We start from the raw sequence: 1,035,565 nt of genomic DNA on the forward strand, positions 1-1,035,565 counted from the left end.
TGGATCATATGTTAAGTCTATTTTTAGTTTTTTGAGGAATCTCCATACTGATTTCCATAATGGCTGCACCAAACTACATTCCCACCAGCAGTGTAGGAGGGTTCCCTTTTCTCCACACCCTCTCCAGCATTTATCATTCATGGACTTTTTGAATGATGGCTATTCTGACTGGTGTGAGGTGATACCTCATTGTAGTTTTGATTTACATTTCTCTTATAATTAGTGATATTGAGCATTTTTTCATGTGCCTTTTGGCCATTTATATGTCAGATGTACAATTTGATGAAATCAGTACCACATCAAGATAGCTAGCATTTCCATCACTCCCCAAGAGGTGCAATTTTTGGATTCTCAATTTATTCCTTCTCATCCTCTTTACCCTCTGGTAATCATAATTTTGTTCTCTATGTCTGTGAGTCTGTTTCTGTTTTGTGGATAAGTTCATTTGTGTCTGGCGTTTTAAATCAGATATAAAGCTTCCTCTTGCACTTCTCTCCTTATCAGCCAGTGGGCCCAGCTTCTATACCCTGGATGCCCCAAGGCAACATCTCACCACTCATATCAAACCCTGTAACCAGAGGCTGGAGTTGCAAGAGCAGCAGTTAGTTCTGCTAATACAATCCATGTGACCCTCAGGACACAATGACAGATTGGATTTTGGACCTTGTTCTTCCCTGCTCTGCCTCCCCGTTTCTACTACTGCTCCAGGACTGCGTTGTTGAAATAAGATTATTGTAGAAATCAATTACCTGTGAGACCTTAGGCAAGTAATTTCTCTTCCTCTGAGCCTGCTTTTCTCATTTGTAAATAAGTAGAGAGTTGAGGGTGAACTGAAAGAGATTGGAATCTTTAGATTTTTGTCTTCTCTTGCTCTACGGATTCTCTGAATCTATAATTCACACAAAATTATATTTTTATCATTTCCTTTCATTGTGTTTTGTCATGTTTGTATCCTCCTTTATTGCTTTTCTTTTTGTTTGAATAAGTCTAAAATTAAATTAATACATGTAGTTAAAAACTGAATAATATACAAGTGCTGAAAATAAAAAACAGTATCCTGCTTTCCACCTATTCTCCTATCAAATAATACTCCCTGAGGATAACCATGCATGTGACTGTCTCTGATTTTAGTTCTCCTGGAGGTTATTACAATACCTCTAAATAATACGTGTTGCCATTACTTGATTTATAAGCTCCAGAGATCATCTATTGGGACCTCCTTTGAAAGATGAGACCTCCCCCTTATGGTCTAGGGGTGAGAGCCTTGCCTTAGCTCTGTGACCTTACCTAAGTCCTAGAGGTGATACCTCTGCAAGATGGAAAATTCCCTAAGAATGGCTGCTCTGACACTGTGGGGACCTTATTCAGGTTGTAAAGCTGAAGATGTTATCACGGGGAGGCATTGGAGACAGCTTATGGCTGTTCTCTGAGGAAAGGCTTTCTACTCTGGGGAATAGTGGCTTGATTTTTAAAGAGGTTAATCAAGAGGGAGTACAGTGATTGTCTTAGATCAGCACACAGTTTATTGTTCCCAAGAGGGCCTTGTGGCATTGGGGAGCCAAGGAATAGGAGTTTTTACTATAATTCATGTCTGCTGTTGTTTCATGCAGTGGGAAATAGCAAGGTCACTTGGGATAGGAATAGCTGAGTGCTCAGAAGTTCTCTGGCCATACCCAGTCACTGGTATGGGAAAATTTTGGAAGTTACCTACGTCATCACAGAGTGTCAAGTTTCCTCCTTCCTACTGGGGACCAGAAGATCATCATTTAGAGCCTTTGGGTGCAGGGACTATAGATGGGTGCTAGGAGCAGGTGGCTGCTCTGTGATGATTAGGTTGTACCACAGGAATCCTAGGGAGGAGTAGGAGCCACAGAGAGGACAACCTTGCAACTCTGATCATCTTTCTTACCAGAGTGGGCTTAGTAGTCCACAGAGACCATTATCATATGCCAGTCACCTGTCAGGCTCTACCCATTCAAGGGTCATCTTCCCAGTGTCTTGGGAGAAGAAGATTTGACTCACAGCCACTTCTGATTTGTCCATTGGCATCCACTTCTCTGTGATGTGAGTACCTCTACCCCTTACAGTTCCATCATGGGTTCCCCTCACCTGTCTGCTGTCACCACCTGGAACTCAGGGACTGCCACTCCACACACAGTGATACTGGGATAGCCCTGTGGGCCTCAGCAGAGGGGAGAATTGGGAAAGGCCACACATCTCTACACTGCCCTGCATCTTCCATCTCCCATCCCACCTCCATACAGGGTTGAATAGCTGGGGGAAATAAGATAATTATAGAATTGGAGGAAAAAAAGGTGAACCAATGCTTATTTTGACTTTTTCTTATAGTCCAAGGGGAGAAAAACCCAAATAATTAAACTCTTCACAGGGACACCCTGATACCTAGCCTTGCCTCCTAGCCTAGAAACTCCTAGAAGCTTCTTCTTTACCTCTTTCTTTCTGGGAGGGTTCTTCCATTATCTAACATGCAAGACCTCCACCTTTTAAAAAATTAAAACTCATACCCTCTGTTACAGAGGTTGATGTCATCTCAGAATCTACTTTTCTCACTACACCTCAACCCAGGGACTTCATACCTAACAATGTAAAGGGTATAGGAAGGAGGTACTTGAGTGGATAGCCTAGGGTAGGCTTTGGCATTCCAAGGTCTGTTGCCCGCTGGGGATCCCTCTGTCATTGTGATGGTTTTCTTTATTTTTGGTCCTCAAACCTGCGTGCACGTGCACACATGAACACTCACACACACAGACATCTCACAAAGGCACACAATATTTCTCTGAGACGGTGATATAAAGGAAAAAGAAACATTATCTTTTCTGCAATATCATCTGCATAGATTGTGCTACCAGGAGCAGAGAGAGTGCTGTGTCGGTTGTTCTTTATTCATCTTCTCATGTGTCCCAGGTCTGTTGCGCTAAAGAGAAAGACAACCAAAGACCCTGGAAATACTTCTTTTAAAATAATATTAAATTATAATATTAATAATTTAATAATGATTTAACAGTAATTTAATAATCTTTTAAAATAATAATTTGGCCTGAACAAATTCTCAGATATGGTGCCTTCCTCCCTGAGTCTGTAGCAGTTGTCCATAAGTGGTAGTGTTGGTGGCAGCACCTACACACATGAGCTCATCTGATGCCACAACACTCCCATTATGAGTATATTACCCTATTTGATATATCAGGAAAAGGAGACTCATAGAGGTTTTCTGGTTCCCCCAACGTCAGGTGTGACTGAGCCAGAACTGGAACTCAGATCTGGTAAATTCAGGCCTAGAGCTCTTTCTACCATGTTAAAATGGAAAAGAACATTATATCTCACAATTTTAAGATTATATATCTTGTTAAAACACATTACAGCACTGGTAAAGAACAAATTATGAGAATGTACAAGACGGGGACCTAGAGGTCAAAATAGATCAAGATATAATTAAATTTTATTTTCCAAGAGAACCTAAGGAAGAAGGATCCAGTCTATTAGCATGGTATGGGAAGACTTGTTCTTATGCTTTTGCCAAATTTTGTATCAGATACTTGAAGGAGATCTTAGTTTCTTCATCTAAAGATAGGACATGTTGGATTATGATTGGGCCTTTCCAACCCCAGCATTCTGTGAGTGTAAAAAGCTAACTTAACACGTAATATGAAGGAATAAGAATGACTTCTTTGTCACATGTTGACTCAGCAATGGTAGAGTCATACAGCAATGTGGCTGATCTTACAGCTGTATGGTATCCAAGGTCATTGAGTTAGCCTGGTTCTGCAGCCATAGTGAAGAGAAGTGCTTCATTTCATGATTGTGGAAGATGATTGTCCATTATCAGGAGCAAAAAACTCATATCAAATTCTCTGTGAGATTAAACAAATCTTCGAATGAGACACTTGACATGTAAAAGGAAGCTTAAGTGAGTCAAGATAAAGAGCTGTCGGCTGACACTGAAAGATTTGGGAAGGTCAAATATATGTGTGAAGTGGGGGCCCTTCATCTGCAAGACTGATGAAAATTTTAAAAGGTCAGAAATTTGGTTTGTACAAATAGACAATTATCTGTAAGAATAATGGTTAAGGACTTAAACTGAGATGAGAGAACAGATTCATTTTGAGAGAATGCTCAAGGAGGAAAGTTTCTTGATGATTGTGCTGTGCATTTGATTAGTGATCAGAAATTAGCTGGGACTTGGCATTTGTCTGGATCTCTCAAGGTAAACTGGAAACAGTAAAGGATTTCTGAGGAAAACAGTAACTGGTTAAACAGTACCTTGTATCTCTGGCTCACCTCTCATAAAAAATATGGATATCTATCTCACAGATTGTTGTAAAAATAAAATTATGTGTATGAAAGGCCATGGCAACATGAAAAACCCTCAACTAATGTTATTGCTGTGTTTTATAGGGACTCACAAAGGTGATGAGGATGCAGTGTAGTGTCTTGGTAAAAGCTATGGCTTTGGTATCAGGCATTATGTGTTCTAATCCCTACCCTGTCACCTGTAGATAAATCATGTACCACCTGGAGTTGCATATTGTTCATCTGTAAAATGGGGACAACAAAGCACAGGTGTGTGACTTAAAGCCAAAATGAATAACATATGGGAAGACTTTTTTGCAAATGCTAAAGCACTGTGTAAGTGTGAGGAATTATAAATATGATTATTATCACTTGGGTCCTCAGTTTATGGGATTAAAACTCAGCTACTCCAATGACTGATGAGTGGGAATACATGAGTGATTATCCTCAAACTACACCTTTTCTCCTTGCTGTATATCACCGATAAATATTTGATTTGCATTGGAAATTTGGCAACCCTGAAAGCCATTAATCCAAATAAATACTCAGTGCTCTGCAAAGCAAAATGTTTCCCAGCCAGAGCCTCCACCTGCTCCATAATAGTTGCCTTGCACATGTGTGAACAGACTCATTCACTGCTGGTGCTGTCTATGATGACCCACCCCTCAGTCAGTCAACAGCCTGGCATAGGTGGCCACTGTGTGTGCAGCAGCTTGCAGGATCTGTAGGCAGCTACAGCGAAAGGACGAACAATTGTCCTTAAGAGCTGACAAGCTAAGAGATCCTGTCATGAATGACTATTGTTTCTGCCTGTCTGGCCTTCATTTACCTTCTTCTGGTATGAAAACATCACTTGTACTTTTGTTAACCACCCTTCCCACACTCCAGCCAGTGTTGTATTTGGTAGAGACTGACCTTAGCCCCTGCTCTAGAAGTGGGCACACAACCCAGGCCTTCAAACCAGAGAAAGTTGATGATTGCATTTAGGAAGGGCAAGTCAGTTTGGCCCATAAATGTCAGGTCCAGAGCTCTTGCTCAAATATTAGAAAAAAGTCTTTCCTGAGTCTCAAGAGAACCACAGACAGCTTTCTGGTGATAATTCTGAGCCCTAGGTTTAGCTGGACTTGAAGCTTACATTGGACTTTGAATTTACCTTGGACTTGCAGCTTATTACCTCAACCAGTAAATTCCTTTTGTTTGCTCGTTCATTTGTTTGGTCTAGTCAAGGCTGTACATAGCTGTATAATTAGTTATGGCTGTTTTTATTGCTTCAGTCTACACACCATTTATTGGGTACTTCCTTGTGTCAGGCCCTGTGCAGGGAGTTTTGATTACAAAGACATGGGCTCTCCTTTCATGGAGTTTGTAGACTAGTAGGAGAGACAAAGAATATTAAAATACAGTATTGCTATGATTTGTGTCAGAGAATGTTTTGACTATGTTATCTTCTAGGAGTTTTTTTTTAACATTTTTTATTGATTTATAATCATTTTACAATGTTGTGTCAAATTCCAGTGTTCAGCACAATTTTTCAGTCATTCATGGACATATACACACACATTGTCATATTTCTTCTAGGAGTTTTATGGTGTCATGTCTTATGTTTAAGTCTTTAAGCCATTTTCAGTTTATTTTCATATATGGTATGAGGGGGTGTTATAACTTCATTGTTTTACATGTGGCTGTGCAGCTTTCCCAGCACCACTTGCCAAAGATACTGTCTTTTCTCCATTGCATATTCTTGCCTCCTTTGTGGAAGATTAATTGACTGTAGGTGTGTGGGTTTATTTCTGGGCTCCCTGTTCTGTTCCATTGATCCATGTGTCTGTTTTTGTGCCAATACCTTGCTGTTTTTTTTTTTTAATACCGTGCTGTTTTGATTACTATAGGTTTGCAGTATTGTCTGAAGCCTGGGAGGGTTATGCTTCCAGCTTTTTTTCCCCTCAAGATTGCTTTGGAATTTCTGGGTCTTTTGTGATTCCATATAAATTTTAGGATTATTTGTTCTAGTTCTGTGATGGACCTAGAGATTCTCATACTAAGTGAAGTAAGTCAGACAGAGAAAGACAAATATTATATGATACCGCTTATATGTGGAATCTAAAAAATAGTGCAAATGAACTTACTTACAAAACATTCACAGACATAGAAAACAAACTTATGGTTACTGAAAAGGAAGGAGAAGGAGAGATAAATTAGGAGTATGGGGTTATCAGATACACACTACCATATATAAAACAGATAAACAACAAGGATTTACTGTATAGTACAGGGAACTATATTTCATATCTTATAGTAACCTATAATGGAAAAGAATCAAAAAAAGATTCATATATATGTGTGTGTGTGTGTGTGTGTATAAATTTACTGTACATTTGAAACTAACAGTATTGTGAATCAACTATACTTCAATTAAAAATTAAAAAATATAGTAAAGTAAATATAATGAGTGAGATATATATGAGGCATTAAAGAGTGTAAAGTGGAAGTCCTTTAACTCATCTCTAAGAGTATGTCAAGTGTGGAGGATCATGGAAGGTCTTCTACCTTGAGGAAATAAACTATAAGAGGCTACTTAATGACTGAGTAGGAATTATCTAGGAAGTGATGGAGAGGCAAGGAAATATATGCTTGTTCATACCTCTGAGACATAGAGAATGGTGTGGGGGGTGTATGCATGTGTCTGTGTATGTGTGTATTAAAGGTTGAAGGCTAGAAGTGAATTAGCAGCAGGCCCATTTTTCATTTCATGAAAATGAAAAATCTCATTGACAAAATAGTGAAGATGATAGGATAATGGAAAGAATTAAGATGGTGGAAGGAGTCCTTTTAGCCATGGACTTCTCTTGGGTTTTGACTTAATCCTGTAGGTCAGCCTTGAAATTCATAAAGCAGGAGAATGTTTTGAAAGATCATACTAGCAGCTGTATGGAGAATGGGTTTGAAAGACGTGCTTGGAAGGAAGGAAGCCATAACCTTGATGAGAAGCCTATGTTTATAGAGACAAATATAGATTAAAGAAATATTTTTGTAGGTAAAATTTGTAGTATTGGTGCCTGGATGTGGGGGCGAGAAAGAGAAAGAGTCTAATTTTTTTGACTTGTGTGACTAGTGAAGGTAGATGACCAACTAAAGTGATGAGTTTTGTTTCGGACATGGTAAATTTGAGGTACACGAAGGATGACTGGTCTGATACACCCAACAGGCAGTTGGATACATTAATCTATGACTTAGTAGAGAGGTCTGGGTTGGAAAGAGACATTTAGGAATCATGACTATAAAGTTAAAATTGTATTATCTAAGGAGAAAAGTGGGATATAAAGAGTAGGGAAGAACCTTGGGTACACCAATACTGACGCATTATGCTGGAGTAAAAAGAGCCCTCAAAGGAGGCCCTGAAACAGTGGTTAGAAAGGCAGGAGAAGAACCAGGGGTATGTGGTCTTCTGGAAGTTGAGGAACAGAGCTTCAAGGTGAAGGGAGTGATCATCAGTACCACATGCAGTGTAGGAAAAAAAAATGATGTTTCAAACTACTTATGTATTAGAGTCAGGAAGTCATCTAGTGATCATAGAGTTTGTTCAGTAGAGGAAGGTTGGGAGTGGGAGCCAGGGTAGGTAAGTTGAAGTTGGCAGAATAATTGTGACCACTCTTTGAGAAGTTTGCCTAAAAAGAGAAGGAAAAGATGGAATAGTAAATGGAAATGGACCCAGTGTCAGGGCAGTTTTCCTCTTAAGGACTGGAGCCATTTGAACATATTTCCAGGATAACAGAAAAGAGAGATACGCCAGAAAGGAGAAAGTTGAAGATAGAAAATGAGAAGGTTTGGGGATGTAGCAAGACTTTAGGTCCTGGGTGGTGTGTGGTCAAGGGCACCATGGATAGATTGGCCTTGGAAAGGAGGAGGACATCTCATGTTGTAATAATGGGAGGAAGGTTTTTAGGATGAGTATGGGTTTTAATAGTGGGATTGGGGCAGTCTTCAGGAAGAATACACATTCTGGCTCAGTTTCACAGAAGTAGAAAATAGGGAGAAGGGGGCTGGGTTGGAAAGTTGAAGAAGTAATACTAGATAACTGTTTTTCATGTGGCCAGTTGTGTCTAGTTAGCCAGGAGTAGACAATGACAAAAAGGATAAGTAGCTGTCTGGAACATTTTCCAGAGTCCTTTTCCTTTTTCCCTTCCCTTCCCGTCCCTTCTTCTTTTCTTTTTTCTGTTCTTTTCTTTGATATAATTTACCTGCCATAAAATTTACCTTTTAAGGGTGGTACATCTATCACCGCTATCTAATTCCAGGACATTATTTTTAAAACACCTTTTTTATGGTATGATTCCTGTATAGTAAACTACACATTTTTCAGATGTACAATTTGATGAGTTTTGATAGGTGTATACACCAATGAAACCACAATCAAGATAGTTAACATTTCTATCACTCCCCAAGAGGTGCAAATCTTGAGCTCCCAATTTATTCCTTCTCACTTCCTTTATGCCCAGTAACCATAAATTTGTTCTGTATGTCTGTGAGTCTGTTTCTGTTTTGTAGAGAAGTCCATTTGTGTCCTTTTTTTTTGAGGTTACACATTTAAATAATATCATATGGTATTTTTCTTTATCTTTCTGATTTACTGCACTTGGAAAGACAATTTCCAGGTCTATCCATGTTGCTGCAAATGGCATTATTTTATTCTTTTTTATGGATGAGTAGTATTCCATTACACATGCACACGCACACACACACCCCACACACATACACACACACACACCACACACACACACACACACACACATCTTCGTCCAGTCATCTGTAAATGGACATTTGGGTTGCTTCCATGTCTTGGCTATTGTAAACGGTGCTGCTGTGAACACTGGGGTACACTTGTCTTTTTGTAATTCCAGGACATTTTAATGACCCTCCAAATAACCCCCTACCAATTAGCAGTCACTACCTATTTTCCCCATCCTCCCAGCCCCTGGAAACTACTAATCCATTTTCTATTTCTATAGGTTTTCCTATTCTGGACATTTCATATAAATGGAATCATATAATATATGGTCCTCTTTGTTACTGACTTCTTTGACTTAGCATAATGTTTTTAAGGCTCATCCATGTTGTAGTACTTTACAACAGTACTTTATTATTTTTATTGCTGAAGAATAATCCATTGAATGGGTACTCCACATTTTGTTTATCCATTCATTAGTGGTGGATATCTGATTTGTTTCACTTTTGGGGTGCTATGAATAATGGTCTTATGAACATTGACGTACAAGGTTTTGTGTGGACATGTTTTCAGTTCTGTTGGGTGTATATCAAGGAGTGGAATCACTTTGTCACATGATGTTTATGATTAACTTTTTGAGGATCTGCCAAACTGTTTTCCAAAGTAGCTGTACCATTTTATTTTTCCCACCAACAGTATAAGGTTCCAATTTATCCATATATTCACTTAACACTTGCTATTATTACTTTTTCAAATAATTATCTTACTGGGTATGAAGTGGTATCTCATTGTGGTTTTTATTTGCATTTCTCTGATGACTGATGATGCTGAGAATCTTTTCATATGCTTATTGGCATTTATATATCTTCTTTGTAGAAATATATGCAGATTCTTTTCCCCTTTTTAAAATTAGATCATTTGTCTTTATAATGTTGAACTGTAAGAGTTCTTTATTCTGAATACTAGAACCTTATCAATATGATCTGCAAATATTTTCTATAATTCTGTGAATTGTTTTCTTTTCACTTTGGTAGTATCACCAGAAGCACAAAAGTTTTTAATTTTGATGTAGTCCAGTTTCTTTATTTTTTATTTTATTGCTTGTGCTTTTGGTGTCATATCTAAGAAACCATTGCCTAATTCAAGATCATGAAGATTTGCACCTATGTTTTCTCCTGAGTTTTATAGTTTTGACTATTACATTTAGATTTTTTAAACATTTTTTATTGATTTATAATCATTTTACAATGTTGTGTCAGATTCCAGTGTAGATTTTTAATTCATTTTAAGTTAATTTTTGTATATGGTATGGGATAGAGGTACATCTTCACTCGTTTGTATGTTGATATCCAGTTGTCCCAGTACAATCTGTATTCTTTTCCGCATTGAATTGTCTTGGCCCCCTTGTCAAAAATGAATTAATCATAAATGGTTTATTTCTGGATTCTCAGTTCTATTCCATTAGTCTATATATTTATTCTTATGCGAGTATTGTGATATCTCGATTGCTGTAGCTTTGTATTAAGTTTTGAAATTGAGAAATGAATCTTTGTTCTTTATCAAGATTGTTTTGGCTGTTTTGGATTCCCCACGTATCTATATTATTTTAGGATCAGATTTTCAATTTCTGCAAAAAAAGCCAGCTAGGATTTTGATAGGGATTGTGTTAAATTTGTAGATCAATTTGGGAAGTATTGCCATCTTAATAATAATGTCTTCCAATCCATGAACAGAGGTGGAAATTAGGTTACTGACTTGAGATCTTTCTTCTTTTTTAATAAAGATTTTAAAGCTATAAATTTCATATTTAAAGCTTTTGTCTAGTAAACACAATGTCTGGGCTTCCTCAGGGAAAGAGAAACAGAGGCTTAGAAAGATCTTATTTGCTCAAGGTCATGCAGATAATAATAAACTATATAGCAAGGTTGGAATTCTAGGACTGAATGACTCAAAGTTTGTTTACTTGTTCCCTTTCCTTCCTTCCTTCCTTCCTTCCTTTCTTTCTCTTTCTCTTTCTCTTTTTCTTTTCTCTTCTCTTCTCTTCTCTTCTCTTCTCTTCTCTTCTCTTCTCTTTTCTTTTCTTTTCTTTTCTTTTCTCTCTGTCTTCAAAGAGCGACTCTATGTCAGGTATGATGCAAAGATAAATAAACTCTGGACCCTGGTCTCAAGGAGCTAACACATTAGTTGAGAAAAGAGATGTACAAGTGAATGAGACAGAGCAGTACAGGTGCAGACCTAGATGCCACTACTGGGACAGTTGGGATGCAGAAGTGAGGGTGAGGGGTATAGACTATGAAGAGGGGGAATTTGCTCTTAGGTGGTGCTGTCGATTGGATCTGAGTTTTATTAGGTAAATAGGATGCCAGAGGGGTCGAGTGATTATTGACGGGAATAACCAGGACTAGCAATGTCAGCATCACTTTTGACAATTATGCCTTTAAGGTAGGCCACTGAATCCATAAAGAAAATGCGTCTGAGGGAACTATTGCACTCCAACTGCACCTCCACAGATCCATTGTTATTTTCTTTTATTTTGACCTCTGACCCTGGATTCTACTTCTCACTACTCTCTTGGGATATGGCACATATTTGGACTTCAGGCAATCACCATGGCCATTTTGAATAATAGCTCTTCTTTTCTGCAGTCAACATGAAGCTGAGCCAAACACTAAGTGTGAATGAGCAGATTCAGGGGTGAGAGGGTCCTTCAGTCACCTCATAGCCAGAGTACCAGCACTGGAGTCTTCTTTCTTGGCTGGTGTTGGAGGCTGGATAGTGGCCCCCTGCCACTCTGCCTCTGGATGAGAGGTCTGTATCTCCTTAGACCCCTTATAGAACTTAGGAGAATGTGCAGTAGAGACTCCACTCTGCTCTCCACCCCATGGGCCAAGGGGCTTTGGGAGGATACCTAGAGAGGCAAGGAAAGCCTAGAGCCAGAGTATGTTCTGGCAGCTGAGAGTCCTTGCTCAACATGAGTGCTGAACCCTAAGTATGCCAGCAGGAATTTTAACCAGCCGAGGAATCAGAGCAGTAGGGATGAGGGTGCACATGTTGGATGAAAACATTTGAAATCACTTTTAAAAACACTGTGTTACATCCTACCACCAGCATTATCATACAAGGGTCTTTCCTGCCTTCCTTCTTTTTGCTCTCCCTTCCTCTTTCTTTTCCTGTTTCCTCCCCTCCCTTCCTTCTTCCCTCCCTTCCTTCCTCTCTCTCTTTTTCCTTTCTTTGTACTGGGGCATGAACCTGCCAACATGTCTTTGTAACCTATCAGGGCCCTGATTTAAACCAGAAGTTTTGCATGGCTGTCACCTCATTAAAGTATTTATGTCCTGGCAGAGCCTGAACTTGAATCTACCTTGAAGATGTAATTGTGTGTTGCTAATGTAATGGCTGAAGTTGCCCATGCAAAGAGCAACATGAAAAAGGCCACAGGGAGGAATGCAAGGTCACAGAGCCACATGAAGCATGCTCAGGGTTGATTTGTTCATTTCCTCCAGTCCCAGGGAGAAGTCTCATGATGGCAGGTAGGACTTGCAGAGGGGAATGATTGCAACATGGACTTGTGCAGATGGGAACAGAGAGGAGTTTATTGTGCTTTCCAAATGACTGAAATCCTCACTGAGAATCTGAGCACACACACAGCAATAGCCCCAATCCAGATGCCCATAAATATGGATGAGTCAATGGGAGAGATGGTCGCTTCTCCCATAAAGATGGCTTGCTGTTTCCCCAGCATTAGGAAATTTATCTAGAAAATAATATAGGAAGATATTTTTCTTTTCAGAATAGATACAAAATCCAGGCTTGTTCGCCAGTATTTGATCTACTTCCCAGATTCCTTGGGCTTATGTAGCGTGAGAGATGTGGCTAGATCCACCATTGTGATGGTTTTCTTCTATCACACAGGAGAGGGTGGCTAACTAGCCACAGGGGCCCTCTGCCCTTTAGGTTATATCACATTTATGAATTCAGTGAATATTTATTAAGCACCTGCCATGAGATGTACCAGATGTTGGGGATACAGCAGGGAACAAGACAGGCATGAAGCCTGCCCTGCTGCTCACTGACCAGCCAGGGATACAGGCAATTGCAGTGTGGTTAGTGCTATAATGAAGGACAGAGCAGAGTGTCAGGGCTGCACAGAGGAGGGACATCTCACCCACAGCGAGTAGCAAAGGGAAACCTTCTCAGAGACAGGAGACCCTGTGAATCCTACATTCTTAGAATTATAGAAGGGATTTTAGAATTCATCTTGTCAAATACTTGCGACAGTGAAGAAATTGAGTCCCAGAGAAGTGAAGCAAAACCCCAAGTTTACAGCAGCTGGTAAGTAGAAAACTAGCCAAACTAAGGCCTCTTTCCTTCACCCTATTATTTCTGCTCCTTTAAAGTCATGTAATTCTCTTTCCATAATGTTGAGTGTTGAACCAGTTGAATTTTAAGACATCAGATGAAAGAGTTGATGGGAACCACAGTATTACTGTTAATCATATAACAAACTGGAGAATATTGCTGTCCTTAGGTGGAGCTGAACTCCAGGGTTAGGCAGAGCTGTCCATCCTGTCCTGGAGGTACTGGAGCTGAGAGGATGTATGCACCTGTAGATGGCTCACTTTGAAGAGAAAGAGGAGAGAAAAGGGCTGGGCTACCCTCCTGAGATTGGTCTTCCAAGTGCAGCAGTTGGATGGGCCCCTCAACACCTGTCAGGCACAGAGAGAGATAGGAGGGGAGGAGCCAGAAGTGTTACGTTAATAGGAAGTAGAAAGAAAACCAGAAGATGTGAAGAAACACACTCCCAAAACTCACCTTCTGTACTCATTCAAACATATTTTTGAGTACCTTTTCTTTGTGCTAGGTGACAAGGATTTAATGATGTCATCTTGGCTATTAAAGAGGTCATGACCTTAGTAATGAATAGTATTTTCCCTGAAGTTTAACATTGGGTGAGGAGGGGTTATTAAACATAAATTCTAAGCAACTCAATCAGTAGTCCACAAAGTACCTTTTTCTGTCCTTTAAGATTGTTGAAGAAAATCCACATGTGGTATCATTTGCTGTAATAATACCCTCATCTCAGCTTTGCACAATCCAGTCACCATGAGGTGGGGAAAAGGAACTGAGTTCTGTCTTTCTGTGGTGAGAATGAAACAGTTGTTTCCCTCTTCCCTGTGGCTGCCAGCTGGCCCTGTCATGCTGTCACTCCCTGTGTCCCTCCCCTCTGCTCCTCCCCTTCCAGTACAAAGAATCTCTTCTCCACCTTCCCCTGATAAAGAAGGACCACCACCAGCCTTTGACTCTCCCAAAATTTCAATGACTTGTCTCTTTCTCAGAGTACATTTAACTTATGTCACAGTCCCCTCAGTTTGGAGGGGTTTCAGTAAGTGGATTTTCTGTAGGCTTATTTTTGGGTCCCCTAGTAGGAAACCCTGAGAGAAAAATATGGATGCAAGTTATTTATTTGGGTGGCAGCTTCAGGAAGGACCAGTAGGGGATTGAGAAAGTGATAGAGGGAAGGGAACAAAGTCAATCAAGTGTAGGGTAATGAGGAAGTCACTACTGTGGAACCTGGGGTTCTGTTCCCAGGCCTGAGAGAGCCTGTGTGCAACCTGCCTCAGAATTGTCCCGAAAGGGTGAAGAAGTCAGCATATTTATCCAGCTTTCCCTAGGTAAGGGATGCTTCTGGGGCACTAACTCCCAGAGCAGACTGGAGGCCAGAAAATGCTCTGAAGCGGAGAGACAATGCAGAAAGCCATCCACAAGAGAAAAAACCGTGTGTAGTGACCTCTAGGGTAAGCTAAGGGTGTGGGCAAGGCACTGACCACCATTAGCCATGTCTCTGCTAGTCTCTTAAGCCATTCTTTCTTTCTTTTGTTTAAAAATATTTACTGCACTTAACACACTTTTAAGTTTTACATTAATTTGCAAGTTCATATGTCTAATACCTATCTTATATGCTACTGTATGTCCAATACTTAGTTCAGTGCCTGGAACCTAGGAGATCCTCAATAATTATTTGTTAATTGAATGATTAAATGAATAAATGACTCCATGCCCCTGCATCAGCTTTCGGTCCTTGGGGCATGTCTGGGACTGCCTCTGGGACTTTAATCACTGGGGGTAAGGAAGAAGGGAGGTTGGAAGTTACACTTGAATCTAGGTAGTTCTTTTCCTGAGAATCCCTATAGGAACAGGATGTGGCTGTCATTTAAAAAATGTGCCTTCCCTACTCCTGGAGCTTAAATCTGTTTGAAGATCCCAAGATCCCTCCAATGGCTAACTCATTTGACAAGTATCAAGTACCCACTATGGGCAGTGTGTTATTTTCAGAGCTGTAAGAAATACAAGGAAGGTACAAGAAGCACGTCTTACCCTCACAGAGCTTACAGTTGAGTTAGGGATAATAACATAGCTTATGTGAATTGCAAAACACCTTATAATCAAGAGATGGATTACACATCTCAGACTAAATATTAAATATCTGTAGGATTCAGAATCACCAGGGGGATTCAGTACAGCAAAGGGGAATGGAGCAAACTGTGGGCTTGTGGTGAAGACACCTGGGTTTGGGTTTCTTCTCTATTACTACACTCTAAGACTCTTTGAGGGCACAGACTAGAGTTGATCCTAACTGAGAGAAAAACTACTCACAATATACAGAGCCCAAAGAAGCCATCTCATTCTTTGCTCCAAGATGTATAGATTAGATGTATATGTAATGTATAGATTGCATTAACGGTATACATTCTCTCTGGTTTCTGATTGGTTTTAGCCAACAGAGAACCCAGTTAGTGAAAGAGAGTGAAGCCAGGGTATTGGCATTCCATGACTCCTTTCCTGTGGTTACCCTGGCCTAGTTAGCAACTTGACCCCACTCTTTCCTCCTGGAATCTGTTTATCTGACCCTCTCTCATACCTGTGGGTTTCTGCTAGCTCTGGATTCCCACACTGTCCTTTGAGGTTCTCTATATCTTTCCCATACCTTTGTAAATTAGTCCCTTGGTAAATAAGCCCTCTTTGCATTATCTAATTTCAACATGCTATCCGTTTCCTGTTGGGATCTGTTACAAAAACTCAGGCCTTGTCCTTAAGAAACACACAGTCTAGTAGGAGAGAGAGTTCCAGCCAAATCACTTCTCATCAAAGGTAAACTGAAGACAACATGCTGATGGTCAGAGGAAGGTGTGATGTTTCAGATTACAGGTAGCTGGAGGGCCTTTTACTTTAGGCCTTTACTTTGGGCCTTCAAATTTACTTCAGGAAGTACAGGAATAAGAACTCTTAGTGAAGAGTTTCTTCACCATAATTACACTAATGGTGGAGCATCATTACTGAAATGGCAATTGGGGCTTTGTTATTAAAGCTATACCCCACCAAAGTCTCTGTTACCTCATTCCAGAGCTTCTGCAGGAAACAGAAGTTCCCAGTCCCCACAGATGACAGGGATTCTCCTGGCTCTTGTTTTGCCAGAGTTTGTGCTTCAGACGGGAATGAGCTGAGCTTTAAGAGAAGGGAAGAAGGTGGAGGCAAGTGCTTGGCCTCCAAGAGGCTCAAGATGTTGAAACTGTCAGAGGAGAAAGAGGATTTTAGAACATCCCGTAAGACCAGGAGGGAAAGAAAAGTTCTTAGGGTCATCGGATAGGAGGCACCAGTGCGTAACTGGGGAAGGTACTGTGAGGAGGTGGCAGGATCTCAGGAGAGTGACTCCTCTGGGCACCCAGATAGGTTGGATGTGGCACTCTGGACATTCAGCCTTGGCCATGAGCCTAGGACAAAGGAAATGCTCACTTTTGTGAAATTTTCTGGGCTTGGACAATGACCATATTTAAGTGATGGACCATGGACCATAGAGCCATTACTGAATGATACACACTATGCCAGATCCCTGGGAACTTTTCCAATCCTAGGTGAGGAAACTATGCCATAATAATGACTACAGTTAAATTTCCTACCAATCCAATGGGATGGGGGCTCAGAAAAGATTAAACTTTATTTTAGGAGATAAAAGTATCATGAAATTTCTTATGTTCCATTTTGTGGGATAAAATTCATACCTGCTACACATGGGAATTTCATCTAGGCCTACTAAGAATTCCATGACAGAACACATCTGTACCACAGATTGATTACTGCCCTAGCAGTGGGACAGACTGGTTTTGAGGAAATGGTTCTTTCTCTGTTGGAAAACTGGTAGATAGAGATGAGTGTGAACTCTCAGAAATCACAGCTGATTTGGAAAACACCATGCGCTAGTGATAAAACTGAGTTTGAAAGAGTAGTTTAGAATGCTTTAAACCTCTGGGTCGAAACAGAGTGGCTTACACAATGTTTGGAAGGAAGATAACACAAATGTAGCTTTGTTAGATTATACGAATGATATTAATCTCTCTGAAATTCCCAAGAGGATACAAAGACATTTTCGACCCACAGAAGGAGAAATTTAAGGCCCTATCTCTGGTTTTATTTTTTAAAACAAACAAAATTTAACCCCACTCTGGGATAGAGAGACATCAGAGACTGATATCACCAGAATCCCCAGTAAAAAGAAACTCTGAGTCATGATGGGTATAGAGCAGATGTCCATGGATGATTTTACTGGCAATCTTTCGAGCTGGGGCAATCTTTAAAACAGAAGGTAGACCACTGGAGAGAGGAAGAGGCCTGTACTTTATTTGATGAAACCATGGCTAAGAAGAGGTGGGCTGAGTGTGTATATGACAGCTACCTCCCGTGCTGTGCTCCGTAAAGAAAGGGGTTGTAGCCCGAGGCTCCAGCTTCCATCAAATGGGCCCAGAGAAGTCCAAATGAATATAGGGACCACCACGCCTAAGTTTGGCCCAGAGCCTAGGGCAGGGTGATGATTTAAAAGATGTAGAATGCATGGTTGGGCATTCTATTAGAAAGACTTATTCATGCAATAAAAATATTTATTGAACACCTATTGTCTGCTAAATGCTTTTCTCGGTTTTGGGGATATAACAGTACAAAATAGGCAAAACATCCCTGCCCTCATGGAGTGTGGCAGATTGTATTTTTCAAAAGTGACTCAATGTTGTTAAGATAGCAATTTTCCCAAATTTAATCTATAGGCTCAATGCAATCCCAGTCAAAATCTCAGCACGTTATTTTATGGATATCAACAAACTGATCCTGAAGTTTATATGGAAGGGCATAGAGACTCAGGATAGACAACACAATACTAAAGAAGAACAAAGTTGGAGAACTGGTACTATCTGACTTTAGCTGTCAGTAATCAAGACAGTATGGTATTCATGAAAAAATAGACAAATAGATCAATCGAAAAAATAGCCCAGAAATAGACTCACACAAATACAGTTAACTCATCTTTGACAAAGAGTAAAGGCAGTTCAGTGGAGAAAGAATTGTATTTTCAACTAATGATGCTTGAACAACTAAACATTCACATACAAAAAAATTGAATATTGACACTGACCTTACACCTTACACAAAAGTTCATTCAAAATGGATCATAGGCCTAAATGTAAAATATAAAGCTTACAGAAGGTAACAAAGGAGAAAATCTAGTGGCCTTGGGTTTGGTGATAACTTTTTAATACAACACCAAAAGTAGAATCCATGTAAGAAAATAATTGATAAACTGGAGTTTACTAAAACTTAAAACTCCTGGTTTGTAAAAGACACTGTAAAGAGAGTAAGAAGTAGAGATAATGATGGAAAAAATGTCTGCAAAACACATATCTGATAAAAGACTTGAGTCCAAAATATGCAAAGAACTCTTCAAACTCAACAGTAAGAAAACAAACAACCCAATTAGAAAATGGGCAAAAGATTTGAAGAAACATCTCAGTAAAGAAGATACACTTAAGGAAAATATGTGAAAAGATGCCCAAAGTCAGATGTTATCAGGGTATTAAAAATTAAAACAACAATGAGATATCACTACACACCTATTAGAATGGGTAAAATCCAAAAAAACTGACAACATTGAATGCTGAGAGGAACAACAGGAGCTCCTGTTTATTGCTGGTGAAAATGCAAAACGCTACAGTTTGGCAGTTTATTTCAAAGCTAAACAGAGTCTTACCATATGATTCAGTAATTATGCTCCTAGATATTTACTAAAATGAGTTGAACTCTTATGTTCACATGAAAACCTACCAGTGAATGTTCATAGCAGCTTTATTCATAATTGCTCCAAACTGGAAGCAACCAAGATGTCCTTCAAAAGGTGAATGGATAAACAAGTAGTGGTATATTCATACAACAAAATACTATTTGGTGATGAAAAGAAATGAGCTCTCTGGCCAAGAAAAGACATGGAGGAAACTTAAATGCATTTTCTTAGTGAAAGAAGCCAGTCTGAGAGGGCTGTATTACTGTATGATTCCTACTACATGACATTCTGGAAAAGTCACCATATTGTAAGGCAGTCTCAGCTAAATAGAGACATCATATGATGCTATTCCAAACAATAATGCCAGCTAATGTCCCAGATAACAGCATCAACTACCAGACATATGAGTAATTCTAGCCTCCTGATGTCAAGACACCCTCAGCCTTCTAATCTTCCAGCTGAGGACCCAGATACCATGAGCAGAGGCAAACCATCCCCACTTTGCCTTGTCTGAAATCCTGACCCACAGAATTCATGAGCATAATAAATGCTTGTTTTGTATCTTTAAATTGTGGAATAATCTCTAATGAATGACTGGAACATTTTATCGCATATTCTAGCTACCATTTCATTGGTAGAAAATTAATTCTTACATGGTGGCTATCAAGGAAGATGCGGAAATAAAAATATTTAGAAATGAAAAGAGTAGGAGGGTTCCCTTTTCTCCACGCCCTCTCCAGCATTTATAATTTGTGGACTTTCTAATGATGGCTCTTTTGACCAGTGTGAGGTGATAATATCATTGTAGTTTTGATTTGCATTTCTCTGATTATTAGCAATATTGAGCATCTTTTAAAAAACTGAAATGTAGTTGGTTTACAATGTTGTGTTAATTTCTGGCATATAGCATAGTTATTCAGTTATACATATATATTTCTTTTCATATTCTTTTTTTCTTGAAGTATAGTCAGTTTAGAGTGTTGTGTTAATTATTAGTGTACAGCATAGTGTTTCAGTCATACATGTACATACATATATTCCTTTTTATATTCTTTTTCATTATAGGTTACTACAAGATAGTGAATATAGTTCCCTGTGCTATACAGAAGAGAGTTGTTTTCCATGCTGTTTTTTGGCTGCACCAAACTACATTCCCAACAGCAGTGTAGGAGGGTTCCCTTTTCTCCACACCCTCTCCAGGATTTATTGGTTGTATTTTTTAATGATGGCCCTTATGCCTCATGTGAGGTGAGACCTCATTGTAGTTTTGATTTGCATTTCTCTAAGCATTAGCAGTAGTGACCATTTTTTCATGTGCCATTTGTACGTCTTCATTGGAGAAATGTTTGTTTAGATTTTTCTGCCCATTTTTTGGATTGGGTTGCTTATTTTTTTGTTATTGAGTTGTGTCAGCTGTTTGTATATTCTGGAAATTAAGCCCTTGTCAGTCACATCATTTGCAAGTATTTTCTCCCATTGAGTAGGTTGTCTTCTCGTTTTATTTATAGTTTCATTGGCTGTTCAAAAGCTTGTAAGTTTAATTAGGTCCCATTTGTTTATTTTTGCTTTTATTTCTCTTGACTTTGTAGATTGCCCTAGGAGAACACTGCCATGACTTGTATCAGAGAGTGTTTTGCCTTTGTTCTCTTCTAGGAGGTTTATGGTGTCTTGTCTTATGTTTGAGTCTTAAGCCATTTTGAGGGTTTTTTTGTGTATGATGTGGGAATGTAGTTTGGTGCAGCCATTATGGAAAACAGCCTAGAGAGTCCTTAAAAAACTAAAAATAGACTTACCCTATGATCCAGCAATCCCACTCCTGGGCATATATCTGCAGGAAGCTCTATTTCAAAAAATATACATGCACCCCAATGTTCACAGCAGCACTATTTACAATAGCCAAGACATGGAAGCAACCTAAATGTCCATTGACAGATGATTGGATAAAGAAGTTGTGGTGTCTATATACAATGGAATACTGCTTAGCAATTAAAAATGAAATAATGCCATTTGCAGCAACATGGATGGAACTAGAGATTATTATACTAAGTGAAGTAAGCCAGGAAGAGAAATAAAAATGCCATATGATATCACTTACATGTAGAATCTAAAAAAATGACACAGGTGAACTTATTTACAAAACAAACAGACTCACAGACATAGAAAACAAACTTACTGTTATCAGTGGGGAAAGGGAGTGGGAAGGGATAAAATGGAAGTGTGAGATTTGCAAATACTAACTACTATATATATAATATAGATAAACTATAAGGTCCTAATGTATAGCACAGGGAACTATATTCAATATCTTATAACCTATAATGAAAAAAATAGGAAAAGAAATATATAGATATATGTATAACTGAATAACTATGCTGAACATCAGAAACTAACTCAACATTGTAAATTGATATACTTCAATTAAAATTTTTTTTTTAAATTGAAATAAAAGAGGTTTACTTGCAAATAAGTGCAAGATAGTCAGAAGAACTGTCCTTCCAAATTAAAAAACGAACAAAGTTAATTCTTATGTTAGTTTCCTGTGGCTGCTGTAACAAACTATCAAAAACAGTGGCTTAAAACACCAATTTATTATCTTGATTCCTGGAGGTCAGAAGTCCAAGATGGGTCTCCCTAAGCTAAAATCAAGAATTCAGGGAGACTGCATTCCTTCTGGAGGCTCTAGAAGAGAATCTGTTTTCTTGTCTTTTTTCTACCTTCTCACTCCAGCCCACATTCCTTGGCTCATGGATGCATTCTTTTCTCTTCAAAGCCAGCAACATTGGGCTAAGTCTTTCTCATGCTGCTGTCTCTCTGGTTCTCCCTTTTATGCTTCCCTCTTCAACTTAATAAGGGCTTTTGTAATTTGATTGGGACCACCTGTAGTAAAATCCAGGCTGAAGTTCCCATTTCAGAGTCAGCTAATTAGCAACCTTAATTCCATCTGCAACTTTAATTCTCTTTTGCTCTATATCCTTACATATCACAGGTTCTGGGGATTAAGACATAAACATCTTTGGGGACCATTATTCTACCTACCAAAGTTTCAAACTGGCTTTACAATTGGTGGATGGATATTTCCATTTTCTAAAGTGGTTGAGAGTGTTTTCACACTCTTTTGTATTCATCTACAAACTTTGCATTTGATAGGTTCTCAATAAATGTTAATTGATTTACTCCCCCTCCAAACAAAGTGCAAGTAGGAAAGTAAGCATATTCACATACAAATTATGATGTTCTGTGGAGAAAGAATAATTAAAATGACGCGTAGAGCATTCTGAAACCCACGTGGGATGCAGAAACCTGCCCTTCTTGTTCTGGTTTATCTCATTGAACTCTTAGAGTAACTTAGTGAAGTAGATGGGATAGATCTGTTATCTGTATTTTACAGATGGGAAAGGAAGTTGCAAGGAAGGTGAATGACATCTCTGAAGTTACCCAGGGGTCACTATAGAGCCATCCTTGAGCTTTGTCTCATGTTTCCAAATCTAATGCTTTTTGCTTATACATTCTGATGCTCAAGAATCCCCTTGGCCTCTTCATGGGAAGGTGAATTTCTGGCATGTGTCAAAATCTTATATTTGCTTTTGTTTTCCCCTTTTCATCCTTTCCTTGCCTAAGGGATTTCTGTTTTACCCACTCTGTCCTATGCTTTCATTTGTAGCCTGTTATTCATATGAAGCTTGATTTTTCGGGGTGTTGTTAGGGACCAGCCAAGGAAAGCCAGCACAGAGCAGCCGTGTGAACTTTTTGTCTGTTCTCTCCTCTATTGCATGCAGATGCTCTAAATTTTATGCTTTTATACCATTGTGTTTGGACTGGCAACAGCTGATGAAGTCTGAACTTTTTTTTTTTAAAGACCTTTATTGTGGTGTGGTTCCGGCATAGTAAACTACACATATTTCAGATACACAATTTGATGGATTTTGATAGATATGTACACTCATGAAGCCACCACCACAATCAAGATACCTAACATTTCCATCACTCCCCAAGAGGTGCAGTTTTAGAATTCCCAGTTTATCCCTTCCCACTCCGTTTACCCCCTGGTAACCATAAGTTTGTTCTCTGTCTGTGCGTCTGTTTCTGTTTTGTAAGTTAAGTTCATTTGTGTCCTTTTTTTTAGATTCCACATGTAAGCGACATCATTTTACTTTTTTTCTGGCTTACTTCACTTAGAATGACGATCTCCAGGTCCATCCATCTTGCTGCAAATGGTATTATTTTATTCTTTTTTATAGTTGAATAGTGTTCCATTGTATATATATATATGTGTATATATATATATACACATTGTATATATATATGTGTGTATATATATATATATATATACACCACATCTTCTTTATCCAGTCATCTGTCAATGGACATTTGGGTTGATTCCATGTCTTGGTGTAAATAGTACTGCTATGATCATTGGGGTGCATGTGTCTTTTTGAATTATATTTTTCTCTGGAAATATGCCCAGGAGTGGGATTGTTGGATCATATGGTAACTTTATTTTCAGTTTTTTAAGGAACCTCCATACTGCCCTTCATAGTGGTTGCACCAATTTACATTCCCACCAACAGTGTAGGAAGGAGAGTAAAACATTCTTATAGTCTCAGTAAATGACTTAATTAGAAAGTGATTGTCAGTGTTCTTCCCTGAATGGTACATGGTCCTAAGGCTGATTTATTTGGCCTGGATCAGCACCTTGGGGGCATGGGAGTCAGATCAGTTCTTGGAGGTTTTGGTATCCCAGGTCCCATTGTAGAGTCCAGAATGGACATGAGTCCCTAAGCCCTAACCCTGAGCTCCAGTCTTCCTACCAGTGTAGTTGCAGGTACAACTCTTAATTTCCTAGTTGCCCATCAAGTTATGATCAAACTTCCAAGGGTCTTTTAGGATTGTCAAGGAGCAGAGAGAGCCAAAGTCACCAACAGCTCTCTCATTGGAGCATTCACTAATATGACCATCCAGCTAGCTATTTAAAAATATTTATGGACATATTTAGAGAAGTGGAATTGTTCAAGACTACTCAGCCTGTTCACAGCAGAGATGGGATTAGAACCCAGTCAACTTCCCCAGCTATACTCATGACCATCATCAAACTGTTAACAGAGAACATTATGGCAAGATGATGTGCTCAGGCTATGAGGGCTGCTCATCTCCATCAGCCCTCAGATGCCATTTTCTAAACATTTTCAAATTCAGTGGTTTGTTGACATTGGGAGATACCAAAGTACAGAGCAAAAGACGGAGGTTGGAGTGAGATTAGGATTTGCATTATAGCTCTATCAGGTATTAGCTGTGTGCAAGTAAGTTAAATAATTCTGAATCTTACTCTCTTTGTCTAAGAAAATATAAGTGTCCTTCTAAGACCATTGTGAGGAATAAATGATATGGTTCACGTGAAAACATGTAATGAAGTATGTGACACACAGCAAGTGCTCAGTAAATACCTGATTCCTTCTAACTGTCTGCAGTGTATTTAGCTACAACTCAGCCCTGTTCCTGAGGAAGAAGACACTAAGGGTAGGTAAGGCTTTCTGGTAACTGACATTATAGTCTTTGTTCTGCTTGGGTAAGATGCAGCCTAATTTTGTACATTGTTTTTATTTACATCCATAAAAATGTGGGTAGTAAAGCCTACTTCTCCTAACCTCATGAGGTTTAGTGAATGCGCCAAGCTCCTAGAACTGAAGAATCTGTAGAATGATTAGAAGAAGAAAGAGGCTCAGCTCCTTAATATCATTGTGCCAGTGTGTAGAAAATAAGCAACCAAGCAACTTGCCAATGATCAAGAACTGTAAATGTTTTAGAATAAAACAAAGTTAGAATTGGTCAAAAAGCATTTGATTAATGGCTCCAGGGATTGAAATCATTTATCAACATAGTTACTACTGTTAATAGACATGTATTGAATAACAGCTATGGTCTGGGCTGGCTGCAAAAAAGAATATTTAAACACAACCTCTCCCCAGTGTCTGCAATTAAAGGAGATTGAAAAACAAGTCAAGCACACATAAATGGAAAATGTACTAAGGGGAGAAAGGGGTGGGATTAGACTCAGTGTGAATCAGGAGACCTCCTGAGCACTGCATTGCTGTAGGACTTAACGTCTGAGAAAAGAAGAGGGAACTAGTTCAAAAGAAAGCAGTGAAAAAAATAAAGTGAGCTCTGAAAGAAGGTTCAATGCTTCGGGTTGATTCCCCTCTAGAAGAAAAAGTTCAGGTTTATGAGACTCCAGCTGTCTATTGCACACATGCACATCCATCCTCCTCTCAGCTATTTCCTTCTCTTCCCCTCTGCACTCCTTGTGGTCAATTTCCAGTTTAACCAGCCTGCAAGTCCTCTGAGGACAAGAATCATATTTGTCTTTGAATGTCAATCCACTGGTGTTTGTACAGAGTTAGGTGCCTGCTGCTTGTTTATGGACTGTTGAGTGATTAGAAGGGAGGATGGTTGTAGAGTGGCAAGGCCACAGCTGGCTCAGAGGAATGAGAAAGGATGGTTGGTTGTCACTACTCAAAAAAGTGTTCTGACAAATTAGCGGGAAGGATAGTGGTTTGGATTTTGTACTGTATATATGTTGGTTGCTCACCCAACATCTGCTGCTGCCTCCCCCATCTTTTTAATAACACAGTTTCCTTTCTGTGGCTGAGATGGGGATTGCTTCACCTTCAGCCAGTCAATGTAATCTCATCTTCCTTGCCTGAGTGTTGGTCTAAGGCCAAGTGATAACCCAGGCCTAAGCTAATTATAATTACTGCATGGACATACCTTGGCCACTCTGATTCTTTCAGGTTGGTTCAAATCAGAGTGAAGATTATTAGTCTGCTCCATTTTGGAGAAGAGAAGTTTCGTGTCTCTGTGGATGATGGAGAACATAAATATTGTGTTGGAATCACTGTAATCACTTTGCTTTGGTCAGAGATAAAGCATGTACATGAATAAGGTTGAAACCTGAGAAATGGAACACAATTCTGAATTAAACTGCACGGAAGACAGCTCTACATTGTGCTTCTTTGTATGAATTGATAGATTTCCTTCATGTTTAAGTCAGTTTGATTTGGATTTTATTAATATTCATAACACAATGCATGCTAAGTGATAACAGCTGTAATTCTGCTATCAAACTTGGAAGCTGAGAGATAGTGGCATGGTGGTTAGGAGTTCAGCTCTGGCTCCACCACTCCATCACCATCTCTGACAATAGACAAGTTACCTTCTGAGACTCAGTATTTTTCATATGTAGAATAAAGGAAGGATAATAGGCTTGTGAGGATTAAATGAGATAATGCATATACATTGAGAGCATATAATGAGAGTTCAGAGGAGAGTAGCACAACAGTACTGACATGAACTACACAACCTTGAAGGGTCCTATCTGGGATTTGGAGTATAAAATGACATGTCCTGTGTTACAACTGAACTTTCTTGTCACATTTCTCTTAATTACACTCAGTCGCCCTAAGTTCTTTGTGTCTACTTAGAAGGTCAAGTCAACTCAGACGGTTAATTATTAATACCAACACTGTCTGTTTTATTCATTGTATTTTAGTTAGAGTTCTCCAGAGAAACAGAATCTGAAGGGGATGGAGATAGAGATATACAGATGTCTGTCTCTGTCCCTACCCACCCACATATATATATAAGAATTTTATATATATATATATATATGAACTTGGATAACACAATTATGGAGACTGAAAAGCCCCAAGATCTGCAGTCAGCAAGCTGGAGTCCCAGGAAAGGAAAGGTGTAAATTCCAGGCTGGGTGGAAGGCTAGAGATACCAGGATTGCTGATGGTGTAAGTTCTGGTCCAAGGGCAGGAGAAAACTGATGTCCCAACTCAAGCCAGCAGAAAGATGAAGTTCCCTCCTATTCAACCTTTTTGTTCTATTCAGACCTTCAACTGATTAGATGAGGTCCACCCACATTAGGGAGGGCAATGTGTTTTACTCAGTCTACCATTTCAAATGTTAATCTCATCCGCCCTCACAGACACACCCAGAATAATGTTTGACCAAATATCTGGGTACCCTGTGATATAGTTGTTATAAAATTAACCATTATACTTATTAATCCAAAAATATTTATTGAATACCTCCTGTGTGCTAGGTATTGTTCTAGGTACTGGGGATATGGGAGTAGAAAAGGAAGATGAGAGAGAGAAAAGAGAAGAGTGGAGGAGAGAAGAGACAGAGAGGAAGAAGGAAAGGAAGGAGGGAGAGAATGAAGGGAGGGAGAAATGGAGAAAGAAGGGAAGGAAATCCCTGCTCTCATGAAGGTGTTTTTTGGTGAAAGTTTCTTCATAGTTTAGTGAGTTCTTTCTCTTTATTGTCTCATTTAATCTTCATAATAATCCTGTGAGCTTATTTTGACAAGTATTATATCTTTACTGTACAAAGGAGAAGATAGAGACACAGATTAATTTGTTTACTTGGCCAAGGTCACAGAGCTCCTAAGCAGTAGAAACAAGACTAGAATTAAAATCTCCTGAATCCAGTGTAATGCCATTTTCACTATACTGGATTTTTATATACCTATTTACCCACAGAGAACTGCAAAGTTCAGAAGAGTCCATTTACAGAATTACCTGTCTCCATTCTACAATGTGTTTAGGGACAGACAGTGCAATATGAAGTTTCAAATCATGTGTAATTATTATTATTACTCTTTTGCCAATGCAGTCTAACAGCCTTTCATGCCTTTGTCCAATGGGCAAATGCATTGGAGAAATACACTTGGGTTGGCATCAGTTGACCACTTAATTCTCAACCGAAGATGTGCACTTGCTTCATTTAATAGCTCTCAAAATGTTGACATGCATAGGGACACAAAACAGCATTCTTTCTTGTTTTTCCCTCCTAAAACCACAAGAAATTATTTAAGGAAGTTTTAATGAAATGTGTCTGTCATTTATTAAGATGGATGGCTGGAGTACAGCTTTCCATTACTGGAAATGGCATAGTCAAATTAGGAAATAACAGTCCTCAGCATCTTCTCCAACTGGCTTTAGCATAATGTGTTGGGAAAAATGCCACCTCAGCAGAAAACTACGATTGTGTGGGCCAAGGTTCTTTCCCCAAAGGGGTTATGTTTACCAGTGAAGTTCCTCTTCCCCTTGGTGAGTGAAGTGTTTGGGCTTGAGAGTGAAGCTTTTTTGCCCGGGACACCTTGCCTTGGTGTTTGGAGGTTGGGGCCTCTATTTCACAGCACTCATTCAGCATATGCTAGATGTCGGTTGTGTGGCCAGCACTCTTTTGACCCTGTGGTTACTGGTGAAAGCAAAACTATGTCTGCTTCGTGTTGCTACTATGCATGATGGGAACACAGTAAATAATGTTCATGCTGTCAAGGTAATAAAGCCAAGCTGCAAAGTAAAGAGTAGGAGGAGGAGGGATTTATTAGAAAGAGTAAAATCTCTTTCACAAGTCATGAAACCCAGGCTCTTATTTCAGGATAACTATTATATTTTATGTCTCCAGAGGGAGACTGTGAAGTTAGCATTTGTTGTTGTTGTTAAAAAGGATTTTTGAGATTGTTTAAATCATCTTTTGTCTAAACAAAGGGGTCTGTTTTTCAGATGATAGTGGACTAGTCCCCTTTTGTTAAGTACATCTAGACTCAACTTTCCTTTCCCCAGGAATGAAGTTAAATCAACACAAAATATTTGTTAATCCATATAGTCTTTCAGTGAACAGTTACAGAGCCTCTGTTATGCACCAGACACTGGGGAGGGGGCAGTGAACGAGGTGCAGAGCATCAGCACACCATTCATTTCTACAGCACTTTATCCTTATGAACAACTTTCATGCACGTGATTTTATCCTCTTAACCATCCTGCAAAGTAGTCAGGACAAGTATAATCAAGATATTGAAGTTTATGATTGTGATTAATGCTATTCTCTAAATATTTCTGTCTTTCTGCTTCATGAGCATAATCCTTTTAAGTAGCTAGAATGTTGTGACATGCTCTGGCTGGTGAAATATGAGGAGGAAGGCTCATGTCACCAATTAACAGAGGCTCTAAGGGGACCTTTCCTTTTTCACTTTTGTGGTGATCATGAATGGTCTTGTGCCCATCACCAGCTCACTGAGGAATCACAGTGAGCAAAATTCCTTTTACTCCACATTGGATGTGTAGTGGGAGTGGGAAATCAAACTTTTATCTTATTAGGCTGCTGAATTTTGCCGTGTTATAACTGCCCTCTAACCTGACCCCAACTAATAAACAAGATTTATTTGATCACCTTTCCTCACTGGGAGCTTACCCTCTTGTGGAGCAACTTAGCATTTTGCAGGGAGTCCATTTCTATTGTTAGAAGTTTTAACTGTTGGGAAGTTCTTCCATCAAAACTGAAAGAAAATCTGCTTTCCCATCATTCTCCCTGACTTCTCACTCTTCCCTCTGGAATATTGAGGGGAAAAACCTATGCCTCCTTCTACATGGCTGCTCTTTGTATAATATGACAGCTGTCATAGCTACTCTCAGAGCTCTCCTCTCCAGGAGAAATGTGACTGATACCCTCAAACTGGTTCTTTGATGACAGGGTTCCCAGATGCCTCATTAGTCTTGTTTCTAGTCTCTAGATACACTGTAACTTACCAGTGTAGCTTTTAAAATGGGGAGATCATAATTTCAGATGTTTTATGATCACATCTGCTACTATGAAACTTCTATTTTTAATTCTCAGGTACTAAAGTAAAAAATTATTAAAATACTTAGTAATCTTTTAAGGTAAATTCAATTATATACTTCTTGCTTAAAACCCTTCAATAGCTCCCTACTGTGTTTAGGATAAAGTGCTTACAAGAGTATGGGTGATCTGACCTTAGCCTCCTTTTTCGGTTTTACCTTTACTGTGTTAGTCTTTTGCCCTTTACCCTCTAATCTCTTCCTTCCCCTCCTCTGTATTACATTGGGGATGAAAGAATGCATTCCAGGACTCTCTTTTCTTTTCAAGTGGATTCCACCTAGGTTTAGCACTGGCAGAGGATGAAGGGTAGGGGAGGGTATTTCTACCCCTCCAACCTCTCCACCTCAGATGGTATCTCCAGGAGTAGGTGCATTCTCTCTGTCTCCTTTTGGCCCCAGCTCCCACCAGGCTGTAGTGTCCTCTATAGCCCTGCTCCTGCCAGGCAGTCACCACTGTGCCGTGGCCCCTGCCAGATGGCTTCAGCCGCTGTCATGATCACTAAGCTGCTTCCTCATCCTTTTTTTTTTTTCTTTCTAATCTTCTCGATGCTTCCATCACAGTTGTAAAAAAAATTCCCTCTGTTAAATTTACTCTATTTGAAATACCTAGAGAGATTTCCATTTTCCTGATTTACATCATTCCAGCATTCTATTCTCACCATAGTGAACATCTTTCAGTTCTTGGAATAAGCAGTATTCTCTTGTATGTCTGAAACAGTTTTCTCTTTTCCCTCCTAAACATGACTAACTTTTATTCATGCTTCAGTTCTCAGTGTAGGTACTTCCCCTTTGAGCTCCCTTAGCACTCCATGCTTGCTTTTATTAGTATGTTCATTTACTGTTTAGCTGACTATTTCCCTTTGGAATTATGAGCTCCTGATAGGCAAAAGCCATGTCTACCTTACTCATCATTATTTCCAGAATCTAATATCTGGCTCATAAAAGGTTCTTAATGAATAACTAAAGAATAAATGAATTAGTTGTATATGTAAAACATGTTTATAAACCCAGTGTTAATTATTTTGAAAAATGAAATGAGTGCCTTGGTAATTGTCAGTAATGTCTGGAACTTTGAAGGTGATGAGGAGTGTTTTGGTGAGGGCTTGTATTGTGGCTATACTATGTACAGAGGTACATATGATGTTGATTTATATTTTGGATATCTGTGAGGCAAGAAATTTCCTGAGTTTTTTTTACTACAAAGGGGATAACCTTGGATAAGGAGTTGTTGCTGTCATCATTTGTACCAGATGACCATACCATTGGCAGTGGCCCAAACTGCTGTGCAAATGGCAAATGGGACATATTGTTGGCCAGGGCATCCTCTAGTGCTAAGGTGATCATTGGAGGTTTGATCAGTTGTGCTGACCTTGGGCCCTACCCTTGATTAGGGATGTCCTGGTTAGGGGATAGAGTAGCTCTCCAGCAGACTGTATGGTGTGGGAGTGTCTCTACCACCCATAAAGTATATAGACTCCCTTTTCTGGTCACTCATTTGATTCCAACAGGCTCTCCAGGTGGCAAGTGGGTCTGGGAGAGCGATGATCACCTCTGGTGTTTTTATATCTAGCAAGGGATTGAGGACAGGGAGGCTGTCTCCTCTTGTAGGTAAGATATTCCAGAGGGCCCAGGTTTGGCCCTAACCTGTAAGCACTATTTCCATTTCAATAAGGAGGCCTCTGTATGCTAAATAAGCCTGTAAGGTGCTGTGTTTGTGACCCAAGGCATAATGAGCAGCTAGGTAAAAGACTGGTCTGGTAAAGCTGAGTCAAGGCTGAGCTCAGGGCCTGTGAGAGTTTCCATCCATCCCCAGAGGAACCCAATATGTGGCCAGCGATTGCTGCTTTAAAGGTGTATAGTATGACGCTGCAGAGTTTCTTGCACTGGAAGTCCATGAGCAATTTATGGATGTCATAGGTGGTCCAAAAACTTCAGGGGGAGGTTGCTAATGTCTTTACAGTGAAGGAATCTCCAAAGGCACTAATGGGATTGGCTGTTGCATTACAATTTGGACAGATTTTAGAGTCTGTTGTTGTAGGGAGCGCCATTCAAAGTGGGCTGATTTGTGAGTAACAACATAAGTGGGATTTAGCAAAATTTATAAGTGAGGAATATGTTTCCTCCAAATTTGAGTAGTTCCAGCAAGTGTTGGGCCTGCCTTAAATCAGTGGGTGTGGATAAGGTAAGGAGTTAGTTCCATGAACCAAAATGCTCAGAAATGTTATTAATGTGGTAGAGCCTTGAATCTTATGGGGAAGAATGACTCAGCCCTAATTGGAGAAGTCTATGACAAATGTTTATATATCCTGTGTGACTGTATCCTTTGAATCTCCTCAAAGGAGGATGTAGTCAATGTGATGTCATACTTGTGTTCCTGGAGAAAATAGAATGCCTGCAAAGAATGATTGTGATGGCAGGGCTGTTGAAATACCCCGTGGGGAGACAAGTGAAAGTATATTGTGTTCCTTCAAAGGGGATGCCATATTTCAGTTGAAAGACTGTCAAAATGGGCAGTGCCAAGAACATATTAGCTAAATCTGTAACAGCATAATACTTTCCAGTTGCTGATAGGGTGGAGTCAGTAGTATCAATGATATCAGATATGGGGACCTTAATTTAGAGTATCATGGCATTAAGGTTAGGGTAAACCACTGTTAGGTATCATTTGTTTTCATCAGGTTTGAGCACTGTCCAAATTGGGTTATCAAAGAGGGAGACAGTAGAAACAATGACCCCCCCTTTCAGTAAGTCTTGCATAATGACTTTTAATTCCTGTAGATCTTGTTTCAAAATACATTGAGCTATTCATTAACTATCTTACGCAAGTGGAAGGGAGGTGTGGAGAAGGCCTATGGGATACTATTTTGTGAAACCAACTGTAAGTGTCAAAGACTTTCTTTTATTCAGACTCATCACTTAACTGAATCAGGGCTTGCCCACTGGGGTTATTTTAGGGGAAATGAGTGCTATGACCTTGAGGAATTTATTTAAGAAAATAATGCTGATGGTTACGGTGAGGCATTGCTGTTAGCTGTATGTTTTAATGTCCCATAAGTCCTCTAAGAGCATAGATGGTACCTTGTTTAAATTTTGTGGGACCCCAAGTATAACTAACTTGAGTCCAGTATTGACTAAGGCCATGAAGATTTGCTGGTTGTAGGGAGACCAACGAACAACTAGGGAGGTATAGGGGTAAATTGTCTCCAGGTGTTGTACCTTGTACCTCTGAGAGATGCTGAGTCCCTAGCAGGTTTGTGGTGGTTGCCACTGCTTAAAATCAGGATATTCAGTAGTTGGCCCTTGGGGTATTAGGGGCATGAGAATCATGGAGGTCTGGAGGCAACTTGCTATATATGTGCTGTGGCCTGGCACTGCGGGCCTTGTAGCTTCTGCACAGTTTGCTATAATAAAGCTTGTAACTCTTCAGGGGTTGTGCCCAAGATGAAATGATTTGGGAAACCCAGATTTTAGAATCTCCAATATTAGACCTTTTGATGAGGTTATTGGTTTTGGCGGGGCTGATTGCCTGGAGGTCCTTTATTAGAACCATTGCCTCCTTTAATAATTCTTATTTCCTTGATTATCTCCTTGATAGGTAAATATTTATTTGAGTTTCCTCTTGTTCTTCATGGTAAGTAGATGTAGGCCATCTAATGCTTTCTTAATAGTGGCAGCCTGGCTAATAAGGGGAAACAAGTCTACTTGATTCTTTGGGAGTGTCTTCTTTAAAAGAATTGTCTTGGATCAGCATTAAAAGTTTCTTCTTGAGGCTAGTAAGTACTTCTGGTTGATTGGGATGTTCCAGAAAAAAATAATAAATCCTTTGCACCATGCCAGTTTTCCTCAATAGCTATTGTTCTTCCTTTAAGTTTTTCCAACTAGTGAAAGCATGAGCATTTACAATGGTGGCAGTTGGATGGGCTAATTTTCATTCTATGAACACCCAGTGGATTAGAGAAAAGACAGGGAGATGAGCTCTAGAATTTTATAGAGGGTGCATATTATGAACCCATTTATTATGGTCCCATTTCAGTAGATCAAATGCATTTCTCAATAAATTATTAATTTGGGGATCATAAGGTGTGCTTGCCAATTAACATATCTCAACAAATGTTAATGTTAATTCTGAACTAGTGTTATAGAGATACAAAAGCCAGTTGGTTCCCTTTTCATCTTCCCATTGAATAAATTCTTTTAGTCAGTTTTGAATTTCTAATAGAATAAATCGTAGATCTCTGTTTTAGTTTCTCTTTCCTAAACCCAAATACAAGTTTTTTTTGAGTAGTTATAAGGAACACTTTGGGGGAGGTCTTACCCTGTCCTACCTTTAAGTTTCTCCATCCATGGAATTCCAGGTCATTAGGGTCAGGAATTTCACACACACCCTCATAACAACACCTACAAATATCACCTGTTTTGTTGCCTCAGGGGCCTCTGCTCCATGAGGTGGATATGGCCACTGAGCATGCTGATAGGTCGTGGCGCCTAGAGTCAGGTGATCACTTTTTAAATTTTCTGGTAAATTTATAGTTTCCTCCGGCCCCTCTGTGGAACTGGTATACTTTGGTATACTTTTATTATTATCTGTGCTTTGGAGCATCATGGATTTCCCCTCTCAGTTCTGAGGATCAGGATCTTTTTTGTAACAGAAGTAAAACACCAATGACAGAGAGTCACTTTCAGCCTCACAGAGTCCCCGTGAGCCAGGTGCCCTGTGGAGCTTGTACTTCAGCATGATAACATACTAGTTTTTCTTTTCTCATATGAGCAGCCACCAAAGGGACGGTTGTATGTTTGTCCATGAGTGTTCTCTAGAACAGGGGTCAACATCTGTGTGGTGCACACAAACAACAGTCACAGGGCAGGAGTCATTCTCTGAGCCTAGAATGGGTCAGGGTAAGCTTATATTAAAAGCAAGACACACAGTTCAATCTGAAAAACACAGATCTGGGCCATGGCATACCATCCAGGGTGACTTTGGAGGGCACCAATCCCTGTTAGGGACTCCTGTTCCAACTGCCGTTGTCAAAGTTTCTGATTTAGGTCAGTTAAATCTATAACAGAGCCTCAGTAGGACTCAGCCCATGCAGTACAAAAGAGCCCAGCTCAGAGTGCAAGCTTGCCAGCAGTCCACAACACAGCTCAAAGGGCACACCGGCCAGTTGGCAGCAGCTCCAAAAGCATGCATGCCAACAGGCAGAAGAGCTGGTTAGCAATCTCAAAACAAGAGAATAAGCACCCCCAGGTGGTTGTGGTCATTGCTTAGGCCATCATGCTTACAGTGCCTGTTCTCCTGTAGTTGCCCACGGAGGGTGGGATCAATCCCTCACCCAAAATTTGCTTGGTTGTCAAGACTGATGATAGCACACATGCACCAAGAAAGCATGAAAAAAAAATCATTACTCATGTATTGAGGCTTTCTGGAGAGAGTAGGGCATGCACCCAAGCCAATCCGAAATGGCTTGTGTGAAACAAAGGATAGTGACTTTGGTTTTTATTGTAGTTAGGGGGCAGGGGCACAGTGAGTATTCCCATGCGTATCCAGGGCATGTGTGGTTTGGACTTCTCTGCTGTCACCTGGGGAGAGAGTACCAGGGCTTCCTTACCAGCTTGTCAAATGTGGGGCAAGAGGGAAAGAGAGAGGGTTTGGGCCTCTCAAAAAAAAAAATGGAGTCAGACTTTTTAATACACAAATACAAAATGTTTTACAAAATTCTAATTTTGATCTGAAAACTCAGATTGTATCATTAGCAACAAGTTTTGTCAGGTGTTTTTCAAGAAGTGACAGTCTCACATTGCTTTTGACAAAGTGTCTGCTAAATACGTAAGTCTGAATAATCATAGTTTGTTAGTCATTCTTTCAAGTTAAAGTAGTGTGCCATGGGAAGAGTAGTTAACATAGCTTGCAGCTCAGTCACACAACTGCTTTTCCTCACGACAACCGTGGTACTTGGGTATACAGCAGAAGTGCTTTATACTTACTTCCCGTTTTCTTTTCTTTTTTAAAACATTTTTAATAGACTTCATTCTTTTAGAGCAGTTTCAGTTTCACAGCAGAATTGAACAGAAAATATAGTTCCCACATAGCCCTCCCCACCCACATATATATATACTCGCCTACCCTCAACATCCCTCACCAGTGTGGCATATTTTGTACAATCGATGTACCAACATGGGCACATTATTATCAACCAAAGTCCATAGTTTACATTAGGGTTTACTCTTGATTTTGTACATTCTTGAAGTTTTGACAAATGCATAATGACATGTAGCCACCACTGTAGTATCATACAGAATAATTTCATTGCCCTAAAAGTCCCTTGTGCTCCATCTATTCATTCTTCCCTTCCTCCCTCTCCCCAAACCCCTGGAAACCATGATCTTTTCTATTGTTTCTATAGCTGTGCCTCTTCCAGAATGTCATTTGGTTGGAATCATATAGTTTGTAGCCTTTTCAGACTGGCTTCTTTCATTTAATAAAATGTGTTTTTAAGTTTCTTCTATGTCTTTCATGGCTTGATAGATCATTTTTTAAACTGTATGTATATTTTTAATTTACATATATGTACTGTTCATCGTTTCTAAGAATGTTTAGAGCTTTAGTTTTTTAAACTTACATAGTTATCAAAGGAATAAAGCCAACCACAAAATAAGAATTGACTCAAAAAGATAATAACACCCTGCTATTAACAGCAACATTATTTATAAATGCCAAGATATGGAAGCATCCTAAGTGCACACCAATAGTTGAATAGATAATGGAGATGGAGATGCAGTGTGTGTGTGTGTGTGTGTGTGTGTGTAATGGAATACAACTCACCCATAAAAAGAAGGATATTTTGCCATTTGCAGCCCTTCATTCACTTTTTTTTCACTTGAAAAGCCAGAATTTTATAACTGGCAGAGACATTTCCATTACATCAAAAACAACAAAATACCTAGAAATAAACTTAACCAAGGAGGTTACCTATACTCTGAAAACTGAAATGACACAAAGAAATGGAAAGATTTCTTGTGCTCTTGGATTGGAAGAATCAAAACTATCAAAATGGCCACACTACCCAAAGCAATCCACAGATCCAACGCAACCCCCATCAAAATACTTGTGGCATTCCTCACAGAACTAGAACAAACAATTCCAAAATTTATAAGGAACCACAAAAGACCCCGAACAGCCAAAGCAATCTTTTGTATGTCTCTCTCTCTTTTTTTTTTTCTTCTCTTTCTTCTTTTTGTTCTGTTTTCTTATGTTTTGATTACTAGAGAATGTCCTTTAACATTTGTTGTAAAGCTGGTCTGGTGGTGCTGAAATCTTTTAGCTTTTGTTTATCTGTGAAGCTTTTGATTTCTCCATCAAATGTGAAGGAGATCCTTGCTGGATAGAGTATTCTTGGTTGTAAGTTTCCCCCTTGCATCACTTGAAATACATCGTGCCACTCCCTTCTGGTCTGTAGCATTCCTGCTGAAAAATCAGCTGATAACCTCATGGGAGTTCCCTTGTATGTTATTTGTTGCTTTTCTCTTGCTAATTTTAATATTTTCTCCTTATCCTTAATTATTGTCAATTTGATGACTATATGCCTTGGTGTATTCCTCTTACGGTTGATTCTGTCTGGTACTCACTACGCTTCCAGGACTTGGGTGACTGTTTCCTTTCCCATGTTGGGGAAGTTTTCGGTTATTATCTCTCCAAAAATTTTCTCAGGTCCTTTCTCTCTTTCTTCTCTTTCTGGGACCCCTGTAATGTGAATATTAGAGCACTTCCTGTTCCTCTTCTTAAACTGTACTCATTCCTTTTTATTCTTTTTTCTTTTTTCTGTTCTGAAGTAGTGATTTCCACCAATCTATCTTCTAGCTCACTGATCTGCTTTTCTGCCTCATTTAGTCTATTCTTGTTTCCTTCTAGTGTATTGTTCATTTCAGTGCTTTTATTCAACTCTGGGTATTCTTTATATTTTCTAACTCTTTGCTAAAAACTTCACTCTGTGCATCTATACTCCTCTTGAGTTTTCTGAACATCTTGGCCATCACTACTTTAAACTCTTTCTCAGATAAATTACCTATCTCCTCATCACTTATTTCTTCTTCTGGGATTTTATCTTGTGCCTTGGCCTGGGAGGTATTCCTTTGCCGCCTCATGTTGTCTATCTTTCTGTGTGTTTGTGGATTCCTTCCACAGGCTTTGGAATTATTTTCTTATTTCTAGTATCTGCCACTGGTGGATGAGGCTGGACTAGAGGCTTATGCAGGTTTCCTGGCAGGAGGAGCCAGTGCCTGCCCACTGCTGGGTGAAGCTTGGTCCTGGACCTCTGGTGGGTAGGCCTGTGTCTAGAGGCCTTTGTGGCTTAGGAAGTCTGAGGATAGATGGGGCTGTGTTCCTACCCTGTATGTTGTTTGGCCTGAGGCTTCCCTACAGGCTGTTGGGTGGGGCTAGGCCTTGGTGCTAATGATCCAATAAAGGTGTCAGCCTCCAGGAAAGCTCATGTAGATTAATACTCCCAGAATGTCCACTGCCAGCGTTTATGTCCCTTGAGTGAGTCGCAGCCGTCCCCCACGTCCCCAGAAGACCCTCCCAATCCAGCAGACAGGTCTGACCCAGGTTCCTATGAAATCACTGCCTCTGCCCTTGGACCTGGTGCATGTGAATGTTTGTGTATGCTTCTCAAGCGAATGGAGTCTCTGTTTCCCCCAATCCTGAGGGGCTCCCGGAGCCAAGCCCCCCTGGCCTTTAAAACCAGGTGTCCTGGGATCTTCTTTTCCCAGTGCCGGGACCTGAGCTGGGGAGCCTGACGTGGGGCTTAGAGCTCTTACTCCTGTGGGAGGGCCTCTATGACTTAACAAATCTTCAGCTTGCAGGTCACCCACCCAGGGGGTTTGGGGCCCAATTATATTGCAAATATGCCCCTCCTACCATCTTGCTGTGGTTCCTTCTTTATGTTTCCAGTTGCAGAAGATCTTTTTTGCTAGATTCCAGTCTTTTTTCAATGGTTGTTTAGCATTCAGTTGTGGTTTCATTGTAGTTGCAAGGAGAGGCAAGCTTGTGCTCCTACCACTCCGCCATCTTGACCGGAACTCCTAGGCTTTATTTTTTCCCATTTTCTTACACAAGCTGTTGAAGAGATATTTCTCAGACATCAAGATTTAATGAAATTAATCCTGTTTATTGTTTCGTCAAGGAAATTTGTAGAGAAACTGGCATTTTCTCTAGCCATGAATGCATGGCTGTGAAGAACATGATGGCTACTGGTTCAGTTTGGTGGCAGTGGCCTTGGTTCATGCTAAGGTGCCAGCAGTTTTCCCTAATATTGCCTGTGCACTATCAGTGAAAATGTTAATTCAGTGAAAGAGCAAATAATGTCTTAGTATTATTATGAAAATAGTTTTGACCTGCTCCCCTGAATGTATCTCAGGTATCACCCTGCCCCCTTTCTGATGTTTTTATTTCACAACTTGAAAACTGCTGGACGGGAAAAAAAATCAAGTGGCAAGGAAGTACACTTTGCTCTCCCTGAGGTCATAGTGCAAGGATGCTACTACAAGGGGGATGAAAAGTGGGACCAATAATTCAGCCTACCAGGATGGGTGTCATCAATCTCAGCTTGCGTCAAACTGAACTCACTCTGTTAATTTGCACTATGTTCTAGGCTCTGTTTAGGGGAATCAACAATAAACAGTGAATAAGATGTTCTCAGATGAATAGAGGTTGGACACACTGAAATAAATGATCACAAAGCACTTATTAATAGGTCCTATGATAGAAATACATACTTTGTGCTAAGGGAGCACAGTAACTAAATCTCCACAGTGGGTTCAGAAAAGATTTAACTAAGGTTGTGATGTTTAGGCTTCTACAGTGTTTAGAAGAACAGTAGAAGTAGTTCAAGTGAGGAAAGAAGGATCAGACCTTTCAGCTGAGGAAATGACATGAAGGTGACAAAGAGTGAAACCTGCTGACATTTCTTCAAAACCAGCTCCAACTCTGGGCTTCTATGACTATCTCATAGTGACCCCTGTATTAATCACCCTAGATTACAATCTGAGGCTTATTCTCATCTCTGTCTTCTCCTCTTTAGCTGTTCATTCACTCATTCATATTCACTCATTGAAAGCATATCAAGCACCTGTAAGACATTTTTGCAGTTGCATCTTAGTCAGGGTGGAGCGCAAAAGAAGGTAGGAAATTACATGGAGTCACAATTACCTATGAAAATTCCTTAGATCACTTGTCAAGTACAATATAATTTTATGAAGACACCAAGAGTTGAATTGGGGTGGGGGGGGGTCCATGTAAAAAAGGACCTTTTAATATTAGATTTACACAGCCCTGCTGTGAGATGCTCACACTATGAGAGGCACATGGGAACGGAGACCTAGTGAAGGAATCAAGTTCATAGCTTCTGGTTCATGCTCATTCCCTGAACCATGATCTCTGAGAGGAGTAGTAGGCAAATGAGCATGCACATTTTACATTGTTCCTCCCTCTTTCTCATGCGTGCATGCACACACTCCCATACTTGAATCTGTATAGGTAAAATGCATGTACGATGAGACTCTGTTCTATTTTGTCCCTGGTTATGTTGGCATTTATCATTTCTTTTCAGCTGCCTCTGTCACCATCCTGCTCTGGCCTGCTGGTTTTCTGTTATGTTCCTGGATAGTTGGCTGCCTGCATGCTTCTATCCATTTTTGGCATTAAAGGCAGATGAAGCTGCTAAAACTTCCTTGATTAAAGCCTAAATGGGTACCCTGTTTCTAGTTGGACACTCAGCATAGACAACATTATACCATTTAATTTTTTATCTATCTGACGTCTTTACTCACCCAGAATGTGAGGTCTTTGAGGGTAAAAATCACCTCTTTTATTCTCTGTTTTCTCAGACTCTCTCCATAGTAGGACCTCCATGAATTCTCGTTCTTTTTGATAATAATAAAGGTGACACTGAAGGTACATTGTACACATTGCATTCAAATGGATGCCACTTGGAATTTTTTTCCACCTGTGTGCACAGCTCCTCCCTCCCTAACTCTTTCTTAAGATAATTAATGGTATGACAGTGATTACTCCATTCATGAGCTCTGCTTCTAGGAAACCTAAAACTGTCATTTATCATTATTTTCTGCAAATCTGTTTTTCAAATCTGATTCTCTTAAAGTCCCTAAAGCAGATTCAACAAGTTCTTAAGGATTTACAGGTTTGTTCTGCATGGGAGCAGTCACCCTGCTGAGTGAGTTCTTCCTTCCACTTGGAGGGGCTGTGGGTGGAATGGAACATGACATACAACAGAGGGGCTTTTCCATGTGCCTTGTCCACAAGTGTGAAAGAGTAGGGGACCCCCATCCATGCAACACTGCGTAGAGTGAGAGTTTAATAAATGTTCCTTATTATTTGTGCCCAACTTCTTCTAAGAAGAATTTAGGGTAGTTTACAAAGAAAATAAGTTAGTCATAAGAAATAAGAGGCAAAGAAAAAATGTGAGATGAAAACGGTTAGTGCAAAAAGGTACACTGTGATCCTATACACTTGTAAAGGTGGGGCATTTATTTGCTCCGTGCATTCTTGCAAGACCCTGCAGTTAGAACTATCATAGGATCACAGTGCCCTGAGGTTAAAACAATGTAGTCAGTTGAGAAGCACAATTCCTGTGACTGAATCCAGAGAGAAACATCTGCCAAGGATTTCTATAAAGAGAATCCCTATAGTAAATAATGTCCTCAACAAAGTTCTTACAATAGATGCAGTAATGGAATTCTTAGGGCTATTTCTTATAATGTCCTTAAATATAGCCTTGGAGATGGATGTGTTGGAGAAAAAGAGGCTTCCTTTGAGTCTGGGAGGGGAAGAGATAGTCTTGAACCAGACCAAGGCAGGGGTTGGCAAGGCTGGGCCAGGCAGTGCTGGCTGGGAAGGATTGAGCAGAACATGAACAGGACTGAACAGGGCTTAGCTGGGCAAGGCAGATTGGGCATGACCACACAGTACTGGTTAGAGTGAAGCATGTGCTGTGCTGAGCAGGTCTGGGCAGAAGTCATCAGAACTGGGTATTTCAGGACTGGGCAGCTCAGGGCAGAACTGGGCAGGACTTCTAGGGCTGAATGGAGCAGGACAGAGTAAGGCAAGGCTTGGCATGACTGGACAAGACTGATTAGATCTGGGTAGGGGACAGAACGTAGCAGGACAGAGTTTTGGACTCTGAAGAGAGTTGCTGGAAGAAGGAAAATGTCTTCTGCTCCCAGAAGTCCCTAGAAATTGCAGCTTTAGAACTCATCCTCCCTAGGTATCCGGAGGATGCTTTTCCTGTTTCCATTGTGGATTGTGAGGCGTGGCAAGGGTAGTGGAAACTCAGGTCTCCCCTGAGGACACTGGCTCAATTATCATGCACTGAATGAATAGTATCATGATTGGTGAAGACTATCTGGATCTAATATGTCCTCTGCAAGGAAGGCCCTTCTTCCCTGTAAAATTCCTTCTCCTTCATGACCCAGTCGAGATGGCGCTTCCTCCATGACACCTTTCTGATGCCTCAGCTCTGCAATTTGCTGATCCTTCACCTACAACCACCTTGAAGAACCAATAATTTGTATCTGTGTCATTCCTAGTGTTGGTTGAAATTAATCCTCTTTTTCCTGCTTATTCATCATCATGAGTGAAAGTGATGTTACTTGAATGATCTCTAATTGGGAACACCTAATATTAGTAACAAACAATTTGTAGTATGCTTCGCAATAAGTATTGTGCTCAGGACAGCTCTACTGGGAGCAGTTTTCATAGGCTAAGACAGGTTTGTCTGCAGGATCAAGGACTAGAGCTGGAAGGGTCCTAAAGGAGGTCTTATTTAGGAAACAGGCCCAGAGAGCATAATTGACCTACTAGAAGTCACTCAGAGAATGCAGGGGAGAACCTCAGCAAACTTTTGACTCTTGATCTGATGTTTCCCCTCCAGGACTTTTCAAAAACATGTGTCTTTATACCCCAGTGAGCTCTGGGTTAGTGGCTCTGAAACCAAGATTCTCAAAATGTGGGTCAATAACTCCCAGAATTTGGAGATTTGTAGAAGCTTCTCTGGAATGTCAATTCCCAGCCTGAACTTATGATACCTTTACCCCTTAATTCTATAGCTTCCCCAGGGGCTTCTTCTCTTTTTAATGATTTTGCTGGGGTACTATTGGAGCCCCTGAAGTTGAGTGAGAATCACAAATAAACACATCCAGATCAGCCTGGTAGAAAGAGGACGGATCCTAGAGTCAGACAAACATGGGTTTGGATCCAAGTTTCATAGCTTGAGTGAATCATTTACCATTCCTGAGTCTCAGTTTTCTAATCTGTAAACTGGAGGGAAGGGTATTTACCTCACAGGACTGTTGTGAGGAATATGAGAGGTAATGAATTGAATGTAACATGCCTAGCACAAGGTAGGTGCTCAATAGGACACGTTTTTGTCTTTCTCCTTAAAAGGAGCTGTCAGATGTCATTTAGTAGAGGCTGTTCATGCCTGGGAGACAGTTCAGAACAGCAGGCTGCTTAGGAGTGCAGGCTCTGAAGTCAGACCGCAGCCCTAGTTCAAAGCTTTGCTGTCACATAAATTATAGGCTGTGTCAACTTGCATAGGTAAGCCTCAGTTTTCTCATCATCCCTCCTTTATAGAACCATTGTGAAGATTAAATGAAATACTGCATGCACACGGTTTAGCAGTGCCCAATATCCTTCAATGCTGACCATTACTGGCAGTATTATTACCCTATTAAAACACTTTAGACGGATGACATGAGAATCTTCCAAAGCCTGGGACTCCCTGACAGCTAACTCACCCTTGGACGCAGCTCTCCCACCAGGCTGGCTGAGCCCTGCAGATACCTCTTGTCTCTCTGAGCTTGATCCTCTAGCCCTTAGGAAATATAGGGGGCTTCATGGCAGGTGCCTTTCCCTCCCTGGATGTGGTGAGCTCCACTTCTGTAAAGCCTCAGAAGCACATCTGAAAACTATAAGAGTAATACATGGTTAAATAAGTGCAGGGGCCCTCTCCTGCCCCCTCCCCCAACTCAGGGTGTCCGCCATCCTCCTCCCCTCTCTCTCTGCTCTCCCAGGGCTGCTGCCACAGCTCTGCATCCAGGAATTCTCCTTCCTTCCCACCCCCAACCCCAGTTTGGCTGACCCTCATTAGCAATGCAGATTTTCCCAGCCAGGACCTGCCTAATCCAGGTTTTGAAGCTTTACCCAGATAAACATTTAATGAGTACGGAGCACAGTGGACTTCATCCTGAGGGAGACAGGGGATGGAAGAGCAGACCCCTGGGACCAGGACTGGGAGCTGGAGGAGCAGCTGCTGCTTGCATCTGCACCCTCTGCACCCCACCTTCCCGTCCTCTCAGTCTTAAAAGAGCCCAGTAGGCTCCATAGGGACATGCACTGGGTTGGCTTCTAGCACCTCAGAGCTGTGGCTGTGTCTCTCATCAGATCAGGTCATGATCCCCCCAGGGCTGAGGCAGGGGCACGGGGAGAGACCAGATCCATGATTTAATTGGGGAGCCACTGGCAAGGCTAGACCAACAGGGCAGGGAGGGCCCCTCCAGGAGCAGCCTACTTGGCCATCATCCCTGAGAGGAAAGGTCAGGGCACCAACAGTGCACTTTCTCTCCACCCAAAGCCCAAGCTCGCTGGCCCTCTGGGGGCTTGGGGTGACTCTGAAGGATGATGAGATCCCAAGACATAGACCTTGAAAGAGGCATCTCTAGGGGTCTGTGAGACACAATGAAATGAAACACCGGCCTTGGAAACCATTTTCATATGTATTATGTGTGTACCATGTGGAGTTCCACAGTATGCCTGTGAGGTGGGCAGGGCACATTTACATTCCCAGTTTATGGACAGAGGAACTGAGGCCTAGATAAGATGAGTGAAGGCTCTGATATTGCTAAGTGAATCATACAGGGCCAAGACTAGAACCAGAATTTAGGTCTTCTGACTTTGGTCAGTGCTCTTTCTAAGGGAGTCAACTGCTCCAGGCAGCTCCACCAGAGGTCTCCTCTGCTCCTGGAGAAGGTCCTCAGGCCTTAAAAGATGGCTAGGTCAAGATGTCAGCACCCGACATAATATGAGTGCTGGGCAGGCTGGTAGAGGAGCACAAAGAGCTCTGATCCTTGCTCAACCAGGCAACTTGGGTATCAGTTATTCCATAGAGCATATTTCATCCTCTGAAGAATGGGTACAAAAAGAGCTGTTTTCCAGATATCCGGGGATTCTTGTGAGACTAAAATGAAATGAGATGGAAAAAAAAATGAAATGAGATGAATGTGAAAGTGTTTTGTAAATTGTAAACAGTCATGAAAATGAATGGCATAATTAACACACAGTCAAGAAACCAGGTTCGCAAAACTTACAGAGGAAGAACAGTAGGATAAGAAGAAAGAAGATGGTTTTCTTCCCTGTCTCCCTCCATCTTCTACCTGTATATGCTGTCTACTCTTTCTGTGTGGGAGGTGCTGATATTTTATTTGATCCAGAAACTCTAAGACTAGCCTTAAGATGAAAATGATTTTATGAGCTAAAACCCCAATATATATTCCTAGCTTTCCTTGAACTTCAGACTTTAAGGATGTTATTATATTGATATTTTTTAATACTACTCTCTCTACTCCCAAGAATACGAATTAGATATTTATCTGTTTGACACTATCCATTAAAATAAAAACAATTTAATTTGGAAGTGCTAATGTAATTTGCACACAGATACCACTTAAAAATCATGCCCTAAAAATGTCACACTTCCATTGAACAAGTTTTAGTGGGGTATGTTGCAAAACAGAAGAAATAAATGCATCATAGAGAATGTTATAAAATATAGAAAACTTAATCAATTGCAAGTGCAAGTTTCAACTCCAGTAAAGAGGAATGATTATGTGGGTGAATAATTATTTTAAATATAGGTATAATTGGGATTACCTTTGGCTCATACAAAATATTGTAAAACAAGAGTTTTACATAGCATCAGTTCCCATTATTCCTCATAGAATACTATTGGAGGAAGAAAGACCTTTGCCAGTGACTGCTTGGAAAGATGTAAGGGAATAGGTCAATGTCATTAACCCTTACCTGAAGAAGGAAGTGAAGCCTGGAGAGCTTAAGTAACTCACCCGAGATCATGCTGTCATTCGATAGCAAGGGGATTGTGTAGCCCAAGTGCCCTGACTTCCTGGCTTGTGCATTGGTCTCTAAAGTTTAAATACTTCTTTTTACTGTTAGTTTTTGTTAGGAATGTCATCTGATATGACAGTCTTCTTTTTTTTTTTCTTTTAAAACTTCATTTGTAGAGCTAAATATTTACCACCACCACTCTGCCCTCTCCTCCTTAGTTTCATATTATGTTACAAGGAAACCCAGGGTTCTGTGAATGTGACTTTACCCTGGCGTGTGACTGTATGGTGGTAGAGAGGACTAGGGGTGGGGAATGGTGGTGAATCAGCAGGAGCCTTCATCCTCAGTCTCCCTTTATCTTGAATTGCTCCACTGCTATTTGTCATCTAGCCTGGATTTCAGGGGGAAAAAAATTGATTTTGAAAAGAGAATTCCACTGCCAAAAAAAGAAAAAGAGAATATGAAAACCACCACTGAGAAGAAACCATGCACCTTTTATTGCCAGATCTGTGGTTGAGGGGGGCTCAAGGGTAAGTAGTGAAGGGTGAGGGTAGCTATTTTTTCCAGAAGAGGGCAGGGAGGGGAGGCTTCAAAGAATAGGGCTGCAAATGTTCTCACTCCAGGTGTGAATCTGGAGAAGCCAGGAAGCACCTGCCTCTCTCAGCTGCTCTGGGAGGTTCTGTTTGGCTCAGAGAATCCAGAGCAGCAGCCAAGGGCTGCCTCAGAAACGAACAGGCTGTTTTCAGAAACGAACAGGCTGTTTTCTGAAAATAGGACATTTGGTGTCTTTAAGGCAGTGTACCCCCAGCTCCCATGTGGTTCATTAACTTTGAAAGGGATCAAGATTACAGAGATGTTCAGGGCTGAGTAAGGGTTCAGAGACATATACCATTAAGCAATCCCAAACTGTATGTTTATGAACCCCAAACCTTTTATTTTAGGATCTCAGAGTGCCTTATCTGGGATTAAAGGTGATTACTTCAGCTTTACAGAGAGAAAATAGAGACAGAAGAAAGAACAGAGCATGGGGCTAAGACAGTGAGGAAATGATGGGTTGTTAATAAATTCTAGGGCAGGAGGAGACCTTGAAATGCTGTTGGAAATTTGATGGGATTTCTTCACTTTCCTTCCCCACCCCCTTGTAGAGCTTGAAACTAGGAAGGGGAGATTATATGTTTTGAATCTGAAATTTATTTCTCATTCCTCAAAATATTGCCAATGAGATAATCCTAAAGTGGGGGTTAGATGATTATTAAGAAACCTGAAGAGCAAACATACTGCACCCTTTGAATAGTACTTGATACAAAAGAATAAAAACTACAGTGTGGTTTATTGTTTACACACCAATTCCAGGCCCACCAATTTATTGATAAAGTAGCAGCAAGAGATCCAGCATATGTGGCTGGGAGGATAAGCAACAAATCTGAAGTACATAGAAATGAAAGCTCAGAGTCCAAGAATCAATGATCACATCATAAAAGGGGGCAGTGGTGACAACTTTGTGTGCATTTTATATAGGCTATTTCACTTCATCTTCACAATATCCTTTAGAGGTGGATTTAATCATCTCCATTTTATAGGTGAAGAATCTGAGGCTCAACGCAGTTACAACTTATTTAAGGTCACATGGTAAAGAAGAAGAGTCAGAATTGAATTTAGGTTTAGTTGACTGTTAGGCCCATGTAGTCTTTTTATCCCACCATGGATGGATTTTGATTTGAGGCTAAAGGTCAATGCTATTAGACTTTTAAATGTGGTTAGACAACAAAAAAAGATAAACTATTTTGGAATAAGCTTAACAAGAAATGTGCAAATGCTACATGAAGAAAACCATAAAACACTTCTGAGGGACAAAAAATAGGCTTAAAAAAAGTTGAAACATGTACTTTTTTCTTGGATAGTATATCTCAATATCATCAATATGTGATTTTCTTTAAGTTCATTTATAAATTTGATGTAACCACAATAAAAATGCTAACATACTTTTTTTCTGTAGCTAGACAAGCTGATACTGAATTGTAAAAAATATAAACATGAAAGAATAGCTGTGTGTGTGTGTGTGCATGCGTGCACACGGGGAGTGGTGGGGAGACAGAACCGGGACTATTAGATATTAAAATATACTACAAAGTCTCTATAATTAAAATAGTATAGTACTGGAACATAAATAGACCAATGGAATAAAATAAAATCCAGAAACAGACCAAATACATAGAGAAATTTAATATATATGATAAATGTGGCATCTAAAATCACTGGGGAGAAAAGATAGCTATTTTAATAAGTAATGTGAGGCAACTGGATAGCCATATAGTAAAAGATAAATTAGATCCATACAATATATATTAATAAATTTCAGATGGATCAGAGGGAGAACAGAACTTCTGGCTATGGTGGTGTCAAAAACTGACATATCTTTATCCCTCCAAAATAAGTATAAAACTGGAAGAAAGTATAAGAAGAAGAATTTCAGAGATCTAGAGATTGACCAAAGGCAGACAAAAAATTGAGGTGCATTTATTCTTGAAAAACTAGTAGAGCTTTGGATGAGAACATCAGTCTGCAACCTATATTCTGGGATTGCGATCATCCTCCGACCACTGTCTCCACCTCCACATGCAGATCTGTTGACGAGAATAGTGGTGTTGCCATTGCAGAACTGGCCAGGAAAAACAAGCAGTTTTGTTGCCAAGGAGCCTGGAGTCGATAAGGAACAGAGGGTAAAAACTCTGGGTGTTTTCAGTAAAAGTACAAATCTCAGTATAAAATAAGCTGGGAAAAGCCACTATGCTAACCTGATGTTGTGGTTACACAGTAAGTCTGATGAGATGGTGGCTTAGTCAGATATTTAAGAGGGAAATCCTGGGAATTAGAGTCTAGGGCTAGATAAGCTCTTCACCTACCCTTGACAGACCATGAAACTAGGTGCATGCTAAGGAGAGTCTCAGGAAAGTCCATTGGAAAGTGAGGGTCAAGGCAGACTTGAAAACTGGCCGAACTTTGAACTCTTTGTAACTCGTAGATAAGTTGGTGGAGGGGTGGGTGGAAACTTTGAGAGATCACAGTGTTTGAGAACAACCTCTACTTAAATGGCTGGTTGCTCCTAACCTATATTATCCCTAGAAAGCTGAAAAATGAAGGGAAGAATAAAGAACTGATGAGAAACATCAGTGTGTGCTCACCATGGCAGAGAAGAATTTTGCAGCTCAAGTCAGAGGAAGTTAACTCCCTCTACTGAAAACAAACAAGCAAAACCATACCTCAGGAAAAAAAATTAGAATTGAGACTTGTTATAAAATATTGTCTAATTTTTTTTAATTAGGCATGCAGAAAAACAAGATAGCATTATCCATAATCAAGGGAAAAAAAGCCAATGGAAATGGATTCTGAGTGGGCCCCAAATGTTAAATTTAGCAAAAAAAACTTAAAGCCCTATTATAAATATATTCAAATAATTAAAAGAAACTGTTTCCAAAGAATTTAAGGAAAATACAGTGACTCAACAAATAGAAAATTTCAATAGCAAAAACTACAAAAAGAACCAAGTGGAATTTTAAGGATTGGAAAGTACAATAATTTTAAATAATCACTAGATTTGGTCCATAGCAGGTGTAAATTAGCAGAAGAAGGAATCAGTGAAATCAAAACCAGTTTGATAAAGTCATCTAAGCTGAAGAGCAGGAAAGAAAAAAACTATTGAAGAGAAATTAACAAAGCCTCATAGACCTCTGTGACAATATCAAACATACCAACATATCTGTAAAGGTAGTCCTAAAATGAGAAGAGAGGAAAGAGCAGAATAAACATACATGAAATAATAATTGGAAACTCCCCAAATCAGATTTTAAAGATGAAGCTACAGATCCAGCCAACCCCAAGAAGAATAAACAAGAGAGTAATACCTTGACACAACATATTCAGTGACAAATCCAAAGGCAAAGAATATCTTGTAAACAATAAGGGAAAAATGACTCATCATATGCAAGAGGACAATAATCTAATTAATGGCTGACTTATGAAGGTCATAAGGTATAATGATATGCTGCAAAAGTGCTAAGAGAAGAAACAGGTATAAACCAAGAGGAATATATTGAGCAGTACTATCCTTTGAGTATTAAGACAACAATAAATATTTTCCCAGATAAACAAAAATTGAGAGAATTCATTGCTAATAGACCTTCCCTACAAGAAGTTCTAAAGAAATTTCTTCAAACTGAATGAAAATGATACCTGATGTTAATTGAATACATAGGAAGAAATGAAGAGTGCCAGAAATGGTAAATGTGTGGGTAAAGTGTAAAGGAGAGTGGAGGAAATTGAACTATATTGGAGCAGTCTTGCTATATTTTACTGGAATTTTAAGAAAATATTAACTTGAACTAGATTATGATAAATTAAAGAAATATAATGCAATCCTTAAAATGACCACCAAGAAAATAATGGAGAGAATATAGCTGAAAAATTAATTAATTAATTGAGCAAGTGAAATAATACTAAAAATAATTTAATATAGAATCCACTAAAGGTGAAATAGAGAAAGGAGAAGAGACAAAAGATGTAAGATAATAAATAGCAAAGTGGCAGATGTAAATCCAGTTATATCAATAATTACATTACATATGAGTAGATTAAAAATTACACATTAAAGGCAGAAGTTATCAGACTGGATTTAAAAAATAAGATCCAATTATATGCTATTTGTAAGAGAGCCACCTTAGATTCAAAGACACAAATAAGACGTGAAGAAAATACCATGCAAACAGTAACCATAAGAGAACTGGAGTGGTTATGAATAACATCAGATAAATTAGGCTTGGAGACAACAACTACAACTAGAGACAATGAGGGAAATTTCTAATGATACAAGGATGAATACATCAGGAAGATTCTACAATTATAAACACCTAACAATAGAATTCCAAAATACCTAAAGCAAAAAAGTGACAGAATTGAAAGGAGTAATAATAGACAATTTGGCAAGAATAGTGGAAGATTTCAATAACTCACTATTAATAATAGATATAGTTAAGAGAATTAATAAGGATATAGAAGACTTAACCAGCTATTTACAAAATGTGCCACCCAATACACACAGTTTTTAAGTGCAAATAGAATATTCTTTGGGGTAGAGTTTATGCTAGGCCATAAAGCAAGTCCTAATAAATTTACAAGGATTGAAATCATAGAAAATACGTTCTCCCCCTGCAACAGTAATAAATTAAAAATTTGCAATAGAAAGAAATCTTAAAAATTCCCCAGTATTGAAAATGAAACATACTTCTAAATAACCTGTAGGTTGAAGAAATCACAGGAGAAATTAGGAAATATTTATTAGAAATAAATAAAATTAAAATAACACAACATGTAAGTTTTAGGCTGCAGCTAAAGCAGTGTTTAGAAGAAAATTTATAGCTTTAAAATGCTTATATTAGAAAGAAAGATCTAAAGCCAACAATCTAATTTCTACTTCAAGAAGTTAGAAACATGAGAACAAGTCAAATCAAAATAACTAGAAGGAAAGAAATAATACATTTTCAATGAAATAGAAAACCAAACAGCAATAGAGAAAATCAATGAAACCAAAAAGCTGGTTCCTTGAAAAGATTTTTCCTTTTCAGACATTTAGCTAGACTGACGTAGAAAATGAGAGAAAACACAAGTTGTCAAAAAAAAAAAAGAATAAAAAAGGGATATTGCTAGAAATGCTACAAGAGTTAAAGGAAGAATAAGGGAATATTATAAATCACTTTATGCCAACAAAATCAACAATTTATATAAAATGAGCAGATTCCTAGACAGACACAAATTATCACACTGACTCAATAATAAATAGAAAATTTTAACAGGCATAGAAAGAGCAAAAAATTTGAATTAGTAATTAAAAATCATCCCACAAATATAAGCCCAGGCCTAGATGAATTGAATTCAGTGCTGAATTCAATTAAATGTATGCCAATATTACACAAACCCTTTCAGAAAATAGAGAAGAGAATATTTCTCAACTCATTCTTTGGGGCCAGTATTACCTTGACACCAACCAGACAATGACATTACAAGGAAAGAAAACTACAGAGCATTAGTTTTTATGAAAATAAAAGCAAAAATCATCAGCAAACTAAATCCAGTAACATAAAAAAGGATTATGCACAGTGACCACATGAGATTTATTTCAGGAATCGAAATGAATCAGAGACTCGAATGTGAAAAACAAAACCACACAAGTGCTAGAGTAAAACATGAGTGAATTCTGCTGTGACTTGGGTTTATTCTTATTAATTGTGTTTTGCATTTTGACTGTAAAATTCAGGTTTAATAACAGAAAAGATTGATAAATTTGACTACATCAAAATATAAGAAAAACTTTTCAATGATAGATGTATGCAACTTGACCCATAATAGAAATTAAAATAAAAAATATACTGAGACACTGTTTTTCATCCTTCAGAATTAGGATTGGAAAACAGAAATTCTTATTCATTGCTGATAGGAATGTGAAAAAGTACAGTCTCTCTAAAGAGAATTTGGTAATATCTAACAAAACTACATACATATTTATTTACCTTTGATCCAGATACCCTTTGAAATACACCACCAACAGTAAAGAATACATTAGTTCTAGAGTATGCATTACTTCCTTTTCCTTCACCTTTCAATTTCTGTGAGCTGAATCATTCATTTCTAAAGTTGAGAGTACCTATATTATATTTTGGAATTATAATTAAGTTTTCTTTGACTTTGCTGTAAGTTAATTCCAAAAGTGAAAGCCAACACAAAGCTTTGATGTTATTGTGAGGAGGTGCTGGCTGTTTATTGCAGAGCCAAGTTCTATGCTCTGATTATAGTTCTTTCTCTGTAGTTGCAATGTCTTTTACTCTTGTGCAACTTAAGGGGAAAATCCTCAATGAATTTTTTTCTTACATTCCACCAGTTGCTGAAAATCATGTCATATTTAAGCTGATTTCATATTTGGGCTTTGCCTTTCTTGTTCTTACTCCTCTTCTACTGTCATCCTGAAATTATGAATTGTGTTACATTTCTCTTGTTAAGGGAAGAAATGCACAACTTTTCACCTTACTCCTTTTACTTGTCTGTCTGTTCGAAATCAGGTTCATTTCTTCAAGGACAATAATCTCCTGTTCTGTGTTGAGCCAGTTGCTTCATATTTGGACCATAATTTTCCTGAGAGCTTTTCATTTTTTCTTGGAGTAAGTGCCTTTCTTTATTTCCTCCCATGCTTTTTATGTTTTTAGCATTCCTAATGTGTTTCTTTCACCCTTGGTTTTTTTCTATTTGTTTGTTTTTGTGGTTTGTTTTTAATTCAAATCTTCCTTCTTAGAGGTCTCAGTCTCCCTGATCCATTCTTCACTGGTTGCTAGGCCAGTGAAGCTGTCACATTAGGATTTTTTAAAGTTGTTATCCTTTGTTGCATCCCATTATTATCCTGGGTCCCATAGCTCCCTCTTTCTTTATTTCCATCCCTAATTTGTTGAACTATATCCTAATGTAACTTTTAAAAGAGGATACATGGAATATTAAGTTTCTGAGGTTTTGTATGTATCAAAATACTTTTATTCTTCTTTCATACTTGGATTTATCAATTTTCTGGTTATAAGAACTCTAGATTAAAATAATTTATCATCAGCCTTTAAGATATTCTTCGTCATATTCTAGCATCCAACATTCCTGATGAGAAATATGGTGTCAACTTGGATTTTTTTTTATATGTAAACATTCCCCCCCACCCCCTAGCCCCCGCTTCTCGACAGTTTTATTAGCTTCTGTTAGGCTTGGTGCTCATGTGTCTGGATGTGGGACAGTTTCTTTCTTCCTCCTTGAACACTATACTTTATCTATTAAGAGGCCTTTCAATTGAACCTAGACTTTCTGAATTGACCACTAAGTCTCTTTTCTCTCACCATCACATTGGTGTTTTTGTTCTACATCCTCAAAGTATATACTTTCAGACTTAACTTTATTTTCTAATGATTCTGTTTATTTATTTATTTTTTACTTTGGAGAAATTATATTTTTAATTTCCAAGAGATCTTTATTTTCTCTGATATTTAAAAAAATGGCACTCTGATCTTGCTTTATTAGTTCAGTATTTTCTTGAATTCTACTGGTGACATTTTATTTTAATCTTGATGTTTCCTTATTATGCTGCTGGCTTTGCTTGCTTTCAGGCTTTGCCCAGTCATTTTTTGATTTAGGCTGGAAAAAGATTGGAAATTCTCCGTTCTTGTCTGGGCTTGACTGGCAGCTTTCCTGAGGGTATAGAATCTTGGAAGCCCTATCCTGAAGGCTTTCCAAAGGCCCAAATGAGGAGGACTTTGCTCAGGGACTTTGCTCAAAGAAAGACTGTAGTCTTCCCCACATAGTTCAATCTGATTCACCAGAACAAGAGACATTTTTTCCTCCTTCGCATGGGACAAATTACCTAGCACCTAGTATTCTGCATATGAGAGTGGAGGTAAATTGTTCAACAGACACACCTCTAATTTTCGTTCCATTCTGACTCCAGGTTCCACTGTACTTGCCCCCTCTGGAAGTTTGCCTGAAATTTAACTCCCTCGTCATCTGTAGCCAACATCATAAGTATACTAGACTACAGTTTCATCTGTTATCAGTCAGTACTTACTGAATGATTGCCTTCTCCCTTTTTTGAATGCTCTGGTCTGCTGATGGCCCCTCTGTTCTATTTGATCCTTAATGAAGTCTTGGGAGGAATAAGACATATATTTAGTCCGCTATCTTCAGGAGTAAGTTTTAATTACCAACAGTTTTGAATCCTCTATTAATGCATTCTGTTTTTTAATTTTCCTAGATACAAACCTACTCATTCCTGAATTAGTGATTCTCTGTTCACCAAGGATCAGTATTTACCACTTGATAAGTAATACTGGCTTCTTGGAACTTCCCCAAATCCCTGATTTTCCAGAGGCCAGGCCATGATCACAAAATCTAGAGTGATAGCTTTGTCTTGAGCTTTGCTGTCTCCAAGCCTTTGCCTGTTTTCCCCCCACTGGGATATTCCCCCCTTTCCCTGTACCTCACCTGTTGTTTCCTCCCATATAAATCCCACCCAAGCTTCAAGGCTAGACTGGACAGGCCACTCAAAGTACTTGCCTTATCAATATGCTCTTTCTAACAGAGTCTCTGCCCAGAGCCCTGCTGATGGAGGTTGTCATCAGAGGTTCCTTCACAATGTATACCATGTTATACCATGTGATTCCCCCTACTGCATCACAGCTGATTATGTGAGGCTTGGCCATGACCCAAGGAAAACTAATCTATAGATATGACAGTAGCCTGTGAGGTGACTTTACATTGTTTTACCTGATAAGACTGATGGAGACTAAATTGCATCCATTACTGTGTTGGGCATTTAGGTGATAACTGAGAGGGTATACAGAGTCTGAAGCACATGGAAAGAAGCAAACACAAGCATGTGCTGAATCACATTAATGGTGAGGAATAAATGAGTGACTAAACAAGACAAGGTGGTCGCTGGCAGTGCCTTGGGCCCCAAGTGACCTTCATCTAGTCCCAGACTCTATTAGCTAGGTTGTGCCATAGGCATGTGCACCCCATGAGGTCTAGCTGGAAAGTTTTTCCTGGTTAAGTGAGGTCTGGCTGATGGCTAGGAGTCTTTTTTCCTTAGTCCTGCCCACATTCTAATCGTTAGCCTCCCTTTGCTTGGGAGCATCGTAAGGAAGTTGTAGAATCCAGGCCAGAGTGAAACAAACCTAAAGGCCCATGCTCCATGAAATTGCCACTGCAACCCCAGAAATCACTCCTTCCTCTAAACTCAGAGAGCCCTTTGAACACTACAGGTATTCCTTGCAGGACATGGCCCATGCCTCATGTTTTAACTTTCAGACCTGCACTGTAACTCCTACAAGATTAGAAGAGTATGAGGACCTTGCCTTGTTCACCATTATCTTTTCATAGTGCCTAGAGTAGGAGTGATACATAAGAACTATTCACTGAATGTTTGCTGAATCAGTGAATGAAAAGATGGAAGAGCAAGACAAGGAGAGAGCAGTGGAAAGAAATATTTTGATAAGTACACATGGGAATTTCCTTCTAGCTATTATTTATTCCACTCAGCACATGGATGCGTGCACCTATTGAACAAACATTTTGGGGGTGCACATTGGCTGTGTATTAAGTGTTAGATGTACAAAGAAAGATTTTAAAAAAGATACCTTTCTTCTTAAGTTCCACATAGGAAAAGGGAGTTATAAAGTAATAATTATAGTACAATAAATGTTGGGTTCTGATAGTTTTCAGACTATAAAAGAGAATCTGACATATAAACAAGGAAGTCTTTACCAAAGGGAGGAGAGATTAAGCTCCTACTATGTGTCTGCCCTCTGCATAGATTAACTCAGTTGATTCTCAGAATAGGGTTTTTGTGCCTATATAAAGCATCTTTTATTCATCTGTAGGTGAGAAACAGGCTCAGGGAGATTTGGACTGTGCTTGGGTTCCACAGCCAGCAAGTGTCTGAGGCATCACTTCATCTGTTTCTTCTGACTTTAAATCTTCCTGCTGTCTCAGGTGTCAGGTGCCTGCCTGCCACAGGTAACTGTCTCACAAAGCTTAACCTTGCTCAGACATAAGATTGGTGGATAGAAAACAGAGTTTGATTTAAGATTGTTCTGACTGTAACTAACACCCTGGGGGCGTTTAGAGGAAAACAAGCCCACTGTTTATTGGCCTCACACCACTCTTTCAGTCTCAACAGCTAGCTTCTGTTCTAAGGAGGCCTGGTTTCCCCATCTTCCACCTGGTGCTCAGACCCACACAGCCAGGCACCAACTGCTGGGTCCAAAGGGCGGTACAGACACAGGCTCCAACCTGCAGCTTACCCAGCTGCTTTAGACCTGGGCTTTGCATCAGCTCTGCCTGCAAGACTTTGTTTAATTATTGCAAACCTGCTGACTTCAGGTTTCAATGTTGTTGTTGTTTGTTTTTAAAATACTGTATACTTAAGTTCAGCAAGGGATCTGGAATATAGAGTTAAACATTTATCCATCAGTGGCCATGTCATTATCAAAAGCAGTTGGTAATTTCCACTCCAAGGTTGTGCTGGAACCAATCTGGAGCTCAGCCTGGAGCCCAGGGGTGCTGGGAGCCTTGACAGACTGCAGAGTCACCTGTTGCTACTGGCCACCAGGCATCCAGACATCCAGGCATAAGGCAGGGGCCTAGCAGTGGTGGGGATAGAGACATAGACCCCAAGAGCCAGACTAAGGGGCTGTGCAAAGATGCCAGCTTTGCAAAGTGTAGCAGAGAGGACAGAAAAATGGTATATTGCCCTTGAGCACTGTGTGCCTTTCTTGCTGTGCCGCTGAGCACCTCTGGAGGGAGAACACTGCTGTGCGGGCACAACTGCCTGTGCTCTTCCGACAATTTACCCTCAAGGTTCATATAACCCTTCTGAGCACATTCAGTCCCCCACTTAATCTCTTATAAAAGCTCTGGGTAAATGATGGAGAATGTCTCAGATTGGAAAGAGAGGCTTATTCTGCTCCAGGGAGGGCATAAATGTATATAGAGGTTATGGGCATGGGCTTGAAAATCAGAATAAGCAGTTTCCCAATTCCACTTCTTTCACTTCTTATCTGCCCAAACTGGGGCAAAGAACTTACTTTCTCCAAGCTCCAATGATCTATATAATGGGGCTAATGCTACCTATGTCGTAGTTTGTTGTGAAGAATTAATGAACCACCGTTTAAAGGGCATAAGATACAGCGTAGGCATTTGCTGAATTGCGGCTGTTAAATGAGTAAAGGATCCTTGGTCTCACTCCATGAATAGGCTGAAGGGATTCCTCTATCCTCAGTGGGCCCCAGACTGAGGGTCGTGTGTGTTAGAACCCCTACATGAACTGACACCTTCTTCCTCTTCCTGGGTTCGGATGAGTGTTATTGATCCTGAAATGCTCAGCTTAAGCATCGTCCTCTGCATAGAACTTTCCCTGATCCCCACCAGATGATAAACTCCAGGCGGGCTGTATTTTTCTCTTTGTATTCCAGTATCAGTTATAGTATGTGGTACAGAAAGGCTCAATATAAGAAGAACTGAATTCAGGGTCCAAGTTTGTCCCTTTCTAACCCCCGGGCCAGGTGCCTGCTAGAGGAGATAGGGTCAACAGCACTGAAACAGCATTGACTGTGCTTTTAACAGAACAGGATCCAAAGGAGAGCTTAGTGTTATGCCTGCATGCCTTGTCTGAGTTGGGAATACCTGTGGGTGCTTTAGGCAGATCTAAGCCATTAAAGGGAGAACAACAACAACAACAACAACAACAAATGAAAGGAGAGAAAAATAAGAGAAGAAACAGAGGAAATGCAGATTTGTAATAGGTCCATTATAGATCTTTACTGAGTGAACAAAAAAAATATTGCTTTATTGAGCATGAAAATGAAAGAAGAGAAAGAGAAGAAGAATAGTATTAGGGAGAGGACAACCAAGCAATGCCTTGTAGGCTCATGTTTACCTCTGAAAAGACTCTGTGCCATGCAGTAAATAAGCTCCAGTGAGGTTTCAGCAATGGAAGGAGGAAGAGTGTGGGAGCCACGGGGTTCCAGGTCTGGAGTCAGGTTATCTGGTTGTGGGTTCCCAGTTCCACCAAATGGCCACTCAGCTAGCTCTTTAATACTTGATTTCCTGAGTTAATAGTATCTATCTTCTTGTTGTTGTAAGAGTTAAATGAGATGATCAGTGCAAAAGCGGTTGTCAGAGTGCTTGGTATACAGTAAATGCTCAGTAAATTGTATCAGTTATGTAAATGTTTATATTTTTTGAATGTCCCAGGCCTGACTCCAAAGCCTCAGAGAGTTGGGGAAAGTGTGATGAAGGGGAATCCTTGGATATAGGATAATATGGCCCAAAATAGATCTTCTTCTCTTGCAGTTTTTTGCTCATTGAGATATTCAAAACATTTTTGTATGGATTTAAAGGAATTAAGCCATATGAAGAGACAAAAATAAAAGCAGTGGAAAGAATGATCCTGGAGTCAGAACTCCTAAATTCTAGACTAAATCCCTACCCTTGCTCAATTTTGTGACCATAAGCTCCCAGGGGCTCTGATCACTCATCTGCCAAATAAAGGAGTTGTTCTATAAGCTCTTTTTTGGCTACAAAAGTCATTGATTCTAATATCCAGCCAATCTCAGTTGAAACATTTTTTTCCTTCTTGTCTACATTTGCTTGTTACCCTACCCAGTTGGCTGGGAGCTACAAATTGATAGGCAAAGCAAACCTCACCAGACAGGCTCTTCGTAAAGGGAATTGATGGCTGAATAAATACGAGTTATATCTAGCACTATATATTTAAATACTTAAGTTTAAGAACTCAAAGATTTCTGAGGCAGAAGTAGGGGAGGGGTGGGAGTGGGTGTGAAAAATGCAAAGCATGATCAGACATGGATGTGCATTGGTCCCCCTCTAGAATACAAGCAGTGACTGAATAAGGCAGGGGTTTCCATCTCAGGGAAGAGAGAACCAAGAGGAAACCACAATGACTGATTATACAAAATCAAAGGATGGTCAGACGATGGAGAGGGGAGAGCTGTCTAATGGAGGAGGACATAGTCTCCCATGGCACTCCAAGAGAGAATGATGGCCAACAGGGCAGATTGCAGATTTCAGTGTAATGTCAGAAAACCTATCCATTTCATTAAAAGCAGGAGTTGGGAAACTTTCTCTGTAAAGGAACAGATAGTAGATATTCTCATCTTTATGAGTCATACAGTCTTTGTCACAGTTACTCAAGTCTGCCACTGTGATGTGAAAGCAGCCATAGAAGTACATATAAAACTGGCTGTGTGACAATAAAATATTATTTACAAAAGCTGGTGGCAGGTCAGGTTTGGCCTATGGGCCACAGTTTGACCCTGGTATTAGAGGAACCCTTCTCCCATAACATCACATGGAGAACTATTCCAGTAGAGGTTTAAAGACCCCTTAGTAGTGCCAAGGTGTATATTCCTGGGTAGAGATTCTGATTGGATGGCCTGTGGTGTCCCTTTTAATAATAAATTCTATACTTGTTAGAGGGTGGACATAGGGTGAGACCATGGGGTCCTGAGTGTCTGAGACGGGACAGAAAACTTTGGAAGGAGAAACTGAGGCTCTTAAGACAAACTCCACAATTAGCCTGGGGCTGCTGCAGTCTAGTTTGATGCTTTTCAACTTTGATTTTTTTCTCTTTGGAGGAAGATTGGAAAGAATTTTATGTTCTTAAGATTTGGGTTTGAAATAGAGCTCATGGCGATGGTCAATTACTAACACAGGAGATGGGAAAAAATTCCATTTTTCTTTCTTTTGATATTTTGGTTTCCCCACCATTTGCCCAACATACACATGCACGCACACACGCACACACGCACGCACACACACACACGCACACACACTTCATCACTCACTTGTTTTGTTTACACTTTCATGCAGACCAGATGGATACAGAACAGTCATGTAAGAACCCAAAAGAAGCACAGCCTGAGCAGAAGGGTGCAACTTTGTTTCACTCCATGGCCTCTTCTTCATGTTTTACTCCCCCAGAAAGCCATGCCCTTTTGGGTTTGCTTCGTAATCTGTTCAGTCTTCCTTAAAAATATAGCAGGACTTGGAAATGGAAGGAGGGCTCTGGAGTTGATGGAGGGACTGTTAAGTGTGTATAGACCAGCCTTTGTTACCTGACTCCAGGCCACCAGGCATGTGAAATGTTAAGACAGTGGGCTCTTCCAGGGGCTGCCAGCAGGTCAATGTGGATCCTGTAACAAGCCACTGATAATGTCTAATCTTTGTAAAGCCCAGCTCATTTGGAGCCATGCAGGATTCTAGCTTTTTACATGGCCATTACCTCCAATCAGGAACCAGCTAGGCATATTTGAGGACTTGAACTGAGTTATCTTTCAGTTTTGTGGCATAACTGACTGCAGATTTCTAAGACCTGGTCTACCAGACACTGGAATATCTGCTATTTTAGCATCCTCAGTGTTTCAGAGTAGAAATATGATGGGAGTTTGGAGTCAGATCGTTTGGGTTTAAGCTCTGGCTCCATAACTTAGTAGATATGGGGCCTTGGGCAAGTCTCAGCCTTGTGAGACTTTGGTTCACCACTTGTGAAATGGAAATTTTAAAGTAAAATAAAACAAAACTGTGCCAAGTAGAGTGGATTCTCTTTGTATGTGGTAGTGATGTTCTATAAAGTTGCCATGAACTCTGAATTGGTGAATATTGAACCAGTGCTCGTAGGGGAAATGCAGAGTTAGGTTCCTGTGAGCCTCTGGTCACAGTAGTTTAATCTATCAATATATAACCCCATTTTATGTGTGTTTCTATTTTAAAACATCTTATTTAATATATATTGTTGATTCATTAACACTAAACTCATGGCCAGTAGCACTGTAACTCATGCCTGAATGAAGCCTATCTAACACATGCATTTTCTCTGCCTTGTTGCTGTGCATCACTCCAGCACTGCACTTGGGGACTATTTTAAACAGTGAAATCACCAATAGAAAGCACAAAACTGTGAAAAACTTGACACTAAATAGATGGCAGAAAGGGCACTGGTTTATAGTATGAGAGCTGAAACAAAAAGAACATCACCTTGTTTGACCTCATCTGGGAATCTGCACAAAAATGTTTGCTGCTCTGTGCATGTCTGTGAATAACCAAGAAAGCATTGCCAAGAATTGATTTTGGCATTACAAATAAATTTTAGGGAGTAGGAGACTTCGCAAATATCAAAGGTATGAAATAGTGAGGATCGACTGTACTTGAGACTCACCATGAGGTTCTATTGTGATGAAGTCCAAAGGAACCCGTCTAGTGTGCAAAGGCCTTCAAGATCTATCCCTTGCCTGCTTTTCCAGCCCTTTCTGTGATTGTCATCTGATACACACCTCATTCTACAGCCATCCTTGCTGATCTTTGGTCAAGAAATGCTGTTTCTTGCTTCTGTGCCATTGCACACCACACACTATTTTCTGCCTAAAATTCCCTTTTCATTCCCGTAAAGGTAATCTATTATTCTATTAAAGGAATGCCAATAGGTAGGAAACGTGGTCTTTCACACATTTTGTATATTTGCCTCAGAACAAAAATTCTATTTTTAAGATTCATTTTTTAAGGCACACGTAAATCATGGGAGAAACACATGAAACTTACTTTTCATTAAGGGTCAGTTTCTTCTGAATCTTTTAATTGTCATTTCTTTCAGAAACTCAGTCCTGGTGAGTGCTCTCCATATCAGGGGTTGGAGGAAAATTCCTGCTTCGTTTTTCCAGGCTTTTATACTTAAGATTTACCTTTAGTCTCATCCTGTAGTTTCTACTCTTGACTTGAGCTTTCATCACATGAGACCTTTTGGAATGGTAAGATTGGAAGAACCATAATCAAAATAACATTGTAAATCAAGCCAACCCTTTATGTCTCAGAATGATAGTCCAGCCCTCAGCCCTGGTCACTCCAGGTCAGGGCTGGACTTCCTAGAGGTGTGGAATGAGTAACACAATGAGTCCCATGAGTCTGGATCTTAGGTAGCTGCCTCTGAGCAGCTTGGCTAGATGTCCCTGCCAGCTGGGTTTGGCTCCCATCTGTTCTGCCTATCCCTTGGACAGGTCTGCCCCATTCCTCCCTTGTTTCATGCCTGCCTCTATCTGCTCCTGGGGCTTATTTTTGTGTTTGTTTCATCTTCACTAAGCCAGCTAATTTCTAGCTGCTCCTGGCTTCTCCCATCTGCATGAACTACCTTTCCTCCACCCTTTGTGCCAAGGCCCTGACTGTGCCATCTGACTCCAAAAAGAGGTGGAACTGGGTAGTGAAAACACTGGGTTGAGAGTTAAGCAGACATGGATTCTGGCCCGGTTTCCACCTCTCACTTTCAGGGTATTGTGCAAATCTTTTATTATTCTTTGTCTCAGTTTCCCCATCTATAAAATGAAAGCATTGACTAGATTGCTGAGGGCTTTCCCAGCATTTACATTCTATGCTGCTATGAGTTTTGGGAAGGGAGATGGGTAGGAGGGACATGATTTGTCCACAGGTAGATAAACTACCTTTGACCAGTTCCAGAGCTAATGAAAAATCTGCTCCATGACTATTAGGCTGAAAAGGCTCAGCTGTCAGATCTGCATTTTCCAAGCTTGGTGGTGACAGCATTGTGTGAGTGCTGTTGACAAAAATGAAAATTAGGCAGAACACTAACAATATGGAGGGTACATTATTTGGTTTTCAAAATAATCTCACATTCATGCATTCCTCATCTTTTGGAAGAGAAAAACCTCTCGGGATATCAGTATAAGTCTTACTTCTCGCTTTTAAAATGCTGTTTGGTGGTTTAGAGATTAGCTTAAAAAGGAAGCACAAGCAGCCAAATGCCCATGGATCAAAGCAAGAGAATGTTCACTAATTGAGGGCATTTATAATGTAAAATTAATGACACATATTGATAACGACGGGGATGGTGGTGGTGATGATGGTAATAATGATAACAACAGCCAGGACACGCAGAGCATATATACTGTGTGCGAGGGCCTATATGAAGTCTGTATATGTACTGTCTCATTTAATCCTCAAGAGCCACATTGTATTATCCAAGGTCACACTAATATTATATACACAACGAATCCAAATATGCTTCGGGGACAACAGTAATGTTAGTAATAGTAGTATTTTTACATTACCTTCAGTTTGTAAGCCATTGTCCAGTGATGATACCTTTTCTATTTTGACTTTGGCAACAACCCTAAGCTGTGGAAAGGGTGGCTGTATCTCATGCTATAGATAAGCTTATAAGTTGAGACTTGCAAAGGTAAAGTAACAGACCAACAGGCACCTAAGAAAGAAATGATGAGGATCACTTCAGAGGGACTGCATTGGGGATTCAAGGACAGTTCCACCACTGTGATTTGTACAACAACAAAGAAAATAAAGTGTTTACTCTTGAATGCTGCAAAAGCATTTGCTTAATTGCATGCCCTTTGGCTGTTCTGAAACCTGATTTGGAAATATCTGAGACTATAAAAGGTTTCACAATTCTTTAAAAAGAAAGCAGCTCTCCTTCTTCACAACCTTGGGCTTATTGGTGTGTGTGTGTGTGTGTGTGTGTGTGTGTGTGTGTGTGTGTGTGTGTGTGTGTGTGTGTGTGTGTGTGTGTGTGTGTGTGTGTGTGTGTGTGTGTGTGTGTGTGTGTGTGTGTGTGTTTTCCTGAGCAGAGGAGGGTTTGCAATATTGCAGCCACTGCTGCTCTCTGCCCCTCAGTGATGGCTGCTTTTTCTGCTGAGTTTTTCTTTGAAATCATTGACCTTTGAAATTTTAGGCCTGCTTAATTTCCAGTCTGTGTTGCCTTGGCTGCGGCCAACCCTTAACCCAGGCGCTGTGCAGAGTGGGCTGAGGGGCAGTGGAGTGGAGTCTAAGGCTGGGGCCCTTCTCCTCCCCATGCTGCTTTCATTCCCCCCAAGGTCAGCCAGAGGGCTCAGACAAGAATAAAAGATGATCTCAGTGTGCTCACTTCCAGGTTCTGCATTCAGGAACTTTATGAACTTATTCTTTTAATCTTTCTTCACATTTCTGCCTGGTCTCAGCTTGCTACCATGTGCTTTTCTGAGTAACTTTCTTCTTATTTCCTCTTCTAGGTCATTCATAAGGATGTTAATCATTTAGAAGGATGGGAGCTTTCCCTACCTGGAGAATGCTTTTTCCTGAACTCATTGAAAGTCTCTTTGATTTTCCCAAGAAGCAAGAGAATAAAATCTAGACTAAGTAGGAAAATATTCTGTGTGGATAATATATTTATAAGCTCTGGGTGTTATATCAAAATCCCCACATAGTGTAGAAGCCTGCTACCTGCTCCCATTGGCAGGGTATGTGGTTGCCTATATAGTATGTTTTAAAGTTTGCTAGAAAAAACTCCCTGCCTCTAAATATGTTGCCTTGGATTCTGCCATTACAGATATATAACTTAGTGTTAAATGTTGTCCTCTATGTTCTTGTGATAGGGGTGAGAAACTCTTCTAAAATCAGAATACTCCTAAAGTGGTTTTTAGCTAGAATTGTGTTTGTCTAGGGTAACAGTATCTGGATTGAGTTTTACCAAGTGTAGCAGATGCTGCTGGTACCCCACCCATACCTGTCGATAGGCTTCTCACTGCTTCTGCAAATAGCCCCAGTCTTGGTCCTAGGGCTTTTTCAGGCTGTGGGAGTATGTTTGGCCTGTACACAGAACAGGCCAGTGTGCTGGAGAATTAACACCCTGCAGAAACAGCTTTCCCTCAAGGATGGATGGGATTTTATGTCTGCATTCTCCAACCCCCTCTCTCCTTGGTAGGATAATTCTAGTATGTGTTCTATATGGTCTCCTGGACTTCCCCAGTGAGACCGAGCTCCAGTTTCCCACTGTGGTGACTGGATTGGTGACACACCGTTTTCTGGCTTCCTTCCCCTACCTGTGTCACCTCTCATCTTCCTACTGGTGTTTCCTGGGATTACTTCCCAAATAAACTACAGTTGAATTCTTGTCTCAGGGTTTCCGGGGAAACCCAAACCTAGACACCAAAGTAACAGCAGGTAGGTACAGTCCGCAAAGCATGAAGGACCCAGGCTACTGCTTCCAGCTATTCCATATTGAGTCTGTGGTTTCAGTGTCATGGTGGCGAGAGAGCTGCTGCCCGCTCCAGGCTTTAGGTCCATGTTTCAGCCAGAAAAAAAGGAGAAAACACCAAAAGCCAAGACAGACCAAGACCTTCTCCATTAGAGGTTTTGCCATTTTAAACAGGAAGGGATACCTTCTCCAGAAAGTTCTGCTGTACCTCTTTTGTCAGAATTATGTTTCCCCCACCCCCTCCTACAACAGTGAATACTGGGGAACTGAACAGTTTTAGCTGAGCATATTATCCTGCTAAGCAAAACTGGAACTCTCATTGTAAAATATAATGAAAATGGATATTGGGCAGGCAAGTAGCAATACTTGTCACAGATATTAATGCTTTATAATGTATTACTAACATCTGACTGTGGCACGTTATTTTAGATCCCATTGGTCAAAGTATCTGACTAGCAGCATTAATGCAGGATCTCAGGCCAGCTGTAGACCTGCTGAATCATAATCTGCTTTTTAACAAGAACCATGCCCCCCAACCAGGTAATTTGCATGCACAATCAAGTTTAAGAAGCCTTATGTTAAATCACTTTCCTTGTTGTCAAGATGAACAAGAGCATCCCTGGCCCCTGGTATCCTTTCCTTAGCCTTGCCAAATGTCTTCTCAGTAAATTTCAGTAGAATGAGTGAATAAGTCATGCCAACCTGGGGTTGGAGGAGGAGCTTCCTTTCTTGGCCTTCACAATTAAAATGATTCCTTCTCCTTTGGACTATCCCCTCCTCCATGCCCTTTGCATCTATCTTTTCTATATCATAGTCAGTTTTGAACTTCTCTAATTGTTTTCTTGGACCAAAAAGTCTAAGATCTTATCTCATTAATCTCAGCATCATTCCTACCCCACTGCCTCCCACCACCCAGCTGACTGCTTTTGCTAGGTTAAATTGAGCTGAATGAAACCTTTTATACCTAGTTCTACCTTTTTTTCCCCATTGCTCTGACTATTCATTTTTTTGTTCCTTTTCTTAAAATAAAGCAACTCCTACAACTAACAAGGTAGTGTTTTCTTTTTTTTTCAAGCATTGTTTTAAATGGCTGTGGTATTGAATAAATAGGAAAGTGTAGTGCAGAGACTTCAAGTATTTTTTGACAGCAGGATTCTTTCTACAAACATAGAAACTCAGTGTGTGCTCAGATTTGAGGCAAAGTGCTGTGCTTTAATGAAGTGATGGGGGCCTGGACCCTTATCCATGGGCCTCCCCAGCAGTACCCCTTCCAACCCCTATAGTACTTAAGTGCTTTTGACCATAGTCCAATTGCGTGAGGCAAAAGACTCGATGGCCCACCCATCCCCTCTTTCAGTGATGGATAAGAGTTAGAGAGGATAAAAAAGGATTGGAGAAAGACAAAATTAGCAAACTGTGATAAATTTGTTGCTAGTGAGAAATACATATTGCCTACTATTCACATTGTAAAAGATGAAAGTGAGTGTGTACAAGTCTATATATGCTTTAACAGTGCCCTGTGATCATAAAACAACCCAGTGATTTTATCACACATTCTTTGACAGAGGCTCAAGTTATTCCAATGGCACAAATACACAGGCAGCACATAACGCATTGTGGCCTTATAAAAGCAAATTAGCACAGGGATATAGATGATTAATATTAAACTTTAATTATTGGAAAATTATGGGCCCCAAATGCTGTAAATGCAACCGTATATCACTACATACCATAGGGTTAGCCAAATAATTGATAATGCTCTAAATTGGTATGAATGAAGCTAAATGAACAGCAGTTTATCTTTTGAAAAATCAAAATTAGCAGCTCTTGAAAACTTCACCAGTTCACAGTAGTGTGGTAATCATATTGCTAGTAAGAATCACCTGGAGTGTTATATTCATTGTGAGTGCAACTCACAATAGCACTGAAGACCTGGTAATAAGAAGACCAAATACCTCAAGATTGTTGGGAGTACTACTACCTCTAAGCATTGCACTCACAGTTAGCAGGAGCTGGGAAACAGGGCCAGGCTTTGCAAGGCATCCTCACTTTTTTAGTGGACCCGGAATTAAACTCCTTTGCAAACTCTTAATAATGAGCCATTTTTAATGTATGAATGCCAACATTTAGTAACCTTGATAACTCAGTTTAAGTTGTTACTTAGTAGCCCAGAATCCCACGCCATGATGAAAGTCTATAAAAAGTCTCATTGTTCTCTGAAGGAAGGGAGACCGCTTGCATTCGCCAGGCTTTGAAGATCACTGCTGTAAAGGAATGTGAGACAGGCTGGAAAACTGCTTTGCTTCCCTCAAAGGAGCTTCCTTCATTATGTCGTGCTGCTGGAGATAGAAGCTAAACTCACCAGATGGGCTCCCTCAATGGGTCAGGCATACATTCGGGTACCTGCAAACCTGCCTTGATGTGGTATGACTTGCAGGCAAGTAACTGGTGATGCTACTGGAGGTTCATTAGCAGAATCCCCAGAGGCCCTGGAAGGCATGTCATTGGGACAGTTCCCTAATTTGCTGAGCTTCTTTACTCTTCTCTTAAAAATTTAAAAGCAGTTCAGCAGTTCTGCCACTTCTCACCACCCTTGACTCTAACCACAGGAGCTGCCTTTGGGTCTCCTCAGTGTTCGAGGGCCAGTTTCCAAAGTGGCCCTGACTCCATGAATGTAAGCAGTAGACAGCTTGTAGATATGGCTGTTCATCTACAGGGCTTCTTGTCCTTATCTGTGCCCGTAACTCAGGCGGGCTGCAGGTGAGACCTGCTCAGCTTCAACAGACTTTGGGGGGAAAGAGGAATCAGGAAGAGGGCAGAGCAACCAACCCTCTCCTACAAAAATGGGAGCCAGCAGATCAGTGATGGGCAACCAGGTAGTGCAGCAGATGCCTCTTGGCTCCTGTTAGACTTAATACCTGAGGCAGTTCAGGAGCAGGCCTGGTTCTAAGACGCTGCAGAATTAGAGGCAAGCTTGTTCCATGGATATGAGGATACAGAGCAAGCCTTGGGCACGTGCCCTCTATGACTGGAGAGATCTCATTGTCATATAGTTTCTCATACCATCCAAGTAATGGCTGATTTCTCTAAAGAAGGTTCTAGGTTACCTCATCTAGTTCTGAGTTTAATGGACATGTCTTATCCACTTCCTTCAGAATGTTCATTAGAATCTACCCAGGAGTGATTTGCATGTCTTTGTCTTCCCATAAATGCATGGGAACCCTTGAAGACTCTAGGTCAAGATAGTTTAGAAATAGTGTTTGTTTCCCCTAGGGTCATTAGAGCACACTTATATAATTCTAGGAACAGCCTGATAATTTAAGTTGGACTAGAAGATTTGAGAAAGAAGGGTTGGACCTCCTAGGCCCTGGAGAGAATGCCATCAGCTCTTGTAACAGTGATGGAACTATAACTTCTCAAATGTTGGTGTGCAAAGGAATCAGGAGGTCTTGGGTGAAGGCCAGGATTCTAAAGTTTTAAGCAAGCATCCCAGAATGTTCTTACCTTCTTTGGGAAATACTGCTGTGAAGTTTAGTTTATAGCCTGCACAGGGGTGGCATTAACTGATTTGGGGTCAGGATAAGAGAGTGTGTCTGAAATGACTATGAGGTTAGGGCTCAGATATGCTCTGTGACTCAGAGACAGGCAGGGACTTTGGGGGCTCAGGGAAGAGATCAGTGGTGTATAAATAGGTTTGAGTTTTAAGATTTTGCAGGCATGATATCCTTTCCTTAAATATTCCTTGAACATTAGTCAGGCCTCAGTATTAACTCACTCAGCACTTTAAACTGAAATTTGTGTAGTACCTTCTTTAGGGTAATCCCCTTTAGAGGAGAACATTAAAAAATATCTTATCCTGGTCCTCAGGCCAAGGTTTACCACCTGATTCTAGACAACAGACTCATTCCTCCAGTTTGAGATGCACATAATATACATTGTCTGGCAGGTGCAGGATAGGGGCAACAATGATTGATTGGGTGATCTGAAATTATTTTTTTATTTTTATTTTTTGTTGATGTATAGTTGATTTATAAGTTTGTGTTACTTTCTGGTGTACAGCATAGTGATTCAGTTATACATACATACATATATCTGTATGTTCTCTTTCATATTCTGTTCCATTACAGGTTATATTAAATGTAATTTCTCTGTCCTATACAGTAGGAACTTATTGCTGATGTATTTTATATATAGTAGTTAGTATCTGCTAATCCAAAACTCCTGATTTATCCCTCTTACCTTCTTTCCCCTTTGGTAACTATAAGTTTATTTTCTATGTCTGTGAGTCTCTTTCTGTTTTGTAAATAAGTTCATTTGTAGCATTTTTAAAGATTTCACATATAAGTGATATCATATGATATTTGTCTTTCTCTGATTTACCTAGTGTGATAATCTCTAGGCTATCCATGTTGCTACAAATGACATTATTTTATTCTTTTTTATGACTGAGTGGTATTCCATTGTATACATACTCAGGGCTCCTCAGTTGTCTTAGAAAATTCTAGAAAACCCAAGAATACACAAGCACACATTCCATTAGCTTTTAAAGTGTTGATGTGATCACATGTCATGCAGCCTCTGGAAGACTCCACTGTACACTTGTGATAGAACAAAAGTGAAGCAGGTGAATAATGCCTTGATATTATGAGAATAGTCTTGACCTTATGGACTCCATGAAAGAGTCTTGAAGACCCCCAGGGGGGTTGTGGACCATATTTTGAGAACCACTGTTCTATACATATGTGATTGTATATGCAGAGAGGAGTTCTGCATGAATACCCTAGAATGGGTAAAAATTGTTGCCTCTGGAAGAAGACGCTGGGAAGACCAGGGAACCCTGGTGGGAGAAAAATGTGATTTCACTGCATAACCTTTTGTAATTTTTCAATTCTGTGTGTGTGTTAGTGGTTCCATTTTTTAACAAAGAAACTTAAAAGAGCTAAAGAAATGAATTGAAGTGAAAACAGATTTATGAGCTATAGAATTAATCAGTCTTGGATTAAGATTGATGTATGAGTACTTGTCACAGCATTATTTATAACAAGCACATTCAAAGATAAAGACTGGTTAAACAACTTATGGTAGGTACATCTATACATTGTAATTCTATACAGCCATTAAAAATCACAAATCCCAAGAATGTTCTGTGATGTGGGAAAATGCTTATAATCTAATGTTGTTAAAAAATAGCACAGAATATGACTTTGCATGAACCAAATTGTGGTAGTTTAAACAATACAGGAAGGAAGTATACCCAAATTTTGAGTCATTATTTTTGGTTGGTGAGACTATGGGTTTTTTAAACTTCCTTTTAATATATGTTTGAATTTTCCTAATTTCCTATGATTAATATATATCACTTTTATAATCAGAAAGAAAGTGCTATAAAAGAAAGAAAAAAATAGGAAGGATTCATTCCCAGGGCTAAAAGAGGATGTGTAGCTTCTGTTATAGGTGCTGATAGAACAGTGAAGTGTTTTTGAGTGGCATCCTGCCCTTGGTTCCTAGATGAACCTTACTTTGGTTGATGAACAGACCTTACCTTGGTGGATGTTTGGGCACAGGCAGCACCAGCTGCGGTGAGTCAGCCTGCAATGGCATGACTTGGCTGGGGAAGCAGGTAAAAGGGGAGACAGTGGAACCTAATAAATTGGAAGGGGTGGTATATTTGTTATGCATTACTGACTAACAAATTAGTCCAACCTAAAATAATAATAATAATCATCATCTCACAGGTTATGTGAGTCAAGAATTTGATTTAAATAAGTAGTCTGGCTCAGGTCTCTCATGAAGTTACAGTCAAGATATCAGCTGAGCCTGTAGACATCTGAAGGCTTGACCGGGGCTGGAAGATCTGTTTTTAGGGCAACTACTTACTCACATGTCTGGCAGGTTAGGGCTAGCTATTGGCAGGAATCCCATGTTCTTTGTCCTGTGGATCTCTCCATAGGGCTTCTTGAGTATCCCTACAACATGGCAGCTGGCTTCCCCCACAGCAAGTGATCCAAGAAAGCCACAGTGACCAGACTCAAGTTACACAGTATCATTTCCACATATTCTATTGGTGACGCTGGTCAGCCCTATTCAGTGTGGGAGGGCAATGCACAAGGGTGCACATAATAGGAGAGGGGTCACCTTTGAGGCTTGTTAACATTGGTGGACACTTTCTGCTCAAAGTAATGGGTAAGGCTCCAGAGCTTATCAAGGTTGGCTTTGGGATATGAGACTGGTGGGACATTTGAGGGTCTGTTTTGGCAGAGCGCGAATGACTAGCTTGGCCATACTGAGGCTGCTAAGCCACCAGGGACCATCAGGCAGGATTTGAAACTTGGAAAGGGGAGGGAGGTACAAAAAAGCCTCTTTATTCCTGAAACTAGATGGCTCTCCCTGTTTATAGGACTGCTGTCATGTGCAGGGGGCCCAAGTATTGGTCATTGGTATTATAACCTTGCATCCTGCATGCTTTGAATCAGCATGTAGTAACTATTTTCTATAAAACCTTGAAATATCTGCAAAATATGAACATTGCAACATCCAGATTGCCTCATATGTGAAAACCTGCTGTACACAGAGGTCAGATCAGACCACATATCCAGATTTGTGGCTTTGGAAATATGGTCCTTTTAGATCTAGGTTTCTGCAGTGCTGGCCAAATCCACCTGGGTACTCAGTTCACAGAACAGTAGTGAAAGCAGAGGACTCTGGTGCTAAGTCTTATTGGAGTAACCCAGGTCATTCCTGGATAGCAGGGTGAGTTGTGCTGGGGTCAAGATACTCTTAGGTGTAGAGAACATGTCTAGGTCAGACCTATGCAAGGAGTCAGTTCCAGGGAGGACCAGTGAGAGGAAAAGGGCAAGTGTCCGAGCTTATCTTAGCTTGATTTGTCAGGAGCAAAGTCCACCCAAAATTTTCTTTTTTTCCCCTTTTTCAGTTTTATTAGGTACAATTATTACAGTTTGACTGCACATATACATTATATTGCATGTAAATACATATATTCAATATACTGCACATTTTTTAGTTTATATTTGTGTACTGATCATTGTTTCTAAGAACAGATTATAGCTTTAGCTTTTTAGTTTATTGAAGGAATAGAGCCAACCACAAATAAGAATCAACAGAATGAGGTAATCCAATCATAAAGGACAGTCACATGTGCTTACACATATTCAAGAAATCTATCATCTAACTTATAAGTAAGTAGTTCATTTGTGTCCTTATTTTTTATTTTTATTTTTAGATTCCACATATAAGTGATATCATACGGCATTTTTCTTTCTCTTTCTCGCCCACTTCACTTAAAATGACTATATTCAGGTCTGTCCATGTTGCTGCAAATGGCACTATTTTATTCTTTTTTATGGCTGAGTAGTGTTCCATTGTATATATGTACCACATCTTCTTTATCCAGTCATCTCTTGATGGACATTTGAGTTATTTCATTGAGTTATTGAGTTTTGGCTATTGTAAATAGTGTTGCTATGAACATTGGGGTGCATGCATCTTTTTGAATTTTATTTTTCTCTGGATATATGCCCAGGAGTGGGATTGCTTGATCATGTGGTAAGTCTGTTTTTAGTTTTTTAAGAAACCTCCATACTGTTCTCCATAGTGGCCGCACCTATCTACACTTACACCACTGTTGTGTAGGAGAGTTCCCTTTCACCACACCCTCTCCAGCATCTATTGTTTGTAGACTTTTCAGTGATGGCCATTCTGGCTGGTATGAGGTGATATCTCATTATAGTTTTGATCTGCATTTCTCTGATAGTTAGCAATGCTGAGCATTTTTTCATGTGCCTTTTGGTCATTTGTAGGTCTTCATTGAAAAATTGTTTGTTTAGGTCTACTGCCCATTTTTGGGTTGGGTTGCTTGTTTTTTTGATATTAAGGTGTATAAACTGTATATTTTGGAAATTAGTCCCTTGTCAGTTGCATCATTTGCAAATATTTTCTCCCATTCTGTAGGTTGTCTTTTTGTTTTGTTGATAGTATCCTTAGCTGTGCAAAAGCTTTTAGATTTAATTAGATTCCATTTGTTTGTTTTTGCTTTTATTTCCAATACTCCAGGAGTTGTTTCAAAAAATATATTGCTGTGACTTATCTCTGCAAGTGTTCTACCTATGTTTTGTGCCAGGAGTTTTATAGTATCTGGTCTTACATTTAGGTCTTTAATCCATTTTGAGTTTATTTTTGTACATGGTGTTAGAGAATGTTCTAATTTCAGCCTTTTACAGGTAGTTGTCCAGTTTTCCCAGCACCACTTATTGAAAAGACGATCTTTTCTCCATTGTATATTCTTGCCTCCTTTGTTGTAGATTAATTGGCCATAAGTGCATGGGTTTATTTCTGGACTTTCTATCCTATTCCATTGATTTATGTGTCTGTTTTTGTGTCAGTACCATACTGTTTTGATTGCTGTAGCTTTGTAGTATAGTCTGAAGTCAGGGAGCATGATTCCCCCAGTTCTGTTCTTTTTCAAGATTGTTTTGGCTATTTGGGATCTTTTGTATTTCCATACAAATTTTAACATTTTTTTGTTCCAGCTCTGTGAAGAATGTCATTGGTAATTTGATAGGGACTGCATTGAATCTATAAATTGCCTTGGGCAGTATAACCATTTTAACAATATTGATTCTTCCAATTCAAGAACACAGTATATCTTTCCATTTGTTTGTGTCTTCTTCAGTTTCCTTCATCAGTGTCTTAAAGTTTTCAGCATACCTTTTGCCTCCTGGAGTACATCTGAAATTTTCTTAAAAAGTGAGGTGTTCATCGCAAGGTCACAGATCTGAAGGAAACCAGTTTTTAGGGAAGTTTTTACTTCTAGTGCCCGCTATTAATGACTCACATGTCAGTTCCAGAGTCTCTGCTTTCTAGTTCAAATTTTGGAGAGGGAAGCTGATCGGCTTAACCTAGCCTGGAGATTGGCCTCTCTAGAGTCAGGTATTCACTTCTGGTCTAATCAACCATGGTCATGGCCCGTGATACAATGTGATAATAAGAAATGCTCTGTTTTGGCTGTGGACCCAATCAGAAGAAGGGGGAAAGGAGGAAAATGGGCATCTCTAGTTACATCCCTGGGAGAGAAGACTGGGAACTAGGATACACACAGCTGGGCCAGCGAGAGATTGGCTTGGAGAAGCCAGTCAGTGGAGAGCAGACTTCAGAGGCTCCCTCTCCACTAGGGAGAGGGTCCTGTAAGAACAAGGCTAAGCTCAGCCCTTAAGAAATTAGGGATAAAGTATGGCTTGGTCACAGGGGCAAGACAAAAATATCAGTAATATGAAATAGAATTCAAAGTGATTAGCTTGAAAGACAATTGATGCTAAACCGTCTGATCTTAATTTCTCCTAAATAGAACCAAGATTCGTCTCTGCATCTGGGTAGGACTCAGTTAAAGGGGTTCAGTCACCCCTGAGTCTGGATAAAAAAGAAAGACAGGGATAGAGGGCCAGGCAGGACAATGCAGATGTGAAATGATGGATCAGATAGGGCTGGCCAGTGGGAATTGTATGTTATTTTGATCATTAAGACAACTGGAGCAGGTCAGTTAGTTGTAATCCATTGCTCAGAGGTTGATTTGCCTAGGATCGATCTGATCCATCACATAGACATGATTAGGTTCTGAGATACCAAAGCCTTCTCCTTGATGCCACTAAAAGTCACAGGCCAGGTCACTAACATGTTGGCTGAAAGTCAGAAATAACTAAATGGAATGGTTACTGTGTGTTGATTTAGAGCCCTTAAAAGGTTTTTCAGGAAGACTACACTGATAATCAAATTACCCAAAATGTTTTACTTCATCTTCCCTGGGAAAAAAGAATATTTAAAAAAGACAAGAAAATATTAGGATAGCACGAAGTGATAAGACCAACACATGCTCGTTGCAGTAATCGCTCATGCCCATCTTTCCTAATGTACTGTGTTTCAGCAGACTCGAGGATTGCTGTGAAATGCATAGTGGTGAACTGTTTGCTTTGATCTCTCTTGTTTCTCCTCTCTTCAGTAAATGTGAGATTGTTTGTAGTTTGCAGGAGAGAGCTGTCACCATTTGGTGTTTGAGAAGGGCTTTTTCTGTGTCTGTGCAGCCTTTTATTTCACACCTTGTGAGGAATAAGAGTAGGCTGAGCTCTTTCATTTCCACAAAGACATACGCACAGACTGAGAGGCTGTGTTCTCTCATGTGTCTGGGCTCTCCAGTTGGCTGTGGATCCCAGGAGAGTTAAAATCATTTTTCCTCTGGGTAATACCAGTCTTCTGGACCCCACCTGGTCTCACTTATCTAACACAGCAGTTCCTTGGGAATCACTGAGGCTGTTTGCTAGGTATTTCTGACTCTCCACCTTGTGGGCCCCTCTCTTGATAGGATAGGTCCACATGGATATTTACAGCCAGAGTTGTGAGTAGGAATCATGTGGGATTTCCAGGCTAGAAGATACAGATTTTTGGTGCAAGATCCTCCAAATTCACAATAGTGGCTGCTTTATTAGCCTGGAACCCTAAATTATTATGATGACCAGAGCTCTCTGCTTACCTGAAATGAATATTGATTACAAAAAGGATATATTTCATTGTTAGTGAGATTTGTTTTTTTTGTTGTTGTTGTTACAACATAACCTAGCTATCTTGACCAATACACTTTATTTATGGGAATCAAATTCTGTTATTATTTATTATACAAAACTATTAAAAGTTATTTGTAAAAAGAAAAAAGTCACCCATAATTTGTCACCCCATTAAGTCTGTCAATATTTTCCTCCAGTTTTTTCTTTATTTTTGTTTCATATTTGTAATTTTTGCTTAGTTGTAGCATAGGCATGAATTCAATTTTGTATGTTTTTAATTTATTTTATCAGAACTTCATGTTGGTATGAAACTTCACTGTTTTATTCATCATATTCATCACATCACGTCACATCTCTCCCTGGCACCTTATGAAAAGCCAAGCACATAGTTGGTGCTTAATAACGTTTGATTAATAACTCTAGCTACTTTCTCTTTAGCATGATGATTATTAGAAGGTATGTTATATATGACTAGTCAGCAATTGTAGGCTATAGAGCCAGAGCTCAAGTCTGTCTACTGGCAGGGATGTATGTTTTAAAAAGAAATTTGTTTTTTTTTTCCTGTCCAATATTAGGTCCATATTCTTTTCATGGTTCCCCTGGAAGTTCATAGTCTCCTTTAAAACCTGTCAGCTCTGGTTCTCAGTCTTGGATACAACCTTTTAGCCACTTGGAGAGACTCACACAGAATTCAGAATGGACAGTGTCCTAATGACTGTACCTGGTTCTTCTAGTTTGATATAGAAGCAAAGAGAAAGCAAGGGTTTTCCCCAAGGTCCATAGAGTGTCTGAGAGGTGAGGTTATGATTAAAATCCAGTTTCCTGAACATAAGTCCACAGTTCATTTGAATGTTTCTTTTAGGTCGCATGTCCTGCTGTTGGCCCCGGGTAAGCTATTCTGGTTGTGTGTTTCCAAATGTCTTAGCAGTAAGTATATTCTAATGTCTAGCTTCAGCTTGACTTACTGATTTTTCTCCCACCTTTTTTCTTTCTCCTGCTCCTCCTCTTTTCCTTTTTTCTCTTTCTCTCTCCTACTTTTTGACCAACTGAATGCCTGACTTAATTAACCCTGTAGGTCTCAGATTTTACAGTTCTGAGGTGTCTTGCCTTAAATCACACTGCCTAGATTTGAAATGATTTTTTTTTAAATTACTGCTTTTCTTATACAGAATTCAAACCCCTCCTTAACTGAGTTGTCCACTTCTCCATTTCCAGTAACTGGGAATTTCCTGAGGAGGGTCTTAGTGTTTTCTGTGCCCAACTTGGCCCTTTCCTCTCTTGATACATGGTCTCACCTCCCTCCTCAGCTTAAATGCCTGTCATCAGCAAGGTGACCCAGAGCAGCCCACCTCATGAACTATGTCTTCTTGCCTTCCAGTATCACCTGTCTGCTCTCCTGCTACTCCCACCTCTATGTCCCTCTTTTTGAGTTAAGCTTTCAGTTTCTTCCATGTTCACCTCTGCCTATCTCAGTCTATTCCACCACACTCTATTTTCTCTCTTGGGAGGTCACCCAGGATTTGAGACCATGGACTTCTTAGTCAGATATCCAGGTTCACATCCTGTAACAAATCTTGTTACATATGTAGTCTATTGTTGGGAAGTTACTCTCTCTTAACTTCCATTTGTGATCTCTAAAATAGAGATACTATTACTTCCCCTCATAGTGTTAGTGTGAATCTTAAATGAGATAATGCATAAAAAATATTTTGGAACATGCTGGTCCATAGTATGTGCACAAGGCATGTTAGTTGTCACTTCTGCTCACAGTTTTAATCTTTCTGTCTTTATTTTCGTCACTTGCTCTTAACTGTTCTTTTCCATCTCCCATCCTCTAGATGGCAATGATATAAGGACAGAAGTGTCAAAATTATAGCTGTAGGCATAAGGAAGAGGCCAAATCTGTCTCAGTGGAATTTTTAAATTTTGGAGGAAAAGAATCACTGGCTTGAATTCCAACTCTGTTATTTACTTGCTATTTGACCTTAGACAGATTATTTTGCCTTTCTGAACCTTAGCAGTTTTGTCTCTGTAATGGAAATAATAATACATATCTTTCCCCAAAAGGCCACTGGGTGTTGTGATACACACACACACACACACACACACACTCTCTTACATATGCATATGTATAGTGACTGATGAACTCAATATGCATTCCTGCCTCTTTTTCTGAATTATCTAACAAAAAGGGAATATTTTTGAGATTTAGTGTGGTATAATCTATGTAGAGAGGCACTTGTCGTTCTTTGAGGAAAAATTTAGAAAAGCATGAAAGTTAATGGAGACCTCTGTGATCACTAGGTGCAAAGGCAATGATCCCCTTGATTATTTGGGAGAATGTTAAACCCTGGTGGCTCATCTGACGTTTCAAGTCTCTGCAGCCCCCTAGTGGCCATTGATTGTAGCTGATTCTTAGTTACTGACTAATTCCTGGAGTCAGTTTGACTTTGGACAAGAATTATACAGAGAAATAAAGACTAGAGTGGGGAGAGAAAGGGTCTGTGTTTTAGTCTTTCAAACATTTCAAATAGAAAACTGTTCTCTCACCAATGTGCATGCCAGTGAAATCTGATGCAAATCCAAACATACTTGCTCACATACTAGGAAAGTATTAATCTCCATGACCTTTTCTTCATCTTCCTTTTTCTTCCTCCTTCCCTTCCTCCATCAAGGTAGAAAGAAACATCACTTCTTCTCTGAATCAGGTCATTCTTTGCTGCTTAGTGAGGGAGATTCATCTCCACTCTGTGCATCAAAGATTGTAGTTTTGTGTATGGTTCTAGTGAACCACTTGTTATAAACACAGCCATTATCCAAGTTCTGTGATAACAACTCAGGAGAGATGAAGGGAGAGAAGGGAGATACAGCCCTAACTTCACAGATAAATAAAAAAAGGCCTGCAGTTCTGAATTCTCTAAGAAGAGTGCCTGATCATTATTCCTTCCAGCTAAGTCACTCCTAGACCTTATTGGCATGTTACTCATGGAGGGGTATAGCAGAACAATGGTTAAGAGCACATGAATACGAGCTTGGGAGGCACGTAGGACCATGTGACCCTAGGAAAATAAATTAATTCTCTGCAACGCAGTTTCCTTATCTCTAAAACTAGAATTTAAAATACTTACCTTTCAGAGAATAAAAGAGGTGACACAAAATCAAGGACTATTCTGAGAAAACGCAGGGTGACTGAGGTCTGAAATTTATTTGTTGTAGCTGAGTCAGAACTCTGCGAGATGGCTGGCCGCGTCCCACCACCGCTAACCGCTTTGTACCCCCACCACCAACTTTTCCTGTGTGGATTGCGGTATCCCTAGGTTCCCAGGAATGCGTTCAATTAAATGGAAGGGTCAGAGAAGATTCTGTGTCAGGGCCCTAATCCAAGCTGAGATTTGGCAATGTCGTGCTGTGCTGCCCTTCCTCTTCCAGTTTTATTGCTGAACTGCTTTTCTGAAGTCGGACCCGTTTAATCTCTTAAATGCAAAATCAGGGTGCTTGATTGCAAAGACCTCTTGCAGGCCTCTCATTTATCCAAAACACTCCGCTGTTAACACAGCAGCGAAATAGGGCAGAGAATCCTGGAGGAGGAGAAGAAGGTAGAGGGAAAAGAGATGGAGGGAGGGCGGGGCTGGCTGTGTGCTTTTCTCAATGAAAGCAGAGGCCTCTAGATTTGCATTGGAGCGGACCTCGCCTCTACATTGGCTTGCGGGTGCGAGCAGGGGCGGAGCTGGCCTGCGTGGGCCCAGCCACGGCGCGGAATTGACGTTCGAGCCCCGCCCCCACTTCGGCCCCGCCCCATCTCGGCGCGCTCTCGCGGCTCCGCCAGCTGCAAGTGGCTGGCGCCCAGGCAGATGCGATGGACCGGCTCTCGGGGCAGCAGCGTCGGTAGCAGCTGGCATTCTGGCTGCCGCGGTCCGAAGGGTCGCGGGGCACAGAGTCGACTTACATCTGCCTACTGGCCAGTCACCAAAGCCATAGAAGCTGCCGATGGGTGAGGAGGGGGCAACAAGATTTCGGGTTTTCTAGCCCTGAATGCTTTCACTCCGCGGTGCCGCCGGGGCCGCTTTGGTGCTTGAGAACTCAGGAGACAAGTCGCGAGAGGAGAGCAAGGACGCTGCAAACTTGGCGCGGTGGCGGTCTGAGCCTCCGCTCCGCATCGCGAGGGCTCGATTCAGGTTCAGTTCAGCAAGCGGTGCAGTCCGAACACCTCCCTCTGTGGAGAGTCGCAGGAGGGTGCGCGAGAAAGCAGCCCTTGCCCTCGGTTCCTCTCCAGACAAGGAAGAGGAGCTCGAGGAGCCGAAAGCAGTTCGGGAGGTGTCCAGAACAGCAGACATCAGCTCGGAGCCACCTTTCCCAGCAGGAAAGTTGCAGAGGATTGGAGACCGTTCAAGAGCGTACAGACTACAGCTCAAGCGGCGGGGTGCAGGAGAGGACGGTACCCAGTTGCCATCTCCCTTCAACCGTAATAGTCCCTCTCATTCCAGAGCGCAGACGGGGGCGCGGCACTTCGCGCAGAGTGCGAGAGACGCAAGCTCCCAGCTGCTGAACCCTTCGCTCTTCAGGGTCTCTTGACACGCCCCTGAGCTTCCAACCGCGTTTTATTGAGATTCCTGCTCACCTTCTTACAGTTAGAGGAAAGAGAATCGGTGCGCTCCCAATCCCTCTGAAGTCAGGTGGTAGGAGCCATTCAGGACCAAGGACCATTTGGAGCCCCTTCCCATTTGGGAGGAAGCGGAGGGCGAGACTGCATCTCGGAGAGTCAGGAGACTGATATAAACAGTCCCTCTCTGGCGGGATGGGAGCTATAGGTCTTCTATGGCTGCTGCTGCCACTGCTTTCAAAGGCAGCCTCGGGCTCCGGGACCGGAACCGAAACCGGCCAGCGCGTGCGTTCACCGGCCACGGGGCCGGCGCTGCAGCCCCGGGAGCCGCTTAGCTACTCTCGCCTGCAGAGGAAGAGCCTGGCGGTGGACTTTGTGGTGCCCTCACTCTTTCGCGTCTATGCCCGGGACCTGCTGCTGCAGCCCCCGTTCCCCTCAGAGCCGAGGGCTGGCCAGCTGGAGGCGCACGGCTCGCTGGCTCTCGACTGCGCCCCACTGGTTAGGCTGGTGGGGCCACCACCCGGGGTCTCCTGGACAACAGGCGGCGGCTCACCCGCCCCGGCCCCGGCCCAGACGCTGTCCAGGGTGCTGAAGGGAGGCTCCGTTCGCAAGCTCCGGCGCGCCAAGCAGCTGGTGCTGGAGCTGGGAGAGGAGGCGATCTTTGAGGGCTGTATTGGGCCCCCAGATGAGGCGACTGTAGGGCTGCTGCAGTTCAACCTCAGCGAGCTGTTTAGCTGGTGGATTCGCCACGGTGAAGGGCGGCTGAGAATCCGCCTGATGCCCGAGAAGAAGGCGTCGGAAGTGGGCAGAGAGGGAAGGCTGTCCGCTGCCATCCGCGCCTCCCAGCCCCGCCTTCTCTTCCAGATCTTCGGGACCGGGATCGGTGAGCAGCTCCCGCCTGAGCATTTCGGAATTTGGTTTCTTACACACATCAATTTGCAACCACTGTGAACTAACCCCCGTTTCCGTGAACTAACCCCCGTTTCCAAAACCGCAGTCCGTGGTTCTTAGCCGCCTTTCTTCCTTCCGCAAACCTCCTTCCCCAGTTAGACCGTATTTTCTTATTTTCTCCCCTACTGCAGTCACTCCTCTAGGGTTTGCCTTCCTTTCCAGCAACCAAATTGGGAAAAGAATTTCTTGTTCTTGGTAGAATGACTTTTTCTACCGACTTACACAGGATTTCAGCCAAAATTAGATGCCGTTCTTCTGGAGCCCCTGGAACAGTTGAAATTCCTCTGTTACTTCTGTGTTCTGAGAGCTTAGTTCTAGATCTCAAAACTGTTGCCCTTTTCCCCTTCCCCTTGTTCCTCTTCCTGGCCACTACAGGTATGGGGAATGTGATACACTTTGTCAGAGAATATAGAACTTCTCTTCATATTATTGAAACCCACCTGGTTATCCCCTCCATATTCGGTTACTAGGAATTGCCTCTTCTTCATTAATTCATTCTGCTCTCCACCCAACCCCAGGCTACTATCCACTCAGACTCTTGTTCTTCCTCTCAGATGTGTTGGGAGAACCCTAGAGGAACTAAGGGACATAGGGCACGAGGGATATGTGGAGAGATGGAGCAAAGTTGCCAAGATTCTTTTCCTTTGAGGAAATCACTCTGAAGCCAGGAAGAGACAGTAGTTGATTTCCCTTTCTTCCTCTGCCCTCCATCCCTTCCCTCCAATTCTGAGCTTGAATGCCTGCAGCAGCAGATCTGGATGACAGTCTCTGGCAGGCCTATTTCACTGCAGATCTCTCTGCTGGAGACTCCTGAAATGAAGTTTCTGTTTCATTACTCCCTCATTTCCTTCCTATATTCCCAGAGTTGGGGGTATATATGTAGGCACTTACTTCTAACTCTTCCTATAATACCCTTTGACTGGAAAACCAAGTGGTTTTGAATGGATGTTCTCTTGTAAGACCATTGGGGAAAGACTTGTGAATAAAATATACAATGTAAATGAATGAGAAAGCACAGAAAAGAAATCATGCCTTTTAAAAGCCTACACTAATTCCATTGAGCAAAACTCAGCAGCTTTTCTATCATTCTCATCATCAGAAATAAATGAAATTCTTATGCTCCACTGGTTACTAATGTCTAGTATTAATTGGACAGAAAGCATTGAAAAAAGCCCATTGTGGAGTCACAAGTATTTCCCATGCTTGTCCCAATACACACACATACTCCCACCTACACCCAGTAGTCTCATGCAGCAACGATATTCAGAAGCTGAGGTTTCTCTGTCATTGCAGAGGAAACATTCTGGTGTGTTTTCCCCAAGGAAGACAGAGTCTGGATGCATATTTCAGCATTAACATTGGTGGCATTGGCACCTAAAATGACCCCTTTGGGTTCAATGTTGAAATTTATACTACTACATAGTAAAAGGCAAGGTCTGATGAATTTGATAGTGCCTTCTGTGAACTGAGATGGGAGACCAATACTGTTGTCTCACCACAGATACTTTTGTGAAGAACAGCTGTGCTTTAATATCGTCTTGGCTTCTGTGGTTTATACATGCAACATTCTCTTCTAGTGCCTAATGTTTTTGTAATGGATATAAAAAATACTTCTCTGGGAATGCAGATTTTCTTCCACTTTCTTGTCTCTGAGCGGCTCTGGAGCTTTCCCATCACCTCTTGTTAAATTACTGTAGGCCCTAGCAGTCTAGATCCAGCTATTGTCAGATGTTGGTGACAGACAAAAGAGGTCCTTTCTGCAGCCCTGAACTCACCCACTATAAACAGGCAGGTTGCATTAAGTTATCAGTGATGTTTCTGAAGAGTCACACGCTTCATGCTTTTGAAAAATATACTCCAGTCAAGTGTTAGATAAGAAGTTGAAGCTGCTGAGTTGGGGAGTTCCATAGAGAGATTACTGTGCTCCAGGAGCTGCTCTGCTACTGGCAGGAGGGAAGCACAATGAGCATCCCAAGTCCTCTCACAGCAACACAGTCCATTTGGCAGCTGGACCAAGCCCTTATGCATCACTTGACACATCTAGCAATGCTGGTTTTAGAAAGAGCCAGGATTCTGCCATTAAAAGGCTAGAAATTTTGGCCGAGCATTTTTCAGCAGGATTGGGATTGAATGATTATTGATGGGATTAAATAAGACACTAACTGTAACTGGATGAGCTCCCCATGACCTGCAGAGAGACAGACAGCTTATTGAAAAGCACTTCGGGCCTTATGGTGATCATACTTGGAACAGGCTGGACTCTCCTTCTCTGAGACATATACTGTCTTCAATTAGGCAGCTGGCCATGCAAGACTAGCTTCTAGCCTTACCATTGCCTCCCCAGCCTCACTCAGATACAGTCTCCACGGCAGACTCTCCGTGGAGGGAGTGGACACACCCTTCTATATTGTGTTGTGTTTCACATATATCATTGTGGTTTCATTTTCTTGTATGAAAATTGAAGCTTAGGTTCTCACACTTGGATTGATTTTGCTATTTATCATGTTTGAGAAAATGGGTTTATTCTTTTTATATATGCTCTGATTTATAGAAAAGGAATTTAACTATTCTGTGAGATAGGCTCTTCAATCATGCAAAGGGAAAATAGGCACAACTCAGCTAATTTCTCCCTGCTTCTGCCCAAGTGACTGACAATCTGGTCTAAAAGGGCATGGCCTTGCTGATCTGTGGGGAGGGAAGAGAAGAGGATAGGTTTTCTGCCACCTCTTGTGGTGAGGGGCCTGGATTAGCCCATTTGTATCAGACTAAAGATAGGTTACCACTCCTGAGCAGGACCATGACTAGGAATGTGGTAAAAGTGGAAAAGCACCTAGTTAGGACAAAGCAATACCTTTGTATTGCTTGCAGTTTGGGCTATCTGAGAGAACAAAAAAGGATGTCTGAGAGTAATGCATGACTTACTAATGGTTTTTCTTTGTGGATTGCTTTGAATTCATAAGTGGGATCAGTGTTTCAAAGTCTGAAGCAGTTCCCCAGAGTACCCATTTATGGAGAAGGAGAGAGGCAATTGCTGGGACTGTGTAAATGGTGTTCACCATTCTGGGACAGATCAAACTTCAAAAAAGATATCTGCCTGGAGGCTGTGACATTGCCCACAGCTCCACTTTATAACCTTTTTTGTAGATGTTTTCACATCTTGCTTCTGCCATCCTCCAGGCATCCTCCAGAGAATAATAACCTGTGGGATAAGAGGGCCTATTTCTCTGTTAATATCCTCCTTCCCACTCCAGGAAAGGGGATATATGACTTGGAACTTCATATGTACTATGGAGAGGCCTAAGCAATTTAAAGTAGATGTATGCAATGCAGTACACCTGACCCTTGACCTCACATATCTGTCAGTCTCTTCCCATTTTGTTTCTGGAAAGGACAAAGAGAGAGAGAAAGAAGATAGAGAGGTAATTGGAGCTCCCAAAAGGAATATCAGTTATTGGAGGTGAAATTGGAGGAGTTGAAACTAGTCCAGAGAAGAGCAGAGAGTCCCTGTGAAGGGACTGATTTATGATGAAAGATGAAAAGAATTAAATATATATAGCTGGGCTAAGTGGTGATGAAGGGAAAGCCGTGGTAACAATCTACAAATCTCTGAAGAGGGAGAGTGGCAGTGAAGGATAAGAGTTCTTTAGTGTGGCCCACAAAAGTAATAGGATGAGACTTGTAGAAGGAAACTTCAGGTTGGATATCAGGGAAACCTTGTTTTCTGAAATTGATACTCCTCTGACTATTGAATAGAATTCCAGAGGAACAAACGAGTAAGGTAAGATGTGGGTCAGACAAGCCACAACATTCATAATTAATCAGTTCTATATTTTCACATGTTGAGAAGCCACAACAGACAGGAGAGCCAGAATGGGAAACAGCAGCAGGGATCAGAATCTCTTGGGATACAACTCTCGAAAGCCTCTGAGTATTGGTGTTTCCAGGAGGAAAAGAAAACAATTGCATATGTATCTTTGAAGTTTGTGAGAAATGCTTAAAAGAAGATTGTTAGTATCTTGGAAAAAATATCTTGAAATTACTGTTTATTCTTCTGTTACTAGATTAAACAGAGTATTTCTCTAGGGTGTTGTCTGTATATCCAGTAGGGGGAGGCACACTCACCCAGCACTGTGCATCTTACATGTATTTAAAGGTGTGTGTGGCATCAAGTCATAGGGCGAGACAAAAGGAACCTGGGTCTTGAGAAATGAGATCAGTTCTAGATTTGGTGGAACCTCCTAATGGCTATGTGAAAACCCTTTGAAATGCTGAGAATACATATAGCTATTTGAAAGATGAAGTTCATCTAAATCCATCTGATCCTTTCACAAATTTACCAAAGAAAAGGTCCATTAGAGGTTTGTGCTTGTGTAGGAGGAGAGTGTTAACATTAATAAAAAGAATGCTTTTATTTATTTATTTTTTCAATTAAAAAATCATTTTATTAGTATCCCGTGGCTGCTGTAACAAATTACTACAATCTTGGTGACTTAAAACAACAAATTTATTCCCTCACAGTTTTGGAGGCCAGAAGTCCAAAATCAAGTGTCAGCAGGGATGAGTTTCCTCTGAAGACTCTGGGGAGGTTCAGTTTCTTGTCTCTTCCTGCCAACTTCTGGTAGCTCCAAGTGCTTCTTGACTTGTGACTACATTGTTCCCATCTCTGCCTCCTTGGTCACATCTCCTTCTCCTCTGTGTGTCTGGCTCAGGGCTGCATCACTCCAGTCTCTGCCTCTGTCTTCACATGGCCTCCTTCTCTTCTGTCCATGTGTCTTTCTTTTGTGTGTCTCTTTTAAAGATTCTTGCCATTAGATTTAGGGCCTACCCAGATAGTCTTGGATGACTTCCTCTTAATTACATCTGCAAAGACTCTTTTTACAAATAAGTTAACATTCACAGGCCCTATGGATGTTTATGTGGATATATCTGTTGAGGAGCCACCGTTCAATCCACTACAACAGTGAAAGGAGAAAAATGTCCTATTTCAAGTACCCCAGTCCCAGAGACTTAACTCACTGTAGCATCATGTAATTATATATGCACCAAGGTAGTTACCGTTTTATTTTACTTGGCAGCAGAAATGAGGTTGTTAATTTTCTTTTTTTCATGTTTATCTGCATTTTAAAACATTTTTTATTGAGTTATAGTCATTTTACAATGTTGTCAAATTCCAGTGTAGAGCACAATTTTTCAGTTATACATGAACATACATATATTCATTGTCACATTTTTTTTCACTGTGAACTACCACAAGATCTTGTATATATTTCCCTGTGCTATACAGTATAATCTTGTTTATCTATTCTGTGTATGCCTGTCACTATCTACAACTTTTGAAATCCCAGTCTGTCCCTTCCCACCCCCTGCCCCCTTGGCAACCACAAGTTTGTGTTCTATGTCTATGAGTCTGTTTCTGTTTCGTATTTATGTTCTTTTTTTTTTTTTTTTTAGATTTCACATATGAGCAATCTCATACGGTATTTTTCTTTCTCTTTCTGGCTTACTTCACTTAGAATGACATTCTCCAGGAGCATCCATGTTGCTGCAAATGGCTTTATGTTGTTGGTTTTTATGGCTGAATCGTATTCCATTGTATAAATATACCACAGCATCTTTATCTAGTCATCTGTCAATGGACATTTAGGCTGTTTCCATGTCTTGGCTGTTGTAAATAGTGCTGCTATGAACATTGGGGTGCAGGTGTCATTTTGAAATAGGATTCCTTCTGGATATATGCCCAGGAGCGGGATTACTGGGTCATATGGTAAGTCTATTCCTAGTCTTTTGAAGAATCTCCATACTGTTTTCCACAGTGGCTTCACCAAACTGCATTCCCACCAGCAGTGTAGGAGGGTTCCCTTTTCTCCACAGCCTCTCCAGCATTTGTCATTTGTGGACTTTTGAATGATGGCCATTCTGACTGGTGTGAGGTGATACCTCCTTGTAGTTTTGATTTGCATTTGTCTGATAATTAGTGATATTGAGCATTTTTTCATGTGCCTATTGATCATTTGTATGTCTTCCTTGGAGAATTGCTTGTTTAGATCTTCTGCCAATTTCTGGATTGGGTTGTTTGTTTTTTTCTTAAGTCACATGAGCTGCTTATATATTCTGGAGATCAAGCCTTGGTCGGTTTCATCGTTTGCAAAAATTTTTTCCCATTCTGTAGGTTGTCATTTTGTTTTACTTATAGTATGAATGCTTTTATAAGGCAGTTTTGTCTGCTGAAGTTGAGGAGGGACTGGCCTGTGGGTGGGAGAAGAAGGGGAGAGTTGTGTGGGCAGAATTTGCAGCATACTGCCACTCTTAGGATTACTGCCTGATAACTTCACTTCATGAGAATTTGCCCAGCCTGTCTTGTAAAGGACATTTTGCCTTTCTTTATAACCATTGTTAATGTCCTGTTACAGTCATATGGGACTTTATAAATCACTTTCACAATTACTATTTTTACCAATCCTGCAATAGGAAGGGCAAGTATTTGCTTTATTTTGTAAATGGGGTAACTGGAGTCCAGAAGTTTGATAACACATTATCAAGGTCATTCAGATAAAAAGTTTTAGATCTGGAAACTTTTACTTACGTGTTGAGAGGTTATGAGTTGCAAATGACATGGTAGGTACTAATTAGGACCACAAATCTCCTTGCTTTCAAATCAGAGCTCTTTCCAACTAAGGGAAGCATCTCACAGTACATATTACAAACAATCAAGACACATAAATAGATAAAATATTTACATTATCCTTGTCAGAAGGCCATATGATAAATATTTGATGGGCAATAGCCATGACCTGGAAGCGTTTCTTAAAATCTTTAAGGCCCAGTTTCATCATTGGAAAAATGGGTATAGTTATAGTTCCTGTCTCAAGATGTTATCATGAATATTAAATTAGATGATGCATGTAAATCCTTAACCTAATGCCTGACACATCATAAACTGCTCTGTCAATATGAATAATTTTAAGTTTTCCTAGAAACAGCAACACTTCAGCATCTGGTTGTGCAGGTTGTGTACTCTGCAATTCCAAGTGTTCCATATATATTTTAGTTTATTTGAATGGTGCTACATGGAGTTGTACAATCTTCATGTGTGGCAATACATGACAACCCTGGCAGCAGTTGTGATACTGTGGGTTTCCCATACAGCTAACTTCTAACTCCCGAGAGCTGAGAGATGAGATTCGGTAAAAATGCAGAGTGACCAGGGTGGTAGTTTCTATTATCCCATCGTGGAAAGCCTGTCTTTCCCAGAACTGTGGTTGAGAAGGATTAAGGTGTGGTATTTATTTTATTCCAATCAACTAGCATTCTCTTATAGGTCTTTTGACCTTCGATTCAGTCCAAAGATTCAAACAGCTTATTTATAATCCAATTCTACTTTGCTATAGAAGAAAAGAAGAAACCAAGAAACAAAGCCTTAACTTTATGAAAGTATGAAAACTAATACTGAGGAAGAAAAAGAGACATTAAAAGAGTAGTTTTCAGTTGGTGGATCTTCCCTAGCTGAGTGTGATCTGTGCAGTCAGGTCCCACTATGTCCAGAGACATGCTGGACCACTGACCTCTGATAAATCTTTTATTGTAAGTAGCTGTGTAAGTAGCTGGAGCTGTGCCCTTCCTGTACATTTCTAGCCTCACAATTAATTGTCAAGTGAGGGATGGAAAGTACCTGGTTAATGGACATGAACCCATGAAAAGCAATTAAAATTTTGAGATTCTGTGGAGACACATAGCTCAGGGACTTGAATGGAAGGCTGTCTTAAGAAGGTTCCTCAATCTAAAAGAAGCTGTTAAGCATCCACACTGCATTTTGTAGGTGATTTTTTTTAATGAGCCATAGCTGAGCCACTGCCTCCAAAAGAAGCACATGGACATCATCTCTGCTTGGGAGTAGATGAAGATAAGTGTTGGTGAGGATGGTTATAGGCCCAGAGGTCATGTGGAAAGAGCTATGAATAGAGCTAGCAAGGAGCCCTATGGATGTCTTCTGTGGTGTGGCCACTGTTTCTTAACCTAGTGAAGACCTAAGCTCTTCTACTCAATCACAGTGTGAGTTAGGAACAGTTAAAAGTGAGTGTCGGCCTGGTGGTGAAGTAGTCAGTGGGTGGGAGGCATCCTAGTACCTTTTTGGGTGAGCCAGGTTTCTTAGAACAACTTTTTTTCTTTAGTAAATCTTGTGATGAATTTTCCAGCTGGGCTCTTCTGAGCTTGGGTCCTTTCCCAGGGAGATTCAATCAGATTCACTTGGTGATATAACATAGGAATTACAGAAAGTGGGAGGTCCCAGGTCAGGGCAGAAGGAGAGCTCTCTTGGGGCAGATACACCTAACCACGTGCTTAATTAAGAGTCTTTGTTCCTTGAATCATCCTCTTCTAGCTAAGTAATAACAGGTACATGAAGAGGTAGGCAGGAAGAATTCCCAGGAGTAAGGGAAAGTATTAAAATAAAGTATGAAAATAAAGGAAATCTAAGCAAGCTTAAAGGAAATCAGGCAACTAGCCAAAGGAAATCAGAAGGAAAATTTAAACCATTGGCTGTGTTTTTCTTTTACCCTTATTTGTGTTTTATTCAGTTTTTATTGGAGTATGGGTTTATGAGGGTGGCACAGGCAGAACTCCTTTATAGATTCTTTCTACATTCTCAGCCAAGATAATTAGGATAAATATTCTTTGGTGAACATGAGTGTTGAAGATGAGTGTTTGTGAGGATGGTTATAGATTAGGAGCTAGAAGGCCTAGATTCTGTTACAATATTTCCCCTTTATTAGCTTTGAAAGCTTGGGCAACTCCCTTAAGCTTCCTGAGCCTATGGGTTTTTGTTCCTAAAGGAGATAATACAGATCTTGTCTTGACTGTCTCATGGAGTCATTATGAGCATTGTATGAGATAACCCGTGTGGAAGGCTCCAGCGTGGATTATTCAGAAATAAATATATAAGGCAGTAGAAGAATGAATACACAATATCAAAAAGGTACTGAAGTTCTGCTTTATCCATCCATGGTTTCAGCCAACCCTTGGCATTACAAACAGCAGTACAAGGTTTCAGACTTTGAGGCAGGCCTGAAGTTCAGTAACAGCCCAGCAATACTGAAAAGGAGTTGTGTAGCTCCTCCCCAAGGTTCCTAAAAATGAAGTTCTTTCATTGAAATCAATTTGCCTAATTCCAGACTTCTCTGAAAGTGAATCTCTGGTAGTGGAACAGAGGCACCTGAATTTTAACATCAGAAAATTATTTGTTTTTAAATTGAAGGATGACAAATTCAGTAAAGTGGATTGAGTGCATTGATCTTGTGTACTGCTTGATGATAATTCACACATACAACATCCATGTAATCACCACCCAGATGAAGATGCAAGATGTTTACAGCATCCCCAGAAAGTTCCCTCCTATCTTTTGCCAGTCTGAGTCTACCCCCCACCAAAGATAACCATCCTTCTAATTTCCATATTATCAGTTAGTTTTGCCTATTTTTGAACTTCATGTAGATGGAATCATATCACATATACTATTTTGTATCTGGCTTCTTTTATTCAACATGATTTCTGTGGGACTCATCAATGTCATTGTGTGTACCAGCTTGCTTTCTTTTTCTTAAATTGCTGTGTTGTATTCCTTTATATTAATATAATACCAATTTTTCTGCATGTATATATATACACACACATATATTTGTTTTCATATTCTTTTTCATTACAGGTTATTTCAAGGTATTGCACACAGTTCCCTGTGCTATACAGAAGAAATTTGTTTTTCATATATTTTATATATAATGGTTAACCTTTGCAAATCTCAAACTCCCAAATAAATCCCTTCCTATACCCCTTCCCCCAAGTAACCATAAAATTGTTTACTATGTCTGTGAGTCTGTTTCTGTTTTGTAGATGAGTTCATTAGTGTCCTCTTTTTCTTTTTTTCTTTTAGATTCCACATATGAGTGATATCATATGGTATTTTTCTTTTTCTTTCTTACTTACTTAGAATGACAATCTCCAGGTCCTTCCATGTTGCTGCAAATGGCATTATTTTATATATATATTTTTATTACTGAGTAGTATTCCATTGTATAAATATACCACAACTTCTTTATCCAGTCATCTGTCGATGGACATTTAGGTTGTTTCCATGTCTTGGCAATTGTATATAGTGGTGCTGTGAACATTGGGGTGCATGTATCTTTTCGAATTAGAGTTCCCTACAGATATATGCTCAGGAGTGGGGTTGCTGGATCATATGGTCTTTTTTTTTTTTGAGGAATCTCCATACTGTTTTCCATAATGGCTGCACCAAAATACATTCCCACCAACAGTGTAGGAGGGTTCCCTTTTCTCCACACCCTCTCCAGCAGTTACTGTTTGTGGACTTTCAAATGATGGCTATTCTGACTGGTGAGATGATACCTCACTGTAGTTTTCATTTACATGTCTCTGATAATTAGCAATATTGAGTATTTTTTCATGTGCCTATTGGCCATTTGTGTATCTTCATTGGAGAATTGCTTGTTTAGGTCTTCTGCCCATTTTTGGATTGGGTTTTTTTTTTATTAAGTTGTATGAGCTCTTTATGTATTCTGGAAATTAAGCTTTTGTTGGTCACATTATTTACAAATATTTTCTCCTATTCCATAGATTGTTGTTTTGTTTTGCTTATGGTTTCCCTTGCTGTGCAAAAGCTTATAAATTTAATTAGGCCCCATTTGTTAATTTTTGCGTTTATTTCTATTGCCTGGTTTGGCTGCCCTAGGAGAACATTGCTAAGATTTATGTCAGAGAATGTTTTACCTATGTTCTCTTCTAGGGGGTTTATCGTATCTTGTCTTATATTTAAGTCTTTAAGCCATTTTGAGTTTATTTTTGTGTATGGTGTGAGGGAGTGTTCTAACTTCATTGAATTACATGCTGCTATCCAGTTTTCCCAATACCACTTGCTGAAGAGACTGTCTTTTTATCATTGTGCATTCTTGCCTCCTTTATTGAAGATTAATTGACTGTAGATCTGTGGGTTTATTTCTGGGCTCTCTGTTCTGTTCCATTGAGCCATATGTCTGTTTTTGTGCCAATACCACACTGTTTTGATTACTAACTGTAGCTCTGGAGTATTGTCTGAAGTCTGAGAGGGTTATTCCTCCAGCTTTCTTCTTTTTCTTCAAAATTGCTTTGGCAATTCTAGGTCTTTTGTGATTCTACATAAATTTTAGGATTGTTCTAGTTTTGTGAAAAATGTCCTGGGTAATTTGATAGGGATCTCATTAAATCTGTAGATTGCCTTGGGCAATATGGCCATTTTAACAATAATTGATTCTTCCAATCCAAGAGCATGGGATATCTTCCCATTTCTTTAGGTCATCTTTAATTTCCTTAATCAATGTTTTGTAGTTCTCCATGTCTAAGTCTTTCACCTCCTTGGTCAGATTTATTCCTAAGTATTTTATTGTTTTGGATGAGATTTTAAAGAGGATTGTTTCTTTACTTTATTTTCCTGCTATTTCATTGTTAGTGTAAAGAAATGCACTTTTGAATGATGGGCATTCTGACTGGTGTGAGATGATACCTCATTGTAGTTTTGATTTACGTGTCTCTGATAATTAGCAATATTAAGCTAACTGAGCAGTATTGATTTCTGTATGTTAATCTTGTATCCTGCTACCTTTCTGAATTCTTTTATCAGCGCTAGTAGTTTTTGTGTGGCACTTTTAGGGTTTTCTATATATAGTATCATGTCATCCCCATATAGTGACAATTTTACCTCTTCTCTTACAATTTGGATCCCTTTTATTTCTTTTTCTTGCCTGATGGCTGTGGTTAGGACTTCCAAGGCTATGTTGAATAGAAATGGTGAGAGTGAGTATCCTTGTCTTGTTCCAGGTTTTAGTGGGAAGGCTTTCAGTTTTTCACTGTTGGGTATTATGCTGGCCATGGGTTTGTCATAAATAATAGCTTTTATTATGTTAAGATGTGTTCCCTCTATACCCACTTTAGTGAGAGTTTTTATCATAAATGGGTGTTGAATTTTGTCAGATGCTTTTTTTTTCATCTATTGAGATTGTCATGTGATTTTTGTCTTTTCTTTTGTTGATATGGTGTATCACATTGATTTGTGTATGTTCAATCATCCTTGTGTCCCTGGGATGAATCCAGCTTGATCATGGTGCATGATCTTTTTTATGTGCTGTTGGATTCTGTTTGCTAATATATTGTTGAGGATTTTTGTATCTGTGTAATGTAACACTATTTATTTATACATTTTCCTATCAAGGAATTGGACTTGTGGGAAATGAAAAGAGTAAGAGACTATTCCAAATAATAGGTAGAATAAGTCAAAGATCTGGGGTTGAAGCCCTGTCCTGCCATTTACTGGCCCAAAGCTATTTATTTTCTTCTTTGAACTTCAGTTTTCTTATTTATAAAGTGAGAAAAATAATATCTATCTCCCAGGGTTATTGTGAGAAGTAAATAAGATAAAGCATGTACTAAGCCCTGACACACAGTTGGTATTCAACAAGTGTTTGTTTTTTCCCCGGTTCTTGATTGCATTTTTTCCATTGGTGGCCAGAATGGATACTTCAAAAGCTTCCTAAAGCAGGGAAGGGGGCCCTTGTTAGAAGTGAGATCATTAACTCACAGAGAGAAAAGTAACAATCAAGGACTATGTAAGTTACATGTAATAAGTCTTAATGAATAATTTTATTTATAAATAAAATAATTTTAATAAAACAAATAACTTCTTGCACTCACTCTTAAAATTAACAAATAAAATACTCAATAAAGAAATCAAAAATTTAAAAATTCTTTGGTCTTATATTCAGGTTGGTTAAAGGAGAGGGGAAAAAGTGTAAAGGAGACAGAAAAAGGAGGGTAGAAACACAACCACATTTACATGAAGGAGAGACAAAACTGAGAATGACAGAGATATAAGTGGAGAAACAGAGAGAGGAATGTGTAAGAGGAGGTAACCCAGGAAAATAGAAGGCAGGAATTATCTTTCGGAGACTGAGGTGCATAGATACGGAAAAAGAGATCAAAAGAGTGATAGAGAATAGGAGGAGGGAGTGGGGAGGAGGAGGGAAAGAACTAATTATTTTTGGTCTGAAAGGTAACATCTGATTTGATTTCTGTCACAATAGATTAGTTTTGTCTGTTCTTAAGACTCATAGATGGAAACATACACTATAATTTCTTTTGTGTCTGGCTTCTTTCACTTATAATTCTAATGCTTTTAAGATTTTTTTTGTGTTGTTGTGTGTATTAACAGTTTGTTTCTTTTTAATTGCTGAATAGTATCCCATTGTATGACTGTAAAGTTGATCCTTGAACATTACGGGTTTGAACTGAGGGCCCACTAATGTGTGGATATTTTCAACAGTAAATACCACACAATCTACAGTTGGTTGAATCTGCAAATGCAGAACCGCAGATTTGGGGGAACTAAACCCCATTTTGGGAGGGCTTGACTATAAATTATTTGCAGATTTTTGACTGCAAGGGTAGGTGCCCCTAACTTGTGCATTGTTCAAGGATTGACTATATTACAATTTGTTTATCCATTCATCTGTTGATGGACGTTCAGATTGTTTCTAATTCAGGACTGTCATGACTAAAGCTGCTATGAACATTTTGTGTATAATTTATTTCATGGGCATACATTGTTACTTATCTTAAGTCCATTATGAAATTGTTGGATTGTATGGTTAATGCACGTTTGACTTTATTAGAAGAACTTTATTAGAAGAAAAACTGTTTTTCCAAGGTAATTGTACCACTTTATACTCCCACCAATAATATATGAGAGTTCTACTAACTTCACATCCTTGAAAATGCTTATTATTGTTAGTGAGTGGTAGTATCTCATTGTGGCTTTAATTTGTATTTCTATATATTAGTTATGCATTGTTGCATAGGAAATCACCCCCAAACTAGTGGCTCAAAATAATAATAATAATTTATTATCTTTTATAGTTTCTATAAAAGATAGAAATTTGGGAACAGCTTGACTTGGTGATTTTTGTGTGGAGTCTCTCATGAGATTGCAGTCAGATATTGGCCAAAGCTGCAATCATCTTAAAGCTGGACTAGAGCTGCAGGATTTACTTACAAGGTGCTTTGCTCACTTGGCTGATGCTGGCTATTGGTGAGATCTCAGTTCTTCACCAGGTGGTCCTCTCCACAGAGCTGCTGGAACATCGTTTTGACATGGTGTTTGGCTTTCCTCAGGATGAGCATCTATTGAGATGATCATACAGTTTTTCTGTTTCATCTTTTTTTTTAAATATGATAAATTACAGTGTTTAATTTTCAAATGTTGAATTAGCTTTGCATTCGCTGGATAAACCCCACATCATCATGACTTATTATCCTCTTTACGTACTGCTGGATCAGCTCATTAATACCTTGTTGAGGATTTCTGCATGTATATTCTTGAAGATTACTGGTCTATAGTTTTCTTGTCTTTGACAGGCTTTAGGGTCTAGGTAATGCTGTGCTTATGAAATGTGTTGGGAAGTGCTCCCTCTTCTATTTTTCCTGTAAAAGAATTACAATTTTTTCTTTCTTGAAGTTTTGTTTAGTAGAATTTTCTACTGAAGCCATCTTGGCCTGGTGTAGTCTTTGCTGGGATTTTTATAGTTACTAACTATATTTATTCAATAATAATTACGGGATTTTTTCAGCTTATATATTTATTTTGAGTGAACTTTAGCAGTTTGTAATCTTCAAGAAGTTGATTCATTTCATCTAAGTTGTTGAATTAATACAAGTAAAATTGTTCATAGTATTTTCTTATTCTTTTTTTATGTCTGTAGGGTCACTAGTGATATCATTTCTTTTATACTTGATGCTGGTAATTTGCATCAGCTCTCTTTTCTTTGTTGTCATTCTGGCTAGAGAATGACCAGCTTACCAAGTTTATTGATATTTTTGTGATATCTTTTTGTGATATTGATTTCTTCCATTATTTTTCTTTAAATCTCACTGATTTTTGCTCTTATTTTATTGTCTTTCCTTCATTTTCTTTGCCTTGGGTTTAATTTGCTCCTCTTGTTTCTAATTTTTTAAGGTGAGAGCTTAGATCATTGATTTGAAATGTTTCTTCTTTTTCTACTATAATCATGTAATGCTAAAATTTCCTCAATAATTGCTTTAGCTGCATCGTACAAATATCATTATGTTGTAATGAAATTTTATTTATATTCAGTTACAAATATTTTATAATTTTCCATTTGGCTTTCTCTTCGACCAAAGGTATATATAAGTATGTTTAATTTCTGAATACTTGGGCAATTTTCCAGATATTTTTCTCTTATTGATTTCTAGTTTAATTCTCATATGGTCTGAAAACATACTTGGTTTGATTTCAGTTATTTAAAATTTGTTAAGATTTGCTTTATGGCCCCTGTCTTGCTGAATGTTCCATGTATACTTGAAAAGAACATGTTTTTTGTTGTTGTTGGGTGGAATGTTCAATCAATGTCAATTAAGTCAATTTGGTTAATAGTGTTGTTCAGGTCTTTTATATCCTTGCTGGTTGTTCTGTCCATTCTGTGTATTGCCAGTAGAGGAATGCTGAGCTCTCCAGTTTTTTGTTTTGCCTCTTTCTCCTTTGAATTCTATTGTTTTGCTTCTCTATTTTGAAGGTTTATTAGATGCCTATACACATTTAGGATTATGTATTCTTTTTTTAAAAAATTGAAGTACAGTCAGTTATAGTGTGTCAGTTTCTGGTGTATAGCATAATGTTTCAGTCATGCATATACATACATACATTCATTTTCATATTCTTTTTCATTAAAGGTTACTGTAAGATAGTGAATATGGCTCCTTGTTCTATGCAGAAGAAATTTCTTTTTAGGATTATGTCTTCTTGATAATTTGACTCTTTTATTATTATATAATATCTCTTTTTATCTCTGGCGATGTTCATATTTTGAAGTTTACTTTGATTGATACTAATATAGCCATTCCAACTTTCTTTTGATTAGTGTTTGTGTGGTGTATCTGTTTTGTTCTTTTACTTTTAATCTAAGTATTTATTTAAAGTGGATTTCTTGAAGAAAATATATGGTTGGCTTTTATGTGTTTTTTTTAAAATTCAGTGTCACAATGTCTGTCTTTTATTTGGTGTGCTAAGCCACTTATATTTAATATTATAATCAATATGGTTAGATTTAGGTCTATTATATTATTTTTATTACTACTACTACTATTATTATCATTTTTTCTCTCTGAATTTTGGTCTTGTCCCTTTCCTAACATCTTTTGAGTTACTTGAATATATTTTAGTATTTGTTTTAATTTTCTATTTTTTTGGCTACATCTCTGTATTAATATTTTAGTGTTTGCTCTTGGGATTTTGTATATGTCAAGAGAGAGGAGAGAAAGAGAGGGAAAGAGAGAGACTTTTGCAATTTTACTTTGAGTTGACATTTTGCTACTTCAAGTAAAATATAGAAGGCTTACAACTATATAGTTTCCTTTACCCTATCCCTTAATGTTATAGTTGTCATATGGGTTATACCTACATAATTTAAAATCCTGCTAGACAGTATCTGTAATTTTTCTTTTGGCAGTTATTCATATTTTAAATAACTTAAGAGGATAAAACTAGTCCTTTATATTTACTCAGATATGTACCATCTCTTGCTTTTTTCCCTATTTTATTATTTGCTATCAATCTAAAGAATTCCCTTTTCATTTCTTTTAGAATAGGCCTTCTGGTAACAAATTCTCTTAGTTTTTTCCTTATCTGAGGATGTCCTTATTTTACCTTCATTTATGAAGAATATTTTGCTGGCTGCAAAAGTCTGGATTGACAGTTCTTTTCTTTTTGCTCTTTAAGAATGTTATTCCTGTGTCCTTCACAGTTTCTGATGAACATTCTGTCATTAAATTGTTCTTTCCTATGGATAGCTATTTTCAAGATATTTTCTTTGTCTTTGGTTTTCAGAAGTTTGATTATGATGAGTCTGTGTATGAAATGTTATTTGACTTTATCCTGTTTTCAGTTTGTTGAGATTCTTAATCTGTAAGTTTATGTCTTTCATGATATTTAAGGAGTTTCCAGCCATTATTCCCCATCCTCCACCCTGAACCAGTATCTTTCTCCTCCCCTCTGGTACTCAAATTGCACAACTGTTGGACCTGTTGTTATTGTCTTACATACTCTTGAGGCTCTGCTGATTTTTTTTAAAATTTTTCCTTTCAGTTCTGTAGATTGGACAGTTTCTATGATCTGTCCTCAAGTTTACTGAATCTTCACTCTTCGCTTATCTCCATTTTGCTATAATTTTTATTTTAGATATATTTTTCAATTTAAATTTTCATTACAAAATAACTTCTATTTACCTACTGATGAGGACCACCTTTCCATCTATTTTTCCAGAATGCTTACTTTTATCTGATGGGAACATAATAACAGCTTCATTTTAAAAAGTCCTTGATGATTTCAACATCTGATTATCTTGTTATTGCCATCTGTTGGTTATCTTTCTCTTACAAACTGGTCACTTTTTTGTTGCTTTGCTTTATATATTTAGATTGCATCCTGGAAGTTTTGAACATTATGCTGTTTGGTCTGAGACTTGAATGTGGTTTAAACCTTAGTTTTGTTCTTTAAGCCTTTGTTATGTTGCTCTGAGTCTGTCCACACATGTGCTGCTCACAGGTGAACTGGAACCCTGGGCTAATTTCTTCATAAATTTGGCATATTTCCTTCTCCAGCTCTTTTCTCTTTGGGATTTTCTTTAAACTCAGTTTTACCTACTTGTACTACTGTGGCACAGCTCTTGCAACTAGAGTTGCCTTCAGGCAAAACAGAGAGAGAATAAAGAGAAACAAAACAGGGATTCATTCCCTCCACACTCTTTGGCCTAAAGTGGCCCTTTTTCCCAGTCCTCTGGCCTGAAAGATGTCGTTTTTACAGGGTTTCTGTTACAGTTTTGGCTGCTGACGTCACCAGCCATGCTAACTGTCCTGAGTGCTTATAATATGGTAAGAAAAAGAGAATAGTAAACAAAAAAATGGAGATTTCTTTCCATACTCTCTGGGTCACAAGGCCCTTTTCCTGGCCTTTTGGTCAGATAGAAAGAATTTCTTGGGGGAATTTTAGCACCATCACCTCAGCTTTGCTGGGTGCCTGCATTTGGCTTATGGATGAAAGAGAAAAGAGGTAAAAACAGAAAACTCACCTCCTTTTGGGTTACTTTCCCAAGTTTGACATTCTTCCTCAGTATTTCTGGTTTTATTTACTTTTGAGAGTTCCTTGATGGTTGTTTTTATACTTTGTCCAGAGTTTTTGGTTGTAAGCAGCAGGATAAATAGAATTTAGTGGGCTTACTCCACCTTGCTATGTTGGAAGTTCCTTGTTCCTTTTTGAATCAGTTTCCATTTGCAATGTTTTTCTTTCAGCCATTAATATTTAATGTTATGCCATTCTTCTGTATTTAAATTTGCTTAGATTCTGTTTGCTTTTTTTTTTGCTTTTTTTGCTTTTATTTTAAAGATTCTCACTAGATACACTTCTAGGTTTATAGCACTTTAATGTTGTTGTATTGTTGCATGGTTTGCACTGTTTCTGATCAGAATTCAGAGGAATTTTATCTGTATTTCCCCTTATGTCTCCCTCCCCCCATCCCATGGCTGCTTTAGGAGTTTGTGTTTATTATGGGATTTCAGCAGTTTAATTGTGATGTGTCTTGTGGTTTTCTTTGTGTTTTTCTTGCTTGGAGCTTTTTGAGAGACCTTTGGTTTTGTAGGTTTATGTTTTTCCATCATGTTTAGAAATTTTTCAATTTTTTTCTCCTCCCTCTTCCTAATAATCTAATTATAATTATGTTAGACAATGAATCTGTTCCCATGATTCATTAAGGATCTGTTCACTTTTTTTGTGAACCCTCTTTCTCTCTATACTTCTGTCTGGTTAGATTTTACTGTTTGTCTTAAAGTTCATTCTGTTTTTTACTGCAATGTCTTATCTGCTGATAAACCAGCCCATCAAATACATTTTCAGGTTAGATATTACATTTTTTTCAGATCCAGAATTTCTATTTCCATTTATGTTTCTTTCCTTGTTATATTTATCATTTTTTAAAAGTCCTTGAACATATTTTGTAATAGCTGTTTTAAAGTTCTTTCTGAGGCATTCTGGTACAATGGGAAAGAGCACAGCCATTAGAATCAGATTGCCTGGGTTCGGATCTTAGCCTTAATTCTTAGAAGCTGGGTTGTTATAGGCAAGTTATTTAACATTTTTGTGCTTTAGTTTCCTCAAAATGGTACAAAGAGATTACTTCTCTTGGAAGGCTATTGTGAGAATTAATTAGATAATAAAACATAATGCTGTTAGAACAATAGTGCCTTGAACATAATAAGCACTCAATAAACATTGACTATTATAATTTAAAAAAATTTCTTTCTGCTAGTTAAATTATTTCTGTCATTTCTGTGTCTGTTTCTTTGATCAGTTTTTCTCTTGGTTAAATGTTGCATTTTCCTGCTTCTTTATACCTAGTAATTTTTAATTGATTATTACATATTATAAATATTACATTATTGAGTATATGGATTTTGTTGTCTTCTTTTGAAGACTGTTGAATATTGTTTGCCAGCCAGTTAATTTGCTTGCCCATCAACTTGGTACTTTCAAGGATTATTGTTAAACTTTGTTAAAGGAGTTTAGAGGAGCCTTTATTCTATGGTTAGTTTAAGCCTCATCTTAAAATTTGGCCTTTCTGGGGTCTCCATTGAATGCCTCAAGTGTTCAGTGAGGTTCTCCACTGTGGTTATCAAACACTTAAGCATTTCCCCAACTCTGTGTGAGCTTGTTTAGCTTACAGTTCTCTCATAGATGTTCTTCTCCTGATAGCTTTTCTTTGCCCAGACTTATGGAATATCATTCTATGAACATACAACTTAATATTCAGCTAGAGACTCAAGGAGATGCCTGTGTAGTTTTATGGAGTGTTTTCTTTCTTTCTCTCTCTCTAGATGTCCTTTCTCTGGTTTTCCCCCTGGTAATTAAAGCTGTGTCAGCCTTCCCAAACTCTACTGTCTATTATGTGAAACCCAGGAGACCATCATGCTCTACTTGGGTACCTCCTTACTGTATCAGGGTGTGGAAGATGCCTCCAGGCAGAAAATTAGGACAGTGAGAAGGCCTACTGCATTTATTTTCCCTGTCTCAAGGATTATAATCCTATGCTACTGATTATCCAATAAGAACAGTTTTTTCCATATATTTTGTCCATTATTACAGATGTTTATGACAGAAGGCTAATCCAGTGCTTGTTGGGTACTGCATCATGGCTGGGAGTCTGCATGATGAATTTTGATATCACAGTCATAGTGACTTGTCTTTAGAGACATCATATAGACATATATGAGAGGTACTCACCAAAGAGAAATTAGATGAAGGAATCCTTTTTATGAATATCTATATGTTTGTACTTTTACCTGAAGAAATCCTGTTTATTGTTTTGGTTTCTTACTGAGCACTTACCAAATTGAATGAAGTACAGGAGGAGTTCACAACTAGTTGGGGAGAAAAGGCAGACAAAGCATGCTGATAAATAACTCCAGTGAAAGGTAGCACCTGTGTGTGAACAAATGATGCAACTGGTTCATTGGAGGCTTGGAGAGGTCAATTCCTGCTGGAGTCATTAGGGACAGTTTCATTCTGTACCTCCATACTTCAAAAACCATTCCCTTAAAGTCTGATGAGCTGCACTTGTTCAGTGCATAATGGGACGGGTGAAGTTCCTCTGTGACAGAAAATTATAGCTCTGGAATTTTAGAAAGAGAAAGCTTATTACCTTTTGGCAGAGTCAAGTCAAAGGGTATCTACTGAGAATGATGGTTTTCTTTTGGGATTGTGATAGAAGTGAGTTAGAAAAAACTTCAGGAGGTAATTTGAGATGTCTTGTGAGTACATATTTAGACTTGGAAAAGAGAAGGCAAGAGACATTCTAAGTTGGGGCAATAGCATAAAAAATAATGCCCAGAGGAAGAACATTGGTTAGAGAGAGAAAAAGAGAGAGTCAGACTGACTGTGTGCATGGTGTTGTGTGGGTGTAAGAAAGTAGGACTAGCCAGAACAGAAAGGTCTAAGGAATATGGGGGGTGGAGGGGATGGGTGCTGAGTCAGATATCCTGAGTTAGAGGTGGAGCTGGCTTACAGAGTCAGGGATTTACATTTGATGCTGAAGAAATCAGAAAGTAGTTAGTTTTTGAGTAGGGGTGATTCCTGTTGACTACATATTGACTACAGATTCTTCTGAAAATGTAGTTTGGTCATGGGTCTCAAGCCTGGACCACAGAGACAACTGGTAGTTGTATTGGAGCCCTGACAGGCTGTTCCACTGGCTCAGGAGTGAGGGACTCAGAGCTGAGCCGAGAGATGTCCAGATGTAAGGGGAACAAAAAGGAAGAAGTCAGAGGTCTAAGGTTTGGGGCCAGGGACCCTGAAGACTGGTGGTGTTACTGATAAAACAGACAGTTGGGATGAGGACCTGGTCTGAGAGGAAAGTGGCTGGCATTGTAGTGGACATCCATCTGAAGATCAGGTTATCTGGTATGCACATGATGATATGGAGCAGAAGCAGGAACAGGTGAAAGGTCCAGGTAGAAGATATGGATATGGGAGCTATTTATATCGATGGAAAGTCACACATGGAATTTAAGAAAGTTCATAATTAGGCAGTGGAATGGAGTCAATGATGTCATCAAACAGAACTTTCTTACAAGAAGGAAGAGAGGCTGCTAAATCATGTGGTGTCATGGAAGCTAAGGGAGGCAGATTTTCCACAGATGGAATGGGGAAAGGTTGTTGTGTTTGACCAAGAGCCTTATGGAAAGCAGGCATAGGCAGAAGGAAGTTTAGAGGGAGTGCTGAAGAAATTTAAACAAAATATGCTATCTGTGAAAGGAAAAAGAGAAGAGAACGAGACTATGTCAATGATGTTAGAGGGCTTGGCAGAATGAAGAAGGGATGTATTAGGATATGTGAAACTTCTTAATGTTGAAAATTAAAAGGGGAAAAGCTAGAGAGAAAGGTTTCAGGTACCAGAAAGAAAGGGGATAATTGTGTAGCTAGACTGCTCAACTTAGGCATTGCAGACTCTCATATAGGCCTCAGATGTCATTACTTCCCAGGCCCTGTCTGCTTCAGGAGTCTCTTCTTTAATAGTGTTCCTGCCATTTTCATATTTTAAAATATTTCTGGGTGATGGGGAATCACTATTTTATGAGGCTGCCCTGTGCTTGCTGGACAGATCTGTTGGGAAAATATTTGATACTGGATGAGTTATATTTTTCTGTAACTTAATGCTAATAGTAACAGCTACAATTGAACAGTTTTACACAGATTATTTAATCCTCGCTATAATATGGTAAGGTTGATTTTATTGTTATCCTCATTTTTCAGATAACTAAACTAAGGCTCAGAGAGGTTCAGCCATTGTCCAAGATCATGTAGCTAAGGAGAGAAGGATGTGGTATTTGAATCCTGGTCTATTTATAGACCTATAATCTCTGTGTCTATTATTCTTACTTGTGGCTGTCATTCTTTCCCCAAGTAGTGTCCTTTCTCCAACACGAGGACCTTGCAGATGTTTGAAGGCAGTTATCCCACATATGCTGGATAATTTCCTTTGTCTCTTTCTTCTTTTCTTTCTTACTTTTTTTTCTTTTGTCTTTTTAGAATTTGTTAATTCAACAAATAATTATTGAGCAGCTTCAGAATATCAGACACTGTACTAGGTGCTGCACAGGCAGCAATCAGTAAAACAGACCATGGGGTTTATAGACTGGAGAGAGAAGCATATTGGGTGTGCAAGTTAGCAAATAAATATATAATAAGAAACAATGATGAGTGTTACGAAGGAAACAAACATTCTAGCTTCCCTTGTCACTTTTCCTCATAAACTCTGGGTTTCAGAATGCTCACTACATGTGCTTCTTTCCTCCTGACACCCTCTCCTTTTTCAGAATGGCCTTCAAATGAGGACAGGTTTCCACTGCTGTGATCTGACCATTGTGGAGCACATTGAGGCTCTTAACTTGGGATCCTCGTGTTACTGCAGCTTAGAGTTAGGAATGGGCAGAATCACAGGCAATGGTGACTGGAGAGAAGACAGATGTGCAGAAGGCCATGTAGAGATGAAGGATGGAGAGCCCAGGAGTGTGACCAGATGGTCTCAGTTTGTTCCATGAAGTGTGAGCAAAGGTCATGCCAAATAGATCACAAAGCCATGCATCCCCTTCCATTCCACAGTTCCTGCCTTTCTCTTTATGCTCTAGCCCCTCTGTACCCACACATCTACTTGACAAATGAAGCTGAGGGAGAAAGCACTGAATACACATGTGTCATGGTGGGCAGCTAAGGTTGGAAGTGTGCTACAGGGAAAGGTTTCTCCCCTTCCTCCCTTCCCTCTCTTCTCTTCTCCTCCCTCCCCTCACTGCTTACCTTCCTCCCTCCCTTTCTACCTTCCTTCTTTTCTTCTTTTCTTTCTTTCATAGTATTTGTCTTAATACCATAATTTGGAAGACTCTGGCTGGAGAAAAATGTCAAGAAGTACAAATGGAGATTTGATACATCTGACCTTTCTTCTCTTCAGAACAATAAATGTCAAATAGCTTAACATGACAGCCAGGATGGCTAGAGATTATTTATGTCCTTAAATATTTAGAAACATAGATTAGACTTAGGTCTAATTTACATGAAGAGTCTGGCCTATGAGAATCATAGGCACTTTGAAGGAACCCAGTGTAAGCGGTGATATGTACATTTTACAGAAAAGAAAATGTTTTGAAAAAACATTCTGAAAAATCAGAATAGAATGAAGTGATAAATGCTTCTTTGATAGGTAATGAGATCACTTGATAACATCAAGAAAGTATTTTGCAACACAGAACTGTTTGGATTTTAATATCTGTATGGTGTGGTTTGATAGCATTCCAGAGAAAGACCCACAGTTGACATGTCCTGTCCTTTGATTAAATACAAAATTATATATATGCGTTTTTACTTGTATCACTTACCTCATTATACTAAAGACATTTCATTGTGAAAACAGAAGGAGAGAGAATTATCTTGCTCCAACTGTGTAAATCCTGGTAGAAGTATAATCCTTCAACCTGGAGTGTCATTCTCACTCATGCCTCCTACTCAATTATCATCAGAAGCAGCAGCGTCCCTTTCAGAGTGGAGGTTTTCAGAAAGGTGGTGTTTTTTGTTTGTTTGTTTGTCTTTTAAGAACTATGAACATTAGTTAACCTAATTAACCCATTTACTTCTGAAACGGCACAGCACTGCATTGTGTTAAGAATACAGAATCTGGAGTTAGTTCTGGGTCTGGTACTCAGCTCCAGAACTGTTGAGTTAAAAGTTCTTAAAGTAGTGAGATAACATTTTTCAGCTCTTGGTATCCTCATCTCTAAAATAGAGATTATGTAATAATAGATATTATTATAGCACTTGCTTTATAGAGTTCTTACGAGGAGTAAATGAGATAACTTAAAAAATAATTTAGTACAACACCTGCCATGTGGTTAAAGGACTGAAAATATTATTCATTATCTTCTATTTTACTATTACTGTTGTTTTATTAACAAGGGGGTTCTCCTAACTATTTTTGTGCCTTCGTTTTTGTATCATCTTTGCTAACATTTAGTCATATTCAAAATTAGAGTTTGTCTGGTACAAGACACAATTCAGCAAAGAACCCAAAAGAAACCTTTAAATGTAGACTAAAGGAGCCTATTTGCTCAAAGACTAAAGTCATCAGAAAATGAGTGTCATCCCCATTGTGCATTTCCTAAGAGTTCTATATGGATCAAGCAAGTCTTTTCTTTATTTCTTTTTTAATGTCAAGTAATTTTAATTGTCGTGAATATTATTTCTGAACTCTTTTAAGATATTCATTATAAGTTCTTTTACTTTCATAGCAGAAAAAGTCCTTATTTCTGTTACTAACAGTGAAGTTTGAAAAACTATGTAATTTAAGGGGGTGGAAAGAGGGAAGAGAGTTTTGGACCAGGAATCATGGGATTAGGTTTTCATTTTGGAATGTAGTGAGTTGTCCTGTTTGAACCTAAGCAAATCACCTACACTTTCTCAGTCTTAGTTTCTGTCTTGTGAAAATAAGTGAGTTCTAATCTCTGCTATCCCTTTCATATTAAAATTCTGTAATTTTAAACTATTTCCAGGGCTGTTTTTGAAGCATTACTGGGAAGATCCTGTTTGTATGAATAGTTGTAGGGTTAATTAGAATTTCACAGAGCAGTGATAGGAAATATTAACCTTCTCTGATTCTTATATGCTTGGTAACTAGCAGATTATGGTAAGAGTTGTTTATCTCTAACTAATATGCCTAGAGACTATAATATTAAATAAATTCATTTTCATTTTCACCCCAAAGGAAAACCCAAGTTATTTGGGTGTTTTTCTGAATATATAGTAAACTCACCTAAGATGCTCTGTTCTGGTATTCTATTTTGTCAGGAACTAGTTGGCTGAACAGAGGCGACAGATAGACAGACAGATAGGTCAGTACTCATCTATTTACCTTCCTACATGCATTAAAAGTTGTACTTCTTCCCTATTTATGTTGGGGGCAGGATTGAGAGATAAGCGAGTATTTGACTCATCTAGCTCAGTATGAGGAACAGGAGGTGTTCAGTAAATACTTACTAAATTAATGAAAGAAGGAACAAAGAATGATGAAAATATGCTACATGAAAAGGGCTACTTGAGTAGATTCTTTCCATCTTTAATAACTCATATCCAGTGAACAAAGTGTGTGTTTTACAAGTTCATTCACTTGCTTAAACTTTTTTTTTATATTGAGGTATAATTGATTTACAGTATTATACTAATTTCTGAGTGTACAACATAGTGTACAACATTTATGCCAAAACTTTTACAGATTATACTCCATTTACAGTTGCTAAAAAAACATTGGTTATAGTCCTTGTGCTGTGTAATATATTTTTACAGCTTATTCATTTTATATGTAGTAGTTTGTACTTCTTAGTCCTCTACCTCTTATCTTGCCACCCACCTCTGCCCTCTCCGCACTGATAACAACTAGTTTGTTTTCGATATCCATGAGTCTGTTTCTGTTTTGTTATATTCATTCATATTTTTTAAGTTCTATATTTAAATGATAACATGCAGTATTTGTCTTTCTCTATCTAACTCATTTCACTGAATATAACACCCTCCAGGTCCATCCATGTTATTGCAAAAGGCAAAATTTCGTTCTTTTTTATGTCTGAGTAGTATTCCACTGTGTGTGTGTGTGTGTGTGTGTGTGTGTGTGTGTGTGTGTGTGTGTGAGAGAGAGATATGCCACATCTTCTTTATTCATTCACGTATTGATGGACACTTAGGTTGCTTCCATATTTTGCCTATTGTAAGTAATGCTGTTATGAACATTGGGGTGGATGTATCTTTTTGAATTAGTGTTTTTGTTTTCTTCAGATGTATACCCAGGAGCGGAATTGCTAGATCCTATAGTAGTTATATTTTTAATTTTTTTGAGGAATTGCTATCCTGTTTTCCACAGTGGCTGCACCAGTTTGGGTTCCCTTTTCTCCACATCCATGCCAACATTTGTTATTTGTGGTCTTTTTGATGATTGCCATTCTGACAGATGTGACGTGGTATCTCCTTGTGGTTTTGATTTGCATTTCCCTAATGATTAGCGATGTTGAGCATCTTTTCATATCCCTGTTGGCCATCTGTATGTCTTCTTTGGAAAAATGTCAAAGATTCTGTTACGTTAGCATGTTGGTATCACTTATGCAAATTAATTACCCTGGGTGGATAATAAAATTACCCTCAAACCTCATCTTTTTCTGAACCAATATCTAGGTCATGAAAAATATGGTGTTGTGAGTTTTAAACTTGATTTCTCATGTGAAATTTTTTTATAATTATACCAAAATACCTATTGAAAATATAAAGCCCCTACCATTTTTACATGTTTCCTACCTGATTTTAAGATTATATTAAAATGTCTAAGTAGGGTTAAAAAGAAAAAAAAAGGAAAAATGTCTATTCACGTCTTCCACTCATTTTTTAATTGGGTTGTTTATTATTATTATTTTTTTGATATTGAGTTGTATGAGCTGCTTCTGTATTTTGGATATTAACTCCTTATTGTTCATATCATTTGCAAATATTTTCTACCACTCAGTAGGTTATCTTTTAATTTTTTTGATGGTTGCCTTTGATGTGCAAAAGCTTTTAAGTTTAATTAGTTCCATTTCTTTATTTTTGCTTTTGTTTCCTTTGCCTTAGGAGACAGATCCAAAAAATATTGCTTTGATTTATGTCTAAGAGTGTTATGCCTATGTTTTTTTTTCTAGGAGTTTTATGGTTTCTGGTTTATATTTAGGTCTTTAATTCATTTTGAGTTTATTTTTGTTTATGGTGTGAGAAAATGTTCTAATATCCTTGTTTTATGTGTGGCTATCCGCTTTTCACAGCACTACTTGTTGAAGAGACTGTGTTTTTTTAATCATATATTCTTGTCTCCTTTGTCATAGATTAGTTGACCATAAATGTGTGGGTTTATTTCTGAGCTCTCTATTCTGTTCCATTGAGTATATGTCTGTTTTTGTGCCAGTACCATACTGTTTTGATTACTGTAGCCTTGTAGTGTAATCTGAAGCCAGGGAGTGTGATACTTCCAGCTCTCATCTTCTTTCTCAAGATTGTTTTGGCGATTGGAGTTCTTTCATGTTTCCATACAAATTTTAAAATTATTTGTTCTAGTTCTGTAAGAAATGCCATTGGTATTTTGAAAAGAATTGCCTTGAATTGGTATGTTGCCTTGGGTAGTATGGTCATTTTATCAATATTAAGTTTTCCAGTCCGTGAACATATATATACTTCTTAATGGGTTATTGACTTTGACTCTTAACTTGAATTCTCCATTCAACAGACAATCATAGAGGTCTCTTGTGTGTTTAGAACTTTGTAAAGTCCTATAGGGTAAAAGACAATAATTTATAAAATGTGGTCCCTGACTTTAAAGAACTTACAGCCTAATAAGAAAGAGTAAAAATATGGGATTTGGAGTTAAAAAGTTGGGGATTCCAGACTTGACACAAGCATCAATTAGCTTCATGATCTTCATTTAAACTCTCTTGAGTCCTAGTGAAGTGCAGGGGATAATTCCAACCTCACATGGTTATTGATAAGCTCAGATAAGATTATGTATTTAGAAAAGCATTCTATAAAATTGAAAACACTATTAATCATTACACCAGCTATTTAATTAGAAATAGTACAAGAGGGTGTAGACTTAAAGGCTAAGTGTCTGCGGGCAAAGAACAGTGAGTAGGGAGTGGTGAGTAGAGACTTCCTGATGGACCTGAAACTCAATGGGTCCTAGATAGAACAGGGTTTGGATAGTCAGGATGAAGGAAGGAGACCATTCCAAGTAGGGAGCATGAAAGCATGGAGTGAGAGATGTGTAATTCAGTTTAATTAACTCAACCAGTCCTCCTGGATTACCTAATATGAACCTCATTCTCTGTTGGGATCACTCTGTTCGGAGAAGAGATTTTGTGTTGGAAAGTACAGTTGGATAGACAAGATAAGATAAGGACATGACACAAAGGCCTTGGAGAGCAAACAAGACTGTTTAACCTCCTCATAGCAAGAAATAGGCCTCCATCAGTAGGTTTGATGTGAATAGCCTTTTAGGAAGGTGAAACTGGTAATGGTGTACAGTCTGATTAGTATGTAGAGACTGGAGTCAGTAATCTCTGATGGAGGAAGGGGGAAGATTTAGAAAGTGGGGTGGTAAAAAAAAGGCTGACTCCAGTAAAACTTCACAGGCTTTGGTGTCAGAGGCAGAAGTGGGAGGAATCCAATTTTTTCTAGAACTTTTTGTTAGAAAGATTAGAATAATAATGATTCATTTAATCGGAAAGAACAATTGGGGAACAAAAGAAATTTGGGAGGAAGAATTGAGTTCTGTTTGTACATGGGGAGCTGAGATGATAGCCAACTCTGGGCAGCAACAGTCTGTAGGGAACTGGAAATGTGGGACTAGAACTCATGTAAGCAGTCAGGGGTAGGCGTGGGGATTTGGGAATCATCAAGCTCAGAGACTCCTCATAAATTATGCACTTTGCTTAGAACTTAATTTCATGTTTTTTAGAAGATAAGAGAAATGAAGAGCTTGCTGAATTATGGATTATGCAACTGTATTAGAAGTAATTCTCACTTAGTGGGGAGGGTATAGCTCAAGTGGTAGAGTGCATGCTTAGCATGCATGAAGTCCTGGTTCAATCCCCAGTATGTCCTCTAAAAATAAGTAAATAAATCAGCCTAATTACCTCCCCCTCAATTTTTTTTTAAAAAAAGGATTCTTCCTTTCCCCCTCCATTCTGTCTCCCTGATGATTTTTGTGTTCTGTTCTTCTCTGTGATCCACTTCCCCTTCCCCTGATTCTTTATGAACTGAGGAACACAATAACCTCTATTTCTGTCAGATCAGAAGATTGTGAGTGAAGAGATTAAGGCGATTGGAAATTTTCACCAGAAGATACGACAATCCTCTTGGCACCCTCTACAGTCCTTCAGAGATCAGAAGAATACAGACTTTCTCTAGACGAAAGCAACCATTTATATTTTTAGATGGAAATATTTAAAAAGCTAAATTCTCAGTTCCCTGGTTAGCCCCATTGTTTGATTTGCAGCTTTCTTTTAAGTAAAGCAGTGATTCTCAGTGAGAGATAGATTTGCTTGGCAAATAATGTAATTAGATGAAGTAGGATTTTCAGACTTGGTGGATGGACTTGAAGTTGGGACTCCTCTCTGGGCACCAAGCTTTCATTTGTGGTTTGAAATGATTTTTCTAAAACAGCAGCAACAGCACTCAGAAGCTGAATTTTCTTTAGTTTATCCTCTTCTTCCTCCACTTCAAAGGGAAATATTTCCCAGCAATTTTCTTTGACTTTCTCAAGCCTTACCTGGCACAGAGAGTATCAGACTTGACTTTAGATAAAGTAATGATGGGGAAGAGGGACTTGAAGAAATAAGACACATGGTGCTAACATCTATTCAACATCTAATGTATGTCAGGCACTTTACAGTCATTCTCTCATTTAATCTTTACAGCTTCAAAAGATAGGTATTTTAATCTCTGTTTCACAAATGAGGCTCTGAGGGGTTATGTGACTTGCCCAAATCATGCAACTAGTAACTAACTGAACTGGGATTTGGATCCTCTAACTGGGATTAGGTTTCTAAGTCTGAAGATCTCTTTCTTGTTCCAAGCTTGTTTTTCATTCTTATCCATATTATAAGGAAAAATTATTTTTTAAAAAAGACACGTTCTAATTTTACAAAGGCCTGTGTTGTAAGATGAGAATCCAGTAGTGCTCATACCATCTGTTCCTTAGCTAGGTCACTCATTTCCCTTATCCTCTTTTTTTCCTGCTTTTTCTTTTGTTTCTCCTCCACCTGTCCTGGTGAGATGCCTTCTCTCCTCACAGTTCTCTCTCTTGAGGTGGACAGGTTGAAAGATGAGGTAGAGTGGTAAGGAAATGCAGCACCAAGTCCTTCATTTTTCAGGGCATTCTGTGCACTTTTCATTGGCTTTCTGTGGAGTCTAGTCAAGGGCATGTGGATACTACATATTTTACATATTTAAGATCTATGGGCCAAGGAGGAAGGGGTGGAGAAGAGAGAGGAGCAGACAGCAATTCTTCTTAGAAGCTAACAAGTCCCTGGGGATAAAAGGCAAGGATAGCTTGATGTGTGTGTCTATAGCAGTGCTCTTGATGTACATAGATGTCCAAGCCTGATCAAAGTTGAGGCTCTGTTAGAAGGAAAGGGGAAATGTCCACTAAAGAAGAGAGGAAATGGGTATTTACATCATCATTTTTAATTTTTAGAATTATAGAAAGAGTAAAAGATTTCCTATTAGGCTCTTGATTCCCTCTGGGTCATGTCTTGTAGGGGGGCTTTCCTTCCATTTAGAACAACCTCTGGGAGTGACTGGATTACAAATTCAACACAGCTGAAGACAGAAGAAATTTTACTGTTGTGCTGTTACATAGGCTCATGGACATCAAATATTAAGGTTAGCAGATCACTGGAAGTAATGGTGACTGCTTTCTTCACCTCTCTCTCTTCTTCCTCATCCTCCTCTTCTTCCTTCTTTTTCTCCTTACAAACTTCAGCATCATATGAAAAGAATTTCAGAAGACCAAATTCTTCCTTGTCCTTCAATGTGTCCACTCCAAGCTTCCCTCTTTGGGGTTGTGCAGCTCCTGTGGCAGCAAAGGCTGAGGGCCTTACAGTTGCAATCTGAGCAGTCAGAGGCTCAGTCATCAGGGAGCTTGATGCTGTGGTTACTTCTAAATGAATACTCATTATTGATGCTAATTGAACTTGAAGTTAATGAAAAAGGATTATTTTACAGGGCTTAAGTTGAAGGCAAAATTGTTATTACAGGTTAATTATTCTGCTTAAAAAGCACTATTACAGCCATGATTGTTTTTTATCAGATTTTTCTCTGGTGCTGAAAGAGATTTCTTTGAAGGCAGAGTCCTGATACAATTATTCACCTCATCTAATTCTTAATCACCAATCATTTCTCTCCAGATAAAGGTTAATCAAAGTGTGTGAATTGGATATTCTGCCTTAATTACATTTGATCTGTTTCAAAGAAACCCTTTTCTTTTCCATCTTTGGTTAGAAATGTGGCCTTTCTCTGAGCTGGAAAGAGGAATCAAAATGGGCTCCCTGAGAAAACAGACCTGACTGCTAGTGGTGGCAGTAGGAGATGACATCACTGGGTGTGGTGTGCCTGGGGTTGGGAGAGGGTGTGGGAGAGAGATTCTTTATGGCTCTGGTTTTGGGAGTCAGTGGCATAGAAACTAAGTCTTCTGCTATTCTTTCCCTTCAATTTCTGTCCCTCTTTTTTCTTTTTATATGGGGTTTAAGGCTTTAACATATCAGTTTGGGAGCAACACATTTTGATTCTTGTTGACACCCAATTCACTATCACAGCTTTGTGCTTTTGTCAGGCTGTTTCTTCTTCTGGGTGCCCTTTCTGTTGCTCTCCAACTGAGGAAATGCTCTCCATACCTCAAGTCTCCACTTAAATGTCAACTCCTCTGAAACACATAGCCTCCACAGCGCCATCCTTTGCCTCCTTCAAGCTCCCCAAGAGCTGCAATCACATACCTTGCCTGGCTAGTTCTATGACAGTGTCTGTCTCTTCTTGCATCCCCATTACCACTCCCATCTTCCCATTGCAGGGAATAGTTTATGGACTCCATGAGACATTTTGTATATATTCCTTACTTCAGAATGGAGAGATGGAGGAAGGACTTCAAGATGGCAGAGTAGAAGGATGCAGAGCTCATCCTTTCCCATGAATACATCAAAGTATGTATTACAAATGGAGCTATAAGGAATATTCTCACAAAAATGGGTAGGAGAAAAGAAAAAGAAAAAGGAAATCAGGGTGGGATCTGTCCCCCAGGGAAGGAGCAGTGAAGGAAGAAAAGTGCCCTCACCCTAGGAAGCCCCCTCTCCAGCAGGGAGGTCAGCTGGGACAGAAAGGAAGCATATATATATAGAAATAGAAATAGAAATAGAAATAAAATAAAAATATATAAATACATACAAGATCTTATGGTAGCTCACAAAGAAATGTGACAATGAATATATATATATATGTTCATGTGTAATTGAAAAATTGTGCCCTACACTGAAATTTGACACAACATTGTAAAATGATTATAAATCAATAAAAAATGTTAAAAAAATAAAAGATCCTGAGTTCAAAAGGAGGTGATAAAAGCTCTGAAGGAAATAAGAGAGGTTATCAATAGAAATGCAGAATACTGTAAAAAGGAAATAGAAAATATAAAGTGGAGCGGAGCCAATTAAAATCAGAAAATTCTATTGCTGAGATAAAAGCCAAGCTAAAGGCAGTCAATAGCAGACTCAAGAACGAATAAATGATTTAGAATATAGCATAACGGAAATCACCCAATCACAACAGCAGACAGAAAAGCAAAGGAAAACCAATGAAAACAATATAAGGGACCCATAAGATAATATAAAGCATGGGAATCTATGCTTAATAGGGGTCTCAGAAGAAAGAGAAAAGTGGATCAAAATTATATTTGAAGAAATCATAACCGAAGACTTCCCAAACCTAAAGAGGAAAACTAATATCCAAGTACATGAAGGACAGAGGGTCCCAAACAAGATGAATCCAAACAGACCTACACCAAGACATATTATAATTAAAACGGCCAAAGTTAAAGATAAAGAAAAGATTCTAAAGGCAGCAAGAGAAAAACAAAGAGTTAGTTACAAGGGAACCTCCATAATGCTATCAGCTGGTTTCTCTACAGAAACGTTGCTGGCCAGTAGAGAGTGCTAAGATATACTCAAAGTCCTGAAAGAGAAAAACCTGCAACCTAGAATACTCTACGCAGCAAGACTATCATTTAGAATAGAAGGAAAGATAAATAATTTATTAGACAAGCAAAACTAAAAGAATACAGCAATACTAAAGCTATCCTAAAATAAATATTGAAATATCTTCTCTAAATAGAAAAGAATCAGTAAGCTATAGAAAAGAGAAAACCACAATTGGAAAAAAGGTGATAACCACAATGAACAGGAAAAGAATAAACATGAAGATGTAAAAGAGGACATCAAAATCAAAATGTGGGAGAAGGGAGCAAGAAAATGTAGATTTTTTTTGTTCTTTTTTAGGATTTGTTTGAGCTTATATGCTCACCAGTCTAAAACAGATATAGTAATGGGTTAGCATACATAAAAAACACGGTAACCACTAAACAAAAACATACAAGAGTCACAGAAAATAAAAATAAGAGAAACCAAGCTAATACAAAAGAAAATTAAAATCACAAAAGAAAGAACAAAAAGAAAAAGGAACAAAGAAGAAATACAAAGTCAACTGGAAAACAAAGTTTAAAATGGCAATAAGTACGTATCTATCAATAATTACCTTAAATGTCATTGGACTAAGTGTTCCAGTCAAAGGACATAGGGCGGCAAATTGGCTAATAAAACAAGAGCCTACAATATGCTCCCTACAAGCAACCCACTTTAGGGTGAAGGACACACACAGATTGAAAGTGAGAGGATGGAAAAAGATATTTCATGCAAACGGAAATGACAAGAAAGCAGTAGCAATACTCATATCAGACAGAATAGACTTTAAAACAAATTGCCATAAATAAAGATAAAGAAGCACACTATATAATGATCAAAGGAGCACTACAAGAGGAGAATATTACACTCGTTAACATATATGCACCCAATATAGGACTACTTAAATATATAAAACAAATACCAACAGACACAAAGGAAGAAATTGATAGGAACACAGTAAGAGTAGGAGACTTTAATACTCCACTGACATCATTGGACAGATCTTCCAGAAAGAAAATCAATAAAGCAATGGAGATACTAAATGATAAAACAGCTTGGCTTAATTGATATTTTCAGGACATTACATCCTCGAAAAACAGAATATACATTCTTTTCAAGTGTGCATGGAACATTCTCTAGGATACACTGCATACTTGGACACAAAATAAGCCTCAACAAATTTAAGAGGATAGAAATTATTTCAAGCATCTTTTCTGACCACAATGCCATGAAATTAGAAATCAACCACACAAAAACAAAAGAGAAAAAACAACTGCATTTAGACTAAACAACATGTAGTAACTAAAAAACCAATGTGTCAATGATGAAATCAATGGAGAAATTAAAAAAATACCTTAAGACAAATAACAGTGAAAACACAACCATACAAAATCTGTGGGATGCATCAAAAACAGCCCTAGAAGGGAAGTTCTTAGTGATACAGGGCTTCCTCAAAAAACAAAAACAATCTCAAATAATCTAACCTACCATCTAAAAGAATTAGAAAAAAACAACAAAACAAAACAAAAAGAACAAAGCCTGAAGTCAGCAGAAGGAAAGAATTAATAAAGATCAGGGAGGAAATAAATAAAATAGAGATTTAAAGAAGATAGAAAAAAGTCAATTGGTAAACCAAGAGCTGGTTTTTTGAAAGAGTAACAAAATCAACAAATATCTGGTCAGGCTCACCAAGAAGAGAGAGAGGACACAAATAAACAAAATAAGAAATGAAAATGGAGAAATTACCACAAACAGCACAGAAATATTAAAAACTATAAGAGATTACTATGAACAACTATATGGCAACAAATTGTACAACCTAGAAGAAATGGACAAGTTTCTAGAAGCATACAGTGCACCAAAATTGAATCAAGAAGAAATAGATAATTTGAACAGACCTATCACTAGAAGTGAAATAGAATCAGCAATTAAGAAAAACCTCACTGCAAACAAAAGTCCAGGAGTGAATGACTTCACTAGGGAATTCTACAAAACATACAAAGAAGAACTTACACTGATTCTTCTCAAACTCTTCCAAAAGATTGAAGAGGAGTTAACACTCTGTAACTCATTCTGTGAAGCTACCATCATCCTGATACCAAAACTAGACAAAGGCAGTACCAAAAAAGAAATTAAAGGCCAGTATACTTGATGAATATAGGTGCAAAAATTCTCAACAAAGTATTAGCAAACAGAATCCAACAACACATGAAAAAGATCATACACCATGATCAAGGTGGATTCATCCCAGGAATACAAGAATGGTTCCACATACACGAATCAGTCAATGTGACACACCACATCAACAGAAGAAAAGCCCCAAATCACATAATCATCTCAATAGATGCATAAGAAGTATTTGGTAAAATTCAACATGCATTTATTATAAAAACTCCTAGGAAATTACGTATATAGAGAACATATCTCAACATAATAAAAACTGTTTATGACAAACTCATACCTAAAACAATGCTCAGCGGTGGAACAAGACAAGGATTCCCACTCTCATCAGTTCTATTCAACATAGTTTTGGAAGTCCTAGACACAGCAGTCACACAAGAAACAGAAATAAAAGGAATCTTTTAAAATCACATCAAAAAAATAAATAAAACACTCAGGAATAAACCTGACCAAGGAGGTGAAAGACTTATATATGGAGAACTACAAAACATTGATTAAAGAAATTAAAGATGACCTAAAGAAATGGGAAGATAACCCATGCTCTTGGATTGGAAGAATATCATTAAAATGGCCATACTGCCCAAGGCAATGTACAGATTTAATGCAATCACTATCAAATTACCCATGACATTTTTCACAGAACTAGAACAAATAATCCTAAAATTTATGTGAAATCACAAAAGACCCAGAATTGTCAAGGCAATACTGAAATAAAAGAACAAAGCTGGAGGAATAACCCTCCCAGACTTCAGACAATACTACAGAGCTACAGTAATTAAAGCAGCATGGTATTGGCATAAAAACAGACATATGGCTCAATGAAACAGAATACAGAGCCCAGAAGTAAACCCACACACCTATGGTCAATTAATCTTTGACAAAGGAAGGAAAAATATACAATGAATTAAAGACAGTTTCTTCAGCAAGTGGTGTTGGGAAAACTGGATAGCAGCATGTAAATCAGTGAGGTTAGAACATCCCCTCACACCATACACAAAAATAAACTCAAAATGGCTTAAAAACTCAAACATAAGACACCGTAAACCTCCTAGAAGAGAACATAGGCAACATTTTCTCTGACGTAAATCCTAGCAATGTTCTCCTAGGGCAGTCTACCCAGACAATAGAAATAAGAGCAAAAATTAACAAATGGGACCTAATTAAACTTAAAAGCTTTTGCACAACAAAGGAAACCATAAGTGAAACAAGATGACAACCTACAGAATGAGAGAGAATATTTGCAAATGATGTGACTGACAAAGGCTTAATTTCCAGAATATATAAACAGCTATACAACCTAACTTCGTAACAAAAAAAAAAACCCATCCAAAAATGGGCAGAAGACCTAAATAGACACTTCTCCAGTGAAGACATACAAATGGCCAATAGGCAGATGAAAAAATACTCAGTATCACTAATTATCAGAGAAATGCAAATCAAAACTACAAAGGGGTATCATCTTACATCAGTCAGAATGGCCATCATTCAAAAGTCCACAAATGCTAAATGCTAAAGAGGGTGTGGAGAAAAGGGAACCCTCCTACAGTGTTGGTAGGAGTGTAGTTTGATGCAGCCATTATGGAAAACAATATGGAGAGTTAAAAAACTAAAAACAGACTTACCATATGATGTAGCAATCCTACTCCTTGGCATATATCCAGAGGAAGCTCTAATTCAAAAAGATACACGCACCCCAGTGTTCATAGCAGCATTATTTACAATAACCAGGACATGGAAGCAACCTAAATGTTTATTGACAGATAATTGGATAAAGAAGTTGTGGTATGTATATACAATAGAATACCACTCAGCCATAAGAAGGAATAAAATAATGCCATTTGCAGCAACATGGATGGACCTAGAGGTTGTCATACTAAGTGAAGTAAGCCAGAAAGAGGAAGAAAATTACCATATAATATCACTTAAATGTAGAATCTTAAAAAAAAAAAAACACATGAACTTATCTGCAAAACAGAAACGGACTCACAGACATAGAAAACAAAGTTATGGTTACCAGTGGGGAAAGAGGGTGCGATGGGATAAATTGGGAGTTCTTGATTTGCAGATACTAACTACTATATATATAAAATAAACAACAAATTTCTGCTGTACAGTACAGAGAACTATGTTCAATATCTTGTCATAACCTATAATGAAAATGAATATGAAAATGAATATATTTATGTACATGTATGACTGAAACATTCTTCTGTACACCAGAAATTAACACAACATTGTAAACTGACTATACTTCAATAATAATAATAATAAAGAATGGAAAGATGTATGCATCTTTCTGGCACCAAACACAATGCCTGGGAAATGGGAAATGCGTAGAAGGCCAGGGTAGGCTACAGACCATAACCTATAGCCAATCCCCTTTTTTTCACTCCAGCCGTTGGCAATTCTGGAAAGCCACTGGCTCAGTCCTGTCATCTTCCTTTCAGATGCCCAGCAGCCATAAAGAAAGTCCTAGGAGAGCCAATAGCCTGGCTGATAAACCAGTAGTTAACCAGATTGAGGCTCACAATGAACTGTGAAATTGAGATGGTGAGGGACCTCCTGAATCAGGCCTCTTGAATTACTATTAAAATCTAAATATTATCTAGAAGGAGTAAAATAGGAAACTATGGCCAATCATGCATGCTCATTTACAAAGACTATAAATTATTTTCCGTATTATTTAACCAGTCACCCAATAGTTTTCCAAAGAAATGGTACAGGAGCTGGACCACAATATAGCTAGGCTGACAGTCACAGTGCAGGGATTCTTGGAGATACAGCTTCCTGCTTCCATTCTCAGTTTTTTGTCTCTCTGCCAAGACTTTCAGTCATATAACTTTCAACTCACAGCCCATTCTCTTTTAGAGCAAGCTTTGTCTTTTAACCCTCATTCACTTTGAGTGTCTTTCAAAATGTAAAAAAGAGTTCATAATGGAATCCTGATTCACTCCAATGTGCTCTGTCTCCCCAGATTGTCACTCATTCACAGTGCAAAATGGCAAGGTGGAGGCTGTCCCAAATAATAACTTTCAGGGCTAATTAAGGTTTTAAATCATTCTAGAGAATTAGGATCAACCAGTGGCCACTTGTGTGTGCCACTGTAACTTGCCAACCCCAAATCCCACCTTATCTCCAGGCATAAAAGCCACATTAAGTTTTAAGACCTGATTCAAAAACACATTATGGATAATGATAACCCTTGATATTAAGTCTTCAGAAAAGAGTCTGGGCATATAAAGAATATACTGCATTAAAAAAGTGCTTAGGAATAAGAATGATAGAAGAAAATATTCTGGCTAGAAGTCATGCTACTTGGGCTGTTGTTGCTCTCCCACTAATTAATTAGATGATCTTAGATAAGTTATGAAGAGTTTAGGAGCTAACACTTAATTGGTTATTTTTTGTTGTGTTGTGTTTTGTTTTGTTTTGAATTGGATTTTGCCTTCATTTCTCATATAATCCTTCTAAGCAGTCCTGTGAGGAAAGTGTGGATGCTTTTTCCATTTCACAGAGACTTAGAGAGACTAAGTCATTTGCCCAAGTAGTAGGGCTGGGTTCTTGCTCAGAGCTCACAGACTTTCAGCACCTGCCGTCAGCCATCATGCTGTGCTGCTGTATGGAGTCCAACAACACCATCCACAACAGCAGCCAATACTCACTGAGTGCCTGCAGTGAGCCAGGCACAGGGAAGGGGATGCAGATGGTTGTGGCCCCTGTTCTCAGAGCTTTCAGACCAGGACAACTAAGTTCTTTCTGAGTTTCTTGATCTTCTACTGTAAGAAAAGAGTTCAGGTCCTTGATATCACTTTCATCCTGAAAGCTTATAAGCATTTAAACTATTTGTAATGACTTCTAGTCTTCCATTTCTTTATTAATATTATTAGTCACATACTTTTGTTGGATGGCTCTCATGTACCAGGCACTCCACTAAGGGTTTTTATAGGACTATTGAATTTAGTCTTCATACCAGTCCAGGGAGAGACTGCAGATGAAGAAATGGAGGCTCAGAGAAGTTACTAACTAGGTCAAGGTCATTTTGTTTATAAGTGGCAGAGCTGAATTTGAACCCAGGTCTGTCAACTCCATAATCCCCCCATGTAAGCAACTTTTTGAGTTAGTGCTCTTGAAATCTGATAAGCTCCTTTCACTTAAATGAGCTAATTCCTATTATTATAGATACTATGCAAACAGAATTCTAGGTAACTGAGCAACCTGGAAGCCTGGCAGAAGCCTGCTTATCATAGGCAGCAACGTACGCCAGAGAATTCAAACCTGGACAGCCTCAAACCTGGTGTTTGGTTTGTTTGAAGCTGAGAATGAATCCAGGAACCTTCACAGGAGTGAGAGTTAACATTTCACCACAGTGATTCGAACTTGGAAAGTTGTTAGTTGTGAAAACAAAAATAGCAAAGGATATACATCTCTTTATCATTTCCCCGGCCTTTCTGCATCCATTATCTTACTTGATAAGAGGGAAAGAATAATGGAATGAGTTAGAAGCCTACAAATATATAAAGTGATATTGAGTCTGTGAAAGAGAAACTCAGAGCAAAGAGAAAAAGAAGCAGGGTCACTTGTTAGAAGTAGGGAGGTCTTTAAATACCTGATCAGGATGGTTGGCTGAGCAGTAGGTAAATGTAAAAAGACCGTGAAGCTGATAATAAATGGAACAATCTTTTTCTGAATGGAAAGTAGCTGAAATTCCAGAGCCAGGGAAGGGGAGTGGTGGAAATACTCAGAAATTATGGCCTGAGAAGAATCCCTAAGGCTGTTAGACAGCACGGGGATGAGAATGGCCCATCAGGAGTGGCTAGAATAGATAGGGCTGTAAATCAAGGGGAGAAGTGTTATTGCCATTGCAAGACACCATTGTGCCTTTAGTGGGAAATGGGCTGGAAGACTTTATAAAAGCTGGGTCTACCTGGCTTTGGGAATGATGGAATTGACTGTGCCAACCTTGGGCAGACTCAAAATTCAACTTGCTTTTAAAAATGGGCCTGAGGGATTGCTTAGATTATTCTGAAGATCCACAAGTCATTTTTTTCCCTCTCCCAAAAGCCTATTTAAAATTAAAAAGATTATATTCTGTTGGGAAATAGCATGTATATGGGAGTAGGGGAGAAGTTCTGGGTGTCTGGGCTTCTGTGTGTTCCAGTTCCATCAGTGCTCAAAGAAGCAGTCTGGAGTGGTGGTGGTGAGAACCTGGGCTCTGGCCGGGATGGTCTTAGTTTCAAGTCTCAGACAGGCCAATCCCTTCAGCTTTTAGCCCTCAGGTTTTCTCAGCATTAAATTTTTATCTGTAAAATGGGAACAATAATATCTCAATTATAGCTCATTGTGAAGATCCAATGAGCTAAAAATTGTAAAGCACTTGACATAGGATCTAAGTGCAGAGAATGTGATCAGAAACAATTATTAGAGAGGAAAATAGGTATATGTCTTCATTCAGGGATCACAACCGACAAATGAAGAGTGTAGAAGAAATATGCCTCTGGGTTATGCTGTATAAATAATCTCAAACTCTTGTTGCTTTACAACATTTATGTATTTCTCATTCATGCTGCCTGTTGGTGCCATGGGTGGCTGCTGTTTGCTCCAGATTGTCACTAGGTTCAGATCTGCTCCATGTATCTTCACATTCTGGGATTCAGGATGAAGGGGTATCTATCTGAGCCTCCATATTCTCATGGCAGAGGAAACTAGTGCAAGAGAGCTCTGAGAGCCTCTGCTTGGAGCTAGTACCTTGCCACTTCTGTGTATATTCCAGTTGCCAAAGAAAATCCTAGTCAAAGGCCAACATCAGTGGGGCAGGGAAGTATATCCTCCCATGACTGGGTGGAGAGAGGAGACTGAGTATTTGCAAGACAGTAATGGAGCCCACCTCCAGGGGTATGCTTGGGACCATGGCTATGTGTACAAAGTCATTTGACTAGATCAGGGGGAGGTTAATTGAACTCAAGAAGCCACTGTTAGGTAAACAGTGAACAGGATGTCAGAGAATGGGGCTTCTGTCGAATCTTGCTCTTGGCTCTGGCATTGTATGGAGAGAGGCTGGATGTCAGGAAGGCTCTGCCTGAGTTCTCTCCACCACTGTTGCCCTGAGGCCTTGATGCATCTTTGGCTCCAGCTGTGACATGGCAATGATTTCCCTGACCAAGTGGTAGTTCGGGTCTGTGTGAGTTGACAGTGAGTCAGTGTCTCCCTAAGAAGTTGGATGTAAATGTTAACACTTGTTCCCAGGCAGCATCAGAATTTAGTGGATTCTTATAGTTCTCCCCAGAATCATAAAATGTCCTTCTTTATGGGCCTCAGACTTGTCATTTTTAGAAGAGATGTGGTAGAATGATCTCTAAAGCCATTTCCAGTTTCTGTGGTTTATGACCATGATGATTTGACAAGTGTTTAGGAGGCATGTATGAAATACTTGATCTGAAACTTCCTAGTATAGATAAGTGTTAATGGCAACATTACGCTCATTAAAGCTTCATTGCATTACCTACATTACTATAAAAGGGTGATTATGACCCAGCATCCTCTCCGGGTCTCCTGTTACCTTGGGGTGCTTGTTTCTCCTACATCCACCTCTTTCAAGAAATCTACTGCAAGGCTGCAGGGTGTCACTAAGGTGTGTATGACTCATCATTATTTCCCTTTGTGGAGGAGATGAGTCTTCGCCTTCAAAGGAATGACTTTCAAATGCCATGATGTGACAAGTGTGTAGAAGAAGACACTTAGGGCAGGAAGGCCCTTCTTTTTCCTTTTTTCCAATTTGATGAATATTTAAAGAGCATCAAGCCCCATGCTTTCATTTACCTTGACTCACTTAATCCTTGCAAAACCCCTCTGAAGGAAGTCAAAATCCCCATCTTATAGATGAGAAAACTTAGTTCCAAAGACATGAACTTACCCACAGTCATACAGCCAGGAATGGCAGCTCTAGGATACAAACTGAGGTCTGTTTCACTGCAGTTTACATTCCCCTTTTATTCCACTGTGATTAGCTAAGAGCTGGGGGCCTCTCTCTAAGACTTGAGCCCCACTTCTGGCCTGAGGCAAGGCTCTGACTTGTGGAGTTGAGGCAAGGGAACATTTAGCTACTAGGAGCCTTTTGTTTTCAAATCTAGTTCACAGTTTATTAATTCAGTGACTTTATATTATGACACAGCCCTGCCCACCTCACAGAGATTCTGAGGGAGTCTGAGGAGAGAATAAATAAATATTTTGTAAACTGTTTAATATTATTCAAATATAGGCATTGGCGGTAGTTTTCCTTAGAAGGAAATAGGAATAAAGCTGACTGCCACTTCCTTTCTTGAAGACAGGTTCTGCCTTTTTTAGGCAGAACCTACCTAAAATATTTGTTTTGATGGTTCCAGAGCAGGAGAGGAGGAGTATCAAGCCCATAGCTACTTTATAGCAGAGAGAACAAAAGATAGAACTTCAAACTGACTTGTCGAAAATCCAGTGCACAGAAATCAGTATTTCTATCAAAGGAATTTGGGGTTGCAGACTCAGGCTTATTTGACTTGGAAAATCCCACTTTTTCATACTAAAACACTGCTTACGCTGGGAACTAGCAGAGGATACCAAAGATGACATGGTCCCTTCATTCTAGTGACATACAGCCTGGATGGAGAAGGGAAAAGGCACACTTACACAGAACAGCTAAAGCACACTGCAGAGTAGCATGGGGTAAGGGGTCTCTCGCCAAAGTGAATGCCTGGTTAAGACAGAGAGCAAAGCTTGCTTCTCCCCTAGTTTAGGTTGACCTGTGCTCCACCTGAAAATGTAATGGCCTGGAAATACTTGTTTAGGGGACTAAAAAACCTTAGGATGTCTATGTTTTAGGAAACATTTCCCTATGATGTATTTGTAAGGCATCCTGTTGTCTTGTTTTATCAGCTTATTTTCATGAAAGACTCCAGCAAAAGCTGGCTAGCTGGTTGGTGTTCTTTTCCTTTGACAAGCTGGGTCATAAAGAGATGAAATGACTGCTTGATCATCCAGGCCTAGGAGTACTTGAGCCCATCTTGATCAGAGGGTCTTTATCTACCTTGCCTGACCATCTATCCACTTTCTTCTTCCTTTCTTTCCTTCTTTCTCCTTCCTTCCTTCCTTTCATTCATTCATTCATATTCCCTCTCTCTCTTTCTTGATAGATCTTGATCTCCTTCTTTTTTCTCTTCCACAGAGAAACAGTTGTACAGCTCTGAAACCTTTTGCTCTACTCGAATGTACTCTTAAACGTTAACAAAGTAAGAAGAGAGAACTTTTTCGAAGGAGGCTACCAGATTAGTTTTTTAATTCAAAGTTGCTTTTTGGTTTAAATTAACTTATACTGTGTGGTTTTCAAACTGTCTAGAGATGGAGATGCCCTCTGTTTTGATTTCAGCATAGCTACCCACTTTCATTAGTTTTATACATTGACATTCTCTTAGGACTTCACTTGACAAAATGTTCTGTTACAAACAACAAACAGCATGCAAATTCCTCTTCTATACCAACAGTGAGTTTCACAGGAATCAGTAGGAAATGCTAGGGTAGGGATTTTTAATGGTAATGAAACTGTCTTAGAAACTGATTTGTAACTGTAACTTGGTATTTTTTCCAAGTGGTTTTCAAATGAAAGTATAAAAGATGCAAAGACTGTGGATATAGTAAGAGGAAGTCCTCTTGGGGAAAGTAATTGGAAGTCGTACATGTCTTAAACTTTGACTTCTGTGAAATAAGAGTACTCGTGAGCTACTGTGGCATACTGGAAAGAGACACTTGTGATTCCTTTTGGGCATGTTACAGCACACTCCACGGCCATTGGTGCCCATGCATCTCTGTTTTCTAAGCTTGGTTCAGTAGCTGGAGCAGCATAGGCCCTGAAAGTTCTACACAGGGCAAAACCTGTGCTTATTTTGGTTGAGCAAAGGGCAATGTCTGTTAAAAAAAAAAAAAGTGCTACTGAGGTGGTAATTGTAACAATCAAGAGTTAGTCTAGAAGTTTCTGTATTGTATCTAGAGGTTTAGATTTCTTCGAATCCTGATTTGAAATGTATCATTCCTTAAATAAGAAAATGTTAGTTAATATAGTTATTGATCATTAGCTAATACATAGATTCCTTTTTTATAGAAAAAAAATAATTGATTAAACTGTGTGCTCAATGCCTACAGGCCCAGCCCTCCACACCCAAGAACAGCCATGATAATTGGGTCACTGACTTGTATGACCAGAACGCAAGGCATCCATATTTACTGGTCAGCAACTAGCTGAGTCATGGATATAATCTGAGTCTCCAAGAAGTGATAAACCATCAGTGAGTCTTCTTCTCATAATCACCTTTTTCAATGTATCACTCTCAAATGGATGGTGGAGAAAAAGGTCCCCAGAAGGTTTTATGATTACCTAACCTGACATCCTCATTTACCAAAGGTTTTCCCTTTAGCTGTTTTAAGTTCCCTGTGAAATCTAAACACAAGGCTGTTTCTTTCTTTTGAAATAAAGATCTTTGAACATATTAGCCCTTCCAGTAAGCCTGAGAAAAGATTGGCTGGCTGAGTTCTAAATGAAGTGAAGCTATTACGGAATGAGACAACAGAAACAGTAACAAACAGGATTTTGGTGCATTGGAAGATGTAACATAATGGGTTGTCGAAACCTTTTCTATTCAAAATATAATCTATGGAGCGACAGTCTCAGCATCATTTGGGAAATTGTTAAAAATTCAGAATCCCAGGTCTCCCCCTCTACCTTGCTGAACCAGAATCTGCATTTTAATAGGATTCTCAAGGTAGCAATTTAAAAATTGGGTCCCAAATCTTGAGAGGTGGGGAGGCTATGTCCACTCTCCTTGAATCTGGGCAGGTTTGTGACAATTTTCACCAATAGTTATTTATTGCAGAAGTAACCCTGTATGACTTTCTGAGAGTAGGTCAGAAATGGCCATGTAGTTTTTAAAAAATTTTTTTACCGAAGTACAGCCAGTTACAATGTGTCAGTTTCTAGCGTACAGCACAGTGTCCCAGTCATGCATATACATACATATATTCATTTTCAGGTTCTTTTTCATTAAAGGTTATTAGAACATATTGAACGTGGTTCCCTGTACTATACAGAAGAAACTTTTTTAAAATCTATTTTTATGTATAGTGACTGACATTTGCAAATCTCAAACTCCCAAATTTATCCCTTCCCACCCCCTTTCCCTGGTAACCATAAGATTATTTACTATGTCTGAGAGTCTGTTTCTGTTTTGTAGATGAATTCACATCTTTTTTTTTTTTAGATTCCACATATGAGTGATATCATATGGTATTTTTCTTTCTCTTTCTGGCTTACTTCACTTAGAATGATTATCTCTAGGTCCATCCTTGTTACTGCAAATGGCATTATTTTATTCTTTTTAATGGCTGAGTAGTATTTTTATATATATATATATACCATAACTTCTTTATCCAGTCATCTGTCCATGGACATTTAGGTTGTTTCCATGTCTTGGCTATTGTATACAGTGTTGCTATGAACATTGGGGTGCATGTATCTTTTCGAATTAGAGCTCCCTCCAGATATATACCCAGAAGTGGGATTGCTGGATCATATGTTAAGTCTATTTTTAGTTTTTTGAGGAATCTCCATACTGATTTCCATAATGGCTGCACCAAACTACATTCCCACCAACAGTGTTAGGAGGGTTCCCTTTTCTATACATCCTCTCCAGCATTTATCATTCATGGACTTTTGAGTGATGGTCATTTCTGACTGGTGTGAGTTGATACCTCATTGTAGTTTTGATTTGCATTTCTCTGGTAATTAGTGATACTGAGTATTTTTTCATGTGCCTGTTGGCCATTTGTATATCTTCATTGGAGAATTGCTTGTTTAGGTCTTCTGCCCGTTTTTGGATTGGGTTGTTTGTTTTTTTCTTATTAAATTGTATGAGCTGTTTATATATTCTGGAAATTAAGCCTTTGTCGGTCACATCATTTGCAAATATTTTCTCCCATTTTGTAGGTTGTTGTTTTGTTTTATTTATGGCTTCTTTTGCTGTGCAAAAGCTTCTAATTTTAATTAGGTCACATTTGTTTATTTTTGCTCTTATTTTTTTTTTTTCCTGGGTAGACTGCCCTAGGAGAACATTGCTAAGATTTATGTTAGAGAATGTTTTGTCTATGTTTTCTCCTAGGAGGTTTATTGTATCTTGTCTTATATTTAAGTCTTTAAGCCATTTTGAGTTTATTTTTGTGTGTGGTGTGAGGGAGTGTTCTAAGTTCATTGATTTGCATGCTGCTATCCAGTTTTCCCAACACCACTTGCTGAAGAGACTGTCTTTTCTTCATTGTGTATTCTTGTCTCCTTTGTCAAAGATTAATTGACCATAGGTGTGTGGGTTTATTTCTGGGCTCTGTATTCTGTTCCATTAAGCCATATGTCTATTTTTGTGCCAATACCATGCTGCTTAAATTATTGTAGCTCTGGAGTATTGTCTAAAGTCTGGGTGGGTTATTCCTCCAGCTTTGTTCTTTTTCTTCAATGTTGCTTTGGCAGTTCTGGGTCTTCTCTGAGTCCATATAAATTTTAGGATTGTTTGTCCTAGCAAAAATGACCACGTAGTTTTCTCCTGATTCTCTTGAGATGCTCACTGTGGGAGAAACTAGCTACCTCGTAAGAAATCTGAGCACCCTCAGATAGTCATCAGGGCATTTTGGTAATCTGTCTCCACTAAGCCTAGTCTTGCAGCCACCCTTGTTAAAGTGCAAGACATATGAGTGATGCCATCATGGGCCCTCCATACAAGCCCACCTGCCCGCTGAATAACACCAAGCAACTCTAGTTGGGCCACAGAGAGCAGAAGAATCACCTAAGCTAAGCCTTCCCTGAATTTCTAAACCACAGAATTCATGAGATATAATAAAATGGTTGTTGTTTTAAGCCACTACATTTTTGTGGTAATTTGTTACCTATAATGTGTCTATACCAGATGAACTATATGCCCAATAAAATTCTGAGAATCACTAGACAAAATAACAGTAAATCATTCAGGGAGGGATAGAGAGAAATGTCAAATGCTAGGGTGGGTTAAGATGTTCCTGATTTCAAGTGGGAATGCTCTTCTTTCAGTCTTTCTCTTCTCATCTATACTGCATAAACCATCGCAAGTCTTATAATAAGAATTTGAAAACTGACATCTATTAAATGTCTACACTGCCAAGCTTTGAGTTAAGTGCTTTACTGTGTTATATCAGCTACTCTACATAACAACCCTATGAGTGCGGTCTAATTATTCCTATGTTATAAATGATGGAACTGAAGCATAATAGATTAACGTACTCAAGGTAAACTACCCCAAAGTTAAATATAGGTCTCTCTGATTTGAATTTCCCTTGATGGCACATGGTTGAGGTGCATTTGCCCTCAGGCCAGACAAGGTACTGTAAGCTCAGGGTACTCTTCCTTCCTTCTCTTCCCTCCTGGGAGAAAATGGACATGGTTGGTACTTCAGCCAGTGTTTTGATTTTCGTATTTTTCTATATCTAGTCTCTGGTGGAAGGGCCAACAAAGATCAAGATGCAGGCGACCAAAGAGGCATTGGACACAGGGTGTTGCACACCTGTGATGAATTGTTCTTTGGCAACAGGCTCAAATGTAATTATTTGGCCTAAGAGAAACCTCTGTCTGTCTTAAAGGAGTAAGTAGACCTGAGCCTAGTTTTTATCCCATTGAGTTGGAGCATCTTTGTATTCATCTCTTAGGAGAGAAATGCATTTCATTCAACATCTTCTACCTGGTGCTGCTGTGTGCTTGGTGCAGTGCTAACACTGTTGGAGGGGTACAGTGAAGAAAGAGACTCAGCACCCCCTCAGAACTTCCTCATCATGTACTAATGAATATCACTGGGCAGAGGCCAGAAGATGGACAGTCTGGGAAGGCTGAGAAGGTTTTTTAGAGAAGCTGGCCTAAGACAGGCCTTGACAGATTTCATCAGACAGAGATGGGGGCAGATAGAGATTCAAGCAGTGAAATACTTAAGCTTAAAGCAAAGGTCTCAAGTAAGGAAGAGGCCAGAGAGATTGGGAAATGGTAAACAGACCTCAGTAGCTGGAGTTAGTCAAGGCTTTGCATTATGTGTGTGTGGTGGGGGGAGGTGGGAGAATGGGTGGGGTCCCCATCCTATTGACCTTCCTAACAGAGAAGTAAGGAATTCTTTAATGCTGCTGCTACTCCTCCTCCTTCTCAAAATTCCCTGTCAATATCAACAGTAAGCTTACTTGTTTTTCCATTTATGATCAAGGAAGTGTTTGGATATTAGTTGGAATTGCCAGATTCAGCAAATAAAAATACAGGATGCCCAGTTGCATTTGAGTTTCAGATAAAGAAGTTCCATGCAATATCTGGGATGCAACATTTTAGCATGTGCTGAAAATTTATTTTTTCTTTATCTGAAATTCAAATGTGACTGAGCATTCTGTAAAGGGAACTCTAGTATTAGGAAAACATAAATAGCCCCTTGGATACCTCATGTCTGTTCCACAGATGAGGTGAAACCTACTTGGTATTTTCTAATTTTTATAAATAAATGAAGTTTCTCTTTGACCTATTTGCAATTTGTCACTTGCTTTCTTGCTGTATGCTTTTATTCTCCCAATTTTAACATTTTCAGATCTGATAACCAGTTCTGGAAGGTGTTCTTCCTTAAGGAAGGTTTGCTATGAGGGGACACCAAGGCTCTCATATTGATAATCCTTCATAAACTTTTGCATTTAATGGCAAACTTGGAAATGTTTATGTTTATTTAGACAACCTCAAAAAGTGTCCCTGTTTGCAGATGGACAAATTGGTGGGGACTGTGATGTGGTTGGGGTCTTTACCAGATTCCTTTCTTGAAAGGAGGGCAGAACTTTACAAAAGGGCATGACCCACCGCTGGGACTCACTGGATTTAGGAGTCTCTAGTTTCTCCCTCCATTTTGTTGGTGGTAGAAATTATAGAGAATTTGAGATTTAAGACCAGGGAAAGGGGAGGAGTACATTCAATGGAGATAATGATGAGAGAGCTTCCTTTTGACCTAGAGAAAGGGAAGGGGAAGTGAAGGGTGAGAAATTAGGAAAAGTTTCACAGAGGAAGTGGCATTTCAGCTGAGCCTTAAGTCAGACAGAGTTTTCACCTCATTCTTTCCTGTGGAATATCATGCATTCTTCTAGTGCCATCATGTTACTTTGTATAGACTGCAATTCTCAACTAGTAACAGCACATGGAGTAGTCAGGGAGACAGCCAGCAACCCTTTGTGTCTGAATGAGCTGGCAGGGGAGCCCGCCCCATGGGCATAAAAGTTTTCTGTGCCCGACAGTGCCACTGTGCCCTTTGCTCCAGAGTCAGAACAATTCAGCCCCATCTATCTCCCTTGCTTCCTATAACATACAGAAATGCTGCTCTTTGAAACTTGGTAAAAGCACCAATCTGCCAGTCAGAAGAGGGAAGATCATAATTAATGATAATAGCCCTGTTTTAATTATAGCTATTTAGCAAGTTAGCAGAACAATACCAGTAACACAGCTCGACACTGAATGGGTCAGGAGCAGCCTGCTGTTTCTCTCAGCATTCACGTGATGCCCCTGCAACTTTGCAAGGCTCAGCTCCCTGAAGCTGGAGGGATTGCAAGTGAGCGCTGAGAAGTCTGCATAAAGGCTCCCTTTAACCCAGCAAAGTCTTTCTTTCTTGCTCTCTTCTATGTAATTTGCATCTCATGCTGGGTGCCCCTGGCTTGAATCAGTGGTCTCTGAGGTTAGAAGGGGGTAAGAGGCAAGACCTGTGGTACGCAAATCCCAGTGAGTCCTCTTCTGAGCCATCCATCCTTGGCTTAGCTCTCTGTCCTGGCCAGACCTAGAATCCTAGCTAGGTAACCCTGGAAGAGACGTTAGAGATCCTCTAATCAAGAGACTTTCAAACTTCTTAAGTCTGGAAGAGCTGCTCTACTTGAAGGGGAGGGATGAGAGTGCCCACAAAGCCCTGCTCACCCCACCTCCATCTTGCCCTTGTTATAGCCACCTGGTTGCTCCATAGAATCCTTAAGACTCCTTGAAGAAGTTGTTCATCACCCTCATTTTTAAAATGGAGGGAACTAGAAAAAATACAGCTTTCCTACATCCAAGCGATTAGGTAAGGGAAGAATTAAAACCTGGTCTCCTCCCTCTGAGGCATATACCTTCATAATAAACCCACTTAGGTTATTCTTTCAGTGTTGAAACCCAAATCCATGTCTCCATAGGTCCCCAGGGATCTATAATAGAGGAAAGGAGATGCCTAGGGAGGTCTTGGGGTGGGGAGAGCTCCTAAGTCAGTGGCTTTTAAGCTGTGTTCCATGAGTGGACTGGGACTGGGGAATCCGTGTGTGTGTGTGTGTGAGAGAGAGAGAGAGAGAGAGAGAGAGAGACACTTATGGACACCCTTTTTTGTTGTTGAGAAGAGGGTCCATAGTTTTCATCAAATTTCAGCAGGATACATGACCCCCAGTATTTAAGAACAATTGCCCGAGATTATTCTGCAAGTCAGTGAAGGGCTCTGACAAACCCTAAGCTGCTGCTTCCTTTCCAGATTAGATTGGCACACCCTCCTTCTGGGGCCATTTCAGTCTCCTCGGTTGATTCTTCTGACTTGGCAGCTAATTCCAAGTGACCACAACCCAACCGAGATAGAACCTGACAGGCGGCAAAGACGTGGAGCAGAATGGAGAGGAATGGAGAGGAATCTCCCCAAGGCAGCCAGGGGAGATTCTCTCTGAGATGACAAAATGGCCTTGTCATTAATGAGGCTGACATCTCTCCAAGGATGGGTCTTCAAAAAAGGCAGTACTTCCCTGATCTCTTTCCTGACAACACCCAGCTTTTAACCAGATGCAGAGGAAATCAGTAGGACGGGTTTCTTAGATCTACTTTAAATCTGCCACGGCACATTGGCAGTCAGAGAAAATAATCGCAGGTGATAAAGAGTTGAATTAGCATCAGATGACTATGAAGTAATAATTCGTCCCTTTGAAATAATTCAACCTTTCTTCTCTCTGACAAATTCACCCCATGAAGTTTCAGCCTTGTTAGTTACCAAATTTACAAGAAACTTACTGGCTGCTTCTTACCTAAGGAAAGAGAAATTACTTCCCGAGTTTGGCCTGACATTATTCCTTCCTCTTCTGATTCCTATCGTGGGCATGTTGTCTTTGTTTTCAAGGAACAATAATGTTGTTGCTTTTGAGAGCAAAAGAAAAGAATAAACTGATGTATTACAGCCACCCCATCTTTCATCTATTCAAGATGAATAGACCGTTGTCCTCAACACCCGAACTTCCCACTTGTCAGTCTCCTAGGACACAAGTGGCACTACAGCATTGGTTTGGGAGGGGAGGGCATTAGACCAAGGAGCTGGAGCAGAAAAGTTTAAAACAGGCTGGCTGGTCACACACCATTGCCAGTCATTGATGAGGTAAGGATATTGCACCAGAGTGTAAATCATCTTCATCACTGAGTTTGCAGGTTAGTTCAGCTGATGTTTTTTTCATTGCAAGACCTTCTTGAAGGAGGATGCAGTGTGTTGCAGCATGCTTGGTGTACACTCCTTATTTTTTCAGGGACTGGCTCTTTGAGAAGCACTGATTGAAAATAAAAGTGTTTCCTTAAGCTGCTTTGTTTAAAGATTGGAAGTTTTCCAGGCTAGATGCTCTCAGAATCCAGGAGAATTGATTGGAGGAGGGATTCTTGTCCACGGGGTCAAATCTGTGTGTCCTGGTGCTGCTATGTAGGCCCAGGCTACCTGTGGACAGTAGCCCTTCAGGATTATGCATGGGAAAGCTGAGTGCCCCAGTCACTGAGTGCAAAGGAACTCATAGTTCTGGAGTCATTGTTGGCAAAGGATGCTGGATGGGATTGGCTTCCCTGGGGGCACAGGGCCCACCAGGGTGACATTCCTCAGCATCAGTGCTGTTTCTTGCCTACTCACTGATTGGCCCCTTGGCCTAGGCTCTGCCCAGCCAGCCTGCTGTGCTCCTGGGCAGCTCCTAGCCCTGGCCTCTCTCCCTGCTCCATCCAGCCTTAACTTTTTGACTTCTTGATTCCTGGCTGACGTCTCCTGATGCCACTTTCCTCATAGACCCAGTGACCCTATATCCCACACACTTGCCACCTGTAATGCCCCCCAACACTTCAGCCCAGTCTTCTGCTGGGCTTGGTGCCATGTGCTGGTCCAGCTCCCCTATTTTGAAATTATCTTTGTGTCCCTCATGCTATGGCAAGGGAGTTCTTTCATCATAGTGATTAGCAACTGCTTCATTCTCCAGGGTGGACTGAAAATTCCAAGACCCCAGTAGTGACCTGGGCCTACTGGTGACATCCAGATCTGAGCTGGGTAAAGTGGTATTAGAAAATGCCCCAGCAGGACTGTGCGGCATATTTGCCAGAGAACAAAACTGAGGCTTGCAATTAAATCTGGAATTGATGGTTTACCAGCTGTTGGAGCTCAGGCAAATCACGTGACCACCGAGCTTCTGTTTCTTAATCTGTAAACTATGGATAATCACAGGGATGTATGAGGACAGTAGATGCAGTGGATGTGCACTTAACACGAGGCTTGGCTTACAATGATTTCTGTTACTATCACTCAATCTCCCAGAGACCTAATTTCCATAAAGATCCAAAACTTTCTTCTTTCTCTTTTCTCTAGTTTCTGAGTCTCCTGCACTCCTCAGGGGGTGGAATACTGTGTCTACACACTAAATGTTTCTCAGAGGCAATCAAGTTCCTTTAAAAATGGTAAACAGGTGATTTCTTCGTAAACAAAAATCTGTGTTCTTGATTTATCCTACAATCCAACAAAATGAAAGAGACAGCCTTTTATTCTGTGCAACAGCAGAAAAACCATTTTAACCAAACAATACTCTCTTCAGTTTGTCTTCCACGTTGAGATGGAAGGGATAATCACCACTATGGACTGCAGTAAGCAAGTGGGCCCCTGCCCTCTGATGCAGTGGTCATGTCTCTCCTGTGGGTCTTGGAAGGAGACCAGTGTACTGGTGCTGGTAGAGAGAAGAGGGTTGTCCTTGCCTCTGCTTCCTGGGAGCCATATGGCAGCCAGTCATGCCTCGGGGAATGGCAGCCTCCTGGGCAGTCTGCTGCATTCTACTGAGCCAGGGGCAACCACAAGGAAAAGCTGTCCTGCCCTGAAGGCCTGGTTCCCAAATTGCAGATGAGTAGAGCCTCTGTGTGGGAGGATTGGCAAAGTGGGGGTCTTGCTCATAATTTGCCTCTGCATTCCGTGAAATTTTGAACCAGTTAAATCGATAGTGGACTTAGAGCCTCAGGAAATAACTAACTTATTCACAGAACAAAGTAACGAACACATGGGAGACTGTTTATTTAATACCTACTGTGTGCCAAGCACCATTCTAGGCAATAGGAATATAGCAGTGAACAAAATGGAAAAAAGTTCCTGCTCTCATGGTGTTTATAATATATTCTCAAGGGGAGAGCGGACAAGAAATATATAGCATATCAGGGGCAATAAAAGTTAGGGGGGAAATGGAGCCTGGGAAGGGGGTGTACAGTGATAGTGATGCTCATTTACATAGAATGCGCAAGGCAGGCTCTGTGACAAGTGATGTTAGAGTAGGAGTGGGAATGACGTGGAAGATGGAGCTAGAGCATGCCTGGAGGAAAGATCTCCACGCGGAGGGAACAGCAAGCACAAAGTTCAGAGGTGGGAGTGTATTTTGGTTCATATCTGCCTCGATCTTTAGCTTAAAAACAAGCAAATAAAAAGTTACATATTTATTTCTGATATGTAAGTATGACTCCACAGGGATCAAAGGGAACACTGATCTTTGAGCAAATTACTTCATTGGACTTCAGTTTACTCACTTATGGTGCAGATGCACTGGATTGGGTTTGCTTTGAGCTCCCTTCTGTAGGATGGGGTTTGGAGACTGATTTTTGTTGTGGATACTGTGAGGCTATTAAAGCAGAGAGAATCTGGAATCAAGGCATTACACTTAGGTGTGGTATCTTTGTTTGCTTCAACCCTTTAACCTTCATACCTGGCAAAGGAATACTCACTCAATAAATATTTGCTGAATGAATCGCCTTGAAGTCAAGCAGACAGATGAGGTCCAGGAGGAGAAACTAAAGTCAGGAATGCAGCAGGCACTTGGGAATAAAGGGGATGGGTAGTTAGATTTGATGGCCTTTCAGGTCACTTTCAATCTGGAAAATCTAGTTCAACTCCAGTGTTTGCTTGAATACAGGTTTTTCTAGATGGCACATTATTCTGAATTTTAGCAGCAGCTTAAAGCAGCAAACATTTATTATCTTAGAGTTTCTAAGGGCCAGGATTTCAGAAATGGCTTAGCTGGGTCTCAGAGTCTCTCCTGAGTCTGCAGTCAGCTGTTGGTCAGGGCTGAAGTCACCTCAAAGCTGGACCAGGGCTGGAAGACTGGCTTCCAAGATGGCTCACTCATGTGGCTCTTGGCAGGGGGCTTCAGTTCCTCATCCTGAGGGCCTCTCCACAGGGCTGCTGGAGTGTCCTCACCAGGACCAGGGATTAGGGTGAGGGAAATTCTGGCTCTACATGTCACAATGACAGTTCCTCCAGCATGAGTGACTGAAGAGGGAGGGAGCAAGGTAGAAGCGGCAGGGCTTTTTCTGTTAGTTGGAGGCCAGTCCTGAGGTCTACCTGGTACTCTAAGAAAGGCATATGTAAGAATTTGTGAACTTTTAAAAGTCACTGCATCCACCTCATCACGTTGTTAACTTCCTCATCATGTTGTTAACTTTCCTTGCTCAGATGCTCATTTCTAGCTCTTAGCATACTGTTTAAAACATGCAAAGCATTAGATTAATGTTCATTCATATATCTAGGGGAAAAGGCAAAAATGGGTGGACAAAAGGCTGAGTGGGTGGTCAGATATTTAAAAACACATGAGCCACACCCAAGAGATTCTAATTAAATTGGTTTTAAGTGAGATTTGAGCACAGATATGATTTTTTAAAAATATTTTGTTCTTACTAAATTTTTATGTATTTCTTATTGTGATAAATATACATAACATAAAATTCAACATTTTAACCGTACATTGACATTAAACGCATTCAGGATATTGTGTAACCAAAACCATTATTTCTAGAACTTGTTCATTACCCAAACAGAAACTCTGTACCCATTTGACAATAACTCCCCATTCTTCACTCCCTCCAAACCATGGTTACATCTGTTCTACTTTCTGTCTCTATGAATTCACTTTTTCTAGGTGCTTTGTATAAATGAAATCATGTAATATTTGTCATTTTGTGTATAGCTTATTTCACTTAGCTTAATGTTTTCAAGATTCATCCATGTTGTAGCATGTGTCAGAATTTCATTCCCTTTAGGACTGAATAATATTACATTGTACATACATACCACATTTTATTTATTCATTCATCTGTTGATAGACATTTGGATTGTTTCCACCTTTTGGCAATAGTGAATTATGCTGCTATGCACATTGGCATGCAGGTATCTGTTTGAGCCCCTGCTTTCAGTTTTTTTGGGATATAAATCCAGAAGTGGAGTTGCTGGATCATGTAATAATTCCATGTTTAACTTTTTGAGAAACTGTAATATATTTTTAAAAGTTTCTCAGGTGACTCTGATGTGCAGCCAGAGTGATCAAGACTGACTATAGGTGAGGACTTCTAAGGAGTTTGATCTGATGGCAGAGGAAGAACAGAACTAGGAGTCAAAGTAGATCTTTGTAGTTAAGTCCATGGTGTTTGTATCTGTGCAAACTCCAATATCATTTATGAAGTCTCCTCTGATACAAGAATTACCGTATGCAAGTCCGGAATCCACTCTTGGCCTCTCCGTTGGCTTCTTATAGGATTTTCTGAAATGATTTCCTCGCATGTATCTCAGTTTCCTCACGTGGAAACCTATATCATGCCTGGTTTTCACCTCTCTTCCTGGTATGTTGAGAAAAGACATTGGTAACATGGAGACAAAATCTCTGAAGTGTGCTTGAGTAGTATAAACAGTGCTTTCTCTGGATACATGTGGACCAAGAGGTCCTGTGCATGATATGTTAAGCATTCTAGGTAAGGGCTTCAGCAGTGTCCCTTACTGTCACATCTGAATTTTCTTATCAATTTCTGAGTTCGTCTCAAGAGAGAGGGAAATGTCTGATCTGATGTGTCTGATATTTCACTTAGTCCCTTTGGATTCAGCTTGTCCTTGCCAAGGTTCCTTTCAAGTATGTCAGCCTTTGTCACACCAACAGAGCATTTTTTGTACTGGGCTTCAGTTGAGAGATGTCAAGTGTTGCTTGGTTCTGGGTGGTCAAGGTCAGGTGGGGACCAGTGAAGGAATTCATAAATGAGAAAAAAATCGTATAATGTTTACAATTTTTAAAGCCACAAAGACAATCACACCAACAAGCATTTTGGGATGCACAAATCCTGGGGCAGTGGCACAGGAGGATTTGTACATACATCTGTTTGCATCAGTAGATTTGGTCGGTAGTTAGTGGATGCTTTGAGAGCAGAGCAGTTTCTATTCACAGTTGGGGAGGTCATTGTAAGAATGCCCCTTTTTGGAACCCCTGTCTCTCTGCTGCCAAATATGGGCTATGCTGCAAGAGAGAGCTTCCAGAACAAACCAGGTTCCCATGACACATGGGGAAATAGCTACTTTATTAGCCATAGGCCATCACCTTGTTGAGGACATTAAAGGGTCCTATTTTTGAGGCCCATTGCAGAGTGGAAGTGCTTCTCAGGCAGCTGTGACCTGGGTGGTGAGGAAACAATGGGGTTCTGATTGTTCTGGTGGCATTTCCATATCACAGATGCCCAAGAAGTGTAACTCCAGCTCTGTTGGCTGCTGCTCTGCTCAAGATGCAGCCACTGGGAGGCATCTGCTTCTTCCTGTCGGGCTTCCATTAAGATATTGCTTTGACTCCTGATGCTGAATTCTCTCCCTAGAGTTTGGCTCTGGGCACCTTCTGGATTCTGTCTCTGGGCAGATTTTTAGCATCTTGGTTTGCGCCACTGATTTTAATTGGCCCTGTAACTCCTGTCTGACCTGGAACCAATCCTTGAACACAGTTGTTATTACTGTCTCCCAACATTATCATGGGGTTTTTCTTTCCAAGGGCCTGTACATGCCAAATGCCAGGGTTCTGGTCCTGCTTTAGCTTCTGTTGCTTCCTTGGCATGTGCTGGGCTGACTTCAGGAGCTCTCTGAATCCCAGTGCACACCTTTCCTCCAGCTGCTCCCTCTGCCCCCTACAAATGGCATCCTAGCTCTGGATATGATCTTTGGGAGTAGTTCAGAGAAGAGGTATCTGAAAGTAAGCCATTGGATTCTTGACTTTTTATCATTAACATGAGAAATGATACTTGGTTTGAAATGGGAGCCCATAGCACTTAGTTGTTGCCTTGATAAAACATTACAGACAGTGGCCAGAGCCACAGCCTGGGGTGGATACCAGTAATGCTCCAGATTCCTGGTGGGATTATGGATGGGGACATAGTGAACTGAGAAGCCCACACAGTCTAAGCAAATTCCAAAGTAGCCTTTGGGAATCCCCTGGGGCTCTTCCAAGGAGAGATGCTGTACATCTCTTATACTGCTTAGTTTTTGTTGAGTAAATGTGTCAGCCAACTTGAAAGTGAGGAGAGATGGTTTTGAACAAATCTAAAGCAGAGATGAGGAAGAAGAAATTTATAGAAATATATAGTTATAAGAGACCTTAACTGATTACCTGTTTGTCTACATGTTTTGTCTCCTCACCAGATGAGAAAACTGAGGCTTGGAAGGATCACAGGATATCCTTAACATCATACAGCTTTTCTTTTTTCTTTTTTTTTTTACATTTTTTATTGATTCATAATCATTTTACAGTGTTGTGTCAAATTCCAGTGTTCAGCACAATTTTTCATTCATGGACATATACACACTCATTGTCACATTTTTTTCTCTGTGATTTATCATAACATTTTGTGTATATTTCCCTGTGCTATACAGTGTAATCTTGTTTATCTATTCTACAATTTTGAAATCCCAGTCTATCCCTTCCCACCCTCTATCATACAGCTTTTCACCAGTCAGCTCATCCTCTGATTGGCTCTGTTCTTAAATCCTTTGCACTTACAAGGCCTTTAGTTCTTCTGAATTAAGAATGTTCTGGAGACCAGTTCAGTTAATTCCTGCAATTATTTAACTATTCTGGGGTCTTTTCTTTGAAAGCATCTAGAACTTAATAAAAAAGAGAGGTAGGTAGAGATTGTGAGGTTTCGTGAAGCTTGTGTTTGAAGGTCAGTGTATCCAGCAGGCCCGTGAGTTCATTATCAGCCCTACTTAATAATACCCAATCTGGGGCTTGTAGGGTAACAGGTTGCATGGTTTCTTTGGCAAGGAGGAGAGGTTAGAAGGCAGGCCACCCTACCAGATATGGATGGTTTCTCTCTGACCCAGTGAGGCAGGTGCTATCGTTTCTCAATTTGTGATTGTTTCTTTAAGGCTAATGCCAGGTTTCTGTAAGAGTTGGTCTAGCATATGCTGTGAATCAGCTATATGACTTCTGGAAAGCCACTTTTCCTCTCTCTGGTATTCAGTTTTTCTCCTCTGTAAAACAAAGGGAATTGCTAATATCTGACTTCTAGGAGTCCATGATTCCATGACCCATGGGCTATCAATAGCATTTACTGTAGAGTAATCCCAAGCCTCTTTTTAAACATATCTTTAATTTTTACATGTCTCACAGGCTTCTTATGGTCAGGAATATAATTGGAACCATTGGTTGAGAGTTGATTTCAGAATCAAGGGTTTTATTGCTCTTAGATGCTGGGCCTGCTCTGATTTGATTTTTCCCTCTTCACATTGCTTGTGTCTAATGGACCTGAGCTTCTCACTGCAACATGCTCAGCCAAAGACCAGCCTTGGACTCCTATCTGTTGGGGGCTAACTGGGCAAGGGTGGGAAGACCCACATAAGAGAATGTAGTGGGTGATCCCATGAAGCTTGTCCAGGAAATTCCATCCAGTAGGATTTAAGGGGACAGTGCAAGAGAGTTGCATAGATATATTATGGCCTTCATTCTAATTGAAAATAACCTAGGGGATTAGTCTAGACACAAGCTTCTACTAGACCAGAGGATGCCTACAGTGGTGGTTGGCTGTAGGCTTGGTTTCTCTGGGATCTCTCTTCTGCAGTCAGGCATCGTATTCCTCAATACTTGGCTTCTACCAGCTTTCCTGAAGCCAGTGAGGTCTATGTCAAGCATTATGTGTGTTGACCAGCCACACCTCTCTGTTCCCACAATGGACTGAAAAAGGAATATGAAATATACCTATCCACAAACTGAGAGCTGAGGGGCAAAATAATCCTGGAGTTATCACATCTGGTCCCCTTTCTTCCAATGATGGTTATTTGAACTGCCCTATGATTTGGCATGGCCATTCCTATAGGCGATGAGGATATAGCTCTTCATCATAGACCTACAGCACTTAAATCCTCTTACAGGGAAATTGGGAAGTAAATCTTAATCAGTTTTGCCCTGATTTCTTTTTTCTTTCCTAAAAAATTTTACCAAAACAGGAATGTGTAAAGCAGATAAGGAAATTCACCAGTAATCCTTAGAGATAACCAGCAGTATTAGTTTGAGGTACATCTCCTCAGATTTTTTTCTTTGTAGAAACATACATGTATTTGCATTTTTTAATTTATTTTACATTTGATTACATTTTCCACATCTTTAGAACATCTTTGTAAACATGATTTTAATAAATGCATAATATTTTCTGAAATAGATATATCATAATTTGCTTAACTATTTCCTTAATGGTAGAAATTTACCCTAAACTGGATTTTATGATTATATTTTATTTATTTATTTAATATATTTTTATTGAAGTATAGTCGGTTTACAATGTGTAAATTTCTTGTGTATAGCACACTACTTCAGTCATATAGGAACATACATATATTAGTTTTCATATTTTTTAACCATAAGTTACTACAAGATATTGAATATAGTTCCCTGTGCTATACAGTATAAACCTGTTGTTCATCTGTTTTATATATAATAGTTAGTATCTATAAATCCCTAAATTATTTTCAAATTGTTTTTTCTTTTATATTACTTGCTATTATGCATACTGCCAAATTACTTAACTAAAGGTTATTTAAATGTATACTTCCACCAGAAATGTTTGAGAATACTCAGCTCACAATACATCGTTAGTATCATTTTGCTATTATTATAGATGAAGATCATTACTACCTCATTATTATTTTATTTGAGATTCTCTGATAACCCATCAGGTTGGGTATTTACCATTTGAATTTTCTCATTTAGTGTTTTTCTGTTTGCATTCTTTGCCCATTAATCAATTGGGATCTTAGGGTTTTGTTTCATTTGTTTGTATTTTGGTATTTGTTTTTTTGCTTATAATCTTTATTGCAGATAGTGTTCATTGTCTTCTAATATTGCTTATAATTTTTTGGTATGCAATTCAGTCTATCAGTATTTTCCTTTGTAATTCCTTTGCTTTTAAATTTAGAAAGTCTTTCCTCCCAAGAAGTAAAATATACCTATATCCATATTTTCTTCTTTTTCCTTATTTGTTTTTTTTACAGTAAGCTGTTTGATCATACTGAAGTTATTTAGATGTAGGATCTTAATTGATTTTCCACTGGAACCAGTTACTCCAGTATCAATTTTTAAAAATAATCTTCTCTTCTTTACTTTTAATTCTTCTTTTAACTTTTAATAAAGTTTGTTTCTGGGCTATTTGTTCTTTTTTGTTGATCTCTTGTTAGGAGTACTGTTGGGAATATTAGGCAACTACTGGGTCAAGAGACAGAGAAACAAATTAATCTTACCTTAGCCTAACCACCTCTCCTCCCTGTGAGGTGCCTAAAGAAGGCATGTATATACACAGGGAACAAGCAGATTAATATACTCTTTTGTTACTCAACACTCTAATATGGATGCTTCAGTTATCTCTTGCTGCATAACAAACTACTCAAACTTTGAGGCATAAAACAGCCACTTTATTATGCCCATGGGTTTTACGAGTCAAAAATTGGAAGGGGCACTGCAAGGATGTCTTATTTCTGCTCCACAATATCTGAGGCCTCAGTTGGGAAGACTCAAAGACTGGGAGAGACTTGATGGCCGGGGGCTGGGATCATCTGAAAATTTGTTTACTCATCTGACTAGTGATTGGTGATGGCTGTCAGCTGGGACCTCAGCTGGGGCTGCCAACAAGCATACCTACTTGTAGTCCCTCCATGTGGCTATTTGGGCTTCCTCACAATGTGGTGGCTGGGTTCCAAGAGTGAGTGTCCCCAGGAGAGCCAGGCAGATGGTTTACTACCTTTTATGGCTCAGCATCAGAAGTTATATAGGATCATTTCTGCCATAGTCTCAAACCTGTCCAGATTCAAGGTGATGGAAGAGGTGTCAAAGTCGCATTATAAGGAAAGCAGGTGGAATGGGAGATACTATTGTGGCCATCTTTGGATGAAGTAAATTGTCAGAGCAGGAACCTTAGAATACTTCCCCTTCTTGATAGTCTCTTCCTTCAGATATCCACATGGTTCTCTGCCTCCTATTGACTTCAAATATTTGCTCAAAGCCACTTTCTTAGTGAGGCCTCTCCTTACCACCCTTTTTAAACTTGACCTTGCCCACAACCTGGAACTCTCTTATTGCCCTTCCTTGCTTTATTTTTCCTTCACTAACACTTATTATTTAACATGCAGTCTAGCTGATTAGTTTGTTATGTTTTTATTTGTTGTCTGTTTCTTTTCTGTAGAATATAGACTTCACAAAGGCAGAATCTTTGTCTGTTAGTGTTCATGGATGTCTGTCTTGTAAGTGCCCAGCACAGTGACTGGTATCTAGTAGTGCTCAGAATTATTGAATGAATAAATAGATGAATGAAGGGCAGGGACCCCTGTCCTCTTCTTTCTCGTGGCCACCTTCCTTCTTGGGGCTCCTTCTGAAGCCAGAAGAGACAATCAGCCCATCTGCTTTCCTTCCTTTTCCTTTTCCTGGTTTCTGGAATACTTTCTCCCACCTTCCTGCTCTAACTCTGTAGCCTTTCTGCTCACCACTCCCTCCTTAATGGCTGATCCTCAGTCTGTTCCTGCTGAAGTGTGAGGAGTACTCTTCAGGCTCTGAGCCTCCTAGGTCTGTATACCTGCTCCTGCCACCCTTGTTCTCCATCTGATTCTGCATGGCCTTTGTCTTCTCTGTCCTCACCCCACAGTGGGAAGTGAAGGCACTGCTATCTGGGCAGCTGCCCATTCCTCCATCCTCACCAACTGTGGCTGTGTCATCTTCCACCACACTGTTCACTCAAGCAGTGCAAGGACACGTTGTCCTCAGGACAACCCTGGGAGGCAGGAAGGCCAAGTATGGAAGCCCCCATTTGCAGATGAGGAAATTGAAGAGCCAGTGTAGTAAACGAGCTTGCCGAGATTACAGAGAATAGTAGCTAGAGCTAAGACGCCTTGGCTTGGAGTCTATGCATCTCCACTTACAGGCCTCAGTTTCCTTTTAACGTGGTGACTCTTTGTGATTCTGGGCCACTTCTCAGTCTGTGTTTCAGTTTTCCCAAAAGGGAATTACAAAACATCCTAAGTTGTAAAGCAATTGTAAGCCCTCAGGTGGTCAGGGACAAAACAGCATTGTTACAATTCATGAATCAGTTGAGTATCATGAACATCGCAACAAAATGGCTGAATACCTCTTTAGGACAAGTGAACCTTGTAATTTGATCAAATTACCTTCCAGAAATACTATTAAGAAGTTACATACTGAGCAAATGACAGTTTTGGTTATGGTATTTCTACTCTAGCTACCTTCACTCTGGAGAACATTTTGACAGTCTACTAATATATTTTTTAAGGACTAAACTTCCTTGAAGGAATGTGAGGATGCAAGAAAATAACTATTCTGCCTTTTTTGACATGCTTATTTGAGCTCTGGGCCTCGCTAAAATGGGGACTGTTTTCTAGAAGGTTCTCCTTCAACCTGTCATTCTGCTGTTGTGTAGTGGGGTATTCTGCAGAATGGGGAGCAGGCTGCAGGCTTTCTTTATACAACTATATTAATCTTTCTACCACCTTGGAAACTGTCTTCCAGTGCCAGCCAGATAATGAATTTCGCCCTTTAAATCTTGAGCCAGTGTATGTATTTTAGCCAAAAGATGGAAACTGACTTGTTGGTAAGTGGCAAGAATGCCTAGGAATGCAGTTTTGACAGGTGCCCTGGGCGTCTGGTGTACACAGCCGTCAGTGAACTGTAGATCAAAGAGAGCAGGCACAGAGAACCCCAGAGAGCCTCACTGGGGTGCCTGGTGCACTGGTCTTGCCCACATGGCTGTTGTAAGACTTTCAGATTTTCAAACAGGTGACTTGTACTCTATGTGGCATATTTTCAATAGGCCTTTGAGGACTTTTTCCTTCAGTCCCTTCTGTGTTTCAGTTTCCCTCAACCCCTTTAATCACGGAGTTCTTTTCATCTGCCAACTCTGATTCCTCCTCATGTAGGTTCTCTTTAGTCATAGCTAGTCCCTGGTAAATCTGCACATCATAGTGATCAGCCTGGGGCATAGGGATGTAGCTCATAAGTTTAGCCTGTAAATAGAACTGGAGTTTAAGCTCCTTATTACCATAGAAATTAAAAATTATTCCACTTCCACGTAGGTTTGGTCCTTAGACAATGTCCACTAAACTTGCCAACTCCTAGCGGACTGTGAAAGCCTTGTGCATGCCTTACACTGAGCCCCTCTGTGAAAGGTGGCAGATGCTGCCAGCTCCCCTGCTCAAGGCCCCCAATGTATTCTGCATCACGTTGTCAAATGCTGCTCTGTAGACATGGATGGATTTCACTGCCCTTCCTTTCACTGCAGTTACCAGAGAGTCAGGGGCAGTGAGTTCAGTTCCTAGAGCTGGGGTGGAGATGAGAGATGATGTGGAGGAGGAAGACCCCATCTCCTCAGGATCAGGGTGGCCTCATTCCACTTCTTGAGGAGCGAGAGGAGACCCCTCTGCAGCATTTAGCTGGTCAGAGTCAGCCTGCATTTCTCCCTTGCTTTCTCCTACACCTTTGTCTTTCTCTGCCCTGAGAAAGACATTGATGTTGCTGTGGCTCTAATAGAAGTGGAAGCAACTGCTTAGTTTTAAAAAGTAAGGAACTAATTCCCTGCCAAGCATCAGGCTAGTTGCCAAGGATACAATGCTGAACAGACTGGTCCCTGCCCTCAGTGACCTATAGGCACTGGGGAGAGAGACCTTGGGCATCCAGAGACCTGGTTTCAAGTTCTGAGTCCTCTCTTACTGGCAATACGACTCTGGGCAATAGTAATGATATCAGTGACAGTAATAACTTTTATTTTGGAGCACTATGTGCCAGGCAGAATGTTAAGTGATTTCACACACATTACCTGTATAAGTCAAATTGCCTTTTCAACTTTCAGTTTCTATGTACTAGACAGACTTTTTGTCAGCCCAGCTCCTCCTCCACCATTACCACCACCCTTACCTCCACCATAGCCATGGTCATGTGATCTAGAGATGGTTGTGTGAGCAAATACGGGCTTACAGTTTCTTATCTTGGAATCTGGGGACAGGAGTGAATTGTGTCAGAAGAGAGAGAGGAAGAATGTGAATCTCTGAGTCTCTAGGTGTGTGGATTGTTACACATCAAACTGAGGAGCAGCTAAGAAGCAGAGGAAGTCAGTTCACACATGAGAAACAAAGAAGACTGGCAGAAAGGTAAAGACTAAAGAAGATGAGAGGGGTTGTGGGGGCTCCCCAGGCCCAAGTGCAGTGTGCTCTGGATACCCAGCTATTTGCCTGTTCTTGGGCCCTCTGAAATAGCTTGAGTCCTGGCAAAATCTTCCCTTCTTGGCTGGAGTGAGTATGAACTGGCTCCTTAGCCATTGTAACACATTTGTTTTATGCAAAGGGGAATTGTTGTCAAAATTAAATGAAACCATGTGTCTGAAGATGCTTTAAAAACTATAAGGATTTATTTAAAGTGCCTGGGACTTTTGGACGATGAGGATGACTGTGATGATAGTGATGATGATGATGATTACTGTCATATAATGAAGGACAAGTTCAGTTCTCTATAGGATGTGAGATGAGGAGAATTTTCCAGTAGAGATCAAATGATGCTGGTATCACCTGTTGTTGGGTGGAGTAGACCTGGATTTGGTACTGGACCCACTGGCTTCCAGGATGACTTAGCTGATCTAGAAGTTTGAGTTTGGTGAGGATGAAGCTTAAGCCAGGGTAGCAGCTGTGTTCCTTCTTGAAAGAGTCCCAGGAAATATTTCCTTAGATCTGCCAGAAAGGGTCTCCCTTTCGCCCAAGAAAGGGAGGGTCTGTTTCCTCATTCCACCCCTGGCAACTCTAACTCGAACTTCACTATTTTGAAATAGCTCTGGCCAGCTGCTTGGTAAGAGTAGGGGGCTAGATAGCAATCTCACTGAGTGCATGTTCCCTGAGCATATCAGTTTAGGGTGGCAAATAGGTCACGGCCATGTTGGTGTCATTGAGTCAGACATCAGCTATTAATTTAATTGTCAGCAGCAGAGTTCTTGGACTGACAGAGACAAATCCATTGAACTCAGTAGCATCAGGCCAGAGTATGGCTGGGAGGACCTGGCTGACACTCTGACACCTTTGATGGATATCAGTCCTGCTTGATCTCTAGTGTCCTTCAGTGTTGAGGACAGGAGGTGTTTGTCATGAAGATGTGACTCACATGAACTGCTGGTTCTATATACATCTATTCTAGAAAAAAACACTGTCATTTCTCCAAAGAATGGGACATGTCCTCTGGAACTACAAACTGTCCCATCATTAGAGACACCCTGGCACCTGAGACCAATATAGAGAATTGTGAAGCATGATCTTTTCCTTCCATACAATGCATTTAATCTCTTTTATTTTCCTTGTGTTCTCTTCCCCTTATCCCCATGGCATTAAATGAGAGAAAATATGTGGGAAAATACCATGCAAATGCATTCATTTTATCACCCATTCACTCATTTATTCAACACATACGTATTGACTATGTGCCAGGCACTGTATTAGGACTTACCAATGCAATGGAAACAGATATTCGGTATCATGGGACTTGCATTCTAGGAGCAGAAACAGACAAAAACCTACACAGAAGAGCAATGGAAATAATCTTGTACTGAAGTGAGTATTTGGGAGGAAATAAACCAGGGCAGAGGTAGAGAAAGATAGAAAGGATCTACTTAGTTAGGGAGGCAAAGGAGGACTCCTTTGCCAGGAACCAAAAGAAAAGAAGGAACCTGCACTACTAGAGAGGAGCATTTTAGATAGAAGAGACAGTGTGGGCAAAGGCCAATGCAGAAGAACCAGATGTGTTCAAGATGTGGAATATGGCCAGTGTAACTGCAGCGTGGCAAATGAAGGGAGGGCTGGCATGTATGGGTAGCCAGCAGGGAGAACACAGACTCTGGAGTCAGATACAATGGGTTTGAATCCCAGCTCTGTCCATGAACTAACTGAATGATCTTGGGCAGGCACTTAACCACTCTGTACCTCAGTTTTCTTATCTGGAAAATGGGGACAATAGTATTTATATCTTGGGTTATCATAATGATGAAATGGGATAAAGCATTGATTTTGTCCAAGTCTTCTAAGAAGCAGATGCCAAGGCAAAATTAGGTGTGCAGCAGATTAATTGGGAGAAAGGTCTTGAAGGAAAAAATGTGAGGGAGGGTCTTCAGATCTCCAGGCAGGTCTGACACCTTCAGAGAAGAGCAGAAGGAAGGTATTTCAAGAAAGATTTGGCCAGGCTGTAAGGGAGCCCTTGAGCTAATTATGTTTATTGGAAGAATCTCACAACTCACAGGATTGGCTGAAGAGTGGTATCACTGCTTTGCCCATTCATTGGCTGGGAACTAGCGAGGCAGAAGCATGGTTTTGCTGTGGACTCCTTGGAGCCAGAGGGATGGCTGCCAGGGGTGTTGGTCGACTGTGCTCCTGCAGCAGGATATAAGAGCAGTCCATTTTCATGGCTGCTAACAGGGTATTCTTAGTAGACCCTCTGTTACATGAAAGTTGTTAAAATTAAGTGTAGATTTTGTTAAAAAATTATTATTACCAAGAAATTTTAACAATTACTGCTGTTATCTTATCCTTGTTTTCTTGATTCCTTTTATTTTCTTTTTCTCCTCTGCCTTGCCTGTTCCTTAGCTAGCTGGTAGAACCTCTGGATATTACTCACACTCATGGTCAAGGAGGGAGTTCCTAACTCGAGACAGCAGTCAGTTGCTGTATGGTGGGGTTTGAGAGATACCCATAAAATTACTTTTTCTTAAAAAAAAAAACCTATCACATTACCACTGCAGTTACACTGGCCTTTGGATAAGCCTCAGATGACAACTTCCAAGGGGAAGATTTCAAAGGCTTATCCTTATAGTTCTTTCTCTTGGTTCTTTTCAACCATTTGGAAGCACTCAATATTGTTTAACTGCTCCTTGAAGTTCTCCCCTTCTTTTTCATGGGTCCATATTGTTCAGAGTCTTGTGCTAACCCATTTCCCCTTCTTTTAGTCCATATTTGTATTTTCTGCTGACTTCTCTTCTTCCTCCCATTTTCTGGGAACGCTAAGGCTCTCTTAACACCTTTTCCCTCAGAAATCTCCCATGACTTCAACTAGTGACAGTTTTATGTCTTCCTTTCTGATTTGGATGCCTTTTGTTTCTTTTTCTTAGCTAATTTCTCTGGTTAGGACTTCCAATACTATGTTGAATAAGAGTGGTGAGGGTGGGCATCCTTGTCTTGTTCTTGTTCAGAAGAAAAGCTTTTAACTTTTCGCTGTTGAGTATGATACTAGCTGTGGGCTTGTCATATATGGCTTTATTATATTGTGGTACCGTCTCTCTGTACCCAGTATGTTGAGAGCTTTTATCATAAATAGATGTTGAATTTTGTCAAATGCTTTTTATGCATCTATTGAGATGATCGTATGATTTTTATCCTTCATTTTGTTAATGTGGTATATCTTACTGATTGATTTGGGAATGTTAAACTATCTTCCATCCCTGGAATAAAATCCTCTTTGATTTTTAATGGTGTCTGAGCTAGGAATATGAATGTCAAAGTCAATATGCCTAATTTTTATCTCTTCCAAGCTTCATACCACGTGTTTCAACTTTCCTATGGTCTTTTCTCCTGAAAGTCCTCCTGTTAACTTAATCTCAGCATAACCAAACCATCTTCTCCTACCCCAACCTTTTCCCACCTCTGGAAATCTGTTTACTCAGATTTCCTGTTTACTCAGTCTGAAAATCAGGTCATTTCCATCTTCTTGGTACTCAGGCTTGAAATTTGGGGTACATGTGTGACTTTTCTGTCTCCTTCTCCTCCTCTTCCACGCACCTCTGAGTCATCTATTTATTTTTTTTCACAAGTGATCATTTTCTTCTCTTCAGCTTCTCTGCCATTGTCTTAATTCAGGTTCTCTCCTTCCTGCCATGACCTCCTCCCTGGTCTTTTTGCTGCCTACCCCCGATTCCTCCATTTATTTGAAATCTTCTATTGATTATTTAACATATATGGGTGAAGCCAATGTTTTGAAGTCGTTGAAAACAACTTCAGCGGCTTGCGACCTTCTTTACACACATCACTTATGCATAGGTCTGGTTTTCAAGTGAGAACAGAGGTCAACTTCAGCTCCAAAGTCTTTCTTTCATGTCCAGTCTGACTCCCATCCCAGACCTGACCATTTGCAGAATAAATGCTGTCTCTACCTGACCTGCCAGACACTGCATTTTCTTGTCACGCCTCTTTTCATCTACAGGGGGTGCTGTCCCCAGTGCATGGCCCCTTTAGGGGAACATGGCCCCTCTGCATTCCACCCTACCCGCTCAAGTTGTTAAAGAAGACATAGTGCCCATTTCCTGTGAATGTCTGAAAGTTCAACTTGCATCAGACCCATTTTCTGTGTAGCCCACTGTTTGCACATAAGAGATAACTTTGTGAAAGGGTTAGTTCAACTTTTGGGTCTCAATTATTACCTCAGGAGATGTTCCTCATCCTTAATTAGATGCTGTTATCCATAAAATGTTAGAGCTCCTATGATTCCACTTATATAACATAATTGAAATGACAAAATTATAGAGCTGGAGAACAGATTAGTGGGTGTTGTGGATGGGGCAGATGGGAGGTGGGTGTGGTTATAAAAGGGCAATGCAAGAGATCCTCGTGGTAGAAATGTTCTGTACCTTGACTGGTGGTAGTGGATATAGGACCTAACACATTTGATAAAACTGCATAGAACTAAACACACACACACGTACATCACACACAAGTACAAATAAAAATGGAGAAATCTGACTAAGATTGCTGGACAGTGTTGTTATCAGTATCCGGTTGTGCTGTTGTTAGTTATGCAAGATACTACCTTGAGGGAGACAGGGTAAAAGGTACACAACAGGTTCTCTCATTATTTCTTACAACTGCATGTGAATCTGCATTTACCTCAAGATAAAATGTTTAATTAAAAAAATGTTAGCATTCCTAGTTCTAATCCTCAATGGTATTTGTTGAACTGAACCATTTATTCCTTCAGCCAATTCTGCATCTTGGGAGTAATAATTTCATGGGGTTTTGTTCACTTTAATTAGAGAATGTTTCCACTTACTTTTCAAAATGTACTTCTGACTTCAGCTTCTCCAGTGTTCTTCATATTCTTATAATTAGTGATTTTGTAGACATCACTCATATCTTACTTGGTGCTCTCACCTATGGACTGAAGAATCCCAATAATTTTAGAGCAACCTCGGTGTCTCTTTGATTGTTTAAACTGTTCTCTAGTTCCTTGCCTGTGAATTTTTTTTTTTACATTTTTTTGAGTAGTAGTCATTTTACAATGTTGTGTCAAATTCTAGTGTAGAGCACAATTTTCCAGTTATACATGAATATATATATATTCATTGTCACATTTTTTTTTTGCTATGAGCTACCACAAGATCTTGTATAGTTTTCCCTGTGCTATACAGTATAATCTTGTTTATCTATTCTGCATTTTAAAATCCCAGTCTGTCCTTTCCCACCCCCTTGGCAACCACAAGTTTGTATTCTATGTCTATGAGTCTGTTTCTGCTTTGTATTTATGGTTTTTTTTTGATTCCTCATATAAGCGATCTCATATGGTATTTTTCTTTCTCTTTCTGGCTTACTTCACTTAGAATGACATTCTCCAGGAACATCCATGTTGTTGCAAAAGGCATTATGTTGTCGGTTTTTGTGGCTGAATAGTATTCCATCATATAAATATACCACATCTTCTTTATTCAGTCATCTATTGATGGACATCTAGGCTGCTTCCATATCTTGGCTATTGTAAATAATGCTTCTATGAACATTGGGGTGCAGGTGTCATTTTGAAGTAGGGTTCCTTCTGAATATATGCCCAGGAGTGGGATTCCTGGGTCATGTGGTAAGTCTATTCCTAGTCTTTTGAGGAATCTCCATACTGTTTTCCACAGTGGCTTTCCTTGCTTCCCTCTCCCACTCTTAATGATTTAGATGTCTTCTTTTACAATTTTGTGTGTATTCTTTTTGTAATTCATGGCAGCTGTCTCCTTTCCAGTTGTGAGTTTCTCATTTTTGTAGCATCCTGCTTCTTTTCTGTTTAGAGTAGACTTGTCAATATTTCTTTTAGCATGGGTTTGGTGATGCTAAACTCTTTTTAGTTTTTGCTTGTCTGTGAAATTCTTTATCTCTCCTTGTATTCTAAAGGATAGACTTGCTGGATAGAGTATTCTAGGCTGCGTCCTTTTTTCATTCAGGACTTTGAATATATCTTGCCATTCCTTTCTGGCCTGTAGTGTTTGTGTAGAGAAATCAGCTGAGAGCCTTATGGGGGTTCCCTTGTAACTCACTCTTTGTTTTTCTCTTGCTGCCTTTAGGATCATTTCTTTATCCTTGACTCTGGCCATCTTGATTATGATATGTCTTGGTGTGGGTCTGTTTGGGTTCTTCCTGTTTGGGACCCTCTGAGCCTCCTGTACTTGGATATCTGATTCCTTCTTTAGGTTTGGGAAGTTTTCAGTCATGATTTCTTCAAATACCTTTTCAATCCCCTTTGTTCTTCCTTCCCCTTCTGGAACCCCTATTATGCGTAGATTGGCATGCTTTATATTATCCCATAGGTCCCTTATATTGTTTTCATTTGTTTTTATTTGTTTTTCTCTCAGCTCTTCTGATTGGGAGCTTTCTGTTGTCCTGTCTTCTAGGTCACTTATTCGTTCCTCTGCATTATCTAGCCTGCTTTGTACAGCCTTTAGGTCAGGTCTCATCTCAGCAAGTGAGTTTACTAATTCTACTTGGTTCTTCTTTATAGCTTCTATTTCATTTTTGACGTATTTTATATCTCTAAACACTATTTCTTTTAGTTCCTTCAGTACTTTGATCAGTCCTTTATTGAAATCTTGATCTAGTAGGCCATCAGTGTCTGTTTCCTTGATCGTGCTTTCAGGGGATTTCTCTTGCTCTTTTAATTGGGAGTGGTTCCTCTGCTTCTTCATATTGCTCATATCTCTGTGGCACTGTGGCTTAAGGAGTATCAGTTATCTAGTTCTCCTGGAGATGGTGTGCTCTTAATGATTTTATTGAAAGGTCTTTGTGTCTTCACCCTGTTTCACGAACTCAGCTTGCTATTTCCAGAGGCCCTCTGTTGGTGCTGCTCCCAATGGCTGTTGGCTAGCAGATCGTGCCCCCTCCTAACACTGGGTCAGAAGCTGAGCTCTTAACCCAGTGGGCGGGTGAGTCACTCCCCTTCCCGATGCCACAGTCAGATGCTGCGCCTGTGGGGAGGCAGGTGTGCAGGTCACACCCCCTCCCAGCACCATGGTCAGGTGCTGCATTCCTGCCAGGAAGGCGGGTGGCTGCCCACCCTCTTCCAGCACAGGTCACTCTGCTGCTCTGTGCGGCTGTCCGCTCCGCCTCAGGTCAGCGCTCCGAAGGTGAGCTCGGGGCAGACTGTGGAATGGCCCTGCCCCTGCTCCGTGTGAAATCTCAGCTCTTTGTTTGTCTTGGTGGTGCGAGTTCTCTGAGGGACCAGGACAGAAAAATCCTATCTGCCTCGGGCTATAAACAAGTCTCAGTCCTGCCCAGGAGGTTGCAGAGCCCCCGAGTGTGGATTTAGGGCTTGGCCCCGGCCCCACCTGGGTGCTTTGCACAGGAGGAGATGGCAGCTGCGGCTGTGCCCCATCTTGCCTCTCTTCTCACGAGAAGCGCCAGTAATGGTGGCGCAGGTCTGAGGAGACAAAGGCTATGGTGCCCGTCCCTCCAGGGCACACCAGCTGTGTTGCTTTGCTTTTTTTTGCAATTTATGAGGGACTGAGGTTGTTCTGCTTCGTATCCCCTCCCATCCACCGTGAGCAGCCCCCTTCAGTCTCCCAGGGCTGCCTCAGCTCAGCCGCCACAGCCCTCCACTCAGCTTGAGTGGCCTGTCCCGGCCCCAGCTGCTGGCTCGTGTCTTGGGCTGGGTGTCACGGGGACCCTTTGTGCCCATTTAACTCAGTTCTGTTGGTCAAAGGGTACTCGGGGCAGATTTGAGCCTCAGAGGCTCCCCTTCCATCCCTCTGGCCTCTCTGTTGGAGAGGGGAGACCCAGTGAACGAATGCCAGTCCTCCTTTGCCACTCCTTCCCCACGGTATCGGTCCCACACAGTTTTGCTTTTTCTTCTTTCTTTTTTCCTTTTCTTCTACCAGATTTTAGGCATCTTTGTCTTTCGAAGAGGGCGGTGTTGTGTTGGAGTTCGGCAGGTGCTCTGGTTGGCTGAGTGGGTCCGTAGATGTGAGTTTTGGTGTATTTGTGGGAGAGGGTGAACTACGAGAGTCCTTATACTCTGCCATCTTGCTTCTCCTTTCGCCTGTGAATTTTTTGCTTTCTAAAGCAGCAGGGATCAGAACCACACTCAGCCACAGCCCAACAGTGACTTATGATTTGAAATAGTCAAAATGGAATCTTCTGTTTAGTTTTTATTTTCCTTCTTCCTTTTTTCCTTTCCCTACATTTTTGGCTATAGAAACACATTATGTGGAAGCCTTTGGGGTCTAATCTGGGAAAGACTCCCAGGTGAATTCTGTGGGTCTTAACTGAGAACTCTGAATTCTGTAAGTTTGAGAAAACACCTCTGCTCCTTTCCTCTACGCATTCACATAGTCTGATAGGAGCTTGTGGCTTTTTATTATCAGTTTGCGCATTCAACAATATCCGTAAAAACTTGTTGTCACCTGCAAAATCTGAAAGTGTATTGCACATACATACTCTGGGTAATTTATAAGTAAGGTAAATAATTTTGAGTCCACTTCTAATTCCACAGAGATGCACATCTGCCCCTTCCAGATGTTTTCTTCCTTTCAGTCAGGGTCCTGTAATTGCCATTTTGTATGCTGAAAGTCCTCTACCAGCACACACAGTTATACAAGGACAATTAAGATGACTTAACTAAAATGTAAAACTAAGAACCATGGTCTGACTTACTACAGAGTCCTAGAGGCAGAAAAGACTGTGAGGTCACCTTATTTCTAATTCAGCACTCCATCTAACTCAGAAACTTCACTTGTTAGACATTCTTCCTTCGAGTGAGTCCTAGCTGTGTGTCCTCAGGAGGGATACAGGTCCCTCCACCTATGATGCTTCTTTGCAAATTGAAACCCCTGTCCCCTCAGTGTGGCACTGCTCATACCTTCAGCCTTTTTGTGCACAAGGGCAAAAAGATGACACTACAGTTCTCCTTTACCCACTTAGGTGTGAGTGTTTCCATGAAGGTGTGATTTGGTGAAAGTAGCCTGATGGTAGAGTAACATTGATCTGGGTTCAAATAGCTATTCTGCACCTACTAACTGGTGACCTTGAGCAAATTGCTAACTTACTCTCAGACTGTTTCTTCACATGTAAAACCCATTTCAGAAGGTGAGATGAGAAATAAGTGAGGTGCTGTATATAAAATGCCTGGGATATAACAGGTGTTCTCTCTATGATGACTTAGATTACTAATAGTAGTTCTAGTAATTTACTGAGCACTTACTATGTGCTAGATACTGTACTGAGCATGTCGCATGCCATATTTATTTTACTTCTCACAGCAATCCTATGATAATAGTGCTATTATTGTTTCCTGCTCTACAGATGAGAGGACTGGGGCTGGGTTAACTCACTTGCCCAAGGTCACATAGCTGGAAAATGGTAGAGCCAAAATTTAACCTCAGATTTTTCTGACACCAGAGGAAAGAGTCCTAACCTGCAATTCCACGTCATTTGTTTTTCCCCTTCCTCCATCAGAGAAGCTCAGTACATTAAACAGGCAGTCACTTCATCTTTTTTGGGATGAGACAGCATATCAGTAAAGAGAATATGTATATTTTAGCTAGAAGGAGTCACAATACCTCTCACTTGATGTTTATGTAATTGTCATGAATTTCAAATTAATGTCATCTTAATTAATAGGGTCACACATTAAAGAAACAAAACATAATCTTTAGGGTATTTTTTGGTTTTAAAATTTGATGATTCTATACACATAGCAAATTACAGAGAAATAAACAACTAAATAATTGAAGAGTTGGGAAGACTAAACAGGCTAGTCTTAATCAGGACCGTTCTAGGAACTGTAAAGCCATTGCCGTACAAAATAGGCAGGGCCTCTATCACTCCAGTCCTCTCTGATGTGGTGGCTCTAAAGCGAGAACCAGGACTTGTAAATTCCTGTAACCACTTATTTAAGGGAAGCAGGGAGACTTTTGTCAGCATATTGATTCCTACTAATTAATTTTTAGGAGCTCTTCTGTTAATTTTTCCTAAAGTTCAAGGATGTAGTCCTTGAATATTGACCAATTAATAAAAGGTTATATATGAGCCTGTTAATCAAGATTCTCATCTTTACATTTCCATTTTCCAGCTGTGTGAGGCAGCAGTCTCTTGGTAGAAGGAAGAAAGGGATAATTCTTCCAGTGTTGTTCTCAATAAATGAGGATGGCACTGCATAAAGAGATAGGTCACTTCTGCATCTAGGCACAGCACTGTGCAGTGTGAGCCCAAGACTCAGACTGACTCAGGTGTGTCTCTTAACCTTGCGAGCCTTGGTGTGTTCAAGTGTGGAAAGGAGCTAATGGTAACATCATTATAGGGCAAATTTGAAGATTCAGTAGGATAATGTATGTGAAGGGCCATGGTGCCTGCTCCTTCACTGGTTCATCTGGTAAATATTTATTGAGCCCCTCTGTGTGCCAGGCCCATGCCATGTACCAGGATTACAATGGATTACATTGTTTACAGTGGAAAATAAGGCAGGGTGTTCCGACCTCCAAGATCTCACAGTCTAATTGAGAAGACAAACCCCCCAAAAAATAAAAGTTACAGATAAAACTATATATAATTATAAAATGTGTTACAGGGCATGGAATAGAACACAGTTATAAAAGAGAACATGCTAGGGGCTGGGGAAGAGGGAGATGGAAAGTTGCTGTTCAATGGGTATAAATGTTCAGTTATGCAAGATGAGTAAGTTCTACAGATCTGCAGTACAACAGTGTGCTTGTAGTTAGCAATGCTGTATTATACACTGAAAATTTTGGTAAGAGCTCATGTGAAGTGTTCTTAGCACAGTAAAATAAATACATAAACAAACTAGTGTATTTAACTGCAAAAAAATGTGACACACATCAGTGCACTCATGTTATTAAAGCATATAGGATATTGCCTGGTACAGAGGAAGTGGTAAATCAGTGTATGTTGAATAAAATAAATGTATGCAAGTATTAGGACTTTATTCTAAGAAAATAATCATGGGATATGCAAAGATTTAATTACAAAGATGTTTAACCCCAGAGTTGTTAATCTAAAGTTGGAAACAACCTAAATGTCTAACAGTGGCTGGCTAAGTAAATGATATTAATCCATGAAAAATAAATAAAGCCCAGGGAGTGTTAATATAGATCGTGTGGATAGTGAAGGCTCTGAGGATGTGACAAACTGATTTATGAAGGATGAGAAAGCCAACCTGTGCAGGGTGGGTGGCGGGTGGGAGTTAAGAGGAGAACATTCCTGGTGGAGAGAACAGTAAATACAATGACTGGGAGGCAGGGAGAGGCCTGGCAAGTCTAAAAGATGAGCCCCAAGCAAGGAGAGAACCAAAGGAGGAAGGAGAATCGGAGAGGCTGGGAAGCCAGGCAGGGTCTGATCCTGCCTGATCTTCAGGCCGTAGGAATGAGTTTTGATTTTATTCCAAGTATGATGGATGGCGAGCCTTTGAAGAGCTGTAAGTGAGAGAATGGCATGATCCGCCTCATATGTTAAGAAGACTGCTCAGACGGCTGCATGGAGAATGAATGGGGAGGAGTGCGGAAGTGGAAGCTGGGAGGCTGGTTGAGAGACTGCTGGACCAGTCTAGGTAGGAGGTAATGGCAGCTGGACTGGCATGGTTCAAGTGGGGAGACTTGATGGGTGACTCTGAGATACTGTTTGGAGTCAGAAGCAACAGGACTTGGGATAGCCTGGGCATCCAGTAGAGATGGTCAAAAATTAAGAATGAGGCCTGGGTTTTTGGTTTAAATAATAGGAAGAATCATGGTGTCATTTACTAAGCTGGGGAAGATGGGTTTGTGAGGAGAAACAAAAAGTTCAGCTCTGAACATGTTGGATTTGAGAGGTCTGTGAAATCTCTAAACAAAGATCAAACAGGCTGTGGAGGAGTTTGAATTGGAGATATGAGTTTGGAAGTCCTCAACCAAACTGATGTTTTAAAGCCTAAATCAGTAAAGGTTGCTTTATATTCGCACCTAATAATAGCAACCACCAATTTATGAGTTTTCTCTGTGCGATTCTTCAGTTACAGCTATCAAACACAGCCATTAGGTTGTATACCATCAGGAGTTGTAACTGAGATACCTAGGACAGGGGGAGTACTTAGGGAGGAAAATTCCAGAATTGTTGGAAATCTCTGCTGGGATGGCTGCTTCTCCAATTCTCCTACAGCTAGGATTTGAGAGATCTGTCCCATGGTGTGAGAGACCTTCTCCATGTTTCAGAATGTATCGACAGCCGCTGTCATACTCATTGGCCTACCTGAGGAAACCTGTCTTGGTGAGCCTGGGTGATGGTGGGTGAAGCTGTTCCCCTGATTTTTGAGTCTGAAGGGGTTAGGGAGCCACATAGATTTCACTGCAAACAAAGGTTCACAGCCTCTGCACTGACACACCCCATCTGCCTGTCTTACTGTTGCTTGGGTGGAAGGCTGTGATGCCTGTGGAAAGGTAAGAGGGTGTATCAATTATTGATCTATTGCTACCTTAGCTACCTTAGTACCGTCCCCCCCAAGTAATTAAACTTTGTTCCATAGGTCATGCGATAAACACTACATAATGGACTGGAGTTCTTAATCCTGTGGAAGCACCTAGGGGAACGGAAGAGAAACATTGATAACACTTTTTGCTGTTTTCTATCTTCCCCCATAGGCAGATATGGCCAGAACAGAGTAATAAAATGAAAAAGTTCTCTTTGGCTGAAACATGAGACGGTGCAGATTTTAGCTCTCATTCTCCTGCTTACTGCTTGTCTGCCCTTTTTCTGCACATCCCCTGAGGATCCGAATCTCAGGTGATCCATTTGAGGAATAGAAGGAGTCTTGGCTTGCTCTGTCCTTCTCTGGGAGATCAACTGTTTTCATTTATTCAGCCACTTCCCTGCCCTCATGGAAGTTATAGTTGGGGAGGATAAACACTGAATAAATAATGACAAGTACAGACATAAAAGGGGCAAGAAGAGGTGTCCTTGGAGACTATAACAAGGAGGGGTGGAGCACTTAGTCTTGACCAGTGGTTCTGAAAGTGTGGTCCCCAGACCAGCAATAGAATCACCTGGGAACTGGTTAAAAATGCAAATTTCCAGGTCCCACCCCAAACCTAAGGAAACAGAAAGGCTAAGGGCTTGTGTTTTAACAAGGCTCCCAGGAGATTTTGATCTCTACCCACGACTGAGAACCACTGGTCTAAGCATTCAGGGAAGGCCTTCCTGAGAAAATGACCTTAGTGAAACCTGAGAAAGAATTAGAATTTGGTCAGACCAAGGGGAGAGGTTAAGAAGGCTGTTCCAGAGGAAGGTCCTGGCACAAGAGAGATCTTGGTCCTTTTGAGAAATTGAAGTCCAGTGTGGTAGCAGTAAAGGAAGAACAAATAGAGAAGGGCATGGACAGAGTAGCCAGATGAAGAGGCCTTGTAAACTTGGGGAAGATTTTGCGGTTATGCTTGGGTCAGTGGGGAGCCATTAAAGGGTTTTGAGCAGCTAAGGGCTTTCTTTGGTCAATAATGTGCTATTGTAATTTTAAAACATTTCCTTACAATCCAAAAAGGCAGTTAATTGTCTTAATTAGAACTTCCATTCTAATTCAGGAAAAGACACAATATAACTGTTAGGCCAATCCATGAAAATATATTCACCACTAATTATATGTTTGGCACTATGCTAGGCACAATAAAGTATACAGAAAAAGATAGATCTTCGCTTTCAGATGACTGAGAACCTGAGTGAGAAGACAGACAAAAGTACACACGTAACTCCCAGTGAAGATTGTCAGACATCTTCACTTTAAATTCTGAATGGCCAGGGTTAACTGTGACAGGATTCCAGAGACTAGGAAGTTAAAGAAGTGCTGGGGCAGTCAGACAAGGCTTCCTGGAGGAGGTGGGCACAAGCTTGGTCTGGCAGAGGAGGAAGACCTGAGAAAGTATAGGGATCGGGATTAACAGGAATCTCTCTGTATCCTGAGGGAACAGCCTTGACAGGTGTTCACGGTTCACATAGGGAAGTACTGGAAAATTTGCTGGGAGGAGCAGGTTGAGACCAAATTGTGTCACCAGAGTTAGGGAGAGGAAGCCCCCTCAATCTGTCTGCAAAACCTAATCTATCCTAATGCCAAATGAAGCCATCCTTGGGGTTGTGGGCAAGGGTACTGCTGGGAGGCCTCAAGCAGGGAACTGGGCCATTTTCTGCAGTCGCCGCTGAGAATTTCTTTTCCGTCTCTTTCCCACTCTCTTGGGCATCCCTGATAGTTCACTGCTTCACACTTGTTTTTAAATTCTTTTTATTGAAATATGTTAGTCATAAACAAGGTCACAGATCTTAAGTTAGTAGCGTAAGGGATCTTCCTGAATGAACACACCTTCATTACCCCTACCATGATCAAGAAACAGGACATGGCAGCACCCTGAATTCCCTCCACCCCACCATTCCCCTTCCAGGTACATCCCTCCCTTATAGAATCACTGTCGTCTTTTTGACCTCTTGCACTCTTTGTTCCTGGATTCCGACATTACACTTGTGAGACTCATCCATATTGTTGCCTGTAGTTGTCGATTAGTCCTTCTCATTGCTGTATGCTGTTATGTGGTGTGAATGCACTGCCCTTTATTTCTTCATTCTACTGTTGGTGGACATTTAGGTAGTTTCCAGTGTGAGCTATTACTGTGTTGCATTTTAACCTTTGATCTGGGTCTTTGTCTTTGGTTTGTTTAAATTCTCCTTGTCACTAAAGTCATCTCCTGTAAAACTTTATTTATTTTAATGGAGATACTGGAGATTGAACCCAGGACCTCATGCATGCTAAGCATGCACTCTACCACTGAGCTATACTCTCCCCTTCTCTAAAACTTTGAATGCTCTGTTGTATGTGTATTTGGCAGAGGAAATAAATAGAAAAGAATGCTAAATAAAAAAATGAACATCAGGAGATAGATGGTTTGAGAAAACCACCTCCCCCATCCTCTGCCTTCTCCTCTTCCTCAGAGAACCCAGGCTAAGAGAAAACTACTGCACCCAGCTCAGAGGTGCTGCCAGCCAGGCACTTGCTAAATTGGGCCAGCTGGATTGCTCTCAGGAGCCAGTGGAGGGATGCTGGGGAATGTATCTTGTTCACTTTTATAAATGACTGGTTGTAGGCACTTGGTCAATGTTTCTTAAATAAATGAGTTTCTATTAAAACAAAGCATTCAAGTTGCTGGGAATCTGTTATGTGCCAGATGGGCCCTGAGAATACAGTGAGGTATGAAATCCTTCTCTTGGAGATGTTTTGAAAATGTTTTTACAGCACTTCGCTCTGTGCCAGGTGCCTAACAGGTGCTTTACATCCCTTGCCTCCTATAATTCTTACACAACTCTGTGGCATAATTACTCTTCTTGCCCCCATGTATGGATGGGAAGTTGAGGCACAGCTGACCTAAGTCATGTGCCAGGCCTATACTCATGACTCATGAGTGTGTCATAGGTAACATTCAAAGCTAGCAGATCAAGCTCAGATCCATGCTCTTCACTGCCACACAGCTGGTGTCAAATGAGCATAGCCAGCAGTAAGGGCTGTGTGGCCCTTCCGGGGAGGTGGGGTTTGGGTTGGACCTTCAAGTTGGGGTGATGCTTATGCAGGTGGAAAAGGTCCTGTGAGATAGGAGGTCCAACCTGAGCACCCTCCTAGGGTGGGCATGGGGATGGGAATGATGGAGGTCCTGGGAGGCTGCCAGAGGTGGTAGGACCATGGGGAGAGTAGACATATCCTGGCTGTACTTGGAAGACACACTCCAGGAGGATGTTGTAGCGTGTCAATCCACCAAGAGCTGCCTGATTTCATACTGCCCACTCCAGGGTCTCTGTGGCTTGGCTGCTGCTTGGCTCTCTGGTGGCCAGATCTCTGTGGTCCTGGCTTCTGCACTTCCTGTGAACTCAGTTTCCCTCCCCATGAGTCAGCTTCTGCCCACGGCCCCCAGGACTGGCCTCCCTTTGGAGAGACTGTCCCATCTCATCCTCCTGCACTTTTTGCAGAATCTTAGCTACGGGGAGCTCAGATCCAAGATCTGCTTGAGCCTTTCCCTCCCCACAGACCTGAGAGTTTAAATTTCTCTTCCCATCCTGGGGAACCCTCTGGACAACAAACAAATCCATTAACACTTATTAAGGCTGGGTATTAAAACACTATGCAGAAAGCCCTATGGGCTACGAGAAGCACTTTAGAATTCTCTACTCATCCCTGTTTCACCACCAGCAATTCAATAATTATCTTGAAGACCATACGGTTTGAAAGCCCATCATCTGCATAGAGATGTTCCTTTCCTTCCTCCCTGTAAGTCTGCTTAGTGGTTCTTAAACCAGCTTGTGAAAAACCCATTCTGAACCAGGTTGTAAACATGAAGCAAAGCACGTGTGCTTCACTTTATAGATAATTTAAGAGATTTTCAAGCACAGTTTTGACTCTATGCAGTTTTTTCATTTTGCACAGACTTCAGAATTGAGGTCCCACTGTATTGCTGAGTTGGCTGGGAAGAAAAGCTTCCTCCTTCCCTCACCCTGGGGCACTAAGGCACACTCATGCCCGCTGCCTCTGGGCCCCCAGGGATCCTGGCAGCTGCATACCCAGCTTTGCCAGCAGCCAAGAGGACAGTTCTTGGAGACTTGGAAATCCCTGCTACTTACGGAGGGATTTAAATCCAGTTGGCTCCTGAGCTGAGCCTGTAGTTTTGGAGCCAGGAGTCTGTCTCCTCCATGAGACAATGAGCTCATCTAAGGCAAGACTTTCTTTTTCTCCTCTTCTCTTCTCCCTCCTCCTCCTCTTCCTTTTCTTCCTCCTACGCCTCCTTCTGTCTTTCCTTCCTCCCTCTTCCTCCTCCCTCCTTTTCTCCTCTCCTCTTCCCCCCTTCCTCCCCCTCAACCCATATTTCCACCATTGAGCACAGTGCCTGGCACAAAACAGCTATTCTATACAATTTGATAAGTGAATGAATGAATGTCATTATTTGGCTTCAGAGAAAAATTAACTCTTTTTTTTTTTTCAGTCTGGGGTGCTTGGAGCTGGATTGTCATTCACCTTTCTGTCTTTTTCATTATTCCCTGAAAGCACAAACTCAATTTAGGCTTTAGTGAAAAATGAAGAGCATTAGACCAACCTTTTAAAATTGCTTGGTCAGTACTTCCTGCTCGCTTGTACTTCATGCTGCTGTCATCGCTGGGTAATTATAACATTAAGTATGTACCTGATCAGCAAGTTGCTTTTAATTAAAATCCCCTGTTGGTTTCCTTGTAGCTCAGGGCTCCTGGAGCATTTGTTCAGCTCCTTGGGCTGCTGGCAAAGTTTCAGCTCCAGTGGGGATAGGAGCAGACTTCCAGAGGTCCTCGTCAACATATCCTGCGCCCCCCCCATTCCCTCCCCCAGCTTTCTCACTAGTATTTTGCCAACTGTGTGGTGAGCAGCTTATTATGTTCACCTCTGAATGGGGGATAACTATTCATAAGGGAATGCTGAGGCCCTGCAGAGAGGGGAGAGAACCCCTGGAACCAGGGCTTCTCCTGGCAATTTCTAAACCACATCCAACCTGCAGTGAGATTCTTCCCTGTGCTTCAGCTGATGGGGCCACCCTGCTTCTCTTCCCATGTTTCCCCACAGGGGAGATGGCAAGGGCATCAGAGCTGTTTCTACTCCTATTCCCTTCACGTGTATTTACAGGCTTTACAGCCCAGCAAGAGTCTGGTTCTAGAGGCAGGCTACCCTGCTTATAAATCTTGGAGCAAATGATTTTTTTTCTGCACTTCATTTCCTTATCTGTAAAATGGGAATACTAATAAAACCTATCTCTTGGAATTCTTCTGATGGTTAAATGACACATATGAAGAGATTCACATAGTGTCTGGAGCATAATATACTCTCAAAAAGTGATATCTACGATTACCACGGCGCTGACGGCGATAATGACTACTACCAGCAGCAGCAGCAGTGTTAGAAGTAGTACTTCTACCCAGTGAGGAGGTTGCCCAACCTCTGACAGACTCCAGAGCAAATGGCATTCCTTTCTTGCAGTGTCAAATGTCCTTTAATGCCAGGGAGAGGAGGTGGGTCTTGGTCCACTCAGAAGACTATGGGTAGAGAAAGGAAGCCCTTCACCAGAATAGACTAAGAGAGTCTAAATATGGAGCAGCATAGATCTTTGAACACCAACATATGTGTCAGTAAAATTCAGTAATACTTACAGTAAATGCCTATTTCTTTTTGCCAAAGGATTATATTCCCCCCACCATATAAACAAAAAATATAATATACTACTGTTTTATTTCAATAAGTATTTATGGGGCACTCACTGAGTAGTAAGTATGATAAGTATTTATTCAATCACTCCGTGACCTTTTGTGTGCTGACTCTGAGTTGGGTGTAGTTGTATAATGGTGAGTTGCTGTGCAGAAGGAGGAAAAGCAGCACAGACAGGTCAGGAGCCTTCCTTAGGGGGACACAGTGGCAGGATTATGATTGAATCCAGGCTTCCTCTCGCTTATCTTCACTCTTTTTCTACTGTACTGCACCGACATAGAGTCTCTGCCTTCAAGCGGATTACAATATTTATGGGACAAAAGCTATAAGTCTGTCATTGAAAGCAGTCACTCATTGAACAAATATTTATATCCCTACTATGTACCAGGTTCTAGGTGATAGATGAATACAAGAGAAAGTTTTTGTTTTCATGGAGTTTTTGTTTTCGTATTCTAGAGGGGAAGACAGACAATGAACATACACATATATATATATATATAGAGAGAGAGAGAGAGAGAGAGAGAGAGGGAGGGAGGGAGAGAGGGAGAGAGAGGGGGGCAAGGCAATTTTACATAGTGATAAGTATTGTGAAGAAAATAAAATAGAAAAGACTGGCTGGGTCAGACCATGGAACATAAGATATCACATTCCCAAGTACTAAATTAAATTTCTTTCAATCATGAGCCAAAATGTATAACCTAGCCTATAAGCACTAAAAGTAGACTGGACCATTGGCGAAGTCTTCCTTCATGAGGTAGGATTTAATATGAGCTTTGAATGAGAAATAAGGGCTATACATTGTTTTAAAAAGAGCCCTGGCATGAACGAGGGCACAAGGCATTTTAAGAGAATTTGGAAAGCCAAATTTCCCAAAATCTGCCTTGGAGCACAGATTCTGTGAGATGCTCCTCAACCAAAGCCTCCTGGGAAAATCTTTTTAAAGTTTTGGGAAGTTGTAAACCAGATTTCCTTTTCCAGGGTTGAAAAGATGCCATTAAGGGTTGGAGGAGTCTTGCAGCAAAGACATCCGTTTCACCTTTTGTAATCCAAAGTATCCCAAGCTTACTTGAGCACGGAATCTTACTTATTTTCAGAATTCCTATTAACATGCCCTAGAATTAAGATACCTTGGAACACCCTTTGGGAATCACTGCTGAAGTAAAAGCTGGGGTTTGCATAAGCCTGAGGCATCAGTAGCATCAGCCCCAGGATCCCAGGGTGGATGATTCACCACTTGTGTGCATGATTGCTCATGCTGATGATCCCCTTCAGTGACTCAAATCATGGAGTGTCAACTGTGTCTTTGTTGGCTCTGATCTGTTTGCTGTATTTTCACTTTGCTAGCAGGACAGCGGAGGGCCTGGAGAGAGGAAGTAAGTAGACATGCATTCATAATCCACCCCCAGACTTAGCTGTGACTGAGCTGGTTATGAAAATGCCCTTGGGTCTTAGACGACAGCCATGGGAACCCCAATGCCAGTCTTTGATATCCACAGCCTATGAGGGGCTTTTCCTTGGGATGGGCAGCGTATGTGTGTGTGTGTGTGTGTGTGTGTGTGTGTGTGTGTTAGAGAGACAGAGAGACAAATAGACAGAGGGAGAAATCGGGGGGGAGATGACTATATCCTTTGCTCTATTCTGATGCAGCAACATCAAACCCATATTTTCTAATGTTGAGCTCTAATTTCCCTGCTAGTGATAGTGAACCTTAGTTTGTCAGTCACTTGGATGACTCATGGTTGGTCTTAGGCTTATGAATCTTAGAGATAGAAGGAACCCTAGTGAGAAATCATCTAGTTCACTTTCCCAATAAGAACCAGGACAATGATTCTAACCTTTGGTGGGTCGTGGACCTCTTTGGGACTCTAATGACAGCTGTGGGCCTTAATCCTGGAGAAGAAGCACAGGTGGATATTCAGATAACATTTCACCTACAATGTCAGAGGTTTACAAGCGTTTTTATGTTGCTTATCTATAATACATTCAGTAACCTTTTCTTCAGTACCCATTTAAATACCCTTAATTGACTCCCTTTATTCTTAGAATAAACTAAAAACGTTCTTTAAAATGGCACACATGGCCCTGCATGATCTGTCCCTGCTCCCTGCTGCCCTCATCTGGCACTGCTCATTCTCTGTGCTACCATTTGCTGCCCATTTAGTCATGCTGTTGCCCTGTTGAGGTTTCTTATGTTTATCATGCTTCTCCTTTCCACAATGCCTTTGCATATGCTGCTCCCATTATCTAACATGTTCTTTTTTCACAGTTGCCCAGATGAATCCTTCTTTTCCTTCAGACAGTTCAGGGGTTACTTCCTCAAGCTTTCCTTAACCTCCTTTATCAACTACTATATATCAGATTGTCCATTCTATGTTCTCATAGCACTTGTGGATGTTTCCTTTAAAAGTGACTGTTACAATTGAGTTTTATCTCTCTTTGTAAGATTAATTGAGTGATGTCTTACTAGACAGTGAGCTTTATGAGGCAAGGACTGGGTCTTTGGTGCCTAATGATGTGCTTGGCACACAGTAGGTACTTTGTGGTAACTATGTGGGGATGAAGGGATGGTCTTTGGTCACCAGTGTGCACTGTATCTCAAGGCAGCACATTCAGTGGTCTCAGGACTTCTGTTAGCTTCTGGTTTTGAAAAGTGACAATTTTTGCTTCTGTCCATTATACTGACAAGTGATGTGAGTTTTTGTCCTTCTCTAGGTAAATCAGTGAGCACATCAGTCTTTACAAAGCTGTTGGTCAGGTCTCTACAATATAAATTTCCCTCAATGAATAAATCTACAGGCAGAACTTGGATTTTACTCTACCCATCCTTAGGCTGTAGGAGTATATGATAACCACATCTGTCAGCAGCCATCCACACAATCACATTGACCTTTCCTTCCTTCCTTCCTTCTTTCCTTCGTTCTTTCCCTTTTTCTCTCATTTCTTCCTCCTTCTCTCCTTTTTTTTTCTGGCACTCGCATGGATATCTTAAGAAGTTGCATACACACACACACATACACAACTCTTGGAGGAAATTGTGTGTGTATATGTGTACCTGGTGTGTGGGAGTGGGTGCAAAGTAGGGCACCGTTTCACTCCAGTAATTCCAATTCATAGTTGAAACCAACTCTGTATGGTGGTGGTGTGCTAAGAGCCCTTCTAGTGAACAAGCCCTTCATCCTACCCAGCCCCAGTGCCATACCCCTTCTCTCCACCAGTATGACCTCATAATGCCAGTATTACTCAAATATCAAGTCCTAATATCTTTCTCATCCAATCATCTTTACCTGTTTACCCTTCCCTTGCCACCTGTTCAAGCTATGTCCTGGGGACTTAACACAGTGTAGAGGAGAGATTGTGAACCTAGCCTAACAAGAGGGGAGAAGCCATAGGCCTTCTGTTTTCTCATTTCCTTTGCCCTTAATGCTAAGAACATTTGCTAAAAATTTCCCTTCCCCTCAGCATCCCATCACCCATCTATGGACTTCTAGCCCATAGTTCTCTAGATGCAACCTACTTCCCCACCTCCATGAGAGGAGTTTGGATAGAACTAGGTGTGAGAAGGGATGTTTCCTCAGTCCCAGGTGCTCAGAACTGAGAGCTCTTGTTGTTGAGACTGCACAGCCAAATATAGCACTTGGCAGAGCTGCTGTCATAGAAATGAGCCCTGCCTGCTCAATGCCGTCTCACCTTCTCTCCCTCCCCTACACATGTCTAGTCTCAATGTTTGGTTCATGCTGTGGAGGCCTGGAGAATGGTGATAATCAGCTTTTGGCCTATTGTCATCAGAAGTATCCAGAGCCCTTACTGCCACTTGACCACAGCTGCCCTACCCAAGAATCGTGAGTGTCTATCCTTGGAGAGTTGACTGGTAACTGTGTGGTGTGGTGGGTGGGAAAGTCCATTGTTATGTGAGAAAAAACCCAAAAAACAGAAACAGACATACACACAGGAGGTATCGGTGCACCCTGGTGGAGCACTAGAGTGATGTCAGTGAGCTCCTAAAACACCCGCTGGTTCAGATTCACTCTCCAATTTCGGCTTTTTCTGAGGTGTGATGGTAGGGCTCTTCTTGAGTTCTTGTGCTCAGGTACCCTTCCAATAAATCACTTATTACTTGGGATAGCTCATTGCAACCACAAGAGCCTATCTCACTAGAACCTCTCTTGGGGTTCTTAGTATATTTTTCTTTTTCAAGTAGTCATAAATACACCTGTCATGTTTTCCCTATCAGATTATAAATGCCTTGAGGCAGGTTTCAATTCATAATCATTTTTCTAGCTTCTGATAAAAATTTGTTAGAATAAAGAGAGAAAGAGATGGAGGGAGGGAAAGAGTAAGGAAGAAGAGTAGGAAGGAGAAAGGGGGAAAGAGAAAGCTGAAGGGAGGAAGAAAGGAGGGAAAGTTAGTTTTTTGGAGGTATGTGACCTACACAACCTCCATGTCATCACACTGTACACCATGACTGGGTAAGAGTGGGGAGGAGGTGGGATGAGAGTGAAGGAATGGTTGCTGGCTGAATTTTCATGAAGAAGGGCCAGATAAGCCCTTGATTCAAAGCAGAATTTTGTTTTTAGAGAAATTAGTTTTGATGGATATTTTTGGAAGCTGAAAAAAATGGAAGTTTATTTCACTGCCAAGTCTGCCAGTTTCAATTTGGCAAATACCGATTTCTTCACCCTGTATTGTGTTGCAGATGGCCCTGAAATGAGCAGCGCTGGCTGGGCTGTACTGACTAGGCTGGTTGCTCAGTACAGTTCCCTGGCGCCTCACTAAGCACAGCCCCCAGCAGAGGCTGCCTGCTATTCCCCAGAAGGCCAATAGAGGGCTCCCAAGAACACTGAGCAAAACTGGGTGGGCCTCACATGGAGAAGTTCAACTATGGCAATGATTATTATGCTTACCTAACACATAAAGTGATAGAATTGGATTTAGATTGTAAATGCACGAATGGAGGAGTACCTTCCATGAATGCAATAGAATTAGTTGCTATATTGGAGGGAGCTCAGATTAGATTAGCTTGTATACAGTATGTATACAGTATACTGGATAGGTTAAAGCTTTGATTCTGTGAATTATGTTATCTTGGAAAAAAATCACTTAATTTATCTAGGCCTCAGTTTGCCTACCTAAAGAAAATGATGGGATCATACTGAGATAGTGAGAGTCTGGCTTTATAAGACCTTTTAAAGTATAACCTTATATTACTATAACTTATGGGAACCACATTCAGGAACAATCTGAGAAAACATGGCTTACCCAAAAGCAAGAAGGTTAATTCTGTCCCCCAACACTGGCCTAACAAAATGGTCCTGTTACATAGTTAGCACAATAGTTTGAATAAGAAATTCAGTCTTCAGTGATCACTGAGCTAGAGACAGTATTGTGCAGGTGAAAGAGAATATTAACTATAGACAAAAGACTTAGATTGAGATCTGGACTTTATTAGCTAATTGATCACATTGCTTCTCTGAGTCTCAGTCCCTTCATCTGTAAAGTTGGGATAATACAAATTTCCTTGCCTGCTCCGAAGTGTGAAAGTCAGATAAGATATTGCAACAGAAGTACTTTGCCTATTGCAATGTGTCACACAAGTGTTCATTTATTAATAGATGCACTACCTCACATGGTCCTAACTTAGTGACATAGTATGTATGAATAGGTTGAGTCTTTTCTTTCCTGAACTTAAGATCTCATACAAACCACATTATAGCCATAGTTTGTGTGTGTGTGTATGTGTGTGTGGTCTTCTTTTAACAGAAAATAAATTAGAAAAGAAGTATTTCTGAAGTGCAGAGGAATAGGCACTAGATTTGCAGATCTTAGAACTGAAAGAGAGTTCAAGATACTACTAATCCATGTGTTTTGTAGTCACTATTGAGACTCTGTTTGAAGTAGAAACTAAGATTTTTTTTGTACCCATTCATTTATTCATTCATTTCAGTGGCTTGAGATGCTAGGAATACAAATTTTTGAGTTAGGAAAAGAGCTAGAGTCTTGTAATGGGCTTGTCTATCTATCCATTCCTTCAAACATATGTTGAAATGTACCTATTTTCCAGACACCACGTTAGATGCAAGAAGCAATACAAAGATGTGCAAGCCATAGTCCCTCTCTTCAAGGAAAGCTTAACGCTCTGCCTGTCACATAGTAAGTAATATAGAGATAGAGATACATAGATTTGAGGTTTTTTTGTTTAGGATAAATGAGACATGGATGTCAAGGAGGTAGTATAGTGGTTAAGAACAAAAGTTATTTGGCTTTTCTAAGCCTTGGCTTCCTCTTGTGTAAATCAAGTTAATGCTGCCTACATACCTCAAAGAGTGGCTATAGGGATTACATGAGCTGATGTATGTAAAGCACAGTGAGTAGCATGTAGTAAACTCACAATACATGGTGGTTGTTATTGGCATCATCATTATTATTATAGAGATTCACAGTGCCAAGCCATACTAGATTTCACAAGATAGACACTGGAAACCATGGAAGTTCAGAGGAGGGAGCACTTAACAAAGGGCTTTTAGGGAATGACCTTTTAGTCACTTAAAGGATGAGAGGATTTTCCTTTGGCAGACATAAGGAAAAGATCATTCTAGAGGAACACAGAGAGAGGGAAGCAAGAGAGAATGTGGCAAGTGCTTAGAATGATGAGACATTCATTTTGCCTTGAACAAAACGCTCATGTTGTGATCTACTTAATGTATTCATTCTGACTTTGAAATTTCCATAAAAATATCTTGCCATGTCTCTCTGTGTAGGAAATTGCCTCAATTATTCTAATGCTTTGCTGGTCTGAATTGGTCTTGAAATTGCTGGTCTTGAAATCTTGAAGATGATGAAATTTGTCTTCTGGAATTCTCAGCTACTTTTTCCTCTGCCAGTTTTCCATCTTGCTGGGGCCTTCCACCCTTCCTAGTCATCCAGGATCTTCATTTACTTAAAAAAAAAAACCCTTCCTTTATTGAGGAAAAATTAGAACACACAAGAAAAACTATCTCCTGTGAGCCCCATGGTATTTACCCAGCCATCACCACAAAAATATATTCTTGAAAAGGAGCTGATAAACTAATATATAATAAGGAGCAAATGGTTTTTAGTGTGACCTCATTTAAGAGCTATTTGATTTTTGAAGAGGCATAGAGTGTCAAGAGAAATGACTTGGAATTTCAGGCATCCATAGGCACATATGGAAATCATTTGGGGTGGTAAAGTGATACCAGCATGTACTTCAGAAATAAAAGTATATTATTGACCACATATACAGAGGTGTTGATTTTCTTTTTTTAAAAATTTTATTGAAAAGTTGTGTGTGTGTGTGTGTGTGTGTATACACCATGAGATGCACATATCTTTAGTGTACAGTAAGATTAATTTTGACAGTTGCATGCACCTGTATAACCTTTATTCCTATCATGTACATTATCATCATCAGAGAAAGACCCTTTGTGCCCTGTGCCAGTAATCCCTCCTGCAGAGGCAACCAGTCATATTTCCTTCACATGGATTCAATTTGCCTGTTCTAGAACTTCATATAAATGGGATGATACAATACATGTTCTTTTGTGTCTGGCTTCTTTCATTTAGCATAATATCTATGAAATTCACAAATGTTGTGTGTATCAGTTTGTTCCTTTTTATTGATGAATAATATTCCATTGTATAATTATATTAAAAACTCTACATATTCTTCTGTTGATGGAAATTTGAGTTACTTACAGGTTGGAGCTATTATAAATAAAGTTCCTATGTACATTCTTATGCAAATTTTTATCTATCATTAATTTTTAGCAATTTGATTATGATGTGCCCTGGTGTAGCCTTCTTTATGTATTTCTTAGGGTTCATTGAACTTCTTAGGATCTATAAATTTGTTCTTTTTCAATCAAACTTGAAAATTTTTTCATTCTTATTTTTTCAAACATTTTTTCCTGATCCAGCCTTTCCTCTCTTTCTGTTAGGCCTATAACATGTATGTTATACTACTTAATATTTTCCCATAGATCACTGAGGCACTGTTCATTTTTTCTTACCATCCTTTTCTATTTCTCTCTACTTTTTTTATTGAAGTATAGTCAGTTACAAGGTGTCAGTTTCTGGTGTACAGCACAATGTTCCAGTCATGCATATACATACGTATGTTCATTTTCATATTCTTTTTCATTAAAGGTTATTATAAGATATTGAATATAGTTCCCTGTGCTATACAGAAGAAAATTTTTTTAATCTTATTTTTATATATAGTGGCTAACATTTGCATATCTCACACTCCCAAATTTATCCCTTCCCACCTTCTTTCCCCCAGTAACCAAATAAGATTGTTAACTGTGTCTGCAAGTCTGTTTCTGTTTTATAGATGAGTTTATTAGTGTCCTCTTTTCTTTTTTTTTTATGATACAAGTGATATCATACTGTATTTTTCTTTCTCTTTCTGGCTTACTTCACTTAGAATGATGATCTCTAGGTCCATCCATGTTGCTGCAAATGACATTATTTTATTCTTTTTTATGCTTGAGTAGCATTCCATTATATATATATTATGTGTATTATGTATTATGTATATATTATATATATATATATATATACATAATATATATTACATACACACACACGCGCACACACACACACACACACACACATATACCACAACTTCTATCCAGTCATTTGTTGATGGACATTCAGGTTGTTTTCATGTCTTGACTGTTATATATAGTGTTACTGTGAACATTGGGGTGCATGTAGGTTTTCAAATTAGAGTTCCCTCCAGATAATATGCCCAGGAGTGGGATTGCTAGGTCACATGGTACGTCTATTTTTAGTTTTTTGAGGAATCGCCATACTGATTTCCGTAATGGCTGCACCAAACTACATTCCCACCAACAGTGTAGGAGGGTTCCCTTTTCTCCACACCCTCTACAGCAGTTATTATTTGTGGGCTTTTGAATGATGGCCATTCTGACTGATGTGAAGTGATACCTCACTGTAGTTTTCATTTGCATTTCTCTGATAACTAGTGATATTGAGCATTTTTTTAAAGTGCCTATTGGCCATTTGTATGTGTTTACTGGAGAATTGCTTGTTTAGGTCTTCTGCACATTTTTGGATTGGGTTGGCTGTTTGTTTTGTTATTCTATTTTTTCAGTTTCGATAGTTCATATTGCCCGGTTTTCAAATTCACTGATCTTTTCTTCTGCAGTGTCATCTTTCTAAGTCCATCCAGTGAAATTTTCATTTTGCTTATTGTATTTCTCTATTCTAGAATTGCCATTTGGTTCTTTTTTCACTTTCCATTTCTCTATTGTGGCTTCTTCTTTGTTTCCTCATTAAATTTTTATTTTCCTTTAAATCTTTGAACAAATTTATAATACCTATTTTAAAGTCATTGCTAATTTATTCTTCTCTATTGTTTCTGATATGTTTCCACTACTAACTTTTCTCCTGGTGGTGGATCACATTTTCTTGCTTCTTCGCCTATCTGATAATTTTTAATTATTTACTGGACATTATTGATGCTATGTCATTGACTGCTGAATTTTGTTGACTTCCTTAATAGATAGTTGAATTTTGTTCTGGTGGGCAATTAATTTACTCCTGAATCAGTTCAATCCTTTTGAGGCTTGTTTTTAAACTTTCTTAGTGAGGACCTTTAACCTAAGGCTAACTTGGTCCCACTGTTAAGGCATGGACTTTCTGGGGTCTGTACTGAATTAATTGAGGATTTTCCACCGTGGTTGGTGAGACCTCTAATATTTCCCAGTCCTGTGCAATATTAAGTAGGTTGGAATACAATCTGTAGTAATTAAAGGAACAGTTATCCTCTGGTAATTTTTGTTTCTCTGGTAGATGTTATTTTCCTGACCCTGTGCAGATCTTTCCAGCACACATGCAGTGTAGTGTTAAGCCAAAGATTCATGGAGATGTCTATGTAGATTTGTGAATCACCTTCTTTGCATAGTTCCCTTCTTTCTGGTACCATATCCCACAACTTCCAGCCACTTCAGTACCCTGAACCTCAATATCTGTATATTGGGCTCAGAAAGATCATGTTTGGGTTCCATCACCTTGTGCCACAGTCCGCAAGTGCCTCCAGATAGAAAACTGGGTTAATTGTATGGCCCATCTCATCTGTTGCTCTTTTCTCAGAGATCACAGACTTGCTATCCAATGTCTAAAAATAATGATTTCATATATATTTTTCTGGTTTTGTAAGTATTTTCATTAGGACATATCGCTCTATACCAGTTATTCTATCTTGACCAAAAGAAAGACCACACACAGTAATTTTTGTTAGTTCACGTTACACGTGGGAAAACCAAGGCATTGACCATGGTTTGTCTAGGATCACTATGTTACCAATCCATGATAAAGCCGGAATAATAGCAGCACTTTTCAACTCTTGGTTTCTCTAACCTACCCCACAGTCTTTTGTAGAAAGTCTCTGTAAGCAGATTATGAGGATAAATTGATATTCATGGAAACCAAACCATATTTCATGGAGAGACAACAGATCTCAGACTTCTAAGCTCTGATTTACTTGCAGTAGTTATTAGTGTAGTTCATGGATGATTTTGGTTGGGTGGAGCCATGAGACTAGTTCAAGACAATGAGTTGTTAGCAGTAGTGATGTATGTTAATTCTGAGTGAACCCTTATTGCTGACTGAGTCTTCCAGCTACTCTTTTCGTTATGTCATGGTAACTGGCAATGTTCAAAATGATGTCTCTGTCAGCCTGGGTCTCTGAGTGACTAAGGTGAGCAGAGACCACTTCTTAGCTCTCAATGGACAGGTAGCATGAACAAGAAATAATCCTTTATTGTTTTTTTGTTGACATTTGGGGGTTGTATGTTTTTATTGTATAGCTTAGCCTGTCCTGACTGTTAGAGAGAACTTTGATAAAACTTGATTGTCTTGGTTGATTCCTCAGAAGTAGACCCAGAGATGAAAATTACCAAGCAAGTGACTTATTAAAGAAATGCTCCTAGGGGTGACTGCTAAGGGAGTTGGGGAAGCAGGATAGGGAAGGGAAGTAATTAAGTTAAACTGTAATCTCAAGCAAAATTCCCTCTGACAGTATGCTGCAACCTGACTTTACAGGGGAATTCTGGAACTTAAGTCATGCCTTGTTATCCTAACTTAAAGCGAGAGAGTTGGGCTTTCTTATGGCTACACACTGCTAGGATTATGGAGTGGAGGTTGGTGCATGCAGAATCAGTAGAAGGCAGTTCAGGGGGATCTAGATGAAGCATTGGCATGTTCCACTATTCTGACCACAGGAAGGAAGAAAAAGCTCTGTACCTTCATTTTCAGTTAGGTATAACAGGAAGACTCATAATTCCTTATCTCTTATGAAAATGGCATGGAATAAATGCGCTGTAATATTATTTGAGGATAGAAATGCTAGAGGTTCCTGGAGTCTCAGATGGAAAGGCCATTTCTTCCTTATGTCAGTATGTTTTGACTGTCAATACACACTCCATAGTAAAGCCACTAAATTTTCCTACCAAGTATTTCAAATTTTTCCTACCTTCTCAGCTTCTGAATCAAATTAGAGCAAAAGAGAGTATCAAGGTTTGCCTTAAACTCTCGTTGTTATTTATTATTCGTTGGCTGCCAGCAGGGTTCTCAGACCCTTTTGCTACACAAAAAGACATGGGTCACAATTGCTTGTTTCCTTGTTACCACTTGATTTACCCCCTCACCAGCCCAGCCTGAATGATGGCTGCTTTTTTATTTGGCTTAGATCACAGTGTTTTCAGAAGTTTGTCTAATGGGAAGATTTTCTTTCTTTTTTTTCTTTCTTCTTTTTTTTTTTTTAAACCATACTTGCTAAGTTTTATTTCACTTTATTATTCATAGAAATAATTATAAAAACTAATTTTAAAAGTGTGTTATTTCAACAGATATATTATGTATGATGGAACTAGTATGTTGTAAATGAATATATAATTATCATAGAGTATTTTTCAACAAGAATTCTTCATAATTTCTCATCAGTTGTTTCTTCTACCAACTTTCATGTTGAGAATCTGTGTGTTGATTCCAGATTAATGGGGAGATTTTCTTTACTAAGAGAACTGAATAAGCTACATTGCCTTTGTGCTCTTTCGAAAGATAAAACAAATGGAATTTTGCCTGCTATGATTTGAAGTGAAGGTGTGTGCTTTTTTTCTTGTAGTTGATGGTACAGTTAGTGCTGAAGGAAGATCAGGGAACTCTGGTCTTTGTGATTTTGGTGTGAGTGATGTGGCAAGACTTCTAAATTAGATGCAGTAGAGTGGTTTGGACCATTTGCAAATTCAGTATAGAGTCATACTGCTCTTTTTCTTTCCCTCTTCATTTGTAATCTTCCTTTCCTACACTTAATACCTCCAGTATTTCTTGACACGTCTGGACAGAGTATGTCCTATTACAATGTCAGTTCTTCATCTTGATTTTTAACCTGTCTATTTCTATTATATTGGCATTATAGCTGATGTCTAAACCAACTTCAGTATTAATTTGGGAAAATCTTTACTGTTCCCTCCCACTCTATCTAGTTTCTACATGTTAGCATTGCCCAAATTGTTTAGAGTTGATCCTTCCCCTCGAATTTTCTGCCTCGAGCTCTGTCAAACTATTTACCAAAATAACCTGTCAAATCAGTTGAGAGAACTAATGACACTGGCTATTTGGCATTGTGTCAAGCCCACAAAACCTGGCTAAGTCAGCTGAATTTTTCACATTTTTACTAACTGGGTGCATACCATGAGGACAATAAATATACCATGTAATTAGAGCTCTCCTCAGAAAGAAGCATTCTTCTCACATTGTCCCCAGACATCACTGGTTGAGAAGTCAGTGGTTTTTGAACTTACTAGGTGTATGACCTCCTGGACATGTTATCTAATTTCACTAGCATTTTGGAGTCTCACTTTTCTGATGAATATCTTAGGGCAATTATAACAATATATCGAACATTTGCATGGCCCTTTGCAATTTATAAAGTGCTTTTAATTGAGCTAGGGCATTTGTATAGGCCCTGGAGTGTACATGCCTCTCTTTATGTACATTCTATATATCACCCCTTCAAAGACAAGCCATTTTGGACTTCTTGGTTGTTCTGTGGTTTACCCCTTTGAGAGATCCACCCCTTACTCTTTACTTCACCTCAGTTCCCTGGTTCTGACACATTGAATTCTGTCTCTGCTTCTTGGACAAAAACTGATATCATGGAACTCCCCATTCCTAGCTTTCTGAAATTGCCACCTGCTTGCCTCATAATCTTGCTTTACCCTCTCTCTTCCTGCCACTAGTCTAGAGTCCTACGGAATTGGCTTCTGAGCATCTAGAATTCCAATCCAGTTTCTTCATGATGTTGAGTAAGATGTCTCACATTACAGTCCCTTGATTCTCCATTTCCATAGAAAAGACAGTGCAGACAGGGGACCTCACTTCCCATTATAATAATGAAGCTTCACCCTTTTTCAAGACTCCTTTCGTGTTGCTAGAGTTTTTTCAAAAAGTCTGTTAAGTATACTGAGATATTGAATGATAAAGCCTTACCCAGTTGGAGAGCATTAAAACTTTTCTAGTATTCTCAGAATTAACCATGCAATGAACATGGTTAGCCTGTTCAGGAGATAGCAGCCATTAACCCAGACAGATGCTCACAAATAATACCTTACACTTGCTGTATAATAATGAGTACTATTAAATATGAATGACCCCATTTGTCCTCCTGGCATGTGTGTCCTGTAGCATCTGGGGAAACCATAGCCTAGGCAGGTTAAGTGATTTTTATCAACAACCAAGGCTAACTATCAGGTGTTGAGCCTTGGGAAGGCATTGTATTTGGCAGACACGTGCCATAAAAGCTGTAAGTTAGAGTAAGGGTGGGATGAGAAGCCAAAAATATAAACTGACTTGGGTCAACAGTGTTCGGACTGATTCAGCATGAGTTACAGTGCAAACAGTAAAAACAGAAGAGGAACTGATCAGGATCTAGGAGTTCAGCCTATAGTGGAGTTGTCATACCTAAGGGCACAGAGGAAAGGAGACCTAAAGTGTGCTTCTCAAAGTTTAATATACATACCAGTCTTCCGGGGATCTTGTTAAAATGCAGATTCTAACTCAGGAGGTCAGTGGTGAAGCCTGAGACTCTGCATTTATAACAAGCTTCCAGGTGATATTGATGCTACTGGTTACTGGGTCACCTTGAATAGCCAGAGTCTCAGGAGCCCTGGTCTGAGGAATGGAGAAGACCTTGTACCAGTAGGACTCCTCTTAACTGAAGTCTCTTTTGAAAGCCCCAGATTTACTTCCCTAGTTGGGGTCTTCCTCTATCCTAGGATTGGGGAAGTCATGACTGTCAATGGGGCATATTGGGTTATGCCCACATCCTGGAAATTGACCAGTGATTTTTCTCTTAGACTGGACTTAGGCAATTCTACTTTTTGAAGATTGGGAATTTTCCCCCCTGCAATGGTTAATTCAGTTGAAAGGAAAGAGAACACTTTGCCATCAGTGTCTTTGTGAAGAATAAAGTATGTATCTGTTCACAGAGTTGAAAGAAATCATTGAAAAAAAGTTTTCCTGAAGGTATTTACAGCCAAGAGCCTCACTAAAACATCCCTCACACACTGAATAGAGGGGGTTATAGGCTACACAAACACTCTGTCTCAACAAACTGGAGCCAAGTCAGCGTTAAACTTCTCAGCAGCCAATGGCTCCATGCCATTTCGGTTTGCGAAGGGAGTGATGAAGGATGCCCAGACTGGAAAGCAGAACCTTTGGAGAGACAGCAAATTATGGCATCAACTTAATGGAAATCTCAAATCTTCACCCAGAGGCTGACAGCTCCTGTGCTCCCATCAGCCCAGAGTGTTTGCTAAGACTTGTAGCTACTGAAAGGAGATATCCAAGTCCAGTCTGGGGAAAGAACCTCACAGATAAGGGCCATACCAGGCTGAGGAGTAGGTGTGTGTACCCACAGCTTACAGCAACAGTCTGCAGAGAATCTGGGCCAGCCTTGCACTGGTCCCCTAGGATTTTTCTAACACTGAGAACTCAGTAGTATTAGGATGGGTCCACTGTTCACTGAGAATTAATCTAATGAATAATGTATTTCCCTTGCATGTGGAAATGATCTTACTTCATTTCATACAAGTGCACCTCATTTCATACAAGTGCAGACCTATAATCTGATTCGAAATAAACTGTACTCAGAACAACTATGACAAGCCTAAAGCATGTTCAGCCTTGCTTGGGAGTGGTCTTATGCTCCATCCAGTAGAACTGGGAGTAAGGGATGCTCTTGCTCTTTGCTCTTACAAACAAACATCTGGACTGCTTCTCACCCTGCTCTCTGGTCTCTGGAAGGACACCAGCATTTACAAGCTCAGCTCCCACAGGCTTTAAGGGTAGAGCTGAGTTAGTTTAGCCATATCTATTCTTCATCGGACCCTTTGTAAAGCCAGTGGTGGGAAGCTTTCTCAGGCTGTGGAGCTATTTTCTCAGTAAGAACACTGAATCATCTCAGATGGAGTTTGAGCCTGTCAGTTAAGTCTTTGACTCTGTCCTCAGCCAACAGAGATCACTAAACATATTGGACTGGAAATAATACTCAGAAAGCATTTCTATTATGTAAGCTCTGGAAAGCCCTCATAATTTGATAGCAGTTCATAAGCAGAGAAGACCTGTACATTAGAGAACATCACATCATTACAGTAAACTTTGCAGAGCAAGTATGTTTCCTTTTGGAAATGTTTGGTTTGCCCCTTCTTCTTAGAAGGTCAGTGGGGTTTTGTGTTAGACAGTAAACCACAAATTAGGAATTTTGAACAAATTCTTTAGCTTCTCTGGACCTTGACTCCTTCTTTATAAAATAGTCTTAGAGGCCTACACTTCTAGCTCTGATATTTTAATTTTCCTGTGCTTGGCAAAAGCTATGCATCCAGAGCTGCTTCTGAACTGTGTGCTGTTCTAAGACTATTACTTGATATCTCTAAGCCTCTCTTTTCCTTCTAGCAATATTTGCTTCATTACATGTCTTATAATCATTGGTTGGAAGATAGTGGATTGAGACCGATTTCTCTGTTAGTCTCCAGCACTTAGATTTGAGCTCATATATTTGGAAATTCACCTCTTATAGTAGTACAGCAGCTGAAGGCAAATCTTTCTGAAATGTTGCACCATTCACATGACTAATATCAGCATATGTTTGACATATGACTAATATCAGCATAATACATGCCTGTAGACTTGTAGCCATGAGCTTAGATAAAAGTATTCTGAGTGCCAGTCCAATTCTCTGTTCCATATGGCAAAGAAACCAGGCGATGCTCTTTCTTCAGTGCTCAGTTGATGCTTAGGATCCTAAAGAGGTGACAGATAGCTGAATAGATCTCTGATTTATTGCACCAATTAATCATGAAGGGCAAGATGGGCACTGCTGTGGTGTTGGATTTTCTCCTGAGAGTCAGAGAACATTATTCTTTTCATTCCCTGCACACCAGGAACATTTGCTACTGCTTCAAGCACAGAAAGGGTTGCATAAACATTTTAATATTGCATGAGGCTTGTATAAGACTGACTGAGTATTTGGATGCTGAACCCTGACACATAAAGAGACAGAGAGAGAGAGAGACAGAGAGTGTCTGGTAAAGACCTAAGATTGTCTTTTTTTTTTCTTTATTAACTAAAGAGGCTGTCTGTAGTAATTCAGAATGTTTTGATGATACTCATTGTAGAATTTTGTCATGGTGCTATTCAAAGCCCATGATAAATCAACCCCAAATGCCACAAACTACAGGGATATTTTCTTTTCTTGCTTGATTTTCACACACAAAAAAGTCTTATAAAATCACAGCTGCTCTGTCTTCCTTTTCCCCCAAGAGTTTGGGATTTTGCAGTTGGATTTCTACTATCCCAGGTGGAGAGGAAGACTTCATGTAGATTGCAGAACTATGATGTGTTTGTCCTTCCTACAGAACGATAGGGCAATGACAGAGCTTCTAGGGAGGGCATGGTAGGGCAGTACAGGGCAGGCCAGTTTCAGGTGGGTACAGTGGGTACCTCTCACCTGAAAGGGTCCCAGGGAGAGCAGTTGTGTAAAGAAAACTTACTTTGTTTGGTTTAGCATTCAGGCTGAGTCACAAGATGAAGCCATGGGTCACCAGGCATCCTTAGTAATGATTCCCCAGCCTTTGGAACATCTTTCTTTTAATCATTCTCTTTCAAGCTCCACCACGTCCACATCTGACTTCTCTTTTTTGTTGTTTTGATTTCTAGCTTGTAACTATTTCTCAGATGCTTCTGTGTATCTTCATCTCCTTCTTAGTCCAAGTTCAGATAATCTCTTTCCTGGATCACTGCATTGGCCCCCTAGCTAGATTCCTTTATTTTCATCTATCCAACCCTGGTACGCAGTAGTGACTAAAAATATACAGACACACAAAATAGTTTTTTCAAGGTAAAAACATAGTTGCATCACAACTGTGCTGAAAATCACTCAATGATCTCTTCTAGGGTTCCTTTAGATAGAAAACATGATCCTTGAGCTGGAGTACTTAAGGTTCCCTGCCACTCTCCAGCTTAACTGCCACCATTCTGTGCCTTGTACTTCATCATCCAACCCTATTGATTTGCTTTACATTTCTTGAAGCACCAAGGCCTCTTATTCCTCTGGGTCACACCCATTTGTGAAATTTATTTAGTTCTCTGCTTCTCCTCTTTGTAATTAGGATGTGGACTGAACCATACCCATCTTTCTCATTGTTATGCCCTGGTGCCTAAAAGAGAAGCTGGCCATATGGTAAGCACTCAATATATATGTGATGAATGAATGGAAAGACAGATAAAGAGATGAAGCAAGGAAAAGAGTCAGTGTCTGGAACAGACTCTTTCTACTATAGCTCTTTCCATGTACAGTCATTGAATTCAGAGATAGAGGCCAGACTGGGAGGTAACCTTAGGGAGGATATAACCAGCCACCTCATTTTATAGGTGAGGAAACCAAGGCTCTGACGAGTTAAGTGATTTACCCAACATCATACAGCTGCTAGTGGGCTAAGGTAGGAATCCTGGTCTTCCAGTGCCTATTCTAATAATCCTGTACCCCTTGCTATATCTCCAAAGACTTCATATTTGTCAACTTTCAGAACTTTAGATATAGGAGGATTTCTCTGTCATTTTATGAATGAGGAACATTGCTGAGGTTCAGAGAGGCAGAGGGACTTGCTCCAGGTCAGTTTTTGCAAAGTGGCCAAGTCCTAGAGAACAGGATGGACACCAGCCACTCAACTGTAGCCACTGGCAAGCTGAAGTGAGTCAACCCATGAGCTAACAACATATGACTTTTGACTCTCATGAGTGCAGGGTGGTGTCTGTAGCAAATGGTCAGAATTCATATTCAGCCACGCCAGTCTCCCATTTCCTCTGCCTGCCACCAGCTAAGAGCTGGTTCTGCCTTTGTCTTCCCATTGCCTAATTGTTGTGGAACTGCCAGCAGATTCTTGGTAGTGGTCCAAGACCAACCAGGTAGAATTCCAGATCTACCCCTTGGGCAGTGGGGAGACATGGAACCACCCACCTTTCTGTGCTTTGATTCCTTCCTTCGCTGAATCAGGAGGTACCTAGGGCCTGGGAGATGACTTTACTCAATTACTGTGAAAATGTGCATAAAGTCCTTTGGACTCTTTAGGGAAAAAGACAATGCAAATTCCAGACATCCTTGTTACTTCTTCCAGCAGAAGAAAGCCTGCTTTGAGGCTTAGAAGCTAAGCAAACAGGGACTGAGAAGCTTTTTGAGATCCTTTTACTTACTAACAGGCCATGAGGAATGTCAGAAGAACATGGAGGATAGTCACCTTGGAGTGGCTCATCAGCCCCCAAGTCTGTGCTCATCTTTAGGAGGGTGACTGTGGAGAGGGGCATTTCTGACAAGATTGATTTTCCTTTGCTAAGACTTAATCCTGTTTGCCAGCAGGAGTTTCCCTCTGTTCGCCAAGGTCCAAGGAATGGGAACAACAGAAGGAGATCAGGACAGTTTAGTTTGTGAAATGCGTTCTAGAGGTCTTCCCATTAGTGCCAGGAAGATGTCAGGATCTGAGTGATCTGGAGTAACTGAGTTCTCCAGGACCCCTGCAGATGTGCTTTATCAGGGGTGGGTGTCCAGGGCTGGAGGTGATGATGGCTTCCTTCTCATTCTCATTTGTGGGGACTGGTTTTGGCCCTTTCAGGGAAGAGATTGAGGCAATTCAAGGGTCAGAATTTTTTTTACTGGAAACCCTCCCAGGTCCTGAAGTTCAGAGCTTCTTCACTTTTATCTCCTATGTGAGATAAATTTGTTCAGATTACTGCTAGTCCTCCTGCAATCTTCTGAAGAGGTAGATTCTTGGAGGTTAGGGGGTGCTGTAACAGAGGAAATGAAAAATCAAGCAGAGTAGGAGAGGGTGGAAGGTGGGGCCAGGGAGAGTGCCCTCCATTACTCTCACAACCTTTCGCTTCTTTATCTGGCACCAGTGGGTGGAAGAACACAAGGTGGGTTCCATATGATGTGACAGATATTTACTATATCACATAGTTTTGGCAGGTCAGGTGTTCAAAAATGGCTCAGCTGGATGGTTCAGACTTAGGGTCTCTCCTGAGGTTGCAGTCAAGTTGTTGATCAAGGCTGCAGTCATCTGCTCACTCACTTGACCTTAGTGCCTCGCTATGTGGACTTCTCTGTAGGGCAGTTTGACTGAGCTCATGATATGGCAGCTGCCTTTCCCCACAGCAAGTGATTGAAGGGTGAGCAAGAAGAAGCTGCAATGCCTTCTATAATCTAAACTTGTGAGTCACATATTCTCATTTTGACCACATTCTGTTCATTACAAGTGAGTTTTTAATTCCTGCTCACTTTCAAGGAGAGAGGAATTATACTCCATCTCTTGAAGAGAAGAGTATTAGAAAACTTGTGGACAGCCTGCTACCTAAGACATCCCAATGTTAGGGACAGATATTTTCCATCTTCATGCCAAGTGAATGTGGGCACTGGAATTTTCTGTTTCTCACCTGTGATGAGACCCAACCCCAAGAAAGACATTGCATTCTGGCCCACTGAGGTGGGCATCATGGATCAGGGAGTATGTATGGTATAAAGCAAGCAGTCACTTCTAGGTAGCATCTTTCAGTGCCCTGCAGACTTTAGGGAGTCTAGCTCTCAGAGTGAAGTCCTTTTAGCAAAAGAGAACAAAGGCACATACGTCCTCATGCTGTGTCTACTTGTTTTTACCCTTCCCTGATACCATAACATAACTGCTACCGCTACCATTCAGTTGGTAACGTGAGTTAATTTTTCTGTACATGACAGGAGGATGTGAAAACATCAGGGGAGGTGGCAGTGTAGGCTTCACCCAGTCATCCCTCTCATGGTAATAATAACACTCAGAGAATACTTAAAATGAGCCAGAAACTGTCTTAAGTAGTGTAAACATTTTCTTCACACAACAATTCTGTGAAATAAATGGTGTAATTCATTTATAGATGAGGAAACCAAAACACGAAGAGTGTATATAACATACCCAAAGTCAGATAAGCAGCAGAATGGTTTTGAGCAGAGCAGCTTCTGGCTGCTGAATCTGGGATCTTAAACATAAGCCTTAGTGGCTTTACACATAGCTTTGAATGAAAAAAAAGAAAAAAAAAACCCAGCGGAATAAGACAATGCTTCTTGATTTGTAATGTGAATATACATCTCCCAGAGTCTAGGGAAATCTGTTAAGGTGCAGATTCTGATTTAGTAGGTCTGGTTGGGGGCTGAGATTCTGCATTTTTAACAGGCTCCCAGGTGATACTGATGGAGGGAGAGGGTGGGAACTACATTTTGAGTGACAAGATGTCCCTTCCCTTTCCCAGTTCTTTTGGGACAAAGATTCTCCACCTAGTCTGGACTTCAGAATCACAGCAGTGGGGATGGAGTGGAGGAGGGAAATGTTAAAGAAAACGAAAACAACTCTTCTGCCCATGTTCCACCGTGAGATGTTCTGATTCATTTGGTCGGGGTGTCCACCTGGGGAAGCAGTATTTTTAAAAGCACTTGAGGTGATTCTCATATGCAGCTAGGATGTAGAACCAGTACCCTAGGGATAAATCTGCAGTCCAGGACCAGATTAATCTTATTTTTCTGGTAGAAGCTGTGGCATAGGGTCCGCACGGTGAGGGCCGGCCCACACTGGGCCAGGTATTATCAAACTCTTTATCTGCTGTGGTACTGCTGAAGGGATTGGGGACAGAGCAGCTCAGTGCTACATTACTTATGCAACAGAATATTCTTAGAGCAGAGCATTAATGGGTTGCCTTGCTTTAGGGGAGAACAGCAGGTCCCAGCCTGGGAAGCCTGCACGCTATTCCTGGCCAGCCATGTTAGGGATGCAGTGCACGTGCCCAGCTGGGCTTCCTCTAACGTCTCACTTTGCATAACACTTTTTGTTTTCATTATGCCTAAATTTGGCCTGCCCAGAGAGCATGATTAAAATGAAAACCTTATTCTGATAGTGCTCAGAAAATAGGAGAAGGAATCTAAATTTAGGCCACGGAAAAGGGAAAAATTCAAGTGGTATAATGACCAAGTTGGTTCAAACACACACGCTTGCAGTAATTTCTCTTAGAGAGAGGAAACAGCGGTGCCATCCACGCAGGTGTTTGTATAATCCAGGTCACATCAAAACTCCTGTCTGTTTTACAAGTTCAAAGCCCTGGGAAAAATGGAAGCAAACAGTAATAGGAGATAATAAGAGGAATAATAAGTCTTACTGTCTGCCTTGCGCACAGTGGAGTTTGGTGTGCCCAGAGGGTGTCTGTAATGCACTTTTTCTCTGTGGGGAAATGCTGAATGGTGGGAAGAAGCATGTCTTTAACATTCTAATGCAAAGCCTGAGGAGGACTGGCCATGGGCACTTGGCTTCTGTTTTCATTCTTTGCTTTAATTAGATAACCTACCCTTAACAGCTCAGCTTAAATTTAACCCCCTCTAGAAGGCATCCTCAAGTCCCCTGGCCTAAAGTTAAGTTCTCCAGCTTCAAGATCTCAGCACCCCCTCTATTTCCCCATTAGAAGACTTGCTTCTCTTTATGGCTTTTGTTTAATCTGTGTTTAGCTCAGCCCTATACCTCCATGGTCTTGCACAGTACAAGACACTTAGGAGAGGCTTAGTATGGGTGAATGAATGAATGAATGAATGAATGAATGAATAAGGTCCTGGGAAAGTCACTTAAATTCCCTGGGCCTCTGTGTTAAAGTCAGTAAAATGGTGGAAAAGAGTTTGGGCAGATGACCTCAAAACACCCTTTCTCTTCTGACTCTCCATTAAGAAGGCTTTACTTTTTCTGGCCTAGCAATCCACTCTGCAGGGACAGGGTGGCTGCCTGGGCAGAACAGTGGCAGAAGATAGGGCCCCAGCCTTGTGGCTCAGAGGAGCACAAAAAGTCACTAGAAAAGATACCATCTTGCAGTCACATTGCATATTCATCTGACACCGTGTCCCCTCACCACATTCATGCTCTGTGATCTATAATTTGTTCTAGTGGTTGGGTGTTGTGTGTGTAGGCTCTGGAGTCTTACTACCTGGCTCAAATCCCAGGCCTTACTCTTACCAAGCTCTGTATAACCTTGGAAAAATTACTACTTATCTTCCTTGTGCTTCCATCTTGCCCTCTGGAAAAGAGGGAGTATAATTTTTCTGCTTTGTAGGTTGTTGTGAGGATTTAATGAGTTAATATACATAAAGTACTTAAAACAAGGCCCAAAGTAGGCACTTAATAAATGTCAGCTTTTTTTTTTATTACTCCCTTTCTCTTGTATATTCCTGTCTCTGCCCCTGCATCTTTATTCATAAACTCCCCCTCCTATACTGAAACGTGATTCAACTTTCAAGGCCTACCCCCTCTTAGACCATAGATCACAGCCTGTCAAGCTGGGAGGCGTTGTGTAGATAATTAAATCCAAACCCCTCATTTTACAGATGAGAAATCAGAGGCACAGAGAGGCTCAGGCAGTTGCTCAAGGTCGCAGAGCCAGCTGGTGCAGAACCAGCCACAAACCTGGGGGACCGACCTTGCAGCCAAGGTTTTCCTTCTGACAACGAGCAGCCTCCCTCTTTGGAACTCAGAGCTTTTCTTGTTGATGTCTTTCCTATTTTTGTGAAGACTTTTTGGTAGGATGTGATTAGTAATCACTTTTAGAATCACCTTTCTTGATTAATCTTACATCCCTGTGTGTAAGCACGTTTTTGTCTAAAGTAGATAGTCACTGATAATATAATGAGCTATATTGAATTGGAATGTCATTATTTACATGGGACTTTCAGATATGTTGCTGTCTCATTGATGCAGCAATGCTAAGAGGCAGGGATTATTTTTATCTCTTCTAGAGAAGAGGAAACAGGTTTAGAGAAAGGAAGAAAACTGCTCAGAGCCACCCAGCTAACACAGAGGGAAACTTGTCTGCAAAAGGCCCTGCTCTTCCTGCTTGCCTGAATGAATGAATCTGCTGCTTAACTTTTCACATGCACTTGTCTTGTTTCCTTCACTAGAAGGCCTGGGCCATGTGTTAAGAATTATTTATATTCTCAAAGAGTCTACGGTAGTTACAGCAGGCTCGCAATATGTGTTTTTTGAAGTAACAGTTTTTCACTGCTGCCTCCAACTCTAAAGAGGTAGGGTCTGTCCAGATACATACATATCCTTGGCCATGTGACCTTAATCTACTTACTTTTCAGTCTGTGTTTCTCTGTCTTCTTCTGTACAGTCTGTTTAAAGCTATTTGCCTCCTTTCAAATTCTTTTTTTTAACTTTTTATTGATTTATAATCATTTTACAATGTTGTGTCACATTCTACTATAGAGCACAATTTTTGAGTTATACATGAACATATATATATATATATATATATATATATATATTCATTGTCACATTTTTTACTCTGTGAGCTACCATAAGATCTTGTATGTATTTCCCTGTGCTATACAGTATAATCTTGTTTATCTATTCTACAATTTTGAAATCCCAGTCTATTCCTTCCCACCCCCCACCCCCTTGGCAACCACAAGTTTGTATTCTGTCTATGAGCCTATTTCTGTTTTGTATTTATGCTTTGTTTGTTTGTTTGTTTTTTAGATTCCACATATGAGTGATCTCATGTGGTATTTTTCTTTCTCTTTCTGGCTTGCTTCACTTAGAATGACATTCTCTAGGAACATCCATGTTGCTGCAAATGATGTTATGTTGTTGGTTTTTATGGCTGAATAGTATTCCATTGTATAAATATACCACTTCTTCTTTATCCAGTCACCTGTTGATGGACATTTAGGCTGTTTCCATGTCTTGGCTATTGTAAATAATGCTGCTATGAACATTGGGGTGCAGGTGTCATTTTGAAGTAGGGTTCCTTCTGGATATATGCCAGGAGCAGGATTACTGGGTCATACGGTAAGTCTATTTCTAGTCTTTTGAGGAATCTCCATACTGTTTTCCACAGTGGCTGCACCAAACTGCATTCCCACCAGCAGTGAAGGAGGGTTCCCTTTACTCCACAGCCTCTCCAGCATTTGTCATTTGTGGATTTTTGAATGATGGCTATTCTGACTGATGTGAGGTGATACCTTCTTGTAGTTCTGATTTGCATTTGTCTGATAATTAGTGATACTGAGCATTTTTTCATGTGCCTATTGATCATTTGTATGTCTTCCTTGGAGAATTGCTTCTTTAGGTCTTCTGCCCATTTTTGGATTGCATTGTTTATTTTTTTCTTATTAAGTCGTATGAGCTGCTTATATATTCTGGAGATCAAGCCTGTGTCAGTTTCATTTGCAAAAATTTTCTCCCATTCTGTAGGTTGTCTTTTTGTTTTACTTATGGTTTCCTTTGCTGTGCAGAAGCTTGTAAGTTTCATTAAGCCCCATTTGTTTATTCTTGCTTTTATTTCTATTGCTTGAGTAGACTGTTCTAGGAGAACATTATGAGATATAGGTCAGATAATGTTTTGCCTATATTTTCTTCTAGGAGGTTTATTGTATCTTGTCTTATGTTTAAGTCTTTGATCCATTTTGGGTTTATTTTTGTGTATGGTATAAGGGAGTGTTCTAGCTTCATTGCTTTACATGCTGCTGTCCAGTTTTCCCAACACCATTTGCTGAAGAGACTGTCTTTATTGCATTGTATATTCTTGCCTCCTTTGTCAAAGATTAGTTGACCAAAAGTTTGTGGGTTCATTTCTGGGGTCTCTGTTCTGTTCCATTGGTCTATATGTCTGTTTTTGTACCAATACCACACTGTCTTGATGACTGTAGCTCTATACTATTGTCTGAAGTCTGGGAGAGTTATTCCTCCAGCCTCTTTCTTTCTCTTCAGTAATGCTTTGGCAATTCTAGGTCTTTGATGGTTCCATATAAATTTTATTATGATTTGTTCTAGTTCTGTGAAATATGTCCTGAGTAATTTGATAGGGATTGCATTAAATCTGTAGATTGCCTTGGGCAGTGTGACCATTTTAACAATATTGATTCTTCCAATCCAAGAGCATGGGATATCTTTCCATTTTTTAAAGTCTTCTTTAATTTCCTTCATCAATGGTTTATAGTTTTCTGTGTATAATTCTTTCACCTCCTTGGTTAGATCTATTCCTAGGTATTTTATTGCTTTGGGTGCTATTTTAAAGGGGATTGTTTCTTTACTTTCTTTTTCTGTTGATTCATCGTTAGTGTAAAGAAATGCAACTGATTTTTGAACGTTAATTTTGTAACCTGCTACCTTGCTGAATTCTTCGATTAGCTCTAGTAGTTTTTGTGTGGAACTTTTAGGATTTTCTATATATAGTAACATGTCGTCAACATGTAGTGACACTTTTACCTCTTCTTTTCCAATTTGGATCCCTTTTATTTCTCTCTCTTGCCTGATTGCTGTGGCTAGGACTTCCAAGACCATGTTGAATAGGAGTGGTGATAGTGGTCATCCTTGTCTTGTCCCAGATTTTAGTGGAAAGCTTTTGAGTTTTTCACCATTGAGTACTAACTATGCTGGCTGTAGGTTTGTCATATATAGCTTTTATTATGTTGAGATATGTTCCCTCTATACCCACTTTGGTGAGAGTTTTTATCATAAATGGGTGTTGAATTTTATCAAATGCTTTTTCTGCATCTATTGAGAAGATCATGTGGTTTTTGTCCTTCTCTAGTTGATGTGGTGTATTACATTGATTGATTTGCGTATGTGGAACCACCCTCCTTTCAAATTCTTGATGCTTTGAGAGCAGGCTGGCAACTAAACTTTTGTGGACTCCTCAGACTCTTTCAACACAAGGAGAAAGAGTGTGTCTGGGAGCTTCAGGGGCTCAGTCTTGAGACAAAGTCTTTTCAGGATTATATCAGGAAGTAAAAGTTGTGGTGGGGCATGGGCAGGAGCGGGGAGGGAGACACATGACTAACCCACTCCCACACCCTGTTGGGATTACGTCTTGAATTACGTCCTTATTTCATGAATTAGTGATGACACCACCACCTTAATATTATTCATTAAAGCAGTTGAGTCTATGCACCTCTGCATGGCCTCCTCTCTGAATCCCACAAGAGAGACATCTCCACAGTCTAACAGCAGAACGCTTCCAAGAGCAAACCTCTCCTCTCTTGGAGAGAGACCAGCACAAGAAAGGGGCTGGCTCAGTGTTCAGGTGTTTCCCTTGCGTTCTTGTTTAAATTAAATGATTGGTGGCCCAGGGTCACTTAGTTGAATGAACAGCACCTACCCCCTCCTTTTTATTTTTAGATAAATTAGGAAGATCTGTAGAAACAGACAGTTTTCACTGAATCCAAAGGAGTCACAAATTTAAATGCCTATAGATGTGGGCAATTTATGCAATGAATTGAAAGAATGAAAAAACCCAGTCTGGTAAAATGGTACAAGCTGGCTTCAATAAAAAAAGGTCAGGCTTGGGTGGAATCTGGAACCATAAATGAAAGTGTGCTGTTTTTAAGTGTTGGCAACTGATTTAAGTAAAAACAAAACTGTGAGATAAATGAGACTGTGAGGCAGAATGCAGCTTGGGCTACCAGTTTGAGATATTGGATGGGGTGACTGCATTCATGTGACTGACACTAAAAACCCTAGCCTTGGGAGGGAGAAAAGATCTTGAAGGTGTTCTGGAGGTCAGAAAGTTTTTGCTATGCAGTTTTTTTTTTAAGTATGCACTTAAGAGGGGTTTAGTGGTGACTATAAGGAAATGCAGGTGCTGTGCCAAGTACTGTACAAACTTTGACTCATCCTCACAGTCCTGCAAGTTGGCTGTTATCATCCCCATTTGACAGAGAAGAAAACAAAGGCTAAGAAAACCTGAGTAACTTATCCAAAGTTGCATAATTATTAAGTGACAGAAGTAGGATTTAACCCTGATTTGGACTGCTGTGCCAGGAATATCTGAGGGTCCAGAAACAGTTCACAGAGCCCTCTAGATTTTTATGGTTCGCTGCTCATAGCTTGCAATGTACTGGAAAATAAGTTACCTTAAGACTGGATCTGCTCATATATTATCCTTCCATTCATTCCAGATTGGATTAGAGGGTGTGTAAGACTTGACATCCTGTGGTTCTGAGACACAGCCACCACCACTTTTATCACTATCACTTCCCTGTAGTGACAGTTTACTAGGCTTTGTTGTGTGCATTTAATTCCACGTAATTCTCATACCAATCCATAGATATTAGTCCCATTTCACAGAGGAGGAAACTGAGGCTCAGAGATGTTAAATAACTTGCTCAAGTCCATTTAGCTAATGAGACAGACTCAGGATTGGGGCTCAGGTATGTCTGACTCTTAATCCTGAGCAGAAGTGAGGTGCAGGGTTGGAGAATGGGCATGGTCTGTCCTACCACTGGCACTGGAAGAGCACTACCTACTGCCTGAGTTGGTATCACAGCTCCCACTTACAGTGAGTACAGTGTGACATGAACAGGTCACTTAGCTTCACTGGGCCTCAGTTCCTTTTCTGTAAAATGAGGTAATAGCAGATCTGCCTCCTAGCATTGTTGTTGAGTTCACCTATATATAGAGTGCTTGGAGCCGTGCCTGACACATATTGAAATGTTCAGTGTTGTTCCTCTTTTTTTTTTTTTTCTGTAGCCTAAGCCTGTGCTCTTACTCCCAAGGAGGTCAGCTACACCTCTGTTCCTCCCTTGCCCTACTGTGGGAGAGATGCAGCCCAGAGTTCTGGAGAGAGGCTTAAAAGAGATAGCCTCTCTGATATTATGGAAACATTAACTTATCCTTTCTTCTTCTCCTTAAGTTTCTTTCAGCCATGACAGCCATGGACTTAATAGAATTCAGTTCACTAAAGTTCTGTTAGTTCTGGGTATGAGCAATAGAAGGAGCTTTCTCAGGAAGCTGCTTATGGGACTGGCAGTATAGTAGCTATTTGCCACACAATTATGGATTAAAGGATACTACAAAGAGAACATGTTTAGATAGTTTAGGTGAGGGACTCAGAGCAGGCAGAGCTGGTGTGGATACTGAGCGGGTGTGCTGTAGAGTTCAATGCTGGCCTAGGTAACAAGTTGTCTTACTAAATGGAGTGTTACTTGTGCAGGGGCAGGGGCCTTCTGTTTTTTGAGGAAACACAGCCATAGCTCTGCAAGTTCTAGGAGGTTTATTTTTATGCCTCTTTTTTAATCTAAGTAATAATGAATTCAGTAGACTGTCTTGAGGGAGACGTTGCCCCCCTGTTTCTAATGTAAGAAGAATATATATTCAGCCTTGAGTCCTCAACAGGTTATTTCCTTTGCCTGCTTCCCTCCTCCTCCATCCACCCCCTAATTCCTCTTGCACCTCCATCCTTAGTGCCAGATATTCTAGCTTGTGACACCTTTGCTGTGTCCTTTGAAGCTTGCTGGCCAGGCTGAAAGGGATGATTAGCACCTTCACCGAAATATGAGAAAGGGCGTACTGACCAGAGGGTGAGGGACCCCGGAAGAGAAATCTTTGTATCTCCTTTGATATCTGGCACAGTGTGAAAACTTAGTAAGTAGTTAGCAAATGCTGTCTGGAGGAGGGTATGAACATGCTCTGCTTAGAATCAGCCAGATTTACTGGAATGCTTATTAACCTTCCATCTCCTCCTCTATGAAGTCTTTCCTGGTTGCATCTTCATCCAGAAATAATGTCTTCCCATCTGAAATCCCATGAAGTTTATTACCTCTTGAGAGAATATCACACTTCATATTGTGTCATTTATAAGTCTTGGTTCCCTGGCAGTGCTACACATGTCTTCAAATCAGGACCAGGTTGACCCTATCTTTATTCTCTGTATGGTACCAGCATGAGCCCATTAGTGAGAAGTGTGGTGTGTGTGTGTGTGTGTGTGTGTGTGAATTTGAACAGCACTTTTTCTGTGAGAGTGGTCTGCATTGTAACTCTTAAGTCTTACAGATTGTGAGTTCCTCCAGGCCAGAAATTGTGTCTTACTCAACTCTGCCTTTCTAGCCCAGGCAGGAGATGTTATGGGAGGAAAAATAGCCAGGGATGATGGGAGGATGGTGGACTTGGTGAAAGACCTTGGAGGTGGGGGTTTCCCAACATATGGTTCCCTCCACTTTATTTGGCATCATAAGCCTGAGTTGGCTGAGCCAGATTAGGGATTCTGTGTGCCTCATTGGGCTTCTGGTTCCTAGAGCCAAGCACCATTTTGGTAATACCAGTACATTTACATTTGCTTGGTAGAAAACAAATTAAATTTAATCTGAAACCACCTAAAACAGGAATGAGACATATGTATATATATATGGAAAAATAACGTAAAATTCTTAGGGGGAATTATGCAAGGAAGATAGTCAGCAGTTGGTAGTAGACCTACGTTTTCCTCCCCTCGATGGTGTGTTGGAGTTTAACTCACACAGACTCCCGATAACTCCCAATTATGTGTGATCAGTGAAACTTTTTTGGGTAGCTAGAAATTGACAATGGTGGGAGTATTTACACCACAGAAATCAGCAAATGCTACGAATCAGAGTTTATCTCCTCTCTTATCCTCAAAACTGATTGTTAAGCATTTACCAGTATACCCCTGACATTCCTTCCCTCTCCTGCATGTTTTACTTGTAAGTACTTGACTTTGCTGTGTGTAGCTGCAATGGGCCCAGCACACTGAGATGTGTGAAGGAGAACTGGGTGAAGGTAGACTGTGCTGTCACCTGGGTCTCATACTTTTTCTTTCCTTCAGGCACCTGCATCCCCATTAGCACCTGGTAGGCACAAGGAGGCATGGAAGATCTAACTACTGTCATTTAAAAACACGGATTTACCTGGTCATCTTTCATATTTGTCTGTTTCCCTCCTGCCTTTAGTTTTCTTTCCCCTTGTATCCTCTACTTAATTTTTTTCAGGCCTTTATTTGTGCCATCACTTTGCCACATTAGCATCACAGAATCTGGGAACATTTAAACTAGAAGGGACTTAGGCATCATCTATTACCCAGGAAGGTAAATATATGTTATTCCTTGTTTTAAATTGAATCCACTGATTGAAGCTGCCCTGTACTGTGAGTCTGTATGTGAACTCAGTGGGAATGAGAGCCAGGATTGATTATTTATGACTGCTAAGGGTGTGGGTTATGGGAAGCAGGACTGGTTTTGCACATATCATGTACTTAAACATCCTGAGTTCATTCCACTTCATAAAAGAAAACTGAGGATCCCAAGGGTTAAATAGCTTGCCAGGGTCACACAGCTTATAAGTGGGTAAGCTGGGATTCAAATCCAATTTTTTCCCAGTGCCTTGGGCTTCATTTATGGAATGAGATATGCAGTCTGGAGGGAGGAGAAGAGAATCACCAATAACATAAACTCTAATCTGATCAGAACCAGGAATGGAGAAGCAGAAAGATTACAGATTTTAAAACTCAATCTACTGTCCTCTGCTTGGTTTTGTTGCTTTTGTGCTTCGGAGTTCTTATAAGGAAACCCATCCTGCCAGATTAGCACCCTACACTTATGACCTCATTTAACCTTAATTACTTCCCTAAAGGCTCTGTCTCCATTATCTCTTATTAGAGCTTCAGCCTCTGAATTCTGGGGGAATGCAGTTCAGTCTGTAACAGACCCTTAATATAAGGCCCAGGAGATCGTAAGATAGGCATTGTGATTGCCATTTTATCAGCATAGGATCTGAGGCTCAGAAACTTGACAGTGTTGTTAAGCAGCTTATACAAGATTGCCAGGCTGGCTGGTCAATGCTGGAAGTGGGGAGAGAACTTGAGTTTTCTAACTCTGCTCCTAACCTCTTTCCATTGTTCTCCTAAGTCCCTCACCACAAGTCATCCCCAGCTATAAAATACAATGATCTCTTCTCGGTTCTTTTCTCCTTGACAACATTTAACAATATGACTACATACCCATTATTTTTTTTAATGATGACATCCTAATTAATTTAAATAGTGAGGGAGAAGTTGTACTCAAAACACCACCATCTTCACACCATCACTCTTCTCCTTTGTGTTACCTTTCAAGTTTTGTCCATTTGTATTCATTAGACTCAGTTGTAATGAGTAAGTTGGAGCAGGAAATCCATGGGGTTGTCAAGCTCTTCCAATCGATGACTTGGGAGGATTCCAAAGCCACAGACAGATACAAGTTCATGCAGTAGAAACTGGATGCAATAGACTGGTCCTTTCTCGTGAGGCTGGACTATCCAGCAGCTGCTTTGTCGCTCTCTTCACAAATCTGCTGGCCAGTACTGGTTGCTCTCTGGAATTTTCTGGCCTTATGCATATCTCTAGAAAGTAATCATTTGAGTTCAGGACAGGGTAGCAAAAAATACATTGAAATCCCCATGAAGCCTGTGCTCTGACTGTATCTCAAAATGGAAAGTGGGTGTCTTTGGGATTTCTCATACTCTTCCAAATGTCCTGCAACCCCACCATCAGGACAAGGGACTTGAAGTAAGGAACTAGGTGAATACATCAAGAAGCAGCCCTCTCTTTTTTTTTTCTGCACCCCAATGTTCGTAGCAGCATTATTTACAATGGCGAAGATATGGAAACAGCCTAAATGTCCATCAACAGATGACTGGATAAAGAAGCCGTGGTATATTTATACAATGGAATACTATTCAGCCATAAAAACCAACAACATAATGCCATTTGCAGCAACATGGATGTCCCTGGAGAATGTCATTCTAAGTGAAGTAAGCCAGAAAGAGAAAGAAAAATACCATATGAGATCACTCATATGTGGAATCTAAATAGAAAAAACAACATAAATACAAAACAGAAGCAGACTCATAGACATAGAATACAAACTTGTGGTTGCCAAGGGGGAGGTGGGTGGGAAGGAATAGACTGGGATTTCAAAATTGTAGAATAGATAAACAAGATTATACTATATAGCACAGGGAAATATATACAAGATCTTATGGTAGCTCACAGAGAAAAAAATGTGACAATGAATACATATATATGTTCATGTATAACTGAAAATTGTGCTCTACAGTGGAATGTGACACAACATTGTAAAATGATTATAAATCAATAGAAAATGTTTAAAAAAAAAAGAAGCAGACTTCTCTTGCCCTTAACCAAGCTTTCTCACTGAGGAAGAAGTATTGAGATCTAATGGGATGAGTTTGGTTGGAGTCAGACCAACTGTAGTTCACGTCCCAACTCTGTCATGTAGTTGTTCATTCTTTTATATCCTCCCTTGTTCTAACAAAAGTTTTAAAAGGCTACTGCCTTGCTACTTGCCATTGGGGTGACATACAGAAGACACTTAATTGATTTCTGACTCTCAGTATAATGGAGATGCTAGCAGCCACTTTGCAAGGCTGTTTGAAGAATTAAGCAAAATAATGCGTGAAAGTTCCAAGTACAGCATGTGGCACATAGTAGATGTCCAGTAAACAGTATCTATTATTTTAAAAACGGATGTGTTTGATAGGCTTGTGCTTGCAGAGCCTTATAGAAGAAAATGTCGCTCATCCATATTCTTTAAAACTCATATGCTCTTGGATGCAGTTTAACTTCTGTATAAAGTTTACCTTCAATAAGGGACTCATTTATTTCATTGGTTTGGTGAAGCAACCCTGGAAAGGCTTTAGGATTTGGGACAGGCAAGTGATTAAGGATGGGGCTAAATTATTTACTTCATCAAAGTGTCTCTGGGCTTTATTATGCAGACCTGTCATAGGAAGCTGTACATAAAGATGAATAATTGTTCCTTTAAGTCAGGCATCTGAAAGGTCACTGGGGCCATGGCAGACATAAAAAGTTGTGTTTGCTGCATCATCAAGATGCAGTTGTGTATGGATGTGATGCATGGCAGGCAGTGTGAGGCTGGACTTTTGCTTTCCACTTTGTATTCCTGTCACGCTGGGCTGCCATATGGAAAGGCAGCGATTACCCCTTTGGAGGCCCAGAATCCTGTACTTACACCATTCTTTGCAGCCACTGCCCCCTGTGGTGGAGCATTCAGGACAGCAGGGATTTGGAGAATGGACCAGCTAGTGTAGGATAATGGCATGTCTGTTTTTCCATCTGACAGGTGTCCTGACTTGAGCTTACTTGTTATCTTCCAGGGATCTTGGAAGTAGATGGAAAAGGAAAAGAAAATGAGGCAAAGTGACCAAGTCTCTCACCACCATGTGATGCACCCCAGTGGGTGTCAGTTGACTTGTGGTTTTATGTTTCTTGGCTTGAGAAGGATAGACTGACTCCTGCTGAGGCTCTTGGGACCCAGAGTTTTAGAGAAGTCATATGGCTTCTTGGAGTTCCACATGCTTTTTGGACCAGGCTGACTTTCACTTACTCTCCTTCTTTCTTCATAGGGGCCCAGCAGCAGGGGTGGAAGACACAACCAAATGTGCCCCTGTGGGCAAGTCATTTCCTGCTCTTGGCCCAACATCCTTATTCTCCAAGCTTCAGTCACATTAGTGTGACCTTCATCATCCATGTTGTATTTGTGTAACATATACTTAATATTTTTTCAAATGGACTAATTTTGTATTTCAATAAATCTATGTTTAAAGAAGAAACCTTATATCATTATAGTTAATGGATATAGAAAATACTTGAAAGAATAGATAAAATGAAAACCAAGCAATGAGATTAAATTCTTTCTAGATGCTTTGGCCAAATCAATGTCTCTACACTTGAAGTTTGCTCTTTTTTTGTTAAAAAGGGAGCTTGACAAGTGTTAGAGAAGTGTTAAAGACATAGTAACACCCAGCTGAGACTGTTTGGAGGTACTCAGAAGGAGTAAAAGAAAAGTAAAACAGGAATAGCTTCCTCACCGTGTAATTTCATGTTACTTAATAATGTGTCCTTGTTGTCACTGCAGCATTTTCTGGCTTGCCTAAAATCCTGCGTCATACTAACACTGATATGAATCCTATCCTTTGGGGAAAACTGTACCAGTTCCCTTTCAGTTCCAGATTTGTATTCCTTCCATCTGTTATGCCTAATGATGACCCAGTTAACTTTTCTATTTCCACTTTCACTTCTGCTTGCTTAGTGGCCTGCATTCAGCTGATGCTTGATTGAATCATTCATCCAACCTTTTGCATCTTCAAAAAACTCCTACGTGCTAATTAAAAACCATTGACACTTAAGCAGCAAATTACGAACCTGGAAGCAAGCCATGGAAGGAGCCCCTGAGAATCCCTCTGCCTGCTCTCCTGCTCCTGACAAGCACTGGACCCTTGAGTGCAGAGCTCTCCTTAGCGGAAGGAAGCCTCCGCTCCCTTCCTGAGGGCGGCCGCCATTCCAATGAGTAATGTTTTGAGACAGATGCAAAATCAATAGCACTAGACTCACACTGCTCCGGTTATCTTCCATTCTTTTTCATTCAACCTCCCTTGGCTTCCCTAGATGAGAGTCTGGGGAGAGGTTCATCTCCTCCTTTGTTTCTTCTTGTATCGCTGTTGTAGCCACAGGGATGAGGGTGACAGATATTTCTAGGTTGTCAAGGGAGAGATAGGAAAGATGAGGTCTTTGCAGCACCTGACAATTCACTGTGAAGACCCAAGGTGCTTTTTGTGGGTTTTAAAAAAATTAACGTTTTAATTGTCCTCTTCAGTTTGCACAGATTGTAATCCTTGCTGAGGATTGCTCCCGAGTGAAGTCTGAAAGTACTTTAAGCAGTTGAGTTGTCTGAGATCTCTTTACTGAAGGCGTGTGTGTGTGTGTGTCTGTGTGTGTGTGTATCTATGTTTTCCCTGACAATTGTCTAACACAGACCTAAGGCCTTTTCCTCCAAGACCCCTGCTTGTCCTTCTTACCACCATCCAACTTGAGACCTCCCTCAGTGACTCCCTCTTTTTGCTTCCTGTCTCTTAGACACCCAGAAATAGCTCCCTGTCCAGGGCTAGGTGCTCCCTGTGTGGTGGGGTGAGTTGTCATGAATAGTCATTTTGGCACTATTCTTGCCTCATTTTATAGGTGATGGATCTCAGAAACAGAGGGTAGGCATATTCTGGGAAGTGAGAAGTAGGATTAATGGGCTGGCACTCCCACCCCTTGTGAGCACCCTAATCCCAATGCTGGCCTTCCTCCAGAAAATGGAAAGCACCAGACATATAGTAGGAGGCACGGCCCCTACCTCCGGGCAAGGAAGTTATTAATAGCTTGAGACCCTCTCTGACCTTCTGTTGCTTTATCTGTTAAATACAGACAGTCTTCTTGGCTTTACTTACCTCACATAGTCATGGTCATGATCATGATCACAAGCTGTATATGAGGTGAGGGTGTGAAAGTTCTTTGTGACTTAAAGAGTGCTGAGCAAAATGTAAGGCTTTAGGGACCAATTCATACCCTGTACCCAGACCCATTCCAGTTCTTAGAGAGCTCATTAGTTCCAGGTGAAATGAAATGGCATCAAGGGGGCAGATTACTGGCTGCTGGTACCCCCCCCAATAACCCCGACTCACCAGTCTGTGGTGCCAAGGGCAGCAGGCAGGCACCCTTAATGTTCACTTAGAAATTCATCTGTAAATACAGTAGTTAGCTCTTGGAGGATGAGATTATTGTTCTGAAAATGTTCTAACTGCTGGCTTCACAGATAGGCAGTCTTACATTTTGCAGTATAGTAATGAGAAAAAAGATTTCATTTTTCTGGTTTGCCTCTGAGTATTGCCTAATTGTCTTCAAAAACAATTGACTTGGTGTTTCTTACTCGGTTTCTAATACTAAGCATACATATTATGTCTCCCAGCTTACTTGTCTATTTTCCAGTGTTACTTGGGGAGGGTTAATTTCCTTAAAGTTGTTTGTTCCCTGGAAATGCCACCTTTAAGGGACATCGAGGCTGAGCCCATGGAGATGAACAGGGAAATAGAGAGCTGTGTGATTTACTGAGGCATAGATCCATGGAATGGTTTGGGCCCCCTCCGACAGCCTTGACCTCCAAACTTGGGATCACATTATTTATCTGCATAACTGTCTTAAATCTACATTGCGCTATGTAGACAACCCAAAACAATGTTTATTCTATATGAGTGAATCAACAGCAGTGCAGTCAATTTATTTCTTTTAGTAGGATCAAAAGATAATTTCTACATAATACGTCTGAACAAACATACAGCAATCTGAAGTTGTAGTTAAAAAGGTGAAGACCAGCACCTTGATAGCCCAATGCTATTTTTATCTCCAATCAAAGCCAGAGACAGTTAAAACTCTATTCAATTTTCCACACCTTGACTGTGAAGAATACCCCAAATATGATAGTGGGGTGGTAGACTCATGTAAACAACCAGTTACCATTTTAAGAAGTTAATGACCAATTGCTGGTCATTTAATTATGATTAAACAGCCAGTTGAATTCAACAAACAAGGGCTTGCTTGATTACATCCAGCGTTTTAGTACTAGCTTGTGGGAGGTCTACCTCTTCTGGCCTATTCCCTGCACAAGTATGCTGCCTCATGAGCTAAGTTGTTCAGAACATCACGTTAATGGACTTGTGGCAATGGCAGATTTCTTTGGTCTGAATTATGTGGACAGTTGCCCAGATCACCACTTTGTTTTGCTGGCATGATAAAGCTCATTGAAAGTATCACCCTGAGGTTGCTTTAAAAAAAGATTTGGCATTTAATAAAAGCATTTCCTTACTTGTGTTACAGTTGAAGCCATTTAGATAATTAAGAATTCCTTTGAATACATTTTAACTATTTTTAAAAGTTCTCTTACTTTTTAAAAACCCCATTTAGGTTATTTGCACATTTAAGGGGAAAAACTGGACCTACGCCAGAATGCATGGTTTGTGGGTTGATTTAGAGGGAATGGTTATAACTGCCTAAAATATGTCTTGGACTTTTGTCTTGATCTTCAATCTTCTCCCCTTTTGTCATTGTTGTCATAAACTCATCTGCTAACCAAACAAATTAGTTTCAGTGTTTTCTTTTCCCCTGTCCAGTGTAGTACAAGGGAATAATAGAACAATCATGGTTGGCAGAGGGACATGGGAAAAACAAAGATCCTGAATAATTTGCCAACTTGATAACCAGCCCCTGGATACAGGATTGTCTGTAGAGGGTCCTCCCTGTCCCCCATTAATGATAGGCAAGACCATACAGTTGCCCACTACAATCAGCTTCTCTTTTTATTCAACCTCCATACTTGACTGAGCTGAAGTGCGTGACTAAGGAAAACATTTGAACTTAATTAGGTTTGGGAGACTTGACTTTGTTTTGTTTTGACATTTAAACCAAGTCAACATTTGAAGCAGAACTATTTTCTTTGATAGTACAGTTTACCTTATAGAACAAGAAGTATGTTTTGATTTGGATTCTGTTATTATCATTATTATCATGATTATTATTTGTGCCCTTCTAGACCTAGGGGTTAAGAAGTTGTTAACTCTGTCATGTCCCGAGCTGATTTGCCCTGTAACTGCAATGCAGTGCGGTGGTAGAAAGAATGCTAACACAGGGGTTGAGAGACCAGGGATCCTAGAGATGACTCTTCAGTCAGCAGCTGTAACTCCTGGCTGTGATTTCTCAGCCTCAATTTCCTCAATATGAAGTGATGGGTTTCTGGAAGATTTCTGAGTCTCTTTTAAGTTTAATGGTCTGTATACTCCTAGCAAATAGACTCATTTCTTTCATCCTGGAAAAAGAAAGAAGTCAGAAATTCAGCAGGAAGGAAGAAAAGAGACAATGAAAATGTTAAGGGAAGAAAAGAAGGCAAAAACGAAGAATAGAGGCCAGTTTCTATTCAAGTGGCTGTGTTGCTTCTCTGATCCTTGAAGGCTGAAGGTAGCACAACAACAGTGTACACAATTCACAATGCAGGTACAACGTGTACGTCTTGGAGCTGAGTTCACAGTCATTAAAAGTAAATGAGAAAACTGAAGCATTGCTCAGTAAGGCAGCAATTAGAATGCTCTCACTCTTCCTTTCTTTCTTTCTTTCTTTTTTTTTTTTTTGTTAACAAAACAGTCTCTGGGACCAAGCGATAGATGACTAGTCATTGGAGCTTTAAAAATTCTTCGCATTTTTCAAATTAGGTGCAGTGAAGGGGAACTGCAAATTGGGAAAGCAAATGGGTTGTTTCCCATATTTCTTGTTTTCTTCTCTTACTCTTGGTGGGCTACATTTCTCACACCATCTGCTGGGTATTTATTATATATAGTTTTCTTTTCCTCCATCAGCTAGGTGCAGGAGGCAGTCTCCCTCTGCTCCGTGGTCTTCTTTGGGTTAAAGGTTGCACCTGTCTTGCCATCTGTGGGTTCATGGGAGCCTGTGGGTAGGGGTGCTGCTTCAAAACCTTTCCCTCCCAAGGGAAGGAGAAGGCTGTGCATGCCTTTAGGGCTGTTCTGCTCCTTGCTGTGATTGGGACTCATCTGAATCTAGATGAGAGAGAGAGAGGGAAAGAGTGAGCGAGCAAGCTAGTGCATATGGAATCCAACAGTATGGACACTCCTAGCCACAAGGCTCTGCTCTGTTACCACATATCAGAGTTGTGAAATGACTAAGTTAGCTCCTCAAATTGTCTTGCTCAGTACCTAGAGGCCCCAAGCCTTGGGGAAGTTGTAGTTTTTCCCTTCTGCCTGTATTCCTTGGTGGTGGGGGTGAATGGGGTAGACTTGAGCCAAGGGACTCTTCTTCCATCTCAAAGAGAAAAATCTGCTGTCAAGTCCAGTGTAGGGGAAATCTGAATGCCTCAGGGCGCTGGCGTTTCTGAAAGATCTCTAGTTGCCAGTGCTTCCCACTGGAAGCTCCGGGGGCCTTAATCCCAGTTATTTTGTTGGGAGAGGGATTGTAAGGGTTTGTGAGCGAGCAGTCTGTCCCCATGGACCAGCTGCTCCTAACAGGGATTGTGTTCCATAGCAACTTATTCTCTGTGTAGACCTGAACACCTCCTTCCAACTCACTTTTGTGTAACCACCTTCAATTGCTTTGAAACAAAGTAGGGTATAAATAGCAAATAGATTATTGAATAAATGATTCAGATTATTTGCCTGAGCTTCAAGAATTGCTGAAATGATGTAGGTACATGTAAGGATTTGTTCGTCTGCCCAGAGGGAGGCTAAGGGCTGACTAAACCTGGGATCTTTTCTTTAGCCAGTATGGTAGTGGCTGGACCCACCTTAGGTCTTTCTTCTCTGAGAGATTCATCCTGCTGTCTTTTGGCCATGAATGCCTTGCCCCATCTTTCACCCTTTTAGACTCAATTCAGATATCACCTCCTCTGAGGGATTTCCCCACTTCCCATGTTCCTCTCCACCACTTACTTCTAAGCAGTATATACCACAGTGAATTACAGTTGTTACTTTGCATATTTGCCTCCCCTATTTGGAGATAAGGCTTTTGTCCTCTTTTGTATCCTAAGGCTACACAGTACCTAGCACAGAGAAAATTCCAAACACAGGTGCATTGAGTAAATAGATGTATATATAACATACTGGCCTTGACCATAACCATTGACACTATGCCTTATTGGGATCCACTTTTGCATTCCTTGTTCAGATACATGCTCTTTGTTAATGATAATACAATAGTATGTCTCTTTCTCATTTTGAGATCTTCTTTTATCATGATTTTTTTAATCCATTTTTCTTTTTGGCCAACTGTTCTCTAATTTAAAAATCACCAAAATTCTAGGGTTCTTAAAGTGATGCTTGGTGAGTCTTTCTAACCCATTTCTTTCCTACAGCCCTGTTCATAACCACGTCAGCATCCTCCTTGCTGCCCTGGCCAGAACTCAGGGGATCATTCAGGAGGGTTTTGTTTGTTTGCTTGTTTGTTTGTTTAATTTGTTTATTTTTTAAATTAGACTAGAAGGTTTGGAAAATGTTTCTTCTTTAGTCAAAAGAGAAGTGAAATGAAAAAAACATGGAGAGAAGATCTATGGAAACTTTATTGGTTCTGTTGTAATCTGGTGAGAAATGCCACATCAAAAATAGCTAGCTGGTCCAGCCAGCAGTTCAGATTTCAGATGTTTTCACACCCCCACATCTCACTGTTTCCTTACAATAGGTCTGTGACAGAGGGAAAGTAAACCTCGATAGTCTTATTTTCAAGGTGGTTAAATGGAAACTCAGAAAGGCTCAATGGCTTAAGTTCTCATGGATAGTGAGCTCAAAGGCAGGACTTGACTGGGACCCCTGACTGAATGCAGTGTTCCAGCCACTACACTCCCCCGCTCTCCTTCTTTGTCTTTTTTTTTTTTTTTTCAGGAAAATCCTGCAGAAAGGTCAGGATCCTTCCTCTTCTAGGAGCAAGCTTTCTGTGCACATTCTCCTTAGGGATGGGATAAAGCCTTCTCTACCAAAGTGGGATCTGAAGGATGGAGTTGTTTGGGTTATTATCATCCTACCTTTGGATGTCCATGGAGACGTGGCAGTTTCTAGATGTGGTGGCAATTTATAGAACATGGTCAAGGATCATCCCCTACTTCTCAAGAACTTCCGCATTCCTTAAATGTATATGAAAGTGCTTTTGCTAGAAAGACCTGGACACTGGGAGCAGAGAATTTGTAGTTTGTGATGAGAAGACCAAATCCTACATATTTTCTATTCAATACAAAATCTATGTCGTGTATGATTTCTAATTTCAGACCAGTGATTCTCATTCCAGAAATATTTGAAACCACAATTTTCTGGCTGCAATTTAAAAAGGTTCTTAATTTCTTAGGTTTCCTTTCAATGGGATACATATGGATAATTTTGTCACTGTGAGTGAACCTATGGCTGAGAGTACTTGGCTATCCCAAAATGGAAGGTAACTGATGAAGGTACTAATTTAATAATAAAGCATCTTAAAGTATTTTCACATATGCCACTGAAAAAAAGGATTTGGCTGCGTTGTAGTTATGAAAATGGTGGTGGTTATTCCCCTTTTGGATTTAGATTTCTGAGTTTGTTTCCTGATTAACTAATGTAATAAAGGATACGGGTGGGAGTGAGAAATCTATCTTCCCCCTCTCTTTCCTGGATCAGGGTTTGATGGACTGACAGTGCAATGGACTGACAGTCCATTGCAGTGCTCTCCCTAGTCTTTAACCCTCAGGCAGCTCCCCCCAACCCCATCTGTAAGACTTACTTACTGACCAGGGAGATCCAAAGCTCACCACCCTACTCTGCTCTGCACATGGTCCCGCCCACTCATTTATGCCTTCTCTGTTTGCCCCGTGGATGGCCAGGGCTAAAGCCTTGCTTGACTCCAGCTCTTGGGTCAGTGATTGCATGAATAAACAAGTCTAGTCCTTCGGTGAAAATGAAGAACTCTTCACATTTCCTGCCTTTTTTTAAAGTGTTCAATTCAACACATATTTATCAAGCACCTACCTTGTGCAAGGTTATGGACATGAGTAAGAAAGAGTCCCTGATCTTAAGGATATTTAAAATCTAATAGTAGACACGTAACCAGTGCATAAGTAGTTTATTCATTCAACAAATATATGGTAAATATTTCTATGCCAAGCCCTGTCTCAGCATTTGGGGTATATTAATGAATGAGACAAACAAGGTCCCTGTGTGCAGGGAGCCTAGAGTCCAGAAAGGGAGAGAGTGATAATAAGTTGTAGTAAGTGCTTTGACTGGGGAGAGGATGGGGTGATCTGGGATCTCATAGCCAGGGAGGCTACTCTAATCAACTGGGTCTTAAGAGGGATTCAATGGAAAGAAATCAAATATAATTATGGATGGAAAAGGAAAGATCAGAGGATGCTTCAAGAAGTATTTGGAAAAGATCTGAAAGATGAGTGAATCGTAGCAGGAGGAGAGCATTTTTGGTGGAGGAGATAGTGTGAGCAAAGGCAAGTGAGAAAGCAGAGAATGTGCTCAATAAATAGAGTTATCTGGACTGGTTAGAATATAGTGTGTGCGCCCACCCAATTGTGGGTCCAGGACTGTTAATAAATCATTTTAAAATTTAGTTTATTTTTAAAAAATCTTAAAAAATAATTCACATCTGAAGAAAAGTGGCTAGAATAGTATTATAAATCTCTACAAACACTTCTGTTAGATTTTCAATTATTAACATTTTACTACATTTTTCTCTTTCCTTTCTCCCATATATATACACACATATACATATATATGTACATTGTATACATATATGTGTATACTTACATACTTGTAAAGGAAAAACTCAGCTTTTTTCCTTTCTATGTAAGGAAAAACATAGTTCTTCCCTACTATGTCTTTGTTTATCCTGTGTGTCATTTTTACCTTCACAGAGAACACTTTACTTCTGGTCACCAAATATGTAGAGGTTTTTCCCCACACCAAACAATTCTCTGTGACACCAGCTGGGTGTTTTATAATTTAGCTCAATTCTGACACTATCCACCTGAAACCAGCATCAGATCGCACAGGTTAAAGACTCGGTGCCATAAAACTATGACCTCATTCTTCCCTTGGACCCCCATGCCCCACTCCACACAAACTACAGGGGCCAGTTGCAAGCCCAAGTTATCACCTGAGCGTCTGACCCACTGGCTATAGATTGGAGGTTCCAATGACCCCCTCCCCCCAAGTTCAATTAGTTTGCTAAAGCAACTCATAGAACTCAGGGAAACACTTGTTTACATTTACCAGTTTATAAAAAGATATGATAAAGGATACAGATGAACATCCACATGGAAGAGACGCATAGAGTGAGATATGTGCGAAGGGATGTGGAGCTTCCACACTGTGCCTGAGCACACCACTCCCCTAGCACCTCCATGTGTTCATCAACCCCAAAGTTCTCCAAACCCACTACTACTGGGATTTATGGAGGCTTCCTCACATAGGCACGATCAATTATTAACTCCCATTTCCGGTCCCTCTCTCCTCTCTGGAGAATGGAGGGTGAATCTGTAATTCCAACTTCTAATAATGGCTTGGCCCCCATCCAGGAGCCACCTAGAGTCTCCTCATTTGAACAAAAGATGCTCCTAGTGTTCTTATCACTTAGGAAATTACAGAAGTTCTGTGCCAGGAACCTGGGGTGGAGACCAATACATATTTATATAATCTATATGTAAATTTTTGTTATTGTTGTCATTGAACCATTTGAGAGTAAGTTGTAGATACCATGACTCTATGTCTAGCTCCTAAAACCAAACAAACAGAATTTTATTTGTACTTATTCTTTTACATTAACAAAAATAACTTATTAAAAGATAGCTCAACTGCCCCCATGCCAGATATTTGTCATACACATTTCCACACCCTGCCTCTGCCAGCCCCGAGTTTCCTTTCAGTTAGTTCCATCTCCCCCTGCATCTTTCTGAGCATTGAAATGAACAGCTGCTGAATAGCCAGGTTGCTTGGAGAAAAGAAACAAGTTTAAGCAACTCCAAAGTAGTTCGCAGCCTCTGCTGAGTTGGAGCCGACAGGGCCATCTGTGCTTTCTGCTCATATCTCAGGACTTGAAATAAAATATTCTGAGGCTTAGGAGAAAATGACACAAAATGAATCCATTCTACTGTCAGAGATCATAATGAAACTGAAGAAGAGGTACAAAATCAATTCATTCTTATTATAATTTCCAGGTTGCCACCTTCCTGTTTGTTCAGATGTGGGTCTGATGGCTCAAATTGGTCTTTGGAATATTTAAGGCTTTTTTTGGTCCCTTAATATTAGCTTATCAGTTCCAGTAATTTTACCTTCCAGAGTGAAATTGGCTGCTAACACTTGGAGGAAATTGTGCTGTATTTTTTTGTAAGTTCTGCTGATCGTCACCCACCAGACTACAGTAAATGTACTTCTGGCTTATTAGGAAGACAGCTGTGGAGACTGGTTGCTTTATCACAAAACCTCTGGTCATTCTAGGAGGTCTTCCCCAGCAGAGAGAGCCTTTGTCAAGCATTTATCTACTTTTCTTCCTCCATTATGCCTTAGATCTCTTGCTTAGAGGCAGTCTTCCCATTTCGCTGCTGGGATAGAAAAGAAAAATCAGGTCTGAAACAAGCGATCCTTTTATTCCTCCTTCAAAGCCATGGGTGTGGGCTTTATAGAGAGAGATTAAGAAAGAAGAGAATGGTAGATAGAGTGACTGAGTTTGAAGATCTAATCCTATTTTTCTTGTGTTGCAAAGTATAATTGGAATGTGCATCTGTATTCTGTTTACAAAACTTTATTGCTTTGATTATAAAAAAACATAGAAAAAACAGAGTAAAATAATAGTCCATAATTCTAACAACTAAAAATAATTATTTTTAACAATTTAATATTTCTTGTCAGTCTTTACTTTGTGAGTTTTAAACATAGAAATGAAAATATATTACACATAACATTTTTAAGATGATATTTTCACTCAACATTACATAAACTCTTAATAAGCATCTTTTTAGAGGTTGCATAATAACTTATCTTGTGAATGTCCATAATTTACTTTGTCATTTCATATTTCAGCCAGCAAGTTTGCTTCCTCATTATTCTGGTTTGTTTCATTTTTCCTATAAAGATAGCAGCAATAAATACCCTTATGCAAAAACCTTTTATGTTTATATCAGATAATTTTCTTGGGATGGATTTCAGTAAGTTAAATTACTGGGTCAAAAGGTGGGAGCATTGTAAAGACTATTTATATTTGTCTTCAGAGAGTTTTACAAAATGCTCTACCAGAACAATTTATACTCCTACTAGCAATATATAAGGATGCTTATCTCACTGAACACTTGCCAGAGCTGAATATTACTTTAAAAATGTATATTTTAATTTAATAAGTAAAGAAAATGCCGTCTTAGTTTAAATTGCAATTCTTTCTTTACTGGTGAGTTTGAACAATTTTTCATGTTTGTTAGCAATTTGTGTGTCTGTATTTTCGGTTACAATCCACAGACCTTTGACCTACTAGTCTTAGTGTTTTTCTAAATTATTTGGATATCAGGAATAACCCATGTTTGTTGTAAATTTTTCCAGTTTAAAAGTCTTTTGCATTTTATGCAGTTTTAAAATTTTGTGTGGTTAAATTTTCTTCCTATGTTATTTAATTTTTAAATTATTTTTAATCTTAGAAAGTCTTCTCTTTTCTAGAGATGCATGGAATACTACTTTATATCCCCATAGAGGTTTTTATGGATTCTTTTTTAAAAAATATTTTATTCTGTCTGCCTTTTAATGTGAATGATTTGAATTAAGGTTCCAAATGAACTTCTTCCCAGATAGTTACCAGTGGCTCCAGCAATATTTATTGACTAATCCTGCCCTCCCAATGAAATTGTGAGTTACTCTATTTTTTAAAATCTATTTTTGTATATAGTGGCTAACATTTGCAAATCTCATGCTTCCAAATTTATCCCTTCCCACCCACTTTCCCCCATAACCATAAAATTGTTTACTACATCTGCAAGTCTGTTTCTGTTTTGTAGATGAGTTCATGGTACTTTTTTTCTTTTTCTTTTTCTTTTTCTTTTTGATTCCACACAGTAGTGATACCGTATGGCATTTTGCTTTCTCTATCCTAGCTTACTTCACTTAGCATGATGATCTCTGGGTCCATCCATGTTAGGTTGTTTACTTGGGTTTGTTCTTGTTTTTTGAGGAAGGCCTATATTGCTATGAACTTCCCTCTTAGGACTGCTTTGCTGCATCCCATAGATTTTGGGTGGTTGTATTTTCATTGTCGTTTGTCTCAAAGTATTTTTTACTTTCTTCTTTGATTTCATCATTGACCAACTGGTATTTTAGCAGCATGGTTTTTAGCCTCCACGCTGTCATTTTTTTTCTCATTTGTTTTTCTGTGGTTGATTTTTTCTTTCATGGCATTGTGGTGAGAAAAGATGCTTGAAATAATTTCTGTTCTCTTAAATTTGTTGAGGTTTCTTTTGTGCCAGAGTACATGATCTATTTTAGAGTATGTTCCATGTGCACTTGAAAAGAAAGTATATTCTGTTTTGGGGGGATGTAATGTCCTAAAAATATGAACCAAGTCCAACTGTTCTATTGTGTCATTTAGTTTCTCCATTGCCTTACTGATTTTCTGTCTGGAATATCTGTCCAATGATGTTAATGGGGTGTTAAAGTCTCCCACTATGATTGTGTTCCCATCAGTTTCTTCCTTTATGTCTGTTAGTATTTGCTATATGTATTTAGGTACTTGTATATTGGGTGCATATGTTTTAATGAGCATAATATCTGCATCTTGTATTGCTCCTTTAATCTTATATAGTGTCCTTCTTTATCCCCCTTCCCTGCATTAATTTTCGTTTCCCAAAAAGCTTATTTTAAACTGCTTGTTATAACAGGAATTTTAGAATAGTTTTTCTAAGCTCCAAAGAAAATCTGTTGGTGTTACTGGTTTTTTTTAAACTTTTTTAATTGATTTATAATCATTTTACAATGTTGTGTCAAATTCCAGTGTTCAGCACAATTTTTCAGTTATACATGAACATATATATATTCATTGTCACATTTTTTTCTCTGTGAACTACCATAAGATTCTGTGTATATTTCCCTGTGCTGTATAGTATAATCTTGTTTATCTATTCTACAGTTTTGAAATCCCGTCTATCCCTTCCCACCCTCCGCCCCCTTGGCAACCACAAGTTTATATTCTATGTCTATGAGTCTACTTCTGTTTTGTATTTATGCTTTGTTTTGTTGTTGTTGTTGTTGTTGTAGTTGTTTTTGTTTTTGTTTTTTAGATTCCACATATGAGCGATCTCATATGGTATTTTTCTTTCTCTTTCTGGCTTACTTCACTTAGAATGACATTCTCCAGGAGCATCCATGTTGCTGCAAATGGCATTATGTTGTTGGTTTTTATGGCTGAGTAGTATTCCCTTGTATAAATATACCACATCTTCTTTATCCAGTCACCTGTTGATGGACATTTAGGCTGTTTCCATGTTTTGGCTATTCTCCAAGGAAGACATACAAATGATCAAAAGGCACATGAAAAAATGCTCAATATCACTAATTATCAGAGAAATGCAAATCAAAACTACAATGAGGTATCACCTCACACCAGTCCGAATGGCCATCATTCAAAAATCCACAAATGACAAATGCTGGCGAGGCTGTGGAGAAAGGGGAACCCTCCTACACTGCTGGTGGGAATGCAGTTTGGTGCAGCCACTATGGAAAACAGTGTGGACATTCTTCAAAAGACTAGGAATAGACTTACTGTATGACCTAGGAATCCCGCTCCTGGCATATATCCAGAAAGAACCCTACTTCAGGATGACACCTGGACCCCAATGTTGGTGTTATTGTTGGAATCATTAAACCTATACCTGAGTTAGCCTTCTTCAAGATTCCAAGTTAACTTTTCCCCCCTTTAATAGCAGCACTGGGGACCTTGTGCATGCTGAGCATACATTCTACTACTGAGCTATATACCTCCACCCACTAAGTTAACTTTTATTTCATCAGCTCACGTTATGATCAGAATTGCTGATTCATAAATGAAACTAATATGAATTTTCAGATCACTTGGTGCATCCCGATTGTTTGGAAAGAACTCTAAAATGAAATGTTTCAAATTTCCTAGAATTTCAATTATTAATTGATCATTAATAACAAAGTCTGTCCCTGGGTCTACATTAGACAAAAAATAAAAACTTATTGAATGTAAGTCAGTGGATGAATGAATGAGATTGCAGATGGGCCATGAAAAACAAAAGATCTGGCTTACCAGAGGGCTTCAGTGCCATCTAGCAGAGTGACTGTTACTTGGAAATCCGTGATATCAAGTCTGATAGTATCAACCAATGATTCTTCATATATGGTACAGAGGTTGGAAACTAAATATTTATTGAGCTATACTAGGCATTTTGCTAGATGCTTTTCATGTGTTATCTAATAGAAGAAAATGTAGTAGAAGAATGTAAGGTAGATGAAAGTAAGAGACTTGCCAGAAGTCATAGAGTTTGTAAGAGGTAGAGCCAGACACAAATTCACATCTCTTAGTCCCTAGGGTCTTTGAAATCTGTTTCTGTTCTTATAGCCTATGCATGGGCAGGTCAAATGAGTTGGTTCTTATTATTTCATCTCTTTCAATTTTAATGTGTCAGAAATAGCACAGATAGTATCATCTTAGAAATAGAGTACCACTGATGATAATTCTTGGAAAAGACCCTCAAGATTCATCTTTTGTTTCTATTACATAGAAGTAGGCCCACAAAGACTTGGGTCACAAAGAAGTCTACTGGGTGTGTACTTTGGGACCAGAGGTCTTTGCATAGATTAAAGTCTAGTCCACATCAATTGTGATTGTTAGACATGTCTCATGAAGCCTTGACCTGGCATCTAGTCTTAACAAGAGCAGACCTTCTCTAATCCACTTTATACTCTGCCTCTTTCCATCCAGGCAAGATCGTCTAATCATGGCAGATGCAGGGTTGTGAACTGTGGTTTACTCTTCCTTATAAAATGACATTAATGTTGCTGTAATCATTCTTTAGCTGCATATATTAGAGATTCCTTCCCCAGAGCCCCAAACACTTTGCAAATATGATCTCATTAACCCACACACCAACTCTGTGTGGTAGGTCAACTGTGTTGGCAGCATTCGGGAATTGAATTATGCAAAGAGAAAGTGGTCTTTTCAGAGATGCCTGCCAGCTGGGGATGAGATCAAAATTAACAAGGAATCTCAGAACTGTTCAGGGCCCTAGATGTCACTTGCTCCAGCATCCTTGTTGAATAAACAGGAAACTGAGGCCTAGATGGACCATATCACTAAAATCTAGGGTTCTCAATCATAGCTGTTTGTTATTATCACTTGGAAAGCTTTAAAACTATGTACCCTTATACAGGTTCCACTCCAGACCAGTTTAATCAGTGTCTCTGGGACCTCCCTCCATGAATGATTTTAAAAGTTTTGTAGATGATTCTAATGAGCAGCCAGATTGAGAGTTAGATGGACAAAAGCAAACTGAGGTGGAGAAGCACTGTCTATACACTCCAGTCTAGGGATTTGTCCGTGGCGTCCCTTTGTCATTCTATGTTGTAGTTTGGCTTATGGCAGAAGTTCTTGATGTTTTAACCAATCCGGGCTGTCATCTTTGAAGTGGGGAATATTTGTAGTAATTTCATTGCTTTTCACATCATTTCATTACACCAGCAGAGATACCCTGCAAAGATGTGGCAACATAATGCTGAAGTAACTGTGTTATTCCACCAACCAATCAATCAACTAGTCAATTCACCAGACAGAATCAGTCAGATCACTTGGTTGGCTGACTTAGCTATTTCAGCTAGAATGGTCTGGCTAGTTGTCTAAGTGTAGACATTACTTTTCTAGACCTTGCCTTTTACAGGGAGATATGATGATATTATATTCATATATTATTTTCTATTAAAAGCTCAGTTCTAGAGAGCACTAGAAAGGCTCAGCATTATCCTTGTAAAATAATAAATGAAATCCTATCCTCTGGAATTGCAAGGATTAGAGATTCAAGAGTTCATTGTAAGCCCATAGTAAGTGCTTGATAAATAGTAGCTATTTTTACACTCACATTGCCCTGTGATATTGCAGTGACCTAGACCCAGCTCCAGATAGGCACACATGCATGCGCGCGCGCGCACACACACACACACACACAGTGTACCAGTGTGGAGCATGCTGTTAGATTTGGCTATTTGCAAACTTGGCTAAAGTTGAGCGTGGGAGGAAGAAACAACAATCTATTCAGTCCTTCACCTCCAGAAAAAAAGCAGCAGTACAGAAAGTGGCACTAGTTGAAGAACTGGAAACACAAACAACATGAAGCTCTGTTTGAATAAAAAAACGCAGTTCCTCTAACTTTTTAGCTTTGAATGAGGTACATTTCTTGTGGATTTCCTGGCTCCTGCTCCTTAGCCCTCTGACTCCTGAAGCCAAAGCCCCTTGACCTTGGAATCTGGGATCACTGCTGTCCCCTAGCTGTGTAGTTCTGCACATCCCTTTCAGTTTTATTATTTTTGACAATAAGCCAGTCTCTTTGAAGTTCTGCCCAGACCTATTCTCTGTTCTCAGTGACCTGAGTCTCTCTAGGTTGACTATGAACCATCTTCAATCTCTCATTCAGAAACTAAGCCCTGGGCTAGTTCTCTCACTTTCCCTTTCTTATGAGTCCCTGAGTCCGTGTACAACCTCAGTTCTCCCCAGCCCAGGAATCCTGCTTCTGCATCATACAAGCAACAAAAATGAAAAGAAAGTGGTGAATGCTCCCAGTTCCCAAGGCAGGTTGTCAGGGACCTGTCTAGACCTCTCTGGTTTCAGCATCTAGACCTCTCCCTTCCTTCCCTAATGAAGTATATTATATTAACTCGTCCAATGGAATATCCCCTCACTGCCTGCCTCCCACAACACTCTAGCCCTTCTTTTTTTGTCTAAAATTGTGAGAGTACCTTAATTTTTTTCATTTTCATTGTAGGTTACCACAAGATATTGAATATAATTTCCTGTTCTATACAGAAGAAACTTGTATATCTACTTTATATATAGTAGTTTATCTATTTTATAAATAGTAGTTAGTATCTGCATATCTCAAACTGCCATTTTATCCTTTCTCACCCTCTTTTCCCCCTGGTAACCACAAATTTATTTTCTATGTTTGTGAATCTGTTTCTGTTTTGTAAAGAAGTTCATTTCTGTCTTTTTTTTTTTTAAGATTCCGCATATGAGTGATATCAATGGTATTTTTCTTTCTCTTTCTGGCTTACTTCACTTAGAATGATGATATCCAGGTCCATTCATGTTGTTGCAAATGGCATTATTTTATCCTTTTTTTTTTTGGCTGAGTAGTATTCTGTTATATAAATATACCACAACTTCTTTATCCAGTTATCTGTTGTTGGACATTTAGGTTATTTACATGTCTTGACTATTGTAAATAGTGCTGCTGTGAACTTTATGGTGCATGTAGCTTTTCGAATTAGAGTTCCCTCCGTATATATGCCCAGGAGTGGGATTACCTGATCATGTGGTAAATCTATTTTCAGTCTTTTGAGAATTCTCTGTATTGTTTTCCATAATGGTTACACCAAATTTCATTTCCACCAACAATGTACCACCAACAGTATAGGAGGGTTCCCTTTTTTCTACACCCTTTCCAGCAAATATCATTTGTGGACTTTTGAATGATGTCCATTCTGACTGATATGAGGTGATACCTCATTGTAGTTTTGATTTGCATTTCTTTGATAATTAGTGATATTAAACATTTTTTCATGTGCCTATTGGCCATTTGTATGTCTTCCCTGGAGAAATGCTTGTTTAGGTCTTTTGCCCATTTTTAGATTTTTTGTTTGTTTGTTTTTTGTTATTAAGCTGTATGAGACTCTAAGCCCTTCTTGTTGCAGAGCCTCTCATGACAGGTGTGGTGGCTGTGTGGCCACATTACTGAAGCACTCGGCAATCACTAGACTCCTTAATCTAAACAGTTGTTTTACCAACAGACAGCTGAATGAGCTAAGATAACTCCATTCATTGTCCTTAAAGACAGGTCACAGCCTAAAGACTAGACAGAGACTGGTGTTTTGGCACAAATGTATGCATTTAAGTGCACAGTAACAAACACAGTGTCTTGGATTGCCATCTGTTACTCCTTGGTCAGTTGTTAAGTGGCTTGGGGAATGAAACCTAATTATTTTTGTATCATTCACCCAGCACCTAGCACTGTATCTAGTAATAGTAGGTGCATGATATATGTTTTCTATATGAATGAAACATTACCAGATGGCTTACTATTGTGCCAGTATGCCCTACCTAAAAATGACATTTGCTTGGGTTAGATTGAATCTGACAAGGAACATGCAGGAAGCTAGACTTTAGAAACTTTATTTGTTGTTCGGTGAGTTTCCATCTCCTTTTGGAGGCTCCCAGGGCAATCCTAGGGACATTTGTCTCTGCAAACTCCAGAAGCAGAGGGAAGAAAAGAAAACTTGTTATTTGCATTTAGTTTTCACCTGGACTTTGATCTCCCACTACTGAGACCCTCACCTCCTCCATTCTGGGGACTGTGTGTTATTTCTCTTGAACTCTTAATTACCTAGCCTAAGCCTGGTACACAATTGGTGATTTATCAACATTTATTGAATGAATGACCATGTGTTGATATCTACATTATTCAGCAAGCCCTCTAGCACCATCTCTCTTAACACACATTTTGGTTTAGCATCAGTCATTAATGGATGCCATTTCTTCTCTAGGCAAAGTTATTTGTTCAAATGTGGCTTACTTGTCTTTGGATTGCCCTCAAAAAAGAGTCTCTGATAGTTGTGCTGATGTTTCATTGAATGGAATGAGGTGCTTCCATTTTCATAATGTTGGAAACTGCCACTTGTGTTGGTTCATGGGTAATGGTGAGGGCTTAGGGGAGCCGCGCTAATCCTTCTAGGGCTTATAGAAGTTAAAGATGTGAGGGGAAGAGATAAAAGATTGGATGGAGGAAGGAGAAAAACTAAGATAGGCAAAGAAAACAAGTATGAAAAAACTCCAAAGGACACAAAAATTGGTGACATTCATCATTAAAAAGAGGAGCATCAATCATCTCAGTCTCGTTTTATTTTCATTGTGTGTGTGAGTGAAGGTACAAGTGGAAATGACAATGGTGAATAACTTAGAAGCCACTTTTTCTAGAAACAGTGAATAAGAAAGATATTTAGTTCCAACCTTACAGTAGGGTAAAAAAGAAATCCATCAATTCTAAAATGTTCCCCAGGTAGATAACATTCCTCTGAACCTTTCCTGTGTTTCCTAATGTCAAGGGAATGGGAGGTAAGGGAGACCAGAGTAGGGGCTCGTGGTGGTTCATGGCTGCCATTCATACTAAGTTCTTTTTCCTGCTGCAGGATTCGTTTTTAGTCTTACCTGCTTTCTTTCTGAGTCTTAGCCTTGTGGCCTGCACAGATAAGCATGTCTTGCTTCTTGTTTTACATGTTTTCCCATATCGCATGGACTCATACCTGTGTAACTCTTCTTTGTTAATGCAAGGCTGTGTGAAAGGTTGTGGACAAATGGAACTTTTGTAAATCTAATCATATTTCAAATGTACTCAAGAACTTTCTGTTTAACAGAAGCCAGGCTTTTTCTTGCACAAAATGAAAAAAGACTTTAGCAATCCCACTCACATACCAGTTTGTCTTCACTGAAGGGCAGTTTTATTATTTTTTTAAATCACCAGTTTTCTTAAAGCTGAGCCTGACTTTCCTGAAGCAGTGAATAGTTGTCTGCAGACTGTAGGACCTTAGTGTACTCTGCTGAGGGAGCTCTGATCTCCCTACTGCCCTCACTTACTACCAAGAAGTGCCTAGGACAGAAGTGTCCCTTGCTTGTATCTAACACCTTGTACCTAATAGCACATGTGCACCCAAGTTTTCTGCAGTGCTTGGTAGGTAGGGCAGGTAGAGCCCATGTACAGCCATGAGAGAAATTTGTGGCAAGAATCTAGACCCTGTTCTCCTGATTTCTAACCAAGTGCTTGTCCCTCCCTTTGCTGTACCATCTCCCCATAGTAAGATTCATCCTACAATGTGATACTTCTTGTCAGTGATTTAGGGCATGTTCACCTTGATCCCTCCACTTAGTTGTCAGGGGGCACATTCAAAACTGCTGATGATTGAAGATGCTGCCTTCTTGGATTCTTGCTAAACAATTGGGAGAATGGTTTAGGAGGCATTGAATGTAGTGGTAAGGCTGGCTTGGGTTCTTGGGTTCAGTCATAGTCTAATTATTAGCAATGTGAACTTGGACCAGTTTCTTAACCTCTCTGGAACCTCAGTTTCCTCATCTGTAAGATGAATATATTAAATCAATCTCAGAGAGTTGTGAATATTAGAGAAAAATATATATACAGCATGGTAGGTGCTGAATAAATAGGAATCATCATTATCATTAGTGTTTACTAGAACTAAAGTTGTTTTGACCTCATCTTTGTTTTATCTTCACCTTCCCACTTTGTCTACCCTTCTGTTTCCTGTTATACTTCTCTTGTGGTTGCCTAAAGATATTTTCTATTTTCTGTCTCCTCACCCCTAATTTCTCCCCCTCCTTCCTTCTCTCTTTCATACTCTCTCTCATGTCTAATGTTATGGTATTCCCATTCTCTCTTTCATCTAAGAATCATAAAATTTCAAATCTTCAGTGGCTCTTGGAGATACTCCTGTGTGTCAGATGAGACAGCTGAAGCCCAAGGAAATTGACATTTATCCAAGATCACCAGGTAGTGGAATCCTGGAGAACTCATGTAGATACTCAGCATGCCTGCTCCTTTATGACTGTTTCTGGGGTTGAGCATGTGAGGGACGTTCATCCCCCAAGGGCCTGGCGAGGACAGGGATGTTACAGTGCTCATTCTCCCTGAAGGATAGTGTTTTTCGTCTTTCCTTTCTAACCCCTCAGGAACATTTTATATTTCAAAGCTTTTTGATAAAACAGCTAAAACAGCTCACCTCCTGGGGCAGCAAAACTCAGCTGAGATTTCTCCTGAAACTTTCTTGTTGTTGAACTATGGGTATTTAACATTTTTTTCAGTCATTAAAAAAATCTACAATTGCTCAGCAGGGATAGTACATCATGAATGAAGAGTAGTGGGCCTTTGATCTAGTTTTGTGTCTGCTTTCTCAGTAATAAATGGGCTTTTGTTATGAGGTTGACACTTACTGAGTTTGCTTTTCATTGGTCCATGGTGACTTGGGAGCAGCTGAAGCTGTGTTCTCTTTTCTTAGTTTGATAGCAAGACTATGACTTGAAACCTAACTGGACATTGCTGCTTAGGCCCTTTCAATATTCTGGGCATTAAAGAGAGAGAAAATTGTGTTCCATCTGGGAGAATAGCTTCCAAACTAAATGTCAGGTGATGGTTTAGCATAGTGGTGCCTGATATGATCCATTACAAAGGAGAGATGACCTATTGATTATGATGCTGAAAAGAGAAAAGCACATCCCTGAGAAAAAAAGCAGGAAAAAGTGGGGAGCCTGTAATGTAGCAGTTATCTTTAAGTCAGTGCCCTTGAGTAATGACAGATGTCTTGCACTGGCTCAGATTTCTTTGAATCAGCCTGGAAATGGAGCCCAATGCCACTACCATCAAAGGCAGCAGGAGTGATGATGTTAAAGAAAGCTATTTTGAGTAATGTTAATGTTGAGAAGAATGGCTTATACAACAGGACATCCATCTAGAATGTGGTCAGAAGGCACTCTGCAAAAGGGCGTGAAAATAAAGACTTGGGGAGCAGAACTGGCATAAACACGTCAAGAAGGCTTATTTGTGCTCTCAGATTGGCAAGGTGAGAGGCAAAGGTGCACGGAAGGCAGCTCTGGGGAGTGATAATGATGTTTGGAGCCTTTCACTTTGGTGCAGGTCACTGGTTCAGTTCAAACCCTAACTGCTGGAGATTGTTACGACTTGACGGCTGATGAGAAATCAGGTTCTGGCTTTCATTCGACTTCCTAAAAGTTGTCCCTGTAATTGGTTTCCTTTCCTGGAAGGCTGCTGAAGGCTGGGGATGGCAACAGGTCCAGAACTGTTCTGAGGCTAGGAGGGCATTCTGCTGGGATGGGGAGGGGAATACATGCTGGAAAGGGACAGAGAGGAAAGGCAGTGCAGTGAAGGGAGGTAAATGCTTTATTCTCTGGCCCCTGAAACTGCAAGGGTTGCAGGGATCCTGAGGCCAGCCTGTAGGCAGAACAGCTTGCAGACATTGGACAGAGAGTTCGACTAAGTCCCACAAAGAAATTCATGTTTGACCCACAAGCCTCTTTGTCTTTCTCGTATTCACCTCTAGCACAATTTCAGAGAGTCCTAATCTAATTTCAGGGCATGAGAGTGTAACTTGTGAGCTAGCTTCCTGATCCCTCGTTTAAGCCTCCAACCTTTCAGGTATTAGGCTGTTGTAAAGCGTAGGCTCTTGCACGGCAAAAGCTTGGCTCTTAGATTTCAACTGCTTTTCTTGGATTTTCTGCTATTGTCACCCCTTTCCTGACAGTGAATAGGAAAAGGCGAGTGTCAATAAGTAAGAGGAAATATATGAAATGAGAAGTCCATCAGTTATTACCTCCAGCTGTCATCCTGTTCCACTTCATTATGTGTTTCTTTCAACAATAACCTTATTCCGGGGCTTTTGAAGCCTGCAGCCAGATCAGCCGGTAGAACTACCTGTGGGTCCATTGGCTTCTCATCAAGGAGGAACTCTCCCTTTGGGCAATTTACAAATCCAAAAGCCCTGTGAAGGTCTATTTTGTAGAGTGAGACAATGGACAGAAGAAGGAGCCCACGAGAAAGCTGGCCAGGTCTAATATTTTATGGCTTATAACCTTTTGGTTACAAGGATGAGGGATGAGAGAAGAGAGGGGAAAAACTCAATACCCATCATAATAAGTAAGCAGTGTCATTTTTATATAGATGAGAAAATTTATTTGTTTGCTTTGTGTATTGTATTGATTTCATGTCGCTTTGCAGATGATCTGTTCCTGAAAAGTGTGCCTAGAGTGTCAGCTGCGTGATCATGGGCACATTCTCTCTCCTCCATGGATGTGAGGAGTTTGGTTTCTGATCTGGAAGGCCTGTAGCAGGGTGAGGAGACTGGTGTGCTAGAGCTACTGGTAAGCCTGGGAGAAGCCCAGAGAATGGTTTATACTTGTCTCTGGAACACAGGATTTGTGCAAAAGCTTACATGTTGGGGTACATTTCTTTGAGGGAGTGGCCCTGCCAAGGCAGAAGGTGGGATGGAAAACAAGGGTGGTGTTCTCCAGAACAAGTTGCTACATTTGTGCTCATTCTTGGAAGGAGGTAGATGTGTTTTAAGTATTTGTAAGTTTATTCTTCATTACACCTTGAATTCCCTGGGTGTAGCATCTGAATCATCTCTGTTCCCTTCATTCCTAGTGGCTGCCAGACACATAGTAGGTACACAGAAAATACCTTTATTATAAGAGTGAGTGAAGGGGGAGAACAGAGCATGGGGGTAGTTCTATCTTTTCTGAAAATGACGTTGGCTGCCTTGGCATATTTTCAGTCAGTTCCTACTTGGCCATTCTTCATAATACACTTAAGCATCTAGAAAGTAATCAAAAAACATTATGCTGAGTAGGCGAGAAACAGATCTCAAAAATTAGAACTTAGGCTTCCATATAATGATGAGGTTAAAGCTTAGTCAATAGAAAGGATGTTGGATATATTTGAAGAGCCTCTCGTCAGCATCAGCTTTCTCAAGCAACATTGGCTCTTCCTTGTGGAATCTGTTCCCCCAACAATCCTTGGGCTGCACTAAGGTGAACCATCCGTTTCAGCGAAGGGTGCTGCTCAGACCTCCCTCGGGGGTCCAGGGATTAGCTTTCTTCACCTGGCTTCCTGTTGCACATTCCTGACCTCATGTGAGCCTATCGTGTCACAGTTAGGCCCAATCAGTAATCTTTTAAAATAAACTTTGCCCTTTGAAAACCAGCCCTAAGCACTTTGCATTCCTCTCCTGTTTGAAAAATTCATTTTTATTTTACACTCAATTCTAAAAATACCTGAGTGTGTGGGAGGCCCAAGCGGTACAATTCAAAGCTATTCCAGTATGTGAGGGTCTTGAGGGCTTGACAATGAACTCCTTTAGGTGAATCCATCACCTTCATGGATTCAGGAAATGAGCTTTTTGAAAGACAAAGTTGGAGGGTAAGCATTCTGTCACTTGGCAGTCTCAACTCGGTAGAGGGCAGGAGGGCACCAAGATGCTAAAAGTTGTTGAGTTGAAAATGGCTGTGACATGTCTTAATTTTTTTTTCAAGATAGATGCAGTGTTTAGGCAGTATTGACTCCAAGTTGATTAATAATCTTCAGTGTGTTTTTGACTGTGCATGCAGAGATCAGGGGTTGATGCCCATTGTCTTCAGGGCTGGGCTGCTTGGTCCACAATTGATGCTGGCTATTTGTTCTCAGTATTCCCAAGATCAGGGAGTCTTGTCCAAAAGCCCCATAAATGGAAGACTATTTCTGGGTGTGAGTGAAGTAATATACTTTTTCCCTGTGCTTATAGTTGTCCCAAACTGGGTGGCAGAGGCCTAATCTCTGTTTTGACACTATGTCCGTAAATGTATAGTGAGATACATGCTGTTCAAACACTAAGCTTTTTGCACTCTGTTTATCTGATCCTTCTAATTAAAGTTACTTTCTACACTTGATTGGTTTTTAAATCCCAGTATTTAGCAATTAAACCTTCTTTATTCTAACAACTGGGTGGCACTTCCCTGAGTGATTTAGCACATGATGTATTATCTGCTGAACCAAGAACTGGATTCCTTGGAGAGCTTCTCTTACAGAATTTAATGTTTGGGTGTCCACTGTGAATGGACACCCACTGAGGAATTTGCAGATAGAACTGTGTGGATTCAGCTCAGGAGTGTATGGAGTAGGTTTGGGGAGATCCTTGATTTGAATTAGGAATCAGGAGATGTGATTTAATCCCCAGTGAGGCCACTCTTCTAGAGCTCCCTTAAGGTCTTTGAAGGTTGCTTTATCCACGTCTATGAGTCATTGTCAGAGCATGGTGGGTGCTGGTAGGGAAGCTGATGTGTCCCCACCATCACAGAGGGCACTTAGCTCGGCCCTGAGGTAGGCCTCCCTCGTGTGCAGAGTGCTTGATGCTGGCAGGTAGGATGCTGGCAAATCATCTCCACTTGGTTCTTCCCAAAAGCCTAGTCAAACCTCCACAAGGCTTTCCGTTACTCCATGTCCTCCTGAACAGATAGACCTGTGGTAGAACATGCAGGGAGTGGAGAGGGTGCTAATGTTGTAATCATAACCTCTCCCCTTATCTCATTAGAGTGAACTCTATTTCCTGTTCATATTTGTTAGATTTTTGAAGGACAGAGTTTTAGTGTCATCTTTTCCAGGGAAATAGAAGGATATTAAGTCAATGGCAGCCATTTTATAGAGAAAGGATGCATGTGTTTACCTCATCCTCCCCACCTTGCTCATGCTGCCCTCCCAGCAGACACACACGTGCACTCACACACAAATGTAAACACATGTGCACATGCATATATGCGCACACAGACGCACAGCCTTGCATCCTCAACGCCATTGAATCTGAGCCATCCAGAAATGCACGTGTACTATTATTCTGGCCTGTTCTCACTCTGGTGGGAGGACATCTTCTCAAAGTCTGGCGTCTGCACCCAAGTTTACTCAGTGACAGTGGCCCTTCCTGGGAGCCTGGTCCAACAACATAAGGCATTCTTTATTCGTTTGAGAGTGTTTTCAGTCTTTTATCCTCACATATGAGTCCACAGTGATGCTTTAAGTGAGGTTAAATTTCTGCCGGCAAGCTGATCTGATTCACCATGAGGTGATTAGCTCTGCCATCTGACACCAAGGACGGCGGGGTGCATCCTAATGTGTTTATTTCCTGTACTGTGAATGCAGATGCTTTAGGGGGTTTCTTCTAGATTTTTTATCCTTTCCTGAGGATTACCCCGTGGAGGACAATTGGAGCTTCTGAAGACCCACTGTAGTCGTTCTGGCATGTTTGTAAGCTTCCTCCATCACACCTCTGTGGCTGGAACTGATGGGTCTTCTTGCTCCTGGAGTCCTTCTGCAGCTGAGTTTACTGTTTTCACCAGGTGAAAAACTGGGCTGGTGAGTGGGGATAGCATGGGAAGCATGGGACCTGTAGGATCATCCCTGAGATTCTATTGTTCTGGGAACTTCTGGCTGAGATAGTTCTGGGTGAACTCACAGGCTGGAAGGGTCTCTAATACCTCCCTGCTGAAAGTGCTGTCTGAGGACCAGAGACATGAACATCATCCAGGAGCTTGGTAGCATGCAGAATCTCAGACCCCAACCTCAGCATGTTGGAATTGGAATCTGTATTTTAACAAGAGCCCCAGGTGATCTGTAGGGCATATAAGAGAAAACGACCAGTCAGCTCCTTCATCTTATGGGCTGTTCTTCTAATAACTGTCCCTCTGAGATATATTGTACTGAGAAAATGTCCAGGTGGGAAATGGAAAGGGAGCAACCCAGAAGACATTTGCAGCGTGGATCTCTGACCCTGGGGTCTCTGGGCGGCAGAAGGACGGAGGAACTCAGCATTAGGCGAAGGAATAGACAGTGATGTGAGCGGGTGCAGAAGGAAGCTCTGAGTGGACAGACTTCTTTGACATCCGTTTCTCCTCCTTTTCCACAGGTCAGCAGCCACTAACCTCATGGGTGCTCACTTCTAGGCTGGGTGATGGTTTTAAGAGACCTCGATCTCTAAGAGACTTACGGTGTGCTCATTTCCCTACTCCTGCCATAGAATTAAAAATTTAAAAAAACTATAAAACAGGTATAAAAAGTCTAATGAAATTCTGGTTCTCACCTTGATAATACTTTCATCCTTGCTTTAAAATAGCAAATGCAATTTTCATGTATGAGCCCCAGTTTTGCTGGTGCCCTAAGCATATCACTGGGGAGTCAGACCCTGCCCAGTGCACTCTTGTCCTGCCCTTGCTGTAATTTGAGTAGACTCATTTCTAACCCTCGATGAAACTAAGGTCCCAGCTCTGTGGCTCCCTCCAGTGACAAAGCCAGTTACTAGGTGCCAGCACCTGGTTTCTGAGGTTCCACCTGTTAAGGTACTTCAACTCAGTCACTGGTAATTCTACATTCACCTCGGCACAGCCAGTACCCTGAAGGAATCGTCAAAATAGCAGTGGCTTCCAGGGCTTGATACAAACTAGGATCTGTTTTGAATTTATCCGTATCTCAGTGTCTGGATATTGATGAGAAACAGACCTGACTCAGACTTGAAATAAGTCAACTGGTCATTCAACAACCAGCATTTCACTCCATGCCTGATAAGGATCAGAGGGACAAATTGGCTAGCTGCCAGACCCACAGGAGGCACACTTCAAGGAATGGGTTCCTGCCAGACCCATTCAGAAGGTCAACGTAGCCAAGAGGGAAAGGGGGAAGCTGCCCTCCCAAAGGCCATCCTCAGCCTCTAGTTCACTGCTGCATCTTGCTCAACACTGAGTCAAGGTTGGGATTAGAAGGACTAGGGAGGAGGTTAAGCATCATGGCTGCTTGTGACTTGTTAATCAGTTTTTGATGAACATCCTTCTTGCCCATGCTTAAAGGGCCAGCTTACTTATCACAAAGTCTTACTGGCAGTAAGCTCTCTTTTCCTGAATTCTATTGCATTTTTTAAGCTGTAAAGCTATCTCATTTGTGTGTGTGTGTGTGTGTGTGTGTGTGTGTGTGTGTGTGCGCGCGCGTTTCTGTTACCGAAATACTTGACCTGAAGGAAAAGGACAGAGCCTTGTTATTTTGCTAACCAAAGGAACTGGAGAATATCATGCCACTATATATGCATCTTCAAGGAGGTATTCAGTATAATTAAGCTTTTGCTGTGCCTAGCACCATGCTTGGCAAGAAGATAATTGACATACATCTGATTCAGTGAAGAGTCTGTAATACCATCAATCACAACTCACTGCTTCAAAAGTGGAAATTAGAAAATGTCTCTCTCCACTGCCTCACAGATGTTACCCTAGTAGACTTGAGAGTTCTCTATTCTTTGAAAAGTCATGTGACTTTTTAAAAATGATCAAGAATTTGTGAAACACCCCATGATGCTGAGACTTTTCTTACCGTAACCTTCATGGTTCTCCTTCAAGGCAACACTTTCTCACTAAAACTGTGAACTACAGCAATTGCTCATTCTCATCTTCATTGGGTGGTTACTACACTCCAGCCAGGATTCTAAGTAGCTCTACTTAAATTAATTAATTTAATCATACAGTAGCCTATGAGTCAGAATTATTATTATACCCATTTTACAGATTAAGTAACTGTCTCAAGGTCACCTAGTTAGTGGGGAAGCAGGAATTTGAAGCCAAAGAAATCTGGCTAGATGAGCCCCAAGCTGTTAACCACTGTGCTATCATCTGCTAACGGTATGGAGCCCTTGTAGTTTTTAAAATCTCTTCTTTGGCTTTTTTGCAGGGGAAGCTACTCATATCCTATGTGGTGGAACTGATTTCCAGCTATGAGTAAGAGGTTTAGCGTATAACGTCCTCCATCTCATTCTTCTAAGTGATATTCAGCTACTTAGGAGGGGTTTCCTTCTCTCCCAATGGCATGACTACCTCCGGTTCCTTTGGTTAGCAAAATAACAAGACTCTATCATTTTCCTTTATGTCAGGTGTTTTGGTAACAGAAATTGTCAGCTTCAGTGAAACATTATCCTAACTTCCAAGTTACAGAATGATTTTCCTCAGAGTTAATCAAGACCTGAGGGTTATAAAGGATTTAAAAAGCCCTTTTATCCAAATCTCCATCTAATTTATGATTCTCATTTATAATCTTCCACCAAGCATCATGTTGTATTTTGGTTTATCTTTTAATCAGTCAAAGGTGGCCTTGTGCTTGTTGATACTTCCAATAATTAAAATAAAAAATCTTCTTTTGTCTTGTTTTGAATCTTCCATCTCGCTTTCTTTTATTGTCTCCATCTTTTCTCCTCTTAGAACCTATCTGTCTGCTTGGCATGAACATCCAGTTTAATTACAGTAAAGGAAGAATCCCTTCTTTCAGTTATAGAATTATTAACTATATAAATTTAAATTAACCCAACTGCAAGTCAGAATTTTGAAATCATCTTTCTCAGCACCCCTTTGATGAAAGTTCATTTCGTCTACTGATTTTTCATACAATTATGTCGTCCATTTTCTTTTCTTTTTTTTAACAATTTTTTTATTGAGCAATAGTCATTTAACAATGTTGTGTCAAATTCCAGAGTAGAGGACAATTTTTCAGTTATACATGAACATACATATATTCCTTGTCACAACTTTTTTTAGCTGTGATCTACCACAAGATCTTGTATATATTTCCCTGTGCTATACAGTATAATCTTGTTTATCTATTCTACATTTTAAAATCCCAGACTGCCCCTTCCCACCCCTCTCCCCTTTGGCAACCACAAATCTGTATTCTATGTCTATGAGTCTGTTTCTGTTTTATATTTATGTTTTTTTTTTTAGATTCCACATATGAGTGATCTCATATGGTATTTTTCTTTTCCTCTTTCTGGCTTACTTCACTTAGAATGACATTCTCCAGGAACATCCATGTTGCTGCAAATAGTGTTATGTTGTCAGTTTTTGTGGCTAAATAGTATTCCATCATATAAATATACCACTTTTTTACCCAGTCATCTATTGATGGACATTTAGGCTGTTTCCATGTCTTGGCTATTGTAAATAGTGCTGCTATGAACATTGGGGTGCAGGTGTCATTTTGAAGTAGAGTTCCTTCTGGATATATGCCCGGGAGTGTGCTTCCTGGATCATGTGGCAAGTCTATTCCTAGTCTTTTGAGGAATCTCCATATTGTTTTCCACAGTGGCTTTCCTTGCTTTCCTCTCCCACTCTTAATGATTTAGATGTCTTCTTTTACAATTTTGTGTTTATTCTGTTTGGAATTCATGGTAGTTATCACCTTTCCAGTTATGAGTTTCTCAATTTTGTAGCATCCTGCTTCTTTTCTATTTAGAGTAGACTTGTCAATATTTCTTTTAACATGGGTTTAGGTTCCGTAAACTCTTTGAGTTTTTGCATGTCTGTGGAGTTCTTTATCTTTCCTTGTATTCTAAAGGATAGCCTTCTGAATAGAGTATCCTAGGCTACATCTTTTTTCATTCAGGACTTTGAATATATCTTGCCACTCCCTTCTGGCCTGTAGTGTTTGTGTAGAGAAGTCAGCTGAGAGCCTTATAGGGGTTCCCTTGTAACTCACTCTTTGTTTTTCTCTTGCTGCCTTTAGGATCATTTCTTTATCCTTGACTCTGGCCATCTTGATTATGATATGTCTTGGTGTGGGTCTGTTTGGGTTCTTCCTGTTTGGGACCCTCTGAGCCTCCTGTACTTGGATATCTGATTCCTTCTTTAGGTTTGGGAAGTTTTCAGTCATGATTTCTTCAAATACCTTTTCAATCCCCTTTGTTCTTCCTTCCCCTTCTGGAACCCCTATTATGCATACATTTGCATGCTTTATATTATCCCATAGGTCCCTTATATTGTTTTCATTTGTTTTTATTTGTTTATGTTGTAGGTAGCTCTTCTGATTGGGTGCTTTCTGTTGTCCTGTCTTCTAGGTCACTTATTCGTTCCTCTGCATTATCTAGCCTGCTTTGTACAGCCTTTAGGTCGGCTCTCATCTCAGCAAATGAGTTTACCAATTCTACTTGGTTCTTCCTTATAGCTTCTATTTCATTTTTGACATATTTTATATCTCTAAACACTATTTCTTTTAGTTCCTTCAGTACTTTGATCAGTCCTTTATTGAAATCTTGGTCATCAGTAGGCCATCAGTGTCTGTTTCCTTGATCGTGCTTTCAGGGGATTTCTCTTGTTCTTTTAATTGGGAGTGGTTCCTCTGCTTCTTCATATTGCTCATATCTCTGTGGCACTGTGGCTTAAGGAGTATCAGTTATCTATTGTGGTGCTTAAGGACTTTATTTATTTATCTGTCTAAAACCTATGCAGGAATAAAACCGGTGGGCAGGCAGGTCACTCCCCCTCCCAATGCTGCAGTCAAATGCTGTGCTCGGGCGAGGCAGGTGGGCAGATCACACCCCCTCCCAGCACCATGGTCAGGTGCTGCATTCCTGCCAGGAAGGTGGGTGGCTGCCCACCCTCTCCTGGTGCTGGTTGCTCCACTGCTCTGTGCAGCTGCCCGCTCCGCCTAGGGTAGGTGCTCCCTAGGCGGGCTGGGGGAAGACTGCAGAACAGCCCTACCCCTACTCTGTGCCAAATCTCAGCTCCTTGTTTGTCTTGGCGGTGCGAGTTCTCTGAGGAACCAGGGCAGAAAGATCCTATCTGCCTCGGCTGCCCAGGAGGTTGCGGCGCCCCGTGGTGAGGATTCAGGTCTCGGCCCTGCCACCCCCCACCCCCGTCCAGGCGGCGCTGTGCACAGGAGGAGATGGCGGCTGTGGCTGTGCCCCACCTCTATTCTCCTAAGAAGCGCCAGTAATGGCACCACAGGGCTGAGGAGACTAAGGCTACGGAGCCTCTCCCCGCCAGGTCACACCACCTATGTTGCTTTGCTTTTTTCGCAATTTATGGGGGACCAAGGTTGTTCTGCTCCGTATGCCCTCCCAGCCATGGCGCGCAGCACCCTACAGTCTCGCAGGGCTGCCTCAGTTGCAGCCACCCCAGTCCTCCACCCGGTTCAGGTGGCCTGTCCCAGTCCCCAGCTGCTGGCTCGTGTCTTGGGTTGGGTTTTGCAGGGACCCTCTGTGCCTGTTTAACTTAGTTCAGTCAGTCAAGGGGTGCTCGGGGCAGATCTGAGCCTCAGAGGCTCCCCCATCCTGTTGGCCTCTCCATTGGAGGGGGGAGACCCAGCAAATGAGCACCAGTCTTCCTTTCCCGCTCCCTCCCTGCGGGACTGGTCCCACACTGTTCTGCTTGTTCTTCTTCCTTTTTTCCTTTTCTCCTACCAGATTTTTGGCGTCTTTGTCTTTCGAAGAGGGCGATGTTCTGTCGGAGTTCGGCAGGAGCTCTGGTTGGCTGAGTGGGTCCGTAGATGTGAGTTTTGGTGTATTTGTGGGAGAGGGTGAACTACAGGCATCCTTCCACTCTACCATCTTGCTTTATGTCATCCATATTCAAAGAGAGGCCATATATACACTCCTGAAACCATTTAAGTGTTGTCTCTGGTTTTCATATTTTTCTTCTCATCTGCAGAGAGGTCCTTTTGTATTTTTTTGGAAGAAACTTGTCAGCTGTGTGACATTCTATCTTTACCTCTTAGGCCCACCTCAGAGTCTAAATGTCAGCATTTTATGGAAAAAGCACTGGGCTAGAAGCCAAACAACCAAGTGTGTCCTGGTGTGAATTATGCCCTGGGACCCCGGTCAAAGCATTAACCTTTGGGAATCCTGGTTTCCTCCTCAAGAACATGGGCATTCTGCCAGCCCTTCCCTTGTCATGGGATTGTTGAGAGGCTCAAAATAGAGCACTCAGTAAACTGTAATATAGGTTGGTAAATATAAAGCCAAAGCCCTGGTTTCCCAGAATGGGTATAAAGTGGTTAAATATGGAGAATGGGGATGAGAAGTCAGAGAGCATGAGGACCCAGACTCTCAACTTGACGGTTGATTCTTGTCTATCTGGAGCGTGTGTATGCAGATATCAGGGAGGAGTTGAGATCAAGTTGCTTCAAAGCTGAGCAGACCTTTTAGTCAGAAGTGTGTCAGTCAGGGTGTTTCAAAGCAACACAGGGAAGAAAATGAGCTGGCAATCATTTGTACAAGTTTATGAACACTAATTAAGCATCCTGTTTGTAATAGCACTGAAGACAGAGTAACACAAACCTTACCTGGGCCATTTTAGGAGGTGGCATTAGTCAGAGGTATGTTACTCTGGCCACAACTGTGCATTGCCTCCAATGGATCTAAGCATTGTCAGGAACCTTACTTATCTTTTAGACATTTTCTTCAGCAGAATTAACCATCAGTTGGATATCCTGTCAAATTGTGTTTTTCCCAAGATTTTTATAACTCTGGTGCCATCCTATGTCTAAGAACTTCTTTTTAAAGAAGTCTTCACATTAAAGAAGTCTTCACAGATCCTCTTCCCTCTCCTGTTCCCTTCGAGATTATAAATTCATTCTTTCTCCTTTAAAGTCCTATTTTTAATGATGCTTTTTGAAAAGATAATTGAAAAAAAATAATTTTATGAGGAAATCTAGGAAACAAAAATTAGCCAAAATGCACATAGTGCTTAATGCAATAAATAGTTCAGTTGTCATTTCCATCATCCATCCCAATGGATGAATGTTTTCTGTGTATTTCTTTGAAAAATAGCAAGTCTTTTAGTTATCAGTAATTCTTAATTTTATACCAAAGAAACCCATCCTTGTGTAATGTTTTGCCTTCTGTGGCATCAATGGCGATGCCTTTTGGGGAAATCTTCCAGCATACTAATCAGTGAAGTCAGAGCTGAGCCCTTCCAAAGGGCAGAGGCTTCCTCTCCCCAAACAGAGGGGAGCACTGAAGTCACTCTAAGAACACAGGCTTCTGAGGGATCATGTTAGCCAGTTCTCTGTTTCTAGTCAGACTTTCTCACTCCTTACTCATTTCTGAGCAGTAGCTGTAGATCTAGTGGTATATTGGTAAATGTTTAGCAGTTGGCACCCTGTGTATGCGTGTGTCTCTATATGTATAGACACATGCATTTAATGTGTATTTTACTGACATGAAAGATGTGCAGTGCACAATTTACAGATAATAATAAGTATTTTTTCTTTGTAAATTCAACTTCATTCTCACAGAATGCTTCTGTTGATTTTTGTCAATTTAAAAAATTTGTAGTCAGCATATGGTTGTAGTTAACAAATGAGTGGAGTTCCAACATCAATGTTGGTTGATAGTTCTATTTATGTTAATAAGTAAGACAAACATGAAACAATAAGATATAGGTTGGAATTCCAGCACATTGTTATTGTGAGTCCCATTTTCCTTGAGCTCTTGAGAAGAAAGAAGGTTTCGCCCATGTCCAACCCAAAGCCCTCAGGTTGCATGTTAAGCCAGTCCTCGGCTTTGAACACAAGAACAAATAGAAAAACACTGTTATGACCTGGGAGAGGAAAGAGCACTCGAAGAATTGAGATTCACTTTTTTTTACATTCTATTATTTTGTCAAAATTGGTACATGTCTGTAGTTTAAAAAGGCAAATGGTATACAAGACTCATCAATGAACACAGCAGTCCTCTGCCTCAACCCTTTGTTTACTAGGCATGTCAAGATGTGCCTTTCTTTTCCCTCCACTCTCTCCATAGTGTTATGTTTTAATTTTGTTCAAATCAATATTCATTGTTTATATTATATGGCAATGCAAATGAGATTCATGGCTAAGCCTTTCTTTTCCTTTCATGCACAATCTTTTATTTTCCCCAAGGGTTTTATTTTGTTTTTGTTTTGTTTTATATTTACATTTAGATTACATTATATTCTTCTGTATTAGCTTAGTTTCCTCTGAATTTATCATTGTTTGAATTCCAAACTCTCTGCCAGTTGTCTAAATGTCTGCTCCACATACCAGATGCATTCATTCGCCTACCAATCTCATCTTCTTTAAGAAATCTCTCCTGGAACCCTCTTCTCTGCTCTGAACTGGATGGGTTACCCTCTGGTATCTGGGCCCTCCCTTCTACCTCACCCAGAAATTCCCTTGCCTGTCTTGTGTTAGACCTCTCTCTGTCAGCATCCCACTGATACTGGTGGAGCTCATCCACGTGTAGCGTCCTGAGAAAGAGTATTAGGAAGATAAAACACTTGAGACCTTGTATATCCAACAAAGCCGTTATTTTACCTTCATATTTGATTGGTAGTTTCTCTTAGTATAGAATTCTAGGTTGGAAGTCATTTATCTTCAGATTTTTGAAGGCATCACTCCATTGTTTTCAAGCTTCTGGCATTTCTATTGAGAAGTTCAAAGCCATTCAGATTCACAGTCTTTGGAATGGGATCTGTTTTATTTTCCTCTCTGAAACTTTACTTGTGTCTTGCCTTCTGTGTTTTAAAATTTCATGACACTGTGCCTTTTCAGTTTATTTTCATATTGTTGTATGGGACCCCTTTAATCTGGAAATTCAAGTTTTTCAGTTGAGAAACATTTCCTTGAATCATTCTGTGGTTAATTTCTTTTCCGTGTATGTGTGTGTGTGTGTGTGTGTGTGAGAGAGAGAGTGTGTGTGTGTGTGTGTGTGTTGTTCTCTCTGGAACTCTTATTATTAGCATGTTGGGCATCCTGGGCTTGTCATTTACTTTTTTCTGTCCTATTTTCTCTCTCTTTATCTTATAAACTTTTTTCTATTTCAACCATAATATTTTTAATTTAATCAGTCCTTTTTTTTTTTTTGCTCTTTTACTGTTCTTTTTCTATATTACCTAGTTCTTGTTTGCATAAATGCAATGTAGCTTCTTTTATATCTTTTAGGGTATTGAATATATTCTGAATATAAAATGTTTCCCTTGAACAATTCCTGTTAGATTGTTTTTATTCTGTGTTTGATTTGATTTCCATCTTTCACATTAGAGACTTTTCTCAGATGTCTATGGACTCTAGTTTCTGCTCTTTTTAAGAGCAGAGCATTCAAATGCTGTCTAGAAGCTCTGAGCTTGCCACTGGGACTTGTCATTGTGGGCATCACTGTAGGGTGTGCCTGGGCTATTTTGTTGGAGAACCTTGATGTCAGTGTCTTTAGGTATTTCCTCTTGTGTTGTTCATATCCCCCTAAGAAAGCCCACCTAACCTCGTGCTTACAGGTATAGGCCTGGTGACCACATCTGTGGAAACCCAGTGGGGAAGAAGTTTGGAAGTCTCGGCATTTAAGATATAAATATCCACTCTTCCCCTCTGTGTCCAGTACTCTGCTCTCTTCCTCTAGTTGTACCTAGTGTCCCCTGGACCATGGGGCTCCATTTCCCTCAGTCCAGAGAGCCAGCACACCTCCCATTCCTGCTGTGGGTCCCACTGCTTTTCGAGTAGCCTTCAATCAACCTTCTTTGCTTAGCTCCCCTTCCATCCCATACTCTCAGAGGTAGTAGATTTAATTCCTCAGCCTTTTAGGGGGTTCTGCTGGGGAAATGGGGCTGCTTCTAGGCCCCCACAATGTCAGCTGAGGATACAGCTTCCTCAGATCTGTTAAATCAGTTAGATATCAGCCTAGTCATCCATTTGCCACCCAGTTTCCAAACTGTTGTTGCTGTTGTCTGCTTCCTCATTCTCTTTGTACGTGGGAGTTTGTACCCCTCTTCCTTCCCATAGCATTTCAGTGCACGTGTACTTCACAGTACCGCTTTTTGTGTGTTACAGTTCGCTGAATATATCTAATCTATCCTCTGAAGGAGGAGATGCATCCCTTGTGTTTAATAGTCCTTAGTACTTAGCAGTGATAGACAGTATATGCTAAAATGTACTTACACTGAGGACAGTTCAGTGGCCTGGCAGGCACAGGGCTAGGTGCTGAGGCTCAGACATTGAGGGCCCAGTCTCTGCCCTCAAGGAGCTTATGGTTAGGTGCGGTTTTCTGGGTTTAGTTCTGATTGCTGGCATCTCAGTGGCTAAAGAAAGAAGGGCTAGTTCTAACCACAAGCTTTCCTTGCTCTCCCTTTATCAGAAAAGAGACATGGAAGGAAGTGAAAGACAGCCTAGAAACAAAGAGATACAGTGTCTGTAGTTGGTAAAAAAAAAAAAAAAAAGGCAAGACTGAGGTAAGAATGAAAGTGAAGAGACTCCAGTCCCTTTTCATACTCTTTTTTGCCTTTTCTATATGAAAGATTGTTTTTTGATTATGCAGTAATACAAGCTCTTTCTGTATTTGAGAATTAGAGACAGAAGTTAAATTAAAAGCATAAAGTTGCTGATAATCCTACCACCTTAACCCATTCTGTTATAACTGTGTATATATACAAATACACACACACATAATTTAATGACAGTAGTCATACTGAGTACAGTATAATATACTGCTTTTATATTCAATATGACATTGTGAGCTTTTCCTACATCACTAAATTACCTTTGAAAGCGTGATTCTTAATGACTGTAAAATTCTACTGTGTATTTTAAATTATTTAGGCTTTAAAAATTATTATTATTAATAATGCTTTAATTAATTACATAAAATATCATTTTAACCCATTTCTAATTATTTCTTTAGAATTTATGTAAGTGGATTTACTGGGTTATGGACAAGGCATTTTTAAAAAGATCATAATGCCTATTATCAAGCAGTCAAACAAAAAAGTTGTACTCATACATAGTACCACCAACAGAGGATAAGAGACACTATTTCTCTAGTCCTTCACACTGTGTGTGTGTGTGTGTGTGTGTGTGTGTGTGATTTCACAAGCAAATTTCATTTTTTAAGTTTGCATTTCCATATTTGGTTTAACTATCTCCTCATTTTTCTAGATATTAAGTAACTTTTTAATTACTAGTTTGTTCAGTTTTGCTCCTTTTAATATTCTTAGGTTTATAATTTTTAATTAATTATTAAGAACTTTATATATCAGTGTAATCAACCTTTTGTTGTGTCTTTTCCTATAATTTATTGTTTCTTTTTTTTTACATTTGACATCTTCTGACTTATACAAATCAGTAGATTTTTATGTAACCAAAGCTATCCTTCTTTGATGCAATTTCTTCTTGATTTATACTGGGAAAGTATACTGAGTACACGTCCTAACAAGAACATGAGTAGGTTTGTTTCTCAAAAAGCCACCAGATTTTCCTGTAGTTGCTCAATTACCATTTATTAGGTCCAGTTTACTTTGGAATCTGAAGGCTGGCTCAGATGCTGGATGTGAAGATTAGGCTCTTTAGAACTCTGGCTCCCTTTGCTAAATCTGTCCATTGTCCCCTCTGCTGCTTTCACAGAGAGGATGTGCTGGTTGCTGGCAGAACCACAGACATTGCCACAACTGTCATCAGATCTCTAAACCATGAAAATTCCCTGGTAGCCCCTTGAGATACTCCAGCCTATAATCCACCTTAATTTGAAAGTCCTAGGATTCTCCCCAGAACACTTGCTTAAACAAGAAATAGTAAAGTGCTCCAGGTACCAGCTGACAGCCGGATGGTAACAAGTCATTTTTCTCTCCTTGTAGCTACCTAATGAGTAATCGTCAGAACTTCCCCCAGACTGGGGCTCAAAAACGAGCAGTGCTCCTTGGAGTTATGTCCTTTCATCTTTCCTGCTTGACATCCCTGTTGATAGGACATGAGATGCCGGGCCAGATGGCGCTAGGCACATTATACAGATGAGTGGCAGGAGTCCAGGTGTGCCAAGCAGGGGGAGGAGGCAGGGAAGAAACTGGATATTTCATCACTGGCGTGTACTAGAAAGAACAGTTCCAGCTGGGGCCTGTCTCTTCTTGAGAGCCTAGGTGATTGATGTTCTAAACAGATTCTGAAATGCCTGTTTCACTAAGGGTTCAGGAAAAATGAATACATGCATCCTAATAACTTCATCTTCCATTATGAAGAGAGGAAGTATAGTTTGTGGTGGAAAGAGTGCTGTGCTAGGAGCCAGAGGCCCTGGGTTCTACTCCCTCATAGGGTGACCATTGTGCTGGTTTGCCTGGGATTGACGGAATGCCCAGGACACAGGTTGCCTCATTTTAAAATTGCCACAGTCCTGAGAAACTGATATGGTTGGTCTGTTAGGCTACTATGTGGCCATGGTCATGCCATTGATCCTGCTGACCCCCTGTCCCCTGACATCTATCCCTGCTATGCCTTTTAAAATTTGAAGTAAGAATCACCACGGTATTGGAAGGCAGAGCAAGTTAAAAGTTGGGTGACCTTGATCAGGTTACTTAATCTCTTTAAGCTAAGTCTTATTTCCTTGTCTCTACAATGAGGGTAATACTAGTGAATATCTAATCAGATTACTGTGAAAATCAAATGAAAAGTGAAAATTATATGTAAATTCCTGATCATTACTACCCCAGAGAGAGTAATGAGGATATCATTACCCTCATACAGTTGAAGAAATAGAGGTTTTTCAAAGGTATACAACTTGCCCAGTGTCACATAGTAGGCCATATTAAATGTTGACTGTGGTTCTCATTATTAATGCATGTAGACCACTGTCAAAAGTAGACTATACCAATGTCATTATTACTGGACGAGCCCTTGAATTTAGGGATGTCACTTCTGCCCTCTGGGTTGGATTGCCCTTGTCCAGGAGCCAGGAGTCTCAGAAGGCCAGGGTGTACAGTGGCTTCTAGAAGAGCCTTCTGGAAGCTGAGCTGTGGGCTGGTTAGGAACCACACTCAGAAGCTGGCAGTAAATATCTCTTCCTCTTCGCCTGGACATGTGTTCCAGTCTGTCAAGGACAGGTGGATGCTTCTTATTCACAAGTATATGCTGCAGGTGAAGTATATAAAGAAATTTGTATATAAAGGATTATATTTAATAATAATTTATTAAGCTCCAGCTCTGCTTCAAGCCTGATACTAGTTGCTCTGCATACAAAGATGAGGAGGACTCAATTCTTATCCTTGAAGGGTCACAGGCCTGTTTTGGAGATGGTTCCACGTAGCTTTTGACATTTGTTTAGGTGCCATAGTGGAAGTGTGTGTGCAGTGCTGGGGAGCCCAAGGAAAGCACTGACTTCCTAGGATATGTCTTGAAGAATGAGTAGGGGATGGTGAGGAAGAGAAGAAAGCTTCAGAGAGTGGAGAGACAATTCTCAAATATGTGAAGAACAGCTTGTATGGAGTATACGGAGTGATTCTTGGTGGCTGGGGAAGAAAATAGATCCTACACTGTGTTAAGTTTGAATGCCCGGCTTGCAGGTCTGAGAGATCCAGAGCAACCTAAAGGACACTGAACACCCTGTGAAGGAGTTTGGCTTTGTTGGTTATCCAACCTATGTGCTCAAGGAAGACAGAGAAGGTCAGATTTCCAAATATGAGCTTGCTTTGTCTACACAGATTTATCTTCAGTGCTGTTCCCCACAGCATTGTTTATACTAGCCAACATTAAAGTTGTGGATTCTGTTGAGTAAATTTTGCATTCATACAATAGGATATCATACAACTATTTAAAATTGTATTAGTGATGTATATTCATTGGCATGAAAAAGTCAAGGGTTGACCCCGTTTAGGGAATCCATTGAGAATATTGGATTAGGGTTAAGGGAAAGTTGCATTGTATTTATGGCTGAACACAAAGAGGGCACAGGGTGTCTCTGATCTCTGTCCTCTCACCTGTCCTTTGGAGACTGTGATCTCCTTCTCCCAAGGTGACTGTGAGGACAAACTAAATGAGTTGTTACTGGAGCAAGTTCTACGAATTCTTGAAAGTGAGCAATGGACCCCTGAAGAAAGCCATTTCTTTCCCTCCCCTTTCTTTCTTCCTCTCCCATTTATAGCTTCCCCAACCCTTCCTTCTGCCCAGCAAATTGACTCTGGCCTTATTATCTGGAAATAGGAGCCAAGACTCCCTTTTGGTGTCCTGCTATTAGGGGACATGGGTTAAGATTTCAGGGATCTCAGAGGACTGAGACAAATCATAAATAAATATGGATTGCAGCCCTCAAAATGACACAAAAGGGACAACAAGACAGTTCTCTCCACCTTTCTGCTATAGCCTGTGACCTGTCAGGCAGGCCAACTGGTCTCCTGCAGCAGAGGTGCCATGAGCTCCTCCACAGGCAGCTGGGTCTCCAGCATCTGATAAACGTGGGAGCTGAGCTTGGTTTGATGGGGAAACACTTAATTTCCTGGTTTATGAAGCACTCATTTTTATTAGCTATCCTATTTCATTAGGCCTCATTCATGGCCTAGGAAAATCCCTATCCTTGGGGCTCTCAACGTTGAGATCTCCATCAAAGCAGAGAGGTGCTCAGGGCGGTCTCATCTCTGGGGGAAAGCTGACTCTCAAAGTGACTGAAAAGAGATAATGGCATTTATAATCATTGTAATAACACTAGTTTGGTGTCTATCATGGGCCTGATGCTAGACTGGTAACTTACATGTCATCTAATCTTCAGAGCACCCCGATGTGGTGGATATCATTACCCTCATTATACAGTTGAAGAAATCGAGGTTTTTGCAAAGGTACACAACTTGCCCAATGTCACACAGACAGAAGGTGGTGGTACATGACCTCTACGCAGGTCACCTGACTCCAGAAGCCATTGTTGAGGCACTGCTGTAGATACCTGCACCTAGGAAGGGCCTTAGAGCTCTCCTCATCCCCAGCTTCCTTGTGGGGCTGGGTGTCTTCAGCTAGTTTCTTAAGCCTCCCTGTATTCCCATTTCCTCTTCTGCTTCACAGTTTAGAGGCACAGTGGGTATGTCTCCAAGAGCTGCTGTATTTTAAATGCTGACATCATCACAGTCATAACTGAGTTCTAACCAGTCTCTTACTTTCTCTCTCCTGCAGTAGGGATTTGGCACCACGCTTTTCTCTTGTCAGGTGGATTAAAGGTTACAAGTTGCTCCACAATATATACTCATGGGGCGACTGCAAAAAGCAACCCTCTGCTCAGCTATTAAAATAACCTTCCCTTTGTAATGGATTAGTTATTTCACCAGTGAGGCCCATTTGAAGGGAGATCATGAGATAATAGACTGTCAAGCAGTTGAGCAATGTTAAGGTCAATTGTACTGGAGGTCAATTCATTTAAACAATGGACTTGCTTCTGTCAGGCCTCATAATGTTGATAATAATAACTTTGGTTTAATGGAAGTGTTCAATGATGTTAGAGAAGAATGAACTATTAGATGTTCAGATTAAGTATTGTCTAAACTCAGAAGGTTTTTGGAGCTGGTTTGGTCATAGCAAATGCAAAATCCTCACCTAGGGGAAACTGACTTTAAAGAACAGCTGGATTTAATGTCAAAGGCAAATGATTTTCTTTCCCCCCTTTACCAATTGACTTGAATTTACACTGTGCAGACTGTGATTATTCCCTGACTCTATATTTATAGCTTCTCATTTGCATTTTCCAGAATAATTAAGAATTTAACCTAGAATGGGCCATTTTTGAGTGGAGGTGAATGCTTTCTGATTTTTAAATGAACCTTCTAAATTAGACACTAAATATGCATTGTATTCTCCTTGTCTCCTGTTTAAAGTCCTTCTAAACTTCTGGACTCATTATGGGAACCAAAAGGGAGAGATGGAGAGATTGCTTACTCCATCCAGAAGTTTGTCTTCGTCTAGGGGGATGACTCTTGTCCACAGAGGGCAAGCTGTTTCACAAATATGCCCCTCTACCTGAGCTCAGGTGGAACCAGAGGATAAGCCCAGTGGTCTCTTTAAAGAGGACACCAAGGGACTCCTCAGTGAGTCCCCAGCAGACAGCAGAAGGGGAAGGCAACTCCATAGTTTTTGCTTAAATTTCACTGGAAATCATTTCTATACCATTTCTGCTTTGGATGCTAGCTCTGGCTCTTGCTTGTGCCTCTAAAGGATTTACTTCTCCAGGAAGAGTGTAACTCTGTACTCTCCCGAGTAAGGCTGCCCTCCAGGTTCAGCTGAGAAGGGGAGAGCTGATCCTCAGAAGTGCCTGCTTTCCCAGTGGAGAGTCCTCATCCTTATTGTTGCCCTCATTTGGCGCAGGAGGGCTGAGGCTCCAGGGGTTTCCAAACCCCATCACAGAGGGCTGGAAAACCTAGGTACTCCACTCGCAACTGTCTGCCTTAGACAGCTGGTTACTCTCCCTTTCTGCTGTGTTACCTCCCACATTTATAAATTGGGCCTATTATCTTGGTTCTTCGGCACCAAAGCCCTGTGTCTGCTCCCTAAGTTCATTCTCTGTTAGTGGGTAAGGGCCATTCAGGCTCAGTCACCCTGCACCTGCTAGATTCCACAATGTAACAGTAGTTCCTGAGAGAGGGGATGTAGTCCCTCTGGGAGTGTGTGTCCTGTGTCCTTGGAAGGCATGATTAAAGCGGCAGAAATAATTCACCAGAGGTTTCTGGGAAACCTGCAGCCATAGGCAGTTGTTTCTTTCCTTAGAGCCGAAGGGAAGGTGGTACACCATGAGGCTCTGGAGGGCTGTAGGCATGAAAACAGCCAGAGGCTTCTTCAGAGTTCCAGGATGGATACAAGGGTGTGTTGAGGCTTGTTGAAGACAGCTCACCTGATTTTACTGTAGGTTAATGAGTTGTCTGCAAAGTTCTGTGCATTCCAGGGTCCCAACACTCCTTCCACTCTAAACAAAAATGAGCAGGAATCCCAACATTTGTATCTACAGTGCCTGCTGCAGGCGAGACAAATGCCAGTCAAACAGGGCAACCCATGAATCCATATACTCACCTGGACCAGATTATAGGCCAGACTAGTTAACAAAGAGCACAGGGTAGGGCTTTATGGAATCTAATGGGTCCATGTTGCTTTTGAAGTCCAGCACTTGGGGCATTCCCAGAAAGGGTGGGCCTCGGTGAAGTTCTGCACTGGGGGAGCTTGTCCAAGAATAATAATACTACTTGTTGACATTTAGCAAGCCCTTACTATGTGCCAGATGTGGCAGTCAAGAGTATAACATGCATTTTCTTACTTCATCTTTACCCAATAACGATGCAAGCACTATTATTATCCCCCATATTCAAATGAAGAAACTGAGGCTTTGAGGGGAAAATAGCTAGCCTGAGGTCATCCAGATGATAAGTATTGGAACCAAGAGTCTCACCCAGGTTAGTCATGTGAAGTCCAGAGACAGGCTGAACATATGGAAAAGTATGTGTGTGAATGGGCGGAGGAAAGGGGCAGGTGGCGAAAGGGGAGGAGATTTTGCCTACTTCAAACATTTGTCTTGAATTGTGCTGACATTCTTGTGACTATGGAAAAAAACGTATATGTGTATATGGAAATTCACAAAATGGACTGTATTTATCATCACTTTCTTCCGCATGGTTTGGGCTGTCAGACAAGATTCTCAGTATAAATTGTGATCAACCATTGCTGAATGGACCTCTGTTTATCTGAAGGGCCTATATAAAATTCTCAGCCAGAGTAAAGCAGTTATCAAAGCTAGTTCTTTAATATCAATGAGCCAAAAAAAAAATATTCATGCAACATCAATGAATAGACCTGTCCTGAAGATCTGGTAAGTAACTCGCCTTTAGAATTCAATCTTCCCACTTTCTAGCTGGACAGAATGAGGCCAAGCATCTTGCCTGGTCTGAAAGCAGGAGTAGAATTGTGGCTGAGTAAAATACTTCTAGCTTAGTTACACTTCATGTGGCTTTATCTCCATGAGAGTAATAGGCAGGGGTTTTAAAAAAAAATCCTATAATACTTCCTTTGTTTTGGTTGCAAACATGCTGTTGATAACAGCTGTTACCAGTGTACAGTGTGTTTGTTGTTGAGTAATTATGTTTTGCTTTCATATTGGCAAAGCTATTATTTGCACTCTTAGGAGCAGTGGACATCTTGTGCTTACAAATGAATTAATGTGACAATTAATTTTGACTTTGGAAGCAGTGATTTATTAATAGTTTCATCTGCAGTATTGTTAAATAAATACTCAGATCTGTTCAACATGGTACCTATCATTAATGGGTTCCTCCAGGTACAGATTCCTCAGGGTCATGTAATACAAAGGACCAGATTATAGAAAAGAGATAGAAATTAGGGACATCTTTTTTATGATTTTTCAATGCTGTCCAAAAGCCATAGAGTATTACTGATTTAAAATGGTCAGATTGGTCATAGCCAAACATTTGAAACTCTCCAGAGAAGATGTCAAGGCAAAGACTTCCCTAGAAGTCTAAATCATGTGCTTGCACACGCACATGGAAACACGCATGTGTTTCCATAGATCTTTTATTTCTCTAGAACATCTTAAGTAAGTACCTGGTGGAGGGCTCAGTCAGTGGTATTGCTTGGCTGTTTATTATTACTTACCATTTCTTGTGTACCAGGTACCATATAGTCAGCTAAATCACCCTCTAAATTGGATAAATGGAAAGGCAGACAGAAAACCTAAGTTAGGTGAAGGATGATGAGTATTTTCAAGGAACTAGAAGGTACAGTAATGAAGAAAAAAGGTCTTGTGTGAAGATCCTACAAACTTGCATTTAAATTGGTTAACTTCAGAAAAGAGATGAGGCTAGCAAGCAGTGAGGAGTTAGCTTAGACACGCAGAAGAAAGGGGATGGTACATGAAAGACTTCCACTTGGCAAATAATCTAGTGCCTTCATTATGTGCAAAGTGAAATGTGGATTGCAAAAAAAAAGAGAGATACATGGCTTTTTTAATCCTTGGAGAAGTCAATTGGAAGACAGTGTACACCAAACATATAAAGAAGCAGTGGTTTCCACATACATGAAGGGACCTCATAGGACATAGTGAGAACAAAAGGAAAACAAAACTTTGCCTTTGAGACTCTTCCAGGCAAGTCTGAAATGTCCAGATAATGGGAAACTTGATGATCTAATGGAGGAGGAAATGTATTTTGTCTGAAGCCTTTTTTATTAGGAGGAGAAGAAAGAAAGAAGCAATAGAGAGGAGGAGGGGGGGTCACCCATGGGGATGAGTGATGAATGAAGCAGGAACAGAGCCTAGAGAGAGAAGAAGAAGCCAAGGAGAGTGCCAGGTCCTATGTGCACACACACAGAAAGACGGGGAGCAGAAAGGAGCCCAAGGAGACTTCATTCACAGGATGCAGATCCTACTCATCTCTGATGCATCCATGGGCATGGAAGCCGTGGGGTCAAATCACGGTCCCAGACACAAGTAGGACAATTCTGATCCTCAGAAAAGGCTTGTCTAGGGCCTCGTTAATCAGAAACCATGGTTGCACCATAATGCTAAAGTGAGCACCAACTCTGAGGCCAGCAGACAGCCATTCCTGTAGCCAGTGTTGAACCAAAACTCAGCCAACCCCTCCATGCTCCCCAAATAAGAGTACTATGTATAAGGTGTGAACATTGTCTCTTAGGACTGTGTGGGAATTTTCTCAGGTGCAAAGAACTGAGAGTAAGATCATGTCTGTCCAGGACTCAGAACCTTCTAGATCAAGGATCAGAAACCGCAGTTGCAATGCCCTGTGAGCTAAGAATGATTTTTACATTTCAAAGCATTGTTAGAACAAACAACAGCAACCAAAAAGAAAAAAAAGAAAGGCAAGTTAAAAATGTGCAACAGAGGCTGTTATGTAACTTTCAAAGCCCAAAATATTTACTATCTGATTCTTTATAGAAAAAGTTTTCTGACCTCTGCTCTAGAGGATTCCAGCACATTTAGGAAAAATCCAGATAGTGTTGACAGATCTGACCAAAAAAAAAAAAAAAAAAACAAGGAAACTAACAACCCCCCCCCCAAAACCAAAATGAAGTCCACCGTTTTTTTTGTTCCTGTTTTTGTTTTCCTTTTTAGTTTCAATGCCTACATCTGTATAATGGGGGGAAAAATCTTCCTTGCCTTCCTTACAAAGATGCTACAAAGTAACAAGATGTAAAATGCTTTGAAAACATTTAAAGCATTTCAGCCAGATTCAGGTGGCTTATTATGTTTAGGTGTTAGTGCCAAAGTAAATGTTTTCTTTTCTTTTGGAACATTTAGCATCAAATTCATGGCCTGGAATTATCAAAAACTGATCAGAAAAGTTTCTCAGAGTCTTTCAAGGGCACCCCGTTACAGTGTAGTCTAGTTTAAACCTTGGGAAGTTGCAGGCTGAAATTGGAAATCGCCTTGGGTAATGGAGAGCCAAATTGGGCCTTAGAGCAGAGAGCAGGGTGACTTATTTTTTAATGTTTCCAACATGAAAGAACACAATTGATTTTTTTCCTCCTTAATCCTTCCAACTCCCTAGCTTTTATTGTTTCTAAAATAAGATAAACCAAGCAGGTGTTATTTCAGCTCTGTAAACAATCTTTATTTTTCTGGCGGATAGGAATAGAAATTGAGATGGAGACCAGGCTTGGAAGAGGGGGAAGCAAGGTAATCAAGGAAATCATTGATCTTGACTTAGTCGACTCCCACCACTTCTGCAAATGCTCACCGTGGGGCGCTCCCTGCGTAACACGCTCCAGTCTTTGTCGACACCTCATGAAAGTGCACAGCCTCCGGCAGCAAAATCTTCAAGTGCTCTGGCTCCTTGCTTGGATCAAATCACACTCATTATTTTTTCTAAGATTAGTGGCTGCTCTGAAAATGACTTCAGTTTCTCGATCCAGCAAGTAATAGTCAAATGATTTTATTTTAATGCCTCAGTGCTGGGAACATTGGAAGGGTTTCCATTTTATTGCACATCCTGAAGCTCTCAGCCTATCCTCCTCCCTCAGTGTTTCTGCCAGGGGCTGAACCACATTAGTTTCAAAGGCCTTTTCTAAGTTGGTAGGGTCTCAGCAAGATATTGACAGAAAGAGAAATGAGACTGATGGGCCCAACAGAGGAGACAGAACCTTATCCAGGGCTTGGTATGAGCACGAAGGTTGGAACACATTTAGCCCCACTCCCGCTGGCGTCACCACCCCATGGCAGCTCGATGTGTGCAACACACAGGATATCTCCTTTGGTTTCACTTGAAGACCCTGGCAGACACTCAGCTAGCTGCTACTGAGGGTAGGCATCCTTCCAACCAAGCTCCATCCTTCAAGCCTGTTCCAGCTCCATATCCCCTTGCTCAGTCTTCAGTATGTCTCTTGAATTCTTGGGGAGCAAGGTTGGCATAGCTGGCTGAAATAACAAGCCTGTTTTTCTTTCTTCTTGCCTTCCAGGGCTATTCTATGGTGTTGGTGCAGTTTTGTTTGTGTTTGAGAAAAGAGTTTGGTATCTGGAAGTAATTAGATTTTCTTGAGAAACACAGTAACCTCGGTTAAGGAACTCTGTGCTCACATCTGTAATCTGTGATATGAATGATGATAAATAGAACCTCTAACTCTACATTGTTAGTGGACAAAGATTTGAACTATTTCTCCATTTTTGAAAATAAAATAAAAACAGCCCCTTCCTTAGGTGTAGAAATTTGTAGGGTACAAATGCTTTTATAAATTCCATTGTATGTAACCCTCAGCATGATCCCCACGATTGAAATTAAATACCATGGAGCTCAGTCAGGCTAAATGACTATTTGAGGGCACTCAGAGGATCAGATGACAAGACTCTTAGAACCATTCTACCGAGTTGGTGTCGTATGTAGCAGGGGAAACAGCAAGGTATGGAGGACAGGGAAGGTCTTTGGTGACAGACAGACTCACGTTAGACAGTGGTAGTTTTGTGTAATCACCTTAGCTTTTTGAGTCTCTGTTTCTTTGTCTATAAAATGGGGACAACGTCACCTACACCACATAAGACTCAAAAATGTTGAAGTTACCATTATTGTTCTTTTAAGGTTATTATTAATAGTATTTCTAGGGTTTATATATTTTTTCATCATCAAAGATTGGGACTTGTGGTCAAACAAGAAGTCAGAATATGTGAACAGGAAAGTTTCCAAAAAATTCAGAATATGAGAACACGATGAGCACTTTCTCTGACTCTGTCTCCCCTGGCTACCTGCCACCTCACTGAAGGCAGCTTATGCCTCTGAATTGTCCTTAAGGTTTGGCAGACTGGGGCTTCATACAGGTAGGGTTCTGACAGTTGGAATCCTATGCTGCCTGGGAAACCAGTTGTCTGGTGTCATTCATTAACTCGGAGTGGCAGAAGGCAAGAGGAGCAGAAAATGCAGTCATTACCTAGGAACAGGAAAAGAAACTGAGATGCTCATACCCAGTAAGCATGCAATCTGATGCTTCCACCAGCGCCGAGACCACAGGGCAGGCCAGACCTAGTGAAACTACTTCTCTGGTCCCAGCCCCAAGTACACACATGCTGAACTAAGGCGCTGTTTGTCTGGGACAGCTGTTCTTGGGCTGCCACCTCCTCCCTGAAATACTTCTCAGGGCTGCTGCTGAGATGACATGAACCTGATTTCAAGGGTCTTGGATTGTTTTAGGGGAGGGACCACACCTCTGATTATCACAGGTCCCAGGTAGAGTGTGTTCCTGTCCCATGAAACAAGAGGACTCATTTCTCCTCTCCCTGTCTTGTCAGAATCCGGGGAAGACCTCCATGAACTAAAAAGCATCACCCTAGTTTCCATATAGAAAAGCTGTTGGGCTAAACTGAAGCTACCCTTGTGTGGGCCAATAAATGATTGAAGCTCATTCTGTTGGAGGCAGTTATGACTCCTTTTTCTTTGGGGAACTGAGAGGAAGAATGGGATCCCACCACCCTATTTAGAAGCTTCCCTCCTGCTTAGCAAGGATTAGATCTTTCCTTGGGCTTGGCCCTGAGGACTTACTTCAGAAATAGAAGGTACAGCACCTTCTGGGACCTCTGACCCTAGCCGGCAAGAAGTCAGGCATGGTCCTTCATGGTACCCTGATGCTATTTATTTACTTCTAGTTGTCTATTAAGAATTAAGGGTGCTTAGCACCTGATGATCTGCTTTAAAGGACACACCACCAGCCCCACACCACCAAGTCATGTCATAATTAGGGTGGGTAGGTGGAAGTGGGTTGAAAAGCTGCCCTGGTGATGTTAATAAGATTACCTTTTACTGGACCCCTGGTTTTCAAACTGTGGTGGCCAAATCAGCAAGGTCAGCATCACTTGGAAACTTGTTAGCAATGCAAATTCTCAGACCCCATACCAGATCTACTGAGTCATAAACTCTGGGGGTGGGCCCAGAAAGACATGCTTTAATAAGCCCTCCAGGTGATTTTGATACATCCTAAAGCTTGAGAGCTACTGCCCTAAGTGGTCAGGAGGAGTGGATGCAGGTGAATTGTTTCTGCTCTGTACAGGCCAGGAGACATGCCCTCCATAATTCTTCTGTGTTAGTGTCTGTTAAAGTACTGTCCACTGATTGCTTGCTATGCATCACTCAGGATTCCCAGGCCCCACGTGAGATTTGCTGAATCAAAGTCTTTGCCGTTGGGGATCTAGGGATAGTGCTTGTTTAACATGCCCCCAAGAAGCTTCTTAAGCCTAATAAATTTTAGGAATTACCTTATTGAATAGACCCTCAATACTCAAAATATATATAGTCTGTGGACCAGCAACATGGACATTACCTGGGAGCTTGTTAGCAATGCCGAATCTCAGGCCAGACCAGACCTATAGGATCAGAACCTGAATTTCTAACACAATCCCTAGGTAATTCATACACATATTAACATTTGAGAAGCATTGCCTTAGGCCATATGCTTGGAGCACCTTCTGTATGTGGGCAGCTGATTCATAGAGTCGTGAGTGGGAAGTGACATTCCAGAGCAGACCAAGAACTCTTACACAGTACCAGTGCCTCATAGGTCCTGACTCAGACATCCTGGAGCATGCCCTGATGTGTAATTAGCCAGGTAATAGATACCCTTGCAAGCACTGGAGAGCTGGTCAACACCTAATGAGTGCAGGGTTGGGAGGCAACATGTCAAGTCGTCGTTGCGTGTATTGCATCGTTTAAGAAGGGATGTTCACTCAAACATTCTTACAAACTACCTTTTATTTTTCTAGAGAGAGAAAATGCTGATTCACTCATCACCACCTAGCCCAGAGGGACAAGATTTAGGACTCACTTGACTCATTCTTTTGTTTGTAGTTGGTTTCATGTAGCTTTCCAGAAAATGCCTGCCAACAGTCCTTTACACCTTAGTTTGAATTGAGGTTAATTTATATTTTTTAGGTCTTGACACTTCCGAAGGGAAAACTTGACAATGTGTGCTGGAATAGGCTCTAGTCTTTCATTCAAGGAACTTTAGGCATCAAAAGCATATGAAGAGGTGTTTGGGGGAAGAGATACTCAAACACTGAGTCTTCCAGCAACTTCAAGGTCATATCCAGTAACGGGGCCTAATCTCTGAGTACTGCTGGTTTGTTTCTCTTGTTTTTCTGGGAGGAAAATGGTTGGACTGAGCGGTCTCTGGGGCTCTTTCCACTTTTGGATATTCTTTGGAATATTTGTCGAGCATTTATTCTTTGTTAGGCCCTGTGCCCCCTACTGAGGGGACAGGAAATTTAAGATGATACTTCTTCTGTTCTTTCAAGCCAGGCTGGGAGAGGATGACAGAGATATTCTCCTTCTCTCACTTCAAAATGGATGTACCCAGGTGGTGACCGAATAGTATCTATAAAGAAAATAATGAAACCTCTACTTTTATTGTTCATTCATTCAGTCATTGGTTTATTTTTTAATGTCTACTTGTAGATAATTCTTCCTGAGATTTGTTTTTATGGTTTGATTAGAGAAGCAATCTTTCTTAAAAGCACCTGCTTCCAAAGATAAGTTTCAAAAATTTCAAATGAGTTGGAGCATATTATTATGAATAAAGCACTGATTAGAGGAGAAGAATAGAACTATTTTCCCTCTGGTTTCCCAAGAGGCAGTTTGAGGGAAGTCAGGCCTAAATAAGGAGGATCTTTTTATCAGTCATAAGATGGATTAGATTGACCTCCCCCCTCACCACACACAGACACACATATACTTGAAGCTGGTGGTGGCAGAAGGGTCAGCTGTCATTGCCAAAGGCTTTGAGATGAGACATGGACTTGGTGGCCTCCTAAGGTACCTTACAACCCTGAGATTTTGTGAGAAATATAGGATTGCATGAGATTTATCTTATGGAACTGTGGTTCTTTTAGCATAACAACATTTACATTGCTTATTCCATTACGTTTCTGCAGGATGACTAGAAGGGCTGGCAAATGAATGCTAGATTCTGTTTTTCTCTTCAAGGTAAGAAGACACTGGGAATACAGTTGAAATGCAATGGACTGAGTAGAAAATATAAAGGGCTTAGAATAAAAAAGGGTATAAAGGGCAATAGATATCTCAAAGTTAGCAACTTTTCCTCCTAAATTGGCCTAAAGTCCTGTAATTGTGGAGGAGTCCAGAAGACATCAGGCTTCTTTCACTAACAGGTCTCCAAGCTCCCTAAATGTATCACAGGACCCAACTAGGGGAAATGCTGGAGGTGGCATGGAAGCTGTACTGCAGAGGCCCAATTCAATAACTAGCTTTATGTCAGGAATGGATTGCCAGAGATTTTGGCATGCCATTCTCATTATTTACAAAAATCAATTGTTCAAAATGGATTTTCAGCTGCTTTTTTATAAGATCTTTAAATAAATCCATAATTGGCCAACAGCCTGATCAACAGCCTGATCTCTTAGCTACTTACAGCTAAGTTGAGTTGAACAGACACCTCAGCTGAGAATCTTAGCTTTGATTCTTTTTAGCAGTAATAAATGAGGGCAAGTTACTTATTTTCTTTGAACCTTGGTTTCATCACCTAGAAAATGGGAATAGTTTTAATACCTATGCCACAGGGTTGTCATACAACTAAAGGAGATAATATTCATAAAGCTGGCAGAGTATCTGACTCATAGTAAGTACTTCATTAAGATCACTTTTATTATACCTGATTTTTCCATAATGGGGCTTGAGGATGTGGGACCAATGTCCTAGTGCCCTGGAGGTCAAGAACTGATCTCAAGATTTTCACAGTCTAGGACTCCTTCCTTCATTCAATTGTTCATCTAACACAATTGAATGGACTGAGTAGAAAATATAAAGGGCTTAGAATAGAATAGAACACAAATATTTATTTAGCACCTATTCTCTGCTAAGCACTATTTTAGCATACGTATAGATACGTAAGATAGATTGTCCCTGCCGTCCTGAAGCTGGTAGTCTAGGAGGGGAGTCAGACAATGAGCAAGTGGTTAAACAGATGTTTGAGTGTAGATTGGGACGAGCAATGTGAAGAAAGCAAACAGTGATGGAACGTACCACATATGGGAACCTCCTCTAATAGAGTGATCAGGGAAGGATTTTTGAGGAGGTGACATCTAAGATGGGCCTGAAGGATGAAAAGGATCCAGGGAGGCGAAAAACCACTAATTCCGCCATTTGCACACAAGGTGGACACAGTTTCACCAGGAGTACTCCATCCAAGTTGATAACCCCAGCTTTCTTCCCATCTGTACAGGAGGTAGACTTCGTTAGCAACTAGGAAAGAGAATTTTCCTCATTTTATTGCATATGATGGAAGGTTCAGTCATATCACAGTTCTCTAGGGCTTAGCATATTTTAGGATAGTGTACCATGTTATTAGGATTCTTCAGACAAACAGAACCAATATACGATACAATACATATACACATATAGAATGAGATTTATAATAAGGAATTAGGTCATGCAGATATGGAGTATGAGAAGTCCCATGGTCTGCCATTCACAAGCTGGAGACCCAAGAAAGCTGGTGGTGGAAATTCCAGGCCAAATCTGAAGGCTGAGAACCAGGGTCACCACTGATGATATAAGTTCCAGTCCAAGGGAAGGAGAAGACTGGTGTCCAACTCAACCAGTCAGGCAGAGAGAGAAAATTCAAACTTTCTCTGCCTTTTTGTTCTATTCAAGCCCTCATTGGATTGGATGGTACCCACCCACACTGGGGTGGGCCGTCTGATTTACTCAGTCTACCAATTCAAATGCTAATCTCTTCTGGAAACACCCTTACAGATGTACCCAGAAAATGTTTAACCAGGTATCTGGGCATTGGCTCAGTTAAGTTGGCACATAAAATCAACCATCACACACCACTATCACCAGGATACAGTTCCTGCCTACTGTGAAAGATGTGTAAGTTGTGAGAAGAGAGCAGGCTTTAGATCCAAAACTGGAATACAGCTTTGCTCTGCCACCTCCTAGCTGAGTGTCTGCCTGTGGGTAAACTAATCTGAGTCTTGGTTTTCTCATCTGTGAAATGTGAGTGCGACTCCTATTGTTAGGATTGAAATTGAGATGAGATAATGCACATAAAATGTTCAGTACAGTGCCTTTTATATAGTAAACATAAAATAAATCTAGTTTTCCTGTGGGATTGCTTAAAATAGTGGAAACCTGCCCCTGTTTTCTACCCCAGGTGGTAGGAAAAAAGTCTTTGGCATATGTGGTAGCTTTAAAACATGTCTGCAAGTTCTTTGTCCCTTCTGCCATCAAAAAGTGGTGTCTAATTCCCTTCTCCTTAGAATTGAACTTGCCTGGGAGACTCACACCTAACTAATAGAAAGCAGCAGAAGTGACACTGGTGACTCCTGAAGCTTTAATTGGAAAAAGGAATAGCGTCCATCTGGCTCTCTCTCAGGTGCCTCCACCACCACCCTTGGCACCCAGACACCATGCTGTGATTAAGCCAGGCAGCCACATGGAAAGGCTACTTATAGATATTCTAACCATTGCCATGGGTGAGGTTCCAGTCAAGAGTTGGCATCAACCCCCAGACATGTGAATGAACAAGACTTCAAATGATTCTTGCTTCCAGCCTTCAGATGTCCCTGCTGACTCTGAGTGGAGCAGGGACATGAGTTGCACCTGCCAAGCCCTGCTCTGTCTACAGATCTGTGAGCAAAATAAATAGTACACTTCTCTGTCTTGGTCCATCTTGTCCCCTATCATAGTGTCTGTCTTTCCACCCACCCTGGGCCCAGGGTAGCAGAGATACTAAGAAGGACACTGTACGGTAGTAGGATCTTGTTTCTTTTACTAACACCTTGCAAAATATTGGGCAAGTAGCTTCTCCTCTTTGGGCCTCAGTTCCCTCCTCTGTATGGTGGCTTTGGATTAGAAACTCCCTAAGACACTTGCTAGTCCCAAGGTCATGTTAGGAAACCAATATGGAAATAGAAAAAGTTGAAAGCTTTTGGCATTTTGGATTGTATGTCTAAGTTTTGCATGCTGTAGTATGGAAATCCAATGTTCTCTGAGAGCCTTTTTTGTGAATTTTCAGTTGAAGAAACAGTCTAAGCACTTCTGATTTGAGAGGGAGGTTTTACGTCTTGGCGACCTCCATGTGAACCATGAATGGGCTTGGTTAGAGCCTCACAGGCCTTTCCTAATCTAATTGTCTAGTAATTCTCAGAGTCCTCATTAGAATCTGTGCCCTGAAGAGGCATGCAATCCTGAGGGTCCATTTAACGCCTGTAAATTCTCTTAAAGTTTAAGCGAAGACTGGAAGGCCATAGGCTAAGAGTTTTAAACCCCCGTCTGTTGACTGATTTCTGGCAGATGATCTCTGAAGGGTGCCTTGTGTTTTATCATTTCAGTTTCTTCTGAAGAAGGATTTAAAATCAATTTAGGGGTCATGTTCAGGGACTTTGTCAAAGCTACAGGCTCCAGCTCAAACAGGAGTCAGTCTCAGGGACTCTCTAATAATGACAGAGAGAAAGTGGTCTGGGCTGTTCCTAGTATCCTTGATCTCATCTCCTGCCTGTACCGAGGGGCTGGCTTTTCTTTTCAAGTCAGTTGCCTCCTTTATTTATTCTTTAATTTCATACCACTGAGGTGAGTCCTGCTTGGTCTTGTGTATATAACTAACTGTTGTAGGCTGGGCTTCTCTGATGAACAAAAGCTAGCCTGAAAGCGATTGCTTTGAAAACAGTTATCCTAGTCGAACATCACACCTCTAAATGAAGTAGAAGAAACTCTACTTTTTTTTCTATTGAGTTATAGTCAGTTTGCAATGTTGTGTCAATTTCTGGTGTACAGCACAATGTTTCAGTCATACATGAATATATGTATATTCATTTTTATATTCTTTTTCACCATGGACTACTATAAGATCTTGAATATATTTCCCTGTGCTATACAGTATAAACTTGTTTATCTGTTCTGTATGTATCTGTCAGTATCTACAAATCTTGAACTCCCAGGCTGTCCCTTCCCACCCACCTCCCCCCGGCAACCACAGTCTGTATTCTATGTCTGTGAATCTGTTTCTATTTTATATTTAATTTCATTTGTCGTCTTCTTTTTTTTTTTTTTTTTTTAGATTCCACATATGAGTGATATCATATGGTATTTTTCTTTTTCTTTCTGGCTTACTTTACTTAGAATGACATTCTCAGGAACATCCATGTTGCTGCAAATGGCAGTATGTTGTCATTTCAATGGCTGAGTAGTATTCTGTTATATAAATATACCACAACTTCTTTATCCAGTCATCTGTCAATGGACATTTAGGTTGTTTTCATGTCTTGGCTATTGTAAATAGTGCTTCTATGAATATTGGGGTGCATGTGTCTTTTTGAAGTAAGGTTCCTTCTGGATATATGCCCAGGAGTGGGATTGCTGGGTCATATGGTAAGTTTATTTTTAGTCTTTTGAGGAATCTCCATGCTGTTTTCCACAATGGCTGCACCAAACTGCATTCCCATCAACAGTGTAGGAGGGTTCCCTTTTCTCCACACCCTCTCCAGCATTTATTGTTGGTGGACTTTTGAATGATGGCCATTCTGACTGGTGTGAGGTAATACCTCATTGTAGTTTTGATTTGCATTTCTCTGATAATTAGTGGTATTGAGCATTTTTTCATAATTAAGGAGTACTTCTGGGCAAGCTTTGGAGAGGGAAAAAAAGATTGTAGAGGCTTTAGAGATCTCAGCTAGCTTACAGAATATCAATATGGAAAAATATATTTATTTGTTTTTCTACCCACCCCCTAACCCACATTCATGGATAGGCAGATCACAAAACTCAGTGTCAAAAAAAATTAATAATAAGAGCTCAGCAAGAATACAGCTTGTTTCCCTTGGTCTGTTTAAGGCTGCTGAGATTGGATTATATCCCTGGGATATTGGGTTTTCTCTCCTTCTACTGCCTGGAGTTTGGCCATTAATGTGGTACTAGCAGAGATGTTGCCAAAGTGCAAGAGGCACTTGATGTTATGAGTCCTTGACTAAAACATGGCTGGCACATGAAGAGCCCTGTTCCTCAACTGGGCTTTGCAGCTGTCATCTTGCAGCTGTGGATAAGGTTGACTTTTGCTCTGGGATGCTCTATTTGTCTTAGAGCAAAGGAAAGGGAGGGGTAAGTGGTTTGGGATTGGAATCTCAATTGAGATTGCAACCTAAGGCCCCTTGGCTTCTGGCTAGAGTGCAAGAATAGGACAAGTGTGATATGCCAGAGGTCTCCTGCCTGGGGGTCCCTGGCCCTGAGCTGTGGTTGTTGGCTTCAGTTGGTTAGAGCACTAGAATAAGGGATCAACATCCAGTGTTGGATCCCTAGCTAGATGAAGGATCTAAGATGTGGATATAAAGGTTATAGGTAGAATGAGAGCCAGGAGGGACCTTGGCAGTCAGTTAGTCTAGTCCTTTTATCTTATGAATGCAGAGATGGGAACTCATAGCCAAGAAGTGATTTGCCTACAACTTGTAACAGAGGTAGGGCTCCCGTCTATTCCCTCTACTCCAGCCCAGGTCTCAGTCCAAGTCATATAGCCTTTAAAAGCAGGCCACTGATCATAACGGTGACTAGAGGAGGTGTTAGCACCATTAGCCCATGCCCACTATGGGAAAAGCAATTCAGAGTGCTTGCCCTATGGATATTTGTCAGCAGTGCCAATTTAGGGTTAAAGATGGCACCTTACTTAATGAACCTGGCCTTGTAGTCTACTCCAGCAATAGGGCCCTGGGCAAAATGACCTCCCTCCCTGGTTCATCTGTAGTCATATAGGCCCTGCCTGAGGTGAGGCTGAATGGAAACTCAGACCCTGTCGTGTGGTAGAGATTGTCTCCAGTTTCCAGGGGAGCCCTGTGACCGTGAAGTTGTTGATGTGCAGGAGGCCAACAGGGGAGGCAGATTTCAGAGTTTGTTGAAAATATGTATAGCTTGTTTTTCACGACTAACTGAACCTTGAGCCCCAGCAGTTTGGGTGAGTGATTCCCCTCCCCACCCCAGCTCTTCCTCCAAACCTCCTTCAGACCCCAGTCATTTAAGTGTCAGGGCTCACTAACTGGAGCCCTCTTAGCTGTGCAGAAGCTGTGAGCCCTGTTCAGTACGTGTGTGTGGCCCCTTCTGCCTGCCCTGCAGACTTTATAAGGGGATGGAGGCCAAAGAGACTTCTGTCTTGGAAGAATCATCAAAACTACTCTCTAATCTTAAGAAAGGGGTTGAGCTTGCTCCCTGTGAGCTTCCCAGTGACTAGATAAATGTCACTGGGGGGAACACGGGCTGGCTAGATTTACTAACTAAGCAGCTTGACTTAAGTTCAGAATGAATCTGACTCTTTTTCAGATTTTTTGAGATTGACTGACTTCAGGATACAGATTGTAGGAATTTTTTAGAATTAAGTATATTTGTGTTCCTGTGATTTGTCTTTTTTATATGACACTTAATACTGATACTCTTCATTACCATTTAAAATTCAATGCTTTCTCTCATTTTTAAAATGTTTGTTTTAATAGCCCATGAAATAGTTAAGAATCGTGATGGTCAAAAGATAAGAGAACAAGAGGATAAGTAAAAGTCTGTCAGTCTGTGGACTATTTCTCTGTCTAACCAACTGTCCCTCTGTCTTTCTGACTGTCCCTTTGTCTTTCTGACTGTCCTCTGTCTGAATGTCTGTGTAACCAACTGTCCCTCACCCTCCCTGTTTCAGACTGTCTTCTCTTCTTCTGTCCTTTCTTCCTTTAATTGAATAAATGTTTGATCTTCTACTATATGGGAAGCATTATTTTTTGTTAATTCATGAAGCTAATAGAACTCCTTTGTACCAGAGTGAGCTTAATGGTCAAGTAAACTGGCCCTGCAGAGTTGGGGCCAGAAAATTCAGTGTCAGAGTGAGAGATGTGAAATACCAGTCTCTGACCTCACAGTGAAATGCAATAGCTCTTTGAAGTTCCACTGAACTAGAGAATGAATATGGATGACGCAGGCATTCAATAAATGTTTGCTGAATTGAATGCAATAAAAATGATAAAAGAGACATTACAGATGCATTTTTTAAAACTTCATTACATGTACTGAAAGATATTTTTGACATTTTATCTACATTCCTGGTTACATCCCCAGTGCCTGACAGGTATGGTGATAGAGTTCCTTTGCACTGCCATGTTGTGAATCAGAGGAGGCAGAGTCAAAGCTCCTGCTGGCCTCCAACAATTTGATTCTAATGGGGAGTGGGGAGAAGACTCACATTAAAGCAGTCATTTATATATGCTTGGTATTCACAATACACATTTCATGAAATCTTTTAGTAAGTACGTAAGACAGAATTTTCATCCCCATTTTGTTTTTTAACAGATGATAAAATTGAAAGGCAAATACATTAATTAATCTACCTCAGTCACATACCTAATAAGTGGTAGACTGGAAATATAAACAAGGTTTATTGAACTTTGTGAAATAAGTGACCATGTTCTTTTCACCCTTTTTTATGCACGCCTGAAATCACATGTCACAGAAATTACTTTTTGTTACTCTGGGATATGAGTTACTGATAACAAATACTCTTCCATGTTCTAACTTAAAAATGTTTCATTTTGAGTCTCATGAAACTTTAAAATGTCAGATGGGGCAAAAAATAACCTTAACTCCAGGTCAGTCTTTAATGAATTCAGTTCCAGTAGGGGATAAGTAAGTCTCTCTTCAGTAGTCCCTGTTTGATCATTTCAGTTTTTCACTTGACACCCTTTCCCCATGCTGAAAGTTCTGAGATTTATATACTCAAAATGTGCTTCAAAATTTTCTTGGTCTTAAAAATCTGGGAAACCTCCTCTAAATTGAGCAGGGATTGTTTCATGAACTGTGTTATCACCACCTTGTAATTCTAGAGTGACAACAAAATAGTAGATGACTGTGGATGTTAAAGAATTTGCCCAATAGGCTTGTATGCTAAATTATGCTATCAGGAAATAAACATGGAAGCCTATTTTATGAGTAAAAGTAATGATACATAGAATTTGAGCATGATTCTTCTGCAAAAAGAGTGTGTAAATTTGTAATATGACGTTCGTGTTTTAACAAAATCCATTTGATTGTTCTTTTTCCATTGACACTGGCTCCAAACTCCATGAGGGCCAGGGCCATTTGGGTATGAAGCTCAGTTTTGTGTCTGCAACACCCAAGTCCTCAGATGGTATTTGATAAATAAGTGAATGAGTATAATATAATATGAGCTTCTCCCTGGCCTGAGGCACTTTAAAAGCTACTGCCAAGCTGTCTTTCTATCTTACTATTGCTGGTGATCGCTCTACTTCTCCACAACTCCCATGCCAGGCTCTAAGTTTCTAGGCTCTCATTAGGTCTACCAGGCTTGCATTTTTGTCCTTGTCGCTGCTTGTGCCTGTTTTTCTTCTTCTCAGTTTAGCTCAGTTACTCTCATCAGGATCTTTCTGTTCCTCTTGGCTCTAAACTCCAGGGTCTAAAGTCCAACTTTAACCATTTCCCACCCTCTATGCAGACATACTGTGTTATTCTGGGGAACCAGCACAGTATATTTCCTAGTGTTAGATACTCAGAGAGGATTATGTTAAAAAAAAAAAAAAAACAAAAAAGCAGACACCATGTTGGAAAGGATGGTAGAGGTAATGCCTCCCAGTAGACTCTTCTTTCCTGGGCAAACCTTGCTAGTGACAGATGTCCCTGCCACCTGCTTGTTTTGCTATGGACCTCCTAGTTTGTCAGTTCTTTTCCTAAAACAATGCAAGAGCTGAATGCAATTATTATCGATGTGCTTTGTCCACTACAGAGCCCAAGGGAGTCACTGCTGCCCATAGTCTGGAGGTTTTGCTGCTAGTAGTGTCACTTCAGATTGGAATTAATGTCTTTTTAGCTGCCATGCTGCGTTGCTAGCTATATAAGAGCTTAGGGCAATCATGCATCCAGACCCACTTTTTTTTCCATGAAATATTATAAAATCAGCACCAACTACAACACCTCAAAACACATTCTGTAGTTGTATAGAGGAAATTTTTACATTAAAAAATTCACATTCAACAGGACATAATGAAAAAAATACAGATACACAAAGCTATCCATAATTATACCATGCAATGATATCTACTGCTAACATTTTAATGTACAGCCTTCCAATCTGTATTCCATGTATTTTACCTGTAGCTATCACCTATGTATTTTAACCAAATTAGATCACACTGTTTATATTGTTTTATAACTTACCTTATTACTTAACATATTATGAAAATATTTCTATATCAATAAATAAACTTCTACAATATCTTTTTTACTGGATAATATTCTATTTTAAGGGTTCCCGTAATAGTATATGCAACCTATTGTCACTGTTACATATCTAACTGTTTCTAATCTTTAGGTGTTACCAAGTATAAGGAACGTCATTTGGGCTAATAAGTCTTTGTGTACATTCTTTGTTATTTCCTTGGATGTTTCTAGAATTAGAAGCAACTCAATGGATAAATCATTTTAAGACTTTTGATACATAAATAATCGATACATAATAATAAACTTTGAGTATTATATTTCATCCTGTATTTGGCCTAGATAATTTCAAATCTTGACTCTGTTTTCTGTTGTATCAGTTATCACCACAAATTCGATAAGCATTACTTACATGCCTTGTCACTGATTTAAAAAACAATTAAACAAGTTCAAATCACTCATTCTGCAAATATTTGTCAAAAATTAACACTGTATAAGGCACTCTGCTAGATACTGTGGTAAAGGGAGAAGAAATTCAAGAGTGTATAAGCCTTAATCTTGGTCCTCTTTTATTAATGAAGGAAGTATTGTTCCATTAATAAATAATTCGAGATGTTTTATGTTAAACTTGTTCACTTTCTTAATGCACTAAAATAAGTTACTTTGTCAAATTTTAAAATACATTGTCAAAATGGAAATAAGGGTAATTTGGCATGAGTACAGCTTCCTTTTTTTTCACTCTGCACTTAAGAAAAAATAAAAAGAGCACATACTTATTTTAGTAAATTAGAAAAATTCAGAAAAATACAAAGAAGAAAATAAATGACTCATAACCAGACCATTCAAAGACAATTACTGTTAATTGGTGTATTTCCTTCTAGGCATTTCCTTGTATATTTTTTCATAGCTGAAATAATACTGTATATGCAATTTTTCAAGTGTATAATGTAAATATTTCCTCACATTATGAAAAACTCTTTGGAAACATCTCTAATGGCTCTATAATATTTCATCAAGGAAATAAATTAAGTATATAGAATCTGATGTTAATAGTGAAAACTCTTTAGTAAGATTGCATGGGTTCTAGTCCTGATGCTGCCACAGGTTAGCTTGTGATGTTGAGGAGTTACTTAACTGTTCCCTGGCTCAGTTTCCTTGCAAAACGGGGATGATTAGAATCTCTATCTTTTAAAGTTTCTGTAAGAAATGAGACATGAGACAATTCAAGTAAAGCCTAAATTGGTACCTGGCACATAATGACCATGCAATAAAAGTTATTATTATTATTCCTATTACTACTTAATCATTGTATCTATTGCTAGGTATTTAATTTGTTTCCCTTTGTGATAGCATTTACCATTATAAAATTACTGTAGAGTAGAATTCTTCACAAACATTTTTATAACCTTGGAATGTTTTTGTAGGATAGAATCAAATTCAGTGATATGAACACTCTTAAGATTCTAAATATTGCCAAAATTGCTTATGTACAGTATAGTGCAGAATTGTTATTCTCAGCAGAGACATAGTTATGTCCAAGTAAGAATCACCTGTAGGACTTTTCATCCCTCCTCGCATGCTCTCCCCACCCATCCTCATACTCCCTCTGCCAGATAACATGTGATAATCAGAATCTCTGGGACATTTGGAAACTCTTTATCGTCTTAATTCCTTCAGATGCAAAATGAGGCTGTCAATATCATCTATCTCATAGGGTTGTTGTGATTAAAAAAATTAAGTGATGCATGTGTATAGGGCTTTATACATAGCAAGCACTCATAGTTAGCCATTATTAAATTATTATTGCAAATAACATTAAATTCATAATTTATACTCCTACCAGGAAAATATAAAATTGTCTGTTTCATTACCCCTCTTCAGTGTTGAGCATTATTAATTTAAATTAATTTAGACTATTTCAGTTGTTAATAATTATTTTTAAATATTTTATAATTCAATAAATAAAAGGTAGCATTTCACTGTTTTCATTTACTTTCCTTTCATTACTGTTGGAGTGGAATTTTTTTCAAATATTTATTGGCTATTTGTATTACTGTATGTGAGCATGGGAGGGAGAGGGAGAGACAGACAGACACAGACAGACACAAGAGAGGGAGGAAGGAAGGGAAGGAAAGCAAAATTTATTTCACAGGGATCTTGGTTTTTCACTTCTTTTTCTTTTTAGGTAGAGGAGATATATTGCTCTTTGAATAATAAGGATATTATCCTTAGTCTGACCATGTCTTATTTCTATTGAACCACTTTTGTTTCCCTATGATCAGTATATGTTTCTAAAGTTTTCCAAGCCATCTGGTTAATTATCCATTTTAGAGTTTTGCCAGAGAGCACTGTTAAGCTTACAAGTCTGTGGTCCCTGAACTCCATTCTTTTTTCTAATTAAAAAAAAAATCTGAAAACATTAGGCAATCTCCAATCTCTGGCACAAGTTGAATTCTTTGTGATTGCTCAGAGCTTCCAGACGGTGATGGAGATTGTCTGCCGCACTGTTTGTCTGAGCTTGAAGCTGGGTGAAGGGAATGAATATAAAGAGCACACATGACTTGGTTGCAGTCAGTGAATCTAGGATGCAGGGTCAGAAGGAAGCTGACACCTGGGTCCCATGTTGGTTCTATGCTCTGTTCTCCTGCTTGTTCTCCAAGTCTTCCTCCTAATGGGTCCCTAACTTGTTTTTCCACACCTCAATTCTTACCTTGGTAACCTAATTTATGCTTTATTGGCTGTCAGACTGACAATGTATCTGGCCCTCTCCACATTTTGTAAATATCAGAGTTCCACATTCAGGCCATGGGCTATTGCCTTCTCTGATATTGGCCAGTGATCTGCCAGGATCAGCAGGCCCAAGCTCCCATTGCCACCTTTTCCCGAGACCATCCCTTCAATCCCTCCTGTCACTGTCTACACAGCCCTGAAAACTTGCCCCATCCCTGTGTCTGTGTCTGGATTATAGGTCTTTGCTGCCATAAAACTCGTGTTCTCCCTCTTAGGCATCATATGGACTCTTCCTACAATTTTAGAACTCAGACCTCTTAATGGATGGGCTCAAATTTTGTCCAGCATTTCCTTTACTTACTATGATAATAATACATCATTGTTTATGGTGATATGGGTAACATTTACTGAATGCTTACTCTACACAAGGCATTGTGCTAAGTGGTTCATAAGCACTTTCTCATGGAAGCTTCAAGGCAGGCATGTAAGGTTGACTGTATTATTGTTCCCACATCACAGATGAGGAAAGCGAAACTTAGGGAAGTTAAATAGCTTACCTGAGGTCACCCTGGTGGTAGTAAGTGTTGGAGCTGTGAGTTGATTTCAGGTCACTCTGATGTCTAAGCCCATGATCTAAACTCCAAGATGATATGGCACCATCTGGAATCCACCATCTGTCCTCCTCTTCCCAATCTAGTTTAGAGCCCTTTTAATAAACCCACACCTCCCATCGTACATCTCTAAGCAGTGACAATTCAAAGCTCTGGCTGCCATTTCATTCTGTTGGGGTGACATAGAGGTTTTGTCCTCCCTGATCGTGCTTGTTAATTTCTCCATGACTTTCAGGGAGCCCAGCTGGGCTACTCTTCTTCAGTGTCCCCCTTGCAAGGCGAGGGCCCGCTATCCAATTATGTGTCATGCCCTACTATTTGTTCTGTGAGTGGATTTCCTGCTACTCACTTCCCAGTTTTCTTACTGCTCTTGCCGGCAGGCTGCTTCATATTCTAGAGTGTTTTTCTGTTTGTCTTATATCCATTCCATTTATATCCATTATGGAGGGTCAGGAGCTCAATGCCTTTATTTTTGGGATCTCCCTAACAATTAGCAATCCACAAACATGCCTTTCTACCTCATGGGTGACTTAACCCTGTTGTGGAGATAATTGCTACTTGGACAAGAAAAATGAACAGATCTACAAACGTGGACAGTGAGGAAGCCAAAGATAGAACTCCTGGGGTGTGTGCTAATAATTCTTGCCTCCACCTTGCTTGTTTCAAAGTCTAGAACTGCAACATATCCCCACTGAATCCCAGTGTGCCTGGAATAGTAGCTTTTGGATCTGGTTCTATTCCCATAACTTTCATATTCTGAATGCAGCAACTTGTCAATAGTAGCAGATTTAATAGTCATAGTTTCTACCATTTGGAAGTGCCTCCAAATTCCATGATATGTAACAAACTGTCATTTTGTTGAGGGAATAATTTGAAAACCTCATACTCTTAGGCTGGGTGTGGTCACCAGTCACTTAGTGGATGATTTGTTGTTTTCTGCCTATTGTGATAATGCATTTTATGGAGGAAATGATATGCTACAGCAGTATTCATGGATGTTGGGATTCTAGAAGTTTCTGGATACATCCTGCACATAAAATAAGAGTTTATTTACTCTGTGTGCAAGGCCCAGGGCAAAGTGATGCCTCCTCCCTTCCCACCGCTAATCTGTTTCTGAGCAATTAGTAGGGAATTGACTTTGCTTTCCTACAACACCTTTCCAGGTCGTTGACAGAACACCCCTAGAAATCAGAAGCACTCTTTATACAGTTATAAGTGATGTAAGTAGTAGTATCCAATTTTCATTCATTGTAAGTGTCATTCATCTCCTCCAAATATTTTTAATGCTCAATCCCGCTATTTCTCTTGGGCTGGATCAATATAGGGCACGCTCTCCTCATGAGAATGGAAACCTTTGGTTTGCATTTGGAGAGAGTCAGGGAACTGAGGAAGTATTTTCATTTACCACCCAGAGGTTTAAAAGTTATGTAGATGCTGCCTGAATGTAAACTACTCATATTGAACACAACTTTTTATTCAGCAGGCTAAGAGGTTTAGAGTCTTAAACACCTGGTGCTAGTAGCCGTCATGTCTTGACATTGCCCTAGTCTCCTGTGACAGGAGGACCCAGGAAGTCTTTGGAAGATAGAGTGTCAGTTGCAGAAAAAGAGCCCATTATCTTGGAAGCCACTCCTGGAGGCAATTTCTCAGAGTTTATATTCAAACCTTGGAAGGCTCCTCCTGCCACTGTGATTGAAGGGGCAAGGTAGGGAGCCAAGCCATCTTGGTCAGCAAGTATCATCAGTCATGATGAGCCACTAGTCCTGATGAGACTTCTGGTAAGACTCTGGTATGATGACAAAAGAGGCCACATATGGCAGTTAACTCAGTCATTTGTAATCATTGCTTTTTGGCTATTTAGTAACCATCCTATGAAGTTATTTTCTGAATTTCCCAGAGGAGAAAGGAGCTGAGTTTTACCCCTTTTCTTCAGTGAAGCATGTCAGCAGTTAAAAACACTTGAAGGGGACTTTCTAAGGCCCTATCAGATCTGACTTTAAGGCCCTTATTTACCCAAATTACCTGCTTTGTGTGGGTGATGACACAGTGTTGGACACACCTGCTCTTTTCCTGACTCTGCCCACGGAGTAAGCCCCAGAATTTCTCCGTGGCTAACATCTCCATTTCTGTTTCAAGATGTCCCCTAGGCAAGATGCAGGGTGATGGTCCTCTCTGTCACTTCTCACAATGTGACTGCTGCCACAACTCTTGGCTCAGAGCTTCCTTCCCCAGTGGTGTGCCGTGGTTATGTGTGCGCTGCAGATGGCCAACAGGCATGCAGAGATATCAAACTATTGAGCCCCTCAGGACTCTGGGAGGCTGAGGTGAACCAGCTGTGTCTGAAGCCCCTCCACCTCATGTGAGTTGCCTCTGTTTGCCCCAGTGTGCCATATAAATACTGTCATTTTTTCTGTGTGTCATGATATGGAAAAAGGTTAGGAAACACTGACTTAACCTCTTTGATCTTCATTTTCTTCCTAAGTTGGAATTTAAAAAATTATCTTATGAGACCATTGTGAGAATCAAAGGCTTGAATCCATATGAAGGGGCTTTAAGAGCTGCCATTCATCTGTTGGGTATATCACTGGCCACAGAGAGAGAGGACTCTCTTTACCCTCATTGACTGTCCCTTTGAGAATAGGGTGGAATTCTACTTTTTAAAAAAATCTTTGCTCAGTTATGAAATCAATGTACTAAATCTATTGAGGTTCAAGCACTGTCAGTACATTTTCTACAGTTTGGTTCTTTTGACTTCTTTGAAGCATCTACTGGAGCAGAAGTTCCTTGACCTTCTGCCCAGTGAAGTCCAGTGATGCTGAGAGTATGCAGTATCTACTGACTTATCTGCATTCACATCCCAGCTACTCCCAGGCCCACCCAGGCCAAGGTCCCGCCTTCCCACTGAAGACTGGCCCATGTGGCCTTTTACTACAGGTCCATGCCCTGGGCTGAGAGCATCTCAAGTTTCCATGTTTCAGCATCTGTGCTCTGTGATCTTCCAGAGATGACTTCTCTCAGTCTTGCAGACAGAGGTCTCATGGATGGAGAAAAACTCTCCCACCCTTCTCCTCAACAGGCCTGAGTCAAATGCTATCTTGATAAATGTGTGAAAACCAAGTCACAAAACAATATACCATAAAATGTTAACACTGGTTTTCTGGATGTGGAGGTATGGGTCATATTTATTTTTTTCTTCAGACATTCCTGATTTTTTCAGATTTTCTATAGTGAAACTGAAAGTGGATTTTAAATTATCTTTCTAAAAGATGCACTCAAGATGTGCTGCATGAAGGCAAATAACAGCTCCGACATTCCTTCACACTTGCTGGCTTCAAATTACTGCCTCTGCTTTCAGAGCCAGGCGATTTGGAGGCAGTGGATGCCAGGAGGCAGGGGGAGGAGACCGCAGTGTGGGCCATTGAATTTCCTCTTCTCAGACATTGCTCTGGCAGCTTATTCCAGGGTGCTCATCTGTATGGTAGCAGCGTGACTTTCATGTTTTCCCCAAGGTATTTTACAGCCTTTTAATAGAGGTACTTTGAATAACCTTCTCTTGGTAACTTCCAAATAGTGAAAAATATCAGATGATTTCTCTGTCTCCCTCTCCACCTTCTTCTCTTCTTTGTTTCTGCCCATTCCTATTGCTCATATCACCACTGTCTCTCTGTCACCCTCCTCCCTCTTCTCTTCTCTCTCTCTTCCTGCTGCAACGGATCCCTCCCCCTGCTTCATCTCTCTCCACCTAATAGTTAAAGCAAAATAAAACATTGTGGTGAGAAAGAATTTGATGGTGTTGACCTGGACTATGGGTAGGGGAATGCAAATACGGGTTTATTCTTAGGAGCTAGATGGCCACAAGAGTGGTTCCAGGGGCAATTTCATCCCTTCACTTTTCAGTTCTCAGACTTGTAATAACTGACACACCTTCATTTGATTTCAATCTTAAGGTCAGGGGAGGACTTCTTGAGAAACTGATAGTCGAGCTGAGGCCCTAAATTGGATGAGTTAACTAGTTAAAGAGAGTGGGATAGAATGGGAAGGCAGCAAGGACAGGAGTCTATTCAGGCCTAAGCATGTCTCAATCCAGAGCACCTGCTCCTTATTTGCCACCAAGAAAGATGAGGTATAACTGAGGACCCCTGCTGTATGGACCAACCAGTGATGCCACGGTCCCACTCAGAACCTCTTGGACATGATGCTGATTGTCCTGGAAATCAAGGACATTGAATTACATATAGCAGAAAGATTAATCAGGTCACAGACACCTCCACCATTCTCCAAACTGAGGACAAGACTTCCTTTAGGTTAACCAGAAAGGTCACCTTAGAAACATACACCTGCAGTCAGGTGTATGTAATGTCAAACCTCTCCAAGGCCTCAAGCTCAGCCAGCACTATTTCTATGGAAACCAGCACCAGGCCTGATGCTTGACCCTTGAGATGGGAACTTGGCTGGTTCAGGGGAAGGATGCTTAGGGTGAAATTTGTCAGAGCCTAGCAGATTGATGGGGGACATGCTGAGAAGGAAACACAGGGGATTAGACACTCAGAACTCAAACGCATGGTAATACACCAAAGGGAAGGGCTGTGGTGTGCTATCTGGATTCCAGGCTCCCTTCCTATTGGAAGCCTGGCCAACAGACTGAGCATCAGATAAAAGACAGGATGATGACTAATAGGACATGGCAGTCCTGCCAATGGGTTGAAGACATTCTAGGTGCTGTTCTAGGTGACTCTCCTAGTTGACCTGAAGGAAGTCTTGTCCTCAGGAGACATTCTCCTGTGCTGGAGCTCACATCTTCTAGTGAAGGTGGGCCATGCCCTCCCCAGGGGTTACCATGGTAACTATATCACTTCCCAGCTACAAACATCAGGTCAAGAGAAGACTAGTTGTTCTGGATAATTTGTAGCTTCTTTTCCAACTTACCCAGAGACTTCTGGGCCCGCTGGTGGGTGATTTTCCTCAGAGGCACTCCCTTGCCCAGAAAGAGAAGGGTCCTTCATTGATGGACTGGTTCTCCAGGCTGCTTGGTCTTTGTGTCACTTGCAGTACATTAATTATTCAGTGCCTGGTAAAGCTCTTTGAGATCACAAGATGAAAGGTCTGGGGGCAGTTCAAAGGCTTCCTTTTGATTATTATTCTAGTCAGCATATTTTAGGGGGAGAAGATAGGCTTGAGATCACAGTGGAGTAAGTTTCATACGGAGTAGAATACAGGCAAGTCATAGAAATGAACCTGGAACAGAGAGTCATGTTGCCCTGCTAATGGAAGCACTCAGGTCTGTTGTGTGTGTGAGAAGCATAAGGCCACGTGGAGGTGATACCCTCTCCCTTGCACTCTTGGATTAGTACAAATGCCAGTTAGTCTTCCTCTGCTACCAAAAGCCAGATAGGTTGGACCAGTGACCAAGCACACCTAGAGCAGGGTTTCCAGGGCAAGAGGAGACATCGCAGGGCTCACAGGCCAGTCAGGAACTCTTTCCTGGGACACTGAAGTCATCTCTAGATAGGTCAGAATGTAGCAACTTGGGACACAAATTCTAAAGAGGCAGCATCGAATGTCCCATTGCCTTCATTACCCGGCTTTGGCCATGAATTATGAGTCGCTGGTGGCCTGCATAGACATAATATTAGGGGATACCTGGGGTCTGTGCCCGTGATCTGGCCATAATTTCTTCTAAATTTGTGAGCTTGAGACTTGTGAGTGAGATTAATAAACTACTACACTTCATTGTCATAAATAGCTAAGGTAGTTTGAGCAAGTTTGATAAATGGCCTGAATGGCACTAAGCACAATAAGCCATGGTGGTTAAGGAGGCACGAGGGCCCCGCACAAGTTTTGTTTGGCCCACTCTGAATCCTGGCTCAGCTGCTTTGATGGGGCTGTAGCTCAGGGAAGATGGGGAACCTTGGAGAAGGAGGGATTTGGCTTGGGCCTTTAAGGAAGGGAAAGATTTAGGAAAGCAGTAGGTCGATGGGGATGTTCTAGATGGATGTTGGCTTGGGAAAAAGTTTGGAAACTTATGAGTAATGGAGACCATACAATGTGAGAGGATTCTGAGTGGGAAAAAGGACAAAAAATAAGTAGTGGTCAGAGTGTGATGGCTTCAAATGTACACATTTTAGCCGTTTCTGCAGCAACCTCCATGTGGTTCTCTTTTTGGTGTGGGTCTAGTACACCCTGCAGGTAACCAACTCCCCAAGAGCTGGGACCATGCTGACAATTTCTTTTGTGTTGCCCTCAATATTCCTTGATGCTGTGTCTTGGGAAGGAGTGCCTGCTTTTATTGACTGACAGATGGGGCTCACCGCTGAATGAATTCAGTAGTTATACATGGGTCCTTTTGGGATTGGGAAGAGGCAAGAAAAATGTGTTGAAGTTATGACTTTTAATGGTACAAGATAACATTATGAGAAATAATAAATTTTGCTTCAGGACTTGAGCTACCAAGAAAGAGTGCAAACCTTCCTGGCAGGGGGAGTGAGGTTTAGAGAAAGGTGAGGTGGAGTGGGGGCCTTTTAGTTCCACTCAGGTTCCACCTGACACTAATAGCTCCCCTCTGAATGAGCCATTTGGAAGGAAATGTGAAAGCAAACGCCGGAGAATTGACTACGTGAACTGGAGAGTTGCTTAGTGAGCGCTAGTGCAGTCCCCTCATTTCCAGGCCTGGAGAAGGTGTGGGGAGGTCTGTGTGTTTAGGACAAAGGACACATCTGCTAATTCTCCCTCTTCCCTCTAAAAATCACATCTGTTTTTTAGACTAAATGAACTGCCTGTCACAACTCCGACATCACCGCCGACGCCAGTAGTCATGTAAATTCTCTGAGGTTTCTTTGGCTGCACAGGTGTGGGCTCAGCCCCATGAATACTGAAGCCGTTTTCCTGGGCTGCCAGTCCCAGACAGGAGGCCCTCCCGTGCACCGGGCTTTGCTGTGCCTGCTCACCACTGTTTGACATCCAGATGACTGTTTATTTGGCCACATTAAACTTTGCTTTGTGGGACACAAAATCATTGTAAAAGAATGCATTATTAAGTGTGTTTTCAAATACGGGGGAAAAACCAACAGGCTGTCACCGATTGTTTATCGTTGGGAGGAAAATAAATAAGTAAAATGTGTATGAGGCAAGCCAGGAGCAGTTCCAAGGAGCATTTAAAAAAGAAGCATTTTTACATTTTATTGATAGAGGTTTGTAAAACATGCTTGCTAGTGAACCCAGGGCATTCATGTAAATAACTGTCGCATACACATAGCTCTTTATTATTTATATCGATGCAAGTATGATATATTCACTATATTATGTACATTGGCTTAGAAATAAATAGACACAGAGCGAGACATGTAAAAAATAAACACTGGAAATAGAGACATTGCCAGTTGGGTCATATTGGGGTAGTAGGGATCATGGACAGTTGGCAGAGTTAATAATTAACTAGCGTGTAATAGAGAAGCAGCTCTTTGGGAGCACTTCTGATTTCTGGACGTTGTATCCTAGATCCCTGGATAGGAAAGGAACTAAGAATCCCATTCCTTTCAGATTGTAAAACAGGTAGAAGCATAAAGCTTCAAGAATGGCAGGACTGATGTTCAAAGAGTACATCATGTGCGCATTATCTTACCTGACCCTTACAAAACCCTGAGAGTTGGTAAAGCATCCATTATTCTTGTATTATCATCATTTTTGAATTATTGAGGTTTTGCAGAGTATGTTATTAGCCTGAGTTAAACAGCTGATAAATACCAGAGCTAATTATTTTCTCAAGGGTTCTGGCTTCATTCACTTGACAATATTTATTGAGTGTCTACTGTGTACCAGGCATGGGGAAGTAGCAGTGACCAATGCAGGAAAGATACAATAAACAAATGAATATAAATATAAAAGAAATACATGCAGGGCAAAAGGATAGGGAGTAGTTAATGGGAAGTGCTGATTTCCTACAGGATGATCAGGAAGCTCTCTTTGGGCAGAGAACTGGATGGAGAGAGTGAAAGACCACATCTCTTTAGGGAAGAGGAGCTTTCTAGGCTGAGAGACCCACCAGTGCAAAGGCCCTGAGGTGGGGGTGTGCTTGGCAAGTTTAGAAATAGCAAGGATTCCTGTGGGGCTGGAGTATGAACAAGATTAATATAATTGGATTGTAGATGAGGTCAGAGAAAGAACCAGAGGCCAGATCATGTGGGGCTTTCAAGGGCTAGGCCGTGGCAAGAAATGTGAAAGCTTTTTCAGGGCTGTAGTGTCAATCTAATTGCTGTGTGGAAAATGCACTGAAGGTGAGCAGTAGTAGAAGCAGGAGACCAGCTGGGATCTTAGAGCAGTTGTCAGGGTGAGAGGTGATGTAGGGAGAGATGAGAGGGGCAAAATGCAGGTAGAGCCATCAAGATTGGTTGATGAATTGATGTGGGATGTGGAAAATAAAGTTAAGGCTTCCTCCTTGGTTTTGGCCCAAGTAACCAGGAGGATTTTGTCATCGCTTTCTGAAATAGGAAACACCTGGGGTTTAGGTGGAATGACATCAAGTGCTTATTTTTGCATTTGTTGGCAATACTTATCATGGAATCAAATGGAGATTTCAAACTGGCAGTTGGATATGTATTCCGCTGTTCAGAGAAGACATTGGGCCTGGAGATGTAAATTTAGTAGTATTAGTATGTAGATGATATTTAAAGCTATGAAACAGGATGAGATCACTTTTGAGAGTGAGTTTAGTTGGAGAAGAGGAATATCCCCAGCTCCCCAACTTTTAACAATTGTCAAATAATAAAATAGAGACCCCCGTCACCTATCGAGTTTAAAAAAAGAAAAAAGCTGAGCTTATTTACATGTCAGGCAAGAAATTCACTGAATAGTTCTTGAAAAAATTAAAGTCAGAGTTTTTAAAGCATTAGAGAGAGGCTTACATGGTGATGATGCTAATTCACAATTGAAAATCAGCACTTGGATAGGAGAGAATGAGTTCCTAACTCTGTACTTGCTTGGTTAAAACAAGTCCCTTGTTCATTGGTCAAGTCTTCAGTGAAGTCCCGGGAGGGTCTGGTGTCCTGGGGTCACTTGAAATTCATAGTTATTGATCATTGTTAGCTGGTTAAAACCTCGGTGATGAAATATGGCATTCAGCCATGAAATCTCTTAGGCAGTTATTCCTGGGAAGTGGAGAATGTTCCATTTGTACAGCTTGGAAAATGAGGAGGATCTGGCAAAGAAGAGTAAAGAGGACCTGCCACTGAAGTAGGAGGCAAGGACTATGGCAACCAAGGATCATGTGGTCATTAAGATGTGAAGAATCTGAGAAGCAGGGAGGATCTGTGGTGTCCAGTGCTGCTGAGAGGTCTAGTAAGATAAGGACAAAAACTTGTTCATTGTATCTGCAACTTGGGGTTATTGGGGACCTTGACATGTAGTAGTGGAGACAGTCATGATTTTATTGAGTTTAAGAGAAAATGAGAGGGAAAAAGCGGAGACAGAAGCATAGATAAATCTTTTAAGAAATTTAGCTGTGAAGGAGAGCAGAGTAACAGGATGATGGCTGAAGAAAAGTGTGAAGGTCAAGGAAGTTTTCTCTCTCTCTTTAAAGATGATATACATTTGCTGCAGAAGAGATTGACTTGGAAGTGGTGGGGGGGGTTGTTGATGCAAGAGAAAGGGCGGACTATTGCAACAGCAGATTTCTTGGAAAGTGTTAAGATTAGCATCCAAGTGAAGAAGCTGCCACTGCTTAGGAGTGTAGACAGCGTATCTGTTACAAGAGAGAAGGAAGCTTATGTAAGTATTGATACCTGTAAGTTGGTAGATTTGCTTCCATTTTCTCAGTGATATAAGAAACAAGGTCACTAGCTGAGAATGTGAAGGAATAGAGTTGGGGGAAATTGGAGGTGCAAAAGGTAAGAGAAACTTGGAAGTAGTGGAGCTAGAGAGAAGGAGAGTGGATTGAGCCCATCAGGGGTTACAGAAGGATTTCCGGGCAATCTTGAGAGCCCTCTTTAGGTTTGTGGTGGTGAGACTTGTCAGCATCTGGTGTATTTCCCCCTCTCCTCTGCTCCCTTCCTTTCCCACCACCACATTCAGCTGCTCAGGACAATTGTGAAGGAGAGAGGAGAGGGCAAGCAAGTTGCAGTTGTTTGCAAGGGAATTGTTACAGTGGAATTATTATGGTGATGAACCCTAGAACCTAAGCTGAGAATGCAAGGGGGTGATGCACTGCATGGTGGAAAAAGAATAGTGTCAAAAGGTTAGGGGTTCCACTCTTCCTAGACACCATGTGGTGCCTAGAAAGGGCTCAGGATATCACCAGAAAACAAAACAAAACAAAAACCTCAACCAATTTTACCTGTAACCAATCAGTAATGCCCTCAGTCCAGAATACATTTCTTTACTTTTCTCCTCAGGTGGTTTCGGCCATCACTTGGGCACTAGAATCTTTTGCTGCTACTTCCTCCTCTTCTTTCCTTTGTACCCCTCTTCCCTAGGGTCCAGGATATACTCTAGTTGAGCCAGTCGGTCTTAATTCACACTTTGACCTTGTAAGTCCATGCTGGGGAGACCCATTTCACTCAGGCACCTTATATTTTCCAAGGAAAGCACCAAAAGCCAAGCTTTCCTCTTGCTTAAAATGGATTGCTTCTATGGAGTCACTTTTCTCTATGCTGGAAACTCCCCTTCCCACCAGGGGTGAGGATCAGGGGAGAGGGAGTGTGAAGGGAGCAGAGAGCCTCTTTCCTGCACTTAAGTGCTGTACTTTCTTCTGTATGTTCTAAATTTGTGCATATGGTATTAACTTTGACTAGAACACACTTCTGTGTCAGTGCTTCTAATTTTGGCAAACAATCTCATTCATGTAGACAGTGTTTTTCTTGGTCTTTATCTTTTCAGGTAACGAGGCCCATCCTTTTGGCTGACCCCTCCATTAGCTCCCCCAGCCTCATCCAGCAAATCACTATCCACCTCCCTCAGGGGACCATGTGAATGCAGCCTACTTGCAGAAATTCTGAGTTCCTGTAAGGGCTGGATAAAAATGCTTGCTTACTCCCTTTCCAGGATTCAACTTTGAAGATGACCAACTATTTATTGGCATTTTTGGCTATAAAATGCTTTAAGCTTATGTCTTTAGGGATGACCCACAGTGACTCCCATGTCTCCTTGCTGGGCCATGACTCAGCCCTCAGAGCCCTTCCTTTTGAATGATTTCAGGTATTTTTTATCCCTGAGTGTATAACCTGGCCCATATCCATATTAAAAGTCGTCTGCCATGTGCCCACTCACAGATTTATAAGTGCTTCCTGAAGTCTAGCCCCATCCGCTTGGTGCTTCACATCCAGAAAGAAGTAAATACCATTCACATACTGTATGGCTAAGAAAAATGACATCATTCTGGAACAGGGAAGTATTGCCTAGACTTGATCTTCCTTTTGCTTCAGAATTACTTAAAATTTGAGCTATGCTGATGACTCACACATAGGGGTGACAATTGTTATTCACAAGAGGGTCATTGCAAGAAGTTGGTTGTCAGAATCTTCTCACACCCTTTACACTTTTGCCCTGTTCTGGAGCATACTTTGATCTCTGACCTTAGTCATTGGCCTTTGAGGACTCTGAAGGGTCCTGTAAAGAGATGAGAATCACCATGCAGTAGTTTGTAGGGGGTCCACGAAGGGTGGTGAAAGGAGCATGGGCTATCGAGTCAGGCCAACCTGGTCTGTTGATTCTGGTCTCTTGCCTGCTGGCCATGGGACCCCAGTCAGGGTATTTAACCTCCCTTAGCCTCAGTTTCCCTAGGCTCAAAATAAGGACAAATAATAGTACTTATTCACAAGATTATGGTAAAAAGTGAATGTAATCACACATTTAAAACACTTAGCACAGTGTCTGGTCCATATATGCTCACTTCATGTTATTAATCCTTTAAAACTCTAAATAAACTCAAGCCTAAGTAGACCTATATGGTCTTGGACCTCATTTCTCTCAGCCCCACTGCCCATCTATAAAGCAGAGTTGATATGATAGTGAAATGGGATGGCTGCTGTCTGAAACTTAATAGCATAACCTCTGATGCCTTTCAGTGCATTCCTCTGAGCCATTTTGTAGAAATGCTACCAGAAAGATGTTATCTGGGCACCAACCAATTCATTTCTTATTTCTTTAGATTGGATGTGGGAGAAAAGTCAAAAACTCTTTTCTAGGTACTCAGAAGCCACCACTTCCAGCTCAAATCTTTGGAAGACAGAAAAAAGAAGTTTCTTTTAGGAAGGAGAACATAGAATGTCCATTCTGTTCTAGTTGCAGGGGCATGTACCCACGTGCAGCACCTGCAGACAGAACAGTGGAGTGGTCTGGAAACAGAAGGCTGCCATGGCCACCCAGGGCAATTATTTCTTTAAAATGTGTGAAGAGGGATTGATCCTAAAGGGGCTTGAAGGCAGAATAGGGCCTGGAGGAGTGGGTGCTGGAGGTGATGTGGAAAAAGCTCTGAAGCAGATAGATTGAAAAATGCTTCTGCTACTGTTGCTTCCCTTTTTCCTTTCTCTTCTTCCTCCTCTTCCTCTTCATGAAATCACTCTAGGTGGCTTAATAGTTACCATTTGAGTAGGAAACCAACCCACTCATGGTAGAGCAGGGCCTTTTGAGGCTAGGCAAAGCTGGCTTCAGTCCCCAATTCCATTATTTGCCCCTCTGAGCCTCAGTTGTTGCATATGTAAAACGGAGATGATAATCCTTATCTCAGAGAATCACTGTGAAATTCTGTGTAAGAGCTCAGCATGGTGCCTGGCCCATGGAAATTGCAGAGGAAACTCTAGTTCCCTTCCCTGCCTCCTTCCCACACCCAGTCTTGCTATGTGTCTATCTCCTAAACAGAAATGATTCTCAAACCCTTCCTTCTTTAACAGAAAAAGCTTTGCCTGCCATAAAACTTCAGCAAATAGTGATTGAGTTGGGGATTTCTGGGAAGAACTGTATAAGAGCATGCAGCCTATGTTCATTTGATTTGTAGATATATTATAATTACTTTCACCACATGAAACCCACTTGAGGTACTGTTAAGCAAAGGAATAATGCCGCTTTTGCTCCTTTTCTCTCAACCCTTCTTTCTTTCATGCAAATCAGAAACATTAATCCGTTGTGGCTCCCTGGACTCTTGGCTATGGGAAAACTCATCACCTAACTTTTTTTTTTCCTGAAAATAACATAATTTTCAAAAACTCATAACTTCTGAGTGCAGTTCCAACCCTCTCATTGATAAGGCAATAACCCAAGCAAACATTAGATGAAGTTACAAGTCTGAACATAAAGTAGAGTGGAGGCATTATTTGGATCAGACGAATTAAAGTTCTCCATCAAGTTACACAAATTCTTATAGGCAGAATAGACTTTGGATAGAGCTATTAGACAAGCCATTAAGTAGCCTGGCTTCTAGTTCATCTCCCAGAGGTCTTTGGCATGCCTTGGTCACAAGATTCAGACATCTTAGATTGGCTGCCCTTGGTAGCAAATGCGCATTGAGGTCCTGAGGTCAATTAAATCTACTAGTGGCTTAGTCTTTTTTCTCTGTTTTCCAGTTGATACCATGAAAGCCTCTTAGAAATTTTCTTTTATAAGTGATATAAATGACAGCTCAAAGACACATTCCAAGCACAAGGGTCAGTATTCTCTCTCTTTTTTTTTTATGTTCAGGTCACAGCTCCGTGGAATCACCAACAAACGTGCCTTCTCTTTCTCCTAATTCATTTGCATGGAATCTGACCTGGATAATGAAAGATTCCTTCCCTTTCCTGTCTCATCGCAGCCGATATGGTAAGTATATTTTTGATAGTTATTTGTAATGTCACCATCTCATAATTAAAGAAGTTCGAGTTTCAGTTTGTGATGTATGGCTTTTCAGGGAAGAAGTCTTTCTGTGCCCTGAGTCTTCTATTGACACCCAATTCCACAAGACCATTCCTGCCAGGCCAGGCCTCTCCATACGGACAGCTGCATTGTGTATCCTGGAGGAGGCCAAGGGCATTGTTTCTGCCATATCTTACGCCCCAGCCTTTACAGTTTATGGTATTCCTGACGTCCCCTTAACAGCCATTAGATGTGATGCTTATTTGCATTTTGACTGTGGCTCTCTAGGAGCAGGGTTCTAACCTGCGAGTATTTCTAATGATGGTGATCTCTTGAGAGAGGGTTGTTATTATGAGGGTTGCAGGTCTTTTGGGGCTCCTCCAGTGACTCCCTTTTGTTTAGGTACCTCCTTAAGAGTATACAGACATGTTCCTAGATATTCTTTCAGCTCATGTGATTCTGTAACAACCTCGGAGGTAAGGAAGCCAGGTCCCATTCCATTTCTACAGATGTAGAAACTGAGCATAATAAAGTTGTACAGAGTCAATTTTCTAACTATAAAACCAGAATTCTTCCCTTATGTTCACTTTTTCTCCTAGGGAGCTACCTACTCAGACTCCTAGTCTGAGGCCATATTTTTGTGGTGTAGCATTCCTCATCCTCCACGTTCATCCTAATAGCTCACAGGAAATGTGTCTTTGTAGAGGAAAGGGCAGGTTTAGAGGAGGGCTGATGTATTTCCACCTGGACATTTTTTCTTCTCTTGAATTCCTCTGGAGTGAAACTCATGAGGGCAGACACTAAGCTGTGTTTGTTCCCCACTGTATCCCATCATGTAGAAGAAACTCATAGAGGCTTCTGCATGATGAATGAATGCAGAAAGCCTTCAGGGGTGGAATTCACTCATCAGGCATGATTGAATTAAGTATTTATGAACAGCACTAAGTTCTAGATTCCCTTCTGGGCATATTTACCTATTCTTGCCACTCAGTCTCTGCCCTTGGGCCCAAGCTTTTTAAAGTGCACCTAGCAGAGATCTTCCACTTGCTGGTAACCCTCATTCGTAAGGCAGTAAGTCTTGGTTCATATTAACTGTACCTTTCATTTTAAACTTAAAAAAAAAATGCATCAAAAACCCTAGGGCAATTTATGACTGAATGTACACTGCTGGGATGTTTCCTGCTATCCCTAAGCCTCTCCAGTGGGAGGGGAAGGTCTGTAGTTGTCAGGAGATTCCAGATAAGAATTACTTCTTGATTTCATTTAAATCAGACATTGAGTGTCATCTTAGGATAAGGGCAGGTGTTTATAAATAATTAAAATCTGGTCCTTTATATTGTTACTGCTTTGTAAAACCAGATTTGTGATAAAACCTGTCTTTGGATAACATTTTTGAATTTGAATTGAAGTCATTCAGTGTCTCCACAACTTTTATAAAATGCAGTATGTCCAAAAAAGGCAGGTCTGCCTCCTGCATGACACAGAGGGCATAGCATCTGTTCTCTCTGAAACATCCAGAAAGAGGCTGCAGGGAGAGGACAGACCCACTGGAGCCAATTTAAACTGCTACCTGCCCACAGCTTGGCTCTGATACGTTACTTCCTCTCCCTGGGACTCACCTTTCTCATCTATAAAATGAGGATGGGGTGATGTGCTCCTTGGGGCAAACGAGTAGATCTGGAGGAGTCCCAGGATCCCTTTCAGATGCTCTGTGTGGCCTAGAATCTGCATGATCTGCCTTCTTGGCAGAGGAGAGAACCCTAACCATCGGGCAGACATTGCCCAAATGCTCAATAAAGTCGGCACAATTATGGCTATTGATTCACAAGATGGGAAGAAATGATTCTTGATTGGTGGCTCCTTGACTGAGTACAGTGGTAAATTCAGAGCCTTTTCATCTTCTTCTGATATTTAATTCAGCTGACACTCATAAAGACCCACCTGTCCCCACCACCACCTGTATGTGCCTGGTCCAGTGCCACATGCTAGAGGTGATACAAAAACAAACATGGGTGAGACTTGCTTCTGCTCTCTCAGAGCTCATTGGCCAGAGAAACAATTCTGTGGGCAGCTCAGCCCATCCACAGAGAGCACCTCTGGGGCACAGAGGTTGAGGACTAGTCCTGAGACTCAGGGCAGAGCAAACTGAAGACCGAGGCTCCTGTCCCCTTAAGGATGTTTGCGAGGCTTAATTCACATCTCCTTAGGAACGAACCAAAGAGGCCAGCAGGCTGACTGGTGATAAATCCACACCTTTCAACTGCCATGGAAGACATTTTAAGGAATGTTAACAACTTCATTAATCTTAAGGCCTCAAACTTGGGCAGAGAAATTTGACTGGAAAATTGCCACCTGAAGGGATAGTTCTTCAGACAGTGAGAAGTAACCAAGTCTCAGCAAGTCAATGTGGGCACTTGAGTGGTAGAGCTTTGTGCCTGGTGGCTGTCTTCGCCTGCATTCTGGGGCAGGGGCGGGAGAGAAAGTCTGGATCCGGGAGCAGGAGGGGGCGGTACGGGTAGGCGTCAACAACCTGACGGCAGGCAGCATGATGCACAGCAGTGGGCCAGCCCTCTCAGGCAAGCTGTCCAGTCCTGAATTGAGTATGGCTTTCCTTTCACTGGTGTTTTATGAGAAGAGACAAGGTGGAGAGAGGCTAGTAAGATTTACTCACCCCAGCTTGTGATTATCTGCTTGAGGAAAAAGTTTGACCTACCTTTTTGAAGTCTCCTCGTATTTCTTCTAATTTACGTTGGGGACTTTTATGTTGTATAAAATATATTCTCTTCAATGGCATTTGGTATCGGATTCCAGCTCTTTCTCATCTTTTGTCTTGAATGATGGGAGCCCACTAATTTCATCATCAACAAACAGAGCTGCACATTCTTCCCCCAAGGCTTTGAAGGAGGAAGGGCATCTAAACAAAGAATTTTTTTCCTTTTATCATCTAGCTTTGATGCCTTAAGACTTACTTATAGGCTTGGCCAGAGGATTGGGCTCTAACTCCCTACCCAGATAAAAAGTCTCTTCCATCTAGTAACTTCAGGTAGCTCACAGATTGAGGCCACTGGGGGTTTTGATCACCTTGAGTTCTAGAGCCACAAAAGTTGATGGTATCCTGCTCAACTTTAATTCATGTTTGCCCATTCTGGGTAGAAGAAGAATCAGATCAACGTTTAAAACAGAAAAAGAAAAGGTTCTGCTCAGATGAGGAGGAAGAAGAGAATTTTCATTTATTGGGAAAAAAAAAGTTTGATACTTTGCAAAACTCTTCTTGCCACCTTTTCTCACTTAAACTTGTTATAAAGTTGTGGTGGGTGAAAATTGTTTTATATCCCATTTTTAAAGAAGAGTAAATTGAGGGCTGAAGACAGTAATTGACCATGCTCTCAAGTTATGGAGCAGGTGATCGTTAGAAAAGACTGAACCCATATTTTATGATTCTAGGTTGAGTGCTCTTTCTACCACATCATAAAGTTAATTCACAGATGAAGTCCCCATTCTGTGGAGAGGGCTTTCATTTTCTGAACAACCTGATGTTTAGACTAAATGATCAACCTGATATCCAAGATCTGGGCAGCTGTAGGACCAAGACTTGATGTCCCCAAATTGAGACTATCCCAGGCAGGCTGGGTAACTCACCTCTTTCTAAATATGGATGTAGTCCCTCAGGCACCATGGACAGTCTTATCTTCCCTACCATAGACTCTGATCCCTGCTATAGGTTGAATTTTGTGCCCCAGAAAGGTATATTGAAGTCCTAACCCCTAGTGTCTGTGAATGTGACCATATTTAAAAATAGGATCTTGGTAAATGCAATTAGGTTGAGTCCATACTGGATTAGAGTGGGCCATAATGCAATATAACAAATGTCCTTATAAGAAGGGGAGACACATACAGACAGGTACACAGGATGAACGCCATGTAATAATGGAGGCAGAGATTAGAATGATGCATCTACGAGCCAAGGAATGCCAAAGATTGCCAGCAACTGCCAAAAGCTAGGGGAAAGGCATGGGACAGATTCTCCCCTAGAGCCATTGGCACACAGCCCTGTTGAAACCTTGGTTTTGGACTTCTGGCCTCCAGAATAGTGAGAGAATAAATTTCTGCTGTCTTAAGTCACCAAGTTTGTAGTATTTTGTAGTAGTTTGCAGATACAATCCTTCATTGCTCCAGTCCTCTAATGTCCAGGGCATTGAATCCAGGAAAAGAAAGAGCCCTCTCAACATCTCAACATCAGGGCACAACAAAACCATTGTTGGACTTTTAAATAAAAGTTCTACAAAAACTTTGTCTGCTTTGAAGTCCATTGGGACCCGTCCAATTTAGGGACTGGTGCTTTTGGAAACAAAGAAAAATTGGGCTGTTTAATTACTTCTCCTGTTGCTGCTGCTACCACCACCACCAGTCTTGTTAATGTATCAATTTCTTTGATTGAAAAGACTGGATAAATTAAATCTGTCTCTCTCTCTTAAAAAAAAAAATCAACCTACCACAGAATCAAAAATGAAAAACAAAAGGCCCTCTGGCCTCCTATGTGATTTGCTTCATAGCTCTGACAGGAAGTCAGTTTGATCACATTTCTGAAATTACGTGTGATCAGCCATTCTGCCCTCAAAAGCCTGGCATCAGTGAAAAACACCACCCCACTCCCTTGTGGACCATTGTTAGGGCTGAAAGCTTTCTTACCAGTTCCTCTGCCCTGATAGACCAGGCCTTTTTGTGTTCTCTTCCCAGCCCTGATCCACTGAGTCAAGTTCTTTCCTAGTTCACACCTCTGTATTTTTATCTACAGCATGGTAAACTCAAGGCTCTCCTTGGTTACATTCACCATAAAGACTGAGTCCCAAAGGGGACAACAATGCCAGCAGTCATGCACGACCAAGAGCGGGGAACATCTGTCCCCTGAGGACCAGTGACCTGCTGGGAACTAATGAACTTAGTCCACGGAAATTAAATAAAAAGCAGTTGGCTTATGTGTTTTAGGAGAGACTTATTTAAAATGTCCCACTTGATCATATTCCTTACCTTTAAAATGACGGCACATAGATCCACTCAATAAATACCAATAATTTATCTCTTTGTTAGTGGCAGACTGAGTAAGGAGAAGCAAAGGAAAACACATCAGATTAAAAGATAATAAAAGAATAATTGACCAACTGACACAAAGGCAAGAAAATCAAGTCAAAAGAGATCCACCTAAAATGATTTTCACAGGCAGAGGGGGAAAGGGATTGACAAAAGGGAAAAAAAGAGAGACTGATGAGGGAATAGAAACAGAGACAGACAGCCAGACCAACAAATGTGGAAAGAATCACTCAGAGTTGTGTGGCCTCCTGGTCATGTTTTCTTTCTTCTGTTAATATGGTCTCAGCTTGCACACCTGCACAGGTGGCTCCCTAATGTCTGTTCCAATCTTGACCTCCTCCTAGGGGTTGTTTCTGCATCTCTACCAACCTGCCTACATCATTTTCCCCTAAGTGTGTCTCAGATACCACAGAGAATGGGAGGATGGGTATAATCATTCTTTAAGCACCAACTTTATGCCTGATTCTGCTCTAGGCATGGTCATGATAAATACAAATAGTACTAGGAGCTCTTGAGGAAGAGGCAGACACGCCTGCTCTATGACAGGTGCAGTAACAGAAGCATGTTCAAATCTCCCTGAAACATAGGGACGGGGAGCCAGTTCTATGGAAGACTTAGAAAAGTAGATGTTCTGGAGAACTGAGCTGGATCTTGGACCTCAGGGACCAGTGAGAAGGGCCATTCCAGCCAGAGGGAATCAATGTGCACAGGTGTGTTCAGGAACAGGTCAAGCTCAGTGACACAGGGTATAGAGGACCTGTGGAGACAGGGAGAGGGAGAAGTGAGCCTGAAAAAACAGTTACTTCTGGGTGTACTGAGGGTTTAGATCTGATCCTACATGGGAAGCATAGACTGGAAAAGGAAGGGCAGGAGGAGAACATGGGAGAGATTCTGGCTATAAGGTAAGCATGGCTTGGTTGCCCATTCAGGAGAGTCCAGCCTGAGTAACTGGGTCAGTGGAGATCCCATTATCAGAAGTAGGAAGAAGGAGAAACATTTGGCAAGGAGAAAGGGTGACCACGACACTTAGAGGGAGAGAAGAAGATGGTGAGATCTAAGTAGAACAAGTTACATTTGCAGTACTTACAGGATATCCAGGTGAAGATGGCCAGTAGAGAATTGTAAATCCATGACTTGAATTTGAGGAGAGAGGTGCAATAGAGTCATTATCATAGACTATGGTTGAGGTTGTGATTGGAGAATGAAGACCCAGAGGGAATCCAAGATTTTACATTTAGGAGGTAAACAGAAAAGAAGCATGACAGAGATGGAGAAATAGGAATGATAGGAGGAAAACCAGATGGTAGAATAGCCACAGAAACAAAAGGGATAAAGAATTTTAGATGTAATGTCATCAGTAGTATTGAAGTCAACTAGAGGACAAGGTCTGTAAGAAGGCCTTCCTCACCCTGGTAAGTATCCTTTAAGTTTTACATTCCTCCTCCTTCCCCCATATTTCCTTCTTTCTCATTCCATTTTGTCCCCAGTTAGTTTGTCCTTCCCTTGATCTTATTTTCCTAGATCCTACCTGCTCCAGTTTGTAAGGCCAGCTCAGTCCCTGCTTCTACCTCAGAGATTTCTTGAGTACCCTGGCTACCCTGATGTCTCTTTCCCCTTGGAATTTTTTAATGGAAAATGTTGATGGAATTTTGTTGATAACACTTGGATGGTATAATCTCCCCCTTGAAATCTGAGAAGATTCTGGCTTGTGCAGGGAATGGTTATTTCCTGAACATCCCAAATTATCCAAGAATCACATTCCACAAAACCTGGGGCTTCCTTGATGTTTCTTATGAGCCAAATTACTAGTTTTTATTTCATCCCTTTTATGGCCCAGGTGTAAACTAGGTCGCATGATAAAGCAATCATGGATGAGCCTAATTTACCCAACTGGGTAGTGGAAGGCAGAGATTTTAAATGTCCCTTTTACCTATCTATCTGTCTATCCATCCATCCATCCATCCATCCATCCATCCACTCATTCAGTGAATGTCTACAATTGCCAAGCTCTTTGCTCTTGCTCCTCGGAGAGATTCTAGCCTAGTTCAGTTTTATCACAGATCCAAGATAGTCCTAAATATCCATCTGAAAGGTGATGCTTAAATATTTGTTGTACAATTGTTTTGTATGTGACTGTAGTGTCCCTGGGTCTGATGAACCATCAAACCTAATAGGAAGGTTTACTTGGGAAATAAGGCTTTTCAGTTTTAGCAAAGACACAGTATGCCTGTTAGATTTAGTAGAGCTTCTTTTTGGAAACCATATAGTAAGCATTCACACCCCGCAGCTGGTGACCACATTAACCCCAAATTAGGATAACCTGCAAGGTTGTAGACTTTGTCCCATTTTCTTATCAAGGAAGGTTATATAATGTCTTTCTGCAGCACTTTGCACGTCTGATGTCACACTGTTCCTCATATCTTAAATATTTGTGGCCCTGAATCATCATGATTCCTAGACTGTAAGCTCTTAGGGGTCAAGGAATCCACATCTTGTTTCCTTTGCATCCCGAGTACTTAAACCAGTGTTTTGTACTTAGTTGGGTTCTTAATAAACATATACTAGGTAAAACTGCAACATTTACTGAACAATCCATGGGCAAATTAGGCATATACTTAAGTCTCTCAATTCCCAGTCTGGAGCTTTTCTGCCCCTCAGGGTCTCTATTTTAGTAAAAGGTATGGATGTTCCCACAAATCCTCTTTTCCTAAAGTCGTAATAATTGGTTGCAGGAAAGATAGATATCTAAGGACAGAATGAATTGAACATACTTTGGTTTAGATTTCAAAGCTGTGACTTTACTTTGGGCTGGCTAATTTTTTTTTTCCTTCTCAATCTAAGAAAGCATATTCAGCAGACATGAGTGAGCTGAGGAATTTTTGTTTTGACAGCTTTAGGACATCTGAGATATTGTGTACAGAGCATTTCTAACTAGCCTAGAAAGACATCTGTCCAAAACATATTCAGGAAAATGACTGATCAAGAGTAAGAAACGTGAGAGGAAATCCTCTTAAAATGAAATGTTTTGTCAAGAGCAACCTCAGGTGCAAAACTTCATGTCAGAAGAGATTTCAGATTAACAAGACTTTAACCAGCCCATTTGAGTAGATGACTAGAATAATTTGATCTGTGAGAAATTCATAGAAATTGTGAGCTGTCAGGGCCTGCAGCAGCCTAGTCAAGTAGCCTCGTCTTACAGATGAGGAAACTAGGCCTAGGGAGATCAGTGATCTGCCCAGGGCTAGTGGCAAAGCTGAGGTTCAGACAAGACCAGCAACTTAGCAGGGCCCACATTTAACCCCTCCACAGCAGAGGCACATGCAGGGGTTCATATTGTCTTAGTACTTGGGCTACAAAGCATTTCCTTACATGTTACTCCCATCTATTGCTTTATTCATCTCATTGCTTTAATTCCTTGGGTCTCCGTCAGCCCAGTGGGTTCATGCTGCCCTGAGGGTTGCATCAGTGTAGGGTCAGTACCGTTCCTGGTGTGGAGAAACCCATGTCCAGGCCTAGTCTAGTTGCCTCCCCATCCCCTGGAAAACATCTTAAAAACAAGATTCTGGGATCTAGGGACTGTAGGGTTAGGTTTGGGAACCACAGATCTTTCATTCACCTCCTTGTTGCCTATTTAAATCTCCTCTGTGATATCCAAGCAAGACATCTTCCAGCCTCTGTTTGAAGGCAAAGCACCGAGTGGTGGGGTAGAAACTCTAGCTGGGATTGAGATGTAGAATTTATTCACAGCTCTGATTCTTGTGAGTGTTATTACCTTCAGCCACTCAACCACTCTCTTTGATTCTGTTTGTCATCTGAAGAATGAGAATGGTCATGATTTCTAATTGACAGCATCACTGTAAGATTGACTATGAGGACAGAGTTCCATGGAACAGGGGCGCTTCGCTAATGCTCTCTGAAGAGGAATGAGACCCATTCCAGTGAGAGGCCAATGACCTGCATTTGGTGACAGTGACTCTATTTGCTAGACGATTTTTCCTTAAAACTCTGTAAGTCCCTAGTTTTGTCTGCTGGAACCTGAAAACACTTTACCTTTAACTATGATACCATCTAAGCTGGGATTTAATGCTATGTAGTCCAGCTTCAAAATTCATACAACTACATGAAAATAAGCAACATTCCCCACCTGCCTGGAATAACCTCATTCCTTCCTCTATTCTTAACAAACTTCCTAGCTAAACCTTTACCATCTGTCCATATCCTTTCATTCCTCACAATGAAGCCAAAAGTTTCCTCCTCCCTGAGCCTCTGGTCCTTCCAGGCAGAAGGTCTCTTGTTCTGTGTACCTTTGGCTCCACCATATCTGCTTACTGTGAGAATTAGGTGTGAGTAAGTCCATCTCCCCCAGTGGATTGGAAGTTTCTGAAGAGCACAGGGTCCATGCTAAGGAAGCCTGGTATCTGCCTGGGTTTTGAGATTGACATCAGGAAAGAACCTCAGGTTCACCTCTAACATGTAGGAGATCCTCACCAGCAGAGACAGAAGAATAAGTAGGGAGGGCCATCTTGCATGTTCTGAGGTCAAGGACTCCTAGGATGATGATCAGCCTTCTCCGGTTGTCATGGCTGCCACATTGCTCAGAGATCTCCTCCAAACATCTGGTTTCAGGAATGATCCATTTGGGTGGATGTCATGCTGAGCAGTGTGCAAACTACTACCATGTTTTCACCATGCTGTCTAGAGCCAGCCTCATTCTAATAGAGATGCCACATTCTACATAAATGCTTCCTAGAAATTGCAGGCAGAAAACTGGACTGGAAGTCCAGTCTGGATTTTGGTTTTAGCTTTCCTTCTTTTCCAGACTCTACCTTCTGCCACTTTGGCCAAGTCACTTCATCTTTCTGAGCCTCATTTTTTCCATCTGTAAAATGAGGAGGCTGTTAACTTCAGAATTTTAATTATTTTTAATTTTCTGTACTGGGATGAAGAGCAATGTCTCATTTCTTCAATATGTAATATTGTTATAGCCACAGATAAGAGAAATGAGAATTGAGTTTTCTGTTCTGATATCCCACCATTGTGGGCATGCAGGTGCACACACCCTCTTCTGAGACTTCTTCCGATGCTATGTTTGTATAATTGATTGATTGAAAGAGACTTGGCCCTTCTTTGCTGCAGCTTGATTATAAGTGAGCTAAACAGATATCTTGAGTTGGGTGATTGCTTCCCAGATGCATTTGAGGGGGAAAGCTGGTGGGAAGTAAATGATTTCAGTTCTGGGGCCCTATGACAAATGAATAGTGGCTGTGACAGAGGGCAGGCTGGTGGGAGGGGGCAGGTCTTATAAAGTATGTGACCAGATGTTCATGGCAGCTGGTGGATTAATATCAAAGGTGACTGGTGAGCTAAATGCTCCTTTTGGAGATAACCCAGAAAGGGGGAATAGACGTCTCTAATCATCTGAGTCTATGCTGCAAGTTAGGACTCTTGGGATTCTGATGACCACCTGGCTAGAGCCAAGTTAGCTTGTTTCAGCCATCTGTCCAAAGGGGAAACTAGTCTTAGAATGGTAGAGATGGAAGAGATCTGAGAACATTTTATTCTGCCACTTAATTTATAGATGAGGAAACTTAGACCTAGAGAGATTAAGGGGCTTGCTTGAAGTAACACCTCAGAGCCAGGACTAGAACCTAGATCTTCTTACTCAAGGCCTAGCATGACTTCACTTCCGAAGGAAGACTTGGTCAACATGTCAAAAAGCAAAGATTGAGCAGGGAGCTTCAACAAGGTTAACCTTATCACTGAGATGACAAAGACTCAGAGAGCTGGAGAGAGTGCACCTCACTGCACAGCTGACAAGTGGCAGGAGTCAAATCTCAGGTCTTATTCTCTATCTCTGAGAAACAATTTTGATGGTGTTAAGGTTGCTTAATGAATAAGACATATAGGCAGACACATATAGGAGAAGACTGCAGAGATGGGTGGGACCGTGGAGACCACCATTCAGCAGTTAAGGAGTATCAGGCCCTGGCGTCAGGCTATCTGCATCCCAGCAGTTAAATATTGGGTCAAGATAAATAGATATAGGGAAATAACCCCAAGACAAAATAACAAACATGCTGCCATGCTTAAACTAGTAGCAAAACTGATAATTCTCTTTTCAGATGCAGCTCCCAGGACAGAATATACAGTTAAATAAACTCATGGGCCTCTGTTGGCTATAGGAACCTTGCCCACCCCAATCTTAGTTCCCTTAACTGGGACCCTTAGCTCTACCCAAGAAACAGAGGATGTCAGGAACCGTAGTTGCAAACTTTGAGCCCCAGACTTTAGTGTACCTGTATCCTTGCTTCCTGAGGCACATGCCCAATAGGATTAAGACTTGGATCTTGGGAATGTGTACACTGACTCAGTCCTCACCTAGGGCATCCCAGGTCCAACTGTGTAAAGGTGGGATGAGGACCTTTAAGGACAGCTAAGGTGCTTTTGCTCCTGTCTTGACTCACTGCAGGTCTTGATTCCTGTTAGTGTCTATGACTCCAAATGAAGGGGGGTCTTTCTGCTACCTTTTCAATTCATAATTCCCTGGTTGTGAGATAATGACATCAAGGCCTTGGGAGTCCCAGGGAGGAAGCAGGTCAGTGGAAGCCAAATCAGTCATGTCCTGATGAGTAACCTGAGATGTGACTTCTTTTCTCTAAGCCCCAGTGTCTTCCTCTGTTAAATGGGGGTAAGAGTCCTGCCTACTTCATAGGGACTCAATAAGATAATGATGCAGGGTGCCTGGCATAGTGTCTGACCACAGTAAGCCCTCAGTAAATGTTATCAGTTATAAAAGTACTTTCCACAGGCTTTCATGGAGATCCCCTGCCTTGGGGCTCCTCTATAAACCCTGACTTGAGTGCTGCCAGAGTCAAGAACATAAGTCTGACCCCAAGCTTGACTTCTGGAACACTTGTAATAAGAGACAAAATGAAGACTGAAGCATCATGGGATTGATGGTGTTCTTCTCTTTTTTTTATGACTCTACACTCTGCAGTATTTGTTTCCAAACCTTGTGTTGGGCCAAGGCTGAGTGACATCAGCCAGTGGGCTCCTATGGACCTGCCCAGGCTGGCCCTTGCCACCCTGTGGTCACCTGGAAACCAGCCAGCCTTAGAGGGTGTGTCTTAAAATCTAAAGGAAGCTGCTGGTCTCCTAACTTGAATTGTCTTAAGGAGACTGAAGAAACTAGTGGGAGGTCTCTGACTTTACAGGGTCAGGGTGAAGGATGTACAAAGGACCTTGATCCAGGGGATTTGGGGGGAGCCTGAGGTCAGTCTAGATACAAAGGAGGACTGCTGGATTTTCTACATCCACCCAAAGGAAGGCCTGACTGTCCAAAGTACACCAAGTCTCTCTCTTACCCTTTGGTGGTGTTATGTATGGTGCCTGGAACTTCATGCAGTCTCCTTGCCGAGGCTCAGACTGGGAAGATCCCCGCCTCTGCCTGAGTAGCAAAGGCTGGCTTGCTAGGCACAGGCCTTGGGCATGATTGCTTGGGTAGTCTCACACATTCCCAGAGCCTAGATTTCTACCTTCAGATTCTGTGTCCAAGGGTTTGGTCATTTCAGCTTAAGCTAAAACTACAGCCTGGGGAACTAGGCCTCACTTTGGGCAGGGCCACCTCAGGGTTTTTCTGATGAGGTACATTCTGATGGTAACATTTTTCTGAATGGCTGTGTTTTATACTAGAACAGTGTCTTGAAGCTACCTGTTAATTTAGTGTTTGAAATGTGACTCATATCCTGGAAGATTTCAGAATATGGGTATAAACTGATAAAAATGCACAAATACACACACACACTCACACTCATACTCACCCTGGAGCAGTCGTCTGTAAAACTTGCCTGAACTCTCCTTCTTAATTCTTTGACGATCTTGAGGCAAACTGAGTCTCCTTAGAGTATTATGCACATTCTGCCTCCTTCCGTGGGGAATCTGCTTTACAGGTGACGGCCAACCCCTGTTTAGAGGCAGGCAGAGTGAGGTAACTGGCGGTCTGTAGGTTTGGTTGTGTTGGCCCAGGATGAGTCCTGTAGAATCACTGACCCTCAGAGGTGGAGGCACCATAGAGGGTGTATGATCCATTTCTGTCCTTCAATTGCAAAACACCAGGCACAGAAAGAGGAATGGATGCGCCTAGGCCCCTCAACTGCTGTGTGCAGGATCAGACCTGGAACCATCCTCAATGCTCTCCCAAGACCTTTCCCTTCACAGCACTTGACACTCCTCTCAACAGGAGAACTGTTTCTGGAAGATTACATCACTTTATATTTCTTCCATAATGGAAGTGCTAGAAAGTGGGTAGTGATTTCAGCTATGGCATTAGCAAGTCTTGGAAAGTGTATCTTTTTTTCATTGCTGTTTTTCTTTCTTTTTCTTTAGTATGTGTTTTTTAAAAATAGCTTTCATTTATTTATTTTAAATCAAAGTATAGTTGATTACAATGTATTAGTTTCTGGTGTACGGCATAGTGATTCAGTTATATGTATCTTATTGCTGTTTTTCAATGGTTAGATTCTCCTGTGTCCAAACAGGTATGTAAAATAAGGTGGAAATCTCTAGATTCTTCTGACGGTCACAGTCACTTTGTAAAATGGGACTGACACAGAGGTAATACAGATCTGTCCCCATAGGGTAAAAGAGGGGCCTTCACAGATATGAAGAGGTTGCAGACTTAGCATCTAATAATAACCAATATAGAGCACTTCATAAGTTTCTCATATATTATTTACTTTAATCTGTTGGCCCTAGATTAAAAGCTGTGGAGATGTGATGAAAAAAACCTGGATCTTCAGCCCTGGGTCACATTCTGGTTCTGCCTCAGGGTAGTCCTTTTGTCTTTGTGCAAGTACAGTAAACTTTCTGAGCCTCAGTTTCCACATCTTTAAAAAGAAGACACGATCCACTTCTCAGCTTTGTTCAGCAGATTAAATATAGTGATGTAATAAGAAAATTCCTATCATAGTCCCTGGCAGACAATAGGGGGTCAGTGAATTTCCCACTCTTCCTCTTAGGCGTGGACCTGCTCAGCTATTGGGTTGCTTAAGGCTGAATGCTTCAGTGAAGCCCTTAATCCCTCTGAGTCCTGTCAGTAAGAGAGATTCCACAGCACCTAACACACAGGGACCGAGTCAGAGGCGGGTTAAAGAGAGAGCTCCAAGAAGCACCCTAGGTCTAGAAACTCAGAAGAGACCTAAGGAAAATGAGACTTTACCTGGTGTTTTTAGAGAAGATGAGTCCCAGGTATGGTTGCTCGAAAGGCACTGAGGCTAGCTCGGGAGACAGAAACCTGTGTCGAAATGCAATAAGAAATTAAATCAGAATGTAGAAAAATCCAATTTGATTTCACTCAAAATGAGCAGTAATGTTAACTCCAATTTTATTTAAAGCCAAAGAGTACAGCTTTGGCAGCTAAAGAGCTGCTACCTCAGAGCAAGAGTTTCAAAATTAACCCATTTGATAATAAGAATATCTCCCTAGCCTGTTTTATTAGGCAGAGTCTGACCCAAACATAGCCAATTATCAGACTCTCCACAGTACAAAAATCCAAGGATTGATGACATTTGATGCTGGGGTTGTATATTCTGTTGTCTGTTTGTCTGATATGCACACAGGGCACACTTGACAGGTAGTGGCATGCCACACTTCTGTCCCAAATAGAAATAGGATGGCTTTAATTGGAGAAGAAAAGTCGAGATTGAGGACGGGCTTTAGAAGGCGAAGGTTTGGAAAAGGCACTGATGGTTGTCATGTGGGATGGAGGTGGCCAGTAGCTTTCTCTCCCACCTTCTGACTTGATCATTCACTAGTGTGGATGGGTCTTTTTGATTATCCTCAGAGGAGCCAGATTTAATGGCTAAACTTTTCATTATAAGGATAATTTTTGTGCTACAAAGTACAAAATGTCATATCACTTTTTTTTTTTCCTGCTTGCATTCTGCTAACAAAACCAGGTGCCTGGCAAGCAAGTCTTAAAGATTAAGGCAGACTACAATTCATGGACACCAACTCATAGCAGCAGCTCAGCCCCCAGAGGCAGGTAGAAAGTATTCATGGATGATAAAATATGTAGGCAGCACGTGACATGTCAACTCGAACAAGGCTAGCTCTGCCTATTTCAGCTTGACATTATAAAGGTGAATTGTTTGAATCGTGAAAGGGAGAGTGGTGTTAACCTTAGGACCAGAAGGATGGCGTCTCCTGGAAAGCAGCTGGTACATAAATCTCTGCTGGTTGAGAAGCAGAAAGATACTTAATAGAAGTGTAATTGAAGGATTTTTTTTCTTCCCCCCTGAACTTAGTTTGGCCACTGTCAATGGGAATTATTCTACTCCCACTCCAGGGCAGGGCCAGCTTCTATGGTGTATCTAAGGGACATTCCAGTGACTGACTGCCTGCATTAGACTTGACCTTCCTTCTCCTCTGCCTTCTGAGATTCCCAGCAGGAAACTCATCTTGGAGATCAAGGTAGCAGTGGCTCTAGGAATAGCTGTTAAAATGCACAGTAATAATCGGGAGTTAGTACCCATTAACACTACTACACAGGTTGGTTTGTCAAATTAATAATAACCCTTCTGAGAGCAAGGACTTTGGAATCTTAAAAGAATCAAATCAAGCAGAAGCTTTAGAAGACATCTAGTTTGGGTTTCATTCTGTTTTTGAGGAACTTGAGGTCCAGAGAGGCTAAGTGGCTTGTTCAAGGTAACCAGAAAATCAGTGGCAGAGTTGGAGCTAAAACCCAGGTTTCCTTGGGTAATTGTTTCTAGAACCATGTAGCCTAAACCTCTTATTTTACAGATGAGGGCACCAAATTCCACATGTGAGAAGAGACTGGCTAAGCCTGGATACCAACCGAATTTCCTATATTCTTATACAATGGTCTTTATATCACATTTTCTCTTTCCTCATATGCCCAGGACTGAAGGGAGATGATGAAGTAAAGGGTAAATGAATTATTTGTGTTTTGGCACATACTCTGTTGATCCATCAGTGAACACTGAGAGCCTCTTAGGTACAAAGCACTTCAGCCACTTTGGGTAATACACAATGAGCAAGGCAGAGGAGAGAGAAGGGAGTGTATCTGAAAAGTAGGACAGACTTGACATGATTGGGCTCAAGGATGATTTCTGCAAAAGTTGTAGATGAGATAAAGGCCAACTTCCTGGGATGGAGGAGTTGGGCTGGAAGGTCACATTTGGGAGACAGTTTGCTCCACTGACCTTTGACTGTCATTGCAGGTCTAGAGTGCAGCTTTGACTTCCCCTGTGAGCTGGAGTATTCCCCTCCACTGCATGATCTTGGGAACCAGAGCTGGTCCTGGCGCCGTGTCCCCTCCGAAGAGGCTTCCCAGATGGACCTGTTGGATGGGCCTGAGGCAGAGCATTCCAAGGAGATGCCCAGAGGTAAGGATAGAGGCCACTGCAAAATGTCCTGGATGGGCCAGGATGGGGATGGAATGTCTACTTCCATTTGAAATTTTGAAGCTTCCCCACCCCTGCTCTATGCTGTTTATAATAACTGTGCCTCCACATGTCTTCTTGGGCTCTACGAGGAAGAGGAGAATGCAAGTCTAATTTCAATATCAATCCAACCCTTTACTGTCTTATCAAGTAAGAAAATAGGACTTCATAGCTCTCTTTCACACAGATTTCCCAGTGTAAGAAGTAGAAGAAAATGCTGATCTGTTTGTTCATTTGGAATGGGATCACCAAATAAAACACAGGACACCCAGTTAAATTTGAGCTTCAAGTGAACAAATGATTTTTTTAGTACAAGTATGTCTCATGCAATAGTTGGGACATACTTATACTCAAAATTACTCCAATTATACTCAAACATTCAAACATAATTGAGTGTCTTGCATTTTTATTTGCTAAATTTGGCAATCCTAATTCAGAAGGTATTATATGACTGAGTTAAATGTTCGTTTCAAAGCCATTAATGAATATTCAGACTGCATATTAATTTTGCAAGTTGCTTCCAGTAGTTCTGAGCTGTTTCTGAATATCCTTTTCTGAATTGTCAAGGCTGAAAAAGATAGGCTCAAGATAAGTGGTGGGTGCTTGTTAAATATTTGCTGAGTTTTTAGAGATGTGGAGGCACTAAGCCCTAGTACTGCCTGCCTCCAGTTCTCTCTAAGGCAAATCTTAGGGCTCCCAATTCCTTGGACCCAGAAAACTTACCCACCCCAAATTTTTAGTTTACATTTCTAACTTTTAAGAAGAAATGATAGGTGACATAGTACTGGACTTACTGTACATTCAGAGTAGTACTTTCATTTTGCAAAACCCTTCCAACTACACTGTCTCATTGGATTCCAGTTTTGTGAGGGAGGCAGGGAAAATGAAAAAGCTCGGTCTCAGAGAGGGAAATGACTTGCTAGAGATCACGCAGCTTGTGTTTGTGGGTCCAGGTCTAGATGATGAGTCCTGGACACGATGAGTCCTAGACAAGAACGTTTCTGTCTTTGCAGCAAAAGTTTTGCTGAGAGCCTGCTGTGGGCCCAGTTTTGAGGGTGATTTTCTCAGGCAAATGTTCTTGGGAATCTAACAGACAGGTCTCAAGTAAACTCATGGGGGTAATGACTAATGACTAGTAACTAACACTTCTAGGCTTCTACATTAGCTTCGAACCCTGAACTTTGAGGCACTTTCTTTTCTATACACTCTCCCAGGCTGACCTTTTATGTTTTTATGGCTCTTTCGAAATTTCTTGAACTTGACTTACATTTTAAGCTGCTTTCACCTGGATACTGATGTGTAATGTGAAGGGTGTGTGTGTGTGTGTGTGTGTGTGTAGGTGAGTGGCTCTTAACCCCATAGTGCATCTGAATCTTCTGGAGAACTTATGAAAAATACCACTTGGGTCCTATAGCCTAAGATTCTGTTTCAGTAGATCTGAGATGGAGCCTAGAAATCTGTATATTTTCAAAATTTATTGTAAAATCTAACATGTGCAAAAAAGTAGGTATAATGTATATACATGTATTAAAGATTACAATGAAATCAGTGCTTGTGTTTGCACCACCAAGTGTAAGAATTTGAATGTTGTCAGTCCCTTTACAACCTCTTCTGTCCCCCACCTAGATCAAGAATCTCTTTCTTCCCCCAGAGGTACTATCCTGCGCTTTGTGTTAATCATTCATTTGCTTTTCTTTATGTTCTAACCACTTGTGTATATAGCCTCAAGCAACATATTGATTAGGTTTGCAACCTGTTATATGAATGGAATAATGCTGTTTTTTTATAATTTGTCCATTTTTATGCATGTAGCTGTGGTTCATTTGGTTTTGAGTCCATTGCATGAAAATACCACAATTTATCTCTTCTACTGTCCCTAGGTATTTGGGTTGTTGCAGGTTTTTGCTATTACTAACAACACTGCTGTCCACATTTTTGTATATGCCTCTTGGTGCATGGACATGTCCAAGAATTTCCCTAGAGCATAGAACTTGGTGTGGAATTTCTGGGGTACAAAGTACAGCTTCCACTTCAGTAGATAATCCAATCTATTTTCCAAAGTGGTCACACCAAGTTATACTCCCTCCGCTGATGTATTAGTATTTCTCCCTGGAACTTTAAATCCTCATTGGTACCTAGTATTGCCAGACTTTGCCATTTTTGTTTATCTGGTGGATGAAATACAGTGTCTCATCTAATTTCTGTGGGACTCTTTTATTTTATGTTTGCATAAGTTTCTCAGGTGATTCTGAGGTATAGTGAGTTTATTGTACTATTGACGTGGATTCCCTTTCACACTTACTCCTGTTCAGCCACCCCTAGGGATGTCTCTGGATCCCAATTCCTAACCTCTAGAAACAGTCCTGACAGTGCATGTGTTTTTGGTCAGTGTAGGTTGTTGTTGTTGTTGTTGTTTAATTTGATAACTATTGGGTTGTTAGTTCAGTGAGATCAGGAGAGAGGGACAAGTGGCAGTTGTCCACAGATGTTATGGTGTCAGAATTTATAACTTTGAAAATCAGTGCTTTTAAAATTTTAAACAAAATTTAAAGCAGTGAGAATAGATTATGTATTGCCACTCTCTGACCTCTTTCTCCTCCTCCATCCTGTAATGATCTCTGGCATTTGCATGGTACATTGAGTACTGTGAGAAAAAAAAAAGGAAAGAAGGAGAGGAAGGAAGGAAGAAATACTCATTTCTCAGTGGTCTTGAGTGTGGAAATATATTGAAGCCTTTATGTTTCTATAAAGCTGGGTCCCAAGGGCCAGGACATGCAATGAATGTGAATGTTTTCCCATTAAATCAATCAGCCAGGATTTCAATATCTACTTTTTAGTAAGTGTTGCCAACTTCCATCTACCTGGAAAATCACTGCTCTTCCCAGTGGTGGTATCTCACATCACTGAGGACGATGATGAGAACCGCCATGACAAAAGCCACCATGGATGCGCCAGCTCACTTTATCAAGCTCTTTAGTGAACAGACACATCCACACGTGACTTGGGGGAATCTCACCATCGTTAGATACTTGTGTTTGTTTCTCCTGGGCTCTAAAGAGGGATCTGTACTTGATCAGTCTTAGAAACAAGAGGCCAGCCTCCCAGCTTTTTTAGGGACTCTTCTGGAAGATCACTGAGAAGTGTTCAAAACTTCCAGTGATAACTTTCATTGCTTTTTGAGTCAACTGAGTACATCACTACCTGTTTGTTCCCTGAAGTAAGGTTGCTCCTCATGAAGCAGGCTGATGCATCTTAATGTCCCTTGATCTTCAGGGAAAGAGGTGAAGGTGAGGGGAGAGAAGATGACATGTCCAGTCTGAACAGCGGCAAAGCAAGAACCTACACCCCAGTCCTAACTCTCAGCTCTTTAGAATCTCACTTTCTCTGTCATTTTGGCAGAAAGGATGCTGGTGGTGGAGAAAAGAGTGAGTGATGGAGTGCCCTTTAGGGCAGTGTAGGCAGCAGAGGTTTTTTCTTTTCTTTTCTTTTCTTTTTTTTTTTTGACTCAACATTTATTGGTTGGATTGTATTTAGACTCTGTTACAATATTTCTTGTCAGGGGATATAGAAGGGCCAGAGAAAGGCAGTGAGATAATACCAATCATAGATAATGAACTGTAGGAGTATAAATTCTGAATGATCTTAATTTATGGTCCCTATAGCTGAGAATAATAAGGGAGATAATATTCAGAGCAGCAAGATAATAAAAAGTGATGATCTTGATGGAACACAGTATTCTAAATTAATAAAATCTTGAGAAATCATCAGGTTGAGGCATTCTATGACTTTTTAAGGAGTGCCGGGGCATGTTTAATGTCTACTACTTCCGGTGTTTTGGAATGTAGTCAAGGGAACATATTTTTCTTATCCAGCAAGATAAGATTTTGATCTCAAACTAAACGCTAGCTTTAAAATGGGAAACAAATTAGCAGCTTCTCCCCAGGGCCCCTTCCCAACCCCTTACTCATGTGCATACACGAGAAGAAAAGGAGTAGACTCAGCTGGGAGAGGCTGCAATTCTTCCTGTATCAACTCATTCTCTTCCAGGGCATTGATTCTCAAGTTTTTGCTTTGTTTTGTTGGATTGCCTGCACAGAACCCTGCTACTGAGCTTTTTCTGTTTATCTAGATGGCTTAATTTTCAAAAAGGTTGAGAAATACTGTCCTGGAGCTCTGAAATGCCTAGTGAAGCTGCCATAGATGCAAGGGTACTGATGCCAGAATGAGGTCACTTAGCCTTTTGGTCCACTCCTGTTGTACCCTTGTTTGTTTCTTGTAGCTGCTGCAACAAATGAACACAAACTGGGTGGCTTAAAACAACAGAAATTAATGTTCTCCCAGTTTTGGAAGCCAGCAGTCTGAGATCAAAATGTTGGCATGGTTGCGACCTACGGAGGCTCTGCAGGAGAATCCATTCCATGCCTCTTTCCTAGCTTCTGGTGGCCAATAATTGCTCCCCTCACTTTGTATCTATAAGCAGTCGTTAGCAAAGACCTTTGGTTTTAGAAGGATGTTGAAGTTGGGAGAACCATCAGGAAAGATAGGCAAATTTAAACAGAATAAAAATGTAATTGGAATGACAGACGAACAGACACAGACACACACCCACACAGGGACAGAACAATGTTTCTTTTTGCTTGTTTCAAATGGGATGATTCAAACTGGGACTGTCTTTGAGAAGTGTTCCCCCAGAAGCTCCCTTCCTATGCTGCTCACTCTGTCTACTATGAAGTTTCTGTTTTAAGACAGTGGTCTCTAAACTTTATTTTATTGTATGCCCGATCAGTAAAATATTTCTGAGCACCCCTGCTATGTATATATTCATCAATTATATGCATGTATTTGTTTCTAACTGTATAACACTATTGGTAAAACTTACTTTCTTTCTTACTTCTTTACATTAAAATAAATATAACCATGAACACACTTTGGAGACTACTGCAGGACATCTGTTCTCTATAAATGAGATTGGACTTCCGGGCTTGCTATGGCACATCACTCAGCCCCAGAGTCATTGATGTCTCTGTCCCTTTCCAGTCCTTTAAGAAGCCTGCTGGGCTGATTTCTCCACGCCTGCTTACCTCCCATCACCTGGGCTTGCTGGCCCGGCACTCCTCCATCAAGAAAGCCTTGCTGGTTTAGCTCTTGTGGCCTCTCTGACTCTTAAGTTTCAGAGACCATTTAGTCTCTTTTCTCAGACTCTGCATGGTTAGGAGAAGAAAGAAATCACTTCTTGCCTAAGTGCTATTAACATACCAACTTGCCCCGCAAAACCAAGATACTTTTCTCTATAGACTACCTGACAGATCTGAGGAACAGGGTTGCAGCCAAGTATTTTCTACTGGCTTATCTAAAAAACTGTCTTGGGGGTGGTGTTTATGATGGTGAAAAAGTAGAAATCATTTAAATGCTCAAATAATGAGGATTTAGTTAAATAAAATGTATTATGGCTAAATATTATACAGCCATTACATTTATGCTATCTTAAAATATTTAATAATTCAGGAAAATATTCAAGGCCTATTATTAGATTTTTTAAAGGTTAAACAGTATATGTTATATAACTTGTTTTGTAACTGTGTATGTACATAAGAAAACTATGTATATAAGGGAAGAATTCTATAAGGAAATAAACCAACATAGTAGCAGCAGTTATTTATAGATGATTCAGTTATCAGTGATTTTTATTTTCTTTTGGTATTTTCCAAATTTGAGTCCATAAACATGTACTACTTTTATAATAAGATAAAACATGTCCTTATTCTTTAATTCAAAGGGATTAAAAATTCTCATTTGAGGCTACATCTTACTGAATCATTTTGGACTTTTTTGGGGGAAAAATGTTAACTATTTTCTACCACAACAACCAGAAAAGCCAGTGGTACTGGCTGGGGTGACGTAGATAGACAAGCAGATGGAGAAGCAGGTTGCATTCCTGCCTGCCTGAGTAAGGTACAGGGTATCAGCGGTTCATGTCAGCTCACAAATCCAGAACACCCCACCCCACCCTCTTTCTGCTTGGCTTATCCTTGAAGGGTTAGAAAGGGTAACCACATGTGCATCAGGCTCAGGAATGTGCCCAGGGACCGAATGCAGCATGTAAGCAACATGTCCTACTTCAGTTTAATTTTTGCCCCTTCAGATGTTTCAGAAGTGTTCTGGGTGGTCATGCCTTTCATTTAAGCACAACTTTTCATCATGCTAAGGTCACTGTGGATATTTGTATCCTCTTATCCCTCCCCTCTTCTGGAACTCACCATGAGAGGTCACATTAGTTCCCTGGTTCTGCTTGCAGAAATGTATCCTACATTTCCTGAGCAATGAGGTCACTAGGCCTTGGATCTTGACCCTTCAACAAGATGTGACTTGTGATTCTTTCATCCTAATAAAATTCTGATGCCAGTCTAGAAGCTGGAACTTGAGCTCCAAAGAGACTTTCCTTAATGAGTTGGCATGCCTTTAGGGTGTCTGGTGAAGTATTTCTTGCCTCCCCATCAGGGTAAGCCTCTTCCACGGTGTTGCCTCTGCTTCCTATGGGAGGCCATCACTGGGAGGGGATGGATTATGGTTGTGATGAAGATTATGACCCACCTTAACTGACTCTTAACAACCCTGCCCAAGAGCATGGGGAATAAGAAAGGAAGGAAGACAAGAGTTGGAGGGAGAGGGACCTGGGCTCTCATCCCAGCTCTGCCATAAGGGATGACACTTTACGTCTCTGGGCTGTAGGGTCCTCATCTGTAATGTAAAGGTCTTAGACTAGATTGTCACTCTAATATTTCTAGCTCTAATATAAGGCTAGGGGTAGGCATTTCCAATACAAAGGATAGCAATGTACCTGGCACAAAATTTGTGAGCCAAAGAAATCCCCACCAGCCTTAGGAGATGTATCCATTCCCCAAGATTTAGTCATGGTTTCTGGAAGCTGGACAGACCTATGGCTGAAGTCACTCTTTAGACCACAGCATCAAGATTGGAGAATTGCCTCTCAAAACCTATATGGCACCCTGGAGGGAAGAAAGAGGAGCTCCTTGAGAGGCTAGGGAGCCTGAAGAGTGTTCAGGCATAGTGCTGTGGGCCAGTGTGGCAGATAAAATTATGACCACCCAAAGAAGTCCTAATCCTCAGGACCTGTAACTATGTTGCTTTACATGGCAAAACGGACTTTGCAGATGAGATTATCCTGGGTTTTCCACATGGGCAGTGGAATCACAAAGGTCCTAATAAGAGAAAGAGGAAGACAGGAGAGCCAGAGTCAGAGAAGATGTGATGATAGAAGCAGAGGTCAGAGAGACAGAGCCTTAAAGATCTTTTAATTATGTACTATTTGTATCAATTATTAAATTCTGTTCTTTGAATCTTGTATTTCTTTACTAAATCAACAATTGGGAAGCCCCTACTGACTGCAGGACACTCTAGATTAAACTCTAAGTCTAGGGGACATCTAAAATCGGACAGACACCGTTCCATGTAAAGTGGCAGCCCAGAGGCTGCTGGTGCTGAAGTTGAAGGAAGAGGCCATGCGAGAAGGAATGCAGGAAGCTCCTAGAAGCTGGAGAAGGGAAGAAAATGCTTTCTCTCTTGAATCTCTTCTAGAAGGAACACAGCCTTCCAACCCATCTTAGTCTTCTGACCTCCTAAACTGTAAGATAATAAATCTGTGTTGTTTTTAAGCCGCTAAGTTTCTGATAATTTGTTATAGAAGCAATAGGAAACTAGTACTTCTGGTCTTGACCACATTTGGAGGAAAAATGATATGCTCTTGAGGCACCATTCTAGAAAGGGCAGGGCTCAGAGGGTTGACTCGGCCTTAGAGACACAATTGCTTGTATTTGTTATAGAAGGTGTCCATTGAGTCCATACATTCTGTCCATACAGACAGTCTGTAACTTCCCCCTCCACAGGGAACAGGGCAACATCTCTGTGGTTGAGAAATGGAACAGAAAGAGCAGCAACAGGAGCTGAGGCTCGACATATACAGCTCTGTCTGGGAGTCTGGCTCCTGTGGGTAAGAAGAACTGAAGGCATCCTGGCGAAGGGACCTGGAAAGGCTCATTACTCGAAATGGGGGAGCTGGGGTGAGGCTACCTCACCCGTGGAAGGAAGCTGTGATGCTGCCCAGGACAGTTTCTGTGACACTCCTGTGTGAGGTGGCTGGAGAAGGCAGTGAAAGTACAGGTGGGTCCTGTGGTGAGCGGCTGCCAGTCAGGGACTGGCCCTGGGCTCTGAACCCAGTGAAACTGGAAGGACCTAGAGTCTGCAAAAAAAGTATTTTTCCATCCATGATCACGTTTGATTCTCATAAAACAACGAGATGTGTATTGTTAGTGTCCCTAACATATAGGTTGGCAAACTAACGCTAAATAGCAGACTTTAAAGAGAGGAAACTGGGTCTTTCTCATTCATTATGATGCCCCAAGTTTAGTAAGGAGAAACTAGGTCTTTCTCATTCTTTGTGATGTCCCAAGAGCCTGGCCCAATGCCCAGTATAAAATAGACATTCACTAAATATTTCTTGACCCACAGATGAATGCTGAGAGAGATGAAGTAAGTTGCCTGTCCACAAAATCTACAAATCCAGGCTGTGAGAGAGCCAGGTCCTGAATTCCAGTTTTTGATTACCAAATTTCATGTTCTTTCCATTGTATCAAACTCTTCATAAAACACAGTATTTTCCAGACCTACTCCTACATAAGACTCTCTCTCATTAGATGTCTGGCAGTACATTCTGAATCAGGGGATCGTCCATACACCATTGATGCCAGGGAGACTCGCTCTGTTCCATGACACAGCCAAATTATGTCCACTGTGGTAACTGGTAAGGGCAGAGACTTCAGAAGGATCTTGGAAAGTCTACTCTCACCCATGTCTTCTTTGTAGATAGCCAGGGCAAGGAGTGCTGTCTAAGGCAGCCGCAGTATGAAGCTTGTCATCCAGGCTGCATAGGGATGTAATCAGTGTGAGAAGGTGGGATCAGCTTACTGCAGCCAGAACTGCTGTTTTAGAATGTAAGGAGCATTGTGCTGAGAGTCAGGAGTGGTGGGTCTGCCCTTGGCTACCATGTGAACTCAGAACTCAGTTTTTCAATTGGTAAATTGAGTGGGTGGGATACTAGATAAGCTCTAAGAGCATGTGAAGTTGTCTTTCTGATTTCCTACTTCCTCTTCTTAAGAACCTTTTATCACTGTTATCTGGATTTTTTAGCCTCACTTATTTCTATGTATCAAATGGTTCAGATAAGACACATCTTGAAGAAATATGGGTTCTGTTTAAGAAAGGCTATGAACCGCTCAGAATTTATGCCTGAAGAGAGTTGAGGGAAAGCCAGGACCTTGCAAAGAGGAATAAAATAAAATTCTCTTGAATGGGAATAACTACAGTGTAATTCTGCTTAGAGTAAAAAGATAATCTTTACTCATTCAAGATGAAGAAAGACTGGTTTAATATAAATTGAAGAGAGATATGTAGCTCTCTTCCCTGACTTGTTATAAAAATCAGTGGAAATAATGCACAAGAGTCCATTCTGTAAACAGGAAAGTGGCACAGTAGAGTAATATGTAGCCCAGCCTAATAGCAGTCATCCCAGCCACAGCAGCCCAAAGCAAGGGGTATAGCTCTATCTTGAGTTAAGAATCTTGACCCTAAAAGGCCTGTTTGGCCCAGGTATCCACGTACAACATATTTAGGACTTTTTAGACATGACAAACGAATTTGCTGAGAATAACTGAGGGCATTTACAAATGGAATGGCAGCAGACCCTAAAGATTACACAGCAGGTTCAGATCTAGTGTCCAGTTCTCCCCCTGAAGAATCGGTAAGAACCTTTTACCTGTTGGCTATTGTGGTAGTCTAGGTTTTTCTTATCTAAAGCATTATCATCTATTTTGATTCTGTCCACTTCTCACTTTAGAATTGCTAGTCACACTTAATCAAAACACATTTATTAGATATCGGGCATTTCTTAGTTGATTTTTATGGAAACTGTTATTATTTTGAAATATGCTGGATTTACTTGATTTACTAGGCTTACTTGTTACGAAACTGGTTGCATGCATAGTGTGGCAGTTCCCTGTGTCTTTGTTACAGAGTACCTGACCTGCACTTGTGTTCTCTTCAGCAACTGCCTTCTCTCTGATATGATTGGCATTCTCTGCACCTGGAAGCAATGAAAGAGCTATTTGAAATATTATTCTGGCAATAAGGAATTATTTATTCCTTGTAAATAAAATGAGAATGGTCTTCTCATTGTAAAGTAGGCAGGAATTAAATTCACTTCTACAACAACAGCATAGGATGCTCTTGTTTAATAGCTTCACCTCCAATATTGCTTGTGCTACACAAATACGAAGTATTATTCAGGTATTGTTCCTTAGATTATATACTCCACCTCTCCTAAGAATTACTTTTCTTCATTTATTAACACAGTATGTTTATACCCAAAAGGATCCATCCCAAGAGCAGTGTATACTCAGGGAGCTGCCGAGTCTGGGAGGAATCAGTGCAGTTGCTGCCATCCCTCCCATGTCCAAGCTCTTAACACAGATTCTTCCCTGTTTAGCTTTTAATTATAAATTATATCAAAAACATGGAGCATATTAAAAAATAGAGGAATCAAAATAATTAATGCTTTCAAAGTAAAGAATTTGGAGAAGATAAGTGCTTCAGTTCTTCGAGCTTGGCAACCCTCCAGAGATCAACCACAGTTGTCCAGCTCACATGAGTGCTTCATTCCTTTCTTATTTTTTCTGTCTTTGCTTTTCCCTCTATCTTCTATCCTTGTGTCCTGTGGCCCTCTTCCCTCTCAACCTCTCTTTCTCATTGAAAGCGTATGTGTCCTTCCTACAACTATGGAAGCAGATAGGCAGGATCAGCAGGGTCAGCTAGCACACAGACTGGACGTGGGCTTCGCCTACCAGTAAAGACAAATTCAGATCTGTTGCCCTTCATGTGACTCATGTATAAGGATAAATTTGAGAAACATTGCTTGCTAGAGAAGCAAGAAAGGCAGCAAATTGTAGAATTCTTGTGCTCCATGAGGAAATCATTAAAATTAAAACCTCATGTAATAGAAAAATAAGTTGAATCAATTGGCTTATTTACCCCTGATGTCAAAGGTAATATGGAAAGTCAGTGTTCTTTAGAAAGGAAACAGGTGCTCACATGGAGGGAAAGAGGATCCTTAAGGAGTTCTGTCTTTCAGAGGGATTTAGAAATTGAGTTTATGCAGGAAATATAATTAGCAGTACTTTATCCAACACCTCTACTGGAGGCAGCAGCAGCTCACAACTTTTAAAAAATTCATGCTTCCGTAAATATATAAGTAAAGTTATCAAGCCCATTTAATCTGAAAAAGGCAAAGTGAAAATAGAGGAGAAACAATCAAAAGGCATGAGACTGATAAGGCACTTTCCTGTGAACATGTTGGGCCAGCTCAAGATAAAGGACTTAACCTACATCAAGAAGGGCAAAGGTTGAGGGGAGGGAAGGCAACCCTGGGTCCAGCTAGGCTATCTGGCAACTCAGTGTGAATTTAACACAGTTGCCCCCCCTGGGTGAAGGAATTAGGAAAAGGTGCCTCTTCTGGATGGGTGCAGCCAGTGCTAGAACTCATAGCTTGGACAAGAATGTGAGCTGAATCTCAGTCCCACTCGCCCCCTCATTTGCAGGGCACAATTCACCCAACTGTATACAGTGACCCTGTCAGTGTTTACCAAGGGCTTACTTTATGCCACACACTTATCATACAAAGCTTTATATGAGTCTCACAATAAAAACATAAAATAGTTTTGGAAAATTGAATATCCAAGTTTCAGACTAATAAAATAAGATTCAAAGGAGTAAGGAAAGGCAAGATTTCCAGCTATGGCTAAGTGAAGGGACTGGCAAATTCTCGCCTCAAAAAGCAACTATAAAGCTGGACTAAACTGATGAAAACAACCATATGAGTGCTCTGAATATTGGCCAAGTGAATATAACAATCTAAGAAGAATTTGTGCTTAAGAAACTGTTGAACTTCTGTCTTCCCTGCAGTGTGTGGTTGCAGGTAACACCCAGGTAAGAACCACGGAAATCTGTGGCATTCTGACCTGGTGCTTCTCCTGTCTACCTAACTCATTCTACACAGAGGTCCTGTTAAAGTAGCGTACACCAAGAGGAACCAAAGCTATGCCACACTTGAAGAGGACTCACTTGATTTGGAGGTACAGTACATGCCTGACAGTGCTATAGGTGAAAGTGAAAACCGGAGACTCAACTAGCCTGAGTGTCTGTCATGGTTGGGTCAGGCATATTCATGATTGAGACTATGTGTATTCCTAGTGGAGGTGGGAAAGGTCCAACCTAGCCACAACTTTCTAGCCAACCCTAAGTCTATGAATATATGCAGAGGAGACATGGATGGGTCAGCAGCTCGAGCCTCGAATACACTTTTTTACCCACACACAGATCTGTTGGCAAAGGACAGAAGTCTTACTGGTTCATGGTGTTTGAGCACATCGTCTGTCCAAACATTGCAGACCATTAAACTACAGAGAAATGACCCATAGGAAGCCAGGATAAAAAATTAAAGAACACTAGGAAAAAAAACTGAGCAGCAACATCAGCAGCCACGCACTACAAGGAAGACAGATTTCATAGATATAGCTCAGCCAAGCGATTAAACCAAGAAACTAACTGAAGAAAGAAAACAAAACAACAACAATAACAACAACAACAAAATGACCGTCTACAATCTTCAAGAAAACTGGAATCCAAAGTTGCTAGCAGACCTGCCTTACAGTAAGTATTAAAGTAAGATCTTCAAAGTGAAATGAGATTATAGAAGATAACTTGAATCTACAGGAAGAAGTGAAGAACACCATAAATCGTAAATATGTGAGTTAATATAAAAGATTCAACAAATATGTTTTTCCTTAACATTTTTGAAAGACATAAGATTATATAAATGCACAATTACAAAGCTATATTGTTGAGTTGATACATATATAGATATATAAGAATAATAGGAAATGGAATGGTGCTATATTTGAACAAAGTTTCTGTATTTTATTAAAATTAGGTTAGTATTAATCTGAAGTAGACTGTGATAAGTTCAGATGGATGTAGCATAGAGCAACCAGTAAGAAAATAACTCCAAAAACATTTTTTTAAATCAACAGAAGTTTTTAAATGGTACACTGAAAAAATACCTGGCATTTGAGAAGGAATAGAGGAACTAAAAAGACAGGAGACGTCTAAAAAACTCAGCAAGAAGACAAGTGTAAATACAACCAAATCATTAGTTATGTTAAGTGTAAATAATCCAAACATTCAGTCAAAAGACAGATTGATGAAAGATTGAAAGCTTTCTCCCAAGGTTGTGAACAAGGCAAAAATGGCTGCTTTCACCACTTCTGTTCAACACTGAACCAAACCAGTGCAATGAGAAAAAGAAAGATGAGATAAATGAAGGAAGGAAGGGAAGAAGGGAGAAATTAAAGGCATACAGATTAAAAAGGAAAAAGTAAAATTATTATGAGGTAACATGATCCTTTATTTAGAAACTCCAAAAGAATTCCCATAAAAAATCCAAAAACTAATAGAATAAATAAGTGAATTTAGAAAGATCACAAGATACAAACCAATATACAGAAATTAATTATATTTCTATTTTCTAACAACAGACAATTCCCAAAAGGGAATTAAATCAATTCAGATGATAAAAACATCAAAAAGAAGAAAATTCTTAGGAAGAGATTTAACAAAGAAAGTGTAAGTCTTTCACACTTAAAATTACAGAGCATTGCTGAAAGAAATTAAGGGATAATATAAACAAAAAGAGAAACACTACATTTTTATTTTACAGTTTATAGTGGAAAACTCAATAGTGTAAGATGGCATTACTCACCAAATTTATCTGTAAATTCAGTGTAATCCCTACCAAAATCCCAGCAGGCTTTCTTTCTTTTTTTTTAATTCATCTTTTTCTTTTTCTTCCTTTCTTCCTTCCTTCCACTTAAAATCTAAATGAAAACGCAAAGTATCTAGAATATATGAGATAATTTTTTTAAAGAAGGAGAAAAAGTTGGAGAATTTACATTGCCTTCTTATAAAACTTACTGTAAAGCCAAAGTAGTAAAGACAGTGTGATATTGGGGCAAGGAGAGTCATATGTACCAGTGGAATCAGAAATAAATCTGAACAGTTATGATCAGTTGATTTTTGACAAAGATGTCTGGGCAATTCAATGGGAGAAGGCAAGTCTTTTCAACAAATAGTGCTAGGATAATTGGATACCCACATACAAAAAATAAACTTAAACCCCTACCTCACACTATATACAAAAATTAACTCAAAATGAATTGTAGACCAAAATGTGAGGATGAAAACTATATAGTTTCTAGAAAAAAGTAGGAGAAAATCCTTGTGACCTTGGGTTGGGAAAATAGTTCTTAGATATGACACTAAATCACAATCAATAAAAGAAAATTTGATAAATTGTACCTCATCAAAAATGCAAAACTCTTGTGTTTAGAAGACAGCATTAAGGAAATGGGAGAAAATACTTGCAAGTTATGTATTATATAAAGGTCTTGTATCTAGAATCTATATAAATAACTCTTATAATTCAATAAGCCTAGAAACCCAATTAAAAATGAGTCATATCATTCATTTCAAAGGAATTTAGTGAAAAGTAAGATAATAAAGCTCTCTTTGTCACAATATTTGGCATGTAGTAAATACTCAATAAATGGCAGCTATAGTTATGATCATAAAAGTTATCACTGTTTTATAAGTAAACAAGGTGAACTCCAGAAAAGGTAAAGACCTTATCTAAGGGTACTCAGGCTATAAGCAGCAGCATGAACCAGGCGCAGGCGCCTGCTTGCAGTGCCCAAGGAGGATTTAGAGAATTTCACAGTGAGCTTCACATTGTGTGAGTGAAAGGTGCTTCTTTGTGCCATCCCATTATTCAGGATGACCAAGGATGGGGCCACCTCTGGTGTCCCTGTCCCATCAAGTTCTGCTATTAGGGGAGATTTGGGGGAGAGGAAGAGAAGGAAGCAGCCTGCCTTTTATAGGCAACTCTCATGGTCTCACAGTTCCCACTCTTTCCCTCACTTGATTTTTATTACTTGTTTAAACATTATTATAGTTCATTGCCATTATTATTTGGAATAGAGAAAAATTGGAAATTACTTTAAATGTTCATTAGTAAGGACTGACCAAAATAACTAGGATTTAACCATAATAAATTTAATTACAAAGTTAAGACATACTTACTGTGAAAAAATTTTAGATAGATATATGTACTGACGTCGATAACTATATATATTGATGTGTAGCTAAATGAAAGATGTATATTGTAAAACAGTATAATATTATGGCCTCATTTTAATTTGTATATGTTTATTTAGGTATAGAAAATATCCTGGGTGCATATATATCAAACTGTTATCACCGGTTACTTGTAGAGAGTGGAATTTTGTTTGGAGAGCCAAGGGGAGGATGCACTTTTGTGTTGTTAGAACTTTTCACATATTTCTTTTGTAATTAAAAAATTAAAGAAAAAGAAATATAACATTTTAAAATGTTTTTATATATAAATTCCTATTCCATTAAAAAAAAGAAATAAAGTTACCTAAAGTCCCATATCTAGTAAATGGAACACTCGGGATTTGAACTCAGATCTGTGCCTTCTTCATCATAGCATCCTCCTTTAGAAGGTACCTGAAAGAGAAATTAAGACATGCTTCCTAAGCATAAGGTTATGACTCATTGATTCAGTTAGCAAAGGAGATCTCAGACACTCCTTTTTGGGAGACACTGAATAATGGATAGTGGTCTACAGTGGTTCGGGAAGGTGATGAGAGCCTTGTGAAGAAACAGGGACATTGACCAAGTGACTCCTGAAAGTCCCTTTCTTATTCTTTTGTGATGCAGCACAGTAAGGAAACACCATTATGTTGATAGTATCAAATTAGGTAGCAAACTTTCAAAGCAGCGAGGGAGAAAGGGATCCTAGAAACGACCGTCTAGTAATTCAATCCCTGTTAAAATAGTGGAACAGATATTAAGAGGAAAAAAATACTATCTAGGATAATGGAATTATGAGCAATAAGCATTATGGGTTTTAAAAGAACAAATCATGCCAGACAAAGTTGATTGCTTTTTTGATTAGTAGACTAAGGGAATAGAGTAGATGTAATATATCTTGATTTTAGCAAAAGGTTTGATAGTGTCTCGTGAAATTTTACTCAGGAAATTAATTGAAAATGGCCTAGAGATGAGCACTGTTGCGTGAACTTCAGCATGGTGGCAGGACAGCAGAAGGGAATGAGAAACGGCGATGTATCATAGTGGGGAGATGTGGGGCGGGGAGGTTCAAGTTAGGGGTCAGTTCTATTTAATTATTTCATTACTTCTCAGGAAGAAGAGGAGGCAGCACTTACGTGAGTGAAATTTATATTATATTTTATCTGTGTGCTTTAATGAAAAAATCCTTTGAAAGCTAGCAAGTCTATCTGGTTTCTAATCCCAGGTATAGCCTTGTTCTCGTTCCCAGAATAAGCCCCATGGATGCATACAATATCATGTGGTCGCATAATGGACTTCAACTCTAATTCTGAATGATGAGATAAGAATAATGGCCTAGCCAAGAGCCCTCCCTGCTTATCCTTGGCACCATGCCCTTACCCTGCATAGGCTCCCTCTCAACCCCTAATACCTAGGATCCCTCCAACATCTTGGAGCCCAGCACTCAACCCTATAATCAGCTATTTAGTACCTACTGTGTGCCAGGCTCATGATAGATGTAAAGGATAAAGAATGTTACAAATGCATAAGACATAAAGGATAGTTCATGGTTTAGAGCAGGTGACAGACACAGTAAACTGATAGTGATTGTTGCTGTAATCAAGTTTAGAGAGCATTCTACAGAAAAATAGAGACTGAGAGTAACATTAGATGGAAGAAAAGGGGGAGTTGAAAGAGCCAAATATTGCTGAGGCCAGCTTTAAAGAGTAGGTGTTATTTGACTAGGGGCTTAAAGGAAGGGAAAAATATTATCTAAGATGTGGAAGGAAAGGGCAGTTCAGCCAGAAGATAGAGACAATTTACTTAACCTCTGTAACCGGTCTGTAAAATTCTAACAGTGACTGTATCAGCTCTAAGCATTGTTAGGAGGATAAAGTGAAGGGTTGTCTGTATGGAACATAGCACTGTGTAGAGCACAGAGTAGAGATTCAACAGTTGAAAGCCATTATGCTGATGGGTCGGGGCAAGGGGCAAGGGGCAAGGTGAGATGGAGTTGTGGTGGGACACAGGATGGAAAGATATGTTTAGAACCAGCTTATGAAGGACTTTGAAAGTCACAGTAAGGAATCCAGACTTTATAAGGCAGACAGTAGAAGGACATTAATGGGTTTACAAACAGAGGGGTAACTTGACCAGATATTGTTTTACCAAGATCAGTCTGATAGTGATGGAGGAAGAATATGAGGAAAGAGTGGCCAAAACAAGGCCAGGTAAGAGGCTACTCAAATACAAATGAAGACCCAAACCAGAGCAGTCCCACTGGGAGTAGGAAGAAGGCTGTGAATCTTGATAACTGAAGAAAAGAGAATCAATATTAACTTTATTGTATTGTTTCAGCAACTGGATATTTTGTAATGCCATTATCTGAGAAACAGAGCTCAGAAATAGAAAGAGCAGATCAAGAGTTTAGTTTTCTATCATCCCATGGAAAGTTTCTCTGGACTTAGGCAAATCTTGGCTCTGAACTATGGTGCGAATGTCATACCATCATTACTATCTTTGCTTGTAGAAGTGAGACCTTAATAGGCTGAGGCTGTCTCTCCTGCTTCTCAGAGACACTAACAATAAGAGCAACATTTGGGGAAGAAACAACTCTGGAGGTTTTACTTGGGGAAGAATTGGGAAAGCTATACTAATCAGGAGGAAGTAATTGAGGAACCAAGAAAACAAGGGAGTTCTCAGAGATATTACCCTTCTCTCTTTTCTTCCTCTTATTTTTTTGTTTTCACATAACAAAGAAATGTTTTCAAAAGTTCCTCTTAGGGTGTTTTCAGCATGGAGCCAAACATTTCATTATTTCTCTACATGACACATAGACAAATATAAGAGAGAAGCATTGTAAATATCTAGACCTGAAATATATCAGGTTATAGACTAGACATATTTGCTGTGATTTCCCTGTATTGATACATGGGGAACCAAGTCTAAATTTTCACAACCCCTGATGTCCACTAGATTTTGTCCTATGTTTTCCTTTAAACATTAAACAAAAGAGAATGGAAAATAGCTGAAGAGATTGCCTGATTCTTTAAACCCTGTTGTGAGAGGATATTCAATATATCTTAAATACATGACACATCTGTGAGTCACCCAAGATAAAATCCAGTCTTCTTAAATGGTCCTCATGAGGTTAAACTCAATAAAGGGAAATTGTTCTAGCACAGCTGTCATCACTGTCTGTGTCCTTTATTGGGTAAAATTTGCTGAGAGAATGGGGGAGGGAGTGAAGGAGGATGATGGGGGAGGGAGAGCAATCATTTTTGGACCAAGAATTTTATTTCGATTTTTTTTCTTAAAGCTTTAACTGATTGTGTTTACTTTGACTCACCTGAAGTGATTAATAAGAGCATGGCTTCCTGAAAGTATTTTGTATCAATGTAATCAGGACATTTTTACTTAAACTTTTTTTGGTGTCCCGAGACATAATCACTAGGTCATTTTGGAATCATGTATTATGGTCACTTGAGAAGATGAATATTATGAGTTTCAGTGAAGGAAATTAGGCCCACAGTTTAGTCTGCTCTGATTTATGAATTTCCCTTTAAGGAAATATAGTGGTAGTTGAACATAGATTTATGGAAAGTCAGTGTTGTTCAGAGAATGGTTCAGTGGAGGGAGTATTAGTCTAACAGTCAAACTTTCTATGAGTCAATATACAAATACATGAATCTCTGGTTTCTTGTCAATCATCAAAACAGCTCTTGAGCACTTAGTATCTGCTGGGCACTCTTCTAGGCCTAGTGGGAAATACATAGCAGTGTAAAGATATGGTACTTTTCCCAAGGAGCTCATACTTTCATGAAAGTGATGTCATCATGTAGCAAGCTGGCACACAAATTCCTCTGGGGAAGAAACTGCCTTTATTTGAAAAAATATCTTCATGTAGATTACTTGAGGGGCAGATAGCAGATCTAAAGTCCTAGATGTCCATGTGTTCTGTTGAAAATAGTGAGAGGACACTTCCTGAAAGAAGAGAGAGGGGAGAAAGCACCAGTGAAGCTATCTTTGATAGTTTCTTACGGGAGGAGTGATTGAAGGAATGTAGGATCTGGCATACCTAATGTTCACTTTGAGATTGTTTGTATTCGTTGGATGTAAATTTCTCTGAATTTATTGTTGTCCCCACCTAAAAACTATTGTATTGTAGTAGACACAGAAATTTCTTTACATAAGTATTTTTTCTGGTGGAACTCAAGGAAGGGGTCAAGTTTCACCTTGGCACCACCTTGTTACAAAACAAACATAACACTGGCATAAATGAAACAGTCCATGAGTTTGAAGCCAGAAATGGCCATGAGCACCTGGGAATTTTGGCAATTCTAATGAGAATTTGAGAATTTTAAACTTCCACAAGGTATGGAATGGGAAGTTTAGGCTCATCTTCTCTAGACTTCAGAGGGCAGGGAAGCAGACCCTAGCTGACATTAGGATGGCATGGTCATTGAAAAGACAGCCCTATGAAAGATATAGTATGAAACCTGCTATATAAGTGAGAGTTCAGCTGATAAGAGCTTTTCTTACATTTACCTCTGTTGGGCCAACATTTCCTGCTTTGCAGATTCTGAGTGATGCAGAACAGCCATTTCAGTAAGTGTGCAAGTAAAGTATAGAGTGGTTACAAGGACTGTGGCGTCAAACTGCTTGAGTTCACTTCTTGACTCTATATTTATTAGCAGTATGACCTCGGGAAAATACTTTATTTCTCATATGCACAATGCAAATAGAGTCCTACCTTATAGGGTTATTGTGAAGATTAAATGATTAGTATAATACAAGGCCTTAGATCAACACCTGTAAAACCTAAACAGTTACTGTTCTTTCTGTTGTTAGAATTCAAAGGGATTTCACATTCATGTGTCCTCACGACATTGTCATAAACTATTCTTATCTCAGTCGTAGAAGTGGAAACATTTATTCATTCAGTGAAAATATAATGAACCAGACAGTGTGATGGGTCCTAGGGATATGTCCCAATCACAGCATCAGTGCAGAATTACTTTATCATCTGTAAAATAGGAATAATAATACCTTCATGTAGGGCTCTGATGAGATTTCAATGAGTCAACATAAATAAAATTCCTAGCATAATGCTTAGTACTCAATAAATATTGATGTTTTCCCTTTCTTTCTATACCTATGTTACCAGGTGCCAGAGAGGAGCAGAGGGTAAGTAAGTGCTTTTAACCACATAAGAAAATGCCCACCATGAGGGTTTCATGGGAGAAGTCAACCAATGGAGAAGACATAGGGCGAGCACCATGGTTTCAGTTAGGGCATCGTGTAGGAATTCCTTTATGGCCAAATGCCTTTCTGCCTTTATGACCAAAGCAGTACTTCCAGGTGGAAGTGGGGGAGGGCTGTATAATCACATTTAGGAGGAGACAAGAAGTACTGAAAATAATGGAAATGAAGAAGATCCCAAAGGGAAGAAATCAGTGCACTTTGTGCAGCTGTGCACAGTCTTGACTAGAAGGAAGGTTCCAGCCTTCCTAGCTTCCTGCCTGCTGCATGTACCCATGTTTTTAACCACCCCTTTGCTCTCCTTCTCCCCTCTTTCTTGACCTATCTCTATTTCTCCTTTTTCTTCTTCCCAGTTTCTCCTGGTTTCCCTTATCCCTCTTTTGCCCTCATTTCCTCCTGTGTATCTTTCCTTTTTTCCTTATTCATCACACCCCACCTATTGGAAGGAAAGAGAGGATAGTGTTAGGCATTGGTCTGAGGATTGATAGAGCTGGGTAGCTGGCATTCACAGGGTGGCCCCAGCCCCACAGGTGACTTCTGGATAAGAGTGGCCTTCAGGGGGAACAGCTCAGGCCTGTCTTGGCTACTCTTCTTGGACTGTTTGTTCCTTTCTCCCCTGAATAAATTGAACACAGATGACTCAGGCTTTAAAGTGTTCTTTGATCTGTGTTCACAGTCAGTCCAAATGCTTTCCTTATTCAGCTGGTACAGCATCTCCTGGACCAAAGTTTAATTATACAACCTAGTCAGTGAGCATGTCTGAGAGTCTATGGGTGCAGAACCCCGGCTGGGTACTGGTACTGGGTCCCTAAGGGACACTCCTCTCACCTCCATTTTCCTCCTTACATCAGGGTCTTGCTTGTGAAGGTCAAGGCTTCCTTCCCAAATTGTATATATTAAAAGGCTGTTTATTTTATGAGGTCCTGGGATGGGAGTGTTGATCTTTTCAAAAGGTGTATTCTAGCTAATAATACAGAGAATTAGGATATGTTAAAAAAAAAAGGCTATATTAGGGCAAAGAAAAGGGAGACAGCACAGAAGAGGTGAGGAGAGATGAGACAAAGTGAGAAGATGGAAAAGAACACAGGGAGCACAGATAGGAAGAGAAAAGAGGGAGGTGGGGTATCTCTAAGAGACTGGTTAAATTGCTTATAGTAAATTTTTTATGAAGCTCAAGACCTGAAAATAAAAATAGATATAAACACAGATTCATATATACATAAATACATAAATTAAATTTTCAAGAACTAACATGGGTCTAGTCTCAGCCTTGAGAGTCTAGGTAATTTGCTTCATTTCCCTGAACTTATCTCCTGATGTAGAACACAGCAGTTTGAATGCCTCACCTTCCTGCTCATATAAAGTGTGTGGCAAACTTTTGTGAGCAGTCCAGTTTCTATGCAATGCTAAGTCACAGTAGATGGCAGTGGCAACTCACAGCGTAGACTCCATCCCATCTCCTCAACTCACTTTTCCGAGGCAAAGGCGCCTGCTCCCAGATGCAGTCGTGTTAGTCATGCACACTGCCTAATTGGGACCCTCACCAACTGATTTGCCATGGGACATGAAGTGCTGTCTGTAAATGCAATGCTAATTTCCTTAAGTAGCATTGTTCCCGGTGAGACTGCAAATCTCCCTATCAGCCACTAATTCTTTTGTTTGAATGGTTTTAGAGGATCTGCAGTCATTCCTGTTAACTAACTGCAGCAGGCTTGACAGTGAATATGTGTGCTGGGAGATGGCAGGAGAAGGACCCCACAGTTCTTGAGCACCTGCATAGACATTAAAACTTGGGCTTTAACTTCATGGTCTCTTGTTCAAAAGGAGACGGAGGGAAGGCAACTGTGAAAGCCCAGTAAGATGTATGTGGTGACTTGAGATAATGAGCCCCTCCCCAACTTGATTTTTTCTTTTTGCTGAAAACTTTATAACCTTAGGCAAAATAGAAGAGACTTAAAAACCACAGCAGCTGAACAGTAGCTTAAACTGGCTCAAAGAGGGGGTTAAACTTACGGTGCCTGTTTTAATGGAGTTTATGGGCCTCTTTATCTTGGTCTATTCTAGGGTGAGTATGTAATAAATACTATATATGTGTGTATATATTACACAAAGCATATAATTAAGAAAATATATATCACTTAATCCACCCTAGAAAGTAAATGTACTAGCATGAATATGCATGCTGAACAGAATGACGTTCATTATACTTACATATTATATGTCTTTAAAAATGCTAGTACTTTTTTGAGGCCAGGTCAACCTCTGTACAAATATGTGGGTATTTTGTTCGAGTGCTTTCTTTACCTTGGCTCACCCATCTCTGAAGAGGGGCTATACCAGGCCACTGATATCTTTCTGAGAGGATACTCAGTAGTATGTGTCAAATGCTTGACATTTCTGTGAGAAAGGTTATATTTATTAACTCATATTTCCTAATGCTAGAAAAGATGCTGAATGAGCATCCTTTCATGCAGGTGAATAGTTCAGATGAGCTAAGGGAAGCTGGAGATGTTAAGAGAAGTTAACACCTGGAGAAGTTAAGCAATCTTATCATGGCTTCAGAGCTTTTCAGTGGGAGAGCTGGCCCTGTAGTTTGGATAGGACTTCTGCAGGCCAGCACATTGTTCATGGCACTGTGGCACTCTGCTTATTTAAATGATATATAGAGGCAGAAAAAACCCTCATTCTAAGTATTTTTGTTTCCTTTGTATCTTGTGGAATTGCTAGTCTCTTGGCCCACCTTGAGTGGACCATGGAATTGGGGGGAGAAGCAAGAACCTCAGAAACTCATGTTTTTTCAGCCTTGTAGTTGGCCACACCTCCTACTCCCAGAACCAAGACATGTGCATGTCCTGGAGACACGCCCGCCATCCCTCCAGCTGTTCAGTTGAGTGAGACAGATGCTCTGGTCAGCAAGTGACCTGCAGTGCTGGCAAAAATTAATTAACTTGCTATGGAACTAATAATAAGCTGCTGGTTTGTTTTTTCTTTCCCCAACACTAGTTGCCAAAGAGTTTTTCATTATGGGGCTGAATGCTTCCTTTGTAACCAGAATAACCTCATTAGTTACAGTCCCATCATGGCTGGAGAGTTAGACAACAAATCACTGTTTCCTCTTCAGCCACCATGACCTACGGTGTCATCGTTCACTCTCTTGCTGGAAGGAGTTTCTCTCTACCCTCAACATTTTGCATCCCTTCTTCAATGTCTCTTTCAGAAGTGACTTTCAAACATACCTGCTTACAGTTTTTTTCTTGACAGCAGAGCTGTTTTGTGTTTGTTGACCCAAGGATTTGTTGGAAAAAAAATAATTCTGGCTGCTCCATGTCCAAACACCCAACTCCCCTGGCCCTTTTGCCCAGCCACCTTGGGTTGGTGCTCTGCCATTTTAATTCATGTTTGCCGTGTACTTTACAGTGTGCACATCAATATCAAAGCCATCTTTAGTCTTCACAACAACTCTTCATGCTATCTCCATTTTACAGATGAGGTCATTGAGGCTCACAGAGGTAACATTCAGAGTTATGCTTCTATTGAAAGATGCAACTGGTATAAAGACCAGGGCTTCTGACTTCAAGTCAAGTGCTCTTTCTAACCTACCACGGCTGTCTCTTGGTCCCTTGTTTTCCCATGTTATTGTTATAGTCCAAATTTTACATTCCCCTCCCACTACTCTCTTCCACCATAGTCCTGTTGCTCCTTTTTTATTTTTTTTAAAGACTTTTGGGCCCATCTAATTGTCTTTAAGTCACCATAATTTAGGTGGCAGGGGAGGGGCACTGGATTGCCAAGAAACACCCCAGGTGGCTCACCCTCCCTGCAACTTCAGATATCTTGCTTCAAGCTGTCAGCTTACTCAAACCGATGTTCTAGTCCTTGATGGATACTTCGTGTGAGTGCTTAGTGAGGAGGAGAAAATGAGGAGGCAGACCAGGGAGACACTGTGCTCCTTAACTAAAAAGGAAAATGTTTCAAAATTCCTTCCTTGAACAGTTTTATTCCATGCAAAATGATATGGAGAATGAGGACCAAGGACAGTGAGTCTGTGATGGGGACCCATGGGCTCCAACGCTCCAGGTCTACTTCAGCACAGGGTATAGATTTTCCTCCCTCCTCCCTCACTAGATGCTGAGTTTTCCCATAGAGACTCCAGACTCAGGGTCAGACTGCCCAGCTTTAAATTCTGACTTTACTGTTTACTTGCTGTTTAACTTTGAACAGGTCACGTAACCTCTCTGTGGTGTGGTATTTCAGATTCCTTGTGTGTAAAGTTGAGACAATAATAATCTCAACTCCATAGGGTTGTTATATAAAATAAATTAATAAATGTGTGTCAAAATGCTTGGCACACAGTTAATATTTAATAAATATTAGCCAGTACTATTACATTAGCTTAGATTACATTAGATTTAACATTTTTTTTCTTTCAATATGTTCCCCTGGGTGTGGGAAGAAATGTGTGTACATACGTTAGTCAGGTTTCAAAACATGCTTATGGTCATTAGTTCTTCTAATAGTGTTCTGCAGGATAGAAATTTAAAGTGCTTGATTTGGGATGGTTTCAGTATATTTGTATACTATTAGAGTTGGAAGACACTTTAATGTGTGTATGTGTGTGTGTATATATATGTGTATGTGTGTGTGTATGTATATATATATATATATATATATATATATATATATGACTTCTATATTATTCAGTCAATCTCTCTACTATTCTAGTGAGGACATGAGAGATGGAGTTAGAGACTATTGTCTTTAAGTACTTCATATATATGTATAAAACTTTATATAATGTATATGAACTTTATATAATATATATTATACATAATATAGAATGTATCTAATACATATATTAGGTTGGGTTTATTAAAGTATTTAATGTACAAATTTACATTTGTAAAATTTACCTTTTGTAGTGTACAGTCCCATGAGTTTTGAAAAAAAAAACACCAGCAGTTGTGAAACCACCAACACAATCAAGAAAAAAATTTCTGCCACCTCAATAATTTCTCTCATACCTCCTCTGTTCATTTGAATTTGTATATACGCATAAGCTTTTGACTCTCAGATAGAATTATATATTCTTAGAAAAAGAAGTCTATGGATGCAGCTATGGATATAGATATATGGACACAGGCATTTAGCAGAATGGAGACAACTCCTTTCACCCAATTTTTGGCTGTTGTATGATCATATGTCAATCAATAGAGCAATGAAAGAAGTATTGAGAAACTTGAGGTTGAATTCAGCATTTTCCCAAATTGTTTAAACTCAGTCCCTCAGAAAAGAGAGATTAATTTTAATAATTTTAATTTTTTTCTACAAAGAGTGTCTAGATCCATTTATAACTGTTCAAAAGCAAAATATGTTTGTGAGTTCTGTTCTTTTCTTTTCTTTTCTTTTCTTTTCAAGAAACCTGGTCTCTGGATGGAACCAATTGAGATTTTACATCACAAGGTGAGGGTGGTAAAGTCCAGAGATCATGGGCCTAGAACGTTAAAGGACTATCTTCTTGCCTCATGTGGTCATTGCTGAGCCCTTCTAGGCCTCCCTGGACATAGCTCAGAATAATCAGAGGGAGGACTTGATGATACCCTCACGGAGTCTGTTGTTAGTAAGATTTCAATGTTAGTGTAGATCTCCTAAACTACTATTTTCAATATATTTTCAAGTACCCATAAGATTGGCTTGGAGAAACACCATAGGGAGCTGGTATATTATACTTTACCATTCCATTGGGCATCTTGATATCTTTCCAAAACCATGAAGCTCTAAGCAATTTAATTAGGTCCACAAAATACACAGTTTCTAGTTTCTCTGAATCTCTATTTTATTAATCCCACCATATTCAGTACCTACCACCATTTTTACAGTATTCCAAAATTGCCACTTTTCCACCTGCAGGAGTGTCTTGAGATCACTTTTCTCTAATCTAGACACACAGAACCTTCTTAGACTTGGAGGGTTGATAAATCAGAGACAAATATGACTTAACTCTCTTTGATTTTTTTACATTTCTGATAGTATTTTTAAATTTTTCTTTGAATTCTATTTCTGCAAACCAATATCTGGTCTTCAGTAGCTCTAATTCACTAAGCTTCTTGAAGATGTCTCTAGTTGCTAGAACAAAAGAACTTGTTTTATTGGCCTACAGTAAGCTACCAATGACAGAAGCAGCCAGTTTGTCATCTTTTTTTTATTAATAGACGTCAGTAATTGATGAGGACTTTTTTTTCAACCACTGGTATATTTTTTAAATGGATTGATTCTGGGGCATTTCAGTTCATTTAGTGACAATGTCTTAAGAAGTAGAATGTGACTGTAATCAATTTTCATTATCATTGTGTAGCTAATAGGGCTAAAAATAAGAACTCTTAATTTGCTGTGGCATGATTGATTATCCAAGAAGAATATGGAAATAACGTCCTTTAATATGCCTAGAGAGTTACATTAGACCTTTAAATTTTTCATCTTCAAAACATATCACTTCCTGTAATTTTCTATCCACTAATAAAACAAAGCAGGACTTTTAACATCACTTTTCTCTGGCTCTTAATTTCAATAGATTATCTCTGGTTGCAATTTTCATATTCAGTGCTCCCCTACATACAACCTCATGGCCAAAGCTTTCTTTTTTGTAGATTCTCTCCATCCTTGTTTCTCCTGAAATAATTCTTTGAAACCATGCTAGATTTGGAAGACCCAAAGCAGCTTCCTAGAGTGCTGACTCCACTTGTGTAATACGTTCTTTCTAGACTAAAAGTAGGCCATTTGGAGGGATTCGTCATGCAGCCCCCAAGGTGATATGGTAAAGACAAATTTGAACACCATAAGGTCTCATGAACAAAGTAGTAGGCTGGGAATAAGGGGACATTGAGTCAAGCCCCAACTCTGTTCTGTCATTTTGGCCAACTCTTAGTCTTTGGGGTTTTATCTTCCTCATCTGTAAAATGAATACTAATGCCCATCCTGTCTCACAGAGTTGTTGAGATATGCCAGTAATACAATGTGCATAAAGTTCCTTTATAACTATAAAATTCTGTATATTGTTCTTATTACTTCTCATATTCTCTATTTTGTGTCTTCTGTTTTTTATACCTTACACCTTTCCCTATACCATTCCTTTCCAAGAAAACTTTGGTTACCCTTTTCTCCTGCCTGCTGTTTATTGAGCATCTACCCATATCTGGTCCTTTGGGATACACTGATGCATTGAACTATACAGTATCTCTGTGGAATACTTATTGCTATGACCTTTTATAGACAAGAGACTGATGTTTGAATTAAGTTAACTTAGGTAAGCAAGTGGTAGAGTCATGATTTGAACTGAAGACTATTTGATTCTAGGGCACTGTTCCTCAATAGAATATTTCTCAAGTCTAAAGAGGTTGCTTTTTCTTGGCCTGGTCTAATTAAAAGACATGATGTACTCAAAGACAGAGCCAAAGGAACAGGAATTGGAGAAAGTCCCAATGGGTAAATTGATGGCTCTCTTCCTCTTTAGAAATCAGTGTTTCTTGTGGCCTTCAAACTATTCAGGAAATTTTCATTATGGGAAAGGGTGGCTCGCAGTAGAACACCTTTGTCATTCTCTCCTTTCATTTTAAATCACTGTTATACAAAGAGAATTTCTTACCACTTCATTAACCAGCTTCAGTCATTTTTTTGCTCTATTACTGGCAGGAAACTCTAAGCTGGGGCTGAGGGTTTGGGGGGTTCCCAACCTGAGGATTCATGCCTGGGAGCTATGATAAGGAATCCCAAAATCTTTCTGTGTATTGAAAAGATAAAATGTCTCACCCTTCTGGATGCTATTTTCCAAAAATATATAGAAGCACTACAGTGAGGAACAAAAAACAAATTCATTTAAGAGCATCACTAAATTCACAGGACAGTAGAAACTCTCTTAATTAACCTTGACTTTACCAACCCATTGTATTAACCATTCCCTCTGTAAAGCATTCTGATTGATATCCACAGCAGCCTGAACATTCGAGATCAACAGGCTATTCTCTAGCATACCTTCACTCTTCTGCAGCCATCAGTTAAGATATTAGCTTCCCAAGAGTCCCTTGTTGTCTTTGTTCTCAAAGATATTTATGGTAATTACAAAGTTCAGTTACAATACCAGAAGAGAGCTATTGTTTCTATGAAATGAAAATTCAGTTGAATGCTTTGGAAAGATTCAATAAAGGCATGCCACTAAAAAAGAAGTTGCTGCTGAATGGTGCATGGCCACTGAGAAAGGCTTTGTGGGTTGTCACTGCACAGTTCCGAGGAATGCTTTGGATCAAGCCCCCTAGAGTTGTATAGGGCACAACCACAAAGCGGTGCACAGAGCCTTTGCATTGAGAGTAAAATGATAGTAAAAGTTTGGAAAGAAAAGCACTAATATCTCTAAGAAGTCTCTATTCAAAATTCTCTGCAAATTTTTTTTAGGTTCTTATTCTTCTTTATATAAACCCAAATGGAAAATTATGGACAATGCATTATGGGTATGGTGACTGTAAGAAAGATGACTCACAAGCACAGGACTTGGGCCCTATATCAAGATTAGTATATGAATATATATATATACACATAATTTCTAGTTAAAATAGAAAGTTTAAGGTATCTCATTTTATGATTCTTTGACTAAACTGGTTTTTTTAATTAATACAGGAACTACTAGTCCCTGGGCACTCTAGCTGTTGCTTGTTTTACCTGTTTTCAACCAGCAGATGCTCAGAGTACAGCCAAAATTGTGTCATGGAGGGTGGTCTGTGAAAAGTTTTGAAGTTACAAAGTAGATTTGTTTTGGTGGCACTTAGCTAGCTCTTAACTGATCACAGGGTTAGTAATGCTGTTATTGTTGAAGAGGGGACCTAGATTCCTACAAACACCCGTATCAGTTTCTGTGCATGGCACACACTCCCTGAACAGTCCACACCACTGTTGTTTCGAGAGCTCCAAGTCACTAGCAGACTCTGCATTCTCCATAATTACACCCAATTTTCCAATTGAATTATCACATGATTTAATTCTTTGACTGCCTCTGGAGAGCATCAGCACTGTGCAGCTGTTGCAGCTTCAAGAGCTAATTGTTGCTAAGCTCATTAAAAGTAGCCCTATTGCAGTGCACTGGAGTCAGAAAGGGAGGGGGTGCAAACTTTCATTTCCCATTTTCTTTTTGGTTGAATCATCACCCAAACAGCCTGAGGGGTAGAAAACATATAAGCTCTTTTCACATGGAGACCTCATCGGGTATGGTTACTGTCACTGGATGAAAGCCCTTAAGTGAGTCAGACATACACAGATACCAAAATACACAGAGACCTGAAAGCTTTATTTGGCATGTCTCAGAGAATCATGACAAATAAGATTAGGTTAGAAATTAAAGGCTCTGTTAAAGGGGAGGCAGTACATCATTTAAAAAGGAGGCCAATTGTTGATAAGATACCAAGACATCTGAAGACCCCCAAATCTTAGTTCCAGTAAGGAACTACCATATACCTGTCACCCTACCCATGTGTTACATTCACGTTAATATGTTTCCATAGAGAGTCTACTATGTGCATAGTCATTTGAAGGCTTCAGTATAAGTATTTCCTGATGTTCATCTTGAATCTCTTGTTATATGGTATCTTAAAGTCAGAGATCTGAAACCATGAAAGGCATGGATTGGATATCTCCCTTTTTTCCTTTCTTTCCTTATGGTTCCAAGCATTTGGAGTTTGATTCCCAAAGAATCTTCATCCTGTGCCTTGATTTTTACACATAGGCTGTACACATAGGCTCTATTTTTATATGAAAGATGAAAATGATGAGTTCATTAAAAGATACCAGGGATAGTATCTCTAAACTGAAGAATGGCTGGAGAGGAAAGTAGGCTATGGGGGTGCCATATGTAAAGGCTGAAGGATGGAAGTGGGTCAACTGAAGGGAAGAATAGAGGGACCCAAAATGGACTCTAAAGAGTTCAGGAGATAGGCAGAGGTGAGGTCATGGGTTTGTACCGTACCAACTACAAGGGGATTAAGGGAGAGTCTGTATCCTGAATGGTGAGATTTCTCCCCACCCCAAGACTTCAGAAGAGTTGCAGTCAGGCTTACGTCCTCCTACCCAGGAAGGAAAGCAGAAGGGTCCTCCATGAAGAGATTGACAAGCCCAGGAGAAAAATCTATTGATATTGACAAGGGAGGGGGAACTTTTTACACAATGAGTAGGTTCTGGCCCAGTCACCCTCCTGTGAGGTTTACAGGCAATGACTTTCATCCATGCGCACAGAGATTCCAACTGACTTTTCATTTCTCCCAATATTAAATGAGAAAGGACAACCAAAGACTACCAGACAATTGATGATAGAGTTCTAAAAGAAAAAACAAAACGGGGGGGGGTGGTAGAGGGTGGGAAGGGATAGACTGGGATTTCAAAATTGTAGAATAGATAAACAAGATTACACTGTATAGCACAGGGAAATATACACAAAATGTTATGATAAATCACAGAGAAAAAATGTGAAAAAAAAAAGAAAAAACAAAACAGAGGCCAAAACCAAAACCAAGAAGCAAAACAAAGAAGGGGAGAGGATTCTCAGAGTCAATACGCGGAGCAGGAATAAACCTTAAACACACACACACACAAATGGTAACCACAGAAGAGTGGTTAACACCACAATATAAAAGGTATACATAATAGCACATAATTGTGAAATTTAAAAAATAGACAATAAGGAAAGATTATACATCTTTTAGAAGAAAAAATATACATCATGTACAAATAATAGGGAATAAGAATAGTATCTGTTTTAACATCTGCAATTTGGGGATCTAGAGATCAGTTGATAAATGCAATCAAAATCCCAAAGGAAAATAATTTCTAACCTATAATTTCATACCCAGACAAACTACCATTAGATATGAAGTTAAAATAAAGATACTTTTATAAATGCAAAATCTAAAAATGTACCTTTTAGGCACCCTTTCTTAAAAAGATTTGGATGTGCCACATGGAAATAAGAGAATAAAACAAGAAATAGGAAAATATGGGAACAATGAAATAGAAATAAAAGATCCATCCTAGAAGAGAGGCAAAGAGGATTCCCAGCATAATGGTGAAAGAAATTCCTTGGGTGAATTGAAAGTGTTGCAAGCTACAAACATAGATGAACCTCAAAGTCATTGTACTATGTGAAATAACACTGTCACAAAAGAACAAATACTGATTCCACTTAAATGAAGTACTTGGAGTAGTCAAATTCAGAGAGACAGAAAGTAGAGTGATGCCTGCCAGAGCTAGGAGGATGGGAAAATGGTGAGTTAACTGTTTAATGGATATGGATATGTGAATTTCAGTTTGGGAAGAAGGAAACTATTCTAGAGATGGATGGTAGTAATGGTTGCACAAGTAATTGTTGCACAACAATGTGAATATATTTAATGCCAGTTAATGCCACACTTGAAAATGGCTAAAATAGTAAATTTTATGCTATGTATATTTTCCCACAATTAAAAAAAATAATTGAAAATGTTTACTCTGGAGTGTGGGAATTAGGAGGAAGGGACAACTGCTTTTGTTATAAGCCTAGAGTACTAATTGACTTTTTAAACTATGCATATGCAATACTTCAATAAACATTTTTTTAGCTAAAACTGAATTTTAATGCTGTAGGCATTCTAGGCAAAGGGAACTACATGAACAAAGTCAGGGAGGCATGAAACAGCACAGGGAGAACCACAGGAAGTTCTGTGTTCCTGAAAGGTGTTAAACAGGCTATGGGAAGGAGCTGCAGCTTTTTTTTTTCTAGGCCAGTGTTTCCCACAGTGTGATGTGCACTTACAGATGTACCCAGTGATCTTTGTTATATATTTGATTTTAAGGTACCTTCTATTCATAACAAATGACACTGGTTTTGAGTTTATGGTGGTGATAATAGTGATATAAATTCCTTAAACCAAAGTAAGTTTATAAATGTTTAAGTTGGTTTTAAGAATAACATTAATAGTAATATGAGAGGCACACAATTGTGGCAAAAATATCATTAAGGTTATGCATGGATGATCAAGGCAAAAGGAAACACTTTTCTAGGTGATAGGGAGCCCTTGATGGTTTACATGAGGCAGAGTGTGCAGGCCAGGTTTGAGTCCTGTATCAGTCCAAGGAATATGAACTGCCTTCTACAGTTCTCTGACACCTGGAAGCATCTTCAGAAGATGTCTTGAGGTGAGAGATGGAAGTTCAGGTAATCATTCTGTCTTCTGTAAGTCTGCCTACAAGTAAAAAGAAGTGGCCACTAAAAAATAAAAGATTGAAGATCACTGAAATAGATCATTGTGGTCAGGGGTTGAGGAAGAATTAGGGGAGAAAGGCTGAGAACAGGGAGACCAACTGAGCTGCTGCTGCAAGTGATCCAAGAGGAAACTGTGGCATGGCCTGGGACAGTATGCAGGGAGAGGAGGAGACAGATTAGAGATGTAGAGCTCCTGACTGCAGCCCTAGTGTTCTACTTGGTGGCAGCCCATCTAAACTGCAATAATAGCACTTAGGAAGATATAAACAGCTCTTAGAGAATGAGCTTTATTTGCCCAAATAAAGAAGTGATGGCAGAAGTTTATTGCCATATTGAATTCTCCAACATTAGTTACAATAACAGGAGCAGTGGTATTAGAAACTGATTTTTCCAAGCACAGAAGAATATGAAAGTAGGAGAGGAACCGTATGTCAAAGCAGAAGAAGACTGGACTCGGAGCCATTCATTCATTCACTCTGTTCATCCCTTCATACCACAAATATTTATTCTACACGTATATGTGAGGAGCTGTCCTATACACTGGAGACCCATCAGTGAACAGAACTGACATCAATTCCTGCTTTCCTGGTGCTTACATTCTTACTTCCAAGGAAGAAATATAAATGATCAATAGGCACATGAAAAAATGCTCAATATCACTAATTATCAGAAAAATGCAAATCAAAACTACAATGAGGTATCACCTCACACCAGTCAGAATGGCCATCATTCAAAAGTCCACAAATGACAAATGCTGGAGAGGCTGTGGAGAAAAGGGAACCCTCCTACACTGCTGGTGGGAATGCAGTTTGGTGCAGCCACTGTGGAAAGCAGTATGGAGATTCTTCAAAAGACTAGGAATAGACTTACCATATGACCCAGTAATCCCACTCCTGGGCATATATCCAGAAGGAACCCTACTTCAAAATGACACCTGCAGCCCAATGTTCACAGCAGCACTATTTACAATAGCCAAGACATGGAAACAGCCTAAATGTCCATCGACAGATAACTGGATAAAGAAGAAGTGGTATATTTATACAATGGAATACCATTCATCCATAAAAACTGACAACATAATGCCATTTGCAGCAACATGGATGTCCCTGGAGAATGTCATTCTAAGTGAAGTTAAGCCAGAAAGAGAAAGAAAAATACCATATGAGAGCGCTCATATGTGGAATCTAAAAAAAAAAAAAGCATAAATACAAAACAGAAACAGACTCATAGACATAGAGTACAAACTTGTGGTTGCCAAGGGGGCAGGAGGTGGGAAGGGACAGACTGGGATTTCAAAATGTAGACTCGATAAACAAGATTATACTGTATAGCACAGGGAAATATATACAAGATCTTATGGTAGCTCACAGAGAAAAAAATGTGACAATGAATATATGTATGTTCATGTATAACTTAAAAACTGTTCTACACTGGAATTTGACACAAAATTGTAAAATGACTATTACTCATTAAAAAAATGTTAAAAAAATACAAAGTGTTAGAAGAAAATAAGTGCTATAAAGAATAATAAAGCCAGGAAGATGCAAATGGTGTGGTTTAATTTTTTGAAGGGTGGTCTGTTAAATCTTTGTGTGAGGGTTGACATTTGAGCAATGACTTGAAGGGAGTAAGATAGTGAGCCATGCATACAGCTTGGGGGAGAGCAGTCAGGCAGAGGGAATAGCAAGCACAAAGGCTCTGAGGCAGGAGAATGACTGGAATGTTCTGGAATAAGCAGGAGGACAGGGTGATTGGAGCAGAGTAAGCCAGGGGATGATTAGTGGGAGATGAGGTCAGGAAGGCTTAAGGCAGAGGGCATGGGGGGCAGGATGTATGATCTTGTAGACCATTGTAAGGACTTTGGCTTTTACTCTTAGAGAAAACAGAGGCCTTGGAATGTTTGGAGCCAAGGGATGAAATGCTCTACCTTAAATTTTAAAAGGATTATTTTAGCTGATATGCTGAGATTAGACTATGAGGACAGAGGCAGGGAGATGTATAGAAGGCATTTTCAAGAATCTAGGCAAGAATAAAAGGTAACTTGAGCTAGCAAGACAAGTAGTAAGAAGTGGTCACAATTGAGGTATATTTGGAGGTTGAGCCAGTGATTTGGAAGATTTGGACCCAGATCAAGTTTGTATGGGTAGATCATGAATTCCGTTTTGACATGAGAAATTTGAAACATCTAATAGATGTCCAAGTGGAGATCATAAGAAGGCGTAGAGATAAATAGGCCTGGAATTCAAGGTAGTGTTTTGGGCTAAAGATACAACTTGGGGTCTTTACGAGGGAGATGAGATTAATCAACAGATGAGTGTAACTGAAGAATAGCAGAGATCCAAATACTGAGCCAACAAGTTGGGGAGTTGAGGGGCAACCAGCAAAAGAGACTGAAGAGAGGGTGGGGAGGTAGGAGGAAAATGAAGAGAGTCCTGTGTCCTGGAAGTCACATGGAGAAAGTGTGGGAGTGATCAGTTATAAATAAATGCTGCTGGTGGTCCAGGAAGAACATCTGAGGCTGAGATTTGACCACTGGATTTACCAACATGAAAGTGACTGGTAACCTTGACAGGAGCAGCTTGGTGGAAGATGGGACAAAAGCCTGATTGGAATCATAGTTGCTGAGTTCTGGTCCATACCACCAACATGCTGGGTGACTTTGGATGAATCACACCACTTCTCTGGAGTCAGTTTCCTCATTTGTCAAATGAAAAGGTTTGAAGTAGAAGATCTCTAAATCTCTTTCTAGCCCTAAATTTATAAGATTTGTGTGATGATTCTAATGAAGCAGGTTTTTCTTTTCATGACTGATACTTCAGAAGTATTTGGAATCTGAAACTTGTATGGGGGGCTTCTCTTTTCACAGAGTGAAGAAAATGTGGATGGAAATGCAAATCATTCAGCAAATTGACCATTGGGTCTAATGTGAAAGAATCCGAGTTAGTTCCTAGTTTGTTTCAAGATAATAGAAGACACATGCACACACACTTTTTCTGAGTTTTTCCACGAGGAAAGACACCTCATTTATATTTGTACGTTTTGTTTTTATTCTGTTTGTAATATTGATCCCATTTAATTAAAGATTTCCAGACTCTCATTAAACAGTTTGTTTTGGTAATTTCCTGAAAGTGAGCCTTTACACTTTGATAGCTCCACCTTGCCAGGGATGCACCTACCTACTACCACCTGGTGGTAGCAAAAATATACAAAATCGAGAAAAAGGAAAAGCAAAGAGCCTTTCTTAGTTCAGTGCTCCCAAGCATTGGTCCTAGGTCTTTCCAGACAGTATTGACTTTGTAAGGTCTCCAAGGAACTTCGAGGCTGTGAGATCTTCATGACTCCATGGAGATATGACACCCAGGGCTTAGCATGGGGTCCTTAGATCCAAAGCCAGTGAAATACAGACATGTCGAATATTCACCGAATATTCCTGGGGGAATGTACCAAGTAAATGAGGGCTATTAAAATTAATCCTGGTTTTCTGAAACCATTTTAACTCTCTAAGAAATTATCTATGCAAGCATTGTTTTAAAAGTTACCTTTTTGAAGAAGTACTTTTAGAAACTTTTTTATTGAGTTATAGTCAGTTTACAATGTTGTGCCAATTTCTGGTGTAGGTCATACATGAATATACATATATTCATTTTCATATTCTTTTTCACTGTGAGTCACTACAAGATATTGAATATATTTTCCTGTGCTATACAGTATAAACCTGTTTATCTATTTTATATATACTAGTCAGTATCTGCAAATCTCGAACTCCCAGTTTATCCCTTTCCACCGCTCTTCTCCCCAGTAACCATAAGTCTGTATTCTATGTCTGTGAGTCTGTTTCTGTTTTATATATATATATGTTCATTTGTGTTTTTTTGTTTTTTTAGATTCCACATGAGTGATATCATATGGTATTTTTCTTTCTCTTTCTGGCTTACTTCGCTTAGAATGACATTCTCCAGGGACATCCATGTTGCTGCAGATGGCATTATGCTGTCATTTTTATGGCCGAATAGTATTCCATTGTATAAATATACCACAGCTTCTTTATCCAGTTACCTGTTGATGGACATTTAGGCTGTTTCCATGTCTTGGCTATTGTAAATAGTGCTACTATGAACATTGGAGTGCAGGTGTCTTTTTGAATTAGGGTTCCTTCTGGATATATGCCCAGGAATGGAATTGCTGGGTCACATGGTAAGTTAATTTTTAGTCTTTTGAGGAATCTCCATGCTGTTTTCCACAATGGCGCACCAAACTACATTCCCACCAACAGTGTAGGAGGATTTCCCTTTCTCCACACCCTCTCCAGCATTTATTGTTTGTGGACTTTTGAATGATGGCCATTCTGACTGGTGTGAGGTGATACCTCATTATAGTTTTGATTTGCATAATTAGTGATATTGAGCATTTTTTCATGTGCCTATTGGTCATTCATATGTCTTCACCGGAGAATTGCTTGTTTAGGTCCTCTGCCCATTTTTGGATTGGGTTGTTTGTTTTTTCTTTATTAAGACATTATTATATATTCTGGAAATTGAGCCCTTGTCAGTTTCATCTTTTGCAAATATTTTTTCCCATTCCGTAGGTTGTCGTTTAGTTTTAATAGAGGTTGAGTTTTGTATTTTTAAGGTCTTCCATTCTTGTCAGACACAAACTGTGAGCACACCTGATTGCTAAGGGATATAAAGTTTTTTAAATTATCAGCAAACATAATAGCTAACAACTGGGTTCCTGCTTGAATGGAGATTCTGCTGTCCCTGGAGAGTAAAAAACAAAGTAAAACAACAACAACAGCAGCAAAATCCTTTAATTTGAAAAAATAGTTACTGGCATTTATTCTGTTAATGCAGACACACACCAACATGACTATAATCTCTGTGTTTTTGAAACTGCAGGGAAAACTGGAAGCAGCTGTAAACAAAAAATAATAAAAGATAACAGGAAACTGCCAAATTTCTATCACTATAGCACCCCATTCCCTCTCCTCCCGTGATTTTTCTGAGCCAGCTCAGAGAAAAAGGTCTGAGTTGTAAGGCACAGCGAGCCAGAGTTGTGTCTGAAACTGAGGAGAAGGGAGATTTTTCCCCAAAGAAATCCATACTGTTCCTGAACAAACCCAGGATTCAACACCAGATCAAATAAACAAGGTAAAGATATTGTAGGTTCTCTAGTAAAGGAAGTGATTAAATATCATATGGATTTAAGATCACTTTAAAGGATAACTTTACCTGGGTGTTTATTTCTTAAAATACTTCTGCATAAATGTATAACATTTAAAAATTTTACTACTTTATGCTGGGTTGGCAGTTTTGCTAACTATGGCAGTGAACGAGAGGAAACAGGCAGGACCTGACTAATGATAGAGACCTGCACATACATAAGAATCCAATTTTATAATTTGATATGGAAAGAAATAAGAAGTCATTGGAAGCCAGAAGTGATCTTAATTGAAGCAGCAGGTAGGCCAAGTTAATTTAGTAATAGAAGTGTCAAATGATCAGTGATTTGGCATTGGAAAGGAGAAAATATGGCATATTTGTGTGATTTCATGGGGAGTGAAACAGGCGGTCTTCATAAACTCCTTCATGTCACAGTGGAAAGATTCATAGTTAGACCATGGATCTTCTGGTCTACTTTTCTTCACTTTAGATGCAAACTCAAGGCCAGAAAAGTAGGATTATCTACCCCAGGTTTTAAGGGAATTAGTACAGAACCAACACTAGAATCTGAGTTTCCCAGGCTAATGTTTTCCCAATGTTTCAATGACACCTTTAAACCCTCTGTGAAGTGTAAGACTTAAGGGGTATGTCTGAATGAACTTTGATGGATATGGTCGGGGAAAGCTGCTGTAAAGGACAGACAGGTGTGAGGGAAGGCAGGTAGATAAAGAATCTTTAGCTCTGCTATTATTCTGATTTTAGAACATCCAACTAAACACCTTTGGTGACTTGCTCTTCTTTCTCTTTCTCCTGTCTCATTTAATCCCATGGTCTCAGCTCTCATCTGTAGGATAGATGATACACAAATCACTTCTTTCAGTCTCTTCCAGTCTCTAGTTATATATTTCCAATTGCCTGCTGGATATTTGCTCCTAGATTCCTACTGAGGTCTCAGACTGCAGATGCCCAATCTGAATTTACTGCCTTTCCTTCAAAATAACTGTCTCGGTTCCCTAATAAGTACCATCATCCACCAGTCATCCAGATCCAAACTTTTAGCATTACTTTTACTTCTTTCTCTTCCTTGCAAATCCCATATGAATTGCAATCTGGTTAGATGCCATCATCATTGTATCTCTTATCCCTGCCTCCTCTTCTCTGCCTGCTCTTAGCTCATACCTTTATTCCCCTGTGCCAAGCCTATTATGATCTCCTTCTCTCGGCTCTCAGTGTCTAGTATTCTTTTATCAGGATTGTCCTCCCAAATCTGACTTGACTGTGTCACTTCTTTATTGAAAAAGCCTTCAGTGGCTCCTGTTGCTAATAGAATGAAGTTTAAATTTCTTAGCCTAAATTTTAAAACCCCCACAACTGTTCCAACATATTTTTCCATTACTTTATTTTTATGCAGGGGCTACTGAAGTCAACTTTGCTAGATTCAATTGTCCTGTAACACTATATGCGGTAAGCATCAAGCCTTCACGTAGGCTCTTATCTTTGCTGGTGATGTCTTTCTTTCCAGTGCCAGCCATGAAACATTTAACATCTACCCATATTATTGTCACTTTAAAATGTGTATTTCAAACCCACTGTGACCCCCCAATAAACCTTTATTATTTTCCCTAGTCAAAAGAATTCTCTCCCTTGTCTTTTCCCAAACCATTTTCTTTCTCCTTTGAAATCCTCACTTTCCACCTTCTGCTAGATATCATTGTTCCTAAAGTTTAAATTCCTAGTAAACTATGAGCCCCCAGTGGGTAGAGATAGGTTTAATTTACTCTCACCTAATATGGTACTTGGGGTATCATCCTAAGTAGGTGCTCGACGAATGTTAATTGAATGAACGACTAAGTGAATGTTAGTGACTAAATTCCTGAAGACCGTAGGCAAGTTCGGTTTGAATGCAAGTAGAGAGATGGGGATGGAAAGAGATTTGAAATTTGTTCCTTTTCTACTGATGGAAGGAATTACACAGGTTTTTGTGGTTGTTGTTGCTTATTTTGTTTGGCTTCTTTTAAAGAATAGAAAAGAATATATCCAGATATATATATATCTGAAATAGGGAAACTGCAGAACATAGTCCAGGATGAGAAGGACCCAGTGAAAAAGGAAGCTGAAAGGGAAGAGGATATACAATACCCCTAAGAAGAAATTTATGCAGACCTAGATTTGAAGTCAACCTCTGATTATCTATTATTTATACATTTTGAAGAAATATGCACCAGATTTTAGTGCTTCCTATTTTGTTTGTCTCCCAATATATGTGTGAGCCAGCAGAGTCCAGGACTTGATTTACCTTTGCTGATTCGGCTTCTTTTCTCTGAGCTTATTTATGGCTGTGAGAGAGGCATTGTGTCCTTGCTGATAAAGGACAACCGAACTGTGTTCTAGGCTTAGCTGCCAAGTTACTGTAGGACTCCTAGAAAGTTGCTATCTTCCCCAGATGCCAAGTTTTCCTAAACTATAGGAAATGAAGACTGTGTCTGAAAAGTGGAGAGAGTCCTAGACTAGAGTGTCTCAAATTTAATATGCATTCAGTCTCCTGGGACACTTGTTTAAAAAGTCAATTCTGTTTCCGTAGGTCTGGGGTGGGGCCTGAGACTCTGCATGTCTTAACACCCACATGGACCACATTGAATAACAGGGTCCTTTTGAAGACAGAAGGAACCTTAGAGCTCAACCAAGCCAGTGGTTTGCAGCCCCAACCAATCCTTAGAGTCATGTGGGGAGCATCTAAGAATACAGATATCCATATTTTCCACGCAGTGTCTCAGATGGTCCCCAATCAGGTGAGTTTTTAATAAGCGCCCCAGTTCATTCTGATGTACAGCTAGGTTTGAGAACCACAAATCTTGTCTGGTCCCCAACCCCCCACTAAGAAATGGCAAAACTGAGGCCCAGGGACTGCTTGAATTCCATGAAGAAAGATTCTGTTCATATGAAAGGGGTTTCCTGAAAAAATAACCCTTATGCATTTTGTTTCCGTAAATGAAAGTTCCCCTTTAAAGCCGCAGAAATAACTGGATCCTGTGTATAATTTATTTCTTAAAAGCTACCAACACAGAAAACTAGTATTTTTAGCCTCCTTTAGAATGATAAATACTCTAGATTATTTTAGTTTTATCCTAATGGTAGGGGGTGGTGGTGGTGATGATAAGGAATGGCTATTAAGCAATTATGTTATTCAAACACATCATTATTATTATTACCCTGATGAGTGGACTCATTATAATTGAACAACAAAAGCATGAATGACTTTGCATTGTTATTAGTGTCTGCCTCAGGGCCCCTGCCTTTCCCAGGGGCTATTGCATTCATGTGTTCAGCAGACTTGATTCACAATGTACCATACTTGCTGTGCTCAACTTGTAAGCTGTTGGATTGGTTTTCAGAATCCAGTGTGGTCATCTTTTCTTTCCTCCCTCTCCCCAAAACAACCAAATCTTAGAAAGCCTATGCCCTCCCTGTATCCACTCTTGTTATTCTCCTGTCCTTTCACACAGCAACTCATGATCTTCAGAATTATAAGATGATATTATAATGCTCTTTCTTAAAACTTGCCAATGGCTGCCTATTTCTTTTAGGATAAAATAAAAATCCTTGGCAAGTCTTCCCAGACCATTAATAAACTGCTCCACTTCTTTTCAGCAGCCCCATTACCAGCCATTCTTCCTCTCCTTCTCACCATACTGTTTTGGGCTTCTGGGATGTTCTGACATCTCCAGTTTCTGGAATGTTTTAACATCTTTCGCCAGGAGACTTTATACATGCTCTTCTCCCTGTTCATAAGATTTTCCCCAGCTATATTCTCCTCAACCTTCCGCTCTCATCTTAAATTTCTGTGTCTTAGGGAGCCTTCCCTGACCACCAGAATAAATTAACACCCCCCAGTGCTTCTCCATTGGTAACAGTGACTACACCAGTAATTGTTTGCTTGATACTGTTCTTCCCGTGATAAGCCCCAAAAGGACATAGCTGAGCTTTCAAAGCTAATTCCTCACTGTCTAACACATGGCTTGATAGTTATTTGTTGAAAGATACATGTAAGAATCACCAAGCAGTTGAACTGACCACACAGAATCCCAGGGATCTAAGGGGAAGCAAAAGCACTGGGTCTCCCCCGTCTAATTCCCTGAGTTAGGGGCTGCCCTCCTTTTCCTGGTATCCACATCTCCCCATCACCGCCCTCCCCAAATACATTCTTAGAAACTTGAAGTGATTAAGATATTTTATCCCTAAGTTGACCCAGTATATTGAATCTACATTTCTTAGAATGGCTGTTGCAGTGTTACTTTTGGCGCATACATGGGTGAAGCTACACAGAGCTCAGAGCCATACTTTTGTGGAAATGTTGTTGAGGATGCCATTGCTACAGCACTCTGTGTCCCCTATGGAAAGGCCCACCCAAGAAATAGCTCTTCTAGATTTAAATGTCAGGAAGCATTTTGCATCCTTGGGAAACTGATAGGTGTTTTCTTTTTGTCCAGTGAATTTCTGTACCACATTTTTCTCATAGCTTTTGCTGCCAGGAAGTTCAAAGCCACATTCTCAGCTCAACTTTTGTAACTGTGGAGGCCTGTGGCTTGCATACTTACAGTGTAACTTTGCCCTGGTCTTGATTTTCTATTCTAAATATATTTTCTCTGCTCCTGATTTATTTTAAATTATTTATAGCTTTCTATTTTAGAGTTCGAAGTCTTAGAAGCTTCCTCAAATCCTTAGTGGAATGAGGCAGGGAGATATATAAAAGAAAGGAATTCATGAAGCTCTGAGATACATTGCCTTTAAAGTCCAGAGGGTTCCTTTCTGCAGGTGGTACTGGCAGGAGCCATGAATAGAGAGAGTTCTGCTGGCCAGAGTGTTCTTTAACCATGCAAAGACATGGCACAGCTTCTAGGAGAGGGAACCCTTTGGGAACAGTTTATTGAGGTGATTTTGTTTCTGATCTCTTGCCAGAGCTATCCTCAAGTGACCCAGAAGTGTGAGTGATTCTGTCCTCTTGGAGTCTGAATCCTTTTCTGGGGAGTGGCTAAATAGAGTGAGCCTTATAATCTGTCCTGAAATTCCATGTGAAAGCTAGATTTCCATTGGAATAAGTCTTCTAAGATCAGAATTAGAGTGCTTTTGTAGCCAAGGCTGCAATTTCACCTACTTTTCAATTCTCCCTAAGTGTCCAGCATTGCAGTAGAAACTATTTACTTTAAGAATTTATTTCTGTCTCTAAGGGAAGCAGAAATGAGCACATGTTCCATGTGTACTGTATGCTGGTTGCTATGTATGTACCTCACATGAACTGATTTAATTCTTGTATCCACCCTGTGCTCTATCTAGGCTTATTATCTGCATTTTATATATAGATAATAGAAGGCTCAGAGAGAGACTTGCCCAACATTACCTGGATAATGAGAGGTGGTGCCAGGATTATATTCAGATCTCTGAGCCCAACAAAGCTGAACTTCTACAGTCCATTGGGAAGATCATGTGAGAGCAGGATAAGCTTATGGTGAAAAACAAGCTGCTCAGTAGGTGAGATAAAGAGAGGTCACACGTGGAGCTGGGAAAGGACTCAGAGGCAGGCAGAAGAGAAAAGAAGAGACCTCACTGAGCCCCTTTGGCCTCAATGAAGATCCCCAGCCCCAACCCATTTCTATCCCCTTCCTCCATCCCATCATCTTTGGTATTCATCTTTGTTGCCACAAACGAGTTCCCTGACACTCTAGGCTATTGTGGCTGTCGTCATTCTTGCCTCTTAGAAATTGATAGATACAGAAATAGACACAGACATAGACATAGATACATCCACAGCATTATTCTGGGTGGGAGATGCTTCATGAAGGTGAATACTAGTCACTGACTATTGATGTTGGCAGAGGTTGCTATGTATTGAGGTACTGTCATGTTCTGGATACTTCAGAGCTATTATCTCATTTAAGCTTCACAAAAGCCTAGCATGGTAGATATTATTGTCTCTGCATTGCAGATGAGAAAGCTGAGGGTTACAGAGGTTGCCCATGGTCATGCTGTATGTATGTACTCCAGTTTCCTGCCTCCATTTTCCGTCATTGCTGAGATATAGCCATGGTCAGGAGAGTTCTCTAAAAATAAAGTTTAAGGTGCCCCTCTAGGGAAAATGGAGTCAATAAAGAGGAATGAATTTCACAGACCTCCATAAAGCTCTGATTTGAACATTAGTTCTCTCCACTGACTTCATTGATATGCATATTGATTTTTTTTCTTCAAGTTTATTTCAAGATTCTGTACTGGATTTAATTCCCAAGTTAAGTTTTAATAGGAACTATATACTTTTAATTAAACATTTAATTTGAGATAATTATAGATTCACATGCAGTTGTAAGAAATAATACAGAAAATTCTATACTCTCTACTCAGTTTCCACCAATGATAACATCTTACAAAACTGAAGTATAATATCACAACCAGGATACTGAGATTGATAGACTTAAGATACAGAACAATTTCGACACCATGAGGATGCTTCATTTCGCCCTTGTACAGCTACATCACTTCCTTTCCATCCCCATCTCTTCTTTTGCCCTGGTAACCACTAATCTGTTATCTGCTTCTATAATTTTGCAATTTCAAGAATGCTGTATAAATGGAATCATACAGTACATAACCTTTTGGGGTTGGCTTTTTTCACTCACTGTAAATTCTCTGGAGATTCACCCAAATTGTTGTATATATTAATAGTTCATTCCTTGCTGAATAGTTTTCCATGGTATAGATGTACCATGATTTGTTTAACCAGTTACCTGTTGAACAACATTGGGGTTCCTATTTTGGGACTATTATGAATAAAACTACTCTAAACATTCAAGTATAGGTTTTTCTGTGAACATGTCTTCATTTCTCTGGTATGAATTCCTATGATTTCAGTTGCTAGGTCCTATGATAATTACATGTTTGGTTTTACATGAAATTGCCAAACTGCTTTCCGGAGTGCCTGTGCTGTTTTATATCCTAACTTGCAATGTAGGAGTGCTATAGTTTCCATCCTTTCTAGTAATTGGTATTGTCACTTTTTGAAATTTTAAATGTTCTGATAGATATGTAGTGATATCTGATTGTGGGTTTTTTTTTCATTGTCACATTTTTTTCGCTATGAGCTACCATAAGATCTTGTATATATTTCCCTGTGCTATACAGTATAATCTTGTTTATCTAGTCTGCATATGCTTCTCAGTATCTACAAATTTTGAAATCCTAGTCTGTCCCTTCCCAGCCCCCACCCCCTTGGCAACCACAAGTTTGTATTCTATATCTATGAGTCTGTTTCTGTTTTGTATTTATATTCTTTTTTTTTTTTAGATTCCACATATGAACGATCTCATATGGTATTTTTCTTTCTCTTTCTGGCTTACTTCACTTAGAATGACATTCTCCAGGGACATCCATGTTGCTGCAAATGGCATTATGTTGTCATTTTTATGGCTGAATAGTATTCCATTGTATAAATATACCACATCTTCTTTATCCAGTGTTCTGTTTATCGACATTTAGGCTGTTTCCATGTCTTGGCTATTGTAAATAGTGCTGCTGTGAACATTGAGGTGCAAGTGTCTTTTTGAAGTAGGATTCCTTCTGGATATATGCCCAGGAGCGGGATTACAAGGTCATACACAAAAATAAACTCCAAATGGATCATTGTGGCTTTAATTTGCATTTCCCTAATAGTGATGTTTAACATGTTTTATGTGCTTATTTGCTATCTATATATTCTCTGGTGAAATGTCTATTCGTGTCTTCTGCCTATTTTTTAATTGGACTGTTTGTTTTTCACTGTTGAGTTTTTAGTTTTTTATATATTCTAGGTACCAGTCTTTTATCAGATATATAGTTTGCAAATATTTACTTCTAATATATAGTTTGTCTTTTCATTCTCTTAATAGGATCTTTTGCAGAGCAAGAAATTTTAACTCTGATGAAATCCAAATTATCAATTTTTCTTTAATGAATATTATTTTTGGTGTTAAGTCTAAGGATCTTTGCCTTGCTCTACACCTCCAAATTTTTCTCCTATATTTTTTCTGAAACTGTTAGTTTTACATCTTCCATTTAAGTCCATAATCCATTTTGAGTTAATAGGTGTCCAATTGCTCCAAGACCATTTGCAAAGGTTATCCGTTTTCCATTAAAGTGTTTTAGCATCTTTGTCAAGATTATGGGCATACTTTGTGTTGAGTCTCTTTCTGTGGTCTTGCTCTGCTCCATTGATCTGTGTGTTTGTCCCTCCCACCAACACTACAGTCTTGATTACTATAGCCTATATAGTGTCTTGGAATCAAGTATAATGATTCTTCCCACTTTATCTTTTCATTTCAAAAGTTAAAAAAAAAACTCAATACAACAGATTTAAAATCACATCAAAAAGAATAAAGTACCTAGGAATAAATTTAATCAAGGAGGTGAAAGACCTATCTCTGAGAATTATAAAACATTGATGAAGGGAACAGAAGATTATGCAAAGAAATGGAAAGATATCCCATGCTTCTGGATTAGAAGAACTAATATCGTCTGAAGGGCCATACTACCCAAAGCAATCTGCAGGTTTAACATAATCCCTATCAAAATACCCATGACACTTTTCACAGAAATAGAGCAAATCATCCTAAAATTCATATGGAACCACAAAAGACCCTAAATTGCCAAAGCTATTTTAAGGAAAAAGAACAAAGCTGGAGGTATAACCCTCTCAGACTGTACTACAAAGCTACAGTAATCAAAACAGTGTGGCACTGGCACAAAAACAACATATAGATCAATGGAACAGGATAGCAAGCCCAGAAATAAACTCATGCACCTATGGTCAAATAATCTATGGCAGAGGAGACAGATTATACAATAGAGAAAAGACAGTCTCTTCAACAAGTGGTGCTGGGAAAATTGGACAGCTACATGTAAAACAGTGAAATTGGAACATTCCCTCACACCATATACCAAAAAAACCTGAAAATGAATTAAAGACCTAAATGTAAAACTAGAAACCATAAAGCACCTGGAAGAGAACATAGACAGAATACTCTCTGACATTAATCATACCAATATTTTAGGAAATGGGGTCAGTCTCCTAAGGCAAAAGAAAAAAAATAAACAAATGGAACTTAATTAAACTTAAACACCTTTGCACAACAAAGGAAACTATGAACAATACAAAAAGACAGCCCATGGAGCGGGAGAACATGTTTATAAATGATGTGACTGACAAGGGGTTAATATCCAAGATATATAAACAGTTCATACAACTCAATATAAAGGAAAACAAAAACAAACAACTAAATCAAAAAAAATGGACGGAAGATTTGAATAGACCTTTTTCCAAAGAAGACATACAGATGGATAACAGGCACATAAAAAGATTCTCAAAATCACTAATTATCAGAGAAATGCAAATCAAAACCACAATGAGATATCACCTCACACCTGTCAGAATGGCTATCATCAAAATGTCTACAAATAACAAATAAAAGGATGTAGAGAAAAGGGAACCCTCGTAACTGGTGGTGGGAATGTAAATTGGTGCAGCCACTGTAGAAAACAGTATGGAGGTTCCTCAAAAACTGAAATTGGAACCACCATATGATCCAGCACTTCCACACCTGGATATATATCTGGAAAAATGAAAACACTAATTCTAAAAGACTCATGCACCCCAATGTTCATAGCAGGACTATTTACAATAGCCAAGACATGGAAGCAACCCAGATGCCTATCAATAGGCAACTGGATTAAGAAGATGCAGTACATACACACACACACAAATACACACATGGTGGAATATTACTCAGCTGTGAAAAGAATGAAATCAACCATTTGCAGCAACATGGATGGACCTGGAAAATATTATGCTTAGTGAAATAAGTCAGAGAGAAAGATAAATATGACATCACTCATATGTGGAATCTGAAAAATAATACAAATGAATGTATATGCAAAATAGAAACAGACTCACAGATACAGAAAACAAACTAATGGTTACCGAAAGGGAGATGTTAGAGGGGAGGGACAAAGTAGGGGTATGAGACTAACAGTTACAAACTACTATGTATAAAGTAGATGAGCAACAAGATGTACTGCATAGCATAGAGAATTATAGCCATTATCTTGTAATAACTTATAATGGCGTATAATCTCAAAAATATTGAACCACAATGTTATACACCAGAAACTAATATAGTATTGTAAATCAACTATGCTTCAATAAAAATGCCATTAACATAAAAGAATACAAATAAAAATAAGGACAGTTTTATTTCTTCTTTTCTGATACATATGCCTTTTTTTTTCAGCCTTATTGTTCTTGCTGTAAATTTCATTACTTTATTGGGTAGCAGTTGTTAGAGTGGACATTTTGCCTGTTATCAACCTGTAAAGCATTCAGTCTTTTACCATTAAGGATGATGTTAGCTATAGGTTTTTTGTAGACTTCTTTTATCAATTGAAGAAGTTCCCCTCTGTTACTAGTTTTCTGAGAGTTTTTATCATGAGTGGTTGTTGAATTTGTCTATTGTTTTTCTGCATCATTTGATATGATTATGTGGTTTTTTTTTCTTTAGCCTGTTAATGTGGTGGGTTATGTTGATTGATTTTTGAGTATTTAATCAGCTTTGCATCCTTGGAATAATTTCCACTTGGTCATAGTGCATAGTTATTTTTATATATTGCTGAGTTTTATTTGCCAATATTTTGTTAATGATGTTTGCAAATCTATGCAGGAGGGATATTGGCCTGTAGTTTTCTTCTTTTGCACTATCTTTGTCTAGTTTCGGTATCAGGGTTGTTCTGGCTGTCTGAAATGAATTGGGAAGTGTACCTCTTTTTCTGTTTTCTGGAAAAGATTATGTAGAATTTGTGTTAATTCTTCTTTAAATGTTTGGTAGAATTCTCCAGTGAAACCATCTGGGCCTGGAGATTTCTTTTGGGGGAGTTTTTAAATGGTGAATTCAATTTCCTTCATAGTTATAGGGCTGTTCAAATTAATTATCTATTTCATATTGCATAAGTTGTGATAGTTCGTGGTTTTGAATATTGGTCCATTTTGTCTACATTCTTGAACCCATATGTGTAGAATTGTTTGTAGTGTTATCTTATTATCCTTTTTATGGCTGTGGGATCTGTAGGATCTCTTGATTTAGTTGTCATATTGGTAGTTTACATCTTCCTTTTTTTTCTGTTTTTCTTGCTGGAAGTTTGTCAATTTTATTGATCTTTTCAAAGAACCAACTCTTTGTTTGATTAATTATTTTATTGTTTATTCTGTTTTCAATTTTATTGATTTCTGCCGTACATTTATTATGCCCTCCCTTCTGCTTGTTTTGGGTTTATTTGGGTTTATTTTTTCCTCCTTTTTCTGGTTTCTTGAGTTGGAAGCATAGGTTATTGATTTTAGAATTTTATTCTTTTCTAATGTAAAAATTTGGTGCTATGAAATTCCCTTTTAGGGATATTGGATTTATCTGTGTCCCACAAATTTTTATATGTTGTTTTTTATTTTAATCCAGTTCAGTGCATTTTTAAATTTCCTTTGAGAATACCTCTTTGACCCACAAGTAGTATTTGACATGGTAAAGCTATCCCACATCTCCGGACCACATACCCAAACTAGAACCTATTCATGCTCTAAAGATAAAGATACCTCTTCATGATCATTGTTATGACTATGATTTAACAGATTCTACCAGAGGAAGAAGTGAGAAATGAAGCCCTTTAAACTAATGAGGTAGTACATCATGGGCTCAGTTCACCCCCAGCCTGAAGTGCAGTATGCACCCTGTTGTCTTAGCAACAAAATACTACAGACCGAGGGCCCTAAAGAACAGAAATTCATTTTCTCATAGTTCTGCAGGCTAGAAGTACAAGATCAGCGTGCCAGCATGGTTGATTTCTGGTGAGAGCCCTCTTCCCAACTCACCAATGGCCGCCTTTTCACTGTGTTCTCACACAAGAGAGAGTGAAAGAAATCCTTCTTTTTAAAATGGCCACCAATCCTACTGGATTAGGACCCCACCCTTCATTACCCTTTTAACCTTATTTATTTAAAATTTATTTAACCTTATTTGTCTTAACTCTATTTAAGTTTAATTGAACCTTAATTATTTAACAATAATTATCTTCTCAATCACCTAAATTTAACTTTAATTGCTGTCAAAATTTAGCCTTCTTTACCTCCTAAATTACCTGAATTTAACCTTAGTTACTGCCTTAGAGCTGTATCTTCAAATACTGTCACAGTGGAGGTTAGGGCTTCAACATAAGAATTTGGGGTGGAGAGTACTCATTTCAGTCCATAGCACCTCATTCCCACCAGCCCCACACCCTGAGAGAAGAACCTGGCTCTCTTGGCTGTCACAGGTTTAGTTCAGCATTATTTGCTTTTATTGACTTCATGTCATACAAAGCTCTGCACCAGACAGGATGGAGGTGGAGAGACATTCAGAAACTCTCTATAGGAGGCAGAACTGAAAGGCAGATCTAAACTCACCTCCTGACTCCAGCACTGACTAGTTGTGTGAGACCTGTGCAGTTCACTTATTTCCACTCTTATCTACTAGTTAGAGACAATCCCTATTCTGTCTCAAAGGGTTAAGATGATCAAATGAGCTATTCATGTGAAACACAATGAAATGCTTTGCAAAGTTGCCACATGGGAGAAAATGATGATTTGATTCATGTTGCTGGAGCAGAGAGTACACAAATCAATGGAGAGGAAATTGAGACAGGGTACATGGCACAGGACTAGATGGTGTAAGGCACTGGAGGCTATGTTGCAGGATCTAAATTTTATTCTTAAGCAGATTAACCCTAGAGTTCAGTGCTTGTTTTACAGCTTTCAGAAAACCTTGACATCCATTTTATTTGATGCACAAACAATCCCTTGAATTGCACAGGGTGGGTATTATTTTCCCAGTTTTAGACATTAAAGAAAAAGAAGCTCAGAGAGGTTAAATAACTTGCCAAGGTGTCACACAGCTAATAACTGGCAGAGCTTGGATTTCTAACTCTTATTCTATTCCTTTGTCTACTGTCCTGCCAGCTGCTGTAGAAATGCACAACCAGTCCCTGGATGGGATCTAGAATTAAAGCCCATTTTCATTCTCATGGATTCACATATATTAGCAGAGCCAGAAGTAGCAGCTCATCCCTGATTGATCTGGATTCTCTTGAATTTATGAACAGCTTAGAGCTCCTACCTGGAATGATGATAAAGCCTAGGTTTCCTTTGATTTGGTAAAGTTTTAGACTTAGTCTGAATCACCCTCATCATGAGATATGACCCAGGAGCCAAAACCATCACTTGTTAGATGATGTCTATTAATGAAAATTTTTCTTAAATGAATACTAATGAACAACACTTATGATGCAGAGAATGCATCAATGCTTTCTAAATCTTAAAGCTCTCTATATAAAACTATAAGAGCTTGATACTCACTTTTATGTAGTTTGTGTATATTTAGTGCAGTTTCACTTTGGTCCTTTTATCTATAGATTTGTCAAATTGGCTTTCTTATTTGAATATCTTGAAAATGTACATTTCTATATCCTCATTTTTCACAAAGAACCTAAAGTACTATGTGCTACACAAATCACACTTAAATACATCTATCTATAGAGAGATTAATAACAGGTCCTTGATTAATGGTGGCCAGTGTTATGCTGGGGCTTCTAAACTTACCCCACAGAAAAAAATAGATACCAGTAGGTAACTAGGCTATGAGTCATGCAGGGTGAATGCCAAAGTTCCTCAAAGACATAGGTAACTAAATTTCAAAAGATTACCTATGTTAACTATAGTATATATTTCCTCCTATATATGTTTGCTAGGATAGCAGGGCATTAATCTAGGAGGATCACTATAACATTTTGTGATACCCCTAAGAACAATATTTTTTAATTATATTAAAATTGTAAATACCTAGTATGCTTAGGTACCCAATAATTGCCAGCCTTGATTCCATCTCTCTTTTCCTTCTCTGCTTTCAATAAAATCTTAACACTTTCTTTTCATTTATGATATTTTGGATGTCAGAGTCCCTGAGCTGCCATATAACTCCTCAGTTCTTGAAATTAGAGTTAGGCTTAATATCACTTTCCAAAAAATGAAATAAAATTTCTTATCTGTGATGGCTACATTAATACTAGAAAACCCCTAAGGTCACCTTTTAACTAGTTTTGCTTTCCTCTTTCTTTGAGAGAAGGAGAGACTTTCATTTTCTCCCCACTGGCTTTGGAAGAAGCCAGAAGATGAGGAATATCTGCAATCCACTGGGGGTACCTTCCCGTGCATTTACAACTACTGCTCTCCAACCAGCCTTCCACCTCACCCTCTCCTGTGCCTTTGCCAGCACTTTAAGATACATGTAGCCATTAACATTCAAGTAAGTCTCTGTCTAGGCTCTGGATTGTAGTTGTGGTGCCTGAGGAAGACAACGGGCATGATGAACTACCTAAAAAAATAATGTTTTACTGTTTATTATTAAAGCAGTTTTATAGGCAGTGGTGGGCGTAGAATGGGAACTGCATCTGTTGGGTACACTACTACCTTTAGGTATGCCCGTCATTTTATATAAGGTCTTGGAATGTGAGGCGACCTGTTCAGGGTCAGCTTGTTTTCAGTTAGCTTAATGGTTAAACCCTTGAGTGTGGAGTCAGGCTGATCTGCATTTAGTTCCTGACCCATGTCACCTGTCGCAGTGTGACTTACTGCTCTAAGACTCCATCTATAAAACAGAAATAATAGTACTTACCTCAGAGGGTTGCTGTCAGGATTAACCAGGATCATGTATGTAAAGGACTTAGCATGGTGCCTGGTGACTCAGTAATGTTAGATGATGTTGTTGTTGAAAGATAGATAGTGGTTACTAAGTGGACAGCAATGCCTTGGATTGTGGCTTCTTGAAATCTGTTCTTGATGTAACAAAGAATTATGAGAGCAATTTAAGATTATTCAATTTAATATTCTCCAACAAACCTTAGCTTTAAAAATCCTAAAAGAAAACTCTGACTGCTATGTGGGTAAATTCAATATTCTGTTTCAAGAAAGGTTCAAACAAATAATGCCTGTTGTCAGCCATTGTATATCTGTTCTCTTTCATGGATGTCTGTTTGGGAGGACACCTGTGGTTAGAAACCAACTTTCTACTTGCTCCATTCTTTCCTGAGACTCTTGAACTTTCTAGCACTTGGATACAGAATTATTTTGTAAAATATAATAAGGTTTAAAATATCTGTGACAAACTATTTTAATCATTGTTAATAGGCAGTAGTCCTGTAGATTAGCTTTGAGTGTGGAGCTTCTTAAGCATCCAAAAGCAGTTGTGAGGGGGAAGGTCTCCCAGGGCACCCAGGTCTAGATCTGACTCCATTGCTATGATGCATACATAACTAGACAGTGTACTGTGTGCCCTTGTTAAATAACAACTTTATATAAAGCATGTAACTTTGCCTTCTAAACACTTTCATGGAAGGCTTAGGGTCCGTTTTTATTTTGGTTCCTTGCATTTTCTCCGCATTGGAAAGAATGACTCATCCTTGGGTGTGGGATCATTCTCTGTTTGGGGGTGTGCCCCAGCTTCTGTGGGGGGACGAATCACAGAGTCTTGAAAGTACTTAGTCTGTATTATGTAGCTCTTTTTATTATGGTTTTTTGTTTCCACAGTTTTTTTAGTATTTGGATAGCTTCTTCTTTAAAGCTTCATTAATTTAAAAGTTACTTGCATTGAATTGCTTGGGATTACACAGGAACTATTTTAGCAGACAGGTTTTGCAGTCTGGTCTCTGTCAAGGGTTTGGTTTTAGTTATTAAGGTAGCCAGACATATTTTTCTGACTCAAGCATTTTTAAATAGAATTTTGCTAAATTTTAAAACAGAACTGTACACTAGCTTCTTTATAACAACATCGTAAGTATTTGCTATGCAATAACAAATGAATACAGTATAATACTTGTGAAGTGGTACAACTGAATTCTGTCCAGGAAAATTCTGCCATATGGTTCCTCCAGCTTATAAGTTTGGCTGAAATCCTAAAGCATTCTGATAACTAAGGCTGCTTATACACTCAAGTCCCACGGAGTCACAAAAAATTGCAGTAAAGTGAAAATTAGCTATATATCATGTTTTAATGGAGAAAACATGTGATTCATCCTGAGAGTGCTAAGACTATATAGAAAAGTGTAAATTTTTCTTACAGTTTTGTGGGACGATTTAATGCTCATAGATTGCATGTTGACAGAAGTAGAATGCTTATAGTGAATCATAAGAGAACTAAATGGTGCTTTTATTGTATTTTGGGGTCTCAAGGAAACATATCTCTGAAATCATAATGGAAGTCAAAGGGAAAAGAATATATCTTAATACGTACTTTTTAACTTTACACATAGCTGTTTTGGGACTGCCTGAGATGCGTAAAGTAAGATGAAGCTTCACTGAATTTACTAATTCTTCATCTGAAGAATTCTTCAACTAAGCCCTGTTGATTTCTCTACTGAATGCTGAAAGAGAATTAATGATATTTCCCAAGCCAAATCAAGGTTTGATGCTCAAAAGATTACTTCAGTCCTTTTCCCTTTTTCAGCACTTTCTTTCAACTCGGGCCCTTTGCAGTGCCATCAAAAATGGAACACGCTAAACTTTTCAGTCTTTAAGCACACACGATCTCTTCTTGCTTAAATGGTAATGAATAAATTACTTTCTGCCACCTGACAGAAAGATGAATTGTTTAGCACTTATTATGCAGCCATCTACTTTAAATCCTGATTACAGTTCAATTCAAATTTGATTCATAGAACTTGAAGTGTTCATCATTCTACCCTCTTCCCCACTTCGAAAGGTCCTAGGCCATCATCATGTGGTAACAAATAAGACGTGACTCATGCCTTCTCTTTCCTCTCTCCCGCTGGGGTCTTAGCAGTAATCCAGCCAGAGACATGTGCAAGAAACAAGACTTAAGTTGGTTGGATCAAATGCTTCACAATTCCCTGGCTCACTGCAGTTCACACAGCGTAAATACAATAATCATCTTCATTTGCTAAATTAGGGAACGGAAGTGGGCTACCTGCCATCTAATGCAGAAATTTGCAGCATCAACAGTGAGCGGTGTTTGGTGGGGAGAGGGAGTGGAGAGCAGGCAAGTGTACTTCCTTACAAACTGCGCTGCTTTAGAATGCATGAAATGATGTGTTGGCCTCTCTGGGTTCTGTGTAGAGGGCGGCTGGGGCCAGAGAACAGAGGAGAATTTTCTGTTATAATTGGGCTGGAGAGAAATCTTTTATGAAGCAGAGCTGTGGTGGTCTGGAAAAGGCTGCTGTTTGCCTTCCGGAGAGCATCCTGCCCAGCCGAGCCTCCTTGCGTCAGCCGGGGCCTCAGAGCCACCATGGCGCCTGGCATTAAGCATCATTAGGGGATGATGAGCCTGATTACCTGACAGTGGTATCTCTCTCTTTTAAACTGCAGCCAGGCTCCTTGGAAGCAGGTCTAATAACTGCAGTGGGTAGATTGCAGGTGGCTTGGAGGAGCTCCGGGATGCAGGGATGTTAGATAGCTGGGGAAGGAATAAGAGCAGCTTTCTTTTCACTGCAGGTCTCTCCTACTCCTTGGACCTCCACCGTCATCTCTGCAGCATGGAGGCCTGTCTTTCTAGAAGGCAGTCATGTTTGAAGCAGCAAAGTGGAGTGAAAAAAGCATACTGTCATGGTCTTCTCTGGCAGCTGTATCAAAATACCAGACAGGCTGGCTAAACGGCAGACAGTTATTTCTCACAGTTTTGGAGTCTGAAAGTCCAAGATCAGGGTGCCAGCATGGTCAGGTGCTTGGTGAGGGCCCTATTCCTGGCTTACAGGTGGTTTCCTTCTTCTGTGCTGTGTCTTCACGTGGTAGAGAAAGAGAGCTCCGTTTTCCTCCTGTCCTTGTAAGGACGTTAATCTCATCGTGGAGACCCCACCCTCATGACCTCATCAAAACCTAATTGCCTCCCAAAGGTCTCACCTCCTAATACCATCACACTTGGGGTTAGGGCTTCAATATATGATTGAGAGGGCAGAAACATTCAGCCTATTACACATACCATTAACAGTTTTCCAGAGCCCCACTGCTTTTCGCTTCTTTGCCTTTGTATGGGTTATTTCCTCTGATGGAAATATCTTCGTCTATCTTGCCTCTCTTGGTAAACTCATGTTTAAGATGCAGCTTGAAGGGGCCTTGAAGTCTTCCCAAGCCTTATCCTAGCTTCCCAGGTAGACCATAAAACCCCAAGGGTATGCCTCAAGCCAGCATAGCGCCTTGTCCCCCATGGAACATAAAGTGTAGTGGCCTCTTTCCCACCAGGTGGGGGAGAGTCAGATTCTTCTCTGTATCTCCAGGGCCTGTCCCTGTCCTGGCCTACCAGCAGCAGTCAGAGGAGGCTTGTTGGATGAGTGAGTGTAGGAAGCATGGGACTGACAGTTAGAAAAAGTGGATTCACACACTTATTTTACCACTTACTAATTTACTTATCTCTCATACTCTTTGGTTATCAGTGTTCTTGTCTGTTAAATTGAAGTCATTATAATTGCTACTTTTCTGGGCTATTGAGGTGATCAAATTAAACACCTAGAGGAGAAGATCTTTGCAACTGGTAAAATATTGTTTGATTCAAACCCTTTGGAAGGCTTTTTGGATGTCAACTAAAATAAAATAACACAATGTGAGAATTGTGGGTTGTTTTATTGGGGGCAAAATGAGGACTATAGCCCAGGAGACAGCATCTCAGATAACTCTGAGAAACTGTTTCAAAGAGCCAGGGTGGGAAATTCGGTATTATAAATGATTTCAGTGAAGGAGGGTACATGCAGTCAAGCACACATTTAGACAGAGGCTTGCTGCTAGTCACAAAGATCACATGTCACTGTTAATGATTTTAGTGCTTTTCTGGATATGAGGAGACACAAGAACTTGGGCTCATGAAATCTCCTGAAAATATCAAACTATCTGAAGGCCTGTTTAGCCAGTTCCCAGAGCGCAGAGTGCCTCATGCCTAATCTCCATCCTGAACTCCATTTAGGGAGTGTTGGAGGTCAGTGGCTGCAGCAGTTCGTGATTTAATCCAGGCAGAGTTAGATGGCAAGTGCCAACATGATCCAGTCCTTGTAGAGGCAGATGGCAAGCCAGTTTTTAGCTAGCATGGGAATACATACATGCGTATATACATACACACATGCAAGTGTGGGGATTCTTCCTTCCTTCTACCTATGGATTTTGAAGTCAGACAGTTTAATTTTGAAGTGGAACTGTAGCCCCTTTCTAGCTATGTAATCTTTAATGATTAATTTTCTCATTTGTAAAATCAAGAAAATAAAAATAGGATGTTGGTGAGGATGACACAATACAGAGAAGTGAAATTGCTCAGCACAGTGGCTGGAGACTGTCTCTAGCTGCCCGTCCTTGGGTCCCACTCACATTCCAAGTCACGTTGACCTAGTGCTGCTTATGTCCACACCACTCACGTTGGCAATTTGGAGTCCCGTACACTGTGGGACTACCAGTTACCTTTTTCCTGGGTGATAATCTTACCTCTCCAAGGAGTGTGTAGGCTTCTGGAGATGAGGAACCCCACCTCACCTACCGCTGGGCTCTGCCCACGGTGAACTCCCTACCCCTCAATATCAGCTGAATGAATGTCCTTATTTGTAGTGCCTGGGAGTGGGGGCTAGGGAGAACATGGGGACTGTGAACCTTAGGTATTGAGTGATGGTGATGGCATCCTTGGCATTCCTCCTAAGGCTGCTCCACGGGAATAGTTCCTCTAAACCCAGGTCCACCCTTCTCTCCTGCAGGTATAAACCCCAGAGTGGAAGACAGACCTTCCTTTCCTCACCCTATCTGCAGCATTTCCTCTCTCTCACAGCCATCACACCTCTTCAAATTGCTCTCACTCATCTGCAGACATTAAACCTCCCCTTATAACAGAAACATTTTTGTGCGAGAGCTCAAAGAGTTCTGCAGGGTTGGTTCTGCTTTTACAAAAGACCTCAAATCAGATGAACCCAGAAGGAACTTAGGGGGTACCCCTCCTTGTGCCCCGAAAATAGGCATAGCACGGTATCACCTCACACAACTCCACCTGAGCAGTCCCTCCGGGGACTTGGTTTGGGGTTCCTACTGCCAGCTACAGCAGGGCTGGTACTGGAGCTGAGGGAGAACCCTTTCCCCTTTACACACTCTCCCCAGCCCCAACCTCCAACACTGCAGTGAGCATATTTTGCAAACTGAAAGCAGGACACATGGTTTGACAAAGGATTTTTCCCTGACTAGTGAAATGATTTCTTTCTATGAAGAGTCTTACTAGGATATAAACATCTAATCCTATATGTTACACATTACAGTGAATACACTTTATTGAAAAAGAAAAAAAATACATGAGCAGAAATACAATTTTAGCTTTATCTGTATCTGTGTGCGGATCAGGTAGCTTAGTATTTAAACATTTTAATTCAAGATAGCTTCAGAATGTTTAACCCCAAAATTGAACAACTGTTGTAGACGTGTTACAAGTAGACATTTGAAGACTTCTACATTATGATTGAATTTTTAAGTTTTTTATTAAAAACTACTATTATAAAGATAATATAAGCAAATTATAGAAAATTTTATATAGAGGGGAAAAAAGAAATTCGTTTATATTTTCACAACCTTCACAAAGCAGTAACATTTTGCTTGTTTTCTTCCAAATTCTGGATGAAGTTTCTATCACAGTGGTGAGAAGTACGGTCTCTGGATACAGACTGGGCTCAGAGTCAGGCTCTCACTTACCAGCTGTGTGACTCAGGGCATGTTATGTGACCTCTCTGTACTCCGCCTCCACCATCTATAAAACGGAGATATTGACAGCACTGTTAAATTGTTCCTGGAATTTGTTAAAGAATGGTAAGGCAGATTTCACTCAAGGTGAGCCTACTATAATGAGTTTGTAGTAAAGCAGAGAGATTGGGCTCAACTCTGAATATGAGGAAAAGTGAGAATTTGTAGCCAAGTAGCAGGGTTGCGGGGCAGTGGATAGAAAATCACTGAAAGGAAGAAACAACAGGGGTAAGGGGGTGGGGGGATTTCTGGCTAAACTTACCTAACAAGATTCTTACTGAAGGCAGGTCAGGGTGATCAGACATCACCTGGTAGGTGGGGAGGATGAGGAGCCCAACTAAATATTGAGGGTGATCAGATGTTGAGGGGTTGTGGTTAAGCAGACTTGGTGGGATTCTTGTTAGAACTAGATTCTACAGAAAAGGACATGGGAGCCCAAGATTGGGCCTAGTTAAAAAGAGAACTCAGAAAAGCCTGCCTAGAATTTGATCAAGAAGAGGTTCTTTGTCAGTACCTGCCACATTAGGTTATTGTAAAAATTAAAAGAGTTAATACACATAAAGTATTAAAGTGAGGCACATATATGTGGTAGCTATTATTCTTATTTTACATAGTCATAATCATCTTATACATGCATTTTATATCTTTTTCATTTAGTGTTTTATCATCATCCTTTTCCACATTTAACATAGTTTTTCATAACCATGATTTTTAACATTTGCAAAACATTGCATCAGATTGCAATTTAACCACTCCTCTGTTATTGGACATTTAAGTTCATTCTAGGAATTTTCTATTTTAAATAATACTGCCCTGAATATCATCATGGAAATCACTTTTTTATAGTTTATATTAATTTCTGAAGAGGGATTCTCAGAAAAGGAGTGCCAGGGTCATCACTATAAAGTTACTATTGCTTGTGATTCATCTTGCATTTGCTTTCCAAGCACCTTGAATCAATTTATATTTCCACCACAAAGTAGGAGATGAGTGCTTCAATTCACCCTCAGCAGAGTTGAGTTCTTTTTTTAATCAGCAAATTTAACAGATGAAAAAGAAATGGCTCATTGACAATAAATATTTTTCTGCATTTCCTCTGTGCCGGGGGATGCCAAGATGGAGACCATTGGTTCTGCCTCTGCTTTAGAGGAAGAAACTGGAAACTAATAATTACAACCAGAGTGACAAGTGCTGCAGGGTGCAGGGGAGGGACCCTCACCTAGCCTGGGAATTCAGGGAAAGCTTCCTGGAAGGGGTGGACTTGAGTTTAGTCTTGAATGAAAAACAGTGGTTAGCTAGGTGGAGAGGACCTTAAAGGGTCATTTCATAGCAAGGGAACAGCATGTGCAGAGGATGGGGGAAGGGGCTGGCTCATTTGGGGAACTACAGGAAATTGGGCACAGATATGTTTGAAGGAGTGTTGAGATGTGAGGCTAGATGTAGGTCGTGCAGAGAAGCTGGGTTCTTCTAAAGTTAGTCTTTAACAGTTGTTATTTGTTTTTGATAAGAACCCTGCAGGAGAATTTCTGACTGCATAAGATTAGACTTGCCAGTTGGGTCACAGTATTAAACGTTAAATTAGCTTAGTTATATTGATGCTTAACTAGATAAAGTTAACTTGTAAACTATTAGTATTGCTGCTTCACTAAATGAGGTTAACCGATATCGTAGCCCATCTGGTCAAGTAATGAAACAGGCAGAAATGATCTTCATATTTGTCCAGCCACCCCGACCACACCTCTTCTTTCTTCATCTCCCCTATCTTAGTTCCCACCACAGGTTTGGGAACCTGCCATAACCAGTTATCTCAGTCTCTTAATACCACAGAGTAGGATTGTTGGGACAAACTTTTACACTGAGGTACTGGTGATTAGTTGAGAAGTCCAGCCTCTCACCTGTTTAGAAGTATTTGGATTTTAAAGAAAGTCACTTGGAGATAGATATTCTTGCAACCCCCCAAAATCTCCACTGTTGGAATTTCAGGCCAGAAGGCTGGCCAGTGAAGGAACTATTTAAGGTTGAGCTGGACAAGCAGTGTCTTCTCAGTCCCTCCCATCATCCAACACAGCAGAGGGTCTTTGTGCAAGTCCAAACCTAGATGTAACCTTGTGTCCCATGCCCAGGGTTGGCTTCCTTCATTCGGTTGTCTGCCTCATATTGCCTTCTAGATGCAATGTAGGATCGCTGTCCCAGGATAGAGTGTGCGGTCAGCTGTCTCTAAAAGCTGGTCAGGATAATGGCCAGTGGCTGGGAGGGGGAGGGCTTCTATGAAATGGCCATATTTCCATAGTCTCAACCTCATCTGCCTTTTTAGCCATGGCGGAAAAAAAAAAAAAAAGACATCTTTTCTCCACCTTCTAGGAAGAAAAAAAAGAAAAAAAATCATCTAGGACAGTTTTTTTTTTTCCACTCCTCAGAAAAATTGTAATTCCCTCCCAGAAGATTCCCTAGATCTTAAATATCAGCTCAAACATTTATGCATGAAAAATTAGAGGCCATGAATGATGCATGTGTTCTGGAAACTCGGCTCATAAATCTCCCCTCCCTCCTTTGGAAAGTCCCAGGATGGCAGCCAAAGCCTCGTTTTTCAACCCCTATTTCGAAGCCACCTGAGGTGAAATTTCCTATTTGTTTCCGACTTGCACGGCCTTTGAATATTCACTCCTCCCTTGTGGCAGATAAGTCTGCTATTATCTTGTCTGAGATATTGTTCTTTTACTTGACCAGATTATAGCACAATTGTCAGTTTGCTCTTTAATAATACTACTTCACAGGGGATTTGCAAGGATTAATGAAATAATGTTTGAAAACCACTTTGAATTTGTATGTACTTTTTTTACGTAGGCTCAGGGGTTATTATTTCTTAGCGTTTATACTGTATCTTCCAAGTAAGAAGTTTTATATGCTTTGCAAACGTTTGGATCCGTTTCAGTTAGATGATGCCAAGCTATTGGCTGTTAGAGCTGGAGGGGCCTTTGAGACGATCTAGTATTACACTCAGACTGAGGGAGTGAGGACAAGTCTGAGGCCTAGTGAACCCACTCATGTACCCAGTACCACACAGCTGCTTAGTGGAGAGTTGGTTCTTGAATCCAGGTGTCCTGACTCTTTATTCAGTTCCTCATATCTGTTATGGAATGAATTGTATCCCTTCAAAAATTCGTATATTGAAGTTCTCACTCCCCATTACCTCAGAATGTGATCTGATTTAGAAATATGGTTGTTACAGATATAATTAGTCAAGATGAGGTCATTCTGGAGGAGGGTAGGCCCCTAATCCAACTGACTGAAGTCCTTATAAAAGGGAGAAATTTGGCACAAGTACACATAGAGGGAGAAGGAGAACATGTGAGTGTGAAGATGGCCATCTATAAACCAAGGGCAGAGGCCTGGAAGGGATCCTTACCTCACAACCTTCAGAAGAAACCAACCCTGTCAACACCTTGATTTTGGATTTCTAGCCTCCAGAATTGTGAGACAATACATTTCTGTGGTTTAAGCCATCCAGTTTGTGGTACTTGTTTACAGCAGCCCTAGTAAACTAATTCAAAATTTTTCCTACTCTTGATACTAATTATTGCCATTTAGCACATTAAGAGATTGAGACAGGAGGAAAGAGAATCCTTTGGTCCCTCTGAACCCAGAAATACACGGGCATGTCCTCGCTCACCCCAGGCTTCTCTCAGAGCTGCTGTAGTTGGGAGACCACCCTTGCTTGATGTCCCTCGGAAGCTCTCACTGAGGGTATAGGCACCTGATTTAGCGAATAATAATAAGTCGGTGCCCCAGGAGCTGCTTTCTGGCATTCCTCTAATGTCCTGCACGTCACGAGAAGGCAGCAGCAGAGCAGAGAGAGGGCGGCAGCCCAGGGCCCCTTGCCGCATGTTGTTTGACAGTCCAGAAGGGGTCTTCAACTATGAACGAATGGAGATACGTTCTAAAAGTCTTCCGTAAATCAGATACTGGTAGCTCAGAGTCCGTTCTCCTGGAATGAAGCGCCCGTGCCTCAGGGTGGGCTCCCGGGCTGTCCACAGAGCCCATTTAAGTGGCACTGCCCCCAGAAGCTGCACACCAGCAGCACTACTTGCTGTTTGTGGAGTCAGGTAACGTTGCAGGGGCTCTTTCAGTGGGGTTGTCAGACCAGCAGGCAGAGTGTGAGGCTTTTAAGAGAGAGAAGGGGTGATGAATGCAACACCTCAGAATTCACACAGTAAACAGAGAGGGAGAGAACCAGGAGAACTAAAACTTGAGGGTTCAGCACACCCAAGAAAGATTTTAAGGAGGTTGTTTTTAACCACATGGGGAAAACCTGAGTACATTTGAAAACCAGGAAAGGAGCCACCCCCATGAAATTACAAAAAATTGCAGTGGAGGCCTAGAGCGGCCAAGGCATGTGTTTGAGGCCACATGGCAAGTAAGTGGCAGAGCGGGGACTCCTGGCTGCCAGCCCAGGGCTCTCTGCTGTGCAAAGACTGTCCAAACATCAGCCCATTGTTTCCAGAGTCACATATCACTCTGCTATCATTTACTTGGTATTATTATAAGTCAATTAGCTTTTTAAAAATTCTTAAATATATTTAACTTCACCTAAAGCAGTAATATTCCCAAAATTATGGGTTTGTTGGGCTAATTATGTAATTTTTTCTTAATACATATTCAAATTAAATGCATAACTGTTTTAAAGTGTTTTATTTTTAATCATCTTGCATATCAGCGATAGTAACCACCTGTTGCAAAAGTTGGGCAGCTTTGCACTAGGAGACAGCAGGTGATGGGGAGAGGAGAATAGGGGCAGGGCCAGTGTCTTCTATCCTGGAGGAAAAGAGTGGATAGATTGGTAGCACAGGGGGAGGGCTGTCTCTGGAAAGAAGGGAACTTCTTTCTCCAAAATGAGGGCAAATGGGTTCAGGGACAGAGAAACATTGAAATTGAGGTGAAAGAAGATGACAGGGCTTCTGACCACTGATCCTGGTTTTTCAACAAAGCAGTATGACAGACTGATGACAACTTGAAAGGAGCATGGAGCTTTAGATTTTAAATTAAAATTGTATTATAGTCCCCTGAAACTCAACCTTGTTTGTCAAAGGGCAGAGGCAAGTTGTTTCAGAAAAAAAAAAAATTGGGCTTTGGACCTCAAATGTGGTTCCTAAAGCACTAGTGTAATTGCTTCTGGATTGGATTTTGAGGTTGACCTTTGATCAGAAACATTAGTTTCCTAAGATGAGGCCTATCCCTGGAAAAAGGCTAGTTTGATTGCTGTGAACTTGACTGAATGTAGGTCAGAGACTAGGAGCATTGCTAACGGACTACCCAGCCTCTTCTCAACATTTCACCACATTGACCCTGAGGAAGGAGATTGAGGGATGTGCCGAGGGAGGCTCTGCACCCTGCCCTCTGCTTGACCCCAAAGCACCTACCTGAAGACACTATATAGTGGCAGGTTTCCCCAGCCCAACTGTGAGGCCAGGAAAGAGTTATCACATGACTATGGAAGTGCTGCCTTTTAAGCCAGGAACTAGGTAGACAAATCCCATGATCTCTTGATCCCTGGAAGAGAGGAAAGATAATGGCAATAATCATTGGCATGTACTATTAAAGAGGAATGATTCTGACACTTGTGAAAAATGGCAAGGGAGACTTTATTCAAGACTATTGCAAGAGAGAAGAAACTTAACTCTGGCTTCACTCAGCTTAACTCCGAATACAAGAAGGACGCAGGGAGATATAAGCCAAGAAGCAGGGTGAGGGCAGTCAGTGAAAATTACTAAGAGGCGACATCAAGATTAGAGGGATTCTTGCTGACTTAGCAGGATTCTTGCTAAAACTGAGAGGGGAAGGCTGTAGACAGGATGGGGTCCAAGGTTGAGGTGTAGTGGAGAAGTGGGCTCAGTGGAGCCTGACTAAAGTTTGGTCAAGGAAAGTCTTTGTCAGTACTGAGTGCTAACTAGGTGCCAGGCATGAGGCTGTTGCCTTTCAAATACAGTAATCACCTTACAAAGTAGGAAAACTTTTACAGCTTGATAAAAAGAAAACTAAGTCTTACCCATTGCCCAGGGCCTGTAGCCAATCAAATATTAGATTTAGATTTGATTTGTGTCTTCTGATTCCCCAAGCCCACAGCTTTCTCACCACACAATGCTTCCTGACACCGTGTGTGGGCTTCTTCCCCACAGATGTTTGTAGGAAGAAAAGATATTTACATGTCTAGAATGGTCAGTGCAGACAGAAAGAGGGATCACCTGATATAGTTTTCTCACAATTTCTTCAAATCCCTCCATCCCTGACTTAAAAACTGTCTTTGAGTAGAAGTCATTTAGGTGAGGCCCCAGCCCTGGCCTTCACATAGGAGATGTGGCCATATACTATGCTAGATTTGGAGGTTAGACTCAAAAGTATCTGCTTCATCCTCCTCAATATTAGATAATTTGACTTCCTGAGGTGACATGCAAAAGGTATTCCTAGTGGTTCAAGCACTGTTTGAAGGCCCCTATTAAATTGCAAATAAACATGTATTTTGAATTTTAACCCTTATCAGATATATGGTTTGCAAATATTTTTCTCCATTCCATAGATTGCCTTTTCATTTTGTTGATTGTTTTCTTTGCTATGCAGAAGCATTTTAGTTTGATGTAATCCCATTTGTCTCTGTTTGCTTTTCTTGCCTGTGATTTTGGTGTCACATCCAAAAAATTATCACCAAGACCAGTATGAGCCAACAATCGCACTCCTGAGTGTGTGTGTGTGTGTGTGTGTGTGTGTGTATCTATCTACAAAGGAGCTGAAATCTGGATCATGAAGAGATACCTTCACTCCCACGTTCATTGCAGCATTATTCATAATAACTGAGATACGAAAACAAGCTAAATATACTTTGGCATATGAATTGATAAAGAAAATATGATAAAGAAGTAGAGAAAACACACACACACACATACATACACACACAGTGGAATATTTTCAACTTTTTAAAAAAGAGGGAAATCCTGCCATTGGAAATAACATATATGGAACTAGAAGACATTAAGCTAAGTGAAAAAGTCAGACACAGAAAGACAAATACTGCATGATCTCACTTGTAAGTGCAGTCTAAGATAGTCAAACTCAAGAAGCAGAGAGTAGAATTGTGGTTGCAGGGGCTAACAGAAGAGGGAAATGGCCAAAAGATACAAAAATTTCAGTTATATAAGATGAAAAAGTTCTAGAGATCTAGTGCACAGTACTGATAATGTTAACATTACTGTATTATATACTTGAAACTTGTGAAGAGGATAGATCTTAATCTTGTCACTTCACACACACAAAATGGTAACTTTGTAGAGGTGATTGGATATGTTAATTAGCTTGATTGTGGTTATCTTTTCACAATGTATGCAGTGCATGCATATATCAAAATATCAAGTTGTACACCTTAAGTGTATACAATTTTTATATGTCAAAGATATCTCAATGAAGCTATCGAAAAAAATACAAGTAAACGGCCAGAGAGATCATATTTGGCACCCATCAACACCTACTGTGAGTCCTTTATCAGACCAGTTGTTATTAGCACAGGGATTGAATGTATACTGTGAGCCATGGTGTTGTGAAGCTGGCAGGAAAATGCAAAGATGAGTGAGACCCAAGCCTGCTATTAAGGAACTTCCAGGTCTAAGATTGGAGGGGTAGGAGCAGGGCAGATGATATTAATAATGATGATAATTATAAAATTTGAGAAGAGAGCTCTGATAATGGTAACATTTATTGAGCACTTACTATAAGCCAGACACTATATCCAAACACTTAATAGAATTAATACAACAATAATCCAACATGGTAAGTAGTATTATTATCCTCAATTATTGATGAGGGAACTGAGGCTCTGACAGGTTATGTAACTTGCCCAGGATCAAAAATGAAAGAAAGGTAGAATTGGAATTTGACTCCAGGCTGTCTGCTGCCAGAGCTCTGTACTAGACAGGAGTTGGCAGGTGGGAGTTGTCCAATGAAAATTTCACAAAGGAAGTGACATTATAAAAGTGAATCTCATTTAACCAAGTAGGAAAGACAAGAACAAGGAACAGAATTTCTAAAAGTCACAAGCAACAGCACAGATGCTTGAAGTCTTGTTAAACAAAAAAACTATTCCTGACACTTTTTAAAGAATGATAGGGCAAACTTTATTCAAGACTACTGCAATTTTACAGTACAGGAAAGAGATTGGGCTCAATCCCAAATACAATAAGAAAAAGTGGGAGTTTATAGCCAAGGATTGGAGGAGTGGGGATGGAAAATTAGGAAGAGGAAATATCAGGAATAAGGGGGGGATTCTGTCTAAATGGGCATAATAGGAGTCTTGCTAAAGGCAGATCAGGGTGCCATCAAGGATGAAGGATTCTGGCTAAACCATCTTAACAGGATTCTTGCTAAATTGGGCTCTTAGAGGATGGATCTTTGTTGGACTAAGAGGAACCTGGCTTAAGTTTGGTCAAGGAGAGGATGTTTGTTAATCTCTGAATCATTTGGAGCGGATGGAATGTGCTGTCAGTCTAGAGGGGAGAACCCTGAAGAAAAGAGACAATGTAGGGGAGTCTGCGGGGGGTAGAGGTTGAAGAATAGAGAGGGAGGATAACTGGGCCTTTACTGGTGCCCTGACATCATGCCAGTCACTTGAAATAGGTTAAATTTAAAATTTTTTTTCTAGCTTTAGTGAGATATAATTGACTCTTAGCATTGTGTTAAGTTTAAAGTGTACAACGTGGTGATTTGACACACTTATATATTTCCAAATAATTACCACTATAGTATTTGAAACATTCAAATATAGGATACAGTATTATTAGCTATAATCAATCACAATTATACATTAGATTCCCAAACTTCTTAATCTAATAACTGGAAGTCTGTACCCTTTGAGCAAAATCTCACCACTTCCCCCACTCTCTAACCCCTGGCAACCACCATTCTACTCTCTGTTTCTCTGAGTTTGCCTATTTTAGATTCCACATACAAGTGTTATCCTACAGTATTTGTCTTTCTCAGACTGATTTATTTCACTTAGCATAATGCCCTCAAGATCCATCTGTGATGTCACAAAATGGCAGGATTTCCTTCTTTCTCCTGGCTGAATAATATTTCACTGTATATATGTATTTATGTATGTATGTACACACATACATACATACATACATACTACATCTTCTTTGTCCATTCATCCATTGACAGACTCCTGAGTTTCCACATCTTGACAATTGTGAATAATGCTGCAATAAACATGGGAGTGCAGCTATCTTTTTGATACTCTGTTTTCATTTTGAAATAGGTTAAATTTAATCATAAGATGAGTGTTATCCTCCCTGTTGCCTGAATTTCTAAGAGGTCAAGTGATACAGAGCTGCAAGTGGCAGAGCTGTGGTTACAAACCAGATCCCACTGGTACCAGCATCCTCTGGAACCTGCTACAGGGTGTGCAGTCAAGGAAGGGTTTGGAGAAGCAGATAATACTGGTCGGCGGGTGTTCAAGGACCAGGGGCCCAAGAAAATTGGGGCACTGGTTCAGGGAAGGAACCACAGGAAGGGTGGAGGGAGAATAACCCTGCCCCTGGCTACCCTCACTTTTTTGAATCCTTGGTATCACTGGTGAGTCTCCTATGGCCTGAGCTGCCTGGACCAGACCAGCACTGATTGGAAGCAAGATGATGGAGTTCGGCAGCAAACACTGGCTCTGCTTTATTGCCCATTAGTCCCTGTGCTGTAGAGCTCACCTTTTCCTTTACTCGCTGGAAGTGGACCTGTCCCTGTTTAGCCAGGGAAAAGCAACCCAGCTGAATCTGCACAAAGTTAAGTAACCAGGTTACTGGAGGGCAGGAGTAAATCAGTCTTGATAATCACATTTGGCAGTTTTCAAAACCATTTTGCTTGGACAGTGCAAATTCACTTAATGATACAAAATGCTGTTTATTTGTTGTGGGAAAAAAAACTGAACTCAGGCCCACTACCTGGTGTTCAAAGTCTCCGTTCCATAGAGAAGAGGGTTTTATTTTCTTGGTGGAGGAGACACAGATGTATAAGGTGCTTATGTACCTAGAGGACACATGGTCGGCTGAAGACTGAATGTCTCCTGGTGTCCACAGCAGAGAAGAGCAGTACCTGAACTGGTGGACCATGTTTCCATTTACACATGTGTTTCCAAAGCTGATTTTTATAGGAAAAGCTTGTTCCCTGAAAGGAATGTCGACATCTGAAACTATTAGCTAACTGGACTTCCTGAGTAGAAATGCAAAAGGGATTGAGGCGATTTATTATGTTAAATCTCAAATAAACCTTGACAATTAAAAATGGAAAGGGAGCCAAAACTAATTAAAAGAAGAGGAGAATGAGAAATGCCAGGCATCTGGGATAAATTTATGATTGCAGTTGAACACTAAATTTAGCTCCAGGCTTCCTTTTGGCGCAAGCATTCAAAAAATAATTTGGGTTAATAAGGTTTTTTAGGTTCATGTACAGAAAGCTACTGATGATGACCGCAATCTTGGCAGAACACTTATGACCAAACAATTAATTTGGGGATTCATATGTAAATAGGACTAGAATTCATGAATTTGCTCTGTATGTTTTTCCTTTCTGACAAAGCTCATGTTTGATATTGTATCTTGATATATACACTCCGACCAGTCCCTGTGTCAGCACACCCAAGTGAGAGGAGGTCATACTCCCTGAGTTTTGTATTTGTTTCACTTCCTTTCCTCCCAGGTTGTTCTGAGGGAGATGTGTAGTTCAGAACTCTAAAATCCCAAAGATATTTGTGGACATTTGGAAAAGAGCCAGAGCTGGACAGTGGTTACAGCAGTACAAAGACATTTAACTCAGGAACAATTGCAGTAGGAGAAAAGAGATCTCAGCACAGAACAGGGCTCGGTTCTGTATCCATAACAAGGAGAAGTGGGCATTTATAGCCAAAGAGTGGTTGGTGAATAGAAAAGTGCTAGGAGGGTAGGTTATTTCTTGTTACACTGACCTAACAGGAATCTTTCTAAAGGCAGGCTGGGGTGATCAGTTATCAGCTGAGGGGTGTGGGGCATGAATAATTTGGTCAGATATCGGGGTAGGGATCTGGATAAACTGACTTGGCAGGATTCTTACTAAATTTGGGCTATGTAAGCCGGACAAGGAGGGACTCTGAAGGTTGAGGTGTAGAGGGCTTTGAGGAGCCTGTTGAGAGTTAGGTCAAGGAGAGTCTGTCAGAAGACAGGAGGGAAGAAACTGCCTGTTCCCAGATTCACCTCCTCCTTAACGTTAACAGCCCAACCTCCCAGCAAACAGCGTGTGGCTCTCCCACTCCCACCCCTTTTGTGAACTGAAGTACCTAGAGAAGTTGCTGCTGTGGATGCCTCCACAGGAGTCCAGCCTTCAGGGCGTGGGGCCATGGGAAAAGAAAGAAAAGGTCAGAAAAGCGGTGTCTGGGAAGAGAATGACCACAAGAGGATACTGTCCTCTGATTCCTTCTCAGCTGGCTCAGCGCTGGTTCATCTCATAATAACTTTGGAAACAAGAGAGAAATTACCCATGCCAGAAGTAGAATTCCTACTTGGTCAGCGGGAACCCTGAGATGTGGACATGACTACCAGGAATGAGTGAGACCAAGAAAGCAGACTGAAATGAAACTTATCGGGGACTTTTAATAATCACTCAGATAAAGACTTTTTAAAAAAACAGACTTATGGCTAGAAGTGAAGGAAGCAGATAGATGCAAGTTACATTTGAAATCAGAGACACTGCTAGAACACTCCTGAGATGGGACTACAGAGGTGTCTCATAAGTACAAGGCATTAAACAGATAATTAACATGGAGAATAGTTGGGTGGGCTCGCAGGAGGAGGAAGCATGGGTTCTGGTACCTGCCCTGGAGTCAAGTCCTAATTCTGCCACTTCTGGGCCAGGTGATCTTGGACAAGTCATCCTGCCTGATCTGCTCTGGCAAGGAGGTACTGACATTATTGTAGAGGAAGAACTTATGTTTGTCACTGTTTGTTCATTTAATTATCCAGCCTCCACCTTCCTCCCAGTGAGATTTAAGATGACTGACATAACTAACCATTTAATCAAATTGCTAACAGCAAACAAGCAAGCAAACAAAAACCCAGGATACTACAATTCCACCTAACTCACAGGGTTTCTAATGAAGATTAAATGAAGTCCATTTATGAGAATGTTTACTTTTTGGATAGGCACATAGTAGATACTCAATAAATGTTGAATCTGAAAATACGCTTCTGCGGCCCAAGGAGGAAATGCATTATAGGTTCTATCCACCGCACACCATGGAGAGCTGGAGGAAGCGTCCCCTGCAGGCTCCCTGCTCTGCACAGTGTCCCCCACCTCCCGTCCCTCAAGGCCTGCAGCTCTGATGGCAGTGCTTTTTGCTGCCATCCCTCAGCAGCCCGTCCATCCCTGGAGTCTGCCAGGTGAATCACATTTGCTCTGATGGGTGATGGTTCTCTGCCTGCCCCCTCCCATGCCCTGTAGTTATTACTGACCCAGATCATGTGAAAGAAACTTCTGTTCTTCCTAGGGAGCTGAAGCCTAAGAAATGGGCTCCAACAGGGATCTGGGAGAGTCGATTAATGGCCCCAGACACCTCAAATAAATTTTCCAGTGGGATCCTGAAGAAAGTCCAGTGTCAGCAACTGCAGACTGATTTCAGTATAAGTGAAATGTATTCAAGTAACAAAATTCATGAGCAGACCTGGAGCATGATTTTATCTAGTCATTTTTTTAATTATTGTTGAGAGTCAGAATCTAGTTACAGAAAAATGATTTGATGCCGATGCCCAGACTCTGGCTGTCAAATGAGATACAGGGTAACATTTGCCCAGTGACCTTTTCCTTCCACAGGACAATTAAGAGATCTTATTTTTGTAGAGCTATGATCTTGTCAGTTTAAATCCGTCCCGCTGACCAAACTGGAGAGAAACCACTGTCTCCAGCAGACCAAGGGCTCCTGTCTGCTGCTTCCTGGAGTTGAGTTTGCTGGCTGGTGTGAGTGGTATGTTAGCTTTATCAGGCCAGCAGTGGAGTGGAAATAATAGGCGTGGAATTCGAATGAAGGGAAAGCAGAAAGTAGAAGTCATCTAAGAAGAATGAAACCCTTTAAATGAAAGTGCATCTTCCTCAATAATAGGAATTCTAATGGTCTTGGAGTCGTTATAATAGCTTTCTCCAGCGTATGTAATTCATTAGGGAATCTGAGTCAGAACAAAGGACTAGTATCCCCAAATTATTTGTCCACGAAGCCAACAGTGAGTTCTCTGCCATCTATATGTCTTGATTTCTCCATCAACACAATAGTAATGACAGTCCTTTATACTCCTGTTGCTACCTAGGGGCAAATAGAAAGATTTATTAACTTATATATGTTTTAATAACCAAAAGAGTTATGTTGGTATCTAGGTCCCACATAAATGGAACACACACTTTTTTCTGTACTCACAGGCTGATTTGAAGACCTGGCAAATAAGTGAAAGGTGAGATTTACATGGGACTAAGTCTCAAGGACAAAACCAAGACCAGTGTGTGAAGGCTTTAGGGAGACTGGTTTTGACTCATGCTAAGGAAAGTTGTATGAGAGTGAAAATATTTTGAGAGAGGGACTCAAGAGGGGGTGACCTTCATGTCACATTGTTTCAGGGGTCACTGGATTGGTGCAAAATGGTGGGTGGGACAAGATGACATTTGAGATTCTAACCAAATCTTAAGATTCTGGGTTCTAAGATGTTCTTCATTTTGAATTGATGGATGAGTAAGGAAAGACCTTCAAAACAGTGGTTTTTAACGTTTTTCTTTTGTGGGCCACCAGGATAGGGTAAAGATCTCACAGAGCCCTACTTGCCACTGGTATAGCAGAACCTCCTCAAAATGGAAGGAGAGACTCACAGTGCTTGGGACTAGACACTGGTAAGGGTAACAAAAGTAAAGCCTTTCACCTAGGTGAGATTTGGGCATTAAAAACTAAAGATGCAAATATGAGAGGCCAGCCAGGAGATCAGGGACACCTCACAAGCCACATGAGATACTTACCACTTCATAATGGTCATAGTTTAGAGAGTTGAGGAATTCATCTTAAATGTGAGATGTAACTTTATTTCGTGCTGGAGAATTCTCTAAGATTTATGCCACAAGGAGAAGTAATGACCATTTAAGGACAAACACCTTCTTGGTCTCAAAGGGTCATTATGTGGTGATAATAAGAAGCCACGAAACGAACCTCGCCCAGAGGTCAAGGGATGAATTGCCATTATCGGTTCAAAGTTGGCCTCCACTGAGAAACTCCATGAAAGCAAAAATGGAAGCTGTGTCCCCTGTCCATCACATGATAAGGTTTCGAATATCAGCTTTGACACTTAAAGCCCTGTGATTCAAGGGAAAGAGACCTAAACTTAGCATGAATCATGTTGACCCTTAGAATCCCAAGGCAGACAACTCACACTTCTATTCTTCCTTCTAAAATATTTACTGAGTGCCTACTATGTGTCTTCCAGGGTTCTAGGCCCTTGGATTATATCAGAAAACAAAACAGTCCCTGCCTTCAGAAAACTCATGTTGTAATGAGTGAAAAAAAAAAAACAAGTAAGAAATAACTAAGCAGATACAGAGGATTTCAGATGGTAATAAGTGCTAAGAAGGAAAGAAAAAAAAAGCCTGCTAAGGGAGCACTGACAGGCAAGAGTTAGTGGTTAGAGTGTTATCTGTACATGTATTTATAGAGAAAGGTCAGTGAGGACCTTACTGATAATGTGATATTTTAGCAAAAACATGAAAGAAGTGAGGCAAGAAAATTTCTGGGGAAATAATATTCCAGAATAAAGCTGAATATAGAAATGCTGGAGTCATTGGTATTTAAAGCTGTGATACAGTACAAGATCACCTAGAGAATGTGTGGATAGAGAAAAGCATTCTAGTGAGGGGCCTTTGGGTGTTCCAGCAGTTGGTAGTTGGGGAGATATGGCTGAGAAGGAGGGGCCGGTGAGGCAGGGGGAGAGCCAAAGGAGAGTAGGATCCCAGAAGCTAAGAGAAGGAAGTATTTGGGGAGAAGGGTCATTATCTGTGTAGAATACAGTGGACATTATGAGTGCAGTGACTGAGCCTTGACCATTGTGTTTAGCCATACAGAGGTCATGGTGACCTTGACAAGAGCCATTTCAGGGGAGTGGTAGGGGAGAAAGTCTCACTAGAGCAGAGCCAAGAGAGACTAGGAAGAGGAGATTGGGGGAAATGTGTACAGACAATGCTTTAAAGGAGTTCTGTTGTAAATGTCAGCAAAGAAGTGAGTTCAAGTGGCATGGGGATGGTGTTCAAGAGATGGTTTGTTTTTTGTGATGAAAGATACTATGTTCTAGGCTCATAGGAATAATTCAATAAAGAGGGACAATATGATGACATTGGAAGGAGAATCCTCTGGCCCACTGAGGCGTCTCCCCAATTCCTAACGTTGCCACCTCCCTCGGGAGAGAGGCACTACTACCCTGTAACACTTTGGCCTAAGGGGAGCGCCACTCCCATTCCTCCAATCTCATCAGCGTAACTGTCACTAGACTGGAAAAATCTAAGTAAGGTGCATCCACAGGCTTAGAAAAAAAAAATTGGAAAGAAAATCAATTCAAACAACAGTAACAAGCAACAAGATTGGTGTTTTGCTGAGCGTACTCTTTATGCTCCGTAGAATATGGATAGGTAGGGTCAAGAGAGTCTGAGGAATGCTGAGTTAAACAAAGGTAAACAAACGTCTGTGCCACAGGACTTCTTGGAGCCTTTAAAAGGCTAGTAGCTCTGTGAATTTCCGAGAGGGACATCTGGTGTGAAGAATTTCCCAACAAATTTGGGAGAGTATCACATAGAACTAGTGCTGCAAGGCATACAGTACTGTTTGAAATAGTGAACTAGATCGGGGGTGGCAGACTTCTTCTGTAAAGGACTAGTAAGTATTTTAGGCTTACTGAGCCTTCGTCTGTCACAACTACTCAACTCTGCTGTTGTACCACAAAAGCAACCATACTTAATAGGTAAATGATGGGTGTGGCTTTGTTTCAATAAAACCTAATTACAAAAACAGCAGCAGGCTGGATTTGGCCAACCATTGAACCAGATAATCTGCATCAAGAGATGAACTCATTCTCTTTCAGACCAACTGCCCCCAGGGATGCCCAGTTTCTAGCTACTGCTATGTGGCAGGGCTGCTTGTTTCTTTCCCTTATCCTTAGATGCACTCTCAAATACATTTAAATTCTTTGAAGTTCAAGCACAGAGGCCCAAGACTTAAAATGGCCCATTTGGAGTCCCATTTCCTTCCTGGGGTTCTGTCCTTTCCCCCTTGTGCTTAACACTAGGAATATCCACTCTTTATGTCATTTCTTCAAGACAACTGTTTGGGTCCAAATTGAAAGCCACTCTTAATGATCCACTCTGCGACTTATCTAGTAAGCCTTTTACCTACTTGTGTCTCCTGATTTCCTCATTCCTGGGAGGGAGACAGGGAAGGGAAACCTTCCTGTAAGAATCTACCACATTGGCTGCTTATTATCTCTGCTGAAAGCTTTAGTGGAAAAATGAGACTTGGAACCATGTAATATAAAGAATGGTTAGGAAATATTAGCTTGTTGGACCTAGAAAAAGGCTGGTAAGATTATGAGGATGTGCGAAAGGGGGTGGTAATTGGAGACACCTCGAATGGTTATGGGGCTATTTCATGGAAGGGAAATGGAATCCAAAGGATGGAACCAAGAACATCAGGTCACGCAGGGAACAAATTTCCACCAGTAATCAGGAGTCATTTTGATTCTGTTAGAGGGGTGGGGAGGTGGGAACACGTAAGAATTCAAGCAGAAGCTGTGGAATAGGTGTGTGGATGGGCTGGCTTTTTAGTTAGCTTGGGCTGCTATAACAAAATACTATATATAGACCTCAGGGCTTAAACAATATGCATTTATTTCTCTCAGTCTGGAGGCCGAGAAGTCCAAGATCAAGGTACTGGCAGATGCAGTTCTGGGTGAAAGCTCTCTTTCTGAGTTGCATAGTCCTGCATAGATCCTCTCTAGCTATGTCATAGCATGTTGGAGAGATAGAGCATTCTGGCCTCTCTTCCTGTTCTCACTAGTCCACTGATTCCATTATGGGGGTCCCACCCTCATGACCTCATGACTCAGTTACCTCTCGAAGGCCCCATCTCCTAATACCATCACACTGGGGCTTAGGACTCAACACATGAATGTAAATATTCAGTCTTTAACAGCTGGACAACCTTCTAAGGCCTCTTCCAATCCTGAGAGTTTGAGATCGAAGGTATCAACTCAAATATAGTTTCCTCTAGGCTCTTGATTATTGTCTTCCCCAGAGCTTCCCCCAACAACTGTCCTAGCCCCTATTGTCATTAAACATCACTTGTATTTATTAGTTGGCATGAAATATGCCTGAATATTCCAATGACAATGATTGAAGGGAGGATCACTGACTTTCAAGAGACTTGAGTTAACACAGTATTACTACCTTAATACAGCTGGTTACAGCAAGGCACTGTAGTCCAGGAACATTTGTCTGTGCAGGCCTGTGGCTTTGTTCCCATGTCAGAAATGTGAGCAGGAACAAAAGCAAAGTCTGAAAGCAGAGCGATGTGGCATCAGAACATGAAACTCCCGGGGTTGTTGCATTTTGTAATAGAAAGGAAAGAAACCTCAACTTTGGCACAGAGTGTATCAGGCCTCTTTTCACCAGAAATACTTTTATCCCTGTGTCTTTTCTCAGGGAGGTGTTCAAAGTGACTTCTGACAAAGTATCTTTTATCCCAGGTCCTTGAGCGTATTTACCTATCATGGATATCTAGGAAACCTGCTGCGGGGGCCAGGTTAGATTCTGGGCCATGGTTTTTGCAGTCCTTGTTGTCAGTTTGGAGAAACTCAACAAGTGGGAAGGCTGCAGGAGTTTGAAAGGTCTCAGTTTAATCCCTGACACGTGTCTGTACTTCAGCATGGCCCTTCTCTGCTTTTCTTCTCTGTGTAGACTACTCAACTCTGCCATTGTAACATGAAAGCAGCCAGAGCAGTTATGTAAACAAATGAGCCTGGCCATGTTCCAATAAAACTTTATTTATGAATGCTGAAATTTGAATTTCATGTAACTTTCACATGTCACAAAATATTGTACTTCTTTTGAATTTTCCCAACTATTTACAAATGTAAAAACTTTTCTCAGTTCTTGGTTCATACAAAAGCAGGTAACAGACCAGATTTGGCCCACAAGCTATAATTTGCCAAGCTCTGTGCTTGACCTTGAGTATGCAATGACAGACATGGTCCTGGCCTCATGGCACTTCCTACTGATGGGAGAGATGAATATTAAACAAATCATTTGAATAGTCTTTATGTGGTTACTAATTGCAAAGGAAGGAAAATAAACAGTATAATTAGGAATTATAATAGCAAAATATCGTTGAAATTTGGGGATCAGCAAATGAAATGAGAACAGAGACTTAATGATGAGTGATATTTAGCCAGGAAAGAGTGGCTTAAAAAGGAAGTCTTCCAAGCAGAGGGGAATTATAAGATCAAACTGATAGACTGAGTGGTGAGTTTTATCCTTCACAGTCCTATCAGGTAAGTAAGTGCTCCAGGAAGTTTTCAGGGAGAATGCAGTGCCCCGGTGTGTAGGGGAAGTGTGAGGGAATGACTTCATCTCCAGTTGTGACACAGGAGAGGGAGATCCTTGTGCCTTCTTTACTATCATCCTGCATTTTCCCAGAGGTTCATGCCTCTTCATCTACTTTTTTTTCCTCCCCTGGGAGGCAGGTGAGGGGTAGTGACATTATGAAGCAGAATAGAGACTCTACAACTGAGAATTGGGAGGTCTAGGTTTTGGATTCAGTACTGCTATCCCGTCATGCAGTCCTGGGCACATTGCTTAACCTTCCGTAAACTGAAAATAAAGGGCTTTTATACATCAAGAGTCTCCAGGCAGGTGACCTAAGAATGACTGAGTGGAGGGACTCCAGGCCCCTTCAGAGCAGGGGTTCATTCAAAAACAGAATTCCATGGAAGGCTCACTGGACTTGGTGACTGCTGGGTCCTCCCCAGTCCTGGCCCTCTGTGAATCTGTGAGAAGAGTATTTTCTCCAAGCCTGTCCATGTTGATTTCCAAGCTAGGAGGAAACCCAGATCTGCTACTGCCTGGGCAAATGGAACATGGTAGTGCCTGTCCAAGCTCTTTGCAACAAGAATCAAGGGAAATCAAGCCATTTTCTTCAGGAAAATGATGATTTCATCCTGCTGGCAGTCTATGAGGAAAAAACAAAAATATATGACTCACATCAAGGTTGTTCAGCTTTCTGATACTTCAGTGGCACCATTGGCAATTGGTGATGTAAACTAATCACTGGCCTTTAACTTTCCAATAAATCAGCATCCTACCATGAGAAGCTTACACCACAGAGAATGCTGAGCCAGGCTGAGTTCCTATCCCCTTGCACATTCAGGTGTCATATCAGAGCCTCTGATCAGCTCCATCCAGCTTCCTTCTGTGCCACCTTGAACCTGTTTCCATCAGAGCTTCTATCCCTGCTCAGGTCCAATGATCTGATACGCTTTGCATCTGAGTCTGAATCTGAATCTGATAAGGGGCATCCAGACAGCAAATGCCACAACAAGTTCTGGACTCTTTTTGTTGAAATCTGTACAAACTGTTTTTTGATTCACCTGAACCCAGCATCGATCCCCTGGACATCTCTGTAGGCCTATTTGTATGACTTTCCTGCCTCTCTTTGTTTTCTTTTTAATTTGGGGAATCTCTTCCCACAGTTCTCTTGGCTCTATAAAACACTCAAGAGGAGCTGAGTGAGCACCGTAATTCTGTCCTATCTTCTCCATGCAGCCATCCCACAAACCCATTGGTACTCCTGACACTTCCACCGAGATAAGCAGAGTCTTTAGAATCCAGGTCTTGGTGTATTTCCCCCAGGGGGTATTCCCCCCAAGTCACTACCCTGATTTCACATCACAGTTAATAAAATCTTTTCACTCATATTTTTGAAGTGGATACTCAACTTACCCTAACAGATAGACAAAAGGAGTTATGATTATCTAGGACATGTGAGGAAACTGAGGCACCACGATCATTAAGTCAGGATGGAGCTAAAACTGGTGCACAGGGTCTTGATTAAGTATGAAATTAATATTTATAAAATGCCTAAAATCTGTCTAGAAGTCTTGTTTCAATACCAGACTCCTGTTCTGTGGTCCCCCGTGATATTTCTGCATTGCTCACAGAGGCCATTTGCCAAGCTCTGAATTGACTAGTTTGAAACTACTTTTAGAAGGGGCATCAGACAGAATAAATTTCTCTGCATATATGCAGAGCTATGTGCAAATGCAATTTTGGTTATTTTTAACTCTTTTACAGTGAATTTAAGCTCCAGAACTGAGTGATTTCTGGGGAATTATAAATAGGTTACAAACTCAATTCTGAAACCTTTAACCAAATACAGTCGGTGACCCACGCAGCCCTCTCCCTTTCCACCTAGATAAATGTCCCCTGGACTTGGCTGTTAAGGAATTTGCCATTAAGCTTCAGTAGAGACAGTTAGTCCTTTCTTAGTTCTCTAAGTTAAGCTGTCTATTTCCAAATATATGACCTGGGTTCCTTTCTACCCACCGCCCATCCACCACTATGCCTCTGTACTCTGTTAATTTCTATTTTATAGTTTATTTTCTAGCCCAGTTGTTAAAGTGCCCCAGCCCCTCCTTTTGAATCATCTTTTCCTACCATCCAGCTCCCACAAAGTTCAGCCCCGCCTGAATCCTCTGAGCTCTCAAGGCCACCCTGTTGTGCAATAACATGGCATATAAGCAGTGCCTTGCACCCAGCAGCTCCATGGTCTCAGTCTGGACATCTTTCTTTGTCTCCCAGGACATTTCCGAGTCTGCTTCCCTCATCCTCATCCTCCTGTTTGCTTCTCCTTTAATGCTAGGAGCTACACCTTCAGCCTTAACATTTTGTTTCCTATATAAACAATAATTTAATTTCTTTTTTTACAGCCTTCATTTCCAAAATAGAAATTTTGGATTTTCTTTTCTGAAACCCCCTGTTGTTATTCCATATCTTACATTTTTCATGGATGCTATCACCTCCTTTATCTCTTTGAATTTCTTTAAGACACTTACATAAAAGCCCATTAAATGGTTATTTAAAAGCCCTTAAGGATTATTTAAAAGCTTTTAAATGTTTTTCTGTTATCTCTATTTCTTCATAAAAGTTACTCTCTTTGTTGTCTGCCTTTAAAGGTATTATTCTCCCACAGAGGCTTGAGGATTTTTGGTTTGTGAGCTCATCTTCGACCAGAGATTTCACCTCTGAATATTCTAGGTGATATCTCAGGAAAACAGTCTTGCAGGGCCTTCGAATCAGGCTTGAAGGGAAGTGGCTCCCAGTCAGGCCTGTGCTGGTCTGACCCTTTCCTGGATGGGTGGTGTGGTTCCAAGTCCATCCTCACTGGTGCAGTACAACTCTAGGTCTTGGTCTCATATGACTAGAGCTTTCCTAACCTAGACACAGGCAAGTAGCTCATCACCACCCTCACCCCAACTTGGGAAGATGGCAGGGATGGGGGATGGTGTAAGTTAGTTCTGCAGTACCAGTGAGCATCATGACCCAGCTCCTAGCTTCCTAAGGGTGGTCTTGGCCTCATTAAAGGAAAAAAGCATTGGCTCTATTGCCCAGAATAGGTTCCCTTTTTCTTTTCCTCTTTTGAAGTTTAAGGAATCCCTGTTTATCTAGAGAGAAGTCTTTTTCTTTCTCTTCAATATGAGATAAATATTAATTAACTTTGTTACTCAAAAATTATTCTATTCTGTGTTTGGTGTGGAAAAGAGAGAGGTCAGGTTATGCTCAATTTCCCATCTTAAACAGAAAGTTCAAGTTCAAATTCTACCTTTCTGGTCCAGGCAGATCCCTGAGAACCTGCAGTTCCTGCAGGCCCTTCCAACAAAGCTCTGGTCACATTCTTGTACCCCAAGAGCAGACTGATTCAACAGCTTAATCTAAAAGCCCCTTTGGCACTTCATGATTCGAGCCTCCAGCTTCCTTAATGACATTTCCTCACCCCCTGCTAAGGGATTTTTTGGCTTAAAAATGTATTACAAGTGAGAGAACCACCATCCTATTCCTGATAGTCAGTCCCTCATTGACTTTGAAACATTAAAAAGTACTTAAGAGCTCACATTTTTATTTTATCACATTTGGGATTGCCCTTATACTAAGGATATTCTTGTTACACCATAGGCTTTTCAATTACATAGGACTCCTCTAGGACAAAGTATAATATTTTTTTTGCAGAGTCAGATATTCAAGTGAATTTTATTGTCAGGTTTTCTTTGTAGTCATTTTAAAGCCAGCCACTATTTCTTAAGCTACCTCTGAGGGTAACTTATCTGTTGATGACACAGCTATATCTTTTTACAGTGTTCCACACCATACAACTTAAGTGCCTGGACACTGTTATTTTCAAGTAGAGATTTTTTTTTCAGTCTGTGATTTTCTGTGTCCTATTACTTGTAGTTTTAGGTGTTCATATATTTTGTAATAGGGAACAGAAGACATGGCTTAAGGTGCTTTATAATTTGAAACATAATATTTATTTCAATAATACAAATGATATGTTTGTAATTTTTTTCTATTATAAAAGCAATTCATGTCCATTGAGAAGATTCATTAAATACACAAATGTACAAAACAAGAAAATAAAAATTATTCATAATCTAATCAACCAGAAGCTTTTAATCACTATTAATATTTTGGAGCATTTCCTTCCAGTCTTTTTGTAGTATACATATATATTATATATTCCATAATTGAAATTCAGTGTGTGTGTGTGTGTGCATATATAGATATATACACACACATATATGAATCAGTATATATATATGAATCATGTATGTGTGTATACACACACACACACACACACACACACATCATTCTCATAGCCCACTATTTTCACTTAGGGTCATGTGATTTTAAATCAAGAGCTAGCTGCCCTTTGCTCTCTGGATCTATTGCAGCCCCCTTCCTTCTTTAAAGATGGTGGTGCCATAAGCTTTCATGGTGTCCCTAATAAAAGGTATTAGGAAGAGAGCAGTTTGCTTTAGGATTATGCAATGCCTCAGTGTCACCCCTAGTTTTCTACACTGAGTCCTATTACACTAGTCCGTAAGCAAAGAAAACAAACAGAAAAAACACAAGTATTAAAAAATATTCTTTGAACTTCAGTTTTCTCCTCTATTGAAGTGAGGAGATAGAGTAGGTGGTAAAATTTTGGCTCAGCCTCCTTCAGCAAAAATTGGCATTGGCAACACCACTCTCCTCATGCAGACAGTGCTTAGCCCTTCTCCTGTCCACCCTCCTCAGCCCTGTGTCCTGCACCTGCCCTGCTGTCCTCTTCCTACCCCCAGAGGCATTCTGCATCTCTTTGTCTGATGGAGAGGAGAGAGAGCGCTCCAGGAGCTTTCGAGGTTTTCATTAAACATGATGCCAGCCGAGCAGCAGTACATATTAAAACTTTTATTAAAAATACTACTTAGGTTCCACGTTAATCAGGAAGCCACATCTTCCCTTAATGGACAGAATTACTCATTAGATTGTTAGATCCAGTGAGACCTCTCGGCTGTCAGATTTTTTTTCCCTAATGCAAAAATCTGTCTGAGTCACTTTTATGTTAGGAATTAATAAATTTATTATTTGATTGGTTATGTAATTTTAAGAAAAGGGCACCTGGCTTAGTTGAGGAATTTCTGACAGCTCCATGGCAAATGGAACGACTCAGCACCAAATTAGCAGCATCAATTCATAGTCTTACATGATTTATCATCTTTCACATGCTCTGAAGCACAACAGATATGATAGCTCTGGGAATGAGCACTAAATCTCCTCTCCCTCACCACCTTGTTGACAGTAGCTACTTAAGTAGAGTCTGATTTGTGAGGCTGGCCAGTCTCGCTGTCCACTACCTCTAACACCACCAGTCGGGGAATTGGGTTTCCAAAAGACTGTCTCTTTTCTTCCAATTTCCTTCACCTAACTTTGATTAATAGTCTCATATTTCCCAGGTACTTTTCTGTGGCCTTAAAGAATTTCATTGATTTTGTCTTACTTCCAGTGTTGGAGTGGGTGGTATCTTCATGTACATTTTGAAGTCCAGAGATGCTAAGAGATACTGACTAGCCCATAGTTACACAAACTAAAGAGCCAGTGGCCTAGGCTGGAATGTTCCCTCTAGGGAGGAAGTCAGTGCCCGGCAAGGCTCCTTTGGACCCCACCGTAAAGAGTAATGATAAAAGACCTCATGGAACACTTTATGAGATCTGACCTCATTCAAGATGTAGTACACAATATCCACTCCTGAAGTATTCCTGGGAGGCTCCCCATGTGCTTGCAATGTTCCTTATTAGGAGTCAGACCTGCCCCAGTGTGACTGGGAAATTCTCAAGTAGCCAGAGTCCTTGCCACCATGTCAACACTCTTCTAGAGTTTACTTTCTCAAACTCTTGTCTGCTGCTAGCCTGTTACTGTTAGAGTTTCCCACTCGGTTTCATGAGCGACTCATAAATCCTTAACATGGCACAAGGCTCTCAGAATCTGACTCTGATCAGCCCTCCAGGCTCCGCTTTCCGCTCCCTATCCCCCAGCCATTCTGAGTTTCTGTCATTTCTTTAAAGGTCCAAACTCCTCTTGCCTTCAGTCTTCAGATATCTTTCTCCCTTTGCCTAGAACACTTTCAGGTAAGGAAAGATGGTTTGGGGGAAGATGTAGTGAGTTGTTAGGAGATGCTGAGAGAAAGGGACAGCAAAACATTTGGAATGTCTGTAGGCTACTAAAAAGGTAGAACGTGGGGAATGAGATTGAGACGGTGGATCCAAGGGTCGTTTTCAGAGAGCGTGATTGAAGCTATCAGTGGAAATACAGGGAGAAGTGCATTGGTCCCAGAACAGTGCTTCTAGTGGAGTTTGGGGAAAGAAAAATCTAGCAAACGGGTGAGATAGAAACAGGTTCAACTGGGGAGATCAGAGGTAAGAAGAAAGTAATAGTGTGTTATTGGAAGTAAATGAGGAGAGCTAACATCTGTTGAGTTTCTAGTAGGTGCCAACACTATTTGGTGGTTTATACACATGTAGCTGAAACTCGGACCTAACGTTCACATTGTCTCCAGCTTATAAATCCCCAGAGAGATTCCAGTGCCAACTATTACAGAGATCAGTAAGGATGAAGGTTGAGAACAATCACTGAATCGAACTAAGGAAATCATTGATAATTATCAACAGATGAGACACTGTACAAATGAGGCCTAGTTTTAGTATTTATCGTCTTTAGGGTGTAATAGAAGAAACACTGGATTAGAAATACAGAGGATCTATTCTTAACTCTTCGATTAACTGGCTAAGTCATCAAGGCACTTGACTTTATTTTCTACAACTATGAAATGGGATATATTATTAAAGGATTTTGTCCTCCAGCTCTTACTGGAGTCCATTATCCTAACCTAGTGAGTTTTTCTAGAAATGTGCTTACCTGACATACTGCTGTGTGAGGCAGACTCATTGCCTATTTTGTTCACTGTTGTGTCCATAGAACCTAAAACAGTGCCTGGAACATAGTAGACAATGAATATTTATCAGTTACATATTTCTTTCATTAATCTAAAACAAAACATAGGCATTGTCATGTTTGAAACTTGGATACTTAGAACAGTATATTAAAAATTAAACTTCAAGAATAACAGGTGAAAATACTGATTATTCTGAAATACCTAAAATAAAGTGAATATTCAAATATATTTTTATTCTAGTTAGGAAATAATGGGAAATTAGAGTTTAAAAGGAGAAAAGCAAAGAAATGTGAGCATCACTGGTCTAAACTGCTCTGCCTTTGATATATTAAAATTGGAAAGATATTAAGTTAATCTGAATCTCTACCAATAGCTGAAATATTATTAGTCAGACAGTGTTCATGAAATTGGGGAAAATAAAACCAAATTGTAATAAGGACAGTTCTCGCTGGGTTTCAGGCCAACCATCTTGGATTATACTACAGCCTGGGAATACAGACCTTTTGTATATACTTTTTGGTGTTCGTCTTCTCTTTCTAGAACTGTTTCATTTTCTGGTTATAAATTAGCCACTGTTCATGATAGAACATTTTGAAAATACGTAATTGTAGAAAGAGAAAAATAGAAACTACCCATAACCCTAGCTGGTAGTGATGCCCTGTTTTACTATTTTAGAATGCTCCCTCCCCACATCTTTTTTCTAACATACTAATTTTTCATGTAGCCCCTCACACTGAGGCTGATGTAGCCATTGGCAGTAGACTGATATCTGGGAGGCCCATTGGTAAGTGGTGAGCTCTCCACATCCCCTCCACCTTCTGGAGAATGAGAATTGGGCCCAGTCACCTGGGCTCCTAGGGACTGTGTGGACACTCTCCTTTACTCAGAACTCCCTGAACACAGTCTTGGCCCCATTTTCTCATTGTCTCACCAGCACACAGCTCCTGGAGTGCAAGATATCTCATCTCAGACCACAGTTCACTTTGGTCAGTGTCCAGGGCTCTCCTATGCTCTCTTCTCAGTTCAGAATTCCCTCAGCTTCAGAGAACCTTTTCTGTGGACTTTGCTTTCACAGCCATCACTTTATCTCATCAGACATGTTTCATTCATGTATTTTGTTTTAAAATTTATAGAATTTTCCTTTACTTGAAAATGTTTCTCTTTGTCTTCCTCTCTTTCCCCTCCTGCCATGTTTTCTTATTGAGGGAGACTCTTTAAGTCTGTTACCATGCAGAGTAATCTCAAATTCTACCCAAGACAAGTAAGCAAATATGGACAAGGTAGCCACTACCTAGTGCCCTGGCTTCAGGGTGGACCACTCTGAAACCAAGTTCTATTTAGCAAAAGTTGAAATTGCTTTCAGATATCTAAACAGCAAGAAAAAAGTGGAAAATAATCATAATATTTCCTAATATTAAGATACTATGCTTCTTGTAATCTAAATGTTTTGAATATTCATCTACTTAGCATCACACAGGAAAGAAATCTGGGTGAAAGATTGATTTTTCAATTTTCATCCAGATGTTTTAATAGTGTAAAAAGATTTAGCTGCATGACTTCCTCTCCATTTAAAATTATGTCTTGTAAACACTATGATCCTTTTCATTCCTTCCCTTTGCATTATATGGGACCTCATTTTTCCAGCCTCCTTGCCACACCCTCCCCAACTCCAGTTTTTGTTTAGAAAAATAGAGATCTCCACTTCATTGTGTTCTTTTGAGACAAATGAAGAACAAAGAGAAAATTCCACCCCTCTTCAGACACCCTACACCTATATATACCTGAAGCTAGTGAATGTTTTACAACTGGATCTCCAAAGAAGAGAGGAGATCTTGTTTGTAGTGTAAACCAACCCACTATAGCCAGTTCTAAGGTACTGACGTGATTTTACTGAATGTGGAGTTGGGAAGAGATGCACAGTTCACACCATTATGTGGTATATCCACTGTGTGTGTATAAATATACAGCCTCAAAAACACAGATACTAGTGATTAATTTGATGTATTGATTATCTTTGTTCTTAATTTAATTTATTTAATCCAGGATTCTCACTCTTGGTTCTGTTGGCATTTGGGGCTGTGTAACTTTCTGTTAGAGGGTCTACCCTGTGACTGTAGGATGCTCGGCAGCATCCCTCAGCCTCCACCCACAAGAGGCCAGGAGCACTCCTCAGCTGTGACAACCAAAAACCTCCAGACATTGTGAGAAGTCTCCTGGGTGCAAAATCGCCCCAGTGAGAAGCACTGATTTAACTGTAAGTTTGTATACTTTACTTTTAATGATTAAACTGTACTTAACAACCTTCTCTCAAAACTCCTGAAATTTTAAGAGTCAGTTCTTACTCACTCACTACTGCGTCTCCCATAGAGAAGCTTGTCCTGAGACTGTACCATTTTGCCATGGTCACAGAGTGTATCAGAGGGAATAAAAAGAGGAGCGTTCAGCTGTACGTTCTGACCTTTTTGATTTCTGCATTTAACCACTGGGTTTGTCTCATCTCAATAAGCAGAGCAACATCTTTCTTTCATTTCTTTGAATTAAAGAGTGTCTTGGCTGACTGTCAATTTTCTTCCAAAGTAGACTTTACTTTGTGCACAGCCCTAGAGTTCCCTCTAAGGTGAGTGTGATTTTCTGTTCAGTCAAAATTAAGAACTGCCCCCTCCCCAGAGGTCCTTATGTGCTTTCTAAGGAAGCCAGCTTTGGAGTGAGAGATAAGGGGCAGAGAATGAAGGGAGAAGGGGTTGCTAAGGCTGTGTTAGGCAGTGATTTAGGTGAAGAGTCAACTTTCTGAGTCTTGGGAAGGACTGCGTTCTGAAACAAGAAATTCTAGTCTGTCCTGATCTCTCTACTCCAGTGGAAGGGGGTTGGAATGTGAAAATGTGAGCTGAGAGCTCTGCCTGGCCATGGGGATTAGGTCTCATCTGTGGGGATCGATGGGAAAGGAGATGAGCTTCTGTAGCTGTTTGAGGTCATCTCCAGCTATTTCCCTTTCTGGCCCTTTCCTGACCTCTAGATGCCGCCACCTGCTGCTCTAATCAAATGCCCAGTGGCCCTTCATAGACCAAAGTTATCTTTGGCTTCATCCAAAGCTTCCACTGCACATGCCAACCAGGCACAAAAGTAATGTAACCTATGGGGAAATCAGTCCCGCTTGTGAGGACCAGTTAGTAACCCACTGTCCTTTGTGTGTCAGCAGAAATTTTTCCATTATTGGTAGCGTTTGTCCAGGAGGATATATTGGTTTCTGAGGGCTGCTGTGGCAAATTACCACACTCTAGGTAGCTTAAGACAATGGAAATTTATTATCTTATGGGCTGTAGGCCAAAAGTCTGAAATCAAGGTGTCAGCAGCGCCAGGTTCCTTTTGAAGTCTCTAGGGGAGAATCCTTCCTGGCTCTCCCACCTTCTGGTGGTTCCTGGTGTTCCTCGGCCTACATTAGTACTCTAATCCCCGTCTCCGTCTTCACATATCTTTCTTCCCTGTATGTCTATGTCTCAATTTTTCCTCTCTTGTCTCTTTTAAGAGCACCAGTCATTAGATTCATGGTCCATCTAAACTTAAAATCATCTGCAAAAACCCTATTTCCAAATAAGGTCACTTTCACAGATGCTGGAAGCTAAGACTACATCTTTTTGAGGGACACTGTTCTACCCACTGTAAGAGGATTGGGACTGAGGGTTATTCCTTCTTCTCCCTAGAGGACTCACCTTGTATGGCCACCTAACACTGAAACTAGCCATGAAATGAAGAGAAAGAAGCTGTGGCCTCCAGTTATGCTCTCTCCAGGTGCAGGGAGAGATGAAACATGCTTACATGCCTTTCATCTCCTGCCAGCTTCATGTTGGGAAAGCAGCCCCTCAGCCAAGAGGGATCCTTTCCAACCCCGAGCAGTCTGCTTAAGCCAGGGCAGATTAAGGAGCAGAGGGGGCTTGCAGGATGGGCTCAGACCTGACCTGAGGGAAGCAGGGAGCTGAATCCCAAGGCTCTCAGTGCTTCACAGCTCAGTTCCCAGAGCAGCAAAGAGATGGGGTGATGTGGCCAAGGCTGGGGCTGGGGTGGGCCTGTAGCACTACAGGGGCAAAGGATGGGGATTAGATGAGATACGAGGATAAGGAGGGGCCCCAGAGGGGCAAAAGGTGCTCTGGGATCCTTCTGAGTACCTAACGAGGCATCAGCTCTTGGTGACTCAAGGGGTCCTGGGCCCTTCCCTCATTTTCATTCCACTCCCTCAGGCTTCTACCTGAGGATTTGTCATCAGAGTTTTCTTGGGGACAAGTCTCTAGTGACAGTTTCTCCAGCCCTAAATGTTGGTAGCCTTGACTTTGTACCCAAGGTAGAAAGGGATCTTAAAAAGACTGGCAGAAAGAGATCTTAAGCCAAAAAGGCTACAGACAGACCCATGAGAAAGACAGCAGAAAGAATAAAACCTAGAATGAATTCAGGCCCTGAAAGATGCTAGTGACAGCCCAAAAGGTTTGTTTTATTTCTGGTAACAGTAAAAATAAAAGGGCACAGGCCACTGCTCAGGGAAGACAATGTAATTTATATAACTAAGGTTCTGGGCATTGATTATTTTTATAAAAAGCATTCTTTTTTTTCTTTCCTTTCTTCTACAGGCCCCCTCCTTCCTCTTCTCCCATTTCTCTCTCTGTCTTTGCTGCTCTCCTTCCTTGCTTCCCTTTTCTGTCTGACCTTTAGTAAGACAAATCCAAAACTCAGTCTTCAAGGGATTGTTTTAATACTCTACGTTCATTTCCATCTCCTTAAATTCTGGCGGAGTTCAGCCTCCACCTGCGCTTCTCTGGTGTTTTATACTTTCCTGTCTTTCCAGCCATCAGCATTAATGTTTCACAGTGTAATGGAAGACACAGCCATTCCTACTCGCCTTACTCCAGCCCTCCTGCATTCCTGTCTTACTTTCTATGCTTCTCTTTGTTAACTGTACTAACTGTGGCTCACTGGGTATTTTGGTAAGCCTGGTTGGTATTCTTGGAGATCCCAAACTTAAGAGGAGCTTTAACTCTTTGAACTTCTAGTAACTGAAAGGACAAGAGAACTTAGTGTCAGAATGAGGAACTCCGAAAGACCTGATAAATAAAATTGGTTTAGGAGGCATCAGTGTTTTGTTTTAATATAGGGGATACTGAACGTGAACATGAGTTTGGATGTGAAAAACGCAATCTTTAAAAATGGCCAACTGAAAACAAACTCTGGAACCATGCATGATTTGGTTCTTTCACTGTAGACTAAGTAATGCAGTATAAATTAGCGACCAATTTTCAAGACATTAAAATATAATAAAATTACCAATAGCATCATGTTTAGAAGAACTAAATTATTTCATGGTTAAGAATACAAGCATTCTTCTTAGAGTGCCCACAGTCATAATTATGTAAATGGTCATCATTGCCCTGTAGATGTGGGCGCAGTTGGCTGACAAAGTTCTTTCGATGACAAGCCAGCTTTGACTGTGGCAGGATGGCATTCCAGGGGCAACTCTTCCCTAATGAGTTCAATAATGTCTTATTCCCTGACACATAGAGAGTTTGACTTGATGACCTCAAAGTCCTTCCAGACTGGTGAGTTGACAATCCATTCTGCCAAAGAGCCTCCACCTGGCACAGACATAACCACTCCCTGGCCACAGATGCTATCTTTATAGGACTAATTTATGCCAGTTCTCTGAATACTGATCAGTCCCTTTTGATCTAGATCATGTGCTGAAAATGTTTACTCATCTGTAAAATGGGAATAGTGCAACTTCCCATGCTAGTGCCATGGATGAGAAAGCCTTGACTGTACAATAATAGTAGAGTGACCCAATGCTTTGGGATATCATTGTCATTGTCAATGATAGTCAGTGTCTTGAAGACAGCAGACTGAGTTTTTGCAGTTTCTCTGACACCTGTGATACTGCAAGCTGTGTGGTATAGCAGAGCCCACAAAGTTCAGGACTCCAAAGACTTATGTTAGAGTTCCAACACTACTGCTTATAAGCTGTGTGACCTTGAGCAAGTTGCTCTGTCTCTGCCCCTCAGTGTGCTCAGTGTGCAAACTGAGGCCCACTACATCTTTCCTGGACCCTTCTTTGTACAGGACTATTGTGAAGATCTGTCCCCATATGAAAAAGAATGAGGTTGGACTAGGTTAAAGGTTCTTCACCTTCTCCCATCACGCAGCTCTGGGACATCCTTGACAGTTGGTCCTGCACATGAACTTCACCTGTCATTCATGTCTTGGCAGATCCCTCTCACTACCGTAAGAGAGCAGATCAAAATGAAGTGAGGGAGAACAGCACTCTGATAATGAAAATGTCAAATCTGCTCTAATTTATAAATAGACATAAATCACTTGAAAGCTTTGGTAGTATATTATAGAGAGCAAATTACTTGATACACCTCACTTGTCGCTGCTCTGTGGTTGAAAACTTCGGAGATAATAAGATTTCTTCCACCTCTCAAGATCTCAAGCCTCATGTGTGTGTTCAGGCTGTATAACTGTAATTGTTGACTATGATGATACCAAACGTATACACAGAGAATGGGTCCAACAGAAACCCTCCCAGAAGAGAACAAGGAGCTCATCTGCCAGTACCCAAGTGTGTTCACACAGGTGATAGAATAGTACAGGGGTCATCTGTAACCTGCAGGCCAAATCTGGCCCTCAAGTTAAGAATGGCTTTTACATTTCAAATGGTTTTTAAAAAAAATCAAAAGAAGAAAACTATTTTGTGACACATAAAAATGATGTGAAATTCAAATTTGTGTCCATAAATAAAGTTTTATTGGAACACAGCCAAGTGCATTTGTTTGCATATTACCTATGACCACTTTCCCCGCAACAGCCAAATTAAGTCACTTGTAATAGAAACTATCTGACCCAAATGGCTTGAAATATTTACTATCTGATCCTTTACAGAAAATATTCACCAGCTCCTGGAATAGCATGTGACTCATCTTACCTCAACCCCCAAATCTGAGAGAAAAAGAGAGTTTAATTTCTACTTCATCTCTTTCTCCACAAATAATTAGAGTATATAATTTGTTGTCCAAACTGAGACCTTTTTGAGAGTGCCTCAGTCCTTTCAGGCTGCTATAACAAAATACCACAGATTGGGTAGTTTATAAACAACAGAAATTTATTTCTCACAGTTCTGAAGGTTGAAGTCTGAGATCAAGGTACCATCATGGTCAGGTGGGGGCCCTCTTCCAGCTTGCAGACTTCTTGTGTCTACACGGGGCAGAATGAGGTTGGGAGCTCTGTGGAGTCTCATATATAGGAGCACTAATCCCAAAGGCCCACCTTCTAATTAACATCACATGGGGCATTAGAATTTCAAAACACATTCAGACCTTGGCAGAGAGTGAAAAGGCCAGTAGGCATAGACTAAGACAGAACTGGGAAAGCTAGGACACATGGTCACCCTACTTAAAATTCCTGGTGTGAGCAAACTAAAGTTTGTCAGGGTGGGGACAAAAGGTTCTGGTGGCCCAAACTCTAAGGGCTTCTCTGGCTTCTTTAGCTAGAAGAGGCAACTCTGTGCAAGACTGGAGAGGAGGGCTGGACAGAGAGCTGACCTCCCTTCACGCTATACAGCTCACTCTGCCTGCCTACCTCTTTCATCTGTCCCACACCTTCATTGTTTAGGCAGTGTTTCAGTATTACTATACATTCTTGCTTTTGGAGGAATAAGCTAATTTTTTTAGCACATAAAAGAATATTGAACACAATATAAACACAGTCTCTCATCTTTATTCATTTTTAAAATTTACTAAACTATGTCCGTCACCCAGCTCTACTTATTTGTGTGGGAAGTATGGATGAAAGAAGACAAAGACGTGCGAAGCTGCTGACAGGCATTTTCAGGAAAACCAAAAGCAAAATGCTAAGTGTTTGCCGCAGGCCAGAGAACTGACACAGTAGCATGTGGTTGAACTGAAAAAGGAAGTGGTTTTCAGATGCTGAGACCTTTGGTTCCTCCACCTAGTTCATCTCAGGGATAAAAAAAAAACCCAAAAAACCAAAAACCTGATTGACTCTGGTAGGGGCAGAAGGAAAAAGTGATCTCTCAGAAAAGTCAGGGCCATACCACCTTGGGCTTTATATTTCATTGTGAAATCACTGCTTTGAGTTGTGCTTAAATGTAAGTTCACAGCCTAAGCCATTATGAAAGACAGATAAAACGCATCAGGCAACAGCCAGGGATCATGGGTCTGCTGTATAGAAAACCAGGGACTCAGTGTCTGTGCCTGGGTCTGAAACTTGGGAACATCCTGTTCCTTTTCACATACGGGGAAATATATTAGTGGCCCTCCAGTTGCCCTGGGGTGTCTCCTAACTTGGCCCACCGTGGGAGCAGAGCTAACTCTCAAGACTAAGGGGAGGGAGAGGTAGGGTGATGCAGGTGCAAAGCTATGATTTAGGCCACACACTCATGGACAGGTAAGCCTGTGCCTCTCACAGCTTCATAGATCCCCCACCCCAATGCTCCTACATCCTGGATTTTGTCCTGTTGAGTCTGAGACTCAGCTAAAAGTCATAAAGAAAAATTATCCCTACCTCTGGGAACCATCCCGAGGATTTTACTTCCCAGCTTTTGCTTTTGTTTGCTGTAATCTACTAGAAAGAAAAAGGATATGTATATAATGGTAAAATTTGGGTTCTTGTCCCTAGATGCTAAAGGTACTGTATATTTTTTGGTATGTGGCAGTGGTGGGCAGGGGGAGGTACATCCTCCTGATTCACTTCTAATCACTGCATAAGTTGTTATCTGCATTACTTTCTCCAAAGAGGCCAGGCTAAATGAACACTAAAAGTGTTCCTATTTCCCAGGTTAGAGAGCAGAACCACTAGCCAAAAAGGTCTTGGAGAGGACTGATGTATTCCCTTGGGCTCAAGCCTTGAGCCTTCAACAGAAGCCCAAAATATACCAAAATAAATTCTGGGTTTTAGTTAAATTTAGTTAAATTTAAAAGATCAAAGCAGTTTTTGAAACTTTAAAGAATATATGTGGATAGTTATTTCACTCTCAAAGGTAGATATGAATTAAATTTATTTATTAAATTAAATAAATAAAAAATCAAATTAAATATTAAAATAAATTGAACAAATCCATTGAGATAATTACATAAGAAACAAAAACCTGTAATCAAAATATTATAAGCAAAATGGAAACAAAAACCTATTTTCTGAAAATACTTAGGAAGATAGTTGATGATTAAATATATATAAAAAGCCTCATATAAATAAAAAAAGATGTGTTAATACCCCCAAAAGAAATATGGACAACATGTATAGCAATAGTTAAAAAATATACATGAGATAGATTAATAATGAGATGAAAAATGGTTGAGATTCTAGTAATCAAAAATACAAATTAAATTTTATAGCAAGGTATGATGATGTTAAACAATTAAAACTATGAATTAAAAAATAAATTATTTTCAGCTACAAAATTAGCAAGTTTTTTTTGATGATAGTAACACAATAATGCCAGTGAAGTCATGATGAAATAGGCATACTTTCTATGCCACTGGCAGGAATGCAGACTGTTGCAATATTTTTGGAAAGCAGTTGTACAATACTTATCAAAAATACTAAAAATGTTTATATACTTGTAGAGAACAAACTGGTGGCTACCAGCTGGGACAAGGAAGGGGAAAGGGGCAAGATAGGGATAGTGGATTAAGAGATTCAAACTACTTTGCATAAGATAAATAAGTTACAAGGATTTATTTTACAGCACAGGGAATATAGCCAATATTTTATAATAACTTTAAATGGAGTATAAGCTATAAAAATTTTGAATCACTATGATATACACCTGAAACTAATATAATATTGTAAATCAAGTATACTTCAATAAAAATGTTTGTACCCTTAAAACTAATTTTCTTAGAAATTTATCCTAAAATAATTTAAAACTTGAACAAAAATACATTCTAGAAAGATCTTAACACAATATTATTTATAGCATCAAAAAAAAAAACCCTGAAATGCTCAATGCTCACAAATAAAGTGTTAAATATAGAGAATATTTAAATAGAAAAATGCTTATGATACTATAAGTGGAAAAAGCAAGATACAAACTTGTATATATTATATGATTCTAATTTTGTAAAAATGATTGACAGAAAATACATCAAAATGTTAGTAGTGCATAAGTTTCTCTAGATATTAGGATTACAGTTGATTTTCACTTTCTTCTTTGCATCATCACTTAAAATAAGCATTTAAATTTTTTTAATTGTGCATTTATATCTTGCCTTATTCCAAAAAAGGGCTTAAAAATATGAATGATTGAGCCACATAGAATACATTAAAAATAATAAAGAAATTAAGATGAAGGAGCAAATGTGGATAAGAAAGTTACTATGAATCTCAGTATGTCCTCAGTACAAAAAAACCATGCCATATACTATAACATACTGACAGAGAAAACCATAGATTTGGCTCTAGGCTTCCTCACAGCCCACATGAAGCACAAAATGCTTTTAATTAGAAGATTCACAGTGTGTCTAAAGTAAAATCAAACCAATTACGAGTCTGAAACAGTAACCAGAGAGAAATGTTTTACATGAGTTCTTAAAGAGAGATCAACACTCAGCATCATCTGAATAATAATCATAGCAGTGCATTTTATGCAGCATTGCTTACACTGACCTTTAAATATGGGCTAATGTCACCATAGCAAGGTGTAAATCAGAAAAACAATTCTGACCATTTAGCTAAATCCATGGGTAGACTCCAGGACAGCTAAACCAGCCTTTCTATAGTGAGTTTTGCAGATCTTTTTTTTTTTAATTGAGGTACATTGATTTACAATGTTATACTAGTTTTGGGTGTATATAATAGTGACTCAAAATTTTTATAGATTATACTTCATCTAAGTTATTATAAAATATTGGCTATACTCTATGCTATACAATATATCCTTGTAGCTTGTTTATTTTATACTTAATAGTTTGTACCTCTTGATCTCCTATCCCTATCTTGCCCCTCACCCACTCCCTCCCTACACTAGTATCACTAGTTTGTACTCTATATCTGGAGTCTCTTTTCTGTTGTATTCCTTAATTTGTTTTATTTTTATAAGGTTCCTTGTATAAATGATAACATACAGTATTTGTCTTTACTGTCTGACTTATTTCACTAAGCTTAATATCCTCCAGGTCCATCCATGTTGTTGCAAATGGCAAAATTTTATTTGTTTTCATGGCTCAGTTGTATTCCATTATATATACAAATAGTTTAACTATCTATCTATCTATCTATCTCTGTAACTGTATCTACATGTCTTCTTTATCTATTCATCTGTTGATGGATACTTAGGTTGCTTCTATATCTTGGCTATTGTAAATAGTGCTGCTGTGAACATTGGGATGCATGAATCTTTTAGAATTAGTGTTTTCATTTTCTTTGGGTATATACTCATGAGTGCAATTGCTGGATGAGTCATATGGTAGTTCTATTTTTAGTTTTATGAGAAACTTTTATACTGTTTTCCACAATGGCTGCACCAATTTACATTCCCACCAATAATATAGGAGGGTTCCCTTGTCTCCATATCCTCTTCAGCATTTGTTGTTTGCAGTCTTTTTGATGATAGCCTTTCTGAGACGTGTGAGGTGATATCTCAATGTAGTTGTGATTTGCATTTCTCTGATGATTAGCCATGCTGAGCACCTTTTCATATACCTATTGGCCATCTGTATGTCTTCTTTGCTAAAATGTCTGTTTAGGTCTTCTATCCATTTTTTAATCAGGTTGCTAGTATATTTTGATATTGAGTTATATGAGCTATATTTTGGATATTAACTCCTTATCAGTCATATCATTTGTAAATACTTTCTCCCATTCAGTAGGTTGTCTTTCATTTTGTTAGTGGTTTCCTTTGCTGTGCAAAACTGCTTAAATTTAATTAGATCCCATTTTTTTTATTTGTTTTTGCTTCTGTTTCTTTGCCTTAGGAGACAGATCCAAAAAATATTGCTACAGTTTATGTCAAAGAGTGTTCTGCCTATGTTCTCTTTTAGGAGTTTTATGGTTTCCAGTCTTAGACATTTAGGTCTTTAATTCATTTTGAGTTTATTTTTGTATATTGTGTGAGAATATATTCTAATTTCATTGTTCTACATGTAGTTGTCCAGTTTTCCTGGCACCACTTATTGAAGAGACAGTTTTCTCCATTGTACATATTCCCTGCTTTGTCATACAATAATTGACCATAAATGAGTGAGTTTATTTCTGGGCCCTCTATTCTGTTCCATTGACCTGTATGTTTGTTTTTATGCCAGTACCAGATTGTTTGGATGACTGTAGCTTTGTAGTATAGTCTGAAATCAGGGAACCTCCAGCACTGTTCTTTCTAAAGATTGTTTTGGCTATATGGGGTCTGTTGTGTTTCCATACAAAATTTAGAATTATTTGTTCTAGATCTCTGAAAAATGCCATTGGTATTTTAATAAGGATTGCATTGAATCTGTGTATTGCTTTGGTCAGTATGGTCATTTTAACAATATTAATTATTCCAGACTTTACACCTAAAGGGACTAGAAAAAGAACATACAAAACCCAAGATTAGTAGAAGGAAAGAAATCATAAATATTAGAGCAGAAGTAAATGAAATAGAGACTAAGAAAATAAACAATAGAAAAGATCTATGAAACTGAGAGCTGGTTCTTTTCAAAGCTAAACAGAAGTGATAAACTTTTGGCCAGACTCATTAAGAGAAAAAAGAGAGAGGGCCCAAACTAATAAAATCAGAAGTGAAAATGGAGAAGTTAAAACTGACACCACAGAAATACAAAGGATCATAAGAGATTACTAAGAACAAATATATGCCAATAAAATGGACAACCAAGAAGAAATGGAAAAATTCCTAGAAATGTAGAATCTCCCAAGACTAAACCAGGAAGAAATAGAATATGTGAACAGACAAATTACCAGTAATGAAATTGTTATCAGTTAAAAAAAAAAAATCCCCAACAAACAAAAGGCCAGGACCAGATGGTTGACTTTCACCAAACATTTAGAGAAGAGGTAACACTTATCTTCCTCAAACTATTCCAAAATATTGCAGAGGAAGGATGTTTCCAAACTCATTCTATGTGGCAAGCATCACGCTGATACCAAAACCAGACAAAGATATCACAAGGAAAAAAAATTACAGGCTAATATTACTGTTGAAAATAGATGCAAAAATCCTCAAAAAATAACTAGCAAACCAAATACAACAGATCATACACCATGATCAAGTGGGATTTATCCTAGGGACGCAAAGATGGTTCAGTATCCGCAAAGCAATCTTTGTGATACATCACATCAACAAACTGAAGGAAAAAAACCATATGATCATCTCAATAGATGCAGAAAAAGCTTTTGATAAAATTCAGCATCCAATTATTATTTAAAAAAAAAACTCTCAACAAAGTGGATATAGAGGGAACATTCCTCAACATAATGAAGGCTGTGTATAATAAGCCTATAGCTAACATTATACTCAGTGGTGAAAAGCTGAAAGAATTTCCTCTAAGATCAGGAACAAGATAGGATGCCTACTCCTGCCACCTTTGTTCAACATAGTATTGGAACTCCTAGACAGAGCAATTAAACAAGAAAAAAAAAAAGGAATCCAAATTGGGAAGGAAAAAGTAAAACTGTTACTATTTGACATGATACTAAACATAGAAAATCCTGAAGATGCTAATGAAAAAACTAACTGGAGCTGATCAGTGAATTCAATACAGTTGCAGGATACAAAATTAATATACAGAAATCTGTTGCATTTCTATACACTAATAACAGACTATCAGAATGAGAAATTAAGGAGATAATCCAGCTTATAACCACATCAAAAAAAAATCTGGGAAGAAACCTATCTGAGGAGGTAAAAGCCCAATATTTAACAAAACTATAAGACATTGATGAAAGAAACTGAAGATGACACAAACAGATGAAAAATATACCATGTTTGTGGATTTCTGCATATCCCTGATTACCGTATTTCATCATGAGAAAAGAAATCATTTCCATGGTCCCAGTGGTGTAAAAACACCTATGTATTCTGTATGCCTCTCTCAGAGTCCCAGTGAATGATCACTACGTTGAACTTTGTACATTCAGGTTTGCCCAAATTTATTTGACTAATATCTTTGCAAAATTCCTGTTAACATCCTGATGAATCAGCCATTAGCCCTTCTCAGATTTTGCTTTGGAAAAATTCCCTAGTAACATTTGTTGCTTTTAAAAGCAAAGAAGCACCATTTAACAAATAATAAAAAAAGAAGCTCCCTGTATCATGGAGTGACTGTCATGTGGTTTCTTCTGGATTTACTACTTCTTTGACCTAATATTAAATCCTACTGGATTTGACTCCAGGATGGTTCTTAGGGACTCATTCTCACAGATATCCCATTCAGATTTGGTGACTTTTTGAGGTTTTTTTGAGAGAGTGGGCTCTTTCTTTTGTGTTTCCACCCCTCTCACCCCACCCCACCTCAGCCTTGCCTTTAGCACTTTGCTTCCTGCTGCTACAGGGCCAAGATCCCAGAGACACAGAGCTCATTATCCTTGTTAACCTGCCATGGCTGGAGTGGCCAGAATGCAAAGCTGGAGAAGGTGATGAGACCTCAGTAAGCACAAAGTAAATAAATCAAACCTCTAATTAAATTTACATGATAAATAAATAGGTTATCTCATTTATTTAGTAAGCAAATTAAGAAAGATAATGAGATTTCTTTTTTAAATATATTTTTATTGAAGTATAGTCAGTTTACAATGTATCAATTTCTGGTATACAGCATAATACTTCAGTTATATAGGAACATACATATATTCATTTTCATATTCTTTTTAACCATAAGTTACTATAAGATATTGAATATAGTTCCCTGTGCTATACAGTATAAACTTGTTGTTTATCTATTTTATATAGAGTAATTGGTATCTTCACATCTAGAATTCCCAATTTATTCTGTCCCACTTCTTCCCCCCTGGTAACCATAAGTTTGTCTTCTATGTCTGTGAGTCTGTTTCTGCCTTGTAAACAAGTTTATCTTTTTTTTTTTTTTAGATTCCACATGTAAGTGATATCATATGGTATTTTTCTTTCTCTTTCTGGCTTACTTCACTTAGAATAACATTCTCCAGGTTCATCCATATTGCTGCAAATGGTATTATTTTATTATTTTTATGGCTGAGTAGTATTCCATTGTATGTATGTATGTATGTGTGTGTGTGTGTGTCTCTATGCCACAACTTCTGTATCCAGTCATCTGTCTGTGGACATTTAGGTTGTTTTCATGTCTTGGCTATTGTAAATAGTGCTGCTGTGAACACTGGGGTGCATGTATCTTTTTGAATTAAGGTTCCCTCTGGATATATGCCCAAGAGTGGGGTCGCTGGATCATATGGTAAGCCTATTTTTAGTTTTTTGAGGACTCTTCATACTGTTTTCCATAATGGCTGCACCAAACTACATTCCCACCAACAATGTAGGAGGGTTTCCTTTACCCCACACCCTTTCCAGCATTTATTGTTTGTGGACTTTTGAATGATGGCCATTCTGACTGGTGTGAGGTGATACCTCATTGTAATTTTGATTTGCATTTCTCTGATAATTAGCAATATTGAGCATTTTTTCATGTGCCTATGGGCCATTTGTATGTCTTCACTGGAGAATTGCTTGTTTAGATCTTCTGCCCATTTTTAGATTGGGTCGTTTGTTTGTTTCTTACTAAGTTGTATGAGCTATTTATATACTCAGAAATTAAGCCCTTGTCAGTCTTATCTTTTGCAAATATTTTCTCCCATTCCATAGGTTGTCTTTTTGTTTTGCTTATGGTTTCCTTTGCTGTGCAAAAGCTTATAAGTTTAATTAGGTCCCATTTGTTTATTTTTGCTTTTATTTCTGTTGCTTGGGAGATTGCCCTAGGAAAACATCGCTGAGATTTATGTCAGATAATGTTTTCCTATGTTTTCTTCTAAGAGGTTTATAGTGTCTTGTCTTATGTTTAAGTCTTTAAATCATTTTGAGTTTATTTTTGTGTATAGTGTGAGGGAGTATTCTAACGTTATTGATTTACATGGAGCTATCCAGTTTTCCCAGCACTATTTGCTGAAGAGACTGTCTTTACTCCATTGTATGTTCTTGCCTCATTTGTCAAATATTAATTGACCAAAAATTTGTGGATTTATTTCTGGACTCTCTATGCTATTCCATTGATCCATATGTCTGTTTTTGTACTAATAGCATACTGTTTTGATTAGTGTAGCTCTGTAGTATTGTCTGAAGTCTGGGATGTTTAAATCTGGGAGATTTCTACTGGGGTCCATGCAGTGCCCCAGAGATATATACCAGCTCTCACCCTGTTAACATTCCACATTTTCTGTAGAAGGTTTATCTGGCTCATTAGGTGGTTGCGTCTGCAGGAGAAGGGGAGACTAACCAACAGCAAGGAAGAGATATCTTGGTATATGCAGGGGTTTGTCCTTCCATTTATGACCACAGAAGAAATTACAGAATAGCACCCAAGAAAGGCTTTTTAGGAAAGAAGGAAGCAGGTTTGTCACAGTAAAGGAACAGAACAGATGGAGCATTTTTATCTTAGTGTTAAAAATCAAGAAATGGAAGTCAAGAGAGATTGGAATTAGAATCAGGAAGTGTTCTCTGCTCAGGGTCCTGCTGTGACTGGAGATCTAGCAGAGAGCCAGAATGTTTGGTTGCATGGGGGAAGCTTTCTTAATTAACAGAGAGGCAGGCTGTGGGATTTCCCACGGGCCAGTAGTGTGGCCTAGAGCAAATCATTCCCATGTCTGTGTGACTTAATTTCTTCATCTCTAAATAGAGGGTAATAATAGTGAAATGATCACCAAATGATTGTGAGATTTGGAATGCTTTGCAAATTGTAAAACATGATGCAAATGTTTTGTTTTATTATACCATTATGTAAATAACAGCAGGAAGCAAAGTGTAGTGGAGAGTACAATTTCTCTGGATAAAGAAGAGTGCTGGGCTTGAATTCTGACTTTTCATTCTTTTCCCTGTGTATAGGTGATGCTGGAAGAAATTCTGCCTCTCTGATTCAGGCTATCTTCCTATGTATCAACTCATGTACTCTTTCATTCTCTATTTCTGTCTATGAAACAAACATGACCACTTCTTGGAAGAGAATCTTGATGCCAGACTTTGGAGAATCCTGTTCCCTAGAATTAATGTGGAGGTGAATATTCTTTCAAGCATCAACATAGGAACTAACAAAGTGAGATGACATTGCACTGTCCCTTTCATTTGCAAGCCTGTCTATCCCTAGAAAAGCTGGCAGATATAGGACAGGTGAGAATGTCTAGGATGGAGTTTCTGAAAAATCTGACATATTCATGGCTTCTACTGAAACCCAAGGCTCCAATTTAGGTCCTAATTATCAAACTGGTCCTATGGGCTCCTGCCTCAAATTCCCTCTCCAGGCCTCGTTATTAAAATATAGAACAAAATCCACTCTGCATTTAGGAAAAACAAAATAAAACAAAAACACATAGAAGGAAAGTGAATGAGATCCCATTCTTCTAGGATTTGGGATGGAGTTTCTAAGGTCTACTTAAATCTCCCTTCTCCATGAGCCCTTCAGGATTGCCTCAGCAAGAAGGTCATTCCCCTCTGCTGCACCTACATAGTGTTATGTTTCTAACACTTTTTAGGCTCTCATCCCTTTCTCTCCTCCAGATATAATTCTGTTCATGCAGATCTTCTCCTCTCTAAACAGTGCAGACAACAGGGCCTAAAAAATACTGTTGAGTGAATGTTTGTCTTGAGTCTGCACTCAGGGACAAGGGAGAGAGAATTGCACCAAGACCATCACCCTGCAGCACACTCTGCAGTGGCATCACATGTTCACCCAGGCCTACACTACCAGACTCTTCTCACTTTTCTCTCCGCCTAAGAGATGAGGAAATGAGGCAGGATGGGTATTTAAGCCACCATTGGGCAAAAACTTAGCAGAGTCTTCTCAAAAGTTATTCCAAAATGGAAAGAAAGAAGTAAGAAGAGAAAAGAAAGAGACTCCTTACTGATTCAGGAGCCCAGGGGCTGGGATCCCTCCTTCACCCTCACTGCCCTGGTCATCTCTGATGGTCATCATTTCCTAGAGCTCAGGCTCTTGGTCCAAGTGACTCCCACTTCTAGTCTTCCCACCTGCAACCTCTAGACCTCTAGACACCCCCAGGCCACATTTCACCTTCCCAGCCTCTCCTCCTTTAGTGTTCTGACTGCAGGGAGTCATGAGCAGAGCCTGGTGGGATGCGGGCACAGTAAAGTGGTCCTAGCAAGTGTTCCCTTGACTCTGGGGCTCTGGGTGGATTCCAGAAGACCCTTCCTCTGAGCTGTTGCTATGCACAGGCTCTGCTCCAGGCAGTTCTTGATAAGGACGTAGAGCTGTGTAGAAGACCTTGACCTCGGGAAAAGAGGCACCATGTGTTCACCAATACTAATTCATTCCTGAGTCCTAGCCTTGATACTTCTTTCTTTCTGCCTGAGACATGAGGAAACTAAGATGGAAAAGGCCTTTAAGCCATCACTCAGCAGAGCCCGACAGAGCTGACCACTGCTGTTCAGCCTCTTTGACTTGCCGCCGCTGGGCAGCAGGACGGCATAAATAGCCCCAAACCACATCAGGGCCTGTCTTTGTTCAAGCTGAACTAAACTGTCATGTGGATGGCAACTTTTCCCTCCACATCTGTTTAGTGTAATTTAAAAATCACAGCCCTTGCACCTACACGATCGGCACCACATGTTGTTCATCTTCCTTATTATCCTAAATTAAAGTGTTGCCTGGTGTCTGGATTTTCTGCATTGACCATAGTAATGGAGCTCTAATCTGACTCCCAATCAAACTTTGAGAGAAGGGGTATTGAATTGGAGGAGAGTTACGTAAACCCGATTTCCACATGGCTACAGCAAAGGAAACCTCCATTGTGGCCGGGCCTGAAATCCCAGGCTTAGGTTATAATGACATTCAGATGCCAGCGCTGGCCTTGCGGTTTGGCTCCTGTGCGTGACAGAGAGGGAGAGCAAGAGAGGACACGGAAGCAAGTGCATCTGGGCTTCATTAGTTGCAATGTAATTTACAAAAGGCAGCTTTTCAGATGTTGGGATAATCAGCAGGCTGTTATGGAGGTAGCGCACGGTAATCACGGGTTGACATGAGCAATCCATGCTCAGTGAGATAAATGGGTTTGACTGGCAGGGCAGCGGTTGGACTTTAATAAAAAACAAATTGAATTTTTTTTCCTGTGGCTTAATGTAAGAATCATCTGGACATATGCATAAAACCCACACAGTAGCAAAAACCCCTTGCAGAAAGAAAAATACCACAGCACTGGGTCTCAGAACCAATTTCTGTGTTATAAATTCTGTGGATGTTTGGGCAGTGGTTGAAATGGGGGTGGGTGGGGTGAGGAGGAGAAAGCAATGCGGGGACCTCTCAGCCTGATCCCAGCATAAATCACATAATAATGGACAAGTAATTTAATACTGTTCTGAAGCCTCAGAGTGAATCAGTGCTTTTCCTACGAGTCTGGGTTCTGGTGGGTGAAGAACTTGGGGCTGTCGACTCCTAAAATTATGCCCTCTTTGGGGTGATATATCCATGCTTGGTCAATATTGGAGTCTTTGCTGAGGGGTCTGTTAACCTTTCCTCTATATATCCAGTATCCAAAGCTCATGGAACTGCCTTCAGTCTGCCATATGTACCAACTCCGCAGCCCTAAGAGCTCCACGGGGGTCTCCCATTCCTTGGAGCAGCTGTTTCTTAGTCTGACTAGCTAGCTGTATGCAGTTTTCCAAGTCTGGCTCATAGCAGGTGCTCTTGGACAAGTCTCAGGATGGCTCACGTACGCTGAGTTATTTTGCAGGGCATAGAGGAAAAGAGCAAAATTTCAGCAGAGAGCACTGAGGATGTTGATGGTGTATGCGAGAGGCTGTTGGAGTTTCTTTGCATACAGCAATACAGGTAATCATCAAAGCTGGGCTGAACATTGTCTGATGTGTCACCCCCATGAGGACCAGAATGTCACCTTTTTGAAGGTCAGATTAAATAAGCCTTGGACATCTTTAAGGCACCTGAATTTTGTGAGTATAGAAAGGAGGAGCAGAGGCCTATTTTTAATGGCAAGTGGATTTAAAATAAAGACATTGGTGTAAGGATGAGGTCATTTTTAGAGATCAGAGAGAGCCTAGAATTCTAAAGCTGGAATGATCTTAGAAGTAATCTATCTGTAGATGAGGAGGCACAAAGACAAAATTACTTGCCCGAGGCAGGTTGGCTGCAGAGGCAGGGCTAAAACCTACGGCTCTGGGCTCTTTGGTGCTGTTCCATGTCCTGTAGAGTCCCAAGCCCATTCAGCAGGGCTACCTAAAGATGCTGAAGAAAGGGCCTGGCAAATCAAGAACTCCCCAAAATATCTCACAGCAGACAGCTGTTGCTGCTTCCAGACTGTGCAGTCAGTCCCCTCTCAACATTGTTTAGATGACCCTCCACTTCCCACATTCAGCTGTCTAAGACTGCATTTCCTGACATCACCAGCCAAGACAGCATGGGGATAGCACTCAGATTGCTTGGAGGGTAGGTCATGGGGAAAGAGTTTGACTAACCAGCCAGGATCTGTACTAACCAGAGAGGGGACCTTGGAGAAGTCTCCCCAAGTCTCTGGACTTCAGGCTCCTTTGACTCTAAAATGTGGGCATGGAATAAAACATCTTGAGGCTTTCATGGCATTTTTTGTTGTGCTGCAGTAGAACCCTTCATTGGCCACACACCCCAGCCTTAAGAAAGAGATGGAGTGCAGGGTTCTGGTCAAAGGTGAGGAGGAACATGTGCCTTCTTTCTTCCCTCTGCACCCCCTCTACCCTCAACAGACCCTGAAGCCCTTTATCAAGCTCAGACCTTTGCAGAACGTGGTTAGAAAAACACTGGAATAAGCTGTCTCAAAGGCCCTTTTACCTTCAGCATTTTATGATTCTATTAATAGCCTGGTCTCAAGTGTCTGAATAGAGACCATATTAATGCAGGGCATGGTACCCTGTGACTCCTCCCAGAGCTACTGCAGATCAAGATCCCCTTCCACTCTTCTTTGACCAGGGTAAAGAGCACAATGTGGCCAGGGGTGCCACCCTGGGCCTGCCCACCTCTATGGTACCCAGTGTGTGTCTCTCTCAGCTCTCTTCTGATCCAAGAAACAGCATAGCTTCAAGGATTGAAGACTGTAACCTGCAAGAAGAAAGCCCTTGGGTATCTTGAGAATTGGATTAGGCTGTCCATTTAGGTTGCTGGGAAAGACTCATCACCTGCCAATTCATTCAAGAACTGGGGCATAGATTGCCCAAGCACATGATTTGCTCTCAGATCAGTGTTTTAAGCGACCTGGGAAACAAGGAAGTTGTGAGGCATGCTCCTGTATTTCCAGAGCTAGGAGTAGGGTGGGGGGTTGTACCTGCTAGAACAATTGTCCCGTGCTGGGCAGTGACACCTGGAGCTACAGCAGCACCCCCTACCCCAGGCAGGACCCTCATCTCCTCTCTGCCATTACTAATCCTTCACCATCTCAGCCCAGATCCCTCCTCACCATATAGCATTGTCTATGTTATGTTAGACAGTTAGACACACTCATAACACTGGACTGCTCACCAAATCCCTTCTTGCCTTTTTTTCACACCTCAGGAAAGGAAGTTCAGTTTATTCAGGGACGGCTCAGTGCCAGCACAGGGTATGTGGGGACTGCTACAGAAGTCATCTGCTTTAAGCTCATCTGAAGGAGATATCTTTATTTCCCAGTGAGGAAACTGAGGCTCAGAGGGGTAAAATGACTTTAAAAGAATAAAGAGCAGGCTGAGTATCTGAACCCAGACACACCAGAGTATAATTTATGAACTTCAATGCCACTTCATGCAAAAGCATCAAGTCTTGGGCTTGTAAGGAGTGTGAGGGGGCTGACAGGTAGCTGGGGAATCCTTCCAAGGTCCCATGAAGGGACTGTCAGGGGCATCTACAATCAGTGGGTAGCTTCACAGAGAGGGCATAGGTGGACAGAAAAAGGGATTTGAACCAGGAGGGAGCAAGGGCTGGATCTATTTCCAGGCAAACGGTGACAGAGTACCTGCTGAGGCCACGTGCCCCTCCCTCACCACATTGACCTTGGCAGTTGAGAGGGGGGCTGCCAAGCTAGCCTACAGTCTGAGGGGAGCATGCAGGGGGTTAAGGAGGGAAGCCGAGGAAGGAAAATGAAGAGCACTACCCAGACTGGGACCTGCAGCCCTGGCCCAAGGGAGGCAGAAAAGGGGAATTGGAGGTTTGCTCCTTGTGTCTGAGAGCTTAAAGATCGGGTGAGTTTGGGGCAAAGCACACTTGTAAATGGGGCCATTTCTGAATACACCGTGATTATTTGGGACTAGATAAGCAACCCCTGCTTTTTATCAGTGCAGCATAATTCTCTCTCATTCATTTCACCGTCTCTAAAATGAACTTCTGTTCTGAGCAGCGAATCAGCTACACCCCTGTGCACCTACCATCTAACAGAAACTGGGTCGCTGCAGAATCTCGCCTGGAGCTCCTCCTCATTCAGCAGTGAGACCAGCAGGAACATATAGGCGGTCTTGAGTGGGGAGGCTGAAAAGGGGCACAGTGTGTTCTCGACTAAAAACACTTCCCCTGTAACCCTCTAGCTTTCTGAAGCTTTCTGGCTCTGCCTTTCAGGAGCACAGCAACTCACCCTTGAGGCAAAGCCCTCTGCACTCCATTCTGGTTGCGTGTTTGGCGGGCCTGATGCTAGGCAGTCTTGCCCAACAGAAACATCACTCCAGGGCCACAGCACTGTAGAAGAGCAATCTCCTACCCAGAAGCTCCAGAGCGCTGGGAACTCACTTATCTGCTGGCAAAATTGCCAGCTTGGGGATTCAGCGCTGCTTCTCTGCAAAACAGGCACGGAATTACCCCACGCTTAACAAATGGTTGCCCTGCTCTCCTAAAGCTGCCAACACAAATTGAATTGTATTTTTTTCATTGGTGTATACAGTGGGTGTGCTTTAGCACCAGCACTAATTTCCCCCAAGCAAGATAAATGCACAGACCTGATCCTTCCTGCTTACACTCTGTCTCATTCCAGCAAATTAAAATGTCACAGAGCTTCAGGGTTCTTTAGGAGACCGGGTCAGATGGGGGTGGTGCAGGGTGGGTGGGGAGGCTATTGTTTGATTTCACACCTCAGCCATCACTTAAATAAGAACTAAGGAGAATGAAAACCTGGTTAAAACACTGCGAGCTATAAAATAAGTCTGTAGAAGGTGTGTCAGTGAAATCTTATAAGAAGCAAAAAGCTATCATTTTGGCAGTTTTCTTAAGAGTTATTTTTACATTACTGGTATCCTGTTGTGGATCCCCTCCCCCCATTCACTCTTATAACCAACCAAAGTCAATTTGGTTTAATTCAGTCCTATAAAATTTTTCACCTAGAGTGGCCACTTTGTGAATCAAAGTTCATCAGCAAAGTTCACATGATCAGAAATGGAGTTTGGTTTCAAGAGGCTCTCAGAGGAGAATTGCAGTAAGAAATGGAATTGCGTTTGCTGCTGGAGTGCTGCTTTTTGTGCCCCCCTGAATTCCTGAAATCGCCGAAGAATGAGTATTAAAAATGTAATACCTGGTTTACGCATGCTCCTTTTCTCTCGGGCATCTCCCAGGCATCACAACAGCTCACTTTTGTCCTTAGGATGTCCTTTTATGAAAGCAGGTGTGTAGGTCTGTGCCTTAGCCCATTTTCCAGAACTGAAAACACAGGCTCATAAGAAGGCTACCTGAGCAGTAGCTGAGAGAGGACTCCAGGGTGCACCCTTCTTGCCAGCAAAACGGTGGAAGCACTAACCTCAAAGCAATTCTAGGGAACTTTTCCCTATTCCCACCCAGAGGTCAGGCTTTTCGCACCAAATCTTCGTTAACAAGGGACTGGAAAGGGGCATTTTCATATGAGAAGCAGTCAGGAGATGTAGTTTGGAGTCTGAAATATGTGACTTTCTGGGACATTTCAACGGTTTATAGAGCCAGGGGAACCAAACATGTGAAATCAAAGCTGTTTCAGAGAATTGAAGATAAATGGTAGCCAACCCACAGAGGCTTACAATCAAAACCAGGAAACACCACCGAAGGCAGGCGGATAGAAGCCCATTATGATAATACTTAACCCCCTCTTGTGCGTTTCAGTGTAGAAAGAGCCTTTGTATTCATCTCACTCAGCATTCTGAGTGTGGACCTGGAAGAAGTATCTTGGTCGTTCTTTACAGGTAAGGAGGGGGCAGGGCTCAGGGAGATGGAATGGCAAAAGCAAACCTCTGAGCACAGCTGGGAGCCAAACCCAGCTCTCCTGATGCTGCAGCCATGTTCTGACCACTGTACCACACTCCCTCTCCGTACGAGATAAGAAACAGTGGAGCTTGTAGCTCTGCTCCAGCATCAGTGACGGCTGCAAAGAATGTTTTCAAATGGAAGGTTCTGGCCAAGGACTCTCCTCCCTTGAGGCCTTTACACTTGGGGTTCCCACTGCCTGAAATTCTCTCCCTCGTACATCCAGGTCTCTATCCTATAGGTCCCTCAGGTCTCTGCTCAAAGGCCAGCTCACTAGTGAGGTCTTTTCTTACCACCCACCCATGCCCATCAAATTTATCCTCCTTAGTCTCTTAAAGTTTGCTCCATAGCATTTCCCACTTTTCATTTGTCAGTGGCCTGTCTCCTTCCTCTGAGTCCAGCCAAGAGATCTGAGACTTTGTCGTGCTTGTTGGTCTACCCCTGTGTCTAGATTAGCAGTTGGCTGTTTCTGTAAAGGGCCAGATAGTAAATAGTTTAGAGTTTGGGGGCTGTATATTCTCTGTTGCAACCAGGCAACTCTGTCATTATAGAATGAAAGTGATGCAGGAAAACGGATGTGGGGCGTGAGGAGGGCCGTGTCCCAGGCTTCAGTTGAGCCCCTGGGTCGTGCCCTGCCAAGTGTGGGTCCTTGGCTTCACACAGGAAAGAATTCAGGAATGAGCCACAGTTGAGTAAAGGTAGATTTATTCAGAGAGATACATTGAAAGGCAAGAGAAAGGCCATGAGGTGTGGGGGTTGGGTGCTCAGATTAAAAGTAGGTACGCATTCCATAGACAAGTGTGCGGGCCACCTCCGAACAGAGAGAGAAAGAGAGGTGGCTGCGAGGTGCCGTGTTGCCAGTTTTTATGGGCTTGGTGGCTTCATATGCTAATAAGTGGAAGGACCAGTCTAAGTAGCTTGGGGAAGGGGCTGGGATCCCCAGGAAGTTGGCCATTTCCCACTCTTTGACCTTTTGTGGCTAGCCTTGGGACTGCGATGGTGCCTGTGGGCATGTTATTCACCATGTTAATATATTACAATGGGTGTATAATGAAGCTCAAGTTCTGCTAGAAGATAAATCTCCCATCATCTTGAGCCTTAAGGCCTACTGGGGGTTGAATCTTTCACAATTTTGATGTTAATTTCTGTAGCATTCCTTGAATGGCTGTACCCTGCCCACTTCCTGTCTCAAAAACAGCCACAAACAGAGCATATACCAGTGGGTATCACTGTGTTCCAGTAAAGCTTTATTTATGGACACTGGAATTTGAATAGTATGTAATTTTTATATGTCATGAAAAATTACCCACCCCCAACCATCTGAAAATATAAAAAACGTTCTTACCTGTGCACCATACAAAGTGGATAATGGGCTAGATTTAGCCTTCAGGCCATAGATTGCTGGTCTAGATCAGTGCCTGGCATGAAGTAGGCATGCAGCAAATAATTGTTGAGTGAGTGAAAACTAAACAAATAAATAACTTAACCATATCATGCAGCTGCATCGAGCAACAGGTAATTGGCCATCCAGTGTTTATGAGGCAATTAGGCGCTGAGAAGGGGGCTCTGGAAGTCAGACTTGACCTTTAGTACAGGGAGCCCGTAGTCCTGTTGTACATATAAGGAGAGGGACGGAAGGACGGGACAAGGGCAGGATGGGAACTGTTTATCAGAACAAGAGGAAGCCAGGGAATTATTCCATCTTCTGTGAAGCTTACTCAGAGGTTGGTCCCCTTAGTAAAAACCTCTTCGGACCTACAGAGAGACAGAATGATGAAACAGACTCACTACATAGAGAACAAACTAGTGGTTACCTAAGGGGAGAGAGAAGGGGGAAGGGAAAATTAAGGGAGGGGACTAAGTTACAAACTACTATGTGTAAAATTGGTAAGCAACAATGATATATTGTATAGCACGGGCAACTGTAGCCATTATCTTGTAATAACTCTTAATGGACTATAATCTGTAAGAATATTGAATTCCTATGCTGTACTCCTGAAACTAATGTAATATTAAAATCTACTATAATTCAATTAAAAAAAAAAAGAAAAAGAAAAAGTAAAAAACTTATTTAAAAAAGAGAGAGAGCTCAGAAGCCAGGGCCTGAGGGAGCAGTGTTGTCTTGGAGGCCTGGTTGTCTGAAGAGACACTGCAGGACCTTTGCCCCTAGAGATGCACAGACAGCTATAGTGCTGCAAGTCTGGGGCTGGGGAAGGGCTGCCCTGGGCATAGTGGGAAGGCAGGGGGAGAGGCCCCTCCCAAAGGCCGAGGAATCCCAGTGGATCAGAGATATTTCTCAGCAGGAAATAGCTGAGAGACATCTTCATTTATACATTCAGCCCAGTGGATCAGAGATATTTCTCAGTAGGAAATAGCTGAGAGGCTCTGGATAGGATCTGAAGATAAAGACAGGAGTGGGCTTTACCTTGGAAGAACTCAACAATTGCAAGGGGTTCGTTTTCATTAACTATTATTTTATTAAATTGGTGGTAGATACTTTGGAGAAGAAATAGAAGATACTATGAGAATATAACAGGTACTCAGGCTAGGTAAGAAGGAGGGTATGGCTTTGTTTGGCAGACAAAGTAGGGAAGGACATGGCTGACATATACGGCTTGTGCAAAGGTCCAGTGGTATGAAGAAGCCATCAGTAGGGCTGCACTGTGAGATATATACTGAGGAGTTTGGGTTCAATCCTGAAATCTGAAAGTTTTCATTTGAGTGGTGACCAGCTACCTCTCTGGATGGCCTACAATCTTGAGTTCTCCATCAAGGGCTCAAGACTTCTCATCAAATCTGCCTCGCAGGAGAATTTCCAAGAAAAAAAAAATGCCATCTCTACTTAGGGCTGCACAAATCCCAGACAGCTCTAAGTGACATCAGCTGAGATGGTCTAAACAAAATAGCACAATTTGGAAATGATACTCTGAACAAAGACCTGTTTTTCCTTAAAACTGGATGTGATTCTATGCATTTTTCAGGATGAAAAATCCAGTTGTCTCCAGTGAAAGTGAGGATGAGATGTTTTCCCTCACATTGGTTCTTAGCCTTTTATCTCTCATTCTGGCATGTTCTGCACCTGAGTTTTCTTTGTGTTTGCAGGTGTTCTTGTTTATAAACCACCCCTGTGCATGACTGAGCCCCTGTGGGTCTCTGGGTGCCTCTGAGTGTGTAGCTCTGTGTGGCTCAGCACAGTGCTCCTTGGGTCCCTCTGCAGAGTATTCATTTTAATCTTTCACCCTGAGGGGGAAAGGAAGCAGGTGGTGCTTTGCCTCCCCCTCTCCCTCCTCGCCTGGGAGCCCCTTTTATGCGCCTCTGTTTCCATTTTTCTTTCCTCCAACTGTTTCTTTCTCCTCCTTTGTCCCTCTTCCCCTCTGCCTGCATCTCTGCTCCATAATTATCTATAATATAAATAGAAGATTTTATTAGTTACAATCACTTGAAAAGATTTTATGTTTCCTGCTTCTAGTTTAAAAGGCTGATGAGACAACAGTATTGTATTTTTCTCTCAGAAACAGGTAAATTAAAGTTTTTCTTTGTTGATGAGCCCTCACTGGCCAAAATGTTCGCCAACTGCTCTCTACACAAGGATGCCCTATGCCAGGAAACTCTGTTCTTGTAAAATCACTCCTGAGCAGCCGGCTTTACTGTGGAGAGAGTGAAAACTCTAAAAGAGATAAGCTCTGAGGATCCTTACCCTGGCGCTGGAGTCACCACGTTCTGAGAAGGAGTTTCTTCAAGGGCTCAGTCTTAGATCCTGCTTCCCCGAGACTGTTTCCATGTGTGAGACCTTGTGGTCAAGGCTGGATGACGTGGCCTCATGGGCCTTCCAGCCCAGAGCACTTTCATGAACACAGACATTTCTGTCCAAATACTTCCCTCTTCTTCCACAGCACTCCCCAAATTGTTCACGTTCTTAAGTACTGTCAGTCCCACCTGGGCAAACTCGCCAAACTCCCTTAGAGAAGAGATCCTAAAAAATAAGCCAGTTTCACATGCAGAGACAACTACGTGTGCATATATCAACTCTTTTCCTTAAACATCATCTTCTGCGTCTAGTGTCTCTGTAATATCTTGAAAATCAACCTTAGTTGCTTATCTTCTCTTTCTTTTTGGAAATCCATTAGAATCCTAGGTTTTAATAGTTGCTTCCTTGATATAAGGAGTTTAATTGTGCAGCTCTTAGCATGCCCTAGAGAGTCTAATGAGAAATAAATAATCCTAAGTAGCCTCCCTTAGGAATGAGGAATAAACTCTTTATCCAGAGGTTCTCGTTAAGGAGATTTTCTAACTGTTTCGGCAGTGGTAGGCTACTCCCCAGTTAGGTAGGAGGTTCCTTTGGGCTGGGGTATTCCTTATCCTCTGAGGTTTTCTCCTTAGTCCTTAGCATATGGCCCAGGCAGAGAAAGGATTCCATGCTATCCCCAGGAGTGCTTTTGTGCCTCTGACTGAGCAATGGCTAAGGAACCCTATCAGGTTTCTTGTTGCCTCCATGTCCTCATCTCTCTCTAGACCTCATTTAGGGGAAGAAAAGGGAGAGAAAGTCATATTTACTGAGCATGAGTGACATCCTGTGCTAGGTACTTTCCCATCTGTTATTACCCCTAAATTTTATGAGGCACATTTTAGTATTCATCCAATCGGATGGATGAGAAACTCTGGCTTGGTAAGGCTAAGTGATTTACTAAGTAACGCAGTTATTAAGTGATAGAGATGGGCTTAATTGACTTACTCTTGGTGAGGACCTAGAACCTCAGTGGTAAGGGATCGGTGGATGGTGATCACTGTTGCTGCCACTGCTGTGTTACACAGAGCCAAGCTGTTGGATTTCCAAGCCCATGCCATAAGGGTGAATGAGAGGAAACATGCAGAATTTGAGGAGGTAGGATGAGAAGCCTCACACACTGGATGAAATTCAAGTGGTCTAAGCCACATATAGGTGCAACTTAATAGCCAATGGTCCAAAAGGCTTGCCAGTGGGGCTGTGTGGTTAGAACCCTCCCTCCATCCCTCCTTGGGTGTCTGGTCTCCTTCCTCCAGTCTAGCCTCCTTCCTTGGGTGGAAAGAGGGGTGCAACAGAGGGCCCAGACTACAGTCTCAAAAGAAGGACTCATTTTCCCCCTAGGGTAAGAAGTGGAGAGACCTAGCATAATTTTGGAGCGTCGTGCTCTGTCAGTCTCTCCTGCAGACTGCACGTGAGTCAGGCTGATGAGATGGCCATCACTTATGACCAGTCCAGTGCCAAGCACTTGCTTTTCCCACCCAGCCCTGCTGAGAACACACTGGAAGTACACACCAATTTTACAAACAAGAAAATAGGACCTGAAAGGAAAGAAGGGTTTTCTTCCAAATTCTAGTTTTTTCTTTCTCCGCTTCTTACCATCTCTGCCAACCAGGGGCCCAGGCCACATTTCTTCTTCCTTCCTTCACTTCAGAGGCTGTGGGATCAGTGAGCAGGTAGAGCGGAGGAGGGAAGGGGACCAGTGGGCACTCAGGTTCCCATGGCTTTGCTGTGCCCAGAGCCCACTAGGAGTCTCAACTTGAAAGGCCTGCCCTCCCCTTTGAGTCACTTGCCTGAAAAGCACACGCACATTCAGAATTACTGACTGAAACCAGTTCTCAATTTGATTTGCTCTGCCCCTTCTCATTTCCCTGGCTAGACTTAAGCATTGACACTTGACGCTGCTACAAAATGTGGCCGTAGGGGGGAAAATGTCTCTATGCTGTTGACAAAAGAGGAAAGGTACTCTGTTCAGTCAACTGTGGGAGAAACAGAATAATTTATACTGCCTTTGTCAGTCACTGGGAAAGGTAATTTCAATGCTGAATTTTAAGTTTTTCATTAATTAACCACTTTTTCAGTTCAGTGCTTCTCAGCTAGGTAAAAACCCATGGCAGAGCTATTTTGGAGGAGGGCTGGGGGAGACTTGGCTTTGGCCCTGATGCTCCCAGTGACATACGGGTATTTTTGTGTTTTCATTTTTCTGCAGTTTCTCTGGCTGGGTGCTGGTACAAATATTGGATGTTTCATTTAAGACTCAGAGTCTCGCCCAAACTGTCTGCAATTCAATATGTCATAATATATACGTGGGTAAATCATCTCTGTGTCATCTTTCTCAGCATTCAGTTATTAAAGCCCATTTTTCATGGTAAAATACTCCTCCAGGAGACGGCACGAGGTGCACACGTCCCTGAGTCTAGTATTTAACACTAATAGGCTGAGCCTTCTCTCTGAAACTAAGCTAGGAATTGAGAAAATGTAGCAGAATGAATCAGGAAAATGCTTTCTTGGAAATGGAATGAGATTTAGACTAGAGAGGGTATTCGGAAGAAAGCTGACATTTTACCAGAACTCCCCAGATAATTGCTTCATCTTTCCACTTCGCTTGGAAAGCAGAAGCCTGGTGAGCCTTGCCTAGAGAACAGCGAGTAACTTGTTTCAGGGAGTCTGTGCAGTGGCTGGCTCTCCGTGAGGAAGAGGCATGCAAAGTTTTCAGAACTTTTTTAAGTGTAGCAATAAATTAATGATATTGTGTGATTGTGAAATTTCTGTCTGAAGACATCTTTTCAGATAAGAGTCTTTCAAATGTCACTGTTACCAAAAACAGAGAGCAGATAAAAGCTTTGTCAATTCCATGGAGACATCTGAGTGCTTACTGTGTGCCAGGCTCAAGACAGGTGCTGGGAATGTGGAGAAGAATGTGAGCTTGGTCCCTGCCCATTTATGAGCGAGCAGACTGAGATGGAAAATGTCAGCAGGGCCTGCCTATTGGCTCTTGGCAAGGTCCCTGGTCACATGATGTACCAATAGGAAATCAATTATCTAAGCCATAAGTAATCAATTTGTCAGCAGTGATGTAGTGAGTACCTAGTGAATCCTAAATGTGTGAGAAGACAGAAAGCAGAGACAACCAAATGGCGTTGTCTAGTTTCTGTCACCTTTGGTCACAGAGCATCTTTGTGACCTTGCTTAAAGTCCTCTCTTCACTAGGACTTCTTCATTTACAGAAAGCACCACTCAGAGTTCTATGCATCTTAAAAAAAAAGTTTATAATTTATTTTGATTAGAATAACATATTCATTGTGAAAATTTAAACAAAAGCCTAAAAATGTAGAAAAATAACTCATAGCTTTATAGCTTAAAGCTGACCACATTTAACATTTGGTTGCATACCAAGTCTCTTTTTCTTTCCACGCATACATTTACATTACGTAGTTCACAGATCATACTGCATACAATTCTGTTTTGTGACTTTTTTATTGCATAGATACATATCATGATCAACTTTCAGGTCGTTAATTGTTCTCCTCCAACCTTATATCTTATTCCCACTGTGCGTGAACTACTTCACCATTCTCCTTTTTAGGGTCTTTCTTTCCTTTTTTCTTTCTTTCTCTCTCTCTCTCTTTTTTTTTTTTTTTTGCTATTATGAATGTCATATAATATTACAGAACCTAATTTTACTCATTTCTATTAAACAAATTTTAAGTTTTGAATTGCTAGGGCTAAAATTTTTGCCAGATTTTCTGGTTCTTGCCAAATTTTCCACCACAAATCAACCAGTTTAAATTCCTGTTAGCAGTGTATGTGACAACTTGTTTCTCCACATTCTCACCTTGATTTCTTGCAAGGGTTAACTTCTTAACAACAAGTGAGTGTTTTGGGGATACCCTGCCCCCAAATATTATCAAAGTTCCATATAGACCCAAATCGGTACACGCAGAACAGTTTATTTCTTGTACTGGAAGACAGCAAGTCAATTCTGCTACTATTGCTTCCTTGATGCACTAGTGACTCCTGTGTAAATCTAAGATGTCCTGACCCCCCAAGCATGACGTGGCCACTCAAATCACTTGAACCCTAATGACTGATTAGGTTTCAACTGTGATAAGTACCACCAACAGGCCAGGATAAGGGATGGCTCATAGAGTGATCCAGGCAGGGTGGCTCAGGCTGGGCCTTTGCCTGTTTTCCTGACCCAGCTTTCCTCCCTGCAAGCTTGTAGCTCAAACAAGGGAAACCAGGTTCAACTTGCCATCATCGGGCAGCTCCAGCAGACCCTCTGTAATTAGCCACACTGGAAAAGTCTCTCAGGGTAGTGAAAGGTGCTTTGGTGCTGATACACAATTTTCGAATGTGTGAGGTCCCCACACCTGCCCGTAGATTTTTCTCTTTCTTTTCTCTTCTTTTTCCTTCCTTCCTTCTTCCTCTTCTTCTTCTCCTCTTCCCTTCCTTCCTCTTCCTCCTCCTCTTCTTTTTCTTTTTTTAACTGCTCTAATTTAATCCCACCAAGTATTGAACATATATGCAAAATGTAAAAAAACCCTTCCAAGAATAAAACAGAGTTTATGTTCAGAATAACAATCTCTCTATTTTGTAAGATGCTATGAAGTTGCCGCTGTGCAATGAGGACTTGGCCAGGTGAGGCTGGCTGCCTCTGTCTTGCTGTCCATCCTGCTCTTCCGTGGGATAAACAAGCCCAGGGAAAGGTGGCTTCTGGAGATTAAGAGAGCTGGGCCACTGCCTTGGGGACTCTCCACTGAATAATATGACTGAGGAGATCCCTGGGGCTCCCCTCATTTGTTAAGCTCTGTTGGTGTTGATTCAGTAGCTAACAAATACTTTTTTCCCATAATCCACTTGCTTAATGCCTAGTCTCTAACACTTGATTGCTTTTCTTTGCCTCCCTTTGCTCTAGTTACCCTTCCTTCACTAACTGTAAGCTTCCCTTAGGATTGCCAAACAAGTCCCGGGGTATCTATATCTATATCCATCTCTCTCTCTCTCTTTCTCTCTCGCTCCCTCCCTCTCATCTTCCTGCAGTGCCCTTCAGGCTCACCATTAGGAAGCTACATGCTAGTAAACTTAGGTTTAAGATTCCATTTCACCATTTAGGGTCTTCTTGTTCTTCGACTTGAACCTTCTTTGCCTCAGTTTTGTATCTGCAAAAATAGAAGATTTATGTAAGGATCGAATGAGGGCACATTAAAGCCTGCCACGCAGAGCCACAGTGCACTGGGCCCCAGAGTTCACAATGTCAGCCAGAGTTGTGTCGTGCAATCATCTTCTCCAGCTCCGTGCCTGCCACAGAGTAGGTGACCAGTAAATGGAAGCTGCGAATATTGTTGTTGTTGTTGTTGTTGTTGTTGTTGTTATTTTCTACTTCTTTCTGAAAACAGTCTCACATCATTGGGCTATACTGTTATCCTGAAAGGGTATTCTGATAAATGCCCTTGGTTATACATGGCCTGTTAAGTCTGAGGTCCCAGTGACAGGTGAGCTGTCCTGCCTCTCTAGAAAGGTTCATGAATGGTGAACCTGAAGGCAGGCAAAGTCTTCTCCTTCCTAAGGAAGAAAGCAGAGTGTCTTTGAGGGCCCATCATATGTCCATTGTCGTGGCAGAGCAGCCTTGTAGAAATGAAACTGGTCGCCTTTCCTGAGCTACCCTAGAATCACTGGTCAGAGTTTAAAAATAATCTATTATACTATACAATTCCTGGATCTCTTCTAAAAACAGTGCTTTTCAACAATTCATCCTGGTGGTTCCCAAATTTACCTGCACATTAAAATTTCCTGGAAATTTTTAAAAAATTGTCAAAGCCAATGTCCCACCCAGACCAATTAATCACAATCTTGGGAGTGAAACACAGAGACTAGTATTTTTTCAAGCCAGACCAGTTTGGAAAGCACTGGTTTAGCTGAAGGTGGAAGAAAGTAAAGGTTGTGCAGTGACTCAGAGCCCAGCATGGGCCATGCCTGCAGTTATCTGGTCCACCATAGCACTCCCTCCCCCAAGTAGGGTTGCTGGGAACTTTGCTTTGGGGCTGGTTTTGTTCTATTGGTTGTGATGCTGTTGTGTCTTTTTCTAAGGCTGCCTTGCCACATGCATCACAGGCATAGCATCTAATTTCTTGTTTTCCTGGGAAGAACTCAGAGAAGCTTGGCAAATGCCATAGTGAGAGCCTTAAGAGAAAGTATATCAGAACAGAAGTTTTCAATCACTTTGCCCTCAGCAGGCAGGACCCCCTTCCCTGTACCTCTATAATAAAACAAGAGGCACAGGGGTCCTGTCAGATCAAACCCTGGAAGAACCATGGGAAAATCAAGTTATAGCAGCACAAACACACCAAAAAGTAAAGCAACAACTGAAAATGACAAGAATAGCTCAACCTGTCTTTTGACTCAGACCAGAGCTCTAGATGTCATCTCCCTTCTTGGGGCCTCTGGTTCATCACTGATGATGATCTCGGTGGATAAACTGAGCTCTTCCATTCTAGGACTCTGCAAATATGGGTGCTTTTTATTATTTTCATTTATTTCTTAGGAGAGATATAGAGAAAGAAAAAAAGTGAATGGATTGAACAACCTACTGTGAGGCATCCCCCAGATGACCTTGGTAGCAACAGGATATCTTGGAGGAGGGGGGCATTTTGCCACATGGTCTCAAAAGAGCTAGAAAGCAGTGGTCTTTCCCTTGTCTAGGGATGAGAAGTGGTGGTGGAGAGCCTCCATGCCAGGCACAGGGCTAGGTGTTCTGTGCTCACTCATTTTTGTTGAAACACTCATTTGACAGTGTCTGCTCCTCTGTTGATTTGATTTTGTTTTGATTTTGATAGTTAAAAAGATAACATAGGTAAGAGAAAGTGCCTGTCACCTACTCGAGATTGGCCTTTGAGAGTCCAAGTCCAGAATTCAGAAGGATTATTCCCTGGGAAAAGGTGTATTATCCCCAGGGATGGGGAGGGCAGCTCTTCACATCAGAAAGAGACTATTGATTTGTATATTACAAAATCATCAATTGTCCTACCTCTTCCTGATGTGTCATTCAGCCTCTGCCATGTCTGTCTGTAGAATTTTGCTAATTTCACAGGGGAAGGAGCCATGATCCATGAGCAGTGTCACTGTGGAAGGGGAAATACTCGGTTTTGAAAATTGTCCTAGTTGCAAAATTAGTTAGAAGGACCAGATATTCCTGAGTTTTTCTGGTACTTCCGTGGAGCTTCTCTTAACTGCAATATCAATTTTCCATCCTCCTTGAGTCAGAAAAGAGTGATATTTTCTGAATAGTAATCAGTGTCTCCCTTCCATCTTGTAATCCAAGTTACCTCATTGCAAAAAACTGAAAAAGTTTATATGATAAACCATATGTAAATGCACCCTACCTAGGCATCTAGCACAGAATGAGTATTTGATATACGTAAATTGAATCTGATATGAATTGTCTTTGAAGAGAGATGTAGGTAATTAATTGCGGGGAAGCAAATACTTTCTACCATGTTCTAGGCCCTCTGCCAGTACAGAGGAGTCAAACATGGCTACTGCCCTTTGAGAGGCCATGTTTTTTTGAGCAAAGCAATGTAAGGATCAGCTTCAGTTCACACATGGAGTTTAAACAGCCTGTCCAGGCAGGGGATGTGATTTGCATTTGATCTTATCTTTGGGAACCAAGTCATTTCCCCAAATCGAAGGTACCTTACCCAGTATGGACTAGCCCTTTCAGATCTGCTAAGCCTTTGAGTATAGACATTTTGCCCCAAACTTTGGTCACTACTCCAACTTGATAGAAGGGGCTAATACTTAAGAAATAAGTTAGAACAAAAAGAAATCCTTTTCTCTGCCCACAATCCCTCCATTCTTGTAAATTTGGTCTACATTCACTCTGATGAGCATTTTGTGAAGCTCTATACTCAAATATTAAAATTTTACAGATGAAAAATTTCAGAAATCTAGTTCTCACCCCCCTCCTTTCCTCTTCCCTCTCCTCTTTCCAATTGTTCTGCTATTGAGCTAATGCACTGTGATGGTTGCGTTACTAGGAGTGTAATAACCTTATCAAGGAATGAAACTGTCCTACTGTACTCAGCTCTGGGCAGACACCATCTGGAGGATGAGCATTTGGAGTTTCCACATTTTAAAGAGGAAACTGACAAACTCATACTGAGAGAAGGTTACAGGCCTGGAGAGGAGGCTGCACCTAATCAAAGAACTGGAGGTGTATAGTGTGAAACAGGGAACACCTAGAGATCCTGATAATTGTTTTCAAATCGTGGAAAGACCGTTGTGTGGGGAGAGGGTGGACTTACTCAGTCCTGTCCAGATGGCAGGATAGGACCCATAAGTGGACGTTAGAGAGCAGCAGGTTTGAGCTTGGACTAAGACACATCTCACAATTAAAGCTTGTCCAACACAGAAGGATCTGTCTCACAAGCTGCAGGCAGCATCCTCCTCGAGGTTCTCCAGCAGAAGTCGGATGGCTGCCAGGGAGAGCAGAGGGGGATCCCTGCCCTGTCTGGGAGGAGGATTGCAAAGTTCATGTGCCCTGTGGGAGTCTGTTGTTCCTCCTTGTCCATGTCTTCCTCCTCCTCTTTCTGTTAATCCTAAATCGATTATTAAGTGCTTGCTGAGCAAGGTGACTCTCGTGTTAGCCTATGTTAGAGTCACTTTGAAAACCTTTCCAATAGCATTACCATGACCCAACCTCAGACTGGTTAAATCAAAATATCTGGGGATGCAGTCCAGGCATCCACATGTGTTTATAGTCCTCCAGGTAATTTTAATGGGAAGCCTGAGTTGGGAACCACTGGCCCAGATAAAAAGAGAATGGTAATAACCCTGCTTCACTCCCAGCCCCACGCCAGGCCACTAACATTTACCCATTTAACATACTGTTTCATACTATTTTTTAAAATAAAGTTTAGTTTTGTCTCAATGTGTTAGTAGCATTTAAGCTTAGATCCTCCTAAGTGGTTTTAGTAGCTTATATTCTTATTTTAGCAGATAACACTGGCATTGAGAGAGATAGTGTATGTGGCTGTGTGGATGTAAATGAACATGATCCATTTTCAGACATGATGGATGCCCTGCTGACACTGAACTTGGTTTCCCCTTAAGCTCCTGTGCCTCAACTGGCCAAGGGCCACACCTTCTTCCATGCCCAGCCCAACACTCCTCTTCCAATCACCAGGGTGCTGCTGTGTAGTCAGTCACCTAATAGCTGTAATCCAGGCAACTCCCCCTTATTTTAAGGTCTTTTGAAGGATGCAAGCACTCTGTTCCCATGTGGGGCTTGTGAGTCAGAAAGAAAGGAAGCACATTCTCTGAAATTGAATAGAGCTGTGGAGCAGTGGAGCTGTGCTTAGTTCTAAAGTTGTGCTGTCCAATAGAAATATAATGCAAGAAACATGTGCAATTTGAAATCTTTTAGTAGCCACATTAAACAAGTAAAAATAGGTGAAATTAATTTTACTACATTTTATTTACCTAATATATCTAAAACATGATTTCAACATGTCAATGATGTAAAAATTATTACATCAAAAATTACTTTGGAAACCATTACATATTAATGAGATATTGGGTATAATTTACATATTACAGAATATTCTCATTTTAGGTGTAAGATTCAGTGATTTTTCCATAATTTACAGTTGTGCAACCATCACCACTGTCTAGCTTTAAAACAATTCCATCGCCCTCCAAAAAGCATTCAGCCTATTTGTAGTCATTCTTAGTTCCCCAAGCAACCACTAATCTAGTTCCTGTCTCTACAGCTTTAAAGGTGGTCATAAAATATGTCTTCTGTGTTTAGCTTCTTTTATTTAACATACTGTTTTCAACATCCATTCATGTTGTAGCAGTATCAGTACTTTGTTCCTTTTTAGTTGCTGAATAGTATTCCACTATAAAGATATGCCACATTTTGTTTATCCATTCACCAGTTAATAGACATCTGATCTGCTTCTAGCCTTTGACTATTACATATGAATAAAACTACTATGAATATTCACATACAAATATTTGTGTAGACAAATGTTTTCATTTTTCTTGCGTAGGTACCTACGCAAGAAATGGAATTGCTAGGTATACATTAACTCTGTGTTTAACATTTTAAGAAACTTCAAGACTGCTTACCAAATAACGAGATATTTTACATTTTTTAAAATAAGGTCTTCAAAATCTGCTGTGTATATTGTACTTATAACACATTTCAGTTTGGACTAACTGCATTTCAAAAACTCAATAGCCATGTAGGGCATGGGGCTACTGTATTGGACAGTACAGATCAAAAGTGTCTCTTCCCAGACAGACATCCTATTTGAATCCCAGGCCAGGCCAGAACACACACAAACACACACGCATGTATGTGCATGTCTAAACACACACATATATGCTTACCATAAACTTATACACAGCAGTTCTACTCTCATTGCTCTTTGTTTATGATTTATTCATTTGCCTTTGCCAAATGTTGCAATAATTAGTTGTACTAAATAAATATGCTTTACAATAATTTATCCATGGCTTGCTGAGATACATTTCTCATGGGACCGAAGGTGATAAATTAACAAAAGTATATCTCCCCAAATGAAGATTTAGAACCTCATTAAGGGTTGATGGCACATATGCAGAATATGAAGAGACAATGAAAATTAGGAAGCTGAACATATTACAAGTTCTGTCATAATTCTGGAAATCTCTAGTATTTGTCAGTGGTGACAAGTGTTTAGCCAGTGAGCCTCTTTTGGCAGGAGTTTGGGACTACTTCTCTTACTTACTCTGTCATTCCTACCTGGTTATCCAAGGTCCTGAGATGTTTGGTCTCTTGGCTCTTTGAATTCCTAACAAATAGCCTTGGATGTAGTTCTGAATCTTTAAAAAACCACCTACCAAGTAAGGGTCCCAAGGCCATCAGATGGGTCCCCTTTCAAAACACTGATTTCTGGAAAGGCTGTTGAAGTTCAGTTTGGGGTTATCTATACCACTTAAGGTGGCTAAGCTAACATCCTTTGAACTTTTCAGGAACTGTCTTTGTTTCAGGTCTGGGTAGACCTGTCAGAATCTTTCAAAGTGTATCAGGTACTGGATGCATATTGACCAGAAAGATAGGTTTTGCACCTGTGTGTGTATATGTTAGTGTTTATGGACAGAAAATTCTAGGCTACACTCTTAAATTTTTCAAATTTGATTATAGCAATTAATGGATTATTTCACATTTCTAAACCTAAATTCCCTGTCAGTTTAATTCAGGAGTCACTTATGGGTATCTTCTATTGCCAAGACTAGGATAAATGCTGGGGAGAATGAGTGAATAAATGAATAGATGAATGCTGAATGAATAAATTGTCATGTATACCCTTGGGGAGAATATAGACTAGCTGGAAACATAGGCACACAGGGAACTAAATTTTGGAAAATATACACAAAGTTATGGGTGTAGGAAAGGGAGATAAGACTAACTTTGCCTGAGGAAGTTGGAAAAGGCATACCAAAAGGGCAACCTTTGAATGGGCATTGAAGGGTGAGTAGGAGGTTTCTAGGTTGAGAAGGGGAGGAAAGGCAGAGAAGATGGTCTGTGCAAAGGTTTGGTGGCATGGAGGAGAATGGCCAAGGATAGCAGTGCCCAACTCTGTGGATTAGGGATCAGGTCACAGAATGAACTGCAGGACCTGAGGGCAGGGAGGTGTAAGGGGACCATGTTGGGTCAGGCTGAAGAGTTTGGGCTTTATTCTATAGGCAAAATTAAGAGTAAAAAGGACTCCTGTGAAAGGCAGGATGAATGCATTTAGCCAAGAATTAACCCTAAGATAAGTAAAAATGTGTCATTGTGAAATTAAAAATGTTCAAGTCTAGGAGTCCTTCCAAGTCTAAAGTTCTCTGGTTCTGTGAATGATCTGAAGCATTATAACACATACATAAACAGAATAACATGTTTGAAAATGAAGAAGAGATAGGCCTGTGATTAAGGATGATCATGTAATGTTTATAGAAGCCAGAAAGAAGGAAGAACTTTTCAGGTCAGATTTGTTTGGCATCAGTTGTTTCTAGCAACCAGAAGTTTTTGAAACCCAAGAACTCAAACAGGGGATGCAGTGCAGACATCATTATCCAGGGGTGGGAGGAGGAAAAAGATAGGATTTCATCTCTTAAAAGCACTATGGACTCTTGGCCCAGAGGACCCCTTTGCCAGAGCTTCAGACGAGCACATGTATGCAAGTCCAAGCTCCCTGAGTCAACTTGGAGGAGAGGGCACAGAAGACTGGACATATGCCTACATCCATCTTAACTCACAACCCAAGTCCCAGTGTCCATTGTTTTATAGCTCTTTGGCACCTATGGCCTATCTCTGCCTTTTGTTTTATTCTTGCATTTCCTTCCACTATACTGTGTGTTCCTTGAGGATGAGAATGGTATATATATATATACCCCTTAAGAGACATCCCCCACCCCACTCAATACAATGCTATATATAGTAGATCTTTTTTTAAAATTGAAGTATAGTTAGTTTTCAGTGTGTTAATTTCTGGTGTACAGTGTAGTGATTGAGTTATTTTGTGTATATATATATATATATATTCCCTTTTACTTTTTTATTATAGGTTATTATAAGATATTGAAAATAGTTCCCTGTGCTATACAGTAGGACCGTATTGTTTATTGATTTTATATATACTAATATATATCTGCAAATCCCGAACTCCCACTTTATCCCTCCACTTTTCCTTGCCCTTCTGGTAATTATAAGTAAACTAGTGTTTTCTATGTCTGTGAGTCTGTTTTTGTTTTGTACATGAGTTCATGTGTGTCATTAGATTCCACATATAAGTGATATCATATGGTATTTTTCTTTCTCCTTCTGGCCTACTTCATTAAATATGACAATCTCCAGGTCACTCCATGTTGCTGCATATGGCCTTACTTTATCCTTTTTTATGGCTGAGTAGCATTCCATTGTATGTATATACCAGAACTTCTTTATGCAGTCATCTGTTGATAGACATTTAGGTTACTTCCATGTCTTGGCTGTTGTAAACAGTGCTCTTATGAACACTGCAGTGCATGTATCTTTTTGAATTAGAGTTTTCTCACAATATATGCCCAGGAGTGGGATTACTGAATCACAAAAGAGGCAAGAATATACAATGAAGAAAAGACAGCCTCTTTGGCAAGTGGTGTTGGCAAAGCTGGACAGTCGCATGTAAATCAGTGAAGTTAGAACACTCCTTCACACTATACACAAAAATAAACTCAAAATGGCTTGAAGACTTAAACAGAAGACAAGACACTATAAACCTCCTAGAAGAAAGCATAGGCAAAACATTCTCTGACATAAATCTTAGCAATGTTCTCCTAGGGCATTCTACCAAGGCAATAGAAATAAAAGCAAAAATAAACAAATAAACTAAACTTATAAGCTTTTGCACAGCAAAGAAACCATAAGCAAAATGAAAAGACATTCACTACAGAGTGGGAGAAAATATTTGCAAATGATGCAACTGACAAGGGCTTGATATCCAGAAGATGCAAACAGCTCACACAACTCAATACCCAAAAAAAAAAAAAACCCACAAATAACCCAATCCAAAAAGGGCAAAAGACCTAAACAAACATTTCTCCAGTGAAGACATATAGATGGCCAATAGGCACATGAAAAAATGCTCAGTATCGCTAATAATTAGAGAAATGCAAGTCAAAACTACAATGAGGTATCACCTCACACCAGTCAGAATGGCCTCTGTTAAAAAGTCCACAAACAATAAATGCTGGAGAGGGTGTGGAGAAAAGGGAACCCCCCTACAGTGCTGGTGGGAATGTCATTTGGTGCAACCATTATGGAAAACAGTATGGAGATTCCTTAAAAAACTAAAAATAGACTTACCATAAGATCTTAAAATCTGTTTTGTACCTATCAATGGGTGTTTGAGATGAAGGAGAATGCTTTCATTTGAGAACCCTTGGTCAGTTTTGTCTAGCACCCATCTGTTAAAGGGCCAAAGTAAAGGATGCTGACCTACCTCTACTACCCATCCCCAATCTACCAACCCGCTGAAACATCCCTCTTGCTGAATGCCCAGGATCTGAAATCAGTAAGCTCTGAGCCACAAGCCCTGAGGATCTGCTTGGAATTATTTCAAAAGTAGTTCCCCAAGAGAGTGTCAGTATCCTTGGCTGGATAGGAAATACCTACATTTCTCATGATTTGGTTCCTGAAAACCAAGCACTTTCAATGTCTTAATGTTTTCAAATGAGCTATTTGATGATCTGCTTTAGGCTACTTACAAGCAGAATTTAGAGGTTATTTTTCAATTTCAGGGTGCTGCTTAGTTCCCTTATTCTTTTCTTTTTTTCCATTAAAAATGGTCGAGTTTGCTTTTTTTCAGCCATCAATCAGACAGTGAACATCTAGCTATCTAGGACTTACATAGAACCTTGAAACCAAAGTTTACGTGATTTTGTTATACATTTGTATGATAAATGTTCCTATCCATGGAATAGACCACATGCTGTATGAAATACTGTCAAGTAATAAAACTGAAACATTTGTAAAGATATTTCTGATTTAACCAGTTAGTATTAAAAGAAGGAAGAAATCAAAATGTGGAAATGTAATTTAATACAAGTTGTCTGGAAGAGAGATACTTATAACAGGCTAAACTGTGTAAATGTATATATTCCAAATGAAGGCTCACTCACGTCCCTTGAGGCCTAGTAACAAGCTTCCAGAAACCTAGGAAATATCATCAGTATAAACCTGTGCAGGTAGAATATTGATCAGAAAACTCTGAGTTGAATGTAACTTCATTCAACTTCAAGGTTTAAATGAAACCTAGATAGTTCTCATAGACCCCATTAAAATTACTAACAAAACCTAAAACTTCTTGATAATAACTTCCATTTAAAGTAGAGTGAACCCATGAAATCACAGTGGCTGCCTTTCTAATGCCTTTCTCTGGCCCAGCTCCATTTAGGTCCCTGTATAATGACTATGACCTTGAGAATGTGTCCCTACTGCATTTCTTATATCCCTCATAATTGAAAGTTGTCAACAACAACTTCAGTGCTCAGGATAGTCTTGTTAGTGATAGCAGTGATTGTGATGACAGTGATGAGAGTCAACAGTCACTGAGCTGCTGATGAACACCAGAGAGGATGCTAAGTGTTTTTACATGGTTTTCCTCTATGAATCTTCACTGCAGGACTTTAAGAGGGTCCTGTCACTGTCCCTATTTTATAGATGCCTTAGGCTATTTACTTCATCCTACAGTAAGATTATACCACACATAATGCAGAGCCAGGATTTGGCCCAGGTGGTCCGTGTGGGGCCATGACCACTCCAGGCTGCAGCATCTCCCAGGTTAGCTCCCATGTAACCAGTTGGGCCATTGCAGGTGCAGAACTCTGATGCTAAGTTCTCCTTTAGGCCAGTTTTGACCATCTCCTCCCTCAGTGGAGATGCAGCCACTAAGTATTCCAGTCCCTTTCTCTTTCCTCTTACATTATGATCCTTTAGCCTGGCTCTTAAGGCACTTTCTTTCTGCACAAACTTATACTTCTAACAGCCTGAAAAGACATTATTTCTTCCATAACCGAATGTTTTTTTTTCTGTACCATTTTTGTTAATGTTTCACAATTACCCTTTTTCTTTAGCCCTAAACAACTGATTGATCTTCGTGTTTTTTTCTTCTGATTTTTGAAACTCAAAGCATTCTTGTTTTCCAAAGAAATTGAAAGTCTGCCCCTATTTATTTACTGTCATTACCTATGGCCATTAGAATGCAAGACACAAGATACCAACTGCATTTTCAGACTCTCACAATCGGTGTCATTTCACCATCTGCTTCTTTAGCTGGTCTTTAGTTATAGAATTTCTGAATTGAAGTTAATATAAATCATATTCATTCGGTCCAAACCATGGGAGCAGGGAGGATTATTGGCCAATTATTGCTGCCAAAAAACCAAACCCGTTCTTGCCAGACCTTTTTTTTTTCTCCCAGAGCACCTGAATCTACAGATATTTATGTGGTTGATGTTTCCTGACTTTTAAACATTGCCTACCATTCTAAATTTAAAAGCCAGTGTTGACCAAGACTGGAGCCAAGGGAAAGCCCACCCACAGACAATGGCCTCTAAGGACAGATGATTTGCAAACACTTTTCTAAACCTTCTTTTCCAGGCCTTGACTATTTAGATCTTGCAATTTAGATCTTACTTAAAATTTATGGCTTTTCTCTCTTGCTAGTTGCAATAGCTAAGGAAGTCTTAAAAAAGCTTAATTTACAATATAAATTTAGTGACTTCACTTAGATTTTCTTTTTTTTTTCACTTAATGATTTCTATGAATATAATTATGCTTAAAAGTTCCATCCAAAGATCCATAAAGCAATTAGTATACCTTTAAATATAGTAATTATTTTTATCAAGTATTACTGAAATTAATACTAAGGAAAGCCATTATAGAACATTCAAGTTCATCAATATAGAAAAATAAATTGGTAAACTTTACATATAAGATTTGAAAACATAAAAATTGTTCAAATTGTTAACATTAAAAACAAAATTAAATGGCAGACAACAAACAGGAGTAATTTCTTTTAGCAAATATAACAGACAAAGGGTTAATAGCCTTGTTTGAAAGAGTTCTTACACAATCAACGAGGAAAACACCAAACTTCCTATAGATAACTAAACAAAAGAAATGAACAGACAATTTACAAAAGAGGACAAATAACTAATTAAAGAACATGGGGAAATGATTCAACCTCACTAGTAATTAAAGAAATGAAAATTGAAACAACATTGTAATTCCCATTGCAGGCAAGAGTACAAAAAAAACAAAACAAAACAGTAACCTCCATGCATTGCTGATGGGCAAAATGGAAAATCTTGCTGGCAACCAATTAGTTAACATAAATTAAGAGTTCAGTTCTGTTTAAGTAGCTATTGAGCTCCTTCTGTGTGCTAGGCATTGATGTATGCCAATGACAAAGGCCTACCTTTACTCTTAATGAATGAGTGTGTCCTGTGTGGGAGACAGGCACAGGTAACTCCATCATTAGGAAGTAAGTGGCAGAGACGTCCACAGTGCTTGGCAAATGCAGGACTAAGACCATCGCTCAACCTGGAGAGTTCGGAAGGATTATTTGAAGAAATGACCCTGAGCTGAGTCTTAAAGGGTGATTAGAATGTAACTGAATGAAGAAGAGCAATGAGAAGGAAGAAAAGAAGGGAAGATAATCTCTGCAAAAGATAGAGCATGAACAAAGAGACATGGTATCTGCAGGAAGTTTGGAACTGCTGCAGCATCCAGTGTGGAGCAGGAGGCTGCAGAGGGAGCCTGGCCGGCCATAATTTGGTAGCTTAAACTTCAACCCAGAGGCAGCACAAGATATAGAAGCAGAGAAGAGACACAATTAGACATGTATTTTTTAAATCCTGCATAAAAGTCACTGTGGTTTATTTTTCTAACTCAAAAAGTAACGGATGAGGGGAGGAGGGTATAGCTCAAATGGTGGAGCACATGCTTAGAATGCACGAGGTCCTGGGTTCTATCCCCAGTACCTCCTCAAAAACTGAATAAACCTAATTACCTCCCCCACCAAAAAAAGTAACAGATGAAAACAAACAACCCAATTAGAAACTGCGCAAAGGACTTGAATAGACACTTCTCCAAAGAAGATGTACAGATGGCCAATAAACACATGAAATGATGCTCAATATCACTAGTCATTAAGGAAATGCAAATCATAACACAACGAATACCACTTTATACCCATTAATATGGCTATTATTTTTTTAAAAGGAAAATAAAAAATGTTGCTAAGAATGTAGAGAAATTGAAATTGTTGCACATTGCCGAAGGGAATATAAAATGGTGTAATCACCATGGAAAACAGTTTGGCAATTCCTCAAAAGGTTAAACATAGAATTACCCTATGACCCAGCAGTTTCACTCCTAGGTATATACCCAAAAGAACTGAAAGGAGGGACCCAAACAGATACTCGTATACCAGGGTCCATAACAACATTGCTTATAGTAGCCATCATTATTTATAACAGCCCAAATGTCCACCAACAGATGAACAGATAGACAAAATGTGGTATATACACACAATGGAATATTATTCAGCCTTAAGAAGAAATGAAATTCTGACACATGGTACAACATGGATAAGCTTTGAAGAAATGCTAAATTAAATAAGCCAGTCATAAAAAGGCAAATACTGTATGATTCTACTTATATGAAGTACCTAGAGCAGTCAAATTCATACAGACAGAAAGTGGAATAGAGGTTACCAGGGGCTGCAGAAAGTGGGTAACGGGGAGATTGTTTGGGATGATGAAAAAGTTCTGGAATTGGATAGTTGTGATAGTTGAACAGCATTATGAGTGTACTTAATGCCAATGATTTGTACACTTACGGTTAAAATAGTAAGTTTCATGTTGGGTATATCTTACTGTAATAAAAAATATTGAAAAAGTAACATGTTTTGGAAAATTCAAAAAAGTATAAAGAAAAATATTCTGCCATCCAGAGTTACCCATTTATCCTGGGTTTAATAATCTTAAATGTTTTCTCTTTCCAAATATATACTCATGTATTTCTTATACGTATTTTACCATATTGGGTCATCCTATCCATGCTTTTTTGTAACTGCCTTCTCCGTATAATGATAGTGAACATCATAGGTGTTTATACAGCCTGATGGTTAAGGATGTAGTAAGCCCTGGAGAGTTTGTGTCTTGGTTTCACTGCTTACTTGGTGTCAGTTGTGTGTGGCACTGAGAGGTCACCTAATCCTAACCCTCTAAGCTTGTTTCTGCATCTGTACAAAGAAAATGATAATAATAGTACCAAACACATGGGTTCTTGAGGGTTAAATTAGATCCTAAGTAGGCAGAAGCGCAGTGCCTGGTAGTCAGTAAAGGAAAGCTGTTGTCATCATTAGTAGGAGTATTTAAAAGAATCCTCACTTATTTTTAAGACAGAATTCTATTAGCTTCATAACGTACTTCGTCATGTGGATACACCATACATTACTTAACTAATCTATGTCCGGCATTTACCGGTAAATTTCTAAATATTTGCTCACATAAATAGTGCTAAGTGACTTTGCAAAGAAGTCTTTTTGGATAACTCTATTTTTTCAAAGCAAATTCCTTGAAAGGAAACAGTTGGGTCAAAGAATAAGCACAGTTTAAGGTTTGATACTTGTTGGTGGACTGCCACTTCAGAAAGACTACTATTTGGGGGAGCAAGAGAACAACTTTTTCTATAATAGGAAAGAATTGGAAACAACCTAATTGTCTAAACTAAAGAAATAGCTTAAATGTGATGTCCACTTATTGAAATATTATAGAAGTATTTATAAATATGTTTGTAAAGCCTACACAAGAGCATAGAAAATGCTTATGACATAATGTTAAGTGAGAGAGCAAGGGAGAAAAGTATACTTAGTGGAATTATAAATTTTAAAAACTTTATGCATGTGTAGGAACAAAAAACACAAACAAAATACAAAGTTTGAGTAGTAAAATTATAAACAAATTGCTTTCTCTTACTATTTTTTTCCCAAATTGTGTTTAATGAGAATACACAATGTTTATAACAAAAAAAAATAATTTCACTGGGAAAATATGATTTGTCCCTGTATTTGAAGGCTGTTATTGAAATTTAGTTTCAAATTGCAAGTAGATCTTTAAATAAGCACCCATAGTAATGAAGCCCATATTTCAATTTTCTGGTTGAAAATTTTTCAGATACAAGGTCACCTTGAGTCTTATCTATATATTCAAAGACTGTGGTGCTTGGAGATTTCTGCTGTATGGTATTGGAATCAGCAGCAAGATCAGGCAGATATTATTTCCCAAAGGAAATTAATCTAACAGGATTCTGGGAGATACAGCTACATGTTACCCAAAGGAGCCGAGATGCTTTTGTGAGGGCTGTTATCCAGGGAAAGGCTCTAAGTCTTCATTCATTTGTGTGGACCTCCTAGTGGGCCCCTCAGTCTACACCACCCTGAGCTGATAGGCAGGTTAATTGATATCTCTGAACCTTAGTTTCCTCATCTGAAAATTGGGTATAATAATCACAAAGCTACCTTATCGAGTTGTTGTAAAATCAAATGCAGTAAACATTGTAAAATGTTAACCTAGTGCACAGGACATATTAGGCACTCATTAAATGTTAGTTAGCCATCATTATTGTTACTATCATCTTGTAGTTCACTGTCTGATTTTACAGATAATAGTGAAGCCTGGGGAGATGTGACTTGTACTTTAACAGAAAGAGCCATGAATTTGGAGTAAAATAACCTGGATTGTAGCAGTGATTGAAGCGATTTCTCATCCAGTGGCCTAGGGCAAGACACTTGATCCTCAGAGCAGTGCTGCCCAATAGAAATATGAGCCAAAAAATGTAATTTTAGATCTTCTAGAAATCATACTACAAAAAGTAAAAAGAAACAGGTGAACTTAGTTTCAATAATATATTTTATTTAACTCAATATATCTAATATTATCATTTCAACATGTTATCAATATAAAAATTATTCATGAAATATTGGATATTCTTTTTTCTGTAATAAACCTTTGAAATCCAGTGTACATTTTATACTTACAGTACATGTCACTTTGGAGCCTAAATTTTCATCTGAAATATTTGATCTATATTTCATAAAATTTATGGTTGAAAAATTAGATTCACATACCCAAGTTGTTCCAAATGTACTTTTCTAATAATCAAATCAAGTGTCCATTTTTGAATTAATTTGTGTTAAAGTTTTTAAAATCAAAAAAATTGAATTCAGTTCCTCAGTTTCTTGATCCACATCAGTAGCCACATACCATATTAGACACAGCTACAACTAAGGAAAGCATCTATTTAACCAAGTTGTTATACAACTGTTTGTATGAGAGAGTTTTATAAATCATGAAATGCTGTCCAAATAGATTTCTTCTCCTCCCAAAATCACCCAGCTAGTGAGAGGTGGCACAGGCAACAAAACTTGGGCAGTGTAATTTCCACATATGAACATTTGAAATCTGAACAATATTCATCTTGAGCCTTTTGATTTTTTTAACTGTGATCCACAGTTAAGAAATACATTTTACAAAACAACATGGTAGACAGAAATGTGTCTGTATGTATGTGTGTGTACATGTATAGATCAGAAGCCATTATTTCCCAAAGAAAAATTATAATATGGATACTTTATTGTTTTCCTCTTCCTGATCTCCTCCTCCTCTTTCTTCTTCTCCTTTTTATGTAATGCTGGTTGCGGCCCACTAAACTGATTTCATGGCCTACTAATGGGTTACAAACCGCTATTTGAAAAATACTGATCTTAAGAGTCCAAACTTCCAGGCATTTAAAAAAATTGATTTGTTTTGTGTTGCAAATAATACTCCTGTATAGTCACCAGTCAGTTCAAAAGGGAAAAATGTTCTCCCCAAAATAAATAAGAAGAATGACACTATTTTAGATAAGATACAAGGAAACAAGTGAATTACCCACCTTTTTTGTTACCTGTAATTTCTTTATCCATTCAAGAAATGTTTCTTGAGGGAGCACTGTCCCTGTCATTATGTTAGGCACTGGATAGCTGGCCCAAAATAGACAAGGTTACAGAGCATCAACTATAAAACAGCAGAAACTCTCGCTACAGTGGCTTAGCCAAATAAAGATCTTGGGTGTTGGGTTGTATTTTTCCTATTAGAAGACCAGAGACAGGCAATGGTACAGATATCCAAAAACAGCATTAGTGACTCAACTCTCATTACCTTTCTATTCCATATGCTCATGCTTGCCGCTTCATGGTCACGAGACAGCTGCCACACCTCCAGGCATTATGTCCACATTCTAGGCAATAAGAAGAAGAAAGAAGCAGAGAGAAGTTATCCACAAATTGTCCAGAACATAGAGTTGCCAGATAAAAACAGGATGTCCAGTTAAATGTGAGTTTCAAATAAACAGTAAATAATGCTTTTAATATAAGTATGCCCTATGCAATATTTGGGACATATTTATACTGAAAAAAGTATTCATTATTTACCTGAAACTCACATTTAACTGGGTGTCCTGTGTTTTTATGTGCTAATTCCACAACCCTACGAGCACAATGCTGCTTACATTTCACTGGCCAGAACTGCGTCCTCTCTGGAAGGAAGGCCTATTAAAACCAGTCATTTTTTTTTAACTTCCAGTATCTAAAAAAAGAGAAAGGCAAGAGAGAAGGAAGTTGGTTGGGGTGTTGAGTGAGCCAACCTGTGGTGTCTGCTACAGGTCAGTTATCCTCTGACCTTCCTTGTAGGACCATAGTAAGGAATTTGGATTTTAATCTATTGTCAGTGAGAAGCCACTGAAGAATTTAAAACAAGGGAGTGACTAAATTACATTTAAGAAGATGGCTCTGGCTACTGTGTAGAATGTTGGGGGGAGGAGAAGTGGGAAGTGGAAAGTGGGAAGACCAATTAGAAGAAGCTGGCTCATTCTACAACCTTTGAGAACTCGGCTTCACCATTTTCCTTTGCCTGGTCTGCCTCAGCTTTCTGCATGTGAGCTTCCTCTTCTGAAAAGCAAAGAGTTGGGCAAGATGGTATCGTGTTGCTCCATGCAGCATTCTCAGAGTGGCATGTGGTGATACAGTGGCCTTCCCTTGTTTTGCACTTTGTGGCTTGGCTGTTCCAATGTTTGCTTCTCCTTCAACAATAGGGTGTCTAAGACCCTCAGCACATGAATGTCAGATCTTACTATCATGAGGCTGAGATTCTGAGACCCCCACAAGGAAATGGGTCAAAAATTGCTTTTTAAATTTTTAATAAAAAAAACAATGAACTGCACAAATAGAGTAATAATATCTGCTACCTCTTAGCAAAATTTAAAAAGTAACATGGAAGATTTTTATACTCTGACATCTGGGAATTAAGCAAAAATTGAACAATCTGATTCCAGAGCTAAGAATCTACGAGCAAAAGGGAAAACCTAATTTTGTGCTTCTCTCCCTCCAAAGTGGATTTTGTTGCGGCAAAGGCACTTTGGTCCCCTGACTCCTTTTTGCCCTACCCCACTGCAGCAGACACTTTCCTCTCCTTCCTCCTGCTTCTCATTGAATTAAATCAATTGTTTAGTTTTCATTTGGCTGCTTCTTTCTCCTGCTCATCAGATCAAGTGCTGTCCTATTTTCCTTGAGGATTACCACAGTGAGCTCTTAGGGAAAAGAGGTTTCTCAGCACTTTAGGTTGATTCCTTCTATTTATATGCTTTGCCTTTTATTATCTTTTTTTGCTGACTCCCCAGGACACACATACAGTATGTAGAGATTTTTAGCCTTTTCCTTTTTTCCTAAATGAAACCCATTGGTTAAAAACAAAAACAAAAACAAAAACAATAACAAAATGTGTCTCCCCAAAAAGGATTTGTTTTTTTTTAACAGGGTCAGAGATCTAAAAGGGGATCTATATAAACATACACACACAGATATACATATGTAAATATATGGATGTATAGGCACATAAAATATATACATATATAGCTATGCATAAACATGCACATGCAAATATATATATGTATATATTTACTGTATGTACACACAAGCATAAATATATTTTACCATTTCTAGGGAAATTTTGCCTCAGTTAACTTGGACCGGAGAGATAATTTACAGATTTTCACTAAACGTGCAAATGTGCTACTACTTTAAGATACAGCTGAACTCATAGTGTTAAGATTAATAATACTGTTAAGAAAAATCAACTCTCTCTACCTCGCTTGCCTTCCTTAATGAACACACTTGGTGTTTCTAATCATTTGATCTCAAAAACTGATACCATTTCTCTTCAAAGTGCTTTCCAGTGAAGGTGCAGTACAGCCATACATTAAGCCCTAGTGGTGGAGGATAGCAGAGCAAATTCCAAATATTTGACATCACAGCAGAGAGAGGCGGTAAAAGTATTAAGCCCTAGTGGTGGAGGATAGCAGAGCAAATTCCAAATATTTGACATCACAGCAGAGAGAGGCGGTAAAAGTACACAGGGCTGGGACTGAAGGAGCTGGGTCCTAACACAGTTCAACTGGCCTCTGTGGAATCTAGGCACAGCCCTTCAACCCCCTGGTCTGAATGTCTTCAACTGCAAGGTAAAAAGGTTGGACTAAATGATTCCCAAGAGCTCCAGGTCTTTGAAGTTCTGGATTCCTAAATTATCCCATTTTTAGGCAAAGCATGCCAATGAAGACAATCCCACATATTCCTTCCTCTAAATTTTAAAACTCTGTACTGAAACCTAAAACCTGAGTTGAGGTTACATTTGGTAGCAGAATTAGAATTTTAAAAATAAACAATAAGGGAGCTCTTTCCATGGTCCTGATTTGTTTTGGGGGCTTCATAAGACCACATAAACAGAGGAGACCCTAAAATACTGCCCAGGTGTTGGGGACCACCCTAAGCCCCCAAGAGTGATTTCCAAAAGATTACTTGTCTGTCTGGATCCCACTTGCCCAAGCCTTAGTCTGTGATTTTAGATCTGAGACAGCCAGATAGGTAGGCTTGAGATCATTTGCGGGGCTTGATCCTCAGAGTTTTAGGAGTGCAAAGAGAGAAAGTGATGTCTGGGGAAACTGGCCATAGAATATTTGAGCAAAAATATCATTGTAGATCTCTATCATGGGCAGGCAGACACTGGATGTTCCACTATTTTAGACAGGGAGTCTGAAAACCTTACTCCTAATCCCACATCTACTACTATTTTGTGATGTGACCTTGGATAAGTCCTTAGCTTTGCTTCTTGGTTTTTTCCCCAGTACAGCAAGGGGGCCACCATGTTTGTTTCTAGCTCTGACATTCTGAAAGTCAGAGTTTTTAAGTATCCTCAGGTAGAGAGAAAAATGCACTAATTCAGAGGAGCCTTTCCAAAAGTATGATTCTGCTATAAGAAGCTTAGTTCTTGAAGAGAGGACAGTTTGAAAGTCATACAAACAGAGAAGATTTATGATTTAAGAGATGATATAGATGTGGACACAGCTATAGATGTATTTCTCACTTCCACACTACATTCATTCTTATCATGATGTTTTTTCCTTTCTTACTTTCTGAAAGTGGTCTCGAGCAGAAATAGAATAGAAGAGGGTTTCAAAGCATATTTCATGGTACATTATACACAATAGCAAGAGTTCTGTGCCCAAAGGAGTTTGGGAAATCTTCATTTTAAATTCCACTCTTGAAGAGTCAAAACTCTTAATGGCATATTAAGATTCTAAGAAGTCCTGCAAGGCAAGAGCCTGTTTACTTTTGTCTAACCCAGTAATCTTCAAAATTACTTGATTATGAGGCTTTCTCATAATGCCTATTAACACCCTGTGGGGCTCGTGTTCTACGGAACATACTCTGGGTGATGTCATAGCATTGCTCTCTGATGCTGCACCTAGCGGCTTGTGTCTGCACATTGCACTTTTGTGCATATTCCAGCCCATTAAACTTCTGCTGTTCCTTAGGTCCCACCTAATATGAATGGCATCATGATCAAGTCATAGCTTATACTAATGATTTAATAGTTTAATTGCAATGTAGATAGTTAACCAGTGGTGCCAGAATCATGTGTGATTTTTTGAGATGGAACTCTGTACATGCATTTGTTTATTCATATTCTCACACAAAGAATATGATTAAGAGACTTCTAGTTCAGGATGGTGGACGGAGCACACATTTGTCTTCTCTCCTTCAGTCCCACTAAAGTGATAACAAAGAATTCAACAGAGGAAGAAATCCTGAATAACAAACAGAACAGGAGGGGAACCATGAGTGAATTCTAGAACCCGAAGAGGAGATGGAAGATGTAGATGAAGGAAATAAAGTGGCCATAGCTGAGAAGATGCAAAAGGGGATTTAGAGCAGAAGAGGGGGCCCATCTGCTGGAGGCACCACGATAAGTACTGATAAGGGATCCTCTGGAAGGAAGGATGAGAGTCAGGAGGAAGAATGGGATTCCTCTGTGGTGTGATTAACTATTGATCTCCACCCACTTTCAACCCCATTTTTCCAGACGAAAAGGTAACAGGATGCTTAACCACAGGGGGGAAGAAACAGGGGGTGCTCCTCTAAAGATTCAAGTGGACTGACAGAACTAGGGCCACTGGTGGAAGCATTAAGGGTTCATGCAGAGGGTGATGTGTCCATGATGCTGGAGTTGGCCACTGCAGGAAGGCCTGCCCCTCACCAGCCTCACCAGGCCAACTCTTACAAGGAGAACAAGTAATAACTAGGTACAGAGAAGTTCCTGTCAGCGCTCCTAGTCTCTCCTGTCTCTGTGTAAGGGGCTGACCCAGGACCACCCTACGTATGATAGCCCAGCAGCATGAAAAGGAAATATCTACGTAAATTGACCCCAGAGAAAACAAAAATAAATAGGTAACAGAAGTTAACTTGAGAGATAAAGCTCTTCAGAAAGAATCAAGACTGAGAAGAGAGAGAATGAAAGTATCAGAGAAATAATAAGACACATTTACCAGAAGTGAAAGAAACACGTGTTTTCTAAAAGAGCCAACCAAATGCCACCAAGGAACTTTTATAGAGATCCATTCCTAGATCCGTTGTATTGAAATTTCAGCACCACAGTGTTAAAGATACTGATGCCTTCCAAAGAGGGAAAAAAACAGACTGACTACAAAGAAATGAATAGTAAAACCAGCCTCAGACGCCGCCTGAGTCACACAGATTCTAGACAACACTAAAGCTGTGCCTTCAAATTTCTGAAGCAAATTTTCCAACTTAGAAACTATAGCCAGAAAATCTATCAACCAAGTGTGAAAGTAAAATAAAAATATTGCAGATACTCAAAGTTTTGCAAAGTTTCCCCCTGAGGATGGTGAGACTAATGAAAGAGCTCTAGTCAAAAGAAATTCTAGAATGATAGCATTACTGGAGGCCCAGAAAGCAACTGGTACAAATTAAAAACAGGAAATCAACATCTTCAAGATGACTGGAGAGATTTTTCAGGGAGTATGTTGAAGTGTTAGTGATATGGTGCGAAAGGCAGACAGAAAATAAATAAAATAGAAAAACAATTAGACATTTCTGGAAAAACAAACTGCCCAGGAGAGTCCTGATTCAAATATAAGGCAAATTATAATGTGCCATAATTTTGACAAGTGAAAATGTGAGAGAGAGAGAATGAATACGAATATTCATTTGATCCTGATTCTGGCAACATTCTCCGTGGAGTGGGATGCATTACTGGACCTATAAAGAAGCTTATAAATATAACCCTTGCTCACTACAGGGGAAAAAAAGAACATATAGTTATCAGTATAAAAGCTCTGTTTGTTGATTTTCAATGTTTAGCATCAACCTGTAGACAAAACACTAGACTTAATCATTCTTACACAGTTTTGACAATGTACAGGAAAAGCTCAGCTGCCTTGGGAGATGGACTTGGATGAGGAAAAGTGCAGAAGAGCAGGAAGACTCACAGCGTCATCTTCCAGGGAGGAGAGTCGTGATGCTGGCTAAAGCTGGTGGAACATGTAATAAATTTACCATGCAAAGTTAAAAGGGAAAGTAATAGGAAAGTAAAAAGGGATTTAAAAAATAAAGAATTAGAAGGGGAAGAGTATCATTTTTCTTAATGTACCATCAATGTTAAGGGGCCTAAAATTGTTACACCAACAAATAACACTGTGATCATAGTACTTAGAATCATGAAATCAGTTGCCAAAAGATTAGAAATCTTTAAAAATATTTTTGGGACTTGGTGAGAGGAGCATGATTTAAGGATAGTTTTTTAAAAAAATTATTATTACGTGCTATTCTGAACTATTTGATTCCTTGTCGTATGTATAAATTACTTTGATTTTTAAAGTCATTGAGTACCTGCCGTGTGGCAAGCATTGTGTTCAATATGAGAAATTTAGAAGCGGTACCAGCCTGATAGCAGAAACATCTATAGAAACAAGTGATGCTAAGACTGGAGCCCTTCCTGGGGATGTATTTGTGTAAATCAGAAGAGCGGAAGCAGGTCAGGGAATCACACTTTACAGAATATTTGGCCCATTGACTGAAACTGTTGGTGTACAAGCCTCAGAGAAGTGAATTAGGAGAAGAAGCCTTTAGGATTTAGGAGCTTGGAGACTTGACATGTTTCCTTTAGATTGATCGTATTCTAGGCAGGCAGATAGAATTACTGACAGTTTGGAGCTGTAAGGGTCCTCAGAGAGACTCTATCCAACCTTTTCATTTTACAAACAAAGGAACCTTGGTAGTGACAGAATCAGCACTCAAATTCAGTCCATTTTATTCCAAGTTTAGTGACAGATAAAAGGAGCTCCTGACTAAGACACCCCTCAAAGCAGGAAATCAACATTCATCACATTCCTACTAAGAGCCGGGCACTGTACTGGCCACTCCATGCATGTAATTTAATTTAATCTCCATAACAGCCATGTGAGGTAGGCAGCACTCATTATTAAATCTGAGCAAATGAAGGTTTAAAGAGTTTAAATAATTTGTCTAAAGCCTAGAACTGGATAGAGAGAGATCCTGAATATGGAAGAGTCTGTCTGATTTCAAGATTCATGCCATTTGGTTTTTGGCTCATAATTTGAGCCCTGCTATCTGGGATGAGAGGGACACATCCCTATGCTGGTGACCAAAGGTAAAAATAACAACCATTTCATATTTAATCATTGAATAAATCAACACAATCCAATAATAAGGAAACCATGATCGTGGCACTGTGTAAGCAGGGCTCTTTGATCTGCTTCTCCACCCTCCGTGGCTCACACTGGGGGAAGGTCTGTGAGCTGCCAGGTCATCCTTCTTAATTAGAAGGGACCCCAGGAGCCTTCCCTTAGCCCCAAGCTATTCTGAGCAAAATAAACAGGAAACAGGAATGAGGGAGAGGAGAGATAAATTCTCACTAACTTTAAAAGATTTATACTGACGACGAATCCCGAGGAATTTATGAAATGCATTTTTTCCTTTTATTTTATTTTTGGGGGGTTGAGGAAAGCTGCTGATGAAGAGATAGCTCTCAACTATAGAGTTTCATTGAGAATGAAAATACTTTAAGCTCAGTCTCTTATTGACAGTCCAGTTGCACAAAATAAAATTCATATAAACATCATTTCACATATTAGAACTGGAAAAGTAATCTATCGTCCAGTCAGCCTTGAAAGAGTCTCATTGAAGTACTGAATCACAAGGACAGAATTTACATGTGTTTCCACACCCAGGAGGAGGGTAGAGGGGTACAGGAAGCATTCCAAGGCACATCAACTTCAGCTTGCTTCACTCCTGCTGGGAACTTGAGTTTCTCAAGGGTATGTGTGCGTGCGTGTGTGTGTGCTTGTGCACATGCGCACACACATGCATATAATCTTTCTGAGAAGAAGGGAGCCACCTCCTTTATTTTGCCCAACTTTCCACTAACAAAGAACATCAGAGTAGGGTCCCAGACACTAACCTAGTACTGGGAACCCCAGTGGATCCCAGAGTCTGCCTCTAACATGGCACCTTTGCTTACAACGGTAACACACTAAACACATCACATTTGCATTTATCACACCCTTGCCTGTGTGGACTGGTTGTGGAGGATGAGGTTGGGTCATTATTGATCCCCTTCTCCCAGCCATACCAGATTAATCTTCCTGAAACACCACTCTGATGATATCCCTATCCTACTCAAACCTTTTCTGGCTCTCTGTTGTCCACAAAATAAAGTTGAACATCTTCAGCCAGGAATTAAATGTTCTCTGGCTTGGTCCACACCCACCACCCTTCCTTAATTCCCAGCCTTCTCTTCATGTACCCCATTCTGCAGCCAAAGGCCACTACACATTTTCTACATTTCTGCCTTGACTCCTCTTCCTCTCAACTCCTGCACAGCTGTCTCTGCCAGTATCTCTGTTTTCCTCTCCCTTTAAGATCGAACTTAAAGGTCATCTTCTTTTTGACTCTTCCCAACTGAACCTAATGTCTCTTTCATAGTGCCTCTCAAAGTTCTTTATCCGTATGTGTCTTATGACTCTATAACCTCTACTTTTGATTAAAGTTAGTGCAAATATCTCATCACTCCTATGGGAGTGTTCCTTGAAGCCTGGCTCTGGCTCACGTCTGTGTCCCCAGTGCTTGGGTGTTTGCAGAAAGTCAGCATCCAATAAGTGAAATTTGAGGGCAGAAAGGAGTGAGTAAGAAAATCAGTGAACAAATGGATTTTGTCCAGTACCCATCTCCCTATCTTTCTCCTTTCCCATCCCTCTGAGTTCTGAGATACACAACTTGGCCGCAAGGCACCCTGGTTGTATTTTAGGGTAAAGAATACAGTGGGACAATGAGAAAGATACAAGGGGAAAAGTACTGGTTAGGAGTCCAGAGACCTGGAGTCTGGTCTGAACTTTCAAATTAAGACTTTGGACGAGTCATTTCCTCATTCTAATCTCCAGCCTGATTCTCTAGAAAAGCAAGGGCATTATATTAGATGATCTTTAAGTTCTTTCTAATTCTGAGTCTTTGATTCTAATTCCTTTTACCTCTGTGCCCTTGACAAGAATATCTCCCCCACTGTAAAACAGGGTAATAATGGAGATTATTTACTGAGAGTTGTAGAGCATTTTCCAAAGGCCCATATGCCATGCTGAAACTTCTCAACAATTACAGAGGATTTGGTTTCCAGTGCTGACCTATGCCCCCAATTCAGCTCCGAAGCAGTCTTGTACTGACCTCATCCTGATTTTAACTGAAAGTCACATTTATCTACTCCCAGAATATTGTAACTCTCCAAATTTCCGATGCAGTATGTGTCCTCGGAAATGCTTTGTTTCTGGTAGGAATCCCCTTCTTGTTCATCTGCATCATTCTCTACTGTAGGCCACTAGTGCATTTGCCTACTCAATAAAGTGCATTATCTGTAGAAGGAGACTGTTTTGAAGTACATGGGCAGGGAGTAGTTTGAGAAGACTGAGCACTCATTAGCTGGTTCCCAGAGGAGGAGTTGGGGATCTTGTTGGAATAGGCCTTCACCGCAAAAGGAGCAGCATCTAATGGTCCAAAACTTCAATGTGTAAGTGTGGCAAGTAAAATTAATGCATCAGAAGGGATCCCGGGAACAATAAATGGTGCCCTGCTTTTACGCTGACAGTAAACCCATGGATGCAGGCTTCTTGCAGGTCACTTGGCCTGTGCCACTTGAATTAGGGTTGGCTTGCCCTAGAGGGAAACGCTGCTACAGGCATGGAACCAGGAGGGATTTGTAGGGCTTTCTTTGTGGAGACCAGCTACAATTCACATGATTAATAGACTCAGGAGCTGAAATGGATCATAAGAGATCATTGAATTTAGTCAACCCCCCCCCCACCACCTTTTGTAAACAAGGAAACTGAAACCAGAGAAAATTAATGCTTTGCCCAAGATCACTTAGCTGGTAAGCAGCGGAGCAGGAGCAATGATCTTAATTACCATGAAGGTGACCCAAATAAACCACCCACCTCTCAAGGAAAACCTTGAACTAGTCGTAACTATTTAAGAGCCTAGACCCAACCCATACACTCCTGGAAAATTCTGAATTGTCCAACGGATGTCAGTTGACTCCCAAGTTGGCTTGAATGTGATACGGATAACTCAGGTCAGCTCTGATTTAAACTGTGACCTGTGGGATGGCCTGAGATTTCCCGGAGTGTCCTGGTTTGTGTGATGTGGAGATACCCTATATGGATGTATATATGATGGAACTGATGTCCTGATTCCACTCTGGGCACATTAATAGGGGGAGGGACTCTCTTTAGGCTGTCCTCCTAGACCAAGAATGTCTTAGCACCTGGGGTGGGTTTCTGACTCTCGTCACTCTGGGGATTAGGTAATCCTTCCTATTCTTCTCCTGTTTCTTATGGGGCTTTGTTATTTGTGCCTGTTGGCTGACAAAGAATCTGTGAGCTGTCATGTCTACTTTAACGTAGAAGACAGTTGAAATCAACAAATTGATTATTTTATAAGGGTGCTTCCTCTCTACCTAAAACTGGGTAAAATGCTCTCCATGCTTACTTCACATAACCCTCACAACCACCCTTTGAAGTAGATGTTTTCATTCTCACTTTATAGATGAATAACCCTAGACTCAAAGACATAGAGCTAGTAAGTAGGGGTGCTAGGGTGAGAACCTTGGTGTGCCTGATTATAAAGCCTAAGTCTCAAGTCACTGTCCTCTTGCCTCAGGCTTTACTTTTTCAAAGACTACCTCAAAAAGAGGCAAGAGGGCTATTTAGGTGTGTGAGAAGAAAGTAGGGGAGGCCTCCAGCATTGCTGACTTTGATGCCATTGGCCTTAAAATCGCACCTCAGAGCTGATGCTGGTCCTTCCATCTGGACACAATACAGAGGCCCTTTCCCTGTCTCTTGACAGGCTCCTTCCTCCTCCTCAACACCTCGGCAAACTCCAAGCACACCATCCTGAGCCCGTGGATGAGGAGCAGCAGCGAGCACTGCAGACTGGCCGTCTCCGTGCACAGGCACCTGCAGCCCTCCGGGAGGTACGTCGCCCAGCTGCTGCCCCACAACGAGGCTGGAAGGGAAATCCTCCTGGTACCCACTCCGGGGAAGCACGGGTAAGTCCTTCCCCATGTCCAACATCCATTATATAAAACAGAGATTTGGGTTTTGGCTACAAAGTTTCAGAGTCTGTGACATCTACTTAAAACTCACAATCGTCCTTTAATAGGTAGGGTCCAGATTGAGTCATTACTGCTAATATTCCCTGGGTGCTGTCTCGGGCAGTGATCTGTGGGGCCCTCTGGCTGCCCAGGCTGGCAGTCCTTCCAGAGGCCAGAGGACCAGCTGGAAGAGTGGGCATTTAATGAGTAGGTATTAAAGATATTTCTTTTCCAAAGTCCAGATGGAGCCTAGAAGAAAACAGCCAAGGGGAGTGTTAAAAGGCCAAAATGAAAATAATTTAATATGCAGGAAACTGGATTTTACCAGAAGAACTTTGGCAGGAAGGGAAAGAGCAAACTGTTGTGGCTGCCCGAGCAGGCCCTACGGGAATGTGGGACCCCAGAGCAGAGTAGATCGGGGATGCGTCAACAGTACCAGTTCAGTAGGGAAACAAGCTTTGTTCTAGAACCTCCAAGGCTTACATAACACAGAAGTCATGCCCAGTACCCATGTCAGTGAGCTCATTTAAGCTTCTAGGACATACTCACTTGCTTACTCAGTGATCCACCAGGCTTCTAGAAGTAGTGACACTGGAAAGCAAACTTGAACAAAGGCATCTCTGTGTCTGCCTCTTTTCTCATTCTGTAAGACCCCAGTTTTGAATGGCCCCTGTCTGATAATCAACAAGGGTGAGAGATCCTTCTTTGTGGCATGTTTGCTGGAGAAAGACCTCAAATTTCTAGCTAAGCTTAAACTTAACTTCCCTCTAAGAAAATACCCTTCAGAGGGGCTTCATCTGAACAATGATGTTATCCATATCCACCTCCATGGTGTGCCGAGTCTGGGATGAGATCTTGCCTACTTCCATTCCAGTAAAGTTGTATGGATTCCTTACTAATTTCTTGAAAGTCTTCACCCCACCCCTCTGCCACTGGCCCGTCTGTAAGTAGTTGCACTTCAAGGAACTATAAGCTGCTACAATCCCAGCAGGAATGAAATCTTGGCTTCAAGAAGGATGCTCTCCTCATACCTAAATTCGTATCCATCTTCTCACCTCTGAAATGTCTTGTTGTACTGTCTGGGAGGGGCCCAATGTGTCTTGCTCTGTTCACCAGAAGTCAGAAATGTCAGGTGTCTGAGCTGCCTGCTGTAAGGGATGAGCTGTCTCCTGATAGCCAAGCCTTCTTCCAGCAGGATCTCCCTTTTCTGTGAGAAGCCCACATGTCAAGGCCTTCCATTCATGGGTGGGGCTGGTGGTGGCCTCTGCTGCAGTGCCATTCTGTAGGTGCTTGCCTGATCTCATGAAAAGTTTATTCTGACTTCTACTTGACATTCGTGTCCCACCAAGCTTGGCAGAGACCAGAGAGTGCTGCCTAGGGCTGTTGGGACTTCAGGCAATCCATCTGTTGAGGTGCTGCCTGGGGTAGGGAGACTCATTGATGTCACAGGGGAAGTGGAGTTCGGGGTCTCCCTGAAATGCAGGCTGAGGATGTGCAGGTGTGTGAGGGGCAGAGTGCTGCAGGGTTTCAGCACTTCCAAAATAGCAGGGCTTGGTTCCTCCATAGTATGATCAGGAAGAGGATCGCTCCTCCCTGTGGCTAGCCATGGGGGCTTGCAAAGAATTTTCCCCTCTTTGTCTTCCTATGCTCATAACTACCAAGTGAGTTTCCATTTAACAGTCAGGAAAACTGAGGCAGAGAGAGGAAATAGGAAGCCTGTTTATAGTAGCCGAAGTTGGACTCCAGGTCTCCCCTTTACTCATTTGTGTTCTTTCCTGGAAATCCATAGTGTCTCAGCAGGAATTCAGGGGGAGAGGACAGGGTTGGGAAAGAGGAAGCGGAATGTGAAGGAACCCTGCAAAAACAGATGATCGAGATTCTTTGAATGAATCTAGCCAAGGACCATGTGATGGTAGTCTTCCCTCCATATGTGGTGAGAACAAGGACACCAAGACTGCATGGTGTGGGAGGCCATGAGCTTCCCCTGAGGTGGTCATGGTCACCAGTTTCAGTGTCCATCCAGCTGGCCAATGCATTTTCTTCCCAAGGTGACTCTTCCATCGCCAGAGTCGATCTGCCCCCTGGAGGGTGGGAGCTTAGGCAGGAGAAAGGGAGCAGGGGTGCTGGGCAAGCCCACTGACCTGGTGGTTTTGGTAGGGCTGCCCCTGTGTCTTCAGGTGCTTGGCCTCAGGCCAGGTTCCTAGCATCTTGTGTCACGCTGTTCTCCCCTAGCCTTGGCAGAGCTGTCTTGGAGTTTGGTGATGAGCAAGAGTGATTCCAATCTAAATTAAAGATGCCTGAGCCAGCCTTCCTCCCTCTAACAAGATCAACATGGTGAGAGTGGAAGGTAGCAGCTGAAAGGGCACTCCTTAGACTGCTCTGCTGCGTGGAGGAACTCCACTGTCTCGGGCATGCTGGCGAGCTGCAGGGCACAGGCGCTTTTCCAACAGTGCAGAGAGCTCATGTGTAGAGTTGGATCCAAGTTGCTCAGCCTCGGTACTGTTGACATCTGGGGCCAAACAGTTCTTTTTGTGGACATTGTCCTGAGCATGGTCCCCGGCTTCCCAGGCCTCTACCTACTAGATGCCAGTAGCATCACCTAATTGACAACAGAAATGTCTCCAGATGTTGCCAAATGTCTCCTGGAGAGCAAAGTTCCCTCACTGAGAAACACTGAAATAAATAGAACATTTTAGAGCTGAGAAGAACCCTGGGATTTACCTGGTTCAACTGTGTCAGTTCCTAGGTGTGGGAACTGAGACCAGGAGAGGTGAGGGACGTGCTCCATGTCACATGATGTGTCAGTGTGGGTAGGCAGGTGTCTTGAGCCCTACATGTACGTGTATATGCCAACCACCATACTAGGTCCCGGGTGTCACAGATATATAAGGCCTGGTCCCTTGTATGAGTAATAACTATTGTTAACACTAATTACACACTTCCTAGATGTGCTAGCCAATCACTGCTGTGCACTTTACATACATTTTGTTATTAATACTCCACAGCACAGTGAAGCAGGCACAGTTATTATCTTCCATTTCACAGATGAGGAAATTCAGTGAAGCCAAATAATTTGCTCAGGGTCACTGGCTAGACAGGGGAGAGGGCGTCTGAAGCTAACCAGCTTGACTTTAGACTATTTTACCCATTGCTGGAAGAATTCAATTGGACCACAGTAGTGCAGCAGAAAAATTATTATGCTGTGAATCAAAGCCCTGAATTTAAGTCCTGTTTCCCTATTCAATCATCAGTTCAATGACAATCATTTATTGGGTGCTTTGTATTAGGACCATACAGGTGCTAGGGATACAGAAGGCCAGCCTTTAATGGTCCAGGAAAGGATGTTCCATGAATGAGCTCTATGACTTCATGCAAATTTCATCCCCTTCCAAGCCTCAGTTTCCCCATCTGTAAAGTGGGAACGATTATGCCAGCCCTGCTCATGTGGTCATGAGGGGTCATGTGGAGTCAATGCAATTAAGGATGTGAAGAGTTTCGCACACTCTGAGCAGGATGCAAATGTAAGAGGCCATTGCTTAATACCCAAATCTGCTCCATTCTGCTTAGAATTTGGGATCACAAAGGATTGAGACTCCCTGCTCTCTGATTATACGGTCAGTGCCAGTCTCAAGAATCTTTAGGTTTTGAGAACCTTGGCAGTTTGCCTTGCTGGAAACTCATTCCCTTTAGTGTCAGAGATGACCCCAGCAGCCCAGTGATCACCGTGATGAGGGCGGACACTGTGAGATCTTGGTGGTGATGACAGTGATGATTACAGATAGGGCTGGCTTCCTCTCAGAACAGAACATGGTGGTTTGGGAACTGCTCCTGGGAAAACAACATTTGGCATTTGTAGTAACAAGGGAGGAAGTTGTCATAACAAAGTCGACTGGGGAGAAGCCTGACTCAGAGGAACAACAAGTCAGAGGCCACCAAGTCCCCCGGAAACCACTGAGTGGTGAGCACACGGTGCAGCATCATGGGAAGTAACAGCCTGCATGGAGGCGCTGGAGGCAAGGAAGACAGTCGGGGAATCCCAGCAGCTGCTCCCTTCCTCATTGCCTGGAAGCAGCAGCCTGTGTGAGATCTAAATGACTCACAGAGCGTGAGCGTCTGCGTCTGCCAAGGCAGCCTGGCTTTGCCCGGGGTCTCCCAGAGGACAGCTGCCAATGAGTGCCTGGCCTTCTCATCTGCTCATCTGCCTGGCAGGAGTGGCTACCGGAGCAGGGAAGCAGAGAAATGGGCTGTCACATAGCCCAGCCCCGCTGGCTGCAGAATCCAGCAAGCAGAGGTCATCTTAACTAGAATTAGAGGCCATGAAGTTCCATGAACTGAATGAATATAATAATGCATATTTAATATGAAGAGTTGTGAATTGGCGTAGGAAGATGGCTCACATTGTACTTAGTACACACTAGATCCTCCTCAATTCATAATTCATTTAACAGCTAGCGACTGAGCCCCTCTCGTGTAATAGATGCTGGGAATACACAGCCGAAGATGACACAGTCACTGCTTTCAAGGAACACCCAGTCCAGTAAGGAAGAAGTGAAAGAGCAACAGCACATGCTTATGCAGATGTTTTTAAATTAGGGCCCAGAAATTATAAGAGGCCAAGCTGAGATCACCAGTTAGCAGTGCCAGCACAGGCAGCCCAGCTCCTGCATCTGCCTCCTGCGCGACCCTGCCTTTTGGCTGAAGGCTGTTTTAGAGAAAGCAGTCCAGTCTCACAGCAATTGGTGGGGTGAAATTGTCACCATCCTGGACTCGAACACAGGCTCAAGGGCTGGTGATGTCTCAGGCTGTAGGAGTGACTCTTCAAGGCTCCTTCCCAGATCCATCACAAGTCTTCCTCCCTTCCCATGCACACAGCTTTCTCCTTCAGCCTCGGGTGTCTAGGGACTTTATTATGTGTGACCAGAACTACACAGTGTGTGGAGGGAGGAATTGGGTCCTGAGGGGATAGACGTTGCCAATCATTTGAATTACTAATACTCAAAAAGATGTTTTAAACCTAGAGGATTTGGTGATACCTGGGCTTGAGCCATGTAAGCTGTCAGGTCTTTTTCACAGCACAAACAAGGCTCATTCCAGAGGGTGGCAGAGAAATAAGATTCTCCTTGGCTCAAAGCTTCACCTTTCTAGGGGAGCTTAACCCCTACACTCAGAGGAGACTTGAGTTCCATCAGCCCCATTAATTTCCTCATGGAGGAAGCCAAGGCCTCGGGGCCTGATGAGATGTGATGAAGGTCAAAGTGCAGGCTCCTGGCAAAGCCAGGCTTACGTCCCTGTTGGGCCCCAGAGCCAGCCCTCCTGTGCTCTCGCCTGTCTGTCTCTCAGCTGAACAGCTGCATCAAGAAATTCTCAAATTCATTGCCCTTAGATGAAAATCTGCAGGCCCCTCCCCAAGTGAAGAAAAACCCATGCCATGTTTATTTAAACCAGTCAATTCTGACCAAAGATCCCAGCTTTAAAACCAGTAACAATTCCAATGGGAGACCTGCCAAAGTAATTTAACCCAAAGCGATATTGGTTTGTGGGTGTCGGAGGGTGTGGTGTCAGCCCTGGCTCCAGCGCTAATTTGCGGTGTGGTTAAGGAACAACCACAGCCGTTCCCAGCCTCTTACCCCCTGAAGTGGAGATTCCATGGCCCTCCGCCCCTCCCTCCCTCCTGCAACGCCCGGGCCCCTATCTCAGGTTGCCATTCAGGACTAAGGGAGCAGGAAATGATCCCCAGTCTACTCTGTGGGCACCCCCAAGTCTGGCAAACAGGGCAGTCACCCACTACAGACCTACAGAGACCTTCCGCCACTAATGTACAGAACCCTGGACTTTCCTGTAAACAGACCCGATGGTCTCAGCAGGCTGAATGAGGGATAGGCTCAGGGTTGGGCAACATGGAAAGACGACACAGGGCATTTGCTTCTGAAAAGATGCCTGACTGCCTTTGCCAGGCCGTGCTGGGTTTACCTTCACTCAGCCCAGCGCACTGTGGCAGGTCTGGCTGGCATGGGGAAATCAGAGGCCTGTGGCATTCAGCATCCCTGGCCAAAGTGTTCCTGCCTGCATGATAAACGGGATCAGGAATAAAAAAGGGTGATAATTCATTGAAATTGATGCCCTCGAGTGGCAGTGTCACAATGATTTAATTTCAGGCCCAGTTTCTTCTCATTTTCAAAGTCATTCGTAGTGTCAGCTTCTCCCGTTTTCCCCTTGGTCTGCATAGCACACTAATAAATATACAATAAGGGCTTTAATGTCCTGGTGATTTACACTAAAAAGAGAGAGCCTTTCAAAGGCTTTAAAGATAATTTTTAAAAGCCTTAAAACTCACACCCAGGCTTGTCAGGGGCATATTTCCTCAACACCTGTCACAGGAACAGTCATGCAGCTGGAAGTTGTCTGAACAGAGGGTAGTCATGAGACGCCTGTCCTAAGTGTGCAGGGAGGAAGCTCCCACACACAGTGTAAGTCTGGGCAAATCTCTGAGTCTCTACAAGCCTCAGCTTTCCTATCTGTATAGTGATAATAATTGGCTCACCTCACATGGTGGCTGTGAAGTTAAACTCGATACCATGCAAAGGGGGTGCTCCCCGAGCCCCCTCCCAGCTGCCCCTCTAAGGGGTCCTGGGCTGGCCTTCCTCCAGGCTGCTCCGGGTTGTAGGAGAGTGGTTGTGAGATGGGCCAAGGTTAGCAATTTCATGTCCTGCAAAGTGACCTAAGTTGGACCCCAAAACTACCAATCCCACTGACTATACCTGGATGTGTCATATTTCTCACCCCTTTGAGTAGCAATATTGAAACAATTACTAAAATGCTAGTCTTCTCTGGAGCACCTAGACTTTAAACCATTGAGATGGTAGGTCTTACGATTTGGGGGTACAAATCATAACCACACATTTTACAAAACTGATATGCCTGAGTCCCAACCCAACCAATTCTAATTTTATTAGTCTCGGGAAGAGGCTTGAGCATAAGTATTTTTAGAAAGTGCTACCAGGATTCTGATATGCATCAAAATTTAAGAATTACAGCTAACATCTCAGCTTGAATTGGTTGATCACATAAATGAGTAGCTTTCTGTAACTGTTTACTAAACGCTAAGGAGAAAAGTCAAAAAGAAAGGTTGGAGAGGTGAGATGGACTTGTGTACAGGGTAGAGAGTTCATTTTCTCCCCCTTATGGGTAGACATGCTGGTAACAAGGCTTCCAGCCCTGGCCTGATCCTGCCTGTGCAGCCCCCAAGCCCCATGTATGGGACTGGTCTCTACTGGTGAGTCTACTCAGAACACACCTGTTACTATTTCTCCAAAAGGACTGTGGCCTTTAAGGCCACAGGGCACTGAGAAGAATACACAGTGCACTAGAGAGAGCCAGAGGGAATCTCCATTCCATCCATCCATCCATCCATGCATTTATCCATCCATCCATTCATTCACTATCCACGCAGCATCCAACATGCACCTTGTTCTTCAGAATGTCATATGTTGGCTTTGATCTAGTTCCCAGGTTAACAGTAGAGCCACATCATTCCTTTTTGTTCTCAGGAGGTAGACACTGTGTTGTCAGTATTAACGGTAAATATCTGTGCAGTGCTTGTTCAGGTTACAAGTATATCAACATCTGTCAACTCATTTCATCTTCACTGCAATCTGTGTCATATATATTAATTATCCTCATTTTACAGATGAATAAACTGAATCTCATAGAGGTTCAGTGATTTGCCCACAGTTGTGAGTTACACACAAGGGAACACAGATCTTCTGTGTCTTTTTTTTCCTCATGTTATTTCCCTGAGGAGGCCTTGCAGTTGAACCCCGGTATCACCCTGATATGGCTTTGAGGAAACTGAGACCCATTCTCAACCAGTCAGGAAAAACCCTTCTCAAGAAGACTTATCTGATATTTGGTCATCTGGTTCTGGGCCACATACTTTCTAGCTAGAGTCCTCGGTTTATACATCTTACTCCTCGCAGTGCAGAGTACAGCACCCAGCACACAGGAGGTGTTCTGTGTTAGGTGCATGGACACCAGATCGGTTTGCAGTAGTTCTGCAATGTGAGTCTTCTTAAACCTAAGTTCTAAAAAGTAGAAGTCCAGTCCAAGATCACAGAAGATCTCCAATCAGTGAAAAGATAAAAAGTATTTCTCCCTACCCTCTGCCCTCGCCCAGGAATAGATGTGTGATCCTCCCTGGGGCTCAGGAAGCAGCTGTCAGCGTGCACCTCAACTGCGAAGGTTGCCACTAAGTACAAAGGACAATTCCTTTCCTGGCAGGTACAACTTTTACTCACAATTGCTTTCATTGATGGGCGTCAAGAAAAATAAATGAAAAAACCATTGGCTTCTGCCAGTTTTGACCTTTGATATTTGACAGCCCAAGACTTGTAGTGGGGCTCTTTTGAGCTGGTTGCTTTCGTTTTCCCACTCTGCCCTGGATATTTGATGGACTGAACACTAGTAAGATGAGAGAATTGTGAACACCTGTAAACCCCTTGGCTTGTCAAAATAGCATCTTGGCAAATCCCATAATAATAAATATATGTTATATACAAAGAAGTAAAAATGCATATACACAATCATGTCTCATCTCAGGAATGTTTACTGAGTCTCACCATTTCCCAGTGAGGAGGGAAATACTAAAAACAGGTGAAAGAATTTTGGCGATAGACTACCAGTGTCAAGGAATTCACTCGTTCGTTCCATCATACATTCTGTCAACAAATGCTATGAGTCTTTTCTATCCCAGGCACTGGTTGGACTCTGATGGCTCATCCTGTCTTTGTGGGGCTCAGAATAAGGTTTGGTGTTGGATAACAAGGGACAGTTGCGATGCTATGGGAAAGGACTGTAATGGGTGTGTGTACAGGTGCCACGAGGGCATGGAGGAGTGTGTACCTGAGCAGGTTGGGGGCAAGCTGGCCCAGAGAAGACAGCTGAGCTGGCTCTGATGGGAGAAAGGAAGTGGTCAGGTGGACAGTGAGAGGAAGGCATCCCCACAAAGGGCACATGTTTGCCAAGGCCTGGCAGCTTGAGAAGGTAGGTGGTGTGCTGGGGCTGCACGGTCACTCAGCCCCCCGCCCCATCTGGTCTCTCAGAGTGCCCACACTTTTATGTGTATATGCCACTGCCTTGTGTGGCAATAGAACCCCTCCCCTCCCCACCAAGACAGTCTCCAAACAGAGAAGTCGCTAGACCCCACCCCCACCTCTTCTTGAAGCAAACATCCTGCTACAAGTGCTCAAAAGATTTCACCCTGAGTCCAGACAGTTTTCACTCTTTCTCTGTCTCTCTGGTAGGATCGTCCTCCCTGGTGAGGCCTTCAGGTTCCTTTAGACCATTCATGTATGCATTTTCTGCCCCAGCGCAAGTGGACTTGAGAGTGCAAGATCTTTATGCCTTTGGTTACTGTTGGCTGAGACTCCAGGCCTTTCCTGTCATCCCACCTCCTCCCTCTTTGCAGGAAGAGTAGCTAAGTTGGGTTATTCCTCATGGATTGCCCTCCACCCCCTTCTCCACCAGTGAAGCCCTTCCTCATTCTTCAGCACCCAGTGCAATGTCTCCTCCTCTGCGAAGCCCTTTTAGGGTTCCCAGGATGGCATTGGCCCTGCAGTCTTGTGATGATCCAGCCACAGCCCTGTCTCTCCACTCGTGGTCAAGGATCCAGTTTCAAGGCTGGTTCCTTCCCAAGTGCCAACACATAAAGGACAGAGAAGAGTGAGGCAGCTGGCGGGGGACAAGCGTGAATAGGGGCTCACCTCCCTTCCTGCATTCCCCTTAATTTTTATAATAACCACGAGGAGGAGGAAGAAAGTTTAGTCCTTATTTGGGTTGCTGTAACAAAATACCACTGATTGGGTGACTATAAACAGTAGAAGTTTATTACTCACAGTTTTGGAGGCTGGAAGTTCAAGACCAGGGTGCTGGCATGGTCATGTCTGGTGAGGGCTCTCTTCCTGGTTCATAGTCGGTCCCTCCTCGCTGTGTCCTCACATGGTGGAAGGTGCAGGGGAGCTCCCTGGAGCTTCGTTTGTAACAGCGCTAGTCCCACTCATGAGCGCTTTACCCCCAGGACTGAATTGCCTCCTACCTCTGTATACCATCACATTTGCAGGGTTAGGTTTCAACATATGAATTTGTGGGGAGAGGACATGGAGGACTGTCAGACCACAGCAAGGAGAGAGAGGAATAGTTATTTGGTGCTTACTCTGTGGTGCTGAGCATTGTTCCAAGTCCCTTCCATATGTCATCACACTTAACATTATGCTTACACCACTCAGTGAGGGAGGCACTTTAATTACCTGCATTTTACAGTGAGGAAGCTGAAGCTCAGGAGGGTTAAGTAACTCACCTAGAGTCACACAGCGGTACAGCAGACTAGATTTGAACCCAAATAGTCCAGCTTCATGGTCCACACTCCCAGTCACTCTACATGGGCTTCCCTAACCCCAATAATTAAGAATACATTATGATTTATGTGTGATGATTAAGGCCTCAGCCCACAGAAGAAGCACATTTTGGAGAGCAGGCAGCCCTGAGAACAGGAACTGGAAAGCCATATGCCTGGCCCTGCCAAAGTTCATAGAAAGTGCATCCAGGGGACGTGATCTCAGCTTCCTGTTTCCTGAAGCTCTGTTCCATCCAGTCCCCCACACCTGCAGGTATCAGGTCTCTCTCTGCTGTGAGGAGGCAGAATCAGGCGATAGAATCATCGGCTCTTCTAGTTGTAATGGAAAAAGTTTAGGTAATCAGTGCTGACAACACATGAGTAGAGAAACACCATGACCTGCATCATCGCCTAGGTCAGCCTTGCATTCACTCCAGGCCTCAGAGTAAACCTCCTGGTTTTTCAGTACCTGTTCTGCTTCTAAGTTTTCTTTTTTCCTTTTCGTTTTGTTTATAGCGCCACACTCACATGTCTAGCTGAACTACTTCCTTTTAGAACAGACATGCATTCATTTATGGTTCAAAGCCTTAGTTTAGAGCTGATCAGATGTGGGATTTCACATTTAAAAGGCTTTATAAAATCCGTACACAAATTTGGTGCAGTGCCTATTCCTGAGAGGATCTTACATCACTGAGCTCTGAGGGGAGAGTTCCCGCTGCTTTCACATTACTGATAGCTCTCCCTCTGCCGATGGGGGCGTCTGGGACAAGAAGGGGAGGGGCCACAAGGAAAGCCACAGCTTTCTGAGCAGGCTGAGCCCAGGCATGAGAACTACCACTGCCAGTAGCCTGGATATTTCTTGAGACTGTTCACCCAAAAGCACCAGGTCACCTGAGGTCTGGGGCCTTTCTCAGTCCCACAGGGCAGCTTTACTCAAATGACCGGCTAGCAGTGGGCCTCTGAGGAGAGAGCCCTGTGCTGTGCGGTGCTGTTTCCTCCTTGGCGCCGCTGCGCCACTCGGGCTCTCAGTTCATCTGAGGAGGTGTGAGGGAGAAGCCAGGGCTAAGTGTTTATTCAGTGTTGCGCTGTTAGTTCTGTGGAATGTTCCTTGAAGTCTTTGAGGATGATAATCTCAGTGACTCTCCCTGGGTGTTAATTAAGTCCCAAAGTGGAGCAAATAAAGACACTGAGGAGAGAACTGACAGGTGAATACTACAGGCTGTTAATCCCTGGCTTCAAACCCTTCCATGAACCCCTGTCCAGCCCTGGGCTCCTTGTGAGGGTAGCACTGACCCTGACCTGGCCCCGCCCTCTTGAGCCTGGCTCACCCCCATCTTTTGGACCCATACTTCATTTATATCGAACTACTCACAGTTCCCCCAAGGGAAGCAAGTGTTTCAAGCCCTCGTTCCCATCCCCTGCAAACACACACTCCTCCCTGACCACCAAGTACAATCTTTTCCCTCTTTTAAGAATGAATCTCTTAGCTCCTCTTCCGTCAAGCCTTTCTGAGACCCCAGACCCTCTCCAAGCAGTGTTGATTGCACCATCCTTTGCACCGACTTCCGTTGCCTGCTCTGCATCCCCACCAGAGCTCTCCACGCTGCACCACATCTGTTCTCACCAAATAGGCTCCCTGAGAATAGGGATGGGCATTATTTATCATTGTGTCTCCAGTGCCCGGGACAGTGCCCGACTCACAGTATACATACAAGAAATGCTTGTTAAATGAACAGACTCTCAAAGTAATTGAACCATGAACTCTTCAGGAACTTGAGATTTAAGGGGGGGAAGTGCATTTAGAAAGCTTGTGACCAAAATTCTACCTCTATCCTCTATAACAACTTATTCCTCTTACCCGACCCCAGATTTATTGACTGTCCTCCGCCTGTGTTATCTCCATCTGTAGCCCTAACCACCCCACACTGCTAAGCAAGTGCTGCCATACATTAGCCTTGGAAATAAGTGGTTCCAGTATTTTTTGATTATCCTCTCTGTGATTCTTTTAGCCACTCAGGTTTTTTGGGTAACTTCCTATATATTTTTCTGAATGTTTCCTAATCTTCCAAAGAGACTTCTACTTGGTATTTTCCCCCCAGTTTCTCCCTTTTCTTAGTTTACTACTAATCTTTACTTCTCACTTAAGCACACTGGCTCCTGGTTTTTATTTTTAATCTTTTCTCACAAACTAGGAAGGATCCTGACTGCATTCTTTTCAACTGTTTCTTAAATATTCCCTGCATTATTCTGTTTTTCTCTCAGGACTACCTTTCCTCCCCGATTACATGAAAGTCTATTCGTTATTCTATTGGACGTTGACCTGAACGCCTCAGAAGACTCCTTTTTCTTGGGCTTTCCAAACTGGTCACTTTCCCTAGGGAGACCCTTGGTGCCCACTGGGTCAGCCTCTCAATAGACCTAGATGATTTCCATTTCTAAAACCCCCCACTTGTCTATCAGCTTTCTTGATTAACCTTCTGCCACCTTGTCTAACTTGTCCAACTGGCCTCTGGGATTTGGGGAACCAGTGCAGCAGGGTCATTGTGTATGGAATGTGACCAGGAAATGTGATTGGCAAAGCTAGAGTCCAGATGGAAAGAAAAACTCTCACATTTCACTGGATGTTCATGGACCACGGGGTCCTTGGCCTTTCTTCTGTGGCTACCTCTCCAAGTTCACATTCCCACTTAACTGTTTTTGCTAAGATGGGTTAAAGGTATGTCTAGCTAGCAGAAATTGGAAAACATTTCCGTCATAGAATTATCAAGCATCAAAGAACCTTAAGAGTAATTGAATTCAACCCCTTTACCACCAGTGCAAGGGGCCTTTTCCAAAGCCCATCTGACTTCAGTTCTCATGGCTCCAGCCGGCAGGATGCTCAGCATCCTGCACGGCAGATCACCCCACCGTGGGGCAGCGTGAGCTGCTAGAGAGCTAGCTAATGTCCCACTGGCTTTGTAACCTTGGAAAGTTATTGACTGTCTCTTAAAAGTTACTTAATTTCTTCAAGCCTCTGGTGTCTCATCCATAAAAATGGGAATAGTAATACGTACCTTGTAGAATCTTCATGAAGTTTATTGCTTTTATGTATTGAGTGTTTACCACGTTCTAGGCACTAAGGCTAAGATTGCATTTAATACCACAATTTGCCTATGAAGTAGTTTTATGATAATGTATACAAGACACCTGGGATCATTTGGGCAGACAATACACGTTAGGCCCTTCTCCTGTTTCACCATTATCTGGTTGATCCTCTCTTTCTCCTCTGGAATCGCATAGAATGAACCTACTTTTTCCTAACAAGGCAGTTTTTCATTTGAGGATAGTTTTCATGTCTCTTCTTAACTTTTTGCCCCAGGCTAAACAATTTTAGTTTCTTGTATAGCATATTTTCCAGAGCGACGTTCCTCCAATGTAATCTTACTAGTGAAGGGGTGAGGGGCTTTTGCTTCAGTCATCTGGAAACCCCCACCCAACCATGTAGGGTAAACTTGGCTCACTCTTCCACCAGCTGCATCTGCTGTTTCAAACCCAGACACCCTAAAGTTGACACCATTAGGAATCAGGGATGCTGCCAGAGCATTCCATCAAAATCACATCTTAGACTATTCATATCATTTTTTTTCCAACGGAGAATCCTCAGTGTTTCTCTTCCAAGCAAAGAGGCGTTTCTTATTTACTGTTGACATTCCCCAAAATGTCTGATTCAAAAAAGAAATTAAATTCTGGCCCCTGCTTTCACGTCATCTCGCTTTGTTTGTCATCCTTGTGGTCTGCCAGCTTTGCCCCTTTGTTCCCCTAATTGCCAGAGACATTTTTATACTGAGTAAATTGCATCAGGCTCACTGCAAAATGAATCAATTTGGAAAGAGTATGAGCTGCACTGTTGTCTTAAGTGTGCATTAACATTTAGATGCGTTATTTAAAACAGGTCTGGGGTTAGTGCCAGGGAGACAGCCTCATGACTATTCTGACTCATTCCTTGCTGCCGGACTTCACAGAAGGGAACTAGGGAACCCTGTAACCCGTCACCAGCCCTGCTTTATTTTCCATCCCTCTAGGGAAGGCTTGAACTAGGTGAAATCTTTTAAGAGCTCAGATTTGGGAACTTGATTGACAAACTCAGTTTGACTTGGTGATCTCAGAGCGAAACCCAGCCGGGAGTAGGAGACGACGGGAGGAGAGTGTCTCTTGCTCTCATCATCCATCAGACACACACACAACATCTAGGTTTAAGCACAAATCAGGCAGCCAGAAGTCCTTGGCGATAAAATAGAGCACACACAAAGAAACAAAGGACATCAGCTAAGCCTCTCTAGTGTAAAAATTAAACAGTGCTCTGGAACCAGTGTAGAAGAAAAGCTGCATCCAGATGATCATGTGGTGATTTGATGAGCTAATTCTTTTATCATCGAGGAGTCAGGTAATATCTCCATTAGTAGCAGAAAGTTTAAAAATTGGAGAGAGTGGCAATACCAGGACAATTGCCTGATTTATGCTTTTTCAATCACCTGGGCTCATGGCCTAAACTGGTAATGGACTCCATCCATCAAAAAATTATCCCATCTGGCATCCTGGTTTCTGAAGAAATTTGGACGTCCTCATAGAGAATTGGCTAAATGATATAATGTTTGTGAAAGCCTTTAGCACAGTTCCTCAGTGAAAGGTGGTTGAATCTATTCAGTCTATTTTCATTTTATGTTCAGAGATACGATGGTGCATTAGATAAATAAAATATCCATTGTATAATGCCATAATTAAGATCTTAAAGCCTTAGGTGCTCAACTATGAGGATTGTAAAGAAAGCATCTTCTCAGGGAGATCTGCCCGGACATCTCTGTCCTTGTGTGTCCCTTCTCTCTTAGCCTCAAAGTCCTTTGTAAGTAACAGCTCCAATCTCATGGAAAACCACAACTATGCATTTCTGCCGTTTCTCTCAGTAGAGCCCCAACTTCATGCAGATGTAACTGGGCTTTAATTTTGGTGTCTACAAAGTTCAAGACACTGTCTAACACAGAGTAGGTAGTTGATAAATATTTGTTGACTGAGAAATATTTCCAAATAGAACTCAGTAATATTGTCATGCTGATTTCTGAGCATGAGTAGATGATAAGGAAGAGTATCTCATTCCTTTGTGCTAAGCAGGCCAAAAACAGTAGACTCTCTGACCAGACATAGAAAACAGTGCGTGAAGACCACTGCTACCACTTGTATAGCATTTACTACATGGCAAGCATTGTTCCAAGAGCCTTTACCTATATTTACCTATTTAATCTTCACCATAGTTCTGTGGGGTAACACATCATTATTAGCCCATTTTATGGATGAAGATGCTGGACTTGCCCACAGTCCCACTAATAATGATCAGAGCTGGGATTTGAACCCACAGGGTCTCACTCCAGAGCCCATGACCACCATATTGTATGAGATGACCGCTCCAAAAGAAACGTGAAGAAGGGTCTCCACCCCCCCTCACAGGAGAGTTCACAGGTGGCCCTGTCCGTTGACATGTCAGGTGGATAGGGACAAACAACCATGAGAAGAGACTGCTCCGCATGAAATAGCCCCTCCACCACCTACCCAGGGACACACCACTCCCTGCAGGGTGGAGAAGTGGGCGCCTTAATTCAGCTACCCTTAGGGCCTGGGAGGAGGATGCTATGCAAAGCCTAACCTGTGGTGCTGCCCTTTGGGAAAGATGAGAACCAAACAAACACATGCTTTTGGTGGGAGCAGGAAAGAAGTCTCCTGCAAAGCCCAGTGTCCTGAGGATGTGAGTGGGGAAGGAGAGGGGAAGATGGGTCAGATCTGCACTCTAATCAAGTCTCCAGCAGTGCACTTAGTCATTTCCTTCTATTTATAGGCAAAATTTAATAACAAACCACTAAGGGGGAAGGATGCATACAAAATGTCTTATCGGATAAACTGAGGCAGGATGGAAATAAGGAAGTCAGCATGCGTTCTGCCATGTGGGAAGTCATGCTGAGCTGGGACCTACTCCAGCTCTCTTACTGCCTGCACTCCCACTGAAATCACCAGACCCTGCTCTCCTCAGCTCTGCTCAGTCAGGCTTGAACTGGCTGTTCCCATGTGTGAATAGGATTTCCAAAAGCTCTAGAGGAAAAGTGACAAAAATCTCTCTCTTTTCCAGTTGACTTATGAAAATGTCTTCCTCTAATTGAACTTTCCCCTCTTGCTAATGCCTTTGATATCAGCACTTAATTGCTTTTAAACAGGAAGCCGCTGTGATCAGAGAATTCAGAGTTACATCTGCATCTTTTGTACTGAAACTCTTTTACCATACTCTTCTAAAGCTGGTTACAGGTTGATTTTGATGAGAGCAGTGTCAGTCTCAGCTATAATTAATTGCCTGCTTTCATGACTAGGGAAAGAAAATTATTTATTGATTCCTGATTCAAAAAGAAAATCAACAAACGTGTTTCCCACAACCACATGATTCCATTCTGATCCTGGTCTTGGTGAGATCTTGCCCCCTGGCCCACCCCCACCCCTCTTTCTCTTTGTCTTCATTCATTCATTCATCTATTCACTAAATACTTATCTCAATAAGTATTCCTCTGCTGCATGCAGGGAAATGTACTAGATGGTGGGGAAAAAGCTGAGAACAAGCAGGAACAATTGCTGTCCTTATGAATCTTGCATTCTAGAAGTGAAAATAAACATTACGTTACTAATTACATGTATAATCGTGCAGTTACCATAGTGATACATGATGGAGTGTAGACTTTAATGAGCTCTTAGAAGAGGGGACCTGACCCTGGCCAAGGGATCAGAGGAGCCTTCTGGAGGAAGTGGCATTTCAACAGAAGTCTGAAGAAAGAGCAGTAATATGACAAGTGACAAGACTCTTTCTGGGAGTGGGAACAGCATATGAAAACCTTGAAGGTGAGATATTTTTAAAGAATTCAAGGAAAACTGATGCATCTGGGCCTGAAAGTAAAGAGAGACCTTACTGGGGGAAAGTATGAGGAGAAAAATGGGCAGAGAAGGGGTCAGGCACATTTAGGATCACAACCTTTATCTTAAGAGCCGAGGAAAGCTGATACAGAGTTTAAAGGATAGGACTGTGAGTGAACTAGAGGTAAGGCAGGAGTGTATGCAGATCTCAGACCTTTGCAGCTGTCCAGAGGACAAGAAAGGTAGTCCTGTAATCAGAAAGCGAGGTACAGAGAGACGTGAACAGGCTTGTTCATATCTGTGTACAAGGTACAATGGACAAGATTAGTGACAGACTGGGTACAGGTAGGAGAGAAAGGAAGGTATTTTGCCTTGACCAATCATTTGGATGGATGGAGGCATTCACTAAAACAAGCAAAAATGAAGGAGGCACATGTAAAGAGAGGCAAGTAGAAATTTTAGTTTGGAGATGGAGTTTTTAGAATTTTATAAACATCCAAATGGATATGCAGGTGGACATGGGGCTCTGGAGCTCAGAGAAAAAATCTGGGAGTTGTTGGCATGTTGGCATGACTTTGGAGCCAATGAGAATGCATTAAAATGCTTAGGAAATTAACTGGTAATGAATCATAGACCTAAACGTAAAATCTAAAACTATAAAATTTCTGGAAGAAAAGATAGAGAAAATTTCAGCAAACTTGGATAAGCAAAGATTTCCTAGCACATGAAAAGAAGGCATAAACTATAAAACAAAATATTGATTAGTTGGAATTTATCGAAATTAAAAACTTTTGCTCTTCAAAGGATTCTATTTAAAAGAAATTAAAAAACCAAATCACAGAATAGGAGAAAATATTTGAGATTATATATATATAATAAGTCAAAGGACTTTAATAGACACTACACAAAAGAAGATATACAGATGGCCATTAAGAGATGTGGAAGTGGGTGTGCACGTGTAGGCAGTTAGCTTGGAGCTGGTGAGAAGTGGCTGCTGGAGGGACAGAGGAATCAAGGCCACTTATTTGTGTCCCACTGGCCCTTGGTCTGACTGGCAAGTCAGGATGGAGCCCCTGATTCATGAATTGCCTCCCTCATGACAGCTTCCCAGGAGACTTCAGCCCCCTCTGTTCTCTTTTTTTTTCCAACTCCATACAACTAACTAAACTAAATGATACTCCAGTGTCCCGTCCCACCAGATAATGCCTGTAGGTTGCGATACTCAATTCTTTGTTTCCTTAGTCTGTCAGCTGCCAGTGCTATCTTTGTTCGTAAATTGTTTTGTGTAAGTGTTTCTGATTTCCCCAAACAGGACTGTTCTTACTGTCCTTTTGCTACTAGTTACTGAGTTTTTTCTATAAGTTAAGTACTTTATAAATATTGTACATATTGAATACTTGTAAAATTCTATAAAGTAAATACTACTAACTTCAGTTTACAGGGAAGACACTGAGGCTAAGGGAAATTAAGTAACTTCTAAAGCAGTAGAACTGGGATTTGAACTTGGGTCTTTGTGAGTTCTGAGTTCTCAGTTCTTTTGGAGTTCTAAAGCCTGTTCTTAAGCACTGTAGACATAGCCTCCTTCCAGCTGGGGCCATTTTATACTTATTTTGCACACCTTTGTAACTGATAAGGTACTAAGCACATGACAGGTGCTAAACAAATAGTGATTTATTCATTTATTGATTCCCTCAACTAATATTTTTATGCTTTGAAATAGCAACCACTTGCTACCAGGGACTCTTAAAGGGGTCTTAAGAATGTCAGTTATTAGGTGTACTTCATCCTTGCCAGAGCAGATGAAGAAATTAATTAAAGGAGCCCCAGGCTTTTTGTCACTGCCCAAGTAGGAGAAGAAAAAGGCACATCGGCTTCCCTCTCTCTGCTCACCCCAGCTGCCTTTCCACCTCTCCTTCAAGAGAAGCCACAGGAATGTCAGGGAATTGACTGGTCACGTTGGCCCAGACCCAGTGTAGGAACTTCCGTTACACCCATGACCCTATAGGGAAACTTGGAGCGGGGAGTGGTGACTGAAGCCACTGCTTGGTCTTTCTTCTTCTGATTGCAAAGGGACAAATACTAAACGTGAAAACAAACAGATAACAATTACCTTGCAAGTAAAGCCCCCTCGAGTATCCATTTCCCGCCCCTACCACTACCTTCTTTCTTCCTGGCTCTCTGAAGCCCAAAAAAGTCTTACCTAAAACGTTTTCTTAGTTATTGTAAAATGCGTTCTATTAGAGATATATTGGAACTAGATTCCAATTATATGACCTTGATTTTTGCACAATTTAGGGTGAGCCACTTTTCTTTGATGAATCAGTGCAGGGATAAGAATTCATTTATGAATTTTTCCAAGGATCATGAGGACCCAGAGTGAGATACTTACCTCAACGGTAGAAAGGCTTTTTCTTCCACATTTCAGACTTTATATTCAGTGAAAAGCATGCGAATAGGTGAGACTGAAAGGGATTGTACAAGTAAGTACAGAAAGCTTTTGCTGATCTAATTTACTCTTAAAACAGCCTTCTCCATGGTTGAAGGAATCCCTGTTCTCTTTAAAGTCTTTCTATCTTGGCTGCGTTTTTTAAAAATGAGTTTCCTTTAATGTATCAGGGGAAACCAGGGATGTGGTGAAGATGCTTCAGTGAGAGAGGAAACTGCAGTCAGTAATGCTGGGAAAGGTCACAGCGAGAATTGTTATGTAAATATTGAATACCCCAAATTTGCTACAAGTTGCTTATAAACATTCACAAAATTCAGTGCCCTTTTCCTCTAGAAGTTTTCATTGTAAGGAAGCCTCCCACACATCGCCATTGACACATTGGTGTGTGTGTGTGTGTGTGTGTGTGTGTGTGTGTGTGTGTGTGTGTCCCAGGAACAAGTGTCTTTTTATAGCATGACTTAAGTATCCCTCTTTCCTGACCGTTCACACGTGGTGGTACCTGCACACACTACTCACATCCCACTTCCACTACTGGATCTGAATCACCAAGAGAGGAGGAGCCTGGGAATCTCTTTAATAATACACCCCCGATGACTCCCATGGCTGGGCAAGCGTGGGAGACAGGAATGAGATAGTTTGTTGTGTGTAAGAACCACCCAGAAATCTAGTTAAATCCAGATTCTGTTTCAATAGGTCAGGGATGGAGCTGAAAATCTACATTTGTAACAAGTTCCCAGGCGATGCTAATTCTGCTACAAGCACTTTGCTTATTAGCAAGGGTCTAAAGGAAAGGCATCCGAACGTCCACACATATGCATTAATTGGGACTGGAGGTGAGAATAATTAGAGGGACCGAGTGCACCTTCTGCTCTCCTTGCTCACCTGGTGAGTGATGGTAGGAATGATTCTCAGTTCTTGAGAAAGTCAGCAAGGCCCTGCAGGGTGGCTGTTTCTCAGTACACTTACCAAGTTGTAGATCAGACCTTCAGTTTTTCCAGGCCAGCTCTGCTCAGGGTTGGGGCAAACCACACTCCTAAAAGACACGTTTAAGTCATATATGCTAATTTTTAAATGTCCAATAAAACATATAATGATTGGTGAGAAACCTCTCTGGCCAACAAATATGTTCTCTGCCTACGGGCAGATCCACATGGACAGCTAAAACCTCCAATTATAATTAGCAGGTGGCTTGGCAGGCAGGCCTGCAGAAGCATTAGCTGAGTGATTTCAGTGGCCTTTACTCTACCATGGGACACACCTCAAGTCATGACTCAGTCTTTCCTTCCTGCTTGCCTTTCCTTCTTCTATTCTGAGAAATTCTTGCTTCTCTTGAAGTGTTTGGGTTCCATGCATTCCTTCATCCCTCAAACAGGAAGCCCGTCTAAGCCCCAGGTACTGTGCCTGGCGCTCAAGTCACAGAAAGTGAAAATTGAACCTTACCCCTCCTGACTTGCATTTGGAAGCCATTCTGTCTCTTACTTTAAGAAAAATAATTTTTAATTAAAAATTTAATAGTGGTAAAATACACATAAAATTTACCATCTAAAGTATTTTTAAATGCAGTTTAGTTGTGTTAAGTACAATTACATTATTGTGCAACCACCACTACTATACATCTCCAGAATTTTTCAAATTCTGTATCCATTAAACAACAACTCCCCATTCCCCCTACCCCTAGTCTCTGGCAACCACTATTCTACTTTTGGTGTCTATGAATTTCACTGCTCTAGTTACTTCATATAGGTAGAATCATATAGTATTTGTTCTTTTGTGACTGACTGACTTCACTTAGCTTAATGTCCTCAAGGTTCATCCATGATGTAGCATGTGTCAGAATTTTCTTCCTTTTAAGGCTAAATAATATTCCATAGCATCTGTAAACCACATTTTGTTAATCCATTTATCTGTCAATGGATGTTGTTTCTATATTTTGGCTGTAGTGAATAATACTGCTATGGACATGTGTGTACATATATATCTTTGAGACCTGCTTTCAGTTCTTTTGAGTATATACCCAGAAGTGGAATTGCTGGATTACGTGGTAATTCTATTTCTAATTTTCTGAGGAACCACCCATTCTATTGCCATAGTGGTTGCACCATTTTACATCAACAGTTCACAGGGTTCCAATATCCTAGCCAATACTTCTGCCTCTTACTTCAGGTAACTTCCTTAGCTACAAGTTGGGCCATTGCCCCAATGTCCCATCCAAATAACTCTCTCAGTCTTTCCTGCCCCCTCCAAATCCTGCTCAATCTTTAAAGCCAAGTCCCATGTTTTCTGAAAAGTCTGACATTAGCCTCTGATGAACTCACCTTGTCTATATCTGAGACCACTGCTGGTTTCCCTTGGTGAGTATCTTGTTCTCTGATCACCTCCTGTTACTCCAAGTCATGTTCTATGTCCCTTGGTTTTCACCTAGCAGTGAAAGCAATTAGTATTTGTTGTAACTTATTTGATAGAATAATATAAGAAAAGCAAGAAGTGTGCAGACTGGAAAAGAGATCAAATGCCCAAAGCTTGATTCCTGATCTGAGAAATCTATCCGTGGAGAAAAGAGACCAGTCTTGTTACCCCAGAACAGTCTCTGGTGGAGATTTACAAGAGCCTCTGCACAGACACTTCCCCTGACCACCCTCACCTGGAGAGCACTGACCCTAAACATCATCAGTTGAGGAGAGATGCTTCTCAGAGAGGACAGGCTCTGGGAGGGCTAACCACGAATTGTAGCAAACCAGAATTCATTATTTCAGGGGGATCACATAGGATTCCATGTGAGCCTTATTACAATGTCTGCAGCCGTTTACGTTACACAAAGGCCAGGTTTTCTTCCATATCCATTCACCTCGTGGTGGATGCCAGCAAACAGTCCCAGTGGGGCCGCTGCCGGGCACCAAACCAAACCAATGTTCCTTTTTTTCTGCAATTACTCTACTCCCTTTTGAGTCTGAAATCCTCTTGACCTTTCATTGTGTTCCCTTTAGGGATGCTATAGAAACCCTGCCTTATGTTATAGAAAGAGCTGAGGAGTGCTGGAGTTGGCCTCTTGGAATGATGATTTCTCTGCCATCACATGAATGCTCTGATGTGTGGCATGGCCTCTGCTGCCCATGGCTTGCCCTGCACCCATTTATCGGCATGAAGTAACTCCCTGAAGCCCAGCCACCACAGATGGCATAGGTAGCAGAGGGCCCAATGTCCTTTCAAGATTTTTGGCCCAGAACAGAATTCCAGTCATGTCAGGAGTGCCTGACCCAACACAGAGCTCCTCCCAAGCTCCCCAGAACCAGAGGGAACTCTAGCAGGAAGGAGACTTTTAGGACATTTAATACAACTTCCAGCTGGTATTTGAAGCTTCTGCCAAGCGGTTGGCAGTTTATTTGAGCTTTTGTGACAGGGAACTCACTGCCCTCAAAACAGTTCAAGTATCTCTAGACAGCATTTTTGTTCTGGAGCTGATGATGCCCCAAGAGTCTGCTGAGAAGGATCTGACTTATACCCAGGGAGCAGCCCCTCCCCGGCTCTGGTAACAGCAGGTCCTTGAACACCCTTTCCCCTCCTGATAGCCCTGGGGAGTTCTGCTGAGGATTGTGTGAGGCCTGGGTCCCCAGATGGTTAGAAAACTGCCATCAGGGTGTACCACCCAATAGGGAATTAATCAGCCTTCCTGCCCTGAGAGCCACAGAGCAGCCCAGCTGCTCCCAAGTTATGCCCCATTGAGAGGCCCCAGAGGTTTTGGAGTTACTCTCAGCCCACCTGGCTTCTGTTACTGTGGTCCAATTACTAGCCACTCCCAGATGGGAACACATTTTCCTTCATAATCCTAGCAGCTGGACACCTGGGATGTCAGCAGACTATAAGCAGCCTGGGGTCTCTGCTCTACTTCAGGCCCTCACCACCTCTTGTCTTAACCATTACAGTCACCCTGGACTCACCCCTCTGCCTTTAAACTCTTTCCCTCTTCTCTCTGCCCAGCTGTCAAAATGACCTTCTAAAATGCCAATCTGACCATGTTATTCTGCTCAGCATCATTCAGTGTATCCATCTCCTATGAAATTAAGCCCAGTCTTACTGCCAGGCCTCATGGTCTCCCTGGTTTCTCCATGTCAGTCCACCTCTCACTGCTTCCCCGCTCCATCCGAGCATTACCCAAGGCTGCGATTATTCCTCATCTCCTCCTTCATTCCTCACCTCCTCCTTCATTCCTCACCCATATCTACTCTGGCAGCAAGTCCCATCTATTCTACCTACAAAATACATATTTAGCCATATACCCCCTCTCTCCCACCACCCTGGTCCCAACCACCAACATCTCTCACCTGGATCACAGTAATAGCTTCCTAACTGACCTTCCTACTTCCACTTTTGCTTCCTTCTAATTTATTCTCTACATAGCAGCCAAAGTAAACTTTAAAAATATAATTCAAATTATGTCCTTTCACTGTAAAACATTTGAATGGCTTCTCATTGGTCTTAGAGTAAAATCTTGATCAAAAGCCCTATATGACCTGGCTCCACCCACATATCTGACCATCTCTCATACCATTCTCACGTCACTGTCCATCTGTCTCTACCAACCACAGGCCCTTTGCACTTCCTGCTCCTCCATCATGGATCACCCTTTTCTTGGCTCTGAACTCTCATTTGCTGCTCATCCTTTAGACCTCAGCTAAAACATCAGCACCTCAGAAGACCTGTTTTTCTCTATCACACCACCTTGTTTAGTTCCTTTTAGCGCTATTCACAGTCTGTAACTAATTAGCATATTTGGTCCCTTGTTTATTGTCTAATTCCCCCACTAGAAAGAAAGCTACATGAGAGGAAGGACCTCTCTCTTTCATTATACCCACTGGATCAACAGCATCCAACACAGTTCATAGTGCTTGGTAGATTCTCCATAAATGTTGTCATTGAATGCTAAATGAATCCAGCCCCTATTGCTTCTTCAGTCTTTCTTCTCTGCCAGTCCTCACCCCTATACCCAACCATGCTGATTGGAATTCCCTGAAGATGCACACTGCTTTACATCTCTGTGTCTTTGCACATGACCCTGAGCTAGGATTCTTTAACCACTATGTCTATCTAGAAAATTCCTCTGGTTGAAAAATCATCTCTTTGCCAAAGGCTTTCCAGCCTCACCAAGCAAAGTTAGTCTTTCAGGCCTCCATGTGCCGTAGAATGGTGCTCATGCTTCTATTCTTGCTCTTGGCAACTTGGCTGTAATGATTCATTTTCATATCTATACCCTCTGTAAACTCTGATATCCCTGAGGAAAGAGATCATGTCTTCTCCATCTCACCAACTTTCATCCACAATCAAGTACAGAATCTGGAATGTATTAGTTGCTCAATAAACATTTGTTGAAAAGATGACAGAGTGAAGTGAAAGAGCAGTCCCTGCATATAAATTCAGTAGGCCAGATTACTAACCCCAGCTCCTTGGTAATCCAGAGGACTCACAATGCCATTTTATGTCTCAGTTTCTTCACTTGTAAATTGGGAATAATAAATCATTACCTATCCATCTCATAAGATCAGTTTAATAATAAAATAGTAAATACAAAGCAGTTTGAAAAATATAAATTCATTCATTTCAAAAATATTATTAAGTCCTTCCTCAGTGCCAAGACACTGAGTTACAAGTATGAAGATGCGATCACTTAAAGGGTTCTACTTCTTCAAGATGGTTATAGCCGCCCACCATAAAGCCATGTCTACCTCTCACTGACTTGGTTCTTGGTCTGCAGCATCTTTGCATTAACCCTTTGGTTTTGGATTCACTGCTCACCTGTATTGTCTAGTTTTACTGAAGGTCTCTGCATGCTTTCCATCTGTTATCACAGCTGAATGATTCCCTCACCAATCCCGGTTCCATTTCAGGAAAACTGTCAGCAGTACACACAGCACCAGGCCCATCCATCTGTGGAAGAGATAATGTAATTCTAAGACAATATTTAACATTGTGGGACAAGGCATAAACTCAATATGTTTTCAGGCAGAATAGAAAAAGATATGTGTCTTATCTCATTAATCACAATAAGAATGAGGGGTGGGGCAGATACCCAGGCCAGTGCTGTTCCCTTCAAGTTAATCTGTCTTAATACTAGGCCCTAGATAAAAAGAATGCCCATGCTGTTGTTCTGCTTGTTCAGTGGCAATTTACATTGGGGGAGCTCAAAATTTATGAAGTAACAAGAACCTCTCAGTAATAAAAACTTGAGTGATCTGTGCTGTGTTTGGAGGTAACTTCTACTGCAAACACTCTCTGGGGATGAAACTTCAAAAGAAGGATTTCAAGGTAGATATTTATAAAACTGATCTGTTCACAAGTACTTATTGGGTTCATTCATCCACTCATTCAAATTTTTACTGGGCGCTGACTGTTGCAGGAGGCTCTGTTGGGGTTTGGAGCTGCCAAGGAAACCAGATATGTTCTGTACCCTGGAGGGAATCCCATTAGTGGAGATGTGACTCATAGCCAGTAATGAGAGTGCCCCATGGACTGTAAGCTCTGGTGTATACCAGTGCCTATCCCAGAGCCTGGTACAGAAAAGCTCATTAAAAATCAGTTAAGTGACAAGTGTTTGTCAGCAGATGAATGGAATAAATGTGGTACATACATGTGACGGAATATTATTCTGCCTTAAAAAGGAAGGAAATTCTGACACATGCTACAACTTAGACAAACCTTGAAGGTAGTATGCTAAGTGAAATAAGCCAATCACAAAGTACCAATACTGTATGAGTCCGCTCTATGAGAAACCTAGAGGGGTCAAGTTCACAAAGAAAGTAGAACGGTGGTTGTCAGAGGCTAGAGGTAGAAGAGAATGGGGAGTTATTGTTTAACAGGTATAGAGTTACAGTTTTTCACGATGAAAAACGTTCTGGAGACAGATGGTAGTGATGGTTGTAGATCAAAGTGAATGTGCTTAATGCCAGTGAACTATACACCAAAAAAAAATGGTTATGATGCTAAATTTTATGTTATGTATATTTTACCACAGAAAAAAACAACAAAAATTTTTAAAGAGCTATTAGGAAGTCCAGAGAGAGCTTGAGGCTGGAGATGCAATGAATGGAGTAGAGAAGATGCAATGAATGGAGTGGTCCCACAGAGAAGGGACCACTGGGAGGACATGTGCTCTCCCAGGGAAACGGGAAGATGAGGGCATAGACTTGTGCTGAGGACACTCCAAGGGGACAAGGAAAGTGTGGTCAGAACTTGCAGGAGCAGCAGACCAGTTAGGGACATGGAAGTAAAGGGTCAGAAGGTTCCAAGGAGATCCTTCTAGAGCATGAAAGCAGTTGATCAAAGCCTTTGCATTTGACAAGTAGGAAGTAACAGGTAACCCCTAGCAGAGAATTGTGAGTGTGGCAGTGAGGCTGCAGAAGGTTATATACCAACTGAATAGAGAGTAAGACATTGAAGTTTGATAGTAAAGGAAGGATAATGATGACAGAAACTTGAAGGAATCAGTGAACGGAAGAGAAGAAAGACTTATCAAGGGACAAAGGGATTGGAAGAAAAGGAGAGATGTTCTGGAAGAATATGGAATGGTTGGGAAGGATGCATTGGGAGATTCCTTCTCCCTTTGAAATAAAGGGCAGGAGATTGAGGCAGTATCAGGAAGAAATACAGTGGAGAAGAGGGAGCTGAAGGGCTCCTGTCTTCTCAGGGAGGCAGGAAGCAAGACGGAGTGCTGATAGAGGGAGCATGGGAGTCTGGGGAAGGGATTACAGGGAATGTGGACAGGCGTGAAATGGACAAGAGTAAAGCATTGGATCCAGCTGAGATCAGAGCCCCTGTGCGTGAGGGTGCGGGGACCCGTGGGCCCTGAGATGCAGCAATGCTTGGCTCCTGGCAGCCTGAAGGAAGAGATCACATGGAACATTTCCCAGCTGGTTAGAGAGTCAGCAGCAAGCCAGAGAGACATGCCTCCCAGGATGGGCAAGACCACGGATAAAACCAATATCCAGGAAGCCCAGGCTAGATAGTAAGGAACGTGGGGTCCAGAGGCGCTAGGAGGGTGTGAAATTGGGGACTAGAGTTCATGATGAGGGTGAGGAGACGATTCTGGAAGAAAGAAAAGGAACTTTGGCATCTGAAATTGTGGTCCAGGAGCAGCTGTGTGAGGACAGGGTCCAGGTGAGTGGTGCTGACAAGGAGCAGTCACCATCCAAGTTAAGTCCAGGAACTGTGAGGTCCAAATATTTGCGGAATGTTGAAATGTCCCCAGGGATAGTGATAGGATGACAATGTTAGATGAATAAGAAAACCAACTGCTGAAGAGGGAAGATGGTGTGAAGAAGACGGTGTACTTGGCTGCTAGGACAAAAGGAGGAAGACCTTGCTGAAATACAGTGATGCCACTCTGGGGGATGGGACCTGAGGGCACCAGAAGACCCAGTCAGTAGTCAGGCGGAATGGGCTGGGGGCAGGAATCGACTTCCACTGAAGAGGGTTCACTGTGGGAAAAGCTGAGACCACCCAAGGAGGGAGGGCTGGAAGGTAAAAGCACTGGAGTTAGGAATTTTACAGCTCAAGCAATAATTGTTAATAAGCTGGATGAAGAGTCAGGCTAGAGGGGTGGGAGGGGATCCCAGAGCGAGGAGTCAGGGAGATGTGTGGTGAGGAAAGCATTCAACTCCAAGTGTCTGTGAAACTAGTGAGCACTCAACCGGACAAAGACCCCCGGGAAGGAGGTCCAGAGCGGGACTCGAGTGTTGGACTCTTACATCCCACAAAACCGGGATGACAAGCATGTCTTGGGACTGGAGGATTCCTGCTTCTAATGTGCAGACCTGCCAGTCAGGACATCAGGGTTCTTATTCCTGCTGCCACTGGCCACCTTTTTAAGTAATAAGCCTTCTTTTTTTTTTTTTTTGGAAGGTGGGGGAGTTACTCTGAGTCTTGGACTCCTTTTCTGCAAAACAGTGTTTGGAATAGGTGATCTTCCAGCTTTGAAACGCAGTGATGCTGTGAATCTGTGTCCTTGGTTTCTTCATGCCACCATTTCTGACTGTTCACTTATAATGATGATCCAACTCCACACTTTCTCCACTGGTGGGAGGGATAGACAATCATTAGGAAAAAGTGGAAACCCTTGGCTGAATAATAATGTCATTACACACCTAATCTGGGCAGCTGCTAGCACAAACAGCTCCTTGCAAATTAGAAACAGCCCCCCAGCCCTTGGCAGACAAATGAGCGAAAGGCTAAGGCTTGGCAAGTGAAGTCGGGCTGCTTTGGGGTCCCCTCCTCCCTCAGCAGGGCACTTGAGCGCAGTCCCCAGCCTGCACAACTGCGACCCTGATTTCCATCCTCATGACAACCGAGGTGTCATTGAGGGCAAGTCAGCACTCCCATTTTACAGATGAAGAAATCAGAAACCAGGAAGCTTCAGTAATTTCCCCTACATCTTGTCACCCTCCACACACATACTCCGACTCTACATGTTTTAGATTCCTGAAAAGGGCCATTTTTCAAAACTCTTCTGTTTTTAGCATATTTTATATCAATGAGTATTTCCTTGCCTAAATAACTTAAAACTTAGTGGAGGATATCTCCTGCTTCCCCCCCAACCGAGTCACCAGGCCTCCCATTCCATTTTCCAAACCATATTTGGACATTAATCACATCACCCACAGTCAAAATGCCATCTAATCTGGAAGGAATATGGCTGCAATATTAGGAGAGCCAAGAATAAATACTGAAACCAATAACTCTTTTATCATCCTCTCACCTCCCATATGCGCTTACTAAAATACATTTGGCCAAATGAGAAGACGGGAAAGAGAAATGAATCCTAAAGAAGTTAATAGTAATGGCATAAAGAAATTGTATTTGACTTATACTATTATTATTACTTATTATAAGTGATAGAATTGTAAAGATATCAGGCGCTCTCAATTAGTTTTGTGTATTTTGGACTTAAGAAGAGAGAAAAAAATTTAATTTACTTTCTGGACCAGGAGAGTAATAATCATTTTATGACAACATATATTCATTTTTTTATCCTCAGATGAAAAAAGTGACCAGGGACTAGTTATAACAAATGATCATGCTTTATTTGTCAAGGCACCCTACTTGTCAAGGCGACTGAAACAATATGGTTTATGGAGCTCCCATGAGAGCAGAGTATTGAACCTAAATGGAAGAAAAAGATTCTGTCTTCAAGGGATTTGCCTTCTTGCTGGGAATACAGGGCCTAGACACATAAAAGAATTATAATTAGTTTTACAAAGACATACAAATCACTGCCAAGTGCTGATTAGTTGTGAGCAACAGAGCGTGGGTCTGTGCAAAGCTTATAGAGAAGAGGGCCCTGAATGAGCCGAGGTCAGTGAGGACATGCATAGAGCCCAGGTCACCCTGGGTAACAAGCACAAAGTCTAATACAGACCTAGGCTTTGTTCATATCTGATCAATTTTCAGAGCATAGGGTGGTGGCAATGTGGGTGCCAGGTATTGCTAATGGAGGGAAGGTATGCTGAGCTGTGGACAACATTCCCAGAGCTCTGGTGGAAATTTTCTGTTCCCCTGTAACAACAATCATTATCATTCCAGACACCACAGATTCATCATTCTGAAATCCTTACAATCACTATCCTATGCAGGATGGTAGGTGGGTGTCAGCCAATACGCCAGCCCCAAATGCTTGGTAGTAGTTGCCTGGGACAGTGTGTGAGTGGCATTCGGGCTCGGTGAGAAAGGGAGAACTGATGGGTTACTGGAGTCTGCCGTGGGCAGAGAATGATGTGGTACCCATGGCAAATATTTGCCATCTCCATTCTAAGAGATGCCCATTGATTAGATTAGGAAACCAGGGTTAAGTTAAATAACTTTCATAAACTCATATACTTGCTTTTTGTGAAGCTAGGAAAGGGTCATATTAGAAAAATGCATCCCTTTCTCAAGACATTTTACTTTCATCTGTTGTAAAATTGTCATAGTGTAACAATTTTAACAGAGCAAACCACTCTACTACCATCTTCTGGAAAATTATCATAAAAAAACATAAAGGTCTATAGCATCTATGATGTGAATGCCTTAGATGTGGCATCCTTGTACAGGACACAGACTGCACAGCTGTATACGGTGACTCTGAACCAGCATTTGACTCGAGGTGGTCCGTATTGGTTCCATTACCCCATGCTGCCTTAACAAAAAAGTGAAGCAGTTGTAGCGGAAAGGCAGTAAGTTTTTAGAGGGCCTTAAAATTTTACCTAAAGAGCTTGGATCTGATGTAATAGGTAATGTGCAAAAGGGCTGTTTATATGCATATGCTCTCCTTAAATCAGACATTTACAGGTTAAGTACCTATAATGTTTTGCATTTTGTGAAGCATGTTACTCTTTAAATAAGTTGTTTCATTTGATCTCTACCTTCGGAACTACAGTAGATTCCTGAGCAAGGAATCATCATCAGTTGGGGGTGGGGGGAGGCAGGCAGGGGTGGGGATCTCAAAACAGGAGTTATATAAAGCTTCCCTCTTTTAAAAAAGTTGTGAGGTTGTGCTCCTTTCCTCAGTTAGGTTTGGAATCTCTTAACTGAAACTAAAATGTGCATTTCATAACTGAATTTATCAGCATCTCGAGTAGACTTGCTAAATCATAGCTCCATTCATTGCATGTGCCAGCATAATTAATTACACTGTGAATCCTCCTGACAGCATTTTCCAGGGACTGAGGATTCGAAAAAAAAGACTAAACATGAGAAAACAGGAAAATCTGGGTCAACTTTCTATATATTCACCATTGGCTTTTTCCATTTGAGTCCTGGCTTTCTGTAGTTGAGTGACCTTGAGTGAGTCACCTCCTAAATTTCCTCCTCTATGAAAATGAGAAGGTGGGAATAGATGATCTTTATCATTCAAGGTGGCAGAAGGACAGAGATGGTATATTCAATTAGGTAATTTAAGGTGAGTTTAAGAAAGATTATGAAGGTGTGGGCAGGGTAAGGAAACCAGCAGGGATAGAGCAGCCCATGCCAGTAACCACGGGCTATTGCTGCCCCAGTCCTGATGGGAAAGGAGAGCAGAGTTACTAGAATCCAGAGGGGAGGAGTTGTGGAGAGAAGGCTGCCTGAGAAGGGCAGTGACATTTGCTGAGGGACAGACTGTGACATGCCACAGCAAAGGCAGTAGAGAAATGAATTCTCCAGTGCCACTCTCCTTCCTCCCTCCTTTTCATCTCCTGTGATGCTCCCTGTTGGCCAAACCCAACTGGAAGACAGATGGCAAGGGGGCTGGGGATATACTCTATGCAGCTCACCCTCCTGCAGCACAGAGCAGGGATGAAAAGGGCAGAGAGGGGATCTGGGTAGGCAGGAGTTGCCCAGCACATGCCCTAAGTCCATCCAGTATGAACATACTTAGTGTACACTAAACACCCAGTCCTCTTAAGCATGCCAACTGGAAATGTGTTAGAAGAATTTTTTTTTTTTTGAGTAGGGAATGTGCTAGCAACTTAGGGGAACATGGTATGAAGCATGGAGTCTGCCATAGTAAGTGAGCAGAATCCATTTACAGAATGAACTAAATACAGGAAAGAAAGGAAATAGCTCCAACTGAGGTCTAACAGCAAACAACTGTGACTCTCTATAATACACAAACACACACACACACACACACACACAAGTACATGCATAGACAGTCTTCAAAAAGCTTTAAGCTTCTCACAATAGCATGGAATTTACTAGCCAGTGAGTCAATCCTGAGATTCTAATATTGAGACAAATTTCTTGAGGCACCTGAAAGGTCTGTTGTAATGCTGTGTCACAAGGCTGAGCAGACCTGGGATTTTAGGTCAGGGAAAGACTTGAGGGAGCAGCTAATCCAGCCTCTCCCTTTCTGTTCCAGGGTGGGTCCAGTGAGCTGCAGAAGGGCCTGACTATCAGATACCCACCTGGATGGGCAGAGCTTGTGTTGGAGCCATGCCTCGCCCCCATTTCCCCACTAGCCCCCTTTAGGACTCAGTGCCTCACTCCAGTGTGGCAGCCCTGTGAGTGTGGATAAGGCTGCTGGTTGAAAAACCTTAAGATGTTAAAAGATTTAAAAGCCCCAAACTTTGTCAGCCTTTGAAACACCCTCTGTTTTGGCAGGCTCTCTGCAGTGTTAGCTTTCCCCTCTCATCAAGATTTTCCCATAGCTTCTGCCCAGGTTGTTTTAACTGCAGTCTCTCCACTGTTAAAGGAGCCCCTGCAGTGATCTAATACGAGATCTGAAGACCTTAAAGTCTTGGGCTGGTCTTGATACTAATATTACTGCAAATAATAATAATAACCTGACATTTATTCAGCACTTCCTGAGTGCCAGGCTCTAATCCAGACAATTTCACTTTCCTTACCTCAGCTAACCCTCCCCGAACCACTCGAGTTGGGGATTCTGCTTCTTACTGCTCACATGAAGACACTGGGACAGTCTCTCCAGACACAGAGCACCCTGCTGGTGGGTCCGTGACAAGTTAGCAGGAGACTCAGTGTCTCTCTGTACTCATCCCACTGTCTCCCCTCTGCTCTGCCAGAATCAAAGACCTTCAAGGGAAGAAAGAACCTGCTACTTCACTGTGTTTGGGGACATTTTATCCTGGCAATGATGGCCTTGTAAAGAGGGGTTCTGTGGGCTACCTCCCTGACCAATCCCCAAGGGCTCCTGCAGGGAACCTCTGAGGGAGCCTTGCTCAGCCTCTTCACCACGGGCACACGCCAGACCTGGGTGCAGGAAGATGGGGAGCTAACATTTACTGAGGGCCTACTCTGTGCTTTGTGCTTCAAATAGGCCACATGACTTAATCCCCCCAACCTTGTGTAGTAGAAGTTATCATTCCCTTTGTACAGATGAGGAATGGTACTGATTTACCGAAGGAGTAAAAAGTGAAGTCAGTTCTGTTTTGAAAGCTAATATTCTTTTCACTACACACTGCTCCTTCAGACGATAAAAGAAAGAAGGGAAGACAGGAAAGCTTCAGAGATCATCTTGACCAACCTCTTACTGATGCAGGGACTTCCTAGAAAACATCCTGTCTGGGACCATACTGCCCCTTCAAGGCAGTTCATTCTGTTATGGGACAACTGGGGAAAACATTCTCTGATAAAATATGCCTTTGGCCTGGGCTGACTTGAAGGACAGAATTTTAGAATGAGGGGAGACCAGGACCTGGACCAGAGGACTCCTCAAGGCAACTGGAAATGCCACAATCTCAGGAGAGAGCTACGCAGGTGGAGCCATTTGGAAATCTGCTCAGCCAGTTTTCCAGGCTTCATCCCAGTGTTGGATAAAAACCTCCAATAGGACAGGGCAGAGGACAGAGAGACAGTAATCCACGCTCCTTTTGCTGCTGAAGCTCAAGTAACCGTAAATCCACGTAATACTGTTATCAACTAATCCACATCTATCTTATTACTTGAAAGGATAGCAGAAGAGATTTCATCAAAAGCTGAAATGAGATGCATGTTCTCTACTGCATTATTCCCCAACCTGTGCCAAGCCTATCAGAAGTGAAAGAGCTTGGTTTGCATGCCTGATTCTGAACTTATCCTTGGTAGCTTTTTAGTGATCCCTGCGTTCACTGCATCCACTGCGTTCACCAGATGCTCCCAAATGATCTGGTTAGAAATCTGTTTTAAAATTTGGCCAAGGATTTATGCCAATATTACCACTATGAAGTTGATTTTTTAAATTCAGAACACTTCCCTACATCTAATCTGCAATAGGCATCTGTGTAACCAAGATAGCCTTGAGTTACTTCCATGGCTTAGACAACCACACCCTAGATGTTACATGCAACCTCAAAAATACCTCTGAGAAACTTTATGAACAGAAGGCAGTTCCCCATCTGTACTCTTGGTTTCATTCTTATCAGGAAGAACCACTGGACCAAAGTGAAGTCATCAAAGCTATTGCTAAGTGCCAGGCAGTGGAGAAGCCAGAACTGAATAGGGCCCAGTCCAGTTCAATACAGAGCCTCACCCTGAAACCCTGATTCTTTCTTACCATTCCTAATGCCTTTTGCCCACTCTATTTTAAGCAACTCTGACCTGACTCACCAAGGGCTTGCATAGTTGTCTCTTCTCTCCTCAAGGGCAGGGACTGTGTTTTATTTCTTCACGCATCCCTGTTGGTGAGCTTCAAGTCTTCCAGGGAAAAAACACCCAATAGACACTTGTAACAATGATAACAGTGTGGCCGATGGGTTGCAGAAAGAAGACACAGCCTAAATTTAAATTAATTTCTGATTCAGAAGGAAGGGGTTACAAAACATTAAGTAGCGTGTTGCCGATTAATATGATTGAGTATTAAAACAGACCCTGTGATACTGTAATTTGGAATGGTAACAATGCTGTATACTTCCAGTCAGGCCAAGGGTGATATTTTCATGATTAGCTTTTGATTAATCCTACTAGATTGATATTACATTTATAATCTATATATTTGCTCTTAAGGGTTTAATTGTTTGTGCAATTTATAAGCGTTAGAATTGCTGTTATGTAAATGAATTTTCAGCATCCAGTTCACCTTTAAGGTAATTAAATTAAGTGCGCTTAGTTAAGAACATTAGGCAACTATGAAAAGCCCCTGAGAAAAAATTGGTTTGCTAAGATGAGAAGGCAGCCTATTCTGTTTCTTTTCCCTCATTTTGTATCTCTTCCAGATCCTGGGTCCTTCATATCCCCTCTCTGTCTCCTCTCCTGCTGGTTCCAACTAATTTGTCAGTTAAAGAAGGACACATGTTGAGTGAAAGTAACAACCTGTTTCATAAACAAGCTCAGCTGCTTTCAAGAGAAACCAGAGGGACTCATGTTCCTTGCTGAGATGCTCTTCTCCTCAGTTTGCTGAATTGTTTTCCAATTTTGATGGAATAATGTTGCTCACGATCTGTGTATTCAACATGAATTTTAGAATCAAGGCTCAGCTGTCAGGTCTAGCTGATTAGGGAAATGAACTTACCTTTTCTTGCCTCCTGGGTAAATAAGGAGAAATGGCCCATTTTAATAGTAGCATAGGGTGGATGGGGAGTAGAAACAGCATGGAATTTTGAGGCCGGCTTGGCTTTCATTCAGTCCAGTTCAGTTCATTCATTCATTCAGCAAATACTTATTGAGCACATATGATAGGCCCAGCCCTATTCTGGGCACTGGGGAGAAATGAGTGGATGAAACAGGAAAACCTCATTTCACAGGGGCTTCAAACCTGCACTCCATATCTTACTAGTTGTGTAAGATATTGGATATATTTCTTTGATCCTCTGAACCTCAATTTCCTCATCCATAAAATGGGAATATTAAGAATAAGATTGTTCAAAAGATAAAATAAGGTGGTGTTTATTAAATACTTTTATCAGAGTTTGGTAATCCCACGTCCGTGGATCCATAGAGAACTGTGGATAGAATTATTGAAAGGCCTATGAACTTGGAGGGGAAAAAAATTACATCTTTATTTTTAGTACTTGTGACAGAAATTTAGCATTTTTGCAATTGTGAATGTAGGAAGTAAATCTGCGACGACTGTAGTAGTCATATGTGTGATTTTGTCACAAATACAAATCTCATTGCAGCTGTTGCAGACATCATGAAATACTGTTTAAGCTCATCACTACTCAAATTGACAGATGTTATTAGATCTGCCATGAAATAGTTATTAAATGTGTTAATAAAGAAGCAAACAGATTACTACATCAGAAGTTTTTTATATATTGGTAATGATATTTCAGTATAATTGGTTTCCTTTGTAGTTGTATGTATTTCACTTTGTGTATTTGAAAACATTATTCTAAGAAGGGGTTCATAGGCTTCACCAGACTGTCGAAGGGGTCCATGACACACACACAAAAGGAAGAACATCTGACTTAGGTGTTGTCTACTACAGTGGTTCTCAAACTTGAACTGTTTCGAAATTACCTAAAGGCTTTGTTAAAACACAAACTACTGTCTCTTACCCCCCAGGTTTCTAACCCAATAGGCCTGAGGCAAGTCCTGATAATTTGCATTTCTCTCAAGTTCTCAGGTGAGGCTGATGGTCCAGATCCAGGGACCACACTTTGAGAACCCTCGTCTAGTATATAATAAGTATTAAATGTTTCTTCCCCACATTGACCTGGCACATGGACACTTTCAGGGCACTGGAGTTCTAGCAAATGATCCAGACTAACACATGAATACACCATCTGACTCTGCTAGCCAGGCCATGCTGAGATGTTTTTGTTTTTTCCTCCTTTTTCAGTTTTATTATGTAGAATTATTACAGTTCAACTGCACATACACATTATATTGCATGTAAATACACATACAGTGTGCTGCACATTTTTTTAGTTTATATGTATGTACTAATGATTGTTTCCAAGAACAGATTAGATCCTCAGCTTTTTAAACTTACATAGTTATCAAAGGAATAAAGCCAACTACAAAATAAGAATCAGCAGAATGTGGTAATCCAATCATAAAGGAAAATCAAATGTGCTTACACATATTCAAGAAGTCAAAATAATAGCTAGTTCATTTGTGTCATTATTGTTATTTTTTTTAGATTCCTCATATAAATGGTGTCATATGGCACTTTTCTTCCTCTTTCTGGCCAACTTCACTTAGAATGACAATCTTCAGGTCCATCCATGTTGCTGCAAATGGCATTATTTTATTCTTTTTTATGCAGGCCATGCTGAGTTTTAGCCCCTCCTCTGCCCATGGCCAAGGTCTTGTGACACTACTGATTATAAGCTCAGCCCCTCCCTTACCTCTGGCCCCAATTCTGTTTTAGGAAGGGGCAATTTAAGAAGTACTGAACATTCTAGGATTCAGCTCTGTTCCCTTATCCTTAGGGATGATACCTGGCTTCTGCTTTATTCTGTGGTACATGAGTCCTTGAGTCATGCCCTTGTCCCTTTAGACAAGTACCTGCCCTCATGCTAAGGTGTGGAGTCCTAGCGTGGATGTAGTGCAATGACCAAGTCCCTGTTACCTGTAGAATCCCCACCTTCCAGATTTTATGAGCTTTGCCTGCTGTTGGTCTTCTTTATGACATGTTTCTCTCTTCTGTGATGTCACTTGCCTGACCAGCTGTATCTGTTGCCATGTCCTTCTGATACCAGATCCTGGGCCTTTCCCTGGCTCAGCACCTGAGACAGCTCCCCATTTTGGAATGAGTTTCTGAGGTCCAGATTCTGCCTGCTTCAGTTAATCCATCATTCTGGAGTCCATAGTGACATACCCCATCATGCGCCAGATAACACATTTGTCATGGTTTGTGATTTGGGGTAGGATCATGCCCCAAATATTAATCTAACATCTTTAGAACTGCTTATACTTGTAGAATATTTAGCTCAATTAATCATTTATTGAGCATCTATTAAGTACTAGGCATCATGCCAAACCTTAGGGATAGAAAAGTGAAAAACTAAGATCCAGACCTTGTTTTAAGAAATGCTCAGACTAATAGGAGATGTAAACATATAAATAAATAATTGTGGTCTTTTTTTGTATCCCTTGCATATTCATTTGCATGGTTATGCTCTAGTTAATAGTTCTTCTCAAATTCTTCTTTAACTGGAGTTTCATTTTGTTTCTTAATCCTGAAGATGATCAGTTGTGAGTTCTCCTTTGGCAAGCTTTTAGTCCTTTGTTTTCTTCTCAGAGCTTGTAGCTCCATTCACTACCCCAGTGATCCCAGTGATCGTTGGTGTTGGGTTGGCTGATAAAGTGACATCCCTCTTCTTTGCTTCATGAAACCAAAGTCATGGTCTTGGACAAAGACAACAGCTTTCCCAGGTGGAGGAGGACAAGGTTGTGATCAAAAGTGTGCAAGTAAGCACTTTTGTGCTAAATCTATCTGATATTCCCACTTCCAATGCCCTCATCTCCCTTTGAAGAAACACTATGGTTATGGGGCTCCACTAGGTCTTAACAATTTGATGTTCTCCCATAGACCATCATTACAAAGTGAGAGGTGGAGATCATGAGTAAATTATGAAGAAAATAATATTAGATGTCATTTATTTCCCATTCTTTGCTTTTTCAACCAACCTCAGTATAATGTGTGAATTATGGCCATGAAGGCTGTCTGGATTCTTACCAATATTGTCTGGCCTAAACCAACTCTACAGCTCCAATGGGATCAGTCATGCTGGGGGAACTACTTGTCTTACCCTGAACTACTGCTGCTCTACTCCAGTGCTGCTGTGATTAATTAGACCTTTAGGAGAGCTAGTGAGTCACCAGTGTTTGAGTATCAGTTTGAGGGGTTAGAGAGTGACCTCAGTATTCTGCTGAATACAACAGTGTGATGAAACACAACTTATGTAATAGGAAGTAGGCACTGGGTAGATCATGGTACATATTATTAAGGAATAAATAACAGAAACTTGTCAGTTGCCTGGAAAGCAGCTTGCAAAAGTAAGAGAATGCAAATAGTTTAATCATTTACATAGGCATATATTAATAGCATCTGTTTTTGTCCAGAGAACTGTCCTAGAACTGCATGTGAGATGATCCCTGCTGCTATGAAGTCAAGTCTAAGTAGGGCAGACAGAATGTTGGAGGCTGTTGGGTGTATGTGTGCTTGCATGTGTGTATAACTATTATGGAGGAATCCAACAGAAACAGAAATGACAATCCAAGAAAATATGCTGAGCGGAGAAGACCAAAATAACTCCAACCACACTGGGCCTCTCTTGCTGTTAAATATAGGCTGAGATCCAAACAAGCAGAGGGTAGTGTGCAGGCTGCAGGGAGAAGGGCAGACACATAAGCTGAGAGTGCTGGCTCTGACCCTGTCTATGACCCTGATTCTGTCTCAGTAAAATAACAATTAGAACAGTAAATGGGCAGGACTTCTAATGAAATAATCTTGTTTGTTTGTTTTTCTTTAATTGAAGTATAGTTGATTCTGGTATATAGCCAAGTGATTCAGTTATACGTATATATTCTTTTTCATGATAGACTATTACAAGCTATTGATTATAGTTCCCTGTACTACACGGTGGGACCATGTTGTTTATCTATTTTATATATAGTAGTTTGTATCTACTCACTTAACCTCTTTGAGGCTGTTTCCTAATCTGTAAAATGGCATTAATGGTAAATGATTCAGGAGATGAAAAGAAATTTACTCAATGCCTACAATGTACTGGTCACCTTACTAGGTATCAAATATTATTTCATTAGCAGATACAAACCAATGAAAGGACATAGAGTTCTTTCTTCAACTGATGTTAGTGTTCAGAAATAGCACAGTCCTAATCAGGTACAACCACCTGTCCTCAAAATCCAAGCTGGGACTTGGAAATACAGTGCCACCCTATTATCTACCCTAAATCCTATTCCTCCAGCTTCAGATTCAGTCAGAGCCACAGACAACTGTCTAGGGGTTCAGCAGTTCCCTCCCACACAGCTCTCCCACCTCATGCTCAGTTACTGCCTGAGACACAGCGGAGAGCTGGTAGGAAGCGTCCTTTCAAGCTCTCCTACATGCTACTCTGTTTATTTCAGTCCCTTTTGGGCCATAATCTCAAACTGGCAATCTTTAGAAATTCAATTTTTGTCTACTTTTTTGATGGCTCCAAAGTTCAGAAGGTTAGAGTATTGCTTTTTAATTAATTCTACTTTCCAGAAGCTCGAAATGCATAGTCCTGCTAACAGTGGTCCCCTCTAACTCTACTGGAAAATGAATATGGACCTGGTAGTTGGCACTGTTTCTGGTCATTATTATTCTCTTAAGACTTCACTCTAGAAAAACTTGCATTTTTGAAATTGCTGTCATTTAATTCCATAGGCAGTGATTTAAGCTTTCATTTTTTTCCATTAAATGAAAATTAAATTAAGCTCATTATTGTATTAGACAGGCATTGATTGTACTCACTTTGGTTTTAATTAAATGCTACTATTCATTATTTCCTCCTGTGTAGTGCTTTTAATTTTCTTTGGTATATAATTTGAGGTAACAACAATATCAGTAAATTACCCCTTACAAATAATATTCAAAGAGAAAGACATACAAAACACACTGTGAAAGCAATTTGAAGGTATTTGATTATTGTTTTTAATTTACGGGTAGGATGTTTATCAGGGGATATTTTCCCATGTTGCTCCTTTGTGATAAAGTAGGGTATGCCCATATCTCTCTTAAGCAGCTCTGACTTTTGCAGTTAATGGCTGACTTCAAGACATCATTGATCTTAAAAATGTGCTGACTTTATGTGCAACACTGAAGTTATGGTCCAGGGGGTAGATGTTTGAATTTAAGTCTAAGAACATTATCAGAAAGGTTCAGAAAAATGTCCAGAGAAGCTTATTTAGTTTTTTCTATAACATTTGTGAAGCACTCATTTCATGCTAGACAGTCTCTTGGGTCCTGGAAATGCATGGAATGATAGAGGACCACAGACCTTGTCCTTATGGTACTTGTATCCTAAAGGGTAGGAGATAACATAATATATACTGACTGCAACCCGCCAAGAAAACAGGATTCCCATTAACCTGCTGACAAGATCACGTATTTTGCACTCGTCTCCTCTAAATATATCAGAATGATAGGTATGGAGTGGCGTAACTGAGCTCAGAAGTGTAGACACCTTCTCTCAAATCCAGAACAGAAGTGGAAAATAGCGAATAGATCAAGCTGCAGGACTGAAGGACTCTGAGAGAAACAGTCCATTCAGCTAGGAATTGGCCCCTATCTGTAGGGGTCACAGTAGTTCTAAGGGTGACCACCAAGATGAGAGCTCAGTGGCCAGTGCTGGCAGCCAGGGTTGACATGGGATAAACTCCCCAGTTACATAAGAAGCCTACAGAGTGCCACCAAGGCTAGTATTTGAAGCAAGCCACAGTCCTATGGACAATATCTTGTGACCTGAAACTGAACCAAACTGCCAATGATTGTACCTGGTTCTGGCCTTGAGGAGCTGTAAACAAGTGCAACATAGGCAACTACACAGGGAGGAGTCAGCCTGGCTGGGAAGAGGAGGACATGTAAACAAATAAATAATTCACAATGAGCCTAGCCTTCAAGAACAAAAATTCTAAAATGTAAAAACATGCCAAGAAGAAAGCCTAAAATCAATGGTCAGGATATGAATGCTCTTCAGATTAAAAGAAGTTAACGTTACCAGTCTGAATAGCTAAAATGGATACATTTAGTAGTCAAGTAGATACATGAGGGAAAACTTCTGTTTAAAAAGTTAGGAAACAAAAGTAGGCTGACATGAAATGAGGCCAGGGAGATATGAAAAAGAACCAGTTATAAATATTAGAAATAAAAAAGAGAGTCATTAAAAATAAAATAAATTTTAAGTAAAATTTAGCAGCTCAGTAGATGAGATGAACTCTGGAATGGTCTTGTTCAAATGGAAAATTAGTGGAGTTTATGATTATAATCAAGGATTCACCCAGAACACAGCAGAGAGGGACAAAGAGATTTTCTCAGTTTTTGAAAAGCAGTTCAATACATGGAAGAAAGAGGATCTTACATAGTCAAACAAGGTGTCAAAAGAGAGTAGAAGGGATAAAGGAGAATCAGTACTTGGGAAAATAATGTGAGAATTTTCCAGAAATGAAGACAGGCAGAATTATTTAGATAAAAAGTTCATTCTGAGTATGCAGCAGAACTAGGCTATATATATATATAAAATATAATTTGTATATACATGTTATATATATATATTCCTAAACAAATTATAGTCGAACTTCAGATTATTAAGGATAATAATGAAAAAAAACTTAAAAACTAGTAGAATATTTTTAATTGAGGTATAATTGACATATTACATTAGTTTCAGGTATATAACATAATGATTCAATATTTTATGCATTACTCAAGTAGAATATTTTTTAAGGGGACTACCTATAATCAGAACATCAAGCTTCTCATTAGCAACAAAAGATATAAGAAAACAGTAGACTAATAGTATCTTTGAATTGCTGAATGAAAGTTATCAACCTAGAATTTTAAAGGCATGTAAAGTATCATTAAGGAATAATGTCAAAATTAAGACATTTTCAGAATTAGAAAGACTAAGAGAGATTACAATCCATAAATTCTCATGAAAAGAATATTAAAGGATGTATTTCATCAAAAAGGAAAATAAATCTGGAAGGAAAGTATGGGATAGATGGAACTATAGCACAGAAATGATTAATATATGTTGGTAGATTATAAAGCATTATAATTAATCATTGATTATAAGAAATAATTTAGTATATTTTAGTATATTTTCTAGAGAAAGTAAAACAAAATCGGAAGTGGTGTTCAGTGGGTACTTTAAGGATGCTAAATTCCATGTTCTTTTGCAGAGAAGGATAGAGACACTGAAAAAAATTAAATTTAGGTTTTCTTAAAAATAAATTACAGTTAAGTATGTATGTAAAAGTTTGACTGTTTCAAAGAAAAAAAAGATAATCTATAGCTTCTAATTCAGGTGAGGATAAAGTGAATATAATATGCATAGCATATACTATACATGCTATGATATCATGTTGATCTAATAGAAGGTAAGGGGAAAAATAAAAGAAAATAATAAAATATCAAAAAGATAATGATGGTAGTTGGTAGAAATAGGTTAAATATATCAGTAATCATGTTCTCTGACCACAGTACAATTAAATTAAAAGTAATAATCATTATAAAATAGTTAAAAATAATACTAACATATGTTTGCAGTGTAACAATGTCCTCCTAAATAACTCATGGATTAAAGAGACAATCACAATGGAAATTACTAAATACTTTGAACTGAGAGACAAAAGAAGTACTAATGAAAACTTGTGAAATGCAGCAACAGTGAAGTTCGAGTACATTTTCCAAAAAAAAATTTGTAAAATTCAACTCAGCAAGCTACAAATATAAAAGCTAATAAAACTTAAAGAAAATATAAGAAAAAAGGTAGTAAAGACTGGTTAACAAAGCTGGTTCTCTGGGAAAAAACACCTAATAAACGAGACAAAAGAGAAAAAAGAAATCAAGCAATAGCTATAGATACAGTAGAACTTTTTAAAAAATGAATTCCATAAACAGTTTTATGTTAATTTGAAAACTTAGATGAAATGCATAATTTTCTGAAAACAGATAAATTGCCAACATCGACTCAAAAAGAAATAGAAACTTCAAATAAACTGATAACCATTAATGAGAAGGAATCAATAATCAAGCCCTTCTATACCCCACAAAAGACACATGATCCAGATGGTTTTAGGCAAGCTTTTCTAACCCCCCAGAAACAGATAATAAACCTTATCTTTTATAAACTATTTCAAAGAATAGGAAAAAAAAAGTAAAGCTACCTAACTCACTTAACATGGTCGGCAAACTCTTGATAACAAAACTGACAATAAAGGAACACTTTAGACCAATTTCATATAATATCATAGTCCTAACTAAAATATAAGCAATCAAATCCATCAGTGTATTCTAAAAGTATATATGACATAACCCATTATGATTGGTCCCAGGAATGCAAGGATAGATCAATAACAGAAAAGCTGTTACACAGACAAAGCCATTTTATCTGTCTATCTATCTACCTGTCTATAATTTAATTACCTACCTATGTAATAATAATATAAAAACATTAATGAAATAGAAAAACACCTAAGTCAAGATAGTGACTACATCTATGAAGAGAGGAAATAATAGGAGGACAGATAGAGGCACTTTAACTTAAAATAGATATTATTACATTAAACAAAATCTAAATCAAAATGGTGAAAAACTAATGATTTGATAAAGTAGAGTTGGGCATATGGGTGTTAAATTATTCTCTAAGGGTTTCTATATGTTAAAAATATTTCACATTTTAAAATAAAATATTACTTAGAAATCATCTGCCTTGAGGCTTCCTAAGCTTGGATGTGCATGTAAATCATCTGAGAATCGTAATAAAATGCAGATTCCCATTGGGTAGGTCTCTGGACTGGAGCCTGAGATTCTGCATTTCTGAGAAGTTCCCAGGCGATACTAATGGTAACAGTGCATGGACCACACTTTGAGTAGTGAGAGTTCATATGTTAAACATACATTAAATTGGTTGGGGAGCTTTAAAGAGAACCTGCTGCCTGTGCCTCAGCCCTAGAGATTCTGATTCACCTGCTCTGAGGTGGTGCCTAGACACTGGTACTTTTGGAAAGTTCCTCATATAATGCTAGTATGCAGACATCATTTAAAACCATTGGGCACAGCTCATTTTATAGCTAAGGAAACTAAGATTCAGGAGAGGCGGATACAAATTCGGGTTGTACAGCTTGCTGGCCACTAGGACCTACTCTTGCAATTCCTATTCCAATTCTCTTTCTAGGTGCAAAATTTTTACTTCAGTCTCTTCCAATATCCTGCCCTTCAGGTTTCCAGGGAGCCCGTTGCTCATTCACTCTTAGCCCAACAACTGTGTAGCCATAGCCTAGTGAAGTAGAATTGGGCAGATCCAAAGCATGGTTGTAAATCAAGTCAGGCTGCCATTGGCACTCTCCAGCCACCTCCCTCCCATCCTTTGCCCTTCCATGCACAAATGGAAACATTCTTGTGGAGGTTATTGCCATGGGTTTGAATAAATGACATTATGAAAGAAGAAAAAACTTTCTTCTCCAAAGATTTTCACTTTTTGGCTTTTTGTTGTTGTTGTAGTTACATGTTGGGCTTTGTTTTCTCTTGTCAGCACTCTCCTGCTTTCTCATCAGCTGAAGTATAAAACACTGCAGTCATTCTACTGCACCAGCACTCATTTACGTGCAAGGACCCATGAGATCCATGCATGGATCTCATGCTGAAGAAAGCCTTAGTACATGACCTCATGTCACGCCACTCACTTGGCACAGGTTTAAAATGTTAGGTAAATTTTCCCCAGCAGTTCCCAGTGTTCATTCTTCTCTTCTAGCCTTGACCTCGGTTCTTCTTTACTGATCCACTGTGATTTGATACATCCTCCCTCAGATGCAGGCATAGACATCTTTCTCCCTTAGTTCTCCTTGACCTTGAACAAGTGAGATTTATGCCTGTACCCTAAGTTCACCTTCAGATACAGAATCCTTGAACTGTATACTGTTAGAGTTTACAGAATAGAAAATCTTTCAGACCAATACTTTCCTTTTATAAAACCAAGGTGGTGGAATAACTTACTCCTCACTCATGGCATGCTGTCCAGTGGTATATCTCATTACTGACCAGCTGGATTCTACCCCTAGCAATCCTTTCCAGACCCAGAGAGAGCCTTTATGGTTCCAACACTAGTGGGGTTTTCATTTCTAATACTGGTTTCATACCAGGACTATCTCAGGGGAAAGAGGCAATGGCTGGTTAGAATTTGCCCAAGGGTTACACTAAAGGTTTATACTTTGTCCGTTTGAGATCTGTAGTCACAGGCAGAAAGGGAACAGCACAATTGACTTAATTAGGCTTTCTAACAAGCCCACTGCACTGACCATATTCTTTCATCTAAGGCAATAGGATGTGGGGCTATTAATTGCTTCCTTTGTGGGAAGAACCAAGGTTTAAGAGCCTTTGAAAATCAATCCACAAGTCATTCTGTTGCTGGATTTTAAATAGTACCTTGACCCTCTTTCCTGAATATAAAGTAACTACTGTATCAATTGTCCTTCCTTTTACTTATCACTTTTCTGGGCAGGAAAGCTGTGAACCATGTAAAAAGAAAAATGACAGCTGCAGAGAGGAGTCCCAGAAAACCATATTTAAGGTATACAAGGAAGAAAACTTTAGACTCAAAAACTATTAAAACTGAAAAGACCTTAGAGACACCATTGAATAAACTGGAGCCTAAAAAAGTAGCTTTGCCAAAGTCAGAGACTCTAGAAAGCTAAAGAAAGACAGGGACCTAGGATCTGGCAGACACAGAATAATCAGTCAAGGTGGGCCTTTTATTATGCAATGTGTGCTGATAAAATAGTACATGTAAGTTGATTTTTCATAAAATCAAATTATATGTGAAGTCTATTACTGGAGCTTGCAGTTAAGAGGAATCCAGTGATAAAGACTGGAAAACAATTTTTTTTCTTTTCCCCACTGCTCTTTTATTTTTAATCAGGGTTTGTCCACAGGGGAGTTGCTTAAAGCCCAATATATTGGCAGTTTAATGAGTTCTTATTGTTGAGTTTGTTTTCTTACTAAGATGAAAATGATGAAATGGTAGAATAGTTAAAGCAATGAACTACAGGTAAGGAACCAAAGTTCTAGTCCAGATCTACCACTAAGCAGTTACGTGGGCTTGGATGAGTCATTGAACCTTCATAGGCAGCTAGTTCCTCGTCAGCTGTTCTAGAATAATCTCTAAGGCCTGCCCTTCCCTAAATCTGGATCTGCTCCTCAGACACAGAAACATGGGCACCCGTTAGAGGAACACACCCAGATGCTATGTGCAGTGACTCAAAGGACCACATTTGGTCTCTTTCTCCTTGTTTAGGATCTCACACAAATGTGACCCTTGCTCCAGCAACAGCATCACCTGGGAGCTCATTAGAAATGCAGAATTTCAGGCATCACCCAGACTCGCCAAACCACAACCTGCATTTTAACAAGGTCTCTAGGAGATTCATAAGCACATTGAAAGCACTGGCTTAGGACACCTAGTCCAGCTTCCTAGATGATAGATGGCTTTTCTTGGAGCTTCCTCAGTGCCCCCTTTTGTATCCACCTGTGTGTTGATAGTGCCTATCAGGCTGTAGCCTGACCCAGCCAGCCCCGGTTCTGCTTCCCTTCCTGTGTCTGACTGGCCTCTCTTTTTGGCTGATGTGTAAAGTAAGTGGGTAGGTTGACTGACAACAGAAAGAAAAGTCAGCATGTCCCTGGGGCAGGGGGACAGTAAAAACAGAGACAAGATATATAAACAGGCATCCTGGGACCACTTAGTACAGAGATAAACAGTCCCACATGACGCAGCAAACTCTGAAAATACTTACAATATAAGTTCTGTCGATTTAAAGAGTTGTTAGACAGGTTTTTCCAGGTCAAAAATAAAAAGCACGGAAGACAAATAAATAAAAGGAAAATAAAGATATGAACAGGCAGTTCACAAAAGAGAAATAGAATGGTCAATAAAACTATGAAAAGATGCTCAACCTCAGGGAATTCAAATTAAAGCAATGAGATGCCATTTCACATCTCTCCAAAAGGCAAAAAATATATAACTTTTATTCTTTTTTAAAATAGTATTTTACTTTTAATTATGAAATGTTGAAGACATACAGAAAATAATATAACAAGTGTAATAAACATCCATGTAACCACTGCTTAGAATCAATAGGTATTAACATTTTGCCCTATTTACTTTTTTTTTTCTTTCCCCATTTTTTAATGACTAAAACTAAAGCTTCACTCCTTTCCCCCGTTATCTCCCCCCATCGCTCTCCTGAAGTCACTGGGTGTTCTTCCATGTGAGACTTGATACTCTTCCTATGTATGAATGTGGCCATGGTCAATGCGTGTTCTTGTTTCAGTCACACTACATATGTCTTTCGGAACTGGTGTTTCTTCACTCCACATTGTTTTGTGGATGTTTCTGTGTTGAAATATGTAGTTTATTCATTCTTTTAGAACTGCTTTTCCGCATTTAATTGAATGAATACAACATTGAGTCACAGGTTTAAGGAAATGAAAAAGAGAAAAAATAACAAATTTTGGTTCTGTGTCTAGTATATTTTAGGTCAAAGATTTCCATACCAGATTCTAAGAATCCTGTGCCCCTTTACTGGTCTAAACCTGTGACTTCCACCCTGAGATGAATGCTCTCCCCTGCATTTTCCTAACTTCTCGGAAGGTCACTGTCAGAGCAGAAGCACTCCTGCTTCTGGGTGGTGGCAGAAGGGCAGAGGACCAGCGACTTCAGGCCCGTGGGCAAGCTGCCTCGTGGCCCCATGTCTTACCCCGTGTTTTGGGTCTGCAGCCATGCCCATGACTGGAAAGGGCTCAGCTCCCTGCACCAAACAATACATGGAGAAAACGCAAATACTTTATCGCTACAATTTATCCTAAAGGAGATTTGCAAAGCCACATGCCTGAGATTTATGGTGTGACATCCAGAGATTTCATGCACTGTATTTCTCATTTATGGGCCTCAATTTAGTTAAGAGAAAAGAAGCTATCTAGAGCAAAAACACCCTAAAGCTTTGGTAAAATTGGATATTTAATTAATTCCAAAATCACCACATGGATAAAAAGTGAGCTTCAGACCTGCATGTTTAAGCATCCCCATCCTCTGGCCTGCTTGTTAGCTCCCTACTAGGTCTTGGTGACAGCTTTGCTCCAAGAAAGCTGTGCTCAGGAGCTCAAATCCTAGGGCTCTCTCAGGCAGGCCTGCAGCCTACAAAGCTCAGGGTGGAACCTTTCCACTAAATAACCTGGTGGGGTGAATTGATTTGCATACGCAAATAACTCATTCCTAGATGGTCTATAGGATCATTGAGAGCACAGAATAAGCCTCTATTTCAAAGCCCTCCTGGAAAAGCACAGAGTAAGAGAGTAGTAGAAAGAAAGCAATGGCCACCAGGGAGGCAAGTCCTCCACCTGTCCACAGCTGTTTCTGCGTACACACACGGGTGACAGCACCTGCCCTACCTTTCTCAGAAGAAGCTTGTGTGACTCACAGCAGACAATGAATGTGAGCACTGTTCTGAGGCTGCAATGTCCTTTATACAAAATAGGGATCATTATAGTCATGTGCACAATACAATGATTTGTTGATTGACTAAAAGATGAGAAGGAGACACATACCACATTCATACATATGTTTATCTTTATGTTTTATATATATGAACACATTTATGTTCACATGTGTGTTTGTATTCATATTCGTGATTATATTACTGTTCATGTTTCTATTTATTTGATTTGAAGCCAAAAGCAGGGAACTTGGGAGACTCTGAGAAGCTGAAAGTGCAACAGGCTTCTCATTTCTTATGGATGGAGAAACAGACACCAAGTGGGGCAGTGCTTTGCACAGCTTATCAATATTGAACTCAGACTTGGGAAAATAGTCTATTTTACTTTTTTGTTTAAAATCAATGTGTTATCTGCTGGCAAAAGATCTTGACTTACCTTGAGTATATGCTCCTGCACAGCACCTCCAGTTAGAACCTGAGCTGTCAGATTCTAAATCCCATTCAGATTCAGCTCACATTTCCTGACTGCTGACCTTGTACTAGTCGGGTAAGCAATTTGCCCTAAGTCATCCAGGCTCATCTGAACTCTCCGCCTTTCTCATTGCCTCTTATCACGCTGAGCCCTGCTGTCCTTTACATCTCTCCACACCCCCATGCTTGCCCTCCCTCCACCTCTAAAACTGGCAGCCAGTTAGGATCTGTCACCCTTAGAACTGTCTCCTAGAGTAGGAAGAGCTGGAAACCTTGAGAGGTTACCCCTTTAGCCTGTGACCTTCAAAATCTGGGAAGCACTCCGAGTTGTTAAGAATCATATAGTCTCTGATGAAACAGCCTGACCCTGAGGGTGGGGACTTACTGACTTTGCTTAGCTGGGAAGGAAAGAAAATCAAACATCAGCTGAACACACACTACGTGCCAGGCACTCTCCTAGGCAATTTCATGGTTTCCATTTTCCTAAATCCTTACTACAACTAGAGAAGTAAGTATTGTAGTTCATTTTATGATATGAAATCCCAGAAAAGTAAGTATTGTGCTGCCAACCACAGAGCTGGTAAGTGACAGAACAGCTTTCTCTGGTACATGCTTCTGTCTCTGGCCTATGGGTTAGGGTGGTACTCAGCATGTTAATGATGGTTATGTAATTTCTAGGCCTCCTGGCTCATTCCAGTCTCCAGTGACCCACTCAGACCTTCTATGCCAGGCATTATCTCCCTGCTCCTCTTCATGTACCCAAACCTAACCCAGCCCACACTGCTTAGCTTAACTCTCACTGATAGATCACCTCCTCCTATATAGATCCATAGCCTTTCTAATCTGGTGTCCTCGGTCTGTACTGCAGCCTAGACCACCCTGCATTCTCTGCCCACCAAGTGGCAAATGGGAATCCCACCTCCCCATCACCCAGTCAAGTCCCTGAAGGCAGAGTGTAGGGCCCAGGACAGCCATCCGTGGCCCTCTATTTGGCCGGACTTCCATTATTGCATTCCATTATTTGCCTCAAGAATTTATCATCGCTAATAGGGGAAGTAATAAAGCACTAAGCTTTATCAGGCATTTACATCATTCTTTGATTTCACTTTATGAAAACAGTTTAGATAAGGAGAGGAAGAATAGAGTGAGGCCCACTGGAGTTGTTTGAAGACAATTAAAAGAAGAATAGCAGTTGAGAAGAAGACTGAATGGGGGAGGGGTGACAGAGGACAAAGCTGACCTAGCCTGCATGCCAAGTTTGCCTGTGGGCCAGATATCTGTTAACTGACTGGTCAAGGATTCTGGAAAGGGAGAGGTAGAAGAAATCATGCAGGCCTCTTCCCAGAAATTACAGAAAAAGAAGCTAAGATCCAACAGACGCAGCTGTCATCTTTTTAAAACACTTCTCTCTGTCATTCCCGTACTACAAGTTCTTCAACTGTTGGCCACAGCAGCCAGGCTTAGATGGAGACAAGCTTCATGCATGACACACATCCATTAGCATATGCAGATTTTGACTTTTCTTCCATTCAATACATTTTATTTAGTGCCTAGTATGTTCCAGCCCCTTTAGGAACCAGCAGAAATGTAATTTTCTCAGTGATTTCTTCATTGCTTCCAGTCTAATTAGTACTCCCATGCAGAACCCCTGTGCTATTCTTTCACAGTATTTGTCACTGTTTATAATGAAACATTTATTGGTGTGTTTATTCGCCTAAAGTCTGCCCCTGTCCGCCTGTAAACTCCATGAAGTGAGGAAGTTTGTTCAATATATTGAAGTGAGTCAGTTGTTCAATGCATAGTAGGCATTCAATACATATTAAATTAATAAATGAATGAATGAATGAAATGTGCTAGGGACTGGGGATATAGCAAATTATAAGACATATGACTCTGCCCTCACAGAACTTAATCAGAACAGGAAGGGGAGGCAAAGCAGACAGTTTTCAGCGGGGCAGGAGTGATGGTGCTCATGCTCATTTCCAGGGGAATGGGTTGGGGGCACCATCCTTGCTCTGCTGTACCCCTTTCCCATCCCCTCTTGAAACTGACTAGAAGGCAAAGGAGTGAGAGTGAGGTGCATAGTGACCTCCTTGAATCTGCTCTAATGAAAAATAATAATAAAATGGCAAGTCAGTCAGTACCTGAAGAATCATTATTAACAAATTACTAGCAATGCATTTCACAACTAATTTCTGCATGCAACACTACAGCAAGAATGGCTTACAGGATGGGATCCAAGTTCTTTCTGCAGGAGGGGCTGCTTTGCAACTTGCCTGACCTGTCTTTTCTCTCCTCTCCCCTCTTTTTCCTGGGTGCCCTCACACACCCTGAGTCCCAGCCTACACACCATGCTTTCTTGCCCCTTCCTGCACTCCCTCCCAGGGAAGCCCTCCTCCACCTGGAAAGCCCTCCTGACTGCCTGGGCCACCAACTCCCTCTCTCTTCTGTGCTCCTGCCCGCTTTCTGCTTCCTTCACCATGGTCATGAGCTATATCCTTATCCCTAAATACATACAGTGCTTGTTTCTGCATAGTGGGATTATGTGTGGTTTTTATATCCTTCTGGATACTTTCAGATATTTTCCATTTTTTCTACAGTTATCATTCCTACAATTATTTTATAAATGGGGGAGAAAACTACTGGTATTTTAAAAAGATTGTGGTTATTTTATGTCTGTCATTTCCACAATACTATTGTTGGACTGTCAAGGCCAGAAATCGATTCTTTCTTGTTTATCTTCAAAGCTTAGAACCTATTATGTGCTCATTATATGTCAGGTGGCTGGATGGATGCATAGATGGAAGACTGGATGGATGCATGGGGAGAAGAGGGCAGCAACTGAGCTGGCAACTAAAGATGTGAGTCTGAGCCTCAGTTTATCATCAGGAAAGTAACAAATCCTATTGGCCTCAGCATCATAAATTAATAGATTGTTCCCAGGGAGTCTTGTGACCATTCCCTCCCATAGCAAGTGCTGGTGGGGCACGCAACGCCCTGGCTGGGGCCTCTGCTCCACAGTCCCCACCCATCTGTCTGAAGTTAGTCCTACATGGCACCACTGAGACTTCCCTTTCATTGCACTTGTGGAACTTGGTGCCACCAGTCGCACTGCTGCCTGTCTGGGATATTATAGACATGCTTTCTCTGTTTATTGTGATGTCAGTTTGCACAATTTCTCTTCAGGCGCTTGGAGCCTTTCAAGCATGAAGCTCCTGGAGATGAATGAGCCTTTATCGGGGTCTCAGTGCTCTTTACTCAGTAGGAGCCAGCTATGCTCTTGGCTGTCTTAAATTTCCAGCCAGATTTTTCAAACCTTTGACTGAGAGACCAGGGCCAAACAGAGACTGGCCCCACAGGTTCACCAAGCAGGGATGTGGCCAGTCACTAAGTGGAGGGGTGAGGATGGCGACATCTGCTTCCTTCTGGTGTCGACTTGGAAGGCCTGGAGATGTAGATTCATGCAGCTAAGCCGGGGTGGCCCAGAGTATTCACCCGGGTAAGAGCCTGGAGAAAGGAGGCACCCCTGCAGAGTAGGGAGCGTCTCTGGGATAAGACAGAGGAGAGGAAGATTCTGCCAGATACAAAGTTTGTGGTCTCGGACGGGGGCCTTCAGCTCTCTGAGCCTGTATCCTCGTCAGTCAAATGGAGATGGTGTGACCTGAGATAAGGTGGAATACTAGAGACATTCGGAAGGAGAAGCCCTCCTCCTGCAATGCTGCCTTTGGGCTCCCTGAGGCCTGACTGTCCTGACAAGTGCCTCTGGTTCAGCAAGGAGGGAATTTCTCCAGGACTGGCTGCCGACCTCGCCTGCCGCCTTCCTCACTGCTTCTCCACTCCCCTCCCGACTGCTGCTCCAGGAGGCCAGCTGAAGAATCAGAGAGAGAGCTGGTGGCTAAGTAGGGGGGAGAAGAGGGGGTGCAGATTAGACAGAAGCTTCTTCTGCAGTAACTTCAAGGGTTCCCTAAGGTCTCCCTTCAAAGTGATGCCAAAGCCTGGGCCCTGACAAGTGGCAGGAGTGGCAGACGGGCGCGACTGGCAAAGCACTTTGAGTAGATAATTAGTTCAGGCTTTTGTGCTCCTCTGTCTTTGCCCTTCAATTTGATCTGATGAATCACCCCTCCCGACACCCATCTTTGTCCCCCCTACCCTGCCTGACTTTCATTCCTCTAGAAAATCTACTTGAACTAAACTTCCCCAAATCCAACAGAATAAAAAATGAATGCAAGAGTAAGTTTCTATGCTGCAAAGCTGTCTTGTGAAAGAGAGCGTTTTCTTGAATTCACAATATTTTCCCAGAGGCAAAATAGTCAGGTGTTGCTGCTGTAGAGCTAGTTACACAATGGTAACTGGAAGTCTATACATGACACTTGTGTGGAGCCCATGCTTTGGGCATTTGGGAAAAGAAGTACAGGTCTGCCTAGAACAGAAAGTCGGCACTGTTGCCATCAGCACCCCAGCCACCACTCACTTTTTTTCTTTTTATTCTTTACACTTTTTAAAAGAAATATAATATACATACACTAAAAACCATACCTCAGTACATGAATTTTTACAAAACGAAATTGTTCGTATAACTTCCACACAGACATGGTATGGAATATTTCCCAGCACATGAGAAGCCACCCTAGGCCCCCTCTGGTCATTACAGATTCCTTAAAAATAATCGTTATCTGGACTTCTTTCCCTATGAATTAGGGTTTCCTACTTTTAAAATGTATGTAACTTTATATGAATGAGCATATAAATAGTATTAGATGTTTTGTGTCTGTGAGTTATTTCCATCTAGTTGTATATCATGGTAATTCAATTTTCTTTGTACAATAGTCCATTTTATAAATGTACCCCAGTTTATCCAGCGAATTAGGTTATTCATGCACATGTCTTTCGGTGCACATATGTATGCATTTCTTTTCAGTATTTCCTTAGGAAGGTCAAAAATATGTGTCTGTTTATTTAGCCTTGGAAGGTATTGCTAAGCAGTTTGCCAAAGTGGCTGTACCAATTTGCACTCCCTCCAGCAGTATATGAGACTTCCAACTGCTCCATAGTCTCACCTTGGTAGAGTCAGGGTTTTGTTTATTTTGTTCTGTTCTACTTGTCTTTAGCCATTCTGCTGGGTAGTTCATTGCTGTTTAAATTTGCATTTCTTTGATGAATAATGATGTTGAACATCTTTTCATATGCTTATTGGACCGGTGCAAATCTTTTGCTCTTTTTGTTGTTATTGTACTGTATATTTTTTTCTTATTGATTTTAGGAGTTTCTTATACATTCTGAACAAAAGTACTTTATCAGATGTATCCATTGAGAATATTGCAAATATTGCAAATATTTTTTTCCAGCTCATGGTTTGTCTTTCCATTTACTCAATAGTATCTTCTAATGAGAAGAAGTTTTTAATTTTTATGAATTCCTATTTACCAATTTTGGTTTATGATTAGTGTTTTTTATGTCCTGTTTAAGAAATATTTACCTATGTCAGTGTCAGAAACATATTCTTCTGTGTTATCTTCTAGAAGCTGTATTGTTTTGCTTTCATATTTAGGATTGTAATTTATTTAAAGTGGATTTCAATGTATGGCATGAAGTAGAGAAACAGACTCATTTTTTCATATAGTTAGCCCACTAAAGCAGCACTGTTTGTTGAAAAGATTACCTTTTCCCCATTGCATTCAATGGCCTCTTTGTTATAAATCAGGAATTATAAATGTAGGTTTGTTTCTGGACTCTGTTCTATTCATTGGTCTCAAAGTGTCTGTCTTTGTGTCAATACCACTCTATTTTAGCTAACGTAGCTTTATAATGTATCTTGATATCAGGTACTCTAAATTCTCCAACTTTGTTCTTTTTCAGGATTGTCTTTGCCATGCTTAGCTCTTTACTTTTCTGTATACATTTTAGAGCCGTCTCACACACAAACACACACACACACACACACACACACACAGAAATCTGCTGAGATTTTGATTGGGATTGCATTTAACCTACAGATTAACTTGAGGAGAACTGATATTTTTATAATTTTGAATCTTCCAATCCATTGGCATAATAGGATTTTCCATTTATTTAGGACTTCCTTAATTTCTCTCAGTAATATTTTGTAGTTTTCTTTGTGTTCTTGCTAATATTTCTTTAGGTTTATTCCTGTGTGATTTTTAAGTTCTTTTGTATAAGTTGTTTTAAAAAGTTTGTTTTTCTTTTGTGACAATTTCTTTTAATGGAGGCACTGGGGATTGAGCCCAGGACCTTGTGCATGCTAAGCATGCACTCTACCATTGAGCTATATACCCCTACCTGCCCCCTTCAATAAAGTGGTGATCCAGTGGTTTATAATTTTACGTGACTATTGTTCATTTCTTGAAGAAACTTGGACTTTTCTAATGTATGACTCATTTTTTATAATATAATTTTTGTTGTATATTGATGCTGTATCCAAAGACCATGCTAAATTTACTTACTGATTCTAAAAGTTTATAGATTATTTTGGAATTTTTATATCCTGTTATCTGCCAAAGTTGACAGTTTTATTTTTCCTTTTCTAAACATTATGCCTTTTATTTCTTCTTCATGCCTTATCATATTGGCTGAGAGAACCAGTAAAATGCATATTAGAAGTGGTGATAATTGATACCATTGTTTCATTCCTTAACTCAGAGGAAAGCTCTTAATATCTCATCATTTGGTGTGACATTAGGTGTAGGGTTTTCAAAGATGTCTTCTATCAGATTGAGGAAGTTTCCTTTCTGCTCCAGTTCCTGTGGTTGCATCCTAAAACTTAGTGGCAAAAATGACTATTTATTATGCTTAAAGATTCTGAGAGTCAAGAATTTAGACAGAGAACAGTAAAGATGGCTCATCTCTGTTTCACGATATCTGAGGCCTCAGTTGGAAGACTTGAAGTTGAGGGAATGGAATCACTTGAAAGCTTGGTCACTCACATCTGGTCGTTGATGCTAGCTAGCTATTGGCCAGGGGTCTCACTACTTGGGCTTCTCCATACACTTTTTCTGTACAGGATAATTTGAGCTTTCTTGTAGTGTGGTGTATAGGTTCCAATAGCGAGTATCCCGCAGAAAGTCAGGGTAGAAGCTTCACTGCCTTTTATGGTCTAGCTTCAAACGTCACACAGCATCATTTCTACTGTGTTCTGTTCAACAAGATAGTCACAGAGTGCTGCAAGTTCTGGAAGAGCACAAGGGAGTAAGGGGAACAGAAATTGCTGTGACCATTTTTGAAAAATACAATCTACCACAACTTCTATACTTAATATGTTAAGGGTTTTAATCATGAATGGGTGATGAATTATATCAAATGCTTTTTCTGTATCTATCAAGTTGTTCATATAATGTTTACTTTTTTTTTTCTATTAAAGTAGTGCATTACACTGATTTAATTTTGAGAATTAAACCAACCTTATATTCTGGAATAAGCCCAATTTGTTATGGATTATCCACTTTGTCTGTAACTCATATTGATTTGCTAATACTTGGTTTAAAACTTTTGCATCTGTTTATGAGAGAGTTTGGCCTAAAATTTTTCCTTCTTGTAAGCCTTCTTGGCTTTTGTTATCAAAGTTATGCTAACCTTATAAAACAAAATGGGAAGTCTTCCTTAGTTTTTAATTTTCTGCTAGAAGTTTGTATGAAATTGGTTTTACCTCATCTTTAAATATTTGGAAGAATTCACTGGTAAAGCTATATTGGCCTATAATAACCTTTGTGGAAAAGTACTTAGTTATGTATCATATTACTATGATTGTTATCTGTTACCTTAGAGATCACTAGAGTATATATCTTAAATTAGTATGCTTACCATTCCCAAATGAGGCGAGAACCTTGGATTACTTAAATTTCAATTACTCCCACTGCATCTTTTGTCCTTTTGTTGTCATATATTTTATTGCTACACATATTTCAAATCTCTCAAGAGAGAATTACTGTGTTAAATAGTCAAAATTTATTTAAATATTCCCCCATATTTTCCCTTTTCAATGCTCTTGAGTTCCTTACATTACTGTGCTTCTGTTTGGGCCAATTTTCCTTTTACCTTAAGAACTCTTCTTAATATTTCTCTTAGTGAAGATGTACTGGGGGAAAAAAACTTCTCAGCTGTTTTGACTGAAAATGTCTTTATTTTGCCTTCATTTTTGAAGACTGTTTTCACTGGGTAAATAATTCTTGGCTGACAGTCATTTTCTTTCTGTGCTTTGTGTGTATCACTCTGTTCCCTTCTGCCCTTCATTGCTTCTGTTGAAAAGGTGGTTTTCATCTTTACTGATGCTTCTTTGAAGGTAATGTGTTTTTTCCCTCTAGCATTTTAAAGATTTTCTTTTTGTCTTTGATTTTAAGCAGCTTTATTTTGCTATGACTGAATGTGTTTTTATGTATATTCTGGTTGGGGCTTATAAAGAAACAATGTTTTATTAATTTCACATTTTTTCAGCCATTATTTCTTCAGATATTGCCTCTGTCCTTTCCTCTTTATCCTCTCTTTCTGGGACTTCAAATTACATCTATTTTACACTTTTCATTATATTTCGTATGTCTCTGACTCTTTTCTGTATTTTCTGTCTTTTTTTTCTCCCTATAATTCAATCTGATTATTTTCTACGGAGCTCTCTTCTAGTTTACTAATGCTCTCTTCTGCTGTGTCCAATCTACTATTAAACCCTTCTACTGAATTCATTCTTTCAGTATTATGTTTTTCACTTCCAGAATTCCATTTAATTCTTATTTCATAGATTCATGTTCTCTGATGAAAATTCTTCATATTTCATCAACTTTTTAACATATTCTTCAGATAATTTTTTAAAGTATGTATTTGATAATTCCAGTACTCTGGTATTTCAAGTCTGTGTTTCTCTTTGTTTTTTTACCTTGGCTTTTGATCATTTGGCTCTGTTACCTAACATTCCTGATAATATTTTATTGAATTCCAGAAGTTCTGGATGATGTTCTTCTTCACAGAAGTTTCATTTTCTTTGGCAGGCAGATCATGTTGATCCAGTCAGGGAGTAGATCACTCAGGGCCGTGGAGACTCAATGAAAGACTGAGTAGAATTGTCAGGAATCAGCAACGTATTGAAAACTGGGCAGGGGATGCTGGAAGAAAGGGGGTGGCTAAGATTGGCATGAGAGAAAATGGTGTCAGAAGTTGGGAACCTCAGTGACAAGGAGAGTGATGCCATTGAGAGAGATAAAAGGAGCATCAAAATGAGGAAAGAATAGGGAGAGATTTGATTGCCATGGAGTTGGAGCATGCCTGTGAACAGAAACTGAGGCTGGATAGACACCATGATTTCAGTTTTTTGGAGAGAATCTCTTGAAATAGAAGTCAAAATTTAAAGCGTGAAGGACATTATCAAAATATTTAGGCTAATAAAAGCTGCTCTATCCAAAGACCACCTGCTGCTTCCTTATTTGATGTTCTTTTGTTGACATAATTGGCTCTTCTCAGTCTCTGTCAAATCAGAGGTTCTGGTATTGAGAAGTCAGTTTGACTCATGATCACTGATTTGGATAATTCTTTATGTGGGTCCAACATATATACATATGTGAATAGATTGAACATTTATCTTTTCATTATCTTGTTGACAGGATGCCTGATCCCTCACTCAGGTAGGTAGTGAGAAAAGCTTTCTTAGGAAAGCTTCTTAGCACCATCTGTACCTTCTCAGGTTTGTTACGGCTGGCTACTTCTAAGACACACTGGTCTGTGCCATTAATGGTGAGGCAATTACTGCAGTTTGTCAGTGCCAATTCATTTTGAGCCAGAACTTTTCATCTATAAGGATAGAAGGGAGAAATGTATGCTCATGGACCTATATTGCACTTACACCTCTAGTAAACTGGCGTTCTTTTAATCTGTATCTCCATAACTCCTCAGTTTCACCACAAAATATATCTGTTGACCCACCAACTCCTCAGCACTGGTCTAGATCAGCAGATCTCAAACTTTTTTGTCCCAGGATCACTTGAGTGTCTTAAAAATTATTAAGATTCCCCAAAGATCACCCTGATACCAAAACCAGGCAAAGACACTACAAAAAAAGAGAATTATAGGCCAATATCACTGATGAACATAGACGCCAAAATCCTCACCAAAATTTTAGCAAATAGAATCCAACAACACATAAAAAAGATTGTACATCATGACCAAGTGAGGTTCATCCCAGGGACACAAGGCTGGTTCAACATACGCAAATCAATCAATGTAATACATCACATCAACAAGAGAAAGGACAAAAACCACATGATCATCTCAATCGATGCAGAAAAAAAGCATTTGATAAAATTCAACATCCATTTATGATAAAAACTCTCCCCAAAGTGAGTATAGAGGGAACATATCTCAACATAATAAAAGCTATATATGACAAACCTACAGCCAGCATAGTACTCAATGGTGAAAAACTCAAAAGCTTCCCACTAAAATCTGGGACAAGACAAAGATGCCCACTGTCACCACTCCTATTCAACATAGTTCTGGAAGTCCTAGCCACAGCAATCAGGCAAGAGAAAGAAATAAAAGGGATCCAAATTGGAAAAGAAGAGGTAAAAGTGTCATTACATGCTGATGACATGTTACTATATATAGAAAACCCTAAAAGGTCCACAGAAAAGCTGCTAGAGCTGATTGAAGAATTCAGCAAGGTAGCAGGTTACAAAATTAACGTTCAAAAACCAGTTGCATTTCTTTACACTAACGATAAATCAACAGAAAAAGAAAGTAAAGAAACAATCCCCTTTAAAATAGCACCCAAAGTAAAAAAATATCTGGGAATAAATCTAACCAAGGAGGTGAAAGAATTATACACAGAAAACTATAAACCATTGATGAAGGAAATCAAAGAAGACTTTAAAAAATGGAAAGATATTCCATGGTCCTGGATTGGAAGAATCAATATTGTTAAAATGGTCACACTGCCCAAGGCAATCTACAGATTTAATGCAATCCCTATCCAATTACCCAGGAAATATTTCACAGAACTAGAATAAATCATAATAAAATTTATATGGAACCATCAAAGACCTAGAATTGCCAAAGCATTACTGAAGAGAAAGAAAGAGGCTGGAGGAATAACTCTCCCAGACTTCAGACAATACTATAGAGCTATAGTCATCAAGACAGCATGGTATTGATACCAAAACTGACATATAGACCAATGGAACAGAATAGAGAGCCCAGAAATGAACCCACAAACTTTTGGTCAACTCATCTTCGACAAAGGAGGCAAGAATATACAATGGAATAAAGACAGCCTCTTCAGCAAATGGTGTTGGGAAAACTGGACAGCAGCATGTAAAACAATGAAGCTAGAACACTCCCTTACACCATATACAAAAATCAACTCAAAATGGATCAAAGACTTAAACATAAGACAAGATACAATAAACCTCCTAGAGGAAAACATAGGCAAAACATTATCTGACATACAGTTCAAAAATTTTCTCCTAGAAGAAATAAAAGCAAGAATAAACAAGTGGGACCTAACGAAACTTACAAGCTTCTGCACAGCAAAGGAAACCAGAAGTAAAACAAGAAGAAAACCTACGGAATGGGAGAAAATTTTTGCAAGTGAAACCGACAAAGGCTTGATCTCCAGAATATATAAGCAGCTCATACGACTCAATAAGAAAAAAATAAACAACCCAATCCAAAAATGGGCAGAAGACCTAAACAAGCAATTCTCCAAGGAAGACATACAAATGATCAAAAAGCACATGAAAAAATGCTCAATATCACTAATTATCAGAGAAATGCAAATCAAAACTACAATGAGGTATCACCTCACACCAGTCAGAATGGCCGTCATTCAAAAATCCAAAAATGACAAATGCTGGAGAGGCTGTGGAGAAAGGGGAACCCTCCTACACTGCTGGTGGGAATGCAGTTTGGTGCAGCCACTATGGAAAACAGTGTGGAGATTCCTCAAAAGACTAGGAATAGACTTACCATATGACCCAGGAATCCCACTCCTGGGCTTGTATCCAGAAGGAAATCTACTTCAGGATGACACCTGCACCCCAATGTTCATAGCAGCACTATTTACAATAGCCAAAACATGGAAACAGCCTAAATGTCTATCAACAGGTGACTGGATAAAGAAGATGTGGTATATTTATACAATGGAATACTACTCAGCCATAAAAACCGACAACATAATGCCATTTGCAGCAACATGGATGCTCCTAGAGAATGTCATTCTAAGTGAAGTAAGCCAGAAAGAGAAAGAAAAATACCATATGAGATCGCTCATATGTGGAATCTAAAAAAACAAAAACAAAAACAAACAAACAAACAAAAACAAAGCATAAATACAGGACAGAAATAGATTCATGGACAGAGAATACAGACTTGTGGTTACCAGGGGGGTGGAGGGTGGGAAGGGATAGACTGGGATTTCAAAATTGTAGAATAGATAAACAAGATTATACTGTACAGCACAGGGAAATATACACAAAATGTTATGATAATTCACAGAGAAAAAAATGTGACAATGAGTGTGTATATGTCCATGAATGACTGAAAAATTGTGCTGAACACTGGAATTTGACACAACATTGTAAAATGATTATAAATCAATAAAAAATGTTAAAAAAAAAAGATTCCCCAAAGATTTTTGTTTGTGTGGGTTAAATCTACTGAGTTTATCATACTATTATTAAACTGAGAAATTAAAAAATATTTATCTATTAATTCATTTTTCCATAATAATGAATCCATTACATGTAAACGTAAATAATATAGTCTAAGGAAAAGTAACCATTATTACCAAAAGTAAAACAAATTTAGTAAGAAAAGTGTCATTGTCATACATTTTTTTGTAAATCTTTTTACTGTCTGGCTTAGTAGAAGTCATATAATTTCTGGAAAAATCTAAAATATACTCATGAAAGAATGACAGTTGAAAAGGCAAGTAATATCAAAATATAATTATGAAAATAGTTATGCCCTTGCAGATCCCCTGGAATACACTCAGGAACCCCCAGGATCTCTGATCCACACTTGGAGAAACACTGGTGTAGCTGATCGGCTTTCACTCTACAAAAGAGTGAGAGGATTCCAAGTTCTGGTCTTCAACCAGGCTCTTCTCTTTAAATGATCCTCTTAGCTTTTAAAATCAGAATTGAGAGTGTGTTTGAACTCTTCCAAGTGTCAGAAATTTAAGGTAAGCTAATTCAGGTGAAAAAGGAAGATTAATTGTCTCATGTACCTGGAAAGTCTTAAAATACTAGGACTAGGCTATAGATTCCACCCTGTCGAGGGTCTCCAAAATTCCCTAGAAAAGCGATTAGAGGGCTAGTTAGTTCACTGCCATACCCTTAAGGCCAAGAATAGTTCTAACCACATGATACATACTTAATATATGCTTGCTAATTAATTAAACAATAGATTAAATACTGCTAGCAGGACTCTTATTTTCATCCCTCAACTCTGCCTCTTATTTTTTTCTGTTATCACTCAGACTCTCTGGCAGCTCTGGTCAAATATGCTTCTCAGTGCTCAGAATACTAGAGAAGTCATCTTTTCCTTAACACAGCATCCATATTATTCCCCAGAAAGGAAAATTACTTGGCCCTTCTTGGGCCATGTGTCCAAGTCGACTCAATTATTGTATGTGGGGGGAATGGGTATTACCAGCTTAGAAAGGGAAGGGGTGGGGGTGATTATTAACAGCTCCAGCAGAATCAAATCAAGTGAAACTATGCCATTTCCCAAAAAGAAGAAACACCAAGCATACATCACACAAAATTACAGATGTCCACTAAAGATATCATAATAACCTATCAACACAGCTTATTTAATCAAGTATAAACTCAAATTATCAGATGTATAATGTGTGTGGTCTGGTCACTCAGTGATCCAAACAGAGAACTGTATGCTAGCCAAGTTAACAACTGGGTGATTGATTTGTGATTATTCGATTCAGATTTAGTCAGTGACCTTCAGAACAAACTATTTGAAGTTTTTCTACCTCACTTTCATCAAATCTAAAATGTGTGAGAGCATTGCTCTCATGTGTCACACCATTCAGAAGCTATCAGTGACCACTTTTTGCCCATAAGAAACAATCTCAAACTCTCAAGCCCAAACCTTTCAGTCTAACACAGCGGTTCCATGGTTTTTGGCATTTTCAAAATTGAAAGACCCTTTTAATGACTCCCATGAAGTAGAAGTTAATTGTTTAGTCATAAATATTAATTGATTTAAAAACTATAAACATAATGACAGCAAGTCTTATCAATTTAATAACACTTAAAATAAATTTGCAACATGAAAGCATCTACATGTATTTGAATATTGTTATACATATATTTGTGTGGCATATTTGACAGTTAGTCTCCAAATAAAGTTTGGGATGTGTGGTTTCCATGATTCTCTGGACATAGAATGACAACAGATATGAGAACTAAGATATCGACACTGTTAGATAGGTTTGGAGATTCTTTTCTATGATCTGTGCTAATGTCTTCATGGTTTTCTAAAGAATAAGGAAGAAACTATTCATTTGGTGCCTTAGGACTATGAAAAGTTTCAAATTAGCTGAATTCTTTAAAATTCAGTTTAGTTCCACTATTAGCTATACTTGTTTTTACATCTTAGTGAGTTTTCTAGGGTTTTTAGTATTCATCTTAAAGTTATCAAAACCTACCTTCAAATAGTATTACTTTGTGTAAGATATATTATTGTATGACCAGTCTCCAACCCCCAACTTTTTTTGCTATTGTTGGTATACATTTTAATTCTACATATGTTATAAGCCTCACAATACCTTGTTACTATTTTTGCTTTAAACAGTCAAATCTTTCAAAGGGATTGAAAAAGGAGGCAAATGTCTCTCATATTTGCCTACATATTTACCATTCCTGGCATTCTTAATTCCTTTGTGTAGATCCAAATTTCCATCTAGTATTTTCCTTCTGCTTGGAGCACTTCCTTTAACATGTCTCACAGTGAAAGTCTCTATCAGCTTTTGTTTGCCTGCAGAACTTTTTGTTTTGTCGTCACGTTTTAAAAAGTGTTTTTGCTTAATACAGAATTCAGAGGCGACAGTTTTTTCTTTCAACACCGTAAAGATGTTGCTCTGTTGTCTTCTAACATGGTTTTGAACAAAGAGCTGGCTGCCACTCTTATGTTTGCTTCCCTATATATAATGCATCCTTCTCTGGATGCTTTAAACATTTTTTTTTAATCATTGGCTTTAAGCGATTTGATTATGATAGGTCTTGATGTGACTTTATGTTTCTTCAGATTGGGGTTCATTGAGCATCTTGGGTCTGTAGATTTATAGTTTTCAACATATTTGGAAATCTTTCTGCTATTATTTCTTCAAATAGTTATTCACTTTTCTAGGACTCCAATTACACACATGTTGGATTAGACTGTTTGGTAACAGTCCATAGATCACTGACACACTGTTAATTTTTTTCAGTCATTTTCTCTTTGAGCTTCATTTTGGATAGTTTTACCCTGCTTTACATCACTGAACATATTTATAAGATTTATAATAGCTGTTTTAAAATCATTGTCTACTAATTCTATTATCTCTATCACTTCTGGGTCTGTTTCACTGATTAATTTTCCTCTTGATTATAGGTCATAATTTCTGCTTTGAATGCCTAGTAATTTTTGGTGGGATGTTGGACATTGTGAATTTACGTTGTTGGGGGATGGATATTTGATATAGTCCTTTAAAGAGTGTTGGATTTTGTTCTGTTGTGCAGTTTAGTAACTTGCAGATCAGTTTGATCCTTTCAAGGATTTAAGTTTTGCTGTGACAGGTTCAGAGTGATCTTTATTCTGAGACTATTTTAAACGTATTACTACTAAAGTGTGATTCTTCTGAGTACACTAATGAATGGTAGGTATTACTGAATTTCTCCACTCTGGTTGGTTGGGACACAGACTACACATAGCCTTGACTCCAGGAATTGTTTAGCATATTGCTTCCTGGTGCTTCTTTTCTTGTCCTCTGATGGTTTTCTCACATGCAGGCATAAATTAGTACTCAACCAAAGGGGACTCCTCTGCAGATTTCCAGGGTGTTCATTGTTCATTTATTATCTCTCTGTCTGTCCCTCTTTCCCCAGTTTTCTCCCTGGTATCTTGCCTGAAAACCATAGCTACTTTGGCCTCCCCAAACTTCCATCTCTGCCTCCACTCAGCAAAGTCAACATGTTCTGTTTGGGTTTGCTGTCTCTGAACTGTAACCTGAAAGCAGCTTCCAGGCAATAAGCTGGGGAAATTGTAAGGCCTATCTCATTTCTTTCCTTTCTGTCATGTACCACAGTCTTGGGCTGTCTGTTGTCTAGTATCTGAAACCTACCACTTTATATGGTTTCAGGTTTCCTAGTTGTTTATGACAGGAGGCCAACCCCTGTAGCAGTTAATCCTCATGGGAAGAAGTGGAACTCTCCATAAGGAGCTTTGAATAAACTAAAGCAACAACAGACTTTTACATTAAAAACTTTTTTTCAGTATTAAAAATACTACAACCTGCCATTGTGGATCTCTGAACAACAGTCATCACTCTCCCTGGTATTTCAAATGAGTATTTGGAATACTTCTGCTTGCTGCACAAGTCAATCCAAAACAAGGGAATGCATAAGTACTAATTTTCTTGAATATTTCGCACTTACAAAAGAAATGAGCATCTCAGTTATCCTGTAAAACTCCATCTGAAGTCTCAAAGAAGCAAATAAAATTATCATTCATTACATGTTTTTGGTTTATTGTTGATAGCATGTTAGTTTTAGGTCAGATTTATAGTGTAGATGTTTATGTTTATGTTATATGACTACTTTGATTATACAGTAAACCCAAATATGCTATAATATGTTCAGTATATTTATTCCCATTTTATAGGAGTTGGAATATCATTTTATTATTTGAAATGATGTTACATTTTGCTCTTGAGCCTTGTTATTAGCCATATTTATAATTAATTGGATCCTACATCTTTGGTTAGGAGCACAACCCTTTTATGCCATAATTCCTATGGGGGAAATAGGAATCATTTTATAATGATTTGCTTTATAACACAGTTTTCAGGAACATATTGTAGCAAAAAGTAGCCTTTGCTTTAAACAGCATTAGTTTAACTCTTGCATTGCTCCTCAGCATGGTACGTGTATATGTCTTATCTCCACAACTAGGTAATAATGTGCTGAAAACAAAAATCAAGTATTGTAGCTTTTGCATATACAATGCCTTACATGATAGGAAAACAGCATGGTGTAATGTTATTTTATTTTAAACTATTTTTAATCACAGACCCTTTCTTTAAATTTTGTTTTGAATAAAGTTCAATTTATAAAATAGATTAATAAGAATTCTTCTGGCTGAAGTGGGATAAGGAGCTCAGACCCCTTACTCCTGGATTCCTTTCACTTCTATTGCAGGATAGTCACTGGAGCCCCTTCATAGTAGACTGAAGGCTACAGAGTGGATGGTTCAGGATTTAGAATCAGTCTGTCTGAATTTAAGTCTTGGGCCCATTACTTACTCAGCAGAGAGATTTTTAAGCAAGTAAATTAACCCTCTCTGTGGCTATTTTCTATAAAACAAGGATTTGAATCATTATAACACCTCTGGATCAGTTAGGGATGCTTTTAGCCAAAGTGACAGACAAAATCTAATTTAAAGTGGCAAAAAAAACCAACAAAAAACCCCAGAGATTTCTTTTTCTCACTTAAGAACAAGTTCAGATGTATGCAGTTGTGAGGAGCTTTTTCACAACTTCAGTAATACTGTGGGACACCCTAGCTCTTTTCATCTTTCTCTTCCACCATATTTAGCGTTTTGATTTTATCCTTACTTTTGTTGCTTTAAGGTCACAAGATAGCTATTCATATAGGAGTTTCAGAAAAAAAGAAGGGACAGGCATTCACCTCAGTAAGTTGTTTTTTAGCTCAGGAAGGGAAATACTCCCCTGCATAGTTCTTTTTATGTCTCATTAGCTGGAACATGCCCATCCTTTGCCAGTCAGTTGCCTAAAATAATGAGTTTGGGCCAATCAAAACATTTTCCCTGGATAAGATGGGGAACCCATCTTCCCAGGTTTCATAGGACATCCAGCCCAACACATGAATGCATCAGGATTCTGTTGGCAAGGAGAGACTCACTGGTGTCTGTATGTCTGCCCCTATACCTACCTGATGGAGTTAGATGGCTGCTGTGGTCTTCAAATGAAGGTGTGTGTGGAAGTGACTTCCAAACTGTAAAAGCACTATCCAAATGAGATTCTTCATTATGTTAACGTCCTGGTGAATGTTTGAGAAGTGAATGGGAAAATTTCAGTAGAGAATAAGAATGGCATTGAAAGTCCTGAGTCAGTGATCATCAAAATATACCCCTCTAATGCCTATATTAGAAGGCATCAGATGGATTGATAATTAAAAATATAATTTAAAACTTATTAAAGCTGAACCTTTAGGTGGGTCGCAAAAACCTATATTTTAAAACATTTCCCAATAACCTTAAGCCTCTTAAAATGGAGAACCATGGCCCTGCATGATGGAGACAACAAGGTAAGGTAGGACCAGGTATTCTTGAGTACATGTGCACATACAGTGGGTACTTTAAGGCACAAGAGAAGGGAAAACCAACAAAGGAGCAAACTGCTGAATAACAACCATACCTTCTCTGAAGCAAACGCCAAACACAATGTAAGCACTCAGTAACGCTGGCAACTTTTATTATTATTGACAATTTTCTCCAGCACCAGGAGACTTAGATCTAAATGGATGCCTCAGTTATGGTTCAATTGTTCAGTCACCGTCTGTGAAATGAAGCCACTATCGCCCAAGCCTGCTAGTGGTAGACACCATTGAAGTCTCCTAATTCAATCTGCAGGGAACAATAGGAAGTTTCCAGTGCATTCTGAGGTCAATAAGAAATTTCAAGCCTCAAGATTGTTTTGAAGGTATTTGCAAGACTGATGTAGTATCTTTAAAGTGTATATGGTCCCTCAAAAAAGGACGGCCTAAAACAAATTCAAGCTGTAATGATTAGTGGCATCTCCTTAGCCCAGAGTGTTGGGAAGGGCAGATGATAAATTACTACAAAACCCTTGACAGAAATGCTGAAAAGGTCTATATAACATAACCACGTAGCATGTCTGAAGCTAAGTATTTGGATGTGTTTGAGTAGATGCTTTCCTGATTGATTGTGATACAGACTAATATATGATCATTGTAGGCTGTGTGTCCCAGGTTGCATAACTGGACCTGAAATGATTGTCAAATACAAAAAACATAAATATAAATATGTTTATATATGTGTGTGCATGTATGTCCATATATGTATACACACAGACACACTATATATGTGTTGAGACACATATACATACATATATGTATATATTTAAATTTATTTGTATACATACACACATTGTAAAAATACTGTAGGAGCCACATGATCAACATGGTTATTGTTTTAAGAAAGCAGATTGCAAATCTCCATTTGTCATTCTTTGAACCTTTTTCCTACAAGCCAAGCACACCTCTAGGGCTTGCAGAAAGGCTATTTCTAAGCATAGCATCTGAGACCTTCCTAAAGTTTCTAACAGGTTGATAGTACCTTTAAGATGCTGAACAGTTAGGAGGGGGCGGGAGAGATATGTGTGGAAATGGGTTTTTTTCACATTGAACAAGGCATCTAACCTTGCTCAAGGAGGAATAATGTATATAAAGCACCTAGTGCAATCTAAACCACTGTTATTTTTACTTTTACTCTCCTCTGTACTTAGATGTGATAGGTTTGAAGAAGTGATTTGAGCCTAAGCTTCCTGATTTATAGTGTTCAAAGGCACCACCTGAGAAAAAGAGGGACAGTCCCTGCCTGACCTAGCCAGGTATGCCGTAGGGCTCAGGGCCTGGCCTGGGCTCCTTTTGGAAGAGTTCTCCCTGATACATGCAAGCTGAAACCTGTTCTCCAACACGGAGGCCACAGATGCACCGAAAGTTGGATTTGGAAGAAGCCTTAGAGAAGCACTCTTTGTCACCATCCTTTAGAAGTCCCTTTCTAGCCAGCAGAAAACCCCTTCCCATTCCTGCCTCACACAAAGGCTGCCCTCTAGTTTACCTCCTCATCCTGTTTCCAAAGGTCACCTGAGCATAAGTAGGCAGGTGTGGTGACTCCCCACCCAGAAACACCATTCAGGGAGGTGGGTGAGATTCTGATTCCTACACCTAAGCTGGTGCTAAAATGTTTGTTGGCCCAGTGAACTCGGTAGGTAAGGATGCTTTCCTTCATTTTTGAGACCTAAAAAGGTATTTCTCCCTTCCTGCTTTAAACTCAAGGGATAATAATATATATAGAAGCTTCTGAATTCCCATTTCTCTTCTCTTGGTCAGTCAAGTGGTTTTTGACCTTGTTGAGACTAAGGTTTCCTCTGAGGACATCATGCATGTTTCTTTCTGCAGCCAATAGATCGTTTTGATTGTAGAGCTAACAAACAGTTCTTATGTGAAAATTCAGAGTGAAAGAGAGAGAGACAGACAGAAAGACAATGAAATAGAAGCCGTGAGGGAGAGAAATAAATAGTAGATTCTGAGGTTTAAGTAATTAGCATGGCATATACAACTTTTGTATCTCCCTGGCACACAGGACAACCGGAGTCTCTGGCGGGAGAGCAGACACCTTACCACTCTCCTGGGTAAAATAGGGCTTCCATATCTTTGTCATCTGACAGATGGCACAGCTAAAGCTCACACAGGGCAAATGCCTTGACTGAGGTCCCACAGCTAATAATATGAGAGGCAAGAAAGGACCCCAGTCTGCTGACAGGCCCCCTGGGCTTCTGCACTGTTGCTCCAACACTTTGTGAAAGACAGTGGCCAATGCCCCTTTCTCTTAAAGTCTAGTCTACCACACCTGCTAACACCTTTTATTAGCAGCATTAAAGATGGAGCAAAGCCATGTCAAGTTTAGAATAGATGATATCTAAGACCCTTTTCAAGAGCTTTGGATGAGAGGGGGCTGGGCTTGAGTTTCTGGCTTTACAACTTGAGTCTGTGTAAATGAGGACCTGTCATTTCACTCTCTGAGCTTTATCTTCCTCATCTCTGAAGCAGATATATTAACTTAATTTCAAAGGGTTTTTATTGTGAACAGCCAAGGAAGTATATAACTAGATGCCAGGCTCACAATTAGTCATTGATGTATAGAATTAAAATAATATTCACTAATGGAAATTCATGTCTTCTACTGGAAAGACACCCCAAATTTTGAGCCCTTCTTGTGTCCTTAAAATTGGAGGCCAGCACAGCACATAATTTTATATGTCCTGCACTTGAAAATAAATTCAGTCCTGTAGGTCATCCCAGGATAGGCCATTTCACTGAATTAATTTTGCTCCAATTTCCAACAGTCTATAGAGACTTGCTTACCTAAGCCCTCAGGACCAGACCTTAGACTCTGCCAGTTTCATTCAGCATCCAAAGTTATTAACCTGCCCACCAAAAGCTGGAGAAGTCTCGTGGGAGAGCATTGCATGTGTTAATCCAACCATTGCATTTAATTCAAGTCATTAACTACTTTAATTAAATCGAATTCAATAAATGTGTATTGAACACCTAGAATGCAGCATGTGCACTAGGTTCTGGGAACACGAAGATAAATAGCCACAGCCCCTGCTTGAGGGAGATCCCCAAGCCTTTATTTAATCTATGACATGGAACAGGTGCTGTGAATGAGCCTTTTCCTTGAGAACCTTAACAGGGCTGTTATGCTTCATGATTTCTTCAAGGGACACCTCAAGTCTTCCCAAAGCCACACACTCCCTTCTTCCCGCACTTCCTCCATCTCTTCTTCCTCCTTTCTCTCCCTCTTCCCCTTAAGCATTTCCTCCCTTCCTCTATTCCATCCTTTTATCTTCCTTATAATTAGCTAATATCTGCTTTGTATAAGATACTGTTTTAGAACAGGACAGATAAGCCCCTGCTCTCAAAAAACTTATATTTTTTTAGAAAAATATTTTATTCTAAAATAATTTTAGACTTACATAAAAGTTGTAAAAATAGTACAGAATTCCTATATACCCTTCATCTAACTTCCCCTTTTGCCAATATCTTATATAACTATAGTATAAATATTAAAACCAGGAAATTAACATTGATGCATTTCTATTAGCAATCCTGCAGATATTATTAAGATTTTTTTCCAGTTTTCCTACTGGATTTTCTGTCCAGGACTAACATAGCTTCCTGTATCATGTTTAGTTAGCATGTTTCCTTATTTTTCTCCAGCCTGTGACAATCTTTCAGTCTTTGTCTGTCACGACCTTGATACTTTTGAATAGAACTGGTCAGGTATTCTGTGGAGTGTCACTCAGTTTGAGGTTTTCTAATGTCTCATGCTTAGATTGAGGTTCTACATTATTGGGAGGATATTACAGAAGTGATGTATCCTCAGTACATCCTATTAAAGAGGTACATGGTGTCAAAATGTTTTGTTATTGATGTTATAAATCCCAAGTTACACTTGGAGAAGTCAACACTTGGTGAGGGTGCTGTCTGATAGTTTTCTCCTCTGTGATTAATTAGTATCTTGTTGGGAGATATTTTGAGACTATGCAATATCCTCTTTCTCATCATGCTTTCACCCACTGGTTTTATTGCAAATTGTTTTTTTTTTTTTTGAGTGCTTCCTTACTCAAGAAGTTCATCTTTTATTAGGAGGAGTTAGATAATGAAATAAACTAATGAAATAAATTAGATCATTTTAGATAGTGAAAGGCTTGTAAAGAAAATGTAAGAAGGTAGAGTGACAGGAAGAGAAGTCTATTTTAGATGGCACATCAGAGACGTCCTTTCTAAGGAGGTGACATTTGAGTTTAGACCTGAATGACAAAAACCTTAGCTGAATGAGATCTGAGAGAAAAGCACTCTAGGCAGAGCACACAGTGAGAGCAAGAGCCTGGAAACCAGAACAAGCAAGGCCTGGTTGAGAGAAGGAAACAAGCCAGATGTGGCTAGAGTGAAGTGAGTAAGGGGTGAAGCAGTGGGGGCTGAGGATGCAGAGTTAGGGAGAACCAGGTCAGGTGAACCCTGAAGGCAGGGGAGCAAGTCTGAAATTTTCTAAGTGCAAGCACATCCTCCTTCATTCAATATGTTCTCTGCCAGTGTTGTCCCATAGCATATTCACTAGCCACACCTGCTACTTAAATTTACATTTTCATTGGTTGAAATAAAATAAAATTGAAAATTTTAGTTCCTTGGTCACATTAGCCACATTTTAAGTGTTCAGCAGTCACAGTCGTGGCTAGTGACTACCCCATTGGATGACGCAGATACAGAACACTTCCATCATGGCAGAAAGTTCTGTTGGACAGCGCTCTCACGTATGCCTTCTGGAGGCTATTCATTATTTTCATTTCTGTGGGCAGTAGATTTGAGTGAGTTACAGGCCCTGCTCTCCAGTAACTTTAAAGTTAGTAGACAAATATGCAAATAAACACAATACCAGGTAGCATGCATTAAGACAACAGGCAGAACATAGTAAAAAATGCTGTTGGAGTTGGAAGAAGCACTTACACCTTAAAGACCAGAAAAGGCTTCCAGAGAAGCAGTGCTTAGATGTCTAGAAAGATCTAGAAGGATGGGAAGATTTTGATGAGTTTGAGTTGAGAAAGTTTGGTGTGAGCTGAAATTTTGTAGACATAAAGTACCAGATAAGGATAATGGATAGTCTAGAATGGCTGGTATTTGGGTGTGTACATAGGAAAACGTGAGGGGAAGATTAGCAGGCAAGTGGACAGTATCGTGTGAACGGCCTTGATCCCAGGCTAAGGAGTTTTGTCTTTATCCCACAGGCAGTGATGGTTTTCTTTGCCAAAGGAGTAACCTTACCAGCACTGTGCTTCAGGAAGGCTGGTCGGTCTGGGGTGTATGAGGTGGACTGTGGTTGGGGAGAGAAAGACTGCAGGAGGAGGGTTGGAAATCCACTTGCAGTAGAGCACATGTGAGATCATTCCTATTCCAGCATGTATTTTTCTAAAACTTAAAAATTCTCTAGCACATAAAGTTAGGCTACTTGAAATATAACATTCGGAAATAAACTTTGAGACTTGAAAATATACCATTTACTCCTTATAGCAAGCAAATATGTTACATAACTACAGTATAAATACTGAAACCATGAAATTAGTAATAATATATAAAGCCCACGGGATTTGACTTGGATATTTGATAAACAGGTGTTCTTTGTGCATCTTTATTCACCCAAATCAGTGTTTTTTAAACAGAATTCATAAAAATCACCTGGGCAGCTTGCTACAGTGCAGAGTGCGGGGCCCCACCCCAGAAGTTCTGATTTATTAGGTAAGGGATGGGGCCTAGTGACCTGGATTTTAACAAAAGGAACAGTAATCTGAGGAAAGTCACCTAAGAAACACTGCCAGTCCCATTTCCTTGTAAGCATTCTGTCTTCAAGTTAACAGACTCCCCTTCTCATTATTTATAGGCTATAGCCCTAAAGATGTAAAAAAAAAAAAAAAGTTCTCCTAGTATGCCTTTTTCTTCCACCTCCATGAAGTAGTAGATTTAAGAGAACGGTAACATATTTTTTCACTTACAATTCCTTTTTATTTTATCCACTTTAAATAGGCTTAAAGAAATATCCCTTCATTTGCCTCTTTTTCCCCCAAGTGCCGATTTCCAGAGCTTTATCTGTTTACCCTTCTCCCATGTATCCCCTATAGTGACATTAGTTTGTGTTGCCCTGTCTGCCCTGCACAACTAAAAATCCTGTGAGGACAAGGACCTTGTTGGAGCCACTTCCATGAACCCTCCAGGGCTGCCCTGGGATCACCACAGTTAGCATTTTTAGCATTTGTAGGACTCTCAGAACTCTGGCCACAAGTGCTCTGATAACCCTGCCCAACTAGAGTCACTACCAAAGCCAGTTCACAGATCTGGAGGGTTTAAGTGGCATCCTTAAAGACATACAGTAATTATCAAGGGATTTTGAACATAGGTCTCTGAACCCAGCATCCTATACAGGTTTTTCTCTTTACCGCACGGCCCCAGAGAAGATAGGTGTTTGCTGATGCTGACTTTTTTCCCCGGGAGTCATAGGACCCCTGTTGTCAAGAGGGGAGCAAGAGGGTGACAGCATTTTCCCTGTGTCCTCAAAGTTTTTCTTGCTGTCATTTGCTTCCAACTCTAGCACTTCCTTTTCCTGTTTCTCTGATGCCATGTGCCAGGCACCATCTGCACTAACAGGTAGCTATTCCATTAGCCCATCTTCAAGAGGACCTTTCCCAATTCACAGGTAGCTGGGGAGTTCAGAGGGTGTTAATTACAGAACTTTCCTCCAAATCCACACAAGTAAGGAGCTTTCACATTTCACATGGCCCCTTTCTTCCAAATATGTCACATTACAGACAAAATGCTTGCAAGAGGAGCTTCAAGATTTCCCTTAGCAATCCATGCCTCTGTGAAACAGATGGGGGTTTTGACACAAGAGCCTCATCTGCACAGACAGTTGCTGTAGGGAAGTGACTGGGGAGGGAACTAACGTCTTTGAGCCCTGGGGTCCTGCAGCCAGACCCTCGGGGACCTTGTCCTTCCCCAAGGGCTTCCCTGCTCCAGATGAGGTGCCTTCAGGTTGCATACACAAGGGAAGCAAGTTGGGTCTGGACTATGAGCAGAAAAGTACCTAAGAGTCAAGACTTTTGGAGCCTGCATTAATGGAGACCCCAACACAGTGGCTGGGCAGATCCCAAAGTGCAAACCTCCTGATGAGGAATTTGCAAGTAGCTTGAAGAGAAGGTAAGAAACAAGCAGCCCTCAGAGTCCAGGACCAAAACCACCACCTTGGGAGGTCTTCTCTGTTTCCACTCACTCATCCTCCCACTTGCTTTCTTGTAGGCCCCCGGAGGACATTGTTTAAACCTTCATTTAACCACAGCAAATTGAACCTAGTTGATAAGATAGCTGGTTCCTTGTTATATTGTGAGAGTAAGTCCCATGTCCTCTGCCTCATAACCCTGGATCCGGATTTCTGGCACATAGTAGATGCTCAATACATGTTCAGATAATGAATGAACAAATAGATAAATTACATGGAATGACAGCTGTCTGCAAGTATTGAAAGATTTTCCTACAAAGAGGGGATGTTTTTGTCCTTTGTGCAGTAATGGGTAGGATCCTAATCAAGCAGTAGATGCTGTGATTTTAATAACATAAAGTAGAGGGATTTGTTTCATTTTGTTTTTTAGCTGTCTGGACACTGGGATGTTGAGATGGGTTAACCACCATGGAGGAGGCAGTGAGATCCCCGTCATGGAAGGGGTTCAAAGCAGAAACTGGAGGAAAATATGCAAAAACGTTAAGGGGACACAAGCATGGGTGTCTGGTTGGGCAGCTGGTCTAGACATCTTTAAAGTTTCTTCCAACCTTGAGACTCTGATTTCAGGATTTGTTTTTATTTACCTGCATGGCTGCTTTATTGGCCTGAATATATATAGGGATATTTTTCATCTTCCAAAGTAATCTGAAGGCAACCTCTCCACTTACCTAAGGAGCTTTTGGTGGGCAGCATGGATTGACTTATAGCGGGGCTGGCTTGCATGTTGCATGATTCACTGTGCTCCATAGATGTCCCCAAACACGTATATCATTGTGTCTGCTGCTCCAAGATGACACTGTTATTTCCCACCTGTGCAAATACAGCTGTAAAAAATGATGCATGGCCAGCCATCCCTTCCCCAGAGTGTAGGCAGAGAGCACACACCCTCTGGCTTAACACGCCCAAGAGGCACACACACCCTCTTCTGAATTTCAATACTCATTTTCAAGCCTGGTAAGAAGAGAAGAGAATTGCAAATGAACTCACATTACCAGCAATGCCAAACCAGCCTCCCTTCTAAATTACTTTGTATATTTAGTCTGTGGACTACAGAAGCCCTTGCATCTTCTGTGGCTTCTTGGAAAATCATAAAGGTTTCCAGCAGTTTCAGCAAACAAGCAGGCTCTGAGCCTTCTGTCTTTGTTAGAGACTTGATTCAAACTGTGTCCTCTAGCAGTGAAACACAAAGGGAAAGAAAGTCAGTATGCTATAACTTTGAAATTTTTAGCAAGCGCCACAGGAAAGAATAATAAACCATAAATTGCTGCATCTGGCCTTAAATTTATAAAGAAAACAATAATACAAGAAACTAAAAATGTTACTCTCCTTTGTCATTAAAAAAAGATAGTTTCCGACTCTTCATCACTTTTTGTTTATCCTTTTACTTCACCAGTTGTTGAAATTGTATCAAAAGCAACATCACTTTCTCCCCACCCCTCCTATAGGCAATACACTTGTGCTGAAAAATCCACACAAATTCAAGCAGCAAAACGATTGGGGAAAAGTTGAGAGTGGGAAGATAAAAGGTGTGGGTGGGTTTCAGATTAGGAAGCAAAGCCAGGGGCTTATCTGGAGGGCCTGTGTCATTGACCCTGAGATGTAAAGTGGCATCTGTGTTCAAGGTGGAATCCCTGCACTTCTCCCCTAGCCACCCTCGTTTTCACCAAAGAGGCCATTGAATTGTGTCATCTCCTAACAGAAACAGACTGTGGTGAGAAGGATGGGGCCTGACTCCATCTTCTCTTCTTTTATGTGTGCTCAGCAAACCAGGACCGATTCTATTATATTTCGTTCTTTCAGGGCAATCATCTTGGACTGCATTATAATAAACACATAGGATTTTTTTCCCCTTCTGAAGCCACTGCTTGCTGTGCTGCTCAAAATAATTTCCCAGTCAGACAAAAGCACCGCATGTCAGCAGACTTGTTCTCAGTGCACTCTCTGTCCCCATCCTACCCAGATATTGTGATGGCTTAACCTGAATGTTCCCTGCACAGGTGCTGGTATACCTACCGGTAAGAAATCAGAATGGGCTGCTCTAAAAAAACAACAGCAAATGGCCTCTGGACAAGTAATAGGGCTTGGTCCTAGAGGATCGGGGTTGAGGGATCTGTGCCCTGCTTGCTCCTTCAGCCCACAGTGGGCAGAAGGAGGTGGTCAGATGATGCATCAGTATTAGTGCAGCTGTGCTGTCACCATGGGGAATGAACCAAGTGGGAGGGCGTTGAAGCAGAATCAGAGGACATAGACAGTGTCTCTGGACACAGGGAGGGATCCGCCTCATTTTGCTTCTCTGCAGGCTGGCTCCTCCAGGTGCATTAAAAGTATTGATGCCTGGCCCTCACTGCTGAGATTCCGTTTAGTTGGTCAGGAAGGAGGCTGAGCACTGGTATGTTTTAAATCTCCCCAGGTGATGTTAGTGTGCAGCCAGGGTTGAAAACCTCTTGTCCAGGCTCTGGAGGAGTGGAAGAAGGTTGCACAGCACCCAATCCAGAATTAATGGACAGTACGTGTGAACTATTATCATTACCATTATTATTGTTAATCCAAAGGCTGGTTGCACATCCTGGGAGCATCTACTGGAATCCCCAGAGGGGATGACCTTGTCCCACAACTAATTTCCCCTCACTTGTTTCCACCCAGGGTAGGTGTTCAATAAACATAGCCGGATTTGTTAAGGTAACCCCTAGGAAGTGGGTCAACTTGATTTTTTTTTTTCCTGCTTATGGCTGTGAGCCATGACCATGATACGTTTTTTATAAAGAGTCCTGGAGTTGGGTCAGGATACTTGGGTTCTTGTTCTAGCTCTACCACCTTGATCAAGTCCCTTCTTCTCTCTTGGCCTCAGTATACCCATTTGTAGAACAAGAGTGTTGGATTATGTGATTAATCACCAAAAGCTCACCTGCTCTGTCTTTGGCTTTAGAAATAGAAGTTAACAAAACACTGCTGTTTTGTTTGTTTGTCTACTGACAGGAGACCCAGGCCAGGAACAGTGATATAATAATACTCTTTGGTATTTGGGAAATAAGCAACATCAGAGGCACAGCGCAAGGGAAGGGTAAACATGTTTGGAAGAATACTAAATATTTCATACTAAACACGTGGGGAAAGCAGAGATCAAGCAAAGTGGGGTTGGTGGAGAGAGTCTGGTGGAAAGGTCAATTGGGTCTAGGTTGTGAGGAGTCTCGAGTGCCTTGATCAGGTTCTTGGATTTTATTTAGAATGAAATCAGGCATCAACCACAAATGTCAGGAAACTGATGCCCCAGATGTGCTTTAACAGCCAATTCTGGCATCCACATTGCTAGGGAGTCCTTAAGGGAGAACTCATACCTTACTCTTCTTCCAATCATTAAGTGCCTGGCACCATCATTGTTGAATGATTAATGAATGGAAGACTTTTAAACTGATGTCAGATACCCTGATGAAGATGAAAACAGATCGTATCCAGCTGATAGGCCACACACTAAACTCTAGGTTCTCTAATATCTATATTTTTTAAACACCTGGAAGGATAACTGAAGTTTAAAATACTCTTCCTGATTCTTACAAGAATATAAACAGGCTTTGGCCACCAGAGTTTTCTAAGCCAACACAGGGACACTATTTGCACATTATTTTGCATGAAATGTAGTCATTTACATATATTTGCATAGTGCTTTCAAAGAGCCTTAATTCCAAGTATGTCAAATAAAATAAAACAAATTAGTGTAATCTGCTGCCATTGTATGGCAGCCCAGCTTGGAGATCCTGGTGGTAATGGGGCCCGCTTTGAAGAAACTCAGGGTGTCCAGGGGTACCAAGACACAGTGAAGTCTGAGAACAGGGGACCCTAGGGCAGGGTCAAGTCTCTAGCATCTGGACAGTGCTCTGTAGTTCACAAACCCAGCTAACATCCCTTATTTCATACAAGCCTCACGGAAACCTGTGTGCTTGGTAGGCCCGAGGTTGTTAGGAACTATTCATTAGCAATGGGATTTCAGAGACGAGGTGACTTGCTTGTGACATGGTAGTAAGTGGTCGTGCCTAGACATAAGCCTAAGACTTTATTACAGATCTAGGCCTCTTGGTCCTGAGGCCTGATGCTCTGAGAATTGATCCAGAATTCTATCAAGGAGGCAGAATATTCCCATTTACTGCTCATCCAGCGTCTCCTCTTCAGCCACCATACTGCCTTTGAGAAGCTGTACAAGGGGACCCCCTGATGGCCCAGGGACAGTGATGCCTAGCCTGTGATGCATCTAGCCCTAAGTAATTGCCTTTTTATTGTTTGAGACAGTTATTTGAAAGTTATGGTAATGGGATGAAAATATAAGCAGCTTACAGTATACTAGAACATTAATTCTCTGGGGATGATTTCTTTTTCCCTCTGAGCATCTCTGTGGAACCTTTTCCATTGCATTATGTAGAATTTATTTTTAGTCTTTTTCCCTATGATCTACTATCACCTGTCCAGCCTTGCTTCATTACTGATTTCCATATTTGCTAAGATACAGCTATATAAAAACACTTACGTATATGTGCTCTATATAAGATATATAAGAAACACTTATACATATATGTTTCTGATGTAGGTCCCAGACAGGAAGACCTCTGGTCTGGGGAGTGGTATTCAGTAGCAGGTCAGACACACACAATGGGAAGGAGGAGCCAATCATGGGCTTAAGGGCCAGACGGAGTTAAGTTCAAATCCTCACCCCTCCATCTTTGATAACTTAACCTTGGCCTCTTTGAGCTTCAGTATCTCCATCTGTAAAAGCAGTGGTGCATCTGCATCTCCTAGAAGCTCAAACCAGTGCTTTGAGGCAGACCCTGTGAAATTTGGGTGGGCCTGGCCTGGGTTTGAGCAGACCTGAGGGGTCAGCTCCTGCAGCCGGCAGTCCTGGGAGGCAAAGAATGCTCCCACATAGGCTGACTTATCCCTGAGATACAGCAGGCATGGCGCCTGCAGCCCACAGAACTCTTAGGGCCCCATGAAAATATTTATAAATTTCTTTTAAAACCAGAAGGAAGGAAAATGAGTTTTACAGTAAAATAAAGTGTTTTAATATATAATAATATATTTGTATACCCATGCAATTGTAAAACACAATCTTTAATCTTTGTTTTGTAGAGGAAGTGTCCCATGAAGGCAAAAGTACCCCAGCCCTTGGAAGTCATAATGCAGGCCTAGATGCTATAGCCCAGCCCTCAGTTGTCCCCTGGCCACCCAGTCTTTATCTATTCAATCTCCATCTTTTCATTTACAAAAGAGCATCCAAACTGAGGGCTTGTGTGACCCAGCTCCCAGCATTTCACCATGCCCAGTGAGAATCCACCTTTTGAAATTTTTTATATCAAAATGACCCTTGGTTTGTCCCGACTCCACTACTTGCTTACCCTCTATCTTGCTTTGGCCAGTACTTTTCCACATTCCTCAGTTTTCCTCGTGTTCCTGCCCACTACTCCCCAAGTGCCTCAAGCCGAAGCAAGAGAAAGACAGAGAAAGGACAGAGTGGGTAACAGGGAGCTCCTGACTCCCTGTTCCACAGCACACCTTTTGTCCTCTGCCCTCTTCATTCAGGGATTGTTCCAACAGGTAAATAAATATTTTAATAGTAATCACATTGCTCTTTATTGTAGTGTGATATAAACTACTAAGAAAATAGGAGAATTAATGCCAGTCATGATGTGGCTTTCTCCTTTCTGTGCCTCAACTTTTTCTTCTGCAAATTGGGACTGTAATAAGAGCAGCTTTACAAGAGCAGTGGGAAAGGAAATGAAATTACAGCTGGGAAGGTGTGAAACCTTCAGAAGAAACATTCTAGCTGAACCAGGAGTTATTATTAGCCTGATTATCAGTGAGCTCAAGCCTCTCAGAGTACCCGGACACAAGGGTTTCCTGCGTTTATGGGACTAAATTCCTTTGCTTCTGTCCTGAATTACCATCCATTAATTTCATCACCAGTGAAGGGCCCTGATTTTCTATTACTCTCAGTCCACACCCATGGCCTGCAAAAGGCTGAATGAGCCAGCGGTTGGTTTAGCTTGGAGACTTAGCAGTACCCCTTCCCAACCACTTCTGAAATTCTTGGTCACCCTTCTGGCAGGACTGAGGTCTGAGGGTGAGGAAACAGGAGCAGGAAGGGAAGAGTGAGAAGAGAAAAGGAAGGTGAGGATGTCACAGGAAGGGACACCCTCAACTGCCTGCCTATCATTCCAGGCCTGAGCCCTCATTCTCCATCCACCATCATCCTTCATCCTTTGAATGGGACACTCGGGATGTGTTCCCTGATCCCTGCATCCTTGTCACATTGTAACTACCATGGGACACTCTTAACCTTGGCTGGTGGTAGAGTTGTGACTTTGCCTCTTTCATGTTCTGAGTTAGAATCAGGGGCCTTTGATCTGGGAAGGACACTGGAAATCATTTGTCCAAAATTGTCTTTTTATAGATGAGGAAGTTGAAGCCTGGTAGCCTAAGGGACTTGTCCAAGTTCACAGAGCAGAGAAGCCAGGACTAAAACCCAGGTATTCTGATGCCTAGTCCAGTGTCCATTTCACTGTAGTGAATAGGGTTTTTGGTATGTGTGTGGGCACACACATTTCCACATGCTTGGGAGTCTAGGCGTGCTTTCATTATTTTACTCATGATTACAGCAACCAGGCCTGGAAAATGTGTAATATCTCCCCAGTTTTACTAATGAAGAATCTGAAGCTCAAAGAGGCTAAAGGAGAATATCCAAGATCACCCAGATTGTAGCAAAGCTGGTATAAAACCCAGCCTCCTGACTCCCAGCAGCACCCTTCCCACTGCCCCACACTGCCTCCAAGCCAACTGTCCAGAGTTCTGAGCTACGGCTGTTATATAGGAGCCAGGATTCCCATCCATATTTATAGGAAACCTTTTGTCTCAACTGCATTCATGCTTAGAAGTCTCAATATTTTTTTAAAATCTATCAGAGAAAAGAGAGTAACAATGGAGTTGATGGGCAATCTGTGTAATTAGCGCCCCAGAGCTCCCTGTACTATAAGGTTTTCTGAGTCAGTGCATTTTGCCGACAGATGCTCTTTTCACTGGTCAAGTAGCATTATCACAAGGATTATAATGGAGGGGAATGATGCCTGGCAGGGGAGAATAGAGGGTAGGCATGATCTGGGTTTGTCATTAGTAATCTTAGGTATACTTGGGGTACCCATGAGCCTGCTTCCTGCAAAAACTTGAATGATGAAACCAGTGAGATCCAGACAAGAAGTTGGATATTTACTTCTAAATTAGTGCTAGTTTAGCTTGTTTGGAAATGATTTGTGCCTCTACAGGACAGCATTAACTAAAAGTTGTTTTGTTTCCTATGACCATAACTTTTACTCTTCTCACAATGGGCCAGATGGACGCATCAGAGGGGCCTTGCTGGGCTTCAGAGGAACGATGGATGTTCCTTTTCCTGCCAGTGTTTGGGAAGATATTTGTTACTCCTTAATCTCAGTGTAATCATAATACCCAAATCAAGGTCTTGAGAAACATCCAGCCCCTTCCAAAGCACTTCATGGAAGCACATAATTGGTTCTTCTGTGGTTCTTCAACCAGGACTGATGTTCAGGTCATACAGACTAATACAATTGTGCTGGCTATTAATAGACTGACGAATTTCCAGATCAGCTGCAAAATAGCCGGTTCTCTGAGCCCTACAAGTTCCCCACCACTTCTCCAGCTGCTCCAGAGTCAGGGAGCCCAGATGAGCACCAATAAGGAGCTGCTCTGACACCTACTAATTTGCCAGTCAGACCCCATGGCTCCTGCAGGCCTGCCCCGTTCCTGCATCTCCCCTAGCCAAACAGGCTCTGCCCTGCTGAAGGAGACAGCATCTCTGATGGTTATACTAGACCCCGGCAGGCAAATGCCTACCCTGAGCTTCCCCTGAGGAACCTGGAGTGACTGGTTGCTAAGTGGTTTTAATATCACACTGTGGATGGGGAAAGATAGAGCTCAGTGGTAGAGTTCATGCTTAGCATGCACAAGGTCATGGGTTCAATCCCTAGTACCTCCATTAAAATCAATCAATCAATCAATCAATCAATCGAATCCCTCCGCCCAAAAATTGCACTGTATGTTCAAATTCCTTAGTGAGATGCAAGGGAGGCCAATGCTTTCCATGGGGTGTGGGCCCGCTTGTTGGCCATGAGGTTGACATGGGCAAGGCCTGGAGCAGGGTGTGCCAAGCCCTGCCTCTCACAGTGGTCATGTGGGCAGTGCTGAGAGCTGCCTGCCCAGACCCTGACTGCAAGGCCAAGTTGAGGTCAAGTGTGGGGGAATGTAGAAGTCCAAAGTGACTATTAAAACCAGAGGCCCTTGATCCAAGAGTGACAAGTAAGGGCCCAGAGCCAAACAGGAAACAAAGAACCAGGGGAGACAAGAGGGAATGAAATATTTCTGCCCCTCAATCAGAGTCCACAGATACACGAGAGTCTGTGAGTTCTCTGTGATAATTTAAATGATCTGTTTTCATTTTGATAATAATCTAAAAGAATGACATTTTCACCTCTATGTTGGGCTTGTGTTTTTAATCACTATGGTACCAGAAGGGTGCTTTAATTGTCATGACACATGAAAAAAGAAGTGAGGCAGACCTACTGAGGGTTCAGGTCCTTGACGGCCAAAAGACCACAGAGGACCCTGATAAGAAAAGGGTATGCCACAGTTGGCATAGCCAAACTCTTGTGGAAGCTGATTCATTGCACAATCTGTGTAGTAAGGGCACATCAGCCTGCAAAGACCTAGATTCATTTTCTGGGGCTGCTATAACCAAGGACCACAGATTGGATGGCTTATTCTCTCACAGTACTGATGACCAGAAGACTGAGATCAAGGTGTCCGTTGGGACATGCTCCCTCTACGACTGAGTAGAATGCTTCCTTGCCTCTTCCTGGCTTTTGGTGGTGGCCACTGATCCTTGGCTTTCTTTGGCTTGGAGCTGCATCGCTCCAGTCTCTGCCTTTGTCATCACATGGTCTTCTCTCTGTATGGCTTTCCCTTTTTCTGCCTATTAGGACACAGTCATATTGGATTAGGACCCACCCTAATGGCCCCATCTTAACTTGATTACATATACAGAGACCCTATATAAGGTCATATTCACAGGTACCTGGCTTTAGGACTTCAGCATATCTTTTTGGAGAATAAAATTCAACCCAAAACAGAACCTGAGTAGAAGCAGTCTGTGCCCTATTTGTCCTGTGAGCAGTGACGTTGTTACAGTAAACAGCATCTCCATCACATTGAGTTGTCTGTTAATTTGAATTTGCATGGTTTTATTGTATTTACTTTGAAAATAATTACTGAATTATTTTATTTGGTTTTAATAGTCATACAAGAGCTATAAGCATAAGGATTTTATACCCACTTTTATGTTATACATTTTAAAATAACATAATACAAACAATTTGTCGGCTCAGGTAGTCCTTGACAATTTTCATTTGTTCTATTTTGTATCTGCATGTTATTTCAGTACTAGAGCCCCTGGGGTCTAGATGAATTCCAGATGTGAGAGGAGATGGTGGCTTTCTAAAGCTTGTATGTGTGAGTAAATCTGTTAAAAGGAGCTTGCCTGGGCACGTGGTCAGATTGCAAATTCCCTGCAGGCTTGTGTACCTCTTATGACCAGCACATGCCCCAGGGTGAATGTTGCGCTTTGAGTTGGCCTTGGAACCAAGATCATTTCCCTTAGGGTCCTCTCCCGCCCCTATCCTAGGCCCTTAGCAGTAATTCCTGGACTAGAGAGGGCCCGATTCTGGCTTGAGTCCCACAGCGAGGTCTGGTCTGGAGCTTACTAAGCTCCAGCAAGCTGAATGATCCCTAGAAACTTGAGGAAGAACTGGCTTCCAGGACAAGACTACAGCTCCCTTCCCCCAGAATTAATAGGGGCCCCAGAGGACACTGAACCCTACTCCTTTGACACTCATGGCCCTGAGGACAAGTTCGCCTTCAGTACTACAAGAAAGCCTGAATATCAATCCAAAGTGTTTGCTTCATGCTCTTTGGTCCAGAAATGGATTGATGGACATTAGATAGAATTCTCCACTTCTTCTAAGTACCCCTAAATGTAGCTATCTGGAGGGTGGGAATGGGATCTGGAGAGTAGCCTTAAGCCACTTGCTGCAAATAACAAATTTCTTTGCTCTCTTTTTATCTTTAACTTTTTCTTGAGTTTTAATTCCAAAATGTTTAAACCTCATTCTTTTAAAAAATGTTAAACTAACTTGTTTCCTCAAAAATTTTGTATCAAAATCAATGCTCCAGAAAGATGTTTCAGGTTTCTCCATAATGTTAGGCACACCACCAACCTCATTCCCTTCTCACCTGCCATCTCCAGTTGGTGAAGCACTAAATAACAAATAGTTGAGGGACTTCTTTCTTCTAGGACCAGCATAGGGGAGAAAACATTGAGTATGGAGCAAGTAGACTTGGATCAATGCCTGATTCTAATACTTAAAAGATGTTTGAACTTACACAACTCATTTAAGTATACAGGGCCTCTATTTTCTAATCTGGAAAATGGGCATAACAGCACCTTCCCATCTTCCTCATGGTCATGAAGATTGAATGAAATAATTATTGTGAAGCCTCTTGAAAATGTAAATTGCTATTTATATGTGAGTTGTTTGTGCCACTTGTCAGTATCCTTCAGGCAAAGGCTACTGGGAACACACCTGTAGCTAAATAAGCTGGGATTATTACTAATTGCAGAACAGGAGAACAGACACTGGGAAACATGGAGTGACTCAGTAAGAGGGTGTTAGAAAGAACCTATTATTGGATTTGGGCTTCAGTTGGATGATTTGAAGGAGGGTTTAGGGAAGAAGGGGGTTGCTCTAAATTGGATGCTATCCAAAATTGGGGGAAATTTTATGATTAAATATCTCAATGAATCTTCTCTATTGGGAGGAAAGACTAGATTGAAGATAAAGCTGTAATTGTAATTGTAAAGAAGCAGGAGTAACTCATCTTGGTTGAGAGGAAGGTGTTCAGTATTTTATATGCAGCACAGTGATCTTATTTTCATCTGTGCTTAGAAGTGGCCTTGCCTTGTCGCATTTTATCATGATCTCAGAGTAACATTGTCTGAGCTCCGCATTCTGTGTTCTTGTCTGATAGGAGAATAACATGGCCAGCTGTGAGTGCCAGGCCAGCTTCTGAATGTCAGGGACTGCTATTCTTTCTCACAGCACACACATTCAAACCAGTAGTTTCTCTGTAGAACCATGGTCCTGCATGGGGTTTCAAAAGTAGATACCCTCAGAGTAGGTAAGAGAGAGAAGGAAGAAGGGAGGGAGAAGAATAAAGACACTTAGAGGGGAAAAGAAGTTGTGAGGCCGTAGTGTGTTGCACGTTCACCCCAGGACTCTCCAAGAACAGAGGAAGATCTCAAATAAATTGAGTTGATTCTACTTTATATCTGGCCACCAATGGAGGCTGCATCAAAAGGTCAGCCTAGAAAACACCAGTACTATCGGATTCCCTTAAGGGGCCCCAGTTTAATCAAATCCTGGGATTGGCTATGGATTTGGCCCTACCTTTCCCACTCCCCCTGAATTCTATGTCACGTCACTCTTGGAATCTGTGCTTCCTAATGGTTTCAGGATTCCAGAGCCCATTTTCTCCTCTGACTGGTCTATGATCAAAGGGCACAGATGTTTCATAAAACTTAAAATGATTAAGCCATTTACCTCAGGTGGCTAATCAAGCAAGTTTAAAGAATTCCAAGATATCAAGGAACCACAAGTGTGGAGTAGAAATTGAATTGCAGTCACAGATACGGTTTGGCCATTAAAAGCTGAACTTGATGGGCTAATAGAGAGTTATCAGCTGATGAGGGAACATCAATATGATAGCTACAAAATTGGCCTCTGTTGATAGGGGCTCTTCTCAAAGACCTCATGATACCCAGTAGAAGATACCTGCTATGTCTCAGTTAATAGCTTCAGTTGAATCAGATTAATTTAAAGGGGCTAATGGAAATGATGTAGGAGAAGAGTTTGGAGGTGATAATTTGATGTGGAGATATCAGCTGAAAGATGGTGACATTATGAAACCAATCCCCTGTGGAATCTGCAGCAAGTGATGGAAGTTAGAAGGAAAAGAGTTCCTGCCTCATTTCTGTCAGTTCACCATGTCTCACTCAGAGAGGAAGATGTGGCAAAATTGATTGCATTTATAACTAAAAATTTTTAAATGACTATCAGATTTCAAACGAGTTCAGGTCTTACAGATGGTTTTGCAATAAATGGATTCTCATTTTTCTTGCATTGCTAAAAAAGTTCTCTGGCTGTACTTGCTGTGCCTTCTTGGCCCCTAGCTATCTGTTTCTTTAGACCAAAATTATACTCAAAGTCAGATCTTAGCATTATTAAGGCCATGTCTTTACAGGAAAATAAGAATACCCAAGACAAAGGTGGAAAATTAAATGGTTAACAAGTAGGAGGAAAGAATCTTAATGGCCAAATGGATCCCATCTTTGCTTCTTGTGGGATCCTCAGTGGGATCGCTCAGGCTGCTATACCATCTGGTGAAAATCCATTTCCTGGAGGCATAAAGCCACTTTCTTGCTGTAGCCTCACATGGTGAAGAGAGGATGCTCTGGTTTCTTCATCTGCTTATAAGCCTACTAATGTCATTAGAATGGCTCCGCCCTCAAGACCTAATCATCTCCCAAAGTCCCCCCTTCCAAATATCATCACATTGAGGATTTAGGCTTCAAAATATTAATTTAGGGGGAGGGGTGGACACATTCAGTCTGTAGCGTTACTTTAAGGGTTAAATTTGCCAAGATCTGTCTAGCAGACTGCTCTTGGCACAGTTCCTCAATAAAATTAGCAAATAGGGCAAAGCTTATATTGCCTTTGGAGTTGACTTTACCTGTATTCAAATCTTACCTCCAGCTTTTATTACCTCTGTGACCTTGTACTGGCTTCATAAAACTTTTACAAAGCTCTGTATTCTTATGTTTAAAAAAAGACACATTGGAGAGGGTACAGTGCTTCACTGTGTAATTGCCGGAACTAGGTGAGATCATGGACGTGAAAGCACCTAGCATTGCACTTGGAGTTTTGAAAACTTTGTGATAATACGTTGTTCTCAGTTATCCTCCTGCAGGGCCACCCCTGATTGACGCATGAAAGCATTACTCTTGAAGTAGATTCAGCAGAGCGGTTTCAGTGGTGCTGAACCCTCCTGTAAGTCTTCGTGTTGAGAAATGAGCGTTGACCTTCCAAGTGAGAGCTGGATGGCTACTCGGGATCTGATCATCTGATCATCTGAGCACCAGGCACGTAGCAGGCTCAGTACCTAACTTGTGTAAGGGAGGACTGTCACGTGGTAGAGGCTGTGTTTGTTTCCTTTAATTGGTTAGTTCATTGCCACTGTGTTTTGGGTCAAAGCTACAAAAATCTATTGGTAGAAATGATAATGCCCCCTAAATTGGGAGCTTCCGAAGGCATTGCTTAATATAAGGCAGATGCTTTCTTGAACTGTACTGGCCTAACAATGAGGAGATCTGGGTGCTTTAAATAGTTGTGCGACCTGGGGCAAATCAGTTCAGTTCTCTAGCTTTAGTTTCCTTATGTAGGAGACGACAGCTTTGGTCTGGAAGATTTCTGTTATTCCTTTCAGTTCTAATGATCTGTTATCCAAAATGGACTGTTCCCTTGCGAATGGATTCCCCACTGACCTAATGGGAAAAATACAATTGCTTCATCTCTCGACCATGAGTCCAGCAACGTCCACCAGAATTGGGAGGCAAATCTCCATGGTTAAGTGGACATTATACGTGTTGGGAAACTGATCAGTGACTTTCCATTGGTGGATGAAGTGTTACTTTGATAAATGCCTATCTTATGAATTTTAATCATGTGGGTTATCAGCATGCCTCAAACTCTAAAGACCAAACTATTGTTATTATTCATTGACTGATTTAGAGCCAGGTCAAAGAAACAAGTCCCAAACACTGACAGCTGAAATACTTATGATGCAACCAGCGTTGCTTCTAAAAATGTGCACTATATTCAGGAAAAAACACATTATGGGAATCCAGGCCTTAAATTGATGAACATGTTTCCATTTTAGCCATGCAAATCATTCATCAGAGAGCAATCAATATGAATTTGATATTTCTAGGAGACAAAGCAAGGGTGAGAATGAGCCTTGAAACTGATTCTCCTTTATCAACTTTCAGAATAGGAATAAGCTATCCCTGATATCCAATTGTAGCCCCAATCCTGGTTTCATTAGTCCACTATGCCCTCCATCCTCTTTTGTAAAGGATAATGTACCTACTTGAAGTGTGTCATATAGATAGATATACAAGATTGATATTAGGAGTTTTAAAATTTTTTCTGTTAAAAACTTTATGCTTTCCCTTTGGAAATGTAACCAAGGATAACACATTAAGGATTCTTGTAAAAGTGCAAGTAGTGAAGTGATATGGAAAAAAACTTTATAAAACTGCAGGCAAAAGCATGCATCCCTATGCCCTCCACTTCCCCATGATTTTACTTTGCAAATGCACATTGACTGGTTCCAACTATTGGAAGGTTGGGGGTCAAACAAGCTCTGAGTTTTAAAACATCCTGTTGTAGATATTCCATTAAACTTGGCCTAAGAGATTTAGAAAGTCTTAATAGGAATTGCCAGCAGAAGAGCAGAATGGGGTGATATTCCAGTAGGAGAAGTAAGTTGGGCTAAATTGCCCAAGGTAGTGAAGAAGGAAGGGGATAAATTTTCTTCTAACCTTTAACAAAAGAGTAAAATCCATCAGTCAGTGAGCAAGTGCTTGGTAGGCACCTGCTTTGAGCAAGGACTTGGGATAAGCACTTGGGGGAAACACAAGTTAGCTAAAATTTGATATTCTGTCAGGTATAGTATCAAGCCTCCTAATACTGGTCTCATGTCCCCTCATTAAAGCCCTCTAGAGCCTTGCTACACAAAGTATGGTCCACATCAGCAGTACCTGGGAGCTTGTTAGAATTACAGAACTTTCAGCCCCACCCTAGACCTACTGCCTTTTAACAAAATCCTCCTGTGACTTACATGCACATTAAGGTTTAAGAAGCACTGCTGTAGACCAGAGGAGTCTGAGAAACAGTCACTTAGCTAAACAAAGAGTGCTTACAGGGGGCATCCTGAAGTCCCTACCAGGCATCCAGTATTGTCGTAACAGACTCTTCTAGTTGTTAAACATTGCCTGGTCACCTGGAAAACAGAGATTCTCTTATGAGTCTGATAAAGAAGACATTTCTGTTGATTATGTAAAGTCATAGATGGTCCAATACTGACTACGTATTCCCTCCTGATAGAGGTGAGGAAACCAAGAGCAGGGAAAGGATCAATGGTCCATGGCTAGTGGGAGAGCTAGGGCTAGAACGGAGGTTTCTTAACTTATTATCTAGTGCGTATGCACCTCCCCTTGCCTGAGAAATGAAGACAGAGGCTGAAGGGCACATCTGGATGAATCACTTACAAATCAATTGCTGTGCAAAGAATCAGATCAGTAGAAAATGACTACATCTAATTACCATTGGGTGATCCATTGCTTATAGTCAATTTCTCAAGGGGAGAAAATGGAATCATAAGAACACAGTCATTTGTACCATAGTTAAGAGCCATGGCATGAGTCAGAGACTGAATGAGGACTGACCAACTTTAATCATCAAATAAATGACCTAGCTATAATACAATCTAAAGTTATTTGTCCCCTGACAACCCCAGGAAATAAGTGTGTCAAAAAGAGGCCTACCTATTAACTAGGCCTCAGGGATTGAGAGGGTCTCCTCAAAGTTCTTTTTATGCTAGAATGTCTGCCCCCAAGCCCCATCCTTCAAAGGCCAGCTAAAATGCTGCCTCCTCCACTCAATGAATGGAAATGGGAATGGAATGGAGTGGGGCAGAACACTCTCCTATACCGGCCTGGCTCCTAAAGACAGAATGCACGTCAGATTCATATCTGGGTCCGCAAAATCTCTAGTACCTAATAGGCTCTCAATCCCTATTTGCTTGATGGCACCTTTAGCGGAGAGCTCTTTTATAAATCACAGATTGATTCAGCTTCTATCGCAAGAATGACCGCAGGAGCTTCAGGGAGCTCTGAATCTGCTGGCAGCCATCACCAGAGGCACAGACCAATCTGAGCACCCCCAAAGTCCCTGTTGCTGCTCTTACGTGCAGTTGGTGTAGTACACACACCTGTCAGTCAGCTGAGTCAAGGGATGAGTAGACAGCTTGCACAGAGTCCTGAGCAACAAGGAAAGTTTGACCAAATTGATTTGTCAGTCCTCATGTTTCTAGAATAGATCATTATGAATGGAGACAATAAATCACTTCAGTAGTTTTTATTTGTGATCTAGTTTTGGCTAAAATTCAGAGCCAGTTGCTTACAGGAGTCAAGAGGATTAACGTCCATCTCCTAGTTAATCCACTAGCCTGGACATTCTGCTTTTCATTGTTGTTTTCTGTCTTGTAGACATAGCCTTATATACACATTAATGACTCTTGGGGAATACAGCCTGAGAGCATATTATCTTCTCATATTTATCATTTGGGTTTGATTTTCCAAACTCCTAGGTCCCTTTGTGTCTTAAATTTGAAATCATTTCATTGAATCACGTAAATCAGTTTTCCTTCACTTTCAGCTAGCCTAATATTATCTTTTCTGGCTTGTAGCTTATACTAATTCTCATATATCTGGCATCTCCAAATTTGTCTTTTGTAGAAGTGATTTATGTTTCTAAAAACTCTTATTACTTTTACCCCCGTTATAGAAAAAAGTCATCCCTTTGCAGTATAGGCTCCTTGTCCAAACCTTGCATTGCAGCCCAGCTGCATTCCATCTGATACCCCCCAAACACAGGGTGTCAGGAGATTTATGTGGAATCTAGCCTCAGAATACATGGGAAATCACATACAGTATGTGGCCTATGCCTTGCTGCAGTCATTTCTTTGTTCATTCATTTAACAGTATTCATTAATTCTCTTTACATCAGGTAATGAACACCTGTTACAGCTTGGGTACTCCCAAAGAGTCCATTTTATCTCCACAATTGACTTCCAAGCTTTACCTTTTTGTTTTATTTTTTAGGAGTTGCTGTTGTGCAGGGATTGGCGAACTATGACCCTCAAAGCAGCCACCTGGCTTTTTCTCTTTTTTTTTAATAAATAAAACTATTGGAACACAGCCATGCTTATCTGTTACATACTTTCTATGGCTATTTTTGTGCTACAATAGCAAAGTTGAGTAATTGCAACAGAGACTGTGTGACACTCAAACCAAAACTTCCTATATAGCCTTTTACAGAAAAAGTTTCCCTACCATTGGTTTATAGTATCTTTTACACATTTTTAACTGGTTTACATGTCTTTTTATTATTGAGTTATAAGAGTTTTTATATATATTCTAGATACATGTTGCTTATCAGATATATGATTTGTAAATATTTTCTCTCATTCTGTGAGTTTTTTCACTTTCCTGATGGTACCCTTTGAAGTGCAAATTTTTTTAATTTGGATAAATTCCAATTTCTTTTTTTTCTTTTGTTGCTTGTATTTTTTGTGTTATATCTAAGATTTCATTGCTAAATCTCGGGTCATAAAGATTTACCTCTATGTTTTCTTCTAAGAATTCTATAGTTTTAGCTCTTACATTTAAGTCTGTGACTATCTTGAGTTAACTTTTGTATGGTGTGAGACAGAACTCTAACTTCATTCTTTTGCATTCAATATCTAGTTGTCTCAGCAACATTTTTTGAAAAGACTACTTTTCACCCATAAGTTTTCTAGGTACCCTTTCAAAGATCAATTAACCATAAATGTGAGGATCTATTTCAGTTCTCTTCAACTCATCTATCTCTTAATCCTTAAGCTAGTATCACTGTTATATTATATAGTAAATTGGAAATCAGAAGTGTGAATCATCCTACTTTGCTCTTATTAAAAACTGTTTTGGCTATCTGGATTGCTTACGATTTCATATAAATTTTAGGATCAGCTTATAAATTTCTACCAAAAAGTCACTTGGGACTCTGATAGGGATTACATTTAATAAATAAATAGATCAGTTTGGGGACTATCGCCATCATAACAATAGTTAAGTCTTCTAATTGATGAACATGGGATTTTTAAAATTTATTTAGATCTTCTTTGATTTCTTTCAACAATGTTTTGTGGTTTTTCTAAGTTTTGCACTTCTTTTGTTAAATTTATTTCTAAATGTATTTTTGATACTATTACAAATGGGGTTGTTTTCTTAATTTCCTTTTTTGGATTATGCATTGCAAGTGTGTTGAAATACAGTTGATTTTTGTATCCTGCAACTTTTCTGAACTTGTTTATTAGTTCTAATATTTGTTAGTAAATTCCCTAGGATTTTCTGTATACAAGATCATGTCATTTGCAAATAGAGATAGTTTTACCTCTTCCTTTCCAATCTTCATGTTTTTCATGTACTTTTCTTGCCTAATTGCCTTGGCTAGAACCTCTAGTACAATGTTGAATGGAAGTGGCGTGACCTGATATCCTTCTCTTCCTCCTGATCTTAGAGGAAACCATTCAGTCTTTCATAATTAAGTATAACATTAGCTATGGATTTTTTTGTAGATGTCCTTTATTAGCTTGGGGAAGTTGCCTTATATTCCTAGTCATTGAATATTTTATTGTGAAATGGTATTGGATTTTGTCAGAAGCTTTTTCTGTGTCTATTGAGATGATCTGTGGTTTTGATTTTTTATTCTGTTGATATGGTCTGTAACATTAATTGATTTTGAAATATTAAACCAATCTTACATAAATCCCACTTAGTCATGGTATAAAATCCCTTTTATATGTTGCTGGATTCAGTTTGCTAGTATTTTGTTGGGGGTATTTGTCTGTATCCATGAGAGCTATTGCTCTGTGGTTTTCTTTTCTCATGATATCTTTGTTTTTGGTACCAAGATAATACTGACCTCAACTGACACATTTTAACTGAATGTACTTCAATTAAAAAAAGAAAAGAAAGATAATATTGGCCTTGTGGAATGAACTGAGAAGTGTTCCTTCCTCTTATATTTTTTGGAAGAGTTTATGAAGAATTTATATTATTTCTTTAAGTGTCTGATAGAATTCAGCAGTGAAGCCATCTGGGTCTGAGATTTTTTTGTTGTTGTTGGCAGTTTATTTTTTTCTTGAATACTAATTTAATCTCTTACTTGTTATATCTCCATTTAGATTCTCTGTTTCTTTTTGAGTCAGTTTCAGTAGTTTGTGTCTGTCTAGAAATTTGTCTATTTCATCTAAATTATCTAATTTTGGGGCACATTTTAGAAAGAGTAATCCATTACAATCCTTTGTGTTATGTAAGGCTGGTAGTAATGTGCCTTTTTTATTTTCATTCCTGTTTTTCGTGATTTCAGTCTTCTCTCTTTTATTGTTGGTCAACCTAGCTATAAGTTTATCAATTTTATTGACCTTTGCAAGGAACCAACTTTGATTTTCCCTATATTTTTCTGTTCTCTATTTCATTAGTTTCTGCTCTCATCTTCATTATTTCCTTCTTCTGCTTGATTAGGTTTAGTTTGCCCTTCTTTTTCTAGGGTCTAAACGTGAGTGGTTAGGTTGATTTGAGATCTTTCTTCTTTTTTATTATAGGTATTCATAGCCATACACTTCTAAGCACTACATTAGCTGCATCCCATAAGTTTTGGTATATTGTTTCTTCATTTTAATTCATCTCAATTTTCCTTGTGATTTCTTCAACTCTGCTGCTTAGAAGTATGTTGTTTAATTTCCATGAATTCACCAAATATCTTTCTACTTTTATTTTCTAATTTTATTCTGTTACGGTCAGAGAAAATCATTTATATGATTTTGAGCCTTTTAAATTTATTGAGGCTTGTTTTATGGCCTAGTATATGGTCTATCCCAGAGAATGTTTCATGTGCACTTGAGAAGAATTTGTATTATGCTATTGTTGGATAAAACGTTCTGTATTCTTCTGTTAGGTCTAGTTGGTTTATAATGTTGTTCTATTCTTCTGTTTCCTTGTTGGTCTCCTGCCTAGTTGCTATCCATTATTGAAAGTGGGAAATTGAAGTTTCTATCTATTATTGTGAATTGCCTCTTTCTCCCTCCAGTTCTACCAGTTTTTGTTTCATGCATTTTAGGACTCTGTTGTTGTATGTGTTTATATTATAACTTTCATATCTTCCTAATATATCGAATCTCATCATTATAAAGTATCCTCTTTACATATAATAACATTCTTCGTTTTATTATCACTTTTGTCTGAAATTAGTATACCCACTCCAGCTTTCTTATGGTTGCTGTTTGCATGACATATATTTTTCCAGCTTTTTACTTTAAGCCTGTTTGTATTTTTAAAACTTAAGTGTGTCTCCTATATACAGCATATAGGTGGATTTAGGTTTTCCCCCCTTGTGTGACAATCATTCCACTTTACTGGATTGTGTAACCCATTCACATTTAATGTTATAGTTGATATACATGAATTTACAACTACCATTTTATCTTTTTCCCCTTGTGTCTCATGTCTTTTATGTTACTCTTTTAATCTCATACTATTTTCTATTAAATGAATATTTTCTAGACTAACATATTAATGTATCTAATTTTTAAGTATTCTTCTGAGTTATTTTCTTTGTAATTGCTCTAGGGCTTACCATATACATTTTAACTTATCAGAATGTACTTCAGATTTATAGTAACTTAATTCTAGTGATGTATAGAAATATTACTCACATTAACTCTGTTTCCCCTTCTATTTATGCTTATTGTTATCATACATATTATATCTATGTATGTTAAAAACTCAACAATACATACATACAACACATAAAATTACAACTTTATATAATTTTATATCCTTTAAGGAAGCTGAAAGGAAAAAAGAAAAGCAAGGATATATTTATAATGTGAGTTATATTAATCTTACTTACCATTTATCTTAATTTGTTTCTATGGAGAAAAATTACTGTCTGTGTTATTTCCTTACTCCATTACAGCTTTGCTGCACTCCTCCATCCTTTATGCTATTGTTATAAAAAATATTATATGTCTCTATATTATAGGCCCCAAACTGCAATCATATGCATATTGTTTTATAGAACTGCTTTTTAAATCAGTTAATAGCAGGAAGGGGGAAAATATGTATTTATATGGTCTTTTATAATTACATAATTACCTTTACCAGTATTCTTTCTTTTTGTGTGTGTATGGAACACTGTCTGGTTTTACTTGCTGTTGGCCCAAGGAATTTCCTTTAGTATTTCTCGTAAGGCAGATCAACTAGCAACAGTTTCTTTCAGTTTTTGTTTATCTAGAAATATTTTTACTTAACCTTCAGTTTTAAAGATAGTTTTCCTGGATATAAGATTCTTGGTTCACTAGTTTTTTCTTTCAGTACTTTGAATATATCATCCCACTGCCTCTGGCCTCTGTTGTTTCTGATGAGAAGATAGCTGTCTTATTGGGGCTCCTTTGTAAGTAATAAGTCATTTTTGTCCTGCTGCTTTTAAAATTTTCTCCTTATCTTTGACTTTCAGCATTTTTACCACAGTGAGTCTGTGCGTGGATGTTATGGGTTGAATCATGTTCCCCAAAAAAGATATGTTAAAGCCCTAACCCCTAGTACCTGTGGTATAACTTTATTTGGCTTTAGTGAGGTCTATTTCCTTTGCAGTGTGAAGCATCTGATATCACTCTTCAGAGGATGTAGTCTTTGTCATGCTAGGATGACATTCTGCAATGACAGTGGTATTAACAGGGCTCTCTTGAACTGTCTCTTTCCCTGATCTCTGGTGAACTGTCTGCCTCTGTTGGCATCACATGCAGCTGTTGGCATCCACTAATTGTTATCTGATTGTTCTACTATTTTTGACAAAGTTCTGGGTACATATATTGCTCCACAGTCTGTTCCAATTTAATGTGGGTACCTTTGCAATCTTAAAGTTTCTTTGAACTCAGGTGGGCTCTTCTTACTGTCTCTTTTTCCTCATTCTCTCTGGCAAAATAGCTGTCCTCCTGTTTACCTTCTGCTCTCATGAACCTACTAGTCTCCTCTCAGTTATTTACCACCAAAACCATGATTGTTTTTAAAAGCATCTTTAGGCTTGAATTTTTCCATACTGTTTGAAATAAAGTCAGTTCCTTTCAGGAGAACTTTGGATATCTTTTCTTATGGCCTGCCTCTCCCTGGAGCTGGGGTCTAGGAAGTGACCTGCTTCTCTTGGAGTGATACCCTGCTGGGCAGGGTTAATAGTGTGTCTTATTCTCAACTTGCCTATTCCACCTTGGAACCTCCATCCTATATGTGAGCTGTGGTCAGGGCAATCAAGACCCCAATGTTCTCAGTGTGCCATACCTAGAGTAGAGAGAGCCTGCACTCTATGAGTAGGTCTGGATAGAGTAAGAGAGCCTTGACCTCTTGGCCACACTTGCCTGGAAGTGAGCCTCCACCACATGTAGCTGGGGAAGATGAGAAATGCTGGTGCCCTGCCCCTCCTGGAGAGGTTCCAGAAACCTAGATCTGGAGCTGGGGGAAGAGGGCACCCTGTGTTCTTGGCTGAAAGTGTCTGGAATGGAGTTTCCATCATGCTGAGCGGGGAGAGGAAAGGAGGGTTCAAATGTCACAGATTCTCAGTGTTCTTACTAAGTTTCAGTAGATTTTCTTGAATAAATATTTTTTTTCCTTTGCCATATGTACTTAAGGCAGTTTCCAGAGGCTTTGAATGATTGGTTTTTTAGAAATAATTTTCACCAGTTACGCTTCTTTTACTGAGCAACAGGCCTTCAGAGCGCCTCTTGTCACCATTCCCGAAGTGGAACCCCTCCGAGAGCAATTCTTTATCTTGCTCTCTCTCATACCAGATGTTGAGCTCCCTTAGAATAGGGGTTGTTGCCAAATAGTAAGTGCTGCCTACACTCACTCTGTGTCAGGGACTTTGCTAGGGGCTCTGTGAACATTATTTCTAGTCCCCTCAGTAGCAAGTTGGTTATCGCCCCACAGGTGAGGAAAGTGAAGCTAAAGAGGGTAAGTGACTTGCCTAAAATCTCGCCATTGGTAAGTACTGCAGCCAGGAACCCAAAGCAAGTCTCTCTGGCAAAAGTCTGTGATCTCCCACCTCACCATGCTGCCACTGTGCTCTAGTGCCTGGCATAGTGCTTGGCATACAGATGCTGGCTGAATGAATGGACAGAATTACTAATGAATAGATAAATAATTAAACTCTTAGGCACAAAAAGCCTAAGAATATCTACCAGCACACGGCTGTTCTTAATCCTTTTGCATTTTGCTCTCAGGCTGATTAATGCATCTTCACAGCAACCTCTCTGACTTTGCTAATTAGTTCCTTTCCTTCAATGACAATCTTAATACATAAGAATAACTTTAATCCTAAATTTGTTAAATTAAATCGGTGAGTATTATATAGTCACAGTGTTCAGGAAGCATAGTACCAAGCTGTCTGGAATTTGCAAAAGGTCTTCCCTTTGAGTTTATTTCAGTGACAGATCATAGTAGTATTCTTCTGTGCTTTTTGATTTTTGCATAATTCATCAGTTTCACACCTTTAAGGTTGGTCATCTTTAATGCTTTATTGTTAAGAAACTCAGATCGGATATGTCGTTCACAGTATGATTGTACTTGAGTCTATTTCTTACAAATACATTGATCTGTTAGACACTCTAAAAGTTGAATCAGTAGTTTCATTCCAAACGTGAGCCTTATTTTTGAAGTTCCACTTTTTCTTTCTCTCCTATTCTTTCTTTATTAGAATTATATTTTTATTACCCAAGTAACACATAAATTTATTCTTCTTGTGGAAATTTCTATGGATACGTATTTGTGTGTGTGTGTTCGTGAGACACATGAAAAAAAGACCTGAAGAGATATATCCAAACTTAATACAGTGATTACCTGTAGGGATGGAAATGGGGAGGGAAGGAGGGATCCTGCTGGTCAAAGAGAACACTAGGCTTATCTGTAATGTTTTAACATTTTACAAGGAGAACATTTCCTCCTCCTCTTCCTTCCCTTTGCTCTCCATCATTGCAAATGTGTGAGAATGTGTATGAGGTAAATTCAGCCCAAACCTCCTAGTGGGTCCCCTCTGTCCTGAGGAATCACTCACCCCTTCTTAATTGTTCTCTCTTGGGCAGGAGAAATGGCATATCATTATTCTTCCCCCTGCCTTTTTCATCTACAGTGTACATTTTCTTTTAGCTTGGTCTGCTGCAGTTTATGGTAGTTTTATTGCTTAGATTATTTGCCTGTAAACACCAGCTTGATCATGAAGAAGCAGAGAGAATCAAAGAGGTACTTCTAAAGGCATATTCTGTTACCAGTAGCAAGCCGCCTCCTTGCTTGTAGATTTGAGCTGAGGCAGCCTGGGGAAGACCAGTTGAGGTGTGGCATAATCCAGGTGTTCACTTTGACCATCTTCCCAAGTGATGCTAATTGCTCCCATGTAGTTGGTTACCAAAGGATGCAGATTGTTGGTTGGGTCAGTGCAATGTGGTGGAGGAGCAAGGACTTTAGGTTTTCCTTCCTGAGACAGATCCTAGCTTCATCTCTAGCTGAAGGGTTCATAGGCAAGTCACAGTCTCTGAAAGTCAGTTTTAGTTTCTGTTTATCTCCTCCTCTTCTTCGTCCTCTTTCTTCTACTTGTCCATTCCTCCTTCTCCTTCTCCTCCTCCTTCTAGAATTAAATGATATGACATCAAAGAACATAGTTTCATGAATGCTGGGACATAGACATATTCTGTGATTGACTGCCAGATTTATTTCCCTGGGCTAAGACAGGGGGGAAAAAAAACTCTTTCTCCTTTTTCTGGCACTAATGTGCCCTTCATTTCTTCTAAAAATATGGGGAGCAGTCCTCACCAATGCCCATCTCCCCTAGCATTGTTGGTGACACTGACAGGTAAGAGCCCTTAGACTAAACGGGATTTGCAGAAAAACTAAACAAATAAAGTACCAAGTGCTGTTCTGATTGAGGTTTGAAGTTGTCGTAGACCCAGGCACAACTTCTGAAGCAGTTCCTGAAAAGGCTTTTAAGATGAAAGACTTCCAGTATCTGCAGGAGGAGTAAGGCTTGGGACCCTTGAGGAACAATAACCCCAGGCCATGCCAAATGTTTCCATCCTTTAGATGGGGGCGCTGAGGAAGAAACCGCAGCTGGCAGGAGATGTCACTGGCGTTTCTTATTTCCATTTGATAAGCTTGGGGTGAAAGATATCTAACAAGTCTCAAAAAGAAAAAAACCTAAATAAAAACTTCTTAAGCAGCACATTGCTTTCATCAAACATTTTCTCAGAAAGTAAGTGTTAGGGAAGCTGGAAAAGGGAGAGGTGAGTGTCACATTCAACTGGCACCTCGGAAAACACCCAAACCTACTAATGCTGAGGTACTTCTCATCATCTGTGGTGAGAGGCCTGGGACCAGAGAGGCCTCCCATAGAAGCAGGGATGAGGTTTTCTCTGAGTGAGCAGATCCCACCGGTTTGGGGCCTGCAAGGGCCTTCTAAAGGCTGTCCCTATGCAAATAAGGACTGTGTTTTCTATTAGTAAGAAAGTAACCTTCCTAGATTTCACCTGATTCTGCTGGATACCTTTCGGTTCTTCTGAAGAAGACTTGGCTGTCATTAAAGTCAGCCTTTTACTTCTGCAATCCTGGCCTAGAGGGACTGAGTCACACCTACCCTACCTCCAGGCTCTTAAGAGACTCCCACGTTTCAGTCTCAAGACTCTCATTCCTTGACCTCTCCTCATAGACAAAGCCCAAGGAGCCTCAGTGTGGAGGCCTTATTGTAATGAAGTTGTCTGGGAAAATTCCAGAATGAAGTTCACCTCAAAGCTAATCCTAAGCATTCTTAAAAATTAAGGAAAAAAGAAGTTGACTATACAATGAGTTGCTTTTCTAGAATTTCTAGCAGACAAAGGCTCTTCCTCAAGATATGACAGAGAGGTATTTATTCAGTAGAGCTTATGATTTGAAGGCTGGGGCTTTACTGGGAGATCCGAAAATAAGGGCTCTTCTTTTCTCCCACTGTGGCTGTGATCTGGGCAGAGGTTACTCAAGAGATACCTGACCAAGGCCTGGCGCTTAGGATTCTCCTGCCTAATCAGATGCTCTGGCTTTCTGAGACATAGGAAGCAGCCAGGCTGAGCATGAAACAGTAAACTAGGGGTCAAGACCCACACCTCTAGTCCGGTGTTCATCTGGTGGGGTCAGAGAGCCCCATCACCCTCTCACAGATTGTTAGAGGGAGAAGGGACCTTAGAAATATTGTCCACCACCTTTGCTTTTAAAGGAAACAGGCCCAGGGAGATCAGATGACCTTCCAAATGCCTCCTCTCCCAGGATGTCCCTCAGGGGTCTTGTTTATCTCAATATTCTCAGCTAACAGCGAGATTCCAGACATACGACAGGTGCTCAACTAATGCTGAATGAACAAATGTACACTGTGCTGGTGACTCAGTGGTAGAGCTGAAATTAGCACACAAGACTCTCTTTCCTCCCCCATCACTCATCAAGTCAGCACTGAGCACTACTTAATCAGCATGTTCAAGCTCAGTTATTTGGAGCCAAAAGCAGAGTCACAAAAGGTGGCCTCCCACCTGCACTCAGTCTAGATAGCTTTTCCTCTCATGGCTCTGTTGACCCCTGGATTGAGGGGCTGCAGCGTGCGGTACCAGCAGAGGATTTCCACTGACTTAGGGAATAAGTGGAGCCAGTTTCCCCTTTGGATACCAGGGTGGATGGAAACAACAGTGCTGTTCTGCCACAGCCATCCTGGGCTGAACGTGGACTAACAGTGTGGAGACAAAAGGGGTCCAGAGCCATTGGCAACCCCCTTGGCCATTGTTTTCTGTGACAAGTTCTATGATGGAGGAGGGCATGCAGCCTCAGGATGGCTTCTGCTGCTGTTCTGGGCTTGTAATTGCAAAGCAGAGGGCGCAAGTTTGTCCATGTAAAAGTAAGATCTGGCCAGCATTTCATTTCTGCAGACTTCTTAAATAACAGGCTGCGGGGCTGGCATTTCTCCTCTCTGGTTATTATGTTTCTTTTTGCAAAGCAAGACATTCCCGTGAAGGGCGCTGAGACCATAAGGCAGGTCATAAAGGGTGACAAAGCAGAAAGAGAGTCGCCTGCAGTCCCCTCTGCTGGCGATTCACTCTGCCTGGTTATTCATCCGCACAGAGGAGTCGCGGGCCTCACTCTTAAATGGCTTCATTCATGATGATTGACTTCAGAGATTTGCATGTGCCTTTTGCAGAATGTTAAGCAGGAAAGGATTTTTCCTTCCTTTGAACCAGCTATGTCAGGGAGCTCTGGTTTCACAGGCCTGGAATGGGAGGGTGGAAGGAAAAAAATCCGTCCTTGATAGGAATGTGCTCCTCACGTGACAATAAGCAACTGAATTAATATGGTAATGAGCCTGGCAGCTGCTCCATTGGGGGAAATGGATGCCTCTGGGCACTTGAGTATTTTTCTAATCAATCCTAAGCAGCATCTAAAATCTTCAAATACCAGTAAAAGTTTGTTTTATTAACATACCTTCACTTCTGTCTACTGACTACCATTGGCTCTATATGACAGAGACTGGGGAAGATCTGAACTTAAACATTGTTCTTTAGAAATACACTGTCAGCTTGCTTGCAGTATTACTTACAGTATTGCTATGATGCTTTGGAGACCTTTCCAGTGTGGCCCCATCTTTCTAGTCAAACTGTCACCACCCCTGGTTCAAGCCTTATCCTCTGATGCTACCCTTGCATTAGTTTCCCAGCATGGATCCGTCTCCACTTTTCCCAGTCCCCTTATCCCAAATATCTTCATTGTTGCTAATTCCAAGACATTTTTCTCACAGACCACTTTACTTATACAACTTCCCTGATGATACTAAACCTTCATAAGCTCCCCCAGTGACTCCCAAACAAAACCCACTCCTTTGTAGAGCACGTAAGTTCTTTTGCTTTGTATCTTATTAATCCTCTACACTTTCCACTCCAAGCAAGCAAATTCACTCCTCATTTTTAACCAATTCTCACACCTTTCACCCTGCAATGTCTGCTTATGATTGATCTTCCACCTGGAAGGCCCTCACCTCCCATCTCTACCTGTCACTTTCCAGCTCATGCCCTAGAATCAGGAAATCTTCATTGGTAACTCCTGTTACTGAACTCCTTGCATTATAAATGTATGAGTAAATATCTTGTCCTTCCCACTAGACTATAGGGTTATGGAGAGCAGGGACCACATATTTTTTTATATTTCATTTCTACCCTGTCCCCTCACCTATACTAGCCCACTGCTTTGCATGTCGCATACACTTAAATAATTTTTAAATGATGAATGAATATAAAATGAACGGGTAATCAACAAATTAATTAGTTAGTTAGTTAATACTAGACAGACCTTCCCTTAACCTCTAATCTCTATTTTGCTTTGTCACCCAAAGCAAAGAAACTCACCTCTTAGTAATATGATTTGAAAAGCAAGGTAATAAAATATCTGTTACTAATTATGCTTTTTTTCCTCTGAAATCTTTGGTTGAAAAAATGCTTTAAGAGGAGCTAAAGGCTAGGTTTTCTGGTCCTAGAAATCCCCAAGGCGTGCTAAACTGCAGAGATTGGGAAACATCAGGAACTAGAGCAACCAGAGCACACAGAGGCTGCTGCTTTCTGGTCTAGGTGAATATTTTTTAACTGCAGAGTTAATTCAGGCCTCAAAGGTCATGAACTGGGAAATCTAGCTGTATCTGGTTTTACTCAAATTAAGGATTAACTGAATCCAGCCAGTAAAAGCAAACCACTTTTTGTGGGTTGTTGAGTATAGGGTAAGAGAAGGAAACCAGGAAGCATGAACTTACAGGGGTGCCCTGCCTCAGGGTTGTGAGCTTAGAGGTCTCTTCTGTTGATTTTCACAAACAGAATTACAGCCATACTTGTGGCAAATAAATACATAAAATAAACATGTCCTGAAGCATACAGTTAAAAGCCCAGCTACTAGGGTAAGTGCACTCTCAATATGAAGCGTGGTGTTAGGCTGGATTCCAATGCATGAGACCATCATACTTAGCAGCTGCAAGCACAGAACACAGAAGTTCCATTCCTTATGCAAGTGGGACAGCACTGGGGAGGAATCTCCCTTCCCGGTGTCATATCTGGGCTTACCTGGGTTGGAAATTGTCTAGTTGGTGATCACAGGTGTAGGCTAGAGGCTGTTAAATAAGGAAAAAAGCAGCTTACCTTGGAATGAATAAACTCTCACTAGCTATGTAGTCTTGGACAGATCACTTCCTTCCCCGTCAGTCTCTTTGATGAGAGAAGGGATTAAAACAAAGGATCTTTCCTTTCAACCCTAGGGTCTCTCTTTTGGATGAAATTCTATGAGTCTGTGAATATTTGTTCTTTGTACAATCTATAGGACTATCACTTTGAAGTATAAGTTTGCCTCTTGAGATATCCCAAGAACAGATTCAGAAATTTTGAGGGAAAGAAAGTGTTTCAAAAGTTGATTCACAAAGCATAGGAAAGATGCGAACATTGATTGACCTGATAGAACATATTAAATGCCCCAAACATCTGTAAGACAGGAGTAATTCTTGTCTTACGAACAAATATTTATTGACTGCATACTACAAGGCAGGTACTGAGTCAGATACTGGAGGTGCATTGTGGAGATTATAATCTAATTCCATTTTACATTTGACTTTTAGAGAGGTTAAGTCATTGACACAAGGGGGATGAAATCAGAATTTGAACCCTCATCCCTCTGCTGCAGTATAGCATATTGTATCCTGGGAATTGAGACAAAAGGGCCAAAAGGAGCTGTGCCTGGAGCCTGAGACTGAATCTGATGTCTTGATAGCTTTCCTCGTGGAGCCACCAAAGTGAGGTTTGTGCTTCCTGACAAATTGGTATGTAGCATTGGTATGTAGATATTCAGGCACCTGGCAGGGACTGCGAAGACCCATAGAGCTGGTTTTGTACCCTCCCACCTTGCCACTTCTGACCTGCAGCCTTCGGGCCACAACACAGTGGTTCTGAGTGGGGAGCCTGCTCATTCCAAACCCAATGGATTGAAGCAGTGCTGCACCATCCTAAGGTCACTCCTTGCTCATTGTCTCTTGTAGAGATGCAGGGTGGAGATCTGAAGGATCCAAGGGACCAGGGAGGGGGCTGGGAGAGGCTAATGACTGAGTTTAGATTCCATCTTATGCTGAAAAGATGAAAAGAGTTTTTGATAAAAGTGTGCCAGGTTAGGTAACCAAATAGAGCTTCAGCAGAAGAAACTAGATTAGGGATAAAGAATGTGCTTTGGGGGCAGAGTGGAAAGATAATGGATTTGAATGCCAGCTCAGGGTACTAACCATGTGCTTTGAGTTGCTAGGCATCAGTGTCTTCATCAACTGAATGGGGATAATAACACTTCCTTTGGAAGGTTGTAAAGATAATTGCCAACAAGAGTCTAGCTTACAGTAAAAGGTACCTGATATTATTTTGCAGTATTTATATTGTATTATCCCTCATGACTCAGGCAAGATTTCAGACCCAGCATGTTAGCACCATAGCATTCTGGATAGTCACTTGTTAATGAGGGAACAAGAAGCTTTGTGAACAGAAACACAATTGTGTTTTATGTGTACGTATATGTGTGCAAGGTGTGTGTCTGCATATATGTGCACATGTGAATGTGCACATAAATCTTGTGGATGTGTAGGTGTGTGCATGTCCGTGAGCCTAGAGCCACACCTCTATGTGACATTCCTTGAAGTGACTGGGAGTTTCGGTAACCTCCCTTTTCATGCAGCCTGCCTTGAATGTGGCAGTTTGAGAATCCCAATTATAGATTCTTGTCTCAAAACATCCTGGAAAATATAAAGACAAGCCTCACAAACATTGTCTCATTAGTTCAGTAAAACCTTACTAATTTACCCTAATTGTGCGGAAGGATCGTTTGCATGCGGGAAATGTCTGAAAAGGGCCTGCTTTAATAAATAGACAGGACTTGTTTGTAATTAGTGGTGCCACTCACACACAAACAATCAATGTGCTCAGTCCTTAAAAACACTTTGTTCTCGTAAGTGGGTTGCACATTCCCACTGTCATCTTGAAGCTGCTAATGCAAGAGGTGACCTGGAAGCAAAGGTCTTTTATTTTCCTTCTCATTTCCAAGTAAACAGTGGTCTAACAGGTGGCCGAAGGAACTGAACTAGGGCCTACTTGCAGGGAGAGCCGAAGACAAAATGGCAAAGCTTGAGAGTTCCAGCAAGAGTCAGGTCTCAAAAGACCTAAATTCTAATTCCAGCTCAGTCCTCAGACTGTCTAGTTACTTTATATCTCTGGGTCTGTTTCTCATCTCTCATTAATAAGTTTCCCTTAGTACTTTCCAGTGCTGTTAAATCATAGCATTTCAGGGCTGTAAGTGATCCTAGAGGTCATCTGATTCAAACCCTTGACTTGCTTGTGAAAACAGAAAGGGATTCTTCTTATACTATGCTTTTATGAAGGTTCCTGAACTACAAATGATGAAGGTTGAATATATGTTTAATGATATATGTGATGAGGTAAAGTCTTAGGCAGGAGGGTGGGATGGAAAGAACTTGACTCAGGTCAAAGTCCAAGCAGAGAGCAGATGAGCAGCCAACAGGGCACACAGAGAATGGGCAACCAGAGAGGCCAGAAATGGGCAATGGAGTAGAGAAATGGGCAGGAGAATCCAGAGTTCAGTGAGCAAAATAGGTCACCAATAAAGCAGGCAGGTAGGTGGGACACCCCCTAGGAATCAAGGACCCAGAGAGATGTCTTGGCAGAGAAAAGCAAAAGGCAGCAAAAATCTTAGGCCAAACCCCAAAACACCAAAAAAGAGAATGAGGATTGATGGGGAGCCGTTGGCCCTGCCAGTGGTGGTAGTTTCAAGGCTGAAGATCCAAAGGCATCTTCTCTGATTGAAGGAGATCAGGAAGCCCTGGGCTTGTGAGTTGTTTCCCATCCTCTGGAGACATGTAGAATAATGGATGGAAGGACTGGCTGATTGACTGAAGGGAGCTCCATGTGGTAGAGGACCACCAGGTAGAAATGATTCAAAGCAGCAGGAAATGCAGTGCTGATGGCGCAGGTGAGCCATCAGATCCGAGCTGGAACTGAAGATCGGAAAGTCATCTGCACAGAAAGCAGCACTGAACCTATGAGAATGGGTAACTCTCTGCAGACAGCAGAGAGAGAAAGAAAAAGTCAAAGATGATCCTAGAGAACACCCTTATTCTGGCCAGACAAACAAATTGAAAGGTGACCTGTCCTCTTACCTTACTAGAGGCTAGTAGTGAAGTATATACTTAAGACAGGTGGGGAAAAGGACAAGTGGCATTTTAGAGGACCAAGAGTAAATATGGGCTTTCCTCCTTGTGTTACATGTTACCAGGTCCACCTATCTGCACCTCTTCTTCACTTACATTACTGTTCACTGATGAGATGGCATCTCCTTTGTCTTCAGAATGCAAACAACAACTAAATGAGTCCCTGGTTTTCTTTTCCTTTAGAGAGATGTGGAAGCCACAAAAATAAATCAGCCTCTCAATATAGATGTTTGTATGTTTCCTTCTCCCTGGGCAATTCCATTCCAGAGAAAATGTCAGGAAGTCCTGCCTTTTTTTTTTTTTTTTTTTTTTTTTTTCAGTTTTCTAACTGAGCATTCTCAGGCTCAAAACTGATGACCTTGAGGCAGTCGGCTGGGGCAGTAATCTCAGAAAAATCTGCCTGCCTCCCAAATGCTTGTCTTCCCAGCCTGAAATTCATAGAACTAAAAATTATCTCATCTACCCATCTTCCTTTTTTTTTTAAACATGAAGAACCAGTGCAGGAGAGATGAATGGCTCACTCAAGGTCATTAATGCATATAATGGATTAGATAATATTTCTCAAAGCAGCATATTGTATGAGCCCCTTTTAAAGTAAGAAAGGATATTTTGAGTCCCTGTAAAACATGCTTATTCCTCCAGAGAACCCCAGACTCCAGGTTGAGAGTCTAAAGATTAGTTCAAGGTGACTGGTGGCCAGGACTTGTCCCCCAAAGAACCCAGCTGAGACGTATTATACGCTCCTCTCCCACTGGCATCCTGAGCTCCTTTTGGCTCATTGCCCTTCATGGCTCACTCCCATCCTGAGCTTCTGGCAGGTTCTATTTTTAAAAGAAAAAAGGTCTTTTCCTGAATATTTTTGCCTCCAGAAATCTTCCCAGACCCCATCCTGTAGCCTGCTCACTCTTTCTCCTTTGACTTTGGTGGTACATCTTTCTCTGCCTTTAGTCATAAGGGTCTCTGTCACTTTTTGGTTTCCAAGGCACCCCACAAGATATTGGCCTTTATTTGGTTCACTTTCTATCTCATATTTACACTCATCCAAGGTGAGGCAGAAGACGATGGAGGAGTTTGCTAGGTTATTTGACAGCTGGGCCACCGTGACATGGCACATGAGGGAGAGAAAAGTCCATGGCTCCAGGAAGCTCTGAATGGAAAGTGGGTAGAAAAGGCTTCTGGGCCAAAGAGAGTGTTGTGGGGACTTGATCCATAGCATGTGGGAACTGGAGGGCCCTTGAGGGATCCTAGACCTAATCCCCTATGTTGCAAGTAAAGAAGAAACCAAGTCCCAGAGACTGAAAGAGACTTGCCTGGATCCATGTGGATCAGGAGGCAGTACAGGTAGTGGTTAAGAGCAGTGGTTTTGAAATTGGACAGACCTGGGCCCCGCTTCAAACTCCACATCTGTTACTAGCTGTGTGAACTTGAGCCAGTCACCTAACTTTCTTTAGTTTCTATGTCCTCATCATGATAGACCTACTTCATACGGTGAAGGTTGAATGAAAAAAAAATGGATAGAAGTCTGAACACACTATCCAGCACCTAATAAGAACTGAGTAAATGTTGACTATGAATAGCAACAAAGATGGAATTAGAAACTCGGGCCTCCTGAATCCTTTATCTGGGATGTTGTACATCTCACCCACAGGGGACAAATTCAAATCACAGGTTTATTTATGGTTGAGCCTGAGTGGAAAATATGTTCTGCTAAGAAGACAAAGAACTGCCTTAGATCTGAAAGTTATGAATTCTAGGCAGTTATAAGTATTGGCCGGAGACTTGAGGGACAGTTCTGCCTGCCCAGGACTGAGCATGGAGCACAGGTGATGTGCGTGGACTCTACACACAGAACCAGATGTGCTGCTAATGTGGACAGCTGACACACGGACAAAATCAGAGTGTGCCATGGGATGGGGGAGAGGGAAGTTCTGCCTGTCTGTCATTATTCAGGCCAGTTCTTTCCTGAAAATTCTGTTTAAATTTCTTCATACAGAAGGCCCATGAACTGAGCAGCCCTCTCAGCTCTGTGCAGGCTCTGCAGATGAGTAACAGGGCAATCAGTCATGGGTGGGCTTGACTTCAGAGGTGTTGGTCATCTGTCAGGCTGAGGCCCCTGAGCCTAACAGGGACCTCATGTTTACTAAAGGCAATCTTGAGAATGGGCTGGGAGCAGTTCAGCTCATAGCCTCAGAGATTCTCATTCCACCTCAAATCCTAAGGAGTCAGTGCAAAGCGGTTCTGGGCAGAAGGAATGGAGCGTGGAGAGGTGTGGGAGAGGGGCTTCAGGAGGTCAGAATTCCCGGGGAAAACTGGGGACGACACAGGGTGGTGGATTTGGTAGAATGAAGCGTTCGTTCCTTCAGCCTTTTCTTTTTAAGGTGCCATGGCCTTCCCTGAATTGCATCCCCAGGGAATAGAAGGGGGTGACTTGTCCCAAGGTCATGCTCATCAGTGATAGGGATGGAGAAATGTCACTCTGGGCCTTGTTGGCTCTGCAATTATTCAAATGCTTTGCTTATAATACAATCACAGCTCTCAGCTCTGATTATTGGCATCATCAACAACATCTATTAATGGATTTCAAGCTCCTCTGGGTACGGGGCGTTGTACCAGATGCTGAACAGTGCCAAATAGAGATTCAGAAAATGAAAGGCAGAAAAGAGCAGAAAGTGGACCAAACCAGGCATCATTCTGGGTATCAAGATCTAAATCAGCCTGAATCCATTCCTGTGAGCTAATCTTAAAGGGCCAGAGCCTCCCAAATTTCAGAAGGGTATTTAATTATTCCAGAGTCTTCTTATCATTCCTGTCTCCATTATTTTCAGCTGCCTACTTTTAACTAGACATATTTAAACTTCTATTAGTTTTCCTTTATCCCTTTTGTTAAATAAACTGTCTCTTTATCACCTCTCAGCCTCTCCCAGTGTGGCTGTCTGCAGGGAGAGAACTAGCAGAAATCTAACAGTTGAAACAAAATAAATAGGTGAAGGAGAGCTTGCCTCCAAATTGGCCAGAGCTTGCTGTGTTCGCACAGTGGCACCTTGCTACCTGGCATTTCTACTTGATGGCACCTTAGGAACTCAGCACAAAGTAAAGAGACACGCTTTGCTGAAAATGCCTGTCACCCCGGCATGAAGCGTGCTCAACCCACTGCAGAGCTCTGAACATCTGCTCTGCCTCCTTTCGTGCATGTGCTTTTAAGCTGATGGTGGGAGACAGCCTGCCAGAAGCGTCTGAGTTTCCACTGAAGACATATTGTAGGTTAGAAGGCAGACGGCATTGTTGTATTGAAAACCTGTTCATCAGAGTTTCGAAAAGGAATAGATATGAAAGGTTCAAATTAACCCTTCAGGGTTTCTCCATCTAACCAGGCCTTAAGCTCTGTGTCTCATTAATCTTTAATGAACAACGAAGAAAATGTGTCGCTGGCTAATTATTGTGTAGGGTGGCAGATGCTGTGCAAGGAGAAGTCCCCAGAGTCACATCATTTAAAGGGACACTGTCAAAAAGAAAGTCTTATTTTGAAGCAGACTCCCTGACCTGTAACATTATCCATTCCTTGTTAAACGTGAATTACGCTTCTCTCTCGACATTTTTGCCATTGTCTAGGTCTCAAGGATTTGAACTTTAAAAGTCTGGAGCAATCAGGTGATGGAAACTGGAAGGACTTACGTGCTGCTTCTCGTGTCATGATGCCTGCTTGGAATGTCTTTCCCTGCCTCTACTTCCTTCAAATTCTTCTTAGTTAATCTTGTCCTTATGCTGAGCTAGGCTCTCCCTTACTTTGAATTTTGTTAGTACTTAAGCAGTCTCAACATATGAATTCTGGAATATAAGTTCCTTTAGGGCAGGAACTATGTATCATCATCCAAATCCAGTACCTACCACGTGCCTGGTACATAATATGCTCAGTAAGTGTTTGTTGAATTCAGTGAAATTGCTTGTTTGTGCCTTGGGGTTATCTGTTTCTTACTCCATACTACCTCCTTAGTCTTCACAACTGAAAAATTTCTTAAGGGTAGGACTGCTGTCTTATTCTTCCTTTGCCGTAGTGCTAAAACATTTGCTACAGATTTGTGTCACAGGGTCTCCATGTGTTGGATGGTCATGTTAATTGTTGTTCAAAGTCAGTTTTTTATACCAACCCAGCATGAGCTATAAAGTGTCCTTTTGGAGTAAATAGCTATATGCTGTTTATATAAGATGAAACTAGGCTAATCTGAGTAGATTTCTTTTTATAGATAATTTTATTTTTAGATTTAAATGCAAGGATCTCAATGGTATATTTTTAGGATTCTGTTTACATCAAGAGTCAATCAGAAAATTCTTTGAGTTTAAAAATATTAACCCCAGTTAAATTCTAAACAAGTTGCTGAAGAAATGGTTTTGGAACTTTCAGAAAAGAAGGTGGTGATTCCAAGAGTCACCACAGGCTCACCTAAAACAAGTCCTGGAAAACAGCTTCTTCAGCAAGGATGTGAGATTAGTAAGATAAGAGTCTTGACTTAAGCAACCTATATGACAGTGTTTCCCTTAGTATTCTGCTAGATGGGTCAGCAGCAAATTGAACCCTTGTACCAAAAGAGGCATAGTGAATGAGCCCTGTCCATCTGGAAGGTGTCTCTAAGAGAAATGAGAAAGGGCTCTGCCTTGACCTTTGACTCTGCCATGTTTTTAACGAGTTGGTGGCAGAGAAGGAATCAATATTTTTTCAGACCTATGACATTGTGGCCACAGTGTTAGAAGCTATATGTTCATTATCTCATTTCATAGGAGGACTGGTCTACTGATGACACCAAGCTTGGAGACTTATTAGTAGAGTTAATACTACAGATGACAGATTCTCAATCCTGGAAACCATGCCAGTTAAAATTTGCTGCAGGGAATGTGATGGCCCTGCACTCAGGTTCAAAACAATATGCTGCTTTGATCCACAACCTATAGGATGTGGAAAATCTGGTTTGGAAACAGTTTGTGGGAAGAGGATTAGGGGTCACCTAGAGAGGGGTGAGGTGGGGCAGGGATTCTAATTAATCATAAGGTAACATAAAGCCGCAGGGTCCAGCAGCTGCCTGAGAAGACAATGCCCTAAGGGGCTGCAGCTGCAGAACCAAATCCCCGGGAGGGAATTTGGACCAGCATCCCCTGCATGGACCAAACCAGTGCACGGCACTGCCATCTTCCTTGTACCCGGGAGCTGAAAGGAGCTTCAGGAGTCATCTAGCTGTATTTTTGCTGACAAATTTTGAGGCAACAACCTTAAAATATGTCCAGAGAATGACCACATCGAGCCAAGTAGCAAATACCAAAACAATAGAAATCTATTGTAAGATACATTTTCAAAGCACTCTCCTATTCATTCACCATCTAATAATTGTCCACTCCCATAATCCTGTGAGGGAGTCAATAAAATAGAGGAACCATGAGCAGAGAGGTGGAGTGACTTGCCCAAAGCCCCCTAGCCAGTGAAAAAGCTAGGTCTCGAGCAAGGATCTCCAGACTCTCAACACAGTGCTCCTCCTCAGCGCCTTGCTGCCTCTCCAGGTTAGCTCCTGGCCCAGTTGGCCCTCCCCTGGCACCTGCTCCTTGCATGGTCTGGCGCAGAGCAGCTGCATAACAGGCAAGGGTCAGTTGCACCCCTGACTTTCAGTGGAGCTTGAGCCGGAGTTCACTGGTGAATAGGTCTGCCAGGTTTTTACTCAACACTTCTCTGCCAAGCCCGCCCTCCCTTCCTTCTAGGATCTCTTGTGAAGCGAGGGATGTAAAACACAACCAAATGTGAACCTGTGGTTCCCTGCCAGCCCGGCCCTCGGAGCTGCCCCTACTCCCAGAAACAATATCCTGATTATCATTCATTATTTCTACTTCTTAGTATTAAAGCCCTTTTACTATGGCATTGGAGACCATTGGGGAGTTTTAAATTTCATGTCAAATCAGGATTTATGGGCCAGTTCTGAAATTTTACCTCTGGGCTCGATAATTGCAATTCCCTTTTAATCGCTTTCTTAGACACCTCTGTTAAAAGACTTCAGTTATTTCCACACAGTGGCCCCTGGGATGGGGCCGATCTGAATACTCAACTTGTGTCACCTCCCTTTGGAAGGAGGCTGCATGGGAGGCTTCAGCCATGGGTCCAGTTTGAAGATACTGGCTCTAACAAGCAGCCCCACCAAGGAACCTGGTGATTCTTGGGAATCTCCCCTTGCAAGGAGTTGTGAGTTTGGGGATCATGTCCCCATCCACCCCTGCCCTCCCATTCCCCAATAGGAAGCAAGAAATTAATGGGATAGGATGGGCATGTTCCACCATGCTTGTTGTGAAAGCTGTACAATTCTGGAAACATGCAAATGATATTGGGATCCTTCCATGGGAAATAGAATAAAGGAATATGATTCAAAGATTCAAGTGGAAGGGTCAGGGAGGGGAGAGATCCTTGTGGTCTTTGGAGGAAAGTAAAAGCAGGTGCTATCTGAGGGGGTGTGCTGTGTATTGGAAAAGGACCCCCACCACCAAGGGCATGAGGATCCTGGGGCAGCAGCAGCCTGCAGAGGGCAGCCATGTCACAGAGAGGAGAGAAGAGCTGGAGTGATAGCCAGCCCTTACCCTCTTCTCAAAGACCCAGCTGGACCAACGTGTAGTGAAGGGGCTAAGACAGAATGCTGGGGGCAGGAGTCACTAAAGGAGCCACCTCCGACGTGTAATTAGTGCTTTATAACTGGTGACAGCAATTTGTATGGGAGAAATGCGTAAGTCTATATCCAGAGGCACCAGTTACTGAAAGAAGGTTTTAAGTGTGGGTCACAACTACTTCTTCTGCTTAACAGTGGGCTGGGTGAGGGACAGAGATCAGACTGGGAAAAGGGGAATTCACCAAAGAGGCTTGGGAGAAAGAGAGAAAAACCAGGACTCGGAGCCTCATAAGCTGATGCTCCAAGTCCTGACCTTGGGTAAAGGCAGCCAAGAGAGAAAGAGACTCTCCAGTCTTGGTGAGGAGGTACCCCAGGCCCTCTGGTTAGCCGCCATTCATGGGCTACGTAGGGCTTGCCTGCACTGGTGGGCACAGCCTGTTAGAAAGCGATTAGCGGACTGGACCAAAGCAACAGGAGTCTTCATCACTTGAGTGTTGATCTTCTAACATGACAGTGGACTGAGGTGCATCTCCAAACAGTGCAGTCACCCCACGGGCAAAATGATTCATTGGGGGTACTATTAACATAGTAATACATAACATGACAGATCTATTGCTTATTTTAAAATAAGATACTAAATTTTACTAATACTGATATCAGATCAGCAGGAATATGTATGCATGCTCAGAAGACTTTTAAAATAAAAGAAAATAAGTAATAAAAATTTTTAAATTAGATGATGTACTTGATACTAAAGGATTCAGTGACATATGATTTTATTCAACATGGGACTTTAGCCCCTGGCCCATCCCAGGCACATACCCACAAACCAGAAACATACACAGAGCCGAGTCGTAGGTGAGGACCAAAGGGCCCAGTTACCTTTACTCAGTTCAGTAAGAGGCCACGAGGATTAGGTGCCAGACACTGGCCCTAGGATCCTAGCGTTTGTGCTTTTTTTTTAATCCAAAAAACTTGATTCCATTTCCTTCTGCTTTTCTTGCCTCAATTTTCTCGTCTGTAAAACAGGAAGAGTTGTGTATTATCCCTGTCCTCTAAGAATTGATGTTTATTTTCATCCATGTAAAAATGCCAGGGAAGGAGGAGGCTCCCAACTCAGATTTGCCCCAGCCACCCCCACCCCAACACACACACCCCTCTCATGCCCCTGCCAAGGGATGGCTCTAGAAACAGGAGAACATCATTTGCGTGGCTCCGCACATACCAGTGACAGGCAGACAACATGGTAGCCAGTCCCCACCACCGAGGCCCTTCCTGTTTCTGGAGTCTCTGGGGGACGGATAGGACAGCACCAGCTGGTAATCACAAGACCAAGCTCTGGCACTTCCTAGCTAGTCCTCTGAGCAAGCCCTGTAACCCTTTACTCCACACTGTGTGACAAAATGGATAAGAGCATCCTGTCCCAGGGTAGGGGGTGTAAGAATCAGATGAGAAGGGATATGAGGAGGCATGGAGCCCCTTACAGGGAGCCAGTGTGCTGGGGCAGAGGTCCCACCGCTGTCCCAAGGAGCACTCACCCTGTGAACTTGAGTATTCTGGGCTGGGGGTCCATCTTCACCCTAAGTCCATCTCAGGTTTAAATCTCCTGATACACATAGTAAGTAAGTTCTGTGCTCTGCCCATAGTGGGTCCTCAGGAAAGTACTCTACCCTGGTTGTCTCTGGGATACCTCTCAGCCCAGAAGTTGTGGGATTTCTGAGTGTCTGAGGCCAGCCGCCCCCATCTCCTGCAGCAGCCCAGGCTGCACCCTGCGTCTGTGGGAAGCCAGGGCCTAGAGAGACAGCCGTGGACTTGACGTTTGACAGGCCTGAGTTTGAATCTCACCTTACTAAATATTGCTTACTAAATCGAGAGCAAGATAATTCACCTTCTGGATCTCAGTTTCCTCATCTGTACAATGGGGCAGCAACTTCTACCTCTCACAGCCCCTAAGAGGATTCAATGAAATAACTGTGAAGAGTTCTTTCACAGCGTCTGGCATAGCATTTTTGTCCAAGGAGTCATAGCATTATGACAATTATGATAATCTAATAGCAGTATAACAATTATTACCATCATTGCTTGGATGACATCACTGGCAAGTTTCCAAAGCCAGAGATGCTAGCACCACAGATCCCGTCCACATCTTTCAGGATCCACCCACAGCAGTGCCTGCCTCTCAGTCCCTACTCTGGGAGTGTAAAGAGCCAGAGATGAGTGTCTACCACCTGCTTGGTGCAGAGGCCACCTGCAGGGCTCAGGGCTTGAATCAAAGGCTCAGAGCTGTTTTGAATGATGTCTCTGAACCTGCTACAAGCTGTCGACAGAGCTTTGGAACCACTCACAGAGCTCACAATAGCCAGGAGCCCTGAGCTGGACTTCATCTTCCCAGGCTTTGTCACTGTCCACTCCTGCCGTCCTTTGTCCTTTGAGGATTCCTTAGACTGGGGAGAAGAGGGCTCTGCTTGCCCTCTGGGCTCCACGAGAAACATGCCAAACAACTGGATAGGCTCCAGCTTTCACAATCTGTCAGCACAAGGCTCAGCAAAGGGACGAGTGTTACAACCTCATCCCCAGGAGTCAGTTTTTATTGACTCTTTGGAAGTCTCTGCTTGGTTTGGTTTTAACAAAACTGCATTGCAGGCTTCCCAGTGGCTATGCTGACACTTATAGGACAGTGGATATCCGGACAGCCCTTTCTAAGACACTTTGCATACATCTCTTGGGAGGCAGGTAAAGAAGGATGGGCTTTTCCTGTCTTACAGGTGATTGTTCCCCAAGCCCTTATTGATTAAATATACCACTGAAGGACTGGACCAGCCAAAAACGGGGAGCCTGCTCTTTCCAGAAAGTTGCAGCTTCCAGTATATAGGGCCAGGGCCAGTGTCAAGAGATTCTGTGTTCAAGGCTTTCTTATTGTAAATATCCAAAGCCCAGGATGAATTAGGTAGGAGACAGGAGGAAAGCCTGGCCTCACGCCTGGGGGCTCCTGCCCACCCCAACTCCAGCCCCAGTCTTTCTGGCGCCCCATGTGCTCTGCTTCTAGTGCAGGCCCAGCATCCCTTAAAAGTTCCAGGTCACTGTTTTGAGCTGACCCTTTAATGTCAGGTGAAAATTGGTGGTGGAAATTTTAGGCCAGAAATTGGCTCCCAGGCGAACATACCATTAGCACAATCTCAGGGCCTCTTGAGCAGTTCTGTCTGCTGTGTTCTGGAAAGCTCCCATGTGGCTGACACACAAGAATCCTGAAGTTCAAATTCCATTAGTTTCCTCAAGCATGGCTTAAAGGTATGAGCATCACCCAGGCGAATCTAATGGGCCCATGATTCCTGGGTTATTAGCAAGCACTTTCTAGTATCGTTCTACAGTGGGGCCTCCCCGAAGGTGAAGGTGATATTATCCATCTGGGAGGCAGAGGTAAATGTGTAGGAAAATGTCCAGTGCTCTTTCTGACCCCAAGGAAAATGGGGCTCCTCTGAGAGAAACAAGTTGTTTTCTCAGTAGCCTGTGAGCTGCCGGTCCACGATGGGGGTTGTCACACAGAAAGGTGATGCCATTCATCATCCATAGTTGGTAAAAAATATTTTAAAGTTTGTTTCTCCACTTAGTGGGGATGGTTTTGAATTATCCACCTCTGTTTGTTTGCCAGGGCTACCATAACAAAGTACAGACTGTAACACACTGGGTGACTTAAACAACAAACCTTTGTTGTCTCACAGTTGTGGAAGTCCAAGCTCGGGGTGCCTGCAGGGTTGGTTCCCTCTGAGGGCTGAGAGGGAGAAGCTGCTCCACCTCTCCCTCTCTCCTGGCTCCCGGGGGTTTGTTGGTGGTCTCTGGTGTTCCTTGGCTTGTAGATGCATCACCCCAAACCTCTGCCTGCATCCTCAGGTTGTGGTTTCCCTGTGCACCTGTCCCTGTGTCCACACTTCCGCTTATTACAGCAGCTTAGCCATGTTGGATTCGGGCCCACCCCATGATCTCGTGTTAACTTGATTACCTTTTTAAAGACTGCTTCCAAATGAGGTCCCATTCTGAGGCACTGGGGGCTAGGGCTTCAGCATATCTTTTTGTGGGGACACAATTCAACACAAAACACCACCCTTTCTGCACATCCCTTCTAGGACCAGAGTAGACCAGCCTAATAGTAACAAATACCACTTCCTCCAAGAAGCTTTTCTAAAAACTCCTCAGGGGGAGTCAGGCACGCCTTGCCCTGATCCCCTAGCCCAGTCACCCAGTCCAACCTTGGAGTTGGATTCTTGAAGGACACCAAGTTGAATCTTGATCAACAAAGAACAGCCCAGCAGAGAAAAAGTAGAAAAGTAGATTCGGGGCACAGGGAATCCCCTAAGCACGTGCATAGTGGGTAGAGAAGAGCCCTGGCGTATGTGGGGAACCAGAGGCGGGTCTTGAGGGGCATTGAAGAGCGTGGTCATGTTGGAGTTTTAAAGGAATTAGTCCAGACATAAGGGAGCCCTCCTCTGCAGAACAGAGGTGATAGTTCAGGCCTCAGTCCTTCTCTGCCACGTGTGAGGATTAGACGTGGTGTTTCCCAAGATTCATGCCAGATTTACATCTTTCAACCCACAGTAACTTCATCACCCACTGTCCTTGCCACAGTAAGTATGGGTGCTGAAGCAGGGCCACTGAGCCTCTCTGGGCCAAGGGGCTTGGGATATGATCCATCAGTGCCTCTGGCAGTTGCCTCCACATCCCTGGCTGGCCACCCAGCAGAAGGGCAGTACAGGAGCAGAGTGTGAAATGGGGGATCATCTGGCTGTCCTGACCCCACCCAGCCAGGCCCCTCCATTAGTAGATAGCTGACCACTGTCCCAGCCCCAAAATTTGCTTATAAATTTGCTTACAGGTCTGCAGTTTATGGCCAGGTCTTCTCAACTGTATAAAGTTTCAGCACAGTGGCTTGACTTGGCCAGAGATTTATGCCTGAAATGGAGCCCCTGGGTTTAGGTGTCAGCGTTTTGCTTGGCACAGAGGCTTGAGTCCGTACTGAACCAATCGATACATTAACGCATTAAATGGCATTTAGGCTGGCTCTTCAGGGAACAGACGGGCAACTGGCTGTCATTTGAGCACCAGCAAGAAGGATGGCTTCCAGGCCTGGGAACTCCTGGATGCTGAGGCGGGGGTACGAGGTGAAAGCCCCGACCCCAGCCCCACACGGGGCTCAGGGCTCAAGCAGGAGGCAGATGCGGCTGGAGGAGGCACCTCCAGAAAACGGACACATTTCAGTTTCCACGTTGTCTTTATCTTTCTTGATCTGGCCCTGGGGAGGATGTAGTTTTAAAACATACATACACATACACATACATACACACACACACACAAACAAGAGAACTAACTGCATTGTATTGGCTTCAAAGAAAGGATTGTGTTTGAAAAGAACAGATGGTGCTAAAAAGTTGTTGGAAAGAGGACAGAATTAGGAAACCAAGTTCCAGATTCCCACTGGCTGCTGGTGGGTGATGTGCCCAAATCTCCTTACAGAAGACGTTCCAAAGGCAAAATGATCACCTGGGACTCTAATCAGAGAAAATCCACCACCTCCCTGCCAGAGAAACTGACAGATCTGTGCAATGGGGAACCTGCTGGGATCCCCTCTTGTGCACCTTTCTGTAATTTTAAGTGATTTCTGGAATGACAGTGCCACCCAAACTCTCTCTCTTCTCACTTCCCCTGCCCAGAATCCAGCTGGGTCCCTCCACATAGCCCCCTGATGAGGGGTGTTCATCAAATGCCGTAGGAGGTAGTGTCTTCCGTGGGACCTGACCCAAAATCCAGACAAATGGAAGGCAGAAATTCAGGATTCTCAGGCTTGCTACTCTTGATAAGAAGTTTTCTCTTACTTGATATTTTGCCTAAATAATCTGTGCTCCTGCCTTTAAAAAGAAGAAAAACACCAGTGAATCCTCTGTGTGTTTTTTTAATACAAACTAGCACAAAGAAAAAGTGCTTTTAGACAATCAGCCTTGCTGGAGAATCAACCTACATCCTGAAACATTTTAACTTGAAATTTCTAAACATGCTAATTCACTAGTCTGTTGCCGTAGGGCCAAGACCTTTGCTTCTAGGGTGAGTCTGTTGATTGGGAGTTCTGTGTTGCCTTTCTGTATAAATCACATTCATGACACTGTGATACCACATCCACGATTTTCCATTTCAGTTTCTCTAAAATGGGAATACTTAAAGAACCCTTGTGAACTTATCTGAAGGTTTGGGGAATTTTCAAGATTTTTTTCCCCTGATCTTTTCTATTGCCCCATTCACATCTAATCAAAGAGCAGTTTTTTTTTCTTGTCTTTACAAAGTAATTCCAATTTTTCTTGCTCATGTTGCATCAACGTAATGAGTACAATAGCCATAAACAGACTTGGGGATGAGCTAAACTGACTCTCAGGAGGTGTCTAACTCATCTGATAGGACTGGAAGGTATAGGAGCACTAGGGAGTAACCTTGAACTTTCAGTAACCCTAAACATTCATAGGGCATAGGGTGTTCCATTGAATATAAAATGTAGGGGTGATGCTAAGGCAGCAAGCAAATTGGGCACATGGAAGTCATTTAAGACCACTTCTTCTACTAGTATTTTTTCCTACAACTGTGGCTATAAGCAATCTACTACTCTCCACCCCACCCACAGTGATTGAGGGGTGAGGTCTGCAGAGGTTGACTCTCAATCTCCTCTTCCTGGCCTGCTATATAAAAGGGGGGAAGAAATCTCAGCCAGGGCCAGGGTGGTTGTCTGCCTCCCACAATCCCATGTGTTCCAACCTGGTTTTGATGATGTGGAACTTGAGTAGAGAAGGAATAAGATAGCCTGAGGCAACACTAGGGAGAAGCCAAAATATTTCTTGGATACAGCCTTTTCTGAGTGCTGGTATTCTTCAAATACTAGCTACCCCTGACCCACTAAAAAGCTCTTCTAAAAAAAAACCTAGTTATTTAGGTTTATTAATATAAATGTGAACCAATGTGCAACATAGTAGAAAGTGCAGTGGTTTTGAAGATAAATAGTCTTGGGTTCATATCGCCTCTTACCATTTCCTACATGGGCAAGTTTATAAGCTCTCTGAGCCTCAATTTTCTCTCTTGTAAAATGGGGATGATAATATTTGTCTCATGCATTTATTGTGAAAATTAAATAAGATGAAGTAATATAGCTGCCTTAAATCCTCTCTGGAATGAGGCAGAACACAAATAAATACACACACACACACACACACACACACACACACACTCACAAATAAATGAAATGTGTATCCAGTGCCTGGGACAACATTCCCTGGGATATCTGCATTTGTGCACTCGTCTCTTCAGCTCCATGTGGGAGATTGGAAGGAATCTCAAAAGTCTTGCTATTCTGGGGTGGAAGGCTCTCCCCAAATCCCTGAAATGCCATCACACACAGTCATTCCTATTTCACCTTCTTGTGAGATCATTCCATGTCAGGTCATCTGCCATTGTGGGTGTAGGAGAGAAAAGAAACACCAACGTAACAGTAACACTACTAGCTAATGCTTACTGTCAGCTAAGTACTTCATGTCTTAACCCTCATGGTCTTCACCACACCCCTGTAAGGCTCTGTTTTTATCCCCACTTCTTAATGATGGAACTTGAGCACAGAGAGTTTAGGTAGGTTGCTGGCCAGGGATCACAGCCAGTAAGAGGCAGAATTGAGATTATAAAACACGAAGTCTACCTCCAAAATTTGCACTCTTAATCAATACATTTCTCCCAAAGGAAGGAAAAAAGGGAAGGGAGAGAATAAAGGAGAAAAGAAGGAAGGAAACAAGAGGGAAGGAGGAAGTAAAATTAGAAGAAGCTAAAGAGAGGCCAGGGAAAGGAGCCCAAAACCATTCTATTTTTTTCTCTTTGCTCAAAAGCATGACAGAAGAATTAGGGGAAACACAGTTTGGGGAACATTTTCTTAGCCCCCACTTCCAGAAATCTGGGCCACCTTCCAGATCCCATCATCCATATAGCATCTCTGATAAAAAACCAAAACTTCTTTCCAGCCGCCAATGCTAAGCTCCCAACCAAGTCCACTGTGGCCCCAGGGAGCCCATCCCTGTCTCAGCACCCTCTGCTCCCTCAGCTCCCCTCCAGCAGAGCCAGAGGGCACCCTCAGCCTCAGGGTAGCTCCCTTCCATTGTGGGCTGGTGGGAACCACATCCTGAATCAACCTACGACTTCGTTTCCATACAAATCTGATCAAGGGCACAGACATCTAACTTCTGGGAGATTTTGAAGGGCAAGGAATAACAAAGCCAAGGCTACTTGGATAAAATACCCCACACCACATACCAAGTGTTATTATTATTACAGAAAATTAACTAGCAACAAAGGACTCTACGGTAAAATTTACATTGATCTGACATTTTTTTCCCTGCTATCTCCCATAAAAATGCTTTAAATGCAGGCTGATTTAATGGAAACAATAAAAAATAGTGCTGAATGGTTTATATTTGCTGCAGAATTACTACATTACTAATTTTTTTAAAATTAATTACTAATTTTTTTAAAAAAAACTTGAAAGTTATGTGTATTTTTTTCCTTTAGGATAAGATTAGGGAGAGAAGTGCAATTGGCTTTTTTTTTTTTTTCTCCTTATTGACCTAGACAAGCTCCCCCACAGGCTCAATCAGCTCCTTATTTCTAACGGATCTTCACACCTTCACACCTAAGTCCGGACAGTTGTCAAGAGAGAGTCTTAGCAAAGGGACATGTGGAGGAATGTCAGCTGTGTGGACTGAGCCTTGACAGTGTTATTGCTCGGTAATAATAATAATGACTGAGCTCCATGTGTAAAGGACATGGCTGATTGTCCAATTTATAGTGTTTCCATCATCCTTGATTCAACCCCTGAGTTTGGCTATCTCGGCGACAGCGTTAGTCGCTACCTGACTTGACCCTGTGACCACTACAGAACATGAGGATGACAACATCATTTAGCTTCAGGTCCCCAGCCATGTTCACCAGGGCCAGAAGTTGAAACAAAGATTCAGAAAGATATGGTTTCTGACCTCAAAAAGCTTAAAAGGGGAATTTAGGATGGTGTTCATGAAGACTATGGAGTCACACAAACCTGGGTTTAAAACTCAGCTAGGAAGCAGAACATGCAGTGGGCTTCCAGTGAATGCTAACTGTGGTTGTTGATCATATTATTAGTGCTGTTGTTGTTGTTATTGGCATTGCTGCTGCTGTTAGTACTCATATTGTTGGTTATTAGTGGGCCCGTGTTGTAGAGAATATCCATGCCTCAGGTGGGACCTCTCCTAGTTGAGCACTGAGGTCCCCTCCATGTCTCAGTTACTATAATTCTTTGATTCCTTCTTTGGGTTCTAGGTTCATGGACAAAAGCTAATTTGATAGCTATTTCTGTGGGCCTGCCCCTTTAAAGATAGGGCTTGTGGGCAAATGGAGAGTGAAGAGGTATATGATGAACCAACCCTGAACTTCTCTTAACCCCCCAAAGTCCCTAGTCCTTAGGTTCCTCCTAACAGGGAAGGCATCATTATCACTTGAATGAATGACAGCTAACAATAATGAATTGACATGAACTTTCAAATTAACTTAGCTCCACTACAATATAAATTTTGACCGAGAATGTCAGATTCTTGTCTTGTTTTACAGAAATCTGTTCATGCATTTATTCCCTCATTCAACAAATATTTGTTGAGTGTCTGCAATGTATCAGGCACTGGAGACACACTGATGAATGATCCATCACCCTAGCTTTGAGGAAGTGGAGGTTGTGGGGAGGGTAGTAAGACATAGGGGACCTCCTTCCTGTCTCCCACCAGATGGAACGACCTGTTCTCCAAGTACATAGTCTGCATGCCCTCTGCTGATGTGCTCATGCCAGCCTCTCTTTCTGCATTGCCCATTCCCCAGTTTCCCCTTCTGCCCCTTCTCCATGACCCATCCTCAGGTTACACCTCTGCTGATCACTGGATCTGGGACATCACTTTGCCCTCTGTGTTTCAATAGCACCTAGTGCCTGTGCCACTCACTCAGCTCCTCTATGACTGCCATTCTCTCTCAAATTCAGTATACTTTTTCTCACTAGTATGTAAGCTTCTAGAGTACAGAGCTAAATTCTAAATTCTTAGGATAATATGTTATCTAGTGTGCAACAGTGCACCAATAAATACCTGAGAAGTGGAATTCAGTTCAACAAGTTCTAATCAAAATCTTTTCACATCTTTTCACATGCTACGGGAAGATGCAAAGGTAAACAAGAGGATTTCCCTCCAAAGTGAGATGGGGGCCTTTTAGAGGGTTCTAAGAAGAATGTTGATCTGCTATTATAGTCCAATCCTAATATATTTTGTTGTAGGGGGTGTTTCAACCTAATTTCTTTTAACTGAAAATTTTTTCTGGTTTAAGCAAAAGGTGGCTGCTATTCATATGTTGTTAATGCCTTTCTCAATTTCTTCTACCGGCATTCCTCTCCCACTTGAATCTTGTAAGTGAGTTGAGATGCAGAGAGTTTCATGGACCAGTGCCATTCCATGAAAAAAGCTCTGGTCTTCTGGAAGAATAGCTCCCACTTATTGAGCCCCCAATAAGCATATCCCTTTGTGTACATCCTCAGACAAATCCTCATAGCAATCCAGCAAGCTAGACATTATGACCTCCACCTTAAAAATAAGGAAACAGGAGATGAGAGAAGTTAAATCATTTGACTTAGTCGACACTGGGGCCGAGAATTGAATCTAGTCCTCCTGATACTGCAGCAGGTAAAACCATCTCAGAAGGGCATGCCATTGACTAGCATGTAGATTTGAGGGCTCACTTTTGTGAGCCAGCCCTACATCAACATCATGCCTATTGGAATATCCCACAGCAGTGGAGTACTACACATTCCTCTGTCTTGTCAACTGCCATTCATGGCCCTCAAGTGCTGTCAAAAAGTGCCCCTTCATTCTGGACTGAAAATAACTTGGTGCTTTCATTCTTTTGAGACACGGCTGCCAACCCTTCAGTCTCATCAGCAGCCTGCCTCACATCAGAAGTGCCAGGCAGTTTCCTATAAACATGTGGAGACTAACCTGGGATGGAGCAGTGTGAACCTTAGAGATTCTTTTTGGTTCCATGTCAGACTTTCTTATAATTTTTTAGTTTTCTGTGTGCATTTTCTGACAAGGTATTTCACTATCTGGCTGGCCTGTCTATCCTCAAAACTCAGACTGGTGATTCCCTGTGGCAATGCTAAGTAGATATACCCTTCTTTATCTCTGTGATTCTAGTGATATGAAATGTGACCGAATGTACCAGCTGATCCAGAGGTCACATTGTCTCCTGTTCTTGCAGTCTAGGAGCAATCATATATTTGATTTTAATCTTAGGTCTGCAGGTAGCCAAATGTGTGACCTTGAATAAATCTCTCCAATTCTCTAAGGGGATGGAACTGAGTCTCTTTGGAGAAATAAGTCTGTAATTCTTTGACTAATCATTCTTATTCCACCTTCTGTAGAATGTTATCAGTCCATTGCAGTTTCAGGGGTTATGGTAAAGTATTTTGTTGCTAGGACGCAGGTGATCTGCTAGAGAAATACAGGCATCAGATCAGTCTGAGACCTTGAAGAACTTTTAATTCAGTGGCCGCATTTTGCTAATGAAGCAACTGAAGCCCAGGGAGGTACAGGGACTAACCCTACCTCATGCAAATCTAGGACCAGAATCTGGGACTCAGCTCCCAACTTAGTGGCCTTTGTACATACTACTTCCAGCCTCCAAGTATTATTCACAAACCAATTTATTCATTAATCATTCATTCACAAATCTAATTTATTAATTATGATGTAGCCTCTCAGCAAAAATATGTAGTCAATTTTTTTCTTAGCAAATTCACACAAAGTTGGAGACACTTTCTCTGGTTGAGAATACAATTAATCAAAAAACATCGAAAAAATTTAGGCATTCAGAGTAAAGTGACTTATTCAAAGTCATCAGGCAAATAAATGGTGGGCAGAGCCAGAACTGGAAGTGGAGAGCTCCAGAGAGACAACTGGAAGATAATGGATGGTGACAGGCCGTCCATACAGTGTTTCTGGCTTCCCGAAGCCCAGATGGACTCCCCACACTGTCCTATTGATTGATTGAAGCACCAGTGCTAAGAGGGCCACAAATCCCAGCACGTGGTAACAAACAGCTGCATGTTTGTTTCTAGGAGACTCTGGGTTAGAACAAAACCTTCCCCCTTGCAAGCCCAAGTAGAGTTGCCAGCAGCCAAAGAGGAAAACAGGACCCTAATGAGGGAGTTTCATGACTACTGGAATGTAAGCAAAGAAAATGGAGGCAGACAGGAAAGAGAGCTTGGATTTGTTTTTCACAGGGTTTTTGCCATCTCTTAAACAAATCTGACCCTAGGTATAAGCTTGCCCTTTTTCAGTCCCAACATCCCTGGTTACAAAATCACGTTTGGCAACTGCTCTGAAAGTTATTAAAGTTGCGGCAGTAAACTATGGGAAGCCAGAGAATTTCAGACAAAAGTTATTGCATCAGTAACTCAGAAACTAATTCCTAAAACTCTTGACACATTTATCCAGAGGGCTAGTGCCAATATAGAAATGGAAATCATTGTCAAGGGCCACTGTGTACCTGGAATTAAAATCCATCATTCCTCAGAGCAGAGAGCTATGATTTTGGAAGAATATGAATAGTCATGCTTTTCACCACCATCTTTCCTCAAAAATAGGGTCCTTTATTTTTCAGAAGAAGAAGAAAAATTCTGCTCTCTTTGTTTTTTTTTTCTTAAAAAACCCCTCATTTACATTTTCTTTTCAAATATTTTTTTTCTTTGACAGTCCCACATTTAAACAAAAAGTCCTCTTTTTCCTTACTCAATTGCACTGGTTTTATTTTGGATAGAAATCCTGCTGGGTACAGTAACAGAACAAACTTTACAACAGCAATAATCCCTTCTACAGCATCTATTGGGAAATTTCATACACTTTTATTAAATGGCTGAGGCATTGGCCCCAGTGATCTGAATTAACTACAGAAGAGCATGGATAAGGAACAAAACTGCCTTCTTCATTCAGCAGACTCCCAGCAAGGAGTTGAGCTCCATGGGCTGCACGCCCAGCAACATGGCAGGGCCAGAGACACAAAACTGCCACCCAGGAACACCCCACTGAAGACCATTGATTGCTTTAGGCAGTGCCTTCATCACAAAAAGTTAGCAGATGGAAAAGATTTGATGGGATCCAGTGTTAGCAAGCAAATAGAAAAATAGGCCCTCTGATTCACTGTTGAAGAATCGGCAATATCCTCAGAGTTTTAGATGTACATACACTTTCACCCAGGTTCTAAGAATTTGTCTAAGGCAATATTTACATAAGTACACAGGGCTAGCTTCAGCATGATCATAGAGAGCAAAAACCAAGAGCAATGCACAAGTCATTAAAAATGCAATCATTGACCTGATCATGTAATTTATATTTATTGTCACATGACATACCATTGAGTGGCAGAAGTGTAGTCACAGAGAACATTGTATGCGTGACCTTATTTGCATAAAACTGTAGCTAAAAAGCTGGTCATGGAGGTTTTCACCATGGTTGTCTCTGGATGAGCTTCTGGGTGATTTTTGCTTTCCTTTACCAACTTTTCTGAATGGTTGAATTTTTCATATTTTTTTATAATGAACAGCATCACTTTATACTTGGGGTCGGACAATGCTTTAAAAAATCTTTTCAACAGAAAGCTAGTCTTTCCCTAAGTTCCTTAGCACTAGTGTCATACCTAAGCCCAATCTAGTGGTAAGATACTGTGAAACATTGTTATGAGTTCATGGGTGTAGCCATATGTCAAAACTCATCAATTTATACACTTTAATTCATCAAATTGTACACTTTTAGTACATGTGATTTACTGTATGTCAGTTATACCTCAATAAAATTGTTTTTTAAAGGAAAGAAAATATGAAATAGTCTAGGTAATTTCCATTCTCCACGCAAAATTGTTAAAATCACTATATATATATATATACACACACACATACCCGAATCAATGTTGGAAAGTAAATTTGATGTTCCAATCAGTGACAGGAGGCTATTCCAAGAGGTTAATAGCCTGAGTGAGGTGTAAAAATGTTCATTTAGCTTATTCTCTGTTCTCCAATGGTGTCAGTGTCCTTGATTATAGATACATGCAGAACTCACCATTTGACCTGCTTCCTTCTTCTCCCCTTTGCACCTTTTTGCAGAGTCCACATCAATCTTAGGTAACTTTTACCCCAAAATACATGCTTCAGTGCACTTTAATTTTCCTGCAGTAAATAAATGGCACTTGCTAGCTTCCCTTAAGTAACTCTATAGCAAACCTGAGGGTTCTGAGACTTGGGTATCAGATAAAATTCTAAAATGAAGCATTCATTCCAGAGATAATTATGAATATACTGATAAATGTTTTGAAGATGATTTCTTCACTCTTCTGGCAGCTCTGCTCAGGTATATATATATATTCGTTTCCTGTAAGACTAGCTACTGAAATAGTCTAAAGGTCTGCAGTTGCCTAAAAAGTATGACAAAAGAAACACCAATAGCTATAGGAGGGTTAAGAATTGGGTCTCTGAGTTACCTGGACAAGAAGGAAACAAATGTGTGTGTTGCTGTCAGAGTCACCATCTTCAGAACTACTTACGGTTCCACCTCTTGGTACCCATGAAGAATGTGGGCCCTAAAGTCAGTGCAGGGGCAGGACGACCTCTCTGCAGGTTAGGCCCGCTTCTTACCACTATTTCTGTATGCTTTTCCCCTCTGCTTTCCAATGCAACCAGTTGGACTGTGCTGCAAGGAAGAATTGGGCGCCCAGAAAACCCGTTCCGAGTGGCCCTGGAATACATCTCGAGTGGAAACCGAAGCTTGTCTGCAGTGGATTTCTTTGCCCTGAAGAACTGCAGTGAAGGTATCTGAATCTTGACTTTCCCCTCCACTCCTTGGTATCTTGTTGTCTTAAGTGGGTCAATAACTTGCCAACATGATTAGCTGAGAACGTACACACTTACATAGAAGTCTACAGTGCTCTGGGGCTGATCCTGAATATTACCAAGTGTTCCATAGCCCAGAAGATCAATTTTCAAAGATCGAGTATAACATTGTATCTGCTTAACCTAAAACTTTATCAAACAGAATACAGCCTTTGTTAGATAACACATTAGCTTAACTTCCCTGGATGCCACATGCTTTCAGCTATGTTTTTGTTTTGTTTTGTGGAAATTTTCAAATGTATACAGGTGAACAGAATAGTGCAATGAACCCCATATATCCTCAACCCAGTTTCAACAATTATCAACATTCTGCCGTTTTTGTTTCACCTATATCTCTACCTACTTCTCTCTCCACCAACTTGATAGTGATTATTATTTTACTTCTTTTTCCTGAGGTGAAACTTACAACTAAGTATTTTTAATGATTTGATTTAAGCTGTTATTAAGGGACAATATGGGAAATGGTTATATGTGAAATGTTTTGCTTATTTGGTAAAAATCATTAGGGCATGGTTGACTGTGTCATTGAATTCCTTTTGTATAAGCCCAACATTGTGAATTTATTTCAAGATTTATTACCAAGAGAAGGCATCTCTCTCCTGAAGAGTAATTTGATGTTTTTTTTTCTTTTTGCCTTTGTTGCCAGGAAACTCTGAACTAAATGCAATACTTAATCACAATAAGTATACCTGTGTAGTTTCAGGATAAGCTTATTTTCCCCTCCCTCTACAGAGTCTTTGATCTTCTATTCCTATTTTGAAGATCGTATATAATATGTCTTTAACTAGGCATTGCTTGAAGTCTGATTAGTGAGCAGGATGAGATAGATCATTATTACATATATCTTCCCTTGATTCTTCAGAAAATCGAGGGTCATAATTATAAACATCCTTTATTGTTTCCCACATATGGAGTGTATGGGAGATGGGCTTGAATTATGCAAAGCTTCAGGAAAAAAGCTGCTTTCATGACCACTATTCTGCTGTGCCCACCTCTTAGCTCCCACCTGTGCCATGGAACCTGTGGTCTGGGAGGCCCAAGAAAAGAGTATGGCAGGAGGGAAGCCTGTGGTGCTCCCAGACTTAACTTCTCAATGTAGACTGTTTATGAACAACCATAAAGGCCCATAACACACAGCCATCTGTTTCATGTAGAGGTTTGGTTTTGTTTCTGGAGCTGGTGTACAAAAGGGACTCCCTAAGGTGGGGAGCCCACTGACCACCAAGCTTCTTACATTGCTGCAGCTCTTCATTCATTGCTGGTCTTGCAAGAACTTTCACAAAGTGGTTTTTTTCCCTTTAATCAAAACTGGTTGATGTGTGGGAAAAAGAAAAATCACCATAACATGATAGATTGAACTTTAGTTCAAGTTGAAAAGGTGGTTACCCTGTGCTGTGAGGCACTGTACAAGAAACATGTGGTTTGGGAGAAAGCCAGGAGCTTGTACAAATGTTTCTGCACTCACGAACTTGGCAATTTGTGAGCGTCTCTGGACATCATCAATCCTCACAAATGTCAAGGGTCCGTGTACCGTCCAAAAAGAGGCCATGTGTTGAAATGGAGCCAGTTAACAGAAATGTGTCAGGGAGAAGATATCAGTTCCCAGAACTGACCTAATCTCATTTGAGCAATGTCAGGAGAAGGGACTAAGAGACTGCAAAACTCCAGGTATCAGGCCCAGCCACAAATACTCCTGCAAAGTTTCTTTGCACGTTTGAAGGATCTCACCCAGTGCATGTTTTTCCTCCCTGACTCCTACAACTTCCTTTCACCTACAAAGTTCTTCCTCTGTAGTTTGTTACATTTGCAATGATCTGTTGCACAGTTTAAAAGACCTGTTTCTTTCCTGCTTCTCTATCCTTATGAAACCAAGAGAGTTGACCTCTCTAAATTTCTCTAATGATCCAGAAAGTGTTTCTTCTGGCAAGACACTCTCTTAAGGAGGGAGAAAAGAATTCCACCTCTGATTCCCTAGGGAAAGTGGATTGTCCAAGAGACTTGGGAAGGTTCTCCTGTCCTAGCTCCTTCAGAGGCTCCAAGTCCAAGAACAGAGGGTCTCCATGAGGAAGCAGGTGTTCTGCACTCCTTCTCTGACTTGGAACCCTGTGGCCACCAAGGGGTGTGAAGGGGCCACTGTGGATGTGTAAGTCAGAGAGCACAGAGGTATAAAGTGGTCCCAGTGTTTCTTGAGACCTTCTAACTCTTCTTCCCATAATGGAACAAAATCAGGTGCACGTCAGTTGGTGTGGACAAATTGCAAACATAGGAAGCATCCTAAAACTACCCTCATATATTTAAAGGGAAGGAGTTGTTTTGGCGACATACCCATATCTATTTGATGTAGACAGACATCTGTGTCTTCTGAGGTCATTGCTTTAGTTAGGTCATGAAGGGGAGGAGCTAGAAGGAGAGAAGTAGTATCTTTGAGGGAGGTGAGGACTGGTGACATGTTACCAGGATTGTACATAGGTTTACAGGATGTCTGGTCTACTTTCTATAGAACTCCACAGTCCTTCCTTGTCCCGCATGAAAAGAGGTGCCATTTTAATTCAACTGGAGAAGGCTTACAGGGGACGTTGTGACAATTCTTGCATAGGAAAAGATACCTATTTGTGGGTGCTGTCAAGGCGGAGGTCACATCTCTTTCCTTTCTGAATTCCGACACCTGTCACAGCGTGTAACAGTTGATAGGTGCTCAGTTAATAATCAGTCACGGCTAACATCTGTGGAGCACTTGCCGTGTGCTGATCCCTTTCCTGTGTTAGTTATCTCCTGCGAGGTTTACAATAATACTGTAAAGTAGGTGCTGTTGTCCTCATTTTACACATGGGGAAACTGAATCTCACAGAAGTTTCTAAAGTTGCCATAGCCATTCATCTAGGGAAAGGTAGAGTCAAACTCAACCCCAAATCAGTTTGATCACCAAGCCAGTATTTCTGTCCATTACCTTCTGCTGCCTTAGTGGAAGGTGTAAAGGCTGGGGTTTTACTTATTACTGGAAACCTTAGAATTATCTTTGCCTCCTCCTCTTATCCTTACATCCCGAGGGCCAAGCCCTGGGCTCTAGGCTAGTGGCTTTCTTGCTGTCTGTCTGCTGCTATCTAGATGCTACTGTTACTGCTTCTCAAATTTATCCTTCTGACTTCATTTCATTTTCTCTGCCATGTGCTTTATCCAGGCCTTCATATATGCATACTGGGACTTGGGCAACAGCCAACTGGTCTCCCTGATACCATTATTTTTCACACATTACCAGATGAATCTCCCCCCAAATTCCCTTTCCTGTGGCACTTCCATGAGCCTTTAGTAACTTCTTATTGTCTATCATATCAGAAATATGTGAACTAGAGTGGACCACCTCACTCATTTCCTGGGGCCAGGAAAATGATGGGCTGGGGATCAACCATCTTGTTGATGGTAGAACTGGGATTAACATCAGGACCATCTTGACTCTGACCTTGATATTTTCACCACTGCTCAATCCTGCCTGGAAAGCCCCAGTGTCTCTGCCTCATTTCCAAGGTCCTTTACAATCTTGCCTCTCCACACCTGTCCAATGTCATGCCCTCCATTCTCCCACACCTCCTGTTCTCTTGTCAGGCTGCGTTTCTATAAACTATGCCAGAAGTAGCCTACTTGGTCCCAGGCCTTTCATTTTGAACACTGACTCATCATTTAAGATCCAACTTGCGGCCCAAACCCTCCAGAATATCATTTGCAGCTAAAGAATTCTTGGAGGACTTTACTCTTTGCATCTAAGTTTAGTAGCTGTTTTATACTTATTTCTCAATTATTCATTTTGGCACCCTAACTTGAGTTTCAGAACCTTGTCTTATATTTCTTCTATTTCTCCAGGGGACAGTTAACACCGTGCTAAACACATAAGAAACACGATGTAAATACTTGCTGATTGACTGGTTAATCAATCAATTGATAAATGCTGCTCCTGCTTTTATAACTTTGGGCCATTCCCCTACTACTCCCAAAAGAATGTAGCAGTGAGCAGAAATTACTTGGAAGAGGCTTCCCCCTCATCTTAAAAGAGCAGTATGTATACTCAGCACTGGTGGGAGTGCTGTCAGCCCCTAGAGACACGCATGTCCAGGCTCCCAGGGAACCCTTAACCCTTGCACAAAGACCTTTCTTCAGCAGAAAACCCAGAGCAATAAGATTGTGCAGGACACTCATCAGGGTCCTCATTTTCAGAGGAGCTGACGGGAAAACACATGTCAAAGTGGGTAGCACTAGCATCTTGGAAAGGATTTGAAAAGGATCATTGTGCCTCTGAGCAGCTCATAAAGATGCATATTGCAGACATCCACCTAGCACCTTCTATGTGCCAGGTCCTTTTCTAAGCACATTGTATTCATTAACTCATTTAATCCTTACAGCAATGCTGTGAGATACGCATTATTATTATCATCATTCCCATTTATGGATGGGGAAATTGAGGCACAGAGACCTAAGAAATTTACCCAAAGCCTCACAGCTGATATTGGAATGGAGGCCCACTGGATCCAGCATCCGTGCTCTTAGCTACCACACATTGATGCTACCTATGTAAGGTCACTGCTGGAAAGGACCCCAGAAAGCATCTAATCTGGCTCCTTCATATGGAAATTGAATGCGCTGAATGCACAAATACCCAAAGATTTACCTTGAACTTTGACACACTAAATTAATGATTAGCCCAGTGTGCTTTCTACCTCCGTCTCATGGTTGTCAAGTTCTCAGTTTTTCCAGGAAGCCAATTAGGAATTTCCCTCTCCCTGCTCAGATTTGTCAAAAGCAGTGTAAGTGGACCACCACCCCTGATCAACAGCGGGCCCTCATCCGTGAACATCAGGGAGCTTCAAATGGCTCCTGGGTAAGCCTGAATGCATTTTATTGCAGGTCACCAAGGTTCCCCTTCTCTTTCATGAAGATCCTGCTGGGGTGCTGCTTGTTTTTGTTCTCAAACCACAGCCCTTGACACACCCTCCAAATCAGTTTTTATGAAATACAGTTTGAGAACCACTGGACAGTCTGATTTTTAACTCTCCTATTGACTCCAGCTTTTTGATCCCATTATTCTGTACTGGTTTAAAATGTGATAGCCAAAAATTGTTACATTAACCATACCTTCTTTAAGTGATTGACTAAGCACAAGGCTGTTGTACTTGGAATATGGGACATTTTTACAAGTTAGGTTCTTATCACTGTGCCTGGCTTTGAGATGCTAAGTATGGAATTAGTATGAATGCTTCCAGTAAAAAATGTGTGGCATCTCCCAACCTTGTCTCCTCTCTCTCTTCTTACTTTACCAAAAACAGTTATGGGCAGTGGAGGATGTCTTCCTTAGACCAAGAGGGGACAGGAGTAAATGAGAGACACTAAATGGACAGATTTTAATCTTCGGATAGCCATGTGGAACCAATTAGCCTCTAGAGTAGGCTCCAGAATCCAGCTGGGTAAAATGAGGGATAACCTCATGGGTTCCTGGCAGCCTGGCCCAAACTGGGCATTTTCTGTTCCAAAAGCAAGCAGTGCCACAGCAGGATCCTCAGTCTGTGCTTGTAAAACCAAGATTGCTATGGCACTCTGTCTTGGGGCTGCCAGCAGAAAGCTCTGCGTGTAGCAGACTCGTCCATCCAGCGATCCATGCATTCACTCATTCATTTGACAGACATTTACCGAGTGATGCTAAACTGAACATGTAGTGACACTGATATAAATTTGTTTCTCTTCTGGAACTGGGTTTTGGTGTGGTGGCTTTAAGATCTCCATTCTACTTGGCACAAACACTGCTCTCCAAAGGGCATTCCTGATTTACATTTAATTTGCACTGGAGGTATTGAATAAGTGTTTTATTTGTAGGATGTCTTCTGCCAAACTAGTTGCAATAGGCCTTTCTCAGAAAGACCACACAATGAGCACTGAACCAGCAATCAAGGGATTTAAGTCCCCTTTCCACCTCTTATTTCCATAGACTAGCCAACATTGTAGATCAGAGGGACATTAAAAGTCTCCTCCAGAATTGGCACACTGATTGTTTTTTAATTTGAAATAGGAATAACAGTATATCAGTGGCTGTCCTGAAATTGACCTTGTGAGGGTAAACAGAGAAGAGGGCTGTGGAGATATGTTGTAATGATGCCCTGAGCTACCTGCTTCTCTGCCCTCACCTGGCCTGAAACCTTTAAAAATGAAGTTGCTCCCTCTCTGCCTCTTGGTTTCTCATGGAGAAACTACTATTCACAGAAATACATGGGCTCTTCTGACACCTTCTGCAAAATGTTTCGTGTCAGTGATAGCCAAATGTCAAGCGAGTGATGAGAGCCACAGCACTGCCAACCTGACACCAGCACCAGGGGGCCCACCACCTGGGTTAGTCACTTCAAGGGACTGAATCAACTCTGTGGTAGTGGGAGCTATAGCTTGGAAGGAAAAGCCAAGGAGAAATTGGAGCCACAGCGTAGTGTCCTCGCTGAGTTCTGATTGTGTCCTCCAGGTAGAGGGTGAACCCCGTTTACCAAACATGCTCCTTAACACCCTGTTTCTAAAACATCTTGCCCATAATTATCTGTGGACTGTACTGTTTAAAAGATAAGCATTAAAATGAGGATTTCATCTAGCCAAGATACACTCACATTTCCCCAGACGCCTCCCCACCTCAAGCTTTTTCTCCAGCTATGCCCCCTCTCCCTCATTCCTGATAGCTGCCTCTCCCAGTCCTGTACTTCTTTCAGATCTCAGCTCAAATACTATTTTCTCTAAGAAGGCTCAGCTCAGAATTAGGGCTCCATATATTTCTGTTTTAGAATGGTCTACTTCTTTCCAGAGTTATTTATGTGTCTTGCTCAATAGATGCTAGGTTCTGTTTTTAAAAAGATCGTGTCTTTTTGAAAAATCTCTGTGTCCCAATTAACAACTAACAGTGGTTTTCCCACGGTAAGGACTGAATAAAGGTTTTCTTGTTATGATGCAAAAGAGAGATTACAAGCTTTGGAATCAAACAGAATGAGCGTGGAATTCCAGCTCCATCCCTTACCAGAAGAGTGGTTTTTTATCCATGAGTTTGGGTTTTCTCAAATGGGGCTAGTAATATGTCATTATAGGTTTGTTTGGAAATTAAGACTGATATTGTGTGTAGAGCCCCAGCACAGTGCTTGGCACAGTAAATACCATTGCCTTCTCTCTCCCATGTCCCCTGGTTGAGCCAAGTTACCTTATTCTGGAACCAGGACTGAATAATTCTGCACAACAAGCCCAGGGAATATGTTTGCAAGTTCACACCCACTTTTCACTTATTTTTTGTTTTAATGTATTACCTTTTTAATAACATATTTTATTTAATTGTAAATTTATAGAATTTAATTTTCAATAATAACTGTTTACCAGCTAGCTCACAAAATTCCTGAAAATTTAACAATCAGCTCTTGCCAGTGAGTACAAGTTGGCTGTAGTCCACCACGGCACTGTTTCCTTCCCAGATTGCTTTCTCTAGATCCCAGACATTATATCATCTTATTCATAAATATTTCTGCATACCTCTCTAAAAGATAAAGACTCAAAAAAAAGAACCACAATATCATTATCACACATAGCAGTTTTAATAATAATTCCTTAATATATCCTAAGAGTTCTCTCTAACTGGCATCTAAACCGAGTCTACCTTTCACTTTCACTCTGGGCCTTGTCTGAACCACTGGGGCCAAGGAGGAGGTTTCCCCATTTCCGACAGAGACCCTGACAGCCCAGATCTACATTCTGATTTTGAAGGCAGCTGCTTCTCTATGCTTTTATCTCTGATAAAGTCATTTTTTCCTTTGTGACCAGGTGCACAGAATCCATTGTGCCCCACAAAGGAGAGGGACTGTTTAATCCTATGGGGATGGTTAGAGGCCAGCGAAGAGCCTAAAAGTCCTTTGACCTGCCTATCCCACTGTTTCCTCAGGCAGACAAAGCATGGGGTCTAAAACAGCCAAGCCCCCAGTGGGTGGGACAGAAACGCACTTAGTCTGCCCCTCCTTCCCCTGCTGATGTATAGCTGCTATTGGCAGACTACCGTGCTTTGGAATGGCTTACTCATAATCACTAATAAAGCCAGTTAGAAATGCCCCGAAAGGTGCTTAGGAAAAAAATGATTGCTTAGACAACTGTTTTAAATATTTGACCATAGAAAATCACCCAGAAATGGGAGCAGACACAAAAGGATTTTAAATATAAATAAATAAGGAACCAGTGTGCTGAGGTCATTGAACTCCCAAAAGAAAATTACTTTCAAATTACAACTACATAAAAGAAATAATTGAAAAGATTAATCACACTAAAATAATTGGTCTATTTTACAAGTAATTTGGAGCAATATTCAGTCATTGACATCAATGTCTAGTAGTAAAATAGTAATGAATTTCATTCTCTGACTAATGTATTTATTTTATTAATGGTACTAAATGGTGTTGTTACTGCTTATAAATATTTCATAACTTTTAATTCATTAAAATGTTCAAGGAATTTCCAAAAGTATTTATTAGTTTTAAATCATCCTTAGTATTCAATATGCGATTGCCACTCTGTCTGGGTAATTTAAAAAATTATTGTTTTGGGTAACAGGAGTCTCTTTGAATGTGGAGGATTAAGCCCCAGTTATTAATGAGACTCTCGCTCCAGCTGGTGATGAATGAGGGGCTTGGTGAAGCTGTGTTCCCTCTTCGGGTCTCTAAGGCCTCTCTGTAGCCATTCCTTAAAACCTGTGGCTGCTGGGCAAACAGGGTGCACCCAGATAAATTAATTCTGGAGATGATAAGAGAAATGTCACCTTAGACTTCAGTTTCAATCCACACCTCACCCATATCTTCTCCATCTTCCTGAAACAGCTGACAGCAAAATTGGTATATTCCAACCTCACCTCCTCTGTTTCTTTCATTCTTTGATAGGGGCCATAACAAGTGAAATGGGGAAAAAATGCAACAGAAAGAAAAGCAAAGGACACCACATCATGAGTAGTGGGAGGAGGATAGACTATGCATAAAGGAAACGTGGATTTGAGTCCTAACTGAGTTGTTTAGGTTCTGTGTGTCCATTAAATCCTGCAGTACTAGATCATTCACCTGTGAAATGAAGACAGTGGTACCTGCCCCAAGGTCTGTGTGGGGTTTGAATATGTTAGTGTCTGTGCCTACGTGACACCATGCCTGGAACCTAGTGAGGAATCAAACAGGGTTAGTTCTACTCTTCCCTAAGTCCAAAGAGTGTCCTGGTGGTGTTGGGGTCCTGTGGTCTTGGCAATGGTTAATTAACCATGATACATACAATTAGTATGAGTCATCAGGAAAAACCAGACAACAGTGAATTGTACAACTCAGGGGACTGGTGACGTCTAAGGAAGTTCCCTGGAGAAGGGACAGGATCTCTCTGCTCTCAGCACTCTGTCCCACAGATCTGGGATCAGGCTCGCTGCACAGCGTCCAGAGCCTTTTCCACACAGGTAATGGCTAAAAGCATTTGTCTGTGGGCAAATTGGGTGGGGCCAGGATCCAACCAGTGGCTTGAGGTGAAGTGGGGCCACTTGGACACTTGTACCTCGAGGATATATAGTGATTTTCTAGGAGTGTCCAAACCCACAGAATCAGCATGATACATCTTTCCTGATGAGAGTGAAGGGACATTTTATATTAAAACTACCAGGGCACTATATTATATATTGGGCTGCAATGCAAGCAAGCTGCACACAAATTTAAGATAAGACATAGGCTTAAATACCTTCCCAGATTCACCCCTCTCTGCCATTGGGAGAGCATAAAAGGGCACATTGGTGAAGTACCATTCCAGAGAGACAGAGGACACTAGTAAGATAAGGAGGTGCAGCCACTCCAGGATCACCCACTGGAAAGCTGGTGCCAAAGGGAATGCGTCCTCTCAGTGCAAGCTACGGATGGGCAGAATGACAGGCAGAACCCAAGTCACACTGGAGACCAGCAGTTGGACCCTAAGCTACCAAATGAGGCAGAGAAGGGCTCAGTTACTAAAATTTAGGTACCAGGCCAGGGCCAGACTAACCAAATATTGGATTGCAAAGTCCCCTGTGCATTGGCCTCAAGCTTCTTAAATTTCCCCAAGGACAGAATTGATCTGAGTTGGTTTTGTTTTGTTTTTGTTTGAAGGAGGGTACAGGGAGGGGTACTAAACCTTTATCTGAAGATCTAGGGGACGTTTTACTTCCTCTCTTCCCAGACCCCTGGACAGAGCCCCTCCCCCAAGGCACTTGAGAACCATATGGCAAAGCCCTCTGGAGTGGAGGACTGTGAGCATGGGCTCAGGAACCATTGGCTCACTGTTGGGCGTAGACTGGAAGGATAAGACCCTGCACTGCCGGGATGTGATGCTTTTATCTTTTCACTCATGGTTGTTTCGCGGTTTGGATCATTCTCTCTCAAGCGATGCCATGAACATGGTTTTTATGGAAGTTTGGCTAGCCTTCTTTGTTTTGATTTGTTTGGGGAGAAAACACAGGTACCGGTTGCTCAGCAGCTGCCCGGAAAGCCTCACAATGCAGTTTGCAAACCACAGGGCGGGGGTCTCTGAAATCCCTCCTCACTCAGCTCCAATGTTCTCAGATTCTATGAGCAATATGGGGGTGGATGTAAATAAAGTCTTTTGGCTTTTGCTTCTTTTGCTTCTTCATTTAGCTCTTAGCCAGCATTTTGTGTCTATAAAACGCTTAACAAACATTGACTAATTACCCCTCATTAATCATTCATGCAACTGGTAGACCAGGGTCTTATCATTTCCTTCAAGAACACCAATGTAATATCCTGTCTGAATCCCAAGTCACACGCAGTGGGGTGATGGGGCCGTCACGGCAGCACTGGGATCCTCCTGAGCTCACTGGGGGAGTGGGCCGGAAGGTGGCACAGGCTCTGTGAGGCTACAACCCCACTAGGACACCCTTCTGCTCTAATGAACAGGAAGGACAAGTCACATTGCCAGCCAGCAGCTGCTGAGAGGCAATAAGCTTTAATTAGAGGCTTCTTCCTGGAAATTCACATGGACATAATAAGGCCGTTGTCTTAAAAGGCCCAGAGAGGTTGAATGCCTCAACTTTCTTTTGCTTTTATAAGCTGATCTTTTCAATCATTTGTGAAACATAAATATAATGAAAACATTGGCTCTGATGCGCTCCCCAGTGCTACAGGGACAGGCAGCCCAAGTCTAGGTCAGGAGGCAGCCCGTCTGTGTGGGTTTATGGCTTAGGAATGCAGAGCAGGACAGATGAATGAGCTGTCACAGCTGGGAACAGCAGTAGAAGGGACCCCTGGAGAGAGTCATTTGGTCACAGGGAAGGCTGGGAATGGAGCAAGCTCCATGCACCCAGTCCCCAGAGGTCGAGGAGAGCCTGTGAGTAGCCCTCAGCCTCTGTCCCATGGACTTGGGCCTGTGAGTGTATAAAGCTGGTTTGAGAAATGCCTGGAATTACATTATGTGGATTAGAACAAAAGCAGAAAACTACAAGGAGAAATGGTGTCCGTTTTCCTTCTTTTCTTACCATCTGAGGACAAGTATCTTTTTTCTTATTAGTGCACAGACACAAACTCTTGCTCCCTGGCTGTCACATGCTCTTTCTCTCCTGTATCCACTAATGTCAGAGGCCTGTTCTCTTGCCATTCTTCCCCTGCTGTGGCCCTTTCCCATTCCTTTCTCTCCATCCCTTACCTGTGGCTATGTGTAACCCCAGAGCATCTCCTCGATTCAGATTCCTGTCATTTCTTTACTCTGTGTTAATAATAAGTAAAGACAGACAGATCGTTTCCCTTCTCAGATGTTTGTTTTGGCATCCGGTGGACAGCCTCTCCCTACATCCCCCCGCCCTCAGTCTCTCTTCCCTCTGTCTCTCCCAGACTCTGGATGTCTTTGTCTTTGTTTTTCTATTAACCTCTTCTCTTCTCAACTTTCTTCCTCTCCTTGAGAGGGGAAGAAAACTGAGCCATGCAATGGCCATATGATCACTGTGGCCACCTCCATTTTCAGCGTAGCCTGCTCTGCACTCACTCCAGGCACAGGCCTGAAGCCCCGCACTCGTGGACAGCAGCTGAAACAGTCAGTCTGGCCACACGGGGGGCACACATGGAGTCTTCTCATTCCTTCCTTATTCCAAACGTAGATTTTTCTCCTCTCCTCCTTTTTTCCCTTCTCCTGTTTTTCCTCCATTTCTTCATATACTTGTCATTCTCTCATTAGAAGACCTCACCTCCCCACACACACGTGTGCATATACACACACACACACACACACACACACACAGAGGCGCATACATGCTCATGAACAGTGGAGGCTTTTGTGGGACATTTGGACATGATGATCCTAAAGAGAGCCTCAGGGGCAAAAGCACCATCTTTAGTTAAGAGTGAGGTCTTACCTCAGACTGAAGTCTTTCCTGGTGTCAATGACTTGGCAAAGGCAAGGATCTAGGTAGATGAGAGGGTCTGGCATTTTCCTCTGGGGGTCAAGGAATGGAATTGGAGTGATCTCTTGGGTTGTGGAGCTGAAGTTGCACTCAGCACATGAGAAGACACTAGAAGCTGGGAAGGAGAGGCTTGGGAAAACTCTCCTCTCTCCTGAGGTCAGCAAAGCACAGAATCCAAGTTCGTGTTTCACACCTGAGGTTTTCTCCCTCGCCTTTCCCAGTCTTTAGGAAAGTCGTGTTGAACGTTCCAGCTTACCTTGGTTGTGCTCCAAGAGTTTTGTTTGGGGGTTAGCCAGGGTTTTAAACGGTTTAAACATCACTCTGGAGACCAGATGGAAGATGGCAGTAGTGATCCACAAGATTCTCCAAGGAAATGACAAGTCTCAGAAAATGAGGGAGGAAGGGAGGGAAGAAAAGAGGACGGGAGGGAACAAAGGCTGTGTGGTGTAGCCACTGCCCCCACCATGAAATTCTTCTGTGCCAAACTTGGAGATTCTGAGCTTGCATCGATTAAGGAAGGTGCAATCTCTCTACCTGGTATCTGTCCAGATGTATAAACTGGGCTCCCCATTTCCCCACCACCTAGTAACTGGACTCCACAACAGAAATCCAGGCTTCCGGAAGACTTTATTAAAGAGCTTTATAAAAGACTTTATTAAAGAACCCAAACTCTTTGGGCTTTTTTTAGTTGTAAAAAATCTTTATTTGCATTTCTATGTTATTGTATTATCAGGAGCAACTTCATGAGAAGCTCTACTGACATGTGAGCTTCCCCCATCTCTACTGGTTGGTTGTTGCTTTTCAGAGACAAAAAATAGAAAAAGGGTCACACAGTTACCACTTGATGGGCTCTTTTGTCAGGTGTAGAACTCCTTCCACCACACCCCCAACCCCAGCCCTGGGGTCCCATGCAGATGACCCCATTAAGTGGTGTGAGTGGTAGCCCAAGGCTCCGGCCACAGAGCTCTGGCAAGGCTTCATAGGACTTGGGTGGATCACCGAAGTCCCACAGCCTATTTGACTTCTGCTTTTTTGCAAGCCTTCCACCTCATCTCTGCATCCCCAGCTCTTGGCTCAAAGCCTAGCACACTATGGGGGTTCCGTGAATTTTTGTTGAGTGTTGAATGAGTGAGCAAACAAATGAATCAAGAGAGAGAGGTGAGGAAAGTGTCTATGAATGCAAAGCAGAGTGGAAAATTGAGATCAGCAGATAGAAATTGTAAACAAGGCAAATGTATCAATATCTCAGGTGGTTTCAGATGCCATTTTAGGGGGATGCTCTACTTTGTAAGCATAGGCAAAGACAAACACACCCGACAGTATAAGCTTAAGTTCCAGATTCTCCCCTGCCAAAATACTAATAATGACTATTATTGTTGGTATTGCAAGAGTAGTCCCTCCAGTACACACCATCTAGAAACTTCTTCCCTGTGTCCCCAACACTGCCAGAACTACCCAGGCTGGTGATCAGCAATGTACTCACCTCCATGTGATTTGCTTGAGGTAGGACTTGGCCACCGCTCTGCAGATGTTACAGGAAATCAAACAGCAAATGTACTTGTAGTCACTGTATTCTACCAGCTCTCTTGCCTTCTGGGGCTTCAGCTAACCCTACAATTCTTCACTCTTGAAAATCATAAGTTTCATATAATTGAGCATCTGTACAGGGTCTAAAGAAATTTTTTTTGTCTTTCTTCCCACCATCCCCCTAATTTTACAGATTAGCACACTGAGGCCCAAAGAAGTTAGGGCTCTAAAATTACCAAATGGCCAAGTTGTGACTTTTTACATCCTATTCTATTTTTCCTTCCATCTCTCCCTGCTACTACTCAGCATTGGAAAGATTAGAAGATGGCTCTAACATCTATGTATTTCTCTTCCCCACTCCCCAGGAAGCCCCATCCCAGATCCTCACCATTCAGCATGCAGCCTGGCAAAGACCAGATGCTCAATCAGTGGTTTTAATTGAAAGAAACGAATGCATGGCATCCTGATAAAGCATTGAATGGGTGATAAGCATACTGGAACCTTATATCTCAGCTTGTATTTTCAAAGAGAGGGCCAGGCACACTTAGCCCAGGAAGAGGGCACACCTAAGAAGAGAGCTATGGCTGGGAAAGAAAATCCAGGCCAGTTATGATGTAAGAGAATCAGTCCATTGGAAAGGGTTTTAAACATCACAGAGAGGATGTAAATTTTGCAATCCATGTGCAAAAATTAAAAATTAAACTTAACTTGGCTCGTAGAAGAACGCCCCCCCCCCATTTCCATGTTTGACAGACAGCTTAATCTAAAGTCAGCTCTGAACAGGAATTTTCTTTACCCCTTTTGGATAGTTCAGAAATCTCCCCTTTGCCCTTCCCATTCCTCTGGAAAGCAAGTAAAAATAGGAAGACTTCTGTGCCATCTGGTAATGAAAGAGCCATCCACTCTGGCCTCCTCCAAGAGATTTGTTTACTCCCTCTTGGTCTTTGGTCATTGGGCCAGGCCCGTGAGTGTGACTGAAAGAGTCCTTGGTTGCAGGTCTTCTGGTCCACATGGGTCACTCCAGCTCCATCCACAAGCCTCCACAGCTCTGCCCATACCCTCTCAGCTACCTCCAGGCCCCTCAGGGAGACACTGAGACTCCTGATGCCCTCCCATGCTGCTCTGGGTTCAGGGCCCCCTTCTGCCCTCGCCCTCCCAGCTGCCCCATGCCACTCTCCTCGCCCTGCTGAAGCAGCCCAGCACTAATCCAGGTTGCAAATCCCCTCAACATTTCTGGTCTTTGTCTCTTTCCCACGCCCCGACCAGGCCAAGTCCCAGGTAGGAAATGCACAGAGCTTGTTGCCCCAGCGGAGCTACTCACTTGCTCTCCTTTTCTAACTGTCTCTTTGTTCCCAGTCTCTGGGATCTATTCCCCACCGCTGAACGTTCTGCCTCACTCTGCGGTTTTCACCAGTGTGGTTTAAGGCCTGTGTTTGGGGGCCTTATCAGTTCTTGGTTCCACATACTCAAGACTCAATTTTTTGACTCCAAGCTCTGGTTCACCTTCAAAAAGTCCATATCTTACTGTGGAAAAGCTGTATGTTCAAGTGTATCTGCACTCCCTCCTCCAAGGTAGTGCCTGGAGAAGGCAGTGGAAGCTCTCTGAATGGAGGAGGGTGAGGGAGTGGGGCTACAAAACTCAGGAAAAAGAAACCTCAGATGGTGTTCCAAAATATTCTCGTATTTTGAATCATAATTATCATAATCATGATAATATGGTCATATTATCACACCCCCTGACTCCAGTTGTCTGGCTGTGCCTCCAGCTGAAACCATCCCCAGGGAGAACTATCAGTGCTCCTTTATAAGGGCCCTCATGGGAAGAGTTCCAGCAATGACTTTCATAGGAGAAAAAGAACTCTAAATATTTTTAAAGTTCTAAGGTGTTCCAACTAACACTCACTCCTTCTGGGTGTGGGTTGTGGTCCTGAGTCTGGCTCGGAGCCTCACAGAACCGTGTGTGTGTCTCTGTGGTTCACACCGTAGTCTCCCCTGGCAAAAGATCATGACCTAAGGCAAACCCAGCTTGGGTTCTGTGATGGTCAGATTTGTTTCTTGAAAGCACCTCTTCATCTTTTTCCTGCTGAAGATTCCTATCACCTGTAGAGTCAAGTTCAAAGAACTTAAAGCCTTCCTTCTCTGCCCCGATCTGCCTGCCCATCTTGGCTTCTGACTAAATCTCACACTCCTGCCCACCAGATCAACAAGCTGTCCCCTGAAGAGGTCAGGGATGGTTATTCCACCGGTCCTAGCCCCACCTGTTCATCAGGGACCCTCACAACTCTAATCTCATCCCGCAGCAGCATCTGGGAGCACTTCCCACAGCATCATCATTTAAGCCGCTCATTTGGCACTAACTGGCCTTAGAGCATCCGCTCCTCATGGCTTCTCATAGAAAATTACTTCATTTTTAGTACTAGTCTATGTTTTGGGTAGAGTCTGCCCACTCTTGATTCATCCAGCAGCCATGAAAATGAGTTCCTGCACATCTAGATGGTACGCTCTCTGAGGACAGTGCACCACAGTGAAAGAGTTTAGAGCCGCAGATAACATTCACCTAACTCAGCCTCTCTAAGCACTGGTTATTTCTTGTGGTAAAACAAGAATCATTACAATGCCAACCTTACAGGGATGGACTTGGACTCAGTGAGACAACCTGTGATACAAATTGGCACAGGAAATTTTCCAAAACTTCCCATCCTTCTTTCTCTTTAGAGTTCTGTATTTCCTCCCCCTTCCCACTCCCACTCACCAAAATGTGTCCCACCAGCTCACACGATGGTCCAATGCCTAAAGCATAAGTTGTCCTCAATAAAGATTTACTCAGTGGATGAGAGATAAAGGGATGAATGAATTAACAAGAACAAATGACATGTTAGGACGGCTCCATTACCCGCACTTGCTCTCTATTCTACCTTCCATCTCCACCAGAGCAGCCTCACCCAGCCTCTGGGAGGCCTCCAGACCACTCTCCTGAGCCCCAGCTCTTCCTCATTCGTTTTGCTAAGGAAGAAGTTGGCAAGGATCCCTGATCGGGCTGTGGTTTCCTTGACAGTGAAAACCAGGGCACATGTGAGGAATGATCATTGGCTTTTCCCTCAAGGACAGTGTGTCCTTCAGAAAGAACTGGCAGGATTTCTGTCAGAGCTAATGCCCTCTCTGTGCAAGTGTGCTAGGGGCTTCCAGCTTTCCTAAGCCGTGATAGGAAGCCCGCGGCAAGCCAACCTTGTTAGCTGGAACCTTCCCCAGCATAGCACCTGCCCTGGTTCTCAGAAATCACCACAGCTTCTCACACTGCTCCGTTTCCCTTTCCAGGAGGGAAAAGGGAGACAGTCCTAAAACCGAAGCTGTCTCAGCCATGAGACAATGTGATCATTACCCAAACTGGGCATTTCTGTTCCAGGTCTGAGAACACCAGGTGTCTGCCATGGAGGTGGAGTAACTGTCTTAGACATATGAATCTGATGGAAGGTCTCCCTTTAATTAATCTCTAATCATGAAAGACTGCAATTCAGTGTAGAACATTAACTCAGTAATATTTATTTTTCCCATTTTGAATCTCTGTTTATGGCCCATAATGAGGGACTGGGAGGTTGGGTGACATTTTTAAGGGCTCAGATTTATTTTGGCAAGACCACTGGAGAGTTTCGTAATCTTGCTCCCAAGATAGAAGGAAGAAGGTCTCGTAGGGGAAGGGGTGTCAGTTTGCAGCAGCATTCCAGCTAAAGTATTATATTCTCCTGATGCTTTTCACAAACAGAAGGAGGTATTGCAATCTGGTTTCTTCTGTACTTTTCTTAATAACTTTTCTGAAGAGATGACTGAGTCTGAATGGTTGACTCAAATTATACCAGCTTTCCAAGCATCCTGCTTTCAGAGGTGGGAATGATGAATTGAAGAGTTAATTATTTCTGTTTTTAAAATGTGTCCATCACAGAGGTCCCTGGGCTTGTGTGCAAAGATCAAAAGACACAATTCCCTCAGAAAAATAGACTAGGTAACCTGTATGTAGGCCAAGCCAACTATAGTGTAGACAACCATCAAACCTGGCCCTTAGATTCTTGCTGGTAGTGGTCCAGCAGGTTCATTGACCTAGAGGACATGTCCCAGTGGAAGTGAGGGTTTCATGAGGGTGTGAGAGAGAAGGACTCACACTTCCACTTGTACTTTCCAGTCAGGAGACCAGCCTCTTTGGGGCTGAGCTCAGAGAGGTACCACTCCATGGAAGAGGCTCTGCCTCCAGTTCCCTGGATATACTGTTTTCCAAAAAATAGCCTAGCAGCGATGAATGAAGACCCCCTAGGAATAAAGAAGCCGAAGTGGGGTCTGTGCTGCCAGAAAAAAGACATTCCCAGAGCCATTGATTTACGATGTTGTACACACCCCAGGCTCCTCCTGAGAAGAGATCCCTGAAACCCCACACTCTTAGAAAAAGGCTCAAGACATCCAGGAAGAAAGGGAAACAGACTAACCCACTTCTACTCGGGACCCTTGGAGAGTGGAAGAGGCAGGTGCAAAACAAAGGAAAGAGGAGGGAAAGGAAAGGGAGAGGAGGGTAGGCAAGGCATGGCTGTTGATAAAAGCGTTCAGAGAAACATCTTTGCCTTTTCCACACAAAATGGTGGTGATGTGTTGAAAATACTGGCTAGAGAGTTCACTGTTGTGGTCACCCATGTAAATGGGAACCAGTAGAAGAGAAATTACACGTGCCTAATGCTCTCATTCAGTGTGGTTTTTTATTATTTTAGGGGAGGTTGGGTTTTTTGGTTGTTTTGTGGTTTCTTTTGGCATCCACTGTTTACTGGCACCATATTATGTCCTGGGAAATATAAATATAAATAAAAATGAAACCAAGTTTCCTGGCCTTAAAGAGTTCAGCCTAGTGAATAAGAAGACAGGGAAGGAAGTAGTTACAGTTCAGGGAGGTGAATGCAGATAAAGTTGCGCCACAGCGCCATGGAAATACGGAGGATGGAGTGACTGACTAGGGCTTGTGTGAAGACAGTTGTACAGAGCTGTAGAGGGGAAACGTAGCAGAAAAGCACAGAAATTCCCCCCATCTCCTGAGACCCAGCCAGCTGCAGGCTGCCTCCTAGACCCTCCTTCCCTCCCCGAGTAGAATTGATCCACTCCACTTGCTGCAAACACACCCCTCCTGTGACAGTTTTCTCCACACCTTGTCACACATTAAACACTCTGCTTCCTCCTAATATACTGCAAACTCCTTGCACACAAGGGCTTTGTTTTGTTCATGTTTGCATCTTTAGCACCTAGACTAGATGATGTAGAATATTGTGGGTCAGATTGTGGGTTGCTAGTAAGTGTTTGTTGGAAGGAAAGAAACAAGGAAGAAAGTGAGGAAGGAAAGAGGGAGAGGTGAGGGAGGAAGGAAGGAAATTAATTTCTTAAGATTCCAGCACTTATTTCCATAAGTGCTCCATCATTCTCCTGTATTTGGCCTCCTTCCAGTGCCGCCTCCTCCACGCCTGTCCCTCGTTTGCCCACTCTCTTCTAATTCTCACCCCCCATCCTTGCCTGTGCCCTCCCTCTCCCTTGCCAGCCACAGTCGCCCTTTGTCCTTTTTTCCTCCTTTCCCACCTCTTCACTCCCTGTCTGACCCCTGGGCCTTTGTGTCCTTTCTCCATCCTTCTCTCCCTAATTTCCCATTACTTTAGTGGGTCAGGAGTCTGATACAAATCATGAAAAACAATGAAGTGAGGGAAAGGATGAGCCCAGTGTAATTTGTTTTCAATCTTCTTAGACCTTAGGTCAGTGAGAAACAAAGAAGAACCTGGGCTTGGTGCCTCCACAGCCTTCACTGTCTGGGGTCACTGGCCGTGGACAGACCACAAGATCCGACGATCACAGGGCCAATCCATTCTGAGTTTCCAGCCCAAAGCAAGAGTCAGGCAGAGCCCTTGCTCTGCTGAAAAAGAGCCCACCCAGTGATCCCAGACCACAAGTCTCATGGGAATCACCTATCCCGACCTCCTCACTTCACAGCATAGAAACCCCAGGCACCAGAGAAATTAAGTGACTGACGCAAGGTTGCACAGCAAGTCACAACTGAGCCAAAACCAGAATCTGGTCTCCCAACAGCTAGTCCAGTGCTTCCCCACTACAATGCATTGCCTCTGCCTCCTGCAGGACGCTGCCTGCGAGGCGGGATTGATGCCGCTGGCACGCGCACACGCCGGGAGTCATTCTTCCTGCAGAGAAATGCAGCCAGCTACAGGGAGGAAGGTGACAGCTGTTTAACAGCAGCTCTGCGGGATGGTTCTGGACTTACAATGTGGAATATTATCTCTCACTAATGCGTTAGAGGAGATGCAGGGAAACTGAATGTAATTTCCCAAACGGCTGTTTCTCCCGGATACCAAAACCAATTCTCCCACCCTGGTGGATAATGCTGAGGGGTGTTTAACAATTGGCTTGTGCCCTGTCTGAAAGCTGTCACCGCTGCTAATGGCAGGGGGACCTGTTCTGCCGATCAGGGGTATCAATTTTGGGCTCATCCATTTCCTTAGGGCTCCTGAGAGAGTGTCTCCAGCCAGGAGGATCCCGAGGCTTTGCTGCTCAGCTTCTCACGTCCTCCCTCAGTTGTGGCCCTTCTTCCCCACTTCCCTCTGCCACTCACTGTGCCCCTGGCAGCCTCTTTGGTTCCAGGCCCCTGTGACTGGGTGTGTGGAGAGCAGGGATTCAGAGAAACACTCTAGTCTTGGAAGAACCTAGGACAAAAGGGCTTCCTGTCACCTCTTTTTAAGCAAACCTCATACACAAGCGTCTCAACTATAGAGCACATAAATTAAGCATAATTAATTCATCTCGTCAACCTAGAAATAACTTCTCCTCCTGTAAATGTCTGAAGGCTTTTATTTTTACCACCATTATGGTACTTATGTTTTACCACAATTCCTTGTTATTTGTGCTCCTGTCACATCTGCCCTAAGATTGCTACTCTTTGAGGATAAGAGTCCATGAATCATCTCTGTATTTCCACAGCACCTGACACCTACCATAGAGCCAGACACAGGGAAGATGCCCAGTGAATAGAAACGTAACATGAAGTCACTGACAAAAACAGGTTTAATACATGGCTTTAGAGAAAAGTGCCCACTGCATGCAGGGGCAAGCCTCGTGTAATGGTAATGTGCGGCCTTTGTACCTCCTGCTCTGCAAAGGCCAGTAGGCTGCCCAGAGGCTAGACCTGTGATGGGGGAGGATTGCCGGCCAGGTTCAGGACAGCGAGCAGACTCTGCAGCAGCTCATTATCCAGAAAGAAAGGGAATGGAACCCACTCAGGCTCATATGGAGACCAGGACCTAGAAGACTCACTCATGGTTATGTGGATTCTGCCCAGGAAGGGAGGGTCAGTGGACTTCAGAAAGCCAGGGACGTTTGAGCTAAGCCAGAAAAGCCACAGGAGGATCAGGCTTCCAGGCTGTAGACACCCACTGCCCTGGATGCGAGAAGGGAGTTCTAATGCACATATTCTTCCCCTTAGAATGAGGAAGCACCTGGACAAAGTCTGCAAAGACGTAGGCACCACCCACGAGCTGCGCTCCATAAGCTCTGTGTCAGGTAGAATTGTCTCCAAGATGGAGAGAGGAGGGGAGAAGGCGGTGAGACCAGACCACATGCTCAGGAGACTCAGTCTGGGGATGAGCTGGGTGGTGCTGGCCTCCTTCTGGGAGGTGAGCTGGCTGGTGCAGCCCACTAATGATACTGAGAGCCTGTGCAAATCCAGTCTCCGGAAGCTCGAGAGAATGTATTGATCCCAAAGTCACCCTCAGGTGGAACCGCCATAAGTTGCCAGTCAGCTTTTATTATGTGAGAGACTTCCACAGTCTGAGAGTTTGACTTTCTCCCTTTTATTAGCTTAATGAAATACCATGACTTGGCCCAACCACAAGAAAGCACCCAATGAAGAGGGAACAGGATTCTGGGCTGATTGTCTAGGCTCCTCACTGAGAAGGCTGGGACGCCAACCCTGCCAGGAACCCTGGTGTGTGTGTGTGCATGTGTGTGTGTGTGTGTAGCGGGGTGTGATTCTGAAAGCTACCTCACACAGCTTTAGTGGAGCTTGAAGAGGATGGAAGTGAGGAACCAGGGTGCAGAGGAGCACTGGGCCAGCCTAAATAACTCACTCGTCAAGGCGTGGGAACTGTCTGCAGTGCAAACCCTTATTTGCTGATTCCCGGACGACATCAGTCCCCATTGGTGTGAGTGCTGATACTACAGTGCACGTTGAAATGCTCCTTTTAAGCTCTGCTTTGGGTCATCCTTCTAGATATACTTAGAATATTTCTCGTTGTTCATCCCTTAGTTGAAAAAGTCCAATGCTGGAACCATTTATTTATTAATCCCCCAAATACGTGTCAATCATCTAGGAATGTACACAGCAGGAACTCGCTGGCCCTCGCAGGGCCTGTGTGGTAGTCGAGGAGAGGGATACATGACAACCAATTATAACAGAACGAAGCACCACCGTGGGGAAGCTGTGGAAACAGAGAAGTGAGCAGGCGATTCCAGTCGGGAGAGATGGCGTCGGAGCCTGCCTCTCTCTGAGACCACACACTGTTTACTTTATGGAGATGCAGATGAGAAGCTGTACAGAAAGGTGGGCACCTGCAGGCAGAGTGAATCCACCTTCCAGCAGAACTGGTGAACAATCGACTTTCCTGATGCTTGAGCAAACTTAGATTGAAATGGTTCCTCTGGAGCCCTTAGAAGAATTTGCTGTCAGCCAGAATGCTTCCTGGAGACCTTATGCCAGGAGACTTCTGTTCTTATTTGGAGACAAACAACACAGAGAGCCCTACACAGAAGTAGGCTGAATCACTAAACGTTCCTCATGAGGCTCAAATATTCATTTGAGTAACATATCTTCTCCATCTTTTCTTTTCACCTTAGACTAAAGCATTTATTGAAAATTACAGAATTTGATTAGTCCTATTGGTCATCATTTAGAGAATTAAATTTCCAAATAAATAATATAGAAAAGCTTATGAATACATCATTGCTTATTTCAAAGAACAAAGCCTATCATTTTTTTTCCCTACAGTTGAATAAGTTCACCACACACATACAGACGGACACACACAAAGACGGACACACACAAAGACATACACACTCAAAAATTCAGAGGTACCCTGACAAACTCAGTACCATGTTGGTTAAGAACTCCGGCTCTGGAGTCTGATGTTCTGCGCTCAAGTCTCCATCTTGCTGTTTACCAGCAGTCTGAACTTGGTCAGTTCCTTTTCTTCTCTTAGTCTCAACTTACCCATCTGTAAAATACTGATTTATAAAAGTGCTTATCTCATAGATATGCTGAGTGGAATAAATAAGATATCACATGTTTTGCATTTAGCACAGTGATTAGTACATAAGGAGATTCGATAACTAGTAATTATTAGATTTTAAAGACCCAGGAAAGGACCAAGCCAATGAAAAATCAAGGGGATAGTTTATGAGATACACCCTCAACCACCACATGCAAGAAGAAATCTCATTCCACCCACCCCTCCAGGAGACCCTGCTAAGTCAGCCTGCAGATTCTGTAAAGGGGAATTGTTGACATAAAAGAACAAGACAGAACATCAGAGTTTGGCACTTCACATGGGCTACCTTGACTATTCCAAAGGACAGGGATGGCAGGGGATTGCCACAGCACTCACCAGTGATCAGGAGAACAGGATGAGATTTGGATCTGGCTGTGGTATGACCCTAATAGCAAAGGCATCTGCCATGAAAGTTTGTCAAGACTGCTGAGACTTCAGAAGTAATACAGCTGATCTTCCTGAAGCTAGAAGCAGTGTTGTGACATACGGTGTTACTCTGTTAAGGGGAACAGAGATCACGTCTCCCTGGAAGAGCTACCCAAGTCTTCAAAGAAGAACTGTCTGAGCTTGGCCTTGCCGGAGGTAGGACGTGGACAGGGAGATATGGAGGGTGATCAGGTGCAGGGTCAGTGAGAACGGTGTGGGGACGGAATGAGGGCAAAGCGCTAACATCAGCATCGTCACCATTCACAGTGCTGACCCGTATTTAGTCCTGGCCGGGTACCAACCCTGTGCTAAGCACTTTAGATTGGTTATCTCACACTCCTCACCATAATGCACGTGGCAGCTCATTATGCCAACTTTAGATACAGAGAACCTAAGAGGCTGAGGCTTTAATTAGAGCTAATATGTAAGAACAAAGTGACAGCCACCAGCCTGACTCAATCTTTTCATTCAATTTGATAGAGAAAAAGCCTAGGGCTTGCTGAGGAAGCTGTGACTAGTTGGGGAGGCTGAAGTTCCTGAGGGTGGGATGAGGGGATCGAGGACAGGTAGACTTGGGGCAGTCCAGGGGGTTACAAATGGTGAGGAAGACTTCAGACACTAATAGGTTTTAGTTTATATCTAAGGACCTGGAAGATTCTTTGCCCTCAGCTGAACCCAGGTCTCTCCTTCCCTGTCCAGGACAGCCCAGAATAAACAGCACCCAGCAGCTGCGCAAGAGCCCATGCTGTGTGACAGCCCAGATGGTGTGCCTGATTTTCTTTATTTATTTAGATGTCATTTTCAGCGTGATTGAGTGATTCTACCACCCCAGTGGGTCTGCTCAGTCTCCCGTCCCAAAGTCAGACAGGAGGAGTGGAGCAAGTTTGGTTTCTGAAGTATACTTATCATTTATTGATTGATCCAACTCTGTGCAAACAGCTTCTACTAAATTTAGAACCGAGGCAGCAAAGTGCAGGAGGGTGGAAGGGAATATTCAGGTCCCTCAATTAGCACTTTAGTGAAAATATTAATTTTCTAACTTTTTTTTAGCCTGGGAGTTTTTTTCCCCAAATTAAATCTAGTGTCGAGAAGCAGTAGAGGCATAGAGATTAAGAAACTGCCTGAATTCAAATCTTGATGCCACTTTTACCAGCTGTGTGATCTGAGGTGAATTACTTGATCTCTCTGAGCCTCATTTTCTTCATCTGCAAAAAGGAAGTTAATTATATTACCTATTCTTAAGGTCATAGGAGGTAAAGTGGGTCAATGCTTGTAAAGCCTCAGCACAGAACCTAGTGTGTATTTAGTGCTTAGTAAAGGTCAGCTACTGTTGTTCTGTGAAACAGACAAAAGCAGGACTTCCCAGGTTACATCGGGCCTGAGGGGCCTGCAGTTCAGCCCTGTGGCCTCCGCCCACACTCCCCAGGCAGGCTCTCGTGGTACCTCTGGGAGCCCTGGGCAGTGAGCGATGAGCTAGCACCTGTTTAACAACTGGCTCTTCAGAGTGTGGGGAGAGAGGGGCCCCAATTTTAGCATTTGCCAATTTCCGCAGTGTAAACATTCTCAGTCATGGCCAATTTTACAATGCCACCCTGAGGTCACTAAACATGGACTTGGGAAGAGATGCAGGCTCCAGTGCACCACTGGTCCTAGGACTCTGAGGAGCCTGGTGTGGAACCCAGAGAACCTTGGTCCCTCCTACCTCTGACTTTGTATATCGCACCTCAGGGTAACCCAAACTTAAGAGCTAAGCTTCTCCTTCTCCCAATGTTGGTCAAACATTAGGGAATGGGCAGAGTATGGGACAAAAAGAAAAGAGTTTGGAGAGTTCAGGGTCTTAGTTTTATGCCTAATCCAAAAGGCAATGTGTCTGACAGTTGAGTGACTCTTAATTAGATGAGGTTGAATCAGCAGAACTGCTTCCTGCAGCTAAAAGGCTTTCCCTTCGAGTTCAGCTGTTCAGTTACTGCTAGGGCCTGGTGGGCAACGGGCCTCAGCTGAGAGATGAGAGCATGGCATGTGCATTGCAGAGACCTTCAAGGACAGTGTGCAGGGTGGGGGCTGCAGGGGGGGGTGGCGCGTGGAGCACAGGCCAGGATGGGCTGAGTCTTGGACTTACAAACTCAGGATTTGCCCGAGTAGATGGTGATGTGAAAACCAGAGAAATCATAAAGAAAAGCACTAGACTGGGAGCCCAGGGGCCTAAGTGTTAGGTCCAGTACTGTGTGACTTTGTTTCCCCTTCTGCAAATACAAAACTCAGGATGCCCACTGTGCCTTCTTGATGGGAGTGTCGTAGGACCTATGAAATGATATCTGTGAAGGCTCCATACAGATGGAAAGGATTAAGCCTTACTCATTAGAGAAGTGGTAAAATATTCACGGATTGGGGAAAGGCCTCCAAAGCCAGTCAGCTGCTGGGGAAGGTATCAGACACCCACTCATGGAACCACTAGGAAAAGTGGGAACATTGTAAGGATGTTTACAGCCTGGGACTGGAACCAGAACACTACAGGCACGGAGAAATCAACTCTTCTTCTTACTCCTGGCAGGAAATGTGACAGCATCTCACCTCTGTCCCATGAGGCAGGGATAATTAAAGCCTCTGCTTTTCCGTTCTTCCATGTCTAAAACTGGGATAACGAGGAGGAAGGACAGGAGTAAGACAAAGAGTTAGCCTGGTGTCCCATGCACATCTGATGGGGTGCTGCTCTGTCTCCTTGCTCTGCTAAAGAGTTGTTTCTTAAACCAGCGGGAACACAGCCCAGAAGGGCTGCCTTGGCTCCTGGTCCACCCCAGGACCCTTCAGCTGAGCCCTCACAGACAACCAGCACTGCCTCAAATGCAGATTCTGAAGAAAGGCATCTGACTGGCCCAGACAGGCCTTTTAAGCAAGGCCACATAAATCATGGGTGGTCAGCTAGCCTGTGGAGGGGCTGCCCTTCAGTTATGGCTGGAAGGGGTCACATAGCACAGAGAGAACTGGACCACTCATTAAGACAGGGCAGACTCATTTAGAAGCTGGTGAAGGGAGCAGACCACAGTCAGCCTCTCTGCAACCTCCTGCCTTCCTTAGACACGTTTCCAGTCCTTCTGTGGCCCCTACACACTCAGAAATAAAATTCTGCAAGACTTTGTAGCCAGCACGAGACCACCCTGCAGGTCACACAAAAGGTGCAGGTGTTAGTGGGAGGATGGTTTGGGATGTAAGTGAAGGAAATGCCTCCGTCTCAGAGTTAAGGCTCTCCAGTAAATAGGGACCAAATGGCTGTCCTTTGTTGGAAGTTTCAGCATTAGTCCATTTCTCTCTCACTAACCTAATCAGGCAAAGAACAGTGAAGATGTTTTCCTTGTGGAGTGTTTATGAAGAATTCAGCAGTGTCTTATGCATTAGGTTGAATCATATGAAATTGTGATGCTCATAGGTCCAAAGTGGTCCATTGTCAGCAATTTCAACTTCATAGGAATCTTTCAATAAAAGCTTTCCCCTGAGCCCCTCACTTCACCGTGATCTCCTCCATGAGAAAATATTGAAACCTCGGCACACTGCCTTTGGGTCATTTACAGCTCAACACAAGTGTGTCATGGGCAGAACACCTCTCCCCAGTGTGCAGACAGGCAGCTTTAGTTCAGACAGCACCTTGCAGATCCCCTGTCCTCTGCCCTCTAGAGATGGGGACTCACTGTGAATCATGCCAGACCCAGACTTGGCAGCACAGTGAAAGCTCTGTGCTCTCAGGTTGGCAAAGTCCAGAGATGAGTCTTCTCGTCAGTCTCGCAATCACGTTTTCTTTTTTCTTGCCTGGAAATTGGAGTAATTGCAAATGTAAATACAAAAAAAGTAAAAACTTGACAGTTGATTGATAGGGAAAAACAATGCAGCCATTACTGTCCTTTGGAGCCGCACTTGCCGGCCCAGCAGCTCTTCTCAGCCACTGTCGCCCTGCAGCTCCTGCCCAGCTGGGCCTGGTGGGGGCGGTGGAGCACGGAGGGATGGGAGGTCGCTGAGGCAGAACCTGGAAGACGCTGGCCTAGGGGCCAAGTCCACCTCTAACACCAGAGACTCTAGACTAGCCCCTTTCCCTCTCTGGGCTTCAGATTCCTCATCTGCTAGATGTTAGGTGTCCTCCTACTGCAGGTCAGCATCAGTGATCTCTGAGACAGGGTGCCCATAGTCAGATACCGTGGACCGCTAAGGGGCAGCCAGAGTGAGCCCTGTGCCAGCTGTGACAGTGAATGAGTGGGCCCTGCCCTTTCACCCCCACGCCCTTGACCCCTTCTCATTCTGCTCCCTCCTCAGACACCCCGCCCCCCAGGCACTATTGGGCCCTGCCCCCTCCCCACATCCCTCTAGTCCTCACTGCCCACGCCCCCCTCACCCTCTGGCTTCTCTTCTCTTTCCTCTCACCCATCTCAGTCTCAGTTCTTTGGGGTCACTACTCTACGGGTGGATCAGAAGTGCCTGGCTTGCTAATTGCTGATTAATTAGTCAGCATCACAACCTCAGCTAACCCCTCTGGGCCTCAGTTCTCCCCCCTGCCATGCTGTCCTCTGTGCCTTCACTTTAGCATATTCAAGACCGTGACCAGACAGGCATGTGACGTGTAGGGAGCGGCATGGGGGAGCAAATCTGGGCTGGCCTTGAGCAGCAGCCCCCGCACCATACTTCCTTGGACTTCGTGGTCCACCTCAGCTGGAGACTAGCTCATGTGGCTCCCCTAAGCATCGTTGGCCCCTGCGTGGCTTTTAGAAGCATCTCTCTTTCTTCCTTATCTAAATTCCATAACTGAAAACAGCAATAAATCTATGTTCCTTGTGAGGCTGACCGAGGGCTTTCATACACGACATCTCCTTTGCTCTTCCTCACACTCCTCATTGTCTCCAGGCTGTTGGCAGAGGTGAGAGTGCAGATGGACACAAAGTGGAGTGGCTAATGGCTAACACCAGAACCAGGACCCAGATCGCTGACTCCTAGCCCCCACCTTCTCCATAATATTGCACTGCCTTGCTCTGAGGAAGGTTGTCATTTCCAACTCCTTCTGCTGAGGGAAGCTGGAAGGAGAGATCAGGGCTGCCAAGGTTAGGGGTGATGAGAGAGCTGGCTTCACCATGGCGAGGCCTTGACAAGGTTCTGACTACCCAGGGCTGCAGGCACCCCAGTAGGAGCGTGCTTGGCTTTGAGAGCCAACATCTGCTCTTCACATGGCTCAGCCCCAGTTGGGTGGCAGTCCTCTCTTCTTCCTCCAACTGGAGCCCTTTACTTAAGGAATGTGTCTTCCTGCCCCACCCTGTCCCCAGGCTCCCACTGAGGTAACTGAAGAGCACCTGGCCTGTCTTGTCCTGACTCCACTTCAGAAATGTTCACCTGCAGTTGTTGCCATAAATCATGGAGTCTTTCCACGTATTTGATCAGATTCCCCGAGTGGAGAATCAGATTGCTCTGGCTTGTTTCTTTGAGCCAGACCATGAAAGTCACAGGTCATAGCCAGCCTAGGAATTGGTTACCCCTGGCTCAGTCAGGTGTGGCTGGAGCCAGCAGCCTCCCGCGATACAGGACTGAGGGGCAGTGAAGGCAGCAGGACTGACACGTCCAGGGCAGGCATATCATTTGTGCCCTGGCCTTTGCCTGGGACGTGCTCCCTCCTGTCCTTATCAGGTGGTCCCTACTGATCTTCTGTGGCCCAACCCAGGTCATCTCCTTCGTGAAGTCTTCAGTGAGTGTGAGTCCGTCCTCCCTCTAAGCTTTGATACATCTCTCCTTAGTTTTCATATGGTCTTAATTAACCCTGACAAGAATATAAAATCTCAAAAGAATGAAAGGACATTTCATCTGTCTTTAATAATTCTACACATATACTAATTTTTTTAAAGCCATGATGTAACTCAGTATTTCCCAACATGCTAGGGAGAAAAAGTGCCCCGTGTTCAAATATATGTAATGAATGTTGAGTTTTAAAATGTTGCCCAAATTTCTCTGGTGTAGGACTTCTTCGAGCCCTTAATTTGCTAACATGCAGTGTAAATCTCCAAGAGGAAAATAGAATATGTAGCCTTCCTGTACTTATTGCCGTGAAATTGACTTCATGAAACACCAAAAATAGCTCCCAGAATCAGTGTTTTCTGCAGAAAACAGTTTGGGAGACACCAGTGTAGCAGTTGTTTAGGCTCAGGTGTGGACAAATCATAGTTCAAATTTGGCTTTTGGATAGGTCACTGAATTTCTCTGGGCCTGAGTTTCTTTATCTGCTCAGCAAAGATAATAATACCTACTCATAGGAGGCTGAAATGACATAGAGAGTATGCAGAGTGACTGGCCCTGGGCAGGTGCCCAATGCGTGGTCACTGCTGGTTTCTCGGTACCCTGTGTGCTGAGTTCACCACAGAGCAGGTACTCAGGAAGTGCCCACTCAGAAGCATGGAGCCATGGAGAAGTCTGGAAGGTTCCTCATAGCCGACAGAAACCCAGCAAGGCCAAAGCCGGTGGCAGCCATCCCTTGGGACAAGCTGACTCAAACACATAATTCAGTGCAGAGGTCTTCCCAGGATCCGCTCCCTGCCTGTGCCCTTATCAGAACCAGTGATCACCGATGGACCACTAACTTCTTTTTGGCCACAACAAATGCCCACTGGCCCTTAGCCACTCTCACCCAGTGTGGTGGAACCCTGCTTCGTGGATGTGGAGTTGTTTTGTGCAAATTGTATTTGCGCAATTCCTTCAAGTTCACGATGAGCTTTCCTTTATGGTTTTGTCTCATAATCTCAATCAGTACTTCACCTAGACCTCACAAAGACCAGCCTGGAGTTGTGTAACAGGGCAATTCTGATCCCAGCAACACTGAAGGATATGCAGGACAGGATTATTTTACAGAAAAAGTAAGCCAGTTAGCCAAGCCTTTGTCCTAAGATCAGTAGTCCATCAGCCTTAGCCCTGCCTGCCCGACATGCTCTTACTGATTCTTACTCATCCTCCAGAGCCCGAGGGCCTGCCTGCCTCCACATGGAGTGTGGGATGCCCCTGTCTCAGTGACTCCTCCCATGCCTGGACAGGACTGCGCAGCCAGGTCCCTCCTGGCCAGCCCTCTCAGATAGCCATGGTGACAAGGACCCTGCAGGCACTGGTTCTTCGTCCAGCTTAGAGCCTCGCTCACAGGCTTCACCATATCCCCAGATGTCCACTGGATAAACCATCCCTCTGTCCCTCTCCCTGATCACCTGGTCCCTCTCTGTGAGCTCTCACCTGGCCAACATCTACACATCCTTCATGCCACCTGCAAGGTGCTCCTTGAGAGCTGGAAACAATGAGAGGAGAGGCCACCAGCCAGGTAACAGACTGCCATCAATTTTTGCATTGGAGGATTGAAAACAGACCCAGTGTGGTGGAACCCTGCTTCGTGGATGTGGAGTTGTTTTGTGTATAAATGAACCTCCCTCTTCAGCCGCTTCCCCCTACCCTGGTAGATGCCATGTCAACTGCCTCCACATAATGCACTCTGATTTCCCCACTGTGATTTGTAATGGACTATTAAGCCAATGTGGCCCCACGAATCTCAGCCTACGAGGCAGCAATCACAAGCAAGCAGTTTGAAGTGACTTTCCCTGGCTGAGGCTGCAAACAAAGAGAGGCCAAAGCTTGGGCTGAGGCCTATTGTCAAAACACCAGTCAGAGTGGGGTCAAGAATGAAGGGGCAGGCTGTGCCGTGGGCCGGGGAAACCGCTGCTTCCTGGTAATTAGGACCCGGCAAGCCCCACAGGAGAAGGCAGACTGCATTGTCTTTTCCAGGCGTATGGAGATGACATCCCTGCAACCCATTTCATCAGAGATTGTGGGTGGAGGGGAGGCAGCCAACATTCATCAGACTTTACTCCGAGTCAAGCATTGCTGAGGACTCTATGGCCACTGGTTCACTTTCTCTTCTCAAAGACCTGACAAAGGTTCTCTTACTGGCCCCGTTACACACAAGAGGGCAAGCCACTTTGCCCAAGCTTATGGAGCTAGTATGTGGTGGAGCCAAGAGTCAAACTCAGGCAGCCTGAATTCAGAGCCTGTTCAGGATTCATGCTGCCTCATTCCTTCTATGTGATCTGGGTAAGAACCAAACCTCTTAGTGGCTTTATAACTACTTCACAGAATTACTAGAAAGATTAAATCTCATAATATCTGTCAGAGTGCTTCAGAAAGCTTGACGTTGACCATATGAACTATTAGTACTTGCTGTTGTGTGAAGAACTCTGGTCCTGCTGTAAACTAGCTAATTGAGATGTCCCAACTGGCTTTGCGAATTGGTACCTGTGAGCTTCAGCTTTCTGACCATAGAATGATACTGTTGATACATGGCCACCTCCACCTTGTTTCCTACCAACCTGACTGTCCAAGTTGTTGTAAAACCCCAGTGAGCTGAGGCCTGTAGGTGCCCTGAGGGCCCACAGTGCACCATACAAATGGAAAGCATTTATTATGATGGTAATTGTGCTGAGATGCCCTCATCAGAGAGCTGCCGGCTCTTTACAGACACAGTTCATTCATTCTCCTAAGCAGACCCAGATGGACCACCCTGGGGGACCATCTGGCTGGCAGATATGCCAAGTCAGCCTCAGAGAGATGGGGAGACTGGCTCCGCGACGGGGGCTGGAATCCTGTAACTCGCACTTTCAACCCATGCCCAACATGGGGCAGGCTGTGTTGTCTCTGAAAGAAGGGTGTAGACTCCCTTATTCCCAAATTCTCCCTGTCCTTAGGAGCCAGTTCATCAGCCCACGTCAAGTTAACGGTAAGACTATCAAGGTGACACAGAAAGCCCCATAGTCGTTTCTTGCAGCCAAACCCTTACAGCGAGGTTCTCAAGATGTGGTTACAGGACCATACTGTCATAATTTGCATAACTAGAAATGCAGGTTATCAGGCTCTATCCTAGACCTACTGAATGAAAGTTTCTGGGGGTTTCAAGAACTATTTTGATGCATGCTAAAGTCTGAGAACCACTTTCTTGGGTTAACTTGCAGTTTCAGGTGCAAAGCTCATCTGTGACTCATGGAAGGCACTCTGCAGGTGTAGGGGGGTTGCTTTATGGTAGCCCAGTTCCTGAGCAGCCTGAAGGGCAATGGAAGTTAAAAGTCTTCCCTCATGACCCCATTATTGCCCCTTCTGCCTTGGTGCCCGAATAGTCCCTGAATCTTAGGAGTGGATGAGACTATAATCCAGTTTTTTAAATCATCTTATTTGATGTAAGATAAGACAGCCTTCTCAAATTCTTTTGCTTAGGAGCCCAGAATCTGGACCTAAATCTCCTCTCTGCCCTCTAAGAAATGCAACAGTCTTAGCTGCAGACAGACCCCAGCAACTTAGTAGAGCATCAGCCCTGTCAATCCTTCCCCACCACTACCCCACCCCACCCAAACTAAATGATGATCTTTAGTGGTCCTGTTTGGTATTTCTTCCCAGTGGTAATGGAACTGCTCCCACCTGTCATTGCTAAGTGGGAAAATCAGCTCTGACAGGGAGCTCCAGGTTAATTAATAAGCAGGATGTGATCAGAAGCAAGTAGGCACACTTTCTGTTTAGTCTAGCATCCCTCAGCAATATTGATTTATCTGACTTGGGAACCTCAGGGCCAAAGACCATGCTGTGTCTCATTTATCTCTGCAGGCCCACATGGCATGTGTAGGATGCCCTGTAGCTATTTAGACTGGGGGGAATCTGCCCTGGGTTCACCAGTATTATCAGCAGAGCCCAGGTTGAAGGAACACAGAGTTCAGTGCTGTGTTGCAACTGTAGCTGGCAGGCAGCATCCCTGAAAGTGCTGGGGTTTGCCGAGGTCACTGCCTGCAAGGATGTGGATCTGACTAATGATTCAGGTCAGGGAGAGCTTGAGACTGGCCTAGGACAAGCAGGACTTGCTACCAAGGAATGTTGGCATGGACTATGGTGGAGAACCCATTGCCATCCCCCGTCTTCATCATCAGGGACCTCTTCACCCATGAGGAGGCAAGGGGCAAGGGGAGGACCCTGAAAGACAACCCTAAAACTAAACAATTGAGTGGTCTTTGGCAAGTTCTTAGATCCTTGAAAATCGTTTCTCATTTGGCTTAGAGAGAGAGCCAAACATATGTTGCAGGGTTGCTGTGAGAATCATAAATGATCTGTATATATGAAACTCCGTATCACATAAGGTCATTTTCTCTTCTCTCCAGCCCCTCTAAGGACTCGATACTTTGAGGTAAGGATATAGGATTTTGGAGTCCTAAAATATGAGGAGAACAGATTCCAAGTTAGGTGTATAATGGCTTGCAGAGTAGGTAAAAAATGAAATGGTCTGGCCACACCAATCCTTGGAGTTAGGCTTGAGCCCAGAAGTTTGGCATGAGTCCCTCCACACTTAGACACTAACCCTGAACAGAGGCCTCGCCATCGCAGGGTCTGAGCTCTGAGCTCCAAGGGTGGCCCATTGAACAGGGGAGAAGGAGACAGAGTCCAAACCACATGATTCCATTTGTCTAAAATGAAAGCTAATCTAAAGGGACAAAGTGCATGCCGGTACCTGGGCCCTGGGGTAGAGGGCAAGGATGGACTGCAAAGGGGCCTGAGGAGTTTCTTGGGGGTGATGGAGATGTTCTGTATTTTGATTATGGTGATGGCTTTGTGAGTCGAGTATGCATCACTGTCATACTTCATCAATTTGTACACTTTAAATGAGTGTGGCTTATTATACATAAAATATTCTTCAATAAAGTCGATAGCAAAAAGGAAGAGGGAGAGGCCTCAAGTCCTGCAAATTGTACTGAGGATGATTCAGCAAATGTAGGCTACCTGCTTATTCTTCCATTTTGAAAAAGAAAGGTAAGGACTTGAATAGATATTTGTACACCAGTGTTCATAGCAGCATTATAATAGCCAAAAGGTAGAAGCCACCCAAATGTCCCTCGTAGATAAACAAATTGTGGTATATACATACAATGCATTATTTGAATGCTGAATGCCTTAAAGAGGAATGAAACTCTGACACACGCTACAATATGGATGAGAACATTATGCTGAGTGAAATAGGTCAGTCACAACAGGACAAATATGGTGATTCCATTTACATGAGATACCTAGAATAGTCAAATTCATAGAGACAGAAAGTAGATGAGAAGTTTCCAGAGGCTTGGGAAGGGGCAATGAGGGGTTTACAGAATTTCAGTTTTGCAAGACAAAGAGTTCTGAAGCTGGTTGGTGGTGATGGTAATACAACAATGTGATTGTACAGAATGCCATTGTGCTATACATTTAAAATGATTAAGATGGTAAATTTTATGTTATGTGTACTTTACCACTTTTTGAAAATTTTTAAATGTAAAAAGGGAGGGGCTACCAGCTGGCTGGCTAGTAGTCATGCTGCCTGGTCAGTGTGTCCTCTACCAGACAGAAGCCAGCCAGAAAACCAGATTCTAGCAGAGAGGAGATACCAGGGCTTCAGAGGAATGATCAGGGTCCTTCTCTTCAGGCAGGATGAGAAGCCTCACTCTTAGAATGTTCCAGAAGGTTCTAGAAGGTGTACTGGACTGGCAACTGGGAAATTATGATTCTAGTCCTTCTCTATCCCTTACAACATATCTGACCTTGAATCAGCTTCCTCATCTGTTAAGTGAAGGTGGACAGTAACATGTCATAAGGTTGTTGTCAAGATCAAATGAAATAATTTATGTTCTTGAGCTTCAGAAAATGAAGAGTGCCGTGTAAATGAAGGTCTTTATTATTCTGACTCACTGTTCTTCAAGGGAGGCAAGTGAGGTCAGGGAAGCAGGTATAGACCAAGTCTGACCATCAGGGCAGAAATTAGGAGTGAAATTATCCCACTGATTGTGACAGAAGCCCAGAAAATGTGTTGCAAAATGAATGACCAGCTCTTGGGGACTGCCTGGCCAGGTCAGCTTCCTCTGATCTTTCATCTCCTCCTAGTTCAGAGACTGACAGATGGATGCAGGAATTGCTTCCTTGTTCAGTGAGTGAAATGGATGCGGTGAATAGTTTAGAGTTTGCCCCTGAGCCAGTAAAGCCAAGCTCCTCTGCACTGTGTTGTGCCTGGAACACATTCAGTCTGGCATAAGACAGGACATAAAATGTATTGGAGTTTAGTTGATTTGTTAATTTAGCTGTCAAAGGAAATCAGATGTCAAGATTCACTGCAGTGCAAAGTAGCAATTTGTGCCTCTGTCAGAAGTGCAGGTCTAAACCATGATTTAGAAGCTTTGCCAGAGCACCATGGATGTCTCAGAGATGCAGTAGCCCTGAGACGTGCCAGCAGCTTGGTGGTGCAGCCGTGGGTAAGGTCTGTCTTCCCACCCCTACCTCCTGCAGAGCTCACTGTGCCAGCAGGAGGTTCTCTGGCACCAGTCAGGGTGTAGATGAGATGTGGATTCCTGAAAATAAAGCTGGGACTCCATTCAAATAGTACCTTCCCATACATCATTTTCCCTCTAAAAATGCATGGAATCCCTGCCCTGCCTGCCTCCTGGAGTGATTGTGAGAAACTAATGAGATAATGAATGTGAAAGTGTTTGAAGAGTTTCATGAATAGAAACGCAGGGGGAATTGATCTCCTTAGTATGTAAGCAGTGGTCTAGGAAGAGAGGAAGAACTGACTCTCTCTTCTCTTAGAGTAACTTTACTTCCTTTTTTCTGATTGTAGAAGTTATATATGCCCATTATAGATCACATAAATTCAGAAGAAAACTCAAAGCATTCAAAATCCTCCAGCTCAGAAGTAATTTTGATGAACAATTTGATATATCCCTTCTAGTTTTTCTTTTTGTGTGTATAAATGGATTTTGCCATGCTGTTCCAACAATCTTAGATACAGGTGGATTTTATCTTTTTTTTTTAGTTAATTTGAAACATGAAAGTGTTCTCATGTTAGTAAGAGTTCTTTAGAAACATCTTTTTGTGTGACACAGGTGTGCCATTATTACCATTTCCCTATCGTTGAATTTCTTGTCTTCTTTCTTTTCTTTTCCTATCTTTTCTTTTCTTTCTTTCTTATTTTACTTTTATGGTATTATAATCTGCCATGAATGTCTTTGGGTCTAAATGTCTGTATAACTCTCTGTTTCCCCAAGGCCCTTTCCTAGAAAGGGAACTTTGGGGTCTAAGAGTCTGAACAAAGTTTTTAAGGTTCTTGCAACCTATTCCCAAATATTTCTGGAAAAGATCTATCAATTCTCATTTTCACCAGCAGTGTGTAAGTCCCTCACTCACTATATTCTTGCTAATAATGAATATTATTTTAAAATCTTTGCTAATTTGATGCAGCTCAACTTTTTAAAATCTAACCCTCAGTTGACTTTTGTGCTTCAAAGATAGCACTGGGAGAAATGATTAAATGAACATGCTATTGTATTGACTCTACAGATGCAGATGAAGACATTGTTAACTGTAGCATTTAACTGTAACCTACAAAACAATTTCTCTTAGAGCTCAATGGCAGAAGAAAGCATTCACCTAATAACACTTTGAACCTGATAATTGATCCTGTTTCCCTTTTTGCTTTGGCTCCTAGGAAGCACAGAAAGGTACTTTAGCCAAATTTTAGTTATCATGTAGAAATCTTATGGCACATTTATACTAAAATATTACCCTTAGATCACCCTAACTTATTTATTTATATACTTTTATTATATGTAATTGCAGATCACCTCAAATCCTTTTTTGAACAAAACAGAAATAGTAAGTTTTTTATCTGTTATCTTTAAAGACTTGAGCTCGTTTATTCTCACTGAAGAGAGTAACATTGCTTTCAGTAAAGTGTACTTTATAAGAAGCTCTTCTGGCTTCTTTTTCCAACTTGTCCCAACCCCCTCAGCTCATACCTGGGGTCACCCAGGCAACCTGCTCTTCACTGAGCATGCTGTTTTCTTCCTGGGACTCCCTTGTCCCCTCTCCTTGTTTGGTAAACTCCTGCCCATTCTTGGAGCACAACTCATGTGTCACCTCTTCTCTAGACCCTTCCCTTTCCCCTAGTCAAACACCTCTCCTGTGTGTGCCTATCATTTATACATTCCAGTTATCAATTTCTGAGTAGCAAATACTCCAGAGTACAGCTGTTTAAAACAGCAATTATATCTCACGATTTTGTGGGACAAGAATTCAAGCAGGACTCAACTAGGTGATTGATAGAGGTCACGCAGTAGTATTTCAGCTGGCAGATCAGCTGGTATGCAGGGTCCGGGATAGTTTTGCTGCATGTCTGCTGCATTGGCAAAGATAGCCAGGAGGCTGGACTCAGCTGGGATTGTCCCCCAAGTGCCTACAGATGACCTCTCCAGCATGGTAGCCTTGGAGGTGTCAGTCTTCTTACATAGAAGCTCCAGGCTCCAAGGCCAGATGTATCTATGCACAAAGTGGGAGTTGCATGGCTTTTTATGATCTAATCTCAAAGGTTACATGGTCAGGGAGTGTATAGCTCAAGTGGTAGAGTGCATGTGCACGAAGCCCTGGGTTCAATCCCCAGTACCTCCATTAAAAAAAATTAAGTAAGTAAAAGCTAATTACACTCCCCGCCGAAAGAGTCCCCCAAAAAGTTACATGGTGGCTTCTGCCATATGCTATTAGTCCAAACAGTTACAAGCCTGCCCGGATTCAAGAGGAAGACACAGAAATCCTCACCTCCCAAAAGTCCTCTCTCAAGAGGATTGTTAAAGAATCTACAGATTAGTTTTAAAACTATCACAATACACGCTTATTTTAGCACTTATCAGATGATGATGGTGATAATGATTGTGACGATGATTTGTCCACATATTTGCCCCAACATACAGGATGGCTTCAAGAGTGTGGACTATGTTTTCTTCATCATCTACCATTTATTGAACACCTACTATGTACCAGGCACTGACATTTACCTGTAGCTTTTCTAAACCTTGAAAGAACCCTGAAAGATAGATGCTGAAGCTCAAGGCAGTCAAGTACTTTGTACAAGACCAAGTGGTGAAGTCAGAATTCAGATTTGGTCCGTCTGTCTCCAAAACCGATTATCCTTGCTTAGCCTCTGTGCATGCTTGGCAATTAGACAGACCAGTGGAGATTCAGGACAACCACACAATTAAAAAACTTTCCATGGGTCATCCTCATACTCCCAGGAGTTCCCTAGCAGAATCACTTTCCCCTTTGGACCCTTCTGAACTGAGAGAGGACATGTGTCTGTGCCCCTGCAGCTTGGCAGGTCTGCCCAAGCCCTGTAGGCATGAACCGTCCTGTAGGTGTCCTCACAGATCTGCTCCATCAAATCTTGTCTCTCTTCTCAAATATTTTCTCTAAAAGAAATTGTAAACTCTGCTCAGTAGCACTTCACTCTCAAGCATATAGTGCCTGTCAGAAACTCCCCTGGGTGTTCGAGAAATGCTCATAAAAGTGGAAGTGGAGCCCCGTGTGCCTGGGGACCTGCTGGGCTGGAAGCAGCCCTCTGCATGACGTGCCCCACATCTAACAGCAAGAGTGGAGGCTGAGAGGACTCTAGCTGAGCTGAGAGTCTCCCCATAGGCTTTCCAAATTGTCACTCACATTTATCACCATTACCAGGCCGGCTGCTCCCTTCAACCTACCCTGCATCTTCCTACTACACGTGGGAGTCTTCTCCACTCTTCCCTGTTTTGGGCTGAGACCTTGCCCCATGGCAGTGGGGAGGGAGCCTCTTACAGCTCACTTGGTCCAACCCCATCACTTCCTAGATAAGCAGACTGAGGCCGAAAGGGCCTGGTCCCACATCACTCGGCTAGTACATGGCTGCATCCACTGCCTCAAACGCCAGTATATTTCAGTGGAAGCCAAACAGAAGAGGGATTTAAAAGAAGAGGAAAGAAGAACCTGAACTCCTCGGAGAGCCACTGCAACGGCTTTTCTCATTAGGCTGTATTGATGTCTTCTTGCCCTGCCATCTTAATTAGGACTTATTTTCAAGGCCAGCATAATCAATAGGCTGATAATCATAATTAGGAAGTCTGGCAAAATCATCTTCTTGGAGTTTTTTTTAATTGTGGTGAAATACATATAACATAAAACCATTTTAATGTACACAGTTCAGTCATGTTAGAAAACATTCATGTTGTGCAACCAATGACCAGAACCTTTTCACCTTGCAAAACTGAAACTCTGTTGAAACAGCAATTCCTCATCCTCCCCTCCCCCATTCCCTGGAAACCAGCATTCCACTATTAATGCGATTTGAATTTCTATGAATTCGGCTACTCTAGGTACTTCATATAAGTGGAATCATACAGTATATCTTTTTTGTGACTGGCTTGTTTCACTTAGCATAATGTCCACATGTTGCAGCATGTGTCATAACTTCTTTCCTTTTTAAGGTTGAATAATATTTTATTGTATGTATAGACCACACTTTGTTTATCCCTTCATCTGTTGATGGAAACGTGGGTTGCTTCCACCTTTTGGCTATTGTGAATAATGCTGGAGTGAACATGGGTATACAAATATCTTTTCCAAACCTTGCTTTCAGTTATTTTGGACATATACCCATAAGTGAATATCTGAATCTTGTGGTAATTATATCTTTAATTTTTTGAGGAACCACCATACTGTTTTCCATAATGAATGCATCATTTTACATTCCCATCAACAGTGTACAGGGTTCCAGTTTCTTCTCCACATCTTATCAACACTTGCTATTTTCCATTTTTCTAATAGTAACCATTCTAAATCACTCATCATCTTACATATTTCAGTCATGTTCATTCAGACTCAAGTGAAAGCTAATACACACAAAAATGGCTGGAACATAGTAGGTACCCATTGAATAGTATTTCTTCTTGTTATTTTTTATCCTTCTTCTCTGCCTATCTTCCAGCTTTCCTTATTCCCTGGATTCCTCCCAGTTTTGTGGTTCTGAGAAGGTCGGACGCCAGCATGAGGGTCTTAGAAAAGAACTAACGACTGAAAATGTAAAGAGATTCTTGACTCGTAGCCAAAGCAAGTGACCTTGATCTTTTCACAGGAGACTCTACCCCCTCTCCAGATTTCTTTGCCTATCAAACTGAATAACATGGAAGCTCTCACTTTTTCTCCAAGGAAACCCTAATTCATCTCGACTCTGACTGGAAGTGGCCCTTCCACTGAACACTGATAGCTTGGGGCCTGGTACCAGCTTCCCTCATAGTTTTGAGCCTGGAATGGAAAGTACTTTCTGACAGCCTCTCAGCCTCTCACCAGTGGTTTACAGAGTACTTTTCCATAACTGCCTGCTTTGACCCCAGCAGCCTCTGACAGAGATGGGATTTGTCCCACCCAGGAGATAAACTCTGAATTCTGATATTCAAGCCCCATCTTGTTCCCCTGTGCCTGGACCCTGTCTTAGCACCTACCTGATACATCACTCCCCTAAAAATATTTTACCAGCATTGGAGGGACTAGAATCCAGTCCGGAACCCCAGGCAGCCTCGCTCTTCTCCCCTCAAGGGTTCCTGAGACTGCTGGGGCCTCTATCTCCAGCCTGCTGCTTGCATTCTCCCTCTGGTGCTCCCCTGGCCTGCAGTCCTCCATCCTCCCTCTGGTTACTCCTGGGGCTTCTAACATGGCCTTTTCCACCTGGTGGATCTAGCATGTTGATTAAGAGCATGGGCTTCAGAATCAGGTAGATGTAAAATCCTGCCTTTATAACCTTGGGAATGTATTTATAAATCCTTGGGTCCCAGTTTCCTTCTCAGTAAAATGGGGATAATAACTACTTCACAGAGTTGCAGTAAGGTCTAAATAAAATAATGAATATAAAGCCTTTAATATGGTCCCTAGAAGACGATAAGCGGGGAGGGCGGTAGTTATTCTTATCGTGGTTGATGTGTGCATCAGCTCCCAATGGCTGTCTTAACACTTCCTCAAGCAGCCATCCCTTCCACCATGGCTTCCATGGAGGGAATGCAGGCAAGATGACCTCCCATCTGTCTTCAGGAAGCTGAATCTACCTAACTCCCTTCGGTGGAGGTGCCTTGTGAGGCCACTCCCCATAATGAGCTCTTCTGTCTCTACTCCTGCGGTCTGAGTGATTCCTACTCGCGTTTGCTCTCCTTTCCAAGCAGCCTTCTCCACTGCACAATCTGCATATTCCTCCAGTGGTCTCAGTTGTAGCTGTAATTTGTTTGTGATTAGCATTAATTCTCCAAGGTGTGATTGAGATTGTTCATTGTTTACTGAACAAACAAGAGGAGAAAATGACATAGTATATGGGAAGCTGTGGTGCATTATGGTTAAATGTCACTGCTTTTCAGGAAGATTAATGGTAAATGTGCACAGAGGTCATTTATAACATTAAAAATAAAATTATTGCTGTGTCTTTTCAGCAAAGCAATGAAGATAAATGTCGCATAGAGAAACCTTGGGGAAAAGACGATGCAACAAAATCAAGGGGTATTGAGTCTACAAAAGAGATAAGAAATTTTTTAATTTCTTCTGAGAGCTCAACCGCGAAAATGCAAAACTCACTGCTATCCTGCTGATGGCCTACGAGAGTCCTTGTGGTTCTTCTTGAGTTTATATGGAGATTAACTTTGTCTGAGGAGCTGGGATTTTGAAACAAGCCCTCAGTGGCTCTGCCATGTCAGCTGGCAGCCATAGTTTCATCCTAGCACCATCCTGGATGTCCCCTCTCTCTCAGCTTCACTTTAGGCCATCAGCTTGTCCTGTCAAGGTCACTTCCAACATGAAACTCATATCACTCACCTCCCTCCGACTCCACTGTCACTAGGCTCAGGCAGGTTGCCTTCATCACTTGCTGGGCCGCTTGCAATGACCTACAAACTGGGTTTCCCAGTTCTATCGCCCCTCTAGTCCATTTTTCCTAAATCACTTAGAATGATCTTTTTAAAAGTGAATCAAGTTATCTTCAGTCTCTTGTCTAAACTCCTTAAACAAAATCTACATCCCTTCCCACAGCCTACAAGATCCTGCCTGATTGGGCCTCTGCCTCTCTCCCTCCCCAGCCACTCTTCATGCCCCTCCTGACCCTCTGTGACCCTCCTGAGCCACACTGGTCTTTGCTCTGTTTCTAGATCATTAGCATCCTTTCCCACCCCGGCAATGCAGTTCCTGCTCCTCCGCAGCCTTTTCACATGGCTGACTTCTCTTATTCTTCAGTATCAGCTCAAATATCGCCTCTCTGGAGAGGCTCATGTGGCCACCTATCAAATTAGGTCACCTGTGTTACCCTCTGTTCACCACTCTAACCCCAGGCTCTTAGTAGAAGCTTTAAACATAGTTGTTCAATAGTCCAAAGATTGAATGGGATTTGTCAGGGTGGTGGTGATGTGTTGTGTGTGGAATTTCTACAGTGTAACCTAAAGTAATTAGCAGTTTCCAGAATCCATAGACATTCTTCCTCACCCCATTCTTTTACTTAAACTTGGTGATCTATTTTCGCACTCCTTCAACATCCATTCATTAGCACTTGCTATGTACCAGGCACTCTCCAGGAAATAAAATAAGTAAAGCAGACCCCCTGCCTCAAAGAATTTAAAATTTAGTGGGAGAAGCCAGCAGTGCAGACATAATTGCCCGATGAGGGAGATGAGTACACAGTTAAAGGTGTACAGTGATCTCCAGAGCACCCCAGAGGGAGGCACACATCTTTCGTCAAGAAAGAAGAACAAGCACTCGGGGAAAGAGACATCTGAGTTGGGAGGAATTGCTCAGATGAAGAAGATGATTCTAGACAACGCAGTCGAGTTACACAAAGGCGTAGCTGTGACTGCAGTCAAGAAACTGCAAGTCATGGTCTTTAGCTAAAGATGCACAGGAACACAGGGATGCTGGGAAAGTGGGCAGTGCCAGGCGTGCAAATTTGGACATGCTATGGAAACTAGCAAAGGTTTAGGATTAGGACCCAAAGGGAGCTGAGGTCAGAAGGCTAATTCTGGTGGTGGGGTGACTTCACAGACAAATAATCTTGATAATTCATCATTGCAATTACCCTCACAGCTATTATTTGTGTTGTAAATTACTATTGGGTTTGTTCCTGCGACTGTTTTGCTGAAAGGTCTGGCCCTGTCGATTTTCACCTCTACTACGAGATGTGAGGGCTCCCCTAAATTTGGCCTGTCCAACCCCGCCATTGACCGCTTCCCACCCACCCTCCACAGCCAATTCTCCCAAACTCCTTGGAATATTCTCTGAAGTTAGCTCAGAAGAACCCCACATATAGTTTTATGTAGAAAATGTCATTTGATCCTCACAAAAATCCTGTAAATTAGATAGCATCCCTGATTTACAGAAGAGAAAAGCCTGTGAACTGTGTCAGAGTTCACATCGCCAGCAAGTAGAAGAGCAGACTGGAACCTAGGATTATTTACCCTGCACCTTAGTGAGGGTCTCTCAACACAAACCGAACAGAGTGGTGCCTTGGGCCTGCTGGAGTAGTAAGAGGAATGGAATCGAGGCAGGAGGGGAACTCTGAGAATCCTGGACTAAGGAAGGGATAGTCACCAGGAGGGCAGTGGGTGGTGCTGGAAGGCTTGGGATTCTTCCAAGGGGAGAAGGAATTGAAGACCCATGAATTTCCCTCACACTAGAGATTCCCAGATTTCGGTGCAGCCAGTTGTCACCAAGGGAGCTTGTGGAGCATACTGGACCCAGAGTCCCACCCCCAGAGATTCTGATTCTGTAGGTCTTCAGGGGGCCCCGGAAGCAGCCTGACTCCCAAGCTCCCGTGTGGCTTCGATGTAGAGGGTCTGTGGACACACCATCAAGGCGACAGCCTAACCCTGTGGTTAATGTGAGTGGCTGGCTGTGGAGAGTCTGCAAACCAGGAAACTTAGGCCCAGAGGAGTGACTTGCTCATGGCCCCACAGGCCTAGTGGCAAGGCCAGGCCTCAACCAGTTCTCCTGACTCCCAACACACAGCGCTTTCTCACCCAGTCCGCTGGGCCCTCCGTAGCTAGGCTCTCTCCTCACTGAATTACATTTTGAGTAGGAATCCAAGATGCCAGTTGTTTAATGAGGTTGTCCACACTACAATTTATGAGGCCCAAAGCCCTCAGCAGGACTGGTCTCTGCCAGGCTTAATTTACACAGTTCTCAGGCCTTCCAACACCCCCATTAACGTCAGCACAGCAGCGGCGGCGGCTGTTAGCCTGTGCGTGCTGTTTGACTGCGTCCTCATCGTGTCACCATTCATCTTCATGTCTCTAGGCTTGTTTACCCTTGAGCACCTGATTCTCCTCGTCCCAGGAAACAGTAAGTTTCCACTGGCAAGTGGGAGCCTGGCCCAGCCTCTGGGCTCCAGCCCCACTCCTGACCTCCCCACGCTCTAGAAGCCAGCCCGCCCCACCTGTCATCTCCTCTTCTCTTTAATTTAAGAACAAGACCCCCTTCTCACTGATGCAGCACTCCATTTTTCCACCTTTACGAGTGTCATCAGTTAGGCAAGAGCAAGCATGTGGGAGGTGGCCTGAAAGCTGATACAAATGTGCCTTTTTTTAATGCCACATGAATCACCTTAATTAAAAATTAATTAAGTGCCCTAAAATTTGACATTCGTTTAAAAAAGAAATTTGAGTTAGGAGAGCTGTGTAGATTTTGTAGCATCAAATCTCTAAGACACGATTGAAGGAGAGGGTGTGGGTTTCTGTTTGGAATACACAATTAGGGAGACGGAATCATTCCCAGTGAGTGAACCCAGTAAGTCACCCATGGTGTCCAACAGCGGTTCATATAACCTGACTCAGGCCATACATGTCTTGGGTGCCAATCTGAACTGATTTCTACCACATCCAGAGAGGAGATAAATGGACAAACAAATGTGGTATGCTGTTTCCAGAGAGATGTTCCAGGATGCAAATGACAGATGACTGAGGTGGGAAAAGCCAACATTGAGGCAACCAAGGGAAGCTTGCCGGGTGAGTGACTTGGCAGCAGGTTCCAGGGGAGTCATTAAATGATCAGCATTAATAAAGATGGTACGAACTGTAGCAAATCAACCCTGCAAACAGATACCCAGCAACAACCACTGCTCAGAACTCCAGAATCAGGATGTCAAAGATGGAAGGGGTTTGGAGATTGGACTTGAGGCTACCCCCTCATTGTACCAGGGGGAAGTGGGAAACTATGGAGGTAAGAGGCTCACCAAAGACACATAGGTGCTCAGAAGCAGATCCTCCAGGCCTCCAAGGAAGTGGTTCTCAACCACATGCTTGTGAGAATCACCCGGGGAGCTTTTAAAACTACCAGTGCCGAGGGCCTGTCCTCCATACAGGTTTCATTGGTCCAGTTGGGGACTGAACATCAGCAATATTTCTAACTTCCCAGATGACTCCAGGGGCAGTCAGGGTGTGCTCCGGCGGGCTAGCTAATCTAAGTCATGGGAGAGGAACTCCACCTGGGAGTTTTCCTGTGGTTTACTAGCCGTGAGACCTCAGGCCAAGCACCTAGCAAGTAACTGGTTGCATTTTGTAGTGCCTTACTGTTTTTGAAAGCATTTCTCTCTACATTATTTAATCTCTTTAATTCTCAGCCTTAATGATTAATCAAATAAGAATAATAATAACTTCTGCCAATTTTTTATAAGGTTCAAACAGGGAAGGATTAAGAAAGCACATTGTGAACTGTTAAAATGCTATACAAAGATGAGGAATGATGACACTTTACTACCCCCAGTGACTTACATTATTACTCTGGGAAGAACTGCCTTTTCAAAGGTAATAAATAAAGTTCTATAGAGAAGACACTTAAAAACAAAAGATCCCCAAGCACCAGCTCTCCCCAGAGTGGCTTGATTTTAGCTCTCCCTAATCCTTCTGTGGTTAGGGCATTTGGTGTGCCAGCGGTTTCCAGGAGTCATGGGCACTCATGACCAGAAGACATCAGGAAGTGCCAGCAGGAAGTGGCTCTTCATGTCCGAGCTCCTCCCCTTCCTCGCTGCAGTGGAGCAGGCTATGACCATCCAGGGCTCAGGCTACCCTACTCCACAAGCCAGAACAATCATTTCACAACCACAGAAAGGATGCTCTTTAGGAAACTCAGGCCCTTGATTAAAACCATGCACCAAGGGTGTTTTCCTCCCTGGAATTTATGGGCCCCATAAAAAAAAAAGAACTTGAGAAGACAGAGCGGTTGTTTTTTGTTGCGCCTCATTAGTTTTGAGTTTGGGCTGGCAGTAGAGATCAGAGTACCAGGCATCTATCTAGCTGAATCTCTCGCAAGCATAAAGTTTCCCGTGGTGTGGAGGAGGCTGTGCCAGGAGCCTGGACGTCTCCAGCCGGGGAAAGGAGATCGGGAGGAGTTGGTAGAAGGAGATGGTTTCTCTGGGCTGTGGCTGTGCAGCAGAGAGGTCTTGGGGATCAAGCTGGGGCATCCAGAGGGTGAAAGCAGCACTCCCCTCCCACGACTGGACCCCTCCTTTGTCCAGATTTGTGAGTGAAGAGCAGGGGTACTGACCCCCTGCCCCTTCGTACCCTTTATCACTATTCCTGAGGACACCCATCACTGGCAGGGGGGAGGGGGTTTACCCCACAGACAGACACAGTACAAAGGATAGAGAACAAGATGTGAACATGTGGAATTTCCACCAGTCTCTCAGCAGCCCAGGTAACCACTCTGAACCTTTGTATTCTCAGCTATAACGATAGCTTCCACAGATACCCTCAGTGCAGTGCAGGTCCCAAACGCTGAGGTGGGGGATCGTAGACTCATGAAGATGAGGAGCCTTGACCCCTCCCTTCAAGTCCCTTATGGTTTGAGAAGGAAGGCAAGCATACAAACAGCTAGTTACAACGTAACAGCTGAATGCCCACCATGTTAAATGCAAAAGGAAGAAGTAATGAGCTGTAGAAGCCCAAGTGAAAGGACAGTTTGTGGAGGGGGAAGGAATGGGAGAATCCATGAAAACGCCGCAGATGAGGGGGTGAGACCTGCATCCCCATGCTGAAAGGAGTTGGTGGTGGAAGGTGTTCCCTAACGAGCCGGCAACCTCAGCAGTGAGATAGCAGCCCGGAGGCTACGAAGGGCGACCCACACAGTACCTACCGACCCACGTGGAACAGGCTCTCCAAAGCACAGGAGAAAAAGGAAATCACCAAGGGAAATATGGATAGGTTTGGATTACGTGCAAATTTTAAACTCCGAGATATCAAGAAGCGTTGTAAACAGAATGGAAATACACATAAAATACTGGGGAAAATGTCAAGCATGTAGTAAATAGTTTCACATTCTTATTAGTAACCTCATACAATTCAGTGGGAGGACATGAAGAACCTAATGGACGCACTGGCAAAAGGAAGTAGGCAGTTCCCTAAAAGTCAGAGTGAAATCAAGCTAGAAGCACACGGGAAAAATATACACCCTTGCAACTATCAAAGAAACACAAATAAAACAGCAGGGAGACACTGCTAGTTAAAAATCATAAGAATATTCAGGGTTGGCCAGGACGTAGTGAGAGGAGTGTGCACGTATGACCACAGCTAGTGAGAGTGTAAATTGGATTAACTTCTGGAAGGCAATTTGGCAATATGTATCGAGGGCCTTCAAAGTGTTTATGCCCTTTGATTCAGTAATCCCACTTTTGGGAATCGATCCTATGAAAATAGTCTGAAAGGCGGGCAAAGGTTTATGCTCAAAGATAGTCTTCAAAGTGTTATTATAAACAGTCTAACAATCCGATCATTGAATGATGTTGAAATAAATGATGGTACCTATCACGCAGTGTTGTAGACATTGAAAGGTATTCTTATGGGGAATTTCTAAACCCTTGGAAAAGCTTGTGATATAACCTTAATTGATTTAAGCTATAATATACACATGTAACACAACTATACACACGTTTGAAGCATAGACCAAAATAACTAAAGAGAAATCTACTGAGATGTTAAAAACAATGGCCTCTGGGTGGTAGGATTCTGGGCATTGTTTTGTTTATTTTTATCCTGGTTTTGAACTCTAGACAATAGGCATATGTTTTTCAAATGAATGAAAGTAAAAGAAGCTATGAAAGTAAAAGCTGTTTGGGGAATGACAAGTAATTGGCGTGTGAAACATGCACGTGTTCATGAAAACCCACGATGAGAAACAAGGCCAAATCATAAGGTGTGAGTAAAACAGAACACAGCTTGCATTTGTTCCATAGGCGGAGCGGACTTTACAGGTGTTTTATTTTGTGCGTGTTTTCTTCAGTAGGGCTGGGAACGAGGGCAATAAGATCCTAACTGTATTTCATGATCATATATAAGGCAGAAGAAAAAATGCTTTGGAAACCGGAAATCAAGCAAATGTGAAAGAGAATTTTTCTTACTATCCTAAACACCTCTAACCTCTTCCTCACATTACAAAGGAAGTAGGCAGTTCCCTAAAAGTCAGAGTCAGCATGACTCTCGCTGCTGTCATCACATCTGCGTCTCACTCTGACTTTCTTGCTGTCCTTTTGGGGGAACCCTTCTGATTACATTGGGCCCACCAAGATAATCAGGATAACCTCCCATCTAAAGATCCTTAACTTAATCACCCCAGCAAAGTCTCTTACACCACAGGTTTGGGGGATTAGGATATGGGTCTTGGAGGGGTCCATTATTCAACCAGCCATAGACAGGTCACCTACTGCACAGGCTTTTCGTGAACCCTCCTGGGGACCAGGTACTAAGTAGTGCTGGGAACACCAGGAGGCTCAAGCAACTTGGTGAAGAAGATGGGAACATACACACATGTTCTAGCACCAGGTTGCATAGAACCAATGCCAGATGGGTCTGGAGCACAGAGTTCATGGGGAGAAACAGAGAGTGGTGAGACCGGAAAGGAAATTTGGGCCCAGATCACGAGGACCTTTCAGAGCAGGTGAAAGAGTTTCGACATGATTGTCTGAAGGAAGCAGGCCCTGTGATTCCCATGCCCAGGAGTCACCGAGAACGCCCAGCCAGGCGGGAGGCCGATCCTGCAACGCTGGGTGGCCATCTGCCGTCAGCTGACAAGTTGAGCCTTGTCTGGACAATCCTGGGACGAGGGCCCAAGGCCACCTCTAGCACTCCCCTTTAATGAGATGGAGAGGGAAGCTTTACAGTCTGACAGTCTTGGTCTGAATCCCATTTATCAGCTATGTGACCTTAGGCAAGACACTTAGCCTCTCTGACTCCATTTCCCCACTTAGGAAATGGGCATCGTTAAGACTTGCCTAGCTTCTTTACAGAGCCGGATGTGCTGAGGTGCACAGAAGGATTCTAGAAGTAAACAGGCTGGACTTGATGTTAGTTTCAGTGCTGTTTGGAACCAGAAAATAATGAAATTTTAGATGTTAAAGATCATCTAACCTGGAGAGACTCACATCACAATCAGCTGGGAGGTTTTATTAAAATAAAACTTAATAAAGGGGAATCTAATTTTACAGCCAGAGTTGGAGAATCCCACCCCCTATGTGAGGCCCAGAGAAGCTGTGGGACTCGGCCAAGTAAGGGTCCTGGTTAATCCTCTCTACCACCCAGCTGAGCTTTGAGGTGGGTAGGATGGGGGTGGAGAGACTGTTGAGGCACCAGCTACAATGAGGACAGAGCTAGGAAAGAGGACAAAGTACAAGGCAAGTAGACTTGGGTGTCAACCCAAGTGGGCCCTGCCTGCTCATCTCCACAGGGACCAGAGGCCCCCCACCATCCCACACCAAGGTTGGGTGGCAGCAGGCACAGTCAGAAATAGCAACCAGGCCCTTGCTAGGTAGACCCCAGGCAAGTCACCCATTCACTGGCAGGCTAGGCCAGGCCAGCTGAAGCCTGGCTCTCTGAGGTCACAGGTTGATTAATTATCATAACTCATTGCTCTTGATACGAAAAGAAATATCTGCTAGCATGTTTGTTTTAAACTGTCACCTCTCCCTTTCTCCACTGGATTATTTCAGAACTGGACAAGACCTTGGAAATACCATCAAAACCCCTCCTTTTATATATGGGGAGACAGGAGCCAGAAGGAGAAGGGACAGGGTCAGCGTCACACAGACAGTCGTGGAGGAACCGGTCCAGGGCCCAGGGCCTGGCTCTCATGGTGTTCTTTCAGCCCACAACAGAAAGTGTTGTGTGTTTTAGTTACTCCATTGGTGAGATCTGGGGTCAAGAACGTGGGGACAACATGCTGGGCCAGATATGCCTGTTGGTACCCCAAATTTGACATTAAGGGGAGAGCTGTCTGTGTGCAGATGAGACCCCACCTGTATGCTGCTCACCTGGCACACTAAAGCTACGGTTGGGACCCCAAAGTGGCTCAAACCTCAGACCACTCTACTACCCCCATCGTGGCCAGTGGGCTGGAGGGTTAGGGCTTTGACTTCCTCTCAGCCTCCTGGTGTTGACCCTGTTTGGGGCCAGATTAAAATCACTGGTGATGTCTCAAACCTTGGAATGTGAATGGCGGGGGATGGGGAGATCCTTTCCTTGCAGCCTTCCCACTGGGACACCCAAGCTGACCAGGGGTGTGTGTCTCTATGTGCTCTCCAGGAACGTCCCCTGGCTCCAAGATGGCCTTGCAGAGCTCCTTCACATGCTGGAACGGGACAGTCCTCCAGCTCGGGCAGGCCTGTGACTTCCACCAGGACTGTGCCCAGGGAGAAGACGAGGGCCAGCTGTGCAGTGAGTAGATGGGGCTGCCCCGCCCCTGCATGCTCATATGCCCCTCCTGTCCCCCACAGCCCACCCAAGGCACATGAGCTTGAATAACCCCCATAAGTCCAGTGCCACTTGTGTCCTCTCAGTGGCAACTTTTAAAAGCTACATAGTCTTCAAAAGACAGAGCTAAGACCTGCAGTCTAGAAACAACGTATAAATTAAGAACCAAGCAAGATCATGTAAGTCATGCTCTCAGTGTCCTCATGCATAGAGAGAACATGCAGGCTAAAGCCCAACTCTCACATGACATGAGAACGCCCCAACTCTACGCCCGGACCACTCTCACTTTTTAGGCCTTTCTTTCATCCGCGACCTGCCTCTTTCTCTTTCATCCGCCCCTCCTTCTATGTGCCCTAGCTCCAGCCATCTCAAACCACTTCTCAGCTCCCTCCCACCTCTCTGGCTTTGATCAGCTTATCCTTTGCCCAGAATACCCTTTTCCTCCTTGAGTCATACCTGCTCCTTTAAAACTCAGCTCAAGAGTCAATTCTTCTGGGAAGCCTCTTCTGACCATTTCCCACAAGTACACTTGGTTCTTCTTCCTCTGGACCCCTTCAAATGGTGCATCTATTCCATCTGCCATGACATTCATTATTTTTAACAGCTTTTTAGAGATATAATGTATACACCATGCAATTCACTCATTTAAAGTGTATGATTTAGTGTATTTAGTAGAGTCACAGGGTTGTGCAACTGTCACCATGATCTAATTTTAGAACATTTTTATCACTCCAGATAGAAACACCTAGCAGTCTCCAACCGCTCCTCTCCACCTCCCCCTCACCACTACTAGCCCCAAGTAACCACTAGTCTACTTCCTGTTTCTATAGATGTGCTTATTCTGGGCACTTCATATAAATGGAATCATATACTATGTGGTCTTTTGTGATTAGCTTCTTTCACTTAGCATAATGTTTTCAGGGTCCATCCATGTTGTAGCATATATCAGTACTGCATTCCTTTTTATTGCCAAATAATATTTTACTGCATGGAGATACCACATTTTGCTTATCCATTCATTAATTGCTGGGCATTTGAGTTGATTCCACTTTTTGTCTATTATGAAGAATGCTGCTGTAGCCATTCATGTACAAGTTTTTGTGTGGACAGATATTTTCATTTCTCTTGGAAATGAAATTTGCTACCTAGGAGTAGAATTGCTGGTTCGTATGGTAACTTTATATTTAACATTGTGAGGGACATTCAATCTGTTTTCCAAAATGGCTACACCATCTTCTATTCCCACCAGTAATGTGTAAGGGTTCCAGTTCTCCACATCCTCCTCAGCACTTACTATTACCTGTCTTTTTATGTTAGCAGTCCTAGTGGGCATGCATCCATTGCCTCTCATGGAGGTGGCCTCCCTGTCTCTCTCCCTCACTGCGGGCAGGTTGGGTCTGGTATTCTTCCCCACACCAAGATCTTGGATGATTCCTGGTGCAGCATAGGTGCTCACCGACTTTTTGTTGATTAATATGGATAAATGATTCGGGAGACCTGGGCTCCCTAGAGGAAAGCATTGCTGAGGTCTCTCTAGTAGCTAGGGGCAGAGTTAGGCTCCCAGCTCAGTGCTCACACCACTTGAAGACAGTGTCCTCAGCAACTGCCTAGCTAGGAGTAAACACTCCAGAGGTTTTTACATCTTTCCCAAACACTTACAGAACACATGTCATGTGAGCTAGAAAGTGCACTAGATCCTGGAGCAGAGATGAGTAACACAGCACCTGTCCTCGAAGTGCTGAAAATCCAACACAGGAGTGGGAGGGAAACAATGCAGTCGCAGCTGCGAAAGGATGCAGCAGCCTGGGATGCTGTGCGGCCCAGACACTGGAGCAAATGCCCCTCCCCTCACATACGCTGGCCCCAAGACGCTGTGACCTGCCAAATTGCTTTAAAAAGTTAACAGTGTCCTCCAGGCCATTTGGAGGACAGATTTTTCCCTTGAGGGGAGAAAGGTTTTACATATTTCCTTTTAAATGAAGCAATAAAGAAATCCATTTTTCAATTAGAAAAACTTCCTTTTTGTACAAAACTTTGCAGTGAAGTGTTCCAAATGATGGAATTGTGGTGGTTTAGATAAAACTCAGTAAAGATTTGCAGGTAAGCCCTTTGCTTATTGAATGCTCCTGGCTTTCTCACGGAGCTCTCACTGTACACATGGGCCATGAAGAAGCCAGGCCTGCCCATGTGCCCCAGGCAGAAGCCTGTGTGTGTCTCTGTAGTTATTTGTCTCTGCAGTATTTCCAGCTGTGCCTCTGAGCTGTGTAATTTTGCTTCACCCTTTTTAAAGTTTTTGATACCCACTTCCTAGCTGGGACACAGGTCAGGCAGTCTATGCCCTGATTTACAATTGGGAAAATGAAAGCACAGAGAAGGTAATTGATTTGTTCAGGGTCACACAGCATGTCAGGAAGACAGCCATGATTAGACTTTGAGCCATGTGGGATCCAGCCCATCACTGTGGGCTCAGGGCACTTTCCCACCATTTTGGGGCTTGTCATTAATGGATTTTCAAGGCCAACTCCAAGCTTGAAGGCAGCCTGATTCCCATAAGGAGGGCAGGCACCTGGGGCCCAGAAGCCTTTTCAGCCATTCTTTAAAGCTGATCTGACCAGTTCTCATAATGACAGCTCCACCCTGGAGAACGCCTGCACTGAACTCTTTGCTACAGAAATCAGTTGATAGAAATTCAATTAAAAGGAGGGTTATTCCGATCTTTTTGCCACTCTGATCTTGACAGTACTTTCAGCAAATAATCATTTTCCTTTTTTGTGTGCCCCTTTCTCTCTGGCATTTTTGCTGTTTTCACTACCACACTGGCTGCTGTTGATTTTGGAAACCATCCCCATGAAGATAACAGCAGTAGTAGTAGTAACAGCTAACATTTATTGGGCATTTTCTAGATGCCAGGAGCTGCTCTAAATGCTCTTCATGTATTAGCTTGTTGTACCCTGACAGCAATCCTGTGTGATGCTTTTCTACCCGTCGTGCAGACGAGGAACCTGGAGTCCATGATCAGACTGTGAGCCGTGGCCTGAGCAGTGATTCACACCCAGTATGACTCCAGAGCCCACACTCTGAACCACTGCAAGCCAAACTCATTTGTTTTATGAGTTTCCAGAAGTTTCCAGCACAGCTTAGCTAATGTACCACCCCCAGGATGAAGGGTCCAGGAAAAGGCAGAGAAGGTCCAAGGCTCTGCCACCGTCTTTCTAGGGGAACTCAGATCATTCATGCCCACCATCTAGGCCTCACTCTCTTCACCTGTAGTATGAGTTGGAATGTGATGCCTGCTGCTGTGTTGATGTCTGTGATGCATTAAGGACAATGCTCTTGACCTCATCTGGTCCTTCCCAGGTGGTCTGGAACCTCTTAGAACATTTTCTCTGAGCAGTGGTCACTTTAAGCCTGTGGGGATGTCCTGGTCTTCCAAGGAATCCCCATGAGGGTCACTAACCTTGAGCCAGGGTATTCAACCAAGTCCTGCGATGGTTGAAATTTAGATGGAAAAGTAGGTTATATCCTGCCAACTCCCAGGCTCAACTCTCCACACTTTCCCCAGAAGGAATTCCACATATACACACTAGAGCTTCATTCAGATGATCACACTCAATCTTGAGGAGCATTTCTGGATGAGGAGGGAACTTGGGACAGAGGTGGCGCTGCCCTTGTCCCTCTGCATCCAGTCATGCATGTGTCCGTTCACACCCTGTCCTCCAAACCCGCACACCACCAACAACCCACCTTCCCTCTTTCTAATTAAATGTGCCGATCCACGTTTACATCCCAGGATGCTGAAACCCATTGAAAGGTGTCTTCAGGGTTCCCTGAGTATCCTGAGCAATGGCCTTGATGACATGCAGTGCCCTGGGAAAGGGTCAGGTGGCCCCACTTCATCCCTTGGATGGGTCACTGACTCGCCAGGTACTGCAGGCAGCTCGCTTCCCCTCCACGTACTCAAAAATCTTGTCTATTGGGTGGGGATACTCTCCCTGTCAGGCAAAAACATTTTTTTTAAGTTTATTTCTTTATTGTAAAATAAAACATGTTGGTTGTAAAATATTTGGAAAATCAAAAAAAGTACACGGGAGAAAATAACTATTGCCCATAATCCTTCCTCTCAGACATTCAGAGATAACCGTAATATTTTGATGTATTTCTTCTAGCATTTTTCCCATGACTCTATATTTTCAAGGAAATGTATAACACATATTTATCAAAAATGCTAACAGAGTTGTCACACAGGAAGGAAAAGAAGCAGTGTCATTTGGCCTGGAGTTTATACTTGGCAGTTTCTGCAGCTGCTGCTGAGGTCACATCTCCATGACTCGACCAATTTGTCTCTCTTAGAGTGGAATCAGGTGTCATAATTGCCAAAATGTTGTGGGATTGATTGACCCACACACAGCCGATTTGGCCATCCAGCCAATGAAATAACTGGCTGCAGCCCAAGAAGAGGGTGGGTTAGAGCAGTGCTTCTCAGACGGGAAGGTGCACAGGACTCACCCGGAGGGCATTAAAAATGCAGATTCTGATTCAGTAGAGCGTGGAGTGGGGTGCCTAGGGAGAAGAGATTCTATACTTCTAACAGTTTCACATTGTGATGCAAATATGGCTGGTCCCTGGACCACACTTTAACTGGCAAAAGGTTAGGGGACTGAACCCACTCCCATTCCATTCAGCAAATAAGTATTGAGGTCCGACAATGTGCCAAGCACTGAGTAGGCGCTTGGGCTGGATGAACCGAGAAAGCGATGATCAAAGAATGTCGCCAGGGCCAGCACTGTGCTCAGCAGTGGTCCCAGCAGCAATTTCCCCAACCCGGCGTGATCCGCCAATGGGTCTGTTCTGGCGCCCACCCCACAGACTTCCTCAGGACTGGCTTCTTGCTGAGCACATGCCCTCATGCACTTAAAGTAGTGGAAGTCCTCTCAGCACCCCGCCCACCCTTCAAGGCTTTAATTGTCACATAAATTGCTGGTTGACCTAACTATTTTGCCTACCTCATCTCCTTTATTCAATCAACCAAAAACAAAGGGGCTTCCAATCCCAGCTCACCCTGGATCCTCTGCCAAGTTAGGATAAGGATTAGCTTCCAGAAGGAGAGAATGCCAAGGGTTCTTCTTATTCCTGTCCCAGTGGAAGGTATAGGCATTTCCAGAGAGACAGCTAGGGACCTGTCTCTGCCCCATAGGGCAGTGTTGGCTGTTTCAGCCCATCCCTGATGATTTCCCCTGTCCCAGGTATGAATGACAATTAATAATGCCACCACCACTCTATATTTGCTCAATTCTGTTTACAAAATGTTTCCACACTCTCTCCCTTACCTTGTCCTGGAACAGCCCTGTGAAATATATGCTAGTATTACCCCACTTTACAGATGAGGGAGCTGAGGCTCTGGGGAAGGGAATGACTTGCCTGAGGTCACACTATAGCAAGCGGTGAGGCGGTGAGTAGGGTCCAGGTGTCCAGATTTCAGTGCTGATGAGGCACCAACGCCCATAAGTCAGGCTGAGTCAGTCCTCTGCATCCAGCTCCTAAAAGGGTAAGGACGGAGGGATACGGTGTGCAGGACCCTGCCCAGTGCTGCCTCCTTCTTCTACTGGGAGCCCATCGCCTACTGGAATCTTCCACCATAGTCGGGGGTTTAAAACAGATGTGTGAAGGACACTTCATGGAAGGTCACTTCCAGCTACCAGTTAGTTTTTGCAAAAGAATTGAATGTAAGGTCCCTTGAGGGGGGCATGAAAAATAAAACAAAAAGATCTCCTTAGCTTTTGGATTTTTAATCAGAGGAACATACGGGGCTTGGGTGGGGGATGATTTTTTCAGGGGGGTATAAATGGGAAGAGATGCTCAAAGTCAGTGACAGCCTGTTTTAATTTATAATTCTGCCTCTGTGTGAAATGCACAGAGAATCAGGGGGAAATGAGTAATAATTCACTAAGGTGCTGTCACAGCCAGGAAGCGTTAGGGCCCTCTTTGTCAGCCTGCTGTTGCCAAGAAGGCTGAGACAGGAAGGACACGGAGAGCAGTGGTCCAGCTGGAGAGTGCCTTTCCCCCTGAAGGGAGACAGCCCCCCTAGCCGGGGCTGTTGGGTCTATCAGGATAGCCTGGAATGTCCCACTAATGCCTCCGAGCTGAGAGCCTTCCCTGCAACCATTCTCCACATAAGCTGGAGAGAGTGAGCTGTCTCTCACTCTCTTCCCCTGCCTGCCTCCCTCTGTGGGCCGGGGGAAATATATGGTCTATGGAGCTGACTGTGGCCTCTTTAATGGGACCTGAGGTCAGGCTGATGTAGAGAAAAGCATAACGGGGCCCTTTATGCTGAGCCAACAGATGATGATATAAAGAGGCCCTAGGGCCTGCATTTGCTTGGTCAGGATAGGCTAGGTTATGCTGCAGTAATAAACTACCCCCAGATTTCAGTGGTTTAATGTAACGTTTAAAGTACCTATTCCCTGAAGGTTGCGCTGAGAGGGGCCTCTGCCGCACAGGATCTCTCAGGGTCCCTGCTGGCAGACGTGCCACCATCGCACAGCAGTGCCCCCGGGGAGAGCTCTCCTTGGCAGCTTCAACAGGGGAAGAGAGAGACTGAAAATTACACCAGGGCTTTTCCCAGTCTCAATCCAGAGGAGATGCACATCACTTCCAGTCACATTTTATTGGCCAGAGCCAGCTTCACTTAACCGCAAGGGGCTTGGGAAATAAAGGAGAGCAGATGGACAGCTTTGAACAATATGTGTACCTGCAGACAAGGGTGGTTTGAGGGATCTAAACCAACTCCCAGCCAACACTACCACTGCCACCACCACATTCTTACTGTGCCAACCATTAGAAATGTATTTCAATGAGTTACACATTAGCTTTTCTAGAGTCATGTTCATGGTGAGTCTGTATAAAGAGCACAGAATTTAGAAACAGAAGAGCTGAGTTCAAATCCCAGCTGAGTTACATGTTGGCTGTGTGACCTTGGTCAGGCTGCTTAACATCTCTGAGCCTCTGCCTTGTCATGTATAAAACTGGGTTAACAGTAGCCATGCTATGGAGCTGTTGTTATTGTTATTTTCTGAAGAGCAGGAGAGTAAACCAGCACATGTACAAGTTAAGGATTGGGCTTCTCTTCACCAGGAGCATCATTAGGAGGGCTGGCTGGGGAGCTGTTATTAATGAGGATAACTGGTCATGCCTAGCCAGTTTTACTTGATGTTGGCATATTCTGCCTTTAGCAGTCCTGGAAATGACCGTGCCTTTCTGCTCTCCCTGCAGGTAAGCTCCCTGCTGGTTTTTTCTGCAATTTTGAGGATGGCTTCTGCGGCTGGACACAAAACTCATTGTTACCCCACACGCCTCAGTGGCAAGTCAAGACCCTAAAGGATGCCCAGTTCTGGGACCACCAAGGTACTGCCCTCTCTTCCCTTCCCCTGGTGCCCACCTGGCCAGACGAGAGACTGGGGACCTCACCCCAGAGTCGCTGGACCTCCCCCCACCTGCCTTGGGGTGCTCCCACACGACTGGCTCTTCAGACCCTCCCGGGCATTCGAATGATTAAATAAAGCCAAGGCTGATGTCCCCTTTTGATCCTTAAAATGAGAACTTTGATGAAGGATCTTTCTTAGCTAAAAGACAAGAATAACGGCAGCAATAGTAACAATCAGTCCATTCAGTGGACGTTTACTGAAGCTTACTCGGTGTCAGGCACAGGACTCATTGCCAGATAAGGAAAACCATAGCCCTCTTTATGACTGGGGAGGCTGAGGCTCAGGGAAGCCTTGTGTCATCTGCCCTGGGTTGTGCCCTGGGAACCTTGCAGCATATCTGGTTCGTTCCCTGCCGCCCAGCCTCCCCAGCTATACCCCCCACCCTTCTGTATTTACCTGCTGCTTTTTATGGAGCCAGAGACCCTCATACCAAAATTCCTGTCTTTCCAAGCAAAGATCATACATCCTACAGATTCCTTTAATTGCAGGGCCCTGCAGTTCTGTCCTCAGTCCCCAGAGCTAGCTGCATCTAGTGATTTGGCTTTTGGCCCCTTTAGAAAGGAGGCTGAGTTGTTGCAGCCGCGGGGGAGTTCTGCCGGGCCTCCCCCAGAGACAGAGGCCCCTGCTTCTCCTCCTGGTGTCCTCACCGCACGGCATCCTCAGCGCCGCGTCTGTGGGAGCAGAGAAGAGAACCGGAGCTCCAAGCTAGACGTGATCTTCCCACCTCTGCTCTCAGTCTGATAGTCCCCGACAGCACCCAGAGCTAACAGATGACCAGCCTTGCTGAATACCTCCAGTGACAGGGCTCTCAGTGCCCCATTTGACAGCTCAGAGTCACTCACCAGTTCTCCTTAGCTGGAGATAAGCCACACCCACTCTGTAAGTTCTATTCATTGATCGTGATTTCTGGCTCCTGGAGCCCCACAGAACTAAACTTCATCCTCTCCCCAAGAGGCAGCCCTTATTCGAGTACAACCGTTGCAGACTACCCACCACAAAAGGCCCTTTCTCTCCTTGGTCACATTACCCAGCTCTTTGAATTTTCCTCAAGGTTGGGAAGTGTGCTTTCTAAGATTTCTGGCCTGTCCTAGTTACTCTGCTCTGGGCCCATCTGAATTTGTTACTTGGAAGTAACTCAATAAAGACTTAGCTAAGAGATAGAAAGAAGATGTGAATGACTGAAGTCCTGTTTGGCATTCTTTGAGGCCCCTAAAAGTTGTGGGCTCACTCTGGCCCCATCTCCATAGCACCTACTGTCTGCAGGATACCCCACAGCTCCTGGAGATTTACAGGTGCATCTTGCCACCACCGCAGGGGCTGGGGGCTCATGTTCCACCAGGTTTTCAGGCAGCTCAGTGCCTGAAACAATAAATGAGTCTTCCTGGTCAGGGCATGGAGCACAGGATAACCTAGCTCCAGAGCAGGGAGAAGAGAGTGAAAGTTCAGAGACCATTGGAGGGCAAAGCGCTGGCATGACTGGAAATGGGGAGAGATGGGCCCCGGGGAGCCCAGCATGCTTCAGGCTGCTCCGAGACCATGGGCTGAAGCTGGTGACCTTGGGAGATCAGGGCTTGCAGTAATCCAGATGTATGGCGTTGGGACATCACAGGATATGGAATGAAGACCTTGGCGTGAGCCGGGTTTTGTAGGCAATGATAAGTAGTGTGTCTTATCCATTGAAGGCAGCAGAAACCAGTGTCCTCAGAGATTTTCCAAGGCTAGAGAGGAATGGTTCAGGGCCCATTAACTCTGCACCCCAAGGCCCTTCAGGGCACAAGGATGGTACATTTTTGACTCTCTTCCTCTCCCCCAGGCCACGCCCTGTTGCTCAGCACCACTGACACCCCCACTTCTGAAAGTGCTGCAGTGACCAGTGCTACGTTCCCTGCACCTCTGAAGAACTCTCCGTGCGAGGCAAGTCTGTGTCCCTCTAGTTCTCTGCCCTCTCCTCACACCTCAGACCTTGGGTACTTCCAGGTGGACCCACACAGATGAGCAAAGTAGCCTGATGGCCAGACAGCTTGTTCTCCTGCGGGAGGACAAGAGGGCCATTTGTGCCATCTTCTAGACAGAGAGTAGCCATCAACGTGGTGAAGTCCCGTCTGCAGGGAATCTTCCCTTAAACACCATACTCAGCTGCACTGAACTATTTGCAGTAGGACCTTGATTTAAGCAAACCCTTCAAACTTTTTCAAGGCATAACAAGGGGAGCATAACAGCGACTTTCTACAGAGTCCTTTGTAAAAATACCAGTCTCTTGTAATACATTTCAAATTTTGTAAAGCAGCAAAACTTTGACTTACATAAATTCCACTAAGGCATCAGTGGCATTCAGTGAGGAACCTCCAGAGCCACCTTACCCAAACAGTTCATGTAACTGTTACCGCTTTAGTGTGAGGACTGGTGAACTGGTGCCATGTTTCTCAGCACAAGCATATTCTCTAGAGACCAGGAGATGTGCGTAGACCCCCACATAGCCCAGTGATTAAGCTTGTGAACCCTGGAATCAACTACCTGAGTCCAAGCCAGCTCCCACCACTGACTGGCTATACAGTTTCTTTGGTCAGTTAATAACCTCTCAGAGCCTCAGATTGCTCACCTGGAAAGTAGGGACAATAAAAGTGCCTACCCCAAGGAGGAGAGGCTTAAATAGGTTAATATATGTCAAGGGCTTATCACAGGGTCTGGCACAAAGTAAGTACTACAACAGTTAGCCAACAATGCCTGGTACCCTGTATAAACAGACAAAGGAGAATGGGGGAGGAGGAAGAAGACTTTAGCCAAAAACCAGGCTCCACACTCTGGGAGAGCCGGCCATGCCTGTGCTTTTTCGCACTCCCCGCCAGGCACCTTGTCAACATCTTGCACGTAGTAGAAAGCCAACACATAGCTTAGATCTGGCCAGTCCTCTCTTTCTGGAAACTCACAGGAGAAATTTCTTTCTGGCTTCATTTCAGGAATAGCTATGTGCTCCCTGAACAATTTATTTCCTTTCAAGTTGCAGACATTGTGAAACTGACCAGATTCTCCCCCTCCACGGGCTGGTAGAAATCCCGGGCAGGTGGGGCTTGGACCAGCAGTGGTGCAGGAAACATGCTTCCCCTGCCTAGAGGTACAGGCAAAATCAAGCCCTCAAGGCTTTTTGTGAAATTAAAGCTAACTGACATAAAACAAAGAAGAATGGAAAAGATGTATCAAAGAATTTGTTTAAATCAGAAGAATGGTTGAATTAAATCTGAGGTGTTACCCAGTAGGCAAATAGGGATTTGTGATGGGCGTTTGTAGCAGCCTCACTTCTGGTTAGGTTTTCTAACTCGGCATTTGCCCCATCGTTCTCTCCCTCTACCAGGTTATGCTCTCCGACTAGATTTTATGTGACTCTGTGAGCCACCTTAAATCCTTTCTGGAAGAAGTCAGGGCACAAATAAATAGATTCATTACGTTAAATTGTATATGAGAAACCATGCTCTCCGATGCAGATGGTGGAATTACTCAGTCATCATTGATATTTCTTGGGTGCCTCAGAGCAGCACCTAGAAAAGAAGGCTTCATAATAGGAAATCTAAATGAGGAAGGTTGGTTGGCCCATCTGCGAGGACAGGGGGGATCCTTAAAAGCATTTCATCTTTAAATGTCTTTTTCACTAGATTTCGTATGAGCCTGATTTCGGAAAAAGAAATGTCAAGGTAAAAATGATATTTTTTAATACTTCATCATTTTTCTAATAACCTTTGGGTTGATCAATAGCTTAAACAGGCGTTTTGTTTCACTGGGCTGTTTTATTATTCCTCTGGTCAGATTTGCTCTGGGCTCTTTCTGCTATTTCCTGCCGGGAACGGAACTTGGCTCAGCACAAGGAGTGAGGGGAAGGCAGTGAGTCCATTCTGCTCAGTTATTCCAAATTCAGGTTTCCATACCATTCCTCTCAGGCTGATAGGTCTTTGAATTCTCGATATTCGGGGAAATGTTTTCATCAGAAAAATAAATGGCCAAAATAGAAATATGCATTTTCAGGTTTGTAAGCCCTGCCATTTATTTCACTCAGTCCTAAGTGCAAAAGGCGGGAAGTTGGTTTCCTTCTCCCAGGTTGGCTGAACATTGGTGATGGGGAAACGGATGTTGCATTGCTGTGTGAGACTGTGAGGTTAACTTGGGGCCTTCAAACCCCCCAACTCCAAAGAGGCCTCCGCTGGCTATGGGGCCCCAGTGCAGGAAGGTGGACACTAGGTAGAGCCATGGGTTAAGATGTCTGATGAGGGTCAGGCCCAGAGGGTCAGGAGGCTGGCTGAGCTGAGCTCTGGGGCTGACACCCCCCACTGAGCACCTTCTCTAAACCCTGACAGTCCTGATCCCTGGGACCGCCAGGGACTTGAAGTAATTGCACAATAGTTCAAAATGCTCCCTCAAGAAACCCACAATCATCAGTGGATTTCCGTAGAGAAACTGGTGTTGCCTTCAGTGCATTTTCTTGAAAATCTAGCTATGAGCTAACCAGTAGGTCTGTGTTTCTCCAGTTACAGTCACTTGGAAAATGTAATAAATGCAGACTCTTGGGTCCCACCCCAGACCTCCTGAATGACATCACCATTTGGGGCCTGGGGATCTGTATTTTCAAACCCCGCCCTCGGTAATTTGGATGCACACTGAAACTTAAGAGGGGCTGGCCATAGGTGTCCTTTCTGGTTGTGATCGAAATTCGTTCTGAGCCCATGCTGAAAGTTAGCCTCCATTACCTGTGCTGCCAAAGAGCATGATGTGATTTGCCTTTTAGAAAGATGAGTTAGAGAAGGGGTTAGACATGATGGGGTGGGGGACAGAGGTGGTGGAGACAAAAGGGGCTGGGAGAGCACCTTAGAGCCTATGTGGAGCCAGGTCAGATGCCCACCAACAATGGAGACATAGTCAGGGTGTGCTTTTGTGCCAGTCAGCTTCTAGGATATTCCAAAAGCATGCCAGCTCCAGCCTCCTCCCTCCAGACCCCTGCAGCCACCTCAGCCAGCTGCCTCTCTCTGCTGTCTGGCCATGGTGCAGACAATGCCTCCTCCATGGCTCTGCAGGGTTGCATATGGGGCATGAATATTTAAAGACCTCTGCCTAGCCCAGCCGTAAACAAGGGAGCCCTGGGGGATTTCTTGTCCCCCACCCACCCCACCCACAATCTATATTTTCTGCTGGAAACTGGGAAACTGCTTGCAACATACTCAGATTTTATTTTATTTTTATTTTCATTTTGCTGAGCTCCAGTTCAAATAATTCAAGTTGCCACTGGGGAGGGGAGCCTCGTGGTGACTTTCATGTGTTCACTCGCTGTCAGAACTGCTCGTGTAGGGCTGTGGCTGGGAGACACACTCGGATGTGTCTAGCATTGCAGCTGCTGGTAATAAAAAGGATGGGAGAGTGGCAGGGGCTGTCTCTGCCCCTCCCCCTGCCTTTCACACATCCTAGAAGCCTGAATGCCTCAGCAAGCCCCATGTGGTTTGAAATTCTATTTTATTTGAATAGCCTGCCTGTGACTAGAATATTTTAAACCATGTTCTCAGGACAGAACAAGGCCTGGGAGGGTGGAATGTGGGGTTCCCTCAATCTCGTTCCCCTCCAAAACAGGGAAGTAGTTTTCCTTCTATGAGCTGGACCTGACCTACTTAATTTGCAGCGACACCGTAGGGCAGGGCAGTTCCCAGCTGCTGCTGGTTTTCTGACCTTGAGGAAGCTACAGCCACCTCTGTCCTCTCCCTACACACAAGTGTGGACACACAGACACACAGGCACTGGGACCTGGAACATACCTGGGCCTTTCTGCCCCTGACCTCAGTCCTGTGGTGATAAAAACTTTAATTAGCCACTGGAGGCTGCTGATAGCAGGACAGAGGAGCATGGAAGAGGAGCCTGGCATCTGGAACTGCCCTCTGCCATCTGTTTAGTTCTGCTCAAAGCCCTGCTGAGGAGGAGCCCCCTATGGGGCAGGGCCTCCAGGACTGGAGGCTAGGGAATTTTTCAGCAAATTGCTCTCTGGTTTGACTTTGTGAGGCTTTTCAGGTTGCTGGTGATCGTTCCTGGACACAGGGCCCATTCTTTCCCTGGGGATTTGGCTGGTGGGGCATTCTCCAGCATCTTGGTTTAACTAGGCAGCAAAATACAGTGAGTGTCATGGCTGCGTTGATAGGGCTTATTCAAGCTGGCCTCACTCCATCCCCATGGGCAAATAGGACTTCCGGATAGGAAGTAGAGAAACTTTGTGACTGCTGTGTTTTTTGTTTTTTAACGTTTTTTATTGATTTATAATCATTTTACAATGTGTCAAATTCCAGTGTAAAGCACAATTTTTCAGTTATACATGAACATATATATATATTCATTGTCACATTTTTTTCTCAGTGAGCTACCATACGATCTTGTGTATATTTCCCTGTGCTATACAGTATAATCTTGTTTATCTATTCTACAATTTTGAAATCCCGTCTATCCCTTCCCACTCTCCACCCCCTTGGCAACTACAAGTTTGTATTCTATGTCTATGAGTCTATTTCTGTTTTGTATTTATGCTTTGTTTGGTTGTTTTTTTTTAGATTCCACATATGAGCAATCTCATATGGTATTTTTCTTCCTTTTTCTGGCTTACTTCACTTAGAATGACATTCTCCAGGAACATACATGTTGCTGCAAATGGCGTTATGTTGTCAGGTTTTATGGCGGAGTAGTATTCCATTGTATAAATGTACCACTTCTTCTTTATCCAGTCATCTGTTGATGGACATTTAGGCTGTTTCCATGTCTTGGCTATTGTAAATAGTGCTGCTATGAACATTGGGGTGCAGGTGTCATTTTGAAGTAGGGTTCCTTCTGGATATATGCCAGGAGTGGGATTCCTGGGTCATACAGTAAGTCTATTCCTAGTCTTTTGAGGAATCTCCATACTGTTTTCCACAGTGGCTGCACCAAATTGCATTCCCACCAGCAGTGTAGGAGGGTTCCCCTTTCTCCACAGCCTCTCCAGCATTTGTCATTTGTGGATTTCTGAATGATGGCCATTCTGACTGGTGTGAGGTGATACCTCATTGTAGTTTTGATTTGCGTTTCTCTGATAATTAGTGATATTGAGCATTTTTTCATGTGCCTGTTGATTTGTATGTCTTCCTTGGAGAATTGCTTGTTTAGGTCTTTTGCTCATTTTTAGATTGGGTGGTTTGTTTGTTTCTTACTAAGTCGTATGAGCTGCTTATATATTCTGGAGATCAAGCCTTTGTCGATTTCATTTGCAAAAATTTTCTCCCGTTCCGTAGGTTGTCTTTTTGTTTTACTTCTGGTTTCCTTTGCTGTGCAGAAGCTTGTAAGTTTCGTTAGGTCCCACTTGTTTATTCTTGCTTTTATTTCTATTGCTTGAGTAGACTGTTCTAGGAGAACATTTTTGAGATGTATGTGAGATACTGTTTTGCCTATATTTTCTTCTAGGAGGTTTATTGTATTTTGTCTTATGTTTAAGTCTTTGATCCATTTTGGGTTTATTTTTGTGTATGGTGTAAGGGAGTGTTCTAGCTTCATTGCTTTACGTGCTGCTGTCCAGGTTTCCCAACACCATTTGCTGAAGACACTGTCTTTATTCCATTGTATATTCTTGCCTCCTTTGTCAAAGATTAGTTGACCAAAAGTTTGTGGGTTCATTTCTGGGCTCTCTATTCTGTTCCATTGGTCTATATGTCTGTTTTTGTACCAATACCATGCTGTGTGACTGCTGTGTTTTAACGGTTTATTAAACTCAATGGCAGTATGCCCCTTGGAAAGGCAAGGAAAGGAGAAAAAGAGTAATAATAATTACTAAAGGGTGGCTTGAGGTAGAGGCAAAAACCAAAGCTGAAGGGCTGTCTCTTCCTTTGTCAGGCCCACTAAATCCTCGAGGGTGCGTGCAGGGCTGCCCAGGGGATGGGAGCAGCCCACCTCCACGGGACAGGAAAGAAATGTACCCAGAGGTGAACAGCCAGTACCTGCAAGATCAAGATCAAAGTCAGAGCTTATGACTCCGAGCCTCATGCTCTTTCTGTCACATTGTCCTGCCCCTGCCGGGGGCAGGTGGTACCTTCTCAGCTTCCAGCAATTGATGTGGGCCTTAAAAGCATCCCTGAGGACTGGCATGGCACTCATGTAACTCAGAGCCCTCACTCTACCTCACCATAGATGATTCCTCATCTCTGGAGGCAGGAAGGAAATTAATACCAATCATGTTGTAACAGACTAGTTACCTACCTCATCTCTTCAGGTCGCTGAGTCTGATTCCTGAGCAACCATGGGGATGTTGCCACTCATCCGCAGGACTCCAGTGTCATTTGTGCCTTGTTCACAGCCCCACGTGCTGTCACTTAGCAAATCAGGAAGAAGAAGCTATTCCAAGAGGCCTTGGGAGCTTGATCCTGGATGTAGTTGTCATTTCCTGGATCCATCCCATCTTCTATGTAGAACATGTGCCCACCTGGGGAAAAGGAAGTGGCACCCTTCCCCTCTTCCTACTCACCCATCCTCCCCTGTGTCTTGGCTGACCAGTAGGAGAACAGGCAGCTTCTTCTGAGTCCACCTAGGGCAGCCTCCACCCTTATGTGTGTGAGCAGTGCTGCACAAGCACTTCGTGGTGGCTGTAGAAACCCTCTTTTTAAGTAGTTGGGGCCCAGTGCCGAGCTGGGGGGATTCTGGAGTAACACTATCCCCAATCCCTCTCCCACGAGCCTGAGCACCTTTGTCAGGTATTTGAGGACTGGATAGCCAGCTCCCATCTCAGTGAACGCTGTGACATTCACTGCAGTGACAGAAGACTCACTGACTCATGAATAAGTCCTGCTCACCTTTGGACAGCTCCGGGCTTCAGTGTTTGCCTGAATTAAGAGCACATTCAGCTAGACTTGGCAGGGCTTGTTTTCACATTCTCTGCACCACTCCTCTTCCAGCTTTGGGGATCTTTGAAGAACCAGCTAGCTAGCTAAGTGACATCCAGCTGGGCTGTCCATCTCTGCCTGGGACATCATGGTCGGCCTGGCAGGAAGCACGGTGCCCCTCTGGCTCCCGTGGGGTGATGCTGACGTCTGAAGCAAGTCAGAGCAGTGTGGCAGCCCCAGGCAGCTGCCTCCCTCCTGCCCCAAGGCCCAACAGCCATGACATCTCCCGTGTCCAGAGGACTCCAGCTGGTCCTGCGGGGCCAGGACAAAAGGAGCATCACTGAGGCAGTGTGGTGTGGTGGAAAGAGCAGTGCCTTGAGGTCACATAGACCTTGGTGGAATCCTGTCACTTTCTAGCGGGGTGACCTTGTGCAAATCACCTCACTCTTCTTAGCTTCAGTATCCCCTGCAGGGCTGTTGAGAGAAACAAGTAGATGAGATAGAAAAAGTGCTTGGCCCATATCTGGACACAGAGTAGATGCTTAATAAACGTGGCTTCTGCTCATCCACTGCTGCTATTACTGTTATTGTCTGACTTCGGTGATGCTGCCAAGGATCCTGACTCTCGAGGATCTGGTCAGGGGCGGCGCCCTCTGGACAACAAGGGAGGCAGCCGGGACGGGACCAGAAAGGCAGCACGGAGCTTGGCTGGGTTGGCTGAGGAACCTGGCGGCAGGGCTGAGGAAGGGAAGGGCACAGTGGGGCCTCACTCAGGCAGTGGGCCCAAAGGTACTCATTTCAAACCCACCACATGGCCAGCTGTGCAGGAGACAGACCGCAGGAATCTGGGATCTCTTCAGGGTGTTTATTCAGCAGAAAAGTTAAGAACACTTACTTTCAGTATGACAGATCCTGGTCTCCAAGTTATGAACCACTTGGCTATGTTACATTAAAAAGCAAGCCAAAATTCTTAACTAGAGCCCTCTAACACCCTAAATCTTTGTACTTCGGGGCTCAGGAGGGACCCTTAATAACTGCAAAGTAATTAAAGGAGTATAGTAGCCTCCCTTATTGATGGGAAGATGCATTGCAAGACCCCCAGCGGATACCTGAAACCACAGATAGTACCTAACTCTTATGTACTTTGTTTTTCCGATACTAATGGGTGGGTAGTATGTACTGTGTGAATACAATGGGCAAAAGGATGATTCATGTCCCATGTGGGATGGAAGGGGTCAGCACGAGATCTCATCATTTTGTTCTGCTACTCAGAATGGTGCAAATTTAAAAATTATGGATTGTTTATTTCTGGAATTTTCCATTGAATATTTTCGGACTGCAGTTGGCTGTGGGTAACTGAAACTACAGAAAGTGACGAGGAGGAGGAGGAGGAGGACTGCTGTATTTTTAAGATAGAGATCCCCTCCTGTGTGGCTGGCGCTGTGCTAAATTTCACGTGCGTTATCTCATTACCAAAATAGATTTGTGAGGAACTGTGACCCCCATTTACTGATGTGGAACCTGAGGCTTAGAAAGCTTAAGTGACTTGCTAGTCACCCTTGCTAATAAGAGATTAGCAGCCAGGATTCACAACAGGTCTGTCCAACTCCAAAGTCAAACCTGCAAACACTCTAAGGTCACCAGACTTAGGTCACCTGAGTTTGAATCCCAGCACTGCCACCTATTGAGCCATAAGACCGCAGGCAAGTCAGTCCCCCTAATTAGGGATAAAAGTGTTTGTATTACTTGCTGTAAGGATCAGATGAAAATAAGAAAACTTGTAATCTCTACAATATTACATTTTATGAATGGCAGCAGTTATTATTATCCCTCTTACTCTGCACAGGCGTGAAAAAGTCACTGCCGACATAATTCAGACATGGTGTATGTTCTTTTTTCTCCTCTGGGTCAATTAGCAACAGGCAGGCAGCTTGGGAGCATTATTTTGCACAATGCCGGCATGAGCAGCAGGGGGACATGCCCAATGAACCTGCTTCATCACAATTAATTAATTAACTGTGTAGCTTCTCAATTGTGAGCATAACTGTGGTCCAGGATAACAGCGAACAAGGAGACTCCTCATTGATTCTCAAGGATCCAACAAATACAGCCCTACTGAGATTTCAGAGCCCAGATAATTCATACCTCAGTCCCTAGAGCTGGGAAGCCACTGGAACCTAGCATTCTGTCACCACTTACTGTGATGTGGTTGATGCTGCCAGAACACATGCTAATGGGCTAAAGTAATCAACAGCCATTGTAATTACAGTCCGACGTAATTAATTTAATACCTTGGAGCCTTTCAGAATTAATACCTCAGCCATTACATGATGAAACTGAGTCATAGAAGAATTACTGTCAAGGCTCACGGGTGTGAATAAAATCCTCCTGGGCACTTGGCAGAGATCTGGGTCCCATTCCAAGTCCACCTGTTCCTCAGGCACCCTTGTGGCGCCCACTAGTGGTGATCGTTGTGACACTTTCATGTGGCCCATATGCACGGGGACAACCTGTTGAAAGCAGACTCTCTCTAGCTGTCAGAATGAATACCCACCGGGTGACTATGGGTCCTGCTGACACTTGTGTGCCTGGAGTCCATTCTCTTTTCAATGGCTGTTCATGAAGGTAGCAGGAATTTCATTTCATAGAGTCGAGCCTGTTCCTGAGCCAGAGGATTACAGAGCTATTTCTCAGCATTGTCTCCATCACTCTCAGAGAAACTGAGGCACAGAGAAGGTTGTTTGCCCAAGATCCACCCCATTACAATGAAACTCAAAAGAAAATGTTTTGTTCCTACAAGACTGAGAAAGTAATTCTCTAGGGAACATGGAAGATAAAATACTGGACTGAAATTTTTAACACAGCACCCTTCCTGCTGTCCTATTCTGTTTTTCATGAGCTATTTCTCTCTAACGTGTTTTTCCCTGCCTGCTTTGTTCAGTGCAGGAGGAAGGAGCTAACATTGCTAAATGTATTTGGTAGGCTGGGTACTGGGGTCATATAATCTTATTAAAGTCTCCCAGGAACTCTCTGAGGAGTGTATGATTGGCCCCATTTCACAGATGAAGACCGAGACCCTGAGACATTATGTCATAAGTAGAGACGGAAATACTCTTCCTGATTCCAGAGCCACAGCACAACCCCACCTGATTCCCCAGAAGCTCCCACCTGCCCTCGGTCTTCCTCGCAAAGCTGACAGTGTAGGCAGGAGAACCTGCGCCTCCCCAGAGCGGGTGGAACGCTAGCACTCTCGTCTCCCACTTCCTGGTGATGATGGGATCCTCCCTCGATGCCTCTTTCAATATAACATTTATTGTTTTTTCTGATTACGAAAGTGCTCTGCATTCATTGTAGAACATTAGGAAAATATAAAGAAGAAAATTGAAATTGCTCGTAGTCTTACCCTCCAAAGATAACCCCTGTTACCATGTTTGTACATTTCTGTCCAGACAGATATAGATTTGAGCAGAGGGAAAGATAAAGAGAGGATTTATACTAACTTGGTATCATACCATGTAAGCATTTTGTGTCTTCTTTCTTTACTTGATATATTTCCTATATCAATATTATTCTTCATAAATATGCTTTTAATGGTTGCATACACTAAATTTATTGTTTTTATTGTAAAGTAATAGATGTTCATTGTAAAAATTTTAGAAAAGAAAGAAAAGCCACAGAAGGAAAAAATACCTGTAAATCCATAACTTCACCAGCCAGGGATCCCACAGTTATTACTTTTGTAAATAACCTTCATTGTTTTTCTTGCTGTGTTTTTACAAAGAGAGCATGTGGGTATCCCTGGTTGGGTGTTCTGGCTTCAATATGATTCCTCAGAAAGGAGAAGACATGGGGCGCTGTTTCCAGAAAGGATCTCAGTCTTTTAAGTCTCCTACATGGCCAGGAATTCAGCATTTCTTAAGCCTCCATAATTGCAAGTATTTCCCAGCATCTTTTATTTGCTTGTTATCAGAAATCTGCATCTGGCCTGCTTCTTGCTGAGTTGCACTGATTTTTCATTAGGCTATTTATAGCTAGAGAGTTGGTGTTTGTATTTTCCAGGTGAATTAGAAGATGGTGTACAAAAACACTGGGTTTTGCAGTGAGTCAGTGCTCTCACTTAAAATGAATAAGGCCCAATTGAAACCAAGAAACTCTTAAAATGATGAGTGCACACCCAGAAGTACAGCCCTGTGGCATCTTAGATTGGGAAGAAACTTTAACCTCCATTCAAAGCCTGGATGTCCCTGGCAACATCCGCAGTCCGGGCCGTCCAGTCACTGCTGGATGGACCTCGGTATGGGGAATAGCCAGGGAGTACACACCCCACCCCCCACAAACAAGCTCATCTCTGAGCATCTGTCTGCTGAAGTGAAATACACACTAGAGCATCCATCCTGGGTTTTGTCTCTATGCTGGAATACACACAGCCCTTCAGAAATTCAAACAAAGGTAGAGCATCCCCCCATAGCATTCCCTACGTTTGGGGGTGCTGCATTCGAACAGACATTATTTGATACCACTGAGTCTTTTTTGTCCAACTTTAGCCTGAATTCCATGCTGATTTTTTTTTTTTATGGATTCAAGAGATTGTTGTGAAGTTGCCACGAGGTATGCATTGCAAACACAGGGCATATTCTAGACACAAAATTGCAGTTATTACCCCTGGAGAAGGAAAGGGCCCTGAGAGAAATAATAGCATTAAGCCTAGCCACAAGGCTGCTCCTGCTTTACATACAGAACTTTAATTAATAAAATGACAAACACTGGTAGCACATAATTGGAAAGTCTATCGGGCCCCCCCTCCGAGAGGGAGGGAAAAAAGCCCTTGTGAAAGGCCGGCTGGAGCCAGAAATTATAATTGCTGGTGGTGTGCTCCTGGCATTGTCTCTTTTCACTTGTCTCATCTGCTGTCTGCATGTAAAAGAGCTTATTAGTCAAAAGCTGTCACTTACAACCTATGTCTATTAGGGCACTTCTAGAAAGGATCAAAAATTTTATCATTACAGCTTCCAACAAGTGTTAACTTCCTGTAAATATTATGTAGGGTTTGTATGAGATTTCCTATACTTATGTGAATACCTTTGAGATGCACGTACACACACACACACACACACACACACTCATTTGTGACTATTAATTGTCTGGCAAAGGCAGAAATAAAGGTTATAAATGGTTTAAAATTCACTATCTCCATAGTTCTCCCAATAAGAAGATATTTCTGTGGTAAGATCTTGTTAAAATATAAATTCTGATTCAGCAGGCCTAGGGTAGGGCCTGAAACCCTGTATTTCTAACAAACTTCCAGTCATGCCAACACTGCTGGTTCACAGACCACGATTTGATCAACAAGTGTCTAGAAAATCTTCACAATACAAGCCCCAAAGATTTAAGTGTTACCATAACATGTTACATGTACACAGCACTCTAGATGCGGTAGAAAGAGCATAGAACGTACTGTGGAATCCAGCTCTGTGGCATGTGGACTTAGTCATCATGCCTGACTGACAACCTCTCTAAGCCTTAGATTCTGTATCTGAAAAATGGGTGTGATATTACCTACAGGAAGAGATGTTGTGAGTGTAAAAATGAGAGCATATGTACAAGTGCCTTGTGCAGCTCTCTAGTATGCAATAAAAAGTCAATTAATAAATTACTTTATCCTATAGACCACCCAGATAGAAGCTGATCTTATTAAGATCAAATTCCAGGAGTGTTTTTTGGCTCCTCTGAGTACCTGACTGTCAAGATCAAACCAGGTCTACCTGGCATGAGTACGTATAATGTCAAAAGGGTTATTTAATCTAGGACTGTAGAAGGAAAGTGGAAGACTTTGAAAAGGATATGAGTCTTCAGTCTGTTCTAGGAACCACATACAGTTGCTTTATACACTTAGATACAAGTAATTAATAAGGGATATTCTGTAAGAATAGACATCAGCCCTCCGGTTCTTCTAATTAAGAAATTGTTGAGGACCTTACCTTGTAGGCAAAGAGGATAGTTCTGGTCCCATTTGCATCCTCAGATCGTCCCTGCTCACATGACCTCAGCCCATGGCTCTCTCACTCTCAAGGTCATCCTGTCTTTGCCCAGGGTTGATGTGACAGGCCCATGAAGACCCTCTGCTGAGGACGGGGTCCTCTCCCCTGCAGGAAAAAACACTCCTTCTAAGCTTTGGTGATGGTGGGCCCATTATAAGCCATTTTTCAGCTATTTAAGTATTGCCTCTTATTCAGAGTCCAAGATGAAAATGGACCCCTCACCGAGAAGGCCAGGCAGCTTCCTGCACTAAATAGCCCCATCTCCCCAGTGGTCTCAGCCTAGGCTGCACTTTAGAGTTACCTGGAGAGATCTGAAAAACTGTCGATGTCCAGGATCTACCCAAGGCCAATTAAATCAGAATCTTGGGTGGAGACTAGACATGGGTAGTCCTGAAAAAGCTCCCCAGGTGATTCTGATCTGCAACCGAGGTTGAAAAACCACAGGTTTAACCATTTCATTCACAACCTGTGAGCTCTACTTTCATATTCTTTATCTCACTCAATCTTTATAACCACCTTTCAAGGCCAGCAGGGAGGGTACAGTTATTATCACAAGTTTGTCTACAAGAAAACAGGCTCAGAAGGAATAAGAGGTTGGCTTAAAGTCATACAGTTAATTCTCTTTGGCCTTGGAGCACAAACTCCAATTTATCCCATTGTCAACAAGCAAGGAGACAACGACAGTCTGACAAGCTGCTGGAGAACGAATGTTGATTCAAAGGGGAGTTGCTTCTGGTCTGTTGTGGAAAGGAAGTGGGATGGGTCACAGGTGCCTGGGGCAGAGGGGCAAGGCCCCGGAGGCCTCTCTCTAGCTCTGTGCTTCTCTGCAGATTCTGATGCAGTAGGTCTAGGGTCAGGCCAGAGAGTCTGCATCTCTAATGAGTTTCCAGGTAACACCAATGACACCAGCCTTAAGATCCCTCCCCACCTCCCAGTAGCAAAGCACTGACCAACCCTTAGAGGCAGAATCTGGAATCACTGGGGATAAGTACAGGTGAAAAGTCAGCCAGGTGAAAAACTATAGATTCTGCATGGCTTGAATCTTGAAGGACAGCGTCTGCTCACCTTATCAAACACTCCGTGGATGAAAAAATAAATGGCCAAAAAAAAAAAACCCTTTGCTAGCTGCTCACTGGCTGCCAGCAGGCAATCTTATTCTAAACCTTTGCATCTGTTTCTAGAACTAGACTTTGCCGAAACTCAGATAGTATATACCTTGGCTTGAGTTTGGCTGTAGATACATGTTTTCTAAACATAGGTGGTAATATTGTAAGATGAAAGGAAAGTTAAGTTTTAATTCTTCTATTTATCCATAGCTCCCAACAGTTGGGTCAAGTGACCATCTTGACCCAAGTCCTATCTTATGGCAAGACAGTTTTGACTTGACTGTTCTATGTCTTCACTGTCAAGTGACTCTGATTACCTTCCCTTTTGCTATACTCAGCACATTTGCAGTTACTCATTTAAATTCAGACTTGCTGACTAGACAGTAAGCTCCATGAAGGCAGGAAAGATAGTTATACGCAGCACAGAGTAGGTATGCAATAAATATTTGTTGAATGAATGGGTGGTCATCTCCCCCAAGGATTGATACCAAGAGGGATCCTGGTGGACCTCCTCAGGAGTTAAGAATACTATCCTTAGCACCACCCCTTGGAGCCAGCCCAGTTCTCTCCTGACCAGGCTTATTGTCCAAAAGTATAGTGCAGGGAAATGGAGAAAGCTCAGCAGTCATTGGCCAATGGCCCCATATGATAGGGCTGCATCTCACTGACATGCTCATGCCTCTAGCAGACTCTACTTCAAATCTAGTTTCCTAAGAACAGCTGAGAGGTATGAATTTTTGAGTATAGCCAGTTGGCTATGAAGTGGATAGATCCTCTCCTCTTTCCTGGAACCTGACTCCTGGAAGGGAGGAAAGTGCTAAGGAACTTCGCAGGATGCAAAGTTGGTTTCTGTTCCCTAGAAAGAGACCTAGTAGAGACAGGAAGGTCGTCCTGTATATGGATACATTTTTATTCCTTCTGACACTGATCAGCTCCTACCATATGCCTTACACTTGACAACTACTGAATTCAAGATGAATAAGACAGTCCCTGCACTGAAGGAACTTGTAGTCCAAGGGGCCTGGGGGGAGGAAAGAAGACAAGGTAGCAGGGCTACACCATGTGATGATCCCAGTGGCCTCGGTTTTAAGATTTCAGACAAGAGGGTAGTCGTTCCTGAGACAAATGATAAAAAATGACTCCCTGAAAAAAAAAACATTTAATTTACGTGGCAAGAAAGAAAGAGCAGGTAGAGAAAGTAGAAGGATCAAAAGCACAGAAGCAGAAAAAGGCATGGCAGGTGCAAATCTGTCAAGTTGACTGCTGCAGGGGAGTCTAGGAACCCACATTCATTGAGCCTCCATGTGTGGACTACTGAGTGAGAACTCTGGCAGACCCCACTGCTTGTCTGGTCACTCTAAGGGTAATATAGACAATTCTCCAGCCACTTCAAAACCCAAAACACAGACTTATTTAGAAATCAAAATGCCCGTCCCTTCAAAACTTCCATCTTGCTTTAAAGTCAGGGCTGCTTCCCTTCCCCTCCCCCCACCACTCTTGGTCCTACTCCAGGTGAAAAGCCTGAAATCAGGGAAAGGGTAATCATTGACCTCTCTTTTCATCGCCCAGCTCTGCTCCTCTTCTTGCTGCCTTCTGGCCCTTTAAGGTCTTGAGCACAGGGGAGAAGAGATACGAGGAATAGGGAAGCTCTTGCTTGACCTGGACTGCTATGCTGATTACATTGGTATTCTCTAAATATGGCAAATACCTAAGGCTTACTATTTTTCACTGAGGGCACTTCTGTGGTTTCTTTGGAGATGTACCTTTCTCCCCAGACCCTCTGCTATGGCTGGAAATCCTTTGCCTTGACCAGGGCATATATCTCTCCATCCAGGTGGCCAGTTACTCCCTCTGCCCTTGGGCATCTCAAGATACCTGCTGTTTCTTTCTGCTGAATTCTAGTTACCCCTCCAAGCAGCCCTCTTGGGCCAGATCTAAAATGACCGACATGGGCTCCCATGTACATGGCTCGCTCTAGTCTGTGTGCGCCCCTGATGTATTTTTTGCCCCAGCAAACTCTGGGCTTGCAGGCCACGCAAAACTTCCACTTTACCTTTGTTCTACCATCAGAGCAGCTAACCATTCTAATTTATATTTTAGATTTTCTTTCTCAGGTGGGAGATAAACTCTAATCCATGATGCTCCCATCAAGTATTTGATGGGGTATCATTAAAACCATTCTCTCTTGAGTTGGGGTAAGGAGGGAACTTTCTTCACTGGAGGGTGAAGTGAGGTAGAACACTTCACCATGAAAAGCACCTACCAAAAACCCTCTCCTAATAGTCACAAACTTTTTTTATATCCAAAGTATATTGAGGGAGTAATGATTGTGTGCCCTATTTTTACCCACCCTCTCTTGAAAACCCTGCCTCATTGTGCTCTCAAACTTCCCTTTGAAATGCAGTACCTGTTGCCTCAATGCTTTGGCCCAAATTCCTTTTTAATGTTTTATTGCACAATATATTATCTCATTTAATTATCCATATAACCCTGTAAGATAGATAAAACTATCCCCATCTTAGAGAATAGAGAACTGAGCTTCAGATTTACCAAAATAGCAGGAACAAATTTTGAATCCAGATCTTTCAGACTCTAGAGCTTTCAGACCATCCCAGGGTGGAGGATCCATGTGGTGCAGCATAAATACTTGATAAATATCCATTGAATGGTGGGAAAGTTGATTTGCCTGGTTTATAAGGGAATGTGAACATGTTGATATTAATTGATAGGGAGCGAGAAACCACTGAAGAGTCACAGATGGCTGTGATAAACTGGCAACTGTGACAGGAATATACAAAAGAATTTAGAAGGGAGAAGGAATGGAGAGGAGAGGCACTTTTGGAGGCTATGGAGGGAGTACAAAGAGTAAGTTATAAAGGACATGGTGAATGTTACTCTAGAGGAATGAAGATAGAAGCCAGGTTGAAAGAATTTACAGAGAGAATGGGCGACAAAGAAATAGAAGCAGCAGCTACGGGCCAGTCATCCAAGGTATTAACACCTGAGTGGAGGCACGGAAATAGGCTGCAAGCCAGAGGAGCCAGCAGGATCAAATAAAGGATGTTTTTCCAGGATGAGCAGACAGAGGAGCCAGAAGGTAGAGAGAGTCTGAAGAGAAAGAAAAAGCTGTTATTGAGAGAGCAAGGACTAGGAGGAGGTGAAAAGAGGAAGGGTTAACATAGGAGAAGGTGAAAGGTACATCTTCCTCTAGGACAGGAAAGGAATAGAGAAGATGGATAAATAGATACATATGCTGTGGGGAAAAAAGAGGTTGGAGGAGATTGCATCTGATATATCAAAACTTTATCAGTAAAGAAGGATCCAAAATAATGGCTTGAGCACTGGGAAGTGACAGCATAAGTGTTTGAGGAAGAGTTTGAGACACCTTTGTGCTATGTGTGTTAAGAAATCAACTGTGGAAGTCAACAGTGGATGAATAAGTACCAACCATCCAGGGCATTGAGGTTCAACAGTCTGATTTCAGGAAGGTCCGAATCAGCAATATTTGACCAGGGAGCAAAAGAAGAAAAAGCATATGGCAAGCGTCATCCCAAGCTGAGTGCTGCAGGGCAATGAGCTGAGGGCTGGGAGGGCTTAGTTAGCAGAAGTAGGATTAAAATTTCCATTCTTGGCATCCAGACCAAATGAGAAAGCCAAGTGGGGCCAATAAAAAATTTAACAGATTTGTGAAGTTATCCTGGAACGTGCAGCAGAGACAAGTATTTGCTATACTGGATCTGGGGAAATGGGAAGAGTATAAGTGAACAGGTTATGGTTATAGAGACCAGGCTTGCCAGGCTCAGGCTCTCAGAAGTGGAACAGCACATGGGCACCCCAGTGCCAGGGCAGCCTTGTTAGTGAAGGGTTGGTATGCAACAGCGTGGGAAGTCTTCTGCTTCAGTGCCTCATGGCATATAACCTCTTTGGTCAAATTGTGAGGTAACCATGAGCTCAGAGACTGGAAGAAAAGCAGTGGTGATCTACAGAGAAGCATGTCTTCCAGCAATGAGAATCAGAGTAAAAGAGTCATCATAGCTGATGAAAACTCCAGCTTGCCATAGGACATATTCTCCTTCTTTTCTGTAATAGACATTTTTATTACAGGATCTGAACAGGATTATTGAGGGCAATGATAAGCTGTAGTTGTCCTAAATTTTAAATGTTGTTTATAGATTGTTTCTACCAAACATACAAACTCTATTATTTTAAACACAAAGACCAGACACCTTGTTTATAGTACATACTGCTTCTGGGCATAACTCTACTTAAACTTTCTGAGATATATTAGTTACAGTTACCTTTCAAATGTCAGGGTACAATGCCAAGGAAACCTTTAATAGAGACACAATGAAACCATATAATTGTACCTTGCTTTTGGCAAAGTGTGCCCCTCATTCTGAAAGAAAACCATGTTAAAAAATCTTGATATGTATACTTTTGTCTCATCTTTGTCCACGAATGGCCACAGGTATCAAGTCATAAGTTAGCTAACATATGACATGGTACCAGTCAAATAAGATTATTACAATGTTTGAGGAAGAAATAAAAACCTATGATAGCTAAATCACTAAAAGAAACTGAATCACAAAATCACTTGCCCAAGGTCACGAAGTGAATTGGGACCACAGACAAGAATCTCTGGGTCCTCTTTAGGAAGTTCATGTAATACCTCACTGGTGTTGATACCCCCTCAGAGGCAGAATCTTGTGAAATTTAGGATGATGACATCGACCTGAACAAAGTTCCACAATTGCTCGTTAGTTTCCCCTCCCAGCTCCTCGAACCTTAATGAAAACCACTTTGGGAGTCAGTGAGTGAGATCAGGCTGTGGGTGACTAGCTCCTCACAGGGGAGACTTCGACTGAGTTCCAGAAAAATCCTTGAGAATTCCAGGAGGGTGATCTATTGATTGCTCTCAACGTTAACGCCTTGTCCTTCTCACTCTTCTCTCCCTTGCAGCTCCGAATGTCCTGGCTCATCCGTGGAGTCTTGCAGGGAAACGTCTCCTTGGTGCTGGTGGAGAACAAAACCGGGAAGGAACAGAGCAGAATCATCTGGCATGTGGCTACCATCGAAGGCTTGAGCCTGTGGCAGTGGACGGTGCTGCCGCTCCTGGATGTGGCCGACAGGTGGGCCTCTCCCCGTCCTGGTCAGTCCCTTTTCCCCTATCAGCCAAAATGCAAAGGGAGGCTGTGTCTTCCTTCCCCCATCCCTTCTACCCAGGACGCACATCCAGATGTGCACACACACATGCACAAACACAAATGTGGACACATACCCACACTTTCTGCAGACTTACAGGAAGCACTGAGTTTCTCTGAGGGATTTCCATCCTTATGGGCACTCATCTCTCACCCCTCTGGCCTGGCCTGGCCTGGCTGCCTCCAGTATCCATAGGAAAAAGTAAAATTGAGCAATTCATTTGACTCCTAAATATAATCAGGCTTTATATGTATGTGGCATTTTCTCTTAGTTAATGCATTTTTGTCTTACTTTCCCGTTTGACATTCTATTTATTCCTTATTAACAGCAACAAAACCTGTGACCTAGGTAGGCTAGGCCTTATGTTTCCCATTCCTGCTCTTTTACAAGGTTCTCATTCACTGAGAACCAAAGAGGTGAAGCATCAGCAAGTTGACATTGGAGCGAGGCTGGTGCTCAGGCCAGTCCAAGCCCAGTGCTCTGTGGAGTCTGGTGCCTGAAACAGGTGGATGGGAAATTCTTCAGTAAACAGAAGAGTGCTTCTACCAGAGGCTGTGGTTGCTGTTTAGATTCCAAGACTAATGACCTTCGTGACCTTGAATATCTCTGGGCCTCAGTTTCCTAGTCTTTAAACTGAAAAGGTTGGACTAGAAGATGGTTAACTCTGTGTGGCTCTGAAATGGAGCAGGAACTGCTCTGGTCAGCTGCCACTTGTCTCCCCAGGACGGCACCAGTCTGCCACTACAGTCAGCCTGGAGCAGGCAGTGCCTGACCAGCAGCAGCTCCCGTGATGCTCTGCCATGTCTTGGGTATGACTGAAACCTCGAAGGTTGGTGCTGGTCTGTTCCAGACCAAAGAAGGGGGCAGGGATCATTTCTTTAAATGGGACAGATTAATGAATCTGGAAGGGAAAAGCCATCTTTAATAGGCTAAATATCAAACCCTACAATCCAGAGCAGCCTCTGTATTTGACTCTCAAAACACATTCAAATTGCCACCCTAGTGGATCCTTTGAAAAATAAGAGCAAAGCAGAGAGTGATGCCAGTTGGCACGAAGCTTTGTAAATGTAAAGCTGGGTCTCAGATTCTTCACCTAGACTTCAGAGTGTGCTATTTCCAAGAGCTCATAACTTGAGCTGTGCTGTCGTAGGAAGAAGCCATTGTCCTCTGAGCACCAGCTTCCCACTCCTTCAGATGTGTGTGGGTTAAAGATCAAAGCACTTGGACATCCCAAGGCGCACTGCTGTCCCCAGAATAAATGGATTTAATTAAAGTGGAGGAAGGAGCATTGTGGACACTCTCACCATAGACTGGTCTTTTGTCCTTCGGGATTGTGAGGGCTTTGTGCAGGGATGGAGAACAGGAGGGGATGCCAGAACCCTCCCTCCCTCCCCAGAGAAGCTAAATTAATTCAGATGAATCAAAAGGATTTTTTTCTCCTCAATCCAGCAAGTCCTCTCTCTTTCATAGCCACTCCAGGGGATTTAAAGCAAGTAAGATGTTGATTCTGCTCACTCTCATCTGCTAGAGTTTTGTTTGAAGGAGACTTTGTTCTCAGCCTCCCTTCTTCTTGCTAAAGACTGTTTACCAGACTGACGTTTCCAGTATTGATACTGAGAACAAACTGTCCAGTGGGGATTCAGACAAAGGCCAGCTTGGCTGGATGATGCCTCGTAACCTATTAAGTGTGCAACTACATGAGTGGCCCCATTCACTGGGAGCCTGCACACCATTGCTGTGCTCTGATATAGGATGCTCCCCCCTCCCAGAGCTAGAGATGATATAGGAGGCACCAAGATCCAGAGGCAAATGGAACTGCAGGTGAATGAGGCACAGCAGTTCTCACTTGGTAAGACCCATCCAGACTGTCGATGTGACTGGCCTGTAAAACTAGAGAACTGTGGATAACAGAGCATTGGCTTAGAGTCAAAGAGTCCCAAGTTTAAAAGCCTGCTCAGCCACTTACTAGTTATGTGACCTCAGCCAATTACTGAGCCTCTCGGGGCCTCAGCACCCACATCTGCAAAATGAGTATAATATCAGTACAACTCCACAGGAGTGCTATGAGACCAAATAAAATGACTGTCAGAAGCATCTATATATAATACATATCAAGGAGTTTTATTTCCCATGTCCTTCTCCATCATCATCCCTTAGTTGTATAGCCTCAGATAATTTATTGAATAAATAGCACAAATCACATCCACTGAGCTTCCAAGTCAAGCCACATTCTATTAAACAGAAATAATAAAGTCTACCTCTTCAGCTTGGGGAACTAAAGTGTTTGATGAACTACCTGGCTCATAGTAAATGCTTTGTCAGTAATAACTACTACTAATAATTGTAATATACTAATAATGATATATCCCAGACTAATGCCTCAGAAGAGGCTGAGATGGCCAATTTAGCAATAATAACCATTCATACACCCTAAGATAGGGGTGAGAGTTTTTATGAATTTGCGATCATCAATGCTCTGTCCACTCCTTATAAAGGGAAGCACACGCTTCCCTCTACCTTTCAGAGAGAGTGAGCTATAGCTGCCTAGATTGCCAGAAAATGAAAATGGGTGGATGGAGAAGGTAGAGGAAACAAATAAATAAGGAAAGGAGAAAAAATGGATAAAAAAAAGACCAGCTCCCTTCCTCCTGACCCTCAGATAGGCATTAGCACGTTGTACAAACTGCCCACATCCCATGAAGTGTCCTTATTAGGCACGTCCTGTTTTCGGCTATTCAGCACCTGCCTCTTGGACAGCTCCCAGCCAGGGTCCTTGAAAGGGCAGGAACGTCATTCCCTGTGCATCCCAAATCACCTCTGCTCCCAGGTTCCCCGGCCTCCACACTACAGAGTTTTTAAAAGCAACTTTATTAGGGCTTATAGATTAACCCTAAAGAACTCCACTGCTTTGACACCGGTCATAACCCCGGGGCATTACATGAAACTAGCCTCTGCCTAGAAATGGCGGTGACCTCCTGTCTTGTCTTCTTGTCTCCATTTTTTATCCCCACCCAATCCAGTCTACACAGGGAGGCTGGAACAAATTTTTTGAAATGTATATCTAATCATATCCCATTTAAAAAATCCATCCATGGTTTCCATGGTTTTTAGAGTGCCTTTTAATCTCCTTTAAAAAGACCTTCATTTAGACCCACATGTGATCTTCCGATTATAACCTCACCAGCCCCTTTTTATACATTCTTCTGTTACTCTACCTGGTAACCTCACTGAACTTTCAACTCAATTTCACTGTGCTAAGTTCTTAAATCCAGGCTTTTGCACCTGACATTCTCTCTACCTGCATGTTCTTCCTCTAACTTCCATCTCCCTGACCACTCTTCCTTAATTTTTTAAAGAAGCCTCCTCAGACCCCCAGACTGTATAGTATACCTACAATATATCATATGACTCTTGAAACACCCCTATAATAACTTATCACTCTTTGCTATCTGTTTTTTAAAAATCTGAATATACACATCAACAAGGCATGGATCAGGTCTGTCTTATGTATCAGTTTCCTGATTACCTAGTAACATTCCTAACACATCATATGCCCAATAAATGCATGTTGACAGAATGAGGCATTAAGGGAAACTGCATATATTTTCAAATTCCAGCTGAATTAACTGAGAATTTCACTTGTTGGAATTCATCTAACATTCCTTCTCTTCAGCCTGCATCTAAAAAACAGATAAAAACATTATAAGAAATACTACTACAAAGTGTTCTGTATATCAAAGCAATACCTGTGTCCCATCAGATAAACCCAAACAGCATTTGTTACTCTTATGACAAGGAATTCTCTTTAGAGATTTCACTGGTACCTGTGCTTTCTTTGTCTCTGGGCACTGTCCTGTCAGAATCACTTTGTAAGAAAGACTTTGATCTTAATTGTGTGCCCTGGTCCATGTGAGTAGGAAGAGCCAGAACTGGGCACTTGAGAGTAAAGAGCTATATTCAGATTGCTCCCACCACACAGTAGTCCTTCTGCAAAGACTCAGAGACTATACCATAGGTGTGCAAAAGCTGCTGACAGGGAGGCATTGATCCATGGAAGGATATTTCTTCTGTCCATTTACAGCTGGCAAAGTGATAGAAATAATGCCATAGTCTGTCATCATTATGAAATGATATTAAATTTACAACCATACTAGAAATAGCAAGAAAACTCTCCAAGAGCAGTGCCCAAGACGTTTTGAGCAGTGACAACATCCTTGGAATACAAATATGTGCCCTCAAGGTAATTTTGAAGGACAACACCAGTTCAAATAATGGTTTGATGTGTGCTTAAAAGTTATGTCATTCCTTTACATCTACCTCATATAACTAGTTTTCTCTGTTCTCTCCCCATATCATCAGCTCCCCCACCCCCCACCACTCAATTGCCACTCTTTCTGCGGGAATTAATTCTACCTTTTCTCAAAATGGAAGAAAGGCAAGTTCTTTCCTCTTACTCTCTCAGTCTCTTGCAGGGGCATACCCCTAGTTTTCCTCTTTATAATTGTATATCCTAATAAATTAAACATAATGCTCCCACACCATCCTAAGCTTTAACATGCTTACAGAGCAGAAGTGGGTGGTAAGTTCAACTCATTACAAGGTAGATTTGGAAACACCCTGGATCAGATCATGCCTCACAAATCACTGCAGTCATATAGCCAAGTAGGAAGTACGTAACTTGTCACGTGTGTAGGATCCATCCCTGAGCCTAACTAATCATTATATATACATATACACAGTCTAACAAGAAACAGTGTTCCCTCTGGAGATATTTACATTTCTGTTCCCTTTGCATCCTTGGTCCTAATGACAAGTAGTGTGTTTCGCAAATGCATCTTTCAAATGGGATCAGTTAGACTGAGAGTTATGGTTTCATGTGCTTCGACCAGAAACTCCACAGAGCCAAGATTTCTCCCTCTTCCATTCTTGTTTCTCATCCACAGAATCCTTGTTTTATATACACAATACTCTCTCTTTGTGTGGCATCTTCTGTGGTGAGAAGGGCATTAAAAGGACATTTTCATTATTTATTCTTACCTGAATAGAGAAGTACTCAGTGAATGAAAATCCAGAGTGGAAATCCAGAGATTTCCAATGAACCTTCGTCTGCAGGTCTGTACACACCCCTGAAAAAGTTGTGTTCAGATTTGTGTAAGTTGAATCACAGCTTCCTTGCAGAGCCATGGTAGTTATAAATGGTGATGATTAGAGCTAGCGTTTGTTGAGTATTCACTGTGTGGTAGTCACTGTAATAAGTACTTACAGTGCATTAACTCGTTTCATCCTTAAAACAGTTCCATGGGGTAGATACTATAATTAATCCCCCTTTTTATAAGAGGAATCTAAGGTCTAAAGAGGTACAATAATTTCCTCTTCATCCTGAGGCTACTCTGCTTCCTATGTACATGTGTGAAGAAATGCTTGCATTGTGCTTGGCATGTAGTAGAAAACTTGGTAAATGGTAGCCATAATAATTAACAAAATATCTTGCTTTGGGAGTTTTTTTTAGGTCACATCTCATTCATTTCAAGTTGGTTTCCTTTGCTTCATCCACCCACTGAAATCCATCATCCTAATTCCCCACTACCAAGTCCTGCTAAAGACCTCTCCCCACCCAGCCCCACCTGGCCTGCCTTCCTTCTCACACCTCCAGCCGGGCAGCATCACCCACACAGGGAAATTCTCCCCTTTTCCATTTCAAGTCAGCACTCGAGTGACTTGAAATGCCTTTGACTATCTCTACTCCAAAACTAGAGCGTACACTCTGATTGGCATCTTTTATTTGCAAATGTATTAATGTATCGCGTCTAACAAAAGCATAAAAATAAATACATTTAGTTATACATTTAATGAATCACCTTTAATAGAGAATAAAGTTCCCTTCCATAAGAATTGACAGAAAATTCAGGCCAACCAGTCCCCAGGAGAAGTCGGCAGAGGGTCAGGCCCTGCATGTGTTCTTCACCTCTGCCTGCCCCTCCTTGTCCAGAAATTCCATTTGTAACTGCTTTGCCTCCCACTCCTTCCCCAGTGAGGAGGATGCCTATGAGAGTAGTGAATGTCACACCCCACAAACCCTGCCTGCTGCCCCTCTGCTGGGCAGGCTGCTCTGACTGCCACAGCAGCTGCTAAATCTCCCTGTGATGCCCTACCCCGTGGTTCCTGCACCCACAGCAGCTATGACCTCCTTTCCCAGTACTTTACTCTTTCACAGCGTGAGGTGCCCACCATGTCCCACACCCCTGAGTAGCTTGGTCAGATGTCACCCCCCATTTTCAGCTCATAAGGCAAAGGCATAGAGGGGTTAAATCAAGGACCTACAGGCAGTTAAACAGCGAGGCTTCTCCTTGGAGCCCTTGCTCCCTCTCCTTCCACTTCACCAGAGAGCACTCTGCTCCAATGTGAAACAGTACTAACCTCCAAAGTCATCCAGGTATTATGTATTTATTTATCCAGCCAACACTTACTGCCTACCCAGTAAGAATGCCAGGTGATGGGCACAGCTAGACAACAGTACAGCCCAGCCCTTTGGAATGTTGTCTATTAGGGGAGGCTGACAGGAAAGCAAGCCTGTTGCATCAGAGGGCAGAAAGCACCAGGGATGGGGAGGCTCAGAAAGCAAGAACTGTGTGACCCCCAGTAAAGCCACAACTTTTGGGCTCCTCGCTTCCAAACCAGCACCCCTCTAGTAGCCAGTCTGGGGTTCTCCCTCTGCCAGATAAACCCATGCCAGCAGAAGCAGAGAGTGATGAGTGTTGCCTGGGGCAGACTTGCATTTGTTCATTCATTCCTAACAGGGACTCACTCAGTAGCAGCTCCACAGGCTCCAAAACCAGAAGTGAGGGCAGAGGGGAGGGGAAGATCTCAAGGCTCTGCTCTTCTGGGGTGGTGCCTACACCCCTGATGTGAGTCTGGCTGCCCCCAGTCCATATCTGCAGGCAAAACCCAGCCCTTACAGTGCCCCCTCACAGGGAGTAAAGAAAACAACAGGTGCTCCCTGCCCCTAACCAGCTATGGCAGCACCTGTGTCCCCTCCTGAAGGCCCAGGGGCTGAGGGCCTCACCATGCTTGTCAACAGCAGGCTGAGTCAGTTCTCTGAACTGAGAGAAGGTAATGGGCTCCCGGCAGTGTTAGACCAAGCAGTGTGAATTGCACTGACCAAACCCATCGAGCTCAAGGCATTTCACAAGCGTCTTGGCCTTACTGTCCTTACCTTCCCAGAGGGAGGCAGGAACTAGTATCCCAACCACTAGACCACACCCTTAAAATCCATTTCGCCTCCCCCAGGAATGTCCCTAGTCCTGGAGTGGTGTGCGGGGGTGAGCCTCTACCTGTGAGGGGAGCTGTGCTTAGAGGCCTGCAGCCAGCCAAGAGCTAACTTTACCCGTCACCCCACCCCCAGGAGTAGGTTAGTTGTCAACCTGACTATGTCAGGTGAATTTAACACACCTGAGTAACTAGGCTTATGCTACATGGGGTAATACTACCCAGAGTAACATTAAACCTCCAACCCTCAGGGCTATACAAGAAAGAAATGTATTTCTTGCTCATGTGAAATCCGGAATTAATGTGCCAGTTGGTTACTCATGTGAAGTCCAGAAAGAATGTGCCATCCCATCATTTGAGATCCAGGCTCCTTCTCTTTGTGGAGCCACCCTTTTCTCCAGTTTTGAAATCCTTTGCATTCAGACATCCAATGGGGAAAGAGCGTGAGGGACTCACATAGGGAGGTTTTTATGAATCATCCCTTCTGCTCACTTTCCACTGGCTACCACACAGTCACCTAGCGATAACAAACTGCAGTGGATGCTGGGGAATGCAGTCAGCTGTGTGTCCAGGAAAAAGGGAAGTAGGTTTGATGAAAAAAATATGTATGTGTATGTTGTATCATGGAATAGGCCAAGGAATACAGCCCCCATCTCTGGGCATCTATCAGAGAATTACTTGAGAATACTGAGTCCTTATTTAGCTCCTCTGAGCATTGATCAGTCTTCTCCAAGAACTTCATAATTCAAGGCTGAAATCGATTTCAGGATCTATTCTAAGGCATGACTGCTTCATTCCCAGAATTTAATGATGTAGCAAGACCTCGCTTTCTGGCATAAAACACTTCAGAATTTCTCTAAATTTTTCTTTTCTAAAAACTAAACAAAACAATTCAACAAATAAACTGGAGTAAGTATTTTGAAAACGCTTCAAACTAGCAGGATAGGATAGGACAGTAGTTCACAAACTTGACTGAACATTATGATCACCTGGGAAACTTGTTTTAAAGCAGAGTCCTAGGCCCCATACACAGAGATTCTGATTCAGTAGATCGCATTCTAGGCCCAAGAATAAAAAAAATTCCCTTTAAGTTTCCTAAATGATTTGATGGTCAACCACATGTGTAAGTCACTGGCATAAAATGTCAGATCCAGGTGTCTTGTGGGCAAGACAGGGGATCAAGTGACTAGAGAAGTGTCGTTGGCTATCACATTGTCAGCAACACATATTAAGCCCCCATCGAGTGCAGAGGATGGAACAGAGTGTATGACTCAGCCTCTTGCTGCATCACAGGACTGCATGCTGTGGGGGACACAGAGCATACACGTTGAGAGGCGAACAGCAACACCCGGAGTGTTGTGCTGGGTCTGACAGAGTGTGGCCAGTGTTCAGATGGCGCAATGATCTTCATGTGTCACGGGAACTGTCATGGAGAAAATGGGCTTATTATAAGCTGAACCTCGAGAAAAATTTAGATCTTAGGGAAATGGGAAAGGGACAAGGGCATTCCAGAGAAGACCATCAGAGTGAGCAGAGGTTTAGAGACGGGAATGTTTTATGTGGGTTCAAGAAAAACCAAGTAGGCTAGTCAGAGAATCCGGAGCAGGGTCCTTGGAGAGGGTGAGTGTGAATATTAGGTCAAGTATTTTGGACACTGGGATATGGGGAGTAGACAGCCTTTGAGCACAGACATGGGCTGGAGGATGGAAACCAGAGCATGGCGACTATTGGAGGCTCTCGTCAGAGACCAAATGTGAAATGGTCTGAGCCCCAGAGTGGAGCTCAGAGAGGAGGAAGAGGAGCTGGAGGAGAAGAGGCCCGTTCTGCTGCTGCCTACCAAATGGCGCCACTGGCCCAGGACAGGCTTGGGTCAGTCCTCCTAGAAGAGGGGGAGAGAGCAGCTGGAGGCTCAGCAATGCAGTGTGCAACCAGGCATTGATATGTACAAATCAAACATTCATGACTCTGGAAGGATCTGGCCTTGTTTCTTGCTCAGAAAACATCCCAGCTCATTGGAGCAAGGAGTAGATTAGCAATTCTGAGCTTTAAATCCTATTTCTAACACTGATTTACTGTGATGTTGGTAACAAGTTGTTGCTTTTGATTGCTAAGTTTCCACAATCAGGAGTGCAAAGCAGTGAGACAGATCCGGCCTGTGAGCCTGGTTTAAGAAGTAGTCGCTCAAAACGACAATAAGGTACCCCTTTAGGATAACCGGATGTTCAGATCTGCTCAAGATTGTCTTGGTAATATCCACAGCTCAGTTTACAAATCAAGAGATGCATATATTTTTCACAACTCTCATTGCCTCTGAAAATGTGTTCTCAGCCTCTTCTCTCCCCAGGCACAAAGTCTGGAATTTAGGAGGTACCTGGGCTGCTGGTATTAGAAGCAAAGCAGCTGGGTCCCTAGTTACCCGAATGGCTTCCCACCCACCCTTCAACATGGTCTCCAACCCCACGCCCCTCTCCTGAGTGATTCTTCTGTCTGTAGCTCTACCATTCTCTGAGGCATTCAGTTCTTCAAAGTCTTTCTTGAATTCTTTTCTCACTACCCAGATTCAATGTTTTCTCAGGTTGTGTACAGTCTAGCCCTATGGGGGCAGAACCAATAGGGACTTTTGAAATCTCCTGGTCAGTGAATAGTATGAATTACAAGTCTGTACGTATTCCTCAAGTTCAAGGTCCGTGTCTTACGCATCGCTACACTCCCAGCGACAGACACAGTGCCTGACTCATAGTAGGTGCTCAAATAATCTTTGCTTAAAGGCAGAGGAGGAGATATGTAATTTATAACACTGCCTGAGGAAGTATAGATTTCTAATTAAAAAAAATATATGAAACAGGAACAATGAACTAGAATCTCCCATACCAAAAAAAGGCTCCCACTATGAAAATATTCACATTACATAGGTTTTTAAAAACCAGGATAGCACATAACAAGTTTCATTGACTTGCCCAGGGTCCCACCAAGTACACAGCCCATTCTTCATTCCACTCTACCTTTCAAAACTCTGCCTCCACCAAACAGAGAAAGCTACTATTTCATCTTATTATAGATATTTGTGTCAGAGAGAAGGGAACCCACCACATCCTTTTCCTGGGTCTTCTCTCCTTGGGGAGCAGTGCCATCCCTGGCACCATCTGAGCCCTCCAAACCTCAGGTCAGCACAGCAGCAGATGGTAGCAGATGAGGCTGGTGCTGGAAATGTCAGTGTATCCTGAGGAAAGTGGGGCGAGTGTCCCATTCTGTCTGAGACGTGTAGGCATAGGTGCTTTCTAGCTCTGGACAGCCCTCCAACCCCCCACTTGCTCCAAGGGGCTGGTTGTACTCCACCAATAGTATGGAGGATGTAAGGGACTAAACGAGATTGAAGAATTTGTATGGTTCTGCAAGGGCTGGCCAAAAAAGTGATCTGAGGAGCAAGAGGCCCAAGTTCCCATCTTCCTTCTGGTCTCCCTATGTGATCCGCAGAGTCAGATGATGCTCCCCAGGGGTCCTTGCCCTTCTTTCTTTGTGTGCTGGCTCCTGGAGATGACCCGATCTCACTAGCTTGGGAGGGGACACACAGCCCAAGAAACCATCTATCTCTCTCTCTATCTGCCTCTCTCTCTCTGTCTCTCTCCCTCTCTCCCTTTCTCTCTCCCCCTCTCCCTGGGGAAACTGCATTACTTCAGCTCCCCTGGGGCACTTGATACACTCAAGCCTGTGGGCCAGGGCTTCAGGAAGCAGGCTCCACCTTTCACCTTCCCCCACGAGAGCCTGGGGCTCAGGGAGAGCTCAGTATTCCGAACACAGAATGAGAGGATGCAAGAGCAAAATGGGAACTTGCTAGAGAAGGGCTTCTTCCTGCTCTGCAGTCTGCCGGAACATCATGTGGCAGCAAGACTGTCCAACGGCTGGCTTGCTGGAGCAAGTGTGGGAGTCAGATCTTTAAGTGTCAGTTTCCACAGTGAGCAGAGACAGCCTGTGTCTGGAAGCCTGGCACTGAGAATGTTGAAGAGTCTGAGTGAGTCTGCTTGCCTGCTCGGCTGGACTGAAAATCCATTTTCTCCCCTATTCCATACCAAAGGGCTCCCTCATGGAAGCCAGGTTCACTGGGAAAGATCTCTATGGCCTTTGGCAGCCCTGGAATCACTGTTTTGACTTCCCCTTATTGTTCCTGGTCACTATGCCCAGAGACACTAAGTCAGGAGATGGTCAATTGTTTCTGCAAGTGGGACTGATGGGGAGATGCGAGTGCTCCCAACTGATGAGTCTGGCCTTGACCGTCCAGCCCACCCCCACTTTACTGTGCCAGAGCCAAAGACTCTTAGCATCAGGGCGCACATGCCCAGCCCTGCCACACTGATCCTGGTGAGGGCCGGTCCTGGTCACCCAGAGCCGGCCATCAGCCCCCCTCTTCCACCGGAAACGGCAGTCAGTTACACGGAGGGAAGGATGGGTGCAGCAGGGCTTTGTCATCACGTACGTTGTTCTAATAGAAATGCACACGGCAGCCCGAGCTTTGTGACAGGCCCTTTTAGAAGACTTCTGCACAGTGAGAAATTGGAGAAAGCTTTCTTTCCTCAGCGGTGTCTGCCAGCCCTATCCTAAGCAGCCAGAGCCCAGACAGGCCCCAGCTGCAAAAAGGGAAGTGGAACACTCCCTCCTTCCGAGCCCACTAAATGGTCAGAGGAATCCAAGACGTGGTGCCCATCCACTGAATGCCTTTTACCCGTTTCTTCTTTCTCTCCAGAGCATTCCTATTCCCTCAGTCCACATTCAGACGCACACCCTTCTGTCAGCTACTTAAAGTCATTAAGTGAACTTAATTAGGTTCGTCAGTCCCTGAGGCTGGCAGGGCGGCAAATAAGGCATTATATTCACTGGCCATTACCAGTCTGTTGCCTGAATGAGATTGTGTATTTTCTGAGCTGTGCGTGACCTGCATCAGCATCTCCCAGGCAGAGATTTGCCCCATGAGACTAGGAGGCCCCCAATTCCAAGGCTGCCCCTCTAAACCTGGCCCACTGCCCCAGTGGCCACCTCCCAGAATCCCCCTGGGCAGGCTTTCAACAGACCTCTCTGTAAAGCTGAGCAAGACGGAGTCAGGGGTGCATTCTTTATGCAAAACCAGGCTCCAACCAAGATCTCCAGCCAAGTCTGTTCTAACAAGCTCCAAACCCCACTGGCTAGAAAAAAGGGAAGAAGTAACAACCACCCCTGCAATCAAAGGTGTCTTTTTTAGAGAAACAGAAAGAGCTGAGCAGGTGTGAACTGGGGAGGGGCAGGGAGTGAAACCCCCGCTGCTGGGGGCTGGACAGAGGGGCGCTCAGCTGTTGTGCTCTGAAATGGCACAGCTCAGCAAGGGAGCTGGACGAGCCCCGGCGAGCGGGCTCTTCCCTCCTCCTCCTGACCAGGCTGCCGCGGAGCAGGAGAACAAGGCTTCCTTCCTTCCCCACACAGAGCTAAGGCTTTGAGCAGGGGCCATGGAGTAATCTGTGTGCTCGCTCAAACCACCAGGCCCCCGCGATCCTGGTAGTAATGCTTTCTCTCAGACACAGAGCAGTCCATCTGGTATGCGTGTTAGAACTTGCCCTCAGATCCAGAGCGTTCTGCCTGGTATGTGCTAAAACCCGAGACCTGAGGCCGTGGCTGACTCTGGACAGTGGCTTGGTATCTGTACTTTTAGAGGACTCAACAGCAAAGAGTAGTTGGATCCGGACTCAGAGCCATGATGAAGTCTCACCCACCTCCAGTGAGGAGAGGGCGAGCAGAGCCAAGAGCAAACTCTTCACCTGAGGTTCAGGCAAAGACACACAACCAGGTACCGTCCAAAGTAAAGAAGCCTGAATCTGGGTGGCCCTGTGGCCACCTGGTCTCTTAGCTGGTACCCGCACAGAAAAGCAGCTCCTAGATTGATTGTGTTGTCCCCTCCCTGCCCCATCATCCACCATCCCCAGACTGCATTCCCAGACTGTCTCTGCTTCACCCTGCCCTCCCCACTTCCCTGCATGGCCCACCTTTGTCCCACCTGTCCCTTCCCTGCAGCCTCCAGAGTCTGGAGCATTTGGGGAAGGATTGGCAGTGTGGCCTCCTGGATGGACAGAGGCAGCGTCGCATGTTTACATCTGATTTGACATCTGATTGAGTCTTCCCTGATTCTTATGAGTGTTCCTGACTCAAAATATGTGCAATTCCCAGTGTCAGTCAAACTCTCTTCAATAGCAGCTGCCACTGCCGTTGCCTCGCAGAGCACTTAAAAAACTTCTATTTAGAAACCATTCCAGCTCCAGCTTGCATCATGCCATCCATACTAAGGGGCCCAGTGGCTGGCTGAGAACTTTGCAGCTCTAATCTCTAAGTAGTAAAAGAGGAAGGTGGCGGGGGAGGCGGGGCCAGGGAGAGCAGAGAGGGGAGGGGAGACGTGCATTTAGGGGAAGGGCTTGTTCAGGGGAAAACAGAGATTTCAGCTCCCTCCCCATGCTCAACAGGCACACACATGTAGTGTGCTCGCTCAGGCATGCCAGGCCTCCCCAGGGGGTACTCCCAGGATGCAGCTCAGCTTTGAGGTCAGTGCCTGGCCTGGGCCCTTGGCCTGTAGAGGACGGACTAGGAGATGATGACCCGGAGTGGAGAACTGGAAAGATAGGCACAGGGCCCCCTACCCACTGCTGTGCACTCTGCCTCCCTGATGCTCCACCAGGGTACATGATTCTTTCTCGGCACCCTCTCCAAGTAGCGCCAAGTGCCTGTTTTCTTGCTGCAAATCTCCCTAACCCTGGCAACTGCTGTAAAGAGAACAAGCAATATTAGGGCACTGGTTTGCCACCTGGAAACCCTAGCCCTGGCTTGTCTGAGGTTACACAGGCTCCAGTTGGGAGTCATCTGTGGACCATGTCCTCCGTGGAGATTCAGGGAAACCATAGCTGTGACCTTGCCAAGACTCGTGGAGGAAACCCAGTGCAGGTGTGCAAGACATATGGGTCTCTCACCATCTTTACCTCCTCATACTCACACTCAAACACACACACTCTCACACGCACACGCACACACACACATACACACTCACACACACACATACACACTCACACACTCACGATAGGTGCCAAGATCTGGCCGGACAAGTCTGGTGGGTTCTTGTGCTACGCTTCCCCCATGCACCGTCACCCAGCGTGCTCAGGTGTCCTAGAACAGGATTTGGGGATTCTCCTCTGGGCACTCTTCCTTCCATACCCAGCCAACCACCAGCCCTCCTTGCTGGTCTAGCCTGAGGCAGGGCAGGTAGACCCCATCATGGGAATGTGGCCTGAGGGCACCAGTGGGGTTGGCCATGAGTACAGCAGATCCAGGTGTTTCCTCTTTAAAATTGAGCCATATGTGGGCCCTCTAATTGTGACTTTCAAACAAGAAGGATTATTTGTGGTTGACCAGATTTCACGAGACAAGTGAAGGCATAGATGGATTTACCAAGTAATTCAGTTAAGAATAACCAATCACTAACCTCCTATTTAGATAAAAGTTGACGTTTAATTTCAAGTCTTTCCACCGCAGGAGGCAGGGATTCTTCGCAGGCCAGGAGTAACCACACCGGTATCTAGCCCTTCTGCGTGTTGATCTGAGGTCACCTGCTCGCAGGCTTCCAGCCCCTGTGGCAGTTCACTCGCTGACCGTAAAGCTTTGCTGTCTTCGCTGCACAGTGTTAGCGAACATTTTCTCCTTGTTTCTCTCCCATGTGCCTTTCCTCCCTCTGCTAACGTTCCATTTCCTGTGTTTCCATGGACCTCTCTGCCCTGCCTTCTCCACCCTGTCAGTCTCGCACACCTGCCAACCCTCCTGTTTTCTGCTCTTGCTCCCCCATGCTGCCAACTCTGTTGTCTTAGTTCCCTCTCTCCTTTTTCTGCCAGCTTTTTCAAGCTATGATTTACAAAGTATAAATTCACCTGTTTTAAGAGTACACATCAGTGACTTTTAGCAAACATACAGAGTTGTGCCAAGAGCACCATGATCCAATTTCAGAATATCTTCATCACCCTAGATCTTTCTTGTGCTGGTTTACTGTCAATGCTGTTCCCATTTCCAGTCCTAGGCAACCTCTAATCCGCTTTCAGTCTCTATCAATTTGCCTATTCTATACATTTCATATAAATGGGATAATGTATGTGAATGGACTCATGAGGTTTTAATTATTGCCTGGCTTCTTTAACTTAGCATGATGTTTTTGAGATCCATCCATTTTATAGCCTGCAAAGGAGCCCGTTCTTTTTCATCAGAGAGCAGCATTCTATTGTTGGCCGTCTCACGCGTGGTTTATCTGTAACATGCGTGGACGGGCAGGCGTTTCCTCTCTTGATATTTTAATATCCACCCAGAGACTGCACAGTCTTTGGCAGGTCATTCTGGATTGACTTTCTGAAAGGTGAGAGAGATTTTTTCAGTTCTCAGGAAACTCACTTCACAGCAGGACAGGGCTGGTTGACTGACAGCTTTCCAGGAGGATGACTTCCTAGGAAACAAATGAACCAAAGGTATTTTCTGTTTATCCCACTCTAAAGCCTTCCCTGGCCACAGTCCCAGGACCTGACCCTCCAAGGCTATGAAAGAGATGGAAAGAAACAATATCTCATGGATTCACTGTTAACATTTATGGCCCACTCTGTGTTGCTTACAGACACCCCCAAGGATCATAGTCAAATCATTTGCTAGTTAACAATCAGTCGGGCACTGCACAGACCAACCCCAGTCACAACAGATATTGAACAAAACTCGGGATCCTTCAGACCCACACTTTGAGGGTTTAACCTCTCGGTTGCTAGATAATGAAAAAATTCGGGGGACTCCAGGGACAGAGCCAGGCTGCCTGAGGCAGCCAACAAGCAGAGGACACGCCAGGCAGAGGCTCTTTATCAGCTGGCACAGAAGCATCTCAGTATTTTAATAAGACCTCAGCACCCTCAACTGTGAAGCCTTGCCCGTCTGCACACCATGCACACCCAGACTCCAGGGAGCACAGGAGTCTCCTCAGAGTATCAAGGGGGCTGCTCTCAGGTCCCAGGCTCCCTATTCTACTAACCTACGGAGAAGTCCCTCAGAAAGGGAGGTGCTCTGTGCAGCAGTGGGGGAGATGTTCACTTCACCACTCTTGCCAGTTCTCTGTGACGAGGTGAGGCTGATAAAAATGACAGTCACAGGCCAGGTCGTCAGCACACATCTGGATCGTGCTGGATGCTGAATCCTAAGACCTGACCCACCCACACTGTTCCTCACACACACTCCTCTTGACACACGTACAGGTTCTGGCTGCAGATTGTCGCGTGGTGGGGACCAGGATCCAGAGCCACCGTGGCTTTCGACAATGTCTCCATCAGCCTGGACTGCTACCTCACCAGTGAGTGCCCCTGTCCCTGGCACCTGCCCCCGCCCCAGACTACCCCGGGCCTCACTGCCCCTCCTTGACCCAAGCCCAGCGGTCTCATCCACCCTCCCTGGGGGAAGCTCATCTCTCTGCTGTAAACTGAGCCTCACTTAACTCAGCCTGTGGGGTCTTCTCGTTCTAGTCAGTGGGGAGGACAAGTTGCCACAGAATACAGCACCCAAATCAAGAAATCTGTTTGAGAGAAACCCAAACAAGGAGCCAAAGCCCTGGGAAAATACACCGAGAGAGACCCCCATCTTTGACCCCACAGGTAAGGGTTCAACTTCTAAATTTGAGCAAAGTAATTTTTGGTTACACAGGTAAAAGGAAGATATGTGCTGTGATTGGGGTGAGGAGCTGTGCTTAAAGAATAAAATAGCTGACCTTTAGAAAGAATGTCACCTACACCCTGGCTGTTGGACGTCAAGAGGAAGCTGTTTGGTTGTCTTACTGCTGGGCAAATGGAGCTTCTGGAAGCTGTGCAAAGGAGCAGCTGTCTCTCGTGCCTGGGGAATACCCAGGCCCCAACACAAACACGAGGACAAAGCCGGTCCCCTCCTTTCTTTGACTGCTCCCCAGTTACTGCACAAAGCAAACCTTCCATCGATTTCTTCTCCTCATTAAGAGGGTTGGGCCCAAGGCCAAGTTATCTGTTGCACACAGGCAGGCTAGCTCATCATGGATAAAACCCTAAAGACTTCAGGTTCGATGCATTTCCTCAAAGCTTGGCTCCCCTCCAAAGCTGTTCGGTTCCGCATCTCCCGGGCTGAGAGGCTTCTCATGGGAGCCCTTGCTGCTCCAAACACAGGCCTCTTCAGCTTCTAACCCTAAACCATGGGTGTGACTTCTCAGCTACTCTATGTGCCAGAAGAAAATCTCTTGGAATCAGTCTCCAAACCCAGTATGAGGTCCGTCAGCGATTATTAGATCTGTGAGCCCCAGAGAAGCTGATGAAGGCCACCAGGCCCAACAGCAGCAGGCCCAGGGGTTCCCCCAAGTGATACTGGTGCCTGAGGATGCAAGGCTTCTTCCTGTGTGAGTCACCGCAGAAGCAGGTGTACAGCACACGGTCCACTCACACTCTTTTTCCTCTAAAAGATAGTTCTGTATTAAAACAACAATAGCTAAGTGGTAAATCTCTCATTTCTCCTTATAATATGAAATCTTTGTTTAGTGCAAAGTACCAAAACAAAGTAGAGGCTATACCATTGCACTGAACTCACTGACCCTCAACTTACTAAGTAAATATTAGCTTTGCTTTGTCTTTGAAGAAATCCTTTTTCCCTCCCCTAAAAAGCTGTCCCAGGACTAACTCTCATCCCTTCCAAGTCCTACCTGATCTCATCCAGCTCCCAAACCAGAGGAAAGAATTTGGTTGCTTTTCTAATCATCTCTCCCCTTTCCTCCCTTCACCTTGAACTAGAACCTCATTTTTCCACCCAAAGGGGAACCTGGCCTCCTAAACCGTCATCTCTGTTTCGCACTCTGCCTCATGGTTCACAAAAATGTCTAATATGTGGGAGGCAGCCTTCTGCCAGCACCCCTCTCCACCCCCTGCCCGGTGACTTGCCTCCATCACTGCCCAGCCGTTGGTCCACCACTGCCTCCCTGTGATTAATGCAGGTCTTGCCAAGCAAACATGTGGCAAGCCCCGCCCCGTCTCACCACCAGCACTGATTACATAGCAGGGACTCCAGAAACACGTATTGATCGACCGGTGAGCGATTGATGCTTGAGCTCAATCCTAAGATGTCAGCAGCGGCTCCCCTGCAGCCAACATTTAGGAGGCAGTCATCTGCCTTGCCTGACTCTGGTTTATTGCCAGATAACTCCCACTGCCCCTAAAAGACTGATCAGTAAGGATCTGCCCAGTGGCCACCCGGACTAATGAAATCTCACAGTGGCTCAAAAGCGGCGATGCTCCCCCACCACCTCCGAATAAAATCAGAAGCAAGTGGTTGCCTGAGAGGCTGGAGATGACAGTGGCTGAAACCCACGCTTCCTTTGCTGCCCGACCCCAGCCTTGAAACAGGGATGACAGCAAGTGGCTGTGGGTCAGTGTTTTGTCTGCAGACCCCCTTCCAGAGTGACCCCAACTCAAAAGGTAGAGGACACTGAGGCAAATACATCCCCAAGCAGCCTTACTAGGCTCTTTGGGAAGGCTTGGGAGACCCGAATAGAGCCAGTGCTTTCCCAGGAGCCCAGTGCCGCATCGGGGAGCTGCTGAGGTGAGGGATAAGCGGAGGCGGGCTCCCAACACCCCTCCCCTGCTGTGTTCCTGCAGCAGGAGGCATCCCGCCTTCTGATGGACCTGTTAGCCCCACCTTGCTGCAGACTCCTCGCAGAGCAGATTCGGGAGGATTAATGGGGAGAGAGGGAGCAGGGCCTCCTTTCCCCACCACCCACAGGATGAAGTCGACCAAGCCCCCAGAAGTGTCACTTGGCCAGGACTCAGCCTCCTGGTCAGGGAGAACAGGCCTCACCCTGGGTCCAGCCTGAGGCTCACCCTCTCGGCTTTAATCCAGACCCCCACGGTTCTTGCACAAGTTCCTCTGTGGGCGGTCCTGGCTCAGGTCAGGAGCTCAGAGAACTCAGTCTAGAAGAGGGGAGCATAAGGAGACAAAAGATTAGCCAATTAAGGGAGAGCCAGGTGCCTGCAGGGAGAGAAGTGCCCTGCGGAGGAGGGTCCTGGAGGAGGAGGGGTCCAGGCAGGCTCATGGAGAGGTCAAGGTCAGGGCTACACCCATTCAGAAAAAATCACCTGGCTTACCCTTGCCTGGCGCCTCCCACATGCCTGGGACTGCGCAGCTACAGCAGCGACTAGGGGAACCGGTACCCACTGTTCTGGAGCTTCCGGCCCATGGGAAGAGGGCAGCCTGTGAACCTCATGGCCTGTATCATGAAGCTTAACCCAACTCAGAGCTGCTACGTGGGAGGGCCCCCTGGAGAGGAAGGGTGCACTGGGGCCGGAGGGAAAGGAATAGAAGGAACAATAGGTAAGCAGGTCTGACCAGGGCTGGGCTGTCTCACATCCTCACGTGTCCTCCTCTAGTCCTCACTCTGGAACTCTGGCCCAGAGCTGGCGGCTGTTACTGGCACTACAGGGATCAGGGAGATGATGTGGAAGAACATAAGTGTCCCACAGCTGGTGGGGGAATGGGGCCAGGATGGGCCTCGAAGTACATTCCTCAGCCAATTGAGCTTCTTCGAGTATCCAGTTCTATCAGAGATCCGTGCTATCAACGGGGAAGAGCTGGGAGAGCATCCCAGACCAGAGCCCCTGCGTGATCAGTAAGCAGACCAGCTCCCAGCCATCCTGACAAAGGATGGGGGAGGCTGGATAATAAGATTTTCTCCCCAAAGTTCAGTGCTGTCAGTTTCTACTGGGCTGGAACAAAGGTGGCTTGTGGCATTTCATCTCTCCTGGCAGACATTAGAGCAGCTCCTAGCAATGCGCCACGTGAGGTCTTCTGAAAACCATCACTCACCAAGCTTCCACATTTCTAAACACTCCTCACATCCCCCAAGCCAGCCCTCCCCTCTGACGAGGGCCTGACACTCTGGGTCTGGGGGTTTCCCCACCCCCAGCCCACGAGGCAGAGCTGAGCCGCGGGAGCATCCAGGCAGGGAATAGCAGTCCAGGTGCTTCACGGAGCATTCTTGGAAGCCTCAGTCACTTCAGCTAATCAGATGAAGAAACGGAGAGAGAAAATGGGGCAAGTATTAAGGCTGGGGAAATTACATTTGTCAGTTTTGCACATACAATTACACTAACCAAATGGTTGGGATAATGCAATCACCGGGCTGCAGAGTTTCTCCCTCTCTCTCTCTCTAATGGGCAGTAATATTAGCAAGGAAGAGCTGCATGTGGCCTCTGCCACCTCTCTCTCTCTAAAAGCCCAGGTGAGGGCAGGTAGGACCCACAGAGCCAAATGACTCTGCCCTCAGCGTTCTTACCCCTCTCCCTTTCTCCTGTAAGCTCACACGTTGTGTAGGAGGGCAGGAGGGAATTAGCTCAACCCACAGGTATCTGTAACTTACAGAGCCCTGGCATCAAGCCACAGTCTTGCCTCGGGGTTGGTTGGTGACAATTGGTTTACTGTTTTCTAAATATATGTCTCTTGCCAAAGGTTGGGGTCGGGGAGTGGACAATTACAAATGGGTGGAGAAGAGCATTGGACCAGGAGTCAGAACCCCTGTGCACAGCCCTGGCTGGCCTGCAAACTTTGTTCCTGGGGAGGCTCCCGCCTCTGCCCAGCCTTCTGTGACCTCCTCTGATGTCTGGGGCATGTCAGCAAACCCGCAGTAACAGAGCTCATATGAGAGGGGCTAACTCAAACACCGACAAAGGCCAAAAAACTGCTACTTTTAAAGGTCAAGGTTTGAAGTAGACAGCCTCCAGGTCTCTCCCCGTCCACCCCCAGCGCCATGGTTCTAAGGGCTAAAGGGAGCCAGCGCTCTCCTGGGCCCATCTCTCTAACTAACCCATGGCACTGCTAATGCGCCCAGAAGTGAGGGGGACAGACTGCCCATTTCCACACATGCTCCTATGATTCAAGAGCAGATGCCAATTCCAATGAGAAAGTTTTATGTGTTTCACATAAATTGATTGGGTCTATTTCTGCTAAATGCATTATCCATTCACCACAGAACAACTATTAGAGTTAATAGAATTTGTAGCTGGAGCCATTATGTTCCAAGTACACCCTTCTGGGGATGACAGCATTATTGGAAGGCAGGATTCGCAGGGCCCAACTCCCCTCACTCAGAACCTGTCATCTCACTCGCTGGCGGTCTTTGCTTCCATCAGAAGCAGGCCCTGCAGGCCCAGTCAAGCTCCCTGCAGCAGCACACCCCGATAGTGAAGGGTCACCCAGATCCTAAAGACTTAAGTGTATCCTAGTCCCGTTCCAGAAACTCCTGTCTCCTTACCACCTGTCAGCACTGCAGACAGCCCCATGCCAGGCTGAGGGCAGAGAGGAAGCTGGGGTTCCCCTTTAGCCATGCCTCTTTACTGTGTGACAGTTTTGAAGGCAGAAGGCCCCAAAGTCATTGGGAGGACAGGGAACAAGTAAGGAGAGGAGGCCCACTCGCTCCATGGGGAACTCAGAGTAGACTCCTGGGTTCATGGCACCGTTAACAGCTTTCCCCAGAAATAACCGGTGACAGAATCTGGGGCTGCATGAATGCAGCAGTGAGCAGATCAGCTGGCGGGGACCTAGATGCCACCAAGATTTTCTCCAAGTGTGTCCTCAGGTCATCTGCTTCTTGTCACTCGGCTGGGGGAGGGAGGACCCACAGGTGCTGCTGGTTAAAATGCAGATTCCTGGGCCCCGCAGACCTGTGGAATCTTAATATCTAGGAGTGAGAGGTCAAAACCTGCCTTTTTAACAAACTCACAAGGAAAGCCTGGTTTGAAACAGAGTTTAAGAACCCCAGACTGCAGCCCGACCTCCTCCATCCAGAGGGGTGTGGTCCTTGGGACAGAGTGGAGGCGGTTCCGACCATGTAGCATATTTCGAGCTTTCAGGTCTCAGACAGCAAAGGCCTCGTATCATGCATCTCCTCCTTACACAACAGTAATAACCACTAGTCACCGAGCATCGCCATGCGCTGGGAACCATGCTGGCTGTTTCGTATGCGTTCCCTCACTTGTACTAGAGTATTATCCCCCTGTTACAGATGAGGAACTTGAGGCCCACAGAGGCAGAGTAACTTGCCCTAAGTTATACACCCTGTGTAAAAGGCTAAAGAGTAAGTTTCTCTAAAATCACATGAAGAATCAAGTTTTCTAAGCCAGATCATATTCCAAAGGGCAAAGCTGTGATAAAGAAACCTTAAAAGAATCCCACTGTTGATGGGTCATCTAGAGGAATTTCTCTTCTCTGAAAAACCCTGTTTATAATGTCAGTTTTTGCTTAAACAGAGCACATCTCCATCTTCAGTAATATTCAAAATAGTGCACCAGGCACACAGCGTACCCCTGCACGTGTAAGAAAGCTGGTAGCTGTGGCTAACCCGCATCCCTCCAGCGCCCCAGCCATCGTGGGTGCACGTGAAAGGCACTTCTGGCACTTCCCACTTATGTAGCCTTTCCCAGAACCCCCCGTCCATCTGGGGGAGCACCTCTTTAAGAGCTGGGCAGGCATGGGGCCTGGATGTCATCCTAACCCGTTCCAGCTCTGGCCACTTCGCTGCTCAGCTGGCCTGCTGTTTAACCATGTGCTGTATGTTCTCTTTTCCTCACTAATTTTAGATTATCACCTATTTATAGCCAGCGTATAGTGATGACGCACGAGGCACCAGCCTTAACAAGGCTCGTGGGCCGCCAGTCACTGTGCCAGGCTTGGCACCCTCCCAGTTAGGATGTCACTCTTCATTTGGGCGCGGCTCCCTTCCCCAGGAGCTAGCGCAGCTGTGCTCCAGGAAGAGAGGTGGCGTGGAACTAATTCGTGATTCATGATCCGCATTACTCACGTTAACAAGTCCCTCTGGTGCAACAGGCTTTGCACGCTGGAGAGCCAGTCGGCATCCCCAGGAGATGGCCGACACCGAGGCCCAGGGCCTGCTCGGTGGCTGAGGAAGAGAAAGCACTTCCGCAGGGACCTGGTGATGGTGACAGGTGGAACTGAAAGCTGGATAGGAAGCCCTGCACCCTGGCATAGTGCTCACAAGCAGCAGAGCTTCGTGGGTGAATGTTCACCATTTGTAGACTGCCTGCTTTCCTCTGTACACCGTCTACAGCTACTACGCACGCTCAGTGCCTCTTACGTGATCCTTACAGACTCTCCCCCCAGGTGCCCCAGGATAGACATCACCGGTCAGCTCTGCCACTTACATTAAGCCACTCCTCCTTGGCATGGCTTTGTTTCCCCACATCCAAAAAATGGCGCTTATAGTCTTAGGGTTTCCATCTCATAGGTTTGATGAACAGATCACACGAGTGAATGCATGTCAGAGGCTTAGAGCGGTGCTTGACACAAAGTGAGCTACGTGAGCTATCATTATTTTCCCCATTTTAGATCTGAGGAGACAGAATCAGAAAGGTTGTGTGACCTGCCCCACCAGTCAGCTGCAGAGCCAGGGTTCCCACTCAAGCCAGCTCACCCCAAAGTCTTCCCACTCTAACCCCATGCCCATTAGGAACAACCCCAAACACCAGCCAGCTGCTGACCACAGTTAGGGGGAAGCTCTTGCCACATCCAGATTGGCTACATCCACCTTCTCTTTCCACAGAAGGCCGACAGGACGCCACCACTAGCCCAGCACAAGGGAGGTTTGGGTTCCTTTCCAGTGTCCAGTTCTGATCACATTTGGAATTAGGACAGATCCCCCTACTCTCCAGCTCTGACTTTATTCTGCCTTGGATGGTGAGGTCTCCATCCAAGACTGCTGCATTGTAAATTATGCTGAACTGATCCTCCTTTCTAAAAGGAATCCAGTGTCCTTTGAGAAAGCCAGGAATCAACAGTGTTACTTCAGAGCTTCCCGACCCTGGGCCCCTCTGGAGAATGAGTGCAGCAGCACCCAACTCTGATGGACTCAGACACGCCTCACAAACCTCCAGTCTAACACCATGTGGTGGTTGACATTAAGGCAAAGCTGCAGACAAAATGCCTTCACACCATGCCTAGCAGCAGAGAGGACCCACTTCCTTTCTCTCTCCTGGCTGGCTTAAGGAAACATGTTGTTTTGTCCTGTTTGTTTCAGTGAAAGTTTACGTAAGTGGGAGACAGTAAATGGTCCCAGAACTCTGGTCTCAGCACACCTTGATTAGGATCGTTTAACTCCAGGACCAGCAGAACACAAAGGCCCCTCCATCAGTGCAGGTGCATTAAGCACTTGCTATTTGGGAAGTCCGCCTTTAATTATCGTCCTTCTCCCAGGCTTGCTAGTTCTGCTGGCAGAGCAACTGCATCCCCTTGGAGCCTACTCAGCTCTTTGCCTTTTGTAGCAAAGCTTCAGTGATCCTGGAAAGAGGGATATTTTTCCAGTTTTTCTGGGCCCAGAGCTGGACAAAAGAGCTCAGAGGAGAAGGGCTGAAATGCTAACTCTAGATCCCAAGAGGGGTTCCTCCCTGGCTTCCCCCTCCATTGCCAAGAGGAAAAGGAACCAGAGGTGGAATTGCCTTAGCCATCACTGAGTCAAACAGGAGAGAGAGGGCCCAGGGAAGAGCTCAGCCCAGCCAGTGCCCTCCACGCAGGATGTTTACATAAAAGATGAGGTCAGAGAAAGCACTGGCTTCTGGGGTGGGCTTTTGGGGGTATGGATAGATATCTTTTGCTCAGTAACAAATTACCATAAACATAGTGGCTTAAAACAACACACATTTTTTATAGTAGTTTCTGTGGGTCAGGAAACTCAGGCACGGCTCAGCTGGGTCCTCTGCTTCATAGTTTCTCATTTTCTCATATGGTTGCACAAGATGTTAGCCAGGGCTGGGTCTCATCTGAAAGCTCAGCTGAGGAGGGAGTTACTCCCAAGCTCACTGGTTGTTGACAGTTCCTGGAGAAGCCAATGATGAGAGAGAGAAAGGGAAAGAGAGACAGAGACAGAGAAATAGGGCATGTGCTAGCAGGATGGAAGTTACAGTCTTATGTAACATAATCATGAAAATAACACTCCATCACCTTTGCCACATTCCATGGTTAGAAGTGACTCACAGGTCTCGCCCACATTCAAAAGGAGGGGATTATGCAAGGGTGTGGCTACCAGGAAGTAGAGATGATTGGCGCCCCTTGACAGCCTACCTGCAGTGGCTTTCATGTGTTGGAGATCGACCAATCTCCAGGGAGCTCTGAGAGCTCATTGTGGATTCTGAAGGACAGAATTCCTAGCAGCAACCTCAAGCCTCTCTGTTTAACGTTCCACAGACACTTAAATGTTCACAAAGTACCCACTGAGTACCAGTCCGTAACAGGACGGAAAATGGAATACAGAGAGTCCTAGAGACTGTGGTTCTAGCCGTGCGACTTCAGGACAGTCGGACGTTCTGAGCCCCCACTTTTCCTTTGTCCATGAGGTAGAGATAATGATTACCTGCCCCAGCTCTTTCTCAGAGCAGGCCACTGTGGTGAGCAAGCGAGATCGTTTCTAACAGGCTTTGAAAGTTCTAAAAGAATATACTAATATAAAATGTTGTGTGATATTGCTATTAACATTATTAAACTGTAGAACAGAAAAGATTGGGCCAATTCACGTGCCCCTGGTACGTTGCCTTCTATACGTTTTCAGCATATCTATCTCCTCCTTCACCTCCACCTGTGAGCTGTGTACTCTTTCATTTATACATAAGGGTGTACTCTGGGCCTATTTTTCTTAATTTTTTAAAATTTTAACCAAATTCTAGTTTTGACCTCTTAAAACTAACCGTGTTAAAAAGGGCAGAGGCAATATTTTGCCTGCTAGGTCATCTTGTTCAGTCAGTTCCCCCAGCCCAGGTGATCACCAGCTTGCAGGTGAAGCCCTCAGACTCCACTTGGGGGAAATATGTGACTTGGGTGAGGGCGTAGAGGATTACCCCCGATGACCCGCTCATCAGTATAAAGTGAAAGAGGGTTTTTAGTCTTTTAAAGTTGGTCAGGATCTCAGAAATAGCAGGGACTCCGGAACTTTCTCCAAGGACGGATTTTCAAACAAATCCCAGGTGGCTGTGTCTGGGCGGCCTGATTTGATTTTTACAGAGAATCTTGACAGTGACTTCATAATGTGAGAGCACATTTTATTCACTTAATTATTATTTTTTATTAAGTGACTGACAGACTGAATGATCCAGTTCTGGAATTAACATTATCAAGTCAGGAAAATAAGGCACAGCTTGGGCTTGTCCAGCAACCCAACTGAAAATCAGAAAAAGTCCCCAGGCCTCAGATGAGCTCCCTGAGAGAGGACTGTCTTCCTTCTGCCAGATTTATGGCTCTGATCCCGCTAACTAGTCCGTTCAGTCTGTTGGCTGATCAGCTCCATCAGCCATGGGGCCCGAGGTGTGCCCACACTGCTAAGGAGTAGGATGGAGTGTTTCCTTACAGACTGCAGGGCTCCCTGCATTTCAGTTACGTACATGTGGGTGTGCACACTTGAGTGTGTGCTGGTGTGTGTGCGAGTGAGCACATGAAGGTGTGTGCTGGCTCCCCAGGAGCCTACCGCTCTCTGCTGCGCAGTCATGGGTAAGAGACAGAATGCCTTTCAGCAAGCATCCACTTCCACCACAAGAGCGCCTCTGGTCCGCTCCACCCCATAATGCTCTCGCTGTAACACAGGAGCCCCAGAGAGGCTCCCGTCCAGCCACACGCAGAGCCCCCAGAGTGCGTGAGCTCCATCTCTGACCGCGCAAGTGGGTTTGGGGGCTGATGTTTGGCCTACTCTTTTCTTTCTACTTTTTTTGGTTTTGGCTTTGTTTTCATATAACAAAGGTTTATCCTATGTGACTGGTACTGTTTTAGGTCGTGAAAACAAGGCAGTGAACAAAATTAACTAAGCCTTACTCTTGTAGAGTTTACCCACTGGAGGGAAAGACAGACAGCAGGCAGTGTACAGATGATACAGATTCAGGTAGTGATGTGTTATGAGGAAAATAAAGCAAGTTAAGGGGCAGAGATGACAGTGGCAGAGCACGCGTGCTCTTCCCAAGGGTGTTAGGAGAGAAGACCTGAGGTTTTGGCAGGTGTGCTTCAAAGCGGAGCCAGGGTGATGCTGTTTGTTACCAATGTTAAGATCCCACTTTTCACTCTTAGGCTGGTGTGGCCTGGGGAGACCTCCAAGGCCCTCCACAACATAGCTACAACTCTCATAAGCTCTAAACGCCTTGGCCATGAAGTGTGTGGAGACACAGCAGCGGGTGGTGGAGAAAGGGGAGCACACCTGCGCTGAGCAGACTGGGCCAGGGGAGTGACCCAGACACCTGAAGGCCACATACAGTGACTGAGGAAGCACTGGAAACCTGGTCCCACTCCAGGCGGGCATCGCTGTTTAAGTGAGAGCAGCAGGAGTCTCTGATCAGTGGTGTTTTCATTGCAACTAGGTGGACATCTGGATTCTAGGAGGCTTCCTCCACAGTGAGTGTGAGCCAGCCGATGGCTGGCAGCCCAAGGAAGAGTCCAGTCCCGTAACAAAAACTTACAGATGACCGCTGATGTTAGCTCAGGGGTCGCGATGCCAAGACTCACATCTCTGTGATCTTTTTGGCCTTTTCCTCATGCTTGTTGCCTCAGGACCACTGCATGTCTGGCCACCGTGACTGCATTACAAGTGGCAACAACGGAGAAGTGTCTCTTCCCTTTTTTCTAGTCTTACATAATTTGTCTTCTATTGTTGATCAACAATTTGGTCCTACTTGCTCCCTGACCCCTTCCCTTTCTGCCCTTGACATTTGGGCTTCCCACCTTCTCATGTTTCCCTGTTCTCCAGTCCATCCTGGAAGGTCCGGGACCTTGACCCAGGAGTCAGGATATTTGTTCTCTCCAGCTCCTACTCACTCGGCCACTTGGGCTACCCGCACCTCCATCTGCCCATCTGCCAGAGGTGTTATAGTCTCAAGGGCCTTGTAAGGATTGCACCCTTCACGACTTAGAACCAGACAACAACTACTAAGAATAAAGCAGTGAGGGTTCTGGCCGCCCACCCTGTGGCCTCTCTCCCAGGAGCCAAGGGACCTGACAACAGGAGGCAGCAAATCCTACTACCACAAACCCTGTGGCCAGGCACCAGACCAAGGTTTCCTCTCCCCGGTCTGCGGACAAGAGCAGATGAGGGCAGAAATCAATGGCTCTTCAGGCCTGAGTGTGGCAGGGCTGGTACTTGAACCACCACCACTTCCCACTTAAGCCTCCGAACCACACCCATGATGTGTAGCCCCCAGGTGGGTGAGTCCACAGTCACAATATCAAATACTTTATTGACACAACCCTGGCCTGAAGCCAACTTGGAAGTAACCAAATTAGCCCCAAGGCCTCTCTTAACTTAATTTTTACAGCTCTGCTTTCATGATAGTGTTTTTCCTGTGACCTTTCTTCTCTCCTGTATTACTGACTTTCCCTCGAGGAGCAGGGGGTGGCTGAGAACACCACACAGCAGCCATCACAGAAGCCATTAAAAACCCCCTCAGATTGCCAGGTGTCAGAGCAGTTTAGGGTAATTCAGTCCTGAAAGCAGCTTTTATCTCAACAGCCCAGACTTGCTGCCCTGTTGATGGGGAGCCGGTTCGCTCCTAGATTTCTCCTCATGAAGGGATATCTACCACCCAGCACAGAGGGATGGGCCTCTGGTCTTTGTTCCCCAGGAGACCACAGCGTGTATAGGCATCCTGCCCGTCCGGAGGAACTGTGAGAGGGCCAAGGGAGACAAAGATGTACAAGTGAGGGGAGACGTGTGCATGAGCACACCTAGTACAGAAGACAGAGCTGTAAGATCGTTGTTACCCCCTCCAAACTTCTCATCACCAAACAGGAACAAGAGAGAAGTGACAAAAAGCTACACGTGAATAAACAAAGGGTGTGTGGGTGGGTGGGTATGTGTGTGTGTGCGCGCATGTGCAAATGCAGTCTGAGCAACCAACTAGAACGACATGGAAAATTCATCAACTGAAAACTGTACTGTAAAAAGAGTGAATGTCACGGCCCCTCCTCACTTTGCCTCTGTAATCACAGGCCAATTGTATAACTTTTCTACGTGATTGCCTATCTTATGAGATAAAAGTAGCAATTCTTTCCCTTTCCCTATTTACTGACCTAACATGGTTTTAAGGAGCTAAATTAACGGAAGATGAAAGTGCAACATAAATGTACTGTAATTAAATATATTGACATTGAAGGCCTACAGATTCCCAGCCTATTCATTCAGAATCATAGTAACATCCTTTTATCTGAGGTTAGACTTCCAGTACGTTCCACGAGCCACCAAACATAAGTACCAAAATATAAATACATTCCAAACTGTGAAATAAGTTTTCTGCAGTTGGCTGCCCCTCAGTCTGATGCACAGAGAGGTGTAGGGCTTCTCTCATGCCCTCACCCAATACTGGGTACAAAATAAGACTAAGCACAGAATGTACGAAGCACTAAGAAAGCATAGCTGGTAGTAGAGAAGAAGAAAAGCAAAAAAGGAGACAAAACAAGTGCTTTAAACTGTAATCCTAGGGGAGTGTTCCTGTTGAAACTACTCATTAAAAGAGCATATCTGTGTATCTGAGAGTCCTTAACCAGGATGAGCAGTACCAACGTACCTTACAGTAAAATTGTTGTACCTCAAGGAAAAAGAAAAAAAGAAAAAACTGTGGGCATATAAGCAAAAACAGCAAGTGATTTATTAGAGGATGAAATTTAGGTTATCATCAGGGTTTTTGACAGTAATACTTTATACCAGAAGAAAATGGAGTAGTGTATTTAATATACTCAAAGGGAAAAATATTATCAATAGTCAGGAACTCAAGGGGATGGACAGACAGATGAGATAGGCAGAGATCTGTAAACGACAAAAAAACAAAGACCTCAAAGAATACTGCTCTCCTGGGCATCTACTTGGAAACAAACTTCAGACAACAAAAATGACTAGAGATATATCAACGTGATTCATATGAGCATTAAACATGTAATACTTACAGATTAATTAAAGGCTAAAGAGGAAAGAGTAACATACGTAACGGCAGTATGCCCAGTCAGCATAGACAGAGTACAACTTCAAGAAAATTTAGGAAAAGAGGGGAGGGTATGACTCAAGTGACAGAGTGCATGTTTGGCATGCACCAGGTCCTGGGCTCAATCCCCAGTATCTCCTCCAAAAAATAAATAATAAACCTAATTACCTCCCTACCCCACCCCCAAAAAAAGAAAAAAAAATTTTAGGAGAATGAAGAGCATATGTGCCAAAAAAAGTTTTTGCTAATCTCAGTTTTCATTTTGATTATGGCACAGTGCTAGTGTTGTTATCCAATACTATTGTGTGTATAATGAAAAATATAGTGGACAAGTGATTATAGAATATTCTAATTCCATTATCACCTGTGCACTTGGGAACCAAGATTCTCAGTGTGGAAAAAGAAATACAGATGTGACATAGAAGAGGTTAAATTAAAAACCCTGTAGTCCTGAACTTGAATTGGAACTATCGATGTGAGCTCATGGGGTATTTTTGTCATATACATATGTGTCTATTTCATATTTATGTGTGTTTATACTGACATACATATGTTTAAAACATGTATTTCCTAGCTCTGTCTACTAAAGAAGCCTAGAAATAATCACCAACCCTGTAGCAATAAGTGTCTATAGCACTCAGATTGTATACTTAAAATACTTTTTTTCACTAAAAGAAACCAAAGCTTTTAAAAATGGCCAAGTCCAGGTCTGGGGAAGGAACATTTCATTATGCCAGGTAGCTAGGAAGAAAAAGAACTTGGGAAGCTACCATGGACCAAAAATATGACAATTTGAGTTTCTAAAGGATAATAATTATGATTAATTAAAACTCAAAATATGTTTAAATTCATGTATTCATAATGATATGCAAACAACTAATTAGTCAGTTTTGGAGGATGGTGGAGAACCAGTTCATTACCTTGAAAACTGCAAATAAAGGAGTAAGAATTGAGCATTTACCCTGCCTTTTCTATATGAACTATACCACTGGGTAACCAAATAGTAGATAAGAGGAAACATCTCTTTATAAATATATTCCAACTAATAAATAAGAAAAAAAAGGATATAATTTGAATATCATTATTTTACAACTCCCCAAAAATAAATGAACCTAGGCATTAAGCTTCCACAACTGCTAACATCAGACAATTGAAAGCAGTGATTAGACACTGATCTTATATCAGAAGAGGATGCTGCTCCATTGATTAAAGAGTTGAAATGCTTTAACGTCACAATAGCAACAGTATGTATATTATTTTCATTTTGCCCTAATATGGAGAACAGTTTGTTAATTTCACCATGTAGACAAAAAGGATTACTTTTTCCAATTTATAATGAAGAATGGTGTCGTATACAGTTATGGATGGTGAATGATTATATTTACTTGGATTTTGGTCATTATTTTGTTTAATGGGATCTACAATGGCCATCAAAATGGTTCAATGTGCCACAGCTCCCACGAAGTTCAGCTCAGTCAACCGATATGGATAAAATTCAGTTCCATGGATCAAAATCAAAATAGTGTAAAAGACCCACATGAGCCATTGAGTGCTCTGCTGTGGTACCACCACAGGCCTTCAACACGAGGCAGACCCTTATTACTGTGATTAACTGTGATAGTTGAGAGCTCCTTTTCCTTTGTATCACGCTTTATTTCTTTGCATTCAATTGAGCAGATGCGGTGGCTTAGCAACAGTAATAAAACCAGCACAATCACCATCTAGCCTATTTTTTTTAACATTGTGCTGTATATTACTAATTGATTTGTTTGGGGATGCTGCGATATACTTAAAATGAAACCCAGTGCTTAATGGATTTTTCTTTACTCAGCTGTCTATAACCAATCAGTATTTTGATGTTTGTGGGTTCTTTATACGATTTAGATCTGAGTGAGTATTAAACTAGGTTTCCAGTGTGTGGTATAAGTAAGAACAAGATAAAACAGTTCCTTTTTTTCTCTCTCATAAATGAGTTTTCATACAATAGTTTTGTTGTTGTTGTTGTTTTTAAGTAAAAAAAAAAAAGAGGAAAGAGCTGGGCTTTCTCCTTCCCCTTCTCCCAATCCAGGCCCTACTTGGGGGCCATCTCATCCTCCTATAGCTCCACAAAGCCTCAGGGATCAACGCAGGCTCTCCGCTGGGAAATATGAGGACCCTGGAACTCTCAGACTGCAGCTCAGCATCAAGCCCACCTTATTGCTCGTCTTGCTGTGACCTCATCTTCTCTTCAATAACCAAGATTTTACCTTGTTGCTTATTACGCAGTCCCTCTCCATCTCTGCTGGCTGACCTTGTAAACACTCCAGTTACTGGATTTCCCTTTTGACACTTCCTGGCTCCCCATGGTCTCTCTGGGGACCAGAGTCCTGACGATGAGCACCTGCTTTCCCTGGTTTGTGCCCATGACCCCCTAAAACCCGCACTCTGCTAGGCTAAGCTACTCTGGGATTCCTGAGACGGAGAGTCTACCCTCAAGGTTGCTCAGGACAAGACTCTCACCTGTCCCCTCATAGTGACCTGCCTACTCTTTGTTCCTAAACAACCTTGGTCAGGTCTGTTCTGGTGTTAACTGAGCCCTAGGCTCATAGATTTAAAGGAAAAAAAAAAAACAGACAACATGAGGATTTTATAGTGATTGTGGTACCTTTTCAAGTCTTGAACTTGAACTCAGAAGATCTCTGTTTAACTCCTAACTTGACTGATTATCCACTCTGTGTACAGGAGGCTGGTTCTCCTGGGAATGTTTTCACATAATGCAAATATTGTCCTCCTTCCCCCAATCTAGTATCTATTAATCTGAATCTCTAGGGCCCTGAAATCTGTATTTTTAAAGGTCTTCGGGTAGTTTGGGGACCACTGAATTCAGTGATCTTCAACACTCCATCTTGCTGTGGCATTCTGTGGTATCTGTGAGATTCCAGACAGAATGAACAAAGAGAATGAATAGGATAAAGCTTCAGCAAGACAAGCCCACACATATAAGAAGCTGGACAGCTCTTGCATAACGGGCAATAAACTCAGAAACCCCATACCCCCAAGAAGTGGTGCTGGTGGGACACAGAAATTAATTACAAACACCTTTGGACAGCTTTATGAGGGTCAGAGCCATCCAAGGGAGCAGGGAAGACTACCATGCCTCGAAGGCTGCTGGGAACAATAGAATTCTGGCTGGATGAATCATGGGTCTGACCTGGGATGGCAAATCCTCTAATCCCATGGAATCCACTTTAGAAAGAATTCCTGCTCTGGACATGTCCATCAGCAGTCTCTGAAAAATGAGAACAGAATTTTGTGTATGGAGATCACCTGAGACTAATATATGTCCACTGAGTTGGGAAAATACTGGTCCCTTTATTCAGAGAGAGCCCTACAGTTCCTTCTTTATGGACTGGGGAACAGAAATCTTGAAACTAGGTGTCTCTGCTTCCCTACGGTCAGGAATTGAACAAGAAATTACACATTCATTATGCATACATTCATTACGCATCTCTAATGCCAAAGTTGTTCAAAGCACTTGCTTAGGTCATCATTTAATACAGCAAGTCTAAGTACTAAGTGTTATTATCTCCATTTGCTCAGATTAAGAAACTGAGGCTCAGAGACGCTATATAATTTACCCCAGTTCTCACAGCTTGTCAGGGGCAAAACCCAGAATGAGAAAAGTTGGCCCATCTGGATGCAAAGCCCATGTCCCTCTTCCTACCTCATCAGATGCCCAACTTGGCCAACAAGTAGAGAAGCCCAGCATCTCTAGGAATGTCTCAGAACCTTCAGAACAATGTAAAGCTAGGCTGAAGTTAGAAGAGGGTCCTACTGAAGGATCAGTGCTCAGGTAGGGTGTCGAGCCCATGCCTTCCTTTAGCTGTCTTCCTCAGCACACTCTTGAGGGGGGAAAATATATATTTATATTTATATCTAAATTACTTAATTTTTAGGACTGAATTAACTAAATGAACCACCATGCTTCTGCCCCAGATTTACAAGGATTCCCCCCCAATCCAGGCTGCTTACTGTGGGTACAGACTGGATCTGCAGAATGGCCTTCCAAGAGCTAGAGATCATGGGGAGGAGTGTATTTTTTTTTATTGAAGTACAGTTGATTTACAATGTTGTGTTAATTTCTGGTGTCCAGCATAGTGATTCAGTCATATATATATATGCATATTCTTTTTCATTGTAGGTTATTATGGGATATTGTATATAGTTCACTGTGTTGTTTACCCATCTTTTGCATAGTAGTTTGTATCTGCTAATCTCCAACTCCTAATTTATCCCTCCCCTGCTTTCCCTTTTGGTAACTAAAAGTTTGTTTTATGTCTGTGAGTCTGTTTCTGTTCTATAAATAAGTTCATTTTTCTCATATTTTTTAAATTCCACATGTAAGTGATATCATGTGATATTTTTGTCTTTTTCTGTCTGACTTACTTCACTTAGTATGATCATCTCTAGGTCCATCCATGTTGCTACAAATAACATTATTTCATTCTTTTTTATAGCTGAGTAGTATTCCATCATATAAATATACCATATCTTCTTTATCCAGTCATCTGTCAATGGACATTTAGGTTGCTTCCATGTCTTGGCAATTGTAAATAATGCTGCTGTGAACATTGGGGTGCATGTATCTTTTTGAATTAGAGTTTTCTTTGGATATATGCTCAGGAGTGGGATTGCTGGATCATATGGTGACTCTATTTTTAGTTTTTTAAGGACTCTCCATACTGTTTTCCATAGTGGCTGCACCAAATTACATTCTGGGGAGGAGTATATTTTTTAAACTCCTTTTCTGAGCTCTTCTTTTCCTCCCTTCTCCTACCCTCACCCTCAGCACACTGAGTTTAAATTCCTAGGCATTGGTGGGGGAATTTATATTCACAGAAAACCTGGCCACATTTCCTGTTGTCAGGAAAAGCATCAGCCTTGGTTATAGGCAGGAGTCATTGACACAGCTCACATTTTTTGAGTTGTAGACTTTACAATGACCTTTCATACCCCTTACTTCTTTTAATCCTCATGCCAATCCAGCCCCTTTCACAGACAAAGGAATATGATCAAGGTCCCACAATCAATAAGTTTGCTCCCAAACCCAGATGTTCTTTATGATTTCAAAGCCCGTGTCCTTTCCACTTCACCCCTCTGGCACAGCCCACACCTGTGATTTGAGCGCTCAAGAGGGTAAAAGACACCTGCCGCCAAGACCGCTCTACTGAAATGCCTCCTGTAAAGAGTTAGCCCTTTGAATTAACAGGTTACCCACCCTTTACAACACAGGTAGATCCGAAAATTAAGTCAGCCGTTCACACCAAAGATGAATGGATTCATCACCTTCTTGCCCTTGAAACGACCTTTAGAAGCCAAGTAGAAATCAACATCTTCATCTGAAAAAAAATAAAACCAAGAAAGATATTGAGTAGTTAGTGTTGAATAGCTATATGCATTGGAACCCCAGCTAGAGCTTCGGTCTCCTAATCTCAGGGCCAGGGCAATGTCACAAAAGCCCACCACAACCAGCCCAGTTTTCAGATTATCAAGACTGCCCAGCATAATCCCAATCTGATTGCTAATAATTAGCAACCCAGATTAACCTTTCATTTTTGCATCAAGTTAGTTCATTTTACATTTTAGTGAACAAAGCTATGTACACCCAAATTAATTTTTCTGTAATTTTCTGTAGGTAGAAGTCGACTTAATATCTTTAAAGGGAAATAATTTCTTCAATCTTATAGTGAGACTTTTGTATTTTAAGTAAAAGTAATTTATCAAGGCCACTTTTTTTTAAGTTTTTATAGATTGTAAACATGTTAGAATTCTTGCCTGAAATCTGACAATTCCCAAAGGTCCAACGTGGCTCAGAGGTAGAAAGTTTGAAAGGAAATGGCCCAGTGGCAGTGGAGGGGTAGGGATGTGCTAAGTGTTCCTGAGGCACCCACAGAAGGTTGCCCAAGAGCACTGGGTGCTTTGGGCGAGGACAGGGTGGTGAGGGGCTTGGAAAAGGAAGGCATGCACCAAAGGCAAATGTGACCTGTTGCCCATCCCATTTTTTACAGTCTGCTGCATAGAGTCTGAAAGCTGCTTTCAGTGAGTTTCCAAACCTGACCTTTCTGGGTAGGAGGGCATGGAGCTAACTCTGTGTCCAGTTTACTCTTCTCCAAGTTAGGAGGACCCCATATGCAGCTGTCAAACCCTCGGACAGCAGGTTAGATCCAGTCACGATAGCCCAGATCGAGTACCTGCTGTTTGCCCAGCACTGTGCTGGACTCAGTGAGAATCCACGGCTGGTGCCTGTCTCACCTAGAGAGGTCTTCTCTCCCTGCTCAGAACTCCCACGGTGCAGTGCTAGCTGGACCCTCCTATGGCTTTTTTTTCCTTACTGTCCTGTCTTGTTGCATCCCTTTTGGTCTCCCTGCAGTTGGTTGTAAATTTCTTAAGGGCAGGGTCCAGGTCTGCTGCATCTGTGTCTCTGACCTAGTATCTGGCCCAGGGCCTGGCACGTCGTATATCCCCAGCAGAAGTTTCCAGTTTAAATGACTGCTCGATGTTTCTTGCCCCAGCCTTGGTGCCATCTGGGAACGTGGGTTTGGTGCCAGGCTGCAGACAGCTCAGAGGCAGCCCAGGGAGGCCCAGGGAGGAGGGAGGGCCAGGCCAAGTGAGTGATTGTCTTTCCTCTTGTGCCGCAGTTCACTGGCTGTTCACCACATGCGGGGCCAGTGGACCCCACGGCCCCACGCAGGCCCAATGCAACAACGCTTACCGGAACTCCAACCTGAGCGTGGTGGTGGGGAGCGAGGGCCCCCTGAAGGGCATCCAGACCTGGAAGGTGCCAGCCACCGACACCTACAGGTGCGTATGGAGTAGGGGAGGCTAAAGGACAGATCTACCCTCCTGAAGAGGACTGGGGTCCTAGCTGTGGGTGCAAGCCCCACCCTGGGGTGCCCCGGCACACCAAGGCTCTGAGGCCACAGACTCTGGCCCATAGTGGAGTGTGAGGGCTGGAGATGGGGAGATCTGGGATAATGGAATATGGCAAGAAAGGAAGACATGTCCCCTGTCCTCAAGGAGCCCGCAGACTATTTGTGGAGATAACATGCATGCATGAGCTAGCTTTGGAACATTCTTTAGCTGTATTAGTAATTATAATTATAGCAGGCTGGTCTTTGAATATTACTTAATGCAGTTCGAATGAGGCAGTGAATGTAAAAGTGTTTGGAAAACGAACTTATGATACACATGAAAGATGATTTGTTATCCTTGAGTCTCCTTTCCTGGGCCTTCATTGTTTGCAAGAAAAGCAGCTATTCTCCAACTCCTGTCCCACGCCTAACCCCACCCCTCAGTGTTCCCCCAGAGCAAGGCCAGGCTCAGGGGAGGCCCGGCTCTGGTGGGCACTCAGCTCAACAAAGCTAATGGTAGGGCTTAGACCAGTGGTTCCTGACCTTGCACAGGCATCGGAATGACAGGAAGGCCAGTTAAAACACCGATCACTGGCTCTGCTCATGGAGTGTGTGACTTTGTAGGTTTGGAGTGGGGTCCAAGATTATGAATTTCTTTTTTTATGCTAAATATTTTTACATTAATGAAGCAACTATGACAAAACATTGACATTTACTGGATGCAGGTTGAGGAGGGAGACATAAGTGGTATTCGTTGTACTCAATGGTATCCATTCATTCATTCATTCATTGAGAGTATGAATTTCTAGCAAGTTCCCAGGTGACGCTGATGCAGCTGCAGAGAACCGCTGGGTTAGATCACATCCTCACACAGGTTAGATCACATCTTCACACAGCTTCATGACGCAGACAAGGCCAGTGCCACAGTCCTCATTTTACAAATGAGGAAACTCAGACAGTCAAGAGCCTCCCCACATCCACGTGGCCCACAAACCACCTCCAAGCCCAGAATTGTGAGGCACAGCTCCGCGGCAGCTCCTTCCACCGCACACTGGGCTGTTTAACAGGAAGCCTCGTAATTATGTCCTTGTTTGTGCAAATGCCCCCTCCGGGAGGCTGAACACAGTGCAAAGCAAGCTACTTCCCCTGCCGCAACCCCCAGCCTCCAGCTCATCCTCAGCCCCCGGGGAGGGAAAGGAGCTGCTCAGGTTGCCCTGTTCTGTGTAGCCCTGCCCCTGGGACCTCGGTGTAAATGCATTCTGGGGAGAGCCTTAAGTGCTTTTAAATGACATTCTGGGTAGGAATGCAATAAGGTTTGGCTGCAATCAGATTAGACGCTCCTGTTCCCACACATCCCCAGTAAACAGCCAAAGACATCCATCTACCGCTGGCCCTGCCACACTGAGCAGGCCAGGCCTCCCCTTCCTGCTGGGCCCCACTTCCCCACTTCTGGGGGTCATTGGCTGTCTTAGAGAGAAGGGCAGCCATGTTTGTTGAGGACCCACTAGGTATTTCTCCTTCGTTTAGCAAGGAGATAGATGTCATTATTACTGTTTTATCCATATTCCCTTGTTTCCCTATGAAGAAACTGGGGTCAGAGAAGCTTATCAGCAGATCGAAGGCCACACAAGCAGTGACAAAGCTGGAATTTGGACCCAGGACCCTCAGGCTCAAAATCTGTGTTCTTTCCACTGAAACTCACACCTGGACTCTGAGAGGCAGGAAACAGGAAGTGGGGGGAGGGTGGAAGCCAAGGAATCAGGCAGGACCCATCTCCAGGAAGCCTCTGGAAATGAGAGCCTGGGAGGGGAGGCCCCATCACCTGAAGGGATATTCCTTGGTGCAGATGCCTGTCTGCAGAAAGCAACATGAAGAAGGAAGCAGAGGAGCTGTAAGGCAGAGGCCTCAACAGTAACCCCCAACAAGACCCCTTGGTCCTTCCCTGCCTAGGGCAACTCCTGAGCCAGAGTGGCTGGAAGTCCCCTGTCAGTTATGGGGGGTCCTCATGGACTGCGTTCCCCCTGAGATAGTGTGAATCAGACCCACTTCCAAACTCAGGCAGGTTATTTAATCTCTTGAGACTCTGCTTCTCCATCTGTAAAACATACGGGTTGAGGGTGCCAACACCTGCCCAGCTGGCTGCGAGTATCACGCACAAGCGCCTCGCACACACCCTGCATGCAGTCCGTGCCCCCGGCCCATCCGCAGAGACTCCGCCAGTGGTGTCAGGCAGTGGCCAGGCAGCATCTCCAGGAACAGCACTAGTTCCTAACATCTCAGCTTCCAAGGACATTTTTCTGACTTCTTCAGATGAGCCCCATGATTTGAAAGATTTTGCCTGCCAAACTGCACTTATTAAGTAATAATTAATTCATTTTCCCATTTCTTATTAATCACAGCCATGTCTCAGTCTAGCCAGGTTTCTGATCTGCGTGAATTGCCACTGCATCACCACCCTGCGTTGATGTAAGCCCTGCCCAAGCCAGAGAACTGTTTCCACCTGTCTTTGGAATATTGAGACTAGCTCGCAGGCCCCAGTGCTGCCTCCTGAAAGCTCTTTGGAAACACACACAAGGAGCCACTTTTCTTTAAAGTGTCCATATGGATAGAGAGGACATTTTGATCTACAGGACTCTTTTGCACTGGCCTGAGATAGCACCATATCAAAATGGAAGAATCAAAACAGAAAAACGCTGGTTTGGGATTTTTATTGTTGCTTTTGACTCCTTGTTTTTTAACTCAGTAAAGGCTGTTACAGATATTCCTGCCCCTCACCTCATTCTTGATCCTGGATGAGGCTCAGGGCTTGGACAATAAATGCCTATTGGTCATATAGCTTTGCATCAAAGAAGCAGACCTTTTAATGATTTGCTGTACAGACCACATCAGAATGACCCCAAGTCAGAATCTCTAGGTTGAGAAGTCAGTTGCTTTTTTTCTGGAAGATATTTTCTCCATATTAACTAATTCTTATTTAGTAAGTGCAGTTTATCTAGCGAGATAAATACGGGACACACAGAAGGACAGACATGAGGGAAAGGTTCTTGGGAGGAGAAGGGCTGGGAGCATTCCTTCGGGAGTCCATCTATTCCTGGAAGTAGGGCTCAGCTAGTGCTGCCTGGCTGCTGCCTGAGGCCTGGCCTATTATTGCTCCAGCCGACCTGGCTGCCTACCAGTCAGAGAGGTGAAGGAAAGGGAGCTAACGTTTATCAAGCACCTACCATCGTCGGCCAAGGTGGGGCCATCATTGCCTGGGGCTTCCTCAGGGATGCATAGAGGTGAAAACACCCCAGCTCTTAACTGGTCATTTACCTGGGGTCCATCGCCCACCTTCTGCTCTTTTATCTACCACCACAAAGGAAGAGACACAGAAAGAGGAGAGGAAGGACAAGCCGGGAGGAAGAAGACAGCAGGCTGGGGTGAGGGTTCAGAGGCAAAACCTAAATCTCTACCCCACCACACCCCCACCCCCAGATTTCCTGCCCTGGGCTTCCCCTTCCCCTGGATTTGCCACTTTCTCTGTCTAAATAGGAGCAGTGATGCAGTCACTCCCTCCAAGAATGTATGTCCTAGTGTCCAGACCTGCCCCCCTCTTGCTTTGCGAATCTCAGCAGACTGTATTAAGCACCTATTTGGACACCATATCTGACACTAAGTATATAAAGTGGAAAAAGATCCAGTCCCTGAACAAGAGGAGCCCAGCCAGTGGTGGACATAGGAACAAAGCATTTCAGTGTCAGGTAGAAAGCACATCAGTGGAGGTTTACACAAGGCGCTGTTGTCAGGGGCCAGGGGAAGGGCCCGAATTCGTGGATGGCTTCCACAAGGAGACAGAAGCCTGAGTTAAGTCTTGGAGATGATAGAATTGTCTACAAAGAAGAGGGGAAGGTCTTGCTGGCAGAAGAAGCCCCTGGGACAAGGCCAGACCTGAGGCAGGACCTGGCCAGAGGCTGGAGCCTCACCTCTCAAATACAGTTAGTCCTTCTGGTGAAGGGAGAGCAGAGGGAAGGCTGTTGAGGTCATCCAGGCAAGAGTCAAGAGGGCTTGAGGGGAGAGTATCGTTCAGTGGTAGAATGTGTACTTAGCATATGTAAGGTCCTGGGTTCAATCCCCAGTACCTCCATTTAAAAAAAAAAGTCAAAAGGGGTTTAATCAGGGTAGAAGACATGTGGAAGGAGAGGTTAGAATGTTTGGGAGGTAGAATCAGCACGATGGGGAGGGTTGAGTGGCTGCGGGGGTGGGAAGAAGGCATACCCAGAGAGAATACCCAGAGGGGCTGGGAAGCCAGGACGATGAGTGACAGTGCTGTCTCAAGGAGCGTGGTTGAGAAGGACAGGCAAGGATTAGGGTAACAGCGAGAGGGGCACCTGACTGGGGAGATTTCTGAGTCATGGTTCTGAGTGCCAGGGCGGTGGGTGGCTGGGGAGGATCAGAGCAAGAGATGGATTGTGGGGTATGCGCTGGGGCAAGAGACTCAGCCTCACCATAAAATGGGGACAGACACTGACAGAGCCCAGCTCCAAGGCCTGCTGGGGATTTAGTGCAATTCCATGTGTGACACAGCCACGCAGAGGCAGTCTGCATGCGGCAATGTCAGCCAGCCACCTCCCCCTTCATCCTTCTCTCCCTCCTTGCAGCCTGCCTGCCTGCCTGCCTGACTTCCTTCCTGCCTGCCTCTGCAGAGTTCCAAATCCTTCTCAGCCTTCCTCCTCCCACCATCTTCCCACATACAGCACACACACACATACACACACACACACACACACACACACACACAAGATCCTCTATAAAAACATTTGTCAAGCACAGCCCACAACTCCTGGCAGTTCGCACATGCTTCACTTGTTCCTCCGACATAATGTTACCAGAGGGCCCAGAGCCCAGCTGGAGCCAGCACAGCCTGCCGCCCAACCTGGGCCACAGCTGTTCCTGACGGCCACCATCACTGACACTCATTTCCTCACCTGGCTCCAGGGACCAGCACTTGCAGCTGGTTGACACCATCATTCAAATCCACAGCCGTGGAGCGCCCGCTGTGTGCCGGGCTCTGAGTAGGTGCTGTAGAAGTTGTCTGGAGGACTGTGACTGCGGACCCGCACAGTCTTTGCAGAGACCACAGGGTAGAAAAGCTCAAGAACAGTTCACAATGCCGATAAAGTTCTAGACGACTGTCGAAGAGAGTCACAAGGCATGAATAATTGCCAGAGTGATTGTGCGCATAGCCACAGCCATGAAGCACTCAGAGCAGGGAAAGTCGGGGGAGGGCAGGGAGGGAGTGGGCGTGGTGCAGAGATCAGTGGCTGCAGGCAGAATGGAGGTTGGGTTCAGTTCCCACCACCGACAGGGTTGTAGAGAGAGGTTGAGAGCTCTTCCAGCTCTGATACTTCTGGGTCAGGAAGGTGGTTGAGAACTAGTGGACAATGAGCCTTGCTCATTGATGCAAAATGGAAATGGAACTGGGGCAGCAAGGAGCACACGCCTCCACCACTGACCCCCAGGGTGTCCCCTGATGGCTCACATGACCATCTGGTCAAAAGCACTGCAGATCTGAACAGAGATCTCCCACTGATCACACTCTGCACGTGCCCTCGCGTCTCGGTGCTGGCACAGTAGCCCTGGAGGCCAGGATGGATAAGCTGGGTGGACCTTACTCTCATCTCACAGCAAAGGAAACCGGGCCTCCAAGGATGGAGGGGACTCACTCAAGGTCCCACTGGGAATTAGAGGCAGAGCCCAGAGCTGGTGCAGGAGAGAAATGAGGTGCTTCATGTCTCCAAGTGGGGTCCTCTCACTCCTTGCCCCCCCCCACCCCGGTAGCCCCTCTGCGGTCTGGTGCCGATGCCACCATCGTGCTGCATCCCAGCTGGACGCTCATTTCAGGATCCGGCCGGCAGCCACTTTGATTTGCTGCTAATCTTTTATTTAAAAAAGATTCACAACTCAATTACATCAGGTAACAATAGCTCACAGTCAATAATACAAAACACAAACCCAATAAACATCCATTCTGACCAGGGGACATGGATTTAAATGAGGAAAACAAAAAAATTACAGCATCAGCTTGTCGAGAACAGTATCCTGTAATTTCCAGTAAATTGGAGTCACTGCAAGTCGTTTTCCCCACTTGAGTGGCAGGTATATTAATTTGCTGTCGTTTGTCAACCATCAAAAATAAATTGTTTACAAAGGATGGGAAGAAAGCTTCAGAGATTCAGGCTGAGGTTGTTATTCTGGCAGGAGTTTGACTTGACTCGTACAGTGCAGGGGTCTTCAGAGGTGCCATGGCCGGCCTGTGCGCCGCTCGTCGCCTGTGGAGCTAGGTCCTGGGCGAAACTGCACACCCTAGACCCTGGCGCCTCTGCCATGCTCTACTTCACCTATTTTTCTGCTCTCTAGAAACCGGGGCCTCATTCACTCACCCACTTCTGCCTCCCAGGAGTCACCCCTAGGAGAGGCGTAGACAGGCTCACCCACAAGGGTACATCAGATCCTCAGCTATATTTGTTACTCACTAGATACCCTCCAGGGGCTGAATTAGGTCCTTATAGACACTACCTCATTTAACTCTCACAACAACCTTTCAAGGTAAATATTATCCCCCTTTTATAGATGAGGAAACTGGAGCTCAGAGAGGGTACATAACCTACCCAGGGTCACACAGCTAGTCAGTAATGGCCAGGACCAGGAGAGGTAAGCAATGTGCCTAAGACAAAAGTTCAGGAGGCACTCACCAGGGCTGGCATCTGGGCGGGAGGTGTCTCATCCAGCTCCTGGCCCTGGGTGACAGGTGGATTTGGATCCAGGTCTGTCTGCATCAAGCCTGTGCTTTTTTCACTGTGGCACAGCCCGTCCCCCAGGAGATCAGCCGTGAAGTAGCAACTAGAAGCTTCCAAAGGAGTAAAGATGGTGTGATTTCAGGCCCCAGAGGGCTGATAAGGAAGGCACTCCCTACCCTACAACTAATCCAGCTGCCAGCTCCCCCTGACTTTAAGCCCGTCTTGGTCCAGGAGGAAGTGTGGGTCTGAGGCCATCACATGGGAAAGTAAAATCCAGCTGGATTGCCAAGTTCTACTGTCTCCTTTGGGGTCTGCAGAGCTGATCCCAGCCCTGAGTCTCATCTTGCACTTGGCAGCGATTTGCAATTTTTTAAAATCCACTGCTTACCTTCATGGGGGGCAGGGTCCTTGTTCTCATTTTTTTTCTTGTTATGGGAAGCTGAGGCTCCGAGAGGTTAACCAAGCTGTCCCGAGTCACACAGCCAGCAGAGCGCCCAGCATGTGACTCAGACCTGGGGCTCTTTTCATCCCACCTCACTGCCAAGAACTGGGTCAAGACCCAGATGGGGCTGGAGTTCAGTCTTGGCTGGGGCTGGAGAAATAGGGGGAAAAACGCATCAGGAACAAACAACTTCTAAAATATAATGATTTGGCTAAATTTAAACATGTGAAAGAGTTCAGAATGATTCATAACGCATGCAGATTGATGCAAATGACTATGTAAATCATGCATGGAAAATGAGAAAGGTACACCTTACCTCTCAGCCATAGCAGGAGTGGGCAGAGCAAGGATTACTTCCAGGGCAGCAGTTTTCCTAGCAAACCACGCCTTCAGGTTGAAACAACTTTCTGAGGCAACCTGCCAAAGCCCCAGAACCCTGGGGCAGTGAGCAGGACAGAGGTGGCGTGTCCACATTGCTGTGTCTGGACTCCATGGAGTCTCTAGAACCCCCAACCCCACCCCCACCCCAGGCTTCTCTTCTCTGAGCTAAATAATTCTTCTGGCTGTCCTTTCATTAACAAGCCTTTAAATCGTTCTTATCACCTCTCCTTTTCTAATGGATCAGGAATGAGGATTTGGCAGAGAGTCTGAGTGAACTAGGATGGGCCAATAGCATCTCAGACCACCCGCGTCGTACATCCATTATAAACCCCACAGCTGCTGCTTGCAGGGAAAAGGGCCTCCATGAGGGGAAATGTCTAGGTTTGGACCATCCTTGCTGATCTCATGGGCCCATGTCGGGGAGAGGGCTCTCCAGCACGAGGGTGGTGCGCTCGGCCCGCTTGGAGCTGCTGGGTAGGCAGGGAGGGAGTCTGTCTTCATACCACGGCAGGAGCCCATGTGGTCTGTCCTGTTGCAGCATCTCGGGCTACGGAGCCGCTGGCGGGAAAGGTGGGAAGAACACCATGATGCGGTCCCACGGCGTGTCTGTGCTGGGCATCTTCAACCTGGAGAAGGACGACACGCTGTACATCCTGGTCGGGCAGCAAGGGGAAGACGCCTGCCCCAGTGTGAGTGCCCAGAGTGGGGTTTCTGTTCCACTCTCACCAGGACCCAGGCAGGTCCCTGGGGAGACACCAACACTAGACACACCCACTCTGGGAGCGCACATTCAAAGAGTCAGGACTCACCTCCTTGTTCTACCTGCGAATATTCCTCCCCTTCCAGGGCCATTTGGGTACATGAGACAGTGGACGGTGTGGCTGTTGGTGTTTCACATCCCTACAGGGGCTGAGGCTGAGGCATGGGTTTCATGAGCATCCTTAAAACTGGAGAACTGAACTCCGCTTGAATGGGCAGATGGTGGTTCCTCCCAGCAGGAGTGTGACTTGAAGCCCACTTCCTAAGCTTTCTTGCAAGGGCACCACTTTGTTTAGCTACATTATTTTACACAGGAAAACACCAGATTAAACATATTTTATTCAGCTCAAGATCAGTCTCATAGCCACAGATATGTACATAAAACCATAGAAAAAGTTCTGAAAGGTACAGATAACTAGTTGCTTCTGGAGAGAGGACTGGAGTTGAGGGTGCTTTGTCAGTAATGTCTGCTGTTACAAAAAGGACACATTCGCTTATTATTTGTGCGATTTAAAATTTTGAAAGTTTTTTAAAGCATGGGCTCAGAGCTGGAAGACCACGTAATCCACTTCCCCCATTTCACAGATGAGAACATGGAGACCACAGAGCTGAAGGGACTTGTCCCGAGTCACTGATAACGCAGCACAGAGATGCTGGCTCCTGTTTTTGCTGCCCCGCACTTGCTTGGGCCTCGGTTTCTACTTAGAGCCCACCACTTGACAAGCCAGAGTGTCATCCTCTGCAGCCCAGAAACAGCCCTTCATTCTGGTTCCTGACCCCACTGGGGTGTCCAGCTGTCAAGCAGGGAGAGCTTCCAAGGCAGCACTTACGAAGGCCTGCAGCGGTCTAAACGGCCAGCAGGCTGAGATGGCGGAGACCTACAAAGCAGCAGCCATGCCTCTTGCCTGTGTTGGGGGGTGCAGGACCCTGATGGTACAGGCTGTCCTGGTGGGACACCCTGCAGGGCGAGCCTCCCCGCTGGGTCAGGCCACACCCTCACCTGGGGGTGAACTTCTGCTCCTGTTGGGCCGGGACAGGGATCTGGGCTCTAGTGCCCAGGACCCAGGGCTCCTTCTCCAGAAACTTACTCAAGAGCAGATTTGGACGACGGATGTGGGAACAAGGGCTATGAGAAAGCAGTGTAAGTCCACAGAATAAACTCAGGGCTCCTAAGAGGTGAGCCTCAGGCTGGGAGCCAGGAGTAAAGTACACAACCCCCCATCCCCACCTCAGAGGTTAAACAAAGCTGCAGGAGTAAGCTTCACAGGTGCAGCCTTGTGTGTGAGAAACGTCTGGACTCGAACTTTCACTTAGCAGCTAGAATCAGGACTTTCCAACCTGATATAATGTATTAAGTCATTAAATTACAAGCTGCTGTAATTTTCACAGGAATTTATTGAGTGCTAATGTAATTCTTTCATCTAAGCAGAAAGATTGCATTGACTTCTGCAGGGGACTTTTACTTGATTGGATTGTAATCAGTTATGTCTTTTCACAGGACTGCGTCCTTTTTTTAATTCAATTGTAATCTACTTGTTCCTCTGGATTGCTGCATTTTATCATTTTATTAATCGACCTACTTGCTCTCAAACTTTGTGGATGCACAAGGAAAGTTCCAAAGAAGCCCATTTTCAGCCAGGGATAGAGGGCACCTCTGCTGGTCAGGTCGGGCATAGCACAGGCATGGGGAAGATAATTGGTCTTCCCAGGCGCTCCCCACCTCCGCCCCCCAGGAGTCATTTGGGAGAGGGAGAAAGACCTTTTACAGGCACTACCTCAATCTCCAGTCCTCCTGAGGCCAAAAAATGGCATCTAGAGAGGATCCTCTAGAGAATGGAGTGGACCCTAAGAATTTAACTGCAGGCTTTGACAGCTCTGCTGGTTCAACTGCACTTGTGTGTGGAGCGGCTCTTCCTGTGTACCTGGCCAGCCTGGGCCTGGAATGGGCTCCAGCTGCAGGAAATCACCCCATCATACACACACATGCCCCAGCCCCTGCTTCTCCATGTCCTTCTAAGCCTCATCTGGTGGCATGGCTCAGGGTTTCTCAACATCAGCACTATGAACATTTTGGAGCAGATAATTAATTCTTTGTGGTAGGGGGAACATGTCCTGTAGACTGTAGGCTGTTGAGCAGCCTCCCAGGCCTCTACCCACCAGATGCTCATAGCACCCCTCAGTAATGACAGTCAAAATGCCTCCAGACATTTCCAAATGACCGCAGGGGAGCAAAACCATCAGTCTAAATTTTAGATGCTAGCATTCCCATCACTTGCAAGACAAATATTCTTAGGGGCCAGTTCACACGCAGACAGTTCCCAAGTCTTTCAAATGTATTCAGCAAATATTTACTGAGTACCTACTATATGCCAGTCACTGTTCCAGGAACTTGGGATATACCCAGGAACAAAAGGAAGATCCTTTGCTCTCGAGGAGTCTACATTCACACCAGGGAGGAGGGACAAACAGACAGTAACTAGTTAGGAAACGTGATCGGGACATCCAGAAGAGACAGGGCGAGGGTGACTAGAAGTAGGGTAGGGGGACGTCGGGTGTGCCGGAGTTCAGAGGCAGGTTGCAGTTTTAAATAGGGTGGTCAGAGGAAGCCTACTGGAATGACAGCTGAGTGGACTCCTGAAAGAGGTGAGGGACTGAACCAGGAAAATATGTGGGGGCTCTGGCAGAGCAGAGGCCGAGTGCCGGAGGTGGAGCGTGCCTGGCATGCTCAGGAAACAGCCAGGGTGAGTGGGGGGAGCAGGAGGGAGAGATAAGTAGGCAAGACTGGGTCAGACCATCAGAAGAATGTATTTAAGCCATGAGAGGGCGTTGAGCCGAATAGTGACCTGAAGTGATTTGCATATTAAAAGGTTCCTCTGCCTACTCTATGGAGAATAGACCTCTTGGGCCCAAGGGAGAAGTCAGGGCAATTAATTCAATGGCTATTACATTAATCCAGACAAGAGATGATGGTGGCTTGGATGAAGATGGTAACAGCAAAGATAGTGAAAAGTGGTTGAATTCTGGGCATACTTAGAATATAAAATTCAAGAAATGTGCCCAAGCCACCAGAGGGAGGGAGCTGCCATCACCTGAGTTGGGGAACGCTGAGGAAGGAGCAGGGTTGGGGGCAAGAGCGGGAGTTCAATGTCAGACGTACCGAGTTATGTTGATCTGGTAGACAGCCAAGTGGGGACTGCCGGTAGACAATGGGAGACAGACTGCTGGAGCTCAGGAAAGAGGTCTAGAAAGGAGATACAAGTCTCAGAGAAATCAGCCCAAACACAGAGAAGGCCAGGGATGGAGTGAGCCCCCAGTATTTAGAGGTCAAGGAAAGAGGAACCGACAAAGGAGGCAGAGGGGAGAGGAGCCAGTGATGTAGGAGAGATTCCAGAGGGTGTGGCCTCGTGGAAGTCAGGCGAAGAAAGCAAACCATGGAAAAGTGACCCGCTCCTCCAGATGTGCTGCTGGGCCCAGCAAGACGCAGACTGAGAGTCAAATCGGTTCTTCCCTGCCCCGCTCCCCAGTTCAAAGGAGACCCCTGAGCTGGGTCAGCGGGGAATGGGTGTGCAGCTGGGCTCAGGTTAGACAATAGGCCATCCTTCAGTCCAGCTGCTCCCTCCAGCAATCTCCAGCCGTCCGCAGACTCTGTTCATAGGAAGAGGGCATCCCCAAGGGGTGGGAGCCCCACTGTTGCTGGGCAGAGGAGAAGAGGAAAGGGAGCAGAGTCTGAGCGGTGGGACCTTCTTAGCATCACTGGTTGACACTGGGCAGCTCCCCAGTTTACAGCAGAGGCAGATCCAGGCAGGTGAGGTGCATCACCACCATGGTCCAGCAAGTCTCTGGGAGAGCTGGGAGCGAGACTGGACCCCGTATTCTGTGCTCTGCTCTGCCCCGCTGGCAGCATACATTTCCATCCCTGGTCCCCGGCTGGGCCCTCAGGACATGCGCCTTGCCTCTGGGGCCCTCCCCAGGCAGCAGTTGGGGTTTCCTGCCAGCAGACTCCGCACCACGCTGCCTGCCCCCGCAACCCAGCTCTGGACGGCCCTGCCCACACACAGGAGAAATGTCAGCTCTCTACAACAGCAATTCGGAGCCTTCCACCCACGCTAAATCCACTCTAAAAAATATCAAATTATTTCCATCATTAAATCCAAAATGCCATAAAACAAATTGCATCTCAGCTATTTATCTGGAAATTTCTCTAGTACTCATTCCCGGCACCCTCGAGTGCTTTAGCATAAGGAATGGCTCGAGATGAATTGCCATGTCCACCGGCTGGTTACACAGCAACATTTGATGAAAATTTGATGTTTTATTGGCCTTTCTTCTATTAAGTGAAAGAGAAGTCATTTTTCTCTGAGGTCAGGCCAATGTGTGGAGAGTTCGTCCTAGCTGCTGTGACCGACAAGCAGAGCGGCTGTTCTTGAAACGCTGCCCCCTTTATTCCGGGATTCCAGGATTCTGGGTCACAGGAATTTCTAGCTCACCCTAGAGACTCGCAGATGCCTGGGCGCACACCGAGTGGAATAAGATCCATTGGCCTCGCACTGTTTTTTTTTCTCTTTCCATGATGCTTCAAACTGCAACTTCTCAAAAAACCTCAGTGACACTTCACTGCCTAGAGAATGAAGTCCACCTCCTTCTCTGTTTGTCTTCAAGGCCTCTGGCCATGATCTGACCGCAGGTTTCGTTCCCTCCACCCACTCCCAGTTACACTCTCTCCAGCCCTGTCTCACCACATAGGGCCTTTGTCATACCCTCTTCAGAGTCCAGTGGATCCTCGCAGGTCCTCCCAGACCGTCTCTCTGTCCTAAGATGGACTTTTCTGAGCCAAAGAGACTTCCTTGTACTTTTTCCCCAAATACCCGACTCACCTCCTTCCCTCTGGGGTCATGCTGCTCTCCTCCCCGGCAATGTTCTAACTTTCCCCCATTCTCTGTGTTTAAAAATCTCCTTGTCCTTTAAGGCCCAACTGAATACCACCTCCCCCAGGCAGTCCTCCTTGATCAGCAGTCAGCAACAAAGTCTGTCTCTCCTCAACTTCTCATGCATTTTCTACCTAAGCTGTCTCTGTAGTCCTTCTCCAGTACTGCCCCAGATTGACAGTTATCTGTGTGTAATTTCTGTCTCCTCAGCTCCACTGAAAGCTATTTGAGAGATCATCAAACCCTATCTTTACACACAGACAATCTGTCTGCTGGGAGGTAAAGAAGCCTGGGCACAAAGCTGAAGTGCTTTTTGTTTCTACAGACAAACCGATTAATCCAGAAAGTCTGCATTGGAGAGAACAACGTGATAGAAGAAGAAATCCGTGTGAACAGGAGCGTGCACGAGTGGGCAGGAGGGGGCGGAGGAGGGGGCGGAGCCACTTACGTATTTAAGGTGAGGTCTGGTGCCAGCTGCCCTGGGCGGCGCCTTCTCTGCTTCCTGGCATTGGATCCTCAGGACAGCCCTGGACAAAATACCTTGGGTGCTCTTAGCCACATTCAAAGTTCAGGAAACCAAGGGCCAGAGGAATATAAGGTTCCCTGTCTGTCCAAGAAAGGGAGGGCCTTCTCTAGCTGATGTACCGGCCCGATTTCACCACACAGGCCTTTGCCATCCTGCTTCAGAGTTCCACAGGGTCCCACTGTGCCCTCCTCTATTCTAAGGTGGACTTTTCTGACATCATCAAAAACAGGCAAAGGTTTCCCACTAGGTCCTCCTGCAGGGACAGTGATGCTGAGGACTCAGTTTGAGACCCTTGAGAGTGCAGAGGAAGGAAAGCGGGGAGACCTGCTTCTGGGCGCCACCCCCCAGCCCCCTAAGGCTAATGAGATGCTTCAGAAAAGAGGCTGTATAAAGGGTCTCTGAGACCGAGCCTCCCCTCCTGGTATTCATATGTATTTATATCTCCTATTGCTTTTGCTTCTCTTGTTGAACCCGGACTGATACAGGAGCTGGGGGTAGGGGGCTGCAGGGAGGAGCTGACGGGTTGTTGTACCAGGAGATCAGAGCCCTCAGACCACCGAGATGTCACCCACTGCCCAGCAAACACTCGGACACATTGAAGCATTGAAATGGGTCAGGGGTCTCCAGAGTGGAAGCCCAGCTCGGTTTCTCAATCTCTGAATGTCTCCCCCGGGCAGATGAAGGATGGCGTGCCAGTGCCCCTGATCATTGCGGCTGGTGGTGGCGGCAGGGCCTACGGGGCCAAGACAGACACGTTCCACCCAGAGAGACTGGAGAATAACTCCTCAGTTCTAGGGCTAAACGGCAATTCCGGAGCCGCAGGTAAAGCACTGCACCCTTTCCCAGAACGTTCCCCAGGGGCTGTGTGGGGGCTAGCTCAGCCAGGCAGCATTACTCACCTGTGGGGGTCTTAGTCACAGGTCCTTGAGTTGCTGGGAGCTCTGGATATTGGTACCAGGATCAAGAGAGGAAGCCACGTCTTGGGCACCCAAAGGTCACCTTGCTGACCTGGGGTTTGGACTTGCAGAAGGTCACTGAGAAAATGAGGCAGGCAGCAGCCTTCAGACCACCAGTCCAACCCTCCCCATGCTTTTCCAAATGCAACTGGACGTGAGCCGGTGGAAGAAATCTGGGCAGAGTCCCCTGCCCAGGCCCCTGTGTTTTGTTCGTACTTCCAGGCCCCGGGCTGCCAGCTCACACATCTCCTCACTGGAAGAGCTCTTTCTGGAACCTCCATGGCTGGGCTTTCTGCTTCCCTTAGTGAAAGCCAATCACACAGAAATAGGGGACAGACACCGAAGGGGATGTCAATTCTCTGATCCCTCTGAAGTCAGCTGTCTCTAAAGAGAAAATGCAGTTCATCTTTATATTTTCTCTTCTCCACAGTCAGACTGAGGGAGGATTTTTGAAGGCATTTAAGAGTTGAGATTAACTAAAATAAATACTCAAAACTTTCTCTTCAGTTGAGAGATGGCTAGAGATAGAAGAAGGTGAAACAGCCATTGGGTCCACAGCGTTCAGGAGTCACCCCCAGTGATATTTACAGCACCCAGACACCCGTCCAGCATTTACTAATCGCAAAGCGCTTCCGCATCTATTGTACGTGTGCTTTTCAAAACAGTTCTGTGGGGTTTTCCAGACATATTATTTTCACGTTACAGAAGTGTCAACAAGCTCATAGAGAATTGGTGGCTTTTTCCCCAAGATGGCCGAACTCTGTCCTACGCAATCCATTTTGTAAAACATGGTTGTTGGCTTATTTCTATTTTTATACCCATTGTTTTCTTTTCCATACATTTGCTTGAAGGCAGCGTGGTAGGGTTGTGGGGGGGGTCAGAGACCAACTTAGCCAGGGGCTGTGCAGGAGAAAAGGGCAGGGCGCTGGGGCAGGGCAAGGAGGGCGACGTGGAAGCAGGCCCGTCTCAGCCTCGTTTGTTTACTGTGCTGCTCACGGCCCTGCACAGCTGCCAGAGCGCACTTCCGGCTAAGGGACCTGAGGGGCCTTCCCTCCGCCAGGTGACATCAACAGCCTTGACAAAAGGCTGGCAGAAGGGAGGCCTGACACTAGAAACCCAAGGCCAGCAGCTTCTGAAGCTGATAGAAGGTCCCCACCGCTTGCCCGGGGGGCTCGATTCAGCTCTGCTTGTCCGGGTTCTAGACTCCAGCTTCTTCTTGACCTTGGTCTCATTTCCTGAAACCGGTCTCCCTCTTTCTAGCATGATAGTCATCCATGTCTGCAGCTTCCCCCACCTAGACGTCCCTCTGCTGCCCCCTCTGGGTCCAGAAGAACCTTGGCCACAAGTTCTCCCAGGTGACCCTTCCAGGCAGAGTAACCCTCATGGTTCCAGCAGACTTACCCCTGCTGTTTCTCCCAGTTCCCGCCCCCCATCATCCGCTGGAGCAGAAATGGCCTCTGGGTCATTTGGAGTTGACTGGCTCTTGAAATGTCTTACAAAACAACATGGGGGTCTTGGAATTTCAAGGGCCTCAGGACAGACTTATTGTGTCAGCTTGTGGCCTTAAGAAAAAATTGCATTCAACTTAGCTCTGTAAAGAACATTTCCTTTGCAAGAGTTCAAACAGCCCCAGGCTCTGGGAAGCACAGCTCCAGCTGCTAGCTTTGTAGGCAGAGCATCCCCACCCCCACCCCAGCCCTCTTTGCCCTTGACTTGGAGCAGCTCCTTAGAAGCAGGCAGGCAAGACTCTGCTGGAGCTTCAGAGTGTGAGGCCTGCACGCGTGTGTCCTGCCTCACAAATGCCCAGCGATCCCTCCATTTAGTGGTTTATAAGACAGTTTACACACTCACAGTCTCCTTTGAAACTAACCCATGAGGTGAGTCTCATTATCTCCAAGTTACAGCTGAGGAAACTGAGGCTCAGACCGAGGAAGTTCTTGCCCAGTAAACGGTTAAAACCCTTTGAGTTATCTGATGTCTAGTCTAGGATTCCTGCTGGGAATTTCAGTGCAGTGACCTCAGCAGGGTTTTGACAGTTGGCTGCCTAAGGACCGGTGAGTCCTGGTTCTTGTTGGGATGGGAAGCGGTTGATGAAACGAAGGCCCAGCACTTCAGGAGTTGGCAGGCATAGAGGGAGGGCAGAGGAACAAGCTTAGTAGTCATGCCACCCTTCCCCCACCTCCCCATTCCTAACCAAACACACCCCTGGGCTTTTGAGCCAGAGGCCTGACAGGAAGGGGTATGAGGCGCGCTTCCATCTGGACATGCACACCTGTGGCCAAAGCTGGTCTCCCTAGGGCAAAGAGTATACCCTGGGTTTTCCAGCCGTGGACTCTGAAGCCCCCAGACCCCCTGAAGACAGGTCTCCTCGGTGCTGGAGCTGGGGAAAGCTCCCCTCGAAGCACACGAGTCCTGCTTCCTTTGCCAGACCGAGTAGCCGACTGAACCTAGCCAGCGTCCTCACTGAGACTTCTCTCCATCTCTTCCCGTAGGTGGTGGAGGTGGCTGGAGTGATAACACTTCCTTGCTCTGGTCCGGAAAGTCTTTGCTGGAGGGTGCCACCGGAGGACATTCCTGCCCCCAGGCCATGAAGAAGTGGGGGTGGGAGACGAGAGGGGGTTTCGGAGGGGGTGGAGGGGGGTGCTCCTCAGGTGGAGGAGGCGGAGGATATATAGGTAAAGATGATTCGTGTTCAAGGTGTCACTCCCCTCCCCTCTTAGTCCTAGGCACCTCCCCTCCCTGTCCTCTAACTGACCCCCGCCTGCCCGCCCCTGGCCCGCCCCAAGTGTGGACTGTGTGCACGCCTTCCTCCCAGTCCCACCAGATGAGCCAGAGGCAGGGTGTTGGCTCACGAGCCAGCATCCTGCCTCGAGGTTTCAATGATGGCATCAAGATCCCATGTGATCCTTGATCTCCCCCAACGCCGATGATAAAGGGACTTTGGCTTCCCAGACTATTCTCTGAGTCACCTCCAAGGACACACTGGCATGAGAACCTTGGAGGCCAGACTCCCCTGCCCTGTGCCTCCCTTTGGAAGGCCTGGCCCAAGTCCTTGCCAAGCCGGCTCCCTAAGGACCTGGTTTGCAGACTCTGGCTTCAGAGACTCTCCACTTTCCCTCCCCTGCCCCAGCCCACCAGCTTCCAGAAGGGCACCACTCCCCGTACTGATGGGCGCTCCTCTTGAGGGCAACTGTGGGCAGTCCCAGCCCAGCCCTTCAGCAAGCAGCTGGCTCCTAGCCCTGTTCTCCTCTGGGCTTCTGAGCAGAGCAGACGGGGCTTCTGAGCAGAGCAGACGAGCCTTCTGAAGCTGAGAGGCTGGGAGATGATGGCTCCCCCACCCCCACAGATTAGGACACGATGCATGCACGCACTGTGATGTTCTGTCTATGTTTTGCTTTACGCTGTGTATAAGATGCCTGTGTTAACCAGACGCTCTTCTTTCCAAGCCCTGGGTGGGTGGGAGGAGCCCAAGGGGGAAGCCCAAAAATAACCCAGCCCCTGCTAAAAGGAGGGACAGGAGCCTGAAGGCACAGGGACCCATCCCCTCAACCCAACCCTGACCCCATGGAACAGGAGAGCCACTCCTCTGTGCTGCTGCCCCGGCCTGGAAGAGGGGCCAAGGGGCCAATCCAGCCTGTGGAGACTAGAACTCTTCCAACTCTTGCTCACATAGACTGCTTCCTGGGGGGCCCCAGCAAAAGGGTGGAGACCCCAGCGAGAGTTAGCCTGGACCTGGAGGAGAAAGTGCCCCATACACCCACTATCGAGCATCTAAATCTACTGAGTCCAGCCCCAGGTGCAGCCCCTGTGCCCTGAGCCTCCCTTCCCTCCGCACCGCCCCTGCCCTTGGGGCCCCTCCCTGCCCGACTGCATGCCCTGCTGATGTGCATGTGTGTTGAGACTTGGGCACCCACCTCTCTGCGTTAAACTCTTCTCTGGTTTGCCACAGGTGGCAATGCAGCCTCAAACAATGACCCTGAGATGGATGGGGAGGACGGGGTTTCTTTCATCAATCCCCTGGGCATCCTGTACACCCCAGCTTTAAAAGGTACCCACTCCACCAGGTGGCAGAACCAGCTTCCTTAGGCCAGTTCTTCTTCCCAGCTAAAACCTCGGGGTTACTGATGTGAGTCCAGGATACAAAGGCATGATTGTGGGTCCCTTGCAGGCAAGTCTTCCTAGTGTTCCTCTCACCAAGTTTTCTGGAAATCAGGATGTGTGATCTGATATGGACCCAGAGGCAGAAGACTGACTACTGGGCAGGCGGTCCTAGAAGATGCAACAATAATAGGCCCTGTACCCGTAGCAGCCAACCCAAGTGTCCCTCGTGTGGGCCCTCCCCTTGCCTACAAAAACGCACCTACATGTCCTCTGAGTTCTGCTCACCAGATACATCAGGGACTTTCATGCACAGGCTGTGCTTCCAGGGGCAGTAGGACACAGGAACAGGGACCAGAGAACCCACCCTGATCAGCTGAAGACAAAGCACAGAGCCTGGGAGTGGGGTACAGGGCGGCCCCCACAGCCTCTGACTGAGGCTGACCCTCCCTCCTTGTCACCAGTGATGGAGGGCCACGGGGAGGTGAATATTAAGCATTACTTGAACTGCAGCCACTGTGAGGTAGATGAGTGCCACATGGACCCCGAGAGCCACAAGGTCATCTGCTTCTGTGACCACGGGACAGTGCTGGCTGAGGACGGTGTCTCCTGCATCGGTAAGGGGGTGGGGAGGGGGTTTCAGAGCTTGAGCCACAGCTAGTTTCCAGGGTTCTGAGACACCTCAGGTGCAGTTTTGTAAACTTCCTGACACCCCGTCTGCCCCCAGCACTAGTGCTCTGACGATGGGCAGAGAGACCTGTGTGTGAAAGGGGGTCACAGCTCATGACCTAGTCCCACCCCTAGCCCAGGGTGTGAACCCCCACATCCTCAGCAAGGGGCCAGCCCGTCCCCACTGGAGCAGCCCAGCATACCCCCAAGGCAACTGTCCCATCGGGGAGTTACGGACCCAGACGTCGTGCTTCCACTCCTTGGCTCCCTGCTTGCAACAGCCCTGCCGGTGCGGTGTCTGAGGACAGTGCTGCCGTCCTCCTCCTCGAGTCTTCTCCAAATCAAATAAGCTGTTTATTTCCATCCGTTCATGTGGGACACAGGTTTATATCTCCCCTTCATCCCAGCGTCCCACGTCTGCAGGTGTTCCAGTTGTCACTGTCCCTTGTGAAATGCAGTGTCTGGGACCGGGGACAGTGCCTCAGTGTGGTCGGTGCCAGCGTGCACCGGGCCCTCCCTCCCCAGCACTGGGCCCAGTGCTCCAGGGATGTGGAATCAATTCAGCCTCAAGAATGTTATTGATGGGCACACTGTCATTGGGCCGCACCGAGTTTGTAGTCACCTAAGGCACCTGAATCTCTTCTGTAGCCACCATTGGCTCACCTTTCATCCTCATCCTGTCATATGCAGGAGATGTTTTGGATCCCTGTCCATAATTTGATATTTATCTCTGTTACATATGCCCTCCCTGCAAAAGCTATGTTGAAAGTTGTAAAGCCAGGATGCTCCTGCTTCACGCCTGGTCCTCCAAAAAGAATGCTGGTCAAGGTGTCCAGGGCTGGGGAGGAGTGGGCAGCTTTTGTCCCGGCTGGGGAGGGGATTTCTGACTTGAGGCCATCTCAGAGGAGAATCAGCGTGGTCATCTGTGCGTTGTGGGAACTTGTCTTCCAGTGTCGCCCACTCCGGAGCCCCACTTGCCTCTCTCACTGATCCTCTCCGTTGTGACCTCTGCCCTTGTGGCCGCCCTCGTCCTGGCTTTCTCTGGCATCATGATCGGTGAGTGTACCAGAGCCCCGGCACTGACAAAGAGGGGCAGGGAAGGCTGATCTGGCAGGACGGAATAGCATCTCAGGCTGTGCCACGGACACTGAGGTGTCACTTTGGGTGGGTGGTGATGAGCACTGCCCAGGCGGAGCCAAAACAGAAGCCCCCTGCCTGCCACCCCCCAGCACAGCTCTGCTTCCTGGGAGCCCCTGATTCTGACCCTCAGCCCCAAGCATAGCCTCCTGGCTGCTCACGGACTGGGCACTCCTCGGAGGAGGACACCATGGCTGAAGCTCGCCCGCACTGCAGACCTCACTTTTATCTCTCATCAGAGCGGCCTCCTCTAGTCTGGCTCACTCCCTGGGTCGCGCCCCCAGCCCTGTCTTCCCCACGCAGAGAGTGTGGAGCTGGTTTCTGAGTATTTCCAGCTGGGCCTGTGAGCCAAGGGGCGCTGATCTGCAGGTCACAGAAGGCTCAGCGTGGTCCAGCCAAGCTATTACACTACAAAAGCCTGGGGCAAGGGGGCAGGGACCTGAGGCGAGGCGGAGGGCAAAGCTGGACTCCAGGCAGCACTGTTAGGCCAGCCCCTCGTGGGTGAAGGAATCTGAGAGGACGGGGGAATGGTAGCGTGTGTGACCCCCATGATACCATCCTTGATACCATTATTGCACACACAGGGGTATTGACACATTTTAGTTCACTAAATCCTCAAAGAATCCTATGATCACAGCTGGCACATTTCCTGGAGGAGGAACTGAGTGCTCAGAAATTGCCTCACTTGCCCTGGCCCGTAAGTGGTGGGGCTGAGCTTTAAATGCAGAATCCACCCTGCGAATCACCTATCATGGAGTTTGCCTTATGGAATGTTCTCATGTAGTAATAACAATGATGTTGGTCACTTGCACTGGGAGAGCTCTTTAGAACTCTCCAAAACCATTTTATGCTGTTGAATTCATTTCATTATCACAACCCTAGGGAGTGGGGGTTTAAGGGCAGGGCAAGAGTTACTGCCCTGGCTTAGAGAAGGAGACTGAGATCAAAGAGTCACGTGTCACTTAGTGTCACAGCTTGTAAGTAACAAAGGCAGGATTAGGACTCAGGTCCTCAGGCACCAGTTTAGACCCAGAATAGAGGCCTTGCACTCTGTGGCAGTTGTCCAGCTGTGTGGCTTGGTGGTGCTTCAACTGTAGGAAGCACAGGTGACTGGACCCCCAGCTGTACTCTCAAAGTCATGGCCATGTTTGCTCCACTCAGTGCCTGGGCGTAGCAGAGATACTAAGACTGCCTGGAGACATGGGACTCCTCTGATGGCCTCTTTGGCTCCAGAACTTCCCAGCAGCCTTGCTGGGGCTTCTTTAAACTGAACGGCTGTCAAGGATCTTTACTCAACCTTCCCTTACTCTGTCCTTCCCAAGGGGTCAGATTTTCAACATGGTCTGGTGGCTCTTCCAGCCTTCCTTGTTCCCTCCTGAAGTTCTCTCACAGGCGTTTCCCCTAATAAAATCCTTGCACGTTAATCCCATCTTGGGTCTGCTTCTCAGAGGACCCAAACGAATGTGCCTGTGGCCCTGCATAATGAGATAAATCTTTTACATTCATATGGTTTTAAGCTTTACATTTACTTTAATCTTTCAGTTAAAGGTATGCTTTCACACCTGTAATCATTTTGTTAGTATGACTAAGTGTGGTGGATAAGTTTAGATCCCCGGGGGGAAGTAGAGATCCAGGAAGGCTTCCTGGAGGAGATGGCCTGGCTACCTGGCCTGGGGCCACCTTGCGGGTGATCTCCGTCTGTCTGCAGTGTACCGCCGGAAGCACCAGGAGCTACAAGCCATGCAGATGGAGCTGCAGAGCCCTGAGTACAAGCTGAGCAAACTCCGTACCTCCACCATCATGACCGACTACAACCCCAACTACTGCTTTGCTGGCAAGACCTCCTCCATCAGTGACCTGAAGGAGGTGCCTCGGAAAAACATCACCCTCATCAGGTGAGTGCCCACCACTGTCCTGTGGGGCAGCGGGGGTGGTGAGGGAGGGAGGGGAGAGTTCTAAGGGGCTGGATGTCATCCTTGCACCTCAAGAAGCCAGCAAAGCCACCCATGAGATAGCCCCAGCCCTCCTGGGGGGAGGTTTCACGTTCAGGGCCATTGCGGGTGGGTGTTTGTTTCAGCACCCCGTATATTCATGGGGTTGGTACAATGAGAGGAGGCCTAAATGAGAGAAACCAGGGCAAGCCTCAAAGTCTACCCAAGCACCCCTCCCCAGGCCTCACTCCCCTCCACCCTCCCAGCTCCCAGAGCACCCTGTGCGCTCGGCTCTCATTCACTGAGCACGGGCCAGGAGGTGTCTGCCAGCCACCTGTCCCTCCCCAGGGAGTTTGAGCCTCTCTGGCAGGACCATGTCCCATTCACCTCTTTGACCCTGGCAAATATCAGAGACTCAGTAAGTATTCACTGAAGGAATGTCCAGCCAATATCATGAATCCCCAGTTGGAACCTTTCTTGCCAGATAAAGCAATAGAGGCCCAGGACTGCAGAGCAAAGCCAGATTGAGGACATTACTCTTGAATGTGTGTGTGACCCCCTGCTCCTTGTGTGTGTCCACTAAATGTGCCCTGGCCACTTTCTCACCAGCCCCCCGCCCCTGCCTCATCTCGCCTTCTCCTCTGCACAGGGGTCTGGGCCACGGTGCGTTTGGGGAGGTGTATGAAGGTCAGGTTTCTGGAATGCCCAATGACCCGAGCCCCCTGCAAGTGGCTGTAAAGGTAAGAGGCGGCTCCCTTACTTTGGGTCTGACCTTGGCCTGAGGTCTCTGTAAGCGCAGCTCTCTGCTGACAGCCTCTGACTTCTACGGCTCACAGCCTCCTCCTCCTTCCCACCCTCCCCTTCTGTGCCCAGACGCTGCCCGAGGTGTGTTCTGAACAGGACGAACTGGATTTCCTCATGGAAGCCCTGATCATCAGGTAATGGCACAGAGAGACACCTCACTCCACCGCAGTCCTGTAAGGAGCATGAGGCGTTCCTAACAGGCAGGCCTCCAGGGCAGACAGGGCTGTCCTCCAGTGTACTTCTTCCTCTCCAGCAGGAGACGCCCCAAAATTCTTAGCACATCTTGCCAGGGTGGAACAGCCCCCAGATGGTTGTCTCAGAAAAAGAATCTCGTAGCCTAATAATCCAGTCAGTATCACTCTGCCTTCAGCCTGCTCCCCTGTGTCAGCCATTGGGCCTCCCTCCTTTTTCTTAAGGAATGGGGCGTGCTGGCTGTTGGCAGTAGACGGTATGACCTTCCTTCAGTTGGATCGTCCACCGGGTCTTTCGCCAGCCCCAGCTCTCAGCTCTCAAGTAGAGGAAATGTGCCCCGGCATGATGGGGGTCCCCCCTCGTCCACCCAGCTGGCCTGGCCCTTCAGCTGGTGGATCTGGGACCCCTGAATGAGAGTGGTCACATCTGGGGCTCTGACAGTAGATGTTTGATCTTGAGATCTGGCCAGGCCCCTGGCCTCCCAGGAGTCTGAAACATCCTGACAGGCTAGAGGGGCCAGGGTCTCCCCCTGGCATAAGTGGCAGAGGGAGCGAGGCCAGAGGGGTGTTTGAGGCACTGCATCCATAGGAGACCCACATCACTGAGTCTCTGCTCGACAGTGACTAACACACATCACTGAGTCTCTCTGCTTGACAGTGTCTAACCAGCGTTACGTGTGGGCAGCCCTCACCCAGCCTCTCAGCTCCACGTGCGTGCGCCCACGTGGAGTTCCCCGTCCCCACTGCCCTCTGTGTCCTAACAGAATCATGTTAACAAGAAAACCCAAATCTCAGAGCCCCCATGCAGAAGCCACAGCAGGATGCAGTGGCCCTCTTCCTCCATCTTCTGCACGTGGTCACCTGGCAGATCTCCCACAGTCCCTCGGGGAGGCAGTTCCTCCAGCTTCCACCTGAGGCTTCCTCGGAGAACCCACATGTGAATCCTAGCCCACGTCCAAGCACCAGCCTCCAAGAAAGACGTGTTCCTCTCCCCCATCCCACCTTCTCACCCAAGTGCTCTCGCACAGGCAGCATCCTCCTGCCTCCAACCAAGTACTTTGATGCAGATGAACTTCCGCAGCCGCTGCCCTCTGGTTCTTCCACCTGCTCAGCAATGAGATTCTCAGCTGCTTAGGCTCAGCATGGGACCCCTGCTCCCCACGTTTACAGAATGCATTTCCATAATGTGACAGTGAAAACATAACTTTAACCCAGCTTTGCCCACGTCAGATTCTCCCAGACTCAGCTCAGTTAAATTCCGTTACTCCCCTCTGCTCTGCAGCAAATTCAACCACCAGAACATCGTGCGCTGTATTGGGGTGAGCCTGCAAGCCCTGCCCCGGTTTATCCTGCTGGAGCTCATGGCGGGAGGAGACCTCAAGTCCTTCCTCCGGGAGACACGCCCTCGCCCGGTGAGTGAGAACCAGCCTTTTCCAGGGGCTGTGCCGGGGGACGGAGCAGGGGGTGGAAGGAGCCTGGGTGGGCAGCCTGGGAATCAACATACTCAGTGGGACCAAGGGAGTTAGCCCCTGGGCTTGGCTCTGGGGGAAGGGCGGGAGCGTAGGGACAGAAGGTGGCCGATGGCTGAGCGGCCCGGGGGAGCTTGCACCAGGTTGTGCAAGGGCTTCTCCAGCTTGAATCCATTTTATAGCCTGCTGTTTCTGGAAACCAAGCTAGGGACAAGCACAGAGGGGCTTTTGTGCCAGTCATGTCACTCACTCAACCAACCGACACGGGGCAGGTCACTCTGTGCCCACTGTCCTCGTCTCTCAAGAGGGGATGCCCTGACCTTGTAGTTTTACTATTGAAATGAAGTTCTGGGATGTTTAGGAAGGTGCTGCATATGTGTTATGGTTGAAGGGCTAGAGCTTGGGGGAGTGAAGTAACCGAGGTGGACTCACTCACGCCCAGCCCTGCTTGGCCGTTAGATGACCATGTGGCTCAGGGAAGCCAACCCCCTCTAACTTCATCTGCAACATGAAATCTGTGGGCTGGGCTAGAACAGCTCAGAGGTGGTTCTAACTTATAAAACACAGTACACTGGGCAGAGCCAGAGTCCAGCCGCCCACTCCTGTCACTGCTGGGGTCTTCAGAGGCCCCAGGCTCTGGGAACTGGAGCAGAGCAGACCCCTGAGTTGGGACCTGGCTTCCTTGAATTGCTGCTGGACTGTGAGGACCACAGGGAAGACTTGTAGCCTCTCCACCCCGAGAAAAGCAGAGGAAGAGTGATAGCCACTTGGCTACAGCAAAACCAGAACTGGACATTCTCACAAGGACTCAAAGAGGTGATGGAAACCTTGAAAGGTCACACCTGCTCCCCAGTCGGTCAGGCTCAGTTTAAAAACCACAGCCTTGGGAGCCACCACACTCTTCTGCAAGCCTCTGGGTGACCTGTCTCGGCATCTAAGAGCAGTTTGATCTAACTCCTTGAAAAGATGTGTGCCCCTGAGCACACCTGGCAGGAGAAAAGGGGGCGGGGGGACAAGGGGAGAAAGCTAACCCCCCCTTGTTACCGTCCTCGTCGGCACTGTCAGCATCCTCCTCATAGTTTTCACGTTTCTCAAAACTGCCCTATGAAGTGGACGGTGCAGATCTCACCCCATTTTAGAGATGAGAAAACAGGGGCTCAGAGAGGTTATGTGATTTGCCGAGGCCACACAGTGGAAGTGGAAGAGCTAGGACTAAAACTCGGGGCTTATGGCTCCTGATTTTGTGCTCTCTCCGGCCTCCTGTGCTGTTTATCCCAAGGGTCCTCTTTGGGAAGCCATGGCATACCAAGGCCAGGGTGGGTCATTGAGAGCAAATGCTGTCAGCTCCACAGGCACCTCTGCTGGGGTCTGGGCACCAGCCTTGGCTTTCCCACCACCACCCAGCAAGGAAGAACCTTCAGCCCTTGTGCCCTGAGATTCTCAGTGGTGCTTCTGGGAGAGGTCAAATGGGGTATCACACTTTGGGAAGAGACATAGCTCTGGCTTTCCCACTGGACATGCCTCAGGCTTGAAGACAAGATAGTATTATGCATGCAGAGGAGAGGCCTCCTTGTAAAGGGAATCTGGGAACCCGTCACTTGGCAAGTCCGAGGACCTTGGAGGTAGGGGACTTCTCTCTGTCTTGTTGATGAAGGCATCTCTCTCCCTTGATGCCCCAGCGAAGAAGGGCAGATCATTGGTATCTCCCACCACCTCCCCGCCCCCGGGCCACCCTGAGGAGACTCAGAGCAGGAGCCTGCAGCCAAGTTCCAACCTCTAACTGCAGCCACTGCCCATGGGATGCCCACAACCAGGAGACAGTCGACTCCACTTGGGAGAGCTGCTTCTAGGGGTCAGGATCCCACCCACCAAATCTGCCCTTTAACGCTCAGTGGTGCTCTTGTTTTGTGTGGCTTTCCTTGCCAACCATGCCCCCACGTCTTGGTAGCACCTCAGTCATCCTCCTCACCCCGCCGGAACACCCACCCGTCCCAGTGAGCTGGTCCTTCCTCAGATACCTGCCCATGCGGGGTGATTTAAAATACCAGATTACAGCCCTCCAGAGTGACCCCATGCAAATATGTTTGTGGCGGCAGCTTCCCATGGGCAGGGAGTTGGGAGGGGGTCAGGAGGTTGCTGGGCATCCTGCGTGGATTCTCTGACCCACAGAATCCAACTTGGTAGAGTGAGGATCAGGTTGACTGTGAGAATATAGCGGACAGAGGGGCTAATATCAGTAAATCCGACAGGTGCTGAAGAAGGGAAGGATTGGCTGATGGGCATCAGGGCTGGGGAGGTGCACACACTGGGCGGGGGCGGGGGGGTAGTTATACCTCCAAGCTGGGGAGCTCACTGGATTCAAAGGCCTGAATTGCACCTGATTCATTTGTTTGAAGCCCCTGAGTCTCTCCAGGTTTCCTTGATGACCTGCTGTGTGCAGACACCTGACTGGGCACTAAGACTCAGACGAGCTCTCTGTCCTCACTTCCTGCCATCCCCGGGACTCAGGGGTTCCATAGACCATCAGGATGGAAGGACCTCAGAGATGGTCTAAGAGTCTCCAGCTTCAGATAACGTATTGACATGAAATAATAACAGACATAAACGCGTGATGGACAGAAGGGGTGCCTGGGCCTGTCTGTCATGGAAATGAAATTCCCGGGTACAGACAAAAACATCATTTGGTCCCAGGATCCCACCTCTTCAGGAAGGAAGGAATCTTTTAATGTCAACATAACTTTGCAGACCTTCTCTTTATTGAACAAGTTTTTATTGTGGGTTTAATATATGCCAGATACAGGCTAGTAGCTGCTCTTTTAGTATCAGTTGATTCAATCTATAATGACAAAGGCCATGAAGGAGTCAGTGATCTCTTTATTAAAGGTGGCAGTCATTGACCACTATAGCGTCTGTACCTATTTGGAACATGGTAATCCTGTAGGTAATGGCTCCGGAGAAGATGCTCAGGACCTTGGTGGCTCCTTGGATGTTAGAGGTCACAGTGTAGAGCTGAGAACCTCTGATTTCAACTAAAGCTTAGGTTTTCATCTTTGGCTCTGATTTTGCCAAATAACCAATGCTGGTTCCAAAATGTGTGGAGGGACACTGTCAGCTAACCAGGAGCCAGAAATGTGAGGGCCCAGCATCATTCATGTCTTCATCACTTGAAAATGGATTTTTGCCGCTTTTAATATCTTTGTTCCTTGTCTGCATTCTTTGTTTCTTCCTTTCATCTTTCCCTCTCACCCTCAGATCTATCAGTTTTTAAATATATGCCTATTCTGTTTTTCACTTGGTGAAACAGTTCCTCCCCCGCTTCCTGTGATTCTTCATCACTAAATGCAGGTGCTCCTTAGGAAGGGACCAGATATCATTGTTATTATGTCTTTTGTTAGTGTGTGTGTGTGTGTGTGTGTGTGTATATAATCCTTTGGAAATAACCCCACAGGAACTGTGACCAAAGAAGTCATTGCACTTCCCTGCACCTGTTGTCTCACCTGTGAAAGTAGGACATTGGTCTAAACAGTGTCCCTGAAGGGAGTGTCAAAGCCCTGAGGTGCCATACACTCACACATGTGCTCGAAAGAATTCTCTGGTCAAACTTCAGAGCCAAGTAGACTCCCCTCTTACTGAGTCTCAACAGACGTTAGTGTATAGCAAAGACTGATAATTCCTGTGATAAAGAAGCCTATTTAGACCTATCTGATTGAATTCCATTCCATGGTCGGCTTTGGGAAATACTGGACAAAATTCTCTGCGTGCTGGACAGGATGCACCCATCACCACGACTGCCCAGTGTCCAGTTGCCAAAGAAAGTGCCGCAAGTGGCAAAGTGGGGAAAAAACCCTGATTCCAACTCGTTCTTTGCCCAGCATGGATACAAATGGCTATACTCTGCCCTGCTAGACAGCCATACACCCCTCCCCCAACACCGCCCCCCCCCACAGTTGCCAACTGTCTGCTTCTGGGTGGACTTATTAGCAGAGCAGTTAATTTGCTCTGAGCAGCCAAAGACAGGGAGCCCAGATAAACCTGGCCCGGGGTTTAATGCCTGTGAAGATTTAGTCCCTGCAGCACACCAGGCTCACGGAGCATTTGAGACATCAGTGGTTCTTGCATCCTGAGTAATGAGGGCTAAGACACAAAGAGACTCGAGGGAAGCTAGGCCTGGGTCCTCTTTATCAAGAACAGAAAGCACTTACCTGGAGAGAGAAAAGATAGTTTTAATACTACAGCAAGATGGATGAATATTTTCTTAGAAATATATTACCTTTCTTTTCCTGAGGAAATGGGGACTGTCTCTTTCACAGTGCCCAGTTCTTCTGACCCCAATAAGGTCCCCAGAGAAGTCAAGCACAAAGACCACTTCCCACGAGACCCCCAAGGCACCCTCCATGGTTTAGAGTAACCCCCTCCAAAACTGCAGATCCCTTTCTAAAGCACTCACTCTGTGCCTCTTTCTGTAACAAAGCAGGACCCTGTGGGGCCTTCCCAGGACAGCCCCCTCCCCCGTAGCCTCTGCTGAAGCGCCTCTCTGAAGTACCCAGATAATAATATCTCATGCATATTTCCTGAGTTTTTCAGATGTTAAAAAAATACCACCAAGTGGAAGAAATTAACTACTTAATGATCATGAGCACATACCCTCCAGCCTGCTGGTGCCAAGGATTAATCACCATCAATCAGAGAACTGTGTACAGCTGATCACATACCCTGAGTCGCCCCTCCCTCAGATGGCTTTTAAAAATGCTCAGCTGAAACCCTTCTGGGAGCTTGGGGCCTATTGGGCATGAGCCATTCCTTCTCCTAGCTCCGCCCTTCAATTAACCTTGCTCAGTCGGGCAGGCGAACAGCTTGGTAACAGTTTGGGGGAAGCCAGCGTAGGAGTCTGTTCCCGTGGCAGGTCAGCTCCGGCCCGGGCCAGTCCCTTCCCTGGGCTCCAGCGGCTAACAGAGCTCACTTCGCTCCGGGAACTGGGAGGGAGCTACGGTCCACACTCAGTGTCATCTGGAGGTGAGTCCCCAGCTTGTGTGGGCTGAGTATTCTCTCCACGCCACCCGGCTCACCCCCTTGCAGGAAGTGAGCCTCTCTGGGCTCCTTGTGAGCCACTCTGGGTCCGTTCTTTTTCAGGAGCTGGCCCAGTCTGTTCGGAGGCCTCCGTCTGGGAGTAGAAGTGGAATTTTAGACTACACCTCTGCTGATTTTCTGTCTGTGCCACCATAGCTCATTTGTTGTTTGTGCTTTTGTGTATCATTTTGGGGTGAGCCGCTCTGGCTTGTGCAGGATGGAGAATTCGACCCACTCCACCTGGGCTCATCCCCTTCGGGGAAGTGAGACATTCTGGGCTCATTGGGAGCCACTCTGGGTCCATTCCCTTGGGGGACCCAGGCCACTCTGGAAGCTTCTGTCTGGGAGTGAAAGTGGAATTTTGGGGCTATGCCTTGTCGGATCTTTTGGTTGTAGTGTGTGTGGGTGTGTGATGTATCAGTACTTGCACTGGCTGTTTGAGAAGTCTTTGGTGAGTAACAGGGCTCGCGTGTGATGATACCAGGGTATTCTTCCCCATTGCATTCGCTTCACCTGCGTTGGTTGGAATTTCCCCTTTCTAGCTTTGAGGGCTTTCATTTAGCTTTATCTCTGATGGGGTATTGGTTGGGGTTCTCCCCTTTTGGACCAACCGAGAGGCCATTTGCATTGCATTTGTTTGCTTGGTATTTGACAACACCAGCCGTGAATAATTATTATGGGTATTCAGAGCTCTGGTCCATCTTATAGTCCCCTGGGGTATTTTTGCAAAACTGGGAGATCTTTAGCTGTGCTCCTGTAAATGAAAGAAAATAATCAGCTTTTATCTTGAGTGTGTGGGTCTTAGTACCTGAGTCCAAATCCTGTTCTCTCTCCCTGGTTTTGCTGAAAGTGAGGCATGTGGATATGAGCAAATGATATATTTACTATCGTCTATTACTGTTACTTCTTTCAACTAAAGCGGATGTTTGGGAATTGAAAAAAAAAAAATCCCTGAAAATAGCCAAGATGGTTGGGTTTTGTAAAAGCCATTAGGGGAAGAATTTGCATTTCTCTTCCTATGTCTTTGAGATGTAAATCATCTACCTGAGTTCTCAAGGAGAAAAAAGTTTTGTTTTGTTTTGAACTCAAGTGGAAAAACATATCTCTGGTTCCATCTGCCTTTTATGTAAAAATTAACCTGTAAGTGAGCTCTATTTAATTGAGTTAAAAGTAAATGCTTACAAATTAAATACCTCTAAGTATAAAAGAAGCTAGACAGAACAAATTTGTCTCATGTGATCTAGGGAATATTCAATATTAAAATCTAATATAAAAGCTAGCTTAAGCTTGTTGGTATAATCAATATAGATGTGTCTTTTGTTGTACCTGGGTTTACTGAAGGTCAGTAAGTTTATGTTATTTCTGTTGTGAAGTCTTCAGCAGAAAGAAAAAAATTAACTTGGTATGATGAAATTCTTATAAGTAAATTAAATGCAAATGAGATAAACTTTTGGGTGAACTCTTTAGAAATAATTGTTTTAGGAATGTCTATGTACAAGTGAAATTTGATAACTTGAAATTTTCAAGTTATGCTAAATTAAGTTAAATGATGAAAGTTGATTGAATATAGTTGAATAACTAGGTCTTCCCAAATAAAATAAGATACTGAAACCTTATTTACTGAACATTGGCTTCCCTTTACAGAGAAGCTAAAGGTGTTTAGGACTGTTATTAAATATGCTTGGTGCCACTTGGAGAGATTTTTCTGTAGAAAGCACACGTTTTTAGAGATTACTGTTGGTATTTTTATTTGCCAATCTACTGAATGCTAATGTAAAAGTTCATGATTGCTTGCTTCTTGGTTTTCACTAGAAATTTAAGATTTTTTAGAGTTAAGGATTCTATTTAAGCGTGTAATTTAAACTACTAAAAATAATGAAAGAAATACTTCAGTATATACTAAGAAAGTAGGATTTGTGTGTTGAGGGAAAAAAAGTATGAGGAATGGAATTCCATTTTAAGGGGAAAGAAAGGGATTTCATCCTGGAGCTGGTACTAGATGGGGAAAAAATAAGGGACAAACTAATATGGATACAGAAAGTGGTGGAAAATTTTTGGAAAGGGAGCCCTATAAAAGGAGTTCTGTGTGTGGTCAGGCTGAGATTAGATTAAACTTCGTTTGGTAAATGGATTTTGTTCAAAGTAGGCTGGTGCAGAATTGGATTTGCTTCTTCTCTGTTGAGAGAATGAATTTATTTAGGATACGTCTGATAACAGATTGTGTGAAGCTTGTTGATATTTTTGACAAATTTCCTATCAAATTCTAATTAAAGTTCTTTTAACTTTAACTTTAGGATGCTTCAGAGGGCTCCTGAGGCATCTCAGAGAAAAATACTAAACTAACTAGGATTGGTTGGTATGTTAAATTGCTTGGGAAGCATTGTCAAATGAGTGACAAGCCTCAGATTGTTTGGTATGGACAGATGTTGCTGGTACAGACATTCTGGAAATTGTGCGGGGGTTCTGAAGTTTGGAGGTGTCCTGGTGTAATGCTGTCAGTCGTGGCTCTGGTTCTTACCTTGAAGTGTATGTCACAGCAACTTGAAACTTCTTTGTCAAGAAGATTGTGGTTGGATCTTTTACCTTGTCTTGGGTTTTTGGTCACTTATGGACGATTAAGCTGAAGCTTTGCAGGGCTACTCCATCTTTAAGAGGATTCGTGGAGGGGACTTTTTGACAAGCATAGCTTTCCTTTGGATCATGCTGGGCTGGGTAGTGTCGACTGAAATAAACGCACAGCCTAAAAGTTAAAAGTTATGTTTTATTTGGTGGAAGGACTCGAGCCGGGATGACAGCCTCTCAGATCACTCTGAGGGACTGCCCCGAAGAGGCAGGGGAGGAGCTAGGATATATAGGAGCTTTACAACAAAGACCAGGTAGTTGGAACAATAAAAGATTACTTGTTATCTAAAGAAAACCAGGCATTTCAAGTTAAAGAATTTAGTGCTCTTCTATGTGTGGGAGGAAGCAAACATTTGGGCTCACTGAATTCATTCCTTTGACAAGCACCTAGCTATCTAGGGCCAGTATCCTATTCTTTCTTATTCTGAGTCCACTGAGAGGGCACCATTGTGAGTGGCTGCAGAGGCTGGACTGCAGGCCTGTCCCCACTGGGGGGTGGCGGCAGCCACTGATGACTTGGTTTCAGCATTTGTTTACTGATATTTTCACTCACATTACAGTATTTTCGTTCACAGTGCTCCCTCTGGGTCCTAAATTCGACCAATATTTTGGGAGACATTTCATGACCAATTTTGTCCCATGGTGCTAGGAAGGCTCATTCCTAGATCAGGTGAAGCATCTGTTGACATGCCACTCAAAGTGCTAGTTTTGAATCAGGCCCTGTTGATACTAAAAATTTTCTGGATCACCTGTCTTACTAGTCTATTAGGACCCAGGAGATGTTTACCCCTCGTTGCTCATTCCCATACCTAGAATCACACTATTACAATTATTTTATGCAGGGTTATAAATTTTATCTATTTCCTCAAAATGTTTAGCCATCATCAGTCTTGTTGGAGGCCTAGTTACACACTGGGAAGTGGAGGAGACAACAATTTTATAAAATAGACAGGATATAAGTAATACAGTTAGTAACGTTAATAAAGTCACAAGTAAGGATTTAATAGTTAAGAAGTTAACATTTTGGGGTTAAAATTTGGCTTGTGTTTCTGATTGAGCTTGAGTGATCTTATAAGAAAATTTATATTCAAGGTCAGGTTCAGAGCAGGTATTATTAATTGGCCAGGTGAGGTCTCCCACCTTGTAATGTCGATAGTGGCCTAAACAGAACTATCATTCCTTTTTAGAATACATTTTCTGAAGGCTATCTAGTTAGGGCCTTGGAGTAGGGAAACCCACCAAGGTAACACAGAAGTACTAGACATAGGTAATTTACCATAAACCTAACAGTTGGATTAGTTCATAATCAAAGGTGTGAGCAAATATCAAAGTAATTGGTATACAGGCCTGGTCCAGTGTTTTGGGTCAGCTGTCTACCTCAGATGTCGTCATCTTCTCATCCTGGCCTGGTAGCTTTTTCTTCATTTGAGCATTGTTTTAAGGTGAGCAGTGCTCTATAGGCCAGTCCACTGCAGGGGCTCTCTCTGACTGGAAACTAATCCAAAAGTCAATTTCCTTTAGCTTTCACTGTGCATGGTCTAGTTAAGAGTACCTGGTAAAGGGTCCTTTCATTCAGGTTGGAGACAGTTCTTTAAGACATGTCTGTTCTAGTATGTATAATCCCCTGGTCGCAGGTCATGGGGCATCGGATCTTTACCCAAGAATAGATCATTGAGCTTCAGAAACAAACATACAGTGTCGTTTTAATAATTCAATTAAACTTTGCAGCAATGTAACATAACAGCAAGGAATGATTTGGGAAATATCTTAAATATAGACCTCAATTAACAAAACTAGAATTTAATATCCACTAAAATATAATCTTTTTCTGTCTAACGTTCCCTCATTTTTATCAAATATAGTCAAATCAAGATTAATTTATTTACAAGTTAAGTCTAATTATTTGATCATATAGCTCTTTTAAATTGGCTGTGTTGGAACTTTTAATAAGGAGTCTCAGACTAGAATGTTAATAAGGTTTCCTAAGGCCAGGAAAGCCACGTCAAGGGGTTGTCATAGATTTTTGCCTTACAGATTTAGGTAAATTTTTTTCTCGTTAAGGTTCTTAAAATACCTTGAGATTCCTATATCTGTTAGGAGATGATCTTTTTAATTTATTTGATAGAGCCACTGGGGACCTAAGAGTTTCCAGTCTCTGGAGGGATCAGATAGAAAAGATAACTGTTCAAAGTCTGCTTACATAGGTATAATTCATCAAATTGCTGTGAATCATAACTAGCTTAAAGAGAAGAGTTTCTTTATGTCTGGGAAACAGATTAAAGCCAGCAATATTTCAGACAAAATAAAAAATTATAACCATATTCATCAGTTTACTCAGTCCCATGTAACTAATCCTTTTGTTAACAGTGTTACGAAATCAAGAGTTTTCATTAGACCGTTAAAATTTCTTACCCAGTTTAGTTCAGTGCAATAGTTTGAATTTTATTAGAAACCAGTAAATCTCCTGAAGAGAAAGCATTTTGTAAAATCATCAGAATAAAACAATAACTGTCTATAAATGACAAAAGATTTAAAAGCATGGTTAAACACTGTTACACTGTAATCGATAAAGAAACCTGGTCACAATAACCAGAATTATGACTGGTGACATTTCAGATATATCAGAATTTTAGGGAGTCCATATAAATTCTAGAATATCTATAGTAATAATATTTTCTCATACAATATAACCTAGGAAGATTTATTATTCATTTGACAATACTTCCCATGTTATTTAACATACCAAATGAAGCTTACTAGTTAAAAATCTCTCTTTGGGATGTTTCAGGGGCCCTCTGTAGTATCCCAAAGTTAACTGGAGGTCAAAAGAACTTTAATCAGAAATTGATATTTGGGAAGCTTGTTAAAAGGTTTCAAAACACTTGGTCAGATAAAAGTATACATTACTTTGAAAGAGTACTTATTCATTAACAAGAAAATATTTCAAATGTAAAGGCAGAACAGATCACTTAAGGGGTATGAGTAGCTTTACAATCTATTACTGAAGGCAGATTAACATTTTAAGAAAACTTTGTCCATTTAACAGAGAGAAAACCAAATCTAGTCTTTTACCGGGTTACTTCTAAGATTCTTTTACTTTGACCAAATTCATTCTAAACTTAGCCAATCCTGACCATGTACAAGACTCTTTCCTGAGGGTTCCTCTTCCACAAGCCTTCCATAAGTTTCTATACTCATATTATTTTGTCCCTTATTTTCTCTTTCATTCAGAAGTAACCAGCTTCAGGACAAAGTTACTGTTTTCCATTAACAAAATATAATTCCATTCTTTATATCTTCCTTTACACATTCACCTTATTTTCCTAGGATGCTGAGAGGTTTCCCTTAATAGCAGAGAATATTTCAGGGTGGCGCCAAACATTTATTAATATTTTTAAACACCTTTAGTTTTTCTGTAAGAGGAAGTCAAATGTTAAGTAATATTTCAATCTTACTTTATCTGAAAATAGCATAGCTATTTAATAAACTCCCATCATTTAACTTAATTAAGCACAACTCTAGAATTTAAAGATACCAAATATTTAGAGATTATTTTAAGCATACATTTTAAAAAATATATTTTAAAGAATTTACCCAAAAGGTCTCATCTCATTTGCATTTTAATTTACTTAGAATTTTATCACACATTATTATGATGATGATGATGACAAATCTGCAACAGATACAACAGGATCTTATTTGACTTTCATTAAACCTAGGTACAGTAAGGGTATTATACTTAATATTGATGACTCTAAATATGTCTTTATTAGAACGAACTTAAACTAAACTTAATACCAAGCAATAACTTAATATTAAATATTTTCCAGTTCATGTGAACCTGACAGTCAATTTGGTCAGTTTTTATTTTAAAAATACTTAATTTGTAAGCTCTTATTTTTACATCAATTAAGCAGAGCTCTTTGACTTTGATTTTTTTTTCAGCAGTATAAATATCTCAAATCTATAATGTGTACACAGACTTATAAACAGACAAAAGCTAGAGATCTCATAGCTTCACTTTAAAACTTACTTAGGAGCTAGGTATTACAATATAAATTTACTGCTTATAAAAAACAGTTGGAGTAAGCTGAATTTGCTTGCTCAAATCACTAAGGCTTACTATTTATGAAAAAGACATTTAACATTTCTTGACAAAGTCTGGAGGACCTGTCAGAGTTCTGAGTTCTAAAATGCCAGAAATTTCTTTGGCCTTAAGTTTATCTCATTGAGCTAATTAGGCTCAGTCCTAGGTCATTGTTTGCTGTATTCACATTTCTGATCTGCAAGACAAAGACAGTTGCTTCCAGTTCCCCAAAGAACTGGTCTGTCACCTAGGCCAGATTGTATCTCCTTAATTTGCTTTTTTGTATCAGTGAGAAGAGCTCTAAACAAAGAATTCCATGTTTTGAAACTTTAAGGTTTACTTTTATCATGTCTTCAAAAGCTTGCAGAAGGCATTTAGTAAGATCTCTTTTTCCTTGAGTTATAAGTTAAACCCAGGGTAAATCTCTTATTTTTATTAGCCCCTGAATATTAGTTTTTTGTTTTACTTTATATTGGATAGCTCAGGCAACTCTATTGGTTTCCTTTAGCTTGTTTAATTAATATTTTCTGAGGGACAGATATGTGCCCAGCCTTATAATACCAAGAAAAGGGGAAGCGTTTTTCCATTGAAACATACCTATCCCACAACGTAATTAAGCAAAAGAGGTTTATATAAAGCCCACTTAAATATACCAATTTTACAAACTTCTGTCAATTTTATTAACTCTTATACCTTTAATTTTAATATTCATTAGGTCTAATCAATATTTCTTATTTTTAGAAAGAGTGCCAGAAGCCTTTTTTTTTTTCTTGTCCGCTTTATCTAATTTTATATGAAAGTCTCTGGGATCACCAAGTTTGAGCCAAAGGACTTAGGCCCTTGTAAATTTTTCATCTGATTAATTGGTCTGTTGCCCCAATCATTGATCAAGTATCTCAGTCTATAGAAATTGTTTTCCAGCCCTATAAATGTATACATTTTAAACTGGGGTAAATAAAGCGGACTTGTTTGAACTTCAACGTTGGGGACCGGTAGGTGATCTCTTTGGCCTTTTTTTTTTTTTTTTAACTTTACATAGTGTAGTATCAAAACCTTGTATCTTAATCCAAAAATGTCCATTTTATTTATCCCATTCAAAATAACCATCTAAAAATATTTATCCGTTTGGGGTAAGTCCCTTTTTTTGTTGTTGTTGTTAAGAAAAAATCTTTTGACATTTTTACATTCCTTTTTTCAGTTACTCAACCTAATTAACATTAATTATTCTAATGTTTTTATTAGCATCTCTCAAACCATTGAGGGGAAAGGGAAAACACAAATGTAGCTTTCCAAACCGGTCTTTTCCCTCTTTTAAACTAAGTTCTTAGGTTAACCATTAGATATATTTTCCCACCTTTAAACTTGATTGATTTTAATAGGTACCAATAAAACAGCTGTTTATAATGAGAGCTCTCTTAATTTTCACCAATTTAGAAGTTTTTCCAAATTAAAGGATCCATCATTTGGCCATCAATATACATATATAGTGATTTTAAACCAATAAGATGAAGAGGCTTTTCCACATGAGAGTGGGGATGTTGCCTAAATAAAATTCAAAAGTTTACTCCCCAAAAGGTAAAGGCCTTTGTGGCCCAGGCTGATGCAACAAAGGTTAAAAATGGCAAAGTGCCTGAGAATTGGTATAATCAAAGAACTGTTGAGAATCCCAATTTATTTCCTTGGCCACCATATGTACACAATACTTGTACCTTTTGCATGGCAGAGTCCAAGTTTTCCTTAAAAAAAAAAAAGGAAACACATATATACATACACACTCACACATAAAACACCCAGAGGAAGACAAAACATCTACATTTCAAGGACACAGGAAGAGAAATCCAAGTTCCCCCTAAAGGGGCTTTTGTTTTTATAAGGTCAGAATTCCAAAAAATGTTTTATCAGGCCTAGCTAGTTATTTTCAGAGTGAGATTTTTAAATTCCCAATTAAAGTTGTAAGTTTTGTACGTAGATAAATCTGACTAGGTTATTAGTTGGAGGCTGGCAATTTATCATTTCTTTTTCTTTTGTTTTGAAAGTTCTATTCCCCATTTTAAGATCGGGTTGTCAGAATAACATTGGTAGTAGGTTTTCCCACAGGGACACCTGCACGGCATGAGGTCTTTGCTTCTGCCACTCCTGCAAACTCCTCCTAAGTTTCTCAGTCACTTGAGAAGGCTGTTGCCAGCCAGGAGGAGGGCCCCATTTTTGGAGTCGAAAGGTTTCTCATAAGAGTTTTGCTTTTATCCTGACAAATTTAATGGAGGTAGCCAAATTGAGGAAAGCGTTAGACCAGCCTCTTACCTAACCACTCAGTCCAGACCCCAGTATCTTTCAACTGGGCCCCACTTGGGACGTCTCCACTGAGTGGGTATTCCTCTGGTATCTTTCAACCAGCCCCACCTCGGACGTCTCCCCAAGGTGGGTATTTCCCCCCAGTATGTTTCAACTTGAGGGCCAGGTACCTGGATACACTGCCAAATAAAACTCAGGATCATCAACCAATATGGGAGATCCGAGAACCAGGAGAGACTCACCCAAATTCGTTTGGACTCCACGAGGAGGCGGCTGGGCACGAAGGGCCTCTGCTGGTACCAAGGCTCCGGTTCCTTGTGGAGTTCAGGCGGAGAGAAGTCTGCTCTGGGTCCCTTCGTGGTCACCAAAACTGTTGACTGAAATAAACGTGCAGCCTAAAAGTTAAAAGTTATGTTTTATTTGGTGGAAGGACTCGAGCTGGGATGACAGCCTCTCAGATCACTCTGAGGGACTGCCCCGAAGAGGCAGGGGAGGAGCTAGGATATATAGGAGCTTTACAACAAAGACCAGGTAGTTGGAACAATAAAAGATTACTTGTTATCTAAAGAAAACCAGGCATTTCAAGTTAAAGAATTTAGTGCTTTTCTATGTATGGGAGGAAGCAAACATTTGGGCTCACTGAATTCATTCCTTTGACAAGCACCTAGCTATCTAGGGCCAGTATCCTGTTCTTTCTTATTCTGAGTCCACTGAGAGGGCACCATTGTGAGTGGCTGCAGAGGCTGGGCTGCAGGCCTGTCCCCACTGGGGGGTGGCGGCAGCCACTGATGACTTGGTTTCAACATTCTTTGTTTACTGATATGTTTGCAGTATTTTCACTCACATTGCAGTGTTTTCGTTCACAGTAGGATATTTGAAGTCTAATGAAAACTCTTGATTTCATGAGACTATTGATTGGTAGAAGGGTTAGGGGGACTAATGAATGTGTTTCTAGTCTTTTGGTTTTGTCTGGAATATTGCTGGCTTTTAATCTATGTTTTTTTAAATTGAACTGTTTATCAAATGTTTGTTTCCCTATCAATATTGAAAGTTACTGTTTTACTTTTAACCACACTGTTGCCGCCACTGTTCAGAACAGAAAGAGAACTCTCTAATGGGGTTGTCACAGAGTATAACTACTCAATGCTTGCTTTAAGTTCATTGCTAAAAGCATGTGTACAATGCTTGTGTAACAACTGGGTGTAAGTGATAAAGTGTTTGGCCTATAATGTGTTTCTCCATTAACATACCTCTGAGCTTGTTCACGATATCTGATTAGTTTTCCCCCAATGTAGATAACTAGGCAAACATAAAGGAGGCCTAGCACCCAGGGACATGATCTAAATTTGGGTCAGGAGCCACCACCCCAGCATCCAGGGACAGATATTTTGATCATCAATACTTTCTGTTGAAAGATTTGCAATCCAAAGGGGAAATGATGGGAAAATCTGCACATATTGAGGTGTGGGGAAGTCATTCTGGCTTGTACATGGTTTTGTTACAGAAATGACAGGCCAGCCAAGAAACAAGCACCACCCGGAGGGCTGGAGTACTCAGATGTATTACACCGCAGGCTCAGAGGGGCTTCTGCTCCGAAGCTCTGAGCACCTCCAAGACGTGTGCATGAGGTTTTATAGGGTAAAGTACAAGCTTGGGGTATTCAGCCAATAGGCATGGAACAGCTTTAGCAGCATCATTATCACAAAAGTGGAGGCAGGGAGGCAGCAAACCAACATTCCAAAGCCAGATATATATCTTTGAAAATCCAGCTGGCTAGCAAAAAAACATGAACAGCAAACCAACGCTAATTAACTTAGATTTACAAGTTAGTCCAGCAGAACTCAGATCAGTATTCCGATACTTAGATTGTGAGGTATCTTGTTAGACCAGCCCAGCCTCTCCTTCACATTCCTAGACTTGTGAGTTATCTTGTTAGACCAGCCCGGCTTTTCCTTCACAGTTTGACTGAAACTTTACTGACCAAAATGGCCTGTTTTATGGCCTTTCGGGCATGCATTATACATCTGCTTTGGTCTTGAGGAGCGGAATGCATTTGAAAGTCAAAATGGAGTAGCTGTGGTTCAGACATCTAAGGTAAAACTAGGTGGCCATTGTAGATGTGATTTAAGACACATTCCTGTATTGTTGAACTCAAATTTTCTGAGCTGTGTCATACTAAGGATGCCACTGGCCATTCTCAAAGCAGTGTCTGCTGGCAGATGGCAGCTGTAACCTTGTGACCTCAAGTTCTCCTCTTGTAACTTAAATTTTTAGACAATAAAATTGTTTTGGGTCAGATATTAGCAGGAAAAGGGAGACATGTAGTGGCCAGTAGCTCCTGTTATATATATGTTAATACTGCATCAAAAGTTAAGACCTATTCAGATAAAAGTAGACAGCTGGCTACAAGTCTCCCCCAGAATGCCAGGTCCAGACTGGTTTTCAGGCTTATTCTCCTAAATTCCTCAGGGAATGGGTTCTTAATCATGCAAGACTTGAATCCAGGACTTGGAACTCGGGTATATTTCCAACTCGGTGTCCATTTCCCAAATCAAGGTAGGGCTATGACCTGTTTCAGCAGGAACTCGCCAGAGCAGTCTCTGCCCCATTCCCTGAAAGATCTGGGGAGGAATGAAATAGGACTGGAGACTGAAATCTAATTCCTCTGCCAAGCTGATGATTAACCTCTCTGTCCAGAATATTCCTCTTCTTGTCCAACACCTGTTTTCTTCAAGATTGAGGAGTATCAAAAAAAAGAGGGGCAGACTGTAACCAAGCAAGACCCTATGGGGCCTTCCCAGGACAGACCCCTTCCCCCATATCCTCTGTTGTACCTCTCTGAAGTACCCAGAGAATAGTTTCTCATGCATGTTTCCTGAGTTTTTCAGATGTTAAAAAAAAACACCACCAAGTGGAAGAAATTAACTACTTAATGATCATGAGCACATAGCCCCCAGACCTCCTGGTGCCAAAGGATTGATCACCATCAGTCAGACACACACATTGTGCACAGCTGATCACATACCCTGGTTTGCCCTTCTCTCAGCTGGTCTTTAAAAATGCTCATCTGAAACCCTTTGGAGAGTTCGGGGTCTGAGGGGCATGAGACATCCTCAGTTCTCCCAGCTCAGCCCAGCAATAAACCTTTCTCTGCTCCAAACTCCAAAGCTTCAGAGTCGGGCACACGAACTTGAGCTTGGTAACATTTCTGTGGGTCCTCATAACAATCCAGTGAGGCTGATAGTCTAAAGCCCCTTTCCCAGATGAGGACACTACAGCTTTGACAGAGGCAAAACAGTCAGTCCCAGGTCACACAGCTAGTAAGGGACCAGCAGGATGAAGCCCAGCTCAGCTCAGCTCAACAGACCACTGAAAAGTGCTCTCACAGCATCTGTGTGCTGTATCTTATTCACTTGGGTCCATGGATTTGCTGGCCCTTCTCTGACAGGTTCTCCCAAGAAGTTCAAATTTAACTCCTAGAAGCCTGCCTCCCCCAACCCAGGTCCTTAAAGCCTAGCTCAGGGCAGGTTGGGCTCCCCGCTCTTAGCTGTGTGACCTGGAGTGAGTCACTTAGCATCTCCGAGCCCTCAGCCTTCTCATCTTTAATATGAAGATAACCTCTCTTCCCTACTGACCACACAGGATGTTGCATCAGTGGAGATCATGTACTTGGACTTGCTCTATTGCACGTAAGGCACTGCCTGATGTTCCATGGGCAGAGGCTATCTCTCTCCCTAAGTTGTCTCCCCCAGAACTGAGAATGCTCTAGACAAGCATGACTCCTCTCCGCCTCCCCCAGATCCATGCTCTTGTTGCAGGGAGTCTCAGGGCCGTCCTGATCGGTGGTAGAGAAAACTCCACAGGCATCTGGGTGAACCCTAGTTCAGCTGAGATCAGTCCCCGGAGGCCCCAGTGTTCACTGAGCCACGGCAGCATGCTAAGCATCATGCTGCAGACCCTGGGAGTGGGTGCTGAAGGCCCTGCCTCGGGGGCCTCGGGGTTCACTTGGAGACGTGGTATAATCAGCGCAGAACAGCATGGTGAATGTGACCCTGCACGAGCTCGCGCTGCTGCAGACGCAGGTATTTCAGGGTTAACGCAGCCCTCAGAGAAGACTTCCCTGGGCTCAACCCGGCTGTGCTGCGGAAACCAGGCGGGCTGCCAGGCGGGCTGTGTGCCAGAGTTGGGGGATGGCTTTCTGCTCAAAAAAGACAGTGTGGAAAAGCTGGAGGGGGCTCTTCAACTGCCCAGCATTTTCCTTTTTCAGTCCACTTCAGGTCTAGGTCTTCTTGAAGAAAACAAATTTTTAAAAATATTTTTAAACATTTAAATAGAGCATTTTTAACACATTGTCCCCCTTGATTTCCTCATAGGCTTGTTTATATTGTTTATACATTTGGGGGTATGTGTTTGGGGCTCATTTATACATCTTCAAATGTTTATGAAGGTTGAGGTGGAGGAATGGGCAGAATAAGTGTTGGGGGGGAGCATCTTCCTCTGCTACCCACCCCCCCACCCCATCCTGGCTCCTGCGGTTGGGGTTCTCAACCCGCTGCACACTGCACTCTCCCGGGAGCTACAGGTGAGCACCCTGCAGACGCTGCACCCATGCGCAGAAGTGGACTCATTGGTCTGGCCTGAGGCCCAGGGATCTGCATTTGTTTAAAGCCGCCAGGTGATTTCCAGTGTGCAGCCAGGGCCAAGACCCCAGGGACGGCATGCCCATGTCTGCCCCACTGGCCAGCACTGGGAGCTGGTGTTTCAGGTCTTCTCTCCCCCAAGAGCGTCTCATCAGCTGGTCACTTGTGTCTCCCTGCAGAGTCAGCCCTCCTCCCTGGCCATGCTGGACCTGCTGCACGTGGCTCAGGACATCGCCTGTGGCTGTCAGTACTTAGAGGAGAACCACTTCATCCACCGGTAAGTCTGGGTCACCCTGCTCTTCCCTCGCCTTCTGTGTGATGCTTTGCCCCATGTCTCAAAGTCCCAGCTCTCCCCTTCAGAGCAGAACAATAGGTCTCTCTTGAGCTATTGGGATGGTTCAGCTTGTTCGTCTCTAAGATGATTACTATGTCAGGGCTTCCTCTGCCCCACGTGTAAAGCGGGCATCATAAAACATCCAGACCAGCGCCGGAGACCCAGGGGAGCGCTTCCCGACCCCCTGCAGGGGCTGCTGCCTGTGTCTGGCAGGGGAGCTTTCAAGTCCTACATTATATTAACATTTCCCTCTTCTAGAAGACTGGGCTCCTTAAGGGAAGCTTAAGTAGTTTATATTTTCACATACCTGACTATGGGTGACTCGAAGGCAAGGACCCTATTTTATTTATCTTCAGATCCCTGATGGATAGAGCGGCACAGTAAGTATTTATTGGATAAATTATTTTTTTCTAAACTACTCTGAAATGAAGAATATTGATTTTTTTTAACCTCTGTACTTCATTTCTTCCACTCTATATGATCTTGTATTTAAATGGTGTTTGGACTGGGACATCAAGTTCACGTGTAATGCTAGAGACATTAGAGATGACACGTATTTCCATGTGCCTGTCGATGACTTTGTAAAGTCAAATAGATTGTTAGGCTCTTTGCAAAGCTCTTCCTAATGATTTGCTCCCAATTTAGTCAATAACAACCTGGTGAACTAGTAAGCATTTATTAACCCGTCTTTAAAGAGTGTAAGACATGTTCCTAATAATTAGAATGTGTAAATACAATGTAGAAAATGAGGGAAGCTGTATGAGTTTCAGGGATAGAAAAGCGTAGAAGCAGATGACAAGTTATGCTTTCCTCCCCAATAAAAATGAAGAAGCTAAAGATCAAGAAATACACTGGCCCAGCTTCCCCAAACCATTCCTAAACCCAGGCCGTGAGCTCACATGGGCTCCTCCTTTGGCTGTCACTTCGTTTCGGTCTTCAGATCGCCCACTTGATTCTAAACCGTCCCAGCTCACAGGTCACGGTGCTTGAGAGAAATGAGCAAAAGCAAAGTCAGGCCCAGTTCTTTATGTTCTCACCCAAAGCCACTCTGCGTCAAAGCGGGGTCAGCCCTGTCACTGCTGCTCTTGCCCTTTTTGCTGTGTCCAGAACCTTCCAAAAATCTCAGCTCTGGGCTTTATTGTTGCTCAGACATGACAAGGTTGTGCTCTTTTTGGAATTAGTCCGTGGTTAGAGCCGCTTTCCATCTTTTGTCTACATCCCCTAAGTCAGGGCTCACCTGAGAGCACCCCGTTTGGTCACCTTGGTAACTTGGGATCTCTCCTTTTACTTCTCCCTGAGGTCGTCTCTACTTTTTCTGAGATCATTACTACGTTTTATACGTAGTAACGTACTACTACGTTAGTAGTCACCAAGCATCCCGATTCTCTGGCTGAGGATCAGATCCATCTTTCCTCTGACTTTTTAAAATCTGCTTTCCTAGAGGCATGATACATTTTTACTATATCCAGTGCTCTGTTACTGGAGATAAAAAGATAACAGGATGGATAAAGGATCACATGCTCTCAAGATTTCTGTCACTCCAAATCTGCGAATAGTCACCAAAGGCCGGAATTAGATTCCACAGTAATAGTTTGTTGCTCCTTTAATCTTTTTTGAGAAATGAGGTTGTCAAAGATTAAATCAAGAATGTATCAGATGATCTGCTTTATAAGCAAAAGGCAACTATTAGGAGAAATTGTCCATCTCAATCAGAGCTTTTCCTCTGGGCTGACCGGTTTTAGGAAAGCACCTTTTACATCTCTAACTGGCTGTGAGGTCTGCGGCGCACCCCCACGACAGGTGACTTCATTATTCCCCTCCTCTAGCCCACATCTGCCTTAAGAGTCACAGACTCCCATGCACGCACCTCCTGAATTCAGAGTGGAACACCCCATCAGATCCACACACCCATTTTTCTGTTAGATCTGTTTCCTTTGGACATGGTTTATTGCCATTTCAAGAAATATGTGTCATGCCGCCAATTCTTGGATTGGTCTCTGATACTACATTACTTTCTTGCCATTAAATTCAAGATCACTTTTTAAAGCAACCATTCCATGCACATCAACGAAAGACATTTCCAGAGCCATACATACTATTCCTGGTCTCCCTCACTGTATTTCTCTTGAGATGCACTGGCTATATATCCCACTATTTTTCTTCTTTTTGATGTCATGTATGTTATGCTTTCATGGTTTTATTAGGGCATTTTATGCACCATTGTGCCTCAAAAGTCAATTTAAACCTTCTGGATGAAGACAGTGGCACTAACAGCTTCCATCTCCCACCCTGACCCACTGTTCTGGCATCCTAAGCCATGACCCCCTAGCCAGATCCTGTGTTTAATACAATCCAGTTGTTTATTTTCCATGTCCTTCTTTCTTGACCAAAGATCAGGACCTTCATGAAACCAGTTGAAAATATGAAAACACCACCAAGTAGTACTTTTTTCTGTCCAGGAATTAATAGTATTATTAGAGACCCATTCCACACTTCTTCTGACGCATCCTTTGTTCCCACATGCATGTCAGAAATGGGTTAGCAGTTAGCAAGTAGAAGCTGATGACTCTTGGAAGGCTTCTGATCATACTGTACAGGCGTGCTACCGGAAAACAGGCCATCTGGAGTCGAACAACAAAGAATACACAATAACTTCATAGCTCGACAGAAGTGATTCTTCAGCCACGTAGCCATGATGCCTACAGCCTAGCAAAGGCTTTAGATAAAATCATGGATGTAAGAACCATACGGCTGAGTAAAAAATAGAACCAGAAATATTTGGGAATACCTTGTCCTACTTGAATTAGATCATGGAAATCATACTGTTCCAGAACACGCCTTCAAACAACCGCAGAAAGCAGCCAGCAATCTGTACAGAACAGTAGCCTAAAGCCAAATACATTTCTTCTGTCCCTTTATTGTCTTATTTTAGCTTAAGTTTTTTAATAAAATCAGGGTAATAATAGCACCTTGTTCCTTATAGGGTTGTGAGAATTAGATATGAAGCATTCAGAGCAATGCTTAGTACACAGTAAAAGGCCAGTACATTTCCTAGTTCCTATTATAGTTATTTTCATTATTATTACCCCACTAAACATTTTCAGTCATCTCCACTAATCCTTTTCTATTTCCTGTTAGTTCTGAGGCCTAGATTTGCTGTGGCTAATTCTTTCATACTGAAGTGTAGTGTAGTAAAGGAAATACAGGGTAGAAAGGAGAACTGTTTGAACTTCAGGTTGGAGGTGGAAAAACTTGTGATAAATATTAGATATTATCTTCCCAGGAATAAAATTAGGAAGTACATTCTCTCATTTTTTCCTTCCCAGGGACATTGCTGCCAGGAACTGCCTCTTGACCTGTCCAGGCCCTGGGAGAGTGGCCAAGATTGGAGACTTCGGGATGGCCCGAGACATCTACAGGTGAGTAAGGACCGCCAGCACCCATCAGAGCGCACCTCCTCAACCTCATCCCCTCAAGAGAACGGGACGAGTCGTCTCTGGTGCCTTGTCAACTTGCCACCTAAATGTCACTAAGTTCCTTTTCAGGACACAGGAAACCTTAATTATTGCTTATGCCTGAAAGGCTGATGCTAGGACCACGCTGCCTCAGTAACTGACACTAAGCTGTTACGTTGTCTTTCTGGTTCCAAGTCTTTAATCCCGGCATGTTCTGGGACACAGAATAACCCAGATACTTGATATGAGAAAAGTTTCTAAGTAAACTTTAATTACTTAACCCCTTTCCTCCATGCCCAGGAATTCTAAGCAGCCTGAGCTTCCATGACCCCCAGCAAGAGCACCTAGAACTGGCAGGAAACCGGGCCCTGCTCACTGCTCTTTTCCCATTTCTGCCAGGAGACAAGAGACTAGAGGTCAGAGTCCTAAGCTAAGCAAAGTACTTAGCTCAGTTTCATTTATTTTTCCTTGTCATATTCTCAAAGCTACATTAAAAACTAAAATTAAAATTTTAATTAAAAAAACCCCACGCCTATTGTATTTTATCTCACTCTTCTCTTCCCAACCCCTGGTTTCTTCTTTGTCTAATTATTTACAGTAGGGACTCGCTCCATGAACTGAGCAGGTCGCTCCCTCGCATGGTCACTAATTACACCTTCCCTAATCCGGGGTAGAGTGAGGAAAGATGGTCACGCAGACCTTCCTCTCTTTGGAGAAGAAGGGAGCCCTTTGAAGGCTGCCCACAGAGCTGGTAGCAATCCCCATGGGGTGAGAATGCTGATGGTATCCTGGCACCACAGGGTAGCAGCGCATGGAAGATTGTGAGTTAGCAATGTCTTCAGCTGCAGTCATCCACCACTGGTCTCCACTGCATTACACTGGTGATGTTCCACTTTGCTTTCTTTTACTACCCAGAGTCCCAGTGTTCCTGCTGTGCCTTCTCAGAGCCCCCGGGAGTGCCTGTGCTGTAAGATACAAATGTGACTTCAGCGAGCCCTCAGTGATTGGCCCCTTCCTCTCCATTCTCAGCTCAGACAGTTCCTAACTCTAGGCTTCACCACCCTCACTTACCTAGTCCCTCAGTTCCCACATGTCCCATGCAATCCCATGTGTCAGGAATGGTCCTCTCTGAGAGCTTCTTGGCCAGTCAGCTCCATCAATGCCCCCCATGAAGCTGTCCCTGTACCTTACCCCCACCTTGGGTAGAACAAATCCGTTCTTTGGTCACTGAGTTTCGTACATACCTACATCATCACGTGTTGTGCTGTACTGCCATTGTTTCTTCCACTGAACCATATCCTTACTTGTGTCCTCAGCATGCAGCAGGGTACGTGACACATACTAAATACTCAGTTCATGTTTGTTGAAGTAATTAATTAATCTAGGCAGCTGGGGATGGGGGTGCCTCCGATCACCTACCCGGCAGGAGGACACAGGGCAGGGGTGATGGTGGCTTCAGAGGTATCAATTAATTCATAAGCTTTCTATCAGTGAGCTGCGCTAATAACATCGCTGACCAAAACTAGTAAGTTAACTCATACCTCTGAAGCCAGCTCCCCACTAGCCCTGTGTTCTCCTCGGGGCTGTGCTGTGGGAGGCAGCTTCCCACCAGCTGCCTGGAGTATTCGCCAAGCGCCTGTGTTCAGTTAGCCATGGTGTGAGGCCATGGAGGACCCCCTTGAGGGAGACACCGGCCTGCTCTCAGTTCTCCCATTTTGCATCTAGTGTTCCTGTGGATCATCAGGAACATCAGCACTCATAAGGTTGGGGTAATGTTATTCATTGTGAGTTATAATGAACAAAACCCATCAGGGAAATCAAACCATCTGCTAGTGGGTATTTTAGTCATTGCATAGGTCTTTTCTTTCCCGCCTCCAGTGGGCTCTTTTGTCTTCTATCAAATGACACTCAGGTTGCTAACTAAATGATCCGTGTCCCTGCTCTCCTTCTGAATCACGAGAGCCCCTCATTAATTTCAGTTTATTAACAGGCAGACCTTGCTGTCACCACTCTCACAAGTTACCTGGCTGAGCTTCCGCTCAGAGCCATCTCCAGAACCAAGCCTGGTTTTCTCTTCTCCCCGCAGAGCAAGCTACTACAGGAAGGGAGGCTGTGCGATGCTGCCGGTCAAATGGATGCCCCCAGAGGCTTTCATGGAAGGAATATTTACATCTAAAACAGACACGTGGTGAGTCTTTCTGCTGCCTCCTCCTGGTCTCACTATGGGCCTTATGGTAGAGCTCATGGGCCAAATGATACCACACCCACGTGGGGAAGGTAAGAGGAGAATCAGCATCTCTCTACCAGCGGGGCTCGCAGACATGGGCATCTATCAACAGAGCATCAGGGTCATCAGAGAGGCTTGGTAGAACACAGGCAAAACACTGGACCCCGCCCTGACAGCTTAGGATTCAGAAGGTCTGGGGTGGCTGAGAAGTTGCATTTCTAACAAGTTCCCAGGTGGTGCTGATGCTGCCAGCTGGGGGACCACTCGTTGAAAGCCACACGTAATATTGTAATATAATAATGAAGTTGGGTTTATACCAGGAATGCAGTGTTAAGATTAGAAAAATGGATCAATGAAATTCTCCACATTGACAGAATAAAGGAGAAAAGGAAATAATTGTCAGCACAAAAGTGCTGCAGGTGACTGGTGAGACCCCTTCTGCAGCTGAAAATAAGTTTGGAAAACACTTCCTGTACATTAGCTCTCCAGAACTTACTCCTCCTGCGTAGCTGAGAGTTCATACTCCTTGACCAGCTTCTCCCCATTTCGCCTTCCTCCTAGCCCCCGGCAACCACTGTTCCACTCTCTGCTTCTATGATTCCACTTGTAAGTGAGGTCATGTGGTATTTGTCTTTCTGAGTCTCACTTATTTCCCTTAACAGACTGTCCTGTGGGTTCATCTATATTGTTGCAAATGGAAAATTTCCTACTTTTTTTTTTTAATCTTTAAATATCCACATTTCTTTTCTTTTTAAACAAAATTTATTCTAGGAAGAGCAACTCATTGAGAGATAAAATCATTTAAAAATTTACACATATATACTGTTTACTGTTTCAAAGAAGAGTTTAGAGCTTTAGCTTTTTAAACTTACATAGTTACCAAAGGAATAAAGCCAACCACAAAATAATCAACAGAATGCAGTAATCCAATCATAAAGGACAGTCAAATGAGCTAACACATATTCAAGAAGTCAATCATCTAAGTTATAAATAGGTAGCTCATTTGTGTCTTCGATATCATATGGCATTTTTCTTTCTGCCTTACTTCACCTAGGATGATGATCTCCGGGTCCATACGTGTTGCTGCAAATGGCATTATTTTATTCCTTTTTTGTGGCTCAGTAGTATTCCTGTGTGTGTGTGTGTGTACACACGTGTACGCACATATACAAGCCATATCTTCTTTATCCAGTCTTCTGTTGATGGACATTTGGGTTGTTTCCATTTCTTGGCTATTGTACTTAGTGCTGCTGTGAACACTGGGGTGCATGTATCTTTTTGAATTATATTTTTCTCTGGGTATATGCCGAGGAGTGGGATTGCCAGATCATATGGTAAGTTTATTTTTAGTTTTCTAAGGAACCTCCAAACTGTCCTCCATAGTGGCTGCACCAATTTACATTCCCACCAACAGTGTAGGAGAGTTGCTTTTTCTCCACCCCTTCTCCAGCATTTATTAATTGTAAACTTTTTAATGATGCACATTCTGACTGGTATGAAGTGATATCTCATTGTAGTTTTGATTTGCATCTCTCTAACAATTAGCGATGTTGAGCATCTTTTCATGTGCTTGTTGGCCATCTGTCTGTCTTCAGAGAAATGTCTGTTTAGGTCTTCTACCCATTTTTGTTGGGTTGCTTTTTTTTTGTTAATAAGGTGTATGAGCTGTTTGTGTATTTTGGAAATTAGTCCCTTGTCTTTTGCATCATTTGCAAGTATTTTCTCCCATTCTGTAGGTTGTCTTTTCATTTTGTTGATGGTATCCTTAGCTGCGCAGAAGCTTTTAAGTTTAATTTGATCGTATTTGTTTATTTTTGCTTTCATTTCCAATACTCCAGGAGCTGGTTGAAAAAACATATTGCTGTGATTTATGTCCAAGAGTGTTCTGCCTAAGTTTTCCTCTAGGAGTTTTATAGTATCTGGTCTTACATTTAGGTCTTTAATCCATTTTGAGTTTATTTTTCTACATAGTGTTAGAGAATGTTCTAATTTTAGTCTTTTACAGGTAGCTGTCCAGTTTTCCCAGCACTACTTGTTGAAGAGACTGTCTTTTCTCTGTTGTATAGTCTTGCCTCCTTTGTTGTAGACTAACTGACCATAAGTGCATGGGTTTATTTCTGGACTTTCTATACTGTTCCATTGATTTATGTGTCTGTTTTTGTGCCAGTACCATACTGTTTGATTACTGTAGCTTTGTAGTATAGTCTGAAGTCAGGGAGCCTGATTCTCCCAGCTCCATTCTTTTTCAAGATTGTTTTGGCTATTCGAGGTTCTAGTGTTTCCATACAAATTTTTAACATTCTTTTTTGTTCCAGCTCTGTGAAGAATGTCATTGGTAATTTGATAGGGATTGCATTGAATTTGTATGTTGCCTTTTATGGGCAGTATGGCCATTTTAACAATATTGATTCTTCCAATCCAAGAACAGTATATCTTTCCATTTGTTTATGTCATCTTCAGTTTCTTTCATCAGTGTCTTATAGTTTTCCGAGTACAGGTCTTTTGCTTCCTTGGGTAGGTTTATTCCTGGGTATTTTATTCTTTTTGGTGTGATGGTAAATGGTATTGTTTCCTTAATTTCTTTTTCAGCTGTTTCATTGTTTGTGTATAGAAATACAACTGATTTCTGTATATTAATTTTGTACCTGAAACTTTACCAAGTTCATTGATGAATTCTAGTAGTTTTCTGGTTTCTATGTGTAGTATCATGTCATCTGCAAACAGTGACAGTTTTAATTCTTTGTTTCCAATTTTGATTCCTTTTAATTTTCTTCTCTGTTTATTATGGCTAGGACTTCCAAAACTATGTTGAATAAAAGTGGTGAGAATGGGCATCCTTATCTTGTTCCTGATCTTAGAGGAAGTGCTTTCAGCTTTTCCCCATTAAGTATGATGTTAGCTGTGGGTTTGTCATATATGGCCTTTATTATATTGAGGTGTGTTCCATCTGTGCCCACTTTCTGGAGAGTTTTTATCATAAATGGATGTTGAATTTTATTAAAAGCTTTTTCTGCATCTATTGAGATGATCATATGTTTTTTTATTCAATTTGTTAATGTGGTGTATCACACTGATTGATTTGCAGATATTGAGAAATCATTGTGCAACCCTGGTGTAAATCCCACGTGATCATAGTGTATTTTACTGCATTGTTGGAGTCGATTTGCTAGTATTTTGTTGAGGATTTTTGCATCTATATCCTTAAGTTATATTGGCCTGTAGTTTTCTTTTTTTGTGATATCTTTTTCTGGTTTTGGTATCAGGGTGATGATGGCCTCATAGAATGAGTCTGGAAGTGTTCCTTCCTTGGCAATATTTGGAATATTTTCAGGATAGGTGTCAAATCTTCTCTAATGCTTGGTAGATTCACTTGTGAAGCCTTCTGGTCCTGGGCTTTTGTTTGTTGGGAGTTTTTAAATTATTGTTTCAATTTCAGTACTAGTAATTGGTCTGTTCATATTGTCTATTTCTTTCTGGTTCAGTCTTGGCAAATTGTATCTTCCTAAGAAATTGTCCATTTCTTCTATGTTGTCCTTTTTGTTGGTGTATAGTTGCTCATAGTAGCCTCTTATGATCCCTTGTATTTCTGTGGTGTCATTTATAATTTCTTTTTCATTTCTGATTTTATTAATTTGGGCCCTCTCCCATTTTTTCTTGATGAGTCTGACTAAAAGTTTATCAGACTCAATTTTGTTTATCTTTTCAAAGAACCAGCTTTTAGTTTCATTGATCTTTTCTATTGTTTCTTTAGTCTCTTATTTATTTCTGCACTGATCTTTATGATTTCTTTCCTTCTGCTAACTTTGCATTTTGTTTGTTCGTCTTTCTCTAGCTGCTTTGGATGTGAGGTTAGGTTGTTTACTTGAATTTTTTCTTGTTTCCTGAGGTAGGCTTGTACTGCTGTAAACTTCCCTCTTAGGGCTGCTTTTGCTGTGTCCCAGAGATTTTGGATCATTGTGTTTTTGTTTTTTGTCTCAAAGGATTTTTTTATTTCCTCTTTAATTTCTTCAGCGATCCATTGGTTGTTTAGTAGCGTGTTGCTTAGCCCCCATGTGCTTGCAGTTTTTAGTTTTTTTCTTGTAGTTGATTTCTAACCTTATAGTGTTGTGGTCAGAAAAGATGCTTGCTACAATGTCAATTTTCTTAAATTTACTGAGGCTAGCTTTGTGGGCCAGCATGTGGTCTATTCTGGAGAATGTTCCATGTACACTTGAGAAGAATGTGTGTTCTGTTGCTTTTGGATGGAATGCTTCACAGATAGCAATTAAGTCCATCTGGTCTAATATGTTATTTAGGGCCTGTATTTCCATATTTCGTCTGGATGATCTGTTTATTGATGTAAGTGGTGTGTTAAGCTCCCCCATTTTATTGTGTTATTGTGGATTTCTCCTTTTATGTCTGTTAACAATTGCCTTATATACTGAGGTGCTCCTATGTTGGGTGCATATATATTTATAATAGTTATATCCTCTTCTTGGATTGATCCCTTACGCATTATGTAGTGTCGTTTGTCTCTTGTAGAGTCTTTATTTTGAAATCTGTTTTGTCTGATGTAAGTATTGCTACTCCAGCTTCCTTTTGGTTTCTGATTGCCTGGAATGTCTTTTTCCATCCCTTTACTTTTCAGCCTGCATATGTCTGTAGTGGGTCTCTTGTAGACAGCATATATATGGGTCTTATTTTTGTATCCATTCAGCCAGTCTGTGTCTTTTGGTTGGAGCATTTAATCCATTTACATTTAAGGTTATTAGTGATATGTATGTTCTTATTGCCATTCTGTTAATTGTTTGGGGTTTGTTTTTGTAGGTTTTTTTAAAATCTTTTTTTTGTTGTTGTTCTTTTTTCTTGTGCTTTGATGACTAAAGAAGTTCCTTTAACTTTTTTAAACCTGGTTGGTGGTGCTGAAATCTTTTAGCTTTTGTTTATCAGTGAAGCTTTTGATTTCTCTGTCAAATCTGAATGAGAGCCTTGCTGGATAGAGGATTCTTGGTTGTAGGTTTTTCCCTTTCATCACTTTAAATATATCATGCCACACCCTTCTGGCCTATAGAGTCTGCTGAAAAATCAGCTGATAACCTTATGGGAGTTCCCTTATATGTTATTTGTTCCTTTTCTCTTGCTGATTTTAATATTTTCTCCTTATCCTTTATTTTTCTCAGTTTGATTACTATCTGCCTCAGTGTGTTCCTTCTTGGGTTGATTCTATGTGGAACTCTGCGCTTCCTGGACTTGGGTGACTGTTTCCTTTCCCAAATTAGAGAAGTTTTCAGTTATTATCTCTTCAAAGTTTTTCTCAGGTCCTTTCCCTCTTCTTTCTGGGACTCACTTATTAGTGCACTTCACGTTATCCCAGAGTTCTTTTAAACTACCCTCATTTCTTTTCATTCTTTTTTCTGTTCTACAGTAGTGATTTCCACTAATCTGTCTTCTAGCTTATTAATCCATTCTTCTGTATCATTTAGTCTGTTCTTGGTTCCTTCTAGTGTGTTATTCATTTCACTGATTTTATTCTTCAACTCAGTTTGGGTATTCTTTATATTTTCCAACTCTTTGCTAAAAACTTTTACTCTGTGCATCTATACTCCTCTTGAGTTCTCTGAACGTCTTCTCTATCATTACTCTAAACTCTTTCTTAGATAAATTGCCTGTCTCCTCATCGCTTATTTCTTCCTCCAGGATTTTTATCTTGTGCCTTAGCCTGGAAGATATTCCTCTACCACCTCATACTGTCTGTCTTTCTATTTGTATTTTTAGGTAGTTTAGTTACGTTTCTCGACCTTGGGGAGGTGGCCCTCTGTGGGAGACATCCTGTGCATCCCAGCAGTGCACTCCTCTCTTGTCACCCAAGGGCCAGGGTCCAGCCCGTCCCAGTGTGGAGTCTGGCCTGTGTTTGTGGATTCTTCCCACAGGTTTTGGGATTGTTTTCTTATTTCTGGTATCTGCCCCCTGGTGGATAAGGCTGGACTAGAGACTTATGCAGGTTTCCTGGCAGGAGGAGCCAGTGCCTGCCCACTGCTGGGTGAAGCTTGGTCCTGGACCTCTGGTGGTATCTAGAGGCATTTGTGGCTCAGGAAGTCTGCTGATGGGTGGGGCTGTGTTCCTACCCAGTATGTTGTTTGGCCTGAGGCTTCCCAGCCCTTAAGCCTACAGGCTGTTGGGTATTGGTGCTAATGATGCAATCAAGATGTCAGGAAAGCTCATGTAGGTAAACATTCCCAGAATGTCCACCACCAGCTTTTATGTCCCCTGGGTAAGCCACAGCTGCCCCCTACCTCCCCAGGAGATCCTCCAAAACCAGCAGGCAGATCTGGCCCAGGTTCCTATGAAGGACATGAGATTCTGTGAATGCTTCTCAAGAGAATGAAGCCTCTGTTTCCCCCAGTCCCATGGGGCTCCTGGAGTTACACCCCACTGGCCTTCAAAACCAGATGTCCTGGGGCCCCTCCTCCCAATGCTGGAACCCCGGGCTGGGGAGCCTGATGTGGGGCTCAGAACTCTCACTCCCGTGGAAGGGCCTCTGCGACTTAACTATTCTTCAGCTTCTGGGTCACCCATCACCGGGGGGTATGGGGCCTGATTATATTGGAAGCACACCCCTCCTACCGTCCTGCTGTGGTTGGTTCCCTCTTTATGTTTCCAGTTGAAGATCTTTTTTAGGTTCCAGTCTTTTTTTTTTTTTTTTTTTCCAATTGTTGTTTAGCAGTCAGTTGTGGTTTTGTTATAGTCACAAGGAGAGGTGAGCTTGTGGTCCTACTACTCTGCCATCTTGACCAGAAATCCTCATGTCCTTCTGCTATAAGGCTGAATAATATTCCACTATATATACACATGCCACATTTTGTTTATCCTTTTATCCATCAGTGGATATTCAGGTTCTTTCCATATCTCTGCCATTGTGAATAATGCTGCAGTGCACCTGGGAGTGCAGATCCCTCCTGAAGACACTGATTTTATTTCCCTGGATGTATACCCAGAAGTAAGATTGCTAGATCTGAAGGTAGTTCTAGTTTTCATTTTTTGAGGAATCTCCATTGTATTTACATAATTCCTATAAGAACAACACATAATATTTTAAATGGCAGATTGAACCCATGCTCCCTTCCAGAATACACACACACACGCACATGTGCGCACACACACATAAAAGGGAGTCTTAGTTGCATAAAAATGCACAAGGATAAAGATAACAAGAATGACAAAATTTGGGAAACTGGAAGGTTTATGGGCAAGTGGCCCCTTACTTAGGAGACTAGAAAGTTGGCATCTAGGTCCAGAAGCAGCCTGGTTCACTCTGCCTGATCAGGAGACCCAGAAAGGCCTGGGCATTGCAGGCACCTCTGAAAGCAGACGTGCAATAGGGAGGAAATGAGTTACAGATCTGTTTAAAAAGTGACTAATCCATCTTCGGGCCCATTCCCTTACCCCTCTCCCTTCCCTACCAACACACAAGACTAGGGATTCCCTCTCTGAAGAGGTTGAACTAAAGTCTTTTGGTCTCGGGGACATTAGACATCACCGAAGGTGAATTCTCTGCTCTAAGCAGGGCTGTATATTTTTTGAAATCTACCTGCTTAAAGGTGTATGCCTTCTCCCCCCACTCAGTGCCAAGAACATGGCAGCTAGGCGGGAGGGGATCAGAAGCTTCCTCATTAGAGGGGCTGAGCAATAAAGAGAACAATTTCAGATGCCACAAGTGTTAGTTGGCTGAGTAATGGTCGTCCACAGGTGTCAGGCCCCAATCCCAGAAACCTGTCATTCTTCCCTTGTAAGGAAAGTCTTTGCAGATGTGACAAAATTGGGGATCTGGAGGTGGGACAGTTACCCTGCCTTATCAGGTGGGCCCCAAATGCCATCACAGGTGTCCTCATGAGAGGCAGAGGTTGAAGAGATGTGGCCACAGCCAAGAACTTCCAGAAGCCAGAACAGGCCAGGAACGGTTCTCCCGGAGCCTCTGGAGGGAGTGCGGCCCTGCCGACACCTTGCTTTCAGCCCACGATATTGACTTCAGACCTCTGGCCCCCAGAACTGTGAGAGAATGAACTTTGGTTGTTTTAAGCCACCAAGTTTGTGGTAAATTGTCACGGCAGCCGCGGGAAACTAATACACCACGTGAAACAAGCCAGTCGCCCACCAGTTGACAAGCCTCATCTACGTAGAGCTTCCCATCAGCTCTTTCACGTCCCGGGCTTCAAATGTGAACAGACAGCTGAGAATCAGACGTGTGAGAAAAGATTCTAATCGGAAGGAAACAAACATATAAAAAGAAACCTGGAGGAAGAAGAATGCAGAAAACTAGGAAAGCATTTAAAAATGATATCCTCAGAAACTTGAATTATTGCAACCACAATCTACGGACAAAAGATCATTTTAATCTGTTTTTAGAGAAAGAAGTTCCTGGCTATAAGAGGACGATAGAGCCCTCGAGGTTTGGAGCATTAGTTCCCCGAAGCCCGTGCGGGCTGCGCACAGCGCGTCCTCTTACAGAGCAGGGAGGGGAAAGCAGGGGCGAGAAAGAAACTTGGCAAACACTGCCTCCGCCCGGCGCTCAAGGTCAGCGTCAACAGTATAGATCATGTTGACAGCGTGTCCTTGATACAATATGATGAAATGGCAGTTAACCTCTGTGGTTTTCCTCCCAAACCCAGTAACTCCAGTCTAATCGTAAGAAAAACAGACATACCCCAGTTTTGACATTCTACAAAATCCCTCACCGGTGCTCCTCAGAACTGTCACGGTCATCAAAAATGAGGGAAGTCTGAAGTTGCCAAAGTCAAGAGTAGCCTAAGGAAACAAGACAACTAAATATAACATGATATTCTAATGGGTTCCAGGAACAAAAATGGAAATTCAGCAAAAACTAAGGAAATGTGAGCAAAACTATGGGTTTTAGTTAATAATAATGCCTTAGTATTGGCTCATTAATTGTAAGAAATGTACCATACTAATGTAAGCTGCTAAAAATAGAGGGACCTGAGCGTGAGGTATGTGGGAACTTTCTGTGTTATCTTCATTAATTTCTTTACAATCTAAAACTGTTCCTAAGATAAATTTTTAATATGATGATAGATGTGTGAAAGTAATAGAAAAGTTGGAAGACAGTTCCATAAATCTTCTAGAAAATAAAACAACTATAAATAGATGGGATAGATAGGAAAGAAAGAGGGTTAGACCTTTCAGGTTAGAGCTAATTAGCTGACAAACAGAATTCCCAGAAAGAATAAGCAGAGGAAATGATGGGAATAAAAATACCAAAGAAATAATTCAAGAAGATTGCTCAGAAGGAATCTTCCAGAATGAAAGCATCCAGCAAGAGCCAAACACCGTGGATAAAAGGAGCGACACTGGAGCACATCATCATGAAATTTCAGACCAGTGGTGATCAAGATGCTGCAGGCTTCCAAGGTGACAAAGTAATAGTTAAAAAATGATCAGAGACGAGAGAGGGAATCCAGATGGAATCAAATTTCTCAACAAGCAACACAGGAAAGCAAGAAGACAAGTCTTTCAAATTCTGAAAGCCTTGCATTGAGGGGACAGCAGAGCCACAGGGACCCACGTCCCCTTCCTGACCTATGTTTGACAATGTGAGCAGGAGCCTCTGTTGGAAGCCACTGAGATTCGACTTAGCAAACCCAGTGGGTCTCAGAGCGCAGTCCTTGGATTAGCATCAGCATCCCTGGGAACTTGTTAGAAATGCAAATCCCCAGCCCCCACCTCAGGCCTGATGAAACAAACTCGAGGGGTGGGGTCCAGCAGTCTATGTTTTAATGGGCCCTCCTTCCAGGTGATCCCGTATGAACCAAAGTTAGAGCACCACTCACCCACCCGATCCAGATAAGAGTAATTTAGGTAATTACTGAATTGCTCAGAACACTTGCACACCCTGTGACCCAGCAATCTCAGTGTCTACACCAGCGAGAGGCTGACACACATAGACTTGCGCAGGATGTTCATTTGCAACATTATTTACAGATAAAGAAAGAGCAGAGACAGCCTAACTATCCCCTAAGTGGGAGACAGAAAAAGAGAACTTGGTTTACTTAGATCGTGGAAAACTATTCAGCAATATAAAAGAACATGCCAAACCTACAGGTAGCAATATGGGTAAATCTCAAAACAAGGTTTAGTGGGAAAAAGGCAAATTCCAAAATATCATTTTACAATACAAAATTAGGTCTACAATATAGATTCCTCATGTTTCATGCTTTTACACATTGTGAAAAAACATGAAAACATCCATGAGAGGCTACACTGTACCTTCAGCGGAGGGGAGGGAGGGAGAGGGAAGGTGGAGGGTGAGGCTTACCTCATCTATTTTACTTCTTGAAAAGGAGGAGAACTGACACAAATAAGGCAAATTATTAACATCTAGAGTAACAGGTATCTATTCGATTACTTTTCCTTTTTAAAGTTTGGATTATTTTGTTACTGGGAGGAGGGAAATAAGAATTACCTCAGTTCTTAGTCACCTGAAAAAAAAATTTTTAATGAGAGATAGAAAGTGTGATATAAACAAGATTTTATTAGTAAAGTAAAAAGGTAGTAAAATACAGCACACCTCCGAGAACTGGGAGAGGGCCAATCCAAGAGGAAAAGTGCTGCTCCTTTGTTTTTCCTGTTTTTATATCCTGGCTTAGGGGCATTTTCATGATTGATTGATTCACGGCTCAGGTTCTTTGCTCAGGCTGATTGACAGCTCACATTCCTTGTGCTCAGACACGCCCATTCCTTTTGTGCGGGTTCTTACCCATGAAGCTCACAGAAACCTATGGGAAGGGGCTCAAACTGCAATGTTAATTACATTATAATGAGCATTGGGTCAAATTAAGCCGGGTCCTTCTGTCTGTTGTGCAGCTGCAGTGTTCGAGCCTAGCTGACTTCTTTGCTGGCCCTCATTTAGAGAAAGTAAGTTTTGGAGCCCCTTATCCTGAGTGCAGGCATACTACAGGGTTGTTCCTTTTCTTTCCTCTCCCACTCCCCAGTGCTCATTTCTATCTAACTGCCTAACAATTTCGTAATTAAAGTTCTTAAAGAAACAAATTACACAACTTCAAATACTGGTAAGTGCTTTGGAGACAAAAGAGCAGAGTCAAGGGTATGGGTGATGGCAGCTGAGGAGGGAAGCTGTTTTAAGTACAGGTGGTCAGAGAAGGCTCCTTGTAGGAGGCAACATTCTGACACCTGAATGACAGAAGGGCACACCGTAGAAAGATCTGGGAGATTTCCAGGTCCAGGGAAGGTCAAGTGTAAAGAGCCAGTGGTAAGAACAAGACTAGCTTGTTTGAGGAATGAACACAAGTCTTCGTGAGCGTAGGGACCAGTGGTGATTGAGATGGAAGAGGCAGGCAGGGGCAACTGTGGAGGCCTTGGGAGCCACAAGAGGGAATGTGGATTGTATTCAGAGCACAACGAGATGCCCCTGATGGGTTGGAAGCAAGAATGTGACACAATATTTAAAAAAAAAAAAAAAAAGTCTGGCTGCCATTGAAAATAGACCAGACCAGGGGACCAGGGCAGGTGAAGATGGGAAGCCAGTTAGGAGAATATTACTCATTTCTAGATAAGAGATGGGAGGGGCAAGACTTGGTGGCAGTAGTGGAAGCCATTAATCGTGGTCAGATTCCAGCTCCGTCTGGACGTGGAGTGGGAGGCGTGAGAAAGAGCAAGGACGGCCCTAGGCTTGCGGCTTGAGCAGAGAGGTAGCTCATGGTCCCACTGAGCTGGAAAGGATGGAGGAGGAAGTGGTTTGGGTGCAGGAAGAGCTCTGACAGGACATGTCAAGTCTGAGTTGCCTTTTACATTGGGCCAATGGAGATGCTGCCTGGGCTTCTTAGACATGAATCTGAAGCTTAGAGGACTGCAACAAACAGTGGAATCAGCTGGCTGTTTCAGTACAGTCCCTTTGAGTTCCCATTTTTCCTAGTAGTGCCCACCCTCTGTCATAATGGAAGACAGTCTTCCACCTTCGGGTTATGAAGAAAGGAAAATAAAAGTTAGCTTTAAAAGACAGGTAAACACAGCACAGTTCTGACTTGAAAACTTTTTCATCAGATTATCTTCATTGATTCAAATTTTAAAAATAATCAGCAATCACTTAAGCTATTTCTCTAATTCTGGCAGAGTAGGTTTAATATCAGGAGAAACAAAGTGAGATTTTTGAAAAAGTTATTTTTATTTGATTTTGAATGCTTTGGTGCAAAGTTTTGGGCCTTGTTGCTCCTATTTAAGACAGGCTTAGCTTCTAGGTGATTAAAGAACCATCTGGCACACAAAATAGAGATTTACCTTATCCCATAGGGTGCTAGATAAAATACAAAATGGCCAGTTAAAATGGGATTTCAGATGAACAGCGAATAATTTGGAGGCATGAGTAGGTCCCATGCAGTATTTTGGGATATACTAAAAAAAGTATTTCTTGCTTATCTGAAATTCAGGTATAACTGGGTGTCCTGCATGATTATCTACTACATCTGATGTTACTTACTTGAAATTATCACTGTTCTATGACCAACAGTTCTTCCTGCTCCCTTGAATTCTAACCTAAGGAAATAAGCATCTATTTGCTGTCTAAATGGTGGTTCTCTCAGAGGGAGACAGATGGTGGTGCCCTATCTATTTAGACAGGCAGAAAACATATAGCTGGATGTCTTTAAGCCCTGCTGCCAGTTTCATGCATAACTTTGCTTATTTTGTTTTGCATTGGGGACAGAAAGACCACCAAGCAGAGAGGAATGATACATGTGCCAGGCAATTTGCAGGTAGCAGAATCAAGAGATCTAGTAATGTATTCTACTATGTCTTGGATTAGTTGTATAATAACCTCTGCTTCAGCCTTCTCACTTGAAAAATATCTTTGCCCAATTCTCCTCACAAAAGTCTTTGAAATTTCACCTAAATGATGTCTATAAATAGTGCCTTGTGTTCCTTAGGAGATGGAGGAGCTATAGTTCGCTACAGCTTCTGCGGTAATACTTATTAACATCAGCAAGTTACAGCCAGACACAAAGACAAAGATAAGCTCTTTTGCATCAGAAAGCTAATTATGAAATTATAGGTTTAAAATACAAGTCTCAGTCAGAATATTAAAGGAGGTGATTTTGGAACATGATAAAAAAATCTTTTTTTTTTTTTTAACATTTTGGCCTTTGTATTTCTTTTTTTTTTTTTTAACATTTTTTATTGATTCATAATCATTTTACAGTGTTGTGTCAAATTCCAGTGTTCAGCACAATTTTTCAGTCATTCATGGACATATAATAAAAAAATCTTTTTAAAGTTCATTTAAAACAAATTAGAAATCAAATACATTTCTTTAAAAAGAAGTAAGGGGGAAATGCTCAACCAGATATGAAAACATAAATACACAAGAAGTAAAACAGAACAGTTTCAATGCAAGAAGCAGACAAATAGATGAAGCGAACAGATAACCCAGGCACAGACCCGGTTTTCCTCACAAGTCAACAGCTGAAGAGAAAATTACTTTATGAATGTGTGTTGTTCGAAGAGTGGTGTTAGAAAAGCAAGTAAGTTTAGATCCTTACCTCACACTGTATACCACACTCAGTTCCAACTGGATTTGAGAGGAAAAAACAAATACAACTGGAAGAAAATAGCCAATATTCTTCTAATCTTTGGTGAAGGGAGGATTGTATAATTTATGAAACAGGTGGAGGAAATCACAAAATTTTTAAAAAATAGATTCAACTACCTAAAAAAATAAATCTTTGGCATGCTAAAAAAAAAGAATTAGAAAGCAACTAAAGTAATATTTGAATTTTGGATAAAAGATGAATATCTTTGATGTATAAGTTATGCCTATAAATCAAAAACCTGATAGCAAAACAATATGTGGTTAAAGGGGCAATATGTGCTTAAATATGAACAATTCATAGGAGAAAAAAATGAAGTGAATTAATGGTTGAGAAAGCACTCAACCCTGTTAATTATCAAGTCAATAAACAATTGAAAATATTCTGCCATTTTTTACCTTAAAATCAGAAGTTCTCATTTTTAGTAAGAATTCTCAGCGTGGGTGAGCGTGTCTGATGCATCCTTGCATGTCTGGCTGATGATCAGAGTGACGCACTGGGAGGTCAAATGGACCACATAGGGCAAGAATTTTTCAGTGTTCATGTTGTTTTGATTTAATAATTTCATTAGAAGTATCCTAGATTTTACTAGACTATCCTAATTCTAAATTCAAGAAATTTATCCTAAGGAAATTATCTTTTTAAAAATATACAAAGATGTTCATCACAGTATTTTTTAAATATTAAGAAAATTGAAAACAATATGGAAATAATACAGCAAAGCATGGCACGACTACTCAGTGGAGAGTTTCACAGCAGTGTCAGATTCTATTGATAGTGTTTGTATTAGCATGGAAAATGTCTATGCTACAATGGAATTTGCACCAAAAAACCCCCACAAAACTCTACACTTATATAAAGAAAATCTTAAGCATAGAAACTTGACTGGAACAAAAAAAAATGCTGGCTGTCTTTTATGGAGCTTCACATGCAGCTGCTTTCTCATTCTTTACTTTTTCTCCATATTAAGAATTCTCTATGGTAGAAAAGTGTGAAATTAAAAAATTATAAAGTTTTGTGTGTTTGTATGTCTGCGTGTCTGTTCATATCCCTGTATGTGTTATGTCTGTGTCGCTGTGTATATATATGTATGTCCTTGTATGCATGTCTTTGTGTATGTCTTGTGTATCTGTATGTGTCTGTGTGTGCATCTGTGTGTTACATGTCCATATGTGTATGTGCATCTGTGTATGTATCTATACGTTGCTGTGTGTGTCTGTGCGTCTGTGTACGTATCTGTGTGTGTGCGCATGTACCCATATCCACGTCTCCTGTCCTGTGCGCAGGTCCTTCGGCGTGCTGCTGTGGGAAATCTTCTCTCTTGGATACATGCCATACCCGAGCAAAAGCAACCAGGAAGTTCTGGAGTTTGTCACCAGTGGAGGGCGGATGGACCCACCTAAGAACTGCCCGGGGCCTGTGTATGACTCTTTAAGGAATTTCTACAACTTACTAGGCACAGTTTTCCTTTTCAAAAAATATGTGCAGCCACATATGCTTTTTTGTGTTAAGAGGAAGGAACAGGTGGCTGACCTCATTTAATATGCCCCAAGATAGGAACGTGTCTGTGGCTTCAATGAGATGGGTTAGTCTTCCGGCCCCTTGAAAGCAGTAATGTCAAGCCAGAAGGGTACCCACTGTCTGGATGGAGGCTGTGGACTCACCAGGCTCACACCCTCTAACACCCCATAGGACCCCGCCCCTGCTTCCCTCCACCATGTCTTGAGTCTCCTTTAAGTATTTCTATTCCCTGCATTTGCTGCAGTTCTGTCTGGCATCCCTCATCTCCTTCCCACAAACAAGGCAGATGGGAAATACAATTAGAGGATTCTGCCCCAGAGGTGATTTTAATTCAGGACTGGAATGAGAGGTGCCACATGTAATGTAGACACCAGGATGTCCTTGTTAACGAGCCGGTATGACGGTACTGTCACACTCCACCCATCAGCAGAGGGTAGCATGTGCCAATTGCAGGGACCTGGATGAGTCCCCACCCCCAAAGACAGTGCCACTCCAGTCCCATTTAGAAAACTACTGGGGGAATAAATGTATTTTTCATCCTGTTTCTCCTGATTTGAATGAATGTACTTATTCTTTTAGATACCGGATAATGACCCAGTGCTGGCAGCATCAGCCTGAAGACAGGCCCAACTTTGCCATAATTCTGGAGAGGATTGAATACTGCACCCAGGTACAAACATTTTTACCCCTCAACCATATGGAAAAGTCTTAAAGTTGGCAAGTACCAAAATGGGAAAGAGAATTTACACCAGCCAGAAAATAGGAGCTATGATCATGGGAATGAGTGTTAACTAAGGTAAAATAAGTAGTTCTCCGTTTGTCCATTTTGTAAACAAACACTAGTCACTGCCACTTAAGAGGACCAAAGCTTGGAGAGGTTTTGTCCAAGCCACCCCTCTTCCCAGCAGGCCGTCGGGTCCCAATGCAGACCCCTCTCCCATTTCTGTCAGTGATGACCCTGAATATTGCCTTTGATAGAAATGGGATAGCATTTCCAGTGGAGGCTATCAAGTGAGAGTCCCCTCAGTTTCCACCGTCTCCAGGGTTCTTAATGGAGGCAGTGCCCCCTCTCCCTGCACCAGCTATGGCCCCACAGGGACTTTCACTCGGTCACTTCTCCCCTCTCTCGTCTCATTCTGCCAGGGTGTCTAACTCTGGAAAGCACTGTAGAGGTCGGACAGTAAACCACTACCTTGTTCTCCCAGCCTGGTTGTGACAACAGATGTACACATTTTCACATGCTAGTCACTCCCTGGCCTCACAATTCCGTCCTTTCAGGTCCTTTGAGCTCAGAACTAAGTGGACTGGCATTTATCTAGATGGACTTTAAGTTATTTTCAGTTCTTTCGGAGAACTGGATGTTCACTGGCATTTTAGGTTATTATGTTGTAACATTAATAGAATACACACACACACACTCACACACACACTCACTCTCTCTCTCTCTTTGGAGAAAAATTACTCCAAAGTATATAATCCCTCTTAAAAGCAGGGAGCTCTGTACAAGCATATTTTGACTGACTCACTATAGAAATTAATAATAAGGAACTAAACCCTGAAACAGAATTAGAAGGTAAGTAAGTTATTTTTTATTCTTCTGCTCTTCACGGACGAGTACTGGACCTATTTGCTTTTCTGTTAAACTGAAGTAGTGCTTTTCTTAATTTGCATAAAATACTAAAGAAGTAAGTTTCCTTAACTTTTTCTCCCACCAATGTTCCTCAAATCTGACAAATGCTTCTGCTTTTCTGTTTTCCTCTATTGCTGTAAAAATGCTCTAGCACGAAGTTGATTTTGTAAATGTTTTCCTTATGGCACTTCACTATTTTTTAGGTTTCATCATATCCAAACTAGTAAAAGAATCACTGCATTGAGGAGAGCTGTAAGGATATGATGATTAACATAAAGTTAGTACCAAGCCAAGCCCATCCAGACAGAATGGGAGGTAGTGAGGAAGAGGAAATAAACCTTGTAAAACAGCATGGTGTCCCTCCCCTCCCCCTTGCCCCACCACACACAACTGAAGTCAAACCCAGACTTTTTGGTTGAAAGGATTTTATTGTGAATAGACTGGAATCATTTTTTTTTTAAGTAACTTATACTTCTTTTTAAAAATCCATTAATCTGTAAGATTTGCCCAACTGTCTCTGCAGGGCCTTTCCTGACCTCACTCTCCTGCCCCAGGCAGGATTACTGCACACACGTCAGTAATCCTGCTTCTCCTCCATGCTCTTCAAAGGGGAGGAAGATTTCCCATTGTTTCTTACGCCCCCGGGGCTTACAGATAAATATATCCCCAGTAAACACTGAAGGGCTTCCTCTTCTGTAAAATCAATTTGGATGAGATCATTGCTAAGTCTGGTCTGCGATTCAAAGTTTGATTCCATTCATTTCTCCCACCTGTAGGATCCAGATGTGATCAACACCGCGTTGCCCGTAGAATACGGCCCCCTGGTGGAAGAGGAAGAGAAGGTGCCCACAAGGCCCAAGGACCCCGAGGGCCTCCCTCCTCTCCTGGTCTCGGCGCCCCAGGCCAGACGCGAGGAGGGCCGAGAGCTGGCCGCCCCGCCCGCCCTGCCCTCGGCTCCCTGCGGCAAAGCCGGCAAGAAGGCGCTGGCGGCGGCGGCGGCGGCGGCGGCGGAGGGCTCGGGCCGCGCCCCTCGGGGACCGGCCGCCGAGGGGGGCCACGTGAACATGGCGTTCGCTCAGTCCAGCCTGCCCTCGGAGCCGCACAAGGTCCAGGGCTCCAGAAACAAACCGACCAGCCTGTGGAACCCAACCTACGGCTCGTGGCTGACCGAGAAGCCCACCAAAAAGACCAATCCCCCCGCCACGGCGGAGCCACACGGAAGGGGGCACCCGGGCCGCGAGGGCGGCCGGGCGGACGCAGCAGCTGGCCGACTCCCGGGCGCCTCGCTGCTCCTGGAACCCTCCTCGCTGACGGCCACCATCAAGGACGTGCCCCTGTTCAGGCTGCGCCACTTCCCCTGCGGAAACGTCAACTACGGCTACCAGCAGCAGGGCCTGCCCCTCGAGGCCGCCGGCCCGGGCCCGGGCCGCTACGAGGACCCCGGGCTGAAGAGCCAGCCTGGGCCCTGAGCCCGCGGGGAGGGACAGGTAACACGCCACCAGAGACCAAATGTCACTTTTCATTTTGTGCCAACTTGTTTTGAAGTGCCACATACAGAGCTGTGTTTTCCAATTGCTTCAGAGAGGTTTTGAGCACAGGTTGACCCTGGTCTTTCAGGAGAGGACAGACAGCAGGCCGAGACGGGCTTGTACAGGCTCGGGAAGCACGGTGGGTGTCCCCTCCCTCCCGCTTCTTTCACTTCGCGCGTGCTTGCCCCCCACCCAGTCAGAACTAGCTGCTCAGGTGTTTCCTAGTTGAGTCGGAGATGCTTCCTTACCTGGTTGATGTGGACCTGGAGCACGTGAGGGCAGAGGGAACAGGAATAAAGGCGTTATCTGTGGTGAGTCAGCACAAGGAAAGAGACATTCTTTACTTGGAAAGGAAAAACAGACAACTCACTGAAACATCCCCATGGATGACGTTTGGATGCTTTCAGTTGTGCTGACGATTGTTTGTTAAATTGTGGTGAATAGTTACGGTTGTAGAAAGTGTGTATCTGCTCATCTAAATGAAATGCAATATTCCAATTGCTTAGAGGATAATAAAACACCAGGACAGATCCAGAGATTCAAACATCCTATTAATATACCTCATGCCTTAAGAAAACCCTCCTACTAAAATTGAACAACTGACTGAGGTTTCCTACTGCACTAACTTGAGATTTAAATTATTACTTGTTTTAAAACTTTCCACTAAAATAAACTACACTGAAAACAAAATTTCAGCAGCAGTGATAGATCAAAGCATAGAAACCTCCCATTCATGGGCACTAGAGTCAAACCTGCTCACAGTTCCAATCATAAATGTTACTAAGTTGAAGTTTCTACTTGCAGGATGGCTCACTGGAGTAGCAGGCCTTCCGGGGGTCCTCAGGAGAGAGGTACTAATGCAGTGTCCTTCCAGGTTTCACCCGAGTTTTCTCTCCCTTAATCAGGTGATCCTAACATATGTGGGAACACAAATTTACTGAAATACATGCAGCATAACTTGTAGACCTGTCAAATACAGAGTAAAACAGAATTTTGTCTCTGGGTGGCAATGAGTAAAGGAATTAAGGGACACTTGGAGTGCTGAGGTTGGCAGTGACATGTTACAATGGGAGTTCTGAACTTGGTTTTCACATATGAAATTTTTCTCCATAAAAACGAACTGGGACTCTGTTAAATCTTACACACCTACATATGCAGTGCTACTTTATCAGTAAGTTTCCATCTTGTTTTTTCTGCTTCCCCTCTGTTCTCTTGCCCGGTTTCTTTTCTGGTGGTAGCTGTGCCAAAACATCACTTTGCGAGGAAAGCATTTTTTTATCGCTTGCTAGGCACTAAGCATTCCCGAGCAAAAGGACTGTGTGGATCTACCTTTTCCCTTACCTTCTCAATTTCATCTACATCAAAAGTATCACTCTGGCAGATGTGCGAAAGCCATCCTGTTCTAAGCCAACGCTAGACCAGTGAGTGTTCATTCCTCCTAGGGCAGGTGCCTCACCTTAGTCAGTAGTTCTGCACACTGATAACCCTGGAACCACCTTTCCTTTATCTTCTTAACTGCCAGAAATATTTTCATCAGACACACATGGAGATGAACCGTCAGTGAACTCATCTCTAAATACCTGTATCAAAAGTTTTAGTACATGCCAGGCACAAATAGCCTAATTATATAAACATTAACTCAAAAACCACTTGCAGGGGTCCAAGAATCACTTTCTGAGAAACACTTTCCTAAAAGGGTAATGACAGGAGCTGTCAAAACTGAGAACCACTTCATATGTATAACACCAGTAACCAATTAAACAGGGAGCATGCTACATGGTTAAACAGCCAACTCATTAACAAGGGAGAAATCCTTACTTTTTCTCTTCTTAAAACTACAAATCCATCACATTTTTCAGGTTGTGCCTTACTACCACTGAGATTGATTTGTTGATTCTAATTGTCTTTATTGGTGTCAGTTTTCGTGTAAATGATAGTCCAACCTTAAAAGCCTGTATACATGGATAATAAAAAACTCCACGTGGAGCTATGACGACCTCAAGATGTTTCGCTGAAATTGCTGTAAGCCCTGGGTATCAGCACGGTATTAATATGGACCACTGTCCACTCACCATATGGCTCCAGCAATTCACACAGATGCTGTGGATGCTCATACTTACTTATTAATTAGGATGGAAAGGTCTACCTAGAACAGGAACAGGCACAAAGTCTGGAGAAGCTATGTTAATTAAACCATAAGCTAGTATAATTATTCATATTCCACATCTATAAAGAAGCTCATCAAAAGTTCACAACCACTCCAATGGGAAATTGGTAATTTATGAAGAATGACTAGTTAATGTGTGGCACCTCAAAATTACAGCAAATAGAAACAGTAAGAAATCGTAATTTTTTAGAAATAGTAAGATCTACTTAGTTGAAAGACCAGATTCTCTAGCCCCAGTTAGGATGTGAGTCCTGGCTCTCTATGGGTTATCGGACCTGTCTGTACCTGTGTCTCCATACACGTCCCTTTCTCACCGCCCCTCAATCAGGTTACAGACTCTGGGAACGCACAAGTTCTCTCTTACACCTCTTCAGTTCCCAAGTGACGTGGGCTTGGGTGTGGGGAGAATTTCAGCAGTCAGAGCATGTCTCCACACACCTGCACTCCCCACTGCTCCCGTCCGGCTCTCTGGGCTCTCTCCCACTTGTGCCACACCGGCTTCATCTGTCACTTGTTTAATGACAGCAGCAAGAACCCTACCAGAAGCAAGTCCTTTCAGTGCAAAAGAAAAATGTAAAGACTCCCTACAACACTTAGTGTTAAAAAATGAGCATCACAGAAAGGAAGCTATTTAATCAACTTGATGAATTCTTTTTTAAAAAATTACTGGCATCTTCACTCAGTGATGTTAAACTTGGTAAACTCTACTACAGCTGTACGATCTTATGTAACTGCAGATTATAACATTATTCCATAAAATATGGGGCTTTACATCCGAATTCACAGGGCATACCACTAAGAAACTAGGTTTGATAGATTTTTCTCCAATAATAGCAGGATTAAAGTTCCAAGAGCTTTCTAGACCTAAAACATGATGCATAGGAATTCAGACTGGAATAACAGACTTCCCATGACAAGATTCATAAAATTGTATGAAGTGTGTTGTCAATCTGTCTTTAGCTAATGACTTTTTAAATGGGTCCCCAAAGAACATAGAGTTTGACTTGGCTAATTTCATTGCAGCAGATGGTTCCCTGTGCCGTTGTGTGAACATACAAAACAAAGACTAGCGTTCCCAAAATCCGCCACAAGATGCCCTAAAATAAAAGATAATCATCAAGAACAAACAGTAAGGCTTCTATTAAGATTCTGTTTTGATTTGGTATCCTGAGTAGGAGCATTTAATTTTTAATGCACCACTCAAATACAGAGCTAATTTTAGCTCTAGCTTAACAACTTCAAAACATTTGAAAAGCTCAGTGTAAGCAAATATAACAGACATTTGGGGGGAGGGGGGAACATGGCTTATAACTACAAAACTGAAGCAATGACTCTACCCTTCAGCGTTCAGTAACTGTAAGCAAGTATGTCACCCATCCAAGTAAAGATGGCACCACCAGGCTCACCTCAGGGAAACCGCAGATCCCAGGTCCGTTTGTGGCACCATCCCCTGTCCGGCTCCTCAGAGCCCTCTGCTTGACACCTGCTGCTCCAGCTGCCGCCCCACTCCACTCATCTACTTAGGCCTGCTGCCTCCTTGAAAGCAATTACTCACAATTAGTTATCCCGCCATCACACAAAGACTGGTCGGGCAGCACTTGTCAGTTGAAAGGCAGTCTTATTAAATGAACTCACTAAGCCTTAGCGACCAGTGTATTAACGCTCCCTAGAGCACTTACATTTGAGAGGTTATTTACCAGTATGGATGACTATCAGACTTGTAAAACCTCAGATGGTTGTTATAATTCGCACGGCTAGGCACTCGTCAATTATTTGAGAAACAGCAAGCAGAGTGGGCAGCAGTTAAGAGATGTAGGTATTAGACAGCAGTTACCACCTACATGACAAGCGAGTTAAACTCTCACTTTCTCATTTAAAAACATGAGCAGTTTAGTCTCAAAGGCCCCTTTTCAACTCCAAAGTCTGATTCTGTAAGACTTCACCTCTGTGTAAGGCAAATCCCAACATCTGGCCCACCGTAGGTAGGACAAGAATGTGTGTGTGTGTAAGTAGGACAAAAATGGGTATGGGTGGGTGGGTGTGTGTGTGAGAGACTTAATTCATTCAGAGCCAAAGCCAATTAATTCAGTGCACAATCCCACTGAGCCAAATTATATTTAAACTTTATACAAAAGTAGACCAAAATGAAGTTTAGTATCAATTCTCTGTTTAGTCTTTCTATTCAAAGATCTCTTTAACAAGTCATAAAATCATTAACATAGCAAGATGAGGTTAATCTAGGGTGCTTCCGGAAAGAAGCTACCCTGACACAGGATTATGACAATCATGTCTGTTTAACAACCTTCATGCTCACCATCACACCACTTATTTCTCTTCTGTTGCATTTGGTACAATGGCAGCCTTATTAGTAAAGTCAAATCATGCAACTTTTCACCTGAAGGTTACTTTTATCACACCTAATATTCAATGACATATCTGGTACACTTTGTCCGTGCCTGTTCCCAGAGTAACAGAGCCCAGGATAAGCCACACGTCGAGACCAGGAGGTGTATGTGGAGTCAGGCATCCCCGAACAAGCATCATGGAACCATTACAATGAGGGATTCACTAATAACAGGAACCCTCTCTCAGTCACCACTGGATTGGGCTGAATCCCTCTTTTCAGGTTTGTAGAGACAGCCACTGCCACTGGATGGCAATTTTTTGAAACCTGCTCCAAGTTACAGAGCTTCACAGTGAATCTAGGAATAGGGAATCCCCCCAAAAAGAGTCAGCTCAAATGTCCCACCACAAGAGAGGACTGTGAAGATTACGGTAATTTCCTACATTTTAGTGCATCTAACAGTTGAGAAAAAAACCAATTTAAATATTTTTGCATTAACTCAAAATAATATTTATGTTGTATCTCACAGTTCTGAGAGAAATGAAGATTAAAGAGAGATTCATTTTCCTCACGTATGTACCAGTAAGCAGCTGGTGATGTTTTACAAAAGAAAAGAAACTAAAACCAAACATGACACTGGATTTTCCTCTGTCACCCACAGGGAGTGTGAAGTGAGGCCTCAAGAAATCTCATTATATTTCTTAATTCCTTAAGCTCTAGTCCCTTCAAGAAAGAGGAAACAAAATCACTTGAGAAAATCACAACATTTTAAACCAATATATATAATCTATCGGAACTCTAATTAGAAATCCATTTTTACTGGCAGGTTCCATAAAGGAGACTGAAAATTTTCACTTTACTCTTCTCTATTGTCTGTAATGCAAAGTCCACTTTCCCCAGCCACCAATATGGGACTTTATATGACTATTAAAATTCACTTTAAAATCCATTTCAGAGTATTTTTCCCAAAGACATTGCACAGTAACACCTATCCTTCACAACAAGAACTGTCAGGGACAGCCAGTATCACGAACGCTGTTGACAGATTTAAGCAGAATCTTGGAAGTCATGTTAGAGAAAGAATAAAAAGAATGGCTTGACGCTGTGCATATAATTTTAACATGATTCATTCCCAAGTCCGTCTGACTTGATTTGTTACGTGAAAAATAATTAGTTCCGTCTTCAACAAGGTGAGGGTACTTTGAGTTAACACTATGACGGACTCTATTAGGCTGGAGATGAAAGAGCTCTGTGAGATCAGCCCGGCCAAGGAGAGCACAGCACGTGGATACTGAAACCCCCGACGCCAGGAATGCTTAGAATCCAAGTTCAGCTCAGTGCAAGGCGATTCCTGACAGCCCCTATTTCATTTCATTTATCCAATTTGAACAACTCTGCCTAAACATCCAGTCCTGACACCAAGTCCCCCCGAGGACAGAGGCCTGTGGGTAAAGGCCTGAACGTCCACAGTAGCAGCGAACTTGACATCTGGGCTCATTTAGAATTCTAGAGCTGAAATTAAACAAGATTTATGAACATTTCTTAAATAACACCAGTGATCACAGGGGACAGGTTATGTTTCAAGCTAAGAGCCTCAATTTAAACACCTAGAAGTGTCTTTACTAACTTAACTCAGAACCTACTGCCGCCCCTCAGCACCAGGACCCGACTTCCATACTTCACCATGAAGTTCTATTTGCTAGGTATTCTAAAGGGACAAGAGGAAAAAAGGTCCCCACACTCCTTGGTGCCTTGCTCCTCAAGGGAAAAGGCTGTGATTTTTGCTTCTATCAAGTATCATGAAAAAACAGTCAGTAATGTGTGCCCATCTAACTCTCTAATTCTTCCACATAGATTCTTTTTCCCTCTTGTAAAAAGGGAGCACTGACAGAAATTTTGCTAGAAAAAATTCTTTTTGCCTATGCAAAGGCATCATGTTCTGCTTATAATAAGATTTTAACACAACCTACTTAATTGGTTCAGCCCACACAAGCTCCATTAAGAATGTCTCTTGTATATTCAAGCAGCTTATGTGACATTGTTTGTAAATAAGGGCCTATGTACCAAGGGATATTATTAACAATTACTAAAAATATATGTGATGATGTGAGTTTTGTATTAACTACTGTGTTTGTATTATAAGTTAGTGTAGTGAAATAAAGAGCATGAAGAATAAAAAATAAATTCTTCTACTTGCTTGCCATCTGATGGTCCATATTCTATGTCTCTGAGTCAATCATTTAGAATAATCATCTACTGAACAGTTAAAATTAGTAGACTTATTTCCTAAATAAGAATGACTTTTAACATACTAGGTCTCTAGCCATTGGTCAGTGTGGCTTAAATAATGTCACCATATGGTCTAAATAAGTAGGTTCAAAATAAAACTCTGAAATAAAGTCAGTGCTCGACCCCGGAGCCCAATGCTGTGCACACCCAACCCAGTTCATTCTATGTTGGGCCACACACGTCACTGTGTTCTCTCAAGTACCATCATATCACAACAGAAATTCAAAGCCAGCCCCGGGGGAAACAGGCAGTTAGGTGACCCCACTGTGTCTTTCCTGCCCCCTTTTCTACCTAGCATCTTTCCGTCTCCTTCATGTCACTGTCCTGGGGTAAAGTTGGGTTACCATGATTCAAACCTTTCCTGTCCTTTGTTCTCCCTCATCCGGCAAAATGTACCCATCCTGTGACCTGGCCTCTGCAGGCCACCTATCTGAAGCCTGTGAGACAATACCTCTACTTCAAATTATCGATGGCCTCCTCCGCCTCCTGTTCATCCAGCAAACGTTTCCTGAGCATCTGGTCGGTGCCAAGTATTATTCCAGGAGTCAGGGATGAAGCAATGAACAAAGCACTCAAAGTCCATCCCTCAATCCAAGTGGGGGAAGAGAGAAATAATAAGCAAAAAGTTTAGCATGACCAAGGGTGGTAAATGCTAAGGGGGAAAATAACACATGGTTGGGAGGGTTGGCGAGGAGTCGGAGAGAGGACGGCACAAGGGACTCACCGAGATTACACTGTCTCGGTTCAGATTCCACAACTGTCTGGATCTCAACGCTTTTAAGCACTTAGAAATACTCCCGCCAATTTACCTTAAAATACAGAAACAAAGTCTTTTAGTAAAAGATAGGTACTTATTTATATATATTTTTAAACCTATAAATTCAAAGTGTTCTATCCTACCCTAAACAAATGAAATCCCACTGGCGTAAAAGATAATTAAGCAATTTAAAACACTGTAGAAACACATTCTTCTCTTAAACGGCTCTCTGTCCATCAAAACAATGTAGTAGGATGGTGGCTAAAAACATAACTTCATTTGCTCAGTAGAAAGCATGGTACTTTTTAAGACTCTTTATAGGGATAGGAAAATCCAAGCCATTACTGTAGGAAGGAAGAAAGTTAAATTCAAAGCATACATACTCTGAGTACCTGGGAAAAGGAGGGTTGCAGGCATGGTCAATGACAACATACCATTCCAAACCGAAACAACTTCCCTTTTTATTAATGCTCAAGAAGTGATCTTTGAATGACACAAGCAAAACACAAATGAAAACACCTAATTTTTATGCATAGCATAGGGAAAAATACACAGTACATGGATTTAGTAATCCTAGTCTAAATATGCCACCAATTGGTTCTCTGACCTCAAAATAAATTCAGTGTTGGCATTACTGTTTCTAACATACGGGGTCTTAACAGGAAGAACTATGAACACCCCAGTTCAGTGTAGTCATGGGTTTCATGGTAAGGTATAAATAGAGTTTTTAAAGAAATAAACTGTATAATAAAATAAGTTTACTTTAGAATCACAGTACAGTCATTTTCTTCAATCAATAAAAATATTCCTTGATTATAAAGCAGCCTTATTTTGCAAACATACTTCAGGAAAATAGCTCTAGCAATATTTGAAATTTCATATTTTAAAAGGCAGCAAAGCAACAGCATTTAGATTTTAAATAGTATATTGCAAAATAGTTCAGTGTATTATTTCCAAGCACAAAGCAAGCTCCATTCTGAAGGATGCTTTTAATCTTATAAAGCAAACTGTTCTGATATTTCTGTGGTAGTTTAAAGACTAAATATCTACAATAAAAGATAAATCTTTACACACGTCAGACATAAACTTCAATACATATTCACAACACAAATGTTTTTCATTACTACATCACTCTGTTACAGAGCTCAGTCTGTTAATGTGTGCTCAAAAGGAAAACACATGATCCAGCTCCGCAGCTTTGTCACAGGCTGAATTCTGCAACAACTGAATATATAAAAGCAGCAACAATAGCAAACACAACATCAGTTTTATGAATAAAACAAAAAAACCAAGAAATCATAAACATTTAAACGAGTAACTACCACATTCTTCTTAATTTGCTCTCTTCTCCTACATACAATTTGTTTGTTTTTCATATCCCCAGGAGGAAATGATGGCAAATTCTCCACAAAGAGGAAAGTGCATCATGTTTTATTTTAAAAGTGCTTCGTGTATGTGTGTTTTATAAGTACGTCCAATAAGGAAGATCAATTAAGTATGTGCAAAAAAGTTCTAACTGTAACTTGAATTCATAAACCTAATCATGGGTTTCTTCAGTCTGTCCAGATGAGGCAGTCGCCAACACGGAAGAAAAACTGCGATGACACACTCTGTGCAGAGGAGCGCGCCTGAGCCACAGGTCAGGAGTCCCCCGCACTACTCTTAGCTGTTAATCAGCTCTTGTGACCCCGGGGAGGAAGAACGGCTTTAAAACCTGGCAACAGGCGAGACACTGAGCTCCACAGCCTCAAAGGCCCACCCACCCCCCAGCTCTAAAGTATCTTTAGGTGAGGCATTCCTGGAAGGAGGGCAAATAACTACCCCAAAACATGAAAAATACACCAGTCGCACAGCTGTTATTTCTTACTGTACTTATTAGTACAAAGGAAAAAAAAAGTCCAAAAATACTTGGCAGGAAAAGCTTGTCTTAACCAAAGCTAGTGAAAACTTCCACAATTATGGCGTATGAAAAAAATCCAGTCTTCTGTGCAAAAATGAGAGTAAATAAGCAACATCAGTGGGTCACCTAATGGCATGTTTTTTTCCCCCAAGCCTCAGAATTTTCTTGGGTCTAAAGCTTTAAAAACTTTAAAAGAAAAAAAAAGGCTTTTAAAATTGTTTTAAGAGAACGATGGCTCCCCCAGTTCATATTCCCAGCTTTTTAAAGACGTCTCTCTGAATTGTTATAATGGTTTTTATGAAGATAGCTATACTGTCAAATTTTAAATGGCTAAATAAAGTAAACCATTTGCTATGGACTATTTTATATTATGTCTGCTTTATATATAGATATGTGTGTGTGTGTGTGTCTGTGTGTGTGTCTGTGTACTCATTCAATACTGTAGAAGTTTAACTCAGCAACTCGTCCACCAGCTTCGACCCGTTTATCCCGCGGTAGGTCACCCTGCTGGGCCGCACGAGGACCCCGTGGTTGGGCTTGCACGTGAAGTAGCGCTTCTCTCCCACTGCCCCATCATTCTTCCCCTTGGCGCTTCGAAGCTCCAGGCCCAGCCAGATCCCCGCGGCAAAGTCAGTGGGGCCCACATACCTAACGGTGCCCATCTCGTTGGAGCTGGTGAGGAGGACCTGGGAGCCCTCGTGCAGCTTCACGGCGCCCTCCAGGCCGCCGGCGGCGGTGCTGCTGCTCCAGCTGCGGCGCAGAGCGGGCTTGGACCTGCGCGGGGACGAGAGGGAGAGGCCGTGACGCCGCGGGCCGGACGCCGCTGCCCGCGCCGCGCCGTTCACAGAAGACGACACCTGCTCACAACCTGACTTTTTATTCTAAAGAGCAATATTAGAGGATGCTTTTAACATTAAAAAGGTTTTCTCTTTTGGCTATTTTAATACTGCCCTAATCTGGATTTAAGATTTCACTAGCAACTTATATACGCGTAGGCCCTCAGCAAAATAGCAACTAGAAAAAAATATACCTACACCAATTCAATAAAACAAAAAGCCAAGAACCTAGTATTTTGGCCGTGGTAAAGTTACGTTACCTTTTGTTCACTTTTCAAATATTTCTTTACACGAAAACCATCTTTAAAAACTGTTAATCCACAGCCCTAGAAACTACACACACACCCCCTTCTATGAATGAACTCCAGTTACATTTAAGGGTTTACCGCTCTCCCTGCCGCTAACACGAGAAGGAGCTTGGTTGCCTGGAGCAGGATTCCTCTCCTCTCCTCTACAACGAAACACTACTTATAACGTACTGCCTCTGAGCACCCACCACCAACCTGACCTGCACCCACAAACAGACCTCCCCCGAGGCCTCAGGCCAGTGCCGCCCAGGGCTTCTGCCACTGTCCCTGGGAAGTAGCTGATCCTGAGATGCGCCCAACATAGAAACATGACCCGGATCTTGTTGCCCTATGACCTGAGACCTCCCAAAACATTTACCCAGAAACCACCACCAGTGGAGCCTCCCACCGCCATCCATGCCACCCCTCCCCCAAGAGGAACCTTCTTCCCGTCCCCACAGTGGGGACAATGCGGAACCTGCTACCGAAACCGCACAGTGCCTGACTGTGCACAGAGTCTGGGTCCTGCCTGTTTTCTACTTTATGTCACTTTCTGTATCTTTACAGACTCTGTCACACACCCTGGAAAAAGAATGAGCACTCTCACTGTGTGGGAGGAAAACTGAGGTCCTAAGCCTCTCCTACGCCACCCCTGACACATTCCAGTTATAAAATGTAATGGGAAAATGATTTTTTACCACGTCAAATACACAAATACAACAATAAATTTAGCAAAGAAATACATAATACCTGTAAGAAAAGTATAAATATTGACTAAAGAGCATAAAAATAAAAATAAGAGTTTTGTTCCTGGATAGAGACATACATATATAAATCCTCCCCTAAATGGTATTTTTTTGCAACCTGATGAACTTGCTCTGAATTTCACATAATGACAGGATCTATCATTTCCTGTGCACTTACTATGTGCCAAACACTTGACACAAATTATCTCATCCAACATCACCCACCAGTGCTGTAGATACACGATCATCTCCTAACAGAAGAAGAATTTGAGGCTAAGAAAAATTAAGCTATTTGCCCAAGATCAGAGAGGTGGTAAAGAGGCAAGCTGGGGCTCAGACCCAAGGCTGTCCAGGCACAAAGGCCAGGCTCCTACGCACAACCATAACGGGTACTAATAATTAAGAAAACGTTGAAAAGTATTAACATGGCAAGATTTGCACTGCAGTAATGTTTAACTATAAAGTTACAATAATTAAAACAACATGACCCTGGCATAAGAATGTACTTTTTTTTTTAATTCTTTGACCTTGGGCAGTTTATTTCTCATTCCTGAAAAGGAAAATACCTCATTCACAGAACTGCAATTTTTTTGCTGCAAATCTTTATAGAACACTTATTATGCAAATGCTGTTGTAAGTACTTTACAGATACTCATTTATGGTAACTTTTGGAGTAGCCAATATTTTACTGATGGGAAGACTGAGGCACAGAGGTTTAAGTACCTCACTCAGGGCCACAGAGCTCGTAAGTGGTAAGGAATATACTTTTAAATGCACAGAAAACACATCTCAGAAAAATACACATAATTATTTCATTGGTGATAAGAAGTAAAACTTCAAATCAGTGGGAAAGGCGTGAACATTAAATTAGGGATGCTGTAAAACTTCATTAATTATTTGGTGGAAAAGAATATGATTCTTATCACTCACTATATGTTGAAATAAATCCCAAATAGATAAAAGAGTTAAATGCATGAATTGATAAAAAGAAAGAAGTAGAAGGAAAGAAACCTGGATATTTATCTGAACACAAACACACACACACTAGTGGGGAGGGAAGGAGACAGACAGGTTTTAAAAGTATGGCATTTACTATTAAATTATTATTTTTCACTTATTATCATGCCATAAAAATGTCTCCATCACAGCTCAGTCTTTAAAAACACTGCAAAAATCACACTGAGGAAAATTATTAAAGAATATGGGATCTGTTAAGGGGAAAATCTTTCAAAGGGTGTACAGAGTATGCTTTGTCCAACTTTGCTTAAAAATTCAGATATATGCATCAGAAAAAATAGAAAAGGATAAGACAAAATGCTAACAGTGATAATCTCATCTAGGTGATAAAATTACAGATGACCTTTATCTGCATTTAGTTTACTGTAATTCTTCAAATTCTGTACAATTGATTTCATAATCAAAAAAATTTTAAGGGAATTCAAGCAAGTAATAAGTGAATTCAGCAATATCTAAACCAAAAATTAATAGTCTGGGTAAAGACTTAACATTCTAATAAGGAGGATTTGATTCAAGTTATGTCAAAACTCTAAAAGTGCAGGGATGTGAGAAATTTAGAAGTTACACTACATTTGAAAGTTACGTTTACTCATTCAAAAACACTGATAACCTATGAAATGGCAGGTCCGGGACTGGGTTCCAGGAATTTGTGCAAGGTGATTTGTACAATGTTAGAGATGCTGCAATTAAAGACCATGCATGCTGCAGAAGGAGCACAAGAGAGGGAGAATCTATCCTCCCTAAAGGTCCCAGGGAAGACACTTCAGTGGGGGAAGTGACACTTGAGCAAATCTGACAGATCAGCAGACACAAAAGGGAGGGAGACACAGTCATTGGAGCAAACTGTATTATGTATTACATTTTTTTTCTGAACGGCACAGAGAGTTTAGAGAACTGCTAGACACTGGTGAGGATTCTACCACGGGAAGTAAGTCAGGAGAAAAAGACAGTCCTTTTTACATGCTGTGCCAATGAACCTGGACTCCATTCTGCATTTGAGAATTCAAAAGCTTTGCGGGACAGGCAGAAGATGAAACGTGATGTGAAATGATGGAACCCACGGCAAATGGGATTATCTGAGATCTACCCCAAGACATTCAGGTTTGAGCCCACCAAATATATTGTGACACCAGGCTGGGTCCCACAGATAGGACCCATGGAGACTCTTAAGCAGACACACTGTGAAAACACAGGGAGGAGCTAAGCTAGTAACCACGGGGATGAGGTGCAGGAGACCACAGGCTGGAGGCAGGTGGTGTGCGGGGAGGATGCCTCGTGCCCACCAGGTGGCAGTGACAGCTACGCCAGCGTCTCAAGCTCCCCGTATTACCCCTAGTCCTGGTTATAGATAGAGAATTCTCAAGTCAGAAGAACCGCTTCCAACCCCCTCTCTATCACTTTTTCCTCTGAATGAAAGCTCTCATCACCGCCACCTCAATGACCTAGAGAAACACACCCGCTCTTTCTCGAAAACGGCCTGGTGGCTGCTGTTTCCCTTTCCTCAGTTCTCTTTGGCTCACGTGGGGCAAACATGCCCTTTGTCCCAAGCCCTTCAAGTTCCTTACCTAGGGATCTGCATTATCTCTGTATTTCCCATGTTTCTTCTGCTTCTAAAAGTACCTTTTATTTCCATATGAATAAGCAAGAAAATGGTTCAGCATTTGGTAAATGTCAATAAACTCATTTTTTTCAACCCATATTCTTCAGAATACATCACATTTCCAGATTAACAGCAACACGATATACAATCAACTCTGGCCCTCAGCAAAAGGACATCCAATCACAGTCTCTTACTCCTGCGATCACGGACAGGTTTCCTAGGACCTGCCAACACCTAATCTTTCTTTTATTCCCTGTAGTACTGATCACCAAACATCTGGTCTATAAGTAAAAGATAAGTAAGTAAGTAAAGAATAAGTAAAACATAAACAGATAAAATTTAAGTTGATTATGTATCCTCAATAAAAGTATATTTCTTTTTCTAAATAGGTACTAGTGTCAATCTATAGAAGTTAAGAGTAAAGCTTCATTTATTTCAAAGAAAACAAACAGAAGCACTGCTCTTCCCGTCTCACGTGAGCAGGCCACCTGCACATACCCATACCTGCTGTGTAATTCCCATGGTTCAGATTTTTTTCTCCTTCCCTTGTTTCTCTTCATCATGCTCTTTCACTTAACCAGCATCTCCACACTGATTTTGATACCTCTCCCCCTTCAAAATCCTTTATCTCCAGGTTGTTTCTTCTTAGTAATTTCTTCCATTCTGCCTAAGACCTCTTGAATATCTTCAATAAACTGGGGCATAAAGTCATTGTTCTTAAGCTCTTTCAGCTACTCAAGTGAGGAGACCAATTATAAAATCTCAAAATTGGTAAAGGTTTTGAGGAAGGGGGAAAATAAAAAACAAAAAAACCCACCCAACCCCACTGAACAGCGCCTAACCGTGCCTCAGGACCCAGAGGGTTCTCGCGTGGAATTTCAGATCTTCATGAGGCCTCCCGGTAACTTCGTGCCAGAGTATCACACAGACTGTCTGCTGCTCGGCTGAGCGTCCAGCTCAGTGCATGGGCCCTGCTTCCTCGCGGCTCCCAGGGCCTCACTGCTAGTGCACTTCCCTACTCAGCGAGACTTCTTTCCCTCAGGACATTTTTCGTACATTAATTGGAAGGATTTAAAGTTAAAAGAAAAAAAAAAAAAGAACTCCTTAACCCCACCAGTCTACAAGAGCCTCATATTCTTCTAGAAGTAAAAAAAGTTCTAAAAGCCTCAGAAAACTATTAGCGGGTGTAAAGTGGGTCTGGGGGAAATCAATATAAAGAAAAAAGAAAAAAGGAGATTCTCTCTACAAAGAAACCACCACCAAAAAAAAAAAAAAAAGCCTTTTGAGGAGTATATTCTACAAGAGGAAGCAAGAGTATTTTTTAAAATAATAGCAGGATTACTTAATGCAAATAGGCCGGACATTTCTTTCAGGTACTACCCAAAATATTAAATCAAATTTCTGACTAATTAAGTAAACAGTTTAAAATCAATCTGCCCTACTCAATGATAACACAAAATGTAAATTCCTCCAACTTTTATTAGCAGCACTAAGCCTCTTTGAAAATATAGTCAGCACACTACTTCTTTGAGTCACTGGTGACAGTTTTAGTTGAGCTTGCAGAGGAGGGAGGAAGAATTCTTCTCACTGATACACTCATCACACCTTTTCTCCTAAGAGTTAAAATTCTACCAAGCGATGTAAAAGATACAAAATCCCACTTTTCTTCCTTCACAGAATCCTGTAATGTTCATCTTGAAAGGTGTTTTTCTAAATCTTCTAATACTCACTTGGCAAAAGCATTTCTTCTGTTAATCTCTTTATGGGAAGAAGCAGAAGTTGTACTGAAACTTCTCCTAAAACCTAAAACATGAAAGCTAAAGTCAGAAAAGGAAAAATAAATCACAAATTCACAGCCCTTGTGAAAAATTATCTTTTGTCATTTCTTCTATGAATGTTCTATTTTACCAAATATTTCTTTGGAAATAGAAAGCAAAGAAAATAAGTGCATGCAGGATGTTAACAGTAGTTTAGGTTTTTTTCACAATTGCTATCTGACCTTTCTCATCAAACTACGCACATACGTGAGTAAGATAATGACATTCCTTTTGGAGATTTTCATTATAGACTTTTCTGAAAACCAAACAAAACCGAATTATATATTGATAAAGCTCAATCTTCTTACTCTCAAATATTATGATCTTGATAAATCATATGTAAAAAAGGAAAAGGATAAAAATAGTTTTAAAATGCTACCATTAATGATACCCCATTTATAAAATACTGAACAATAAATTTCAGAGCTTGATTGTTGGCATCCCCAAATGACAGTCATAAGAAAAAAGACTTCACACAAGGTAAAAATTTTAAAAGATGTTTTTGAAGAACAGGATCTCCAGCTCTGGCAGTCAAGGCAGACCAGATGTGCTGAGTGAATCTCTTGAATGAAGCAAGTACAATTTAAAGCAACTACAATTAAAAAAAAAATACTGTGGAGCTCACATAAGTGGTACAATTTCAAAGAGGCCAAAAGCCAAAAAAAGAAACCACGAGAGATTTCCCCCAAAGCAATCTGCCACCGTGTCCCCCAGGACCGCACTGGCCGCTAGGGAACCCGGGCTTCCGCCTCGCCCGCTGCACAGGAGGCAGGGAAGGACGCCGAGCCCACGGCCTCCGAGATGGGGATTTCAATAAAATGAGGATTCCGAACAGCTCACTCTCAAGTGCAGATTAAATGAGAAACAAAATGAAACGTCCCCTGGATGAAGACAAAGGAAAGTAGCTTGTGTCAACCGTAATGTGCAGCAGGCAAAATCCTCTCCCCTCAAAATTTGTAATCATAGGCCATATTCATTTTATCTGTGCAATATAAAAACAATAACAATGTCGCAGCGGATGTAAATTAAAGTAGTCCCAGTGCCTCTAGGCAACTAGCAGAAGTGAAAACAGGCACACCTCGGAGGTACTGCAGGGTCGATTCCAGACCACCACAATAAAGCAAGTATTTCAACAAAGCGAGTCATGGATTTATGGTTTCCCGGTACATAAAAAAGTTATGTTCACACTACACTGTAGTTCTAGTAAGTATGCAACAGCATTATATTTTTAAAAAAACACACATATCTTAATTTAAAAATACTATATTGCTAAAAAAAAATGCTAACCATCATCTGAGCCTTCAGTGAGTTGAAATCTTTTTGCTGGTAGAGGGTCTTGCTTCGATGTTGATAGCTGCTGACAGATCAGGGTGGTGGCTGCTAAAAACCGGGGCTGCTGTGGCAATTTCTTAAAATAAGACAACAAGGAAGTCTGACGCATTGACTGACTCTTCCCTTCACGCACAATTTCTCTGTAGCATGCAGTGCGGTTTGATAGCACTTTAACCACAGAAGAACTCTTTCAAAATTGGAGTCAATCCACTCAAACCCTACTGCTGCTTTATCAACTAAGTTCACGTAATATTCTAAATCCTTTGTTGCCATTTCAACAATCTTCACAGCATCTTCGCCAGGAGTAGCTTCCATCTCAAGAAACCACTTTCTTTGCTCATCCATAAGCAGCGACTCATCTGTTCAAGTTTTATACTGTGAGACTGCAGCAATTCAGTCACATCTTCCGGCTCCACTTCTAGTTCTCTTGCTAGTTCTGCCACATCTGCAGTTACCTCCTCTCCCCTGAAGCCGTGAGGCCCTCGAAGTCATTCACAAGGGATGGAGTCAGCGTCTCCAAACTCCTGTTACTGCTGGTATTTCAGCCTCCTCCCATGAATTATGAATGTCCTTAGTGACATCTAGAATGGTGAAGCCTTTCCAGGAGGTTTTGAATTGACTTTGCCCAGATCCAACAGAGGAATCACTACCTATGGCAGCTGTAGCCTTACGAAAAGTATTTCTTAAACAATAAGACGTGGAAGTCAATACTCTCTTATTGTCAATGAGCAGTACTATTTCGAAAGCAATCTTTTTCTTATGAGCAGTCTCAGTAGTGAGCTTAGAATATTCAATAAGCCATGTCATACATATATGTGTTGTCCAGGCTTTATTGTTCCATTTATGGAGCACAGGCAGAGCAGACTTAGTATCATTCTTCAGAGCCCTAGGAGTTTCGGAATGGTAAATGAGCAGTGGCTTCAACTTAACGTCACCAGCTGCACTGGCCACTAACAAGAAAGTCAGCCTTTCTTTTGAAGCCTGACATTGACTTCTCCTCTCTAGCTGTGAAAGTCCTAGATGGCATCTTCTTCCAATATGAAGCTGTTTCATCTCCATAGAAAATCTGTTATTAGTGTGGCCACCTTCATTAATGATCTTAGATCTTCTGGATCACTTGCTGCAGCTTCTACATCAGCACCTGCTGCTTCACCTTGCACTCTGATGTTATGGAGATGGCGTCTTTCCTTAAACTTCATGAACCAACCTCTGCTAGCTTCAAACTTTTCCTCTGTAACTTCTTCACTTCCCTCAGCCTTTGCAGAATTGGAGAGAGTTAGGGCCTTGCTCTGGATTAGGCTCTGGCTTCTGGGAATGCTGTGGTTGGTTTGATCTTCTGTTGAGACCACTGAAACTTTCTCCATATCAGCAATAAGGCTGTTTCTTATCATCTGTGCACTTGCTGGAGTAGCACTTTTCATTTCCCTCAGGAACTCTTCCTTTGCATTCACAACCTGGCTAACGGTTTGGCACAAAAGACCTAGCTTTCAGCCTGTCTTGGCTTTCCACATGCCTTCCTCATAAGCTTAATCATTTCTAGCTTTTGATTTAAAGTGAGAGACATGCGACTCTGCCTTTAACCTGAACACTCAGAGGTCACTGAAGGGTTATTAATTGGCCTAATTTGAATATTGTTGTGTTTCAGGGAATAGGTAGGCCCAAGGAGGGGGAGAGAGATAGGGAAACGGCCAGTTGGTGGAGCAATCTGAATACACATTTATGGATTAAGTTTGCCATTTAATATGAGCACATTTCATGGTACCCCCACAACAATTACAATAGTAACATCAAAGATTACCCATCACAGGCCATAGCAAATATAATAATAATGGAAAAGTTTGAAACATTGTGAGAATCACCAAAATGCAACCTAGAGACATGAAGTGAGCAAATGGTGTTGGAAAAATAGTGCTGATAGACTTGCTCACTACAAGGTTGCCACAAACCTGCAATTTGTTTTAAAAAAATGCAGTATCTGCAAAGCACAAAAAAGCAAAGCACAATAAGACAAGTTATGCCCGTATAATCTTTTCTGCAGACAGTGGCCCAGGCCTCAAAGAATTTCCATATGTTAAATTCTGAATTAAAGAAGCATCTCACAATAATACATTACAAAACTGACAAGAAAAGGCACCATAAGTTACGCTCAACAGAAAAGAGATGGCAGAATAAGACAAAGACTTCAGATACCGAATTAATAAACAGAGGTAATAATACTTAAAATGTTTCAAAATATAAAAAAGCATAAAAACAGGGGAAAGAATAAGTGTAAATAAGTAACAACCAGATCTGCAAAAAGAAAAAAGAAATGAAAAATTTATAATTAAAAAACTATGGTTGGATTAAGGAGTAGAATAAACATAACGGAAGAAAGACTCAAGAAAGGTAAGGAAAGCTCTGAAGATATCCAGAACGCAGTCCAGAGACAAAATTGTAAAAGACATGAATGAGGCATGGAAAGAGGGGAAAAGTGGACTACACCGCTTATCAGAGTTTCAGAAGGAGATAAAAAGAGTATGAAGAAAGCAGTATTTTCAACATATGGACAGGAATTTTTAAAAGTTAATCAAATATACTAATTCCTAGGTTCAGGAAGACCCATGACACCAAATAGGATAAACAAAAGGAAATCTCCACCTAGACACATCACAGTGAAACTGCACGGCACAAAGGAAATAGAGAAGCAGCAGTCTTCAAAGGCAGTCAAGTCAAAAAGAGAAAAGCCACCTACAACAGTATGGATTAGACAGACTCACAGATGACTTCTCAAAAATTCAACAGAAGACAGAAAACAGTAGACTATATTGTCAATGTGCAGGGAGAAAATATCTTTCAAACTAAAAATGTCACCAAGTTTTAGTTTTACCCAGTAAAACTATCATTAGAAAAGACAGACAAAACCTGAGAGAGTTCGCTACCAACAGTCTCTTTCTAAGGGAAATTTAAGAATATACATGAAGTAGAAACAAAATTATCCCAAGTAAAAGTTCTGAGGACTAATGACTAAAGATATTAGTAAATATGTGTGAGCAAATTAAATAAATGTTGATTATATAAAAACTATTATAATAATGCAAAATTTGTGGGGGAAATCAAGTAGAAACTGAATAACTAAGTTTCTAAGGATTTGTTATTTGGGAGAGAGCACATACAAATAGAAAAGAAAATGGGAAAGAAAAGAGGGGATAGGAATATAACAGGAATGGTGTCAAAAAAGAAAAACATTTAAGTACAAAAAAGTTGAAAAATTAGAAAATAAATAAAATATAAATAAATCCAAATATATTAGTAGTTACAATGAATGCAAATGGGTGAAATGCTCAGGTTAAAAGACAAAGATTGTCAGACCAAATTGTTTTTTAAAGTAAAATCCAATTACATTCTATTTAGAAAACATTCCAAAAGTATAAGGACATAGAAAAGTTAAGGCAATGGCTAGAAAAAGATTTTTTAGGCAAATACTTAACCACAAGAAGGCTGATACAAGGTAAAAAGAATTATTATAAAGCAGTACCATTTACATTAACACCAAAAAATGAAACATGTAAGTATAAATCTAATAAAAAATGTATAAAATCTACATTAGCAAAATAGTAAAACTTTGATGAAAGAACTCAAAGAAGATTTAAGTAGATACAGAGGTATTCCATGTTCATGGATCAAAAATTCAATATTGTTAAAATGTCAGTTCTTCCCAATTTGATCCATACATTGATTGCAATCCCAATCAAAATCCCAGCAAATTATTTTGTGGACATCAACAAACTTGTTGTAAAGTTTATATGGAAATGCAGAGCGCCCAGAACAACCAGCACAATATGGAGGGAGAAGATCAAAGTCAGCATATTGACACTACTAAACCTGAAGAATTACTATAAAGCTACAGTAATCAAAATACTGTGGTATTAGCAAAAGAAAAGACAAATATATCAACAGAACAGAACAGAGAGCCCAGAAATAGACCCACAAAAATACAGTCAACTGATCTTTGACAAAAGAGCAAAGACAATTCAATAGAGAAAGAACAGCCTTTTCAACAAATATGCTGGAGTAACTAAACATTCACATGCAAAACAATGAATCTAGACACAGACCTCACACTTTTCACAAAAATTAACTCAATGTGTCATAGATATAAATGGATAACAGCAAAAATATAAAGCTCCTAGAAGATAACGTAGGAGAAAATCAGGGTGACCGTGGGTTTGGTGACGACATTTCAGATACAACAAAAGCACAAGTCATGAAAAAAAAAAAAAAAAACCTGATAACTTGGACTTCATTAAAATCAAAAACTTCTGTGATAGAGACTGTTAGGACAATGAAAAGACAAGCCACAGATGGGGAGAAAGTAGTTGCAAAACACATCCTGATGAAAGTCCAGTATCCAAAATATAAAACTCTTAAAACAGTAAGAAAACAGCAAACACAACTTTAAAATGGGAAAAAGATATGAATGGACAATTTACCAAAGACGTAAGATGGCAAATAAGTATACGCAAAGACCCTCAGCATCTGGTATGGGCTGAATCGTGTCCCCATCCCTAAAATCCACATGTTGAAATTCTAACCCCCCAGTTCCTCAGAACAGGCCTGTATTTGGAGACAGGGTCTTTACAGTGGTAATTAAGTTAAAACGAGTTCGTGTGGGTGGGGCCCTAATCCAACATGACTGGTGTCCTTGTAAGAAGAGATTAGGACACAGACACACACAGAGGAAAAGATCCTGTGAAGACATGGGAGGAAGGTGGCCTTCTATAGGGAAAGAGAGGCCTGAAAAGAAAGAAATCAACCCTGCCAACTCCTTGATCTCAGACATCCAGCCTTCAGAATTCTGAGAGAATAGATTTTTGTTATTTAAACCATCCCATGCAGTACTTTGTTTTGCTAGCCCTAGCAAACCAATACAACATCAAGTCATTAGGGAGTTTCAACTTAAAACAACAGTATGACTGAAACGTGCTGTACACCAGAAACTGACACATCATAACTGAGTATACATCAATTAAAAAATAGTAATAATTAAAACAACAAGATACTAGTACACATCTATCAGAATGGCCAAAACCCATGGTCCATGAAATGAATCTCAACAAATATTTAAGCACTAGTATTATACAAATCACTCTTTCATAGGTGGTTAACCATATGGAAAAAAATGACACTAGATCCTTACTATACACAAAGTCAATTCCAGGTAAAGTGACAAACACGGAAAGCAAAAATATAAAAAACTTAGAAAGCAATATAGGAAAATATCTTTATGATATCTGATTTAGGAAGAGTTTTCTTAAGACAAAACATGGAAAAAATAATGGTTTTGCTAACAGTTAAAAATTAAAAACATCTGCTCAACAAAAGACACCAAAAAGGGAGGAGGGCAAAAGATAAGTCACAAACTGGGCAAGATATCTGCAACAAAACTGACAAAATATTGGTGTCCAAAATACATAAAGAAAACTACAAACTCATAAGGTAGAAACCAACCAACCAAAAAAAAAAAAAAAGTGAGCAGCAGACTTGAATAGGCACGTCATAAAACAGGGAACGCATGTGGTACATAAACATGAGCACAAGCTCAACCTCATTTGCAATCTGGAAAATGCAAATTAAAACCACAAGGAGATACCATTTACATCCAACAGATGCACAAAGACTTCCAAATCAAACAGGACTAGTGCTGGTGAGGTGAAGAGCAGCAGAGACTCTCATCCACTGCCCACGCAGACAGTCTGGCATATCAAGGAAGACTGAAGAGATGGGCACACCTTGTGCCAGCAATCCTAGCTAGAGACGCTTTTGCAAATGTGCACAACAGCATAGTGACAAACAGGATATAACCCAAATATCCATCAAATAGAGAGTGAATAATGTATTTTAATGGACCACTAAATAACCAAATAGCAAACAATCAAATCTAAACATTAATTATTAACATATCTATATATGGGAGAAAGACATAAAGAAAATCAAAGGAATTAACATAAAATTCAAGATGCATAACTTGAGGTCAGACTATATGAAAAGGGAGGCAGGTGAGACTGGGGGATACTCAGGGGGTTCTACAGTACATACAAGTAATCATCTTCTTCAGCTATGCAGTAGGTAATAGATGTTGCTTTATGATTACATGAACTATATAAATATATTTCATATACTCTTTTGTATACATATACACTTCACAATAAAATTTTTTCAATGAATAAAAGCAAAGGAATAATTCTTAGGAACATAAAACTGTGTGATCTTACCAGGATAAGAATGATTCTGTTTATTTGAAGAAATTTCTGAAAGAGTATCCAGGGAATCTGTTACTCTGTGAATAAAACAAATAATGCAAACCCCATTAGAAGTAGCTGGTCTTCAGATTTATGACTGGCACTTAACTGAGGGTTTCATGCCATTGGTTATTTCTTGTTTCACTCATTCAACATTTACAGAGCATCTTTTATGAGCCAGGAATGAACTTCAATCTAGCACCAGACAGAGGCAATAATAAGACAGAAGTCTTTTTTATGTAAAGATAATAAGTACAGAAAAAGTCAACTTCAAGTGAATTCATTTCAAATAGGGGCCTGACTTCAAAGATAAAACTAAAAAATGTGAAATTTTTATCTTATGCTAAATGTAGTAATTGTTAGATTGTAATTGTGAAAACATCACATTTTTATGTTGGGAAAAAATGTATCAGCTGAGTCTGTATATATACGTGATTTTTCTAATAAACCTGTTTGGCTAATACAATTCAACATCTTTTACTTTATACTTGACTCTAAGCACAATCATGTAGGTCATTTTCCCTTTCCCGACAGGTCTGTCTACATTTTTTTGATATTCAAACCATTCTTTATTTTTAAAAAGCCAATTCTATAAAACAGTCTCATTTTCTCCCAATAGTTTACTGACCTAAATCTGCAAAGCCTTCATTCTATCAATCACTTGCTCCAGCACACATTGGTACCATAAACAAATCCTCTAACTCTTGGCAATATTTGCAATTTTATCATGCACTTCATATGGATCATTTTTACATGATATATAACATATAGCAAACAATGAGAGATTGATGAATGCAAAGAATGACTCAATGACGAGGACAGATACTTGAATTAAGTTGTAATGAAGAGTTGAGAAGAACTTAATTCTAAGAGTGATCAGTTCATTACTAGTAAGTACCTAATGGTATGAACCAAGAACAAGAAAATTAATACTATGCTGACAAAGACCACTTAAGCAAAAAATGGACAGATAGATAAGACTAGATCTAGTCAGTGAGTCTTAGAATTTCTCTAAAGAAATATTGTTTGATTTATATGTTAACAGAAGGAAAGGTATTAACTAGATGATAGTTGGGTGATAGTAAAAAGCCATCCAAGAAGAGGAAATAACACATAGAAAGATTCGAGGACAGGAGGCACATGTTTTTAATGGAAAAGTTGAAAAAAAAAAAAAAAGGCCAGCTACAATGTGGGGAGCAATTTAAGGTGAGGTTGTGACTGGTCACTACATGACTGACTGTTCTCAGGAGTCCTGAGTTTAAAATTCTTTCTTCTTGGAGAATGGGGCTGGGGGAATCACATTCCCTGACTTCAGACTATACCACAGAGGTACAGTAATCAAAACAGTATGGTACTGGCACAAAAACAGACACATAAATCAATGGAACAGGACAAAAAGTCCAGACACAAACCCACACACTTAGGGTCAATTAACCTACAACAAAGGAGGCAAGAATATGCAATGAAGAAAAGATAATCTCTTCAATAAGTGGTGCTGGGAAAACTGGACAGCTACATGTGAAAGACTGAAATCAGAACATTCTCTAACACCGTATACAAAAATGAACTCAAAATGGATTAAAGGCCTAAATGTAAGACCAGATACTATAAAACTACTATAGGAAAACATAGGCAGAACACTCTTGGACATAAATCACAGCAATATGTTTTTTGAACCAGCTCCTAGAGTAATGGAAATAAAAGCAAAAATAAACAAATGGGACCTAATTAAACTTAAAAGCTTTTGCACAGCTAAGGATACCATCAACAAAATGAAAAGACAACCTAAAGAATGGGAGAAAACATTTGCAAATGATGCAACTGACAAGGGACTAATTTCTAAAATACACAAACAGCTCATACAGCTTAATATATTAAAAAAAAAAAACAAAAAAAAAACCCAAAAAAAAACAAACAAGGAACCCAATCCAAAAAATGGGCAGAAGATGTGAACAGACATTGCTCCAAAGACAGACAGATGGTCAATAAGCACATGAAAAGATGCTCAACATTGCTAATTGTTAGAGAGATGCAAATCACAACTACAATGAGATATCACCTCACACCTGTCATAATGGCCATCATTAAAAAGTTTATATATAATAAATACTGGAGAGGGTGTGGAGAAAGAGGAACCCTCCTACAGTGTTGGTGGGAATGTAATTGGTACAGCCACTATGGAAGACAATACGGAGGTTCCTTAAAAATATAAAAATAAACTTATCATATGATCCAGCAATCCCACTCCTGGACACATACCCAGAGAAAAATATAATTCGAAAAGACACATGTGCCCCAATGCACGTCCACAGCAGCACTATTTACAATAGCCAAGACATGGAAACAACCTAAATGTCTATTGACAGATGACTGGATAAAGATATGGTGTATATATATACACAATGGAATACTACTCAGCCATTAAAAAAATAAAATAATGCCATTTGCAGCAACATGGATGGACCTGGAGATAATCATTCTAAGTGAAGTAAGCCAGAAAGAGAAAGAAAAATACCACATGATATCGCTTAAATGTGGAATCTTAAAAAAAGACACAAATGAACTTCTTTACAAAACAGAAATAGACTCACAGACATAGAGAACAGATTTATGGTTACCAGGAAGTAAAAGGGGTGGGAAGGGATAAATTAGGAGTTTGAAATTTGCACCTCTTGGGGAGTGATGGAAATGCTGGATATGTTGATTGTGGCAGTGGTTTCATAGGGGTATATATACATCTATCAAAATTCATCAAATTGTACATCTGAAACATGTGTGGTTTCCTGTACAGAAATCATACCGCAATAAAGTTGCTTAAAATAAATGAATTTTTAAAATAAAATAAAATTCTTCCCTCTTGAAGATTAGTGGTGTCTTTAAAGAGCTCCAAAGCTGGTTTAAATTGGAAACTTCCCAAAATCAGGCACCATCTCTGTTTTATTTGCTTATAGAATGCCTAGCACAGCACAAAGTGCTAAAAGACACTTAATAGTATTTGATGATGATGAATGAGACAATCAGAAGACGACAGGAAGACAGCTGGATGGAGACAGCAGTTCATTTAGAGAGAAAGCCCCGCTTCTTCTAAGACAAGGGGCTGCTTTTACACGAATCACCTTAAAGAAGACCAAGTACATGGCAAAAAAAAAAAAAAGAAAAAAAGTGTTCCATAAACAAAGGAAGAAAAAGAAGATAAAACCAGGACAGAGAAAGTTGTTCCACAATATAACAGAGAATAAAGCTATTACAGCATAAAAAACACTGAATGAGATTTGATCAATATTTACTGTGCCAAACTATGTCCCTTGGGTAATCAAACATGAAATGGAGAATTCCAGTCCTCATGACTAGGAGACAGATAAAACTTCTAAGAGATTGCAGCAATGTGTTAATGAAGATTTGTTCAAAGTAATATGAGAACCCAGAAGACTGACTGGTGACTTAGTATGGATTTTATTTCCAAATCAATTATTTACAAGATATAGGTCCTGAAGAAAGTCACTGAGCCTCTTTTAATCATTATAGGGTAATGGTTAAGAGCACACATTCTGATATCAGACTGCCTGGGCTCAAATCCCCACTTGAGCGCTGTGCACAACTGCACAACTCACTTAACCTCTCTGTTTCCTACTTTCCCCACCTGTGAAACAGAGATGACTACAGGGCCTGACACACAGGGCTGCGGCAGGGGAGTCAACAACGCACACAAAGCACTTAAAACAGGGCCTCCATATATGAGTGCTATTAGCTATTAGCTCTTTTTCTTCATTTATAAAATCACTACTGGAAAAACAGCAAACTGTCTTAAAGCAAGGGCTTAGGGAAAAAACAACAACAAAATAACAAACCTGGGCTGAGTCCAGCTCCACCATTAACTAGTGGGGAAGATCAAAATACACTGTCCAAAACAAGCCGCTCCGGAGTAAGGATTATTTTGAGCTGAAGACGTTTGAGAATCAACAAATGCACAAAGAGGCTTTCTCTGAACTCCCCTTATCTGCCTAAAACAGATCGCCCGGAAAAAAAAGAACTCAATTGTCATAAATCCCCTCACCAGGGGTTTCGTCAAGTAGGAAGACGGGCTCTCTTCACAGGAGAGGAGACAAGGAGTTAACACCACACCCAGAGAGGTAGTGTCACAAACCATCACATCCCCATCCATTTTCCTAAGGACCTACTGATCTTTCCTAAACATCATTTCCTCTCCCAAAAGTGGCCATTCTCTCCCTCCTTTTCCCCTATTAAGATGGTCCATAAACTCTGCAATCTCACCACTCCTTTGGGTATTCACTGCTTTCTGTGATGCCCCATGCGTGTAAAATTAAAATTTAATAAATGTGTATGATTTTTCTCCTGTTCATCTATCTGTCATCAGTTTAATTCACAGACACACCCCCAGCCCAGCTAGTGAATCTAAGAGGACAGAGGACAAGTTTTTCATCTCCTACACTAGCTCTATGACTTTACCTAAGTTACTGTATCTCTTGAAACTTTTCTCTACCTGCAAAATAGGAATGATCACAATACCTTACACCCCATTGGGTTTGGGGGAGATTAATGAGATATGCATTGAAAGTACACGGTACAGAGCCTACCACTTATTAAATGCTCAAGGAATGTAAATACAGATCCTCCTCCACTTACGATGGGGTTACATCCTGATAAAATCATCTTAAGTTGAAATTCATGTAATACACCTAACTTACCTAACGTCATCGCTCGGCCTTTCCTACCTTACACGTGCTCAGAACACTTACATCAGTCTACAGTTGGGCAAAATCATTTAACACAAAGTCTATCTCACCATAAAGGGTTGAAGGCCTCATGTAATCTATTGGATACTGTGTCCTGAAAGTGAAAAACAGAACGATCAAGTGGGTCCAGAAGGGCTGTTTAAGTGTATGGGGCTGTTCCCCCTCGTGATCACATGGCTGGCTGGGGGCAGAGGCTCGCCGCGGCTGAACAGATCACGAGAGAATATCGCTCTCGGCACTGCTAGCCCGAGGAAAGAACAAAATTCAAAATTCGAAGTACAGTTTCTACTGTACACACATCATTCTTGCACCATCATAAAGTCGAAAAATCCTCAGCCAAACCATCCTAGGTCAGGGACCACCTATAGTTACCCTTTTCCAGCCAACCTGACCAAAGACTGACTAGGATCAAATGAGACAACATTTAATTGAAGATGGTTTATAAACTGCAAAACACTGTATGCTAAATGCTATAAAATCATCAATAATAAGAAAAGAATTATGAAGTACATCACAGAAGGAAATGAACACAAACGTTACATGTAATTATTCAATTAAAAAACAAGAGTGAGAAAGAAAACGGATATGAAAACTGTTACATTTGCCAGGAGGTAGTCACACAGCCCAGCTGGAAGGGGGCGAGCTGGGACTCCCAGGCTGTGATCACAGATCTGTGCTCACCAATGTGATTATACCATACGTGTTACTTCCTATTTAAATATCAGTACCCCACTTCCCATCCACTGAAAAGCATACCAAGCCAGCTTCTCTAAGCACCTTAGGTCGTTTCACATAACCAGAGCGAGCCAGTACAAAAGTACACTGTCTTAAGAAGAAACAGCGAGGAGGTATATTATATATAAGTCCTTGAAGCTTCACTTCCCCCAAAGATCTACCGCCTATCTATTTTTGAAAACTAAAGAAATCAGAGGAAAAAGCCATTTTGGTTCCATTAGGTTTGTAGAGGAATGAATGGGGTGCCTGCTGGCAGGAAATTTAATGTAGTTGGGATGTGACTGAAGCAATCAGGGAGCATTTTTACTTTTGTTTGCATGACAGATTAAGCTCGCTGCTCTCACTGTTCTTAGCTGCAAACGCCACTTCTAATAGCCTACACATACTCATAGGGTTTGCAAATGAGGAATGAAGGAGGTTTTTTAAAATTGCAAATCCTCAGCAAAACAAATTTAGCTTTCCATGAACCTGCCCTCTCAAGAAGGTGGCTGGTTAACCCCTTGAAATAAAACATGGGCTACAGTCAGCGCACATCTGTAACACAAAATCTGGGGCTCTACACCACTGCACATTATAAAAAGTTCCTGTGAATAAACATAAACTTCATTTTTCTCACCTCTGTACCCTGGATGGGGGAGCAAATATTCCATATCTTGGGGAACAACTAAAATACTGCACACCTCCAACTGAACCATCGTTCTTGCCATGGGGCTTCTCAAGCTCTATCCCGTACCAATATCCTAGAACGAGAATATTAGATTTTAAAAGCATCTGTACTTTATCCAAAACGGTTATGTTACACAAATCCAAAGTCAAGATGGCTTAACATTCTCACAAATGACCAAAATGATGGAAGATCATCATGATCATCAAGTTTCAAAAGGTAAAATTACAAAACAAAATTTGAAAATCTGAAAAATGAACCAGAAAACCATTTTACAAGCATAATTGTAGAGCTGTACACCAAGAAAGATAAAATGCACAAACACAAATTTGGCAAGGACTCGCTATAATACAAGCAGTGTATGACCAAAACATATCTAAAAGCTATAATAAGAAACAGTCCTTCACTTGGTAATATGGTCTAAGTGAGAGCAGGGTAGCATGATGCTGAGATGCATAAACCATAAAATAAACATGCAATCTTTTCATTTTGCTCTCCCAATATCAGAATACCACAAACAGTTCTTAAATAATTACAGACAAAAATAATATGGAAAATATGACCAGACTTCATGATGACTTTTCTTTTGTTTTAGTCCCACCCAGGATGAAAAAAAAAAAATCACTTTTAATCTAAATGAAAAGATTTAGGTTAACTAATGGGAAGAATTTTCTAAAAGGCTTTCAAGTATTTAAAAGAGCCCACTCTGAGGAGTAATAGGATTTCCTTTTCTAGAGAACATGAAGTTAAAGAGGGAGGTTGCTTTTAGTGTGGTAAATATTAGATAAATGGACATATACTCCTAGAGTAATGGCTCTGGATGAGGGTGTCTCCTGACCAGCTGAAAGTACCCAATAGTCCATTCATTTTTGTGTGTGTGTGGAGGAGTAATTAGATTTTTATTTATTTATTTTTAATGGAGGTACTGGGGATTGAACCCAGGACCTTGTGCATGCTAAGCATGTGCTCTACCACTGAGCTATACCTACCCCAATCTTTTTTTACTTAAAAAGACAGTGCAGTAGTAATTGTATCTGGTCTCTTAGAAGCAGTATCAAGTAAAAAATAAGGATATATATACATTGAGAAACCTATTGAAAAAACTTATTACAAATTACAAAAATATTGTTTCCTTCAGATTAACAGTTCAAAGAGTCAATTATATAACTTCTAAAGTGACAATCTAGAAGTTCTTAATTTTATTCCTCTTATGTTCAAAAAGATAACACTGGAACCTACTCCAAATATTGGAGGTGGGGTTGAAAAGACTAAAGTAATGCGTGAGATTGTTTATACCTAAACAGTCCTACTATGCACAAGTACTGAGTGACATACACAGACCTACTGTGCAGCAGCACCAACGCCCGGAAAACAGGTCATCCCGTTTCTGAATGTCGTTAACCAGGTTACTCTGGTTGCCACTGTTATTTCTCTGAGTGCCACAGTTATAACTTTCCAAGTTTTATTTCCTTCTGCCTTTGATGCTTTCCTACATAATTTTTTCATTTTCCATTTTAATAAACCACAACACTGCTACATGTTTGCCATGCAACTCCTCAAAGAGCGCAGCACGCAGCAGGAAGACATGATGGCAAGTGCCAACAGCAGTGACCACATACCACCTGGTAGTGGTGAGGTGGGGATCTCTTTCCCATCTGAACGGCGACTGCTTTCAGAGGTGGCCCTGATAAAGATGCTGAAGGCACTAAACATGCCCTCTGTCAGGTCTACATCCTATAATCTATAGCTTAGATATTACCACTGTTCTATGGAACTGACTGATCAAATTTTGATGCCACAGAAATATGCACTACTTTCTAAAAGGGAGAAGGACTTAAACAAAAACCTTCCAACTTTTATATTTGCTTATTACTTCCCAAATTTCTAAATGCTCTATGCTAGGAGTTCAAAAATTAAAAGTCAACCTAAGATAATTAATTGTATCCAAATGAATCAAATCATCCAAGACTTGTTTAATATAACCAGAGAAAAGAAACTCGAAAGACACGGTGATTGTGGAAAAATAACCTACCTTTGGGATTCCTAGGCTTTTATTTGAGAACCTACAAGAATATTCTAATTAATCTCAATTACTACCTGGAGCTCTAAGAGAGACATGAATTATAAAACATATAGCCCATCTCCAATCAATTAGTTGGACTAGAATTATAAATGGTCCTAAAGAAACAGGACTGTGCTGAGAGACAACTCCCCATGTTTCTGCATGTCTATGGACAGAGGTACCGACCATCTTGTCACGGGCGTCTGTAGAGAAGACAGCCTTGGAGGACAGAGACAGAGTCTCCACCAGCACGAGAGACAGGCACGCTTACTGTCCATTATAAAGGTTCAGATTCCCTAAGTGCGGGGCTCCTCCCCTGCAACACAAACCACCGGTGTGCAGGTGTCACCTGGCCTCGTGAGCTCACCCCCAGAAACTGGGGCTCAGGAAACAAACACGAGAAAATGCTGCCACTTTGGCTACTGCTGTTGCCAAGAGCACCGGGGTCCTGTCTCTGACCCAGGAACCTCCCAACTTCTGCCAGCTTCTAGGAGGCTCTGACAATCTAACTTGTCAGCACACAAATAGGGTAAAATCTCAGATCCTTCAGAGTGCTTGACAGAATGCTACAAACTTTAAAAAAAAAAAAAAAAGCATAAAAATCAGCCTGCAACTGACCCCACCGCAGGGATGGCACTGCCTGTGGAAGAAGGTCAGGGGGCTTAAGCTCCATCTGGTTGTTTGTGCCATGAAAGGTGCAGATGTGGATGGGCATGGGGACAACTGTCCTCAACTCTGTCATGTTCAAGTGACTGCCAGCTCAAGCTTTTAAGGAAAGTTTCAATGGCTTTATAATAGACGGTCTTCCTTGGTTCTGTCTTGGGGGGGAAAATGCTCTGGGTAACCTCTTCCTAAAATGCTGCAATGCCACCATGTGTCAAAACAGCATACTGCTATTTAAAACACACAAACGTGGCTTTATTCAACTGGCTTCTATTTGAAATTACAATCACTGAGAATGCAAAAGAAAGATAATTTTACTTTGGAAACACAATATTAAGTCTAGACTGGAATGAACATATAAATGCACAAAAGTGCATTTTTAAGGTCCACAGGTACGCAAAACCTTTTTCATTTTCCTTTGAACCCTTTTGCTTTTCTCTCCAAGCCACTGTTAAAGGCTATCTGCGGTGAACTCATTGCCTACTCATTTCAAAGACTATCCTTAGCACAAATCTAATCCTGAAGTTTTCTCTGTTATTTAGCACACTCGGCAATCGGTGAGAGTAAATTTGGAGAGTAACAACTAATTTTAACATTAGACACTTTAAAACATAATTGGCAAGAAAAATTCATGACTAAGTCAACCTGAGTAAAAAATGGTCTGCATTTTAATCAACGTTTTGCACTTTCTGTGCCACAGCTGCCATCCACAAGAACTGTTAATCAAGAATTCTCTGTAAGTACATTTTATTTATATATAAAATTTTAAGCCTTTTGTATTCTAAAGAATGCAAGTTGAACAAAAAATACACAGATGAGTTACCTGGAGCAAAGTTTGTTGTCCCAAAGAACTTAACGGTACCGATTCTCTGGCCTACCACCAACACCCTATCCCCAAGGCGGAGCTCTCCTTCACAACGCGTATTATTTGCTACAGATGTTGCTGAGGAATTCAAACCTGTTTGAGGGGTTGGTAGGGGAAAGGGATTGGAAAGGAAAAGAGAAAAAAAAAAAGGGAAACCCAAAAAGCACATTAGCTGAAAAATTACTTACGTATTCTAAGCAGTCTAGTTAGCTGGAGATTTCAATATGCTGCCATTCCTTACACACATCATCTATGGCTGTGTTTCTCACGTGTGAAGTCAAGCTACTCAGAAGAAATCTGAACGGTTTCCTGAGACAATTGCTGTCACGGGAACTTACGTGATTCCTGGTGTAGCGTCAACTCTACCCCGATTTCCTGGGGGTGCCCACTACTAGAACAGAGGTCAGCACACCTTTTCTGTAAAAGGCTACACAGTAAATACAACTGCTCCCCTCTGCTGCTGTCACACAAAAGCAGAGACAAAACGGGCAGTGTGTTTCAATAAAACTTTTTTTTTTTTTTTTTTTTTTTTACAAAAATAGGTGGTAGGTTGGATCTGGCCCAGGGACTGTAGTCTGCCAAGCCCTGTTCTAGTAAAATGCTAGAATCAGAGTAGTTCAGTGTGAAACTGAAATTGCTACACAGGAATCCAATTATCCCAAATTGATTTCCTTATTAGAAACAAGACCATTTCCTCTCACCTTGGTTCAGATCTCAACCCTCAACAGCCTTCTACTGAACATCAGAAGTCCTAGAGAAATACTGTCTAGAATGAAATACTGTTCAATTGTAACAGAGAAGAGCTGGGTCCTTGAGGCTTCTCCCATCAGTCTATGAACAGGCTGTCCTCTGGGAAGGCCTAGGGAACCCTGCCTGAGGGTGTGGGATGGAGGATAAGTCACCCTGTCAACAGGGAGACACTAAGAACACGGCAACAAATGGGGAACACAAACCCAGGGGGAAGGAAGGTTTGGATAAAGCATAAACTAAACAGTCCCAGGTCCTCATAATAGCCAACATTTCCACAGCACTTCAGTTTACAAAGTGCTTTTCATGAACATTATAATCAAGGATAAGATAAAACTCGGGATTAACTAAGACATAGTGTTCACAGGTAGTATGTGGCACACCTGGCTTAAAACCCAGACCCTGTGACCAGAACACTCAGTTCTGTCCCAGGCTGTCTGCAGGCCGCGGACCAAGGATGGCAAGTCCAACATCGGGATACAACAGCGCTGAGCTCACAGACTTCCTCCCCCACCTCTCTCATCTCCCCATCCCTTCTTGCTGCTCCTCTTCCTCCTCCTTTACTCTGACTCCCACTAACGTCCACCCTCTGCAAGCCTCATCTCCCTCACATGCAAGTCTACAGAGAGCGTGGAGTATCTACTCACTCCAGAAAAAACGCCTTAAGGAAATGTCTTTGGGGTTCCCAACGGGGACTTTCTGCCACACATCTCCCATTCTCTCTCCTTCCCCATTTAAAAGGTCCCTTTTCTCACTCTCATTGACAACTTTCTTCACCTTTAGTATTATTTAAGTCTACAAATCTTTCATATTTATAAACAGAAAAAAAGGTTAAATATGTAAGCACACTAGAACTACTTCATATAAAGGGTAAAAAAGATAATTCCACACCTGCACATAAATTTTAAAACAAAGTCAATGTCAAAAGCCCAAATTCCAAATGAGGGAGCCCTTGAAGTGTAAACAAAATTCAGACAAGCAGGATTGCAACATGATCACAACTTCTCTCCTCTGTCCCTCACAGCATCATACAGAAAGTGGTTGCAGGGGAAGGGGAATCTATTCAGACAATAAATATTCCAGGTAAACAGTTCAAGCAAAACTGGTAAGTTCTCCACTTTTAGAGTTCCAACTTTTAAGTTTATTTTGTCAATATTAATATTGACGGTTGGTTTGTTTTTTCCCCATACAATACAGTATCTTAAAGAGAAAAAAAAATTCCATCATGAACATTTTCTATAATAAAATATTGGTTCAGTATAAGAATGAAAAGTATCAGAAAAAGAATCTAGTTATTATTATTAGGCTCATTAAAAAAAAGTTATGCCAAAATGACTTCATTTCCTGTCTGGACAGATTTGCTATGTGGGTAAATAAGTAAATGGCAATAAATTCTATGTATGCTGATTTCAACAAGAAAAAGTGTCTTAAACATCCATACACATAACTGAAGAAATGAGGACTGAATGAGACCATGCAGGATTCACAGTAAGTCAAAAAGCCACATCAGAACAGGTTATCATTGTCAACCTCCCCTACCTAGTTTTAAATGACCTTGCTAAAAACAGAGAAAGCATATGTTTTAGATAAGAAGGTAACACAAAAGTGTGTAGAAAAGCTAACATGCAAGATATAAAAAATAAAATTCAGAGGGACGAAAATTCTAACATTAAATTAAATAAAAATAAAAGTAAAGTCCTATGTCAAGACGCAAAAGGAAGAAACTTGGCATAAAGCTCTGTTCGAGCCAATGACACAGTGCGGTCACCAGAACTGCCTGAGCAGCCTGAGCCTGGACTTGTACCGAGAGGCAGTGGTTCTGCTCTCTACCCACTGGCCAGGAGGGGCCCGGGGACCTGCAGCGAGAGGAGGCGGCGAAGGGACTGGAGACCGAGTTGGACTCTGACAGCAGCAGGGAAGCCCCAGACAGACCTGCGAGGAGAGCCCAGGTGTGCCACTTAGAAACTGCAGCTGTGCACCAACGCCTGTGCCTCCTCATTCATAAATTGAGGATGGCCATGGCAGTACCTATCCCACAGGTTTACTTTGAGAACTAAATGAAATAAAGTATGTAAAGCCTTTAATAGTACCCCAAATAGGAAGTATAACATGTTTTGACATCTGAGATATTATTCTATTAGGCTTAGACTAGAAAAGAGAGAAGAAAGGTAACAGACCGTACAGTTTCCAAGAATCTGAGGATCTATCACAAAGTTCTACGAGCCTTATAGGAGGGGTTGGAGGCCTTAGTAACAGGAGGAAGAGAAGTCAGTACAGACAAGAAGAAGGGCAGGTGCACGAGGAGAAAGGCAGCGGTCAGAGTAGGCGGGTGGATGGGAAGGAGGTGGGGGGCTGCGGGAGACAGGGGAGGGGGCAAGTGGTTCAATCTGACTGAAGTATAGGGTTCCTTCTACACATTTAAAAACAGCAAATCTACTTACAAACAAACCAAGATAAAAAACACCAAGAAAGCCTGGTTGAAAAAGCCATAGATACCAGCACTGGCTCTAGACGAGACAGAAGGGCTTTTGCTCACTGTCTTCCTGTTACCGCCACGTGCATTCAGCTTCTTGGGGTGGCCCTGCTTGTGTTCCAGAGACGATGTAGAGGAGGAGCTGCTGATTGATCCAAGAAAGGTCGCTAAAACGGGTGAAAGAAAAGGATATGTTGGAAAGGATATGTTGGAGGGCAGAAAATAAGAAGTGAATCAACGAGACGCTTTTCCAGGTTAGTGCCTTCTGACACTCTCCATTTAGCTTCCCCAGCTGTGGATTCCCCAGTGTTGAATTAAATGCCTGATTTCATCCAAATATATTGCAGTTCATATGTACAAGATTTTATAACTTCAAGCAACTGTAAGGATACAAAGGACCCACACTACATGATGATATTATGCAGAAGAGTGTTGTCTCATCATTAACTTAGACCAACCACCTATTCTAACCACTGTCTCTCACCTCTCATTTTAGATGAGTTAACAGAATCACATCTTATTTATATTTTAAAAAAACATTATTCATTTCAAGGTAACACTGGCTTAATATTAAAATGTTCTGAGATAACCTGAAGGCAAGCGGGAACACTTTTGAGTTTTCTATTCATGCCCTATTCACCCAACAAGTTGACAGCTAAAGGCAATTTTACTTTTATTAAGCCATCTACACTATGGAATCTCCTTTTATTCGCTTAACCTAATCCAGTAATTCTCTAATTTAAGTGTACATAAGTATCATAACACAGGATTTTATACAAAAACACATATATATACTTTGAGCTTGTGTAGAGGATTTTCAAGGATAAATTTTTGCTGTAATGATTCTTCCCTTACAAACTTTAAAATTTAGCCCCCATGTCAGCTATATCACTGTACTATTTTAAAATTCCATCAGTGAATTAAATTTTGAGAACAGACATTATAAATTGTATTACCATCTTTCTCTGTTCCAGTTTTCAAGTCTTCACCAGGAGGCAACGAAAGTGTTGATTCTGAAGCACTGTCTCTTTTTGATGTCATTAATCCTGGAACACAGAAACAAAAGAATTTTGTTTAACATTAAACATAAAAGTATATTCACTGTTAAAGTAAAGCCATCCCTCATTTTCTAAATCTTGTCCACTTCTGAAAACTTGTTGGCTAATAAATTCAGACAGCAGGGGCCAATATTTCACTATTTAAAGAAGAAAGAAAAGAATGCATTCCCAGCCCATCTGAAAACCCCGGTTTCTCCAAATATCACTAAAGTGTTTCTTAAACCTTAAAATCCACTAAGAAATTCTAAATAATAGAAAGCATTTAAAACACAGCTCCCTAACTGTCTGATACTTACTGCACTCGTTAGTAAAATGAGGTAAAGAAACCTCATCCAGTTACGACCTGCAAACAACTCATGATTTCACTGGTGTACGCAGGCAAATTCCCTGTCGCAGACTGTCTATTTAGATAGTGAATTTGGGGTAAAATTTTCTGGAAATGATTTGAACAATTATTTATGTAAGTGTGAGTCAGACAGTAAGAAGCTCTGTACTGTGCCACTGGTATTCTGAAAATGACTACCCCGAATCTCACCACACCCAACTCCCATTAAAAAAACAAACTCATTTTGAAAAAGAAAGAGCTTGTGAATAATACTCTACCAAGATTTCTATTTCAATTCTACAGAACCAAGTTACTGAAGTAAGAAACCTAACAGGCTGCACCCAGTTTTAAATTTCATCAAGCATCAGTTCCAACTCCACTCACTTATGAAGCATTCTTGGTGAAAAACTGAGCTTGGCACTCTGAGCATCACATACACACACACACACACACACACACACAAGCCATGGTCCTAGCCTTAAAGGAAGACCTTTTCAGTTTGGTGTGGTAGAAAGGCATGACACAATAATTGGGGCTACAAAGACAAATTAATGCATCAACAGGATCATGTTCCGATGTGGGTCTTGATAGGTCAGATTTCTTCCAGAGAATACTGGAGGTATAATCAGAAAAAACTGAGGGCAGGCATTACAGATGGACAAAAAGAAAAAACACAAAGACAGGGTCAGAGAAGGATGAGCAGCTTGGCTGGAATAAAGTGCACTCTGGGGACGTGGGAGAAGCAGACAGGGTAGACAGGTCATGGTAACATCTTAGAGGGTGACAGTGCCGGCCAAGGACCTGGAGCTCTTCAATAAGAAACAAGCCTCTGATGGGCTTTGAGGAGCAGGACTCGGATGAACAGTCACAGGTGAGTAACATGACCCCGACAGCAAAGTGCAGAAGGAAAGAAAAAAGCAGAGGAGGAGAGACTGGAAGCAGAGGCCAGGGGTGAGGGCCAGAGCCACAACAGCGGAAACTGGAGGGAGGGGTGGGCAAGGGAGACTTTGTGAAGGCAACCCACAGAGCATATTTCTTATTTTCAGTTATGTTTTTCAGTTCTAAAATATCCATTTGGTTCTTTCCTTTTATTTGAATTTTTTGAGATAACCAGAGATTCACATGCAGTTGTAAAGAAACGATACCGGGAGATCTCTTGACCACTTTGGCCAGCTTCCCCCAAAGGTGACACTGTACAAAACCGTAGTATAGTATCACTACCAGGAGACTGACATCGATACAATCCGCCGTTCTTACATCACCTCCATCTTACCTGGACTCACGTGTGTGTGTTCACATGCATCCTTTGGTTCTTTGGTATATCATCATTTCTCTGCTGAAACTTTCCATTTGTCTCAAGTGTTCACCCTTAATTCTTAGAGGGTTCTAACTTGTTCTTTACAATCTTTATCTGGTAAATATCTATATCACCCCAGGGTTGACATCTTTGATTCTTTTTCCTAGTGATACGTTTGAGATTTCCCATATTTTGAGCAATAGTGAATTGCTTCCTGTACATTATGAATATTATTTTAAAGGACTCTGGCTTTTGTTTAAATCCTATAGAGAACGTTGATTGTTTTGTTTTGTTCTGCTTTAGCAGGCATTCGACAGTTAGCAGGCAGTTAGGTTCAGGCTGGAAGTTCCTACCACTTTCTGTGACTGTGGTTCCAACAGTCAGTTGCTGAAGCCTATCTGGAGTCTGTCTCATGTGCTGTGCCTCCCAGTAGTTAATCTGAGCCCCGGGCAGTGGTCTGTGCAGGAGGCCACAGCCTGTGGTCAGAGCCCTGCACACATCACTTGGGAGTAAGCCCCGTCCACACCCACCACTCCGAGACCACTGTCTTGAGCTCCCTCTTCTCCACTGTCTCTGACACTTTCTTGCTCCCAGGAGGAAATACCTACCCCTTCCTGATATTCTGGGTAGAATGCCCAGGCTTTAAGCTCCCTGCTCTGTCATATAATCTTCTGAGATAGACTCCGCTTGTGGGGCCAAACAGTGTGAAAAAAGAAGAAAAACTAATAAGGATTCCACCCATGTTCTTGGGACCACAGTTTCTCTGACCAGAGACAAGAGTGCCCCTCCCATGGGGTTTCAGGTGCCTGGTCGTCCCTTGCTGCTGTTGCACTTACACCGTGCAGGGCTGCCTGGGGCCCAGGGAGTGAAAGAATCAAAGAAGTTAAAAAAAAAAAAAAAAGGCAATCAAAACAGAAAACAGGGATTTCTTCCACTTTCTGTCTAGTAGAAGACCCCTCTCCTGATCCTCCAGCCAGAAATAGAGAGCCTCTCTTTGAGCTTTCTTTCCACGTCTGCTGTATACTTCTGGGTTTCAGGTTAAAAGGATACCATTTATATTAGCATCAAAAAGTACAAAGTACCAAGGAACAGACCTCACAAAACAGGTACAAAATATCTATAGAGAAAATTACAAAATTGTACTGAGGTATTTTTAGAGGACTCAACTAAATAAAGCAATACCCTAAAACTTATAATTAAAAGACTGAATATTGTAAAGATGTCAGTTCTTCTCAAGTTGATTTAAGGTTCAAATGTAATACCAATTAATATTTCAGAAGACATTTTTATTTTTCATACTAAAAATAACATTCTATTTGTCTGTTTATCTAGTAGTTAACTTTCTATAAAGGAGCAAAAATTATTTTGTGACAAATTTTTTTTGAGATATAATTTCAGTTTATGGTTGCAAAATAATATTTTCTTGCCCTGGGGATATATTTATCACCTTATTTATTTACTTTTCCTTTTTATTTTTTTTTTAAAGGATAGCTGACATACAATATTACATTAGTTTCAGGTGTACAACATCGGGATTTGACATTTACATTCATTACAAACTGATCACCCAGTAAGTCTAGTTACCATCTGTCACCACAAAGTTATCACAATGTTACTGACTATATTCCATATGCTGTACATTATATCCCCGTGACTTCATTTTATAACTACAAGTTTGTGCTTCTTAATCCCATTCACTTATTTCGTGCAAGCCCTCACCCCTCTCTCAACAGTTTTTTAAGGAAACTTAACAGCTTATTCTAAAATTTATATGAAAATGTGATTCATAAAGACCAAACAGGCAAGACAGTGTTCATGAATAAGGTAGGAGGCCCTCCTCTACTAGATGGCAAGATTTATTTTTTAAAAAACGATAGTAATTATGAAGGGCAGTACTTACCACAGGGATATTCAAACAGACCAATAGAACAGTACGGAAAGGCCAACCAAATTCTTGGACAAAACCCTTTAATGACGGTAGAAAGCCTTTCTGCTTCCGCTACTGATGAGTTAGCAAGTGTTTACCAAGCATCTGTTTTGTGCTATGTGCTGCAGTGACTACAAAAGCACAAATACTCTCACAGTCCATTTAAAGTGTAAGATTTTACTGAGGAAATAAAAGACCTGCACAAATACAGCCATCAGAGGACAAAGCCCAGGACAACAAGTAGCAGTCAGGTGGTACGGGTGAGACCATGTACGATGTCAGAGAGGGAAGAGACCAAAGAGGGCTGGGGTCACCAGGGAGGTTTTCATGGGCAGCAGGGTCTGCATAAGGAAGTAAAGAAAAACTGAGACCCCAAAAGGCAAAAGTCAAATACTCCCCACAGACAAAGCATGAAGGGAAGAGCGATAACCACGTACACAAAAGGCAGTAAGACATGACAAACCGCAGCTCAACTACGAAGCAGGAAGAGACTCCATGAGAGAGAGGTCCCTGACCGCCAGGGCAAGAGTCGGACTTTTTCTGATAAGAAAGAATTCACTAAAATTCCTGAGCAAGTGAGAAACACAAAGCTAGTTGTGTTCTATACATATTCTTCAGAGGTACAAAATCGAGCTTTGAGGTTAGATTAGGGGGTGATAAAGGTATACAGATAGTAAGAAAGGAAAGGAAAAATCTGAAATAGTCTTGTCAGGAATTAAAACCATAAACCATGACTGATGTTTAAAACCATGTAGTAGACAAGCTTTATTAAATTCAGGTTTCGCAGGGAGCTAACCAAAAAGCGTGGAGCACTTTAAATATAAGGCATTCCACTAATGAAATTAAAGTGTGGAGAAGACACCTAACTTTCTGATTTGACTTACCAGTGTTTATTTTTGATGTTACGTGAGCTATGTCAATTTTCTGGGCCCTGATGAGAGGTGCAGCTTTTGTAGAAGGAGTGTGTGCTATATTCTTCCTTCGATCTTTTGCTTTGCTTATCTTTGAAAGAGGTGCAAAAATACCTAAGGGAGAATGCAGAGTTTCAGTTCGTGTTAAACAATTAAGAGCATTTCAAATAAAGGGACAAGTACAACCATTCTTATTATAAATCCTTAAGGGCTTTCACAGTGTCTACCGGGTGCCCAGGAGAGAGACACAGTTAAAGAAGTCAAAAAACTTCTTGCCTATAAAGAGCAGGATTCAGGGTCACAAAGAGCAAGACAGGGGAGGGTTTAGTAGTTATTTTTAACAAGTATTATAATACAATCTGACTTATTAAACTAGGTATATCTATTCACTTTGGTGATTATTAGAAGATATAAAAATGGTATTACCAAGTATTTAAAATTATTATAAAACTTTTATAATTGCCATAACTGAGAAGTAACCAAGATACCCTTTAGTAGATGACTAGTTAAACTGTGGTATATCCAGACAATGGAATATTTTCATGCTAAAAAGACCTGGGCTATCAAGCCATGAAAAGACATGGATGAAACTTAAATGCAAATCACTAAATAAAAGAAGCCAACTTGCAAAGGCTCCATCCCATATGAATCCAGCTATTGTCATCCTGGAAAAGACAAAACTATGGAGCCAGAAAAAAGACCAACTGTTGCCAGGGGCTGAGGTGAGGAGGGATGAATAGGGCAGTGAAAATACCCTATAATACAGCAGTGACGAACACACGTCACTATACGTGTGTCCAAACCCACAGAATGTATGACACAAAGAGTGAACCCCTTAAGGTAAACTATGAACTTTGCATGCAAATAAACTCCAAATTGATTAAATAATATAGTATTTAAAAATTAAAACATTCAAAAAAAATATATAACCTGTAACTAATCCTTGGATTAGGAAGAACTATCTATTTTAGCATAGAAGCAAGGTAAGAAACTATAAAGGAAAAATCTTTTAACTACAGAAAACTGTATGTCCAAAAACACTGCAAATTAAGTCCAAAGTCAAATGACAAACTGGGCAAAAATACCTATAACAAATATAAGGGCATAACATTCTAGATATGTATTTACATTTTTAAAAACTCTTATTTAAAAAAAAACCCACTAATAACCCCAATTTTTAATGGACATACAACATGAATAATTATTTTTTGGCAATTGCCAAGATAACAAAAAATACATATACTACAATACAACATTTTAAATGTTTTATTTCACCACAGAGAAATATGAATTCAAACAGAAATTTTCACCCATCAAATTGGAAAAATTAAAGGAAATGAAGCCATTAAAAATCACATTTTCAAACAATGTTTAAAGATTTGGGGGAATTATAGAATGGCAATCAAAAAAGTAGAATACATAACTATATACAATCCAAATTTTGCAGAAAAAAATACAGGTGATTTTATTTTCTTTCTTTCTCCTTTTTTTAATGTTTTTTAGATCTAATACAATGGGATATTTTTAATAAAGAAAAAATTTTGAAACATAGACTCAAAAATGAGGCTCCCTTTGTATAACAAAAGGAAACTAGTGATTTTGATAAATTTATAAGTTACCAAATAGTTAATATTTTAGGGGGTGCTTACAGGGAACCAACCACTATTCTAGGTGCTTTACATATTTATCAACACACTTAATTCTCACATGAACTCTTGAGGTATTGTTACCCTCATTCTGTAGAAGAAAACTGAGGCACAAGAAGAGAAAGAAGGTCCCACAGCTGGTAGGCAGAGCAGCAGATTCACACTCAAGCAGTCAGGCGCCAAAGCCCACGCCCTTCAACATTATACCACACTGCCTCCCCGTCAAGCCGCAAGATGAGATACCATGCAACCAGGGAAATTAATGTTCTACGAAAATACTTCACAGCAAGGAAAAATATTCACAACAGTGACAAAAGCAAACTGAAATCAATGTGTTATGGTGTGTGTGTGTGAGAGCGAGAGAGAGCAAGAGAGAGCAAGTGGGGGGAGCATATAAAATTAAACAAACACTTGTCAGAGAAAGAATCATCCCAGCCCCAGAGCACAGTAAAAACACGTTGGTGTCACTTGCTTCTCCAATTTTTCAAGTCTCTCAACCTCCAGAGCTCTATGTCCTTGGCAATAAAGAGTAAAATCTCTCCTTCAGTCACGACCCCGCCAAGAGCAGGGTTCAGGAAGGTCTACAGAGCTGGGCACACTCCCAGTAAGACCCCCTCTCCCATCACAGCACTGCTCACAGCCGGAAAAGGGCAGCCCCTGCTTTTATCATGTAAGTAACTGGGGAGATAGTTTTATTTTAAACTAATTTAAAATAATAGAAATTTACTCTTTTATCAATTCTCATTATATTTGATAATATCAATCTTACCGTATTTGGGGGCACATTTAAAGTACTGGACTTTCCCAACACTTCCATTGTTTTTTCCTTCTGGTTCATCCAATTCAATGCCAGCCCACTGCCCACTTGCAAATTCAGTTGTTCCACAAAATCTTAATGTTCCAACCTAAATAAAACATAAATTGGAGTAACTTTTGAGTATTACTAGTAATTCTAAGTGTCCTACTCTTACAACTTTATCATGGAAGTTTTTAAAAAAAATCTCTCAAAGTAGACTTCTGAAAAAGGAAAATATTACCAGGGATAAAAAGAGACCTTAAATAATCATACAAGTGTCAATGGACCAAGAAGGCCTAAGAATCCTAAACCTATATGCACCTAACAATTGAGCTTCAAAACATATGAAATAAAAACTGATAGAACTGAAGATAAACAGACAAATCCACAGTCACAGCTGGAGACTTCAACAAACCTCTCCCCATAATCAATAGGCCCAGCAGGCAGAAAACCAGTGAGGATATAAGAAACTGAAAACTGAAACCAGCTATAAGCCAATTCAGCCTAACATTTATAAAATATTCCATCTGAAACAGAATACAAATGTAAAAGAGTAGAAATCATACACAATATGCTCTTAGACCATAAAGGAATTAAACCAGAAATCACTAACAGAAAGATATATGGAAAAATCTCTTAACATTTGGAAATTAAACAATATACTTCTAAACAACCTATGGTTTAAGAAAAAGAAAATCACAAGGGAAATAATAAAATATTTCAATTGAATAAAAATGATAACAAAATAAGTCAAAATTTGTGGATGTAGCAAAAGCAGTGCTTAGAGGCAAATTTATAGCATTAAAATGCTTGTATTAGAAAAGGTCTCAAATCAATGATATAAACTTCCACCCTTACAAAACTAGAAAGTGAAAACCCAAAGCAAGCAAAAGGAGGAAATAATAAAGATAAAAAATTAAGAATGGAAAAACAATAGAGGAAAATCAATGAAACTAGAAGCTAGTTCTTTGGAGGGATAAATAAGATACACTTTTAGCTGGAGAACAGGGGAAAGAAAAGAGAAGACACAAATTACAAACATCATGAATGAAAAAAGGACACTATTAAATTCCTTCAGTCATTTAAAGACATAGTAAGAAAATATTATAAATAATTCTATGCCTACAAATTTGACAAATTAGATGAAATGTTCCAATTCCTTAAAAGACACAAACTGTCAAAGCTCACACCTGAATTGAATCCGTGGTTAAGAATCTTCAAAACAAAAATGCCCTACAGACCCAGATGGCCTCACTGGTGAATTTGACCAAAGAATTTAAGGGAAAAAAATCCCAATTCCACACAAACTCTTCTAGAATATAAAAGCAGAGGGATCCATTCTCAACTCATTTTATGAAGCCAGCATTACGCTGATATCAAAACCAGACAAAGACACTATAAGAAAGCTATAGACCAATATCCCTCATGAACATAAACACAATAATCCTTAACAAAATAGCAAATCAAATTCAGCAATACATTAAAAGGACAATACAGCATGACCAAGTGAGGTTTATCATGAGAATGCAAGGCTAGTTCAACATTTGAGAATTAATCAGTATAATTCATCATATCCACAAATTAAAGGCAGGGGTAGTGGGAAGAGGGGGTTTATTCTCTGGACATAAGCAGAAAAACGCTCAGCAAACTTCCTCAACTTAATAAAAGACATCTATACAAAATCTATAGCTAACAATTGCCACACTTCATGATGAGTAACAGAGTGCCTTCCCCTCAAGACTGGGGACAGGGCAAGGATGCTGGCTCTTACCATTCCTATTCATCATTATACTGAAGGTCCACGGCAATGAAACAAGGCAAGGAAAATAAATGCATACAGACTGAAAAGAAAACTATTTCTATTCACAGACAACATGGCTATTTACATAAGATATCTCAAAGAACCTACGAAAAAAGGTCAGCAGACCTAATGAATTTTGCAAAGTAGCAGGATATACAGCCAATATACAAAAAGCAATTGTATTTCTGTATACTAGCAATGAACAACTGGAAAATGAAATTTCAAGCATGCCAGCATTTACAACAACACCAAAGAGCATGAAAAACCTAGGTATAAATCTAACAAAGTATGTGTGATACCTGTATGCTTAAAAACTACAAAAGTTTGATGAAATAAACCAAATACCTATTAAATAGGAGATATATTGTGTTTAAGATTCAAAGTCTCAATATTTTTAGTATGTCAGTGCTCCTCAACTGGTCTATGTTTAACACAACCCATTCAAAAATCTCTGCAGGATTTTTTTGTAAACCTCTTTCAGCTGACTCTAAAATGTACATGGAAAGGCAAAGGAACCTAAAAAAAAAAAGAAAGAAAAAAAATGAAGGCCTAACACTATCTGACTGCAACACCTACTACACAGCCTCAGCAATCACGACAGGGCAGGACTGAAGAAAGGATAATCGTGAGATCAGTGGAGCAGAACAAAATCCGGGAATAGACCCACACTCACGTGGTTACCTGCCAAAGGAGCAAGGGCATCATTTCAAGACAGAGAGGGAAAAAGAAACACACAAACTCTATCTACACCGAGCACTCTCTCCAAAAATTAACTCAAAATTAAATATAAAACCTAAAACTGTAAACACCTAGAAGAAAACATAGTAGAAAATTTCTCAGATTTCTACACACCCAAGCCATAAGAGAAAAACTTAGTAAAATAGACTTCATCAAAATTTAAAACATCTACTCTTTGCAAGACACTCCTAAGAGAATGAAAAGACAAGCAACAGACTGAGAGAAGACAAATGAAACAAGGCTGACTGTGCGATGATGAAGTCAGCCCTGCTGACAGGTATATGTGTGTTCATTGTATGTTCCTACTTTTGTATAGCTTTAAATTATTCAAAATAAAAAGTAAAATAAAACAAGTGCATTCTCAGACACAGGACAGGAACACTAAAAGAAGCTGAATATTAATCCTAGTGGGGGGAAATGCTATGCATTCATCGTTTCTTGATACTTTAGCTCCACAGACAGGACAATGGAAAACAAACAAGTGTCTGTGAATGTATTCATGTGGAAGTTGGTACATGTCATTCTCAACCTAACAGTTTGTAGCTTAACTTCCCTGTTGAAGCAATTGCCTTAGTAAATCAAACTTCTAATTTTAGTGTTTTCTGAGAGAAGTGTATCACCCTCCCCACAGTCACCCCAATATGTAGATATAACCATGTTAGAATTCCACATGCAAGCAGCAATTCCCTGTTCTAGTCTCCACACCAAGCTCTCAACTGACCCCAAAATTTAAACAAAGAGAGAAAAGCAGCAGCACTCCATCCCCCAATATAAGGTACTTTAAAAGAGAGAGTGGCAACAGGTGAATGCCATCCGGAAACTGAGGCTCTGGAGAAAGCGGTGTCTGGAGCACCTTCAGTGGCGTGGGGAGTCCCCTTTTCCATATACATTTTTATTACCAGGTTAAAATCATACCTAAGGCTTCTCTGTTTGTGGGGTCAGGAAGGGAAACACCCAGGAAGGGTGAGGGTAGCCTCTGCTCCACTTCTGCGCAGTGGGAGCAGCGCCGCTGAAGACTGGGGGGTGCGGGGTAGGAGGGATGCAAGAACACTGCGGCCGGAGGACTTCCCGGCTGGTGTCTCCGAATTTACTTGGCAGCTTGGCTGTACTCCATGCTTCTCCCATTCAAACAAAGATGTTTCCATTATTAAGTTCGAACAGCTTAACTTCTTAAATTATACTTTACAGTAACCGTGATTCGAAGTTTCACATTTCCCATTAATTATCTTTCTACCTACATATTGAACTTAAAAAAAAAAAGAACAACAACCTCAAAACCACACTGTATGCCTCCTGGGAGTGCAGGCCACGTAATGACCCCGGACATAGCTCTAGAGACCGCAGCCACCTACTGTACCTTCTGTCCTGCAATAACAACACGGTCCCCCAACTTCAGGCCAAGTGACGTCAGCATCGCCTTGCTAGTAACCCGATCGTAATTTGGAAGCAAAGGCTTTGAGAGATCACAGGACAGAGGCACCGCGTCGAGCAGCATCTGCTTGATTTCTTTGGCAGTTGCCGCAGCATCGGCCATTTCTAAGGGCATCTCAACTGGGTCTGGGACAACGTCGGCAGGGATCTGCCCTTTGTCATTCTACAAATAAACAGAAGAGAAACTTCTCAGGTCCTATCTGCTTAGAGCTCTGCACAGTCACCTAAAATTATTTTTGGAAAAAAGTTAATTTCATTCATCATTTATTTATTAAAGAGTATTTACTGAACATCTACTAGATGCCACACACCATTCTAAGCGCTAAAGACATACAGGGAAGAAACAAAAAAAAAAGCCCTGCCCTCAAAAAGCACACAGCCTGGTGACAGACACAGACTACAATCATGCAAATAAAACAATAAAACATATGGTTAAAAAAAAAAGATACAAATGAACTTATTTACAAAACAGAAATAGACTCACAGACATAGGAAACAAACTTACGGTTACCAAGGGAAAGGGGGTGGGAACGGATAAATTGGGAATTTTGAGATTTGCAGATACTAACTACTATATATAAAATATATAAACAAGGTCCTACTGTATAGCACAGGGAACTATATTCAACTATATCTTGTAGTAACCTATAACAAAAAAGAATATGGAAAGGAATATATGTATGTATATGTATGACTGAAACATTATGCTGTACACCAGAAATTGACGAAACATTTTAAACTTATTATACTTTAATTAAAATAAATCAAAAAATAAAATAAAAAATGTTACATCAAAGGGTAAAAAGTGGCAGAGAGAACACTAAGGCAGGGAAGGGGAACAGAGGACACAGGAACACAGGTGGCTATTCATGCACAGGGGTCAGGGATGGCCTCACTGCTAAGAGGCACCAGTGCAGCGGCCCGGGGAGATGAGGGAATACTGTGCAGGTTAGCTGGTAGGGAATGCGGTCCAGGCTCAGCGTGCCTGGCTGCACAGGCTTGGAGAAGGCAAGTCTGGAGACAGAGGTCACAGGACTGACTGGCTTCCCTACCCAAGATCCGAGATTCCCTCCACTCTCCCAGAGCTGCCACCCTGGTTGGCTCTGTGACCTCGACCCATCCTGCCCACTTGTGGAATGACTCAGATTTCAGGAACAAAATCTATGGTTTCAATACTTCTAAAGTTTGGGCTATAATTGAGAAAACAACTCTGCTCGCACTCTAAAAGAGAGGAGGCATCGCCCTGCAGTGAGATAAAATGGTCAGTGGCAAGCCCACTAACATCTGCACGCAAAAGCAAAACCCAATTATACAAAAATTGCCTTATTCGGTTTTCACGTCAAGAAAAAGCTTGTGAATAAAACAGATAAAAATCCTTCCTGGTAAGAGTTTATACTGTAGCAAGAGAGACCAACTAAGCAAGTAAAACACGACTACCATTTCCAGTCTGCCAACTGGGAGAATTAGCAAGGGAGATACGCATGGATGGCGCGCTCAGAGCCACCGCCACGGTCACTGCAGAGATGACCCTGCGATCCACGTCCGGACCCACCAGACTCAGCCCTCCTGCTTCCTGCTGCCCTTCCCTCAAACAAGCTATCTTTCTTCTATGCTCCCTCACCAAAAACTCAGACTTTATGAGGAAGATTCCGGACTATCATCTTCCCTCAGTGAGACAAAACCAAGATTCTTTTGCTCAGAAACCTTTTACCCTTTTCTTATCCTCTGATAATTACCTGCAAATGATCCCCATGGATAAAAGAATGAAGCTTTTAGAACACACTTAGTTTGCAAGTGCCTCACATTTTTTTTGTTTTGTTTTAAAATTTAAGTCAGTTTGGTCCTAAGTAAAAACACGGTAGGAAGGCATGTCATCAAATTTCTGGAATGGTGATGACCTACTCTGATTTCAGATTTCAAAGCAAAATTACAAAATTTAATAAAATCTCTACAGCACTCAGATGTACTCTTGGAAAAAAGAGGGAGGGAAAGAACTTTTTTAAATCAACAAACCTGTCCTGATGAGTATTTTACTTCAGATTTTTGTTAAATCACAGACTTCTATTAATTCCTATATAAAATTTAGCAACTAAAACTTCTGTTAAAAAAAGTTAAATAAAAATAACAACAATGATGTCATATTAACATAAGAAGACCTATTCATGATTAATTACAGAATTTCATTTTCTTCTAAAGCAGTGGCTATCAGGGTTATGATCTAAGGGCTACTGCCAACCCACACATTCAATTTGGCAATCTATTAATTGCTTTTGGCCTGAATTGGTAATTTACCTCAATGACATACCTCACTGCATCTTCCTAGACTCAAAATATTCTCTCCACAAATGGGGTTTTGCCAACAGCTGTACCAGCAAAAACAAACACCTTCACACTCCAGCCAAAATGAACTATCATCTCCTAGCCTTTGTGCACACTATTCTCCCTGCCTAAAATGCCTTTCTCAGCTTCCTCCTATATCTGGTTAATTCTTAACTGTGTTTAAGCACTCAATGTCACCTTTGCCAGGAAGCCTTCCCAAGGCTTGGATAGACACCCCCTCCCATGTAAGCCCACGACACTCTGTGCTACATCCCACCTGTCCTCCATCATAACACACTGAACACTCTACAGCACAGCTGACTGCTTTCTTGTCCATCCTCCCCTCCAGACTGTATTCTATTTGAGAACAGATTTATTGTTGCCTTCTCCCAGGGTTCAGTAAATACTAGGGTATGAAGGAAACGGGGAGGGGTTAATTAACTAATTGATGGGTTTAAACAGAGAGAAAAGTGACAAAGAAGTAAGGGGAGGAGAGGAAACAGGAAAGTGGGGAGGGGGAGGGAAAGATGGCGAGAGATGGGGCTTTCTGTAACACTGTCTACCCCTGCCCCTTCAAGGGAAGGCACAGACCCAATTAAGGATTCCTGCCAGAGTAAGTCACCGTCATCAATATAAGGGAAAAGAACATGGAGAACCACTCTTGTGAAAACAATAAAATACCAAAGGATCTGAAGATTATGAAATTCAACCCAGTCTGTTAATTTTGTAAATCTGTCACATTACCACGAAAAAATAAAATTTTCATTTAAGTTGATTTTAAAGATTTACTTCATTCTTAAATACTCATCTTTTACCTGTCTGAAATATAACATCTCTCCAAAACAATTTAAAATACGATTAAATACAGAAATTTAACTTTAATATATACATTTTTATTTAACAACTAATGTTTCATCTATGTATTAGGAGCCTAAATAAAAGATACTTTTAAACTCAAAGAAGATACTTTCAAGAGCATTTTACTTAGCTGAAAATTTTGTAAAGTTTATTAATATAAAAGGACTGAAATTCACTGCTATTCCTTAATGCATTTGAGAAAAAAGTTCACCATCATTATTCTTTATATGCAGCACAAAAATATAAATTATTTGCTCACATAAGAGTTCTATAACATCCATATTCAACTGGGAGATACTGTTAGATGTTTTAATCCTTTTAATATTTTTTGCTTTTAATTTAACCTCTTACCCTAAATGCAGGATTGGCTCCATGCTCCAATAAGCATTTCACAGTACTTGCACACAAGTTATATGCGGCAATATGCAGAGCTGTTCCAAAATTAAAGTCACTGCAGGTGGCATCCACATCTGCAATTAAAGATCACAGGTGTACTAACTAAAATTTTAAATTAAGCTATTATAACATAAAAGGAGACGGGCTACGTTTATTGGGGGGGGTAGTGGTATTTATTGGCCATTTAAACCAACCCACTAGAAGGACTATACTCACTATTTTCTTAGTACAATAAAATTTCATCATCAAATGGACTGATATTATCGTGGATTTTCCAACCATCACAAACTAAACTATATTTAAAAGCAATTAATGGCAATAATTCATATTTATAAAAGGAAATATCTTAACACACTTCCATTAAACCTCTTGCATATGTGCTGTGACAACTATAATGACATAGTAGGGAGGTCAGGGACTAGCAAACCATGGCCTATTGGCCAACTCCAACTCACCATCTGTTTCTGTAAATAAACTTTTATTGGAACACAGCCATACATGTGGCATGTAGCCACAGAGAATATGCATATGCCACAACTTTAGAATCAAGTAGCTGCAACACAGACCATGTGGTCCACAAAGCCCAAAATATTTACTATCTGCCTCTTTGCAGAAAAATTCGTAGGTAAAACAAATATGCAGAATTCTCAACCAGGAATAAGTTAAAGAGTAATTAAACATATGCTCCATGCTTACATATTGTATTCATTCACAACACTTTATGTTACAAATGAATCTGCACTTGACAATAAGAATGGGAATTCTGCAATTTTAGGAACATTTTAATAACTTTCAACAAATCATCACGATGTTATACATAGACACGGGAAATCTTACAGATTTGGAAGTCTCATTTTGAATGTTTCCTAACAAGGGTTTAATATGCCTCTGGGTTCTGCTGATCCTACCTTAATCTAAACCACACCAGTCCACATGCCCTTCCTACAACTCCAAACAACCAAGACATGCTCTGGACAATCCCCCCCTGAATTATTAAAGACACTGTACTATCAAGAGAGACCTTCTGACTAACATTATTCAAAAAGTGAAAAAGTAAAAAGGTGAAGAGGAAATGGACAATTACACAAAGCAGAGGTTAGAAACAAACATTCTGGGAAACTTATCTACTAAATCTCCAAAACAAGTCTTCTACAAATGGAGAAACACTGCATACAGCCTTTAACTTAAAGCAATGCTACTGCACTAGCCCTTGTTTCTTTCTCAAAAGAAAACTGCCCCCCTGAGATGACCCAGAGAGAACATCAAAATACCAGGGCTGTGATTTAGACATTACAATGTTCAATTTTAGGATAACATCAAGACAGGAGGGAAAAGAAATTTAAAAATAATCATCCTTTAATGGAATCACTGAATTTCAGAACTGAATGCCACCTAAAATAAATATTTTTTATGATTTCAATGCTTAGCTCTGCAGGTTTTATTGCTCTATTTCTGGTTACTCAAATAAGAAAAAAATTATACACAGATTCAAATACACTTTGTAAAATCCATGTTATAGTGGGGAATTTACAGAGATATTAATACCCAGAGAACACTTTATTTTGTGTCTCTTTGTACTAGGTCTTTTGTGAAAGGATAGTAACTAATTTTCTTTTTTTTTTTTTCATTTTTATTGATTCATAATCATTTTACAGTGTTGTGTCAAATTCCAGTGTTCAGTACAATTTTTCAGTAACTAATTTTCAATAAAGAAAATTTAAACTATGAAAAATAAAATGGGATAGGAGGTCACATGGAACAAGAAGGATTAGAATTAAACATCTCTTTGAATTATAATTTTTTTTTGCCATGAATAAAGTCTTCAATTAATAACATCTAATGGTGATCTTATAGTACTTGCCTTTTGGTTTGGATGTCTTCAGAATCACTCTTATAAGCTCAGGGACGTCAAAATAAGCAGCATAATGCAAAGCATTCATATTTGTCCAGCGACTCCGCAAACTCACATCTGCTCCCAGATCAATGAGTTGAGTTGCAAATTTTACAGCTGTATCAACGTCACCTAGAGAAGGTTTTCTAAATTATTTTTCTTCAGTATAGATTTTAAGTTCTAATGGATGGCCATCTACTACCTCATTTAAAAAGCCAAAGCAAACAGCATCTTGAATACTCTTACACCTCAAAAAGGTCACAAGGAATTTATTCTAAGAAAATGACCATATTCAGGGATATGATCGACACTTAGCTATAAAGATGTTCATCACAGCACTTTTTATTATGAGTAAAATTCTGAAACAACCTAAAAGTACAATAATAAGACATTGGTTAAATAAATTATGAGACATCCATGTAATGGAATACTACAGAGCCATTAAAACCAGTGCACTAGACCCGTGCTCCACAGGGTACACTCTGTGGACCAATGCCAGCCCCAACCTGCAGTATGTACCTTTTATAATTCTTTTCTTTTTCCCTATGCAATCATTTCTTCTGAATATATTAACTGAAATGTAATTTTATGCTTTTGAAAAACATCTGGGCTCATATTGTATGTCTTTATTTTTCTATTATAAACACATTTTTATCTTATTTTACAAAAATATCAGTCTATGATGGATTGCAGGAAGGAAAAAAAGAGTCCTTCACCATCAAAAGTTTAAGAAGCACTATATCAGACTACAGAAGAGATGTTCACAATATACAGTTAAGTAGGAGGCAGGTGTAAAACACGGTAAAGCATAGGAGAACACCAATTTTGGCAACTATGCACATATGTTATATATGTAGGAACAGACCTTAGACCTAAAGAGTAGGTTCTGTACGGATTGGGAAGCCTGAGAAACTGAGCATGGATTGTCAAACCTTGCTGTAAACTCTCAGGAAGGTTCTACATGTTACCAGTTACTCTCACCTAGCAAGCAGGCAGGCATGAAGCCTGTTCCAGAAAAGTTAGGAGGCACCAGGAAATTATAAAGAACCCGTGGGAAAAACGGGAGGAAAGGAAACGAGGTATGTGGAGGACCTAACTTAATCCTCACCTATTCAGGGAATATTATTATCATCAGCTAGGTGCCCTCCCAAGGGCTCCGGTTGGCATGAACATAGCTTACACAACCACAAAGAAAGATGTCTTAAACCACTAACAGGTTTACCACATACTTACCAATACCATGAGCTCCAGATTTGCAAGTGTAATGTAAAAGAGTCATATCTGTCAATCCATCCCTGTCATTCACATTGCAACCTCTCTTAAGTATCTGAGGAAACAAGGGAGAAATTATATCGACAAGAAGTCAACTGATTTCAAATCAATGCTGGGGAAACCAAGTTAGTCTACCTTATATGAATTAGTGTTCAATAAAATGAGTAGACAGAACTGGTTTCTCTTAAGGATAAATTTTACATCTGTACCAAACAACAATAATGAAAACTGAACTTGTCACCCAACTGAAGAAAATTCTTAAAGAGTATTCCAAAGTAATCTGGCACTCCAAATATGTTCCTTCACCTCTCAAAGGACAAGCAAATTTCCCTTCTATGGATATAATGGTATTTGAAAAAAGTATAAGCTCTCCTTACAACATGACAGTGTGCTGGTCAAAGAATCCAGCATTATTCTTTTATTTCTCTTTTAAAAAAATCAAAAATTTAAAAAAATTATATTTAAGCCTAGGTCTCTACCAAACTACCCCAAAGTATAGATAAGCGTGACAGTAAGAAAATCCCCTCATGAAAGTATTTTTTAAAGTTTACAAATTAATTTGTACAAAGAAAGAAAATACGAAAAATGCCTGCTCCACCAAGAGTCTATCATGTCAGAGTTCCAGGTGCAAGGAAGTGAGGGGCATGAGGGAAAAGATGGAAACTGTACAGGACCAACTCACTGCTCCAGGACAAACCCGGAAATAAAGAAAAGAGTCAGAATCTTTGAAAGGTTTCCCCTTCATCACCACCTTTCCATACAGAACCGGGGGGGGGGGGTCTATACAATTAACAATACAAACAACACAAAAGTTAAAAAGTAAGAATTCCTTACCTCATTTCCAATAACATCAATGTTTTGCTGGACCTGAGGAACCCACTGTCTTAAAATGGCAAATAATTCTGATACAGAAGTTTTGGGATCAAAGAGAATTTCCTGGCATGATGTATCATTAGGATCAAAGAAAGAAAACTCTGTTTGAAATAAAAAAGATATTAAGTTAAATTTATTAAAATTTCCAAATAAATATGTTGAAAATAATATACAGTAAGACCAGGGCTCAAATAACATAGATATTTTTAGATGCTGGGAAAAGGAAGTTTACCTTAAGCAATTCTCAAAACCAAAGTCAGAATCACCAAAAAGTATGAGGCATTCCTGAACTTTCTTAAGAATGAGATTTCCATGCATCATACCATATCTTATCACAAATGAAACAAAAATCTGAGCACACTGATCTTAAACCCTCAACTGAGAACTTGTTCTAAAGCACAGAAAATTTGTCAAATTTTACACATATTTTCACCTTTCAAAATATTAATATATCATGAACAGTACATTCACATCCATGGTTAAAACATACATAATAGAAAGAAATATGCCAAAATATCAACAGTGTACTTGAACAATGTGTAATTTTAAATATTCTTTCTAGTTTTCTGTATTTTCTTAATTTTCTATAATAAACAGGTGTGACCCGGACCCACTAGGGAGCATGAGGGGAATCGCTATGTACACACACAGTAATGAAGCAGCATCTGACGACAAGAAACGAAGCCTTGGGACAAAGTGACTGGGTTATTTTGGAACACATGTTAGTGAAAACATGGAATACTAGACAAAATTGAACCTGATTTCAAAATCTTTAACACTTCCTTAAGTTTCAGAGAAAACAGAGCATCCTACGGCTGGAGAATAAAGGAGAACAGAAGAAAATCAGATTCTACTACCCTGAACAATCTAAAAGAAGGCAGGGAATCTTAAAAACGGAAGCGTCTAAAGAAGAGAGCATTACAGGCAATATTCACAGAGTGCTTACAACTGACCCAACAAACACTCTACAACTCTTCACAGACACCCCACCTGGAAGGTATTATTCTTATTTTGCAGGTAAGGAAATCAAACTTCAGACTAAACAATACTTACTCAAAGTCACACAGCTAGTAAGTGGCAAATCTGGGGTAGAAACCAGGTCTGCCTCCAAAGTCTATCTTCTTTCCTCTATTACACTGCCTCCTAAGAGAATTCACCAATAGCAGGATTCGTGTGGTTTTTACTTTTTTTTTTTTGTACTTTATTTTCCAAAATTATCCTAGATACATAAACTCTTACTTTTAGAATAAACATGAAAGATGAATTAAAGATGAAAGGAGAAGCACAAAACCAAGGATGTGTGTAAGAGCAGAGCCATCCATTTGAAGGGAATCAAGAAGACTGAAACAAGAATGAGACACTCTCCAAAACCTAAGACAACGAAATGGTCTTCTACATATAAGTAAAAAGGGTCAAAAAACAATCAGTATGTAACACATACCAAGTACTCGAACACAGATTTGGGTGTGTTTCGCATATATAGCAGTTGACTGGATTTTTTTTTTTTTTTGGTCTAACTGATTCACCCATTCAATAAATATTTATGGATCAGTCACTTTTCTGGGCATTGGGTATTTCTAATAGAGAAATTTCTAAATATATATACCTAAAAAGACTCTTCTGTGTCATGTGACTATAGGAGACATGTACAAGAATGCTTACTCTAGCGTTGATTATAATAGCAAAATAACTGAGAAACTGAAACATTTCTCCATGGAGGAATGGATAGAATGTGGTTTAGCCACAGGATAGACTTGATGCTTTCATACAACTAAATAAATGGATCAGATATCTATGTCATGAATTAACAAGGACTGTTCTCAAAAAACATACTGATCAATAAAATAAGTTAAAAAATAACACACAACATCTGTCATTTACAAAAAATTACAAATATACAAAACAACACTATATATTGTTTAAGGGTGCTCATGTAATATAGTAAATGTATAATTAAATGGTCTGAAATATTCACACTAAATATAAGATAGTGGTTGCCTCTGGGGAGCATGGGGAATGGAACCACAAAGAAAAATGGACAGAATTTCAACTTTAAGGTTTTAATTCTTGTAACTGAAAAATAAGACCTAAAGGAAATAAGACAAAATGTGAGTATTTATTCTTTCTGATGGTGGATATGTGCAACACATGTTTGCTATCACTGTATTTTCTGCATTTTTAAAGGATTTTTTTAAATGAAATGTAATGGGAAAAGAACATAGTAACAATAAAGTAACAAACATGTCAATAAATCTGTGAGGCTTATTTAAAGAAAATTGAAGGGGGAGGGGACTTAAACAGAGAGAGACACATCATGTTCCTGGATTGGAAGATAAAATACTAACGGCTGTCAATTTTCCCAAGAACAATTATTTAAAATAATTTCAATTCAACTCACCAAGATTTATTTGTAAGAAGATACAGACAAAATTATTCTACCGTTCATCTCTGTTAGAGCTTCTCAAACATTAACATAGATAGGAATCGCCTAGGGATTTTGTTATGATGTAGATGCTACTCCATCAAGTCTCAAGTGAGGCCAGGACTGCATTCTAACAAGCTCCCAGCGACGCCAATGCTACTAGACTAAGGACTATACTTTGAGTAGCAAAGATCTAGAAAGTAAATGTAAGAGAAATAAGTAAGAGTATTTTAACTAATAAGAATAATGATCGGGGTGGGGGGCAGGATACTAGCCCACCAAATACTAAAACATGTAACAATGCTTCAGTAATTATACACTGAGGTAACGGCAAGTAGCAAACAGCCCATTTAAATGCTAATGATAACACATTATTAAGTGCTTAATATGTGTCAGGGACTGTTCCATGCACTTTACGTACATTATCTAATTTAATACTCATAACAACCATATGAGGTAGGTAATATTATTGTCCTCATTTTATCAAAGAAAAAATAATGGGAGAGACAATAGGTAATTTTCCCAAGATCACACAACAGGTAAGTAAGTGGTTGAGTCAGGATTAAAGCCAGATTGATTTATAATATTAACCTCTATGCTACATACACTACATTAACAAATCTAATGACACCCAAAATTCAGCTTCTATACAGGGGAAAAAAAAGAAAAAGTTTTAATCAAAAGAAAGGGGGTAGGGGACTGAAGAGGATGTGTCACTTCAAGTCATGATGGAGTAATATATTATTTTTCTATCTGAAACGGCCAAAAAAAAAAAAATGAAAGATGAAATGAAGTTTCCAAGGCACTGGACATCAGGCAATGACAGCAATCTCCAAGAGACAGGATACAAGCACGTGAGTCTTACAATTGCCCCCACGTTTCTTCCTGGGGTCTTTCCAGATCTGAGTGCAAAGAGAGGGAAACCAAAAAAAAGCCCAGCAGGCTCACTGAGCTGAGGAGACAAAGCTGAGAGCCCAAGGAAGTAAGGCAGTTAGAGTTCACAGGGCAACATACCAGAGAGGACAGAGGTGCAAAGCAAGAGAACCCCCAAGGTCTGTGGACAGTCTCCCTTAAGTAGTTAACACATACTTGTGAGGAAAAACCTGAGGTGAGAAAAAGAACCATCCAAAAGAATTAGAGGGATTAGTGCTGAGTGAGCGTATAGGGCCTAGAACAGTGCCTGTTCCCACCAAAAAGACTGGGGAAAAGATTCACCAGGCTTTGGGTAAAGTACTCAGTAGTGAGGAATAATTAGCCCCAGATTAGCGCTGCTCCAGAACCACTTAAGAAAATCATAACAGAAAGACCTGAAAGGGTCAAACTATTTCCAAGTAAATTAACTGCATTCCAGAACAAAGCTCAAGAATATTTATAGGAACAGAAAAATATCCAGCACCCGACAGGTAAAATTCACAATGTCTGGCATCCAATCAAAGATTCCCAGCCATGCAAAGGGAAAAAGGGACCTATAATCAGGGGAATGATCAATTAAACCAGGCCTAGAGTTGACACAAATACTATAATTAACAGAAAAGGACATTAAAGCAGCCATTATAACTGTATTCCAAAGGTTCACAAGGTTAAGTAGAGACATGGATAATATAAAAAAGACCCAAATCAAAATTAGGGATGAAAACTACATGTGAGATGAAAACTACACTGGCTGAGCTCATCAGCTGATCAGACATTGCTGAAGACACAGCAATAGAAACTACCCAAAATGAAACACAGAAAGAAAAGGAATTTTTAAAATATGAAAAAAGCCATCAGTGAGCTGTGATAAAGCTTCCAGCTGGTCTAATATATCTGTAACTGGAGTGTCTGAAAAGGGGCAGAAAGTTTATCTGAAGAAATAATAATTACCCAAACTTAATGAAAACTGGAACCCACATATCCAAGAAGCTTAACAGACCCCAAGCATGAGAATATAAAAGAAAACTTCACCAGTGCACATGACAGTAAAATTACTCAAAATCAATGATAAATAGAAACTCTTCAAAGCAATCAGGAAAAAAAATTTAGAAGACAATACATACAGAGAAACAAAAATGATAGCCAGTTTCCTGAGAGAAACAACGTACATGGAAACACAGAGAAGCAACACTTTAAAGTACTGAAAGAAAAACACTATCAACCTAGAATTCTATACCTAACAAATATATTTTTCAAAAGAGAAGATGACATAAAGATGTTTTCAGACATATGAAAGCTGAAAAGAGCCCTCACCACCAGATCTGCACTACAAGAAATGTTAAAGGAAGCCCACAAGGCAGAAAGAAAGTGCTATCAAGTGAAAATGCCGTCTGCACAAAGGAATGACTAACACTAGGAATGGTAATCATGTGGGCAGATAAGTTTTTTTTATTATTTCTTGTATCTCTTTAAGAGATAGCTTCATTGTTTATGCAAAAATAGTAACATTTGGGGGGTTTCAATATATAATGTGTGGTCTGTGTGAACTGATTCTAGAGGCATTCAAAGCAAAAGATTCTAAAAATCTGTGTATAGCCTTGCAGGGCAACCACCTGGAGAGTCAACACTGAGCTGCATGCCTAAGTTCTGGTTTGTGTGGGTTGGTTTCTTTTTGTTTCTTGGTTTTAATCTCATTCTCAGCCTCACATTCAATGGCTCCCATTATACCTAGGAAAAAATACAAACTCTTACCGAGGCCTAAATGATCCTGCCTGGTCTGGCCCCTGCCTTCCTCTCCAAGTTCATCTCCTGCCAACCTGCCCTTCAACCACTTTGCTCCTCAGCCACATGGCCTTCCTGCAAGTCTATACCAAAGTTCTTCCCCAACTCTGTGCCTTTGCTTTCCTATTCTTCTGCCTGGAGCACTTCTCTCCAGGCTCTTCTCTCGACTAGCTGCTTCTGATTCTTCAGATGACCAGCCCATCTAAAACAGCCACTCTGCTCCAGTATCCTCTGTCACAGCACTCTGTTTCTTGTCTCCACGGAATTCGTTATAATCTACAATATTTATGTTTTTTGTATCCATTTGTTTGTATAGTACCTGTTTTCCCTACTAGAATGTCGGTCTTGGGTGCTGTGCTATCCTCTGCACCTAGGACAGTACCCAGCACATAATGGGCCCTCCCATTCTGGGTGCCACTTTTTAACAGGACACTGACTACAGCACACTAAGAAGGAAACAACTAGAATGAAAAGGGTCTAGAAATCCCGACAATGAGGGACTGGTGACAGAACCAGAAATTTGTAGCCTAAAGAAGTACAGACTAAATGCTCAGGTTATCTTCAAATATTTGAAGGTTATCATGTAAAGAAGCGTTTGTTCCACCCATCAAACCAGTTGGCCAAAATTTCAAGGGGACATACTTTGGGTCCAGAGACAAAAACAATTTTATCACAACTAAAACTTTGATAATAAAATGGATTATTTCATCAGTTTCCCACTATTGAAGATATCTAAGAGGCTGAATGGTTATCCATCAGAGATCCTGAAAACAGAACTTCTATGCTGAGAGATGAGTAGGGAAAGTTGAACTATAGGTCCATCCAGATTCTAAGAATCTATAATTCTAAGAATACAGGTAATGTTTAATTTCAGTTACACAAAGGGATGAATATCCATTATCACCTTTCATTCAGTGTATTTATTCAACAAACACTGAGCAACTAATATCAACAAATGACTACATTAGCCCAATGAGATAAACAAAAACAAAACATGAGTGCTACTCCCATCCAAAGAGCTATAGTCCAGGAAAGGAAACAAGACAATTATGACTCAAGACAGAATGAGGTGAGTGCCACAAGCAAGGTACAGAGTGCTTTTCAAGGTTTTTCCTGCATAACTGATTTTGTTATACCTGAAAATAAATCCAGTCAATTTTTGTAAAAGCTGCAAATAATTCTCAGGATCTAGGCACAGCTTTTATATAACACCTTTGATGACGGCAAGGCAAGCGGCTATCTGAACACATAAAAATAGCATACTTGGAGATGAGAAGTTATTATAATGGATATGACTAAAAAGACAAATTCATAATCCAATCATTTTATATTCACTGAAATTTTGAAATCGCATTGTCTCTACCTCCAAAGACAATTTGAAGTGGTGACCCAATATTTTACTTGAAAAACTCTAACTAAATTAGAAATGTAATAAATCTATCAAATTTATCTCCCAGTTTTATTTCTTTATCAATTATTTGATAAAATATGGTCTTGGGGAAATAGGTCTAAATACATTAAAACCGAGAATACACCTAAATTTACATTTTAAAAGATTATTTAAATGACCCAATTTAAATATGAATAAATCTCACTCCACTTTCCAGGGAAAGGCCTTACCCTGTCTAAGTATAGGGGTTTTTTTTGTTTTGTTTTACTCTACTTTACTTGTGTGTACATTGATAATTACAATGGGAGACAACTGAGACAGGATCCAAATTAGGCTTGCTTGTGTATTAAAACATCACTTGTCATTACACTGCCACCCAAGTTTGGATCATTTCAGCAGTGATTATTTGGTTTGTTAATTAGAATTCTAGTATTTCAGAAACAACAGGGCCCTTAGAGATGGCTAGCACACAGTGTTTTTAGGTCTCTTTTTTTTTTTTTCTAGTACAGGGCTTTTTAAGCAAGTTAGTACATTTAACCAAAATAAATACATCAGTACATCAAAAGAATGATAGATGTCTAAGCACCACTGAACTCTAAAAATAAGATCCTCTGAATCCACCATGGTGCTTAAAATGGATGCTTTTACATAATAAAAATGCTGGCAGCAGAAATAAAGCGATTAGCTGAAAAGAGAGAAAAAGCAATTGTATTTTTGAAAAAGGAAAACTTTAGCAATTTTATGAAAACCACAACAAATGGTTTTAGGAGAAAATCAGGAGTACAAAAAGGGTATAAGACAGAAGTTAACAGTTCATAGAAAATAAACACAGCTACTTAACATACCACAGTCTGAAGGCATTGGTGCTGCAGAAATGGAAAAGATAACTGGTGTATCAGAACCTTGAAATAAAAATGGGTATCTTCCAATCAAAGAACTTCCTTCTAATGGAAAATCTGGAAGGTCCTCTATGGTCATCTTCTAGAAAGCCACCTTTAATGAGAGGGGGGGAAAAGCATATCTATTATATTTGTATGCAACTTAGAATGATGACTGCCTTCAATCACAAAAAGCCTATATTCTTATAATATCTAACCTACTGACATTTTTAACTTCAACTTCAAGAATCTCTTTTAGAGAGGAAGGGGGAAAAACTTCTTTTTAGCAAACTGTCGTTAAAGAATACACATTGCTTCACACTGTGTCTTAGAGTCAGCAGCACATGTAACTTTTTAGACAAAGTTCAGGAGTAATAAAAACAACTATTATATATTTCCCAATAATAATAATAATTAACATTTTTTTAAATGCTGAACTAATCTAAATGGGTGATACTCTCTTGACTCACAGCAACAAACAAGCAGATGGATCTCTAACTCCTCACAGGATCTGACACAGGTTCTATCATCCGTCATCTAACAGCTCATGCCATGTGCTCATCACACAGAAATAATCTAGTTTAGAATGTTCATTATTTTCCCAGAAAACTTTGCTGAAAAGTGAGCACATAAGTCACACCAACCTAAATCTAGGAGCTCACTGGCATTGTTCCACTTCTTAACAATGCAGAGGATCTGTCTAGTCAATTCTAGCAAAGGACGGAAGGTGATGCCTTTTAAACCACATCACTTATATTACCTCTTTTTCCCAGAGAAATGGGCACTCAGACTAAGTTTGCTCTAAATTAGACTTGTCCTGCGCCCTAGCCCACATATCAGAAATGACATAGCAGAGAAAATGTTTTAGTAAAACTGAACTATGAAGCTAAAAACCTTCTGGTTTCTTCTGTGCCAAATGTTTGAAGTTTGAAATATTATGAATCACTATATCTGTTTGAAATATAAGCAGAAAACTGTATTATAAACTAAATAAAAATGGTTTTAGATTATTTCAGTAGAAAGACAGTAAGTAAAGATAGTTAACTGACAGCTTACTCTAGTGGATAATGCCGTGCTAGACGTTACTACACATGTGCACTATTATACTTGGTTAACCGACTCTGGATCTAACTTACTCATCTTTACCTACCATGTTTACCTACCATCACCACCCTGCTCCAAGGAAAGTTACCTCTCTGAGGTAACTGGTTTGTTTCCACCTAGATTCATGTTTTCTGAATACTAGCAGGAACTGGTGAAGAGTAAGGTGATTTCTTTTTTCTCATAAGGTACATGTGTATATGGACATGGATATTACATATTAAATAACCTAATCCAGTGTTATTATGCCAAAGGTATTCAAGATTTCTTCGAGGCTAAAATTACTTGCCACCCAATACTTTCAATCATTTTGATGTTAACCGTGCCACATAAATAGGAAATATTGTTGTCATACAACATGGTGAACTTCCTCAAATACTACCAATTCTAAAAATAGGGGGAAGTATAGCTCAAGTGTTAGCATGTATGCTTAGCATGCACAAGGTTCTGGGTTCAATCCCCAGTACCTCCTCCAAAACTAAATAAATAAACCAAAAAGTAGTGCATACCACAAAGACAGCCCTCTTTCAATATTATAGCTTCTCAGAATTCAAAGTCAGTCGGGATTTCTAATTGTTGGCCTCTACTTTGACTTGGTAGTAAATCTGGGCAAAATATTCTATGCAGGGTATGAAGCTTCCTTTAAAGTCAAGGAACAGATACATTAAAGGGATAGCAGGCTGGAGCTTGGGCATATCTAGTAAGATAAAAGCTGTCATGTCTTTTGTTGTTGGTTTTTTTTTTTTTAGACTACTCTCAGTAATGTTATATACCTGATCAAACACCAAACCACTTAATTCCATGAGCACTGGGAAACCACTGATTTTTTAAAAGAAGTCTGTCCTGATTCAAGCTGTGTTTTAGGAGGATTAATCTGACTAAAATTTTACACTTGGGGACTCAATCATGTTCTTTTATATTCTTAATTCTTCAGCAAAATGATTAAGTGGTTATCTTTGTGAGTTGATTAAGAGGAAGCCACCTTTCAAAAACTTCCTTTCAAAGAGTGGAGTTTCCCATTCAAAAAAAATTTTTTTAGGTGATTCTCAGAGATAACGTTTCATTTCCTTGTAGACCACTGATATCCTTAAAGATAATGACTGTATCTTACACTACTATCACTTACTACAGGAGCTAGATTAGTGTCATATATGTATATGTATATATGTGTGTGTGTGTATATATATATATATATGTGTGTGTGTGTATATATACACATATAAAATAAATTTTCAAATCCTAGATTCAAGGTAGAATGGTTCATTCAACAACATGTAATCAACTTCATTTTACATGTTAGATTTTTCAAGCCCAGAGAAGCTATTATATTACCTGAGTAGTGAAGTGAACATTCTTCAAATTTTGTGTCTTTACTGTATTTTTCCCTAGTCCCATATCCTTTCTTTCAGGAAAACTCCAACATTTTACCTTCTGCCCCATTTAAGAAAACTATACATGTCTACAAATTTTCTATAGTTTTAGAACCTTTTCCTAAAAGCAATTTCTGGATGTAAAGATCTGGGAATCTTGGTCAAACCTAGAGCTGGATTGAGTATACACTTTCATGTCAAATCCTACTATGGTTAACTGTTGATAATGGATTATATAAAGTAAGCCTAAAATTAAAAGTAAGCCCTAATTAACTGTGTACATAACAGATGCAATAACAAGAATCAAATTCCCCAAACTTTGCTTTACATAGAAATCCCATCACCCCAAATCAGCTCTGTGTAAATGCAACTTGTAACATGACTCTAATAGTTGGTGATTTTTCAGAGATTCCCGGTCAGTGCCCTAACACAGGATGGTGGTAAGTGGAAATGCCCATTAATTTCTTCAGAGTAGTTCAGAGCTATTAGGGGCTCACTAAGGAACCTCACTGAGCCAAGAGACTCCCTCAGATTTATCTGGAATATGGTTCAAGGGCAGCATCCTTGAGCTACTCGACCAATAGGATATCCAAGTTGTATCCACACCAGTTGGAATCATGAGGCCCTTTTGTTACCAGAAAAGGGAAATAAAAATTATCTCGGTTCTTAGTCACCCGAAAAAAAAGAATTTTTGACGACAGACAAAAAGGGTGATATAAGCAAGATTTTTATTAGTGAAGTAAAAACATAGTGAAAGATAGTACACTCCCGAGAATTTGGAGCGGGCCAATTCAAAAGAGGAAAAATGGCACCATTCCCTTGTTTTTCCTATTTTTATATCCTGGTTTCATAATTGACTGATTGATTGACTGACTGACTGACAACTCAGGTTCCCTGAGCTCTGGTTGACTGACAGCTCAGGTTCCTTGTGCTCTGGTTAACTGACAGTACAGGTTCCTTGAGTTCTGGATTGTTCCTTTCCCCTTCCTCTCCCCCTGCCCAGTGCTCATGTCTATCTAAACTACCTAACACTTTCATTTAATTTCACGTAATATTCTATCCTGAGTGTTTATTTCCATGAGATACCAAAAAATGTAATCCAACGAAACTAAGCATTTTAAACATACCTCCAATAACCCATTTATGTGTTACCATCATGAAATCTGTTCAATCACAAAGCAAGTATTTACAGTATTTGATATTAGCTCTAGGACCTAGAGAGAATATAAAAGATGTCTGCCCTCAAGAAGTTCACTTAGTCATTCAACAAATATTTATCAAGCGTTTCTTACTAAGTGCTAGGCTGGCATAGCAAATGTAAAGAAAATAGATATGCCCTTGCCCTCCAGTAGGTTAGCCAAGAGTAGGACTCCTACAGGAAAGCTGCAATTACTGTATAGTTGTAAGTGCTGGATTCAGGGGGCCAGGGGAGGCTTCCTGAGATAATAACTTACAGCTGCAGCACCCAACCAGGCAGCTACCACCCACATGTGGCTACTTAAAAGTTCAGTTCCTCCACTGCTCTAGCCCCTTACCACTGCTCAAAAGCCAGGTGTGGCTAATGGCTACCATAATGAACACTGCAAAAAGAACACTTCCCTCTTCACAGAAAGTTCTTTGAACATCACTGAAGGAAAACAGTGCTGCTTAAACTCCAGGTGACATAACAACACACAAATACCCGAAACAGCAAGAAACAAAGGCTAACAAACTAAGCAAGCCCACAGCAGCATACTTAAATATACACATTAACAAGAGAACAAACGGTAAGCGTGAAAGTAACCAGGCGTTTGCAGGTTTACACAGGGATAAAGAGTTAGGTTGATTCTATAACGATTAGTAGTATACATTTTAAAATTGAGTTGTTATAAGCCATAAAATATACCATATTAAATATTTTCCTAAAAGTCTTGCTGGTGGGATTGTATCTGATATATTTGAAACACTTGAAATAAATCCTATAAATAAGATACCATGTGCCAAATCTTCTATAAAATAAAAATAAACATATTCATCCCATTCCAAGAGTCATTGTTACAGCACAGGTGCATTTAAAAATGCACACTTATGTTAGCAAAGTAAAATGCAACCAGGATGCTTTTGCATCATAAAAATGTAGAAAGCTAGACTTCTACCATTTTCAATTCCCTGCTTTCCCTCCACAATTGCTACATGTCCTGCATGTGATCTTCTGCCATTTAGATGACTGGCTTTAGATTGTATATAAGATTCATAAATGACAAGAGTCAATGTGAAAATGAAATACAATTAAAGTATGGGGGGATGTTTCTAAGGAGAGTGTTTACTGAAATATTTAAAAGGCACCAATTTACACTGCGATGTTGCTACAATGTGAACCACTCTAGCTGGCTGGGTACATACAGCAAGTTATTATCCCATGAGAATATCCTCCTCTGATACATATCAAAACATTGTCTCAGAGTTTAAACCTGAAGTGTCTATAAAATCTCTAGATTAATGAAGAGCCTGACATCTAATTCAAAAGAAAACTGACATTACAAACCTATCAATCTAACCCACAAGGATGAGGTCTAATCCAAATCTATGTTTAGCAGCCTCAGCACAAGTGCTCCCCACAACTTTCCTCCCCATGATTAAAAATTAAGGAATCTCGGGGTAGCAAAAGACCAGAAGCAGAGTCATTTGGCCTAGGTTTGAATTCCCAACGGCAAAGGTTTCTCAAACATTTTAGTAAGCAAGGGGAGGCATGAGAGATGTAGAGGCCCTGCTCAGGAAAACGACGAAGGGCGGGTAACAGCACGCAGCACAGCACTGCGCTCAAGGGGCTCCCCCAGAGCGCCGGGGCGGTCAAGGCTGGGGCGGCGGAGCGGGGGCCAGAACTCAGCGCCGCCGCGGGGTCCGTCCCGTCCCACACACCTGGCGGCATCTCATGCTGAAGTTAAACCTTCGGTCAGGTACGGAAACCAGAAACCCACGTCCCGGCCAGCGGGCCGCGCCAACCCCGCCCCCGCCCCACGGAGGCCTCCAGAAGCCGGCGACACCAGCACTCACGGCAAGCGACCGCGGGGCTCCCGGCGCCCCCGCGCCGCCCTCCCCGAACCGCCGACCGCCCCTCAGGCACCCGCACCCCCTCCCACCGGCGCCCCCGCCCCACCTGCCTCCTCCGGTCCTCTCAGGGCAGCCGGCGGGGAACGTGGGGGTGCGGAGAGAAGACCAAGAGGCGCGCTTCTCCGCCCGGCGCCTGTCTCCGGTAGCCGGCCGCGGGCCCTCCCGCCGCGCCGCTCCCCGACCTTGTCCGGCCCCTCCCGCCTGCCTCCTCCGCGCCGCGCGCGCCGGAGCCGGGCCCCACGCGGGGTCGGCGCGCGCACTGCAGGCGCCCGGGCTGCGCGCAGGCCCCGGCCCCGGCCCCGCGCACGCGCGGGGGAGTGGGGAACGAGAGCGAGCGCGCGCCTGCGCTGCCTGCCTCTTGCCTGCGACCCCGCAGCACTTCCGCTGAGCGAAGGTTGATCCTGGGGTTAGGAAGGTCAGGTGGGCTTCTGGGGTTAACCGTGTCGGGGAGGAGGCGCCGCCGTGATATTTCTACCGCAGTCTTAGACAGGCTCGCGGCCGAACCCTGCCTGGCCCTGGGCCATGCTTGGGGAAGCAGCCCACGTCGCGCTGTACAGACACTTCTCATTAAAGCCTGTAGCTAGCCTAATCTGACCTGCCTCCCTGTCTCCCGTCCCTGTGTTAGAAGCCTTCCTAGGACCCTTTAGGGACAGGCACCGCGTCTAACGCTTTTTGGGCTCCCAGGTGTCTAGCCCCTTGAATGATCCACAATAGGCCCTTTAGTAAATTACCTGTCTGCCGGTCTTGCTGGAAAAAGCCTAGTCAAGGCTGTACCCAATTTGAATAATTACACCCAAGGGTGTCAGTGTAGAGGCAGGAGGGGATGGGTGAGTAGTCGTCCCAGAAGTTAATTTTCCCTGCTGCTTTGCTCCCTTCTCCCCCGTCCCCTTCTCAGTCCCCCTAGAACCAGAGAGTGGTGACACCCTGGTTCTCCATCCAGTGGAAGGAAAGGTGTTACTTGATACTTAATGAGTCCCCTTATTGAAGGGACTTAATCAGTCAATTGTTTCCCCACGACAGAAGTTTGTAACACTGAGCCAGTAGTGTTACCTTCTAACAGCTGTCTCTGGGGCCTTTCTGTTCTGGCTCTGATATGCCAACTACTCCACTGTACTTCCATGTTCACCAAGCACAGTGCCTAGCAATAACAAATGTCGAATGAATGAATGAACGAATGAATGAATGTCTTTAGACTCCTCAAAAGCAGAGGTTAGTGCTCAGGGCACTCCAGAGCATCTTTTCCTGTTAGAATCATTGATTCCAGGCTCTAGAAAAGGACCCCCTCTGGTTGTTTGAGTCCCCCTTAGAATATCCTCCCACCAAGTGGCCATAGTTGAGCACCTTCAGTAACCAGGAACTACTTCCTTTGGAAGCAGCCATTTTGTCTTTGACCACCCTTGTTGAAAAGTTCTTCCTACCTTGAGAGCTAAAACACCACCCCCTACCTCTCCTCCTTACTGGGTTGTTTCTACTCTGGGGTCTTCCAGATCATGTCCAACTCCAAGGAATCCAGGACAAGCATTCTCAATCCTTTAGGCTTCTCCTTATACGACATGGTTAAGATCCTACTCACCAGAATTTTAAGGGACTCTCTACGATGCATCTCAGCTTGTCTAGAGTTCTCTTAAATGTGATGCTCAGGAATGAGTGAGGTGTCCTGTTGAGTGTAGAAAGGAGAGAGACAGCCACCTCTTTCTCAGTCCTATGAGTCTGTTAGCATAGCTCAAAATATCAAAATACTCATTTGCAACAGTCATGTCACATTGTTGAATTGGGTGGAGCATCCTGTCAACTGAAACTCATAGCACTTATGCAATATTTAAACACCATGACCATCCCACAGTCCCCAGTCAGCTGCCAGTTTCTCTGTCCCTTCATGCATTCTTGGGGATGATAACGTGACACAGATGTTTCCTCCTCCCTGTGGAAGTCCCACCTCCCTTCTCCCTGCTCTCATCACACCCTGTTCTTGTCTGACCCCCTCCCCACCCACTGCTTTAACTGGTTAAAAGAAGGAAGGTAATCTGCCCTTTGTTGGCTTTAAGCAACTGTAAATAAGCCCTATTGTTAGTGAGCAACAGAAACTCATAAAGATCTATACGTAACAGAAGTTGCTATTGGCAAACTTCCCACATACACACTTTTATTGCTGGTTTAAATTATCCCTCTGAGATGCCACTATTGGTAGATGACAGGGTGTGGCTAGCTGAGTTGTTCTTCACTGTAATAAAGTCTCTGTTAAAACCATCCAGGCCACTGGCTTTATCTGCTGTACCTAAACACCATACAGTACATTGGCGGATTTCCAGGATAACTAAGCCGTGAGAGAGTCTCCCACTCACCTGGTTGCCTTTATTCAAAAAACTGAAGCTATTCCCTAGACCATTATCAAGAATACAAGCACTCTTTTCATGCTTCTTGGAACACCCCCATGTGCATACAAGAGTTGGACTGGGCGATGAAATGGGGCCAGAACTTGGAACTTGAATGATTCACTGGGGTGGGCACGCACATGGGGAAATGGTCCAGCTGCAGCTGCTGAGACTGAGGTATATCTGAAGGCATAACATGGTGCCTGGGAAATGCAGCAGTAAACCAGTCCTGGGAGGGGATCAGTATCAGTGGTCAGCATCAATGTGGAGAAGGGGGCATTACTAGCTCACCACTCTGTGATTCCTACCTCTGTGGTCTTGTCTTCACTATACCAGTGAAGAAACAGACTCCAGGAGGCCGGGGACCTTGCTCAATGTCCCCTGGGACAGAAATAAAATTCAAACACAAGCCTGTCTGTTTTGAAGGCCTATGTTGATCCACTATTTTGCATTATCTACACAGGGTGTCCTTTGGGGCATTCAGGATACAGAACTGTTGCGTTGAGTAGCAGGGATCATTGAGAAATTTGGATAGACAGTTCTAAAGTCAGCATCAGCAAGGGCTGTCAGTGGCTTACAGGCCCTAATCCTTGAGAAAAGGGTTAGAGGAAATAACCAAAAGAAGACAGTGTTACTGTTCTTCTTGGACAGAGAATTGGGCAAGACAGGATTGACAGGGGAGGAAGACAAAGGCTCATTTCCAGAATATGAGTGTGCAGGGCATTAGGACCACAAGAGACATCCAGCTGTTAGAATTGGGGTGCCAAACTGGAGCCCAGTTAGCAGAGGTAGTTAAATGCAGAATATCAGAGTACTAGGTAGAAACCCTGAAATCTTTCTGTCATGTTTGTGGATAATATGATCATCAATATAAAAAACCCAACAGAATCAACTATTAGGAGTTATATGTAAGTATAAAGTTTCCAAATACAGGATCAGTTTCTAAAAATCAAATGTTCCCTCTACATCAGCAGTAAGCTACCAGGAAATACAATAGACAGTAAGGGACCATTCACAATATCAATGAAATTCTAAAGCATAAAATTCAAGAATTAACCTAATAACTTGCAAGAACTTTATGGAGAAAATTTCAAATCTCTGTTTATGGACATAAAAGGAGATTGAATAAATGAAGATATACTATGGATAGAATGACCTTACACTGGAAAAATGTCCATTTAATTGCTAAATTCAATGTTATACCAACCCAAATTCCAGCAGGAACTCAAAATGTAAGGAACTTCAATAAAGTTACAAAATACATAGGGAAAAATAAACATTTAAATAGGTATGTTAATTTTGGAAAGCAAGAGCAGAGAGAGGAAACCTGCCCTGCCAAATACTGTGCCATCACTACCTAGTGATAAAAATAGCATGCTACTGGTACAGGAACAAACAGAGCGACCACACAGAATAGGACGCTCAGAAGTCGATCCATGGGACCTCGATATATGTTCATGTGGGGCTGCAAATCAATGAGAAAAATATAAATTATTTAGAGGCTGGTTTTGGGGAAATCAGCTTAGTTTTTTGAGGGAAAAAATAGACTTGGATGCCCTATCTCTACCATATTCAGGGTGAACTCCAGATTGATTAAAGACCTATATTTGAAAGGAAAACGTAAGAGAAAATTTTATGAATGTAGGGTAGGGATTTACTTCATAAAACTAGACTGCCAAAGCACAACCTGAAAACAAAAGACTAGGAGATTTGACTGCATTGCAATGAAGATTTCTCTTCAATGAAAAGTACCATGGAGAAAGCTAACAGATGGTGGACAAATTGAAGGGAGACAGATATTCAAAAGCTGCTAGTGATTCATATCTAAAATAGATAAGTAACTTCTACAAATCAACAAAAAGAAGTTAGAAAATTGAAGATAAAAATAAGAAAGAGACAGGAATAGGAGTTTCACAGAAGGGAAAGCCAGAACAGCAAGCACACAGAGAAGAGATGCTCAAACTCACTAGCAATGAGACAATGGATGGACGGACAGGGTGATACTGCCTACAGCCACTACATACAAATTTCAAAAACAGCTGGGGGTTGGGGGTGAGTCCTAATTTGTAGTGTTTGCTGATTTCCATGGTACAGATACTCTCACCCCTGCTGATTTCCAGCTACCAGTGTGAGGTCACTGGACAAGGAGTTGGGAAGAAATGTGCTCAGTCAACTTCATGGACCAACTCCAACACACCATTGCTTTACCCATCAGCCTGGCAAAAGTCAGAAAGATCATCTCCAATACTGGCAAAGATATGGGAAAGTGGGAATCCTCATGCACAGCTAGTGGGAATTTAAACTGCTAAATATACTCTGTAGAGCAATCTGGTAGCATTCAGTGAAAAAATTACCAGCCTGCTTTATAACTCAGCCACCACCTTCACAGCTCTGTCTCAGAGAAACCCTTGCAATGGTCCTGTAGGTGTCTTCCTCATGTGGCTTCCAGGAAGCCAATTTCTCATTGGCTAGGTGATCTCATCCAGTTCATAGCTTTAAATATCATCTCTATTTTCATGATTCAAAAATTTCTACCTTCAGCCCTGAACTTCAGACATATATCCAACTGCCTACTCAACATCTAATCTAGAGCATATATTAGGCATCTCAAATATAACGTGTCCAAAATAGAACCCTTCCCCATAACCTTCCCATGTCAGTAAGTGGCAACTCTACTCTTGCTATTTGCTCATAAAGTCATCCTTTATTTCCTTCATATTTCTGGATTCCCTAAACCAAATTCCCCTTCCTCATTCTTCTTTTTAAAAAGTTTATTACATAATTTATTGATGAGAAATTCTTCAGTTCCACTGAAATCCTTACAAATCAATAGCCACCCAGAGACCCCAGGAACTTCCTGCTACTTGGGCTTGCCTTCCGCTGATCTATCTCCTTATCTTTCTCAGGACTCCAAGTGGGACTGCCTGAGGCAACAGACCACAAGCCTCATTATCTGAATCTGTGCTTCTCACCCTGGTTGCACATTCAAATCACCTAGATGTCTTTCACAAAATATGCAAACCCTAAAGACCCTCTCAAATATTCTAATTCAACTGATCTCACTTCGATTCATGCCATTCTATAAATTTATTCTCTTTTGTTAGATTGCTTCCCGAGAGGACACTAACAAATGACTTTTTCAAAACCCCCTTGTCCCTGTGTGGGGCACTCCAGGCAGCACCACACCCACATACCACGTGACACAACCACTTTTAGGAGTCTTCATTAGTGGCCAACATAAAGGAAGAAGAAACAAAGGGAATGTTTCAGGGTATTAAGATCAAAACTGCCGCTGTTGTAGAAGAGCTAAGTTTTTCATACTGGCCACCCAAATTTTTGGCCACCAAGACACCTCCAGAAACATCTCTGGCACACAAAAGCAGCAGCAGGCCAGCTTCCACTAGGATGTGAGTTCCAACGTGTGCTGCTTCCCCACTGCCCCCAACTGAAGCTGACTCTTATCAAGCCTCTAGATACAACTATCATTTTATAGAAAATGCGAGGCATCAAAGAGTATCATAAACACGCCAGGAGGACACAATGGGCCAAATCCAAAATGTGGGGACTTCTGCGGGGCAGATAACCCAATTCCAAAAAAACAGCTAAGGGGAACGGGTCTAGATCAAAAGAGACATAAGTGCTATCTCCACAATCTATAATATGCAGATCTTGTTTGCATCCGGATTCAAACAAAGAAACATAAAAAATAAAAAAAAAAAACTCTTGAGACAATGGGAGGAAATTTAATCCAAATTGGATATTAAATGATATTAAGAAGTTTTGTTGATTTTGTCAGGTGTGATAATGTTATTTTGTTTTTATTAAACAGCCTTATCTGTTAGAGATTCATACTAAAGTATTTATGATACAATGTTTAATATCTAAGATTCACTTTAAAATGCTTCATTAAAAAAAGTGTGTGTTGGGAGGGATTGATGAACAGAGAATGACAAAATATTGATCATTATTAAAGTTGAATAATAATGGGGCTACTATTTTCCTTCTTCTGTGTGAATTTGATTTTTTTTCTATGACAAAAAGTTTGAAAAGCAGATGCTCCAGAAAGGTTTTAGGCTGTTTCTGTCACTGCAATATCCTTGGTACCTAGAAAAGTTGTCTGGCACATAGGAAAAATGTAATAAATATTTGTTCATTGAATGGGCCTGGTTCTTTAAGATTTCAGTCTCAGTAAAGATAGACTATGATGTCCAAGGAATTTAGAAATCAGAGAAGTTGCCTTAATATCACATGCAAGCACACACTCTAAAATGGGAGGCGGTCATACATCACGAAAGCTCCATCAAGTTGTCTTTCCAGCAGCTGTTTACAAAACCATTACAATTTCACCCCTGTTCCCTGTAAATCATCAGCTGTTTTAATAACATCTTGATTAGGTGAGAATTGAGAGAATGTCGGACCCCGTGGAGCTTCCCCAGAATGGGTAAAGGGCAGCTTCCACCTTGTCAACAATGGACCAAATGACTCACCTAACAAAGAAAGCTATTGACAGACCAATTAGCTGGTACTGAGACTTGAGAAAGTCTCCTTTGTGACAAAAACTGTATTGATAATGAGATCAGTTCTGACATTCCACATCTAACCATATTGGCAACAGCAGGAAACAGTTAAAGTAAAAATAAATGTGAATTTTTTTAGATTCACATGGGGTTCAACCCCCTAAGTGATAGTCTATCTTTTCAAGGCCCATCAAAATACATCATGCAATATCTTTATCATCATCAAGATAATCACAACCATAAGGCACTAATGAATGACATTAGAAAGGCAATCAGATTGCATATTGGTCCATTAAATCAGAAAAATACATGGAGCGCCTCCTACTTGAAGGGCAGTAGGGAGGCTATCACAGTGTAAGTTTCACTCCTTGTTTTCTAGCAAAGGGGGGAGAGTGGGCAACCTGAGTCGGAAGCCCAGAATCATCGATTCCTATCTCAGTAACCCCAACAAAATCACTTAATGTCTCTGAGTTAGTTTGCTCCTTTGTAAAATGAGATAAAGAATGCTTGCTTCCCTGCATCGCCATGAGTGCAAGGTCTGACACAAAGTGAGGGCTGAACAAACACCTGGATGAAAATTATAGTGTACAGTCATAAGACAACAGCATGACAAAGAACACCAACCACCTGCCAAAGGGACAGTGTCAGTACCAGGGATTTCCCATGAGAAGAGCATACTGCCAGATGAAGTGGTCCGGAAAAGTTTCAAGGAAGAGAGATTTTGAGCTAAGTTGGGAGGATACTGAGATCCAGTGATATAAATGAGGAGCTAGTGTTTACTGAGTACTTTGTATGTGCTGTGCATTGTTTTAAGTACTTTCATGAATTAATATACCCCTGAAGGAGACATGTCATTTTAGTTTCTTTTTCCAGTCAGAAAAATCAAGGCATAGAATAGTTAGATACTAATATCACACAATTGGTAGCAGAACTAGGACTTGAATCGAGGCAGTCTAGAGCAAGAGTGTAAACCACGACTCTGCAAGAGAAAGGCTTGGAGGTAGAAAAGCTAAATGTCTGTTTGAAGGACAGTAAAGAGTCTAGCTAGAGCAGAGCCCATGGTACAAACTGGTGGGGGATGAGTTGGAAAGGTAGGTTGGGGCTAGACCAGGAATAGTTTCAAACATCACACTAAGAAGCTGAGACATTATCCCATTGCGATGAGGAAAAGCCAGCTGAATTTCTAACAAGGGAAAGACTAAGAAATCTGTCACCACTCTTCAAAATGGAAACCCCTGCCCAAACTTCATGCCCACATCTGCTATGCTCTCTTAATAAAAAGTTGAAACAAAAGCATATTTAAAAATTCAAGCATTTTGAAGTGAAATTGAGCACCTGAAAATAAAGTTACCTTGAGAGTCTTAGCTTTTATCAATCCAATTTCAATAGGTTTTTTAAAAATAGCAAATGAGTTTTTACAAATGTCTGTCTCCACAGACAACTTAGTTTTTATATTTAACGTGTGCTCAATAATGACCTGCATTCAAAGTGAAGTTGAAACAAGTTATGCAGATGCACTTAGGGGATAGAAACCTACCGTTTCTGCCTTTCCTATCACACCCCATCAACCGCTCTGCAGCATAACAGTAACACCTGTATGTCATCATTCTAACCACTTGGTTATTATATAACATATAATAATGTAATAATATATTAATCTTTTGGATATGTGCCCATTACACAAAAGCACAGTTTCAGCAAAAACAAAACCAAAAAAAAAAAAAAATACACACACCAGCCACTCAGCTTCCTTGGGTGCTGTCCATCCACCAAGGTGCTGATGTGCTTGCTGCCCACCCTATGGTGCTCTACTCCTCTTGGCACCATGGTTTCTGTTTCTCCAGCCTCATCCATGCCCTAACTCAGACTTCAAAGCAGAGAACCACTCAAGGTTCAGCTTGTCAAGTGAGGCACCACAAACCTACTAAAGAGCTTCATTTTCACCACTTTGGAGGCATTGTTGCTAGTAGCAATAGCCTAGCATCTTTGCAAGCAATGGCCAAATGCATCATGGACACTGTGTGCCTCTATTGCAAAGGCTACTGGCCGTGCTCCGGTCTTAGCTGCATCTGAAATTGGTTACCCCCACGCACACTGGTCCACACAATCCTCAGCTTCTGCAGTCCAAAGAGACCCAAGAAAAGAGGTGTGGCCTGTGAAGACAGTTCCTGCTCCTCACTAGTCAAGCATGTACTAAGTAATTCTAAGTATCATAAATACCGTTAGATACTGCTCTGTCCTTAGGGAACTTATACCCTAAGTAGAGGGAGTGAAAAATTAAAACTCTCAAAAAGCTGGAAGCAGGATAGAATTCCAGGCTTTGAAGTCAGACATATGAGGTTTGCTTGGAACCAAGAGGGTTCCTGGATATGGCACTTTCAGTTTTAAAACAAGTTGATCACCGTAAGACAGATGAAAGATCAAGTTTAATTAGCTTTGGGACCCTGAACAAATAAAATAACCTCTCAAAGACTCAGTTTCCTCATTTATAAAATGGATATGAGAGCAGCACCTACTTTATCCCATATTTCTTCTAAGAATTCAATAAGCTTTTGTATAAAAAGAACTAAGCACAGTGCCTAATATTGAATAATTGATCAATAAGTATTAATTCTGTACGTATAATCAATAATACAAAATAGCAAATAATGAAAGACTGAATTAGATGTTTTTGGAACTAAAAAATGGGATACAAGATAATTGGATCATTAAGAAAAGGGTACATAGCGGTAGAGTCAACAGATAAAGTACAGGTTGCCCAACTCAATTTGAATTTCAGATAAACAACAAGTAATTTTTTAGTATAAGTATGTACTGTAGTTTTTAAATTGTTATCTGAAAATCAAATTTAACTGGATATCTGGGTATTTTATTTGTTTAAAATGGCAACCCTATATAGAGGAGGTAGAACTTAAATTGTTCTTTATAGGAAGAGGAAAGAAAAACAATGCCAGGCAGAGGGGTTAACACCAATGGCAGTGGACCAAATACAGGAAAAATGCATAGAATGGTCTTGTAAATTTTTAGAGTGAACCCCTTTAGACCCAGGGTAAAGAGCCTAGATTTGATGCAGAATGTATGGGAGAGTTAGAGGTAAGGTGCTAGGGTCCTGAGATAAGGTAGGAATCAAAAGAAAGAGATGCTTCACAGAAAAAATGAATGAGACTTTATGAAGGAAAACAATGGATTCAATGTTTTGAAGCCAAGTCACTTTGAGAGGGACTATAAAGCCAAGGAGATCAAGTATATGGCTGTCCTTGTAGTCAGATGGGTGGCCTGAACTCAGCCGGCGGCGGCAGGAATGGAGGGAAGAAAGGATTGGATGCAGAGAGATACTATGAAGGAAGGCAATGTCTGCAGGGAAGGCAGGGACTAAAGTTCTGAAAGTGAATATGGACTTTCACTATGAAAACTTTTTTGAATCCCAGCAGTGTTATTACTGGTGACCTGAATAAGCAATTACGTGTAACTCTAGAGAGGCCTCTTGAGGTAAGTTAACTTGGATCAAGAGAAAAAAAAAAAGAAAGAAGGAAAGAAAGAAAAATAGGGCATTTAATGCCCTCTTTGCTCTTCCCTAAGTAGTAAGAAGAGATTAAAGCTAAGGGATTCATACGTTTCCTTCCTTGCTTTCCTCCTACCTCGGGGACCCCACGGAATTCTCCTGTCCACCAGAAATGACAGAGCCCTTCAAAGAGAGTAAGTTCAATGCAGCCAGGCAGTGAGGGGCCTGGGGCACACAGGGAAACTTCCCTTGGGGTCCAGTGTCACTATTTTTGACCTCCCAAGCAAGTTGCTTTCTTCCTGATATGTGTACATGAAATTTTACTCTTGTAGCAAATGAAAAAGCTACAGCCGCATTTGGTAGCTTTTCCCCAGAAGAGCAGTGCTTCTCTTTAGAAACATTCCCTGGCATGAGCCTATAAGTCTGATTCAAAGAAGCAAATGGTTCAGAATATCTGCCTTGAGGTATACATGAAACCAAAAACCAATGATCCTAAAAGAACCAGACTCAAAGGATCTGCTTAGAAATGCAACTCTAAGCACTATATCAGGTCCTGAATGCTCACACTGACATTCTTCAAGGTCACTTCCCACCTCTGCCAGATGTGATAAAGCCCCCCATCACTGCCTTCCACATTACCCTCTGCATCCTTGTGTGTGCCATTTCTTCTTCATTCACTTTGCCTCCAGTCTACCTCCACCTCTCCAAATCCTACTGCCCTTCCAGAGCCTTCCTGCATCTCTCCTCTTCCGTGGAGAGCTGGCTCCCTAACTACTCCAAACTACTCCTCCTAATCACTTGTAATTTCTCCCTTTTGCTAAGGAAGGACACACTTTAAAGCCCAATTGTCAATTATCTTGTATTAGTTGCTCACTTTGGAGGCATTTTGTCCAGCCTTTTCCAGTGACTTTGTAAATTCCACGAGGACAGGAAACATTTCTTTTGTATGCCTAAAAGCACTTAATACCTGCTTTCTGTATTAAACTTTAAAAATGAAAGCAGTAACAAATGTATCACGCTAATGCAAGATGTTAACAATAGGGGAAAGTGTGAGGGTGTCAGGAGGCTTAAAGGAATTCCCTGTACTGTCTGCTCAATTTTCCATAAACCTAAAACTGTTCTTCAAAAATCAAGTCTATTAATTTAGAAATGTTTAATTTAATATTTCTCCAAATTCTGAGTTCCTTCCTCTCTTTCAATGATGAAAGAAAGAAGATCTAAATAAATAGATATTCTACATTCATGGATAGGATGACTCAATATTACTAAGATGTCAGTTCGTCCCAACTTGATCTATACATTCAATGCAATCCCAATCAAAATCTCAGTAAATTATTTTGTGGATATGAACAACCTGATTCTAAAGTTTACATGGAAAGGCAAAAGGCCCAGAATAATCAACACAATATTGAAGAAGAACAAAGTCACCATGACAGAACTCAACATGAAGACTTACCATTAAGTTACAGTAATCAAGACAATGTGGTATTGGCAGAAGAAAAGGCAAACAGATCAATGGAAAGAATAGAGAGCCCCAAAATATACCCATACAAATATGGTCAACCAATCATTGAAAAAGGAACAAAAGCAATTCAATGTGAAAAGGACAGTGCTTTCAACAAATGATGCCAGAACAACTGGACATCCACACGCAAAACAATAAATCTAGACACAGACTTTACACCTCTCACAAAAATTAACTCCAAATGGATCATAAACATAAATGCAACAAGCAAAACTGTAATATTTCTAGAAGATAATAACATAAGAGAAAATCTAGATAACCTTGAGTTTGGTAATAGCTACAACATCAAATACACGATCCATGAACGAAAAAATTAACAAATTGGACTTCATTAGAATTAAAATCTTCTGCTCTGCAAAAGATCCTGTTAAATGAATGAAAAGGCATCTACAGACTGGGAGAAAATTTTTGCAAAACACGTATCTGATAAAGGACTTGTACCCCAAATACACAAGAACTCCTAAAACTCACCAATGAGAAATCAACTCAACTAGAAAAATGGGCAAAATACCTGAAAAGCTCTGACCAAATAACACGTATGTACAGGTGGTAAGTAAGCACATAAAAAGATGCTCAACATTGTGATCTATTAGAGAATGGTAAATTAAAACAGCAACGAGACACCACTACAAACAGATTAGAATGACTAAAATCCAATTCTGGCAAGAATTTGGTACAACTGGAACTCTCATTCATTGCTAGTGAGATTGGAAAATGGTACAGCCACTCTGGAACACAGTTTGGCAGTTTCTTACAAAGCTAAGTATAGTCTTACCACATGATCCAGCAATCTCACTCCTATGTGCTTACCCAAGTGATTTGAAAACTCATGTCCACACAAAACATGCATATAAATGTTTATAGCAGCTTCAGTCATTGCTACCAAACACTGGAAACAATTAAGACATCCTTCAGTAGGTGAATGGGTAAATAAATGGTGGTACATCTATACAATGCAATATTATTCAACAATAAAAATTAATGAGCTATCAAGCCATGAAAAGACTTGGGGGAAATTTAAGATATATATATATATTTTAACTTTTTTTTTTGAGTTATAGTCATTTTACAATGTTGTGTCAAATTCCAGTGTAGAGCACAATTTTTTCAGTTATACATGATAAGATACATATTTTTAAGTGAAAGAAGCCAGTCTGAAAAGGCTACATACTATATGATTCCAACTATATGACATTCTGGAAAAGGCAAAACTGGAGATAGCAAAAGCATCACTGGTTGCCAGGAGCTGGGGAGGGAGGTGGGGAAGGAAAAACAGATGAAGATGGGGATTTTTTAGCACAGTGAAATTATCCTTTATGATACTGTAATGGTGAACACATGACATGCATTTTTCAAAATCCATAGACTGTACAACACAAAGAATGAACTCTAATGTAAACTATGGACTTCAGTTAATAATACTGTAGCAATACTGCTTTATCAATTGTAAAAGGGTGGGAGGGAAGGTGAATCGTGAAGCTTTTTAAATATTTCATTCAGGTTTTTAGCACTGAACTGACCTTTTGACTTTTTGATGCTGTTACGTAGGAAAGGATGCATTTCTGTAAAACATGTCTAAATTGCCTCACAGTATATGTCCAATTATTGAAACCCATGTTAATTTGTCTAAAATAACAATATGCTTTGTCCAGGGTGCTCACCTGTGCCTTAGCAGAAGTGAGATTTCACGAGGTCTAGATGGGCACAAGATTCATTTTATGATGAAACTTACCCAAATCATGCCAGGGTCTTCTCAATATCACCTAGAAAAAGTTTTTTTTTTTTCAATTTCTCATGAGTCTTACTTAGCAGGAGCACAAACTGTTTAGCGTGTTGGTTGAGAGGGTATGGAGATAGGTGTTTTCATAATGGGTTCCCTTGGGCCCATATGCAGATCCCAATTAGACAAAGCCTGGGTGGTGGTTGCAGGCTTTGACTTGCCTCCCTGTGGTGGGTCCTCCTCCGAGTGCATCAGCCTGCCTCCCCACAGGCAGCAAATACACAATAATGGCATTGCCTGTGGTGCTATGGATACCAGACTTAAAGGGCCAGAGACCTTTAGCTATGACCCTTAACCTACCTCTTAGGCTGCCAGTAGCAATGGCAGAGGACGTGGAATCGTTAATGGGGCTGGCCCGTCACTTCATAGCAAAGACGATGCCTGGGAAGCTGAAGAGACTCTCCCAAAGGGAGATGGGAAGATCAAAACCTTGACTCACTCTTCTCCCTCCCTCCAAGTTCCTGCCAATGCCTCCTGGGGGCAGGAGCCCTAGGGCCCTCTCCCCACAGGGCACTGAGAAGGGGGAAGAGGCTTGGCAGTAGGTCTGGAGGGGACAAACAGAAGATGTCCAGAACAACCAGGAACTTCCTATCTTCCCCCGTTTATAATCGTAGCGTGTAATCTGGACTGGACCTCCTCAGAACTCAAAAAAATGTACCTCTTTCACCAACAAGCATTAGCTCTGTTTTTTGATATAAAAAGAACATTTTGAACAAAAATTTGAATGGATTTTGTCATGATTTCTGATGATAAGACATTGTGTTGACCTTTTGAGCTGCAGCCACAGATCAGGAAATAACTTGGAAGAGTGGCCCGTAATGATCCTGTGCTCTGTTCTTGAGATTTTACTGACACCTGGCTGCCTGTGGTTATCGGAGCCAGTACAGATTTCACAGTCACTGACTCGTGTCCAAAAACGTAATTTTCTCTATTCTCCAATAATTGAGTATAATTTCTGCCTTGAGCCTCCATTCTCCCTCAAAGCAGAGGAAATTTAGTGTAGTCACTCTCTGATAAACTCATTCAAATTTAGTCATTTCTTAGTCAATTCAAGTTGATAATTCAGTCACAGTTAGGTTTTTTTCCCTTTTATTCTCCTCCCCCAGCTTCTCTTCCCTGGAGCTGATCTCAGCTCTCAAGGGCTTATCCTAGGAGCCCACTTCTTAGTCTTAACCTGTGCTGTCTGGCTGTGGGTATAGCAGATAACACATGCTCCCTTAGGTGGTCTGTGGGACATAAGGTGGTTCCCATTCATTCTCTCTACTGAGAAGGCAGCTCCGTCCTCACCTGGTTCTCACACCTCATCCTGGGCCAAGCCCCTGGCTCTCACTCTTTCTTAGCTAAATTTTCTCTACATGGAAGCCTTCAGGACATTGTAGGTGTCCTCTTATGCCACCCTGACCTGTGGGAGACTGGACTGGGCAAGTCTCCCTTCCTCTTGAACCTGGACACGCTATGCCACCATTTCTACCACATCAAGATGACACAAGGCACTTCTCCCCAAGGCTTGCTAGCTTGCTGTCTCCCCAGTCCCAGGCTGTGGTCCAGGAAGGGGGCATAAACACCTCTTCTCTCAGGACCCTCCAGATGAGGCCTTGAAAGCAGAGGTGGGGCACAGAGAGTCCCCCACGCACACATAACCCTGTGGCTTCTCCTCAATCTCTTTCCCACTCCTACATCAGGAGGTAATTTTTAACTGTTGGAATCCACTGTTAGCTGCTTCAGAGACACAGGTCAACCTAGTCAAACCATGCCCTGCCATTTCATGGGAACTCAACTTTAAAAAATAGTAACTTTCCCCAAAATAATAATAATAACTTCTGGAATATAAATTTGTCTAGGGATTTTACAAGGTATAAATTTCACATTTCTAAACATGACAACACAGATAGAAATTATAAAGACAGAGTTGATCAAATGAAATGAAAACATCTCTCCTCCAAAACAAAGTACCATAAACAAAATTAAAAGGCAAAAAAAAAAATACTGACCACATGACAACATATATGACCAGTCAAAATGTTAATATCCTAAAAATCAACAAAACAAAGATAAATACCTCATTTTTAAAAAATAAACAAAGAATGTACAAGTAATCCCTGAATTAAAATATGCAAATGGCCGACAAAGTACACAATGTTTAAAATATACAAACTCTCCAATAAACACATAATTACAAATTAAAATGAGATGCGATTTTTCTCTTTAAAATCAGTGGATTTTTTTTAAAGGATAATATCCAATGCTGGCAAATTTGCAGTAAAGTGGATACGTATTCACACTGCTGCTGAGAATGTAAACTGCTATACTATTTCTGGAGAATAGTTTCACAATTTGTACTAAAAGCCTTAAAAATCTTTCTATGCAGGGGGAGCATGACTCCCCTCTCCCTAAGTGGCTGCTCAGAGTACCTCCAAAAAGCAGGGAAAGTTGGGGGCATAACTTTACATTCCAGCACCCTGACACACACTGCCTCTGCCAGGTCAGCATCACATCACGACCATCGACAAGGTCAACACCAGCAGCTGTAAATCATAAGGACAGCATGCACTCTTGATATGATGCAATAAAAATAGCACATTACCTCTGCCATCCTCCTCTCAAAAACCCATAACACCAACCAAATGAGGAAAACATGACACAAAACTCAGTTGAGGGACATCCTGCAATATTACCAGGACTTCTCAAAACTGTCAAGGTCATCAAAAACAATGCAAGTCTGAGAAACTGTCACAGCCAAGAGGAGCCTAAGAAGTCATGATGACAAAACATCACATGGTGTTCTGGATGGGACCCTGAAAACAGAAAAATGACACTAGGTAACAACTAAGGGCATCTGAATAAAGTATGGACTTTAGCTTATAATCATGTATCAATATTGGTTCATTAATTGCAATAAATGTACCACACTAATGTGAGAGGCTAATAATAGGGGAAACTGAGTGGTGGGTGGGGGGAGTATATGGGAACTCTCTGCTCAATTTTTAAGTAAATTTAAAACTGGTCAAAAAAATAAAGTCAATTAATGTTTTTTAGAATTTATATTCTTTGGCTAAGCAATTCCACATCTCAGAATTTATCCTGAGAAAATGATCACAAATGTGAGCAAAGATTGACCTACAAGGACATTTCAGTATTATTTAAATAGAGGTAACCTAAATGTTTAATGATAAGAGTCTGGCAAAGAAACTATCATTCCTCTATTCAATGGAATATTGTATAGCCATTAAAAATGCTATGAAGAATATTTGGTGATATGAATATAAACTTATGTTATAGTAAGAGAAAAACTAAGCTCCAGATTGTAGGTACAGCAAGAATCTGTCTTTATTTACTGAAACAGGATAGATGGATAGATAGGTAAACATTCATTTTTATTTCCCTTTGAGCTTATCTGTATTTTCTAAATGTTTACATTGCACATATTGATCTTTTATTGTGGAAAAATGCACATAACATAATATTTACCATTTTTACCACTGTAGAGTATACAATTCGGTGGCATTTAGTACATTCTCACAGATTCCTGCAGCCCTCCTCCTGGTGAGGCCAGAGCTGAGCAAGCAACTGAAAAGTTCAAAATGAGTTGGACTGCCAAGCCCAAGAGAAGCTTGAGATACAGCTATCTTATCCCCCAAAATATAGGAAGTAAAACCCAGGCTTTGGAGTCAGACAAGGGTTCCAATCCCAGACCAGCTACATGCTAGTTATGTGACTTGAGCAAATTATCTAAACTTTTCAACCTCAGTTTTCTCATCTGGAAACATGGGTGTGGCAGAGGAAACCATTGGGCCACAAAAATTGGGGTATAGAGATGTTGCTGGATCAATTACATTTCCCAGCCCTTTTGCATCCCAGTGAGGCCATGTGACAAGTCCTGGACATTCAAATGTGAGTAGAAATGATGAATGTGTCAACTCTGAGCAAAGAAGTTGAGTATCAAGTATGCCTTCCCCGTAGTCTCTTCCCCTTCTACCTTGGAAGTCATGTATTGAAGCTGTCAACATTTCAAAATGGAAGAGCCTGGATCCCTGAGTCACCACTTGGAGGAGAGCTGTTTCAGATAGCAACCCAACCAAGAACTTCTAACACACACACAAAACTGGATAAATTTTTGCCAAATTTGGAAAGCACATGTAAGATACTTTGATGCCAAAAATAAGCTACATAGTAGAGATGAAATTTTTAGTTAAGTTAAGCAGTCAACCTCTAGAGGTACAATGAGATGCCTGTGTGACTCCTGATTCAGACAATAAGACATAACAAGAATGGGTGAAAACAAACAGGGGTTTCTAATATGATCATCAAATCAGAAGCCATTCAGAGCAGATACCTGATGTCACGCCCTGGTTTCTGATAGAATTGCCTATCGCATGAGCAACTCTGGATGGATTGCTCTAAGCTACATAACAGTAGCCTGATTCATTTTTTAATGATGGTTAATGGTTCTCCACAGCAAAGCAGGGGAGGCAAGCTAGGGAAATGATACATGCAAAATGCCTAACACAGTGCCCGGAACACAACCATTAGCTCACTTTCCCTGCCAACTCACCACAGAAGTTGCTTGCCTGTTGCCTGTTCATCTCACATCTAGAGCAGGGAATTGTGTTTCACTAGACAACCATGCCAAATTTATTTATGTCCCTACTGACAGAAAGTTTGGATTGTTTCCAATCTGAGGCTGTCATGAATAAAGCTAATATGAATAGTCTTGCACCAGTCCCTTTTGTGGACCTACGCACTCCATACACTTGGGTAAATCCTTAAAAGTACAATTGATGGGTCGGAAGATGGGGGTATGTGTAACTGTTAAACAGTTTTCCAAAGTAGTTGTGTCATTTTACATTCCCACTCAAAGCAATTCTTCTCTTTTTAAAAAAATCTGAAGCAACACCAATGTGAAAAGAAAGAAAATAAAAGTGGGTCTTAATGAAAAATGAGAGGCAAGAAGAAAGAGCTCCCTAAATTATTTGGAATAGTCAAGAAAACCAGTCCAGAAGGCACAGAGCTATCTGACAGCTGATCCTCCAGGCAATACTTTTATTTTGATCATTGGTTTGGAAATAATTTTATCCACTTCGATCAAGTTTTCACAAAGATGATTCAAGCAGGGGCCCAAATCCCAAAAGGAGAAGAACTTACACAAAGAACTCTTCAGATGAGCTTTGCATCCTGTTAGATGGAAGATCTTTCCACACGGCATGCTTGTTTACTGGCCTAGCTCAGCCCTGTGACAAATGAAACAACTTTTTGATGCCTAACGCAGTTCCCCGCCAGGCACTGACTCAGCTTGGTGTTTCCCAGGAGTCCCGTTTCAAATAAACAGATCAGAGAACTTGATTAATTATGCACTCTGGGGCATCGGGCTGCGATAGGCACCATGCTCCGCACAGCCCGGGTCACCAGTCTCCAGCTTGCTCCCAGCAGAGGATGGATCCCTAAGCCCTAAAACCCACAGGGTTATTCTCCTTGGCTGGAGGCGACTCGGTAAGAGAAAATGAAAACTATAAAGCCAGAACACAACCCATTTTCAGCAACTTCACTTAGATGCTCAGTGCAATATTTCTCCTATTAGGAAAATGAAAAATTGCCAACAAGCTAAATAGCCCAAAATGAGAAATGGTTAAACAAAAGCCCCTCTTCCACTTGCAGTTAGTGGGAATTGTTGCATGTTTAAGAGCAGAGAAATGACACAATGAGATCTTAGAAAAACCCAGAGGTAGCAGTTTTTTGTGAACAGAATGCACAGACCCAGAAGGGCAAAAACCCAATCCAGGGCTCTAAGCCAACCAGTAGGCTGTTATTTCCAGACAATTTAGGAAATGATTAGGGCTTGGTCTTGGACAAAACTAATGAATTTTTCTTATGACTTTTATTGTTATAGGCGGCTAAGATGCCAGGGGGAAAGGAATAAGGATTTTTTTTCAGTACCTACCACTTGCCAGGCACTGCGCCAAGCACTTACCTAGTGTTAATTGACTGAATCCTCACAACAGCTCCCTGAAGTAGGTACCAATATCCCCATTTCAAAGATGAGTTCTGCCTCAGGGAACTTAACTAACTCGTGGAAGTTCCCCCAACTAAAAGGAGGCAGAGTCAGTATTTAAACCCAAGGCTCCCTACTCCAGACCCCTGCTCTAGACTGCACTGACAGCAAAGAAGTTTCCAAGGAGTTTTTAAATGGGCAGTTGCTACCTTAGCTGTGGGCAGGAGCACCGGACTCAGACTGAGTAGAAGCTGTGCTTGGAAAATACACTTTCCCCTTATGTTCTACTCCTATTGGCTCTCTGCCGCCCAGTTTTAGCTTATTTTCCTACGAGAAAGGTTTAATAAAAAGCCTCTCCCTGTGAGAGCATTACCTCCCTGGGCCCCTGCGGTCTATGCTGACCGGCCTTGAGCTTCAAACGGAGGTGAGTTTTTCTGCTTTCCCCTCCACACCTCCCTGTGACCTAACTCTCTTTTCTAGTGTAAAGGAAAGCCACCTCCCCTTCTTTATTCCCTGTCTTATTTAAAGACATTCTCCAGATCTAGAGTTGCGGTATTCTTACATGCCACACAAACAACAACGTGTCACTTCAACCTCCATCTGTTGCGTGTTTGGGGGTCTCCCGGATAACAGCAGGCGGGAGCACACTCACTCGGCTGATCTGCCCTTATTAACCTGTGAAGGTCACTTCTCTGCCAGGGCCTGCATTCAGCGAGCCCTCACTTCTCCTCCACCAATGTGTCTCTTTCAGAGCCTTTTGCAATTAGAGCTCATTTCTCTAGGTTTCACATGGCAGGCGTCTGAACAGAATTAAAAGCAGAAGCACGTGCAAGAATAATCCGCTTCCCAAGATAGCAAACGCTGAGAAGTTCTATATTAGAACACGCTGTGAGTGCTGACTGGCTAGGGCATGATTAACCTAATAGGCTTAAAGTTCCACTCGCCATGCACATCTGTCAGGACACGAGCAATATGCAGGCCCATAATCCACGAGACTGAAGTCCTTTAGAATTGCCCTGTTGCTCACTAGCAGCAAAGGGTTCAAAACTTAGAACAGCAGCAGAACGGCGGCACCACTACGTCTGCACTCTGGGGCCAAAGAAGTAAAGACGCTGGCTCCAAGTTCAGGACATTGCATCTTGAACCTCAAAGGATTCTGGCCTGGAAATTGTCTGGATGGACTAGTAAGATTGCCTTTTGTTCCTATTTCAACTGTGATTCTCTGAAAACTGTGAGGGTTGCAGGTGGGAGATGACTACAAGCTGACATCATGGGATGTACACCTTCCCACAGTGATATTGTTAACAGCGTTGCTAAGAGTGGCATCCAGTTTTTTAAAAAGCCCAAAGCAATTCTGCCAGGACATCAGGGGGCCAGTGATAGTTGCTCCCTCCCTTTGCTGGTTCAGAGCTCTACCTGCTATGACTCTGGAGGGGGCTTGTCCCGAGGACAGAGGCCAACAGGAGAGCTGCCAAGTCCCAGGTGGACCCAAAGCGAGGCTGAAAGCCTTGGTCAGCTCACCAGAGATCCCACTTCAGGCGAAAGGAAAGCTATGGAAGGACTGATTGCAGAAACCAAAAACTGCCCATCCCAGCTGACCAAACCACAAAGCTACCTGGCTACAGACATTCCATTCAAGAGACAGAGCTCCCACGAGTCACAGGCAGCAGCCTTTTCTGGGGAAGAGAGTGAAGAAAGGAATACCCAGGAGACCTCCAAATGGGAAAAGAGGCCAAAATGTCACAGGTCGGGCAGACAGGGCCACTACGGCCAAACCATCCTTTCTGCCCATGAGTCTGAGGACAAAGTGGACTTCCCCGAGCCCCTGGTGAGGGCCCACCAGCACGCTTACACCTATCTGCACTCCTGCCTCTCCAAATATGAAGCAATTCTGAGCATCACCCATCGCGCCACCCAGACCCAGGAGCTGCTGCAGCCCATGGTCAGCTTCCTCTTGCTGTGCTTTGATGAGGTCAACCAGCTCTTGGGGGAGATCTCCAAGGACGGAGAAGTGCTTCTCCAGGAAGTTAGCGAGGACCTGGCTTGGCCGTTGAGGAAAGGAGAGCCGCGGGAGCAGCCAGATCTCCTGCAGCAGCTTCTGCAGTACACAGTCAGCAAGCTGCAGGCGCTCAGCGGCACGGTGGCCTCGCTCACCGGCAGCCTCCTGGAAGGCTCCAGCCGCTACCTCCAGGCCACTGCAAGCCACCTGGGGACTAGGCTGAGCACGAAGAGGGCTGTGGATGAGCGCCTCCAAAGGGCTCTGGGGCAACTGGAGAGCTTGGCGAGCGGCCACAGCGACCCTGAAGTGCAGGGTCTACCCCTGTGCTCTGAGGACAGTGGTATTGGTGCCGACAGTGAGTTTGTGCAGCTGGCAGACAAGCCGGGCAAGCAAGCCAACTGGGACTTAGTGCCGGAGCCTGCAGAGTGGAAGCCCGTGGGTTCACCCATGGTGGAGGCCAGGCTGTCAGGACACACTTGGCAGCAAAGTCCATTCCAGATGGGTTCAGACAGACCCCAGGACTGCCCACTCTCAAGGCCTCCTACAGCCAAGGTTCAGCCAGCAGCGCAGGGTGGATCAGGGAGCCCCTGGCCTTCTAACACAGGCCGGGAAAATACCACCTCCAGGCCTTGGGGGCTGGACCACAGTACCTTGTGTGATTCCCTGGGGATCGGGATCTCCAGGGAAGCCCATTTATCGAAAGGCTCTGGGTTGATGGATACTCTGTCCCTCAGTGAAGGTGAGGACAGCAGCCCAGAGGAGGAAGATGAAGAGAGTTACGTGAGTCCACGTGCGCGGCAGGAAAATGCTTCTCATCCAAGGCCACAGTCATCACCTGCTGGTGCCGAAAGCCCACTGCAGCCACACCCCAGGAGGCTTAGGAGCCCCCAGGCCCAGGAAATGATTCTGAAGATGAAGGCAGCAATCAGTGAAAGGGTTAAGTTTGTCCCTGTGCCCTCTGAGCACCAGGACTGGACTGAGGAAGAGGAGAGGACCATGGTCCCCCCGAGACCTAGCACAGCCAGTGGCAGCAGGAGGGCCCCCTCGAGGCAGAGGAGGTCCCAGTCAGAGGGGTGTCTTAAAAGCCATGAGGAGGACCCCACCCTCCAGGAACTGCGGAGGGTCCAGAGAGACCTCAGCCAGAGGCTGGACGCGTTTTATGCCCTGGGCACAGGACGGCAAGGGCAGAGCAAGGAGCAGGTTCTACAGCCCAGAGCAGTGGCGCTGAGGCCCGACAACTACTACAGGGACACCCCGAGCACCACCATCAGCAGGCTGAAGGCGTCCCTCACCAAGAACTTCAGCATTTTGCCAAGTCAGGACAGGAGCATCTTGCAGAAATGCCATCCCCGCCCTGAGGGCGAACAGCCCCGGCAGGGAAAAGCTGAGGGGCTTCCAAATGTCATCCCATCAGGTGAGAGGGCCAGTGAGGCCCCCAGGGCCAGGGACTGGAACATCAGCAGCTGTCCCACCAGAACATCAGTCAAGAAACTCATCGAAACTTTCAGTCTCACAGACAGTCCGAGGACGCTGGGGGATTCCAAGGACTCTGGGCCAAGCCCCTGCCTCAGGAAGTGGGGGGTCCCCGCCATGCCTCCCAGATTCCCTATTTACAGAGGGCTTGCCCCTTTGTATCCAAAGTTCCGAATTTCTCCAGCAGCTGGTGGAGTTTCTCTCCGGATGGGAGAAAATCTCTCCGGATTTGCTCCCATTTTTCCCCCTCTGCTTACAGCAGAAGCATCCAAGAGTGATGACCTCAACTGTGAGACAGAGGACAACCCAGAGCATCTCCCTCCACCTCCTCTGGAAATCCTGATGGACAAATCATTTACTTCTCTGGAGCCCCCAGAAAGCAGCAAGCTGGTGGAGAGCTCCCTTGAAGGGACCCACGTGCCAGGGCTGGGAGGAGCTGGCCCTGCCCGGAGAATGTGGGCTTCCCCAAAGCTAAGAGCCTCCATGAGCCCTGCTGACCTGCTGCCCAGCAAGAATGCTGCCACCCTCACCAGGGCCCACAGCGCAGAGCCAAGGAGCAGTAAGGGCGGCTGCAGCCCCGGAAAGCTGGCCTTGGACCTCAGCCACCCGACAGCAATCAGTGGAAACCCAGACGCGCAGGGCGGCAGGGCTCAGAGTCGGGAACGAGTGGACAGGGCCACAAGCCTCTCCAGGCGTCCCCAGAAGGCCGTGCACTGGCACCACTCCAGCCACACATCTGGGCAGAACAGGGCCTCAGAGCCCAGCCTGGCCAGGCCAGGGCGAGGGCCACATTCTCCCGAGGCCCCAAGGCAGAACCAAGACAGAAGCCCCGCGCTGGTCAGGAAAGCCTCTCCCACAAGGGCTCACTGGACACCCAGAGTGGACAAGAGGCACTCAGGCCTGCCTTCCTCTCACAGACCTGCCCAGACAAGTGTCCCCTGTGTGCATGGGTCCCCCAGCCCACCACTCAGCCCTCCAGTGAGCCCCAGGGTGCTAAGTCCCCCATCAGTTAAGAAACGAGCCTCCCCTCCCCCCCAGCACAAACTGCCCAGTCCCTCCTCGGCAAGCCCACCCCCACAGCACAAGTCCTCCAGCCCCCTTTCCCAGCTCACAGAAGCCAGTTCCCCTGCCTCTGGCCCTTCCCCATCTCCCCCAGTGTCTCCCAGTCAGGGGCCCAAGGAAACCAGAGATTCTGAAGACAGTCAAGCAGCCACAGCCAAGGCATCTGGGAACACATGTTCTATTTTCTGTCCAGCCACCTCCTTTCTGTTTGAAGCTAAATCGCCATTCTCAACAGCACACCCACTTACCCCACCATCGCTGCCACCAGAAGCTGCCATCCCACGTGGGACCCTCATGGCGGGTTGCTGGAGGAGCAGCTCGGGGCCACGACTGAGGGCGGACTCCCAGCGAGGGACAGCTCTGTGCTCCCTCAACCCTCAGCCTTTCATCAGAAGGACAGCTTCTGACCGCCGGCCGGGTGTCTGCCTTCACCTGCCTGCCACGGGTGCCACCAGCAACACTTGTGAATCCCAGCTTGGCCAGAGCAGGTAAGGCCAGTCCTCGGGCTACAGCCCTGTGGTTATTAGAATAGAGCTGATGAGCCCTTAGGTCATCTGGGTCAGTGGTTTTCAAACTGTGCTCCAAGAAAAGAGCATCTGGAAAAGGGGTCTAGGGATGTCTCCCCTCCCCCACCCCCCGGCCTTGAGCAACTGTCTTCCATCTGTTGCACATTTCAGGTGCCCGAGAAAGATATCACTGAATGAGGCTCTGCTGTATTAACAATAAAGTTTAAAACAATCTAGTTAGTCTAACCACACAAGCCCCTTGTTTTATAGGTGGGGAGACTGAGATAAAGTGACTTGCTTCCCAAGGGTGAGTCACTGTCACCCCAACCAGCAGCCCGATTTCTGCCTTTTCTGGCTTATGGCAACAGACCAGCCTCTTGGTGGGAGGTGCTCAAACTTTTTGGCCCCAGGACTTCCTTAAGTCCTTCAGAATTATTAAGACCCACCCTACCAAGGAGCTTTTGTCTCCGTGCATCTATCACTTTTCACTATATTACAATTTAAAATTGAGAGATGTTTAAAATATTTATTAATTTAAAAAAATGATCCTATTCCATGTTAACATAAATAATACATTCTAATGGAAACTTGGCTGTATTTTCCACAACAAAAATTTAGTGAAAAGAGTGGCACTGTTATATTTTTGCAAATCTCTTTACCGTGTGGCTTCACAGAAAGACAGCTGGACTCTCAGATCTTTGTCCACAGTTACTCTGTTGTGATATCACACAGTCGTGTAGACTGGAAAACTCTACTTCACATTCATGAAAGAATGAAAAAAAGGCCCATAGCATCTTAGTATTCTTATGAAAATAGTTCTGACCACATAAATGACCCTCCCCTCGAAAGGGTCTGGGAGGGTACCCCGGGGACACACCTTGAGAACAGCTGGTCCTGGAGGTATTGGATATAAAAGTTTCGCTTCCCCAGACCCCTGAGGACCTCCTCAAGTCTAGTCTCTTCCCCATCTTCCCCTTCAGAGGTGTGGAGAGTAAGAACAAGACTGTTCATGAGCTCTGAGCACCAGAACCCAGGCAGAAGGGTGGCCAGGCCTGTGAAGTGTGCCTTTCCCGTGAAGGGCAGCTGACTCGCCTGTCCTTGGCCCAGCCATGCAGGCAGGCCTGGACATGCGGCTGCAATGGGGCGTGACTCAAAGCATGGGCATTGCCTGGGCGTGGAGAGGACTCGTGTGCTGAAGTGGTTCTTTTACAGAGTATACAGGGAAAGGCATCTTTTCCTGAATTGTGACGTGGGGAAAACAATGTAAATCTGAGGTCCATTAAAGAGGAACTCTATCAATGTGTCTTGATATCAGATCAGACAAAACTCAACCCACGCCAGGCCCAGCTCTCCTCGCACCGCCCACAGTTGTGTGAATCAGAAGTTAACTTCTGCCAGAGCGTTACGCATTACAGACCTCACAGTCTGTTGAGGCGTAAATGGTAATTTTTTACCAAGTCCTTGGCAGTCAATTTTAAATAAAGATATTATCTCAGGAAAGTTGTGCATTATTACAGTTATATAAACTTCCCCAGCCAACTTGCAAGAAATGAAATATTGATTATTTTTGCAAGAATCTTAATGTAACGTTGCTCTTTTCTTAAATCTAAAATGAGCTTCCTACAGCACAGTGCCTTTCATCTGAGAATATCTATAAATGTTAATGCATTATTCTTCACACTAGCCACTTACTCAGTTATTAGATTTCTAAAACTGTGCCCTTCAGGAGAAGAGCTTGAGAGAACGGGGACAATAAAATGGCATTAATTAAAAACACTAACATTTTAAAACAGCAGGAGCAATAATAAAGTAACATAAAATTGTTCAAGGAGAAAATAATGCCATTCTCTCAGGCTTTTCCTCGGCATAGGGAAGCCTAAAAGGTTGTTTTATGTCCTGAATCTCAATATGCAGAGGGATGGGGTAGGGAAGACTTGTAGCTTGAAAGAGGGGGGGATCATGAACAGGAGCCTTCCCGAGGTCATGTGGAAGGTCACAGAGTGACTCACACCCGTTCCCCTGTCTCCTGTCGGACCACGCCTCTAAGCTGTTCCAGACTGTGAGACTGTGAGCACGTGATGGCTGTGATAGGGAAAAGCTCGTTCCCCAGACACAACCCCCAACCCCCGACCCAGTCCTGTTAAGTTGGCGTCTGGGAGCAGAAGATGGAAGAGCACCGGGCATTTGCTGCTCTGTAGACGACAAGCATTCTTTCTGCCCTCCTGCATGTGGGAAAGAATAACACCAGGGAACTGAGCATGACTCCCCCAAGATCATACCACAAGACAAAAAACCAGTGCCAGAGAGCCAGAAACTGCACAGAACAGACTGTTTCCTGGAGCAGAGACCTGCAGGGACGGCCACACCCGTCCTATTGTGCAGCTGAGGCCGGCCTGCAGGATGAGCGGACCTGTGTCTGGTGCTGGTTTCCTTCCAGTCATTGCTGTGCTAGGCACCAACCCCTTACTTAGAAAAAGTGATGATGGTGGTATCTTCCCAATCCTGGGGCCCTGGGACTGGGCACAGTCCTTGGAGGCTTCCCCAGGGAGCTCAGTTACTGAGCTTCAGCTGTTACTGACGTGTTGAATCTCCTGGTGGAGGAACAAGTCTCTACCCAGCTCTCAGGTGCCTGGACTTGCTGCCCTAGATGTGGTGCTTTTAGTCTTTGCCAGGACTGGACCAGCCAGGCAGGGGCTCCCTAAACCCCCCACCCCGTTTCCTGGATCAGGCCACCTGGGCTGCCTGGGAACAGGTGGAACCACAGCCATATGGCAACTGGAAAATTGACCTCCTGGCCTGAGCCCCATGCAGACATGGGACGTGGTTGGGGTTGGGAAAGACGGTACCAGGACCAAACCATGTATCAGACGTTGGTGTCGGCTTCCACTGATGCTGCATGCCACAGCCTGTCCTCTGGGCACCCCTCCATTCCTGCCAGCGCCTCCAATCTGGAGCAGCAAAGGGTTGTGAAGTATATCCCGCATATGCCTTCCCCTGCTCAAATGGGGCACAGGGAGAAGAAGGAAATAAGAAAGGAGCTGTGGCCCCCAAATCACAAGGTCCTGCAGGAACTTATGTTGGGGCCAGAGGCTGACGTGGATGAGATGGCTCTAAGGAACCAGAGCTACCTGAAGATCATGTATGTAGGCCAGTGTTAGTCTTCACCCCCCAATTCTGCCACCTTGATCCTGTTAGAATCCAAACTCAAACCTGTCCACCACTGGTTGGACATCCCAGTAAAGCCTAAACATACAGAGCTGGGCACACTCATAATACAGTCAAGAAGGTGCTGTCATGGGCAGAGAGAAGGGCTCCTAGTGCATGTAGAGAGTGGGTGCAGCCCTGGCCCTGGGGTGACTGATGGAGAGGCTCTGAGCCTCGGGTGCCAACCTGCCGTAAGACAGGGTCATCCCTCAGGTCCTTGCAGGTGTGACTTCCTATTCATGCTACAAAACAGCACCAGGGACAGCTGACCACTTATTGAGCATCTATCATGTGCTGGTTAGAGTTTTACATGCTTCATCCAATATTGACACCTTCGAGTGTCCTGTGAGATGAGTACTATTACTATCTCCCTTTTACAAAGAAGGAAACTGAAAATCAGAGAGATTAATCAATGTGCTACAGGTCACACAGCTGGTAAGTGGAAAGGCCACGACGTGAACCCAGACAACCAGACTCCACCCTCCACGTGGTCGCTGTGAGGCCAGCCTGGCCACCCATAGCCGGTGTGGCTCTCTGAGCTGGTCCCCCTCGGGCTGAGGCTTGCTCCATGCTGTGCCCACCCTCCATTCTGCACTCTCAGAGCACACTGGGTGCCCCTCTCTGTTCAGAGCCCCTCTCACCATGGTACTCAGCAGCTGGGAAGCACCTTTCTAGCCAAGTACCAGGTCTAGGACAAGCCATTATTTTTACTCCATTCAGGAAAAGGGTGGCAGCTGAGAAAGCAGGGGTTTTTTGGCTTTGTTTTTGCTGTTATTGTTGGTGTTGTTTTTAATTCAACTAGCTAACCCTAGCCTTTTATTAAATAAGAAATGCTTTAAAACCAAAGCCAAAATAAAGCCCAGGCTCCTGAGTTCCTGAGGGGGATGCTTTGTTCAGAGCAGCAGGATCTGGGCATCCCAGGAATGAACAGGACTCAACCTGTCAGATTAAATGCCAGAAACTTGGCTCCACAGAGGGCATGCACAAGGACAGTGCCAGCTGGCAAAGCTGATGTGGAAATGCAGAGGTCAGGCACCAGGGGTCCACTGGGTCTGTGGGTGACACAGATGGGAGAGCCAGAGAGAAACCGAATGGAGAAGGGGGCAGGGGGGACAGAAGGAAAAACAGAGGACGGTTTGATTGGCCCCTGTCCTTTCTCTCTGCAGCAGCAGTGAGGACAGCCCCAAGGACGCAGAGCCATGGAAGAGCCCCTGTGCCCCAGAGCTGAAGGGCAGCAGCAGGGGTGCACCGCCCCCCGAGCTCTGCGTGCTGGGCCACGGGCTGCAGCGGGAGGCCAGCGCTGGCCACGCCCAGGACAAGCCCCAGCAGAAGGAAGTGGCCTGACGGGCTGGCCAACTGAGTCACACTGATGCCAGTCACCCCAGAAGGCAAAGGATGACAGCCAAGCGTCAAGCAGCCCCAGAGAGAGTGAGCCAATCGAACTCCTCCTGAGCTGCCTTGGAAAGCCCTGGAAGGGGCACTGCCCAGAGAGTCTGCTCAATTCTAAACTCGCTATTTGCCTTGGGGTTCAAAGATTAACTATAACTTTGGACCCCACAATGACTCTAATCCTTCAAGTGCTGGCCTTAATTTAGAGGGAAAATGTATTTATTGCATGCTTGATGAGCCAGGAATTTTACCTGGGTTAGTTCTGGGAAACCATTTTATTCTCTCAACAGTGAATGAAGCAGATAGCATTCTCTCAGTTTTGCAGATAAAAAAACCAAAGCAGCCCCCCCCTACTCACCCCCCAAGGTCCTTGCCTGAGGTCACACAGCTAGGAAGAGAACAGAGCAACATGTGAACAGGTGTGCCTGGCACTAAAATCTGTTGTTTTTCGTTACTTTTTTTTTTTTGTACATTTCATGGCCCTTGACTATTCCATCCTTCCAATTGCCGAAAGCATACGTACTTATACAAATCGTTGGAAAGCTTTGTTTTTTTAAGGTTAACTAGTGGCACAGCATTCAAGTGCCCATTATGAGCTCTGTTTAGAAGCTGATTGCTCCAGAGATTAAGAAGCCGTGCTGGAATTAAGACACACAGCTCCACCTACCCTCCTTCTCCTTCCCAAGCTCGGCTCCAAAGCCCTAAAAGCAAAGCTTCCAGCCCATCAGTGCAGCCCTGCTGCTTCTCTGGCTAAGCATGTCTCAGAGACGCATCTCAAATGCTCTGCGCTACGCATTCACATGCCTCTCAGGCTGAGTGGGTTCAACCAAACCTCCCAAACAAGGCAGCCTATTCTCCGCACCCCATGGGGGCTGAAGTGCGCGCACACACACGCACCCCAGTCTCCCCCAGGGGCTTCTCAGCCAACTTTATTCCCACGTCATCTGCAGAACTTCTGCTGGAGTTGAAATTGAAGTGAAGAAGAGTCCTTCATGCCAAAAACCTGCTTCTGCCAATGAGCTAGATATTTGCTGCAGATTTTGGAATTTTTCCACTGGAGGCTGTGCAGTGCTTTCTATTTAGAAAAGAATTTGCAGTAATTGGGTGTTTCAGCGAAGGCTCGGTGGGTTGTCAAAAGACAAGAATTCTCACCCACGGGGAACTGCTAAGAGGCAATCCTCCAAATCAGCAGCAAAGCTGATTTTTTAAGTTTGGAGAAATTATAGACTTCGAGGCCTTTCTTGTTGAAACAGATCACATGTTAAACTGGTCCCTGAGGACTAAGCTACCACCCCCAGGGACAGACCGCGGCTCCAAGTAAATGAATCCCATCTTGACCTGTCCAGTTGTTTAAATAAGGGTGACAGGACAATCTCTTCCAGGGCACCCAAGGAACAGTGGATCAAACTGCCAAGAGGGGCCACGACCCACCCCTCTATTGGGAAATGTCTGGACACACCCAGCTGCAAGCTCATGTTTGCTGGGTAGCTGCACTAATGCTCAGAGCAGACGCGGGGAGCAGCAGGACGGGTGGGTGGACCCTGGGAACCGCCTGGGCTGCAGGAAATGGGAGGGAGTTTAGCCGCCCAGGCAGGGCAGGGCCGGGTGAGATCAGTGTGGGGGAACAGCCAGCTGCAGGAAACTTGCTTGAGATGGAGCTGGCCGGGCTCCCTCCACAGTTACGCCAGCAGTGGGGGTACGAGGCGCGGGCCTGTTCAGGAAGCAAGCAGTGTGTGCTCCGGGGGAAGGGAGAGCAGGGTTTTCTGTTTTGTTTTATCTTTTTTCATTAATTAAGCCAATGGAACCAACCCATTAAAAACTCATGGGTCTATACTTTTCCTTCACAGTTAGGAACCAAGAAGGAGCATTGGATATAAAGATAAAGGGAGCCCACCATAGGAGATTAATTTAAGGGGTGCACATTATACCCGTATTCTTACTGGGGCCGACCCCTTTCCGGGCCGCACAGGCATCCTCCACACCCACGAGAGCCCAGAGCCTCGGAGACAGAAGAGCTAAGCCAGCTCTTTACTTAGCACGTTAGTAACAGAGCAAATGGCTCTGCCCCAGGGAAAACACAATTTTCTAGTTCCAGCAAAAGGATTCATGGAGTAAAAAAGCAAATATAATATTCTGGCAGAACTGTGATAGCTTTTTGCAAATATAAAAACAATCTTCAAAATGAAACGCAACTTCCCTCCGCAGCGTGGGTCTGCGTGGCTGTTTACCGTAAGCAGCAACTATTTTCTGTCCTCACGTCCTATGCTTTACCCAGTTCCGAACCTAAAATTATCCATGTTGATAGAAAATGCAGGCAGCCAGACCAAAGAGACTTTTCTTTCATTGTGAAGAGCTTACATTTGATGAGACTTGCCTCATAAACCCTACAACATGAATGAAAGGGATTTTGAGAAATATATTCTCTTTTTTCTAAAATAAACCAGTGCTTTGCATGTATCTGGGGAGCTGGTGCCATGAATTATTAAGTGTAGACATGTTTGTCAATTGATCATCTGGTTGACTGTGTACAGGCTGCCAACACCCACTCTATCTGCTAAAGCAAAGCTTTTCAAAGGTAATATATTTTTAAGTAGCCCTACTTCGAAGTCTGTTGAACTGCAATAAAGTCAACGTGTTCTGAGCCTGTATTAACAGGATGTGTTATATTGCACTATGGTTTACTCCCCATAACTACCTGAAATTTAAATAAAGTTCCATCAATCCATCCATCCATTTTGATGAAATGTAATTAAGGATGCACTGCACATGCAGGGGAGCAAACAGTTCATTCACTCAGGAGTCTAATTCAGTTTTATGGAGGACCCTGGACCCTGTTGGCTTGATTACACTCATGGACTTCAGAAAGTAACTTCACAGGTAGCCTGTGGGCTTTGCGTGGATGGAACTGTTAGCCTGGGTTCCGAATGCAGTCATCTCAGACACCCTTGACGTTTGGCACCCAAGTCAACAGTCTGGCTGGAATAATGGCGCTAAAAGGACTCAGGCAATGCCCCTAGACAAACCTGATGGGTCTGAATTGGAGGGAAAAAGATTAACAGGAGCAAGAGGAGAAAGAAGGAGGGGTGTGGTGAAAGCGAGCATCACCATGCGAGCCAGAGTTCCTCCCGCTCCTGATGGTTACGCTGACACCTCCATCCCCGCACCCTGTGACCTGGCTTTCATGGGCGTTTCTTCATCTATAAAGCAGCGATGACAATGCCAACCTACTTATCCTGCCATCTGCAAGACGTGAGCAAACCTGCCTTTTCTAAACCAACTTTTTGAGGCATTTCGGGGAGCTGAGTTGGTAATCCCTGCACTACCTTTGCTCGTAGCATTCACCTCTGCCATCGCTGCACTAAGATTCTGATGAAGAACTCAGAACCATTTCCCCTTCCTTCCAGATCTGTGCTTTGATCTTGAAGAAAGTTAAAAACAGCTGTCATATTTAGCTAGAATTGACTTGCTTCTTTGAAGAATTCCATGTCTTTCAAACTGAAAAGACTTTAAAACATTTTGCTAGCAATCACAACTACATATGTCAAACATACCAAAGAGGAAAAAAGCAAATTAAGCTTCTGAATCTCCCATTTATTCCCATGTTGAGTCCTAAGTGATTTGTCTGTCAGCTGGTAGGAACACAGTGCCTTGGAAATAGCAGGTTTTATTGCGATAAGGCTAGAGTTAATCATAATTATACTTTTTCTTTGTGTGTAACACTCTCCTTTTTCAAAGTACAATTATCTATATTGTTTCATTAGATCTTTGGAAAAAACAAACTCCTATGAGATGAACAAAGCAAGTGTTTTTTCCAATGTCTTTTACATGTGAGAAAAAAAGGCAGGCTGAGAGATGTCAAATGTTTTGCTCCCAAGACGCATTGCCAGCCAGTGGCAGAACAAGCCCCCAGCCCCTGGCCAGCCTTGGTTCTAACACCTACTGCAGCAGGATTTAGATTATTCCAGGGAGTCAGCCCTAGAAAAAGATCTCACAACCTACTTTGGAAGAAATTCTCAGTTTTCCTCAAATTTTGCAAATAGGAAATTATTTTTCATATCCAAAGTCCAGTTATAATTTTAGCCATTCCTCTTAAAATAGCTTGGATGGAAGCTCAAAATTTCCAAGAGAATTTAAAAAATAATAATCCCCTCTCTGCACCCTCCCCCCTCCCCCCCCACGTATAAAACTGCCCCTGGCATTAAGAAAATAATTTGTCCTTCATCACCGTGACCCCCCAAAATGGGCTTCCAGGTGAAACTTCCAGCAGGTACAGACAAATCCTCATTCTGGAAACAGCTCTTACACTTTACTGCTAGTGTCCCAAGTGGTAAAAAAAAACCAGTGGATGAGACAGAAGGGAAATATAGACCCTGGAAAACAAACTGCCTTCATGAAAATTATTTATCTAGCTTTTCTTTTCTCCTTTGGAAGGGACAGGATTGGCTGTGTTTACAAAATCTGGTGACTTTTTAAAGCTTGTGTTTAGTTAACAGCTTCTGACACCAGCCACAGTGTTGCTGGATCTCTTTCTGGACGTAAAAATTCTCAAGGAGAACCCAAGGTGATGCTAATAACAGCTGTCAAACCACAGAGAGGTAATTATAAAGCTGTGTGTGGTTAAAACAAAACAAAACCGTCAAATGTTACAACCTTCTTCACTGAAACAGCAAGTGGCAGGGTACAGAGAAGCCACAGTGCCCCCGGAATAAGCCCCAGGGATGGGAAGGACCAAACTGGACCACCTGCCCCCACCCCTACCCTTCCATCTCTGCCAAAACACCAGTGATAGTGGCTGACTCCCTGGCTATAACGAGCTCTGAATAAATAGTCTTTGCTTTCCACATGTGGTTGGTCTTCATCTATTTCCACAAATCCTATCCCTACCAGAGGCCACAGTTGGATGGCCAAGGGTCTGCAGCGTGTCCTGATGACCAGAGCAGACCAAGCAGGCCCTCTCTGCCCTGAAGTTTTTAGGGGCAAAACTCTGAGGCCAGATTAACTGCGGGAGATCAGGGGAATTTTAACCAGTCCTGTCAGACTGCCCCAAGGGGAGGTAGCGACCTGGGAGCCACAGGGTACCTGGAGCACGTCAGGGGCTTTGGAGTCAGACAGACCTGAGAGCAGACCCAAGCTCGGCCCTTTCTAACTGTGTCCTAGGGCTCGGCCCTCAAATTGTGGTCCCTGCCAGACCAGCTCCTCCCTCCATTCCCAGGAGATAGAATATGATCTTTTACCATCATCATTTCTCCCTTCTTCTCCTAATGGCAGAACCATTACAGTGTAAGGAAATTACAGTGTAAGGAAAATGCTTTCAGCAAAAAAGAGCTCTTTGATCCTCCCAACCCTTCTGCCCTCAGCTGAGAGTCACAGGAGGCGTGGAGGGGAGGGAACAAGCCTGCAGGGAGAAGAGCTTCAAGATGTCTCCTGGGATGGGGGTGAGGATGCCGAGGGTGGCTGTGAGGGAGAGGTGACAGGTCCCCAGTGGTAAGAACAGCCCTAACTTACCAGCAGAGAGAGCAGAACATGCTCCGTCCTCTGAAACAAGCCCAGCAAAGGCTAACATGAGTCTCAGGCTCCATAAAGCTCCAAGGCACATTCTCTCTTCCAACTCTGAGGGCTGCAGGGCCGGCAAGACCTTGATCCTCGCTGCTCCCAAAGCAATGACCCCAGAAACATAATGGCCAGCATTTATCAAGTGCTTCCTGGGCTCATGGCCTTGTGCTAAGTACTTACAAGAATTATCTCATTAATCATCACAATAGCTCAGTTAAAGTGGGCATTGTTGTCAATCCCCCTGCCCCTTGCTATCACATACACAAAACACACACACCCACACCCATACACACACACACCCTGGATTGATAAGGGAAGATCCAAAGCCACACACCAGGAAGCAACAGTGCCTGGATTTGAGTCCAGCCTCTCTGACTCCAGTCCCTTACCTGTCCTGAACCCAGGACACCCCAGGGCTGCCAGGTAAGGAGAACTGACAGGCCAGTTGCCCACAGGACCAAAGATCTGCCATGTTCTACACCTTTGATTTTACTGCAGTTTCAGAATTTGGCCACGCATTAGAATTCATTGAAGAGAAAAGTATAAAAGAGGAGAAAGAAAAGAAAAAAAATGTAATACTATTCAGACAGGAGAAAGAAGGAAATCTTGCCTTTTGTGACAACTTGAAGCTGAATTCAGAGAAACAGTAGAGTGGTGCTTACCAGGGGCTGGAGTAGGGGGCGAGCGGTGCCAGTGCCAGTGGTGGAGGAGGGAAATGGGGAGATACCGGGCAAAGCGTACAAATTTCCAGTTATAAGGTTAATCAGTTCTGGGGCTCTAATGCACAACATGTTGATTCTAGCTAATAATTCTGTATTATGTACATGAATGTTGCCAAGAGAGTAAATCGTAAATGTTCTCAACACAAATAGTAATTATGTGACTGGCTGCAGGTATTAGCTAATGCTGAGATGCGAATCATTTTGCAATATATAAACGCGTCAAACAATACAGTATGAAACAGAGGGTGGTCATCCGTTGGAGCCAGTAAACTATAGCTTGTTTAACAGTAAGAAACTGCAACCTACCTTCACTCATCAAGCTCACTTCAATTGTTTTTACAAAACCTTGCATGTCCTTCAAGCATTAGGTAGCCTAAACAGTGAGATGTTTGCCCAAGTTGTTTTTCAGGAACTTGGAGTCAGCTGTTACACAGCTCGAGCCAATTAAGACTGGTTGAGACTGCCGACCCTCCAACTGGGCATGCGTGACTGTCTGATCCGTGACCTTTTGACCTCAGAGAGCCAAAACCCCCACCCTCAGAGATGCTAGGGCCACGTTTTCTGAGCACGCGTCCCATGAAGAAGCTGCAGCTTAGCTGCACCTGCGCAAAACAATGACCTCACTTTTCTTGTCTTCTACCACCTTCCCCTACGCTCCCCACGCCTTGACATTTATCCCATAAACACCCGAGTCCCTGGCCTTCGGGGAGGCAGATTTGAGACTTGTTCTCATCTCCTCATTTGGCTGCCTCATGAATAAACCCTTTCTCTGCTACAAATCCCGGTGTCTCAGCGTTTAGCTTACTGCGTGTCAGGCAAACGAACCTGTTCGTAAACAATTGAACACCTTAAATGTATGCAATGTTATAGGTCCATCATATCTCAATAAAGCTGGGGAAATAAAAAAGAAAAAGACAGCTGCCTGGGCCCCACCTCATATCAACTGAATCAAAATCCCCAGGGGTGGGGCCCAGGTGTCAGCATTTTTTTTAAATCTCACTGGATGATTCCAAAGCACCATGAGAACGGAGAAACGTTTCTCTGCTCAGAAGGTAAGAAATGAAGCAGGGCCTGTAAAATTTTTTCCTAAAATCTCAAAAATTCCCAAGCTGAGGAATTCCTAAGCAGTACATGTTCTGAGACAAGTCTTTGGTCCTTGATTCTCACACTGGAGGGAGAGGGAGAGAGGGAGGGAGGGAGAGAAGGAGAGAGAGAGAGCAGGGGAGGGTGTAGGAGAGAGCACGTGTGCCAGCTCTTCCATAGCTGGAGGCTACATGCCACCCGCGCTCTTGGGTAAGTAGAGTTCCTGACCACACACAGCCAAGCAAAGAACAGGGTGGGCTCTGCTCAGACCCCCCCTGGCTCTCAGGACAATCTTCATTTCCCATCAGGCCTCATTCTTGCAGCCACTTCCCAAAGGCCCAGGCCCAGCTTACTAATACACTGTCTTCCCTTTGCTTTAAAAGTAATGATGTGGGAAACTTGAAAGACTGAAATTTCCTCCCCACCGGGGTTGTACCAGAGACTTCGCTGTAAAGCCCAGCTGCCCAGAGACTAGAAGAAAACCTGAAATAGTGAAGGCAAACAGACCATGCAAAGATTTATTCTTTACTTTTCAGCTGTTTGCAGTTATTTTAAACACCCACCTGTGAGGATTGGTACAGAGCTCAGGAGACGCTTCCTGTTTTGAAGACAGAAGACAGAACGCAGGCAGACAGGGCATTGTCTTTGAGCTTAATTTCTGCCTTCAAAATCCCGAGTCTCCTACAGTTCTAAAAATTTCTGAAACATTTTGATAGGTTCTAGATCTTGACAAGCAGGAAGTGTCAGTCTCACAACCAAACCGGAAAAAGTCTGCTCAGATGCTAAGCAAACTCAATTAACTAAATTGTGTAAAAGTTCACACATGTTTAAAATCAGCCTTTTAGGCATCTTTGAATGGTTCCTTGTCTAAAGCAGACCTTTAACCTGATTCGGTCAGAATCTCCAAATAGCATGGTGGTGGCGCTGGGGAAGCCCCTGCTGGGGTCACAAAGAGCTGAGAAGCAGCTCAGGCTGGGGCTGGAATTACCCAGACACACTTAAGCCTCCTATTAAAAGCCCAAGTCCCAGGATGACTGTGCCATGCCCAACCTCGCCCCAGGGCATTGGTAGGGGTGGAGGGGCAGCCTAGTTACAGCCAGTGGCAACGTGGTAGGATGGAAAAGTGACTTCCTCAGCCAGGGGCAGCCAGGGCTTTGGAAATAAAGGAGTTGATTTGAAGCTTCCCAGCCTGCTCTGGGCCATACTCCCCAGGAGAGGCTCACAACAGTGAAGTGGACCTGATGTGGTACCTGGGGTGGGTGACAGTAGAGAGGGGGCCACTGGTGGGCCTGCCAGAAAACTTGCTGGCATGAAGCTGAGCCTCAGGGCCTCATCCTCTAAGTCTGCCCCAGCATGGTGCTGTGGGCCTCGCTCCCAGGCTGGGGCTGGCATGCCGCCCCTGGAGCCTTCACCTTACCTGTGTGTTTGAGGTCATGATCTGAGCTCGAATTCTTCCTGGTCGCACCATGGTCAACCTGCACTGGCCCAGAGCAAGGCAGAGCCACTCCTACTGTGTCTAAAGCCCGAGGCAGGACATGACCTTCTCACTGCCAGGACCTCTCTCTGGCTGCTCCTCCATCGCCGGCCCCACCTCTCTCAGCTTCCCTGTGTTCTGACCCAGCCCACATCCAACACAGCTCTCTTCAGTTTCGCAGTCCGGCCCAGCTGGAGTAACCCGTGCCATTTCAGAGCTCCCACGTGACATCCGCACATCATCTGGCGCTTCGTGCTCCGCCCAGTCCTTTCATTTCTGGTCTTTCAAGTGTGAAACCTGGCCTAGTCCTCTTCAGAACTAGCCAGAAAGCCAGCTTCCAGAGAGGGCTTTTCGTAATGCCAGTGTCAAACTCTTCTCGCCTTTTGATACACTGAATAGGTCTCGTTAGAAGGTTCCCACAGGACCAACAGCCGCTGCACTGAAGGTTTTGTAAGGCAGAAGCAGGATGCCCCAGAGATGTTGGCTACATTCACCCTAAATCAGGCTTATGACAAATGGGCTGGATTTGAATGACCGACTCAGGATCTCTGGGTTCAGGAGGGCTTGTCCAGCTGCTAACAGAGAGGAGCTTTGCCCCTAAATGGTCTACAACATGTGAGTCTATACTACACATTTCCTCCTGAATTCTTCCTCTCAGCATCTGCAGCTGGTTTGGCTGTTGTCATGGATTTTTTTCTTTTTTTAATTTTTTATGTGTACAATATTATATTTTGACTTTTGCATACATTACAGTGAGGTTTAGTTTCTCTTCATCTATACAGCTGAACCCTTTTATTTATTTTGCCCTCCCCCCCACCCTTCCCCTCTGGTAACCACTATTCTGTTCTCTGTATCTGTTTGCTTTTGTTTGATTTGTTCATTTTTGTTTGGTTGGTTTTTGCTTTTGATTATATTTTATATTTCACATGAGTGAAAACTTACTGTCTTTGTCTTTCGCCATCTGATTTATTTCACTTAGCATGATACCCTCGAGTTTCATCCATGTTGTCACAGGATTTCATCTTTTTTATGGCTGAGTAGTATTCCACTGTGCGTATGTGATATGCATTGCATCTTCTTCCTAGGTTACCTCGATATCACATCTTGTTCTCTTTGTCACAAACCTAGCTATTGGAAAATTCTCTGAGGCTACAAAAGTACAAGATAATAAAACCTTAAAAAAATAAGAAATTCTTTTATTTCTACTTCAAAATATACTATGTACATTTGGAACACTAAGGGAAAGTAGACCAGGAGATTGTTCCATCATAAAAATCAAATAAGATAAAAATAATGATTGCCCACTTCAGATCCGTCTTTAATCCAGCTGAAAGGGGTGTGAGCTGCCAGTTGTCCTGCTGTCTGGTCCCTTTCCACTGTCGGTGACCTTGGGGCTGCCTCACGGGGATTCTGCATCTAAGAGTTCCTGGAGCATTTTGAGGACTTGCTTTGGCTGGCCGGCAGCCAGGTCCTGCAGCCGGGAGCCCATCTGTTCCTGGAGGCTCCTGGACAGCCGGCACACCACCGCGCGCACGTTCCCGCCGTGCCCCAGCAGGACGCCGTTCCCGGTCATGTTGCTAAGGAAGTACCAGAGGACTGGGAGGACATGCCGCTCCACTGCCTGCGGCTTTCGGGGGTACACTGAGGCCACCAACACTGTCAGGATGGAAAGAGGGAGAGTTACTTGAGTCAGGCACCCCCTCCTTCTCCCACTGCCTTCTCTTGGGACATCAACTCTGTCCCCCCAAAGGCAGGCAACCCAGCAGGGCTGCCATCCACATTACCTAGGGCTCACAGCATGTTTAGGGGCCCACAGAAAGTTTTTTAATTCTTTAAAAATCAGAAGAAAATATGAAGATATCCAGCCTGGTTTATATTCATGTTTCTACCAACCAGTCATAAAATATAATTTTTAACAGTTTTTTTTTTTTTTTTTTTTTTTTTTACGGAGGAAGGGGTATGCAAAGGCAAAAGTGCTCAGGGCCTATGACAGTCATAACTGGTCCCTGCAGCCCAGGGGAGAGGAAAGAGGCAGACATACCTGGATCGCAATCCGGCCTCTGCTACTTACTAGATGTGTGAGCTTGAGAAAGTCACCCAAACTTTCTGAGCCTGTTCCCTAATGTGTAAATAAGGATAATAATTCTGAACCAAACTCTCGACGTAGGTAGACGTTAGGTGGTAAATGTACGAGAAGGCATGAGTGATGGTGCGCTCATCAGCATTACCACCTCGGGCGTTCAACAGCGAAAACGTGCACTAGGGAGAGAAGTCAAGATGCTCTCAGAACAGCCAGCGGGAGGTGAGAGCAGCATGGCCTCTCCAGTGTCTTGACGCCAAACCTCACGATCAGCCCGGCAGTAAAGCAGGAGGCATGCACGTGCTTTGTAAACTATCAAGCTCTGCACAGACCCTTCATTCCAGTGACGACCCCACAAATCGGTTATCCCAGGCCCCCCACCTTCTCTAAACCCCAGAAAATCCAGAAGCAGGCTAAACCTGCTGGCAAGCCCTCCACTCAGTAGATGCCGAGTTGCCCCCAATGTCAAGGCCACGTCAACAGCTACACCAAGCCACTTCGGAGGGGCTGCTCTGGCCCTCAGCCTTGGTTGCACTACATTCATTGCTAATAATGCTTGCTTGACAATCAGCGTGCTCTGCCTGTCATCTTGCCAAAAGATAAGATGCTGAGAGAAGCACTTGATTTGTTCATGAGGCAAAGAAACTGGCAGGTTCCCTGGGCAGACATATGCCCAGGAAACTAACACTGCCTGAGCTCGAGTCCAGGGCTCAGAGTCTTGCAACGTGACTCCATTTCATTCTCACCCGAGAGATAGGACACTCATCCATTTCACAGAGGAGGAAACCAACACTCAGGGGTCAAGTAGTTTGGCCAAGACCCCAAGGCTAACAAAGGTGGAGGACAGAAGCCAAGCCTGCCTTGACTCCAAAGCCCATGCTCTTCCCACCCGTCACGCCCCGAACTTCTTGGAGTTCCACATTTCAGAGGCTGGCCTGGAGTTTTATTTTTAGTGAAACCCCCTATTTGTTCTTCCTTCATCAGCTTAACTTAATTCAACTCCCTAGGATATTTTGCAGCAGGAGCCCCATGGGGCCCCTCTGACTTCAGAGCCAGGCTGGGACAGCAGGGGACCAGAGAGGAGGACAACTCCCCTGCAGCTCAGCCTGAGTTCCCGCAGTGCCTCTTCCCGTACACTGTGTCCCTCGACCTTCAGGCCAGACCCTCAGGGTTTCTACACCCCACACTGTGGGCCTCCTCAGGGACTCCCAGGGTCACAGAGACCTCCAAAGTAAAGGCCGTCCTCCTTCCTGGGAAGGCAGGACCGCTCTCAATGAGCCAACCCAGCCATGTCTTCATAAAGTGGGGTCAAGATGCGACAGTTACATTACCTGTGCTGGAAACAGGCACAGTTAACCCGAAAGCCACCGAGTCAGCCCCAAGGGTGATGGGAGGTGGGCAGCCATAAGGAACCAAAAAACCCCAATAATCCTGATTATCCACCTATACTGAACAACTATAACTCAAAGGCTTCCTAAATCTCTGCTGAATCTCTCCTGCAGACGGAGGTGAGAACTATCCCAAATGCCAGACCCAGGCAGGACTCCCCTGACCCAACCACAGGTGTGACCTAGCCTGCCGCACCCTCCAGGCTCTCCCTCCCGCAGCAAGGCGTTTACACCCGGGCCCCAGGATGGGCGCTTACTTTCACCATCAGTCCACATTCACCCGCCTGAGGAGAGGGGGCTGGCTCTCTAGCTGGCAGTGTTGGCTTTGGGAGGAAAGCCCTATTAAGTTTGAGCTTAAAAGGCAGCTAAAGAAATTAGCAAAAGATTTACTCCCATTAAGCTGTGCTATTATTAGTCCACACCTTGAGTCAATTGAAATTTTCTTCCCTGTTCCTGGCTGACAAGGGGTTAACAGAACTATGTAGGAACTCTTGTGCTTGAGATCTCTTGGAAATAGATGGGAAATATTTACAGTAAATGGATACTCACCTGCCTCTGGGGCCCATAAATTACCTATACAAGGACAGGTAAGGGTTTCAACCAGAGAATGCTGCTTTTGAGCAACAGAAAAGAGTTTCTTGTCTGGTACCCAGGGTGGTTTCAGTTACATGGTTCTATTCTCATCCCAGGGCACCCACAGCCCAGCGCTGTGGCCGCATTATCGTCCCCAGCCCAGCCCAACTTGCCTCACCTGCTTGGAGAAGGCCTGGCACTTGGACTGGAGGTAAGGGGCCATTCCAGGGACACTTAGAGGACTGAACCAGGCCACAGAGGCAAGGCCAAGAGGAGTAGATGGGGCCACAGAGGAGCTGGAATGATGGCCTCAGGCAGGCAACATGCCTGAGCACCCTTCAAGGGCCTAATGCTGTGAGGCCCTGGCTGGGCCAGATGAAACTCGGGCAGGAAGGCTGGGGAGAAGGGAGACAGAAGAGGTGATGCCAGATGAAGCAGGCACCACCCAGGTAGAGAAGAAGCGTGAGAAGGGCTTTGCACGTGGGCAGGCAAAGGGGAGAGGATGGGAAGTCAGCCACTGGCACCAAGGAGGCAAAGGCAGGGCTGCCCAGGCACAGAGCACAGTACAGAGATTGAGGGCTTGGATTTGCAGCCCAGCTTCTGGGGACAAATCCTGGATTATTCACCAAGGGACCCTGGGCACTTAACCTTTCTGAGCTCCGTGTTCCTTATTTCTACAAAAGGGATAACCATGGAACCCATGCCCTCCCTTGTGGGGTTGTTATGAGAAGTAAATAATCCAGTGCATATCCTTGTTGGGGGTAAGAGGGCAGAGCCTGGAAGGCCAGGCAGTCATGGGCCTTGTGGGCCATTCCAGGGACCCTGGACACCATCCTGGACACTGCTTGGGAGACACGCAGGGACTTAAGCTGGGGTGACATGTTCCATCTGCATTTTAGGGGTGCCCTTGAAAGTCTAGAGAACAGATTGAGTCCTTCTGCCTCCTTCCTAGATGGGACCCTCCTAGGATAGGGGAGGAGGCGTTTTGGCAAGTTCAGTAACCTGCCCAAGATCAGAGCGACAGTGCTGCCCCTGACCTGGCCATGCACCCACAAGGTGGTGTCTACCAGGAGGCATGGCTTTTTCTGATTTATGCAGAGGAACCCTCTGGGCTGGTGGAAGCCCCCTTTGCAAAGAGGAAGAAATGCGCAATAGTTTCTTTAAAACTATTTTGGTTACGTACAGACCTGCCTCATTTTGACCAAAAACAAAGATTATCCTCTGGCACTGTGGGAATTACTTTTAGAAGTAGATTATCAAATTTTTTAAGTGGCCTATGGGGATTATTTGATGATTTTTTGGTCTAAGCGGGTAGTTCAACTGTCAGCCAGGAGAGAACAGAGATCAGCTGGAAGGCTGGGGTGCTCACCAGACAGACGTTCTGTGACATCAAGCACCGCGCGGCCTCTCAGGAAACGCACCCGCCCAGCAAACGCTTGCAGGAGGCCAAGTTTGTCTGGAAGAGATGGAGGGTGTCAGTGGCCAAGGTGCTGTGGCCCAAGCAAAGGCACCAGCTGTTCAAGGTCCCATGGCACCTGCGCAGGGAAGAGGCCCTTCGGCGGCTGAATTAACTTTTCTAGGTCACAATGGAGCCACTTAAAAAAGTGAATGTACAGGGCGTATTTGGGGAACAGTGAGTGGCCTGGGATAGTTACATGGGGTCCCAAACAGGCCTGCTCTGCTCCCACAGGTCTGGTTCATATTATCTGAACCATCTGTGCTTCCTCAAAACTGCTGTGATCTAATCAATAGGATGTACCCACAGCCAGATGGTGGGTTACTTCCACATTGAACATTTACTGATATCCTCTGTGTAACAGGCATAGAGCTAAAAGCTAAAAAAGACCTGGTCCTCCTCCTCCTCCACCACCTCCTTAAGAGACTTCTTTGACAAGGAGACAGACACTTGAACGTGAACTCCAACACAGAGTGAGAGGCTCCATGCTCAGGGAACCAAGAGCCTGGGGGTTCTGGAGCAAGAGTGACCAGCATATCTCAGTCTGCCCAGGATCTTCCCCATTTTAGCACCAAAAGCCTCACATCCTTGGCAAACCAGGTTGGTCGGTCACCCTAGCAGGAGCAGGAGCACCCAGCTGGCTCTGGTAGGGTCAGAGGAGGGAAGGCCTGATTGTGGGTAGCGGACATGTATGACCTCCCCCAGCACCCTCACACCCAGCACTCCAGCCGCATGGCCCCAGGAGCCCAGCCATCCTGCTGTCCAGCCAGACCCATGGGTGAGGCCTGAGGCCCAAGCACTTCCCAGCTTGGATCTTGAAGGAACATTTATTAAAGATGAACCACTAATGGTGAAATCCCAACAAAAGGGGTGGGGGTGTTCCAAAGATAGAGAGCTACCCTGGCATTCTTTAGTTGTATTTCTGAAGCCAACTCCAGCGGGATCCCATGGCTACTGAATTTAGAAGCTGCTTCTTTCTGCCCATTCTAGCTGATGTCTCCTGGTTTCCCAAACTAGTAAACTGGAAGTCCTGCCTTCCTCACAAAAGACACACAAGGTGAGGACAGTGGCCCTTCACCTGAGAAAGGTGTGCTAACCTAGAAAGTACACAAGGTAGGACCAGTCTCCTTTTGCCCCCAGATCGCCTCTGCCGTGACCCGAGGAGGCACCCAGCTCACTGAGCTCCCCACGTTTTACAACCACAGCAGGCACAGCAGAATTCCATGGGAGACGAGGCAAGCAGCAAAATGCATTCCTCAGGGATGTGGCTGTGGTACCTGCCTGCACCTGTCTGGGAGGTGAGGGGCATCACCACAGCCAGCCTCAGGAAGTGTGTCCTGGGGTCCCAGGAGGAGACCATCTCAAGGCCAGACTTCCCTTTGCAGAGGACAGAGATTGGAGACCTGCCTGAGGAAGTCTTTCCAGGCAGGGTCCACCTTTTCTGAGTTCCTTCCCTACCTTGGCACAGAGCACCAGCAGCCCCAGAGGGGTGCAATTCTAGCTAAGAGCTAATTCCTACTTCCCTTGCTCTACCCCTGAGACCTGTAAGACACACGGAAGAGAAAATGCACACATGGACATCATGGACATCTCTGTGGCCTGCGAAAGCTCCACCCACAAGGCCAGAGTCTCTAAAATAATTTGTCCTGGGAGATGAAAGAGATGCCAGGCTGTAGAATATTGCAATTAGCAAGAAGTGGTCTCAGGCTGTCCTGGTAAAGCTGTAAATGGGTAAGAAGAGATTTTTATAACAACATCACCTGCATTCTTGCTTCCAGATGCCTCTGTTGGCCCCACCCATCTCAATAGCCACGAGCTCACCCTGAGAACAAGGACTTCTCCCTCCTTGCTCTCCCCCATCAACACTCAGTCCAGGACATTCTCTGGGCGCAGCTGGACCTCCCACTCCTGGCCACAGACATGGCCTCCCAGAGCTCAAGAGAAGTGGAGAACTTGGCAAATAATTGAAAATGCACATCCAGCAGACATCTATCCGTGCCAGACCATGCTTCCGTCATGCCTGGCACACAACAGGTGTCCACTAAATGCTTAAGGAGAACAAGGCAGTGTTAAAGCAGAGACACTAAGTTGGCCCAAACTGGTCTATAAACCCCAGACACCACCACAAGCAGCTGCTTCTCTGCCTCTGACTCCTTTTATAGTGATGGCTCACCTTTTGGGTCACACCCAGGTTTAATGAGAGGCAGTAAAGGACAGAGGCTAAGGGGTTGGATTCTGGATCTAGACCACCCAGATTTGAATCCTGGCTCTTCCACATTTTAGTGTATGACATTGAGTAAGTCATGTACCCTCTCGACACCTCAGTTTACCCAACTATAAAATGGGGATAATACTAGTAACTCATAGAGCTGCTGTGATGATTAAATGATTCACATAATGCTTAGGACAGTGTCTTGAGCAGATAATTACTATGTAAGTATCAGCTATTGTTACTACTATTACTATTACTAAAATACTCCAACAGCCCAACAACCTTCATGGAGGAGGGTCCAACTAAGGAGGTGGGAATCTAACTTCTGAAAACTTAAAAACCCATGAGCCTAGCCCAGGGTTTTCATAGGCTCCTCTTCTGTACCACAAGGATGCCACACTGGCCTTGGTGCTGCCCACACAACAGGGGAAGCAAAGCCCTTTAATGTGGAGAAAATAGCCACAGGCTGGCAGCCCAGACACCGTGGCCTCCCCGGGCCTAGCCTCCCCTCTCTGCACTGGGGCTGAGGCCAAGTGGGCCTCACACCTGTCCCATTCAGCCAAGCCCTGAGGCCACCAGGCCATGCCATCCTCAGGCTACTGGGAAGCAAGAGAAGAGCTTTTAATAAAGCATTGAAAAACATGGTACCACGGACAGTGGCAGCAGACACTGGAGTCAAACGAGACTCCCGACAACAAGCACAAGGCTCAGTTAAGTTCTATGTCACATGGCCGAATTCTCCATGGCCACCAAAACTAGGTCTCTTCATTGCAGAAAAACTGGGAATGATCCACTGAAACAGAAAAACACAAGCACGTGACGGAACTGTTCAAACTGACTCAAGTGTGTAATTATATGTAAATGCTCATGCCCTGGTTTTTTTAAAGCAGGATGCAAATTTAAATGTGTAATGTAATCATGATGCCAAACGCAAATACACCCAGAAAAAGATACTTGAAATGAAAAATGCCCGGAGGGGTGGGTGGGGAGGATATAGCTCCGTGGTAGAGGCATGCTTAGCATGCATGAGGTCCTGGGTTCTAACCCCAGTACCTCCATGAAAAAAAAAATTAAAAATGCCAAATATTAATAATGTTTCTTTGAGGAGCTGGGACTATAAGTGAAGTTTTTTTTCTTTCAAATGCTTCATATTTTTCATTTTCTCAGTATTTAGTAAGAATGACTTCTACAGTGGTGGAAAATAAACTTTATATTTGTAAGTTAACTAGAAAGACTGTGTAACAGCATGGGAAACTGGGTGGTGTTAAATGAAAGGCACAAAGTCAAAATTGTATTTACATTATGGGAATAGAAGAGAGACATTTTTAAGATGTCAGTATATTAGTGAGGCATCACAGGTGAATTTTTAAGTTTCACTAACAATATAATGTTGGTCACATGATTTACACAAGGTAATGAATTTAAAGTCAGAGCAAAAGAGCAAAAGCACATCTGAAGCTGCCCATTTTTGAGCTTATCTGTTCTCACCAGTGCTGGCCAGGGGCCGCACTAAATTAAGAGAGGTCCTTTTGGTGCTCAGTCTGAGCAAGACGGGGTGAGCTGTTAGCAGCCTGATGTTTTAATTAGTGAAGTTCCTTCTGTAACTAACCCAGTAACAGAGCCCCAAGCAGACCCAGCCCATCTGCTGTGGAACTGCCTTGATCCCCAGAATAACCCCCCTGAAATCAGAAGGTCTTGGTGCTGAATAGAAAGGATGCCACTCCAGGCTCAGCCCTGGAGAGGTCCTATAGCTGTCAATGACAAAGGGTAGTGGTCAGGGAGCAGGGCTCCCCCACATCTTCTTTTTGACTGTCCCCCAAAGGGGACATGGGAAGAAACTCTGCTGTGTCAGCCTACTTGCCGCCACCCCGCTCACCCCAGGGGAAACCAAGGAACTAAAAGAGACATGGTGGCAGATGAGGTAACTTGATCACCGAATTCCAGAATCAAGGGGGGTCTTGGGAGGTCACCTAAGAAAGACCAATCTCAGTTTGGCTGTGTGATCTGGACTTTGTGCCAGAAGACAGCCTTCCCTGTCTGTGTCCTTGACCCCTTGGCCCCCACTGAGCAGGAAACAAGCAGTAACAGGCTGTGACTTTCCATGCTTAAGTATTTCACAGCACTTCACAGCTCCTCTGCAGCCTGGAGCTCAGAGTGTCTCATAAGGTGTAAGAAGCCGGCTTGGGAGAAAGTTTCCCTCTGCACAGAGGGCTACACGCCACAGAGGGCTCCACGCCACTTCCAGGAGAGCCACCGGGCTCAGCCCGGGTGATCAGGGAGGAAGATGTACGCCCCTTCCCTTCTGTCACACCTGCACCAGTCTCTGCTTCCGCCTCCCAATCCCCTGGGACAGTGGGAAGTTTCATTACTTGCATCCATTTTTTTTCCCCTCTGCAGAGGGGCTTAGACCATGCCAGGCAGTAGAGGACCATTCCCTGGGAAACCTTGGTTCCACTCCTGGTACTCCCTGGCAGTGATAAATTCTTGCTGGTAACCTAAATCCCTCCAGCTCTGACCTTTGTGGGTATGGAAGTCAGCTTATTACTTCACAGTTAAGAATACTTCCAAAAGCAGTGTTGCTGGTTGGGCTAAGAGGGTACAGCTCACGGCAAAGCCCACAGCCACACCTGCTCCAAATGACCTGGAGACAAGACCTTGGGCTTCACGCTTCGGGCCCCATAGGAGCCTTGTGCCAGTAGGTTAGTGGGCTCCATCCATCCCTTTGAGTCCAACCCCATGCCCATTCGAGGCTAGCACTGACCTAAGGGTTAGAGAAGAGGATGGTGCCTCTCATGCCTCCATTCTCTTGCACAAGATCCTCCGGCTGATGAACCAGAGGGAGCATCATCAGCCATCCCCAAGGAGACCCTGTGCCAGGAGGAAAGGAGGACTATAGGCAACTCCCTGGACCCTGCAACCTGCCTCAAGGTGTGGTCAGATCACAAAAGCAGGCAATCCCCAGGCCCCCTTTCTGGTGTCCAGCCCTGGTGGGCACAGCAGGGCCCCAAGTAGAGGGGACCTGAGTCTTGTGAGCACATGAGACACCAGCTTCTGCAGCCCAAAGCTCCAGAGCCTCAGCCTGCTCGAGGAGGCCGGCTCTTCCCCGGAGCGGGAAGAGTTAAAAGCTCTTCTCCCCAGACAAGGGTGCTCAGCCTCTTCAAACAGCTAAAGCCTATTTGGCTTGATGCAGGTTTTCCCAATAAATCCAGGGCCCACAGTGATTTACCAAGAGCCATAGTTATTGGCAACAGCAATCTCACTTACCCAGAGCGGCGCTGAGAACAAGCTGTAATTTAGAGCTGGATTTATTTTGTTTGTTCTACAGCAACAAACTCAGCAATTCATAAATTCTCTCTGAGATGAAGAGAGGAAATTGACAATATTTATGATCTTGGGAGGCGGAGAAGGGCCTGACCAGGCCTTTGATTTGTAACTGAAACTTCTCCGGGAGACTCCAGCCAAGGACACAGCTGCTGTCCCAGCCCCGGGGAGCTGGGCTCAGGCCAGGGTGCGGGATGGGGAGGAGGGGTGGGTGTGCCAGGCGGTGCTTCCAGCCTCAGCATTAGGATGCTCTGTGGGTTGCTCTGTGCCCATCAGGACACACAGCAACAACGTAAACAGCCGTTCTCAGGTCACAGGCTTCCTCACATCAAGGCAAGACTAGTTTGTGAAAACTTACGAGTCTACTGGTCTGGACGTAGTCTATCATAGACTATGTTCTCACACACCTGAGGTTTCGAACATGCACGTCAGTCTGTGTACAAATACACCAAATATCACCTAATCATCTATGAAAGGAGTGAACAGAATGTACCAGAATTGCCACCTACTGTTCGAGAATCAAGATGTGATACTGCAAAGCACATAAGGAACAGAGAAGCTCTTGCCTTTCTGGATGTCTCTGCCATAGCTCCTTCCTTTTTGCTCTTTTCATTCCTCCCCCAACCCCTCCATCCTCACTGTCCACTCATCACCCCAAATCCCTCCCATCTCAAACCCTGGCACCAGTCTTCCTCAAAGACAACCTTCATTCATTTCAAGCTCAGAAAGCCAATGGGATCCCATATCAGACAATCACCTGGGTCTACCCACCTGTCAACTCTGTCCTCTCCAACAGCCTTGCCCAACTGTCTCATCAGCATCCTGCCTGGTCCCCACACAAGCCACATCCCCTGCTACCATCTCACAGCTAGAAAAATGTGACAACTCTTCCTAACGCCTTCTTGGTAGTCCTGACCTGTTTTCCCATCAATGCCCTATTGGCTCTCTCGCTGTGGTGTTATGTGACCCAAGGTGGTCATTTCTATCACGTGTATCATAAGGAGGCAAGACCAGACGATCTCCACAGCTCCTCCACTTCTAGCAGTCTAAGACCCCCAGGGGGACATGACATGGAATAGCCTGCCAACCAAGAGCCCCTGCCTTAGGCAGCCCCTGGGGAAATGTTTGGCCTGAGAGCTAAACCAGTGCTGTTCTCTGCTCTGCTGATTCCCAGAACTGGGGAGGGCACCAGCTGCCTACCAAAGCCAAGTGGGGGCTGTGGGAGGCTCACCCAGACTCTCAATCATTGCATCCAGCACTGTCACAGCGGCGGCATAAACCCCCGAGTTCTTGGAGTTGAGGTTGTCTGCAACAGCGATGATGACAGAGGGCAGCATGGGGTGTAAGCTGTCTCTCAGCAGGGGGACCATCTTGGCAAGGGACTCTAGCGCCAACTGGTTTACTTTCTTGTTAGAATCCTGAAGCCTTGGGGTGAAAGCATCGAAGACCTATTGAGGGAACAGAAACCAAGAGCCAGTGGGAACCCAGGCTGGGCAGGAGTTCCACAGCCCAAACAATAGCCCTCAGCAGAGATTCCTCCTGCATCCCTGACTAGGCATCCAACCCATGCCAGAACATCCCCAGTGACCAAGAGAGCACCACTCAAAGGGGAGGGGGACGGGAGCGGGAAACCATCGTATGCTGAGTACTCGCTCAGTGCAAAGCATCTAGGGCACCTCGTTAGGTACTCTGCACTCACTCGAGGAGTGATCTTAACCCATGAAGCATGAGTTTTCATCCTCAGTTTACCATTAAAAACCAAACAAAACAAAAACTGAGGCTGAATGAGCCCAGTTCACACAGCTAGTAAGAAATTTCAAGCCTGTGTCTTAACCCTGCTATGTGGCTTGACTGTCCAGCAGCCTGACTCCCAGAAGGAGCAGGCATCTGCTCCCATTTCCAGCCTGTGAAAGGCTTGTGTCTACTCCAGACCCACCCACCCAGCCATCCTGGCCCAGTTGCCTGGCCAACAAAACACCCTACCCTCAAAACCTCAAGTGCATGGCTAGATCAGGAGCAGCCCGCAGCCACAGCACACCCTACCTCTGCCCTCCTCCCTGTAAACCTGCTGGAAGGATGAAAGATGCCCAGAACATCTCTGGGTGGTCCCAAGGCACCCAGCAGGAGGCTGTAACCTTGACCTCTAGGCCAGTTCCAGTTAGTCTTATGGTATTACCCTGGCAACTAGATAGAAAGGGCTTTTCAGGCTCCCCTTACCCTGAGGAATCTGGCACAATGCCTAACCCTTCTGGGTTTTCCAAATTGAAGGGAGGAGATGGGGCAGGGCTGGGGCAGCACTCACCTGGACCAGGTTGGCGGTGATGAGCTCGGGCTTGGCCTTACAGTGCTCAAGGAGCTGCCCCATGCCTTCCATCCGAGACTGGTACTCCTTGGCCTCCAGCAGCCGCGTCAGGTCCCGCAGCTGCCCCACCATGTCCAAGCCCCCCCGCATGGAGGAGCGCAGCCCTGTCAGCCGTGGGCCATTGGATCTGAGCCTATATGGAAGGAGGTCTGACCTGGGGATGAACACACCTCCTGTCCCATGCACATCCCCTCCCCTCAAAGACAGGTGGGGATGAAACAAGATTCACCTGCTGCTTAGTCTACCCCCACCTGCTGCTAGGGGACAAGGCTTTGGGAACTCTGGAAATGACTTTTCCTCAGGGGGCAACAATATCTAGAGCCAAGAGTACCAACCCCCTGTCAGGGGCAGGGCTCTCTCTTTCTGCCTTTTTTTTTTTTTTCAGAAGCTATGTTAAGAATGGGGCTGGGGGAGCTTGGAGTGAGGGGTTAGAAGTCCATGAGAGGAAGACTGGTACTCATTTAATCCAAGAGAGGGGAAGATCTTTCCAGGATCCTCTATCCTGACGCCTGGTTGCCTAGGGCCTGCTCACACTGCCCTGGTACTAGGGAAAGGTTAAGGAGCCCTGTTCTCTTCCACTGGGATCGCATGCCCATCATACTCCCCTGGCCAGCAGCTTCACCCAGAGCATTATCCCAGATCCCCAATCCAGAGCCTGGGTCGCACCCACAGGAGCACATCATTCATTCTGTCATTCATCCCTGCATTCCACGCTCTTTGCCTACTGAGCGCTAAGAGCTGTGCTGGACTCAGAGAACAACGAGACGAGAGACGCGGTCTTCACCCTGAGGTGCCCACTGAGGGAGACAGAGGACTGGAGAATGGGGCAACCTGTCCACCCAGAGGACAGGGGGACAGAATGTCAGAGAGGCTTCTGGGAGAAGGTGACAGGTGAGTGAAATCTTGTAGGACAAACAGGCATGTTCTAGGTGCAGAAGGCACAGCATGAGCAAAGGCACAGGAGGGAGAGAGACAGCGAGGGGCGGGGAACAGGAGCTGCTGCGGTCTGGCTGGGAGAGCGTGCATGGGAGAGAGCAGGGCGGAAGAGGTGGGCAGGGGCTTCCCTGTGGGTCCCGCTAAGGAGTCCAGATGTGGTCCTCCCGGGGCACTGCAGAAGGGGATTAAGTTTTAGGCACAGGAGTGACTGTCAGATTTCTGCTGGGTTTCCGGCTCCTAGCACCCACACTTTAGCCCCTTGGCCCAGTCCTTCTCATGTGCTTTGGTTCCACCTCTGCCTCTAAATTAGCCCTAGGCTGGCCACTCTGATGGTGAATGGGTCTGCTGAGTGAGTTAACAGAGAAACGCTGAGCTCACCTGACCAATAACCCATCCCACTGGAACTGCACCCACACAGTCGAGACTGCAGGAACCCACTTCTACTGGCGGATGCTCCTGAGCCTGGGATTTGTGCTCCCTGAGACTTGGGCAGGGAAACCCATCCTGTAAATTCACCCAGGAGTCCTGCTGCCCCAGCTAGGTCTCAGTCGCAGCCCAGACACACGCCCCCTCCCAGAGCCACCTCGGCCTGGGCCGAGCAGAGCGCCGCTATCAGCAGCTGCGGATGTGGAGCCCGGAGAGACAAGGTCTACTGTACCTGGCCTCGCTGGGCAGCCCGCTCTCACACACCACCAGGCTCCTCGACACCTTGCGACCTTTGGCAGATGGAAGCTCACCACCATCTTCTATTCCCTTGAAAAATACACACAGAACATGAGCCAGAAGGCTGGCCCTCTGGTGGACTGCAGACCCTCCAGTCTAGACCATAGCAGGAGAGATAACCCCTTCCACCTGGGAGAGCTTCAGAGGACACAGCGGAGCCTTCCGGATCACTGGCAGTTAAGCCAGGGGTCAAGATCCCCATTTAAAAGATGGAGGCCCAGAGGCCCAGGGAGGCCCAGGAGACACGGGCAGTGGGAGGCAGAACCAGGCACAGAGGAAGGAGATTTCACCTGTCAGAGTCGTGCAGGAAGCTAAAGCCTCTGGAGTGCACTCCCCACTTCCCTGACTGGCTGCCAGGTTCTGCTCTGCTCCCCACCCCAGACCAGCTCGCACCTCACAGCTGGCTCACCCGCTGTTTAACAGCCATCATGACCTTCCGCAAGTCGTGGGACGGGAGGGACTGCTTCAGAAACGCATCAAACTTTGTGTTTGACATCAAGATATTCACCATCTTCCGGCCATAAAACCTGCCACAGGAGAAAAGCAGGATGAAAAAACAGCCACAGAAACACAATGTAAAGTTGCTTCATAGCTTTATATGATTTTTCTAATTACAGTGGGAGAATTTTCAGTACTTTTTCTAATCGTGACAGTAATCCCCACCTAGTTAAAAAACTAGATTTATAAAAGAATAAACATCAACCATAAACCCATTACCAAAAGCAAACCTCTATTAAATTTTTACTTATTTTCTTATAGTCTTTTTTCCCATGCATTTACATTTTAGATGACATCAGAATGTATATACAACTTTTACCAGTTTTTTTCACATGATCATTAATCATATTCCCATGGCATCCCTTTTAATGGCTCAATAATATTCTGTTTGATGGCTATACCAAAGTGTACTTAATTTTCTTCTAGCATGAAACATGTAGAAGTCTGAGAAAGGGTGCAGTGGGGCAGTATTGGAGAAAGTGGTCAACTCTACCCGATAAACATTGGTGGTCAGGAGAGGGAATCAAGGGGGGCTTCATTGGAGAGGTGACTTTGGGTTAGGACTCAAAAGATGAGTAGGAGTTCACAAGTGAGATGGGATTAAGGACTGAAGGAGGATAGTCATTCCAGGGTCCATAAGGCAGTCTGACAGGTCTGCAGGTGTGTGGCAGGGGAAAAACAGGCAGGGCCTGTTCCCAGGAGGAGAGCAGGCTGGAGGAGAAGGCAGGACCCCACTTCGGGAGGCATGAAGGAGGTGGGCTTTCAGCTGCAGGCAGTGGGCAGCGGAGGAACGATCAGACTTGCACTTCAGTCAGAATGTCTCAGATAGCAGCGTGGAGGACGGATCCCGGGGACAAGGCCGGGGGCCGGGAGACCTGTCAGGAGGCTGTGTGATAGCCCAGCAAGAGATGTTGAAGGCCTGACATAAAGCAGTAGGAACGGGGTCAGTAGGCATGATCAGATTCAAGAGCTGCTAGGGAAGACGAAACTGCCGGACTTGGAAGCTGATTGGAGGCGGAGCTCGAAGCATCTAGAATTATCAGATTTCACTCAACCTTCATTGATTGTAAAATGCACCATTAATTTATTTTCCACTAAGGAAAACCAGAAAAAGACACTGGCGATTTCCACTGCCTTCAGTGACACCGCCCTGTCCTTTCTTCCTTAGGTCAAGTAAAGTGCTTGACAGTTGCTTTGTAAGAAACTGTGGCATTTGGTCATTCCTTCAATGACGAATGTTTGCATTAACATCTAATTTATGTCCCATCACTCCATTTCCATGCCTTTTCTCACACATTAACTCTTCATTTCAATGCCAAATAATAGTGTAATATTTCTAAGACATTTCATATCATGATGAAACTCAACAATTCTCCACAGTGACTTATTAAAATAAATATAAAAGGCTAACCAGCAGAGAAGGGCTCATAGTGTAGTTCCTACAAAGCAAATGGTAATTCAAAGGTTTATCCTATGAGCAACAATGATCAAGCTTGCAATTGTGTAGATAGTAAAAACCCAAGTCATAACTGCTGCCTGGCCAACAGCAACTGTGAGACGCCTAGGATTCTAAGATACTAAAATGTGGGTCAAAAAATGTGTGTCTTAGAATCAGTGAAGTATGAAATTCCCCATTTTGCATCTTGGATGACTCAGTAAATCACAGTGAGGGAACACAGTCAGAGACGCAGGCTTCTGGAGAAGGCAATGAGTTCACTTAGGGACAGTTTGCACTAAGATGACAATGGGACATCTGGGTGGTGGGTCCTATGGAGGCATCCAAGAGATTGGACTTATAGAGGGATTGGCTGGGAGGAAGACATTGGGAAGCATCAGAGTTTGATGTGACTGGGGCCACGGGAAGTGATGACACCTCTCAGAGAAACCTGCAAGAGGGGGACAAAGACTGAAGACACTCCTGCAGTCATGGGCATCCAGGGAGCAGGTGGGGGAGAAATGCACAGAGGGACAAAGAGAACCACGGGGTGTGCTGCCATGGAAACTGGAAGCACAGGGTTCCAGGAAGGGAAATGAAGGGCAGTCAGTGTCATCCAATGAGAGAGAAAGGTCAGAATGGAGAGGAGCTTAGATCTGGAGAGAGATTAGATCTTGACATCCATCCCCCTCAACCATTAAGAACAAACCAATCACAACCTTCTACTTCCCTCACAATATGCCTCATTTCAGTAAATGGCACTGTCATTCACTAAGTTGTTCAGTTTAAAAACCTAAGCAGTATCTTTGATTCCTCTTTGAAATCCTCACCACCCACCTGCTATGGGCTCTGCCTTCAAACTACACCCCTCCCCCGCCTCCCCTGCTGCCAGCCTCCGGCACAGCTCACCCGGACTGTGGGGCAGCCATCTGCCTGGCATCCCTCCTCCACCCTGGCCCCTCCCCCACCATCAATCCTCCAGTTAGTGGTCAGAGATTTTTTTTTTTAATCAAAAGGCTAGCAAACATGAAGAAGTACTGAAACTCATTACTAGTCAGGGAGGCGAAAAAGGACTCTGAAACAGCAAGGACTGAACGTTTTTACCCATCAGACTGATGAAAATCTGAAGTTCAGAAACTGCAAGGTCAGGGGGATGTAGGCACCCCAAGCACTGCAGGAGGGGCAGAGGGGCGAGGGCTCCCGCCAATGCTCGGGCTGCCTAAGTGACGCGGCCCTTGGCCTCACTCCCACTCTGGGCTTATTCCTGAATTCATCCTCCTGGGCTGTTGGGGGTACTTCGGAGGATGTGAGGTGCAGCACTGTGGGAGTGCAGTGGCAAGGGTGGGAGGAGCTGCATGCAGTGCCTCCCTCCAGGGTGCACCCTCGGGCAGCCACGTGAATTTACCATGTGGGACACAACACAGGACGCAGTGTGGACGTGCTCTCTGGAGCTGTACCCACCATAGTGGCATCTCCAGACGATAACATGGCATGAACCAAGGAATGTGAGTAACTGGACCCCAGCTCCAGCTTCTGAACATGGTTAATCAGGTCCTATCGCTCTCATGCTTGAAACCATCTAATACGATCACACTCCTACTGAAAAACCCTCCAGTGGCTTCCAGTCACCCACAAACCAAAATCCCAACTCCTGACCGTGGCCTGTGAGGCCCTCCCTGGCCTGGCCTTGTCCTCTCCGTCTCGTGGCCCACCCCTCCCCTCACTCACTGTGTCCCAAGCAGCCTAGCCTTTCTCTTTGCTAAACCCCAAGCTGATCCCATCCAGGGGCCTTGGTTCTACCTTTCTTTGCTGGGACTTCTGCACCCCAGACCCTCAAAGAGCTGGCTCCTACCAGCCCATCCATTCTCAACCCAAATGTCACTCCTTAGAAAGATCTCCTCTGACTCTGAATCTAAAGTAGCCTTGACCCCACTCTCCATTACCTCTTGTTTTTATCCCTTACCTGGGTCTAAAACTCTCATCATTATTACTTGTTTACTACCCAACTAGGAGGTAAGCTCCAAGACAGCAGGGGCCTAATTTTTCTTATTCACGGCCGTATCCGTAGTAATGAAAACACTGCTCATCAAATCTCTCTTGAAAAAATGAATGAATAGTTTTATTGAGAATGGAGCTGGGGTGGGACAGGAACTAGAATAAGATGGCAACAGCCAGAGAGGGAGTGGAAGGCGAGGAAGGGGAGGCAAGGAGCAGGGAGCATCCCCTGAGCGGGCCTGGCTGTAACTGCGTGGAGAGATGGGACGACAGCTGTAAGGAAAGGTCACAGCTTCGTCCATCCAACTGTCCCTCCCTGTAGCCTCAAGGAAGCTGAACTCCATGGGCAGTGCCCTCAGGGCTGGCTGGTTGCCTTACCTGCCCTGGGCTGGCCAGGTCAGCTGTCCCCAGGACCCTGACCCTGCATTACCTGGTGTCCGGGTTGGAGTCCTGGGCCAGCCTCACCAGGTTGTGCACCAGCACGTCTGTGCTGTCTCTAGTGCCTGAGAGAAGCTTCTCGGCGCCTATCTGCTCCAGGACGACAGAGAGGTGCTCGGCAGTGCATTTCCGGACCAAGGGATTTCGGTGGCTGAAAGGAAATGCAATCATGAGCAAGGGCTCAGCCAAGGAATAGGATGTGGGGGGTCCCCCGACCAGCACACATGGACCTACATCTTGTGCATCCCTGTTTCATGCCACAATGGGCTCAAAATTTTTTCTGGTGTGGGCTAAGGGGAATCTTCAAGGACAGAGCAGGCCCTTCCTGACACTGGAACCAAGGATAATGGCAGGGTAGCAGGAGCACGTGAAGCTGTGTGATGTCCCCTAGACGCACCATATGCCCACCATCCCCATGCCTTCCTGAGCGCGTGTTCTGCCTTTGCCTAAATGCCCTTCCCCACCTTCTCTCCACCTAGAATATCCTACCTCTGCCTTTTGAGCCCCCCCCCCCAGGCAGAACGAGTGCTCCCTGGAGGCAGCACTGTTCTTGTCCCCTGGGAAGGTGCATCCCTGTGGCTCTCCAGTCAGGCTGGAAGCTCCCAAGGAGCGGGAACCAAGTCTCCCTCCCAGTCGACACCCCAGTGCCCTGCTGGTGCCAGCACCTGCCAACACTTCAACACTTCCTGGGAGTTTTACTGCATGTTGAGCTGAATTGAGACAGGAGAGAGGGACAAGTGATTAATGGGTGATTTCACGGGGAACTTGAAATCTCACGGGAGGACCCCCTCAGGATGTCCCCTTTCTCTTTTCACCTTATTCGAGCAAGGTTATGTGTCCACAATCCATTAGGTGACACTGGCCCCTTCTCCCCACTGGGATACATCCCAGTGGAACACAAGGGAGACTCCTGGGCTCTCCCTACTTAGTATGGTCCAGGGACTAGCACCATTAGCATCTGAATCAGAATCTGCATTTAGCAAGATCCCCGGAATTCAATTACACAGCCCTGTTCCAGGCTCCCCTGAGGACAACTGATCCCATTCCTGCTGACAACAATCCATTGCCTTAGTTTGTTGTGAGCGCACCCCCTCTGCCAGGCACCTACTAAGTACCTTCTTACTAAGTGCCTTCGAAGCAGTGTTTCCTCAACCCCTGAAGCTACTACTGTCATCATCCTGCAGGTGAAGAGGTGGAGGCATAGGGAGGAATCCAGAAAAAAGCACAATCAATTTCCCCCAAGTTAATAATAGCCACAGTGAGCACTCAGCAAATTATTAGGTAGAGGCAGGCCTGCTCTAAGTGCTTTTTCATGAATCAATTCCTTTACCCCTCACAACTTTATTATTACCCCCGTTCTACAGATGAAAAAACGGAGGCATGGGGAAGTTAAGTAAAAAGCCAGGATTTGAACCCCGGCCTCATGGCTCCAGAATCTGTAGGCAAAGGCCTCTTGGCTGCAACAACTCGCCCTGGGTTCTGCCTGACAGACCACCCTGCAGAAGGGTCAGTATTGTGACTGGCTTATTGGGGTTGGGAGTCACGTCGCACTGTGGGAGAAAGGGCTTGGGAAACGCTTCTGGTTTTGCTGTTGGTTCTTGGTTCTGGTTTTTACATAAAGAGAAAGCAAATCAGGCTGCAGAAAGACTCCAAGAGCAGCCCGCCCCCTCCTCCTCCTCCTCAGAAGGCCAAGCGGCACCAGCTGGAGTAGATTTTTGTGCTTGCTCTCCTCCTGGCCCAGATTTCATCAGGAACAGCGCTCCCCTGGGAGAGGGGCCGGGGCTCCTCAGGCCCAGGCCGAAGGCTGCCTCTGGCGCTCAGTCTCCAGGGACATTACCATGGCCACTATGGGCTCCCCGGTCTTGAGCAGAACAATAGCACCTCTCCCCTCCCAGCTGGGGCCTGGGGCTGCCCTGAGGCCCCTCATCCCCAGCCTGGCCCAGGAGAGGTGGGGGAGAAGACCACTGGGGAACGGGGGTTGTCCTCCCCCAGGTAAACATGTGAGGCACCTGCTCCTCTCCCATCCCAGGGTCTCTCCCTTTGCCCCTCGTTCCCAGGCCACCCTCTCCCCTCAAAGGAGGCCTCTGCGTACTAGATGCCCACTGAGGTGAGGGCCACAAGGGAGCGGGCCGGGGTCACATGCTCCACCATGGCCCCCAGGGACCGGTTGGCTGCTCTCTGGATGAACTCGCTGGTGTTCCCCATCTTCTGGAGCAGGCAGCGGGCGATCTCCTCAGCCTCCTGGTCCATATTCTTCTTCAAGGCCCGGAAGAGGTCTCCCAGGGTGCTGATGGCCAAGCGGGATACCTTGGAGCGGAGGTTGGTGACCTTGGAGAGAGATGAGAGAAGGACCCTGCAGGCCTGCTGGGTGCTGCCAAGGGCTCCGGCACATACGGAGAATGGAGCACTGTACCGCCTCCCAAGGCCTCCACCCTTGCCTGGGCCTGGGCCTCGCCAGGCTGGAAATGGTCACCCTGCAGCAGTTCTGGGCAAAACAGTCCCATTTTTAAAAAACACTGTTACTGTTGTTATTATCATAATGATCAATTCCATCATTATCGTCTCAAATTTGTACAACACTTAGTCTTGAAAGCACTTTTACAAATAATGTTTAATTTGATCTTCACAAGGCCCCCTCACTGGAAAAGTCTATTCCTGAGGGCAAGGGGCACAGCCTCCACTTGTGATAAGGTGTAGCCTAGGCCAAGCCCCAGCCCCACAGGAGAAAGGGTTTGGGAAGTTACAACTGCCTAGAAGTTGGAGATCTGGCCTAGAACACTCCATCCCTCCCCAGGCATTCTGAGTACAATGCAGGACTGTGACAAATGGGCACACAGGATTCTGATTGTTTCAATACCCAGAGATCAGAAAGAAGGAAACCCCAGGCCTCAGTTTTCCAATCTGAGAAATGGGTGGCTAGCTCCCATCTCAGGGGCTGGGGACTGAGAAATAGGAATGCCCGTGTTCTGGGCACCATGGGCCCCTCTGTGGCTGCTGTTGTGACCCTCACTGAGCAGCAGCACCAGGGAAGAGGGGCTGGCTGGGGATCGGGCAGAGGGCACAGACACAGGATGCCTCACCTCTCCAGTCACAGCCAAGGACACATCGTGCAGCCTCCCAGCGAGGACCTCTGCGTGACAAGCCGCCAGGCGCTGGACACTCACCAGGCCTTTCTCCTTCATCTGCCTGAGAAGCAAGTCCAGGCCCTATCACAGGCAGGTGGGGAGGGAGGAGCCCCTCCCTCTGCAGACCAGGGCCCCCACTCCACCACTGCTACCCCCACCACAGCAAGGAGGGATTCGATGGCCTCAGTGGCAGGGTGCCCTGGTGTAACATCCAGGCTGAAATCTTAACAGTCCAGTAAAAGCCATTTTATGGGGCCCATGACTCACTCTCACCCAGGATGGAAGCCCACACCCAGGACCCTGGTCTATGCCCCAACAAAGCCGGCACCATCAAGAGAAGGCACTTGAACATGAGGACAGAGGACAGGGAGGTCTTCCTGCAAATGTTCTGGACCCCAAGACATCACTCTGCTCATGACCAAGATTTTGTGTGTCCACTGCCGCAGTGGGAGGAACACTGGAGCAGAATGACCTTGATTTAGAGAAATGGAGGGCAAGGGCCTATCTTGGGCCCCACAGAAGTATTGCGGAGTCAGGTCACACTTGCCATGCTGGCTCTGGTGTTTCGTAGAGCTGTGCACGGGCTGTTGGAGGGCCCAGGGCAGATGCAGGAGGCCAGACTCACTCAAACACACACACACGCACACACACACACACACACACTCTCTCACTGGAACCCTCCTCAGGACCAGCCCGCTAGGGCAGCAGGGGAGGCGGGCAGCCGGGAGCAGGAGCCACTCTGCAGCCCTCCCTCTGCCACAGTGCACAAAGGGAGTGTTTCCTCACCAGTTGCTGCTGTCCAAGCACTGGAGGGCATCTACCAGTCCCAACTCCGGGTTTGAGAAAGGCCTCAACTCCTTGAAAGCCCGAAGATCTGTCTCCTCCTCCTCTTCCTCCCACTCAGGAGACCCCAAAGTAAGCACCGCAGGTAAGGAGTGAGCTGCACTCACAGAGGAGGAAAGGAGCAGGCAGAATTCACCAGGAGGACCCGAAGCCTGGCCCACAGCACAGCACTGAGCCCACCTTAAGGGGAGCCAGGGTTGTGCGGGGAGAAGGGACCTGTGAGGGCTGAGAAGCCGGGGCCTGAGCTATACTCCTGGGAGACCCACGAAGACCGCCTAACTCCCTACCTTTCGCTGACTGTTCCCTGCCATTGCCAACCTGATTAATAAACAAACTGGCCTGTGACACGCTGCTTGGTGCCAAGTGACCAAGCCCATCTAGCTGGTGATCCGCCCCCATCCTGCCTTCTCTGTGGCTGAGGCAAGGCCAGCGAGTCCGTCAAGGAGTGACCCCCCTACTCACTTTGGTGGCGCTCTAACCTCGTCCCCACCAGGAGCCTGTGCTACAGCTTCTCCTCCTCCTCCTCCCCCCGATTCTCCATCCTTTCATGAAACTTCTGCCATTGCCCATGTGAGTAGGGGGCAGCCTGGGTGGTCACCTGGCCAAGAGAGGAACAGTAAAGTGTCTCTGGGCCTGCAGCGGGAATTGTGGGTGGTGGGACAGGGCCACTCTGCTCCAGCGTTCCTCCCACTGTGGCAGCAGACACACAGATTAGACTTTCGGCTTTGATGGGATCAAAAGGATAGAAAGAGAACGGAAAAGGGAGGTACGACACTATTACTTCTAGTATGAAGATGATGCTCTATCTACCATCAATGTCCTACCACATCCTATACTTAAAGAAACTCTGAACCAGGTTGGTTGTTTTCAGATGTTCTTTAGTTGCAAAATCTATTCAGATGAAACATCACATGGATGTCCTGTATGCAAAAAGGTGAGGCCAAATAGAATGGGGATAGAGCCTCCCCTTTGTCCCTTGGCACCTTCCTGAGTGTCCCATAGAACCTTAAGGTCCTTGGATCCCAGCCTGTAACCAGCCCTGTCCAGCCCTGACATTATGAGGCAACATGCAAGGTCTTCCAGGAACCCTCTTTTCCATTTCCCAGTGTTTCCAGCTACCTCCATGGAGGCTGTTTCCCAGCACCGTGGTCCTGGTGCACGGGCAAGTCCTCTAGGACACGTCATGCAGGCTGGGCACACCTGTCGTGCCGTCCACAATTCCCGTTACAGTGCCCTGAGAGCCCAGCCTGGCCCACAGACACTTTACTGTTCCTCTCTCTGGCAAGGTGGCCACCCAGGCTGCCCCCTACTCTAACATGGGCAGTGGCAGAAGCAGGGGTCACCTTTGTCCCCCAAAGCATCCTGAGACAGCACAGCAAGAGGGACATGTGCCCCCACCCACCTGAAGCGTGGCGGGCAAAGCTGGGCTCCTGTTTGCTGACAGGGATGCTGGGCAGGGAGGCCCGGTTGGCCCGTTTCCTCAGGATGACGCCCATGTTGTTTCTGCATGGGCTGCTCAGCCCGGTGGGCACAGATAGGGTCCTGCTGCCCCGGAGGGGAAGGAGGCCTGTGGAGGCAGAAAAAGTCCTAGCGCGGAGCCAGTCCTGTCTGCCCTGCTAGCCCCAGTGTCTCCCTTTGGAAACGGGCCCATGACTGGGCTACGAGAGATCAGACATGGCTCCCTGTCCCGTCTAAGGACAGAGAGGCAGGGAGGTGTGGGGAGCCTCCCTTTCAGCCAAGGTGTTGACCAAGAGGTCTCCCCAGCCTGAGGGATCCATCCCAACTCCTAATACCTTCCTTCATTGAGGTTCTCTGGGAGCCCAGGCTCTGGGAAGCCAGCTCCCTCTCCTTCTCTGGGTCCTTCTCCATCCAGAACGACTCCATCTCCTTCATCTGCTTCAGCCGCATCTTCTCCTGGGCAGACTTGGAGATGGTGACCTGGGTCTGGCACAGGGTCAAGGCAGACTCCATCACTGTGGGGACCCAATTGTACTTTCTATACCTGCTTCAGTTATTCAATCACCAGGAGAGTGAGGGGCCCCTGTGTGCCCATTGCTGTTCTGAGTGAGGAAAAGTTTCAAGGCCTTGCTCCCAGAGAGATGTGTGGAGTGGGGAGATGACAGCAAACAGATCAGCCTCTAATGACAGGCAACACACACCAGAAAGGAAGTAAGGGATACAGGGTGACAAGGCTTCTGTTTCAGGTAGGGAGGCCCAGAGGGACTCCCCAGGGCCATGAAATTGAAGTAGAGACACAAATGCAGTGAGGAGCAGTCTTGCAGGTTCCTAGGGGAGATGTATTCTAAACAGAGGGAGCAGTGAATGCAGAGGCCCTGGGGCTGGAGTGTGCTGGGCATTGGCTGGGAGCCCTGAGGAGGGCACGGGCTGGGGCACCGTGAGTCACAGGAGAGACAGGACACAGGTCATAGGTGGCAGGGTTTGGGGGGGTGGGGCGCAGGAGCCACAGTGGGCTGGACCCTGTGGTCCGTGCCTTGGGGTTTTCCTCTGGAGGATGCAGCAAGCCACGGGAAGTTTTGAGCAGAAGAGTGGTATGGTCTGACTCCTTTGTTTTCTTTGGCTGGCTAGGGGGATTCTCTAAGTATTGTTGTTTTTTATAACTTTTCATTTTGAAACAATTTAAGACTCACAAAAAATTGTCAAAACCAAACCAAGAGGTCCCACATGGTAGGACTTGGACCAGGATAACAGGAATAAGGATGGTAGAACAGCCAGATTCTGGACATGTTTCAAAAGTAGAGCCCATGGCTTTGCCTGATATGTGACGTGCGGGATGAGAGAGAAAGACAGGAGGCAGGGTGGACCCAAGCTTTTTGGCCGGAGCTGCTGGAAGGCTGGAGTTGACTTTTACTGCTATTCATGGAAAGGGGACTCTGGGGAAAGAGGAGGTTTGGTGGTATGAATTTCAACAGTGGAGTTTTGGAAGAAGTAAGTCTGAAGTATAATTAGATACCTAATGGAGAGGTTGAGCATCAATTCTGTACAAATATGGTCACATAATTTAACTGCTACTGGAGATCTGGGAAGGTCTGGGCTGGAGAGGGAAATACGGGAGAGCTCAGCATAGAGGCGGTGCTTCATGCCGTGGACTGGACCAGGTCACGGGGGTCAGTATAAACAGACAGGAGGCTGGAGGTCCAAGCTCTGGGGTCTCCAGCACATAGAGATCAGGAAGACACAGAGGAGCCAGTGAAGAAGGCTGGGAAAGGAGCTAACTTTGATGCAGTCAGAGAAGCAAGAAAGAAGCCATCTCTCATCTCCATCCGTTGGTGGGGAATTCAAGAAGGATGAGCCACAAAAGCTGGCGATGAGTCGAGTCAGAAGAACACTGAGATGTGCTGCATGTGGGAAGGTCATGGCCATTGGTGCCTCAATGGGGACAGTTTCAGTGGGTCTGTGAGGACTAAGCCCCACTGGCCTGGACTCAGGAGAGAATGGGGGGAGAGACAAGGAAGTATTTTTGCTTTGGTTTGGTTTAATTTTCTTAAGATGAGAGAAGTAACAGAAAGCTAAGATGCTAGTGGGAATGATCCAATTTCAAGGAGAACACTATTGATGCAGAAGGAACAAGGGCTGGAGTTGGGATGTCTAGCTCAGATGGATTGAGCTAGAACAATAGGAGGTGTTGAGTGAATGGGATGCTTGAGGTTGGGATGATGGTGGGGGGAAGTTATCTGCAGAGCCCAGGTCTGTGGTATGACCATGGGAGTGAGTGGCTAAGGTGGGGTGGGGGATGAGATCATTTCATGGCCCTGAGTTACGTCTCCTTTGTCTCATGGTCTGTCACCCTCGCTGGGGTGGGCTGATGTGGAGCCTGGTCCTCATCAGCATCACTGGATCCTGGCCCTAACAGAGCACATGCACAGAGCAGGCTTTCAAGATACGTTTGTTACACTCATATCTCTGTTGCAAAGAATGAACACAGGTCCCCATAAAAGTCACTCTCCAAGTTTTATTCAGTTCATCCAGTCTAGGATCGGGGTGAATCATCTGGATCAAGGTCACCTCAGAAGTACAAGGTATTTGTCAGCCCATCAAGCACAGCCTTTGGCTGATCTGCCTCTGAGTCAGCTGCCTCTGAGTTGCTATCTTGGGTGCTGGTTCAAATTACTCAGCTTGGTTCACCTAAGCCCCTCTGTGCTCTCCCCACATCCTGCTTCCTTCTGAACCATGTGTGACCTCTCTCTGCCTCCCCTCCTCCCTCATCCCCGCCCCTCTGCTCCCTGCTATACTCTTCCCTTCACCTAGTCCTTCTCATCCCCATCCTTTTCCTCCTCCTCTGTTTCTCTTCTTTTCTTCAGCCTTCACCCCAAACTCATCTACAGGTTCTAGCCTCAAGTATTAGGGGCAGCTGCCTTGGGGCTCTTCCTTGCTTTCCTCAAGCTGGTCCCACACTCACGTATTTCAGAAACATGTGTGCATTCAGCCAGTGGTCCACTTTGACCCCAGCTTCCTCCTCCCCTCGCTTTCCAGGTACCTTAGTGCTACTCTCCTTCTGGTCTTCTTCTTTTAGTAAGGGGTGGGCTTCCTTGGCATGGCTGAAGGAGAAGGCGGTCAGCATAGGAGCGCACTGAGATGAAGGCAGGGCAGGCCTCTCAGGGGCAGCAGGCCTGTCTCTGACAGGTGGGACCAAAGGTTTTGGCTCTGAGGAGTCGAGAACAAGAATGGAGCTGAGGACACCCAGAACCCTGGAGCAGCTGCCATCCCTTTGATCCTGAGGCTCTATGACCCTGTGACTGGTGTAACATTTTACTGCCTAAGCCCTCCACCCTTGGTTCTCCTGCCCAAAGCTTCCTAATGGAGAAAGACACAGGTTAAATTTACTCTACAGAGCAGCATTCACAGTTATAGAACAGGCTGCCCAAGGACCAACACCCTCCTTCTTTAATCCATCCATCCATCCTTCCATCCATCCATCCATCCATCCATCCATCCATCCAACAATTATCACACACCTTACTCTAAGACAGGGGAGGGAGGGAGGAGAAGAGGCAGGAAACAGAAGCAGATCTGTTATCTAAGAGGTTTAAGGTATTTCCTGAGAATATAAGTCTATCTTACCTGGGAGGTGTGAACTTCAGGAAGACGAAAAGTAAACTGAGCCCACTGAGCATTATAAACCACCATGCACCTTTCCGAGACCATGACACAGTACAAAGAGACCAGCGAACTAACTCTAGACCAATGCTCTCATTTTGCAGACGGGAAAGCTGAGTCCCAGTGCACCTGAGATGCTCTTACAGTTGGTAAAACACAAATTCATTTCCAGACATCAAATCCATAGTATCTCTCTGTCATCCTATATTTTCCCAATTAATGGATTTAAGAATACATTTCTTATAATAGAGGCAGCGTGGGAGTAGGTTCATTAACCTGGTTCATTAACCAGGTTCTCCTGCTCACAAAGTTTGGAATTCACTGTCCTAGGGTGAACTTGCAAATCTGGGGTCCTTTGGGATGGGGGCCACCATCTGGGGCTGCCTGAGGCTGGAAAGAGAGTGTTGAGTCTGGCATCCAGCAGGGCTCCTGGGTCACCCAGGATCTCTGCCCGGCCCATGCCTTCTGCCAAAGAGCCCTCCTGGGAGAAGGATCCAGGGCCAAGGAGAAGGAGGGGTAAAGTCTCCATCTGCCCAGAAGTAAGGCAGGGCCAAGAGCACAGGCATCCAGGCACCAAGTGATTGGGGCAAGGACTGCGGAAATGCCATGAGATTGGGGGAAGCCCTCGGCTTCAGACAACACCACGTGAGCCCCTAGTATGTGCCAGATGTGATGCACACATTGGGCAACATTGTCCTCAGCCGCCAGCTGGAGGCTCAGAGAGCCCCTTAAGGACTCTGCCATTTTGTATGCCCCTCTTCTCACCTATACCTCCAAGAGACACCCTAGGAAGTCTTGTCTTAGCAGCCTGGCCCCTGCCCCCTGGGGCCTGGTTCTCAAGCAGCAAGCTGATGAGACAGACAAGGGAGTAGTTATAGGCTGGGGTGTCCTGTCTGAGCCCTCACCCCAGCACTCTCAGGGTTAGCTCATAAGGGGTGATCAGTGCCAGCGTGGGTCACACCAGACTGCCCCAGCTCACCCCGCCACAGCCTGGCCAGGGAGGCGGGGAGGTGCAGCCACCACAGAGGTTTCTGTGCCAGGTCTGCCTGTCAGGCCCAGCTGAGCATCCTGACCCTGGGGCCTCTTGGGTAACAGCCTACCCCTGGCCAACTGACCCACCTGCTGCGCTGATTACAGAGTGATCTGCCAGGAAGCTGGACAAGAGGCCACCCCCTCCCACCAGTCACAGGGCAGCTGCCTCCAACCCCCACAGTCTGCGGCCCAGGCTCAGCGTGCTCGGCCCAGGTCCCCTCACCTGACCTTCCATCCTCTCCACAGAGTCAGGGCATCAGGCTGGAAAGCCTCTGTGGGCCTCGTGTCCCACTGGCCATCTGCCTAACTTCCAGCGCGGTTGGCTCTCTTCCCCTGACACTGAAACCTCCTGGGATTGGCTGACTAAGGCATCTGTGGGGATGAGGTTTAATTTCTCACTCTGTCTGGAGAGAAATTCTCTATTTGCTTAAAACAGCGCAGGGGCAGCCGCACAATGTGTCAGAAGGTCCAGCCTTGGAGCCATGCGGACCTGCACGCAAATGTGACAAGGCTGCCTTCCGAGCCCTGAGGCCAAAGGTAAGGTCCAGCTCCATGAACCTCAGTGCATCCCTTCCTCGGTCAAATATGGACAGCGCCTTCTCTCTCAGCTGGGTCACTGGGAAGTGACACGCGCTGGTGCACCTCAACACACCTGGCACAGAGAAGGGGCTCCCCTCCATGGCACCAGGGTGACTTCTGTTTCCCCGTGTGTGAAATGAAAGACTTGAGTCCGAGAGGTCTCCTCTAGTGCTGATTCTTTGTTTTTCTTGGAGCTCTACATTTTATTCATTCAAACAACAAAATACAGAACATCAAGGTAAACATTTGTGTGTCCTACAAAACCCAAGAGTCTGAAATTTCACATAAAACTGGAAAAAATGTTCAAAAGAGGGTGACTATATAACTTGTCATTCAAACAGGGACAAAAGGCAATAAGTGGGGATTATTCCAGATACTTATTATCCATACCCCCAAATTAGATCTTCCCTTTATACATACACACACACACACACACACACACACACATATACATACATACATACATACACACCACATCTTCTTCATCAGTCATCTGCTGGTGGACACCTGTCGGTGGGCACCTGTCGGTGGGCACTTAGGTTACTTTCATGCCTTGGCTATTGTAAATAATGCTGCTGTGAACATTGGCGGGTATGCATCTTTTTGAATTAGAGTTTTCTCCAAATGTATACCCAGGAGTGGGACTGCTGGATCATATGGTAGTTATTTTTAGTTTTTTAAGGAATCTCCATACTGTTTTCCATAGTGGTTGCACCAAACTACATTCCCACCAACAGTGTAGGAATAACCCTAATTCTGATCCAATGATCCAGCCCAGGAACCAAAGCGTCAAATAACAAATGACTGTGTGAATGGAGAGTACATACCTAGAGATTTGGGGGTCTTCTCCCGAGGCCCGCTCCTCTCCCGAGTCAATCTTAAAAGAATAGGAGAGAAACAAGCACCATGAGAAACGGCATGCAAGAGCTGCTGCTGTGAGGAGCCCAGGGTAGCTCCAAAGTGGGGCAATGGCCAAGAGAGGGGACACAGTGGAGGGCGCTGTGAGTGGCCCTGTACAGAGGCTCTTGGCCAGGGGTTCAGAGCAGCAGGAGATGCAGCTTCTTCTGCAAATTCAAGGGCAGGCTGACCGGCAGGCCAAACCAGGCCAGACTCAGTGTCCAGACTCAGCTCTGAGCCTCACTTCCCGGCTGCGCAGCCCAGCAATTCCCCAGGAAGCCAGCCTCCCCATGGAAACTACTTAGTCTAAAAGAAGGCATGTCCCCTGCCGGAGAGCGGCTGCAGAAGGTAAGGGTAAATCTCCTCCCAGCTCAGAGCAGACTGAGTTCAAGTCCTCAAACTGTCCCCACTCCAGGAGAGCTCAGTAATCCCCACCCCCCGGCTCCCCAGGGTCTGGAGGGATTGACCTTCTTTGCTGCTGATGGGAAATTACCATGTTTTGTAACAGAGGTTCAGTTTGAAACTCAGCACAGGAAGAGAAGATGGGGCATTCCCAGCACTGGTTTTTATTGTAATTTTTAAAATAGGCAGCACCATTTACTCATTCAACAGATATTTATTGAAGACCCGCTAACAATGTGCCGAGCACTGTTGTGGACACTGGGAATAGAGCATCAATAAGACAGATGGCAATCCCTGCCTTCTTGGAGCTGACGGTCCTGTGAAGACCAGTTATACCAGCTACACGTTATCCAACGTGGATTTTCTCTTCTCGTTGGGAAATGCATAGACATCAGAACCCCCTGGGGGACTGACAGGGTAACAAGTCACAACGAAAGGACTGCGACACAACATCCTGTGCTCTGGCCTCAGAGGATTCACACAGCAGAATGACCCAGGCCAGGATGGTCACAGGACAGGAAGTAGGAGAGTCCACTTGGGGGCCTGCCCAGATCCAGGGAACCTCTATTCGAGGGGAATATGGAGGTCGGGGGTCCCGAGTTCTACTGGGTGGGCAGAGCTTCAGCGACCAGCCAGGACCCAGAGTTGCTCCCTGGAGCCAGCACAACCTCTTGGATCTGGACCCACATGGAGGGCTTGTATGGTTTGGAGATAGTAGGCACCCAACCTAGGGAGCCCATCCTCCAGCTCTTTGCCGTTGGAACCCACCATTGCCCAGCTGCCCTGACAGGATGAGGGGGCAGAAGTGGAGCTGGGATGTCCCTGTGGTTGCCCCCTGCTGCCTGAGGGGAGCACAGGGCACCAAAAACTGGTGCTGCTTCCCTCCCCACGCCCGGCCACATCCCGCTCCTGGCCCACAGCTTCACCCCTTTGGCCTCAAGCTGGAGGCTACTTTTCCTCCTTCTCTGGGCAGAGGATGTGGCCTCAGAGCACGTGGTTCTGCCTCCATAAAGCTGCAGGCCTCTCTCCTTCCCTTCCCTAGAGACCCACCAACAGAATGGACAGAGGCCAAGGCCGCCCATACCCACCAGAGCCTCTGCCCTTCTTGATGCAAAAACGTTCTATCCCCTCCTCCCTCTGCTGAACCCACAAATCCCCATCATCACCTGGGGTCCTTCCCCAGGCCCCGTGAGAGGGGCGGGAACAACAAAGCTCTGTCTCCAGCAAGAGGCCTCTCCCTGCACCAGACACCTAAGCACCTACCAGTGTGCCTGGGCAGCACCAGCTGGACTCAGTCCTGAGTGGCCTTACCAGTGCCCCAGCCCCTGCCTCTCCTCCCAATTCCCTGTCTCCATGAAGGGCACCCCATCCACCCAGTGGTTGAAGCCAGTAACTTGCACGGTCCTCAGCTCCCCAGCTCCTCATCCCACATCCAGCCAGTCACCCTCCTCCTTCACCTGTTGAGGCCCTCCCCATGCTGACCACCACGGACCACTGCCTCTGCCCTGCTGCCCCCTCTCCCCACTCCTGCAGCCACCCCTGACTCAGTGAGCACAGTGCATGACACTTTGTTGTTGCCAAAGTGGCCTTCCTAAATCAGATCCAACGTCACCTCCACACCGAAAAGCCATCTCAATTCAGTACCTGGCCCTTCACTCCTCCTCACCTCCTACGCGTGTCACACACAAACATGCTGCCGGAAAACTCCTAGCTCCACTCCTTCTTCAGCTGTCTCCCTCTTCTCCATCTCACACACTCTCCCTCAGGCTTCAGAACTCAGCTCAGGCCTCACCTCCTCCAAGAAGTCTTCCCACCCTGATTGAAATCATTTTCCACCATGCTCCCCAGGATAAGGGGCAGCCTTTTATCTTAGCACTTAACTTCCTGGATTCTGAGTCGATGATTTACTAGTAAGTCTCTCCTGTGAGCTCCTAGAACATAGGGACTGTTTTGTTTGGCTTTGCTTTCATAGCACCCAGCACAATGCCTGGCATAGAGTTGGTATTTAACATCTTTCAAGTGTGTAAGTGAATGTATGAATGGATGATTGGGTGCATGGATGGATGGATGGATGGATGAAAGGGTAATGGAGGCTCCTTCCCAGCCATTCACCAGCCTCACAGTCAATGGAGACAAATCCATGTCACAACCAGACAGCAAATGGGCAGATACTTATCGTGTGAATAATCCATGGCAGGTACCAAATTTGGCACCACAAGAACCACAGAGATTTCGAGACATGGCACCTGCTCTGTAGTGCTCCAAGTTAAAGAATAGAAAGGAAAGTTGAACAAATCGGGGGGGAGGTGGTCAGGCAGTGCACGGGCTGGATGCCATGTGGTTCGTGCTGAGAAGGCTCTTCCCTTCCCTGGCACACTGAGGAGACCAGGAAAGACCTTAGAGCGAGGGTGGACGTGGGACCCGGGCTTGAGAAATGCAGAAACTGATAGGTGGGCCAAAGGTGAAAGGCTCATGTTGGGACTGCAGGGATGGAGGAGGTGAGGGCTTGTCATAGCGGGGTCTAGAGGGTGGGAAGTTTCCTGCAGAGCAGCTGAGGAAGTGGCTGGGACACCCTGAATGTCCGACCAAGGAGACTCGTCTTTAAGATGCTGCCACCAAGAAGTCAACAAAGGCGAGGTGCATGGAAGAGGTGCAGTTAGAGTGTGGATGAAGACAGAATGTTAGGATGGGGAGCCAAGGGCTGCAAGGAGACGGGTTAGGAGATATGGGGGGTAGTCAAGTGGGAGGCAGGAAGTGCAAACTGAGAGGAAAGGCAGGGGCAAGAAAAGGGTGGTAGCTTTTGTATTTTCTCTTGTTGTTTAAGAAAGACCTGATGGGATGTGGCAATCTGTTAGGAACAGAGGCAATCAGTGCAAGAGTCGAAGATGATGCTGAAACTGGAAGATCAAAGAGAATGCCTGCACCTCGGTGGAAATCAGGAGATGGTGGGATGGAGGCAGTTTGGAGAAATAGGAGGTGCTCCATCCGTGATGCCCCAATGGTGGCACATCTTCTCTCCCTGCCTCTGACATTGGATCTGCATCAGCCAAGCAGACCCTGGGGATGCTCAACAGGAGGAGGGAAGCACGGTGCTTGACTCTGGGGAGACCTCAGAGTAGAACAGGGGATGCGGAAGTCACCCATCCCATGTGATTTTGGTAGCCACCTGCACAGATGAGATCCCAGGGGATAACAAGGAGATGGGGGTAAAGGGCCCAGGAACAAATTTTTAAAATGATGAAAGAAGGAGCAGGGGAGACTGTCTAGAAGCAGGTTTAAAGTCAGGAAGGTGAGGAAGGAGGGGCATTCAAGAGCATCGACAGCTCAAATGATACAAAAAAAGTCAAGAGCAGTGGGATTGGAGGAAAGGTCACTTATTTGGGGCCAGAGAGTCATGACAGCACCAAGAACTCTCAGGGGAGGAAGAGGCAGGTGTCTGAGCAGGAAAGGAGGAGGAAGTGTCAATGGTGAGCAAGCAGAGGTCCGTGGAGCAGGCCACTGTGAGGAGGCTGCCCGCCAAAATGGAGCCGAGAGCTCAAGTCCAGGAACAGGTCCACAGACGGGTTCCCACGCTCTACCGGGCATGGAGGAAGATGTGGACATGTGTCTGACAGAAGGGGAGGCAGCGTGGGAGATGCAGGAAGAAGCCTGCAAGAAATGGGTACAGCAGACCCCAAAGAGAGACCCCCATCTCACATTCACTCCAACATCCATCTGGACTGACCACGGAGACTTCTTGGTCATGTGGAGAGCACTATCTGTCCCACTTACAAGCCATAAGTCCTGATTTATTCTAACACAGAGCTCCTCCACCCTGGTTTCCAACCTTCTGGGGAGTATGAAGCACCCTCTTAAGTCCAAAAGTTTTGTGGACTACTTCTCTCCCACCAAACACAGACATGATAATGCTTGTCTTTTTAGTATCCATTGATTAAGAAAATGCATCATCACAAAGAGCTGACAAAATTCAATAGAGCTTTAAAATAATTTGTATTTTATCCATCACTGCAGCAAACCATACACATCAGGACATGGGTAGAGGTAGAGGCGAAGGCATTGTTTAAGCCCATACACATTGTTTAAGTCCAACATGCTGGAGGCAAGGATCAGAGCTGTGACTGCCCCAGGTCTGAGGCTCATGGTGGGGGACCCTGCCCTCCACACAACCGGCCCTCAGAGATCTGCCCTGATGTGGAGGCCCTACCATGGGGAGTCCAAGCAGATATTGGGGGATAGAGGAGAGAGGATCACTAGGTAGTTTAGGCTTAGGGCTGCTTACCGTGTAGGGGGCGCCCTCAGGCTGGTGAGGACGTCCTGGCCTGGAGTCAAGAGGCTGGGAAGGGAGCCAGGCGTGCAGGAGGAGGTCCTGGCGGACACCCCGGCCTTTGGGATGGGTGGGGTTACGATGCCCCCCAGAGACTTGTGCATCTTCTCGTCGTTGCAGTGCAGGTATTGCTGGGAGATCTGCACCTAGGAGTGGAGGTAGGGGAGAATCTGGTCCATGAAACATTCCAGCCTGGATGCTCACCTCCCAGGCCCCTCTCACAGAGCAGTCCCTTCTATCAGGAGCCACCTGGGCAGTGGTGCCAGCAAGTGTCCTCTGGTCTCTCTTTCCAGCCACACAACCCCGGGGACCCCGGTTCATTGTTTCCTTTCCATTTCAGGCAAGAAGTGGTCCCCTCATTCCTACTCCAACCCCTTCTGCTGTTATTATTATTTGTTTTTCTGTTCTTCTCATTTCAGAAAATCCTAGAACATCAGAGCTGAAAGGGATCCTAAAAAACATCTGGTCCAATCTCCTCTTTTTAGTGTAAACTGGGGCCCAGAGAGGGGAGTGACCTTCCCAAGGTCACACAGCCAGTGAAGGGCAGAGTGGAAACCAGAGCTCAAATCTCCTGAGTCCCAGCCCAGCATTCTTTCCCCTCAGCCACACTCCCTTACTGAAAACAAGGAGAGTTGGAAGCATGAGGAATTCTGGAACATTCAGACCAGAGAGGCTTGGGAACCACCAAGGGTAGGACAGGCGGTCACACAGCCCTGTTCAGGAAGAGTGGGCCCAGCACCTCTGGGGCTGCTCCCAGGCCAGCGACAGAGGCTTGATGCTGTGGCGGGGTGGGGTGAGATGAGCGCTCCGGCCCCGCTGAATGCTGCTCAGCCGAGACACCTCCAAAGCAGCTCAGGGCTCGGGAACAGGGGTTGTTAAAGGACAGAAAGAAAGACCAAAAAAGGACAGAGAGACAAGACTCAGGGTAGTCAAACCGCCTTACCTCCTGGGCACCAGGTTTTAGCTCCTGGGGACCCTGACAGCTCCTGGGTGGGTCCAGGCTCTTCTCCTTGGCTCCGCTGGCCTCTGGGGTGGTGGGGATGCTCTGGATGGGAGGCATCGGCCTGGGCAACCTCAGCAACCTCTGAGAGGTGGCCCGGGGGATGGCGGTCCTCAGGGGCACTCCTCTGGGGCCTCCCCCGGGCTCCAGAGAGGCTGAATGGGGTAGGGATGGGAAGTAAGTTAGTCTCAGGAGTGCGGGGAGTGGGATTAATTGAGATGCTGGCAACGGGGCCTAATGTCCTGGGGAGAGGGGGAAGAGGGAGCTAAGGGCAGATCTGCCCCCAACACCACCCCCACCACTAGACTGCGCCAGCAGACGGTGCTGAGTATTCTTTCCCATTCCTGTAAAATGTGGTGGAAAATGTCAATCAAAGTCATCAGTTGAAAATTCAGAGGCAGGTTGGGTAGAAAGGGAAACAAAATCGGTACTGGATTAGGAGTGAGGACAGCGGGTTCTAGTCCTGTGTCCATCTGAAAACCACTGGGTGGTTTTAAGGATAGCTGGTGGGAAGGGAGGAAGAACACGATCAGATTTGTGTCCAGAAAGAACCCCTCTTGCTGTGAAGTCTACAAGGAGGCGAGTGGGGGTTGGGGGGGGAGGTTGGTAGGGGGCTACTGCAGAGGCTCAGGTGGGAGATGGCGATCCAGGGTGGAGGATGCAGAGAGAGGGCGCTTGGTGGGTGCCCTTGACTAGCCCTGAATGGACCCCAGCTGTCAGCTGGACCCCTGTTGATCCTCACAATGCAGGTGGCTTGGTGTCCCTGACCTTGGGGAGGGTGAGTGGCAGGCGGGCAGGGCTCACCTCGGGAAGATGTTGCCAAGCCCTCTGAGAGTCTCCTTTTCTTGAGCTTGTCCTTGATCTGGGTGGTGTCCCGGGCCACACTGTTGGCTTCCGACTCCAGCAAGGGGAGTGGCACCAGGGGGTAGGGGCCCTGAGACAGAGCCCCAAGGTTCCTGGGGTGGCCATTTCTGACTGGCCAGCCCTTCAGGGGAGCATCCAGCTTGAGGCTGCCAGGGTCGCCATTTCCACTCAAGAGCTGCGATGGCTTCTCCAGCGGAGTGCTCGGCGTCGGCTGGAGGGAGGCTGAGGCAGACAAAAGCAAGAGCTGTTCTGCTAGAGGATCCACTTCCCCTGACTGCCCTGGAATGCTGGACACCCCCCACCCCCAGGCCCCAACTCGAGGGACAGCAGGACCTGCCTTCCCGGGGCTCACAGGGCTCTCCCTGGGTTCCTAGGAGAGCCCCAGTCCCTGTTCCTGTGGGTCCCCCTCCGTACACGTCCATCCCCCAGGACACAGAATTGAAAGGACCCACCTAAAACCAAAGAGCATTTTCAGCAGGGACCACAGTGAAAAATAACACCTGCTGGTATCCTGAGGACACAGCCAGGCTTCTGAACACACTGCTCTTCTCCCTCCAGGAACAGGCCCAAGCTCTGCTCTGCGATTTCGGGCCCTGAGCTGAGCAGCTGCCAGGTGGAACCCCTCATTCTCTGCCCAAAATCTCCAGAGAGGCTGCCCCAGGCACTCGAAGGCCATCTGATGTGACCAAGTCACCAGGCTCAGTCCCCCAGTCTCACCTTCTCCAGAAGTGTTCAGGCTGGAGTTGCTGGTTCCACCCAGGAGTGCACGGGGCCCAGCACTGGTCCGGGGGACACTCCCACAGTACACGGCCACCGGCGCCAGAACCTTGGCTGGGGACAGAAGCAGAGGGGGAGCAGCACCTTAGAGTCCACTGGGGCCAGGACTGGGGAACAGACTACCCCAGGCAGCCTGGCCTGCAAACCAGAGCCTGGCCCTCAGGTGGGGGCTTGCCACCCCAGCCCCAATCGGCCAGGGCACCAAGGCCCAGAAAAATCCAGACTTCTAGATTTTTCTTAAGCCTTCAGCACCTTCCACTTCCTTACAACTATCTAACGTCAGGTAGGATCTGGTGCAGCACTAAACTGTGCAGGTATTTTCACAGTCATATATCAGAGCCCCCGGGGCTCTGCCCTGAGCACAAGGACCATTTCCTGAATTGCTCTGCCATTCCATGTTCTCCACCTTCCTCCCAAGGGGCTGTTGGGCCCCTGCTCCAGTCCCTCCAGGGACAAGCAGCCCTCCACCTCACAGACACCCACTCCATCTGGGCCAGGACCTCCTGATCCCCTCACTCTCCAGAGGAAACTGAGGCTCACACAGCCGGCTCCCCGGGGCAGCACCAGGCCTGGAACCCTGTCTCCTGATATAGAGCCGGCCCCTCTGTTCCCACTCTCCTGCCCTGTCAGCTGAGGCAATGGGGACACCCAGCCCTCCCTGAGGCCCCAGCCCTGCATCCTCTGCCCATCCTCATCCTCCCACCACGGAACACGCCGAACACTACAGTCAGCTCCTCAGTCAGCCCACCAGCTCAGATGGTGGAGGCAAAGCTCAGGCCAAGGCGACCAGAACCAGGCGAGGGAGCCCTTCCCCACCCCGACAGGAGGCTAAGCACGGGATCCAGCATCAGCCCACGGAGCGCTGGGCCTGGGCAAAAAGGTTGGCCGCCCGGCTACATTTCCCAGGCAGAGTGCAGCCCCTGGGAGTATCCGAGTAAGACCCTAAGCCCCCTGACTTCCCTTGGTGGCCCTTACCAGGAGGGACAGCATCACGGGTGCCCATGCCCTGGGTGGAGAAGGCGTCTGGGAGGCTGTCCAGAGGCAGCAGCTACTTTCTGGGCCGTGAGTACAATCCTTGGGCAGCCAGATGGCCCCAACCTGTAACATCCGGGGACCTGGGATGGGGAGAGGCAGAGAGAAGTCAGTACAAATACCAAGCACATTTTGAACCACTTCGCAGGAAGCCCGGCAGGAGCTAAAGCATTCTTGTAGTGAAGAAAGCTGCCACTAGACTGAAGGACACTTGTCTAACATCTGCCCTCTCAGGCACTTCAGAGCCTCCAGGGACCAAGGCCGTGTGACTAGAGGCAGAGCTCACCGCCCAGAGTGTCCGCGAAACCTGCGAACCTGGCTTTGCTCACAGCTTTGGCTTCGGCATAGACACATTAGGGTGCTGGGGAAGGTGGAGTTCATCACGTTTATCTGACGCTTTGTTTCCCCACAAATTTCTGTTTCCCTCATGACTCTGCCAGCTGCCCTGGAAGCTCCTGTTGAGTGTCAAGCCTGTGACCCGGCTTCTCAGTGTGCGGTGGGGTCTCCCCAGAGACCGCTCCCTAGTTTTCTCTCAAATGCACCGCTCTCCATCTGCATGAAGTTCCCAGCCTTCATTCTCACTTTGTTGACCAAGCCAGACTCAGACTCTCTCAGCTATTTCCTTGTCCTGAGCCAACCGCTTGAGCACCCCAAGCCCTTTCCCAGCCTCCCTTAAAACTCTGGGGTCATCATCAGCTCCTGCCCTTGACCCTCACTTCAGGGTGGCACCCTGAAGTGACAGGGTCCCACCACAGACTCTGTGACTTCACACAACTTTATAAATTCTCTGCTGAGATAACAGTGACTCATTTTCACCCTGACAGGTAGGGAGGTGGACCACCAAGCTGATCAGTGATGACATCAGAGGTAAAGACCGCATCTCCCAAATCTCCCAGTTTCTACTTGAGAGATATCACTGGGGACAGGGCAGGAGGCAGTGACAACTTCCTTTGGCCAAGCAATAAATCCCAACTCAGGAACTGAGAAAACCTGCCTTCTATCTGAAAGCCAGCCCACCACGTCCCCACCCAGGCCCAGAAGGCAGAGCAGCTCCTAGCAACCCTTCTGGCCAAACAGAGGTTCCAGCCCAGCCCAGCCAGCCCAGCCCCAGCCCAGCCTTTGCCTGGTCGCACTGACAACGACCTCAGCTAGGGAGAAGGCAGCTCTGTCTGCTCACTACTGGGATAAGGATTTGGCCACTTGGTAGCTACAAGCAGCCAGGAATAGCCGAGGGACACGGCACTTCTCCCGAGCAATGTGGAGGAAGATTCTACCCTTCAGGTCCCAACACTCCACCCCTTGCCCCACCAAGCCGGGAAGGAGACTCAAGAGACCGGCAAGGTGGCTGCTTCCAGCAAAGTTCAGCAGGACAGACCTTCCATGGCTGAATTAAAGCAAACAACGCTGGAGTCCAGGCTTCAGGGGCAGCAAGAGCTGCAGGCCCCACAGACCCCTGCTTCCCCGTTTCAAACTGAGCGTAGACTTTCTAAGCGAATTACACCTGGAAGAACAATCTTTAGCTACAGGCCTTATTCTCAGCCTCAGCTGCAGATCCGAATTGTCTGGGAACTGATTAAAATGACAGATTCCCAGGCCTCGGCCCGGGCCCCTTACTGAAGTAGCATCTTCTAGGGAGCAGGCCACAGGGATCTGTTTGGGGATTTTTGTTTTGTTTTGTTTCTAAACTCCTGAGTGATATTTATGTTCAAACAGGATTGAGAACCACTGGGCTATAGTTCAGATTCTCTTTCTAAGAAGATCCCAGCCCTGTTTCTCACCGTCGGCTGTTAAAGTGGTATTGCTGCCTCAGTTTCCCCAAAGGGATCACCTCCAGGAGGCTAAAGAGAAGATGTGGGGCTGCTTGAGAGCACAGATAGCATGAGGGTCAGTGGCACCTTCTGAGCAAGACCACCCCCGCCCCACTCTCCACAGCTTCGTCAGGAGACAGACACCGGCTGCATCACTCCACGGCCTGAGGGACACCAGTGGTACAGAAGGGAGACCTGGATCCACTCCATAGCTTGCCCAGCCAAGCCACAGGCAGAGCCCCTTTCAGGCCTCTCCCCACCTGTGTCCACACCTTTGACCCCTCTGGCCCTCAGGGTCTACACACAGGACCTCCCCAGTGCCTGCCCAAGAGGAAGTAGCCACAGCCGTGTAGGCAAACAACCATGTCTTGTATCTTGTGTGAGAGCAGTGGGTGGCATGTCCCCGGGACCTGGTGGGAACTTAAAGATCTAGGTCCAAACTATAAAAACCAGAATCAGAAATCCCATTCCAAATGTGGACAAAGCTTTGGGTTTGGCATGGACAGTACATAGTGCTGACCCCTGAGGCACAATTCATTGCACCCCCCGTTTGACCCCACACTGTCCTGGGCACCAAGGAGTAACTGTCCCCTATTGGAACAGCCGGTCCTTGACCTGAAGGGCTGACAGGATTCCATCCTCAGCCCCAGATGTTCTGGATCACCCAAGGTGGTTGGCTCCTCCACCCTCTTCCTCAGTTTCCCTGCTCAGGGAATGGGGTAGCCAGAGATAACTGACTGTTGTCCACTCCTTCCAGTAAAGCTATGGCTTAAGAGGGTCCATGGTGACCAGCACCACAGGAATGAAGAAAGGCGACAGAAGGGACTCAGGTTTCAAGTGGAAGGGAAAGGAACACTGGGACTGTCCCAGGAATGAATGTCAACCCCAAGGTCAAAATCCCAACCACCCTGTGCCTTGCACAGCCCACAGGGAGCCAGTGCCCCACTCCGGGTCCATCGCGCTTCCTGGGGAGCTGGGCAGAGCCTGGTTCCCAGAAGAACAGCCCTCAGGCAGGAGGACCAGACTCTGAGGGGGCAGGAGGGATCAGAGCAGGGAGGCCAGGGACAGGATCGGCCCCCAATCCTGGGACATGGGTTCCAGTACTTCAGAGAGCTCGTCTGCTCTGATGTGTCTGCTGGGAACCATAGTGCCATGTCAAGGGGAGGGGAGAAAGATGGCAGAGTTACCAAACCTAGTGTTTGAACCCAAAATACGTCACCCACTGAAATACTCTCTGAAGAGCGGCCTCAGATCTGGGCACCCCTCGCACCTCACACCCCCATCCAGTCCGCTCCTGAACGTCCACCTCGGGACACCTGGAACTTTGCCTTGAGGTCAGACACGGCTGGGTTGGAACCCTGCCCTTGCCCTCTTGAATTAACTTGGGAAGGTTACTTCATTCCTCTGAGCTTTGATTTCTTCATCTGAAAGTGTCCGAACAAAGGCTTTTGTTAGGATTAAATGAAATCATGTACAAAAGTGATTTAGTACCATTGCTGGTAGACAATCACTAACATCGGGTCTGAACTCTCCCTCCTCCTCCCCCCAACCCCCACACACCCACACACATGCACACCCAAGCACAGCCACACTGTCTTCAAAGTTAACAGGGGCCTGCCCTCCATTCCTACAAGACAGACCCAGGTGACACAGGCACCCCTCCCAAGGAGTAGACAGACATGTCTAAAGGGTAAGGGGCCCAAACTAGGAGGGCCCTCGGTCCCCAGCGGTACTCAGAGCGAGTCCACACTGCGCAGTGAACACCTGCTGTGCAGGGACTGGTAGAGTGAGGTCCATCCTGGTCATGAGCAAGGATGGGCGCATAGGGAGGAAGGCAGTGCCATCTGACTTGGCACCTGGAGAACTTCCATGGAAAAGCTGCATTCTGGCTCGGCCTGGAAGGAAGCAGGAACTAGTGGGCAGGGAAGTGGGAAAGGCATTCCAGGCTGAGGAAACTGAGCAAAGGCGTGGAGGACAGACAGGACCTGAGAGTTTGAGGTTTGGCAGGAGGGCCAAGACTAGGCAGACGGGTGAGAGCCAGTACAGAGAGAAGTGCAGAGCTCTGTCAAGTCTGGGCTTGTCTTGCAGGCAAGGGGAGCTCTAAGATTTCAAGCAGAGGAATGATATCATCTGCCCTTGTTTTCATGCAAATCTCTCAAAGGGGACCTAGGATGGACTTCCCAGGGAAGGAAGCTTTTGACAAAATTTTAGGACTGAGACTTAGAGACATGAGCCCAGCCTCTGGACTAGGCACAGAAAATATATGTACTTAACCAACATTTGCCACGAGTTATTGTCAGAGTTTAGACTGAAGAGAATACCCCTTCCTGTATCCCAGGTGTCTCCTTGAGGACAGTCACCCACCCACCCCTCTGTTCATCATACACACCCCTTCCCCTCCCCCACAGGAGGTAGCCCATCCCACAGACCCCCAGGGACAACTCAGGATGTTCTTAGGTGACCTACTGGACTCTGACCTCCTGGGTTCAGTCTATCACTGAAAGTCTGAGATGCACTCACTCATTCAACCATATGTGAGGTTCTAAGATACAAAGGTAAATGAGACTAAATTCCAACACCTGTGAGCTGTGTACCACAGACATGTCACCAAACTTCTCTGAGCAGCAGTTTCTTTAAATGCAAAAATGGGGATATTGCCTACTCCACTTCAATATTTCATTGAATAAAATAGAAAAATCACTGAGTGCTGAGCCTGGCCCCTAGCAAGCAATCAATATCCCGTGGTGTTAGTGTTACTGCCATGAACGAGGCCACAGCAGCAGGTGGAGGATGGGTTTGGGTGGGCAGGGCAGGAGGTTGTAGAAATAATCCTGGAGAGAGGGGAGAAGAGTCTGATTCGGGGCAGAAGTGGTTCATATGGGGGGATGGGGCAGGTCAGGGAAATAACTGGAGCCAAGTCAACAGGACTGGGAGACAGATTAGATCAGGGGAGTTGAGGGGAGTCCAGCTTGCGTCCAGGGTTCTGGCGTGGAGGCTACAGGACAACGTGCCATCAGCTGCCGAGATGGTGACACAGGAGGAGGTGCCTGCCCGGGAGAGACAATGAGTCCTAGTTTGGGCAGGTTGGTGTGTGGCTCTTCCAGGACCCCAGGTGAATTCATCTAGAAAGCAGCTAGTCTGAGACTCAAAAGAGGGAAGTCTGGGCCAGAGACATGCCCAGGAGACCCCGGTAACCAGTGACTTAAGCCATTTGGAGCCGAGGTTGTCAGTGGGAAGACCTGGCCCCGAGAGAGAAGAGGGAGAGCAAGGGCAGTCTGGGAGCCCAGGGAGGGGTACCAGGAAAACAGAGAGCAGAGAGTGAGCAGAAGTGTCCGCATGGCAGCGGTCGGGTGGGGTCAGGACTGAGAAAAGCCCACTGGCTATGGCCATGGGGGAATCGTCCAGGTTAGTGACAGCAATTTCTGCATGTGGGGACCCGGAGGCCCCAGGAAGGTGCTGTTGAGGAGCATATGAGGTAGAGACAATGAGAACAGATCACTCTAGAAATGCTGGACGGGGGGTGGGGGGGCGGTAGGTGGCAGCTGAGGAGGGCTGAGGGTGGGGAAGGTGGTGGTGTGTGCTTGTTTGTTCTCTGTGTTTAAGGATAGGACCTACTGGAGCATTCTTGTGGCTAGAGGAGGAAGAGCCAGAAGGGAAAGGCTGAAGACATGGAAGGAGGCAGGGGGACTGGTGGTACAGGATCCCAGAACTAACGGGACAGGGGAGAAGGGCACAGGCAGGGGGTCACGGGGGCAGGAGGTGGGCAGCCTAGGGAAGTCCAGAGGGAGCGGGCCGGAAGGCTTTGACACTGTCCATGAACTAGGAGGTAAGACTGCCAAGCATGAGAGCAAGGAAGTTCTGGAATATGGTGTATCTGATTCCAGGGGGAAAAAAATCTATTTCTTTTCTCACCCCAACCCCAGCCAGATGCCTCCATCTTTGTTACCTTGGGGGTGGACTGATTTCCACAACAACTCTTAACTTCCAGATAAGGACTCAGCCACTCCTGGAGCTGGTAGTCCCAAGAGCCATCTCCATCCTGAACCAGGAGACTGATACCCACACCCACGAGACCCTCTGTCAGAGGCATCCAAGGATCCCCCTCCCCACTGCCACTGGCTCCCCCTGTGACTGGCACATGGGCCAGCAAGAGGCAGTACACAGATGAAGTGGCACCCCTCTCGTACCTGCTCCTTTCCTGAGCCCCTTAACCAGCTCTGGAGCCACACCTACTAGCTCCCTTGCCATCCAGGGGCAGGGAGGTCAGTATTCCTGTAACCCCTCTGTCCTCCAGACAGTATCAGGTGCAGGTCAGCTAACAGGGCCGTGGGGATTGATTAATTAATTAATTTTATTGAAGTATAGTCGATTTACAATGTTGTGTTAATTTCTGGTATTCCATGGGAATTTACAAAATACCAAACACAGTCCCTGGCACATAGTAATAACTCTCATGAACTGCTTGTAGCATGAATGAATGGAGAAATCAAAATTAAAGCACATCTTTACAGATGATCTCATTGAGAAGAAACCAAGTGAAGGAAACTCACATTTCTTAAGTCCATGCTGCCAGGTGCCAGGCCCTGGGCTAGGTGGTGCCAAATATTATGCTACTTAACATTTGAGATTGAGCAGCAAGGCAGATATTATTGTCTTCCTGTCATAGATAAGAAGACTGAGGCCCATGGAGGTGAAGTAACTGGATCAAGGCCACAGAGTGACCAGTAGAAGCATCAGAGCTGAGGCTCTGCTCTCGGAGACAGCAGAGCACAGTGTCTCACAGCGAACACTTAGGAGTCAACAGATCTGAATTAAAGTCCACCCCCTGAACGTCTCCCAGCACACAGCACATTCTTAAACTTCTTTGAGCCTCCATTCAACTGTTCTGGAAATAACACTGTCTATCACACAGTTATTGCGAGTATTCAGTAAAATAGGAAAAGCTCTTCATACAAGCATGACCCCTGGCAAGTACTCAGTAAACAGTGGCTATTAATGTGATCGTTTGTTTAACAACAACTTTACTGTGTGGGTTCAGATGTTCAAGGAAAGGGAAATGTCTTTTTTGAAAGTCTTTGAGCCAAGAAGTTAAGAGGACTGGCTGAGGCTGGGTGGCCACGTGGAGGTGCTGCCTGGTGGAGCCGAATATCTTTAGAAGTTTCCTTGGGTGAGCAGGAGGCAGGCTGGGCAGGACATGCCTGCATCTCAGTGACCCCCTGGGACAGGATGGATCTCACGGCCAAGACCCCAAAGCAGTGCTTTTCATCGGTTTTTGTGCCTGACACAGTGGAGGAATGTGGTCTTCAATCTGTAAAAGCTGTGTGTGTTTGGGGGGATGGGTGGAGTAGGGAGGGGAAGAGAGAGCATAGTAAGAAGTCTAGGTCTATGACATTTGAAACAGCTCCCCCCTCCCACCCCCAGGAATTCTGACATGAGAATCATTGGTCTCAAAGACATAGGAAAGCCTATGCGGGAGAGAAAGGTTTATTTAAGCTGTGTAGGAAAAACAGTGAAGGTAGGAGAGAAGCAGGGCTGCCCTGTTTGACTGTTCAGGTTGGGCACTGCACAAGGGCGTCATCATTAAGGGGCCACCATTCACACTGTAGACACTGCAGATTTGAACATTTATTATAGTCCTTCTCTGATGAACAAAAATAGTGTCTTGAGAAAGAGGCTTCTTTTTCTAATTCACACAAAGGCACCTTAGGCAAGTGACGGACCTAGTGACAAAGGGTCTGTAACATATCTCTAAATTTACAAAATCCCAAATCTTCAGAGCCTGCCCCCACTCTTGTGTATCATGTTGATGCAAATATAAATTAGAGATCAGAACCTGAGCTAGTAATTTAACAACGTTTCACACTGTGAGAACAGGATGCGCCTTTATCTTCTTCCCCTGCCACTAAATTCCGAGCTGCAAGGGCTCATGAAGCTCAGCTAACCTCCTGCTGTTAAAAGAGGGATTCATCCTGACCATCAAGAGCCATGCCTACCCAGAGCCCACATCCCTGCAGGCATCACACTGGCCATCGGCTGACAAGGCCCTGAGCAGGGCTAGGAGGAAAGCCTCCTTCTCCAAACTCCCACCAACACCTCCCCAAAATGGTCACCCAACACTGCAGAGCCCGGTCAGAGCCATGACAGTGCCTTCCTGAGAACTAAGGTCCTTGGTGGGGCTGGGTGCCATTGAGGAAAATCTTGCCTGAAATTCCATAGCCATTGGCTAAGATTTGCCACCCACCCTGAGATTCCCGTGATCAGGAATGAGTTATCCTAGAGCTTGAGCATGGTCCTAGAGTCTTGAACCAGAAGTGACTCGGTCCACTGTCCCCAGAATGCTTTCTGCATGGTTTGGCTATTCAGAGACCCCATCTCAGTATCTGGAACTCCAATCTCCAAACTGCAGTCTGTGAACACTTACAGGTACCAGAGAATCAGAAGGGACTGGGAAGAAATAAAATATCTTTTTCCATCAGAGTCTCAGCAAAGTTGTTTTGACCATGCCTAGCATCTAAATGTCTATCATATTCCAGGAAAGGGCTCTTGACAAATGTCTCCCTGCAAGAAGCTCAGAAAACTTCAGACACCAGCTCCATCCTCCTCCCAGTGGCCCCAGGAAAAAGCCAACTCTCCTTGACCAAGAGCTAGAATCTTACATGTGCCTCTCCAGGGCATACAGCAGGTTTTGCCTGGGAAACTGAGATGGCTTCTGTGGGAGGACCACCTTTTTTCTGTCCTTGTTTTATCTAAGGCCCAGAAAGAGGGGCATGTTGGGCCAAGAACCAGAGGTTTCAAAGCAGAGACAAAGTGGAAATCTCAGTCCTCCAGACAGCTTCTCTGAAGCTCAAAGATCAAGGACAGAGAAGTAACATGGGTGAGTGATTGGTCCCCCAGGAAGGAGAATGGGAGGACAGAGACAGAGGGGCAGGAGGGCAGAAAGAAACATGGAGTCAGGAAGCTGAGCAGGATGAGGGGGCTGAGTGAGAGAGAGAGACCAGGCGAAAGAGGGCACCAAAATGGAAGGAAAATGGGGAAGAAGAAAGGTGAGGGCAGGTGCTTGTCCTCCTGATAATCACAGAAATGAAAATTAAAGTCAGAGTGAGACGCTCCCCAGTCTGCAAAGGTTGGCAAACAATAAGATTGCAGACACTACCAAGTGCTACTGAGATGCAGAACACATGCGGCTGGTGGGTGCAAGTCAGCACGAGCGCTTGGGAAAGAGGCTGCTTTATCTAATGTAGTTAGAGACACACAAACCCTATGCCCAGCATTTCCACTCCTAGGTATCTATCCTGGGGAAAACCTTGCGCGTGTGACCCAAGAAGGAAGTAGGAGGATGTTCACAGCAGATCTGTTGGTACGGACAAAATCTGGAAATAATCCCAGTACCCAAAAGGAAAATGGAACATCAGTTACGGTGTCTTCATGTCGTGGAATATTCCACAGTAGAATGGAATGGAAGGGAACAAACCAGTGCTCTACTCAGCACCACGGAAGACTCCAAAGTGTAACGCTGAGTGGCAGAAGCCAAACACAGAAGACCGAGTAGAGTGTGATTCTGCTTATAGAAAGTTCAAAGGAAGACAAAATCAAAGGGAATGTTTAGAAATGCAGACATAGATGGGAAAACCTTATCGAAAAGCCAGGGAAAATGAGGACATGATTACCCCTGGCAGGGAGGGGGGTTGCGATAAGGAAGGGGTCCATGGGGTAGGGGTCTGGAGTTTCTATTTCTTGACACCTGATGGTGGTGGCTACACAGACATTCACTTCATAACTCTTTAGTAAACTGTGAGTTTTATACATTCTTCAGTCTGCAAGAGGTTGAACATAAAATAAATAATCAAGTTCTAAGTATCCACACTGGTGAGCAGAGTCTGGTGCCTCTGAGGTGGCCCTGTGGGCAATGGGAGGCCTTCAGAGGTAGGTCTCTCCAGAGCTCAGCTAGACGTCCCCCCCAATCACTTGCTCCCACTACATCCCCTTTCCTCAAACCTGCTAGACCAAGGCTTCAGGGGCAGAAACAGAGCTGTCTTGGGAACCGGCCCCTGGGGATGGAAAGGCTGCAGGGCCCCATCCCGCCAGGACATGGTGGAGAGCAGTGCGGGGCCCAGCCCGATTGCTCTGCACTCTGCCTGCCTGGGGCTGGGCGCTCTACGACCCACCTCAATGCCTTGCCCACGAAGCACCGGCCCTTTCCACCCTCCCAGTGCTCCTGAGGACATGCCAGCCCCTGGGCCAACATGGGCCAACATGGGCCCTTGTCTGGGAGGTGGTTGGCAAAACCCTAGTTTTAGGAGCCTGAAATCTGCTCTAGAAAGGAACACAACTGCCTCTGCAATAATAATAATAATGGTATCAACAAAGTCACCTCCGTTCAGCAGCGGGGCTAACACACGGCTTGTCCTGTCTCCACTCCTCACCAGCAGCCTCGAGGGTAAGAGGTGGAGCCAGAACTCAGACTCAGAGCAGAGCCCCTCCAAGGCCTGTGTTTCCACGAGTTCCCCACACTCCTGAGCCTTCCCCACTGCACACGCCCCCTCACGTGGCCCCTAGGGAGCCCCAGCAAGCCACGTGGAGACGACCCCAGAGATGATCCCAGACAGAGAACTCTGATGAAGGCCGTGGCGGGTAGGGCACATCCCAGGGCAGTGCCCCCTGTCTCGTCTCTCTCGCTCAGAGAGCAGCAGTCCAACCTCCCGTCCAGAGCTGACGCAGGAAGGCCCCAAGAGAGGGCAGACCTCCCCAGTGACTCAGCCTCTGTCATGGCCTGATGTCCCTTCTCTCACTGCGCCCTTTGTCCTTGCTCCAGATCAGCTCCTGGACACCCCTCCAAGGACTAGGCGTCCTGACTGCCCCTCCCATCCCATCCCCACAGAAACAGCCTGGTGGCCACATTACCTCTCTTTTCTCTGTCCAGAGGCCAAACCTCTGTCACCAGAGGAATCCAGGTCCCATGATCTCTCCACCGACGATGCTGCCCGTGGGTCCGGGGAGGCAAAGACAAGGCAGCCCCACGCCTGGCCTGCCCTGGCTTCGGCCCAGCCTCGCAGCCCTGGGCTGCGGGCCTCCTGTCTGGGCAGGTGCAGGGGGCGGCCGCCGGCCCTGCTGCTGGCACGCTCCTCTCTCCGCTGGGCTATCCTTGAACAAACAAGGCTGCATAGCAACCACTGCTCCCTGCGTTGGGGAGAGAGGGAGCCAGGAGACGTTTCCCCACGGCCTCATTTCCTCCAGGGCTCCCTGGGGACTGGGCACTCCCAGGTGGCCGGCCTGTCTTGTGGGACTACAGGAGAGAGAGCACGGTGACCCAAGCGAAGGCGTGAACAGCAGGCTTGGGGCAGGATGCCATTGGCAACTAACCCTGGGTTTTGCTGCCCTTAGCCTCTGGGCCCAATTCTGATTTGGCTTAAAACTGCTCCTATTAGCTGAAGGGCAGGTGGTCTAAGCATCCAGTCCTTGGCAGCCAGCAGAGCTGAATCTGAATCCTGCTTCTTCCAGCTGTGTGACCTCTGGCCAGCACTTAACCATTCCCAGCCTCAGTTTCCTCATCTATCAAATGGGGATAATAATTGTACTGATTTGCCAGGGTTGCTATAAGAATTAGTTAGGTGCGTGTATCACCTTGTGATTTTGTCTAGCCCATCACGGGCCCTCCATCACTGTTTGAGCCCCTCCCCAGAAATATTTGCATAGCAGGAAGCCTATGGCCTCCTCCCAAACCAGATTTCACTGCACCAACTTTGGACGACGTGAACCCCAGCAGCCCATGTGTGCTTCCTCCCTGAGCCCAGGCCCTTGGACAGAAACCCCAGGCTGGAGTCTCCCACCTCAAATAACAACTGCTCCCAACCCCAACCTTACTCCCTTCCCACCCTCACCATCCAAGGGGTAAATGGAGAGCCAGGCCTCATTAATTTTATGCAGCCGTGCAAAGGAGCCACTTGCCCAAAGACACTACAAATCTTTCCAGGCAGATTCCCCCACATTCTTTACAGAGGAATCGGAAGGTGTGTGAAACACTGAGCAGGGAGAGCTGACTGCAGGCTGTTCACACATCCGGGAGGCCTGGCCCAGGGCTTGCTGACTGAACCCACGGCTGACCCTCCCATCACTTTCCTGGGGTTCTCTCCTCTCCTCTAAGACCACTGAGGGCAGGCCAGGGGGGGGCCTCTCCTGAGGCCCTGAAGGGACCAGCTAGCATTAACCAAGCTCCAGGGCGGGGACCAAGGAGGACCAGGCAATGAGCACTGAGAACAAGATTTCCTCCAACAGGCACTGGCCCTGAGCCAGAACCCTCAGTCCCGCTGGGCCCGCCGGGGAGGCTGACTCTCCACAGCCCATCAGGAGGCAAGCTGGTAAGCTGAACTGAACTTCTGAACTCCCTCCAGCAGAAGCCCCAGGAAGGAGGCACTTTCTCCAAACCAGGGCTGTGGCAGCAAGGAGCAGGGGGAGACCTTCTTGTGCTTTGTGTTGGCTCCCCCATCCCTGTGAGGTTGGAAGGTGTAAAGAAACTCAGAAGATATGAAGAAACCTGAGTTTATAGATGGGGAAACTGAGGCCTGGCACAGTCAGCCCTTGCCCAAGTCCTGCAGCTTATAAATGAGAGCAAGTCATCCTGGGAACGCCAGACAGGGTGGGGACAGGAAGAGGCCAGCCTCAGTGTCCCTTAGCTCCACCAGGGTGGGGGGCGTGTAGCATATGTTTCGCACAAGTTCCCCCCAAACCCATCCTCACATCACAGTGAGAGCCAGAGCTTCTAAAACACAGATTCAAGAGTTGATCCCCAGCTGGGCACCCCTCATGGCTAGCAGTGTCCTTGCAATAAAGGCCACACTCAACACCATGACTGTATCTCCTCCTGCTCCCCCTGGTCGCCACCCTGCCCCTGCTAGACTAACCTGCAGAAAACACGTCTTGAAGGCGGCCTGTACCACACTCTGCCCGGTGCTGGAAACAGAGCAGAGATCAGTGTGCCCTCAGGAGTGGGGTGACAGAAGAGACCCGACAGGTGACCTCCTGTGCAGCACTACACTACTTGGAATGAGGGAGGCACACTTTGGAAACCAGAGCTCGGAGACCAGACCAGATCCAAGCCCAGCTACCACGTGACCGCGGGCGAGAAACAGGCTCTCGGAGACCCCGTATCCCCATGAGCCAAGGAGGGAGGAGGGCAGCTCTCCCCTTCACAGATGTGAGTGACCTTGGAAAGCACTCAGCGCCCCACTGGGCATGAGCAGGCACTCTGCGGGGTCACATGCTCACCATTCCATGACGATGTGATGATGACAGTGAGCTGGAGACCCTGAGATGTGGAGCCAGCCTGAAGCCTGAAGGGTAAAGAGCCATCCAGGAGAGAGCAGGGCTCCTGAAGGTACTGAGCTCCAGGCCTGGGCCCCTGCTAGCACAGGGAGCTGGGGGCTGAGGGGAAATGGAACTGCCATCTGGAAGCTTCTTGGTAACTCGCCTGCAGAGATCACAGAGGAAAGGGACGTGAACCTCTTGGCACCAGGAATTTGTTGTGATTTCTTTTATCAGTCTAAACACCCACTTTGGTATCTAATTCTATCTTCTCTCTTAAAGAAGCCCCCAAATTGTTTAAGCTTTCATCTCCACAAAGGCAGGCATACCCTGTAGAGAGGCCTGCTGGCAAGGGAAGAGACTCTGGAGGAATTCCAGGAAGTGGGAGCCTGCGCGGCATGCAGTGGAAGGAGGGAGACTGGTGAAGGGGATGAGGGAGAAGGGACCAGATCACAGGCCTCTGAGCTGCCTTAAAGCGTGTGCACTCACGGCCCCCAAACGTGTGGCTCTTGGACACTGGGTGTCTAATAGCCCCACCTGGAAAGCACCCCCCACCTCATCCCTTGCACACACACATGCTTGTGTGCCTGGTAAATCCCTACTCATCTTTCAAGACACAGCCTGTGATGGGTGGGACTGAATCTCCTAAAAATTCATATGTTGAAGTCCTATCCCAATAACTCAGAATGAAACCTCACTTGGCGATAGAGTAATTAGCTAAGTTAAGAGGAAGTCTTACCTGATACCCTTACAAAAAGGGGAAATTTGGACACACACACACACACACACACACACACACACACACACACACACACAGAGGGAGAACACTATGTGGAGATTGGAGTTATGTTGCCACAGCCAAGCAACTACCAGAATTAAGGGACAGGCCTGGAATGCCCTTCCCTAGCACCGTCAGAGGGAGCATGGCCCTGGTAACAGCTTGGTTTTGGACACCTGCCCCTGTGAGACAATACGTTTCTGTCATTCTGAGCTGCCCAGTGTGTGGTCTTTCATTACCGCATGCCTGGAAACCAACACAGAGCTCAAACATCCTCTCCTATGTCCCCTGTGCTCCTGCTAGAGTCTGAGTGCGGGATGTCTCTGCTCCCTCCACCTGCTCCGTGCTGATCAGCAGATGGAGACCCATCCTCTGGGCTACATCAACAGGCCCTCTTGCCTTCTGGCTTCCTTGGGTTTGGCCAGTGAAGGCGACAGAAAAGGCCAGGGTTTTATTCTCCCTACATCCTCCACGCAGTCCTTCTGGGCTGGTGGCAGCCCTCTTCATTTCTGAGATCTTTACTCCTTTCAAGCCTACAGTGATGGAGGGGCCCAGCATGACCAGCCAGCCACTGAACTACCCCTGTGGCTTCTCCACATCCTGCCTACACCTGTATAAATCCTTATGAAACTGTCCTCCAATCACCCAATATGAGCATGTATCTGTCTCTGGCCAGTCCCCATGTTTCCTCACATCACACTGACTCTCTGGTGAGCTTGCTTGATGACTTTGTGTCTGTGTCCCTCCACATTCTGTGAGCTCCTTAAAGGCAAGGACCATGAGTGTTTACTTACACACACCCAGCACGGGGCACAAGGCCCAGCCAGCCCAGAAGGCACTGAATAAATACTTGAGATGCATGAATTAAACGGACAAATCAACCGTGCAGAATCATAAGCCAGGAGGGCTCTTGAAACACCAGATAAGTCGTCCCTACCCCATCCACAGAGGACAGCCCTTGTCTGTCCACCCAGAAAGCAGCTCAAGGAGGTCTCAAAAACCATTATTCTGTAATTTTCCATGCTAGTGAGTTCGGACAGTGGAAGATGATTATGTGTTGACCCTATTCCCTCAATAAAAATGTCACCAAGGGTTCTCTTGGCCCTCATTGATTTGTAAAATGAATTAAACTGCTTCTATTTCCAGCAATGTGAAGGACTAGATGTCCTGGACACACTTCCCATTGCAAAGCATCTGGATGTCCTGGTAAAGATACACAAATAGGCTTCTAAATACATAGCTGGGCTCTTAATAGGGACTTCGCTGAGGGCTGCACTGCCCGCACTCTTCCTCACTCCTGGCCTTTGCTCATGCTATTCCCGCCACCTGAAAAGCCTTTCCCACACCCCTTCTCACCACTTTATGTGCACATATCACCCCTGGGCCAGGGCCCACTCCCCTTTGGGGAACCCTCCCTGCTCTCCAGGGCCTCCTCTGCTTCTCTGGTCCCTGCACATCCCCATCATAGCTCCACTCTGCACACTGAGCTGTAACTGTCCACCCCAGCCCAGCCCCCAGCCAGCAGTACGTACACACACGCACACACACACACACACACACACACACAAATGGCTGTGAGCTCTGTAAGGGCAGGGTGCAGGTCTTTAGATCCCTAGAACCAGCACCAGCCAGAGTGTGCAGAAGACACTCAGTACACAAGGCAGGAGTGACAGTGTGGAGGACAGGGGATGGTGAGTGGCACAGAGCCCCCTTTCCCTGCAACATTCAGTAGGTGTCCTGAACACATCTCTCATTGTAGTATCTGGACATCCTGGTTAAAATTTACAAATAGGTGTCTAAACACATAGCTGGGCTCTGTAGAGACAAGGGAAGACCCTTGTCTCTGCTTAGGTTCCCAACTCTGTCCTCTGTCCTGGGCAGGATAAAGTGAGGACAGACCAACAGTGATTAGCCAAGGGTTCCAGACAAGGAGACCAGGGAGTTGGCCCCAGCCTTGACTCTGTCATCAACTTTCCTGTGTGACCTCCAGTAAGTCCCTGTCTTCCTCAGGCTTCCAAACTGTCATTTGTGAAACAAGGCAATCAGACACTGCATGACCTCCAGGTCTCTCGCTCTGACACCCTATATTCTAGGTCCCACCCCAGGCTGAGGAGAAGGGCTGGAGGCCTCCTCCCTTCTGAATGCTATACAACCCCACAGAGAAACAGAACAGTAGAGGCAAGCTAGCACTGTTTCTAGGCTGACACTTGGGCTGACTCATCCTCCCAAAATTTCTCTCACGTTCCCTCTTACCCCAGCCCACCTCTCATGGCCCAGCCTGGGTGGGGGTGATCAGACGCTACTAAGGGCACAGACCCCACCCAATTGGCATCCCTCTCTGGGCTGGCTTGTTCCCTGGGAAGTCCCTGGGAAACTCCAAATTAATATATGCAAAATAATATATGCCACAGGGTCAGAGAGGGGACCAAACCAAATAGGAAATTATAGATGAAGGAGACTGATTCCTAGAGAGTCACAGCAGAGATCAGTGGTAGAGACAGGACATGGGCCAAGGCCTTCTGATTATGCTGCTTCTGGCCTAGCTGCCCCTCAGGGACTTCTCCCAAGAGAAGGCAACCCCTTACCCTACATAGGGTGCCCTTCCTTCCTTTCCCCTACTAAAGGGAGTGTTAGGGAAGAAGAGCTCACTGCCCCATGGCCACAGAATACCTGATCCTTCAGCAACGAATTGATGGATAGGTGAGAGGAGGAAAGAGAGGAGGGAAGGGAGGAGGGAGGGAGGAGGGAGGGAAGAAGAGAGGGAAACTAATATGTGAATGAATGAATAAAAGAATGAATGTGAATAAACAGAGATGAAGGGCAGAGGGAGGGAGTCAACAGGCGAGTGAATAATTTGGGAGCCAATAAGGAAAAAGTACTGGATACATTATTATAAGAACATGCAAAGAAATAAGAAAATTCTTAAAATGCTCTCATATTTCCCATTTGTGAAGGTTCATCAAACTTATGATCACATATTGATGATATGTGCACATTTCTGTACATACATTTTTCTTTTCAAGCCTCCACTTACCAGGGTCCAGTGGGGAATGGAACTTCCACCCCCCACCCATTGGCAATGAGGCGAGGCACAGGAGTGTGAGACAGTGCTATCATAAAATGCTTTGATGAACGATTATGAACATGCTTGAACACATAAAAATTAGAAAGTCTCAGCAAAGAAATAAAAGATATACAGAAGAGCCAGCTGGAAATTTAGAACTGAAAAACATAACTGAAATAAACAACTCAAGGTGACTATGACTACGGCAGAGGAAAGAATCAGTAAGCTTGAAGACAGAACAATAGAAATTACCCAATATGAATAACAGAGAGAAAATAGACTGAAAAGAAGTGAGCAGAGCTTCGGGGACCTAAATGTTATAACCAGAGATCTAACATTTGTATTACTGGGTGAAGAGGAGAAAGAGTGTGGGGCTAAAAAAGGATTCAAAGAAATAACAGCTGAAAACATCCCAAGTTCAGTGAAAGATATTAATTTACAGATTCAAGAAGATGAGCCAATCCCAAATGAAATAAACCTAAAGAAATCCACTTCAAAACATGTCATAAACAAAGTTCAGAAAACTAAAGACAAAAAAAAATCTTGAAAGAGAAAAACTGTCAACCCAGAATTCTATATCCAGCAAAGACTATCCCTCAGGAATGAAGATGAAATCAAGATGCCCACAGACAGATGAAAGCAACTAACAGAATTTGCCATCATCAGACCAACCCTAAAGGAATGGCTAAGAGAATTTCTTCACATAGAAAGGAAATTATTAAGGAAATTATAAAAGAGGGAAACTTGAGACATCAGGAACAAGGAAAGAACAAAGAAAGAGTAAAAACGTGGGTACATGTAAAAAGCTGTTCTTTTCCTCCCTGGGACAGGGGAGGCACGTAGGGTGAAACAGAGTGTCCCAAAGGCTTGCGATTGGACACCATCAAGGGACAATGTGAAGGAGCATATCTGAGGCATTTTGAGCTATTGACGAATGCCAGCTAGCGTGCTTGTAAAGGTTCTTTGTTGTTTAAGACGTTCTGAGGAGGGTTTTCTATCACTTGAAGCTGACGTTTTCCTAACTGATAAGGCCACTGACTTTCTGAGACTTCCCATCCAAAGACCCTTGTGCTAAGGAGAGTATAATGACTAAAACACAAGCCTCGACAAATATCCCTCACTAGGGCGATACATCATTTGACTCACAAGAACACAAATCACATCCTTGGTGTGGACCTGTGTAGCACAAATAGGCTAATCAAAGAAACTTGCCCCAGCCCAAGCAGAAAAGCAAGCAGGTGAGAACAGACTTGACTCTTCTGCGCCAGAGACTGGGGGCAGGCACCGTGCTGAGGGAAATGCTCAGTCTGTGTTCATATCTGCTTCTCCTGTGGGAAGGATGTCAGCCATCCACAGCCCAGCCGCAGGAATGAGAACATGACGGTGAGGAGCTCTAGACCACTATGTAAGCAACAGAGAAGACACAGAGGAAAAGGAGGTCTCCGCTGAGCCACTGAAGGGTCACAAGCCATAGTGGACTGGGCTTGGCGCCACAGCTCCAGAGGCCAGGATGCTACTTTATGGATATGCAGGAGGGTGAGCTTCTTCACACTCTCACAAGTGGCTCCCCCAGGGGCACTGAACACTCCATCCTCCGGCATGTGCGAGGAGAAGGTAGACAGCACCCTGCAGGCTCTCCCAGCCAGCCTCCGACTCCCTAACCTGCACAGCTGTTAGCATAGCTGACATGGTCATGTCGGAGCCCTTACAGTTCCCCCCTTCCTTCCACTGACGCTATCCAGGACTACACGCTGCAGTAAATCACTTCTGTGTCGTCAAGGACTTTGTTTAATAACCATTAGGACCAGGTGGCCTTTTTTTTTTTTTATGCTCTGTTAGTCCCCAAACAATGATGAATATCCTTGCTAATGTATCCCCTACCCCCACGAGACAAGTTACCAATTCATAAATCTTGACTTAGGAATGCAGTTCTGTTTCCAAGCACCTCCTCACCACCCTAGGTTAACTATAAAATTGTCCCAGCGGCCCCTTGGCGGGGCAGACTGCAGTGGACAATGCTTCCAGATAGTTGTCTGTCCCATCCTATCCTGTGACTAATTACACTATAATAAACTGATCTATTGATAACATGGAGCTGCCTGCTTTGTGGTTCTGTCTCAAAATAATTTCTCAGTTTGGTGAGTACTTTTCGTTCTTTCCAACCTCCAACACCAAGCCCACTAAGAACACTTACAGCTCGGCGATTCTGGGCTGTGGGGCAGACAGGACATACAGTCTTCTGGGTTTCAGGTGGGTTCTGCGTTTCATTCCAGCTGTATTCTGAAATCGTGCTGCTAGCCAGACCTGCCTCAGGGCCAGTGGGAATCTCCATTCCAGCCATTCCCCAGTTGTTTTATGGAAATGTGAATGCTAAAAAAAAAAGAAAAAAAAAGTTCTGGTTAAAAAGTTTGGGAAACATGAATTTAAATAATGCTGAAATAGTTTTTTAATTATACCTCTTCTGAGGGCCTTTTCATAGGTTCTATGTGTTGTAAGGCTCCAGTAAAGGGGTAGCATATGAAGCAACATCCAAATATATATGACCATAGACCTATTTGTTCATGAAATATTTCTCAGGACCAGAGCTATAAGGAACACGTTATAAAACAAGGCTCTGTCTCAAAGTTTCCAAGGCAACTAGGCCAGAACTTAAGCTCAACCGAATAACCAATTTATAATTTGATTCAAATCATATTTTACATCTTGGGACCATCAAGACAAATCATGTCTCAGGAAAGGTGTCCAGACCAGCCAGGGTGCGGCTCTCCCTCTCCAGCTGGTACTAGAATATCACTACTTCCCTCCAGAAAACTCATCGGAAGCAGATGAGGAAGAAGACTCCTTCCCATGGGAACATTCCTCAGACAAGATGCAAGAGCAGCCTCAGGGTGAGGAGAGAGAGGGAATGCATCTTCCCAGCACCAGGAAGTCTGTCAAGGATCTCCACCCCTCCACCACCAATCTTCTCTGGAAAAACCATCAACGACCACAAATGCTAGCTTTTTGAGCCATTTCGCCTCCTTTGGAATATGACTGACTCCCTAAGCCTCCCACGCAGCACCTGAGGAGCCAGACTTCAGGGGAGTTTTCAGAGGCCCAGTCCCAGTTCTGCAGCCTCCAGGCCTGTTGGGCCCCTGCAGCCTCAAGGCATCACCGTCAGCCAGGGCTCTCTGGGAGGGAGAAGACAGGAGGAGACATGCATCCTCTCTGGAGAGCCAAGCGGGGCCAGCCAGAACAAGGACCACCCCCACCCCCATCCACATTCTCTGGGCACTGGCTCTGTTTGATGTGGATGGAAAGAAAAGACTCTTGTTTCTTTTCTTTTTTCTCAGTGTTCCCCCAGGTGACAGTTACCATGGATGTAAATCAATTTGTGGTGGCTGTCAGTTGCCAGTTGAATATAAAGAGCAAGCTCTCCCTGAGTCACCATCACACAGTGACACAAGAGGGAGCCAGCAACTGACAGTGACTGATAGCAAGCTTAGGCCTGCTGCCCAAGCAGACGCCAGTGAACGCCTGCTCCGGGGAGTCCACGTTGGTTTCTAACATGACACACATGCATACACTCCAGGGGTGAGTAATTGGACATAGATGAATACTGATTAACTCCGTCTACCCCTCACTAATATGCAGGACACCCAGAACTCTAAAGAATACTTTCCTGGAATGCCTAAAGAAAATATCCAAAAATAAGCCCCTGAGAGAGGGCCTTGTAAAGGCTCATTTAATAATCAGAGCTACCATTTAACATTGGCCAAGATATATATGTACAGTTCTCTTTTACACATGAAACTTCTCAAATCCAGAGTCTTGCCAATGCCTCTGAAATGCAGGAGGCTCTCCTATGGAACTCATGAGCTATCATAATGTGGGTGAAAAACAGGTGTCATTTCTCCTGTGTTCTTGGGAACTAGGCAGATGTTATAAACCATCATTGCATGGGGATGGTATAGTCTTATTTTTGTATTTATAGATACATATGCACATAGAAAAGTCTGGAAAGATATATGCTCAAACATTTTCACTTACTTCAGGATGGAGGGGACTAAGGATGATTTTTACTTCAATTGGTATTTCAAGGTTTTCTGCTATAAACATTGATTATTTATATGCATTTTTAAATTACTATAATAAAGACTATGTGGCCACATAAAAAGATAAATAATCAAAAGTTAAATGAGACGTCTCCTTCTGTCGTGATGCAATAACATAAACCAGATTCACCCTCCCACAATAAACAATCAGAAAACCAGACAAAAATACATGAAACCATTATTTTCAGACATTGGACAATAGGTAGCACTGTGACTCCTGAGAGAAAGGAAACAGATGAAGGGAGGCTGGCAGGAGTCCTAGCTTTCTTCCTGAAGGCATGTTCCAGACCAGAAAGCAGAGACAGCAAATCCCAATCCAACTTTGTTGATAAGACATAGACAGGGGTGAAGAGAAGCTAAGACACTTGAAAGTCACAGGAAAGAGTTCTGGTGAAGAGAGAGGTAGGTAAAAAAAACAGCTTCAAAAAAAACCCTGCCTGGGAGTGCCCTTGATTTTTTACTGAATACGAAGATGCTCATACATAGGATGAAATTCCAGGAGGTCAGACAAACAGCTACCAAGAAACAGTGAGCTGAACAGCTCCCAGAGATTACACAGCATTTAAGTTGCAACTAGCCAAAAAGGAGAATCCTTGTTAATAACTCAGGGCATTCACGAGGGAACTCAGTAGGGCCACGCATATTGTGATATACATGGTGAACCCTAGAGCCATCACTAAAGAAATAAAACAGAAGTAAAGCAAATAAGCCAATAGTGATGATAAAATGGAATTTTAAAAATACTCAACCCAATGTCACAAAAAGAGGAAGAAGGGGGAACAAAGAACAGATGAGACAAACAGAAAACAAACAGCAAACTGGTCCATTTAATCTCAATCATAATGATACCTACACTAAATATAAACAGTCAAAATATTCAAGAAAAAAAAGGAAGATAATTAGACTAATAAAAGTCAGACCCAATTATATGCTGCTTACAAGAGACACACTTTAAAATTTAAAAACACAGGTAGGTTAAAAGTGAAAGGATGGAAAAAGATACATTGTGTAAACTAAGAAAACTGGAGTGGCTACATTAATATTAGATGAAGTAGACATTAGGATAAGAGATATTACCAGGTACAAAGAAGGACATTTCACAATGACAAAGAGGTCAATTCATCAAGAAGATACAATGATCTTAAAGGTGTATGTAACAAATAACAAAGCTTAATATACATGAAGTAAAAGCTGACAGAACTGAAGAAAAACAGACAGATCCACATCTATAGTTCATACTTCAATAGACTTCTTTCAATAAATGATAAGTAAACACAGCAAGTAGAAAACCTGAACAACACTATCAAATAATTTGACCTAACTGATATTTATAGAACACTCCATCCCACAAGAGCACATACACATTCTTTTCAAGTTCATAAGAAACATTCACCAAGACAGATCATATAACTGGGCCATTAAACAAGCCTCAATAAATATTAAAAACTTAAGTTATACAGAGGGAGTTTTCTTACCACAAGAGAATTAATTTAGGAATTAACAGAAAGATCTTTGGAAAATCCCAAAATATTTAGAAATGAAAGATCACACTTCTAAATAATCCATGAGTCAAAGGAGAACTCACAAATATAGCCATAATTTTATAGTAACTTTAAATGGACTATAAAGCTATAAAAGCTATAAAAATATTGAATCACTATGCTGTACACATGTATTGTAAGTCAACTATAATTTTTAAAAAGGAGAACTCACAAGGGAAAAGAGAAACTAGAAAATGTTTTGTATTGAATGAAAATGAAAACACAGCCTATCGATATTTGTCAGGTGCAGCTAAAGCAGCACTTACAGGAAGGTTCAGCTTTCAGTGCTACACTGGAAACAACCCAAATCACCAACAGAAAGGAAGAACATTGTGGCACATTCATACAATGGAATACCACTTGGCAATAAAAAGAACTATAGGTACATGCAAAAACATCAATAAATCACAAAAACATTGTGTTGAGTATCCTTCATTGGAAACTCAGAATCAAAAGAGTACATTTATTGATTATTTATAGGAAGCTCTTGGAAATACCTCTATTTCATAGTGTCAGAAAGCATATCAGTGGCTGCCTCAGATTTGTGGGGAGGAGGCATACCGGGATTAACTGGGAAGATGCACAAGGGAATCTTTTGGGTGCTGAATATTTCCTATATCTGGATTGTGTCCTGGTTATACAGCTGTAAACATTTGTTGAACCTATTGACCTGTATCCTTAAAATGTTTTTATTGATGGTAAATTATACCTCGATAAAGGGTTTTTAAAAAAATACCATCACTAATAATGGGACAAGGTGTCACTCTCTCACCTCCTGATGGGCTGCAATATGAAGTATACAGCATCACCTCTGATGTCTTATCAAAACTATTAAATCTAAATCTAATCAATCCTTAAGCTCCATGCTGTTCCATACCACATGTGTGGCTATTTAAATGTAAATTAATGAATAAAAATTAAATAAAATGTAAAATTTAGTTACTCAGCCACACTGGCTACATTTTAAGTGCTCAGTGACCACATGTGGCTAGTGACTACCATATTGGACACTGCAGAGAACATTTTCATCATTACAGAAAGTTCTACTGGATAACACTGAGATATAACATCCAGATTATAGAAAATACAGGGAGAAATGAATTAAACACACAACAGGGAAACAATCAAATCAAGCGTGTGGCTCATTCTACAAGACAGCTAGCCTGGTGTCTTCAATATGTCAATGTCATAGAAAAAACTAAGGAGGGGAAGGGGAAGAGAAAGTCTTCAAGCAAAAGTAAACAAAAAAGATGTTTTAACAACAAAATCCAGTGAGTGAACCTTGATTGGATCCTGGTTTGAAAAAAAACCAACTATAGAAGATATCTGGGGACAACTGGGAAAAACTGAAAGTGAACTGGATATTGGATGACATTAGAGAATTACTGTTTGATTTTTTGGTGTAACATGGTATTGTGACTATGATAATTTTTAGGAGGTACACACTGAAGTATTTAGGAGTAAAGTGCCATGACATCTTCAATTTACTTTCTAAAAGATCAGCAAAAATAAATACATGCACGCAAATGCAGATGAAGCAAAATATCAACAATGGTTTAACCTAAGTGGTGTGCATAGAGAGTTATACTCTTGTTTTAACTTGTGTATATTTGAAATTGTCATAAGGGGGGACAAGAAGTGAAAAAAAATTTACCCCCACACTGTCATTGACATAATGTAAAATCATGGTTTTTACGGACAAAATCTACTGGAAAAATCAATGCAGCTGGTGTATGGTATTGTGATTTTTCTCTGATTTTTGGCTTTATTGTTATTACTTCACTTGTGAAGGAAATGCAGAAAGGGATACATCAATTCAAGCTTCCTATGCTCAGTGACTCTTAGAGACTAAGAGCTGCTGCTGCTTCTCTGTCAGCTGGGCGTTTTCAGGCCGCTGTTTGTAGTCCAGTTGAGGGTGTGGTGGGTCCAGGAAGGATGGAGGTAGACCAGCTGCCTGTTCCATGGGCACTGCCCAAATCTGTGTACCTAGAGGTGCCAGCCCACAGCCTGGAGACTCAATCTCCTCTAAGTCGGGATTCACTTTTGGTCCCTCCCATGATGCATGTTTCTGGGCTAGAGACCATCAAGGTTCTGTTTTGGGACCTAGACCCCAGAAAAGAAAGAGAGCTGGAAACACCTCAGTTTCTCTGGGCCAAGCTGAAACAGTGGGGTTCAGAAAACACACCCCCACTCATCAGGGGGGTTACACAGGAAGAGCAGCTTTCTTCAAGATGCCTGGTCTGTGACAAGAAGAAATTTGCACAAAGCAAGGCTGGCACCTAGTGGTTGCTTCTTACGTTGCCGTTGTCCTTCTAACCTGAGAAAGCAGTAACCAAGGCAATCTGGATAAGCCTGATGAGGATGAGAGAAAACGTGATGACAGCGCCCAGGTGCTAAGTGCACCCTCCAAACTCAGCAAATTCCAGCAAAAGCAAGAAGCACACACATGTGTGCTCTAGACCCAGAAAGCCTAATAAGGGAGAAAGGACCATTTGGGGACACGTAAGAAAAATTTGCCGCTTAGCTGAATCAAGGACCTCAGTTGTAAGTGTTCAAGTTGCAAGTTTTTAGAACACACCTATTAAGCATCTATTTGCCACTAACTGTAATCACTTTTGCTTCCTAGAAGGCCTCCCTCAAGGCTGGGTCAGTGTACTCAAGTCCTCAGTTCCAATTCCAGGTTGTGAGTAGATCAATCTCTCCTTTATTGTAGCCTCCAGCACTTCACCTTTGAAGTAAATGACATTCACTTCATTCCATCTTGTATTCTAATTAGTTGTTTAACTTATCCCCATCCTTACAGTGTACTTGCCATCACCCCAATCCCAGAGACATTCTACACACCCCATAGACAGAATGCGGGCCATCTTGGAAGCAGGGGGAGAGAGAGAGAGAGAGAGAGAGAGAGAGAGAGAGGGAGAGAGAGAAATCAGTTAGCACAGAGTAGGCGGCTCCCATATCTAATAAGAAGACAAGTTTCTTACCTCCCATGTCAAGGGTTACCCGAGGCTCCTCCAGAGAGATGACAAGGTGTCCATTGGGAGCCAGAAAGGATCCCAGGCCCCATCAGTCTTCGGTCCTCTCAGCCATCATGGTTTGGAAGCCTCAAGCCCCCTTTGGGACTAGGGGCAATCCCTCTCCCAGTGGCCTTCTTGTTTGCATATTGGGCAGGGCCCCAGTGGACTTTTTCCATACACGAGGCGTTCATCCTTCCAGTGGCCCTCCTGGCCACACTAAAACAGGTCCCTTCTTGGTGAAGCAGTGGCTCTGATCCAGGTGTCCTGGATCCTGTCCTCACCATGGGTCTTCAAAAGGGAAGGTTAACGGGGAACGTATGGCTCAGTAGTAGATTGCTTGCTTAGCATGCATGAGGTCATGGGTTCAATCCCCAGTACCTACGTTAAATAAAAAAAAAAATAGATAAGTAAACCTATTTACCTCCCCTCTCAAAAAAATAAATAAAATAAAATAAAATAAAAATAAAGTATAAAACAGAAGGGAGGGTAACCCTGAGGTGGTGCAAGGGTTAGGGCTGCTGCTAAGAATTGTCTTTCGTTGTTGTCCTTGAATACTTTAACCCTATCTCTGTTGTTAAATACTCCAAATGCCAGATTCATGAGCTGATTCATGGGGGTCTGGGGACCCCAGCTGCTCAGATGGGGCATTAGGGGCAGATGGTTTGTAAGACTGTCCCCCGCTCAGAGCTGGGGGAGGTAGGAGTTCCCAGCTGTGGAGCATGGGGAGCTGGACCCATAAGAGGGTCATCTAAAACATCAGCTCCCATGGGGGAAGGCACTTTGAGGGGACGTGAGCCAGGCATACCTGGCAGGAGTTCTTTGGACCTGGGTCTTGGAACAGGGTCAGGAACATTGGGACATATGGGACCTCCCCTCATTTACCTTCCCTTTTGCAAAACAGGTCCAGCTGCAAGATGGTACTGTAATTTAATGATCCATTTTTTGGCCAGAACTCTTGGTCCTAGTTTGTATTGGGGCCATAAAGTATTGCAAAAGAAAGTTAATTTCTTTTTCCTTAACTATCCTAAATTTCCCCCAATTAACTAATATGTATCCTAATGGGGAGTCCTTTGGGATGCTTGTGGTCACCCCCATTTTAGTTAGGATGTCATGCCTGAGATAGCTCCTTTGGATGAGGCAAGGAGAGGAGCAAGGTGTGGGGGGGGACGTGACCAGAGCCCCAGGGCCCAAATTCTTTAAAGAGGGAGAGAGACTTAGGCCTTGAATCAACTAAATTGGATTACCTTTATCTGAAAGAAAAAAGAAACAAATAGAGCTGAAGGGTAGGGCTGGAGGGCCACAAGGCAAGGCAAAATCTTCCCTTAGAATACAGTCCATGTGATGCTGAGGAGGGGCACCTGTTCACAGAAGTAAAAGAGGCAACACTCAAACTGCTGGCAAAGCAGGCAAGAAGGCTCAAAGATTAATATATAGTCTAATAAGTCAGGACACAGGAGGATATGAGAGAAATCCAGGGCAAAGAAGGAAGGTGTACAACCATGTTGCTTCCTGGAGTAGAGATCCATAGGCCCATTACAGGGAGTGCCCACCAACAACTTCCACCCAGAGGCCCAGTGAGCCTATGAGCCCGTGAAGAGAGTGCCCGCCAACAAATTCCACACAGGGGTTCAGAGTAGAGAGGAGGAATTGGGCTCGAGGAGCCAGAGGGGAAACTCACCCAATCAGGTGGTCAATTTCTTGCCATGCGGTCTTAATTTGGATGTCTGAGTCTTCACCTCCTTGGATCTTCTAGAGTCCAAAGAGATAGAGCAACAGGGGAAAAGAGAAAAGACTGAGGAGAGAAAAGCCTTGGGCTTGGTAGGCTCCTTCACAGCTAAAGAATCAGTCTCTGTCAGATCCTGCAGGCAGCGCCAGATGCCACCTAAGGGGCTGCCTAAATCTGCATGACGTGGGAGAAACCCTCTTCCACCATCCAGGGAGAGGGGAGCAATAGCCCTAAAGGCAGATCGAGATTATGCCCTTTGAAGCCAATTTTTTATTTCAGTCCCTTCATGGTTGCCAAAAATGGTACAGGAAGAAAGCAAGAGGAGGAGGGGGTGGTGGAGTGAGAGGATGGCTGTGTCCCAGGTCTCAGTTGAGTCCCTGGGACATTCCCTGCCAAGTGAGGGTCCTTGACTTCACATAGGAAAGAATTCGAGAGCGAGCCACAGTTGAGTAAAAGTAGACTTATATTGAGAGAACTACATAGTGGGGTGAGGGGGTATTAAAGGTAGATATACAATCCATAGACAGTGCAGGCCACCTCAGAAGGCGAGAGAGAGAGAGAGATGCACATTCTTAAAGAAGCAACTAGATCATTACTTCCGAAAGAACTACCTCAACCTAAGGAGGTCGAATTTCCCAATTTTTAAAAATCATATTATATTCATATCAAATGAGAAACACAAATTTTAATGTTATAATATTCCATGATGAAATCCATTTTCTTAATCTGTTGGTTTACCTCAAATCCTATCAAAATTCTCATCAGGTTTTTTCTTTAACTTGGGAGAAAATTATTTGAAAGTTCCTCTGTAACCTGTGACAGTCATACTGTTAGGCAATTTGACAATATCTACTAAAATTTAAGGTACACATACTTTGTGACCTAGAATTCTCCTTCTCGATACACACCCCAGGAAGACCCTGGTACATATGGACAAGAAGCATGAACAAGGTCACCACAACATTCTTTATTTTTCTGAGAAATTGGAGACAACCTCGATTTAACAGCTTAAAATCACTGTAGTGGTTCTCAAAAGGGAGTACGTTCAAAGAACAGCAGCGTCAAGGGCACCTGGGAACTTGTTAGAGATGCACATTCCCTGCCCCTCCCCACCCCACTGACTCAGAAACACTAGGGGGGACCCAGCTACCTGTGCCTTCACCAGCCCGCCAGCTGATCCTGATGCAGTTCCACATTACCAAGCTGGAAGTCCTCTAAGATACACTGGGTAATAAAAAGCAAGTTCAAGTTGCAGGATGCTACTTACAGTATACCATTTACGTGGGGGAAAAGAAACTACTTATTTCCTAAGAACACATTTGTGTATGTGCAAATGCATAGAGAAGGGTTTGGAAAAATCCAGACTCTAAGAATAACAGTGGTTAGCTCTGCATATAACCATTGCAAGCAGGGAGGAAGGGGATCAGACATGGTGGGCAAAGTTAGTATAGCCTTATATGTCAAGTTCTGTCCTTTTTTTTTTTTTTACAAGAATGAATTTCTACTTATCTACAAAACAGAAATAGACTCACAGACATAGAAAATAAACATGGTACCAAAGGGGAAAGATAGGGAGGAAGGGATAAATTAGGAGTTCAGATACATTTCTTTGAGATTTGTAGATACTATTATACATAAAATAGTTAAACAAGTTTATACTGTATAGCACAGGGAACTATATTCAATATCTTATAGTAACCTATAATGAAAAGGAATATAAAAACAAATATATGTATGTATATGTATGACTGAAACATGCTGTACAACACAAATTGATACAATTATTATAAACTGACTATACTTCAATAAATTTTTTTAAAAGTATTTCCATATTACTTGTCTGATTAAAATTATTTTTTAATGAGATACAGAGGATCAAATTCATAGAAAGGGGAACAGTGGTTGCCAGGGGCTGGGGGGAGGGGAAAAGAGGAGTTAGTGTTTAATGGGTACAGATTCAAGTTGAAAGGATGAAAAAGTTCTACAGATGGGTGGTGGTGGTTACTCAACAATGCGAATGTACTTAATGCCACTGAACCATAGACTTTAAAAATGGTTAAAATGGTAAATTTCACATTATGTATATCTTGCAACTTAAAATTTTTTAAATGAGATGGATGGATATAGTGCAGTGCTGGCCCACATGCTTAGCATGCACGAGGTCCTGAGTTCAATCCCCAGTACCTCCACTAAAAAATTTTTTTTAATTTATCTTTTAAAATACTTGAGCTATGAAGTAGACAGCATTGTGAAATGAACTCTGCTTTTGGCAGGAAGGCTGCCCTCGTCTCAAGGGTGGGCTCACAGAAGTCACCGGTGTGGTGTGACACTGTCCCTGGCAGGGTAACTGGACATGGTAGACACCTGAACCAAGATGCAGCCAGACTGTCTCTCCCAGGAATGGGCGATGTGGACTGGTTCAGGCTCCCAGCAGGAAACAGATGACACACTCAAACAGGGTATCTGAGGAGTGTTTCAGAGAAAGACTATTTGCAGAGGTCTGGGTAGAGTTCAGGAAACCAACAGAGGAGGGTGAGGCACTCTGGGACAGACAAGAAAAGAAAGAAACCGACACACGGAAGCCACAAAAAAACAAAGAGGGGTGGAACTATTACGGACTCCAGGCAGGGTTAAGACAGGTGGAGGAACACAGCAGCCCCAGCCAAACCACAGCCTGACAGAGGGCTCACCAGGGGAACGAATACTCAGACCTCCCCTCCCACCCTCCCAGCTCTTGCCAGTATCACCCATCTGCTGATCCCAACCAGAAGCCAGGCGAGGGGGCTGGGCTGATGCAGTTTGTAACACTTGATCACTTAGAGTGTAGAGCAGATGGAGAAAGGTGGAGAGAGGATCTGGAGAAGCAGAGAAAGTCAGCTCTCCCAAGAATCAGCAAGTGGCTGGGTTATAACCATAGACGGGACGGGAAAGCAGAGAGGAGGTAGAGGTAGTAGATAAAGGACCATGGGCGGACCCATGGTTCTGCCCCTCCCACTTGTAATCCCTTCCTGAGGCCTCGCTGTTTCCGCCTACTACACAGATTCTTTGAAACTTTCTTCTTCCTTTTTTTTTTTTTTTGCTTAAGCTGCCTCTAGTTAAGTTTTTCTTGCAACCAAAGAATCTTCCCTTAGTAATATGGGAGAATAAAAAGGCAAAAAAAAATTTAGGAAAATATTTCCAAGAGGTATAAACATACCACCTAAAAGAAAAATTCTAAAGCCCAATAAGAGAGAGCAATGGAATGGAACAGACAGTACTGAAACAGACCTACCTTATGGCAAAGCAAGCACAAGTCTATGGGAGAGAAAAAGAGGGTCCTAGTCCATCTGGGCTGCTGGTAACAAACCACCACAGACTGTGCGGTTTAGACAATAAACGTTAGACAATAATAAACAAACATTTATTTCTCACAGTCCTGACGGCTGAGAAGCAGTCGGCAGATCTGGCACCCGGTGAGAAGCTGCTTCCTGTTTGCAGACAGCAGTCTTCTGCTTCCTCACACAGTGGCTGGCAGAGAAAGCAAGCTGTGTCTCTTCTTATGAGGGCTCTAATCCCATCATGAGGGCTCCCCTTTCATGACTCATTACCCACCAGAGGCCCCACATTCAGGATTAGAGTTTCAACATATGAATTTGGGAGAGACACAAATTCAGCCCATAGTAGAGTATTCAACAGTGTGGAAGAAACTGATGCAGGGGAACTCCAGGTTAGAGCCTCATCTCACAGATACATCAAAAATAGTTCCATACGGATGAGAGCAGCAGCTTTCTTCTATCTTACCCCCAAACATTTTCCATTGCAACCCAGTATATATATGCCCCTCTAAAAGTTACTCTTAACTACGTGCAATGCACTGATCTTTTCTATAATTACCTTTGCTACTTTGAAAAATGATGGCTGCAACCTACTTTATTTCACAATGCACTGATACATCACAGCCAGTTACTAGGGAGGGAAATGTGGAAAAAAAAAAGACAGATATAAAACAATTAGAAAATGAAAAGAATAACATCCTAGGGGAAATATTTTAAGCTTAAAAACAATAAAACTATAGAGGAAAACAGTATTATTAAAAAAAGAAAAGCAAATGGGGAAAAATATTTGTACCATCTGTTTGGCAAGAGATGAATGTCTTTAATATACAAAAAGACTTTACAGGTAAATAAGACAATCCCTTTAACCACAGACCTGAAACCACAATACTCTTAAAAAATACAAGTAGCTACAAAAAAAGCAGGTGACCTGAAGTTCACGATGAAGTGGAAACATAGCAACACTGCTTGTGGGTTGAAAATCAATACAATCTTTCTGGAAAAGGATTTGGGCACATTTCTTAAGTCTGAAGAGACTATTCATGTATTTTATTAAATAACACTACTCCTAAGAATATCTCATAAGGATACTTTCCAAAAAAATACAAAATGTAAGAATTTCACTGTAGCATTATTTATAACAAACTATAACAGGAGAGTAAGTTCAAGTTTAACATGGGTAGAATGCTAAGAACCACAAGAATTTCAAAGGATAATTAACAATACATTACATGACAAAGAATAATGTATTATGATTCCAGTTTCATAAGAAAAACGTGTGTGCCCTCATGCAAAGATAAAAAGAGTAAAAGGAGATACACCGTAAAGATACAAACGGTTATCTCTGTTAACATTTTACTCTCCTTCTTTATGCTTTTTGGTATGTTCCAAAATTTACTCAGTGAATGTTGTTACTTTTTAAATAATAGATTTTAAAAATACATTAAAGAAAAGGAAAAAGAGTAAGTTCACTTTTTCACCTGTGGAAAAGGAGAACTGTGCATACATACCCTTAAGGCTCTGTCTGAATTTCTTAAAAATGCCAGAGACAGAAAGGAGTTTCCCTTAGAACCTGTGCCCCCACAACCCATATTGAAAGACACTTAACAATTAATTGTTCCAGGTGCTGCACTTCGGTGCTCAGTGCCCCACAGACACTGCTCCACTGGTTCTCACAGCATCCTTGCAACAAACAGCATTGTCTTTAATCTCCCGTCACGGACCCAAAAAAGAAATTAAGTAGATTTACCATTGCCATTCTGCAGTGGGGACCCAGAATTTGAGCTTCCAGCCCTAAACTTGGTCTCTCCACAAGAGACTGATTGTGTTCATGTTTTCACCTTCATTTCTTAGATCTGATCCTTCCACAAAAATCACTAATTAAGAGACTGCCAGTTGACAAAGAACCTAAACAAGCAATTCTCCAGTGAAGACATACAGATGGCTAACAGGCACATGAAAAAATGCTCAATATCGTTAATTATCAGAGAAGGGCAAATCCAAAGTACAATGAGGTATCACCTCACACCAGTCAGAATGGCCATCATTCAAAAGTCCATGAACAATAAATGATGGAGAAGGTGTGGAGAAAAGGGAACCCTCCTAAACAGCTGGTGGGAATGTAGTTTGGTGCAGCCATTGTGGAAAACAGTATAGAGATTCCTCAAAAGACTAAAAACAGACTTACCATATGATCCAGCAATCCCATTCCTGGGCGTATATTTGGAGGGAACTCTAACTCAAAAAGATACCTACACCCTAATGTTAATAGCAGCACTATATACAACAGCTAAGACATGGAAGCAACCTAAATGTCCACTGACAGATGACTGGATAAGGAAGTTGTGATATATTTATACAATAGAGTACTACTCAGCCATAAAAGGAATGCCATTTGCAGCAACATGGATGGACCTAGATATCGTTATTCTAAGTGAAGCCAAAGAGAAAGAAAAATACCATATATCACTCATATATGGAATCTTAAAAAAAAAATGACTGAACTCACTTACAAAATAGAAATAGACTTGCAGACATAGTAAACAATCTTATGGTTACCAGGGAAGGGGGTGGGAAGGGATGAATTTGGGAGTTTGAGACTTATAAATATTAGCCACTATATATAAAAATAGATTTTAAAAAGTTTCTTCTTTATAGCACAGGGAACTATGTTCAGTATCTTGTAATAACCTTTAATAAAAAAAATTAAATCGAATATATGTATATATACACATGACTGGGACACTATGTTGTACACCAGAAACCTACATTGTAATTTACTGTACTTCAATTTAAGAAAAATTAAGCATCTAGATCATGATAAAGAAGAGTTGAACAACCACATAAATGTACTTCATGCTACAGAACTGCACACTTAAAAATGGTTAAACTAGTATATTTTACCACAATTTAAAAAAGGAGGGGTGGTGGGGTTGCCAGGTTGAGGATGATTAACAAAGTCAAAGTTTGGCTGAAACAAGAATTTGTTCCTTACATGTAACCATATTTGGTGGGACTCATGGTTCCTGAATCATGAGAATGCACCCTAACCAGCAGTCGTAGGTAGATGCCTGTGAAGACCCAAACACCGACATTCCATCCACAGTGACTGTCCTGTTCAAAGGAGAAGGATCAGTATGAAGTGAGAAGATTCAACCAGCGTGCAGGGAAGCCAAGAATTCCAACCCCTCCCGTACAGACTACGCTCTGTCCACTGCACTTAGCTATGAAGACCATCCCCATTCACTTCTCTCACATTCCGATTCCACACTCTGGGTCAAATCAATCTTCCCGTTATAAAACTGGTGTTTACTGTGTGACTTTCTTATCCAAAAAAAAGACTTTTCACCCCCCAATAAGAACACTGCTCCACTGGAGACGTGTCTTGCTCACTACCAATAAATGTGCCATTTAATAATTCCAATTTCTCTTGGAAGCCTGGTCAATGTTCTGACCATCAAGTTACCCTAGTCTAGGGACAAGGACAAAATTAAGTGTCTGAACCTGTGAAGCTGTGGCCCAGTTTTGGGCCATCATGACCACCCACACAGGGCCAGCTGAGGCTGCTGCCAAGTTGGCTTTGACTTCAGCAACTGTCCTGCCAGGCCACCCACACCTCTGCCCCTGTTTCAATCAAACAAATTAAACTACAACCAGGTCAAAGGAAACCCTGTAACAAAATGTTTTCCTACATATTTATTTCCATTAGGAAATACTTAAAAAAACAAAACAAAACCTTTAGCATCCAAAAATTATGGTATTTCCTCACCTTTTAAGCCATTATTACCTAGGAAGAATAGGCCCAGCAATTTCTTAAGGTGATTTTCAACTTTTGGGTTTTTTCTTTTGACATCCCTCACCCCTAAAGTGCAATTTATAACCACCTTCTTTCTCTCAGAACTATTTTCATATTAAAAAGCTACGCACACCAATACATGAGCACCCATGACAGTGCTGATGAGTGTCAACGTTGTTTTCTCAGACCACGCAGCCAGCACTGAACAGGAGAGCACCACCCATTCTGTGTTCTCCTCCACACGGTGCTCCGGTGTGGACAATGCCTGCTAGTCCACTTACACGGCTGTGGCCATGCACTCTGCTGGTTTTGTGATCCAGTGTACAATTCAGACACAGGATGAGTCAGCACGAGGCACAGTGCTGAGATGCCACAAAGGTGACACTAGATTAAAAGCAAAACAAATTTTACGCCCAAGTTGCCTTCAAAGGAAGGGTCAGTCATATAAAGGGCATCATAAAAACCACCATGGCCTGGGAGGATCCACCAGTATTATCAATTACAGCAGAAAGAAACCACAGCTGAGGGACGTCATGAATTCAAAGAGAATGGAACAGTAAGTAAACGCCAATTCCTCCTGCCTCACCTCAACCCGCTGTGACCCCTGGCATTTCTCATCTCTGACTCTGATGCTGGAGCCAGACCTGGGTGATCCTCCTATGCACAGTTTACTCCCTTGAGAAGCTCACCCAGTCCTGTGGCTTAATAACACTTACAGGGCTCTACCTCCACCCCAAACTTGCCCCCCAAATCAACTGGGGATGGATTTGCATTCCTAATGGATATCTATAACCTAACAGGTCCCAAGTGCAATTCCTGACTCCCGTCTCAAAGCTGCTCCACCCACAGCATCATCCTGGTGCTCTAGCCAAGTCATACTTGACTTCTTCCTCCCCTTTTCTCACACCTCATAGAAATCCCATTAGCTCTAAATTCAAAACAATCCCAGAAACCAACCAGTTCTCACCAACTCCATTACTAACACCCTGGTCTAAGTCTCTATCACCTCTCACATACACTCTCTCTTTCTCCCTCCATTCCAGTCACACTGGTTTCCTCTCCAGGTTTCAACATACCAGACTTGTGCTGGCCTTTGTTCATGCCCTTTCCTCTGCCTAGAACATTCTTCCGCAGATACCCTCTTAGCTAACTTCCTCACTTCCTCCTAGTCTTTGTTCAAATCTCATCTTCTCAACAAACCCTGCCCTGATCATACATTTAATTCTGCAACTGCATTCTCCCATCCCAACTCCCAACTGCTTTATTGTCCCCCCCAATAACAGTCACGATCTTTTAACATACTACACAGAATTTACTTACTCATTATACATTGATTACTGCCTACTTCTCTCTAGTAGAATGTCAGCTCCTTATTATTCAGTTATTCACTGTCATTCACTGTTATTCAGTGATGTACCAAGCAACTAAATAATCCCTGGAAGAGAGTAGGCAATCAATACATATTTGCTAAATGAATGTACAATGTTGAGAATTAACTTCCACAAAAATTATAATAACCTTAAACAGACAGCATCAATGTACCCAATGATCTCACTACTTGGATCCCATTTCTGACCCTCAAACATCCCTCTGCACTAAGGTTACAAGTCCCAAACCTAAAGCCTTGACATCTGCTTACATCAAAACATACTAATACACTTACCCCAAAGAATTCATTTTTACAAATTAACCTCAAATACCACCACTTATTTAGTACTCTTGTCAAAAACATTTAAATCAGAGATCTAATCATAAGGAAACAAACATGTACTGTAGAACAGTCTGCAATACAGTTTAATTCATACTATGTGGACCTATTTAAATATCAAAATCATGGAACACACATGGGGGAAGGAAATATTCTGGATTAATAAAGCAATGACAACCAAATATAATATGTGATCCTTGACTTGATCATGGAAGGAGGGTTAATTTTTCAAAATAAAATAGCTGGGAGGAAAAATCTCCAAAAAAAGACAACAACATACACCCAAAACTTTGTTGTCTGGATTAGGAGTGGAATATCCTGAAACTAGAAAATATTCTTTTTAACAAGCCTAATTTTAATTTAACTCTGGAATTGTCTTAAAAATAACTAGTAAGCAATTACTACACTGAAGAGGTAGAGTCGGATGCAGGGAAAATCTCAGACCCCAGACCAGGGTCTGAGGCATGAGCCTGTGCACCTTGATGACTGTCCCTGCAGCCCTGCGCTGTGGCGGCACGGCCCAGCCAGGTGGGACTGCACCAAGAAACCACCACTAGGCTCTAACAAAGTTCTTGGCTCCTTCACTTTGCTACAAATTCTAGATTATCCAACAAGCCCTGAAAGCATTTACCGATTAATGCTAGTCAAGTAAGATTACTTTTTTAAAACCTTCACACCACGAGCCCAAATGTGTGGCTGTGTTTCTCTACATATACCACAAGACAAGCACAGGGTAAAGATGAGTATTTATTCACTTTACAAAGAGAATGGTATTAAATTGCCATAAACAGCCCCATTTATAGACAAATATAACTGTACATTACACCAGTAGCTGGCCTAACTTTCCCAAGATGCTTATATGGCTCCAGCTCTTAGTTGAGTGTGGAAATCTTGTCTGCTACTGATGTTAAAAATCCCTCAGAGATAATGTTTTTTGTTTTACATATTAACAGGTGGGAAAAATAAACCAGTCTCCCCAGCCCTTTCTTAGAGCTGAGCTTCCATCTGCATGTTCCCTAGAGAGCACTAAACAAATACTGACTTATTCTTAAAAAAAAAAAAAAAAAAACCCACTGATAATTGGAAAAGGCTTTTGTAGCACACCAAAATACTTATTTATACACACATAAAAAATCTTGAGTTGGATTTATTTTAAAGGTAAACATACCCTAAACACTGCCAAGAGTAGGTAATGAAAAGGAAAGAACACATTAAATTACTGAATTATAAAAATATTTTCTTTGGAAAAAAATTCCAATAGGGTTATCATTAATATCTAAAACCAAAGAGAAAAAAAATAAACAATTGTTCTTTGATCCATTAGTAATTTAAATAAAAATGAAAACCTCTTCAAAAGCAGCTATAACTGAATCTTTTAAAAAGTTGCAGGTAATGAGCACTTCTAAATCTATACACTGATGATTCTTTACAGGCAACTTGCAGTCAAGAAAAATCCTTAATATGGCTAATTATTTAGTTTTTTTAATTACCATAATTGTTTGTGTTTTAAAAAAATATTTCACATGACAGCTTAAAAAATAAGTGGTTGTTTTGGGGAAGCACTCCAAATATTCAATCTGACTCAAATCAGATTACCACAGTCAGAGAAGCCAGGGATACCAGTGATTTTATTTTTTTATCACAATCATTTTTACTCCAGTTTTTAGTCATCCCTTCATATTTTATGAAAATGTACCAAATTAAAAATTTTTTCACTCATGCTGCTTCACATCAGGATGTGATGAAAGATACCAACCTGAGATAAGAGCTGACTCCTTCACAAAGTCCAGTTCTTGAACCCCTAACAAGGGAAATGTCTTTACCTTCACTTACATCAAAAATTCTTGGCCATAACCAATCATACTAGGATATTATAAAAATATACCATATATTGGACACTCATGTCAGTACATTGCAGAAAATGTGTCTATTTACTGTGTAAAGTTTATTAACATTTGAATGAAACTCTCTTATTTACACAGTTAGGTCTGGGGTGCTCAGGACAGCAAGGTGGCATGGGAGCCACCATTAGGAATTTGGAAATGCGCAGCGGTCCTTGGCACCTGTCACAGAGACAACCCTCTCCAGGAGAACTCGGCAGCAGTGGGTAAGGTGAGCCAGTTTAAATAGTTCAATTGGCTTTTTCTTCTGTCTTCATTCTTCTTCACTTTCATTTTCGGGATCTAAATCAGAGTCTCCATTTAATTCCTTTTCACTTGCCACATCTCCATCCTCACCATTTTCTTCATCTTTTTCTTCAGTATCCTCATCTTCCTCTTCATTCTCTTCATCAACATCCTCACCTTTTTCACTTTCTTTCTCTTCCTCATCTTCATCCCAATTATCCTGGTAGAAATATTAAGCAAGGAAAGCACGCATGAAGGCCCAGGTCTTACAAAGTACAAGGATACTAAGGTAGATTCATGTACCAGGAAACAAATTACTCACATCAGAATCCTTATCTGCTATTTCATCATCAGACTCCTCTTCAGAAGATTCTGTAAAGGGGGGGGGGGGGATTCCAGCTTAAATTTTGTGATCAAAGCAGAGAGCATAGCTCTGAAAGCTAAACAGAATCAGACTCCTGAATTTACTTTTAGAAATACATTCAGCTATCATCCATCTAAGAAGGAACATTAAGTTAGTATTTTACCTGCATTAAAACACGTTATTATCCCATCAATATCTTATTGAACAAGACAAAGTATCAAAGCCCTAACAAAAATCCCATCTGAAAAAAACTAAGCCCAGGATGTGGAGAAAAAGAATCCCTGTGCACTGGTGATGGGAATGTAAACTGGTTCAGCCACTATGGCAAACAGTATGGAGGCTCCTCAAGAAATGAAAAATGGAACTACCATATGATTCACCAATTCCACTTCTAAGCATGTATCAAAGGAAATGAAATCAGGATCTCAGATGCACCGGAAACACAGTGTTCACTGCAGCATTATTTACCACAGCCAAGATACGGAAATAACCCAAGTGCCCATTAACAGATCAGTGAAAAAAGAAAATGTCACGCACACACAAATAAAATGGATTATTATGCTGCCATGAAATAACAGGAAATCTTGCCATTTGCAACATGGATGGAACTTGAGGGCCCTGTGCTATGTGAAACAAGTCAGATAGAAAAAGATAAATACTACACTATTTCACTTATATGTAGAATCTATAAAAACCTGACTCACAGATACAGAGAACAGATTGATAGTAGCTGGAAGAGGCAGACAGGAGTGGAGGAAATGGGTGAAGGTCAAAAGAAACAAACTTCTAATTTTAAGAGAAGTCTTGGGGATGTAATACACACCATGGTGACCACAGTCAGCAATACTGTATTGTATACTTAAGAGTTGCTGAGAGAGTAAATCTTTTAAGTTCTCATCACAAGAAAAGAAATTTATAACTATGTGTGGTGATGAATGTTAACTAAACAATGTGACAATCATTTCACAATATATACACACAGAATCATTATATTGTACCCCTAAAACGAATACAATGTTATATGTCAATTATAACTCAATAAAACCAGGAAAAAAACTTCACATAAAGTATAATTAATTAATTCAGGTATGCTTTTTTGTTCTTCAGTTGTTTTATGTTTTCTTTATAAAAGTTTTGTTTCATTTTTTAGAGGTATTTCTAGGTAATTCATAGTTTTGGTTGCTGCATGAATGAGATCTTTACTCCTAATACATTTTCTGACTGGGACATTGTGAACATATAACACATTAATGGGACATAATAATGCTACTGAATCCCTTTTGCTAGATCTTGGTATCCAGTAAACTTGCTTATCCACATATCAACAATGGTGTGACTGTAGATTCTGCTGTATTTTCTATGTGGAGAGGAATAATTACAAGCAGTGCCTAATGTTCTAGAATTCATTTCTTTCATACAGTACAAGGCAGAATATCCCAAAGCAATAAAAGTCTTATTCCTGACTTTATGGGAATGCTTCTAAACTTCATGTTTGATACAGGTTTAAGGAAATTCCCTTAAATTCCTGGATTGCTCAGATTATCAAATAATGAGATACATGAAGACTGTATTTTTTTATTTTTCTATATCTATTAAAATAATACATAGTGTTCATAGCGATCTATTAATGTGATAACTACATTAAGAGTTCTTGATGCCAAATCATATCACAATCTTTAAAAAAATTCTACTTGGTAATGACATATTATTTTACTTAAGCACTTTCCGTAATCAATCTGCTACCTAGGATATTTGAGGATGGCCTAAAATGTTCTTGACTATCCTTGTCTGGTCTTGACTCACAAAATGCCTAAATTATTTGTAGATGACAAAAATAACATGTTCCTCAAAAGATTGATAAAAGTCACTTACAAAACCTCTGTCTGGCACCCTGTGGAGAAAGATTTTTGATTAAATCAATTTAGAGCGATTAGCTTGTTCGGGGTTTCTATTTCTTTTTAAGTTAACTTTGGTCATTGATGTGTCCCAAGAAATTACCTACATCATCTAAGAGTTTAATGTATTGACAAAGTTCGTTCATAATGTTCTATTTAAATCTCTTCCATAGCTTATGTCCTTTTTTTGTTACTGTATTATACTTGTGCCTTCTCTTTTATTTGATTGTATCTTTGCCAGTTTTGCTACAGGCTTGCCCATTTCATCAGAGAAGGTATGTCAAAGCAAGACCTTACAGCGATGTTTACAAAAGTCATAGAACTGAGTCATGTTTTTACAAAGTCACAGAACTGAGTCAATGTCAAAAACTAAATGTTTAGCCTATCCCCCAAGCTTTACCTTCTTCATACACCAACTTTGCCTTCTGTGCAGGACAAGTCGTTCCCTTTGCTTTTTCTGATGCTGTAACCTGAAAGACAACCAGGTGCTATCATGAAGTAGAGTGTATTTATTTATTTTTTTAAATAATTTGCTTGGAATATCTTTTCTTTTTACTGGCAGGGGGAGGTAATTAGATTTATTTGTTTACTCTTAGAGCACATGTATGCTAAGCATGTGCTCTACCGCTTGAGCTATATATACCCTCCCTAGTCCTTCCGCAACAGTAAACTCGCCCTCATCCACTATGATGGATGACCTCAATACGATGTAGATCAAGTACAGGGTAAAAGGCAAATCTGTCAAACAGAAGAAAGAAAGAATTATTCTGTAAAAGTTGAAAAAACTTTTTAGGTAATCGAAATTCTTTCTGTGACAAAAAACTGCAGAAATACCCTGTGACTTGCTCACAGTTCCACAACCATCCTAACTGTATTAACAACGGAAATATGATGGTGAGAACATGTGAGAAAAGCTGAAACAGGTACAACCAAGTCTACTTACTATCAAATAAATAACATTTCCCAGTTACAGACTGGATCCTGATTTGCCAATTTTTTTACTGAAACAGGGAGCTTTCAACATTCAGGTAAACAATGCCATTCCTCTCTCCATTCCGATCACATTCAAAATTTAGCACAAAACATTATGATTTACTCACCTGCGTAATTAGAAGGATGAGCTTTCCATGAAGGTGGGAGAGTTTCTGAAAAGTTTTTACTCTGCTTTCCATTAACTGGTATAGTGTCCCCAGCTGGGGTACCAGGTCAGGCAACTAGGGAACAAACATAAAAAAAAATTACTCTGATACTAGTACAAATTACAGATAACAAATATACAAATCATGATGAGACTGCCTGAGTATCCAGCCCTGCACCACAAGCATCTGCCTCCACTTCCAGCGCCAGTGGCTGCCTGTCACATAGCCCAGCAACACCTCAAATTTTCAGGTCTTCAATGTCCTAATAGCAAAAAATTATACATTAAAAAAAAATGATACATGGTCAGAAGGAGGAAATGCAAGTCAGGACGGACAAACCATAGGGTAGGATGTCTTTGTGTTGATCATATTACTTTAGAGACGGTCATTATAAAGGAGACACTAAATAGAAGGTACCCCAATCACATACTTCTGGACTAAAGGGGGCTTCACTCGGAAACGTACTCTGATGATACTGCATTATTACCTCTACCATTAGGTCCCAGCAAGCCAGAGGAAGCTTTTCATAGCTTCCAGAGACAGAATGACAGCAATCAAAGCTGACCTCATCATACTTCAAACATATTTCCTGTTAAGAAACCCTGAGCCATATTTCAGAAATTAAAGCAGGAACAGTACAAATGAGAGTCTCCTGTACATGACTAAAGCCCCCATGCCTAGCACAGTCCTTGACTTAGAGAAGGTACTTAAAGATTTCTGATAAGGAAGGAAGAAACAAAGGAAAGGGGGAGGAAAAGCACTTGTTTTCTGAGGAGCAAAAACTGTCCACCCTCTGCTGTACTTCCACGGTCTATTCTGCCCTGACCTAGAATGTCACACAGCTACTGCTCCAACAGTTGTACCTCAGGGGTTGATTCCAGAAGGGATTTCACTACAAATCCTAGTCAATGGGGCCACAAAGTGAGTGTCGTCCTGTTATCAGTCAGAGTTCCAGGATCTGACGCTGGTGGTGGTGTGTCCGTGCCCATCACCATGCCTCTCGGCCCAAACCCCCAATTGATCTTCCAAGATTTCTGTAAGCTGAGAAACCCAACATCCATTCTTAGTGCTCCTTGTCTCTTCCGCCAGTCTAACCTTCTGACAGAGATCTCCACAGACATGCAAAGAATGAACTGCCGAACTATTAAATAACCCGTTAATAGTTTTCCCTGTTTCAAACTACTGAAGAAACAAGAGCCTGACACAGAGAACAAGGGACAGTGCCCAGGCAAGAACTGGGTGAAACTGTGTTAAGAAAAGCAGAGCTAGTGATTTTAAAAGTAAATGAAAAATTTTCAACTATCCACTAAAATCTTTGAAGAAAATCTACTGTAAGGTGCTAGATAATCAAATAAAAGAAAAAAAAATTGTGAATTTTATTCTAGCTTAAACTACAGCGTAATTAATGATGTGGTAATTTTCCAACCCATATTGTGACATATAAAACTTTTTTTCTGGTATTCTTTTAAGATTTTATGTTCCATCTGCATAGATAATCAATCAAGAGCTGACAGTAGTCCCAGCAAAATGTCAAGTATTAAATACTTAATTTATTTCATTTTTATCACACGCTACCGTTTATCCTCCTGAGACAAGGTAAGACAGACATGTTAGCACAGATACAAACTTTTAAAAGCTACTAAGTTTTTAGAAGATGATAGATACACACACAATGTAAAGAAAAGTTTGCTAAACAGGTTATGTATATAGAAAAGCATCTAAAGGCTAATATGTAACTTTTCTCCTTTCTGTATTTTTCAAGTTTCTCTATCGAATACATATTACTTTTAAAATATGGGCCCAAAACAGACCAGTTTATAAAAGGCAGCAATGATGACAATATGAAATTACACCTGGGAAAAACAAAATCTTCAACAGCAGCAGCTGATGGTTGAAGGACAGGTGGAGAGAAAATTCTTTTGTTAAGCCATCAGTTTTTAATCCTTATCAAAGCCAAACTATTCAGCAACTACAGCTGAAGAGACTCACTGTGGATAAGTAGGATGCGTGGACCGTTAACACACATTTTAGCCACTGAACCATTAAAACAGCACTGAAAAAAAAAAGAAAAAATACAAATAAACTAATATGCAAATTCAAAATTAAATGGAGTTAAAATTTAAAATTTGAATGGAGTTGAAGTTAGAAAAATCCATATAGGCAAACAAAAGACCAGAAAATGACTCTAATAAATAAACAACTGTGACCATGTCAGTCCTCTCATTCTTTCACTGGGTCTAGCTGAGGTCTGTGTAATATACAAATCTCTTGGGGGGGGGGGGGGATAGGATGGACTAGAAAATAGGACAAAAATTCCTTCCTCTAAAATAATTCAACTCCAGATACAAAACCCATGCTTTACTTTGTAACTGGCTATAATCAAGGCAGTAAACTGAGCTTTGCATTTTTTATGCTCATGATATTTGAGCCCACCAGCTACTCACTGTCAGGTCCAAATAGCAAAAGGTTTCCACACCAACATTAAAAGAGAAGTATAAAAAAAAAAAAAAAAAAAAGAGAAGTATAGACCAAAAATGTGCATGTCAGGCATAATTAGTGAATTCTTTAAGCTTTCCATTGTGAGCTCCAAAGGGTAATGGAGCATATCAGGGGGGAAAAAACTTAGAAAAAAACAAAACAAAACAAAACAAAACTATATTATAGACATTGATAATACTGCAGTACAAGCTTAGATCTTTGAGATATATACCCTATTTAAATATTTAATCATAAAGTTAACAAAAAAGACCCACAAAATTTAGTCATATAAAATATTTCCTTAGTGTCTTAGCAACTACTGGAGATTGGATCAAGTTCTACAAATAGTCATTTTACACATCATGATTAGGACTAAATCATTAATAAGACTAACCCATTAAATGACCTGATAATAAAGCTCAGAAGTCTAGAGTTCTCTAAAAGAAAGCAAAAAACACTTAGAAATAATAACCATTCAATTAAAAACAAGCGTGGAGAGCAGTATCTGACACCTTTAAAAAGAGTTTTATTAGTTAGAATTTGGGCTACCTACTATATAACATCATGCTGCCATACACTGCTGTTTTTACATAACCACATTTAAAATATTTATAAAATCAAAGTAATTTAAGTCATCTAAACATCTTACCTATTAGGATGACCTTGTAATCTCTTTGTAAGCTGAGGGGGAGAAAAACATTATTAGCATAGCACTTCAGAGGCAGCCAATCTCCATCAATTCCCACAATACATACATCCATAACAACAAAGAAAAAGAATGAATGAATTAGGAAATCATTATTACTAAATTTCCTAATTCCTAAACGTTCGGCCAATTTAACATAATCTGGGAGTACATTCCCACAATAAAAGTAATTGCCTGATAAAAACCTAGGCTAGGATTTGTATGAATGAATGTCCAGAATAGACACAAAGACAGAAAATAGACTAGTGATTGCAAGAAACTGGGGGTAAGGAAAAATGGGGAGTGACTAATGCGTACTCAGTTTCTTCTTGGTGTGGCAGTTGCACAATCTGTAATATACTATAAAGCACTGAACTGTACATTTTTAAAGTGTACAGTTTTAAAGGGTACACAAAGGGTAAATTTCATGGTATGTAAATTATATCTCAATTTTTAAAATACATAGGAAAAAAAAATCTAGGTTAGGCAAATTTTGTTTAAGTAGATCTATCAATCACCTATCATCCACTCTAACTACCCTGCTTGCTTACATACTGCAAATCCCTTTCTCTTAACACTGGATTGTCTCTTTGATTCATAGCATTAGGACCTTGAAAAAAAAGCATACTCAGTTACCTCTTGCAATAATGGAATAACAGCATGCAGGGGCATCCTTAATACAGTTCTCTTTATTAGGTTTAAATTCTTAGTCTGAAGTACTTTCTGTGAGAAAATAAAAGAAATGTAAATAAGCATACTCAGGAACTAAGAACACTATAGGGAAAATTGTCATTAAAAATTACCTTAAAAACCAGGCAATAAAGTACCAACTAAATTTTAGCAAATAAAGTTCTGAGGGACTAAATGAAGAATGTTACATTATGTCTTATGGCTACCAGGTAAGTACATTCTTCAAAAAGAAGGCAATAAACCTTTTAAAATTAAGTGTCATTTTTTAAGAATAAAATTCTAAGCCAATCAAAAGATCGTATAATGAATGCATAAGTCAAAACACTGTAAGGGTGAAACCCAGTCTCCAGCCCAGGATATAGAAAGGGAGCCAGAGCAAAATATTCCAAATTCTGGCAGGTCTTTCAACTCCACCCACATGCTTCATCTATAGGAAAAGGTTGGGAAAGGATAGTCTTTTCAGGTTTCAAAATCCAGATTCCCCTTTCTCTTTAATACTTTTAAATATTTATCTTTCAAAGGGGTTTACTACTAGAGGAACTTCCATAATAGTTGATTCATGTTATGTTCCAGTGGCTATTGTTGCTCTAAAGGTCACATTCAGGATACAAACAGCAGAGGTACTGAAGGGCCAAACAGAAAGTTCACTTGTAACCTACTTGTAATGGTCCTAACATATCCTTTCAGAATTCTTTATGGATTTTATTTGCTTGTAAAAATATCTTCATACCAAGCCCTTCTAAAACCATCAAGTACTATTTAAAAACTATCACTGACATAGTTACATAATTTATTATGCAAAAGAAATAAAATTTTTTATACATGATCACTGGGGGACTGAGGGATAGACTGTCCTAATTTAGGAGTCCCAATTAGCCTAATATATTCATTTTCAAATAATCAGAATACAAGATTCAAAGCAAAATATGTTGATGAGAACTTTAACAATAATTCAGAAGGTGTCTGATGATACTAAACATCCCTCAATTCATCTCTTTATTATAAATCAGTTATCACAAAGTTCCAATGATGTGCAATGGGTAACATGCTGTCTGAAATAACCTACAAATACTTTTTGATACAACAAATGCTTTTGTTAAGGTCCTCAGTTTTCACAGGATGCTCACCAAGCCACCAGGCTTCACTGTCTTAAATGACCAAGTAGAGTAGGAGCACTCTAGGTCAAAGAATACTATTTTGAACTTGCTGCTGCACATTATTTATACTGAAAGCTTGGTTAAGAAACATAATGTAAGACTGCAGGTCTGAAAAAAACATGGTTTGTGAAATCTTCTAGTGCTCTAAATGTAAAGTGATCATATAATTTGTTGTCCAAAGTGGACAATTCTGAGAATGAAAGGAGCCACTATTACTAGTTACACCAAGAGATGCAAACCAGAAATGTCACAGGCAAATAAGGGTATGTATGGCCTAGCTCTTTAGAAGTTATCCCAAATTGCAGGGCAGAAAAATTTTAATAAGTGCTCAGATAATTCTTACGCCCACTAAAGACAGAGGCTCTAACAATTTTCAAATGAAAAATAAGCAAATAAGAATAAATTATCCTAAACCAAGCAAAAGGATAATAGAGGAGTTAGCATTATTAATTTCTGCCGAGAATGTATTTGAGAAACAACCTAATGAACTATAGCTACAAGCAGCAAGATGATACTGAAGGTGAGATTTTTCTTTTACAACTTTACTGCATTATAACTGAAGCATAATAAAGAGTGCACATTTAAAGTGCACCTTTGATCAGTTTGATACAAACATTTACCCACAAGACAAACACTACCATAAACATTGTCACCCTCAAGCCTCCTGGGACCTTTTACATTCTATCCTTTCCTTCCACATACCCCACCTTAGGCAACCACTGAACTATATCTTCTAGCATTTTTATATAAGTGAAATCGTACTGTATATTCTTTTTTTGTCTAGCTTCCTTCTCACAGCACAAGTTTGAGATTCATCCATGTTGATGTAGCGATATACATTCCTTACATTGCTAGATAACAACGTGTTTATTCCTTCACATGTTGAGGGTTCTTTCCAGTTTGGGGCCATCACAAATAAGGTTGCTATGACCATTTATGTACAAGTCTTTGTATGAACACTTGTTTTTGATTCTCTTGGTAAACATCTAAGAGTAGAATGGCAGGGTCTTATGATAGGTGTTTCCTCAACTTTTAAGAAACTGTCAAACTGTTTTCCAAAGTAGATGTACGAATTTAATTCCCATTGGCAAAATATGAGAGTTCCAGTTGCTCCACATCCTCCCCAACAGATGGCACTGTCTTTTAAATTTTAATCAATCTATAATGGGTATGTAGTGTTATCTCATTGTGGTCTTAACTTGCATTTGTGATGATTCATGATGTATCATACATTTACATGACTTACTGACCACTGGAATTCTTTTGTGAAATATCTGTTCACACCTTTAATTTGTTTTTCATCTGAGTTCTTTATATATTCTGGATATAAATCCTTTGTCTGATGTATGAGTTGTGAATATTTTTTCCTGCCTTTTCATTCTCTTAACAGAGTCACTTCAAAAGAAAGGTTTCTCATTTTTATTAAATCCAAATGACCAATTTTTCCTTAAGTGTTTCAGGCTTTTTGTGATGAATCTAGAAGTCTTTCTCCACTCAAGCAAGTGTGCATAGATTTTCTATTTTCTTCTTCTAGAAGTTTTGTAGGCTTGGTTTTACATTTACGCCTGTGATCTATTTTGTGTTGACTTTGTGTAAGGTTTGAGGAAAGAGTTGAGATCCATTTCTTTCCAAACGGATATTCAATTGGTTAAACTGCACTTGCTGAAAATGGAAAGATTTTACTCAATTAACTCAACATAGTAGTAACTTAACTGAAAACAACCTGTGTGTGATCTATTTCTGGACTCTCTATTTTGGTTCCTTAATCTACATTTATGTTTTCACCAATATCAAACTATCTTGATATAACTACAGCTTTATCTTGAAATCAGGTAGGATAAGTTCTCCAATTTTCCTCTCTGTTTTATAATTACTTTGGTTACTCATGTCCTTTAAATTTCTAAAAGGTAGCTGATGGAATTTAATTAGGAATGTATTGAATATATAGATTAACCTGGGGGGAATTCCTCATCTTAACAATATTGAATCTTCCAATCCATGAACATGGTTTATTTCTCCATTTCTTAGGTCTTGATTAATTTCTCTCAATTTTTGTAATTTTCAATGTACAGGCGGAGGCATCTTTTGTTGATTTATCCTAGGTATTTTTTGGTACTGCTGTAAATAAACCTTTTAATAAATATTTAATTTAAATCAATTTTTTAAAATATTTAAAAATATCTATCGCCTATGGGTGCCATGAATTACATAAATGACTAAGCATCTCTTTTTTGCATAAGCTATAGACTATTTTTTTAGGTCAAATTTCCACCTACCTAAAGCCATAAATTTTAAAGCCAAGTTTTCTGTGGTAGAAAACTCACTTCTCGTCCCATGTTGTACTCTTACATTGCTCACTTCTTTCATTTCTTTTTGTAATGCCCTCCTACTATATTTCACATATCCTCATAAGGTACCTTTGGGAAATGGGGAACACTCTTTCTAAGGGAAAAAATATTTGTTTTGTTTTACTTGCCTCTTTCTTTTTAGAATGTGTAAATGCATAATCTCTCCGGTAATACAGTATGGGCATATTCCCACACTTTAACTTTCTTTTTTAAAGGTTATTTACTTCTACTTAAACAATAAAATGTATCACCTCAAAATCCTTAATAATGAAAAAGTCTTACATGTACAATCCTTTAGAATTTAAGAAGTGTTTTCACAAACATCATTTCATTTACCTTCCCAACAACTCTATAACACCTAATGAAAGTACACATTGTCGTAGCGGAAGTGCCAAAAGATTCTAATCTGAATTTCTTCAAGCTTCTAGATTCAACTACCAATGTACAAGAAATACGATGGACAAGGAACATGTTAAATGATACCATTTGTTAGGTAAAGAGACCCAATGAAATGAATTTTTGCAAGAGGCAAAATCTGGAATGTGAAATCTCTTTAGGACAAGTAGCCTAGCTTCTCCAAAAACTAAACTGCAAAAGACAAAAAAGGCATATCTACCAAGTACAGTGTGGACTTTGTTGAGACCTTGTTTTTTAAAAAGCAAAAATGAAAAAAAAAAAGTTTATGAGACAATCAGTGAAAGGTAAATACTAACTGAACAGTTGATGATTTTAAGGAATTACTATTCACCTTTTTAGGTGTGATAACAGATTATGGTTGTATTTTTTAAAGGAATTGTTATTGTCAAAGTTGAACAGGGATATATTTATGGATGAAATAAACAGTATGTCTCAAATTTGCTTCACTATAACCTGGGGAGGGATGAGGGCAAACAGATAAAACAGTAGCAGACTGGCTAGTGTCGTTAATTTTTGAAACTGGGTGATGGGTTCATGGTGGCCCAAGATATTTTGAAATGTTTCTTAAAAAAAAAAAAAAGATAACTGATTCACTTGCACTAGTACTGAGGAAGGTTTCAAAGCACAGTTAAGCAGGCAATGACAGCAGGCAAGTTATTAACACTGCCAATTGTCTTGTATAACTTATTTCTCACCAAATCGTTACCTAGGTTTCTGTGCCATGTTAAACTAAAATCAACCTCCCAAAATATGTACACCCAACAAACTATTTTAAAATTTTAGTTTTTTTAATATACCTGGTTTACCTCCTCCTATTTTGCAAAATCACCTTACACATAAATATGTAAGATATTCCCACTGAGATCAAAATATAAATCAGAGAGAGACTATTCATAGGTCGCATATTAAAGACACATCTATGCTAAGTGGCACCATAATATCACCAAGAGTCACTAGAATAAATCCACTTAACAAATGTAAACTGCTTTAATCTTATCAGGTATTGCTTAAGTTCAATTTTTTTATACTTAAATTTTCTCTAAAGATCACTTTCAGATTCTTTAAGAAGACCAAATTAATGTCATACAAGCAGTCACCAACTTACACAGAAATCATACGTGCTTTCCTTTACACAAAGTTTCTAGTGCTTTTACCTCTAAATAGTTCACAACATAACCCCCAACCCTCTTGAATTTTCCCCCAAACCTCCTATCCATTGCCAAGGTTCCACCTTACCGCCCCCTCTCACGGCCAGGGGGGGAAATAAGTTTCTGGAATCCAGAGTAAAAACTCAGGAACGCATTTTCCTACAGAAAAAAATATAAATTGTGATCTAGAATGCTGAGTATTATAATTCAGCTACACAATGTTTATAAAAGGCTTTTGTGAACTAAAGCCTAAGAACCTAGTAACAATTCACAACAATATTTCTATGAGAAAATGCATTCCAGGTTCAAATAATTCAATACAATCCCTTTGTAGGTTGGTGACTGTCTGTATAGTGCCACCAAGTGATATATGTTTGACTAAACTCACAAAATATTAAATTCAAGACAGCTACATAATTATGACTATTCACTCTGTGAATGTGCTGTGTCAACCTCTTTCTAAGAAAAATTAACCATCTTTATTCATTTAAAAATTGCTGTAATACTTACATTTAGTATTTCAAAATCATTACTTTCTAAGCCCTGTGTGAGGAGAACTGGAAAGCTATTCGTCTGTGGAAGTTCGTCCTTTTCTTTTTTTGTATCTATATCCAGTGCTCCCAGGCGTTCTTCAATGCTAACCTACACAACAGAAATGATCTGTTAATGTTACACCAGACAAGGCCTAAAAGCAGTTCAGTCAAACACTCTGTGCTTCTGCCTCAGGAGACAAAAAGCACTACTTGATTTACCCTCGTCTCTGAAATACACAAACATGCTTTCTCATTCCAGTATAATCTCATCACCTTAAAGCCACTTGTTAGAGACAAGTGCAGTGTCTGCAATCCAAGTTTCCAGATTCTAGTGAAAAAACCAACTGAAAACCACGATTTGAAAATGCAATTCATAAAAACCCCTCTATATGAAGATTCAAAAAAGGCCAAGGATCTGGCACCTGATTACTAAAGCACAAGAAATGACCTACTGTCACAAAAGCTTCCCCTTCTGTAATTATCGTTGCCATCAACTTCTTTTGAGAACAAATATTATCAAAAGAGCATAAAGACAGTTATGTTCCCCCCCAAACTTATAAGATGTCTTCCTAGTTTTTTCTTTATTTGCTATATAAAAACTCAATTGCATATAACTGATCCCTTATGAAAGCAAATCTTAACAGCCACGTTCTGCCAGCCCCTTGATAAATCAAAATATAAATGTTCTACTACTTCCACAGCAAACAGATATGCTTTGGTAAAGTCTCCTATTTGGGTTAACTTATGTTTCATAAAACACATTAAAAAGGTACGAGGAAATTAAAAGGCTGGATCTAGGCCAATCTAAGGAAAGTTGGTGCTTTACTTTTAAATACAGGTATCATGTTACTATCAAATAATTTTTATGAACAGCAATGTTATCCCCAAGCCAATAACATAAGATATTTAAAATCAAGTAAAAAAACATAACATTCTTTCTCTACTGATAAAACAATTAAAATTCTACAGTTATTTAGACAAGAATGACATGTGAATGGAAGATGAAAAAAAGGACTTTTCATAGACAAGTATAGTAACCACAAGGGAGTTTTAAGAGCTGAGGGAAAAAAAAAAGAAAATTTATAAGCACTTTAAGAAGTTATAAAGTCACTTTTAAAAGACTGACTAGCACTAAACTAGCCAGGACTGCTCAGACAGCCAAGAGAAGAGGAATCATCGGAACTCAGCAACATGCGAAACCCAATGAGAATCATCACAGCAAGTCCTGGCTTAATCTACAACTATGCTATCCAGCCAATGATTAAGAAATGGCACCCTCTGTTAGCTAATGGGAGTTGTCTTCTCCATTAATGGTGGACGACCAAGTCTTACTAAGTTTTACAATCTGGAATTTCAGATTCCAGCAACAATCTCAGTAAGTTTCTGAAGTTTCAACTTTGGCTCTATCCAATACATTTGTTAGAATTTCCCAAGTAATCTTAAATTTCAAACTCAAAAATGGTCAGGATGATTGTATTACCTCATTTTCCCCTAATTTCCTCTTGCTCTCTACTTGCCCAGTCTGTGGAGGAGCAGGCTTGATAGCTGCATGATGTCCAGGTATCCCAGGCACCAGAACTTTTGCTTCAGAATTTATCAATGGTGTTCTCACCTGTTAAACAGGAATAGCAGGGGTGTGACAAAGAAAATTATGTCTTAGTCCTTGCAAGATTCATCCCCAATGAGAAAACTAAGCTTTTAAAAGGTTTTTCTACTGATAAACTTAATTTAACAAATTTAATATGATATGAATTAAAGATAAGTTTTAACTGAATGTTTGACATTTAACTGTCATCTAAATGTTCATGGTTTTAAAATTAAAACCAAGAAAAACAAAATCTACAGATGACGCAATGACACAATGACTTAATGTTAAAGAGTGAAGCTGTACATTTTACAACTACCTCCAGTAATCTTTGCCAGAAATGCTCAGACAGCCAAGAGAAAGGTGTCATCTCTGAAACTCAGCCAGAAGCGAAACCATATGGATGTCATCATAGCATGTCTTGGCTTTTATTTTCTCATTAGACCGCCAAACATATGATGTTTATATGTAGATGCCACATTATATTCACCTTATATTCAAAATAAAGCATCACAATAATGGTCTTATATATCGTATCTAACACCAGCCCCATCATGGATTTAAGTTTTATTCCACTCTGAAATACACCATTCTCTCAACAAAGTTATGCTCCCTTAAGTACAGAAAATGATAAAATAATTTCAGCTAAATTTGATAGTGATCATGCATGGGTGGAGGAGGAATTAAATAAATCCAAGGTATTCACTCATTCACTCAACAAATCGAGAGCACAGAAATCAATACAGTTTTACAGTCTTGATATCTAAAACTTAATCTGACAAAATTTGTTAAAACGAGATCATAAAGAAGATATTAAAAGTCTAAACATAATATTACACAAGTCAATTCACTCAAATCTCTTTTTTCTTAATTTCCAATATGCAATGCACTCACCTTTGTTATAGCTGTTTCTAGTTTGGGGGCCCAGCAGTTTGAAATATCTCTTACTAAACACATATGAGGTTCTTTGGAATTTAAAGCCTGGGAATAGAATTTTAAAGGGGGACAGAGGATGGAAGGGGAAAAAAGACAAAGAGTGTCAAATAAAGCAACTGGGAGTGAGAATAAATGAAAAACAAATGTTGACTTGTGCCTTTTTAAAAAAATACAAAGAAGTATACAAAGCTTTCACAGAAAACTGTGGATCACTCAGACTGATGACCATTTAGATGGACAGCATCTGAGGAAAAGGGTAAATCTGAATACACTAGGTATTATGTTTACTTTCTTCAGCTTTGAACTGCATGAAATTTTCACACATGCATTAAAATGCAAGATTTTAAAGAAAACATTATCAGTTTGTCACCATCCTACAGAATCATCCATGCTAAAAAAGACTGGTCCTACCTTAAAATCTCCTACTGCTATCCTTTCCACAAGCTAGTCAAAGACAGCACTGCTGACTAACAAAACGCTGTGAGATGGATCTCTATGCCCCGATACAGTATTAAACAGGGGGAAAGTGAGATGCAGCCAAGTACATATGTACGAATAAAGCTTTAAAGTTACAGGTAATTCTCTATACCCTCATAACCAATATCTGGAAGGACACAAAGCAAACAGGAAACTATGGCTGCATCTGGAGAGTGGGGTTAAGAGAGCCATACACGGTAAGGAGACTTAAGTTTACAGCTGAAGACTTGTCTCTTTTTTATTAAACCATATCCATGTATTAAATTTTTTTTAAAGTTGTAAATATTTTTAAATAGACTCAACAAGAGCTTGCTTGGGCATGTAATATTCCTCTCATAGTCTCACCTATTCACATGCTCATAATCACTCACCAAAAGTCTCCAAAGAAACCTCTGTAATCAAAAAACCTAAATCACTACCCCACCCCATTACATTTCCACTTAGAAAATTCAACAGGTGCTATTACCAAGGGCTCTTAAATTATTAAGGTTTCCCTTTTGAGTTATTGGGCAAAATTCACCCATACCTGTGGCTACTGAGCACTTGAAATGTGGCTAGTCCAAAGCGAGATGTGCTTATAAGTAAAAAATATACACCATGTTTCAAAGACTTTAATACCAAATAAAGGAGGAGGGGGGTAAAATATCTCAAATAATGTTTTATATTGACTAAGCATTAAAGCGGTATTTTGGATATACTGGGTTAAGTAAAATTATACAGTTGACCCTTGAACAACACAGGGGTTCGGGCACCAACCCTCCGTGCAGTGGAAAAATCCGCATATAACTTACAATCAGCACCTCACACCCGCAGTTCCTATGTATCCACAGTTCCACATCCGTGGATTCAAAACCTCAAATGGTGTATTTACTAAGAAAAAAATCCAGGTGTAAATGGACCCACACAGCTCAAACCTGTGTTGTTCAACGACCAACTGTACACAGAGTTCTCACTAGTTAAAACAAACCACCCAATGAAAGGTTCTTCAGTTAGGGGGAAATACATGATATCTTTTTACGTATTCCAATAAGCAGATCAATGTCATTTTAAAATCATTTTCTTTCAGAGACATGTTGATGCTGTACTGCTTTACTCCAGAGTAGCATCTACGTACCACTCGCTCAATGGTGGGCTGAAACCAACTGCCATACACAAGCAACAGTGACATTTTGTCTGAGCAAAACCCAGCTGCTAGAACAGGGATGGGTTTTGGTGTTGACTTCTTGCCTTTCCCTGGTGTTGCTATCTGAATTGTGCAGTTTGAAGTCAAAGGCTTTTTACAGTATCTAGAAAAGGAAAAAAATTAGATTAGAAAATGTGAAATAACATTTCATACTAATTCTCTGAACCTGGCACCAAGTCATGAAGTGTGACCTTCCTCTGGCCTCCACACCACCAAGAGTGACCAGGGTCCCCAGAGCACTAGATCCCTGTCAAAACTTCATCTACCCTCACCTTGCCAATCTCAAGACCTCACCACTAAAAGCTGCCTTGAGGCCCATCGCCCTTCTATCCCACTTTGTCAACCCCCACAAGAGGCCCCAAGCTCCCAAGTGCTCTCTCACCACCTGGAGCTTCAGCCCCAAATGGCTGTCCATGCCCTGCTCTCATCAGCCCCACCTCTGATGGCTTCCAACCCCCAAAGCCTCCCCATGACCTCTGCAACAGTTCCAGGAGCAACACTATCAGCAGAATATATACAAAATAAAACTCTCAGCTTCCTCTCTTAGGGCTCTCCCCACCTCCTTGCTCCAGGTTGCTCATCTCGGTAGCTCTCCTGACACCCTCAGTGTCAGGGCCCCTGGACATGATTTAAGTGCTCTCCTTGCTCTTCACTGACACTTCAAGACAAGCAGACTCTCCCTCCACCATCTCTAAAATCTTTGGAATTGTTGTCCCCAGATACCAGCTATGTTCCCCTCCTGTCATCATTCAAAGACCTCTGGGTCACTTCCTCACATTTCTTAAAGATGTTAGAGGCTCACTGTCATTCTGTCCAACACTTCTGCTGAGGAATTCCTTTCCTAGTGACTTGCATATCCAGCACACATGCTGGCTGATGATCCTTCTGACAGCCTGTCCTCTCAGTTCCTTAATCTTGTACCTCCAACAACCTTGTCCTTCACTGTATCTCCGCCACACTCCTCACACCATGGACATCTTATCACCAGTAAGTACACACCCTCCATAAACCCTACTGTAAGCACCCCACTATCTTTCCAGCTCACTCCTAGTTTCCTGACGCCACAACCATCTCTATCCAGGATTTCTGGCCTCTGCTTTGGTCTTTACCCTTCTACAGTCTATTCTCTTCACATCAGACAGAATGACTTAGAATATAATGTCTTAAAACCTCGGTCAAACCCCATCAATCCTCAGTTTAAAATCCTTCATCAGCTTACTATTACCCAAGGAGAAATGCCCAAGTCTTCACCATGGCTTATGACTTCCCAGCCCTTAATTATACATTCCATGTACACATATGACTATGTAAATAAATGTCTTGAGTGCTACATACCAAAATGTTAACAGTTACCTCTAGGGAGTGGAACTCAATGGAGGGAGATTTGGGTTTTATAATCAATTATCTAGGCATTCTGAATGTTTTAAAATAAGTGTATACTGCTTTCATAAGTAGTTTATATTTAAATAAATTTCTATAATAAAATTGTAAAAGGAAGGGTACCAAATGACAATAAAAAGTTTGATAGTTTTAAAGTTTAACATAATCATGTACATGACTAAGTTTCAGACTGTTTATAACATATGGCAAGAATTGGCAAACTTTATGGAAAGGGCCAGATGGTAATATTTTCATTTTTTAGAGGCCATCTATGATCTCTATTGGATTTGGCCTGCAGGCCATAATCTGCAGATCCCTGGTCTATGACTATTACACGTTGCATCAACAACATACCCCTCTGTCCATCAAAACACCAACAGTGCCACACTTCACTGATCCACAAATGTCCCACAAGGGAAAGCACTGTCAAAGTTAGAAGTCAAGGTTTCACCAGAGTTCACAAGCAAAGCTTCCCTACTGAACCAAATTCTGTTAAAATTTATGTTAGAACTACCAAATGTTACTAAGCATGCATCATAAAAAGCCACTCTCCTAACCATAAATATGAAGAAATGATCCATGACTCCAAAAACCCGAGTTCTCACTGGGAATATACATAGTCATGAATAAAGAATTAAGAAGGCTTTCAGAACAATCTAACTGAAAAGTAACATAAAGCAAAGAATATTGAGGTGGGAGTATAAAGAAGTAATAAGTCAGGGAAGGAAAATAAATCTCTGAATTGAGAAACTTCTTACTTACCCATTTAATACATGTTCAAAAAGATGAACTTGACCATCTCTGCAAACAACAGCTAATTTGACAGGCTAAAAGGAAAATGTAACATTATTCTAATGGGTAATATACTTCAGTCTACTCTAATAATTACTTATGAAAATTCAACTCCCCTACCTACCCTTTAGATAACAAGAGAAAAATTAAAACGGCAAGGATGTGTAACTCTTGAATTTAAAAATAATCACAGCTATCAAAATAACAATTCAAGCTATTGTTGTCAAGTTTATAAACAAAAGTTAGGCCAAGACGACAGCACAGTCAAGAATGCAGCCTGGAAGTCAGAGAAGCAAAGTCACTACCGAGCGCACTGGCAGATGACAAGGACAGGGGGGCCCTGACCGTCAGAGCCGTCAGGGTTGCTGGAAATGCCACTGAGCACTGTCCCCTCCCCTCATAAGCATGCACCAGTCTCTCATGGTTAGTCTGAATAAGCTAAGACTTTTGTAATATTTTGTTTTCTCTCTCTCTCCCGTGAATCATCAAATCATTAAAACCCTGATAAAACAGTATTTGTGAAGTCCAAAAACAAATTCTCAAAAAAAAAAAAAAATCAAGCCACTTACCTCTTCTTTGTTTTCTGACAAAGTCAAGTCAATATAAATAGGTTCATCTGTCACTGTAAAAGACATCACTGCGTTCTTTTCTTTGTTTTCTGACCGGACCTGCCTAGATAACAAAATCAATGATTAGATATTAAGATATTAAAAAGGGGGTGGGAGAGACACCAAAAAGGAGTCACAGCAATAGGTTCTCTTATAGCTTTTTCATCTTTTGAAAGCTAAATAAGGTGACTAAAAATCAAAATAAGGGAAGCATTTGTGTCACTAACCATGTAACATGGTTGCATGGTGAGAGAGCATTCATGCATTTGGGGCAGATTTAAACAATGAGCAACATCCTTTCCCATTAATCTATCTGGCTATCTTGATGGAAATGCCACACTGTCTTGATCACTAGTTTTGCAAGTCTCCAGGTGAGTCTTTCAACTTTCCCTTCTTTTTCAAAGTTGTTTTGGCTATTCTATGTGCTTTGCATTTCCATGTGAAATTGTAAAATCAGATTGCTGAGATTTTCACTGGGTTCGCACTGAATCTATAGATTAATTTGAGGAGAATTAACATCATAGCAATATTGAGAAATAGAGTCCAGAAACAGATAAGTATAGACAGACAGATAAATGATCCCAACAAATGATTATTCGTTGATTCCTTATTAGAGAATTATTTGCTAAAGTTTATTTGTAAACCCCGAAATCAATACTTGTGGTGATTCATGACCTTTAACGGGCATACACAGAGGAGCAAAGAGTATGAGCTGCCCAACACTCATGAGGTTATTAGGCAAGGCTATGCTCTGCCTTCTTATTTCAGTTTTTATTTTAAGCACTTTTCACTGTCTATTTAGTATCACATTTTTTTGCTTTTCTACTTTTAGAAAAGCAATTGGCGATTTCACTGTTTAAAATGGCCCCCAAGTATGCTCTAGTGTCCCTAAGAGTGAAAAGGCTGTGATATGCCTTACAGAGAAGATATCCAAGTTCAATAAACTCTGTTCTGATCTAAGCTAATCAGCTATATATGTGTGTATGTATACAAATAAAATAAGGTATCTTTAAACAGAAACACACATAAAACAAGGTTATGTACGAATGAGATGACAAAAATGTAACATTTTTGAGAGGCTTGCAAAAACCAACCCCTGGTGTTTCCCCAAGGAATAATAAATAGCTCAGTGCTGCTGAATCAGAGCTCATGAGGCCCTCACACAATATGACTACAGCCAATAACAAGTTTGTTCTAGTTCTGTGAAAAATGTTGTGAGTACTTAGACAGAGGTTGCATTGGATCTGTAGGTTGCTTTGGGTAGTACAGCCATTTAAATAATGTTGATTCTTCCAATCCAAGAGCACAAGGTTATCTTTCCATTTCTTTGTATCATCTTCAATTTCCTTCAACAAAGTTTTACAGTTTTGAGAGTACAAGTAACCTCCTTGGTTAAGTTTACGTGTAGGTATTTTGTTCTTTTTGATGCAATGGAAATATTAATGCCAGTTATAAAATTCTGAGTCTTGAAGTGGAAAAAAGTGAATGAAGGGCTGCAAATGGCAAAATATCCTTCTTTCTTACGGGTGAGTTGTATTCCATGACATATATATGCTGCATCTTCTTTATCCACTCATCTATTGATGTGCACTTACGATGCTTCCATATCTTGGCAATTAAAAATAATGTTGCTGTTAATAGAAGGGTGTATGTATCTTTTTGAATTAATTCTTATTTTGTGGTTGGCTTTATTCCTTTGATAACTATGTAAGTTTAAAAAGCTAAAGCTCTAAACATTCTTAGAAACAATGAACAGTACATATACGTAAATTTTAAAAATATGTGCAGTATATTGTGTATATGTATTTACATGCAATACATTGTATATGTGTAGTCAAACTGTAACAATTCTACCTAGTAAAACTGAAAAATGGAAAGAAAAAAAAAAGAATTGCTTGGATGTATATACATGCAAAACCAATTCACTGGAGATCCTCTTTTCAACAAATGGTACTGGGACCACTGGATATCCAAAATGCAAAACCACGAACCTCAATACATTCCTCGTACCATATACACAAATATTGAAAAAAAAAATCAAAATAGATTACAGAACCAAATAAATGTTAAGACCTAAAACTAAGAAACTTCCAGGAGAAAAATTCTGTGACCTTGGAAGCAAAGACTTCCGTAATCTGGACTTCATCAAAATTAAAAATTATTTCTCTTCAAAAAGACAAGCCACAAATTAGGAGAAAATATCTGCAAAGCATCTACCTAATAATCAATTTATATTCAGAATATACACAGAACTCTCAAAACTCTAAGAAAACAACCCAGCAGAAAACAGGCCAAAATATTTGAACACTTTGTCAAGCACATCCAGATAGCAAATAAGTATACAAAAGACTCTTAACATCAACAGCCATTAGGAAAATTCAAATTAAAACCACACTAAGATACCATTACACACTTATTAAAATGGCTAAAATTAAAAGACCATATCAAGTGTTAGTGAAGATGTAAAGGAATTAGCACTCTGACACACAGCTGGTGGAAACATAAAACAGTACAACCACCTGAAGAACATTTTGCAGTTTCTTAAAAAGTTAAATATACACCTACCATATGATCCAGCCATTATACTCCTAAGTAATTTACCCAAGAGAAATGAATCATAAGTCTGTACAGACTTGTACACAAATGTCCATAACAGTGTTATCTGTAATGTCCCAGACATGTCAACAAGCCTGTAGACTGGAGTAGGGAGGGGGATTACAAAGGGGTATGAGGAAACATTTGCGAGCAATGCACATGGTCAGTATCTTGGATGTGGTAACAATTTCACATATGTATACATATGTCAAAACTTATCAATCAAATTACATACTTCAAATATGTACAGTTTATTATATGTCAATTATACCTCAGTAAAGCTCAATAAATCTGGACACAAATTTAAAAAATAAAGACCGAGTAACAGAGTAACAAGCGTGACTTACAAACATCATTCAAAATCAGTTTCTTTTTAATCAACTAGTCAGATTTTATGTATTTATCAATAAACAATCTTTCAGTTTTTTGTGTCTAGAAGAAAATTAAGATTTGATGTCTGATAAATTTTAAATATTCACGCACAATAAATTCTTAAAAAAACAAGATTCATTCTCAAATGAAGTTACTCACACTACATACATATTCAAAATCACCACTATCAGACCACCATATACAGTAGAAAATGCTATTTGAGCCCATCAATAGGAGACAGTACTGCCTCCTTGTAGTAATACAAAAGTCGTTTCTTTTTTTTTTTCATTTTAATCTTCATTCAGTGGCAAGAAGCCTTCAAAAATTATCTTCTTTCAGAAATGTCTTTCAAAAATAATTACCAAGGAAACTTGGGCTTGCTCTACCCACCAAAACCCAAAGTTTTCAAGAATGGCCTTTTGGGGCAGCCTTTCAATATGCATTTTTAACTTGTTTGTTTTTATAGTTTACTCCTCTGTTACCAGGAAGCTCCAGGAAAACACATATTTTCAGGACCTTAAGACAATAGAAATCAACTTTTCTGTTACATAAGATATTTTTTACTTGGAAAGCCCTAGTCTCAGAAGCCAAAGAGGTGAGGCATTTAAGATTCAAAAATCCTAGCAATGTCAAGAGATTCTGGTGGCAGATTTTAATTTTTCTGGCATTAGTAATTTCTTCTGTAAATGATAAAACCTCTAGAACTAAAAGAAATTATCCCAACAGGCGTGCCTCAAAAATTAGACACAGATGAGAAAAGCAATACAATTAAAGACAGACATAATTAGGAAGCAAGTTGATGTTCAGAGGTGAACAGAGGTCCTCATGAACCTTTCCCCACACAACTACTTTAAGAAATACGTATTTGATGAGTCCCAGTTCTGAGTATTATATGGCATAAATTTATAGAAACTTTACATGGTCAAAAGCATGCTCAACTAATTGATTACTAAGATGAGAAACTACTTCTATTTTTTAAACCTCTACTTATTCTGTTCATGAATGGCAAGTAAAAAAGATAACTTCACCATCAGATGATGTTATAAAATCAGAGAAATTTCTTGTATTTCTTAAATTAAAAAAAAATTTTGATGGCTGTTTAATACCAAATTAATTTTTACTTTTAAAAGTAGCTTCAAAGGGAATTAGTGATAGCAACTACTGCAAAAAAAGGTTACTGGGATTCTCAGACAGTCTAGGAATTTAATGTCCTCAGTAAATCATCCATCAGTAGACATTACTACACTAACCCAGTAGTCCTTTCTTTCAACAAAATCAGAGATTTTCCTAAAATTTTTCTTTAAAAGGTTATTTTTTAATTGCCCAGTCACAAAAATATTCAGCCCACTGTACTTCTAAATAAGCATGGAGGAAGTTCTATTATGTAATGCTCTTAAATTTTTCTCATAAAAATCTGGTTTTCAGGCAGGGTCAATTCTTCATTACAAGTCAATGTAAATCTAATATTAAACACAATAAAGCAAGTTTCATACCCATAATTTATATTAACCATATAAGCTGTGACAGAATCTTTTAAAGCAATGTTACCTCCCAAATTCAAGACTACATACCAGACATTAAGTAACCGGTCATGTACTGCTCCAGATAAGAAATAAAGACCTGTAATTCCATCAAAGGGTTGGCTCTCATTAGGAGGTCGGATAGTAGTGAACGTAAGTGATGAAACTGGCGTCGCATGTCCCGTGAAGTGCTAGAGAAAGTTATATCTCATTTAGGAGAGGATGGATATAAAGTGGTAACAACTTGTAACTATATATATGACACATATCTGAAATCAGAGCTCCAGACTAAGGTTATTTGTGCTGCATTCCTCAGTTAAAAAAAACTCCATCTGAAAAAACTGAACATTAAAGATTTCCCTTCTAATTCCCATGACCTACTCCACAATCTTTACTTTATCCTTTTTTGCATTAAAGATTCACTTCATTTTATCCATTTCTAAAAGGGTGCTTGGGTGCTCAGACACAGCCAAGGAATAGCAGGTCCTCATGTTACTCTCAGTGAGTAGAAACCACAATTTTAAGGTGTCATCACAGCACCTAAAGTTCAGTAATCCTTGAGTACACTCAAAATGTAACACTCAATCTCAACAGTTAAATACTACAAGTGTACCAAATGCCGGAAGCAAGCTAGAAGTCAAAAATTACTATAATTATTGAATACAGTAAAAGATTTTTAATTCAAATTCCATTCATGTTCATTTTTCCAATGCATGTGAAATGGACATGGTCTAACATTTAACAGATCTGGAGGCTACCTTTTATCTATTAATTCTACCATTTCATATGCTTAAAAATAAAAAATCTGTATTCTTAAAACAACATTCTATCACTTAGACTTCTGCCTTTCTCCATACTTACCTAGAAGACTGCTATGCTTACAACTAATTTGATTTACTCACCCTGTAGACTTCTTTGGTCTCCAAAACCCATAGTTTGATTGTTCGGCCAGCTGAAAGCAACATCTTTCCATCTGGGCTGATACACAGGGAACTGACACTGCTATTATCTCCTTTCCATTTGCTATATTGTTAAGAGAAACAAAAACATCTCAATAAATGGGGACAAAAGTTTACCTAGAGCAAAAAAATAACAAAAAGCAAATTAGGCATTAAAAATATCACCCAAGGTTCTATGCAAAACTGCACTCCCTAAAATGTTGTGTCAGGCAACCAACTTTGGACATACCATCAAGATAATGCATCCCTACATGACAGAGATTCTCAAGAGGTACCAGGAAATGAGTGATTAAGAGTTATGAGTGAGTGAGTGAGTGAGTGAGTAAGTGTGTGTGTGTGTGTGTGTGTGTGTGTGTGTGTGTGAGAGAGAGAGAGAGAGAGAGATATAGAGTGTGTGTGTGTGTGTAGTGTGTGTAGAGGGGATAGCTCAGTGGTTGAGTGCATGCTTAGCATTCCCAGTACTAGGTTCAATCCCCAGTACTCCATTGTTAAAGTTAAAAAAAAAAAAAAACTTGTAAGAATGTAAAATGGGCAGTTGTGTACTCTGTGATCCATGAGGGGGATTTTGTTAATGCCCAAAAAACTACCATGCTGGCTGGATCTCTGCAAGCCCATCCTCTCCCCTCCTTGGTTCCTGCATTCTCTGGAAGGTTGAGAATTTAATTTACTTAGCAACACAAATCATCTCTCAATCTACAGTACAAAAAGATTAATTCTACCCTAAATCCAAAGAGATATGCCCTCATCTGATAGGGTAAAATAAACAGGTATAAATGATCCCCTTCTAATGCCACAAATAAATTAGCAACAAGAGTCTTTGCAGATTGTTGCATATATTAATGCTTTCATAAGTAACAAGGAGCTTGGCTATTCACTTATAAAATCAAGAAATAACACTAGTAGGGGGAGGGTACAGCTCCGTGGTAAAGCACATGCTTAGCAGCACAAGGTCCTGGGTTCAATCTCCAGTACCTCCATTAAAAAAAATTTAAGCAAACAAGCAAGCAAACAAACAAACACAAAACAGTAACAATCTTCTTACCAAAAGAGGTTAATTCTAAAGTAGAAGAAAACAAACTGCTCTGCCAGTCACATTGGAATATGTCAAATTACTCATTTGGAAAAACAAAACTAGATTCCTATCTTATACTACATACAAAGCTTAATAAATTAAACCAAAACTAACTGATTAAAAATAAATACGTATGAAAATGTTTTTATAATCCTGGGGTTAGGAAAGACCTTCCAAAGCAATTACAAATAAGGAATCACAAACAAACAAACAAAAAAATCAAATTTAAATAAATAAAACTTCTGTACCACAAAATAAGTCATAAAATTAAAAGCAAAAGGTTATGAGAAAAATATCAAAAATATACAGGCAAAGAATATTCAGACTACATTAACAGCTCCTTATATTCAATAACTCAAGTTTTAAAAAATTCAAAATAAAAAGACAAAGAATATAAACATGCAATTCACAGAACAAATACAAACTGTCAATAAACACAAAAACACCTAACTTCACCAGTAGTCAAGGAAATGCAGCAATAATGTAAGAGAACTTTTCCTTTACCTTCATTGGTTCCTAACACTCTTGAAAATTTCTCAATTCCCACAGCTTCAACACTCACCTATATTCCTTAGGCAACATCTAGTCACTGAATAGATACACTTAAAAGAGAAAAGAAAAAAAAAGATACCACCATCCTAACAAGCTTCCTGAATCTACTTCCCAACTCAACACTGAGTAGCATAGAACTACCACCACCAGGACCCCTACCCACTCCCCATTAAGGGCTTACTAATGTGTACTCTTCCTCTATCAACATCACCTGGGAACTTGTTAGAATTTCCAAGTCTCATCCTAGACTTACTAAATCAGATCTGTAAACACAAGTAACATATGTGCACATTAAAGCTTGAAGAGCACTAATCAAAAAATTCCTCGTTGGGAAATGTGACTGGTTTCAGGGGGATGACCTACATACACATAGTAACACTGAAGGCCTCCCAATCACTCTACCAATGAAGCCCAGCAATTGAGCACCACACCCACACAGCTCTTTAATGTTTCATTTTCAAAAAACATCAGGCAGCTGAGGATCTCCAGTCATTTAAAGAATGCCTTTAATGTGAAAGAGACCAAAATCAAACAAAAATTAAAACATACCCTCAAGAGGGAGATGCTGCAAAGTAAAAAACTTCAAATCCTATTGTATTTTCAGAGTTAGAAAATATGACATGCACGAAAGAAACATGATGCAACAAAAATTCAAACAAAAAATAGCTTCCATAAGTCAAAAATATGGTTAGAGAACCTTAAAAATTCAATACAAGATTTAGAAGACGAAATTGCTTCTCAAGTACAGAAGAAAACAACAAAAGGGAAAATGAGAATAAAGTACGAAACATTAAAGAATTAGTCCAGAAGATGCACCACCTAAATAATATACAGCACTAGAGAAAGATCAAAGAAAACAGAGGGGATGAAATTATAAAATACACAGTACAAGAAGAACATGAATTTCCAGACTAAGTGGTCCCTCAAGTGCCAATGTAATTCATTGACTAAAGATAAAAAGCACAGGATATTTTAGAATATAAAAATAATTAACAGTGAGGGGGGAGGGTACAGCTCAGGTGGTAGAGTGCATGCTTAGTATATACAGGGTCCTGGGTTCAATCCCCAGTACCTCCTCTAAAAATAAATTAGTAAACCTAATTACCCCCCCACCAAAAATTAACAATGAAAGCTAAAAAAGAACCCAATGTACCAATGCTTCAAATCCTGGGGGAAAATTATTTCCAACCCCAAAGTGTGTATCCTCAAGTTATCAATCAACTGTGAGGGTAAAGACGCTAGTAGATAAGCAAATCTCTGTAAATTTACCATCGACCCTTTTTCAAGAAGCTACCAATTTGTATGGGTCACAAAAAAGAGGTAATAAACCAAAGACAAAAGTGAGATCCAGGAAATTGAGGCTCCATCTGACGAGAGAATTTTCAAAATAATGATGAAAAGAAATCCCAGGATAATCACTGGAAGAAGGCAGAGAGGTCCTCCAAGAAAAATGAAACTGAAGAGAAAGTTCCGAAGATTAATATACTTGATTAATTTGTGTGTCTGAAATAACAGATTTACACTACTGCAGGAATGAGACTGAACTTACAAGTATACACAAAACTAAGCAAATGAACAATAAAGCAGTTATAAACCCCAAGAAAAGCAAAATTTTGTGCCAAAAAGATAATATAAACAGTGCAGTCCAAGTCTCAGCTGTGACAATATTTAAGTAGTAGTCATAATGTGAACAATGAATACTGCTTAATCAGAAGTGTGCTACAATATTGGGAAAATGGGAATGGAAAAAGGGAGAGGCTAAGAGCTAAATCCTCATCTTCTATAGTAGGAAATCAACAGACAGTACCTAAAACGGAAAACAAAATCAATGAACAATAGCATAGGAATGCCAAGAATGAAACTGGAAACACAATACTGCAGGAGAAAAGTCTGGAATAAGAGCTCAGGCTCTGATTCAACCTATTTCTTAACTATAAAACAGGGATGGAGACTACCCCAGTGTTACAAATACTGTGTATAACATGCCGAACAGTGCCTTGAACATTACTAGTCCCTGAATTGGTGAACTCTTGTCCAGACAGCATTTAAAAGCTCTGTTTCAGGGACCCCGACCCCAGCCTGGTGGATGAGAATCTCCACAGGTGTCTCTTTAGTCACCAGTGTGGAAACTACTGCCACAGGTAAATGGAGTGCACTTACTGAACCTCTAGGCAGACGACTACTCTCTGCACCTTCAGCCCCAAGCCCTCCTTTAAATTCTAAGCCTCTATCACCATCCCACCTGCCAGGTCTTGCCTTTCACATGCTACGTCAAATTCAATTTGCTTAAAAACTCCAAAACCACTTCTCTCTTCCAAATTTCTATTAACTGCACCACTAGTCACCTAATAAGTTCAGAAAATTGAAAACTAGTTACATTTTATTTAAATCCTTTCTGCACTCAATACCACCTATCTTCTATCCTACCCAAGGTTCTTCTTGGTTGGTATTTATTCCTTTCTTCCTTCCCACTCTTACCGTCCTACACCCAGACTATTCCAACCACCACCTGGGATCTGGCTTTTCTGCCTTTGAAGGAGCTCCTTCCCACATATTCTACAGTGCCAGATTTTCTTCCCAGAGCATTATTCTGATCTTCAGTGTCTCCTGCTTATCAAGTAGAATCCAAAACTCCAAAACAGTAGTTTTAGTATAGCAGGAAAATAAAGTACCAGAATTCGAGACAGCAGGATGAGGACTCCCTGTCACTTACTAGCTTTAAGACCATGGGCATCATCACCCTCCTTAGGGTCCACATCTACGTACTAACTTCAACTACATTCAACAGTCCACATTTACTAAAAATCTATTACAGCCAATTACAGGATTAGGTGCTTGAACTAGCAGAGCTGTCTGAAATTTTTATCTACGACACTTAAGGCCAGACTCCTCGGCTCACATCCTCTAATAGACATTATGCCCTAGGATGGCCCTCCTCTAAATCACTCTACTCAGTTGCAAGTAAACCTTTCACTTTCCTTTCTCCTAACCCCTGCGCCTACCACATCCCCACCCCACCTTTCCTTCCCTACCCTCAAAAGGATTCTCCCACCCTCTTCTATCCACATCTTACCTCTCCTAGAAAACCCAAGTGAAATCTTCTCTTCTACCAGGTCTTTCCAACGCTACCCTACTCATCTGACCAGTAATTACATGCTACTTTATGGAATCTCTTGTGCAGATATTTCACTTTTGTACCATTATTTAACTTTTATGTATTAAAATCTTCCACACCCAACTTAATTAAAAGTTCCTTGAGAACAGTCTATAACCTTACTGGTGTCTACATTCTCCACTGTGTCCAATATCAAACTTCACTTCTATCAAGAATACAGCCTTGATTTGTTGAACTAATGCATTTCCAAACAGTAACCACATTACCCCAGAACTATCAACGTTACTCACCACTTTACTTTGCACGTCTGTGTGTTCCATTCCACAATGTGTTTATCATCTGAACAACTATACAAACAGCCATTGTCTTGATGCCACTGTATGCAATTGACTTTGTTGTCATGTCCACCACTCTGTAGATTTAAAAAAAAAAAAATTAAAGAAAAAAAAGCTCATCTGATATGACAGTATGCACCCTGGAATCATTCGTAAGAGTTAGGTTATGTTACACCTTAACCTAACTAAAATGCATCTATCCATCTGCAACATCAAAAATGAGATAAATCTGCTACAACTTCATCAAATACTAACTTTCCATTGTCTCCTCTGCTGAAAAAACATACTTCTACATCGTAAGTCAAAGGATACTAGTCCTAAATGCCACTTACTTTTGACAGGAATGCCAGCATTAGGCATGATAAAATACTTCATGTACAGAGGCAAAAAGTTGGGGACACTTGAGTGAACTAGTATGTCAAATCTTAAACAATGTCAAGTCAGTAATTAAGGTAAAAATCACATCTAGTCAAAACTATCCTTGCAAATCCCTTTGTAAAGAAGTACTAAAACTATCTCTCAATTTTAAAAATCACCGTTTATTCAGGGACACACTAAATGTTTCCTTGTATTATAGCTCACACCATATGAATAAAACTTTAAACGTACTCAGCATAGCAAAATGTTCACTCACTCTGAGGCACAAAGGAACGGAGACATCACCTGGGGAAGAGCAAATTCAAGTCTCTCATCTCACACATTCCAAGACAAGCTCATTCAGCAGAATACAGTGCTAAATCACTGTGAGCAACTGTTTTCACTCTTTCTACCTGAATTCACATTAATTAAATGTGCATACAATGGATCACCACTGAGTACATATCTAAGCTAAGCATGAAAGCTAAAATTCAAAATCACTACTTCCATCGTACAGATTGCCGCCACCTCAAAAGAAAAATGTTTAAATGTTAAGTTCAGTTACTTCTCTTCCTTCCTATCAGCTATTTATTCAAACTAAGTCCCACATTATAGCCAAACACACAAAGAACTGAACAAAGGAGATGAACAGATAATTTCTGCAGAAAGAATTCAGTAAGAAATTTTTTAAAACTTCAAAGTTAGTAATCCAAGAGATACAAAGCAAAACAAAGTAACATTTTCAGTCTATTCATCTAGCAACTTGTATACCAAAACCAGGCAGACACCACCAAAAGAGAATTACAGACCAATATCACTGATGAACATAGATGCAAAAATCGTTACCAAAATATTAGCAAATAGAATCCAACAGCTCATCTAGCAACTTGTTTAGCATTATAATACCCATGCTGATAAGATTATAATGAAAATGGCATTATCATACATTGCTGGGACTAGCATATCTTTTTTGGAAAGCAATCTAGAAACTGTCCATTCATTCATTTACTCATTCAACATTTACTAAGTACCAATTACATGCCAGGCACTATACTACTTCCAATAAATTATGTCTAAATTTCAATAAAGTCATGCAAGGTAGCTTACACAATTCGCATTGAAGAGATGATCATTATCTTATCCTTGATCATATAACTAGAAGGATTCAACCCCAGGACAGACTAGTTCCAAAGCCTCGTCCCTTTCTACCACACCACATCATTCCAACACTCCTTGCCCCGACCCTCCTAGTTCCTTTTTAAGAAACTCATCCCCTGTTAAAGACTTATATATAATACTGTGAAGTTTCAAAATAATCTAACAAGGAGTTCTAGGCTTCATCAGCATCGTGTCTGCAGCCACAACAGCCGAGTAAAGCAGCTGCAGTAAAGCACTGCACAGGGCACTAGGTACATGTTCAACACAAAAGACTGACCAAATCAAAGGATGGGCTCTAAACTATAGCAGGGTAGAAGCCCACATGAGGACCACACTCAACTTGGAGAGCAGGGAGGAATAAAGGAAGATTTCCTTTAATATACACCTCTGAATGCTTTAACTTTTTTTTTTTACAGTTGTGTATTATTTGTATAATCTTTAAAATGAAAACAAATAACATACTTTAAAATACAGGTTTAAAATCAGATAAAAACTTTCATCTATCAAATTAGCTAGGTTTTTTGTTGGTGTTATCACTGTTTTAATGTGAATAATCAATGATGACAAAAACACTCTGAAACACATGTACCGTCCTTCCATAGCTGATACTAGTACACTTAGAATAACTTCCAGAAAATTTTTATACTATGTATAAAAAGGCTTAACACTCACACCTTTGACTGATTAATCACAGGTTAGTAATTCTGGGAACCCATGTAAGAAAAAAAAACTTACAAAAAAATCAGAAACTACCTAAATGGTTAGTAACAGTTAAATCACCAAGGGACTATCCAATTTAATGGGATTTTAGCCAGTCCCTAAAAATGTTTATAACTAGTTCTTGACAAATATGAAAACTGCTCATGTTATAATATGATGGAAAATATCAGGATACAAAATAGATGAACAGACAGAACCCAACTGAACATATGCATAGAGCAAAGAAACACACAATCTACTAAACAGAAGACTGCTTGGTGATAGATTTAGGTGTAATTTTTTCCCTTTCAACTTCACATAGTTCCAAAGTATCTACAGATAAATGTTACTTACATATTCATATACTTACTTATTCATATATACAGAAAGCAATCCTATATACAGACAGGAGTTAAGTGAACACCAAAAACATACTGTAATAGATATTGTCTGATACAAATTATGCCAGTTTCATTACTGTCTCGCAGCACTAACCCCACCTCTGCTCTGCGATGCTGGGGCTGGGACTCTGCGAACCCCATTTCTGCTCTGCTAGCTGGATCGTTAGTAGGCTCCACCAATAAGGGTGCCAGAGGGAGACAAGGCAGGAGGAGGAACAAGGGACTGGTTTCTTCCTATCTCCCAGTTTGCATCACCCCAATGTTTCTCCACTCCAGCAGCAGCAATCCTTTTGGCAACAGATGAACTCAATATGCAGTTTTCCCAACGGATGGAGAACCAGTCTCATCACCTCCCTTCAGAGACACCAGCAGTCAGGTAGGGCCCCTCCTCAGAGGTCTGGATTCTCAAGTCCACAGTGCCATTCCCCTTCAAGACACAGCAACACCTGCTCCTCAAAATTTCAGCGATAATCCCACCGCCTCCCTGGTCCCCTCACCCTGGAGGCGGTGCACTCCTTCCTGCAGCTGTGATCCTCAGAATTCTTTCCACCCTTTCTTATTTAAGCCTAGTCAACAGTTCTCCCTATTCTTCACACTCTGACCTATAATAATGACTATGTTACTCATCATAACTATTATCAAATATTACTGTTGAAAAATTTAAAAGTTAAGGGGCAGAAAAATGCCCCCATACTGCAGATCCTATTGCATATCCTAAACTGTTTTTTAAATAAATCTTTAATCATCACTTTCTTTTATACAAAATACACACACACACACACACACACACATATATATATACTTACTATCAATTTACTGTGTAGTTCTGCTTTTACTGTACTGTATAATAAAATACTACCAACTGCTGTACCAAGAGCCAACAAGTCAACCTGGTTACTCGTTCCAATAGCTTCTGATTTCCTTTTTTTCCTCTGCGGACCTTCCTGGAAAAAGAAAGAAAAAACAACTTCTTATTGTATTATTTCAAACACTGAAACATCATTAATGCATAAATGCAAATGCCCAACAGCTCACCAATTAATGTGACTGCTATTAAGAGACACTTAAAAAAGTGGACGTGGGATTTGCTCTCAGATAAGCTCTTTCTTACTACTTAGAAAATAAACTCACTCCAATGGGAAGAAGAACTCATAATATTCTGTGCCCCTCTCTCCCATCTTTACCTCTCAGAAAAGATGGCAAGAGGTATAACTTAGTATGCTCTGTTAGTATTCTCTTAACAAGTCCAAACAGCCTCACTGCTGCTTCGACTTCTCAGAAACCAACCATTCCCAAAAGGTCCAAGTGAAGCCTCCATTGCCACCTGCTCAAGCAGCCAATGCTTTCCCCTCTCACCTCCCAAATCTTTCCTTGCATTCTGGCTTCATTTTTAGGAAAAGGGACTCAAATGTTTATACACTTATAAACATGTATTTACTTCAATTTGAGTCAAAAAAAAAAAAAGCTGCAATCAGTAGAGCAGTGTGAAGCACACACTAGAGAAGTTGCTCCAGTGAGTGTTTAAGGGCCAGTCTGAAAGTTCCATGTTCTCTTGATGATTCCAATGACTTAACAGGCACATATTTGAATTTAGCATCAAACGGCGAAGACTTCTTTGATTTACTTCAAAAAATGATACTAACAACTCTTGTCTATCAAAAAGAAACCAATGCTCACAACTTCAGAGTACATTAAAGTTTATAATGAATAATAATCCATAATGTCAGAACTTCTCTTGCATGTTTATAATTTTTTTCTAAATGAAAGCCTGCTAGCCTATGTTTTAGCATAAAGATGCCCTTAGAAATCAATTCTTCTAGTGTAAAAGAGACCAATACCATAGAAAAGAGAACATTTTCTCAATAGTGCAAGATCTTTGCTCTACAGCACAAAAAAGCAGCCCCAGGATACATAAAAATTTGCCCAACTCAAAAAACCACCAATGAAAACTACAATGTTACGAGTGCATAAAGAATATCAAGGAGTAGGACTTATAAGGCATTTTCTACCTTTTTTCTCTTGGTTATCCTGTGGAGACGTGACATTTGAAGAATTTGATTCACTGAACACACTTAAGTCAACAAAAAGTTAAAATATACAACAACAAAAAAGTTTAAATACAGAAAAAATGCACATTTTGCAAGTCCTGAGAAATGTATCTACGTTGATAAACCCAAAAGAAAAGTTACAATTAAGAGCCAAAGTTATTTAAAAAAAAAAAAGTCTGATGGCCTCATCAGTAACATTTAATTTGCCTGAAACATTGAAACTTAGTCAAGGAGTGTCCTAGGTCCTACCTTCAGCTAAATAAATTTCTAAAGCCACCTTTGAATGATTCTGGAGAGCAAATGTGCTTTGTGCATAAGGTTATGAACACAAACATTTATGCAAGGACAGTAGGGGAAGGTATACCAATCTCCTACCACCCCATCAGAAAACCCTTCTCTGACAGAGTCTAGAAAGTATTTCTTCTACTCTTAGTTTTCCCAAATCAAATTAAAATTACCTACACTGAGGTTTCTAATGTTTGAAGCATAGGCTGGTCCAAATATGTGTATGTTTTTCTGTAGACTTGAGTTTTCATTAAAAAGCACAAAGAAAGTTTGTAAGTTAAAATGAACATACTCAAAGCCCCAATTTCTCTATTAGCAAAATCTGTATTTTGGGGAGAAGCAAGCAGAGGCTATTGGGAGGAGCATCACAGAATCTATGTTCAATTTTGGAGATCACTGGTCTGAACCTAAAAAATAATCTAATTAATTAATCTCAAAGAACTAATGACTCATGTATGTGTTCTCCAAGTTGGATGATTTTTTAAAAAATAATTTCCCATTCAGCAGGACGTGCATGTCCAAACACATCAACCAGATAAGAAGTTTATATAACCAATGTGCATTTTAGTGAAATCTAATATTGTAACTACTACTCCATTACTAAATATTTCTGAAACCAAGAGTTAAGTGCTGATGATTATAGATTATCACAGGTCTTTGTTGGCATTTTCTATCTGAACCTGTTATTCCTGTGATGAAAAATTTCAATGACTCCCCAGGGAAGAGTAAATCAATATAAACAACTGTTCGGCATTCAAAAGCATCCACAATTTGCCTCCAACCCACCTTTTCCAATCTTATTTCCAGTTCCATCCTTACACTTCCTAATCACGAATACGCTTTCCCATTTGCTTTTCCCTTCTTTTGGAGGGGCCTTTTCCTACTCACCTCAAATTTCATTTGGTTAAAAATCTATTCATGCTTCAAGGTCCACCTCAAACATGATTTCTCCACAAAAATCTTTCTTATCTTAAAACACAAGTCATATTATGCTTTGTATTTTGGACACAGTATAACTGAATTGTCTTTATTTCTTCTTTAATGTCTTAGTTATACTGCTTTGTGTCATGTTATGTGCACATTAATTACACATGTAAATATATGAAGTAATGGAAAGGGTAGGCTAAAAATTTAGTTCATATACCTGTGACCAGAAAATCTTGAGTTCCTGAAGGTACCAAGAATGAATACCAAAAGGTTGTTATTTTTTAGACTAGAGAGTCTTTTCTAATGTGAAGAGATGATTGAGCTAAGCAATAAATGCCAACACCAGTCTCAAGAAAGCAGTATTTGATCTAGGAGGCAATCAGAAGGCTGAGTGAGAGTCTGAATGTGCATGATTTATAAGAGCAATGCACAGTACAGATAAGAGTAAAGACAGAGAGAAGCATATCCAGGTGATGAGAAGTCTGATTTTGATCAATTAAGAAATGACTTTTTAGACTGAGATCCCAAAGTAAGAAAAGAGTTTACATGGAGAGCCAATACACACACGCATAAAAACACATGTATATATGTAGCTGAAACAAACTCATAAAAAACCCCATCCTTTACCATGCAAAATACACTCTAATATGGTCTATTTTTTCATGCTGTCACAACCCACTAAATCTATTTCACAATCCACTAATGGTTCAAAACCTATTTTTGAAAAATACTGACCTCTAGTTGCTGAAAATTATGGCAAAGTTTCAAATTTCATTCTGCAATTAGTCTTCTATGCCATTTCCTGGACTATCTTATTGTCACTTACTCTGGCAAATGTTTAAGTTTCATGGGTGATAGTAAAGAAAATGTGTGCATTTTTACATGTAATTACATACAGTATTTACATCAAAAACATCTTCTAATACACAGCTACTTCTATTTCTGCCAGTAAAATCTGATCTGCAAATCTTCCCCTCTTTTGAAGTTTAAACATGGGAGAGACCTTAACACAGAGCACTGTACAGGAACACAACTGGATTGTGCTACGTCTCTAAGGGTTAGGACTGGGGATACTCAGCTCAGATTTTTCCTACAAACATCCTTAATGCTGCTGTGCTTGCCCTGTCCAATGCCTGAAGTGCCATGTGCTTCATTCAACAGGTACTGAGCTGTACAGGGTCATTTTAACTGCAGTGACAACAAAGCAACATAAGTGCATTTACTATAGTAGCCAATCTGTTTCTTCCAGGCTCTACGGCAGTTAGAAAAGGAAAAATGCAGAAGTTCGTGTCTTAAAGGAGGAATTAAATAGCACAGTCAGTTCCTGGGTGGCCCAGCCACTTACTGTGTGGCTCTGGCATATCATGTAACATCCCAGCCTCAGTTTACACACATAAACCTGAGGAGCTCTAAGAACAGCATCCATCCATAGTCCATCAATCTGTCTCTCTGCACTTTTCTTTCCATCATTAGAGGTCCTCTTCCCCCAGGCTCTATCACCCAAATGGAATGTTTAGTTATATAATAAACACAAAAATTTCCTAAAAACTACTGTGACACAAATGCAAAGAATTATAATCATTCTGTGACCAAGAACAAGCAGCGATCTAATTTTTCTAAACATTTATGAACCATTGCTGTACTTCCTGTTACCCAAGAAATCCAGCACCAACTCATTTTCCTCCATTGATAAGAGTAATGTCACCAAACTTTGTCCTTGGGTGGCCAACTGTCAATTATTGAACCAGATACAGAATATTCCTACAAACTGATTTACATGTAAAACAAAAAGGTTGAAGAGAGCATCTTAAAACTTAAGTGGCAAGGATCCTAACCCAGGGACCTGGGAGCAGAAGTAGAAAATGAAGAGTGATTTGCAGCAGTGGCTATCTTTAAAAAATCACATGACTTTAAAGTTTTACACAATAATACACATGAAAGTTTGTTTTAATACAGGAAAACTACTTCTCCCTCTAATTTTCAAGTGAAATTGATGTTCTAAGGATACACCCCCAAGATGATGAGCACTGGATGTTTCTACATTCCTCCCAGCTCTCAATTCTGTCACTCAAGATTTAAGGTTACAGTAAGAGCACTGGACCAGGAGTCAAAGTACCTCGACTCTAGTAGCCACAACTACTTTACTGGTTATTAAGGCTTTAGTAAGGCCATTTAAACTTTCTTAGTTCTGATTCTCAGTTAATAAAAATATAACAATTCCAGGACATTTCTTAAGAGTCAAGTGGCTAAAGTGAGAGCATACAAATAAAAGAATACTGAAACCTGTAAGAACTTTTCTTTTACTGTAGCTCAACTCTTATTTTCCAAGGAGGCCTCCAAAGTAGTGACTTACTCAATGTGACAAAACAAGTTTGAGTTGTGTCCTGGGTATGAAACCAAATCCAGATATTTTTCTATTGTATCAGAGTGTTACATATAATCCAAAACCTACTTTTAACAGAAAATTTAAGACAAGGTAAAAGTTTTATTCCTTAGGCATACAATACGATTGCATAAGTCAGAAGAAAACTAAGTTGGTGACAAATGTTTGCCAGCCTAATATGAGCAATTTGTTACAGATAATGGAGAGCTGAGCTCTAAATATCTGTGTTCTAGTCCTGGTTCCATTTGTGGTTTTTTCCAAGTTGCCTAATTTTCCAGGGCCTCAGTTTCTGCTTCCTGAACAAAGCAAAAGTTAGTCTTTATCTACTTTGCAGGAGTAATCACACAAATAAGAGATAATTAACAATTATAGCACATACACACCAAGAACTATTCTAAATGCTTTATGCATCATAAAATACGTAAACCTTCACAACCACTCTATGAGGTACTATTACTTCCATCTTACAAATGAGGAACTGAAGGCACAATTACTACAAAGAAGCCAATTCTGGATTCAAAGCTAGAGAGTATAGCCTGGGTCCATGCATGTAACCATTGCTCCCCATTTCCTCTCACCATTAGATTTATTATCACTTTTCAATCTGTTAAAATACAAACAGAAATTTGAAAAGGAGAAATATGCAGAGTGCTGTAATTTTAATGACAACTGTGATTTGTTTTTAAGTCCAAGTTTTGTTCTTGACTTAAGGGCCCTGATAAGGTTTCTTTAAAAATCAGCAGGAGTCACTTCATCTAGAAACTATGAAAATCTAGCTTAAGAGCTGAAAAATACCTGAACATACTCATCCAAAGTATAACAAGTTAGATGTATCCCTACTTTCAACCTAAGAATTTAGCATAAAGTTTCCGATTTAAGATCTGTACTATGAACTATTTAAGATTTACACATAATATCAGCTAAACACCACACAACTCACAATACCTGATGCTTCCAAATCACACTGCACTGATTCGGGGGGGAGGGGGGCTACCCTACAAGCGCCAGTTTCCACGTGGGTGTGAGTGAGTTAGTCGAGTGCCTCAAAAGTGAATGGCATCTTACCTGAGATGGGTCCCCCTAAGAGTGAAAAGCCTTCCCTAACTCAGCAGTGCCCCGTCTAAGAAAAACTTCACCTGGACTCATATTCATTAAGTTAAACTACTACTTCACTTTACCTCCACATCCTAGCGCAGACTTCAGACTTGGGGAAAGCGGGTGTATAAAGGGAGAGACGAACAGGCGTTAAAAATTTAAAAGCAAGAAAATTCGCACGGCTTAGAATGGAAACGGGCCTGGAAACGTCAGGAGTTTCAAGAGTCCCACATCCTGGACGTGGAAGAGAACACGTGGTGAGCCAGCACCCAAGGGTGGGGGGGTTTGGGGGTGGGGGCCGGAAGCAAGGAAACAGATTTCTTCATTCTAACTACCCAGGGCAAAGCCAATGAGCTGGGAAAGGGTCAAAGAAGAGCAGTACAGCCCCAAAGTCCACCTCTGTCAAATTCCATAGCTCTGAAGAACGCAAGCAGGAGAGAGCCAGGCCTGGCAGCAAGGAGGGCCCGGGGCCTCGGTGAATATGGCGGCCCAGGAGACGGCGGGGCGCAGGACACAGACCGCATGGAGCCCGCCGGTAGAGCTAAGGTCCGCTGCCCGTCGGATCTGGCCGCGCCCTCTCGTTGCCCTCGGGACAGGCCGCGCACGGAGCTAGCGGCTTGGGCCCAGCCAGCGCCGCCACCGTGCTCGTTGCCTCCTCACCCCCGGCCTCCCGCCGAGAGCCACGCGTGATGCCGGGCTGTGGGGGGCGCTGAGGCCGAGCCCAGGCAGGCGCCCGCCCCGCGCCGTCCCGCTCGCTTTACCTTGGCCTGCAGCCGCGCTGGCGCCCAGGCCAGACAAGTGCAGGTACCGCTGAGGTGCGCGGAAGGCACGTACTCCTGGTGCAACCGGTTGTTGGCTGTCTCCCATACTCGCAGGTGACCGTCGGTAGACGCCAAAGCGAAAAAGGCCTGACTTTGTGGGGAGAAAGCGCAGGGGACCCCAGCGGGGGAAAGGGGGTCCACAACACCACCGCCGCCCGCCGCCATTGCTGCTCTGGCTCCGCGGCAGCCACGTGTTCGACCGTGCGCAGGCGCACCGGCGCGGGGCGGAGCCTGGAGGAAGGAAGTGGGGCGGAGGGAGCAGATGGAGTGGCTCTTCTCAACGCACGCGAGCGTTAGATGGGCCTACCTTGTGGACGGTGGCCCGGTGGGCCCAGTGCTAACTCGTACTGGGGACAGCTGGAGGCCCCTTACTGAGGACTCCTGAGTAGGGCCCATTCCTTTTAAAAAAATAAGAAAGTTTAAACCAAATGTTTAAAAGAAATATTCACTTACATTTCCGTGATTGTGACAACTGTTTATATTTTTCCCTATCCTCTTCGAGGCTGTAATCGTGTACACGTTAAGAACAATTTATTCAATCATAATAGTGTTAAAGCAATGGTGGGAGGGGCTATTCCCTCTTCTTTGGTCAAGACTATCTCATGTTACCGCACCAAATAGACAAATTTTTAACGTCTCCATAATATTTCACCAAATCGATACATTCTGATTCAAGAAATGCCAGGTACTGTTCAGTCCGCACAGAGTTTATTGACTAGAAGGAAAGACAAAAAACACTACCCTCAGGGCTATGGGGAGACTGAATCTTTCATAAGTAGAGCGAGTTATGGTAAAATTTGTAGGTTATTTGGAATGACGTAAACTGATACACATTTTTAAAAGGCCTCCTGGGTGCCGGATGTAGACTGTAGAAGGGCAAGAATGAAAGCAGAGAGACAAGCTAGGAGGATGGTGGGTTGCACTCGATGAACATGACAGAGGTGGTAAGAAGTGGTTCGATTCCAGATAAAATCTGAATTTAGAGCAAGTAGGACTTGCTAACTGGATTGACTGGGAAGGATGAGAAAGAAGCATAAGTCATTAAGTTAATGGTGATACTATTCACTGGATTGGGAAAATGGGTTTGGGTGGAGTGGAAATCAAGACTTCTGTTTTTTATAGTTAAGTCTGAAATGCCCATTAGACATCCAAATAGAGTTGTTCAGTAGGAAGTCGCATATGTGAGTAGATCACAGATATAAATTTTGGATGCATTTGCATACAGATGCTATTTGAAACTGTGGGACTGGTCAGATCATGTTCAGTGTAAGTATAAATAGAGAAAAAAAACTTAGCCCAAACTGTGCCAACTTGTCAGGAATCCGAAGAGGATCCAGCAAAGGAGATTAAGAAGAGATAACAGTAATAAAAGCCAAGGAGAATAAGATGTCCTGGAAACCAAACATTTTATAAAGATTTCAGAAGGAACACATAATCAAAGCCATGTCAAATGCAGTAAGGTGAAGACTAAGGATTAATCAGTGAACCTGGCAAGATCTAGGTCATTGGTGACTTTTCAAAAGCATTTTTAATAGAGAAGTAGGGGAAAAAACTTATTGCAGAAAGTAGAGGGGAAAATGGGAGGTGAGAAAGGGCAGAAAAGTATAGGCAACTATTGCAAGGTTTTTTGTTATAAAAAGCATACATGAGTCTGTATGAAGAAAGGTCTGAGCTAGAGTTGTAAATTTGTTAGTCATAAGTATATAAATAAAAACTTATTTTGCACTTACTATATATCAAGCACTGTTTTAGGTGCTTTATGTGTATTAATTCATTTAGTCCTCACAATAGCCCTAGGATGTAGAAACTATCAATATCTCCATTTTTCAGATAAGAAAACTGACATATTGAGCTGGGCAATAGGAGGAGGAGCTGGGTTTCTAACCCAAGTCATCTGTAAGCATGGACGACCTGACCCAATGAGAGTATGTAGGGTTTACACAGATGACCCTCCTATACCCACATGTCTCAATTCCTTGACCACCCCCCTTTCAATGATCTCTATGCTACACCAGCCACTCACTCCCATAGTCATGTCCCAGACCTTGTCATACAATAACTGCACCTTTTCCATAATCTCAGTTTCCACATACCACTCTGTAACCACCAACTCCTATCTTTCTAGATCATTCCCTCTACCTCCCAGGGTCTAACCAGTGCTTCTATCTCACTGGACCCTCAGTCCAATGATCCTACAATCTTTTCACCAGTCCTTATCCTTCCTAAGGGCAGCATCTCCCTCTGAATTTATCCTGTACTCTATCCTTACAACTCTCAACTCCCTTGCCTCTTTCCTATATCATAGTCCTTCCTTGGTAAAAGCACAAGCCTGGTAAAATCTAACTCTCCACCCACAAGCAGATGAAAGTGACTAGAGAAAAGCCACAGCCATTTTATTACGATTCTTATCCACTTTCCTATTCATGATTTAAAAAAAACTTTTAACTAGGCATAGAAAGGAACATCCTCAGCTTGATAAAGGGACTCCACACATACACACACACACACACACACACACACACACACACAAAACACAACTCACTTCATACTTAATAGTGAAAGACTGAATGCTTTTCTCCTAAGATTGAGAACAAATCAATATTATCCAATCTAACCAATTCTATTCAGTATTTTACTGGAAGTTTTAGGTAGTGCAACAAAGATGATGATGATGATGATGATAATAATAATAACAATAAGAATAAGAATAAGAATAATAATAGCATGCAACTTGGAGAGGAAGGAGTAAAAGTATCTTTATTCACAGAAGACAGATAAAATCTAAAGGGAGTCACAAAAGTTCTGAAACAAATAAATGAATGTAGCAAGGTCAAGTAGTGAATGGATAAACAAATATGGTATATCCCAAAATGGAATATTATTTAGCAATAAAAAGGAAGTACTATTGTTATATGTTACAACTTGGATGAGTCTCAAAAACATGCTAAATAAAAGAAGCCAGATGCAAAAAACTACATATTGTGTGATTCCATTTATATGAAATATCCAGTAAAGGATATTTATAGAGACAGAAAATAGATCAGTGGTTACCTGGGGTTCAGAGGAGGAACAGAGATTAACTGCAAGTGGGCATGAGGAAAAATTTTAGGGTGACAGAAATATTCTAAAGTTGGATCATAGTAATGGTTTCACAACTCTGTAAATACACTAAAAGTCATTGAACTGTTCACCCACAATGGATGACTTTCATGGTATGAAAATTATACCTCAATGAAGCTTAAAAAAAAAGCCTTTCCTAAGCTCTTTTTTTAATAGTAGGGTACTACTAATAAATACAAAAAATTATAGTTAGAAAACTGTCAATGAATGCAAAACTAGTATCGATACATTTTTCCATCACTAATTAAAAAGCTTAAAATGGTAACTTTACTGTGGAGATACAGGAATATTCAGACTTAACAGTGATCAAAGTTAACATCATCAATATTGGAACTGACATCATGTAACTCCTGATAGGATGTACTCAGAAGGAAAACCTCAGTTCAGTAGTATTTCTGCCGAAAGTGCATATTCCAAGTCTAATCAAGAGGAAACATCAGACAAAGCCAAAGTGAGGGGAATTCTATAAATAAATAACCTACATTCTTCAAAAATGTCAAGGTCAAGAAATAAAGGCTGAGAAGCTGTTCGTTCCAGATTAAAGAAGGCTAAAGAGATATGAGAATTTAATGACTGTGTGATCCTGGATTGGATCCTGAACTGGAAAAAGACTTATACTTATAAAGCTTTTGTCACTTATTGAGCTAAGTGACAAAATTTGAATGTGGTCTATAGATTTGATAACAGTACTATGGCAGTATGAAATGTCCGTAATGTGATGATCTGTACTGTAGTTAGGTAGAAGATTGTTCTTGTTCTCAGGAAATACTCACTGAAGTACTTAGGGGTAAAGGGACACAGCGTCTCCAACCCACTTTCAACTGGTGTAGAAAAAAATGTGTGTGTCCGTGCATGTGTGTTTGTGTGTGTGTTGTGTACATGGAGGAGAGAGAGTACGGGGAGAGAATGAAAAAGCAAATGGATTAACATGTAAACAGTTAGTGAATCTGGATAACAGGTATAGGAGACACTTCTGCAACTTTTGAAATTATATCAACAAAGAATTTACTAAAAAAGTCTCCCTTGATCTCCAACTTCAAACACCCCATCCCCACCTCCACTTAGGCAATCCATCTCTGAGTTTCTGCTATGATGATTTCTATCATTTCATTAAAAATAATAAAATAATTAAAATAATCTGTTCCAGAGTCAACCATCCCAGTGGCATACCTAACATACTTAACACCCAGAGCAGATCGTTTAAAAAAAAAAACCCTTTTCTAGATGACAGGATTATTTTTAGCAAAAATCATTAAATGAAACAAATAATAATAAAAGCCATAAAATAAACACTGATAATTTTCTTTTATTGAACCTTGCATATATAATCTTGTTAGTTAAAAAAGAAATAAATAATAAAATAAATGTTAAAATACAAAAAAGGGGAAAGTCATGGCTTTATATTTTTACATTAGAACATTTTTAAAAGGGGGGAACTTATATCTGTATATATTAGTCTATTGAAGCTATGAATAAGAATCTTTATAATTGTTGTACTGTTTATTTTAAATATCCTGTTTTTAACACAGGAAAAGTGGTACCACAGGGGCTGGAGATGTGAATTATTCTTGAATGATTCTGAAACTTTAAGAACTTAAAAAGAACTCTTGTTAGTGAGTCCACATGTGTCGGGGCCAACTATATAATCAGGAGTTCTTGGAATTAACTTTCTTATACATTATAATGTTTATCAAAGGACAAGTAATAAAAATATACTAATGTGAAGCATACTTAATACACAAATACATCCATATGTAATTAAAACTCAGTGTTGGTCACAAAACTTGTTTACAACTTGAGTCAATAAAATATTTAGGGGAAGAGAAGTATTTCACTGCTGACATTGTTCGGAACGGGTGACACCTGGTGATGAGAGGAAGCGGACTATAGTAGTAGTATACTAGACTATATAACTGAACCCCTTTGCTGTACACCTGAAAGTAACACATTATAAATCAACTATACTTCAATAAAATTTTTAAAAATTTTAGAAAGCAATGCATAGAAGAAAGATTAGAATGCTATTTCTCTTGGGTGTTCAGGGGATTTCTCTTGAGGTGAGATAAGCATGATTAGGAGTCAGTTATGAATAAACGAATGAGGAATAAATAGAGGGATGGATATTCCCCAAGTGTGAAGGTTTTAAAAGGTTTTAAGTTTTGAAAAGATTGATTACTTTATGAGTGACCATAAACACAAAGCATTAATGCATCACAATTCAAAAATCAGAGGACAGGTTGAGTTCTACAGTGTGAGTTGGTGACACCTGAGAAAGAGGCGGTGGGCAGAAGGGAGGGGTTCAATGGAGAGGTTCTCTGAGGCCCAGACTAGCATTGGACCCTGACCAGCAGTAGGGCTGGTAAGATGGAGGTGAGAGTCAGTCCATTCTTCAAAAGAAGGACTCTGAAGAAGAGGAAAGAAGATCTAGGATCCTCTCCAGGAGTGAAATCCCAAGGACTGATCATTTCTCAACATTCTAAAATGATGGCTCACAATATGCTAGCAAACTGGTTCTGAATCATCCTGCACAGTATCCTATAATTTAGGAACTGAGAAAGGTGTTTAGTGAGTGGTGGTGGATGATGCTAAGTAAGAAGATTCTCCAATTCTGATGTAATTTTTCTTAAAACCTGCACACATATTTAAGAAAATGTTAAACTTCTCTGGATTTAGACTTGCAATGTCTTGTAATACAACAGTAAATCATAGAGGAGTTTTACAGGGTCTAGATTCATGTTAAGCAGCAACTCAGGGGAAAAAAATGAAAAAGCAAGAGAAAAGCAGTTATATTCATAGACTTGGATACTTTCCATTTCACTATAACTCAGTAAAAAAAACCTGAGAACTTCAGCAGTTCTAAAAAAGCTAAATACATGTATAGATACAGGACAAAATAAATAGCTATTAAATATAATTGGACCATATTTACATGTTGAATTAAATATTTAACATAGGGACCCAGGTATGAAGGCTGCTACTTTTTTCATTTCCTACTTTCTTCATTCATTTACTCAACAAATATTTATTGAGGGCATATTGTGTGCCAGGCACTATCACAGGATTATAATGATATAACTATGATATGATATGATGATATATACAATATAAACATGTAATGATATGACATAACAGGATTATAATGATACAACTATGACAGATTTATAATGATGAATAAGGCACAGCCCTGTCAACAATCTTATCTTCTATCCAGGGAAATAGTAAGTAAACAGCAGCTTCCACACAGTATGACATATGCCATGGCAGGTCTAAAGACTTAAAGGACATGAAGAACACAGAGGAGAGGTGCTTCCCCCAGTCTTTTGGAGTCATTCTAGGCCACCAGTAATGTGAGACTGATACCTGAAGGATGACGGCAAGTTCTACAAAATAGAGGGAAGAAGCTTGTGCAAAGAGCCAGAGGAGAACATTTGTGGAACTAGACCTAGTGATCTAGTCTGACCGGAGATTTAAAAAGTCAGCCGTCAGTAATAGCACTGAAGACTATTTGGACTTTAAAGTAGCTGCGTGACTAAATGCCACAAGACGACAATATCTTTCTGGTCTTATCTCATCAGGTAAACATAATGAGTTGATGATGCCGCGTATGTTCAGAGAACAGTTCCAGAGTGCAAGGTGACTTGGAAGTTTCATAGGGAAGACAGAAGGAAAAGAAAAGTGTAGCCAGAAATAGAAAGACATATATAATGACGTCCTTTTGAGAACTCAAATGCTCTGAAAGATCACGAATAAGGAATAATTATATTTTTCAAAATATGTTAATGCATTTCATTAGATGTGTGTAGGACAAAATATTTATACCACTGTGTTTGTTCTTCAAACAATAGAAAGAAAAGGATGCCATTTACTGTTCACAATTTATCTCAGAAATCAAAGATATGTAAATTTACCTCCTGTATTTTGTCAATATACCTTCTTCTTTCTAATTTCTACTTCTTCTGAAATAACAGCCAAATATCATTTAAGAATATATTTAAGAAGAATAAAGTAGGAATGATATATTTTAAAAAAAATTGTAGGGCTTAGGATTCAGAAGGTTCCAACTCAGGCTCATACTTGGCTGTAATAATAGAAAGATTAGCCACAAGAACTTTTCCTAAAACAAATTGAAACCAAAAATGAGACATGCAGCTGAATTGGGGAAGAGCAGTTCTGTTTTGTTTTCTTTTTTCGTTTTTTGGATTAAAAGGGAGAAGTCCTGAGGATGGAGTTTACAATGGCTGTTCTAGAAAGCACAGATTAGAAAGTATTAATTTATGTATGCTAAAGTAATAACAAGACTTACCAAATTTAAACTGAATTCACAGCTCTTTGAACACTGCGATGTTAACTCTGAATTCAGTTGTACTGTTGACGGGTCTTTGAGGAGTGTTGTAGGACAAACAGCACGGACTGCTGAACCAGACTGACCTAGATAGGAAACCCTGTCGCACCACTTGTCAGCTATGAGATGTTGCCCAAATCATTTAATCTCCCTAGGTCAGTTTTCTTATGCATAGAGCTGGAATACTTATTTCTAACACAGGATTGTTGTGAAAAACAAACCAAATAAATATCTAATGTGTCTGGTATTGCCAGACCCTCAATTAAGTTTTGCCATATGAATTTTTATTAAGCAAACAGGTTAGTGATATTTTATGTTCAATGAGACTTTGGACTCTATAGATAACTTTTTCCCCATTTTAAATTTTGTTTTACTTTCAGATTAAATAAATTTGTTTTTATTTAAAAATTTGGAGGGGTGGCAAAACCTGGGAATAAACCATTTTTAAAGAGACCAGTAAGAGAGAATTAGAAACTAGTCAATGCTCTTTTGGTGCGGGGTTCAGGGGATGTTTAAACAACAATTAATTTTCTCACAGTTCTGGCAGTTAGGAGTCCAACATCAAGGTGTCAACAGGTTTGGTTTCTTCTGAGGCTTTCCCCCTTGACTTGTAGATGGCCATCTTCAGCCTGTGTCTTCACATGGTCTTCCCTCTGTGTCCTAATCTCCTCTTCTTAAAAGGACAGCAGTCATATTGGATTAGGGCCCATTCTGATAACCTCATTATAACTTAATTACCTCTATCTACAAATATAGTCACATTCTGACGTACTGAAGGTTAGGATTTCAAACCATGAATTTGGTGGAGGGGTGAGGTGATTTAATGCAGCCTGTAACACCCCTCTCCCCGCCACCGCTGTTTCAGCCTTTTCCCATTTTAAAATACTTGTACTCAGTTTTGGAGAGGCTAAAACACTTAGTTAACTAGGTATTACATTTCAGTTATTAAACACAACTCCGTTAAATGAGCACACAGTGAATACAGTCACTTTAATCTCGGGTTGCAGAATCTTTGAGTCTGGGGAGGGCAGGCAGGTGGTCAGAGCCCAGTCAAAAGGGACTTGCTAGCACCGGGGAACGAACGCCGCAGTCTGCTGGAAAAGGTGTGCGGGTCAGTGGGTGGCACATCCCAGAGAAGTCTGTCAAACGCATCTCCGGGCCAGTTTTACTTATACATTTTGCAGGTGACCGGGTGACGTTCGTGTTCCCGACTACTAACGAGCTAATAGTCCGGTCCAGCACTTCAGTTAAGACAACGCTTTGACAGGCTCTGTCTCCCTTAATCCTCCTGTCCCCGGGCGAGGCTGGTGGAGATTTGTCAGCAATTGTTTACTCTGCACACATTCCAAAGAGGAAATTGGGCCCCCGCGCGGGAGACGGACTCGCTCCTGGGACAGTTACTCGTAGTGGACCTCGCGGAACCTGCGCAGACAGCTCGGCCTCTGCGCCCTCTCTCGACGCAGGCGCAGTAGCGGAGTTCTTCCAGCGAAATAGCTCTCCAGCCCCTAGGCGGCTGCGTCAATGCTACTGGCAGCGAGAGGCGGGGCGTCGCTCGGCCCTACGTCACTCGTCTGCGACTGCGCTTGCGCGGGTTGTCATGCTGTCAGCCGGGCGCCAGGGTCCGGTCCTGCTACGGCTGCGGTGTTTCGGTAGGTGGCCAGGGCTCGGGACCTGCCCATTCCTGTGCGGCCCTGGGCAAGAGCCCTTCGAGAGAGTCCGGTTACTGTGTTGTGAATCCTTGCCTAGAGACGCACGAGATGACGAGGGAGAGCGCGAGGCGGCACAGAGGAAAGTCCCAGGCGCAGAGTCGCCTCCATCGCTTCGTCCGCGCGCCCGGGGACTTGGGACCAGATGTCTTTCGTCACTGGAAAGCCTCAGGGTGCAGACGCCGCGAGAGGAGTTACCTCCTCAAGAACAGGAGGACTCGAGTAGAGACCAGGGCCACTCAGTTCCCTCATTGCCGGCCTTGGCCCAGTCTGCGACCAAGGACAAAGAACTTCGCGTCTCTTCCTTGTCAGCTTTCAGAGAGGTGCCTTTTCGGGTTGGGGAGCTGATTTTAGCTGAGACTGGAAAGAGAGAAATACAATTTAAAAAATTATTTAGGTTGAGCAACGCCGGACACTTACATAGTAGCTGGGGGACAGTCCCGTTCAGCGAGATCGTGGGGAAGTTCCCCGGCCAGATACTGAGAAGTTCCTCTGGTAAGCACTTCATGCTGAAGAGGCCGGCATTGGAGGACTATGTATTACTGATGCAAAGAGGGCCTGCTATAACTTATCCAAAGGTAATGCGATGGGAGTTTAGTTGCATATTGGTTCCAGAGAGAGCAAAACTGATGCAGTACTACAGACCTGATATAATGTACTTAAAGCACATCTCAGGACGTTTCAAGCTTTTTTTTTTTTTTTAAACCAATGGCTATGACTTGAACATATCTTATGACTGCTCATTTTAGGACAAAAAAGCTAGAGTTTAATTTTAATTTGGGAGCCTAGGTTCTCTGATCTGTAAAGTGAAGAGACTATCGACCTAGTATATAGAGTGATGAGGACTCACCAGGCATAAAATAAGTGCATATATTGGTTCCCCATAATTCTTAAGTTTGTAAGTTCTTCAGCATTCAAGGGAATGTTGAAATCTTAGGGCAATTTTTTTTAATTGAAATATAGTCAGTTACAATATGACAATTTTTTAGTACCACTGTGGTGATATTTTAATCATCATATTTAATAAGGTATGTTATAAGTATATTTTATCAACAGTAGATATATTACCATGCTTTTCCCTTTAGAAAAAAAGTTTTGAATTAAAACAGCTGAAATTAAACACTAAATGTAAAAGAAATATCCTTTATAAATTACCTAGAGTTCCTTGTTACAGTCTTATACAGACTATCCATTACTAGTGGTTTATTTTAATCCTTAATCATAGTCACAGTCCTTGAGTAGAATGTTCCTTTGTAATAGTAACAACTCATCCTTCTAGTCCTAAATGAGGAATTATGATTCATTATTTCTTCAGCAAATAATCACCTACCTTCTATATTCAGGGCACTATTTTAGGGAGTCATACTGGTGAACCACAGTTCTTGCTCTCAACATAGACCTTACATCCTAGAGGGGGTGACAGTGAACAAATAAGTAAGTGAAAGAATTAGATAATTTCAGGTAGTGCTAAGTGCCATGAAGACAAATAGATTAACAATGACATTGTGTTGGATAACCTGGGGGAGGAGAATACTTTGTCAGGTGGGTAGAGGTCGCCAACGAGGTATATTTGATAAACTAATTAAGGAAGAGCCAGCTGTGTGAAGATCTAGGAGCAGAGTGTGCTTGCAAAGGGAAGGGTATTGCAGAGTTCCTGCTGTGGCCTGAGTGGGTTAGGTGAGGCAGAGAATGATATGAGATGTGATGTGGTTGGAGAAATAAGAGTATTTTATTCCATGTGCATTGGGTGACCATTGGAAGGTGTTAAGTAGGAATCCAGTCTATATTTTAAAAGGTCTACCTTGGGACTAAGAAAATCTTCCTGGAGGCTTTAGGCCAGAGAGATATCAAAAGCTCCCGATGGGAACTTTGTCTTTGTTTTACTGCATCGATTCTCTTTCCTCTTTTGACTGTTCCAACTTAGTCATAAAAAAAGGATTTTAACATTTCATCTTGCTTCCCCACATCTTTTTTCTCCTCACTAGACAAAACTGTGAGAGAATAGTTGTATTTTATAAAGTTAAAGATAAATCTTTAGTGCACTTTCTGCATTTCCACTTGTCACCGATGAAAGTCACAGTGTTCCATTCCAAGGAATTTAAATACTGGACTTGCTAGATATTGACTTCTCTGTTTATCTCACAAGTGATGGTGGCAGGAAATTTGACCTCAACTTTTACAATTTTGAAATGCTTTTTAAGAGAGTATCTCCAATGACTTTTGAAAGCTGGTCTCCCCCATAGAATCACATAGTTTATCTTAATATTAAAAGTGGGTCAATTTTAAATGAATTTCATAACAATGACGTGTGAAATGTCAACATTCCACAAGGGTCGGTATCAAACATTTTTAGGTTTGGAGGTGAAGTGTAAATGGCAACATTCCCTAGATTTTTAAACTAATCTTTTCAGCCAATTTGCATGTTTGGAACACTTCTATAAGGACAATTGGGGAGCAGAAATTGTTGCCACTTAAGACTAAAGCACAATTATTAAAACCTTAGGCTGAGGATTAGGTTTATATTATTGAATTAATTAGGAAGGGATAGAAATTCCTGTCAAGAAAAAAAAGTCTGAAAAGATTGAAAGCCTGAAGTCTTTTAGAATGTGTAGAAAACTCAATAGAAGTGTGATATTTCATAACTTTGGAGGAGTCTTCCAATAGCTTCAAATCCCTTTTAGAAAGAGGGAGGGAAATGAATAAATGCTAATCCCACCCAGATTTTGGACTGGAATTGCTTGGATGTATATAGTCAGATCCAGCCTCATCCCACTGAGACCAGGTAACCTGAATGGCAAGAAGCAAAAGTTAAAAGTTTTTTAAAATTGTGTAATTCTAGGTTTCTGTGTCTTATATGAAAGAGCGAGGGAAATAGAACTCCCTTCTCCAAAGCATTTCATTGAAATGACTGCCCAAGCTGCCTCCCATTCCTGTGTGAAGCTGTCTGTGTCCCCTCCCACCTCTTCTCCCATGTGCCTGTCACATGGGGAAGGATATGTCTGAAAGATAGCATTTGTGAATGAAACTTTTTGACTAATACATCTTAAAAATTATGTGTGTATGTATCATTTCATTCAAGCCTTAGTCCATTTCAGAAAATACATTTTGACTTTTAATTGGACAACTGTACATGTTGAATAGTTTCTTATGCAACCAAACCTATATTTAATACACAATTTTGTTGTGACTTGACAAAGGATCCGAGAACCTTTCCTATTTCTTTTAGAATTTTAATAGCATCTTTTATCAGAGAAGGAAAAGATAGGAAAAACTTAACAGATATGCTGCTTATTAGCAACTTCAAAAGGTTTGCTATTGGGGAAATGTTGAAATAAAAGGTAACGTTTAAATTTTCCTCTCTGTATAACATTTGGTGTAATGACCAGTAGCGTGGTGTTTAAGAGTTCAACATCGGTTCTATTCCTGACTTGCCCACTTAATTCCTGGCTGTGTGACTCTGGGCAAATTACTTAAGCTTATTGATTCCTTATCCTTACAGTGGGGATGATGATGCTTTCCTCATATTATTATTCTGATTAAGCAATGTTTCAAAGCAGTTTGCTTAGTTAAAAAGCCTGGCACATGGTGAAGTTTCAATAAACAGCTGTTATTACTATCATCCACGATATTCTGGTTAACAAAACAATTCTTTAGTTATAAAGTTTGGCAAATGGGTCTGCCTGTCTATTCCTGGTATCCTAATTCTAAATGAGAAGTTCATCAGTTCATGCAGAGTTTATGTAATAACTTCCTAACTGGTCTTTCTGCCTCTCAGTTTTCTCTCTTCTAGTGCATCCTATATTCCCCTGACAGATTAATCTTTATAAAATGCCATTTATATTACCTCAGTGACATGCCCCAGTTACTTACCAGGTCAAGTTCAAATACTTTAGCCTGGATTCAGGTCTCCTTATTGCTCCTCCTGAGATGGGCAAACTGTGTTTATTCTGCCTCCCTTTTGTTTAAAGCTGTTTCTCCCTTGTGACTGTTTCCTTAAATTCTTCATTCTGTGTCTTTAAGCTAGGGCAGTCTGCTCATTCCTCCTTTCTCTGAGCTTGTATTGTTACTTAACAACTTTCATTTCAATAGTATACTGAAGTGCTGCTATATTTGCTAATTGATTCTTTGTTTTTTAATTGAAGTATAGTCAGTTTACAATGTACTAAGTTCTGGTGTACAACATAATGTTTCAGTATACATATACATATATTCATTTTCATATTCTTTTTCATTACAGGTTACTACAGGTATGGAATATAGTTTCCTCCCTTTCCCCCTGGTAACCATAAGTTTGTTTACTATGTCTGTGAGTCTGTTTTTGTTTTGTGGATAAGTTCATTAATGTCTTCTTTTTCCTTTTCAGATTCCTCACATGAGTGATACAGTAATGCTAATTGATTCTTGAATCTCTCATTTCATCAAGTAAAATATAAACTCTTGGTAGGCAGGGCCAGAGTTTAATCCTTTTTTTTTTCACATTCCTTTTCTCCAAGCCCAATATAGTGTTTGTAAGAGTAGGTGCTTAGTACGTATTTATTGGTCACAGAGTCACCCATGCTGTGTTTCAATCACAGGATGTGAATATGATACTGTTGATGATGAACATCTACCCTGGTGATACTGTTTTGGAAGCTGGTTCAGGCTCTGGTGGAATGAGCTTATTTTTATCCAAAGCAGGTAAGAGATTGTGATAAATGAACTGAATTTAGATGACAAAGAAAACATTCTATCTGTTCATAACAGAAAGTTAAATAGATACAGATGTTTCAGAAAATATTCACATAACTTTGTGATAGAGAGCATTCTCCTCGAAATCAAATGTGAACAACTATTTTTCTTTTCATTTTGTACGTTTATTCAAGTCATTCTCTGTCTAATCCTCTCTATGTTTTGTTTGCTTTCTGTTGCTCCGTCCATGGTTTTTAATGCTTCTACTTTTTTTTTAAACTAAAATTTTTATTGGAGCATAACATGGCTATAGAAAAGTGCACAGATCATAAGTGTATACCTCAGTAAGTTTCTATATAGTGACTACACTCATGTAGTTATTACCCAGATCAAGATAGGGAAAGTTTCTATACCACAGAAGCGTCCTCAAATCCCCTCTCAGCCCTTATCCTCCCCAAAGGTAAAAGGTAACCATTGTTCTGACTTTTATCACCATTGATTAATTTTGCCTGTTTTGAACCTTATATAAAAGGAATCATACAGTATTCTAATCTTTTGAATAGATTCTAATCTAATCTATTCTACTTTCATTCAACATTCTGTTTGTAAGTTTCAGCCACCACATGTAGCAATAGTTCTTTCATTTTAGTTGCCATTTTGTAAATAAGTGACAATTTATCCATTCTACTGTTGATGGGCATTTGAGTTGAATATTGTGAATAATGCTTCTCTGAATATTCTTGTACTTGTCTTTTGGTGTACATGTGTACATGTTTTTGTTAATAATAGTGCCAAATGAATACTCAGTATGAGAGCATATAGAAGGAGGAGGGCTGTCAGCTGCTAGGGAGAGTCATATACTATCGGGGCAAAGAATTATAGTTGTTGTTCATGAATAAATTAACTGTAATATATAACTATTAAGATAAAGCTAGGTCATGAAGAATTTTCCTTTCTTTAAGGAAGTCTCTAAAAATTGTCAGTTGGTAAAAGTACTCCTTGATGGTAGCACCTGATCAAAAATCAAGAGGTATGTAGTAAACATAAATATCCGTTCATGTTCCTACCACTTGATTTCTGGTTATTCTTGTCCTAGTTAATTATTGCTCCCTTTGATCACATAATTCCTCTGATTGTCAGGGTTGCTTTGGCTTGTCTAGCTGCCTGTGCAGTGTTCCCTTTCTCATCTAATAGTAGACAGCACTCTCTCTGGGTAAATTTTTTTTAATCATTCACATTGTTCTTTATTAGTGCATTCTTTTTTAGCAGTTGTAGGTATATATGGGTAGATTTTGTAAAGATTACAGATAGAAATCTGTAGGCAAATAATTGCTCTACCCCTGAGCTATACCCCCAAGATTATAAATAGAAATCTACTGAATTAAACCTTTTGTTCTTTGACCTAATGCCATCACATATAAACATAATCCAGCTTATACTGGGTCAGAAAATTCATTTTGGGCTCCTCACATCTTTTGTTGGACTCTGTATAATCTGTGACAGATTCCTAAACGCATTTGACAAAGTGAATTTATAAAACTTTAGGAGACATCAGGGTGTCTGTATTTCTAACATCTATAGTATTAAAGGCATGCATGGCATGAATAATCCCAAACTGTGAGTGATCAAGAAATTACTGCTGCTTACCTTTGGGGTGGGTTTTTTTCTCCATAATTTTCTAGTTGTTTAGCTTATGCTACTATTAACATTAATTTTTATCCCTGAGAGCATGATGACTTACAGCTAGAGTTACATTTCAAAAAGACATGCTGGAAACAAAACAAAACAAAGACATGCTAGAGTTTAAACTTTTCATTTTCACTATAGACTGATCTGGGACAGCCTCCAAATGGTATCAAATCACCTCAGACAGAGATGGGTGGAAAATTAATTGCTATAAGTTAAAATGTAGTAATCTTCTGTAAAACTCCAGTATACTATGTTAAATAGTTTGCAAGTTTTTCAGACATGCACAAAAACACCAATATCTTTTAAGTATTTGAAAGGCCTAACTTCATCCATAACAAAAGAAATGAAAATTCAGACTACAGTCATAAACTATATGCAATTTGTAGATTGACACAGATAAAAGATTTGGTAACTCTTTGTTGGAGAGAGTATGGAGTTATAGGCACTCTAATATACTGTTGATCGAGTGTAAATCGGGTTTTTTTTGGAGGACAATTTGGTAATGATTTTCAAAATAAATTCACATACCCCTTGAGCCAGCAATTCCATTTTTAGGGCTTTATCCTATAGATATACTGGCTCATGTGTACAAAGACTTAGGCAAAATAATTTTCATTCCAATATTGTTTGTAATAACATAAGGCTAGAATCAAGCTACATGTTCATCAGTAGGTGATGGGTTAAATAAACTATGGCATAACCATACAATAGAAAATAATATCTATTTAAAAAAATACAATAGATCGTTAGTCACTGAAATGGTATTGGTAAGTAAGAAGGAAGGTACAACACAGTATATATAATAGGTCACAACTTGTGTTAAAAGCAAAGAGAAAGAGATAGTTGCACACTTGTATAAGCACCAACTGTCTTGGGAAGGGTGAATAACTTTGGTAATATGATCGCCTCTGAAGAGGGAGATTGGGGATTTGGTAGACACTTTGTAACCTTGAACTATTTGAATTATTTTTTCATATCCATGTAATTTAATATCTTTGCAAAATAAATTTCAGACATTTTTAATGAACTGATTAATATGTAATATCATTTTTTTAAAAAAATTAAGTTGGGTCACAAGGACGAGTCATAAGTTTTGAAATACGAAAAGACCACCATGAACTGGCTAAGAAGAATTACAGACACTGGCGTGATTCATGGAAAGTGAGTCATGTAGAAGAGTGGCCAGACAATGTGGATTTTATTCATAAGGATATTTCAGGAGCAACTGAAGATATAAAATCTTTAACATTTGATGCGGTAAGTTTTTTAAAGCGGGTCCTATGATATTACCTAAAACTGACTACAAAGAAAATAAGGACCACACTTCTTTTGTATACAATAAAGTCTTCCTTCATTATTTGCTCCATTTCTGATTCTAAGAGTGGGGGAATATTTTCCTTTAATATTAGATGAGATTTAAAGCAGAAGGACAGACTGAATTAGGTGCCAAAGTTGTTAATAAAAGTGGGATAATGATGAAATATTGGAGGAGTAGAGCATCATGAACTTTAGCATTTCTAGGATAAAGAAAATAATTTGGAAGCAGCATTGGGAACATATTGAGCCTAGCACCTGACCTAATGTGAGATTTGGGGGACTAAACAGGCTCCATTTTCGAGGGAGCAGGCAAGAAGCATCTTTAGATACAAATCATGATGAGGATGTAGGGGAGTGTTCATTAAACGTGTTGAGGATAGAGGCATATTTATTATGAACAAAGCTCCAGAAAGTTGAGTAGAGGGATTTGTGAGGAAGTGGAGCAGAAGGAGGCTGAGTTAGGGGAGAAGCAGCAGAGTAGTAGGAAGAGAAAAGGATAGATGACAAAAGGATGCCATTTTAAGCTGTGACCAGTGATGGTGGAGATGTGGGACATAGAGGTATTAGTTGAACACAAAGTTTCAGAATTCCAGTATAAGTTGCCTTATCCTTGATGATGCCATTATCAGTTCATAGTTTGACACTATGGACTGAGGTCTGGGTAAGGAATCTTCTTTGCTTGTTTCAATTGGCTATGGGAAGGTTAGATTATTTTAGGGCCTCTATAATGGACACTAAGTGAGAAATGAAGTAAAGTTCGAAGAGGTGAATTTTATGGTTCTTCTCTCTAATATAAAAGAGCCAATAATTATAGTGGGACAGATTCCTGGATACAAGGACTACAGGTTTTTTTTTTTTTTCCTCATCCTCGTTTGGCTTGTGTATTATAGCTCAATAAGGGCAGAAGGAGGACTTGCTCTATGCAGGCCATCCAGAGGAATGTCACAGATACCTGGGAGGTTAATTGGTCATCAGAATTTTGCTTGATGAGCATGAAACACAACAAAATATTTTAACAGTATCATTACAACCATGTAGAAATCTGTTGAATCATCCATCCCTGATCTAAGGGAAAGAATACTCCTTATTAAGTCTATTCAGTTGAATCTTGAGTAATAGTGCCAGATGAATACTCAGTATGAGAGAATATAGAAGGAAGAAAACTGTCAGCTGCTAGGGAAGAGTCATGTACTACTGGGGCAAAGAATTATATATGATGTTAAACTACTCATAACAGAGACTTACTAAGTTAAAGCTAGATTATAAAGAATTTTCCTTTCTTTAAGAAAGTCTCTAAAAAGTGTTAGTTGGTAAAAGTGCTGCTTAAAGGTAGGACTTGAACAAAAATCAAGAGGTGTATAATAGACATAAGTTTCTATTCATATTCCCACCACTTGTTTTCCGGTTATTGTTATCCTAGTCGATTATTGCTTCCTAGACTACTTACTTCCTCTCCTAGCTGCCATCTCACCCCCTGGGCCTTCACACTTCCAATCCATTCTCTTCATCTCTAGATTAATCACATTCTTGTACTGTCACTCTTCTGCTGAGAAACCAGTTAGGAGCTTTTCATTCAAAGACTTACGGTGTCCTTCAGAATCTGATCTCAGCCTTCCTTCTCTAGCCATTTATGTAACCTGCCTACACACCTGCCATCCAGAATGATGGTAAATGAATAAAAAAGGTGTTAAACCACAAAGACAAAGAGAACAGAAGAAGAAAAATGGCTAGTAAAAGATTCTTAAAAAATTTTAACAAATTTTGGAAACAGCCTATCCGTCAAAAAAGGAATGGACACGATGGAATACTAACAATAGTATTATTTAACATAGTGAAATAAATGAATTATATCTACATCAATAAATCTCAAAGACATAGTACTTACTGGAAGATGAATTACGCGAGAAAATGTATGGAATGGCCACATATGTGTAAAATTTGAAAAACAGTACCATATATTGTTTGTAGCTATATACATTTAGCTATATACATTTTACATGTTGTAAAAGCATAAAATTATTCGGGAACATTACCAACTTTAGGACAATGATTATCTCTGAAGAGAGAAAAGGTAGAGGTGAATAGAGAGAAGTAAGTTTTAGAGTCCATTCAGCCTGATTCACTCAGGCTCCATAATAGCCAGTATGACCTTGGGTAAGTTACTTAATCTTTCTTTGCCTCGGTCACCTTATGTATTAAACAGGAATAGTAATTAATAGTAACAATAATAATACCTATTTCATAGAATTGTTGGGGATTAAATGAGATTTTTCTGTAAAGTACATAAAATTGTACTTGATATATAGTAAGATTAATTTAATATTAGCTATGATTTTCATCATTACTAGTTTTCTCCTTTTTCCCTTTTCTCCACCTGTTTAAATTCCACTCTTCCTTCAAAGCTTAGATCAAAGGTAGCCTCCTCCATGGACTATACCATAATCATCTAAATTGAGGATTATCATCTTCCTCTGAATTTCTGAACCACTTTCTTGATTCAGCAAACATCTATTAAAGACCTGATGTGTGCTATGAACTATGCTAAGACAAAAATGAATTATACATTTACAGGAGCTTTCAATCTAGAAGAGATAGACATACAAATAATTATTAGAAAGACTCAGAAGCATGAAACACTGTGGCTGTAGAATTGGGTCTAATGAGGAGATGAAGGTGCAGATGCAGTCATGAGGGACTAGATAATGGAGAACACTTGTGTGTCGGGCATATGGACATTATCTTGTAGATAATAGGGAACCACTGATGAGTTTTTAAGTAGAAGAGTAGAATGTCCAGATTCCTAGTTTAGAATAAGTCTGGTGGAAGAATGGAATTTACATCATCTATGTCGAAAGCTATTGTAATTGGAGGGAGGGTATAGCTCAGTGGTAGAGTAAATGCTTAGCATGCACAAGGTCCTGGGTTCAATCCCCAGTACCTCCATTAAAATAAATAAATAAATAAACCTAATTACCTCCCACTACCAAAAACATTTTTTTAAAAAAAGGTATTGTAATGTTTCAACAAGATATGTTGAGGTCCTGACCTACGGCATTAGCAGTAGGATGAATTTGAGGAATACTAAGAGGTAGATTTGTAGGCTTGGATAATTTTAATCCAAACAAAAGCATCAAAAGCCTACATATTCTCAAAAGAGAATTCAAGATAAAGAAAATAATGATTCTAAACTTTCTGATTTCAGTGACCAGTGAATGTTAGCTTAGCATACAGCATTCAAGAGGATTGGCAGGTTTCTTGGTAATCTTGACTTTTGGTCTTTGTCAATAACATAATAAAACTACAGTCAGAGAAACCCATTTATCTCCATAATGTTGGCCCTTTGATTCAGTCCTTGAGATCTTTACTTGGATATCTAATAGGCATCTAAAACTCAGATCCAGGTCTGAATTCTTGAATATTTCTCCCCAAGCTTGTTCTTCCCATTGTCTTCATTTTCCTCAATAGTATATGACATCTCCATTCTTTCAGTGGCTTAGGCTAAAAACATTGGATTCATTCTCACTCCTCTCTTTCATAACCCACAGCCAATCCTAATTCTAATTGGCTCTATTTTTTCAAAATATATACCACTTCTCATCACATCCAATGCTATGTTCTATTGCAAGTCACCATCTTCCCTTGCACTCTCTTAGCCTTTTCTATATATACATTTTAAAAATATGTCAGGATGTACTTAATGCCACTAAATTGTACACGTGATATGACAAATTTTATGTTTACCACACACACAAAAGTTTAAAAAGTCAAACCATGTCTAAAACTCTTCAGTGGCTTTTCTCTTCCTGAGTAAAGCTAAAGCCTGTAAGATTTTACATAATCTGTCTCTCCCCGACTCCCACCACATCCCCAGCATCTGAGAACTCACCTCTTACCATTTTATCCCTTCTGTCTCCACTGCAGCGACAGTGGCCTTCTCAGACTCAAGTATCAGACAGCCTCAGAGTATTTGTATGTGCTGCACTCTCCATCTGAAGCACACATCCCCCCTAAATTTCCACAGGGTAAGCTTAATCGTTTTCTTCAGGTCTCTTCACTGAGCAGCCTATGTATAAAATATTACTTCCTTTCTGTGCCCTGTCACTCTGTTCTTCATATTCTCCTTTATAGTCCTATAGTTCTTCATGTCACTCATCGCCCTCTCAATTATATTTATTGGACTTCTGTTTAATGTCTGTCCCTTATTAGAATGTAAGTTCCTATGGAAAAAAAATACAATAGAAGCTCCCATTATATTTTTAACCACTTAGCAAAGTGCTTGGCACATGGAAGGTACTCAATAAATATTTGGTGAATAAAGTAATAATGAATGATGATTATTACTGTTTTTTTTAAATACATAAACAGTAGAATAATTGCTAATTAAGTAAATATAATGATGTACCACCTAGATTAGGTTTCTGGAGTTATCTATCAATAGGTCACTTTATTTTCTATTTTTGACCATATTTATTTTTGTTTTCAATGAATTTCTTTTGAAAATTTCATTTACTCATTATATTCATTTGACATCTTTTGTGAGTACAGCCTGTTATTCTGCAGTTAAATGAAGAATAAAGTTGCATTTCAGAATCTCTAAAATTAATATTCAGATCTTTTCTCTTGAATATAAAAACATATTTGAGATAATGTGAATTTCTATTGCCAAAAGCTGAACTAAAGCATTGAAACTTTATATATATATTTGACCTTTGAACAACGCAAGGTTTAGAGGCACTGATCCTACATGCTGTCAAAAATCCGAGTAACTTATAGTTGGCCCTCCTTATCCATGGTTCCAATGTATTTGGGGTTCTTCATCTTCGGATTCAACCAACCACAGATCATGGAGTACTGTAGTGTTTACTATTGAAAATAAATCCGTGCATAGTGGACCCACACAGTTCAATTGTTGTTCAAGGGTCAACTCTTTGTCTAAGTATATGTATGTGTATAAAATACAGCTAGATTCCTTTATTATCAGTATTGCCAACTACAAGACATGCCATTATGATTTTTATGTAGTCAAGTACTATGAAAAATTGTGTAGTAATAAATGTGCCTTTTTGAGAGGAGTAAAATGACAGTCATTAGTACAATATTACAAAACAATGAGATACTTTAACTGGGTAATTGCTTTCCCAAAGTGTGTCATTTCACCACGGTAAGAAAAGAAAACTTATGCTTTATTTAAACAAAACTCAGTCTGATTCTCTTTCCCCCATCACAGGTAGCTTTGGATATGCTGAATCCTCAAGTTGCTTTGCCTGTTTTATATCCAAATCTTAAACAAGGTGGTATATGTGCTGTATATCTAGCAAAGTGAGTAATGTGGCTGTTCTTCATAATAATGTTATTTTTTATATAAATGTCTTTTGTTTTGTTTTGTGGGGGGAGGTAATTAGGTTTATTTGTTTATTATTGTTATTTTTTATTTAACTGACGTTCTGGGGATTGAACCCATGACCTCATGCATGCTAGGCATTCGCTCTACCACTGAGCTATACCCTCTCCCTTATAATGTTATTTTAAACACACTTTTATTTTGTTTTAAGTACTAGACTAAAATGTTCATTTTGTAACTGAGTTAAGTGTATATGTCATCTTGTAAAACTGTTACACAATAGCATATGTCCCAAATTCAGTTACACTGCTGTAATCATCCTTTACATAAATGGTAATATAAGATGCATATTTCTTTTGAAAATTTAGAAGAAAAGCTTTTTAAAGTGTAATGTGAACAATGATGTTAAATTATAGTCTCTGTATTTTTTTACTTAGTATTCTGTAAAATTGCTTCTTATGTGCCCTAACTTGCATTTTTACTCCCCCTCTCCTTGATTTAAGAATAGCATTTAAATTGGGGTAAGAGCTGTAGTAAATTTTAAAAAGTATATAAAGTTATTGTTCTGGTAGAAGTTTTAAGTACATTTTTCACTCTTCTGAAAGCATCACACAGGTCATTGAACTTTTAGACGAAATTCGAATCTGTGAACTTGCCCTCTCATGTGAAAAGATAAGTGAAGTTATTGTCAGAGATTGGTTGGTTTGCCTTGCAAAACAGAAAAATGGAATTTTACCTCAAAAAGTGAAACCTAAGATCAACACAGATTTACAATTACATTCTCAAAAGAAAATTAGAATTGAAGGTGAGATGTTTCAAGAGGATGACCATGGTAAGCTTCGGTTTTATTTTACACATGTGTTTGCAATAATAAATGGAGACTACATTCCTGAATATATTAGGCAATACATTATAAAAGTATTTCTCAAGCATTTATTATTTTTCTTATAGAAATTGAAATGTATTTATTCTGTTAAATTAAAATCTGACAGGAATAATAACTTTTCTTGCCTTTTATATAAAACTGATACCTTTGAAGAACTGAACTTACAATATTCATATTTTACTTATGATAAGGGGATTGGCTTATGAAATACTTTAAATATACTAAAAAATGTTTTAAATATAGATTACTGATTATCACTGAAGAGAAAGAATTAAATAGGACCTGATATGCAAGTAACTAATATTCCAAAAAGCAACTTCTGAGATGCTGCTGGAAGTTTTCAAAGAACTAAATTTAGGTCCTTGTTGTATGTACACATTGTTTAGGCCACTAACAAGTTTTCAACATCTGCTGATTTATGATATGAGCTTATACATTTGCTTATAGAATCATATATAAGTTTATCATGTAATCTTTGATAAATTGTTTCTGTAACGTAACTGTCAGAGTAGCTCCAAAACATGTTAAAAAAAAAAGCCTGAGAGAAAAAACTTACAGGAAAGGGATAGTAATTTGAATTTTAACACTTTTGTGAACAAACTATAAAATATTTTGTGTAGCTTATAATACATATTTTGTTCTGTAACAGAAGAATCACATTCTGATTTTCCCTATGGATCATTTCCCTACATTGCTAGACCTGTGCACTGGCAAACTGGTCATACAGGTAAGTAATGGTTTCAGGTTATACTGTATGGTGTCTTCTCATTACTGCAATGACCTTACTATTTTCTCCCCTACAATTAGCTTTTCTTGTCAAGTTGAGGAAGTGCAAACCACAGCTTAACTGAGTACACCAGATGAGAACAACTGATTTGAAGGTGGAAAAGCATCAAAATAGAACTTTATATTGCAAATCACTACTTTCATAAATTGGTATGTTTAGCTATGATTTGTATAATTTTTATGTGTAATTCTGAAAAGTAATGAAAGCTAAAGAAAGACATGTAACATTTCAAAACTGCTTAAATGTCCCATTTTGACACTTGTCTTGCAGTTAGTTTGACATTTTGTAGTTAATGATTCCAGGTTGGTTTAGTTGAGCCATCTCATTCTTCACTTCCTGTAAACCACTCCATAGATTTGTCTTTCTTCATGAAATTAGTTTTCTTTTCTTTGTTTGATTGCTGGTCATTGGCTACCAAAATAAAATATGCATTTTAAGGTAAATTTTATGTATCTTTGTATTTTAAATATGTATTTTAATGGCTTGTGTGTATCTTAAAAATAATGAATCTGGGTTATAGTAAATAATAGGGGGAAAACTGATAAAAATGGTATAACCTTAAAAATTATAACGAAAGATGTAACAATTCTTGAATCTTTTTTAGCCTTCTCAGAATCATTTTAACCAGTTTGAAAGAACATCAGAATTATTCTGTTGTTATATAAATCAAATGTTTGAAGAGATACACTGTATAAATATGAATTAATTAGGACTAGGGCTTATTTTTATTCATAGGTACCAATTACTTAACACTTACCATGTGCCTTACATTGTTTTAAGAACCTTATAATGTCTTTTCATTTAATATGTATAGCTTATCCTTAAGGTTATCTATATTTTACAGATAAATAAAAGCTTAGAGTTGTTTAAATATAGATGTTTTATAGGTTTTGAAGTAGTAGTGCCTGGGAGGATAAATGGTAGTTATCCTTTAGGCTAAAACTATTTAGAATAGAATATATATATACACACATATACACACATATATTTTAAATAACATTTTACCTAATTTTTATTATGTGGAAAATTTTAATCTAAAATCTCTGCCTTTTTAGACTGTAGTCTGTGGTAGGGGCCAGACATTAAATAATCATACAAATACAAAACTAAGACTGTTATAAATGCTACAGAGAAGTACAGGGTACTATAATAGGGGTTTTGCTCTGGTCAAGTAATTACCTGTGCCAGTAACAATTGAGTTGAGACCCGACCGGTAGGTAAAAGTTTATTACAGCAGGGAAAATGAGAACAAAAAAGGCCATTGAAGTGAGGGTTCACTCAAAGAGACTGGAAAGATAGGCAGGGGTCCAGCCATGTGGGATCCTGTAAACCTGCTAAGGAGTTTGTCTATCCTAAGAAAAATGGGGTGCTATTGAAAGTATTTAATACAGTAGTGGGTAACATGCTTAGATCTGTGTTTTGGAAAAAAAAAATCACTCTGGTTGCATTCGGAGAACTGATTGAATCATAAGCAGAGTGGTCTTCTGGTGCCATTTCTGTGTAAGTATCTGAACACTCGTACACTAAAAGCTTTAAAGTTTTCATAACATTTCCAGATATATAGAAGCCCTGGTGTACATTTTTAAATTCCATCATGGAATATTCCCTTTCTTCTGCCCTTCTATTTAACTACTAGTGAAATTGTATCCTTCATTTATTGTTTTAAGTGTAGGCCCTAACTGTACTTCCTGGAGAAGGCGCTGGCTTAAGAGCAAAGAAAAGTTGTGCTTTCTCCTATTTCATTTAATATAGTTTCTGTTAAGTACACTGTGCTCAACAGATGTTGAATTGAACAAGACCTAACAGTGTCCATTCTAATATTGAGTTGAAAACCAAACTACATAAGCAAATAAGCATTTATTTATATAGTTAATAAAGTCCAGCTTAAGCCCTTTATCCATCTCTCCATTGTACACTGCATTGTGGGTCTTCTAAAGTTAGCTTTCTGTGTTCATGTCTGGCTCTCATTTACCATAATATAAACTCCTGGAGATCTGTGACTTTCACAAGTGTCTTCCCCATAATTTACAGAGGTCCTGACCTTTCCACCCAGTAAATGGTCAATGAAAGTTTACTGATGGCTTGAAACCTACACTGGATCAAGTATTGTTTCATCTGTTGACCTGGTTGTCCTAGGGGGATGTTTAAGTATGTAGCTTGTGGACTGTGGAAGACTGAGCTTTATACTTCAGAGGCAATAGAGAACTTCAAAGTTTCCATGGTCATGTAAAAGGAGACATTTAAAAAAAAAACTTACTCTGTTAGTAGTGTCTGAGCATTTGAAGGAAGAAAAAAACTATTAAATCAGAAATTTCATAGTAATACATAGAGTACAACTATGAGGTGATTGGTAGCAATATACAACTATGAGGTGCAGAAAAGGGGCAAATGTAAAAAAATATTGTGAAGGAAGAGCCAGATAGGCTGGTGGTTCATTGGATATATATAGAGAGAAGCTATATATAGTCAAACTTTTATCCACTGTTCAGAAGCCCTTTCCCTTACTTCTCTGGGCAAAACAGGATTCAGTCAATGCCCAGTTGATAAATTACTTCCTTGGTACAGCCTTCACCAAATCTCTCACCCTTCAGAATTAATTCTGGAACCTATTGTTTCAGGATGACAGAGGGTAGCAACACAGAAAAATTATTGATAATATATATATACTTGACCAGTAAACATTTACTTTCATTTTCCCTCACTAAGCTTAACAAGGGAGTAGGCTAATTGGCGGTGGGAGATTTAAGGGTAACCTCAGGAATGGAATGGTGGTCAGGAATAGTGGTCAGTTGCTTACTGCCTCAGCAGCTTCTAATTCCCAGTAGCAGCATCTGCCAGCAAAGTTTTTTTCCTCCAGTCCACAAAAGGTGGTTGGAATCACCTAAGGTTTGTGGTTGCAGACAACTCAATTTACCATTCTCCAGGAGAGACATGAGCATCCAAAAGACCCGCTTTTTTTTTTTTATTAAGCAAGCTGACTGGCAGAGCCCCTTTCTCCCTGTTTGCTCTGATTTCCTGTTGAAATATCAAAGCCTAAAACATAGAATGTGACTACTCTTGATATCTACAGGGGCTAGTTTGAATAAAATATAAGTGCTTCTGTGTTTTCTATAAATAATCTGTTCAAATTGTGGTGGGAATTCTCTCCCAATTCACTCCATACAAACAACCTTTCATCAGGGACTTTGTTCTTAATGCTTTCACCAATTCCTTAGTCCTTGGTAGTCTGCTAGACTTCTGTGGCAGTCCATTTCCACCACCAAAGGCAGTATTTCATCAAAGAGTGCAGCAGAACATAATAGGAATTCCATCTGTAGCCAAGTCAGACAGACCTGCATTCAAATGTCACTCTATCACCTTGGGCAAATTATTTAACCTCACTAAGCCTTTGTTTCCTTATCTGCAAAGTGGAGACAACAGTAATTACCTTAAGGCTGGCTGTGAATATTAAGTGAAGTTATGAATATAAAATGCTTAACACATTGCATGGACCATTTTAAACATCTAGTAAATCTTACCTATTATAAGGATTAAAGAGTGTAGGCAAAAGGAGCTACTAGGAGAGAGGGGAGGGATGCTAAAAGGCAACTCTTACTTTATAATTTAGACTATGGTAGACCCCACTTACCTTCAAATATGAATAAACAAGTAAAAATGCTTGGAGGTGTTATAAGGGAAGAGACTATACTGTCAGTCAAATTTGTTTAGTGATTACTATGGCCAGGGGATAGAACAATGACTGAGGCATGCCCCTTACCTTCAAGAGTCTTAATAGTCTAGTTTCTTTTTAGTAAAACTTTAGTAGCCACTGCTAATCTCATAAGGATGTGGTAAAAATAAACAGATGAAATTGTGAAATGATGTGAGTCTCATTATAGAATTAGAACCATAAGATATCTATGAGTCCTATATTCAGATGGGTGAAAATCTGGGACAAAGGGTATATAAGAAGTAAAAAGGATCACTGCTGGTAGAATATTATTTTGGTTCTGTTTCAAATTGAGAAATGTCAGAGAAACACTCTACCTTTATAAATACAATTTAAATGAAAATTAAGTGTGACTGACTAAAAGTATTTCCAATTCATATGATTATTTTCAAATTAATATAAGATACCATTGTTCAAAACCACTTAAATTCCAATAAAAAATGAAATATACAAATAAATGGTGGTACTTATACCATGTCATAACTAAAAATCAGGTTTCAAAGACTAAATAATGACAGGGAAATGCTTTATGATAAGTGAAAAAACTAAGTGTAAATATAGTATAGTTCTATTTTTTAAATAGAAATAGGAAAGTGTATATATTACAAAGCTACAGCAATCAAAACATGGTATTGGCATAAAAACAGGCACATAGATCAATGGAACAGAACAGAGAGACCACAAATAAACCCATACATATATGGTTAATTTATGACAAAGGAGCCAAAAAGATACACTTAGGAAAGAATAGTCTCTTCAATAAATGGGGCTGGAAAACTGGACAGATACGTATAAAAGAATGAAACGGAACCACTATCTTAAACCATGCACAAAATCAATTCAAAATGGATTGAAGACTTGAATGTAAGACCTGAAACTACAAAACTCCTAGAAGAAGCAGAGGGGTAAGGTCCTTGACATTGGTCTTGGCAACTGGTTTTTGGATTTCACACTAAAAGCAAAGGCAACAAAAGCAAAAATAAACAGTGAGACTACATCAAATTACAAAGCTGATGTAAAGTAAAAAAAACCATCAACAAAATGTAAAGGCAGCCTACAGAATGGGAGAAAATATTTACAAATCATATATCTGACAAGAAGTTAATACCCAAATATATAAAGAACTCATTCAATTCAATAGAAAAAAATCCAAGTAAAAAAATAGGCAGAGGAGTTTGCAGCAACATTGATGGATCCAGAGATGATCATGCTAAGTAAAGTAAGTCAGATAAAGACAAATATTATCTATCACTTACATGTGGAATGTAAAAAAGATGACACAAACAAACTTACTTACTAAACAGAAACAGACAGACATAGAAAACAAACTTATGGTTACCAAAGCGGTGAGAGGGAGGGATAAATTAGGAGTCCGGGATTAGCAGATACAAACTACTATATACAAAACAGATAAACAACAAGGTCCTACTGTATAGCATAGGGAACTATATTCAACAGCTTATCATAACCTAGAATGAAAAAGAATATATATATATAAAACTAAGTCACTATGCTGTACACCAAAAACTAACACAACTTTGTAAATCAAATATACTTCAATTAAAAAATTTTTTAAATTTTTTGGGTTAAGGAAATGAGTAGACATTTTTCCAAAGAAGACATACAAATGGCTAACAGGTACATGAAAAGGTGTTTAATACCACTAATAAGCAGGGAAATACAAATAAAAACCATAATGAGATACCATCTTACACCTGTTAGAATGGCTGTTAACAAGAAATAGCAAGTGTTGGTGAGGATGTGGAAAAAAGGGAACTTTTATGTACTGTTGGATGCAGACACTATGGAAAACAGTATGGAGCTTCCTCAAAAATTAAAACTAGAACTACCATATTATCCAGTTATTCTACTTGTGGATAATTATCTGAAGGAAACAAAATCACTATTTTGAAAAGATATCTGCACCACAGCATTATTTGCAACAGTTAAGACATAGAATGGAAACAACCTAAGTGTCCATTGACAGATGAATGGATAAAGAAAATAAAGAAAATGTGACTATACACACACACACACACACACACACACACACACACACACACACACACACACACACAAACAGTATATTAAAAAAGAAGGAAATCCTAATGGGTAGGGTATAGCTCAAGTGATATGTTTAGCATGCATGAAGTCCTGGGTTCAATATCCAGTACCTCCTCTAAGAATAAATAAACCTAATTACCTACCCGCTCAGAAAATTCAAGACTAAAATAAAAAGGAAATCCTGCCGTTTGTGACAACATGGATAGACCTTGAGGGCATTGTGCTAAGTGAAATAAATCAGACAGAGAAAGACAAATACAGTGTGATCTCACTTATACGTAGAATCTAAAAAGACCCGAACTCATAGCTACACCATCAAATGGTGGTTGCCAGAGGCAGCAAGGAAGGGTGTGGAATGGGTGAAGGTGGTCAAAAGTACAAACTTCCAATAAGATAAATAAGTTCTGGGGATACAACGTACAGCATAGTTACTATAGTTAACAATATTGTATATTTGAGAGTTGCTAAGAGAGTGTATCTTAAAAGTTCTCATCACAAGAAAAAAAGTTGTAACTGTATGTGGTGATGGATGTTAACTAAACTTATTGTGGTAATCATTTTGCAACGTATACATATATCAAATCATTATGTTGCACACCTAAAACTAATAGAATTTTATCCCAATTTTTAAAATTGTAGAAGAAAACCAATAGTTAATCACTGATAGAGCTGGATGGTGAGATTATAAGTAAATTTATTTTCTTGTTAAAACGTCTTTTGAATAAAATAAACATTTCAAAGAAAGTGGTTCAGGCTCTTAAAATACTTGAATCCATGGTGTATTCGGTTTCAATTTAACAAAAGTCACATTAAAAATCTCTTAGTTTAGGTAAGCTACCACAAAACAGATACCAAGACAAAAAGTAGTAACTGAAAAGGGGAAAACTTTCAATACTAATTTAACTCATATTGTTGTAATATATAAATTATTATGTACTCCTGCCTGTAGGGATGATTACAGGCCAAAGGATAACTTGGATTTATTAATAACTTGCATACATCTAATTCTCACATATTGCTAAATCATACCTTGAGAATAGCTATAAGCTTGAGAAGGATCAACTATTATGTCCATTGAGAATGAGTTGTGTGATTCCTGAGAATGTTTCTCCACCACCTCTGCTGTATCACTGGATGAAGACGATGATGAAGACAATCCCAGTCTAACATATCTTCCTTTTTTGCCACAGAGTGAACAATCTACTGGTGTGGCACTAGGTCCCCGGGGCAGTTGAACTTCATCTCTGTTGTAGTTTCTAACAGCTCCACTGTGATGCACAGAGCGTTCTCGTTGCCATATATAATGAGTTGGAGCAATGGCCATAACCTACAGTGAAAAGCTTTCTTTTAGAATTTTTAATAAGATTTTAAAATTTACTTAAATTAAGTAAAAAAATTACAGCTCCAAGACAGCTATCTCTAAAACTAGATCTAAAAATCTGTCACCAGTTTCTTTTTTTTTTTAAAGCATTTCCAGATAAGGCAGTATTAGTCATAAAATGCTTTGTTGCTTGGATCCTTAAGATAATAATTGACAAATTTAAATTATTTCAAATAGGAAATAAGTCTGAAGTGTCCTTTCAGGTTTTTCAATTCTGGATATTCTAAGTTTGGGAAAGATTATACAGTTAGCCCAAAACAATACGTAATTCTTAACTTTAGAACATACTGAATTGAAAATAATATTTTAATTGAGGTTTCCAGATATGTATGTTAGGCTAATCTTAAAATGTTTGCAATTACGGCAAGAGAAATGGTGAATAAGAACACAGGTAAGTTGCTTAACTTCTCTCTTCCTCAGTTTTCTCGTCTCTGTAGTATGTTGAGAATAACAGTGTCTATTTTAGAGGGTTGTTGCAAAGATTAGATCAGGAATTACTTATAAGGTACTTAAGATTCCTCACTATATGTGAAATAAATACTGCCATTAGAGTCAGGATAGACTCAGTTTCTTATCCTGGCTCTGCCACTTGCCGGTTTTATGATACTTAACCTTTCTGAGCCTCAGTTTCTTCATATCTAAAACTGGGGATACTATCTGCCTCATAGGATTGTTTTGAAGGTTAGATACATGTAAAAACCAGTAAATACCTGACAAATGATAGCCATTTAAACTAGGGAAATATACCTACATGCTGACCTCATGGTGTCTAAAACTTATAAACTGTTAGAATGTTACTTCTAAGCAAAAATTTTAGTTGCAGTAATCAATGACCCAAGATAAATGAGAGCTGCAGAATTTTAGAGACAGACAGTGCTTTATTAATTGCCCAGACCAGTGACTTTCAAACTGGTTTCACAAACATTAGGGGGTCCCAGGAGGGGCTAAGGAAAGACAGAGCATGTGGAGAACTTCAATTTAGGGGACTGTGTGTAAAATTTTATTTGGGAGGAAAAAAGGCTTTTGTTGTTAAGAATGAAAATCTTAAAACCCCCAGATTAAGACCAGTTCCCCAGAAAATGGGGTTATTGTGCACCCCAAGACAATGCATAAAGAGTATCAGCTATGCTAATTTTTAAAGCGTATTTTAGGATTGAATTTATGTTATTATCTGCTTCGTAAATCCATCAAAAAAGTTTTCAACCAAAGACATGTAATAAAGTTACATATCTTTAAAAAGGTAGAGGTAAATAAAGATGTTATCTCTAAATATAAACATTTCTATGACAATGAAAACTAGATTCAGAGATACCCAAGGTGAGGAAGTAGAATATCAAATTTTCTTATGCCTTGCATATTTATCTACTGTTTTTCTCAACATTTCTATGTCTATTCTATATCTTTATTTTCCATGTTTGGAATCTCCTTTCCCTTTATTTGTATAAGTCCCACCTTCCTAAAAACTCCAGATTTCAGATTTTCTTGTTTATACTATACTAGGACTCAGCATATAAATTTTAGCACTCAGATTTATCTCTTTATGCATGTTACCTGTTCTACTGAAAGCTCCCTCTGGGCAGGAATAGTTTCTCATATGCCTCTTTCAAGTGCTTTCTCCACAATATTATGCAGGCATTAAATATTTCTTAATGATAAAGAGGCCACTGACATTATGAACCTTCAACAACATGATTTTTGTAGGACTTCTATAGCAAAATCTACTGAGAACAGCAGAGGGAAATATGAAGCAAAGAGCACAATATAGATTTGGTACTGTTCTTTCTGCAATAAGCTAGGCATCATAGTCTCTCCAGCTGCTAACCCAGCTACAAAAATGCATGCACACACACTTGTTTACTTTTAAATATATGTTTACATATATTTTATACACACATATATAATTAGAATGTTGTGGTGATAACAATAGTGAACTAAAAAGAAAACCATACCAAGTTCAAAAGAGCAGGACTTTGGACTTAATTCTATTTAGTTCTATGACCTTAGGCGAATTACGTAACTTTCTGAGTCTCAAGGTCTTTTATATGTGAGAAAACAGGTCACTTCCAGTTCTCAAATCCTTTGGCTCTATGAAAGTGACTTCTCTGAAACATTGGTAGCACTTGACCTACTAGAAATGTTATCGTACTCTTCTGTTATTTTTAGAGATTTTTTGGTTGAGCCTTTGGTGGGTGTTTTTTTAAAGTAAATATTTGGCCACCTGTCTTTCTCTATATGTACTCTACTTCTGTGATCTGAGGAGGCAGCATAGTATAGGTGTTAAAAGCACTGGCTCTGGAGTCAGACTGCCTACGACTGCTGTGATGCTTTACTAATTGTGTGAGCTTGGAGAAGTCTTTTAGCCTCTTTGTGCCTCAGTTTCCTCCTCTGGGATTACCTAGCTAACTGTAAGAATTGTGAGAGTTTATCTGTATTTTCTGCTCAATTCTGCTGTAAACCTGCAACTACTCTAAAAGAATAGTCTATTTAAAAAAAAGAATTATGAGAGTTAATACATGTGCAGTACCAAGAAAAATGCCTGGCACGTGTTCAAAAAGTATTAACATTACCTTCATCTTGGATCTCTTATCTACTACCAAGCTGTAAACATCACCTAATGACTCATCTTATTCATACCTGTTTGACCAGTCACTTACTACCTTAAATTCATATCTCTAATACCAAATTTCTTATCTTCCCAATAAATCAGTTTGCTTCTTTAATCTTCCCTGTTTCCATTATGGAATTCATTATTCTTTTTGTTACAGTTTTGAAATTCTGACAGCTCACTCTCTCATACGCCCTACATCCAACTGGTCGCCAAGCAATGACAATTATAATTTTGTAATACTGATTTTTCTTCAGCATTGCCATCTTCAACACTAGGTTTACATCTTGCTTCCTGATCTATAGCACGTTAAGCAGATTCCAAAGCCCTTTCCCTTATATTGGGTCTCTTCTGCATGCTGTCATTGGATTATTTTGTTCAAAGCACTGCTTATATCACATACTACTGCTTTCTAAATTCCTAATCTGGAATCAAGCAGTAGCTGACAGAGAAAATGGTTATGATGATATAGTGCCAATCAGGCCAGAGAACATAACAAGAACAGAAAAAAAGTTTCCCCTTGATAAAATTGCTACCTTCCATGATGCATAAAGGGACTGGAATTGGAATCTCTTTCTCACTGGATTGGTATCCTCCATAATCTGTGAACAAAGCTTAACCAGAAATTAAGCTATCATCAACCTAAACAAATTCCACCTCAGAGGAGCCAATGTCCAAAAAGGTAAGAAGATAATAAGATTAGAGTAAGTAGGGATTAGTCTTCACCCTTTTCTAGAGAAGCCTCACATATATTTTCCAAGTTAATCATACCTCATCTCTTTCCAGAAAAAGATTTGAAGCAGCTGACAAAAAGAGCAAATGAAATTTTTTTTTATTAAACTAGGACCCAAAAGGGAAAATTTGGCTAAAGGGGGAAAGCAGACATGCCAGTAATAAAAGGTAATAGAGCTGATGTGGTTAAGAATAAAGCCTGGCCCTTAGCTTCTCTGCAGCAGCGAAAGTGTTTTTCTTTTCTTTTTTTTTTTAAAGGAGACAGATTACAGAATTCATATTATCTGAAATGAAAGAATAAGTTCTTTATTTGACAGGTGTATAAGGGAAAGAGTGCCCAGTTAAAGTACTGCTTATATCACATAATACTGCTTTCTAAATTCCTAACCTGGAGTCAAGTAGTAGCTGACAGAGAAAACAGTTACGATATTGTGCCATATAGGCCAGAGAACATAACACTTAGTAAGTGACCACAGAAAAGTCATAACCTTTCTAAGCCAAACTTCATCTGAAAAATGGAGAGAATACTTATGTTATTTAGTTCCTGAGATAAAATAATAGATATAAACGCATTTTCTAAACCAACCAATGTGAGAGATATGAACTAACCTAGATGTCAGAGAAAACAGAACACTGGGAATTCATTAGATGTGAAGTCAAATTCTGGCTCTGACACTTAATTGATCTATGATCTTGAGTAAATCTCAGCTTCCGTGGTCCTCAGTTTCATTAGCTATAAAATAAGAATGCTACAACCCTCACAGGTATTTTTGTGAGGATAAGATAATTTACATGAAAATATAAATTTATAAAGACAATGCAAATATAGAGTATTATTACTGTAAGCCAGTTTGTAGCTACTATCATAACTTGAGTTTATTTTAGGATACATGACTGAAAAATTAGTTGGCAGTATGCCAGTACTGGGCTCTTAATAACTGCATAGAATACTTAACTAAATTTCTAACAGCATGTCTTGCTATCATAATGCAACAAACTTCAGGGCAAGGATGATGTAATACTTCTTTATAATAAACCCTTATGACACTGAACTTGGTGTCTAACTCACAAATTAGCTGTTAAATGAATACTTAAGAGAACAAAGATAAAATCTACTAGGTAATTCCTTTTTTCATACACCAACAAGATGCAAATGTACCTGGCTGGAATAGCCAACAACAACAAAAACAGCAAGAAGCTTATCTATCTGGATAAGGGGCAATGCTAAGTAAACTCAGTGAAGAGTTGTTTTATAGTGTTCATTTCATGGAATAAGAAGTATGAAAAAGAATCAGAAGCTTTAAGTTCCATTCATTCTGTCAGTCGGCAATATTTACTGTGTACCTATTTAAAGTCAGGCACTGTTTTAGGCACTGTAGATGCAATAAGCACAAAATAAACACCTTCTTGGAATTTATATACTAATAGGGGGAAGTGGACATTGGGAAGAAAAATAAGTAAAACAGAATATGTTATACAGTGGTTAAGCGCTATGAGGAAAACCAGGAAAAGAAATACAGAGTAATAGTGGGAGGTGCTACTTGCTACTTTAACAGCTTTATTGAGATGTAACTCAAATACCAGACATTTCATTCTTTTAAACTATAAAGTTCAATGGCTTTTGATATATGCAGGCCTGTACAACCATTACCATAAACAATTTTAGAACATTTTCATCACTCCATAAGAAAGCAGTCACATTCCATTCCTCCCTTCAGCTTCAGGCAACCACATTCTGTCTCTTTGGATATCTATTCGGCAGTTGATATAAATGGAATCATACAAGATGTGGTCCTCTGTGACTGACTTCTTTCACGTAGCACAATGTTTTCAGGGTTCATCCATGTTGCAGCATGTATCAATACTTCATTCCTTTTAATTGACTAGTAAGGTATCATTGTATAGATATTTGGCTATCCATTTATTGATGGGCTTTGGGTTGTTTTCACAACTAATGACTTGACTATTATGAATAAAGCTGCTATGAACATTCATGTACAAGTTTTTGTGTGGACAGTTTCATTTCTTTTGGGTATAGAACTAGGAGTGGAATTGCTGTGTCATACAGTAACTTTATGCCTTTTGAGGAACTGCCAGACGGTTTCCAAAGCAATTACATGACTTTACATTCCCCACCAGAAGTGTATGAGGATTCCAATTTCTCCACATTCTTCCCAACACTTCTTATTTTCTTTTTAAAAATTATTATATCCATGTTAGTGGGTGTAAAGTGGTATCTCCTTGAGGCTTTGATTTTACATTCTTCTGATGGCTAATGATGCTGAGCATGTTTTCATGTGCTTTTTTGCACATTTGCATAGCTTTTTTTGAGAAATACCTATTCAGATCCTTTGCCCTTTAAAATATTGGGTTGTCTTTTTAGGCTGGGTTATAAGAGCTCTTTATATATTGTAGACATAAGTTCCTTATAGGATAGATGATATCAAAATTTTCTCCTAGTTTGTGGGCTGTCTCTTCACTTTCTTAACGGCGTCCTTTGAAGAACAAAAGTTTTAAATTTTGATGATGTCCATTTCATCTATATTTTCTTTTATCACTTTTGTTTCTGGTATTAAATCTAAGAAACCTAATCCAAGGTCATGAAGATGCACCTCTGTTTTAAGAATCTTTTAAGGTTTTTAGCTCTTAAACCTAGATATTTGATGCATTTTGAGTTAGTTTTTATATACAATACGAAGGAGTATTCCAAGTGCATTCTCTTGGACATCCAATTTTTCCAGCACCATTTGCTGAAAAGAATATTCTTTCCCCATTGATTTTCTTGGCACCCTTGTCAAAAGCCAAATGAACATAAACGTGAGGGCTTATTTCTAAACTCTTCAATTTTTATTCCTTTGAGGTAGACTCTACTCAATATAGGGTGGTAGGAAAAGGTTTCTCTGAGGAGGTGATTAAGCAGAGTCCTGTATGAAGTGAGGAACTGAAGCATACTAGTAGTAACTGGGGGGAAAGCATTCCAGATAATAGGATTGACAAGTGCAAAGACCCTGAGATGGGAGTGTTCTTGGTGCGTCTGAGGAATAGCAAGGCCAGAGTGGCTGGAGTGGAGTGAGCAAGGATGGCAGATGAATTCAAAGAGATAAGGGAGGAGAGCTGGCCTACCATGCAGAGCTATAAGAACTTTGTCTTTTACCCTATGTGAGATGGGAAGTCTCTGGAGGCTTCTGAGTAGAGACATGATTTGACTTTCTAAAAGATTTACTTTGGCTACTGTATCTAGACTATAGGGGAGAAAGATTGTAAAGGAGACTATCTGGAAAGTTATTGTAATAGTTGAGACAAGAAATGACAATCAAAGTAGGGTTTAGTGGTGGGGGTGGTGAGAAATGGTAGGATGCTGGATATTTAAGGTATAGATGTGAAATAAAAAGTCTAGGTGACAGTTTTTTTTTTTTTGCCTGAACAACTAGAATGATAAAGTTACCATTTATTAACATGTGGAAGATTGCAGGAGGAGGAAGTGTGGAAGTCTACGTGGGGGAATCAGAAACTCAATTTCCAGTATGTTAAGTCTGAAGTATCTACTAGACAATGAAATATAAATAGGAAATTAGATATGCAGATCTGGAATAAGGGGAGAGATCTGTTAGTTCTTAGTGTTGAAGCCTTGAGAAACTAAACTTTTCTGTGAATCCTATTACACAATAGAGTTTCTAGGTGTTTAAAACTTTGTAGTCTTTTACACATATGCCATTAAGGCACATAATTCTCTGTTTCTTAAGACAGTCTGGTACCAGCAACTGAGGTGATTCCAGCTCCAACAGAGTAACTTCAAGTTGTTGTAGTTAAAATGCTAGTTGTTGTATCTTAGGAGTGAGTGGGCAGTCTACCATGATGAGCACTGCCTTTCCTGGCCTCTTGCCCCTGGTGCCCTCTCCATGCTCTTAGCTGAGTGTTCCATGGGGCTAGAAACATTTACTTTGAAAAAAATCAGCATTCAAATAAGGCCCACTGTCACATCAAGGATGGCAACAGGTGTGCAAATTACCCACTCCTGACCTGCGGAGGTAGTAACAATAAATAACAGTACAGGGCTTTTTCAATGCCCTGTAATTGGAATGAGTCATTTAAATCCTTTAACGAAGATCCATTAATTTGGTGGTGGTGGTGTAGGGGGTCATTCACACCCAACTTCTCACATTTTTCTATTGAACATAATCTTGTAAAGACTTGACCTGCTGTACAGTCTCCTAAGTTATTTCTGAATCCTTGCATTCCCTCCAACATTCAACAATCCTAACTTAATCCACAAATATGCATAATTGCTATATCTTCATCTCATTAATAAATATAGCTAACAAGATTAGTTCTAGGCAAAGTTTTGTGACAGTTCTAAATTCCTGCTTCAGGTTTGACACTAAACCATTCATTGGCTCCTTTGGCCTGTAGTCATTTAACTGGATATGACTTCATTTAATTACAGCATTATCTAGCCCACATTTACCAAACTTTTCTGAACTAGTACTGGCTTACAGTTATCACTGACTTCCAATTAATATTCTACTCCAAAATTTTTTAGTTTAAAACATTAGCCTTCTTTATTGAAAACCAGAACATTTGATAAAGTAACTGATCTTTTAATTTTTAGTATCTTTTTGCTTTATATTAATAGAATCTGGCATCAAGAAAACTTACTTTATGTATTCTATGTAAAAAGAGGTACAGTTTTTAAACTTATTTAAATTTTATACCATACAATTCACATTTCAACTTTGGGAACTTGAAATTTCATATACTTAAATGAACATTATTATGCTCCAGTGTTATTACCATAAAGTATTTTAGAATGTGCACACTTTTCTTTCCCAATATACTGGTGATCTTTTAGACAAAAGAAACACACTAAAATAAAACTAGTACAGAAGTAGGCTGCTTTGAAAAAGAGAAATGATAATTTTTAATTATTATGGTATAAAATTAAAACATCAACACTGTAATACACAGATTGTATTCGTGGTAACCATCAAGGTTAATGGTTTACCCTTCACATACAAAATATGAACCATTAGAAGCACATTAAAAAACAAGACAAGAAAAACTACATAAATAGAAGACAGATTACATATATAAAGTATTTTAAAATCTTACCTCCTCACAGCATCGCCTGCTTACAATAGCCCTATAGTCAATTCTATCCCAGAGTTGGTCCCTTAACTTTAAGAAATCAGGGAACAATTTTCTCCAGTTTATCCCTAAAGCCCATGGAAAAATTTCATATTTGGCTTCTTCTTCATCTTCTTCAACTGTATTAGCCAGATACCTAACAAAGAAGACCAACAACTCAAAGAAGAAATGGATAAAGACAGGAATAGACAGTTCATGCACATACACACACAAAAAACCAAACTGCTTCTTAAACACATAAAAGATGTTCAACCTTACTCATAATTTTAAAAATGTAGCTCAAAATAGAGATTCAGTGAATTTTACTTCGTTGAGTTCTGGATATTTTTGATTCCCTATAAATCTTGAGCTTTGTCCTAGAATGCAGTTATTTGGAAACAATCTGATCCTTTCAGGTCCCACTTTCATGATCTGTTAGGTGGATCCGCAGCGATGTTCAGTCTGGGGCTAATTACTCCTTACTAAGGCAAGACATTCCTAAGTACTCTACTCAGTACTTGAATTACTCAGTGTGAACTGTAAGTTTTTTCAGTCTGGCTAGTGGAAACAGGCACTATTTCCAGCCCTGGGTAAATGTTAGGCACTGTTCCCTCTAATCTTTTCTGGTGGTCTTTCCCCACATTCAAATACCTGAGGGGGATCAGGCATGCACAAAAGCAGAAAAACACAGTAATAAGAATTATCAATTAAATAAAACTGACACACAGGGTAGAAGTAACAGACAGTTATTATTATTAAAACAGTTATAATTATTCCAGATGTTCAAAAAAATAGACACATTGAAAGTGTACCTCGAGATAAAGCCTATGTGTATAATGAAAAATACAGAGTGAGATTAATGGAGAAGAAAAGATTTGTGAATTGAAGACAGCAATATGACTTGTGATCTTGGAAAGTACTTAAGATTCCTAAGTCTCAATTTCCCTATTTGTAAAATGGAGATAATTCAAAATTGTATCTCATAGGGAAGATTAAATGAGTTTACAGAAAACAGCTTTGTGGTACCTTGCACATATTGCTCAATATTAGCTAATACTATTATATCCCCTCAATTTAGCAATCACCAAATTTTATACTGAGTTCATTTTTTCCTATGCATGGGGGAAATGTGTCTCCTGAATATGTGCAGAGATCAGTTTCTTCTAGTCCTATTTCTTGAATCACTCTTTGATTCTGATTAAACAGATTTTGAATAAAAAGTTATTCTTCAGTGCTAACAGTTGTTGCAGTATTCAACTTAAATATTTTCATATGTAGTTCCCTAATTAAGTACCTAAAAATACATGCATATATTCCAAACTGCAGCATTACATTCAGGTACTGGGTAGAAAAGGTTTTGAGATTGAGGTAGATATTCTTTTTTATTTTGAGATAGATATTCTTAAATTATAATGATTCTAGCAGAATTCTGACCTACAGATTGGAAAGCCATGTCATTAAAACCATTTAACAGATCACAAGCTAGTGTGAATTGTCTTATATAAAGTCAATGAAAGAATTGGTAAACAAACTCTATTCCTTGGTCAAAGTTCAGTGTGTTAAGTAAAACAGTCAATGGATACTAAAGGTATCAGATATAAATTACTCCTGTTACAGACATAAATCCACAATGAGTATGTATAGAGCACTTTCCACAAGCTGTTCAATGTAAAAGGACGATAATGATAATGATTTTTAATATGTAACAACTGGAAATTTCGAAGAGAATATTCTGGCTCTTAAAAAACCCTAAGTCCAAAAGAAGAGAATCTGGAATAATTTTTATGGAGCACTCTGAAAAATGTAAAAGGTACAATACAAACTCAAGTGGAATACGGAGTAATAAATAGGTATTAGGCATACAGCAGGTGAGGTCAGTGAAAAAAACATGAAAATATCCTATTGAAGTAAAAAAAAATATATATGTAATATATCGTTTTTAAACAGGAAAGCCTATTCGAAGATAGACATCAGGTTTTAAACAGCATCTATTTAAAATAAGGTATCACATATATTATAAATATCACAAAAAATCACTTCGTAGAAAGCATACTTACAGAGCAATAAAGAAATTTATCCTGGTATGCTCACTTATAGTGAATTTAGCTCTCTTGAAATAAACAAAGGTCATAGCCAAAAGATACTACAGGGAAAAAAGTTAAAAGTTAATATTAATGTTTTACTTTCATAAGTAAAACTGCTTTAAAATATTTACCTTTATAAGCTAAAACAATAAAGCATTATTTATCATTCCTCTAGAATTACCTATTTATTTGAGTCTTTACTTTTGGCTTTATGTAATCCATATAAACAATAAGAAACAGTTTAGGATCATTTATCATGATTAAGATTACAACTAGAATGAACTCCAAAATTTTATTATTGCCAATATATTTTGAACCACAACCCATTTTTTTCTATCTGTTCAAACCTACAGAGAAGTTAAAATAATAATAAAAGGAATAATCAACCATATATCCTTCACCTAGATTTTACCGTTATTCCATTGCCACATTGGCTTGATGTATGTCTATATGCAAATTATTTTCCTTCAACACTTTTGAGTTAGTTGTAGACATCCATATTCACTTTTTAAAATAATCTTTTAAAAATAATTTCTAAACAGAAATCAGAATATGGCTCTATTTTCATGGGGAAAAATATTTTAAATAATAATTAGGAAGATACATGTGTAGCCTGATACTAGGACCCCTGCCAAGTTCTGCCTGTTTAAGTTAAAATCAAGTTATAATACTGATGTATTGGATTCCCTCTCATAAAATGCCTAATCCTACCTTCACAGGTTTGGCCACAAAGGTGATTCCAAGTTTTCAAGGTAATTTTTAGTAGAGGACTCTTGAGATAATGTTGATACAGTATTCCTGGGTTAAAGGCACTGCCTCCTGCTGTCCAACAAATCTAATTACCATAATGCACTAAAAATTCTAAAGTTTAAAACTACAACTCTTTAGGAACTGGATATTTGATATGAAGGCATTACTGTTAATTTTTTTTCACAATCACAGCCAAAGCATTACTGTTAATTTTTAAGTGTTAGTGACACTGTGATATTTAAAAGATTTCATCGTTTAGAGCTACATCTTAAACTATTTGTGGATAAAATATTGGGATATCTGGGATATACTTCAAAATAATCCAGTTTTGGGGAGACGGATTAGAGGAAATAAGAATGGCCATAAGTGGATGATTATTTTAGCTGGATAATAAGCACATGGAGGGTCTTTGTTCTATTCTCTCTACTATAAGTAGCATTGTTTGAAATTTTCCAAAATTAAAATTTCAAAATTAAAAAAAACTGATTTTATTTTGGTTCTCTTAAGCTTAAAAGAGTCCATCAATATTAACTAAGTGGGTTATTTAACCCTGAGCTAGTGTTCTGTCCATTCTCTTTTTTATTGGTTAGCACATTATTTTAAATGTGATATGAAGTCATGCTGAATTTTCTGATATGACTAACTGGTCTAAAATGACATTTATAAAGCTGAAATTGTAACTGTTCAGCTAAATCTAAAGAGTACAGAAACATCACAATCCTCAGTATGTCAAGTTAGTTTCATATGTTCTTTTAGGAAATATTGATTCCTAAATAAAAAACATGATAAACTAATGTTACTTTGTAAGAATATTGGGAATTGTTTTATCTAAATTACCTACAAAATGTGTTAACAGACTGCCTTAGGTAACAGACTGGCTTAGTAGAATAAATCTCAGACTATTTTTTCTCCATAGACTGATAAAAGGTATTGAATCTATGCTGTATTCTAATTTCAAAAATTAATGTGTAAGGATTCCACTCTGAAGTAGAAATGTAGGCTAGTTCATTTTCTAAACTTAACAAGACAGAGGGGAGGGTATAGCTCGGTAGTAGAGTATGGGCTTAGCATGCACGTGGTCCTGGGCTCAATCCCTAGTGCCTCCATTAAAATAAATAAATAAACCTAACTACCCCCCCCCTCAAAAAAAACCCCAATGACATAAACTTAAAAAGACAGAAAATTCTTATAAGGGTCTTTAAAGTCCTGACAGCCTAGTAACATAATAATGCTGGTTAATGATGATACTGTAACCAAATTTACCTTGTCTGCAATTTTACAGCAGCAGTCCATCCATAAGAAATCTTGAATTAAATCATCATCTACAACAAAAGATAGCTATGACTTGTCTTTCAAAAACAGAATGTTTCCTATTGAAAAATTATTTTTTACATAAGATTATAAATGATGCTCAGAAATCAAACAAAAATGCCTAGACCAGTGTTGTTTAAGGTATAATTTTCAGTTCTTTGGTGTGTTTACCATTACAAGCACTGTACAAAAAGCTATTGCTTTATTCTTTGGCTTTGCATCTGATTTGCCTTAATATATAGTGCAGACTGGAGGGGGAATGGTGGTAGTGTTTGATTTATTGAATATTCCAGTAGTTCTTTGAGAAATACGTCTTGGATAGCTCTCGTTTAGCTCTTTCTTACTTCCCCAAATCAATCTTTAACAGGAGGAAATGGAATCTGATAAAAGATAACCCAGTCTTTAAGAAATAATGACTTAATGAATACTCGTTATCTAAATATGTTCTACTTTTTCTACTACTTTCTCCTTCTAGGTATGGGGCATTTTTAGTTTTGAGTTCTTTTTCTCTCCTCCTACTTATCTCTGTTCAATTATCTATTATCCAAATACACATGAAAATGTCTATGTAAAGAAGGTTCATAATTCATCGGTTATTTATAATTAATATTTAATTTTGGAAAAATTGAGTATTATGATAAAAGGGTCAATTAGAGATACTGTTAAAAAAGATCAACATCCAAAAAGCAGGTCAAAAACACTTATTTCAATTTTAAAAGGCTAAAATGTATACTCCCAAAATACATGTGTAGCTATCAGAATATAATTTTAGAAAATCTACTTTTTTTCCATTTCCTCCTTCATTTTAAGTAACAAAGCATAATTTCTTAATATTGTTGTAGCCTAGATATATCATCAGTGTAGTCAAATATACGGAAAGTTCCAAGAATGAGTATTTATTTTCTGAGAATAATTAATTTCTGCCTTGTAAATTCTACTTCTATTTCTTAAATTACCTAAAATGGTAGGGCCAGGTATTTTCTCTTATTTCTCATGATCAGTTATGAATAATAAAAAAGTTTGTGGGTAATATTTTTGCTCTACTCTTAATAAAGAGAGAGGCAAACTTGTATTAACAGCATTCTAAATTTTGACAGGGAACATCTTCAGAGTTCAACTTTTTCTACTTATTTTTTTATTGCTTATATTTTTCTTATTATCTCATCTTATTTTGCTTTTCTTTAAATTTTAACCAGCTTGCCCCCCCCCTTTTTTTTTTTTAAGATTTCTGTCCTCTCAGCAGGGTAAACACTCTTCCCCAGTTCTCCTCATAGGCACTTGCTTTCCTCTATAAACATGGAAGCCTGTTACCAGAATCTGTCATTGTAATCTCTACAGTACTTGATTTGATTCATTCCCACAGATATTTACCAGAATCTATCTATCCTACCTTTTATTCTAATCTGTATACCTTATTCCATATTTCAAAAAAAATCCTTCTCTTTCTTGGACAGTAGAAGTACTATAAAGAAATTTCTTTTGGCTATTTTTTAAGAAGCTTATCAGCAAAGCAACACTGTTTCATGATCTGAACAAGCTGAAACTCAGTTTCACCATATTAGCATGATGATAAAGCATAGTTAATTTTTAATAATATTCTCCAGATATAATACTGAAACTTTTCTAGGTGGACTAACCTTCCCAGTTTGCTCAGTTTTAGCACTGAAAGTCTTGGGAAGTCCTTCCTGTGCAGTGATACCAGGTCAGTTGGTTGGCTCACCCAAGACATTATATATATTTTACTTTAGGTCAAACAAAACTCATGCTATGAAAGTGAATTGCCTAGAATTTACATTTGACACTTGAATTTAAGTAGTCTAGAAGCTAGATGAGTCTATTTCTAATCCAAAAGCAATCAAAATAAACAAAAACCCAGAATTGGGGGGGGAGGACTAAGTAAAACAAAAGCAAATTTGGTTGGAGATAGAAAATCTGACATAGAAAATAACAGCATCCTCTTTGATTATTATGAAAACCATAAAACAGGTCCTTACATTCTCTCATTTTAAGTACTTTACAATTACCACTATTACTATATTTTAAACCTACCAAATAATTTAAAGAAAGCAGTCATTTCTTGACGCTGTATAACTAGACAGGGTCCTTTGGGGCGTTTAGACTTGTTGCTATTATATGCATTTTTTTCAGATGTTGGCCAACTATCTTTAAAAATAGGACGCTTCAGATTAATGGGTTTTTTAGCCTGATGTGATCTATTTGACCCTGATTTTACATGTACAGTGACAGTAGGTGGTGTCTCACAACACAGCTGATTATGCCTCATTCTGTTTTCCCACGATTCCTGTAAAAATAAAATGTATAGTTATTTACCACACTCTTGTTCATTTCTACATAAAAACAACTCATTGGATGACACTGTCAGATGCAGTCATATGAAATGTTACTAAACTTGCTACTAAAATGTTACTTGTGACAGTGACTCACATAGGAAATTGCTTTTAGAATTTAGTGCTAAGAAAAGCTAAGCTTCCTTTGGGTAACTGATATACCACCGCTTCCCAAATAATAAGATCCTGTATACCATTTTGCTTTGACTACTAGGGAACTCAAAACCAAATTTGAAAGTTAATTATAGAAACTATGCTGAGTTTATAATCTATTTGTGGTATTCTTTTTTCCTGGTAATTTAAAAATTCTGCGTGTATTGACATAATTTTATCATATGATTCTAAGACATCACCTCAAATTTTTTATAGAACAAGGCAAACTATTTCCAGAACTAAAATTATTATCAAGTATTATATTAAAAAGCAATTTCACACACACAAAAATATTTCCTAACCGGTAAATTTCTTGATATGTTACAAAACTCACTGATTCCACAAGCATTTATTGCTATTCATTGAAAAGTTAAAAGTGATTCTAGAGAAGAAATGCATGGCATATGTGCATTGAGGGATTCTCATAAATTGATCACTTTAATTTTTTAATCATTTTAATTTTTAAAGTTGTGAGTGTATAACCATACTATTTAAGTGTAATTACCAGTGTAAATGAATGTAAACTGTTATAATCTAATAAAAATTTTTAAAAAGTTAATCCATCAATATTTAACAATATGTACAATCACTACCATGTTTGGTGATTAGTTCACATGATTACTAGTCAGTATTAGTTTTATGGTCAAAGTATTTACTGGGTCAGCGAAAACGGAGTTGAATAGCCAAAGCAGGAAACTACTCTAAGACCCTAATTAGAACCTCTGAATCCATAACTCACAGCGACCCCGGCAGCCATGCCTTCCTTGATGTTCAAGGAGTTAGGTACAGATTCTCCTTCCTGACCCTCAGAAACTTCCCTGCTGAAGGAAGGAATGGAAAATAAGACTGGATATAGTGGGACGAAAACAGCACTGTCCAATATAATGTGTGCCACCGCTTCCCAAATAATAAGATGTAACTTTACATTTCTAGAGCCACATCTAAAAAGTACAAATAAGCAAGTGAATTTGAGTAATATATTTTATGTAACCTAGTATATCCAAAACATCATTTTAACATGTAATCAATATATAAGTTAATGAGATATTTTACATTCTTTTTTCATATTAAGGCTTTGAAATCAGGTGTGTATTTACACTTATAGTATATCTCAATTCAGATGCTAAAATTTCCAACAGTTAAAGTGAAATGTAGTCTTACCAAAACAATGAAGTAGTGTATAATGCAAAAAGATTTTACACTCCTTCAGTATTTAATTTAAAAGTAAAAATTCAATTCATTAATTGCACTAGCCACATTTGAAGTGCTCAATAGCCACATGTGGCTAGTGGTGACCATATTAGACAGTAAAGGGCTAGATTAGAAAGAACTAGGGAGAATAAATTATATTCAATTAAGTCCATAATTGTTCTCCTCCGTTTTGCTTCCCTCCTTTCCTCTCCTCTTTCTTCCTTGGATTCTATTGTAGGCAGTTACGGAGTTGGGGGTGGGTTGCTACAAACTCCATAGGAAAAAAAATGGAAATGTGCAAGAACTTTCTGCTATTTCCTACCCACCTCAACTGGGAGATAGCTGGAGGCCTCATCTGGATCTTTTCTTTTCTGAGGCAAGAGCAGCCTTACAATCTAGATGGAAAAAACTAAATAGTCATGCTTTTCAAATTGGGGTGTGAGGGCTAGACTTGGGGAGGGGGGGTCAGATGTGCTAGAATATAGAGTAATTGCAGCATATATCCCAGGATGTAAGCTTTACTCATTGTTAAGTAATTTAAAATAGTGTTGTTTTATTACCATGAAACAGAATGCAAAACTTCTATCAATCAAAAATACAAATATCATGTTCACAGTAAACTTTTACACTATCCCACTTCATATAAAATTTGAGAAAGAGAAAGAAATGTCTGAAATTCCCCCAAAAGAAATTCACTGATGTTAATAAACATTAGTAAGAGAGTTATGGAGAAGGAGCTAAAGGAGAGAAGCTACCAATGCTATACACTTGGTCAAATTCCAACTTGAGGTAATTTTTATTTTTGCTCTTCGTTTAGATATATGAAGAAAACATCAGTATTCAAATGAAGATTTTTTTTTTTTTTTAAAGACAGGATTCTTAAGCACCACTGAAGGCAGAAGGCACAGAGCTAGCTGAGAATATATGTTAAAATACTGTGGAACAGACCTGGATTAAGACCAGATTCTCACTATCTATGTGATTCTAAGCTATTTAACTTCTGGGAGCCTCCCTTTTCTCACCTGTGATATTGAGATAATAAAAGCACGTATTTTTTTTTTTTTTAGAATCTGGTACACAGTACGTATTCATTTTAAATTACCTATTATAGGCATTTAAAAATTTTGGGAGGGGGAGGTAATTAGGTTATTTATTTCTCTGTTTAAATGGAGGTACTGGGGATTGAACTCAGGACCTCCTGCATGCAAAGCATGCACTCTACCACTGAGTCAGCACTGTTAACACATATTTTGTAGCGTTGATGAGGAAAGGAACTATATGGATAATACACAGCGCTGAATGCTGAGCAAAAACTCAACATATAGCACTACTGTTACTGCATCTTTTTTACAGGAAAATAGAGTTCTAATACGACAGATAACTAAATTTCACCTCAACTCATAAATATAATTTAAATGTTAAAATTTTATTGGTAACAGAGATCATAGGTATTTTAAATGTGCTTATGATGAAGAATAAAAAGTAAGTAGACAGGATCTCAATTTTAACATAGCACACGGGTTTATCAATCTTCAAATGTTAAATTACTTCAAGAGGTTTTGACCCCCCCCCCCCCGAAGCCAGTTGGTCTCCAGTCGTACTGGAAATAGAAGAAAAGGAGATCTGTAAATTTTGAGAAATGGGCTGAGGACACTGTCCTGAGATGCAGTAGCTCAGGTCTCAGGATTCTGGTGCACATGCTCCTGGGAAAAAAAGTTGTGCTTAATGGGACACGAGTAGAAAGAGGAAGGCCGAACTCAAAATACCACCAGCCGGAGTCCAGCAGAAAAAAGGAGGGTGGGCCGCGGGCTGGGGGAGGCGCGAGCTCTCTACTAAAGGCCTTTCTCCTCAGCAGGCGGGGGTGAGGCCCCGGGGAGGACCTCGCCCGCGCCAGAGGAGGGGCGGCCACGTCGAGCACCGGGGACGCATCTCCCGTCCTTTGTCCCCCACTTCCCCGCCTACTGGTGAGCACAGCCTGCTGATCCGGAGAGCAACGTGCCGGCGGACCCCGACCAACCCGACCCAAGGGGCGCCGCTGCCGCCGCCTCCCTCTCTTTACTGCGCCGCCGCCCCTCGGCCCGCGGCCCGCGACGCTCCCCAGCCCCGGCCGAAGGAGCTGGAGGGCGTGTTCTCGTCGCAGCGCCGGCACCTGAGGGGACTCACGGGCGGAAGCGTGTGCGGAAGGGGGCGAGACGCCGCCACCTCTCACACACGGAGTGGGGCGGGGTGGGCTGCCAGAGGGAACGGAGGGACGAGGCGCAACCGAAACTGGAGAGTCGCCGGCGAGTCGCCCAAAGCCGGGGCGCGAGCGGAGGGTACCTGCCAAAACCTGAGGCTGGTGAGCGGGCGCCGGGCCAGCGGACAGCCTCCCCCAGATGCCCGGGGCCTCAGACGGTTGCTCGCAGGTCGCTCCACTACGGCTCTGAGACCTCCCGCCAACTCGGAGCGGGGCCGTCGCGGGCCAATCAGCGCGCAGAGCACGCCGCTGGGGGCGGGGGTCCACTCGAGGCTGCGCGCGCCACGCCTCCCCGCCCCCAACGCCCGCTGCGTTAGGAGCCTTCGCGACCCGCCCACCTTCTACCGTTACCGGGCCCTAACTTGCCCTTTTAGCAAGGTCCTGGCAAAACGCCGCGACCCTCCCACACTTCCTTCTGCCTTCTATTGTAACCCCCTCCCCTTGGGCACTTACCAAAATCAGACTTGGATTACAGCCATTTATCTTCCCCCCAGTGAGATGGAGAGGCCCTGCAGGGCTGGCACTCCCCTGCCCCACCGCACCAGGCACAGACACTGATGGGTCCTCGGCAAATGGAGACATCAATAGCAAGGAACAAGAAATCAGAGGTGAACTTTGCAGCATCGATTATAAATCACTGCTACGTTAAAATAATTACATCAGCAGGGGGAGAGACCACTTAAACTAAAAAACATAGGTGTGAATATCGTGGCTCTTTGTGAGAAGGGGTAATACTATTCTATCCTGCTAAATCTACTGTTCTAAATTCTTTTCTTTTTGGCAGCATCCTAGTCCTTGGCCTGGTGCCTGGGATGTAGTAGGTGCTTAATGTTTAATGAATAAATAAAAGGATTCTTACAGCTTTTTAGTTTTTGTCAGTGACATCCTTGCCTCTTCCCTTCCACTTAAAAAGTTTTTCCCGTTAAAATATCATGGCCTTTTTTTTTTCATGTTGCTATATAGTCTTTGTAATTTTTTAAATGACTGCGTAACAGTCCAGAGTGGATGGACCAAACTTAAATCATTTGGATATTTGGACTGTCTCTAGATTTTTCAGTTACTACAATTATCACATTTAAAAAGTAATTTGGCCTTGCCAACTTGCGGTACTTCCTAGCAACCTGTTTCTGAGTCAGCAACTCTGAAGAATGAATGTTCCCTTCTCTCCTGGGCTCTCACACAGCTAGATGATGGCAAAAATCACCTACATGTAAGATAACACAATCCTGGAACTTATTTTTCCTTATAAATGCCTTGGACGTTTCCCCCGTGGCCCTTAAATGGGAGAATGAACCAAGAAGCATAATAAACTAGTTGTGAAAACCTTAAATATTGATTCTAAGAAAACACTGCTTCAAGCCTCATTTCTCTCTTTCCCTGGTTTTTCTCTTTTCCCCAAAGTATCAGAGTTTACTGTGATTACTAGTTTCCAGCCTTGAATACAGAATGTTTACTGAACAACTGAATGTCTACTACAGGCATACCACTTTGCTTTACTGTGCCTTGCAGATACATTTTTAAAAAACTGATGAGTTTTTAGCAATCCTGCATAGATCAAGTCTATTACTGCCACTTTTCCAACAGCATTTCCTCACTTCATGTCTGTGTCACTTTTTGGCAATTCTTCCAATATTTCAAACATCTTCATTAATATTATATTTGTTATGGTGATCTGTGATCAGTGACCTTTGATGTTACTATTATAATTATTTTGGGGGTGCCACAAATAGAGTCCATAAAAGATGGCAAACTTAATTCCTCTATAAATGTGTATTTTGACTGCTCCACTAACTGGCCATTCTCTCATCTCCCTCCCTCTCCTTGGGCCTATTCCCTAAGACACAACAAAATTGAAATTAGGCCAACTTAATAACCCTACAGTGGCTCCCAAATGTTCAGGTGAAAGGAAGAGTTGCAAGTCTCTCACTTTAAATAAAAAACTAGGCCTCTTTTACATAAATGGGATTGCATACAACTTTAAAAAATGAAATATTTGATATATACAAAAGGGTATTAGTAACATATATGCAGGCTGAGCATAAAACAAAAACTCGAGAAGCCACTACCCACCAAAACAATCATGAACCTAACATCCAAGAAACAGAACATAAACAGTATTTTTGAGATTCTTTATGCTCCTCCTCCTCCTCCCCTTACTTCCCCAGAGGTGACTTTTGTTTTTCCCATTCCCTTTTCTTTTCTTTAGATATAGTGTCCTTAAACACAAATCTTGTTTGTAAATTTAATACTTTGTATTCTTCATAGTTTTAAGATTTAGACATGCTAATGCATTAAAGTGAATCATTTTCATCCGTATATTCATTCTATATAATGAATCAATGCTCCTGTCAATGGTCCTTTGAGTTATTTTTTGCTACTATGAATACTATGGGCATTCCCATACACGGTCTGGTTATCAGCTGCTGCGCCTCTGTAAGGTCCTGTTAGGTTATTTATGTGGATTAGTTGGTGGTCTGACTGGTCAGTGCCCATATGGCAAAGTCAAGTATTTTGAATACTACTTCTGCTTATACATGCCCCATGGTGCACACATGTAGTTCTTCTATAAATGCTTTAAAGTGAAACCGAGTTTTAGGGTATAGACATTTTCAACTTTACAAGATTATCAATGTTGAACTCATTTCCCAGGTAGCTATACCAATTCTGTTGAGTTTCCATTAATCTACATCTTGAAACTTTATTTGCAGACTTTTTGTGATGAGTTTTTAAAATGTTTTTGAGGGGGAGGTAATTAGGTTTATTTATTTTTTTAATGGAAGTACATGGAGATTGAACCCAGGACCCTGTGCATGCCAAACAGGCACTTCACCACTGAGCTATTTCCCTACCCCTAGATTATCTTTTAAGGTGTTTTGTAGAGGACACCTTTGGATTTTCTTTTCAGTATTCCCCTTTAAACTTATTTATTTTTATTTTAATTTTGTTGGGGGGCGGTAATTAGGTATACTTATTTTATTTTTTAATGGAGGTAATGGGGATTGAACTCAGGACCTTATTATGCATGCTAAGCATGTGCTCTACCACTGAGCTATACCCTCCCCCTCTTCAGCACCCTTTTTCAAGGAAATGTTCTACTCAACCTCCCAAACCGCTTGGGTGTAGGGATAACAACTATATTCATGCAGTATCATCTCTCCCCTTCGTCACTAATTGGAGTCATAAAGGCCCTTGATTCAAGCTGAGCCAAATTCCCCTCTTGGAATTTTGCACTATGACCAATAATGCAGCCCGCCTGACGGTTCCTTTATATGGTAGAGATAACAAATCTTCAGAAGTATTAGGATAGAACAATAATCAAAAAGATAGAACTGTATTAAATTTCTCTCTAGAATAGTTACCTCCATTGTACCTCACTTTTTTTGTTAATGAAAAAAAAATTTTCTTGATTTCTCCACATACTTGCTTCTGCTTATGACATAATCTTTGTTAAATTGAGGCAACACTCTCTCCACATTCAAGTTTTGATTCCTGATTTTAACAGCTCATATTTACTAGGTGACTTTTGAAAGACAAAATGTTATACAAACTATATATTTGAAGTGGCTCACAACAAAGGTGACTTTAAGGTCAATAAAACTGCAAAAGGAAGGCAAGAAGGTAACCATAAGGATCTTGGAAAGTTTGATGCTGAACAAGAGGCAACTTCCTCAATGTGCCTGTCAGGTGCTGAGAAATGTTCCTTCCAGTAAATGAACACTGACTTCTGATATTTACCAATATTTTACCAAATAATTAAGCTATTCTTGCCATATAGACCCAGGTCAATTTTCTCCTGAGACTATTCCAGCATTCCTTTAAGAGACAAAAAGCAATTAGATGAGGATAAATGAAAACTGAAACTGTATTATTTTTGGCTAATTTCTCCAAAAAGGTCAAAAGTGTCAGAATAGTAGTAGTAATAGTTATTTTTGAAACTCACTTGCCATTCATTAAACCAACAATTGCATACCTACTATGTGCCAGACACCACTCTGGGAACTGGAGAGACATCAGCAAATAAGAGACAAAAATGTCTGCCCACATGAGTTTACATTCTAGTCACAATTACTTCGTAGACCTAAAGCCTTCTAAGGATCAAAGAGAACAACATTTTGAAGGAATGCCCAACATAGTAATGGATTTGTACAACAAATAATTGATTTCTTTCAAAAATGGAATAGACCAATTTGTGTTCATCTGTCAATAAGGATACCCAAAGACTTTATGGTACTCACTTGATAAAAGATTAGGGTCTCCCACTAAAACCAGGATGTACAGTATAGTAATAGAAAGCTTTTATAACCTAGATTTTTGATATTATCAAATTATTTCAGTGGCATTACTGGGCCCCAGCTAGAGACTGGCTACAAAACCTAAGGCAATTATCCTGGGAAACAGGGATCTGTTTCTGGTACTTCTTAAGGCACACACTGCATAACAGATATATGTGCTGAGAATGGGACCCTGGGCCTCACGTAAGTTTTCCTGAGATATTAAAGTAGGTTCTTAATTTTTAATTTGGTAAATTGAGTAGGATCAAGAGTACCACCAGAATATGACTTCTCAAGTGACTCTACCCATCACACTTGCCTTCTCAGGAATCCTTATTATACTAAGAGAGCTTGAAAGTCAGAGCTCATGTTTATCCAAGAATGATTAAAAAAAAAAAGCATCAGTCTGTTAATAACCTATTGGTTAAGTGACAGCATCTTCAGAAACTGTGCCAGTATCAGTTTGAGAAGTACCTATCTGAAGTAGCCTGATATAAAAAGTTTCAAAACCCTGGTTTTGTTTCCTCAGCTCTTTTTTTCCCAAGAAGTACACTAGACTTAAAGACTTCAGTTAGCTCAATTAAACTTGTTACACACATAAATGACTCCTCTGGACGACTTTCCTGTTGTATTTTGTCTTTGTGACTTTGTCAGTAATCAAGTGTTTATACATGATACATTAAAAATTGGTGCTAAAAGGCACCTAATGGTTTCAGATATTTAGTTATGGTGTCACTGCTCTCTCGGGAAAAATGTCCTGTTCATCTACTGAATTACTCAGATTCAGGCAGCTACAAAAATTAAGACACATCTTACTTGGTGATCCAAGGTGAGGCTTGACCGAAAGCCTTCAGGGACAGACCTTAGGCTCCCACCTTTTTACATGTAGTATCAAAGAAATGCTGAATCTATGGGCTTTAGGCAGTTTGTCCTTGCTCCCTTTCACATACATAGAAGACTCTCCTCACAACACACTTGTAATCTTCCACTCTATTCACAGCCAAAACAATGGGGGTTACAAGTAAGATTCTGTAACCATAATAACTAGCAAAGATCTCTAAGAAGGAAAAAGCAAAGATTTATAGCCACTTTTGTAAAAAATAAGGCTTAATAAGACACTGGCAACCTATATGAGAAAGTAAACAACAATGAAAAAAATTAAAGAAATTTATGATTTAATAAGTCAACCAATGTGGCTGAAGGAATTAAGTTTTGACTTTTAAACTTTTCTAATCAGAGGATTTAGAAATTCTGGCATTCAAATGTACAGGTAAAACTGAATGGGAGATCAAAATTTCTACACTGTCTAAATTTCACTTTTTACTAAAACATTATAAAGAGAATAAAGATAATAAAACTTTAGATGTATACTTATATGGAATCAATTTATGTCTTATTTGATCATTTTGCAAGGTGTGCTGTCACTTTAAGCTCCTTTCAATTAACTTTTAGCTGTTTAAGGGATTATAAAACCCTAAAATCTACTAGCAAAAAAGGACATAGTATTTCTACGTGAAGCCACTAGTATAGTCAGGCTATTGTCTTCTCAAGTGTAGTTTTTCTTCAGGGTCGGATTTATAAGGAAGAGAGGTGGATTAGGTCAGGGTAGCAAGAGTAGAGTAAGCTTGTTTTCCTTCTTTTAGTGTAAAGATGTGAAAGAAAAAAATTTGTTCTCTTGGTTCAAAAGTTACAGTTGCCAAGGAGACACAGGAATATACCTGAACTTATAAATGGAGATGTATTAATATAATCCACTTTTATATACTCTTAAGGGACACATCTCAAGATGCTTCTGGTATTCCCTCAAATGAATTTTTTTTTGAAAGGCCTATATATCCTCTGAACACCCTCACACTTCCAATTAGCCACCTTTTAAATGTTAAAATTCTTGCAGGCATTTTGACTTAACATGTTGAACAAACCAGTCTTCCTGATCATGATTAAAACTGGTCCCTGAGCAAAATTAAAATAATGAATGTTAAAGCTTCAAATGCAATTTATAGTTAATTCTTTCCAATCAAGAACAGAAATTGACCATAATAATTCATATGATCCATCACATTATCACAGTTATCTAATGTGTTTAATGATTTTGAATGTCATGACATTTAAGAATAAAGATAAATTTGAATATAGAAAATCATTAAAAATCAGAGAGGGAAATGATAAAAACTGGTGACAGAGGAGAACAATAGAAATTAGTGACACTAGAATTCCAGGATATTTTTCTCCTAAGAAATGAAGTTTTATTTATTTCAAGTAGCAGTGTTACCAAGCAAATAATATTTTTAATGAACACATTATATGAATAGAAGCTGTTAAAGTGGTTTTAAGGCTCTTTGAATAATTTTAAAACATGATGTTTCCACTCTTCAAATTCAGTGACCAATATTAATTTGCTTAACTAGTGACTATTTTTTTCATATTCAGTACTGACCTGGCTAAATTATTACAAAAACCCAGTACGTAGGATCCAAATTAATGTGCTGACTAAAATTAA

At 42.0% G+C, this 1,035,565-nt stretch overlaps 7 protein-coding genes, 3 long non-coding RNA genes and 3 other non-coding genes across 32 annotated transcripts; 3 read left to right on the forward strand and 10 right to left on the reverse strand.

Moving 5' to 3' along the window:
• The first annotated feature begins 80,931 nt into the window (after positions 1-80,931).
• ALK (ALK receptor tyrosine kinase) lies at positions 80,932-756,105 on the forward strand. Of its 2 annotated transcripts, XM_072937961.1 has the most exons (29): positions 80,932-81,619; positions 277,230-277,349; positions 293,711-293,875; positions 438,903-439,104; positions 568,631-568,758; positions 620,011-620,142; positions 627,448-627,579; positions 629,473-629,573; positions 648,621-648,790; positions 665,405-665,499; positions 665,669-665,797; positions 685,834-685,996; positions 694,184-694,334; positions 699,655-699,786; positions 700,533-700,677; positions 703,304-703,486; positions 704,761-704,859; positions 705,374-705,526; positions 706,530-706,634; positions 708,424-708,610; positions 709,296-709,386; positions 709,520-709,584; positions 710,924-711,053; positions 729,998-730,095; positions 733,479-733,571; positions 735,694-735,795; positions 750,710-750,844; positions 751,524-751,614; positions 753,351-756,105. In XM_072937961.1, exons 1-29 carry the CDS (start codon positions 80,932-80,934, stop codon positions 754,041-754,043), a joined length of 4,878 nt encoding a protein of 1,625 aa, XP_072794062.1. In that variant the 3' UTR covers positions 754,044-756,105. The 2 variants fall into 2 exon arrangements, with proteins under 2 accessions (XP_072794062.1, XP_072794064.1); XM_072937963.1 differs by lacking the exons at positions 80,932-81,619; positions 277,230-277,349; positions 293,711-293,875; ... (10 more) ...; positions 699,655-699,786; positions 700,533-700,677 and having other exon boundaries at positions 703,349-703,412.
• Positions 102,248-103,334, reverse strand: LOC140685895 (uncharacterized). The gene is made up of 2 exons (XR_012059346.1): positions 103,182-103,334; positions 102,248-102,455 (listed from the first exon to the last, which is right to left on the reverse strand). It is a non-coding gene; the product is annotated as an uncharacterized lncRNA (long non-coding RNA).
• Positions 165,514-168,578, reverse strand: LOC140685750 (uncharacterized). The gene is made up of 4 exons (XR_012059130.1): positions 168,488-168,578; positions 167,271-167,325; positions 166,563-166,795; positions 165,514-165,724 (listed from the first exon to the last, which is right to left on the reverse strand). It is a non-coding gene; the product is annotated as an uncharacterized lncRNA (long non-coding RNA).
• Positions 476,385-476,814, reverse strand: LOC140685896 (uncharacterized). The gene is made up of 2 exons (XR_012059347.1): positions 476,723-476,814; positions 476,385-476,512 (listed from the first exon to the last, which is right to left on the reverse strand). It is a non-coding gene; the product is annotated as an uncharacterized lncRNA (long non-coding RNA).
• A 5,991-nt stretch (positions 756,106-762,096) lies between the features above and the next one.
• CLIP4 (CAP-Gly domain containing linker protein family member 4) lies at positions 762,097-861,203 on the reverse strand. 9 transcript variants are annotated; one of them, XM_031684920.2, is made up of 16 exons: positions 861,011-861,203; positions 817,327-817,474; positions 809,937-810,076; positions 809,064-809,157; positions 807,801-807,962; positions 805,895-806,013; positions 802,293-802,529; positions 798,370-798,505; positions 795,928-796,068; positions 791,393-791,482; positions 790,460-790,603; positions 787,175-787,309; positions 783,579-783,702; positions 777,447-777,511; positions 769,777-769,849; positions 762,097-764,334 (listed from the first exon to the last, which is right to left on the reverse strand). In XM_031684920.2, exons 2-16 carry the CDS (start codon positions 817,457-817,459, stop codon positions 764,010-764,012), a joined length of 2,118 nt encoding a protein of 705 aa, XP_031540780.1. In that variant the 5' UTR covers positions 817,460-817,474; positions 861,011-861,203; the 3' UTR covers positions 762,097-764,009. The 9 variants fall into 9 exon arrangements, with proteins under 9 accessions (XP_031540780.1, XP_072794068.1, XP_072794070.1 ...); XM_072937967.1 differs by lacking the exon at positions 861,011-861,203 and adding an exon at positions 858,451-858,545; XM_072937969.1 differs by lacking the exon at positions 861,011-861,203 and adding an exon at positions 857,741-857,760.
• PCARE (photoreceptor cilium actin regulator) lies at positions 843,873-852,190 on the forward strand. Its single transcript, XM_006197304.3, has 2 exons — positions 843,873-847,624; positions 852,013-852,190. The coding sequence occupies exons 1-2, from the start codon at positions 843,873-843,875 to the stop codon at positions 852,188-852,190; spliced, it is 3,930 nt and encodes a 1,309-aa protein (XP_006197366.2).
• A 1,044-nt stretch (positions 861,204-862,247) lies between the features above and the next one.
• On the reverse strand, positions 862,248-911,429 carry TOGARAM2 (TOG array regulator of axonemal microtubules 2). 5 transcript variants are annotated; one of them, XM_072937971.1, is made up of 21 exons: positions 911,184-911,425; positions 900,418-900,557; positions 899,383-899,496; positions 898,606-898,887; positions 897,745-897,956; positions 896,757-896,947; positions 892,006-892,055; positions 891,252-891,374; positions 888,948-889,114; positions 886,246-886,396; positions 885,855-886,019; positions 884,396-884,549; positions 883,565-883,670; positions 882,577-882,812; positions 880,477-880,635; positions 876,528-876,645; positions 876,054-876,148; positions 874,400-874,613; positions 873,329-873,545; positions 866,478-866,564; positions 862,248-862,723 (listed from the first exon to the last, which is right to left on the reverse strand). In XM_072937971.1, exons 2-21 carry the CDS (start codon positions 900,443-900,445, stop codon positions 862,467-862,469), a joined length of 3,126 nt encoding a protein of 1,041 aa, XP_072794072.1. In that variant the 5' UTR covers positions 900,446-900,557; positions 911,184-911,425; the 3' UTR covers positions 862,248-862,466. The 5 variants fall into 5 exon arrangements, with proteins under 5 accessions (XP_072794072.1, XP_072794073.1, XP_072794074.1 ...); XM_072937972.1 differs by having other exon boundaries at positions 874,400-874,592; positions 911,184-911,424; XM_072937973.1 differs by lacking the exon at positions 866,478-866,564 and having other exon boundaries at positions 911,184-911,429.
• Positions 911,430-937,349: 25,920 nt separating this feature from the next.
• Positions 937,350-979,447, reverse strand: WDR43 (WD repeat domain 43). Its single transcript, XM_072937975.1, has 18 exons — positions 979,191-979,447; positions 972,498-972,635; positions 969,032-969,153; positions 963,946-964,066; positions 963,095-963,234; positions 958,518-958,620; positions 957,919-957,983; positions 955,708-955,879; positions 954,075-954,161; positions 953,076-953,207; positions 951,573-951,704; positions 945,939-946,025; positions 945,267-945,298; positions 944,129-944,192; positions 942,101-942,214; positions 941,401-941,470; positions 939,064-939,113; positions 937,350-938,961 (listed from the first exon to the last, which is right to left on the reverse strand). Exons 1-18 carry the CDS (start codon positions 979,413-979,415, stop codon positions 938,770-938,772), a joined length of 2,046 nt encoding a protein of 681 aa, XP_072794076.1. The 5' UTR covers positions 979,416-979,447; the 3' UTR covers positions 937,350-938,769.
• LOC116283545 (small nucleolar RNA SNORD53/SNORD92) lies at positions 952,742-952,817 on the reverse strand. The gene has a single exon (XR_004193178.2). It is a non-coding gene; the product is annotated as a small nucleolar RNA SNORD53/SNORD92 (small nucleolar RNA).
• Positions 953,521-953,598, reverse strand: LOC116283544 (small nucleolar RNA SNORD53/SNORD92). Its single transcript, XR_004193177.1, has one exon. It is a non-coding gene; the product is annotated as a small nucleolar RNA SNORD53/SNORD92 (small nucleolar RNA).
• LOC116283546 (small nucleolar RNA SNORD53/SNORD92) lies at positions 963,499-963,583 on the reverse strand. The gene has a single exon (XR_004193179.1). It is a non-coding gene; the product is annotated as a small nucleolar RNA SNORD53/SNORD92 (small nucleolar RNA).
• Positions 979,448-988,299: 8,852 nt separating the features above from the next.
• TRMT61B (tRNA methyltransferase 61B) lies at positions 988,300-1,003,549 on the forward strand. The gene is made up of 7 exons (XM_072937976.1): positions 988,300-988,996; positions 992,993-993,095; positions 995,842-996,032; positions 1,001,320-1,001,411; positions 1,002,039-1,002,265; positions 1,002,969-1,003,046; positions 1,003,127-1,003,549. Exons 1-7 carry the CDS (start codon positions 988,310-988,312, stop codon positions 1,003,168-1,003,170), a joined length of 1,422 nt encoding a protein of 473 aa, XP_072794077.1. The 5' UTR covers positions 988,300-988,309; the 3' UTR covers positions 1,003,171-1,003,549.
• Positions 1,002,258-1,029,012, reverse strand: SPDYA (speedy/RINGO cell cycle regulator family member A). Of its 7 annotated transcripts, none has more exons than XM_072937979.1 (9): positions 1,028,878-1,029,012; positions 1,026,885-1,026,953; positions 1,026,107-1,026,185; positions 1,024,916-1,025,168; positions 1,022,819-1,022,877; positions 1,020,779-1,020,864; positions 1,018,707-1,018,878; positions 1,009,909-1,010,206; positions 1,002,258-1,003,517 (listed from the first exon to the last, which is right to left on the reverse strand). In XM_072937979.1, exons 2-9 carry the CDS (start codon positions 1,026,911-1,026,913, stop codon positions 1,003,429-1,003,431), a joined length of 1,065 nt encoding a protein of 354 aa, XP_072794080.1. In that variant the 5' UTR covers positions 1,026,914-1,026,953; positions 1,028,878-1,029,012; the 3' UTR covers positions 1,002,258-1,003,428. The 7 variants fall into 7 exon arrangements, with proteins under 7 accessions (XP_072794080.1, XP_072794078.1, XP_072794079.1 ...); XM_072937977.1 differs by having other exon boundaries at positions 1,026,107-1,026,188; XM_072937978.1 differs by lacking the exon at positions 1,028,878-1,029,012 and adding an exon at positions 1,028,708-1,028,779 and having other exon boundaries at positions 1,026,107-1,026,188.
• Positions 1,029,013-1,035,565: the final 6,553 nt, after the last annotated feature.

This window comes from Vicugna pacos, chromosome 15 (assembly GCF_048564905.1).
Source record: "Vicugna pacos chromosome 15, VicPac4, whole genome shotgun sequence".
In the NCBI taxonomy this organism is placed as follows: domain Eukaryota; kingdom Metazoa; phylum Chordata; class Mammalia; order Artiodactyla; family Camelidae; genus Vicugna; species Vicugna pacos.

Bases quoted from the DNA above. Each gene is read 5' to 3' on its own strand.
- TOGARAM2 (XM_072937971.1), bottom strand. From the start codon at position 900,445: ATGGGCACCCGTGATGCTGTCCCTCCTG. The intron at 899,497-900,417 runs GTAAGGGCCACC...TTCTGTCCCCAG, and splicing joins CCGTGATGCTGTCCCTCCTG to CCAAGGTTCTGGCGCCGGTG. The intron at 896,948-897,744 runs GTAAGGCGGTTT...CTCCACTCCTAG, and splicing joins TAAAACCTGGTGCCCAGGAG to GTGCAGATCTCCCAGCAATA.
- ALK (XM_072937961.1), top strand. From the start codon at position 80,932: ATGGGAGCTATAGGTCTTCTATGGCTGCTGCTGCCACTGCTTTCAAAG. The intron at 665,500-665,668 runs GTGAGTGCCCCT...TTCTCGTTCTAG, and splicing joins CCTGGACTGCTACCTCACCA to TCAGTGGGGAGGACAAGTTG. The intron at 703,487-704,760 runs GTAAAGATGATT...GGTTTGCCACAG, and splicing joins AGGAGGCGGAGGATATATAG to GTGGCAATGCAGCCTCAAAC.
- TRMT61B (XM_072937976.1), top strand. From the start codon at position 988,310: ATGCTGTCAGCCGGGCGCCAGGGTCCGGTCCTGCTACGGCTGCGGTGT. The intron at 988,997-992,992 runs GTAATGCGATGG...TTTCAATCACAG, and splicing joins CTGCTATAACTTATCCAAAG to GATGTGAATATGATACTGTT. The intron at 993,096-995,841 runs GTAAGAGATTGT...AAAAAAATTAAG, and splicing joins CTTATTTTTATCCAAAGCAG to TTGGGTCACAAGGACGAGTC.
- PCARE (XM_006197304.3), top strand. From the start codon at position 843,873: ATGGGATGTACACCTTCCCACAGTGATATTGTTAACAGCGTTGCTAAG. The intron at 847,625-852,012 runs GTAAGGCCAGTC...TTCTCTCTGCAG, and splicing joins TCCCAGCTTGGCCAGAGCAG to CAGCAGTGAGGACAGCCCCA.
- SPDYA (XM_072937977.1), bottom strand. From the start codon at position 1,026,913: ATGAGGCCTCCAGCTATCTCCCAGTTGAG. The intron at 1,022,878-1,024,915 runs GTAGGTTTAAAA...CTTTTGTTGTAG, and splicing joins TGCTTTCTTTAAATTATTTG to ATGATGATTTAATTCAAGAT. The intron at 1,020,865-1,022,818 runs GTAAATTTGGTT...TTTTCCCTGTAG, and splicing joins GCTGTAAAATTGCAGACAAG to TATCTTTTGGCTATGACCTT.
- CLIP4 (XM_031684920.2), bottom strand. From the start codon at position 817,459: ATGACCATAGAGGACCTTCCAGATTTTCCATTAGAAGGAAGTTCTTTG. The intron at 777,512-783,578 runs GTGAGAAAAATG...TTTTATTCACAG, and splicing joins CCCCCATCCAGGGTACAGAG to AGTAACAGATTCCCTGGATA. The intron at 764,335-769,776 runs GTGAGTATTAGA...GTCCCCGCGCAG, and splicing joins AGAAGAAATGCTTTTGCCAA to GTCCAAGCCCGCTCTGCGCC.
- WDR43 (XM_072937975.1), bottom strand. From the start codon at position 979,415: ATGGCGGCGGGCGGCGGTGGTGTTGTGGACCCCCTTTCCCCCGCTGGG. The intron at 955,880-957,918 runs GTAAGTAAGAAG...TTCCTTTTCTAG, and splicing joins TTTGAACATGTATTAAATGG to ATACTGTAAAAAGCCTTTGA. The intron at 951,705-953,075 runs GTAATACAATCA...TCTGTTGTGTAG, and splicing joins GGAAATTAGGGGAAAATGAG to GTTAGCATTGAAGAACGCCT.